The sequence below is a fragment of the Antedon mediterranea genome, chromosome 2, assembly GCF_964355755.1.
Source record: "Antedon mediterranea chromosome 2, ecAntMedi1.1, whole genome shotgun sequence".
Taxonomy (NCBI): Eukaryota; Metazoa; Echinodermata; class Crinoidea; order Comatulida; family Antedonidae; genus Antedon; species Antedon mediterranea.
The window spans coordinates 5573188-6534420 of record NC_092671.1 but is presented as its reverse complement, the minus strand read 5'-3'; the positions used below and the strand labels follow the sequence as shown (position 1 = coordinate 6534420).

General features: G+C 32.1%; 49 protein-coding genes, 1 long non-coding RNA gene, 131 other non-coding genes and 1 pseudogene across 216 annotated transcripts; 153 read left to right on the top strand and 29 right to left on the bottom strand.

The window, feature by feature from the left end:
- Positions 1–15370: 15370 nt before the first annotated feature.
- On the bottom strand, positions 15371–50932 carry LOC140040193 (acid-sensing ion channel 1A-like). Its single transcript, XM_072085942.1, has 9 exons — positions 50818–50932; positions 48910–49794; positions 29981–30168; positions 24684–24813; positions 21245–21435; positions 20713–20929; positions 19686–19851; positions 19356–19447; positions 15371–19076 (listed from the first exon to the last, which is right to left on the bottom strand). Exons 2-9 carry the CDS (start codon positions 49436–49438, stop codon positions 18934–18936), a joined length of 1656 nt encoding a protein of 551 aa, XP_071942043.1. The 5' UTR covers positions 49439–49794; positions 50818–50932; the 3' UTR covers positions 15371–18933.
- On the top strand, positions 21992–24547 carry LOC140040194 (uncharacterized). Its single transcript, XR_011842693.1, has 3 exons — positions 21992–22155; positions 22964–23617; positions 24426–24547. It is a non-coding gene; the product is annotated as an uncharacterized lncRNA (long non-coding RNA).
- Positions 50933–70512: 19580 nt separating the features above from the next.
- Positions 70513–90545, top strand: LOC140040192 (kelch-like protein 18). Of its 2 annotated transcripts, none has more exons than XM_072085941.1 (9): positions 70513–70669; positions 70994–71124; positions 71290–71430; positions 83588–83786; positions 84115–84275; positions 84537–84673; positions 86133–86460; positions 86657–86768; positions 87006–90545. In XM_072085941.1, the coding sequence occupies exons 1-9, from the start codon at positions 70529–70531 to the stop codon at positions 87387–87389; spliced, it is 1734 nt and encodes a 577-aa protein (XP_071942042.1). In that variant the 5' UTR covers positions 70513–70528; the 3' UTR covers positions 87390–90545. The 2 variants fall into 2 exon arrangements, with proteins under 2 accessions (XP_071942042.1, XP_071942041.1); XM_072085940.1 differs by having other exon boundaries at positions 86118–86460.
- Positions 90546–97440: 6895 nt separating this feature from the next.
- LOC140040190 (nascent polypeptide-associated complex subunit alpha-like) lies at positions 97441–108445 on the top strand. The gene is made up of 7 exons (XM_072085938.1): positions 97441–97559; positions 102002–102074; positions 102475–102560; positions 102934–103146; positions 103393–103527; positions 107456–107578; positions 107758–108445. The coding sequence occupies exons 2-7, from the start codon at positions 102023–102025 to the stop codon at positions 107770–107772; spliced, it is 624 nt and encodes a 207-aa protein (XP_071942039.1). The 5' UTR covers positions 97441–97559; positions 102002–102022; the 3' UTR covers positions 107773–108445.
- Positions 99670–100635, top strand: LOC140039220 (uncharacterized). Its single transcript, XM_072084818.1, has one exon. The coding sequence runs from the start codon at positions 99670–99672 to the stop codon at positions 100633–100635; it is 966 nt and encodes a 321-aa protein (XP_071940919.1).
- Positions 108446–108975: 530 nt separating the features above from the next.
- LOC140040191 (uncharacterized) lies at positions 108976–111525 on the bottom strand. The gene is made up of 6 exons (XM_072085939.1): positions 111457–111525; positions 111007–111094; positions 110750–110829; positions 110454–110576; positions 110085–110179; positions 108976–109933 (listed from the first exon to the last, which is right to left on the bottom strand). The coding sequence occupies exons 2-6, from the start codon at positions 111066–111068 to the stop codon at positions 109757–109759; spliced, it is 537 nt and encodes a 178-aa protein (XP_071942040.1). The 5' UTR covers positions 111069–111094; positions 111457–111525; the 3' UTR covers positions 108976–109756.
- An 843-nt stretch (positions 111526–112368) lies between these two features.
- Positions 112369–138605, top strand: LOC140040189 (protein lifeguard 2-like). 2 transcript variants are annotated; one of them, XM_072085936.1, is made up of 12 exons: positions 112369–112464; positions 128897–129072; positions 129938–129967; positions 133080–133207; positions 133871–133935; positions 134509–134565; positions 134710–134800; positions 135219–135256; positions 135823–135868; positions 136233–136364; positions 137342–137389; positions 137804–138605. In XM_072085936.1, the coding sequence occupies exons 2-12, from the start codon at positions 128904–128906 to the stop codon at positions 137948–137950; spliced, it is 951 nt and encodes a 316-aa protein (XP_071942037.1). In that variant the 5' UTR covers positions 112369–112464; positions 128897–128903; the 3' UTR covers positions 137951–138605. The 2 variants fall into 2 exon arrangements, with proteins under 2 accessions (XP_071942037.1, XP_071942038.1); XM_072085937.1 differs by lacking the exon at positions 129938–129967.
- LOC140039218 (uncharacterized) lies at positions 116250–122333 on the top strand. Its single transcript, XM_072084817.1, has 4 exons — positions 116250–116553; positions 119198–119397; positions 120031–122081; positions 122241–122333. The coding sequence occupies exons 1-4, from the start codon at positions 116306–116308 to the stop codon at positions 122331–122333; spliced, it is 2592 nt and encodes an 863-aa protein (XP_071940918.1). The 5' UTR covers positions 116250–116305.
- Positions 138606–139989: 1384 nt separating the features above from the next.
- LOC140040188 (uncharacterized) lies at positions 139990–160812 on the top strand. Of its 2 annotated transcripts, XM_072085933.1 has the most exons (28): positions 139990–140052; positions 140462–140983; positions 141617–141787; positions 142933–143006; positions 143253–143353; positions 143746–143861; positions 144276–144379; positions 144837–144962; positions 145104–145245; positions 145463–145591; positions 146085–146305; positions 146719–146797; positions 147072–147226; positions 147535–147988; positions 148359–148577; positions 148986–149232; positions 151274–151372; positions 151810–151857; positions 152776–152878; positions 153050–153220; positions 153402–153522; positions 154263–154419; positions 156238–156299; positions 156650–156738; positions 157071–157118; positions 157317–157421; positions 157755–157971; positions 158095–160812. In XM_072085933.1, the coding sequence occupies exons 2-28, from the start codon at positions 140471–140473 to the stop codon at positions 158323–158325; spliced, it is 4302 nt and encodes a 1433-aa protein (XP_071942034.1). In that variant the 5' UTR covers positions 139990–140052; positions 140462–140470; the 3' UTR covers positions 158326–160812. The 2 variants fall into 2 exon arrangements, with proteins under 2 accessions (XP_071942034.1, XP_071942036.1); XM_072085935.1 differs by lacking the exon at positions 151810–151857.
- Positions 160813–163685: 2873 nt separating this feature from the next.
- On the bottom strand, positions 163686–168516 carry LOC140039217 (uncharacterized). Its single transcript, XM_072084816.1, has 8 exons — positions 168488–168516; positions 168203–168248; positions 167637–167840; positions 165714–166893; positions 165474–165611; positions 164484–164582; positions 164019–164110; positions 163686–163811 (listed from the first exon to the last, which is right to left on the bottom strand). Exons 1-8 carry the CDS (start codon positions 168514–168516, stop codon positions 163686–163688), a joined length of 1914 nt encoding a protein of 637 aa, XP_071940917.1.
- A 559-nt stretch (positions 168517–169075) lies between these two features.
- Positions 169076–175789, bottom strand: LOC140039544 (uncharacterized). The gene is made up of 9 exons (XM_072085156.1): positions 175518–175789; positions 173489–173635; positions 172752–172843; positions 172380–172438; positions 171812–171969; positions 171079–171244; positions 170745–170809; positions 170425–170548; positions 169076–169802 (listed from the first exon to the last, which is right to left on the bottom strand). Exons 1-9 carry the CDS (start codon positions 175648–175650, stop codon positions 169577–169579), a joined length of 1170 nt encoding a protein of 389 aa, XP_071941257.1. The 5' UTR covers positions 175651–175789; the 3' UTR covers positions 169076–169576.
- Positions 175790–179754: 3965 nt separating this feature from the next.
- On the bottom strand, positions 179755–188703 carry LOC140039543 (uncharacterized). Its single transcript, XM_072085155.1, has 10 exons — positions 188068–188703; positions 187355–187586; positions 186268–187136; positions 185709–185818; positions 184925–184983; positions 183234–183391; positions 181977–182139; positions 181825–181862; positions 181374–181491; positions 179755–180775 (listed from the first exon to the last, which is right to left on the bottom strand). Exons 1-10 carry the CDS (start codon positions 188270–188272, stop codon positions 180289–180291), a joined length of 2439 nt encoding a protein of 812 aa, XP_071941256.1. The 5' UTR covers positions 188273–188703; the 3' UTR covers positions 179755–180288.
- Positions 188704–191600: 2897 nt separating this feature from the next.
- On the top strand, positions 191601–199372 carry LOC140039542 (uncharacterized). Its single transcript, XM_072085154.1, has 7 exons — positions 191601–191650; positions 192536–192611; positions 192766–193158; positions 193553–194023; positions 194876–194950; positions 196778–196861; positions 197486–199372. Exons 2-7 carry the CDS (start codon positions 192539–192541, stop codon positions 197641–197643), a joined length of 1254 nt encoding a protein of 417 aa, XP_071941255.1. The 5' UTR covers positions 191601–191650; positions 192536–192538; the 3' UTR covers positions 197644–199372.
- Positions 199373–214402: 15030 nt separating this feature from the next.
- LOC140040187 (uncharacterized) lies at positions 214403–222674 on the bottom strand. Its single transcript, XM_072085932.1, has 11 exons — positions 222597–222674; positions 220767–221079; positions 220427–220586; positions 219996–220166; positions 219424–219515; positions 218726–219197; positions 217972–218194; positions 217437–217526; positions 216558–216766; positions 215835–216038; positions 214403–215625 (listed from the first exon to the last, which is right to left on the bottom strand). Exons 2-11 carry the CDS (start codon positions 221066–221068, stop codon positions 215344–215346), a joined length of 2205 nt encoding a protein of 734 aa, XP_071942033.1. The 5' UTR covers positions 221069–221079; positions 222597–222674; the 3' UTR covers positions 214403–215343.
- A 3364-nt stretch (positions 222675–226038) lies between these two features.
- Positions 226039–229772, top strand: LOC140040184 (dickkopf-related protein 3-like). Its single transcript, XM_072085930.1, has 5 exons — positions 226039–226550; positions 227192–227382; positions 227973–228213; positions 228484–228628; positions 229043–229772. The coding sequence occupies exons 1-5, from the start codon at positions 226334–226336 to the stop codon at positions 229149–229151; spliced, it is 903 nt and encodes a 300-aa protein (XP_071942031.1). The 5' UTR covers positions 226039–226333; the 3' UTR covers positions 229152–229772.
- LOC140040186 (uncharacterized) lies at positions 229747–236449 on the bottom strand. Its single transcript, XM_072085931.1, has 3 exons — positions 236064–236449; positions 233239–233415; positions 229747–232496 (listed from the first exon to the last, which is right to left on the bottom strand). Exons 1-3 carry the CDS (start codon positions 236122–236124, stop codon positions 232228–232230), a joined length of 507 nt encoding a protein of 168 aa, XP_071942032.1. The 5' UTR covers positions 236125–236449; the 3' UTR covers positions 229747–232227.
- Positions 236450–236845: 396 nt separating this feature from the next.
- Positions 236846–255909, bottom strand: LOC140040183 (uncharacterized). 3 transcript variants are annotated; one of them, XM_072085927.1, is made up of 8 exons: positions 255833–255909; positions 252919–253131; positions 242015–243365; positions 241622–241783; positions 241274–241459; positions 240977–241023; positions 240344–240604; positions 236846–239062 (listed from the first exon to the last, which is right to left on the bottom strand). In XM_072085927.1, exons 3-8 carry the CDS (start codon positions 243318–243320, stop codon positions 239012–239014), a joined length of 2013 nt encoding a protein of 670 aa, XP_071942028.1. In that variant the 5' UTR covers positions 243321–243365; positions 252919–253131; positions 255833–255909; the 3' UTR covers positions 236846–239011. The 3 variants fall into 3 exon arrangements, with proteins under 3 accessions (XP_071942028.1, XP_071942029.1, XP_071942030.1); XM_072085928.1 differs by lacking the exon at positions 255833–255909 and adding an exon at positions 254032–254050; XM_072085929.1 differs by lacking the exons at positions 252919–253131; positions 255833–255909 and adding an exon at positions 248545–248687.
- Positions 255910–257253: 1344 nt separating this feature from the next.
- On the top strand, positions 257254–270064 carry LOC140040181 (serine/threonine-protein kinase 33-like). The gene is made up of 11 exons (XM_072085925.1): positions 257254–257371; positions 262006–262231; positions 264440–264544; positions 264854–264992; positions 265384–265466; positions 266128–266215; positions 266407–266482; positions 267024–267136; positions 267550–267803; positions 268217–268312; positions 268557–270064. The coding sequence occupies exons 2-11, from the start codon at positions 262040–262042 to the stop codon at positions 268773–268775; spliced, it is 1365 nt and encodes a 454-aa protein (XP_071942026.1). The 5' UTR covers positions 257254–257371; positions 262006–262039; the 3' UTR covers positions 268776–270064.
- A 612-nt stretch (positions 270065–270676) lies between these two features.
- LOC140040179 (CUGBP Elav-like family member 2) lies at positions 270677–381709 on the bottom strand. Of its 20 annotated transcripts, XM_072085909.1 has the most exons (21): positions 381579–381709; positions 359634–359935; positions 321617–321842; positions 317049–317131; positions 315102–315150; positions 311384–311515; positions 304302–304381; positions 300576–300719; positions 297439–297511; positions 295097–295270; positions 293218–293295; positions 292635–292700; positions 290701–290766; positions 285696–285719; positions 284552–284617; positions 282712–282776; positions 281084–281213; positions 279371–279436; positions 277496–277639; positions 276864–276990; positions 270677–274625 (listed from the first exon to the last, which is right to left on the bottom strand). In XM_072085909.1, the coding sequence occupies exons 3-20, from the start codon at positions 321834–321836 to the stop codon at positions 276869–276871; spliced, it is 1782 nt and encodes a 593-aa protein (XP_071942010.1). In that variant the 5' UTR covers positions 321837–321842; positions 359634–359935; positions 381579–381709; the 3' UTR covers positions 270677–274625; positions 276864–276868. The 20 variants fall into 20 exon arrangements, with proteins under 20 accessions (XP_071942010.1, XP_071942004.1, XP_071942005.1 ...); XM_072085903.1 differs by lacking the exons at positions 359634–359935; positions 381579–381709 and adding an exon at positions 340806–340944; XM_072085904.1 differs by lacking the exons at positions 359634–359935; positions 381579–381709 and adding an exon at positions 340806–340942 and having other exon boundaries at positions 281084–281209; positions 282711–282776.
- A 523-nt stretch (positions 381710–382232) lies between these two features.
- Positions 382233–384607, bottom strand: LOC140040182 (uncharacterized). The gene is made up of 5 exons (XM_072085926.1): positions 384569–384607; positions 384003–384095; positions 383811–383859; positions 383050–383391; positions 382233–382882 (listed from the first exon to the last, which is right to left on the bottom strand). Exons 1-5 carry the CDS (start codon positions 384578–384580, stop codon positions 382563–382565), a joined length of 816 nt encoding a protein of 271 aa, XP_071942027.1. The 5' UTR covers positions 384581–384607; the 3' UTR covers positions 382233–382562.
- Positions 384608–384982: 375 nt separating this feature from the next.
- On the top strand, positions 384983–401830 carry LOC140039216 (EF-hand calcium-binding domain-containing protein 6-like). The gene is made up of 22 exons (XM_072084815.1): positions 384983–385103; positions 385756–386009; positions 387068–387159; positions 388131–388303; positions 388655–388721; positions 388850–389028; positions 390155–390292; positions 390597–390744; positions 390919–391044; positions 391427–391572; positions 391738–391851; positions 392085–392195; positions 392456–392635; positions 392927–393098; positions 393450–393571; positions 393948–394072; positions 395479–395519; positions 395709–395795; positions 396132–396217; positions 396616–396718; positions 397025–397078; positions 398545–401830. Exons 2-22 carry the CDS (start codon positions 385760–385762, stop codon positions 398758–398760), a joined length of 2730 nt encoding a protein of 909 aa, XP_071940916.1. The 5' UTR covers positions 384983–385103; positions 385756–385759; the 3' UTR covers positions 398761–401830.
- Positions 401831–402964: 1134 nt separating this feature from the next.
- Positions 402965–452741, bottom strand: LOC140040178 (excitatory amino acid transporter 2-like). The gene is made up of 11 exons (XM_072085902.1): positions 452665–452741; positions 442869–443196; positions 418424–418699; positions 416732–416942; positions 416081–416123; positions 414172–414376; positions 410740–410866; positions 410114–410344; positions 409455–409649; positions 408878–409012; positions 402965–407051 (listed from the first exon to the last, which is right to left on the bottom strand). The coding sequence occupies exons 3-11, from the start codon at positions 418674–418676 to the stop codon at positions 406835–406837; spliced, it is 1617 nt and encodes a 538-aa protein (XP_071942003.1). The 5' UTR covers positions 418677–418699; positions 442869–443196; positions 452665–452741; the 3' UTR covers positions 402965–406834.
- Positions 452742–455589: 2848 nt separating this feature from the next.
- Positions 455590–467118, top strand: LOC140040176 (uncharacterized). The gene is made up of 11 exons (XM_072085901.1): positions 455590–455702; positions 457352–457720; positions 458441–458530; positions 460899–460945; positions 461197–461276; positions 462484–462556; positions 462905–462998; positions 463304–463826; positions 464021–464135; positions 464684–464969; positions 466214–467118. The coding sequence occupies exons 2-11, from the start codon at positions 457352–457354 to the stop codon at positions 466355–466357; spliced, it is 1821 nt and encodes a 606-aa protein (XP_071942002.1). The 5' UTR covers positions 455590–455702; the 3' UTR covers positions 466358–467118.
- A 1913-nt stretch (positions 467119–469031) lies between these two features.
- LOC140040175 (oxysterols receptor LXR-alpha-like) lies at positions 469032–553196 on the bottom strand. 4 transcript variants are annotated; one of them, XM_072085897.1, is made up of 10 exons: positions 553156–553196; positions 537619–537696; positions 533566–533660; positions 478361–478639; positions 477353–477493; positions 476595–476812; positions 475221–475271; positions 473784–473990; positions 473359–473584; positions 469032–471836 (listed from the first exon to the last, which is right to left on the bottom strand). In XM_072085897.1, the coding sequence occupies exons 3-10, from the start codon at positions 533618–533620 to the stop codon at positions 471595–471597; spliced, it is 1419 nt and encodes a 472-aa protein (XP_071941998.1). In that variant the 5' UTR covers positions 533621–533660; positions 537619–537696; positions 553156–553196; the 3' UTR covers positions 469032–471594. The 4 variants fall into 4 exon arrangements, with proteins under 4 accessions (XP_071941998.1, XP_071942001.1, XP_071941999.1 ...); XM_072085900.1 differs by lacking the exon at positions 475221–475271; XM_072085898.1 differs by lacking the exons at positions 533566–533660; positions 537619–537696; positions 553156–553196 and adding an exon at positions 517417–518443.
- Positions 553197–553563: 367 nt separating this feature from the next.
- Positions 553564–556482, top strand: LOC140039215 (uncharacterized). Its single transcript, XM_072084814.1, has 5 exons — positions 553564–553692; positions 554767–555016; positions 555787–555912; positions 556204–556233; positions 556403–556482. The coding sequence occupies exons 2-5, from the start codon at positions 554782–554784 to the stop codon at positions 556480–556482; spliced, it is 471 nt and encodes a 156-aa protein (XP_071940915.1). The 5' UTR covers positions 553564–553692; positions 554767–554781.
- Positions 556483–558486: 2004 nt separating this feature from the next.
- LOC140039540 (uncharacterized) lies at positions 558487–564886 on the top strand. The gene is made up of 4 exons (XM_072085153.1): positions 558487–559166; positions 561397–561608; positions 562231–562288; positions 562571–564886. The coding sequence occupies exons 1-4, from the start codon at positions 558506–558508 to the stop codon at positions 562708–562710; spliced, it is 1071 nt and encodes a 356-aa protein (XP_071941254.1). The 5' UTR covers positions 558487–558505; the 3' UTR covers positions 562711–564886.
- A 291-nt stretch (positions 564887–565177) lies between these two features.
- Positions 565178–602186, bottom strand: LOC140040173 (uncharacterized). Of its 3 annotated transcripts, none has more exons than XM_072085893.1 (12): positions 599954–600027; positions 590178–590266; positions 587337–587445; positions 583866–583918; positions 580445–580604; positions 579237–579506; positions 576568–576703; positions 574292–574350; positions 572850–572959; positions 571775–571855; positions 571324–571596; positions 565178–570477 (listed from the first exon to the last, which is right to left on the bottom strand). In XM_072085893.1, the coding sequence occupies exons 1-12, from the start codon at positions 599976–599978 to the stop codon at positions 569431–569433; spliced, it is 2412 nt and encodes an 803-aa protein (XP_071941994.1). In that variant the 5' UTR covers positions 599979–600027; the 3' UTR covers positions 565178–569430. The 3 variants fall into 3 exon arrangements, with proteins under 3 accessions (XP_071941994.1, XP_071941995.1, XP_071941996.1); XM_072085894.1 differs by lacking the exon at positions 599954–600027 and adding an exon at positions 602091–602186 and having other exon boundaries at positions 565179–570477; XM_072085895.1 differs by lacking the exon at positions 599954–600027 and adding an exon at positions 596008–596203 and having other exon boundaries at positions 565179–570477.
- A 2142-nt stretch (positions 602187–604328) lies between these two features.
- Positions 604329–612982, bottom strand: LOC140040171 (microspherule protein 1-like). Its single transcript, XM_072085890.1, has 13 exons — positions 612930–612982; positions 612121–612297; positions 611679–612004; positions 611449–611568; positions 611236–611345; positions 610730–610838; positions 609979–610117; positions 609544–609619; positions 606815–606843; positions 606414–606506; positions 606113–606195; positions 605612–605827; positions 604329–605174 (listed from the first exon to the last, which is right to left on the bottom strand). The coding sequence occupies exons 2-13, from the start codon at positions 612284–612286 to the stop codon at positions 605091–605093; spliced, it is 1551 nt and encodes a 516-aa protein (XP_071941991.1). The 5' UTR covers positions 612287–612297; positions 612930–612982; the 3' UTR covers positions 604329–605090.
- Positions 612983–613111: 129 nt separating this feature from the next.
- On the top strand, positions 613112–617566 carry LOC140039539 (uncharacterized protein C7orf57-like). 2 transcript variants are annotated; one of them, XM_072085151.1, is made up of 5 exons: positions 613112–613201; positions 613579–613761; positions 614473–614578; positions 615806–616090; positions 616512–617565. In XM_072085151.1, exons 1-5 carry the CDS (start codon positions 613177–613179, stop codon positions 616906–616908), a joined length of 996 nt encoding a protein of 331 aa, XP_071941252.1. In that variant the 5' UTR covers positions 613112–613176; the 3' UTR covers positions 616909–617565. The 2 variants fall into 2 exon arrangements, with proteins under 2 accessions (XP_071941252.1, XP_071941253.1); XM_072085152.1 differs by having other exon boundaries at positions 613165–613201; positions 613600–613761; positions 616512–617566.
- Positions 617567–617868: 302 nt separating this feature from the next.
- On the top strand, positions 617869–623819 carry LOC140040174 (shiftless antiviral inhibitor of ribosomal frameshifting protein homolog). The gene is made up of 6 exons (XM_072085896.1): positions 617869–617970; positions 619061–619126; positions 619440–619595; positions 619774–619937; positions 620208–620352; positions 620731–623819. Exons 1-6 carry the CDS (start codon positions 617956–617958, stop codon positions 620950–620952), a joined length of 768 nt encoding a protein of 255 aa, XP_071941997.1. The 5' UTR covers positions 617869–617955; the 3' UTR covers positions 620953–623819.
- LOC140042580 (5S ribosomal RNA) lies at positions 622263–622380 on the bottom strand (annotated as a pseudogene).
- Positions 623779–635759, bottom strand: LOC140040172 (sushi, von Willebrand factor type A, EGF and pentraxin domain-containing protein 1-like). The gene is made up of 19 exons (XM_072085891.1): positions 635676–635759; positions 635310–635468; positions 634764–634970; positions 633621–633839; positions 633281–633454; positions 631820–632005; positions 631092–631265; positions 630485–630673; positions 629684–629878; positions 629055–629222; positions 628312–628512; positions 627883–628059; positions 627340–627540; positions 626911–627099; positions 626252–626434; positions 625599–625823; positions 625015–625286; positions 624176–624320; positions 623779–624058 (listed from the first exon to the last, which is right to left on the bottom strand). Exons 1-19 carry the CDS (start codon positions 635725–635727, stop codon positions 624042–624044), a joined length of 3333 nt encoding a protein of 1110 aa, XP_071941992.1. The 5' UTR covers positions 635728–635759; the 3' UTR covers positions 623779–624041.
- A 2812-nt stretch (positions 635760–638571) lies between these two features.
- LOC140040169 (mitogen-activated protein kinase kinase kinase 2-like) lies at positions 638572–677577 on the bottom strand. Of its 2 annotated transcripts, none has more exons than XM_072085889.1 (16): positions 677255–677577; positions 665885–666092; positions 658363–658439; positions 655909–655949; positions 655638–655761; positions 654449–654574; positions 653511–653708; positions 648394–648482; positions 648140–648189; positions 647783–647881; positions 647030–647257; positions 646399–646547; positions 644866–644991; positions 643474–643603; positions 642848–643025; positions 638572–642351 (listed from the first exon to the last, which is right to left on the bottom strand). In XM_072085889.1, exons 2-16 carry the CDS (start codon positions 665898–665900, stop codon positions 642114–642116), a joined length of 1869 nt encoding a protein of 622 aa, XP_071941990.1. In that variant the 5' UTR covers positions 665901–666092; positions 677255–677577; the 3' UTR covers positions 638572–642113. The 2 variants fall into 2 exon arrangements, with proteins under 2 accessions (XP_071941990.1, XP_071941989.1); XM_072085888.1 differs by lacking the exons at positions 665885–666092; positions 677255–677577 and adding exons at positions 663449–663631; positions 664062–664126.
- A 3422-nt stretch (positions 677578–680999) lies between these two features.
- Positions 681000–702139, bottom strand: LOC140040168 (solute carrier family 35 member F5-like). Of its 2 annotated transcripts, none has more exons than XM_072085886.1 (14): positions 702050–702139; positions 698414–698572; positions 697181–697330; positions 696878–696934; positions 693471–693558; positions 692947–692994; positions 692288–692427; positions 691951–692032; positions 691609–691696; positions 690914–691083; positions 690200–690359; positions 684584–684674; positions 683866–684041; positions 681000–683194 (listed from the first exon to the last, which is right to left on the bottom strand). In XM_072085886.1, exons 2-14 carry the CDS (start codon positions 698516–698518, stop codon positions 683110–683112), a joined length of 1440 nt encoding a protein of 479 aa, XP_071941987.1. In that variant the 5' UTR covers positions 698519–698572; positions 702050–702139; the 3' UTR covers positions 681000–683109. The 2 variants fall into 2 exon arrangements, with proteins under 2 accessions (XP_071941987.1, XP_071941988.1); XM_072085887.1 differs by having other exon boundaries at positions 698414–698569; positions 702050–702116.
- Positions 702140–702452: 313 nt separating this feature from the next.
- LOC140040166 (SOSS complex subunit B1-like) lies at positions 702453–705614 on the bottom strand. Its single transcript, XM_072085884.1, has 6 exons — positions 705135–705614; positions 704580–704718; positions 704102–704173; positions 703756–703828; positions 703387–703525; positions 702453–702976 (listed from the first exon to the last, which is right to left on the bottom strand). Exons 1-6 carry the CDS (start codon positions 705226–705228, stop codon positions 702786–702788), a joined length of 708 nt encoding a protein of 235 aa, XP_071941985.1. The 5' UTR covers positions 705229–705614; the 3' UTR covers positions 702453–702785.
- A 303-nt stretch (positions 705615–705917) lies between these two features.
- Positions 705918–713690, bottom strand: LOC140040165 (uncharacterized). The gene is made up of 12 exons (XM_072085883.1): positions 713551–713690; positions 712461–712883; positions 711974–712121; positions 711573–711856; positions 711182–711253; positions 709600–710043; positions 709020–709258; positions 708692–708908; positions 708253–708453; positions 707801–708010; positions 707515–707682; positions 705918–706995 (listed from the first exon to the last, which is right to left on the bottom strand). Exons 1-12 carry the CDS (start codon positions 713615–713617, stop codon positions 706565–706567), a joined length of 2904 nt encoding a protein of 967 aa, XP_071941984.1. The 5' UTR covers positions 713618–713690; the 3' UTR covers positions 705918–706564.
- Positions 713691–715634: 1944 nt separating this feature from the next.
- Positions 715635–729399, bottom strand: LOC140040167 (uncharacterized). The gene is made up of 6 exons (XM_072085885.1): positions 729148–729399; positions 721118–721229; positions 719416–719492; positions 718113–718227; positions 717318–717441; positions 715635–716681 (listed from the first exon to the last, which is right to left on the bottom strand). Exons 1-6 carry the CDS (start codon positions 729262–729264, stop codon positions 716615–716617), a joined length of 612 nt encoding a protein of 203 aa, XP_071941986.1. The 5' UTR covers positions 729265–729399; the 3' UTR covers positions 715635–716614.
- A 6099-nt stretch (positions 729400–735498) lies between these two features.
- On the top strand, positions 735499–750284 carry LOC140039214 (uncharacterized). Its single transcript, XM_072084813.1, has 15 exons — positions 735499–735733; positions 739900–740058; positions 741705–741923; positions 742242–742436; positions 742630–742872; positions 743273–743405; positions 743606–743951; positions 744776–744985; positions 745147–745569; positions 746530–746688; positions 747101–747336; positions 747661–747836; positions 748210–748367; positions 748975–749292; positions 749623–750284. Exons 1-15 carry the CDS (start codon positions 735499–735501, stop codon positions 749884–749886), a joined length of 3474 nt encoding a protein of 1157 aa, XP_071940914.1. The 3' UTR covers positions 749887–750284.
- Positions 750285–750481: 197 nt separating this feature from the next.
- Positions 750482–750553, bottom strand: Trnat-ugu (transfer RNA threonine (anticodon UGU)). Its single transcript has one exon. It is a non-coding gene; the product is annotated as a tRNA-Thr (tRNA).
- A 136-nt stretch (positions 750554–750689) lies between these two features.
- On the top strand, positions 750690–750761 carry Trnat-ugu (transfer RNA threonine (anticodon UGU)). The gene has a single exon. It is a non-coding gene; the product is annotated as a tRNA-Thr (tRNA).
- A 295-nt stretch (positions 750762–751056) lies between these two features.
- Positions 751057–751128, top strand: Trnat-ugu (transfer RNA threonine (anticodon UGU)). The gene has a single exon. It is a non-coding gene; the product is annotated as a tRNA-Thr (tRNA).
- Positions 751129–751423: 295 nt separating this feature from the next.
- On the top strand, positions 751424–751495 carry Trnat-ugu (transfer RNA threonine (anticodon UGU)). The gene has a single exon. It is a non-coding gene; the product is annotated as a tRNA-Thr (tRNA).
- A 5252-nt stretch (positions 751496–756747) lies between these two features.
- On the bottom strand, positions 756748–765569 carry LOC140040164 (uncharacterized). Its single transcript, XM_072085882.1, has 6 exons — positions 765353–765569; positions 759404–759483; positions 758776–758968; positions 758285–758370; positions 757452–757706; positions 756748–757040 (listed from the first exon to the last, which is right to left on the bottom strand). Exons 1-6 carry the CDS (start codon positions 765420–765422, stop codon positions 756975–756977), a joined length of 750 nt encoding a protein of 249 aa, XP_071941983.1. The 5' UTR covers positions 765423–765569; the 3' UTR covers positions 756748–756974.
- A 5863-nt stretch (positions 765570–771432) lies between these two features.
- On the bottom strand, positions 771433–774725 carry LOC140039538 (succinate dehydrogenase assembly factor 3, mitochondrial-like). Its single transcript, XM_072085150.1, has 3 exons — positions 774667–774725; positions 773952–774163; positions 771433–773461 (listed from the first exon to the last, which is right to left on the bottom strand). Exons 2-3 carry the CDS (start codon positions 774126–774128, stop codon positions 773291–773293), a joined length of 348 nt encoding a protein of 115 aa, XP_071941251.1. The 5' UTR covers positions 774129–774163; positions 774667–774725; the 3' UTR covers positions 771433–773290.
- Positions 774726–774944: 219 nt separating this feature from the next.
- Positions 774945–793316, top strand: LOC140040163 (cytoplasmic dynein 1 intermediate chain 2-like). 3 transcript variants are annotated; one of them, XM_072085877.1, is made up of 16 exons: positions 774945–774978; positions 776808–776929; positions 778478–778583; positions 778903–778993; positions 779596–779717; positions 780017–780031; positions 785124–785207; positions 785769–785925; positions 786365–786464; positions 787047–787172; positions 788353–788499; positions 788928–789041; positions 789305–789583; positions 790016–790156; positions 790561–790686; positions 791018–793316. In XM_072085877.1, the coding sequence occupies exons 2-16, from the start codon at positions 776831–776833 to the stop codon at positions 791120–791122; spliced, it is 1812 nt and encodes a 603-aa protein (XP_071941978.1). In that variant the 5' UTR covers positions 774945–774978; positions 776808–776830; the 3' UTR covers positions 791123–793316. The 3 variants fall into 3 exon arrangements, with proteins under 3 accessions (XP_071941978.1, XP_071941980.1, XP_071941979.1); XM_072085878.1 differs by lacking the exon at positions 774945–774978 and adding an exon at positions 775264–775310 and having other exon boundaries at positions 776811–776929; XM_072085879.1 differs by lacking the exon at positions 780017–780031.
- Positions 793317–794701: 1385 nt separating this feature from the next.
- On the top strand, positions 794702–796502 carry LOC140039213 (perlucin-like protein). Its single transcript, XM_072084812.1, has 5 exons — positions 794702–794744; positions 794862–795010; positions 795186–795304; positions 795932–796065; positions 796234–796502. Exons 1-5 carry the CDS (start codon positions 794702–794704, stop codon positions 796500–796502), a joined length of 714 nt encoding a protein of 237 aa, XP_071940913.1.
- Positions 796503–796991: 489 nt separating this feature from the next.
- LOC140039212 (C-type mannose receptor 2-like) lies at positions 796992–800947 on the top strand. The gene is made up of 10 exons (XM_072084811.1): positions 796992–797010; positions 797157–797283; positions 797474–797556; positions 797805–797924; positions 798445–798549; positions 798938–799099; positions 799560–799642; positions 799892–800042; positions 800238–800300; positions 800797–800947. The coding sequence occupies exons 1-10, from the start codon at positions 796992–796994 to the stop codon at positions 800901–800903; spliced, it is 1020 nt and encodes a 339-aa protein (XP_071940912.1). The 3' UTR covers positions 800904–800947.
- A 689-nt stretch (positions 800948–801636) lies between these two features.
- Positions 801637–808273, top strand: LOC140039211 (C-type mannose receptor 2-like). The gene is made up of 8 exons (XM_072084809.1): positions 801637–801706; positions 803260–803408; positions 803771–803889; positions 804178–804311; positions 804805–805022; positions 805189–805277; positions 806048–806163; positions 808140–808273. The coding sequence occupies exons 1-8, from the start codon at positions 801637–801639 to the stop codon at positions 808271–808273; spliced, it is 1029 nt and encodes a 342-aa protein (XP_071940910.1).
- A 4213-nt stretch (positions 808274–812486) lies between these two features.
- LOC140039210 (macrophage mannose receptor 1-like) lies at positions 812487–828866 on the top strand. Its single transcript, XM_072084808.1, has 29 exons — positions 812487–812493; positions 812833–812921; positions 813241–813388; positions 813513–813554; positions 813933–814106; positions 814587–814703; positions 814814–814939; positions 815834–816079; positions 816496–816717; positions 816932–817092; positions 817433–817540; positions 817949–818064; positions 818167–818315; positions 818617–818831; positions 819214–819350; positions 819721–819785; positions 820011–820217; positions 820800–820978; positions 821287–821351; positions 821606–821706; positions 822302–822562; positions 823113–823273; positions 823798–823903; positions 824241–824485; positions 825063–825234; positions 825719–825976; positions 826196–826372; positions 827121–827204; positions 828360–828866. Exons 1-29 carry the CDS (start codon positions 812487–812489, stop codon positions 828560–828562), a joined length of 4341 nt encoding a protein of 1446 aa, XP_071940909.1. The 3' UTR covers positions 828563–828866.
- Positions 828867–829095: 229 nt separating this feature from the next.
- LOC140040162 (methionine--tRNA ligase, cytoplasmic-like) lies at positions 829096–836928 on the bottom strand. The gene is made up of 17 exons (XM_072085876.1): positions 836654–836928; positions 836197–836287; positions 835886–835967; positions 835569–835688; positions 835050–835316; positions 834673–834755; positions 834353–834469; positions 833992–834195; positions 833358–833559; positions 832550–832891; positions 832211–832328; positions 831728–831941; positions 831442–831573; positions 831181–831288; positions 830841–831024; positions 830209–830403; positions 829096–829823 (listed from the first exon to the last, which is right to left on the bottom strand). The coding sequence occupies exons 1-17, from the start codon at positions 836760–836762 to the stop codon at positions 829653–829655; spliced, it is 2739 nt and encodes a 912-aa protein (XP_071941977.1). The 5' UTR covers positions 836763–836928; the 3' UTR covers positions 829096–829652.
- A 9667-nt stretch (positions 836929–846595) lies between these two features.
- On the top strand, positions 846596–859406 carry LOC140040161 (protein adenylyltransferase SelO, mitochondrial-like). The gene is made up of 12 exons (XM_072085875.1): positions 846596–847056; positions 847393–847565; positions 847765–847876; positions 847999–848122; positions 848415–848530; positions 849085–849188; positions 849454–849658; positions 849760–849960; positions 851332–851452; positions 852453–852674; positions 853003–853105; positions 855430–859406. The coding sequence occupies exons 1-12, from the start codon at positions 846602–846604 to the stop codon at positions 855531–855533; spliced, it is 2040 nt and encodes a 679-aa protein (XP_071941976.1). The 5' UTR covers positions 846596–846601; the 3' UTR covers positions 855534–859406.
- Positions 859407–861235: 1829 nt separating this feature from the next.
- Positions 861236–869065, bottom strand: LOC140040160 (uncharacterized). The gene is made up of 2 exons (XM_072085874.1): positions 868289–869065; positions 861236–865502 (listed from the first exon to the last, which is right to left on the bottom strand). Exon 2 carries the CDS (start codon positions 865068–865070, stop codon positions 862713–862715), a length of 2358 nt encoding a protein of 785 aa, XP_071941975.1. The 5' UTR covers positions 865071–865502; positions 868289–869065; the 3' UTR covers positions 861236–862712.
- A 2586-nt stretch (positions 869066–871651) lies between these two features.
- Trnaq-cug (transfer RNA glutamine (anticodon CUG)) lies at positions 871652–871723 on the top strand. The gene has a single exon. It is a non-coding gene; the product is annotated as a tRNA-Gln (tRNA).
- Positions 871724–872748: 1025 nt separating this feature from the next.
- On the top strand, positions 872749–872819 carry Trnaq-cug (transfer RNA glutamine (anticodon CUG)). Its single transcript has one exon. It is a non-coding gene; the product is annotated as a tRNA-Gln (tRNA).
- Positions 872820–872936: 117 nt separating this feature from the next.
- Trnaq-cug (transfer RNA glutamine (anticodon CUG)) lies at positions 872937–873008 on the top strand. Its single transcript has one exon. It is a non-coding gene; the product is annotated as a tRNA-Gln (tRNA).
- Positions 873009–873302: 294 nt separating this feature from the next.
- On the top strand, positions 873303–873374 carry Trnaq-cug (transfer RNA glutamine (anticodon CUG)). Its single transcript has one exon. It is a non-coding gene; the product is annotated as a tRNA-Gln (tRNA).
- Positions 873375–873486: 112 nt separating this feature from the next.
- Positions 873487–873558, top strand: Trnaq-cug (transfer RNA glutamine (anticodon CUG)). Its single transcript has one exon. It is a non-coding gene; the product is annotated as a tRNA-Gln (tRNA).
- A 299-nt stretch (positions 873559–873857) lies between these two features.
- On the top strand, positions 873858–873929 carry Trnaq-uug (transfer RNA glutamine (anticodon UUG)). Its single transcript has one exon. It is a non-coding gene; the product is annotated as a tRNA-Gln (tRNA).
- Positions 873930–874186: 257 nt separating this feature from the next.
- On the top strand, positions 874187–874258 carry Trnaq-uug (transfer RNA glutamine (anticodon UUG)). Its single transcript has one exon. It is a non-coding gene; the product is annotated as a tRNA-Gln (tRNA).
- Positions 874259–874355: 97 nt separating this feature from the next.
- On the top strand, positions 874356–874427 carry Trnaq-uug (transfer RNA glutamine (anticodon UUG)). Its single transcript has one exon. It is a non-coding gene; the product is annotated as a tRNA-Gln (tRNA).
- Positions 874428–874521: 94 nt separating this feature from the next.
- Positions 874522–874593, top strand: Trnaq-cug (transfer RNA glutamine (anticodon CUG)). The gene has a single exon. It is a non-coding gene; the product is annotated as a tRNA-Gln (tRNA).
- A 110-nt stretch (positions 874594–874703) lies between these two features.
- Trnaq-uug (transfer RNA glutamine (anticodon UUG)) lies at positions 874704–874775 on the top strand. Its single transcript has one exon. It is a non-coding gene; the product is annotated as a tRNA-Gln (tRNA).
- Positions 874776–875048: 273 nt separating this feature from the next.
- Positions 875049–875120, top strand: Trnaq-uug (transfer RNA glutamine (anticodon UUG)). The gene has a single exon. It is a non-coding gene; the product is annotated as a tRNA-Gln (tRNA).
- A 259-nt stretch (positions 875121–875379) lies between these two features.
- Positions 875380–875451, top strand: Trnaq-cug (transfer RNA glutamine (anticodon CUG)). The gene has a single exon. It is a non-coding gene; the product is annotated as a tRNA-Gln (tRNA).
- Positions 875452–875543: 92 nt separating this feature from the next.
- On the top strand, positions 875544–875615 carry Trnaq-uug (transfer RNA glutamine (anticodon UUG)). The gene has a single exon. It is a non-coding gene; the product is annotated as a tRNA-Gln (tRNA).
- Positions 875616–875708: 93 nt separating this feature from the next.
- On the top strand, positions 875709–875780 carry Trnaq-uug (transfer RNA glutamine (anticodon UUG)). The gene has a single exon. It is a non-coding gene; the product is annotated as a tRNA-Gln (tRNA).
- A 73-nt stretch (positions 875781–875853) lies between these two features.
- Positions 875854–875925, top strand: Trnaq-uug (transfer RNA glutamine (anticodon UUG)). The gene has a single exon. It is a non-coding gene; the product is annotated as a tRNA-Gln (tRNA).
- A 115-nt stretch (positions 875926–876040) lies between these two features.
- Positions 876041–876112, top strand: Trnaq-cug (transfer RNA glutamine (anticodon CUG)). The gene has a single exon. It is a non-coding gene; the product is annotated as a tRNA-Gln (tRNA).
- Positions 876113–876405: 293 nt separating this feature from the next.
- Trnaq-cug (transfer RNA glutamine (anticodon CUG)) lies at positions 876406–876477 on the top strand. The gene has a single exon. It is a non-coding gene; the product is annotated as a tRNA-Gln (tRNA).
- A 112-nt stretch (positions 876478–876589) lies between these two features.
- Trnaq-cug (transfer RNA glutamine (anticodon CUG)) lies at positions 876590–876661 on the top strand. Its single transcript has one exon. It is a non-coding gene; the product is annotated as a tRNA-Gln (tRNA).
- A 441-nt stretch (positions 876662–877102) lies between these two features.
- Trnaq-uug (transfer RNA glutamine (anticodon UUG)) lies at positions 877103–877174 on the top strand. Its single transcript has one exon. It is a non-coding gene; the product is annotated as a tRNA-Gln (tRNA).
- A 93-nt stretch (positions 877175–877267) lies between these two features.
- On the top strand, positions 877268–877339 carry Trnaq-uug (transfer RNA glutamine (anticodon UUG)). The gene has a single exon. It is a non-coding gene; the product is annotated as a tRNA-Gln (tRNA).
- A 93-nt stretch (positions 877340–877432) lies between these two features.
- Positions 877433–877504, top strand: Trnaq-uug (transfer RNA glutamine (anticodon UUG)). The gene has a single exon. It is a non-coding gene; the product is annotated as a tRNA-Gln (tRNA).
- A 93-nt stretch (positions 877505–877597) lies between these two features.
- Trnaq-uug (transfer RNA glutamine (anticodon UUG)) lies at positions 877598–877669 on the top strand. The gene has a single exon. It is a non-coding gene; the product is annotated as a tRNA-Gln (tRNA).
- Positions 877670–877762: 93 nt separating this feature from the next.
- Trnaq-uug (transfer RNA glutamine (anticodon UUG)) lies at positions 877763–877834 on the top strand. Its single transcript has one exon. It is a non-coding gene; the product is annotated as a tRNA-Gln (tRNA).
- Positions 877835–878280: 446 nt separating this feature from the next.
- On the top strand, positions 878281–878352 carry Trnaq-uug (transfer RNA glutamine (anticodon UUG)). The gene has a single exon. It is a non-coding gene; the product is annotated as a tRNA-Gln (tRNA).
- A 93-nt stretch (positions 878353–878445) lies between these two features.
- Trnaq-cug (transfer RNA glutamine (anticodon CUG)) lies at positions 878446–878517 on the top strand. Its single transcript has one exon. It is a non-coding gene; the product is annotated as a tRNA-Gln (tRNA).
- Positions 878518–878611: 94 nt separating this feature from the next.
- Positions 878612–878683, top strand: Trnaq-cug (transfer RNA glutamine (anticodon CUG)). The gene has a single exon. It is a non-coding gene; the product is annotated as a tRNA-Gln (tRNA).
- A 441-nt stretch (positions 878684–879124) lies between these two features.
- On the top strand, positions 879125–879196 carry Trnaq-uug (transfer RNA glutamine (anticodon UUG)). Its single transcript has one exon. It is a non-coding gene; the product is annotated as a tRNA-Gln (tRNA).
- Positions 879197–879289: 93 nt separating this feature from the next.
- On the top strand, positions 879290–879361 carry Trnaq-uug (transfer RNA glutamine (anticodon UUG)). Its single transcript has one exon. It is a non-coding gene; the product is annotated as a tRNA-Gln (tRNA).
- A 93-nt stretch (positions 879362–879454) lies between these two features.
- Positions 879455–879526, top strand: Trnaq-uug (transfer RNA glutamine (anticodon UUG)). The gene has a single exon. It is a non-coding gene; the product is annotated as a tRNA-Gln (tRNA).
- Positions 879527–879619: 93 nt separating this feature from the next.
- Trnaq-uug (transfer RNA glutamine (anticodon UUG)) lies at positions 879620–879691 on the top strand. Its single transcript has one exon. It is a non-coding gene; the product is annotated as a tRNA-Gln (tRNA).
- A 93-nt stretch (positions 879692–879784) lies between these two features.
- Positions 879785–879856, top strand: Trnaq-uug (transfer RNA glutamine (anticodon UUG)). The gene has a single exon. It is a non-coding gene; the product is annotated as a tRNA-Gln (tRNA).
- A 446-nt stretch (positions 879857–880302) lies between these two features.
- Trnaq-uug (transfer RNA glutamine (anticodon UUG)) lies at positions 880303–880374 on the top strand. The gene has a single exon. It is a non-coding gene; the product is annotated as a tRNA-Gln (tRNA).
- A 93-nt stretch (positions 880375–880467) lies between these two features.
- Positions 880468–880539, top strand: Trnaq-cug (transfer RNA glutamine (anticodon CUG)). The gene has a single exon. It is a non-coding gene; the product is annotated as a tRNA-Gln (tRNA).
- Positions 880540–881002: 463 nt separating this feature from the next.
- Positions 881003–881074, top strand: Trnaq-uug (transfer RNA glutamine (anticodon UUG)). The gene has a single exon. It is a non-coding gene; the product is annotated as a tRNA-Gln (tRNA).
- A 273-nt stretch (positions 881075–881347) lies between these two features.
- Trnaq-uug (transfer RNA glutamine (anticodon UUG)) lies at positions 881348–881419 on the top strand. The gene has a single exon. It is a non-coding gene; the product is annotated as a tRNA-Gln (tRNA).
- Positions 881420–881512: 93 nt separating this feature from the next.
- Positions 881513–881584, top strand: Trnaq-uug (transfer RNA glutamine (anticodon UUG)). The gene has a single exon. It is a non-coding gene; the product is annotated as a tRNA-Gln (tRNA).
- Positions 881585–881677: 93 nt separating this feature from the next.
- On the top strand, positions 881678–881749 carry Trnaq-uug (transfer RNA glutamine (anticodon UUG)). The gene has a single exon. It is a non-coding gene; the product is annotated as a tRNA-Gln (tRNA).
- A 96-nt stretch (positions 881750–881845) lies between these two features.
- On the top strand, positions 881846–881917 carry Trnaq-uug (transfer RNA glutamine (anticodon UUG)). Its single transcript has one exon. It is a non-coding gene; the product is annotated as a tRNA-Gln (tRNA).
- A 260-nt stretch (positions 881918–882177) lies between these two features.
- Positions 882178–882249, top strand: Trnaq-uug (transfer RNA glutamine (anticodon UUG)). The gene has a single exon. It is a non-coding gene; the product is annotated as a tRNA-Gln (tRNA).
- A 92-nt stretch (positions 882250–882341) lies between these two features.
- On the top strand, positions 882342–882413 carry Trnaq-uug (transfer RNA glutamine (anticodon UUG)). Its single transcript has one exon. It is a non-coding gene; the product is annotated as a tRNA-Gln (tRNA).
- Positions 882414–882672: 259 nt separating this feature from the next.
- Trnaq-uug (transfer RNA glutamine (anticodon UUG)) lies at positions 882673–882744 on the top strand. Its single transcript has one exon. It is a non-coding gene; the product is annotated as a tRNA-Gln (tRNA).
- Positions 882745–882837: 93 nt separating this feature from the next.
- Positions 882838–882909, top strand: Trnaq-cug (transfer RNA glutamine (anticodon CUG)). The gene has a single exon. It is a non-coding gene; the product is annotated as a tRNA-Gln (tRNA).
- Positions 882910–883372: 463 nt separating this feature from the next.
- On the top strand, positions 883373–883444 carry Trnaq-uug (transfer RNA glutamine (anticodon UUG)). The gene has a single exon. It is a non-coding gene; the product is annotated as a tRNA-Gln (tRNA).
- Positions 883445–883720: 276 nt separating this feature from the next.
- Trnaq-uug (transfer RNA glutamine (anticodon UUG)) lies at positions 883721–883792 on the top strand. Its single transcript has one exon. It is a non-coding gene; the product is annotated as a tRNA-Gln (tRNA).
- A 260-nt stretch (positions 883793–884052) lies between these two features.
- On the top strand, positions 884053–884124 carry Trnaq-uug (transfer RNA glutamine (anticodon UUG)). Its single transcript has one exon. It is a non-coding gene; the product is annotated as a tRNA-Gln (tRNA).
- A 92-nt stretch (positions 884125–884216) lies between these two features.
- On the top strand, positions 884217–884288 carry Trnaq-uug (transfer RNA glutamine (anticodon UUG)). The gene has a single exon. It is a non-coding gene; the product is annotated as a tRNA-Gln (tRNA).
- A 259-nt stretch (positions 884289–884547) lies between these two features.
- Trnaq-uug (transfer RNA glutamine (anticodon UUG)) lies at positions 884548–884619 on the top strand. Its single transcript has one exon. It is a non-coding gene; the product is annotated as a tRNA-Gln (tRNA).
- Positions 884620–884712: 93 nt separating this feature from the next.
- Positions 884713–884784, top strand: Trnaq-cug (transfer RNA glutamine (anticodon CUG)). The gene has a single exon. It is a non-coding gene; the product is annotated as a tRNA-Gln (tRNA).
- Positions 884785–885247: 463 nt separating this feature from the next.
- Trnaq-uug (transfer RNA glutamine (anticodon UUG)) lies at positions 885248–885319 on the top strand. Its single transcript has one exon. It is a non-coding gene; the product is annotated as a tRNA-Gln (tRNA).
- Positions 885320–885592: 273 nt separating this feature from the next.
- On the top strand, positions 885593–885664 carry Trnaq-uug (transfer RNA glutamine (anticodon UUG)). Its single transcript has one exon. It is a non-coding gene; the product is annotated as a tRNA-Gln (tRNA).
- Positions 885665–885757: 93 nt separating this feature from the next.
- Positions 885758–885829, top strand: Trnaq-uug (transfer RNA glutamine (anticodon UUG)). Its single transcript has one exon. It is a non-coding gene; the product is annotated as a tRNA-Gln (tRNA).
- A 93-nt stretch (positions 885830–885922) lies between these two features.
- On the top strand, positions 885923–885994 carry Trnaq-cug (transfer RNA glutamine (anticodon CUG)). The gene has a single exon. It is a non-coding gene; the product is annotated as a tRNA-Gln (tRNA).
- Positions 885995–886090: 96 nt separating this feature from the next.
- On the top strand, positions 886091–886162 carry Trnaq-uug (transfer RNA glutamine (anticodon UUG)). Its single transcript has one exon. It is a non-coding gene; the product is annotated as a tRNA-Gln (tRNA).
- A 424-nt stretch (positions 886163–886586) lies between these two features.
- Trnaq-uug (transfer RNA glutamine (anticodon UUG)) lies at positions 886587–886658 on the top strand. Its single transcript has one exon. It is a non-coding gene; the product is annotated as a tRNA-Gln (tRNA).
- Positions 886659–886917: 259 nt separating this feature from the next.
- Trnaq-uug (transfer RNA glutamine (anticodon UUG)) lies at positions 886918–886989 on the top strand. Its single transcript has one exon. It is a non-coding gene; the product is annotated as a tRNA-Gln (tRNA).
- A 461-nt stretch (positions 886990–887450) lies between these two features.
- Trnaq-uug (transfer RNA glutamine (anticodon UUG)) lies at positions 887451–887522 on the top strand. Its single transcript has one exon. It is a non-coding gene; the product is annotated as a tRNA-Gln (tRNA).
- A 604-nt stretch (positions 887523–888126) lies between these two features.
- On the top strand, positions 888127–888198 carry Trnaq-cug (transfer RNA glutamine (anticodon CUG)). Its single transcript has one exon. It is a non-coding gene; the product is annotated as a tRNA-Gln (tRNA).
- A 93-nt stretch (positions 888199–888291) lies between these two features.
- Positions 888292–888363, top strand: Trnaq-cug (transfer RNA glutamine (anticodon CUG)). Its single transcript has one exon. It is a non-coding gene; the product is annotated as a tRNA-Gln (tRNA).
- A 281-nt stretch (positions 888364–888644) lies between these two features.
- On the top strand, positions 888645–888716 carry Trnaq-cug (transfer RNA glutamine (anticodon CUG)). The gene has a single exon. It is a non-coding gene; the product is annotated as a tRNA-Gln (tRNA).
- Positions 888717–888826: 110 nt separating this feature from the next.
- Trnaq-uug (transfer RNA glutamine (anticodon UUG)) lies at positions 888827–888898 on the top strand. The gene has a single exon. It is a non-coding gene; the product is annotated as a tRNA-Gln (tRNA).
- Positions 888899–889171: 273 nt separating this feature from the next.
- On the top strand, positions 889172–889243 carry Trnaq-uug (transfer RNA glutamine (anticodon UUG)). Its single transcript has one exon. It is a non-coding gene; the product is annotated as a tRNA-Gln (tRNA).
- A 93-nt stretch (positions 889244–889336) lies between these two features.
- Trnaq-uug (transfer RNA glutamine (anticodon UUG)) lies at positions 889337–889408 on the top strand. Its single transcript has one exon. It is a non-coding gene; the product is annotated as a tRNA-Gln (tRNA).
- Positions 889409–889501: 93 nt separating this feature from the next.
- On the top strand, positions 889502–889573 carry Trnaq-uug (transfer RNA glutamine (anticodon UUG)). Its single transcript has one exon. It is a non-coding gene; the product is annotated as a tRNA-Gln (tRNA).
- A 93-nt stretch (positions 889574–889666) lies between these two features.
- Trnaq-cug (transfer RNA glutamine (anticodon CUG)) lies at positions 889667–889738 on the top strand. Its single transcript has one exon. It is a non-coding gene; the product is annotated as a tRNA-Gln (tRNA).
- A 96-nt stretch (positions 889739–889834) lies between these two features.
- On the top strand, positions 889835–889906 carry Trnaq-uug (transfer RNA glutamine (anticodon UUG)). Its single transcript has one exon. It is a non-coding gene; the product is annotated as a tRNA-Gln (tRNA).
- Positions 889907–890000: 94 nt separating this feature from the next.
- On the top strand, positions 890001–890072 carry Trnaq-uug (transfer RNA glutamine (anticodon UUG)). Its single transcript has one exon. It is a non-coding gene; the product is annotated as a tRNA-Gln (tRNA).
- A 94-nt stretch (positions 890073–890166) lies between these two features.
- Positions 890167–890237, top strand: Trnaq-uug (transfer RNA glutamine (anticodon UUG)). The gene has a single exon. It is a non-coding gene; the product is annotated as a tRNA-Gln (tRNA).
- Positions 890238–890330: 93 nt separating this feature from the next.
- Trnaq-uug (transfer RNA glutamine (anticodon UUG)) lies at positions 890331–890402 on the top strand. Its single transcript has one exon. It is a non-coding gene; the product is annotated as a tRNA-Gln (tRNA).
- A 115-nt stretch (positions 890403–890517) lies between these two features.
- Trnaq-cug (transfer RNA glutamine (anticodon CUG)) lies at positions 890518–890589 on the top strand. Its single transcript has one exon. It is a non-coding gene; the product is annotated as a tRNA-Gln (tRNA).
- Positions 890590–890698: 109 nt separating this feature from the next.
- Positions 890699–890770, top strand: Trnaq-uug (transfer RNA glutamine (anticodon UUG)). The gene has a single exon. It is a non-coding gene; the product is annotated as a tRNA-Gln (tRNA).
- A 604-nt stretch (positions 890771–891374) lies between these two features.
- Positions 891375–891446, top strand: Trnaq-cug (transfer RNA glutamine (anticodon CUG)). The gene has a single exon. It is a non-coding gene; the product is annotated as a tRNA-Gln (tRNA).
- Positions 891447–891539: 93 nt separating this feature from the next.
- Trnaq-cug (transfer RNA glutamine (anticodon CUG)) lies at positions 891540–891611 on the top strand. The gene has a single exon. It is a non-coding gene; the product is annotated as a tRNA-Gln (tRNA).
- A 281-nt stretch (positions 891612–891892) lies between these two features.
- Positions 891893–891964, top strand: Trnaq-cug (transfer RNA glutamine (anticodon CUG)). The gene has a single exon. It is a non-coding gene; the product is annotated as a tRNA-Gln (tRNA).
- A 110-nt stretch (positions 891965–892074) lies between these two features.
- On the top strand, positions 892075–892146 carry Trnaq-uug (transfer RNA glutamine (anticodon UUG)). Its single transcript has one exon. It is a non-coding gene; the product is annotated as a tRNA-Gln (tRNA).
- Positions 892147–892419: 273 nt separating this feature from the next.
- Positions 892420–892491, top strand: Trnaq-uug (transfer RNA glutamine (anticodon UUG)). Its single transcript has one exon. It is a non-coding gene; the product is annotated as a tRNA-Gln (tRNA).
- A 93-nt stretch (positions 892492–892584) lies between these two features.
- On the top strand, positions 892585–892656 carry Trnaq-uug (transfer RNA glutamine (anticodon UUG)). Its single transcript has one exon. It is a non-coding gene; the product is annotated as a tRNA-Gln (tRNA).
- A 93-nt stretch (positions 892657–892749) lies between these two features.
- On the top strand, positions 892750–892821 carry Trnaq-uug (transfer RNA glutamine (anticodon UUG)). Its single transcript has one exon. It is a non-coding gene; the product is annotated as a tRNA-Gln (tRNA).
- A 93-nt stretch (positions 892822–892914) lies between these two features.
- On the top strand, positions 892915–892986 carry Trnaq-cug (transfer RNA glutamine (anticodon CUG)). The gene has a single exon. It is a non-coding gene; the product is annotated as a tRNA-Gln (tRNA).
- A 96-nt stretch (positions 892987–893082) lies between these two features.
- Positions 893083–893154, top strand: Trnaq-uug (transfer RNA glutamine (anticodon UUG)). The gene has a single exon. It is a non-coding gene; the product is annotated as a tRNA-Gln (tRNA).
- Positions 893155–893248: 94 nt separating this feature from the next.
- On the top strand, positions 893249–893320 carry Trnaq-uug (transfer RNA glutamine (anticodon UUG)). Its single transcript has one exon. It is a non-coding gene; the product is annotated as a tRNA-Gln (tRNA).
- A 94-nt stretch (positions 893321–893414) lies between these two features.
- Positions 893415–893485, top strand: Trnaq-uug (transfer RNA glutamine (anticodon UUG)). Its single transcript has one exon. It is a non-coding gene; the product is annotated as a tRNA-Gln (tRNA).
- A 280-nt stretch (positions 893486–893765) lies between these two features.
- On the top strand, positions 893766–893837 carry Trnaq-cug (transfer RNA glutamine (anticodon CUG)). The gene has a single exon. It is a non-coding gene; the product is annotated as a tRNA-Gln (tRNA).
- A 109-nt stretch (positions 893838–893946) lies between these two features.
- Positions 893947–894018, top strand: Trnaq-uug (transfer RNA glutamine (anticodon UUG)). Its single transcript has one exon. It is a non-coding gene; the product is annotated as a tRNA-Gln (tRNA).
- Positions 894019–894825: 807 nt separating this feature from the next.
- Positions 894826–894897, top strand: Trnaq-uug (transfer RNA glutamine (anticodon UUG)). The gene has a single exon. It is a non-coding gene; the product is annotated as a tRNA-Gln (tRNA).
- Positions 894898–895501: 604 nt separating this feature from the next.
- On the top strand, positions 895502–895573 carry Trnaq-uug (transfer RNA glutamine (anticodon UUG)). The gene has a single exon. It is a non-coding gene; the product is annotated as a tRNA-Gln (tRNA).
- Positions 895574–895685: 112 nt separating this feature from the next.
- Trnaq-cug (transfer RNA glutamine (anticodon CUG)) lies at positions 895686–895763 on the top strand. Its single transcript has one exon. It is a non-coding gene; the product is annotated as a tRNA-Gln (tRNA).
- A 94-nt stretch (positions 895764–895857) lies between these two features.
- Trnaq-uug (transfer RNA glutamine (anticodon UUG)) lies at positions 895858–895929 on the top strand. The gene has a single exon. It is a non-coding gene; the product is annotated as a tRNA-Gln (tRNA).
- A 93-nt stretch (positions 895930–896022) lies between these two features.
- On the top strand, positions 896023–896094 carry Trnaq-uug (transfer RNA glutamine (anticodon UUG)). The gene has a single exon. It is a non-coding gene; the product is annotated as a tRNA-Gln (tRNA).
- Positions 896095–896188: 94 nt separating this feature from the next.
- On the top strand, positions 896189–896260 carry Trnaq-cug (transfer RNA glutamine (anticodon CUG)). The gene has a single exon. It is a non-coding gene; the product is annotated as a tRNA-Gln (tRNA).
- Positions 896261–896541: 281 nt separating this feature from the next.
- Trnaq-cug (transfer RNA glutamine (anticodon CUG)) lies at positions 896542–896613 on the top strand. Its single transcript has one exon. It is a non-coding gene; the product is annotated as a tRNA-Gln (tRNA).
- A 110-nt stretch (positions 896614–896723) lies between these two features.
- On the top strand, positions 896724–896795 carry Trnaq-uug (transfer RNA glutamine (anticodon UUG)). Its single transcript has one exon. It is a non-coding gene; the product is annotated as a tRNA-Gln (tRNA).
- A 626-nt stretch (positions 896796–897421) lies between these two features.
- Positions 897422–897493, top strand: Trnaq-cug (transfer RNA glutamine (anticodon CUG)). The gene has a single exon. It is a non-coding gene; the product is annotated as a tRNA-Gln (tRNA).
- A 110-nt stretch (positions 897494–897603) lies between these two features.
- On the top strand, positions 897604–897675 carry Trnaq-uug (transfer RNA glutamine (anticodon UUG)). The gene has a single exon. It is a non-coding gene; the product is annotated as a tRNA-Gln (tRNA).
- Positions 897676–898113: 438 nt separating this feature from the next.
- Positions 898114–898185, top strand: Trnaq-uug (transfer RNA glutamine (anticodon UUG)). Its single transcript has one exon. It is a non-coding gene; the product is annotated as a tRNA-Gln (tRNA).
- A 93-nt stretch (positions 898186–898278) lies between these two features.
- Trnaq-cug (transfer RNA glutamine (anticodon CUG)) lies at positions 898279–898350 on the top strand. The gene has a single exon. It is a non-coding gene; the product is annotated as a tRNA-Gln (tRNA).
- A 282-nt stretch (positions 898351–898632) lies between these two features.
- Positions 898633–898704, top strand: Trnaq-cug (transfer RNA glutamine (anticodon CUG)). The gene has a single exon. It is a non-coding gene; the product is annotated as a tRNA-Gln (tRNA).
- Positions 898705–898814: 110 nt separating this feature from the next.
- On the top strand, positions 898815–898886 carry Trnaq-uug (transfer RNA glutamine (anticodon UUG)). The gene has a single exon. It is a non-coding gene; the product is annotated as a tRNA-Gln (tRNA).
- A 273-nt stretch (positions 898887–899159) lies between these two features.
- Trnaq-uug (transfer RNA glutamine (anticodon UUG)) lies at positions 899160–899231 on the top strand. The gene has a single exon. It is a non-coding gene; the product is annotated as a tRNA-Gln (tRNA).
- Positions 899232–899490: 259 nt separating this feature from the next.
- On the top strand, positions 899491–899562 carry Trnaq-cug (transfer RNA glutamine (anticodon CUG)). The gene has a single exon. It is a non-coding gene; the product is annotated as a tRNA-Gln (tRNA).
- Positions 899563–899655: 93 nt separating this feature from the next.
- On the top strand, positions 899656–899727 carry Trnaq-uug (transfer RNA glutamine (anticodon UUG)). The gene has a single exon. It is a non-coding gene; the product is annotated as a tRNA-Gln (tRNA).
- A 93-nt stretch (positions 899728–899820) lies between these two features.
- On the top strand, positions 899821–899892 carry Trnaq-uug (transfer RNA glutamine (anticodon UUG)). The gene has a single exon. It is a non-coding gene; the product is annotated as a tRNA-Gln (tRNA).
- Positions 899893–900172: 280 nt separating this feature from the next.
- On the top strand, positions 900173–900244 carry Trnaq-cug (transfer RNA glutamine (anticodon CUG)). Its single transcript has one exon. It is a non-coding gene; the product is annotated as a tRNA-Gln (tRNA).
- Positions 900245–900537: 293 nt separating this feature from the next.
- Trnaq-cug (transfer RNA glutamine (anticodon CUG)) lies at positions 900538–900609 on the top strand. Its single transcript has one exon. It is a non-coding gene; the product is annotated as a tRNA-Gln (tRNA).
- Positions 900610–900721: 112 nt separating this feature from the next.
- On the top strand, positions 900722–900793 carry Trnaq-cug (transfer RNA glutamine (anticodon CUG)). The gene has a single exon. It is a non-coding gene; the product is annotated as a tRNA-Gln (tRNA).
- A 273-nt stretch (positions 900794–901066) lies between these two features.
- Positions 901067–901138, top strand: Trnaq-cug (transfer RNA glutamine (anticodon CUG)). Its single transcript has one exon. It is a non-coding gene; the product is annotated as a tRNA-Gln (tRNA).
- A 2386-nt stretch (positions 901139–903524) lies between these two features.
- On the top strand, positions 903525–903596 carry Trnaq-cug (transfer RNA glutamine (anticodon CUG)). Its single transcript has one exon. It is a non-coding gene; the product is annotated as a tRNA-Gln (tRNA).
- A 94-nt stretch (positions 903597–903690) lies between these two features.
- On the top strand, positions 903691–903762 carry Trnaq-uug (transfer RNA glutamine (anticodon UUG)). The gene has a single exon. It is a non-coding gene; the product is annotated as a tRNA-Gln (tRNA).
- A 111-nt stretch (positions 903763–903873) lies between these two features.
- Positions 903874–903951, top strand: Trnaq-cug (transfer RNA glutamine (anticodon CUG)). The gene has a single exon. It is a non-coding gene; the product is annotated as a tRNA-Gln (tRNA).
- Positions 903952–904224: 273 nt separating this feature from the next.
- Trnaq-cug (transfer RNA glutamine (anticodon CUG)) lies at positions 904225–904296 on the top strand. Its single transcript has one exon. It is a non-coding gene; the product is annotated as a tRNA-Gln (tRNA).
- A 92-nt stretch (positions 904297–904388) lies between these two features.
- On the top strand, positions 904389–904460 carry Trnaq-uug (transfer RNA glutamine (anticodon UUG)). The gene has a single exon. It is a non-coding gene; the product is annotated as a tRNA-Gln (tRNA).
- Positions 904461–904554: 94 nt separating this feature from the next.
- Trnaq-cug (transfer RNA glutamine (anticodon CUG)) lies at positions 904555–904626 on the top strand. The gene has a single exon. It is a non-coding gene; the product is annotated as a tRNA-Gln (tRNA).
- Positions 904627–904720: 94 nt separating this feature from the next.
- Trnaq-uug (transfer RNA glutamine (anticodon UUG)) lies at positions 904721–904792 on the top strand. The gene has a single exon. It is a non-coding gene; the product is annotated as a tRNA-Gln (tRNA).
- Positions 904793–904886: 94 nt separating this feature from the next.
- On the top strand, positions 904887–904958 carry Trnaq-uug (transfer RNA glutamine (anticodon UUG)). Its single transcript has one exon. It is a non-coding gene; the product is annotated as a tRNA-Gln (tRNA).
- A 111-nt stretch (positions 904959–905069) lies between these two features.
- Positions 905070–905147, top strand: Trnaq-cug (transfer RNA glutamine (anticodon CUG)). The gene has a single exon. It is a non-coding gene; the product is annotated as a tRNA-Gln (tRNA).
- Positions 905148–905420: 273 nt separating this feature from the next.
- Positions 905421–905492, top strand: Trnaq-cug (transfer RNA glutamine (anticodon CUG)). Its single transcript has one exon. It is a non-coding gene; the product is annotated as a tRNA-Gln (tRNA).
- A 92-nt stretch (positions 905493–905584) lies between these two features.
- On the top strand, positions 905585–905656 carry Trnaq-uug (transfer RNA glutamine (anticodon UUG)). Its single transcript has one exon. It is a non-coding gene; the product is annotated as a tRNA-Gln (tRNA).
- Positions 905657–905750: 94 nt separating this feature from the next.
- Positions 905751–905822, top strand: Trnaq-cug (transfer RNA glutamine (anticodon CUG)). Its single transcript has one exon. It is a non-coding gene; the product is annotated as a tRNA-Gln (tRNA).
- A 94-nt stretch (positions 905823–905916) lies between these two features.
- On the top strand, positions 905917–905988 carry Trnaq-uug (transfer RNA glutamine (anticodon UUG)). The gene has a single exon. It is a non-coding gene; the product is annotated as a tRNA-Gln (tRNA).
- Positions 905989–906099: 111 nt separating this feature from the next.
- On the top strand, positions 906100–906177 carry Trnaq-cug (transfer RNA glutamine (anticodon CUG)). Its single transcript has one exon. It is a non-coding gene; the product is annotated as a tRNA-Gln (tRNA).
- A 273-nt stretch (positions 906178–906450) lies between these two features.
- On the top strand, positions 906451–906522 carry Trnaq-cug (transfer RNA glutamine (anticodon CUG)). Its single transcript has one exon. It is a non-coding gene; the product is annotated as a tRNA-Gln (tRNA).
- A 92-nt stretch (positions 906523–906614) lies between these two features.
- On the top strand, positions 906615–906686 carry Trnaq-uug (transfer RNA glutamine (anticodon UUG)). The gene has a single exon. It is a non-coding gene; the product is annotated as a tRNA-Gln (tRNA).
- A 93-nt stretch (positions 906687–906779) lies between these two features.
- On the top strand, positions 906780–906851 carry Trnaq-cug (transfer RNA glutamine (anticodon CUG)). Its single transcript has one exon. It is a non-coding gene; the product is annotated as a tRNA-Gln (tRNA).
- A 94-nt stretch (positions 906852–906945) lies between these two features.
- On the top strand, positions 906946–907017 carry Trnaq-uug (transfer RNA glutamine (anticodon UUG)). The gene has a single exon. It is a non-coding gene; the product is annotated as a tRNA-Gln (tRNA).
- Positions 907018–907216: 199 nt separating this feature from the next.
- Trnaq-uug (transfer RNA glutamine (anticodon UUG)) lies at positions 907217–907288 on the top strand. Its single transcript has one exon. It is a non-coding gene; the product is annotated as a tRNA-Gln (tRNA).
- Positions 907289–907545: 257 nt separating this feature from the next.
- Positions 907546–907617, top strand: Trnaq-uug (transfer RNA glutamine (anticodon UUG)). Its single transcript has one exon. It is a non-coding gene; the product is annotated as a tRNA-Gln (tRNA).
- Positions 907618–921337: 13720 nt separating this feature from the next.
- On the bottom strand, positions 921338–921409 carry Trnaq-uug (transfer RNA glutamine (anticodon UUG)). Its single transcript has one exon. It is a non-coding gene; the product is annotated as a tRNA-Gln (tRNA).
- Positions 921410–922483: 1074 nt separating this feature from the next.
- Positions 922484–922555, bottom strand: Trnaq-uug (transfer RNA glutamine (anticodon UUG)). Its single transcript has one exon. It is a non-coding gene; the product is annotated as a tRNA-Gln (tRNA).
- A 428-nt stretch (positions 922556–922983) lies between these two features.
- LOC140039209 (uncharacterized) lies at positions 922984–933323 on the bottom strand. Its single transcript, XM_072084807.1, has 18 exons — positions 933289–933323; positions 931860–933045; positions 931523–931716; positions 931168–931293; positions 930918–931054; positions 930683–930824; positions 930426–930551; positions 930171–930285; positions 929837–930031; positions 929509–929751; positions 929100–929317; positions 928793–929018; positions 928344–928580; positions 927703–927782; positions 927366–927491; positions 926850–926945; positions 925686–925774; positions 922984–923967 (listed from the first exon to the last, which is right to left on the bottom strand). The coding sequence occupies exons 1-18, from the start codon at positions 933313–933315 to the stop codon at positions 923823–923825; spliced, it is 3708 nt and encodes a 1235-aa protein (XP_071940908.1). The 5' UTR covers positions 933316–933323; the 3' UTR covers positions 922984–923822.
- Positions 933324–933721: 398 nt separating this feature from the next.
- On the top strand, positions 933722–945140 carry LOC140040159 (kinesin-like protein KIF23). 2 transcript variants are annotated; one of them, XM_072085872.1, is made up of 21 exons: positions 933722–933824; positions 934205–934268; positions 935357–935482; positions 935585–935690; positions 935820–935956; positions 936072–936199; positions 936403–936570; positions 936832–936861; positions 937404–937516; positions 937627–937931; positions 938126–938245; positions 938814–938910; positions 939224–939327; positions 939638–939737; positions 940220–940428; positions 940679–940789; positions 941166–941433; positions 942602–942744; positions 943163–943327; positions 943695–943762; positions 944099–945140. In XM_072085872.1, exons 1-21 carry the CDS (start codon positions 933814–933816, stop codon positions 944112–944114), a joined length of 2589 nt encoding a protein of 862 aa, XP_071941973.1. In that variant the 5' UTR covers positions 933722–933813; the 3' UTR covers positions 944115–945140. The 2 variants fall into 2 exon arrangements, with proteins under 2 accessions (XP_071941973.1, XP_071941974.1); XM_072085873.1 differs by lacking the exon at positions 936832–936861.
- Positions 945141–952207: 7067 nt separating this feature from the next.
- Positions 952208–959083, top strand: LOC140040158 (uncharacterized). Its single transcript, XM_072085870.1, has 3 exons — positions 952208–952338; positions 954872–955485; positions 955634–959083. Exons 2-3 carry the CDS (start codon positions 954996–954998, stop codon positions 956500–956502), a joined length of 1359 nt encoding a protein of 452 aa, XP_071941971.1. The 5' UTR covers positions 952208–952338; positions 954872–954995; the 3' UTR covers positions 956503–959083.
- The last annotated feature ends 2150 nt before the right edge of the window (positions 959084–961233 follow it).

Sequence of the window (961233 nt, the reverse complement as noted above, 5' to 3'; positions counted from 1 at the left end):
AATACCATACCAAAGCTGCAACTTGCCAACAACTAATTTAAGGCGGGAAGCAACATTTTAAAATAAATGGTGTAAAAGGTAAAGGAAGGCAACAAATAACGAGGAAAACTGTTTCTTAATTTTAAAAGTGTGAAGAGAAATTTCTGTGTAATAATAATGCGAAATCTTAAAACTATCAACAAGTTTTCCTTTGATTGATGATATAGTACCATACATCTGTACAGTATTAAAACAAATTAAACAGGTAAAAATAATTATTATTTGTATAAGACAATTTCAGAATTAACCTAGTATATTATATGGAGTTATTAAAACTTAACGCCACTGGTTTTATAATTTATTATACTGTACTGTAAATATTCTTTTAGAGTATTATTTAAATTTAAATCAGAAATACTAAATATTTTAATGTAGTACGTCAAATACTGAAATAAATACGTAGAATTCAAGATTAAGAAATTTGACAATTATAGTGGAAGATAGAGGGCTCCGGTGATTATTAAACTCATAAAGTGGATCTGGTCATGGAGGTATATATCTGATAGGCCTACACACGGTGATCAACGCATGAACCCCTATGGATAACAAGTTACTGGGACCACGTGTCAATAGGCTACTTAAAATATTGTTATAACTATAATATTGTTATTCCACGATGGTTATTCATTTACTGCTTGATTAGGATAATAGGATTAGTCAAAGGATCCGATGAGATAATGAGCCGCCAAAGACATTACACTTCCCGTTTCAGCCGATGAAACACAAAAGGGGTCTATTGTGCACAGGGAAACCCCACCGTGATTTTTATGAGTCTTTGTAAGCAATTGCTATTTTCTCCATGGAAAAATCATGGATGTAAGCATGGAGGTATATAAGGAACATAAGCATAAAAGATAAGAGGAAATGTTACAATTGTTTTTTGTTTCATTATCAGTATACCTAGGCCTACAGGTATGCCTAGACCATGGAGGTAAACATGCTTAGACCGGACTGTGCCATTGTCATAAGCGCAGGTAATGTCTTTGAAAACAACATTTGAAATTAAATAAAAGTGGGTTTTAATTCGGCAACTGTATTCGGCAAACTATATTCGGCCCAACTGAATTCGGCAAATTGAATTCGTCAAAATTAATAAAAACTAAATTCGGCACCTATGAAACGAAACATCATCTGTATTGAATTCAATTAATTAAAGAAAATGTAAGTTTTGTTCATATATTATTATTAATTTTTCACTAAAATGGTGAATACGAGTTAATTAACGTACCATGGACCATGGACATACATTAATCTGATTCTACATTCAAATATCAATAATTAACTTTCAAAAAAGGTATAGAAGATGTTGAACTATACGTAATAGTCAAAGAAAACAGTGTTGATAACAAACATGTTTGCCTCAGACCAAGAAATTATAGGGTAACTAGTCGACATTCGTCTCTGATACAACGATACAAATTACCCTCAGGTTTTTTGGATAGTTCGAATTCTAAATAGATTACTAAACTCTTGAATGGTAATTAAACGAAACAAGAAAGTTATTCTTATGCCGCTGACAGCTATTTGAAAACGAATCAAACATTGCGTGTTCCGTTCAATTGGTATTTAACGCCGAAACGCGCGTTGCGTTTGAAGTCTGTGGACACATGTTAAGTTGTTGATGGCAGAAATGAGGAGACGTGGGAATGAGGTTGGTTGCCAATACAGGCACTTATGAGGATAATGTTCCTTCTTTCCTTCCTTAGGACACATTTCTCGTAACGAACGAGTGGCACTACACACGGCCAACCACTATTCAGGGGAACCTACTAAAACCTATAACGAATAATCAATAATACAATATATAAAAAGGTGAGTCATAACAAATATCAAGAATGATAGAGGCCTCATTAAATAAATCAATACATGTAGGCCTAAATAAAATGAACAAGTTTAAACGATCTAGATAATAGCATGGATGAAATAAATTCTCCGTGATAATAGACGACTGATTAAACGAAATAAAATGTTTAAATTTCTCATTAAATCAAAGAGAAGTGAGTTATCACTCATTAACAATAGATAATAGACAAAGGCTGAATATGACACAATAAAGTACTATAAGTGATATTGATAACACAACCCCCCCCCCCCCCAGCCATGTTCAAAATATTATTATGATTAAAAAAAGAATAAAACATATTAATTTTAAAAAAATTAACAAAAAAAATTAAAAAAAAATTAATTAATGAAGTTATAATTAATAAAAATGATTAAGACTAGACAATTAAGAATAACGTAAGTTTTAACTTGAATATTTTAGCCAATATATATTTAAATCATAGTGGAGTGTTAATTCTACTAATTAAATTGTATTGGTTTCATCAGGGAAGAGACCTGGTTCCATTAAATCTAAAAATCATATAGATAATAAAAAAGGTTATTATTTTCGTTATTATTTCGTTTTCATTGAGTATGATTATTTTGTTTGGATTAAATTTAATTAAAAGTGTTGGTCGGTAAATCTTTAATCAAATTGTTATATTGCTTAATCGAGGAAATGCTCCAGATCAAAGGGTTAAACCTCTTATACAAACAATCGGTCTTAATCAAAGAAACTTGTTTATCTAATTTAGTAGAGGAGCTAATTATTTAATACGTTGTTAATTTGTATTTATTTGTGTGATTATCATTTTAGATTATATTTCGTAACTGCTGCTGCCTATATTTTTATTTGTTTATTTTTTTATTTTATTCAATCGAAAAAGTCTGTAGGCCTAAGTTAAATACTTTCTTTTTTTGTATTTTATTGTAATTGATCTTGAAAATCGTTCTATGATTGACCAAAACGTGGATCTATTTTTTTAGATTTAATCAATTAAATTTTATATTTTCATATATTAAATATTATTATTTTATATATATAATTTTGTTTAAAACCTACAAAAGTAAGATTATAATAACGCAATACAACATACAACGAGAACAAATGAACATATGCCTACTGTACAGTTAATGAATGCTCTTGGGACATTTTTTAAATTTGAACCATTAACTCAATAGTATACTTATAATTTTGTTATACTAAGATAAATATATCTGCTCTATTTTTAAACAATAATTATAAAATCAATTTAAAAAATAAAAAAAAGTTGAAAAAAATGTCCACTACTTAATATGAATTTATTCCATAATGTTTTAGGCCTATTGTTGATACAATATCTGTCATTTGATGTATCATGCAACATGGTTGTATCTATTTATAGACGTTCTGTATGCGCGCTACTGTTTTTGCGACAGAATTAACAAATTATTAATGTCTGCTGAATAATTAAAATCAACGTAGTTTTTTTAAACTAGAATTTAGAAACATCAAGAGTCTGTTTCAGGATAAAACGAAGTTTCTTTTGCTTCGGCTTCGGTTTCCATGACTATTTAATGAGACTGCTGGGATCTGGCAAACACATTAAGTTAACCGTAATCATGTAAAAAGCAAATGGGTTCTATTGCATTTTATCATCACCTATCGATTAAACTTAGATATCGTGAAAATTGTTAGATGCGTAAATTACGAGAAATACAGTAAATCAAACAAACATAATATACAAGTTATGGTATTGAAATATTATTCAACAAGCAAAGCGTCACAAAGTAGGCCTAGTAATAAAAATATTGCAGCTTCAGTACAAACCATAAAGCAAATGAAAGTGATGTACTGTATTATAATTAAATAAGTAAATGTTGACTGTAACTTAATGGGTTATCCAGGTATTCTCTTTTATACATTGTATATTTTAACTTTTATGTATAAATATCGAATAAATCAATCAATCAATCAATCAAATATATGTCATGCAGTTAACTGTATTAAACTTTGTATTTCATGTTGTTAAGACTCAAAAAGTGACAAAAAAATGAAACAAAAGTAGAAATTGGGCCGTAATACGGGGCATTCGTAATACCTTACTATACTACATGGTAACATCAAAACACATTACAGTACAGCTATTTTGAGGCAGAAACAAGAAATGTGTTTTATTTTTATACAATGATCCTGCCTATGCAGCACCTATTCATTTCCTGATATATATAAGAAACAAGTACACGCTTTAATAAGATTCCAATCACACTGTATTAAAATGACAATATTATACAATATAATATTTAAGAACTGTTATATATTTTTGGTTAAATAAATTTTACGAAACTACTTTGTAAAGGAGAAAAAAAATCTAACACACGTTGATATAGAGTACCAGAATATACAGTGTAGTTTATCACAATCAGGGAAGCTGATCAAAACGGTGTATTTATATTGTAAGTATATTGCTATTTAAATATATAGTTTTGGTATCTTAACATTAGGCCTACATCTTTACTGTATAGATTCCCTTTAACTGTTTACATAGACGATGGAAATGGGGTAATGATTTTCTAAAGAAAACAACTATATTCGAATTCAATATGCTATTTCTAGAGGGCAGATTCTCGGAATTTTAGCGATGTCTGAAGTATCAACATTGCCCAGGCCTAGAAAGATAGCACAACACAGTAGAATGAATACACCTTTCGGCCTATAATATTACAAGTGAGTAGACAGTAAAAGCAGAATACAAATGTGTTTACGAAACATGAATTATTATTAATTTCATTATAATACAAGTAATAAAACATCAATAAAATAGACATGGGGGCTTTCATTTTAATTTGAATTATATATGCAGTATATCTCAAAAAGAATCCGATAGTTTTTTAGGCAATTTTACCTATATTATCATTACATTTCAAAACACGCCAATATAATATACTTTATATTGATATTACACCATTTACACACAAAAAATAATTTGTAATAGCTGATTTTTAAAGTTCATTAAAGAAAAAAAACTTTGTTAAAATATAGGTCTATGGTCTCAACAATGATGACCATAGGACTATAGTACTTTTTCGCGCCTTCCGACCTCAACATCTGTGTTAAGGTAAAAGATGCATTTCTTAACACATTTCAATGGCAGACACATTTATTAAAAGACTGAAGGGGGAGACACTTTGTTAAAAGAACGCTCTAGGACCTAAACCAGCTAATAATCACGAATTAAGGGTATTTAGGATCAGTTCAGGACCTTGTTCGAAATCCGACGAATTAAATAATCTGGTAGTTTTTACCACCAGGGGAGAGTATACTTTGATAAGGAATCTGTTTATTTTAGAAACGGTGGTATTATAGTATGTTCTTTCTTTATTTCTGTCATTTTTCTATCGAGGAGTTTTTTATGTATGATATCAAACGGTGTGTTTTTTAATAAACAAAAATTAATAATAATAATAAAAAATATCCTTTAATAAGAAAACTCCGCTGACCAAAATATACTCATAACAGTAAAATATTCTGTGGCCGTATTCACCAATCACACTTAAGTAGGCCTACAGTGAGATATTTCTCTTAAATATAAGTATTTCTTCTCTAACTTTAATATTTTCCTTAATTTGTATTCACTTGATAGAAGATTTTCTGGGTACGTTTTTCCCGCCTAAGCGTGAATGGTGAATACGGCCACTGGCCCTCAATAATACCGTATGCAGCAGTAAACGCATATTGAATCTTTTTCTCAATATTAACCAATTAGGCCTAGAGGTAAATATAACTACAACTGCTTTGAAAATATTGTTAAAACTGAACCGTTGACCTGCTGTATGAAATTTCTGTTATATCTTTAAAAGACATTGGCATATATTCTTGTAATGTGTATAGGCCTGTCATTTAAACATTTATTCGTGTACATTTTAATAGTTAGGCCTACCTATATTAGGGCATATGCATGAAAACATCGGAGTCTGGGGAAAACAAACATGATTAAGCAATGTTCGCATGATAGTATCACCTTAAATAGCTTTCTTGAAAAAAATCGACAATTCAAGTTAACATTCTTAATATGTTGTGGGAGAATACATAAAAGTATAACAGAGCTAGCCCCATATTGGTAATCCATCAAGGATTTAGTAAAGACCGCGTGAAGCTGGGTAGTTACCGCAGGCATTTGCTGGTCATGACAAACTGTGATGGATAAGTACTATTAGCCTAGGAGGTTAGGCAGGTCAACAGAATATCAAGATTTCTGATCACAACAAATGATTTGAATTGGCAGTAGGATTTCTTAAGCTATTCTCACGAACGTGCTTCCACGAAAACGAATCATTATTGACACGTGTACGGATAGACTCCATCCAATGAATGTTTTAAAGATGCACATCAAATAATCTACTATACAGACAACTTTCTACCAACGGTATAATGTTAATAAGAAAACCCATTTTACCACAATTGACATTACTCATGTAAAGAACTAAAAGACCAATGAGATCCATCGCATGGAGAACAAAAGCGACCATTGTGGTGGAAAAAACAATGGTCAAACGGGGAGAAATGCATCGGTGCTTCATCTAACCATAGATATATTAATCTCTCTATGATCTAACCTGGAAGAGAGTGTGCTCTAACCACATAATCAAAGATAGATCATTTGCTGCTTGACTCATCATGGACATCATAGAATAATTATGTTTAAATCAAGTTAAATTCTAATTAACATAGGCCCTACTGCATTAGTGATTGTTTATAATCAATTATAGTGTCATTAAAAAAAAACATTTTTTAAACACACACACACTACGTATAGAAGGAATCTAGAAAGAGCCATTGCATTTTATCACTGTCAAAATGCTCTTGAATACATAATTTTAAAATAAATTCCTTTAAATTGATTGCTACTTTACGACTAAGATTGATAAATGACCTCACATAAAACGCTAAGCTTCTCAGCCGACGATAATATTAAAGGGCCTGTCGATTTACAGGTAACGAGAGGCACCTGTACAGAACTCATTGGCCAAGGTCAGTTGATGAATCCATGCTTACGAGAGGAGAAGGCAGTTTAGAGAAAAATGCGTTAGAAAAAAAATGTATCGTTCAAATAAAATAAAAACATTTTGAATCTGAACTAGACAATATTGGAAAATTGTGGAATATGACCTTTGACCCTTCCCCTAGATGATGGAACATGGATAATTATGCTCCAGTTGATGCATCTGTAGGTGATAAATATAAAGATATAGTTTTTTTGTAGGTTGTGAAATTGACCCTTAACCTGTCCCCAAACTTCAAACTCCGTCGAGATTTTTGGTCAGATCAGTATGGTCAAGTTTGGCGAGATTCGGATAACAACTTCTGTTCACAAACAAATAAGCCAACAAATCAACATGCAAGTCGACAGACAGGGGTGGAAACATAGGCGGATGTAAGCAGTCCCTTTTGAAGATACTCCAGGTAATATAAACAATAACTCTTATATAATAATAATAATAATAATAATAATAATATCGAGTTATTATCGAATTATGATATGTCAATCTTTAAATAAAGTTGATTTATTAAATCCAAAAAAGTTCAATTTCTGTTTGTTTATAATCAAATATTAATTGCGTACAATAAATTTCAGCCCAATTTTTTTCTTGCGATTTCAGACTTGTTGTGCTTCTATTAAAATAAAGTATGGTAGAGTAGGCCTACATCACGAATGAAAAACAACATTTTGTATACGTGCTATAATTCATATCTATAATCTACTGTATTAAAAAACCGCACACTGACGTTTTAAATTATTTATTATTAAATGACAAATCTACTTCATATTGGGTGTAATTTTTATTTACCAAATACGTGTTGCCATCATTATAATATTAACTTTAGAGACCCTCAGTACGGGTTCTAAGTTTATGAGAAAACAAGATGTTGCTGGCAGTGACGTCTCAGCACGGGGTTCCGAGCATGCAACACGCGCACAACCTAATTTTATAAACCTTTTGAACATATCTTTTTCTCATTAGACTTGTAATAGGAACGGATCGAATTGCAATATTAAAGCGTAGCTGTAAGTAGTCGTAAATGAGTAAAACATCAGCGTATAGTTTGGTTGATAAAACGTTAGATGAATTATTTATTCGGATATCATATAAATTTAATATTACCATTAGGCCTAAAATGAAAGCAACATTTTCTCCTTGCTCAATATTTTTGTCCAATTAATTCGTCTCTTATTCTTATCGTTCCTTTCATGCACTTTTTCTTCTTTACAGGAGTTTCACAAGTGACAAATATATAATTCAAAGGTATTTTAGGCTTAATTTTGACAAAATATCACGAATGCCCTTTCTTGTAAATGTCAAACCATAACTTTTGTTATACTCAATATTTTATCCATTTCTTGTTTTACTTATTTTATTTGTTTGTATTGCTTTTCATGTGTAATATACATATTTGTATTTGTACCTACATGAGACAAACTTTTGCAGGCCCAGTTATTATTGTTAATGTTATACTAAATAAATGTGTTTATGAATGAATATAATTGAATGAGTGAGTGAGTGGCCGAGCGGTTAAGACAGTGAGGCGAGTGAGTGGCCGAGCGGTTAAGACAGTGGAACCGTAATTACGTAGCCATAACATCGGCAAGGGTTCGAGGCTCACTCGCTCCATGGTTCTGGTGGTAGAACGAGTCTTCTCGGATAAGGACTATAAACCGTAGGTCCAGTGTACACATAGCTCATGCGCACTTTAAAAAACCTAGTACATCTTTCGAGACGAGTAGGGGGTTACCCCGGTGTACTAGTCCACACAAACACAGCCACTGTCACACACAGCCACTGTGCAAATTTGTTTATCGTCCCTTCCATCTCTATATATTTTATATAATTGTTTCATATATATAGCTACCTGTACTCTATTGTGTTACATTTCCTACTTATGATGTAATAATAATATGTTTGTATGTTCTACTTATTTCAAAGAACGTCACACCTTTACAAGAATAATGAAAAGCGAAAACAGAATGTTAATTTGTATATATAAATATTTGTTGATTGATTCAAACATGTACTACAAATGGAGAGAGGCATTATATACCAATAGATAAAAGTTTTGGTCCTCTCTCCTTCATCTCTTTTTGTGTAATGTATTATACCATACGGACAATTGTCTGAAATAAAAGTTGAATTGAATTGAATTTACACAATATGTAACTTAAATAAAGCGGAAACAAAGGGTACGGTAACGAATGAATTTAAAACAATGCAAGATGAAAAAATGGAACAAACCAATCAGAAAAACAAATTGACACGACATGAAACCATATTATAAAAACCCACAGTCAAGTGTTATTTCCTTTTTACTTTTGATTAATTTACGAGTTTAATTTTAACTTGGACAGACAGCTCTTAATCTGCACTTAAGCTGTGGGGGTTGGCGCTCTCCCCTTGGTTTCAGAAGCGTATCAATTAATTTATTCGAAAACAAATTTTAACGTGCATCTTTGTTGAAAAGGATGCCTCTCCCTGTGTTGGCTTAAAGCGATTTTGTACATTAACCATTGGATTCTGGGCTTGCTTTATCTGGACACAGACTGAACAACGGTAGAAAATATTAAAACATTATAGCTAAACAAAATGTATGCAAAATTGTTGATTGTTACATTAGCCAAGGATTTACTTGCTTTTAACTTAATTAAATTTGTTGTCTAATACTGTACACTGTGAATGAAATAAGAACAAAATAGACGACCAGCTGAAAATAATAACAATGAACCAAGCCAAAATTGTACACAGTCCTAATTTAAAAAATCGCTTGTTTAAGTTATCTTATCACATATCACGGAATTATCAATTACAAAATGATTACAGTATAACGAGTTATTAAATAGAAAAGAAACAATATTAATAAAAGGACTTCATACATTCTTGTAACAATGGGGGTATTGTCATAAAAAATGTCTTAATATAGAATGTAAAATCATGGGGTTTGGAATGCATCCCAATTTAATTTAAACTGTCAAAATGCTCAGAGGCACGGAAGCAAGTGTCACATTTCTCAATAAATCTTCTTTCACCTGTCAAGGGCCTATGATTTTGTCATTTCACCCTGGATCATGGCCCATAAAATACAAATAAATACATTTAGGCACGAACAAAAACATTATTAACGAAGTTTATAGTGATCATGTTAACAAATGAACACTCGATTGATGAACATTTATATTATTAGGTTTTGATATACAGGAGTACATTACATTCAGGATAACCCGATAGGTATCTGACAAATGTGGGCCACACTCAATTTTAATTTTTTTTTTAATACAAATTAAGAAATAACTGTACCATTAAAAATTTATGTAAGAACATATTATAAAGAAATCCAAAACGTTAATTAATGTTTGAAAATCCCCGTCATAGAAAGCCGTTACAGATACAGACCGGATAAACCAACCGGACACCACCACCCAGTTTACCATTGTCAGACCCAGAGCGGTTTGTGGGATAGTGTTGGATGGATTTGTTTCTATAATTCTACAATAGAATTAGTGTTACTTTATACACCTTCGATTTACACTATAATATTTTAATTCAAATTACTATACACTTTCACTTTCTCTTACTAATACTACAGTAATTTCAATAACTTAAAGTACAAATAAATCTACAAATTAGGCATTTAACCATGATTTCTTTTAATATCTACACTCAATTTAAAATGCATTAAATCCGGGAAAAGTTGAAATTGAATTGAAGGCGTAAACAGTAATATAAACTAACAAGGTAAACTATTTATTTCTGTCGAGCTATAAACAAGTACTGTGTATCAAACAATGATGATGGCGTCCATTACATTACAAGTACTGTGTATCAAACACTGATGGCGTCCATTACATTACAAGTACTGTGTATCAAACACTGATGGCGTCCATTACATTACAAGTACTGTACTGTGTATCAAACACTGATGGCGTCCATTACATTACAAGTACTGTGTATCAAACAATGATGGCGTCCATTACATTACAAGTACTGTGTATCAAACAATGATGGCGTCCATTACATTACAAGTACTGTGTATCAAACAATGATGGCGTCCATTACATTACAAGTACTGTACTGTGTATCAAACACTGATGGCGTCCATTACATTACAAGTACTGTGTATCAAACACTGATGGCGTCCATTACATTACAAGTACTGTACTGTGTATCAAACACTGATGGCGTCCATTACATTACAAGTACTGTGTATCAAACACTGATGGCGTCCATTACATTACAAGTACTGTACTGTGTATCAAACACTGATGGCGTCCATTACATTACAAGTACTGTGTATCAAACACTGATGGCGTCCATTACATTACAAGTACTGTGTATCAAACACTGATGGCGTCCATTACATTACCGGGTGAGTATTATTGTCCGGGTGAGTATTATTGTCCGGGTGAGTATTATTGTCCGGGTGAGTATTATTGTCCGGGTGAGTATTATTGTCCGGGTGAGTATTATTGTCCGGGTGAGTATTATTGTCCGGGTGGTTATTGTACCAGGTGGTTAATGTCAAATATTTAGTTATGTCAAAAAGTTACTACAGTTCTTTAAAATGTTGGAAGAATTTCATCTGGTTGTAGAATAGGTATTAAATAAAATTTCTTTTAACAACGCTAGACGATGAAACGCCAGTTGAGAATGAAACCTGATAGGTTTCGAAACGTTCTGTAAGTTCGCTTACATTAATTTTTGGTTGTTCAAAAAGAAATTTTATTTAATATTTAGTTCTTTAAAAGTTAAACATTATACAGTACAAGACCACATGCTGTATCATGTGACAAAAATCACGTTCTGAAACCACTTTCATCCTAAAGCAACTTGCAACAGTTGTACAATGTCAACAATAATACAATAAATATTAAAATGTATTATTTATTTTTATCTATGCATTATATTATTAGTAGGCTATGAGTGTACCAATAAATTCTTTCATATACAAAATATTTTTTGAATCATATAGATGAAAATTCATCGAAAACAGACATGCAGTATTTAATCTGATTCTCATGAGATATAACGCTTTAATATCCATATTGTTTCCATGTGTAAATTAACCAAACGAGATGAAACCATCAAAAACTAATGAAGTGTTTAGCGCCATGTTCTGTTAATAATAAAGCGGTGTTCATATTAATGCTAGTGATCGGGCAGCCTAGCGTGCAATATACAACATGTTTTTGGTATCTCATGCTTGGTTGACGCGTTGAATTCGCGAACCACGACCGCTTAACCAATGCTCAACTGAGAGTTAATTTGATGCGAAATACACCGTATAAAAAGATCATCAACTTTGTGTAAAGTTTTTTCAACAATCAATAAATTAGGGGGTAATTTTGCTTTAACGTGTTTGTCGACAATAATACTTATTTGTGACTATATTACCAAACAAATAATTATAAACAACTAGGTAAAAAAGTGACAGTTAAAAATATATCACCAGTTATACTCGATGAAAATCAACTACCGGGTGATTAAACAAGAATAATACCTCCAACTCAAATAAAAAAACTAGCAACAAACCAACGTCAACTAAGCAATAGGTCTAATACGAGCCTTACTTGCGAGGGAAATTTACTCTATTACTAACTATCAACACAATTACATCACACACAAAAAACCACAATTGAATAATTATTTATCTATGATTAAGTTAAATTACAGTGATGTAATTTTCTTATTCAGTTATTTACGAAACCGTAACAATATAAAAACGATAAATTATGCTATTGATTTTGTTTGAAAAGTTTGTTCAAGAGTTGTAGTTCATCATACTATAGAGGGGGTATGTATTTTATAGATTCGCTTTGCCGATCAAAATCCGAAATCCGATTTAAAGACGAACTACTATAGAGTAGGCCTAGCCTAGCGACGACACTCTCCATCTCACCTAAACGACCATATTGCTTTTGGTACCACTCGATAATTTATTGATTAATTATAAATTCTGAAACAATTCTTATTTCATTGTGATTGTAAGAAAAAAAAATAACGAAGAAAAAAAAAATAACGAAGAAAAAAAATAAATAACGAAAAAATAAAAATGAATAACAAAGAAATCTATCTACATTTGATATAACGGGGCCACACACTCTCTACATTATTTTTATATTCAATAAGGGTATCAATTGTAAACTAATTTAAAATCACAGTCTTGTAATAAAGCCGTATATATCTAGGTACAACGTTTCTAAAAATAAAACATATAAGTTAAACAACTATAGTTGTATTGATGGCCAATAGATGTACTGATTATGTTTAAATAACATAGTATAAAACTGACTCCAAATAACGAGAGGCAAGTCATGATTCAATAGATGATAGAATGGTGGAAATTATGAATAAGCACCGTATACAGTATCGTAAGAATTACAGCCAATGAAATTGTAGCAAAACATCAAAATATATTTCTTTATCGTATATCGGCTGACACACGTAACCTTTTCAGAATACAAGATTAAATTTTACTTGTAATAAAGTATTATGAAAAGTGTGTTTATATTCTTAATAATAATTTTTATTATCGGTTACAGAGTCTACCTGTGTAAATAATTTGTTTGCAAACTTACCCATTTTCATCGAAAATAAGTCACTTGTACCCATTAGTAGTGTTGCTGATGCCTGTATAATCCTATAGAAAAACATTGATATTGATATTTCAAAATGGTTAAATTCCAAAAAGCTGAATAAAAATGTATACTGATTTTTCAAAGTTAATGTAGCCTTTGGTAAAGCTACAAGGCGAATGATTGTTACAATGTATGGGATGATGATTACACAGAGAGTAAGGATATCAAAAACAGTCATCATCATCAAACAGGGTAATCAAGAAAACGATTGAATTGAATAAACAGCTCTACTCGTTCATCGAAAGTGTGTTTAAATCACTAGCAACATCAGCAGCACTGGCTCATCATCAGGCCTAAACTATTTCGGTCAATTTTTAATATCTTACACCGGGATCCCGAGGCCAAGTCTATCTATTAATCCGTTATCACTGTTTAAGCAATTCACCAAATTAGTTATTGTGTTCTTAATATACTAGGACACAAAAAAGGAAAACATTAATTATAGTAGGGAAGAGTTATTAACTTTTCAATACCAAAGACTGAATGGTAGCGGCACAATAAGTCTATAATGCTCCACTTATCCTCGTTACAAATAGAAAAAAAACGTAACATATTATTTAGTGGTGAACGTTTGGAGATATCTGGGAAGGATCTTGTTATTGTCGTAGCAAAAGGACCACTTTATATTGGACTTTTTTTGGAAGTTACCCTAATGACTAGATCGCCAAACGTCACTAACGTTTGGTCGGTAGGCTTAGGCCTACTATATTAATATTTCAACCAAAAAATATAGGTCAAATTATTAATTACTACCAATACAGTAGAAAACAATTGGATATCATACATACATTTCTAGTCTACTCCTTTTAAATGGTTGTCCGTAAAGTGGCCTTTAAAAACCATTTATGATTGTGAAAGCTAATCTTTAACAGGATTTGATATTCATCGTACAAGTAATTACTATATTTTCATCATGGTAAACATATTTGCTAGAATGACTAATGAAGAGAAAAACACAAGTTTTCTATTACATGTCATAAGCTAGTTGTACGGTAAGTCAGTTTGATCAGGCATGCATGACTTTAATATCAAATATTGTAATTATGTAAAAGAAGAAATTAGGCTATTACACCACATCAACTCGCAATGTATTTGTAGGCCTAAGCCAATCAACCCTCAAATGTTTCAACCTCCACATTTTGATTTAGAAATGTTACCCTCAAAGTTTTAACAATGTCGATAGTGATTCAGAACTGGTTGATTTTTTATATAACGAAATTATTCTATTTATTTGTGACGAACTTTATTATGCCTTGCAGGCCTAGCTTAAATGTCAAGCGTGGAACAGGACATGCTTCCCCGGAAGACCTGTGCCGGTATACACAATCTGGTATTGGTTAAGCCAGGTAGAATAATTTCTCTTCCCTGTCTAGTTAAGTACGCAACAAACCCACTGTTTATCTTTATAGATGATGAAAGCAAAATCCCTGTTCAACGAATTCATATAACCCTTTATTATAGATTGTAATATTGTAAGATTTTATGTCTGTTGGTACTTACATGTGCCTCAACTTGAATACCTCCATTCAATATGTTTTCACATGTATGCTAATTTACTCCATTCATTGCATACCAATCAAACAACAATACCGTTTTGTGTAGGTGTATGGCTAAATATTTGGTATAAAAGTGTTTTTAAACGTAATTTTTTTAAATGTCATTTTATATCAATGTGAATATTATTTTTGTAACCAGTCAATAGTTTTTTCTTATGTTATGCTGGTTGAAGTCGACGGACCGGCGGACGGACAGTCCTAACCGAATCCATCTGTCTTTCTTGTGCTGATGACTGAGCGTTTACGGAGTATGCAAAACAAACACATTAATACGTAAATAAAACAAAATCGTTCATTGTATTTTCAACAATTTTTATTTAACAACAATAATAAATGAAGAGAAAATTCAAAGAATATTGTCTTTTTTTAATCTAAAATACTTTTGATTTTCCTGAAGACAAAATGCTCTTTCCTTTAAAACGCAAAAAAAAAATGTTTGCCTTTATATAACCAATTTTAACAAACATCTCATTGTTATAAAAAATTACGCAACGCAATGACGTATACCGCATCGTAACTTGATCAATCACGACGCGATGAACCATCCGAACTTTGCGTCCAATGGGATAATTCTTAATATTCTTTATCTACAATGATTATGGCATTATATGTCCAGTGGAAGGTTATACACACAATACTTACCATATAAACTACAGTACTTTTAAAAATAATTTGCAGTTATTTTACATACATCTACTATTGCGTATGTTGCATGCACCATACTATTATTTTAAATTGCCATAAAATAATACGATTAATATCACAATCAGTTCTTCTGCAGTCAAAAATTATAATAATGTTACAGTTTATATATTTTAAATTGCTTCTTAATTAGTTCAAATCCTAGTCGATTGAACACTCGTGTTAATTCATTGACAGTTTATGAGCAATTACGCTGTTATTAAAGCTCCAAGAAGGGTTCGTTAGAACACCGTGTGAACACAAACTAACACATAAACCTTAACCTATAAATTAATTAATAATTGACGTTTTCAAGTTTTCTGTTGAAAACACATTAAAAAAAAAAAATTCTTTCAGTTAGTATTCAATTAATGTATTCTATGATAAATAAAGCCATAGTTTTATATAGTTCATTGGGCTTGCAACAAGTTTTTTTTACACAAAATATTCTCTTTCATTAAAACTATTTATTGCGTTGTAAAAATGTTATTACCAGTAACCAATAGATATATTGAAAATACTAATTATATCAACAAAAATATTATTATTAATAAATACATATTCAATGTTAGTACATTGTAATGACAACAAAGCATGGAAAAATACAAAAAAAAAATCAGTCTATGGAGATTACGATTGTTTTACCTTAATGAATAACCAATTAATTAACAAGACGCTAAAAAGTCCAGAGGTTATATTTTTATTTACGCCTCTGTTTTTTACATGCGGCGCGGCGAGATTATCTGAAACTAATCCAATTATCTTTATTATGTATAAATTACAATCAAATGAGTGATCTTTCACTATACGTCCCTCAAGGATTACAATATTGAAAAAGGCGTAGGTTGTATTTTTAGCAAGTTTGCTTTGTTTTAACGAATTGCCAGTTCTTTCCCGTTTTAAAAACTCGATTGGTCTACGATCTGGGCGGTGGTTCGACTCCATCAATTACCCTAATGACAATATCAGCAGTGTGAAGATGAGTTAAACGGCTGCTGTACTGATCAATAATGATAACTTAATTATTGAAGTAGGTACAGTATATATACTTTAATCACAGCATTTTAGAGCTTTTGCTGTTTCGATCGACTTTAATACTGTACCAGCAATTCACATCTTGCTATACATATCATTGTAAATCCACAGCTCACTATTAATATGATTATGTTGAAAATTGCTGTTTTAAAGCAACTGTATTATACTCTAGGCCTATTGTTAAATCCATGTGCCACCACTGCAATGCTGTAGCCGAGAACAATGCTGGTCTAAAGGTATAATATTATTCCACCACATAATGCTGACCATGTATTGGGGTATACATACAGATTCGCTCGATTATCAAATGTCCTCAGTAATTTGTGTAGGCAGGAATATCCCTTTGTACAATGATTAACATTAACAATTAGTTATAAATGTACATATTTCTTGGCAACCTATTACATATCAATTCTAGTTACAACTCTTTAAAACAATTCATTAATTTACTAATGGTTTTACTGTTTGTTTACAGGGAAGTATATATTGCTTAATGTATTCAGAAACTAACGTCTTTTTGTAGTATATTGATAATTAAAACTCATGTTTATCTAATTTATTTAGCAAATTTTTAATTATTATTAAAGTACTGTGTAAATGTGCGTTGCCTGGTCTACGCTAGCGTAAATTAGTAGGCCTATATTTTGGACAGGAATATACATCCCAAAAGGAGTTATCGGCCCAGCCGATTTTTTTGTACATAGGCCTACAGGAAGAACGGGATATTTATTTCAACTGGTTATATAATCTAAATATTATAGAATTTGTAAAAGCTACAATCTGTGCTAGTTATCGAATTAAACTTAAACCTGTTACCTTTTGTTGGTTTTACATCGTACCTTAATCATGATTCGAAACACAAAACTGATAAATTTTTAAATAATTAAAACTCTATATACTCGCATTCATATACATGTTATAGCATCGCTGTACAATAAATATTAAATCATTTTATACCGTAATTTAACTGCAGTACAGCAGTAATTATTTAGCAAGATTGTTTGGTAACACATTGTTTTTACTGCAGTGACTGCCTCATAAACTACCACATTGAAACATACGTTGTAGTTGTACACACTGCAGTACGGTAACTGCAGAAAAATAAGTTTATTTTTGGGTCTATCATCAATGAATATAAAACGTTGCTGATTATTTAAATTATTAAATATTAAAATAACTTTAGAATAAAAGAAAAAGTACTATCACAGGACGTTAAAATTATATATCATAATCTTAAGTAGAAACATGGAAATATGTTGCTAAATTTAATATTCATACAGGTTTATTTGAAAGGTACCTCAATTATGCCCGGAGAAAAATTATAATTGGTACTAAAGATAACTAACTAATCACTAATAATAATAAAAAAGATATATAAACAAACAAATAGAAAAAGAACTAAAGGATTAAAGTTTTAGAGAACTGAGAATGGCCAATAAAAATGGCAGGTTACCGTACTAAGGACATATGTATATTATACATTCAAGTCTTTGTAGGTACATTATTATATAGATACATAATTGTGCATAAGATATTGTTACTATCTATTACGTATGTACATCTTAATACATGTTTAATACTATTCTGATAGATGTTCTGGGGTTTATCCCATGATGCCAGTCAATAGACGGTATAGTTTATTTTACACTATTGCCCCCGACATGGACACTGACGCCATAGGCCTAGTACTCCAACTGTAACGAAAACATAATACATATGTATAATACAAAATTATTACATTGCTAATCAATATATTATTTTAAACTAATATTTTTTTTATGAAAACATCGAGCAATGAAATGGAGATAAAGTGATGGGTGCGTTCTTTCACCAGCAGCCGTTGATGGCAGTATTACTCAATCGCGTAACGAGTAGCAACTTATATGATGTCTTCTGAGCACCTTCTGCTAACTGCTAATTCAATTTAAACAAAATAAAACTTTGACAGTTGTATTTTGTTTTCAAACTATTGCAAAATATAACACAGAGCCACAAGAAACATTCAACTACAGACTTGCGATGAGACACACCACGATGCAACACGATGACAGTTAAGGGCGCTTTAAATAATTTGCCCTGAATGTATGCTCCATTTAAAGTCACTTTCTTAAATACAGCTCGATGTTTTCCATCTGATGTCATAAGTCCTCCATGTTTTGTCGTTTCCTTATGAGTCGACCTCTGACCTTCTCCTTAATGACGTCAAAACAGAAATCGATCAATTGTACCATTGACAGTAAACTTGCCCCAACACATAATCCCATACTACCACCAATTTGAGCTGTGTAAATAAAATAGTTATAATTTAAACATCAAGCTAAAACGTTTTCGTTTACATCTGTTTATTATGATTTAAAAACAAATATATCAACGAAGAAGACAATCTTTGTTTTTAATCAAACGTAGCAAATTTTGAAGCTCTGAAATTATTTTTTTGCAGATAGTATAGCCCGTTGGATTTTTTATTTTGGATCAATCAATGAAAACATTACATAAACAATTTGTTTGTAATGAAGAAAATAAAAAGATATAATAATTATAAATTATAACAAATACTTACATAAGAGAGTGAAAAAGTCAAGAGAAGGAACTTGCAGAACTCGTTGATAGCTGAGTTGGTTGTAATAAACACTGACCTTCATAATGTTAGCTCTGGCAAAAAAAAAAACTTGTTATGGTGAGGTATGTGCTGTTAGGCTTGGGTGCGAAAACTTTTTCTTTTCTGAAAATCAGTTAGAGGGCGCCCAGAGCCATATTATCATATCTTATTATGAATATAGGGGGCGCAATACAGGTGGAGCTTACGTTCTGAAACGGTTTTCTGCAAGATCGGATTTGTATTCATATTTATAATTTAAATACTACAGCGCCATCTATATAGTTTACTTACTTGACATACGATTCGTTGTACTTTTCATCTTGGAAACGTTGCTTTAGATCATAACTCATAAAGCTAGGATTAAGTCTGGACGAGGACAACGTGAGTGGATAGACTACCGAAGAACATGGTAGTCGGCAACTGCATTCAAAATCTGAATGTCCATAAGTGTAGTTATCTATTGAATAAATCAAAGATGGTTAAAACAGTGAGACAGGCTCTAAAAACATCCCTGATAAAAACAAATAATTATTATAATCACATATGATAATGTAAACATGAGTTAATTCGATCAGTATAACCCCTGATTTGACATTTGACCCTGCAGATTGGAAATACCACACATTACAACTACAAAATTACAAAATTACAAAATCAGAAAAAAAAGATGTATTCCTGTTATGTTCAGATCAACAGAGGGCGCAATTTCATTTTATTCAGAACAGATTAAACATACTGAGCCCACGTATAATTTGAATCGATCCTAAGCATAATAGCTAATTTTTATTCTTAAAGGCGGTTCTACAACTTTCAGTATTAAACAATATCTTCCACAAGAATGAAAAACGTTATACTGTATTTTCTAGCGAAATTTGTTTTATACAGTAGTATTATTAGACCAGCGGTGATCTATTTTTGTCCAAATCGATTTATAGAGGGCGCTGTGATTACACCTTATACCGAGCCAATGGCTATGACCCTATAGACGCACAAGTTAGTGAATTTACAGTAGTCTCTTTTAGGACTTTGAGAAAATATATCCCTCGAGGATATATCTTAGCAGACCATCTATGTATAGGTTTATGAATAAAAATGTATCAAAGGCTGAATTAGCTTGAACTAGGCCGACTATAATAGTTGAACTACAAATATTTGATTGAAGTTGATATATTGAAAGACATTACATTTCGCAATAAAACCAGAGCCGAATTGTGGCCATCTATTATTTGCGTTATGCAGTTTACTGAAGCTGTAAAATTTAAGCAAGGGTATCAAATTCACAGTTTGTCTATACCTTTATCCACCTATGAGAACTCACCAAGTTCTTGAACAGCACATTCATATTTCTCTATAGCACACACTGCTGGAATTGAATTTTTACTTGGTTGTTCTACCAGCCTACAACCACACTTTTGACGAACAGCTTCTGTTTCGCATTCAATACGACACCCGGAATAACTAAAATGTTCGAAGTAGCCGTATTCAGTTACTCCTAATGTGTGGCATGTTCCATATGGTTCTGGTAAAGCAATGACCTGTTTTGGTTTTTTAAAGAAAAAAATGATAATATGAGAATAAGATAGGCCTACATTAATTAAAATTGCTAAGAACAAGACACTAGATGCCTACGTATGAATAACCATTCATCTGGACATGCTTTGAAAGTTGACTTTCTTCTCAATGGAATAGTTGGAATAGAACAACGATATTTTGTTCAGTCGGCGGATCAAAAACCACGTGACTGTCTTCGTTACGTTGACAGGGATTCAAATTCGATATAATTAAAATAATATATAATAATTAATATAATTAATATTAATTTACTATACATTCTTTGGAAATATGTTTACCTCTTCTCTTGTGAAACCTATCTGTGTGTGCGTCCCCGGCTCTATAGTATCGCCTTGTTCATAAACATAAGGTGGTTCCGTTGCATTATGAAGTTGTACTTTCACTCCAACATCCGATGGCACTTGTTTACCCTCGCTTATTGGAGTGTACTTATCTGTATGGACGTCTAAAGCAACGGTCAAACCGTCAGCTAGATGAAAAACAATATAGACAAAGTATCGTAAGTAATTGGTAACTATTTTGTTCAATTGTGTTTAACTATATATACTGTAATATTGACTTTAACACTTCGGCAGTGGAAACGGCCAATATAATTTAAGGGAGGCGTTTAATTTATCTAGTGCCCGCTTTCAGATTGCCTACACCTTTATGCATTTTAAATCCTTGCACTTAAAAAATGTTCTTAGGACTGATAGATCAAATGCTTATTTCTATCAAAATTGCAGACTTACACAGTATACTTGATTACATTTTGAAATAGGTAACAAAACTTGTTCGTTTCTACACTATAATCTTTATGTAATGTACAAACTAGGCAAATTGTATGTTTATGGAACAAAATTAGCTAACAGTTTGGATTGGCTTTTGTCGTTTAGCGTATATAGCCTATGTATAATAATGTTGCACGAGTAATGAGTATTACTGACGAATACTCTTTTAACAAATAAAATGCATGGCTAAAGCTCTGTCTACACTATAAAAGTTTATGTGACAAAAAATGTGATGGACCCATATATAGATGTGGGGATTAATCTAATCATGTGATAATTAAATACTGCCCCCTATAGGTGTTACTGCCCCCTATAATTGTAACAGTCTTTTTCAAATGATTTTCTTTCTTTTGTATTCATGAACCGGTCAAGGAAGCAGATAGTTTTGTCTCTTACTTAATTAAAGATCTGATTAAAAGGTAATTACTCTACTTTATACATATATTACTTTGTTATACATTTATAAGATTCTGTTATGTTTAAGAAACATTAATGTTGTATTTTAAGATGATTGCATTCATAGGCCTAGACATTTGTTTTGGGTTAACCTTGACTCATGGAATGTGCAGTTAGGAAGCCTATTGAATAGTATTGTGTTACAATCTTTGAACTAGGATTTTATGCCATATAATGTTATAATATATACTTTTGTGATAAACCTTCTTTGTATTAACAAAATATGTTTAGATAGATTTAGTAATGTTTAGTTTATAGAAGATAGTTTCTAGTTAACAGTTTGTATAAAATAGTTCATCCTACAGTTCACACTTGATTAATTTGTATACACGAGGCTACCATGCTCGTGATAGATCGTCATGTAGTGCGCCCTCTATTTGTCATACAAAATGGCTGCGCCCATGGATTTGTTATTGTGTATATATTTTACACAAACCTAAGATTATAACTCCTTGATTCAATGAATAGACTAAGTTTAGTATTCAAATAGTGTGAGTAAATTCCAACATGCATTTATTCTAGTAATATAATAGTAATATTCAGGCACTTATGATGCAATTGTGTAGGTAATTAATTAGGTATTTGTATACTCTAACAAAGTATACAGAGGCTGTTTAGGTAGACGTGCCGTTTGACGTAATAGTCGCAGTCCTCAGAGAGAATCCTTTTTATTAGAGTCGCCTGTTAGTTGAGGTCGTTACTAAGAATTGGCTTGTATTTTAGAATATTATTTACTTTTGTTTCTCATTGTATTTATTATGTGGTTTTCAGGACCATACTGATCTCTATTGTTATGCTAAAAACAAATTAAAACCAAATACACCACCGGACCGTGGTAAAAGTGAGAAAAGGCGTGTTTTTCCTTTTGTGTTGTCGTCCACATCCTTACAATTTGGTGTCAGAAGTGGGATCGTGGATCGTATTTGGCTTTAACATTAGAGATCAGTGATGGCAAGCAAGGCATCGTTGCGAGATGTGCAGAGGACGGTTGATGAGCTAAGAGCCGAACTAGAAGCAACTAGGCGTGCTGCCCATGGTAATGGAAACACAGTATATGTTCTCCCAGAGAAGAAGATGAGACACTTTGTGGGAGCCGAAGGGGAATGTGTAGAGTCCTTTGTTGAAGACGATGGTACTGGGGACGTTTACCCTGACTGGCCTGATGATGCTGGCATTGACTCTGAAAATGCTGAAAAGATTCTTCTTGTTGTGAATAATATTAAGTTTGAGGACAAACTCAGCTTAAACAGGGGAGTGTGGGGATTAATCTAATCATGTGATAATTAAATACTGCCCCCTATAGGTGTTACTGCCCCCTATAATTGTAACAGTCTTTTTCAAATGATTTTCTTTCTTTTGTATTCATGAACCGGTCAAGGAAGCAGATAGTTTTGTCTCTTACTTAATTAAAGATCTGATTAAAAGGTAATTACTCTACTTTATACATATATTACTTTGTTATACATTTATAAGATTCTGTTATGTTTAAGAAACATTAATGTTGTATTTTAAGATGATTGCATTCATAGGCCTAGACATTTGTTTTGGGTTAACCTTGACTCATGGAATGTGCAGTTAGGAAGCCTATTGAATAGTATTGTGTTACAATCTTTGAACTAGGATTTTATGCCATATAATGTTATAATATATACTTTTGTGATAAACCTTCTTTGTATTAACAAAATATGTTTAGATAGATTTAGTAATGTTTAGTTTATAGAAGATAGTTTCTAGTTAACAGTTTGTATAAAATAGTTCATCCTACAGTTCACACTTGATTAATTTGTATACACGAGGCTACCATGCTCGTGATAGATCGTCATGTAGTGCGCCCTCTATTTGTCATACAAAATGGCTGCGCCCATGGATTTGTTATTGTGTATATATTTTACACAAACCTAAGATTATAACTCCTTGATTCAATGAATAGACTAAGTTTAGTATTCAAATAGTGTGAGTAAATTCCAACATGCATTTATTCTAGTAATATAATAGTAATATTCAGGCACTTATGATGCAATTGTGTAGGTAATTAATTAGGTATTTGTATACTCTAACAAAGTATACAGAGGCTGTTTAGGTAGACGTGCCGTTTGACGTAATAGTCGCAGTCCTCAGAGAGAATCCTTTTTATTAGAGTCGCCTGTTAGTTGAGGTCGTTACTAAGAATTGGCTTGTATTTTAGAATATTATTTACTTTTGTTTCTCATTGTATTTATTATGTGGTTTTCAGGACCATACTGATCTCTATTGTTATGCTAAAAACAAATTAAAACCAAATACACCACCGGACCGTGGTAAAAGTGAGAAAAGGCGTGTTTTTCCTTTTGTGTTGTCGTCCACATCCTTACATAGACATGATGATGTCATATCACTACCATATTTGGGTATACCACTACCATATTTAGGCACATCACACCTTTTTGTCAAACTAGTTTGAAAATGTAGACAGAGCTTTATAATATTCTAGGAATTAACAGAAATTGCTTACCCGCGCCTGCTCTCTTGGAATACTTTAATGCCGAATCGTTTCTGTATTTATTAAAAGTATAGCAATTCCCCAGATGGGTGAACACATGATCAAAATCTTCTCTTCCACATTTTTCTCCGTGAAATTCACACTAAAATAGAGAATAAGAAAGTAATTGATCATTGCATAACACTTAACGACTCAATCATGTACTTAATTGCTTGTTAATCATATATTAAAATGAAGAAAATAATCATGTATCAAAAAGGGAGAATGTTTTCCACATTAAAAGACATTTTAAGAATTTAGAAGAAATTGTTTATGTGACAAACGTATAATTTTGAATATTCTGCTTGACATTTAGATATTCTTATTATTATATCGACTTCTGAAACATTGATTTATTCATATCCACAAACGTGAGATATGATTTTAGTCACGTGGACGCGACTCTATAGTTCACTATGTCGGTCGGTCGGTCTGTCGGTCTGTCTGTCGGTCCGGTATCACTATGCGTTTTATCGATTTTTTGTACTTTTTGAACTGTTTTGATGTACAGAAAAGTTTTAAAGTACATTACTTTTTGAAAGTTCATTTTTTTCTGAGAGCACGCGACTTATGGCTGTTGGCCTTGTTTCAACACCGCTGAACTTGCAATGATCTAATAACTGCAGGAGTATTATCTTTAAGTATTTCCTATAATTCCAAATTACACACTTCTTTTTAATAAACAGATGAGTTCTCGATCGTCTTAGGGAGTGCATACAGGCAGTCCACAAAACAAGTAAGTTGAGTAGAACTAGCCTATGTGTGAAAGCAAAAACAACTCACAGTCAAATTAATTTAAACTATCTAGCTTGAAATCAACCGTGAAACATTCTTAAACAAAGCCAAATAATTTCAATTTAGTGACAAAAAGAGAGATCGACCATCATAGAACATTATTAAAAACATTTGTTGATTTGTTTAAAATGACCTTATACTGAAACATTGTCATTTATTTAAAAAGTCATGCTGATTACACACTTTGGAACTTATTTGCGGCTTAATAAGTTTCTGGTCGTGTGTGTCATAATTACTTTATCCGCGTATTGCAATTTTACATAACTACGACGCAAACAGTAATATGTGCCTGAGGTTGATTGAGAGTGCAATCAGATTTTCCAAAATAATTCTAAATTCTGATTCCATTTTAAAATATAATTACACCTAGAGATGTTAGGATTGTAACGGTTCTTAACTTGCCCAGAGCGGTACACAAAAGAAAATCAGTCTTTAACAGTTTTTGACAAGTTATAACTGGGTGAGAGATGAGCGGAGGCTTCTAATATGGCACACAGCAAATGCTATTGACTTTGCATGCACTCAATTATTCAATGCTTTTAGATTATCTGACGTTATTCATTTAAAACATATACTCGGGCAAAAGAAATTCAAATAATACATGATTTGATTGATGATACTATCTGATTTACACATCAACAGCCCACAAATGTTACCAAACTCGAAGGGAAAATTGCAAAACTGAGATTGATAAGTAATGCAGATATCTCACGTGGAGGCATTTTAATTCTTATGTTCAGCCAACACGTCTGTCTAGTTCAAGGAATCACACAACCTTACGTAACGTGTTTCTTCTCCATGCACAACTTTCAACTGTCACTTTCTTAAAACTGTCAATATCCAGAAAATTTTAATCTAGTCTAGTGAACAAGAAAACAAGGCCATGTACATTGCTACAGTCGCGTGCTCAAGTTAGTGTTTACCGGCCAACCGACCGACCAACCGACCGACGTAGTGAGCTGTCGACTAAAAACAGGTTGAAAACAGGCTGCGCTTGTGTTCATGATTGATCTTTATGGTGCACACAAACATTTACTTATTAAGCATACGTTAAAATATAAAACAAAATAAACAATTGTAAATAAAATATATAAATAAATATATCTAATCAATTTAACGAAAACTGCTACATTAAGAAGATAAGAAATGATTGCAACGAGCCAAAGACAGTAACTTGAGATGAACTAAAGTATCATTAGAAGTGAGAATTGATTGCATCTTCATAATATTTTGGATTGAAAACTGTGAAAAACATCACCAAGTACTGTTTGATAACAATCAGGTAGCGGTTCATTGCAGATGAATTCAGAATTCTAGTTTCGGATCATTAGAAAGAAGCAATCACACGTGACGAGGAGTCTCCATTACTAATTTGCATATTCAGTTGAAGTATGAATATCGTTTTGATATTGAAATCATACAATGTCAGTTTAACATCGACCAGTTTCAAAGATTGTTATTTCTCAGTGTCACCACCACCATTATACTAAACACATTTCTGTGAAATATGTAATACAGAATGATATTATCCTAATAATAGCAATCGAATTTCAACTTTCTATTTCTACCATTATAAGTGTCACTGCATATTTTCGTTTTTTATCCCTACTTCATTTCATATGCATCCGAATAACTCGCCAAACAAGATGGATAAACTATAGTTTATAAAATTAATCGTTTGTTTGTTAATTGTTTGTTTCTTTCTTTATTTCCATTCACAACAAAAAAGCATAAACATACATAAATAATCATTACAAAGACAAAAGAATGGAAAGGGGGAATCTCTGAAGCACAGCTTATAAGTAGAAACTCCCTGTTATAAAAGTCTCATTTTAGGCTAAAGGAGTGGAGTAGAAAGTGCCATAAGTTATTGGCAGAATCGAACACCGGACCTTGGAATTGGAAGGCAAGCTACAGCTCAACTACAGCAGGATATACTTTGTATATATTAATCTTCCCACCCAAAAACTGACATGTACCATACATTCCCAACATTTCACATTTCAAATTACAGTATACAAAATACGAAACGTGCATTAATCTAAAAGTGCATACGAATGATATTAATAATAATAGGCATTTTAATGAGTTAACACGTTAAGCAATCATACATGTTTATTATATATTACTACATAAATTGATGTTTAGAAATTGAAATGTATATTAATTTAACACTCTTCAGATAATCATAGGATGAGTAACGAAGGTAAAGATGGCTAAAAAACAGTAGATTTAATTAATAAATACATAGCCTATAGATCCAACTCTATTGCATTAGCATAGAACATTAATTCTAAACCGCCCGGTGATATACTGAAATATAATTAATTAATTTAAAACGATAAGATGAGGAAACCTGTGAGAATGAGAAAAAGTCTCCAACCGAGATTCGAACCCGGACCTTCTGCTTGATAGTCAGATGTCCTAACTATTAGACCACTAGGGCTTTCATGGTATTACCAATTTGATAGCGACTCTTTTTAACATTCTCGGCGTAGTACAACGGAAAAGAACTATAGTCCCTCACGCACACCAGAAATCAAATTGATACGCCCTCATCTATCATCATTTTTATTCATATTATATTGAATACAAAACATATTACTACGAGTTAAGATCCTAAATATATAACTATAAATGGTCAATATAATTTTTAAAAACAAAACACAAAACTATGTGCGTAACAAATACACATTTTAATTTGAACAAAAATTGAATTGATCATGTTAAAATGTATTAAATGTGACATTCGATACAATTGTGCGTAATTTCACGTCATCAGCAAACCATTATTCAAATGATGCTTTCCTTATAGTTTCAATCGTTTTTATTTCTCTCAGAAATACATTTATTGCGAAGAAAGCAATAAGCTAAACTGACCATTAAATTGTGTGAAAGCTAAAGCGCTCATTTTCTGTTATTTTTATTGATCGTTTGGTATTATCATCATTGATAATATTAAAGTTGAAATATGATAATGACCAGGTTGTAAAATGGAAAGAAATCATGAGTTTTGGAACGTTGTCGCATGTATTAGGGGGCGGTACTATTTTCCAAGGCTGTGGAATTCTCCAGCAATGATGATATTCAATCTAGTAAAATGATCGATTTACAATCAATCAGGAGGATTTAAACGACCAAGAGGAATTGAATAAGTAAATCAATGGTGGTGATGACAATGAATGTTATTATGATGGTGAATCGTGACGTAACTAAATGATTCCTGATGTTTCAATGTTTTTGCTACTGCTGTTGAATAAAATACAGAAAAAAATACAATTATCCCAAATCAAAATCTAACTCTGTGGAGATTTTGGAAAATAGATCATTGTGGTCAAGTTTGGCGATATTCGGATAGAGAATTTAATGAAACCTACGGTAACATTCTAGTACTTTACTCTTTAGTTCCAAACTTAAATATTTAAGAATAAATCAGAAAAAGTTTCTTATTTCAAATGATTTGAATACGGTAATTGTATCTTTCAGAATCTTGAAACGCGTTTCTACTACAATATGTAGGCAGCGAATCTTGAATCGCGTTTCTAATACAATGTGTAGGCAGCGAATCTTGAAAGGCGTTTCTAATACAATGTGTAGGCAGCGAATCTTGAAACTCGTTTTTATTCGTTTGCAACGAGTTTTGAAACGGGTTTGTAATAGTACAATACGTTTAAACAAGGCCAACAGCCATTAAGTCGCGTGCTACAATGCATAGTGATACCGGAGCGACAGGCATACCGACAGACCGACAGACAGACCGACAGACCGACAGACAGACAGAGAGACCGACCGACCGACATAGTGAACTATACTGACCGAAATTACTGAACATGTTTAAAAATGTTGAAATGTTTAAAAACATTTATTTTTTTTTAATTTACACGTGCGTAGCCTGTCACTTTCGACGTGCTCGTATAACGTAATTTCGAGTTGAAAAGTAAGTCATTTTGTAAACGCTTAAAATTGCCTGAAATGTACTCTTATTTCATCGAAAATAAATTTTGAAAATGTTAAGCGCGCGTACGCATGCGTTACATGCGCTACGCACGTAATTGTATTGCCATATGATGATTTATGCCCTGAAATTTATGAGTACCAAATTTTATTTAATTGTGATTCATGGTTGTGAAGATATGATTACAAACGTGATTTCGTTAAATCGTGCGTAGACCGCGTATTTTTTTATTGCGCACCGTGAAAACATAACCACATTGATTCCTGGCCATAAGGAATATACTGTGAAAAATTGACCTAGCTAGATTAAACTGATATCAAGATAAGGTCAGAAAGCGATAAAACGCATAGTGATACCGGACCGACAGACAGACAGACAGACCGACAGACAGACAGACCGACCGACCGACCGACATAGTGAACTATAGAGTCGCTTCCACGCGACTAAAAATGAACATGTAACAATAACATAAAATAGTAGAGACAAATAATGTGTAGGTTGAAGATACCGAAACACTTACATAGAGTAATAAATCATCAATCTGGAAGCTTGTATTTCGAATGAACTCTGTCATATTGAACCATTCTTCCTTATCACCATCCTCATTTCTACGAAGGTTTTCCCAGTCTGTAATATTAGCCACCTTCTCTTGAAACCACGCAGGATACAGCTCAGCTTGTTTGAGAGTAAAATTTGAATCAAGTATACCTGCAAAATATAAGATAATTATCAATGTTGTTTACATTCCTCATTTATCAAATTAATAACAAGACTGTTATATAGTATGCTGTACCTTATTAAGAATTGTACACACTATTCACCTTTTTGTATAGTTAAGAATGTCTATGGTGTTTCAATGTTTAACAAACCCCTATAAACAGTACACACATTAAAGTGAAACAAATTCTACATCTTCTGTTCATTATCATATGTCATTACATCATCTTTGAGCTTAACTATTGGTTCTAATTGATCCTGGTACCTTTTTGGGAGCGTTGATTAACGATGTCTCAAGGTAATACAATGATGAATAATGGTTGTCAAATCTGTACTTTAAATGTGAAAAATCTCCAATGGTTTCACGATGTCTAAGGTCAGATAAGCTGTTTTCTTTATAGTCATGAAAAACATCTGGTCAATCTCTTCACTGGACGTTTAGTTTCTGGGACAAATTGGTGAACTCCATTGAATTGTGATCTTGAATATACAACTTAACATGTTTCCACTTTGTTAAATGAAACTTTTATTAATATTAATTATTAATTACTAGAACTTGATTGATAGACGTATTAATAGCCCATATACTATATGTTATTAATAGCCTTCTTATACATTTTGTTATACTTTGTATGTGATGAACTCACATTAAAATAGATTATTAAATTAGGACAACCATGAGATTTTAAGAACAATGACCAAATCTTGTAGACAATTGTGCCTTTTTTTTGTGCATATTTTAACCCATTTGGCGCTTAATCTTAACGCTAATCAAATGTTCCTAATTTTAAAGAATTTTTTTTCAAAATGTCAAAAAAAGCAGATTAAAAAAAATATGGTAACTGAAGAAACTAAATTTTAAACGAAGTGTCATCCTTTATAATTAAAATAAAATAAAATAATAATTAATTCATAATGCATGTGAGTATATTATGAAGAAAATACAGTGAATTGTAGTATAACACGGTGAACATTAATGTATAACTGCATATGGACTGTGTGCTTACCACACTAGTTACTATTTACCAACCTTGAACTTTTGGCTATTAATTACTAGGCTCTGCTTATACATTAGAACTATCCTGTTGCTATGCCAAGAAGCAGATAGGAATTTCAGTATAGTTAAAAGAATGATATACTAATCGTAAGTACTATGTAGTATAACATTAATTGTAGTGATTAGATTGTTAATGTATAAAGTTGTTTGGTCAATAAAGAGTCAGATCTTGAATATGCAACATAACATGTTCCACAGAGTTTGATTTTTTACCTGTAACATTAATATAATAACAAGAAATATTTCTTACAAAAAAACGCCGCTCGACTTTTTAATAATTGTTTTTTCTTCAGATATAATGATTTGTTACTATATCAATTCTTTTTGTTTAACAATCAGTAGTAACAGTTTTGTGTTCATATAGTCTGGCCTACTGTATAGGCCTACAGAGCAAAAATATAATCATATCAGTGTGGCCAGCGAGCGAAATGAAATTATGCTAGGTGGCAGCACAAAATTATGCCAGATTATGCCAGACACAATTAAGGCTAAAAGTGCACCAAAACAGTGAATAAGAGGGCGGTTTATGTGTATGTTTTATGTACCACAAAGGTGGGAAGCCAAAAAAAAAAAAAAAAAAAAAAAAAAAAAAAAAAAAAAGCTCTTCGGGTTTTCAGCCAAATTATGCTAGATTGTGTACAAATTATGCCAGATTTTTTCGCAATTATGCCAGATAATATGCTAAATCGTGGTGAATATGTTGTATGTTTGCGTTTTTCAAATTATGCCAGATTATGCCAGATTTCCTAAAATTATGCCTAGCATAAATGCCAGATGCCAGATGGGTCAAAATTATGCCAGACGGCATAATTATGCCAGATTTGGCCACTATGAATCATATGCTAAGCTACAGTATTATGTACATATTCCAGGGCATTAAATAAAACAAGAGTTTTTATTTAACCTCAAAGAATGTCAATACATTATTCCCAGACTTATTTTGGGTCGAGCAGCATTGACCTATTAATTAGTCGGGTTTACACAATTCCAAAACTGTCAGCCGTAGATAGCTTTCGCGTTGAAAAAAAATCTTGAATTGTTACTCTGGTTACTTCTAGTATCGGTACCACACTGTATTCTCATTAAGGCACTTTGTTTAGGTTTGGACATTCCAATGCATTGGCTTGCTTTGTACGTTGTATACTCTATACAGTACTGTACAGGGATTAGTACTACAGTAGCATTCACTGAGAAAGGTCAACAAGTTGTTATACTCGTTTTGATTGCAAGTTTCAATTCTTTTTGAGAATCACAGTGTGTGAGTACATGCTAATTTATTATAATTTTACCTGTTAATTAGGACATCTATACTATTTAATCGGGTTACTATTATTTTTTGTAGTACTAGCTGTACATCAGTATAGTCTACAGTTGAGAATGATGTTTTGTTAATTCATTTCCAGTCTTAATGCATATAGAGAGGCATAATTGATGCATATACCTTTGTTGACATTTTATAACAATTAACAAGTACAGTATATCGCTATTAAAGATATTGAATAATTTAGAATAGTGTATAGCAGTTATATCATTTAGAATAGCATATGTTTACCTTTTCGCATACGGATGAAATGAATCTTTTTTAGGGCACTGTTGGGAAAGTGACTTGAATGAAATACAAAGCAATCATGAAAATAAACAACATGATGAGTTTATTACACAAAATTGAATTACAGTACAACAATAAGGAATTCTCACTGCCAAAACAAGAGAGTTGACATTTAGGCGTATGCGTTTCCGACAGTCAGCAGTATATTCACTGTTTTTATTTGAAGTTTCGAATTACAGGAGTTTACTGTGCTTCCATATTTAAAATATAAAGCAATTAACCACTAGGAATGTTTCCAAACCGGAAGTACCCTCATAGCTTGCCTCGCTGCCTCGCACTTTGTCAGCAAGGACTGTATATGACTAACCCACATTCACATGATTGTAGGTACAGCCGAACATGCATATTACCATGACAACTTGACCTCTTTAGACAAATGACCCCTTACTTTAGATGATTAGCATAGGAATATTAGCCAGAAACAGCACTTCACAATGATAAAGAATCCACACCTATTATACGGAATAATTATACTTTAAAGATATTTTGAAAACGTTGAATTTCATTTATACCTTCAAATTCATGGCACAGTGATTGACACACAAATGGCGCCATCTTTTGCAAATTTATTTATGGGACACTTTGAGGCCAATTTTCTGTCCCGCAAAGCTACTTTTGGTTTATATACATTGGCGATATCTTCATGATTTGTACCCACGGTGAAGATAATCTGTACTCTTCTAAATATTAATTTAGCGCACCCAACTATCAAATTTACAGGTACTAAATCCACTAGTAGCGTTGACTTTTTGGACACTATAGTGATCATAGAAAATGGTACAGTCAAACCGAACTATTCCGTAAACCTACGGTTACAAATATGTACCTGCTCCCTAGCAGTTTTCATCCCCGACACTGTACTAAAAACATACGGTACAGTCAAGAATTACGTATCCGACGTATCTGTTCTTCAGATTTAGATTTTCAGAATCGTACACACGAACTAACACCAGACATCTCCGGAATATAGAAATTACAAGAAGGAATACACCGAAACTGTTATAAAGAAAGGAAAAGATATTCTTCGATTTCAGATACTGACGTACAAACCACGTCAGCCAAATTCGACCAGAGTGCCATTTGTCACAACCTATCACTCTAGGTTGCCTCCATTACGGGCTATTCCCATTCGACAGTCCACCAGAACGTCTCAGGACTGGTTTTCCGGAACCATCCATTATTGCATTTCGTAGACCTTCCAACCTTCGTGATATATCAGTCAGATCCAAATTTAAGAGTGAAATTTTCTCATGACAGCCAAAATTTGGGCAGTCACCTTTGCGGTAAATCTGGCAATTTTGGAATACACACAAGGGAGAAACAACATACATTTGAATAATTGTGAAGCAATTTAAGCAAAGTAGCCACTTGAGAAGAAGTTTGAGAATATACATTGGAGAGAAATCATTATGAATGTAAATGTTTTGAGAACAAATGTGTTGAAAATAGTGATCACAAAGAATACACACACAGGAGAAAGCATAATAAATGTGAACATTTTGGGAATAAATTTAATTAATAAAGATATCTTTACATAAATAACAATATATAATTATTCTATGCAAAATAAAGCTATCCAAAATGGATAATAATTAAACAAACCAAACTATAGTTTAGAACATAGAGGAAACTAGAGATACAGTACTATGTTTAATAGAACATAAACCCAGTCAAAGGTTATTTAAGTGTGGCGACCAAATTCAAGAGGTTGAAATTACGCCCTCTCTAGTTTCAAAATAGAATTGTCAGTTCGACTGACACAATTCTTATTTTTTCATAAGGGTTGATAAACGATAAATTGACGTTACTCTTTATTTTAACACGATGTGTACTATTAAATATTGTAACATAATGCTGCTTTTATTTATAAGGCACGTGTATTTCCTTAATTTTCTTTAGCAGTAGGCCTACAGATCTTTTATTTCCTTCTGAAAATTATGTTCAACAATAGGTCTTCTGTTAATTAAACTTTGACCCCTGATTTACGTTATATAATTAGTTGCATTTTAGAATTTGTTCATTGGACTTGATAATGACCCCATGATGGAGTCAAAACGTCTTTCACGGTTCATTTTTAAGCTTTATTTTCCTATTATTATGTATTTAGCTAGAGTCTACAACAGACAGACAATACTATATAATATGTCTGAAATATATTAGAATCTCTTTTTAGTGTCTAGAAAACTAGATCTATAAAACTAAGATTTAAAATATCTTAAGTCTTAGTGTTCTAGATCCGATGATGAGTGTCTAGAAAACTAAAATCTAGAAAACTAAGAACTAAGATATCTTAGTTTTTTAGATCTAGAAAAATAAGATACCTTAGGTCTCAGTTTTCTAGATCCGATGATGGGTGTCTAGAAAACTAAGATCTAGAAAACTAAGACCTAAGATATCTTAGTTTTCTAGATCTAGAAAACAAAGATTTTTTTTATGGTGGGTTGTACCATTATATAAAGGGTAATGGAGTTTATTTCTATGATGTTATGAGATTTTGAATATATATACACACAAGTACAACACTTAAAATATGTTTCTAACAAAGGTAAATACGGTAAATACACTGGAGATGCTTTCTAAAAAGTTTACTTCCAAACGTCTGATAAAAAGGTCTTTAAGCTTTAGACTCGGTTGTGCAAGATTAACGACTCTTTAAGGTAAATTGTTAGAAACTTTAATGGTTCAGATAAATGGTAATAATCTCATGTTTAATAGTGCATAGACCTTACAATAATGGTCTATAACTTGGAGTGTGAAGACATTCTACAACAATATAAACTCATTGCTTGGAGCAATTCGTCTAAAAACAAATCTTGAATAATTGCTTACATACTGGTACACAGATATTTCTTAACTTATAGAAGTTTCAATTGCGTCACATGATTTGAGTTTTGCATATTGTTTTCAGACGAGAAAGATGATTAATAATATAGAATAATATATAGACCATGTATAGTTTGTGGCAATGCATATTTTGCCATTTACCACTATCAAAACGATGATTGATTTTATTAACTTGTTAGTCCTGCATGACTTATAATATTTCTTCACTTGTCTTGAATTTAAATAAACTTAAATTAGTCTTTATTTTCTTCAGCTTTATTGTGTATAAAACGGTTTCTTAAATGTCTGTATTTTCCTAAAATGATTTTGAATACCTTGAACAAACACTACTCACACTCACATGCCAGTCTATAAGGATAATATTTATACTATTTGCAAGAAAATGTGTATCATTGAATTGGATTCATTACACATGACAATGACACCGGCACGTAAAACTTGAAGTTGAATAAAGGACACATCTATTTTTTCACAACATTATCAATTCTCTGAGTGTATAATGCTCTGTCTAACCCTTTGAATTACGTACGCGTCCGAAAATGTAAGTTGGTGTGGGTGGATTACTTATGCTTTTTTAATTGACAGTTCGCAGGTTCGAGTCTCGCCAGTGGCATGTTTGTCATTATAATAACTGATTGAAATGAACCTTCATTAATTATCATTATTCTGTGTCATCAACACTAACTGTTACTAAGTTAAGATAGTTTCTACATTTACATCGTTTTTTCCCTGTTCAATAATATTGTATAACATAAAAAACAATTGATACTCGATTGCAAAAGGAACATCTACTTTAAGTATAGTTGCTATATTAAGAAATACACTTACACATTCTCCTACTAACTTGGTTCAGTAGCCTAACCATGGGCTATTGCTATTGTCAACATGTTCCCATACTGTTATTTAATAATATGACAGTGTATTTTATTTAGAAATGTAAATATTACACTAAAGAAAAGGGTTTTGTTCAAATCGTATCTTTATCGAAAGCTAAAATTTCCGTTTGTAACGCATTTATCAAACTCATTCGGTTGTATCAAGGGTATATTTACGTTTATACTGTATAAATACAGAACACATGACCATCCAGGTACTTTAAAAGCTTGAATAAATGGATCATTATTGTTATCAGCTTGATAGGCCGAGTATAACGAGATGAAACATGTTACTCGTGTATCACATGGCATAAATGTTTCCCGGTAGACACATTTCGAAATTAAAATGTGTTGAGGGGTCGTCCAGTGGGACAGAAGAAAGGAATCTAAAAATACTTACTATGAGAAATGTACAGAATTGAAAGAAATTAATGGAGGTTAATACCGGAGATCACTTATCTGTTTTAAGCTGAAACTAATGTCCGGGATGTATTTCTTAAATAAAAAAATTAATATATCGTATCAACCGTACAAATGTGGCTCATCCGAAAAATGCTGAGAGACGTAGACAATGGCTGTTATATGGAACTAGTGTTTGCATAAATTGTTCAGGTGTGGGAAAATATAATATACCAATCATGCAATTCCTGCAAGTTCTTCAGCTGACGATTGATTTAACAAAAGATATAAAATCCTTTATTGAAATTTGATCAGAAAGAAAAACTGGAATAATTAATCATTATTTAATAGGGAAAGTTGAGGGAAGAATGAGATATCTCAAACTGAATGTAATGGGTTCAGTGTTGCTGAGCATCATATAATAAAACTATAACCGCAAGGCAACATGGCATATGAAGAAAAACAAAATGTTGACTATAGGACACAGTTACATTATTTTGTGATTCGATACTTTGTGGTATTATTATGAGTTTGTGTTATTAGAGTTACGATATCTTACAAAAAACACCAATAACCCTTCTGAAAACTTAGAATACACATCACCTTAATATTGGTAATATTTACTTTAAAGATTATTATTAAGTCAATATCTAATGTCAGAATCAAATGCTCTGCATAATTTCCCAGTTAATAAATTAAATAGAATATATAATATTTTGACAATATAATCTTTGGATTAGAAAAAACAAGATTTTATATTCATAAATACTTAGCTTATCATAATAATTTAAAATATGTATAGGTGACATATAATTTGTATATGTCCGATGATCTTGGTAGAAATGATAAATTACAGTCAATGTGCGTTTGCGCTTCATTTGGCTTGAGGCCCATTGTACAAAACAAGAATACGAAAAACGAATCTTACGTTGTTGTAATGCATTATTGCGGAAAGCCTTTGGGAACAGATGCTTGAATATTGAAACTTATCTTACTGTATTTCTGTCAAACAGAGCGAGTATTTTATCGACAGTTCTGATGTACTGTACTAGATGTAATGTTCAATAAAGTCAGGCCCAACGCAGGTAAAATGTTATGATCAACTATTTAAAAACAGAAGTAGGCCTACTGTATGTGCGTACGTATTTTGTTTACATTTATGTAGTTAAGAACTGAACCACTTTGGAAATCAGTACATTGTATTGAAAGTGTATTTCAGAATAAAGAAAGATTAAATAAATAAATAATAAATAGATAATACAGTATGTGAGTAAGCATATGATCTAATCGCCACGGTGCAAGGAAAATCTTTTTGGGGGGGGGGGGGCCTAGACTATACAATTATCATTTTGCATCATTTTAGCTGGCCAAAAACTAAACATTCATCCATATTTAAATTCAGAGTCTTAATCTCAATCTGAATTATATGACAACCATATAATCCTGTTCATAATAGTATTGTGATATCTTCTACCTGACATTATGTATTCTTATTATTATCATTGTCATATTAAGCTTATAAAAAACACGCTATTGTCATAATGTCTACTATCGAGAGAAGTAATGTTGGTAAGATGCCGAAAAACACAATACAAAAACCTTTTTCACAACTGCTTAGAATGTTTCTGGTACTCAATATACAGTATCCGTTTAAACAACCTGACATGCTAAGACCATGACAGGGGTTTTACCAGGGAAGACTCTTTCCAGGTAGTAATGTTAAATATGAAGTAAAGCATAATGCTTCATGCTTCTCCTCAAGAAGCATAACGTGAAAATGTAATGATAGTTTAAGTGTATTCGCAAGTGGCACTTCTATGACAGCGACAGGCGGGTCCAGGTTTTCTGAAACGGCCAGCCCAATATTAGGCTAGACACGAAGTAAAGGGCGTTCTAACATTTTGTGTAAATATTATAGCAAATGATTTAGTGATTACACTATAACACATTTCAACGGACTGTATACCTTTCCATAAAAAGGCATCTACTTGTACAGGTATAATCAACTAATTCGCCAGTTGCAAAAGTTATTTAATAGGTTTCTTCAGTCTTATCGTATTCTATTTACGTGATATGGGCCCGTTGTGGCTATACAAGTTACACTTGTTTCATTATCTTTTCTTCACTGTAGTTTCTTTGAAATACATTTCCTTTAATAAATTGTAACACGAGATATACGATGTTGTATACATTTTATTCATGGTGATTGCATTAGCCTACTCGATAGATGAACGTCTGCAATTCGAGAATATTTTATTTTAAGAATAACGTTTGCGCAAGAAAAACATGAGAAATAACCTACAGCCTACACATTTCGTGAATGTTAATATATTAAATAACATATATGCGCATTAATTTACAACATTTAAAACGTTTTAAGAAAACTATCCTCTACGCCGTCAAAAGATTGTCGAGTTTTTTTCCAAAATAGACGTCTAAGTATTCGCGTCACGCACAGTTTTCTCGCTCAATGTTTGATCGCTACGTGGATATTAATGGGCATATAGATCGAATCTGACGTCTTTAAACCAAGATGAGTTTAGTTACGGTACGTTCTTAAAATTTAAAACTACCTGTCTAAAACGTATATTAAAATAATACATTTAGCAGCAGTGAGAATGTTACTGGAGAGGTAAGAAGAGGTATTAAAGGTCACCTATAAAGGATTTCAGATGTATTTGATATAGAAAAATTGAAAATGAACATAAATACCACTTGATACTTTTTGAATAAATTCATATTTCCGGTGACAAAACACAATTTATGGGTATATGGGGTATTTTTTAATATACTACTTATACAAAACTTGACTAAAAATAGCAAAAACGAATAATTTGATTTAAATTACCGTATACTACGGTCATATGATTTTTGTCGCAATGTTTTTTTTTTTTTTTTGTTTTTTTTTTTTTATTGCCTCTCTATTTACAACATACACAAGTTGGTACTGCTAACTCCTTAATAAAAAAAAGCATAAAAATACTGGAAGATGAAATATACATGAAACTATAGATAGATAATTATTGGAATATAACTAGAACTGCATCTGTCCGTTAAGATTGATACTTTAGGAAGAATGGTGAAGGAAACATGATAAATATGTATTATTAAAATGACTAAACTAAAATAAATAAAATAAAAACTTTAATATAAACATATATACTTTAGAACGTTTTTAGTCTGACTTATGAACCCTAAGCAGGTTTTTTTTTTTTAATTAAGGGGAGTGGTAAAATGGAAAGAGTAATGCAATGGTGTAATTTTAGTCTTCTCTGAAAAATATGTCAGGACCCAAAGAAGGTATTTCTTTAATTAAAGAGGAGTGGTAAAATGGAAAGAGTAAATTGGTTTAATTTAACTCTTCTCTAAAAAAAATGTATTACGTCAATTGGATATCGATGTTATAAACCTGTATCTATGATAAACATTAAATATTTAACTGAAAAAAAAGGATGTTAGAACACGACTTTGAATACGAAAGTCAATCGATATATAAAAAAAAAGCAAATTCTGTTTGATCATGTACTGCGTAATGTTGTGCACAAAAATCAATGCATAGTCCGTAGATATAGTAAGATGACTCGGGAAAAAGATACTTAAAATATAGAGCTGATTAAACGTTGAAACTAGCGAGATTCTTGGCAAAATTCATGCAGAGTACGATATAGGGCGTGTTATTTAATATTTCGGCCCACATTAAAGATATGAATAACTCGAGATTCTAATTTACGTTTGTAAGTTTCAAAATAATCAGGCCCATAACTTGAAAGTTGTATTTTGTTTCTATCCATTTACATTGGGTATACTAACTTCAAAAAGCACTATTAATATTTTCTCTGTGATTACAAACAACCAAAGCTGGGTATAGATTTAAAAGCGACACAGCAATGTCTTGTTGCATTTGTTAACATTTTCATTTATAAAAAAAGATGTATATAGAGGTGATGCTACGTTGGCTTTGCACTGAAATATTTAATTAAATAAATATAATACAGTTGAGTATTATTAATGCACCAGTTAATAAAACAAAATGATTTGAAATATTCATACTGTTACTTATGAAGAATTAATAAATACAAATCGCTGATCACATCAATCTATAGCAACAGTACTCCTGAATTAGATTGAAGCAGAGTGTAAAATTGTACATAGTGCATATGTATTACTTAAAGGCGTTGTCAAACATTTTTCAGAAACAATAACATGTTTAATGTTCACATTTCTAACACTAAGCGGTTGAAGTTCTCTAAACTTTCTAAAATAGGCCTACACAGATTAATGAACTGAACAATGGGTTTTCTTCAGAAATGTGTGTACGGTGAACTTTGCACAAATACAATGCATTAATATTAAAAGCCAAGATTGCGAGTATAGTTTTAAATGTACGTTAACATTTTTTTTGAAACACAACAATAGTCATAGCAAAGTCTACTACATGGAATGAATCGTACTAAATCATGGTAGTATTTAAGTCAATGTTGTGATTAAAGCCATGGAAATCCTAGATAAAAATAGGCGAGACGTAATTGGTGAGTGGGAGAATTGAAATGATGATGTCACCACTCACTTTTCATTTTCATAGACAATAACGCAAAAACTATTTTCTATAAGAAATTAAATCTCGAAGAAGTTTAAATGATTGCAGATATTTATCACTGGATAGCTAGTTAAAAAGATGTGGCATTAATTAGTCCGAATTTATCAACTAATCGATGAGTAGGTTAACTGTGGCCAGTGTGCTAGATTTATAATATGCGATGAACTGAAATTAAAATAATGTTGCAATATCTCGGGGGCATACAATTCTAAACGAGAACAAATTTACATAGTAAAAATTAATATAAATCTTAAATATATAGCGCTAAAGAAACCATGCCAGGAGAAATAATGGAAAAGGTATGAAAGAATTTTGAAATTATAATAAAGTAAGTACAATATAGTAAACCGTATCTACACGAGTCATTGGCAAAATGCAATTTATGAATAATCAGATTAACATTGGGTGTGAAATATTTCAAAATATGATAAAAAAAAAAATGATTTTACGGTACGCATGATAATATTGTATTTAAATTGGAAAGTTGTCTTATATTGTTTATGTTCACCTTTAAAACCACTTGATATCTATCTATCCTTTCTGTTGTATGTTCTTTGAAATTTTCGATTTTAGATATTAGATAACTAAGATAAATAATCCTTATTTTTAATACGATTCATATGTAAAATAACAATTATGAATAACCTTAAACAAATCAGACGAACTATGTTTTAATATGAAAGAAGAAAAAAAATGAGTGCGAACGATTTCCAAATAAATACAGGCAAATTGAATGTATTCAACCATGGTGAGATACTTATCTTTCATTTTATTTCTGTTATTTGTCTGCTCTGAAGTGATAATTACTCTATGGTGTGAATGACCAGGGACATTTTACATCTTCCTGGAATGACCAGTATATATTTTATCAGCTCTAAGTCTATTTAACAAACTTTAGAGTAAACTTTATCTAAATTAGAAAAAAAATTGTGAGATTATGATATTCTAGACAGGAAGCCTTAATTTACAAACACAACGTTATTTTGATTGATGGTTATTGACATAAATACTGTCTGGAATAATTACCTATTTTGAAAGTTCCATCCATCAATCAAGTGAAATAATTATATATATCCACTAACCTATCTGCGCCTAGTATTCTATGGTTGACAACAATTCAGTAAAAATCCTTACTTCGAATTATGTTACGACAGTAAACACGATATTGATGTAAAGTATTGAAAGCAATCTGTCTGGATCAAGGTGTGAAAGAATCGTTCAAATCAAATCCGTGAGTTCCTTACGTGACAAACGACGTTTGTACGGCCACCGGACCGAGTGTGGGTTTGATGTGGTGTAAGCCTAAATAAATTGAACTTTCTCCAAAATAAATTTACGCCACTTCAAACTACACTCTTAAACAATTATACGTTTGTTTATTACCTACTAGAATATTTATTAAGCTTTGACTGAAAGTTACATGGAAATAAAATAAAGCCCAATGACTTCGTCTTCTTCTTACGTGACTAATTAGGCTAGGCAAACTAATTTCAAAGACTCTCTCAATAAAATCAACAATTCAATATGTTTCTTTCTCAAATGTTTAAATACTGGTGATTAATTAAATATCATAATAGAAAATTATTATTATGAAAAATAGCGAGAAATAAAGGCCCATTCACACTAGGACGATAACGATCGACGATTATAGATAATAATTTGCATTTTTCATACGTAAAATAAAAGAAATATAAAACCTTTTCATTCTAGAACTATAGAATAACCATCTATGCTTCCTTTGATGAAAATTATATTTTCACACGTCCAATCAAATGACGTCATGATTAGTAAGAGCAATAATATCGTGACAATACAACGATTTTATTGTTTTTATGTATCATGACGTCATTTGATTGGAATTTTAAAAATATTATTTTTATCAAAGACAGCATAAATGATTATCCTATAGTCCTAGAACGGAACCCTTTCTAATTTCTTTTTGTTTTATGTTAAAAAAATGCATGCTTATATATTTATCGACGATCGTTATCGTCCTAGTGTGAATGGGCCTTAACAGACTTGGGTATAGAATATAGTAAACCGTTGGGGGAACTACTTTTCTTGTTTACACACCACCTTGCTTTCTATGAATAGTGTAGCCTTGAGAAAAAAAAATCAAAACCAAAACAGTCATCGTACATTTTATTAGATTGTTGAGTGTAATAAGGGCCTATAACACAATTTATTGTTTCTAAAAATAAAGTAAACAATTATTTGATGTCTATACAGATAATAGACATGTCTATATGCAAATATATCTCTATTTTGCAGATGATATAAAGTAACTGCAAGAAAACATATACTTTACATCAATGGCCATCTGTATTTCGAAAACTGGTACATATGACATTCAGTGGTTGTAGATTTCCATAATACCCTTACTTTCAGTGTTCAAAATGTACGTACAGTACGGTAATGTTTTAGAGTATTTTAATTTACTGTAAAATAAATGAACAAAATATGATTGTATGTAATTGTTGTCGAAGTTATTAATGTATGTTTATATTACACTGATACATCAAAGGATGTTTTACATAATTTAGTGACAAAATAGGCCTCTAATATCAACTGTTGTTGAGACACTGATACTGCGAGCCTGTCGCAAATTGTTCGGGGAAACGTACCAGATAGACTAGCCTAATTATAATAACAAATATTCTAATTAAATTCGTGGCAGTCCACTTTTATTTATTAATGCTTCATTTCCATATGTAAATATTATCAGAACATCATAGTTTCGTACTCAATTTTTGTTGAGGACATTTCGTACCACGTATCACACGTAGTTTTTACGAGTCAAGTATATTCTATAAAATGTGTTCAGATTGCTTCAATCTGCTATGAGATTGAACCACACAAAATTATTTTATTACACAACCTATGTAAATTACGAGGATGCGATTAGTCGAAATGACATCACGTGACTCAACAAGGATTCAAAAACGTAATACAGTATTGCCCTAGGGAAATATTGTTATTATATTTACCTATGCGATTTTTATTCAAGCGGCTTTGTTAAAAAAAAAATAAGTCTGCACCAACAAACCATTCGGAAGAATCCGTAATATGGAAATGAAGTTAGGTTAAGTTAGGTTGAAGTAAAAAACAATCTCTCCCCGAACGATGTCAAATTTATCTACATATTTTAAGATTAAACTTATTTTTCAACAATTTATTCAATTACTTCAACTTATGTTGAAAGTGTTTGTAGTTGGTCACATTATTGTAGATGTTTTAATTGTAGTTAGTACTTTGTTGGGTACGAATGTGATTACATACAAACAAATACATCATGTAAAAGTGAAATTTGTTTGTAATCTATATTATTTTGGTCAGTTGATGTGCTGAATCCTTTCTCATATTTATAAACATTTCATTTAATTCTATGGGTCTGTTTCTGCTGAAAAAATGAAAATAATCGATTTTTTCCAGTCACCGCAAACCACAAAAATAATCGCGTTGCAATTGAAAATTGCTACGACTGTAATCGGTTATTCAGGTAATCGGTTTTTAAAATTACGTCATCATTCTCCCACAGCGCAGTTCAAGTTATGAAAGGCCGATGAGAGTTGGTTTGTTTATACCCTATCGCTGCCTAAAACTCTCATATGTAGGATTAAAAATTACTCTTACGTAAAGCTATATTATTTTTAAAATAAACATCTAGGCCTACTACCGTACCACATACAACAGAATAATGATGTTATATTAATAAGGACACGTCGGCGAAAAAAGTTCGTTTCGCCGTTCGTTGGTTCTACCTTCGGTTGGTTCTACCGAAACAAGTCAACAAACAGGCCTAAAAAATGACATGTAAAACATCCTTAGCCTGGACTGGTGGTATGTAACGGGTGTATTGTAACACAGAATCCTGGAGTCTCTCGGTATAATTCTTCCCCACAAAATAATAAAAATCAAATGTTTAACATTTGATTGTTATTCGGTCTACATCGCGATCGTGGTTTTGCTGATCGTCGTCGTCGATATCGCGCAAATAAACAGCATGCTTTGTGACGTGAATAAGTTTGTCATACTCTAGAGGTCAAAGTGAGGTCAATAATCGCTATTTGTGTTGCAGCTCAAAACTGCTCCGCAATAATCGGTTAAAACAAGAAATAATCGATTAAAACACGCAATGGATTGAGTGTTTTTAATCGGTTATTTTATTTTGCGCCGTTTCTGCTGCCCAAAAATAATCGATTAAAAAAATAAACGGTTAATAATCGATTATTTCTGCTCAGCAGAAACAGGCCCTATAAAACATGTCAAATATACATCAATGCGTGTTAAAATCAATGCATTTATTCAAAACCTTTAAGAATTTATAAACAGTATTCAAAATATGTATACAAGAAAGAATAATACCATAAATCAACATTTGACGTATGGAATTATTCGTATCGATGCATACTGCGATATTATACAAATTTACGAGACTTTTTATGCAATATATCATTTATTTTGATGCATAAAGCTCACAATATTATATCAAACCTGTAAATACGTTACATATATAAATAGTATCAGTTAAGTTGATAATAGACAATAAAGTTAACTAGGCCTATTATAAGTGATGCAGTTTCAAGAATTACGACAACTGTAATAACAATGAAGATGAAGTTAACAAGTGATGTTTATGATGGTTTGAAGAGAAATATTAAGGACCATGGCATGGTAAATTATTGTAATAAATCATTGAAATAACGTTAAAGAGGTAAACCCATATTTTGCATCGGGATTTTTACTTACTTACTTAATTTGATACTTTGTGTGAGGTTTCTTAAAATGTGGCTTTGTATGGTAGAATTATAATCTTGATGACGTGATGGGAAAGTGGTCGTGATCATCGCATGTGTAGTTGTAAAATACCTTTTGTTCTGTACGTTTAAAATTATCTAGACAATTTTTTTTTAAATAAAAATCAAAAAAATATAATAAATGAGTGTTTTGTTAAAGTTGCGGAGTTTCTAGTGAAAGTTGGCACCGTTTCAAATTGTAAAAAAGGCAGTTGGAAAAAAGAGAGGAATTGATAGAATATCTTTTTAGGAATTGATAGCAAGTCTTTTGTAGGTTCATCACACTTTTATTTCATCAGTTATGTGTCTATATTCAAGCAAATTACAACATTCTGGTTTATCTATTTTTTTATTATAGTCTTATAATGAAATACTAAATACTAAAGATAACAAGAGTATTTCTTACAAAAAACGCTGCTTGCTTATTGTTATTGCTAAGGTCAAGTCTGGGGGGTCACTTCATCAAGCCTAGATACTTCAAGTATCCTATTACAAACAAAAACTTCAATGGACTGTTTTGATAATAATTCAATGATTATCTGACCGTGAATTATAGTAATATCATGGGACTCATAAATACCAGAAATGCTTTGGGATTTGTCATTAGACTCTTTTCCCAGCCGTTTTTTGGATTCAACAGGTGGTACCTATAAATTATAGTCGAGTTTCCATTTTAACAAAAATGTCAATGTAGTACTATATACTGCTGCTTGATTTCATCTAATGAATGAGTCATCTCGTGTGACGTAGCGGGCTAGAGCAACAGCGTGAAAAGCATGACGTTGAAAAATGGAAGATAGGATTGAAAACATGCGCTTTTCTAAAGCTCTGTCTACACTATCAAACTTAGTTTGATAAAAATGTGTGATGAGCCCAAATACTGTAGTGATATCCCAAATATGGGCACATCACATTTTTTGTCACATACAGTTTGATAGGGTAGACAGAGCTTAAGGATACGGTTAAACTATCCTTCTCACTATGATAAAATACAGACTTCTATTTAGTTTGTTTCACAAGTAATGAAGAATCAGTAAAATGAGCCAAATGAGGTTAATTACTCCCAGTAAAGCCTCGTTTTCTACATCTTCAAGGAAGGCTATTAATAAGTTATTTTAGAATCACCGATAAACCTATATTGAACGGTATCAATGCATTATATTTCTCTTGGTAACATTCTGTCTCTTGTTTTACATTACAGTTATTATATAAACTCTCCTAATCACTACGTCATTTGAACGCACACAAATGTCTATCGTTTCATCATGGATGATACTAGACTACTCCCCACATATAAATCTGTGTTCTATATTAGCTATTATTTATTAGAGATGCTTCTTATGCAATATGATTCAAACGGTTCATCTCTAAATACAGTATATATTTTACTAATACACATGGGTTACTACAAATCCAGAGAATATATACCTAAGCTTATATACTTACTGCACTCATAATAATGACAACATAAATCTTACTTTTCCCCGTGTCTTCAGACATTTAAGTGTTCTTTATATTAATTATGCCTGCTACTGGTTGTAGATATATTTCAAGCTTTTATAAAAAATCATGATTTATATATGAGAATCAGATTTATTCGCTCAAATGCATCGTTAATTTAAAAATATTTGTCAAAAATATTTATGTAAGTGTAGAGTTATGTTTTTACATAAAACCAATTTCAATTATTACCGGAACATTGCTTAGGATCAGTTGTAATAATTCGGTTTGAAGGTACAACATTGTGACGTCACGGTGAGATCGTTTAGTTAAAATTATGAAATATCATTCCATTCAGCGATAGAGTAGCACAGTACGGTAATACACGAGATGGAATATTTTAGTATTTATATGAAATTTGAGAACGTATGTACTGCTCTTGAGTAATATATCGGGCATTATCCGTCGCATCCAAAAGGTTGTATTATAGATAAATTTAAAGATAAAAGCACGATGTCTTTTAAGCGTAGGAAGACGATTCTAAAACAGTTTATAACCTTAATTACAGGCTTAAAAGTTATTTTAGAAAGCAAGTATAAGATGACATAAGTAATTCGTTTCACCTTGTTCTCGTTTACAAAATTCAGGTCAGTAAAATATCGTTACAAAAATCTCTCTTTTCTATGAAGACGAACATGGTTTTATAACTATTAGTGCAAGTATAACATTTAAAAACGATACCATGCGTTATTAACCCACTTTGCCACTATGGAAATCTAATACATAAGTAGTCAATATTTAACAAAATATAATGTTGCATTTAATTGATACGTTATTAAACTATATACCATATATGCGATATAACTATTATATAGAAATTATACTCATATAATAACTGGAAATATCGACACCGATTATATTTTAATGAGATGATGTCTCCAATTCGTATACTAGTATAGTTATACGTTGCTTTCTAATGACAGTGCCTGTTTTTCCTTGCATCGTGTCTGGCGACAATACACATTATTTCTGAATTGTATCCAATAGGCATTTAAGCATTACAAAATGTTACATTAGGCCTACATCTTTGTTAACAAATAGATACAGTAACTTACCTAGTGGCTGTCCAACGAAAGCAATGTCCCTCAATGTTATTGCACTAAGATTGTACATATTCAGGTTGCAAATGGTTACGGCGGGGAAGAGAAGCCTCTCCTCATATTCAACATCGAACTTGGTGATATGTTCGTGTTCTATGTAAGCATCCATTGATAGATAACATTGATAGAATAGAAGACACAGCATAGCAATCAAGAAAAGAAACCAGATTCCGCGGCGAATGATGGATGATTCTTGCTTAAAAACATGTTTCAAGCCATGACAATCACTAACATCCTGGGCCCATCTAGTAAACGACACTGTATCCTTCTCATCAATCTCGGTGTCTTTTATATATTCATTACTATTCCTCAGTTTCAAACTATATATCGAATTGTTTGAATTGGTTTTTTTGCTGTTTGGGAAACTGTTTACTCCCTGTCCTGAATGCATAAACCTTGGTGGACTATAGCCAAGACCGGCATAGGTCTCTGCCTGGTCCATTTCAATAAAGCGTGGTGCACGATAGCCTCTGCTGGAACTCATCTGAATCAAGTCTTTAAATTCACTTCTCGTCGTTCAAATGATTCAATAACGTCCATTAACTGATTGGCGGAGACGACCGCGTGTAAGACTACTAACCAGCAAACAGGCGCCAAAATAAATTTGCAAATTTTTCTTCAACTGAATTGAAATGCCTTAATAAATTAGCATGTAACGTTTGCAAAGATCAACTAAAACGTATCGATTGTCAGATTGCAAGAAATCGTTACACAGGATGAGCAAAAATAGTGTTACTATTGACCGACAGTTAGCATTCAATACTCGATGACCGATCTGCTCAATAACATTCCCATTTTCTACTGTTTCTAGAATCTCCATACATCACTACAAAGATGTGTCTGTGAAGATACAAAAATAGCATAATAATGTAGTCATAACGATAAACAGTTCAATTTTTGAATGCTTGACAGACCACTGATTACAATTACCAACGGCACTCGTGTGATTACAACACCTCTACAAACACAACACACAAATAAAGCCAATATTTGTATATAAAAAAGATTTACTATAATGTTGATTTTATGTTGAGATTTCTAAAAACATCACAATCACAAGCAAGCTCAATACAATTACTTTCATAATTACAATATCAAACGACTTTTCGATGGTAATGGACGGTGTTACACGTGAGTGCTGACGTCATACATACTGGCAATGTTACGCTTACTTCGACAAGGGAAGAGTTAGTAATTTTACTCTTCCTTGCTTCGACTTTTTACTCATGACTGAATATAAATGATTGAAGAGTTAACATTTGGTACACTTTTATATGTAGAAAAGGACCAGTGTGGGTCATGCTCTATAGTCTACATTATACATGAAGTAATCAAATATTTATGTTTAATATCAAATTGCTTCGATTTGTTATCAGTAATTTGTTGATAAGACCTATACTCTGTGTACATTATGCAATATACAAAATATTCAAATCAAATAAGCAAAAAAAATTATTTTCAATTAGACGCTCTATAAAATATGACTCAAGTATGGGACCTCTCCATGTCAGATAACTATCGTTAGATTTACACCATACAGTGTAGATCTGTTAAAGGTATTTCACCGACTGTAAGCCAAAGAAATACAACTTGTACAACAACAATTCAACTTGTATTGTTTACAACGTGAAATTGATAAAATCATTAAAATGTTAAAGATAAATCTATATATTAGTAAAATGGTTCATCTGGATCTCTGTATAGTATTCAATTGGTATACAGTATTTACATGGCGCCACAATCGATGAAGATCTTCCTGGAAATATTATCAAGTATAAAACAACCTCTATGCTACTAAAGATAAGCTGCAATTGAAACATAGATCGGGTGATTAAATACCATACAAGCTCTTATTAAACTTACCATAACTTATACAAAACATATCTTTTCTGTTATAAAACCGTTAACTTTCTTCTTCTGAGTAAAGTAAAACATTAATAACATCATAACTAAGTCAATTTCATCTTGTGTTCCTTGCTGTTGCTTGAAGTTGAAGAATAATACACATTCTATACCGTTATATGAAGAAAGGCCTAATTATGTAAAACCTCATTAACTTCTTTACTTACAATGGTAATGAGAATTCAATGCTTTTCGAGCATTGGATCCCGTAATTATCAACATGGTTATTGGCAGTGGTTTCGGTTCGATAACTTTATATATTGATTACAAGTTAATAGTCACTGATTCAGAGTGCATCTGCCGTATTTTATTACGACAGATGGAATTGTGCCTAGATTAAGAACAATATTAAAACACACAAACCTGGGCTGGCACATATCAATATTTCATCTTATTTCAAGACAGACTCGAGGTGCATTAGTGAGTGAAAAAAAATAGAAGAGGTGCATTAGTGAAAAAAAAGTTTATCTGATCAAATCTGACCAATGGTTTTAAAGATTCTATGAATCTATAAGCCTAGATGAAAGTATCCACCTCCCTGAACAATCTCCTCTAATTTTCATTTTTAATGAAAAATTGCAGAAATTTGCAACCCTAACTTGTATGAGCTACTACAGGCTTAATAACTATCCATTGTACGTGTCGCTGAAAAATTGTCTGTGAAGTAGAATATATAAATTTATTTTAACATGATTTACATAGTGCTATCATAATATCACGTTATTAATTTGTTTAAATCCATTCCACATAACATCATTCCAATATAATATAACATAGGTAAAGTTTGAATTAACCGGGCCTATTTCAAATTTAAAACATGTCATATAAGATTTTGCTTTTTTATTTTCGTATGTTGCATGTAAAACATTCATACATCTTTTTTTTGTATTATAAAAACATTATTTCATCAATCTATCTGTTGGTTTGCATGAGGAACGAACATCTATCATAATTAGCCTACCACTAATATACAATTTCAATCACGGTAATACATGTTTTTAATCAGTATAAACGCCATACATTTCCAATGTGTACTAGAATTGTATTTGCATATTCAATGTTAGTCATGAAAAAAGCATGACTACAACTAATAATTTGTTAAGTATATTTTGTTATTTGTTCATACTTTGTCTTTGTTTATACATTTCACTCATCCAATTTCTAATAAAATTATTCTTGTAAAATGATCCTCTTTAAATTTAAACTTTGTATTTAAAAGAGTATTTCTTTCTCTGTAAATAGTGAAGGCTGTAGATGGGTATAATCTACTAGAGTATCTCCTGCTCAATAAAAAAAAATCCTCCAGAATTTCCTTCTACTAAAAACAATGACTTTATACGCATGCGCATTTGTAGTCAATGGTGTCGCGTAGAGAGCAAAAGTCGTTTCATCACGATAGAAACGAATGATATCGGTATTTTATTGCAATATTATAAAATTAAAGACATAGACGGTAATGACATTAAACTGACTGCTGCATCATATTGTGGATGAACACAATATAGTGCAGCTAATGCATAACCTCTATTTTTATTGTTTCATAAATATTAAAATCCAATTATGTATTTTATTTATATAGCTTATATTATCATACCATTACCGTATTCCAACTGCTGTTGTATTCTTTAACTTGTATAACAACGAAGATAAAATAATACATTAAGCCTTTACTTTAAATAATTGTCGTTTCATTATTAAAGTATCATCTTCATCATAACCATAAGGCCTTTTCACATTGTTGTAATTATGCTGAGGCCAACTAATCTCTGTAACGATGATAACGAACCTGCAGATCTTCATTTTCATGGATATAACCAACTCTCCATCATGTTATCACCAACTTGCCACTATGGTATCGCCAACTCTCCACAATGGTATCGTCATCCTGTTATTACCTAATCCCATCATTGCATCACCAAATCATCACACTTTTATGACCAAATCATCATTATTTCATCAAAAAATATCCATAATATCATGTACATGTAGAAATATAATTATATCTTTCTGATTTTATCACCAAATCACCATCATTTTTTATCACCAATCACGTTTCACACTCCCACACTTATCATTATAGTCGCGAACAAATGAGATTTCCCGGACTCACAAGCAATACAATGCTGAACCTAACTCTACTCATGCCAGATTATTCTTCATGAGTTCTCTATTCTATTTATAATTAGTCTTACTATTGAACATAACACATTAATGTTAATCCATTTTAATAGAACTTTCCTTGTTTTTATTCATTATTATTGTCAATGGAAATGTCGAACTAATCCCGCCCAATTATGATAGACATTAACGTAATGTAGTTATGTTGTCCCGTTCGTACAATACGTTTCTATAACATAATGTATATCATTTTATGTTTGAACCGAGTAATAATAAACCTTTTATTTATTTTTTTGTTTTTGTTTATTCAAATGTCTGCTAAGTACGGAAGAAACAAAGATATAAAATGTAAGGTGATGCCAAACTGTTGGTAAATATGTTATAGTTAGTCAACCCAAAACAGACAAATAAAAACTATGCTATGCTTTGTATATAAAGCAGTGTGAAGGCAATGCTTAAATTGCAGATTAATAAATTGTATTTTTACCGACAGAAAATAACTGCTTATATCCCTTGGTACTCGTGTTCTATGTTTCATTATTAACAGTGGCTGCGCATGGGTGCTCGCACTAACTCCTCGTGAAGAAATTACCCTTTTCCGAATACAATATTTTAGCGCTATGATTTAGCTTAATTTGAAAGATTCACATTCAAGAGATCTATAAATTATTAAAGTTCAATATTCATCATATGCAGTGATTATAAGGTCGTCTATATTCTTTCAGCACGGTTCATGATTTACTTACGTGTTTTTCCATGTTTCTTTGTTCACAGGTCAATGTTTATGTTGTTTAAAGATGTAGTTATTTTAATTTATTTGATTTGTTTATTTTTAATCTTAAATTAGGCCAAATTTCTTATTTTAAAAGCAATAATATTAAAACAATTCACATGTGTTTTTTTTTGTTGTTGAATGGAATAAACTGTAATATTGTTACTGTTACAATAAAATGCAGGCTTTTTCTATTTGTTTTAAATATAATCTCCTTCCTAAATATTTTCAATTTTTAAACTGCTGTTTTTATTTCAAAAACATCGGTATATATGACATAGTTTAAAGGATTTAGAGTTAACATTTATTTATACAGTTTTTCTATCTTTCTGTGAACATATGTGTTGTGACGTTATATTATTGATAATTATTCTATTCCTTCCTTGATCTATTATACCATGATAACTCGATAATTGTACAAATATCAATGTATTAATAGTATGCTTTTTTAAACAATCGTAATATAAAACACTGTTTTGTTCATTCTCCTATACTAAACAACGTAGGCGTATACGACCGAAGCCTTCAAACAGTTGTGTATACCATGGAGGAAAAAAAAATTATTTTTTCCTCCATGTGTATACTAAAACTGTAGCGTATATTTAGAATATTTAAAAAAGAATTTACATAAATTTTAAAATATTAAAAAGCATTTTTTTGTTATCATTGAACATGTATTCAGAAGTATTTTCTTCAAAATGTAGAAAAGCATTTTCAGACGATCCAATTTTATATGATTGAGAAGCTGTTAAAATCTGAATAGAAATGTATTGAGTAATACGATACTGTATTCATATTACAAAATATAGACAGTTCCTCTAGCTTGATTCAGTGTTTTTTGTTTTAGTATTTGTGTAAGATTATATAATAATCACAAGATAGTAAGCAAGTAAGATAGAAGAAGATCTGACTATTATGTAATACAAAACAAATGTATTACTCGTATCACAAAACCTTCATTTCTTTATTTTACCACAACCAGCAATAATTTTAATTCAAATCATAATAACAATGCTATTGTTGGTTTGTTTATTCAATATTCAATAAATAAATATTCAATAAATATTCTCTATACATATATTAAAAATACATAAAATAATAATTATATAAACAATTGTGATAATAACCAATAAAAAACATAGCATTTGTGGAAGGAAACCTATATAAGTTTAAAAACGTTACGCCTAGGCTCCAAGAAAGGTTAATTATTATATATTATGGTTATTTTTAACTTTAACTTTAATTATAATTGTGAATATTATTTACTGTGTTCATATTTTAAAATGTATTACTTCTATTTTATTAATCAATACTTAATTCAATTTTCAGAAAAAAAAATTATCAATAAAATAAAACCTTTTTTTTTTGTAATTTAAAAAAATTTATATCGAATAGGTCTACTTTATATTTCCATCAGTTTCGAAACAGCACGTTATTGACACGCATGCGGATTGTAAATGTTATATTTTATTTATGTATTGTGATTGAATGAAACATCATTAGGTCTATACGAAATGTTCAGCAATTCTGTAATATCATCCTTGTATAATTTACACTGAAATTAATAGAGAAATAACTTTGGTAGCACACAGAAGCCCTGGGACGTTAACGGCTAATTATCAAACTTTAATCTAACATCATCCAATCTATCACAGCCAGTGTTTATACATTTAATCATTCTGTTGTCAAAATAGGAACTAATTACATTACTGTTACGACCCATTAAAACGATTGTCTACTAATGGTAATGGGAGCCATTTCTATTGGTTTAATTGTTCTACTTAACATAATAATGTGAATAGCTATAGGCAATGTTATTAGTATCTGTACCGTTCATAGAGAACCCGTACAAATGTCATAGTCCTTGCGATTATTAACAATACATGTTCATTATAATTTACTGTAATTGTTGAATAAATTAAGAATGTTGTTATGTAAGTATTGATGACTTTATTAGTCGAGGCTATCAATTATAAAAAACGAAATCCTTCAAACAAATAGCTGTTTACAATGATACTAGGTAATTACTATTGTCTTATACGACACAAATACCAGATATATCAAATATAGCTATAGCGTTCACATTGAGTCGGAGAGAAATCGTGAGAATGTTAGTGTTTATAAGAATAAAACCGGCCGTTCACACTATATGTACTGGTCGAAAAACGTCTAAAGAAAATGAAGGTTTATTTATTTATTAAAAGCATGACATTTAATAGATGTATAATAATACATACATCATATATCATGGAAAAGTCTGTATTTTGTTGTAAAATGTAAAATAAATGTAAATTGTTTTGTATTTTTAATTACATTTACATGAATAATGTAGTTTTACAGTTGTACATGATTATGGCGCTCCATACACGTGATCTATGTGAACTTTTTATTGGCAACTTGCACCATTTGATGTGAACTCGAGGTATCCGTGTAATAATTACTCAAACACATGAGCGCACACAACTCGTAAGCGCACACAACTCGTGAGCGCACACAACTCGTAAGCGCATACAACTCGTGAACGCACACAACTCGTGAGCGCACACAACTCGTAAGCGCACACAACTCGTAAGCGCAATTCCGTGTAATTTGTATTTTTTGTTCGATCACGCTGTAATTAAATTAGTGCTTTACTATTAAATGTTTATAACAGATTCGTGATAGGATTTAAAACAATTCTTTCAAATGTTAAATTTGTATATCATTTATTTGCAAGGAATAAATTAAATTCAACTTTTATTACTGGGAAAAACGTCTGTTTTGGAAATACAACACACTCCAACAACAACCGTATTGCTGTGTACGTTTGTTGACATGGTATGATTTATTCTACTGCTCATTAAAAACACAGGCATGACAAATTAATACTATTACCACTATCGTTATTCATTTGCATTTATTAAAATACACACGGTCATTCCGATAGCCAATCATCCAAACTCCCATGCCACACGGTTTAATGACCGTTACGAAATTGAAATAATGGTCAAGAAAAAAAATATTACCGGACGGACATTGATTATTGCCAATAAATATTGCATTATAATTTTTACAATCCTATTGTGTAACAATACCTTTGTATAACTAAAGCGAAAATCAAGTAATTTAATTTGAATTATTATATTAATTAATATTTATTTTTCATGATTTTAGAACAATACATCTTTAACTTAGGTGTCTCCTGACAGGGTATCCCCAGGAGTTGGTTTTAGATTTAAAGCCCTCGTGTTTCGTTTCAGATAATGCTCTCTCGGACTAAAGAAAGACAATTGAGGATTGTCAAAAGACGAAACATGAAAGGATGAATGAGTTAATACTTGCTGTAATATTTTGAAATGAGATTAAAAATTCTTCCTACGTCTGAAAAGTTAATCATGACATTGCTTAAATTATCATGTAGGAGATAAAATATCTTAATATTAGATTGTGTTTTTTAATAATGATTTGTGACGCGCACTTCTCCTACAAAGTGCTCAGAACACTCTTTGAACGCCTGTAATTCTCCAATTTTAGTATTTTTTTTTTTTTTTATTCGGTATATAAAAATATATTACAAAACGACAGTCAAGGACTGAAATGAATAGTATTACAAATAAATAAAAATGAGTTAAAATTGCTATACAAATAGAAACATCTTATTAAAATTAGATATCGTACCATACAATTAAAAAACATACATGAATAAAAAACCTTAAAACATACACTTATTACATATCTAAAAAAGAGCTAGTGGTGCCTATTAATTATATCCACCGTGGTGGGAACTGGAGACGACCTAAGTCTGTTGGTTTTACAATGAGGTACTTCTAGAAAGCGGTTGAATCTGAGAGACCGAGCTGGCTTATGAAGAGGGGGAAGTATTTCTCTAAACAGCTTGGATTTTAATAAGCCTTCCCCGAAAGACAACACCAGTTTGTTTCTTCTCTCAAGAGTAGGTAAACCAGTAACAGACAATAAATTAAATTTAAACATTTAAAATGTAGTACTGTTATGATACATTGTCACTACCATGATGTTTCCTAATTAGTACAGTATTGACTATCTTTTTCTAAGATATAAAACTACAGTATCGTCATTATTTACCTACGATGATTCATTTAAGCCAGGTATTGATGCCACGAGGGAATAGTAAAAGATTATAATAATCGTAACCTAACTCGTCTCACCTGTAATCTTCTGGCAGATCCAGATCAATTAAATATATACAGTAATCGACGTATCTGAACGACCAAATAGTAATACTCTTCCGTATATGCATGCACAACCTTGTGTCTATATATCTCTAGTTCTATTTCACCTACCTGTGAGAAATTCAACTTTTGCAATCATTATGGAATGGATAATATGTCGTTTTTACGATGGCCATGTAATCAATGTCTAGATTTGTCAGTCTGGATAGAACTTGTTATTCATGAGATAGCTTTTATTGTCATCAATATGGCAAGAAATTTTGTTTCTCCTCGCATAATATTTGCATTAATAAACCAGCTGTGTTTTGGCGCTTCAATCCGTGATCATTACGAATAGTAGGTTAATTAGTATAATTTACAAGCTGTCATTGATATACTGGTATAATTATATCGGTGTATGATATAACGTATATTCTTGCATAATTTATACAATTTCAATAATATTACAGGTATTAATATTTGACATATAACGGTAATTTTATATAAATGCTTTCGTATGACGTGTGCATACGTAATGCAGGAGAAAGGTGTTTGAATATAAGTTGTTCGACAGAGACATGTTTACCTAACCGGAAAAAATATCTTAGCATTTTATGTAGGCCTACAATTCTTCGAGTTATGAAAGTTTGGTTATTGCTGAATGAAAAGAAGTTTTGAATTGGCTATAAATTGGGTTTTTTTTTAACTGGTAACATGAATATCTTGCCAATTACGTAGCATGAGGTGTCTGAATAAAGTAGAAAAAAGAAGCAGCAACGTAAAGAAATGGTTTAGAAGAAAGATGAACGGAGGAGTAAGAAAGTGGGCAAATGAACAGAGTGAACGAACAAGAATCACTATAACAACAATCTAGCATTCAACGACCCAACCAGTCATTCAACCAGTTAATAAATCAACTTCAAATTGTGAGCTACCGTAACCAACTAAGATTAAATTAAAACGTAAATTTAGAAATATTATTACATAATTTATCTACATTTTACTCCTACATAAAGATTATTTTCACAGTGTAACGAAGAGAAAACATCATCATCGCAATACGTGATAGTTTCATCACCATAATCATTATCTTCTTCACTTTATTAGCAATAAATTCTCGATAAAATTTCAACAAATGTCAAGTCAACAGAATACATTCTGTGTGTCGTTCTTCAACTTGTGTTCAATAAGATAGACATAAGACCTGGTTGTATTTTAAACTTAATGTTAATATTTAGAAAATCTACCTTCGTAAAATATTTTTTTCAACACCGATATCTATTAGTATACTGTACTGTTCAAGAAAACATAATCGCTAATATTCGATACATATTTTTTGCTTATGTGAATATTTTCCGTTTGGAAAATCAATAAAAACAAATTTATCGTCTAAATCGAGGTGCATTTTGCCTATTTTCGACAACATTTCTGTACACTACGTCTTTTATAAATGAAATCAGATTATTGATATTAAGATACCTGTATGGTAATACCTGTTCTTAGAAATGAATTGTACTCTTGAAACAGATGATAAGAGGATGACAAACAAGGAGCACCGTATGAAATAAAAGTACTGCCTTGTAACACATTGTTGTTAAAACTTCACTTTCTTGGACCAAAAGACAAGGAGCTAACGTACCGTAGTCGATCATGGTGGAATTCAGTTTTACTGTACTGTTAGAAATATGATTTCGCAGTACCAAATAAACAATAGGCAGGCATGACTTCTGTCTTAGCTTAGTTAAATGCACCTGACTATGCCAATATACAAATGAGCTTACTCAAGTGAAGATAGGTGGCGTTATAAACGAAGTATAAGCTATAAAGCAAAGTGACGTAGGTTGGCTCCTTCATGTAGGCCTACTGTATTGATACCCCATGTTAGGCCTATATGGTGCAAAGAATAAAATAGAAATCTTGGACAAACAAACTGTTTTCAGTGTTGCTTATTTTTAGGTCGCCGACATCATTATTGGCTCCTTTGTATGGAAAGATTGTGTTTATCAACATAAATGATTAAATGGTTGTAATCAGGATTTCATTTACAATAGTTTAGGCTTATAGTTGAAAGTCCGACGGCCTACTGCATCAACATTACGATGAAACATTATAGGTCTACATTATTTGAAACGTTATAAAGTGAAAGTACCGTACTAGCCTACATTGGCATATTGAAATGATTCGATACTTCATCAATAATTGAAGATGACATATTTTATATCTAACTATTGAATTCTATTCCGATGGCGATGTTTCAGTACGAGGTAACATGAAAACATGCAAGATACATTAGGAGGCAAATGCTTACCATTATATATATTTACAAAAACATCAAACTTTCAGATGTTATCTTCACATCTATTTAATATCCACACATCCAATAATATCGAATGAGTGGGATGTGATTCCTCTGAAATACAATACTTTTCATATGGGGTTAGTTGCAGAAATTACAACGAAATTTAGGCCTATATTTATATTAATTGTTAAAACTTAATTTCAAAAAACAAGAAAATGCATCAAAACTGTAACAAACAATTTCACTCGAAATAACTTTATTATTTAGGTCAAGTTCTGCAGTAAGGAAATGGACATAACGGCGGTATAAACGAAATAATTTATCATAGTAAGGGTAAGTAACAGATGAACTATAACCAAACATAGTAAGACTGAGTACACAGGACCAACTGCCGCACGTATGTGTAGGCCTACCATGATATACTGTGTGTCGACAGGATGGAGATACGACAGTACTATTTAAATATAATAACTGAAAATGTCAAATTGATGGTCGTAGTTTAAATTCAACGAATGTCATTGTTCAGTTCAGTAAACACATTCATCGTTATTTGTGATCGATATCATACAAAAATGTTTCTGTAGATAGACTCTTGGCCTAGGACCAAATCAATTGTTGTTTTTTTAAATACATAGAGGTACAAATTATATTTTTGAACCTAACCCTTCCCTCTAAACAGAATATAGACTTAGGCCTATACATATTAACCTATCTTGCAGTAATGCAGACATTTAAGTTAAGTAAATAAATAACTTACATGAAGAACAGTGCGTTATTGATACTTTAGAAAACACAATTTGATTGTTAATTACCGGTATCCATGCGTAATTATTAATTGAATGGCAATAATGATCGATCTTACGAATGAAGATATGCATTCGTTAAATTAATCTCAATGTTTATAATAGAGCGTTTCAGCATTCTTAACAATGAAATCATTTGAAATATTCATCCCGTAAAGGCCTAGTTATTTAGATTAGTTTCCCACCTAAAGTTTTGCCATGAAACCAACTCATCCGAGTGAATAGATATGATGACGGACGTTTGAAAAAAAAAATGTATTTGTCGTCATTAAGACGTAAACATAAACCCACGCCAGCACGTGTCTTGACATAATTATAAGTGGCATACTTTTGTGATTATGCTTACATTGTGGTTATTGTACAGTTTCTTTTGCTCACAATATAAGGGCCTGTTCAGGCCTACGGAGTTATGCTTTCGTATTGTACGCAACTAATCCATAGGTCTGAACCAGACAGAGTATATCTATTAGGTTGGTAGAGTTGTGTACAAATGGTGGACTTACTCACGTATTAATTATTAAAGGAAAACATAAACGATCCAATTTAATAGGAACGATTTAGGAATGATTATGTGTCCAAATGTCAATATTGTGAGTTCTTCTTTCATTGAAATGTTCTTATACAATATTTTGCTCAATTGATATTTCTTTCTATATATTTATTATTTCTTTCTATTTCTAGCCTAACCACTTAATCTAGGAATGTCTAGGGAAAGGATATTGGCTTCGTATAGCTCTAACAACCAACATTACCATACACCACTGGAAGAGAGTATGTGTCAACGAGTAAACGTAAAGCTTAAGTTCTTTTCACCTCTTCCACGTGTAGATAGAGGTATACTTTTGTTTGCTCCTCGATTCAACACACGTTGAGTAAACTAAACGAATTGATTGTTAACCGTCGGCCTTGGACTTCACTACCTGAAAGCCAAATTCCTATAAAATACATTTAAAAACAACCAATGCATAATGCAAAATCGACTATCGACACATTTCTCATTCAATTAAGGTAATGAATTTAATCGGGTGTCAGTAACGAAAGAAAGGAACCGAAGAGCGAACTCATCGATCGTGCATTCGGTCGTAGACACGCGTGTGTGCACGGTACGCCTTATGGCAAAACGTATTGACGTGTACGGTTCATACCACTGTTGGGCACGTTTGGATTTACCGAGTGTCAAAGATTTCCCCATGGGACAAATGCAGAGTTCATTACGGTAATCATTGTCTGATAAGTAACCTATCTTCTACACCTCCGCATGCTGGTGTCAACGAACATTTCTAAAGCTCTGTCTACACTATCAAACTGGTTTGAAAAGAAGGTGTGATGTGGCCAAACATGGTAGTGATATGCCCAAATATGGTAGTGATATGACGTCATCATGTCCATATATGAGCACATCATATTTGTTGGCACATAAAGTTCGATAGTGTAGAACAGAGCTTAAGTAAGTCGTTTTTTGGTATTGGTTATCTTAAAAACTATAGTGTCTCAATACATCTTTTTGTCTGAAAGAAATGATGTACCTTATGGTGTCATCTGTTAACCAGCAACTATAACTGTCTATTAGCCTGACAGACTCTTAGGCCTACACGTTGTGTAAAATCTTCTGTCTAATATATCAATATTGATCATATTTACAGTTTTTAAAAACAACATCGTTTCGGAACAGTAGGTGACTTAATTTCTACATTTACTTAACTTCTACATTTTAAGAACACATAATATTGTTCTTTTTGTGTACCGTACGAAAAATAAATTTATTTACGTTAAAAATGTCCTATTTTGAGCATAATGCAAGCAGCAATGTAATTTCTCTTTGAAGGATAAATAAATGTTTCGAATCGTTGAATCTTGGATCTACACGATTATAATAATATTTAAATTAAAACGTATAAGTCATAAATCAAAAAGTTGGCTTTGAATAAAAGTAGAGCAAAAAACATACTGTTACATAACTCTGATATTAGACTAGATGCAGTACTAACTCTGTCGCCATTGGATTAAATGTCTAGTCTGCTCAGAATTGATGCTATTGAGGCCAATAGTGTTGCCATTCTCATACATACGATAATTGCTTTATTCATAATTCAGCTAAATGAATACAATTACTATATTGAAATATTAATTTCTTACTATAAACCAAGGACAATCATAGATAGATTGATCACTTTGACACGTACATTCATACAGTTTATTAATGTTATTTTTAAATATTCTGTTACTTTAGCGTTATATAGGCTAATAATATACACACTATTATAATAATAGGACTATTTTAGGCCCATACCGGTAAATATTATCATTATATAATGTATCAATCAATTATATTTATTTGATAATACATTTTGCATCCACTATTATCTTAATTGTTAGCAACCACCCACATAGAGGGCGTTCAATCTCGAGAGATTAAATATGCTCTGCAACATTACCCACAGTTTCGTCAAGAAATTTATTTTAAATCAGGGTGGTTATATAATGTATCATTAATTTTTATTTGATAATATGTGTTGCATTCCTCTAGATTTATTTTCAGTTACAGTATTTTAATATCAATAACAAAATTTAAAGGGAGTTTTAAGTCAAAGAATATTCCCCAGTCTCTGGACATGAAACCTTCGTCAGGGTGGGTGTTGGGTTGATCGATTATAACATAATAGGAGAGTTTTTAATCTTAACTTTTAACAATTAATTTGATTGACTCACATTCCAATATAATTATTAGAATAATTAACATGTGAATAAGATCCTTGCAAATAAATTACTTATTAAAAGCCTAATAAGTAAATGAAACTCTAATCCAATTTACACTAATTGTAATTCAGCAAACTTTATAAATGCAATGTAAGAATACGGGGCGCCATTTGGGACATTTGTAATTATTTCAACAAATACAATTCCAAGAAGGAACTTTTTTCTGGGGCCGTGTACATAAAACACAAATTTAAAAAAAAAACCATTTTAACAATATGAAATTGCAATGTCCCAAACGGCATCCCGTAGAAGAAAGCTCACGGTTTCTAAGCACTGTCTGATTTGTCTAAAATTCCTATGATTCACGAAATTTCCTCCACCAACTAAATTCAGAACCTATCAGTTTAGTAATCAATTCAAAGTATATAAATTTGGCAGTTCATCATGGTCTAATTCATCGATTTAGATGTTTCGTTCATGACACACAGAGAAGAATATTTATTTATTATTTCATCTATAATGTTGACTGTCACAGGAAGAGACAAAATGTTGTTGAATGTATAGAAACATTTTGGTTTTCCCGTGACATTTCTAAAATAAATGAAATAACTCCGATACCTAAATCACTTCAGTTGTATGTTGATATAATATGAAATATATTGTAAATCAATATTTTTTGAAAAAAAAAACAGTATTTTGTATCTTAAATGGATGTTATGTCTTCTGATGATGTATTGAATGTATCTAACAAATTGGTTACAATGACCTGCCTCCTGGTACACTTCTGTATCATAAAACAACCACTTGTTCTATATCTAAGTGCGTTGCAATCCATGTTCTCGACAGGTGACTCCCACGTGTATTCAGTAATGTACAAACTAGGCAGAATTTATGTTTATGGAGCAAAATGAGCTAACAGTTTGGATTGGCTTTTGTCGTTTAGCGTATAGCCTATGTATCATTATAATGTTGCACGAGTAGTAATACTATGAGTGTTACTGACGAATACTCATTTAACATGGCTAAAGCTCTGTCTACACTAGCAAACTTTATGTGACAACAAAATGTGATGTGCCCATATATGGACTTGACAGTGTTTTATTATTACCATACATGGGCATATCACTTTTTTTTGTCATAGTTTGTTAGTGTAGAAAGAGCCTAATTTACGTAGGCATTACGGAAACAATGAAGACCTATGGTTACAAAATATACCGTACAATTTGTTTGTTTTGTTTGTTTTTTGTTTTTGTTTTTTTTGTGTTTGTTTTTTCATAACGAAAGACAAAGAAAGATATTATTATCTGTTATTTACTGATTATTATTAAGTCTTTAATCTTTAATTCCTTCCAGTATTTATATATACTGTGTAGATAGGTAGCTTTTTGTAAATGTGTGTGTAATAATGTAAATTACTTTGTTAGTTGTTTTTGAATTATTTTTATTATGTTGTTAATGTTCTCCACTGAACCACTTTGGAAATCAATGCTTTAGCACTGTATAAAGACATAATAAATTAATAAATAGATAGACAAATATTAAAGATAATAATAATATAGCCTAAAATGTGTATTAAAATATACAGCCAGATATATCATTTAGCTTTCACTGATCATAATTAATAACGTTTAGTCATCTGTCATATATTGATTTTTGTCTATTTCATTACGTACATATATGTCATCGCAAATACCACTATCTCCTTCCATGATACAACGTTGTCAATAACAATCAATATTTCTTCGTCGTCTATACTTAAATAAGACAAGTAGAAATACGTCATACAAAATTTGTATTTGGTATTTAAAAGGTGTGTGGTTTGCTCATTATTAGTTTCTAATTTTGTCGTTAAAAAATAAGAATAATTAGACTTGATTATCGCGAAAACTGTCAAGCATTTTATAGTCATAGTCATATATACTTTATTGTCCATTTAAAAAAACAGAAATGTGATTTTAAAACTGGCAAAATACAAAAATATAAAATACAATTTACAAAAACACACACAAAAAGTTAAGAGGCTAAAAATTGTTAAAATTAGACAAAAACTATGGTTATTCCTTGCCTTCTCAGATTGTGTATTTTTTGTATTGTTGTGGCTTATAATAAATAAATGAAATTAAATGAAATTATTCGCAGTGATGTAGTCTGTATCTTTTCGGATGAAAGGTACTCCAACGTACAAATACAAAAAGAAATTCAATACTCAAAAGGGAAATTTTTTAAATCAAAACACTTTTTAGTTGATGTTTAAAAATAATAAAACATCACGTCAACAATACAATCAATTACGTCACCATGGAATGCATTCCATCCCATTATTGATGATGAGCTATTCAAAATGTTTCAATTTCGCGTTGAAATGTATACTATAATATAAATGTTAAATATTAATGCACGTTTGACTTCATCATCAAAGTAATGTATTTTAGTATTGTATTAACTTTCTCTAATTTATTTTACATTTAAGTATTATATAATTGCAATATCATTCACCGGTGACGAACAAAAATTATTCCAATGCGCTTATCTATCTCTCTAACTCTATATCGATTAATTATTATTCTAAAGCTCTGTCTGCACTATCAAAAATGTGATGTGCACATATGGACATGCACCATATTTGGGCATATCCCTACCATATTTGGACATATCACTACCATATTTGGTCATATCACTACCATATTTTGGCATATAACTACCATATTTGGGCACATCACATATTTTTGTCAAACTAGTTTGATAGTGTAGACAGAGCTATAGCAATGTTTGCTTTTAGTTCAACCGATATAGCTGATAAACTGGTTTAGGAATGTTTAACATTTTTATATGATTATTAACTAATATGTTATGTTATATTAAAGTTTATCTTTTCTAATGTGATGACTTATAAACGTACAATAACGATGTAAAAGCATCAAATGATTATTAACTAATGTGATATGTTAAAATTATATTCTTTTGTCTTTCATCTGCTGATTTCTAAACGTGATGCAGTAATCAACCACAACGTGAATAACAAACATTAAAAGTTATATCAGAAACATTATCCTCGGCAGTGTCACATTATAGCTTTTGATTTGCCATGTCCTGGACCTACTATTTGTGTTCTCTCAGTTTTGGTTAATTCGGGCGATGACCAAATGACCACAATGTATACATCTTCAAGGTGGGCTGATTAGAGGCTATTTTTTGGTTGAGGTGGCAATGGAAGCACTATACCAGCTTAATTTTTTTGTTAAAAATTTTTGAAATTTTAGAGTTGTGAACTTCCCAAGACCTATAATAAAATATCAAAATTAGCTGGTATTACTACCATTGCCACCTCAACTTTTTCTAGATGACCTTTTGACCATAATCTGTCCAGCTATTCGTTCCTAGGTAACAAGACATATCATATTGTATCACGTAATGTATCTTGATGTATGATACTTACTTCATTTTTACTTATTTGAGATACTGAAACAATTTAATTATAAACGAAACATTAGGAAAGTACAAGCGTAATATGCCGTATTCATTTCACTAATATGCATTACATTAATGACCAGTAAAGTAACAGTTAACACTTCTAGAAATGCTGTTAAACAGAACATAATGTCAGAAGTTGAAAAACGAGTACTTTATATGATATCTTTAGTATTCATTGCATGTAATTCTGATGTAAAACATGAATATTTTCAGAATTTAGTTTGATTATGTGTTGATGGCATACATAAACTTAGCAACCTATATTTGACAGAACTACTAGCTTCTGTATAAAATTAAGTGTGATATTAAAAAGTCAGAAACAGCTGTGTTCGTGTAACTGATATTAATATTAGAGCTGCTGAAAAAGCAACGAAATGACGCTTGAAATATGTTTTAAAGGAGCTTATGATATATTTCTTAACCTATAAAACGGCAATTATATAAACTGTGTTTTCACTCTGTGTCACATGTATCACATGTGACGTCACTTGACAGTTCTGTTAAAGTATTTTTGCCCAAAAAACTAAAAGAATATATGGTAACCAAGGTGTGTCATTCTTCCCTGATGGTAACATTACAACAATGCTTGCAAAACGTATATTAATAATATTGTAGCGTAACTGATAATATTGCCTATCACTGATCAGCTCTAAACTCTCCGTGAAGTATCTCGTAATTTTAAGCATTGATATTTTGTCTACGTCATTGCATAATGATGAAACTAAATTAGTTCGTTGACATTTATACAGTACTGTTCTCATTTATACTCATGTGGTTAAAGAAAGTGATGGTAATCCCAGACCCCGAGAAAATGTCAATTAGCACTAGAAGCAAAATGCTTTTTACTTGGAAAAATACTTGATATGTTTGTATGTAAAGTATTTATTTGCGCGCGATAACGTTCATATTTTCAAGTTATGATGATGATGAGTTAAGTCCTGATTATTTGTTTGAAAATAGTTATATAAAAACAAGCAACGCATATTCATTTTCAGGGTAATCGATATAATGGGAATAAATCTTAATCACAAAATCTCGAGTTATCTGTATTTCAATGGACTGATTTATTAAATAGCACGCCCTCTTTTGGTTTGTTTCTTTTACTGTGCATTCAGATCGTCTTAATTATATAATTATCATAATAACAGTATTACAATATTTCTTGTTTCTTTAACATTATCTAATATTAATCTTTCTTGATATTGAAAGAATAACTAATATTAATTGAATTTGTGTGTGTGCTTGACAATGCATTTTGTAATTACGTAATAAGCAGATACTGTATATGTCTTTCAGCAAACAACGTATAATATCTTTTATTTTTCATTGGAACAGTATGTGAAAGCATATTTCGATGAAAACATTTTGTAAACTTACATTTACTGTCATTAGAATTAAATTCAAAATGGGATAGTGCCCGATTGAACCTATAAAGCAGAAATATCAGAAGACGCATAGCGAATATTTATGTAATTAAACTTCAAAGAAAAACTCTGGGGCTATGTCCATATTATTAAGAAGAGCGCCTGAAGACTTTTTACAATAATCGTCAACATCAAAGGTTTATCGCAAGCATGTATTGAATTTGCGTATTAGGATACTAAGTTACGTCAAAGTAGCAACCAATCAAATAGCTACATCTAATCTTATACGAATAGGTCATTTGTAATTCATATATCGTTAAAATTGAATCTCAAAACGATAGCAGCATGAATTGCCGTTGGCATTGTACTTTACTGTATTTTATCATTAGTGTTACTGTTTTATGAACATAATCGCTTATTATTATGATTTGCTTCATTCTTTTTTCCTACATGTCTATCAAACAGTGGTAAACATCTCTTTTCTCAACGTTTAATTATTTATGTCTATTTTTTTAGGCCTACACCAATGATTCATGTATGTTTAAATTGCCACTTTCTCTGGCTAAGTTATCCATCCATCTTCTGCGATTGTTCACATCTTACGACAGTCCTTTTGCATTTAATTTAATTTAGGAGCATGTTCTCTTGAAGGAATGCGCATAAATATAAATATTATAATATAACTATATAGTCGATACCAACCGCCTTCGACTTTTCCAGTGGCGTAACGGTTATGAGAGCTCACTATGGGGGCCCCTAAGCAGTTCCCAGACGAAAAAAAAAATGTCGTAACGTTTCCTAAACCAGGGGCCTCTGGTCTAGATACGTTACGCCACTGGAGTTTTCATCTCTTGTTCAGTTTTTTTAATATTTAATAATCGATTGAAAAATTGACTTACGATTTACTTATAACAGGCCTTAGATTTATGACCTAATTATTTTCCACCCATTTATAGAGAGAACAGTGATCCCACACTTTTCCAGGAATTTGATTTGCTTGCACACGATGCGGACGTCAACACTCATTTCCATATCCAGAGATAGATCTCATGAATTAAGAACGATGAGTGTTAGAAATGGTGTGAAGCACTAACGAACATTTGATGATTCATGACTTAAACTGTATAAATTAATATTAACGAGTTAAACAAAAATACTTTCTGTATGTAGACTTTAATTATCGATGTTTCACGTGTTATTTCTTGGAATTGTCACTTAGTCACGTGTGTTTTTAAAGCATGAAAATAAAAAATTTAAAATGGCGTCAATTACGTAATAAAGCTTATTTACGATTTTGAGAGTTACATGGAATTAAAGTTTGTCACTCATTGATATGAACAAGTGACGCATTCGGGTAAAGGAAAATTGTGTCAATTATTATCTTTTTTTGGTGAGACGTCACTGGCAAATGATATAGTGTCATTGATAACTATATACAACTATTGAAACCGATACTTGTACTTTATAAATTGAACTATTCGAAAATCATTCTATCTCTGACTCAACCTAAGAAAAATATATTATCAATTGTGTTAATTAGATTGGAAAACATCTCACTTAGTTAGAGAGCTATCTCACTGAGTGGTATCATATGACCAAAAGATCAATACAGAAATACACCGGAAGATTCACAACATAATACATATCTTGAAAGACAAAATAATACCATTAACAATTCTTAAGATCAGATAATCCAATGCGTGTGAGGTGTAGGTCTACTTCACAAGGCATAGCCATAGGAACCTGCGAAACTGTTATTTTCAATGAATCAAAGACATTGAATTGTGTTGAAAAAAGAGTTTTGAAATCATACAACTGGGTTTTTTGTATTGTAACTTTTGACCAATAAAGTACCCCCAAAAAATTCGTCACAAAATCAAAAAAGAGAAATGTTCGCGTTTTGAAGCACGCCCTCTATAATTAATAATAACAACAGAGCGAAAATCATCATCAACGTCGTCAAAAAAATTGATGGAAAGATGGCGAATTATGATTGTTTTGGTAGTGAAGATGGCCTCGAAAATACAAAATTATTCCTTAATACAAATCTTCCACTCTTTGGTTATCCGATTATGGAAGAAATCAGGCGTCAAGGAAAACTGTGTGATGTAACATTAAAGGTAGATTTTTCGTAGGCTAGGCTAGTCCTCTCTATCTAGGCGCGGGCCTACGTACGTGTGGGCGTTTTTCTAATATTTGTTGTAGGCTAGGCCTGGTCATGAAGGCTAGGCCTAGGGTAAAAAGAGCATTTAGAGAGACTAGGCCTAGGCCTAGGTATGAGAACAATTTAGTGGAAAATGTCACTAGCTAAATGAGCTTCTTGTTGAGAAAAAAAACTTTGTATGGATTGTTACTTTGAAAAGCATTTTTTAACATATTTTTTAGAAGTTTAAAAAAAAAAATAAAATTGTATGTTTTGGAAATTTACCTGACTTTTTCTTCAGGTTGGAAATGAACAGTTCACAGCTCATCGAATTGTGTTAGCAGCTGCCGTGCCATACTTCCATGCCATGTTTACAACAGACATGGTTGAAAGCAAACAAGATGAGATTATGATCCAAGGAATTGAACCAAGGTACTGTAAAAGAAATGAATGGGGATACATTAAAAAAAATTAATATGAGTGAAAAGAATGTTTCTGTTTTATGAGGTGGTGCTGAGTTATATGGAACTGAAATCATTTTAGCTTTTTGTTTATTTTGTAGAATTTTAAATGTATTTTTTTTTTTTTGGTGATTAGTGCACTTGAAGACTTAGTGAATTATGCTTATAATGGTCGGGTAGAGCTTAGTCGTTCAAATGTACAAGCTATCCTCGTTGGAGCAAACTTTCTTCAATTACAAGCAGTCAAAGAGGCTTGCTGTGACTTCCTAAAGGAAAGGTGAGTTTTACAGAATGCATAACAAAGAAATGAATTCGCATCATATGTGGCAACTGACGTGTCTCGCTGCACCATCCCAGATTAAGCATGATATATATTTAAAACAAATAGTTGCCTTTCATTTGTTATTATATGAGCTTGGGGACTTAAACTCTGTCTACACTATCAAAATTTATGTGATGTGCCCATAGACATGATGATGTCATATTACTACCATATTTAAGCATACCACTACTAGTAGAGCAGTTAACGCCATAAAAATGGCCAAGTTGTGCACTTTATTACCAAAGCATGAAACTTTCCACAAAGTTTCTTTGATGTATATAGATTCGAAATATCGGGGGGTGCCAAGTGTCCAACGTCCGGTATGGCGGCCATCTTGATTTCAAAATGGCCACCATAAAAACAAAAAGTGTTCATATCTTGGCAACTATAAACAGTAGAGACTTGATTTTGGTGTTAAATTGTTCACAAACCACATATTTCTATTTGCTCTAATGAAAAGTTTCGTCCAAAAATGACCGGAAATGACGTTTCTTCCAGTTTGACCTTTAACCTCAATATCTGTATATCTCAGTAACTACTGATCATTTTCAATCGATTTTGGTGTCATTTTGTTCAGAATAGAGACATTTATATTTGTAGTAATGAAACATTTTCACATAAAATTACTGGAAATACAATTTATAACCTTTGACATATATAATTATGTGAACATACTGTATGTGGTTTAATTGGTATAAATGCACCTAATTTTTTTACCGAAATAAATGACACGGAATTATTATTCTGAATTTTTAACTTTTGATGTGATAGGATAGGCATAAAGTATGACAGATCACTGAGCTCATCTATGCCGACATATTTGCTAAACTGTGATGTGTCAATCGTTTTTTCGTTGCATCTAAAAAAATGTACTCCATTTTTATGGTAATGGGCCTTTGCTGTAAACCTTTCATCTGAATATCCTTTTCCTCGATTTTCTCTAGTCATTGATATTTTTAGCAAAATCCGAACTAAATCAATTCTTAAAAGGCATCTCAATATAATTATTCAAGTAATCCTCAAATTAGTGACATGGACCTACAATATACTGTTCTGTACAAGACCTGTTTAGGCATCCACCTGTGGAATTTCACTTTAAAGGTCTTGGTTTCCTAATCATACAAGAAACAATGTCTAATTTAATCAATCAAAGTAGTGGGTCCAGACAAAGAAGGGGGTGTAAGACCATCCACAGACAAAGAAGGGGCTGTAAGACCATCCACATACAAAGAAGAGGGTTTAAGACCACCCACAGACAAAAAAGGGGGTGTAAGACCATCCACAGACAAAGAAGGGGGTGTAAGACCATCCACACACAAAGAAGGAGGTATAAGACCATCCACAGACAAAGAAAGGGGTGTAAGGCCATCTACAGACAAAGAAGGGGATGTAGGACCGTCCACAGACAAAGAAGGGGGTATAAGACCATCCACTGACAAAAAAAGGGGTATAGGACCGTCCACAGACAAAGAAGGGGGCGCAAGACCATCCACTGACAAAGAAAGGAGTAGGACCACTTACAGACAAAGAAGAGGGTATAAGACCATCCACAGACAAATAAGGGGTGTAAGACCATCCACAGACAAAGAAGGGGGTGTAGGACCACCCACAGACAAAGAAGGGGAGAAGACCACCCACAGACAAAGAAGGGGATATAAAACCATCCACAGACAAAGAAGGGGGTATAAGACCATCCACAGACAAAGAAGGGGGTGTAAGACCATCCACACACAAAGAAAGGGGTTTAATACCATCAACAGACAAAGAAAGGGGTGTAATACCATCAACAGACACAGAAGGGGGTATAAGACCATCCACAGACAAAGAAAGGGGTATAGACCGTCCACAGACAAAGAAAGGGGTGTAAGACCATCCATAGACAAATAAGGGGGCATAAGACTATCCACAGACAAAGAAGGGGGTGTAGGACCATCCACAGAAAAAGAAGGGGGTGTAGGACCATCCACAGACAAAGAAGGGAGTGTAGGACCATACACAGACAAAGGGGTGTAAGACCATCTACAGACAAAGAAATGGGTGTAAGACCATCCACACATAAAGAAAGGGGTGTAATAATACCATCAACAGACACAGAAGCGGGTATAAGACCATCCACAGACAAAGAATGGGGTATACCATCTACAGACAAAGAAGGAGGGTTAGGACCATATTAACCGAGGAAGCATACAAAAATAAGATGCAATCAAAATAGGCCTACCACTTGGAAAACAATAAATTGTAGAATAACTGTGGCTTAATTGTTGAAATAGAAAGGGTTCTTTGTAAGGTCATTAATAATATATTGATATAAACACGATCATCATACTATTCATTTGACAATCAAATACAGTCTGTCTCGAAAAGAAGCTCATATATCACCTTTTCGAGGTTTTACGGTATTCAATAACATGTATGTTATTTCCTCTGTCAAACTATTAAAACTTTTAGCGAATCAGAAGGTGCCAACATCATTGAACTAATGGTACCACCAAGCACAATGTTTACCAATTTTATGTACTATATACAATTTAAGTCCATTAATCATTTAATATAATTACGCCTATCAGGTTAAAGTTCAAAATTAGGTGCACTTTAGACCAACAAAAACCACCTACAGTATATTCACATAATTAAAAATCAATAAATTGATGTCAAAGGTCATAAATTGTATTTCCGGTCATTTTATGTGAAAATGTTTCATTACTACAAATATAAATGTATTTATTCTCAACAAAATGACACCACAATCGATTGAAAATGACCAGTAGTTTACAGAGATATACAAATACGAGGTCAAAGGTCAAACTGTAAGAAATGTCATTTCCGGTCATTTTTGGACGAAACTTTTCATTAGAGCAAATAGAAATATATAGTTTGTGAACAATTTGAGACCAGAATTAAGTCTCTAATGTGTATAGTTGCCAAGATATGAACATTTTTTGTTTTTATGGTGGCCATTTTGAAATCAAGATGGCCGCCATACCGGACGTTGGACACTTGGCACCCCCTGATATTTTGAATCTATATACATCAAAGAAACTTTGTGCCAAGTTTCATGCTTTGGTAATAAAATGCACAGCTCATGTCATTAACTGCTCTACTATACCATATTTGGGTACATCACATTTTTTTTGCCAAGTTAAATAGTGTACAGTGGGACAGAGCTTTAGATGAGATCAATTTTATTCAAATTCAGTTGATCAGCATTGGATACATATGTCAGACTTGTTTTTGTTGGAAATCTTTTGTTGTTAAAAAATCCAAATAAGCATCTCAAAAAGTAATCATTAGGAGGAACTTAAAACTGTTTATAAAGATTGGGTTCCACTTCAACGCTTACGGTACACCTACGTCCGTCGTTGCATTATGTCCATGTCGGTCAAGCTTAAAGTGACTGTTGGGTGATTCATCGCGTCATGATTGGTCAAATTACTTGCGGTGCAATTACGTCCTTGCGTTGCGTCCAAGTGAAAACCAAGCTAAATTCATATAAATGTCAATTAAATAAATGAAAGTATTCTACATAGTATCAAATTAAACTCTTTTTATTAAATTTATTTTATAACTTTATAAACGTATTACTGTAGTTGTGTATAAATATTATTGTGTTCAACATTAAACAAGTTATTAAAATTGAAAGTGATATGTACTGTATGAACTGAGTTTCCTGTTTATTACAGTCACCTGTAGGAATATGATAAAAACATTGACGCCTCTGCTTGCTCCAGATCATGTTGTGCATAATGATCATAAGTTTGACCTAATTTATAACTTCTAAATCATACACTGCACAAGAACTTGGTACTATTCAAAAAGGTTAGGGGATATGTTTCTCATCAGGGTAGGCCCTGCCCTGATGGCTACTGTGGGTCCTTTGAGGGACTAACCAGACGAAGACGATTAAATACATTTTTTTATAAAAACCAATAGATGCACTGATTATATTTAAATAACAGTATAAAACTGGCTCCAAATAACATTTTTTTATGTACTGTGGTTTTTTATCTTAAAAGACCAATGCAACTCGTTGCATAACCCATTTTGTATCAAATACCATGTTTTCCGTTCATTATGATTTAGATTAAACTTATAGAAATATTCTTGTAAAAGAAATACTGTATATTCTGGTGATACAAAATAAATGGTACGTCTAGTATCGCCAATAAAAAAAAAAGAGGGAGAGGATTGTAGGTTGTTATTCCCATATTATTCCGCTCACATGGTTAATACTGATTTTCATTATCCATGTGGAATAAATAATTGTTGATGGAGCATGATGATTAGTGTATCCAGATATGACATTGAAACATTCACATACAAAAATATCCTTTTCGTTTATAGTGTGTGTATCGTTAATCCATTCCATCCGGTAGCAGGTAGTGACTCGCTGCTCTCTCAATATCACACAGAATTGTACAATTTTTATAATTTCATAAAACAAAATCTCTCACTAGATTTGACACTTATTTATTTTCAATAGCATGCAATACCCATTTGTACATTTAAATTTTAAAGAAATAATATTTACAATTAAAATAATCAAAACAATAAAATTGATTGCAAACGTTAAGTTTGTACAATTATGCGCTTAAGTGGAATGTTTTAAATAACATCCCCTGTATAAAAGTCATTTTCTCGAAACAACTGCGTTTAAAAGCAACATCTGTTGCCAGTCAAGTCGTTCTGTTTACATTTTATCTGAACATACCTCAAAGTGTAGGTAGTTGTTGCAATTAATACAAGTCGTATAGTAAGCTAGTATCAATGTATTGTCTAGAGGCTATACTGACACGCTTTAATATAGATAGCAAAATATTGATAGCTTTTCTGCTTTGACTTTACAACATTTTATGGTCCCTCTGTTTGTCTGACATACATTTGGATGTGCTGTATGTTGTGTAGCCAAACTTTTAGAAAACAGGGCACAAAATATGTTTTATACAATAATTTTGTCTTGTTTTTCTGACACACATTTGGATGTGCTGTATGTTGTGTAGCCAAATTTTTAGAAAACAGGGCACAAAATATGTTTATACAATAATTTTGTATAATTTTTATGCAAATCATTTTAGTAATAACAACGGTCACAGCGGTTGGTGCTGATTAAGAATTCGGGAAATTATTTATGAAATCATGAACAATTGGCAAAATAGAATTATAATAATTCATTCAGTCTTTTATTTCGTAATACTGTATCTGGTCCATAAAAAGTAAAATTACATATAAATTAATTAAAAATAAATAATACTGTACTAATTACTACTACTCATCTCAGGATGGCATTCCACCTGGAGAGCATCTTTCTCTTATAAGATGTTGCCTATAATCGTAAAACATAATATATTATGTAATTATTATATTAAAACAAACCGTTTTGTTTTTTTACATTTGAATCTAACAAACCAGATCAGTATTTTCACTCAAGGCAGACATATCAACACTACTAAACACCTGAAAAAAAAACAATATAAAGCAAGATTATAGGCCTTGTAATGTTATGTTGATAATTATCGTACAGTAGTTTTTGATTCCTCATCATTTCCTCTTGCCATTTCAACATTTATGTGGTAGTAATCAGATATTAAGAAGTCATTACTGTAACATTATCCACAGTAGTTAAAATTGATATTTTAGCTAGCATATCATGTTTTTATTCGACAACATCTCTCTCATTTCAAAGTTCTTTAACAACAGAAAAAAAACATTTTTATTTTTCTACAGTAGATATTCAAATATCAACAGTATCTTGTTACCAAAAGTTGGGATATATGGTATTTTTTAAGTTCACCTTAACCTTGATCAGATTAATTTGAAAACTTTTTCAAATTCAAATTCAAATTATTTCATCAAATGCCATACAAATAATACAAAGCATAAAATGGGGACCAACCTAGAAGTAAAACTTGTCTCAGTTGGCCATTAAACATTTTAGTTTAAACCGATTGTTCTTATTTAGAAGTACATTTCCTGTAGTCATCAAAGACAGGGCACTGCAACTATAGTCATAATATCATTGAAGGCGCTCCTCTGTTGGTAAGAAAACTTATCTCGGATAAGAACTTTAAAATGTCCAGGGGTGCCTTGTGTGCACTTTAAAAGAACCTATGCATCTTTTGAAAGAGTATTTAAGAGAGCCAGTCACTAAAAATCAAACATTAGGTGGCAAGGGTCAAAATTTCGAATTGGCTCATATTTTGCACATTGGTAGACCTTGATGTAAGTAAACCTGATGTGTAGATTGTTTGGTAAAATATCGCTTAGTTTTCGAGAAAATCGAAAAATAACGATTTTCGGCCAATTTTGTTACTTTTTGGTGTATAATTTACATTGAGTTTAACAGCCTCTGGAAGCCAAACGTAGCAACCTAGCGTTTTAATATTTTACACTTACGTTAACTAGCATCTTGACAATAATTTAGTAAAGTTTCAAAAAATTTGATGAAATTTTAAGATTTTGACTAATTAATTACTAATTAGCATATATAAAACTCTTAAAAAGTAGGGTAAAAACAAACGGTTTTTTTTTCATGTGCGACGAATTTTTGTAAAATAAAAAAGTCATCAATCTAAAGTTTAGATAATAATATTTATGAATCAAGTAAAACAAATTTGGGGAAACTATTTTGCGCTCCGCGCCAGAGCCACAAAGTTGTAAGAAATTCAAAGATTTTATCTGTCGGCAAGATCAATCAGATGATCTGAGTGTGTTCATTGTAAAGGATTTAACCACCCTATTTCTTTATCAAATTATTGAATCTACTGTAGTGACATTATTATTAATTAATCTTAAAAACAGGTTACTCCATCTCCATCTTAAATATTCAATTTCTTCGTTTTCACATTTATTGGAAAAACAAATTTACAATGTAAACGATGTAAGTAAGTTGTCACCAGTTGTAGCTTTTATGACTATGAATTCCTGAGTTTCATTGCAAAGTTTTCAATATAGGTTACGAGGTAAAGTGGATAACCGGTAATGAACGAGACAACCGGAGCTCCGAGCCGGACATGCTATTCAGTATTTATAGCGTTAGTCAACCTTCTGTTGCTGAGACCTTCTTTTAACAAAAATACTGTATCTATTTAAAAAGTTTTAAAATAAAATTAGTCTGTGTTGAGAATTGAGAGACAAAAATGTTGTTGTTGCTTATTACAGTATAAGTTTGTATTTATTAATTTACTAAATTTGAATATTTTTTATTTTAAAAATGTTTAGTATTTAATAGGTACAGTTTTGTTGAGATGTACTGTACTTTTCCATGAAATATTATTTGAGATATAGATGATTTGATAATTGTCAGTCACCAACATGGACTGTAAAATGCTGTCATGTTTTTATTATTGATTTTTCCAAATGAAACGCAAGGTTACGCCATCAAAGGTACATACATACAATACAACATCACAACAAAATAAAGTAGAGAACAAGGTACATGCCAATAAATTAATGTACAGATTACAGCCGGAAGATTGAGCAATTTAACTAAAATTAATAGTGTTTTTGTACATTGGCACATCAAAGAAAGGTTAATGATGGCAAATCTTAATATGTATGTCACTACGTAGACGTTGATTGCAAACGTGCCTGTTTGAACAAACTACATTCACCAAGTTTAAATTGTTACGCTTACAGAAACTGCTTTTTGTACAATATTAATTGAAACGTGTGTATTTAAAACCAAGTATAGAAGTTGCACAGCGTTGACAATGTTGCTCTTTTGCAAAGACAATGCATAGGTTTTCATACATTCATTGTTTATTCATGTCAAATACATGGTTTTAAAGTTTGATTAAGTTAAAATACCAAAATCAAAGTTTATTGAGTGATTTCTTTGAGTGAATGCTTTGTTGGAATAAGGAGGTAAAAGTTTTTTATACTAATTCTGCATTCTGAAAAAGTTCCACCTTGTTTTGCCACTAATTAAAGACATTTACTGCTATATCCTTCCAATTAGTGACCACTAGTGTGTGTGTAGAGAAAACAAATTTTTCAGCAAAGCATTTTTTATAGTGTTTCCCAGGTTTCCATTTTGTCTCTTGATTAGACTATTTTTTCATTTACATCTAAAAGGTCAATAGACAATTTGCTTCATTCCTATTTATCTTGGTTGAACATACAGACATCTATATAAAAAAATTTTGTCCATGATATTTGTTTCATTTCAATCTATCTCGGTTAACAAACATCAATAAAATATTTCTGGTTCATGCCTTTTGTGATTAGATCACTTCAAATCAGAATTTATTACAGTTTTGTTATCCTCATCCCATTTGTTTTTACTCTAATTTATTTGTTAACAGCCCTCTGAGGTATCATTACATTTAACAATTGTTTATGTTTTCTCTCTGTAAATTCAATTGAATTTGTAATAGTTAGAACTTGTACGTGTAACAACTGTCACTGCCAAAATGCCATTATTTATATTGGTTGTTTTATATCCACTGCTACAGTAATAATGCTCCAATGTTTTGTAGTTAAATTGTTGTGTAAAATTCAATTATTTCCTCTGATCAAAAGTTTCACCAGAACATGGTCTAATGTATGAGCATGGTAATTGTGACTGAAAAAACAGAAACAACACACTCTCAATTTAAAAGTTTTAAACTGAACAAGTAATTCAATAATACTGTAGATACCTAATTTTATTGGAGCCCTGTTATCAAAATACTGTACACTTTTTTGTAGGTTTTTTTTTATCTAAAAAGATGTGAAATTCCACTTTGGTCTTTTCCACCATAATTAGAAAGAAGAACGATTTTGTGTTTTTTTTATTATATATTTTTGTTTGTTTACTGTACTTGTTCAATAGTGACTGTTCATAGGAAATAATCAAGTAACTTTGGTTTATAAAGGTGTCATTTTCAGTATCAAAACATACAGTAATATCAGAGTATAATCTTTTCCAGACATGCTTCAAACCTGTAAAATGAAAGGTCATCAAGAAAAAAATGTAATTCCCCATGCTCTGAATACATTTTTCCTTCCCTTTAAAAACAAATTTTTGCTTTTTTTTTTTTTTGACATTTCCAAAATGATGAATTTCTTTGTTGTTACATAAAAAACATTTTAACAGGTTTTTTAAATCTTCAGCCAACACAATGTTATGTTTGCAAACCCTATCCTAATATATAGAAATAAAAACACCTATCTTCTTTTCTGGGTGCTTGTTACACCAACACAGCAGTAGCATTTTGTTTTAAATAGGTATCGATATAGTACTTTGATATTTTCCACCTGAAATTATCAGTGAGCGATATTATAATGGGCAGTTTATAGTCTAGATACAAACACAACTAAGAATTTGTCTTTGGTATTTCACTGTATTTTGCTCATAGCAATCTTTTTATTACTGATAATCTATCCCACTTTTTTTGCTGAAATGTTTTTCCCTTATTATTTCAATATAATTATATTGAAATAATGTATTAATTTTAAAATATTTGAAAAGTTGAAAACATACGCGGCGAATCCCAAACCTTACTTTAGCAATCAAACTGTTTCTATGAATATTTTTTATTTAAAGAAATAATTATTATTTTCTATTTGTGGATGATTGATAATAAGATAGTATAATACAATCCCCTGTGTTGTTGTTTAATTATACTTCTTTTTTTAAAAGACTATTTGAGAATTAAAGATGAGTTCAAATCAAAACATTCTAAATTAGAAGTCACATTGCAGACTCCCAATGGAGGATACGAAATGATGAATTTAAATATGTAACTGATTGAAGTGCAAACTAAATGATCTTTATTAATGTATTCTATAATAAAAGGTATGAAGTTGATGCTTTTCGGTCCTTGGTGCGTTGTTGAATTGCTACGGTGACCTGGATTTGGTTTAAAGTTTTTTTATTAGTATGAAAATAAAACGAGGTCAGGTTTATCTCCTCATACTAGTTCTGTCTGCTGATTTATAGTTAGACTGTTGCAGATTTTAGATTTTAAATATATCCCTCGAATGGTGGTCAATCAACCAGGATGTGTTCAACGCTGTTTAAACGCTTTTTTTAACTTTAATGCAGCTGTACTGTACGTTGCTTCTTGCTAATGCTTGCAATATCTTCCACTTTTTCCACTTTTCTTCCATTTACCTTTAAACCGTTCCACTAAGTTTTATATTCTATACTGTATATAGCTTCTAATTTCAAGTTGCAAAGGGAGTTTTTAATCAAAACTATATTTGTAATTTGGTGTTCACAAATACTCAAGAGGTATTATTGCATTGCTGGCAGATGTCATTACAATTTATACGTTAATAGTTAATTATATTATAATTAAAAATGACTCATTTTAGAATATCCTTTAGAGACGTTTTAATATATACCTAGGTATTAAATTTAAATCTGAAAGCTATGATGGAGGATGAAAGGTTTAAAGTATTGAAATAATCATGTTATTTTATTTATATTACTGTATGTTGTTTGTAGCATTTGTCCATGAACTATTTATGACGGACTAGTGAAGCTTACTGTAGGCCTATATCAGTTGAAAGATCTATAGTTCACTTTCTGTTTTTCAGAACATGAAAGAGTTTTGGAATTTTTTATTTTAAAGCTGGATTGAATCAAAACAGTTATTTCTAATTCTGGCTTTATTTCTTCCTCTTTGCAACATGAACAATTAATTATGAAGAGATTAGAAATATAAATATAAATTTGCATTGTTCATCATTCTTTCCAATTTTAACCTCAAGTTATTTTGTCCATACAAAACTATACTGTCCACCTTACTAGATAATTTTAACAAATTTATATACAATACGTTGTCATATTGTTTCTGAAGTTACAGTTCAAGTGTAGAAAGACACATGTCTATATATAACATCTTAATTAACCTAAATTTTGAAATTAAATGGCTACCATTTACATTATTACTTACCTCTGAGAAAAGGAATTTCAATCGTAGTTGACCTACAGGCTAGGACTTGACATGGAAGTCCTCATATATTAAGAAATGTAACAACTACAAATGGCAACTCATTGATGTCGCAATTAGAGAAAGTTACACATAATAACTTGATTGAATCCAGTTCTTCAAAAATAGTTATTTGGCATATCTAGATCAATCTTGCAAGGAGTAAGTAATGTAGATAATCCTTGGTCTAGAAACAATGTCCACAATGTTGGTTTCAGAGAAGAATGATTAGTTTTGGTTTTTCTTATGTTCTGGTGTCTCAGGGAGGTTTTCATGCCACAAAAGAATAAGAAATGGAAAAGAGGTTTTCTTGTTAATGTTACAAATGAATAAGAAATGGCAAAGAGGTTTTCTTGTTAATGTTACAAAAGAATAGAAATAACAGAAAGGTTTTTTTGTTAATATGTAACAAAAAATAAGAAATGGCAGAGAGTTTTTCTTGTTAATGTTATAAAAGAATAAGAAATGGCAAAGAGGTTTTCTTGTTAATGTTACAAAAGAATAGAAATAGCAGAGAGATTTTTTTGTTAATATGTTACAAAAAATAAGAAATGGCAGAGAGTTTTTCTTGTTAATGTTATAAAGGAATAAGAAATGGCAAAGAGGTTTTCTTGTTAATGTTATAAAGGAATAAGAAATGGCAAAGTAGTTTTCTTGTTAATTTTACAAAAAAATAAGAAATGGGAAAAAATGTTCTTGTTAATGTTGCAAAAGTACAGTATGAGAAATGGCATAGAGTTTTTCTTGTTAATGTTACAAAGAATAAGAAATGGCAAAGAGTTTTTCTTGTTAATGTTACAAAAGAATAAGAAATTGCAAAGAGGTTTTCTTGTTAATGTTACAAATGAATAAGAAATGGCAAAGAGGTTTTCTTGTTAATGTTACAAAAGAATAAGAAATGGCAAAGTAGTTTTTTTGTTAATTTTACAAAAAAATAAGAAATGGAAAAAAATGTTCATTTGTTAATGTTGCAAAAGTATGAGAAATGGTAAAGAGGTTTTCTTGTTAATGTTGAAAAGGTATGAGAAATGGCAAAAAGGTTTTCTTGTTAATGTTACAAAAGAATAAGAAATGACAAAGAGGTTTTCTTGTTGTCACCAAAGAAAAATCAATTTAGAATCATTTGAAATGTTCTCTTCCACATACTTTTTATTACATTCATTTTACAGATCATGTTTTTGTTTATTCTTATACAGGTTGCATCCAAATAATTGTTTAGGTATCAAGCGATTTGCAGATACAATGGTTTGTAGTAATTTGTTCAACGCTGCCAGTAGTTACATCCAAAAGCGTTTTACAGACGTGTACAGGTCAGAAGAGTTTTTGAGTTTAACACAGGAAGAAGTACAAGAGATCTTAACCAGTGATGAATTAAATGTTACTGGAGAAGAACAGGTCAGTTATTAAGTTGAGAATTTACTTAATTATATATTCCAGATTTTTTTATTGTCAATAGGATACATATAGCTTGAAGAGCTATGTGCTGCATAGCACAGATCTTGAAATATTCATCTTCCATGTACATATATAGGTGGAAATAAGAAACTTTTAAGTTTATTTCTATACTACGTATTACATATACAATGTTAAAACTTTGATTATGAGAAATGTTTTTAAAACTATTGGTAGTTTTTATAAAATTTGTCTTTGTTGATCCAGATAGGAATGTGTTTAGAGTTTAACCATGTGCCTAATTGAAAAGAATTAACTTGGTCTTTTGCAGGTTTTTGATGCCTTAATACACTGGGTTCGTTATAGTTTAGAAGAAAGAAGACTTCTAATGCCACATTTACTAGCTACCGTTCGTCTACCTCTCATACGACCTCAAGTGCTAACTGATAAAATTTCAACAGAAGACCTAGTGAAATCTTGCCATCGTTGTAGGTAAGCAATGTAAACATAAAAACATATAAAAAATGTTACAGTCCATGTTGAAATGTAGAGTTACAGACTTCTTTCTTAATGTTCTTGTAGCTGTCTTCTTCTGATGACATATGGCCGTCATTGACTTCACTGCTGGTGTACTAAGTTTATACTGTACCATGTTATTATAATTTTAACTTTTGATTTATATAACATTGAGAATAGGAGAGCTATTATTAATTTAAATAGTTATTGTACTGGTACTCATTTTTGTTCACATAGAGATTTAGTTGATGAAGCCAAAGACTACCACCTAATGCCTGAACGTCGTACCTTGCTACAAGGTCCACGAACCAAGCCTCGATGTTGCAATGACATTGCTGGTGTCATCTATGCTGTTGGAGGCTTGACAAAAGCAGGTAATGTTTACTAATTTGCAGCACTATTATTCAAAACATTTTTTTATTTATAGTGTCTTTAAACAATTTCATTTATTTTTTTTTTTTTTTTTATTTATTTCTTTGTAAGATGTAATTATATAAAAAATATAGATTCAGAATGATTAAAACAAGATTTGATGATAAACATATTCTGTTTGCTAAAACTGTTAATATTTAAAAAAATGTGCTCAAATAAAATTGATATTACAAAATGATTAACAATAAACAGTAGACATACAATGAAAACAGCAATAAACAACAAGAATTTTAAATATGTACAAATTGATTATTAAATATTAATAATGAAAAAATTGTAAAATTTAAAAAGAGCATTTCAAATTTCTAACGTTTTATGCCATGCATGTGGTGGTGGAATGACAGGGAGATAAAACATGTATAAAATGAACCTTAATATGTCTTCACGTATTACGTGTGATGGTTGGCAGACCTGTACATGACATCAATGCAAATGTATGTATGCTTTATATATGATTAGACGGTAAGTAATTACAGTATGTCAATCATTTTGTAATTTTCAAATTGGTAGAACTGGTTTTCATTAATGTTCAATATTAGTTGAACTCAACACTGTTTTTCAGATTAATCATCTTCCTACGTGTTAGTACATTCTGAATGTTTGCCCTACTGCAGTACATGCATTGAAAGCCTAAAGCATTGACTTAACATTAATACGAAAACGTTTTACTTTATAACTTTAACAAAATACCCATAATGAGTTAACTAGTAATGACTTTGATTTCACGATTCGGTACTTGCATTAATCAAATTTGATGTGTTTCTAGACATAGTTTGGTACAACAAAACACGACCTGATCTATGTAAGGGTCATGCAGCACAGACTAAAGATGTTAATCAACAATAAGAAAGAGACCTAACAGCCTAGTCCGTCCTTGCCTTTAGAGAATAGGCATCAACCATGATTGGTTTTGACACTAACATAAAAGGGAATTGGGTAGTAATGCCGATCCTAAAACAAAAACGGAGGCATCCAAGAATCGAACCCCAGCTCCCGAATCACTTCATTATGGCAACCAGCCAGTCAATCGACTCGGTGTGTTAAACTTTGCATATGCATACTGCAAAATTGTACATTCATACGCTTATTTACCCGAAAAATCAGGGCTTGGTTGATGCCTGTTCTCTTCTTGTAAATCACTAGTGTCACTATTCTTAACTAGAATGACCTGATTATATACAGTACCTTCCATACTACTGTACTATTTCTATTTCTGTTTGCTGTCTGTAGTTGTTTATAGGTGTTTAGCTATAATATTACTGTACTGTGTTTTTGTACTTGTTTATGGCTGTGTCTTGTTGCATGAAATCTTCACTGTTTTCTTCGTTGAGGTAAGCAATTCTCTTGTATTTCTTAAAGTTGACGCAAAATGTGTTTTTTTATCAGACCCCTTCCTTACAGGCGAGTCACTACGTACTGTTGAATTCTTTGAACCGATTTCAAACACATGGCATTTAGGCAAGTCTATGTCAACGCCAAGAAGTCGTGTTGGTGTCACAGTGTTATCCGGTCAGATGTACGCAGTTGGTGGTTACGATGGCAGTGTTCGTTTAGATACGGTGGAGGTGTTTGATTCGCTGAGTGGTGAATGGTGGGATGTATCGAAAATGAATAGTAGGCGTAGTGCTCTTGGAGTTGCGTCTTTAGATGGTCGTGTCTACGCTTGCGGTGGCTATGATGGTATATCGTCTCTCAGTTCTGTAGAATGTTATGACCCAAAACTAAACAGGTTGGTATTTGTTATTTAATTATTAATTCCAAAAAGGTAATACTGTTATATTTATCTCAACAATAAAAAAGATAAAAAATTTAATTAAAAGAAGCTCTTCTATTTCATGAATAATATTGAAGGTAAACTTGTTGTCATAAACCATAATTAAAATTGCGCATATGTTTTACTATAATCACAATTTCATTTGTATTAGATGGCAAATAGTTTCAGACATGTCCAAATCTCGTAGTGCAGCTGGAGTAACAGTTTTAAATGGAGAGCTGTATGCTGTTGGTGGACATGATGGTCTTTCAATATTTAGTTCAGTAAGTTGAAAAATAATTTTCTCTTTCGTGGGGGCAACCCACTTTATTTCATGTTGTACTATCTGTCGTAATTTTCTACTTCATTTTAAAATTTTCCAAACAATTAAAACCTTTTGGAGAAAACAGTTGGTTGTTCCTAGTTTAACTGGAAATTAAGTAAATTGTTATTAGGTCAGTCCATAGACTTGTCTTTACACTAAAGCTGATATTTTATTTATTTTGTTTTCATTTTTCAAGGTTGAATGCTATAATCATTTCACGGGACGTTGGACATTAGTTGCACCAATGCAGACAAAACGTTGCCGCCTAGGTGTTGTAGCCTTTAAGGGTAAACTGTATGTTTGTGGTGGATACGATGGCTCACGATTCTTGGACTCGGTTGAAGTGTACGACCCGGTATCAAACACATGGGAATATGTTGCATCGATGCAAAGCCGTCGGAGTCGTGTAGCTCTTGTGTCGAATGGAGGACGGTTATATGCGGTCGGGGGTTACGATGGACTTTCAAATCTTAGTACAATGGAGACGTATGATCCGGTTACAAATGTTTGGGAGTACGTAGCTCCGATGACTGTACATGAAGGAGGAGTTGGCGTTGCTGTTATTCCATTAACGCAATAATAAATAGATTCTTTTTTGGAGGGAGTTGGGCTTAAAAATAAACAGGTTACAAGCGACTGTCTTAAAGCCTGTTTATACTTCCTTATTTCATACAGTATTCCTATGATTATACAATACAATCCTTTTGTTTATGTTTATAGTAAAATAACTGTTCCTTTATAGTATTTTATCTCATTCCTAAATTGTTGACTTTCATATTTTCCAATTCTGTATTTTCATACATTTCATGTTCTTTCATAACGTAACTTTTGTATAGAATTAACCATAATGATAAACCTTGATATTAGTAATACAAGACTTGTGAGTTTAGTAAATCAGTTCCACATCGACCTGAGCGTTTTCAGTTCTCTTCAGTGTTCATTTGCTCGAATGTAACTAATATAGTTGTTTAGATTGAAATAGGAGTTGATTTCTGTGTTAACCAGAGCTACACCTCTAGAGTGTAAGGACTGGTCACTTCCCTATTGACCATTAGTTTTCACATGAAAAAGTGATGTTGACTTAATTGTATTGGCACCACTAGCTCAAGGTTGGTTCTGCATAACAACTTTTTAGTTCCAAATACTATTATCTGTCTGAGAGGTCCTTTTGGTAACCAATTTGAAAATGGTTACTTTTCTAATTCAACCTTTACTTACTACTAGTTTTAATACTAGAGGGCGATATTATGGCTGATAAAATAATCAAGAAACTGCTTTTATTTGCCCATAGCAGCTTTGAATATTAACATTCCTTAATACTGCAAAATTTCCAATCTTTTATTCAAAATTATGTCGAGGAAAAAAGGTTTCAAGATATCTTAATTAAAAATGTGATTTCTCCCTTGCATTAAATGTTGTGCTTCAGTGCCTATCGGTATTATTTCGAATATATAAGCCTTTTTTGGAAGAATGTTAGATGTGTTTGTAGTCAGAAAACAAACTGAAAGCGTATTTAATGCGACACTTTAGTTAGCATACAGTACTTTGTGGGTTGTATTCACTAGACCTATGCTGGACTATTGTCAACAGGTATTAGCTTGCATCACGATAGTTTTGTTTCCGCTATGCCGGCACAGGTTGTTGTTATAAGGTGCTTGATAACATTGTATACAAATAAGGAGATTGATCGTATATTAAGATATGGTAATTACAAGGGAATAGTGAAATTACACTTAATTTTACTCTTCCCTGGTATAAAACTAATTCATGTAAAAAACATACTGTAGATGGCGATGTGTATAAAATGTATAAATAGTATATGTGTACAAAATATGATTTGTAAAGAAAATAATGTATTTTCATAATATTCTATTTTATATGATTACTAGGGAAACTTATATTGCAATTTGTTTTTCTTTTTACTTAATTTGTTTTTGTTACTTAATTTAATAGTCTATTCGTCATTAAGTGCTATATTAATGCACTGCTTTTTTGTCAAACTAGTTTGATAGTGTAGACAGAGCTTAACAGAAAAGAAGCTGTACACTGCAACGATGGTGATAATATTATTTAGACGATATATAACAATTCGCTACTTTTCATCACAGACAATAAAATATTTATAAATTGTTCGTTTGTTGATCCTGACGGGTTCTCCAAATTATATTTCAAGCTTTAGAATGGCAGATCATGTTATCTAGGGTTCGCTTTGTTTTCAGTAAGGGAGGGTGACACTCCTGAATGTTTAGTATTGGCAGGGGTACTATTATCAGAATATCTTATTTACTTTACTTAAAGATGCATTGTCCCCATGACAAAATAATTCTTACAAATTTGTTGGCTGAATATGTCAATCAGAAGTGATTAACTTTATTGAAATTACAAAAAGGGCTATTCAAACTTCGATTTTGCTAAACTTCATTTTTCATGTTTTTTGAAAGAATGATGGTCGAGTCACCTCAAACTATCGGGTCATTAGCAACATTCATGTTTCTTTATTAAGTAAGAATGTTTTTTCAGAATATGTTTCCGAATCGTAGTTTGTGTAAAAAAAATATAAAAGATACAAATATTTCCTCAATTGTATAATTATGTTTAAAAATTGTCATTTCCTAATTTTGATTGTTATTGTGCGGTAACCGAATCAATGCGCATAGAAAAGTGAACTGTTGTATACGTTACATTATGAAGGGAGGTTGTGAAAGGACCAGAATAAAGTGTGCAATATATTGTGAAATGTTAATCTCCGTTTTTTTAAATGTATATAATCAGTCGTCTTGTTTTGTTAAATTAGAAACTTTACGAAACAGGACGGTTAGGGGAGGACGACAGACATCCTGTGTTTGCTGAATAATATACAATCGACATAGCCGTTTTATTAGTTATACACCCCAGTGCGAAGACGACGACGACGACAGTCCCACTGTATATTGTGTGTTATTTCTAGTCGTTCTCCGTAAACGGGAAAATGCCAACTTTATCGTCCTCAAAAAGTTAAGACGATAGAATTTCACGCTAAGCTCCGCCCACTTTGTTAAAGTTCATGCATAATTATTCATGAGACCGTCCTGTGGCTTGCCGTCCTGTTTCGTAAAGTCCCTACTGTTATAATGACACTTTGCGAAGAAGTGTCTAATTTTATGCGTATTTTTAACCTTTTAATGTATTTGTTTCAATTCATAATTCAACATAAATTCCATATGCCTAATAGAGACAATCATTTAATTAACATAGTTACAGTTAATCATTCATATTCATTATAAGACAAAGTGATAATTACATAAGTTGGTTACTATAACTATAACAACAGGCCTAAAGTTAAACAAAGTTTTAAAAAAGATAACAAAACTATTATTTGAGATGATTGACAAATACAACTGTTCCTAATATATTTTAGCAAAAACAGAACTTATCAGCGTGTACTAACAAGTCTATCCTAACAACTTCACTATCGATTTACATAATTATTTTACACTCAAGTGCTATAGGCCTACACTGATGATGATGAACAAGAATGAACATAAAACTTTTTTTCTTCTTCACTGTCGAATTGGTGATAATTTGTTCGATTCACTTTCCTGGTAATGATCTGTTTGCTTAACTTAAGAAGGTAGTTAGAAGTACTTAAGTGAAACTTAGGAATCGATTTCGTTATCTTATAATACTTTATTTTAAAGAATGACTTAAGCAGAATCAATAATAAAGTCTGAAACAAGGTTATTTCTTTGCTTTTGATAACTCTGACTCCTGCTGAACCAAAATATTTCATTTTAGGCTACAAATCAACTGTGCAAAAACTTTCATAAAACATTTACAACATAAACTAATTAAGCCTAATCCACACATAATTCTCCTCAATAATTGTTGAAGCAATAATTAATTAGGGATGTTTTCGATTAGGCGGCATAAAACTTCAAAAATATACATACAGTGTAGTTCAACAGACAACACTGTTTGTTGTTGGTTTCGCATTCACCTGTTACGGTATGCTAATTGTGATTGTGCTACTAGTCATTACTTGAGTAAAAGCTATTTGCATTCGTTAGCCAGGTAACGTTGACTGACTGGTCGTGCAACCTTTGGTAAGCTTACATTTTTATTCTGCAATCTTTATCATTAGGCCTTTTTTAAACTTTTTTTTAAACTAAATCATTTTATCAATCTTAAAGTACTTGTATTGACAATTGTTGTTCTTACAATATGTATATACGAAAGGAAATATTCTACCTAGTTAAACATTGTTTTATTTAATGTGGTATTTATTGATACGCACGGAGGGGCTTTACTGAAATTGTCGTTATCTGACCATACATAATCCTCTCTATAGTGTCTAGATGCCTAGGCCTACTTATCCTAGTTCTTGCCGAACAACCTGAGCAGGATGAGGAACAGGTAGATGATGTCAATGTACAGTATGAGAGAAGCAAACACGTATTCTTCTTCGCTTAGCTGGTATTTCTTCCCTCCCATTATCAGTTGAGTGTCAAACATCAGGTACTGTTCAAACAGAATGATTGATTGAATTAATTATGGATTAATGAAGCTGTCATTACATTATTTACATATAAAACAGAGGTGAACTGCATACGATATTTTTACAATGTTGTATGTTTAGCATATTTTGCAATTCAAACTACAAAACAAAATGTAATATTAAGGCCTACCATTCCAAAGAGAAGAGCAATAAGCCAGCCGTAGACAGCATACATGACCTATACAAAAGGTAGAAGGTAAACAGTAGAATTATTGGTCATTGATGCACCATGTTGCTATTGTTAAAACAGTATGGAAATATTTTACCTTTTATTCTAATATTTTAGCTTAGATTTTAATTGTACAAACAATATTGTTTATAATTTAATAATCGTAATAAATGATCTACAGATTGAATTACTTTTATTTTCTGAATCTTACCAGAACAATAGTATTTACTATTCTAAAAATCAGCTTAGCTTTTAATAGCACAAACAACATTATTCCGTATCGATATTTAATAATGGTCATGTAGAAATAAATAATAAATTAAACATTTCGTACATCACTGTAGTAGAAGATGCAAAAGAAGCCGAACATGAACAAAGACATAGCGAATATACAAATGAACATCGCCATTTTTTCCAAATCGATCTTGGTCTGTATTGTGAACAGTGTTATTGCAATTGTTATACCCTGAGGAAAAAAAAAGATTTTTTTGATATTAAATTCTTTTCTTTTTTAGCTAAATTAAAGGATATGTTTTAACACTATGAAAATAATAATTAACCACCAATTTCGAAAATTAGGCCTATTGACATTTTGTAGAAATCTTCGTAATTAACAAAATAAGACCGGTATAACAACACCAGTTATTATTGTTATTATTATGCATTCACAATTGATTAAATAAAGTTCACAAGAAGCAAATAACAGTATTACCAATGTAGTTCCCATGGCGATGAAGACGGTTTTCGTTTCATAAAAGCTAAGAATAAATAATATCACTATTATAAGTACAGTTGTTAGTTTGATCATTCAAAGAAAATGGTTGCTGTGCAGCAAAAGCTATTTAGACTACTTGAAAAAAACATTGTAGCAAGATAAACACGATGAGGGACTCTGGAACGAAGTAACTTACCTGGCAATGGTAGCAGTCATGTACGTCAAACTTAACGTCTAAATAAAAAGAAAATGTATTATCAATTGCACGAGTTGCCATGCTTTCTGATGTTAATGATAGAATGCGAATTTGGGTCTAGGTTTCCTTGTTGTTTTCCAGTTTTTCCCATCTTGTACTTACCAAAACCGTGAGAGCGATGTAGTTGATTGGGGACTTTCTTGCAAGCTCTCGTCCACATGCCAGCGCAATGAAGGCAAACAAGAAGACAAAACTATCATAAATAAACAAACAAAATAAACATATATTATAAGCTTACAATACCTCTTAAGTTTGTTTATGTAATTGATTTCTACATTATGTGACTATACTAATCACGATCTTTTAATCTGGTGCCATCGTCCTTCCATTATTTGCCTGAATAAACAGGAAAATATTCCAATATCTTCAACATTATTGTCTTATCATCATGGCAAAAAGAAAATAGGACCTCCTCCCCTTCCCCAACACCATCACCACCTCAAAATATCGTTATACCCCAACCTGTATAAATTTCGACGTTCGAAAGCCTAATAATATGCTTTATGGGTTTTCTATTACAATTACTGGTCTTCCAACATACCGACCGTTTTACAACATTACTGTTTTTGGAAGAATGATGATCCTATGTAAATGTAGGCTCTAAATGGCGCCCCGTAGTAAAATGATACTTCAAAATTAACTTGATACTGTACTTACTATGAAGTATAATATGCTGCTGGGTTAGCTTGAACCCAATCGGCAATGTCTTGCCTAAACAAGATAAAGCAAACTAGTATTATACATATAAAAAGATAAATATTAGGCTATTAGTTAGTATATTATTTAGCATGGACATGATATCTAATGTTATGGTCCATAGTATTAGTACCAGTACTACGGTAAAAGGTATCTTTAAGTTAGCTTTAGATTTGGGCACATCACGTTTTGTTGTCAAATAAAGTTTGATCGTGTAGAGAGAGCTTTAGCAAATACAATACATATACACGTATAGTAAGCAAATCGAAAGTTCTGTGTAGGCATATTTATTTCAAAATTTTGTAAGAAATTAACAAAGAAATAACAAAAGTATTAACAAGTAAAGATAGAAATAAAAGAAAACAGAAACACCAACTACCCATATCACAAAATTTATAATTACAAATACTTACACGTAGGTAAACAGTGCCACAATACCGAAGGTAAAAAGAAGTTGGACAGACAGAGTAATGTATACCTTATAAAAAAGAAAAGAAAAGAAAAAATGATCAAATGTCAAATTTTCAATTCAATGTTCAGTTCCATTTTCACATCCCTTCACCAAAACAAGTTTACATATATGTTTTAATGATACTTTTGTACCGAATTGGTGAAATGTAAAGAAAATTTCGAACGTCAAAATTTATACAGGTTAGGGTGTGTGGTGTCTTGGACGTTGGACTACTGATCGTGAGATCGCGGTTCGAATCCAACTCTGCCGCATTGTTTGTATCCTGAAGCAAGATACTTTACTTACGTTTGCCTCTCTCCACCCAGGTCTGGGTACCTGGTTAGATCAAGACACAACTTTGCGCTGATTACTAGCTGCATTATGGGAGTATGTTTTCATACATGTTTGATGCAAAAATTACCAGGGTAATAATGTTCAGCGCTTTGAAGTTTCACAACATTAGGCGTTATATAAATACAGGATATTATTATTATTATTATTAAATGCCTTTGAACTGTTTGCATATTTAGAATGCATTTTAAAATACAAGATAAAATATTACTGGGCCTAATAGTTTAAACTAACCTTTCTTATGAACATTCGTCTGGTGTTACTGTCATTAAAATTAGTAGAAAATCCACCCTCCTCTTCATCATCGTGCGCTGACGGTGAACTAGTAGTACCTAAATTATAATAACCGTGTCTATTTTTACATAAGTGAAACTGGGAGTGAAACCTTAATCTCATTTATTTATTAAGACATGCAAATATTTCATATTCAATATATCGAACAACCCCTAATGAACAATTCAAGGGTAGACAGTGTCCTCATGTACAATGAATTGGAAGCCCGTGACTTCTTAATTGGAGCTCTCCCTTGTTGAGTTGTGGCCTGGTGGTTATGATGATTGGCTACCACTCCAAGGCTCCTGGGTTCAAGTCCCGTCATGTCAGGATTTTTTTGAAGGAAAAAATTACAACTCCACTCCCAAAGACTTGTAATAAGACTTTGTTTATGTCGAGCATCTTGTGTATATGTTTGTCTTGTGAACCTCTGGGGGTCCCTAATGATCAGCAATTGCTGGATGGATCCCCCTCATTTAATATGGTAAAAAAAAATATTGGCATTCCATTAAAATACTACATTGCTTAAACCTTTATTCTCAATATTAAACCTAAACCATTTACCTCCTGATACGGACACCACGGTTTGGTTTGGTGCTCCATATTGGTGGACATATTGTTGCTGTGGTTGACCGTATTGTTGTTGTGGTTGACCGTATTGTTGAAGAGGTTGACCGTATTGTTGGGGTGGTGGCTGATTGTAGGCTGGTTGAGGAGCATACCCCTCTGAATAAGGTGGAGGTTGCTGACCGTAAGCTGGTTGGGGAGGATATCCAGTGTTTGGATCAGCCATCTAAACAAATATAAAATTAACTAAAGTTACATTATATATAATATTATTGTATTTTAATGATCATTTTATTAATATTGGTAGCCCATACCGGTACCGTAACAAATGTTTATAATAACGTGTTGTCATTGATATAACCATTTTGGGGCCCGAGGCTCAGTTATTTACTTGGATAAAAGGCGGATACAGTTATCGCTAACTTCGGGGGTGTAGCAACCAACTTACAAATCTTAGCGTGCACATGGTTATTTTAATGATAAATATGATCATTAACGACTGACTGTATGATTTATTTTAGACAAAATAACTTAATATTGATAAAGACAAATTTCTTAATAATGATATCAGCCTTGCCGATACATTTAGGCACATTGAAGTTCCGTAACCTTTATACAGTTTAGACTGAAGAATCGGTTTGCTTCATCAATTTTGTTGAAATGGACGTTGTACTTTTTAAGCAAATGAATATCTTATCCATTCATAATGCAAAGGGACTTCGCATGTGTAAAGTGTGTAATTAGTGGGCAGACATTTTTAGTACAGTATCTCCAGTCGGACCATAACAAAAAACATGGTCAACACACAATTACGAAATTATTATTATTTCAATATTGAATATTTCTTCAATTATTTTACAATATTCTTACCTTTTTTAGATGTATATTCTTCTGCTAATCCCTAAGTAAATTTGGTTGTTGAAGGACTGAACTTTGAAACCGCCTGTCATGTGACTTATTTAGTCCGGTTGAAACCTGGTTAAAATTTAACTAATTGTGTACCTAAGACTCAAAACCCCTATATTATATGATAATTATCATGCTTATTTATAGCAAACATAATCATATGTAGCACAATGTTTCCTTGGATATTCTGACGTAAGCCAAAGATGCGAGGAATAATATTTCTTCGGAAAAGTATCATAAGCGACGGTTTTGTCAGAATGGCTCTCATTGTAGAATAATGTGAAAATGATATTAAATAAAAGATGTATTGTCCCATAAAATCATAAAAAAATTAAGATTAATAAAATCAGAATTTGAATAGTCCATTTTCAGCTTTAATATCGTTAATCACTTCTCCGTAGAAAAAAAAACAAACAAATGTTTTCACAAATTAAATTAAACGGTTAAATTTAACCAAAAAACAATTGGCAACCAATTTGACTATGTTTTGCTTTAAATTTTTGTTTTTGTAAGGTATATATATTTTTTTTCGATTCAATTTTTGAATTAAATAACTATTATGTAACATTAAAATGTCATATTCAACAAAAAAAAATAAAAATTTTTTTCAGGTGGACAATACATGTTTAAGATAATAAAAATTGTTACATTTTAATACCAATTATTTTATTAATATGGATGCGCGTTACAGGCCTAAGATACAATAATTGATAATAATTGATGCAAGTGAGAAAAGTTTCAGCTAAATGCACACTCGAGTTTTGTTAGTTCACTATTTCAGCTGCAACAACGTTACATCCTTTCCTATGAACAGAATGTATTTTGTAAATCACGGTTTGAGCCAGTGAGTAAAATGCATTTTAGCTTACATATATTTTAAAGTGAAGGGATAGTCTATAACCAAATCAATGACCATAAAATAGTTCCGAATTTTATTCTTGATACAATTTTTTTTTTATTTGTCAAAGTAGGCCTACTTTTATTAGAGTGCGCTTTTATTACACATGCAAAGTATGTAACTGCTAGTTATTTATAGATAATAGAAAATGAATGCATCAATTAGGCCTATAAGTTTCTTAAGTCATTTTGATAGGAACTGGTAGGGCCTATACGTTTATTGTAGAACTTTTTATTATTAGTATTGCTTTGTTTACCCAAGGTAAGCCCAAGCAGTTTACATAATAGCATTTTGCTGAATATAGTTCCTATGAAGTTCTGATTTAAATAACCATAGGGATGTTATGGTTCTTAACTCCTCTTCGACGCTATTCAGGGTTGCACCAACAACACTAAAACTTGTGGAAAAACATTCTTTTCTCGCAAAAGGACCTGCCTCGTTACATGTGACTGGGATAAGGGTGTAATTATATCAGTCATATATTAGAGAGTCATTTTATTTATACATTTAAATACAAGGACAGTTCTTTTAAATGAAACTCTGTCCGAAAATGAAAGCCAGTCAAGGTCCAGTGAACTTGGACCAGTGAACTGAATATTAATTTAATTATAGGCCTACTTGGCGCCTCCAATTCGGATGAATGATTATTTATTATGACTAGAATAATTTAATTATTTGTCAATAGTATTATTATAAATATTGTTGTAGGCCCACAGTATTATTTTATATTACTTTATTTTAAACGGCAATATACAGAGTACCACAGTATAACTAATGGTAGACGATTGGAACAGCCGTCACCACTTTAAACAGTTCGTTTAGCTGGCTGGATTGTAAAGACTATTGTTGCTGAGATAACCTTTAAACTTTAACGAAAACAAGGTTGTGGTTCGTTTTAAATTGTTGATTAAAATCTACTTTATATCACGTATTCGTAAGTATAATCTACGTATAAAACTTTAAAGAAATACACATTGAAATAATAGTTATTTGTTTGTAACTTAATGTATTTATAATTTCTTGTTAAAATAAAAATATAATCCCATCACCGTTCTTGCATAATGGTTAGCATGGCCGCTGCTGATGATGGACTTGGTCGTGGTGTAAAAACCTGAGTGCGGTAGCCGAGGCCTAGCCTACTAGTACTAGACAGACTACTTTTACTACACCCTTACTCCTACGCCGACACTGTAGTGGACCTAGGCCTAGGCCTACGTTTTTTTTAATTGTGGTTGTATGGCCTACACACATCATAATATTAATAATACATTCTCTAGTATAATAATCTCTTTTTAATTTTTATATTATAATAAAAAAGACTTGGCAGTCCAGTCATCTGATTAGTCAGGACAGTCACTTCAATGGGAGTGGGTGTGTGTGAAAGAAGAAATGGCGCTAATGCAGTTTCGTACCCACCCCTTAAATTTACTTTAAATTGTTTTAATAGTCCATCCAACATACTCACGAGCCGCATATATCACTCTGGAAGCAGAAAATCCACAAAAAACGATGTTGTTTTTATTCTTAATATTTTAATTAATTAATCTTTGAGCACCCACACAACTTCATCGCTAGGCTAGTTTTGTGAGAATCATCGCTAGGCTCGGAGTAGACGATCAGATTACAAAGTACGGAAGCCTAAACATGTCAGGCCATAGCTGTACAGCGCCCTCAATAACTATAAGTACTCTGTTATGTTATGTATTGTGATGTATTCCCGAGTCTGTGACTGCACATGAATTTCCTTTTTAATAAAGATTAATATTGAAGAGTTGTATTCATCATTTCCGTAATTCATGTTATACGGTTATTTCTTTTATTGTTCATTCGAGTGTGTGCTTAGAACTAATAATTGTAATATTTATTATAGTAATTAGTAGGCGAGGCTTCTTCAATGTCAAGAAATGTCTTCCATTGAAACCAAAATTGTCATTTATTTAAACTTAGAAACGGTAACACAAAAACCGTAAATCAGTTTAAAAATGAACAATGAAGAGTAGTCATCATGCATGCATCCTTGCCATTTCGTGTTAAATTTTAATCTTTAATTTTATTGAGGCCTATGTACAGCTTGGTTCTCACTACCGACGCAACGCAATCTACGCAACGTAAGCAAATGCCCTTCTGTGTTTTCCCCCGCCTGCGTGGTATTCAAACCTGCTATGTTTGCAGAACTATTGCGTCGTCGGTTCCCACTTGTGATTACGCAATAACTTTTCATTGCGTTCTAGTGAGAACCACGCTTAACATTAAAGCGTAGTTTCCACTAGAACGCAACGCAGCGACCTATCGACTCAAAGTGCTGTATTGATTTCAGGCAGGCGGGGACAAACACAATTATTAGAAGGGCATTTTCCTACGTTCTGTAGGTTGCGTTACGTTGCGTCGCAAGTGGGAACCATGCTTTGAAAAGCATACGTACCATATTTGACAGTAGTAGAATATATTGGCAATTATCACTTTGAATAAATAAAATACAGTATAATGAAGAGTCCTGTGTGCATCATTTACCATGGGTCGTGTTAGTTAACAACAGGAGGAATAAATACAAAAAGGAAGAAAAGTAGGCCTATATAGAGGTTAATTACGAGTATTCACCTTCTCCCGCCGTTCCCTCTATCAAAAATGTCCTTCCTCTTGGAAGTAAAACATATTCATGTATTTTTAAACAAATGCTTTGATGTTTTGCCGTAATAAGGGTTGTTTTACCAAAATGTTTGACAGAGTTATCATTGTCGGTGGGATACACGGCATACATATCGCAAGGAATGTTTTGTTTGCGGTGCATGTTGATAACGCAGATTTCCGGTCGGTACGCGGCGCATACATCACATGGGATTTTCTTTAGCAGTCCTGTTGTGAAAAGCGCGTAAGGCTCCTATTGGTCCCCTGTTCTCTCTTGTTTGAGTTTCCGTCAAAATAATTCTACGACGTCAGTTTTCATGCAAACAAATGTTATGGAAAATTACATTTCAATTCAGAAATACAAAACAGTGATATTTGGCAACTTGTCTTCATCACACGCTTTTTAAAATTGTTCTGAAATGGCTGCTATTCCAATACCGCAGATTCCTATTCTACCAGAATTAGATGAGTTCAATTCAATAAGTTTAATTGAAATAGGCCACAGGTTCAAATACGACGTAGATGCCACAATAGCGTGGTGCCGCCGGTATGGGTTGCTAGCATTTAGCATGAGCTGTCCACGTTGTAATGCTATTTGCCAACAACAGCCGAGAGATAGTTCCATAGACAGAGTTTGCTGGCGATGTCCGGAAAGAAACTGCAGAAAAGTGATCAATATAAGACATGGATCATTCTTTTCTGGCTCTCATTTGCAGCTATGGCAGATCATAGGTCTGACCTATATATGGTCCACTGGTGCAGGAAAAGCGAGGAGCTTATCACAAAATTTAATCATGAAAGAGTTGTGCATGTCGGAGCATACAGTTGTAGACTGGAAGCAGTTTTGCAGAGACATTTGTGTACAATATTTTATCAACCATCCGGAACTGATTGGAGGACCTGGAGTAATTGTCGAATTGGACGAATCGTTATTTTCTAGGAGAAAAAACAACGTGGGAAGAGTGAGACCCGAAAGATGGGTTTTTGGTGGATATGAACAAGGACGTAAAAAAGGGTTTCTGGTAGAAGTTGAGCGGCGTGATGCTGCAACATTATTGCCAATCATTCATCAGTGGGTTGCTCCAGGAACAACAATTTGGACGGACAGATGGGCTGCATATAATCAAATCCAAAATCGAGGATTCGATCATGGAACAGTGAATCACCAAAGACATTTTGTTGATCCAGCGACAGGCGTCTGCACAAATCGAGTAGAGTCGATGTGGTCTAGAGCCAAGGCTCAAATGAAAGCGCAACAAGGGCCAACTAATCCAGAATTGATCCCCGAGTATCTTGCAGAATATATGTGGTCGGAGAGATTTGGCGTCTCGCCGTTTTACAATCTGTGGCACCAGATAGCCAATGACATTTATGTTGTTAATTAAGTATTATGTTAACCGACAAGGCAGTCTTACATTTCCGCTTTCTATCTTTGCTAACATTTTATTTTTATGTAATTCAATTCAACACCTTTAACTCACCAATTGTTGAGAAACCAATTGAGATATTTGAATAATGAGTATTTTCCATATTATCTTTTTCCCCTATTGAAACCGATTTTGAGTTATTTTACACGTTATTATCAGGGGTTTTTTGTAAATAACAGATATAATAATTATATAATGCTTGATCAGGGAAGAGGGAATTTAAGTCTTCCCTGGCTTGATGACATACTTGTTATTACTTGTGTTATTTTTAATACAGTAGTATAATACTATATGGCTCGTAATTGATTAAATAAAATTATTCATTGATTCTTAATTATTGGTTTTATTTGCTTAATTAAAGTGCAATGTACTTAATTTTAATTACGGTGGCGATGGACGGTTCATTTCAACTTTAGGAAATAATATTACAGCCATTCTCTGCATGATTATTTTATTACACAATGTAGTCAGCAGACTTAGTGCTGCTTGTTTTCAGTACGGACACGGGATTCAGCAAAGTATCCTGTATAATTTCATTTCTTCTTCCTGTTTTTCTTCTTTCCTGATGTGAAGTTCTACTATTAACATAAAACAAGTAATTAAAATATAGGCCTAACAATAACATGAAATAGAGATGAATACAATTCTTAAAAATATGTTCTCGGACTTCTCGGGGAATACATTAAAATCATTACTAGTAAAGTGCATGCTTAAAATCAGAGCCATTATATTACTGTAGTTATTAAACATAGTAACCGCGCCCTCTATATACAAAAGTTGTTCACTATGTCCTGTGAGGCTTCCGTACTTTTATCGGCAGGCCACTAGCGATGATTCTCACAAAACTAGTCTAGCGATGAAGTTGTGTGGGTGCTCAAAGATTAATTAATTAAAATATTAAGAATAAAAACAACATCGTTTTTTGTGCATTTTCTGCTTCTAGAGTGATATATGCGGCTCGTGAGTATGTTGGATGGACTATTAAAGCAATTTAAAGTAAATTTAAGGGGTGGGTACGAAACTGCATTAGCGCCGTAGACCTAATAGTACCGCACAGTTTTATTATTTTACAAGGCCTATCTGTATTGAAATTTGTACTGATGTAGGCCTAGCTAGACCTACTAAAGTATGTTGGTAGGCTATATCATCATATTCATATAATTGTTAATAAAACCTTTCACTTTCTAGGCCTACTTCAATTTTAAACATATCAATGTAAAACATGTCTTGTAGAGAATGTGACCTGTGACACATTTTCTTAAAAACCGTACTACTTAAATTTGTAATTTATGTTATTATATGGTGACCATCTTATTTTCTTCAGATAAAACAATAAACATAAACAATGCCTGCAGAAACGGAAGCAACCACTCAACAAGAGCCAACAAAAGAACCAGGTACCATTTTTTTTAAATTTGTGTTACTAATTATAAGATAAGTTGAAACATTACTATTATTACTGTTAAATTTTAATACCAATCCTCTGACAAGTACCATGCTGCTCGTGACTATAAGAATTAACACTTGTGACAAATGAATCTGATTTGAAAAGGTACATGGATGTAATTGTCTTTGGAGGGAAAACTTGATCCTTTACCCTTCCATCAAGCCTAACTTCAACACAGCACTATTTTTCTTGTAAACAATACTTTCCAGGCATAGAATAGATCTGAAAGCCCACCAGGACAAGCTGTGGTTGCTTATTTGCTTTATTAGTACAACCACCATTGATTTCCAGTGTTTCCTCCACCATCCAAATAATCTATTTTCAATAACCAATGGATTTTTTTTTCATAGTTGCAGATTCTGGAACTGAAACCGATAGTGATGAATCTACAGGAGGATTAGATACAGCAGGAAATGTCTCTCAACTTTCTTCACAAGTAAATTGTTGAAATTGTTTCATTTGGCCCAACAGTGCCACTAAAGCTCTATCTACACTATCAAACTTTATGTGACAAAAAAATGTGATGTGCCCATATATGGACATGATAATGTCATATCATTACTACTATATTTCAGCACATCACATTTTATTGTCATAAAGTTTGATAGTGTAAACAGACCTTTACTGTAGTCTTTTGTTGTATCCTAAATAGGGCTTCTTCTACACTGTAATAAAGTAGCTTGTTTATGACAGCAGTGAGAGGAGTATATTTGTACTTAATTTTATTAGTGGACCGCTCAGATTTTGAAATTCTATTCTACTGCATATTTTGTCATTTGCTGAATTTTTTTTTTTTTAATTCTTTTCAGATGGGAATCAACGAAGAACCTGTAAGTAAAGCAAAACAAAGTAGAAGTGAGAAGAAAGCAAGGAAATTCATGAGTAAACTATCATTAAAAGCCATTTCTGGAGTAAAGAGGGTTACCATACAGAAGTCAAAAAACATTCTTTTTGTCATTCAAGACCCAGATGTATATAAAAGTCCTGCATCAGATACATACGTGGTCTTTGGAGAAGCTAAGGTTTGTATTGCACTTTGACAGCTAAAATGACATTATGAACTACTTTTTGATATCTGTTTCTGTTAATATTGTTATGTTAGCACTCCCCTGTTTAAAGAATCCTTGATCTGCCCCGGCCCAGAGAAAACCTGAAATAAAGTGATGAAAGGACAAAATGAATACTTGATATTAAAAAAAGAAATCTTAAGGAAAATATAATATGAAATAAATAAATTAATAACATACGTTTTATTAAATTTTATTTAGATTGAAGACATGAGTCAGCAAGCACAAATCAATGCCGCAGAAAAGTTCAAGGCACCAGACGCAGCCCAAGCGCTATCTAGCGATGCTGCAGCTGCTCTTACGCCAACAATACAGGAGGAGAGTGATGAAGAAGATGTATGTATTTTACTAGTTATTGAGCATTTTTAAAATTATCTTTCATCAGCTCTATTAAACTTTATGTGATAAAAAAAAATGTGATGTGCCCATATATGGACATGTCGTATCACTAACATATTACTACCATATTTGGGCATATCACTGCCATATTTGGGCACATCACACTTTTTTTCAAATTGCCCCGCTCTGACTTGTAATAAGACTTTGTTTATGTAGAGCAGGATAGTGAATGAATTCGCTTATGGTTATCCTTGGCAATTTGCCTAAAAAAACAAAAGATGTAGTAAATAACAACAATTAATAATAAATGAAAACTTATATAGCGCCGGTATCCTCCACCCATGTGGCGCTCATGGCGCTTTGTGCATTAACAACGTGCGAGAACATAAGCGAATAGCGACGTCTTTAGGTTGGTCTTGGAACTGTTTAGACTAGTTGAGCATTTAACTGTTGCTGGTAAGCTGTTCCATACACTTGCGGCCGCAACGTAAAAAGATCTCTGACCCCACTGATTTTTCGCTCTACGCTCTTGAAGAAGGTTTTGTGACAATGATCGTAGGCCTCTGCGGGATGATTCGTAACGATCCACAAGGTCAGATAAATAAGCAGGAGCACTGTCATTTAGGATCTTGAATACAAACAACGCAAGTTTGTACTTAATACGTTGTTGAACAGGCAACCAATGCAAATCCATCAGGACAGGAGTTATGTGAGCGTTTGATTTTGTATAAGTTACAATTCTAGCTGCCATATTTTGCAAACGTTGTATTTGAGATTTTGGTATGCCAAACAACAAGGCATTACCAATGTCAATTTTAGAAGTGACAAATGAGTGTACAATCAATTCAGCTGTTTTCTTGTTAAGATTACCGCGAATACGACCAAGGTTCCTAATCGATATGCATGCTGCTTTGGATACAGTTGTTATTTGTGCTTCCATAGTGAGATTACTATCCAGCATGATTCCCAGATTCCGGACCACCGATGAGGGAGCGATGTTAGAGTTTCCGATTCTGATATGTGTGATGTTGATTTTGGAGATGTTACATTTAGACCCGACGATAATAAACTCTGTCTTTCCATCATTCAACTTTAGGTAATTTGTTGTCATCCAATTGCGAACATCTTCTATACAGGCTTCAATCTTACTGATTGCTGCAGCAACATCCCTTTGCACTGGATTTACTGACACATAAATCTGTGTATCATCTGCATAGAAATGGAAATGTAGACTGTGTTTGCGAATAATGTCACTAAGGGGAAGCGTATAAATGGAAAACTGGCCAGGCCCAATTACTGACCCCTGTGGTACACCATATTCCAGGCAAGCTTCATCTGAGAATGCATCATTGATACAGACTAGCTGACGTCTTCCTGTAAGATATGACTGGAACCAGTTAAGAGCAACACCATTTATGCCAATGCGATTTCTCAGACGGGTTATCAGTCTTTGGTGATCAACTGTATCAAACGCTGCTGACAAATCCAACAACACCAATAGCGTTATTTTCCCATCATTCATTCCTTGTAACAAATCATTCTGTACCTTTAAAAGGGAACTCTCCGTGCTATGACATGCACGATATGCCGACTGGTAATTCTCATTTAAATTATGCTTTTGAAGATATGGAGTAATGCGTGATGTCACTACACGCTCCAGAGTCTTTCCAAGAAAAGAAAGATTCGACACCGGGCGGTAATTTTTCAGCGTGTTATGATCCAAGTTTTGCTTTTTTATTAAAGGACGAACGTGAGCAATTTTCAGTTCATCTGGCACTATGCCGGTATTAAGAGAATGGTTAATGATTTCCGTTATTATTGGAACGACTGCGTCTATACACTTCTTCAGTATAGAAGTAGGAACTGGATCTAACCTGCATGATTTTGTTGGTGATTTCATCAGAATGTTGCGGATCTCATCTTGAGATGCTGGTGTAAATGTTGTGAGATGCTGATGAACAGCTGTCACAGGCTCATTAAATGACATGTCATCAATCTTGAAGTCGTCTCTGATGATCTTGATCTTGTCTGTGAAAAACTGACAGAACCTGTTCGCAAGATCTAAGTCAGAAAGACTATCTGGGAGAGGTGATACCTGGCGATGATGAAGGAGTTGGTTAACAATTTTAAAAAGTCCTTTCAGATCTGCTGCATGTTCTTCACACAAGCCAATGTAGTAGTTGGCCTTTGCCTTTCTTACCATGGAATTTACATTCCTCTTCTGTGCAATGTAAGCTTGACGATCTATTTCCAGATGAGAGATTCTCCATTTCTTTTCAAGCTTACGCTTTGTTCTTTTCTCAGCATAGATGTCACTGTTATACCAACTAGTGTTTGGTCGGACCTTTACTGTTCTCTTTTTCGGTGGTGCGTGTTTGTCAAGAAGTTCACTCAAAGTGGTGACATATAGTCGTACTTTACTTGATAAATCAAGATTTGAGAGCGAAGTTCCGAGATCAGACTGTGTGATATCTTTACATAATGTCTCAAAATTTATAGCATTCCAATGACGAGTTTCGATGGATTTAGTGATTACGGGTGGCTTCTTGATAAGGAGATTACCTGTGATTGCATAGTGATCTGATATACCATCAATGACATTAAGGTTTGAGAAAACAGGAGGATCAGATGAACGAGTGATCAGCAAGTCTAATGTATGACCATGTCGGTGTGTAGGTGTAGACACATGCTGTTGAAGACTGCTTGCTACAAGTAGATTCCGAAAATGAATTGCATCTGCATCATTTGGCATATCCACATGGATGTTAAAGTCTCCAACGAATAGTATGGGAGCCGGCTTCAATACATAGTGATCAACCAAAGTTGAGAATTCTTCAGTGAAAACATTTAGATTGCAACCCGTTGATTTGCTTTGAGGACGATATACTGCTACGAGGAAAACTGAGGATGCATTGCTGACTATTTCCACATTTAGCAGTTCAAATGATTTTGGTAATAATCCCGTGTCATAACATTTAACCGCTATGCTTTCCTTGTAAAGAAGTGCAACTCCACCACCTCTTTTAGTACCAGCACGGGGAGCATGTTTGAGAGAGTATCCGTTGGGTGTAATATTTCCTATAACTGATGTGTCTTCTGGTTTAAGCCACGTTTCCGAAAGGGCAACAACATCCAGATTATGTTCGATAACGAAATCCACAAATTCTGTTGTTTTGTTCCGAACGGATCTTGTATTAATACTGCAAAATTTAATATTGTTTTTAGATAAGAGAGAGTTTGATGATAAGTCCAGAAATGATAGATTGTTTTTAGTGTGTTTGTCACGCCCAGCTCTTGTACCACGCCTGGTTTTTCTTTTTGGCCTCCTTGGTAATAGGTGGATACTACAGCTACTGGAGTTCAACTTAAAAGATTGTATAATTAAGCAAGATTCTTCAAGAAGTTCACAACTGTTATTGTTGTTGGTTACCAGCCCTGTAAACCATGAAGAAACTCAGAGCTATAGCTAATTAGCATGACAACAGCAGATCTTCAAGCATGAGGTGTACAAGGTCATTTACATAACAATATGCACAGTCAGATTGAAAGTACAGGGCTAGCTTCCCACTGATGCTAGTAGACCATTGTTCTTGGGCAGTGATGAGTTTGAATTAAAACAATAAAGGCACAAGCAGGGCCTAGCTGAACTTCAGGAAACAACAAGAAAAACAACTGCGATTTACTCCAAGATACGATTATTTCCACATAAGAAATTTGTGAATATATGGTGCTCAATTTGCTATTCCAGCATCCAGTAAAACTTATTTGATGAAAAAAACCATCTGCAAACAGATACGAAGTTGTTATGCACAGAGCAATATAGAGCCGCCACATGGGCGCTGCAACATAACTCATAAGATGAGCTTTCAAGCAGTCACTAGTAGTATTGCTTATATTAAACTATTCTGCACTTTTTATCTTTTAGATTGATGATTCAGGAGTTGAACAAAAAGATGTTGAGCTTGTTGTTTCTCAAGCAAATGTTAGTAAAGGGAAGGCAGTAAAGGCTCTGAAAAACAATCAAAATGACATAGTTAATGCTATTATGGTAAGGAGTTTTATTTCAAGTTCAAGTTTATTGTGTTTTCACAAACCGGTATAGAAACAAAATCGGTTGCTGGTTATAGAACAGAATATCAATAAAAACATATGCTGATTATTCATGGATATGCAACTTTTGATCTTAATTATGGCTTATTAAACATCATCATTGTGTTTATTTTACAGGAGTTAACGATGTAGTAACGAGTAGTTAACGAAGAATGGTAAAACGAATTAAAAAAACTCAAAACAAGACAACTGTAGAAGCTTGGCTAGCATGCAGACATAATAATGTATAACAATTGTAAAGGGCAAAAAAACACCCATTTCTTTCCTCATTTTTATATGCCGATGTTTATTAATTTTATACAGTACAACTTAGCACACAATATATATAGTCTAAGCATACAGTGTTTGTAGACTTTGAACAGTCTTGGGGGATACAGTATTTATTAATGACATTTATCAATCCATATATGAGAAAACATGGAGTTTGTTATACACTAAAAGGAAACATGACCATTATTTGTTAATGAACTTCACAAAATTAATACTGTAGCTTACTTTTGGCCTGTTTAGATTTGCAGTAAGGTGTGCAGTATGTTAGACAGATATCAATGTAGAATAAAACATAAAATTTACTGCCAATATACACTTTTGTAGAATTATTATCTTTTTACTTTGTCGCAGCCAAACAAATAATAGAATAAACAAGCTTACAACTTGATTGTAAAATGGACAATTTATTATTGTACAGTAGTAAATCTGTGTGGAAGTGACCTTGTTGCTACAAACCAATATGCCCACTGATATACTAGCCATTCCAAATCTTATTCCATGTCTTTGATAACAATCAAATAAATTATGAAGTGAATATATTTTGTTTTTTAATTTTAGCACGTACACAATCATTGACATTTTCCCAAAATATACTCATTAATAATGTGACCGGCCTGTTGCAGAATCTGCAGTACTGATTTCTTTCATTTTTGTGGTTTTAGCAGATCACATAATTTGTCCTCATGAGTAGTTTGAACTTTAATGCTGCTAAATTAAATGACATAATAGAGAGAAATGGCGAACCGACGTCTAAAATCCGAGTGGGTATAAAATCATAACAAACCATTGAGGGCGACACATTTCCTATGTTTATACACGTGAATCATGGCGTCGTCTAACCAATGTTGTTGCTGTAACGCTCATAATTCTTGTTGTATTTGTGTATTTACACAATAAAACAATGAAATATGTATAAAAGTCATCCATCATTCACAATCATATTCCTAAAAATATCTCATATCTGTAGGTCTACATTAGACTAGGCCTATAGTATTATAGTAGAATGGTGTTAATTATCAAGTATTCATTACTGGCGGTAGCCCCCCCCCCCCCCCCCCCCTTGCAGGAAGCATCACTAGCCACATAACAAAATGGCAGTTGTCAAGCTGAAACTAATGCTAGGCCTAAATCTACTAGAGATGCTCTATTTAGTCTTACTACCTAGCTAGGAGAGGCCTAGCAGCACCCTAGCTAAAGTAGTAGTAGTAGTAGTACAGTATGCAATAACTTATTATTATTACTATTATAATAACCGATAATCCGTGCTAGGCTCGAGGTACTACAGCATACAGGCCAACTATCTAGGGCCTAGAGCTGGGTACAGTATATAACAAAAACTGGTCTTAATTCAATCCAAATTAAAATAAAATATGTTAAGATTTTGCCCATATAACATTAAAATTGTTAAGGGTGTTGCAAAAAAAAGATACTGCTATTATATGTGTGTTTCAAACGTTCTTTTCTACCTTCCTTTTTAACTCAACCCATCGGAATTTCCCATACAAAAACATGTGGCAAAATGGTTTGTTTACAATCTACCCACTCGGTGAAATTTGAGTGACGTCGTCGCGGTTCGCTATTTCTCTCTATTCGAATCGCTTTTAGGTTCAAGCAACCAGAAACTGTTACCATTTTGGTTGACTGACAAACTTTCAGATATACAGTAACAGTATCTAGAATGACAAAGCTGCTCATTTTTTAAAATTTGACATCACCATTAATTCTTAAATAAATCTGTTTTCATTTATTTCACTTCAGTAGTTAATCAATTCTGTATGAATTGTAACTATACAGACTATAGTTTATCAAATAAATGCTACCACTGTCATCTTTTCTGAATCTTTGCTCAATTCGGACCACCACCTTGATTGCCATGTGTTCTTTTTCTCCTAAATCTATCCATTGATTTATTTTTCCACTTTAGCCTTTCCTTTCTCATTTGACTTGTTCCCTTTCCAGGCATTGTCATTTCCACATTTATCTTCCTTCCTTTTAATACTGTGTGGTGTAAACTGAGAGCATTCTGTTGAAAGAAACAACATTTGCTGGGTAGGTACAAAGTTATACTGTATTTGTAAATAACTAGTACGAACAGAACCTTTATTTGTTTATTTCCCCCCATAACACTCCTGTTTTTTTGATCAAATCCATCAACACTAAGACTGATCACTTACCATAAATTCAGATGATGTCTTGAACTCTATGTAACCAAATCCTCTAGGCTTCTCCGTTGCCTTCTCTGTAGCTAGCCTTACAGCTATGACGGTTCCTAAGATTTTGAAATATATATATTCAATCGGTTACTTTTTAAATGTTATTCCCCTACATTGATTCAGAACAAACATTTCCTATTAACCAATCTTTTTTGGAACAAAATTCACAATATACTGTACCAATCGGGGGGGGGGGGGGGCCCTACAAATTAATTTCAGGACTTCATTTCACTACTTTTAGGCCCTTTCAAAATCCTGGTTTAAATACCGTAATGGAAACATGTCATACATTTTGTAGTATAAACTAAATATTGTTATTAAGAATCTTACCAGCTGTTTCAAAATGATTTTCTATTTCTTCTTTCGTTACACCATATGGTAAATTACCAATAAAGAGGCAATAATGTTTATGACTTTTCTTCACCATACCTTCATGTTTCACTTTCTTGTTATCTAAAAGCAAAAATGAAATAAATATTAATTTTGTACTGGAATTTGTTGTTAATCGGATATCACACACTGCATTTTTACTTATGTTAATCGCACTAAATTCATTTAAAGTCTTTCCATTTAAATTCATATCAGAATCAGTCTAGTATGACAGAATATGCAGAATATTTAATTACTTTCAACTTTTGATTCAATCTCCGTATGTGTTGTTGATTCCTCTCCATCTGCATTCTCTTTTTTCTTTGCAGACCACCATCTAATAATAGCAAAAAAAAAATAAATAGGAAATGATATTTAGAAATTCAATTCTACTTTTAACAAATGTCATTAGCAAATGGATTAATGTACATCACTGGTGACACGTCAACTTAATCATTAATAAATAGGCAAGAACATTTGATAATTGCTCAGTCTTCAGTCATCCAGAACTCACTGTTGTCGGCGTTCTGCTCGACTTGGCATGGGAGCTGAATTCTTCTCAGTTTGTTCAGTCATTATATTCTGAAAATGGTCACACACACCTATAAAAAAAATATAAGGACATTGATCAAGTTGTTTAGTGTAGTTTGTGTAGTAGGCCCTAGCTAGTTACTGGGCATATTCTTGTTCTACTAGGCTATAGTAGAAGTAAGTAGGCTAGGTCTAGATAGATATTATTAGTTAGGCCCTAGACTAGGCCTAGTAGGCCTAGACCCCACGTCCGGTCCTGGCTTGCCGCCCCGATCGTCTGTCTATCAATAATCCTAATAAACCTAGGCCTACTACTAGTAGGTGCTACCCTTGCTATCTAGGATTTAACTAGGCCTATATATACATGTCCAAATTGATTTTTTTTAAACATAATTTATTTACACTACCAAAATAACCAGTTAAAATGGTTTACCAATTATTGTATACACGTGCACGTTCACGTCACTCGCCCTGTTTACAAATTGAAATTTCAAGAAGGAAGCAATTGCATGTTGCTCCGCCCTCTCCAGTTAGCTCTTCTTTTTGTCGTACAGCTAGTATGGGACGCTTCTATTGCCTGTTTGTCATTTCGTCCTCAATTGTATTATACTGTAGTAATGCAGAATTATTTATTTATACATCGTCATATCAAAGTGGTAACAAAGAGCTGTTTGATACATTGTATACATCTTATGAAAATGAAAAATATATTTTGTGATGCTCAGATCTTTTATTGATAAAGAGTGGGAATTGTTAAATAGTTTTTGTACTTAAAAAACGAGCATGGAAATTTGTGTGAACAATTTTTGTGTAAATTATATATTTGTAAAAAGTACTAAAATGAATGGGGTTGGATCAGGCAGGGTTGAGTGGGTTAGTTGTTTTAATTATAATGTGTAATAATATGTTTATGTGTTTTTTTTATTGTATTCTTTATCTTGCTTTTTGCCATTACTTCTGTTAATTTTTTTAAATGTTGTATTGTTTATTTTGAAGGATACACCTTTGTACTATAGTCTGCCCTGTCAAACCGATATAAAGGTGTAGATCCAAATAAATAATTATTAGTAAATCATGCTCTATGCTCTGTATCTACCTGGTCTGCACTATCAAACTAGTTTGACAAAAAAGTGTGATGTGCCCAAATATGGTAGTGATATGCCCAAGTATGGTAGTGATATGACATCATCATGTCCATATATGGGCACATCACATTTTTTTGTCACATAAAGTTTGATAGTGTAGACAGAGCTTTACAGACGACACTTTCGGCGCGCCATAATGATATACCAATTTACCTTTTTGACGTGTGAGGGCGCGGCCTCGGCCAAACCAAATATTCACAGCCGCCGACCCGTGTATTTTTTTCCTTCCAGAAAACGTTTCGCAGTCCAATCGTAAAAAACACCTTATTTTAGTTGAAAACGGATCTGAAAACAAAGTAGGAAAATTTATTTAATTATTCTGTTTATAATGTATGTTATATTCTATCATATTTATGCCAGAAACACTACTAACGTAGGCCAACAAACAATAAAGGCTAGGCCGGTGTAAGATTTAAATCTGTCCGGTGTTTGAAAGTGTCCACTGGACAATTTTCAGCATTGAATATTGTAATACTAGCTGTTGAAAATGGCCGCAACCACCCGGGCAGCTTTCATCGATAAAAAAGTAGGACCATCGAGACATCGACATCATATTAACCCCGTAAAAACTAGGGCACTGGACGTTCACCAACTCCCGTTAGGGTAATTATAATTCCTTAGAATACCAACTTGAATCGCAAAATATCAAGTGGATTGAAATAAATATTACTATTATTATATCTGGAGACATATAGTCTAATCAAATTAAATTGTTTGTTTTTGATTGAGTATATACAACCTGTTGTCAATTTGAAGTAAATCGACAACTTGAAAAATATATAGCCTACTGTATTATTATTTCGAGGGAATGAATATCACTAAATCATATAGGCATAGGGCCTACCTATTTCGTTATCTCGAAATATTATTTCATTCGAAATTCGAATTACTACTTCGCGAGAGAACGAAATAATTTCCCTCGAAATTATTTCGTTCTCTCGATCATCATCATCATCATCATCATCATTCCTTGTCTCGAAGTAGTAATTCGTTTTTTATATTATTCAGTTCTTGAAATCTTATTTTGTTCTCCCTAAATATATTCGTTCCCTCAAAATATTTTTCAGTTCTCAAAATATTATTTTGTAATATCCATAATACTGCTACTAATTTAATAATATCAACTGATAACAAAAGTTCTTTAAACAAGTAAGTTCGTCATTGTTAAAGTCAGTTCTTTTTCATTATATTTTTTTCACAGATGCCTGATTTTTGTTTTTATTTAATAAAACATTGAATTGGTTAGTCACAATATTTGCTTTGTTTCTAGAGACTTTACATTATTTATTTATTTATCTAAAATACATTTGAAAAATATTGTTGATGCATATTACCAAAAAATATTTGTTTTTTATATTTTATATGGCAAAATAAACACCTTAATTGCGCATCATAATTATTCGTTCACTCAAGGGTATTTCGGTTTTTTGTTTTTTTCGAATATTAGGGTATTTCGTTCCCAATACAAACAGTCCAATACCGTTATACATCAAATTCATAGAATAATGGCTTATATTGAAATGAAGCGTTTAAAACGTCTTTGCCACAATGTCTGTACATGCAGCTGAGTTTAAAAAATCGCGGTTGTATTTTTGTTTTATATGGACATATAAACATAGAAACCACCAGCTAATACCAGAAATACCAACAGCTTATGTATCAATTTTTAAAATCAACACCAGCTAATTTAGAACGGTCAGCAGATAATGTAGTAACGAAAATTGCCTCACAGCTAATGTTGAAAATATTGTATAATTTAAAAACCTGTCTACATCATGTGAAAATGCATTTCTTTACTTACCGGTAGCTATCCATCTATCCACGTCTCGTAAGTGACCAACCAACAACCACTTCTAGTAAGTAACCACCTCTATTGAACGACCACCGTCTCTGATAATCGCCCACCATCTCTTAACGACCACACCACTCGTCAAGGACGAGCTATTTTAAAGGACCACCACCTCGGCTTCTCATAATCAACCTCATGACGGACTACCTCTCTTAACGACCACGCCTAAAGTGTCGACCTCTCTATAAAAAAAAAACGTCCACCTCTCCACTGGGACCACTTCTCATAATCGACTACCATCCGTAACGACCACCTTTCGCAAATTACCACCTCTATTGAGGTGGTCACTTACGGGAGGTGTAGTCGGTAAAAGAAGTGGTCGTCTACGAGCGGTGGTAGTTTATGAAAAGCAGTCCCTTATGAGAGGAGGTTACCCCTTCAGGAAGTTGTCCATTGTGAGAAGCGGTCCTTTAACAGAGGTAGTCCCTTTTAAATATTAAAGGTGGTCGCTAACAAGGGTAGTTGCTTACGATCAGAGTGCTACGTTTTGAAAGCCGATCACTTACGAGAGGTGGATAGACTGACAGCTAAACTAAGTAGAGAAATACATTTGCACATGATTTAGACATTTAGGTTTGTAAAATATATAATTATTATTTTATTAGCTGGCGATATTAACTACATCAGCTGTGAGGCAATTTTCGTTACTTCATTACCTGTTAAGTTGTATATTAGCTAATGTTGATTTTTATTTAATAAATAACTGTTGGTGTTTCTACATTAGCTAGTTCTAGGTTTTACTACATGGGTGGATTTGACAGTTTCGACGACATTTGCTGCCGTTTTCTACACTAGCGGTTTTGAACAGGGACTAGTGTAAAGGAAATGCCACAAGTTGTGTTTTTTTATTTTTTTTTATTTATTGTTTTGTGTACTAAAGTGGCAGCATAATCAGTATTTATTTTTACCAGATGTCCAGCAAGGGTAATGTCCCATAACTCAGGCCACAATTGTCAGGTCAACCTCAAAACAGCGGCTCTCGGGAGATATTAATTACCGGTAGTCGTGTTAACTGTCATCTGTTATTTGTCAGGAGAAGGGGTGCGAACTTGCCATATCTCAAATTAAGATTACGCTTACCATGAATATGATTTCATTACAAGAATTATATACCACAGTATGTTACGTAATTTAATTCTCTTATTTTAAAAAATAACTAAATAAATTAGTATATGATTCTAGTATAAGTATTATAAAAAATGTTTCTATTTAATATACAGGGAGCGGGGGTTGCCTCATAGCCTGAACGGTTTTAATACGAACTTATGTACTATAATATTATTTTACGTAGATTACTATTTAATATTATTTTATTTATTTAACAACATATTTATACAGGATTATACACAATCAAGTAGAAATATACTTGTTTTGCATTGTGGTCCTGTCGACAAAAACGGATACAAATTTAAATACAATTTCAATTAATATTATAATATAATTTGAGATGAACGTATAATATGTAATAAAGAATAACTATATGATTATATTTTATACTCCTATCTGAATGTGCTATTTATTGTGTAATAGAACGACTGAAGCGTTTACCAATAAGAGTATCTTCGAAATTTAATTTAATAAATGGCATTTCCCTCCAATAGTTTTTTTCTCTCATTTTTTGTGTACTTGCCACTGTAATAAATTACCATTCCCTAACCATGAACATTCTAGAATAAGATGTTTACATTTAAGACATCATGTATAATTAATATAATAACAATCAGGAACATTCCAGTATGCTATTAATAGAAACTGTAATCAAATAGAATAAGAAGTATAAAGAATGATATAGAAGGATAGGAACATCTTGTATATAAAGGGATGTAAAACTATTGTCATGTTGTTGGATATTAGAGGTTGGATATTAGATTGTAAAAGTTATTGTGAAGCTGTTGTTTAAAATGCTTACTGGGTTGTTGAAAGTTGAAGTTGATTGAAATTAAAGATTTGTTTTTGAGTTATTTTACAACTTTGTGAATTTGGTGTGTATACTTTTATGTCACAAGGGAGTTTCTAAAGTATTTTCAACCGCTCGGAAACATACGTAAAAGGAGTTCGTGACATCCACTTAAGGCACAAAGTTTAAATTATAGGCCTACACCTGACAAAACTGTTTGCTCTTTCTTCTAATCGGCAATTGGTTAAAACAAATGTAGCAAGAAGCTGATTGGCTCAATGTTTGTTCAAAACCTCCTACATTTAAAAAATCATTCACTTTGCTTGCAAAGTTCCAATCACGGTGTTGTTCGTTACAATCTGCCTTCTTTCTATTTTTACTTATTATCATTATGGCCGATCATGAGTTTGATGCCTTGAGAAACTATCTACAAAACAACGTTTATCCTGTAAATTATTCTGAAATATTAAAACGAAGTTTGCGACGGAAAGCCAAGAACTTTACAATTCTTCGTGATATCTTGTATTACAAACAACATTCTGGTAGATTGTTGCGTGTATTGTTACCGAAAGAAAAAAACGAAGTGTTAAACAGTATCCATAAGCAGGCACATGGTGGTCACTTGGGTGTCAACAAAACGTAAGTTTAAAGTTTGTCAATTAAATAATATTTAAGCTTCGATAAGTTTCTGGGTGACTTTAAAACTGTTTATATGTTTGGCCAGGTGGAATGCCATCCTGAGATGAGTATTAGTAATTAGTACAGCATTGTTTTTAAATGATTTTATACGTAATTTTACTTTCTGTGGACCACAGAATTCGAAACAAATGATTAAATGAATGAATTAAATGAATAATAACTAATACTTATCAATTGAAAAATGTATAATGACCGTGTACATTATGAAGTTAGTATTTTATATATAGATTCAAACATATTTTTATACCTCCATGAATGAAAAATATGTTAAGTCGATAATAATTTCTACTCAATATATTATCGCAATTAATTGTATAAATATATTGAAGTTGAACATAAAATATCACATGTAAAAAATACAAAACATATATTGGCATTCAATAATTAATCAAAAATGTTCCGAATATGAGCACTGTTTCAATAATTTGACAGATTATTATTATATAATTTACACAGTGCTACACAACGCATATATCTTTAGTTCAAAATTAAGATATCTCTTTTAATAAAGATAGATTATTTCAATTGAAAACTAAGATGTCTTACTTTTTAAAAGAAATATCTATGTTAATAGATATTTTTTTGTAGGCTTATTACACCTCGAAAAACCAAGAAGAATACAGTACAACTAGCTCTATCTATAATAGTAATGTTTTAGTTTTATAACAGTTCATATACGGTACTCTACACGTGCCCACTGCATAACTAACACAGAAAAAAATCCACTTGTGATATTCCGAATGGGACAAGAATCTTCCATTCTAAATATCTTGGTAAGTAAGTAATATAGAGATATCCCTCATGAGAGATATCTTAGTTTTAAATAGTGATACAAATACTTCCCGAATGAAAACTTATTCAGGTCTTGGTATAATAAATATGTTCAATATTAGTTGCTCATTCATAATGCAAAAAGCCATATCAGTATTAACTTTCGTTCATTTAAAATGTATACTTATGAAAGAAAACACAATTTGACAAAAAAAAAGGTAAGGAAGAAGACTTTTATTATGTAACTTTAAAGTGGATTATTACATTTTTTTTAGGGAATACTTCTTTAAAAAAAACGCATTTTCAATAACAAAACTAGTTTCCAATCCCCCGGTAATGGAGTAAAACCACCTGCAGCTTATGTAATGAAAAAAATTAACACCATGTAGAACGATCAACAACGAATGTAGGAACGAAAATTGCATCCCAGCTAATGTAGGACTATCGCCAGCTAATGTAGAAAATATATATTTTACAAACCTAAATGTCTAAATCATGTGCAAATGCATCTGTTTACTTAGCTATCCATCTATCCACGTCTCGTAACCGACCAACTTTCTAAAACGACCACACATCGTAAGCAACCAACTCTTTTAAGGGACCGTTTCTCATAATCGACTTCCTCTCTCGTAACGACAACTTTTTTGGGTGACCACCTCTATTAAACGGCCATCGTCTCTGTTAAGGGATCGCTTCCCATAATCGACCAACTATTGTAAGTGATCACATCCTCTCATTATGGACCGCTTCTCATAATCGACCACCTCTCGTAGTAAGCGACCACCTCTCTTAACAACCACAACTCTCGTAAGCGACCGCTTTTTATTTTCGACCGCCTCTCGTAAGTGATGATCTCTTTTAGAAGACCACCATATCTCTAAATGGACCGCTTCTCATAATATACCAACTCTTGTATAAATCACCTCTCTTAAGTGACCACTTCTAATAAACGACCTCTCTGTTAGGAGACCGCTTCTCATAATCGATCACATATCGTAAGCGACCACCTCCCTTATCGACCACATCTTTCGTAAGTGACCACCTATTTTAAAGGACCACTACCTCTCGCAATCTACCATTGTGGCTCACTAAAAAGTACCCGGTTTCCTTAATAGGGTGTCCTCTACATTTTAAAAATAAATAAATTTAACCAGTATGTAGTGTTAAAACGTATATATTTCCCCTTGTTTATTTTTTTAAAAAAGTGGCGATTTTTATATCTACTCTGTCGCACATTCACCAAGCGTACACAATAATTCTAGTAGGACAATTAATTATTTATACTTTTCAAGTTAGTTTTTTATTGCCTGAGTGAATTATTACCAGATTGAGGGCGTAGTTATTTTGTATGGGAGGCTGCACTCAATTTGAAGTTTATATGGGGGTATTTAGAATGTAAACACGGTACAATCAGGGAGATGTAAATCTCCCTGGTACAATGTGACACGGAATCATCACGGACTGATGGACATTTTTCATAGAAGGTATCTTTTCCCTTTTCAATATTCATTTATCATTGTCAAATAAAAAAACTAGAAACATAGATAAATATTAAAAGTTAATTAATCAGTTGTGCCCAGTGCTTGCCTTAAACGAAAAGTTAAAATATATGGAACGCCAAACTGTAATGTTATTATAATGCATTGATGAGAATGGTGATGTGAACTGCGGTAATAAATAATAAATAATATTAAAAAACAAAATAAAATTAAAATATTTAAAGAATCCATAATACAGTTTTAAGGTCAATAGTAAACCTACAAAGAGATTGAATATCATCAATACAATAAACACTTTTTTTTTTTTTTAACAGTTGGAAAAAGATACGCGAAAGGTATTATTGGAAGGGGTCATTTGATGGTGTTCGTAATTTTATAGCCGCCTGTGATCAGTGCCAACGGAAAGAAGTTTTAAAAAAAGCAAAAGTGCCACTTCAACCTATACCCGTAACAGATACTGCTTTCAGACAGATCGGTATGGATATTGTTGGGCCTTTGGTAAAGACAGAAAATGGTAAGGTATCTCATGACAAATTACTGAAAAACAAAAATGCTGTGACTGGATAAAAAAGCTAAATCAAAACGTAAAAGTAAAAAGCAAGAAGACATGAATGAAATACGTTCAGAAAACTTTGTAATTCATTCTTCAGGGCCTAAAATTACAGTTAATAATTAGTTCTGTTCGGCCTTTATTGTAATAGGGCTGAACTTAAATTTATTATTGTAAAGGCACAAGCGCAATTTCTGTGAGGTTTCTTGAAATTGTTAACTAAACTAAAATTATGACAGTTCTCTTTTTTACACTGTCAACAAAAACTAGATTTACCAAGAATCAGATGCTCTTATTATTGTCACCGGATTTACATCGATTATGGCTATACTGTAATAATCTTTATTTCTGCCTGTTTTAATTTGATCCAAACCATGACTGGGGTAATACTGTTCAGCGCATAGAGGTTTTACAACATTAGGCGCTATGTAAATCCACGATATTATTATTGTTCTTGTTCTTATTATATTTATTGATATTAATATTGTTATTATTATTGTTATTTCATTCGTACAGTTCGGGTGTTGTACATCTCATCATGACATTTTGACACTACTATTATTACGGCTTATTATATTACTATTTGCTGTGTTTCAGGTAATCGGTACTTACTTGTATTTACGGAGTATCTTACCAAATGGGTGGAAGCTGATGCAATTCCAGATAAATCTGCTAAAACAGTGCTGAGATCTTTTATTGATTTTGTCTGCAGACATGGAACACCTTCTATATTGATTACAGACCAGGGTAGAGAGTTTTGTAATGAGCTGAATGACAGCTTCTGTAAGCTGATTGGGGTAGACCACAGAGTTGCCTCACCATACCATCCTCAAACAGGCGGGCAAACGGAGCGCTTTAACAGAACACTTTGCACAATGCTTATGACGTTGACCAACGCAGACCAAAATGACTGGGATATACAACTCCCATACGTGTTGTTTGCCTACAGAACATCCGAGCACAAGTCTACGAAATGTGACCCATTCTCATTAGTTTACGGTAGAAAGGCTGTGTTGCCTGTAGAATTACGTATTCCCATCGTTTCGTCTAATAAAGATGACATATCCGGAACTGTTCCTTTAAAAATAAGAGTGGACGCTTTTTTGAAACTCAAAGATTCAAGGAGAAAGGCATCAGAAAATATCAAAAAAGCACAGAAAAAGCAAAAACATTATCATGATGCTGGTGTTAAAAGCAACACGTACTATGCAGGAGATCAAGTGCTCTTGCAGAATTCCAGAAATTTGTCAAGAAAGGGAGGCAAACTTAATGCTCGATGGACTGGTCCATATATTATAGAAAAAGTCCTCACTCACAATACATATCGACTAAAAGGAAGAAGGGCTATTGTTAACGGAAACAAGATCAGACATTACAAGTCCGATAAAACAACCTCTTTGAACTGTCCATCATCAAGCACTAAACAGAAATGTAATACCAATGATAAGCATCTCCCTCCAAAGAAACGAAAGCGAACGCCAGACATCCCACCTGAAGTAACGCACCATGATAACATACCTACATCCAAGAATGGTGATATCACACCGGATGATCACATTATTAACATACCTACATCCAAGAATGTTGATGATAACGATAACAGACCTACATCCAAAAATTATGATATCACACCGGATGATCACATTAACATACCTACATCCAAGAACGATGATATCACACTGGATAATCACGATAACATACCTACATTAGACAATGATAATGTCGCACCGGATGATGACCATGACAACAGTAGGCCTGTATCTGATAGTGATGTGGTATACCTCAACACGAAAACTTCAAGAAAGTTATTCTTTCCTGTCGATGCCAATTGGCAGCTTGAAAAGGCAGCACCATTTGGTATCAATGTCAAAAATTTTCACAAAACTCACTTAAAATGTGAAATGGACAAGGCAGCCAGGCCTACTAAAGTTGTTAATATGAGAGGGGACGGCAACTGTCTTTTTAGGGCTTTGAGTTATATTCTCTTTGGTGTCCAGAACTACCATGTAGTTGTACGGGATTACATACTAAACTATATGTCCATGAACAAAAACCTATTTGAAAAAATTGAATCCAGATCATTTGAACGATACGTGGAAGACACGAGAATGGGGGAATATGGGACATGGGGTTCGGACATCGAAATCATGGCATTTGCGACCATGTCAAATACGAATGTTTATGTTTACAGTAAATATGGAAGAAGGAAAGGGCTTCCACATTATGAATGGTTGAAATATGCACCAATAAGTAATCAGTTTGGTGATTTAGTATCTGAAAGAAACATCTACCTATCAAACGTATGTGCACACTTTGAGCCTGTCCTGGATGTAGACAAGAAAGCTTATGATGCTGAATTAAAATACACTCGTACACCATACGCACCAATCAAAAACCACCTTGCACGGAAATACTGGGATATTGTATCCGATGTGACCCTCAATGCTGCTCTGGTAGATAATTACGAAGATGAAGCGGTAATGCGTTCCGAAGGCATTATGGACGTTATATACGTATCTGAATTCACGGACACACATTATGACATTGAAGCAGTCAACCATCTAAAAGATGATATCGATCCAAATATATTCAATTTGCTTTGTGACATGGAACATTTCCCGGAAAGGATTCATCAGAGCAACAATGAAGTACCTGGACAATTATATGTTGATTCATACAACGTCACTCTTTAACTGTAGGCCTACCTATGACCGGTAATCTCAACATACACAGAAGCATTAAATGGTGAAAAGGGTATTTGTTTACCTTATAGAGGTAAGTTTCGTTAATGCTTTGATTTTTTACAGGTGCTTCCGTCAAGAGGAGATTGTCGGCTTTGTCTGAAACTCATCGACGAAGAAATACCAATTGCATTTGTCGGACCAGAAAGAAGAACATAGATTCACCACAGCGGCTAATTAAAGCGTCACCATCTTTCATTGAATCAACAGAAGACGAATATCTGAGCATAAGTACGTCAAAGGCTCAAGGGGTCTAATGGCAGATAACAACAGATCAAATACAGTGTGTCCAGTGTAAACATGCAATGATGTGTCATGCGCCCTGCTTTGATCGCTACAAGGATTAAAAAATTAATTAAAAAGCAGATTGTATAAAAGAATAACGCGACTAAAGGTCCGGTAAGGTAAAAGTACGTGAATTAGATTGTAAATAGTGTTTATTTTTATTGTATTTTTATGTTTAAAAAACTTTTTCATATTTACAACTCATATGATTCTGTTTCATAATGTTATGCAATTTTCTTCTATAATATGTTTTCTTTGGTCAAAGGGGCACATACAAACGTGCAACCTACCCTCGCTATGATCATCAACCTTGACGTGGTAGCGAGGCTTGCGTGCTTCCAATGTATTGGTAGCCAGACCAATGATGATCAATAACAAAGTAAAATAAATACAAACACACTTACTGAAACAAGTTTTAATAGCAATAAATAAATAAATAAATAAATATTTTTCTGTAACTATTGTTCATTATCATTACACTATTATTATTTTATCCTGTTAATATAAGTAATGATCAATGATATATAATTTATGTTTACAAAACTCGTTCATATTTACAACTCATTCTGACAAGACAACAACATTTAATATTTTTGTAATTCACAATTCATACATTTATTTGTAATGTATTCATGAATTTGCTTTTCCTTCATCCAATCTACATAGTAGATGGATGAAGCTATTGTTCTAACCACGTGACTATGTAGCATAGAACATTAATTCTAAACCGCCCGGTAATATACTGAAATTTAATTAATTAATTTGAAACGATAAAGATGAGGAAATCTGTGAGAATGAGTTAAAGTCGCCCCAACCGAGACTCGAACTCGGACCGCCTGCTTGATATGCAGATGTCCTAACCGTTAGACCACTGGGGCTTTCACGGTATTGTTCGAACTCGATTGGATAGCGACTCTTTAACATTCTCGGCGTGGTACGGCGGAACAGCACTAGTCCTCAGTTGTAAACACAACAGGCATAGAAATAAATTCCAAACCGCCCGGTGATACACTGAAAATGATTTAATTAATTTTTGAAACGATAAAGATGAGGAAATCTGAGAGAATGAGAAAAAGTCGCCCCAACCGAGGCTCGAACTCGGACCGTCGGCTTGATATGCAGTTGCCCTAACCATTAGACCACTAGGGCTTTCATGGTATTGTTCTTTAACTCGACCGGATAACGACCCTTTAACATTCTCGGCGTGGTACGGTTGGAACACAATATATATATATATATATATATATATATATATATATATATATATATATATATATATATATATATATATATATATATATGTGTATTTGTTATATTTACAATATATATATATATATATATATATATATATATATATATATATATATATATATATATATATATATATATATATGTATATGTATTTGTTATATTTACAATAATGTACACTTGTTACTGAACTATGGAGAATTTTTTTTTTCCGAAATAAAAGAAGAATGAATGAATGAATTTATTTTCAATCTTTCTACATAACAACAAATATATAGTATAACAGGGGAGTAGCGGAAAAGCAAAAGTAAAGTAAATTTGAACCAGCCAAACATGTATGAAACATTATCCAGTAAGCACATTTTATAAGAAGCTTTTGTTTATTAAAATGGGTTTCTCTGAAATTCCAGAAGTTTATTAAACATTGAAAATAACACAATCGCCTTTAAACAAAATGCTGTTCAAAAAAAGAATCGGTTGAAGCAAGCGTTCTTATAACATCCGATAAAATGAAGGTTCAATAAAGTAGCCCTATTAACAAATGTATGAGGTCTCAGGCCTATCCCATATTAATTATTTTTATAGATACATTAATTTTAAGATTCCAGATACCGAATTGTTGTTTTTTTACATAACAAGTCATTTTTTCTTTGAATATAAATTCTGATTTAAGGACAAAATACTAAAATAAATACTTACACCAAAGGTGCATAAAAACGTGTTGATGTGGCGCTATATCGATGTCATTATCTTTGCATTCACCCTAGACGCACATAGTGTGACACCCCTACCATATTCTCGATGCGACGATCAATGTACCAATTAACATAATACTTCAGTAAAACTGATTATGTTTTTTCAAGAGATCAGCTATATCGTGTTGATTATAAAAAGGTGCAACTTTTAATTGATTGGGGATTAAACAAGTAAACTATTTATTCTTCTTGTCTTTACTCGTACAAAATAATAAAACGGTCGCTAATTGGAAGTGTTTAAACTAAAGTGATCTATAATTGGAAGAGGACCCGTACAATTACTTGTTTTTTATCACATGATTATAAACTATTTATTCTTCTTGTCTTAACTAGTATTTATTCTTCTTGTCTTTATTCATACAAAATAATATAACGGTCGCTAAATGGAAGTGTCTTAAAGTAAAGTGACCTTTAATTGGAAGAGGACCAGTACAATTACTTATTTTTTATCACATGATTAAAATCTATTTATTCTTCTTGTCTGTACTCATACAAAATAATATAACGGTCGCTAATTGGAAGTGTCTTAAAGTAAAGTGATCTTTAATAGGAAGAGGACCAGTACAATTACTTGTTTTTTATCACATGATTAAAATCTATTTATTCTTCTTGTCTGTACTCATACAAAATAATATAACGGTCGCTAAATGGAAGTGTCTTAAAGTAAAGTGATCTTTCATTGGAAGAGGACCAGTACAATTACTTGTTTTTTATCACATGATTAAAATCTATTTATTCTTCTAATTGTCTGTACTCATACAAAATAATATAACGGTCGCTAATTGGAAGTGTCTTAAAGTAAAGTGATCTTTAATTGGAAGAAGACCAGTACAATTACTTATTTTATATCACATGATTATAAACTATTTATGCTTCATGTTTTTATTCATAAAAAATAATATAACGGTCGCTAATTGGAAGTGTCTTAAAGTAAAGTGATCTTTCATTGGAAGAGGACCAGTACAATTACTTGTTTTTTATCACATGATTAAAATCTATTTATTCTTCTTGTCTGTACTCATACAAAATAATATAACGGTCGCTAATTGGAAGTGTCTTACAGTAAAGTGACCTTTAATTGGAAGAGGACCAGTACAATTACTTGTTTTTTATCACATGATTAAAATCTATTTATTCTTCTTGTCTGTACTCATACAAAACAATATAACGGTCGCTAATTGGAAGTGTCTTAAAGTAAAGTGATCTTTAATTGAAAGAGGACCAGTACAATTACTTGTTTTTTGTCATATGATTAAAATCTATTTATTATTCTTGCCTTTATTCATACAAAATAATATAACGGTCGCTAATTGGAAGTGTTTAAATTAAAGTGATCTTTAATTGGAAGAGGACCAGTACAATTACTTGTTTTTTATCACATGATTAAAATCTATTTATTCTTCTTGTCTGTACTCATACAAAATAATATAACGGTCGCTAATTGGAAGTGTCTTAAAGTAAAGTAATCTTTAATTGGAAGAGGACCAGTACAATTACTTGTTTTTTATCACATGATTAAAATCTATTTATTCTTCTTGTCTGTACTCATACAAAATAATATAACGGTCGCTAAATGGAAGTGTCTTAAAGTAAAGTGATCTTTCATTGGAAGAGGACCAGTACAATTACTTGTTTTTTATCACATGATTAAAATCTATTTATTCTTCTAATTGTCTGTACTCATACAAAATAATATAACGGTCGCTAATTGGAAGTGTCTTAAAGTAAAGTGATCTTTAATTGGAAGAAGACCAGTACAATTACTTATTTTATATCACATGATTATAAACTATTTATGCTTCATGTTTTTATTCATAAAAAATAATATAACGGTCGCTAATTGGAAGTGTCTTAAAGTAAAGTGATCTTTCATTGGAAGAGGACCAGTACAATTACTTGTTTTTTATCACATGATTAAAATCTATTTATTCTTCTTGTCTGTACTCATACAAAATAATATAACGGTCGCTAATTGGAAGTGTCTTACAGTAAAGTGACCTTTAATTGGAAGAGGACCAGTACAATTACTTGTTTTTTATCACATGATTAAAATCTATTTATTCTTCTTGTCTGTACTCATACAAAACAATATAACGGTCGCTAATTGGAAGTGTCTTAAAGTAAAGTGATCTTTAATTGAAAAAGGACCAGTACAATTACTTGTTTTTTATCACATGATTAAAATCTATTTATTCTTCTTGTCTGTACTCATACAAAATAATATAACGGTCGCTAAATGGAAGTGTCTTAAAGTAAAGTGATCTTTCATTGGAAGAGGACCAGTACAATTACTTGTTTTTTATCACATGATTAAAATCTATTTATTCTTCTAATTGTCTGTACTCATACAAAATAATATAACGGTCGCTAATTGGAAGTGTCTTAAAGTAAAGTGATCTTTAATTGGAAGAAGACCAGTACAATTACTTATTTTATATCACATGATTATAAACTATTTATGCTTCATGTTTTTATTCATAAAAAATAATATAACGGTCGCTAATTGGAAGTGTCTTAAAGTAAAGTGATCTTTCATTGGAAGAGGACCAGTACAATTACTTGTTTTTTATCACATGATTAAAATCTATTTATTCTTCTTGTCTGTACTCATACAAAATAATATAACGGTCGCTAATTGGAAGTGTCTTACAGTAAAGTGACCTTTAATTGGAAGAGGACCAGTACAATTACTTGTTTTTTATCACATGATTAAAATCTATTTATTCTTCTTGTCTGTACTCATACAAAACAATATAACGGTCGCTAATTGGAAGTGTCTTAAAGTAAAGTGATCTTTAATTGAAAGAGGACCAGTACAATTACTTGTTTTTTTGTCATATGATTAAAATCTATTTATTATTCTTGCCTTTATTCATACAAAATAATATAACGGTCGCTAATTGGAAGTGTTTAAATTAAAGTGATCTTTAATTGGAAGAGGACCAGTACAATTACTTGTTTTTTATCACATGATTAAAATCTATTTATTCTTCTTGTTTCTATTCATACAAAACAATAATAACGGTCGCTAATTGGAAGTGTTTAAATTTAAGTGATCTTTAATTGGAAGAGGACCAGTACAATTACTTGTTTTTTATCACATGATTATAAACTATTTATTATTCTTGTCTTTACTCATACAAAATAATAAAACGGTCGCTAATTGGAAGTGTTTAATTTTAAGTGATCTTTAATTGGAAGAGGACCAGTACAATTACTTGTTTTTTGTCACATGATTAAAAACTATTATTACTCTTGTCTTTACTCATACAAAACAATAAAAATGGTCGCTAATTGGAAGTGTCTAAACTAAAGTGTTCTTTAATTGGAAGAGGACCAGTATAATTACTTGTTTTTATTACATGATTATTATTATATTGTTATTTATTCTTCTTGTCTTTATTCATACCAAATAATATAATGGTCGCTAATTGGAGGTGTTTTAAGCCAAGTAATCTTTGAAAAATAAAAACTAGTTTGGCATTATTAACAAATAGTGGTCGTTAAAAAAAGACAAGTGCATGCGCAATCACGATCAAAACCTGAATCTCAAATCTCAACCACGGACGGTATTCAATCCAAGGGTCAGACATTATTAAACGCGCCGGACAGCATTAAATTGTTGGAAAACGCCCGCGAACCCGTTGAAACATGCAATTGGACACTATCCAATGCTGAAAAGTGTCCACCCGGACACTTTTGAATGATGGACACATTTCAATCTTACACCGGCTTATCAATTATTACGTATACAGAGGGCTATCTGGACGTAGACCTAGGTCTGGATGGATAAGCTAGCCTGATCAGACGTAGGGCCTTGAGAATGATGAAGTAGTAGGTAGATTAGGCCTCGGATCAGGGGATTTATTAATTGAGTGTGTTAATGTGTTACAATACTGCTGCTTTTCTTGTTCTTGTTTAGTGCATTGTGTTTCAGCAACAAAAAGGGAAAACAACTACGCCGTGCATGCTGTAGAATTAATTTTAGTTTTCAAGTTAATGCAGTATATTATGGCTCTTTATTTCTATATAATTTTTACAGATTTATAGATACAGAAAGTATATAAAGAAAGTTTTTATTCCAGTTACAAATAAAAAATATAATTTACCTAACGATAACACAGTAGTACATTTAATAAAGATGACACTAGTACATTTAATAAGATCTATCACATACTGATTATTAGGTCAGGCCTCAAATTCACAATATATATTCTCACAGATTTCATCTGTAACAAAACAGTATTTTAAATTGGCTCCATTTCGTTTCCGAATTGCACAATTTAATTCAATTTAATCATGACTGGTCAAATTACTTGCATTGTCGCTTCACTTAGGCCTACATGCATTCTAATTTGAATCAAGCTTATTATTTAAAGGTTTACTTTTAAAATATAATTACATTTTTAATTACCGTATGTTTTTCTTTCAAAGGTCAGCCATGACTGAACCAAAGCCTCCGAGTTATGAGCAGTCACAGGAAGGTTACGGCCCAACCTACCCAAGTGCGCCATATCCTCCGGCCGGGTATTCTGATCCTGCATATCCACCAAATGCCGCATATCCACCCACTGCCTACTCTGACACACCTTATACTCCACAAGGATATGGTAGGTTTGAAAGATTTTACTGTTTAAATTTTGTGTTCTTGACATTTCTATTTTTCTAATACATTTCTAACATTATTTTCCTTTCATTAATTTATAAATGTTCTGGTGGTATACGTAAGGCAACTTGTTTTTCTCTTTTTAATCCTGATTTGACTTCAATTTTGATTAGTACTTGCATAGGTCTAGCTACAGTACATTAAATTGTACAGAAATGAAATTGTATTATTAGTCATCATACAAATATTTATACTGAAGGGCATATGTGCATATTATAACCCAAAAGAGAATAAGATGTATAATTTGAACCATAAACAGTTAATATTTGTTTTGTAAACATACAGTACAAATTATATTACTATAGAAAGTTATTTGTTTCTTCACAATATGGAGCTTTTGATTTACTATTACCTAAAACAGTAAATAATGCATTACTGTAAGTCGTCATCCAGCTCTGTACACATTTTTTTTATGCACAAACACCAAAAAAGAGATTCAATTGCACATCATATGCAGAAAAGAAAAACCAAATTAGTACAGTACCTGACGTCATAAGCTCCATTATACAGTAGTATAGTAACTGTCTGTACATCAATTTTAAATTTGATGACGCAACACCAACTATTGTGAATAGTTAAACATTTTGGAAAAGACCCAAAATCATTGTATACTCATTTGAGTTTACAGGCAGCCTAAAAAATATGCAAACCATATATTTTGATTTCGATCATGGAAAAATAAAAAGATTAGCTACAGTACTGTAGCTTTGGCAACATCTTGTTTATGCCTTATTAACCATATGGAATAAAATAATATTTGTGTGTTACATACTGTATTTCTTATCTCCTTTCCTACTGTAACCCACAAGGTGATCCTGCCTACCCCCCTGTAGCTCAAGGTAAGAACTACTACGACCTTAACATAAATAAATTAGTGCTTGCACTTTTTAGTTACTCTATTATTGTCTGTCCTTTTATTAGCATCTGATTTTATGATTGGCAATTAACTACATTAATCAACAAGGTAGGGTATTGGTAATAGGGAGGTTTCGCAACCTTACGATAACGAAAACGGATACGTCATACATTTGTGAAACTTTTGAGCTGATCCCCATTTCATATTCGTAAAGCGTATTCGTGTTGACGAATATCACCAGTCATATTCATAACTACAAAACGAGTATAGTTTTTGATCTATTTGCACATTTTGCATTTGAATCAGGAATGATTCATGATTAAAATATAAAAAGATTTATTGAAAGTAATTTACTAAAGTAATTTACTAAAATGCCAAGTCAATTTTGATAAATAGCAGTCCTCACTCGCTTTGATGTTACGCTAGGCCTAGGCAGCCAAGCACCAAGCAACACGTACCTGCGCTTCGCTAAAATTTACCGCAGTCATATTTTGGATGCGCCTCAATATTTCGTTGCCATGCGAAACAGATTTTTTTATGGCTTACGAAAACGAATACGTGTGCGTGACGTATCCGTTTTCGTTATCGTATTCGTAAGATTGCGAAACCTCCCTAATATTAACTTGTTTTGTACAATTTTTCACTAAACACACTCATAAACCATTAGACTACAGGTAACCACAGTTTAAATAGACATTTTATAATTTACGGATTTTAAGATTTCAATTCAACCTATAAAGTATTCATAAATTTCATGAATGTAAAAATAGTATAACCTATAAATAAACAGAACTTCATATGGAAAACACATGACTACGTTTCAATGTTCAACAGCTCTCTCTGCAAGGAATATTGCAAGAGTTACACCAATTACTGTAGCCCCACAGCATTGCTACTGTACCACAGGGGCTAACAGCTGTTTTGGGGTTATTTTTCATGCTGTACCTGTACTACTGGCTAAAATAATTATCTATTCCTTTTTATCATCTAAATGATAATATTGCTGCTACCATTGTTAGATGTTCACATACTAACAAGAAAAGATTCAAGTACATGGTACCTCTAATTAAGGGACACTTTCAGGACCCAACAATGTGTCCTTTTATAGGATGTCCCCTGAATGGGATTTGGCCATATTGTTTCATGGGAAAGTTTCCCCTTAATTAGGTATTCCCAAAATACGGGTTCTACTGTATTTATCATTAATCATTTTAGTGTAAAACAAAGTTGATGCTATTTTGCACAGAGCTGTAGACTGGCAAAGTTTGTCAGTGGTTTAGTCGGTTACACTCCTTTTTTAACTATTGAATTTTCATGAATATTTTTCAGACATTTACACAAGCTTTACATGCTAAGTTAAATTCATGTACGTTTTGTACCGATAGTAAAGTATCAAAAACTTTATTTAAATCAATCAAAATAACATTTTTTTCCTTCATTTATAAACATTAAAAATATGATTTCTTACAATATACAATAAAAATAAATGCGAAATAGATGAAACAAAAAATATTATAAAGTTTCACTTTTTAATTGATGTTTCAATTTCCATTATTTCAGACAAATTATAATGACTTGATTTATATTTAATCCACATTTGTATTTGACTCATGAATTATTCATGAGTCATCCGCTTAGTGTTGCTTAATTCGTTAATTTTTTAGTGTATGAAACAGATTTATAAATTGAGAGACAACCATGTTTTACTCATATTTTGCATTACATTAATTTTCATTACCCGTGTTGTACTCTAAGTTGTAATGAGATACAATTGAAAAATAAACATGCTTTTGTTAGGAAAAATCCATCACGATATTAAGTCGAAGGCTAGAGGGCGCACTCCAGACTGAAAAGTGATTCCAACAGGAGGGGAACCAACAAGATGGCGGCCGTAAATGTGTTCAAAAACATTATTTAATATAAAAAATGATAATCTAATATAATACATTAAGACCACATAAATTACAACACATATTCTTGTCAAAGCACAGTGAAGGTTTTATAAACTTAAATATAATTATTGTTAATCGCAATAAAATGAATAATTTCTTGGTAATCTAGCATTTTTTGTATACGATGATCATATAGAATGCGTTCGCGCTTATACGCTTAACGCGCTGCGTTGCGTTTCGTTCTTACGCAGATAGGCTCAACACAGGCGTACTGCGTAGGGCATATCTGATTGGTCGATTGCAGCCGCCATCTTGTTGGTTCCCTTTCCATGGAGAATCGCTTTTGAACTGCGATAACATTAAAAGATTGCCATCCAGCCTTCGGCTATTAATCACTGGAAAAATCAGATATTGCGCATTCTGTTAGGAAGGTACAACCAGTAAAATGAGGCCATTTGCAATCTAGTATGAAAGGCCAACACCGTCAAATATAATTGCATACTACAGTAATATATAAATAAAGCACACAATGTACAAAGACATACACATATCAGCAAACAAATAATTGATGCAGTTCCAGTTGTTACCGCATACAGTAGTTCCATGGTTTTCGTTTTTTGACAAAATGATGGATTAAAACAACATTTTTGTTTGTAATGTGACATACTGTACTTTCCGAAAAATGTTGTAGTTGTACTGTAGATATTCATGCACGCTATCCACTTTCTCATCGCTCCATGAATGATTTGCCGTCAATCACAAACAAAATTGTTTTCAATATTTTGTTCTGTGAAATGTTTTTAAACCACTTTTTGTTAATTGTTACTTAATGTTTTTACTCTATCATTTGTAATTTATCAATTGAAATAATTAAATGATTATTATTGTTATTATACTTTAATGTTGAGTGTACATTAGATGCATTGAATTAGTTTTTATAACTAACTGTCTGTCTACACTATCAAACTTTATGTGACAAAAAAATGTGATGTACATTTACTGTACCCATATATGGACATGATGATGTCATATCACTACCATATTTGTGAATATCACTACCATGTTTGGACACATCACACTTTTTTGTCTAACTAGTTTGATAGTGTAGACAGAGCTTTAAACATGACTAACTAACAACAACCTTACTCATTACACCCACCCATTACAAAAAGATAATAACGAAATTTACTTTTTTCTGAATAGGAGCAACAAAGGCCCCTCCACCTACCCACATCCATCCCATCCCAGTGTCCTCTTCTGATGCAGAAACTGGTGGTTTTACCAGTCGCAACTTCGACAACAAGGCCGTTAGGCGGTTGTTCATTCGGAAGGTAATTCTTCATAATGTCTATCGCAAATAGCATTAGTATTGCATTATGGGAAGGGTTTGGGGAGCAGTACTGCCACCACCAGTATATAAAGTTTTTATTATACGGTGGCACTATTGCTCCCAAACCCTTCCCGTCATTCATTGTACAATGACGTTTCTCGCGAAATCAAGCTATTTGCGATAAACCTTATTAAAATAAAGACACTTTTCTTTTGTCCTGCAACTAATCCTTTTTCTATGATTCCTTCTTAATGGTAGGATTTAGTACTTATTACTGTACTGAACTACAGTACTAGTAAAAAGAGGTAAAGGTGAGTCCCGTATTCATTCTGAACGTAAGGGAATACTAAGCCTCGGCATTATGTGGTAGGGTGGCCAGTTCCTTTCCACGCCGCCTTTTTTCTCCCTAGTATTTTCAACCAGGTACTCATTTACAGCTGTGTGGACTGGGAGTTGTCGGGAGTCGGGAATTGAACCCGGGTCTATCTGTATGACAGTCAAGTGTCCTAACCACTCGATTATCCAACTCCTCGACAGTACTAGTACTACACTAATAATAATACTGTACAAATAATTAATATTTTAATGCATTCTGTAAACATCTTTGCCTTTCCTCACGAATATTACTTATTATTGTAGTATTATACTATACTATTTCTTTTAGGTGTATATAACACTTAGCATTCAGTTGCTAGTGACATTTGGAATAACTGCCTTGGTCTACTTTACGTAAGTTTTTTATGGCTTGTTTATTATTGGAATATTAACATACCTTCTGGGGTTTTTTTTGCTATATTCAACATAATTCTCTTTAAACAAAACTAGACTTGCTTATATACTGTACAGGGACTGGAACCAACGAAAGGTCAACTCAGACAGCATTGTACAGCGAGGCCCGATGAAACGTCTTGACTTGTTGGTGCTGTCTAAGTTGTATCCAGACGAGACGAGTTGTCTTGAGATACTGTAGCGCTGGGCACAGTTTTTAGGTTGTCGTGAGAACATTAAACATGTTTTATTTTCTCCTGATGAGATGATTCGTCGTACGGCGGTGTCTGAGTTGGCCTTAACTTAAGCTTACTGTTTGTCTTTATTGATGTATGCACATTGTGTAACAATTGTGTACAATAGGTGCAATCTAAGGCTATATTACTACATCAAATAATAAAGTCAAGTGTATATTTAAAATTATTATTCTGACCTGAAACAAACAAAAAATGATTTATTATATTTATATTAAAAACCCCCTCAGTTCTTTTATTTCTTACTTACATATGGTAATATTTTTTTTTATTCTTGTAGTGCTGGTGTCAAAAATTGGGTACAAAACGATGGAATATGGATGTACTATGTGTCATAGTAAGTTGTTAATTATTACATAAAAATGAAAAAATCTATTTTATTATTTATTCGATCTTTTTAAAATTCAGAGCCAGGCACCTAAATATTTATGTACGATTTCCAAATAAAATGATAAAAAATTGTTCAATGTTTTCATTTTAGCGTGGTATTTCTTTCAACCTATATAGCACTTGTCTGCTGTAGCAGTGTCCGTCGCAAAAGCCCGCATAATATCATCGCCCTCTCTATTTTTGTAAGTTATTATTTTATATATAATTGATGCTGTTTTCTGTATATTTTATCTTGTTTTTTTGGGTTTCTTTCCAGTTTAATATTAAATAAAGAGATGAAAACATACAGTAGCTCTTCTTTTTTCTAAAAAGATTTTGATCAAATTTGAAACATATTGTGAAATTTAGCTTAGTTTAAAGCTCTGTCTACACTATCAAGCTTTATGTGACAAAAATATGTGATGTGCCAGCCCAAATATGGAAATACTATGCACAAATATGGTAGTGCTATGACATCATCATGTCCATACATAGGCACATCGAAGCCTTTGCTTCGAAAATCCCATTACTTATTGTTGGCCAACTCCTCCCTTTATCATGGAGGTATGAACTTGATGTAACTTTCTATTAATTGTTAATTAATTTACACCATTTTTTCAGACACTTGCGCTTTCCTACATGGTGGCAATGATTACTACGTATGTATAATTTTTAATTTTATAATAATTGAAAAAGATTTTATGGAATTGATTGCATTAAAAGCCTCTATTCATAAAAATGGTATTGCTCCTTCTCTCTCCATATCAACCTAATTGGTTAAAGGGTTTTGAGTTTAAAAAACGCAAAAAGGCAAAAAGGTTTGAAGCACTATGAAAAACAAGTGAAAGTTGTTCAAGGAAAAGGGAGAAAGCGGGTGTCAATGCGAGCACCCAAACTGAAGTAATTAGGTATCTGACCTCGTCACTAATCAGGGCTCAGACTAATAAACTGCGGTCGAGACTCGACTTACTTACTTATGTACAGTACTTCCAACTTACTCCCTAAAATGTGGCTAATTTTAAATCAGAATTCGAGAAAAGGCAATTTTCTGTGATAGTACATGTTATTGTAAATGTAGTGATAAAGCTGCAATCCCGTTTGCAATTCTGGTGATCAATTCTGGGGGTATTTTTTAACGGTAATTTTTACCTGTACAACATAAAACAACATCCAAACATGTGTTACATGTACTTATTGTGCCTGAACATTTGAATATTTCTTGTAGATTTTATGACATAAGCTCTGTCCTGATTGCCTTTGGAATCACATGTGTAAGTAATGTATATCATTTTCAATTTGAATATGCGATTTTTGTTTCTACTTTTACAGATTATATTTATCAATGCAGTTTTAGTACAGTCAACTCTCCCAATACCAGACTCTCTGAAAACCGGAAACTCTCCCAAAACCAGACTTTTTGTGAGGTCCAAAAGGTCCTAAATTCATTTTTACCATTAGAAACATATCCCGAATACTAGACTTTCCAGAAAGCCAGACATTTAGGTCAGCCCAATAGTGTCTGGTAAAGGGAGAGTTGACTGTATACCTTTTAAATTACAGTATTTCAATCAGTTAATTTACAATTTGAAAAATAAATAAGTTATAGTATTGTTTTATTCTCTTGATATTTTGTAGGGAATCACTGTTGGCGTAACCATCTTCTCAATGCAAACCAAATTTGACTTCACCCTTTGTGGTGGCTTTCTATTCATGTTCAGTCTCTCTCTTTTCATCTTCGGATTCATTGCCATTTTTACGTACAGTGAGGTAAGATCATAGGTTTAATGTATGTGAAGTTTTGTGTTTTACATGTAGGCCAACTCCAGGGTTCATACAGTTCACTGCAACCCTGGAAAAATCTATTTTACTAAAATATTTCCAGGGCATAAAAGCAGGCACTGATCTTGACAGGGGCTAAACAGGCTTTAGCACCCCCTAAAATTTAACAGCAATGTCTTTTTTTAAATAAAATAATGACTATATTTATTTTTCTGCAACCGAACTGAATCGGTTTTATTTTAATCTATAATTCTGGATCCACCCCTGGAAAGTCATGACATAATGTTCAATAAGTCATTACAAATTTGTAGAAAGAAATATAGATAAGATGAAGACAATTTTGTATTGGACACTATTTAAAATAATTTTACTCTGACATTTAACCTGTCATAAAAACCTTTACAAAATCATGAGTTTCTGTCTAGGAAATGAGCTTACATTTCCACATTTAATAAACCAGATTTAAATACTTTACTGTACCAAGTATTGCAGTGACAGATTTTATATGGAAAATTCTCATTCTTATTGTTGAATTCAGCTTTTCCAATTTAACAAGCAGGTTTTACAGTACATATGGCAATTTTCAATCAATCACACCCATTGCACATCCGTTTTGAACTTTCAAAACAGATGAGATAAATTATTATATGCTATATATGTATCAGTAATTCCATATCAGGAATACTAATAAATTATAATGCTATATGTGATGAAGATTTGTTGAATATATTTTTCATCGTATGTTTATGTACTGTACATATGACAATGAGTGATTCCAATTATGATCAATAAATATGAAAAAAAATGGGCAGCACAACATTACACAGTCTACATATAATAAATACTGTTTTGTTAAAATGGAGCTACATATATTGACTTCGCAATATGCTAAAGTTTGATTAAGCAAATCTTTCTAGGAATGTTAGATTTAATATTTACTATGTATAATATTATTTGGTCATTAGATTTTGTACACAGTATATGCCTGGCTTGGAGCTGTTCTTTTCAGCTTGGTAAGTTTTTAGTATTTGTAATTTTGTCAATTCTGGTAAAACACTAGCCAACGAGGCACTACAATTAAATCAATCTCCTTGCCACAATGAACATGTCATAGAGTGTTCAGACTGCGCATATGACTTATACCTCAGTGACGGTATTCACCATTCACACTTAGGCTAAGGGAAACACCCTTGAAATCTCCCTATCTAAGTGAATACAATGTAAGGGAAATACTGAATATGTAAGAAAAATTTTAATGCAAGTATGATTGGTGAATACGGCCACTAGTTAGTTTCGTTGGTGATATTTATTTACAACATTACCAGCTGATTCTAGCAGACTGGATTATATATTCTGATTAAAGTCATTTTGTTTTGCAAAATAAAATAAATATATGCATTTGCTAATTATTATATTTTTTGTTTCAGTTTTTAGCATACGACACTCAGTTGATTATGGGTGGAAAACGTCATGAGCTTGACCCCGAAGAACATATCTATGGCGCCCTCACTCTGTACATCGATATTGTGTACATCTTCCTCTTCATCCTCGCCATTTTTGGAGGCAAAAACTAAACTAGCTGAATTCAAAGTACAATTTTACGAGGTTGCTTTGGAGTTTATACCATATATGGTTTTGGTGGAATATATTGAGTCGTTGATTTCAATTATGTCTATTTGATGTTAAAAATATATATTTAATATTGAACATTATTCAGATTGTTTTACCCTTAGTTAGTTTTAATTATCAACCATTGCATTATAATTAGGCTACATTAATTTACCATCATTGATTGTGTGGCAGCTCCACTGTTGCCAGTGCAGGTGTAATGGTGTGATCCTTTTTTTTTTTTGTAAAATGTGAGATGGCTAGAGATATTTTTTTGGTTTGTTATTTTGGGTGGTTCTTTTTTAAATTTTCCTATTGTGTGACATGGCATTTTGGATAACTAATAGTATAATTGTTCAATGGCATAGTATCCCCTCCCACTTATCTCTACTTATAAATCAGACAATTTTCTTCATTTCTGAATATGAGATGTTCTTAATAATACATATTTTTATGTTTTTGTTCTGTTAACATTTATAAATATATTTATGTTTTTATACCTACCCACTACCTCTCTTTCCTTCTCCATATGTAAAAGAATCTGCCACTGAGGGTGTAACATATAAATTTTGCCTTTTTAAAATATTGTTGTTCAAATTAAAATGTATATACTGTATTACACATATTGCATATTCAAGTACTGGTCCATTCACAAATAATGTCTGTATTCCAAGCAACCTTTATCGGAATTAAAAAGTAGGCCAACAATGTAATACAGAATATGAGATGATCTAAAAGATGGGAAAAATCATGACTGTGATCCATTATGTCAGAACGTGAATCGTTGACTGACTGACTTATGGATTACACACCTTGTGTGTAAGGTAAGAAACCATGACTCTGTGGGTCTGGATGTAGCATTGGAGAATATTTTTCAAATTTTTCATTAGGATTAGGATACTTACTCAACTATTCAAACAGTACATCTAAATGCACCATAATAATATTTATTAATATACTCAGTATACTGTATGGCTTTATATTGGTTTAAATTACTTATTGTAAAATACAGAAACTAGGGCATTAATAATTATATCTATAAACCTAGTAAAGGAAATTGAATCTCACATATATATATATATATATATATATATATATATATATATATATATATTAAATCTAGGATTAATGAATCAATGTGAATTATAGTTATTATTATTCCTTTGCGAAGAAATCTTTTATAGAATTCTGAAGGATTATTATAGTTGTGTATTATTGACTTAAATGCTATATTTGTAAAAGAGTATGGCCTAGTAGTAGGACTATTCTTGTATTGTGTAATAACCTTCATATTATGTTTGTAGTAAAACAAAAGAAAAAGAAAAAATGTTAATGTTTTGTTCTTATTTCTGCTATTTTATCAGTACTCCATGAAACTCCCACTTAAAAAAGATCTCTGAGAACAATATGTATGTACTATATAGATGTATCTCATCTGCTTTACAGACAATTGCTCAACAACAAATGCTCCTGCCTCCTCAATTTTTAATGGTTTTATGAATATTGCTTTTTTATTTTTTAAAAGTGTGCCAGATAACAATACCCATCAATTAAATAATATAATAAATACACAATAATACAGCTCTCGATCATGATCAGGGAGAGAGAGAGAGATGAAGTTATATTCTTTAAAGAGGGCGCTATTGTATTTACTCGTTTTCAGCAGCAGTACGAAAATGTTATTAAAATTTGTTTGTTATTTTTTTCCTAATTATTTTTCATCCTAATAAACCGATTCATGATATTTTGACAACATAGAAGATGAACTAGAAGGTATATTTTTCAAAACGTACTAAAATGGCTTCATTACGGTAAAAAGTGCGTTCAGAGAACAAATTTAAAACACGAACATTTATTTTTTGTTTTTGTAGGCCAGACTGTCAGGTTGTTTATTGGTTGTCATGGATTTTTCTCCCACATGAATGCACACGATGTCAGACTTGAGAATATCGGTGTCCTTGCTTTTAGGGCCTACCTAGCTAACAGGGGCCAAGCTTAAGCCTAATATGCTAGTAATAGGCGGCTTAATTCAAAAAGTGACACATGAAATGAAGTAAATATAAAGCAAGTAAGTACTTTCTATTCTAATAATATTAGGAATTTGAATCGGATAAAATAGCTTTTTCAAGAATAATACTAATAGAGGCCTACTAGACTAGTACTAGCAGCTAGTATAGTAGTAAGTAGCCCTAGCCTAGTAAGTAAACCTTTATTTTAAATGTTAAATTAATAATTATTATAATAGGTCTAGCCTCTTACCTAGAGTTAGCCTAGGCCTTTTATGGGAGGCCTTAGTAGAGAAATATTCACTTACAGCAAGCAACTGCCCAGTGTGAGTGAGAGTTAGAGATACGACCACTATGTTATGGCTCCGGCCCTCAATCAAAGTAAAAACCTTTTATTAAGAGTCTAGGTTCTGTAAATGGTAAGTGAATGGAAAGCCGAAACAAAATTGTTTTTATTTATTTATCTTAAAGGCTCAAGTCATGTCTACCAAGAGTTTAAGTGATACGGAAACTGTCCAGAAGCTGTCAAAATGTTCGAGCAGAGGCAGCTTAGGATCAAAGAACACCTTGTATGACCCTGGAGGAGCTTCAGGGAAATCAGGTGCACCATCGATGGGAAGTACTGGAAAAATTACCGAGTCAAAATCACTCAGCCGCTCTGATGAAAATCTAACTACGGACCAAGATACAAACTCGAGTACAATTGGTCTAAGCCCGGATGATAAAGTAAATGATGCCTGGCCTTCCCAAGAACATGATCAACCTTTAAGGTTATTGATTCTCTCGAGTAAGATTAAAAACTACTCATCCATAGCAAATGCAATACTTCCAAATGTTAAATTAGTGCAATATCGTTACGAGGGAACATCTTTGGATGCAATTATACATCAAGTGAGCCAGACGTTAGGGACCAAACGGGTGCACAGTGTAGCTTGTGCAGTTCATACAAAGCCAGGTGCTATTGTCATGTGCAGTAGTGGCGACCAAAAAGAGGTTTGTTTTGTACTCAGTGTTTTTCAGTTCATTTCTTCCAGAAATATATGGGGAATATGCCATGTACTAGTATGGTTTTCTTAAAGAACAGCCCACATGCTTGCATCAGCCAGCTCAAGACCTAAATAATATTATATAACACCTATATAAATTCCTTTCATTTGATTGGACGAATGTGGGTCACATGGCGTGCAATAGTACGCACTATTCAACGATCGTTAAATAGTACTTTTTGAAACATTTTTGTGTACGAAAAAAAAACGCCTAGATGTTATATAAAACAAATAATGAATGTTTTGTATTCGTGTAATGGTACAAATAATGGCACTTGGTGAATGATGAAAGGTTATATCAACTCGGCTTTGCCTCGTTGATATAACCTTTCATCATTCACCTCGTGCCATTATTTGTACCATTGCACTCATAAACATTCATTATTTGTATATTAATGGATATTCCCTGCGATGACTGGCAAACTGCGATATGGAAGCCTCTGTTACTATACATCTTTGTCTTCTGTGACTACTGCTTGTGCAGTCAAGTGTATCAATGTCTTTGGCATTAGTTTGTCTACAATATTATTCCTGTAGGTCTAGGCTTCACTCTTTATCTTTTGTTTTAATTATTTTTCAGGCTCTTTCAGTAACAAATCCATCGGAAAGTACAAAGCAATTTTTTACAAATCTTTCTACAAACTACATCGATGCTTCAATCAATAATAAACGAATAGACTTTGTAGCATGCCATGCTTTACAGACGCCAGATATTGCGCAACTTGCAGCTGAAATTGAGAAAATTGTATTGGTAAGTACAGTAAAGTAAACTGGAAACTAAGGAATTTCGAATTAGGGCTTTTATAGACCCACGGTAGCCAGCAGTGCGCCAGGCTGGGTACAAAATATACTTTGTAAGATGCATGATCAGTATTATGTATATTGCAGCTGAAAATAAAGAAAATACCCCTTTTTAATGTGTTTTATATCGTAACATCAAATTTCCAGCCATGTTTGTCAAAATGAATTGTATTGTTATACACTTTAAGGTTCAGGTCACCCTTGGCCAAACTTCTACTTCTATAGGGCACTATTTTTTAATTTTATTATTTTTTGTTTTATTACAAAACTCCAGTGTTTATTATAATAAGAGCTCTCAGAGGTTTCTACTCAATGTAAATGATACATACTAACACTTTAGACACTTTTGTGTGTCTATTTATTCACAGACAGTGTGAAAGTTTGGGGTATTACATAAAGCAATGTGTATTAACGTCGGTCTTAAAGGCCAGGTGCGGGCAAAACATTTATATTGATCATACATTCCAATAATTATCGATCTATGGGATTTTATTTGTGTTACACAAGCTTGTTGAAAATAAGCACTTTCATATCAGTGGGGGGATAGTTCAAATTACACAGTAAAATCTCTATTCTTTTGTACACAAATTTTGTAAATAGAGAGGCATTTTAAAAAGCTATGAAAAATAAACGGTGTGGTAAAAAATGTTATCAGATGACTAAATATAGGTAATATAACTTGAATATTACATTTCTGATATTTTTATTCAACTTCAGATTTTTATTTTCATGCTATAGCAAAAATTATCCACCGTATATCCACCATCTTTTTTCACCGTCTAGGGAGTCACCAGACATGTTATTGCATTAGGTTAACTACCTAATTACTGGTTTTTATGGAAGAATTTTGCCAAATTTTGTATTTGACCATATTAAGGGAAATTCATGTTTTTTCGTCTCGATTTCTGTTACAAATATTTGATTTATGTACAATTAACCAAATATTATATTTAAAATTCATGCCTGTACCTGAGCTTTACATCAGTTTTTGCATTTATTATTTTTTTACAATTTAATGAATAAAATGTTACATACTGTAAATGTATTTATTCAGCCCAGAGCCAATTAATCTAACAGTTTTCTCTATTTTCCTAGATGCCAGTTGGTATATCTCGTGAAATCCATGGCAATGACATTCATGTAAAGGCAGGCAATGAAACTGTTAAAAGGTAAGAAAATCTTGAATTAAATTGATTAAAAACATATCACAGTATGATGCAAAATCAACTTGTAATATCATATTTTATTTTAACACCTTAAGGCTGTTTATCTTCCTTATATTTCACTTTCAAGTTCATATACAATAGCACCTTTGTTCAATTTTTAATTGGGAGTATAGTAAACATAATCTATGTGAGAATGAAGTTGAAATATTGACTCCTTAGTCAATTTATAATGGTGTTATTTTTTTAAAGAAATGTTGGTGAGTTTTATTTTAAGACAGATAAACTGAAAAATTGGAGTTCTCAACCACAGACGCTAGCTGGATTTGAGAAAATTAGAACTGTAGGAAAAGGTAATTTAATATATACAGATTATTTATACCTTGTTGTGTGTCCTTTTGTGTTCCATCAGAAAGTGTAAAGAGTTGCACTTTTTAGCAATGTCCTATGGTCTGCATATCAATTGGATTAAGTCACAAGTTATAATCTTGATTCAAAACTTTTTCTTGATCGACATTGTTGCTAGTTTAAACTTATTTCTCATAGTTTAAATTTAGAATACAGACTACAAACAGTAACACAAATACTGTAAGTAATAGGTAATTCTCATCTCCATGCTAGATAAACAGCAGCTAGGTTTTAATAGTTTAAAAGTCCCTTTCAGAATTTATATTTCTTTAGGATAAATGATTTGATATATACATATTATTTCTCAGTTATAAGAGATTTGTTCTTTTTTTTACAGGAGCTTATGGAGCTGCAGTCCTATACCGCAAAAAAGATGATGACTCCTTAGTTATCTTAAAAGAAATAAACATGCATGATTTAACAGCAGTAGAGAGACAAATGGCCCTGAATGAGGTAAGAATCAGAATGCATCATGGTTTTTAAATGGCACTGAATCAGGTGAGAAACAGAATACATTATGGTTCTTAATGGCACTGAATGAGGTAAGAAACAGAGTGCTTCATGGTTCTTAAATGGCACTGAATGAGGTAAAAAACAGAAAGCATCATGGTTCTTAAATGGCACTGAATGAGGTAAGAAACAGAGTGCATCATGGTTCTTAAATGGCCCAGAATGAGGTAAGAAACAGAATGCATCATGGTTCTTAAATGGCCCAGAATGAGGTAAGAATCAGAATGCATCGTGGGTCATAAATGCTATGATAAGCGGAATGAGGTTATAGCAGATATCGCTGTTTGGAAGTACTGAAGTGGCTCTGACATGCAGTATAGCAAGTGATTTAATCCTCTATTTCAATTTGTTTTGCAGGTTAGAGTATTGAGTATGCTTGATCACCCTAATATCATCAGTTACTATGATTCATTTGAAGAAGATGGTACACTGATGATAGAGATGGAATATGCTGATGGTGGGTAAGTACAAACACAATACTGGATTAGTTATATCTATAAATAATTAGTTGATATCATGTGGCAAGACCTTAGACCTTGGCCATTGTTACAACATTATACTGTTAACTTCATGTACACTTTAAACTATTATAGGGGCTCCAGGCCAACAATACAGAAGTACACAATTTTTATCCTACTCTACATTACTGTATCCTTTGTGTAAGCAATTACGGGAATCAGGCTGGCAATAATTGCATGTCTCAGCCCTGTGCATGACATAATGTAGTGTAAATACACATACATTAAATGTGCGAAAATTTTGAACATTATGACTGAAAACGGCAGTTTACATTGGAGGTCAATATGACAACTCTATGACTGAAAATAAAAATTATGAAATACGAAACTCCTTTTGAATACCATAATTAAAATGTTCATAAAAAAATGTAGTAATTTAGATTATAAATGTATTTTCTAGAACATTATCTCAGTTTCTGAACAACCAGCAGAGAAAACGAGAACTTGAAGAAAGGGAGATTTTACTTATGTATCAACAAATGGTGACAGCCATCCGATACATTCATGATCACAATGTCTTGCACAGGTATGCTGCACAAAAAAATAACTTGAACCAGGGAATTACAGAATACTTGGGGTGGATGCAAAAATATTTCTACTTATGAAGAATAATTATTGAAATAAGATTGATCAAAATTTTATTTATTTTTACATTTTACGAACACAGGGATTTAAAAACCGCCAATATATTTCTAACCAAAGAAGGAATCATCAAGATGGGTGACTTTGGGATTGCAAAAGTGATGTCTTCCAATAACCGAGGAGCAAATACAGTTCTTGGAACACCTTACTACATCTCACCTGAAATTGTAAGGAAACCTTTAAAATAGTAATAACGATTTCTAAACCACACTTCGCCACCAAAGGTGCTCAATGCGCTTATAATGATTAATTATTATGATTAATGAAAAACTCAATTTGTTATTAATATGTTAGGTTTGTGGATACATAGTTCTGATATTGTATTGATATCAAATATATTTATATCTTCAATATATATTTGAAAATGTTCGTTACTTTTGATAGTGTGAAGGCAAACCATACAATGAAAAATCTGATATATGGGCTTTAGGTTGTATACTATATGAAATGGCATGTCTACAAAAGACATTTGAAGGAACCAACTTACCAGCACTTGTCAACAAAATAATGAAGGTAAAATATGGCACCCTTAAAAAAAAACAATGATTGAATGACTATTTTCTGTTAAATTTTTTTCATTTTGACCTTCAATTGATTATTAAAACTTTTTCTTGATTTTTCTTTAAATAAACTGGATTGCAGTGGATTCTGTATAGACCTACAATGCCATTATTTTCACAATGAACTATAATTCTTGTTTTACAATATATTTGAATTTTTTAGGTGTAATAGTAGAAATGTATACTACTGGTACGAGTAGCTTCCCAATTTCAGGATGGATAAACTCAAACTATTTAATAATTTATCATGCTTATAAACTAAGTCTCATTTGAGGCTTAGGGAGTGGAGTTGGAAAGAGTCGTGAATTACCACCCTGGCACTAGGTCAGGATTGAACCCTGGACCTTTGGATTGGAATGCAAGGACATTAACTACCAAGCTACAGCTCCACTCCACTTTAGATTATGCTGAAATTGTTACTGTACATCCATTCATTTAACATTCAGGGTCAGTTCACTCCAGTGAAGGGGAATTATAGCCAAGAATTCAAGACCTTAATACAAGACATGTTACAAAGGGAACCAGAATACAGACCGTCTGCTAATGAACTCATGTTGGCACGTCTACCAATCCTGCTAAGCCAGTTTGAAGACCCTTTGTCAGAGTTTGAGGATGATATGATGGCCACCACCGATAGCAATAACACCGGGCATAGGCCTAAAACACGGTAATTTGAATAGCGAATGCTTTTGTATTATTTAATATAGCTCTACAAGTAGTAATACCTCTGCACATATTATGTATACGTACAGTTTAATAGTTGAGTATAACGCTGTATAAAGTAACAAAAACATGTCTCTGAATATATACAAAATATATGTTTGCGCCTAAAAGCAACATCCAAAGGCAGGCAGAAAAATCTAACCTCAGTTCACGACGCTCCACGTGGCTATACACCAATCGATATGCATGTAGCCGCGTGTAAACAAAACAATGACTTTCGATTTTATTTTTGCCGACCCTGCTGCACCAGGTGTAAAAGCCCCTTTAATCTACTGTACTTGTGTGTTTTTATTATGAACTACAGTAGGTATTGCTATGATTATATTTTCATTTGTTTGTTTTTTTATTCTTTTCCAGGTCTGTTTTATATCATTTTGATATACTCACCCTGAGTATGTTTCCAGTGGATCTTCCATCTAGAATTAAAATTAAGCAGGTATAATCTATCACCTATTTTCAAGATTGGGGCATCACAACTTTTGGAATCTAAATCATTAATACTCCCAAAGCCTAAACATCTGTATTTCCAGAAATCGCAATATTCAATTTCCAAATTCTAGTTTTGGGGCTTACTGTATTTGTTATTGTAAAACATAACATATGCACAATTGAAATGTTATTTTAGTTTCTTCAATCTGGTCTTGATTTGGAATACTGTATAATTATTTATTTTATTATCATTATTTCTATTATTATTTTTTTGTTCACAGGTGGCGATTTGTTCCACTCATATGATTGTTGTGACGTGTGAAAGGTCAGTGTTTACTTGGGGTGAAAACAACAAAGGGCAACTGGGTCACGGAGACTTGAAATCTAGACAGTCACCCGAGGTTGTTGAATCTCTGAAAGGAAAATCTATCACAAAGTAAGTATTACTTACTAACGATACAGTACTGTATGTTAGTAAAACACTAAGAAAACGCCTTCAAGCCCAAAAAATGTATACCATATACCATACTATACGTTTCCCTTGTTCTCTCCTTGGGAGTGTACCAAAGGTTGGGTTCTACTTTATCAAATTCTGAACTTAATCTCTGAATTACAGTTAAAAAGTACTCCCATCAAATATGTTTATATATTTATTGGAAAATAAATCAACTTTTCCTTTACGCTTGTGAAATTCACATTATTCTTGATGTTTTTGTAAATGTTTTCTATTATTTTTATCTACAGGGCATGCTGTGGGGATGGATTTAGTGTGTTTGCCAGTGACAATGGCATCGTGATGACGTGTGGAGATGGCAGCAAAGGATGCCTTGCCCATGGTGACTGGAGTAATGCCTCCAGACCAAGACTCATTGAGGTTCTTCTAAGCATCGATGTCACCTCCATAGACTGTGGACCACATCATGTCGTGGCTGTCGGAGCTGATGGCGAGGTGTTCTCCTGGGGTGTTGGCAAGGATGGAAGGCTAGGCCTAGGAGATGAAGAAAACCACTGTGAACCGCAAGCTGTTGACCTGTCTGGAGAGTCGGTTTACATCCGTATGGTTAAATGTGGTAGGGATGGTACGATGTTCTTGTCAGACATGGGATCTCTCCTGGCCTGTGGAAACAATGAGTTTAACAAGTTGGGACTGAATAACAGGCAAGGCTTCCTCATGGCAATGAAAAATATTTTTACTAAAGTAAGTTCATAACTCTTCATATTTTTGGTTTTACATAACTCTGTCTACACTATCAAACTTTATGTGACAAAAAACAATGTGATGAGCCCATATATAGACATGTCGATATCATATCACTACCATATTTGCACATATCACACTTTTTTTGTAAAACTAGTTTGATAGTGTATACAGAGCTTAAGTGTATGTGATTCTTTTAGATTAACTTTTGTTATTGTTTTCCTTTTGATAACTTAAGAGGGATTCAAACCAGAGCAAGCAAAATTAAGCTTGTGCATGGTTATTATGATTTTATTTAGATTTTATTTTATAAAGAGTTTAAATACGAACAGTAGTCTAAAAAGTGATTATGATTTGATGTTTTATTCAGACGGAAGTTGACGGCCGTAAGGTACCAACTATTATCAAACCCTTGTCGACGTTCCGCGTCTTGGACATGATGCTAGGTCAACACCATAGTGCAGTTATCATTGAATCTGGCATTGTCTACACATTTGGAAAAAACAGTGATGGTCAACTTGGTACAGGGGATGTGAAATCACGGACAGCTCCAGCGCAAGTCAGGCAAATGGCTGATAAATCTGTTAAAGTAAAGAATTTATTTCAATTTAGAGAGGTTAAAAATCCTAGAACTAGATTTTTTCATTTGTTGGATGGTGTTTATGGTCTTTGCTGGTAAGCCATACAGGAGGGAATTACAACTGTCCAGCCGAGATGAAACAAATGCGTGGACAAGGATTTCAGTAATTAGGGAGATTATGACTCCTTTAAATTCCTAGTAGAATCTGAGAAAGAATAAAATAATTTAATCTAGTCCAGCCCCTTCAGCTGGCCTAAAATGTTTCCAAAATGTTAACATTCTTAAGCTGTCTACATTATCAAACTTTATGTGACAAAAAAATATGATGTGGCATATCACTACTATATTTGGGCACATCACACTTTTAAAAACTAGTTTGATAGTTTTACAAATCACAATCATAATGCTCTATTTTAGATGATAACCTGTAGTGAACACTTCACTGTGGCTGGCACAGATGACAATCATCTGTACATGTGGGGTAGAGGTTTCAAGATCTCGCCCCCTACCAGTGATGAGGGCACTAAAAGCAGTAACGATATGTCGATGACCACGCCTATAGGGGAAAAGCCACCAGTGCGTAGTCCTAGTGTTGAGTCTCTTTCGTCTATGTGTAGCAACCTTGATTTGAATGATGCAAATCATTCGTATTCGGACGGAAAAGGTTTGTCATTTTTCTTTTTTTTTTTATTAAGTCAAACCAAAATGATATACAGCAGTTATCCATGTTGATTTAGATTTTATATAACTTAATATTTGATTATAAGCTTTTATAAAAATTATAAATTTTAGGGTAAGGATAATAAAACAGTTTGAACCTCCATGTGTTTTTTCTTCCCTTTTTCTTTATTCAAAATGTTCGTTTTTACAAACTCTTGATTTTACAGTATTTATTAAAAAACCGATATCGGCAAGTAAAATAAAGGAAACAATCGAACAGAAGAACAAATAGTTAAAATATGTAAATGTAATATATGAATATTATAATATAATAATATCCAGAAATTTGAATATTGGTATATGTCAGTATTATGATATTTATTATAATATACAGTTTATAAAGCTTGTTCAATATATATATATTTTTATTTACTCTATTTATGCTCTATTGCGCATATTTCCATTCGATAATTAGAAGAGATTGATGATATGATGGCATTTTATGTATCAAATGGTATGTTATTTGAAAACTGATTTTCAAAGCTAAAGGCACATACAAATTACTGTTATTACTTATTAGCTGTGTAAAGATATCTTCTTTAATTTGTGATACTTGTGATAATGGTCATTAATGATAGAATCTTTAGGGCACTGGACGTTTAATTCTGACCTTGGGAAATGCAGTAGAACCCAGGGACACCTTCAAGACCAGTGTCCTCTGAATATTGGTTGGGCATAAATATTACCTCAATCATTTGTTCACAGAAAGTGTCCCCTAAATAAAGTCCATTATATATATTGTGTTAATATTTTTGCTTTTTAAAATAGCATCTACATTACCCCGACAAAGCTTTTCCCGGCAGTTTTACTTTACTGTTTTGATTTAGCTTTCTGCTTTAATATTTTATTTGTATCTCCATTAAGATCCAACCACTGATACCCACAGCATTGTCACTTTTTTAAGTAATTTCTCTTTGGATTTAAATAATACTGGACACACTTACACATAAATTGATTTCTAGACTCACACATTTGTATTTTTAAAATGTTATATATATTATTATATTGCTTTTTTAACAATTAAAATTAGCTTTATAATTTTTATTTAATAGATATCTAATTTTTGCTTTTAAAAGATATGTTTTATTGTACGCATTGTAATGAACAAATTTGATAATTTACACTCTTGACAAATGGGGAAAAAACAATTGCATAATAATATCAAGGATTGGCCAATGAACTATCAACTGATTTTTACTGTAGTTATTATTTACAAATGTGATAGAAAATTGCTGTTTATGAATCCTTTATAATTGATTGCCAAGGGAACTTGTTCAATGAAATTATGAACAGTATTTAAATTGTTGTTTTAGTATTAGCTTTTGTCAGTTGCTATTATTATTAAATGTGTTGTTTCCAGTATATAACATAAGTATCTGTTTTGAAGAAGAAAACAATGTCCTGTCTAGACAAAAATGTGTTTCGAGCCTTCCATATGAGAGTGGAAGTTGGTGGCCAGCCAGCCAGTTAGATAGATATATTTCTTGAAAAACTTTACAATTTAAGAGACAAATTAAACTTATCAAATAAAAACCATAGTTTAAAAGTAACTTTTTTTTTAATATTTCTATAGTGAAATGGTATTCTTTCTAAATTTGTATGAAGGCAAAATTAGTAGTTTTATCTATCTAGTAGTATGATATGAGGTATGATTAAATTATTCAATAGTGTACAGTAATGTGATGTTCAACTATGATAAATGCTAGAATTACCTTTAAAGCTCTGTGTACACTATCAAACTTTATGTGATGTGCCCATGTATATGGACATAATATCATATCACTACCATATTTAAGCATATCACTACCATATTTGGGCACATCACACTGTTTTTGCCGAACTAGTTTGATAGTGTAGACAGAGCTTAAGAAAAAAACGCAATGCAATTTGTGGTGGAATTAAACTAGATTTATGGATCACTAAACACTCAATTAACATGGAGTGAATTGATATTCTTATTGCAAATATAATTTTCTTTTTTATAGGTACAAAAAGTACGCCTGTAAGTCGTCAACGTCTTGTCAGTGGAGACAACCTGTTTGTTGATAAGGAGTCTTTACCAGTGACCGACAGAAGACCTTCGGGTACGTATATTTTTTTTTTATATGAATGATTTTATGTTTAGTTAAATGATTGATAATGCATATATGCAAATACACTACAATCATTTCTTAAGCTTTGTGTACACTATCAAACTTTATGTGACAAAAACATCACACTTTTTTGTCAAACTAGTTTGATAGTGTAGACAGAGCTTTAAGGGGATCCTCAAGTCTCAGTCCTAGGCTGTATAAATGTTGTAGGATGTTTGCATGTTATTCTCATAAATGTCTTCATTTCAAAATTAATTATTTTCCAGTTTAAAGTTTCTAAATATAACTATAGATTGTAGGCGTGAAAATCTTTTAAATTATTAAAACATCAAATTATCAATAGTACCTAAAACTACACAAAATCAATTTTTAAATAATAATAATAATACTCTGTTTAATTATTTATTATTATTAATTATTACTACAAGCATCCGTTGTTTGGTCAATGGATTCACCACGGAATAAGTTACGAAAGGGTAAGATTCACGATGCACAGTTTGTTTGGTATTGATGTTTAGTCGGTATCTGTTCTGGTTTATAATTTTGATGTGAGGCATTTTGTTTTAGGGAACTATGTTGAACTATGAACTATGTTGCACTAGAACAATAAAGTAATGAACATTTTCTCACAAACATTTAAATTTACTTTAATACTGTACCTCCTATTCAGATGTCCATCTCATTGTGAAAGTCATTGCACGCCTTTAATTCATCTACATTATGTGTGTTAAAGCGGTTATAATGTAATCTATTAAATTGTTAACTGTAAAAATGGTAGTGGAAATTTTAATATGCTAAATCACCACAAAAAATGCATTTTACAGGCACTGAGTATTTTCGGCACATGGTTTGACAGACAATTAGAAAGTCCATCACAACTTTTATAAACTTTCAATACAATGCGATAAATGTTCTATTGCAAAAGCTGTTATATTCTGGAGCTTTTCCAAAGCTAATATTTACTTTTTAATTTTTTTTTAATTCATTAAGTACAATGACCTGTTTCTGGAATGTTATTGAAATTATATGTTAGAAATCACTTTCAGCACATTTTGTCATGGATTAATTTGTTTGTTTAATATTGTCTATGCCTATCAACGGCAGTTGAGAATCCCACCTCTTGTTTTCTGTCTGTGATATTCTTTGGATTATAATGTTACTAATAGATCTTTCAAAGATTTATGTACTTTGTGAACTACTGTACAAGTATTGTATTCATGGAAGGTCAATAATTACATTTTAATGTATTTCATAAAAAAATAATTGTAAAATGTAGTTGATATTATCATTGTCAAATGACATTATAATTCATGATAATGTGCCAAATATTCCTCAAACCTTTATTAGCTCTTGATAATAAAATCAAATTTGTTCTTTATTATTGATTTCTGTAGGAAGCTCAGTTAGCAGAAAGACGGTAACCAGTGTTGGCAGCACCACTAGTGATGATAAACAAAATGATTCAAAGGTTATTTTACAACCAACACCAATCCTTATGTAAGTCTGTAGTCAATTTAATTTAGAATATTATACTGCCAGATACATTATTAATTGAAGGTAAATCAAATGGTTTTATAAGATTAGGTCCTATACAATCTGATAAATTACAAAAACATCTATGTAGTGGCCCACACTACTGTATGTTCATCTCATAATTCTGTACTCTAGGTTTGATTCCACTGGGTCACAAAGTGCTGAGACAGGCGAAAGTTTTCAAGTTGTGCTCAATAATGTATTAGGTCACGGCGATTGTCTACTGCTTCAAGTTGAGACAACAGCACCACCCCCACCACCCAGACGACGATCCCGCAAAAAGAAAAAAGGCATGACCAGGCGAACGTAAGTACATTTTATTTTCATCTCTACCAACTTGCTTATTTCCCCACTGGTTAGTTTTGGCTTGAATCTCAAAAACTTTCTATTCAAATTTTATTGTGCAGGTTTGCTGCTTTTTGATATACTTTCCTTTTATATTAAGCAATTTATTTTACCTGTTAATGTTTTTCGTTTTGCTGTGCAGTAGTGGACAGACTCTTATAGAACCAGGTGTAGAGAACTCTCAGTCTGAGAATGGAAGAAAATCATACACAGCAGATGACTACACAAGCTCTGAAACCTCTGAAGCGGATACATTGGGAACGGTTTGTCTTCTTTATTTCATTAATAGTTTTGTCCCACTGTACATAATAATTCTTTATTGCCAAGGAAAACATTCAACACAAGAAAGTTTATGGAGTAATTAAGTTGGCAGAAAAAAGAAATCAAATTCAAAGAACCAAAAATAAAGACGTGTAGCATGGTATATACTTGGATCTTGAGCAAACACCATACAATATATTTGTCAATGACTGCCAAGTGTCTTCAGAAGAAGATGGCTACAAAAACAATAACAGTGTTCCTCAAAAATAATAGGAACAACCGAGTCTAATTTTTTTTTTTTATGTATTTACATTGCTTATACACTTGCTCCAACAAGGAGGAGAGAGTGACCAAGCGGTTAAGACAGTGGAACCGTAATTACGTAGCCATAACATCGGCAGAGGTTCAAGGCTAACTCACTCCATGGTTCTGGTGGTAGAACGAGTCTTCTCGGATAAGGACTGTAAACCGTAGGTCCAGTGTACACATCTAGCTCGTGTACACATCTAGCTCGTGTGCACTTTAAAGAACCTAGTACATCTTTCGAGACGAGTAGGGGATTACCCTGCTGTACTATTACATCACAGCCACTGATCATAACTGGGCCCTCTGGGAGACCAGTCTTTGACTGAAGAGGTCGCCCAGTATAAATAAAATATTTCAATTCAATTCAAACCATTGCAATACTTGTCTGAATACTGTGTTTTCTTTCTTTTTTTTCCATTTGTGGAATTTTGTTTAGATTCCTACATGGCTAAAAAAAGAGATGAAAGAGACTATAGAGGTTGCTGATGATAACGATGCCGATGATAGTGATGATGAAAGCAATGCAATGGCATTATTACCCGATGCTAGTATGGCTAATATTAAAATAAACAAAGACATTGCAGCGCTCAAAGGTATGTACTAATAAATTTAAGTTAAAATTCTGTAAATGTAACTGGGGATATAACCTGCGTGTTTGCACTTTCTATATCAAAATATCATTTTTAATATTGTGTGTTCAAATTATAATAACTGAAATTTCCGCAATATATGAATCATTATATTATCAGAGAAGATTCTTCCCTGATTATATTCCTTTAAAATTGCAAAAATTATAAATATATTACATTGCCTATACGCACATTCTAATCTCATTCCCCTCTGTTCTGTGATGATAGTATCCTGGTTGTTTCCAATATTCTTCACGTTTTTCCAAGTCCTGGTTTTTTTTCAACCTTCCCCACTTTTTTTTCTAATTCTATTGTAGACGAAGTGTTCGCTAAAAGCTTGGGACTTTTTCCTGGCATTTATGTTTTTTTAATTTATCTTTTTCCTTTTCTCCATTGAGATCCTGTCACTCACACCCACGGCATTGTCATTTCTTCAGTAATTTGCCTTTGGATTTATATACTGTAATATAACATTGTAATCCATAATTGATGAGATCATAAATACTTAATCATGAACTATTGTTTAACTTATCTTTAATATATTAATACATTTTATTACAATTCATTTTTTCTATGTGTGTACTGTAATCAATTATTATAATTTCTTTCTATATTTAATCTTTTATTATGCATGCAGACCTTTGTGAACTACCCGATTTGAACCATCTTGATTCTAGTAATGGTAACTCCATTGTGTATATTGCATGTTGCTTCATTTACATGTTAATTAATAGGAAATAAAATCTGTATGTTATATTGTATGTTAGTTTTTGTATGGTAGAAGCGTAAAATGCTATCCACTGCATCCCATTATTTACATTATCATTATCATACAGGTGTTTGATACTTTTATTTCTAAAAATAGTAATCACGCAAATAAATTTGCATACCTGTAGTAGCGTTACATTTACATTTTCCTAATTTAGTAAACCACACAATATATTTGATATGTTATTTATGATTGCCTTATAGAAATCTATAAATAGTATATTAATTAAAAATTTAAAATACTAGAATAGTCAGCCTAATAACACAATAATATAACACACAATATCTTATTTAATATATTGTATGTGATATTATATGCAGGAGGCATTATATATTCAATATCTTCAATAAAAAATCATGCAATATACCATTTAAATAGAAAGCCTGTATTCATGGTTGATCCGAGATTCGTTCAGTCGATCAGTTTGAAATGTGGAAGGGAAATAGTTTGTTTTATTATTATTTTTTATAAATTATCTATTGCCACCAACTGCTGGATCTGCATTCATTGTCAAAATTCTCAATTTTCACTTTAATGTACTTTGCATTTGTAGAAGATTATTGTTTTCACATCACACAATTAGTTTGCTTCAAATCAGTTATATTATAAATGAAAAAAGAATAATAATTGAATGATTAGGTAAATGAAGAGGAACATAATATATGTTGAAAAATCAAGTTAGATGCAAAATGGCATGTGTTTGCTATCGTCAATAGTGTGTCAGTTTAGTAACAAATCCGCCAATCTTTTCACAGCAGCAAGATAAGACATCTGCACCAAAATTATTAAAGTTTTAATTTTCTCACAGCACTGACTCTGCATTAAAGAATCAATTACTTATAATTATTATACAAAACATAACATGGCATTGTCATTTTGTAAACTACCTGTAGAGGATAACGAATGATACCAAATTGTTCATTGCTTACATGTGAAGGTATAGCAACTATTTACTTGGTTGTTTTTTTATTGTTCATCCACTTGTAAATGTTTTTGTGCTTGTTTGTTTTAAGGTGTAAAGAAACCTAGAGGTTTGAAAGCTCTAGATGAAGACAATGATATCAACACTGGCGAGGTAAGAATCAATCAAAATATCTACAGCATATCAAGTTTGTGTCATTATGGCTTTTTCAAAATGCATATTCAAATTGTCACCTTCCAAATCCCTTACTGTGACAATTCTAGTCTCTTTACTATCTATTTGTTGCTTTCTATTACTTTGAAAAAGAAAAGAAAGCACAACAATTTGTTTAATTTAATTAACTCATCTGCCATGTATTTAATGATAGTATCTTGCATAGATTACAAAATTTGTATTTTGTAGTTAAGTATAGTGTATTTTCTTTAAAAAATGGCAAATGTGTAGTATAACATTGATTAAAAAGCGTTTTTATAAAGAATTCAATAATTTGATTTGTTTACTAGAAATCAGATGACTCAACTAATGCATCTAAGAAAAGCAACCAAGAGAGACCCAACAATACTGATGTCTCCCAACAATCTGACAATAATAGGTAATGTACTGCACATCAATGTACAACTTTATGAGTAGCCCCAACTCAAACAACAAGCAACAACATGGCTACAAACTGCTGTAACATCACAAAATATGCCCATGTCTTTTTCGAGTGATTGTGCCATGTGTACACTAGACCTCTATTTTTAAAATTGTTATCTGAGACACTATAGATCTGGTGTCAGGACAAGTTATCCAAGCCTTGAACCTTCTCCGATAGAATAGCTTAATAACTTACCTATATACTTGTACTAACTGTGTTTCCTTACTTAGCCATGGCCATCTCCTCATATATGGTATTGATTTTACCAATTTTTTTGATCATTTCAGTCAGCTGCCTGGACATAACCGTTTAACATTTGGACCCCAGAAATCAATGTGAGTGACCCATAAGATGATCTATTTTGTTTTGTCAGTTTTGGCGCAAAGTTCTTAGCTTCTGATTTGTTTTTCGTCTGTCTATTTGAAAAAACCCTCCTATTATGTTGCTATTTGTTGTGGTTTTAAAAGATAAAGAAATAGAATGAATGATTTGTTGTTCGTGTTTTTATGAAAATAAATTTTTTTCATTCTTAGACATCCTCCAAATAGAGGAACTCCTTACAAGCAGTCAAAGGTCCAAGTCCCTGGAGCACATCGACCAATGAGAATGAGGGCTGGTAGAGGCAGAGGACGAACAAGGTAAAGTATTTCTAAGTTGCCTAAATAGATAGGTATGGTTACCCGTGATGATGATTACATTTTCGAGTTAAATTATAAAAAGCAAATTGCTATGCTTTCACAATATTATCCTTTAACCTATTCCAATAATCTTTAAAAATTTGGATAGAAACCGGTATTATTTTACTTGTTACTTGTTGTCCCCACCTACAAAATGGAGAAAGAAATTAATTTTGGAAATTAGAACAATCTCTTAAGAAAATAACCATACCAAATTTGGGCACATCACACTATTTTTTGTCAATCTAGTTTGATAGTGTAGACAGAGCTTTTTGCACTTTTTTTATATTATAGCTCTTGGAGTATTGATGGCAAGATTCAGCCTATGAAAGAAAAAGAGTCTAATATGATAGAGGTGAAAAAAAACCAAGAAGAAGAAGCTAAGTTGAGGCTTGAGGTGCATAAGTTACAAGAAGAGAAAAAATATGCAGAAATAAAGCTTCAAGAATTTGAACAAGAATATGAAGCGCAGCGGAAAACATTGATAGAGGGCGCCAGTAATGCTGCTTTGGTAAGTTTATTTCCTTTTTGAATTGTTGTTGCAAACCCTTTTACATAAGACAAAACAAACAGATATATACAAACAAAAAGAGAATCAAAACAGGATCAACTAATACAATTTTGATTTAAATAGGCTCGTGAAAATGCTTTAAAAAATGAAATCGAACTGTTACGAGAAGAACTAAACAATCAGGTGAAGCAAATGAAGGATAATAATGCAATGGTCGTACACTTACAACAGGAACTCATTAAAATGCAATCGGAACAGATACGCATGAACGCACGTGATAAACGGGCAGAGAGTGTCATGAACATGCATACGAAATCTACATCCAACCAAAGTAAGGTTTGTGTGGTAAGTTAGCACCTGGCAAGTTGTAAGTGATTTACATATTCAGGTGCAACCTCCAATACCTATATTGAGAATCATATTCAGGAATTCACACTTGCTGTTCGGCTTGATTGATAAAGTTTTTGACTCTTATTAAACATCTACAATCATGTTTGTATCTAGTTATAGATATAAATGTTCTATAGCTATAGTTGAAACAACGTCGAGACATTCTCAACTATACTTTAATTCTTTTGGAAAACTGCAAACCTGACTTTTTTGCAGTCACCAGAAAAGGTTTTTTTAATTATTTCGTACTATGATAAAGATGCATAGTCAAGTTTATGGCAACTCTATATATTATATTTTATATATTTAAGTCCGTCCAATTTATAGTATGTAAATGTTTTGCATTATATTTTATAATTATTTTAATATTATATTCCGTCCGAAATTTTGCATTCCTATTATTAAAATAATCAAATTATGATATTTAATATTTATATTAAGAACTTTAGGCATAATGAAATCCGTCCAATTTATCTTAAATAAGATGTTTATAATTATTTTTATTACTAATTTTAATAATCATAAAGAACACAATGGTGCAAAATTATTCATTCATATTATTACAATAATCATCAAATTATGATATTTAATATTTATATTAAGAACTTTAGGCATAATTAAATCCGTCCAATTTATCTTACATGTAAAAGATGTTTCATATTTATTTGTATTACTAATTTTATAATAATAATAATAATCATAAAGCACACAACGTTGCATTTCTTTTTGATTTAAAAAGTAAATGTAGTATTATTAATTTTCTGCAAACTAAGCGCCCTCTACTGAGTAGTAATAATTGTAGTACTGTAATGATTATGTATTCCTTGAATCTCCGCCCAGGTCTATAAATGAGTTACCGGTTACATTAAGATACAACGTTGCGCTGATTACTAGCTGCATTATGGGAGTATGTTTCCATACGTGTTTGATAAAAAAAAATTACCGGGGTAATAATGTTCAGCGCTTAGAGGTTTCACAACATTAGACGCTATATAAATCCAGGATATTATTATTATTATAAATATTTTTGTATTTTATTGTTTATATCAGGATGAATATAATTATTTGATACTTTCACGCTTGACATATCAAAGGTTATTATTAGCATCTGAACACCTTACTTACTTAAGATAAGAAACCATATCCTAAACGGCAATGCAAATAGTTTAAATAAAATATGAACATGCAATAGTAGTATATATATATAGTAATATTAAAAGTTCAGTATCAAGTTAATATAGATTTTTTTGCGATTTATATAGATCGGTAAGAAAATTAATTTTATTATGCACTCGCATTAAATTTAATGTCCCAAATATAAACGAAATTTGGTCATTTTTCGAAAAATTCCCTGTACTATAGTAGCCTACAGGAATTTGTTCAAAAAATGGGCAAAATATCGTCCGAACCCCAAAAAACAGTTGCTACGGGCCTGTATACACACACCTGCAGGCAAAATGTACTATAATTACTACTAACTACTAATTACTAATTCCAATACCAAAATTAAAATTCATTTATTATGCATTAATATTGCCATATATGTGCATATGTTGCGTTATCATCATCTTATAGAGTCATAGAAACCAGTTTTGTGAACAAAAACAATTTTCCTGTACTATACTGCCCTGTCATGAAAGAACGACTCAACTGACACATTTTTCAAAAATCACTTTTTTAGCTTTTTGGGCTATTTTATTTTTTTTATTTTTATTTTTTTTTTTTATTCAATTTCCAGGTAACATACAAAAATCATAAACAAGGGAATGATACACCTTGTGGTATATTCAGATATTCAAAATTTTAACTAGAAATATGAAATTTAAAAATCAAAATACCACTCAATTACAAGTGTGTGTTACTATTGTCACCAAAGACTAACTCAACTACAAATGCCATGAAAGACTCACTCAATTGACATATTAACACCTATTATGTCATAGGAAACCCATTCAAGTGCACAACAATGGTGTTAATTGCTCAGCAAGCTGTGTAATGTTGTTGTTTTAAACATAAAATAATTTGGTACTGCCCTACGAATAATTGTCAATAATTATTTTATTCAATACTCACTTAAACTTGTTTAGTTATTATTTGAGTATTCATTTTATTTCTGGAATATTTAGAATTAAATACCCCGGAGAGACTATGTGAACACCGTAATGATATTATTACAGTATTATTGAATACTCTCCCTCTTAAATTAATACTTAAAACTAAAGTAAAAATACAAGAAACATGAAAAACAATATTTTAAACTTATTTTTAGTTACAAATCTATGTACACACTAAATATATACAGAAATGTGGGAAATGTGATTGCTAGCAATGTATATAGTCGTCTGTAGGCCTACAAAAACAATTCCAAAAATGAATTAATTATAATATAATTATCATGTCTTAAAAGGTGTCTTTATTCTGTATAACACATATTTATATATTTATGTCAAAAGTGGTTACCATAGCACAATTGACATGCGCAGAACCCATTATTCGTCTCTGCGCATGTTTATTATGCAATAGTAACCATTTATGTCAAAAGTGGTTACTATAGCACAATTGACATGCGCAGAACCCATTATTAACCTCTGCGCATGTTTATTACGCAATAGTAACCATTTATGTCAAAAAATAAAAGGGTCGAAAATCGGCCATTTTCCGCAAATTTCCATGTACTATAGTACAGGGATTTTTCAAGTACAGGGATTTTTCAAAAATTGGCAAATTTTCGACCTTTTTATTTTTCGATAAAACTGGTCACAATTGACATGCGCAGAACCCATTATATTAGTCGACTCTGCGCATGTTTATTATACTATAGTAACCATTTATGTCAAAACTGGTTACCATAGCACAATTGACATGCGCAGAACCCATTATTCGTCTTTGCGCATGTTTATTATGCAATAGTAACCATTTATGTCAAAACTGGGGTGGATTGCTATAAAACAGTCTTAACTGATGGTCTTAACTCCCCGATTAAAGCCGGCTTTATCAGATAGACGGTCTTGATAGACCATTGCTATAAAACAGTCTTAAATAAGACCACGTAAAGTAACAAATTGAGGGCGTACTTTGCGCGTAGAATACCAAATAAGGTAATGTTCGTCACGCTTGTTCAATTCACAAATCATAACAGTACGTACATTTATACACGAGAAAATCTATTCTAGGCCTATAAGAATAAAATCACCGTTATTATTTGATTTAACACTTAAAACTCGTTCAATTGGTTATCTTTGACGATAAATAATACGTAAAAGCAACAAAAAGAGAGGTTTAAGACTGTTTTAAGACTCCTTCGAGTAGGCTTTAATTTTAAAGACCGTTTACAGGTTAGACCGCGGTATAGCAATGGTCTATAATATAAGACTACTTGCTACGTCACGAATTATAGCCGGCTAAGCGCTAAGACCTTATAGACCGCTTATAGCAATCCGCCCCTGGTTACCATAGCACAATTGACATGCGCAGAACCCATTATTCGTCTCTGCGCATGTTTATTATGCAATAGTAACCATTTATGTCAAAAAATAAAAGGGTTGAAAATCGGCCATTTTCCGCAAATTTCCCTGTACAGGGATTTTTTCCAAAAAATGGCAAATTTTCGAACTTTTTATTTTTCGATAAAACTGGTTACTATAGCACAATTGACATGCGCAGAACCCATTATTCGCCTCTGCGCATGTTTATTATGCAATAGTAACCATTTATGTCAAAAGTGGTTACTATAGCACAATTGACATGCGCAGAACCCATTATTCGTCTCTGCGCATGTTTATTATGCAATAGTAACCATTTATGTCAAAAAATAAAAGGGTCGGAAATCGGCCATTTTTTGCAAATTTCCCTGCACTATAGTACAGGGATTTTTTTTAAAAATGGCCAATGTATCGACTTTTTAAAATTTAATTATTATGCATTAATATTGCCATATATGCGCATATGTTGCGTTATCATTATCTTATAGAGTCATAGCAACCAGTTTTGTGAACAAATAAAAAGGTCTAAATTTTGTCATTTTTCGAAAATTTTCCTGTACAGGGATTTTTTTCAAAAATGGCCAATATATCTATATTTTTTAATATATTGAGGTAATATGCGCAGTGTACATTATGTTCGTCTGCGCAAGTCAAATTCTGATATAGTAACAAGTTATATCAAAAAAATAAAAGAGTCATCAATTGTCGATAAAAAAAATCTGTAGGCCTACTATTTTAGTACAGGAATTTTCTGAAATTGGGAAAAATATAAACTTTTATTTAACATTTAATTATTACCAAATAGTGTTAACATGTATTGGGTTATCATTATTTTATAGTGGAAACAATTAAAAGGTGTTTATTTGTTGTTTTACGTAACGTGTGGTCTATAAAATGCACATCAAATTACAAAAAATACCAAATAATTTACAATGGCATCAATTATCATCTTCAAAAACCTATAGTACAATATTTCATATTTCATCAGTCATGCCTTTCAATCTAAATATAAATAATACTGTATCGACAGACACTTTGCCTATTGTTTATTAAAATAACTTATCGAATTAAAAATTAATAATCAAAGAAACACTAAAGATCACTGACATTAAGACACCACGATATACACTCGAAAGAATTATTATACCAATCATGTAAGTACCTACCACACACTGGTATTATGGGTTTGGAATGCTGGATAGTCAGTACATAGTTGCCTTAAGGTATGCATTAACTTCATACTATTAATAGGTTCGAATCCAACTCTCGCCGCATTGCTTGTATCCGTAGGCAAGATACTTTACTTACGTTGCCTCTCTCCACCCAGGTGTATAAATGGGTACCCAGTTAGATCTAGACACAACTTTGCGCTGGTTACCGGCTGCATTATGGGAGTATGTTTCCATACGTATTTGATCCCAAAAAATACTGGGGTAATAATGCTTGTAAAGCGCCTTTGAGCATGATTACTCATGAAAAGGGCGCTATATAAATGTGGTATTATATATATAATAGGCATACTTCATCAACATATATATTCTATTTATTTAATGTTTTCTGGCAATATTTGGGAACCACTGTCTTTGGTAAATGATGACACAGGCATCTGATGATCAGTGGCAGTTCCAGTGAATCACAACGCTTACCTTTGAAGACTAAAATAGTCTACAAAACCAGGTGTGTTTTAATGTAGGTAAATTAAACAATAACACAGAGGAAAAACTTTATAAAACATATTTCTTGCAGTTAGTTTGATTTAAAAGTCTATTTCCAGTGGACAAAATAAATTGCAGACACGTTGATGATGATGCTTAATTTCTGGAAAGTGGTTTAGAAACTTGCCTAGACATTGTTATCATCTACACACTGTCCTGGTAGATTTAACTCGCCTTGTGAAGACTTTCCACCTTGACTCTCTTCATCTTGTTGCTTCCCATGCAGCCAATAAGTCTTAACAAGACCACATCCCTAAAATAGATTAACAATACAAATCAAGTTACTCTTTGTAATAAAATGTTTTCGTTGTTAATGAAAGAAATTAAAATCCAACAAAAAACTTTCAACAGAACGAAATAAAAGTTTCCAACTTATAAAGTAAATTCAACGTAAATCTGGACTACCTCGGAAAAGGTTTCAGTTAATTATTATGGTAGCCTAAATGATGTTTACTTTTACCTTTATCAAAATACCTCCTCTCTTTGTCATTGAAAACCCACCGACATTTGAAAGTATTTTGTGCGTCGCTTCGCTGACTTGAATACGATTTGCTACAAATAAAGTACAATCATTATTCAGTTGATTAATAATTCATCAATATTCTAACCATTACGTCCTTACCAACCAGATAATCGAATAAAGTTTTTATTGATTTAGCATATAACAGTAAAAACAAAATACCATTTGCAACTAGATGATTTTATTCAATATTATATCATAAATATCAGTTTATCTTCTATTTCAAAGAAACCATTACAGCTTACCTCGATGTTAATTAAATCCAAGCCAATCACTGTTTATTGTATTTTGTAGTTGCGTAGTATTCCTATCTTTTAATTAACAAATCTCAATACTAACAGTACTTGATCATTGTGTGTTAATTAAGCGTTTTTTACATAGGCTTAATGAAGTTATTGTACTTACGAAGTCCATTGGATTCCATCCGGGAAGCCATGTTTACAGTATCACCAAACAAACAATATCTGGGCATCTTAGAACCAACAATACCAGCAACGACCGGACCTTAAAAAATACAGCAGAGTATAGTATTGTCATTCTTGATATTAAATATTGTACCGTACACACATGAAATCAACATTATTTTTATATTATCTATATTATCTATAAATATTATTCTAACACAACTGAGTGTATACTTGATTGGTTAATTTTGGATCACGTGCCGTTCAGTATTAGTTATATTGGACGGTAAAGATTATAGTCATAGTCATCATATAGTCATAGTCATATATACTTTATTGTCCATTTAAAAAACAGAAATGTGATTTAAAAACTGGCAAAATACAAAAATATAAAATACAATTTACAAAAAAACACACAAAAAGTTAAGAGGCTAAAAATTGTTAAAATTAGATAAAAATTATCGGTTACATTTTACCTTTGTACTCTGGAGTTATATAAGTGTATAGCATTAGGTACAAACCAGGGAAGAGTTAAATTACTAACTCTTCCCTGGTACAAACGAGCACCTAAACCGTTTTGTTTTGGTATTAAGTGCACGTAGTCTTATGCCAGAATTAATGAGAGCAAATTGTTTGTGAAGAGGATGTGTTTCATCATCAATGATACTTTTTACTTTTTTTAACACATTTTCTTTATACAAGGATTCAACATCAGGTAAGTGCTCTCCTACTAGTCTAATTGCTCTATTTCCTATTCGATTAAGTTTAATTTTATCTTTTTGCATTGTATTACCATAAAAACAAACATTACAAAAAAGTATTACACTGAGAATTACAGAGTTATAAAACAATTATATTCAGTGATTCTATTAAATAGGAAGCACATTTCATTCAGACTGTCTTACAAGCCAAGTTAAAATAGGACAGCCATTTTTTCAACTCCTGAAAATATTCTCCCCATTCTTGTGTATAATAATTCAAACATCTATACCTGAATGTATACCGATTCGAACAGTCATAGCGACACCGCGTTTATGTGGTATCACAACGCTTTTTACACTTTGTAGCAGATCTAACGCAATCAGTGCAATCTCACGTCCATGTTTATTTCCATTTCGCTTTGGTACTCCTGAAAATATAATGCAAAAAAGTAATATATGAGAAAAGAGGTGACATCCAATTAGAGGTGCAAAGATGGATGCTAATAATTTACTACGGATAAGATATTTACCCGATACAATCATGTAGGCATCACCGATGGTCTCAACTTTGTAAACATCATACTTTCCAATAAATCTATCAAATACTGTGTAGACAGTATTCAACATGTCCACGACTTGAATGGGAGTGCTTCCGGAACAAATCCGAGTGAATTCCACGATGTCTGAAAACAAAATGGTCGCCATACTAAAAGCTTCAGGCATGGCATTTTGATTACATTTCAGACTTTTCACAACAGATTTAGGCAGCAATTGGTTCAGCAGCGTATCTGTACGTTTGCGTTCCTGGTTTAGAGAATGCGTTTGTTCGGCAAGTTTAAGCGTATAACCTTGACATGAGGCTGTTAGAATTTCGACTGATTTCACTATAACGATACCAATACTAATTACAACGACCAAAATTCCGATGCTCATTGCAAGATCTGCTCGATCGGTTTCCACTGCCGCATCAAGTCTTGAAAGAATAATCACCGCCATTGCGCTTTGGATCTCATTCAACGTGTCGATGTACATAGTCATGTTTTCAAACCACCAAGTCCCCTCCTGCCAAGATGGAAGTCTGTTGATGTTATTTTGTGCAACTTCTTTTCTCATCTTCGATATTGCTGTCTGAAAATCATAGACGACCCAAGACAGTTTTTCATCTAAGATAGAAGTTACAAGGGGCGAGTATATTTTAGACGTTCCTATACAACTTTCTCCGACTTGTCGTTTTTTCATATACCAAAGATAGTCTCTTTGGTCAAAGCCACCTTTTGTAAAGAAGACGGCACCTAATGTTCTTTCAATGCCGATTTGCTCCATACCAACAATCACAAACTGAAAGGCAACCAGCGTTTCCCAAATACCTTGTCCTCCAGATCTTCGAACACTTTGAGAAAGCCAATTAATGAAAATCTGAATCGTGTCTGTGTAGAAGTGGATTACGTCGTAAATTGTAATGTTGTGGTTTTCCAGGGTGAGGCGATATTTAAAAAGGTAATTTATGAAAGCATCTTTATTATGAAACTTCTGGTGTGCCGTTGTTCCTTCCACTGGCCAGTCATCAATACTCTGCAGAACTTCGTCTGTTGTTGGATAGGTGTTGATCAGAAAAGTCTTTCGTTCCGGTCCGTTTTCACCCAATAGTGAACTGATGTAGAGGGCAGTCATGTCACGCTCTCGTTGCAAACTATGCACAAGGGAACCAATCTACACAAGAAACAGTAGCGTTAAGCTCTGTCTACACTATCAAACTTTATGTGACCAATAAAATGTGATGTGCCCATATATGGACATGATGATGTGATATCACTACCATATGTGGGCATATCAATACCACATTTGGGCACTTTTTGTCAAACTAGTTTGATAGTGTAGACAGAGCTTTAGATGACTTCATATAACAAACTGGTAGATTATCAGTATAGGCTTAACTCTTACATCAAGAAAGTCAGTACCACATTACATTTTGTGACATGCTTCTTATAAAAATAGACCTAATGTTTTTCCATAAAACATATAAACATATTATTTTTTCCATAACATTTTAATTAATTAACGTATACATGACTGAATTAAATGATTTCTTTATTGGGCGTTAATTTTTCTTTTTAGTGGATTTTTAGCGACTCTACAGCTCACTATGTCGGTCGGTCGGTTGGTCGGTCGGTTGGTAAGCACTAACTTGAGCACGCGACTGCAGCCATGCATATGGCCTTGTTCAACATTCATTACGGTATTATTCATACATCATTAGTGTAGTGTTTTACCATTATTATAAAACATTCTCTTTTTTCCGTCAGCACATACTGTAATACAAAATCTAAATTTCACTTACCTTTAATATTAAAACTGTTCTTTAGGCTATTTATTTATTTTTTAGTGCACAATATAGTTTTAGATATTTCAAAAATAGTTAAATGCATTTTAAATAATAAAAGAATTGTATTTACCTGTTGACTTAAACGAACGTTTCTGTATGTTTCTGTAGCGTCCATACTGTGTCGAACAGTTGTAATGAAATCTGCGATAGCTAACGTTGTCAGTACAATGATTGGTAGCAGAATAAGAGTAAGCATTTTAACCATGTGTTTCTTTTTACCACTCGGTGTTAGAGGCGCTGCTCCGTCACATCTTCCCTCAATCGTACCAACAACCTACAATTAATACATTATTTAAAATTGTTTAAATAATCTAATCAAGATTTGTTTTAAACATAAAATTAGAAAGAGAGAGAAACATAAAAGGAGGGGGAGAGAGAAACATGAAATGAGAAAGAGAGAGAAACTCAACAGTTTTTTAGAACTACGTGGTGTACCGCAAACTTTATATCAAAATTTGATTTCGTCATGCATTTAAACAACATAAAATGAGAGAGAATCAATATTAAATACACTAAATACTTTCGAAAAATAATAATATATCATCACCTAATTATTTATATTGTTTCTTAATTTGTTCATTATCTTAGAAAAGGTTTAAAATAAAAATCGTTACAATGTTACAACTAAATAATTACCTCAGGTATTGACTCAAAACTTGTGGTTCGGGATGGGATGGTATGCCTGAAATGCCAAAACCTTATTATTATATAATATTACTAGTTTAAAAAGTATAATAAGTTACATAATATTAAAAAGTAAATCAGCTTTTTAAGTAAAATATTGATCAACACAAAATTATCTATAGGTTACTGATGGAATTCATTTACGTCAATTATTAGTAGGGAGGCCTACTTTCAAAATGTTATAGAATTAAAAATATTATGTTTTATGATATGTAAAAATAATCTACTGTAACTTACGATATCGATTCCAAGTCTGCGACTGCCATGCTGATAATGAAATAAAAAGTAATCAGTTTCTCTATTTTATACTGTGATAACGACGAAGCCGTATATTATTAGAGAAGATGCTAAATACGTCACCATTTAATTATCGTCTATTCATTTAGCGAATTGAAAGTGTGGCTTCTTTTACTCACTTCGTATTATATGTACAATGGCTGTAACTTAACATCAGTATAGATTGTAGTAGATGTTGATAAAATAAATAAATATATAATGATATGAGCTTAACACGAGGCCAACGGCCAATACCATGTACAGTAGTAAAACAAAAAGGTACCACTATACGATATAGAATTACAACTTACACACATCCTTACTCCTATTATATTATTATATAAATTTATATTACGTCTATTTCATTAGTGTAATGTTCGATTATGTTGTTATAAATTCATATTCGTTTAAAACTGCAAAATGAAATGCTAAACACAATTGTATTGCTTTTTTCAAAAGTTATGAACCCAACCCAAACACATTTGGAAACGCCTATCTATAATTCGATGGAACTTATAAACATACAAAAATAAAAAGGTAATTGCATTCGATTTGTAATGATTCTTTATTACTATATAGTACACGTTCATAATAAAATAAATATAATTTATAAAACACCCTACTTTTCTTTTATTCCGTCAGTCTATAAACTAAATTATATCAAGCTGAGGAAAAAGTATATATCCCTCAATTGTCACATCTCTTTTAATTCACTATTTAATCGTTTATACATATACATAAAATCTATGACTTATTATTTAGTATTAAATTTGACGAAAGTCATCAATTCTCTAAAGCATGAAAGTTACTAATGTAACTAAATTTCTTTTCAAACCTTAAATTAGATAACCAATCTTAAATATTGCTAACTTAAAAATCGACCTAGAAACAAAACAATGTGTTCAGGAATAGAGTGGGGAACAACGTTCAAACTTCCACGCATGCGCAATATGAATTAATATAACATAATTCTCAGGTCATCGTTCGTCGCAAAGCTACCCCCAAGGAGGATATTCAATAGTGGAATATTCACGTCATGTGACCACAACGTCAAAAATGTTCATGATTGTCCACAAGTAGAAAAGCGTTATTGATTTCTCCATTTTCGCATGTTAAAGAGTTTCTGCTGGTAGGAAGCAACGTTGCAACGTCTGACTCCATTGGAAGAAGGTACTGAAACTCTCCGTGATTGCAGGATATATCAACGCCTACCGTCTCACTAGCAGCAGTCGTTGCTATACAATTGTTTTGGAAGTCAATGACTCGTTCGTGATTTCTGAAAGTTGAAAAATGAGCACAAAAATGTAGATCAAATGATCTTTATTTTACGTTAAAATATATTCAATTCAATTCAATTCACATTTATTTACTCATCGTTTATAAATACAGTTTCATAGCATAAATGATGGCAAGGATCCTGCATAGAGAAGTTTACACTTCTGTTTTCGCAGGACCCTTTTACATAAAAAACATAAAACAATAAACACAACATAATAGATACAAAATAAAAAAAAACATTCCTATATACATTTTAGAGTTGTGTTGAATATATCACTATATTCAGCACAATATTCATGTTTTTTTTTAAATTAAGAAATTCAAAGCGATTTGTAATTATTTTTTACACAACATTTAGGACTTTTTCCGTCACAATGGAACAAAATTACCAATCAAGATGCAAGGAAAATTAAACCGGATATATGCTGCCCTCTATAGAAATTAAATTTTTTTTTTTTTTTTTATAACAGGGAACGCCAATGCTAATGTTTTAATGCATTTTAATTGTTCTTGTTGTACGCCTACTTGTTTCGAAAGTATTGATATTACTCTGGCCTCTAGTAGCCTACAGATGTCAAGGTTAGAGGGTTACTAGCATTTCAAATGTTAATTTTACTCACCCACTACACATCCCTGTCTGTTTTTTGTAGTAGATTTGTAGCACTCTTACCGTAATACACACGACTAAAACACACAGTAATACACTCCCTGTAACACTGAATATTATTTTTGTCCATGGAGATTCTGAGAGAATAATTTAAATACAATTGCAAACAGCATTCACATAAAACAATGTAGGCCATTTTTTTAATGGGTTGACTTAGCGCATAGCTTGTTTAGTAAATAGGCCTACTCGTACATAATTTACCTGATCTTTTTCTCAAGATATTTCATTTACGATAATGATACTTATACATTCAATTTGTAAATGTTAACGTACCGACAGATGTTGGTATAGGTTGAGTCGTATTCTCACATCTACTATGTTTCGTATCGTGGTCACATCTAAAACAAAAATAAATGTATTATTATATATTTAACAATCTACATTATCACCATGGTCGTTGATGATATCGTAGTGTCATGGATTGGACACCAAACATATAGTAGTCTACCTCTATGATGACATAAAGGTAAAGAGTCCCATGTTCATTCTGAACGTAGGGGCTCATTGTACTAAGCCTCAACCATTTACATGACATTTGAGTGGACTGTAAAGTGTCCTAACCACTCGGCTACTCGGCAACACATAATGACATAATGAAACAAAATACCTGCATATAAAGCCATTCGTCTGTTTATCAATACACTGTGAATTCTCAGGACAGTATCCGATGTTTAACGAACAATTCCAAGTACACTGATTTTCTGTAGGGACACACGTAATTCCACTCTGACATCCTTCAAAGTCACAGACGTCATCAATACGTATATAAAATCCTGTAATATAAAGATATTCAATGATAACTTAGATCAGAAAAACTGGTACGTATCACAATGCGTTTGTATGCGCGCGCACGCGTGATCATTATTTTGTAATGGCTGAATTGCTTTACCATTCATTATGTTTTTACCGACTTCTTGATCAAACCAGCTATTATGTGAACGTGATCGTATCAAATATCAGCTTAATCACCCCACATGATCTCGTGAGAGAACGGTGAAGAAAAGTAATTAGGCCTATTCTAGTTAAACCAAATCTTGTACATAATAACATTATTATTAGATTAAATTAAGGAGATTGAATCCTAAATGAACAATTTCTCCTTATCGTGCTAAACGTATCACGATGATGTTTTATACCAAAGAACCTCCAATTTAAATGATAAACTATATAACATCTATTATCTATTATACTAAATTAAACACTTTAAATTTAAACACTATAATTTAAAAAAAACAATAAAAACAAAAAAACACCGTACATTTAAAAAAGTACAATAACAAATGTTTTCTAAACTTAAATTTAAAGGAATAAATATTAGAAGTACTACACAGTAGGCTTACCTCGGGTGTTCTGTACGTACAGGTGGAAGACGTTGAGTTGACCAAGATAGCCGTCTAACTCTACTGCATTATACATTGTTTTGATAACCCTTTTCTGGTGTTCATAGTCTAATGTAATAGAGTACCTCAGCTGTAAATACATTACAAGATCTTCTTGTCTAAAACAGAACAAATGTCGTACGCCATAAGTTCACTTTCTTCCACTGTTCAAGTAGGTAACGTTTAAAAAATGTTAAATATAATTATAAAGTATAATTATGATAAAATCGATAATAAGTAATTTTCCCCTTAAAGATATATATTGTCCCCCTAAAACATTTTTTTTTCCAATTCACTTTACCAAAAATCGAAACAAAAATGATTTACCTAAATTTAAAGTAAAACATATTTAAATTTTCTGTTATGCAATGGTTTTTTGGTTAAAATTAACCATTTGCTTTTATAAGTGAAATATTTTTAAACTGCAAAATGGTCTATTTAAAGGCTGATTTTAGGCTATTAATCTTCATTTTCATGTTCACATACATCTTTAAGGATTGCCTTTAAAAGTTGTATAGTTATTACTTACGTACACGCAATCAAGGCAACTGACTTGAATGACTGGTCACTACCAAGTAACTCACTAATCTAATAATGATTTTAAAAATACCAGTGACGTCACTGTAAATACATACACAAAAACAAATTATGAATCTATAAATTGATCACTAATAAATCGTCTCATTCACTCATTTAAATTTTTGTTTATGCGTACACCAAAAGTGTTAAGCATAATATTTGCCTGTGGTAACATAGTAGAAAGTTAATGTAAGCCTAGTTTAAATCAATTGAGTTTGTTTCAAGCTGCACATTGACGGTCATCTGCAGGCCAACGTGACTTGAAAATTATGAAATGTCAAAAATACAATATTAAGTACAACGAAGCTCATATATACATTACCTGCTTAAGAACTTCATCCTGAATATGTTGAAGATCAAGGCCTGAGTCGGGTCCAACTGAGAAGTGAAGATTCATATAATCCTGATCGACCTCTACCAACACAAAAACAATATTTGCAAATTTACTTAAAGGCCTATAATATGTTATATTTTGAATGAAAAATAACCTAGTTCACATTGGAAACAGCAGTAAAAGTACGAGGCCTAACAGTAAATTGAGATCCTTTATAATTATAACGTAAATTCGATATTTTATTCTAAAGCTCTGTCTACACTATTAAACTAGTTTGACAAAAAAATGTGATGTGCCCAAATATGGTACTGATATGCCCAAATACGGTAGTGTAGTGATATGAATCATGTTTTTTTTTAATTTTTTAATGTCCATATGTGGGCACATCACAAGTTTCACATAAAGTTTGACAGTGTAGACAGAGCTTTAGAATAGAATATCGAATTTACGTTATAGGCCCCTAATAATTAAAAAGGAACTTAATTTAGTTTTAGAGTTTAGTCAAACACCCTAGTTATCATTTTGTAAACAGCAGTTTGAGGTATGTGATTTAAATCCAAATTCCTAAACATTTGGCACAGACATGATTACATTTTGTGGAAAACTCTTTGCTTGTTGCTGAATAGTTTCCACTATTTACTGTTTCTCATGGTTTAAAGTGTGTCGGGATTGTATAGGCCTAGGCCTATTGGTTAAGAGTTATCAGTATATACTGCCGTACTAACCTTCGTATAGTGAACCGTTTTCTGCTGCATAATCACTGAGCACAGACGACCAGGACATGCTACCTATTTCTTCAATTAAAGACAGAGGAACATTTTCTATTGAAAAAAGTTCCAAATTACTTTGACTATCTTCGTGGGCTGATGTTTCTGTAAATATGAAATAAGTACTTAAATCATTACATGTTTAAAGCATATCGCATCGATAATAAAAATGAAAATTAATAGTAAATCAATGAAGTAGCAATTGCAATAGCATATTATATCAGCATCATAATCACTGATTAAACAAACATGACAAAATAATTTAAACTTCGTTTATTTATTTTTAGTTTTTTTTTTTTTTACTTTAACTTGAGCTCTGTCTACACTTTTAAACTTTATGTGACAAAAAAGTGTGATGTGCCCAAATATGGTAGTGATATGCCCCAAATATGGTAGTGATGTGACATCATGTCCATATATAGGCACATCACATTTGTTTGTAACACAAACTTTGATAGTGTAGACAAAGCTTAATATGGATATTAACAATACGGGTATTTTCAGTTTGAAAAGTTTCAGCGCCCCAAGCACGTGTCAAATGAGGGTTACACTCATCATACTCTAATTGTCCGTAACTCCTACTGTGTAATAACGTCTTTTTTTTTAACTGAGGGTCGTTCACCCACAGATAATTTTTTTTTGTCACATGACTGCTCAGATGCGCATTTGTACAGCACTATGAGGAAACAAAACTTGACACTATTACAAGAAAGTTCATCACAGCGCGTACCTGTTATTTATGAAAATAGCCGTTGGAGTTGGCAGAAATAATAGCTTTATCGCCACTGGCTTCATCTCACTAATACATAACTGCCAAAATATTGGCCAATCAAGTCAATGATATTGCCTTATCGTTGGCGTAGGTCTGCGCAGTCGGGGGTCGGTTGATGGTGATTTTTCGCCAAGATTTGCAAAAAGGTAGCATTATTACATATTATTCTGTCAAAACAATATCACAACTTGCCTCACAGTCATTCTACTTTCCGCAAGCGATATACGCAACCACGGGATTGGTCACGTATGAGTACATCATTGTTCTCGCGCGTTTTGTTTTGTTGGGCAGATGGTAATCTTGTAGTAGAGACATATTATATTCATAACTCTCATCACTGCATGTCATTACATCCATTTCAGTCAATTAGCCGCCGTAAACATTTAGCGTATGTTACCAAAACAAAATTAACAGTTTTTTTTCCTTTTCTTGAAAACGACCTCCATGACGCCAGTACTTAGCTGGTTTTACCACGAGCGCACATCGTTAATTGACGTTCCGATCCAATCAATTTATAGAAACAGTTACATACATCATATATTTTTTTATTACTGAATATTTTTAATATTAAGTTACTGTATAAATAAAAATAGGCCGACAAATAAAGAGAATAAATAAAACAATTTTTATAAAATCTTTCTAAAAAAAATCTCAATACATCGACCTTTGACCTACCTATCGTTTTACTTTACATTTGACCCTATAAGCCTATTCAATACTAGTCTGGGTTTCAGACGCATTTTTGTCTTAATATTAGTAAAAAGATAAATATTTTGGCACATATGGCGTTTCAGACAAAAATCGAAATAAAAACAAATAAATAAAAAAAAACAATGAATGCGTACTTGGGGCAAGTCTAATTCAATACCAGGGGCTTTGCAACTCTTATGATTGGTCTAATACCAAAGTAACTTCAATAAAATAATACAGTAACGTATTTACTAATAATTACTGAAAGAGATAGGCCTATAGAAAATAGTACGCAGTGTTAGTCATTTAAACTAAAAAATAATTTCTGAATATAAAACCATCTATGTTCTAACTATATTCCACAAAAAAAATGACATATAGATGTAGTTCCATATAAAAAAAATTATAACGGAAAATAGGTTCTAAAAAAATATGATAATCTCTATGTGATTAGAACCAACTTAAGTGTTGGGAAAAAGTATTAGGCTTACTTGGGATTTGTTACTAGTAAATCCATGAACTTACCTCCAGCTGCCATGCTCCGCAGGATAATATCTAAGAATAAAACAACGGCAATATAGTAGGGTTTGACAATGTTCTGCCTACTTCCAAATTTGCATCGTCTGACGGGTAGAACAACCCTGCGTTCATTAACCATTTTTCACAGTTAAATCCACTTTCACTTAAATCAAGTGTCTATTTCTCACAAGCTGACAACAACCGCACGATAACAATTTGTAATTTACACGAAATACTTCAATACCGAAAACATTCATACTGACAGTAATAATGATCAAATCTGATATATTTGTAGTCTGCTAAAACACTCTAGTGATTGCGCACCCTGTTCTGCTCATGCGCAGCGTTGCTTTTAACGAGAATTCAATCAGACCACAGGGAAATACATCTGACAGATCTGTTGCTCGTAAATCATGCAGTAGTTATGTCACTAACATTTTTACTTACAGATCGATCCAAGCAAGCTTGAGGTTATTGATTTAGTTTAGGCCTGAATGAAACTACAGTAGGCCTAGTAGTACATTTTACTAATGCTCTATTAGTCACAATCAGTCTTAAAAACGATTTCTACACAACAAATTTATTCTATAATGGACATGATGATGTCATATCACTACCATATTTGGGTACGTCACACTTCTTAGACAGAGCTTTATACAGTAACAATTACCAGGGTTTAACAATATCATCGTCACATTCTTTGTACTTTATCAAAATAGGCATTAATTCAGAATGTCCATATATTTATAATTAGTTAAAATGATACGTTGTATACAAACATGATTACTGGTGGTCAGGCTGATGATGATAATGACGAAATCGACGATGTATGATTAGGCCTATATTAGAATTATTATTATTTATTACTTATTTATTATTATTTATTAAAATTATAATTAACAAAAAGGCCTGAATGTTAGTAAATCCACAAGAGTGGACAAATCGTTTAGGCCTATTCGTCTTCGATATGATTATCCGGATAATGAGTGCAACTAGATGATTACAAAAAAGATTTATAACTGCTAAATGTGTTTTATTACCAGAATTTGTTTACAATTACGTTGCATTGGAAGGAAGATAATTTCATTTGTCAAAACGTTATTGTTTATTAGAACCAAACAATACAAGATGTCAGCAGTTATTGTCTTATAAAATACAAATAATCTATTTCCTCTTAGTCATCCATCATTCACATTGCGGTCTGTTTCCCACGATGGTCCCACCCTAAGTCTCCCGAGTTTTTAACAAGGCAATTCAGGTAATAGATAGAAAAAATTAATAGCACATATGCTAACCCATATTTCGTTGAACTTAATAGCCTGGCTTAAACCCTTTTCATATCATAGCTTTCCGGACAATTCCCAATACGTAATCTACGTTTGATATCTGCTTCAACCAAGATGACGATTGACAAATATACTGAAAAGTGTTTCTGGAAACCTTTAAGATGCTTGATCTAGGTCATTGTATCTTCAATGATGGGCGTATGTTAGATGTTGATGTCCCTTTGGCTTTAATGAAAATTCATTAGAAATTCAACAGCAATCGTCCAAACAAGATTTTTATTATTCCTATAAGAATTCTAAATTTAAAGCAAAAAGTTTCAATGGCAAAAAGGACTAATGATAAATAAATAATTACGTAAATTGTAATTTTTCTCGCTTTATTCGTTTGCTCAATTTTAACTTTTCCCATGAATCATAAAGATACACTTTTTCCTGTTGTTACTTATTTCTGTATTCTTGATTTCAATCATTTCTCAATATTATCTGAGATGTGTGCCACGGGTGACATACATATTGGAGTAGGCCTACCAACTAGTGTGCGTCATATGTAACCGAGTGAATACAGGACGCCTTGTGGTAATATGAATCATACTTAAATTAAGTTTAATTTGGTACCGTTTATCTTCTAAAGTCCTATATATGACTTGTTGTGATAAATAAAGTAGAATCCATTTGTTATTAGGGTAATACATGGGAGTATCCACAAATTGTCCTCTTATGGATTGACCCATGATTGACCTTTGAGGGGGTGACCGTATTGTTAATCTCTAGTTCGTTTTATATGAAAGGAGTGTCCCCTGAAAATGGATGTGTCAAAGGGGTTGTTCTATTTCAATCAGTTGAAATCCAAGGTATTTCTTTATAAGCAATCGGGATTGTTACTATAATTGGGAACGTAGGAGAGCTGTGTTCTTTTATGCAAATTTGTTTTCCGACTTTCTGATGCCTAATATGTTTTGTTATTCCAAGCTTTGATCTGAATTTTTCTTTTTTGTTAAATCAGATGGACCACTAACTTCTTTTTAGAATGCACAAAAATAAAATGTATAGGCTTACACAATTCTTGTACAACAATCATTAGGAGTTTAATACTTTTTTAGTACGTATAGGCCTACATCATGTATAATTCCTGTAAAATAATAGACCTGTCATTATATCAACTCACATAACCCAGCCCTACTCTTCACCTAATTTAAATAAAGCAATTATTGCTTACAATCGACATCCAAAAAAATTAAAGCCACAGCCGAAAATCATCAGACATGACGTGTATCTTGAAAATCGTTAGTACTAACTAATTTCCAGTCGGCGATTACTCTTGGGTTTTAAGAAAGCGCCGACGATCGCAGTCATTATTCTGCTAATATAAAATAGAAAACTCTCGTATTCTCCTTTGTTCCTAATAATCTAAAAAGGAAAACCCTATCACGGATATGATCCGGGATGAACAGTATCCGCGTGGTTGGCTTCAGTCTGCTATCGATTTCATATCACTTTTGTGATAGAATCACACAGTTGCAATTTGTTAACTCTGGGAAAGTCTGGTGATGCAATGTCATTCTTATAGAAAGCGGTAAGTTTCAAACTTAAGCCCAAGGGATAATATAAAGAAATTGAATATTTTCCGCTTAGGTGCATTGCTTACACTTTTTGTATTTTATAAATGTCCGTTTGAGAGCGTTTTGCTTACTTAATTTTATTATTTAAATTCTCTACTTAATTTTTGTTATCAAGGTTACGTCTGGACAAAACCAAATACGCGTAGTGCCTCTCAGTTAAAAAGGAACGCTCAATGACCAGTTTTATGAACAATTTCGCGTTTGTCACTGAAATCATTGTCGACTATTCAATGTCGAGGTGCGCTCAAATAAAAAAGGGTGCCATACCCGAACCTTTCCCTCTGGTATGTACCTTTTGCAATAGGAACGAAATTGAAGACGAATTTAATTATCATTATTATTCAGATTTACGTTATGATTTGTATATCGATGTTAGAGAGGAAGGTAGGTCTATTTATTTTGATTATTTAAATGACAATGACAAATTCAAATTGTTCTTTCTTTCTTTATTTTTTCAACTCCGCCTTTTTTAGGATCTGGTGTTGTTTGGGGGTTTTTTTTTTTTGCTTACCTTGTTGATTTTGTTTTGATAAATTAATCAAGAATTTAATTGTTTACGGTTTGTTTGTAACACTTATTCGGTATAGACTATAAGAAAGGAATCATGACCCACCCACAGAAAGCCTTATTATTCCAGTATTTCTGCATGGTTATTATTTATATAAAATAAATAAGTAAATTGCAATCGATATTACAAAAGTAGGACAAACTGTATAGTCTCGGGACTCGTAGTAACTCATATTATTGTTTTACTTTCTCTTCTGGTAATTCCCAGAAACGACTTTGACAAGCATCCCATACTTGGCAGGAAGTGTATACATGCATTATAAAACATTACTTATACAATAAAAATGGAACTGACGGAGAGGGTCTGCACACTGTAACAGAAAAGAGTTATTTTTAAAACCCATAAATAGTGCAAACAAATTAATTTTCTAATAATATTATTCTGCAACGTACCAGATCATGTCTATTTTATATATTATTCTATACGTTTGGGGGTTACGCCCTTCTTCAAGACACAAAACATTCCGCTGTGGTTCCTTAATCATTCACTTGACGTTTCCTGTAAGTGTATGACCATTACTAATTCTAAATGCATTATCAAATGGGTGATAGTAGGCCTACTTTCTTTATCGATCAAACAGTAAAATAATATTCATATGAGTTAAAACAAATGATTAATGACAATTACCATAAAGCGTTGTTGATACTAAAGTTGCTTCCATGCGGGCTTACGTATCTCTTTTTCGGTATTCTTGCATCTGGTTCAGCTGCTGTCACTAGATAGATCTTAACTGAGCATTAAAAGTAATAATTGTAGGTATGTCTGTTGTCCATTTCTCGTTAGCGATGTTCCTCATAGGTAAGTATTGATGAAAATATGAGGCAAACATTGAATATTATTTATAAGGCGGAAAAAACATAAACAGTAGGCTAATTTTAAAAAATTCTAATAAATATTTAATACATATTGCTGCAAGTCCAACTACTGATGAAATCATTCTTTTTAGGCCTATAAACTATATTATGCGTTTTTGTAAGCAACATTTTTTTTACTTGCGGATTTATATTCTGAAAAAAAATTACTTTTAAATTATCTCAATCAGATGACATCAGTAACAACGTCAACAATAACATTTGATCTTATAACATTTCATAAATCCGTCACAAAAACACGAAATGTTCTGCTACATCCGAACCTATCTTTTTTCAAATAGTCATTTTGATTTCATTGCTGAATATAAAACACAAGATATTTTCACACACACAATTCCGAGTTCAAAATATATGACATACAAACATTGATAATCAAGGTGTTTCACGGTGCTAATTCGGCGGGTTTTGTTATGTTTTATTGTTTCTTTTTATTTATAGAGCTATGTCCATATCCTGCACGGCAGGATCATCGACCTTGAAATCCCACCGCACTCTATAACTACCTGCGTCGTCTTCCCGATCGACGTACTTCGGTACACCGAAACTGAAATTTTCAATTCCGAATTCTTCAGCCGATTGTTCATCACCAAGAATTTGAGGAGTATCCAAAAACTTTACACTTCTGTTCCTATTTATGACGTCATAATCATAGTCAGGTTCATCTATATCACTGTGAGCAGCACTGGAGAATGCTCGGTCAAACACCGAATGTTGACTTGTGGAGCCTATTGACCCTCGGCCACTCATTAAGTTTGATTCTGCTGGATGACTACTAAAAAATGGCGCTTCATTTAGTTCACTGTTGACAAAAAAACGGCCACGTGTTGCTGATACATCAGTGACTGGGATACCGCCATTCAGACGCGTGTGTTTGTTGGCCTCAAAACCGAACAACTGAATGTCTTGATTCTGTCTCCTCCTAAGAATTAGAAATATTTTAATACATTACTTATTTCACACTGTTTAAGTTATAACAAAAAAATATAAACAATACACAGGAAATATTTTTAGTAATTCTTTACTTTTGTTCTCTAGTTAGGTCTACTTCATTTAGTGTCATAACATTTGAGAGAATGATTTAACACAGATGACCGGAAGCGATTTTTCTTTTCATACATAAGTTGGGGACCACTTATGTGAAAAATAGCCGAACTACTTCCTAAATATAACTAAACCTAACCCTATAAATAATCTCTCTGACTATAAAGTAAAAATAAGTTGGTTATGGGAATCGAACCAGATACATCGATATGTAAATTTCATAGTTTAATCTATTCGACTACACAGACGGCTCGACAGAAAGCGTTTGCATTAGTGAATTGTAGTAACATCAATTCTTTCGTCACACCTTATGATATGACTAATGAATATTCATGTTTATTTTGTGACGTTTCATGAGGGGTCCCCAATTTATGTACGAAAAGAAATATCGCTGCGCGCCCGGAAAGATTAAAAACAACATCTTGTTTTTTAATTATGTTAATATATTCAAATAAACAAAGTATGTAACAACTTACCGCCACCGTCGACGTCGTTTCCTCCACAATTTACAAATAAACACAATTAATATTATCGAAAGTACAATCAGGAAAAAACTTGCTCCAATTAGCACCATTGCAATTACCGTCTCATTGGCTGTAACATTTAATTCAATATAATATTAACGTTTGTGTAAACCGACGTTTACATCCTACATATAAAGTTAACAATTTTATTAATTAATATAAAAGATTGGTACTTTATTCTGATATACAGAAATTTCGATTTAAAAAGATAAGTACATCTTTGTAACATTTATCATTTTATACAGTAAGTTTAACATGAAAAGATAAAAAGAACATTTCAAATAGTTTTTAAAAAGAAACTAACAATCCAATTTACTATCACAAGCGACTATAAATTAAAATCTTCGCTTAGTATTTAGGCACAATAAACTAAATATCGTTAGAGAAATTATATTTTACTTACATCCTGTTTTTACTGGTTCAACATCGACTGTGGTGTTCCTGCAAGATTGAATTTACAAATAATATAAATTTTTAACCGAATAAAAAAGAAGTTAATATAATGGAAGGGTATAAACGGTTTCAATGTACTTATTATATGAACGTATAACGTACTTGCAAGTTAAGTTTTTGCCATCTTCGTCAACTTCACATTCTCCATTTTGACAAAAATCTGTATTTTCTTGACAAGATAAGACACATTTTGAATCTTCTACGTGGCAATTTAAGTTTACTGGACAAGGAAGAAGTGAACAGTGATCTACCTCTTCATACGTACCTGTAAAATAAATAAATGTAAAATAAAATACAGTTAGTCTACACTTGCTTGCGAATCTAGTGTGTTGGTCAGTTGAAAAACTGCAGAAAAAAAGTTTGCAAACTCGAGCAACTCCTAGTTTGTAAAACTCGAGCAACTCCTAGTTTGCAAAACTCGAGCAACTCCTAAACTCCTAGTTTTTAAAACTCGAGCAACTCCTAGTTTGGAAAACTCGAGCAACTCCTAGTTTGTAAAACTCGAGCAACTCCTAGTTTGTAAAACTCGAGCAACTCCTAGTTTGTAAAACTCGAGCAACTCCTAGTTTTTAAAACTCGAGCAACTCCTAGTTTGTAAAACTCGAGCAACTCCTAGTTTGTAAACTCGAGCAACTCCTAGTTTGTAAACTAGAGCAACTCCTAGTTTGTAAACTAGAGCAACTCCTAGTTTGTAAACTAGAGCAACTAATAGTTTGTACAACTATAAGAGCAACTCCTAGTTTGTAAAACTAGGAGCAATTGCATTGACTACCTGTTGAAAGTAGAATCACTTTTAAAGTGTTACTTCATGTCTACAATTGTATAAATAATAATGCGCCCTGTTATCTGAGTAATCTCTTACGGGTGTATAGATGTGCTAAGAGAGGCCTGAGGTCCAAGATAGATCACACTAGATTGGATCACTGTCTCGAAAAGCAGACCTCTGGAAATAATACTTTCTCAAAATTTGGACCGGTGATGTGGAACGAACTCCCGTCTGTGATTCGGGAACAAACCACGGTTTTAAAATTTAAAAAAGTCCTCAAAACACATCTATTTCCTAAGAAGTAACTCATTGTTGGGTCTGCTGATGTAAAGCGCTTTGATCATTTTACACTAATTTGGAAAAGCGCTATATAAATAAAATAATAATAATAATAATAACTCCTAGTTTGTAAAACTAGAGCAACTCCTAGTTTGTAAAACTATGTTAGTACAAAACTCAAGTTCTTCATAGATATCTAGTACTTTTAGTGAACTGGCCAAATAATTTTTCATTCGTATCACCTCAAGTGTACTGCCCCATGAACCACCATTTTTTTTCAAATCATACCAAGGAAGAGTGATTATAAATTATACCTTCACTGCTCAGTGTCTGTATACTTGAGACTGTGAAGTTTCCTATACCACCATTTTCTTCCACCAGTGTGTATATTTCGCCAACAGTAGCAGACTTTTCTTCATCACTGAGTGCGTTTTCGAATACAAGCTCTGTTTCAGATATTACACTCCCCTTTCTGGTTTGAAAATAAAAAGAATTTATTTGTATAAACATATTGTTATTACATTTTTAAACAAAATGGCACTCCAAAATTCAGACAACAAACTGATTCACAGAGGAATTCATTATTTGGTCTTGATCGCTGGTTCATCAATACAAACTAAAGAGGGCGGTTTTTATGTTAAGGTTTAATGGATTCATGCTGCATGTTAATACGCCGCTCGAGTTAATTTCCTTTAATAAGTTCTACTAGAGAAGGAAATCTTTGTCAACAAAAAGGATTGTTGATCTCCATCAGAAGGCGGATGGAGGGACACATTATTATTGCTCATTTGGATAGGGTGCTATGACATTGATGTTTTTAGGAATATTTTTTGAAAGAAGGTGCAATAGGGTGAATACAAAAAAGGAAGAAAACTATTGATTATTCTGTACTTGTGAATAATAGGCTTTTAGTTTATTTGCAGGGAGAATGTACAATATTTGGCCAAATTATTAACCTATTTTAAGAACAAAATTTATGACGTTGTTTCATTTTGTGCATGGTACCCTCCACTACGAGCTCTCATCGTAAGTTATTTACCAGTATAAATTATATATTCATTAAATCTATAGGATTATTGTAATTACTGAATACATTGAATATACAGACGATTACACCATCAATCAAGGTATGACGGTAGGTAAACTATGACAACTAAGACTGTTGAATAACAATAGAATCATTAAAATGTCAATCAGTGGGACAGATATTACTACTGTACCAACATTGCCAATTCCGGAATAAGATATCGATCGTCAATATAGCATGTTTGTTATACTAATAATCTATTGATAAATTCACTTTTACAACAGTAACACACTTTGATGATAAAGGTACGTCCAAATAATAACTTAAATGAAACAAAATAAATGCAAAAAAAAGAACATGTGAGAAATACAGCATAGAAAAATAAAAAAAAGGATTAACTTTTTGTTCTTTTGTTTTGTAATGATTATTTATGTATGTTTATGTTTTTGTGAATGGAAATATAGAAAAAAACAAACAAACTTGTTGAATGGATCAAAATAAATGTGAAAATAAATAAACTTCCCGGGGATTAATGAAACAAATACTATTGCATAAATAACGGTAAAGATTTGCAAGAGTTGAAAAGTCACTCAAACGGAGTTCCATGTTCGAACGTAAAATGTGTAACACATTAAATCAGTTTTCTTCTTTTTGTTGACAATGTTTTGTTATGAAAGTTTTTATTTGTTTCATGTTATGCAATAGCTGGTAGGTGTATCGCAAGACACTATAGCAAAATTTAATGCGATTCTCCTTATCTTATTGAAATGGCCTATTAATGTTTGTTTTTTTTTCTTTGGTTTTTTTTCTTTATTTTTTTTTTTGGCTTTGAAAATTTGATCGAATCAATCAACTAGAAAAACAACTAAATTGTATTGTTATTGTCGATGTTTTAAAAACAAATAATAAATGTTTTTTTATTCGTTGAATAAAGGAAAATATATAGGGATGAAAAGAGTTCAGTTCAGTTCAACTTACGAGAAACCAATAATTTTACATTCTTGAAATCCTTCCCACGTAGAATAGACGTCTTCCATCTAAAATAAAATTAGTTTTAATAATTCAATTTGATAAAAGCAAAAGCTGTTGCAATAAATCATGATAATGCACGTTCTTATCAATTTCACTAAATAAAATGAATAACAGTAATTTAATATGCATTAAAACGTGTACGTTATGTCATAACGTTATGTAATAACAGGTAATGGGTTTTCTAACAAAGCTACGTAGATGAGTATAATCCAATATCTAAAATGCAGGTGTTTGGCATTTTCAATACATGATCTTTATTTACAATAATATTATTTTCCTGGCAGGTTACATTTTTTTCAATATATTTCTGTTTGTCTACCATGACTAAATGATTTTCCACCAAAAAAAATCATATATTTTTAAGAATTTAAATGCACAATGTTCAATATACTTGAAATTGAAATACTCATATGGGAAATATCTCGCATAAGAATGATTTGTGAATAATACGGTCATAAGATCAGACAAATATGCATTACGTTACGACTGTAATAATGAGGGGCCTGTAACGTTTAGCCGGAAGATATGATGATCCCCTACGTCAAGATCTTAAGATTTGTCTACACTATCAAACTTTATGTGTCAAAAAATGCGATGTGTCCAAATATTTGACCATATCACTACCATATATAGGCAAATCACATTTTTGTGTTACTTAAAGTTTGATAGTGTAAACAGAGCTTTACACACTTATTGTGATTCAAACTTGTAATTATAAAATAATATTCACCGTTGTTTGTAAATTATCAGCTAACTCCGTGAATTCATTTGATGTTGGGTCATTCAACGAATCTGTGAATTCTAGACTTGTAATAGTCATTTTAAAAACTACGGAAGTATCTGAAAAATGAAAAAAAAAGAAACTTATTAATTTTCAATATCCTATACGTATTATTATACTTGATTACAGGAAATATAACGATGATTGCAAACAATTATCCTAACAAGAAACCAGCAGATAACTTCGATCAATGATTGTAACTGAAAATGTTTAGCATGATAATAATTGACGTAACAACAAGATACAGATCGCAAATTCCAATATTACAGACAATCGAATTAAATTAAAAGGATATTATCATTTTAAAATGGCCGACAAAATACGTATTGTTGGATTTCAACCGTTGAGATGTATTTGAAAAGCGAGGGTGGGGTATTAAGCAAGCTCTGATCTTACAAAGGTTAAAACAAATTAGGCAAATTTGTTTATTATAATTACCATTTTTACAATTCAAATGCGCAATAAAAATTCTAAATATCAAGCTTATCTTTCGACAGGTGCAACTCACCTACAAGATTGGTTACCATGGTATTGGCATTTCCGGAGTGAATCTCAATGTCGGCGGTGATCGTTGCCGTTGCTATAGGAGGAGTTGTTGTCTGGGAATAATATTTACCATCATAAAGCGTTGAGTCTGATACAACCTCAGTTATTGAATCTTCTAATTCTACTGTAGTTGTTGTTTCTAAAGATTGCATCACTTCTGTGGTTATTTCTGTTGTAGGCCTATTACCTTCAAAAGTTATTTTTTCTTGCACACTAGTAGTAGGGGGAAGACTTGTCTCAGAGAGATTATAGTTTGTCTGTTCGGTAGACTGAGTTGAAAATGTAACAGTTCTATTGAACGTAGACCTAGTCACTGAAAGATTTGTAGGAATGACTTCAGAGTCGTTTTTGGTCGATGTAAAGGGTATTTCTTTAGCAGTAGTTACCTGCGTTTGGGTTTCTTGATGTACCGGTACATATGTAAAGAGATCCTCGAAGTAATCAGACGTAGTATCTGGCTTCTCGGTTATAATCGTTGTTGAAATCGTGACATTTGGTAATGTTGTATTTTCAGTAATGTTTGAAGATTCTATAGAATACGTAGTAGTTGTCGTATTCATAGATTCTGACGGCGGTAACGTTCTATTTGTAATGTTTAATAAATAGTCTGTATATCCTAGAGTCGAATTATTCAAATCAACTGGTGTAACTGTTTCTTCTTCTATTAAATCATCTTCGGTTGTGATATGAACAGTAGGACTAACCGGTTCAAATGTTTCAGTTAATATTGACGTTACGTATGGTTCGTCTGTCGATTCAACAACCTGTTCCTTCAGGGCGTCCGATTTCTGTCCTACCCAATATATTGATATATTTTTTACAATTGTTGCACTTAAAAGTAAAGCAATACAAATAATATTATTTTTCAATATTGAACAACTAAAAATATTGTATGAAATGATGATGATGATGGTGGTATCAATCATGATGATGATGATGAGTGACTATTATTCAGAGAATGCCAAGATGCCGATGTTTATGAGAATGTTGACAATGTTAACAAGAACGTTTATGATGATGTTTCCACCAAAAAAAACACTTAAACTTACTAGAATTTAATTTTTCCAATAAATTCTTGAGGAGCAACCCAATCTACTTCAATGCGTTGCTTATCGCTAGCATTTGTGTGAGTAACTGTAGAATTGGATATATTATTGCACGTAAGGTATTGAAGCGTCTCCGGCAATCGACTGAAACTTCCTTGTAAAATGGAGTTTTCTGTACCGGTTGATCTGGCCTGTAGCATTACACCTTTAAAATAATCGGTCCCACTTATTGTAACTGCAATAAATATGAATAATAATGTTAGTATTGTGCTACCTTTGTGTGGGTGTACAATCCTAAATCAAAACCTGTTCTGATTCATCAAAGAATATTCTATTTTTCTATTGTACTATAAAGGCATTGTAAGATTATTGTGTGCTACGTTTTATTACAACTTAGGCCTACAGATAATGATAGCAAGTTGAATATTAGATATATACTTACTTACTTGTTTGCATAGCTATCTCCATTATTGGGGACATTTCGCCGTCATTGACATTATGTTGACATAGCACAACAATGAGGTACATTAATTTTGATGAAAAGTACGTAATAATGCTATTTAATAGGCCTAATTACTAACAAGCCCTACTCTAAAACATGATACTAGGCTTAACCAATTAATTGAACTGATATGTTATTGAATATTACAAACAAAATACTGTGTAATGAAAATAACCATATACCTTTACAAAACATACTAAATACAATGTTTTACCTGTAATTATTTGACCAGGTGAATAATACGCGGAAGACATCGAGATTGTATAAGGACTTGCTGATGTCTGTTTTGAATTGTTATGACCCTTATTAGGAGACATTTTACTACAGGCATCTTCGGGTGCCCCAGAAGGGTATGTTGCTGCAGTAACAAACATAGCCACTTGAATAAGCCCTGTAACATAAAAATTGCCTGTCCTCATTTCTAGATGAAAGAAAGAATCCGTATTGCATTTCTCAGGTTCTGGCCTACGTTTTCATCATAATAATGCGGTTTTCGCACAGCGAAGATACATAGCCCTATTAATATCGTACATGATTCATGAAACAACATTTATGCTATAGAATCAAAATGTTAGCACATAACTCAACTGTTTACACATATTGCTAACGCGTTATGACTTTGTCCACATTCACCTGTCGCTTGCGAAATATATCACCAATAATACCGTAAATATTCGATTAGTTACCGTGGTTATCCGTTACACAACCTACATATTAACGTAGATACTAGTAGTAGTAGTTACAGTACTCAAAATTAAGCAGCACATGAATAACATAGTAGAATTCATTCACACCTTCTTCAATGTCTGCTGTTGTGAAGATATAATATAGTCACAGTCCATAGAAGTTTTTGTGTTGATTCTTTAGCGTTGTATTTTTGTGTACGTTTTATTATTGTTAACCCACAGTTTAATATTGAACGCTTTTGTGGTTTTCATTCATTATGGGCGGAGGTGCAGTATGATCACCGGAGCATAAAATGTTTTGTTCTCACGCCTATTGTGTGCAGTGGATAGAGGGCGCTCAAATATTTTTTTCCAAAAGCAAAACTGAAAGCGGTCGATGATGATCGTGACATGGGTATTGGTGGCGCTGCTTTCTGCGCTACGTGTTTAACAACCCCGATGTATGTTATATCATGGAGTTATTTCTCCATGGTTATATAAAGATAGATAATCAGACTGAGACTCTTCAATACGTTTAGAGAAAGTCATGCATGCAATAGACCTGTGGTGGTGGTGGTGGTGGTGGTTGCAAAACAGAATACGAAAAAATAATTATGGTTATAAAAAAGTGACTGATAAAAAAAATAGGAAGTAGGCCTAGTAAAAAGAAAATGAAATTGTAAATACTGCTTATTGAGAAAACACAAAACAGTTATATATCAACTCTCCTAATAAATAAATACTTACTGTAGTTTGTCAAGAAATCCGGGAGGTCAGCTTATTCGAAATGGAAAACGATAGGATGTAAACTCAAATTTGTTGGTTTTGATTAGTTTCTGGAGTTTTTACATATTTGTTGTAACCGTTTTAAATAACTTTGAATTCATTGTATTTTAATTGTATTTATATATTAATTAACCTACAACGTGTGTAGGCATATAGAAACAGAGCAATACGGCACCTAACGGGTTGTTATATGTGCTTAGTAAATTAATATTCCCTGCAACCGGGGCTGTCGCGTTACAAACGTTTAATGTTGATAATGTAATATAAAATATTAACAATAATTCATAACCTACATTATGCCTAATATATAATCAATGATAATAAAATAGATTAGATAATGTCAAATAGTATCACCAGTGCGATTTGTAGGCCTATGTAGGCCCACACTATTGTCATGGAAACCAAATCGATTGTGAAACAATATTAAGATTCTACAAAATGCATTCAATTTATATGATAATGTAACTTAATTGTTACACCATAGGCTACATATTCATTATGTCTAAATTGACAATAAAAAAGATTATAAAATATCAAAATGCATCGCTCACAGTACCAATATGATCATTATTAATATTCTTTTATTCGAATATAAAATTACACTGTATTGTCACGGTAACAGGATAAGTTAATAAAAAAATAATTAGTTTTAGGCCTACAATAATCCATTAAATTCAGTTTGATAATCTAAAATAAAATATTATTTATAATTATAATATATATAATAATTATAATTCAAATCCATTTTATTTGTGCGTAGGCCTCTGGCCATAAATAACTAGGCCTATTGGCAATAAAATAAATATAGAAAGTTGACAATACTATAGCATATTATTATTTTATTTATACATGTATACAACTATTATTTCAAAGTAAACAGTGGATTTAACTTGGGGTTGGTTTTCCTTCCTTTTTGTATTTTATCTGTATTATTTATTTTTTATTTAAAACTCAATTTACAATTTAAAATCATCATGTGATGTGTGTTTGACTTCAATAATAAGATATGAAACCATTAATAACGGAATTCTTTAAGATATTTTCACGTGTGACAATATAATCATTGTAATATTCCATCTAATACACCGTCATATAGACATCATTAATAAATACTTAAACATGTCGCATTTAAACAGGCTCTCTATTGAAGTAACAGGAAATTGCAAAATTGTTTGATTTAATGAAAATGCTTTTTTGAAAAGAAAAATATGCTGTTGAGTATTAAAGACATCAAACCATTAATAACAGAATTCTTTAATATATTTTCAAGTGTGACCCTGTAATATTCTATCTAATACCATTGACATAATTATTAATAGGCCCTACTTAAATGTCGCATATAAACAGGCTCTCTATTGAAGTAACATGAAATTGTAAAATTGTTAGATTTAATGAAAACGCTTTTTTGAAAACTTAAAAATATTCTGTTGGGTCTTATTAAAAGAGTCGCATTGAAATTGGTGGGTAGTTCCAAAATGCTGAAGCTGCCACAGCAAAACAAACTCTCCGATTACATGAAGGCCTACAGTATAAGATATATCCTGTCTTTGGGATCGCAAGCTGACAGTGACGAAAGATACATCCGGGTATGCCGGTAAATCTGCACAGTACGGTACTAATCATTTCAACATTCTATTCATTTCATTTCTCTTTTTTCAGACTTCATATCCATAGAATAAACAGTAAGTAATTAACGAAAGTTGCTTAACAATATAGATAACAGTTTACATTGACTTACTAAAAAACAAAAGCTCATTTCATTCATTTTTTGTATGAAAACAGATTTTCTTGAAATGACAGAAATAAAAATGCACACTCCTAATATTTATTATTACCTTTTTTATATTTTAATCAGTGTTCTCGGTCACGAAGCATATTAATAATATCGCGGATCTTTCAGGTTGAAATCAGAAACCCGTCTATTCCAATTTTGGATAATTAGAAATTTCTTTGCTAAAAGTACTGCTATTGAAATCCAAACAATTCACCATAACTTTTCTTAAGACTATAAATAGATCAACAATCAACAATTGAGTAATAAAGTGAGTCTCTATGCAACCAATTAATTTATAAGTCCTCATATAACCTTACTGATTACAAAATAACACATGGTATTGGTCATGTTTATTAAATGCTTATTCTTTAAATTGATAATCGATATTGAGATTATTGTTACGTTGCAGCTAACTTCCGCACGGTAACAATCAAGTATATGGAGCAATTATAAATAACTACTTTTTTACAGTCGCTCTTGATAGCATATAACACAATCATCACCATCGACTATAACACATCACACTGATCTTTAATGGAGTATGTACCTATTATGTGTCCACCTAACAAAATGTAAGTATTATTTTTAAGGATACATAATAATATAGGTTCTGTTATTGTATCAATAACATTTTTCGTGAATTACTGTAAAGATTTGTAATTGGAAAGAAGCAAACTCTCTATAATATACGGAACACACCGAAAGAGTAAATAATTAGTAAAGATTTCAAATCAAAACTCGATGTCTTCATACTTTGACCCGACATTTTTGTGCGTGATTTGGTTTATATTAAATTTATTTATTTATTTATTTTATTTATTTAAACATATTTAGGCAGGATAACATAATTCAGAAAAGAAAAGATCACAAAATGTTTATTTTTCAATATGGTTCTGCAATGAAATATACACAAGAAAAAAAGAAAACATATTAAAGATGTATTGTCCGACTCAGTTTTTGCATAGGCCTAGGGCAATTTAATGTCTCATAATAATTTAAGAAGTACTGTTCATAAGTTTCAGTTAACTATTCCTTTTGTAAGATTAACTAGTTCTTCCCAGATTATTTATGTTTCTAACCCTCTAATTTGGAATCAATTAGATACTAGTATTGTTAACTCTTTCTCTCTCACAACTTTTCGTAAAAAAACTTAAAAGTCATTTATTATCATTTTACTCAAACTAGACCTTCAAACTGTTTTTGTCATGACTTTTTTATTTTATTTAATAATTATATACAAATGTATTTTTTTCTTTTGTTTATGGGTCTTGCGTGACAAGTAATCTCTTCTTGCAAGATCCTCTATTAATGGTTTTTTTTTGTATTGTCTCATTATAAATTATCATTCTTTTTTATTGTATTGTTATACCATTGATAGAAACTAATAAATGTTGAATTATTAGTATGTAAATTTAACATAATTATTTTTAATATCGAATCAACTTTGCATTACACAGATAATGGTGACGAAAGCGATTTGGTGGGTTGTTTTTCTTAACCTAATTAATGGCCTTTTCAATACTGAAGCAAAAGGTAAAAATTGTTTATATTTGAATTACTATATTAACAAAATAACAACTGAATAACCTAATATCTTACTTAAATCTTAAAGTCAACCTGTGTTTCCTCCTTAACTTTCTATTACCGAATTTATTGTAATTGTAAACTGTTTGTATTATTTTAACAGATATACCTGTAGAATGTGGAATTGACAACCGTAACTACAGCGTAATTCATTTGCCGTCGAATACATACTTTAGGATTGACGTGGATTTGGCTACAATTGACACAAGTTATCTGTTGCACTTATTCTTTACGTTAGATTTTACAAAAGAGACTGTATTTGACATTCAAATAAGAAGACTTGATTCAATGGTGTATGAATTTAAATGTTCAGATAATGGGCAGTTTAACACAACAACAAATGTTACAGCTGAAAACGTTACAATTTCATATATGGATAATGAAGTTATTAAAGTTCAAAATATGAATGGGAGCATAATAAGGGAATTTCAATTAACAAACACTTTGAAGTACTTTTGGTATGACGTGGGGATACCAATTTCAGGATGCAAAATAGGTAAGAAAATCAATAAAACTAGAAAATGTTATTTAGAAATGTATCCATTATGTTAAAGCGAGAATTAATGCTATTATGATTCTGAAATGTTATGAAAACTATTAGAAAAAAAAACCAATTGTGCGCTATTGGAATTGATGTTGAACGAATTAATCTTAACTATGAAATAAACTATAACATGCTAAACTGAATTTATTTCGGTTATGGCTGGCGTATGGATAGAAAGAGGAAAATCTATGGAACGCCAGCCGCGCTAAAAAAACTGATTGGTGGATCCTATCGGTTGATATTTCAATTGCAAAATTATTGTGCGCAGTATCAATTTATTTTGGCTTTATAGAGATTTTTTACAACACTTATTATTGTAATTGATTGTATACATTTGTTTGTTAAGAATTTGGAAGTGAATGCACGGTGGAGGTTGGTAATGAAACTCAGAATCTTGAGGCAAATTGTGTACTAAATCGTTGCATTTGGCAGTGGGAACGAGACCAAAGAATATTTGAGAATTGTACAGACTGTGCACACATACTTGCTGACTGTGGTCATTATAGATCACTCTATATGGGACTAATGCAAAATCTAAATTACCATACCCCACCAACAAATGATATGATTGAAAATCCAATTACCGTACCAATTACATCTGATGTGTTTTCATCTCCTCAACATAATCCGGCTGGAGAATCTGGTAACCCCACTCCAACGGATTTGATTGAATTTGAAACAACGGCTATACTTGATGAAAGTTTTACTGAAAAGAGAAGCACAACAGAGATTAGAAGATTGGATCAAACTACTTCATCCGATTCTTATACCACTGAAACCAACGGCGAACACTTGACAGCGCTATCGAGGGATGAAGGTAAAATTAAATTACACCACAAACTGTAAAAATAATGTATAAAGAGAAAGAAAAACAAAACATGACCTTTCTGTGTAAGCTGACGTAATCATTATCTCAATGACACTAGGGTATAAATTGAGTTTTTATATATATTGAAAGCGTGTGCCTATTGAGTAAAATCCGAGTAATATTCAACAAAATTAACCCAAGTGTAGGCCTGTATTTCTTTTAAAGATGTATTGTTCCCAAAAAACATGAAAAATAAAGATTAATGAAATCAGACTTTAAATACTGTAGACCATTTTCAGTTTTAATAAAGTTATTCTCTTCTGTAAAAAAAACAAAAAATAACCATTTCACTTAATTATAAACAGTATTTTTTGCTTTAAATTACATTTTTTCACGGTAAATAATTTGAAAAATAGTGAATAACTATTAAGTGACTTTAAAATGGCATATTCAATATTCAACAAAAAATGTGGGGACAATATATCTTTAATCGCAAAAACGTCGTTAATCTTCATTTGAATGTCTTTATGGTGGCCATAAACATTCAAACGTTTCTAGTCTGCAGTACTGGGTTATGTTATACTATTTCTACTCTACTAATATGTTTCAGGATAAATTCGACAGCAAATGATTTTAAGTGACGATCAACTAGCATAAATGTGTCAATAGGTCACATTTACGAAGAAAACTACAACAGATTAATTATATATAATATTCTAATTATAAATATGATTTATGACCTTCCAGACGCGTATATTAGATTAACCAATTAATTATTTTTAATTCAACTATATTAATTGGCAAAAAATATGCAATTGGTGACGAATTAAATATAATTTTGATATTCTTATTATTTACAAGTTATAACAACCGACACAGTTTATCGTGAAACGGCAAACCCGGTTATTCAATACACAGTCGAGGAAAATACACAAGGTAAGTATCGTATCGTAAAGCTCTGTCTACACTATCAAACTAGTTTGACAACTAGTTTGACAAAAATAGTGTGATGTGCCCAAATATGGTAGTGATAGGACATCATCGTGTCCATATATGGAAACATCACATTTTGTTGTCACATAAAGTTGGATAGTGTGGACAGAGATTAAAATAAATCATTCAAATACTAATTGCTGTGATAAGTTAGCAATGATTTTCCAAAGATGTTCAACAATAAACATTATACGCAGTTCCAAAACTGTAAAAAACGTAATGAAATGTGGATTCATCTGTATCTGAATCGAGAGCTTTGTCTTAAAAAAGCCAGCTCAGACAGCATTATACAACGAGGCCCGACGAGACGAGTTTTAATAAATATGCTAAATAATTTTCTTCCATTTCTTTAAAGAAGACCAACTTCGATTTAATTCAATTCAATTCAATTCAATAAACTTTATTGTCAAACTCATGAATGGCTTGAAACTTTTGCTGAAAGTACACACATTAAAATTGTCTAAAAACATTGTCGCACAAACAGTAAAAAAGAATAAAATCACATAAAAGATGTCATATAAAAAGTTAAAAGAGGGCACAAAAAATACAAATTGAGTTAAAAATACAGCTAAGATACTTATTGCGTTTATCTTTTCCACATTACATTAAAATGCCTCATAGCAGATGGGAGAAAGGATCTACGTAGGCGTTCAGTGTTCCAGCGAGGATATGTAATGCGCCCAGACCGGCTTAACGTAATCCTACTGGTTAAGGGGTAGCTAACATCTGACATAATAACTTTAAGTTTATTTGTAAGTGCGTTAACAACTTCATCTGATTCCTTAATCATTGATTAACTCCTATTTCTAGTATATTATTGCTTGTAATCTTGTTCTCATACATTTTTATTCGGGGGACCCCGGTTCTAGGCTCATCTTCTCCTCTTACTCTTCTTCCATCTGGACACTATTGAGCCAACTTTCAAGTCCTACTAGTTCTTTACGCGTCGTCTGACGGCTCTGAAACATGGCATGCCTATACTAGGGTAATAGTTGAACAAAGCTATAGAGAGAAAATGTTCGTACTTACCGGATGCAGAATTATGAAGTCATAAACATGGTACCAATCGATTTATAAAGTACTATTCCTCCCTTACTCGTTGTAGTATTGAGCTTGGTATTTGGTATGGGTATACTACAGGGACATGTCCTCGAAGCTATAGAGTCGGATTTGTTTATTTTAAACCCGATGCAGCCATATATGACGTCTCGAAGATGGTACCTTGGTGCCAAACGATTTTCGTCGCAATATAGCCGTGTTTGGTGTCATTTGAAAGGTCTTGACTTAGAGAATAAGAATATATACAGTAAAACCTATTTATTTGACGTCACTTCTGCTCCCGGAAATAGCAAAAAATCACAATTTCATAATTTACCGTAATTATGCCATTTCCGGTTATGTGACGTAACTTTTCGGAATATAGCCGTATTTGGTAGCGAGGTTATTGATGTGTATGTAACGTTACATCCTGTCTTGTGACGTCATTATGACGTCATTACATCTTCTTTTGCTGTACCCCGAGTATCGCACATTCGTGCTTGTTCTTGTATATTGTTATTGTTTTTAAATGAATGAATGAATTATAAGACTTCTCGAAAGACGTTAATCATATCTGTAATTTAAAAAATCAAGTTTGTTGCTCATTGGAGACTAAAATGATAGAATTAAGATTTGTGAAGTTCATGTACACTATCGTGATTACTAAAGAGCAATAAGGTAAGTAAATCAAAATAAAGAGAATATCTAAACGGTTGCCTAATTTGTTTGTAGGAATGATGACCGAGACTAATATTAGTAGCAGTGGCATCACAGACACACTGGCTATCGCAACCACGACGGAAGAATTCAAGCCTAGTAAGTTTCGATGATTGCCAACACCAACAATAATCCTTGTTACAACCGCTAATGTATAGAAAACGCCAGATAATATAGAAACACCAACCGCTTATGTAGTGAATACAAAATCAACACCAACTAATGTAGAACGGTCAACAGCTACTTAGCTGTGAGGTAATTTCCGTTGACTAAATAAGATGTTGGTGTTTTTACCTTAGCGGTGGATTGTTCTACATTAGCGGTTGTAGTAACAATCTTCACTATATTAAAATATGCCATTCTTTGATACAAATGAGCAGTCTGCATCATAACTTTGCAACGTATTGGCAGTTTTTTTCTCTCGATACAAACAAAACTTATACCAGAAACAGCCTATTCTATTCACGAACTATCCGCCGTCAGTAGAGTCTGAACACTGCTGGTAAGTGAAGAATGAAATTCACCGTCAGCTGTGAGAATGGTACTACAAAAATTTTGATAGTACATATATATATATTTTTTTTATTAATATATCTACAACCCAGTGTGTGAGCCTGGTTATAAATGATAACAAACGACACAACTCATCTATAGTATAGGCCCATGGTTTTAGTACTCTATTTGTTCCACAAAAACATAATAATGCGAAACGTTTATTTTCAGGTCATTCTTGGACAACAGGTCTCTTAATCATGACAACGTTGACCGCAGCTGTAGTTGTAGCTTTTCTGGTTGGATGTATTTGCGCGATACACGGTCTGCTGTTGAAACCAAGAAAAAGACGTAAAGTAACGCCGGAAAAGCAGCTCGCACAGAAATAATTCAAGAAAATATTCAATAAAAGGTTGTTTCTGTTCTGCTGTTAATTGTTTTGTATTCTACAACAAACGAAAAGGCGTTTTCGATGGAACGTGACACGCATGTGTTTTTTCTTCATCATTTTTTAGCGAATAGCGCCCGGATGTCAATGCTCAGATTCGTAGTCTGTGTTCCAGACGAAGTTTTGACTTAATATTAGTAAAAAGATATTTTGCCACATATGGCATTTCATACGTATATACTGCTTGTATTTTCAGACAAAAATATTTTAAAAAATCAAAAAGACAATAAATACAGTCTAATTGGTTCGTTTTAGGCAATTTAAAGCATTTTATTTCAACATCTTATACCAACAATTCTTCAAATAATGTAAGCCTACAGTAGTTGTAATAATGTAAGCCTACAGTAGTTGTAATAATGTAAGCCTACAGTAGTTGTAATAATGTAGGCCTACAGTAGTTGTAATAATGTAGGCCTACAGTAGTTGTAATAATGTAGGCCTACAGTAGTTGTAATAATGTAGGCCTACAGTAGTTGTAATAATGTAGGCCTACAGTAGTTGTAATAATGTAGGCCTACAGTAGTTGTAATAATGTAGGCCTACAGTAGTTGTAATAATGTAGGCCTACAGTAGTTGTAATAATGTCGAATAGTTCTGTTTTTCAATTGCCTTTCGAATAGTTAGTCAACTTGCGTTTTCAAAAAGTTCTGCTGTTTAGTAGTTTTGATAACTTCTTGTATTCTGCACCAAACGGAAAAGACACATATAGCATGGCGAATGGTCAGATCACTTTTTAAATAAATACTGTAACGCCGACAACCGTCACATCAAAGTGAAGAGGTTATTTTTTGGCATTTGGTTACACAACTACGATTTTTTTCTATATTTACTTTAAAGGCCAGGTGCGGGAAAAAAAATTTCTATTGATCATACATTCCAATAATTATCGATCTATAGTTTCCCCTATGTTTCATAATTTTTGGGATTTTATTTGTGTTACACGAGCTTGTTGAAAATAAGCACTTTCTAATCAGTGGGGGGAATAGTTCAAATTGCACAGTAAAATCTCTATTCTTTTATACACAAATTTTGTAAATAGAGAGGCGTTTTAAAAAGCTATGAAAAATAAACGGTGTGGTAAAAATGTTATCAGATGACTAAATATAGGTACTATAACTTAAATATTACATTTCTGATATTTTTATTCAACTTCAGATTTTTATTTTCATGCTATAGAAAAAATTATCCACTGTATATCCACCATCTTTTTTCACCATCTAGGGAGTCACCAGACATGTTATTACATTAGGTTAACTACCTAACTACTGAAAAAAAAATTATACTGGTTTTTATGTAAGAATTTTGCCAAATTTTGTATTTGTCCATATTACGGGAAATTGATGTTTTTTCGTCTTGATTTCTGTTACAAATATTTGATTTATGTACAATTAACCAAATATTATATTTAAAATTCATGCCTGTACCTGAGCTTCAAGACAATCATGTTTGGCACGATGATCACCTACAATCGATTGTACGGTGGTAATACAAACGTATAATATAGAAAGGCAAAAACACAAACAACATAATTTAATTCAATTCAAATAAACATTTATTTCTTTCATTGAAAATTTAAATTAATACATTACAAATTCTGAGATTTTTTTTTGAGAATTATAATACATCATAATGTATGAAGTGAAGATTATTTTATGAGAGTATTTTAATTATTTAAGAAGAATAAAAAAAACTATTTAAAGACATTTTGTTCATTTTATTTATTTGTGTCTTAGTATTGCTTGCAAATTGTCTTTCTGATTATTTTTTCCAAATATAAACAGCCATGCAAAACTATAAATTGGTGACGTCACAAAAGCTTATTAACATTCAGGTATCTTTATAAGATCTTAGAAGCCGAAGGCTTAATATTATCTCCGAAATATCAAATAGCGCGCCCTCTGCCAATCTGCACTTTTAAAGAGCGCTTAATTTATTTGTCATCAGTGGCGGATCTAGGATTTTGAAATGATGGGAGGGGTGCCTAAAATGGTCAAATGAGGGGCTAAGCTTAATTGGATGTCCCTGGTCATTCCAGCAACGTATTGGCTTAAAAGAGTATGGTTACACGCAAACAATGGAAATGATTTCTATTTCAATCTAGGCCTAAATTGTCTAGGCCTAAATTGTCAATTTCAAGAGTGAACATTAACACATCTTTCCTGTTTGGTATAAAATAAACATGCGTTGCAGAATTATCGAATATCACATCACCAACCATGTTAGTTTAAAGTCTGCTGTGTCTTTGGTTTCTGGTAAAATGGATTCGGTTAATAATAATGGTAGTCTTATATAGCGCCTAATACAATGTTTTTAAGTGCTTTACCCACAACATACCCATATACATGGCTGCAGTCGCGTGCTCAAGTTAGTGTTTACCGACCAACCGGGCCGACCGACCGACCTACCAACTGACCGACCAACTGACTGACCGACCGACCGACCGACCACCCGACCGACATAGTGAGCAGCTGTAGTGTCGCGTTGCACGCGACTAGAAATCAATAAAACATGCTAAAGACTCGAGTGTCATCTGTCTACCAAATTAAGAAAAAAAGATGTTGATTAAAGTGTCCTGTTGATACCTGCCGCCAATTCCAAATTGTTACTTTCTTAATTGGTACTTTTTCGACGATAATTACTAATAGGTTATTCGATCCTATAGAAACTGGTTGACCCTTAACGTTGAGATGAGTGCATAAAGCACAATAGCTAGCGCAGCTTACTGCTTATTGGTACCATAATTACCTGTCCAACAATGCATCTAAACAGTGTGTTTCAATAAAGATGATTTTTAAAAGATAATCTCGAATTACACGGTTTAGAGATCTGATTTACTCATCTATAATACCATGGAGGAAATTTAATTTCGGTAACGGTTGCAGAGACGAACACAAAGTTTGCAATATATGTACGCAGTTAATCGTGTTTACATTTGAATTTGTTATATTATAACTGCAGGGTAAGAAATTAATATTATTTTAATAGTGGACTTTGAAGTTTTGAATAAAAATGGTATAGCTTGTAAAGTATATTAGGAGGTTTATGTATGTACATTTCAACAAAATAAATTCTACTTGGTTGGTTAGAAAGAGCTTCTGTTGTACATCTGTAGGATTCATCAAACTGACTATTGCAAGGCAGTTAGATACTTCTAGTCTAGGTGTGTTAAACACTTTTAATACATTTTATCTCCGTCAGCAGGTTCTATTTGTAAGGTGCAAGGACAGAATTTCTTTCACAATATTTTTTTTTTTTTTTTTAGAAAAACAACAACGATGATAAGAATTCCGATCGTTGTTCTTTTCTTAAGTTGTGCAACTCTGACTGAAGCGAATGAAGGTAAAAGCCATAGCTTAGGTTTGATTCAAACAACCACTAAACGTCTTGATAGTGAAGCAACGTATACAGTGGCTAAACCCAGAGATTTTTTTGGCCCAGAGGATGAGAAGCCTCAATGCAACTACCCAGTTTTGGAGGGCCACTTAGGAGTGCTAAACTAGAGGCCTTTGCCGCCTGCGTTACGCCACTGAACGTATACTTTACGTTTCATGTTTTGTTATAGCATACAATAATTGTGCGGTGTTTTTTCTGGATAATGATGCAAGTTGTAGCCCTTGGTATTCGGAGGCTGTGACAATCGTATGGGGTGCTTCGGTTAAAATCAAAGTTCTCTTTTTTTAGTTGTGTGCAAACGCGACTCTACAACTCACTATGTCGGTCGGTTGGTCGGTCGGTCGATCGGTCGGTCGGTCGGTAAAACACTAACTCAAATTTGAGCACGCGACTGCAGCCATGTATATGGCCTTGTTAATGCTAAAGATGAAAGCAATAGATTAATTTTCTAAAAAGTTTACTTTAACAATAGGTATGTTATAACAATTAACAATAAATATGTAAGGAGAGATTAATTAATGTTAAAATGTTCAGATATAGATCTATTTTTCATTTCGTTTAAAGACAATCATTTTGATATCCAGATTGGCTACATTATGTTCAACTATGCCTTAATTAATGATAAAGAAATATTACTAGTGGTTTTTTGTCGCTTAATAACTTTCGCTCACTATTTTTCTTTTTGTATAGGTTGTGGTACGGACAACCATATATACAAGTTTATTTATCTTCCCGAGAATCTAGAACGGTTTAGTATTAACGGTGACGTATATGTCAATGTCTATTCCAATCACGTGTACATGTTTACGTCAGAGTTTACAGGAGGTGCCTTTATATATGAAATAAATGTAAAGAGACTATTCCCTGGATTTTACGAATTCAAAAGTACATGTGAATACAATCAAGATCTGGAGTTTTACGCTTTTGATCTTCTTCTGACGGACATTATTACAATAACGTATCAGAATGGCATTTTTTATGTTAACAACACAGACGGATCTGGGGTAATCGTTCAATCACCAGTTGCAACATTTCTGCCTAGATATTTTTGGTACGACGTGAATGTACATGCGTCAGATTGCAAATTAGGTATGGGCATTTAAATACAAACAAATTTCATTCATTTAATTTTTTATTCTAATTTGTTTGTGCTTTATTTTAATTAAATTTATTTTAATTACATTTGTATTGTTAGGCCTACATGTCTCGTCATGTTGTATTTTTGTGAGGGTCCCTAATGATCAGCTTCGGGTGGATGGTCCACCGTCGTAAAATATTGTTAAAAATAAAATAATAATGTATTTAGTTAAACATCAACATCTAAAATCTCTGTTATGTAGATTTGGGATCTCAATGTCAAGTTAGTGGTCATTCTCTGGGAGAGATGACGTGTATCTTAGCACCAGACAATTGTACTTGGGATAGAGACTACGTTAATTGTGGATGTTCATCGTACACAGTTGCAGACTGTGCATATTATGTTGCAGTACACGCTGGTTCTAACACAGCCCCCCTGACTACTAATACCCAGACGACTAATCCTTTGAATACATCTACCGCGCCGCCTACAACAACTATCATTGCAACCTCAAAGCAACATACTACTCTACCGCATTTGTCCACTGCACCGCAATTGTCCACTGCGCCGCAATTGTCCACTGCGCCGCAACTGTCCACTGCACATGTTGCCATATCAAAGCAGAATACTTATCTGATGAACACTATTACTGCAACAGAATTCCATATTACGGCAGGGAATGTAGCAGGTACGTCGAATAATGTCTTCAAAATAAGTTTAATACAATAAAAAGTAATAAGTTAAGACTGCCATACAATACATATGTTAACAAAATTACTATTAATTGCTTATCATAATTAATTATTAAAGAAATCGCAGCCACAACTGTACAGGGAAACGTGTATACCACCGGTACTACTACTCAATTCATAGAGGGAAATGCGTCTACCACCAGTACTACTCAACTCACGGTAACTAGTAAAAAGTATCGAAGTAAGTGTCATCATTTGTTTTTATTGTGACAATGATAACTGCACCATCAGACCATAAGGCAACATACTTATACTACACAAATAATACTAGCACATAATATATAGTACTAAGTAACTTTAATTATAGATACATAACATACATAACATAACACTCATATACCACACACACATACTGTACTTTACTACAAATACTAACTACACGAACCCTGTGTGATTCACATGGCATTTTATTTACATAATTATGATAGGCCTACTGGACACATAACATAATATCATTAGTGGAGGTACAGAAACGACGGAATCAAGTTAGAAAGCCCTCACCTTCAACATGAGAATAATTTACCTTTATTTGTGTTTATTTTTTAAAGAAATAAAAGAAAACATTGTCATCAAATTACGTAACAATTATCCGTTGAGGCAGACAATCTCAACACTAGCAATCTTTGTTTTTGTAGATCTTGTTTGGAACTTCGATTTTATTCTAAAGTTGTGTACAACATCGATTGCAGTTTTCAGTCTTTTTCTTGGCTTTATTTGCGTTTTACAAAGCTTGGTGAAAATTCCTAAGCGATTTCGTCGAGTTTCATATACATCAGAAGTTGAGGCACCAAAGAAATGTGAAACAAGAATGTGACCGAGTGTATAGTAATAATGTAGTAGTACTGTCAACATACTAGAATGATAATGCACAGAAAATCGATGTATATTTAAGAGAAAAAGTATAAAACTGTGGAAGTAAATAAAAATATGTTGTTTGTGTAATTGGTGTAAGAAGAGTAAGGGAAATAATTAACAGACAAAATGTGTAGCTGTAACCCTAATAATAGTAATCAACAAAATGGTTAGTAAAGCTCTGTCTACATTATCAAACTATCAAAAAAATGATGTGCCCATATGGACATGATGATTTCATATCACTATCAGAGTATATCACTACCACATGTTGGCACATCACACTTTTTTGTCAAACTAATTGGGTAGTGTAGACAGAGCTTTAAGAGTCATAATCAGTATAACGGCAGGAATTTAGTTATAACTTTTATCGACGTGTACCGTAACTCATATAAAGCTTGGTTTACACCAGCGATTTGACCAAGACAAGCTGGATTCCCACTATAGAGACGCAACGCACTTAAAGATGTATTGTCCCCAAAAACATGAAAACAATGAAGATTAATTAAATCAGACTTTGAATAGGTTATTTTGTAGTTTTAATAAAGTTAACCACTTCCGTAGAAAAAAAAATGTTTTCCCTTATAAAATGACAAAATAAATGGTTGAATTCAATCAAAAAATCCATTGGCTGGCAGCCAAATTTTTTTTCGATCTAATTTTTGCTCAAAGTGGATAACTATTATATGACATTAAAATGGGATATTCAACAAATAAAATTTAAATAATTATTTTTTTCAGGGGGACAATACATCTTTAATATTAAAAATCGATCTCCTTTTTATTTTCCTTTTTGTTTGAAATATCCCTTCCCTATTGGTAAAAAGATGCATAGTATTTCAAGGCAACATGAATACTTATACGTGTAATTTTCATATAATATCGAATACATAAAGATGTAATTTCTCGCTTATATAAACAACAGCACGTTTTCTGTTGTTTCTTTCAATGGGACTACGTGAGGATAGTCAAAATTTAGAATTTAGATACGTTCATAAAAAAATTATTGATCTGAAAAGGATAAGGTTTTGGTATTATCATTAGCAAGCTATGTGGACGGAACTGTTTTGATATAACACTCAAGCAAGTAGGTAATAATAATGATGATGAAGATGATGATAGAGATAATATTAGTTACTGCTAATTGCAATAATTGAATTATTGCATATTACTATTGGATAACATCTAATAACAATCTTAAGGTAGGAATAGGTTAGGGTTATGCAGCAGATTGTTAAGTTACTAAAAGTTGTTGAATTTTTAACATTCCGTGACAGTTTTTTCACGGAACAGAAAACGGCGCTCTCCAATTCTTTATTAAATTATTTAAGAATTACTATTCTATTCTAACAATACTTAGTAATAAATTAAAAAGAAAAGTTTAAAGTTGACATTTAAATAGAGGTGCCGAATTCGCTCCTCTCAAATCGACAGGTAGCGCGTTCCAGATCCGCGGAGGGGCGACAGAAAAAGCATTGTCACCAGCTTTCCGATTAGATCATGGAACGAAAAGTCGGGTGGGATAATTAGAGGAGCGAAGTCGAAACCTGTAATTAAATGAAAGCTGGTCACGGTTAAACTTAATTAAATCAAAAATGTAAAAAGGAACAACAGAGTAAATACATTTATAAACAAAAACAATAACTTTGTACAAAATCCTTTTTTTTATATGAAGCCAATGGAGATCTTTCAATAAATAAGTATCTGTTTTACTTCCTATTTGAAAGTAATTATTGGAGCGGGATGGGTTCACCTAGGATGATAACTCGGGTAACATTTCCGATAGAGATAGATATAGGCCCTAATGTCCGAAAAGATACGCAGACATTTTAGCTTTTAGCAAAGTTCAACATAAAATTAATTAAATTGATTCTGGTTTCTCATAAACGAAAGTTCTAATGGCTTTTTTTGTTGTAAAAGTTGTAAACTTGTTGCTTAAAATAGGGAGTTGCCGTTTAAAAGGTATGAAATAGAGAAAGAAAATTCACCAAGCAGCGATAACAAGATAAGATCGCCATGTTATTGTAATTGTCGTATGCTGTAGTTTTATGATTGCCTTAAATATTTATAAAGATAACATTCGATTGAAAAAGGACATAAATACAGCATAACTTTAATCTTAAACACTTAAAGGTTTTGTTTTTAATACATTTTTGTTGGATATGCCATTTTAATGTTAAATAATAATTATCCACTTTGTCCAAAAATTGGATCGAAAAAATGCATATACTTGAAAAAAATGAAATTTAAAGAAAAAATTGAAAAGTTGTGTTTTTTTTTTTATTTATTTTGTCATTTTAAAAGTGGAAACATCATTTTTTTTTCTATGGCCGGATATGATTAACTTTATTAAAACTACAAAATAATTTATTCAAAGTCTGATTTAAATAATATTCATTTTTCATGTTTTTGGGGGACAATAGATCTTACAAGTTTATATCTTACCTATTTCTTCTGTTTTTTAAGAACATAATGAATTCCTTCTTATTGTTGATGCTTTTTACCAACATTGATACAGCAGGTAAGTTATATTAGTAGTTATAGTTAATACTATCGTGTCAGCAAGACTTAAATAATTGCTCTACGTGAACTAGATAAGGTATTGATTGATTTATTGATTTTAAAATGCAATATTTAAACTTGTATAGTAGATTTGGTCCAAAAAACAATTACTCAGCGGCTGCAGTTTAATCCCAGATGTACTACTATTTTTGGAATTACAAACATTGTCTTTTCCCTGTATGTTTATGCATCTACTGTACTCTTTTTGATCTTTATATTTTTTGCATTTCAAAATTATTTTTTGAAATTACAGCAATTTCCTAATTCGACATCCTTCGACTAACTTGTTAGTGATATTAAGATGTTGATTCCGTACACATTTTGTTAAATAGGCTCATTTGCTGGAAAACTAAAAGCATGAAGCCATAACTGTATTTGTTTTATTATGACATTAATGTTTTCGATGTTTATTAATGTTGATAACTTGGTATAATTATATATTTATTAATATACAGTGGCTCCTGAAACGGTTAATATAACAGATACTGTAACTATAGAAGCAGAAGTAACAGAAAAAATTGAAGGTGATATTTGTTTATTATTAATATTTTAATACAAATATGTGTATAATAAATAATGGTAAAATACTGCTTATCTTTGCGTTGCTGTTTCGGTTTGAACCTCCACTTTTGAAACATTTATGGCGGATGGAAATTTGTTTATACCTTTAAAAACGGCGTGAATGACGTGGAAATGGTTCTTTGAAAATGGGTTCTAGCATCTTTAAAAATGTTTTTAGAAACTGATATTAGAGTATAAAACAATATAGCTATATATAATTATTTTGTAATTATTGTGTAGATCTTGTTTGGAATGATGGGTTTATTCTAGTATTGTCATTAGCTTCGATTCTTTCAACTACACTTTTTATCGGCTGTATTTGCATTATACAAAGACTTGTGACGCTGCCGTGTATGCCTACGTTTCGTCGAGTCTTGCCTACGCGACCAAAAGCTGAAGCAACAAAATAGTAGGCCTGTTAAGTGACCCAATCCTTCAAATTGTGATAACATTCTGAAACTTTGCACAGTTATTCATTAGGGTGTCAAAAATATGAAATGGAAGGGTTGCACAAAATTTGGTCAGGGGAAAGCCGCCATTTTGGATTTCAAAATGGCTGACCTCAAATTTTCACTTGTCAGGTATATCTCTGCTAAATAGGCACCTAGAGTTCTGAATTTAGGTGCAAATTATATGGTAATGGGGTCACCAAAGATATTGGTATAACTAACATTTTAATTGCATGGCGGCCATTTTAGATTTCAAAATGGCGGACTTCAAATTTTCACTTTTTAGGTATATCTCTGCTAAAGAGGCACCTAGAGTTCTGATTTTAGGTGCAAATTATATGGTAGTGGGGTCACCAAACATACTGGTATAACTAACATTTTGATTCCATGGCGGCCATGTTGGATTTCAAAATGGCGGATTTCAAATTTTCATTTTTCAGGCATATCTCTGCTAAAAAGGCACCTAGAGTTCTGATTTTAGGTGCAAATTATATGTTAATGGGGTCACCAAACATATTGGTATAACTAACATTTTGATTGCATGACGGCCATTTTGGATTTCAAAATGGCGGACTTCAAATTTTCACTTTTCAGGTATCTCTGCTAAAAAGGTACACAGAGTCCTGATTTTAGGTGCCAATTATATGGTAATGGGTAACCAAACATATTGGTATTTAACTGACATTTTTATTGCATGGCGGCCATTTTGAATTTCAAAATGGCGAACTCAAAATGTTTCAGTACGGTACCTACAGTTATAATTTTAGGTACAAAGTATAATATAGTATTGAGGTCAACCAGGGAAGAGTTAAATTACAATTTAATTAATTTAATTTAACTCTTCCCTGGGTCAACAAACATATTGGTATAACGTCTTTGATTGCATGGCGGCCATTTTGAATGTAGCTCAACCCGTACTGGCTTTACACTATTTGTTTATGTTCATAATTACATGCATTTAACACGGACACTTATTGTAGGTCACATTTTTCCTGGCAACCACACAGCTCTGTGCATCGTAAATCACTCTTTCTGCATTTACAGCATTCAAGATCACAGTCGGTGTGTCCACAGCGAATTAAAACCTTTGTGACATCTGAAAGTTCCGGCAATGAACTCCAAGCTGGACTAAATTTGTTGCCGTCCTTCCTCTATCCCCAGTTCGCTGGGTCCTGTTAGTTCAACCCTGAATGCATCTAGACAGTCGTACCACTTCTTGGCTTCCGTTTCACATGTTCTCTTAATGCCGCAGATGTTGGGGGATATTTTCAATAGTCTTTCTCTTGTTGTAAAAAGATATCGTCTTGCATCATTAAATGTTCTGCAGTAGACATAGTTACAACAAACTGTTCTAGATAATCTGTGTCTGTTTCACTAACATGCCCTACAGACAATGACATCCTCTCAAAAACTGGAGTCATACATGGCATCTTTTTCAAAGTCTCGTTAAATGTAGCTTTACCTTTTCCTTAAACAGATGAAGTTCTATCACAACCGCTAATGGTATGAAAGAACAAGTAAGCGGCTGATGCTTGTGATCCAAGAGAAGAAGCAATCTTGTGTATTGGGATGTATTTCAAGTGCTTCCCCACTCCAAACTCGATCCGAAGCTCGTGGATGCCAGGTATTCTGTGGAAAGCTGACAACAACATCATTGTGTACAGTCGATCAGTGACGTGACCAGATTTGGTTTTCGATAGATACTTTAACGACGGTTTAAAGTCTAGTACGCGTTCAAACCGCGGCTCTGGTGTAATGAGGGGCGTCAAAGCCAGTGGGAGCATGCCCAACAATTGGACCACATATTCGAGATATGATGACAACAAATCAGAGTTGTTTCATTAATTGTAACTGAAGTAGTAGAGAACATTGACACAAATCACGGAATGTTTGTAGGGTCTCTGAGAGACAGAGCTGTAACAAACCAGTCTGTAAATATAAAACCGCTGATGCCAAGTAACATAGAAGAGGCAGATGAACGTATGTTTGTTCATGTTAAACATGCCGCTAAAATTTGTCCGCGCATTCTTGTCAAGACTGTAGACAGTGATGTTGTTGTTATTTCATTGTCAACTTTCCACAGAATACCTGGCATCCACGAGCTTTGGATCGAGTTTGGAGTGGGGAAGCACTTGAAGTATATCTCAATACACAAGATTACTTCTCTTGGATCACAAGCATCAGCCGCTTACTTGTTCTTTCATTCCTTTAGCAGTTGTGATACAACTTCATCTGTTCAAGGAAAGGAATTTGAGACGATGTCATTGTCTGTAGGGGATGTTAGTGACACAGATTATCTAGAACAGTTTGTTGTAACTATGTAGAAAGAAGGTAAATGATGCAAGACGATATTTTTTTACTACAGACTATTGAAAATATCCCCCCAACATCTGCGGCATTAAGAGAACATGTGAAACGGTCTTTTCTACAAGCCAGAAAGTGGTACAACTGTCTAGATGCATTCAGGGTTGAACAGGACCCAGCAAACTGGGGATGGAGGAAGGACGGCAACAAATTTAGTCCAGTTTGGAGTTCATTGCCGGAACTTTCAGATGTCACAAATCGCTGTGACACACCGACTGTGATCTTGGACGCTGTAAATGCAGAAAGAGTGATTTATGATTTTGAAATCCAACATGGCCGCCATGAAATTAAAATGTTAGTTATACCAATATGTTTGGTGACCCCATTACCATAATTATAATTTGCACCTAAAATCACAATTCTAGGTGCCTTTTTAGCAGAGATATACCTGAAAAGTGAAAATTTGAAGTCCGCCATTTTGAAATCCAACATGGCCGCCATGCAATCAAATGTTAATTATACCAATATGTTTGGTGACCCCACTACCATATATTTTGCAGGTAAAATCAGAACTCTAGGTGCCTCTTTAGCAGAGATATACCTGACAAGTGAAAATTTGAGGTCAGCCATTTTGAAATCCAAAATGGCGGCTTTCCCCTGACCAAATTTTGTGCAACCCTTCCATTTCATATTTTTGACACCCTAATGAATAACTGTGCAAAGTTTCAAAATGTTATCACAATTTGAAGGATTTGCCTAAAATATGCTCCTTAACATGCCTACTAAAACAAAGCGGAACAATTGTTGTATACAATAACACTTCAGTTTAAAAAGAAGACTAAGAGTAAAGCTAAGAGTACAGCAGAGAGTAAAGCAGAGAGTAAAGCAGAGAGTAAAGCAGAGAGTAAAGCAGAGAGTAAAGCAGAGTGTAAAGCAGAGTGTAAAGCAGAGTGTAAAGCAGAGTGTAAAGCAGAGAGTAAAGCAGAGAGTAAAGCAGAGAGTAAAGCAGAGAGTAAAGCAGAGAGTAAAGCAGAGAGTATAAGCAGAGAGTAAAGCAGAGTGTAAAGCAGAGTGTAAAGCAGAGTGTAAAACAGAGCATGGTGGATGCTGTGTATTTGGAAACAGTGGCAAGATCAACAGCGACCTATATAGCTACTCTGCATACTTTCATACTCAATTTCATTTTATCAATTTAAGGTTTATATTATAACCGGTTTATCTTCTGAAATGTCTTGGTCATGATGTTTATAACGACGATATCCCATATGCATGTGCGAATTCTAAAATATCCTCTGGTAATCGGGAATTAATTAATTACCACTAATACCAGTACTTTTATTTGCACTTGTGCGCGGTAACATTTAGCAGACAGACAATAATATATTACAAAATATAATCTTTTTTTTTAATTCATATATTTTTTTAAAATTTACTATATTGTATTTTTAGTAGCGTAGTACTACTTTTCAAAATGATCAATTACAAGGTTTTAAATTAGTAAATGGTTCAAACATACAGAAATTTGTCATAATTTAATAAATATATACAGAAAGATAGAATCAAATGTATTTAATTATTAAATGTTTAACCTGGTTTAGTTTCTAACCCTTCCAGTATGTATGTTTATATTTACCTTGGTTTCTGATTACCTTTTTTGGGTAAATAAAAAGAAATCCAGAATGTGTTTAAGAATGATCTTTGATCTGTCTACACTATATCAAATAGTATAATATGACAAAACGTGATGTGCCCATTTATGGACATGATTATGTCATATAACTACTATATATTTGGGCATCACTAACCTAAACACTTGTTGTCAAACTAGTTTGATAGTATAGACAGAACTTTAGTTTAGATAATTATTTTCATGATGCGATGTGAATTTACGTTATTTAAATGAAGTAATGATGAATGAATGAAGCTATGGCGATTCCAAATTGTTTATTATACCACAGTTCTTGTCGCTATGGTTTCTTGTTTATAACTAAAGCCTTTGTATTTCTTGTAGCAACGGCTTTTATGAGGTTTGCTCTGATGTTAATTGTGACATAATAATCTAGAATTATGTGTTAACGATCAATACTATTATTATAATGTTACAAATAACTATAACATTCTTCAGCATCTTATATATTTTAATATTTAAAATAACATTTTCCTTTGAAACGGTGTCATGTATGACAATTATTTTTAGTATTAGCATGGAGGAATTAGTTCCTAACTAATTTCTCTATGGTATGAGGTAGAGTGTTCAATTTGGTTCAATTAAAAAAACAGTTCCTTTCGTCAACACACAGTAAAACAAGGTCATATACATGGCTGCATGCACTCGCGTGCTCATATTTGAGTTAGTGTTTACCGACCAACCGACCGACATAGTGAGCTGTAAAAAAAGTAAATCGATAGAATAAGACATTGAAAAGGAAATACACGAAAGCAGAGTCCGAAAAAGATAAAAATACAAGTTTATCTTACAAAATTTTTAGTTAAGGACCATCAATAATTGACATTTGTTATCATATTTGCCATTGTCTTATGTTATGCAATTTGGTGGTTTCGTACTTTTCTACTGTTTTTTGTAGTTAAATAAATAATAATGATATTCATTGACAAATTTCAGGATCTTTTAGGAAAGATACTTTACTTATAATAGTGTTCTCTCGACCGTACCCAGGTGTACATATGGGTACCTGGTATTAGGTCAAAACACAAGTGCGCTGACTGGCTGCAACATTAGGGAATGCGTTTCCAGACGTATCAGATCCAAAACATACCGGGGTAATGTGAAGCGCTTAAAGTATAAGATTGACGCATTATTAAATATACTATGCCTACTGAAATAGTCTATTTTTATTCCATATTTTAAACAATTAGGACGCCCTCACTTCTACTCTGTTATGAGGAGAATGATGTGCGTTTTTATCATGATCCGATTCGAGAATATTTGTCGTTTTTTTTTAATTCTTATTTTATGTTTCACTTTATATTTGGGTTTTGAAAGATAGTGACGATATTAGATGGACATTTATTAGCGCCCTCTAAATGTGGATGTATTTTTGTAAAATGAAGCGCGCATTCACACTGAGGAAACAAACGGTTCAAAACATTAATAATAATAAACGTTGTTTCCAGCGAATAATTGTTAGTTTTGTCATTTCCTATTTCTCTCTTAACGTTAATGAAAATGTTCTATTTTAACATAACTAGCAGCTGTGGTGCTATAAATACATTATTTGAGCATTTCGAGCTTAAATGTGAAAAAGGAATATTCGTGGTGACACTTTACAGGTGGCGACAGGTGGTTGGACGCTTGTATTATTTAGTGTTGATTGAACTTGAAAACATGTGTAGAAATACCAAAAATAATTCTTTGTACTCAGCAATTGAATGACAAATAATAAAATGTTACTTACCATTCTATAAAGTAATATTCCCGCCGATAACATCCACTTCATGTTATTCCATATCTGAGACTACAATGTAGTTGTCTCAGCTCCATATTAATCCAATACACAAAACAAAAACAGAGTATGAGTTGTTAAACGTACACAGTAAAGCACAGATACCAAAATAGCCTACTACTTTCAGCAATCATAGATTTTCCTGAGTTTAGGGCTATCCGGTTTATCTATTTATTATGTAATCACCACTGACAATTATAAAGAGTATACATTCCCGGACGAGGTGTTCAGCGATGATTCCATGACAGATATAAAATCAGCGAAGTCTTATTGTTGACAATTGTTTAATGTCCAAGAATGCACAATAAGGACTACTGTTCCTCATTTGCATAATCTAAATAACGCGGCTGGTAAAAATACTTGGCAATAAATTAAGTACAGTACGTTGTGGCGCCCTCTTTAGTTGGGTAAATGATGAAACTTTTACGAACGATTTTTACAGCAGCAATTTTGTGGGGAGATTAAGTTCCATTGCATGTAGTTAAATAATGGTCTACAGTTTATAGTAAACAAACTTACTAATCAACATAGCATCTTTCAATAATTTTGGGGTGGAGTAATATCTACGGTTTTATTTTTGGGGAACTTATATCGGAAACGTTTAACCATATAGGGCCTATCTACCGACAGATCTGTGACAGAGATGTAGGCATATGATCTGATATAAATTAATATCACTTTCAATAATAAGTATGCATTTATTACTTTCAATATGGTTCACATGCATATTATATCGTAAATTTCTTTTTCTTCCAAATTCTGTGTACCAATGTCGAACATGCATTGAAAGTAAAATTCAAACTATCTTTCTAGTTAACGCCATCTATCTTATCTTTTCTTATGTTAAAACTTTTAAAACACGAAAAATGAAGAATAATAAAATCCGACTTTTAATATGCCATTTTCCAGTTTTATTAAAGTTATTCACTTCTATAGAAAAAAAACGAAAAAAAAATAACTATTTCACTTATAAAGACAAAATAAACAGTCGATTTTAAACAAAAACTCATATCATTGTCTGACAGACAATTTGAGTATTTCTTGCTTTAAATTACATTTTTTTTTCAGAGAAATAATTTTTTTTGGATCCAGTTTTTGGTCAAAGTGAATAACTATTATGCGACATTAAAATGGCATATTAAACAAAATGTAAACAAATATTTTTTCAGGGAGACAATATATCTTTAATCTTACTCTATTTTAGTAAATGAAAAATACACATTATGTTTTGCACAACTCTCTTTTAATAAAAAACAATTTAAATAATTGAATTATTTATACTGCAGCATTTAAAATGTAAATAGTATATAAAAAATAAATTGTCTATATACTTTAATATAATATAAAAATATATTGTAAAAATAGATTTGAATCAAATGTTTTAACATAATATGGATGGCTATAGTAAAAACTGTACATGATTTCATTTCATTATTTTTTTGGTCTATTTCAGTATATACATAAAAAAAAAACTGAAATTAGGAAGACCAGTGTGTCAACCTAAGTGAACTTAATCACTGTAGCTGCACCGGTTGACCCAAAGAACTTGTAGCGTTCATATCTGTCATGAATAATAATAGTATTAACTACCATTCAAACAACAGCCTATTTAGGCTAAGTGTATTCTTACAGACAGGGGTTTACTGAAATTTAATAGTTACATAGATATGAAAACTACAAATTGTATAAAAATACATATAAAAATAAACATATAAAAATATAAAAATCTAACCTTCAATAATCCATCACCATTCATACTATTAATTTACGGTCTAAATTAAGTTTACAGAGGCTCTATATAAATATATTACTTTATGAACATGCTTCCCAGATTTAAATAATAGTAATGCACGGAGAAAAAATGTCCTGAAATTCAAAACCAACCATGTCTATTAAAATGAAAAGCATAGTATACTGTATTAGAATTTTCACTGAACTACTTAATGGTCATTTGACCACACCTGTCAGTACAGTATATAATAAGTTGAACTTACCTTTTGGGATACCTCTATTAAGGGACACTTTCTCATGACATGAATAAGGAGAAATATATGTTTAAACACTACAGCCAACCTTTATTCAGGGATACCTCTATTAAGAGGACACTTTACCATGGAATGAATAAGGAGAAATATATGTTTAAACACTACAGCCAACCTTTATTCAGGGATACCTCTATAGAGGACACTTTTGTGGGTGTTGACTTAACAGGGTTTCTACTGAATTTCAACCTTGAAAAGCACAATCAGAAAGTTTTGTTACTGTACCAACAATTTCAAAGCTTACAGAATTTGTCCACGACTGTGGCTGTTGGCCACCCGCTTGAAATAAAAAAACACCTGGTTCGATAACGAGACTGTCCGTGTAGACAGCCATGACACGTGGAGGAACCGTAAACATCACTTTCACAGAGCGGTTTATTTGGATTTCAGTACGATTGAAACCAACCAGTTGGTGTCTTGGTACAGGTACAGTGGCATTCTTCCAACGCATGTATAACTGTATCACCTTAAAATGAAAAAAAACAAGAAAACTGTGTTAAAAATAAAAAATTAAACATTTTAATCAACAATTATTCTTACACCACTCCAATTTCCACTATAATGGAGGACAATACCTTGTTTGCCCCTACATTCCCAATATCTTAGATCTGCCTTTGGATACACCCCATTGACTGTATCAATATTCTCAAAATAAAAGACACAAATAATACTAACCTCATCACCAGAATAGTTACCGATGTTAGCAACCGTTACCATGACAGTGGCATTGTCACATGGTTTACCCTTGCTCGATAAGATAGTCAGTGATGTGTATTGGAAAGTTGTATAGGAGAGTCCATAACCAAATTCAAATAGTGGCTTTCCATTAAAGTATCGATAGGTTCTGCCTTTCATACTATAGTTTGTCATTGGTGGCACCTAGTATATAGATTTTGGAGAAATTAAAAAATATTTTCTAACAAGTTCTGCATTTATGGTACACCTGTACAAGGTCATGATGAAGGAAATTTGTTTTAAAGTTGTTGGAAGTTGGAATATATTGGAAGGCTGGTTTTATGCTTACATTTTACTGGCGTTTTTGCAATCTGCATTTTTAATATTTTTTTTTACAATATTTTTAACAGTATTTTAACATATAAATAGTATTTTAACATTGCCTTTTGCAATTTGATGTATTTTGTCTTTGTGTTTTAATGTCTTAATTATGCCAAGCAAAATGAATTACCATTTTAAAGTGGATCAATAAAATGTCTTGAATCTTGATTGTGTTGTGTGCAATGGGTTTAGGGAGACAGTCCCTGTTTGTCAGTTGGCGGAAATATTTCGAGTTAGGATTGAGTGTGGATGGTTGAAAAACAGTGATGTGTATTGGACAGCCTGGGCTGGAATAAAGAGATCACCTCAAATATTACTTTAAAAAGAATAAAAGTATTAAACCTGTTCCATAGAAGCTGGCCACGTTGAGGGCAGTCTTCCGGCAGGATTCGAGTGTGGATAGTTGACAAACAACCTCCTCAACGCTTCACCAGTGGCCTGTGCTGGGAAGAAGCACTCAACAATCACACGCACACTAGGGCTTGACACAGCCCAGCTGACATCTAATGGTCCAGCATTAAACAGCAAAAGAATAACTGGTTTTCCATTAGCTGATAAAACCAAGAAAAAATCATTAAATTTTTGTTTAAAATAGTATCATATTTCAGTATAATCCCATGGGACTAAGTGTGAACTTTGGCAAAAATTGTGTGAATAAGATTATACTCATACAACATTAAAAAATGGAAGCCTGAATTCATCATGAATTAGATATACCAAGAGCATGAGAGTATACTCGTGAAACTAAAGTACATTTTTTTTAGTAGTGAAATGTATGGCATTGCGAAATATCCAAAATCTTACAAAAACTCATTAAAGCAATTATACTGCATACTAATTTTAAGTAGTAGTAATCATATATTCCATTATATGCATCATTTCATAACATAAAAGTAATAAGCTAATTATATATTATCAATAAATAAAAAATATAGATTGTATAGCATAGCAACCATCTGCAATGCTAAGAAAAGGCAATCAAGTAGATCACATTGAAAATTGCTAGTGTATAGTACGATTAATGTCACAGACTTTTTGAATAACTTTTCATCTTTACATATTTACCCTTCGGGCGTATTCAGGCTCAGTTGTTTACCTAGGTAAGTTGTTGATTTAATTGGCCAATGACGCTAACTTACCCTGGTAAATAACTAGGTCTGAACACGTTTTTGAAGATGGGCTTCTTCAGCTCTTAGCTTAGTTTCAGGGCAACAGACTTACCAGCAGCTACAGCATCTTGAAGAAGATTTAATTGATGGCCTGGAAGTTGCAGATCGTATCGATCATTACTCTCTTTCTCTACAGATGTACCTAAAAAACAAGTAACCACCAAAATATCATTTACCTCACAATATTTTAGTTACAGCCCTTTTTTAAATCACATTTACTCACAGAACTTCAATAACACTGATATTAAGAAAACAATTATACATTAAGTTTAGGAAAGTCACATCACATTCTCAATTTTATTTTATGTATTATGTATTTAGGCACATGTGACCAAGGATTACCAATAGTTAATTAATCACTGTCATATCAGATAGGTGGTAATACCCCAGACACAGGGGCTATTTTGTGAACCAGTTCGCCGAGGTCTTTAATGACGAACTGGGTTCTTTAAAGTGCACACGGACAAGCTGTGTACACTGGACCACTGGTTTATAGTAATTATTCGAGAAGACTTAAATTAAGATATGTTTACTACTAAACAATAAAAAAAGATTGTCTTTAAATGAAAGACAACTGAGATACTCACTTGTTCCAAGACACACCACAATGACATCAGCACCCTCAATGGCTGATTTAATTGCATTTGCATCATACTTGCTGCACTTGGCATTGTTACAGCCTGCTGCATATTTAGTTGACACAGCAATGTGACTGAGGCCACCTCTTGGAGTAGTGGTGTACTTAGGGTCAATCGTTGGGGTATAGTCACCAAATAAAATACTTTCAGTGTCTGCAAATGGTCCAACAATCTGGGAAATAAAACAAAAAACAATGTTGAATTTATAAACTTTAGATAAGAATGGAGATGGACGATGAAGATTTTGCTTACGTTATTGAAGTTTAACCCTAATCTTATTTTTGTATGTTCAGCGCTTAGATGTTTTTTTAACTATAAGAGCTCTAAAACTCAGAATTATTATTATTTAATAACGTAACTGTTAATAAAAATATTATGTGTAATAATTTTGTATGTATTTTTTTTGGTGTTAATGATTGATAAGTTATTCTATTTGGGCTCATACTTGGCAAATCATATACTTTTTAAACTTGCCAAATAAATAATATTATTATTAACCTCTATGCTAAAGCTCTGTCTACTCTATCAAACTTTATGTGACTAAAAAATGTAATGTGCTCATATATGGATATGATGATTATTATATTATTACGTATTTGGGCATATCACTACCATATTTGGGCACATCACAATTTTTTGTCAAACTAATTTGATAGTGTAGACAGAGCTTTATACACTGTATTTAGATGCTTCACCAACTTACAGCGAGGTTACCTAGCTTTTTCACAGGTAGTACAGCCTGGTCATTTTTTAGCAAAACAAAACTTTTTCCCGCAGCTACAACGGCCAGTTCTTGATGTTCGCTACTCTGAACATTTGTGAGATCAAGTTTAGTGTATGGATTCATAGAAACTGGATCGAATTCACCTAGTCTAAAACGAGTGTAAAACAAGGGTTTGATTCTGTCTATCAGCTCAGACTGCGTTATATTCTTGTTCTCGACGGCCTTATTAAGTTGCGTGAAGACATTGTCTACGAAGTTGCTGAGTTCGAGGTTGCAGCCAGCCTTCACAGCTAGAATAGAAGTTTCAAGGTAGTTGCTAGTGTATTTGTGAGCTAATGATATGTCCTCTAATGCGTTTTGATCGCTTACGACGTATCCATTGAAACCCCATGTATCTCGTAGGATAGTCGTCAAAAGGTGTTTGTTGCTACATGCTGGGATTCCATTCACACTGAGAACAAAAAATATTTAAAACATCAATAGATGAAATTTGGAAATTGAATTTACAATTTGTTTTCAGCAAATAATTATTATGTTTGTCATTTCCTATTTTCTCTCCTAATTTAAGGTAATAACTGTTTCAGCAGATGTTATAAATACATTATTTGATCTTACACAGGCAAAAATTAATGTTTGATTTAGCTCTTTCAGCTCTACTAATGACATTTTTTACATACCTATTGTAACTGCACATTACACTATACGTTCCTGCTTTTATACATTCATGAAAAGCGGGTAAAAAGGTCATATAGAGGTCACGATCAGACACCTGTAAAAAATACAAATTTAATCAAATTTACATCAGCCTCAATGTTTACATTTTTGAAATGTTCAAAAGGAGAAGAGGAAAAATTATTATACAAATGAAGTAAACCTGAATCATCTATTTATACTGTATATATAATCCACTAAATTGTTTTCTTTTTTAACTTCCTCCAACAGGCAGCAACTCGCCGAATACAGGATGGATAAACTATTTGATAATTTATGGTGCTTATGAACTAAGTCGCATTTGAGGCTTAGGGAGTAGGGTTGAAAGAGTGGTGAGTTACAACCCTGCCACTAGGTAAGGTAAGCATGTTAACCACCAGATGGTTTTAACTTTGATACTTATAATTTGATAATCTTTTGGACCTCATTGGAAACTTTTATGGGTTATCCTGGCAAAGATATCTGGGTTTTATTTTTGCTCATGTCTTGCTGTTTAAAAATTGATTCTCGTTTTATGGCAAATAAAAAAAGAAAGTACCTTTGCATCAAAAGAGAACCTTGAAGTAGGTACATTCTCTGGTCCATCATAAGCAGCGAAATGTTTACAGCCTGCGTTTGCTAACACATAGCGAGGGTCATCACCTTGAAGTCCCTTTACAAACACCTTCACAAGTTCACCGGTCAAGTATGGGTCTTCTCCATACGTTTCCTGAAAAAGAAGAGGACAGAATATTTTGTTTTAATCATACAGTATCTTCTTCCTCTACATATTTTCTTTAAGTATATTTATAATTAATCATGTATAATACCACCAAAGTGAGAATCAAAATCGTAAGGCATTTAATGAAAATGCAGACTTAAAATTATGTGACATGTTTAGAGAAATTTATTCTCATCATCAGAACTGTAATCAACGACTGTGTTATGAATTGTTAAATGACAATTGATGGTTAGCCTTGGGCCTTTTACCTGATTCCTCCCCCATAGTGGATGTCTCATTATATTGATGACTGGGCTGAAACAGCTTAGCCCCTTGTGGTCTCCATAGATCTTGTGCTGGGTATAGTTATTATACTTTGCATGTACCTCAATTCCTGTTGCTCTCGCTACGTCAAACACAATATCAGTGCTAAACAGAAAAGTTTAATTATACAATACAAACTTTTTAATCAAGTAAAAACAAGTTTGGATTGGGCTTATCTGTGTCAACATTTATCTATTCATATTTATTAATTATATTCTATCTATTCTATTTATATTTTTGTCTACTGCAATAAACACAAAGTTGACTAATGGAAAAACAATTTACCTGAAGGTAGCTGCTAAGCCTATAGCTTCTGGAAATGCTGTGGCTTCACCAGCTTGAGCATCTCCACGTAAGCACTCTGTATTCCAACTGTAGGGATCTATATTTAAACGACCAATTGCTGGTGCAGGACCATTGTTATAAGCGCCCCCTTTTGTCATCTGCAGTATTATCTCGTTTAATGTCAATCGGCTTACAAGATCATCAACTCGGTCCTTCCATGGAAGAGATGTGTTGCGGAACGGATAGTCCTCCTCACCGTTCACACAAAATATAATTGATAACAGCAAAAGCATGTATGCCATTTTTTGAGAACCTAAAAAATAAGGCCAGTAAATAAATACTTATGGTAGGGTTTTATGATTATACAATGTTAGTACATCCTAACATTATATTTAATGGTCAATTATTCTTAATATTTAGGCCCTGTTTCTGCTGCCAACTAAATACCGTATATTATACAGTATTTTTTTAATACCGTATATATACGGTATATTTTTGGCAGCAGAAACTGCGCTCATAAAAAATATACCGTATTTTGTATACCGTATTTTGTGGATAATTACAAAATTTGTGGATAAAATACGGTATTTACAAATTTATACCGTATTTTTTGTACCCGTTTCTGCTGCCAATAAAAAATACCGTATTTTTTTTTTACATGACAAAAGGTCACCATTCGTGTTTTTATTTTCTGTCGCTGTCAGCTGCTTTACACACATGTATAGATATATTCGGCGAAAATGTGGAGCGAAGACGTCACAGTTTTACTAAATAAATGTGTGTGGGGAAGCTAAAATGTCTGGCCAACTAAAAGGTAATAAAAGGGACAACCACATTTATAAAGACATTTCTAAAAAAATAAAGCAGGAGTATGGAATAGACTTGTCTCCAAAGCAAGTAAACTCAAAGCTGAAGAGCCTGCGAAAGCAGTACAACATTGCAAAATACAATAACTCGGGGAGGGAACGAATTAATTGTCCCCATTACGATGTTTTCTGTGCTCTCACAACATCTCTATCACTAGGGCTAGGCTGTTGAAAGTGAGACGTAAAACTTCCTTTATTGCGACTTTTAATTATCGATCAAATAAATGAATGGCAATTTGGGTAAAAAAGATGAAATTTAACACGACCACCCAAGAAGTATTGTTAGCAGAAACGGGGTACTAAAAAATACGGTATAAAAAATACTGTATTTTATACCGTATTTTTATACCGTATTTTGAGCAGTTGCAGCAGAAACAGGCCCTTAGTTGTATATGTTATACATTTTTAAATTAAAATTAGTTAATGTAAGTAAAAATACTGATTAGGTTTATTCCAAAACTAAAGACCGCCCTCTGTGATGTGATATTTTTTATTTAAAAAAATTAACTAAATATAATTTGGAAATAAAAATATATATATATAAGTTTTATAGGGGTAGATATACTTTTATACTAGTCTGGAGATTGTATCTACGAGTACGACTAGGGAGGTGTAGATGCAGCCAGTATGAATATTTTATTCTAGCCATTCCCATTACCGTACTGCCTATCTATTATAGTTTTAGGCTGCTAAGCAGTAGTAGACTAGCTGGGGCCTGTACTAACTCAAGCTCAGGTCTGTCTGATACTACTGCTCTTGCTAGGCCTAGCTAGCTAGGCTAGGCCACCTACTACTCGAATCCTCTCTAAGTTAAGCCTATATTGCCTAGCCCTAGTCTCTAGACTAGGGCATATGGGCCGTTTGCCTAGGCCTAGGCCCTAGGCCTAGTTAGGCCTAGCAAAAATTGGAATTGAATAAGCTACACTGTCTGGGTTCGTCACTGTACCTTTTTATTTAAACTTACGATAAAAAGTCACAGTTAGGCCTATTCTTAATCAGAAACTTTGCTTCCCCCAGTTTTTGAGTTTGGTTCTTGTTCTTGTTTTCATGGTCCATGGAACGCCAGCGGCCAACATGAAAAGGAAGCAACAGTATACATCATAGTGGATATTTCAATAAAGTGTTTAACTACACTGATAAGCCTTAATCACTACAATTATAGTATTTATATATGGTTTTTTTTTTATTTATACGTATTCATTTTATTGAATATATATATATATATATATATATAACATTTGATTCATATAATGATTTCAGATTATAACGCACTTAGCCCGTCACGATGTATACAAGAAGATAGAGCTTCCGGATGTTTCTGATTGGTCAAATATTTAAGCCTATTATTATTAACGTCATCAAATGTAGTTTCCTTAGCTCAGGGAGTTGTTATTAGATGGAGTAACAACAAATTTATCAACTGATCTACAGCCAATAAGCGACGAGCGGTATACAGGAACCTCAAAGGATTATGCAGTCAACTGGCACTAATTTCCTGCCTTTTGTTTGGAGTCTACTTTGCCGACGATGCCAGGCCCTCTATCGCCGGGATTCGTCCATTTTGAGTAAAGACTTTCGATGCATTCCTGACAAACAAACATTGTAGGCATGCGCAGATGATTCCTTCTTCGTCTATAGCTTTACAATTTGTTTACGTCATTAGAGAATTCTGCAATATATATTTTACAAAAAACCGCTTTAAATTCCGACCTTTCGTTAAAAAGTTACGATAATTCAAAGTGTACGTTCATCTGTTTGTTTGTAGACCTTCTTTCGTGATTTTCAGAGACTTTTGGTAAGTTTTAAAGTTAATATTTGATATTTTCCGCACGTTTCTCCATTTTAACACCAGCGCTAATATTTAAAAGAGTATGTCTTCTATCATTCTCTTGATATCTTATTTTCTTACAGTTTCTTACATAATCGTAATTTTGGTTAAAATACAACATGTTTTTATAGGTGTGGGCATGTTGTCAGTAGTGATAAACGCCAGCGTGTAATCTGGGTAATTAACACCCTCCGATCGTATGTTTGTTGGCGGCTGGAATCGCCGATTCTGGTGATGCACTAGGTACACCACCAGGGCCTAGGCCTAGCCAGGGAGATGGTCTAATAACAAATCCCTGGCCTAGCCCTCTCCCATAAATAGGCCTAGGCCCCTGCACGTATGCTAGGCGGGGAATTACCTATATAACTAAGCATAGCCTATAGAATAGGCCTATATAATTATAGGATGTCCACTATAAATAATAATTAATATTAATACAATTCTATGACTATGTATGAATGTACTGACTGTAATTTGTTTTGTTGTCTTCCTTTTATTCATTATAGGAATTTGTACTGTAATAATGGAAATACAGGCTATTTGTCGTTTATGTGGGCGAGAGACTGCTGCATCTGACTCAAGACGTCTAATTTTGAAATCTGATTATTCAGATTTAATCCAGCGTGCACTACAACTTAAGTAGATGTGAACACGGATATTCTCCCACCATACAGTTGTAACAACTGTAGAGTAAAACTTGACACATGGAAGAAGAATATGCGCTCTAAAAAGAAGGATGTAAAAATTGGAATAAACCTTGCTGATTTTGATTCCAGTGAAAAACAGACAGAAGAATCTTTTTTCTGTGAGGCAGCAGTAGTTGCATTGCATCTCAAATGGGATACATTCTTTGGAAAGGAGAAGACAAACACATGTTTACAAACATTGTTATTTGTACATGATTGTACATGTATTTATTTTTAAATATGTATTTAATACAATACAAAGAATTAAAAAATGACTCAGTATATCGATTATTTTTATTTACAGTATATCATTCATTAAAAGCCTTGGTTACATTTAGATATACAGTACTGTTCAGTACTTGATTTTTCTTCTGCACTGTAGCCCCTTTCTTCTTTGTCTGTGCAGGGAGTTCCCTGGTCTGTGCAGGAACATCTTTGTCTAGAATTGAAAAAAAAAACAATTAACATAACTCCCTGGTCATACATTTAATCAGGCGTTGTCAATTTAACTCCCGGCATTTGTTAACAAATGAAAAATACATAAATCTTCCCAATTGTCAGTAGTGACAGCCCAGGTCATAATTAATAAATGGAAATAATACTGCATCATCAGAAAGTTGTTTTTATTGGGGTAGGCCTAGCCCCTACTTGACCGTCCCTCCCTTCCTTCCTGATGAAATATTAAAGTTCAATGAATAAATACCTGTAAAAAAAAGGCAACGTAAAAGGCCTCCTTTCTTTCCTAGAGATTCTAGCTAGGAACGGTAGGCTGCAGTAGTATCAAATATTGAATAGGCTACACCAGTTACTAACCTGTTTCTTGAGTAGTAGTACTACTACTAGGTCGCTTAACACTAGGCCTACTTGAGCCAGGCCTATGCCCAATATTATTAACGTCGTGTTGTTGACAGCATTGCTCACAAACCCATTTGCCAGCTGGAACTTCAGAAGATGTGAGCAGTGAGCTTCACACATTCAAAATGGAACCATTCATTAGGACATGCTTTTCCTTCACAAGCGATCATTTGATCGTCAGAACTTTCCCCACATGGGCAATACATTGGCACATTTTCATTTAGATCAACATCTTCTAAATCGCTATCATCGAAATCTAAATCGGAAAAGTCTACGTACATCGGTATAGAAGTCGTCAGTTGTCATTGTGTGTCGCGATTGTATCATCTGGCTTTCTGAAACACCATGACGATGTGTGACGTAGGCCAGAGTTATTCAAGCGAAGCGAAGCAACTTTGACTTTTCTGCGCATGCGCGTGTCATTGATTACGTCAGGGAAAATTGTTTATTTGATGAGGAACTGTTTATCGGGGATTAAGTCTTATCTATTTTACTTCCTGTCGGAAAAGTAGACTGATCAAAAGAACATACTATGATGTTACTCCATCTAATAACAACTCCCTGCTTAGCTTGACTAATTCTAATGGATTTTAGTTCCTATTCATTACAGATATTGATCATTTAAAGCTTAGAACTTAATCACATACAAATTATCTGATATATATTTAACGACCCAAAAGTACACATGTATAAATGATAACAGGTCAAGCATTATTTTAATCGTCATCATCTGTCGCCTACACACTTATGATTACACACGAGCAAAATATAATATAACGCCTAATAAGAATTAATTCTAATAACGTTTATTAATTTGATCTGTCTACCTAAATAAATAGGCCTAGCCGCCTAACAAATTGTAAGAATTTATCAGCAAAATTAAAGTTCTTTATCATTTTTATATTTTTTTTTTAATTCAGGCCTAGCCTACACAACCTTATGAATAAAACGGTCAGCTGTAGCTGGACGGGTTTCTAGGGGAGATATTTTAGACCAGTTTTACTCATTCATTTATTACATTTAGCCTAATTAAATATTTGAAAGGAAACACATCATAAAAATGGGACTTTCTACGTAATTCCGAATCATTGAACCAACTGGCTGCATTTGAATAGGTATAATTATAACAACACGACAATTTATAACAAAACACAATATTCAATCGAAAATAATTATTGATTAATAATTTGTAACATCTGTTGATCGTCATCAGATTGCTGATGTTTGTCACCAGAACAAATAAATAACACAGACTACTTTATTTAGTGAACAACACACATCTAGAAACTTCGAAGTATTATAGGTCTATAGCCTTTTCTCTCCGTTTATACAATGATGACTTTAGTGAGATCTTTCGGCGGTGTTCTTGTACTTTGTGCACTTGTCATTAACCTAGCTAGTGCTGGGCCAAATCTTCTACGTGGACGGCGGGGGAAATTTGATTCGGACATTGTTAATGGTGGGTTAGGATCAAGTTTGTTTGATATAATATCGAAGAGGTTGGACAAGCTTCTAAGTAAATTGAATGAAGTACCGGACGATATCGAAGGTAAATGATTGTATTACTTTTATAAATTTATTTCAAAATGTTGCATTCATCATTTTGAAGGAAAGAAGCAATCTGTGAGGAAGGTTTGTTGCTTCAATTTAAGATGTAGAAAAATAAACTTTCTCGTTCGCCACGAAAATATATAAAGTATATTATAGATAAACAGGTTTTTGAATGTAAATATAATTATATATAGTGTCCTGAAAAGTGGTTGTTGTTGAATTTGCCATTTTAATATTTTATAAAGGGAAGAAGCAATCTGTGAGGAAGGATGGTTGCTTCAATTTAAGATGTAGAAACTGAACTTTCTCGATCGCCACGAAAATACATGTAGTATATTATAGACAGGTTTTTTAATGTAAATAATATATAATATAGTGTCCTGAAAAGTGGTTGTTGTTGAATATGCCATTTTAATATTTATTTATATTATAATATATTATAACGAAACAACAAACTGGTTATAATTCTTTTTATAAGTAAAATCGTGTGTTGTTTGTGTTTTTTTTTTCGAAAGTGAATAACTTATTTAAACTAAATTATTGATCGATAGGCCAAAAATATAATAATTAATCACATCAGAAGCTGACGTATCGTGTGTCGGTATTTTTACCTTACGTTTACTTTTCTTATTTTTATAGATGATGAATGGATAGAATTTTATGATGACGATTTTCCCGTAGGAAACTATACGATAAATGGAACATCAGTAACCAAAGATATGGGAAATTACACAATTCAAACAAATACATCTGTAATTATTATGCAACTACCAAATGGAAGTAAATCATTGATTATGTCCGAAGAGGTTCACAATGTAGACGCAGATTACGTACGTTTTAATTTTTCTTTTGTCTGAAATAAAATTCCGCATTTAGACGGACCTTTGACTGAAATGTTATAGAGAAAAAAAAACACCACCGTACCATTACTATAAGCTTTAATACATATTTTAAAGCGACTTTTAATTGCATTGCACCAACAATAGTCGAATAGATGCGTAAAACCATAGAGATATTAATATCTCTATGGTAAAACTAAATCTTGATTTTCACCGAAAGCCGTGACATTGCAATGACTAGATAAGGACTGGATAAGGACAGACCGCGTGTCGTGATGATGATGACGATGATGTATATGCCGATGATAACGACGACGACGACGATGTTGATGCCGATGACGATGATGATAATGCAATGATAATGATGATGATGATGATGATGATGATGATGATGATGACGACGACGACGATGAAATAAAACCAATGAGAGGATGGGGATGACAACGATAAACAGCAAAGAAACAAAACCGACGTGATGAAAGAGACCTAAGATGATGGCGCTGGCCGACAATAAATAAAACAATGACAACAATGATAACTAATAACGATAATGATGTTGATGATGACGATTTATTTTTCAGAAATGCTCCGAGGATTCAGACTGCACGGACGATCACTTCTGCATGGACGGCGGTTTCTATGGATCAGAGTGTCGGCGTTGTCTCATCGAGGACGGCATGTGTAATCGTCATGAGCAATGCTGCGCCGATTCTATTTGCTATTTTGGTCAGTGCAACTCCAACAAAGTAGCGGGCGATATCGGAGCCACCTGTATGGAGAATGAGGATTGTGACGACAACATGTGCTGTGCCGCTATGTCAGGTTCGTATACGTAATATTATTTTAATTTGCCTATTTAGCCAAATTAGCCTATTTAATTACCGGTATAGGTTAGCGTTGTTTCGTTTATGGACGTTATCGTCTCGAAGGGCTGTTAACGACGGAAACGAACAGTAACAGTTTACCAAGATATACCTAAAGCTACGCAGGAATCTGCGTGTTTTACGGTGAAGATAACATCGATGTAATACGCCTACTGTACATTAACCAATATTCCTGGTTTTCATAATTTCTCTTATTTGTTTTCCAAAGATTCATTAATAAAAGTTTGCAAGCCGCTTGCCCGGACGGGTGAACTTTGTGACTCCGGTTTTCAGAGTTGGTTGAATTCTATTTTGCCCAATTCACCACCGACTGACTGTCCCTGTGAAGACTCGCTAGTGTGCGAAGATGTCGGGTAGGTACCGTATATTATAAAGATATAAATCATACCGGTACTTTATTTGCAACTGAGAGACTTTAAATATTAATGATGGCTTATTTCACCGATGGCAGAAAAATGCATTTTCTATTATTATTACTAGGCCGGTTTTCCGCACATCAAAATTGCGTCACGTAAATTGACGAATGAAATTAACGACGAATTTAAATTTAAACCGAACGCTTTGATCGGTTGAATCTTTGATACACTATAATTTTTGTTAACGACAATTTCTAGGCCTTATTTCAATAGTTTTTTCATTGTTCCGAAGAAAAACGTGAGATGTGCGACATTGTTGCGTTACATCCTTGTGTTGTGCCTCTCCAGTGTCAACCAAGCTTAAATAACAATTATGTATTGAATTTGATTATTATTGGTAATTTCTTTCAGCTTTTTTTCATCTTACAATGTCTGCGTCAAAGGAGACCGTGGAGTTAAGCGAAATTCCGAGAGCAACATTGACATGGATACCATCGACAAGTTACGATTCAGCCCATAATATAAACAACGGACTTTCATATTAAATCATGTTTGGTGCGTTCACATAGCACTGTATAAATTGTATGACGCATAGCTAGTTTTTGCTATAAAAAATGTTTCTTGCGTAATTAAACTACGTTCATATACTATGGAAGTGAAGTTTTCATTTTAAGTGAATTAAATTCCTGTATCTTGATAATAGGACTACAACTATAAACTATAAACATGCTTGCAATGTATACGTGGTGTCATAGATTGTAGTGTTTTCTACAGGGTTCATCGCTACACAATATAAACCCAGTTCACACGGTTTAGTATTAAATATTTGCTTTTATTTTGTTTGCTTCGTTGAAACACCCACTTTTCCTGTACATTCCAATATCAGTATTCAACAGAGGGTTAGATTAAGATAGTCCTAGTATTCTTAGTTTAAACTTCAAATTATGATTTTAAATTGCAATAAAAATGATTCGTATCCGTATTAATAAAAAAAAGTTAGTTGGATTGAAATCTAAACCCGTTAGGCATAAGCATCAGCTCAATTTAATATATGGTATAAAAGTAAAAGCATCTAACAGTAGGACCAATGATTGTGAACGCGGTATTTAATTTTGTTCAAAAATAAATAACTTTTTTCTGACGTGTTCACATTTTGTAGTATTTTTGTTGTTTATTGTCATAGAGAAAAGGGAAAACCCCAACAAGTGTCCCCTAATGGATGTTTCCGTAATAGACAGGTTGACTGTAGCATGGACCTATTTCCATGACTGTAGTGTAACCACATTGTAATATTACTCTTTCCTGGTCATATGCCTTTCCACATCTTACGTTAAAAAGGAAAGGTGTATCTAACGATCCTTTAACAGTATTACGGTATATTAAAAACAAACACAACTAAGTATAAAGGCAAATTTACACAGACGAGCGGTAACAGTTATGAGCGGAAAACTTGTCCCACTACTACTCACTAATCTGTATCTATCCTCAGAGGAAACCACCCGTCCGCTAAATGAAAGGTCATAAGGAATAACAGATTTATATATTTGTATTCCGTTAACACTCGTCTGTGTAAATTGGCCTTAGTGAATACCTTCGGGATCCAACAAAATGTGCCTTGAATAGAGGTTGTCCGTAGTATTTTATATTTCCTCTATTTCGTATCTCGGAAAGTGTTCGGTTATAAGAGGGACTGGGGGGGGGGGGTGTCCTCTAAATTGGGGGGGGGGGGGAGGGGAATGGTTCTACTGTACACTATGTATTACAAGACAAACAGAAGCCTAACTAATCTAAAAACGGAAAAGTACATATATTGGATTAGCAATCCTTTACCACTACAGACATAATGGTACATACCGCACGGTATAAAACAAACGAAACTACATAATTTATAACTAATATAAATTAAAATCGTAATGAAAAAACTATTTCATTCTTCTGTATGTAAGTTTTATATAGGGCCACATTTGTTAGATACTTTAACAACATTTCTGACATCAGACATACAATTTACATCGGATCACATTGAATCACTGGTAAAAGATGCACTTCTTAAGATAAGTGGATTTCCCAAATTTTCTAGTGAAATCCCAAAATGACTTAATGGCATACCATAATTATTTACTCAGCCTTTTCAATCTTCAATACAGTACATTAACTTTAATAGTATTTATCTACAGTATTAAAACTCCATGTGATTAGGTAATGAGATTGTATGCAGCATTGATTCAGTAAACATATAGATTAGTTTATCAAAAAAAGTTCAGTAATTCATCAAATAATATATAAAATGTATGCATTCAAAATACATGATTTAAATTTAAATTACGGTTGATTTTACACATTGAAAACCTACTAAATTGCATATGATACAAAGGTGCTAACATGACTGGAAATCATTGAGCATGTTTGCAGATATAACTTAACTTATTTAACAATTATTAATTAATTTAATTAACAAAAATCTAGTCATTAGTCTAAAAATAATTGCATAATGAATTAAAATATACAGGAATGCCATTCTGCACTATACAGGGACTTTTGCCCAGTATAACAGTTTGAAGAATATTAGTCTTAAAGCAATTTTTGTACTATTATTAAATTACACTTTTACATTACTACAACTTCATAAATTTACAGTCAATTAAACAGTCTCATGATTGTTTATATAAATAGTATGAAATAAATAAATATGGCAAACAATGTTAGAGAAAACAATCCCAGATTTCTTCTAGTTGTACAATACATTTCAAATTGTACTTCGCCTAAAAGTTTTAAAGCTTTCATAATAGATGGCAAAAGCACCTAAAACATGATGGGTTTTTTTATGAATAAAATACCTATATATATATATATATATAAATCAAAGAGCTCCATAGGCAGGATATAGAAAAAAATCAAGATCAAATAAGTTAAAACTGCCTCAATATATATATATATATATATATATAAACACATTAGGCAATGAACATTAATTCGAAACCGCCCGGTGATATACTGAAATTTAATTAATTAATTTGAAACGATAAATATATAAAGTCTTGCCTTTCTTACCATAATACCATCAAAAAATTGGAATCTTGAAAAGTAAAGAGCTTATTTGTTTTGTTTATATATTTAGGCAAATTGCCAAGAAGGATAACCATAAGCAAATTCATTCACTATCCTAAAAGTGGCAATCCCGTTCATATATATGTTCACATACACAAGATACATAAACAAAGTCTTATTACAAGTCTTTGAGAGTGGAGTTGTAAATTGTCATTAGAAAAAATCCTGACATGACAGGACTTGGACCCAGGACATTTGGATTGGCGGCCAATCATCATAAACATCAAGCCACAACTCTGATGCACACGCAACATATTGTTAACTTGGTACCTTCAATGTCAAATTTTAAAACAAGTCTGTAATCTTTAAATATTCCATCAATCTAAAACGCAGATAACTGGGTGTATCTTTCTAATTTTTTTACACAGAAATTTCTTTACATTCACAGTGTGAAAGCATACTGTTATCCCAGGAGATTCTGTAGTCATGTTTTTGTGTTAGAAGGTGTGAATCGGATACGGCAAATTGATGCAATCCTTTCTTGCCATTTATGTTTCATACTGTCGGACCCATCCTGCAAAATGCCCTGCGATAAAACTCCGGGTTTTACTAAGAATGTTTTCTGGATTAGCAGCGGTCTTCAAAACGTCCTTGGTGAAGCGTAGAACAAGAGCGACTTGTTGAACCTCCGAGTCACCCACTCGCTCCGCCAATAAACTAACAACCTGGCTGTCGAAGCTCGTCTTTGGGTTGAATTTTGGTAGTTTATATTTTTCGTTCACGTTATCTCCAATCTTCGCCAGCATCTTTGCTATATCTGAAATTATTAATAGCTACTATGTGAATACTAAATTTCCTTTTTAAACATAGACTATAAAATTCTAATCGAATGCTTATCAGCGAGCCTAAAAATAGTTATTATCCATTATTAGTTAATAATGATCAAAACGGTAGAAAAGGAAGAAATATACACTACAATATAAGGCTAATTGAAGATATACCCCAACAAAAAACACTTTCATGTTTGAATGGAAAAGTTAAGGAATAATGGTCAAAACTGTGTGGACTTTAGGTGGGGCAAAGAAGTTAGATAACAAATCATTTGGAAGGGTGCCATATAATGATTTCATTAAGCTAGCTGGGAAAAGTACAAAGAAAACTAGATTTTAACTCGTCACTACGGAGGAGTTAGGTTATCCGCCGCGCGTAACTTTCTGTAAAACATTCTATTTCTTTCCACAGAAAGTTAGCGCATGATATAAATTACACTTTGTTAAGTTTCAATTTAAATTGTTATATGGTTTTCGATCTATGTTAAATACGTGAAATTTATAAAATCGCGCGTAACTTACTCTGCGCGACTCTAAAGTCATATAACGAAGTTTCTTGCACATCTAGAGATAGAGGTCAATCTTCTGACAAAGTTATCTCATCTTATGTTAACAAGAATTAGACATACGCTGCCAACAAAATTCGTTGAAAGAAAGAAGAATAAATAAGGAAAAAAAAAATAACAAGGGTTATCTGCAAAGTGCGGATAACCCCAAAAATTACTGTACCTTCAAAATTTGTCATGGCATCATCGTGCGATTCTTCCACATTATTGTCTCCATCCACCATGTCATAGCCTCCGTCACCTCCACCCACCTGTAGCCATGATGTGGCCGAGTTATTCATGTTTATACTGTTTTTGTTCGTTGTTTGATAACTGACCATTCCATCTGGAAAATCTTTACCTGTTTGTTGAAACAGTTAAACCTAGTTATAGTTTTGGTGAATATGATCAGGTGAATATGCTGAAAACAGTTTTTAGAAATAGTGATTCTAGTTTGTAATGACATTTAGTTACAATCAACCACAATAAAAATTCTTAGGGTAAATAACACTATAAGTTTTAAGCTTTCATTCTCATAATAAAATTCCTTGCCTTTATCATTATATTTAGAATTTCTATAGAAAGTTTAACAAAAGAATACCTGGAAAAGGAAACAATATAAAGCATTTGATCGGCATTGAGAGAAATTACTTACTATTTTAAGAATTAAGTTATTTTAAATGAACTGTAAAGATAAGATAAGATTACAATTTCATTTCCAAGTAATTTTGAATAAAAATATTTACTTTGTAGCAAGCTGCAGGTAGATTATTACAACACATTATTCTATGTGTTGGTATATGTACTATGTCTATGGCGAGGTCTGAAAGCCCTTGGGGCACAAGAGAGCCATGCATTGTATTCATGATAGAAAACCTATTAAGGTAAAAAGACAATTCTAGACTTGCCCAAGTATCTAGTCTTTCTTTATGTTGTTCAATGTTATTATTCGTACTGTATGTGCTAAGTCGGTGATTTTTGTCAGTATTCTAGTTTGAATATTATAAATCTGAAATCTACTAATAGTAAAGACAATTCCTATATTTTAAAATTGAATTTTTTTTTTCACTTTTCTAAACAATCTAATATATTATTTACAATACTTTGCACCACCAATGTTAGCAATGTGTAGTAGTAAATGATCCAGTAAAACCGTATTAAGAGGACACATTTACTGTATGATTTGGGATCCCACAAAGTGTCTCCTTAAATAGGTGTGTCCTCTAAATAACTGAACATAAACATATACTTTCCCATGTAATGTTTTACTGGAAATCTTCCCTTAATAATGTAGGGGTATCTCAAAGGATTCATATTTTTAAAACTAGAAATTTAAAATTTAGATTCCTGAATTAGTACCTAAAATCAAACATTTAAAATTTACATAATAACCTTCCTAGCTGTTAAAATCAATAACAATTATTATGAAGGGCAAGTTATTACATAATAAACACACTGTGTATCTATGGTAACTAGTACTGAACTATGCACTCGTTCATTTGCTGTTATCAATATCAGCTTATCAGTGAATTTTTCATATAAAGTCGATATTATAAATTAGGTGTGAAGTAGTGTACTGTACCTGCCAACTTTTTCAGTGGCCAATGCACGAGACATTACATCAAAATTATATATAGCACCCTCTATGTTATAATAACTCAAAATAATCGAGAAATAATTTTTCGCAGAATTCAGTTCTGTTTTCCTGTACTACCATAACCATGCAATACTTGTAGGTCAAGGCTAATTATGCTCAAATTAATTAATAACGTGTAGTCCTAGGTTATTTTATCAAAATACGCAAGTTAATTTCAAAACAATGTTTTTCTGAATATTTTTTATGGATGCGCAAAAAATAGCCACATATACAATACATGAGGCATAAAAAAAATCGGCCCTCATGCGTGAGAGGTGGCAGGTATACAGGTGTAAACATTATGTTTTAGAGAATGTTAATTTGTTTTCTTTACATATTTCATTTATATCCAGTGTACAAAGGAGGAAGAGTGAAATCTCTAGTCTTAGTGAACCAATTGAAAATATTCAATATACCTGGATGAATTAGATATACTCATTAACATTGAGATAATATTACAGTACTTCCCAGGTAAGCTGTAAAGCCTTGCCTAGGTCAGTCAGTAGCATTATTCTAATTCAATGCTGCATAGTAGTAGCTTGTTAAGAAATTACTCTAAAATAAGACAATGTGTTCACAAGGAACAAAGAATATTTTAAAGATATCATTATTTATTTTAATTTATGTATGAAACTAAAATGCACTGAAAGTTATCACAAATTATTTGAAAAAGAAAATATTTATGTGCCATAAAAACATTGTTGTCTGAAATGAACACAACTAGGCAGATGGCCAAACCAAGGCCACATAATTAATCACAATAGTTTATAAAATATTATAATTTTTGAACTTGCATCATAATAAATACAAATATTTAACATTGTAAATATTTTAGAGTGGAATGATGCACCGCAATTGAATTAATTTTTTTAGATTTAATCACTACTATACAGCTACCCATATTATGGGCCATATTATTACACTTTTTCCAGCATATGATGGATAGGATAGTGGGCATTTAATTTTATACCATGTGTACTGTAGCATCACATTTTTAGATATAATTATTATTTATTTGTTTGATGTAATTTTGAAGTAAAAAACTGTCAAGATTAAATTTGTGCGAGAGAGTACAATATTTAATACTGTCCAACATAGGCCTATTCTAGCTCTTTAGGCCAAGAGTAGGCCTAGGTACAGTTAAATAAATGTTTTCCTAGGGGCTTTGTCTACAGTAGTAAAAAATAAATAGGGTAGGACTAACCTATAAATATATAACATCTATACTGAAAAATACAGTAGTAAGTAATCTCCTGAGTCCTACTATTAAACCATGGAGTGTAATGATTAAACCATGGAGAAATGATTAAACATAGCTACTGTATGTTTAAATATATTATTATTAAATAATAAATACATATTGTATATCTTACCGGATTCTTTCAATACATCAGCAAAATAAAACCCAAGAATGTGGGCTAACGGATCTGACATGCTTGATGATAGGTGTTGCAGTTAGGCCTACTACGTACTTGTACTTTAGGCCTAGGCTACTCCGGCCTCACGACAAAGCGATTTAGTAGTACTAACTGACTGAGCTAGATGGACGTCGTTTATTGTGTAGGCCGCCTACAGACAAGTGAGTTTTGCTAGCTAAAGGCTAGGCCTAGCCGATTCTACTACTATACTACGGTTAAGTTGAGAAAAAAGGTATTGACTCGAAGTAGTTAGCGTTCGATTAAATACACCAACAACAAGAATGATTTCCAATAAAATTCAGTGAATTTCCGTGTTTGTTTCGTCGAATATGTGTTCAGTGTTTGCATCTCCCGCGATTGCGCTAGATTTTTGGCGTATTTATGTGCAGCAGCATGCGCAGTAGTTCCACCAACGACATGAATCATTTTCTATTTATAGACACAATCGACGCAATGCACAAAAAGAAATCTATTAATATATACATTATTAGTTTTCTTAAATAAAAATATCAATCAGTAAATGCCCAAAGTAGTAGCAGCATTTGTGTGTTTTGTAATTACAGTACTATATTTGTCATGATTTTTTTTCATGACACCATCCAAAAATCATGGATAGATGAATCATGGCGGTATCCATGGATGAATATACTGTTTCTATAACTTTACTTTATGAGCACTTTTCAGTGGATGTGTAATTGTTATTATTATCAACAACACTTGTATTAACAATGTTCACAATCGGTACAGAATATATTTTGTCAACTTTATTAAACTTCTTAATTTTTTTAAATATTAATACAGTAGTATACAAATTCTTACACCTACATTCTTATCAAATCAATTCAGTTACAAAAATATGTCACAAAATGATGTAGGCTATTTCATTCTCTTCTTGCATGCACTTAAAAAAAGTAAATGATGTAAAGTAATCTGTTGGTTATCTTTTTCTTTCTCTCGGCTAATTCATTACTATTGGGTTGGAATCATGTTGTAGGTATAGCATATAAGATATCAAATTATAAAATGAAACGAGTATGAAAAAATATGTATTTGTAGCAATACAGCTGTAGTTGCTATAATCAGGAATAAAACTGCTAAAATAAATTGAAATTAAAATAGAGGGCGCTATTCCCTTTCAAGTGGGGAACAGAATTATACTCTTTTTTTTTTGGTGGGTGGGGGTAAATGCATCCAATAATTAAAATAATACACTTTGATCATGGATACAATTTTCTAAATTTTTAACAGTTTTAGAAAGACATTCATCAAAATATTCACTTCAAAAAGTCTATGTCCAAATTTGATTTTAAAAATAACTCTTTTTCTTGTTACTTGTACTAAATAAAAAACCTGTTTTCATGGGTACAAATTTTATATTCGATTGTTTCTTAGTAATGTATGTCCAAATAACATGCTTATTCAGATTCTGAAATGAAATTGTTTGACATTGAAATCAAAATGAAAAATTTCTCCATTTTAAGTAAAATAAAGCCCATGCATGTTATAAATGCCACATGGCCTTTTCTGTTGGAAAAATTACAGTATAATTTGAATACTCAATTTTTCAGTAAAAATATATTTCTTAATACTATAATCCTTGAATTCTGTACAAATCGTCCTCAAATATAAATTCATAAAATCATACACGGAAGAATGAAACCAAAGACACGTTTCGTGGAATAATGTATTTCATTTAAAATTTTAAAACATCTTTTATACACTTCTTTGTTAAATTCAAAAACATTCAATTTCAAGTTTGTCATTTTAACATATTCACGCAATCAAGGTAGTACAACTCAATTTATAATTTTGATTAAGTGTGATTACAAATTTAGTAATCTAAAAAAATATCATCTAACAATATTTGTTACAATTCAAATTTAAAACTTCTTTAGGAATCATTGTAACATAAAATCAATATCTTCTATAAAATTATTGCAAAAGTAAAATATTATATAAAAGATATCAAACAAACATTAAATATATTTACATTTACAAATCACTAAATGTTCCAAAACTGGAACAGTCTTTGCACCAAATGAAGGACGAAGTTGGAAAGGTTAGAAAATATTACCAAATCCAACAAATGAAATTGTATTTCTTATTTTGTCTTCATAAATTATAAGTTGTCAACAATACCATAAAATAATTTTTGTTATACTTCATGCCACTAATATTGGAATGTTTCGTTAAAAGATCTTTTTAAAAACATTTTTGTCCTAACAAGCATCAAAGGGAATATGATCAAGGTAATCAAAAACTTTAAAAAAGAAATGTAATTAGGAAATTATTTCTAGGAAAACTTGGCACTGGCTTAAGTCACATGTAAATTTAAGTACATAAAACTTGGGTGGAGCTTATTAGGCTGTGGGGAGACTGCACCACCACACACCCCTTAAGGGTCTTTCCGGAACAGTTCTGGTCCAGCATCAGGAAATCAAAGTTAATGTTTTCAGGCAGCTATGCACATATCGATTGCTGCATAGCCGCATGAAGCTTCGTGAAAACAAAACATTGACGTTCGATACAACGGACTGGAACCATGCCGGAACAATTGTGAAAGACCCCTTAAGATGCTTTATTTATTTCAGATTAAGCAAGCCTATAATGAAGGGAAATTACTAATGGCTGTAAACCGCATTTTTTTACAAAACTTTGTAAGTTTCTACATTATTTATAAAAGAGATTTATCCAATATTTATAAAGTAAAAGACCACGTGAAAGCAGCATTTCATCAATCATTTATGGTATGGTATGGTTGTTTTTAAAAATTATCTTAAATTACTACTAAATTATGCACACGACCATCACATGACGATGTCTCATAAAAAATGCAGCCGCTCGTCTTTTATAGAGCACAGTCAGTAGTCTTTTGCACCATCCCAGCAGCACAGATTGTATCATCAGTCAATTTCAGATTCCTGCCCATCACTATCATCAATAATAATGGATTCCTGTAAGAAAATAAACATTAAATTTGTTTTTTTTTTTACATATTTAGGCATTAGGCAAATTGCCAAGGATATTAAACCATAACCAAATTCCCTCTTAAAGGTGGCAATTCCATTCACAAGACAAACATATACATAAGATGCTCTACATAAACCAAGTCTTAGTACAAGTCTTTAATAACTTTCCAATTTTAAATTATCATAACAGACACGCACATTATTGTTTTTAAAAAAACACAATGTGTCAATCAAATTTTTTAGGAAAAAAAAAATTATGAAAAGATAATGTTGTAATTATACTCCTACCTACTTAATAGGACCTTGAACCATACTAATTTGTCTGATACGGTTGTAAAATTTATGACATGGATTTAAAAATAAAACCTATTTTTTCACAAGCTGTCATATTGTGATTGTCTTAATACAGTAATTACAGCAGAACAAAAGCTTGTCAACTCTTCAAAATAATTCCTTTTGTTATCTGTCTATTGTTCTTTTTGCATAAAAACATTCTATTGTCTGGAATGTCATATTCTTTGTAGACAATATCAACAATAGATTTTGACACAGTATATTCCCCTAATTCTCAGTGCTGTATCTCCTTATACTACTGTATCTATTCCAAGGTATAGGAATTTTTGGTATTAATACAGTATCTCACACATATCACATGTGCTGCCTGTATCATGTCACAGTATATTCACCCAATTCTCAGTGCTGTATCTCCTTATACTACTGTATCTATTCCAAGGTATAGGAATATTTGGTATTAATACAGTATCTCACACATATCACATGTGGTGCCTGTATCATGTCACAGTATATTCACCCAATTCTCAGTGCTGTATCTCCACATACTATCTATTTCCGAGGTATCATAGTAATATTTGGTAATACAGCATCTCATTTATATCACATGTGGTACATGTATCATGTAAGTTTAGGTTAAGGGTTAGGTTACTACTACAATACATGTGAAACACATGTGATGTTGTATTACCAATATGCCAAAGATACTTTGGAAATAGATACAGTACCGAGAATCGGCTGGTATATTTTGGTCCTTGGGTACAGTTAATTCCATTGACAACAATGATCTACATCTTGGTGCTGGGGTACATTTTGTTTCTGGTAACAATCTTAAAGGGCATTTATGATGGAGGGGCAGATTCAGCATTGAGTTTAATGCTGGGGGTTAAAGTTTGTGTTATTTTTTCAAGTGAAATATAAGGAGTGAGGGAAGGGGGTGCATGAATAATATACCATATATAGTAAACTCCTTACCCATCCACCTTGGCTTCCAACCCATTCAGCAAAGTGATCTGAAATGTATTCTATACTATTGTTCTTGATCTGCGTAGCATGTACACCGATCGTCCTTGCTGCCTGCATAGCAACTTTTGTGAATCTTAGCACCAACGCCACCTGGTTCCAGCCTTGATCATCGCCAATAAGGGTCTCCACGGTGGTGGAGAAGGCATGGTAGGTGGTGTCAAGAACAACCCGTATTACTGTGTCTTCAGAAAACCTTGAATTATTTGTTGCCTTAAAAAATATAAACAGAATATGATGGTAACAAAACACATTTTTTTTTCTCCTCGATAAACTTAATAGCTATATGGCTCAGGTTAACATATAATATATTCTCTCCGACCACCCTCTAAATTGTAAATTGTTCCGAATTTTACTTTAGTCGAAATAGTTAATATACAGTACAGTACAACCCTATTATGGGGACACTCTCCTGTGAAAACATGTGGAAATACATGTTTTAACTCTATGGCAAACCCCATATTAGGAATGTACTTTGGAGAGATTAAAAAATGTATCCTATAGGGGCTGTACTGTATTGTGACATTAAAATTCTATTAAACCAAAATAAACACTTAAAAACTGCTGATTAAAATGCATATTTACATGGTTTGAGATATCTTGTAAAACAACTGGATCAACCAAAGCACCATCTAGAAAAAAACAAGTAGAAAAGAAATAATAATTTTTTCTGCTCGCCAGGGATTAACATCATTTATTAGTTCAGAAAAAAAATGACGCCAACTATGTTTTGCTTAGAAAAAGCTATATTTTTGTTGATGATTAAAAACAACATCTTTTTTATTTAATCATTAATCATAATTACATAAGTAATAATCAGTAAAATCATATTCAATTACAGTACATAATCTCTACATCATTTATACAATTACTATACAGTACCTGTACATGTTCCCGGCAGCGAGGAAGCACCACCACTGCGCCCTCCAACAGCACCGACGATACTGTCTCCAATCTCTGCTAGTCTTTCTGCTACTTCACGATATCTGGTATCGTCATCTTCTTCACCAGAGGCTGCACTAGCAGTTGAAATGTCTACAGAGCCACTGTCTGTGAATGCCTTGTTGTCTAAAATGGTGTGTAAGAAACAATAATTATAAGGCGGCCTTTAAACCAATGGTATTTTTATCTTATTAACAACCCCTTAGACAAATACTACAATCTAAATTGTCTAGTTTAATACTGTCATTAACAGAAAAAATACCGTAAAAATAGAATATATTGACAAACCTTTACTTTCATCATCACCACTAAGACCATCAACCTCTAAGTCGTCGTCATCAATGCTGGCCAGTGGGGCCTGTCGGGCAAGCTGTTGTCCACTGTCACGTTGTTGACCACTACCACGTAGTTCAATGCCAGGTCTCAGTGGACTGTTGATGTGAAGCACTTCTTCATAAAGAAAAAAAAGTAGTTGGTAAATGTTAGTTGGTAAATGTTAGTTGGTAAATGGTGGTTGGTAAATGGTATTTGGTAATTAGTGATTTTCTTGAGGAAAACAAAATAAATGTTACCGTTTCCTCAATAAAGCACAGTATCTGGAAATGTGCCAAATGCCAAAGAACATTCAAAAGCAAAACAGGAAAAATATATTAATAATAAACATAAACAATAAAAATTTACCATTAAAACCTCGGGTTGGGTCTGACAAAGACGACATGTTTAGACCAAGTGATGTTGGACGCGATATTGACCTCTGTGGTGCAACTTGCATGGACGTTGATGACTGAATATGATTTGGTTGCGAAGAAGATCGGACGACTTCCGAATGTTGAGAACAACGGTATTGAAAGTCGTTCGTGCTGAAAAACGTTGTCGCATTCCCAGTTGATGATGGCCAATGAGGGGTTCTCTCATCATTTTGTGGCGATTCCTTTCGTGGTTTCTTACGTAGAAAACTTGGAAATTTTATTTTTCTACGTTCATCACGGGACGGAGTGATTGGTGATGTAGTTCTGGGAATGTTGTCATAGCTATCTAAAGAGCTAGTAGAGTTAAACCCATTTGTAACCGGGGACTCAACAGATTCTACAGATCCATGTTTATGTTTTTTAATACCAAACATTTTTCGAAGTCTTTTCCCGAAACCAGTTTTTTTCATTTCATGATGAACTTTTGAGCGGTTTTCCTTCTCCTTAGTGTCCACTATTTCTTTGCGTTCCCTAAATGTCGGAGAACCAATAAAACTTCTAGCACGATTCAATAATGTTTTGCGTCGTTTTATTTTATGTTTTCCTTTACTTTCTTGTATTTGTGTATCGTCAGAAGGCTCTAACAATCCTTCATCTTTCATTCTTTGAATTTTCTCAAAGTCTTGTTCACACGGTTTTGCTTTGAACCGAAGGGTAGACGGAGCAGAGTTTGATTTTGCTCTGTTTAAATCCATCGGTTCATGTGCTGCATTCAAATTGTCAATGTCATAATCTTTTTTCTTTACCTCTCTACTAAAGCTATCGCTTTCCCGCGGTAAAAACACGTTTGAATCACTACTGATGTTTGACGTAACAGAAATGGTGTTGTTTCTTTTTTCTTTCCTTTTATTTCGTTTTCTAACCCTTCTGTAATCCTCTGAGAGATCGGCGCTTGATAAGCTCACACTCCGTCGCTTTAAAAAATAGTCTACGATTTTGGCCGTCTCTCGTTTCACGAGAGGAACACTTTTTCCTTTCTTCAGCGTGTAAGGTACATCTATCGGTGTCGGAGGGGATGTGTGAGGTGCCGGTGGTGTCATCGCTCTGACTCTTTTCTTAGTGAGTGTTAGGTCAGTTTCTTCGAGTTCTATGTCGGTACTAGTTTGTGGACTGATGGACGGTGAAGGTGTTAGATCAGGAACAGTTAAATCATTCCCTCCAGCAGAAATACAAGGATACTGCTCTCCAATTGGTGTAACAGCATCACCATCATTACCTACACCAGCCCAAGCTGCCATTATGCGTTATTGTCACTCCACCTTATAACTTTTAGATTTATATTTCTGAAAAATACAAAATATGATGAAAATGAATATTATATGTAAAAAACAAAAAGCATAAAGCCAGTATGCACTGAAAACTCTTTGTTCTTAGAGAGTTTACAATCTGTCCATCAAGCCATCTAAGTGACGATATTCTCACATCAGAAATGCTATTAGTAGACCAAAACTGCGAAACTAATTATCTTTTTGTATGAAATAATAAATTTATTTATAAAATTATTGTAAAACTAATATGTTATACAGTAAACATTATCATTGGGATTAGCAAATTCCATATAAATTACATGCATTTTATTGTTTGTTTATCCACAATTTAATTTTGTTTAAATATATAAATAAGTATAATAACAGACCATCACCTATTGATTTTCGGGGTAAAATCAATATATTGATATTAACACTCATAAAAGGTTAAGGTAAGTTATTTTTTACTTAATGAATACAGTATAAAGTAATACATTTTGTGAAAAATTATTCATGGCATATTTAATATCACAAGACCATAATGTAATTCAATATTGTAGAGTTACTTGATGAAAATAGTAAACATAATCTTCTTGTCTCCCCGAATTAAAAAAAAATACTCTAGCAATTCAGGTTTCTCAGATTACTCATCAGCGATAATGAGGCAGCTAAAAAAAATGCTCATTAACATACAATGCATGTCCTCGCCACCTGGCTGAATCCTAATCCCTGCGTCGCCATGACAACTTAAAAATCAATAATTGAACTAGAAGACGTGGCTCGTTCACTTTCAGACGATGCCATAAAAAAAATCCATGTCATATATTTATAAAGCTTGTTTACATTGGGATGGTCATTGTCCTATTGTTACAACCACTGATAAGTTAATGTAATGAGTTGCACGCAAGCAAGGTCTGTGTTGTTTTTGTTGAATTCCTATCCAATGAAACAGCACGTTGATGATGTCATCGCATCTTTGGTTTGGAGGTCATTGGATGGGAATCTGCAAGAAGGCTACTAATTAACAAAACCAAACATTGCTCAATCTTAAACTTGTTAATTATTTAATATATGAATTGCAAACTAGCGTATAGTCTATGAACCAACTAAGACTAAAATATAATATAATATTAGAAAAAAAAAGAAGGAATAATAATATACGTAATTTTAAATAAAATTAGTGCTGTTTGGCAAATAGTCTTTTTTTAAAGCTTTGTTCACAGTAGTAGATGAAAATTGCAAGTACTGTACATATGTCCTTAGATTAGGTCTGAATGAGAAACAAGTACTATATTAATATTTTAAATTATTTATTAGAACATAACAGCATACATACTCTGAATACAGTGTGTAAATTGTTGACACTAAAACGGTACAGTCGACAGTGTAAAACTACAGTATTATGGACATAAAAATTGTCAGCATTATACGCTGTGCGAACAGGGCCTTATCCTAATATGAGAGTCATTCACCATTTTCACTAGTACAGATTGTATACAGTAGGTACACAGCAGGCCTACCGGTAAGTTAGTCATACCACTCATGTCGACTATAACCTATTTACTGTAAGATGTGCATACCATAGTAAGAAATACCTTTGCTAGACAATAACAATTATGAATGAATCTAAAACATACCAGCATGTCCTAGCCCACTTAAATACCAGTATAGTGAAAAGCACTTCATGCATTACTTTTAATAGACTATAATAACATTATAAATAGTATTATTGAATAAGTCTGGTTAAATTGATTATTTATAATAATAATAATAATAATTTATTTTAATTTTACTCTAAAAAAATGAATACTATAGACACTATTGTATCTTTCACTACCAACAGAAAAAATTTACTGTATTTTATGTTAATTATTTTTTATTGTTAATTAATATTAAACTATTAAAAAAATTTTATTTATCCTTATTTCTCTGCACAAAGATAAGAAAGAAATTTTAAAAGAGAAAAAAAAAGTAATTAAATAATAATATAATTGAAACAAAACAATTATGAAAGTACAAACAAGTTTGAAGTTCAAAAACAACAAAAGCAGAAGTCTTAACAGTTGTTTAGAAAATAGCTAATTGACTCTTTAGCAAACGATGAGAAATACCCGGCAGATAAAAATAGTTCCGCCCACACACTATAGTAAGTAGTATCATATCAACTACTTGATAATAAACTGGTCACAGCTCCACATATTAACAATAAACTTTCTATGAACTCTTGTGATAATAATCACAATAAGATATCCCACACATTATAATACATTATCGATTTATATTAGTCATAATATGACAACATTAAAATAAAATTCAAAATTTTTTAATCACCGCCCTTGTAAAAGTTAATTGTAAACTTTATTTGAACTGTGAAGAAGACTATGATTATGAAATAGGGCTGGTATAAACATCGTTTTAATACATAATCTATTTTGTTAGTCATATGAATAAAAAAAAAATATATATATAATTAAGTATAACATACGTTTCATTTGATTGGGTTTTGATCAATTTCGAGAAGGTAGGTAAATAATAATGATGATATAGACATTGTTAATAATGTTTATTTATATTAGTCATCAAAAAGTGATGAAATAAAATGTATTGCTTACACAACCCATGCATTGTGTATTATTGTTGTTAAAAATAACAAAAACAGGTGTTGGTATTATTTTTTATTTGTTGAATAAATCTATTTTGACCAGAATGCAAATACCTGTACTATGGAATCCAGCTATTTACTCTTACCTAAAAATGTATCACACTATGTACACTTATTAAACTTGAGGTTCTGGGGAGTGTCTCTGGATAACTCGGTAATTAATCATTAATAATCCTGTAATGTTTTTAGTGTGGCCGTCTGGATTTTTTGGGGATAGGGCTTCGGGGGCCTGAGTAAAGCCAGCAAATTGCAGATCACACACCGTTGAGACTGTGCATTTACCAATGCAAATCATGCTACAGTACTTCACACACAAATGTAAATTGTTATCTGGCGCCATTCAGTATTTGGCCAACTAGATTTGAGATGTAGTACCAGGCTTTCTGGTGACAGCAGCGCATGTTCCATGTGCTAACAAATTTGGTAAACACAATCATTAAAACAATTGGGAACCTCTGTATCAATATCAAACAGACACATACTAATACCATACGGTTCCAAAATGATTTTAATTTAAAAGGGATACATACTGTATAATAAAGAAAATATAAATTTTCTAAAATAAGTACTGTACTAAAATGCAATACAGAAAATCAAGATGATGACAAGACAAACACATGGTGTTCCTTCACAATTGAAATACCTAAAACGCTAAAAACAACAAGAAAAAAGTCATTTTCAAATAACATACCTGTACATACTATAGTGGACACAAATTCAATTTTAAATTGTCAACAAAAAAAGCTTTATTTCTATTATTTAATAGCACAGCACTATAAATATCACAACAAACAACAACAAATTGAGTCAGACTTATAAAACAATAAGAACATAAAGGATGGTGGGCCTATAAAAAATTATAGGAAGTACCAAGTAGTAAACATGACATAACAATGGACCAGCACTCAATTACAACAATAGGGCAATGATGACATTGACAATGGGCTGATAATATCCAACAAAAATACCAGAGCAGTGATGAGTTATATAAATAATTATGTAAGTAAAACGGCCAGAAAAATTAGCAGAGCTTTCGGGCAACACTAACCCTTCATCAGTTCAAAACATTAATATATTTATTTGTATTGTATAATCCATTGATATAATTTGGCCATCCATGAAAAGACATCTCAATATGGAATAAGTGTTGTGCTGTTAAAAAAAACATGCTACAGGCTAGCCAATTTGTCTTCATTTAAACACAAATTAAATACTAAATTCTCGCCAACACCAGGCTCAATAAACAAAACAAGGTTTATGTCTACACAACCTGTGCTGATAAAATCTAAAGCTGACTAGACCACTTATCTACTGTCGTATAGAACCATAGAGATATTATAATATCTCTATGGTAGAACAAACAGTTTCTGAAAGATACTCCCTTATGTCTCGCAAAGAAATGGTTTGTGGGACGGTTCCCACCTGAGGGCATAGATCATGGACTACAGTATACCATTTGTAGAGAGATATGTTCAATGAAAATTTGTTTCGAGTTATATCTCGTTCTTTGAGGAGAAAGGGCTTTTGTCGGTTTATCCAGGTAAGCTAGGCACGAAAAAAGACACTGCTCTATATACAGACCCCAACATGATTTTAATATTTAATTTTGCAGTTAGCTACTAAAAATTCAAATGCATAAAATTAAAAAACTAATAGCTTTCTGTTTATGTTACAATATTACGCAATTCTGAAATTAATGTAGCGAGAGTCTGCTTTATGGGGTTGATACAAAATGTATCACTGAAAGTCCAATGGTGAATTATATAGTAGACCAAGGGTTATATCAACAATTGTGGCCACAATAAATGAAAAAAATTAATAAAATACTAAGCGCAACAGCATTGGTATATAGAGAATCCCCGCTTTAAACCGACATGGAAAAATTGTTCCCTAAAATTGTAATTTTTTTTATAGCAATCTGAATTTTATGTGTTTTACTATTTTTACCTTCTTATTTTAGTGTTTTGTATTGTTGTCGACAAGCTGTGACTTGGGATGTTTGTTACATTCTTACGTTCTTTTATTTGAAAAAAAGGATGATTTTATTACTAGGAAATTAAAACGCGAGATCACGAAGACTTAGATACCGGTATTATAAAAATAAGATGAAAGAAATGTCTTTTACAGATAATTATAATAGAAGTACTATTGAACTTGAACACAATATTATAAAACTTAATGTTTGTATTTTACAGTAGAGTATACTAATTAATAAAGTTCAAACGTAATTTACCATAATCAAGTTTAATCTGATCCTATGTAATTAATACCATTCAAATTGCGACATGAGATTGTCACTACTATAGGTCAAATAGTGATACTGTATCAATCATTAATATTCATACCAGTTTAACATGAAATTGATTTTTCTGCAACTGGTTGACAATTTTATTTTGTCACATTATAACACCTGGTTGATCAATTGCCATCTAACAAAAATAAACGCAGCAACATGCCGAAGTGAAAAAAAAAAACCATAGCTTTTGTTACCAACTATCAAAAAAATAAAAGTAATTTATTTCATTGTCTGGAAAAAAACAATAAATTACTTACCAACGATAAAGAAGCAAAAAGATAAATCACTATAAAGAATATGTATCGGTGTTTGAATTCACAATGTTAAAAAATAGGGCTTGTCAAGTCTTCGTACGATAGATAGCTAACACAAAGTAAACAGGACTGCGACAGAGTGCTGTATTTAACTAGACTGAGCAACGCATTGTTGTTCTAGTCTGATTAGTCATCCATACATTTTATTGTTAGAGGTCGTCAGACTATAGATAGAGAGTCTACAGTAGCTTACACCAGGATGTTTTCCTGCTATTTCTACCAAGGAGACATTTAAACCACACAAAGCCTTGGCAACACCTATGAATGAATTCTCGGAAACAATACCTTAATTATTTGACATTTTTTCTTTGTTTCTCTTCCTGTAAATAACAAATTGTGAAATCCCAGCCAATCAATATTTAATTAATACTTAATATTAATAATATTGTTTTCTTTTTATTTTATTTACATATCATAATGACAAATACTAATAAGAAAAACGACAGATAAAAAATATACAATTATTTTAATAATATTGTTCTCTTTTTTGGTACATCATACTGTCAAATACTAATTAACGACAGATAAAAAAGACAATTATTTTACCAGTAACCAACTCGCATTAAACTACTTAATCTGTAAATTATGCAGAAAAACCTCTCAGACAAATATTGACTAACACTGTGACATCAAGGTTACTAGTAGGATTATCAGAGGCCACACAACCTACACAAATATCAACAAAGAAATAAATCCCCTAATAATATGTAATAATGATTACCTATTTATTATGATTTTTTATTATTCTTAATAGTTATTTTGTTGCACAGTAGATTTTTAATTGTACATACAGTAGTATCTGAATAATTATTTTTAGATAAATTTACTGGTCGTCATTAACTATTTCTAAGAAATAATGTTTTTTTAATCAATAGTTAAATTTAGATTTCCTGTGACATGTGATAGTAATGTGACTTGGAATTCTTCAGTACAATTAAAAAGGTAAACAATTAATATATTGCATGATAATGCATATAAATTAATTAGTAAGTAAGAGTTCAAACTAATCGCAATAAGTATGCAGATTTCATACTAAAATTCTGCAACATCATTTTACACAATTGAAGATGAATTAATTTTCATCATGTGACATATGTTAATAAGATTGCACCATCATCACGTGATCTAAACAGACATTGTTACCAAGGTAACCATACATATATTGTACATAGTTACAGTTTTTATAGATTTTTGTGTTCTAAAAATTATGTAAGTCAGCTGTCTCAGAAACAGAATTTCTTTTATACTGTAAGTACAGTATGTAACTTGGTTGTGCAATTTGACAATTGTGGATCGTATGAGTTCCTATAATTCCCTATAATTCAAACCATACAGCTATAAAATTAGCATTAATTATCTAATTTTATACAGGTGGCTACAAATCAAATCTTCCGATAAGTAAGACAAATATAATACAATTGAAGTAGTACTCAATGGCGTAACGCTGGTTTAGGAACCCTACTGTAAGTGGTCCTTCAAAGCTGGAGGCTTCAGGTGTTTTTAACATTTCTCGAAATATTTTAATGCCTAATGTTTTTTGCTCTTAGGTCTGTTCAGGCCCCACTGTAAGCCATGGGTCCCTGGGTTAAGCCATGGGTCCCTGGGTTAAGCCATGGGTCCCTGGGTTAAGCCATGGGTCCCTGGGTTAAGCCATGGGTCCCTGGGTTAAGCCAGTGAGCACTCAAAGACGTTACAACACTGGCAGTACTGTGAAAGAAAAGCAATGACAAGAATGGATTCATCTGGTTATTCTTGTAAATTTTACTCTTTAAGGAAGAATCTACTTGGAAAATGCCACTGAAATTTAGACTATGCCGTTACGTCACTGGCAGTATTGTATAAACAGATGTACAATAGGAATGGATACATCTGGTTATTCTTGTAATTTTATCTCATAAGGAAAAATCTACTTGGAAAATGCCACTGAAATTTTGAATATGTATATATGATTCTAATAATATACGTGACTGCTGTTTACCCAAGCAATGGAACAATATTGTAAATTACGTAGGTTGTTCCTTACAAAAATGGTGACAACTTCCTGCTGCTTTCATCATTCACTACTATTGTTACTTTAATTACTTTGACAAATGATCCAATAAGTTCTAAAAATAATTAAAGGTAAATGCCTTACTTCAAAAGGCATAGTTTTACAAAAACTTAATGTTATTGTTACTGTTCATTCAGGTACTAATAATTTAACAGTTAAGTATTATTAAATAAACTAAATATCGTCATGTAGGATCTACGTTGTATATCTTTTCTTGCTTGATTGAACGTACTGATGAATTTTAAATATTTAAAAATACTTTATAGTATAATTATACAGAAACCTAAAGCTTGGTTCCTACTAGCGACGCAACATAACGCAACGTAAGAAAATGCCCTTCAAATGATTGTGTTTGCCTCCACCAGCGTAAAATCAAACCTGCGATGTTTGCATGATCAGTATTGCATTTTCGGTTCCCACTTGTGATTATGCAATAGAGAACTTTGCGTCAATATGTGCCTATGATATGTTGCGTCAATACGTCCCTGTGATACGTTGCGTCAAACGTCCCTGTGTTACATTGCCTCATAGTTAAGAAGTAAAACGTGTAATAAAACATATAGTCCCTGGTATGTACTTTGTTTCTGCGTATTTGATGACATAACAACATACAAACGTGACATACAGTATACAGACTAAGAGGACCATGCAAATATGTGAACAATGCAACTGGAAAGATCCTGCTAATATGCTCTTGATCCTGAATGTCAGATATAGTTGCGACTTCATTGTATGTATGTCCTGTTTCCGGTCATTCGACCTTGAAACTAATATCACTTTAATATTTTCCAATAAAAAAACCCACAGTGCATAACATTTATAACCATTCAAACAAATTTACAGTAATAGCAGGAAGTAGAAAATGTAATTACCAAATAATCAAACAATGTAAAAATTAACAAACAAAATCCAAAGAGACAGAATAGTGTCAATTGTTATCAGTTACGCCTCTCATCTTCAGATATGACGCTTTTTCTGGACGGATTTTTTTGTACTTAGCCGGTTAAAAAATAATTTTAATGTGCCGTAAAGAACAGGAAATTAATTTTTGTTAATCCATTTTTCAATTTTAAAACATGAATAATTGATTTTATTACAATATTCATGTTTCATTGTCATGCAATGTTTCAATTATTGGTATGGCAACCGATAACAGAAAGTAAGTAATCAAAATAAACAGCATTTAGTATGGTAGAAGTTCAAATCACAAAATTGTTATAACGATAGGATAGTCAGAAAGTAAACATTGAACAATGAAATCGTGTGATAAGCCGACTATTGTCTGTGACGCAATTTAAAATCAATCTTCTAATAAGTAATACTTAAGCATGCCTTTAATATTAGCAATTTGTGTATATACAGTACACAACAGGTAATGTAACAAGGGAGTTTCCCCAATTTTGTGTCAACAATTACAGTTTAGGCTAAGTCCTGTCTCATTATACTATAGACACTCTATACCTAAAAGAAAAAAATAATCTGATTCACTAGTAATTCTACAGTACCTTCACCTACAGTAAAGTACATTAAAAAAAAAAGGATTTTTGAAGAACACTGTATAAAATGATCAATTCATAAACTTGAGTATTAAATAATTGCTTTCCTGTTCCTGTGTCGGGAATACTAAATTTATTGAATTGGACATTCCTTATTATTTTGCATAAAAATAAAACTATTTCCTATTAGTAATAGTGAAAATGTCATTTCAAAATAAATTATTTTGTAATTTCTTAAATATAAACTTTTATTATAAACATTCCTATAGAAAAAATCTCTAGAAAAAAACTAGAAATATTCCTTTAATTTGCATAAAAATAAAACTATTTCCTGTTATAGTAAAATAATGGTAATAGTGACAATGTTTTTAATATAAACTTTTTCCTGTGGTAAAATCCCAAGGAAAAAACAAGAAAAAAGTTAAATTTTAAAGGATGTGATCAACAGAAACAGGATATAAGATTGTACGTCAACTACTGTACACATTGTTGTGGAAATCTTGAAAACGTGATTCTATCACTCCAGCAATTACAAAATACACAATTTTCACAATTAAATTGATATGGTAATCATATTAAACTACTATTAATCAATAGGTTATAGGTAGTGTGATCACAAGTTCATAACACTTTCCATAATAAACTTTACCTAAGTACAGATTTAGCAATTAATGCACAAACATAATGAACTTTTGTTGTCATTAATATGACATTATGGCTAGTAAATTCCAAGAATTAATTAATGTTAATTAGTGGGGTTTCAGTACTTACAGTCCTTGAGAGATGTAAACGTGAAAAACCAGTCAGATGAAGTTCAAGTCATTGTCCTATCAAACATTGATTCTGTCGCTATGGAAACTGTACACACACACACAGAAGTACAATGAACTGTGACTGGAGTTCAGATGAGATGATGTTGGTTACACAAGATTTGTTGCCATTAGGTGTTCACACTGGTGGAGGACGTCGGCGTCTTTATTGCAACTGTTAGATCATGATACAAGACAATATTAATTAAGCGCGACTTAATGTTTGAACATTCAATAGTAATTTGACAATCATTTAACTCGTCAATAACAGCATAGACTTGTGTCTCCTAAATGGAACGTTATCCACACTGTTACTCTTTTGTTATTGGTAATGATATTTACAATTTAGAATAATTCATATTAAATGTCTACCTTGACAATTAAATGATATTATATCAGTTTCAAGTTACATACTAAATGTACTATGTATTATTTGCCAAATGTTATTTGACGTTTTGATTTTTACTTGTATCAAAGATCCTGCATAAATTACTTTCTTTTGTTTACACAATAGGTAACTCTTATCCTTGTCATTATTTGTCATCTAATATACTGCACAGTAGTAATTATGCACAAATGGCTTAATAACTAAGAAGAAAAAAGTCCCATTTCTAGAAAAGAATGTGGTGCTTTTTTTAATATAAAAAATAAGTAAAGTAAAGTGAAAATTATCAGTTTATCAAAACAGATAGATAATAATAATATCTATATATGGATACTGTTGGATTTGAACAAAATGTTATTAAATTTATTCTAATTTGTATTAATTTGTTAGTGACTTTTAGTATAATTATACTGTACAGTACAGTAGATTTCAATCAAAGCCAATGTTTGACCATTGCATCATTTTAAAACCTACACACAATTAGAATAAAACTACTGTATTATAATCTTAAGCTCTGTCTACACTATCAAACTAGTTTTACAAAAAAAGTGTGATGTGCCTAAATATGGTAGCAATATGCCTTAATATGGTAGTGATATGACATCATCATGTCCATATATGGGCACAACACATTTTTTTGTCATATAAAATTTGATATATGTAGACAGAGCTTTACAATATTAAACTTACAAACAAAGCTAATGTCGTGCTGCTATACTTTAATTACAACACATCTTGACTCACTGAACAACACAGAGCTTATTTCACAATTGACGCATACAATAAAGTAAAAAAAAAAAAAAACTTAAATAATTGATTCTTGGTTGTTTTACAATCAGGTGCGTCGACAAACAGACATCAAAAGACCAACGATAGGTCACGCAAGGGCACTGTGGGTAAAGGTGACCACAACAACGGTTTTTTTCACCATAGGATGTACAAATGAGTATACTAATAATAGTCTAGTGTTCCTGCACATGGTTAGTTAGGCCTACTAATTAAAAGTTACATAGCAAATCAATTCTTTTAACCATTTTAAAGGAATATTTTAGTTTTGATTGCAAAATTACACAAATTGAAACAATCCAATGCTACACATACAATACATTAATACAGTAGTTTTCCAGTTGTATGACTTTCAGATAATAAAAGATTAACTTGATATTCATAAGGGACTTTTATTAATAATACAATACAGGTGAAACGTGACAAGGATAGTACCAAAGTCTAATTGATTATTGAATAATGATGTAAACAATGGGGAATCCCCTATTTTAGATAATTGTTTATAAGAATGAGTCATCCAACTGTGATGTCACAACTGTGATGTCACAAGTGTCATCCAGTATGTATCTCTTTATTTTAGGTTTTTTTAAATATAATTTAAAGATGTATTGTCTCCCAAAAACATTATTAATAAAATCAGACTTTAAATAGTTTTTCGCTTCTGTAAAAAAAAAACAAAAAGAAATTTATTTCACTCATAAAAAGACAAACAAAACGGTTTAACCAAAAACCACTGTGACAGACAATATAAGTATTTTTTGCTTTAAATTACATTTTTTCAGGTAAATCATTTTCTTTTTTGTAAAAGTGAATAACTACAGTATTACGCGACATTAAAATGGCATAAGCCTATTCAACAAAACATTAAAAAAATATATATTTTTAGGGGGACAATAATAAATATATCTTTAATAAAATCAGTTGGAAGATGACATTATTAATATTATTAATTTCAAATTGAAAAAAAAAAGTTTATCTAAAACGTTTTAACTTTGCCAAGCATTATGAAAAAAATCACCCGACTCAGCTGAGTGCGCTCTCCACTTAACGCAATGAATCTATATTTCATTATACTTATAGGGGGCGATATACAAAAAGATTTAAAAACATTGGCCTAATTTCTAAGAAAATAGGCCACATACTTTTTAAAATAATTATATTGGTTTTTCCGAAGAATCCTGTAAAATCTCAGAGACTTATGTTTACAAACGAAAGAAAAAGTAGCCAATCACCTCCTGTGTGTCTTATGTCTTAATTACAATAATTAATATCATTTAAGCCCTAGCTAGGAGCTAGTAGTATAAATAATTGTGTCAAAACATTGAGTAGGTAAGTTAAAAACATTGGACAAGTCTGGGCAGGTCACAATATTACAAATTCATCCTATCATAGCTAGACCTGCATGTTGAGGGCCAACCTAGTTAGGCCTACTATTTATTACAGTTCTCCGGAGATATGATGGGAAAAAAATAGGCGTAACCACTACAAACAATACCACGCATACCAGTCACCAGGGCATTGGTCCGAGCTAGGCTGCTGGCTGGCCTGGTTCTTTCTTTCCGTCCGGCCATCCGATCCATCATCAAGCTACCGGCGGCAGAGAGAATCTTTCTACAGCTGTAATATTACACATGTTTCCTGATCCTGATTCTAGACATTTTTCGGATATAACAAAGCTTATAAAATATTGCATTATCTAACTTACAAGTAAAGTAATTCTTAAAATCTTGATTTAAATACACTGGTTTGGCTCTGCTTTCGTTTACACTCATCACATTACTACGCAATCATCAAAAATAAATCATCAGTCAGGCAGCGAATAAATATAGATAGCGCCCTCTCTAAATTTAATATCAAAAAAGTTCGAATAGCAACCCTCCTACCCCTCCCTCACTTCTTGAATATTAACGTATGGCGTATCATGTGAAAGAGTTCGATCAATTTAAAGTTTTCTTACAAAACTTGATCCTTGCCTCAAGTTTGTCCGAGAAAATTGTGTCAAGCATGGAGTTCTTTAGTCTTAAAGATTACTTAAAGATGTACTGTCCCTCAAAAACATGAAAAATGAAGATTAATTAAATCAGACTTTGAATATGTTATTTTGTAGTTTTAATAAAGTTAATCACTTCCATAAAAAAAAAATTAAAAATAATGTTTTCACTTATAAATTGACAAAACAAATGGTTAAATTCAACCACAAACTCACTGGCGGCCAATTAGACCATTTTTTTGCTTTAAATTACAGTTTTTCAGGTAAACATTTTTTTTCGATCCAATTTTTGGTCAAAGTGGATAACTATTGTGACATTAAAATGGCATTTTCAATAAAGATTTTGTTAAGAATTATATTTTCAGGGGGACAATACATCTTTAACTATAAGTATAGAATGATGATCGATGACAAACTAAACTTGGAAGAGGATGTATTAAAATATTTTAATCTCAACGATTATAAGCAATGTCTTAGTTAAGTCGAAGATGCTCTCCAGATGGAATGCCATCCTGAGATGAGTAGTAGTAATTTTGTTGATTTTATTTATTTCATTTATATGTAATTTACTTTCTACGGACCAGAGTTTCCGAAATAAAAGATTGAATGAATGAATGAATGAATTATAAAATAAATTGGAATTATGAATTTATTCTATCACCTGTGATAGTAAGTGCAGTTTTATTCTATATAGTACAATCATCCGATTTATGTAAACTCCAAAGTCTAATTTATACTATAAGGCATGTCCTATCATGGACGAAGACATCGATTGATAACAGACAATTTTAGAAAAAGTTATATCATTGTTCTTAAACATGATCACCCTCATCTTAGTGAATTTAATTGGTTAAGAAGTAATGAAGAAAGCCCGTTTATCTCTAATGTCTTTCATCCCGTACTCCCAGTAAATGAATAACTGTTGATAGTTACTTTGCAGCTTTTCATTTGGTTCATCCTGTACAGTAGATTTGTTAATTTACTTTTGTTTTGCTATATAAAGTCTGAATAAACTGAATCTGAATTTTAATTAAGGCAGAAGGCAGTAACGGCGTTCCATATTCAATTGTCTTTTCCTTTAAAATACAATCGAATACCGTACAATCATTCGTTAACACGTCTGTGCGCAAATGAATTTGCGCATTGTAAGTCGCTGCCTAGCAAGCGTAAACGATGGATTGATCGAAGTTAGTAAACACACACAAGAACTGATTGTCAACAATACTGAAATCCGTTTAAATTCCAAACATATCTGTAAGTAACCATCTTTGTTTTTCCATTCAAGAATTCTATTCATAATTTTTCTATTTAAATGAACATATTCAAGTCAGTTTTCAAGTAGCAAACCACCTGTATGAAGAAGAGTTGTAGCAGGCAAGGCTAGGCTTAGGCTAGCCGGATGTGTGTGTTCTCGTCATTGATCGATCTGCTACCTGGTGGTGAGTTCACGGGAAAACATGCAACCGACTTTTTAGATTTAGTTGGGTCGGTAGGCCTACAGTACAGTAGTGTGGCAGTAATGTGATGTTAATAGAACTTAGTAATACTGTACTGTACCCCGATATTATCAGATAATTTCAGCCGGTTATGAATGAATGCCTAAAATAAAATCTAAATTCATAAATTTTTTGTTATTACACTCTACAAGAAGTTTTTTTGTTTTTTGACTCAAAAATAACATTCCGTTTTAGACTAGGCTAGAGTGATGCTTTTTTTGTTGTGGTAAAGTATGGTCATAAAAATGAATGGTTATTGAGCGTCATCATATTCATCATAATATTTTTTTTCTACTTATGTTGTGCGTTAAATTCTATTTCGTGCCTAGCTTACCTTTGGTTTGGGGGGTTTCCAAGAGGCTTAATGTACTGTACAGTAGATTATAAATTTAAGTGATGATTGAAATTTAGGCTGGACAAAATTACACCCCACACAACCACAGTACTTCCCTCTGCAGATCAAGAAAGATTGAATGCCTATACATAGCTTGAGGAGGTAACATTTGTCAACCGTAGTGTCATTTCTATTTACTTTGAATAAAAAAAATATGCTTTCAAATTCTCACTGTTGTAAATGTCAACATTAAAACTTTGTTTTCATGTTACCTTGGTGATACCGACTTACACCAGCAATGTTTATAAGTAATGTTAGAATTTAATGTCCATGAAATAATCATTACGGAAGTCATATTCAAACTCGCGACAGGTTGATTTGATCCCGTTTCTAATTTTTTTTATGTGAAAGATTAAATACATCCAAGGGATTAAAAAATCCAGCAACAGCTGATATGAAGCTATTAAATGAACAATTGAGAAAGATTAAATACTGCAGTAACTGCAGAAAAATAAACATTAGTATTTTTCATTATTACGACAAGCATACTGCAGGATAATTTGTTTCATTTTATTGTATTTCTTGATCACTTTAGTTAGCCTTCCTCAAACTAACAACTAAAGACACAGCATTTCAAGTAACCTTTGGCCTTTAGACTTCTTAAATAAAGAATAGATGAGGCTTTTTTAATCAATAAATGGTCTTTTGTGTTTGGGGGTCACATTTTTCTGCTCAGAAAAGGCTGATATATTTAGTTGTTTTCAAACAGCTATTGGCAATGCCATCAAATACTAATTATATGGGATATGGAATTCAAATGTCTATATTTGTAATGTAACACTATTTTACCCCACAAGGTAAGAAAAGACAAAATACACAGCAAAATTATTGGAAACACAGACTTCCCATAAAAAAAAATCCTTAACTAAATCCAGGATTTAAGACCTCTGAAATACCACCAAAATAGTTAGACCACAACATTATGACATTATCTGTAACATTAAATTTGATTAAACGTGATTGTTAATCCAAATAAAATTAATTCATGTTTTAGTATATTTAGGAAATGCAAAAACAAATTTGACTGTCTTATCTATGAAATGTTGTATCAGACAATTAAAACCTAGTCTGAATAAACAAAGTGACTCTGTAAAAGCTAAGCTTTTCATTTGACAGGATGTTAGACAATAGGTCTTTTGTTATTTAAACTTTGACCCTTGGCTTGTGCTACTTAATTAGTTGTTTTATATTTTATTCATTGGACCCCATGATGGAGTCAAAACGTCGTTCTCTTTTAAGCGTTATTTTTATATGTATTTACAATAAACGTACTCTCATTCGTAATTAAATTTGGTGCGTTTTATTTTCCAATTGATGTACAGGTAGTGTACCAGAATCTAACATTACAGCAATACTATGTGAATCACATACTAACCATTTTGGCGCCAACCCTGTGGCCAGTATTAAACTTCTGACTATCAATGTGATTAGGAGCACATAGAGATATTATATAATATCTCTATGTTAGGAGACATTACAGTACATCGCTGTTGTAACATCCAGGTGCCCAACAGTCCAGTGTATTGTTTTTGTATCAAATGTACATTTGTCTACAATAACTTCTGTCATAAAACACGGACATAGCAAAGATCCATTCCCAGTTGGTCAAAACTGAAGGTTTAATTTTACTTTAATTAGCTATTAACCATTCTATTAGTATTTAATCAAATATTTAGACTTGCAAACAAGGAGGACTTCAAACCAGGGAGAACTTTGTAACAACTCCCTGTTTAAACTGCTTCATCAAAATATGTCTCTGTAGAGTACTATACAGCATACTGTAGATTACTACTGTACCTACCAGTATTTTTGCATCATAGTTTTGAGATAGAACAGGTGTATTTAACCATCAAGTTCTTTTTTTACGATCCATAAACTCACTGTTAAGAGCGAGGAGTTCTTCGTTAGAGGATAGTAGCACGCATATGGTTTAGGCTGTTATTTGATACCTGACCTATCTCACCAACAACAAGTGGCTAGATTTTAATTTGATTTACTCTTTAGCAAGTTTAAACCGAATATGAACGTTTCCGCATATCAAAAGACTACCCATGGTGCTGTTATTATTTTATGATTTATAAGTGAAAATCTAACCACAGGGTGCCAATTATTGGGTGTAAATTTATTTGTGTAATAATCCTACACGGTGTTATTTAGTTCTTATTTAATACATTTGTGTTAAAAACTCATGTGGTACATTTATTGAATGTCAATTGTTGGAGAACAAGAAAATATTCAAATGGCCTGACATGAATATGAACACAATACAAATCTTTCTTGGAATAGCTCTTCAATACAAGGACTGCTCTCCCAAGAGGTCAAACTAGTTTAATAGTGTAGATAGAGCCACAAGAATATTAAACAAAACAAACAGCAATAAATAGAAGTATTGTCTAATGTTGAATAATGGCTTAAAAGTAGACCAATCTATTACTAAGTTGTCTAAATTACACATGATTTGTAACTTAAGCTTTGTATTCATTAATACAGAGTACTGTATTAATGTGGCACTAACCGTTGTTCACAGTAGAGTTGAAGCAATGGCATTTAAAACAGTCTGTAGCTTTTGTATAGAATTCTTCAAAAAGCTGCTGACTTGGAAATTACAGTTAAAGCAGTGGCGAGTTGTAATGTCCATGGTTTTGTTAATAGGGAAAGGGAAACTAAAGCTCTGTCTACACAATCAAAAAAAGTGTGATGTTCCCAAATATGGTAGTGATATGACATCATCATGTCCATATATGGGCAGTGCACATCATATTTTTGTCACATAAAGTTTGACCGTGTAGACAGAGCTTAAATGTATTCAACAATACACTGGTGCTGTATGATTCTACAGCTTTATGATTCTGAATTGAAAGTAGTCATCGACTGCACAGTGGCGTCAGTAATTTTAGAGCAACGTGGTATCCAATGACGCTATGCACAGAATTGAAGTTTACTTTAGAAATCGATCTCGTCTTTCTTACAGTATATCTTCATTCTACAGTAAATGGGTCGGTTCATAAGACACTGTAATTGACCCTGTCCTTTTATTTATTTTATTCTGTTTCACGTTATTTAAATATCCTCCTACTGTACATAAACCGAATGTCTGGTTACCATGCTGTAACTATGTATACAGTATTTCAACCCCATCCTTTTTATGGTGTGTAGTAGTAAGTACAATGTAATAAAATGACAAAAGGGAAGGGAAACATGCATGCATAAATTATCAAATTTTTTATCATATCTATCTCAAGTTATTTTAATTTTTATTGTAATGTGACTATATATAATCATGGAGAAATTAGTTATTCTCTATGATAGAACATAGAAATAGAAAAAAAAGTGTACTGGTACAGATTAAAATATGTGATTATACCCTGGTAATCATAGTCATATACAGTAACAACTTCATGAACAAACTTATGACAGAATTCTGGTTGCCACATTGTATCTAAAACTTTGAGGTTTGGAACTGTTATTATATTTATAATGTGGGTTAATACAAAGTTTTTATTCTCTAAATGTGTGTTTTTCCATACCACACTGTACCTACTGTACTATGTAAGTACAATAGTACAGTAGTCTTGTACAAATACCAGTAAAGATTATCACTATTAATATCTATTCTCACAATTAAGGATTGCAAGGCTGAACAGTTTCCAGCTACTGTACAATAAACTTAACAGAGAGGTTTTCACACACAAATAGAACTGTAACTACTGTGTGGAGTACCTACTGCTTGGGAGATCAATGCCCTGCTATTGATTCACGTTGTCAATATTGTGTCAGACTTGTTCAAAGGTTCTTTAATTGACAAATATAATAATGATAAAAACCTCATTTAAATACTTCAAGTGATGAGCACAAGTGTCTGCTTATTTAGTAACATTATAAAACAGAACAAAAATTAGGCCAATAAAAGATAATGCGTGTAAATATTCTCGATACTCATTCTATACTAATCTAGCTGTGAAATAAATTCAATGATCATTATTCGTTTTGTTTTTCAGGTGGTAAACACAATGACGACAAAACACACAAAATATGGCCAATAAAACTCGTAAAGGAAGTGCAGAGAAGCAGATTGCGCATACACGCATCGAAGATGAATCTGTCATTGAGAAGACGTATGCGTTCGGCAATAAGGTTGGAGCTGGAAGCTTTGGTGTCGTTATTGAAGCAATGCAGATCAACAGAGATAAAAAAGTTGCCATTAAAATTATAAATAAAGAAAAGGTAGGAAAGATTTAATTCGGCTTCGGCAAAGATTTAATTCAGCTTCGGCAAAGATTTAATTCAGCTTCGGCAAAGATTAAATCAGCTTCGGCAAAGATTTAATTCAGCTTCGGCAAAGATTTAATTCAGCTTCGGCAAAGATTTAATTCAGCTTCGGCAAAGATTTAATTCAGCTTCGGCAAAGATTTAAACAGTATAAATGGTTAAAAATTGGATTGGGACACATACCCGACACACTCTACAATAGGTACAGTACAGTATAAAGGGAAAGTCCCTTAATGATTTAAAATGGAATTTTGATTGATTTTAATTTAGGACTATGGTGTTGTATACCCACAAAGTTTTATTTAACCCTTTCAATTGAATTTGAACAAAATTAAATTCCCTTTTTTTAAACAATTCTGATCATGGTTTGTGATTTCTTTTCATAAGGCAACAATGCTTGGTTGCTATAACAACTAACAACGAATATTACAAACTGTAGAGTAATACCTTTATGGTTTATTATACAAGGCATGTGGTCTTGTTTGAAAATAGGATATACAGTACAGTATGCATAAATAAACATAAGTTATATGGATCAAGAATTTGGTAAAGCTATCAATGCTATAAGCCTTTCACAGTAGTTTGCATGTGGTATTCTAAAAAAAGACTCAGCTATTTATAGATTAAGAACCTGGAAAACTTAAAAACAACCAGACTTACACAGGTTTATAAATTCAGCACATTTTAAAAATAAGCACTATGGAAAAATAATTGATAACAAAAAGTTATTTAAAGATCAAGAAACTAATAACATCCTCAGCAATCAATAGATTAAATAAATAGATATTAAATAAAAATAGCATAGATTTGGTTTATAGAATAGCTGTACAAGGCATGGGCATTTCTTATTAATAATTATAATAAACAGTAATAATATTACATTATCATTTATTAGATAGAAAAATACAGAAGAATCTACACATGTTACAGCTAGTTGTCTTTTAGATATTCCTTGACATCCCAATGATGAAGGCAACAATTTAAAAAAGAAATGTGTGATGAACTGTCAGTCATTGACTTTTGAACTTCATTCATGTAAATGACACTTTCATAGACTTGTAATTGACAAATCATGCAGACATGTTTAATGATCTATCCATGAGTTGGTAAAGACAATTTCATTCTCACATAGTAAAGGACTAGCCAATAGGTTCTATGCCCAACTTATAAAGTAACTGACGTGTTAATGTGTGCATCAATAATTCTCTCGGAGCGTACAGTGTTTTGTTACTTATTGGAGAACAATGCTTTTGTTTCAAACGCTAATGTGATACTGAAAATAATTACGCTATTAGAGTGGAAGTACAGGAATTGTGTAATTTTATTTTAACAGCTAAGGCTCAACTTACATGGCAAATCAAGATTCTTTGCATGACTATAATAATCGTTAGAAAATTGATTTAAAATTGACATGAATGCAAACACTGTACAGTGTTGGTAACTTTCCTTTAATAGAATTAGCACTTTTTTCGTCATTAATTTATACTTTACTACTCCAAGGTTGATTTCATATACTCAAATTCAAGGTTCGTCACTTTAAATAAATTATTATTTCGAGTCTTAATTGAACCATTAAATAATTACTGAATATTGATTTGTCCAGTGCTGTGTTCTATATCAAGTGTACGGACCTTGGCAAAAGAGTGATCTGAAGCACTTTAGTGGATATGTGCGCTGTATAAATCTTATTATTATTATTAAGTATAGATACACGAGAGATAAATTAGTTGAAAATTGCAAATTTTAGTACACTCGCTTCAAGCAGTGTTAAATGAACACAATAAAAAAAAAAAAAACTTTTTCTGAAATTGATCCCTGTAAGTGCAACCTTTTTACACTTGGGTACAGTACTCTCTCCTGTATTGCCCTATGTTTTTTTACAGGTACAAAAAATGTACCAAATAAAAGTAGATGAAGTTGTGTGTTACTGTTAAACATGAAAATGACAACTTAAGCTCTATCTACACTATCAAACTTTATGTGACAAAAAAGTGTGATATGCCCATATATGGACATGATGATGACATATCACTACCATATTCGGGCACATCACACTTTTTTGTCAAACTAGTTTGATAGTGTAGACAGAGCTTTACAAAGTTTACACTCTGTACAATTGGTAGGATTAGGATATGTAGTAATAATGTTTTCATTATTCAACAGGCTGGTAGTTCAGCAGTAAAGTTATTAGAAAGAGAAGTTGGAATTATGAAGATAGTTAAACATCAGTATATTGTACATCTAAAAGAGGTCTATGAAACGTCTAAGGTAAGCTGTTATAAATAACTAGCAAAGTTGATTAATAACTAATGTACTATAGCCATGTGTTAGTTGTAGGCCGAGGAATGTGTTCAGGGAATTTTGCTGAAATATGTTTCTTCAATTTTCTATCAGAGCAAATCAAGGATGCACCTCAGCCTAAGTTGGCAACAACAAGTTGAAGCTGAGTGGAACGATCAGTATTACAGCCTAGGTTAAGAGGCCTAGGCCCTGTTGAAAATAAAGATGGATGGAATAACCACCTGTCTAGTAGGCCTACAACTGTTTAAATTCATATTTATATTCATTTTTCTGTAGAAAATGTATCTGGTTATGGAATTCTGTGGAGAAGGAGATCTTCAACGAATGTTGGACAATTCTAAAACATTTAGTGAAACGGACACACAGACTATAGTGAAAAGATTGTCTAGTGCTGTGGCGTATCTACATAAAAATGGTTAGCCAATTATTATATCCGGTTACTTTCACTGAAATTAATTATACAGGCTTTAAATACCGCAAAACTGTAGTAACAGAATTGTTTTTGGTATTTTATCTGACTTGAAAGAAAATTTTAACCATTTTTGCAGAATGAACACAGACTAACCTTATTGCAGACAATTGTTTGTTGTGCTGAATCAATATTTGTAATTGTCAGACCATATTGTACATACAATGGGTGATGGCCATGTGTACAGTTACATTTCTATGCTGTTAACCAAAAAGGCTTTAATGATAAGATAACCAATTTTAACACAACAAAAATCCATATTGAACACAAAAAATAGAGCTATGCTGTATCTACAACAGTTACACAATGACTTATCAAATAAATATTAATATTTCAGATATTGTTCATAGAGACATAAAACTTGAAAATATATTGCTAAGTAAGGATCATGATAATCCTGAAGATAAATTGAACATTAAGGTAAGTATTTGTATAGTATAATCCCATGCTTGAGTATAATCCTATGTTCAAATATAATCCAATGTTTAAGTATAATCCAGTGTTTGAGTGTAATCCTATATTCCAGTATAATCCCATGTTCAAGTATACTTCCATTTCAAGTATAATCCCATGTTCGAGTACTGTATAATCCCATGCTTGAGTATAATCCTATGTTCGAGTATAATCCAATGTTCAAGTATAATCCCATGTTTGAGTATAATCCCACCTCCTAATTTTGACTTATATTATATGACTTATATTAATATAAATATGTAATCCTATATTCCAGTATAATCCCATGTTCAAGTATACTTCCATTTCAAGTATAATCCCATGTTCAAGTACTGTATAATCCCATGCTTGAGTATAATCCCATGTTTGAATATAATCCCACCTCCGAATTTTTACTTATATTATATTATATTATAAAAAATCCATTGTTAATTCAATCCTATTATAATCTGACCCCCTAATTTTCACACCCAGACCCCTGGGACTATACTTATAATATATAATTTATGATAATGCCCTATATTGCTGTTAAAATATTATAAGCCGAAATAAACAAGATGAAGAAGTTTGTAATATTCCTAAACCATTTCCTACTGTTACTTTAAATATGTAAACACAATTTTCTTAGCTGTCAGACTTTGGATTATCAATAGTAAAAGGTGGAGTTGGTAGTGATGCTATGATGCAGACAATGTGTGGAACACCAATATATATGGGTAAGTTTTATGCATTATGCAGGAATACCAACTCATTGCTAGTGCAGCCAAACAATAAAGCAATACAGTACTATGCTTTCTACTCTGAATTTTGATGATCAACAGGTATGGCTAAACACATTTTTAAAGAAAATATTTGGTCTACCAAGATGACTTAATGTTAAACACTTTATTAAATCATTAAATTTCAGCACCTGAAGTCATCAATAATCAAGGATATAGCCAACAATGTGATGTATGGAGTATAGGAGTTATAGCATATCTATTGTAAGTTATTTAAAATAACTATCTTAGGCCTACAGTACAGTTGATCTAGGTCTTACACAGACTTACCAAGACAACCTCCCTATGCCCCTCACAACCTACATGATTGTGCCACTGTAGGCCTAGGTTCAAGCTATTAAAGTAACTACTGCTATCTTACCTTGTAACTTTGTTATTTGGAGAACACATCACATCTTGTAAGATTCCAAGTAAAATAACAGAGTAAATATAAATCCAAGATAGTGTATTAGTATAAATCCACAGAAATATCAAAAGCAAGTCTTCTGTAGCAGCTAACAACCATCTTGTGGTATACTATTATAGTACAGTACTGTAGGGTATGTGTTAGTGTTTAATGAAGTGTGAATGCATGGTTTTAGAAAAGTGAATTTGCATAAACAAGCATACAGGTGGTTATGTAATCTTTTAGATGGTAGTGTACAAGTATTATGATTCTTATAAGCCCAGATGGTTTTCATTTTGTAGGTATATGAAAGGTAGGGCTATGACGAAAATCAAACAAACCCATTAATTTTTCTTGTAGAATATCTGGAGCTCCACCATTTAATGGTAGGGATGAAGAGTCATTGTACACAGCTATTAGAAAAGGAGAGGTGGAGTTCAGTGGGCCAATCTGGCAGGATGTTAGTGAAGAAGGTAATGGTTAATCAGATAGTTTAATGTTGGCACAAAGTAATGGTAGAGTCAATTGAAGATAATGAAGAATGAAAAATCCGCAATGTTTCCTGAAACTTCAATGGATTCCTATGGAGTATTACCACCATATACCATATCTATATTATAATAGATCTGAAGCCAGCCTTTTTACACTTCTTCTGAACCATGGGACCGAACATGCTAGAACACCAACTTCCCCCGCACGTCTGTAGGCTAGGGTAGAACTGTGATTTTAGACAAATGCTTGGTCAGTGATTCTCGATCATCTTTACCTATTAAGGTCACACAGAGGTCCAGCATACCTGTTTGTATGATTCACCATAACAATTTTCCAATGCAAAAATCGCCAATTAATTTAACTACATATTATTTATTATATTATTATATTTCAGCAAAAAACGCAATCCAGGGTCTAACCAAACTTGATCCAGCTCACCGCCTAACGGCCAATGAATTGCTGAATCATCCGTGGATGTTGGGAGAGAAACTAAAAGGAAACGAGCGAACAAACGTACTGGAGATGATGAAACAGATGATGCTGGAGGAGAAAGGTGAACTAATGAATGGGACAAAAGAAATGAATGATAATAATAATGTAGATGACAATATTAAGGACCAAAATAAACAAGATGACAAAAAACTCCAGGTAATTGTGAAATGAATATAATTAATTTTGTATCAATTTTAATCAATTAATTGAACCAATTATAACAATAGAGAGCTTTAAGCTCTGTCTGCACTATCAAACTAGTTTGACAAAAAAAGTTTGATGTGCGCAAATATGGAAGTGATATGAACAAATATTGTAGTGATATGACATCATTATGTCCATATATGTAGACAAGGCTTTAGTTAGTTAGATCATGTTAATCCATGCATGCAGAGAAATTATGCGTTGCTGGTTTGATGTTTTTAGATCAAGACAACGACCTACAACATCAATGTGTAGGTCATAGGTCATTGCAAATCGTAAACTTCCTAATTTTATACTTGTACATCTTGCAAGGCTTTGCTTGATGTTTCTTCAGTTTTTTTCCTCAACCTATTATGTATTTTTAGATTGAAAAGACAAATCCTCGGAGAAGCTCAACAGGAAATATTGGAAGTCCACCAAAAAAGTCGGGACCACGTGCAGTGCCAGTAACAAAGCCATATGTAAGTTTCTGATTTTCAATATAATAATAATAAGGAAATGTTATATTGCACCGGTTTCCATCACAAATTAGATGCTCATGGCACATTGACAACAATGCAATGAATGAAATCATGTGGTAAAGTTAAAGTCCCAGCTGATGATAAAGGTCTTAAGCTTTGAGTTCAATTAATTTGCAGATGCAATCTTACCATAGTTCATTTTGCATTTTAAAATGAACTAAGTGAATTTTATTTGATTATCCAGGTTTCGGATGCATCGCCAAGAAGGTCGTCAGGGTCAGCTTTGAACACACCGAAGGCAGGAACCAACAGACAGCGACCACTTCCCACTATAGTTGCAGGTTCACAGAGGACAAAGTTAAGCACTCCATCAAAACCATCATCAAGTCTTAAGTCGACCTCTCCCAAACCAACTTCTAATAGTAGTAATAAAACAAAGAAGAAGTCTGGTGGAACTAGTTGATGAATACGGGAGACACGACAGTACTGGTGTTGTTCCAACATTCCGAGAGGTTTATCGAATTGGAGAGTCGTTTTGTACCAGTTGCAATTATATATTTTATTTGTAATGGATAGAATAGCATTATTGACCGAGAAAAGATCCACATCCAAGAATTTGTTAGCATTTTTGATGAGGTTCTGAACATTCTTCCATTACTGCCCGTTGTGTGCATATGATGAACATGTACTTAATACTGGGCCTGTGTTCTGAACAGACAGGCGCTTATATGACTGGGGTGAAAATATCGATCTGTACACAAAATATGCACTGCATTCCTAATATAGCTTTTTTCTGTATAAATACTTAATACCAAAAATGTAGACAGTTCCTAGATCGTGTGCTGAATGCTAAGAATAAACATTTATACTGGATGCAAACCCAATATTCCGTCCTTTTCTATCTGTGTTTTTCATTCCAACGTTAATGTATTCCATCCAACCAGAAATAGGGATCTTGTGCATGTGAATCTGGATGATAATATATAATTTGTGTAGGTAAGCAAAACATGAATTCCATTGAGTAATCTGTGTAGTCGAATGCACATAGGTTGAATCTCATGAGAAACTTCACTTTATAGTGAGAGATTATTTAGAAGGTTGGGTTAAGTTATATTTAGTACATCGGCTATTTTGTAATTCTTTCATATAGAAAATGAATAATTTGTGATTTCTGTATCGTTTACCTATGAGAAAAAAATTATCTGGAAATCCACAAAACTTGTTTGTACTGTATTATCTGGATCGCAATAAAATCTATTTTTGTTTACTCGAAGATGTGAATGGCATTATTTTGGTTTTAAATAATTAATTCCGTCCGTAATTAAGAAAAAGGTTGTTGATACTAGTACTACAAGTATTTGTTTTTGTGTACTTGTCCAAAAGCAGTCTTTACTTTGAAGAAAATATGTAATTATTTTTGATGTGCAAATTAGTGATATATAGATTAAGTTATCCACAAGGGTGTAAATATTTGTCTATTTTTAAAGTGGAATATTAATTAATTTAGTATAATATATGATGTTATGAAGTTCTTTTATTGATGACAAATTGTAAATGATTTGTTGTCTTTGAATTCTTTTGTTGACAAACATCAAAGGAAGATTTTTTTTATTATATGAAGGTTGATTAAATATGTGACTGAATATTTTCTTTGTCCTTTTTTTTCTTTGCAAACCACAAAATGATAATGCAATCATCCTTTCTAGCGGCTGTTAACGTGTCTCCCACAATGCACATGCTAATTTCACTAACATTGAACCATTTGTTGATCTCAATGCAGAGATCCTATTGGATGCTATATCAACTATACTTATGAGCAAGGGCCGAGCGGTTAAGACAGTGGGACCATAATTACGTAGCCATAACATCATCAAGGGTTCAAGGCTTGCATGCTTCATGGTTCTTGTGGTAGAATAGAACGAGTCTTTTCGAATAAGAACTATAAACCGTAGGTCCAGTGTACACATCTAGCTCATGTGTACTTTAAAGAACCTAGTACATCTTTCGAGACGAGTAGGGGATTACCCTGCTGTACTATTACATCACATCCACTGATCATAACTGGTTCCTCTGGGAGACCAGTCTTTGAAGTGGTCGCCCAGTATAAATAAAATATTTCAATTCAATAGGTCCATTTCAAATCCAATGTAGAATTAGTACTGTAGTAACTTTGTTCGAAGGATTTTGCTTTTTGTTTTTAGAAGATAAAAAAATATCTTATTCAAAACATTACCTAAATGAATCCATTTTTTATTACGACAACTTATTAATGGGTACATTTCTGGACAAGAGACATAAAACATTTGACAAACAAAGCAACGTGGACACTTAGCAGCGACAAACATAGAAACTCAGACACACATAAACGGTGCAGACAAGGCAACTTTAATCGTCAGAGTATAATACACTCACAAATTGTGTTGGCCACAGAATAGAACACAAAAGATTTCTGAATGAAAAAAACAATAGTTACATTAAACAAAAAAATGTTGTGGTTTTATTTTACCACTAAATCTCAAAACCTGTTTAGATTTAGTTTAATTAAAGAAAACAATCGGACAGACTGACCTCTGACCTCTTATAAAATCAACTGTTTCAACAACAAATTCAAGTGTTTGATTTTCCTTCTTTAAAAGCAATAAAATGAATATTCATTAAATAAATGGTTTTATTTCTTTGTACAAATAGGAATTACTTTATCATAACAGCTTAAAATCATTTTTTTTTTTATAAATGCAAATATCTTTAAATAGCCACATTGTGTTATATTATTAATAACATGAATGAGTACATATGGTGTAATGTTAAAAGTTTCTTACAATTGCCGAGTGATTCGTTGATGGACCTCAAGGTGATGTTAATTTAAGATGTGAATAGTTTTGAAACAACGATATTAATTGTATACGGTTCGTATCAAGAATAAAATGACCTAAGTATTTTTACTATGCGTGAGTGAGCAATACACAGAAGAAACGGAGGCTGTGGCCAACAGCATACTATACACTTAAACACTACATTAAAGACATAATATCAACAATCAATTTGTAATTTAACAAATAACAATCCCATAAAACTCACAACCAAGTAACTACATAATAACCCCAAAACAGGGCAAACAGACAAAACAATTTATTAAACATTTACTACAATATTTGTTTTAACAGTATTGTTATTTAAAACTGGAAACTAACTCTTCATCCACTGGTATTGTAATAATCATAAAGTTGGAAAATTGATTTTAACTCATAAAAATAATATATTATTTAATTTCCTTAAATAAGAAAAATATCCCCATGTCCAAATTAAATATCAAATTCTTTTTTGTTTTGGTACCCCAAATATTTAAAGGTTGGAAAGGTGAAGGCGGGGTCGTTCTAGAGAGATCAAATGTAGTGTATTCACCCAGTGATATAATCGCAATAGACATAGTAGTGTTTTATACATAATACATAACATGTAATGACCAATGACATGCACATATATTTATATATATAGAGGTACTTGTTATACTAATTAAAATTACTAATTTTATTAAAGGTGCAAATTGAATTTAGGAAGTGTGCTATCTAACAAAGCTGGCTAAACTAACTGCCTTTATAATAAAGCTAAAATTATCTTAACTCGCTAAAATTGCAATAAAAAAACATAAATGGAAACCCATATTTACGATACCATGTCTAAAAATCAACAAACATAGATACATACATACATTGAATAATAACATGGTTATATTTTAAAAATTAAAACACAAATGTGATGTTATTTGTTAATAAATGAAATGCGCATCCTTAAGAAACTGGTACTTTTAAAATAATTGGCTCTATCTTTTGCACCCAAAGCCGTAGAAAAGCGTGCTTGAGAGCTATGTGTCTATGCATTAAATTTCAACAAACAAAAACAGTGCATTTAACGGAAAAAAAACATTTACATTGATAAAAAAAACACTGTAAAACACCATTACAATTACATGAGGAATTCACGATACTGTACTAAATTTATAATATTGTCTATCATATAGTTTATGTATAATATATATTTTAGGAAGGGGGTACTTTTTTTGCATAATCTTCCTATATAATATTTGATTATTATATGATGCTATTCTGATGCTAGGCTGATTAATGAATCATACATGCAGTATATTATTTTAAAATAAGTGAAATATTTGTTTATATTTAATATATCAATATTGTTGAATACAATAGGGATTATGAAAACATCTCTGGCCGATGACCATTCTAAAGATTTTAACACGAGACGTAACTATACTCATAACAAAGACAAAAACTTGTTTCAAGGAATCACAAATTGTACATAACAAAGAGACAAGGTGCGGTAATATACTTAACAAGTGCAACAAAACCGCCATTTAGCAATTCAAAAAGTCAATGATTTTTATTGTTTTTTAAATATTTTATTATTTTCTAAAGTAAGAAAAATAGCAGATGTAAAATATACAGTAAGTATTGTCAATTACCTGTCCTTTGTGAAAACTGATATGGTATTCATCATCGCCAAGGCGACGACAAACAATGCAGGTCATCATACAACAGAATTTAATTGCTTTAAAACATTACCCTGATTGCCATTAAATAACACAACAATGTAAATCAATTATATATGATTCTACCCTGCTGTCTAACCTCTTGTCATCCAATGACTTTTTTTCAAACACAATAAAATTATCAAGGAATATACTGATTATCACAGTCGTAAACACATTTTTTTTTACATAAATTGAAATTGCCTGTCGTTTTTTTCTCACAAGAATTAAGTATTTTCTATAACAGAATTGCAAACAAACACAATTAAACACAGCAATATTAGGTATACCATATTCAACACGACTTTTTTTTTTAATACCCGTAGTTTTAAGTCATCAGGAATCCCACACTTGTTATACTTTTGGGACAATATTAATTAAAACTGTTATATTACAAAATCACAATAGTATTACCTGCTACAGATATCCTAACGTACGCACGCACACACATACACGCAGGCGCACCAACACGCACGCACACCCACACACACGCTGATGTGTTTTAGTTATGTATTAATTTACATATATTATAATATCAATCATAACAGAACTAAAACTCCAAGAGTGTATACTTGGTTTAACATTAAGGTAATATTCAAACACATACTGTATTTTAACTAATATCAAGTAGATTTTTAATCATTACAATTAAACATATTATCATCCTTTGGCTATTTTATACTGTAACAAAGTCAACCGACCAAAACATTCACTGTCTTTTCGTAAAACAAACTACGATAAAGGGCAGCATTTATAATTTAACACAAAACAATTATTTTTCTTGCACGCTTCCAAATTTCTTAGCCAAACAAAGATTATTTCTTTTTTAAAATGCCTAAAAAACTGACGAAACAAAACCCAAAACACAACAATTAATATCTTTTGGCTTGACGACATATACCACTGCATATTAAGAATCAAAATAAATTAAATGAAATAAAGAGAGAAATAACCAATGTGCTATTGTTATCTATAAAGTATCAACAATGCACACTACAACAGTTAGCACACCAGTACAATTCAACCAATTCTCTTTACATTAACATATAAAAACCAAAATTATTACTAATAATTTACAAGCCCTGTCACTACATATATATTCCAGATTCATTTTTTCACTAACACAATCAGGCGAACAAAAAAATTCATTGGTTTTAAAATTACCTACTCTATGTTTAACATCTATACTACATTCATAATAATAATAATAATAATAATAATCATAGAAAAAATTTTTTTTCTATTCTGACAACTGTTAAACAGGGGAAAAACAGAAACTAATTAAAGCTCATTTTATTATTAAACATTTTCGCCATGATAAGAGCTTAGTAACTTTCAATTCAAAGGGGAAAAAACAAACATTTTAAATTTTTTTTAAAAACAGTACAGCACTAGATTTTTAAAACTACTTTTTAAAGTGTTTCAACCAAATACCACAAAAAAAAAACTTCAATCTCTTTTTAAAATGCAACAATTTAACTTGATTGTTTTGAACATCAACAGAGCTGATTGGTTTAATGCAACAAAGGTGTATGTATACAACACAGGACTTGAAGTTGCATCAAATTAATTTATTATCCGTGATTTTTGTTTATACTATTTTTTATGGATGATGAAGACAAAAGACGCGACACGCACGTGACGAGGCAATAAACAGAAGTGCGAGACAGGAAAGAAGAACGACACGTGACTGATGCCAGATTCAACTGTATAAAGACGTAGACATCACGCAAAACGGGCATGGTACGAGTTTTTTTCACAGATGCCCATCTATTATAAAGAACAAGAAAACAAAAAAACAAAAAACATAGGAATGGATTGACAGATAAATTGTGGAGTTAGTAAATTATGAAAAGAGTGTAAAGAAGAAACTTCCACAATGGAAGTAGCAACTAAAATGAAAAGATGTAAAATTAAATAACAAAATGTAAAAACACAGTAAAGTACTTATATCATTAACAAACATTACATTGATAGGAAGATATAACATATCATTGAATTTTTTGTTCCTCATTTTCCAAAAAACAATTTTTTAAGACAATTATAGGGAGCACACAATAATTTAACAGCATGCATGAATTAAAAAAAGCAAGCTAAATTAAAAAGATAAAGTAAAACATGAAATAATAGTGAAACTAAAAAACTACATTGAAAACGCATACAAAGAAAGATGATACAAGTTACAAATTATTAATTTTGTTAAATGTTAAAGCTCTTGTATTGCATTTAATTTGGGAATATAAGGAATTTTAATTTAATTTTTACCAAATTTAATGGGTCAAGTTTGTTTACAATTAACTTTTACAAATTATTTCAAATTTAAATTTCCTTTTTTTAACAATCGTTTTACCAAAAACAGGTTAGCAGTAGCTAAAAACAATGGTTACAAAAACTACAAATACACCAGGCAGTGATGACAAAACATTAAGCACAAAAATATTACAAAACACACACACATAAAATGGAATGATAAAATATCAAGCGCCAATCATCTGTGTTGAAAATCATTCCAACCGTATCAATTATACTGCCAAAAGTTGTACTGAATCTTTTTGTAACAATTGTTTTTATAAAAAAAAATTAATAAAAAATTTGGAATTCTTTATTTATTAAATACCTATTTTTACTTTCCTATTTCACTTTAATAACTGGTAATACATTTTTGTTTCTTTTGTTAAAAAACACATTTTTGGTAAAATATTCGTTATTTAAGGCCGGTTAGTCGCACCATCAATAATTTTTATCACTTATTAACTAATTAATCCTCATGATTATCACTGGTACAAATTGAGATACTATTTGTACACTTCTGTTAACCAAACCTATCAAAATGAGGTAACAAAAAACAATTATACATTTTTGTATTATTGTATATAAAAAATAACTCTAAATGCGTAACTTTTCTCCTTCCAACAATGTCCACTTTTCAAAGTTTACAACAAAACATTTTTCCTTTATTTCTTAAATTTTTTCGACATGATATTTCATAAAAATTAGAATTACATTTGTTACCTCATTTAATAAGTTATGATTCTAAAATTAAATTCCATCTTGCATGCATTTTCAAAACCAAATTAAAAACAGTACAAAATAAACTTATTAATTAGACACCCATACAAACAAAGTGACAATTCCTAATCTTATTTTAGTGTTCAGGTGTAGCTATATCTCCCATTTACTTATGTCCAACTTTACCAGTTAGAAACATTTCAAAGATAAAGTGTTTAAATGTACCAGTAATAGTTTGTCTTTTATATTAGTATAGTGTTCGGGACCCAAGAGGTTAACAGCATATATAAGTAGGCTGATAATAAAAACAACAAGGACATTTTATTTGTATGGGTTCTACATTTTTTTTAATCCAATTCTGCGGCATATTTTAAGGGGATTATAACAATTTGCATATAACAAGATTGATGTAATTCATGAAATTGTAATAACATTTTCACAGAATTCTGAATAAAATATTTGACGTACATTGACAGATTGATTCACCTAAAACTTAATAGTAAATTAATGTATTCAGGACTTGGACTTCAAATTGACATTCAAATAAATCTAAATTCACAGACTTTTCATTTTAAAAATGCATAAAAATATGCCACAGAGAAGGATAAATCATCATATTCACCAAAAATAAAAGTTAAAATATAAAAGATTGGCAATTAATAATATTCAGAAATACCCAAAACACCAAAAACAGATTGTAAAAATAATAATTATTAAAAAACAAAATCACCAAACAAAATAGGAAGAGATAATGATAAAATACTGTAATCATTATTATTGCATAGTTAAATTATATTATAATTATATTGCACATGAAAAATGCAGCTGTTGATATGCAAAATGGCGGTTACACTCATTAAAAAAATATAATCATCTTTGGTTGGTAACACAAATGATGTTGGTTCCACATCTCAGTTGAAGCACCCCCTCTACAGTTTCACTGATTGGGTATATTCTGGCATAGTCAGTAGTACATTGTTTTTCTCGTCGTAGACTTACCTGGTTTAATATGGTTTTTCCTTGTTGCGTTTCAATTGCACTTTAAGCCTCTTTGAGCCCACTGAGAAACCGTTCATTGTTGTGATTGCTGACTGTGCTGAGGTTGGATTATCAAAACTCACAAAACCTGTGAAAAGTACAAATTATATCTTTATACAACTAAACATTGAGAAATGGCCATTGGGCACAGTAGAGTTACAAGTTAATTATATCCAGAACTGTAATTCAAACTGCAAGCCTATAGCCAGGATGATTTGTTAGGAGTTCTTTTCCCTAAAGGGGAAGGCTAGCAAACCACTATGGACTGGGAGATCAAAGAGGCTACTGAACAAAAGGATTGTTTTCAGTCTAACGCAGCAGATTAAATTTTCCAGATTACTAACACATTGACTGCTGTTTCCTAGTTTGAAAATGGCATGTCATGATAAAGGGAGGTTTGTTTGTACCCTACAAACTTTCCAGACTACTCAGGCTGGGTCTCAGAGCAGTAAACCCATCACATTATAATAGGTAAAACAATAGATGCTTCTAAACACACACAGACCTTTGTAACTATTGTTTCATATTCATTTCAGCTGCATCTACTACAGTATTATCAGTATTTTAAAAAATTAAATGATAAAACTTCTTACCAAAACATTTACTGAGGTTTGTCTTTTTGTCTATAAATACTTTTGCGCTGACAACATTTCCAAAGGGTGCAAACATCTGAACTAGGTCAGCGTCTTGAAGCTCTGGTGGCAAGTGATAGATGAACAGATTGGCACCATCAGGCCCTGAAGGTAGATGGAAAAAAAAACACCATACAGTTAACTGGATATAACAAACATAAAATATAGAAAGATTCTAAATAAATATGTTTATTCCCCTAGAAATATTAGATTTTATCAAACTAAATATAATTTATAAGCAGTCTATAATTTTCACAAAATCAATTAGGTTGAAAATTATACTGGTCAGGAAAAGTAGACTGTTGGTCAGAGAGCAGTGGAACGCTGTTGAATATGCACCATCTGGGAACTTGAGTGACGTAAATTGGCAGTGTTATAGCTCCTTAATGTGACAATAGCATCAATTGTAAATAAATTCCAGACTGCCTATATAATAGTTTGATAAATATGGTACATTAAAAAGAACAACGAAGGATGACTGAATAGCTATGATTTTAACAAATCACCTTGATTATAGTTACACAATGGTAATTAGGAACAAGTAAATATAGTATTCTGAAATTCTGTAATACAATACAATATTAAATAGATATCTATATAAATTAATATAAAGTTGTGTCTACACTATCAAACTTTATGTGACAAAAGAATTTGATATTCCCAGATATGGTAGTGATATGACATCATCGTGTCCATTATGGGCACATCACATTTTTTTTTTTGCCACAAAGTTTGATATAGTGTAGACCGAGCTTAACTATTATGTGCGGGGAAGTGACAAGCTTTGGTTCTGTGCTATAGTAATTGTAGGTGTACTGCTTATGAACCATTTCATGTTGTAAGCTCTCTATACCAAATAGCACTATATTTAGTTAAATACTATTAAAGGTAATATACTTTTTCAGGGATAAATATAGATATTTCACAACTTTTTCAAATTTTTTTCTTAAATTATATTTGTGAAACCTGCACATAAGCAAGAGAAAAGCATGTCATGTATAATATGCAATCACTTATGAGAATTATACAGAGTTTTGTAAATTTTGATTGATGACTAATTCTATATATTTATTACCTTTATTATTAGAACTAATCATGGTAAATAATGTGTACTTAAAATTGTATACATTGTAATAATTTATTTTCCCTCGTGATTCTCTAACATGTATTTGATAATCTTAATAATTGGCCATTTTGCAACTAAGTGTGTTATGTGCGTCACATAGCGTATGTGCATGGAATTGTTGAATTGTTATCTGGGTTTATGAACTCTAGTTAAAAAAAACTAGGCCAAAAAATGTGAATATAAATTTGCATGCAAGGTGGCAACGAATGTATAAATAGTATTATATATTTGTGACCTACTATAATCTCTTAGGGCTTGCAACAAAATGTTGTATGAAGTGTTTAGAGATGGGAATAGATACTAGAAAATTATCAGTGAATTCTTTAAGGCTATTTGCTTGTCGTTTTAATTTTTTTTTTGTCAATTTCAATAATTATCGGCCAGGTCGGGAACAGAGTGAAAATTGGGGTATAAACTTTACTGGATGGTATCCAAAATGAATTCTTGCTTCTTCCTTCTCCAATAGCGACTACATCTACAAGAGCAGCTCTTAAGCTCTGTCTACACTATCAAACTAGTTTTAGAAAAAAAGTGTGACATGCCCAAATATGGTAGTGATATGCTTAAATATGGTATGATATATGTCCATATATGGGCACATTACATTTTTTTTGTCACAAAGTTTGATTTGCTTTAAACTTGGAAGTGACATGTGTTATTACAAAACTATCCATCAAATATAAAATGGATTTTACTTTGATCGCACTAACCTTCTCGTTGTTTTGTTGGCACAGGTTGTTGTGTGAACGTTGTTCCAAAGCCATTTGGAAATTGTGCTAATGTACCAAAAATAATGACAAAAAGAAAGCATTTATTAAATAGCAATATGGCAGCAGTATAGTTGGAAGTACATTTGTTGCCATGGAGACCATCACAACTACAATTTGTCATTACGGTATATTTTATGGCCTTTCATCACTTAGTTTATTATTACAATATATCAATGAATATTATTTGTAAAACCCTCAAGTCATTTATAAAGATTATTATGATGAACCCAGCACAGAATTTTCAATAATAATAATTATAAAGTAACTTGGTACCTATTTCTGATTATGAGTGCAAAGTACAACATATCCTGGCTTCCAATTAAAGACCAGAATTAATTTTTAATTTCAATTTTAAAGATGACCTTTCTGCCAAAGTAAGATAATGCAATTCAAGGTACCTTTTAACAATTTTAATGCATAATTGTTTAATTGGTTTTATTTAATGTTGATCCAGAATGGATTGATTCAAAGTTGTCCTTAATTAAATGTATCCTTAATTGAATAACATAATATCTAATTACCATATACTTCTTGAATTTATTTTTAAACCAGAACAAATATAGTACAGTTCAGAGAAATTTGGATAACAGAAAAAGTATATAAGAAAACCAGTTTTGAATTAGGAGGAATATGATAGGTTGATAATAAGCAATAGTATGTTATAAAGACTATATATAACCAATTGTAATAAACTATTAACATATATAAGTATAAATAATAATAATAAATCATTATCACATATAATAAAAAATATATATGAAGGTGTTAAATAGGATTCAGTGTTAATATTTGTTGTTTTGGGCCAAGTTAAAAAGATTATAAAGAATGGCGCCATCCACAATGGGTAAACGATCACACGCACACACGAATAGTCTAGCTCCGTACAACAATTGCTCAGTTTTCTCCAGAAGAAAACATCGCAAGGTGTGTTCGGAGTAGAAGAGCAGAATAATGTTTGAGAATGTCAAAACAAAAAAACCGCAAATGTGATTGGCTACCAAGCAATCGATTAATAATTCAAGGCAAACTAAAACATAAACTTGTCCGCGTTAACAGTGCGTCAACATTGTTAGAAAACCAACGACAACACGTCCATGCATTAACCAGAGTGTAAAAGGAGCAGAGCGAAAAAATAAGCTCAAACGGAAAAAGGAAATGTACACAAAAAACTAACATGCAAGAAACGTAAAATAATAATAGCGAGGTGAAACGGGTAACCAGGAAAATAAATAATAAATACATAATCGGTCAAAATTATCCCTTTAAAAAAAATATATTTACAATTGTAATTTTAATTTATTTTAGGATTTTATCCTAGATTAAAATTTTGGCCTTGTACAGGAATGAAACTACTGGGTGTTTTTGGATGAAAAATTAAAAATACAAAAGACAAACGAAGACCAAATTGAGAAATTTGTATAAATTATAAAATAAAACAAACATTCATTGAATTTGATTTTGTACACTTGATTATTTTGTTGAGACGTAAAATGATTGCTTTAGTAACATTTTCAGGATTTATGAGCCTTTGTACGACATGTCTGTTAGCTATGAGTGTGCTTTGTTGCGTTCACCCGTTGAAGGCATACTGGCGTCTTGTGTCCTCGTTGTCGCCACCCAAATTTTTTTAACTGGCCGAGTGAAATAACGCACCTGTGTATTGTTGGATTCCAGAATAGGCCTGTGATAGTGTGGAAAGATCTACACTAGGTCCGGTTGCGCCATTAGTGGAAGGCGTCCCAAATCCATTCACCCCGGTCAAACTCGTCATTCCTGTACCTTCCAAAGTTGAAAGGTCATGAGTGGAAAGTTCATAGGTCAACACAACAACATGCATCAATAATAACAAGAATAATAATAGTAATAACAATAAACAACAATAATGGCAATAATTAATACAAAAAAATTATCATTTTCAAAAAAGACGTTGTTTAAAAACCAGGGCAAACATCTCCCTAAAGCTGGCAACACATAATAGCTGAAGCACAAAACTGTATTAATAATATACTACATTAAAATGTGTTGCCAAAATATTCTCAAATTGTTATCGAATATTTTCTTTTCATTTTTATTTAAGGGGGACGTCGTTCACCTCACGGTGCTGTTATCAGAATGTTAAAAGGGTTGCACAAAATAAACCAAAAAAACACAGTTTGTTATCATACTATGAACATAAAAAAAAAAGAAAGAGGCTAATTAGCAAATATATATATATATACACATATATGTTATTTGTATGTGTATACATAAAGAATCTATCAGTTTATTAGTAATGACTTGATTAAACACAGCAATCGGTGTATCAGGTTTAAGCAGGGTATGATGAATCTGTTTTAAATTCTTTATGAAATAAAATGTCTAATTACAAAAACCCACTATCTCTTTTAGTAATAATTATATAAATTTCAATCAATTTCAAATAATAATAAAAATCAAATTGTTTTGATTGATTTTTTTTTTTTTACAAATCTAAAATATATATGATTATTATATTAATTATCATAAATCTCAAAAAAATCTATTATGTTATGGTTGATATTAACATGAATGTGGCAAAATGTACATTCTTGAGAATATGACCAGCTGTCAAACAATCGCATAGGATACACATTGTTATGTGTTGCTAAGCAATATCTTTCTAAATATACCTTTTGTTTTGTTAAGCACTTACTCAGCCAAATTTTTAAATTAATATTGTTTAAAAACAAATGTTTCTTTTTTGTTAATAATATTTTGTATTGTTTTATGAGTAGTGGCGATTTTTTTATTATTTAAAAAAAATATTGTTTAAATACAATTTTTTTTTTTTTTTGGTTATTATTATAATGTTCTGGTAGTCAAGATTTTGAATATTAATTTATAGTGGGTCTTCATGATAACAAAAAAAAAATGAAAAAGGAATTTGGGATAGAATCCATAGCTGATGAAACGGTGTCAGTATAATTGTGCAAACAGTTGGATGTGAATAGAATCCATGTTGCATTCAGTGCAAAGAAAAAATAATTATATATATATTGTAACACAACCTCAGATTTTAATAGGATGAAATAAAAACAATATATCACCAGATATGAAATTAGAATTAAAATTGCTGTGAGTAAAAGTTATTTTATTTTGGAAAATTATTTTTTTGGTATTGTTTACTTGTTGCTTCTAAAAAATTTAAAAAATCTAAATATGGAACAAACCAATTTCAGTTTTTGTAAATATTGTTGCAAAACATAGCAAACCTCAAGTCTGATACCGTAGCTGGACAGGCGTTATGTCAAAGGTCACTTACCTGCTAATCCTTGTAATCCCGTCAAACCCGAAAGCGCATTTGGTGTATTTGTTGGGCCTATTGAACCTACACATAAAAAAAAATGCTTATAATTACTGGATTAAGAAAGCGATTCCTGCAAAAATTGAATTGAAAATAATGAAGGCTATAATAATACATCATTGTCTGGCCAGCAATATTGCTGAAACAAATAATCCCACAATGTGTACATTACTTTTAAATTCATAAGATAAGATAGCTTGAGTTGGACTTCAATATTTATTTATTTTTATTTATTTTTATTTATATATATATTTTGTTTTGCTTTTAAATTTAACGATAGCAAAGATAGCTTAGAGGTGGACTTTTTAAAAACATTTAAAAACATTTTTTATTTCAATTTGCAATCAACAGCGGAGAGCCCACCATTTATTTCAATATGACCATGGTTTTTTTTGGCTTTTAAATTTAGCAATAGCAAAGATATCTCCGAGTCGGACTTCAATATGACCATGTTTTTTTTGGCTTTTAAATTTAGCAATAGCAAAGATATCTCCGAGTCGGACTTCAATATGATCATGATCATCAATGCAATTTTAAAACTTTGTTTGTTGCTTTTACTATGTTCTTATAAAATCTTTAATTAAAAATAATTTCAGTCTCACTTTTGTTGATATATTTGACTGATATTATCAGCTTGAGAGTGATCATAAAAAATTATATGTAATACTCTCAAACTAAAGGATTTATATTAGTTTGATGAGAGTAGTTTCAAGGACGACAACACTTTACAATTTCAGTGACAGATTAATGTATATTAAAATCATTGTTATAAGCATGTTTGTCTGTCAAAGTCGTTATTCTAATAATAACAAAACTATTAATATCAATATTTATGTACAAAATGAATGATAAACATGCGAGTTGAGAGATAAGAGAGGGAAATCAATAATTAAAATATGTGTCAAATGCATGCATAAAACAATGTGAATCACGCAAACCATAAAAATATGTAAATGTCAAAGAATACATAATATACTGACCCATATTATCAGACCACCACCTAAATTTAGTCATAATTATATATAGATATATTAAGCTCTGTCAACACTATCAAACTTTATGTAACAAAAAAATGTGATGTGCCCATATATGGACAATGTCATATCACTACCATATTTGGGAATATCACTACCATATTTGGGCACATCACACTTTTTTTGTCAAACTAGTTTGATAGTATAGACAGAGCTTTATAATTGCATTGCCTAAACCAGAAAAACAATGGTATAAGAATATTACCTATGTTACGGCTTTAAACATGTGTCAATATACTATTCATTGCGAAAATTCTGAATTTATCAATTAAAAATTATCAATTGGCCTGCAACCACATAAATGCTAATCTACTTTAAATGTGATTTTTTTGTAATAGTGAAGTGGAACAAACTAGTAATCAATTGACTATACAAGATGCAAAAGAAAGTAAATAGAGGAAAAAACTAGCAACCAAATTGGAATCCAGAAAAAAAACCATGCAACGTGGAAGATAATACAACTTATAAAAGAGGCATGCTAACAAAAAAATTAAGAAATTTCCCCAAAAGAAAAATTGTATTGGCCAAGTGTATTTAAATTTCAAATTCATGCCTTCTAATTAAAGAGCACTTGTATGTTTTGTTCATTAAAACGAAATAGAAATGGTCTTTAATTGGAAGGAGATAAGTAACAAAATATCTTTAAAATTTATAATAATAATAATAATCAGTTTATGATTGGACACCTGGCCAGGTTAAAGTGCAACACAATTTCAAAAAGTGAGAAGTAACACTAAAGTTGTAAATTAAACGTGCTATGCGCACCTTTTAGGGCTTGTAGCCCTGCTAACCCTGACAGTGCACTATTCGTTGATATATTGGGTGCTGTACCTAAATTACCAGATATGGGGAAAAAAAGAGATAAAGCATTATAAATCATTGAAATAACCTACTACATATACTATTCTCTATTCCTATTGTAATTTCTACTGATATTCATAATATCTTCTGGTTCCTCTCACAAGAAATGTTCAATTGTATAGTATGAGCATGTAGAAGATAGGTTCAGACACCCAAACACAGATATCTTCTACAATTATAAAAGCGTGGTCATGATAACCATTATTCAAATAGAATTGAGGATTCAATTCATATCTAACCATAATAATACTTAATTCATATATTAATGCAAATTAATATCAAAGAACAAGTATACATATAACAAACGGACTAAAGGGAATTAGCTATTTCTCTAAATAAAGTATTCCATAAATACAATACACCTTATTGCAATCGGACAATATACAAAGTTTACTAAAGCAACCAAAATAGTACATCAAATCACCAAAAACATTCATTCATTAATAAATTCTTTACAAATTATGAAGAATTAAATGCAATCACAGAAACTAATTAGTAAAAACAAAAATACAATAACAATTTAGACATAGCTATTAAATACATAATAGATAGGAATGTTGAAAATCAACTGTTATATTCTTATGGTTGTATTAATTCAAATACTGAACACCAAATTAACACACACACATTAAATAGATATACTACTACTCTAGCTAAAATTATGTTATCCCACATTTCATAATAAACACAAGGAAAATTACATTCAATATTAATCTATAAAACATAAAGAATAAAGCTCTGTCTACCCTATCAAACAAATTTGACACAAAAAAGTGCCTAAATATGGTAGTGATGTGCCTAAATATGACAGTGATATCTCCAAATATGGTAGTGATACATTATCATGTCCATATATGGGCACTTCACACTTTCTTGTCACATAAAGTTTGATAGTTTAGACAGAGCTTTAGTTGGAATTTGGAAATTCAGGCAGAAAGACTCTACTACAATAAAACAATTCCACAAACTAAACAAAAATATTAGTAGAAACGGTGAAGATAAACATGGAATATAACAGGCAGAATAAATAATAAGGGGTATAGCATACCTGGTCTCTGTCCCTGTAAGTGGGCTGTAAGAATAGGGAAAAAGAAATGAAAGAATGAAACAAAAATAAATAAATCAAAAGAATTTATAAAAAGTACAAAAGGGTGATGAGTGAGCAGATTAACATTTTATTAATATAAAACATTGAATAGCTTTTCTTAACTTTACAACAAGTGAATTTTTTAGAAAATGTTCTAAATTGTAGACATTTATTTTTTATTATGTTTAAACTCTAATAAAATTAATGATTATTACGGGTCATCCACTAATTAAATTAAATGACATTAAAACACTACAACATGCTCACAAAATATTCAACATTGAAATATGTGAAATAATGTATTGATCTTTTGAAGTTAATATGAATAAAATTAGTGGTGAAGCCACAAAAGAGAGAAAAAAATTAAACATTGATAAATTGTCCAAGTCACAGGTTATGAATTATGGCAGTTCTGTCAACTGAAGTCCAAAATTGTGAATTACATTTTTTCTATTTCAAACCTTAACAATTCTTTAATTTATATTCAAATATCTTCAACATAAAAAGGTAAAAGTTTTTTGAGCTTCTTCTTAAGGCGTAAATTAGTGGATACACTAAACTATATAAGCAAAGAACTTTGACTGAACTAAAAAAAAACCAAGCTGAATTTGCAAGCCAATACCTTCAACATCTAAAAATATTTTTAATAACATCGCATATTAAAAAATAGACCTTGGAATTTAAAGCATAGTTTCCTTTTAAACTTTAATTTAAAAATCGATAAATCAGTTTCAATCACCAAACAAAATTAGAAACTATAAAATTTGTTGCAAACATATTAGATAACCGAAGAGAAAAATATTAAGAAAAAATACATTATAAATGAGGGTAGTCATTATTCTAACGACACAATTTTCACACATCCGCTCAAAAACTACAAATCTGATTTAAACCTCAGTAATAACAAAATTATATTAGAATTTACATCAAAATGCAATATTACTTTTTTATTCTACATAAATTGTGTTGACGATTGACTTGCTATGAATAATTTGAATAGCAATGATGAGGTATGGATTTGCTTCCAGAAAATTAAACTAAGTGATGCATCCAGGATTTTGAAATGGTTTATTTCATTCATTCATTTTGTTACATTTTAATGTTGCCCCACACATTTATCCCTCAAGTGTACAGCTACTACTGGCGGTTTGTACATTTAATTCTTTGACATTGACAATTGTTAGAAATCTTTATAGTGCAATATGAAATTTTTAAAATATGAATAAATGTAAAATAAAAGGTACAGTATAACACATGAATATTAACAAACGACTCGTTTTAAATTTAGAATTTTAAACATACCAGTACTGACAGAAACTCAAGTTAACGTAATTAATTGCGTTCTTTACGACAATATTTGTCACTAGAATGCAATTCCAAGACAATTACGGCCTTCAATACAAGATACAAGTATCACTTTCACTTGATATCTATTTCAAACGGCTTAAAAAAAAAGGACATAATTCTACTTCAACCCGACATAAATTCCGCTTCAACGATATAAATACAAAACTGATAGAATATCAAGCAAGTTTCTAATAGAAATAATTTGTCTAGTATTTGGTGATCGTTGGGAATTGTCATGCCATTTAAAAACTCAGATAAACATTAAGAAATCAAAAATATTGATTCAATTTTAAGTTTTTAAATTTTACAGTGAGTACACTTTACTAATCACCTTGAAACGTTTTGCTCTAAAGAATTATGGACGAAGCTGCTTTCAATCAAAACAAAATAAAATCCTACTCTTACGGGAAAACGTACCCAGATTATGCAATTGGTTGTATAACGTGCTAGAATCAAAATAAACATTCTCATTATATTGATTGTTAAACTGATATAGGAAAACTATTAAAAACCAGACAACTGCAGGGATTTATGGACGGTTGTTATTCAGTGTAGACAATGTTTTCAAAGATAAGCATAAAAAAATTAGGAGATTATAAAAAGTACTAGATTTTAAAATGTGTTTTGTGTAAAATGGTTTTGCGAGAGGCGATATGTTGTAAAGTCGGACTGCTTGTGATACCAAAACATTGCGACAATTTGATAAATTACTTTGCTCTATTTTTAAGCAAAAAAAGAAAGAAGACATCATACATTACAAAGTTCTAATTTTCTATACCAGTATGTGTAATTGTTTACCTCCGCCAAGGAGGTATATGTAATCGATCGCGTGTGTTTGTTTGTCTGTCGGTTTGTTTGTTACTTGGCAAAAAGAATTTTGCCAAGTATAGTATTTACTTTGTTTGTTTGTATGTTTGTTAGCACGATAGCGCCTACAGTTTTCAAGTTATCGTTCTGAATTTTTGGGTGTAGATAGGTATATACTTTCAGACCATGCCTATTGAAAATCAACAAAATTAGTTTATTAATAACTTCACAAATAACAAAAATGATATTATTTTCAGAGCGGATAGTGTTAAAAGATAGGAGACAATTTTCAAAAGCCGGTGAGCAGTTTTAAAGTAACACGTAAACTGAAATTACATTTTCTCGTCCAAAAAACCTCATTTTTGGACAAGAGGCAAGGGATATAATTTGTGATTTGTAATTTTAAAACAAAAGTTGATTCAATGTACTGGCTTTTTCATACGAGTAGTTTTAAAAAACCTATTTCTTTTCAAATTCACCTGTTTGTTTTTGGCGTTGCTGTTCTATTGTTATTCAAATTAAACTATTGTTACTTGATAATTAGTTTTGTTAGTACCAGTGTTTTTCCTTCCTTATTTCATTCTGTACATAGGTATATACTTACAGAACATGCCTATTGATTTTCAGGTAAATTGATATATTGTTTGTCACAAAAGCTTATCTTCCGTACGATATATAAAATAGCACACATTCTGTCTTCTTTTAACATAGACATATTATTTGATATGGACCAAAACATTAGTCGACTGGTCAAGCGGTTAAGCTTACTACATGGGTTAAGGCAGAGGAGCCGCTAATCGGCACAGCTTCAAGACACTCCTCGATCATTATTCTGGTCAATCTTGATTTTAGAAAGGTCATTGTTGCAATGCCAGAGTTGTTTGTATCCAACAATTATTTAAACAAAATTATTAACCCCAGCAGGATTTTAACAATGTAAAGCTAATACCTAAAGCAAAAAAATGTATCTTGCAACATGCTCCGAGTCCGTGGATATATTTTGCCAAGTACTTCACTCAGTTTCTGAGTGCTTTCATTTGTTTGTTAGCAGGATTACTCAAAAATTAATTACAAGGTCTTTACCAAAATGAATGTACAGATAGATATGTGGTCAAGGACCATTCCATTAAATTTTGGGACCATTTCGGATCACGGTCCCAATTTTGGACTACTTTTTAGTATACTTTTCAGACCTGCTAGTGTTAAAAGATAGGACAAAATTTTTCAAAAGCCGGCGAGCAGTCTTAAAGTAACAAGTAAACTGTAATTGCATTTTCTCGAAAACTACTTGTCCAAAAAACTTCATTTTTGTACAAGAGGCAAGAGTTATAATTTCTGATTTGTAATTTTAAAACATAATTTTATTTAATGTGCACGTTTTTTGATGCGAGTAGTTTAAAAAAACCTATTTCTTTTCAAATTCACTCGTTTGATTTTCGCGTTGCTGTTCTATTGTTAGTCAACTGAAGCTATTGTTAATTGTTGAAAGGCTTGTTACATAACCATTACACCAAACTCGCATACACATGCTTGTATTTAAATTAGCCTAAATCAGAAACAGCATTAAAACACACACAAATATATATATATATTTTTTTTAACGGAGAAATCTTATGTAGGAGAATTTTACAGTAGGCGGAGGTATGCACTCTCGGAGTGGCTTTCTAGTTTATTTTGAATCCTTCCTTAGTTTAATATATTCAGATCATCTAATTTCATTATATAACATTATTTAGATGTAATTCAATCCATAATTTGGATGTAATATGAATAATACAATATTGTAATTGTTCAGTCAATATTAGATGGGTTTGCAGTGTGTACTATTCAATTTTACCAAGAAGAGTGTCGCATACAAGTTAACCATTGGCGGCTCATCAATATTTGATGGGCATTATTAACATTTGCCAACATGTATTAAACCTCATTAAGGAGTATTGCAACGATAATTACAAGTGGATCATAAAGATACCCTAGTAAATAACAGAAGCAGCAAATCGGACTGTAAATTAATTTTTTTGGGTAATTTATACAAATATTTGATTTTATACTTTTTAAGTACAAATGACAATACAAGTATATAAAAAATACACATGTGTATTTTTAATATACTTGTCATTTGTAACAGAGTATAGTCTCAGAATACATGGTTACAACAATTTGCAAGATTTATGGCAGGGAAGAGCGAAATTACAATTAATAATTATTTCACTATTCCCTGATTATGCTCTAATTGTATTAACAATGACTCCATCTAATGGTGGTAGAATGTTATTTACGGGATTACTAATCTAATCTAATAATCCAATGGGATACTGCCATGTTTCAGCCCTAAAACATAGCACATTTCCTGTGCTGTTTGTGGGAATGCGTTCAGAACATGTTGAAAATTCCTCCTAAATTTGGGGGTTGGCTTGTATATTAAGTTTTGCTACACTATTAAACTTTATGTGACAAACAAATGTGATGTGCCCATATATGGACATATCATATCGCTACCATAGTTGGGCATATCACTACCATATGTCTGCGCTCCATCTATATGAAACACTCATCCGATTAACATCAGGAAAAAGGCATCTGAAATCATATTTATTTCAACAAATTTACGAGTGCTAGCGGTTCTGGCGTTGTGCCATAGAACTTATCTTTCTGGAAAGAATTCGGCGCATTATAAATTTGAATTGATTGATTGATATTTGGGAACATTACACTTTTTTGTCAAACTAGTTTGATAGTGTAGTCACACACTTTAGACCACGGCACAATGAAAATCATTTAAATTAATATTTAATAAATATAAATTCCACACCTGTTAATGATTGCAGTCCAAGTCCAGGTAAGGAATTAGTGCTGTTAGTCTGAGTTGCAGATACCACTGTTAAAAGCAAAGAAAAAAAACATGCAAAGGTTAGCACGACAAAGCAAGATAGCATCTACATACAAAGCCACACGCAGACAGTTGATGTGCCAATGTCAACTATCACACAATATTACTTAATATAGAGATTTATCTAAAATTAAACACATTAATTCAGATGTAAATCTACTATAGTAGCGTCATTAACATATGAAACATCGGCAACAGACATGCTGAACAAATTTGATGGATGTTAGAATTAGTTGTACAAGAAATTATGGAGATGTACTTGTGATCTAGCAATATAAACATTGATATTTTCAAGTATAAACAGATACCAAATCATTCAGATATTTATCCCAATAAAATGACTCAAATACACAGATCATAATGTATTACGATATCTCATGCGATTACAAAAATGTGGGTTCGCAAAGAAACCATGAAATTGCTGATTAGTCGGAATGGTTTCTGAACATAATGTCGGTTACGATCTATTGATTTTTTTTACTCCATATTGTGAAATGAACACTAATTTTCCTTCGAAGATCAGTAAAAGTAATATTTATGTACAGAATTATAATAAAATTCTAATTTATCCTTGAGTCACTATTGCCTAGCTTCATAAGCACACTATAAAAACATTTTTTTTACATTATTTATGCTGGTTATCTTGGGGTTACAACGACTAGAAAACCCATTTGTTATTGTCAATACATATATAAAAGTATGGTGAATGAAAACAAAATCATTATGAAATAATGAGATGAAAGAAAATGATAAACTATGATCAATTATTGATAAATAAATTGTCCTGAATGTTGTGGCGTAAGTGAAATTTCACACTATATATGAAATTATGTAAAAGAATATAGGTCTGTATGCGTATAAAACAATCTATATGTAACACTGATTAGTACAAATAATATATTAATCTGATCCTGATGATGAATTTATCAATCTGGATTGGTAAAGAATTTGATCTATTGAGGTTAAATATCTTGGTCTATAGCTCTGTCTACACTATCAAACTGTATATGACATGTCATGTCATATACTTACTTACATATCACACTTTTTTTTTTATATCAAACTAGTTTGATAGTGTACTGTAGATAGAGCTTAACAGGTAAATTTACTTTTTCTATAGAATATTAAGATTTGATATATATATAACTTGTAATCTTGTATTGATTTTTGTATTGTGTGGGTGTGTGCAGAGCTAACCAGCGATAGAAAATTATTGCCTCATTTTGTAACTTCATGGCGCAAAAAGTTTGTTTTGCCAAAATCAATCAAATAAATAACAATGTTAATAACAATAATTACTCAATTAGAAAATTGAAACTTAAATTCTTAAATTTATGAAACCGGGATATTCGACATAATTATAATTTTATAAAATGATGGTAGTTGTAAAAATAAAGTATTAAATGATAATGAAATATTTAAGTTGATGTTTTAACATATAAAATTATAAGAAAACCTACAAAAATAAAACAAATTTATAGATGAAATGATGTATAATCAGTCGTAGGTGACAAATTAACACAAACGAACATGGACATTTTACTTCAAACAATCTGAAACACATTATTAGATGAACGTTTATTTTTAAGCAGAAATTTAGTGTACGAAACCACATAAATACTGGCATGTGCAGTAACGTAATAAGTAAATAAGATTGCGAGAAATGTGTGAGAATCGAGAACAGTCAATTATTCAAAAAAGATCTGTTCATTCTTGACGAGGTGCAAGATAGTTAATAATTCAGGGTGCTTGAAAATGTAAAAATCTATGTCGCTAGTTTGAGGAAAAAAAACTTGTTAATGTTAGCAAGGAATAAATTACTGTATAGAAAAAATGTAAATCAAACTTTTCCGTACAGGATGCTATATCGTTGAAAGTTGGGTGATACATTTCAGTTTTTATTTCTCGTTTTATCTGGTAGCCTTTAAGGTGACAAAATAACATTTATCTGTCGTTAATTGTTAAAAACAAGTTATTTTAAAATTGTGTGGTTTTTTCAAAGTTTTCTTCGCTGCAAAAAGTCTTTGCTGCTAAAACAATTTGAAACAAAAAGAAATTTCAATACAATAAGAGTTTAGAATTTAACTTGGTTTGTTCAACCTAAATGTAGGAAATCTATCCTAGAAAAATGTTTACACTACATTTGTTACAAGGTTTGTGAAAACACCATTAAAGGTAATTATCTTTTTGAATATTTTCATTACAGATGTGTAAAGATTAAGCGCCTTTAAAGTATTATTATTTATTATTATATTTATATAGCGCTCAGTAAATTCACTGGTGCTGTACAAGAAAGAAATGAAAAAAATACAGAATTTATGTTGTAAATTAAATGGATTTATCTCGGTATTGCATCTTCATAATCAAATTTACTGAAACTTAATAGAAAAATGCATCAAGGTATTTTTTGTTAAAGCGGGGCGAAACTAAAATTCAGACCTTGTGAAGCGTATCCCTGAAGGTTGAGTGCGTTAGTAGCGTTTGCACTGTTGCTCAAAGTGGTCGTCGGCGACGATCCTGGAATGACAAACAATAAAGCACATGTGATAGCAAACACAAAACAGTGATAGCATACAAAAACAACAAGTTCAATATTCGTGTTCTCTTTATGTATCGAGTTATTCGGTGGAGAGAGAAATACCTAGTGATTAGAGCAAAGCAGTTAACAATGCACATGACAGCCAAGACTTTGTTAAAGTAAGAATATTAAAAACAAACAATTTATGAACATGATTAAATAGCAATGTATGCATATTACTATTCTACAAGAAGAATCGGATATACATGGTAAAAGTGGATGGGTCAACTCTGCCTAAACTTAGGCCTATATTATTCAACTTTTGACAGTATTTAAAGATTGGTTTGTTTATCTATATCTATCTCATAATTATCATTGTGAAACATGTATGCTAACAAACAAACATAATTCTATTGTCAAAAGTGTTTTCAACAGTCGTCGTTTAAATGTTATTTTACATTGTTACAAGTTCATCAAATTCAATCATACACACATACATAGAAGGAAGCCTTATTTACAGTAAGTTGTACCTTGTGAAGTAACTAGGGCTTTGAAATACATGCTATGCATGCAAACACATAGAAGTAGGCCAACTTTTCTTTATAATCTACTGTTTGATGTTAACTGTGATCGACATCTTATTTACAGAAATCAAGGGTCAAAATGTCCGAAGGACGATAAACAAGCCATGAGAAGTTAAAACAAAATATTCACTACAATAAAGCAACACTACAGTATATACTATATTGTGATACTATATTTGTATATTATTGCAAAAAAAAAAAAGCAACTAGCACCATTTGAGATATTCAAAATTATTATTTTGTGACAGCTTGAATATATTTATAAGAATAATACACTATTAATAAGTAATAATTCATTACTTCAGAACAATCATCATCAATATCACCATTGCAAAACACATTTTTTTAAATAACCCTCATATTCATATTGGATAATTACAGATATAGTAGTTATCAAATGACTTCCATAGTGATAGAATATCTATTTACCCTATGCAAAGCAAGTCTGAAATGTCAACCATTTTTGGGGAGCTTTTTTTTTGTCAATTTGTGAAAACTAATCAAGAAAACACTATTTTTTTATCACAATCATTTTGAGAAAAAGTCCCACAAAATTCACTGATATATTAACAGTTTCTGTGGAGTAAAACTCTTTTTTATTAGATCGCATGCATTTTCTTTAAATTAAATTCTACCCTATGGCAAACAGTCACATGCTTATCATAACGCTGTAGTCGACAACAAGATTGATGAAAACCTCGACAGCGTTAATCTAGTTGTGGATGGTTTAACAAGAGAGAAAAAAGAGAACAACGAATCATGAAGACATCGTGCAAGATTCTTACTGCTTAATCACGAAACAACTATATTAACTGTCTTTAGAATCTTGAAAATTTGACTGTGTGCAAGCCGATTTTTCTCATGGTTTAAAATAATTACCAAGCTAACTTTATTTGTTTAAGGTATACTGGTAATCATTCTGTAAATAGGATGTTTCATAGTGCTGCTAAAATAAATAAAATCATAAAACTATCCATTTAAATGACTAAGAAATTAATTTATCTAGAAAAAATTCATCTTACGATCTTTCAAAGCCCAATACAATCCAAATTTCACGTCGCTTTAAAAATACCTTACCTCTGGATAATCTAAACTTTTGTCCGCTCAGTTTACTATACCTGTACATGTCCTAACAGCAGGGAATTCTTTTAAAGCTTTTTCAACTTACTTAATATCAAACAGCAAGAAAGGAGTATAACATACAATGATGCCTTACCCGTTGATAATCCTGGGAAACTGTTGTGTGCTTGGGCTGCCTGTAGTTGTTGTGAAGCTTGAAGCTGCTGTGCTGCCGCTGCTGCAGCTGCGGCCGCAGCCGCTGCTCCTGTGGGCGTTATAGGGCCCTGACCACCACTGGTTAGTGCTGAAATCTGTTGCATTGCCTGAAATGCTACAAAAGACAAATACAAGTATAGATCTCACAAAAAAAAATAAATTTCAAGCGCTTGACAAGAATACTTTTCAAATCATGGGGTCAGATTTATTACACCTACACACACAAACACCTTATACAACACAATGACGGCTTATGTATAGACGACATCCATAAAAATAAATCGCAAAAACCTTGCATACATCAACAACACATTTGGCCGAAATTTGTGCACATCTACAAAGCACGCAGAATCTTGAGCATTATTCATTGGGACTTGACTCTCGTTTTTCAAGCGGATCAATTACTTTCTCTTACTATTGCTATCGCATTTCCTATATCAATATTTTAGATACTCCGGGGAAGAATATCGGCTTGAATTGCTTTGTACAACTCTACATCAACCACTTCACTTATAGGAATATAGAATCAATTCTCTTAAATGATTGATGTTCATGTTTCGTTCGTATGTCACCACTCATCAACAAAACACTCGATTTAGAACACAGCGAGCTAGCTGTAGGTCAGAGGTCAATGTATGCCACTCTATGAGAGACGTCAATTAACACGGAAAGGTTACATTTATTTTGATAAGTTCAATTGGGGGAAATTGCTTCTTTATTTAACTAAATCAAAGTACTTTTGGTAATTGCATTTTTACATCTACATATTTGAAAAAAAAATGAGTTGTATAATAATAAATATAATTAAGTAAAATAGTGCTCATCATATTATAACAAAGTACAAATCTTTAAGTTTAAACTTGCATTATTTTAGCTCATTAATTTTTAGTTTAATACTTTTATTTATTTAAAAAAAATTTTTTTTAATTATTAATTTTGTAATTTTACTTTCTATGAACCAGAGATTGTGAAATGAAAGATTGAATGAATACCAATTTTTTTAGAGACTAAATATTAATCTACCCCTACAATTATAATTAATTCCATGATGCAAAAAGTGTTGATTAATGGTCTTCAGGCACCTTGAACCAACTTTGTTGAAGCCACGTCATAGAATTGTTCTCTTTAAGACTAAAATGAAAAAAACCTAATCCTAATTTTTTCAGTCTTTTTGTTATTTTCTTTTAAAATTATCAAGTGCTAGAATTTAAAGTAGTAATCTATCATGTCCTTGGCTCATAACTCAGCTATACTTTGATGTGGCGCCATAAAATGAATACAGAAAAACATGATGATTACGCATTTATAGATGCGATTAATAACATAGCTTAAAGGAACAGTTTTTTTTACCACAAAAAGAGAAACATTAATTTTAAGATCACGGGCGTAGTTTAAATTTAGGCAAAAACAAAATAATTTAGAATTAATATAGGGACTGAAAAATAAATTAACAAATATATAGATGCAAAATCAAATGGTAATGTGGTCCAAAGTATAATTTTGGTTATTTTATATTGTTGTTACCTGAAATTGCACAATTTTAAAAATGCAACTTCCATCTTGAAAGGCAACATTATATTTTACTAAGAAGATAGGTAGATCAGTTTGAAATGGCAAGGAAAACTACAATACATTAGAGAACGTTGATGGTCAAGACGACTTTATGGTCTCAAGGTGGTCAAAGTGGCTTAAAACACTAAAAGGCCACAACCAAATTGGTTCTGCAATGGTTGATTTGGTACATACAGTACATGCAAAATATATATTGTACAACCACTACAATACAAGTCTAATCAATTTTTCCAGACAAAGATAAAGCAAAGTCAAAATAAAGATTTAGTTTTATTATAGCACCATGCTTAATATCTATGATGGTCCTAATGTGAAGGAGAAAGCGTGGAAAGGTCCAGAATCCCAAATTCTACATCGTGTATAGATAAACAACAACCCATCACTTTCAATCGTATTATCAATATACCGACATCTAATCTACATGCAAATTCTCACTTGATTTGTATCTTTCATATAAAATATCGTTCAAGATAAATCTTCATCATCATCAAAGTACTATATTGAATTGCAGTTAATTATATTGCCGAATATGCATACATAATCACCTGCTAAATATTCAAGTCAGAGGATGATGAGTGAAGAGTCTGCTGTTTGACAGCAAACACAATTGCAAATACAATTTTTTTTTAGTCCGAATTTGTTTGTGAACAGAGACTAAATTTTGAATTTTGAATTTTTAAAGGTGTGTTCAAACTGTAATATAACTCTTACTGGCTAATTGCTGTTGAATTGGGTTAGTGTTTGTTGCTCCTGTTGCTGCAGCTGCCGCTGCTGGTTGCATACCCTGTGGAGAAAGTAAAATGAACAATATTCATTATTTGTAATACAAACATTAATTTTTGTATTATTTATTTTAAACTTTATAAAAGTGGATTAGATTAAACCACTCATTATGCTACCAACATCATTAATAGATTAGCTTAAACCACCAACTATGCTACAAACATCATGAAGGGTAGCATACTGATCTGGACTACATTCTGTCTGAACATGAAAGTAGATTAGCTTAAACCACCAACTATGCTACAAACATCATAAAGGGTAGCATACTGATCTGGAATACGTACTGTCTGAACATGGAAGTAGATTAGCTTAAACCATCCACTATGCTACAAACATCATAAATGGTAGCATGTACTAATCTGGAATACATTCTGTCTGAACATGGAAGTAGATTAGCTTAAACCATCCACTATGCTACAAACATCATAAATGGTAGAATGTACTAATCTGGAATACATTCTGTCTGAACATGGAAGTAGATTAGCTTAAACCATCCACTAAGCTACCAACAACAGAAAGGGTAGAATACTGATCTGGAATACCTGTACATACTGTTTGAACATGGAAGTAGATTAGCTTAAACCACCAACTATGCTACAAACTTCACAAAAGGTATCATACTGATCTACTGAAGAATACATACGGTCTGAACATGGAAGTAGATCTGATTAGCTTAAACCATACATAAAACAGGTGTGTACACTACTACTACTCATGAATAACAAGTTAGAAACAACTTGTTGAGGCTGGGCGCGGCCGAGCCTAGGTAAGAAAAAACCTAAATAAAGGACGCTGTTGTAGATATAACAAAATATATTATTACAATAATATTGATTACAATTTTAAAAAAACATTGTTTTGATGAAATATAAGGTGCGTCTTATACATCGACGATATAAAAAATACCGATATTTTACTCTCAGTTAGGGGGTGCGTCTTATACACAGGTGCGACTTATACACCGAAATATACGGTATATGCTACTGTACTAAACCAATTCAGACAATCCTAATGCAATACATTTGTTCAGTATTGCTTAGAGCTGGCTTAGAGGATACCATCCTTTGACATACGGACGCCAGTATATTTGCATAAACTAACAATCTATGATATGTCTTTGTTACCTACAAAACCCATCATCCAAGTTCTCAAATCATCACATCTGCCCATCACAACCACAAGTCTTTATTAAAATGAAAATGCCTTCAAGCTGACATTCGTGTCTGAATGCACGCTTTACGATTTCTCTTCATTTGTTGAGTTGACCAAATGAGACAAAGAATGATTATTCATTTATTTTGATGTTCAATGTAATAAAGATTTGATATTTCAACTGGTCAATTCTATAAATGAAAACGAATCGTAAAGCTTGTTTCGGTTTATGATGCAGATTAATGAATGGTAATCAAGCACGTCCGAGGATGTACAACTTCTTCAAACCAAAGCGACTTTCAAGATATGCGATTATTAATTTGTTTCCTACAACGATTAACCGTAGATAAATGGAATAACGAACAGAAGTTATGTTATTTTGTTTCTTGCCTCCAGTATAAGAGAAGACAAGAAGTCATTAAGACCCCATACATTTTTACACCTAATTAGTAGATAGTAAAATATTAGTCAATTTTAAGGTAGGGTATGAATGCTTCGCCAAGACGACTAAAAAACAACCTTGCCCATATTTATATCATTATGACTATTTGCATCATCCAAGTAGAAAATTATGAGATGTACTTTGTACGAAAGCATGTTCGAGAGGCGTGAAGGCGCTTACGTGTACAGTAAAGGCATACACGCTTGTATACTCAAAATCAACTATTAATGAGAATTACATGTTGGCCGCACGTAAATCTAATTTTATTATTTGAAGACATCATTTGGGAGTGATAACAACAAGTTAAATGGCAGGTGTTATTAAGGAGACATTTTCGTAATTTTCATTTTTCATTAAAAACGAGCTATCCTTTAGTGATTTATGTATGCAAACATCCTGTGTGTTATTAAGTATTTAATTGGCTACGGGGAAAAAATGCTTCTTTATGTACTGTTAAACATTTAGTATGCGAGAAATGTCTCACTCACATAGATATAAAAAATACATGTTTCTAATTAGTCTAAAACAATTCCTAATGTTAAACCACCTACAGGCACAATTAATAATCCCCGCTAATCCACTTTTTATCCAAGCCTTGTTGGTCTGACAAATCAATATAACCCATCGCAAAATTTTTAGAAAGGCAATAATAAACCACAGAGTGTCTATTATTAACCACAATTGCTTATCTAATTGCATTATGTCCAACCAAGGCATAATTGTAAATCCTTGCTAAGATTATCCTAATCCAACTGATCAAATGTACCAACTTAAATCCTAGATAATCTAATTAAATCATTTAGGCTAGTGAAACCTTTTTGCATAATTCAAATCAAGATATATTTTAGGACCTGTTCATATCTGTTCAATATCAAATTGAAATGCCTTGAATTTTAAATACCTTTTAACCGTAAAACCATCGACAAAATTAATCTAACCAATCTTAAGGATATTTCATTTCTAATCCTACCGTAAGGCAAATGTAAAGCTCTGTCTACACTATCAAACTTCAGGTGACAAAAAAATGTGATGTGCCCATATATGGACATGATGTCAAGACCATATTTAAGAAGCATATCATTACCATATTTGGGCACATCACACTTTTTTCATCAAACTAGTTTGATAATGTTGACAGAGCTTTAGCAACAATTGTAATTAATACAGCACATACATTTAGGTCAGCCAGTGAAGTCAATGATTTTTTCCAAAAAGTATTTTACTTTGAATGCTAGGAAATGGAATGTTATAGTCAACAAATTACAGATGTGTAGTTCCATAAAGTAGACAATTTGATCTTTTATAATTTACTATTTTTGTAAACTTGTAATTGTTTTTTTTTCTTCACAGAAAATAAACATTAATCTTGAATTTGTATATTTTAATAGGAAGTCATGATCAGTAAATCTTTAGTAGTGCAAGTTTAGAACTGTTCGTTCTTATGTTTGCAACCGTACTGCAATATACCTACATAGTTTTGATTGGATAGTGTGGCCATCATGGCCGTTGCAAATGCCTGTGAACTCATTAGATTCTGTGCCATCTTCTGCCATCGTTTCTGTTCTTTTTCTTTGGTTGTATCTGCAAACTTTACAACTAACGGTGCTGAACAGCCCTATCAAGATAAAACACACATTTCAATTAATCCAATGTATTCTGAATACATACACCAGATACTTTAAATAAATGTTGGTAGATACAAATGAATATTCTCCATGGTACAAACAGTTGTGTCGGTATATAATGCGAGTATTTATGCAAATCATAATGTTCAAAATGAAATTAAATTAGCGTTTCTAATATAAAGTTCAATGCAAAAACTAGAGCAATCGTCACACGTTATTTGAAATAACAACACTCGCATTAAACAACGTTTCGTGTGAGCATGTATGATGACAGTTACGGTTCTAACTTAACTTTGGCGCTTATTCGATTCACAGAGTGTAAAAAATTGAAGCTACAGGAAGAGCACGATGACTCGAAAGAGAGAAACAAAATTTGGTTTGACATTTTGATCTAGGTTAATGTTCATTATGGAATTACTGTTAGTTAATTATTGGCACTTTACTTGGCAACTAGTCTTGTATTTAGCTCCTTATAATCATTTTGGATTAGATAGTCTTAACAATGTATAATCCTTCATTTTGTGTATTTTATTTCTGGCATTTATGCTCACAATTCTGTGTTTCACGCTAACATATTTGTCAAATATTACACTATGATAACGCTTTTATTACCAATATAGTTTTACATGATATTCACATTTCGAATCATTTTAATATCGCCATGAATCAGTTTTAGTATCTGTCATTTACTTAGTGGTGGACATTAATTTATTTCTCTTTGGAATTTCTCTTTAGAGCCGTGTAAATGGCAGAAGCAGCAGAGCAACCATGTAAAACCAATATGTCATTTTCATATACAACTCTAAAAGATATGTTTACTCATTCATTTTTTACATTTTGGATACCGTGTTCAAACATATCATTTTGGATACCGTGTTCAAACATATCATTTTGGATACCGTGTTCAAACATATCATTTTGGATACCGTGTTCAAACATATCATTTTGGATACCGTGTTCAAACATATCATTTTGGATACCGTGTTCAAACATATCATTTTGGATACCGTGTTCAAACATATCATTTTGGATACCGTGTTCAAACATATCATTTTGGATACCGTGTTCAAACATATCATTTTGGATACAGTGTTCAAACATATCATTTTGGATACAGTGTTCAAACATATCATTTTGGATACCGTGTTCAAACATATCATTTTGGATACTGTGTTCAAACATATCATTTTGGATACCGTGTTCAAACATATCATTTTGGATACAGTGTTCAAACATATCATTTTGGATACAGTGTTCAAACATATCATTTTGGATACCGTGTTCAAACATATCATTTTGGATACAGTGTTCAAACCTATCATTTTGGATACAGTGTTCAAACATATCATTTTGGATACAGTGTTCAAACATATCATTTTGGATACAGTGTTCAAACATATCATTTTGGATACAGTGTTCAAACATATCATTTTGGATACCGTGTTCAAACATATCATTTTGGATACAGTGTTCAAACATATCATTTTGGATACAGTGTTCAAACATATCATTTTGGATACAGTGTTCAAACATATCATTTTGGATACAGTGTTCAAACATATCATTTTGGATACCGTGTTCAAACATATCATTTTGGATACAGTGTTCAAACATATCATTTTGGATACAGTGTTCAAACATATCATTTTGGATACAGTGTTCAAACATATCATTTTGGATACCGTGTTCAAACATATCATTTTGGATACAGTGTTCAAACATATCATTTTGGATACCGTGTTCAAACATATCATTTTGGATACCGTGTTCAAACATATCATTTTGGATACCGTGTTCAAACATATCATTTTGGATACCGTGTTCAAACATATCATTTTGGATACCGTGTTCAAACATATCATTTTGGATACCGTGTTCAAACATATCATTTTGGATACCGTGTTCAAACATATCATTTTGGATACCGTGTTCAAACATATCATTTTGGATACCGTGTTCAAACATATCATTTTGGATACCGTGTTCAAACATATCATTTTGGATACAGTGTTCAAACATATCATTTTGGATACAGTGTTCAAACATATCATTTTGGATACCGTGTTCAAACATATCATTTTGGATACTGTGTTCAAACATATCATTTTGGATACCGTGTTCAAACATATCATTTTGGATACAGTGTTCAAACATATCATTTTGGATACAGTGTTCAAACATATCATTTTGGATACCGTGTTCAAACATATCATTTTGGATACAGTGTTCAAACCTATCATTTTGGATACAGTGTTCAAACATATCATTTTGGATACAGTGTTCAAACATATCATTTTGGATACAGTGTTCAAACATATCATTTTGGATACAGTGTTCAAACATATCATTTTGGATACCGTGTTCAAACATATCATTTTGGATACAGTGTTCAAACATATCATTTTGGATACAGTGTTCAAACATATCATTTTGGATACAGTGTTCAAACATATCATTTTGGATACAGTGTTCAAACATATCATTTTGGATACCGTGTTCAAACATATCATTTTGGATACAGTGTTCAAACATATCATTTTGGATACAGTGTTCAAACATATCATTTTGGATACAGTGTTCAAACATATCATTTTGGATACCGTGTTCAAACATATCATTTTGGATACAGTGTTCAAACATATCATTTTGGATACCGTGTTCAAACATATCATTTTGGATACCGTGTTCAAACATATCATTTTGGATACCGTGTTCAAACATATCATTCTGTATAGTGTTCACATATTTCATTTTATACAGTGTTCACACATCATATTGGATAGTGCTCGCACATGTTATTTTGGATACCGTGTTTACACATATAATTCTGTACAGTGTTTACACATTTCATTTTATACAGTGTTCACACATCATATTGGATAGTGCTCGCACATGTTATTTTGGATACCGTGTTTACACATATAATTCTGTACAGTGTTTACACATTTCATTTTATACAGTGTTCACACATCATTTTGTACAGTGTTCACAATTTCATTCTGTACAGTGTTCAAGCATTCCATTTTGGACACAGTGTACACACATCATTCTGTAGTGTTCACACATATCATTCTGTACAGTGTTCACACTTTATTTTGTACAGTGTTTCACATATCATTTTGGATACCGTGTTCAAACATATCATTTTGGATATTGTTCATACATGTCATTTTGGATACTGTTCACACATCATTTTTTATACAGTCTTCATGCATATCATTTTGGATACCGTGTTCATGCATATCATTCTGTACAATGTTTACACATTTCATTTTGCACAGTGTTTACACATTCCATTTTGTAGTGTTCACTAGTCATTTTGGATCAGCCTTCATTTATTTCAGATACACAGAAGCAAACCATTGCCATAATTAAATTAGTACAAAACCACACAGAATTATCTAAATTGATAAAAGCTTTTATTTGAATTTCTTTCAATTTATATCCATTTGGATTGTTCTCCGTGGATTATAAGAAAAAAAATGCAAGCTGTACATTTTTGTCACATATCCTATTCTTGTTTTTTTTTAAAATTATATTTGTTTAGTGTATATTTTAGATATTATAGTTACCTCCATTGTTGAAGAGTGATGCATACTGTTGATTGCATTTAAGGCACTTTGCCGTGTACTGAAAGTTACAAAAGCACAACCTGAAAGAACAAATAAATATAACATTTGTGCATAATTTATGACAGAATTTTCATAGTACGCAATCAAACCAACATTAAAACAAAACCATTTAATGGTGCCTCACCACAAAACTGTAAAATTAACACCATTGAAACGGGCGAGATTTTAAAAACATGTATGTACAGTAGAAATATACATAATGTTGGGCTGGTATTATGTTCAGTCATACCGTAACTATCAACTAAAAAGGCAGATACACCATGTATAAAATGAATAAAATGAGATGCTTTGTAAGTATATATTGTACGGTCTTTGAAGAGAGGGAAAAAAAAGACCTGACTATATAATACTAATTGTGACAAAAAACACACAATGGTTTGATGAACTATTCTATATGCATTAAGTTTTAAGAATACATGCAAATTAAATCCATACAAATTAATTTTAGAATGTTCTTATAATTGTTTAAAAACAGTTATGGCAGTTCCCATATTCTTTTGGAGTGTTGACTAAAATGATTAAAATTCATAAGATATCAACTCAAACCTCAGATTTTGTTTTTAATCAATTCAAGACAGCAGTTCTTTAAATTGGTTATGAATAAAAAATATCTTGCTCATGGGTGCAAGATCAGAAAATAGTAACACACGAATATAAATAATAAAAAACTAGTCAGGTAGTTTTATTGTACGTCTATAATTTTTTATAAACGACATTAAAAGATAAATCTGTCGCCCTGTTAATCTACTGGAACATAAACTTTTACCCAATGTCATCATTAATTTAAACATCGGCAATAAAACTAGAGCGCCCTCTATTGAAATCTCATAAATGTTTTCTAAAATTCAAATCCTTTTACATTTGTGCAGAGAATTTTAAATTTGTGCATCGGCAATAAATTTGATTAATGGGTAACATTAAACTTGACCTCCGACCGTCTTCGAAGATAAATAATTCTTACAAAAAAATATTAAAAAGTCAATGGTGAATTAACAGGAATTACCTGATCTGAATATGCCAAATTGCATTACATTTTATATAAACATTGTATAATTTAATGTATAGTGGATGAAATGTTGCACCATTTAACTTTACATAAAAAAGGATTAAGTTTACAGTCTTTATATATCTTCCGTATCATATTTCATAAAATATATTTTCTTCAATAAATTGAATGCCCTTAAATATATGATCAAGGTTAAACTTGAAAAATAATACGTTCAGGAAATATCATTTGCTATACATTTTGTAATAGCAAAAAAACTGATATATGATGATGAAATATAGTGTGTATGTTTGTGAAAACACCTTATTGGGTATTTTTGTGGGTGGCATTGGCAACACTAAAAACTTCCAACCACATTACATCTGAGGATGTGTTTTAACTTGATGGTACTATGGTTTCAACTAGGTTTAAACCACAAGTACTACCAAAACTTTGTGAGATGATCTGAAAGGTGATGAACAAGGCGATTCAACACACGCTAACCAATACAGTACCCATGTTTTGGAATACAGCAGGCATGCTATTTAGCAGTAATCCTAGGTGAATAAAAACATGTACAGTGTTACGTGCTACTGGTATCTTGGTACAGCCAATTCATAATCCCAGGAGAGGGAAAAAACATGGATAAGGGTAACAACTATTGATGAATTGAAGTATTGATTGCAACGCTCAATGACAAATTGAGCGAGAAATCAAATAACCTAGTCGATTAAGAAACGAGGTGATGGATAATTTTGAAGACAGGGGAAAAGGAAAATAACGATCTAATGACGAGTAGACGGATGAGGAGGATTTCAGCGCGACATATTCTTTATGTTGATGCAACGTATGCACCGTTTGACATGATCACGTTAAGAAACGATCTGTGTAGAGATAACCGGCAACTGTTTTAATATTATGATAAATACAAAATATGTGGTGTTTTAGGCAAAGTGTTTGGAGGGAGGAAAAGGGTGTATACATTCACACTGAAAATATTAATCAACAATAACGACTTTAATATTTGTAATTTTAATTTGTTTTTTTATAATTTTTTAACTAATTCCTTAAATTTGCTATACCTATAATATTTTCTAAAACCGTGTAACAAAATATTTTATTGAGATTTTTAAATCAAATAATATAAGTTCAATCAAAATAACATTAATTTCCAAAAAAAGCTTGTTCATTTCATTGGCCGTGATTTAAGTAGCTCCTTATCGCAGACTAGAATCCTTGGATTAATTATTATCTCCAACCTTGAGATGACAAAATACATCAATGATAATCCAATAATATACTATATATTTGTTTTAAACGACAGAATTCAATTTCTTCTTATTCAAAAAAAAAATGAAAATTAAATAAACACGAATTGAAAGGATAGTGCCGTATGTTTATAAAATCTAAATGACTGGCCGGAAAGGGTAACCGCAAGAGATCCAAAACGCGAGACACTAATTGAATTTATATCGACTAAATAGAATAAATACTGTTAGAAAGAAGTGGTAGTTGTGACATGTATAATATTAGTGTTATCGACAATTTTACGGTGCAATTCATGTAGCGTGTTGATATGCACTTATGTCATCACAACATTCGTTCCAATGAATCTCCAGATAAACATGATGTTTTAAGGAAGGTTACCGCAAATGGTTTTGATAAAGTAATGTATAAAAACGTTTTGTAAAAATAATGCATATTATATATATTACTTTAAAAACATTAAACCAGGTCATTGCTGGTCTTAAATGTACGTTTTATCGTAAATTATGATAAAAAGAGAGAAACAATGCACTACCTAAGTACTGTAGCTCACGGTGAATGTTGACGGTCTTTAGGCCTAGCCTAACTGTACATTTTTAACCATTTACAGACGAAAAAAGTTATCTCAATAGGACCATATAGTATTTATATTTACATTAAATGTAGTAATGTGACCTTAAATTAGATCTACAAAGCGTAGGAAATAGGACTTTTAAAAACATTCTCATGTGATCTCTCATTTAAAGGGTAAATATCATATAATTAGCCCATGGAGTAAAGTACATCTGTAGTTCAGAATGGTCTAGCTTGCTTGGAATATACTGGATTACTGTATGTCTGGCCTAGAGTATCAAACTTAAATAACTATCCATGTCCAATTGCAACGACGTGAAACAAAAGAAATTGCCAGCTCCAACTGGTGTTATCGATGCGTTACACATTATAAAAGGTTGATCATTTCTGGCATTTAAATCTACTTATCAAAAGAATATAAATTGCTTAAAAATGCCTTTAAATGTCAATATCATAATTACCAAATTGCATTATTTAAGAATTTGAATTTTAACCATATTATGCTATAACAATGCAATTAATGTATATAGGTCTACTGTATGAATAATACTAGTTCAGTGCTAGCCAGCTTTCTTCTTATTTTGAGTGAGATAAATTTATCGAAAACAAGAATTGCACACTAGCCCCTGTGTGTTTCGCAATTCGGAATAGAAAAAGTGCAGAATGAACTAACTGAATGTTAACTAACTAAAATTTCTTAATTACAGTTTAGTTTCGCATGCTTCAGAGTGTTTTCATCTAAGATGTTGTTAACCCAGACAATTTATTTTTCTATTAGCACTTGGAATATTCAGGTACCCATACATAATGTACAGTAAGCTATGAGTTGAATGTCCAGCATGCATCTAAAGATAAGATCTCAGATTAAAGATGTATTGTCTCCCAAAAACATGAATATTAAAAAAAAAGAATTTTAGGTAATTTTGCAGTTCTAAATCAATCACTTTAATACAAAAAAACCTGTTGACTTGCTTCCCATCAAGTTGTCTACAGTATCTTTGCTTTAAATGTAAGTTTTTTTCGGATATATTTTTTTTCCGATTCAATTTTTGGTCAAAGTGAATAACTATTACGTGACATTAAAATGGAAAATTCAGCACAAAACATTTTTAAAAGGGGGACAATGTATATCTTGTAAGCTTTGTGCCCTTCTGGTTTCTATAGTATTCAACAGACACTGCATCAATCAATAGATCAAGTATTGTAGTAGTAACACCAAAACAGGATAAATGTAGTAATTTGTCTAGGGTGCAGGTACTATGTTAAAACCAGCCTTCCAAAATTACAGTTAATGTACTAAACACGGCTTTTATTGAAATCCGTAATTGATGATTTCTCTCTTTTCTTGCGTATGACCTTTTACAAAATGTATGTCACACAAAACAATTATCCAAAATTTTATATTGGTTTATTCTAGTTAATAAAACTTGAGTCGAACGTAATAAACTAAAAAAAATCAATTAAGGGAAAACTATTTTTTCCCAACAAAATAATCAAGCAATCTGTATTATAATATTATTATACTTAATGCTTATTTTCGATCAATTTATCAAAAATAAAATGTTCTTTGACAAGGTAAAGTATAAGTATGAAATAAATTGTACAATTAATCTACAAAAAAAAGTATGAAATTAAACATGATACAATTTTCAAACCGTAATTTAATATTTTTTTTCTTCTTCCTATGAGATCATTTAGCCTAGTTTTTAAAAACAGCCAAAAGGCATGCACACTAATCAGGTTCCCAGAACGATACTAAACTTGAACCAAGGTACTAAATTAAAATTATGATTATTTTAAATTCTGACATTTAAATGTCATTAGATGGAATATTAACGTATTTGATTACGAATCAATTTAAAAATAGCATACTTAAAAAAAAACATTTATACAATTATTTATCATTTTTGTACTTTTTTTTGGTTGTTTTTTTTCCCTTTTCTTTTAAAAAGCTGATTTAAAAATGCTAATATACTGAAATAATAAGCAAACATAGCGATAACAAGAAGCAAAGTGATAAATATATCAATTTTTAGTCATGTTTTAAAACTCAATCAATCTTAATATCTACACAAGGTCACTGGACCAATTACAGCAATAAGCACAACCTTTATTCAGCGCCTACAACATTTGATAATTTAATATATACATAAGGTTAATAATCAAATCATCAACGTCCATGCTTTCCTACTAATCAACCAATTGCACATATGATTTAGTTAACGAGAAATCTCAATATTTAAAATAATACAATACCGTATGTTAAGAAAAACACTTTTCAATGATTTTTAATCAATCATAATTAGCAACTTTACAAGTATAAATAAAAAGAAAGCTTAATGACAATATGATAATGATGGTTAAATTGATGTAAATAATTACTGACCCTGGTTTTGTGTAATTTTAGATCTTTTCCTCCTCGCTTGAATTGTTTCCATATTTCTGTTTTCGGCAGGATGGTTTGTTTTCTTTAAAAATCTTTTTTTATTAATTACTAAACAAGTTCGGCAAAATAACAAATTTACTTTAGGAAGTTTTTTTGGTCATACAGTAGACACACATGGATAATTGTACTAAATATCTATAACCTATTTACAATCTCCATCTGTAAGCATTTATTCTTAAAGTCAATTTTAACATCCTGTTCGAAATAACACTTTAGTAATAATACATTAAACAAAACTGTATGACAAAATATACCCTGAAACAATGTGACAATAACACACAAGAATAAATAATCAAGTTTACCCCCAGAAGCAAGAAGCACCCAATGCAATTATAAACGACCTCTCATGGTTAATACAACATTTATTTTAGCAGCAACACTTTGAACAACACTTTGTTTAGCCAACACTTTAAAATAGACCCAGAATTGACAAATTCTACTTCACTGTGTGTACTAATGCAACTGTTAGTTAACCCAACCCTTTTAGCAACATTTCAAATAAATGTTGTTTCAGAGTGCACATATTTTCCAAAGTACTGTACTGTTTATACAGTACAGATCAAATCTTGATCAAGTTCTTCCAAGTTAAAATGGAACGTACACAGCAGAAAGCCTGGGCTCGAGTCTGGTTTAGGACAATTCATTTTCATTGCATGACAAATTCTTTTTCATTGCATGACAAGTTCTTATTTTCATTATAAATATTTTCAAATCTTTGCCGTCTTGAATTTTGAATTACTTATAATTTACAATAAAAAGCTTAATTTTTCCTTCACTGCACAATAATTGTCTCGGTTGGATAAAAAGCCCCTCTATCCAAATGTTGTAGATACAGTACCATTACTGATTAATTTGTACCGGGCATCAACTACTTCATAAGTTCGTTTTTAAATATCACATTTTCTTTTCCGTTTAAAATGCATTGAGCAATATAAGCAATTAATAATATGCTTAATCAAACGTAGTCAGCCAAGTTTATATCTATCGATTATATTAGCCGATAAAACATTTTTATTTAGAACATTCACAAAGGATTTTCTAAATATAGGATAACATTTAGTCAACTGTAAATAATCTAACGATAATTTAATAATTAATATTGAAACAACAGATTCAGAACAAATAAAAATATGATTCAATTTCACTTCTATTAAAACCAAATGATTTAGCATGCATGTACAGTACTTGGGCGGAGATGGGCATAATATAATTTGTAAAAAATTTAATTTAATTTTTGTTATCATTTTATGTGATGAGAGGTAGCCAACACTACTGGGTGGCAACATATGGATAATTACTAAAGACAACATGCATTGGTTCAAACCGTCTATGAGAGGAAACATTCTCCCAAGTGCACGAAAAATGTTTCTTTCACTCTCGTAAACATTTTAAAGAAATGTTTGTCCATGTAATGTAGAACATGACCTTGACTGACATACATTCCTAATCAGCATTCTCAATTTAAACGAACTAATTATATTTTAAATAGAACGCTGATTTAATTTCAGAATACGTACACAAATTAAAATGCTCATCTTGTGGGATACAGTAGGTTACAAACACGCTATCTGAATTCCCAATTTATACACTTTAAAAATAATTTAATGAATTTGTGCGGATCTTTTCATGGAATTAAGAATCCATTAACCATGTTTTGCCAGTGATATTGTTCACTTAATGAGTATTATGCAAATTAATTACATTATTTTTCCATTCAAAAAACATTTTTAGAATATTATTGATTGATAATACCTTTACTAGTTCCTCCGTTTTCTCTTAACACCGTACAGTCTTCTATCGTTCCAAATGGCGCAAACATTAACCGTATATCATTCTCATCATTTTTCTTTGCAATCATACCAATGAAAATTTTTCGCTCTTCAGCTGGAAAATAAAAAAAAAATCATATGGAAGTATGTTTAAATTACGAAAGTAGTGAAATGTGAATGATACATTTCTGATGTACATTTATCACGTATGAACAATAACATAACAAAAATATTAACGCATGGTAATTATATTCCAAATTGTTTTCATTATCTTACAACATCTAGTGTTTATATGCAGAAAACAAAAACAATGGGCTTTGCCTATATATAAAACAATGTGAAATACCACGTATTTTAAAGATTTTCTTTCAGATAATGTGTTTGGCGAGGTCCATATCGTTATCGCGTATTACGAGCTGAGCGGGATCAAGTTTTACATGCGAATTCAATATCCAAATAATCGTTTTGACATTAAATCGGCGGAGAGAGAATTGTAAAGATCAGTTAACAGCAAACCACTAATCCGACATTGGATCGTATAAATATGGCATTTCTAAATATAAACTATGGAAGATTTTCATCTAATATTTGGTACTACAGTATTATTATGCCTACGTGGTGACATAGTGACCACAGAAATCATCAACTACACAATTATATATAGTATTATAGTATTACAGGCCTATATTCAAAAGTAAGTTTTTACATAATGATGCTAAAAAAAATATTTAAATTATTCTTTGAATCGGCTACAATTAAACGTTATTTGAATCTTTTCACATGATTTTCTTAATGCTTACAGAAAAATATTTTCAGAGAAAACTAATGAAAGTCGGACAAGCAGAAAAAAAAGAGATTCATTTCTCTTGAATAGATGGCAACTTACAAGCAACTAAACTAGAAATCAACGGAACATGTTTTTCAAATTAAATTGTAGCAAACTCATGATTTTTTTGTTGCATATTTTATAGCATAGACTATGACAGCATTCATTCATAGCAAATGAATACTAGAATCTGATGACATTAATGTTTATTTCAAACATTAACACAAGAAATCTTTTCATTTCACACATTCATGAAACATTAAACTTGCGTGACTATCCCACCTACACACTAATTTTGTAACGCACATGTTTTTTGTCAACAACATACAACTGTACTGTATAACTCTATAGTTGGCTACTTCAAAAGTAAGGTAAGTAAGGTTTGCATAGTGTGAATACAACTTTGTGGAGAAAGAAAGGGGATCCCTGTAAAAAATACACTTATGAGGTGCTGGTTTTTGCTCCGAGATGTCGCGAGTTCTTTGTGTATTGCCTTAGTATTAAACTGACCAATCATAGTAATCAAATATGCCCAGAACTATGCTTTCTCCAGAGACTTTTTAAGGTTCATGTATGCGTGTGTGAAAACATGTAATAAGGCTGGAAATCAAGCGGTGTTACAACTTGTAATATGTGATGTGAAAAGGGCTATAGTTGAAGTTGCCTTTTAGTCATTGGGCTTCTCTCAAAATGAAAAATAGAAAGTTTATGACGTGAAAAGAGAAATATATATACCAAGTCCTCAATTCAATCCTTCTTAACTTGAATATTTAAAATTACATTATTCAAATTTAATATTAGTAATGAACTGTTCCCATTACATTGTGCCAAAACCTGATGTGAATTTAAATGATTTTTTAAAATTCTAAATCTGAACATTATGTTTTCATGCTGGTCTTGACATGACATGAAACAAGGCTTACTTTGTCAATTACATTGATAATCTCATGGATATCCAAAATTTATTCTAAATAATCAAAATAAAATATTTCTTTCAGACTTATAAATAGTCTTTGCTTCTAAACAGTTCAAAATTAAAAATACGGCGACATTCTTAATAATCAGTATCTCCCTTCGTATTTTTTAGTTATGAATTAAATTCACATGATATATTTTCTCTCTTAGGGGGTGAAATAAATCTTGCAGACTAGCGATGGTTTGATAAAATATGACAATTATACAAGAAAGTCATTTATTATTGTTGGCAAACTAAATATAGAAAGATAAAACATGATAAGTGGGTGGACGGGGTATTTCATATTTCATGTATGTCATTATTAAATTATTTTCATTTTTAATTAACGCTAATATAAAAATAATTTTAATAAAATATTATTTTAAGGATTTCAGGACATATCTAAGTCGTTTCAGTTTCACAATACATATAGGAAGATTTACAGACTCGTATAAATTTATCTAGAGAGAATGTTCGTGCGACAACACAAACACAAGGATACGCCAATCTTGAACGTGCACGAATGAAATTGAAGTCATCTTTTTAAATATTGAGTTCATTCAAGATTTTTAAGAAAAAGTAATTTATTGAAATTGCTCATTGGCCTTGTTGAAGGAAACCTTTAATATATAATCTTCCAAGCTTTTATACTTAGCCATTAAATGAATACTCATCCTTTTTTTAATCTTGATAAATGGTCAGAATTTTTTTTTCATTACATTAACATCTTTGCTCAAGGAATAACGGAATAATAGTACATTAACTTTGTATCTGTAGGAAAGCTTTAAGCCATTTCAACCATACAAACAAACCGTAATTCATCAACATCTAGCCATAAACCAGCGGTCATCCTTAAGAAAACTTACATACTTGACCGAATTTAATTAATATTTTAACACAAACCTTGTTTTAAAGACGTTATTATTATAGTATGTTATAAACATTTTCTGTGAAAAATGTACTGGCCAAAACGGCCTGTAATTGGGAGATTTTACAGGCCATTCCCAAGTACTAAAACAAACATCGACATTTGTTACAATTATCTACTAATAAAACTAGCCCAGGCTATTCATTTCCATTTCTAGGATGTTCTACTATTCATTGCCATTTTCAGTCATTTCAGAAGAATCAAACACAACGTGACAGTAACAAACCGACAAGTCACAATATTAGATTGTAACCAATTCAAAATTCACAACAAAAACACACTCTCAAACCAATTTTCTTTCACAAAAGTGAATGCTAAAGGCAAATTCGAAACATGAGTGATTGAAATTTTTGACAACCAAAAAAAAAAATACCAGAGAGTAAATTAAGTTACATGATATACACATGATACACTTTATAAAGTGCAAATTTAAAGTAACCATCTGCAATTATAAATATTAATTTATAATTTGTATAATTACAATAATTCATAAGATAACTGCTAAATTTAGATACCGTGAGCTACTTAAGTTTAGGTTTTCAACATAAAACTATTTGTCCAGTATGCTATTGCTAATTTCATAATACAGTATCTCAGGTGTATTACATGTGATGTCGGTATTATGGAAGCTTACTAGCTTGAGTCGGGTTCTATGATACAGGTATCACATGTTAAACACATGATATGCTGTATCATGAAATTTGCCTAAGATACTAGACAAATTTAGATACAGTAACTAAGAATTTAGTAGGAGGCAGAAAAAGATCACTTTGTAGACAAATTTCTCTGCAGTATAAGGTGTGTACGGTATGCTTAGGATGTATGTACTAAACCCACATCTGTACTGCAACTTTGTATAATATTTATTAGATGATGTATATTCATGAGAGGGAAAATGTTAAGATTAGAGAGGTTTACAGTGTATTAACCACTAAATTATTGACGTAAAAAAATAAAAACATTATTTATCGGTCATCAATTACGGTACTTACCACTTCTCGTTTCACTATCCGCTGGTTTCATTTGTACCGGATGTTTCATCTGAAAAGATACAAAAAAAAATGTTTCATACAAAATTTATGTTTTTATATATTGTGCTAGTTTGCTTAATTTTCAATGGGTAATTTAGGTACATCAAGTATTCCTTTTAACCAATTTAGTAGGTCAAGTTTTGAATTTCACTAAAATGTAATGAGTCAGCCAGCCAAAAGTATCTGCATGTTTTATCTTTTGTTTGTTTAATTTCTCTCTTTTAAGAGCATTTAGTATGCACGTAGAAAAGAACAACGCGATTACTTCACACGTGATAAATCATAAAATAAAACTACCGGAATGTGAATAAAACATATGTAATCAAGCATGAATAAGTATACATTTTATAGAGTACCAAATGTGAAAATTTGAAACAAAATTCTGTAAATATCGCTCGAAACAAGCATACTATTGATGTCTAGTAATACTAACAATCTTTATAATCCAAAACGTCAGAGTTGTCCTTTTTCTTTGAACTTATTTTATGTTGTTATTACTAGAATATCAAATTTCAATGAGGGAAAGCGATCTCTAAAGGTCGCAGTTGTGCCGTCGTTAATTTGAACCTAATCAACAGAAAATTTGAGGAGTGTAGATGATTAATGGACGCTAATATATGCCAATTAAAATGTTGGCAAATATGAGATTGAGGGTGGAAATAGAGAGTTAGTAACCATGGTAAAATATTGATTTTTGACTAAGCAATAAGCTACATCAAGTTGCATAGATATTAGTCAAAAGCATGAAATATAGTTTCTAGACAAAAAAAAAATTACAGGAAATTGTGAATTTGCAAGTTTTAATAATTGCATATTTTTTTCAGCCGTTTTAATTGTATCATCTATTTTATAGGAAGTTTTTCCCATGATGATCATGATTTCTTATTTGAGTATCAACTAACAGAATTTATGTTCAGAGATGTGCATATCAATTTCCCTCTGACGGATGATCCAGTGCTTGTAATGACTTATGTGTCGATAAAGATAAAAATCACTCACTTCAGATGTAAAATCAAACGAACGATCTATCTTGTGACTGCTGATTGTAAGATACTGAAACTAAATACTGGCCCAGGGATGTAATTTTGCTGATGTGAGGTGGGAGAGGTTGCACAGCCTACAGATTAGTCGAAGACTTTCACCCAGTTCTACGATGGCAGCTCATAAAAAAACCTACAATATTCTCTTTTTACTTACTGTATAAGCTGCCATTGTTTCATTAATTAATGAATACTTTGTTTAACTTCTTTTACTTACAGTTGAACTATTTCACAAACAAGCCGACATTGTTTCATCTCAAACAATACATGTAATTTATTATAAAACAGGCTAGATTTTACTCCCAAAAAAACTCAATAATTTTTACTTAACTAGTAACTCGGCACAACAAAGAATGCCAGGCCCAAAACAAATTTTAATAATACTAATGGACAATGATATAATTTGAGTAATAAAAAGTATAACAATTTTAAATATATTTAAAAAGAAAACTAATCTTGTTCGTAGGGAAAAAAACTAGTTGTATTAGGATAAACTATAAATAGTAACAAACTACTTTCAGTTGACAGTCTGATTGCTGTTGGATCTTCTTTTTATATCTAGATAATATAGCGCCCTCTATATTAGGATCAACATAAGCCTAAAGAAAAGATTTCTTTGCTTTCATAATTCACATGTATTTGTTATATTACCGTATATGACTGAGTATAGTTCCAGGCGGCCTAAACTGTGAAATTGGAAGGAATTGTCCAAAGTCTTGTGTACAAATTTAGCCTGATTTAGGGGGCGCGATTATTCTCAACAAGCATAGAATTATACACGTTATAAGGATTGTCCTTGGAGGGTTGACTGGTTTTAAAACATATTTTTTTCAGCCGTTTTAATTGTATCATCTATTTTAAAACTTACCCCTGGTAGTGTTTTCTTATTGTGTAAATTTTCTTTTGCTACTAAGGCATCTTTCCTAAGATAATATGTGACAAAACAACAACCTGAAAAATACACCAAAAAAAATCACAGTACATTAGACATTTACAGTTGAAAAAAAAAAAAAAAAAACAAATTTTTAAATCCTAAATAAATAATGATTAATTATTTGGAATTTCTGAAACATGTGATCTCACGTACAGTAGAGTTACCCCAGTTAATATTGTACAACAGATAGTTTGAGATGAATAAATAAATTTCTGAGCAATGGGATAGCACCCCATAGATGAAATATACAGGTATGGAAAGCTACAGTAGTCATATACAGGTATGGAAAGCTACAGTAGTCATATACAGGTATGGAAAGCTACAGTAGTTGTCGTCATATCAAAGAAATGTAATGTGTAAATAATGGAAGTACAGTGTACTGTATACTATATTCCCATCATTGGTTTAAACAAATTATAATACAAGATGTTTGAAGGGTCATTTCAACGGTCAAACATGTCAACCAATCACATGTTTGCATTTAGCCAAGACAGTTCATGTCACAAGTCTGATAATTAATTGTTTTTATTATCTTGTACAAGAAATTACATAACAAATTGCACTCCTACTTTCGTACTTATATCTTGCTTATATAGATCATTTTGCAATCCGATTAATATAAATGGACATTGGTTACCATGACGAAATTGTCGTTACTATGGTATTCCCATTTGTGTCAGATATATTAAAATAAAATTGCTATTCTACTGAACAATAATTTCATATTGATATTTGGAGCCCTGTAGTGGTGATTTCTTAAAATTACAATTATATCATTTTTCAATAATAATATACACATTAATTAACAATGTTAAGTTCCTCAAATAATCTTAATACTTCTATTTGTAATTTTGTATACAAACAAGAGCCTGTTTAGACAAAAAGATCTAAAATAATACACCTAGCAATTAAATAAAATAATTAATTCACATTTAAATTAATTTTAGTATTAACGTTTTCCATAAACATACTTGTTTACACCCTCACAACACAAGGATTATGTCGCCCTCTTTATTAACCTAATATCTTTAGTTTAATGAAACAGCAGGTCAAATGTCAAATATAGGAAACAAAAACATTCAAACGAGTTGATTACATAATTCAAATCAATTGAATGGATGAAATTGATTTCCAATATAAAAATGTTATGATTGAAGTTTGACAAATTATAACATTGTTTAACTAGTACAGTACAGTGTCTATATTGATATAGGAAGACAATAATAAATGTATCAGTTTAATTGTTCTTAAAATCCTAGCACAATAGCAACTTTTTTTTAAATAAAAAAAATGTTTTCCACCAGGTTCAATTATAAAAATACAACTTGTTTTTTACAGCACATGTTTCCAATTCATTTGGAAATATACTACCTCAGTCTGGATCACTTTGTCAGATGATTTGATATGTGCAAGAACACACAAAGAAATTCTCCCTGGAATATTAAAGGTTCCAAATTAATAATTTAGATATCTACCGGATGTTAAATGCCTATTAGTATTTCATTGTGCAAGATTAAAACATTGCAAGATTATACATTGTATAATATGTAATAATTGTATAAAAGAATATGTACAGTCATGCCAGGTTGTATAGTATACAAATAATGAATGTTTATGAGTGCAATGGTACAAATAATGGCACGAGGTGAATGATGAAAGGTTATATCAACGAGGCAAAGCCGAGTTGATATAACCTTTCATCATTCACCAAGTGCCATTATTTGTACCATTACACGAATACAAAACATTCATTATTTGTTTTATATAACATCTAGACGTTTTTTTTTTCGTACACAAAAATGTTTCAAAAAGTACTATTTAACGATCGTTGAATAGTGCGTACTATTGCACGCCATGTGACCCACATTCGTCCAATCAAATGACAGGAATTTATATAGGTGTTATATAAAAAAAAATATATAGTTACTGTACTACGATTCATCTGTATCCAGAGTGAAAAAAGTTATAAATTGAATGCACTCCAGAATAATTTATCACTAATCCTCTATAAAATGAACATGAGATTAATCTAAAAATTCATTTCTTGAATTTCTTGATTTTCACAAAGAACATACTGTAGTAAATTGCTTCCTAGCCCACAATACACAAAGAAAGGTCTTGCTATTAAATTCACAAAAGTTGATATAACTGTAAATTTGCATAATTAATCAAGCAGATAATTGTTGTTAATTGCATAGGTTCAGGTATAACAGGTTGTTTGTCATGTCTGTGTTTTGTAGACATTAGAACATTTGTTAAAGTTGAATTCACAATGGCACTGCGACTGGAGGAGATTGCTATTCTTAGGCCCTGTTCACACCCATGGCATTTTAGCGTTTTAGTGCAAGACTCATTTTTTATTTGAACACTCATTTTGAGAGCTGAGAGTACAGAGTAAAGAATAAATAAAACGTGGGTGTGAGATCATGAATATGCAAAAATAAATGTGCTTCTGTTGTAACGATAAGCATTTCTCTGTGTCTGAACATCTTGTAGGTCTCTGCAGAGTACAATTTGACCTAAATGTTAACGCTGTACGCTAGATACGCTATATAACTCCAGTGCGAACATAGAATTAAATAACTCTAATCTTTCATTCTGTTACCAATTCTGCATGTATTTTCACAACATTGTATTATTTAATTATGGATTTTACTAGCATAAATGCAAGAACTCCAATACAGCACTGATGAAAAATAACACAATAACCTGGTTTTCAAAGAAATGCTAGTCCACTGAGGAATCCTGTTCAACTTTATGGCTACAGATTTCTCAAAGTAGAGTGTGAAATCTTGAAGAAAACTTGCATGAGGTATTAGCAATATCACACAATATTACACTGTTACTGTTAGATTCACCAAGCGATTAATTCACAGCCATAATCAAATCTGCAGAGGTTCAAGGCTCTCTTCACTCATACTGTAGTTCTGGTGGTACTGTAGATTACAGTAGGTCTTCTTCGATAAGGACACAAGTTTTACACATACAAAACAAATAAGCAGCGTTGGTGGCAGCCCGACACGAAGGTACCCTTATCAATCAATCAATTTGACTTATAATAGTGCCGGTATCCATAAAAATAATGTAATAATGCTTGACAAAGTTAGTCGTACTTTGAAGGCGATTACGTTTTCTGATGTCCATTGGTACAGTATTCCTTAGTTAAAGTTGTTGTATGACATTTATTTCATTTATGTTACTGTATAAATTAAATCGATCTAATCTAACGCCTATGGTGGACAAAACAACCGGTTCAAAGAAATTGCCATTCTCAAATTCACTAAAATCCTTGCGGCATACTTGAAGAGCACCTAGAACATGTTTTTAAAACTACAGTATTGGTCAAGAAGTTATAAGCATCCCAGCAACCTATTCAATCAATGTCGTAGCCTGTCTGTAGCGTCCCATAACGCACAAACTACTTCATGCGATTCATAGACCAAACTGTGCCACTGTCAAAACAGTTACTAACTGGACTCTAGATCTTGAATATTGTTTTCTATAATATCTTACAACTTTACAAACTAATATTGCACTATTTAAATAGAGAGAATGTACTGATGAATGAATGAATACAGACATGATATTGTGTACTATGAGAATACTTCTGAATAATGTATAATGAATCCAAGGTCGATACAAAGAATACAATGAAGCGCGTTTGTCTATAAATAGACCATCATATTTTAATGTTGGTCAATGTATTCACAGGAGAAATTTTCAGGTGAATCCAATAAAAAAATGTAGGTTTTGTATTGTAGTTTACAGATTTACTTTAATTACTAATTCAAACGGCAACAATTTAATACTAAATTTTTTGCAAAATGTCCTTAAATGTTGGCAAATAAATCTATGGTCTATGGTAAAACAGATGAGAAATTCCACAAAATATGCATTCAAGCCATGAAACATTTAATAAAGAAATTAAAAAACAAATCACTATCTATTTACTGTACACACTCTACATCACACTATAGATGTATATTACAATACTGTAAAGCTTGGTTCCCACTAGAACGTAACGCAAGGACGTAAACGCAACGCAAGCGTTTTAACCAATGACAAGCGAAGTTATAGATAGTTGGCAATCACAAGCGAATAAGCCATCGCTTGTGATTGGTCAATTCACTTGCGTTGCGTTACGTCCTTGTGTTGCGTCGCTAGTACTGTATTGCTTTCCAATTGTTAATAAATAAATGAATGCTATCTATCAATCGATGTTGTAGTCTAGCCTGGGAAACTGAATCAAATCAACTAAATACACGCCTTTATGATACTGTAGGTTTTTATTTCTTAATTTTAATTTATCTGTAAAGTCTTGATGACTCTCCTCGCAGAACACCAGCACTGCATTCTATTGTATCCAACAACAGGGTGTTACAAAAGTAAACAAAGAGGCACACGTAGTTGTTGCTTATTTATATAATATACAAATATTTACATTTTTTAAAAATATTTAGCACTCACTCACTCACTCAAAGCTGCCCAATCAGCCAGCTTACCTTTACTCTCATTTGTATCTTTATCCTTGAGAACTTTCAACTGGTATACGGGCCCACCATACGTTTCTAACATTTCTCGCAATTCCGTTTCGGGCATATCCTTTGGGATCTGGCCCACAAACATTTTGACAGAGTCTGGCTCGGGCTGCGGTGACTGTGGATGCCCATGCATTGGGTCTCCTAGAACCCCTTGGTCCATCATGGTATGATTGTTATACATATATACCTGAAAATTAAAAGAAATGTACAAAATAATACAAAACTAATAAATAAAACAATGACAAGAAATATTACATAAAAACCATGACAGACACAACACTAGAACAAAGAAACATCAAAACAGTGTTAAAATAATAAACATAAATGTATGTGTGGAAAACTGTGTGCAAAATAAATGTACAGTACTCTACTGTACCTCACAAACTAGCATAAATGTGCGCATTGCACTATTAGTTATATACAACAGAAAATCAAACGTCGTTGCTTTGATTTAGACAACCAATGAAAGTACTTTCACACATATTAAACCCATCCTTTTTTTTCATAAACTACACCAAAGTATAATTCCTTAATATATTATAAGCAAAAACCTAAAAATGAAAGTGACCAATATTGATACACTGTATACATTTAAACAAATATAATCTTATAGCTATATCTCGTATCAGATATCGGCGGAGAAATTACACACTAGGTTATACTATATAGAAAAAAATATCGAAAGCAATAACGTCATCATCAAGGCTTAGTTGCCAGTCTACTTGAACCTCAGAATTAATTAAGTACATCTTGTTGCATGTTCTTTTTCCACATCCAGACCATGTCTCCTGTACGATAATGTGGTTTTAAGCACTCAACTTAGACCTACGCCGCCAGTGCACATTGTCTAGCCAAAATTGTGTCCTTTGCATAGAAGGCTTTAGACTTGCCCCAGGTCTTTTGTATGTTGTTACCACCATTCAGCGTTTTGATTCATGTCTGTATCCCAACTCAAATATTAAACATATGAAACGCCATGTGTGTCAAAATATCTTTAAAGTGAATTGATGACTAGACTGTAGGGAACAGAACATAGAGAGAGAGGAAGACTCTAAAACAATTGTTTGTTTTCCACAGATTTTTCCCCTTGTTTTTAGATTAGTGAAATTGATCAACAAATTAATAAATAGATCAACAATATCTGGAATATTTATTAAACTCATTTAGTTTTCACTCAACAAAACCATGTTTTTAAAGGAAAAAGAAGTTCTACATAATACCACCTAAGCCTTTTATCCCTTGATTTTGACATTTTTATTTATTTTTGCAATATAGTTTGTTTAACAGATGCAAATGTACAGGTATAAATTACATTCGTTAATTACTTAATGTCAAAACACAATAAGCAGATTATAAACTAGTCAGGAGGACAATACAAACAAATAGTATACCAAAAAGTGTTATAACACAGTCTATAAAATATTAAAACCAGAAAAATTAATTCATCAATATCTAAGATTCGTATCTAATCATTCACAATGTTCCCATGATGTATTGTACAACACATCCATCTGCCAATGCTATTCTATATTAACTACCCTTAGATAATTAAATGATCAGCCCACTAAACACACTGATACTGATACTGATAGGTTACTTTCTTGTGTAGAGTGAGACCAAGTGCAGAATTTGTTTGGGGTTTTGTCATTGTTATTAGAAAGATATGATATTCATTTGCAGGTTCGTTATCTGTAACTTGTACCAAGAGGTGGATAGGCCGCCACAGCATTGAAACTAGAAAGAAAAACAAGTTCTACTACTTTACAGTACAGTAGCTATCAGTATCAACAATTTGGGAAAACTTTGTTCTTAGAAATTAAATAACACTCCTGTATTTTGAAATTCATATTGTCAACATTACAACAAACATCTACAGTACAGTACATTAACCAAATGTTATTGGTTTAGGTTAGGTATACAATAATTGTGATAGGATCAGTGTTATCTTTTTTTTTGGTTTAGTGATTGGCTTCAACAGTTACAAATTAAGAAAGTTGAATTTACAGTTCAGAAATATTATTTGCAAATCATCTGGCCAAACCCATCATTGTTGTTGATAGCAAGGCTATTGTGATCAGGAACAATATTTGAAAAGAAACATTTGTTGTTACACATTACATCACAGATCTTTTAACAATGATCATTAGGCTAAACAATTAAAACAAAGATTATTTTGATGACTAAAACAGCACTAGACAAGCCTAGAACAAACACTGTTCAAATTGGGTATAAAGCCCAGTGAGAAATACCAACATGGAGATCAATAATTTGTCAGAGACACTGTTCCGTAAGTACTATTTAGTGCCACAGTGACGCAAGGCTTATTAGGCACAATATTCTCAAACCCGATAAAAGTATTCAAAAGCTCTATTCAACTGTGATGTGCTTGTTACGTTTCACAATGCAAGCACTGCCTGTGAAATGGGGTGTATGCTATGCACACACAACCCTGCCAAAAATTTGAAATTAATCGAGAATGGAACAAATGAAACTGTATAATCAAGCATAAACCGCGTAAATTAAAACCGTTTATATTTTTCATTCCTTACTGAAAAAAGACAATAAGTTAAGGTTGATATTTTAACTTTTTATAGACATATACTGATCTAAACAAACTAAAGCTCTGTCTACACTATCAAACTTTATGAGAAGAAAAATGTGATGTGCCCATATGGACATGATGATGTTATCATCGCCATATTGAAGTATATCACTATCATATTTGGGCACAAACTAGTTTGATAACGCAGTCAAAACTTAAGAATCATGAGGCTAGAATTAGGATCCATGACACAGGAGGCCAGGAACATTGAATAAGAACAACAATATTTTACATCATATCAATGCAAGCATACTAACTGATTTTATTCGCATTACTACAATAGAAGGAAATAAACGTCTCATTAAAAAATTACTAGAGATCTCTGTAGGCACTCTAGGGTGATGCGCTCGATAAAATAAATGACAATGTGCCATTAAAATATTTACATGCAACATTGATACCATACAAGTTTGCTTACGTAAACAACATTTGGTTCATAATACAATATTGAATAGAATATTTTGGTCATATTTTTCTACGAGTATGTATTGTTAAACTACAGATAATTAATCTTATTAAATGCGATGAATTCAACCAAACTTTGATGCAAACGATTATAATCATAAGTGAATATGTCCTCTAAAAAAAACGTAGTGAATTAATTAAGTTTCTGACAATGATCCAACAATGACAGGCAGTTTGCATAATTATTAATTGCTCCATGATCAAGTAATATAATTTGTTAAATAAACTTATTTACACAAATTGGAAAATGAGTTACTTACATAAGTAAATCAATGCCCTATAAATATTCATGATGTTTGAATGTACAGTATGTAAAGACTTTTGGAACATACAAGGCTATCACTACGTCAAGTGTGTAGGAACAGACTATCATGGTACTTATGTTTGCAACATTATCCTGTTTATAGATTTGAAATTGTATTTTCTGGGAATATATCAAAACAACCTGAACAGAATTGAAAACTTTTAATAAGAAAATAACCCTATTGTGAAATCAGTGCATGTATAGCATTAGCATACATTTTGTAATTGTTGCGGTTGCTATGCTAGGTAAACAAACTACAATTTGTGAAAAATATTTAGTATCATTCACGCAGTAAAATATGTAAATAAAATTGTTTCATAATTTATGGTATGTAAATTGTAATAACAATAAATATATTTTGATTTGTGCTCTGGTAATTAATTTTATATTGTGATTCAAATTATTGGTTATCAGTTTGTAGTTGGATAGTAATTATCAGTTAAAAGTACATGTTCCCTGAATGAAACTTGTCAGATAATGTAATTATCAAAATAATGAAAATTCATATTTATAAGTTTTCTATGTAATTCAGTGAAAATACCAAGAAATCTGCAAACAATGGTTATTGTTAAATTCATGAAAAAAATGACAATTGTTTATATGTTACAGTAACTATTATTTATTGCTATCAATGGTACATCAGTTCCTATAACTTTCAACACAAAAATTATCATGCGATAGATAACCATTCACACAATAACATTTTAGAGTATTAACTTTAAAAACTAGTCGACAGACAGAATTACGAGTAAACTTTATACTCCTATGGTTGGAAATCATAGCGATCATGAACATCCAACTGCATTCTGGGAACCGAGAATATTCGATAGAAATATACGACCTGGGTAATAAATAAAAACGTAATAATCTGGCATCCAATATATGACCCACAAAAGGACACATGAGACCACTTATGCTAATAATAGAAAATATTATATTAACCGTGGGGATGTAATGTAATTTATACAAGCTCGGAAAGTATAAATAGGTCTGTGCATTGTATTATTCATTTACTTTATTATTAGTACGCTATTAGTTGTAGGATATGAGCTTCCAGGGAGCTTACCATGAAATGGAAAAGGATCTTTAACAACTAGTGAAAGATCATCGATGTTAGAAAATAGAATGTTAGGCTACAAATTTACATTTTCGTTTTCAGTTCGATTATGCGGATTAATTAACTGCATCGTGAACAGAATTTATCATGAACGCGCTTGACATTTTTAAATAATACATTTTCAAGCAACTTTACAAAACTATAGTTTCAATTAGAACAATTTCTAGAGTATTAACTAGTCGACAGCGCAGTGACACATCAGAAAAACGACTTTTAAAATGGGTCCATCATCCATTATAATCGTTACTTATAGCATACAAAAAATAATGCAATATTACTCACATAAATCAACACATTTTTTTTTTTAATATAGTAATATTTAATAACAATAAATGCAAAAATTTATATAGCACCGGTATAGTCTATCCGAGTTTCATTTGCATTAACAACTTGTAAAAAAATAAATCAGCATGTTTTCAGATTGATTTTAATATTATTTTAATTATATTGTTAATAAATGATGAAATGAATAATTTCTTGCATCTACGGTCTTTTGTTTGTAGTAGTATTTAAAACATTTTATTACAGTATGAATGATTATGAGCATATAGTCAAACATAAATGTGACCAACTCATGTGCACAACTACTCTCAAACAAGGTTCTGAAAGATGCTACGGTATTTATTGGGCAATCCGGATCCGGCAATCCATGATATCGCACTCACTTGCCTGTCTAGACAGCAAATTCTTCCACAATCCTATCTAACTAGGCCTAATCCTTTTCTTCACATAGAAAATATAGAGCTACTGTAGGCCTAGTAGTAGTATGCCTAGGCTGCTCTATTTTACTAATCCAGTCTATAGGCCTAGCTAGGGCCAGGCTGAAGAGATAAATAAGTTTATTTTCTTGTGTGGGCAGTGTCAAATAATGACAACATTTGCAAGACCTACAGTAGGAATTTTAATAAATTCAAGTCACTATTATTACCAAATGGTGACAAGTCTTGCACTTTCTAATATAGAATAATTTGAGTCTAGGAAACAAGGAGTAAATTGGTTTGTCCACATGGTTCTGGCACCAACACAGCATGGCCTAGCCATACTGTTTTGTCATGCAAAGCTGCCTTGCTGACTGCAGGCCATACACACGGTGAATAATGAAGATAAGCCTGCACTTTAATAAACAAGCATTCTCCGGTTTCACAACAAATATCGTCAGTAAATTGTTTGTTTAGAAACAATCCTGTACCACAGCTACATTACAGAAATATGTAATATGATAGAATATTAACAGAACTCACCAAAAATAAAGATTTATATACGTTTCCAATGCTTTCAAGAAGAATGCAGGCCCACACTCTCAGAGCTCACTACAGCAATTTACCATGTGCTATTACAATCTCTCTATACACACACAATTGCTGTGCAATGAATAGCTGAGCCTTAATTACTGGACCGTACCATTATGTTGACAGGGTACTTATTGTGTTTAGATAATTGCAGAGCTCTCTCAAATCAATACTAACTCGCACCGCATAGATTTGCATACTAATAAAAACTAGAATTGTAAATGTAGACAACAAAAATCAATGATAATCAAATCTACCTAATAGGTGTTATTACATTCGTTCATATAGCGTTTCACACTATTCAATGAAGTTCAGCATTCACTCTGCATATCATTACATAATTGTAACTATTTTTACCACATGACATTAAAAAGGAAAGAATTTAAAATTAATTTTTAAACTGACAGCAGGCTAAATATAAATTATTAGTATATAGGAATATATTTTGATTCATGATGCTATGAAATCAATAGTAGAAATAATAAAAAGAAAAACTTATTAAATTTTAAAATGTGAGGTGTACTGTATTTACAACAAACTACTCTGATATTTAGATATATTTTTAATAGTTTGTTTTTTAGATTTTATAAAGAGAATCCATAAACATTTACTTTTATTTTAATATTTATATACAGTATTTACTTTTTATTATTACTTTCACGCCCCATCCTCTTATATTTTTTTAATTAAATTGTGCAATTAAGATTTGTTTTGTTTTATTGAAGATTTGAATTACTGAACTTGGTCTACTGATTTTATATAGTAAAAAATTCTGGTTTCCTTAAAACTGTGTCTTATTTCCTAGTGTCCAGGATTTTCCTAGAGCCTTCAGGTTCATTGAAAACCAATAATTTATTCTGACAATTAAATCAACTCAAGTAATTCCATCAGGGTATTATAATCAATAATAATATGATAATGATAATAATTCTATTAATAAACATATTATATTTAATCAACAGTGGCAAAATTATAATCTATTATTAAAATGTTTGTAACCTATAGGGTATTACAATATACTTATCTATATTAACCATTTGAAAACTGCAAACATTGCTGTACGTTATCTAAATGCATGAAATACAAGAGTCACTGAGTGGTTGGCAACATCTCCAATTAGCATCGTATACCAACAATTTTACAAAATTGGAAGAGGATGGGGTAGGTTAGGGGTGAGTCCTACAAAGCTACAGCACAAAGCATTTTTTTTTATTACAGTACATATTTTTCCTGTAAACCAATGTTTTCAGCCGGCTAAAGGCTGCTTGTTTTGTTTTCTATACAGTAACATATATAAATATTGGGGTGGAGATATGTCCCTACATTTTTGTGAGGGGATAGGGTCTCTTCCCTTTTTGAGAGAACATCCCAAATGCTCTGCCTGCACTATCAAACTTTATGTCACAAAAAAATGTGATATTCCCCTGTGGACATGATGATGTAATATCACTACCATATTTGGGCACACACTTTTCTTTTTAGTGTAGACATAGCTTAAGATTTGACTCAAGCCCAGATACCATGTTGACGTGCTTCTCACAAAGCCCCTGTGACTCCCACCCTACTACACGGATTTGTGTCCTTTGGGAGGAAGAAACACCCTTGAGATAAATGCTTATAGAAGCTATTATAATTATATCAAAATAGCATTATTGGAATATCCACTAGGCATTGGAATAAAATGTCAAGCCCAAGGGGTACTTAAATAAATGAGATACATATTCACATGAGGCAATAATGATGAATACATCTGAGCATGCTCTGCTCTGACGTATAACATGTTTTATCCGGGTGAAGTACATCAAAAGAACAAATATCCCTATACAATAATAGTATATTTTAAGCTCTGTCTACACTATCAAAAACATTTGATGTGCCCATATATGGACAAAATGATGTCATGCCACTACCATATTTGGGTATATCAATAGTTCTTTTTGTCAAACTAGTTTGATAGTGTGGACAGACCTTTAGATTAGTAGGTATATCTATTTCAAGGATATTACAATGTACTCATTTACTAATGTCATGTACATTAAAAGTAAGATGATAAATGACCAACCATGGAAATAATATTTTATACTCACTTAAATTATATAACTTTTTAATTTTTTACATTGTACATTGTACATTCAATAATCTTATTACAAATTATGCAAATTTTACAACTCATTTGTCACAATACTGGTTACAATCATGATGATAATGTTGGTGACAGGATATCGATGGTGACAATAACGATGACGATCCAACTGACTTTCTCAACATCGACAAACTCATTTGTCATAATATGATGACCCAATCAGGACGAGTCAAATATGGAAAGCAGATTATTAAGACTAAATAGTACATGCACTTGCCAGTGGTCAGTTCATCACGTTCTACAACACCTAATCAAAATACAATAATAACTATATGTAACCAAAGCTTTGAAAAAGAGCGCATAATACCGATTACAGTGTGATATCTATACTTAATTGCACAATGCCCGGAATATCATTACCTACCGGCATCAAAGTAAGTGAAATATAAGATTGATCAAAGATGTACTTACTTGAACGTTAGATTACTAAGAATTTTTTACATGCTGATTTACCATCTGCATGTGCAATACATTTAATAAAATGTTTACTTACGACCAAATTAGACGTTTTTTTGTTATAAAAAAGTGATTAATACTATAGCCACGCTCATACACAATTATAGAAGATCTTTCCACCAACTTTTCAATGACACATTGCCATAAATGGCAGGAAATCTTAAAATATAAATATGTAAATTTAATATCAAAATTGTTATTAACTTTGTCCAGATTTTATCACTAACATGTTAAATTTGAATATAGTAACATTCATAGGTCAGGTCAAAGGTCGTTGAAAACCCTTCATAGCAGGGGTGTGATTAGGCTTATGAGAATTAGGTCAATCTACTACCAACTGTGAGTGCATGTTATATCGCACCTACACAAATACATACACACATTTGATAAAGAAATATAATTATAACTAAAAACATGGAAGGGCAAATAAATTAAACTTACTGACATACTGTAATAATATTAAACGGAATGACATCCTAATTATGCAAACTGGCTTTATACTAACTAATAAAATATGCAAATAATATGCATTAACTTATGCATTATGCAAATTAGTTATTATACTTTAACTAATAAATAATTGAAATTGCTTTTTCTGTAAACTTCTGAGTTTCAATCATAATACTTGATAATAATACTGTATTTCCTCATCACAATAAATTAGAATTGATATTTTTTGTAAATGATACCTTTCAAACTATTTAATATCAAATATATTTAAAGCATGTAAAATAATTTACAGTAGTCTAATTGACAAGGAATTTGCTACAAATTCAGACATAATTTAAACACTAATTCATTCATGTTTAAACAATTTACTTATTTGTATACATACAACCATAGTTAGTATGCTTTATCAAACAATACTCTACATAATTAATTGATTATAAACTATTATTGTAAATTTAAGCAAATATTTACATTGTGGTTAACAGTTATCCATAAATAGAAAAGGCAATTTAATACATAATTGCATTTCATTTGTTTCATTTATTTATTTATTCCACCTGCATAATATTAATTACATATAATAATACATTGCCATAAAAAGATGCTGGCCAGAGACAGCTTGTATGGTACAATTGCTATAACTCAAATACACCAGCTAAATCTTATATTTTACCGACAGAAAAATATTTCAGTCAAAATATAGAGAATATTTTAATATTTTGAAATTAACACACTGACTATATAAATACAACAGTGAGAAAAAAACATAAAATTGATCAATTATTTGCATTGAATGCTATAGAAAATAGCATGGGTATCGATTAATAAACGGTGCATAAAAGCTTACAAGGTCAGTGAGAAATACATTTCCATTGCATTTGTTCCCTGCCTGGGTTCACGGCGATTCAGAAATGAATTTTTTCTGCCTGTGGCAATTAATACCAAATGGACTATTTTAAATCGGAAGCTCTTGCCAAACTAGGCATGTAGAAACACAAATAATAATTAGTATGCGGTGGTAGGTCACAAAAAAAAATCTAAAAGGACCTTCCCGCCCATTGCAGAGAGAATAAAGGGAACGAATAAATTCTAATTTTGCCTTTTAAATGTTTTGTGCATCTTTCTGAATCATGAAAACAACTGATTTTGTTTATTATAAACATATCTTATTGTAGTTACCCTTTCACATCGCTTAAAGTTCTGTCCACACTATCAAATTGTATGTGACAAGAAAATGTGACATGACATGATGATCACTACCATATTTAAGCATATCACTACCATATTTAAGCACATCACTACCATATTTGACCACATTACACTTTTTTGTCAAACTAGTTTGATAGTGTAGACAGAGCTCGACAAGAGTTTTTTGTACACATACCGGGACGCACACACCATACAAAACGCAGTTTGTGTAAATTCAAGAACTTGATTGGCGATGTGAAAGTGTGCACATACTTACTTGGTGTCTTTTCATGTTGTCAATAAAGTTTTGTAAAGCATTTACAACAAATGCAATACATTTATTTCAATTTACTTTTCCAATTACAATGATAGTATTGAAGAATAAGAGTACTATTAGCTAGACAACAACAGCTGACAAGCACGACTACAGCAAAAGTGATCTTTAATTTGAAGAAGACATTATAACCAAAATGCAAATACCTTGGGACTAACAATGCAATTGAAAATCTGGTGGTATAACCACAGTAAAATGACTAAAGGTCACTAGGACTGTTAAACTATTGCTATAATTGTGGTTTTATACAAAGATTTTTGAAGAAAGAGTTCATTTCACGGTCAAATGACTTATTTAACAAAATTACAACAAATTACAATTACAAAGAACCATTATTCCAGAATGTTTACTTTTTGTATTCTTGTATAAACTAAGCTAAAATTAGTTATTGTTAGTTATATTTCACATAGGGCCTATGTCATTACATTTATGAATCGAATATAAGCACTAAATATATTGTTGGTTCTGGTTTTTTAAGCTCCGTCTATACCATCAAACTAGTTTGACAGAAAAGTGTGATGTGCCTAAATATAGTAGTGATATGCTCAAATATGGTAGTTATATGAATGTCCATATATGGGCACATCACATTATTTTGTCACATAAAGTTTGTTGTGTAGACAGACTTTAGTACAAGCCCAACCCCTAAACTAAACTTGATTCAATGTTCTGTTTAAGGGGGAAGTTTGCACCAGGGAGGTGAAGCTACTAATACTGTGTAAGAATTTTTCTGTAAAAGATTTTATAGTAAATATAACAATCCAATTATAACAAGAATTACAATACAAAGTATAAAGTTTAAATAGCTAAAGTTTAAGTAGCTAAAGGCAATTTAGACTTTAGCAGCTGCACAAATTGCCCCTAGAAATTCACAATACATCATCCTAATACCTACCATACAACCAAAACATGAAGTTACTTTGTATTATTGATTTGGATGTCGTTTTTCCTATTTACTATTTATTTATTTAAAAATAAGACTTCAATCTTCGCTTTATCTTTCAATCTCCACTGATTCTTTCTATCTCCACTGATTCTTCCAATCTCCACTGATTCTTCCAATCTCCACTGATTCTTTCAATCTCCACGGTTTCTTTTCTTTTCAATCTTCACGGTTTCTTTCACTCTTACTGTTTCTTTTCAATCTTCACTGTTTCTTTTCAATCTTCACTGTTTCTTTTCAATCTTGGCTTTATCTTTCAATCTTCACTGATTCTTTCAATCTAATTGTCGCTGTTTCTATTTAATCTTCACTGTTTCTATTCAATCTTCACTGTTTCTATTCAATCTTCACTGTTTCTATTCAATCTTCACTGTTTCTATTCAATCTTCACTGTTTCTATTCAATCTTCATTGTTTCTATTCAATCTTCACTGTTTCTATTTAATCTTCACTGTTTCTATTTAATCTTCACTGTTTCTATTCAATCTTCACTGTTTCTATTCAATCTTCACTGTTTCTATTTAATCTTCACTGTTTCTATTCAATCTTCACTGTTTCTATTTAATCTTCACTGTTTCTTTACAAGCTTCACTTTTTCTATTCAATCTTCACTGTTTCTTTACAAGCTTCCCTCTTTCTTTTCAATCTTAACGGTGATATTTTTCTTTCTGAGAATTTCCATGAATTTGAAATCAAATTTCTCAGAAACTATTCTATCGCCTTAATAATTTATTCCTTCTTAAATTTATAGATATAATTAATTTTATTTCTGTTAAAGGTGATTTTTTTTATAGTGCTTAGTTCGCTTTATTGCCATTTCTATACTGTTGTTAATAACTTCATTTTTTGTGTATTGCCATGTATGTCAGGTTCAATTTCAATTTTAAACATACATTTTCAAGTTTTATTCATTCATTAAATTAAGTCTGTATCTACTTTTAGTTTTTTTTTATCTATTGTATCATTTTACTGGTTATAATTCATTGGCGACAAAATATATCATAAATTATTAACTGTAATACAGAAAATACATATAGTACAGAGATTAATCATAAAATATAAATATACTGTATTTAATAATAAACAAATAAATTAATTCTAATTATCAATGTAATGAAATAATACTACATATTATATTACTTTACATAATTTATTTATTACATAATTTATTTGTTTTCTTTAATAATATGCCATATCCTATTCCCAAATAATCTCAAACATTTTGTTTTCATCAGTTTAGTTGGAATTATACAAATTATCCGGCTCTACTGATCTAATTATGACTTGTGTAATTAATAGAATTAATGCCATAAAGGACTCAAAGGGAAACGTAAACGAGAGACAATCAAAGTGTTATCGTTGCCAAGTTCTTTCACTTTGCAACGATTACTAGAGTGTCATCCATTGATCTGGTACCTTCTGCATAGCCTACGGATTAATCAACAAAGTCTCTGTCAAAGTGATAAACCCATAGTGTGGATAGGTATATTGTACAAATGTCTGTCGTCGTGAAAAAAATCATATAATACAAGTATCTAAAGTATAAAGCTCTGTCCACGCTATCAAACTTTATGTGACAACAAAATACGATGTGCCCATATAAGGACATGATGATGTCATATTACTACCATATTTGAGCATATCACACTTTTTTTGTAGTGTAGTAGTGTAGACAGAGCTTTAGAGAACAGTTTAAAATTGTTTGGGAATTTCCATTGTTTATTTCCATTTCTTTTAAAGTAGTAGTAGTATTGTATTGACTGGTTAAAAACATACTTCAGTACAAATATATACTAGGCACTACTGTAGCACCCTCTATTTTCTATTGTCTGAGATTTTGGCCAGTGTATTTTTTTAGCAAGCCTACATACGGTAGTTTATAAACACAAAATCAGCTTAAAAAAACAATAAAAATCTGACTAACCGAAAGTGTTTTTCAATTAAAATGATTTGGAAACAATTTTTTAGTCCTTAATAATATATCATTTAATTATTAATTAATAAAACTAAACACAACATGAAATGAAAGAAAGTCCATGTTTTTCCATTCTATATATTTTCACATAATTCATTATAATTATCTAAATAAATCTTATTTTCTGTATAAGACATAACTGCACAAACAAGATACAACTATGATAATTCAAAAAAATAATAATTTAACAACATCAAAACTCTTACATGTAATCTTGTAGACAGACATTTGTCTACAAGATACCATTCCTTTAATATCCCTTGGGCGATAATCCTGTATGAAGGAAAAATTATATAATCAATTGTTATGATGACTTAGGAATGATGAAAACACTGACCTGGTTCTAGTATTGACATTTATATTAAAGTTTTCAATTTTGAGACTGACAAACATATTCCTTTATATCTAATCTTTGAACAAGAAAACTTTAATAACTACTGTCACATACAAGCTTAAGGGTAAAATGTGAGGTAACTATTAATTGTATATTGTGACAGGGGTGTGAATCAAGACCGTATTGGTAATCTTTGCGATGACTTAGAACTTAAAATGAGGGTCTAGCCGGTGATTCAATTCGTCTAATTTACAGGTTGTATTCCAGTATATTTAGAGGATGTAGGCCTACCAATCAGTGCCATAAAATAGGCTATTTTTTTTTCACTTCTCTATATTTATTTATTTTTTATTTATTTTATTCAATCAAAACCAACAGCGATAAATACCGCCACTAACAGGTTTGAAACATAAAACAATACAACATCAAAAACGGTTAACAATACAATACAGATAAAATATATAAATATATATATATAAAACATAGATTGGCATGCCATAAACAATTTCAATTAAAACAGGTTATGCAGGCTGTTCAAGAAGTGAACACATCATCGTCCTCTTAAAGTCTATAGTCTATTACTCTTTAAAGTCCTCTAAGATAATGACTTCAAATTGGAGGTCCGGTATACACTTGTGGCACATGAGTACTTCTCTATTCCCAGTGCATATTTTCGAAGAGTATTATGTTACCCCGGTATACTAGTCCATCTCGAATCAGCGTCGTTTAATGAAAGCTGTAAGACATGATTGCTGTATACATTGTCCACACCTTCAGCCAAGGTACGGTAAGCTGCGAAACACAGGTTATTCCCACATATTTACATTTTATAAAATTAAAAGAAAGAAAACTGCATTTAATTTTCATCATCACAAAAATACTGTTACATAGCAGGAAGCCCACTAACTCGCTCTTGATTATTGATTTCTCGGGGATGTTAAGTGGATTTCTCGTTAATGAAAACATAATTACAGCTAATTACCTATTCATTTCAAGTGTAGTTATTAGCTTAGTAATTTGGTGATGGTTGTACTGCATACCAATATATTACAAATACTAATCTGCACCTTCATATTGCTGAGTTATATTCTCTCCTTTTTCAATAACAATTTATTTGATGGTGTTTCAGCGGCATCAATATTAATTAAATATATTATATACTGTATATAATTAAGTCTAAAGGCTAATCACATTTATGTGATGTTTCTTTTTGTACAAAACAAGGAGTATAAAAGGCATTTTTCTACTTTAAAGGCCAGGTGCGGGCAAAAAATGTCTATTGATCATACATTCCAATAATTATCGATCTATAGTTTCCCCTATGTTTCATAATGTTTTGGGATTTTATTTGTGTTACACGAGCTTATTGAAAATAAGCACTTTCTTATCAGATAGTTAAAATTACACAGTAAAATCTCTATTCTTTTGTACACAGATTTTGTAAATAGAGAGGCATTTTAAAAAGCTATGAAAAATAAACGGTGTGGTAAAAAATGTTATCAGATGACTAAATATAGGTAATATAACTTGAATTTTACATTTCTGGTATTTTTATTCAACTTCAGATTTTTATTTTCATGCTATAGCAAAAATTATCCACCGTGTATCCACCATCTTTTTTCACCTTCTAGGGAGTCACCAGACATGTTATTACATTAGGTTAAACTACCTAACTACTAAAAAAAAGTCTTCCTGGTTTTTATGGCAGAATTATGCCAAATTTTGTATTTGACCATATTAAGGGAAATTCATGTTTTTATCTTGATTTCTGTTACAAATATTTTATTTATGTACAATTAACCAGATATTATATTTAGAATTCATGCCTGTACCTGAGCTTTAAGTTAAGAATCCGGTTCCAAACAATGCCCATAGCAGCGTTGTATTGAGGGAGGGCATCACAAATTATTTTGCCAAACTGCTAGCTTCAGAACCAAACTTTATACTGCCGTTATATTAAATCAGAAATTTATCACAACAAAATTTCTTATTTCTTTACAATTTATTAAAAACTATGTTTATTTAAATTTTCAAAAGTTTTGTAATATTATCCATGACATTGCTTAAAACGACATCTTACTTAAACAAGTCCATAGTTGATTCTAATTATTTGAAAAATTGCAAAACGTTCAATTTCTACAATTGGCGGATAGAGTTTCTCTCTTCCTGTAGTAAATTTATATACTTTGTTCAATTGATCAATCTTGGCTGAAATTCTACGATCAAAACACAAAAATCTTTAAAAAAAAAAACTTTCTCACTCTAACATAGATCACTACGTACGTGATAATTACAGTATTTCTTCGATTAAAGTTTCAAGCTAACATGTGTTTGAAATAGGATTAAAACGCATTGGATTTTACAGTATGTCGTCGAACAAAAAAATCAAATCAAATTACTTTTGCCACATGCTAAGTTTACACATGTCTTATATGTGTTCACTTAATTTACAAGTTCCGAGTTAGTTAAGATCAATTTCAAGTTGTGGATAATTTGTCGACAGAGATGGCGTGCACACGATCAGTAAACTTATTTTTCATCTACTGTAGTTTCTGTCTCATCGTCATGTGTTGCAATTTAGCTTTACTTGCTTATTACAAGACAGAGTAGTATTAATCTTGAATAGAAAGTTTAGTTTGAAAGTATAAAATTATCTCTTAGATTGCATTTTGCTTGTAACAATACACATAGGCCTTTAACATTTTATTATTGGTAAGTAAAGAAATGATAAGTCGTTACAAAATAAACTTGTCCGCACATTTCTTAAACAATTTTACTTCTATTTAAATGTATTAATATTTGTTGTCAGTTCATCAAATTTGGAATAGGCCCTCTACAGACCCAGAACAATTGCATTGCAGTGCCTACTATGATCTGCATACTGGGAAAGTTCTTTGGGAAAGTCCGGCCAATCAGTACTTGTGCTGAGCGTGCCCATGAAAAATAAATACCTTAATATTGGGGTATTCAAGTTTAATAATAATAATAATAATTCTATTGAAGATATTTGGCAATGATGTTTGTTTGTTTGTATATTTATTGCTATGTCGTAGAACAAAACATTATAACACAAGACAAACTCAATATATCTTAGAATTACAATAAACAAAATGTGACATAGCAGGGGGGTAACCCTTGAAACTGGAATGCTTGTTTCAGAAGAGGTCTCCTGTGCTACTACTAGCAATCAAAGTAAAGTTTAATTTTATGCTTTTGTAGCACATATAAATGAAAATAATAGATGATTCTTCTATACAATTATGCTTTAAGTTTACTTTAAAGTAAGAATGATGTATTTTTATGAGACTATAGTTTACCAGCAGGGATAAGCAGAGTACATTTACAAAGTACTTTAATGTAAAAACAGGCATTTTGACTGATTTAATGGAATAAATTTCAAGTTATTTACCATAGTCTTAGCCAGAGGAAATGTTACATTTTCACAATTTCAAATTAAGTGTACATGCTGCATTGGCAAAGTATTATGACAACAATACATTTGAATAAAACATTGTAAACTCCTCTCAATACAGATGTGTGGTGCTGAAGGGTATACAATATCAAACAGTATCATCTGATGATGAACGACTGATGTCTGCTATTAAATCGTAGTCTATGGCACGCTACTGTAATGGAAACTAAAGTAGTATAATAAGCACACTCAAATGGGATTTGAACTAGGAACATCGTGGTTTAAAGGCCAATGCATCTGCATCATGTCTAAAGCTCTGTCTACACTATCAAACTAGTTTGACAAAAAAGTGTGATGTGGCAAAATATGGTAGTGATATACCCAAATATGGTGGTGATATGCCCAATATATGGTGGTGATCTGACATCATCATGCCCATATACTGTATGGGCACATCAAATGTTTTTGTCACATAAAGTTTGAAAGTGTAGACAGAGCTTAATAAAAGAAAAAGAAGCCCAGTTTTGCTTCTTCACTTTATGAACTGGGACAATTCTGAACATAAAGTATGGCCTACTTTTAAACTTTCAATTTCTTATGCTTTCAAAATTATAACAGGTATTATTTTTCTCATAACCATCAAGAAAATAAATAGTATTTGCTAAATTACCTATGTACATAATTGTCCCTTTATGTATGACCGACTAAAGTAGAACTCAACCCATACTACTTTACTAATGTATATTTATTATATTGATAGTCACATACTATTAGACATTCAATAATTTAAAAAAAGTAAAAGCCCTTTTTATTAACGATCAATAAAATCTTTTTGTCATGCAATTAATTGGATGTGTTTTTGTAAGAAACTTGTTTTAAAATGTACCTAGTAATAAAATAAAATTTATTAAATTTGTGCATCAATATATTAATGAATGTATAGTAGTTCTACAGAAAGACTACATTTATAAGTGGTTCCTTATCAACAGTCTCAAATTATGTTTTAATTTAAGAAACCAATACAATTAACTGGTTATAGTTTTCAAAGATTTTTTTTATTCATAATTATTTTATACTCATTTATTACCTAGAAAAATTATTGCAGAAATGTTAATTTATTTGAAATTTTATATTTAGAATTCATAAACATATTTAATTAATTTAACCTTTAAATATCTCTCAAAGTAAATAATACTGCTCATTACTGGACTGATCAGAAGTGGTAATTGCCAGGCTTCAATAGAGAGAAGGTGTCCATAGAATCATTAAAGTGATGAGCATCAAAGATACTAACACGTAATTATGCTGGGAGGAAGTGGGTAACGATACGAAAAGGTGTATTTTAAGCTTTGTCACTAGTTTGACAAAAAAAGTGTGATGTGCCGAAATATGGTAGTGATACGCCCAAATATGGTAGTAATATGATATTATCCTGCCCCTACAGTATATGGGCACATCAAATTTTTATAGTGTAGATATAGCTTTAAGGTCTTTTGTGTTGCCTAATATCACCACAGCATCAACATAAGAATACTTTGGGTATCTGAAAATACCCCTTTGATACCCACACCCTCTAGACTTTTCTAGCTACTTTATTTAGATACCCGGACAGAATAGCCAACAATATAATAGTAAACAAGATAATGTTCATTCAAACCTATTTGATTTCCTACCAATTATGAGTAACTAAGAATAGATCACTAAATTTGTTTGTGTATTCATGCAAAAGTTGTTTATGTTTAATATAATTTATAATAATATGAAGTATAATTAATAATTTAACAAATATTGACAAAAGTCTTCAAATTACATTATTAATGTATATAATCTTAAGCTCCATCTACACTATCAAACTTTATGTGACAAAGAAAAATGTGATGTGGCCATATATCAACATGATGTCATATCACTACTATATTTAAGCATATCACTACCATATTTGGGCTCATAATTTTTTGTCTAAATTAGTTTGACAGTGGAGACAGAATCGTGTATACTGAATTATACTGTTAATCAGAATATATAGTATATAAAAGTAATGGTATCACATCTTATCAAAAAAGAATTAGGCTAATTAATAAATGTAAGAAGTACGTTTAACAACAAAAGAAAGTACAAATTTTCTATCTGTCAACTTACAGATGATGTGGGCCTTGCGGGCGACAAGGAAGGCTCGATCCAGCGTTCATTCATTCCGACCATTCCATTACATGCCATGCTCAAAGAACGAGTATCAAAGTACAGATAACTACTATACCACATGCATACCAAAGCAATGAAAAAACGCACGCAAGTACAAATGAGATGGAATTGGTCACCTATAGGGGGTCTGTGGGGTCAGACCGTCGTATAGTTAACCTATGAACTGAGCAGATGACCAATAAGTATACAGTATCTAAATTACTATCATTTACAATCTTAATTAACTTTGAAGTATGTAATTAATTAAGTTAAAAACTTTCATTCATTGATCCTACTGTGTAACTGTAAATACAAGTGAATTTATTTGTTGCAACTTGCAAATTTATCTAAAGACCAATTAAATGTAGTAAAACATATACTACAGAGCATAATGTAATGTAACATTACATTTTAATCAAGGAAGAAGAACAACTGAAAAAGTTATGTTAACGAGCAATTTATAATCACAGTTAGCATACCATAAAGATAAATTCTCATCTCTAGAGGGCGCACTGACTATAATAGAATAATTAGTAGTATAGTATAATTTAAAATTTCTAGGATAATTAATACTATATTAATTATTATTGTTATTAATAACGACAATTTAGAATTATTTTAGTAGAATAAATTTGTTTGAATTTGTTTTAAGCTATTTGAACGGATACAAATTATTTGTTCTGTGGTTAAACTATACAAATATAAACTTTATAAGTTAGATATTAGATATTATTATTATTACAGTAGGCCTACTTATAGAGGACTGAAAATGCTAAATCGCTCAAAAAAGTTTTGATCTTACTTAAAAGATACATCTAATTTTATACAGTATTACAATGTAAACAGGATTTTGAATTTGAATAGAAAATAAATTTAATTAATTACAACACTTGCTTTCAGTATGGACATTCTACGTATAAATGATGACATACAGATGTACCATAAGGTGAGAAGTTCATTGCATGTTGTATACAATCAAAATTTAATAAGATTTTAAAAAATCTTCCTTCATTTTGTAATCTCCTTCATTTTTTAATCTTTGTAAAATCAATTTTGGAATAATTTTACAGTTTGTAATCTTTTGTATAATCAATTTTGGATAAATTTTACAGACAATTTTGCCTTCTGTTTTTAATGTTGTTTATCACTGTTGTGCAGTTTAACTATCTTTAACTATTTTATTTTTTTATAACCATCCTTTATTATCACAATTTTTCATCCTCCTTTACAATCACAGTCAACAACAATTAGGCCCCATTATATTATTTGTGTCTCCTGACCTTTGACCATGCCCTATTTACAGTAATGTATGTACTGTATGTACACACATATTAGTAAGGGTCATCTTTCTTGACCCCTTGCACATGTGTGTTCTTATTAAGTAACACGTGCAAACGCAAATCAACCTAATTAATTGGATGCTGAGATTAAATTAAGTCTAACCCAACCTTGACATCAACCTAAAAACACACCACAGGTGATAATAAATTAAAGGTGTTAGATCATAGGTATTATAAAGTTTCACAGCCCTAAATTGTTGCGATAATTAAATAATGTTCTTTAACTCTTGAGAAAAACATGAAGATTTGTTTAAATGTCTAAAGCTCTGTCTACACTATCAATAAAGCGTGGTGTGCCCAAATATGGTAGTGATATGACATCATCATGTCCATATACGGTCACGTCAAGTTTGATAGAGTAGACTAGCTTAAGACGATCGACCTTTTCCATGCCTCCAACATTTTGTATAAAATATTTTTCATACAATTGATTATTTAAAATTAGGTGAGTTTCTTTAAAAAAAAATAAATATCAAAGAAATTTCTTTTTAAATATTACACAGGAGAGATGATCAATGATTGTGAGAAATTTGAACATAGTTCATTGAATAGAAACTTAACAAAATGCGGCAAGGCAAATTGACTAAAGTATCTACAATAGATATTAATCTTTAAATGTCAACGTATATCCCAACGACACTAGCAAACTATACCAGTTGTCATAGAACACCTAATGCTACTTAAAATATTGGATTATTCCATTTTCATTTCAACACCTGTTCATGCCAATTATTATTATTAAACATGCATTGTGACGTAATGGTAAAGTGCCTGAACATGATAATACTGCAAGTAAGTATGTTCGATCTTATCAGTATCACACCTGTCCATTTAAACCTGCGACTTGATGGCAAATGGCCTGACTTTAAATTTTAAGTTCTTCGGTTCAACACAATTATTCTACACTAGTGAAACATCTGTCGACAGTCAGATAAACGAAAGGTGTGCCGTCCAATTTCCAAGAAGTAGATTTAATGTGACATAAAATATCATTTGGTGCACCTGTTCATGTCAATACAGGTAAAGTAGCGCCGGGATATTGGTATTGTGCCTTTCTTAAAATTGAAAGAAATACATACAATTCGCCTTTTTGGCGAAATCGTAAAGTGCCAGTTCACTTATATTATGTTCAATCTCAATCAAACCGCCTATCATTTAAGTACAATAATGTTTAAACTTCATAAAAGGTCTTAACACGTTAGCTCGTCTCTATATTGCTAGTGATTTTCATCTTGAGTAATTATCATACTATCACATAGTTGTCAATTAACAGACATAGATATGAAGTAAAGAATAAAGTGCTCAAACTAGGCTTATAAAGACATTCTTTAAATATGACAGTTTGCATGATGATATTATTGAACTAATACTATATATTAAATAATAATTTTAAACAACAAGATATACTTTATACAATATATAGAGAAAACAAATACGAAGATGTATAAAGAGAGTCATTGGGTTGCAACAATGTTATTACTTTAAATTAAATTTAAGACAATTTCCATTTTTTGGGTAAATATAGACAATTTAAATTTAAAAAGAGAATATCCTACTTCTTGGTTTCTGTCATTTTTTTTTTGGATATTTTTTTCTGCTACACTGAAATATATTGCCATAATAATAGCGCCCCACATCAATACTTAATTTAGAAAACGTAGGTTTATTTAAAGCATCTTATAATTGGCAATGGTTGAAGAATATAAAAGAGGACTATTTATCTGTATATAGTATATTATATAGTTTATACATTTTCTATGAATACTATAACAGCTACATTAATAATTAAATAAAAGAGACACATTATGTTTGGTTGAAGGTTACAAAAAAACTGCTAAAAATCAATAGCAGCGTACTACACATATCATCAGTGCAATTAAAAGATCACATGCTTTTTTTAAATCATGCTTTTATAGTCAAAATATTTATGGGTTTCCATTACAAAAAATATAAAATTGCTTACTTTAGTAATTGCTCTTTGGCAGGGTTAATCAATTAAGATTAGAGACATTCAATAAGGTGAAATGCCAAGCCACAAATTATAATCATTTACGATAATCTTACTTTACAGTTGATATACAAACATTAATCAATCTCATGACATTGTACAGTTAATATTACATTGATTATTAATAATCAAACAGTTGATATACAACCAATAAATCAATCTTATGACATTGTACAGTTAATATTACATTGATTATTGATTATTAATAATCGAACAGTTGATATACAACCGATAAATCAATCTCATGACATTGTACAGTTAATATTACATTGATTATTGATTATTAATAATCAAAAAGTTGATATACAACCGATAAATTAATCTCATGACATTGTACAGTTAATATTACATTGATTATTGATTATTAATAATCAAAAAGTTTATATACAACCGATGAATTAATCTTATGACATTGTACAGTTAATATTACATTGATTTATTGGCTGTATATCAACTGTTTGATTATTAATAATCAATAATCAAACAGTTGATATACAGCCAATAAATCAATCTCATGACTGTTGTACAGTTAATATTACATTGATTATTGATTATTAATAATCAAACAGTTGATATACAATCAATAAATCAAACTCATGACATTGTACAGTTAATATTACATTGATTATTGATTATTGACTATTAATAATTGAACAGTTGATATACAATCAATAAATCAAACTCATGACATTGTACAGTTAATATTACATTGATTATTGATTATTAATAATCAAACAGTTGATATACAATCAATAAATCAAACTCATGACATTGTACAGTTAATATTACATTGATTATTGATTATTGATTATTAATAATTGAACAGTTGATATACAATCAATAAATCAAACTCATGACATTGTACAGTGAATATTACATTGATTATTGATTATTAATAATCAAACAGTTGATATACAATCAATAAATCAAACTCATGACATTGTACAGTTAATATTACATTGATTATTGATTATTAATAATTGAACAGTTGAATGATACAACCAATTAATAAAACTCAGGGGTTTGTACAGTAACAAGATATATTTTCACTGAAAATGTCTAACTCTAACTACAGAGACCATTATTTGGATATGGTACGGCCAGTGTGACTGTTATCTTCATCTGATAATAGATTCTGCCAGTATACTGGTACCTATTTACACCTGAGTGATATGGTTTTGGACACATGCTAATAATACTAGTAACAATGTTGGATACTACAAACTAACAACCATTGTATTTATGTCGTTGTTGTTTATCTAAAATACAAACAAATCTATTGTAAATGTAACAGAAGCTGTCAAAATGAGTAATTTTAATATTAAACACAATATCAATTATCATATTCAATGTTAACACAGTGAAAAAGAATACAATATAAAAGCTCTTTACAAATTCTAATACAAAGAAAGCGCAGGCATCACTATATCACTACTGTACATACCTTCTGCAGAAAAGTTCAATTCATGGGTTAATCATTCTTAACTGGTGGATGTATTCTAATACTACAATTCATTGGTATGCCAAAGAATATTGACCTTGGCAAATAAAGCTTTTGTGGTTTTGAAAAAAAAACACCTTGTAAAAGTATAAATAAATCACTCAAAAATACTATTGCTGTATTGTGCTTTAACTATACAATACATTCCAGCCAACATCCTGTACTGTAGCTATAAGAAAATATTGTAATGGTTTCTACACAATGTTATCAATGTGGTACTGTAGTAAATATGGAAAACACAAATTGGAAAGTTAAAGCAGGGATGGTTAAAGCCAGGTTAGAGCATCCCTTTAATAGGGATATCCCCTGAATGGGGGTGTCCCACAGGAGGGGCTCTGCTGTTCAATCCATGGATTGTGCAATTCATCATCATTAAATATCAACATTTATATTTTATATCATTATAATATTCTAAAGTACCATACTGTATTTCTACCAAATGATGAATTGTTAAAATTGTAAATTTGTTTTAACCATTCGGAAAATGGAAATAAAAATAAAAAATAGTAAAAACCTACCTAATTGATTGATTGATTGAAATATATATTTATACTGGGTAACCTCTTCAGTCAAAGACTGGTCTCCCAGAGGGCCCAGTTGGTGATCAGTGGCTGTGATGTACTAATACACCGGGGTCGGGGTAACCCCCTACTCGTCTCGAAAGATGTACTAGGTTCTTTAAATTGCACACGAGCTAGATGTGTACACTGGACCTACGGTTTATAGTCCTTATCCGAGAATAATTCATAATGGTTTTGTCATTAACATTCTAGTTGAATCTAGTGCTACTACTGTATCTACAGTACAACACAGCTAATATAATATCCAGATTTATAAAGAAATGGAAATATTGATATTATACATGATATTCTTTCAAAAGATTATTACACAGTGGCGTAACACAGTGGGCAAAGGCCCTTGTTTTAGCACTACTAAGGGGCCCTCCAATGCTGGGTAGTTGCATTGGGCTGCTTATTGCCCCTTGGTTTTAGCCAGTGAGCACTTTGTACTGTAATATGCATTCTCTAAAAATGATACTAATTTTGTACAATATTTCATTGCCATTTTGAGCTGTTTACATAGAATCTAAATTTACATTTAATTCATAAATTCACCGTTGTATAATTATCTAAATATCAAATATCTGGTTTTTATAATTGATAATAAATTACGTAGAAATCTGACGTTAATTCTTCAGATATCAAAAACAAATTTGAAATTTGATTAGAGTTTGTTCAGAATTGAATAATTGTAGTACCGTATTGAGATAAACTAAAGTTCAATGACCTTACACCGCTACTAAATTTGGCCAAAGAAACAAATTTATTTGTAAAAAATAAATTGATATTAGCAGACAACAAAATAATAATAAATAACAATGTCTGTATTTGGTGAAATTTAGAAGACCATTCAACAGTTCTACCAGTCTATTTTCATTAACCCTTTCCTTTCTCGGGGAGAAAATAGAAATATGTTTTAACACTACACTTTTGGGTCACAAAAGTGTCTCTTCATTAGGGGTTCAAAAGTACATTTTTTTTGCCCGATTACTCAACAGTGGCTTAACATCAAATTTGGTATGGCAATTTTTAACCATTTACCAAAGAATTTACAGTATTTAATATTTTAAGAAACTTCTTCTTTTCCCCCTCAGTAGCACATTCATTCGTACACTAATTATACACTTCATTAAATCTTTGAAATGTAATGTAAGCAATGCACGTCTGCCTAGTTAAGCCTGCAAAGGTTAAGTTTATAGTTGACCTAGCATGTGACATGGATATAATCTATAATTATTCAATAGGAAAATAATATAAAAAGGGTTTTAACAGTTTTTAAACGGTTGCTAATACATATTTTGTTCCATAATTGAACAAAAAATTGCATAACAGAGGAAAATAATATGAAAAAATGCTAATATAGCTTTTAATAGACTATGATATATTTCAGTCACGATATATTCTCATAAAATTTAATATAATAATGCAAAGTAATTTTCATGATTAAAGAAATAACAAGACGTGCTTTGAATGTTTATATTAAGAAGATTACTTGCAATAATTCATAAGTTAATGGTATATAATGTATTTTATCGACTACAGTATTTCATAACAATTTTCGCGACTTTTTATCATTAAGACATTTATTTTTAATAGTCCAAAAAATTGTTTGCGTTTTGCAATATAGAAACATTAAAGGCATTATATTTTTTAGATAATAACCCCACTCAATGTATATATTGTAATCATTTTAATTACTGTGAAGGTGTTATGTGTAATGAAGGATACTAACCCAAATATAGAGGGCAGTATACTGACAATCCTGCTAGTTTCAAGTATCAATACATTTTTCTATTTTTTCTAAACCGTACCTTTTATTTCATCAATTTCACATTAAGTGTGTTACCATAAGATTATTATATTATTAGGACAGTATTTGTAAATATAAATATACATTCAACAAATGTGTGATCAACATGAACAATACACACTATGCATGAAAGAATCAGTCTATTGAAAATATTACTCACAAATACTTAACACATAACTTAATAATATTCAATAAATCTAAAGGCCACAACCAGGTACAATCTAATAATGAATTTTATTCATGAATACATTTTTTCAAGTAAAAATGCAAACGTTACATTCGTGAATAAATCATTTTCAGATAATCTGTATTAAGGTACGTTCACACCTGTTCCATTTCCGAGAGTGGAATATGCGATCTTTGATCGTCTGCGACATCGTCTTCTGTAATGCGACAGGTATGAAATTATCATTCACAAAAAATACTTTTAAGAAACACTTGATTTGTGCAAAATGACAAAGTAAAATGAAGATTAAAAATAGTATACAAATAATGTATGTTTACTGTACAATTTGAATTTAATAAGAGAATATTTTATGAGTTGAAAGATTGACTGTACTATGCAACGAGGTGGCAGCAAACAAGTCTATGAAGTAATTTCTAACTAAAATCCACCATCTACAATTGGATCTGAAGACAAAAAAGTGGTGCTCAGATTTTTCACACAGGGCAGAGTAAAACCCTGAAACCTTGAAATACCGGAATGGTGTCCGGTGGCGTTTAATTTTTTACCAACCCCGAAACCTTGAAATAACGGAATGGTGTGCGGCAGGGTTTAGTTTTTTACCAACCCAGAAACCAGTTCTATAAATACCGAAACCATTCAAATTAATTTCAATGAAAATGTTTTTTATATCATGTTTACAAATGAAAATAAATTTACTTGATTGACTGTAATTTAAACAGCGCACTCTTTGGGTTAGTTCTCTGTAAACATATCTTTTTTTCTGCGTATTGCCCAAAATTCTTCAACAGAACTTTCCCTATTGGATGTAACGAAATAACCATGATTCAAAGGGTATGCTTAGGTATGTTATGTATGTAACCCTATCCCAACCGTTTATCCTTTCAAATGCTGAAGAGAAAATCTAGAAATATAATAGTAAAATAAGGCTAGTAAATTCTGTGTGATCTAATGGACATTAGCAAAGATTTAGGATAAGAAACTAGATTGAGGTATGCCATGGGAAATAATTATCTACTTGAACTAAATCTAAAGCTCTGTCTACACTATCAAACTTAATGTGACAACAAAATGTGATGTGCCCATATATGGACATACCACTACCATATTTTGGTATATCACTACCATATTTGGGCACACTTTAAAAAAAAAATAGTTTGATAGTGTCGACAGAGCTTAATGGACATCAGCAAAGATTTAACTAGAACTTCCAGGATGAGAAACTAGACCGAGCTATGCGATGGGAAATAAATGTCTACTTGAACTGAATCTAACCCTTTTTAAGCCTCACACAACACATGTAATAATGTCTACATTCACTCACTGATACATTGGAGAATGACATACTTTAAAAATCAGAATTCACAGCTGTTGGAACTTTTTTTTTCTAAATCAATAGTTTAAGTTATCTGCACAGCTTTATAGAACATTTCAAGAAATAGAAAATAATTTCATAAAACATCTTTTATGAATAAGAAGTTTGATTGTTTAAACATTTATAACACACAACAAAAGTTTTGAATTCTCTTTGTCTATGTAATAATTGTATTATTCATGGGAGGTAATTACCGCAAGACCCATGACAGCCACAGCATGCACACCAGGATATAAATAGTGTATACAGTACTTCTAGTCTACTTTTCTTGCACATGTGCTTTTTGTTAAGACCAAGGGCTTAACATCCTATCCAATGGGCAAGATATAGAGAGACAGATCAAAATGTTTTTCTTATGACTGCAAACAAAATCCTCAAACCTAATTTACAGATTTTCAATTAATTAGAAGCTAAATGTGACAAAGCAAGTTCATTTTGTTTAATTCGCAATGCTATTGTACTGTAGTTTATCATAGATAAAACAAGGCCATTATTTTGGTGTAAAACTTAGGACTCTGAAAAGCTAATGCTGTACTATTGCCTCTTATGTCTGTAATATATCTTAATTTCTTCAGACACAATTAACAAAATGCTGAATGAAAAGTGCACATCAGAATATATAGTTACTAATATAACCATTGTTAATGTTATAACCATAGATTACCGCTCCCTTAATATTTCATGCCAGAATATCCTAATCAACCCTAAAACTAACGCAAATGCAGTCTCAGCAAGATCTCAGCATGGTGTTGTAGGCAACCGAGATGCGTTGTCCCTAAGACATCGGTATTTAAAGTATGGCGTACTAGCAGCTAGGATTTCTGCAATGAAAAACTAAAGTTCATGACCTAACATGGCTTAATGTGTCATTCTATCTATGATGTTGTAATTTGATTGGGTAATAAATTACATTTTGCTTAATTACCTCTCATAAACATACACAACATACAAGGATAATAACTGTTTAATATCGTCTGCATTCATATATGATGTTATCATAATAATAATCATATCGTTAATGTAGCTCTCATAAGTTGAAAATAGTGATTGTATAATTTTATATCAGTCATAAAGGCCAATATTAAATGCCAGTAAAAATGCTGTCTGGTCTCAAATGCTTATCATAACTCTAAATGCTTTCTGCAATTGTATTACATTCTAATTTGCGTTACAACACTGTCCTATTTCTTGTAATATTAATGTTCATTAGAAAAATGTGATGTGATGTATTTGTCTTTTAATAAATAAACGTAATAGCACTGTAGTTTAGCAAGTTCTTATCTAAATCCAATCTTATTCATGTGAGAACATGGCTTTAAAAATTACAGGGATACTGTACATTCATGAAAGATGAGAGTGGATGCCAGATAGCATTTTAGGTGTAAATTAAGCTTCCAAGACCAATCTTAAAATGGTTTGCAAGTTTGAAACCTGAACTTATCTGAAATATGCAATGACCAACCAATAGCAGGGTGCAATTTTTTATATTTTTTATTTTGTATGCAAAATTGTTGGACACCTTATAAATGTGAAAGGTAGCTGGACTACTTCCTAAATAAAACCTTCTAAATAATCTCTCCTTCTATTAAAAGTAAAACGAGTTGATCATAGGATTCGAACCCCATATATCAACATGCAAAGTCCATAGTCTAATTCATTCGACTACACAAACGGCATGAATTGTAGATCAATTCGTACGTCACACCATATGGATATGACTATTAATGAATATTCATGTTCATTTTGCGACATTTCATAAGGGGTCCTTATGTACGAAAAGAAATATTGCTAGCAAGCCTACAGTCAGAACAAGATTATTCATGTGTTCTGTCTATATTAATAAAAGTTACATAATTGGTTATTTACGAAAACAATACCCTGATATGAAATAATTTACTGCTATAATAATACTTAGATATAATTATTGTTTTTAACTTATGGCAGTAACAAATTACTACTATACTACATTCTTGAATATAAATATTGAATGAGAGACTATATTACCCATAGCTGGGCATAATTATTACGATACATATAATGCATTTGGGATTTGTATTAATCTATATTACGAAAACATTATCACATTGCTGCCATGTCAAAACTGTGTAGTACATTTTGTTGAATGACATTTGAACAGGTCATGCATAGAGTGTTTCTTTACTTTATGTTATAAAGTATCGTTCGTATATATAATATTTCTAATAAAATCCGACTGCTGGTTAAAAATACCAAATAAAATGATAGTTTCTGTTGCAGTGCCTAATAACTTGGATGGTTTATGTATTTGGAAAAATTCAAATAATTTGTAATGATAGAACCTCCATTAAAGAAGGCACCTTCAGGACCCCCAAAGTGTCTGCTAATAGTGATGTCAATAACGTTTGCTTCACCGAGAAATTAGTGTGCCCTCGGTATTCCAATGGATGTATTCTCTTTAACAGCGACTACATAATGGTCTCGTAAATGTTTATAAGAACTTGAATTAATGTAAAAAAGGGCTTTTTTTTAAGTTTGGTAAAATCCTTACTTTATTTGATAATACTAATAATATATATAAATATCATTATCATCATAAGTGCTTACAACCTAATAACTTTTACAGACACTACTGAACAATCCAAGACATTTCAAGACTGTAAATCATTAACCCATATTGCTTAAGATTTCTCTCGTCTGTTTTATGTTTAAACTTTCACCATTATAAACATTAATATCTCATAAAATCATATACAACATGTTGTACTCTTCATGTTAAATACAGTAATATAACCTAAAGTTTACTTTACTAGATAATATAATAATAATAATTTTTAGTGCTATTTTAAAATGTAAAATTAGTAAGTTCTTCTTATATTTTTCATTCCATTACAAATTAGTTATATTGTAATTATTCACACTATTTCTATGTTCTTTCTAATTAAACTTTGACAAAATTGTTCAGCGCAGTAATTATTATGTGTCAAAACATCTGTTTTTAACTGATAAACCTGAGAAGATATTAGAAGAGAATTGACTACACATTCCAAACACCTGTGTAAAGTTCTCTATGTCCTGCTCTTCAAAAAATGTCATGTTGGAAAATAATGAACACATTTTAATAAATGAGAAGTCAATACAGTTCAATTGAAAATGTTATCAAAAAAGTTGCACCATGGGTTTTCAAAAGGAAAAAAGTAGTTGAGATTGTCTCAATGTTCCAATTGTTACAAACTGTCTTTATGGAGAATGAGGCAAGTAAAGATGAGGATCCAAAATAACGTAATCAAGAAAGTTACTGTTGTTATAATAAAACTCAATCTGATGATTAATTTAGTTTTAAGTTTATAAAGTCAATAATCTTTTTTATCGAATACAGCACTTCAGATTGGATTTATTATTCCATTATTTAAGAGAGAAAAAAAACATTATGTCTTTCACTTCCCTAGTATTTTTTACTGTCAGCAAATTGATGATAAACAATGAAAATGTCAATACATGTGCAAAAGTTGTATTAGTATCATCAGTCAACAGACCTAAGCTTTCTAAAATAATTATATTTTTCTAAGTAATAAAATGCAACCTGTGCATTTCTTATGTCTACTCTTCTTTTCGTTTTAAGCATTAAGAATACCAATAAATATATCTTGTTCTTAACAGTGACAGTTCTAAACTTTGAAAATGGAAATGTTGACAAATTGTAAAATAACAATAAAGAAGAATTTTAGCAACAATTCCATTTTAGCAGGTTTTTCAAGATCCATTTGCAAAAGCAATGTTTGTTCTTTTTTTGGCAATTTTAAAACAAAACTTTAAAAATCACATAAATCTAAACATTTTCAGATTTTACATATAATTTAACTGTCACTATTAAGTCGCTTAGTTACAAAATGTCGAAAACTAGATCCATTTGCAAATTGAAATGTAATGCTATCACTAAACATTCGTATTATTTATTGTTGAGAGCTAAATGTTAATATTAGGAAGTTTTGATTTTGGACCAAACGACTAGGACCTACTGTATGTACTGTTGTCACTGGTCGTCACCTGGACCTAGAAACTACTGCAACAAAACTGTGTCGAAAAATACTAGTGGGAAAGCATGTGCCAACATTCATGCATGTGTACATTGAATCAGCATGACCTAACTTGTTCTGCAAAACTACTAGTTTGGATTAGTCTTTATAGGGTTGTTGGAGTCTTTCCTTCCCTCTCTTTTGTTAAAGCCCCATTCCCTACGTTTTTTAGATCTAATTTAAGATCACAAACTATATTTAATGTAAAAATAATACTATATGGTCCTATTGCGATAACTTTTTTTGTCTTTAAACGGTTAAAAATGTGAAAAATAAGCCGATTCTAATAATTATAGCGGCCCGCTATAAATCCCAAAATGCATTGCGCGCGGATTGATATTTTTGTTTTTCACCTGTAATTCGCCCACTTTTCGATCGATCGTGAGGCCAAAACAAATGGAAGACTCCTAACTTTTCAGCGAAAATACCGGGTTTTCCCCAATTTGTATCAACGGAGTCTGGCAAAAATAGAAAGACAATTAATGCAGCAACTATACAACGTCAGGCTAGGTATATAGCTCGCGTACGATGTTCGTACGTTACCGATGTTTACCAGCCTACAAAACTAAGCCTAGCTAGGCTAGGCCTAAGACCGTCCACGAGAGGTCGATCGCCGCGAGCTACTTAGGTAGTGCATTGTTTCTCACTTTTTATCATAATTTAACATAAAACGTACATTTAAGACAAGGAATGACATGGTTTAATGTTTTTAAAGTGATATCTATGTATTATTTTCCAAAAAACGTCCAAATTGCAGGGAAGGGGTCTTTAAGATTATACTACCCTTCTTACAATACCTCCTACAACCAGCAGAACATCAATTGATAAGTGTTTGTACGTTTATAAATCCACCTAAGCATCAACACCAATGTTTTTTTTATTATCAAGAGAGAGTTGACTGTATATATAATAAACATTTTTTACTTACCGGCTGACAATGATAATACATAAAGAAACTTTGATACAGCACAATAACTTAACAAAAAGGTCGAAAAATAATTGTTGGGAGAAAAAAAAAAGCAGTTTCCCACAGGTTTGTTACTTGTTATATCGCTTTAGAAAGTCGTCAAAACTAAAATGTCATCAAAATCTGTAACCTTTGAGACAAGATTAAATACTCATTATTTAATACTATGGAGCCAGTTGAAGGATTACTAGAAAGACTCGATGTGATAAAAAAAACCATCTTAAGTTGCATCTAATGTACTTTCACATGCATTAAAAAAAACTAGACTGGATACTTTCAACAATTTATTGTCAATTTCATTTTAAAATTTTGATTAGCAATATTGCTAATCAAACTGAAATTAAGTGTAGTTACATAGTTTTCTAATTTATATTTTTGCTGCAGAGTTTATTGTGTAGCAGAAGGTAGTTTTGTATAACTTTTTGCTACACTGGCAAAATTACTTTCTAATCTACTAAAATTCATTAGGAAAACATACATTTTAAAAATAAAGTTTTAAAACAAGATTAATGGAGAAGTCTGTTTAGCAGAAGTAGCAAAAATACATACATTGCAGTTATTTTTTTACATATACCGTCTTAATTTGTTGAAAGTTTTAACTGAATTTCATTACGTTTTTTCTACAGTATATCACAAATTTCAACAAAAGAAGAAGAAGGGAATACTTTAATGGAAAATAAAAAACAGTCTATGTGCATTTACGTCATTTGAGATGATTTGATGATGACTAATTGGTTATTAATGTTATTGTCTTTCTTTATAAACATAAATCTTTCATTCTCATTTGGTCTTTGTGAACAAAGACTAAGACACTACTTGTCTTATCCCCATGGTGGCCATTGTCTAATATGCAAATAATAACAAATTGAATATAATACCAAATTATTTTGTCATGCTATAATATTATTACAGTATTATTACTGTAAAATATAACTTTTCATACTACAATAATGACAGAGAAATTAATAAGAAATATAAAATATTACCAAAAAATCTTTAGGTTATTTTTTCATAATTATTTTAAAATATTTTTTAAATGAACAACTTATAGTATCTTTTTATCTTGAGATTCATCATCTAAACTCTTAATTTTTTTAAATTTAATGAAGATAAATCTACAACTAGTTTCTTTAATTCCATCTTTGGCAAAATGTAGTAAGTGATGCAAAATGCTTTTAACAATGCTTGGAAACATGATAGATGATGAACCACTAACCTAGAAGTAGAAGTATGCAAACTTAGAAGACTACCATCAGACAACGCAATATTGGATGAGCTTTAAACTGGTTTGTTAGCTTAGCAAATATGTGAAAAAAAATTGTATAAGATGATCCCCATAAAATGTTTGCAGCCCCAGGCTAGATAAATGTCTTCAGTTTACAAATATGCACTCATTAAACTTGTCGTACGGTAAATTTAAGCTCAGGCAGTAGCAGACTTAACAGCAGGGTATGTTGGGGTATAAAAGAAGGGAGAGACGAAACAGCTGACCAAGCTATTCCTGCAACATTCTCTTGGTTCTCGTATCTAAAGTGTTGTCATTGTTGCTTCACTTTACAGTATGTAACAATTTGAAATTATAAATTGTTTTGCTTAATAGAAAAAAAATATTATTACTATTAATTTGCATCATTTTTAATGGATATCGATTTTTTTTCTCACTAAACCTAAAATATTCAATACAAGGATTTTACTGTATGTTAAAAATGAAAATATTCAATAAAGTATTTCTTTTCATAAATAGAATAAATTACATATAAATTATTATCAAATAATATTTAGAATACAAAAAGATAAATTTATATTTACATGTATATCAAGTCTTAATTTTGGATACCAAACAATATAGATATAAAGTTACTTATTATAAATAAAACATATTTAGTGAAACAGAATTTTTCAACAATTCTGATGAAAAATAGATAAAATAACATAAACATAAAACATTCATCATATTGAAATGAAATTGTAATGACGAAAAAAACAAGAACAAAAACGCCGATTTTTCGAACATATTTCCCAAATGAAAGGTTTCCATTACAAGAAAAAAGAATAAAATATAAACTTCATGACACTTGAAACTGGCTATTATTATTTTCAAAATAATACAGTAATACATTGAGATCATTGTAGCATCTAATGACTTTATAATGAAAGAAAAAAAAGCTAATAACTAATAAAAAATGGTTCGAAAAAGAATAAATTCTAGAATAACAAATGGCGAAACTAATCAAAATGGTAATAAGAAAGTTTTGTAAAGAAAAAAACTCTATTTCATCTCGATTGAACTTGAAGCCGGTTGAGCTTGTTGTAGAAATAACACATTACTTTGAAGCGAGTTGCAATGCTGCATGGTAATCCAATATAAAAACACTTGAAAAACATGAATTTTGAAAAAATTGTCATTCTCAATATCTTGTACTTTTATAATTTGTTGCAAGGGCAAGTATACAGTGACCTTATCTGAAATCTTGCTTATGGAAATATTGAAATAAAATATCACATTTTATTAAACACTTGACATTTGTATAAACCATTAGCACTTCGGTATAGATTATACTATGAATAGAGATGAGTTCATTTCTTCAGGTTTGACTTTCAACTTGCTCATTTTTCAGAAAATAAACATACAGATTCTGTTCTGACTGATATTCATTCTATAAAATAATTTTTTAATAATAATTTTCTTTCGATAAACCTCTAAATACAAGCCTGAACAGCCTTCTTATATGTCAGAGATTCCTTCCTATGCCATCCAAGCCACCATGGTAGGCATAGACTAAGAGCGTAAGCTACTATAAACAGTAATGAGAGTTATTTTGTATGTGGACAGAACAGCTAACATAAAAGGATGAGTCAATCAAACCATTTAGCCTCAAAATGGCACAATTCTTTATCTCAGGCTCAACATGAATACAATTTCTTCCCAACAGACCATTTCATCAACTCAACTACATTCTCTTTTTCATAGTTACTTTACTGTACTAGCCATCACTATTTGGATACAGCATACTCAACAACACACACAAGGATTTACAATATTGAAGAAAAAAAACAACCTTTTTTAAAGGTGAACACATTTCCTTCTAGTATCTGTCTAGCTGAAGATGTTACGAATTAAAGGCGACATTTTGTTTGAACTCAGTAACGTAATATTCAACAGTGACAAATGTACTTAAATCCAGGTAAAATATTTATACCTAGTGTGATTGATGGAGTGGATGTTGGCCCGAATACTAGGCGCCAGAAAAAACAGTACTCAATATTGTCGCCATTGATTAGATTCAACAAGATTTTCTTCACCAAGAATTTTAGATGTTTTACACTATTCAGAAACAAGCGCTTAAAAATGCTATTTTTTGGACTTTTAAATTAATGATTATGATACTTTTGTTGTTTGCCAAGTAATTTTAGGAGGTTTTTCTAAAAATCGTGCCTAAATATACAAGCTCTTAAAATGAATAGGTATGGAAACCATACAAATTTATGTGTATCTACGATTGCAAAAAAAGAAATTAGAAATCGTGTCAGTTTTTATGTAAATTTTCATCCACACAAGTGGTTCCCTACTCATGACGTAAATTAGTAGTATAGTAATAGAGCTGTAGCTTGAGTTGTGAAGTGGTAGCTTGGTGGTTACTTCCATTCCCAGTCAATCCTGATTTACAGTAATACCATGGTTTTAACTCATGACTATACTACCTGAAGCTTTAAAAGCACGAAATAGTAAATATAAACCAAATAGTATAGTACATGATGCTGCTGTTTATTTGCTAAAGGATGTCTCAGCAAAATTATAACTGACGTATCTTTACTTTTTAGTATCCTTTTACAAGATTCAGAAATAGTATCGCACAAATTATAATATTACTATCATTGTTAACAGAAAGTAGTAAACAGTATCAAAATGTTTAACATAATGCTTTCGGCTATAGAGCACCTCCTGTGTTAAAGTTACCTGTTCTGTATGGTCTATTTACATATTTATACACGTACTGTACTCTTTTGTAGAGTTATTGTAGTCGTGGTTGGGTGTTACCAAGTACTCAAATTGGGATATTATGATTTTGGTAAGGTCAGGATCGAATCAGGATTTGTTTATCAATATATTTAAAATTGATTTGATCTACCTCTATGACATGATTCGCTAATTCTAATGTTCTAGACTTAAGAACAACAAAGAAATTCTATAGAACTTATTGTAAAGGCTGGGTAATTTGTTTAGCAGTACCTTTAATGAATTCACTTGTATCCTGCTTCTAGTAAAAGATGGTATAGTACTAAGTACATTAGAAGAAAATCTGTTAAATTACTCTATTATTCATCAACATACACATCTATCCCAATTGTCGATAAGATCCTTGTAGGATATGCTGTTTTTTGGAAATAATACAGTATTTGTTTGGAATAAAACAAATGTAAGACATAACATATTTCGTACTAGAAGTACAGTGTGTTACTGTTACTGAATACTCCTCCTTCTTCCAAGTTGTGATAGTGAGTGTACAGTACATGTCCATACACTAAGCGAAAATGTGATTGCCAGGAATCTGTCCACATTCAAAATGTATATTTTAATATGACTCAGTCACTGATTAACTGTCATACAGGCATAATACAGTTCATTATACTGTAGTAGTGGCGTAATATAATTGATGCGTTTTCAATTTATCAACATTCGATCAATCAGTCAAAAGAGAGTGCTCAAATTACACCCCTTCTTTATTCAACAATGATCTAGATAACCAATTTAAAGAACCATTTTAATAAATTTAATTACAATTTGGAAAAGAATACGGATGTATCGAATTACAACATCTATTACCGGTACAATGCAGTACATCCCAGGGGTTAGTATCATAGGTACTAAATGCATTTCATAAACTGGTGTTTGAATTTAATCAGACACAAATTGGATAAGCTAATCAATTATAATGGTAATTAATTTGATCTTTGTAGGCTAATCAAGTATAATATAAAAAATCCTACCTTTGGATGAGTACACAGTTCAGAAAAAAACCATTAAGCAGTATTCTCCCGCTTTATAGAGACAAACACAACACAGAAAATGTCCACCTCAGCTTGATTCCGCTGAATATCTGATAAGATCTTTAAACATAGGCCTCTTTATTTCAACTAGTCTCTTAATATCAGTACGCGGACTTCCTTTAATTCTGCTTGGTTATTGCTACTGAATATAAATACTTCAGCTACTGTAGCCTGGCCTGACTTTTCCGGTTGATATTTTATTCATTCACGGCGTTACACACGGCAAAACAGTGCTGACATTCCTAAAATACAGAATAAATAGATTGTAAATGAACTTGCAGTCTCTACACGGTCATTCAAGCACAAAACGTGGTATGTAAGAATCTCTGCAGTATAGTAAGCATCAGTGATTTCACTTGTGTAGGTAAATATAGTGGAATTAACCATTCAGTAGTTTAGGTAGACTTGACCAGGTTTGTCATATAGCAGCATTACAATTGGGAGTTGAAGGATAATTTATACTGTTGGAATAGAAGGCGTTTTCATCAACAACACAGCTGATGTGTGAAATGAACTATAATACATATTAGACATAGCACACATCTGTACATCCATGACCCACTTTTTAATGTACTTGTCAAGTGCTATAAATTATATAATTAAGGATATTATATGGCTTAATTATATTTACTTATAATGGACTTGATGAAAACGTATTCACTTTGGTCATATCTTATGGTATTTATTATTTTAATTTTGTTAAAGATGTATTGTCTTCCAAAAACATGAAAAACGAAGATTAACTAAATCAAACTTTGAATAGCTTATTTTGTAGTTTTAATATTGTTAATCATTTCTGTAGAAAAAAAAATGAAAAAAATGTTTTCACTTATAAAATTACAAAATAAAGGATTAGATTCAACCAAGAACCCATTGGCTGACAGCCAATTTGACAAGTTTGTGTTTTCAAATGTGTCAGAAAACATTAATTGTTTTATGAATGAGGGAGCTCCTCAGGATGAGAAAGAAAGATAGTTGAAATGTACAAGATTGTCTACACAATACAGTTGTGTATAAAATAACTGTCAATCAACACTACATCCTTTGTTATTGTACATAATCCTACTATTCTCACAAAATTGTTATCTTCCAAAAAACATGATATTGATATTTTTCAGAAATCTTGTAGAATTTCACATTATGAAGATAAAGATTGAACAACACAAAAACTGTGTTGGTTTGCTGTTGCTATATAGCTGTCTTTCTATTTTGTTTTTCACTTTAAAATTGCTGAGTTTTTCCTTTCTCATTCATGTTTTTAGATATAAAATCTATGATAATAAAAAAAATCACATATCCGATTCACAACAAAATCCTTTTTTTTTACTACTAGCCAAACTTGACACTATTGCCAAAGTAGGTAACAAAATATACTGTATGTCACCCGTACAAGACAATCACCCAGCTCCTCGATCGTAAAATTGTAATCTTGAGCCATCTCTTAGTCTTAATATATGTTAACTTTACATAGGATTTAGGCTGTCACATACAATTAGTACAATTTATCTTTTTGGAAAGAGAAATATTTTCTAAAGAACGCCAAGTTACCATTATGTTTCACAATTGTTGGAAATTTGTTGTAACATTTTGTTGAAACAATTGGCATTATAGTGAAAATCTTGTAAATTTGTCAATGTTGTAAATGGAGAGGTATTGAAAAAAATTATGAAAATAAAGTGGGAAAACAAATTTATCAAATGCATGACTAACTAACTTGAAGTTACAGATATCTTGTTAATTTTTTATTTTTTAGCCATATCATATCATCCACCATGATATACCCACAAGCATTTTGATCTTTTTTTTTCAGGGAAATATGGTAGCATCAAGTTGAACTGCCTAACTACAATGATTAAATGAAAAATTGCAGATTTTTTTTTTATTTGACCATTTTAAAAAAGAAATGAATTTAAAGACGGCATTTAATGTATAAATATTCTACCCTTTTTCTCATGAATCTCATCTTTTCTTCTTACTATCGATCAAACACATTTGAATTTAAAATTCTAAACATATAAGTTGTTGAAACATTATTTGAGTTTATAGGATTTATGATGTCACATGTAATTAAAACAAGATTTATTAGACAACATTGCATGCATAATTCTAATGACTTTAAAGTAATTGCTCAACTTTACAAACTTTTCCAAGCCTAGGATACTATCATTATGTGATAAATAAGTTGTTTTGCGTGCTAAGGTTCTCTACAGTTTTATATTTTATAAGAGTTCGAGAAAACTTGCTATTTCCAGCCAGGTAAGGTACAGGTATTTGAATGTAGAGAGACGGAGACCCCGAGAACTGAGACATAATACGAAAAGGAAGGGACTCGCCTACAGTACAATACGAAAAATAAGACCCTACTCTACGAAAATGGAGATCCTACTATACACCCGGTATTAGTTACAGTAATTCTTAAATTCTATTCCCCGATCTGTATGTATTCTTCTTTTACAAAGACACATTATTCGTCAATTTTTTTTATCTATGGAACACATCTGAATTTAGCAGTACCTCAGATGTAATGTAAAGATTAGTTGAGAAATGATTTATCTTGTCATATACAATTTCTAAACATAATTTATCAAACATTGAACATATCTAATGAAATAATCTTACATTATCCAACATAATGTATTACATCACTGACATTCATTAACAGCATATCGAGTATTACACACTATATTGCCTCATGAACAGTATAGTTATGTTGCAGTCAACCCTCACCTAATACCGAACTCACCCTCACCTAATACCGAACTCACCCTCACCTAATACCGAACTCACCCTCACCTAATACCGAACTCACCCTCACCTAATACCGAACTCACCCTCACCTAATACCGAACTCACCCTCACCAAATACCGAACTCTCTGAAAAGCAGGAACTCTCTGAAAAGCAGGAACTCTCTGAAAAGCAGAAACTCTCTGAAAAGCAGAAACTCTCTGAAAAGCAGAAACTCTCTGAAAAGCAGAAACTCTCTGAAAAGCAGAAACTCTCTGAAAAGCAGAAACTCTCTGAAAAGCAGAAACTCTCTGAAAAGCAGAAACTCTCTGAAAAGCAGAAACTCTCTGAAAAGCAGAAACTCTCTGAAAAGCAGAAACTCTATGAAAAGCAGAAACTCTCTGAAAAGCAGAAACTCTCGCAAAACCAGAAACTCTCGTAACACCAGAAACTCTCTGAAATACAGAAACTCTTGCAAAACCAGAAACTCTCGTAACACCAGAAACTCTCTGAAAACCAGAAACTTTCTCAAATCCATACTTTCTCTTGGTCCAAAGGTTTCAAATTATTTTTTTACTTATAAAAACACATTCAGAATACCACCAGACTTTTCAGAAAATCAGACATATTAGCTCAGCTGAGGAGTGTCAGTATTACTATACAATTCTTGGTCCGAAAGAGGAGGGAACAATTGTCAATCAATTGGGTGGAGGGATATTTTTATATTTTCATTTTAGGAATTGTTTTCTGTACTACTACCGTTTACAAAAAAACAAAACAGAAGTTTATTTGACATCATTAAATTGTGAAGCAGTTTTTGGAAAGGTCTAGGGTGAGTGATTTCAAAATTAAGCGTACACTTGTTTTTATACGATTTTTAGCGTGAAAATACCATCTTTTAAGTAAAGGTGCTATACATATAATTCTGTCCAACCTGCTTTAAAGGCTTTGAGATGTCATTATTATTTTTAATAGTGCTATAACTTTAAAACATAGCACATTTGTAGTTTATTCATGGTTACTTATTTAATTACAATAATAAAAAAAATACTAATAAAAGAAAAATAGTTTCATTAAAAACAGTTAAATGTAAAAATATATCATTTGAACTTGAATTTTTAAAATAAAAGAAAAACAAACAAGTCTGGAAAATGTTTTAATGTGACGTTTGCAACTAGAAAAAAATTATTAGGAAAACCTATTTATAAAATTTTAATATTTACAAATTAAATTTCACAGAGTTTCTGTTTCATGTAAACAGATCTTAAGTGGCTTCATTTCTAATTATTATAATTTAATATTGTAAACCACTTCTTTACAGCAGACTTACTTATAAATATACTTTCCTGTCTTCAGTTCAATTTAAAAATAGAAACAAATATCGCTAATAGAAAAATTGTCTTATAGGAAAACTATGAAACGTGTAATTTTCAATAGATAATCTTTTCAGCTGGTTACTGCATTTTCAATATTCATAATAATACTACGAACATCCCTAGATATGGACCTGGCTACACCTACATACAGTAGTATATGATAACCTATAATTGATAAAACCATTGAATCAACATTTTCTCTATCCAAAATTGTTTATCGCAAAAAGAGTGCTCAACGCATGGTGGCAAGGGTTTGGGAACATTATGACGCATACCTACGTGATTTGTTGTTTGTGCGTACGCATCGTGACGTTTGCTCCCAAACTCTTCCCATCATGCATTGTGCAATGATGTTCCTCACGAAATCAAGCAAATTTCGATAAACCTATTAATAAATACTTTTTAAATAAGACTAGTTCTTCAAAATGTTTTAACTAGGACTTACAGTAACTAGTGGTGGTCTATAATAAGAAGGCATGTATTCAAGGAATGGAGACATATGCAGCTTTCTGCCTATGAATCTGATATTTGTGTTTGCTATACTTTTATTCAGTTATTTTACAGTATATATAAAAATACAACTTTAAAAATGTTCAAAATACTAATTTATAAAGTTAATACAAGCCATGCATGAAATTAACCGAGCATCCATAAAAAAACAGAAATTACGATAGATATTCAACTTAATGCATAAAAATAACATTCAGGTCACAATTTGTTGAACTTATTGACTTGCGTTATAAACCCTAGGGCTTTCATTATAGTCTGGTCTGTAGGTGGATTAAAGAAACTAACGACAGCCTCGTAAAACTTTGGACGGACAGGAAACAATTAAACTAACAAGATTTCGTTCTGGGTAGAGAAGATTTAAACATTGAACACATGCAAAAGGATACTGTTTTTAAAATATTATTCTTATAAATTGTAGCTATAAACATCTGGATTCTTTTTAAATGATGCATTTGTAGCTCTGTTTGTGATTCACGTTTCGTAAGCGGTTGTTTTTGTGTTTCAATTTAAAGTAAGGGCGTGTGGCGCAGTGTGTTGGACGTTCGACTACTGATCGTGAGATCGAGGTTGGAATCCAACTCTCGCCGCATTGCTTGTATCCTTAGGCAAGATACTTTACTTACGTTTGCCTCTCTCCACCCAGGTGTATAAATGGGAATCGGGTTAGATCAAGACACAACTTTGCGCTGATTACTAGCTGCATTATGGGAGTATGTTTCCATATGTGTTTGATCCGAAAAAATGACTGGGGTAATAATGTTCAGCACATAAAGGTTTCACAACATTAGGCACTATATAATTCCAGGATATTATTACTGTATTATTATTAATCATTAAAGTGAAGCATGCATAGTCATGTATAGCAATCATGGAATGAAAGTTTTATTATTATTATTTTGTATCATCTATATTCTGATATTTCAAAGAACAAGTAGCATTAATGTATTTTTAAAGAGGAGAAGGCACAGGTGGTGAGGTCATAACCACTTAGTCTTGTAGACCTACAAATATTTTAACATAATATTTCAAGCCCAAAGCTTGCCTTTTCGTGATAGAATACCGATAATAATAGCAAAAACATAATAGCTAAAGGCTAGATCATGTCACAGCAAAGTGATATTCTACAAAATGGCCACCATTTCTGGTTTTTTTTTCAATATATTACTATTAGTAAAACCTTTTATGAAGAATCACAAAAAAACAATAATAATTTCAATATAGTATCAATAACATTTTTAGATTAACTTTATTGGGAATAAAGTGAATATTTGAAATGTTTGCATATTAGAGGATAGTTTTGAATAACCTCAAACTTGCGGGATAAAGTAAAACACCACCGCTGCAGTTACATTTTAAACAATCTATTTCGTGTGTGATGTGACACTAATTGTAATGAAGCCCACGCGTTCTTAAGTCTTAGAAATTGCTATGTCAACTGTGCAAGTTAAAATGCAGCACAACTTAACTGTAATAACTGTAAACAAAAAGGGAAAAAAGAATATTGGCTTTAATAAGACCAGACTTCTTATCCTGTTATCTCATTCAATGAACTGCTTTGGAAGTGATGTATTGACTACAATATAACCCATGGTTTGAGTCCAATACATAACCATTTGTAGAATACTGAATATTAATACAAATATTATAAAAAAAAAATAACAATTTAAAAAATCAAGAGCACTTATCAAAATTACTTTTAGTTTTTTTGTTCCTTTTTAATATTCAGTGCCATTGTCAAAATGAAAACAAGCATGTGTCATTTCATAATAATTACACTTTTTCATTCAAAGAATGCCCTATGGTATTGGGTGATTTTTCGAAGTAGACAAAATGATGTTATTGTGCCTATGGTACAATATAGTAGTGGAAGAGATTGATCCATTTCTGCTGATGAGCCGAAATCGCTTTAAAGTTCCTAACACAATGATAGAAGAAGCATTTCTCTGTGGATAAAAAATGTGAAATTCTAGCCAAAAGGCAATTTATTTTGCGACAGAATCTCTTGCATTATTCCATAAACGTAAGAAATTGTATATTTTTCTTATTAATTTGTAATCGTGACTTGTTATTGTAAAAACATATTTGGAATTTAGACAAATATCCCAACAAAGTTTCTTTATAGGCTCTGCTTTGATATATTTTATGTGATGTAACTTTTATTCAATATTTTAAGATTTAGAGAAATCTATATTGAAGTATAACATTGGCAAGAACAGAAAACACTTTGATTTTTTGATAGTTACATTTCATATTATTTTTAACAACTTTATTTTTACTCTGAATTTGATTTTGTTTTCAGATGATACAGACTCAGGAACAACATTCTTGTGAGAAAGTTTTTTTCCCAAATTATAAAAATTATTATTAACAAGAGAATTATTTTATTCTACTAAAGTCTCGTACTTGTATTACAATTTAAGAGCAAGAAATGAATAAAAATCTTGTTTTTATTGTTTATTTTATTTCATCAGTACTCAAGGCACCAATTAGAAAGTTGAACAATAAAACAAATTATAATTATAAGTTGAAAAAACAAAACAAAAATACATCAAGTACTATTATATCAACATATTGTATTAATATTATTTTAATACAAAATGAGGTAATACTGGAAGTAGTAAATGTTAAGACTTCCATTACAAGAATGGTACAGGAAGTTGTTGGGCATTATAACATCTTCATAGCTTGGTTGTGGGTTTTAAAGTTCTAAACAAACGGAAGTAATTGGCAAGTAAAATAGGTCGTTAAAACAATGTTGGTTTCGCTAAAGCCTATCATTTGTGGTTTCTACTGTGTAAGTAAAGAAAACAATGAAAAAGTAATTATTATAAATTAATGTATTTTCAAGTTTAATTATCATATATTAATCAATCACAAACTTATACTTACATTATATTACAGCAGTTTTTTTAGAACAGTGTTTAAAACAATCTTATGGTTTGGAGTATAGTAGATATAAAACGAAAGCTCTGTCTACACTATCAAACTTTATGTGACAAAAAAATGTGATGTGCCCATATATGGACATGATACTTTCACTACCATATTTTGACATATCACTATCATATTTAGTCACATCACACTTTTTTTTAGTTTGATAGTGTAGATAGAGCAGAGATGAGAGTAGACAAATCACTGATACAGACAAATTAATCAATTTGGAAAAGCTGTTTTAGCAATTTGGTTGCCCATTTTTTGACAAAAGGATTTTGTATGTGCGATGTTTTAACTTTTAACAATTTCCTATATTTTTTTCCAGCATTTGTTGATACTATATTCTATTTGGTTATTCACACTTGTTTTAATTTGAAATGTTAATAGTTTTATGTAATTGATTTTTTAATTGTTTCTTTTTAATACCAAATTCCAATCCATTATAATGTCGACATTTATTTTTGTAAATTTTGTAAAATACTTTTTGAAATTTGAGTACAATAATTGACGAATATAATCTCTCCCCCTAATTTTTCTAAAGCTCACCCCCTCCCCCTCCACTGGAAATATACTCAGTCAAATATAAAGTATAGAAAGCCATAAATTCATTGAATCAAACACATGCATCTTAGGACAAAAGTGCATACATTAGAAACAAAATCTTAATTCAAACACAAATTATTTTAAGGTAAATTAATGACATTTATTATAACAATGTAAACCAATATAAATATCTTTGTAGTATAGATTTTACAATCAACAATATAAAATAAGATGAGTTGAGTAATGAAATAAGTAATTTGCAAATAAGCTAAAAATGTCAAGGGTTGTCATACCCATGTAACTCTTTGATACAGATTCATACTTATTTGTGTATGAATGAATCAGCTATTAAATGTTTGTTTACAATTCGGGAAATAATGAATAACAATAATTATTTATTTTTTTTAAATTTTTTAAAATCCATGTAAAAGTGATCTTATTATAGAACGACTACAAAGAGATGTTTAAGCTTCCACTTTATATGGATTAAATGTAATTATTTATTCTTTATACTGAGTAGCCTTTCTTTCCTTTTTTCTTTCATTTATTTGGCATCTCAATACATAACATTAAAAATACGTCAATAATATATATAATCACCTTAAATATTAAAATACATCAAAAAAGCAAATAAAAATGGCGGGATTAATGAGGTCTGACGATGCACGGGAAAACACATAAAGTCGTTTAAAGTAAAACAACTTAATTCCAATGTGGTCCCTAAAAGCCTCTTCAGTCATATAGTATAATACAGTACTGTATGTATTGTACTATGATGAGTTTGTAACAGTGGCTGTGTGTGAACTAGTACACTAAGGTAAACCCCTACTCGTCTCGAAAGATGTACTAGGTTCTTTAAAGTTGTGTACACTGGATCTACGGTTTAAAGTCCTTATCCGAGAAGACTCTAATAGAGAAAACATTGTGAATGTAATAGGATAAACAAAGATGTGATTTATAATAATTTGATAATTGTAAACATAGTAGACTGTAACTAGACACATAATTATTAAAATGTCAGTGAAATGTTACCATTTGTATAGCGTCGTCACACTACATAAAGTTGAGGCTCATTAAACACCCTTTTATTGTTTCCTTCACAAATCTTAATGATGAACATGGAAAAAATCTTTCTATTTGAATAGTTGCAGTTGACACCTTAAGTTGTACAAAGTGTATTTTCTTCTTCTTTTCTATTTTCCTACAGTATGTCTTCTGGTGTCTCAACGAATTGAAGGTTGGTTACCAAAGATCTCCACTTTTTCTACAGTGCTCCTCCTATGCTCATACAGTATTATTTTGGCTATAGTAACTATAATAACCGGTGACACACCACAGCCCTGATTTAGTTGTTCTCAGAAAACCACAGATATCCACCTATCTCTGACCACAGATCTTCATTTTCCCTGAGCTGGTTGTTCTTTGACCACAGACATCAACTTTCCCTGAGTTAATTGTTCTCTGACAACCAGAGATCTCTACTTATGCTCAGCCCATAGAAGACATCTCCACTTTCCAGATGTTTTCTGCTCGTAGATGTGGCTTTAACTAAACTTTCTTTCTCTGTTCAGTAAGAGCAGGTTGGAAACCAGACTTTTCCTCCATCTTAACCTACTGTACTGATGTGCTTGATTCATAGTACTGTAGCTGAACCACTACCACAGGTTCCCACCTTCCTGTTTTCTCTTCTTTTCCTTTGTCTTTAACATACTGTACTGATGTGCTTGATTCATAGTACTGTAGCTGAACCACTACCACAGGTTCCCACCTTCCTGTTTTCTCTTCTTTTCCTTTGTCTTTAACCTACTGTACTGATGTGCTTGATTCATAGTACTGTAGCTGAACCACTACCACAGGTTCCCACCTTCCTGTTTTCTCTTCTTTTCCTTTGTCTTTAACCTACTGTACTGATGTGCTTGATTCATAGTACTGTAGCTGAACCACTACCACAGGTTCCCACCTTCCTGTTTTCTCTTCTTTTCCTCCATCTTAACCTACTGTACTGATGTGCTTGATTCATAGTACTGTAGCTGAACCACTACCACAGGTTCCCACCTTCCTGTTTTCTCTTCTTTTCCTTTGTCTTTAACATACTGTACTGATGTGCTTGATTCATAGTACTGTAGCTGAACCACTACCACAGGTTCCCACCTTCCTGTTTTCTCTTCTTTTCCTTTGTCTTTAACCTACTGTACTGATGTGCTTGATTCATAGTACTGTAGCTGAACCACTACCACAGGTTCCCACCTTCCTGTTTTCTCTTCTTTTCCTTTGTCTTTAACCTACTGTACTGATGTGCTTGATTCATAGTACTGTAGCTGAACCACTACCACAGGTTCCCACCTTCCTGTTTTCTCTTCTTTTCCTCCATCTTAACCTACTGTACTGATGTGCTTGATTCATAGTACTTTAGCTGAACCACTACCACAGGTTCCCACCTTCCTGTTTTCTCTTCTTTTCCTCCATCTTAACCTACTGTACTGATGTGCTTGATTCATAGTACTTTAGCTGAACCACTACCACAGGTTCCCACCTTCCTGTTTTCTCTTCTTTTCCTCAGGCTGCTCTACTGTACTGATGTGCTTGATTCATAGTACTTTAGCTGAACCACTACCACAGGTTCCCACCTTCCTGTTTTCTCTTCTTTTCCTCAGGCTGCTCTACTGTACTGATGTGCTTGATTCATAGTACTTTAGCTGAACCACTACCACAGGTTCCCACCTTCCTGTTTTCTCTTCTTTTCCTCAGGCTGCTCTACTGTACTGATGTGCTTGATTCATAGTACTTTAGCTGAACCACTACCACAGATTCCCACCTTCCTGTTTTCTCTTCTTTTCCTCAGGCTGCTCTACTGTACTGATGTGCTTGATTCATAGTACTTTAGCTGAACCACTACCACAGGTTCCCACCTTCCTGTTTTCTCTTCTTTTCCTCAGGCTGCTCTACTGTACTGATGTGCTTGATTCATAGTACTTTAGCTGAACCACTACCACAGGTTCCCACCTTCCTGATCCCCTTTTCTCTTCTTTTCCTCAGGCTGCTCTACTGTATTTGTAGAAAGGTTGGTTGGTTACTCAACAATTTCTCTGACAAATGCTACATTTTACCATGGATGGCAATGTGTAATTGTAAACCTTGATTTCATTTTGTTAATTTTTACAAAATTGTTTGTTTGATGTACTATACTTAATCATAATTATACAGATGTAAAAATATATTTCTAGCAGAATATATCTCTTGAATACTGGGATACAGAAAATATTCATTCTAAACCAACATTTCATTTACAAAGGTGATTATTCTAAATCGACCTGCAGACGAGGAGGATTATCTTCATGCCTTTGCATTTGATGTTTTAAAACCACTGCATCATGACAACTTGATCTGCGATCTATAGGGCTTAGAAATTTAATTAGTTTAATAATACAATATCTGATCAATTTAATTCTCCCTTTCTAGTGAAAGTGCTTACATATTTGCACATACCTTGTTTTGTCATAATTTCTTTAAATAAAAAAAATGATCATTCAAAGAATAAATATATGCCATTATAAATTGTCCTTTTACATTTAAATATTATAATAATTACATAATGGTGTTCCTCTTTCAATTTCAAGGACCATTGTTAAATGAACAATTATTTATTTTCCACTAATAATCATTAGAACTTTACACGATTTCACAAATAATTCATACAACATAGTTATTGTATAATTACAGCTCTATCCAAATAAGTTTCATGTACAACTCTGTTAACTTATTACATTACCGTAAATGTATAAATCTAGGGGGCAGTATTTCAATTTCCTAAAGTATTTTAGTTGGCATTATGTATGGTCCACAATATAAAACTAGGATTCGGATCAAAATGACGCAGTACTCGCATTACAAACAGTTAGCAAAGCAATAGGTACTTTTTCGGTTTGGTACCTTTTTGAAATCCAAAAATATCTACTGTATAAGTGCTATACTAAAGTATACAGTACAACCACATGTAAATACATTATGGTAGTGATTTAGTCTATTGTATTTTTCTTGAATAGCAACCAGCTTGACACATCATATTGTTTCTAGTTGTCAAGGAAATATATACTATTGTCAATAATATAATGAATAAAATAAATGTCAAAATGTGATTTAGATGAAAAATGTGCATTTTGTTATTGTTATATTAGAGGATTTGTGTGTAAAGAGTTATATCAATCCATTTTGCTGTTTCAGTGCCTATGATAAATAATAAGCCTTTGAGAACATTGCATTAACTGTTTCAAGAATGGATTTTCTATACTACTGTATTACTACAGTAGTATAATAAAGAATGGACTTTTATTCACATGAACAGCATTAATGATGCGCTCGTCAACCACATGATTTTCACATTGACATACTCAAAGCAGGTGTGAACATCAAATGAAATTAATTTATAATCTACGAATAATAACATGTGTTGCTAAGCTACGTGTGACATCTAGTTGAATAAGGATTTTAAATGCCAAGCCTATACAAAATACCATTTATCAATTTCTCATTTTTGAAAAGAAAGACTTTTTAACTTGGAACAGTATACTATAGCTAAGAAAAGTAGATACATGTAGTTGTCTAACACATGTCTTCATCTTGAAGACATTTTGTGGGACTAGAGTAAAGCTAGAGTAAAGCTGGATGGACGATATCCCTCCTGGTATTGTGGTAGAGTCCAAAAGGTTACTCATTCTTCCATTTAATTTTCAACTACAGTAGAAAATCATGGATATAAAATGAATACCTATGGATTTAAACTAGTGGAAGTTTAAAAACCAAAAAGAATTGAACTACATTCTTACAAGTACAGAATTGTCTTGGATTATGTTTTTTCGGACAACCCCGACATACTCTCACAGTGGGCATGTTGACAAAGGGTTACTATAATACTATAGTTATACCATTATGTTGGTGGTAGGGTAGGTAGACACTGCCCTAGAAATTGTGGGAAACTTTAGTGTTAGTGTGAAAAAACCCAGTTTCTTATGTTTTCAGCCAATCAGGACAACTTTAAAACATTTAATATATTTTTATGTTTCTTCATTTTGTGGTTTTATTTGGGAAGAATAAAATTATTCTTCTCCGGCTTTATTCATTTTTGTATGTAAATAAAAGACAACTGGTAAAAAGATGGTGGTCTTTTACAAAATACCTTGTTAAGATTACCATTCATTGATATTAAATAGAATTTGACAGATATCACACAACTGTTTAACAAGCCTTAATTTTTCCTACCAGCCATGTAAAGTGACATTTCATTCTTTGACCATTCCCCTGCTTGGTTCATAATTAACAAGACATAATCAATCAAAATTAATTATGAAAAGTTGAATGGTAGGCTATAGCAGCAAAACAGCAGTGTGGCTATTCTACAGTGAGGGAGAGTGAATGTCCACAAACATGTTATTCCAGTGACATCTAACCAACAAGTCAATATAACACTTTTCATGGACCAATAGGCCAAATGTAATGTTTTGCCATTTTGACCAATCACTTTCTTTTATTTACATAGATACTGTACACATATGTAATTATATTGGATAATATAATCCCTCGAGAAAAATATTATATATAGTTAATTTTCCTTATGGATGATGTTGAGTGTTATATAACGCCTCTAAGCATGTGTGTATATTGAATATGGCTAGTTTTTATTTAAATAAAATCTATGATCAATCAAAATGCTTGACCTAATTAAGGAAATTTAGGCAATTGTTGCCTAGAACTTAAGTGGGTTTTTTATCATCAGTCAAGGTACAGAAGGGTGATACTGATAAACACTAGATGAGTGTCTTTACTCATATTGAAAGAGACAAAACACCTAAAGAAAGGAAGACTCTCAGTCTCATACTAGTGAGAGTACCTAGCTTTAAAAAGTTTCATACTCTATTAGTCTAGAATAGTTCATTCATACAAATACAACTAAAACATGGATGGTCTCAAACTACTCCAGAGGGAGACAGATAAACTTGTTTCATAAAAGTAGGATCCAAATTATTTTGATTAATTACAAAACAGAAAACCGCAGACAGACAGACAGAAATATAGCAAAACATAATACAACTTGAATGACCGCAAGACAAATATATGTTAACACAACAGACAATATAGAAAATATTTCTAAAGGATATATTCACTATCGGCAGGTGATATTTATAGATGTAATAAGTGCCTAGATATTACATTGGTAATGCAATCTAGGAGACAGCGTTCTGTTGATGGTATTTCTATGGCGCTATGAGGCTTTTATACAGCTTTTCTCATAATCTTTCTTCTCAGCTGCTAATTGCTTAGCTTGTCATCATCATATCTTGTCTTCATTTACTTTTCTAATTAAATTCCTTCTCTAAGATTCATGAATTATTTTTATTAATTTTTACCCGCAGTCAATGACTTTTTTAACTAGTTCAGAATAGATTGCAATGATAAGCATAGACGAATGAAAGAAAAAAAGGATATTAAAATTTTAAAATATTGGGAGCAAACAATTACTGTATGTAGTTAAAACAGATATAAAAAAAAATGAAAACCATCAAAGTCATATAGTTTCTATATTTTGATAAATTATATTTTTTCTTTCTGGTACAGTATGTGGTTCAACTTCTTCGACTGTGTGCAATAGTATTAATATGATAAGAGGTAGGAGAGCCTTAATTAATTTGAATCTTTTAAGTAATTAATGATCATAATATTGGTGTAAAGAGGAGCTATTGAAAAACATAACGTACCAGGTCAGTGTTTTTATTAGATAGAATCTAATCATTAAATGGACTTGCAACTGTGTGTTACTGTGTGTTTACACACAAAGATACCAATCAGGAGTCTTGACATCTGTTCACATCCCAGTTGGTGATTTATGAAACAAATATCAAATGAAAATACCACAAGATTTTAAAGTTGTGTCCTCTCTCAGTGCTCAATTAATTAAAGGTTGATTCTTATACTATATTATTAGTATTTTATTTATAATAAACATTGATTTTTAAATGGTAATCAAAACTTGTAGTCAAAAGGGTACAGCAGGCCTCCTATCAAACAAACAAAATACAAATCTGAAATTACTGGCCTCCTGAAGCTGGTTTGCTAAGCATAAAGCTCTGTCTACTATATCAAACTTTATGTGACTAAAAAATGTGATGTGCCCATATATGGACATGATGATGTCATAAGCCATTATAAAATAACAATAAGAATACTTGAATTGAAGGAATTATTTAACAACATTTTTTTACTATTATAAAATATATCCTCTTGGTGCAGCATTTCATAATATTGTTTGGAGGTGTGATAAAAATAAATAAATTGGAACCATGACTGCCATTATGGTCAGTTTTGGTCTGTAGTTAGAATCGGTTAGATTACTACTACAGTAGACACACGAAAAAAGTGGTCTTTGAACGGAGTAACTGTTCATCCTTTCACATCAAGCACGTAATTCTACAATTATTACATACTGTATATAATGTAAATTCCCTTTACCAGGCCTCTGTTTCAACATAAATAATAATTTCCTGATATATACTAACATTTTGCTATTCTGAACAAAAAATTAATGCTTGCCAGTGTAGGTTTCATCTATATTTCAAAACATACTGTACTTTAACATCAAAATCAATAGAATACTCCATTCACCTCAAGGAATTTTATATCTTAAATGTTTCTGAGTTTTTAGGGCTAATGGATTATTTAGCCATCTGCATGTTTAGAGCCTCATTTTCAATATAAAATGCTGTAGGCCTAAACATTAGTTATATTTATTCAGATAAGAGAATTTATAGTACAGTAATTTGGTACTACGATATAACAAATGTTATATGAAACTAAAGCCTGGTTTTTTAATTATTAAAAAAGGTTTATTGATCCAATTAAAATGTTCAGTTTCAGTAAGACTCAATCTATGTACATAATTCTGGTGGAAGTTCAAACTCATATCACAGTGTGAGACACCAAGTGCTACTTTCTCGCTCCTCAATTAAATCTCACATGACTATGAGAGACTTTTTTCTTGCCCTCAAATTACTATTACGGTAATTTCTTTCTTACATTGTATGATCCTTTTCAACATACATTTGATATGCCAGTGGTAGGGTCTAAAGCAATTATAGAGGGAGCACTTTCCAAATATTTTCACATACTGTATTTGACAATGCACAACAAATCATGGAAGGAAAAAAAGAGATAGTTTTAAAAAAAATACATAAAATATCCAGATATACGATTTCCATGCAAAATGTTTTGACTGCTTATTAATTACTCATATTTTGGTCCTTTATTTACACCCCTTTAACATAGTATTTTGGCAATATCACTCATAATATTTACAGTTGAATCATGCAGAAATATTATTATAAAGCTCGGTCTACACTATATGAAACTTTATGTGACCAAAAAATGTGATGTGCCCATATATGGACAGGATGATGTCATATCACTACTATATTTGGGCATATCACTACCATATTTGGGCACATCACACTTTTTTTTCAAACTAGTTTGATACTATAGACAGAGCTTTAGACCGTTCTTATTGAACTACATACGTGTTACCGCAATCATTGTTTAATATGTGTATCACTATCATACTATACTTTCATACTTTTTATAGTTTCAAAATATTATGTAGGACATTAATTTTCTTCATGGCACTACTAACGGTATATCTGCATAAATAATTGCTACAAGTGAGCATAATTTACATTATTTTTTTCATTAGCATCATCGTGGCATGTATGTTATTGATTTTATTGTCAGCTCGTTGAAGAATGCCACAAATGACATCTAATGTACAGTACTATACAGAATGCTTAACAGTTAGTAGTATAATAAATGAATATTTGTATTAATTTATTTCATAATCTAAATAATGATTTCCAGTAGCTTTTAAATTCACATATATGTTAGTAATTGGAATTTTATACTGTATTACCAATATAGTAGCGAGGAGGATGTAAAAAAAACCTGGCACATATACTTACAAGGGGAGGGGACATAAAAATGTGCGTCTTGCCTAAAATGTCAAAATTTTGCTTTCAAATCTACTACAATACCTCTGTACCAGACATTGATTGACATAATAAACCAAGGACTATTTTTATGATAATAATTGCATGGTAATTAGTGATGGTATTAAAATTTGGTTTTTGCTTTTATTTGTCGTATGTGTTCTAATTTTGCCTTCCAATTTTATATTCCAAACTAATTTTGTTAATACTGTATAAGAAATATATTTGTCGATTATGATATAAACCGAAAAATATAAATTACATTTTGTAAACTTGCAATCATAATCATCCACAGAGGACACAATTTACTGATTGCTAATAATACTCAGAAACAAGTTTAGTTTAATTTTATACTAATGTCGGTCGCTCTATTTTTGTGGCATTGATTTATTGAAGTTCAAGAAATGTGGTATATATATGAATGTACTGTATTACAGAATCATGCTTGTTTAAATTATTGCTATGAATATATAAGAAGCATGCACATCTGAACAACGTTAACGACCTTTGACACAACATTCTTTGAATGCTACATAACATTATACCATGTGCTGCCAACCTTTATCAATATCAGGGGACTCCTTTAAAGTATTGCTTGCAAACCCTTCCATACAGTGCACTATCAAACTAGCTCAACAAAAAAAGTATGATGTGCCTATTATGGTAGTGATATGCCCAAATATGGTAGTGACATGACATCATCATGTCCATACTGTATATGGGCACATCACATTTTATTGTCACATAAAAGTTTGATAGTGTTGACAGAGCTTTAGTCCTTAAAGCCCCATTCCCTACGTTTTTTAGATCTAATTTAAGATCACAAACTATATTTAATGTAAAAATAATACTATATGGTCCTATTGCGATAACTTTTTTCGTCTTTAAACGGTTAAAAATGTGAAAAATAAATCGATTTTAATAATTATAGCGGCCCGCTATAAATCCCAAAATGCATTGCGCGCGGATTGATAGTTTTGTTTTTCACCTGTAATTCGCCCACTTTTCGATCGATCGTGAAGCCAAAACAAATGGAAGACTCCTAACTTTTCAGCGAAAATACCGGGTTTTCCCCAATTTGTATCAACGGAGTCTGGCAAAAATAGAAAGACAATTAATGCAGCAACTATACAACGTCAGGCTAGGTATATAGCTAGCGTACGATGTTCGTACGTTATCGATGTTTACCAGCTAGGCCTACAAAACTAAGCCTAGCTAGGCTAGGCCTAAGACCGTCCACGAGAGGTCGATCGCCGCGAGCTACTTAGGTAGTGCATTGTTTCTCACTTTTTATCATAATTTACCATAAAACGTACATTTAAGACAAGGAATGACATGGTTTAATGTTTTTAAAGTGATATATATGTATTATTTTCCAAAAAACGTCCAAAATTGCAGGGAAGGGGTCTTTAAGATTGTTTTTTTTAAATGATACATCTTCAATTCAATTGATTTATTTTCAGTCACATTCAAAAGTTGGGAAACCTGCCACTACCTGTGTAACACTACAGAGTGAAATTATTCCTATAGGAAAAAGGCAGCCTATAAGAAGCTTTCTTTTCTTATAAATAATTTTACAAATGGCTTGGTTATAATGTATAAAATTGTCTCAAGATATAGCATGGTTAAATTACGAGTTTAAAGAATATCACTATCAATCATTTTCTCTTCAAAACAGGGAGGGCATATTGGACCACATTGGGCTAACCTAGTGATCTTGAAAGATGCGCGTTTAAAAGCACAAAAATAATTTATAGTTTATAATCCCTAATAATAATTTATACGACTACCTCTAAAACCATGTGTATCGCACTCACAGCTGCATTGACCACCATTTACACACATGTATAATTTGCTAGGTTAACTTAAAATTGCTATGGAAAATGTGTCCAGGTAAAAATTACCCACATCTCTAATATGTACAATACAGTAGAGACTGTGGGCTAGTAAAACCTTGCACAGTGGTCTTGTATACAGTAGCAAAAACAGTTAACACTAGTACTGTATATTATTACCAAGGCCTATTTATCACAGGTTTAATAAAATCATAACCCTACAAGTGGAGTGAGTATAGATTGTTTTCAAGGTGATAACGATAATTAATAGGCAAAGCTACTATAAACATTCAAGTAGATAATTATGTACATTATTCCCAAGTTTATTCAATAATAATTCTTATTCAAATAGGCACTTTGATTTGTTTGCAATTAACAAGGACTTGAGGTCAACAATGACTAACATTACTATCACGCAACCTTCAGCATCTAATGGTCACTATACAGTTTTGATCCATCATCAAAATGAGATCAAACTTCTAATCAAAGTTTAGACTGCAATTATTTGTACATGGCATATTTGTGTGGTTTCTTGAGTATGAAGAAAAACAAAATACTGTGTGTATTATGTATACTGTAATTTGCAATTTCAAATTGCATAAATAATTTGCTTAAAGGGTCTTTCGCATAGCCGCGTGAAAACGAAACATTGATGTTCGATTCACCGGACCGGAACCGTGCCGGAACAGGTGGGAAAGACCCTTAAGAACATAATAAATACAGATCACAATTCTGGTCTACCATACGAACACTAGCAACAACAACGTAGATTGTTAAAATGTAGCTCCATGACAAAACCTATAAACACTCTAAATGACCCATTCACACAAGAGAAGACTGAATAATGTAGTGACCTGGCCAAATTATTTGGACGATCCGGTAAAATACTAGTAAAAATATAAACATTTATTATTAACAAAATTATTAGACTTCTTAAAAAATACATTAAATTTGTGTGGCCTATGCCAGGGAGGAAGTTGGACCATGTCGTGAGATGAGGGGGGGTGGGGGTGGGGGCAGTGGGAAAACATTATTATTATTATTATTACTTGTATAGCGCACATTTATACAACATTTAATTATAATCAGCGGCGCTTCACATCAATTTGTATCGTAACATTGTTTGAAATATAGTGCTTTTAAATGTTTTTTAAACTGATTATAGTCGTCTAAGTGTTTAATGTGACTTGGTAATCTGTCCCAAATTTTGGGTCCTGCTACGGCGAACGAACGGTCAGCAAATATCTTTCGTTTAGTTTGTGGGATTGTCAGGTTATAATTGCTGGTGCTTGAACGAGTACTGCGAGAAACATTCCGCACAGTAAGAATATCTCTCAGGTAACTTGGAGCGGAACCTTTAAGCGAACGCCATACAAGACACGCTATTTTGAATTGACATCTATGAGACATCGGAAGCCAGTGCAAGGATCGCATGGCGTTAGTTGCACTGTCATACCGACCTTTCCTGACAATTATTTTCGCAGCTTGGTGCAGTAACCTCTTCATTGGAGCAAGGGTATTAGCAGGTAGACCATAATACAATGCATTGGCGTAATCAATATGTGACAGCACGAGCGATTGAACTAGTTGTTGGCAAAGGTCCTTGGAGAGAAATTTGCGGATTTGACGAATATAGTATAAATTAACAGCTATCGTTCTGCATTTATCACGTATGTGGTTCTTGAAAGATAGCTGGTCGTCGATATTATCACCAAGGTTAGCTACTAGCAAAACCGCTAGAGGGCAGCAGACATCTTTAGGGAATAGACAAGTGTGACCCTTAACCTGTTAAAAAGGGGTCAACTTGCGCATGAATTTACGAACTCTGATTGGCTATTCAGAAAAAACGAATGACTGTACGATCTTTTCCGGAAAATTCCGATGAAAAATTTGAAATTCCTTTGCCCACATGTCTTCGCGATGACATTTTATTTTGGGCTCGAAATGTTAGTAAAATCAGAAAAAATCGAAAACATGCCTAATATTTTGGGATTTTGCTTATATATTTTAGATATATTTATATTTTAACAGTGTACGCCTTTGGTTTTACATAAATATCACCTATATTGGATCACAAAAGGTTTTTAATCACCTGATGCTAGGTGAGTAAGCAATTCTAGGCCGCGAAGTGCCTGATGACATCATCACACAGCCTGGCTGAGGTGGGGGTATTCCTCCGGGACATTCGCGCAGTCCGGGGAGAGGGTAAACATAAAATAAGTACTTTCTATCTTATTTTTGTGATTTTGACACAATTTCCAAACAAAATGTGGTATTATGCAAATATATATTTGTCACCATCAACTTTCTAATTAAAAATATGTTCATAAAATGTATTTATATGTGTTTTAGTAGTATTTTCACCCAGTGACTATTTGTGTACAAGGTCACAAACGCGGGGTGGGGATTCCTATGTAAACAAAGGATAGTGATGGTGCCAAATTTTTACACCTTATTTTATTCATAACTTTCGAAATACTCAATCAATTTTGTTGATTTAAAGTTTAAAATGCTTACGATTACATACTCTTTCAAACTGAACACTATTCAAATGCAGAAAGATAAATTGAAAAATATATGCCAGTCCCTACCAAGGTATTTTACAGATGAACCACGTTAAAACATTATTTAATTTAATTAACAATAAAACAGAGATTTGATTTAAATACATTTGTCTAAATTAATATTATTTAATAAGATTGATTAACATGTACCTAGGTAATCTAGGACTAGGCCTAGTAGGACTAGGCCTGATGTAACATCAGTGTGTAGGAAAACAACAGCCGGGAAGAATCGAAAAATGCCTTGAGTTCAACAGCAAATCGATCGTAGCAGATACTACAAAGCCTAGCCTAGCTTGTTCTGACCTAGGCTAGCATTAGAAACTTAAATAATTACAACTAAAATGCATTTTTATAAACAATTAAAATTGAATTTACCCTTTCAGATTTCGACGATGCAGCTTATGTGTGGGTTTATGTTTTTACAGTAATTTTTAATCTTATCAACAGCATGGATGCAGAATGACTTCGAAAACTGTCAGATACTGTAATTATGTAATCAGCAGATGTCCTCCGCCGCGAAATCCGAAATTGAAATAAGGGGCCGGGAGGCCAACCCACTAACTTACTACAATTCAATCGGAATAACTATAAATTTAACAAATTATGGATGGATCCCAAATTATTACCTCACAATCCACTTTTACCGCAGGTTAGTTAAAATCCCTATACAAATTCATTATTTATAACATTTTTTCGTTCAATTTGTTTGTGTACTTATTATATACGTACGTTTCTTATTTGTGGTTGAGGGCGCCCTGCATAAATTGCACAATATCATACAAATGTGTTTGCTTTGAAAAAAGGTAATTAATATAAGGCAAGTTCTAAAATATTTATTTCTAGTATGTCCTCATTAAATTAATTTCCTTTATTTTATCATGTTATATTTTATGTTATACCTTATTTCTGGGTTTGAATCATGTTTTCAGTCAAACGTTTTTGCTCAAAAAACTATCAAAGATTTGCTGAGACATAGAGACAACAAATTAAACACATGACATGAACAATTAATTCTTTACTAGCTTATTGAAAATGTATGGTTCTCAGTTAAATTAAAAGTTCATTAAAAAAACAATTGTAGCAGTTTTTTTAAAAATATTACAATCAATGTTGAATATGAAAAGTTCATTAACTAAGCAAATTCAAACCATGAGAAAACTGTATTCCCTGGTGACACTTTCCATATAAACATTCAATGTTAAGGGTGGTTCCCACTAGAGACGCTATGCAACACAAGCAATTTGACCAACGACAAGCAGCAGTTTGAATGATACATCGCTTGTGATTGGTCAATTCACTTCATCCTAGTGGGATAATATCTAACTTCAGTTGAGACCTTTCATCTACCCTAATTTGTTTTCATTTATCCGTTTTGTGTTTCGTTTTCTTCTTTGATGAGTGACTTGATAATTTCTCCGTCCCGCTATCACTGGACGACTTTCTATCCTTTTTCTTTTTTTTCTTTGATGAGTGACTTGATAATTTCTCCGTCTCACTATCACTGGACGACTTTCTATCCTTTTTCTTTTTCTTCTTTGATGAGTGACTTGATAATTTCTCCGTCTCGCTATCACTTGACGATTTTCTATCCTTTTTCTTCTTACTGCTGAGTTCTCTATCATCTTCTTGCAATGTATATAACCTTTCTCTTTTCTTCTCTGACCTCCTACTTTCTTCTTCTAGTAATTTCAGAATTAAAAATAATTTTAAAAAAATAAGCAGTAATCATATAAAGGGTTTTAAAAATAGTACGTGGGATGCGTTATGGTTTTATAATTTTAAACCCTGTGGATATGAAATGGATGTTAATTTTTGTTTAATTTTACCAAAAACTTATGTATTATACCTTCACTTGAATGTTGCCGTTTTTTGCGCTTTTCCAAATTTCTTCTCTTTTTCCCTTCACTTTCCGATTCTTCATCAGATTCACTTCTGTTCTTATATTCGTTAATTTGTTGTACTTTACCATCTTCTTTTTTATCATCATTGTCATCATCTTCATCATCTGAGTCAAAACGTGTGTGTTTTCCTTCAGGCTTCACAAGCTCTTTTTTCTTTTTTATGTCCTCCTCTTCTTCCTCTTGGAAACCAAACCCAACACGTCTTCTACTTCGTCCAGCTAATTTAGCGTCAAGACTGTTTTGAAACTGACTCTCTAATTCTGTCTGCATTTTCTTTTCTTCATCCTCTGAAGAGAGAAAAATAAATATTTTTTAATTTAGATAATAGTTACACTAATTGTATTCAATAAGACTTTACAATCACATGACTAAGTGGAGAGGTCACAGGGTACTAGGTGGAGAAGTCAAAGGTTGCTGGGTGGAGAGGTCACATGGTGGTGAGTGGAGAGGTCACAGGGTGGTGAGTGGAAAGGTCACAGGGTGCTGGGTGGAGCGGTCACATGGTGCTGGATGGAAAAGTCACATGGTGCTGGATGGAGAAGTCAAGGGATGCTAGGTGGAGAGGTCACAGGTTGCTGAGTGCAGAGGTCACAGCATGCTGGGTGGAGAGGTTACAGGGTGATATATAGAGAGGTCAAAGGGTGCTGGATGTAGGGAGAGGTCACAGGTGAATGTATATCATCCCTATTTCATTGATCACTAATACCTGTTCTTGTATGCTTAGCTGGTTCCGACTGTTGTGCAGTTCCAGTGCTCTATGGAAGGAAAGATACATTCATGAATTAATGATATCAAAATTTATTTTTCATTTTAGTTATAATAAATCATAATTCATTTGTTTCTCCATATAGCAGTTGTTTGATGTCTGTTTGTTGAATTAATCATGTTATTAATGTACCTTTTTTTTAGCCCCCATTAACCGGAGGAATTTATCACGTCTTGCATCATCTCCCAGATCAGCTGTCTCCCAACTGTTAGCAGATTTCACATTCTAAAATTTAAAATATTTGGAAACAAATACTAGGCCTAGTCTAGTATTATATTATTAATATTGGGATGATTTGGACAAATGTAAAGAATGAGGTAAATGAAAAAAGAATTTTGCAATTTCATAATATATTTATAAATAAGAGATTATCTAATAAAAATACTATATAATGATTATATCACCTATAATCAAAAATCCCTAGGCCTAAGAAAAGGACGGGTCCGGATAACCGATTGGCCGGCTGTGGGGAAGTGTAGAGGTTATCTCTCTACTACTAGTCTAATCTATAATAGGCCTGGCTAACTAAGTCTGAGTACTAGGCCTAGTCTAAGAAGGCCTGGCCCTACCTAGGTATATAGCTAGCTACGCCTAGGCTAGAATGAGAGTTTAACAAACAAAAAATTATTCAATTAAAACGTCAAATAATGTTTAAATGTACACGTTAGGAAATAAAACAGGTTTTTAAGTAGACTTACTTTTCCCCACATGCTAAAAATTTACAAAAACAACAAACAAAACTAGAAAGTGAAATAGCACCCTCTATGTTTTAAGTACACACTCACACACGTCACTCACCTTCCACCACAAAGGGAATCCCCACCGCGGCTAATGGTAACCTAGCAATATATGGACTCGTTGATTATTTTAATTAGGTGACTTTTTATTTAACGTTTTTAATCATTAATGAATATTTCTTTCATATTGTTGATTATTTTAATTATAAATTATGTATTGTTCGAAAAAATAATACTTATCTAACTGTAGTACATAAAACATTCTGATAAAGTGATAAGTGTAATTATTTAAATTTACCGGATAGTTTTGGTTACCCATAAAACTGTTGTGGTTGCTCCTATAAAACCAAACAAACGTCGTGTATGTGTTGATCGTGACCAAGTCAATTAGAAATTTCAATTAATTCTTTGTGATTTGTTGGTTTCAGTTTGCGGGAAGATGATATTTAAACTGTCTGCCGATTGTTTTATGATGTAATTAAATCAAAGTTTGTAGGTAAGTCACACATTTTAATAATAATGTTAACATAAACAGGAACATAATGTCTAAATTAGCCATGTCTAGGCGGGTGCATAGCCTAGGCCATCATCAGACTTAAGTTTACAGTTAGAGGACACTTATCCAATGTCTCCTTATGAGGTACTAAGTCTAAGTAGGCCTACTTATATGCAAAAAAATGTATGAGGATAATGAGGCTACATATTTGAATCAATCTGTTTCATATATACTTTAGTTGTGGTCTTTTTAAGATTATAATTTGTTATATAAACAGATGAGAAGATAGAATAAAATATAATTTTTCATATTTTGTTTAAATCTTATTTTTCATAACATATATTATATTGATACATTATTGTATCTACAATTTTCAAAAGCAACAAATTAGGCCTATAATAAATAATATTGTCTAGCTAACTGAACCTTTAAACACTTAAAATTGTTTAGTGATGCCAAAATTACATTTTTTCCAAACCTCTGTCTACACTATCAAACAAAAAGATGTGTCCATATATATGGACAATACATGATGATGTCATATCACTACCATATTTGGGCATACCACAATTATTTTGTCAAACTAGTTTGATAGTGTAGACAGAGCTTAAGAGGTAGCAAACAATTATATTATGTAATATTATATATACAGAAAGATGCCTTCATTATCGCCAAGACAATCTCCGGCATCACGGCCTGCAAATCTACCCGTCATTCAGCATCCCAAGAGCAGGTTAGGAGACTACAATACCTTGAATGTCATTGGGTTATCAACATCAGATGGCAACCCTAGGCCGATGTCTGTTAACTCTGGGTGGAGCCGGGTAGATCTGTTGCCAGCATTACGCCTACGCCCTGAAAGCTGTCCTCTTCATAAACATAATCGTATGTTAACATGGCCTCCAGGTAAGGTATCCAGCCACTATATTAGCTGCCACATATAGTAATATTATATGTTATTAAATGCATTAAGTAAAGAAAAAATGTTATTACATATCAATGTTATTTTTATTATCAAGAATTCTTTTATAACGTGTGTCAATAGCACAAATGTCTAAAATTTAGCTATGCCTAGGCCATCATATCAGACTTAAGTTTACAGTTAGAGGACACTTATTCAATGTCTCCTCATGAGGTACTAAGTAGGCCTACTTATATTATTATTTATTATTATTATTTTATTTATATAGTGCTTTTCCAAATTAGTGTAAAATGATCAAAGCGCTTTACATCAGCAGACCCAACAATGAGTTACTTCTTAGGAAATAGATGTGTTTTGAGGGCTTTTTTAAATTTTAAAACCGTGGTTTGTTCCCGGATCACTGACGGGAGTTCGTTCCACATCACCGGTCCAAATTTTGAGAAAGTATTATTTCCAGGGGTCAGCTTTATATGCAAAAAACTGTATGAGGATAATGAGGCTACATGTTTGAATCAATCTGTTTCATATATACTTTAGTTGTGGTCTTTTTAAGATTATAATTTGTAAACTTCATATAAACAGATGAGAAGATAGAATATAAAATATAATTTTTCATATTTTGTTTAAATCTTATTTTTCATAAAAATAAATAGCACAAATGTCTGTTGGAATTATGATAAAATTATATGGGTCAACTAAAAGTATTACATGTAAACCAATTGCAATACTATACTGATGTAAACCTACATAAATTTAGTATATCTTCTTTCTCCGAAGCACCACCACCCCCCCCCCCCCCCCACTCCTTCCCTTCTTTCCTAACATCCCATCATAATGGTCTATGGTAGGATATAATCTAACCTAACTACCAGTGCTGACCCTTAATGATCTATCTTTTGCATTGTAATGTTTTTACTTTAATCCTAGGCCTACTTTTTCATTACTGTACAATATTAACACGATTATAAAGAATAGTATTTTATATTAATAACACTAATAAACTATTTATTTTTTAATTTCATGTATTCAATTGTTCTTAAAGTTCATGAGGTCAAAGCGGGACAGCAAACAGCGAAAATACCAAAACAAACCATGATTAGCGGCATTCCACGATGCAAATACAGCTCAGAAGAGGTAACAGGTTTCTAAAGAGAACCAAATCATATTGAATGTTAAAATGACATTAAAGTTTAAACATTAAATACTAAAAGAGAAATTATTATTCCATGTTTTGATCTTAGTCAACATTACATTAAATTAAATTACAATAAAAAATATAATGAGCAATCATCATTATTTTTTTTATTTGAATTATAAAAGAATCAAACTCATGATCAGATAGAGAACATTTAAAAATCAATTATTACTATGGTAGCCATAGTCAGTTTGTTTAATCGTGTTCAAAGGTTTAGAATATAATGATCGAAAACACTTATCCCAGACACAACCATTTAAATGGCACAAAAAGCAAAGATAAACTTTGGAGTAGCAGACAGACTCTTAATAGGTCATAGGTTATCTATTGGGGACTGATTTGGGGATTGTCCCTGCCATGTTAAGAAAAAGTTTATTACTGAATTAAGCATACTACTATTAAACACAATATTGTATGTATGCTAAGAGGCCTACTATACAGGACTTTTGTTTGGTAAGATAGAAATAATATAGAAATAACTGCTACTTTTTAAAATCTTATTTAAAAATCAAAACAAGAATTTATGGTATAATTAACTGTTTATCAAATTAATTTATCAATATTATTAATCAAATTGAGTTTATAAACTTTGTTTGATCTGTAAGTACACCTAAACTTGGCTACAAAATATACCTACAGTACTTCAAACCCTAACACCATTGTACTTTTCTTAATAATTATACCATGGAAAACAATTGAACAAGTCAGACCTTCATATGTGATTTTAAGAATAGATTAGCGGTAATCCTTATTATCTGTTCTGTCCACTCAACAAATAATCAATTGACTCATCTCAATGGCAATCAACTGACCTATTACCAGTGTATAATCTACTTGAAAGTTTCCTCAACTGGAAACTGAAACAATTCTAATTCAAGCTTTTTAATTTAAAAATTGCCTTTATTTTCAGTTGTATGAACTAGTAAAAGAAAGTTTAACTACTGGTTTCCATGGAGTCAAACAACTCTTCAAAGCAAATGATCCTCAAGGGTCAGGGGTCATTTCAAGAGCAGGACTGTGCAGAATTTTATATCACTTAGTTGGTTATCTGACAACTAAACAAGTTCATAAACTTCTTGAGAGGTGAGATTAAATTATAATACTTTATGTTATCATATATTATCATATCAATGTTGGAGTGGCACGCCAAATCGGCGACAGAAGCTATCAAGCCATTTGTAGTCTGTTTATTATTGTATTTGTGATTTTCGAAAATAATAAAATGATAAAATAAATTATAACCATTGAAATGGTAGATTTCTGTTTGGAAATAATACTGAAGAATTACATCCACTGGGTTATTGCTCTCTTAAATGCTTATTAACATTTGTTATCGTTATATAACAACTATATATTTATTTTTTGTCTTTTAAATACTCAATTTCCTTCTTGTCTTGGCTTACTGCTTATGATTATGAATATTTGTTTTTCCAGGCTTGGTTTTGAATCTAAAAATCTAATTTCATTTGATGAATTTTTGTCAGTTTTCCAAAAATCTGAGGCGAGTATAATTTTAACTTGAGTACAGTTGCCAGTTGTATTCAAAAAAGAAACCCACTACAAAATGTGAGTCAAATACCTACCAAGCCAATTAGCTATTAATTTTACAATATATCATGTTTAATACAGACCGTGAGAAAAGAATGGATGAGTCCATGTAAACGTAAGGAAGTGTACGCCCAACAACGCAAGAGAGACCAGCCTGAAGAAAATCTTCGAGATCGCACACTTGGCAACCATTATGAAGATGGTGACTACGTATTAGCTACATATGCTAATGCTCTTCTGAAAGATAAATGCAAACGAAGGTATGAGCTATATCTAACAAAAATGGTTTATAATATCCTCCTTAGGGGCGAGTCTAGGGTTAAGCCTTGTCTACACTATCAAACTTTATGTGACAAAAAAATGTGATGTGTGATATATGGACATGATGATGTCATACCACTACCATATTTGGGCATATTACTACTATTTTTGGGCACATCACACTTTTTTGTCAAACTAGTTTGATAGTGTAGACAGAGCTTTAGAGGCATGAAGTACACAAAAAATAAAAGCCACTTAATTACTATTGAAATAAATTGGAGGTTTGAGCTTCCCCACACAACATGCTAATGATTTTATTTGATTATTTATTAATACCCTATGAACACCAATTGTTGATTTATAATTACTACAGATATATTAATTTATTCATTATATCAAATTATTAAGATTACATAATAGTTGTATCTTGTTGCAAATAACCTTCAATAAAAATCTTTTTGATTTAATATCATCTGCCTTATTAAAGCATTTGAAAGTTTTTATCTGTTACCATGACAATCACAATTAAATAATCTCACTAAATTATAGTGTATTATAGACACTTAATGAACAACCATGAAATTAACACAATTTTGTCATTTTAATAAATTAATTATCTCAGTATTACGAATTGTTCACAAGAATTTCCATTGAGAGCTTTAATTAAGAAATATGCAACAATTGGTTAGAAATTTGATAATAAAACAAACCTCTCATATTCCTAAAGACTATAAAGACTTCTATTAATTTATTATTAAAGATGTCTCTTAAATGACTATGTTATCATTATCAAGTGGCTGATTGAGTAAGGACTCACAGTAGCCATAGCAAGTGTGGGTTCAAGTCTGAAATGATAAGCACTATTTTCTTTTACTTGGTTTTGTATACTGTAGGAAGATCAACACTATTTAGCAACACATCTATTCAGGGACACTTTTCCTGTGGAATGAAGAGCAACATATGCTTTAACACTACAGCCAACCCTTGTTCAGGGTTATTATATTTAACATTATGGCCATTAACATTATGACTTCCTATTTAAGTGGACAATGTGTTATGATCTAGAAAAGGTGTCCCTTAATACTTTTCTACTATATGATGGTGTATTCACCTTTTTTATTTCAGTGATTTCAACTTGAAAGACCATTTAGCACCATCCTGTTTTGATAAATCTGCAGTCATCTTACCCCCTCAACTTCAAGAGTGCCTTGCAAGCATTGGTGTGTTGCTTGACGATTATGAAATGCAAAAACTATGGGAAAAGTATGTTAATACAATTTTTTGCAAAATAAACATCTTTTAAGCAAAGCAAAACATTTTTGTGCTTTAATATCTTTCAGTAGTCATTTAATTGTGTTTTGTTTCTGCATTGTATCAGTGTATGTTTTTACCTTTTTATGTTATTTACGTTTTTGTTTTATTCATTGAGAATTAAAATTCCTATAATGTTTTGTCTACTATTCTTCTCTATATAGGTCTACTTTAAACTCTCCTGAATATGCAACTAAGAAATTTGACCAAATATACTGAGTAACCATTTTTTGTAATTACTTTTCTACTTTTCTAGATATGATGTAGAAAACACTGGTATATTGACTTCAGTTTCATTTTTTAATAAGCTGGGTTTGGATGCCAAAGGAAAGATAAAGACTAAACAGAGTCTAGTATCAACTGTATCATCGTATGCAATAGACCATCAAAGCATACCACTCCAGGTAACCATTTAACAAAGCAGAAAATTCTTGGTTTGAGCAGCTTTTTCTCATTCTTCTTTAACTGCACTATTCATACATTTTTAACTTCACCATAAATTTAATTTTCAGTGTCCAGTTGGTTTAGATTTTCTCAATGCCTTTTGATGTGAAACATGAGACTTTTCTATTTTACAGAATAACATTGGAAAACACAATGGCAATCAGAATCATCACAAGTCTCCAAAAAATGGCCTGAGTAAAAGTGTCTTCAACAGCCAGTGGTACCCTTACAATGATATCATGTCGTTCATTTTCAGCAAGGTATTCTTCTAATATTCTATTTAATTTTATGTGACAAAAAAAACAATTATAAAGCAAAATGAGAAAATCATTAATATTGCTGCAGTAAAAGAGAATATTAGAGAAATATTCATGCAAAGAAAATAGTAAATGAAGATAATTTAAGAACTAATGAAGTAGACATGGATGTTGATGTACATGAAAGTCTGCTACTAAGGGTATGGAATATAAAAAGTAGCAGTTATTACTGCATTACTAGAGAGTCTAGAATGCAGTACAATATACAACTTTTAGGTTGAACAGGCCAATAGCAAAATCAAGTTACCTATTTGAATATTTTTAGTACTGTAAAAATTTACAATAGAACATATTAATAGGGACATTTTTTGTACAATGTCTGTAGGTTGAGGAGAACTTCCTAGCAATGATGACATCTTGTAAAAATCTTGCTGATGGCAATGGCAGCATCACTTTTGAGAATCTTCAGACTGTCCTCAGAAAGCACAACATTCCAGTAGCTCTTACGGAATTGGACAAACTTGTGGAAAAGTAAGTTTCTTTTGATCTTCAGTTATTTTCGAAGTAAATCAATTAATTCATGGAGTTGGAATTATAATTGTGCTCACATTCTGCTCAAAAGGGAAATGAATATTCATTAATTTATATTTTAATAAAGTAACAATATGTCTAATATTGTGTATTTGTATTTTCTAGATGCAGAGCTAAAAGAGGAACTGGAAATGCCAGCTACAAGGATTTTCTGTATATGTTCATGACAAGATCTGAACATGGCATTGCCCACAAGGTGATGTTGAATACTAATCACAGGTAAGAAACAGGAACTGCTGATGTACGGCACCAAACATATTTTGAGTTTATCAATAATTATTTACATTGCATTTGTTGTTTGATATCCATTCTCAATACAGCCATAAACTTTTTTACCTATACACAAAATTAATCTGTGCAGTTACATTGTTACATAGTTACATTGATACATTAATATCTTTAAACTAAAATTCCTTTCTAAATAACTATTATTACTATTATTTTGTTTGTAGATTTAATATAGTAACAGGACCTGCTAGAGGTAATTTATCTGCCGAGGATACTGAAGCCAAGCTAGTTGAGGTCTTGCATAGCTGTTTTCTAAGGCTGCTGGCTGCTTTCAGGTAATATCTTAAATTACAATAGGTTTCTATAAGTGGTACCATACCTCTGTTATAAGTTGCATACTAGTGTTGTAGAAGATCATCTATGATAACCAATATAAACTATAGGCCCTAGTTTGTCATGTCAAGTGAAGTTTTGTTTTTATGAAGGAGAGAAGGAGGTTTCTGGTCTAGGCCCTTCTACCTAAATTGGTGGTTAAGTGTGTAATATTAAGAACTAACCTCTTCCAAATCTTCAAATCCATGCCATTATTTTGCAGACAAGCTGATGTAGCAAATATCCAAGTTGTTAACAAGAGGTTGTTTCAGAGGACAATTGAACAGGTGTTCAATATATCACTGGCAGAAGATGATCTTAAAAGCATCCTATTACAGTTCAGTCTTGAAGAAGATGGTCTTGTACCTTATCCAGAATTTCTTGGTCTTTTTAATAAAAAGAGGTAAAAGAATTATTAGATAATTAAGTAACAATTTGAGAAACTGCATAGCTTATCATAGGGTCTGTACACTAATTAATTTGATATATGATCATTTTATTCATGAAGATAAATAAATAAGTTTGAAATATAGAATCATAATGGCTTGCCTCACTTTTTCGGAGTTTGTTTTATATTTTTAATAATAATAAATACTTTATTTTAACATGTAAAATCTTGAAGCACTACAAAGGTGTTCTTTATATAGCTTATAGTGTTAAACTGTTTTAACATTTTCTTTTTTTCATTTTATAGGCCTCAATCTATATCTACACACTCTACTGCGCAATCAGGACACAAAAGAAAGTCCAGTCCAAGACAATCACCAAAACAACAAGAAGATAGACATGTAAATAGCCCTGAAGTAAAGTTTGAAGCCAAATATCAGAGCAAAAAAATGGAAACTAGATACAGATCAGTCACTGAGGTTTGTTTGATAGTTGAATAATTCCAAAATAAGTAATTAAAGAATGCATAAGTAATGTCTTTGACAGCTCTTGTCTCTCCTCAGTGCTCCCTTTTTACGTTTCACTGAAAGGAATGAATAAATAATAGATCTATAACTGTGTCGAATTAAGAACCATTTACACATTGCCTAGCAAAACCCCGGTGTTGATGCCCAGTGTGTGAGTTTTTCTAAGTAATGTGAAAGAGGCTTAATAAGTTTGTCAGATTCAACAACTGTAATGTGGCAGTATTAATTTTCAATTTGTTTTAAGCTATATGTATCATAGTATATTTAATTTTATTGACCTTTTTGTAATCTTGATCTTTTTAGTTGAATTATCAAATTCAAGAGGCCATTCATAAAAGCTCAATTTGCCTAGAAGCTTTCCAACGATTAGATACAAAATCTACTGGAAAGATGTCACGGACACAGATGTATTGCTGGCTTCAGAAGTAAGTGTAATAAAAATATAGATAGATACTGTAGACTATAGTTTTAAGCTTTGTCTACACTATCAAACTTTATGTGACAAAAAATATATAAACATGATGATGTCATATTACTACCATATTTGGGCATATCACCACCATATTTGGGCACACCACACTTTTCTTGTCAAACTTTTGATAGTGTAGACAGAGCTGTACGAACGAAGTTAAGAGGTCAATTATTTCCGAATAATGCATTTGAATCATTTTGCTGTATTGATGAGTCCTATGGATGGATCTTTTAAATATACAATTTTGACAATATAACTGTATTAAAAATAACATTTTAATTATTTGACAATACTGTTATTTATTTACCAATTTGTCTTGCTGTTTTTAGGCTTGGTGTTCAGCTACATCCTACAGAACTACAGCATCTATGGACCTCAATGAACCTATCCAAGGATGGCGTGGTTGATTATGCAGAAGTCTATGCTTACTTTATGTCTGTCAAAAAAGAAACAGGTATGTTTTAAATGTCACCATTTATAAAATATACATATTAAGAAATAAAATGACCCAATTCTATTAATTAGTGTGTATTAGTACCTAATCCCCCCATATTTATGATTATTAGTATTTAATCATTGTTTTTTTTACACTATGTCATGAATTGTGTATAACTTAAGCTCTGTCTACACTATCAAACTTATGTGATGTGCCTATATATGGATATGATGATGTCATATCAGTATCATACTAGTTTGATAGTGTAGACAGAGCCTTAGAGGCTTGTTCACACCGTATTTATAATTTTCTAGTTTTGAACGACGCTTTACTTTGTTTCAATCCATTGTGCTTGAATGAACTTGAATCATCAAATTCTCCATCTTTTGATGACAGGAGCTTTTAATAGGAAGTTACTTTATTTTGTAGACGCATTGAAGAGCAGCCAATCTTTGGGTTTGAACTTTGTTGGGAACAAGATGGATGATGATTCTACAAACAAAAAACAGTTCGAATATCAATCAAGTATTATCAAAAAAATATCGCCAAAGGTAACCATTTTTGTCGCAGGGATTTTTCCAGAACATATTCATAAAAAATGTTCACAACATTTAGGATACCGTTTTTATACAATTATTCAAATGACTGCAGCTGTCTTTTTGTATCATATGTACAACTATTTTGTATACAATTTCTATATTCAACACTTTTTTGATCTCACTCTTCACGACTGCTTTACCCATGTTCTCAAGAGACACCTAAGTCTATTGTTCTTTCAAGAGGATTCTTGATATTATGGCAATTTGCCAATAAACTCATTTCCATGCCTGAGTCTGATGTCCCTTGTGATGCTTACAGGAAATATAAAGGATACACATGAAAATTTAAACTTTATTTTCATAACAAATGATGCATTAAAATATACCTTAAAAAAAAAAATTATATGAAAATAGTTTGGGACTTGCTATATCAGACACTAGCGACCTTTCGTTTTCTCAAATGTTCCTGATCATGCACAGAATAAAAGACTCTTAAGCCCTGTCTATACTATCAAACTTTATGTGACAAAAAAATGTGATGTGCCCATATATGGACATGATGATGTCATATCACTACCATATTTGAACATATCACTACCATATTTGGGCATATCACACTTTTTTTGTCAAACTAGTTTGATAGTGTAGACTTTACTGCTAATGGCTGTTCAGGTCAAAAATTATAAATGTCATTCTATCTGTCATTTTACACCTTCATAAACAGACTTCTTTCAAAACAGTCTGAATGTTGTTTAAAATAAATCAACGGAAATCTGCTATCTAATACCTACCACATGTATGCGTTGTAGGAATAAGACGGTTTCCGGGTAGAAAGCGTGTTAACTATAACGGGGCACCGGTGTTCATATTCTTTGTTCCTGTTAGAAGACAAACAACATTTTATTGGTCAAATTAAAATTCCTTGGGTAGATTTTAGCTTTATTATTTTGGTATTTCTAAAATAACTTACTGTATACTGTAGTTATAAATTTAAAATGGTGTAATTTATCATATTAATTTTAAATTTTTTTAACTGCAACTAAATCAAGCCTGTCTTGAAGAAGCACCATATTGTACTGTCATTTTCGAGCTTTTTAATCTACTATTTTTTTTAGATCGTTAAAAATTGGAGCTATATCAAGCAAACTTTAAGAGAATTGGACCCACAGGGTTCAACTTGTGTACCAATCTCAGATTTCCATGTAAGTTCACTTCTTAACGGAGTTCTCACTCAACCATAATCATAAAATGTATCATGTAAATTAAGAACTGAGCTAAAACCCATTGAATGAAATGATACCCAGAAAACAATACATTTTACTATTCATTTTTTAAACAATACATTTTACTATTCATTTTTTAAACAATACATTTTACTATTCATTTTGTAAACAATTTATATTACTATTTATTTTTAAACAATATATTTTACTATTTATTTTTCAAACCATACATTTTACTATTCATTTTTTTTTAAACAATTCACATAATCAAAAAAAGACATACTTTATGCGGCATATTTTTACTTATTTTTGCAGAGTCTGTCTCATGACCTAAAGCTAAATTTATCAAATGTTGAACTGGACGAACTGAGTGACAGATTTGATATTAATCACAATGGACTGTAAGTTGAACACCAAACATACATATTTCATTTTTCCATTTGGTATTTCATAGTTATATTGTAAACATTAATACCTTTCATATGGTGTTGGCATAATATAAAATAGTAAAATGTATTTTTAAATAATTTTAGAAGTATGCTGTTTCATTAGACTTGTTTAATTGCGGAGGCAACAAGTTTTAGTGTTTTTTGTATAAATATATTGTAAACACTTTTAACTATCGTTTTTCACTTGTCCTGCCTATAAGAAAAGGACATTTATAACAATATTTTTTCTGTATAATTGTAGCTGAAAATAGCACCATATCCTTTTCTCTTTTATCCTAATTGGACTTCTAAAGAATAAACTTAAAATATGTTCTATTTATTTGATTAATTTTGATTTATTTTCTTTTTAGGTTTCATTACTTAGATTTTCTTCAGCTGTTTGTAGGCCAGCCATCAGTACAAAAGCATTCTGTTACCAAGTATAATAAGTATACTTACACCATACCAAGAAAGGTAAGAGTGTAATTTAACTCCTCCCTGAAGAAAACCTCCATTAGTGTCTTCCATTGATTTCTCCAACCCCTGCATTTTATATAAAATAATAATGACATTTTAGTATAACAAAAATTAAAACTATAACCACTTGTTGGCATAGTACCATGGATAAAGTAGTTCTTGGAAGGGTATTATATATCCTGAGGGTCCAAATATCAAATCAAATTAATCGACTAACTTGACCTGTTTATGTCACCGACAACAAAAGAAATCATGATTTTGAAATGGTTATAACTTTTTTTATGCCCATTTTTTTTTTCTCAGGATAATGAAGCACACATAACAGTCGCATCTGCAATGCTGACTCTCAGGAAGAAGGTTAGTGTGTTTGCAATTTCAGAGTTTTTGAAAGTCATTGTTCAGGGTGTAATGTCTCACAGGGAAGCGTCTAAATTTTAATGTCACCAGAACCTTACCTGTTTGTCTTATGTTATTGTTGTTAAATAGCAATATATTACCTTAAGCTCTGTATACACTATCAAACTTTATGTGAAAAAAAAATGATTTGCCTATATATACATGATGATGTCATATTACTTACATATTTAGACATATCACTACCATATCTGTCTATCTATCACTATCAAATTAATGTAGACAGAGCTTTAGTCGTGAATATTCATCTACCTAATTGTATATACAGTATTACCTTGAATAGTCAATTACTTAAAGTTAAAGAGCATAGGATAACAATGATAATTTAATATGGGTATTCAATTGCAGACAACAATCAAACCTCATTAATAATAGTTTATAATTTCATTTCAATCCAAGACAAGGTTTCTGAGTATTCTCCAATATTTATTCAGTTTATTTCAGACTTACAGTTGAACAAATTTTGTTAACTGGCCAATCTCGCCCACATAGATATGGTATTGATATTGCAATGTCTTTAGAGAAATTACCTATGAACTTGGGGAATATGACTATTAGCTTAGAAATCTGTAAACTGTAAGAATTAGATTAAAGACAATACAATCGCACATGGTAAGAATCTCCTTTCAATATTGATGAATGAGTAACTGAGACTAATTGTGGTAACACATAGGAATACAAAATCCTCTGGAAATCTGCTGCGATCAAAGTGATTTATAAAAGTTATATACAGTATAAACTTACAGACTTAGTTTTGTAATCATGTTTTTTTGAGAATTGAAGTTCAGCTACTGTACTTCTAAGTAATCAACTGTTTAATGCAAATCTATGGAAGAACAGAAGTAGTTCATGGTATGGTAGCTTAGTAGTTAAGATTCTCACACAGGCCTTGTTCAAAGGCTTTGTAAGCATCCGAACATACTGCAGGCACCAAATAACCAGAACATCTTTCAATCTTGTCAGCCGTTTCTGAAAAACCAAATATCACAAGATAATTGAAATTTGCATAGAATCTCATAAAAGGGTCACTAAGCAGTTCAAAAGGACAGGTGCATACACTAAAAAATTTAATGAGTCAACAACAAAAATCTGTCATTTGGCCAAACCTGGCTCGCAGTAGGCCTACGTCTTTCGCCTTAAGCTCTGTCTACACTATCAAATTTTATGTGGGAAAAAATATGATATGCCCATATATGGTGGACATGATGATGTCACTACTATATTTGGGCATAACACGTGTTTTCTCAAACTAGTTTGATAGTGTAGACAGAGCTTAATAAAAACAGCATAATTATCTAATCAATAGATAGAAAGATTAAAAAATGCTTATACCTATTCTCTACTACAAGATTACTTTAAATGTATGCATTGAATGGTAAAATTTAAAGAATATTATTTTATATTTTAAGCTTCTACAAAACTGGAAAAGTCTACGCAGGGCTTTTCGTAAAGCTGACCTCAACAACGATGGCTTTCTAAGTATTGTGGAGTTTAAGAGCATTCTCACCGGCAGCATGCAGATCCACATAGATGATGAAGATTTGTATCATGTTCTCAGCGAGTTTGATGAAAACATGGATGGGAAGATATCATATGATGAATTTATATCTAGGATTATTGAATGAAGCACAGATGCCCCTCTAATTAGAGACTGCAGATGTCACGCCGAATTAGGATCCACTGCCAAATTAGGTACCAAACTTAATTTGGCATCTGAGGCAGCAAATTAGGTACTATTGCAACAGGTTAAGGGCCTATTATATTGGTTTAAGCAATCCTGCTTTCTAGCTATATCACAACAAGGGGAAAAATGTGTCCACCACCCTTTGAACAGTACCCTAGACAGGGAATATACTTTTTATTTATAAAAGTGATCTTTAATAGTAGACCTGCTATTGTATACCGTTACTTGATAAAATTTAGTTCTGTGCGACATCCAACTGCTCATGGAATTGTCCATCTTGTGGGCAGATGAAAATCCTTCTTGCTGGAAAGCTTGGATTATTAGGCATGCATGACACTAAAGCAAAGTTCAATTCAATCATCAAATTAGGTCTCATTATATATAAAAATGAAAAGTGTGTTGTAAATCATAAACTATAAAATGTAGTAATTCAATCAGTAATATAATATATTGTAGGATTAATAATATATTATATAACATTAACAGTACTTAATATTCCATATGAATTAATAATGTCTTCTAAAGTTAATGACAGCAGTTATTTATGTTAAAAGTTATTCAACATATGTTCACCATTATATTGCCTAATTAAATTACCTTCAATTATTAATTATTCCATGGCAATATACTGTCAATTTGAAAATAAATGTGTGTGCGAGAAAATAGACATCACAAAAGGAATGAAATAGCGCAATATACAAATAATTCATGTTTCAATGAATGAACATATTCCATCTGAACATGACTTGAAACTGTATTTTGTAAAGAACAATTATGTGAATTAAATATAGTCATTTTTATCGTATTTTTAGTCGCGTGGAAGCGACTCTATAGTTCACTATGTTGGTCGGTCGGTCTGTCTGTCGGTCTGTCGGTCTGTCTGTCTGTCTGTCGGTCCGGTATCACTATGCGTTTTATCGCTTTATGACCTTATCTTGATATCAGTTTAATCTAGCTAAGTCAATTTTTCACAGAATATTCCTTATGGCCAGGAATCGATGTGGTTATGTTTTCACGGTGCGCAATAAAAAATTACGCGGTCTACGCACGATTTAACGAAATCACGTTTGTAATCATATCTTAACAACCATGAATCACAATTAAATAAAATTTGGTACTCATAAATTTCAGGGCATAAATCATCATATGGCAATACAATTACGTGCGTAGCGCATGTAACGCATGCGTACGCGCGCTTAAAATTTTCAAAATTTATTTTCGATGAAATAAGAGTACGTTTCAGGCAATTTTAAGCGTTTACAAAATTGCCATGAGTGCGCAGATTTTTGCGCGCGCACTGCGCGTTAAATGTTATTGCGCACTCTTTTTGCCCGATTTCTGTTTTCTTTACTTACTTTTCAACTCGAAATTACGTTATACGAGCACGTCAAAAGTGACAGGCTACGCACGTGTAAATTAAAAAAATATAAATGTTTTTAAACATTTCAACATTTTTAAACATGTTCAGTAATTTCGGTCAGTATAGTTCAGTATGTCGGTCGGTCCGTCTTTCTGTCGGTCTGTCTGTCTGTCGGTCTGTTTGTCTGTCGGTCCGGTATCACTATGCATTGTAGCACGCGACTTAATGGCTGTTGGCCTTGTTTTAACACTATACTACTAATATGGAAGGACTGAACTGTATCTCATCTGCTACACCCCTACGATCCTCTAGTTCATGGGACAACTAGACTAGATATATACATCCCTAAACATAATTTATTTTCTACATTATTTTGAAACACGATATAAGACTTTTTGAAAAAAGAAGAAAAGTTACAATAAGCCAGAGGTTTTTTTTCTTCTAATCCCATAATTATCCCGTTGTCAGTTCAGAGAAATCTAATGATGTATCATACTTTAAAAACCCCTGTAGCGTTGATTTTATGTGTCGCGTGTTGACACTAAGAATACATCAATGTGCGCATATGTTCTTTCTGAGATATAAATGCTACAGATATCCATAGGGAAGGGAAATTATTTTGTGTGCCTACGATCCATCAAAGCTTTCATCGGCGCATGTCGCAATACCGCAGGGTATGGTTAACGCTCATCCATTACCTGTATAGTATGATCTTCAGTTTTTGTTTGCCTTTCAAGAGAAAACTTAAGACAAATTATTATATCAAATGTTAAAATAAAAATGCCTGTTTTAGTAACAGGTCTTAGCAAATATAGTTCTTTATTGTTTTTGTATAAAGCAATAAAATACATGACTTATGAAGTTGTTTTGAATTTTACCATAGGCTGTTGTTAATTACTGTGTACCTGTGTGTAAATTTCAAATATATTAATGTCTAGTTTAGAATCATGAAAACTAGTAGTATGTGTATTTTTATTTAATAGCATAATTATATTGTTACATATAATATATTATATAACATCTAAATAAATTCCTGTCATTTCATTGGATGATTGTGGGTCACATGGCATGCAATAGTACGTACTAGTATTTAGGCTTGTAGAACAAATATAACCTTTCATCATTCACCTCATGCCATTATTTGTACAATTCCACTCATAAAACATACAACACATTGGGTATTTGGTTGTTCAGGCTTTTACTCAAGAACAAAAATATAGTTGGTCAGCTCATTGCATCATTTTGGATGGAAATTACTCCAATTAAAGAAATGCCTACATCACTATGGTATGGTAGATCATAGGGATAATAACATCTCTACATACAGTAAAGACATATTATTTATGCATGAATAAACATGTTGATAATCCATTTAATGTCACTTCTCCCCATGGTTTTATACTTGCGTTCAACCTAATTTGCGAAAAAATCTTTTAAAATTCAAATTAGAATAGATATATCTTCAAACCTAATTACTACCTTTGAAACATTGAAATTTACATTGTTTCAGTTGAATAAATTTACATAATTTTGTCATGCATGAGCAACTTTATTCATCATTTATCATTCATTAAACTAGTTATGTTTCTATCAATAAATGTTTCACTGCAATTTCAAAAGTAGCAAAGTGTAAACGAAACACATTGATCCTTATTACTGTTTTTGTATAAGTTTTTTACAATCAATTTAAATGTATTATATGAATGTTCGGATTAGTAATTTGAAATGTAAATAATTGTTATTTTTTACTATAAAGTAAAATATTCATCTAAGTTTGATGTGCAATTTATAACTTGTATTCCATTTTGTAAATAAATAAAACAAATGCAAATATAAATGCATTATTTCAATCATATGTGTTGCTCATTTGATGTGTGTATGTTTTCTATGTACATTCTTTGGACTATTTAACTATTAAAATAATTTAATAATAATTATTAGAACATATGAATTATTTGTTAAATATTTATTTATGGTGAGTAGTCTTCCCTTAAATTAATTTACAAGGTAAAAATACTTCATACTAGCAAACTGTTCATCTCAAACTAGACGTTTGCAAACTAAAGCTCTGTCCACACTATCAAACTAGTTTGATAAAAGAGGTGCGATGTACCCAAATATGGTAGTGATATGCCTAAATATGGTATTGGTATGACATCATCATGTCCATATATGGGCACATCACATTTTTTTTTCACATAAAGTTTGATAGTGTATACAGAGCTTAAGGTAATATATTGCTATTTAACAACAATAACATAAGACAAAACAGGTAAGGTTCTGGTGACATTAAAAAATGATATGCCTAAATATGGTATTGGTATGACATCATCATGTCCATATATGGGCACATCACATTTTTTTGTCACATAATGTTTCATGTGCAGACAGAGATTTAAGATTGTTGCTGTAACCAATTTAAACTTCGATGTGTGCCTTTTTAAAAGATATTAGTACATATGTTAAAATGGTGTGATAGTAAAAAAAACAGGTTTGTAGTCATAAAAAAGTGTGATGTACCCAAATATGGCAGTGATATGATTAAATAAGGTAGTAATATGACATCATCATGTCCATATATGAGCAAATCACTTTTTTTTTTGGTCACATAAAGTGTGATAGTGTTATATGGCGCAAAAAAAGTAGTTGTAGTCAGCTCTCTTCTATACTGAAAACTAACCACAATTTCATATGCATACCAATTAAAATGATTGATATTAAGGTGCATTAATGTTAAAAAACCAATTGATTTATTAGTGATAAATGATGAAACCAACAACTGTAATTTCACAAATTGTCACTTTTAATACATATTAAGAATTGTATTGTTCACTGGATTATTGCTACCATTTACAACTTGTATACACATCCTTCAAAACAATATCTGTAACAATACACTAGTTCATATATAAAACAATTTAAATTAAAAAACAAAACAATCTAAGGTAGGGGCGCTCATGAGACAAGGTTTTGCTTCTAGTGAGTGCCCCAGTTATTATTGTTATAACTGAATAAATGTGTATGAAACTAAGGTACAAAGAGTAAACTTTATTTGCTGGAACAAACAGCTTTTAGTTGATTTTGGAAAAGGAAACTGTTGGCACCTGGTGAAGGGATGGATGTATGATGGATGTGGGATCAGACTCATTTTTTTATTATTCAAACAGAACAATTATTCCAGCGAGTAGCCTATTCGGTTATAGTTTATTATGTTTATAACTTTCCAAGGAAGTACTGTACTGCAAAATATTATTTATCACTAAGAATAGAATTATGAACTGCATGCAGTGTTCAGATTGTTCTGTTTGTGGATTAATATAAACTACTGCTACATGGATTAGCTAACTCCAGTTATGCATAAAGAATCTTGCATTCAGCATTGATATCGCAATACAAAATTGACTGTAAGGACAAAATCTTTGCCTAAAGCTAACTCTTGAAAATTCATGTCAGACCTAAAGCTAATGTTGTTCATCCTGTGTCGACATTGATAATGCTTGCATTAGCTAAGCTATCACAATACAAGGCTATTGTTTATAATAACCTCTTGCTCCTAAAATGTACCCTGAGCTTATCAACAAATTATGAATAAGTTATACTGGATTTAAAAATATTTATAAATTAATTGTGCTTCTTATGAAATAACAAAACTTAATTGTAACTCAAAAAAGTGAAAGTTAGTTGTGCAGTAATAAGTTTGCTCCAAATTTCTTACATAAGTTCCAATTACTGTTCTTGTCATTTTGCTTCTGTGACAATACCTGGTGACAAATTGAACAAAAAAAGATTGAAAAATGTATTTTGGTTTTAAACAAAACATTGTATTGTTCTAATTTAAGTCAACTACTACACTACAACTAAATGTTAACTAATGTGTTACATATTGAACTAGGTGTAATTGTTGTGATATCGTTAATTACACTGTAATAATTGGTAACAGAGCTAATAAGCTCTATGAATCTTAACAATAAACAGAAACACCAGAAGATATCAAATTCTCTCTATATTATAACCATATTTTTAAAACATTCAACTTATGTACAAGTATAACATTACGCACAGACCTATGTATAAACCCACACCCATACATACCATACATTTCCTAAAGTTTAAAGTTTAATGGTAATCAAGGACCCAAACTGTTCTTCAATTCGTTCATTTTTAATTCAAATTTTGGGTGTGGGCTTATACCCTTGGGGGCTCTAAGTCAATATATGTTGCGAGGTATTTGTACAATGTTTTCTGTATAAAATGATGATAATAATGTATAAAGATTTTTATACAGAGGTATAAAGTACTAATACAATGGAAACTCTAAAATAGAGTTGAATAGTATTTATTATAACAAGTTATCACAAGATATTAGCAGAACATCAATTATTATAGACCTAAATAATGTACAGTTGAAATAGGCAATCACTAACTCCTGAAAACTAATCCAATTAATTAACATATTAACATAAAATATGAATATATTAGTGTCGAAATGGCAAATTTAAATACATTTTTAGGAATAACTAGATTCTTATATCTGGTGGGTACATAATTAATATACATTATATTTGTGAAAACTAAAATAGTAATGTTCACATGAATATTCATATTAAAATTACAACCCATAGTAAATATTCATGATCACATAAAATTACACATAGCATTATACCATAGCACATGATATTCACAATGACTTAACCATTAATGAATATTCATGATATTCATAAACATAACTCATAAATATTCATTAGTGTAAAATCAATTCTCAATAAGTATATACAGTAAAAATAAGTGTTATTCAAATTAGTTCTTGACTATTAATTACTGATTTACATGCTATTTTCATGGAGTACATACTATATTTATTGACTTAAACTTTTTACAAAACTTTAAATTCAACACCTGATTTCTAAAAGCATTTTCATTAACCACAAAAAGATAACAACATGTATAATTAATCACTATCTAATGTTATACACCTATAATTAACTTAAGATACTTTACAAAAAATAAGAAATTCCTTAAAATAAAGAAATAACAAAATGTTATAAGCAAAATAATATCAATGAAGTAGCACATCATCGATAAATAAAACTACAGTACACGCTCAATTAAAGAACCCCTGTGCTAACTTTTTTTTTAAATACCTATATGTATCTCGGAGATAGGATACAAATACCAGACACAATGCAGTTTTACAATAAATCAACTGCTTATGACAAGTTTGTATTCTTGTATCATTCTGATGTACACAATAGACACACTGCAGTGAACACTCATCATATTTCACAAAGTAATAATTACACACCCATAAAACACCCATTAAACATTTTCTATTCTAGCCCAATATTTTTTATAATATTTTGGGCAAAAAAATACAGTGCGTGCGCATATATAAATTCACAGGCATTGATAACCAGACCCTTGCGGGGGCTGAAGTTCCTCTGCATTGCTAAGCTATTATAACCAAATAGTATATCAACATCTACACAAAGACAGTACTCAGCAAACACTTTTGTTTATTATATTATACCCTGTTAAAAACTTGTACCATATTCGGTTTGAACATTGGTACAGAATCTGCATATATAAAAGTTTCAATATAAAAGGTATGAAAGTTTATATGAATTACTAATTTATTTTTGTGAAAAAAAAAAATAAATAAAAAATTGACAAAATATATTAAAAGCTACTTGAATATAGTCAATGTAAGTTCTGTTTTAAAAATCCATATTTTGTATTTATGTGGTGTACTTAATGTACTTAACGTAATTGAATAAAAAAGTTGTTTTTTTTATTCACTTTCATGTACAAGATAAGACGACATGAAAATCCTGGATAGGATTGGGGCATTTTAAGATATTTGTTTACTCCATGATTTGTTTAAAGCCATGTTTAAACCAAGCCTGGTGAAAAATCATGTAAACTGCAGTATAGTGAAATCTATAAAACTGTAATTGAAAGGCAGTCTAGATTTTAGTCCGGCAACCAGATCTAGGTCGGTATAAATTTGAAATAATGTCAATCAAATAACATTTGGTATTTATCAGTTATATTTGTGAATTAGATATTTAATAGAATTAGACAGTTGTACTATTGTCTTTGAAACCGAATCCAACAAAGGATTGAAGATCAATTAACTAGATCCTTATCTATAACTTTTGTTCTTTTTGTTTGTTCATTTAAGTTGAACTCGGCCTGGATTTCATTTGGTTTTTTTTTTTCAATTTTATAAAATTACATTTTCCTTTGACGTTTTCATTATTGATATTTGAACCTACAAATACAATAATTTCATCAAAACATGCTTCTTATAAATTTATCATACAATGGTTTAAATCGATTGATATTCAACCATTAATTTTCTCTATACATTTCTTTTTTAACACACATTATCCATTTGTTACTTCTTCTAAACGATAGATTACATTAAACAATTGTTTAAACTTTAAAATAATAAAATACTGTACAGACATACATCACTATGTCAAGATCAACTCTGTGTGACCTTCTCCACATATTACCAAAGAAACTTCTGATCAAAATTATAGAAATACCACAACCGAATCTTTCTACAAGTTACACCAACAATATATTTTCTGTGTTCTGGCGAACCATTACATACTAGTATCAATTAGCCTTAACTGCGTGTATATAATCACTACAAGGTTGTATCTTTACTTCCGTTATCAGATCGGACTCCATCGACGCCATCCGCTTCGTTCGGCTTTGTTAGGCCATCCATTTCATTAGCATCCCCTTCCTCCAACTTCTGCATCCCTTCTTCAACTGCGTTCATTTCTGTCTTTGAAAGATGATCTACTATTGCAGCACCAAACGAGTCTCCAAGTACATTGATGGATGTTCGACAGCGATCACTGAAGGTCAAAGTTGAGTAGAGAGTTAAATGAATAATGAACGTACAGGTAATGTGTATTCATCAACATCAAACATTTAAATATAGACTTAAGCTCTGTCTACACTATCAAACTACTTTTATAAAAAAAAAGTGTGATATGCCCAAATATGGTAGTGATATGACCATTATATCATGTCCATATATGGGCACATCACATTTTTGTCACACAAAGTTTGATAGTGTAGACAGAGCTTAGAACAAATGTTCAACATTTTTTTTCATAACCAAAAATTTAAAAATAAAGAACAATTTTTTTTAAATCTTTTTTTTAATAAACAATAATAATAAAATGTTTAGATTATAAATTACATTTTGTTACTATACATTCCTAAAATAAATAAATTTCATCATTGATTATTATTTTTTTAAAATGTAACTACCTTCAAAAAATGTGTAATAGAATAGTGTAATAGTAATAATAGTGGTTTATATCACGTTATATTTAACTTCTAAGCAGTCAATATTTGTATATATCACCTTATGATATTCTGACATCATTTTAAAATAACAAGTTCATGGAAAAAGAACAATCTCCCAAATGATACATAATCTAATACCGGGTATACAATCATCTGATAATGAAACAAAAATCAGCCTCAATGGATAAAACTTTCTTCGTAAAAACAAGCTGTTCTACGATAGATTACATTTTTCTGTCAGGCTTGAAAAGAATCTGTTCAGTGTCAAGGTTCGCGTATCAATCAAGAATAAATAATTTCTGACAATTCGTGAAGTTATCCACGAAAAAGAGAATAAAAATGTCCTGTGAGATATGGTTGAAGGCTAAACTTGAACACTCGCACGTCCGCCCTGACATGCTTAGCTGTTCGCCGCACAACATAATGTTTTTTTTAATTGTCATGTCAAATATTTGTGGCGAGTCATCAATCGGAAAAAAATGTTTAATTCCAATAGGAATGCTCCTAACTTATGAAAAGAATGAATGCTTGCGTATACCTATCATTCATTCACAAGAATGCTACACAAGGTAATATACACTTACTATCAGTATTGTTCCTATCAGAATATCAGTAAAACTTTAATACTTAAAAAACATAAACAGCTCATATGTTATTAAGCACTATTGTATGAAAAAGATAACAGAATTCTTATAACAAATCTTTAAACATTTTCAACATACAATTTGAAAATAAAAAAACAATAAAGTATTGCTAGAGATATAATAGATTTTGAATATAAATCTGTCATTATTTTATTTTCGTATAATCTTCTTTAAAAGGTATTGCTAAACAAATTAATTCTATAATTTATTGCTTAATATGACATAGGATTTCTAAAAATAAAAAAGTATTAAGTAAAAGCTCATTTGATATTCAAATTCAGATTAATGATCTGAAAATATGAGAGTTTTTAAAATCATCACCATGAACTATTAAATATGTAATGCAAGAAGTATCGGTGAAGAAGAAAAAAAATGTAAATACCCAAAAAACAAATAAAATATAGTAGTAGTAATCTGGCTCAGAGAAATTCCAAGGCAGTCTATTTTTAAATACACTAAACGTTGATATAAAGTTTTCGGTACACCACGTATATTTCTCGACGTTTCGGTCAATATACTTTGATCGTCCTCAAGAGTGAGAATGAACTCAACAGTTCTTTTCAGAACTATATATACATTCTTTTACGAATTATATATACATTCTTTCAGGACTCTATATGCGTGATGTACCGCAAACTTTATATCAACATTTGATTTCGCCATGCAAACCTTCAAACTATATAATACATTTTTTACAAAATAGTATTGAAAATAATACGTACAGAAACCAGTCAACCAAAAAGATGAGGCTAACATCTTGTGCTGGTATGCCAACTGCAGAGAGGACAAGCAGTAACGTGATGAGACCAGCACTAGGTACACTGGCTGCTCCTATTGATGCCAGGGTAGCTGTCAAGCTGACAAAAAAACAATTTTATCTTTAATTATCTTATTATTTGTTTGCATTATCTTTATAATTCAAAATAATATAGTTTATAATAAAGTTAATTATAAATTAATGATGGTATAATGTATGGAGTTTATATCGAACATTCATTTTACAGTTTAAAAAAGTTATTTTGATCACAAATATGTAAACTTGGCAGGTCATGTCTCACAAATCTTTTTTGTAGTAGTAATTCACAAAATTTACAGCATTCATTTCGAAAAGAAGCCCATCTTGAAAAGAAGCCCACCCAAGAGTAATATAACAATTTTTTTTAAAGAAGCCCATGGGCTTTTTTGAAGGTTTTATGGTGTCTTTTTTATTGTATGATCGTTTTGATAAACAAACAAAAAACATATACACAGCTTCCTACCATTAAATAAATGTTAAATTAAAAATAAAAACATTTATACCTGACTGTTATCACTTTGCCTAGATTCATGGGGATTCCGTTCATTTGCGCTATGAAGATAGCGGCAACTGCTTCGTATAACGCAGTACCGTCCATGTTGACCGTTGCGCCTACGGGCAGTACAAACCGAGTGATACGGGAATCAACACCTAGGTTTTCTTCTAGACACTTCATTGTAATCGGTAGGGTTGCAGCACTGAGAAAAACAAAATATTTATCAATTAATTTAATTTTTTTAATAAACCTGCCTAAATTCAAATTTTTCAATCAAGACAATTTCATTACAATATTCAAATCTTTTCAATCCTATTTTAGTGTGATTTTCCGTTTTGTTTCAATTTTTGTTGTATTTATTCTAAAATGAAGTGATCAATTCAATTCAATTACATATGATTAAATTTTATTAGGAAAATAAATGTAAAAAATACATTTATAAAAGATTTTCCAGTATAGCCCAAAAAGCTTATAAGCCTAATTTCCATTGGAAATACATAATTGTTCTAAAATGATTTATAAATTTAAGAAGGTAAGAAATGATATCCAGGTGTGCTGATCTTGCCATAGGTCTGAAGAGGACATAATAGAATTTTCTTCAGTTTCCAGTTCAACACAAGAACAATTATAATACTACATGTACATAAAACTCATTAAAAATAGTACCTTGACGATGTTGCCAGAGCGGTGACCCAGGCTTGTAACATGCCTTGGAAGAAACGCAGTGGATTTTTTCTCGTAAACAAGAAATAGATTGTCATCAGAACACTGGTATGGATGAGAAGACCAATGATAACAGTGCACATGTAAAGACCAAGCTGTGAGAACACCAGAGCCAGGTCATCCATTGCCAATATCTTAGCACAGATGAGTGAAAGAATACCAATTGGCGAGTACCTATAAAAGAAAATGTTAAATATGTAAATAAATAATTTCTATTAATTACATTGCTATACAGTACTAAAAAACATATAAAATAATTCTTTAATCATGCTGTTTATTTAAACACTCTTTCTATGTTCAAATATGGGATATTTTGTAAGGTGTTGCGGTCATGTGGTATCTTAGAAAATCATTCTGTTTATTCAAACACTCTTTCTATGTGACATTGTGGGATATTTTGAACAATGTTCAGGACATTTCTTTTATTACATTGCTTTCTTCACCACACGATTACACATTCTGTGCATGCTCATATGTTTCTGACCGTGTGTAGAATGACTTTTCAACTCGATAGGTACATAGTCTAGTTACTGACTGTATTTTTTTCTATTTGAGAAAATATTACTTACCACATGACAAGTAAGACCATCTTCATGGTAATATCATTCAAAATACTGAAGAAATTAACCATTGTTTGCCCACTCTCTCCCATCTGGCCCAGCAAGATTCCAAACAGAATACAGTATGCAATTAACCCTTTCAAATAAAAATATTACATAATTGATATGAAATATCAAATATAAGAGTGCGCAAGAAATACATTTTCAATAGTTACAAACACAAATTAAGTTAAATGAACATATATGTTAGTTTACTACAGTACCATAATTTTAAAAATGTTCATAATGGGAACGTCGTGTTTACATTTGTCAAAAGTTCATATGTGTCTAACACAATCAATACAGTACATTTACCAAACTTGTATGTTTCTTCGAAATACAGTATATTAATACACATTTTGGCTGGAAACGGTTAAATTGTTAAATGAACCTATAAACTTTTGCATTTAGTATTTTTACTGACCTGGGTACAACTAACCATGGAGGTGTAATTTTATACCTCCATGAACTATAACCAAAGGCATAAAGAAGTTTAACTGTTTGGTCACTTATAATGCTCTTGGGTCATAAATTGACCATTGATTAAGTGTAAAAATGTATCAGTATCATAAATTGTTCTGCCTACTTGTGAGGCTTGAATAAGTGCCAAATTCTTGTTTCAATTTTCACATAATTATGATTTATGTTTTTTGTTAATGCAGTAGGATTTATTCACAATTACCTAAATTTCAATGAGGTATTTACATCACTTGTTTTAAATATATTACGCCATTATCAATCTTCTTCAAAACAAATTTCTTTAAACTGTCTAAAACATAATCTTTAAATGTTGAGGGCTTAAATGCAGACAAAACTATTATTAATGTATTAGACACTCTGATAGTTTGGCGTCTGAGTTAGAATACGAAAAAATATTAAGACGTAATAACTATCAATTTATAATTCAACATAAAGTAATAAACAATAAATCTTTCATATGATAGATAATCAATATCTAAATGCAAAAAAAAAAAAAATTTAAATTACCAAGAGACCAATTGTGATGCATTACAAGTTTACAAGGTCATTAATCAGACATAAATGAAGGGTAATCAATTATATTTTTTAATGTCATATATTCAACATAGTCAATAGAGATCATTAAGTTACTTTGATATACTTTTTTATTATCATAATATTTAGAATACAGTGGTTTAAAGAAAAGGATGAAAGTATGAATAAATGGTAGCTGACCAGGTGCGGATCCTGCATTATAGATTAGAGGGGGGGGGGGGGGCTAAAGCCTCTTTATTACCTGCCTAAATCCGCACCTGCTGACCAAATCAAAAACCAATGAAGAGTGTTGCAAGATGAAGGCCTTTAAAAGTTAATTTGATAGACATTTCTTCTTACAATTACAATTTTGGAATTCTCCCAAAACCATGTTTCCTAAACATTGTTGAAAGGTCTTTCAAAATCAAAATATTCTTGTTCAAAATGTTCCAAATTCTTTGCCAAAGTTGTCCAATTGTGACTAATACTAATTCTTCAATCCACTGTTGAAAATGTGATTCATCAGACAATTTTATACTAAATTTATAAAATACTCTAAACCCTTTCATTTTACAAGCATTAAACAGGGGAGTAACCTTTATGAAGGACAGGTTATTAAACAGACTGTATAAATATAAAGTCTGAAATAATGAGTTCTGGGAATTAAGTGTCACTTGGATAAATGCACTTTAGACCTCTGCTGTAAAAAGCAGAGAACAATGATGATGATGATTGGGCTTTGCCAACCAAGTTCCTACAAAAACTTCAAACAGCTTCTCAAAACTTCTTCTTCTTCTTCTTCTTCTTTTACATCAGATTTTAGATAACTATTTGATTTAACCGTGGACCTATATATTAGCTCCATGATTGAACTATTTTATTATACTAGTATCAACCGAACTAAATTTGCATGTGTGTGGTAGTAAAACAATTAATATTATAATCACCAGAAGAGACAATCATTACAACTTTCAAGAACAGAACCAAATGTTGAACATTTCATGGTTCTTTATTGAATGCTCTGGATTGGAAACATCAACGAGACGAACCTCAATTACCTGGGTCATTTGATTTCAATTGGTATAAAATATACACCCATGTAGACACTGGATTTAGGTCGGGTTGTTGTATTCCACAAAGGGACCAAACAACCACCTTTTTTTCCCAATGTATTTCAGTAAAGATACATATAATAATAGAATAAATTCTGAATCTACACAAATAAGCAAAATCATTTTCTTAAGCTCTGTCTACACTAGCAAACTAGTTTGACAAAAAAAGTATGATGTGCTTAAATATGGTAATGATATTCCCAAATATAGTGATATGACATCATGTCCATATATGAGCACATCAAATTTTTTTGTCACATAAAGTTTGATAGTGTAGACAGAGCTTTAGGGAGTATTTCTAGTGAAATTCTTCTTTTTCCCAAGATGACCGACATTAACCTTGCCAATTGTTGATGAGACCCAATGATCATATTCTGTTTTCATTCAATTACTATTTTAATAGGTTAGTATTTAATGAAGCAAGAACAGTTATTCAAGCATGGTTAGATATTATATTTAGTACTACTTGGTTGGGTTCTGTGAGAGAATAATTTAAATTGCTAGTTAAGATACGAAACTTAAAAATTTTTGTTTTGTTTTATGTATAAGGCAAATTGCCAAGGATAACCATAAGCGAATTCATTCATTATCCTTCTTAAAGTTAGCAAACCTGTTCACAAGACAAACATTACGTAAGATGCTCTACATACACAAAGTCTTATTACGTCTTTGGGAGTGGAGTTATAAATTAGAAAATCATTAGAAAATATCCTGATACTGACAGGTGAACCCAGTACCCTTGGATTGGTAGCCGAGGATCATAACCACGACATAATATTACTTTACAATATGGTTTGGCTGTAGGGCCTAGTGTTAAAAGAGATATTTCCTCTTGTTCGTTTGACAAAAGTTTCACCTGAATATGGGTGTCTCAATGTGTATATACATAGCACACATACAGGTATTGTCTCTTATTTGTCCAAAGAGATTTTTCCCATAATACGAATGTCCTCCGAATAGCGATGTTCAAATAGATATAAAAAATAGATATTCTACTGTATCACAGTGCTATTATATATTTTATTTTTTTTAAATTTTATTTCATACTCATCCAACAGCGAGTAACCCGCCAATTACAGGATGGATAAACTATTTAATAATTTCACAAGACAAACATATACACAATGCTCTACATAAACAAAGACTTATTATTAAGTCTTTGGGAGTGGAGTTGTAAATTGTCATGAGAAAAAAACCCTGACATATGACAGGACTTGAACCCAGGACCCTTAGATTGGTAGCCAAGCTCCACTTCATAATATAAATTCAAAAAAGGAATACTGTAGATAACACATACCCAGCACATTCATTCCTCCTTTGTATCCAACTTTACGTATAGAGATTGTTTGATTGAAGACATCTATGGTAGTCTCATTGTAAGAAGGTACAATATCGGTGACATTCACACCTGGGGTGACATTTGGGGCTAGAGTGATCGGAGCAGCGGTAACATTTACAGCCACAGTGTCATAGATATCTTGTGGCTCATAATATGTTTGCGTCTGAAAAAATAAGTTATTATACAATTTTTTTTATTACATCAAACCATTATAACTAGAATTTAGTTGATCATTTTTATAATTTTACTGACATTTAATTAAAAAAAACATGCACATACTTTAAAAGTCTTTCAATATTTCTTTCATTCAACAAGAAATCTTTGACTATAGACATACAAATTGTTATATAAAAATCATTTTGATTGAAAAATAATTTAAATTTTTAAATTACTAATATTTACTGTAGTTATCAATAATTTCTGAAATTTAGAAAATATACCGTTTCATTTCCAATCCAACATTGTTTCTATATTTTCGTCTGTTTTTTAAAAAGGTTAAAAAAACAGAACCTCTATCATATTCTAAATAAACTACAATATCACTATTAAAAGTGATATGGCAGAAAGTGCCGATGGTTAATAAATCTATGTAAATAAATTGTCATTAGGAGTTTGAAAGGATTGTGTTTATTCAGCCCCTCCCAGTCTGGTGTGTATGTTGTGATTAAACACGAGTTCACCTAGATCAGACACTAGACATTATCAAATAAACCGTCACGTTCCACTAAAAGAGGAAACAATGTTTACCATAATACATTGAAGAAGAATTAATGTAAAAAGCACTGATAATACCACTTAATTCTAATGCCATAAGCTGTTTCGGCTTTTGACAGATTCAATATTAATGTTTATTCATGTTCATTAGTCATAAAACTCAAAATTCTTATACAAAAATATATTATTTCTCATATACCGTAGTGTAAAGCTCTGTCTACACTATCAAACTAGTTTGACAAATAAAGTGTAATGTGCCCGAATATGGTAGTGATATGCCTAAATACGGTAGTGATACGATGTCATCATGTCCATATAGGGCACATCAAATTGTTGTGGCAAAAGATACCTCAGTTCACACACTAAACAAACACTTTTATTTATTATTTAATAGAGAATTAATTGTGGCCTAGAAAAAAATACAGAGGATGATTTTTTCTATTAATAATTAAACCTATTAAGCTAACAATAACAACTCTTCCTGTTGTTATATTTGTTGTTAACCATATGCCTGTATAGATTAAAAATTTAAATTTTCTATGCAGTTTTTGAAATTTATGTATGTTTTATCTTAATATTTATAAATGTATATACTTTTAGCATATTTATTTAATTATTATAATTTATGCAAATATATGCACATTTACATCTATGCCCTATAAACACTAATCGTCCCTCAAGGCCATCGCTTACTTTTTATCAATTATTAAATAATAATTAATTATTTATTTTTTATTTGGAACAAGAAAACAGGAAATTTAGCAACTAGCTCTTGTAAAATAATCAGCCGATCAAAATAATTGTACAATTTCCCACTCAATTTTCATGACTCAATGACCAATTAAAGGTAATGGATAACTTGTCTTTATCCCTGGATTTTAAGAAAAAAAAACACCATTTTTAAATTATTGCACTCAAGTTACAAATTATTACAACATTGTAAGAAAAATGTTTATATTACTATTTTATCTTTATCTGATCAAAACAGCATTTCTTTGTAATTTTCTACCTAAGGTGAAAATCATTAAAGCCCTGGATTCTTGGAAAATCCAGTCAAGTACATAACTGATTCAGAATTCTCAATATTGTGCATTTTGTTTAACTTAATATCTCCTGTTGTTTTGTGTTTTAAAATAGGAATTAAACCACTTACTTGCTCAAAACAGGCTTGCAATAAATTTGATGGGAACAAATTCCTAAAAAAAAGACAAAAATCATAGTACTGTAGAACAAATCTGCTACACATTTGTGTATATTGAATGATAAAATATTAATCTAGTAAAGATACCAGTCCCAGGTGGTTAAATGTTATTTGACATACAGACATAAGACACAAGAAAACTTTATTATCTCCAATCAGAAGAAATTACATTTGTACAATGAACAGTCATACAAACTCTCTCTTTCCTCTAAAGTATAGATACATCAGTCTGTTTCTTCAATATTTATTAATAGTATGTTGGTATCATCACCTAAAGCTCTGTCTACACTGTCAAACTGTGTATGTGGCAAAAATCAACCTGTCAAAATAGTTTGATAGTGTAGACAGAGCTTTAGGTATTGATTGATAATTGATAATTCACTTTATTTGGAAAATTTTTGATGTATGGCCCTAATAAAAAAAGTGATATTAAACAAATCATTAAAAGTTAAACTAAAGCTTTGTCTACACTATCAAACTTTGTGACAAAAAAATGTTATGTGATGTGAAGCATATCACTGCCATATTTGGGCACATCACACTTTTCAAACTATTTTGATAGTTTAGACAGAGCTGTTTTACTATCACTGATCATTCATTTACCTCAGTAAATCCAATATAGCATCCAAAGTAGTTATTTCTGATTTCACATCACCCGTATCTAGTTTCTCCTTCGCTTGTGTGGACTCACCGGGACGAATCGTCAGTACCAATATAATACCAATTAATACAGCAATCATTGTCGTACAGAAATAATAAAGTAATGTTCGCATACCAACTTTACCACTGGATTTGGCATCAAGACCTGTCAAACCTGTCAAGAAAAATATTTAATATTAATGCCCGCACTAACTTTACTTCTCCATTTTGGATAAAATAAAGTTCAGTTTTCAACAAAGTTTTAAATATTATATCAATACAGATGATAAAAACAATACAAAAGATTGTTTCCTCCCCCTCCCCCCCACAAAAAAAAAAAAATCATGAAAAATTAAGATCTATAAAATCAGACTTTTAATAAGCCAATTTTAATAAAGTAATTCACAAATAATGATTTCACTTATAAACAGAAAAAATAAAACGCTAAATTTAACTAAAAACCCAATGTAAAAAAATTGTAAACAAATTATTTTCTTAGGGAGACAATATCTTTAATTTAATAGTTTGTATATATTTTTATTTTAAGTAATAGAGTATGTATAGAGTATTATTATTTCATGCTGTTTTTTTCTAAGCAGTAAGTAGTTGGCACATGCTCAAATAGGTTGTAAACGATTGATCCAATCTGTATTTGATTTCCCTCCTTATTATTCTATTTCCCGAGTTTTGTATTTTTATACAACAATGACTTTTTATTATGACGTACCTTTCTAAAATTAAAATCACTATGGTATATTCATTTTCATGAAATAGATATGGACAAACATTAAGTAGAAAGAATATAAATATATGATGGGGAGGGGTGGGGTTGGGTGGAGGGAAGGAGTGGGATGGAGGGGAGGAGTGGGATGGAGGGGAGGAGTGGGATGGAGGGGAGGGGTATTGTGTGATGTGAGGTAAAGGAAAAACATTTATATTTAAAGAAAGAAAAATTATTTTGAGATTTGGTTGTTTATCTGGTATTTGAACTCATTTCTATAAATCACACAAAACCTCATCGATACACTAATCTTACAAACCTTATTTATTTTTCACTTCAATAAAAGTAAATTGCCACGTCTAAGCCGGCTAAGCCTACTTGAAATTGAATTATCAACAGAAAGTCCCTCTTGAAATCTTAACGCCACATACATCATGTTATGCTTGCTTAATTGAAGCATGTAACAACCCTTAGGATATTGACCAAAGTGTTTGAGATCAAAGTAACTCAGGAATACTCTGAATTAGGCTATTGTACATATGCAATTGATTGTTAACGCAGTACAGGTTTACACGTAAAAGGACCACTTTTTGTACTTTATATGTCTCAATTTTTAATACTAGTCCAGTTTACAATGTTTAATAAGAACATTTAGGGCAGATTGGTCTAACATTAGTTCCTCCACCAGGCTCATTTAACAGAACGTAATTAACAACATTAAGTACAGTAGATAGAATCTTTGGGACATCTCTTTTCAGGGGAGACTCTCCTGTGAAACAAATAAAGGCTAACATCTATTCAGGGAACTTCCCTATTCAGTCAGGAAACACCTCTATTAATGGGACACTTTGTTGTGTCCCTAAAGTTTCCCCTTCATAGGGGTTATACTATAAAAAATATAAAAAATAAGAGAGATAATAAAACAATTAAAATACCTGTTATCAAACTGGACACGATGAGTGGCAGAATCAACATTTTAAGCAATCTAAGAAATACATCTCCTGGAAATCCAATTAACAAAATAGCTTCTTCACTTGGATTTGCAATACGTAAAACTAAGCCAAAGAAAACACCAAGAATGACACCGGCAATTGTAAAGACCAGGAGCAAGTTTTGTCTGAACCATGCCAACACACGGCGTAATTTTGTATTTGATAAAGGTACTTGTGCTTCTACCTCGTCCTCCATCTTGAATTTTATTATTGATTAATCTGTGAAAAAGAAAAATATCAATGCATTAACAATAAATCAATTAATAATTAGATTAAAAGGTGCAAATCTGAAAAAACTGAGATCTTACTTATTTATTTATTTATTATTTATTCAACCATATTTCAAGAGGGTGACCCAGTCAGCGGAAGCTGATTTTAAGGGGCCCTCAACAATACGACATAAAACATGTATAATGAATACTGTAAATGTAAATGAAAAATCTGAAATGATGAAACTTGGCAATGGGGGATAACAGAATCATTGGGAAAAGGAACTGTAGTCATTGTGCAAGAGAGTGCCACAGTCATTTTATAAGGGGGAGTACCAGTGGTGGCGTAACATAGAGAACTGAGGCTTCTGCATCATTGGGACTTTTTTAGCATTTTTCAACATTATTTTAATGCCTGTTTTTTCCCTCTGGGTACTGCACAGGGGCCCCATAAGCTCAGGGGCCCCCTGGGTTTAGCCACTGGGGAACACAATCACAAAAGACGAGGTGGGGGGGGGGGGATGCTTTACACAATCACTGGAGAAAGGGGGTAGGCCTACTTCAATCACACTAGCTAGTCGACCACAAAGACTTTTAGCTCACATAGCATACTGTAAAGCCATTTAAAATAAGTTATTATTAACTTTTTTATTTTTATTTTCATTAATCTATCAACATGGGAAGCTGCATAGAAAGGAAATATGCTTGATTTGTCGCCCATTTACCGACATCATATTCAAAGTCAAAATATGTTGCCAAACTATTTACTGATATCTGAACCATATAATTATTTAATGACATATTTTAGTAACATTCAAAATAATAGTAAAGTACAGTCAAAGTTATGACAAAGAAGAAAGAACCTTTCAATATGCATTTTTCAAGTTTGCCTCAGGTAGAGGAAGGAGGGCCCAGCTGGCCTTTACAATTATAATGCAATAGTTAGGACCATGAGATTAAGATCAACACTTCATTACATCTTTGCCAGTCCCACTGGCTTGAGAAATAAAAGACATGGAAGCTAGAGAACATTTGTTAGACAAGCTTCTGGTAAAATAAAAAAATAAATTTAAAGATTTCAGTTTCCATAAATCAACACAAAGCTATAGTTTACAATTTTACACTACTAAACCATACAGTATTTAAAAGCAATATGCATATTGTAATCAACCTATTTAAAAGTACATAAAATACTACGTACAATTCAAAACAAATTGCTATTTCACGATATTATTTCTTTACCATCTGTCAAAAAATAAACTCAATACACAATATGAACAAACTGTAAAATAACCAGTCTTCTGAAGCTTATCGAAATATGAATGCATAATAACTTAACCAATCAAAAATGCACTCAAACTGTTCACCAATTAACAACGTTTCGACTTAATCAGTTTCGCAGCCAATACATTCTAACCTTATTGACTGATAACTTAGGGTTAATTCTTTGCCGTCGGTCTGAGACGAGAACCATTCCATTTAGAGCAGTTACCACTGCGACAACTCAAGCCTTAATCAGGAATATTTTAAGAGCATAAAACACTTTGCGATTCAACACTGTATCATCAAATTATATCGACTCTAAGCAAATTGGATCCTTTAATAGCATATTGATAACATCTCGTACTAGAAATAATATCTATTAAGATGGTATCACGGTGGATGTAGTATTAACGATACAATCTATCACATGTTTATTAAATTCCACGACAGTAGATTAGGAAACATAAAGACAACAGTATAGCTATTTTATATACTTTGCAATCTATTTTCAGAAAGGTTTTTCCAAAAGTAAATGTTTAGTGCAACTCTGTGCTATGAATGTCACAAATACAAAAAATAGTCATTTATTAAACCAACACTGTCGTAAACAAATTACCGTAACTGAGAATCAAAATAGAAACTGTTGCAAAACACAGCTTGTATAAATCTACTTTTCCAATCCAATAGACCTAAAAATATACTATATGACATAATTGATGTTTCATCAACATTTTACATTTTGCTTCAATTATAAATATACCTAATAATGTAATCTCTGTTATTCTCATTCAAATATAACATTTTATGGCTACTGTTCTAAAAAGAAATGACTGAAGTTAATAATGATTTGCAATAAGTACTCAAACAGAATGAAATATTTCTAATAATGATATAAAATATTTTGCATTTTCCTTTTAACGATAAGCCGATACAAATGGTGTTATATTATGTTTAATGGTCCTAAATGTGAGAAATATTTTATATAAGCTCTTAATTTTTGTAAATTAATGATTTTTTCTACTAAAGAGGATACTGTATCTATGTGACCCATGTGTCCACCTTGATAGAGTGTCCCCTGAATAGGGTTGGTTTAGAATTAAAGTAATATTTTCCCTAATTTTCTTTCATGGGAAAGTATGAAAATGGGTGTTTTCTGAAAAAGGGTGTCCTAAAAGGGGTGGTTTTCTGTAATTGATTTTGTTTTGTTTGTTGAGAATATTTACTTGTATGTTTGATACCTTCAACTATTTAAAGATTCTGAATCAATTTGTAATGGTCTGTTTCAATTCATAAAAAAACAATTTAGTAATCAGGTTTTCTTATGGAATTTAAATAATGCATTAAAGTTCTCACTTTGAATATTAAAATCAGGATATTATAAATTTAATACATTGATTTTTTAATGCTTAAAGAAATCTATATTGATTTTAGTAAAATGTTGATTTTAATTATTAATGTTTTTTTTCTCTGTACTGGTTTTCTGACTTTATCGCCAATAAGGTAATTAGATCTATTATTAAAGTGAAATATGTATTATATTCAGCTACTGTACTTATTGCGGGAAACTAGATAATTCATTTTTGTCCAAGTATTTGTTTAAAAAAAACCCTACCATCAACATTTTAACTAAAAACTGTGTTGTACATTAAAGTAACTAAAGACAACCATGATTTACATAAGTTGTCATCCGAAAACTGTGTTGGGTTTCGACCATGTTAATATCTAGACACGCCCTGGTCAATATCAATTGATTTAAAACAAACTTATAGTACTTTATATAAATTGTAATGAATTTATTCTTATCATCAAGCCTGGTAATATGGGAAAACTAAAAAAAATGTGTAAAAATAGTTTTTATTGACACGCATCAACAATATTGATTTACAGTCCATGTAATAACTGAACTTAACTTGTTTTAATAGCCAAAATATGTGAATTAACATGCCATCAGAAACAGTACACAAAATGTTAGCAAAATGGAAAATTTAAATGAACGTTGAATTTTAAAAGATTGAAAATTGGTTTAAATCAACAGTGAACATCGTTCTCTAGCATCCTACTGTGATACTACTTGTACTGTTGAAAAGAACAATATATATGACTATTCAAATAATTTTTCCTTTTGGATGATCCAAAGTTTTACGGTTTTATTCTGTTTGGATCATCCAAATACAAAAATTATTTGAATACCACACAAAGATCCAGATACTAATATATAAATGAGAGTATCATATATACCTACTGTATGTTTAAACAATTATATAATTACACTATTGACACTAATTATCCGTTTTACCTAAAGTACAGCTTTTTCCACCAAGCTCAGTAGTTCCCACAACAACACAACTAAAAGTCAACAAGGCTCCAGCATCAACAAAACTAACACTGACAATTGTAAAAACTATGTAACACTATCTGTTGATGATGACGCTCGATTAAAACGTCTGAATGGACCTTTGCTTGCCCTATAGTATTTATCTGATGGTTAATTGTCCTCTCATCTGTGCCTCTGCGTAATCCACAATAAACTAAACCTACTAAATCAAATTGATTTTTTTTCTGCCCTTTCTTTTGACTTTATACTTTAGTTGTTTCCTTTTTGTTTGTCCTTTCTATTTTGCATATTGCTACTTTGATAGTGAAAAGTATTAAGCTCTGTCTACACTATCAAACTTTATATGACCAAAAAAATGTGATGTGCCCATATATGGACATGATGATGTCATATCACTGCCATATTTGGGTACATCACATTTCACGTCAAACTAGTAGTAGTGTAGACAGAGCTTTAGGCATATACAAGTAGTTTCATTTACAAAAGGAGTAAAGAAATATTTTAATAATGTCTGCTTAATACCAAGTATTTCAGTAACTCCTATTATTAAAAACACATAATATCCACAAAATTTATGAACATAAACACTTTCAAAACTCACAAAAAAAATGTCTTTATATTAATCAGCTTATACCAAGAAATCTAGCCAGATCCTAACACAAATTAGAGTAAAAGAGACAAAAATAAACATAAGTTCCTACCCAATGAGAATGTCAAATCCAAATGAAAAGGGCAAGCTGAACTCCAGCTTTAAAGTATGCCTTAATGTGTCTTTGTTTATTAGGATTGGCTGTTGATATAGGCAGATCATTGCCATAATGACCTGAGTATTTACAGGCTATAGCAGGTAGGGACGAAAAGAGGAAATATAACACAAGCTTTGATTTGACCCCTATTATTAAGGTGGTGTTGGCATTAAAAAAAATACTGTAAAAAAAGTAATAAAAAAAGTAAAAAAACAATACAGTATGTATTAATAGAAAATATTGAATAAAGTCTATGAAAAGGAGGAACACAAAAAAAAAACCATATAAAGTACCACATTTTTAAACTGTATTCATAAAATATTTACACACAAAAATTTAACCATTTTAATAAATGACAATGTAATGAATTAGTTTTAATATTATAAGTTGCCTATTGACTAAAATGCACTCAAATAAATTAATTAGCATTGCATAAGTCAGGTTCAGAATTGGGACAGATTATCCGAGACTTTAATACATTTAGCCCGCATTGCACATGATATTCTCACAGTTCTACTAGCAACCAATAATAAATAATATATACATTTTCAATACAATTCATCATTATGATCTAATAACCTATTACAGTATATGGAAACAAATTAAAATGTTACGAAACAAAATTATGCACAGGTATACATAGCAACAAAGACTATGTCATAATAATAATAATTTATTTGGAAAATTACACTTGTACATCAGTGGCACACTGTATTTCATAACAATAAAAAATAACCATTTCATATAATGTATTTTATTTAAAAGCATTGAGAATATTAAATAGGAAAAAAAATCAATAATTTAGAAATAATGGTGTAATCAATAATGCCAACTTGATCTTAATTATCTAAAATGCAACTTGGTAGCTATGGCTTAACTACACACTTATAGTATGGCTCTGGGGAATTCATCATCCTTTTAAACTGAGCCCTTTGCTGTGGTTTCTATTGCTGTAGGGAGTGACCATCCTCCCAACTCAGGGCTACATTCAAGTGGGTTGCCAGTTTAGTTGCTAGGCAGTTACATTGTAATGGGACAGAGGGAATACATAATGTTTGATGTTTACTTTATTTACAAATAATATTTCATTAACCACCATGAAAAAAAAATTCTGGTAAACCACAGAAAGAAATAAAGAATAGGAGGAAGAATAAAATTCACTTCTAAAACTCTGTGTACACTAGCAAACTTGATGTGAATATTAAACAAAAATGATGTGCCCAAAATGTGGTAGTGATGACACCATCATGTCCATATGTGGGCACATTATTTTGTCACATAAAGTTTGATAGTGTAGACAGAGCTTTAGTCATTTTTGTTGATTTCTTTCAATGAACTTTGTTTCGTCCCCTTTAAAAAAAACAATTTCTATGCATGTCCCCTAAGGCCAAGCCCGACACCATACTGCAACATCCTTGTACAATACAGATACTTCAAGCAAATCTAATCACCACTGTGCCTTGTGGATTTAAAGGTGTTGCCAACTGATACATTCTTCAGTAATATCAAAAAACACATTTCACAGAAAACTAACAATGAGACTAGACATGTAACTCGTCACTTTGACGAGTTTGGTTATCCGCCGCGCAAGTGGTGCAACATTAACATATAAGGGGATAGGTTGAGGACAAAAGGAAGTGTTCACGTTGGCATTATGACCTGAACTGAAGAATATGATATGTTGTTATTGCTGAATTTTATTATTTAAATTCATATATAGTATATACAAAGTATAATCTGTATCCATATCACATACAGTGTAGAATAGGTGAAATTACGGGACCCGCTATTTATTGCAATTTTTTACATGTTGACGGTTTTAAAATGAAACGCAAAGGTAGCAATTCCGAAAGGAAATTATCTCAGCAACAACGTATTAGCGTGTAGAAGAAATTTGAATACGTGAAATATTGATGCGCGCTCTTTTAAATGTAATGAATTATGACGCAAAAGATGAAAATACGACCTTTTTTATTTAACTGGCCATATGATGACGTCACAACATCCGATTGGCAACATTTTTACATAATTTCGTATCTACAATCCAATAGCTTCCAGAAAAAATTTTAATCGTGATTATCACATTTTATTCTTACGAGCTATAACAGATTAAAATTTACTGTAAAGATGAAATTAATGCCACACGTGATTTAAATTTTTAGGCATGATGACGTCAAAAAAATTAAAATATTTTTAATTCATGCGAAAGATACTTGATTGACCTAGACAAAATCAAAATCGGGGTGAAAATGGAAAACGGATAAGTGGAGATGCGCTCTATTCAATGTGATGAGCTATGACGAAAGATACAAAAATCCTAAATTTTATATTCGCGTGGCCATACGATGACGTCACAATGTCCGGTTAGCCATATTAATACCTGATCCGATATCTACAACTCATCTACTTCCAGAATATGCCATCCACAAAAAGTTGACCGTCTAGTTTAGAAATTACGACTGTTTAAAAAAAGGCATATTTTAAACGAATTTTTTAACCTTTTCATAAAAAACGCGCGCAAATTGTCCAATTCGACGTGCTCGTATGACGTATCTTTAAGTCGAAATTGTTTAAAATTTGGTAAAATTACTAGAAAAGGCTGAAAAAATATAAATCACGCGAAAAAAGTACGTTTTCAATACTACGTGCGCACCGCACACGTAAAAATGTGCGCACGCGTGGGAATTTTTGACATGCTTAAAACGACATGAAACGCGTAGAAAGTTGATTATAAATTAATTTTGCGCATTTTGAAATTTTAAATGCGCGTGCGCGCATAACTTTGTGTAAAACACGCAATTTTTTTTCAACAGAAAGTTAGCGCATGATATAAATTAAACTTTTGCAAAGTTTCAAGTTGAAATGTTATTTGGTTGTCGAGCTATGTTAAATACGACAAAATCGTTAAGTCACGTTGCGCAATTGTAAACGTCATGAAAAGCTTCGCTTGACGACGTTACGTAAATGTCAATATGTTAAGATAGTTACCGAAATGTTATGTTTGCGAGTTTTAGAGAAAAGCGTTACACAAAAATCATACAGAATGATTTCGTACAATCACAAGAGGTTATCCTGCAACTTCGTTGCGGATAACCAAAAAGAAAATTAAAAGAAAGCGAAAAGAAAGAGGAAAGGAACTCAATACTAAATCACCTAATACTATAAACAAATAATTTGAAACATTTAACAAAAATGATATTATTACTAATATATTCTGTAGACAACAATTAAAAGTAGTATTTTTGTAATAACTCCATTTTTATTCTCTGAAATCTACAGTTTCTATAAAGACATGATGATGTCATATCATTGCCATATTTAGGCGTCTCACTACCATATTTTGGGCACATCAAACCATTTTGTCAAACTAGTTTGATAGTGTAAGGAGAGCTTAATTCATCTTTACAGTTATAATAATTTGGATCAATATTATAGTAGTAGTTTGCCTTGATTCCAATATAAACAATGGAATTACAGGCCTGTACTGTAGGTTGTTCTATACTCACTCAATTTCAAACTAGAAATAGTATAGTCACTCTACTGTATATAAAAAGTCTATAATACTACTTTAATATAAACAATCAATTTCCTTCATAATAAACATTATAGTTTTGTTTCCTTTAAGTTCCAAAATAGTGTAGTTATTAATCTATTTCGTATACACACAAAAACAATTGTATAGCAACTACAAGAATAAATGTAAAGAAAATGGGGAACAATATCAATATGTAAGCAACAACATCATATTAACTGTTTTAAATTATAATTAATTATTATATTTCCTAATACTGAATCAAGTTTATGATACTGTACTTCCTTCAACCCAGTGGAAACAAGAGCAGTGTCTTATACCTTAGAAAACAAAAATATAGTCGATCTGGTTATAAACCACATGGATTTAGCATTTAGCACTTCTCTGTCTCATTGAGGACAGAGACGCTGCTCCTGCGGACGACGTTTGGCTTGCTTGTTTTGTGGTTTGTCTGTGCTTTTTAAATAAAAGCAATTTATCACTGCTATTTGATTTCAATAAAACAACGAACCTAACAATATATTACATTAACATGTGTAATATCAAAATCAAGGACAACCATCTTTTGTCTATACACAAACAATATTTACACGACTAACAACTATTAATCTGCATATCAAATTAAGAAATAAACAATAAATGTTACATTTATGACCCCACTGGCAATCATTAATAATTCAATAACTATATTATTTCATGCACTGCATGTTTTAAGGTTGATATTAGCAAACTTTGGAGATTCCCAGATGCAAAATTATACCTTTCAAGCCGATAAATCATAGCGCAATTTGCGTCATCGTCACAGACACAGAAGGACAAACATTATTGAGAAATGATCTTTCATTATACATTTTATAATTATTTATTAAAATATTAATCTTAAACATACTGAATAACTTATTTACTAATAGATAAATTCAGTAACAATATCTCTTGTTACAAATATATTACAACAAAGATGATCTTTTTCTTCTAAATAAAAAAAAAATGGTTTGAATTAAGCAAAATTATAAAATAATTTATTGTACAGCGGGTTAAGGTGTTTTTAACTAGACAAGAGAACCAGTAAAATTCTAATTTTACTGGTCCACTCCAATTACTGGTCATAGAATATGGGCCTATAAGGAAGCGGCATTCAATTAACTTTTAAAAAGTCAAAATGAGGTACAATCTTGTTTACTTAGTCCAAGTGTGAAATATTGTGAAGAGATGAATTGAGTAAAATTATTGTTATTTCGAGAGATTTTATTGGCCAAGCATACTTTTTACTACTACTACTTATTTTTAGTACTACTATTTAACTGGTCCGTCACACATTTAACTGGCCATTGGCCGACAGACCAGTGTTATTAGGAATGATGATTGTAGGTTGATAAAAATGTTGCAATACACCACAATCAGGTTCTAATTAAAACTGTTGAGTTTACTCCTGAGTTATGAATAGGGAGCTCTCGATTTGCGACGACTGAGGACCTAGGTTAAGTCAATCAATGTGTCGTCTGCTGTCGGCTGGACCTAGAAACCATCAAACCTGTGTCGAGATGAGAAGCGAGGACACGCGTCCCAATATCTCCAAATGCACACAATGAACAAGCATGACATTGTTTGGTCGCCAGTCGTCGTCGAAAATGGAAAGCTCCCCATATCATAAAACAGCATATTGATTTTTTTGCCATGCAAACCATCAAACTGTATAATGTATTTAAGCATAGTGGAGCTGTAGCTTGGTGGTTAATGTACTTGCCTACGAATCCTAGGGTCCATGGTTCAATCCTGACCTAGTGCCAGATTTTTAACTAAACTCCCTCCACTCCCTAAAGCCTCAAGCATGGTAAACTATAATTGGTTTATCCATCCTGTAATTGGCGATTTGTTCGCTGTTGGATGCGTATGAAATAAAAACAATTTAAAAAAATAAAAACTTGCATTATAAAAAAAATATTACAAAAGACAAAACTCGATTTCTTCTAAGTTTATGGTAGAGAGGGAAGCATATTGATTGATTGATTGATTGAAATATATATTTATACCGGGTAACCTCTTCAGTAAAAGACTGGTCTCCCAGAGGGCCCAGTTGGTGATCAGTGGCTGTGATGTACTAATACACCGGGGTCACCCCCTACTCGTCTCGAAAGATGTACTAGTCTAGTGTGGTATAAAACGCTCATTGATGACAGAACAGTTACATAATATTTCATGACATGCATTAATAAATGTATAATTTATTATAAATGTATAATTGATGATATACTTGTCAAATCAAGTTTACAACCATCATTCATCCTTATCAGATGTTTATTAATATAATTCTAAATTCTAATGACGCAAGCAAAATAAATAAAAACTTGAACTTAAAGACATTTGCAATATATCAATATTACACATAGATGACAATTGCATGTATCACAGAAATTGTTGAAATATTGACCTGATGGGTTGTTCTCATCTAATCATGTTACAAAATGACAGTTGTGTGCAATGCCCTAGTGTATGTTAGCTGACATATTTTGGATAAGCAATTCACGGGACAGTCAATGGGCCTGTTTCTGCTGCAACTGCTCAAAATACGGTATAAAATACGGTATTTTTTAGTACCCCGTTTCTGCTAACAATACTTCTTGGGTGGTCGTGTTAAATTTCATCCTTTTTACCCAAATTGCCATTCATTTATTTGGTCGATAATTAAAAGTCACAATAAAGGAAGTTTTACGTCTCACTTTCAACAGCCTTGCCCTAGTTATAGAGATGTTGTGAGAGCACAGAAAACAATGTAATGGGGACAAGTAATTCGTTCCCTCCCCGAGTTATTGTCTTTTGCAATGTTGTACTGCTTTCGCAGGCTCTTCAGCTTTGAGTTTACTTGCTTTGGAGACAAGTCTATTCCGTACTCCTGCTTTATTTTGTTAGAAATGTCTTTATAAATGTGGTTGTCCCTTTTATTACCTTTTAGTTGGCCGGACATTTGAGCTTCCCCACCCCCTCCTTCCCCACACAGAATTATATAGTCAATACTGTGACGTTTTCGCTCCACATTTTCGCGGAATATATCTATACACGTGTGTAAAACAGCTGACAGCGACAGAAAATACGGTATTTTTTATTGGCAGCAGAAAAGGGTACAAAAATAGGGTATAAATTTGTAAATACCGTATTTTATCCACACATTTTGTAGGAAAAATATGAGCGCAGTTTCTGCTGCCAAAAAAATACGGTATATATACGGTATTAAAAAAATACGGTATATATACGGTATTAAAAAAATACCGTATAAAATACGGTATTTTCTTGGCAGCAGAAACAGGGCCAATATCAATAGTTGAAAATGACATTAACCTTATGGTATGTGTACAGTATTATAAACTTGTCGGATCCACAACTGTGATGACATTTGTACTTTTTGCAAATGTGGAACAATGCAGAACCAACACAGGCATATAAAGCTCAACAGGCCCGGACGAATACATATTACACACAGTAACATTTTAAGGAAAAACTGTTCGCTGTTCGTTTGTTATAAACTTATCAGGTCCACAACTGTGATGACATTGTACTTTTGTGCAATGCATAACCAACACAGGCTTATAAAGCTCAACAGGCATATCTTGACAAAATACATTTTAAGGAAAAACTGCTCACATCATTAAACTTCAAAAGAATTACCATTACCAGATCAGTCAGAATAGTTTTATAGATTCACTCACTACAAGACATTCAATATAAATGATGATGATATATTAATGTACTGTACTGTAGGTCTCAGCTTACCTGTGTATGACTTGTCTAATGCATTGTTCAAATTTAGGTCGTGTTCGTACGGTGGTTAAAATAAGCGCTTAATTTCACCCATGCCTCGGGTTATAAATTGAGCGTTGTTCGTACTTGAAATATTTAACCGCTTATTTGCTTAATCGACGAATCACAAACCGGAAATTACGTTTTAAGGTCAGTTGTCTTTACAACCTACGACCCCATTTTCGCACGCTAGTTTCGTGTTGTATATTTTTTACTCGCGATCTTTCTTTACAATAACAATTACTTGCTACCTTTTACACTGCTTATCCTTGCGACAAACCTTATGCCTCTTAACGCCGATAATCCTGCCGAAATATGCCTTCTCCTGACGACCATTATTTTACTCCTTGACAAAGAATTTGAGCCCAATGTTACACGAAACACCACCGACCAGCTAGGTCTACTAAGCGGTCTACACCCACAAGGACAGCACCAGCTGACGATCGCTCTCGAAGCGTGTATGGAAGAGCTTCGTAGGAGAAATGACGGGCCTAGGCAGCGAACGTTTGTCAAAATTTGACACATTGCCTCTATCGGAGATTTATTATCCTCGAAGGCCGAGTATAATTGGATTATCGCTGAAATAACCTGCAAATTTGGTGAACATTTTGCCTCGAATTTTTTGTAGCCTGAGGCAAAAGTTAATTGGATCACGCGAACGGAAATCGGGAATAAGCTGGTATTTTCAACCCCTACGAACAGGCCCTTAGATCAAACAGGTATATGGTTTTCCATTCAGATTTTTGACAAGTCACCTCAATTGCTGCATCAATACCCAATACAAACACTAAATTAACACCTTTCTATACACCACTCTAATCGATTCACATTTTCAACTTCTTGAGCAATCACTCCCTATGAAGCTAATCACTATAATAACTGCTTTTTTTTACATGCTCAGGACCTAGTGTAGGACCATTGCTAAAAAACAAAGCTAGTATAAACAAAAATTAACTATTTTGTGATGACTAAAGACCTACCTTAAGTTAATATACTTATTTTTATAAACAGGAAATCTACACACAGGTTGAATTCCCAAGACTGCTCACTATCTGTACGCAAACAGTAAAATGTCACACCACTGAATATCAGATGTACTGTATAGCCTAAATCTATGAATTTCACTAAATTAGGAGCTGCAGAAAATTAGTGCATTCAAAGTGATGAAAATGGCATATTTAACAAACAATAGTTTTTTCATTTAACAATTATTTTTTCAGGGAGACATATCTAACAATAAGCATACAAACAAAGCATCCAAAATTTCAATCCTTAATTTATTTGCCTCAATGAACATAATACCTTTAAATAGGAATAGTGACCCAATTCTATTGAAATTCATGCCCATGCTTCCCACTGTGTTTTTACATTCAGATCAATATTCTCTCCTACGAATTAGTATAAAATATAATTTAGTAATATATTATAATACGATGAGCAATTCAGGATTAAAAAAATCTCTTTAAATTTTATATTAGTAATAAAAGGACTACACTTTTTAATTTATATAGTACTATAATTTATCATATGTTTTAACCTATATCAAGACACTAATAAACTTATTTCACATTACAAAAGAATAGGGTATATAATATAATTGCAATATACTATATATTATAATATGATGAGTAATTCAGGATATAAAAAAACCTCTTTAAATTTTATATTAGTAAACAAAGGACTATTTTTTTAATTTATCCTATTATTTATTATGTTTTAACCTACTATATATCAAGACGCCAATAAACTGACTTACAAAAGAATGGGGTATATAAATTAATATAAATAAATTCAGAAATAACATTAATCGGCTCATAGAGTGTACAGTTTTTTATTTATGCTATAATTTATCATATTATGTTTTAACCTATATCATCAAGACGATAATATACTGGTTTTACAAAAGAATGCTGTACAGTATATACTGTAATAATTGCAGAAATAACATTACTTGGCTCATAGAATGTACATGTTTGAACATAAAACAAATAGTGATTCATTCTATTCACTGTCTGTAAATAAAAATAACATGTCTTTAATTCCACACGTATTCAGTCAGTAAATACTGCAAAGTAAATAAAATCATAACAAAAGTACTTCAACATAGAATCAATTTAACGTGACATAAATGACTTTTAAGATAATTTGATTCCTTCTTCACAGTCATTCAAACCTCATTGGACTAATATAACATTGAACATGTCTAATAGCATATATTATTATTTACTAATTATACCCATAATAATGCATTTAACGATAATATCGATATAATTATTTTCCGATTGCTATATTATCCAGTCAGGGTCACAGATAATAGGTGCAATATAGCGGCCACCAGCAAACGTCAACTAGAGTGCTTAACGAAGATTCATGCCAAAGCCAAACTCATTAGGGTTTATCTCACGAAATACAATAAAAATCATTGACGTTTAAATAAATTTGCACTTGAAATTTGTTTGCATTTGTAAACGTACAGTACAGGTTTAATTTCATTTAATATTATGATCAGGTAAAATTATTATAGCTTATTACAGTATATATCTGTAAAACAAGCCAAAGTATATGCTACTTAAAAATACAATTTATGAATAGCCCGTAGGTCTAATTACAACCTAAAACAAATTAATAATAATAATAATGCATATATTATAATGCATAAAGCATGACAATAAGTATAGTGTTTTTATACAGGGATCATTACATTTTGGTTGGTATCTTATTCTTATTTATTTATTTTTATATCTTGTTTTAAACATATTTGATTCAATTTAACCAAGGATGAAATTTGCTGAATTGGAATAAAGAAAGTGGTCTTTATAGTTATGTAAATACTTCTTTCTATAGGTAGGCTACTATATCTTCTTTTTTTCTTGGAATACCATGATCATATAATGTAATATCCATAGCAAATAAATAAGCCTAAACTAAGAAATCATTGTACAGATATACATACTGCAGTATAATGCTCTGCCTACAGTATCAAACTATTAAAAAAAATGTGATATACTGTATTATCCATATGTGGACATGATGATGTCATATCACTACCATATTTGAGCATATCACTATCATATTTAGGCACACTACACTTTTTTGATAGTGTAGACAGAGTTTAAGTATAAATAAAAGTAGATTTTGAGGAAGGTGCCAGTACAACACTGTCCCACAATTTCTACCTCTTCATTGTATACCTAATTCTTTAAATCATTTGGCATGGTAGTATAGCAGAAACAACGATGTGAATACTCTATTAGTATTGACAACTGGATTGCGAATAACTGTGGATAATGTCGTCTCCAACAAGGCACGCAATGAAGGAACACTTAACGGCTGCCGTGAAAAGGAATGGGAAGGACGTGGCTGTTTGATTATCACGTTTATTTTGGAATACCTCTGTTTGTTTGTCAATTAAAATGACAGGACAGCCTACAGAGATGACAATTAAGATTTCAAACACATACAGTATGTCTGCTATGACTTTTGGAAATAAGACATGGTAATGGATTAGTACGATACAGGGATACGACGATTAAAATTGTGCCTACTGTATCAACTAAGCAATGTTAAAATATGTACACTATTAAATATAGTGCCCTATAGTTACACAATGCATGGGTTACATTTATCCATACAGCTACTGTACCACTCCTTCATAAATTCATGTTATTGTTAATTATCAGTATTATTTTTTATTCAATTTAAAAAAAAGTATGCATGATTTATGTACCAATAGTTGTGCTGCTATACAATATTACACTAGTGTGTTATATCTGCATTATAATACAGTTTTTACTTTCCTTTTTTGGATGTACAGTTTAAGATTGCCTAAATGTTTACTGCTGAGACAAAAGTATTATCCAACAAATATTAATTATCATTAATCTCCCCAAAATAATTTTAGTTTAGTCAAATGTTTTTGTACGGTTTTGTAGTCATCAATCAAACCATAATTATCCTTATTAATTAAAGCTTAATTTATGATAAATAAAGAATCTACACTTTTAAAAAACCACCTAATAATCTTTCTTCTTTTAACAACAGTTGATGACATTCTAAATCGTTAACTAATTGATAAATATATCACATGTTCCTGCCAATCATCCTTGCACCTGGACTAACCGACATATTCATAATTTGGTCTTTAAATCGGTAAACCATCCAACTGGGTCACTTTCAGCCGCAGGCGTCAACCCTACCGATACCATGCTGGTGAAAACTAGTAACAATTACGTAAATTAAAATTCAATTCTAGCACAAATATTTGAAAAATTGATCAATTTATTAGACATATTTTAATGTGACCACATAGCATCTCCAATGTGTATGGTGGCATTATGAACTGTTGTAGTGACAGATTCTTCTAGGTTGTATGGCATACTGCCCAACAATAATCAGTACTTTCTTGGCAATTTTTTCAATTGATATTTAAAGTATTGGCACTCTGGCAATCCTACGGGGGCTAAATGGGTTGTAATATTCTCACAATCCCCTAATCAAGCCAGTATACTGCAAAAACCATCTCTTAAAAAGCAAGCATCTATAATAGATTGATATTGATAAAAAGTATGAGGCAGGCCATTTAGATTCAATATTTCAAACTTTATATGTTCATCTTCAAGATTCATTTTCATCTTCAATGAAATTTCCTTTCTAAAAAAAATTTTTTTTTTCTTTACTTTACTGAAAGAAACCAAGATCCTGGAACAAGTCCAAAGAAAATTAAACACTAATTTGAAAACGGAGGACATCATGGAGCTGTTTCCTAGTTCTTAACACAACATATTTCACATTTAATGGTGATATTTATAGACAAAAAGAGGGAATGGCAATGGGCAGTCCTGTCAGCCCCATAATGGCAAATATATTCATGGAAGACTTGGAACAACGTGCCACAGAAACAGCACCATCACATATCAAACCGATTTCGATGTCCTGGCAATTGTACCAATTGGATTTGAAGAAGAACTCCTTCAACATCTAAACACCATTGACCAGACAGTAAATTTCACAATAAAATTCACCATGGAGAACATGAAAAATAACGCCATCCCTTTCCTCGATACTCTAATCACTATCCAAGACAATGGTAACATAAAAACATCAGTGTACGACACACACAGACCAATACCTGCACTTTCAATCAAATCACCCACTCGAACATAAACTTAGCGTAGTCAACACCCTAGTGGACAGATGTGAATCCGGGTGTGAATCCATCGTATCAACAGAAGAAGGACAAAAACAAGAAATGAGTGATATAAAAGCAGCTTTATCAACATGCGGATATCCTCCAGACTGGAGTTTTAAAAGAGTTAAAGACAAAAGGGAACATAGAAAAGCAAACAAAGACAAAGAAATAACAACAGATAAAGAAAAATCCAAAGTCAACATTGGTTTACCATATGTCGAAGGAATGACTCAAAGGCTAAGAAGAACATTGAAACAGCACAATAGAAATACATATATCACTCCCAAAAACAAATTAAGAGAAAGTCTCGTTCATCCTAAAGACAAGATTGACAAAGATCAACAGTGTGGTATAGTCTACCAAGTAGGTTTCCACAACTGCAAGAAGGTATACATAGGGGAAACGGGCAGAGCATTAAAAACAAGAATAATAGAACACAAAACAGACGTGGAAAAAAATACGGTAGGGACACGAACCAGGAGCGCTCGCCATTCACAATCCAAAACTCTACACAAATCTGCTATCACAGATCACGCCACCATAGAAAATCACATACCGGATTTTGAAAACACAAAAATATTAGACAAAGAACAACACTACTTATCAAAAAAAATAAAAGAAGCCATTTGGATAAGAAAAACGAATATGAACATCAACAGAGACCAGGGAGGACATGAACTGGGCCACATCTACGATGACTTAATAAAAAGGGACACCCGAGCATCCAAAGGGGGACACCAGCAGAAAGCTGAACATCAGACAAGAGGTGGCGCAATTCACCGAACTATGACGAATGATAGAACATCATGTCAACGTCATTTGCGTGAACAAGGCTACTGAAAGTAGCTGAAACGTAGCAAGTAAGTACTTGTCAACTGGTTTAACTAAAAGTTAACCTTTATTTATTTAATGAAATTTCATGTAGCTGAACAACTAAAGTTTTAAATATTAAAGTTTGTGAAGTATGTAATTAACTTTTTATTTGTAGGTCTTACTGTAAAAGAACAATCTAAATAATATTCACCAAATGCTAAAATTCTCATGGGAAACAATTGCTTTTTTCGTGAAACGACAATTGCATTGCGAAACGGAAGAATTTACAGTACGGCATAATACTCTACAAGAAGTTGATTCATTTATTTGCCAGAAGCAATAAAAACCAAGACCATTATTATAATTAATTGCTTTCTTAATATTATCAAATTTCCCAATCGAAAATTAGTTTAAATTGAAGTTTAATTACGTACTATTACATAGCCGTGTCAATGTGTACGGTATTTACAGTATAACCAGAGAAAACGACTCATTTATTCAGTCAGTTTTCTTTTTAAAAATAGCTGAAAAAATTCTCTTTCTTGTATCAATATGCCTTAAAAATTCCATTGTTTCCTTATACTTTATTAGCAAAAAAAAATGGTTTTCCGTTACTTCAGTACACAGTGAAATAATTAATATTCGTCCGGCATACACGTCTTGGCTAAAACAAGACAGCTAGAGGAAGGTTATCTGTCTGTTTTTCAATTAAAACGGAAACGGAATCATAGCATAGCATTTGTGTCTGTATACTGATTTGGCTCCTCAGGTCCTATAACTAACGTGATCCAAATTGAGTTAAAACTTCAAAAAAATTAATGATAGCTTAAATCTACATGTGCCGTTTGAACTAAGTTGTAATGTTTAAGTTGTAAATTTATGCAAAATCCTAGAAGCTTAATGAACAGAAGTCAGATTTATAAAACATGCTTTAACTATGTTGGAAGTCAATGATTTTGCTTTAAACCAAATAACATTACATTTTGTTCTCTAGTCCATTCTATACCATAATATAACTGATTTTATAAATAAAGCTTCAGTTTTCACTTAAGCAATTTTTAATTTCTGACTTAAGCAAAAAGATGTGCAGTCGAGATCCATAACATAAACAACACTTTCTCAACATGAACTAAAAATAGTAAATATTTCCAATAAAAAGTTTGATTTACATAAACTATGAAAGAATGAATGAAAAGAAAGTTCTTTTAAAATAAAAGTAGAATTTTTGTCTAAAATAGGGTAAAATAAGCATTATTCTTTAGTAAAAGTAAAAGTAATGTCAAGTTATAGATCAGGCTTATTGACCAGAAGCACAAAAATACTTATTTTGATTTTAATCTTTATAATATTGTATAATTATCAATGATTTCTGTATAGTAATAATGTCAAATTACTATTCATTCAATCTCAAAGGAGGTATCAGTTCATCCCATTGGGAAATAATAGTCACAGAGCAAATATTGATCAATAAGAATTCCTAAGCACTTGGTTATTACCTCTGGTAATCACCATTATGAAACAAACTAAGCCAACAATATTATATTTAATAAGTCTGTTTCCGCATCAGCGCTTCATCCCCAGTTTTGGATTATGGATAAAAAGTCATAATAGAATTTTACATCTTTGGGTGTGGTTCGGGATACAATATTCCTATTGTAGGATTATCTGAGAATTCTAAAAAAAAAACTAAGCGTGATATATTCAATGACAATTCTTTTCTCTTGATAGGAAAGCGATGATGGAAGTTAATAACTACTGAATTCAGCTTTGAAATATTACCCCAGTGTAAATGGGAAAAGTAAATTGAGATCCTGTCGGAATTACACTGCTATTTGATGACAGTACCAATTTTAACGATGCGCCAAAAAAGTGTCAACACTCAATTTACTCTTTTTTTATTCATTATTTTTTATTTGAGAATCATGAAACGCTAACATGATAATAAGATGCACCTTCTAAAGTTACACCAAGGCTGTACAGTAGTACAAACAGAAATACTGTATTATAGCACATATTAGTATAGAATGTGTAGCATTGAAATAGCTGTAGTATTAGAAGAACCAGAAGCCAAAATAAACAAATTGGTTTCAGAGTTGGGCAAAACATCTTGGTATGCATTAAAACACTCTTTGTATTTTAATACATTTCTTGAACTCAAAAAAAAAAAAACAGTTTGTACTTTACCAGTTATGAATTTATTAAATGAATAAGTAATTAACAGGCAGTGGTGGATCCAAGATTTTGAATTAAGGATAGGGAAGTGGGGTTGGCCGAGGCCTTAAAAATGGGAAAATTGTTGGACCTAATATCCTATCTTTTGCATTTGCCGAAATTTAGGGGGGACCACCTTGGATCTACCTATAAGATCAGTATAAAATAGTAACTGGACTTAGCAAAGAACAGAAATAGACAACAGTAACTTATCATCTCACTAATTCCTATTTAAAAGAACATGGTATTATTAAGTAGTACTACCAGTAGCGTAGCTGAGTCAACATAAGCTTGTACAGTATGACAATCATTTAATTTCTAAAGTTGGAAAAGTAAATAGAAAAACAAAATCTAAAGCAAACATTCTGTCATCTTGTCTACAGTGGAACAGCAAACTTAATCTTTGTTAATACAGAAAGAAGAATGTAATAGGAACACCCACAACTAATTCAAAATATTTGGCAGCTATAGGGTGATAACAAGGACGATTTTAGAGAAAAAACTATATAAGTTTCTACTTCCTTTTCCTCCTCTGTAATTTATAAAGAGCTTTGCCTACACTATCAAACTTTATGTGACAAAAAAATGTGATGTGCTCATATATGATGATGTCATATCACTACCATATTTTGGCATCACTACCGTATTTAGGCACATCACTCTTGTTATGTCAAACTTGTATAGACAGAGCTAGAAACAAGGTTGATTTTATTTCTAATTATGGAAACAAATAAAGAAAACAACAAAATAAATCTTTTTCCAGACTCTGACTGCCATCATTACTGTTTAAACTTCTGAATAGAAGTTTAATATCAGTTTTACATTCACTTCTTTTCATTGTTTCTTTCATTTTTGGTACTGTATGACCGAAGAGCCATATAGTACTTCGTTGTTAATTCTTTGTTGCCATTTTATTCCCATAGCAGCACAAAGTTAGTTAGTGACTGCCATCAATTGCTTTCTCAAGTTTCTTTGTAATGGTCCAACTTTCTGATCCATATAGAAATACTGATTCAACAGTACTCTTGAAGAGCCGTAGGTTTTTACAAATATTTTACCTCCATTATTATTTGACTTAATTTATTAATTGCAAGTAATTGTAATTTATTTATTATTTAATCATTGCAGATGTTCTGATGTGACAGCCAAAACATAGGCTTGCAAAACAAGGAAGACCAGCACTCGCATACATTGATGTACCAGAGACAGATACTGGTATGCAGAGAAATGAACTGGCTGTCACAATGGCAGATAGTAAGTTCTGAAGGAATCTAATCATATAAGTTTGGGTATCCTACGGACTACGGACTAAGTAAGTAAGTAACAACCACTTGGAACTTTTCATGGGTCAGAAAAAGCATCCACATTTTAAAACAGTGGATATTGAGAGCAGAGATTAAGGCCAGATAGACTTGTTAAAAAAAGACATTTTAGCAGGGTAACCCTACTCACTACTAGTTTAATGGCACAAATGTCTATTCACTATACATCCTAAGTTGTTTTAAAAAGTAGTCCAAATGATGGATCAATAAATGGGAAATTTATATCCTTTTGAAGAAGATTGAAATTCATTAGTTGAATGACAAGATAAGATTGATGAGATGTATTAACGATATTCATCCAAGTCACCTTAGTAATCATTCATGTATCATACTAGTCTAATTGACTAGAAAACTAAGAGATCTTTAACATTCGCTTATTTTGCAGAATAAAATATGATAGACATTACAACAAAATCTGGTCTATTCTATACACTTGAGATTAAAGATATTGTCCCTCTGAAAAAATAAATTGTTTTTGTTTAATAAGTCATTTTAATGTCACTAGTTATAAAACAAAATTATTCATTTGAAAAACAAAAAGTAATAGTTAGTGGGTTTAAATTAGTAAAAATAAATTGTTAAATTTAAATTGTTTAATTGCGCGGAAAGTGTCCCTGCCCATTTCCATTCAGTACAATTACATATAGTAATCATACACATACAGTAAACAAAGTAGTAGTATTATAGAATTGTTTTACTGTACTTTTCCCAATTGCACTAAAGACTGTCAAAAACAATTAGTACCTAATTTAAGTTTAATGATGTTAATTTTGAAAGGCAATGTTTTGCCTCATCATGTAAACACACTCAAAAATCTTGTTTTTGGACTGATATCATTTTCTCGTGGTTTTCTAAATTAATTATTCTAAAAATATCAAAATTTTCATTAAAATTTCTATTTCTATGTAAAACGCGTGAATGATAAATAATTGTATGGACACAAAGCTTTGGAAATAAATTTCCATAAATGAATTAAAATGCGAGGATATTGATCAATATACAAAGTTTTATTACAGTAATTCCCCTATATTTTCAAAAAAATTAAAATAAAATGTAAATTCCCAAAAAATAATATGCAAATTTAAGATCTATAATATATAAACGAATTATTAATGAAGGGTTAGGGTTAGTTAACTGTACTTTACAACTAATATTGATAAATGCAAATTATGATTCGACCGAACAGCTGTATAATGTCACAAACATTAATTTAGTAAATGAGTATACTTTATTATGGATAATGCTTTACAGAAAACCATTATTTATTTATGAAATTTATTCTTTTGAAATCCTTTTTTTTTTTTTTTTTTTGTATGTATACTGTAAAATAATCAAGACCGCATGCATAAAATTATTAAAACTACAAACAAACAAAAACTGGGTTTTTTAAAGAGGATATTTTAGTCTTTGTGGTGTTTGACATCATTAATATTAGTACTGTATTAATATTTATGCACTAGGGAAACTTAGTATGTTTGTACCCCCTTTCCATCACCATTCATTAATCTTTCAATGGTGAGGTTAAATTGAGGCTACAATAGCAGTCCAAAATTTCTTCAAATTAACCTTTTTTAAAAACTGTTTTGTCGATAGAAGAAACCAGAATCAATTGAGACATTTAAGATGGTTATTTCTAAAGGTAACAAAGGCACTAAATGAACCGTATACAAATCATGATGAATATTATACAGTACCTTATCTAAGGGGTAATGTACTCTACACCTGTTCAAAGAATTATTGTGAACATTTTAAGAATAAGGATGAACTATGTGATTAGAAAAAGAACCTAACAGGAAAAGATTGTTTTGAAAGCAGAATGTACACATTTGTATGCTACTTTCAATCAATCAGCGGTGGTTTGAAAGCCTTTTGAGCATTAGTGTACATTGTATTGAATTGGTTGGTATGGTATCTGCTGTCAGTGACATAACATTGTAATTGAATAATTGTATAACATAATAATATGTTAACATTTAAGTACAGTCAACTGTCCCAATACTGGACACCTTTGGGCTCGCCTAATATGTCTGGTTTTCCAGGAAGTTTGGTATTGTGTTTTTAATGGTAAAAAAGAATTTGAAAACTTTGGACCTCTGGAAAAGTCCAATATTGGGAGAGTTGACTGTATAATGACACAAAAACATTTATAAATTCATAAGTTCACCATACTACAGTATAATAAAGCCAACAAAAAATATTCACCATCTTTATCAATTATGGATCAATCATATAGAAATTCCAAAAATCTTTAAAGAAAACAATAAATGTTCACCTTCATAGAAATTTTTAAAAAAACTTATCCCAAGAGAAATTAAAGACTTGTGACCTTGCTAAGGAAGATGTTAACATTGGTTTAGTGTTGTGGGTACAGTTTTGTTTATCTAAATTTACCTTGTTAAAGGCATGTTTTCACAGCCACTCACTCAACTAATTCAATTCTTGTAAAAAGTATAAGATTGTCTAAAATTGCACATTGAATATTAGATGGCAGGTTGGGAGCAGGAACGCTAGTAGACCAACTCAGTCTTTTATCATTAGTCAATAGAAATGCTCTCGCGCACATTTCTGGGTGTGTTTTTTACAGATAGTTCTCAAATTTAGAAATTAAATCAGGAGTCAGTAAAAGTATTTCATTCTACACATCCAAGAAATTGTTTTAAAAAGTCATGTTTTCCCCAAAAAAAACAGAGGAGTTTCTGTCTAATGGCATACCAGAAAGAGGTGGGTTGCAATCGGTTTATCTACAGTACAGTATGAATATGAAAATAAGAAAAAGCTTAATCTAGAATAGGCCCAAAACATACTGTAATGTACTGTACTTTCAAAATGACGACAAATTTAAAAACATTATGTATTTAGTTGGCTGTTGATGTAATGATGCAACTTCACACTAGTATATTTAATAGCTTTAATAGTCCACTTAAATAAAACAAATATTAAGCGCCAATAATAAAAGTAAAACAAAACAAAAACTTACTATTGAAGTCCTGAGAAATGAACTAATGTTTTGATGTACCTGTATCAATAATAAATAATTAAGCCTCACACAGATGAAAGAAGAAATGATGATTGATATATTAACAATCTTGAAGTGGCTAAAGTTTGAGCAAAATCCAAGTAAACACAGACAGTATAAAACAAGACAACAAAGCAATATCTGGCAGTATTGTTGATACTCTCCTTGGTTGAACAACTATCAGAAGTTCACTGAAGATGCTGCAACTCTCAAGGTATGTACAGAGCTTGGCTTGCAACTACACAGTGTCTCCCAGCTGGCTCCTAGCTGTCTGCAAGTAAATATGGCTCTGAAAGACAGCAACAAATTCAGAAGGTAATATTTGGACTGTTCCATAATGTTTGTAGGGTTTGTTAAGTAGAGATCATTTCCTAACAATTTGACTACTAGTACTATATAGTGCTAGTTTTATTGCTAATAATGTAATGTAATTGACTAAAAAGAACATAAAAATTGTTTTCTGAAACAATTGAAGTATAGAAATAAAGATGTCTTATGTAAATAGATAATGAAACATAGCTGAACTTGTCAAACTAAACAAAAATTATCTAAGTAATATTGTTTTAATATTTAAATTTCATGACAGATTCTGTTTATGTACATTCTTTCATGGTATTGTAACTATTAGTTTATACACATCATCATATACTGTATTAATATAAACCTAAGATTTATTCCCGATATAATTAGTTTGTAACATCAAGAAGAAACCTGAAACCAGCCGACTACCCAAACAGGAACCCAATGCTACACAAAATACTTTTCTTTCACCCTAAATTGTCAAATGGATTATAAAGACACTAACTCTACGATTGAATGAATTCCTAGGAATATTATGTTCGCTGTTGCATATGGCAGAGAGATAAATAAATTTGCACAGGAAATATTAACTTAGAACGGCACATCAAGACGTGTTTATAAGGAAATTTGATGAAGGTAAAGTCATGTGACAATGAAAATTAAGTATAAATGATATTAAATTGAAGCAAGGACAATATGATTTTACGTGATGTAAAATCAAGGTTGTTCACAATTAGTGACATGCTTTTACTGAATACATAAAAAGAGAATATTTTATTTTTTAGTTAAACATCCCTTGTAAAAAAATGGAACTGTCCTTTTCTCCCACCTTGTTACAACTTTATACATGTTTTTTATTACTAATTAATTTTTTATGAGATTTTTTTGTGAAAATAGTATTTTATCCAAGTTTATTTGACTCATATTTTTTTTCTTTGTTAAAAAAATCCCTACAACTTTAAAATTCAAATTGAAAATTCACAATTGAACATTATTAAAATAATTTTTATTGGTGCAGATAAAAAGATTAATCATTATTGATTATACTGACCTTCAATATCACAATTTAATTTGATTATAATTCTATGACCGTAACAAAAAAAATGCATTAATATATTATAATCACATTTTTAAATTATTAAACTATGGTTTAATGCAACTTGGACATTAAATATTGGTACTAATATATTGGTATACTACAAAAAAAAAATAACAAAGCATAACAAAAATAGAGTATGAGAAACACCTGCACACGCTCACAAGAAACGTAACTATACCAAATGCTAACATTGGTGTATACAGTAGACTATCAGAGCACTGACAAAATAATAAGTTTATTAGAATTTGTTATATGTTGTCTTGTTGCGTAGTATGGTACAACAGAACATACAGAATATAATTACTAAAAACAATGTTGTTTAAACAAACCAATATGCATCTAAAACCAGACATGTTTAAGAAGTGGTTTAAAGAGAAAAGTGTAAATCATTAGCAGTATTAATTTTTTTTAATTAAGAAGTTGATTGGGTATAGAAATAATACAGTAAATGCTTTGAATAAACGTATTGTAAAAGTTCTATTTGTTGGCACTAATAATACTAATCTTATGATTCTAGAGGGCTCTATCACCAAAATAGTGACAGTTTAGTTAATAAACTCTGTCTACACTATCAAACTATTTAGACAAAAAAAGTGTGATGTGTCCAAATATGGTAGTGATATGCTTAAATAGGGTAGTGATATGACATCATCATGTCCATATATGGGCGCATCACATTTTTTGTCACAAAGTTTGATAGCGTAGACAGAGCTTTAGGTTCATCAAGTGGTACAAAGATTAATAGTAAGGTGACAATTTTTGAATGAAAATTGTAAATTTATAAAATCTATAAGTTAACAACATTTCAACTGCATTTCTTTTGTTATTTTTGTTTAGAGTTATTTCTTTGTCAGATGTAATTCTCTTTTTAGTTCCTCGTGGAACTAAACTCTAGTTGTATTAATTATTGAATAAATGTTTTAATAATAATCTTAAATTATGAACTACAGGTATTTAGCTAAAAATAAGCCTGATAAAATTCAGACAATTTAACATACAGTACAGTATGTCTTTTTTAATTTAACACTCGAAGATGCTATTGAAATTTATGCCAAGTAGACTCTATTTCCATAGGCAAGGATTTTTTTAAAATCCACCATAACAAAGTGACTTATGATTGGTTGAATGGCAAGTGAATAGGATGAAAAAACTGACATTGATAGATACGAAGGAGAATTAAAAAAGATCGGACTAAACCCCAAAGATATTCCAACAAATCCTTGCAACATTAATATCTGCACATAATTGCTTAATAATTAACTTTTATTTGATCAGTTATTTTTTTGGATAGAAAAATTTCAATTGTTTTTTTAAACACTTCGTTTTGTTTATTTATTCGACCAGCATAAAAATAAATACAATATAAATATATATATTTTTAAAAAGAGATGAAAACATGCTGGGCAGGGGCAGCTTAAACAAAATACATCGCTGTAACTTAAATAAGTCAGCTACTCCTCATATTTATAATTGTTTAAATTTGATTGAGTCGCAAAACTACTGATTATTGCAGTGCCGATCTTAAAATATTTATATTCCTCCTCATCAACTTTTTATTAGTATATGGATTAAATTTATAAAAAGAAATCTTAACAAAAGTATTTGTATTTTTAGCATTGCTTTATCATTTTAATTGTATTATGAAATTAATTTAATAGAAAAGAATTGGCTTTTATTAAAATCTTAGTGGTGGTATTACCTCAACCAGTATACAATAGAATACGGCATTAATATCATTAAAAGTAATAAACAATTATTGATTTAAATATTGAGTTTATTTTAAATACAGGACTAGAATAATACAGAAATCTTTTGTTTGGTAACATAAAATCATGTTTTTTGTATTTTTATTATTAATATTGAGTTATTCATGTTTTATGGGATGACTAAAAATTTTATCTCTACCAGTAAAAACACACTCAATGTCATACTTAGTATCATAAAAATATAACAAGAATTTCTTTTCCTTGTAATTAATACAAAAACATGTCGTAGTAGAACCCCCACCCCGCTTTTGTGGGAGACCTCTATTTAGTGGACACCCTAGAGGACACTTTACCATGACATAATAATGGAACATATATTTTAACACTACATCCAACCCCTATTCAGGGGACACCTCTATTAATTATGTTTGTTTAAAATTATTTTAAAGATAATACAGTATCTGTATTACACTAACAGGACTTAATATTGGTTGAATATTAACTGGGATGGGGGGATGAGTTAACTGTAAATTTCCCATATTATGTTGCTAGCCCACGAGTCACTTTGCAAGTCAAGCTACAGTAGAGGTATCTTGGTCAGCCATAATAAATTGGTGAATGCAATATGAACCTATTTAAATACTGTATCATTAACTTATTATTGATTTTGCAAAGATTAACTAAAGTGAGAAATGAGATTAATATGAGAACATAATCTTGCAGCTAACGCAATTAAAGCAGCTTAATGAACTTCAACTATGCTAATAAGTCAACCAGCCACCAGCCAGTGATATCATACTGTATTTTTATTGTGGATGTTACAGAAAGTTAAATATACACTATTCCTGACCGACTCAACTCAATAAAACAAATTTTAATTTGATAATGTTATAAGCATAGACTTATTTATTTTTCTTTTTGTATCATTTTCTTAAATTTTTATCCATGTTTTATCCATGTGGTTTTGGGTCATCCTCGTTGGTCTCTTATTATCAAATAAAATGTTATACTTACAGTAGCTAGGATTGTTACATAGGGATTCCTTCCTCCCCCTCCCCACCCCTTTCCCAAAAGGGAAAGTACAACCATAAGTAAGCACTACAGTAGGCTGGGTTTTAAAATAGTGGGATTTTATACCTTTAATTAAGTCATATCCAAAAACAACAATCTATCAAAGATCTTTAAATAGGTCACAATGGTTTTCTAGGTTATCATTTTGAATGTCCTCTTCTACAGTGTGTCATTCATCATTCATTCCCATTTATATTTCCATAATTGTTTGCCTCACCTTGGTGCCTTCGGGAATAAAAATCCATGCCAGCAGAAATTACAGATCATAACGCCATTGATCTGAAAATAGCTGGTTATGATGAGATTACAGTAGGGCAAACATTATTAATATCCACAAGAAACATAACCTACATGTAGAAGCTAAGCTCAGTATGTTAATTTTTAATAGAGAGTTCTAATTTTTTTAATCATTCACTAGTATTTGTATTACTTAATGCTTGGTAGGTTGAAAGTAAATTGACATTTTCACTATCAACAAAATACTAATGTAATGTGGTACCCGAAAGTCTGGGTTGACTGAAACAAAGCTTTTAACATTAAAGTAGAAAACCTATGAAGAGGATACCTTAATAGGGAATCTGTTGAATAGGGGTTGGCCTCAGTGTTAAAATACACAAACCAATAGTGGTGTTGGTAGTCTATGAGTGATAGCTTACCTGGATGAAACGACATAGGCCTTTTCCCCTTCAAGGGGAGAACATAACCGAAAAGTAACACTTTATCCATGAACTCCCCTCCAAGACAGTGGTATCGCCCATGCGCCACGCCCTCAGGTGGGCGGCAACGCCCCTGCATACCTCACCATTCCACGAGACGCTTGTCAAGTGGGGAGGAGGGAGGGTTGTTCATTCAGGTAAGCTATCACTCATAGACTACCAACACCACTATTGGTTTGTGTAGTCTACCTGGATGAACCGACATAGGCCAGAATAGCACCGGACTAGGCATCTAGTTGGTGGTGGGCTGACAAGAAGAGGTAATTTGATCAACATACCTGTTTACTGTGGCTTCAGCACAGCGTATGCTACTGGTGCCTCGTCACGTAATAGACTATATATGACCCCTCATTTGTTTACAGGGAAGCGGATCCTCTTAAAAGAGGTACAGTATCCTCTGAAAAGGGATGTCCCTTTACTGAAAAGGGATGTCCCAAAGGGAGGGTTGTACTGTATACACAATATACTGTACACAATATTATACAACATTTATATACTCATGGAGAAATTCCTCTATGATATCACCCTTTATAAAGCTTGATAATATATTAAACAGATTTAAATATTTTGTTATGTTGTTACGATTGAAAATAAACTAAATCGTGATATCAATTGATGCGATTGTTTTTCTAATCTGAAACTCATTATATCATCTTTCTGGGATATACACAGGTGCTAAAAGGTATTAGTCTTACACCACAAGCCATTACATTTCCTTCTATAATTTGTTTTTCCGTTAGTAATCAAAACATTGAAATCATGAATATTCATATCTTTAAAAGCCAATAGAAAATCAATAGGATAATATGAATAAATTCATATGATGTTACATGATTAGTTGTAAACAAATTACGAAAAAAATAGGTAGAAAAATTGTTAACGTTTACAGTATGCATGTTTTTTGAAAATTTGTTCAATGGCATTTACAAGGCTCTGTGAAAAGTATTAAAAGTATTATTATTTATCATCAAACTTTATGTGACAAAAATGTGATGTACCTATATATGGATGTCATATCACTACCATATTTTGGCCCCACTACCATATTTAGGCACATCACACTTTTTTTGTCAAAATATTTATAGTTTGATGCAGTAGTGTAGAGCTTATAAAACATTTATTCAAGATAATAGGATACTATCATTTTGATCATACATAAACCAATACAAAGACTTGACTGACATTTTTTGTTTACACTACAGCTAGGCCTATATAAGAGATGGTTTATTATGGTTAATTATTTTGAACATTGTATACAAAATATGCCAGATACTGTAAAAAGGACAGATGATTTTAACATTTATCAGCTGGTACATTTTTAGAATACACAAATAAGATCAATACAAATAATATTGCATAGATGAATACTATTAACTGTGTCCCCATCATTGTTCATTAGTAACAACCTACTGAATTATGTCAGTATAATACAGTAGTAGTAGTATGTTAAAAATACAGGTTGTTCTCTACATTACTTCTGTCACATCAATGTATCTTAATATATTGTTTAATTCCTACTGTTACAATTGTTGTATAATATTGAAACAAGCAAAGTTACATACACATAAAAACAACTGAAGGAAAATTTTTATAACATAACAATAACATTATAAAAAAGATACTGTAGTAAATGGATTAAAATCCACTGACGCTATATGCATTTTGGCAAATATTCGCTCAGTTTCTAAAAACTTAATATATTATTTTTACAAATACAAACCACACAACATATTAGGCCTACTACATTTTAAAGCTCTGCACTATCCAACTAATTTTACAAAAAAAGTTTGATGTACCCAAATATGGTAGTGATATGCCTAAATATGGTAGTGATATGACATCATCATGTCCATATGGGCACATTACATTTTTTTGTCACATAAAGTTTGATGGTGTAGACTTTAGAAGTAACTCAAAAGAACAGTGTAACCTAATCCCCAGAGAGTCAACTTAACTACATTTTCTCTTGGCCAGTATAATGATTAGATAAGTTTAAGAGAAATAATTCTCAAATTAGATATTGATCAAACCTTAAGTGTTTTTCCGCATACTTAAGTCTTCTGAAATTGCTAGAGTACACATCATTAGATAATGGTATTTAATTAGGGGGTATCATCACTATTGAACTAATTATGATCCTATTATCCAGGGAAATATTTGAGTAAAGAAGTCATAAACTAGGCCTGACTAAAAGAGTTTTGATTTCAGGCACAGATGCTAGATGCGTTTCCTTGAATTGTAGATATGAGATACAAACACTTAATTTTAATGGGTCCTTGATAACAATACGGTAACAGTACACAATCAAGGTTCCTTGTATGGTAAATTAATAGCATAGAAACAAAGTTATTAGTGATAAAATGTACTTGACGGAAAAGTATGGACTACAAACAATTGGACACTCTCAACCATTGGGAGATGCACTAGTCCTTGTTATGCAGGGCCGTAGCCACCAGTACTGTTGGTAAAGTTTCAACCTGACCACTTTTTCACAGAGGCCTTTGACAACCCAGAGGCTTGAACAGAGATTTTTTCCTTTTTTTGTGAAAACCGGACCACTTTGTTTCTCGTGGCTACATCACTGACCAATGAACAAAGTAAAAGGACTAGAATCCCTACTTTGGGACACCCTATTCAGGAGAAACCCCTTTTATGGGAACACTTTCCTGTGAATAAAGAGCACTTTATGTTTTAGCTTTACAGGCAACCACTATTAAGGGGACACTTTGTTGGATCCTGAAAGTTTCCATTTAATTTGATTCTACTGTTGTCCGTATGGTGGTACATAGTGTGCAAATAACAGGCCTTATTAAAGCTCAGTCTACACTATCAAATTTTACAGTGTATGAGAACAAATTGTGATGTGCCCATATATGACCATGATGATGTCATATCACTACTATACTTGGCCATATCACTATCATACTTGGGCATATCACTACCATATTTGGGCACATCACACTAAGGGTCTGTTTCTGCTGAAAAAATCAAAATAATCAATTTTTTCCAGTCACCGCAAACCACAAAAATAATCGCGTTGCAATTTTCAATTGCTACGACTTTAATCGGTTATTCAGGTAAACGGTTTTTAAAATCACGTCATCATTCCCCCACAGCGCAGTTTAAGTTATGAAAGGCCGATGAGAGTTGATTTGTTTACATCCTATCGCTGCCTAAAACTCTCACATGTAGGATTAAAAATTACTCTTACGTAAAGCTATATTATTTGTAAAATAAACATCTAGGCCTACTACCGTACCACAACAGAATAATGATGTTATATAATAAGGACACGTCGGCGAAAAAAGTTTGTTTCGCCGTTCGTTGGTTCTACCTTCGGCCTGCTAGGCCTATAGAGGCTATATATTTCTACTGAAAGAAGTCAACAGACAACAGGCCTAAAAAATGACATGTAAAACATCGTTAGCCTGGACTGGTGGTATGTAACGGGTGTACTTGTAACACAGAATCCTGGAGTCTCTCGGTATAATTCTCCCCCACAAAATAATAAAAATCAAATGTTTGACATTTGATTGTTATTCGGTCTACATCGCGATCGTGGTTTTGCTGATCGTCGTCGATATCGGGCAAATAAACAGCATGCTTTGTGACGTGAATAAGTTTGTCATACTCTAGAGGTCAAAGTGAGGTCAATAATTGCTATTTGTGTTGCAGCTCAAAACTGCTCCGCAATAATCGGTTAAAACAAGAAATAATCGATTAAAACACGCAATGGATTGAGTGTTTTTAATCGGTTATTTTTAATCGGTTATTTTATTTTGCGCCGTTTCTGCTGCCCAAAAATAATCGATTAAAAAAATAAACGGTTAATAATCGATTATTTCTGCTCAGCAGAAACAGGCCCTAATTTATAGTGTAGACAGAGCTTTATAGTTTTTTCATAGCATCACTCTACCACCCTGTCAACCTAATTTATAAAGCCATTGAATTATCATGGAATTATTCGTCACAGTTACTTACAGTATATAAAGTATAGTATAAATAACAGAACGATATCGCAAGACAATCTGAAGATCTTGCATTCTGAATTTTAAAATCGTTTTCATGCATATATTCATAAAACGTCGGAATTGTAGAAACAGAAGAAATTACATTTAGTAAGTAGTCAATGAAATCTAATCAAATTGTACTAGATAGATCACTTGAACATATCAATGACATGTTGCTTTGGCGTCTTGCAAAAAAAATCTCAATGATTTATAATGCAAATTTAAATTGCATATTTCTTATTCCAACATGATGGAAAATCTCACAAAAAAGGCATTTTGACTAAATTTTGTTTAGTTTAAGTATAAACTAACAGTATATCGGGTAAATATTCTAACATTAAAAATAAATTATCAATATTCAATAATATTATTATAATAATAATAATATAAAAAACACTGTTTGGAATATAAATTATAACTTTATTAAATATAATGTCACAGCAATATTACACAAAACCAGGTGTGCTGCAATTTTATGTTTAAGCTTGGTTCCCACACGAGCGAGGACGCAAGACAATGATGAGGTGCAACACAACAAGTGGGGCAGTTTGGATGACCCATCTAATATTGTATGTTTCCCCAATGCCCTTGCTAGCCTAACCTAGCTAGGCCCAGTATCCTCCTCCTAGCCTAGGCCCTATAGCCAGGCCTAAGCCTATTTATATCCCCTCTACTAGGCCTACTCCTCTACTACTACTAGTATAGTACTAGGGCCAGGCCTGATAGAGAGGTAGGGTCACCCACTCTCTCTAGTCTTATTAACTATAAAATAGCACTGTCTTTAGGCCTAGGTAGGCCTAATTAACTGGCTACTACTAGCTAGAACATATAAATAAAATAATAAATATTACTCACATTTTTATTTCACTTATTAATACGCAAATTTCTGTTCATCTATGTATTATGACGTTTGAAAAGGTTGAACACGTGTGCCAACACAGGTGTTCAAAATAATCACAAGAAGTTGCAAAACTTACAGAGGGCAGCAGATACATTTTCAGAAAACAACAACAATTATGTCTACTGCCCTCTATAAATGCTAATACACAAACTTTAAAGAACTTGCAACAATAACATATAAATACAGCAAACTGATCTATGAATATGTAAGTAGGCCCTACTCTCTCTGAAAAAGAAGTAATAATTTTGTCTGCCCACCATAAGGCTTTACAAAATGCTATAAATAGAATGGGTATGAAAGAGGCCTACACCTTGAGCCTCTCTAAAAGGAAGTGCTTTGGTGTGCTCTCAGCATCACACACAAGGACTTAAAGACCCCTTCCCTGCAATTTTGGACGTTTTTTGGAAAATAATACATATATATCACTTTTAAAACATTAAACCATGTCATTCCTTGTCTTAATGTACGTTTTATGGTAAATTATGATAAAAAGTGAGAAACAATGCACTACCTAAGTAGCTCGCGGCGACCGACCTCTCGTGGACGTTAGGCCTAGCCTAGCTAGGCTTAGTTTTGTAGGCCTAGCTGGTAAACATCGGTAACGTACGAACATCATACGCTAGCTATATACCTAGCCTGACGTTGTATAGTTGCTGCATTAATTGTCTTTCTATTTTTGCCAGACTCCGTTAATACAAATTGGGGAAAAGCCGGTATTTTCGCAGAAAAGTTAGGAGTCTTCCATTTGTTTTGGCCTCACGATCGATCGAAAAGTGGGCGAATTACAGGTGAAAAACAAAAATATCAATCCGCGCGCAATGCATTTTGGGATTTATAGCGGGCCGCTATAATTATTAGAATCGACTTATTTTTCACATTTTTAACCGTTTAAAGACAAAACAAGTTATCGCAATAGGACCATATAGTATTATTTTTACATTAAATATAGTTTGTGCTCTTAAATTAGATCTAAAAAACGTAGGGAAGGGGGCTTTAAACAATGAAAAGAAATACATCTTCAAAAAACTGTTATGTTTGTTTATTAATATTTTGAGGTCGGAATGACTGAAAATGTTTAATAGGATAATAGTCAACACATTAAACATAAACCACATCTACAAAAAAAACCCACTCAAGAATTTGTAGAATTTTAAGGAAAGAATACATGTAATAATATATAAGTGATTACTCAAGTGATGGCCAGGAAATCACCAATTATTTTAGATAAAAATCATGATTAGTAATGATAAATTTTTCTGTACATATGCCACAAAGCTGTCATGAATTTTGTTAATAATTATCATTATACTGACAGTTACAAAATTACATTATTATTTTGCCCTTTTAAAACCTTGTATTAGATTGAATTATTGTTAAAGATAGAAAAAGCATTTCAGTCAAATAATTGCAGCACCCGTCATGTTTCTACTGTATGTTAATAGACAAATACAGCAGAACCTGAATTTTTTTAAATATTATTATTGAACATTTTAACATTATAAGTTGCCTAATGCTTGACCTCAAGGTGGAAAGTAAACCAATTAAGTAAGCTGTTTGTTGATTGAAGCAATGAATGAACAAGCATTCCCTAGTTCAGATTCATGTCATGAAGACTGGGTAGAGTACTGTACCAAAGTGACATGGACATAGAGTTACAGTAGAACATCTTCTATAGCCACCAACACCCCTTCTGCACTACCTACCTCTTTAAGAGCGTGTGGCGCAGTGTGTTGTACTGTACGTTTGACTACTGGTCGTGAGATCGAGGTTTGAAACCAACTCTCACCGCATGCTTGTATCCTTAGGCAAAATACTTTGCTTGCGTTTGCCTCTCCACCCAGGTGTATAAATGAGTGACTGGTGTAATAATGTTCAGTAATTAGATGATTCACAACACTATATAACTCTAGGATATTATTCTTATTATAAGGGTCACCCTACTCAGGTGCACCCTTATAAAGAGGACAGTTAACAGTGAAATGAACAAGCAAATATATATCAATCACTATGGTTGAGGGACACTTTGTAGGGTCTCGAAGGTGTCCCCTTAATAGGAATTCTTCTAATGTATTTATAGGCCTACTGTCCTATGAGTGTAATTGTTTATTTCTGTTATATACAGTCTATAACCTATAACTTATCTTAACAACTTATTGAAAGATGTGCTGCTGTCCATATAATTATAAACTGATGTTATCTTTTACAGTAATTCAATTTACCATACTTCTTTTAGAATGTGCCTGTACTTCTAGGTAAAGAAATAACCTAGTTTTATACTTTTTTTGTTATATGTATGAATTCTGAATTTAACAAAGGTCAAACAGGGAGGGATAAATAAAGAAATTTTGCATCCGGGCTCACTCTTATACATATATTAATTTTCAAATTTGTTTTCAATTTAATTATTAACAATAGCACACAAATAAATATGTATGCATAATGTAGTATAATCCCATTGAGGCTTTCCCCTAAATATGGAATTAGCCTCGGTTTTAAATTTCACAGAAGTAAAAGTGTCCCCTTGATAGGGGTACTTCCTGATTATTAGTGTCCCAGGGGAGGAGTTCTAGTGTATATCATGCATGAATTAAATTTATTTTGTTTCAGAAAAATATTGAATAAAATGGAGCACCAAAGACTAATAATTCATTACAAGGGTAGCCTTCATGTCAATGTCATTACAAGTTGACTGTGATTTGTTGTGTCATTATCCGTCGTCGTGTGAGTCGTCGCATCACTAACCGTTACAAGTTTACCGTATACAATGCAAAATGGATGACTCACTTTAGCGTCTAAAGTGTTGTGCTCAAGCCAAAACGCAAGTTCCTGTTGAATTCACAGCGCATGTGATTATTCTGTTCCACCGGACCATATCCGATTTGCGTCCCAGTCATACAGTCAGGCTAGATTTCATCTGCTGTACCGTCGTAGGCTTGTTGTTTTGGGTCATCCTGTATGTTTGAAATACATATATTGTATTTTGATTTGCAAGGTAAGTTTTGTTATAATTTTGATCTCGTTGGCTAAATTATTTGATTTTATACAGTTAAGTTTTAATCCTGATAATTTCAAAGCAGGTGTTTTTAATATTAAAAATTAATTGTTATTTTTAAATACTAATAATTTTTTGTTTGTTAATTTTTTGTTGTTTTTTTTGTTGTTTTTCTTGTTTCATTACTTTTTTTATATTTTACAAGTAAATGTTAATGACCTTGTAATTGCATAATGTAAGATTATATTTATATAATTATATATGATTTGCAATTTTATTTTATTGTTAGAAAATTAATAGTTTCTTTACTTTTTGTATCGGGTAGAAACTATTATTGTAAACTTTAATATAGAAATAATAACGAATAATAGACCAAGATCAAATTATAATTGTGTAAGAGGCAAGTACTGTACATGAAACTGGACATGTTTACTGTTCCTTTCCTAATTAAAGGAATTTATTCTTCACTATTATGTCCTATTGGGGGGTAAAAGTTAAAGAAGTGATACAAGGCCTAAAAAACATTTTGTTAATAAATATTACATTAAAATAATTATAAATAAGTCAGTTTAAAAAAGAACTTAACTCATGGATATTTAAAAACCAAACATTTTTAATCAAGTCAGTTTACTGTTGTTGTTTACAGTACACTGTTGCATAGCAATTAAATCTCATATCCCTAGCTAACTTCGTACCATCACCACATCTCCGGGGAAAATTATCCCACATGACTAAACATAAAGATTGCTATCTAAAAGAAAACACTCAGTCAGTCAAACACCTGGATACAGTAAGTGCATCTAAGCCAGCAACGACAGTGAAATGTAGGTTCACATCATTATTCCTGACTTTTATAATTGGTGAGATTTCCAGTATGTGTCATGTTTGTCCACACACATTTGAAGCACATGAAATTTGTACATTTTGAAATTGATGACGAATAAAATTGTGAATTTCAAAAACAGATGTTCTTTTTTTATAGATTTTTGTTAGTGACAAATTTTTTAATTTGGTATCATCAATTATTATTCCTTTTGTAACTTATATTATTAAATATTTATACTTGAAAATAGTATAAAACAACATTTTAAGGCCTTACTACGGGTTGGTAAGGTTTCAACCTGACCTATTTTTGACAGAGGCCTTTGACAACTCTGTGACCCGCACAGGGGATTATTCTCTTCTTCTTCTTTTTTTCGACCACCATGCCACCACTTTTGTAACAGCAGCCCTGCATATGTTTCCTCCTCTTTATCAATTACGCAGTTTCTTTACATGGTGTCCATACTTTACAGTTGCCAATTGTATTCACTTGTACCATTTCCAGCTTAACTTTACCCTGACCCTAAAGTACATTGGTACCTAAGTCCAAGTCTTTGGGGATGCAACGATCTTGACTTTCTTGGTATTTTTCCTAGTATAGTCATTTTATGTCTTTTTCATTTCCTTTCATTCCAATGTGAAATCATTATTAATTTTTATTTGTTGATTTTCTGCCAGAAATATCTGAATTTAATCAACAAAAAATTGCTTTAATAGTTGAAATATCTGATGAATAATATAGATTTATCATCATAGATAAATAGAATTGATTGTAATAATGTATTGTTAATTAAACAATAATTTCCCTTTCTTTTTTTCTTCATTAGATGTCAAATAGTAAGCTTTCAACGCTGTTCTTTAACAAGAAGAGATTAATTCTAAATCATAATGGAGCAACGAGAGAAATTCAATGTGGACGGAGTAACTTCTACACGCAAGCAAAAAGTGACGTTGAAACACAAACCGACCGAGCTTGTATGGATTGCCAGAAATGTCATAATCTACTCGGGATTGGGCAAAGACAGAAAGAGGAGATTGATAAGTTGTTGATGCAGGTCGATCAAGAACGTGGCGTGCGTATCAACGCAGAACAATTGGCAAATATTGCGGAAACAGAATCAGCTGATTTTAGACAGCAGTTATTTCTTGAGAAGACACATGTTATAAAGATTGAGGCTGACTTATCAAACTTGCAGGTAAAAAAGGCATGCCATTGCAGTGTTTTCAAAAGGAAGGCTCTGAGACCACACAATTGATTAAAATGACAATTTTCGAAGACATACAGATCCTCGTTTTTCAATTTGTTTGTATCTACCAACGAATGACTGCCATATTTGATACAGATCTTGTTAATAATAATTAATTTATTCAAACATCTCTTTATTTTAAAAACTTAAATATTTGTAAATGATTAAGCGATTATTTGATTCTAATACATAACATAATACAGATTAATACAGCTGTTTAACATAATTAGATAATAATTTAATTAGTCATATCAACTTCCCATCAAATAGCTGTTCTTACATTTTATGGGGGTTTCCACTTAAAAACTTTTTTTGCAAGGATATCGGAAAATGAAGAGGTACCAATCACCACATCATAGGCATGTATCATCAAAAGTACTAAAGGATATTTGTTAACATCCGTCTTCCATTGGAAAGACTGTAGGGAATTGTTTGTTTAATTAGAATATTTATATATCAAAATCATCATGTCAAGAATTATTCTTACAGAAAAAATATTTTAAGCAATGTAAACATTTTTTTTAATTATTAAAACTCAAAAAGATAACTTTTTTAGTGGAAATGACCTTATCAAAACTTTTTCCAATTTTAGTTCCTATACATACAAGATACATTAGTAAAAAAAGTATTCAATTTTATCAATTAAAAAAATTTCATTTTCCTTTTCAGGGTGAATTAAAAAGGGTTATGAGCACGTCAAACTGCGTCAAGGCAAAGAACGAGTTGCTCTGTGAGGGAACAGAGGCATCAAGATTAAGAGTAAGATAACAAATACTTTAGACGAATCCACAATTTCCAAACGTTTTAATTGCTTATGGATTATTAAACATGGAATTTCTGGATAATGATAATGAACGAACCCAATTTGAATAACGATAGAACCCTTATTAGGGACACCTTTGGCACCCAACAAAGTGTTAGGTGTTCTTTAAATAGGGGTTGTCTATGTTAAAACACATACTGAGAAATTTTAATTTAACTTTTTAGACTAGCAGTTTCAAAACAGTAATACAGCGTAAATTAATTGATTCTAAATTGAATGTATCCTTTATAAATGACCTTTCCAATGTAGAAAGATTGATAGATATCATGAATATTCATATCATACTCGACCTTATTTACGCTGACCTGAAACTTGTAGGTAAAAGAAACAACATTGGTGGACTGCTATCCATGATAGGAAACCATACCATCCTCTTCTCATTAAAATTGAACATAATTACACCAGTGTCAAGGTGCTGATAACTTCTTCAAATAATTGCCAGGCTTATATTGAAGATTATACCCAATTCCTGTAGCAAGTTGGATTTCTATTATTAGAACAAAGCGATATGCATTTGAAAACACATAAGTCACGTTGAAGTGGTAATGTCTAGGGTTTTTGTAGTTTTCGTCTTATCTATTTAGGCGGATATACACATGCCATTGATTATTTCACAGTAGGAAGGGGAAAATCTATAAATTAAGCAAAATATTTTATGATTTTTACAATTATAAAGCATAATGTACATCTGTGTAAATACTTGAATTGTCACTCTCATAACATAATAACATATAAAAAACTTCATTAACAAATATGACAAAAAAGACCAAAATAAATCAGCTATCCTATACGAAAAATGTTGACACAAGACTAATCCAATTATCATTTAATCCAAATAATTTGTTACTCCATCCTCTCCTAAACCTTGTGTCCAAAGCTTGCACCGTTTTAGATGGGGTACTATTAATTTCCATTTTTTGCAGCTACTGTAGGTTAGGATGCCAATGTTTTGTGAAAAATGTATCTTGGAAAAATGAAATATTGAAAAAAAAGACAGTTATAGTATATTTACATTTGGGAAAAAGTATTAATTTATTTGGATAATTAAATAATACTACTGTTAGATCAAGATTAAAGGAAAATTATTTTAAGAAAACAATTTTGTAATTAAGGTCAGTTTTTTTGTCAAAACTAAGTACAGACCAGTACGTGATGTGACCTTGCGTTGTGTTGGTGGGATATACTGGTCTGGTCCGCAAGATTTGATGCGATAGTCAAACGCGTGTGTATTCTAAGGTTTTACTTCCTAAAAAGATTTACTTTTGAAACCATTTGAGAATTAATAATTGATAAAATAGTTGTTGTTATTTTCTTCAAGCTCCCATACAGAGATTACTAAATATATATTTATTATTAAATTATGGTACTGATATGCAATAACTAATATATGGTTGAGTTTAGTCCCAAGGTACAAAATTTGACAACATTTTGGGGGTAGGATTATGCTCAGATCACATTACCAATGGAATTATTGTCTTGTGTCTAAATTGTTCCTAAATTAGGTAGTGGGTTTAAGCATCTGATTGTACTCTACAAATTTGTATTAGTGGTTCAGTACAACAAAATAACTACAAAATGAAAAAGAAATAAAAACCCAAATCATTGAGAAGTCACAAGTTGCAGTTAATGAGAATAAGTGCCAGTTTGTACGTAATAGACTTACTGTTTGTGTAACAGTTACCCACAATTAATAAGAATTAAACTTTATCAACCTTTCATCATGGTTTCAATTTGTACCGATCAACATTAAAATGAAAGTGTGGTTACTTGTTTTACGTCACCAACATGGAATCAACCAAAAACACTTTGAAAATACAGGTCGTGGCATTTACCATTTCTTAACAGCAATTAAGTTTGGAGTGAAGATAAGATGATTGTTTAATCCTCATAATAAATCAGACAAAAGTGTGAAAAATGTAATAGTATTTTATCATAGTAAATAAAAGTAAATACAATAGTTTAGAGAGAAATCCTAAAAAGTCTAGTGCTGAAATAAATAATTTTTAAATGTAACATATTAAAGTAAAAATAAAGAGAAGGGAAAAAATACCTGTTACTCAATTGGTTCAAAGTTTAAGAATTGTTTGGGACAATATTTCACTATTGCAGATTTAGTTATATGTACTGTTTGGCTAATTTATAAATGTTTTTTTTATAAAGTACTATAGCTAAGTACTATCATTGATGAAATATTTAAAAATCATCATATACCTGAATAACCAATCAAATGACAGTATTTGTTTGCATAAACTAGTATGTTGACATTGATTTTTCTGAATGATTTTTGTCATTTATTTTCCACAGATTGCAGAGTTAGAGGAAAGAGTCCAACAGCTCAATGGTGGTGTTATGTAATTATATATTTCATTCATTTTCATAATAGCAAAAATATATTTATATATTATAATAATAATAATGTAAAGCCGAAAATGAAGAAGTTTGTCAATTAATTGTTTCATTTTTTGTCACAGACCTAAATTATTAGGTTTTTATTGGGCTATATGTTGTTATTTTGATCAGTACATAAAGGTCTTTTTAAAAAGATTTTAAATGCTCAATGTTTATCAATATCAATCTCATTTGTTTATTATTTATCCTATAGTGAACCTAGACAACAAAACAACAAAGCAGAACTCACAAGTGCTCATGCTAAGTTGAGCAAATCAAAAGCTAAAGTAAAAGGTAAGATTTAGATCCGTCAGGGATAGATGTAGCAGATATAAGGTATCTGGTGTAATGTTCATAATTGTCCTATGAGCAAAAAAGAACAGGTTCAAATCCAGTCAGAAGCCATCTCTATTCATACAGTCATGTTCCAAGTTGATCATTTTCTTTGACGTCTGGTTTGTGCAAGACCATTATGAAGCTATGTTATGAACAACTGCTCACATTCTGCAACTAATGCATTTTTGTTCATTGTCATTAATGTTAAAATGAAATTGAAATTGAAAGCTTTTGTTAAAAATGTAATGGTTAAATGGATTACCCTTATAATACTTATGTTTAATAATATAAACGTTGGCATCCTTTCAACGTCAAACAACAAGTGGATGATGCTTTTAATCATCTGGTAAAAGTTAATACTATTTAAATTTTTTCTTGCATAAAACATTAAGTGAATTTGACTCTGTAATATATAAAATGAAAAAATTACATATCTGACATACTTAGCAGAGTTGTAACTTCACATACCATGGTACCACCTGTGAAAAAATTAAATATTATTATTAAATTATAATAGTAGGAAATTCATTACTAACAAAATATCTGAAATAACGCCAATAATAACATTAAAAACCTCAATTTCCCGTTCTTTTTTTCTCCCAACCCATTTCAGCAATGTATAGTAATTTCTTGTGCGTTTTTAGCCTGTTTATGTGCAGCGTATTAATGCTTTAGACATAATGTGCTAAATCAAATGCGAAGTGTTATCATTGTTATTTGTGGGCAATATTATAATCTAAACCTAGCTTTTCACTGACCTGAAGTTACAGATGAGATGAGGAGAAACATAATTATTATTTGCATCTCCAGTAAAACATGTTTGCTTCCCTCTCTAGTACAACATCAATGCATAAATAATACCATCCTATGATTCAATCTTCATAACCTTGTTTCACACCAATGAAAAGGCAATTTTAATATTCTTTCAAGAACCTCATTTGAAAAGCATTAAGAAAACTAATGTTGAAAAAAAACAACGGAACTTGACTTAAACAATAATCAAACAATTCCAATACTAAAATATTTGTGTTTGTTTTTATCTTAGGCCAAATAATAAAATATACATGTTTCTCGTCCGAAATTTAAAAAAAAGGAGGCGGCACTTGTTATTTATTATTTACCATTTTTTAAATTTTTATTAATTTTTGTTTTTGTTGATTTTTAGAACTTCAAAGTAAATTAGCACTAGCTGAAGAAGAAATTAAGAAATTGAAAAATGCAAACAGAATATTAAAAGCGTAAGTCATTAAAAATTATTTAAAAAATATAAATCAATAACACATCTTCTTATAGAATATTAACAATACAAAATGAATAGTAATTTCATTTTTCAAGCTCTACAAAGGGCAGAACATTATTAATTTGCAATTTTTGAAACAATTTCATTCTAGTATAATTTTACATTGCTCATTTTCTATTCATACAATTTTGTTTAAAATTAGAAATATGTAAAATTCTTATTTTAAGTGTTTAAAACTATCTATAAATTATACTATTTTAATATATTATTAAATTATACTTTATAATTATAAATCAATCAAACATAACACACAATTAAATATATTATCAATTTATATTTGTTATAGGCCAGATTTTCTATCTCAGAGTGAAGATCATAGAACGGACAAAGCCACAGCAAGAAAGTCTAGCACAGATCCCGACAGAAAAAGCATGGACTTGGTAAATTAACTAGTCCTCTTCAATATAAGTGTGAAACCAAGCTATATAGAAAGTTCTATGATGTTTTACTGTAGTATTAAAAATTTAGAGATAGATATCAAGTGTGAACATAATAATCATGATTAATTAACTAAATTTCCATATGCCTATTACTAGCTAATTTGAGACTAACAATATTAGGCTTTAATACCACTATATTACTGGTTCAAAAGTGGTCTTTTGTTAAGAATGGTATTTGTAATACGTTTTGAGTTGATTCCAACCTATTCTCAACTTTAACTCAAGAATGTAACTTTTTATTTCAGCAACGTCGGCGAGTACCATCAGTTCCACCTCCAAGCTTCAAGACTGTCATGAAGGCGCAGACAAAATCCAACCTTATTAAATCAAAATCACACGTAGCCACGCTAACAAAACCCACTCTGGTTCCAAGAAAAACAAAATCAAAGTCGTTTCTCGCTAACAGAGATTCGTCATGTCAAATGTCCCAGAAGAAGAAGAATGTTAAAGCTAAAGGAAAACTGGAAAGATCGCAGAAAATACAAGAAAAACTTGACCGGTTCGAAAATAGTACGCAAGACCAACCGAAGGGGAAACAAGAAAAGAAACCCAAGAAGAAAGAAAAACATGTAAAATCTAAAAACAGTTCACAAATACCAGTTAAATCCAAAGGGTTCCTTGATAAACTTTTGTCAAAGTCACAAGAACATGAAGACAAGGGTAAAGCAAAGTATTTGAAGAATTCAAGTTTGGATCTACCGGATATTGAGTTTCTTTTTACAGACTCTGGAAAGAAACCAATCCCTTTGCACACCACTCCATCTATAGGTAAGAACTACAAAGCATATATTATTATATTCATTCATACACAGTTATAACAATAATAACTGGGGCCCGCACTACAAGCGAAAGCCAGTATCATAAGGGCCCCATGTATACATGAAATGAAAGTATATTATTTGACCATAACAAGCATTCATATAAAAAAAAACTAAATCACACTTTTTCCAAAACCATAATAGTGATCAGTAGTTTTGAAAGTGGTAGTGATTGGTCATCTAGTGAAGAAGAGCAATGGATAGATCTGACTAAATCTGGAGAATTTACATCATCTCAGAAGATGCATGACGATGACAGGTATGATGTCATTGGTTTTAGATTCACATTCACTGCAAGAATTGGAGATAATATGTTGTTCTTGAATGTTTTCAGTAAACATAATAAACTTTCCTGGGCAATAAATGCCACAAATAGACCACTTTGTGGTTTACAGTTCAAACATAACATAACACTTTAATTAGGCCTATTTACCACAAACCACAAACTGTCACTTTTTGTGCTTCAACAAAGTACATACTGTATAACCATGGAGGTATCTACACAAAGAGCCTAAAACTTTTAGAAGCTGCAACTATTTTTATATAAAATTTGTTGAGAATGATTATTTGTTTTCTTAACTTGTTATAGTATAACAAAAAAACACATTGCCGGATATACCAAAGAACAATTCAATAAGCAACTAAGGAAGTCATAGGTTCCAACTATCCATTCACACAATTGATACAGTTATATTGTTTTCTTATAATCATACAAAATTGTTGTCATATCCTCTTTTTGACCTTCTTCATCAATGCTAATATTAAAGAGTATTAGAGTTTTCAATATCAAAGATCAAATTCTTTCAGACATAGGCATCAAGCTCCACCGCCTATTGCTCCTAAACCTGGCCGCAAACCTTTATCGTACGTTGAAGGTGGTTCACCGGTGCCGCCACCATCAAGAGGACGTTCTCCAACTCCTAGTAAGCCACTGCCTCAACTTCCTATTTCGCAACGAAGGACGCCATCGCCGCGACCATCTTCACCACATTGTCGTGCTTCATCCCCTTTCATGCAGCAGTCACAGTGGAAACTGGACCCACACAGTCGGACCAGTACTCATCACCATGGGGACATTCCATACTTTGATGAGGTAAGACTTTTTTTTCCATATTTTTATATCATGTAACTTTTTTTATGCAGCATTCGTGAAACTTGAATTTGTTAAAAAGTTAAATAAGTATATTCAGTTAAAAATTAAGGTTGCATGGTCATAATTACCAGCCAGCAGTCAATGATTCCTATATACAATACAATTCCTATTGTCCCTGTCCCTAGCATGAAGAAAGAAATAACAAGTTAAATAAAAAATTGATCAAAATAACAATATTTATATATCTGATTAGAAATTTTGTTTAAATTAATTTTAAAGAATTTTGTATACATTAACTTGGAGGGAGACTTTTTTTGTTAGAATTTACAATGTACAGTATCATAGATAAATGTTATGTTTCTTGCAAGCAATGAAGTAGGTTCTCCTACTATACTCCAGTGAGGATGACCAAATAGTAGGCCTCTACCCAGAACAGACAAGTAAATGACCTACATATTTACCCCCTACTGTATTCCAACACATTATGAAGTATCTAAATGGTGATCCTCTACTGCAGAACAGATAACAAATGACCTAAATTGTTACCCCCTACACAGCACAGACCTTATTTTGAAATACCTATGAACCCAATATAGAGAGTTTAATTTATAAAAATCAATCATACAACAAGAACAGCAAAAACAATGAAAAAAGAAACCAATTATGATGAAAGGCTATAGAAACACCCGCCAGTCAAAATGAAAATAATTGTTTATTTGTTCCTGATATCATTTGATGTCATATCATAAGAAATTAATTACAAAATCAGTGTCGTAATAAATAAAAAATAAAGATGCCACAAATAAATTGCTTGATAATTTAAAAAAGGTATATATATTAAAAGCATTTTTGTTAAAGTTCACCATGAAATTTTCTATAGTTACAGTGCATTGACTAAGTTACAGTTATTGCAGCCTACAAAAGAAAATCTTATCATTTTTGCTTAAGAAATAAAATAAAACGTTGACACATAATATTTTATGATTGCCCTATATTTGGTAGGCGCCGATCACTTTCTTCGTCAAGTCAAAAGTTATGGCTTTCGAAAAAAATACTAAAGATCATGATAGTATTTCTGTTTATTTTCTGATTTTATAAAATTTGCCCTACATAAAATGATAAACATTTGCAAAAAAAAAAGCCATATTAACTTTGTTTTTGCAAATGTTATCGAATCTTACAATTGGTAAAATATAGTGTCGCTATTACTTAATTTCTTTTTTCTTATTTTTATCGTTTTCTAGAATAACAAGGAGTACAAGCCACAACTTACTGGGTATCAAAGGGCTAAAGGTCCAGCCGGGAGAAGGCGGCCCCACAGTAAAGGAAAGAAAGCTGATGACCAAGAAATGAGTCCTGGACATCGACACATGAACGGAATAGTATGAGCTATGAGACGATAAAGTAAAAAAAAGCCAAACTCATTTGCAGAGCTATGAATAATATATTATTGTTGTTTCTAATAGTCTAAAACTCTGTCTATACTGTCTCAAACTTGATGTGATAAAAATGTGATGCGCCCATATATGGACATGATGATGTCATATCACTACCATATTTGGGCACATCAAACTTTTTATGTCAGACTAGTTTTTTTGTGTAGATAGACTATCAGCTCTGTACATTAGCTACTTTAGAAAACCTGTACATATTGGAAATAAAAAAACTTTCATTGCATTAATGACAACAGAATAGAAGTAGATCCGAGTGATGTCATCAGACTGTATATAACAAGACTGTATATAACAAGGCTGTATGCGGCGCAAACAAAAAATTGGAATTTGATGTAAATAATTGTAAAGAGAAATAGGTTTATACAGTGAAATTTATATTGGATGTCACTGATGGGTTTAAAATGTGTGCAACGGTAGTGTATATATTTTAAATATATATATTGTTTTAGGCTGAATAGCTTATGGCATTGATAGTGTGACTGCAGGCAGACACCTAGCTTTAGGCCTATAACAAGACTAAAGCAGGGAGTTGTATTTTACAACTCCTTGACTAAAGCATGTAAACTCTGCCACTGGACAACATATCTAAATAATTATGATATTTGTATGTAATTTATAACCCGCAGAAATATATTTTTGAAGATATTTATGCTATACAGAAACTGTAATATTATTTTCAGATAAATAAATCCTTTGATAATATATGTTTTTATAGTTTTTTTTGCATCAATAAATACTGAACCTTGTTCAAACAGGGAGCATTTAAACAATATATGAGACCAATCTGACCATGGGGGTATACCTATATGATCAGGTCATAGAGGTACCTCTATGATCTGACCATGGAGGTATTATAACTCTATGATCTAACCATGGAGGTATACCTCTATGATCTGACCATGGAGGTATATCTCTATGATCTAACTATGGCGGTATACATCTATGATCTAACCATGGAGGTATAGCGCTATGATCTGACTATGGTGGTAAACCTCTATGATCAGATCATAGAGGGTTAGTTACTAGAAGACTGAAGGATAAAGAAAAGTAAATTTAAATACAAAATTTACAATGCTAAAATTAAATAAAGTCACTTCTTAAATTTGTTGAGATATGTGTCAGAATTTCAGACCTACTTCTACAATTTTATGATTCTAAGTTTTACTACAGAACTCTAGGATCAAGCTATTTATTTATAATGGCGGCTACAAATCGATAATGATCATTAAAAGTTTTCTCAGAAGTAAAATTCTGTGTTTTATTGAACAGATGAGCATAGTTTTAAGAGCAAAAAAACAGGACAGCATTGACTCTGAGGTCGTAAAGGTCAAATGGATTTGATCACCTGACCTGTTTTTTTTAATGACCTAGCAGCCGACATAGTTAAATCTAGTCACTTTAGGTAGTATGAAAAATATAGGTTTTTTTTAGAAAAATAAGATTTTTTAAATCAAAATCGTCTGTGCAAAAGTTGAATATTAAAGTATGAAAAGCATATATTGAGGGACCACAAATGTCAATAGTTTTACTACAAAGAGAAAAAATGTGGCCTTTCATTTTGTACCAAACTTCCCAACCATTTTCCCAGTGTGTAGATCTATTTTGTACAACATGTTTTACATGAATATTTCAGCAATCTGAACAATTTAAAATGGGCAAAAAGAATATCAGAAATGCTAAGCTTTATATATTAATTTCAAGGTGAACTTATAAGTTGGTTAGTCCTGACAGATGGAGCAGCACATCTTGATCAGGGAGTTGTAAAATACAACTCCCTGTCTTGATACACTGTTTGATTCTACCAAGAAATCCAAATCAAACAATGTGTGTGAATGTCATGGCAGGAATGTTGATATACACCAATTTTTGTTTAAATGTCGGCCAACTGCAGCAATGACTTTGTAGTAATAGATTTATACATACAGAGCCATGCCTTGCGGCCTTTAAAGTAGAACAAAAAGTATGATGATGATGATGTGTACATTTTGGATAGTGCCATTCATCATTGCTCTTGGCACTGTGGACTACTACCATTGTTTTTGGTACTACTGTACATGCTTCTCCGCTAAGGGTCTGTCTCTCTAGTGTCTGTCCACAACAGAATGACTATGTGTGAACTATTAGAAATTGGTATGACATTTAAATGCCGGATAGGGCACATCAGATTAAGGTGCTATCCCAAATTGCTACTTCACAACAATGGTTGTCATTTACCCATTACTGTGTATTCTACCAGTCAGTAACGTAACACAGAGGTCTGAGGCCCTGGTTTAGGAAGCCTAAGTGGCCCTCCAACGCTGGAAGCCTCGGACGTTTATAACCTTTTTCGACTTATTTTAATGTCTTTTTTCATCCCAGAACTGCTCAGGGCCACCATAACCTCCAGGCCAGAGAGTGTTCATAGCCGTTACACCACTGACCACTTGTAGGCCTTAATAAGTGCCAGTAACTTCTGTATCAGGTTTTCAATTATTTGAAATCTTAAAATCGTTATATAAATTATCAGTTCACAGAAACAAGTACAAGCTGAATAACGCTCTTCGTGGAACCATCTATTGATTCTTATGTTAAAATAAACAATTAAAAAAATAAAACTAAAGTCAACAAATAAATGTACACCATCACTCATTTATTTTGACACCCTCGTGGCGTCCAAATCATCAAATAATAACACTTGTGGGTGATGATATAGGTAACGAAGATAACACACTAAGAAATGAATAAACATTCGATTAAAAAACTATGATATATTTTGACAAATTAAAAAAACCTTTGCTCCAAACTGTACGATATGATATGGTCTCAAATTAAATTTGACAAACTTTGGACTTTATCAAGCAAAACCATAATTAATACTCTCTATAAAAAATCAAGCTGTTTTATTGATACAGTGGGTGCCACTTAGCACAAATCCAGTTTAGAATCAATCAACAAGTCAGATGGTTGAGATTGTTCAAAGGTTATTCTATTATAAAATCCTCCTAAATGTCAACTACAAACCATTTTATTTATTGTAATTGAGATTACTGGTGTAAATCAGTTGACATTTGTTTTGAGGGGTGGCTTGGGTATGCGTAAGATTGTTTGGGGTGTGGGACAGTGGGGCTAAAAGGCCCCTGACAACCCTCCTCTGAGCGCTCATTAGTCATTCGTGTGGGATGTGGAAATACTTTGAATCACATGGGGCTCTCCATTAACTTAATTATGTGCAATTTTAAAAATCCCCAGTTTTTTTCCCTGCCTTTGTATAATAGAGATATTATATCTCAATTATGGAACAACTGTAAGAGTTTTTAAATATAATATGCTCATATTGCCCATACTTTCTTTAAAGAAAAGAAGAAACATTGGAGATATTACATTAATAGAATTTGGCAGCTGACAGTGTTGCAAACGGTCTTTTAGGAATTTAAAAACTAAACGCCATTTTTTATGCCTTTGATGGCGTTATTTGCACCTTGTTAAAGCCATTTTTCTTTAATTAAAAATCAATTTGATACTTAAGAAAATATTTCATAATCACAATCTACATTGTTATTGAAGTAAATTAGCTGCTCTTTAAAAATTCTAAAAATGATATAGAAAATAAACAGTACCTATAAACTCAAAATCAAGACAATGAAGACTTAAACTCGGCCTGAACAATTTGAAACTATATTGAAACAGGAATTCTAGAAAATCATTCCAAATAATTCCCGGCTCACATTCATCATTCTTTTATAGCTAAACTTTTGTTTTATTTAAAAACTGAATTCTATTCTTACAAACAATTTGTTCAATATTTACAATTAACAATTACAGAATTCTCTGTACTTTTATAATAACATTAGTTCTGCAATAAATTTCACACACTCTCATACATGAATTCTGTAATAATTTTTTTTTTTTAAAGAAAATTGTTGCAGCAAAAAATGGGAGAATTAGGCAGATAAAAATAATGGACAGAAAACATTACACTTGAAGATAAAATAAAAATGAAATATAGATATCTATCAAACAATACATAATATACACATACTTAATAATTTGCTTTCTCAGATATTTGGTATACTATAAAGAAATACAGAGAATCTAAATGATATAGAAGTAGATATTTCGTGGCACTAAATTAGCATTTGAAAATTAAATATGTTTTGGCAAACATAGAAATTGTGTGTGTGTTATTTGTTTTATTATTTGATACCATAACTATTAACATGTGTATATTTTGTATGCAAATCTTTGGATTTTCGCACATTTTCTTCCTGGCTACAGTCACTCAACAATTACACATGCAAAAAGATATGGATTGGCCACACCAAGTCCTCCATTAACTTTGCTAATAATTATCAAAAAACTAATTTAGGATAATTAAACAATTAAACATTGTTTTGTTATTCAGTGGATTTTTACCTATTATAAAAGCTAAGGATATCATCTCCTCTCAAAATTCTATTATTCATATATATCTTACTGTTTTTTGTTTTCAACTAAGAATTTGTTTAGAACTATGCTTAATAGTCAATTACATTTGTCTAAGCATAATAATTACAAAAAATTAAATATCTTTATTAAAAAAATAATATTAAATGCTTTTAGTACATTGTGATAAATTTGTCACATTGATGGCAGAAAAAATTTGGAGTGAACCGGAACTTTGAATATGCAAAGCTCATAGTATAGTGTGCCGATAGATGTAACCATTTACTCACTTCTACAGTAATAATTAGATTACATACACCTACAAATACTTTGTAAGAAAGTTTGTTTTATAAAGTTTCAATCCAAATTGAAGAGAAAGAAAATAGTTTGAAAAGAAAGAAAATAGTTTGATGAAAAGAATGTTTAAAATATGATTAAAATAGAATATTGAGAAATTACCAGTATGAGTAACAGTTAGAAGGTTCTTTATGTCAAATAGGTCATTATTTAAAAAAAATCTACTGAGGGCTAAATCTCATCTGTACATCTTAAAACTTTATACACCTTTGTTAAACCCTCATGAGCAGAGAGAGACTTGTTCATGCTCTTCAACAACAAGACCGAAAACTCTGCTGTCAATAAATCTGATGTTTACTACTTCTTCTTGGAGAGAGACAAGTCTTCCCATCATTCAATATTCATTTTGAAAGCCAATGCTACAAAACACAATATGCATGTACCGTCATCATGTTCAAAGAGGGCGCTGGACATTAAGCGTTTACATCCCATATCTCAGACAGCAGCGGAGGAATCTTTTGATCAGCTAATTTTAACTGAAACAATAGCTCTGAGTGACTGTTGTTTAGTGTCCTTAATTCTGTAAGTTTCATCAAAACCTTTGGTAATAATAATGTCTCTTTTGGTCGTCGTATACGTAAATATGATCTTAAAATCTCAAGATAACCCTCTTGGACTTCGTCAACTTTTTCTTTGTCTTGTACAGACGGTCGATCTGAAGAAAAGAAGCAAACATTCATAAATGAATAATGAAAATAAATTAAATGTACATATATGGATGCCAAGTTTAGCACATTGTGTGTACCTCAAGTTACAAAATTGTTACTCAATTAAGACAAGCTTTGCAGGTTGAAATTTGGAATGTAGTACACAAAAAAAAACCCATGGTATTTATCACTGTTTTGCTATTAATAAGATATCATAATGGAGAACTTATTCTGTATAAACTACCTACTAGAAGAGAGTATAGCAACTGCCATTAACAGAAAATATTCTGTATAAACTACCTACCCGAAGAGAGTATAGCAACTGTCATTAACAGAACATATTCAGTATAAAGTAACAGAACATATTTAGTATAAACTACCAGAAGAGAGTACTGTAGCAACTGCCATTAACAGAACATATTCTGTATAAACTACCTAGCAGAAGAGAGTATAGCAACTGCCATTAACAGAACATTTTCTGTATAAACTACCAGAAGAGAGTACTATAGCAACTGCCATAACAGAACATATTCTGTATAAACTACCAGAAGAGAGTACTGTAGCAACTGCCATTAACAGAACATATTCAGTATAAACTACCAGAAGAGAGTACTATAGCAACTGCCATAACAGAACATATTCAGTATAAACTACCAGAAGAGAGTATAGCAACTGCCATTAACAGAACATATTCAGTATAAACTACCAGAAGAGAGTACTGTAGCAACTGCCATTAACAGAACATATTCAGTATAAACTACCAGAAGAGAGTACTGTAGCAACTGCCATTAACAGAACATATTCAGTATAAACTACCAGAAGAGAGTACTATAGCAACTGCCATAACAGAACATATTCTGTATAAACTACCAGAAGAGAGTACTGTAGCAACTGCCATTAACAGAACATATTCAGTATAAACTACCAGAAGAGAGTACTATAGCAACTGCCATAACAGAACATATTCTGTATAAACTACCAGAAGAGAGTACTGTAGCAACTGCCATTAACAGAACATATTCAGTATAAACTACCAGAAGAGAGTACTGTAGCAACTGCCATTAACAGAACATATTCAGTATAAACTACCAGAAGAGAGTACTGTAGCAACTGCCATTAACAGAACATATTCAGTATAAACTACCAGAAGAGAGTACTGTAGCAACTGCCATTAACAGAACATATTCAGTATAAACTACCAGAAGAGAGTACTGTAGCAACTGCCATTAACAGAACATATTCAGTATAAACTACCAGAAGAGAGTACTGTAGCAACTGCCATTAACAGAACATATTCAGTATAAACTACCAGAAGAGAGTACTATAGCAACTGCCATAACAGAACATATTCAGTATAAACTACCAGAAGAGAGTACTGTAGCAACTGCCATAACAGAACATATTCAGTATAAACTACCAGAAGAGAGTACTATAGCAACTGCCATAACAGAACATATTCAGTATAAACTACCTAGCACAAGAGAGTATAGCAACTGTCATTAACAGAACATATTCTGTAAAACTACCTACCAGAAGAGAGTATAGCAACTGCCATTAACAGGACATATTCAGTATAATCCAAATCCAACTCGGACATCCCTTTTGCAAAATCAAACATAGGATCAACAAGATCTCCAATTCCGCCATCGTGAAGCTGCTTTCGTGTGTAAGGCTGTTCATTACCAAACATAATAGCGTCATTCTCCACATCGTACCTTAAAGCAGTACGCAACAGCATAATTTCAATAGCAGAACCCTATTGTAAAAAGAAAAAAAGAACCATTGAGATAAAATCAGTCATAGGTTACCTTTAATTACTACTAGGGTCAGGACAGGTTTGAATAAATTGTTATATGTGGCAGAGGCTCCTCGAGACTAAGGCTTTGCCTTGTGCGGAGCCTCTGGGTGAAATAGTGAATTAAAAAAAAAAAAAATTAACAAATATAAAAACAAACCTTTAAAAGGACTATCTGGTCTTCACGACTGAGTTCCAAAAATCCTGGTATCTTTTTACTAAACTCTACAATCAGCTGAATTGTGAGTATAGTAAGCTCTGTAATATGTGCAAAACGGCATTGAAGCGCTTCTCCATCCACTTTTTGTAAATTGGGAAGAGTTGACGGGAGAGGAGTATTATTTTGTTGTTGACTTTCAAGCCAAGGCTGAGAAAAAAAGAAAATGAATTATTTAATAATACTACAAGTACAAAAGCTGTACATAAAGCCTCTTCATGTACGTTGTACATAACATTTATTTCTATGTAAAATATGGTAAAATTTAATTTTTCTTTACAAAAAAATTGTGTGTCCTTAGAATTCTATGAATTTTTTGGTTGTGATTTTCTGGGAATTGTCTAACCTTTCAGAGATTATGTATTTACATTGGATTGGAAGATCCTTTAATCTAACTGTAGAATGGTATTGTTACCATTCAAACTCAAACCTGTAAAAAGACATTAATTTAACAATGTAGCATTGCTTGTAGCAAAGAAATCTCAAAAGATGCTTGAATTCATGGTAACATGAAATTGATGCACACACATGCAGAGGATGATGTCAAAGGTCATAGGTTAAATATGAAAGCATTCTTCCTATTGAATCATAGTGGATACATTTATAATTTGTTGTAAGTATGTTGATAGCAAATATTTTATAATGAATAAACAAAGCTTTTTTGTTGCTATTAATATGATTAAACAATATCACACACATATTGGTGTCCTTCAAACCTCAGTGTCAAGCTCATTTTTGGAGGATTTAGTATAAAATGGTTAATTTGCATTTCACTTTGTACAACATTCATGTTTGAAAACCACTTTACATCTCTTTCATAATACAGGTATTCTAATATGTATTATGGTCTAATCTAAATAAATGTATGTGATATTCATCTCTCTTGTAATATTTAAGTGGATATGCACCCACTCGACCACTTCTCTTTGATAGAATCAGAAAAGCATTCACACATACACAGTAAATTCAACTTGTAACCTCTGAGCATTAATGATTCAGGTTGTTACATAATAACACATGATGGCATGAAATGAAATTTGTTATAAATGGCAAACATTCCTATTAATATTATTATGTTAATTTATGTGTTCTGTACTATATAGTTATTTTAGTGTTAGACAATACACACATAATTATGCATAAATCATGATATAGTTTCATTCCATTGTTGTGCATGAATTGAATTACAAAGGAAAAATATAATATGTAAATGAGCAAAATTCTACTGTATAAATGTTAACAGGCGAAACGGGTCATGCATGAAAAAAAAAAGATTTACTCACCATGATATACCACCAACAGAGGGCGGTTAAAAAAAATCAACATGCAATAAAAAAGCACATGCATGCAAATTATGATATTAATATTCATGAACCTCACCTCGGTTGTACCTTGTAATTTCCCTTTCCAGTTATTGGTCTCTAACCACGGCTGATTGACAAAACAAAGAGTAAGTTGAAGCAAAAGTGCCACAGACACAAACGAAGGAAAAAAAGACACACAAAAAACAAAGGAAACAGAAAGTGTGACATAAATATTTCTTGTAAAACTAAGTGATTTTTGTATTTACAAAAGAAACTACACTTTGTAAAGAAACATATAAAGTTATATTGCAAGAAAGTAAACCTGTGTAGGTAGAGTGTAAAGCTGTGATTTAATCATTAAAAAATAAGAAAAACAAAAGTAATAAGCAATCCATAGATATAATGGTAAAAAGGCTATTTGTATTTTCATTCAGTAATTTAGTCAAATAGTCATAAAATACTATTTATTAATTTAGTTGGCAATTCTCATTTATGTAATAGTTATCTTTATAAATTGTGTTAACATTTTAGAAATAAATTCTAATAAATTTAATATTTTTTCTGAATAAAAAAAATAACAAGATATTTTGATAAAGTTCTTTTTAAGTAACGGTAGATTTTTATAAAAAGTAATTCTTAGTATAATGCACAAAAACATCTACCATCAACTAACTGTATTTATTAATATATTTTATAATATATAAAATATTATTTATATTTACACTAAACAAACTAGTTTGGCGTCAACTTTATGTAAATGAACACGCATTATTTAATAATTAGTTATAGTAGGTGTTTATATTGTGTACAAGGAATAATATAAAGCCAAGCATAGCATCAATATTGATAAGAATAGTTAGACACCACCACCACTACTGTCCACCAATACATATAAAGCGTAAACTACTAGACAATTACTGAAATTACTAGACTAAAAAATTACAAATAGCATTAGAATAAACATTTTACAATTTTAATTGATATAATATAACCACAATCAATAAAGTTATTATTATAATTTCATTCAAAATGGCATAAATTAAGTTTTATTAAGATTTAAACAAATTGCAATAGAATGAATTTTGTATTACCAACATTTTAAATGGATTTATTTATTTTAAAAAATTTTTTAATTTTAAATTTATTGGGATTTAAATAAATTGCAATAGAATAAATATTGTAACCAATATTTGAAAATCTCAAAATTTTAAATGGATTTATTTTTAGAAAAAGTTTTTAAAAATGTTATATTTTTTAACTTAGAATTTTAAAATATCAGACAATAAGAACAATAAAGTAAAAACAAATAAAGAATAAATTTGTTAGAACAATTTAATACATGAGATTACCATTAAAGCATACCTTGTGCAACTGATCATATACCACCAATACAAATACGTTTATCAGGGGGCGGGAGATAGGTTTAAGGAAGAGCTACAAATTTACTTACTGTAACTTTATGCAAGTCCTCCGGTCCCGGAATTTCTAACTCTTTGTGTGAATTCACCAACGTTTCTATAATCAGTTGTTGATCGTCAGATAGTTGAAAGACGGTGGCGCTAATGTCTTCGCCACTCTGCTGCGGAGATGGTAGGTCAAAGGATTGTTGCTGTTTTTTAAGCATTTTTCGTTGTCGTTTTGATTTACATTGTTCTTCCGTTAATAAACCTGAAATATAAACATTTATATAGTATTCAATAGCTAATAAAAGTGGAAAGAAATCCTCTGGATATTACTATATCATAGAAAATTACAAAAAAATGTCATCAGGTATATATAACGCTAACCCTATAATATTTTTATATAATTTTATTTTATTTATTCGGTATGCTGGCTCAAAATCGGGAAACCCACTGTCGCCTGAATGACGTGTGTCTCGCTAATGAGTGACCTCTTTAGTCAAAGACTGTTCTCCCAGAGAGCCCAGCTATGTGACAGTGGCATGTGCTTACTAGTACACCAGGGTAACCCCCTACTCATCTAAAATAAATGTACTATGTTCTTGAAAGTGCACATGAGCCAAATGTATAAATATTATATGATTGAAATGACCATAGAGCAAGTGCATCTGTGAGCATTAAAAACATCTTCTTCATATCTGTGTTTATAAATCTAAATGCTATTTTCAAAACACTATCACTTAATTATGTAAAGAACCGTTGTAGCATTTCCTGTCACTAACCAATGCCGAGGGCATGCTATACTCACATTCTGCTAACATCCCTACGTCGCGACACTTTCGTAAACGACATTCTTGACATTTCCGTCTCATGTACATATCCATCTCGCAATTGCCTCCTCTTGTGCATTTATATACTGCATTTTTTGTGATACTTCGTCGGAAAAAACCTAGATTAAAAACACACCTTTTGATTAAATATACAAAAAACTTGTTTTCAAATCGAACATAAATTTAAGAAGAATAATATTATATTTCAAATACAATCCATGTACGTACCAAATGAATTAAATAAATCATAAATCATATTGCAAAATATAATAAAATTAAAAATTTATTTTATTTTACTGTAACACTTTATTAATTAAAATCATTGTTTGCCATTTTTGTTAAAATGTAAAAGACAACTTGCATATAAGATAAATTTATGCATCTCTAAGGTATTATAACATACGGTACTCAGACTCACTCTTAACCTTTATGTCTATAATTTTCAGAAACATTCACATGAATGTAACATCACAACATATGTGTGATAACATTTCTAAAATTTAGTGTAAACAATTTCTTTGCTTCGTTCGCCAATAAACAATGAACCCTAAATGAGGACAACTTTATATCTAGACACCTAGTAGTTGCTCAAGAACATGATTTCATCATTTTCTTGAATCATTGTACATGTACTATTATTTTATTTGTGATTTAATGAATAAATGTAATTGTATTTTATTGTATTGTTAAAACATCCATTAAAGCCTAAATGTTGTGAAAAAGCTAAGAATATATTTTGGGGGTAAATAATTGTAGACCAGTAAAGAAAACCTAAGATTATGAAATGGGTGTAGAATGGATTGAAAAAGTGGGAAAGATGGAATAAAAAGTAATTTGTGAGGAAAGAGGGAGTAGAAATGAGAGGAGATGCAGAGAGGTGGTGAAGTATAGTAAATGTCACATACTAAAATAGTTTTAAATTCTCAAATGTTGTCACAATCACACTTGTACAGAAACATACAAAAAACATTAATGATATATAGTACCTTTACATCCCTCACAGCTTAGAGCATTATAATGGAACCCAGATGCGCGATCACCACAGACTAAACATAACTCTAGGTCCATACGTGGTGCCGGCCCCTTCCGCCTTTTAGCTATCGTTTGTCCATCCATCATCGGGGATGTTTGTGAGGTAGAAGAAGGGGAAACTTGAGATGCAGGGATTATTCCCCCTGACCTCATATCCCCGTGGTGGGGATACGAGGAAAACGTTTCGTAACCTCCATCTGGAGGCTCTTTTTTTACCTGCTGCGTCAAAGGATCTGTAAAATATAAATTTATAAAGGTGTTTATAATATCATTTTGCAAAAATGTATCATGCTTTAATTCATATTGTAATCATACTTCTATATATATTGTTTTGTAGGGGGTTTCTACTTGTATAAGACATGCTTCCAAGATTCCTCCTTTCCATTTTTTGTTTGTTTTTGTACTATGCTTACTTACTTACTTACTGTATGTTTATGATTGTGTAGGATAAATAGAAATAAAGAAAGAAGGACATTTATATACACTGGAAAGATTTATTATTGTAATATAAAAAAATAATTTTACTTTCAGTTTAACATTTCATTATTATTATTATTATTATTATTATATTTATATTATTGCAATGCTGATGGGTAATATTATATCCAAATAGGAACATTTGCATGAAGATTTGGGCTAAAAATTAAAAATTAGAAGTTATAGTTAACAGTTTAAATATTTCTGTAAACTTCATATAAAGAAACTATACTGTATAAAATAACAATATTTATGAAGTGCAAATTATTAAGAAATTTTATACAAAATGGTATTATACAGTTGCTATAAGAAATTCAATTCAATTCAATTCATTTATTTTCCAGAAGACATATAATAATACAATCAAAAATACAAACACAAGAAAACACCAGTCTGGCGGATTGTAGAAAAGTGACGAAGTCACTATGTAAGTACTCTCCTTCTGGTGCATAAAGAAATAAACCATTTTTTGGAAATGAAATACTAAAAATTTAAAAAAATATAAACAGTACGAGACGTGTAAGAAATTACGCAAACATGTTTGCAAATAAGCCTCACATGGTAATTTGTATTTGCTTTATAATATAATATGTTGTATATAAAGCTATATATATTTTTTAATAAACATCATAAAAGTAATGATTTATGTCTATTTATAATCCATCTTACATTTTCAATGCCATTTACTTCAGAAATATTAACCAAAAAATTCATTATAAAAATATTACCCACAATTCCAACATATAGAACATACAGTTTGTGATGATCCATAACACTGTAAATGTTACATGACCTCTTGAGTTGACATCAGGGGAAGAATAAATACTTAATCACTGTTTCTGTTGCGTGGGAATAGGTAAACATAAGACAGTATTGTAGGGCAGTATTATATATTGCCATGTTATAACACATTCATATTGAACTAAAATATAATACTATGATCTTTGAACTCCTGATGGAAACTGACAAAAGTTGATAAAAACATCATTCATTTTCATGTTTTAGAAATAATATTGAACAAAACAGATAGACATCATGTCTGTTCATGTTGCAATAACAAATCTACTTTATTTTTCTTCTAAAAGTTCTTAATTTTTTAACATTAAGTTATTTTAAGTGGATAAAAAACAAGATGTAGGGCTGTGACTATTTAGGTATTTTACTGATTTTATCCATAAATTAAAAGCCCAGAGATGCCTAAACCAAGAATTTCCCCAAAATATATGATGGTGAGTGAGTATTTTACTGATTTTATACTGAAATTAAAACCCCAGAGATGCCTCAGTATTAAATAAATGCAATAGTGTGCTGAGTACTACAGTGATGAAACTTTAAATCCATAAATTAACTCCATATATGAGGTCTGGCTCTTTGGCAATCTTTATAAATCAATAAATTAATCCCATATATATGAGGCCTGGCTCTTAAATTCCAAAAACTTCAGATAAATCACTTATGAAGTTATGCCTCTGACAGGAAGCTGGAATATTCAGCTTGTATATCTGGTTGCAATTGACATGAGCATTAAGGTACCCTAGATAGGATATGTGCAGTAACACCACTTTCTTTACCTCAATGAGTTCAAGGTTGAAGACATGAGAGCCAGTTTTAACAAAATAATAAATATTTATACCAGACTATTCTATAGGGTATCAACTTTACATTCTAAAAACTATACAATTTTTAGAAAAATGTATATTCTATACTTCTTCAGATGGGACATAAAGTTGTTGGTCCCATCACTGAGATACATCGGTACAACCTGGTCCCATGATAACATTATTCACTGTGTACTATTCATAAAAATAAGGGATTGGCTGCTCCCACTTCACTGATAACTGATACACTGTGGGTGTCATGGATTACCATTTATATTTTCAAACATAATTTTGCCAGAACAGTGTAGTAGTATTAGTAGTACACTTTTTACTATATAATCAGATCACACAAGATCTGCAACCTGCTAACCAAATAATTTTGCAACAAATATCAAAATGAACTTTGATAAATCATATCAAGTATATTATTACATTCATATTATACAAATAAAAATGTTGAATGTTGGGTAATTACAGCTAACGAGATTATACGGTGTTGCATTATTTCTTGTAAGTTTTTATTTGTTATTATGGTGTTTCCATAACTTTAATATTCAAATGACATAAAACAGGATACAAGATGAGGTAAACAGTATTAATTATGTTTAAAGTGTCTACCAAAGATCCATCTACTAATCACTAAGCACGTCATGCTCAAATATCAACAACAGTATCCTTTTTAATGTTCTAATTATTCTTAAATGCAGATAGAAAATGATTTATATTCAATGTTTAGTCTTACACTCTACTGTATATGCACACAATACATTTCAGTTAAACTATAAATAACACCACGCAAATTTATGCAAACACATTTCCAATGTCTAGGGTATTTCTAAGTCTCTGAAGTATGCCTAATGGAATAGGTATAAAAAGAAAAATGGTTACCACCAACTGCAGACAACATTCTACACCAACAAAATTCTTAAACACCGGTCCACTCACATTTAGATGCCCAACTCTGAAAACTCGGTAACATACTGGCTTTCAACATAGTTCCTCAAAAAAATCTATTACCCCTGTCTGTTTGGTACCAATGATCACAAGCCTCGATGGGTTTATATACCCCTTGTTGGTTTATAAAAAAAGTATGCCAACTGTCTAGAATACCCTAAGGACCTTGTAACTGATTCTTCATAAACAACATCAGGAAAATCTATCTATTATGCAAATGATGTGATCACTAACTTGGCTAAAAGATTGGATCTGATTGGTTCAGAGGGACAGAACAGGTTCTTCAATACTGTAACATTCATTATTCCTATGGTGATAAGATATTCTTATCATTTCTAGTGTAGTAACATAAAAGGCTCACATACCTACATCTACTAATACTAGGCTACTAATTTTGATCAAGTAGATATATCAGAGATTGGTTATTGTAACTTTAAAAGAAGAACATGAATTGATTGAAAGATTTAGACAATGACTATGTCTTATACTTTACTTGAACTTTAATGTTTAAAGTAACATGTATTAGCTACAAAATAATGTTTATTGTTCAATACAATAAAGAACACTTTCTAATGTATTTATATTTAATCAACAAAATTAATTTTTATAAAATCTTAATTAAAAGGAATTAAGTTGCAAACAAACTGCATCAAATGTATTCATATTTGGGCATATTCCATCATCAGGGCCTGATATCAAGGATAAAAATAAATAAATTAATATCTCCCTGTATACTGTGTATCTTCATTTATACACACTGTATTATTTATTTAAATAATTTTTATCTATATACAATTAAAATATATTTTGTTTAATTTCTTTCCATTCAGTTTGCACATTAGGTTGAAATGGATCAACTGTAATTCTAGTAAATATTGATCGATTATACATTCCGCCATCAATTGTATAAATTCCATTGAAACGAAACTTAAATACTGGACATCAACTATTATTATAAAACATGCTGTATGATTCACATAGAGTATTAAACTATTATCCAACATGCTGTCTGATCTATGGTAAATTCAATCCATCTCGATAAATCAATTAGTACATAACAGTGTCATCTCACCACCTGATCAGGATGCTTCACTGTGAGGGTAGCGATAGCTCACTACCCGATTAATTCACTCCGTGGAGAGGACAGCGGACAACGAAATGGGATGTCCCATGCCTACTATAGGATCAACACTTATTTGTGCAGTAACAACATGTGTTTGGAGATTTCATTAATTTGTTGTGTTGTGAATCAGCAGGTTTTGAACGCTGTCACTGTGTTGTCAGCTGTCTCGGTTATCTTGATTAATCATTCCCATCATGCTCTAGGAGCCAGACAGCAATCTTTAACAAACTTATTTTTAATCATCTTATTTTCGGATTGTTTTCTCTACTAGAGTCATTAGTTATTACAGTATTAATGTCGAACAATCTTAGAACGAGATGAAGAAAGTTTTTTTTTCTCTTTTTTTGCCCTCAACATTAAAAAAAAAATATGTTGACAATATTTTTGTTGAAACTGAAATATGGTACTACTTTTAAAATAATTTATGCTTAAACTTTTGTATTCTAACGATTACATTCACTAGGATATGCACAATCTCTTTCAGGTAACACATTTTTTCAGATGGACCAAATGCTTTTTAAGTCGTTTGCTTAGTATATTAATTATTTACTACATAGACAATTATACAATGATTATGAAAAGCCATTACTAGTTTTTAATAATTATTAAATTAAACCAGTTTAATTACACGCAGAAACTCTGATTACTGGAATAAGAACAGATTAATCAATACATTTATCATCTAATGTTTTTGTCTCAACATGGGCAGAGGTGGTGCTGTTATCTTAGCCTTCTTGCGGTCTACTTTTTTGACCCGGTTCACAGCACTTTCGATTAATATATTGCTGCGTCGATAACACACAGGCCTCAATTTCATTACGATTTTCTACCTGGATGATTTCTTTAGACGATTCAGATTGATAACGCAGAGAGAATCTAATAAGTACTATTGGTGAGTATTTTAATTCCTCTGGTGGCTACAGTGTGGTGATAAGTTCACTGGGAAGGCAGCTGGTTTGAAACATTTGTTTAAAATCACATCATTCCACTGCAGCCTAGCATTGTCAAATCAAACCTATGCTAACCCCATTGGGAATATTGTTAGTATATCGATTTATTCTCTTATAAATAGACACATGAAGAGCCTTTAATAAGAAGCAAAAACGTAAAGTATGTTCTGGTTTCAATATAAAAATATAAAAATGTTGGAATACTACTATAAACAATACTATATATAATATTTTGCCTACCATTGAAAATTCGAATAATTCAGAACATTTGAAAAATTAGCAAATACAATTCTTTTACCACACGTTTACATATTTGGATTTTTTAATATTTTGTTCATATTAACTGTGATTCTGCATTAAGCTAGAAAACTCTAACTACAGCCAATATAGATGAGATTGAGAGTAAACTTAACCACTAAATACCCTTGGCCTAGGTGGCATGATAATTACGGTAAACAAAAGTGCTTGTCTAGACTAGAGTTCATCTTAATATGTGTGGGAGGGGGAACATTAAAGGGGCAAGGGTACATTCAAGGAATAGAGGCACATATAAGAAACTGTAACAATATGGGTATACTTGTACATAAAGCCTGAATAAAAAAGTATAGATGCCAACATTGAATAATCTCTCAAGAAAAACATTTGCCCCAATACAAAACACAGTACAGATAAATCTCAAATACTATCAAAATAGTACAAAAAAGTCCAGGAATTATTTTAATCAAATTCCTTGATAACGCTCGTACAGGATTAATAGACAGTCTGGTAATCGGATCGAATCACGTATAACCAGATTAAGTACCGTCCGCTTTTTTAATTACGACATACCCGCAGATTCATGATATTACAGGAAGAGGTACACCTTACATTGATACATCGTAATCAAATTAGTACAATCGCAATGAAAAATGTTACATCAATTAATAGAATGTCATAAATGCGCAGACACGAGGTCATGAAATATATGTCCTTGTACTTTACTCAGGAAAAATAAGTTTAGGAAAAAATAAGACAAATGTTATAAAAATGCTATAAAAAAAAAAATTGAAAATATGATAGCGAGTGGCGAGATGAATAAAATGAAATATTGAAAGATGAAATTAATGAATAAACAAATGAATAGACGAATGAATGTATGGAGTACGTGATTTAGAATTTTTGAACAAATGCATACAGTACGAAATTTTGATTATTCTATTTTGATAATTGATTTCAACACAATGTATTTAAATGAAAACCAACTTTACTTTAAATTTTACCATATTATTTTAAAAAGAATAGAAAACAATACTAATTGTAACCAGCAGATCATTATGCACCATAATAACTTGCAAATTTTTTCTGAATGGTTCACGCATCAGGCGTGAGAAATCACACTAAAGTCGCAAGGTAAAATGTGGGGCTGTTTCACTGCATTATTGTGTCTGGGTAATTGAGTATGCGCTACTTGGTAGACCCTGCCTAGCTTTTCTATACCAGTATTATCAATGCATGAATGGGACCTCAAACAGACGTTCATTGAACGTGATTGTTATGTATTGGAACATTGTACAGTATTATTATAATATAGCAAGGTGAAGAAAAGATATCAACAAACGTGGGGTGCCTATAAAAGGAGTGAATGTGTGCGAGTTTTTTTCACTACCTCCTAAAGTAAATATAAATACTGTATGTAATTGTAATGTCAATAAAAGGCATAGATGATTTGAACATGAAAAAAAAAGGACTTACCCTGGCATCAGCCCATTAATAATAATACAGTCGCCTCTAATGGGACCGGTATAAAAATTCGAGTTACGCGAACTTCGACTTACAGATTTGCCAAAAAAATGCTAGGCCTAGGCCTAGGTTCACTTACTAGCTGCGCTATGGCTAGGCCTAGTGGACCCTGCCCTGTTGCGATCGCGGCCCACGCGATGAGCCTTCTTGAATTGAGTTTGATTAGCTAGCTAGCTAGGCCTAATAACTGCTCGGCCTAATAACTGCTCAGCCTCTTTATCGGCAATGATAAACTGTATTTTTCCGAAACAATACAAAAACGTATAATAAATACATTTCGGTTGTTATTCGAAATCGGTATCCATTATTGTTTATTGCCATCTGTCTAGCACAAAATAGGTACCCACAAAACGCCGCTCAAGTTCTCAACTCTGAAACAACTCATACACTATACACTAGCGTGAGTTGTAGGACGCCGCCTACACTATACAACCTGCTTGAGAGAACCGATATGGTCCCACATTATCCCCTCTGTTGTTTGTTTATCGAATTACGTACGTTTCATCGGCTTTTTTAACGCGTTGTTGCCGCGTAATTTGTGACTTCGACTTATACGATATAAATCACTAAAGAATGTGGGTATTCGGACCGCAAAAAGACGTCGACTTAGACGAATTTCGACTTAGAAAAATTCGACTTAGAAATAAAAATTACACAGTAATGTATAGGAAAGAATTGGGACTTTCCTAAAAATTCGACTTTCGCGATTTTTCGACTTACGCGAATTCGACTTGGGCGGAGTCGACTGTATTAGTAATGTATAATATAAGGAATAATCTATGTGGATAATTTATTATTATTATATAAACAAACATCCTTCCATGTGAAACAACTCTAAGCTATATGTCTACACTATCAAATTTTATGTGAACAAAAAATGATGATGTCATATCACTACCATATTTGGGTATATCACTATCATATTTGAGCACATCATACTTTTTTTGTTTAACTAGTTTGATAGGGTAGACTTATTAAAATGTCTTTTTCAATTTATTATAAAACATGTTGAACAATAAAGTAGAATCATAATGCTTAAAACAAATAATTACATTATAGAATACGGTATATAAAAAAAATGTTATGTCCATTTACTTAAAAACCAAAATAGCTCTGAACAGACGATTAAGGTAAATCTGTTAATTAAGAATTAATCAATCAATACGCAAATGATGGACGCAGAATGACGCTGTTAAGTAGATTTCTAAGAGGAGACTTGATCATGGTTGATTTAAGATGGATATTATTAGCATTAAAACAGCATCTAAAAAGACAAATAGATTTCAGCTGGATTAGGCCTAGCCTGTTCCAGTAAGGTTGTGGTTTGTTTGACGCAATTATCTTATAAATGTTAAAATGTGTTGTTAAAACATGTGAATTGTTGCATAGATCATGTATTTGAAAACAAATTTAACAAACCTACTGGAAAATAGGTTATAAGAGGCCGATAATGAAGCGAGGAGAAAAGATGAGAAAGATTGAAGAAAGTACAGTATGTGCCATATTTGTATGAAAAAGAGTATGGCATTTTGCTAGAATAAACTTTTTTATGAAAAAGCGTATGGCATTTTGCTACCTGATAAACTTTTTTATGAAAAAGCGTATGGCATTTTGCTAGGAAAACCTTTTTATGAAAATGTGTATAGCATTTTGCTAGGCTAAACTAAACATGAACCTACATTATTGTCTAAACCTTGTGTAGTAAAGTTATCTTTGTAGGCAGGTATAGGGTAAGCCCAACATCCAAACTAGATTTAGGAATCTAAATTAGTATGGTGGTATCTGAATTTCTTTGTATAAATTGACTTTTCACATTAAAATATTGTTGTTTGGTTGTATGTATCTTATTTAAATAATGAATAACCAAATGAATATCCTCTGGTAGGTAAAATCACACCCACCTAGATCACAAAATTTGGCCGACTTTGGGGGTGGGACTATTTACCCAGGGAAATCCTGGTTCAGGAAAAAAAATGATTTGTAAGCATTTCTGATAAAAACTCATATGAACTGGCAAGAGAGAGGCCTACATCCAGACCAAAAGTCAATACTTGGACTATACTCAGGGATATGCCTGTTGTGAAATAGGGGGTAGGAATATACAGGGATATACGGTATAAATACATTTGTTAATATTTCTTAATTGAATGGCCAAAATAGACTCATTTGTGAAATTCAACATCTGTAAATGTAATGTTATCCTATTTTGTAGTTTACCAGATAAAGTGTTTCTATATAAAATAAGAAAGTTACTAATCCAAAAACAGAAATAAAACTTCAAGAATAACTGGCTTTTTATCAGTATTAATGTTAATCTTAAAGGATTAGTTTATGTAGATTATCCCATCAAAAGAACATCTAAAAATAAAACATTAATGATAATAAATTGGTCATCTTAAAGTACTGTAGATATTCAATCAACTTATTTGTGTTTCCGTAGAAAACAACAATTTAAACACCTCGATAAACATGTCGTAATAGAGCTTGTGATATGATGGTCAGGCCTAAAACAAAAAAAAATATTAAAGGTGATTTGGTGCAAAGGTCTTGAAAGATATGACAACATTTTAAACATAGGATTAATAAGTCAAACCCCTTCATTGCAGGTTAGCATTAAACGGTTAATAGCTAGTTATAAACAGATCAGGTCAAACTTAGGTTGGGTCACCCTGTTCAACCCACTTAATACTGTAGTATACATTCATAGTAAGATGAATATTTTTCCAAGTTATATTGCATATTATAATTTTATCTACAATCTTTAAACTGTAATTTTTTAACCAATCAGGTGAAATGAGGCATATATACCAGGTCAACTACGTTCTTCCTCCACTTCCTAACAACTTCCTATAGGAATTTTGTTTGTAAAACACAATTTAAATTTAGAAAATGGCCCTTTGGTAATAATCTAAATAAAACTGCTATTGGCAAGTTAATGTTTTCGCAGCTTTATACATTTTATTCAATACCTTTTGATATAATTCCCAATTTGTATTCTAACTATGGTACAGTATTTCAACAATTATGAAACAACATACACAGAGAGCATGGGGATGAGGGCAGTGTAAAGCTTGCGCTATTCCTAATGTGCGTATTGGTTAATCATTCCATAAAAAAGTTTAAATGAAATGACTGTCCATCTAGTGTGGTTTCAGAAGCCAGACCTGGAAATGTATATCATATATGCCAATCATTTGGGACTTTGTACACCCCTTTCAGATATACGAAAGAATGTTATGTGAATTCTATGTGAAATGCCAATCTGGTGGTGCTTTTTATCTTACTAAATTTGAGGATCTTCCAGTCTTGGGTAATATTTTTACGCATCATTCATCTACGTAGACCCTTATTTTCACTCCAATTTCTGTAATTTTGTATTCATTCATTCATTCATTCAATCTTTTATTTCCGAATCTCTGGTCGATAGAAAGTAAAAATTACATATAAATGAAATAAAATAAACAAGACAAAATACTACTACTCATCTCAGGATGGCATTCCACCTGGAGAGCATCTTCAACTTAACTAAGACGTTGCTTATAATCGTTGAGACTAAAACATTTTCGCTTACATTTAGTCTACCCATTATTATATATAGCATAAATAGAATATTATTATTATTGCAAATGTTTTTGATATTACAATATTATAAACTCAGTATAAAATTAATGATATAATTAGCATGACAAAACAACATAAACTGGTTTGGAGTTTGGACTTGATGACTATATTGACACTGTACTACTAGATGTTATCAGTAACTGTAGAATTATAATTTGTATAAACATTTCATCCAAAAAAAAAATCACCAAAAAAAATGTGATTCATTGGAAAATAATTCTTCTGCCATTAAAAAGGGAAACAGTGTGGTCAACAATACAAGGTGCTTGCAATTATGATAGGAAACGGTTGCTAAGGGAACAGGGTCGATGCAAGGGTTAAGCCCAAAAGTCCCTTGTAGCAGTTGATGTAGAAACATTGCATTCAAATGAAAAGACGCCAGTTCACAGGAAAATCATAGCAGCTGCTGTAATTTATTCGTGTTTGTTAGAATTGAACTTATAGACCTTTCTGCACTGTACAATACATGCTGGAATGTGTAAGAGCAGTGTAATAAACTGTGTATTTATCATTGAAAAACAAGGAAGATATTGATATTCTAATGAACAATCCAACAGCCTTACAGATTAAGATTTATTAATGTAATGCTGGACATACATGCCATCATGTTCTTCCAAAGTTATCATCTCATCACAAGACTTTTATTACCACCATTTAGTTTTCAATGATTACATAATATATGCTGTGATATCAAATTCCAACAATGAAGATGTTTATTTCACAATTAATTTCAATTATTCTTTAATTTGAAAAGTAATTGTAGAAATACTACAAATCAAAAAACAACATGACATATTTTATTTCTTGAAGTGATGGCTTCATGTCATTAAAACCATGACATGATGTTGTGTACTGCACAGTGTTGTGATGAATTCATGACATTAAACAACATACTGTTGGTAGAATATATTGAATATACTAAACTATTATATAATTATATTATACAAGACTTCCCATTCCTAAAATCACAGGGTCTAATGTACTGTAAAACAAGATCATATAGCATTCTATACTGATGACTCAGAATCGTGTGAATGTTCAAAATCAATAAATATTGTATGAAGTGTATGTTCACCGATAATAATGAATATGAATTTTTACAGAAAGCGACATTAAAAATACGAAATCAATAACAAATATTAATCAGAATAAATATGTTTTGTTATTAGTTTATTAAATTTAATGAAACATGATTGATGAATATTTTATTCGAATGAGAACTTTATTAAATAATTGCTACATTAGCCAATATGGCAAGAAAATGTACTAATAAATCTATTATTTAAATCAAAATGTAAAATTAATAAAATATAGTATAATTTAATACTGACACTGTCAGAATAAAAAGAATAAATAAAATAGACTTCCTGTATTAGAAAACATTAAACATTCAAAATAGTAGAGCCTTCAAATGGAAATTGTTTATGGCTGCTATGTTAAAATAACTGAATGTTTTCGTTGAATACAAAATCGAAAGATTCACCTATTAACTACTGCCTCTAGTATCATAAGTAATTATAACATACTATAGTTAGATATAAAAATGATAAATGTATTGCCAGAATTAGCAATAACATTCATTATAATTGGGCTGGACTGTTGTACAGTAGGATAGTCAATCCTACCTGTTGAAGTGTATAGAGAATAAACACCATAACTAACCTCAACCTGTACTTTGTCAACAAACACAACAGCAGGCCTAGCCTAGGCCTAAAGAAACGTTTAGCAATACAATCATACTTATGTTTATATGATTAACCAACAAGAAACAGTTAAAATCAAACAAAAATGCTTAACTTACTCGTAGTAGTTGTATTCAATGTCTGTCCCATGATAAGTTAATAAAGACAATAGTTGTTGTTTCAAGATGTGCTCGATGTGTGTAGCGTTCAGCCATAGAACTAATACTGCAAAAGGTCACATAAGGGCATTGACACTAACTTGACACTGCCTGATCAGCTAGATACAACTGAGCATAGGCCTCCAAAAGAGGAAGCTAACCAACTAAAAATCTATCGAACATCATGAACGTGGCCAATCACATTTCCCCTAAGAGGCCAGTTTGGCTGGGAAAGTTTACAAGTTCACCAACTAATAACGTTTTAGGGGTAAAATTAAGGTGACATCCTCCGAGATAGTAAAGATAATACTTAGTTGGTTTTTAGGCACCCCTTTTTTGAGAATAGTACAAACCTGTTTTATATAGATTAAAAATTTAAATATAAAGTATATAATTTTTATAGAGAATATGTAAGTTTCAAATAAATCCTATTTTTATAAAATCTTCAATTAACATAGCATTAAACTGTTTTATGACATAATAATGTCAATAAAAAATTATCATTATAGGGGAAAAACATGATTTTTTTATAAATTGAATATTGAAAAGTAACTAAACTTGCACGCAATTTCAAAACCCTAAATACTGCTTAACATATGGGCCTAAAGAAATGATTTTTACATTAGGTGAGTAGTAATTTTGTGTAGGTGGTAGCTAATGCTCGGCTTGTTTGTATTTAATCCTATAACAATTACTAACGTATGTGCATGGCAATTACAACTATCAATCGTCTTATTATAAAATGATTACTGCATGTAAAACTACCTAGCATACAGTGTATTTATCACAGACTTACTGTAACCGGCAACTTACTTTTGTTCATCAGAATCAAGAACTTTTGTATACCCAGTTGCAGATGCAAGATTTTGGAATATTGGGGAACGCAAAATGCTTACAAATTAGTCAAATGTTCTATCTGTATTGTATTAGATTCAGTAATAAAATCAAAATTAAAAACAGTCGCAACTGCCATATATGCCACAGTGGTGTAATTGCTATGAGCGTTCACTGGTTAAACCCAAGGGTCACAGAGCTGAAGCGTTGGAGGGCTAAATCAGGGGCCTTTGCCCTATGCGTTACGCCACTGATATGCCATGAGATATCTTAACATTAATGATTATTTGTGGAAATGGATTGTATCTATTAAAGTTGAATTATTTGTTTACTAATTTTAACCATAAAATATTAACGGTTTAACACGCCACCCACCCTAATAAGCTTTGGTACCCACACTATCTGTCACTTCAGAGATGAACACATTTTAAAATATCCTGAATCAAATACGGTAGTATTGTTTATATGTGCTATGACTGTCATAAAATTAGCAAGACGCATCCATGCACAATATTTGTTAATTAGCACAAAGCAATGTAAGTGTAGTGTGATACATAGGTTGTATATCGATGGGTTTCCAGACTGATTTTGCATCTCTCGTTTTTGTCAACTCTCATAAGCGTCATGTCGAAAATAAACAAACAAAATAATCCAGGTCAACACTCAATCTGATAATAAAGATTATGAACCATTATTATACCAGACCATTATTATATAATATATGATTGAATAAATTAAATGGTGTCCGGGTTATGATCAGCTGTATAATAACCTATTTCAACATTGCATTGGCCATCAGAAGATAGCAACAGAAAATGGATTTCTTTATTGAGACTGAGAGACCAATAATGTTAACTGGACATCAAATAAATTATCAATAAAAAACTTGAAGTTGTCAAAGTGTAATGACTGTTGAACTCAAAGGTCATACTAACTGTTACAAATGTGCACTACCTTTTTATCAGGAAAAGAAGAGGTTACCTGGTTATATGCTGATGAAATGAAAAATGGCTAAACTACTGAGCTCTGTCTACACCATCAAACTTTATGCACAAAAAAAATGTGATGTACCCATTATAGACATGATGATGTCATATCACTATCATATTTGGGCACATCACACTTTTTGTCGAACTAGTTTTATAGTGTAGACAGAGCTTAAGAATAGACAAATATATAAATTTGTATAAATGATAATCTGTACTTTTGGAAGGTAGAGCCTATGTATTCAGAGTGCTATTACTTGATAATCAGAAACAAAAGATTTCATATCTAATCATTGTCTGCACTATACTATTGTTATTACACCGATTTTCAATACTATATCTAGATTCCACCAGTATCATAGAAAAATTCTGTAATACAGCATCACATGTGTTTCACATGTATCATCTAGTATCATACCCAACCTAACCTTACATGATACAGACACCTTGCTATATATTCCTATGAATATGATGGGCAAATAGTGTGATATACTGGTATGTGATGATACAACACTGAAAATTGAATTGAGTTCTCTAAAGAAATCTTGTCAGTGTATATAAATTGTCATTACTTACACACAATGCACAGTATTATTATTTTTAGCAAGGTAAAACACAGCTTTAATAATAGGATATTATTTGCCATTCAACACCTATTTCTACAGCACGAAAAATAACAGATTACCGGTAACCAATTATTGATAGTTATCATTATATGGTAGTAGAAAAAGATCATTAAAATAAGGAAGAGATATAATTACATGCTTACAGATTGAACAGTGACTGTTTGAAATTATTTAAAACGTTCAGCTAATAAAAACAGTGACACACCAGTCTGCAATGTAGCATTCATTCAAGGAAATACACAGGGGGAATAGAAGATTAACTGGAAGTTGTTGAATTTCAATGAAAAGCTATTTCAATATATTAAGCTCTGTTTACACTATCAAATTAGTTTGACAACAAAGTGTGATGTGCCCAAATATGGTAGTGGTATGCTCAAATATGGCACTGATACAACATCATCATTTATATATGGGCACGCACATTTGTTTGTCACATAAAGTTTGATAGTGTAGACAGAGCTTTATCATCTTTTATCATCATCTCTTTATTATTATTTCCTTTACTGAATTGTACTTCTTTCTTTTAAATCAAATTTAAAAGAAATAAAAGATGCATTCTTCGTTTTCATTCTGGTTCTTCCTATTCTACTTTCATTTTATTTTCTGTACTGAAGAAGACAGACTCTATTTGCTATACCTTTCACATTATTGATTGTTGGATCAGTTTATACTTTGTACATACTGTCCCACACGTATGTGGGTTGTTTATATGTTCATGAATATTAATGAGATCACTATCCATATTCAGTATGACATATCTAAAGTCAATATTATTGTGTCAGTTTTTACGATTTTATATGACCAGGATGTATAGTCATGTGATCAGAACAGGTACATTATAAATCTGTACTACTTTTAATAGTATAGAAATTCACCCCACATGTGGTGAAGTTCAATGACCGAGCGGGCATTCACCTCAAACTAATATCAGGCATTCTTACACAGTGTATAGTTATGCCCCAGTTGTAAATACGATTAAAGTTTTTGAAGTTTAAAAAAGAATTTGAAAGTTTTTAGGATGCATAAAACTGTTATAATTAGTAACATATGTATTGAGTTAAAAGAATACACCGGGATACAATTAGTGTTATTTGAGTAATTGAATGAAATTGTTGCATAAAATTGGAAACAAATGGAATGATGCTTTAGAGAAGAATCGTTTGTTTCTAAAATGTTTGTAGAAATAGCACAAAATTCAAAGTCATTAATAATTATATTAACGTAATATATTAAAAATCAAAACATTGATGATGAAGTACAATATTTATTTAAGTATCAATAGAACAATTATCAAAATAACCTCACAGCAAAATTTACATAGTAAGTATCACAAACTATTAAAATATATAGGTCTTCTTGATTAAGGTCAGAATTTTTTAGGAGCCGATAATTCAATTGTTATTTTTAATTGGCTGTTTTGTTATTAATATTAAAAATAATTGTGAAATAAATACTAAATGCTTATAAAAGTTGAAGAAAAATGTTTTGAAAGCGTTTTATTGGTTTTAATAAACAGTTTCGGTTGTATGAGAGGGAGACATGTAAAACATTTATGGTATTTATAAGCGTTATAATCAAAATATTTGCACATAATTTCAGCCAGTATTATAAACCCCTATTATAAAAGTGGAATAGACCAACCTTGTCCTTAGCAGTTCATATTCCTAACTAGCCCTTTACATTAAACATTTCTGACTGGGTAAGCACCATTGTATAAATGGGAAAAGCAAACACCACACTAAAAAGGATTTATTTAAATATTAAAATGAGCAATATGCAGATGTAAAATACAAAAAAGACAATACACATTGCTGCCAAATTTCATGAAAATTGACATGAAATAAAATAAAAATATATAAAGGAATTGAAGGATGGATGTTCCAATGTGGTGTAAACAGAGTTATTTCTGAAATGGCTAAATAATGGCATTAATATACTGTAGATTATTAATATACGATTGATAACATATGGAAGATGGTAATAATTCTATGTAAAATCAAAAATTAATTCACAGATAATTCAATTCACAGAACTGTTAAGACCAATAATCTAGTTCCTTTCGTGCGCTGAAAACCACTTCCGATTTAAAAAGGAAGCAGAGAGATTGGTATACAATAGTCAAATAAAACTATAACAGTCAACTCAAGGCGACTGAATAAAAACAAGCAGAAGAAAACAAAACAGCAAGGCAAATTCTTTGAGGCATAAATGATTCATTCAAACACTATAAATAAATCTTATTCACTTTTAGTATAGAATAGTAATAACAAGCTTAAAAATAAGATGTATAAAAGGCTATTATGTTTTTCTTTTCTTGGGTTCCGTTTTCATTTATTCATTCGTTTTTTTATATTATCATTAAACATAGAAATTTCAACAAACTGTACCTACTCTTTAATATGCTTTTTAAAAAACACACAAAACAAAACTCAATGTTCATTTAATCAATGGCATCAATCAACAAAAATAGTTCTTTTAAAAACTCTGTGGTAAATTAATTGACCGTAATGTTTGAGTTCTTGAGGTTTAATTACCACATTTTATGTTGTATGAAAACATAACAAATGTACCAATCATAGTATTAGTAAACACCATAAAACAGCTCTATTGATAATGATAACCTTGACCATGTCTTGACATACCCAATTAAAATGCAGTAGACTGCAATACAGGATTTTCAATAAATTTAAATCAATAAATTTAAATCTTCAATACATCATTTGCCATAGTAAGAGTACACAGCGTTAAAAACAAAATATTCATTAACTATAAACTATACTATAATTATATGAATAAATTAATATTATCTAAAAATATATAAAATTGTATATGTTTGTCTCCCTCTATAGTATTTATAAGAAATTTCAAATATTATATGAAAATTATGAGAAATTACAGTTTTCTAAATATAATTAAATAAACCTAAACTTAAAAGTACTAAAAAATAAGAGATATATCAATAATAACAAGAAGTTTATTAAAGCAGAACAAACATTTTATCATGCAATTGAACATCAATGACATTATCATGACCTTGAAAATATGCACTGTGTAAACACACATTTTGGAATATAATTGTCTACTGAGAAATAAAACAGAAAATCTAATATTCAGTGACTATATAAACTTGAGGTTATTCACCCATTGACCCAATTTGTATGGATAGAGGTATTCCTATCTTAGGAAGGGGGTGAATGACCAGATTATCAATGACAATGACGCTAATCCCTTAGGGGTAGCTGGGTAGATGGCGCCCCAATTTAGTATATGTTTAAAAAGAAAAATATTGACTTAGTTGATAGCGTTTCAATTGACATTGGTTCAAAAACAATTTAACAACTATTATTTCAAATAAAATTAAGTTAAGGGTTAAACTTATTTTCTCTAAGGATCGGAGTACGGCAATCTAGGAATTGTTATACAATGACTATACTCATAAAATTGAAGCAATATACAATTAAAATAGATGAGAGATTGCAAGTTCGCCGTCAGTTACGACATTGGCAGGAGACTGGTAATCCTTATTAGCGCGTTATAGCGCTGCTGCGCAAAGTAAACGACTATGAAAGGCAATCAAAATGTAGATTGCAGGAATGTTCAAGTTTTAGACAGGTCATTTAAAATCATTTGGGAAAAGTTGTTGAGAAAAACAAATTAACTGAATGATTATGACATTTAGTGATACAGAGTTTTTTTTTTTTTTTACTACAACGTATTCATTGTGATCGTGGACACTGCACTAAAGTAAATATTTCTGTACTTTATTTTTTTAAATCTTTTATGGGTCTCTCCCATCTTTATTCATTCCATAATGTATACAAAAATTCATTATTTATATAATATAATAAAATAATATTATATTATTATTATATTTCTGTACTTTATTTACACTTGCACTCACAAAAAAATCGGTGTAGTACAGAAACAAAACAGGAAATTTTAAAATGAAAACATAGTTTACTAAATTAAACTATTTACAAGCAACAAAACTATAATCAATCATTGGGAGTACTGCAGATATTTTTTATAAAATGTATTTTGTTAGAAAGGGGAATATAATCTTCTCCTCTAAGTTAAACTTAATTTGTTATCATTACAGAGTGTCAAAACCAGTTGTATATGTTTTTAAATGTATATCATATATTGATAAATAATTCTATGTATTTAAGTTCTTCTGGGTCCTAGACATATCATGATATGGTGGCTTACTTCAGGACATTTTTGTTGTCGAATAAATAATTTAAAATAATTTAGTTTTCTTAATTTTTCTCTGTGTGTGTTGGTAGAAAAATGTTTATTGCAAGAAAAAGTATACTGCCCTCTTGTGACATGCACACTATTGTGAAGTTTTTTTGACAGATATTAAAAAAATTCAGCAGTTAATCTTTTAGAAAAAATACAATTCCAAGTTCAAAAACTAAAAAAAACCTCCCTTACATAAATAAGTCGCAAACATGTATAAAATGATTCATTAGAAAATGTTATGACAAACGTCAAATTTATTTGGTGGCAATTACAATTGTCATCTGTCAATATATATTGTTTTAATTCATGTAAAGATTTTAAAACAAAATTATATTAAATAAAAACACGATGACAGTATGCAATTAAAACATGGACCTTTTGTACCAGGTCAAAACGCCACAGGAGAATAAATTTGTCAACAACAATTTTATTTAAAAAATCAAGTATGACTAAGGTACTGACATGGCTTCCCTTTATATACATGCCAAAGTTGGCATCTATCTGGTATTTTGTTCATAAATAATTCACTTTTTATGTTGAATTTTAAAATAATCGTACTAAATTTGAAATATCACTAACAATTCTAATAAAAACAATCTAAGCATGTGTAGTCATAAGACAACAACTACAATATATGGCGAGTAGTTAGTTTGCCAATTATATCACTGGTTTCGATACATTTCATACAGGATACAGGATCACTACTTTCCTAACAGAATTTAAACAGAAAAATACTAAATTGACCGATGATTAATGAATTACATTTTTTTGTATAAAATCTGAATTGAACTTGAAGTGATACATTTTATAAGATTTGGTACGACCCTTTTGATGTACTATTGGGTGACCTCATTGTTTTACTTTCTCTTGACAACTTCTGACAGGTGATGAATCCAAACCTCTTAAATAACAAGGAAATTATTTAATATTACAAAGTTCAATTTGAGACAGAAAGGTTTTTTATCTGCGCTATCAAACATATTTTCTTCTTCCAAAAACATAATTTGTAACAAAAATATGAATATCAAATTCAACAACTAATAATAATTTAAAAGACTTTAATCTAATAATGGTTAATTTAATATTACAAAAAAGTTCACTTTAAGGGGTTTTATCTGTCCTATCAAACATATTTTTTCTTCCAAAAATATATTTTTTAACAAACAATATGAATATCAAATTTAACAATTAATAATGATAATTTAAAAGACTTTAATTTAACAAATTTACATTCATAGGAAATTCCAATTTATATTTATTTCTGATGTACAATGTTAAAAGTACCGAGCATAACAATAACACAAAAATAGATAGAATAATCCAATGAGAGACTAGAAGCAGACTTCCATTACATAAAATACATTAATCTAGTAATCTATTTGCCTACATCAGAATTACTTAACAGCTTTCACCTTGACATTCAGAAATGCTTGGCGTGCGCTTTGCGATTCATCATTGCAAAACTGCTCTCGTATTTTCTAATAAAAAGGGATAAACTTATATTTTCTGCAAAACACATTACAGAATCTCACCTCGGAGACGGCCAACGTGAGCGAGAGCTTACGGGAATGGTTCATGCGTAACGCTGATGTATAAACGCATAAACCGTTATGTTTGACATAAACACCATAATGTGTTTATTAATGTATCAGAAACGTGCACAATCAGAGGTAGTATGTTTGACTGGAAACTTTTTAGCAATCAATCCTAGATTTCATCTTCATAACAGACATTGTCCTTGAATGTACACAACACCTCAATCACTATGTGATATTCCTACTTACATTCATTAATAATAGTGATGTATAGACATTATTATGAAGTAGATCTATGGATGTTTTTATTTAAGTTTTACTTTAAGTGCTCTTAATAAGAGCAAAACAAGCGATTATTTCTTAACATTTTTGGTTTGGTGCAAAATCCTCTATGACGCATCCAAGGTCTGAACCAAACCCCTAGCATGTTGATCACCCATCATACCAGAGTGGCACTAATGATTCATATGAGCAAGATTGATGAGTTCAACAGATTCAATTTCTACAATTACATAGAAATTGATCTTCCCTCTACCAAGCAAAAAAACAAAAACAAAAAGGCAAGACGAAGGAGCGTATTTTGAGATTTCATGCAAAAACTTTTTAAAAGAAAACTTTAAAAATAGAAAGCATCGTATAAAGTACTTAAAAAATAAAAAAAATAAAAAATTAGTTAAAAAACAAGAAAGTACACATAGTGATTTAAGTTCTTTGAAATGAAGTTTGTTAAAGCATTCTAATTGATAAACGAGACAAGCCACTTAGACAAAATAACATTGAAAAAAAAACCCTATGAATTTTTATGAAGTGTGAATGGCAATTAAACATAATAAACATATCAAGGTGTGTTCAAAATATCTTGTATTACGCAACAGTGTAGATTGACTAATTAAAACCAAATTAAAAAACATTTTATCAAAAACACTATTTATATGTTATGAAAATACTTTAACGGTGTCGACAGATTGACGTAAAGATTTTAAAGTTTATTTGACAAATTCATCAAAATCTAAAGTTATAATTTGCTTATCAGACAATGATACATTTAATTTTGAAACAAATAAATATATACAATTGTATAGTGGTTGATGACATTTTATCTATTTTTAAAATTTTCATTTCACATATTTATACAGAACCGATCAAGGGGTTGCGCTAGAAAATGATAGTTAAATATTTGAAGGGATTGCGGAAACTGTCATAAAGAAAGACCCGGGTTGAAGATAAGAACAATTCCCAATGTACACTAAGCTGTGAAGTCTGGGAAGTACTACTAAATACTAAGAAGAATAAGGCAGCATGGAAAGGAAGTATTCTATACATTTATCTTACCATAAATTTTGTCTAATAATAATTATAACACAGGATCAATTATATAACTAATTTGGCTAACCTTGCCAGGTATAAATGAACTCTTCAAAGGAAATTGCAACATCTTGCTTGAATCTTGCGTCAAAAGAAAAAAGTCATTCGCTTCATTATCTCAGTATAATGGTCAGAATAATGAAGGCTACTGGTTAGAAATTTGATCCAAATGTCCAATAAATCAAGTGGACAAATAGAGGAATGAATGGACAAAGGTTAAGCCATTATGCCATCTGCGGTTCACACCAACTTCGACCTGTTTGTTTAAAGACTAGACCATTGAATTGGTAGTTAAATAGTGTATAATCGATACAAAAAATGTTAATAAATAAATTTAATAAAATTAAAATGTTCAAGTTATAACATGAGTTTGTTAATCAGCAAGTCTCCTCGTCGAAGACGGGAACTATCGCTAGAAGTACTGTATATACATTTAATTGTAATCAGGCTTAATTATTGACTTCCCTAATACTACTGTAGCTAAAAAAACACCAAAAAAAAGAGAGTTTGGAGAATTTAATTACATTTTAAATGTATTGCTACTAATGCTACGATAGATTTGAGTAAGCTAATCAATAATTTGGTTTTATTTTTAGACGCAACAACAGACAACCAAACAAAATGATGGAAATCGCCAGGAGTACCTATTAGATTAGTTACAACGTAAACATCATACTTTGAGAAGGACGTCAAACTTTGAATGTTCTGTTGACTCTAAAAATGTCTACGATTACGAGTTTAACTCTAAAAGGATAAACGACAACGTACGAAAAAAGTCCTTTATATGCAGGATGTTTTTTCAAAATTAATTTAGCGTACTTAAATGATTATCAATCGTACTAACCCTAGATTTATCGTGGAACAGACTGATCATGTTGAATGTCATGTACAACTGTATTTGAATTTGACTCGATGGACATTATCATTACGCTTTGTATGAAGCATCTCAACCGATAATGATAAATCTATCAATTTATGGTTCACAAATAGATCTTTTAGCAGATATGCAAATTTTTACTATACGATGGAGCCGTTTCTTTCCTTTATGTGTTTACGGTGAAACAAAGAAAAACAAAAGGAGAATTAAACATTAATAGATCCCTCGTTTCTTTATTATGTGCTGATGCACTAAAGTTGAACCATTCATAAAAAAGCGTGTTTGCATTTGAATGGAAATTTATATAAAATATACAATTGGGAATTAAGAAAATACGATTTCAAATGAGATGACTCAAAAGTTCAAAGATACAATGGGTATCATTCATTTTATATTTCACTTTTGTTCAATAAAAAAAAAATCAAACAAATATCATAATTATGTAACATGATGAGTTTAATTTCTGATAACCATCACAACCGAGGGGTGATAGCTTCTATATATTTTTGACGTATTTTGACAGTTAAAATCATATTTCAGATGCGCAATGCTATTTCGTAGACAGATACAAATAAGATATTTAAAATGTATGTATACCAGTACCTAAATACATATTTATAATCAATTAATGAATACAACTAATAAACAATGGCATGAATCAAATAGTAGATTAACAGGAACAATCTTTGGATATGTAATGTATTTTTAGATGAAAATAAGAAGAAATTGTTAAAAAGTTTTGTTTTCTCTAAAGAATAATCTAGAAAAATAATTTAAAATGGAAATGTATGCTATAATATATAAATGTATTGTCTCACCATACATTGTTAGCGTGTCAAAAGTTTATTTTTAGCGATACTACGAAGGTTGACTTATACTACAGTGCAACCGAAATAAGCTTTCCTTTTTGAATAACAATTTGGATCTGACCACGATAAGGTCAAACAAAACTAGATTTCTGTTCTTCCTGTTTGCATAGCCAGAGCCAAGTTGTGCAAGCATTTCATTTTTTTCCCAATTGCTTACAACTTTCAGTAAATCCTTAAACAAACATGAGTGTACTATAATGCAGCACGCAATGTTTAAACTTTACAGCGTAAGTAGGTGAGCTGTGTATTTTGAATGGAAAGTGGGATGACATTCAATCACAATTGCTGTACTGACTTCAATATAAACCCTATCCTGAATGCTGGAAACACTGTAGAATACCTTGTGTCTTTTCAATAGGGAGGTTTCGCAACCTTACGAATACGATAACGAAAAGGGATACGTCATACATTTGTGAAACTTTTGAGCTGATCCCCATTTCATATTCGTAAAGCGTATTCGTGTTGACAAATATCACCAGTCATATTCATAACTATGAAACGAGTATAGTTTTTTTATCTATTTTGCACATTTTGCATTTGAATCAGGAATGGTTCATGATTATAATATAATTATAGATTTATTCAAGTCAATTTTGATAAATAGAAGTCCTCACTCGCTTTGATGTTACGCTAGGCCTAGGCAGCCAAGCACCAAGCAACACCTACCTGCGCTTCGCTCAAATTTACCGCAGTCATATTTTGGACGCGCCTCAATATTTCGTTGCCATGCGAAACAGATTTTTTTATGGCTTACGAAAACGAATATGTGTGCGTGACGTATCCGTTTTCGTTATCGTATTCGTAAGATTGCGAAACCTCTCTATTAACAGTTTATACTTATAGTGCATATTTCTATAATAAGCTTTCTATGTTACATCTTATAATTTCTACACACACTGTCATAACATTGGTTGAAATAAAATGTCTTTAACTGTTCAGGGGGTGCTTCTAAGGTTGGGTTAAAACCATACATCACTCTCGATCATTTCATGGTAAAGTATCCACTTAAATAGGGATGTCCCCTGAATATGGATGTCCCAAAGGAGGAGTTCTACTGTAAAGGGGGGAGTGGTTTTATCCCGCTGCAATATATTTGCAATAACAATAATAATACACTTATGACTTATGAAAGTCCAAATCCTAGTAAATAACAGTGGTAATTAAATAAATGATAAATTTGGGTAAAAACTTGTCATAAACATAATTTTTTAAGGAAATAAATTTTCATTTCATATAAAATTTATAATCAGTAAAAATTGCAACAGGTTACAATTATAGGTAAAGGCATTTGACAAGTACAAGCCAAATGTCAAATTTAAGACCACTTCCTCACAAGTGCCATTATACCAATGAGCCACTAATCTCCTCTCGTGTTTGACCTCTAATTTGGTGTACTGGAAAGTTTAAGTATACTTTTTATGTGAGAGGATCTGTGACTGATGATTTGTTAATCCTCACATATCTCTTACATGACCTCTGATATAGGGTGTACCAAAAAACATTGTGGCTAAACACTGATTGCGTTAATCACTGCACTCCCTCTCACTTAGTTGAAAAGTTTAAAAGTTTATCAGTCGAATAAATATATCATACTTTCCACTACAATTTACCGATTCACATTTACTTACATATTTTTATTTTTTACTCAACACAAAATGTATTACATACAAGCAATTAAATGCTGTCATATTAGAGTACTTTCCCCTACAATTTGTAACTATTTGCACCTTTTACCGATTCATATTTACTCTACATATTTTAATTTTTACTCTACACAAAATGTATTTCATACAAGCATGAAATTGAAAATGCTCTGTTGTCATAATAGAGTATTTTCATCTGGATTTTTAACTATTTGGAACTTTTTTACTGATTTACATTTACTCAATACATTTTTTATTATTAGATGAACACAAAATGTATTTCATAAAAGCATTAAAATGCTCTCTTGTCATAATAAAGTATTTTCATCTGGATTTGTTTAGCTATTTGGACCTTTTACAGATTAACATTTGCTCTATATTTGTATTGTTAAATGAACACAACATGTATCTCATGATTACAAACATTAAAATGGTCTGTTGTTACAAATACCATTGGTTTTAGGAAGTTTTGTGAATATCATGCCATAAAAAATGATCCTTGATGCTATGTTTACTTGTTTGTGACTCATCAGAAACAAAGTAGAACATGATATTGATAGTATCATTAGTAACAACCCGAAGTATGAACTGTTGGGTCACACATGTATGTAAATGAGATTTGTTACTATATATTGTACACTACAATACACACTAATGTCGATTTAAAAAATAGGAAGCCTTATTAAACTGAGCACACAATCCGACTTGTGGAATATTTACTATACAAAGTCTAAAATAGATTTAATACAAATGATTTTGTTCACGTCATCAGTTAAATCCTAAATTCCCTAATGATCTGCGTAAGCCCCAATTTATTGATCGTTTGACCCCCCTGATGTGGTTTGACGACAGTTGTCAGCCATCTGTCAACGGAGGGCGTTTTCGTTTTAATTACTGCGTTGATTGTCAGTTCCTAACCTCTCTGATTCAACTACCTTAAGCAGGATGTTCTATTGAATATTTTAAACTGTCATAATGTTGAATAAACTGTCGTGTTCAATTACAAAGTATTGAACACAAAAGATTACAGCTGGGATAGTCTTTAAAATCATGTAATTCATCGTGTAGCTTTTCAGTTGCAATTAACAGGTAAATTAACGCCACGACTGGCTTCTTCCGGCAGTGGCTAGTTGGTTCGACCATCATTGCTGATTACGCTCGACACACCAAGGACTTGTACCTACAACTGTCCAAGACTATGTTGATAAAAGAATATTTAATATGGTCCAGTCATAGCAGTTTTAAACAACAGCGATCTACCTTTAGAGAGGGACCACTAGTGGGTGCTTCCGTAATCGGTCAATCGGATATGCCAGTTGAAATCGTGGCCCCTATTCAGTCACACACCGCATTACCCACATGTTGAGCGTATCAATGCTATTCTATAAATAATCCATGTAGTTGACTCTCTAGTTTTAGTACATAATACTTCACCAAAAAGTTGAATTTGTCATTCCATGTTTCATAGAAAATTCTTATAAACAATTTTTTTTTTAGAATATCTCACTACAGACTGTAGATAGAAAAACATGATTAAATTACCATACCAGTGAATCTAAAGTCAAGTATTATTGCTTGTTATCGGGAAAATATTGACAGAAATTGTCTGGGTGTTTTTTACTGTATGACCTGAATGGCGCTGAACTTTATGGATACATATGTGTATTGTGTACAATATTTGAAAAAAAAATTGAAAAAAATGTTTTTAATTTTTTATTTCTTTATCTTTACACATGTTGTTTACATAATTTTCTAGCTAAACACGTGACCCACAAAGCATTTTATTTTTGGCTTTACAGAATTTTGTAATAATTTCTGGTATGGCCCTAGCTGATTTCAACTTTAACTTTGGAAATAGTACAAAATGGGTGGAATCATTGGGATCTTGGTCATCGCCCAAAATACTGCATAAATCGTAAAGTAAAGGCATTTTGTTATTCTACTAAATACATTTAAAATAAATATTTATTCAGTATTCTGATTTTAAACAAATGGATTATCTATTATTTTCCTTTCCATTGTAACATTTTCATTATCAAAAAGCTTTTTTCATGAACAAGAGTACAGTATAAACATTCTTACAAATGATATAGGCCGACTCTAAATGTTAGTGACTTTATCCTCATTCCATGAAAAAGGGGAGGGGGGAAAGAAGAATGAGAGGAAAAAGGGCAGGGGGGGGGGGTAAAGGAGAAGGCACTGCTTCATACAGACGAACAGTATGTTATATTTTTGTACTGAAATCAATTCCTTTTATTAAAATCTTTCGAATACAAGCCGATGAAAACATAATTACGATTTACAATTTCAAAAATATTTTGATCTTGTACCGATGTGTAATGCTTAGAATTAGAATTTTTCTAGACAGGTTTTAAATTTACAATACATCATCTAAGATTACAGACTGCGTATAAATCCTTTCAAAACGTAGAAGGATATTGCACAATTAGTGCGCACACTTTCCTGTATCAATTGACGGTGAAACCTGATGGACACAAAGCTTGTTCAATCGACGTGAACGCCTTTCATCACAACAATTGTTCAATATATTACTGATATGCCGTGCCAATAAAAACATATTCTATACTTGTTATAAATACTATTCAGAAAAAGCGCTGACTAGGGTCAAGTACAACTTGTGGTAAAATAGGCAACAGAAATGCAATCTTTGTTATAGAAATTGATTTATTATTTTGTGAACTTATTTATGTAACTACTATGTGAAGGTTATGTCTAAACCTTAAATAACAGTTATTGTATACTTTAATAATGCACTATATTTTATGAATGAAGTCAATTTTTATGTAAATTATAAATAATAAATATCAATTCTAAACTTAACAGTAAAATTATTGACAGCACATGCATATCAATTTTTTTAAATATTTTTTTTAATGGATTTGTTTTCTTTCCAAAACGCTATATTTTAAGAGAAATTATACTCTCTTTCACCACTCATTTAAAATTAATTTTAAAACCCATTTATTTAGCAAATTTCAGACTACAATACCTTTTTGATCATCAATGGAATTGTCGCAATTATAAATGTTAGATGTATTTTCGCAAGCATTAATTGTTTAACATTTTACCAACAAATCATAATAATTCTAACTTTGCATCTAGAAAAAAAATACATTTAGTGACAAAATAAAGTTTTTAAAATAATAAAAATAAACATTCCATGTATGTATGTGTAATGTTTGCATAAGTGATGTTTAGTTTTAATGTTTTATGTCCAAAACACACATTACTACTAGTACACATCAACACAAATCACATGTTTCAATTCTAACCAGCCACTGTTTTCTTTGTTCACCTTTACCAATTGTTTTGTTAACCATATATTATAATACCTTAATCATGGTAGGTATGCAATCATGATCAATAGTTGCCCAAGTCTTAGAACCAATTCCGACAATCACAATGTGCAAACTCACGCAATATTCTCCATCAGTGTTTTCATTGCGCTTCCAAACCTAATAAAGCCCGCCATAGCGTGCACTCATTCGAAAGTAAAGCCTGATTAAGATCATTGAAACGTAACAATTGGATTTCCACGCTCCAGCAGTGTATTGTTATAATGATTACTTTCATATTTTTCTAATTTCTAATTTCTTTGTAGATGTTTTGTAAAACCAGATTGCTTTTTTCTTTACAAACTTAATGGTGTTATTTCTAGTTTAATGTTGAAGAAAAAGAGGAAAACTTTTTAAGGTTTAACATATATTTTTGGATAGACACACAGCCTATGAACACACACATCACACACCCTTCTTTTTTATCATCTTTAAATAAGTTTTTATTTCATCACTCAGTTTAAATTTTGCACACAAACTGTGAGGGACAGACAAGGTTTTTTAATTGGATATGAGAATTTTTAATAAACCAATTATATTACATTTATAATATCCACTAAAGAATCATTTATGTTATAAGTAGTAATAACAATTTATGAGTAGGCCTATAGAAAAATTGTCTATTGTTTATTTCTATTTGAATGATTGAATGACACAATATAATGTTGAAAAATTGAATGAATGGGTAAATGAATGAAGAATAGATGGATAGTTTAATTGATGATTGATCAATCAATCAATCGATTATAGATCAAATGATTACCTTACTTTACCTGATAAGATTGAATGAATTACTAATAATTGAATGATTGAGTGATATCGATTAATATCAAGGTGAGATTTTCTTATGCAATATAGAAGATAATTTTTTTTAAATTTGATTAATTTGTATGCTAATTATTATAAATTCTATTAGGATATTGAATAATTTAATCTTAATTATTCATTTTTTAATCGAATCTTAAATTTAACATTTCTCTTCATAATCTGAGTATGAATACATGAAAAATAACATTTACGTCAATTTAAGACAGGAAAAGAAATGGCTTTATAGTGGAGTAGATTAAAAACATATAATGTTTAGTATGAAAATATCGTATTAAGTCTTGTTAAGTTAATCCTCATACATAAGATAACATACATTCTATATTCAGTGGCTAATGGAGTTGACGATGAAAATATTTTCAGAAAAAATTATTTAAAGTGACTAATGGAGTTGTTGTAAGATGTTCATATCATTAAATCCAGGAATAAATTAAAGGTATTGATGGAAAAATTATTGATAATGAAAATGTTTTCTGAAAAAAATTTGTTTAAATACAGATACAGAGATACATAAGAAATTAAATTTATGAAAATGGTAAGAGATAAAATAATTGAAATTTTGATAAACACTAAAAGATTTAAAGGAATATCAATGACACAGGTTTAGATCCATAACAGAAAAAATATTTTTTGAAATTTACTTTTAAAAATCTGAATCTGTTGAGAAACGATACCAAATTTACATAACTAAAAAACTAAGCCTACTTTACAGTATATTTCTGAAAATTATTTAGCTTTATTTATGAATATTATTATTATTTAGTATAGTAAATGATAGATATCTTTCAAATGTTGTAGTCCATTAAATTCTACAATAAAGTTTTAATATTGTAGGTCAAAAATTATTTGACATAACAGAAGAAACAAATAGGCCAAATTTATATAAAATAATTTAATAGGTTATACTGGCCATTAGTGTACAGTTTGGCATTATTAAACCCAGCCTAGATAGGAAGACACATTACTTATTATTATGGGAATGTCAACATTTCCTCAGACACACTTGTTGTGGTCACCAGTTAGCCAATTAAAAGCCACAAAGTAGCAGGCTCAAGGAAATGGTTAAACTGATTGTACATAAACATGGTAATCAAATTGATACTGTGTCTTGTGTGTGTGTGTAAACAGTACATAGTATGTTTGCATTTATTGATAGGTGTTGCGTTAATTTGCATAAACATGATACAAGGAAACGTTCAGTAAAACTATGGTTACCCTGTAGTGGTATTCAATACTACCCTGTAGTTATGCAGTACGGGTTGTTTCTGAATATTCATAATAATGTAAATGTAGATGTGTTGTTGATTTTGAATTACTTGTAATACCCTCAGGTCCAGGAACTAGCGATGAAAACTTACTATAAATAGGACGAAAAATAATATATTGCTGTGTGGCATTTTTTTAATCATTAACAAGAGATACCATACAACCTTGTAGGTGGTCACTTCCAAATGATGTGCAAAAACAAAATGTCATATTTTATTCATCCCAGCTTAATTTCTACCTATAGTACTACGTTCTAAGATTAATAATTCCCTTTATACGGTATATTAAAATTACAAATATACCCATCCTGGTGTCATCCTTAAAGTTCCATAATATCACTCTCATCTTGGTTTCATCCATAGGGTATTATGCAACCAGGGAATTATGATTAGGTTACAATTTGTGGTTGTGGTTACAGAAAATGTCAACAAATAAATAAGTATCACCTTGTATACCATAAATCACAATGTAGAACCAAGGTTGACATGATATGGGTGAATGCAAATAATGTGACTGGAAAATTGTCAAGTTCAAGGAAGTCTTGAGATCAATGAGCTGTTTACACCAGAGTAGGATAGGTACTGTAGTACTTTTATGTAAGTTGAATTAAGGAGCTGTTTACACCAGAGTAGGATAGGTACTGTAGTACTTTTATGTAAGTTGAATTAAGGACCTGTTTACACCAGAGTAGGATAGGTACTGTAGTACTTTTATGTAAGTTGAATTAAGGACCTGTTTACACCAGAGTAGGATAGGTACTGTAGTACTTATGTAAGTTGAATTAAGGAGCTGTTTACACCAGAGTAGGATAGGTACTGTAGTACTTATGTAAGTTGAATTAAGGAGCTGTTTACACCAGAGTAGGATAGGTACTGTAGTACTTATGTAAGTTGAATTAAGGAGCTGTTTACACCAGAGTAGGATAGGTACTGTAGTACTTATGTAAGTTGAATTAAGGAGCTGTTTACACCAGAGTAGGATAGGTACTGTAGTACTTATGTAAGTTGAATTAAGGAGCTGTTTACACCAGAGTAGGATAGGTGGTACTCATGTATAGGTGAATCAATATCAATGAAGGACTTGGTAATATGAACTTAAATAAAGGGGCTGGAAAGAAAGTTCTAAATAGATGATTTTAAAACAGTGTAGAATATGAGGTGCTACTCGTAAATGGGTGAGTACTTTATTGAAAAAACTTATTGAAAACTCAAATCTTTACCACAATGGATAATTCTTTTCCACAATGGATTATTCTTTTCCATATTCTAATATTATTTTATAGATACCGGTACCAATTTTTATCTGGGTCGAATATAATAATAATCATATCTGTGAATGCTAAATTAAATTATTGTAAATACCTGTACAGTGAATGTATATAATAATATATTAATTTCAAAGGCAAATTACTGAAAAAATGACAATGCTTAATATAATTTATTATAGCATATTTTATTTTCTTGGATGTACTGACAAAATAGGTTTCCTAGTAATTTGAACGTGCAAGTAATTTGTGTTAAATAATTAACCAAGTTGGATAATTAAATAAACAAAAGTACATAGTACAATCACCAGGATAGAATGGTATATAGTGGTCATCACATCAATCAATAAACCACTCACTACATGGGGTCAATTTAATAGTTCTTTTGAATGCTAACGATTAAATATGAAGATTACATCACATTAACTTTTACCATGGAGTAAATATTTCAAAACACAAAACTGAAACTTAAATAAGAATGAACCTTTTGTATTTATTTTTAAAGATGATTGATAAATATAACTAGATCATTATTTTAACAATTCGAAATACATTTTCTTTATGTGCACCCAATTGTCATTGAATTATTTGTACTATTGAACTATGGAATAATCAGGGAAAAGAATAGCATTATTGTCAATGGTATTGTTATCCCAATTTATTGTTTTATAAATAAAAATTCTACTTTAAATTAACACAGTTTGAAATCTTTTTTCACTAAGTATTGTAAGCATACTCGTTGACATCATTAACGAAGGTCAAAAATATTATAAATAAAAAGTTATTTTAGAAATAACATTAGCCTTAAAATGATTTTTATTCATAACAGTTTTCTTTATTCTCATGTAGATAACTCGCTGCGATAGCGGTATGCGGAAAACCAAGGGTGACATCAAGGTTAGGAGAAGTATTGCCGTCTCCAGCTAGGCTAGTCTGCAATAAGACTCTAGTCAAGCCAACCATATTATACATCGACGATGTCCCACTAAATTCACATACCCACTCACGCCAGGAGTTGATCTTTCTTTATTACTCTACAAGGCATCATTTCACTAAGCCGGAATCCAAGTTCAACTTTTCGAATTTGAAAAATAAAGGTCGAACTTTAAAAACAACTGATCTGGAAAACTGATAAATATCACGCAGAAGCATGAAGATTAATGGGCGTCGAAAATAGATATTATCAAAGTTTTAAAAATAAAATAAAGAACAATCTTCTTTCAAGAGTCAATAGATGACTATCTTTTTGATATGATCAAATTATATAGAACGGCAAATAGATTAGGATATGACATGACCCTACTTCAGTGCTATAATAGTTCCATATTAAGCCTGAAAAAGTTGTTTGTTCGACCCAATTTTTTGGAAAAAATAATTTAATCATCAATCAACACTTCTAAATGTTGTTTTAAAGTCTTTTCAATTAAAATATTTCTTCCACAAGCTTAAGTATAAAAAAAAGGTGATTTAAAAAAAATATGTTAATGTTTAAAAGTCAAATATGTAATTAAAATCAGTAGTTATTTAACACACATGATAGGTTTGTCAATACACAGGCATTAGGTCTATAAAATTCTTTAAAAAAAATCTTCAATCATTTATCTGTCTTTTTTCTCATATTATTCAATCGATCACCTTCAGATCTCCACAAAGCTGATATTAAAACGGTTTAGAAGGTGAGCTAGCTATTTGACACGACGACTTCAACCAAGATTAAACGTGACACAGAAGACTGAATCACGAAACATTGTAAGATAGTCTCGAAGGTAGCATCTCTCTCATGCACATACATGCTCTTATCAAAAGCTGTCGTCAAGAGATTGGAGATCCCTAAAGAGCTATTTGGTACAATGATTAATGACACGAAGCAGAAACTTAAAACAAAATGTGTCATCTTAACCGGAAAAATTTAAAGACCCCTTCCCTGCAATTTTGGACGTTTTTTGGAAAATAATACATATATATCATTTTAAAAACATTAAACCATGTCATTCCTTGTCTTAAATGTACGTTTTATGGTAAATTATGATAAAAAGTGAGAAACAATGCACTACCTAAGTAGCTCGCGGCGATCGACCTCTCGTGGACGGTCTCAGGCCTAGCCTAGCTAGGCTTAGTTTTGTAGGCCTAGCTGGTAAACATCGGTAACGTACGAACATCGTACGCTAGCTATATACCTAGCCTGACGTTGTATAGTTGCTACATTAATTGTCTTTCTATTTTTGCCAGACTGCGTTGATACAAATTGGGGAAAACCCGGTATTTTCGCTGAAAAGTTAGGAGTCTTCCATTTGTTTTGGCTTCACGATCGATCGAAAAGTGGGCGAATTACAGGTGAAAAACAACAATATCAATCCGCGCGCAATGCATTTTGGGATTTATAGCGGGCCGCTATAATTATTAAAATCGATTTATTTTTCACATTTTTAACCGTTTAAAGACGAAAAAAGTTATCGCAATAGGACCATATAGTATTATTTTTACATTAAATATAGTTTGTGATCTTAAATTAGATCTAAAAAACGTAGGGAATGGGGCTTTAATCTTCATGTTTATAATTTAACATTAATGTTATGGGTATGACTTTGATATCACTGTATTTAGAATTGAACATTGTCAATGTTGTTTGAAATTAAAATATCTGATATTGCCTTTATAATTACACTACTGGAAATATTACTTTCATTAAAACGTGCCTGTCATTGATTAACTTTTGACCTTAAAAGGGTTGATATGATTCACATTTTTGACATTGTTTATGGCAGATCATTAAAGAAAAAATCAATGTTTTTATAAATTATATCTAAACTTTTGATATTCTCAACAATATTATATACTATTTGTTTTCTATTGAGAGACATGCCTATTCAAATGAGTTTATTTGATCATTTACGGTATAATGCTACTTACATGCTTCATACATCTAGAAACAACAGCATGTGTGTTAAACACAGATTTTCAAAGAAATTAAATTACCGTGTTGTTTATACCATGCTGATGTTCAACATTTCTTTATTATATAATTGCGGTAGAAATTAGCATACAAATACCAATACTCAGAATATTACCTCACACACACAAAGACCTTGACAAAAATGTTAAAGATATATTTTTATTCTGGAATATAATTGTTTTTAAAAGAATAAACTACACCAATTCAGTGGTTTAGTAATGTAAATTAAGTGCTTTAGAGTAGAACCCCTCCATTGCGGAATCTATCTTTTGAGACATCCCTATGAAATGAACAGTGACAAATATAATGTCAATAGCCAAAGCAGAAGACACTTTGTTGAGTTCTGAAGTTTTCCCCTTAATTTGGGTTCTAAGTATTATATAGTAAACTATATATAATATAGGACCAATGGAAAAATGAGAAAGAAATGTATAATACATACAAGACGTAGATGGATGGATACAACATGAAACTACTGTATGTATACAATTTCATACTTTAAGGAAAAAAACTATAAATGGACAGACAGATGGGAAGGTGATAGTATAACAGACCAGTTAACTATTCCTATTTCAAAAGGACTTATAAATTTCTACTATTCACATGGATTTATTACCAATTAATATATGTCGTCCATGCAATCCAATTCCTTTCAAAACGAGAGATATTCTGACCAAATATATTGTGGACACATAACCAAAATGAGCCTATGGCTGTGTAGAATATCAGATGCCAAATGTGTATAATAATCACATATCTAATCTTACATTTTGTACATATATTAATGAGTGATATGGTCAAACACAGTTCATACAGAATACAAACTGAAAAACAAACCATGAATGCTACATAAAAAAACTAAATGACCACAATGCGCACATAAATCATTTATGCTCAGTCTAGACATCAATTGTCCTAATTCTTACATTATCCTAAACTCAATTCTTTGAAACAGAGTTTTCTATTTATATATACATATTTAACTGCATATTTTTAACATTTTAAATGCTGTTTAAAAAAATTAATGTAAGCTGCATGTTCGGAGTATTTTTAAATTAAATGTATTGAAAAGAAAGAAAAGAAATGTATTGGCTTGTGTGGAATATAGAGGACATGGAATATGGAGGACATGGAATATGGAATATGGAATATGGGGGACATGGAATATGGAATATGGAGGAAATGAAATATGGAATATGGAGGACATGGAATATGGAATATGGAGGACATGGAATATGGAATATGGGGGACATGGAATATGGAATATGGAGGACATGGAATATGGAGGACATGGAATATGGAGGACATGGAATATGGAATATGGAGGACATGATAGGTTTAATAGAAAACCAATACTGTTTTTGTCTTGTTTTCAATTTGCAAAAAATGTAATTTAAATTATTTCAGAATGTTCGGAATGCTGTATGAGGTTATATTGGTATGAAGATGGTATATATTAATAGTATATTTTAAAAAGGTATTACACCATATTTAATTTAATGAGGAATATGATGTAGAACAGATAAAACAGAACAGATGTTGGACATAAAGATGATGGCCAGTAATTGAATTCTAAATAGGATTTAAATTCTTAAAACGGTCAAGCGATTTCAAACCAATAATTCCGATTCTAAAACTGTTCATAGTCAGGTTATAGATAATTTTTACCAAGCCAATTAATCTTTTTTTCTTTTTGAATAACATTATGTTATGTTTTCCTTCCTTTTTGTGAACCTTGAAGTGAACAAAGCCAATGAAAGGATCATGTTATTAAGCCCTAACAAAACAAAAAAAGTTTAAACATAATTCCATAGCATACACAGTATCCTTTGCATACCAATAATGTTCTAAAGGCACCTGTTTTGAAAATCCATTCATTTGTATGTAAAATCAAATGAAAACAATATTTTAAGAATACGTAGCTTAGCGTATCTGCTAAATATGAAAACATATTTGGATTTACATAACGCGGGTGAAACAGAGATCAAACGATATGTATTACACGCAAAATCTCTAGAATATTAGTTTTGAATATGGCATGACTTGGAATTAGTTGGCGAATATTATGTTAGATATAAAAATAATAGCAAACACTTGTATATGAGATTAGGATTTTGTATGTGAGTGGACTGTATGTCTGTGTTAGGGTTTAAGAAAATTATTTTGTTTAATAAAAGCAGCAGTCAACCAAAACAAATTTCAATCTTTGTTGTTCAAGATTTTTTTGTTCAGAGAATTAGAAGCGTATTGAATTTGGAAATTGTAAAGTGCAGAAGCAGTGAACAATAATGGAATCTACAATCAACTGACCGCTATAGCTTGTATGCTGTTCTAAACAGATTGGAAATTCTTCCTTACAAGTGGTTTTAATAAACAATTTCTTTTCATTTTAAAGAATTCTAGTTTTATTTAGAAATAATTTAAATGCTTTTTATAAATACGTCATGATGACAATGTATAAGATTTTATGAATATTGTTAGGATTGTTTGAAAATTATATAGGTTAACAATATTCATAATTTTCAAACAATCCTATGTAGAAATTAACTATTTCTTTAAAGAAATTATGTATTTCCATTATAAACTTAATTAATATTTAATAAATTGTCTACTAAATATTACATATTTTTGTCATTCATAATATCTAATAAATTGCCTACTAGATATTACATCATTTTTGTTCATTCATAATATTTAATAAATTGCCTAGTTAACAATTGTAATAAAAATGTAAATTAGAATTTATAATAAATTTCGCTCATTAATTCATCACCGAAAAAGATTTCATTCTCTGGAGTTACTGTTTATACAACTGTCAAAATTAACTAATTAAAATAAGTTATATATAAATTTAAACCAAAGTTAAAATAAGCAATGCCATTTCAAAGGTCAATCAAACATACTAAAAAAAACTTGTCAATCATTGTACATTTTCATATTGTGTACATTTCTGTGATATAAAAAGTAAACATTACGGTTGTTGATATAAAATCCACCTTTAAACTTTTTAAAATGTTTTGATCGATGGGGAAAAAAAACTACATTACATTAACAGATTTAAGCAGAAAACTTAAGTATGTTAATTTGGTTATAAACCTTTCTATTACCATATCTTCTACTCTCCAGAGGCAAAAATATAAAATTATTCGTAGACATCCTATGTTCGAGAGATCCTTATGATTCAATCTAACAATCTTTTAAAATGTCCATCATCTCGATAAATCTCCAACACCACTTATGTACGACTCTTAACATCGTGTTTGGAACCTCTAAGACTAAACATCTACTTTTGAAAAACAGAATTGCACAAAATACATCATAATTTGAATTTTAACGAGTATTTTTTGATAAACAGATTTGTTATTTGTTTTGTTTATTTGATTGTTATATTTTCATTTTTTAAAATAGTTGGAAATTTATAATATGCTAGAAAAGATGACATAACATGACATATAGATATAATTAAATGAAATATTTAAATATGTCTGTTTTGTTTTTGTACATTTATACTGTATAAAAGATATCACAATCCAATAATACTGTTTCTAAATATAGATTTGATTTAATAAGTTTTGGCATGTTTCCTGTTTGTTTTTAATGTAATATGTTTTTAATTTTTACTTTCATAGGTTGGTATTATTATACTCTTTTGTATGCATAATTTTTTAACAAAATATTTTTTTCAATAACCATAGAATTACTACTATTATTCTACTCGTAATTAAAATAATGACTGTATGTCGAATCAAACTCAAAAACATCTTTTTATCTTATATTTCAATAATTTTATCAATGTAATCTTTGATATTTATCATTTTATCCACATTAAATGTACAGCTGTCAAATAACAGTAAAATGTTATTTATTCTGACAGTTTTTGATGCGAAAAGAATCTCCTAATACGGCATTACCAAGGGTCGCAAAGAACTGGAACACACTGATATGCTAGTATTAAGTTGTCACAATTTAGACGTACAACATACACCGCAGAATCTAAGACATGAAAAAAAAAATCTAAACGTACCTGATGTATAAACTTGCGTGAAGCCATGAGAGTAGTCCATGAGTTCCTTATGTACAGCACACGCGAAAATAAAAGTACACCTTATGCCAAGTTCAAGCACAACGTTACAAGCCCCTGAAGGCGAACTCCAATATTCTGCACCGGGTACTATATCAGCAGGCAACGTACTTTCCAGACAGTTTACAAGGACGCACGGATTGGCGGAAATGACTTACACTACACAGGCCTTGTGCCCTCCAGAGTGGTGGCTATACTTATTAATGCTGCAGAGATATTTAGCATTGGGCTTCACACCGAAATAGCTAACTCCACACTGATTCCTTACATGAGTACTAGCTGGCCTTGAATGGCCACAAGGTCAAATAAAGGTCAACTGAATCTCATTAGCCTTGTATCACCAATCACTTCACCACCCTTGTTTCTCATTATCTATGCGCACCGGTCTATGTGAGTCACGCTCCATTGCACAGAAGGTGGTGTGCAACTATATACATGCATAGGAATTAAATCAGTTGAACTGCACTTTTCAAATCAAAACTGTCAAATCCACCAACAAATATAAATGCAGAGTACAAATACTCACACATAACTGTACTCACACCACATTTGTTGTTCATCTCATAGACAAACACGACCAAGTTTTAAAAAATATCACACCTCTCATCGTAGACAACACTCTTTCCTCTTCGCATATAAATTAAGTGGTTAATCCAACGCAGGACATGCTTTAATATTTACTACTTAGTTTCTACTAACCGTACATTCTGCTAATTAATTAATATATGTATCTTTATAACTCTTTAATCGCAAATATTATCCAAGCGGTAGATTGCTTTTATCTCCTCAGTAATTGAAGAAAATAATTGATAATTTCTTAAACATTAATTGCCAGTTTTATTAATATACGATTACAAATTAAATTCAAATTAATTGTATATCGAAAATAAGAGTTCAGTCAATAATTTAGTGCACTAAGAAGTAGAAACTAATATAAAAACAGTTACTGTCACGAAATCTACATCAATTTACTCTTGTATTTACACAACTGGTCTCGATGTGTGTATGCTCGCAGAACACAGAACCGTACATGCGTAAAATAACTCCATTTATCGTGAACCAATCATTATATATAAAAAAATCTGTGTATGGCATGTAGGCATGTGGCAAGGCCATGTTCACTCATGCTGTTAAAAACACCAGCGTGGAGATTGTCGCATACTGTGATGTTTTATAGCCAGCCAACCACATTGTAAAACGAGCCTTGCTAATTAGAGACCAATCGCTTTTTTCTTTTATCTAGAATGTCAAGTTTAATTTCTGCCGACGAATTACTGATCGAGATACACAGATAATTGAAACAAATTGGATAGGAAATATAAGAAAATATGATTGCTATTCTGAAACATAATAATAATCATAAAGAATCTTTGTTATTAAAGCTATTATTGGAAAGTGACTGGCTTGTATTGTATGATATTTGAAAAAATAAATCATTATCAATAATAATAATGTAATTTAGGATATTGAGAATTTATCAAACTATTATTGTAGGGTCAGATCTTTTTTTTTTCAGTGATAAAATATGAAACAAATTCAAAACAACTTATATAAATGGGTTGTTAAAATGGACCTGAAATGGAATTTCGATTTTCAAGAAATTCACACATGTTATTTAAATGTATCAAATTAACACAAACCCATACAAATAAAAACAAAATGTGTAGTATTTTGAGTAAAAACGAAATTTTAAGATACCATGGTAAATTAGCGAAAATTACTCACGCCATTGCAATATTCTATTTCAACGGCCGTCGGAAGCCTCTATATTCACGACGTCACATATACACACGATGATATCGAGAGCGTGTATGCCGCCCGATAGTCAGTGAATGATCGACGGCCTGGCTGGAAAGATACGCGAAGCGTTGACACTAATACTAATTTATTCAATATCTATTGTTGTTGAAATATAGGTCCCTAAAATGTACTTCGTTTGTTCTAAAACCCGAATTTAGAAGGCCTACCTCCCAAACCTTTACTAGGCCTAGGCCCCCAATCCAGTGCGCGGAGTCGATCCACCACACCCACATCATGCGGCGAGGCTCCGTTTATATCAACAACTTGCTGCGCTCATTGTCAAGCCAAAGTAAAATATGAATAAAATTCGTTTTCGAACTGCCTGATTCGTGACAAATAAATTATCATCTCATATTACTAATTTAATTCTGCTAAACTAAAAACTAAAGAAACTAACACATTTTAGCAGTATAAATTACGAACGATACAAAATACACGAACGGAAAATATGGATACGCATCATTGCGCACGGAGCTGTATCCCGGACAACGTTGCCAGGCCAACTTCGGTATTGCCAGAAAAAAACCGTTGATTTTAAGATTTTAAATTGTCATTTACTCGATGAATAACCGTTTATACGGTAATAATTTTATCTAAAAAAATTCTAAATACGTTTCTGCGAATGCACAAGCATTTTTTAGAAAATACTCCATAGATTTCAAGAGTTATAGCCAAAAAACTGCAAATTGTCCATTGGAGGGATAGGAATATATTCGCAAAGTGACGTCACCCGCGAATTTTTTTTTATTTTCAAATGGGGCTTTCCCCAAAAGGGCCAATTTATATTTTGTAACAATATATATTCTAGCAACACCTAATAGCCCCCAAAACATTATTCTAAAATGAAAAAAATCGAAAATCCATTTCAGGTCCATTTTAAGAAATTATAATGGCCACCAGATGAAATACAAAGAATACCAATTAGTATTCATGTTTTACATACTGTAGTTCATAGACTCCATTCCAGATGTAGTCTATGTCTACATTTTAAACATTAATTCAGACATTTTTAGATATAAAACACTATCAACTATTGCATAAAGCAATTAAAAATGTGATAAACTCACAATGCATCACATGATGATTTATTAGGTTTATTTTTTTATAGTTTTGTACATAAATTATGAATTATATTATATTATTACATATCCCAAAATGTGGTCTATTCTTCTAGTTTCTAAAGCTCTGTTTACACTATCAAACTAGTTTGACAAAAACAATTTGATGTGCCCAAATATGGCAATGATATGACATCATCATGTCCATATATGGGCACATCATATGTCACATAAAGTTTGATAGTGTAGTAGACAGAGCTTAAGAGGGAATAGTTACTGAAGAAAGAGAGTAAGGAGGGAAAAGTAGTACAATTTGGAAAAGGGGATTATTATTAAAAGGGATTATTAATGGGGACAAAAACCAGTGAGAAGAGAAAAGGATTAAGAATGAGAAGCGAAATGTATTATTAATAGGGAGTGAAAGTGATTAGACAGAAGTTGAAAAATAAAGTTGAACTGATCGTACCATTCTAAAAAAATGAATTTTTTTTTTTCATTATAGGAAATCATTTAAATTCAATTAGGAGATGATATACTTACCAGAATGATTTATTTTAAACCATAAAGGTGGTTAAGTATGTAACAATATAAAACCTTGAGTATGTTTTAATAAATCAAAATATATTAAATGAACTGAATATATTAGAATTATATTTTTTTCAAACGGAGTAAACTTGAAAGTCTGCCAATAAAATAAACATGCGGATATCAAAATTAATGAGTTTAAAATTCATGTTTAAAAGAATATACTTGCTCAGAATAAGTGTAACAAGTATGGTTATCAGATCATGTTATGTATTATATAATTAAATGGGTATGTACTTTTACAGTTCAAGATATATTTTGTATGCTTACTGGTACCGTACTATGTTTTATTTATTTTTTATTCACTTTTGTTGAATTACTATTTTTGTCCATTAAAATGATATATTATTATAATAATCATCTAATATTATTCATTAGATATTAATTAAATTACTAAACTACTACTACTACTACTACGACCAGGTATAGTCCCAGGGGGTGGGGGTGGGGGTCTGAATACAAAAATTTGGCAACACGTTTCATGGGAGGGAGAAGTTGTCTTGTGCCCATATCTAGCATAAATTAGGAAATAGGTGATACTCAAGCATATCAGTCATACTGTATGCATAGCGAGTATAATAAACAATCCACACCAAGGTAAATTTCCTTCACAAATGTGTAGTAATTTCTTGCAAAATTAGTAACATGGATCTGTCATAATAAGTGGACGAAAGTATAAAATTAGATAGTAGTATGGTATGGTACTGCAGTAGCATGGAGGCAAACCATGGACACTGCTGACTTACCCAATACATGCCCCTTCCATTTTCCATAGCCACAACCAGTACAGTATAGCAACAATATCATAATGCTAATATTATGTAGTTTTTAATATTAAATGTTTTTTTTAAAATTTTATCAAGGTCAACATTTGCTTGAATGTTTATTCATGTATGAAAGGTTAATCAATGAAATGTATATTGTGCATTCAGCATACTATATACACATAATCAACACAAGTTTGAATGATCAGATGTAATCAAATTATAACCAGCTCTGCAACCAGTTTTATCAACTAATGAACATATGAAAGGAATCGCTTAATAAGATAGCTTTGGTATTAATTAAAGTGGGCGGGAGGAAACAGTGTGTAGAGTACCGCGGAATCGCTAAAACTGAGTCAAGGCCATCCAGCCTGCAAGTGCTGCCCGTACACATCTGACGACGATACAAAGGTCATGTTATATAGGTCAAGTTGTGAAATTGGGTAGAGCATGTAGGATTGAAACAGAATCCCTGTCTATGCCTCAAGGAGCTCAAATTAATCGCATGTACATGCTTTTTTAAAACAGTTTAATCGAAATAATAATTTTAGAAAGATTGATCTGTTCTAATGTAATTTAAATGATTATTCACAGTTAATATAAATGAAGGAATTAATTATTGTATTCATTTATTCCTCAATAATATATACAAGTGTAGTTTTAAAAATTCAAAAATAAAATATTTTTTTATTTCAATCAAACATAATTTAAAATTCAATTGAAAATATTTGAGCATAAATAAAAAATTCAAATCAATCAATTCTTAATAAAATGAACTTGTAATTAGTACAGTACACTTAAACTCTTATTTTAGGACCACCCTATTAAAAAAAAACCACTTTCCTATTAAATGAATGAGAAACAATATATTTTAATACACTACTGGCAATCTCTATTCAGGGGAAACCTCTATTCATGGGAAACCTCTATTCAGGGGAAACCTCTATTTAGGGGAAACCTCTATTTAGGGGAAACCTCTATTCAGGGGGAACCTCTATTCAGGGGAAACCTCTATTCAGGGAAAACCTCTATTCAGGGAAAACCTCTATTCAGGGGAAACCTCTATTCAGGGGAAACCTCTATTCAGGGGAAACCTCTATTTAGGGGAAACCTCTATTAAAATGGACCTGAAATGGATTTTCGATTTTTTTTCATTTTAGAATGATGTTTTTGGGGCTATTAGATGTTGCTAGAATGTATACTGTTACAAAATATAAATTGGCCCTTTTGGGGAAGCCCCATTTGAAAATCAAAAAAATTCGCGGGTGACGTCACTTTGTGAATATATTCCTATCCCTCCAATGAACAATTTGCAGTTTTTTGGCTATAACTCTTGAAATCTATGGAGTATTTTCTAAAAAATGCTTGTGCATTTGCAGAAACGTATTAAGAATTTTTTTAGATAAAAATATTACCGTATAAACGGTTATTCATCGAGTAAATGACGATTTAAAATCTTCAAATCAACGTTTTTTTTCTGGCAATACCGAAGTTAGCCTGGCAACGTTGTCCGGGATACAGCGCCGTGTGCAATGATGCGTAACCATACTTTCCGTTCATGTATTTTGTATATCGTTCGTAATTTATACTGCTAAAATTTCTTTAGTTTTTAGTTTAACAGAATTAAATTAGTATAGTAATATGAGATGATAATTTATTTGTCACGAATCAGGCAGTTCGAAAACGAATTTTATTCATATTTTACTTTAACTTGACAATGAGCGCAGCAAGTTGTTGATATCGCTTTGGTCCTTGGATGCACATGAAACGAAGCCTCGCCGTATGGTGTGGGTGGTGGGTGGTGGATCGACTCCGCGCGCTGGATTGGGGGCCTAGGCCTAGTAAAGGTTTGGAAAGGTAGGCCTTCCAAATTTGGGTTTTAGAACAAAGTAAATTTTAGGGACCTATATTTCAACAACATTAGATATTGAATAAATTAGTATTAGTGTCAACGCTTCGCGTATCTTTCCAGGCCGTCGATCATTCACAGACTATATGGCGGCATACACGCTCTCGATATCGTCGTGTGTATATGTGACGTCGTGAATATAGAGGCTTCCGACGGCCGTTGAAATAGAATATTGCAATGCCATGAGTAATTTTCGCTAATTTATTAAGGTATCTTAAAATTTCGTTTTTTCTCAAAATACTATGCATTTTGTTTTTATTTGTATGGGTTTGTGTTAATTTGATACATTTAAATAACATGTGTGAATTTCTTGAAAATCGAAAGTCCATTTCAGGTCCATTTTAAGGCGAAACCTCTATTCAGAGTAAACGTCTGTTCAAGGGAAACCTCTATTCAGGGGAAACCTCTATTCAGGGGACATCCTTGTGGGAATATTGTTATTTCCCAAATGTGTCCCTTTGATAGGATTCTACTAATCTAGATACTACAAATTAATGAAAAAGTAGTAAATTTTGAATAACTGTAGTTTAAAGGAAACAAAAATCGAAGTTATCAATGAAAATCAATTTTTATCATAAGTGTCATCAATTATAAGGTTTTTTCAATTCCTACAATGAAAAACCAGCTGCAGTGCAGCCATTGTTTTTCTCTGAAATGAAGGTGACCTTGACATTTCAAAAATAGATATTGTTGTAAAGGATTACACCTACAATAACTAAATAGCACACTATCAATTAATCAAATCAGTCAATCATTAAATCAATCAACCAATTAATCACTCAATCAATCAGTTTTCGTAATGACCAAGTTAATCCTCTTTGGGGACCAGTGGCCCATAAGGATAATATTGTATTGCTTTAAGATACGCATAGTGGGGACTCATTATAATATTTATTTAAATAATTATATACAATAAGCTAGTGGAAACACCACATACAGATAGTACTGCAGAGAAAATACCCCACTCCCCCTAATGTGCAATTAAGGAATATACAATGAGAAAAAAAAGAATGGAAGGGAGAATCTTGGAAGCATAGCTAATGCAAGTAGAAAACCCTGTTACGAAAAAACACTCCTATATAATAATTAAGGTGTTCCTTTACAAGAACAGGGGACACTTTTTTTGGTCTCGAAGGTGTCTACTTAAATATGAGTTGTATCAAAAGACGATGTCAAAATATTATCTGAAATTGAGCGAGAATAACATTGTTCCTGAATCAGTGAAGTCTTTTATCAGCTTTGCATCTTTTTCTTGCTCATTAATTTGAAAACTTTATGAGCAGTTATAAAACTTTATTTTCCTAATACATAAATCAAGCAAGTTATTTTTGTCAGAATGGTTGAGATAAAAAAACAAAAAAAAATCATCATCTAAAAAGAATAAAAATATACTTTCAGTACCCAAAAGCTTTATTACATCATCAAAACTATTTGTAAAATGTTTTCAATCTTATATGCGGCTTTGTGGTTTTCGTGTAATCTAACAATTGCTATCCCTGCTATATTATAATCATATTTGTACCCCTAGGGCGTTTAGCATGCAAGGAAGTGCAATTTGCATGTGTACTATTTGCTGCCTTGTATCATTGAGGTTCCTTCGTGCTTACTATCTCTTGGGTGGCAGAATAACAATGCAAACAATGTTGGACAACATACACTCTAAAGACTAATTTACATTGACAAGCAATAACGGTAATAAAAATATAGAATCTATGTTATTCTTTATGACCATTTACACGCAACGCGCAGCGGACGTTTTTACGCTCAGGAAAGGTACAGATTCTATGTGGGACAAGCTACGTGGTTTTCCGCTTTAATACAGTTACCGCTCGTCTGTGTAAAAATAGGCATTTAGAAGTGTCATCTACCATTTCGATGTCCATCTAGATAGAAAAAAAACCTGATCAAAAGATTTCAGACTAATTAGAGCAAGTTTTCTGATTGTATAACTTGAATTTAAACATTTGCAGCCAAAAAATGGGTTCATTTTTTCGCAAATGATTAATTATCTTCAATATCGTAGATTGAAATATATCGATGTTACATTTTATGTGTACATCTGCCAAGACCTTTCGATGATAACGAATAGATCATATTATATTGCTAGAGGTGGTAGGTTCGAAATTGGCCAGAGGACAAAATATTAAATTCAACTTCCTGTTGAAGGTCTATGATTCAAATGGAAAAAAGAGTATGTTCAGACTTGTGGAGTTATGATTCAAATAGTATTAAGGGTATGTTTAGACCTGTGAAGTTATGATTCAAATAGAATTAAGGGTATGTTCGGACATGTGGAGTTATGATTCAAATAGTATTTACAGTGAAGTCACTCGCATTAATTTGCAAAAAGCGGCAAAGCTTTCGCTTACGAACGCTTTTTTGAACGGAAGTGTCTACAATAATAGAGCAATCATCAATTGCACGAATCATTGATTGGCTAGTAATTAGACTTAGGTCAAAATTGATGCGTAACCCTTGTATCCTACAGTACTCATTTTTCTCACGACCAGTATAATTGTAGTTTCTGTACAGGTTTTTTTTTTTTATAGTAGATCAGACCCTATAGAATTGTTTTTGTACATCTACAACATGATTCTAAATGTGTATAACTTTAGAGATAAAGATAATCCATATTCTAAGGAAAGCTTCAAAACGAAATTATAATATACACCTCCATTATCCTATATTCACTCCTTCTTAAAAAAACGATTTTATATCAGTCATAAAATAATATTCAAAAGGAAACACCACAGGATATTAAGTTTAAGGTCTAGTGTGTCTTGTCCCTGAGCATCATAGACCTTGACTTTCTTAACATTATTCAGACATACAGTACTGTTACCATAACAAAATACCTGATATAAAAACGCTATTAATAAACCGTATATGAATTGCACCTTCACTTGGCTGAAAACCAGGTGTTTACCCATATGATCATGTTCACTTTCTTTTGTCCGCTGCTTTGCTGATTTTTTTTTTCCATGACCTTCGTAAATGTTTTATATTTATTATGAAGTCAGTATAAAGTTGTTTCTTGGATTTAATGCTTGTTATTTCCTTTTAAATGACCGGTATTTTGTTGACCTTAACATAATGTACCGGCATTTAAAACCATGTTATCAGAACATACAGGTAGAAAAAACAACTGATGAATGAAATGTTTAAATGCTACTGTAGGCATTCGACTTGTTCAAATCGGAATGATTTTTGTTCAATTCTGTGGAATTTTTGTTCAATTCTGAGCGATTTTTATTCAATCCAATTACTTACAATATTCCAGAATTCCAAAATCACACCAGAAAGAAATAATAAGACAACTTTTCTCACTAGTGTAGGAAACGTGATATTTAGGACAGTATGTTGCTAGAGTCCAGTAAATGATGGTGGTCATGAGATGAGGACCTAATGACGATGAATGATAAAAATCTAGATGTGAAGAACAGCATGAAATTAGAAAAATTTACATCGGATCTGGATTGCTTCCAAATAAAAAACACCACTAATACTTGAGACTACAGTAGCAGGATAGTACAAGGAGGAAAAGTACTTCAATCGGATGCAGTCTGAAATGGGAGGGATCTTTGAATATATAGAATCAATTCCCAATCAAAATTAATATGAAAGGTCCATTGGTCTAATGGAAAGGGCCTCTGCATGTCAAACAATAAACAGTTCAAAATATGATTGTAGTAACTTTTGCTTCTTCAGCAGGAATACGTGACGTTATACCATCTCACTGTAAAGCTCTGTCTACACTATCAAACTAGTTTGACAAAGTGTGATGTGCCCAAATATGGTAGTGATATGACCATATATTGGCACATCACATTTTTTGTGAATATGGTGAACTGGGACAAAATTGCCACTACCGCAATTTTAAATTATTGTCAACAAACATATGTTGAAATTAATAAACCTAAATAATATTTCCAAAGTATTGCGTTTTTATTATTATAAAAATAGACAACATGCTACTAAAACTGAACATTATACACAAAGTTCAAAAGTTTAAAAACATACAGTACCATCACAATTCTGGGCTAAGAAGTAAGTTTTTTATGTACGGTATACTTAATTGCAAAAAACATAATGCAAAAATAATAAAACGTTATCTAACACAAACTTAAAAGTAAAGTACTAAAATGTAAGCAGGAAAAAACATTGTGCTAAAGTACAAAATATTGTACCCATTTACAATAGAAAGATAACGATCAACGATAAATAAACAAATATGCAGTTTTTATACATAAAGCAAAAGAAATATAACAACTTTTCATTCTAGAACTATAGAATAACCATCTATGCATCCTTTGATAAAAAATATATTTTCACACGTCCAATCAAATGACGTCATGATTAGTAAGAGTAATAATATCGTGACAATACAACGATTTTATTGTTTTTATTTATCATGACGTCATTTGATGGAATTTTAAACATATTGTTTTTCTCAAAGACAGCATAAATGATTATCATATAGTTCTAGAATGAAACTTCATTTTCTTGGAAGCAGAAAGAGGACAATTTTGTGGTAACCGGTTAAAAGGCAGCGCAAAATAACTGGTTAAAAACACCCATTCAATTCGGTGTTAGATCGGCATTTAACCGATTATCGCTGAGCAATTTTTATAATAACGGTTATTTGATTGACAGCTGCTGACTTTGAGTGAACTACACTGCAGTAACGTTTGAATTAACCGGCAGGACCAATTGCACAACGACCACCCACTGATTTAAACGGTTATTTTTTAACAAAAACTGAGCAGAAATGCAGTCAATATAAAAATTACATTTTTGAAATAATCTGTTTATTCTCTGCAGCAGAAACAGACCCAATATGCACATTCTATTGGCCTTGAAAATATTTTAAACATTGTGGTAAAGATTATTCTCCACTGGGTACTCACACTAACGAATGAAATGGTAGAGCGATTACTCTTTTTTTTAATTTTTATCCTCTTTTGTATAATTCTATACAGATAAGCCTGACTACTGTATGTGAAGTAACTTTTTATAGATGAAACCGTTAATATATGTAGATTTCGGTTATATAACTAGACGGAGTAAATCCTCTTTTTTTGTCGGTGAATATGACTGAAGGACACATAGCTAAACAAAATATATTATTGTTATCTATTGAAAAGCTTTCATTAAAATAGAATTGTAAATATTTAACAATAAAATACTATTATAAAATAAAATGAATACCGCAAATATTGATTTTAAAGAAGATAATATTGAATTTAGCAAGGATAAATTTCATAAAATAAGTCCAGATAAGATTAATTTTTGAATTTATTTTAAACTTAACATTTATTATTATTAACATTATTTTTATGATCAGTAAAACACAATTTTACCACAGATACCAATCTATAATGCTTTAGAAAAGCAAGTAAATTGCTAAAAATATTAACATAGAAAAGGCTTACAAACGGAAATAGGTGTAGGCAATCATCCAAACATAACTCAATCAAATATTCTTAGGTTCAGCTCTGGGGCAAAAAACGGGGTCAGAAAGTAAAATATTCTATATCAATATCTCTTATCAGTTGAATACTTCCTTTATATTGTGACCCTAAGGTCATCCGGTCATGCTAGCGTGGCCACAGGAGGCTCGGAACACCCAAAAAATTAGGTCACTGTATTTTTCTGAAGATGTTACAAGAACGAAAGGAAATTTGTATAGACTATCATGTCCCTTTCGAAGGGCTAAATGCAAATTTAAAGTCATTCTGTCCTATTAGTTTACCAAAAACATCCTGATCATTTTAACTTCATTTTTCGACCATGAGAATCTATCTAGAAGCAGTGTTCCTTATTATTATTGCCCCACCCAACCGCAAGTGTTTTATGGAGGTTAATTATTATCTAATAATTGTTGAGGGACCTAAATCTACTCTAAATATGGACCCATCCAGGTCATAGTCTACTTCACTGATTGCACATTGCTTTATATAAACCAGCCTTGAAAAGGACTGAGCTGGCATTATGCGTGAAAGAATTCAAAAGAGAAAGGTTCTATTGAAAATCTCAGTTCATTTCAAACTAAACCTTTTAAATTGATGAAGTTCTTAGCATTCCCAAAAATATAATTCATATTCAAAGCAGAAAAATTCAAGGTATATATAAAAAGATCAAATTAAATTAATTGTACAGTTATTGAATATTCCTTGTAATCGCATCAAAAATCTTGTTGCAACTCGGTATGAATTTTGCACTCTGTGTGAACACACAATTAAAGGGAATATACCAAACAGTGGTATTAATATAACTATACCGGTAGTACTAAAGCTCTGTCTACACTATCAAACTTTATGTGACAACAAAATGTGATGTGCCCATATATGGACATGATGATGTCATATCACTACAATATTTGGGCACAGCACACATTTTTTTTTATAGTGTAGACAGAGCTTTAGTCAATAATATGTAGGTTTATACATGAAAAAATATGAAAGAATGTTCAACGCAGAGGAAAGTGGAATAATTTTACATTTAAACAGTATTTTCATTCAGTAAATAAAATATATTTGAAGTTGAAAAAACTAATTTTTTTCTAAAATCTCTAGCATTTTATTATTAATAAACACGAATAAGAAAATGTAGCGAATTTAACTCTAGATAAAATCCTAATCCATGTGTGATTGAAAAAAATATATAGCTAATTTAAGAAGAATATTCTGGGCATATTATAAATTACAATTATAGTTAAATAGGTAATTTCGTTTCGCGTTATTACACAAGATATCAAAAGCTTGTACGTATGAGCTAATTCCGTGCGAGGATTTCTCAATGAATGACCCACTCCGCAATTTTGCCCATAAATCCAAGACCTTAATCCCGGCCTAGACCTGCATTTCGCTGCCAACATTCCTAGGTGGATTAGGCAATATAGTCCTGAGAGAGTGTGTGTTTTCCAGCTCAAGGCCAATCGACAAGAAATATTTGTTTCTTATCCCACTTAATACTTTTCCCTAATTTTTTTTTTTAGGACACTATTATTAGGAATATGTAATTTACAAATAATTTTTTTTAACATTTAATTTTCACTCCAGGTATAAAGCAACTAAGTGATTATTGAAAACATTTTAATATCACAAAAGTATAAAATTATAAAAAACAAAACAATAAATTTAGGGTTAACTTTTTATTTGGTATTGAACACAATCACAAATATGATTATGAATGTACAAGGCGGGAGAGGTTACAGTAGGGTATCATTTTAAAATTGAACATAATTTGTAAGCCGATTAGGCTGAGGAAAACAGCCTCAAGGTCAATAAATGAAAAAAGAAGGAATAAAATTGACAGGAAATTGTCGGCTGTTGTCTAAACATGACACACCTGTACTTATAAAGCATTGATAAAAAATGTTCAGAGATAAAAATAATGTATGTTTTGAATTTAAACGCTTACAATATATTATTAAAATATGGCATGTACAATAACTTTGCACCTTTATGAAAATACAAAATATGTAATATAGTTAATCATGTCATGTTAATATCTCTACAGCGTGCCATATTAAATCAACTTTTAACATCATAAAACATCAAATAAATGTTCGTTTTCTGCTGAAAATAAACTATATAAATAATTGTCCGTTTAAAGTGATAAACTAGTAGTTTTTCCCACTTGGCCTAGTAACGGGATGTTTTGAACTGGCTAAACTATCAACTGATCTAATGTATGGTCCAGAGAAAGTCCCAATAATCAAGTAAATCTATATAATGGAAACCAAAAACACAACAGCAGCTGGACTGGCCTTCACACACTTGCCGTCCGTAATCTCGGGATTAACCGCTGAACGAACTTGGGCTGGACAGCGATAATAAAATGAAGGCAATATGCTCGTAACTGTCGTTCCTCAGAATAAACGTCCATAGAATATATATCATCGTACAATGAAAAGGCAAACAACGTGCCATGACTAAAAGGATTTACGAGAGAAAATGTGACTAGCGAAAAAAAGTTGTATGTTGTATAATAAGCTATTATTATAAAGGATATTAATTTTAAAATATGATTCAATTGTTAAACATCATGTCTAATAACACAGAAAAGGTTATCTTTGTTCCTAATCTTAGCAAAATGCATTCTTCGTACAAAGTTAAATCAAACTGGGTCAAAATGACAATTGAAACCACTTTGTATTAGAAATATATTATAATGTAAAATTAAAATAGAATTTCTTTGTGTGGTTTTATTGTTATTGCATAAATGAATAAACATTTTTGATTTATTAATTGTTTTATTTGAGTCCCATTCTTATAAAGAACTAACTACCAGTCATCTGATGTATAACTGAATATAATTTTGTTATGTTGAAAGAAACTATGTCTATCTTCTTAAATTATTAAATTGAATGTGATAAATTGTTTAATTTGTTGATGTATAATTTAAGTACCATTATTATGTAAAGGACTACCAGTAATTTGATGTATAATTAATTAATACAGTAATTTATGATTCTGAAATATCAAAAATAGTTTTCAAATTATGCTATTACAGAATTAGATAATATGTAAATTTATTAAAATTAAATCTATGAAGATAAATTTAGCATACTAGCACGTAAGCTTAGGATTACTATAGAACGACAAGCCTTATTATTTATTCAACCTTAGACACAAACGAGGTGTAACATTAAAGAAATGTGCGGATTAGGGACTGCGCCATCATGCAGACATACTCTGTATGATTAATGTGAACGGATCGGTGATAATGAATTCAGCTGTAACATTGCAGTAGTGTTGCGTACTAGCCATCACACTGGTCTGGCATTGGCTGCAATGCCAGCCTTGACCTAAGCTTCAACTCTGTGAATATAACATATTTATTAATAAACACTCTATGTGACCACTGTGTATTATGGTAAAATAAGTTGAATGTGGATTTCAATCAAATGAATGCTGCCACCAACTTCTTTCATCGTTTTACTAGGGAAACAGAGGGCAGCATTACTTTTTCAGGAAGTTTGATTATTTACATATTACTCTGCAACTAAAATTGTATTTGTCTGTTTTATTTCTAGTTCTTGGTTTCCATTTATTAATCGGGAACAACTACTTATAACCAGATGAAATATTCACCATATTTATAAACAAATATATGAAAAAATATTAACAAACTTAATCTTTTGATTTTAAATGACATATAAAATTAATGTAATCAGGCTCATAGAAGAGACCATAACAGAAAATCATGTTGATTATCTAAGAAAAAGTAGTGTCCAGGATCCAATCAATTATGACACCAACGTTCCACTGGTTCTTTCTTCAATATTTAAAATTTAGTTTGTCATGTTTCAATATCATGTAGTAGCATAATTAATAATATCCACGTAAATTCATGACATTTAAATAATTAACCGTTTGCTCAACCAAACGCTTTTAATTTTTCATAAGATAATAACTTTCCAATTCAGATAAAAGATGCTGATGCAATTAAAATCTGATGCTGAAAGTTCAAAGTTCACCAAAATCCAGTACACAGAATTGAGGTGCTGATGAGCACCATATAACGCATGTTCACTTGCCTCATCTTGTAATATAATATTAATATTGTTACAAGAGTTGCAGGGCATCTTTAGATGATACTTTACTTACGTTTGCCTCTCTCCACCCATGTGTATAATGGGTACCTGGTATAGATCAAAACACAACGTTGAGCTGATTACTCGCTGTAGTATGGTAGTATATATACCATACAGGTTTGATCCAAAAAAATGGCCGGGACAATAGTGTGAAGCACTTAGGAGCATTATGCAATAAGCGTTATATAAAAATGAATATTTTTTTTTTTTTTACTTCAACTTTATTTATAGAGCGTTACCCTTCCAGCTGGACAAATTAATATTCATATTGATATTCAGGAGCCCTGAATAATAATTTTATTATTATAGATTCACTGTTGCCAATACAATGACTGCACGGTTATAAAATAAAAAAACAACTTGACAAACGCCTACCTGGATATGGCGATTGTACTGGAGACGTCATTCCGTTGGTACTGGAATCACACATGGGGAATAATAAACAAGTCTTCAAACAAAAGCTACTCAACCTAAAAAGATACAAAAACACCTTCATAATTATTCTCTGGTTTGTACACACATGTGGTCAAATGGTCAAGATCTTACCGTAGTTGACATTATTATTATTATTATTATTTTTCAGCTTAAAAAGGTGAACAGTGTCCAAACCTAATCAGTTTTACCCAAACAAATTTGGAAATTCATAGAACAGTCCCTGTAGTGTGGTTGCATTGTCAACTGTTATGGTTACTCAGTTATCAAATTCAAAGTTGACTGTAAAGCCTACTATTATAGATTGACATATATGACAGTTGCTGTCATATCAATCAATCACTATGACAGTTATAACCACCACCAGCATATTAGTCAAGATAGAGACTTTACGACATATTCAGGGAAAAATTTAATTTTAAATTTTTGTTTAGCAATATAGTTTTTGCTACGTTTATTTAAAAAAGAAATATTTTATATTATATACTAAAACCTATCCTATAATAGAGACCCACCAATAACAATGTCCCTTTGCTACTTGGATGATAGTGGGGACATACGGTAGATCTTAGTCAATAGAGACCCTGCAATTACACTGTCCCTTTGATATTTGGATGACAGTGGGGACATAGATCATTAGTCAATAGAGACCATGCAATTATACTGTTCCTTTGATATTTGGATGACAGTGGGGACATAGATCATTAGTCAATAGAGACCCTGCAATTATACTGTTCCTTTGATATTTGGATGACAGTGGGGACATAGATCATTAGTTAATAGAGACCTTGCAATTACACTGTCCCTTTGATATTTGGATGACAGTGGGGACATATATCTTAGTCAATAGAGACCCTGCAATTATACTGTTCCTTTGATATGTAAAATGTTCTTTAAAGATTAGCCTATATAACTGTGTGATTAAACAAAATTATAATTTTTTTTTTTCACTTCTTAAGTCCATCGAAAAAACACCACAGTTTATAAGCATAGGCGCCGCATGGTGTCCTGAACTCCCCTGAAAACGCTATGTTATTTCTGTTGGTTACGCTTCGTTGCACGGCATTGTTTGTCATAGATCGAAGATGTCTTCGTTTCGTGAAAAAGGCGTATACATCTTCACCAATTTAATTTCAATGAAGAATTTCCGATTCATCAGCAATAAGTTTCGTAAACTTAAAGCTATAGTTGACCCAGAACGTTCATTTTATGACCGCGAGTGTTTACACTATACGAAGTGCCGGCCCGAAGCCCGCAATTGCCGGCCCGAAGCCTACTCTAGACTAGGCTCAAAATTGAGCCGGCTCGAGGCCGGCTCGGTTGTTCCCAGAGTGTTTACACTTGTGCACTTTTGGCTCGGAGCCGGCCTCGGGCTCGCTAAAAGCTGAAGTGTAAATGGGGTCTTAGTCAATAGTGACCTTGCAATTATACTGTTCCTTTACAGATCTTTAGATAATAGGACTTGACCCTGTGATTCAAAGTCAGTACAGGTCTTTGTGTATTAGAAGCAACTCACTCAATCGTAAATTTATGAAATGCTCTACCAATGTTAAATGTTGTCTCTTTAGATCTTACTGTATTAATACGTATTGTGCAGCCCTTTGGTGTAACTATCGTATGAAGAATATTAGATCTCTTAATGCTCTGCGCCGTATACTTAATGTCTCTAGAAGTAGTAGTGCCAGTGCAATGTTTATTGAACATGGTGTCCCTTCCTTTAATGAGTACATGCGAAAATCTACCTATGGTTTCATGGAACTTATGTTGAATAGTGGTAACATCCTTGTTGCTTGTGTTTGCAAACATATGCTCCATAACTCCAAAATGTATTGTAGATGGAGAAGCATTCTTTATACTTAAGTTTAGATTTGTCTTTTTCTGTTAATAAGTTTATTAATATGGATGTATTTCCGAAATAAAAAGAAATTGAATTGAATTGAATTACATTACACTAAGTTTCTATGCTGCTGCAGTACAATTATAGGCTAACAAACATCAAGAAAAGGTTTGGTCATTACAAATGCTGTGTCACTAGCAGTAGGCACATTTTAGTCAATAGAGATCTTAGTCAACAAACACACTCATGTTATTAACAGACAAATAATCAGTATTGTGTAAGGAAATTATCCTATTAATTTAAGCTTTAATTTTTGCTGTATTACTTCAGTAGACACAGGGCCTGCCTCTAATTAAATTCTATAGGGCCTACAATACACAAGGGATTTAGCAAGCTTATGTTTACGTAGTGATTCTCAGATCCTATGGAGTAAAGCTCTGTCTACACTACCAAACTAGTTTGACAAAAAAAGTGTGATAGTGTAGACAGAGCTTTGTTACTACCGGTATAGTTATATTAATACCACTTTAGGTCACTATTCACAGACATTCACAAGCATTTTGCATTTTGTGGATAAAATGTTTGTATCTGTTGCGTCTCCTTTGATACTCATATATTCATAAAATTCTAATTACAAAAGTAATAATGCTGTGAAGGAAGAGTCCGCCACAAATTCATAATCTTGAGAAAGCAAACTGTTTTTTTTTAGTTTCTTTATCAAGGTCAATTTAAAAAACGGAATGTTTACAAAACGTTGTACCATTTTTACATATTTCTTTTCAATCAATTGGATTAACAAAAAATAAAAATTCTCTCCACTAATTTATATATAATGCATTTGCTTTACATGAAAATATAAATATTATTTACTCTATAAAACAATAATTTCCAAAGGCTGATGATATACATTGCATATTACACACACAGAATAGAAGAATGATTGATAAGTTCATAAGGTGAAATGTTAAAGCTTGACTTTATATCATAGTAGGCTATAGAGACAAGAAGATTATGTCATTGATATTATTTCAAGTGTATTCTTTCAAGAGCTTACAGATACAGCTCAGGATTCTTTAAATACTGCACTATCTGCATTTTTAAAAGCTATTATTTTTATTTATTTAAATTTAAATCTAACTAAAAAATGTATTTTAAATTTTTTAATAAAAAAAATAAAATGTTTTTCTATCTTTATATATAATTTACCAACATTGAGCAAATGGAAAATCAAACTAATTGTGGGTAAAATTATTTTAATTTAAAAACAAACATACAAATTAACAAACCATTAATACTGTTAGGTACAGTAAGTAATATAGTCATAAAAAATTAAAAATGTTTATGAAGAAATCGGCAAAATACATACAAAAATATATTTTTTAATTAAAGTTTAAAAGTTTTGAAAAAATGTAGATGGCCTTTGTTCACATTTAACAAATATATTTTGGGTCTAAAATAGGAAATATGTAAATTATTCCAATACTGTATTTCAAAAATGATCCAAAATGAAATCATCAACAAATAGGGAATACTGTATATTAAATCTCACTTTCGAATGCAATCAAGTCAAGACTTTCTAAGCAACAAAAATGAAAACAGCTCCCTCTATAGTTTATAACACAAGCTGGAATAACACAAGCTAGGGTATATTAATCATGTTTTTACAAACACTCTGCTTTGAATACTAAAAGGTTTTAAAACACAATGATAATACCAGCAACAAACAAGATGAAAATATACATGAATGTTGAAATTCTCTGAATCTTATTGCAGAGTTGACTTAATATAATGTCTTAATAAAAACTGTATAGTTGATTCTTTTGAAGTCATTCTGCATAAATGCGTACAGTAGGAACGTGCGCAGAATGATTCTTGAAAGAAAGAGGATATTACCCTTTGTTTTGACACAAGTGCGAAAACAGTCTTTTCGTGCTTGAAAATCCTGCATATTGACATTGCTTAATTTAACTCAGATCGTAATACAAGGTGAGGGTAGACAGAGCAAGGTATACTAAAACCCTCCTTTCCACCCTATCTAAATTGTGTTCTTTGATCCCTATCACAGGTGCAACTTCCAAGTATTCCAGATGTGATTGTAGTGTGTTTCCCAACTTTATACATGTATAGACCCACGGTAAAGGGTGTAACACTGTACCTACCCAATTAGATTCTCATCCAAATATTTTAGTAGGAAACTTGAGAAGACTTCTAATTATTTAAGTAAAGATGAACCAAATCTGTTGAAAAATAAAGAAAAGTAAATGATGAAATTTGGAAGGAAAGCTTCAGTGATTTTACAAAATGTGTGAATGTGGTGAAAAAAAAACCAGTTAATATTTATATCTAACATTTTCCATTTTATAGTACCGTAATTCATTTATTTTTAGCATTTTAAATCTTTTAAGCTTTCACAATGAACTACATTTTCTCACAAATTCAAGGTCGAAAATCCTACTGATTGCTTTTATGTATATGTTAAAAATAGAAACCCATTGGCTGGTCTTAATCTTTGACCAAGGAAGTTCATTCATAATGCACATTGCAAAATGATTATTATGGCCTAAAGGCGTTCAAAGTTCAACTAGCAAAGACTTACAAAACATACCAACAAATTTAATCTGTATGTAGACCAATCTTGAATTGAATCACCTGGCCAAAATAAGGGGTAGGGTAGCTGATTCGGTAATGTTATAATTGGTCCAGTGCTACATTTTGTCGTGTCATACATGGTCATAACCCTAACTTGCTAAAGGTGCCACATGTGATAAATATTTATTTATTTATTATTTATTTATTCTTTATACTACTAGGTAGCCTCTTCAGTCAAAGACTGTTCTCCCAGAGGGCCCAGTGTATAGTAATATGATGAGTTTGTGACAGTGGCTGTGTTTGAACTAGTACACCTGGATAACCCCCTACTTGTCTCGAAAGATGTACTAGGTTCTTTAAAGTGCTAATGAACCAAATGTGTACACTGGACCTACCGTTTATAGTCCTTATCCGAGAAGACTCGTTCTACAGTACCACCAGAACCATGGAGCGAGTGAGCTCGAACCCTTGCCGATGTTATGGCTACGTATTACGGTTCCACTGTCTTAATATGTGACACTATATTATAGAATTTTCCTATGATAATGGACATACGGTATACAATGCATTGAGTGACCAAGTAGGATAAAATAATATTTTCATGGGAAAGTGGTGAAATGATACGCCTCCTACTGTACTGTGTTATTTGTGAGTTGAAACATGTGAATAGTCAAAACAGATGTACTGTAACTACAGACTTAATATAAATTGTTCTGCAGTCAATCGAACAAGGTGTTTTTGTATTATAAATACCAAATGAATTTAAATAATTTAGGAATAAGTAGCATCCAACCTGTGTTTCTAGTAAAAATTACTGCTAAAAACTACAATATGAAATGTATAACAATTTTATTTGTGATTATCTAGGCCAATTTACATAACCTGAAGTAGAAATCTAGTTCAACCATCAAATTCCACGAGACTACTGTAAATTTACAAAGCATAACAAAGTGACGAAGTAAAAAAAATGTTTACATTAAAGTATGTTGTATAGTGGCTTTGGCTATTGAGAAATAGCTTGAAATAAACAGAAGCCAGTGAGCACACTGTAGTGAAAATGATAGATTAATACTGTAGATAATATGAATACAATAGAAGCCTCCTTTGTGACATCCCTAGTCAGAGAACATCTCTAGTCAGGGGACATCTTTATTCAGGGGACATCTCTATTCAGGAGACATCTCTATTCAGTGGACATCTCTATTCTCAGATATTCCAAAACCTTGTGCAAAAAGACTATGTGAACTGGACATTATAGTATAAATTGCATGATATTCATTATATCACTAGCTAGTGTTGCCCGAAAGCTCTGCTAATTTTTCTGGCTGTTTTACTTTATCATTTTGATTTAGCTTTCTGCTTTAATATTTTATTTTGTATCTCCATTGAGATCTAACCACTGATACCAAACCATTGTCATTTTTTCAGTCATTTGCCTTTGTATTGCTATTTGTTATTATATTTGTAGCATTGGGATACATAATAATTGGATTGCCTTTACAAATGCATTCAGACAACTTTAGTAAATTTTGACCTAGTTTCAATTTTGTTTATAAAATCCAACGATCACTCTAAAAATCACAAAGGAAACGATTGTTACATTGGGAATAGAAGTTTGAATAACTATGTCTGTCAAACATACTGCACGTTGGTCAATACTGAAGGGGCGTCACTGCGAATTATATAATTTCCGATTGGATGTTCCGATCCTTTCCGTCTTATTTATGGATTTAAAAGCGCACTAAAGATATTAACTGAAGTTTGAAATTCTGTACATTTTCAAGGGATTATATTCTTGAAAGAAATTTAATTTTTGAGCAATATTGCCATTTTGAATAAATATCCCCCTTAGGCTAAGGAGGGAGCAAGATAATAGAAAATGTATCTCCTTAATCAGCATAATAATGAATAAAAAAGCACGATGCTATACCTTGCATAATTCATACGGATGGATGTACAATAGAGAATGTGTAGGGGTGGAGAAGGTGAGGATGAGAATGTTTACGGGTGAGAAGGTGAGGATGAGAATGTGTAGGGGGTGGAGAAGGTGTGAGGATGGAGAATGTGTACGGGTGAGAAGGTGAGGATGAGAATGTGTCCGGGTGGATAAGGTGAGGATGAGAATGTTTACGGGTGAGAAGGTGAGGATGAGAATGTGTAGGGATGAGAAGGTGAGGATGAGAATGTGTAGGGGTGGAGAAGGTGTGAGGATGGAGAATGTGTACGGGTGAGAAGGTGAGGATGAGAATGTGTACGGGTGGATAAGGTGTGAGAAATGTATAAGGGTGTAAAAGGTGTAAGGATGGAGAATGTCTAGGGGTGAAGGAGGAGTGAGGATGAGAATGTGTACAGGTGGATAAGGTGTGAGAAATGTATAAGGGTGTAAAAGGTGTGAGGATGGAGAATGTCTAGGGGTGAAGGAGGAGTGAGGATGAGAATGTGTAGGGGTGGATAAGGTGTGAGAAATGTATAAGGGTGTAAAAGGTGTGAGGATGGAGAATGTCTAGGGGTGAAGGAGGAGTGAGGATGAGAATGTGTAGGGGTGGAGAAGGTGTGAGGATGGGGAATGTGTAGGGGTCAGGAATGCCGTGTGGATATGGGAAATGTGTAGGGGTAGGGAATCTGTAGGGGTGAGGAAATGTGTAGGGGATGGGGAATGGCATGTGGGGATGGGAAATGTGGAGGAGTGAGGAATGTGTAGAGGTTCGAAATGTGCAGCGGTAAGGAATAATGTGTGGGATACGGAATGATGCGTGGGGATGGTAAATGATTGGGGATGGGGAATGATTGGGGATGGGGAATGATTGGGGATGGGGAATGATTGGGGATGGGGAATGATTGGGGATGGGAAATGTGTGGGGATGGGGAATGTGTGGGAATGGGGAATGTGTACAGTAGCCTGGGAATAAGGAATGTGTGGGGATGGGGAATGTGTGGGGATGGAGAATGTGTGGGGATGGTAAATGATTGGGGATGGGGAATGATTGGGGATGGGGAATGATTGGGGATGGGGAATGATTGGGGATGGGAAATGTGTGGGGATGGGGAATGTGTGGGAATGGGGAATGTGTACAGTAGCCTGGGAATAAGGAATGTGTGGGGATGGGGAATGTGTGGGGATGGAGAATATGTGGGGATGGTAAATGATTGGGGATGGGGAATGTGTGGGGATGGGGAATGTGTGAGAATGGGAAATGTGTACAGTAGCCTGGGAATAAGGAATGTGTGGGGATGGGGAATGTGGAGAGAAGCTGAGAGATTTAATAAAAATCCATGTACTGTAGTATTATGAATTACTATAAAGTACTTAAATATCATTTGGAAAATATGTTTTATACAAATAACATAAAAGACAAGACAAATAATGATTCAGTTGTCAAGTCAATTGAAAATAAGTAATTGATGCAAACAAAGAGAAGTACACTAAGAATCGTAAATAATAAATAAGCAATGTAGACAGCCTAACAATACACTGTAACAGTGAAAATAATTTACATAAAAAAACAACAATGGATAACAATAGATGAATAACTTGAGAATATCTTTATTTTGTGTTATATTAACTATATTCCTTTTCCAATCTATTTGGCTGGTGGTATAGTAAAAAGTATGATATAAATTTTTCGGCAAAGAAAAATTTCTGGGCTTTGAATATCTACCTGAATATCGAACAAAATATTGTAAACACAGTGAGTAATTTTGTGTATGAATAATAACATTGTGAATGTTTGCGAAGAATATCATGAACATCCTGGTGTACTGGACAACTTTCTTCCATATTGACATAAAAATAACACTACTAAACATATTACTTACAAAACCACAAACCACACTTGTCAATGTCAATATAAAAACAATCCCAAATATTGAAATGGATGCTGTGTACAGTGGGTGGACAAGGCTGGTAGAATTGATTGATTGAAATATATATTTATACTGGGTAACCTCTTCAGTCAAAGACTGGTCTCCTAGAGGGCCCAGTTATGATCAGTGGCTGTGATGTTCTAATACACCGGGGTTAAGCCCCTACTCGTCTCAAAAAATGTACTAGGTTCTTTAAAGTGCACACGAGCTAGATGTGTACACTGGACCTACGGTTTATAGTCCTTATCCGAGAAGACTCGTTCTATCACCAAAACCATGGAGTGAGTGAGCCTCGAACCCATGCCGATGTTATGGCTACGTAATTAGAGATGTTCAGACCAGCAACTTTGAACATTTAACAACCTGAAGGAAAATATGTTTCACCATTGAAGGTTAACGTGGATGTGCAGATACTGTAGGTTTGGTTTTTTTTTCTTGTTGTACCTTATTATTAGTATTACTAAAACGTATTTGATCTTGTGACCAACAGGGGCTAATCCAACATTATAGATTAGGGGGAGGGGATAAATATTTCATATATGATAAAAACGATCCATCGGGCTGCAGAAAAAGTAAAAATATAATTATTTTATTTCAAAAAGACATGGCTGCTAAATTTTAGGTGGGGATAGGGGGGGGGGCTAAACCCTGTTTATCCCCCCCCCCCCCCCCGCCTAAATCTTTCCCTGACCAAAATACCATAGGAAACAGTACTTTACCCTGACAAAATGACCATTTATCACCTTCCTTTAAATGTTCTTCGTAATGGTACAGTATATAGACTTACTGTACTTTACACCTTACTGTACGTACAGTATACTGTATACCTCCATGGTGGTATATTAAAGTAGAGTAAAGTTACCATGACATAAATTTACAGCAAATATAAAGTCCACTATTCACACATAAAAACAAATGAAATGCAAACAACTTCTTTGAATAAAATTTTTTTTCAGTTTCTAAAAAGAAAATTTCATAATTAAGCAGCGTGCATTATTATAATGGGGAGAGCAGCTTACATCATTAATGGGAGACGGTCTGGTGGATTAGGTCTCAAGGACAGTCAGTCCACTAGACAAAGACATCCAGGAGATAATGATAGTTTGAACCATTACATTAAAAAAATGCCTTATTGTCTAAGCCATAAATGGACGTGAAATCATTAGTAAATATAATCATACAGTGGAATGTTTTTTTTTTCTTATTTTTAATCTATAATAAATTACAAAGCACAATTACAGTATATGCGGATTTAGAGGGGGAAAAGGACATAATTTGAAAAGGAGGGGGTGGGGTGGGGTAGGGATGAAGAACCCATCATCATTTCTATGTTTGTCTTAGTTTGTGTGGAGAATTTTCCAGCTTGTACTTACCAAGATTACACAATCCACAAGTGGAATGTACTGTAGCATTATCTGAGTTTAATAAAAATATTATATAATCGAGTAGTAGGCCAATGTCAGCTTATCCAGGTAATCTAGGCACAAACATTAAACTTAAGCGTTATTTGTGTTATTTTATAAACATTTTTGACTCTCCTGAATATAAGAACCCAATATCTTTACACAATTTATTTTGTCGAAATTACATTTACGACAGCATAAGGTAAGACAAAAATCACATTCCATCGCTTAATTAAAAAATACAATAGCTAATTTTCAATTATTATTTTAAAAAACAAATTTGAACATTATAAATCTACAGGATGGATACACTTCTTGTTATAAAATATTTACGTTTTTACAAGTTTACAATTTCTCGGGAGAATTACTAGAGATAGGAAGACATATTCAGAATTCATAAATTTTATTAGTGTCGAATGTAAAGAATGACTCACCATTCTTTTGTAAAGAATTATAAAAACAGAAAATATGAACTTTAATGACATTACAATAGTGTTTATATAGCACGAGTCTTTGTCTCTATCCTCATCCCACTCCTCTCTCACAAAATACAGTAAGACATTTGGAAGTGATCTCCCCCGTTCCTCCCTCAGTATAGTATTGAATGTTTTCTCCCCAGGTATGGAATTCAACGTTTACCACCCCCTCCCTTTTAAGCTTTGTCTACACTATCAAACTAGTTTGACAAAAAAAGTGTGATGTTCTCAAATATGGTAGTGATATGCTTAAATATGGTAGTGATATGAAATCATCATGTCCATGGGCACATCACATTGTTTTGTCACATAAAGTGTGATAGTGGAAGAGATTTAAACAAATTAAAATTAATTTTAATGCATAAATAATTGTTTATTTCCATCATTTCATATTGTTACCATTGAATTTTCTGTCTGCATACAGTACAGTCCATTTATTGTTATAATATACCAAGTACAGTAAGTTCTCCCTCCAATCATCTCCACTTTTTTTTTAACCCAACCCAAATTATGTTCTGGGCTGGGGGTGAAAGGAGGAGAGGGTTTGGTACTAAGTATCAGGCAGGCTGAGACAACAATTCTAATCTGAGTCTAGACAGTCTATAATCAATATTTATTTGGAAACTATTTTAAACTTTCCTACCATTAATATTCATCAAATTTGCGTGTATGTATAGTAAATAGTCTATTTAAAATGAATAATGACGACAGATGATAGGAAGGGGAAGAATAAATTTGACTCTAGATGAGGCATGCGGCACTAAACATTATATTAGTTAATTTTCTCAATTAATTTTTTAATACAATAAGGAATAGAGATATCAAAATTACAGGGAAGTTGTAAATTTTCATTTTCATTGTTAGAAGATCAGAAATAAATATAAAAAAAACTGATTATGCTGTTGTGCTTTTTTAATTGATAAAAAAATTATTATAATTCATGTTTCCTACTGTAGCTGTCCAGTTTTGGACTACCATAGCAAATATTATGCCAAATTTCTTTGACTTACTAAAATAGCCCTAAAACACTAGAAAATTCAATGCTTTAGGTATATTTTCACATCTTGTGTGAAAAAATGCCTATGAATAAATTAAAATGTCTAGGCATCAATTGCTAACAGATTTGAAAGGCGTTTTATACATGTTGTGCATGGTTAGCTGTTAAATGTTCAATTTCAGACACATACAGCTGTATGCAAGCATAATGTATAATAATTACGTAGAAATCAGAAAACAGTTTTTAACCATTTCAACATTTGCAATGAGCTGGCATTTAAAAAGATAAATTGTACAATATCGTAGACTTCAGAACCTAAAAAAGTGTCTCCTCAGACAATCGGTAACGGTAAAAGTTTCTCCTAATAAACTAAAGGCCAATTTACAATTGAATAGACGAGCGGGAACGGTAACGGTAAGTGGTAAACTGAAAACAAAAATATAGAATCTACGTTATTTCTTATGACCACATATACAAAACGCAGACAGGCAGGAAAAGCGGAAACCCAATCAGGATACCGTAAATCTTCTAATAGTAACCCACAATCTAATAGTAACCCATCTTTATAAATAAGTCAATCTGCAGTATAATAATAACCCACTACTCAAACCCATGGGGGTTACTATTACTGTAGAGTCACAAAAACTTATGATGTAGCCATATTTTGAAAATAAGGAGATAATGCATGTTGATCTCGAGAGTGGGGGAGGATTGAGTGTTTTTGAGTTTATAAAAAAAAGTTAGAGTTCAAACAAATTTGTTTATTCGTACTGTTTTATTATTTTGCTATGAGTTGGTGACCAGAAAAGTTGGGGATTGGTTTACTATTTTCAGGTGCCTATTTAAGATTACTACTAGTAACCCACTACTCTAATAGTACATGTACTGTAACCCCCCTTCTAATAGTAACCCACCCTAAAAAACAATCAAAGAATAATAACCCAGGGTTACAATTAAAAGATTTATGGTACAGATTCTTTGTGGAAAAGCATGCTTACCGTTACCGCTTGTCTGTGTAAATTGCCCTTTACAGGGATGTCTCTAGAGGGGTTGGCTGAACATTCCCTTTCCTTTTTAATAGTGGGTTTCCTAAAGGAGGGATTACAGTACCTATACAGTAGTTGATGAAGTCCAATATAATTATTTCAAGTTAGGAGAAATAGGATCTATGGCAACAATTAATGTAGAATTTTTGTTTCATTAACGTATGATACATTTACTGTCTGGTCCTTGTGAAAATCATCAAATCTGCCATAAAATATTTTACAGATTGAGGAAAAATAAAACAAGTATAAATAACCCAACAATTCTATTTCTGGATTTGAATCTCAATTGAGACAGCTTATCTAATTCTCATAGATTTCCTCATCTTTATCGTTTATTATTTACATAATTAATTTCCGGTATATAAATAGCTGGGCAGTTTATGGTCTTTCCGTGGCTGCCAATTTAAAACACTCAACCATCATGTATGACTATTTTATGTTAAACATACCTCAGTACTAAATTTTCTATGATGCAGTATATTAGTTATATGTTAGCTCTAAAAGTTTTAATACAATCTATTTTATAAAACAAAAATAGAATGTATTTATCTACAAAAACATACAATCTGACTAAAGACGACCAAATAAACACAGTGCTAACGGATTGAACCTTGAGAAAGTAGAATTGCCATTTTACAATTATCTTTCACATATAAGACGGGAAAAATGTTGAAAATACCACTTTACGAGAAATGCCCATAAGCGTGGATACCTCTCGTTGTTATGCTTTCATTGGTTGTATGTAGCCAGAGGCGTTGTAGAGTAAAGTACAGGTAAACCCTGCTGCTAAGACGATATGATGGAAATCGGAGACTCAATGCTGTGATATGAAACTACAGTTAATATTAAAATGGAAAAATTATTACATTTAGTAAAACAGTATAAGTCTATTTTTCAATTTAATTTGTTTATTGAAATTCAATATAAAATAACATTTTTCTTATTGGTATCAAAATAGATTCAATAAAAAATTGTTTATGTTAATCATCGTTGTAATTTTTGTTGATGATGAATATTTAAACCAGACCCCTGCGGGAACCGAGTTTCTTATTTGTGTTAGGTTTAAATTATAAACACGTTTGTGTTTTAGTGTGAATATATTTTTCTTTGTAATTGTATTCGTGGTATGAGTATGTTTTGACAAATTTTACATTTTTAAATGGTTTGAAATTAAAAGATGGATCTACTGTACAGTATACAATATAAATAAATATTCTATACACATATTTGTTTTCTTCCACAGTAGTCATTATGTATGACTATACTCAAATAAGGTTCTGCACAGTACAGGAAGATGATGATTATGAGTAAAAAAAAATAATTTGTCTATTATTAGTACCGTGGTACGACATTCTGTGTTACTGTACAATGAAATACAGTTACAGTTAATGAAATTGAATGCAATGTATTTTAATGAGGAAATCTGATATTAGCTATTACACAATTTACCATCTCAATATTCTGGGAGCATACTGTAGCAATTAACATTAGAAAGATCTATTAAAATTGAACTTTGTTCGTTGCATAAGACAAAATAGTATGAACAAATTTGAACCACCAACTACAAAATTGGATAAGGATGACCGAAAACATGGTATTGGTATCGCTAAATCTTGGTCCCCAGTACAGTAGGACACGTTGCAGCAATGCAATGCAGTGAGTTGACCAATTGACAGGCGACAGTTTAAATCTCTTGTGTACTTACATTGTGCTTACATCCTAGTGGGAACCAAGCTTAAACGTTTTATTTACAGTAGATGTTGAAATTAGGGAAGGGCTGGAATGGTTGGAAAAAATTACCACCCTTGCAATACTGGATACACAGTGATTTAAATTTTACACACGGTACATAAAAAACGAACAATATTTTATTTTTGGTTTTATTCTTGTACAATACAAGGGGACAAATATATAAACCAATTAATATTCTTTTAAAGATTTATTGACCCTTTAAAGAAATAATTGTTTAAAAATTTGTTTGTTGAATATGTCATTTTAATGTCACATATATTGTACACTATATAGTTATTCACTTTGACCAAAAATTGGATCTGAAAAAAAAATGATTTACTTGAAAAAACTGTGTCAAATTGGCTAGCAACCAATGGGTTTTTGGTTGAATTTATTTAACCACTTATTTTTTTGTCATTTTAGTATTAAATTAGTGAAAACATTAATTTTTTTCCATTTTTTTTCTACAGAAGTGATTAACTTTGTTAAAACTACAAAATGGCCTATTCAAAGTATGATTTAATTAATCTTTATTTTTCATGTTTTTGGGGGACAATACATCTTTTATAATTGTAACAAAAAAATAGAGATCATACCATACAGTAGTAAAGAGATCAATGATAAGGAATTAATGAAGTATAACATTGCACAATAAACAATAAACTGACTCTAATGAAAATTATTGATTTTAACAACCTAGAACACTTATTGATCTTAACAAAGTTCAGAGAAAATGCCACAAATTGTATCCATGGAAATTGTAAAGATGGGAAAAACTTTATAAATTCACCTTTAACTGGTATTAAAGAAAACATTTTACAAAAATCTAAAACATTATAAATCTGAATGGTTATTTATAGGACCTTATAAACAAACACCATTCTGGTCGGCATGGACTTCGATCTACCCAAGACCATACCCGTCTTGCCATCCCCAAGAGGTCGTTTGGCGATAAGTGTTTTTCTGTCATCGGTCCTAGATTGTGGAATAACTTACCATCTTATATTCGTGAAGCCCCAAATGTGCAATATTTCAAGAAAATGTTAAAAACCTATCTCTTTCCTAAATAATGTTAATGAAATTACGGTAACTTTTTGTATAGGCCCTCATAGTTTTTATATATATATATTTTTGTATTTTCATTCCATTTTCTTTTTTTTGTTTTTTGTAAGTTTTGTTGAGTATATAGTATTTTCTATTATACAGCGCTTTGGTCACTTGGAAAAGCGCTATATAAATCCTAAATTAAATTTAAAAAATTAAATAAATAATGTTTAAAGAATTTCTAAATCAATATTGTATTCACAGAAATTAAAATAGGTTTTAATCTGTTTATAATATTTTATCATATTTTTAAAATGTTTTATATTGTTTTCTTTGACAATTAAGGCAAATTTCAAGACCAAAATAAAATTTCATTTATTGATGTTACTTGTATAGTAGTACACTATAGAGAATATTGTAGAATATTTTACTTTGAACAATTAGAGGGAATTATACAATGACCTATAAAACATGTATTGATTTTCTCAAGTTCAAACAATATATCACATATTGTTTTGTATCCATAGAGAATGAAAGAAATATGTTTGTTGTATAGTATTAGTAGGTCAAACTGTAAAATCACCTTTAAGAAATTTGAAGAATATAGTAAGAAATGCAACCGTATGAAAATTTGCGAATTTAGGTTTGATAAAAAATATCGGCTATCATTTCTTTTTTTTATTATTATTATTATTACCGCCCTGACGTTTATAAAAAGTTACTAAAATTATACAGTTTGATAATTTGTTTAGACCATTTTAATTTCATACTGCACTATAAATAAATAACTTATAATACAGTAAATATTGATAACTAACGAATATCTTCTAAAATACATAAAATATAAATAAACACAGACAAATTAAACTGCAGCTAGTACTGTACTGGTAGGCAATCCATATCTTTTTTTTATATATATTTTATAGTGTAAATATGTTTATATAGATTATCAATCACTTTGCTGTCAGTACATGTTCAATATTACGCTCAACCATTCAATATCATTTTATTAACCATCATAATTATAATTCCATAACCTTCAACTAGATCCTAAAATAAAATACATTTTTTCTTTGTTACTTTATCATGACCTAGATTTTGACCCATATATGACCTTGGACAAAACCTTACAGCAAGTCAGATCCTATTTCTATGTTAGCTTCGCTGTTATTGGTCGATCTAATCATGTGATATCAGAATTTTTAAACATCTGCTCTTGTTGATTAACTTATTCCTTCGAAATTTTGATGAGTTCAATGATGCACTTGCAAACGTAAAAAATGTTTTTAATAAAACTGCTAACGCACGTTTGTTCGAGACTGATTTCTAAATCAATTTTGACATTTTTAATTTAAATGTTGCCAATTTAATTAATCAAACCCAACAAACATTTCAAAATACAGTAAAACTGTTTGTAACTATACACACTACTGTACATTCTACTGTATAGTTGGAACAATTTTACACAACAAATACTGTAGTGTAAATAACTAATAAAATAGCAAAAAACTGTTCATTTTTTTCATAACGTAACCTCTTGTAGTACAAATAGTAGTTATTGAGTAGGAACTAGAACCTAGCAAGTACCGTATTGAGTAAAAAAAAAGTTCTCCAGGTCTCAAAGAAGGTTATCTAAATTCATGCCATTTGATTGGTTAATAGTTTTACAACATGTCTCATTAATTTTGTAAAGTTTCTTTTGCACAAAATGATTACACGGTGATAGAAAAGTTAGGATTGCCTTTTAAATAGCTTTATTATACAATTTAAAAGGATAACATGACAAGCACCTTGTCAGCATACGACATGACACTAAACAATCTGCTCACTAAATAAAAATGGATGATGAGAATATCAAATCTGGATACATATCTGATCTCTTGATAGCATTCCACAAATCACCTCCTCAACCATACCCCTCAATTTAAAGCACTAATTGTATAGTAGTGTATTCCTAATGTACCCATTCACATACAGTACCATGTGCTACACTATCACATACAGTACCAAGTGCTACACTATCACATACAGTACCATGTGCTACACTATCACATACAGTACCATGTGCTACACTATCACATACAGTACCATGTGCTACACTATCACATACAGTACCATGTGCTACACTATCACATACTACCATGTGCTACACTATCACATACAGTACCATGTGCTACACTATCACATACAGTACCATGTGCTACACTATCACATACAGTACCATGTGCTACACTATCACATACAGTACCATGTGCTACACTATCACATACAGTACCATGTGCTACACTATCACATACAGTACCATGTGCTACACTATCACATACAGTACCATGTGCTACAGTACACTATCACATACAGTACCATGTGCTACACTATCACATACAGTACCATGTGCTACACTATCACATACAGTACCATGTGCTACACTATCACATACAGTACCATGTGCTACACTATCACATACAATATACACTCAAAGCGCTGTGATCAAAATAGGGCCATATATATGTCGCATTATTATTAATGGGTTGTACTATGAATATCAAACTGACCAATCAGGCCAGTAGATCAGTTTTCTTACTCGTTCAAATTCAATTTTACTGGCCAAAAACAGAAATTTTCTGTATTAAACATATTTACTCTCTAAAATAAAACGGACCAGTCTTGTAGGTTTTAAATGTTTTACAGGCCTGTCCAGCATACCTGATCAAAAGCTATACTCTCAACACTTATTGATAAAAAGGTATGATCAATATGCATAATAAAATCTTATACACAGGGATTATGGTTTTTACAGTAGAATCCATTAAAAGCATCAATAACAATTGATGGAACTGGTAATTAAACAAACTATATTATTTTAACAGAATACAATGCCAAAGTATTAGAGTCAGCCGATTGTTGTATTTTTAAGATGTATGTTTTTGTGCTGGGTGGACATAGGCACGCACAGTCCAAACCACCTTCAAAATCTTCCACACAACACATCCAAGATACTGTGCCTCTATTTACAGTACCTGAAAGTATAATTTTTTCCCCACCTTTCATGTAACTACTGTCAGTGGTATAACGACCATGAGCTCTCACTGTCTAACTCCAGGGGCCCTTGAGCTCATGGGGCCCTGAGCAGGGTCCAGAGGAAAAAACAGGCATTAAAATATTTTGAAGGAGGCGCGATTCCTCCAGCATTGAAGGGCCGGCCACATAGCGTTCTTAAACCAGGGGCCTCAGGCCTCTGCGTTACATCATTCATTTTTATAGATTAACAGTAAATATTGTATATTAATTTAATTTTTTAAAAGTGTGTCAAATGTCATAATATTAACTGAATAATTGTGAAATTGGATGGTGAAACAAACATTGTTGTATACTGTAATCTACTTCAGTATAGGTTTAAAACATTATTTTCTTAAACCAAAGACACATTTTATATCATTCAATCATAATTACAATATTAATCTAATTATAAAGTTTCATTGAACAAATTGCATTAGTCATTTATATTAAATTATTAAGCCTCAGGAAATAAAGAGCTACTTTGTTGAAAACATTTTATTCTGAAGGTTACTTTTGATACATTTTTAATGTGGAAATTCATTAGTAAAGTACAATCGTTTTTAACTTTCAATACTAAAAATAAGTAATAAAAATTATTCTCTTTTTTGGCAATTACAAAACATATAGGCTAGTGCTGCGTTAATAATATTTGTATGGTTTTGAGTCAAACACCAGTGGCCGTATTTCAACAATCACACTTAGGCACTAAGCCTAAGTTTGATTGGTAATACATGGCCACTGGTTGGCTGTCCAGAGAAGAGACCGTGCAATCCGTCACAACATATTCCTACAAGAAACGGCCTGAATGCCAGGAGAACACTTGGATTCCTCGTAGAGCGTTCCAGGCAGTTTTTAGTTGGACCCTACACCTACACTTACGAACATGTTAAAAACCTAAATTTAGAAATATATCACAGACAATCTTGTAATAATAAGTGTTTTAGTAAGTGCACACAAAACTGTCAATAACTTTACATTACATGCAGTGTGTTGTCTACTGTAAATAAATGTCAGCATATACAATACATTTAAATTATTAATTAATAATAATCTATCTCGCCTAGCCTCTAATAAGCATAGTAAATATGTTTCTCATGAACAGTTCTGGATAAATAAATCAATCCCATTTAATAATAGCAGAATAAAGTCAATCTTTTCAAGGTTCAAAAGACCATAATAATAAACCGGTATAAGCATTCTAGGCCGCAGCACATTCTAAGCTATCCGGCGACGTTATTGAACCAGGGACAACTTCGGTCCAGGGGTCGCCGTAACTCATTTCATCGATAACTTCCCAAACTTAGGCTAGATTATTCAGACTACACATCGTCTCCGGCTAACAGAACACTACCTAGTATTATATCTATTATTCACATACTAATCATAATAAACGAATAAACTGTTTCATTTGAATAACGCAAAATGTTGCATGAATGAACGACTGGACAGTGAACTTTCAAGTGTAGTATTTTTCGTGTCAAAAACCTACCGTTCAATGTACTGCATTCATTCGGCCTCCTTTCCGCCATGGATGAATATCCAACACACACACAAAAAACGGGGATTTTTCGGCGGAGACGATTTGGCGTGAATGTGATCTTTTACTGAGGGCGCTATATCGATTTTTTGTTACATCAGGAAAGTTTCGAAGCAAAAAAAAATCCAAACGTTTATACGTTTATTTTGTGACTGTCAGTATAAAAAATCGACCAAAGCAAAGATGATATAAGGTATCAAAATTGCAGCCTTCGTTGAAATTCTTAAAATCGCGCAAATTATGTCAGAAACACGTAACGTAACGAAACCGGAAGCAAAGATAAATATTATAAGCCTAGCCTAGGTGGCGCTAGAGACAATTCATACGTTGCATGCGCACACAAAAAAGTAGGTAAACATTAGATAAGCCACCAGTCAGAAGAAAGAGAGTTAAAGCAATCCTCTAATGTAAAATCAGAGGCAAATGCCATGAATTTATTTCAAATAAGTTTTAGAAATTAGGTAAATTTTTCATATAAATAAACGAAAAGTAAGTACTTTCATTATAAATTACAAATGAGTGCAATACAGTTTACAGTATACCTTATCAAATAGGCTAGGCCTCTACCTACTGTACCTAGCTAGTCTAACTACCACTCATCAGGGTTACATCATCATCTCCCTCTCTAGACTATGTTGTGTTGGTATAGCCTAGCCCTCCCCTAAATCTTTATATGGTGGTAGCTTAGCTAGGTTTAGTAGTAGAGGCTATATGGCCTCTAGCCTAGTAGTAGTAATAATATAGTAAGGAGGGGATAATTATAATATTTCGGAGCACTTTCCGTTAGCGCAAAGATGTTAACTGCACTGTGATTGGTCCTCACACAAAGCGTAAAAACCTGTCATGCCTTTGACCTTCGAAATTTTATTTAAAGAAAAACGGTAGTGAGACGATTCGGCACAGGACGACTGCCCTGAGACGATTCAGCCCTGAAAGTTTAAAATAATTATCATGCAGAGTCTGAGAATTGAAGTCGGGTCCATAAAACCTCATCAGTACACCATCCAACTGTCAATCAAAACAGCATTTTAACTTTGAATATGAATTGACCAAAATGTATAATAATACGCAAGTATTTTAACCGACCAATCATAACTTGATTGATGTCTTTTCTATACTTGCAATTATGGTAAACTTGGTCTCTTGAATAAACTGTCTGGTTTGCTCATTTGCATGTAAATCAGCCGGTTGAAATGCATGGCTGACCTACATAACCAGAATAGGCTACTGTAGTTAGCTCACTTGTTTGGACCCTGTGTAGGAAACACTACTATAAGTAATATAACCCTAAAGTGGTACAAGACATCTCTAGTTATTTTAGTACTGCGCTGTAGGACTGAATAAAGGTAAGTCTATTTGCTCTCCATTGCCTGTGAATAGAATGCTGGTAAAACTGTAAATTACTATCAGATATTCAAAATTTAAATTTGGATCATAGGTTAATATTTAAATAATAATAATAAATATGAGTTTTACACAAAATAACATTGTTTGCTAATCAAAATAATACACACTTGAAAATATTACTATTATCATTTTATGAAACTCATTTTTATTTTCTAGGTACAGTACTTCGTGATGATGTTAAAAAGAAACGTTTTGTTGTTTTTGGCATTTTTTATTTGTGTTAATGTTGGCAATTCACGACGGTCTTCCAAAAAACGGCAACATGTAGATCAAACTTGTACGTATGAACAGCGCATAGATGTTGCAATTGAATTTGAAGAATCAACCAAGAGAGGCGCTAAACTCTTAGACGCAGTTACCAAAGATAATTTAGACAGCTGCCAAGAAAATTGTTGTCAACTTGATGGTTTGCATCCACATACCTTTTTTATGCACATACCTTTTTTATTCATACCTTTTTTATCCATACCTTTTTTATCCATACCTTTTTTATCCATACCTTTTTTATCCATACCTTTTTTATCCATACCTTTCCCTCAAGTCAAACATCCACAATATTCAAAAACATTCACAATATTCAAAAACATTCCAAATGAAAATACCCACTTTCTTGCATATTGTCGATGCTTCTTGTAGAAGACAGGCAAGTTTTATAATGAAACAAAAGAAAGTGCTTCAATTACAAAATGTATCTGCTGATAGATTTAGTCACAGTATTTCAAGTTGTTGGATGTATGGATCTAGTTGAGCTGGCTTAGGGTGTTAGTCTAAATGTATTATGCTACACTATTGTATATGTTTACACACATTATTATTATTCTTTCTTTATTTACCAATAGCAAATTGGAGCAAACAAAATAGCTTTTGCTAATCGTAGGTTTGCCCCATACTAATAATAACTGACATGACAAACCAACAAAAATCATTCTTTTCTCTTGGGAGGTAAATAGCTCTAGGAATCAATTTAACAACCGTATTTATATGTTTCATCCGAATTTAAATGTGTGTGATATAATGTTACAACAATCTGAGAGTTAACAAGGAGGTACTAGAGTTAACTTGTCACACAAGCACCGATATGATTATTATCAGCTTAAATCCAATTTATATGCACGTGTGTGTGTGTGTGTGTGATATCCCAAACTGTATTAACTTCCTAATTTACGTATCTTTTAGGTTGTACATTGGCACTCTTCCATTTGACAAACGCGTCAGAGAATTGTTATCTGATACGATGCCATCCTATTGAAGTCTGTTCCTATACAGATCTTGAGTCGTTCTCCGTGTCCGTGGTTTCTACAGGTATTTATATTTCATAATTTATTTATGTACAAAACCTTTAGTCAGAATAGAACCTGGACCAAGGTTTGTTGTTTTTACGGCACATTATTTTAAGCATATCAAATTCCTCCTCTCCTCCCCGGCCCTTTTGTCCAATATATAATAATTTAAAAATAACAAATATTGATTAAAAAAATCATGCTTTTTCATAATTTTGTTATATGGCATAAACTATTTTTTTCTTTGAGGCATAATTCAACAGTTCTGTACAATTCTGCATCTTAAATATTTTATTATCTATGTCATTTACAGATGATGGGCAAATAGATACAGATATTGATGGTAAGTGTTTCATATATTTTTTCTCAAAAATACCAAATAAACATTGGTAAAAAAAGTCCAGTCCCTCCTTTTGTATAGAATTCAATGTAATACTGTTGATTGTTGACAGTGATTACTGTAAGCCAAATAGGTCAAATTTAACCATTTATGAAATATATAATTTACATAGTCAGTAGTAGTACCGTGAGAAGCCCAAATTATGACCTTGAATTGATAATGAAAGATGAAGGCCTAGTGGGCCAATTCTAAACCCATCTAGACAGTACGGTACATGGTTAGTTACACATCACATCCTGCCAGTAAGCTATACGAGAAAGGGGCATTTAAAGTTCACTTAAACTCAATTATGCCTGTTTTAAACAAAATTAGTTTTTCCTAATTTATCTGATTTTAACATCTTTTTCCTAAATATCAATCGGTAACATTCCAAGGCCAGTCTGTCTGTCTGTCCAGGTTCGCAGCGTTTAACAATCGATACATTGGGTGGAAGAAGACATTATGTAATCAGAACATTTTGCACATAATATCATCTGCTCGTCAAAGCAGTGTTTAAATAGAATCCGCTATACTTTGTCCTAATTTAATGTTATTGTTTAATGACATACATCATGTTACATTTATGCTTTGGGCAAGGAGAGTTGGCACAGAAACATTACATGATTGATAGAATTGTATTTGATACAAATATTTAAAAAGAACATCAGGGTAACCTATTAAGTCTGCATAACAATTAAAGTGGCCGACTTATTTCCAAAAAAAAAATTAGAAATTGTGAGTACAGTTAAATCTTAAAAAGGTAAATGATTAAAAACCCTGATTCTAGACATAAACTATAGACTCACCACATCCAGGATTGGTTGATTATTGATTGAACTGCACCATGTGTGTCCACCACTCGGGTCCAATAGACCACTATGTGTTATCACTCCTGAGGACGATCACTAACTAATATATGTGGTGTACCGCAAACTTTATATCAACATTTAATTTTTCCATGCAAACCTTCAAACAATACTAAATATTTTGAGTTACCTTTCCCTTTTCTTTTAAAATTAAATTAAATTTATTTCTAAAAAAATTATTTATGCTTTAATATCATGTTTCTTGAAGTCCTAATGTGAAAGGTTAAACCAAGGTTTCGATATTAAACTATGCTGTAGTGTATGAATAAAAGTACTAATTACATTATAAATTGGGAACAGAGGAATGGCAACAGAACATGTCTAGCACATGAATAAAATGATATCTTTTCAAGGATTTTTCTCTTGCAATTTCGTCCATTCTGTCCTATCATGTTAGTTGATATTTATCTCAACAGCTGTAAACTAGTAGTTGACTCTAACAGCTGAGCAAAATATAAGCTGGATCAATACGAAATGGATTCTAGTTTGTCATGTTATAATTACTTCAGTTTTGGCCCTTTTTTCATTATGTTCTTTTTGCTTATATGTTTGAGTACTGTGTGTACTAACAGATGTGGAATGTATAGTCTACACTATCAAACTTTATGTGACAAAAAATGTGATGTGCCCATATATGGATATGATGATGTCATATCAGTACCATATTTGGGCATATCACTATCATATTTGAGCACATCACATTTTTTTGTCAAATTAGGTTGATAGTGTGTTTCTTTACATGCTTGATATATGTGATAAAACAGGGTAAAAATCTTCCGTTTTATAATGTGAGTTGAGATAAATTATAAAAATTAATGATTGTCTTACATATTCAAACACTATAATAAAAGTAATATGAAATCTTTATTTTTATATTTCTTTGAATTTTCATTTCATTCATAAGCAGCTGCCAGAAGTTAAAATGATTTTCTTTTGTTGTGTTTTTACATTATAAACAATGTAGTTAAAATATGTTTATCTGTATATCTACGAAGTGCATGCCCATAATTTTGGTTGTTACAATTGATCCAACTAATGAGATGCCAGAATCAGCTGGCCAAGATGCATACTAACTAAACAAATCTCTATGTAAATCTCTATTGAAACTGTTACCATTTAATAACAAGATTTGATTAATTTATCCTTTATTAAAGGGGATTTCAATTAGAAGCTACTAATATGGGCTTTTATTATAGATAAGTTATGATTCAATATTCAAATATTTATTTTTATCTTATTGTTTACATCTACATTTTAACAGTGTTTCATAGTTGGTTTAATACACAGTATATCTTTAACCTATAGATAGGATAAACTTTTTTTTTCTTATAAATTTCCTTTAAAACTTACCAGAAGAGGACTATGTTGCAATGCCTTGGCCAGAATTGTTTATTGCAATGGAAAGTGACACTGATGCAGCAACAACTCCAAATAGTAAACCTTTGACCTCTAATCAACCTCTTACTTCAACCCCTTCTTACCTTGAAACCTCTTCAGAAACCTCTCCAGAAAAATTACTATCTTTGAAAACAACACTTTCACCAGAAACCACACTAGAAACCACAACAGATATAATTACAGACAGCAAAATAATGACAACATTACCACCAGAATCATCTGACATACAAAAACAAACATCAACACCAATAGAGCTCTCCACATTGTCTCTTTCAGAAACCTCTTCAAATCCTTCTGTTCAACCTTTGTCAACCACAACCCTTCTTCCTTTTGCTATCAAACCTACGGTTGGACTATCTTCCACATCTGTGGTGCCTCATACATCTGTTGAATCTTCTACAACCCCAACCACCATTTCCAGTTCTTCCACATCTGTGGTGCCTAAGGAATCTGGTGAAACTTCTACAACCATCGTTGGGCAATCTTCCACATCTGTGGTACCTAATATATCTGGTAAATCTTCTACAACCCCAACCACCGATAGGAGTTCTTCCACATCTGTGGTGCCTAATACATCTGGTGAAATTTCTTCTACATCAGTATCTGGTGAAAGTTCTTCTCTTACTGTAACAGGTATATGTTGTTTTTAGTTGGTTTTTGCATGTTTTCCATTGAACAAGTTGTCATGTTTATGCTTTACCATCTCAATTTAATATAAAATCATGCATGAAGAAAGTTTCTTAGATTCTCCCATCACAGCACAAAGTGATTCTAGCTGTGGATCTACCATCTAGATCACCTTGTCACTGGTAAAAAAACTGGTAAAAATACTTTTATTGCAACTTTTGGGTTGAATTATACAAAAATATATACTTAGACTTAAATGAAAAAAATATATCAAATCCATCAACGATATAAATCAAAAAACACAAAAACATCGAACAACAGACAAAATGAAGTCAAGTCAGGGAACGAAGCGACTGTGCAGGGATAAATAAATATGCTTACCACTTGTGAAAGAGACCAAAGTTTACAATAAAATTTTTTGATCGTTCCGTTTTTATTTTTGGAATGCAAAATTCTTTAACTTGTCTTAAATTGTATCTAGATTTAGGCGCTTTTGGAAGAAGGTGATGAAGTCTATGGGAAGGGTTTTTAAGTTTCTGATAGTAATCCTTGCACAGTCTAGTTCGACGTTCACATAGCACAGGCACATTACATTGAGCCATTGCTTTGTTGTAACTGAGCTCTGGGAACGTGATTCTAAGCGCCCTTCGTTGGATACTTTCCAGTTGGTCAGACTGCAATTTAGTTAAGCACGTTCCCCAAACGGGGACGGCGTATTCTAGTACAGGTCTGATAACACAACAATAGAAATAGCATAAGGCTTGGGCGTCTAGACCGGACCGGCGCAATTGTTTAAGGAAATATAACCGTGAGTTTGATTTAGCTATCAAAGAATCAATATGGGGTTGCCATGATAAATTGTCACATATAATAATTCCAAGGAGCTTAGTACGGCAAACCTGGTTAACACTACATTTATTAATAATTAGAGGATTAAATATCGACTTGTTTTTCTTACAACTCACAATTAATTCACATGTTTTTTTAGCATTGAGGGTCATATGGTTAAGCCGAGTCCATGCAAGGGCCGAGTTAGCTATATTTTGCAAGTTACTATTGGACAGTTTAGACACCCTTTCGAAAACAGTAGTAGTCCTTACTGTACCATGCGGTATACCGCATATCCTTTGGTATAATCCCACCCCCTACAACACAAAATTGGGCCAACTTTGGGGTGGTATGACTATACATGGGAAAAACCCTTATTCAGGAGAGAAAAAAAATGATTTGTTAGCATTTCTTGTAAAACCTCATCAGGACTGGCTACATCCAAACCACTATACCTAGGGATATGCCTGTTTGTGAAATCAGACATAAAGTAGGGAGTGGGATTAGACCAAAAGTGGGATTTATACCCGATGATACACGGTGTTAGTATAGTCTTTGCATGTACAGTATTATTCATTGCATCTGTTTGCAATTTATTATTTCTTGCATGCCTTCATTCTATTCTTTTTGAGCATGTTTGAGCAATTATGTCAATATTATTTAGACACCCTCATTTTTCCGAAAAAATTATTAAGAATACATTGTTTTAATCTGTTACACAATATTCACTATCCTTATGCATGTGTTTTATTCTTATACAACATATAGTTATCGTTTATCTGTATTTTGATCACATATAAGGTCTAACACGACAAGAAAAAATGTTTTTCTTCTGTTTTTTACCTTATTTACAGTTTTATTTGCAACTCACATTATTATTTTGTATTTATCTTGACCGTATATTAAATAAACTGTGCTGTCGCACAACGAATCATGTTATGATAGAGTTCATTAGTTTGAGATAATTAGGAGGAGGTTTGACTGTACACCATTTTTAGGGGTTATGAGAGAGGGTGTGTTTTGTTTGTTGAGTATGGAGACAAAAAAGCAAGTATCCAAATCAGCCATTCATCATTGAGCTTGAGCTTCATTACATGAATTATATTTTGTTATTCATGATCACTTGCTCACTTTTTTTTATATTTGTTACTACATCACCTACTTCCTTCCATGCTATTTTATTCAGTTTTGATCTAAATAAGAATTAAAATAATAATAAAAGTATAATTTCAAAATCAGAAATGAAATTACTTGTACAAATTGACAAATAAGAAAAATAATGCCACTTTTGTAATCACGGTTGATGTTGTAGGCGTATGTACATGTTATACTATCATTAATTTCATTATAAAATTACAATATTCAGAACAGCAAACATATCAACTTTTCCACATATTTATTGCTTTAGATGCATCTTTAACGCCACTGAAACCATCGACAACTGTTGCACCACGTATTACCACTCCGGCACCAACAACCACGCTGCTACCGTCGCAACCAACAACAACTGATCAACAAACTACAACAGTTGCGACAGAAATCACGAAAAGTACAACAACAGAAACGCGCTATGTTGAAGTTACCGAATTGTTTACAGATGCTACAACTATATCAAATAAGGTACGATAAGTGTACTAAAGTTAGTTTAAAGTTTTTGTATATTAATTTGAATTAAAAAAAGAATTTTTTTATGAGAGTCTCCTGAAGAGGTCAGATAGCCGTCTAGGCTAGTGGTTAATAAAGCGACCTCCACCTTAAATAATCAAAGACAACCTATACATAATATGCTCTACATAAACAAGGTCTTGTTACCAGTCTTTTCGAGTGGAGTTTTGTCACAATAGCAAAAAATAATAATAATAAATAATATAATATTTTCAACCCAAGATCCTGGAAAAACATGGACAAAGTTTGTTCTGTATAGGTTAACCTAAATATCTTCTTCCCAGTTAGCAGTTTAAGATTTAAGATTTAAAGCTCTGTCTACACTATCAAACTAGTTTGACAAAAAATTGTGATGTGCCTAAATATGGTAGTGATAATGTGATGTGCCCATATATAGACATGATGATGAAGTTTGAAAATGTAGACAGAGCTTAAGACTCCAACCACCAACCCCTACTCTTGTGAAAAGTGTCTTTTTTTTCCAAGAGGAAGCCTTTCATGTCTTTCATGCCTCAATATAATTTTTTAATTTGTTATCATCCCTTTTAACATTTATTTATTCTTTTAAAATTCTCAGAACGTATCAAACGTGGTCCTTAATAGTGAGGTGGCATACAATAAGTTATCATCAAATGGTAAGTGTATATATAGGGGATAAATACAATGCCCAGCAATACAATATATTTAGCTCTCAGAAATTTACACCTGGCAAAATATAGAGAGCGTCAGGGGCATGCTATTATGATAAGATAACTCCAGATTTTGTCATCACCAATATATTGATTGTCAAAATCAATAGGCAAATTTAGGACAATTAATGATGATACATAAATGTCAGGCCATTTTAACTTGAAAAGATGATTTTTTGTTTCTTTTCTATTATCATTTAAAACTATTACTATGTTTTATGTTTACAGGAGCTCTCATAGCGTCCTTATGTTTTGGTGTTTTATTTGCGTGTGCCATTTGTGTTTTACTCGGTAAGAGATGGTACGAAGGTTACCAGAGACGTCATTACTCCAAAGTTGACTACCTTATCAATGGAATGTACAACTGAAAAACACTATCAAACTGTATGTGACAATAAAAATGTGATGTGGCCATATATGGATGCGATGATGTCATATCACTACCATGTTTGGGCATATCACTACCATATTTGGGTACACTTTGTTTTGTCAAACTAGTTTGATAGTTAACTTAAGACATTTTATTCAATATAATACCATAAGTTTTGATTATAGTTTTACATACCTTTTAAAGAATTAAAATTACATTTTGAATTTATTTTATTAGTCATGTCATTTCTAGTCATGGCAATTTGTCAAATTAATAATTTTAATATTTAAGAATTATTTGTAGATTCTTAACATTCCTTTTGGCATTTAACCAGATTATTTAAAAAAATAGAAAATAGAAAAAAAAAAGGTAATTATTAACAAATTAATAAAGAGGGTGCAATAATTCTATCCCATAACTTTGAGCTCAAATCATGTTGTATACGCATAACATATAAATTGTATAACAGACAAACAAACAAATCATTTACTGTACAGCATTACAATTATTCATTCATAGAATTCGTAATCGTAATTTTACTTACGATTGCTTTTATATAGAAATTAATTTTGTATAGAGCATATTTTGTGCATTGGGATTCTTATATAGATATAATATATTATGTAAATAAGGTTTTAAAAATTAACTCTATTTCTAAGTTAAATAAGTTTTGAGACATAAAATATATTCTAAAACTTTTGAAGCTTTAATTGAAATATATTGAAATAAGTATCAACCCTTTTGTATACCTTCATCCGTTACTACGATGGTAAATAGTTATTGGATGTAAATAATTACATATCTATCATGTATGACTTATGTATATTGATATACCTTCAAAAAGATCAAGTTTAATTTGTATGAACAGAATCAAATTTGCCAAATCAAGGTCTTCGGAACAAATTAAATTATGGTTGATGTAGTCGGTTGATAAGGACACGTATAACAGTAATTTAAACCAAATGTATTTAGGATAATAGTGTAATTGATAATGTCTTTCATATTTTTATTCTTGTAGTTAGATAAATTTTATTAAATAATGTGTCGTCATGTTTCTTTATTTGTACACTCCGTTAAAAATTGAATTATAAGTTAATGGACATAGGCGGATCCGATTTGGGTGGGCACCCAGTCTGCCACACTAATCAGGCAGTGAAGTGACAATTTAACATATGGCTATTTCAAATTTAAATTTAAACCAGCATTATTTCAAGAATTTATTATTAAATTATTTATTGTGTTGTGTACTAATTTAATTTGTGTGCTATTTAATTGGTTAGTTTTCTTGTTTGTTTTTTTTATTCATTTTTTTATCATTTTTACCACCAATGGTCTTGTATTATACTTAATTCTTTCTTTAAACTATTGCAACAAATTAAGTTACTTATTAATTAGCAACTTTTTAAAATGATAATTTTCAGTGATCTATTTTTAATGTATATCACCTACTTTTTATAATTTGTTTTTTCTATTCTTATCTATTCAAATATGGATAAATTTAAATAGAAATGTACAGTGTGTTTAAATAGTAAATAAATTATCAAATCAAATTATCAAATACAAATGAATGATAAATGTATTCATTTATAAATTAAATCATATTTCACATTCAGTAAAGGAAATGTTCTACCACCTACTACTTTTTCCATGTTCAACTGTACTTAAGTTTTAAACTTTAATCATCTTATTTTTTATTAAGGAAATAGTATCATATTCTGTTTACTATTATCAACTTAAATTGCTTGGTTTTTAAACTAAAAAAAAACCCCAAAAAACTGTACTTATATTTTTTAATGGACATTCAATTAAATTGTTCAATACAGTGATCCTTTTTATGTAACGGTATTATTCTTATTTAGATATATACAATTATTTTTAAGATTAAACATTTAAATGTGTTCATTTTACAGAGGGAGAGAGAGAGCTGATCACTTGCTAATTATATAAATAATTTAAAAAAAATAATGATATACTGTATTATAAATTACAAGAATTTTAAAACAAATAATTATGTTTTATTTTAAATCACAGTTTTGCTGCTCTATGGTGTTATCATTATTACCGGTATTAATTAAATGTTAATTAATTTTGATTCAAGTTAATATTTTAAGATTTAACATATCGTTTCAATTTTTTTTTTAATTTGTAGACAAATTACGTACATTTTACAGGTTGTAGCAATAAATTCTTTTTTAAATTTAGTATTGTTGTGAACTAGTTATTTTCTTTTTTCACCGAGAGATATAGTTCTGCTTTGATTTTTACAATATATATATATATTCGACATTGAAATAACAGATTAAACATTTGCTCAGCTTTAACAGTTGGTTTTAACATTTGACAGATGCAACATTTGCCATTTTTCGTGACAAGAAAATATGGTACATTTAATTTTATTTAATATGGGTTTGATCTTTAACATTTGTTGTATTAACTTTGAGAAGAACAGTAGCAAGGATTCATTATTAGTCAGAATTATTTGCTTTTATACTAATTTTCAAATGAAAACCGTTTATACTGTAGAAAATCTCAGTAATAGCCAAATGATGCTCTAATTTCCCTCTATACAACCTCTAAAGAAACCAATATAGTATCCACGGTCAGTTCAGAGAGGTATAGAAATATTTATACCTCCCTGATGAGTTAATAATGACCACCTGGAATTCCGAACGTATTATGCATATTCACTTGCTACACATTGCTTGCTGGTGGTACGGGAACAAACATTTGGCTTGCAATGTTGAAGAATGGTGATCAATTCTCTGGCCAAACTGAAGGTGAATATTACTAGTTATACATTATTGTAGGCCTATAATATTATAAACGTACCAGGCCTAAGCTGTTTTTCTCTTACAGATCTAAATTTATTGCAGCAACGCTTTCGCACACTGCATAAACTTCGGTAATATTGTGTGACATCCTAACGCAGCACAAAGTTGACGCAATCTTCATCAACATTTTAAAGCGCATATGCCCCCTATAGTAGACAAGATATAGAAACACGTCAAGGGACACACAAGCTACGGCTTTGTAAGTCTCAACATCAAGTAAATGAAGTAAATATATAACCGCATCACCGAGAAACGTACCTCACTGAAACGGTATAATTGAAACAAGCACTATAAATGGACAATTGGAAATAAAAACAATGAAAACAGCAAATACCTTATTTCTTGTAAGAATATACAGGTTTTTTTTTATTGAAACTAATCCAATTTAGGAGAGTACTGAATCGAAGCGTACAATCCAAATATATAATCATATTAACTCTTCTTCTTAACCTATCATCAGTTTGTAAGAACAATTTATAAGAAATATGTACGATATCTAAAGTCTGTAAGAAAGATGTATTAAAGTTCATACGAATAAAAGAACAATTGTACAGGTTTGCAGTTATCTAATGAGTACTGCAGCATCAAGATAATATGTATTTGAAAAAGAAGTTCACAATTAAACAAAAGTGAATTGCTATAGTTATAACCTTTAGATTATAGGTAGGTTTGGTTAATAAAATGTTTCATTATACCAAGACAATCTAACAATTGCCTTGATTATACTGACAAGTTATAACCAAACCTGATAAAGTACTGATATTGAATAACAAATCTAACATTTATTAGTCTAACATGGACTTCCATCAAGGATTGTATTTGAAAATATCTCCTAATTTAATACATATTGTACTTCGGAGGTAAGTTATATACAGTGCTTTAATTAATCTTTTCGTTACAAACCATGCATTATTGCACAGAGTCAACTACCTACGACAGTGCATGCATGATGTGTTACAACAATATACAGTAGTATCTAGTAAACCATGGAAAACTTATTTCTCCATAAGTAAACTGAACATTTGAAAAAATTCAGAGAACATCGGATTACAATCATTAAACCCTGGGGGACATTAATCCAAGAATATAACTGTAGCTGTACTATCATACCAACATTTTTGTATATTCCTTGTGTCATTGAATAATTGGGAACAAGCCAGGGACGGTTCAATTCCTCGATTCCGGGAGGGATTATATTTGGTCAGAAACTATGTTAACCTTAAAGATTTGCAATTGTATTATACTCTCTAAAAAACAAACATGTAAAATATTTCAATTTACCTTTCCACTTAAAGATAAATAACAATTTGAAAATAATCTTTAAAAAAAATTATCTATAAAATAAAACCTTTATGGCATATGACTAAAATAAGTGATGATATTTTCAAAGGTAAAAGTAAGAAGTATGTGTACAAGGTAGTAATCTATTACAAATATAACAGTGGATATTTATTGCTGCATACGATAAGTGTAATAATATTATCAATAGAACAACTAAAGCAAAGTTATTTAAAGCACCAAAATCAAGTACCTAGATTGTGACATATCATACAATGAATTTATTATAATAATACCAATTATAGATTTTATGGATACTATTACAACTGCATATTAACTATTATATAATTTATATAACTATGTACACTAACATTTAGCAGAAACTTTCAGTAACTCAACAATTATTAAATGAAAAATATGAGTTGAAGATTTACAAAACCATAATTACCATCACAATTTAAATGTTGTTTTCTGAACATTAAGTCAACACATTTATTAAACTATTTGAATACACAAACTTACTTAACAAATATACTTAAATTATAAGAGAATAAAAGAGCAGAATAAACGAGAAAAATAAACGACAGACTGGAATGATTGTTATTTAAGAAACGTTACAATTAGCATAATGCCATACAGAACATGCAGTATATGGTAATTACATCACAATCAGTATGTTATACTGTACGTTAATTACATACATAGTACATACAGTATAAGCAGTGATGTTGTAACTTGGTGGTTAGATACTTAGCTGCTAATACTGGGTGAAGATGGATTTCTCATATTATACAGTACACATTTCTCATATGGATTTCTCATATAGAGTTCTCACATATGTTGTTCTCACATATGGATTTCTCATATGGAGTTCTCACATATACACATTTCTCATATGGATTTCTCACATATACACATTTCTCAAATAGATTTCTCACATATACACATTTCTCGCATATAGCCCTACAGATTCCTGATACAGTATATGGATTCCTGATACAGTATATGGATTCCTGATACAGTATATGGATTCCTGATACATGGATTTCTTATACAGTATGATTTCTGATACAGTATGATTTCTGATAGAGTATACATGGATTTCTGATAGAGTATACATGGATTTCTGATACAGTATATGGATTTTTGATACAGTATATGGATTTCTGATACATGGATTTCTTATATACAGATTTCTTATACAGTATATGGATTTTTGATACAGTATATGGATTTCTGATACATGGATTTCTTATATACAGATTTCTTATACAGTATATGGATTTTTGATACAGTATATGGATTTCTGATACATGGATTTCTTATATACAGATTTCTTATACAGTATATGGATTTCTCATTATAAAGATTTCTTATATTTCTCACATAAACAGATTTCTCACATAGGCCTACAGATTTCTTATATATGAATTTCTTATGAGAATTTCTCATGTGTGAATATTTTACATACACTTAACTCTTAAGCATAAAAATTATCTTTCTATAATACATGAAGATGAAACAGTTATTTTATCGGATGATTATCACAATATTGTCACCAGTCAAGTATTCATTTACATATCAACAAAACCCAATTTTTCCAACTATAAAAAAACTAGAAGAAAAATTAAGGGGAAAAGGTTTTTAAAGCAATTTCAATAATGCCCTTTTCTATTTACAGTACATTAAAAAAATACAATTAATGGAAGACTTTGTATAAGACAGAAATAAACATTTATGGTTTTCTCAACAATATATTTTTTTTCTTTATAAAATATTTAAATTCTGAAAATATGTAATTTCTTGAAAAAGAAAAAAAAAGAAGATTCCCAATTGTAGTGTTTGTTAAAAATTGAATTATACATTAACATATACGTAAGGCACACCATATTTGGTATTTTATTTTTAGATTTATATCTATACATTTTTGTTTGTTTGTACTTTTTTTTTTCTTGCATTAAAATGAAGAATTTAATGGGTTCTAACATAATTTATCCTCTACAATACACAATGGGTGAACAATACTAATAACAAAAAAATGAAAATATTATAATTTCTGTATAATATTTAAGAAAAAAAATATACTCTTTTATAATAGTACAATAACATTACACTTTATTATGCAGCTTAATATGTTATTTATCTTTAAACAAACAATTACATTTTATAATGAGTTGTGATCATCAGTTTTTGATCAAATGTATAAATAAAACTTAAATTAAGATGTTTAAATTATCGAGTAACACTTTGTATAGGCACATTACTAGTTTCAATATATCTATACAGTACTTCTTATAACTGTGTTCACTAGGTATACCTGACACAAATGACAAATTTAACGGACTTATTAGTCACTACAAATATATACAGTTCATTCATTCTCCTGTATATAATAACATATTAAGTTTCATAGTACTATATTTATTTATCAATGGATGAAGCTTAATCAAAAATCAAACTCACTTTGGTCCCATTAGTTTTAGACTCGGTTATAAGCCCACCCCTTGACAGATTGGACCAAGTTTGGGTGATAAACTATAACTCTTTGGGTGTGGTCTTCTATTTCCAGGTTAATACCAGGGATTGTTATGATAATGATTTAAATATATTCACTCATCCACCTCGACAGAACCATTGACATGCCCGTTTTGAAGTGGCTGTTCAATCGTTTTTACATTTGAATCGTTACTTTTAATACAGGCATTATCTTTATTATTGTTGGTCATGTCTTCTTTCTCGTGTTCAGCGTGACCGTTGAGAATAACGCCGTTTGGTACAGAGGCTGGGCGTGGTTTTCGACGCGGTGATCGTTGTACACGCTTCTCTTTAGATACCGGTGTCGTGCCATTTGCCAGTGGTTTGCTTTCCACGTTGTTTTTGCGTTGTTTTTCAGCCTCGTTCTGTGAACCTTCTGTCGCTTTATCTTCGTTATTCTTTAAAACATTTTCTACCTTATCTTTCTTCGATGCTATATTATTTTCAACAGTGTCTTTCTTTTCAGGTGTAACATCTTTCTTACTTTGTCCGCCTTGTTTTTTCTCCGGTGAATCGTTCCTTGTATGAGGACTTCTGTTTGGCTTTGTAGATTTTGTTTCATATTCTTTACTCCGTACCGAATCCTTCTCAGCTGCATCATTTGAAGTAACTCGTTCATCATCCATCTCTGCGTATTCTCGTTCTCGTTTACGGCGTCTGTATTGCTCACGTCTTCGTACAGTTTTTATTGTTTGAGATTCTGTTTGTCGTTGATCTTGTTTGTCATGTTGCCTGCCTGGTTTATCGTTTATCCTATCTTTCTGATTCTCGTGCCTATCTTTCTGATTCTCGTGCCTATCTTTCTGATTCTCATGCCTATCTTTCTGATTCTCGTGCCTATCTTTCTGATTCTCGTGCCAATCTTTCTGATTTTCGTGCCTATCTTTCTGATTCTCACGCCTATCTTTCTGATTCTGGTGCCTATCTTGTAACTTATCATTTTGTTGTTTATCTTTTGGCTTGTTCCTATCATTTGTTTGGTCATGCTGCCTACTTTGTGCTCTATCTTGACCGTAGTTAGGTTTTCTGTTTTTGTTCTCTGGAAACTTATTAACCTGGTTAGGACCCTTAGCATTGCGTCCTTTATTTCTATGTGGCGGTGACTTAGGTACTGGTAGTCCCTGTAGAATATATTAAATTGGTTTTATTTAAAAATAATTCTCTTTTCAGAACATCAATCATTATCTATGGAACATTTTTTCTTATGAAATATAAATAAAATATCAAATTTACAGTTTACCCAATGCAATTTATTTGACCCATGATCAGAATGATTAAAAATAACGGTATTACAACCATTAGTTAGAATGTATCCTACTTTAATTCAATTTTGTTAATACTGTACTGCAAATACACTGTATTGTGTCCAAATTTGTTGTTCAAAAGCATTTGCATTTTAAATACTTTAATATTAGCAATGAGAAGTTTATCTCCGGGATTTAACTGAACCAAAACACAGGACGTGAACAATTTGATTAACGATGAGAAGAAACAAGCAGACGAGACCCTTCCTGGGCTTCACGCTTCATTAGGCATAAAATATGCATGTTTCACTTTACTAACATCGTAGTAAGATTGTAAGCGTGATGATAAGATATGGTGTACACTGGGTCAATTTAACAAATTGCAAACTTTTTTTATCCAAACTGGTTTTTTTGGGGTTTTTTCCTCATAAAAATGACATTAAGTTAAATAAAAAATTATAGATCATTGTTAAATTGTAATAATCCAATTTCTATACATAACTGCATTCGTTAAGTTAAATGCTATTTTTGTTTATTATCATAATGTTTTTTACATGTTTCTTACCTTACTTAAATATGTTGCCTGGACCACACATTTTAAAGCTTAAGCTTCCAGTGGGGTACTCCTTTTCTCATTTATTATGTATTATTTTAGAAAATGTTATCTGTACTTTTGTTTTTATTTGAGAAATAAAATTTATTATTGATATTATATTAACATACCTGAGCTTTGAGCGATTCAACCAATTTACTTTGCAGTTCACCCATCTCAGCAGCCGTCATTTGTACACCAGGTACAGCAGTTGGAATAGATTTACCAGCTGACGATGGTCCATTCGCAACATCCACAAAAACGTTAGTCCTACCGTGAGGGCTAAGAAGGTCTTCGTTGACAGAGGTAGATCGACTTACGGTACTACTGAGTGAAGTCAAAGAAGGTCTACGCGATGAGTATTTACTTGTTATTTGGGTTACTTCACCGAAAAAATTGATTTGCTACAGTAGAAAAAAAAGAAATATGTGTGAATTGAAAATGTTTTACCTGTAGAAATTAATGTAAACTTTGACCTGATAAGTTTACATGCTATCTTGTTTATTGTTTATATTTGTTATAAATATTTAGTAAATAACATATTTTGCATATATATACAACCATTACAAATAAAATGTTCACCTCTTCTAACTTAGATGCATCTGCTTGGAATCTAGATGTCCTTCCTAATGCCTCATCAACTTTTCTGTCGGACACAAAATGCTGTAAAAAAATGTCATCTCTTATTTGAAAAAAAAAACCTTCACATTTTTAGTATTCTCTGTCTACACTATCAAACTTTATATGACAAAATAAATGTGATGTGCCCATATATGAACATGATAATAGAGAGGTTTCGCAATCTTACGAATACGATAACAAAAATGGATATGTCACGCACACGTATTCGTTTTCGTAAGCCAGTAAAAATCTGTTTCGCATGGCAACGAAATATGACTGCGGTAAATTTGAGCGAAGCTCAGGTGGTACATGTTGGTGCTTGGCTGCCTAGGCCTAGCGTAACATCAAAGCGAGAAAAAACTGCTATTTATCAAAATTTTAGTAAATTACTTTCAATAAATCTATAATTATATTATAATCACAAATCATTCCTGATTCAAATGCAAAATATGCAAAATAGATCAAAAACTATACTCGTTTTGTAGTTACGAATATGACTGGTGATATTCATCAACATGAATACGCTTTACAAATATGAAATAGGGATAAGCTCAAAAGTTTCACAAATGTGTGACGTATCCGTTTTCGTTATCGTATTCGTAAGGTTGCGAAACCTTCCTATTGTCATATCACTACCATATTTAAACATATCACTAGCATATTTGGGCGCATCACAACTAGTTTGATAGTGTATACAGAGCTTTTATCTTCTTGAATATTAATTATTACATATTATATACAATTCTCTAACAACATGTTTAACATAATGGCAAAAATATTACTGGCCATATCAGGCTTTGGCCTACATTTATCCATGAAGTGAAATATACGTGGACCTTTGATATTTATGCTAATATAATTTGCATATTTACTTTCACATGTGACCCATACTAATTGCTAATGGTTTGGGCAGCAAACAGACATGGACAGGAGTTTCAGAACTGTGTGACATTTTTATTTTTTTGGGTTGGGTGGGGGGGGGGGATAAGATAGTATAGAAGTAAAGGTATAGTTGTTAAAATAAATCAGCTATTACCTTTATATCAGCTCTTAACTCCAACAATTCCATATCATTGAGAAATTTTACTTGATCTGCACGTCGCTTTAATTCAACAGCTTTAGCTTGTCGTTCATCAAACATCGAGGCTAAACAGAAAATAAAAAGTTAAAATAATGTAAACAATAGTTAAATGAATGGCTAGTAATCACATTACTAATTCTGGGGTGGGTGGATCCTGCAATGTGTATAAGGAGGTGAGGGTACATTTTGTGTCAACAGTGGTTTGAAAGTGATGCTTGTTGAGTTTCTCAAAACGTTGAGAAACTCAACAGTTCTTTTTAGAACTAATATATGTGGTGTGCCATGCAAACCTTCAAACAATATATAAGTGTTAACATTTGAATGATAATGATAACATAGGGTATAACCAGGGAGTTGTAAATCCCTGGTATAACCTATTCAAATTAGATGCCATTGAAATAAGAAAATCTATCAATCAAAATAGATTTTACTCTTACTCTATAATTATCATTATGAAATAGGTTTTAAAAACATAAAATAAAAAAGAATAAAATAAATAATTACAAAGTATTAATAAACTGTATAAAATTATAACATACTATAAAGAAATATGATGAAATTAAACACAGCAAGCAAGAAACGAAAGAATTGATTATTAAAAATTACGATCATAAAGAGATTATGAAATGTTATGCAATACAAATAAATGCCAACATAAACATTGATTTGAATGTTGGCAATAAAAGAATGGTCTATAACAATAGGAGATATGATATGTTGCTTAATGTAAACACAAGGGTTAATCACATGTCACTTTTATACATAAAAACTAGAAGGTCACATTTAGGATATTATCTCTTGAATGGCCATTTGAACAATGAAACAACTTCTGTAGTTATATACAGTATATACTGTAAAAGACAGTATGTCTGTTATTTCTCCTAATTAATAATAATAATAATATCCTTTGGCTTCCTAAAGTGCTTAATGTTGTGAAACCTCAAAGCGCTATACATATTACTACTCCGGTAATTTTTGGATCAAACACGTATGGAAACATACTCCCATAATGCAACATAATTAAACACTTGACTTATAAAATATGTCTTGAACATGGTTGTAGATAATTGAACGTGCATTGCAACAACATTTTCATATGATTCAATATGACTTTTTTTTACAGTCGCACTCCTTCAAATAGTGCCCCTGTAACCCGCATGCTTATAAACCTTGTGTGTATTGTGAAGTAGGATATATACAGTAGTTCACGCAGATAAATTTGTTGTATCACTAACAATGTGACGCTATTTGAGTGGTATTCTCAAATTTGATGTGCCGGAGGAGCGATAAGGGTCCGAGTAGTTTTTAATTTACACATTTTGATTGAAGACATAAGGATTGGTTTGTGATTTTACATTTTAATAATTATTAATATTATAATATAAAAAATATCTTACTAGCTTGTTTCTTGACTGACGTCAGGTCTCGCATCAACTGAACTTCACGAGTATCAAGTCTAAAAGAAGAAATTAATTATAATAAATATATAGTATTTATCAAATTTTCTTTTTCCCCATAATTTGTTATTTAAATTGTTCTTTATTTTCATCTGAAATAAATTGCATATACTGTAGTTTTGCAATAACCTCCTCCTGAGCCTCCTGTATCTGTATACAGCCTCTGTTTCCCTGCGTCCCTTGTCAAATTCCCACCTTGTATATTAATCCTAGTTACACATATCTCATCCAACATGTGTGTGTAGTGTCTGTGTGTGTACTGCTTATTTGATATATTTGAAGATTTACTATTTACTATTACTATTCAGCTGTCAAAGTACAGTAGTTGTAACATTACTATAAGTATATAAACACTGGTCAGATATAATGCATAGATGACGCGCGCATTAGTATTATGTCATCTTGGAAAAACCCAAAATGTGTGGAGGAAGTTAATGGTATTATTTTGTACATTATAAGTCAATATTAATTTTAGAGATTATATATTCATCCAACAGACTTTATAGAAATTGTATGCAATAATTGGTTTAATTTATTCATCGCAAAAATTACATTATTAAGCGCTAATACATAGTCCAATTTGTAAAAGCTTTATTCCCTAATGATGGTAAAGTGGTCAAAATGTGTACAAAGCAAAATAAATACATTCGCACTACAAACAAAAAATGTCACCATATGTTTTCACCATCATGTTGTGATCAAGCTTGTATACATGATACAAAATAGGGCCGTTTAGGCTTATAGATATTTAAACTGGTAAGTTGGTAATCAACCACCAAAATTAGCAATATTTAGCCTATAAAAAGACCTCACACAGGTAAATAATTAAACTTGCCCATAGTTATAGCAAATATTCCATATACACACCACACATGAATATGCACTGTAATGCTGATATATGATTTATTTTGATGGCTTGGGTTATAAAGTGATAAATAATCAGGTTTACCAAGTTGACCATTGCTTGTTGACCATCACAATAAATACCAGGCACTATAGATATCCCAGGGATCCAATTATGAATATAATGACAGATGGAATTAATACTAGTGGTCAATGCTATGAATATTGCACTAGAGGTCAGTTTGAAATTCTTTTTTTAGGTCATTTTTATAAAATTATTTTGTCTCTTACCATTATTCAATATTTTGTGTTACACTCTATAATGTTTAATGAGACATTTTATAGACAAGAATTTGTTGTTAATAAATAAATGTTATTTCTCAAAAATGTTTTTCTGTTTTTTATGGACAGACAAGAAATGGAAACCTCAATATTTAGACATTGTTTAGATGTTCAATAACTCAATATTTTTTTTTTATTAGCTACTTAAATGTTTTTTCTTAGAAATAGACTTATCTTTCTTCCCTTTTAATGCTGACAGACAGGAATTTAATTTTATTAGGACAGCAGGGAGACGGAAACCTGTAAAACTTGTCTGACTGGACATGAACACATTTATAGTTGTAATGCTGTAGTTAAGAATATCTTGGGAGTTATTTGAGACTGTCTGATTTTATATTACTGTTCACTCAAATCATACTTCCTTTACTAAGTACTGTATAATAACTAGACTGTCTTTTGTAAAATGCATAGGTAATTTTAGGTGGGGATAGGGGTTTTTCTGATATTACTTAGGTATTACACCATATGCAATGGCGTAATGGCTCACTGGTTAAACCCAGGGTCCTCAGAGCCAGGCATTAAAATATGTCAAAAAAGGCTAAAAACGCCTGAGGCCTCCATCGTTGAAGGGTCTACTTGGGGTTCCAAATCCAGGGGCCTCAGGCCTCTGCGTTAAGCCACTGTTATGTTCAGCAGGGACAGGGGTTGTGATATTACAAATCTTATTTCTATCAAGTATCAAGTATTCATACCAATAACAGCAATAAATGTTTCTGCATTGAGTGGGGAAATTGCGATGACAACATGCAGTGGCAGGTATGCCTAAGCCTTGTCTACACTATGAAACTTTATGTGACAAAAAAAAATGTAATGTGCCCATATATGGACATGATGTCATATCACTACCATATCAGGGCATATCACTACCATATTTGGGCACATTACACTTTTTTTTTGTCAAACTAGTTTCATAGTGTAGACAAAGCTTTACACAGTCCAAGTAAGGTACATCGAAAACAAAAGAATACAAAAAAATGTCAAAGGATATATTTTATCACAATTATTATACAATTCTGAACATTATTACTTACAGTTTATGAACCTCAATGAATGCGTCTTTGATTTTCTTGAAGGCGTTGTCCATTTCTTCTGAATGTTTATTACGATGATGTCCTAGAGACACAGACGTCCTTTGTAAATCCTTAGCTGATTTGTCTAGTGCACTACCTGATTCAAAAATTAGATTTTGTATTTTAGCATTTGTCAAACATACAATACAATGCAATAGAACTAATATTAAAGAGACGCCCTTGGGACCCAAATAAACACGATCAACGTAGATTGAAAGATTGTGAGTCATATTATATTAAATAACTACTCTATTAAAGCCTTACATCACAATAACAACAAAGTGTCCTCTTAATAAGGGTGTCCTCACACTTATTAAGAGAATAAAACAGGTATAAACACTACATCAAAGTAGATTGAAGGATTGTGTGTCACATGATATTAAATAACTACTCTATTGAACTCTTACACCATGCAATTTCGATATGTGCGAGTGTAATATTATTAAATGTGGCTGTTGAATTTCATTATATTCTTTATTTTTCTTATTTTATGTGAATCTAAATAATTAATTCAGTAGCTATTTTAAACCTGAGCTTAAATAAGATTTGAGGTGAATGGTCCCTGTGGTCTCAGACTTACTCAATGTAAATCTACCTTCCTGACAAAGGATATTACAAAGTTAATAAAACACATTTAACTTGTAGGTATGTTTTTACATACAACATTTGTTATCATATAAGACATTTTAAGGTCAATAAAGTTAACAAATAAGCCCACGCTAAAATTATAGACAAACTGGAAAAAAGGTTAGCTTTAAGGTCTGTCTACACTATCAAACTCGTTTGACAAAAAAAAGTGTGATGTGTCCAATTATGATAGTGATATACCCAAATACTGTAATAATATGACATCATCATGTCCATGGGCACATCACATTTTTTTGTCACAAAAAGTTTGATAGTTGGATAGTGTAGACAAGGCTTTACACAGAGACATTGTCACTTTTCTAGGCAAATGATACATAACATTAATGTTTATTATATTATAACATTAAATTTTACAATTAGCATTAAAAAAATGACAGTATGGTTGCACAGTAGCATAACATCTAAAACATCAAGACATTCTCAACTTTACATGATTACTTTTTTTAAACACACAGTTTACCTCAAAGCTTAATATATTTGTTTTCTTTTATAATTCAATTTGAAAAGTTTATAAATAAATTGTTTATTTAACTGGCTTAATTCATGTGTAGGAATGTGTTTCAATATAATAAATTAGCACCAGGTTTTATGTAGTTTTTTACACTACAAGAGAAGAACACACAACACATAATGTCTTAAAAAATACTCTCTAGAATTCATCTTTAAATATTATTTGTTAACGGGCAACTGCAATACTTGTTTTCAAATAAAAATATATAATAAATATATATAATTTAAAACGAAAAAAAATTAGGAAACTGTGAGAATGAGAAAAAGCCGCCCCAACCGAGATTCGAACCTATACAGTATGTTATATAAACACATCAAGCACCTGTGAACATTAATTCTAAACCACCCGGTGATATACTGAAATCTAATTAATTAATTTGAAACGATAAGATGAGGAAATCTTGAGAATGAGAAAAAGTCGCCCCAACCGAGATTCGAACACGTAACCTTCTGCTTGATATTCAGATGTCCTAACCATTAGACCACTGGGGCTTTCATGGCATTGTTAAACGTTCTGCTTTATATGCAGATGTCCTAACCATTAGACCACTGGGGCTTTCATGGTATTGTTCAACCTTCTGCTTCATATGCAGATGTCCTAACCATTAGACCACTGGGGCTTTCATGGTATTGTTCAAACCCGATCGGATAGCAACCCTTTAACACTCTCGGCGTGGTACAGCGGAACAGTACTAGTCCCTTAATTGTATATATATAAATATTTTACCAACATAAAATTATTTTATAATCCAAACACCTGCAAAAGTTAAACAGAATGTCAAAACGAGTCTATATCACAACATTTAGTAGAGTATTAATGAAGTATCTAGTGCTTGAATGATATATTTAACGACCATATATAATTAACGTTTCCTTGATGAATTTGATTATACTAATGTTCTATCATGATTTCAAAGTTTGCTAGTGCCGCTGGCCACAGAAAGAACTTGTCCTGTCTTAGTTAACCGCGGTAATTGGTTCGTCCTTATTATAATTTCTATTAAATATACCACAATTCAATACTTGAGTATATGTAATGAAAACAGCACAGTGAGTTTGCAGTTTCTATACTTCTTTCAAGCGTAGCTTTAAGAAGTGGAGGAAAGCGATAGACGTATGGATATAAGCAGATGTCTGATAACACAATTCAAGCGCATCTAAGTTCAAGTCTGAGTTTAAAGATAAAATTTGCTTTTAACTATTTATAGGAAAATATACTAATTGAGTATCGCTATGGTCTGGTAGTAGGATGTCCTGTGTTCTCATACTTTTTAATATAATAAAATGATTTAGGTTTTATAAACCATGGCCCAACTATGGGAAAAATGTTTAGTTATTATAGTACCGAAACTAAAGCTCTGTCCACACTATCAAACTTTTAAGTGACAAAAAATTTGCCCGTATATGGACGTCCTATCACTACCATATTTGGGCACATAGTTTGATATTGCCTTGTTGAAGTAACAACTTACCAGATTTTTTCTCAGACTTTTCATCGCCTTTGATACTAGATGTACTTTTCTCACTGATTTTTCTTTCGCGTTTTGCGTGTCTACCACCTTCGTGATGATGATGTTTCCGATGATCTTTAGTCGACGTAGCATGTTCAACTGGTAACGCTTCTGGTCGTTGAGCTCCATCACCAGATCCTGTGGATAAACTTTTGCTTTCTGTGGACTTTACTACAGGTGCTGGCTTCTTCTCACCAACAGATTGTTGCGAATCCCCATTTGTAATATTTTCTATGTTTCAAAAATAATAAAATAAAACTATGATTTTGTATATGATCAATTTATCCATTAAGTTTAAATCTACACACAAGACACACTTTAAAACTAGTTTGAAAAAAAAAATGTGATTTGCCCAAATTTGGTGGTAGTGATATGCCCAATATGGTATTGATATGACATAATCATGTCCATATATGGGCACATTTTTTTGTCACATGAAGTTTAGTAGTGCAGACAGGGCTTAAGGTGTGCCATGAAATCCATGTGTATAGCCAAATAGGGGAAAGATCATGATACATACCCAACACCAGCTTGTATTGTGTTCTTCCTATAATGTTATTATCTAACACTGAACAGCAATCGAATATAAACAGATGTTTATACAGCCAATTAACTCAATATGCTGACATTCAGCAGTAAATCAGTCTTTTACATTAATTTAGCAGTAATCGTTAGGAACAATGTATTTATTGCGCATTCATATATAAAGTGAACAGCATTTTAAAATAATTATTACTAAAACACAGCAACTTTTAATATATAATTCCAAAAATGATTACCAATCAGAATCTGATATCGGATGGTAAAAATGTGTGTACAGTACAGATACTGTACACACAGTAAAGCATTGTTAACCCTAACACTATCAAATTTTATATGACAAAAAAATGTGATGTGCCCATATATGGACATGATGATGTCATATAACTACCATTTTTGGGCATTTCACTACCATATTTGGGCACATCACACTTTTTTTGTCAAACTAGTTAATAGTGTAGACAGAGCTTTAGAAGTAGATTCAAATAATAATCAAAAAGGGAATGTTCTTCTTTAAAATGTCATATGTGAGAAGGGCAACCTAAATCTTTTAAATTATGTGAGCTCTGGGTGCTTATATATTTTTTAACGTACAATACAAAACTTACCTTAAAATTTGAACAACTTACGTTTGATTGAATTTTCAACAACAGGTTTCGTAGAAGCGGACTGTTTTGCCGAAACTGAAGCACCTGAACCGGCTGTAGGTACTGCATCATTTGTTTTCGTATCAGTTTCTTTTTCTTGAGGTTGTTTGGACTTTTTCTTCTTATTTTTTTTGTTATTAGTCTGTAATGTATACAATAATAAATTAATATTAATAAAATCAATAATATTTAGAATACCAACAGGTTAGAGTTATAAAGTGGAGTTGTGGCTTGGTGGTTATGATGCTTGGCTACCTCTCCAAGGGTCCTGAGTTCAAGTCCAGTCACATGTCAGGACAAATTTACAACTCCACTCTCAAAGACTTGTAAAGACTTTGTTTAGAGCATCTTGTGTATATGTTTGTCTTGTGAACCTCTGAGGGTCCCTAATGATCAGCAATTGCTGGATGGATCACCCTCATTAAATATGGTCCAAATATATAAATAAATAAAACAAAATAAAAAGATGTAGTAATAATAATTTTCATATTCCATAAATTTCAATATGACACATAATGAGCAAAATGGTGGTACCATAACAATAGTGATAACACTTAATACAACTCGATTGATGTATGGCATGCCAAGTTGCAAGATAGATATAAGTTTTTAAATATCTCCATCAAAATGTAAGCTACCTAGATTAAAAACTAAGATATCTATATAAAAACTAAGCTATCTTAATTAAAATTTAAGCTGTCTCAATTAAAAGTTAAGCCACTAAAATAATATTAAATATGTATCTCTATTTAAAAGAAATAAATGACATTCTGAAGAATCATATTCATTTTAAATATACTATTACAACTAAATAATTTAATTTCATTTAATACAGCATCATAAATCAGATATGGAAATAGGATATAATGTTTCAACCCATCAATATGTGAGATTTCAACAAATCCTATTATACCAACAGGCGGTGCAACAGCTTTACAAATATGTTAAAATCAATTAATTTGATTTAAAAAAAAGGATAACTTTGATAACGAACAAAACATTATTAATGAATATGTGATAGAAGTAGACTGAAATTATTAAAGTTCATGACAAAAAGTGACAAGGCCAATTTGATTCACCAGTTAAATTTAATTTCCAGGGTAAAAGGTTGGATGAATTGTTGAAATATTTGCAAATTTTAATCACAGGCTAATTTTCAGCATACTGTATAATGTTGTATTATTTTATTGATGTTTCGAAACAGATGTAGAGAATCAAGTTTGGATGAGATTTGAACACTGCTATGGCTGTTTGTCTGGCTTTTAATAGAATATTGTATTTTCTAAAGAAGTAGATATGAAAATGTGAAAATTCAATATCTTAATGTGAATACATATTTCCCAGGATTAATATTTTAAACAAATAAAGTAGAAATTGTGAATTTAGTATGTCATGTAGATCGTTTCATGACTTAAATACAAAATAGAACTAAGGTTAACAATTGATCCAATCGGAAGTAGTTAAAGGGGATATTCCATGGGGAAATTCCATGTGGGGTTTGAGAACCTTGACATTTATAAATAATTACCTTTGACCTACTAATGTTTATAAATACATATTTCATACTTAATAAGAACAATTATATATTCCACCAAATTCTGAACAGATCTTATCATTGAAAATGGATTTGGTATCATACTCTACAAAAATTTCAATGAAAGATTAAAAATAAATTAAAACTGTTATTTACGTAAAAAAGTCAAATGGCGTTTTTTGTAAGAAATATTTCTTGTTTTAATAAGGCTATATTGTAGCTACTGGGAACATAAATAATCAGTCACAGGATTCGCTATATAGGCCTACTGTTTCTCCACATACTGTGTCCAGTAATAATATAGTGAAAAATTATATTATAGATTGGTTGTGGTAGATTGTCACATGTGATACATATGTGCAATTTAATACATATACTTTACCAAACTACTGTATGAAAATGAATAATAGACAAAGTATACATAAAGTACAAGACCAAGAATCGGTTTAATCATCACAGCCCCTTATATATTATATTATTATTTATATTTATAAACCTAAAAAAATCCCGTAAATGAATATTTGTAATAAATATGCAGAATAAACAGACTGACAAAGTATTCTATCTTGTTTTTGTTGTGGATTTAAATAATCAATACATTCTACAATAGGTAAATTACAGAGTATAGCAAAGTTGAATATTGGTAGATCAATATTGTAGTTAATTCCTATAATATTATTACTGTACTGTACATCAAATACTGTGGATGGCAAACAGAAACAAGTGGCTATTGAGAGGGTATGGAAATTAGACCACTGATGTCAAAGTTCTTAATAAAATAACTTATAAAAACATGGTGGTCCGAGACATTACAGAACCCTACTTTCCGGGACACCTCCATTAAGGTATATTTAATAGGAGAAAACCTTATTAAAAGGACACGTTTTCCAATGAATGGAATAAGGAACAATATTAGTTTAACACTACAGCCAGCTCCTATTCAGGAACCCTTATCAAAGGGACACTTTGTTTGGTGTCCCCTTAATAGGTGTTATACAGTATTTTTATTGTTTTACACTTGTATACAAATTTCTTATTATGTGTCAGAATAAAATTTAGATGCATTGCAATATACAATATGATTGTTACAACTTTTGTTGATCTTGAAACAAAAATCACTACATTTTAATACTCTTGAAAAGGACATCACGAAAAGGGGACTAAATTTCATGTTCATTTATGTCACTATGATAATATGATTGAAATCAGATTATATATATTAATTTTATTACTTGACAGAATATGATTACCATCAGTGTTTACACCATTAGTGTATAAAAGGTTAAATATAGTACACACAGAAGGATAAGCACTTTATGTTTATAAATATAATGGCTTGTTGTGTATGCTTAATTACAAAATGGTATAATGACTATTAAAGGGCCTTGTTTTCAGAAATTCTGATTTTTGGAAACCATTTATGCCATTTCTACTTCTAATATGTGAATTCTATTGTTAAAAACGTAATATATGATGACCAAGGTTGGCCAAAGTTGGAAAAACTAATAATAAAATATCATACTGCAAATATATAATTAAAGGCTATGGAGTATATTAACCACTGTGCCTACGATGGTGACGATGTACAGTATATCATTAAAATGATTTTAATTCGACTTGCTTGCAACTTGAGTATCAGTCTTCTATATTTTAAAAAGGCTTTTTATAGTTTCAATCTAAAGCTCTGTTTCACTATCAAATTAGTTTGACAAAAAAGTGTGATATGCCTAAATATGGTAGTAATATCATGACATCATCATGTGCATATATGGCACATCACATTTTTTTGTCACATAAAGTCTGATAATGTAGACAGAACTTAAATGTTGTTGACAAACAATTTGTTGACATAAGTAAAATTTCACAAACCTTTCCCTTCTTGCGTTGGTAACTCCATTCATTTAATACCTCTGCAGCACCATCTGTAATGAAACAAAAACTTCCTATAGCAATAAAGGTCTCACAATTCTCTGTTTCCTATTAATCCAATCCATCTCTAATTATATACAGTATGTTTACCATTTGGAGTTATACTGGTAAATTTTATTTTAGATATACTGTATTTGAATTTTTCATTTTCTTGCAAAACGATCTAAAATTATAATGTACAGTACGTGAATCTATTCAATTTTAATCATCACGTACTGTAAGCCAACATTAGCCCGCCCCCGATCATCGGTACTCTTAACAGGATTTCCTGTTTGGTGACGACGCTCCACACCTTAGGGGAGAAAAAAATTGTTGTATGAGTTGTCCCCACCTGTGCGCAATTTAGCTCAGCTATCCCCCCAGCTATCCCCCCACATTGTTGAATTTAAATATTGTGAATAGGGCGATTTATTTCAAAGATTGATGTTAATTAACACAAAGCTGTTGTGCAGCATTGTTTTCAATTACTTGTGTATTCAACAGTATTCTTTCACTTTCTAAAGCATAAAAGTCCATTGTTTCATTGTTGTATAATTATTTAGAATTTTGCAGATACAAGGCTGATGACCTTCCAACTCTACTAAATGCCAATCCTTAAAACCATAGGACTATTCCAAAAACAACAAGACTCTCCCCAAAAAACTATAGGGACTTTTCTCAAAATCATACTAGGACTCTCCTAAAAACCATTGACTCTGTAAAAACCATAGAACTCTTCTCCAGACCATATGACTCACTCAAAACCATATGACTCCCTAAAAACCATTAGGACTCTCTAAAAACCATAGAACTCTTCTCCAGACCATATGACTCTCTAAATCCATATGACTCCCTAAAAACCATTAGGACTCTCTAAAAACCATAGAACTCTTCTCCAGACCATATGACTCACTCAAAACCATATGACTCTATAAAAACCATTAGGACTCTCTAAAAACCATAGAACTCTTCTCCAGACCATATGACTCACTCAAAACCATATGACTCTCTAAAAACCATTAGGACTCTCTAAAAACCATAGAACTCTTCTCCAGACCATATGACTCACTCAAAACCATATGACTCACTAAAAACCATTAGGACTCTCTAAAAACCATAGAACTCTTCTCCAGACCATATGACTCACTCAAAACCATATGACTCACTAAAAACCATTAGGACTCTCTAAAAACCATAGAACTCTTCTCCAGACCATATGACTCACTCAAAACCATATGACTCACTAAAAACCATTAGGACTCTCTAAAAACCATATGACTCCCTAAAAACCATAGGACTCTCTAAAACCCGTAGGACTCTCTAAAATTATGGAACTCTAAAAAAAACATAGGACTCTTACAAAAACCACCAACAGTCATGACAATTGTCAATTTACACAGAATTTTTTTTCTACAGTACATTTCTGTACAAAAGTTTGAATTAACTACTGTATATACAATGTATGTAGCATACATTGTGGTATTATAATAGAAGCACCAGATTATTTATGCATAGAGGAATTCCATGGTTCATGTGAATTGGTATTAAATCTACAGCAATGTTATCTTTTGATATCAAAGGAAATGTGATTCACTTTAAAAAAAAATCATTAAAATTATGACTATAGGCCTACTCAATATTTAAATAGTATTCATAAACATTGGGAGCTTGACTATGTTCTCTATGGCCCTTCTTGTAAGCCTAAGGGTATGTTCACACGTACGACATCAGCTTTACGCCGAACAAACCGTGTGAACATACAGTACAATAAGATGAGCTTTGAATCTGGGCCTTCTCACACAGTGATTCATCACTGAGCTTATTGTAAGTTGTTTCAGTATAGAAAAGAATAAATGGTGGTAAATGATACTGTGCTAACAGTCATATTTTTGCAGTAAAATGAGCCTTTTTACCCTTGAAAAATCCACTCACTTAAAGCACATAAAAATCTATATTCATGGAAATCACATTAACTATTGAATTATCACCATACAAAAAACAATTTACTGCATCTGTCAATAAATTGAAACAGAAACTATGTTTTCACATGTATCTGTAAAAAAAAAGAAGCTGGGATCTGTCATGAAAACTAACTTAAGGAAAAAAATTAAAGGAGTTACGAGAGGGCAGACAGGGTGTGGATGGAAGCAATACATGGCATCCCACTGATTGGGGTAAAACCTCAATTATTCAATTTACAATACTGTAGATTCTCAAAATTATATGAACTACAAACCACTGAAACATACTATTTCCTTTTCATTAGGCCTATTTTCATTCAATGGTTAACATTAGAGTATTACTGTATACTGCATAAAACAGTGTCATTTCTCAAAGTTCATAAGTATTTTATCATTATAAATAAGGTTATACCAACATTATACACAGCTTGGTGTCATAAAATTCCAATATATTTCATTAAATTATAATTTTTCTTTAAAAAAAATTCATTCACAAATCTGTGAATGTGACATAGTTTATCATGTATTATGTTTGGGTTACCACCTTTCCTGTAAACTTATTCCTAATAAAAATCATTGGCTATGTGCCTAGAAGCAAGTCAATGTCTGCTGATTTTCAAAGTATGTCACTACATACAACCCTGTATTAAGTCAATTATGACATCTTTAGTTTGGCTACAATCACAGAGGGATATGAAATCCATTGACACTAGCTCAATATGAACAGCAGAATTTGCTTGCTTGCTTTATGGAAAGGAATTTTTAATTTAGAAATTAGAATATTGGTGAATTTAGAGGGGAGCGTACAGTATCCTCTGCATGCCACCTCTACTTGGTATCATTTCAAATAATTGTTATCCTTCTATAATCACATTTGTTAGATCAGTAGGCTAAAGGACATTAATAGGATAAGAGGACACAAGGATAGGACCTTCCTTTTCTACACATTAAGATATTTATTCGAACACCCCGCTTTGAATAAACACACCCCTCACCCTACACCCCCCCCCCCCCCCATAGAAAATCATTTTGAATAATAATAAAGGTCCCCCAAGGCCTTCATTTATTTACTCGAATAAACCCCCCAGTCACATGCATTATCTACACAATATTGCCATCCAACACATTTCTAATTGTAGTACAATTCAATGTTTGACATTACTGTACTTTTTTTATACTGTTTATTCAAATAAATACGAATGAGTGCCTTGCCGTTGGTAACTTAAAGACACGAAGGTAGCCAAAGGGAAGATGGAAGTTGTGTTGTCCATACCTTTGTGCAATTTAGCCCAGTAAAGCTGCGTGTCACAGATTATCAAAAGGGTAGAAAGTGGAAGTTTACATTATTACAGTAGTATCATGTTTATAATCTATAAATCTTCCAAAATATGGAATTCAGAAAGATAAAAATAATAGACACAATTCAAATCGTCAAATTATATCTATTTGAATGTACTATAAGTTAATTTACCCTCAGTGAATGATTGGATAGCTTTTTCAGGATCATCATCAAAATGCTGCAAAACAAGGACTATCTCATCATTGCTCTTATTTGGTACTACTTCACGAACAGTAGCAATCTGCAAGAAAAACAGCAATTTAAAGATGTATTGTCCCTCAAAAACAGGAAAAATAAAGATTAATAAAATCAGACTTTGAATAGATTATTTTTGTAGTTTAATCAAGTTAAACACTTCCGTAGAAAAAAAAGGAACAAAATTAATGTTTTCATTTATAAAATGACAAAATAAATGGTTAAATTCAACCAAAAACCCATTGGCTGGCAGTCAATTTGACTACTTTTTACTTTAAATTACAGTTTTTTAGGTAAATACATTTTTTTTCCCCGATTCAATTTTTGGTCAAAGACAACTATTAAGTGACATTAAAGAGGTATATTCAACCAAAAATTGTTTAAGAATTATTTTTTCAGGGGGACAATACATCTTTAACATAACCCAATTATTATAAATTTCTATTCATAATACTTTACAATGGAATAGACTATTATTAAAATTTCTTAGAAATTTTCATTGTACTAACGTAATAATCTCTATAATTTTAATAAAAAAAATCAATATTTTAATAATTCGGTTGTTGCAGCAACAATGTAGTTTGAATTTTAGTGGTTGTAAAAGAAGTGTTATTTACATGTAACCAGATTAATATTAATATACAGAATGATACAATGCACAATACTCAAACTACATGTACTGTTGTCTACTAACAATTAGCACCATAAGTAGTACAGTCTATAATAACTTTAACAATAATCAAACCATTATCTAGTAAGTGTTTATTTTGGGATTCATATTTATTATATATTCTGTACTCTTTTGGTACATAATTATTTATTAACTGTACAGTACAGTAAAACCTGACTTTGGGACATCTCTATAAAAACGACCGTTTCTTGTGAAATCAACAAGGAAATTTATGCTTTAAACACTCAATTCAGGGGACATTTTGTTTGGGCTTACTGTAGTACAGTACTGTACTGTTCTATTATAAGCCTGTCAAAGTGCATCCAAATAAACAAATAGTATTACATATAAATAATTGTAAGTTATTGTATATTAATACCAGGGAAGATTACAACCTCTTCACTGAATAATACCAAGGTTTCCTTTTCATATTTGTTCCAGCTGTAATTTGACGTTTACTACCATACAGTAGGCTACATTGGATTTAACACCAGACTGTGATCGTAATTTTTCTGATATAAATCAAAGCAAGTGTATTGTCTAAACCTATTTGTCTGGTTTCCTGTAGAGTACAGTATTTAGGGGTCAGTAAGAAGTGACTGCGTTGTTGTGTTGTCGTAATGTCGTAAGATACACAATAATGATATAATGTAGCATATGGCATTGTGACAGTTCAAGCTTATCCCATTTAAATTTCAATTTAATATCAATCTACGAGAGATTACCAGGAAATTGGTGGAAAGGCATTTCTAAACTACTAGTTTGTCCCATACAAATTGCACAAGGCTTAACCTTTAAAGGTAAATCAACAAAAATATCCCTTCTTGGAGTTGAACAATTATAGACACTACAGTACACACATTTTGGTTGCTCACACACAACAAGCATATGTACTCTGACGTAGGAGTTCAATAGTACAGTACATGCAACTATTTATTTATTTATTTATTTATTACCATATTTACTGAGGGTAGCCTATCCAGTTCCTAATAGAACTGATCATTCAGGGCCCTCGATAAAACAAACATACAGTACAACACATAAAATATTAAATATTCAAATGACATAAAATATATTAAAGGCTTAAAAATTTACAATGATTATATAAAATTCATATAAAAGTTAAAATCGTTGACAGAAAAAAAATATATATATATATATATATACATAGTACGAACAATATTAACTGGAAATAAATTGTTTAAGTTCACGTTTAAAGGAAATAACATTTTCAGATTGTCGAATGATTTTAGGAATCATATTAAAATACATAGGCGCTTTATAACTGAAACATTGTTTAAAAATCTCTAAAGAAGGTCGAGGAATAAAATAATTATTGAACATCATGTGACGGAAAATCCTCCAATCAAATCTATTTGTGTGTATATAATAAACCATACACTGTAAGGATGATACCCTTTTTTCCCGCATGACCTTTTCAGATAGGTAACCATACTGGTACGTTTAGAAGGATATCAGAACCTCCCTTTGAGAATGGCTTTAGAAATGGCAAACACAATCACATTTTTTTTAATGCAGAAGATATGAAAAAAAAAATTAAGAAATTACGAAATTTGTGGTAAGAATTCTCAAATAGACAAACCAATCAGGAAGTAGTAGGAGGAGATTAGTTCAAAGTAGAAAAGCTATGGTAAGAGGGAAAGAAGGTAAACAGGAAAAGGAAGATAAGGAAAAAAATGTGAATAACACAAGTAGGGATTAAGTGAAGACAAAAATAGAAAGGGATCAGTCAGTTGCATGTAGTAGGAGTAGAAGGAAAGTCAGAAAGAAAAATGGAAATTGTTTTACTGTCATCTTAATTTTAAATAGAAGAATAATTGACAATATAATTAGGGAGCTTTCAATTTGTGACAACTTACTATAAGACCTACAGTCTGATATATGTTAATGCGAGTTTGGTTTGGCAGTCATCATTGTCGGACCAAATCTCATCGATTCTCGGTCCAGGTGCTGACAACCCTGTGACTTTTTAGTATTTTATTGCTAGCAAAATCTGTTTTTTTAGCTAGCAATTGTTTTTAGCCCAACAACTGTTATTCTTGTTAGATAAATATTTTCAATAGTTAGTTAAATTAAAACCAATTTACCTTTTCCTTGAGTTGTTCATTTGAGTGCTTGCTAACGTGTGTCATTACGGCTTTTGTTCTTGTATCAAAAAACACATCTGTTGGTGAGCCTAAAAATATGGAGAAATAACCGGTTTTATACTATTATTTAATAATTATTAATAGGTAACATGTTAAAAAGCAATGAATAATAATAATGAGGGGGCTTATACCAAAGACTAAGGGCCTGTTCAGACACTACGGAGTTATGCTTCCACATCGTACGTGGCGTACAACTCCATAGGTCTGAACCTGAAAAGATTAATGAAAGCCACCTCTTATGACACTGATCTTTCGTTCGTTACGACAGCTCAATGTACAAGATTAGTGAACAACGCTTACGATACGACAGTCATGCGTCAACGATTTTGACCTCTAACCAATCAAATTTACTCCTGCATACCAGATGTTCTGCAAAATCAGTAACACTTTAGTTTCTAATGAAAGCGTTAGTTACTGTAAGCAAATCGGTTTCTTTGCTGTTACGATGCTAATTACAATATGACATTGCTTGCGATACGAAAGCATAACTCCATGGATCTGAACTTACCCTAAGTCAACTATAAAGCTAGAACCATGTAAGCACAATAATAATATATGTTTACTCGGCAATGATCTTGGCAATGACATAACCTATTGTATACAATTTGCTACTGTAATAATCTATTTTACAGTGTACACAATACACATTTTTTTTAATACAATAACGCTTTTATGTACTCTACAATCTATACACTGTACAGATGACTTTATCTTCAGTGTAGGCCTAGACAACGTTACAATTAATTAATAAATAAAAGGTAGTACAGTAGCTAAGGTAAAAATAGGGTGAGTGAAAGTGTACAGTATGTGGTGCATAGTAGTACTATTAAAATTGTTTTTACATTTCAGTTGATCTATTCATACTATAATGCCCTGTTGTCAAAAACAAACCTCCCATATTCAGAGTGTAAATTTAATTTGGTCATTCTGATGAGTAATATGCAGAATACGAATGTTTCCTCATGGTGTAAAAAAAAAATGGTGAAAAAATTACCAATATTAGATTATATTAATATGACTAGAAGACTCTCATGGGAAGAGATGGCTACTCGAAATACAAGGACACTGGATATGATCAGACCATGACTGACCGTAAGTCAGAAATATCATATAATATTATTATCTCCAACAATTAAGGTTTTGTTTCTTATGATTTGTTCATACTGATTAAAAACAATTTACATAAAAAAATCTAATAATTTACAGGTAACTGTAGATACTGTACAGTACATTGGAAACCCTCGCCCAAAACATACAATGTGGCCTAGTACATTTCACAAAGACTAGCCTAGAGAAAATAAAAACTATTTAAATGTATCTAAAGACATTTTATACAAAACAATCTTTTCCCGCACCCTCAGCACACACACACACAATACTCCCACACATATTGTACCATATTGAACATTGCCAAATCGTTTTCATATCACACATTAGACACTTTTCCTAATGTAATTATTTATATTCCCTAAGTGTTCATGTTTTTCTCATAAACTACAGTTGCTGTACAGTACTACTAAAATGAAGTCAGAAGTCAGAAATAGATTTGATTTTCAAAAGCATTTTAAAACGTCTCTGAGAAAGGTAAAACTACATAAAAATAATATAATTAATGAAATAGAATAATTAGAATTTGATTGTAGACAACAAAAAAATACTTAAAAATTCAAATGACGTTTCTGGGTATGTTTTCCAAAATTCTTTAGTCACACACACGTTCCAACCAATACATTTAAAAAAAATTACACACAGTACTAAAGAATATTTAGTATTTTTATGTAGGACTTTAAATCTGCTTTAAAATTCTTTAAAGATGGTGTACACTGTAATATTACTAATAGAGAGGTTTTGCAATCTTACGAATACGATAACGAAAATGGATACGTCACCCACACGTATTCGTTTTTCGTAAGACAGTAAAAATCTGTTTCGCATGGTAACGAAATATTGAGGGCGCCGTCCAAAATATGACTGCGGTAAATTTGAGCGAAGCACAGGTACGTGTTGCCTGGTGCTTGGCTGCGTAGGCTGCCTAGGCCTAGCGTAACATCAAAGCGAGTGAGGACTTTAAAAACTGCTATTTATCAAAATTGACCTGGCATTTTAGTAAATTACTTTAGTAAATTACTTTCAATAAATCTATAATTATATTATATAATCATGAATCATTCCTGATTCAAATGCAAAATGTGCAAAATAGATCAAAAACTATACTCGTTTTACGAATATGACTGGTGATATTCGTCTACATGAATACGCTTTACGAATATGAAATGGGGATCAGCTCAAAAGTTTCACAATGTGTGACGTATCCGTTTTCGTTATCGTATTCGTAAGGTTGCGAAACCTTATTATTACAACAGATAATCATAAATTTATGTTTCGGACATTGATCATTTCCAGTGAAAGGTAAAATGTTGTTGCAAAGTTTGTTCAATTGATAACACATGACCCATGTTGAGCCATTAAAGTCATCAATGATTTAACATTTACATTTAAATGTAGTCATTTTATTAACCATTAATTTGGATTGCACGCAACCATATTAAATTTATTTTAGATTAGTCATATTATCAATTACAATTAAATTCTTGCCTTGATTTTAATAAGGAACAAAAAAAAGAGAAACATTAAAGCCCCCTTCCCTACGTTTTTTAGATCTAATTTAAGATCACAAACTATATTTAATGTAAAAATAATACTATATGGTCATATTGCGATAACTTTTTTCGTCTTTAAACGGTTAAAAATGTGAAAAATAAGTCGATTCTAATAATTATAGCGGCCCGCTATAAATCCCAAAATGCATTGCGCGTGGATTGATATTTTTGTTTTTCACATGTAATTCGCCCACTTTTCGATCGATCGTGAGGGTAAAAAAAATGAAAGACTCCTAACTTTTCAGCGAAAATACCGGGTTTTCCCTAATTTGTATTAACGGAGTCTGGCAAAAATAGAAAGACAATTAATGCAGCAACTATACAACTTCAGGCTAGGTATATAGCTAGCGTACGATGTTCGTACGTTACCGATGTTTACCAGCTAGGCCTACAAAACTAAAAGACCGTCCACGAGAGGTTGACCGCCGCGAGCTACTTAGGTAGTGCATTGTTTCTCACTTTTTATCATAATTTACAGTACCATAAAACGTACATTTAAGACAAGGAATGACATGGTTTAAAGTAATATGTATTATTTTTACAAAACGTCACAAATTGTAGGTAAGGTGTCTTTAATGATATAGAAATATATCCGTTCTTTGCTGAACTGTATATGAAATTTACACTATGTGATGTACTGTATGTAAATGGTAATTTCAATGGTCATGGAATATCAGTGTCAAATGAAAGCTGTTAATGAAATGAAAGTCAAACCTCTAACCATTCGCAATCTGGATACAGTAGCCTATCCTGATTATGCAAGCTGGATCGAGCTATCGGATCGTGCGTTCTCACGCACGATACTATCAGTTTAAGCTGATTGTTAGTGTTAGCTAAGTGTAAGCTTAGTGTTATTAAAGTTCGCTAGTGTGACCCAGGCCTTGCAGTTAATGATTACCAATTCTTGGGTTAGGAGTGTCAAGTAGGATATATAGTTAAATGTGTGGTACATTAAATCTACTGCAGTGACTTACAGTAGTTAGTAGCATACAAACTTATGTGTGCATTACACTATACTGTACAACAATACTAATACACTTTATACAATTAGTCTACTTATTAATTGAAAGTATACAGCCTATATTTGCAACTCATACAAACAATAAGATTATTATACAGGGCAGCAGAAATAATTACAGAAATAACAAAGTGATTATTTATAGATAAATTGTGGCTTAATTCTACTCTTCCTGTCTAGTTATCGAAGTACTGTAAAGCAGTTCAATAGTAATCAACATGTACTGTACAACTACTATACTAAATAGTGTATGAATAGACAAAGATGCTATGGTCAATCTCTAAAATAATTTGTTTAAATAGTTCCAGTTGATAGTATTAATTAATTGTGGTTCCATTTGCTATCAATGAATTACTCCATACAAAAGAATGAATAGGATATACAGGAGTGTTTATAACAAAAGAAGAGGTATTTCGGAAAATCCCAAAATGAAAACGCCCATTTAGTGTATTCATGCGGTTTATCATGCATGAAGTGTCATTGTTAAAAAACCTGGGTTCGGGAGGTCATTAACATACAAGATAGTATTAGTAAAATGGGAAGTGGACATACAATATTGTGTTGAGTATAACAAATTATGTTGTTTGACAAAAAAAGTGTCATGCCCCCAAATATGGTAGTGATATGCCTAAATACTGTAATGTAGTGATATGACATCATCATTTTCATATACCGTACTGTACCTACTTCTTCTGTACTATAAAACATAATTATTTCAGTTCATATTTATTGAAGGTGACCCACTGAGTTACTTCTTAAGCTCTGTCTAATGTACACTAATAAACTACTGTAGTTTGACAGAAAAGTTTGATGTCCCCAAATACGGTAGTGATATGCCCAAATATAGTAGTGATACAGGTATGACATCATCATGTCCATATGGGCACATAAATCATCACATAAAGTTTGATAGTGTAGACAGAGCTTAATCAAAATGAACACTGATCATCAATGTCTACAGTCAGTATGGTGGGCATAGTAAAATCCTACAATAAATCCCCAAAAATACAATCTAGACTATAATTTTGTCACTTTCTGTTTTTAAACTGGATAATATTATCGTTAGGTTCAGTGAACGGTTACCGACTGGAAATATGTCCATAGGAAAGCCTAGAAAACTTGGCATAGAATAAATTGTCTAATGTACTGTATACTTAAAACGGAACGTGTCTGGGGGAAGGTGAATTAAAAATAATATCTAGAGGAAGACTGGTATTTTACGTCATGTAAAAAATAAAAGCATATTAAAAGGTTACTGTACATATTTGAGATAACTTAATTGCTATAAATTAAGCCTACAGTACAGTATTATATTATACTGTCAAATGATAAATGTTCTACATATTTAAAGTAAACTTGATAGAAACTGAAAACAAACTTGGGTGTAATTCATGCTAACTTCATACTGAACAATTTAGATTTCTTTATGATGAAAATTATCTTGCTGTTACTACTAGTGCAGTAACTATTCAAATCTAGATGTATGTTGTATTAATTATATATTATTGTACTTTGGCCAGTGGCCTACATACTATTGAATAAATGATTAATAATTGTTAATAATTGTTAATTATTGCATTAAACAAATGTTTATAGTACAGTACATCTGGGATTTTATGAACAATCTCCTGGTAAAGTCCTGAGAAGGCCACAATGAATCACAGGTCTAACAAGTTGTGATCCAATATGGCTATAAAATAGAGAAATAAATTACCCTCAAAACTTACATTTTGCCATTTGAAAATGACGAAAACAATCCCCAGTCCTGATTGGCAGAAACTTTTATGTAAAACATAATAACGCCACGAATCAGTTGAGAACAATAAAACATGTTCGCAGACTGGACTGTGTTATCAGAGGTAAAAAAGGTTTACTATCTCTACAGTAGAAAAAATGTTGTATACTAATTATAAACTTATTGTGATTAGGTACACATTTGAAATAAACACTTACTTGAAAGAGTTTGAGATGGATAATGTAAAGTAGTTTAAAAACTATAGGTACTAACAGTATATCTCTAAGTTAAAATGTTCACTGCCCTGTTGTACAGCTTTATATTTGACAAACAAAAACAATTACTTTATAACATTACCTCAAATTCACACAAAATATGTCCAATCTTTAATTAATAAAGTATGGGATTTAATCCAATAGCCGATTGCACCCAAGCAGTAGTCCTGACTTACACACGCACAAGTTAAGTGTGTAATGGTCTGAGAGAGTAACAACAGTGGTTAGACAACCTTCCTCCTGTCTTGACGTAATTGAAAACATTTCCTCCCAACCGCAAAGATTAATACTCATCACACTATGCAGCTTTTTAAAAGAGAATTTTACTACGACTTAAAAATGAAAACAAAACAAAGCTTACTGTAGTGTAATAAGCTTTAGAATACCTAGTGTTAGAATGAGCTAGCTTTTACTTAACTTTGCTAAAGTACGACTATGTATTATTTACAAAACTACCTAGTACTGTATGTACTTTACTTAGTAAAATCTGACAGTCAAGGAAGGTGACTGAGGAAGCCAAAATGTTGTACCATTTTCCAGATAGCTACATCAAACAGAAGTAAGACTTGCAATGTGCATACTAACATTTATATGAAGTTTTCAACTGTAGAACCAAATGTTACTATTTTTCTTCTTCATACTGGGTGAATTGAATCCAATTGTTGTTGAGGAGAATCATGGAGAATGCACATAGTATCTCTAATGTACTATAGGCCTACTGTATTCACTGAAATCTTAGGAAAAATATGAAACTAGAAATACATGCATTTAATGTGGGAAAAAAATTGTTCTGATATTACTATTAGATAGGAAGCTACTGTACCATTCAGTGGTCAGGCTATAGGCATCCATTGGAGGACAAAGTAATAATCTAATCAAGCAAGCCGCAAGGCCAACATCCTATTGAATTTGATATTACTGTAGCTAAATCAGTCTGAACACAAGCTAACAATCTGGACATTGCAAAAACAGAAATAGAGATATTAATATTTCTATGTTTAGAAAAAAAAAAGATGAAAAATAAACGTATACCTAAATTTAAATGGTTGATACTGAATGTCCAATACCGTCTAGTCTTCTGAACAAGAACTGGCAGTTTTAAACTACTGTAACACAACAACCTTTTTAAAAGCAAGCTTTAAAAAGATGATCTTTTACAATAAAAAAAAATCACTTCATCTCCAGATCCATTACAGGAAGCAGTTTGAGACTAGCCTTGCGATGACCTGCTTGGCGGCCTTGGAAAATAATAATCTCTCACAAGTTATGAATGAAATTCCAGGGGTCACACAACACCCAATCTATACATCAGTTTTCAATTAATCTCTGAACTTTCAGTCAATTCATACCTAGAACCATAAGTTGCCACAAGCGTTCTTATTCTACAGTATATCATATTGTGCAAACTAGAAAAAGTTAGTAATTTAATTTTGGTTTGAGTTTTGCAATGACAGCTATGGAATGCAAAAGAATTTTTAGAAATTTAATGATAGAAAGTTATTATTTAAATACCTTTTTGATTTATACAGAGTCAATAATATAATTTTTAGTTATTAAAAAGCTATAAAGTTTAAGTTTAATTTTAAAGCCTTTATAAAAAATGTAAATAAAGATACAGGTAGACCTACAGTACAGTACCATGATTTCTGAGAATTGTAATGCAATATCTATAGTCACAAAATAAAAATGTCCATATTTAACAAACAAGTACTGTAAGGAGACTCCTATTCAATGAACACTTGAATTAAAAGGAGACACTTCCCCATGAAATAGGCAATGTTTGCACAACAGCCAACCTCTATTCAGTGGGTGTTCATTTAGGGTACACACCTTGAGGGTGTCCCAATACCTCTTCTAAAAACCAGAAACTCTCCCAAAACCAGACTTTTCTCGAGGTCCAGAAAGGTTTCAAATTAATTTTTACCAATTAAAACACATTCCGAATACAAGATTTTACAGAAAACCAGACATATTTGGCCAGCCCAATGGTGTCCGTTGTTGGGAGAATTGCCTATACTGTATTCTGTAATTAATAAGGTTTTTACTATAATAAAAAAGTCTACTGTACAAGATAAAGTAATAATAATGGGGAAAATATACCAAATTCTGCACAATGTACAGTACTATATTTTCTATTGACTATGATAATTATCATTAATTTTAAGATCAAGGTTTTGCCAAAGTTGACGAATAAATGGCTTAAATCTGTGCTAGTTCAATATTAAAGTTTGTGGGACAAACATTTTCCATAGTTTTGTATAAATTTTATATCATTTAATATGATGTGGTGTGTGTAGACAGTGTACACTATGTCCTACATGCAAGTTTTATGATATTTTGTGTTCATTTTAGCAAAGGTTTTAAAATCTTTGAGCTAATAATGTATTGATGCTAACATAACTAAAAAGGGTTAAGTAGTCTACTGAGACTTTATTGACATTTCCAGCTGTTGCAGTTTGCAATCATTTGAAACTAAGTTTGGTTCCATTGACAAAATGTGAAAAACAGAATCTACAATTGTTAATAACAAAATTTTACATTGTATATTATCACCAGGGAAGGAGGGGTACAATTACAAGTAACTGTAATTATGATAACAATAACTAGTTTTGAACTGCACATATGTTTATATAATTATCTGAAGTCTGGTATTTTAAATGTTTTTACATGACAGTGCATGACTTTTCATTCAAATCTCTTTTTTGTTGCCAGTTTGAGGTGACAAACATCTTTTGGATAATGATTATATCACCAAGTTCTGACTGTCATAATTATTCTTTTTAAACTATACAACTTTATTTTACCAGTCTGTGACAGGTATAATCTATTGTACCGCTATTGGGTGGAGTTATTAGAGAACATAATAGTTATTATACCGCTGTTGTATAGAAATAAATATCATGCTTACTCAACTGAACCATAACAAAAGACCATTGATATATTAATGCTTGGGACTATTTATCAAAAATAATACCAAGCAAAACTACAAGGCCTAGGCCTAGGACATTGTGTCCTGATACATGATTTAATTAATCAATTTTTTTTGCTGTTTTTCGAATTTTGAGTTGCAAATAATTTATTTTTGTTAAATGCAAAAATAGTATTTATTAGGTCCCTAGACCTAGTATGAACATACTGTACACGGTTAAGTCTCACTCTTTTTTACCATACCTCAAGCTCTCACACAATTTTTTTTGTTAAAATGTTGTTGTTTATCATGGAATCACAACAACAATGCAAAAATCAACATTTTGGCCCTTAATTGGGGAGTCTGTTATAAATTAATTAGGGACGTTTCTACTCAGACACGACCCAAATTTCCAGTACATTTTGTCCCAATTTAGGTTAAAAAAGTAGGGTTAGGCGGGGGAAGGGGTATTCTTTATGGACAGACACTAACTATGCCTACAATGTATTGTCAGTATTAATAATATTTATAATACTGTATTACTACTAGCTACGACACTTAGGCCTAGACCTGAAAACTATTTTGTTAATACATATTACATTATTCGTTTTTATTTTCATTTCATTATTTATTCGGTCTATTTTAGTATAGGCCTAGGCCTACTATATATATATACTATAGGCCCTAGGCCTATAACCAAAAAAAAAATGAAATTATTGGGGAGACCAGGCCCTGCCAGGCAGGGTCAACCTCCTAAATGAACTTAATCACTGTAGCTGAGCCGGTTGGTTGACCCAACCCCAAAGTCAGTTACACATAAAAGAAAGAGAAAAAATACGATTTAAAATTATTATCCATTTATCTTAACTAATTAAAAAAATTAAGTCAGGCCTATGTAGGGGCAACATAGCACCTTTTTGCCCGCTTGACACAGCCTGGATGATGAGTTTTTTTGCTCTTGATCGATGCTACGCCACCTCCTGACCGGGAGCGTACCGCCATTCTCAAAGAACTCATCAATTTAATACACAATTAAAGTATGACAGTTGCCCATGGCAGTCGTAATACATACAAAATATTAATATCTACCAGACTACACTATAAACGTTTACTCACGAACCTGTTGTTGTAGATTTCCTAGCCATTTCCGACAGTGTTTATTTCTCGTTTAGGCCTATCACACACACACACCGCTCTACGACTTGTCTAAAAATGTTTTTCTAAACTCGAGGGGAGAGAGAGAGCCTCGCTTTCGGCGCCATGATCAATTATCGATTTTGTATCGATTAGGTACTTTCATTCCAATTTGAATTTGTTTTTCAATAATAATGGCTAGGCTACGCCCACAATTATCGTATAATATCGAGAGTTTGAAAATAGGCTTTATTATTTCATTTTTAGAGATTTGGAAAGATTATCAAGCAAGTTTTATTTAAGCTACCGATGGACCATGGAGTTAGTTATAATAAACTATTTTTATACCTCCATGGATGGACCGTGTAAATGGCCTAAACATTATTATTAATCAAATTATAGAAATTCTGTAGATCCACTTGTTTATCAAATTGTGTTGGTAAAAATGCATTCAATTTCTATTTGGTATCCGATTGAGGGCGAATATCCTCTCGTTTTCGGTTAGTTGTGATGAAAATGATTAGGTCTCTAAACAGTAAAAACGGTCCCCATATTCAAGCAGGCAAAACAACCTACATTATAATTTCGATATATCTCCGTAATCAAAATGTCTGATTTACTCGTTTTAGTCCTACTTTAAATTGAATAGATATAATGATTTTTATATAGGCTATCTTAATAAAAAAAAAACGGTAAATTATATACCAATAAAAAAGATATCTACAGTATCCACAAATGCCCTTCAATTTGATTTTATACATTAATGTGATTATAGGTCTACTCAAAACTGTTAACACCAGCTGCCTATCTATTGAAGCCTAAAGTGACGGAGCGGCTTGTTAATTGATATTGTAATATTCCGTTTATGTCAGCAATTCTGATGCCAAATCGATTTCAGAATTTTATTTTTGTAGATTGATTATACCCATCTGTTTAAATGGCCATTAACCATGCACATGCAATCTATTTTTAACATACCGACAAGGATAATACATAGGTATAAGCCAAAGGTCACTAGTGCCCCATCTTCTTAGAAAGGGTCCTGTACATCATTTTCTGATATAGAAATACACATATAGGCCTAGGCCTGTCCATTAAACAAATTACAACAAATTGATTTTCACGCTGCTGCTCTAGCCCGCTACGTCCCATTAGGACTACTCAATCAGAAGCTAAAGCAAGCAGCAGTTATAGTTCTAAGGACAGACAGTTTTGTTAAAATGGAAACTCCACTATGATTTATTGATTCCAGCTGCTACAGTAGACCCAAAAAACGTCTGGGAAAGAGTCTATTAGGACATGTCATGCTAAAATTACAAATCCCTAAGCATTTCAGGTATATTCACTGTCAGATATTCATTGAATTATTATCGAAACAGTCCATTAAAGTTTGTGTTTGTAATAGGATACTTCACAATTGAAATATCTAGGGTGATGAAGTGACCCCCAGATTTGACCTTAGCAATAAAATTAACTAAAGTGACAGAAATTGAGTATTCACTTCTGTAACAAAAACATAATATTTATTCACATATAAAAAAAGAAAAGAAACCCAAAAACCATTGTCTGACAGACAATTTAAGTATTTGTTGCTTTAAATTACATTTTTTCAGGTAAAATAACTATTATGTGACAATAAAATGACACATTCAAAAACATTTGAAATAAAAAATATTTTTCAAAAAGCGAGCAGCGTTTTTTGTAAAAAATATTTCTTGTTTAATTTAGGTTTAATATTACCGACCGTACATTCTCTCTCCGTCATTTGCATAATAAATTGTGAATTTATTAAACACCATTTAGGCCTACACTGATTTTATTTTACATGCAGAATTACTTAGAATAAGTTAATCAAATACAGTAAATAACTTTTATTCGCAATAATGCAGAGTTCTACCTGTACCGGTAACTCTGTACGTATTATTATCCCCGAAAAGTCCACTATTAAATTGGCCAGAAGAACCTAACGAGTAGCCCTATAGGCCACTTTGCTTTTTAATTATATAAGACCAATTTTCAAAGAAACCTGGATATATTTGTGCATAAATAAATCAATCACCATTAAAAAAAAAATATCTGAAATATGAATAAATACAGTAAATGAATAATAAAAGCCAACATACCTTTACAAAGTCAACGCGCTCTTCAATTCTTCACAGTAATTATAAACAATATATTATTTTCTACTATCTTTTTACGTCCTGCTACCGACAAGTAGCAGTTACACTTTGAATTGTTTTTTTTCTATCTACACCGCAAATCAGTGTCATTCACAATGCAAATACATTTTTCATCTAAACAATAGCGAACAATCTAAGGTTATCGAAATCATGCCCCATGGCCTCGACTGGAAACAATTCTAAAACCCTTTGAGAGTTTTGACAGTATTGCAACAGTACTTCAACATGCGGTTTTATCTGTGCCGCTGGGGCCTAGGCCAACATGGACTATCTGATACTATCTATAGAAATGTTAATTTTTGTTATTGATGTATCGATCGACAGTACAGGATGGTAGGCCTATCTTGTTATTGTCCTAGTATTATCGCGATGACCCCGAATTATTTGCTCAGAACGCCGGGGTTTTTCCAGCATAAGCTATATTATATATAAATTAAAGTTAATAGCTACAGTTTTACTAAATTACGATGCCACACCTTTTTTTTTATTAGGTCCAATAATACATTTAATGGCACGAAGTGTATGCTTTTAAAATAATAGATTAATATAGTACGCCTTCATCCATATTAAAGTAACGATATTTAATGATAATGAATATTACCAATTATTATACTTATACTTATATAACAATTTTACATCGCCGTGAGGTGGTTTTTCCCGAATGATCGTAAAATCAACGGTACTCAGTATGACCAACTAGCGTTCATGTCACCAACTAGCCTGCATCCATCCATTAATAGAAGTGCAGGATTGAACCCCGGACCCTGGGATTGGAAGGCAAGCAGTAACCAACAATCTACAGCTCCACTACTACTACTTATCTATTATGTTAGAGAAATAAGTTATACTCTATGCCGTGTATTCAATTAATACCACTTATGTCATCATAATCATAAAGTCTGTTGAAATAGTAGATTTACGAATAGGTTCATCAGGTGTGAGAATATCGATCCATTTAGTAAATTTAACTTGTTTGCATCGATAACTAGAACGTTACCGATGTATATAAATGTTTCAATGCTGGTATATCCATACGATGTGTTTAAACAAACTGTAAATTATTGGAAATTATCTTACATACATCGATAAAGAACGTGATGGGCATCATTCAAATTGTTCTTTAATAATGGAAAATAGTTTACCATACATCGCTGACTAAAGTTTTTGTTAAAGATGTATTGTTCCCAAAAACATGGAAACTGACGATCAATTAAATAAGACTTTGAATAGGTTATTTTTTGCTTTAAATTACAGTTTTATCAGGTAAATACAGGGAACATTTTCGCCAGAGTGTAGCGTAGCAAAAAGCTATACAAAACAACCTTATTGCTACACATTTTGAAAATTGTGTAGCAAAAAATACAATACAAAACTATGTTTCTCGACTTAAAAATCAGTTTGATTAGCAATATTGCTAAACAAAATTTTTAAATGAAAATTTTCCCTGAAATACATTTTTTTCGACCTAATTTTTGGTCAAAGTGGATAACTATTATGTGACATTAAAAATGGTTTGATAGTGTAGACATAGCTTTCGAATTAATTCATATTAAAAATCACCAAAACTGTACAATAAAAAACGTATGTCTATAATTGTAATAACGTCAAGAATATAAAATCTCGAAAATATACCAATAAATTAATAATATAATATAACATGCTGAAGATACTAGTGATGCAATGCAATAGGCATACTGTAACTGATTGCAAGCGAGTCCATCATTGACGTCATCAGTACGCATGCTAGTCCTACTATTGTTATTATCTATTTATTCAACAAATATGTGATATAGGTGGAGTTATTATAAGAAACAAACGTCGAATCGATATCTATGTATTTCGTCACCAGATGGTAATAGAATGATTGGCCAGCGAGTTAATTATCACGCATTGGGGATGGGACATTGAGAGTGGGTTTAAATCGAGTTTGGAAATTCTGATAGGAATTTTTAAATACATTTGTGGTAAAACTGTTTAATAAATATATATTCCTCTAGTTGTCTGTATGATGTGTTTAAATTATATACAATAATGCTAGTCTGGGTTCCAGACGGAGTTTGACTTAATATTAGTAAAAAGATAAATATTTTGGCACATATGGCGTTTCATACGTATACTACTTGAGCTTGTATTTTCAAACAATCGACTTGGGGCAAGTCTAACAAAATGCAGGCATACAACATTATTTAAAAAATGTATTTTACATTTGTACAAAATTTATTCCATACAGCACAAATAAAACAGATTTCTGAACTGAACCTGTACAAAAAAAAGACTTGTCCAAGCTTTTTTGTTCAAGCCCAGTTCCTGCAAGCAAGGCAATCTAACAACAGGATTTTTAGCTCTGGAGATCAAAGGATTTATCTGTGGCTGCAACATGATAAGTTCCATGCCCCTTTAACAGACATTGCGCACTGCGGAGAATATGTACATAGTACAGTACTGTTGGTATTTGTCACAGCCAGACATAAGATCAAAGGACTGTTATGATGCCTATTTTATTAAAGCAAGCTCAGAATCCTGTTGTTAAATTGCCTTGTAGCAAGCAGTGGCGTAATGCAGAGGCCCCTGCTTAGGAACCCAAAGCGGCTTTCCAACGTTGGAGGCCTCGGGTGTTTTTAGCCCATTTCTACATATATTAATGCATGTTTTTTCCTCTGGAAACTGCCCTTGGGCCCACATAAGATCCGGGGCCCCTGGGTTTAGGCAGTGAGTGTTGTTACGCCACTGATAGCAAGCAAGTGGGTTGGATTCATCACAAATGGTGGCGCTTGTCTCGGCAAATGCTCTTTCTGTGATGAAACTGTTGTGATTGGTGCAGAACAGTGGAAACCATACTGAAGTGTGCCGTTACATTGGCTGGTGTAGTCAGTATACTGACATTATCAGTATGCTGTACGACCACAATTTATGGTTCATTTTTAGTAAATAAATTAAAATCTGTTAAAAACCGATCTTGGCTGCTTCTGATCTGATGGCATTTATCAGGTCTTGATTTATTAGGAAGATGAATCTTAATCCAGTTATCTAAAAAAAAAGAAAAAATAACAATTTCATTTAGCTAGATGATAAACAAATTATAGTTATATATATTATATAGTTATTTTATAGGCAATAAAAAAACACAAATACTTTAATAATGACTAGCTGTTTTTCTTTCTTAATATGTAATGTAGGTAGTAGGTAGTACTGTATTCATTTCTTAACGTAAGGGAATGAGCTGTTCATTTTACTAAGCCTTGGCATTATGTGGTAGGGAAGGTGGTTAGTACCTTTCCATGCCGCCTTATCCTCCCTAGTATTTTCAACAAGGTCTCATTTACAGCTGAGTAGAATAGGAGTTGTCGGGAATTGAACCCGGGTCTACCTGTATGACAAGTCCTAACCACTCGGCTACCCAACTCCAACTATAATATAATGTACTACTATGTAATAACAATCAAATACATATTGTGTATACTTACTTCAACAACCGAGTTGTTATCAAGTTTATGTTTCTGTCCCTTCAAAATAGGTTTACCATCAATATATATTGGTCTGGTTCCTTCATTAGCAATGTAGAAGTCACCACTGTTTCGGAGTTTTATAATACCCTGCCGCCTAGATATCTTCCAGGCCGGCCCTTCAAGCGACAAATCTACATCTATGTTGTTATCTTTCGTCGACCTGCCTAGTGTAATCTGTTGAAATAAAAATGTAAACAAAACAAAAGTTTGATTGTATGTTAAAAATCTTGTAACATTTCGCAATACCGTGCCTGCCACATCAATTCCAAAAGTGTGATACTACTTAAAAATGGTAACACAAAGAATACACTTTTACAGAATAGAAGCATTTTGACAGAGAAATAAACGAACTTATTGTTTGAACATGACACAAAACCAAATTTGAAAACTATACTTCTCCAGAAAAACGTAAATTGTGGATATGTTTTTTTTAGAGTTGACATGATATACAGTACTTACCTCTTTGGATCTCATAAGGTAACGAACCAATCGTCCTCTGAGCACTGCTAAAGTCTGATTGTCAAAATCTACTGAGTTTAGGCCTTAAACAAAACAACAAACTTATTTGCATTAGTACACTATAGAAAGTCATAATAATATTAATAACAACAACACAACTTTTATACAGCAACGTTCTCACAGCACACATTATATGGATGATGTGCCTAATAAAATTAAGGATAAACCAAGCGACATAATTTTTACAAAAAAACTGAAATACTGAAAAGGATAAGAAGTAACCAGGCTATTAATAGCTTACCTGTCACATGATCTACAAGCACTTGCCATTTAGCTATCTCATTTTCCAAATGTCTTATCTCTCGTTTTTGCCGTCGATCTGCTATTGTTAATTCTATAATTTTTAATACAAAATTAGTAATGAATGAATGAATGAGAATGAAGAGTACTTATACTATACTTGTGAACAGAGAAAGCTAACTGAAGAGACAACTTTGGGTTCATAGGACACATTATCAGCCTTTACCCGACTCGACTCTAAGGCCGTGATAACGAAGCCAAAAATTAACCGATACTGCCTGTGGAAACAGGGTTTAACCGATTCCACTCAAGAAAAATTAACCAATAATTATCTCATCCAAATCGGATAATTATCGAATAACCAAATTACGTTCCCAAATAAAATAAGGATGACAAACTTACCTTGTTCGACTACCTCATCTGATGGATTTCTAAAGTTCAGAAAGAAAAAGAAAGCTTAAAATATATTGTCCCCCTAAAAAAATATTTTTTTTAAATTTTTTTGTTGAATATGTTATTTTAATGTCAAATAATCGTTATTTACTCTCACAAAAAATTGGGTCTGAAAAAAATTTATTTACCTGAGAAAAATGGTCAAATTGTCTGGAAGACAATGAGTTTTTGGGTAATTTAACTGTTTATTTTGTCTTTTTATAGGTGAAATAATTTTTTCCCCCATTTTTTCTTATGGACGTGAACAACTTCATTAAAACTGCAAAATGGCCTATTCAAAGTCCGATTTTAAAAATCTTTATTTTTCATGATTTTGGGGGACAATACATCTTTAATAAGAAAAACAATAACATAGAATCCTAAACAACAATAAAAATGTTTGGGGTATGGGAGAAAACAAGCTCTCATAATACTGTCAATATCATGGGCGAAAACAAGCTCTCATAATACTGTCAATATCATGGGAGAAAACAAGCTCTCATAATACTGTCAATATCATGGGAGAAAAGTTAATTGGTTATAATTAATTACAATGTACTTCTCCATCTACAATGGTATTATAATATACTGTGCTGTGTTCTTTACTATCACTGTGTCTGTTAATGCATAATAATCATACTTAAAGGCCAGGTGCGGGCAAAAAATTTATATTGATCATACATTCCAATAATTATCAATCTATAGTTTCCCCTATGTTTCATAATTTTTGGGATTTTATTTGTGTTACACAGGCTTGTTGAAAATAAGCACTTTCTTATCAGTGGGGGGATAGTTCAAATTACACAGTAAAATCTCTATTCTTTTGTACACAAATTTTGTAAATAGAGAGGCATTTTAAAAAGCTATGAAAAATAAACGGTGTGGTAAAAAATGTTATCAGATGACTAAATATAGGACCCCATTTACACTTCAGCTTTTAGCGAGCCCGAGGCCGGCTCCGAGCCAAAAGTGCACAAGTGTAAACACTCTGGGAACAACCGAGCCGGCCTCGAGCCGGCTCAATTTTGAGCCTAGTCTAGAGTAGGCTTCGGGCCGGCAATTGCGGGCTTCGGGCCGGCACTTCGTATAGTGTAAACACTCGCGGTCATAAAATGAACGTTCTGGGTCAACTATAGCTTTAAGTTTACGAAACTTATTGCTGATGAATCGGAAATTCTTCATTGAAATTAAATTGGTGAAGATGTATACGCCTTTTTCACGATCTATGACAAACAATGCCGTGCAACGAAGCGTAACTAACAGAAATAACATAGCGTTTTCAGGGGATTTCAGGACACCATGCGGCGCCTATGCTTATAAACTGTGGTGTTTTTTTCGATGGACTTAAGAAGTGAAAAAAAAAATTATAATTTTTTTTAATCACACAGTTCTAAAGGCTAATCTTTAAAGAACATTTTACAGTAAAAATTGTGTCCATACGACTGTCCGTTGAGGAGTTACGAATTTTTAAGTAACTTGTCCTACGAAAATAGGCTGAAAACGCTATGTTATTTCTGTTGGTTACGCTTCGTTGAACGGCATTGTTTGTGTTGTCATCGATCGAAGATGAAAAAGGCGTATGATCTACTACTATTCTTTAGAAAACGAGACGCAAACATTAGTAGTAAAGCAATAATACAATTGTTTTGATCCATATTAAATACCGTTATTTGATTCTTTTTTGATAAAGTTGATAAGCCTAGGCCTAGTGAACTTTTTAAGACGCACATGAGCGGATATGACGTGAATGTAGCGAAATCGTATCATCGAGCACTCTTCCGGGAGAGCAAGTGTAAACGCAATAGTAAGGGCCCGAGGCCGGCTTTTTGGGTAAGTGTAAACACATTGCGGGCTAAAAAGAAAGCCGCCGTAGAAATCGTCGATGAAGTGTAAATGGGGTCTAGGTAATATAACTTGAATATTACATTTCTGATATTTTTATTCAACTTCAGATTTTTATTTTCATGCTATAGCAAACATTATCCACCGTATATCCACCATCTTTTTTCACCGTCTAGGGAGTCACCAGACATGTTATTACATTAGGTTAACTACCTAACTACTGAAAAAAGTCTTCCTGGTTTTTATGGAAGAATTTTGCCAAATTTTGTATTTGACCATATTAAGGGAAATTCATGTTTTTTCGTCTCGATTTCTGTTACAAATATTTGATTTATGTACAATTAACCAAATATTATATTTAAAATTCATGCCTGTACCTGAGCTTTAATATCTGAACAATGTTTGTATCAACTGCATCCCGTATATGATAGATAGTATATAAGGAATGGAGTTGTGGCTTGGTGCTTATGATGCTTGGCTAACACTAAAAGGGTCCTGGGTTTAAGTCCCGTCACATGTCAGGATTTTTTCTAAGGACCAAATTACCCCACTCCCAAAGACTTGTAATAAGACTTTGTTTATGTAGAGCATCTTGTGTATATGTTTGTCTTGATAACCTCTGAGGGTCCCTAATGATCAGCAATAGCTGGATGGATCACCCTCATTAAATATGGTTTAAAAAAAATAAATAAATAATGGATGAAAGATGAAATAAAAAAAAATGATTTCCTGATCAACTGGATAGGAGACACAGGAACAGGAACACCAATACAAAGCCTTTGGGCACAATTTCTTTGCAAACTGGGACATTTTAGTACAATTAACAGAGTGTATATAAAAAAATGTATCATATTTACTTTAAATTTGCATCCGTCAGCATATCCTCAGCATCAGAGAAATTTAAGACATGGTCTCCTTTAGGCATTGGTTGAACTGAAAAAAAATACATAGAAATAAATAAAATAGGGTGTCACCAAATATTTCAAGGTGCCAGAGTTACCTATTTGCATAAATTAACAATAGAGTTAATTTGGAGGTAGTACATTCATCGCCCTATTATAATACATATACAATATTAAAATTAATGAATTATTCAATAGTTTTTAATTTAGATTAATCTATTATAATACATATACAATATTAAAATTAATGAATTATTCAATAGTTGTTAATAGATTATTCCAGTCTTAATGGAAACAACTAATTTTTAATAAACAGCATCTTTGATTTACTTTATTATATAATTTTTAATAAAATAATAAAGTAAAAGAAAAAAATATCTATGCCAGTACCTGATTGGTCAGGAAGAAGGTGATATTGTTTCATCAGTAGCCAATGAGTTTGAAGTATTTTAGCTGTTCTTGTTGGATGGAATACAGTTGGATTATCATTCAATAAGTTCTGGAATATATCAACTGTAGGCTGGCTCATCTAAAAATAAGACAGTGAAATATACCGTGTACAAACATGTGTCAATAGTGAGATTTCAATTTGTGATGACCGATTACCTAGAAACAAGTTAGGTCAAGTTAATTAATCATGCGCCAATAAAAAGTATAGTAAAGTAAAAAATACAGGCTCATCACCTCAACATAAGTTAGCGATGGAAATAATAGTTTACGTCAATTACAGGTGGTGTTCTAAAATACATTACAAACAATCTGTACTATTTGAAACCAGAAGTGTATTTGACTTCTTCATTTGTCGGTTTATGTCTACTTCTGGCAATACTTTGCCTAATCTTCAGAGTTCAGAGAGATGTTGTACTCTTTTGTTCAACGCGATCTCGGCTACGTACCGGAAATACTCACAGACCATAATCGATACTCCTACTAAAGAATTTGCTAAAAAAAGTTAATCAACTTCAAAAGTATTCCTTCATTGATGTTTGTATGTAGACCAATCTATACATCATCAATATGTAGGTCAAAGCAAATTGAAAGTTCTCTATTTGATTATTGCAGAAATGAAGGGAGAATGAAGGAAACAAAATGAATGTAATAGTAGATGACAATTATGGATGTTGAAAACTCAGAAACTTACAGATGTAATGGTTCCAAGAAGCTTCTCCTCCGCAACACTGTAGAGTGCTTTACTCAGAACAGCAACTTTTATATCTGGATGCAAGGCGGCCATTGCTTGTTGTGCAACTCTGAAGAAATTATCAACAAATACATTTAAATGTAAAATAATATAATAATATATAATAAAAAATCACAATGTTTGCAATTAATCTTTGGATTAACTATATTTTGAAGTCATCCATACTCTGTTTTTTAAATAATATTATTTCATACACATTCAACAGAAAGTAACTCACTCACTCACTTAATACATTGTATTGTGCCTAAAAACAAAGTCTCATTTGAGGCTTAATGAGTAGGAGGTTGGGATTGGAAGCATGTTGAATTCTGTGGCCTAGCCTTTGGCAAGAATGTTGTATTCAATTAGGTAATAAATAATAATAATTTTAGAAGAAGGCCTATGCATAATCAATATAAAATAATAACCAAACGAGTGTTTAAGAAAAAATGAGGTGATAAACATACTTAGATACGGCAGGATCATATAACAAGGCATACCATCTTTCTTCAACTTCTTTTGGTGTAAAATGACAGGAGAATTTGACACCTGTATACACTGCTTTCAGATCATTTGTCTGTAAAATAATTAATTCATTTAAAGTACAAATATATACATCTGAAATATTGTTGAGTAAAGTAAATAATATTATTTTATGTACATTATCTTTTATAAAATACCTGCTGAACCCCTGTTATCAAGGCTAGATCATCTTGAGGTTTCCAGCGACCAACATCCTTCAACGTTGGTATCACTGCCTTGGGTTTCTTTGTTCTTTTTACAGTGGTTGCTCTCGAAATCTGAAACAGCAAAGAATAGAAATGTAAATAAAAAAACCAAAGATTTCAATGAACTATTTGACTACTAAGTCAATCTTTTGCGGTATTGTAAGAAATAATAAACAAGCTACCTTCTTTTTTTCGACTGGAGCAGGTTCTGTGGTGGTACTACTACTACTAGGCACTACCTCAGGCTGTTGTAATGTTGGTAACTTTGCTTTTGTACTCTTCACTAAGCTACTTTCCACAAGCTCATCATCAAACTTCTTTCGTTTGATTGGCCTAGATGAGCTTCTTCGCTTTACCTGTAAAGGGTCAACTGTATTGGGAGGTGTGAGCAGCGAGGAGGCTGAAACTGGAAAATTCTTTGGACTGTTGAATATACTGGCGGTTGACGAGGCTGGCGATGGTGTCGCAGTAGTTATAACTCTTGGAGATGCTATTACTGGTGATGATACTATAATATAAAACAATAGAGTTTCAGATAACAATCATGCCTTAAAGAAGTAATATTTATAATATAATAATTTATGTTTTATTCTATTTCATGCGACAAACTGTAATCATTCTTACTAGATGCTGGGGCTGTTGATTCTTGGTTAGGTTTGATTGGTTCAGATTTATTAGTTGCTGACGGTGGTGGTACTTCAATTTCTGTTTTTGGTTCTTTTTTGGCTTGATCTTGCTGTACTGCACTATTATCACTATCTGGCACCTTAGTATCGCTAATGGATAACATACTGGTGCAGACTATAGATATAAAAAGAAAGGATTTTGGCTGCATCAACTGTAGTGCTCAATCTAGTAGTACTATTAGGCAAACTTAGAAGTGTGAACTCCTGGAGTATAATTAATTAAAAAAGAATTTACCCAAACATTATTGAATCAAATGTGCGTCACTATTGCAAAACCGACCTCCCAAATCAAAATAATAATGGAATGGGTCGAAACGCCTGACCCTGGTACGGTACCAACCTTCTTAGACTTTAGAGGCCTACTATACTACTACTACTAACTAGTCTAACACAACGCTGCATATGAATTGAAAACTCTACTTAGGCTTACTTCTAGCCTAGGCCTAAAAGGAGACGGGCCTAGCTAAGCAGCTTGACTCTAAGTCTAGAGCTGCAGTCTAGTGAGTGGTAGTCTAGTCAGGCCTAGGATAGCTAGGCCTAGCCTAGTTATTAATTTAGGCCTAGGCCTAGGCCTACTACTACTAGGCCTCTCTCTAGCCTAACTAGGCTAAGCCTAGCTAGGCCTAGTAGGACCATATTTATTAGTCAGGATGGTAGTGCTAGTTTTAATAATAACCTAGATTAGTACAGTAATCATAATTACCATTTATATTATAATTAAAGGTACTTAAATACTATATTACCTACCTCAAATATTACGAAAAACGAAGTGCGCAAAAAACACGCTCGAGTTTTTTTGTTGTTGTCACTGACCGAGAGAGGGCGTAACAATAACAGCGCCACCCCCGGCCATATAGTCGATTGGTGGTGGCGTGGTTGGTTGTTATGACGATTGATAATCATAATAAATACACATGTCATGTCACACACAGACTTTTGAACTCAGTTTTATTTGTTGCATGTTCAAAGAAAGAGCTAAATAAAATACTTAAATATGTCAGCTGGAGGAGGAACTCAAGGTAAACATAAATCATTTTTATAAATGCTAATCTAAACTATAATAATACTTAATAGGTTAGGCCTATCTTCTAGGCCTACCTAGTTATAACTAGCAATTAATACAGTCTATACTATTTATTTAGATTAGGCTAGCTAGGCCTACTACTACTACTAGGCCTAGGCCCTAGGTAGTAGTAGCTAGGCCTACTACTAGCCTAGTATCTAGGCCTAGTGATAGGAGGCCAGCTACTAAAAAAAATAGGCTAGGCAAGGGTTAGGCCTAGCCAATACAATAGGCATAGGCCCTATTAATAGTAGAGCTAGTCTAGCTAGCTAGTGTAGGCTATAGTTATGTATATGTTTTTCTTATTTTTGTAATCTTTTAAAACATATTTAGACTGGTTTTATCATGCACCAGACAGAAGAAATTCTGAGCCCGTCGACTACCCTGCAGTCTCGCAAATACCTGGGTTAAGCAGCTTGGCACAAGATATTGATGATGAGACCGGGGCAAAAGTGGGATGGATTAAAGAAACAGACACAAAATATATTAGGCTGGCAAAAATGGGAGGAAGAAAAGGTAAACAGAAAAAAATAAAAATATCCAACACACCAAAAATTGTTGTTTTCTTTCAGTAATATTTTAACTAAATAGATAATAAATAATTATTGTGAAATATAATTATATATAGGGCCTATATTTGTAGGTATTTATTCATAAAAACACATAAATAGTACAAACACAAACCAACGGCTGAAAAATTCTGCAAACAACAAACAAAGTAAAAATTAAAAAGAATCTAACAACAATATAATATATAAAAGTACACAGTAAATCAGATCATTAAAAATAGTTATAAAAGTCGTTAAAATGCCAAAAGACACATATTCAGTCATAAACCAAGGTATTCATTAATTCGTTCATTATTAATGTTGTTGTAATCTAGAAAGTTTCAGTTTTAGAACCTTCATTTATTCTATCAATAATGTTAGGGATGGTAGAGCGTTTCCAAAGATTATTTTTACACAAGGGGGCAAATTGCGGCCGCGGTTCATCATCAGGTTATCTCTTCTGGCTTCAAGGGAACATAGTCCAGGCAGTTTCATAATAGAGTGTTGTGTTGTGCAATTTTCTGTGTATTTTTACTGTTTTATTTATATTTTTATATGATGATATGCCAGTTTTTCAAAGCAAATTTCTGTTATTTTCAGTTTTAATGGACAAATAAAGATACTATGACTAAATGACCACATTATTAAGACTTAATGAACAATTTTATTTCATTATCAGATTTACTCCGCCATAGAGAAAACAAAGTACCTAACTCAGAAGCCAAAGCATATCCCCGGTGCGAGTGGTTTGATTATGTTGAATATGATGGTGCTGAAGATTTAGGGTAATTATTATTATCTAATGTAATATTATTACTCCATAGTATGTATCCCAGTTAAATTAAAGTTATCACACTTTAAACAATAAAATGTAAATTAAGATACCTTTGAGACCACAAACTCTTTTTATTTCCAGTCAGAAACAAGTTCTTTTTTGAACAATGACACTGTTTTACTGTAGTATTCACTGCTGCTTGTGGTACGTAGTGAGTTCAATCCCTGAATTACTCTTGGCAAGAAAAAATACTAACTCATGTTCTTTCTTAGTAATGTTCAATTTCCAAGAATGTTATACAAATAATGAATGTTTATGAGTGTAATGGTACAAATAATGGCACGAGGTGAATGATGAAAGGTTATATCAACGAGGCAAAGCCGAGTTGATATAACCTTTCATCATTCACCAAGTGCCATTATTTGTACCATTACACGAATACAAAACATTCATTATTTGTTTTATATAACATCTAAATAAATTCTAGTTATTTGAATCAAATAAAAGGTAGCCCTAGCCAAAGCTTACTACGTTTCATTCACACACATTGATTAAAAACAGTAACATTTGGTTTTTAATAATGTTATATTAAATGTTATATTTATATGGATTTCGTAAACACACCTACTTTTGTGTTAATTATGTCAACAAACGACCAAACAATCCTAGGCCTAGCAAGGCTAAAACGCCTAGCTAGGCTAGGCCTAGCCTAATACTAGCATGGCCTAAGGCTAGACCTAGTAGCCTAGTACTAGGTTGGCTGAAAGGCAAAACTTCGACAGACAATTGGAACTTATCTAAGCTAATTATGGTTTTTCCAACAATTCCACGTCTTGTAGGGATGTCCCCATTAATTAATCAAAATCCTAAAAACGATCTAAAGCTAATTTAAATGCCTTTTTGAATGAAATTAGTACATAATGTCCAAATCGTACACAAATATCTGCTGCTGTTGCATATCTCGCGGTGGTGTTTACAAATGAAACTGAGACCAGACGACAGGTGGCGCTGTTGTATTTCACAGTACATAGCCATATCATAGGATAATTTGTGTACTAGATTTTTTTTCATCCGCGAGACGTTTTTTTTTTCGTACACAAAAATGTTTCAAAAAGTACTATTTAACGATCGTTGAATAGTGCGTACTATTGCACGCCATGTGACCCACAATCGTCCAATCAAATGACAGGAATTTATTTAGGTGTTATATAATATTTAATATTTTCTTTCTCCGTAGGCCTCATCAATCATATCTTCCTGACTACATGGTTTATAAAGAATTTAAAACACATGAGCAACCAGAATATTCACAGAAGCCTAAAAGACCTCCATACTCATTGAACGACAATTTATCTGCTTTCCAACGAGATGGAAATACCGTAACAGATAAAACGATTAAGTTGCCCGAAGTTGATAGGCAGTACAAAAAGGGTGTTGTGTTTAAAGTTCGTAAGGATAAACATGCTGGATTTGTGAGACCAACAGAAAAGGGGCAGAGAAAGAACGACAAAAACAAAACTGGGTATGTTGTTTGACTAACTATATATTAGGTTACTAAATTGCTGGATACTTTTTAAATAATAACAAATATAAATTTGGCCTTAAAATAAATGTCATTGCCCTTAAATCCACCAATGTTTCTACAGCAGTTAGCATTAATGTTAGCATGATTATTAAGGAAATGAATTGAAACCTAAAGCTCACCCATTTTCTCTAACGAAAAATTCAGAAAAAAATCATGGTGCATAATAACATTTTTTAATTTAACAATTGTCTTAGTTTGTGGTTTTAATATGGAAGTACTAGAGAAATAGACCGATGTACTAACAATGAATGACCAATGTCTGTCTTAAGTATTAGTTTTAGTACTAACAATGTTTTTAATAATATAACCATAAGATTAGTGAGGCTTTAGACTTACTTTGTTGTTACTTTGTTATCAGGTCGAGCCCACCAAAGGAACAAAATGTTACCTTCTCAAAACTTATGAGTATGAGTTACCAAGACGAGTGGTTGAAACAGCGACAGGAAGAAGCACTGCATCAACAAAGAATGCAAGAACAACAAAAAAACAAAGACTCTTCACAGAATAAAAATAAGATCACAACGGAATACAGAGAAATAATTTGCAAAGACCAACAAAACCAAAAGACAACGTCGCATTCTGCTCCAAAAATAAGACACACAAAGGCGTCAGAAGCAAGGAAAAGAAGAGATAGCAACGATGAAAAAGAACTTTTTAAATTGAATAGGTTTACAAAGGTCGGAGCCAAAGTTGATAGTCATTGGCAAAACACTGATGACTCGTATAGCAGACAACTTGCTGCGGTTCACATTTAGCAAACATTTTTTTTTACTTTTAATAGTTTATCTGGTACTAATAATATCAATGCTATAAAAGGTAGCTAAAGTTATTCATGTAATTAAATATTGTTGTACATTTACTTTTATTTTATATGTTATACTGTATACATTTTGGAACTTTTGACTCTGATCCTATAGTGTTTTATGGCGTATGTCATCCGTATGGTAATAAGACAGTGATAGAATATTACCACATGATAAAACCAACAGCTTATCCTCCTATCCAAAGAATCTGATTAATAACTTTATCACATTTTCAAATTGTTCTGCCGATTTAAACCAAAATGTATTTAAATGTTGTCATCAATAATTTTCTTAATGATTGAATTGAATCAAAGATGTTTTTAATGTCAATTATTACAGCATGGAATTGAGTGTTTTAAATGTTGTAGATTATTATGACCAGACAATTGTCTGTGTTTGGACACAGCAGCTTCCATGACAAGGCGGTATTACAGGAATACTACCTTACCAAGATATATCTCTTCCAAATTTAAAAGGTTGCTTTAGGAATAATCTCACCAAGATATATCTCTTCCAATTTAAATAAATGCTTTTGAAAGCCTATTTGTTAAGAAGGTTTAATTAACTACTTTAATTGTAATTAATTGATAACCATAACTTGTTTTGCAAATCTTTGTAGTTAAATATTTTTTGTAAAAAAATGAAATAAAAAGAAATGTTTAAAGTAATTTAATTTGAATGCTGTCCTTAAATAAATATTCAAAACGTATTGTCACAAACTATATATTGTATCCAAAATCATAAATAGAACCTTTATTAGATTGCAACAAAATAACCATACTATACAGTACTGAATTTGGCTATAATAGACATTTAAATCATTAAAAACCAGTTCTTGTTTTGGTTTGTAGCGCCCTCATCATTATTGCATGGTTTGTTTTGGTAGTTTTCTTCATTTCACTTGCATTTTTGAGAAGCTTCCGGTAGGCCTAGGCTAGCCTCGATTATTTTCACATAAAGATTACAGTATTTTTTCACTCAAAAACTAAAAAAAATCTCATGGCGGGAAATAAGGTTTGTTTAATCTCTCTCAGATCAACTACTACAACTGTCTAGCATATTCTAATATTACCTAGGCCTAGATTAGTTAGTTAGGCCTAGGCCTAGCCTAGCTAGGCTTACTGACACCACTGACATTATGAAACCCACTCTCCCTCTCCTACTAAACACCACTCGCAACCACATCCTACCACTCGCTACAACGCGCAACCACTCGCAACCCAAATTCATATTAATTAAAGTACATTTGGCTTATTTATTGTCTTATTATCAATAAAAACCTTATTTTTTTTACACATAAACGTCAAATTAGTCAAAAAACGACGGAAAAACAATCGTCATTCAACGCGTCAACATCGTCCACGACACGATGATGTGTCAGTGACGTAATAGCCTTAGGCTTAATATCTCGATGACATGTGTACACAGTACTCACGCAAGAAATAACAACTCGGAATATAGAAGGCTTGTGTCAAGTGCCAGCCATTAATTATTCTAATGTTTTTCATTAAACGTTTATATGTCATTTAACCATTATTTTATTTCTTTAGATGTAATACAGTTACTGACAGAACAAAAATACAAGGATTTTTTTTCTCTCGAATCTGAATAGATTAAATTATATATTATTATTAAAATACGGTAGTATAATCTGCAAAGAAAAAATATCAATAACATTCATTCAAAATATTTACATTGGTCTATTCTATAGTTGACACGCAATAGTCCCATTGTTGACGCATTCAACAATTCAAGTACAACGACGCAGTTTCTATAGATTTATATAGTAGTACGACGGTTTAACAAGGTGTTTTGTGTATAAAAGCACCATTTTGTGTATAAAAATAGGTTTTTATTAATAATAAGACAATAAATAAGCCAAATGTACTTTAATTAATATGAATTTCGGTTGCGCGTTGTAGCGAGTGGTAGGACGTGGTTGCGAGTGGTGTTTAGTAGGACCCCTCTCTGTAGGCGGCCAACAAAGGCAAAGGCGACTCTATACTAGAATCTAGGCCCCTATTATGTAATGCAGAGTAAGCTACCTATGCTCATCTTCAATACAAAATTGAAAAAACCTGTTTACATTGTTCTATTTTTTCAGACCTTTTATATAAGCAATGAAGATTTTAAATATTCAGAACTGAGCCAAGAAAAAAAAAGAGGCCAGGTAAATAAATATTTAAAAAATGAATTTCTAAAAATGTAAAGATGTATGCACACACTATTCATTACTACATGCAGCAAAATGTCATTTAATTGAACACCACAAGGTATAGTCTGCTGGGAGTGATAAACTCTATGCATAAAAAAATATATTGTGTTAACAGCAAACATTTTAAAAGACGTATACTGGTAGTCCTTTTCAGATTTGTTATCCACCAGGTTAATGCCGACATAATTCAAAGAGCCAGTTTATGAAGTATGCCACAAATGGGTGTAGGTTGGATAACAAGTTATTAAAATCATAATTTTTTTTGTAGATTCACACAATCTGCAGGGCTATTAAAGAAAATATTGGAAATGATTTAAATATAGAATTTAGCATTGAGCGTAATGGTACGCTTCGTTTTTCTGTGTATGGTCCACTTACTCTTATTGAGAAAGGCATTGCTTTGATTCAAAGGCGTCTGAGAAGGGTAATTATTGCATATTTTTCAATGAATTTTAATTAGTATAATATTGAATTATTCATATCTGAACATTATTCTACATATTTACCAGCGACAAAATAACAATAACAACTCCAGATAAAAAGAGACAGAATACATTTGAAAATTTAAATTATTCACTAATCCAAATCGTTTATTATATCAGGATGGCTTGCAAAAAAAAAGAGACCTCCCTGAAGGCATACAAGCTTTGACCATGGAAAATCTTAAACGTCACAACAAGACACTAGAGTGCCGACGCCAGTTTACTTGCGGCCCATGTAAAGAGGTGTGGTGGCGATGGGTACCTTCACATAAAACAGTTTCAAGGTAGGATATAGATTGAGTGCCTCATTGGTAATGAATATATACATTTCATTTTTATCAAATCAATGGTAAAATACGAAATTAGATGGTAAATACCTTCTTGATGACAGTTAAAAAAAAAACTTCTATATTCATAGATTACAAACTAGATGAACATTTATTGTCATCTGATACTTGAACAAATCTCTGGCATTACCTCAGTAATCAAGTTTAAAAATTTATTATTATTAATATTCTAATTTTGTGTCTGTTTATGAATATGTTGATTGACAGATGCCATAAATGTCAAGTTAGATATGAAGCACTGCCACGTGAAAATGAATATGGTACCGGGACATACCGGTGTGTATGTGGCAATGTCTTTACTGGGAAGGCTAGACACAATGTTGGCGCTAGATGCAGTCAATGCGGTCAAATGGTAAGCATTGCTGGTAATGCAGTTTTTGGAAACCAATTTATACATTTTACACCTATATTTTGATTTGTTTTTGTCGTACGCAGGATGGAAAACTATTTCATAATTTATCATGCTTATATACAGTACCAAGTCTCATATGAGGCTTAGGGAGTGGAGTTAAAAGAGTTGCAACTTACAATCCTGTCACTAAGTAAGGATTGAACCCTGGACCTAGGGATTGGAAGGCAAGCACGTTAAACACCAAGCTACAGCTCCACAACAATTTACTATTTTATTTAGTTATAATTCCTGTATAAATTCACATGGTACTTATTAATATTGATCAGCATATACCAGAAGATCACAAAAGTTATGCACCGACATTTCTATTTCTCTTAGGCGTATCCGTCAGAAATTGGTCCGTTCAGAGAAGGTCAGCGTCGTACCCGACATGGTCATTCATGTGAAGCGTGCAACCACGGTCAGATATTTCCATGCCCGGTTTTTGTCAATCCTAATAATGTTCAGATTCCAAGTGTACCGCATGTAAGCACCGGTTCTACATGCTCGACATTCTTGACACAGCAAACCGTGTCAGAATATTATCAGCCAATAGACTAAAGCCTTGTCTACAATATCAAACTTCATGTGACAAAAAAATGTGATGTGCCCATATATGGATATGATGATGTCATATCACTACTATATATAGGCATATCATTACCATAGTTGGGCACATCACACTTTTTTGTCAAACTAGTTTGATAGTGTAGACAGAGCTGCAAGCTATATTGTTATTGGTGACAAGTTATACCAAAGATAATGTAATAATTCATACTCCTATGAATACAATGAATCCTTTCACCAATAAATGTATTTGAATGCGGCTGCTACTTGATACCGTCAAACCTAGAAAAGAATCTCACTGAAGCCAACCTCAAAAAGAAGCCCATGGGCTTTTTACGGTATACAAGTGTAGTCTTCCTCTTTCCCTGCCAGGAGGCTACACTATATTGTGTTTATATTATCTTTGGTTATGCTAAAATAATTTTACCTAATATTGACAAATTTATATGTAAGCCAGAATACGGTTTCTGTAGATGCCACACATAGACTATAATCAGCAAAAGGCTATTTTATAGTGTTGTATAATATTATATACAGTACATCTAAATTACATAATGTGTAATTTTTAATTAGGAAAGTATAATTAATTATAGTTAACCATGTGGCTGTTTCGTGTAGGCTTATAATGGGGGTGGTGTTGGGCGATGGACAGCGCATGTTAAACAAATATTGACTGGGGTGAGGGTGACTGGTTCAAATTAACCCACGATCTAGAGTATATACTATATGGGATATGTCCCAAGATGGGCTGTATTTTAAACCCCCAGTTAATATTTGTGTATATATCATGGTTATTATCCAATCAGATGCTGTGAATTGAAAAGTATGCTAATGATGATGAATATATTAGGTTTGTTAACTTGCAAAGACTTTTTATTGATAAAAAATAATCCATTAATTTTTGTTCATTATTTTCTCAAACATTTTAACATCAATTAAAAAAATTTACATGGAATATACCCAGAGACCTATTCTGAGTTTGTATTCATTTTATGTAGATTTAACAATAGTTTTCATGTCTGTAGGCATGTTGTTTAATATTTTTATTCCAATTTTAGTTATTAAGATATTGAGATTATTTTATTTTATTCAATCGAAACCAACAGCGATAATTACCGCCACTAACAGGTTTGATACAAACAAAGCCAGGACTGTTTAAAGCACCTTGATTGGTCCTGACATTGATCAAGGGCTTCTCTCGTCCAGTGCCCAACTTGACCAGAGGTCTGAGGCAGATACTAGATGCAGGGGCTGCCATAAGAGTCAGCAGTACTGATTTCAAATGCCTAACGGGACCCCAGCTCCGTATACAGCACCCGCTATTCCCAGATGGTCTCTCATCCAAGCTCTAACCAGGCCCAACGTTGCTTAACTTCGGTGATCTGACGAGAACCGGTGTTTCAACGTGGTAAAGCCGTATACTAAACATTGTTTGGGGATGCGCATCAGTAATTTATGATTTATATGCCTCTGAACCATCTTTGATTTGGTCTACCATCCCAAAACTATTGCTTACTATTAATGATAATGACAATTTATCTATAGTCTCATAATACAATCTGCAGTGCAGAGTATGTACGTTACTGAATGGACTAATAAAAGATTTATTTAGGCAATTAAAACAACATTATTATGAGGTTTAGTAAATAGTGGTAGATTATGATATTTTAGGGAGTATAATTGTGGTACTTGGACCCGGTGTTGTCATGAACAGCTTAGGGTGGTAATGCCAAGAATTTGGTTGAGGTTTTCTGTTGTAGGGTTCAATTTGGTTGATTCTGTCTCCATTGTCTTACTACATATGTGATACTTTTAGGAATATTACCTATACACATTAATTAGCTTAATTTTTCCATGTCAATATTAATACTCCTTATTGCTTTAAATTCAAATTATTTAAATGAACATTACTTTGTATATACTGTAATTCAATATAGTTGTGTGCCAAACCACTGGAAAAGCTATAACCAGCTTAGAAATGCCTTTTAAACATTTTGCTAAAAATGAATTTTGAATAAATTACTGTAGAAAATGATTATATTGAAAAAAAATTACCAATAAAATAAAGTCATATACATATATATACTAACTTTATTTTTATGAAACAATATATATCTATATTATAAAAACAAATTATATTTTAGTAGTTGAGAAACTCTAAATCCTAAATAAATGCATTTTTCATTTTTTTTAAAGTGCCTAAATATTTCAAATTCTATTACTGCAGCTGAGTACAGTATTTTATTAATGAATTACGAGCATAGACACACCAAAACATACTAAACATTGATTGTATGTAAATTTTAATTAGTCAATTGTTTAATGCTAAAGTCCACTATGTGTGTTACGTTGTATCAGCAGATATATTAGTTTAGTATACTGTAGAAATGACATCTTTTGCATTACTTATTTACTCGTAATTATTGTATAAACAGGCCCGTTTCATAAATTAGCTTATTTGCACTTTTAGTAGATGATAAATTTCTTTGAAACTATGTACTGTAGAATGTTTTGGGATATTTGGAATCCAAGAAATCAAAATAAAAATGCCATTGTGTTAAAAAGGTAGAATGGTTATGCTAAATAAAACAAAATTGTTTTATTATCATGGACACTGTAAATTAGATATTAGATTTTAGTAAATACAATTTACTTTGTTGTTGTCGATGTTAACAAAATGCAAAATAAACAACCTAGAAAAAATAACCAATAAAATTGTGTTTATATTAACAATATTTGATATTGGATTTTAGTAAATACAATTTATTTTGTGGTTGTTGTCGATGTTAACAAAACGCAAAATAAACAATCTAGAAGAAGTAAATACAACTGTCTTTATTTCTATGTCAATTGTAAAAAAAAAAAGACCTACAGAAATTGCCATTAATGCATACAAAGCTACAATAGAGAACGTTAAAAGGGTGTTTAAGCACACACCGAGACTAATGTTGATTCACAATTGTACACCTCCCTTATAATAACCAGGATGCAGAAACATGCTTGCAAAGTTTCTATCCAATTGTTTACATACAAATAACACAAAATGCGGACTTGGTTGGTTCACATTCTTTACTAGTTCTTTACTAGTTCTTTATAACATCTATAAGAATAAAAATAATTTATTTTCATTGGCATGGGGGATGCGGAAAATGTATTAATAATACACAAAAATAAAAAAATAAATAATAAAAATATGTTAAATATGTTTAGTATTTACATGTGGCTTGGCATATAAGTATTTCGATCTTCATGGCAATTTCATCGTAGCTTTTCAGTGGATAGATTCTCAAAGCATCAGTAGTAATGTCTTGAGGAAATGTTTGTGCCACAGCCATGTTTTTGTTAATATTCCCCAAGAATTTCTAAAAAGAGAATTTATCCAGAAAAGATTTTGTTTGTTTAGATAACAGTTAATTGGTAAAACAAGTACACAGCCATACTTAATACAACTTTTCTACCCATATTTTGGCACCAAATGCCCTTCATAGATGGAAAGAGTTTCCTGGATGGAGATAAGATTTATAAAAGGGTCGTCTATTAAAGTTATAGTTTTAATTGAATTTGAGTAAAAGTAATGATTGTGTGGTTTGTTTAATTGAATGGCATTGATGCATATATGTAATTAAAAATAAATACTCTTGTTCAACAAACTGTATTGTTTATTTTAAGTTACTAATAGGGAGGTTTTGTAACATTACGAATACGATAACGAAAATGGATAAGTCACACATTTGTGAAACTTTTGAGCTGATCCCTATTTCATATTCGTAAAGCCTATTCGTGTCGACGAATATCACCAGTCATATTTGTAACTACAAAACGAGTATAGTTTTTGATATATTTTTGCACATTTTGCATTTGAATCAGGAATGATTCATGATTATAATATAATTATAGATTTATTGAAAGTAAAAGTAATTTACTAAAATGCCAGACAGATTTTTACTGGCTTACGAAACGAATATGTGTGCGTGACGTATCTGTTTTCGTCATCGTATTCATAGTGTTGCGAAACCTCTCTATTAAGCAAGCTAAATCGAAATGCATTTGCCATACCACATCATCACCAACATTGTTCTTGATAACTTTCCATGTTCCATCCTCACTCTTGTATTCGACACGGTACAGAGTGACCCAGGCCCGTTTACTTGACTTGAGCACAACACCAGACACTGCTTTGATGTTGTTAAACTGAATTTGAAGCAAGGGTTCACTGCCTGTGCTATCTGGCTGAAACTCAACTGAATGACGGGTATTTATCCAGCTGTTAAGACTGTTACCTGCAGAAGATGACAAAGTTGCTCTGTCTTCTTCTAAGTCACGGCAGTCTAAAACAATGAGGATAAAAACATGATAGGAAAACTAGTGTCTGGATCCAAAGGCACACAAAGTTTATAGATATAGTGAAAGATAGCATGGCAGACAGATGATAGATGGACAAAAGCTGTCACTGATTGGATACCAAGAAAGTGTAAGACACCAAAGGAAGGCCTGAAGTGAGATGGCAAGAGGAAATTTCCCAAGAAAATGTATAATGTGGCAGTGAGAACAGCATAAAATAGAGAGTTATGGATTGAACTTGGAGAGGCCTTCACTCTGCAGTGGGTTGAGAATGGCTAGCAATGACGATGTTTACTTACTTGATTCCCTGCATACAGGCTCTTCTGTAATTAGTGGGTACCAGTCAAAACGACCAGTATCATCTTGTCTACATTCCCTCTGGAAAGCAGGGATGCTCGATATGTACTGATGAGTACAACCAAACCGTACAACACTGCCCTCATTCAAACTGTCTGAATAGTCATACCATCCAAATTCTTTGTTCCGAAGTATTGGACAGTATTTACCGCTAGTATAGTTACTTTCTGTACAAACAAAGAAACATAAAAAACATAATTAATTGTATCTATAATTATAGAGGCTATTTTTTGTTTTGATTTTCTTTCTTTTGATTTAACTATACAATCTGTCTTTTAGGTAATATGTATCCAATCAAATGACGTCATGATCAATAAGAACAATAAAATCTTTGTATTGTCACGATAATATTACTCTTTCAAATCAACATGGACAGCGTAAATGGTTGTCCTATAGTTCTAGGATGAAAACCTTTTTGATTTATTACAATTTCTGTAGGAAAAACGCTTATTTATCAACTTATCGTCAATCGTGAGTAGTATAAATGCGCCTTTATGGCAGTTTAGCTTTAATTATTTTTATTGTTATAACCATGGAGCATTGTAACTAATGATAATTTGTATCTCAGTGAGTGTATAGTTTATATGGTGCTCACCATGTACACATTGTGGTTGATGTAAAACTGCATTATCCAACATGCAACTTGTTTTATTTTCTCCTACTAAGAAGTAATTAGCAAAACATTCGTGAATAATAGTTCTATCATCCAGTATTTTATAACCTTCCAGAATTTCTGATACCAAACGACCATTTTGTGGAGGACCAAGTACAATGCACCCTGTAGAAAAAGGATGAGACATAAGAAATACGTAGTATAACCACAGTTGTTTATATTTGTATCTATCTATAACAATTCAATTTATCTTTTATTGGTCTAATTCATTCAAAAATTAAAAACCGGAAAAATTGTTAATACGCTGCAGTTTAAAATACACGGAAATTTTTTTTTTTAAATAGAAAATAAATATAAAAAATATTTCATATATACAATAAAAACTGATTTTAAATAAATGAAATTGTTCACGATCACAACAATATTTTAACATTACTTGAGGCTATCAAGGCTTTTTGTTATTGGGTGAGTTAAATTATATTGTAATATCTCAACCAAAAATGATTTGTTTTAATGTTTAATGCTTTTTTTTAAAGAAAAGTACACAGTCTGTGATATGAACAATTACAAAAAACCTTTCCTATTTTATAAGTATTAAATGCAACCCTTGATCATCATAGTGGTTAATTAACCATTTTTACCTAGAACACATGATGGTGTTTCCGATGACCATTCTCCATTGTCTAAGCAAGTACTTTCTTTCAATGTTGAGTCTTGCATCCTATAAGGATTCTGGCATCTAACCTTTCGTTTTGATTTTGAAAATATTTCACGAGAATGTGGGTGGTACGTCACATCAGCATGCGGTATTTCAAAACGTGGGCAGGTTGCTGTAGTAAAAATAGATTGTTTATATTCTCTGAGATTAACATTAGATCATCCGGATTGTATACCACTTTGATATTTGACTCTGAATTCATATTGAATAACTTAGCTAAATGAAAATCAAAATATGGAAACCTGTAGTGTAGTGTACAGGTATGAATGGTAGCTATGTTTGTTTTAATTGTGTTTGTTTTAATTTAAATGTGTTAAAAAAGTAACTAAATGTTTAAATTGATATTACTTACTTATACAAGTCTTTGTTTTCTCAAAAGAGCCTAGACTACAGACAGCAGTATAGGAACACACTTTCAATACAGATATACCATCATCCACAACTTCTGATTCTGTAGTCTTCCAATTTGCTATTGTATTGGGTGGGAAGGTTCCATTATTATCACCCTGGTTGTATACCACTTTGACATTTTCTGTAATCTCGGGACAAGGCTCTGCACATAGAAAAAATTGATACATATATCATAGAGAATCAAACCCGGACCTTCTGCTTGATATGCAGATGTCCTAACCATATATACATGTGTTTAAAATTGACATTCATTAGAAAAAAAACATAATGTCGTTAACATATCAAGGCAGGATTGTTAAACAGCTCACCCAAAAAAGAGCAGAGTTCATTTAGCATAAGCTAACAGTAAAGCTGAGTTGATATCTCCATTGTTTTGTGTTGACCTACTGTAGTACCAATGGACAGAATTGGCCAAAGCTAGCACCTGAAAACTCTTACAGACTGTGAGGGGGTTTGTTCAAACGCTACATGTGCAACTACTTACTCTCTGTGCAACTTGGTAAATAGGGTACAAACGTTTCATTCCAGCATGTTATATAATCCAACTCATCTTCTGACTCGTATCCCATGTTGCAACTCCATTCAACTGTCATTCCGTGGTATACGGTAGCCGTGCCATTGGCCACTTTTCCATTACTGATAGATTGAGTATCACATGTTGCTAAACAATAACAAAAGAATTCAGTTACAGTGAAAATTTAATCTAAAAAACTAACTATCTACATATTATATAAATGACCATACTTGGATGAAGAACATCTATTTGCTAATGCCATCCAATCACAGTAGGTGACAGAGTCTTAAAAACTTACAGTTATTACTATAGAAATAGTAGAAATAATGAATGTTTCCTAATATTTTCAACTTGTAAACATTAGTATTAAGTATATAATCAATTTAATTCAAAACATACTTAACAAACATTCTGGGGAATTTTCTGGTAAAAATTCTCCTTTAGCACATACTCTTTCCTTAGATGTATCTGGACTTATCTTGTAGCCTTCGTCACACTGGTATGTAACGGTAGTTTGAGGTGGAAACATTCCACTGGCATCTTGCGTTGAACTGTATATGATTTCACCATCGCTAATCGGTGAAACGCTGGAACATGGATCTGTAATTATTATATTATCATTATTAATTATCAAACTTTCACTAAGGAGTCGTTTGAACTCATGTGAAATATCAATTTTCTTTCAAATACCTGTACATACTACAGTTAACTCTCCCAATACTGGACACCTTTGGGCTGGCCAAATATGGTTTTCTGAAAAGTCTGGTATTGGGAATGTGTTATTAATGGTAAAAACGAATTTGGGACTGTTTGGACAAGAAAAGTCTAGTATTGGGTTTTCAGAGAGTCCGTTATTGGGACAGTTGAGTGTATAAACATTTAGCATAGCATGCTCATATTCAGTGTGTGCGTTCATAATCAGTGTTCTGTGATTTATAACCATTTCGAAACGTAAGCTGCACTGCACACAAAATCTAATAAGATCATCAAAATAGTAATATCAAAAACACATTTTCTTGAGGGAAATGAGGATTTAATGGTTAATAATTCATGTTTATGACAAGATCTATGTCAAAATTTTTAACCAGTTGTATGAATAGGAACTATGTATATGTTATGTACCATGAGTTTTAAATAATTACCTTCAATACATATTGGAGGTGTTAATACTTTATCAAAACAATATGCTACAGATGAGGGACTGACGGTATATCCAGAGTCACAATTGTAAATGACGTAATCGTCATGGTTAACTGTGACAGGATTGTCAACTGGATAACCGTTATCAATTTGAGGTACATCACATGTTGCTGTAAAATAAAAGAATAACATAATGCATTGCATATACGGTAGTCAAACATATTTTCAATCATTTTCTATATTGTTTAGTTTTTTGCCAGACCTTCTTTCTAAAAAACAAACAAAAGGTTATGTAAAGAGTATTAAACGACTATGTTTTTATGTCTACTACAGTAGTTATCAATTGATCTCTAGATGTGAGACAAATTTCACTCATTTCATCAATCCGTGCAGTTGTCAGTAATAAGCGATTTTACCATGTGCTGTATGTAAACCAGATGGAAAGCTCTGTCTGCACTATCAAACTTTATGTGAGAACAAAATATGATGTGCCCATATATGGACATGATGATGTCATACCATATTTGAGCACAACACACGTTTTTTGTCAAGTTTGATAGTGTAGGCTGAGACAGAGCTTAAGCAGCAGTCATACAATCTCTTACTAACATACTAAAATGATCCTTCTTACTTATTGTACAAGTTACTTCTTCTCTTATGAAATTGCCTAGTTGACAAGTTCTTATTGTATCTCCATCAGTTACTTCATATCCTACAATACAAGAGTAAGTTGCAACTGTCCCAGGCAAAAATAAACCTTCATCATTTTGTGTGTTGGAGTATTCTATTGCACCATTTTCAATTACTTCTAATGCGTCACAGGGATCTGAAAAAAAAAACAGGTTATGTATGAAGACAGAACTCTGTACTGTTGAATGACAATGTGGAACAGTAAGAAAGAAGCAGCTTTAAATGGAAACAGGGTATGTATGAAGAGAGAACTCTGTACTGTTGAATGACAATGTGGAACAGTAAGAAAGAAGCAGCTTGAAATGGAAACAGGTTATGTATGAAGACAGAACTCTGTACTGTTGAATGACAATGTGGAACAGTAAGAAAGAAGCAGCTTGAAATGGAAACAGGGTATGTATGAAGAGAGAACTCTGTACTGTTGAATGACAATGTGGAACAGTAAGAAAGAAGCAGCTTGAAATGGAAACAGGTTATGTATGAAGACAGAACTCTGTAGTGTTGAATGACAATGTGGAACAGTAAGAAAGAAGCAGCTTGAAATGGAAACAGGTTATGTATAAAGAGAGAACTCTGTACTGTTGAATGATATGTGAACAGTAAGAAAGAATCAGCTTGATTTTTGCGGCTCTGTTAGACCACTGGGCTTGCATGGTATGTTCCAATTTGATGGTACATATGCTTTCCACATCTATTGAAAATAAATGAGTGGCTACTGTAAAGTAAACATCAATTTACATACCTTCAGTACAAACAGGATTAAATGACATTAGTCCTGTAGCAAGACACGTCCACAAGTTTGTGTCAGAGTTCAACGTGTACCCATCTTTACAACTTATACTGTACTGTGTTCCTTCATCTACTCGTTCTCCAACAATGTATTTCGAAATGAGGTTGAGGTTTTCTGGAATTTCAGGTAAAATGCATTGCCCTGTATGAAATAAAAAGAGGAATAAATTAGTAATAATGCATGATAAATTTGTTATGTTTAATAATCAACTGTGTAAAGCTCAGTCTACACTATCAAACTTTATGTGACAAAAAAATGTGATGTGCCATATATGGTCATATTACTACCATATTTGGGCACATCACACTTTTTTTGTCAAACTAGTTTGATAGTGTAGACAGATATTAAGGAATGAGTTCCATTTTGTGCGGTGTGGATGTTAACTTTGGTGTTATTCATTGAATGCAGTGAGAAATTGTGAGAATTGTCCATACTGTACTTATTACTGTATAAATGTGCATTGTACTTTTACTATTAGCTTTGACCCATCAAAGTGTTCCCTTATATGGTTGTTCTTTGAATAGGGGTGTTGCAAAGGAGGGGGACCTACTGTACTTACCTATGCATTTTGGAAGAGGCTCTGACCACTGGTTATCTGCTTCGCAATATATAGATGCTATTCCTTCAATTCTAAAACCATCATCACAACTAAACACTATATAGCCTTCATAACCAAAGTCATCTCCATTCCGTGTACCGTTCAAAGGTGTTCCTGGGTTTCCACAGTTCACAGCTTAAATCAGTTAAATGTATTTTATGAAAAAAGAAGATTACACACATTTTCCTTAGATTCATATTTTACTTGCTGGAAGCAGGGAGTGTTGAAATTAAAATTGATAAAAGTTGGGATATATATCTGGACAGATTGTTATTGTGTTCAGTATCACTGGTCATCATAAGTACTGTATCATCAGAAGTATATTGCTGTTATACAGTATATAATATTAAGGTACAACATTGAAATGTACAATGCTAACAATACCAAAGTCAAAAAATCATACTGTACCCGACAGTGCTAACTTTTTTATCTTATTTCATACACATCCAACTGCGAGTAACTCGCCAATTACAGGAACTATTTTTTGGTGCTATTACGGTGCTTATAAACTAAGACTCATTTGAGGCTTAGGAAGTGGAGTTGAAAGAGTCGTGAGTTACAACCCTGGCACAACAGGATTGAAGTTGAACCCTGGGATTGGAAGGCAAGCATGTTAACCACCAAGCTACAGCTCCACTAAACTTAGTCTGAACTTAAATTAATAAATCATTCATATAAAGGTACTGTACCTTCGCATGTCTGTGGGCTGTGATTCCATGTTGCGTCCGCTTGACAGGTAGCTTTAACCAATTGCAAATTAGTTCCAGTCACTACAAACCCGCTATTACAATTAATCCTGATTGTTTTGCCATATGTATATTCTGTTCCAAACAAATAACCATCTTCGGGTTCTGGTATAAATGGACATCTAATTGCTAATGAAAAAAAGTATTGTTTATTTAAATTGGCATGATCATGTTGTTAGAACCATGGAGTAAAGATTACTCCATGTTAGAACCCACCCACAAACCCACTCCACTCTTCATCTGCCTGGCATAATATAAAATGCACTGTAGGTATAAATACTTACGATTACATACAGGAACGGACCCACTCCACTCTTCATCTGCCTGGCATAATATAAAATGCACTGTAGGTATAAATACTTACGATTACATACAGGAACGGACCCACTCCACTCTTCATCTGCCTGGCATAATATAAAATGCACTGTAGGTATAAATACTTACGATTACATACAGGAACGGACCCACTCCACTCTTCATCTGCCTGGCATAATATAAAATGCACTGTAGGTATAAATACTTACGATTACATACAGGAACGGACCCACTCCACTCTTCATCTGCCTGGCATAATATAAAATGCACTGTAGGTATAAATACTTACAATTACATACAGGAACGGACCCACTCCACTCTGCATCTGCCTGGCATAATATAAAATGCACTGTAGGTATAAATACTTACGATTACATACAGGAACGGACCCACTCCACTCTTCATCTGCCTGGCATAATATAAAATGCACTGTAGGTATAAATACTTACGATTACATACAGGAACGGACCCACTCCACTCTTCATCTGCCTGACATAATATAAAATGCACTGTAGGTATAAATACTTACGATTACATACAGGAACGGACCCACTCCACTCTTCATCTGCCTGACATAATATAAAATGCACTGTAGGTATAAATACTTACGATTACATACAGGAACGGACCCACTTCACTCTTCATCTGCCTGGCATAATATAAAATGCACTGTAGGTATAAATACTTACGATTACATACAGGAACGGACCCACTCCACTCTTCATCTGCCTGACATAATATAAAATGCACTGTAGGTATAAATACTTACGATTACATACAGGAACGGACCCACTCCACTCTTCATCTGCCTGGCATAATATAAAATGCACTGTAGGTATAAATACTTACGATTACATACAGGAACGGACCCACTCCACTCTTCATCTGCCTGACATAATATAAAATGCACTGTAGGTATAAATACTTACGATTACATACAGGAACGGACCCACTCCACTCTTCATCTGCCTGGCATAATATAAAATGCACTGTAGGTATAAATACTTACGATTACATACAGGAACGGACCCACTCCACTCTTCATCTGCCTGGCATAATATAAAATGCACTGTAGGTATAAATACTTACGATTACATACAGGAACGGACCCACTCCACTCTGCATCTGCCTGACATACTCTGTAACTTCTTCCAGATAGCACATAACCTGTGTAACACTCAAATGTGACTGAACTTCCAAAGTTAAAAACATTTCCATTTCTTCTTCCATTTGATACAGACCCAGGAAAGCCACAGCTAACAGCTAAATTGAATGTAAATAAAACATAAATTTAACTTTAACTTTATTTTACTTGTGTTTTTTCCTATATGAAACTTTAAAAAACATTATCATAATTATGACCATCTATTAATGTTCATTTATAATCTTTTTTATCAATTTCATTTACAAGTCTCTTTCAAAAACTTACGAGTACATGGCACAGACGGGTCAACTTCAGTCCAGTTAGCGATTGATGAGTTGAATACATCTCGTTCACAAGTAATATAAGGAATTCTTTTGCGACTAGCATAACCATAATCACAAGTGTATTGAAGACGTTCCCCAATGCCATATATTTCACGATTTTTACCATTTACAGTACCATTGTGTACTGTATACTCCACAAAAGGAGGTTCACCACAACCCACTAAAATTGAAGTAAATAACATAATTACAATGATAGGGATAATGCATCCCTTTGGTGTAACTATCGTATGAAGACTATTAGATCTCTTACTGTATGCTACAATAATGCTATGCGCCGTATACTTAATGTCTCTAGAAGTAGTAGTGCCAGTGCAATGTTTATTGAATGAAAATCTACCTATGGTTTCATGCAACGTATGTTGAATAGTGGTAACATCCTTGTTGTTTGTGTTTGCAAACATCCATAACTCCAAAATGTATTGTAGATGGAGAAGCATTCTATATACTTAAGTTTAGAGTTTACGATTTTTTTTTCTGTTTATAAGTTTATTAATATGGATGATATTTCCGAAATAAAAAGAAATCAAATTGAATTGAATAATACAACAAGTGCAATATAGTGCATATATAGTGCCATATATAATCTACATAATAGATAGCGCAAACGTAAACTGATTATTGTCATTTGTATCAAGAAAATGGTCTATTGATTGACATTCTTTTTCAGTACTTTTATTGCAAAGCAGATGAAAAAGCCCTGTTTGGTGATGTAACGAGGAAGTTGTATGTACAACACCTACAGTAGTCCACTGTGCTTTAATTGCAACTGTATAACGGACAAAATACGAATTCATCATCCTACAATTACTTACTTTTATATGAATGACAATTCACCAACCAAATCCCTTTGACTGTAGTAATTTATGTATTATGTTTTAAGTGTGGTTCCCACTAGAACGCAACGTATCGACGCAAAGTGCTGTATTGCGTAAACACAAGTGGGTTAGATTAGGTTTGATTTCACGCAGGCGGGGGAAAACACAATGATTGGAAGGGCATTTTCTTGCGTTGTGTAGATTGCATTACATTGCTAGTGAGAACCAAGCATTATAACATCTAGCAATAATAATAAAATCATACTAACCATCTGTGATACAAGTCGGTGTCTCACCGCTCCAACGTTCATCCCCACGACACATTCTAACGCTTAATGATTCATCAGATAGTTTGTAGCCAGGGCTGCAGCTAAAAGTGGCGTTAGTTGCAAAACGTATCCGTTCATCTGAATACGACACGCTTAATCCAACAGTAGGCTCTCCAAGGTCAGCAACATCACAGTAGTTGTCTCGAACTGTAAATGACATATAACAAAGATGAATTAATTTACAGTATACTATGTCATCAGAAAGTGTGTTTAGAGAGACAAATGATATTGGACCAAATCCAGATTTGAACTAGGTCCTTCACATTGAAATATAGCATTCAGTGCCGTTACAACCAATGTGCTAACAATTCCTATAGTTTCAAATTGTTTAAAAAATGATAACTGAAACAAAATAGGCGTAGATATAGCATGTAGATTGCATTTACGCCTGGACATAGATGTATCAACTTCAAAAATAAAATAGTGGGTGTAAAAAAAATCCCCCCCCCCTTTTTTTTAGGGGTTAAAATGATAAAAAATACTTACAAACTGGGATACAAACTGTACCACATATATCATCACACCTACATCGTCTCTTGCCCTTGCATTTCTTTGTATCTGAACATTCCGCACTTTCGCGATTACATCTACGGCCGGTTCGGTCTACTTCGGTTTCATTGTACGCACAATCTTGTGCACTTATCACTAAAAAAAGAACAAAGTTACAGAAAATGAATTTTACAAAAAATGTATCTTTATCACTAAATAATATGATACAATAATAAATATTATAATAACTGAAATGCAATGTTGTATGAATATAACAAGATTTTTAAGGAATAACAGCAAAATATACAGTACAGTACATGTGCAAACAATTTGAAACACAATTCAATTACAATATAAACTTACCAGTTACAAAGAGTAGCAACACAAACACATAAAATACAGGAGGGATTGACATCTTTACCAAGAATAAATTCTTGATTGTATGATTCCTCTTGCGGTCAAGTGTAATACTGTGTACTGAATCTTTTTCCTTTCCTTGTATTCAGCAAGGCTTGGCAACAAGGCTTGGTATGAAGGAAACTAACAGGAAATCCTTAACATATCCAAATAAAGGAAATGCCTTGACTGTGATTAATGACAGATAAAACTTCTCCCTATAATTAATATATTTCTTTAAAAAAAAAAATTATAACAGACTATTATCAATTTGGCTTTTAATCAACTCAATAGACAATGGAAATTATCATTATCAAGAATAGAAACTACGGTTCAGGTTGTTGACAAGCAAAACAGAAACTACAACATTAGTTGTGACAGCAGGCACCATACATATGCCACATTGCACAACTCAATATACAACATCAACAAGAAAAAACACAAACTACATATTGTGACAATAGGCACCATGGGATACATATAAGCAACATTAAACAACTAAAAAAACAACATCAACAAGCAAATTCACAAACTACATATTGTGACAATAGGCACCATAGGATACATGTAAGCAACATTAAACAACTAAAAAAACAACAAGCAAATTTACAAACTACATATTGTGACAATAGGCACCATGGGATACATATAAGCAACATTAAACAACTCAAAAAACAACAACAAGCAAAAACACAAACTACATATTGTGACAATAGGCACCATGGGATACATATAAGCAACATTAAACAACTCAAAAAACATCAACAAGCAAAAACACAAACTACATATTGTGACAATAGGCACCATGGGATACATAGAAGCAACATTAAACAACTCAAAAAACATCAACAAGCAAATTCACAAACTACATATTGTGACAATAGGCACCATGGGATACATAGAAGCAACATTAAACAACTAAAAAAACAACAAGCAAATTCACAAACTACATATTGTGACAATAGGCACCATGGGATACATATAAGCAACATTAAACAACTCAAAAAACAACAAGCAAATTCACAAACTACATATTGTGACAATAGGCACCATAATACATATAAGCAACATTAAACAACTCAAACAACATCAACAAGCAAAAACACAAACTACATATTGTGACAACAGACACCATAGGATACATTATATTAAAGGAACATTAAACAACTCAAAAAACAACAAGCAAATTCACAAACTACATATTGTGACAATAGGCACCATGGGATACATGTAAGCAACATTAAACAACTCAAAAAACAACAAGCAAATTCACAAACTACATATTGTGACAATAGGCACCATAGGATACATAGAAGCAACATTAAACAACTCAAAAAACAACAAGCAAATTCACAAACTACATATTGTGACAATAGGCACCATGGGACACATATAAGCAACATTAAACAACTCAAAAAACATCAACAAGCAAAAACACAAACTACATATTGTGACAATAGGCACCATGGGACACATATAAGCAACATTAAACAACTCAAAAAACAACATCAACAAGCAAATTCACAAACTACATATTGTGACAATAGGCACCATAGGATACATAGAAGCAACATTAAACAACTCCAAAAACAACCACAAGCAAAAACACAAACTACATATTGTGACAATAGGCACCATGGGACACATATAAGCAACATTAAACAACTCAAAAAACAACATCAACAAGCAAATTCACAAACTACATATTGTGACAATAGGCACCATAGGATACATAGAAGCAACATTAAACAACTCAAAAAAAAAAACAAGCAAAAACACAAACTACATGGGCACCATACGATATTGTACATCAATAGACTCAACAAAATGAATCCATAAAACACAAAAATAAAAAACAAGACAATTGATTTGTGTATAAGTCTTTATTTTACACTTTTGTATAAAATAGAATAAACAATACATAATCGCAGATGTTTGCCAATATTATATTGTAGGCCAAGCTTAATATATCATTACCAGCGAAATATAAAGACATTATATATTCTTTCAAATTATCAATACCTATAACTTGATACTTTTCACTATTAAATTAAGTGAATTTAAGACATCTACAAAATACAATTAGTAAAAAGACAAAATTATAAATTACAGATTTCACGCTTGGTAATGTCTGTTTTTTCTGTCTACAATATACCACTTAAAATTTGGTTTTAAACATATTTACAAAATTATGGACAATTTTATACCGATTCATACTATAAAATTTTCAAATTCTTGATCTACAAGTAAAAAAGTCTGTTGGTTTTAGTGTTATTAAGGTCTTGTTCACACAAAAACATGTTTGATTCTTAGATAATAGTCTAAACTTTGTAATTAGCTCAAATCATAGACCTAATTTATAGGTCCATCAAGCTTGATTCAGATCCCTATGCTAAGAGAGAATAGAATAGTTTGGAGTGGTTCAAATGCCTTTTTGCAAAAAAAGAAGTTAAATTGGCAACAGAAAATACATCCATGATAATAAACAACATGTAAATGTATATTTTAATGTACTTGTTTAAACCAAAACAATAAAAACCTGAGTAAAACATTAGCGATATCAAGATTTCTGTTTGAATTTGATCACATGTGGTCATCTATCTGATAATCATTTGCAAAACATTCAGAATTAAAATATTCGAGAATTTCGCAATGATAAAAATCAATAATTACTTTTTATGGAAAAATAATTTGGAATTCAGAAACAATTTTTATTTACGGTTAATTACTTTTTTTTACAATGGTCTTTTAATAGTTTAATAGTATACAAGATTTAAGACAATATTGTCAATCAAATACATCCTATCAAAAGCAGTAAGAACAAAGCAATCTATATAAAAAATGCATCTATATGAATGGGTAGAATTTTTAACCTAAAAATATACAGGTATACTGTTTGGTTTTATTCGATTTCATATCAGACAAATGTAACAGATGACCAACGAAAAGTGAGGGAGACAATCTTCCCCTACAAATATGTTCCCACCCCCACCCTCCAGAGTGCTGCGCCGGAATAGATGGCAAAATCTTGCGTTTTACGGTGTAGGAAACAGTTTCTTAACCTCTCCACGGTTTACGAAGGAGTGGTATAAACTATCAACAAATGACCTTATGAGGTTCATTCAACTGTAAAATGTATAAAAACAATCAAGATTGTTATCAGCGATGTGATGAAATCCTGAATAACCATCCGCCACTTTCACTTTGCACAATTAGATAAACTTATTCAAATGATGACAAACACTATTCAAGAAATAAAGGGATAAGAATTTACACCTCTGTATATCCTTAATATCTAAAAAATTGTATTCTTATTTTCTAGTCCAAAGGAATATATAATTATATATTAATTATAAATGTTAAAAAAATAATTAATTGAAAAGAAAGACATAAAATGGTGAATTTAAGGTGGGCTAAGTTATGAAATTACCAAAACTATCACTAATAGGGGAAACTACATAAATTACTTTTAAATCATAATTTTGTTTCATTTTTAACTAATTTACACACTATTGTTGTTAAATTACAGGTGAATTTTTATTTTGTTGTTACATTGTTGGTTAATTTGCATACATATTGATACGTGATCTATTAACCATTTATTATACCAATCAGAACGCAGATTTCTACCACATGGTATTTCTTTGTTCTAAAGAATCATATTGAATAAACCAATCAAATAAAAGTAAAAATACTTATTTCACTGCAGATGCATTGTTTAAATATAAATTATATATTATCAATAATTATTATATATAATGTAATAATCAAAGTAATATACGACTGAAAAGTTTAGACATAATTTAAATAAAAAATAATAGTATCTATTGTAATCATGAATAAAATAGATGATATATAGCACTTTATATAAGCTAAAATAATAAAATATTTATAATAATGCTTTGTAACAAATAATTAATATATAATTTAATTGTGATATACACACATGTAATAATCTATAATTCATAAATACTTCTTTTACCACATCCAAAGGTCGATATTATTTGTCATGTTTAGTCAAGAAAATGACTAACAATCATGTATTTTATCAATATCTATTTTGATATATTATATACAAATACCATATTCATAAAGCACCACATGAATAAGAAGCAATTTCATGACACCATGTTCCCTATACTATATCTCTATATTATATAATATGTACAGTATAATAGTCAGATTCTATAATACACCGTCACATATATATCACATGTGATGCCTGAATTACCACATGCGATACATATGTAAGACCGTTTAAAAGTATTTGCCTATGATACTCTACAAATTATAGATACAGTACCAAGAATCACCAAAAATAATTCATTTAAGTATATTTTGTTATGGTTAATTTAAAAAGGCATTTTAGCAGAAAGTGAAAAAAAAAAGTGACGTAAATGTTGATGCCACACAAGTGTATACAATCTAGTACTGTGTTACAATGACAAGTTTCTTGAGATATTGAATATCCAGTTTATAAAGGAGAAAGAATGATTTGACTGAAAAGGCACAGTGGGGCTGAAATGTCGCAAATGATATTGATTGATAACTAATATATGTACTACAGTGGAACCCCTATTAAGGGGGGACACATTTGGGGGCTAGCAAAGTATCCCTTTGATACACCATGCAGGGAAGCATAACAGAAGTAGCATAGTGCGGAAGATAATTTATTTATTTTTTCATAAATCATTAATGGACAAACAACAAAAATTATGTCAATGAATTATGCTGTGAGGCATAGCATTGCTCGTCATACCGTAAGCCATAGATAGCTGTTTGCTAATCAAGAAAGTGTCACCCCTGAATGGGGGTGTGCCAAATGAAGGGTTCTCCTGCATTTTTAAAATAATAGTATTTGTAGTAAATAGTAAATTTACTATTTAAAACATAGATCAGACTACCTACTATACGACAGTCTGATAATTTTGTAATTTTGGATGAAAATGGAATAAATATGAAATCAAATTCGAACCTACATTATTATTTTTACAACAAATTAATATGACAGGAAAGAAAATGGAATATTTTATTCATCTTAATATCACATTTCAAAATTAAAATACTAAATAAATTACATAATTTAAACAATATGTAATTGGTAATTGTCAAACACAATCGTATACAATACTTTTTTTTGGCAAATTGATACAAAAACCTCCAGCAGCAAAAATATGCCATAGAACTAATGACTCCCTAAGTTGCTTGAATAGTACGTTTTCAATGGAATAAATTTGCATAAAATTCCAAGGTGTTTTTCTTATTATTTTCATTTAAAAATCTTATCTGATAACAAGAAAGGCACTTTCAATCAAACTTGCTTGGATTTACCCCATAAAAAAAGCTACAAAATTTGTGATAAGGAATCACGTATTGCAATGAATTTTTGGTATTCATTTAAACATCACCCAATCATTGTAGCATAACATTATTAAGTGTTTATTTACTCATTTCATTATGTTTTTTTTAATTGACTAATTAATATAATAATCACAGGTGTTGTTCAGATGTGAGTTGTAATGGTGTCTTAGCTAACATACTTGGGTAGTGGACAACATCATTTATCGACAAAAGGGAAAAAAGCAAATTGAGATTTTTAAATATTTCAAAGCTATCAAGTCTATCGTTATTCCCAATGCATTGAAAATTATGTAAATATCATTAGCTACAACACTATTACTATTTGCACATCTGAACGTCACCCAAAACTCTTATAGACCATGTCTTCCTCTCCAATTTATAAATGATTGTATAGAAACCTTCATATTATGTAACTTTCTCTTGATCAGGTTTTCAAAAACATCTTGAAATCGAATCAGACATATTCAACTTTTACAAAATGACTTATTATAAAAGCAAGTTTATTTTCGCAGTGTATTTTTACTCAAATATAAAGAAAAACATGAGAAAGTGCAAAAACAGCTACATGTAAGTGAGTAAACAAAATATGTTTTAAATTTCAAACTGTTGATGAAATACATATGTACTTTATTTGAGAATTGTTGTCAATAATATCACCTCCAGTATGTTGTTTGTGTTTCCAGTTTGTTTTCCATTTACTTCATATTCAAACATGCTTTTCATTTAGTCCTTTCATGAAATATATTGTCTGCACGTTTTGTTGTGAAGTACTCAAGAAATTAAATTTCTATGAGTGATATAAAGCACATATCAGCGTCTTTTATAAGAGAAGGAAACAACACACTGTAACTGCATTCCAGGTGTATTCTCTATTTCATATAAGCAGGCTGAAATTACCTGCTGAGCAGCCTAAAAAACGATTTCCACTGCTTGCATTTATAGGTAACTTTTATGCATATATTCTTCATGCTTCAAGATTCAACATATTTCACTGTTTGGATCCATAATATATTTTACTGAAGAATACAGCATTGACACAATTCCTTATTCCATATTAAACTGACTAACAAAGCGGTGACCTAAAAGTTGTACAGCCAGTGGCCTGTCTTTTGGTGCTTGTTGAAATGTACATCGTATGAAGTCCTTAGCGTCGTTTGACACGTTTCCAGGAAGTGATGGGTTTGTAGGTTGGGTAGCAATCTTAAAAATGGCGGCCATCGCTTCAAACTCGGCCCATGGGGGCTTGGTTGTTAACATTTCTACTACTGTGCAACCAATACTCCTAAAAACAAAAATACATAACTTTAATATAACTTTTTAAAATCATTCAGTTGGTCTTGACTTGACTGGTATCATAATGAATATTTAGAAATTATCTGTACAAACATTGTTATTTCTTTTTTATCATAAACAATTAGTTTGAAGAATCTTTGGCAATATTAGATTGATCAACATGTGCACATTTCTCAAAAACTATCCAAATGCAAAAACATTCCCCATTTGATTTTCTCCATGAAAAGAATAGCTATTGAAATAGGTGAATTTTCAGGAGAGATTTGAATTGAAAAGGGGATGGAGTGTAACAGATGGAACAAGGAAGTTGGTTCCAGATCTCTGGTGCCTGAGTTAAAGAAGCCCTCAATATGTCTATAACTAATTATTATTATAATGTTTTGAACAGGGGCAGTAGGAATATATTTTCAAAGTGAACAAAAACAAATTGATTCGCAATTTAACTTGGTACAGGGATACTATGATAAAAAGAGAGAGTAACATACCATACATCAGCTTTTCTACCATAACCTTCACCATTAATAATTTCTGGACTCATCCAGTACGGTGTACCAGTCACAGTTTTCATACCAGTAACAGCTGTACAAATCGTCTGTAACCGCTTTGATGCACCAAAATCAGCTAGCTTGATGTTACCCATGGAATCACGAAGAATGTTAGCACCTGCAAGATAAATGTAAAAAGAAAATGCCAATTTATATATTTGTGCCCATTATTACATAATAGTTTTAATTTGTTTATATTTACAAAGATGCCCAAGTTTTATTAAATCATTCAAGATAATAACGTAATTAGTTTTTCCTTAAGCTCTGTCTACACTATCAAACTAGTTTGACAACAAAATGTGATGTGCCAAATATGGTTGTGATATGCCCAAATATGATAGTGATATGACATCATGCCCATATATGGTCTCATAACATTTTTTGATAATGTAGGCAGAGCTTGTTAAATATGAGATGTAGATATACAGCAGGATATTTGTTTGTTTAATTTTCACTGTGTAACATTGATGTATTTTGTAAATGGAGGACCACAGTGGAAAGATCTATTTCCTTATTGAAAGAAACCTTATACATAACAAAATATACCAAAGTTTAGGGAGCATTACCTTTAATATCCCTGTGAACAATATGACTAGCATGAAGGAACGAGACACCCTCTAGTATCTGTCTGGTGTACTTCCTCGTTACGGATTCCGTCAATGCACCATAGGCTTTAATGATGTCTTTAAGAGAGCCCTGCACAATGGAAGTAATCAAAATTACATTAGTTATTGATAATAAAATTACAATTTACACATAAAACATTAAATGTCTTTAAAACATGTTTTTATTTTATTGAACCATGTTTTATGAGGGTAGCCCATCGAGCACAGCTGATCATTGGGGCCCTCAACAACACAATGCAAACAGTACAAAAATACAAATCATAAAAATCCAATTATAAAAAAACTACAATAAATAAAAAAATAAGGATAATGATAGATAATGTACTAATTAATTATCATCTTTAACAACACAGAAGCATTCATACTAATTTAATGAAAGGGTAACAAAACATCTATAAATTGGAAATAGGCAGAATAGACTCTGTTTATAGGTTTGTACAGATTGCCAGTACTAAAAAGTAAATTTTAATCTTACTTTTTAATCACTGCATATTAAAACAAATAGAAAATAAAACAGAGAAAAATAAGCATATGTCATAAACATTTAAAGCAGTCTGCTGCCCCCATTTGGAAATTTTAATATTATAAATATTTATTTACTGTAATTTGATGTTTAATGTTTGATGTTTATCTTGAAATGTATTAAGTTTATTTCATTCCTTCAGTTAATGTCATTTTTCTCTCAATTAAAATTGTAGATTTGAAAAAGGAAGAAGATATTAAAAATTCTAATTTCTTTTTCTTAATCTATTTGTAGATGATATATAAGAGAAAAAAGATGTTTAAACATCTTTATATTTTTAATTTATAATTCAAATCATTAAAACAAATCTTCCTGATATTAAAACAACTAGGACAATTGATTAAAAAATATATACATAAACTAATTATAATAAATTACATACGTCGATGATTTATTTTTAGAAACTATTTGAACTTTCAATTTTGCGCTGTAACAAAAATCACGCAGCAATCACAGAAAGCATAAGTTAATTGTTTGTCCCCCTGAGGAAATGTTATCAATCGCAAGATGAATTGATAACGGCGAAAGGAAAGTGCTGAGAAAACGTGATTTTGATCGCTTTGGTTTCCGCAGTTACTGATTACCTCGGACAAGTTTAATTAATCAGATATAGTTAGGAAAGTGTATGGTTTTTTGGAGTATTTTCTTTTGATTTCTGTTTGGTCCTGTCGCAACTGATCAGTTACCAAAAAGACGAATTAAGTGTTTTGTTTGCTGTAAATATATGTTAAAAATGTATGATATGACTTTAAACTGTTAGGGTAAGGCCGCAGAAAATAGTGGGAAGTTAGTAAATTTTAGCTACTTACGCCAGGCATAAATTCCATAAAGATTGATAACGTATTTGAATCCTCATGGCATCCAAAGTATTGAACAATTCTCTCATGGTTTATATTCCGTAATAATTCAATCTCATACTTTAATGCTCCAACTTCCTATAAATGAAAGAAAAATAACATGAATGAGCAATATTGTATAAAAAAACAAACTGGTTTGGGTAGGCTCATACACAAGGACTAACAGGTAATTGGCCTATTGTGAGTCTATATCACTCTTCGCCTTTTGCCTGGAAATCAGATAGTGAAATTGTACCAATTACTGTATAAAGTAAGGACAATCCACGGTATTAATTCTTAAAATAAAAAAGAAAGTTATCACTATTTTACAAAATTTTTATTTGAGTTTCAACTTGATCATGTGACAATAACAAATCAGCCTGACCAGTAGCTGTCAACGAGATATCGTATCCTTGCCCAAAGGCTTGCCCGGTTCAACTAATTTCACCGGTTATCACTCAGTCAAACAAATTATTCATGAATTATCTTACAACGGTTTTGACAACTAAATTGTAGTAGAAGAAATGTCAAGTACCGCAGTGTGCACGGAAGCTGTTATAATTTTCACATAATTCCTTTTCCATTGAGAATGGAACTGATGCATTTTTTGTTTTCCCTGTGGAGTTTGCAGCAAGATCATACTTTTGAGACTATATTAGTATAAGCAACAGGACAGTAAATTGGGTTCAATGTGTCTGTTTATACTTTACACCTCTCATATTAGACTTTTTACTAATTAAGTTAACTGATATTAATAAAACCCTCGTGTAATGTTTCACTGTTAAAAATATTTAATATTTAAGAACATTCCGGAATGTGAATATATCCACTATCCTCTTCTCATCCATACTATACATCTAACATACAGTCAAAAACATGTTAAACACTTTTTGTTCACATACCCACAAATCTTCTATGTACTTCCCATCTAAAGCTCTGTCTACACTGTCCAACTAGTTTGACAAAAAAAAGTGCCCAAATATGGTAGCGATATGACGTCATGATATCCCTATATGGGCACATCACATTTTTTTGTCACATAAAGTTTGGTAGTGTAGATAGAGCTTAACACACATGCACACTATCTGGAATGCGCAAACCCCCCTATCAATACATGCACACATACCTTCAAACTCTCAAACATACCCACACATTCTCATGCTTTGTTCTGGGTAGTTTCCTTTATAATTAGACAACCACACAACGCCAGTCTGTCTCACAGGTGGTTCACTTAATTTAATTAAAGTAAAGCGTGAAGGATAATTCCCAACAATTAAAACGCATTAACACTGTTGAAAACAGTACTGCAACAAACTTGTCAGTTTCATTTTGAAAGCCATCAAACAGATTTCCTTATAAAAACCACTCTGATTATCGCATTTCTAAGATATTTTGGGGTCTATTTTTTCTTTTAAATCCTGAAAATTAACTCTTTGTTCTGAAGGTGTATGTCTAATAGGGGTTTTACAATATTTTTATTACTGAAAATGCAAATGAATTGTTTACCTTTCTAGCATCGTCATGGTTTCCATTTAGATTTACTTGCTTCACTGCCAATTCTCGTCCCGTGTCCTGATCATAACACAGATAGACCACACCAAAAGCCCCTTGGCCTAGTAACTTTCCTTTAGTCCAATTTTCAGGTGCCCGAGGTGCTAAGAAATAAATACATGTGAATTGTTGTTATCTTAACTGTACAATCCAATATTTGTGGCGTTGATCTTTGTGACCAATTTAAACAACTGCGTCTCTTAATCTCTGTCTACACTATCAAACTAATGCTCAAATATGGTGGTGATATGCCCAAATAATGGTAGTGATATGACATCATCATGTCCATATATGGGTACATCACATTTTTTGTCACATCAAGTTTAATAGTGTAGACAGAGATTTACAAAAATATATCAAAAGCTTATTTGACTTGGGTTGAATGTGCCTTTTCCTGGTCAGCTGCTGTTCTTTGGAATGCCCTTCTAAACTCAATCAGAAAAGCTGAATCAAATAACTCCTCAAACTCCTTAATTTGCGCTTAGTGGCGGCCAGAATTTTGCGTTATATTAAATAAACTGTTGAAACTAAAAATAAAATACTTGTTGTGTACAACACAAATGAAAAAACAAATCTTAAAAATTACATTTTGCATTGTCTCCAATCTTAATTTCTTCTATTCTGCTAATAATTTCCATCTCGTCTCGCCTCGTTCTACCGACGTCATTTGCCAAGTCACCACCAATGCCACTACTTTCGCTACTCCCAGTCTTGAACGATATTTCACTACCGTGCGGACTCGTCTCGTGTCCGATTATTGACGCACTTAACTTTGGTCTACTACTTGGTACTCTAGTTGGAAAAGTTCTTCGACCTAAACAAAATTGCAATATATAGTTATGGTTATAAGCACAATGAATTAATTAAATGCTACTACTTGGTACTCTAGTTGGAAAAGTTCTTCGACCTAAACAAAATTGCAATATATAGTTATGGTTATAAGCAGAATGAATTAAATGTTGGCTTAATAATCATGTTTATATACAGTATAGGTTTAGGACGACGTTCGAGACGGCCATCTTAAAAAAAGATGTTATAAAGGTGAAAATCATACAAGTTGGACAATCAAATATACCAATAATGAATGTTTATGAGTTGAATGGTGAGAATATTTCACAAGTTGAAAAATAGAGCAGTCAATATTCTATTCTTTTGACAAATACAAAATTATTTGTTTTATTAAACACCTACTTTTATTCAATTTATTCACCGTATGTTAGGTAGGAAAAATGCCGAATGACACATGATGCGTAATTAACCAATCAAATTGCAAGAATACAGTCAGGTGTGTTATAAACTGTTATAAAATGATCGGACATATTGATAATTGAACACTAACCATCTGTATAATCTACTGGACCATATTTAGTGCTATTCCCACGACTTGGAAATGTACTACCCTTATTACCATCTCTATTATAATGTCCATAACAGGAATCTGTGAAAGAATTAATAACCAAATTAGTATCTATAAGAATAAACTTCAACAGAAGAATGATATCCCAAGTTTGCAGTTCTATGGTACAAATATAACACTCTGTGTTTGATTATAATGGATTCATTTTAACCATATAGGAATATTTGAATATTTATACAAATATTAAAAAACAGAGTTATTACAGTTAAGAATCTGATGAATATTTTAATGGAAATAGAAAATTTTGTTTAAAAGAGTTCAAACAGAACAAAAACGAACCTGTGAAATCCTCATGACTAATGGAACTTTTTAATCTTGCACCTGATGCACTGTGGGTAATGAAAAAATAGTTAAAATATAGATGTAATTGAAAATGATAAAACAAATAATTTATAACATAAAGCATAGTTTACGCTAGGAATTTGTAATTATAAACTATATAATTAATACTAAAAACACACCCCAAAACACATGACTTTTTAAAAATTAAAAATCATTCCAATTATTTTAGATTTTTTTTTTATCATTCTTACCTTCCTAATGATACACTTCCTCGATATGAACTAACTTTGTCTAATGATGTTGAACTTCCCTGTGGACTGTTCATAATATAATCATGATCCTAGAAAAAAAACCATATATTAACCATTTATTTCTAATCTATAACAATAAACTGATTACTGCTTTATCACATAATGTTTTTAGTCTAGTGTATGCTATGGTAGATTGAGCACCAGTCAGTTGAACCATGGAGGTATAAAATATTAAATACCTCTATGGTTTGAACTTGTGCTTGTTGATCAATTATTATGACAAATATACCACAAATTCAAACAAAAAAATTATATCAAAATATGGTTATTTTCGGCAAGATGAAGATGAGGTCATAGCGTGTCAAGGTATACATCAATTCTAATTAAATGCGAGTCTATCAACAAGTTCCTGAAGATTAAGTTGTACACATTTACACAAGAAAATGGATAAAGACAAGGTTAACGAATGTAGTCATAAATGAGTTCATTCAATCACATTTTTCAACAATAGCCATTAGGCCTAAATCACTATGCTATAACTATATTGACAATCAATAGCATTTTATTTATGTTCAAATTATGTCAGTATACCGTACAACAGTGGTTTTCACACTTTGTAATTGTTTTTGTTAGTTTTTTTATTTATCTGTTTTTGTATATGTCAATGCAAACATAATTTTTATTCAAATGACAATAAATGGAAGTAATTTATACAAAAGTTATCAAACCGTGATTAAGGAGACAACTTTGGGACGTAAGAAAATGTTTCATTAACCAAGTAACATATGATTTCACCCTTGTTTTTCATTGGAAAATGTTCCCTTAATAGGGTATTCCAAATTTCAACACTTGGTCAATAGGTCTACATCTTAACATTTTAAGAAAACGATATTCTGTTCAAATTCATAGTATTTTTATTAAAGATTATCAAGAAATGCATATATCAAATTGGTTAAATTCAATACATATAAAGATTCCATTAAAATTATCACAAATCAAATTCAATAACACTTTTAAATAAATGTCATTAATGATTTTAATTTAACGATTGTAAATTGACACATTTCTAATTAGATCTAGTTTTTAATTAAGAACACCAATATGTCACAGTTGCATCTGCTTCAGATAGAATAATTATCATGACAAAACAGTCATTGTTAACAATAATCCAGCAATCTGTGCCGAGATCTCCTGCATTGAACATGACTCATGTCTGTAATTGAGTGGAAAGCTTCAATTTATACAATTAATCAAATTCACATCATCACTTTGATAACTCAATGATATTCAAACAACTGTTGCTATACTGAATACATGTTATCTTTAAATTAATATTGTATGAAATTATCAAATACATTGAAACATAAAATGTTGAAAATTAACAAATAGATTGAAACATATTGAATTATTATTACGCTTTTATTTTTAGTAAACAAGTGTTCTTCCAATCTAGAAATCAAAATTGGACAATAAAAGGAAGTGGCTGAATTATAGATGTATCTTAAATTTGTAATAATCGAAAGGCAAATTACTGAAAAAATGACAATGCTGTGGGTATCGTAGCTCATGGATCTCAATGGAGATACAAAATAAAATGAGCAAAAAGCTTAATCAAAACAATAAAGTAAAACAACCAGAAATTTTCAGGGGGTATATGAATACCGTATATTTCGGTGTATAAGTTGCACCTGTGTATAAGACGCACCCCTAACTAAGAGTAAAATATCGGTATTTTTTTACATCGTCGATGTATAAGACGCACCAAGTTCTTTCTAAGGCGTGGTTCCCACTAGAACGTAACGCAAGGACGTAAACGCAACGCAAGCGTTTTAACCAATGACAAACAAAGTTATAGACAGTTAGCAATCACAAGCGAATAAGCTATCGCTTGTGATTGGTCAATTCACTTGCGTTGCGTTACGTCCTTGCGTTGCGTCGCTAGTGGGAACCACGCTTAACTTGTTATTCATGAGTTTCGCACCCGCAACAACATCGAGTGCATGACCGTGTGTGTAACACGATGTACGTGTGTGGGCTAGCCTCGCTCGATCATTTCGAGAGGGCGCACGTTTTCACGGACAATCGTATTCGATTAGTATCTATGTATCCGAGAAGTGTGTACGCTAGGTCCATGCTATAATCACCTGGATAATATACTAGTCGAATACCGTACACCATGTGGCCGCCCAAGAAGGGCTTGCACTAGGGGTACGGCGGTCGGCGATTGTGCGTATTATAACTATAAATAAATACTATTCCAATCGTACGTAAACGTTTACAAATGAAATTTATCGGAGCGCCTAAAACCGCTCCATAATGAACAAATCTTTTCATCATATTTAGTATAACATCATGCTAAAATGCCTTGAAAACTAGGCAGAAGCAGGTTGCCGTTACGTTAGTATACTGTAGCTAGGCCTAGCCTACTCAGGCCTAGCAAACGAGGTGACGATAGGCCAATATGTACAATCTGTGTGGTGAGGCATTTATGTTCGGTGTATAAGACGCACCCTTAATTTAGAGGTCAAATTTGCGCGTCAAAAGTGCGACTTATACTGTACACCAAAATATACGGTATATACATAAATATTTGCTAACCTATAAACTAATAAAGATTACTAAAATTTCTGTCTAAAATGATAGATTTATTTGTGGTTTTGAATATATTGTATAAAAAATTAATTAAGAAATAATTCATGATCAGGTTTATATCTTTTTATCAGTATTAAATACAAAATTCTAAGTTGCTTAAAAGCATTTATTTTTAAAAAATGAGATAAAGAGGTTAACAATGTTAAATAATATGTTTTGAAATTCAAATTTTACAACAAATAAATGCACTGAATATCATGAATAACTTCATTAAATTAATGCTTAGAAAATGTACTGTTAGTCAGATGATGTTAAAGTGCTACAATAAACCAACTAATAAAATATACATTTATTTTCAAATTAAAACCATTCACAGACAGAACTGAATTGAATATTATCCCAACAGGTTTAAATAAAATCCTTCCCAGAGGACACGCTATTAAGAAAACTAGTTAACAGCCATCAAATCAAGATATAATATATACACAAATAGATGATTGATGTATAAATATATGTGACACTATTAATTGCTTAAATCAAGCAGTTTGTCAGTAAACTTGTCTTATAAATGTCTACACGTTTCTTGACTACAAGTAGTATTTATTTATTTCCTAATCGTAGAGGATACGTTATTAATAAAAATCTGATCTATTTGTTGTCAAAGCAGCTAAAGTGTTGATTGAATCAAACACTTTATTACTTGGCAAAATGTTATTTTGTACTTGCTGACATTTTTTTTATTTGTTTCTTAAGCTCTGTCTACACAATCAAACAAAATTGTCATGTGGCCAAATATGGTAATGATATGCTCAAATATGGTAGTGATATGACATCATTACATTTTTTTTTCACATAAAGTTTGATAGTGCAGACAGTGCTTTAGTTTGCCAGTATTGTCTACTAACTTAAATAAGTTATCGTCCTAAATTTTTGGCCGTTAATAGGTATATATTGTTTTTTTTTCATCTTTCAAAGTAGATTATATATTAAATATACCGTAATGGATATTTAGTATCCACAGGTACAATGTTTAATATATTAATTTTATTATAATAATTTATTGTTTCCAACTGTTAACATTTCATTGAGCGAAATTCGCAATTTAAAACTTTATGTACAGTACCTCTACAGTATAGTTGATTGAAAATTACAATTCAGTACATACAGAGAAAACATAAGATTTTGGCTAAACAAATTTACAAATGGCATAGTCCAATCATAAGTTCAAAATCTTTTTCATTTCTATAATTACAGTTAGTAATATTCTTCATTTAAATAATCTTTCTCAAATTGTTAGAAATCACTTAAAGGCATCAATGAATTATGTGTTAAAAGCTATTGTCGATTGTAAATTGCCGTCTCCTAACAAGATTAGATCAGAGATACTGAAATAGAACTACAGTAAATCATTTCCATTAAACACGCATTAAATGTAACTTTGTGTCATTATTTTATAAGCATCCTAGGTTTATAAGATATATCAGAAAGTGTTATACCCTTCGTTTCCAGATTGCTATATTTTATAACCAAGATATCAATCGTCACTCACTTATAACAGAGAGTATGTCATTTCATTTCTGAGTCAGATCAACAATAGTGGCAAGGTTTTCAAATTGGTTATAATAACACCAGTTGAATCATGTGATTCTAATAATTCTAATAATTAGGACTTGAAGTATTTTTTAAGAAGTACAGGTATATGAGTCATCCAACAGAGAAACGTTCAAAATCATCAAAAACAGTTAATAATTAATTATTAATGCAAATTGATTTCCCATTTAATACATAACATCTAAATGTTTTGTGTGTATAGAACCTAGTTTACATTAGGCATATTAACTCATAACTGACTTTAATATGCATATAGTTAATTATTAAGAGAATATTTTCATGAGTTGAATGGGGAGAATATTCTCATGAGTTGAATGGGGAGAATATTCTCATGAGTTGAATGGGGAGAATATTTTCATGAGTTGAATGGGGAGAATATTTTCATGAGTTGAATGGGGAGAATATTTTCATGAGTTGAATGGGGAGAATATTTTCATGAGTTGAATGGGGAGAATATTTTCATGAGTTGAATGGGGAGAATATTTTCATGAGTTGAATGGGGAGAATATTTTCATGAGTTGAATGGGGAGAATATTTTCATGAGTTGAATGGGGAGAATATTTTCATGAGTTGAATGGGGAGAATATTTTCATGAGTTGAATGGGGAGAATATTTTCATGAGTTGAATGGGGAGAATATTTTCATGAGTTGAATGGGGAGAATATTTTCATGAGTTGAATGGGGAGAATATTTTCATGAGTTGAATGGGGAGAATATTTTCATGAGTTGAATGGGGAGAATATTTTCATGAGTTGAATGGGGAGAATATTTTCATGAGTTGAATGGGGAGAATATTTTCATGAGTTGAATGGGGAGAATATTTTCCCAAGTTGAATTTTGAGAATAGTTTCATGAGTTGAATAGGGAGAACATTCATGAGTTGTTTTTTTTTAAATTTTATAATAATAACTTACCTCATGAGTTTCTGGAATAAATAGATCTCGATCACTTGTTTGATGTAATTGATAATCTGGGGGAACATAACCTGGTGGGGGTGATTCTCTTGACCCTAATGCGGGCGTTGAATGCCTTTTACTTTCATTACTAGACACTGTTGCCACAACATGGGATGCTGATAGTGACCTGTTTGCTACAGGGTATTTATTACGTATCTGAAAAAGTACAATTATTCATTCACACAAATTTATAATAATAAACACATACAGTGTTACATGTGTGGATAAATAGGGTCCAAAAAAACCAAATTCACTCCACTGTCCAATTAAGGTGGGTAAAAAGGTGCTAATAATCAGGAGATTACTCACTATTGGAATTTACTGGTCATATATTTAAAATCTGAAGATATGATCAATCAAATTTGAGGTAGGTTAATAGTATAAATTCACTTTACTTTGTGGTACATGTACTTTTTTATTGTTTAATAGGTAGAAAATTGGCCCTTTAATTTTTATTCCAATGATTATAATTATTCATAAAAAAGATGTATGCATTTGCACTTAATTTAAATTTGTTCACGATGACTTTGAACGAGAGTGAATCTAAACCTTTTAAAAAATTACAAATAGGAACTTGGCCCTATTAAAGTTATTCACCATGAATTTTGAGGGGGTGGTATAATTAAAATATTTTTACACTCCATTGCGTGAACTTTTTAATTAACTTAAGTACCAGTGAACCTTTCCAAAAAGACCAAATGCACGATTACCTTCATCAATGCATCTCAAAATTTGTAATGGGGTACTTATTATAATTTCCGGTCGAAATTACAATGTTTTTAAACAAAGGGATATACGAAATGTTTTGTTTGATTGTACAGTAAGGCATGTTATATAATAGTGGGTTACTATGACTACCAATTAAATGTTGGGCAGACTCCATGCATATTACTTACTGCTGTGTCGTATAACTCTGTTTTCAACGCTTCTAAACATATTCGAAGACTTTTGGAATTTGGATTTCGATCTACAAGTTCTACTGCTTGATCCAGATCTGTCTGACCATTAATTGGAATGATTATCTAAAAAAAAAAGAGAAAGAAATTATTCTTATTATTAGCAATTATTTTATTATTAATGCTTTTACATCCAATTGTGCTTGGTATAGGTGGTCATGTCACCCTTCCTTGCTAACGTCTTGTCTACACTATCAAACTTAATTTGACAACAAAATGTGATGTGCCCGGAAATGATGTCATATCACTACCATATTTAGGCATATCACTACCATATTTAATAGTGTAGACAGAGCTTTGAACTCTTCTACAATCCAAGATGTTTGTACCACTGCATATCCTTGTCTTTGTTTAAAAGTATACTTAATTTTAATCAATATGCCTAATTGTAATAATGATGATATAAAACCGATATAATAATGAACCACATCAAATTGGCCATTTCTTTTTAATAACCTTTATACATCATTGTACTTCCTAAAATAAATATGGTTTTCTGGTTATGCATAATTGTATTAATTATTCAATATATCCAATGCAAGCTTTTTTTGGATACACAAAGCAATCTCATAAATTTATAATCAATTTTTATCAAAAAGAAAACAATGTGGCAAGACAAAAGCTTTTGAAAACAAACTGTTATAGCCATGGCAACCGATATAATCAATAGTTCACCAAATTTTATATACTTCATGACATCTACATCATTTTTATTCATGAATTAACTCATAAAAACAACCTTGAGGTTTTGGCAGTTCTATTATTGTAGAGTAACCTTTATAAAAATAGAGAATATTTAAAGATGTACAAATTTGACAAAAATTGGATCGGAAAAAAAATATTTATTTAAAAAACTGTAAATTGAAGCAAAAATTGTCTAAACTGTCTGTAGACAATGGGTTTTGGATAAATCTAACTGTTTAATTTGTCTTTTTCCAAGTGAAATCATAATTTTTGTCCCTTTTTTTCAATGGAATTGAATAACTCAATTAAAACTGCTAAATGGCCTATTCAAAGTCCGATTTGATAAATTGTTATTTTTATGATTTTAGGAGACAACACAAACATTTTTAGCTGTGTGCTATCGTTTTGTACTTTTTATATACCATATTAAAATAAAAATACTTACAGATGAATTAACTTCATGTGTTGTAAACCTCATATGGACTTGCATCGTTGCAGGTAAACCATATGCTGTTTTTGCTTTATTTAAAAGATCCTGGAATTTTAGAGGTCTATGAACTTCTAAACATCTGTAAAAGATATGCAAATATGTTTTCTCAAATATTTTGTACACTATTTTGATACTTCTCTAAAAATTTCACAAATTATAGAAAACATTATTTATTTTGTTATTTTTATTATATTAATATTATATTATTTATTAAAAAAAACAATACCTTTTTTCTTTGTCATATTCAAATTTTACTCGAACAATATTCTGTAGGAGACAAAATGATATTTCGTTATGTATATTTTTTTCAACAGGGTAAGGATATATCTCGAAAAATCTAAAGGAGTGTATTAAAAATTAAAGGGTAGCTGAGGAAAAATACAGAGGTTTATTGGGGTGGGTGGGTGCTCTTGAAATTAGGCTAAGCTTAGAGGGGAGAGGGGGTATTAAAGTAGGTGGAAGATCTTAAGGAAGATCCCACCCACCTTTGCCCAGCACAATTACAGTGTACATCCACTCTGGGTATCTACAAGTTTAAAGAGACGGGTCTCACTCTAGCCTAAATAATTAATTTGCAAATATGGATATACTGTAGTATTTGACTTTTTCTGTTTACACACATTTTTATTGGACTATATATTTGTGTAGTTTCAGTTTCTATATTTCTTAACGGAAATCCTGTGAACATTGGTACAGTATCTTTCTTCATGTTCAAATAAGGAAATACAGTATTCACCACAGTGTAGCTATCGTTATAAAATATCTGTGAAAAGCCATCCATTGTTTTAATAAATTAACGATTTTATAATTTCTATGTATTCCTAATCTCTTTCTAATATTGTAATTATGAAATTTTAATTTAAAATAGATACTATATTAAAAATATGGATTATTTTCTCGAGTAATTCCGAGGTTGAAACACTTAGGTTGATTAAGTATATCCAAAGTTGCATTGCAAGTCTTTGTTCTGGCTCCATGTTACTAGTATTTTTCTAATATAATACATACAACCTTGATATGAATAGGAATAATTAATCTTGATTCTCCTGGTTTGCAAGGTAATGTCATAAAATGAAATGTCATAAAATGTCCTACTTTTTAAAGATTGTAAGAATATGAAATTGATATCATTTGTTTTGACAACCTGTTGATCCACATAGTAACTATGTATATGTACTATTCAGATAAAAATAATATCACTATAAAAGAATCACAAATATTTTACATGGGCTCTTTGCATCCCAGGGACCTATGACATCATACAAATTTAACAATAACTGAAATATGCAAACAATGCATGAGCCTGTAAAAAAACATCAATGACAATGCAATGAAATGGAAATAAATAAAAGCTCTATAGATTGTCACCATAAGTCTATCAAAATGCTGGCAGCAATATAGACAGTACAAGCTGTTGTGTGTTTACCAAACCAAAGCCTAAAAAACGCAATCAACTTGATGCTTTTATTGTTCGCTTTAAATGCTTTAAATCATGTCTACTTTCCTGTATTATTGAGTTTTGTTAGAATTGAAACTGTCTCATATTAAGATTTTTAAAATGTCTGGAAAACACTATACTGCTTGTTTTAGAGGAAATATCAAATGAAGTATAATGCAAAATTCTTCCTATAGATGATGCCAAGATGACTAGCTAGGTAGCTTAATGTGAATATTAGAACATTGTTGACACAGACACACAATACATTATTAATCATAAATAATATATAATAATATTTCATCAACAAGGAATATAAAAACTAGTTCAACATTAATACTCTATGTTCATAATTAAACAGTTCCACAAGAAGGAAACAATGAGTTTATAATTTTCGGCCCGCTTCTTTAGCCAGTTATATCCATGCGGTAGCTTATAGTTTTTTACAGCTGAAAAAAATGGGTATTTGGAAACTCGGACTGGGCATGCGCACATCCCAAAGTACGTCTGGGTAAAAAAAAGAGTCTATGAAAACATTTGCTGATAAATATTGAGATGCATGTAGATGGTAGTTATCGCCAGAAGAGCGGCGTTTTTTGTAAGACGTATTTCTTTAAAAAGTAGATTCTATCTTAAACTACTGTACACGAGACAAGAATCTCAATAATATACAGTGCACTCCATATTCTTTATTTTTGTACATAAATAAACCTTATCTTCAATGAATTTTTCTCTTTCCATTCTGTTTTAAACATTACTTTCATTTAGAGAAAATCTATAAAAGTAATTAATTTGAGTGTTAATCTGACATTGTTTCACTTTTTGAAATTGATAACACTCTTTAGAATAGAAATGTTTATTTTATATTTTAAAAATAACATTTCTTTCAGATTTCCAACATTGCAGGTACCGTATACAGATTTTATTCTATTATCAAAATATTATACATCAGAAGTATAATTTCATAATTGGTCCTAAACAAGTTATAATGGCATCTTCTAGAAGATCTACAGTACATTTGGCAATAAATATATTAATTCACTAACCAGTTATGATACAATAATTATATAGCTTTCTAAATATAGTGTAGTCATCTGTATTGACTAGATTGATTAATTTATGAAAACTGAGAGAAAATTGGAGTTGCTATATCTGGAAATGAAAGATCACTACCATATATGGTCATAGCATCAGATAGTAGTAGGAACTTCCTTTAAAGGATAAATCAGAAAAGATAAAACTTACCGATTGTTTTGTTTTCTGTTTTAACAGAACAAGTTCTTGTTCTATGTCTTGCAACACATTTGGATTTTCTTTCTTATCTATAAATGTATAAAAAGAAATAAGTTTTTAAAAGTTGAAAGCAAAATAAATCATTATATTATAATTCTATAATTCACCGTATGTAGTACATTACTGTATATTATAATTAAAAACATAAAGTTTGTTTTATTATTAGGTAAGCTAATTGAATGTGGACAGGACTATAATGAACAGTCAATTTGCATAAGTCATCATGCCTATGTCTGAAAGGGCCCTTCGGTCATAGCAACCATTTCAACATAACACAAATATACAAAGATATTTATTTACACATAAAACATATATCAGGTGGTATTCACATCTGCCTATAGTGTTCTGACAGAAAAAAAACCAATTTGTATTCATACTTATAGTCTGTCTGTACAATGTTAACAGTGTTACGTATATACAAACAATTAAGCGAATTATATAAACATTTTTTCTCTCCAGAGTCTGACTAGGAAGATTATAGGACTACTATTTAATCGAGTGATTATGTGCCTATAAGTTAGTGACTTGTTGCTATATCATTTCCCTTCATATATTTGTACTATCGCATTTTTCAGTAATCATGGCCACATATCTATCAAATGACCCAGTTAACCCTTTATATGACAATATCAATGACAGGGTTAATTACACGATAAAGGACAGTCTCTCGGGGAAATATTCCAACGTGTCTAATCTTTTAAAACTTGTTTCGACTTCTGTAGAGTGTTGATTTTTTTTTTAAGTTAAAAAAAGAATTATTAAACGGAATCAGCAAACCACTTTTCAATTAGAACTTGGAAATAATCTATTATAGACAGTACTACAACTAGAAGACTATTATAGGGAATACATATTTTTGAATAATTTATTGTCCTTAAAAATATGAAAAATAGAGATAAAATCAAAATTGAAATAGGCCATTTTGAAGTTTTAATAACGTTATTGACTTCTGCAGAAAAACAAACAAAAATAAATTTACTTACAAAAAGAATATAAAAAGTGAAAAAAATTAGATATTGATATTATTATAGTTTAAAATTTAAAATTTTTATCAATAAATCTAAATAAAATATTTTAAACTTTTTATTTAAAAAAATCATTACAAAATAATTTAGGATATTCCATCACAAAAATTGTAAATTTGGTTTTGTTTGTGTCAACAACCACAATATAGTTCTTTTTAGTTCCGAAAATAGTTGTAACTGAACAAAGAGTTCAAAATATAATCTAGCCGAGCATGAATTCGTTTGTACTTATAAAACAGGGGCATATTGGCAGATAAGAAATTAAGACTCTGAAATAACGAATATGTTTTCCCTAGCTAATTTAGCAACCCTCTTGTTATTCTCACAGTTCCAAAGAAGGAAGAGATATAGACGGTTCGCATGCACCCTTCCAAATTTTGAGTCGCCACACGTCTCACCCCGGGTCATGGCTCTTTCCCCGTATTGCTACCCCTTGCCTAATCCACTGTCATCCTCAACTTGACAAGCTTGATGTTATTACACAGATAAATATTAAGACCACTGGAAATATCTAATGGACATTTTAGCAAAAGAAACTATGCCTAATACACGATTTAAAAAATCAATTTAAAGACTGCAGTAGAAAGTGTATAAAAAGGAACACTATTTTGGGACATCTTTATAAGAAATCTTTCTACTAAGGGACATCTCAATTATAGTCAGGTCAACCTAATTAGTGGCACACTCTTTTGCTTACAGATATCAAAATACAGTATAAAAAGGTTATAAAGGGTAAATAAATAAGTGACACACAAAAATATATGTAGTTGAAATCATTTAAGAAATAAAGTAGAACCTAATATTAAAGGATACTTTTGGGTTCTCCTTTGACTGGTGGTTGGCAATAGTGGTTTTCATTTCACAGTAAAGCATCTCTGTCAAATCTGTACTTTTAAAAATCATTAAATTTCTGTTTTTTCTCTCAGCGCTTTGGGACAATCTTTTGATTGTAAAGCGATATATAAATCGAACAACATAACATAACCCATGTAGTACTGGACCATAAAAATAGGACAGGACATTTAAATTATTAAAGGCCATATGCAGAGTAAACTCTATGTAATATTTGACAAAGATGTTACATTCAACAGTCATGTCATGTTAAATATGCTGCTCTCTCAATTATCCATTACATCTCAGGGGTACAATAAAACTATAACTACAAGAAATTAATATGCACGGCTGACACTAGAATATCATTTAAACTATTAATATACAAGCTTGCATAAAATACCAAGGTTACAACTATTAACATAAAGTACTAATGTTTGACATTTTGATTAAAAAATAGATTTACCCAGAATGTCAAAAATGTGGAGTTTTGGAATTTTCTGAAAAGAGCTAACTAATAAAACTTATATACTGTAGTAAACAGTATATAATAAGTTCCATTAGTTAGTCACCTGCCTGGATTTAAACACAATACCCCTATTGATGCATGTTACTCAAAGAGATTAACATTTACTTTGAGCATTCTTTTCATAATCTCTTTTTTTTTAGGATAGGGCTAATTGTTACTTTTCCAGGTACTATTACAATGGGCATAAAATAGACTACTAACATTGTAATAACAACCTGATCCCTATTTCTAATATAATACAATGTTAAATATTCAATGGAACAAAACTTTAAAATGTACAAAGATTCATTTCTCATCTTCCTCTTTGTGTTAAAAAATGTTAAATGTTAAATGTATTATTCTTGGTCCTCAAGTTTGACTGAAAACTAAGAAAAATTGGATTAGGCCAGTGCAGTTACTACCAGATCAGCACACCAGGAGGCAATCCCCTACTCTTTTTTCGAATAGTGTGCCAAGTTCTTTAACGTGCACTATTATGTATACAGGACCAACGGCTTTACATCCCATCCGAAGGACGAAGCAATGATAGTAAAGCATCTTTCATAAAAATACAATTAGTATGATACAGATAGGCTCGAACCCATACCTATCACATGCTATGACGGTCTCCCATTCAGAATGCAACTAGGCCGAATGTTGCTTAACTTCGGTGATCTGACAAGAACCGGTGTTTCAACGCAGTATGGCCGTTGAGCAGTGGATCACATGACCACTTGGAGATGTGTCCATTAATACTTATGTGCATCCTGCCATTCATTTTTTTACCAATTTATTTTTTATTAAAATTAGTAGAAAGCACAATTATTAAATTAGTGACTAACCACTGTTTATTGTTTATAATAGAATTACATATGCCACATGAGTGACCTCTTGGCAACCCCATATTCTTAACTCATAACTTTAAGTTCAGGGAACATTTTTATGCAGATGAAGAGAAATAAAATAAATATTTAAGACAATCAGTTACTTTAATCTATTTTATCAATAAAATATCTATCGTAATTTAATAAACTCTTCTGGAATCATCAATCTTATTAACGAAATGTTGTCGACGAAACACTACAACATAATGATGTTGGTAGCATACATTATAGATGGTAAATGCTGCCAACTTCACCACCAGGAAAAAACACATCATTAAATTATTTTGATTTATATTATTTATACATTGACTTTATTTATTTTATAATAATATCTACTATAACTATCTCTGCTATTAACCTAACAATAGGTAAGTTAAGCTTTTATATGTACTGTGTCATTCTACTGTATTGCTCTTAACCACATAATGTTGGGTGGTACTGATGGGTGGAGTTTTCCATTCTTTTAACACCTACAGAAAACACCTAAATATTAAACCACATCCTGCAATACCGGTAATAAGTCAGCAGCATTAATAGTATATTATGATTACTAGATCATCATCATAACATATATGATGATAATAATAATAATAATAATTGAATTGAACTTAAAATAAACATATGAATTGACAAATATGTTAATTATTTGCATGAAGTCAGCAATGACAATGCTCTGTACTTTGATGTACCTTGAATGAATGTCATAAATAATGTATGAACACCGGTCACATGATTAAGCCAGTAAGACTAATGTCAGGATTTGAGTATTAAAAGTCAGGGTTTCTAAATTGAGGCAGCATACTTGGTTGTTTGTGACATTGATTTTGCTCATGTAACAACCGAAGTACATGGAAATAAAAGTTGTGGTTCTGTATCCTCAGAAATGTATGACAATTTTAGGTATCTATGGGGCTTAAAATGAAAAAACTACACTATATATAAATACATTATTATATACCGACTTAGTTACAGGCCAACTTCTAAATTTAGTGGAAATTTTATCCTATACAGTATTATGTAGATTTAGGCCCTTTGGTATTAGGTCACTGCCTAAACAGGGGTAGAAAATAGTTTGATAAAAAAGATAATAAAAAAAATTAAAAAGATAAACTTACAATAGGATATAAAATAGTTACTTTGTCTAAAAGCTGGCTAACAATTGACTGCAATATGAACATTTGTCAAAACAATATTAATTTCCTTTTGAAATATCAAAGACAATAAAATACAGAGCATATCCACTGAGATAGAACGCGGGATAAATAAGCAAAGTTTGTGCAAAACAAACCACAGACGCCAACAAGAGGGGCACGATATAATTAGATGGTAATTGGTAAGACCCTTTCCAGCACCTATCGCAAAGCCACAGGCCCATCCTGTGACACTGTTCCTACTGTGTACATGATCGCGTTTAGTGCTTTTAATTCAAAACGGAGTAGGTAAACATGTTTCCTATTTTTAAAGTCATGTTACTTCTATAATTTGCTACGAGAACAACAGAGAACTGAGTAACTGTAGTACAAAATATAACATGATATGTAGATGCATTTTAACATTTTTCTGAATGAAAAAAAACCGAAAACAAGACTATACTGTATTTAGTAACTGATATTATTTAACCTGTACAGTAATACACAAAGCAAAGTATTATAATCAAAGATACTTAATCTTCCTTATGTAACAAAGAATAAATATAAAGAAAAACTGTTAATTGCATAGAAAATAAAGGTACAGTATCCCTTTTGCTTACTGTATAATAATCCAAAAGGTCCAAGGTACAATAAACTTACCAAATGAAAATTGACTAGATTGCAACATGAGCTGTGTTGCCGTACTAAATGACAACTGTTGCGTCATGTCCCCTTGTTTCATCGTATCAAGAATGTACGTGGTCGGTTTCGTACTTTCATAAATCCACATAAGACGTGCCGCCGTGACCGTATCCATACTACTACTGACACATTGTACCGCTTCTAACTCGAACAAATGTAATTACAAGTAACGTCGCTGAACTCTTAAGCTACAAGAACACATGACTTGCTTCAGCCAATTGAGAGAAGAAAACAGGAAGACAGCATTTCCTATAACTCTATTAATACGTTATTGGTGGAGCTACTGTACTCTTATACCAGTTTAAAACAAAAAACGTGCGTACATACTCAATATTTGGAACTGGGCCAATTTAAATTAAAGATATTTTTAAAGTTAATTGCATCTAGGACTACTTACTGTAATTTAATACAATTCAGAAGCTATATAATTTGAGAATAATTATTAAGGAAAACCAATAGAAACCATAGTACTATAATACCATGTGTTGTCCATGCAAATAGAAATATACATATTATGTTATACAGTATCTGTCAATATCATTGATCATTCTTTAATTTAAAAAAACCCTACCTTGATAAAGCAGATTTCTGGAGACCACCAAGTTAAGAAAATATTTTCTGGACTAAAAGACATTCAACTAGTTTCAATTGCAGTGTGATAATGTCACATCAGACTAGAACATGACAAAAAAACTAACCATAACAAAGTAAAAATCATATGACCAATTGACATTTTCACTAAATCTAAATATACATGTTGTGTAACTCTTGTGGTATTTGGGGAATCATCAACCATAACGTTCAATTGTATTTAAGTATTGTTCACAAACTATAAAGTTGTTAATAAACTTTTGTGTTGATAAACTGATTGTGCCCTGTAGGTCTAACCTATGAAAAATAATTTGAAAGATTAGCCCCACCAATGAGGTAATGCTTTATTGTGCTAGCTGTATACAGTGACCATTTCTAGCCCCTACCGTAACAACAAAACTGTAAATATGTATAAAGTGTTGTCATTGATATCCTTTGCTATACAGTACATTATGGTACTTAATAATTACCAGTGTTATTTTAATTATCACCTTTAATGTTCAGTTCAATTGCATTATTTAAATGTTGTTAGCAACTAAATGTTATTTTGATAAACTAATGTAAAGACTTTAAATATTAGCTCCACCAATTTAAGTAAATAATACATGTATATGTTGTGGCAACAAATCAGGAAATATTCAAAAATATTGACACATTACTACTGACAACATAACAACAAATACACAACCCAACTGAAATATTTACAATTTCCATAGTGATTGGACATAACATAACATAACAGTGAAATTGGGTTTAACCAATTAGTTACTATAGAACACATAAGTTCCATAGTAGAGCCTTAGATGGAGTTAAATAGGGTGTAATACTATAAAGAAAGCATTATTACATTGCGACCCAATTTTCATGTGATGCACATCTAAGCTAGAGTTTTTAAATTCGACATACAGTACTGTAATACTTGGTCTGTTTTAAAAATACAGTACCTCCTGATATGAATAAAGTTTAATAACTATAGCATGTATGTATACATACAATATGGTATTCTAAACTGGAAGCACAAAACTAAGCATTGAATTAAAACAATCCTTTATTCACATTACAGTGGTATTATCTTATTTAATATAATAATTACATACATTATGTAACAAAAAGAAAATTCCCAAGATCAAATAAACAGTAGCTATACCAGGGGTCAGTTATTTTCCAGGTTTTCAATTGAAGTCAATGGCATAAAAGAAAGCAGCTTATTGACGTCAAGGAAGTTCTTTTATCAATCCCCTCTAGAAAACTCTGCAGATTTAAAATAAAATTTCTTAAAACGTCTAAACAAATACAGAAGCAAAAGATGCTCATGCAATTTTGCCGATAGGCAAATGGTACAGTAAGCCGGCGTACCGAAATCGGTATTTCAAAAGTCAAACATTTTGTAATAATGAAAAGGAGTCTCATTTTCTTAAAACATTTCTGTGATTACTTGTCTAATTGTAATTACTTATACGCTAGTATATAGCAGCAGGCCAATATTAATTACACCAAGCAGCTAGTTCTTTCCAGAGTGTTTTAGTACATTTTTAGTAGACATGAAAGAAAGTGAGAGATAACAGGATAATTTCAAAATAATTATTGTAGATTTTTTTATTTGAAAATAGAAATTGTATTTACAGTAAAGTACAAAAATGGTTTGAAAGTCTACACATCTTCACAAATCATGCACACATAATACTGTGATGTCAATTTATTATAACTTTTTAATATTTACCTTTTAATGAAATTTTTTTTTCTCTTAAAATGTTTTTCTTTTTGTAAGTCAATGAAAATATAAATGTAAGAAAATATACTTACTATAACTCATGGTCATTTTCGTCGATATCCTCTACAGTACTAAGAAAAAGAGTCAAGTATACATATAAATTCCTGGTTTCCTTTCCAAGGTTTTTTAATATAATTCCATCGTATTTGTATTGTTGATGAATATAATAATGTGTTTGCAGTCAGTATAAAATGTTCCAACTTATCACTAAAATATTCCACGCAAACTTTGAAGCATTTTCTGTAAGAACAATAAATTTAAAAGATTAAAAAGTTTGAAAACAGAAATATTATATTTACATTACTAAAATAAACACAACAAATAATACGTTAGAGCATATTGAATGTTTGCATACTACTGTGGCAATGCAAATTCAATTGTACCATATGACTGCAAAAAAACATCTGTCTTTGAAGAAATACTATTTCTGTAATATTCAGAAACAAGGTCAATCTATCTAATTAGAAATATTCAGTTTATGAGAAAATGGAATTAGTTTGTACACCCAATCTGTTAGGTTAAATGTATTTGTTTTTATTTAATGCTGAAATCATCACTAATTTCTATTTCTATTGGTTCACAAACTAACAGTATTCACTGAATAAATTCTTTTTAAACTTTTATAAAAAAAGTACAATTCATTTTATTGAACTCGCACACAGTGGCTTAACGGCTATGAGCGCTCACTGGCTAAACCCAGAGGCCCTACAGTAGAGCTCGAGGGGCCCCAGAGCATGAGCATTCCAATGCAACTACTGTACTCCAGCATTGGAGGGCATTTACCCTGTGACATACAGTAGCATAAAAAATGATCTACTAGATTTTTTTTTGGTCATAAACCAACAGCCATGTGAACTAACTGTCACAACTGCCCTTAAGTCACAAGCCCTATTACTCCACCCAACACAGTAATATTAAATGCTATAGGCAATGATGTAATGTCTACTGTACTGACGACATAGCATGCCTGGAATCTCCATCTATATATTTGATTGCATTACAATGAATCATATTCATTCCCAATGGGTAAACTCAACAGGTGTTTCTAACAGGCACAGATCTTTCCAATTTTTTAACACAAATACAAATTACATGGTTTGTAAAAAATAAATTTATAACGTATGTTTTTATTTAATTAACACTTCCAGATTGTCAATCAAGCATTCAATTTCAACCAATCGGAGCCTTCGTATTGTAGCCAATAAGAAAGACAGACTACTTGTTGAAAATTTATAATTAGAAATGAACCCCAAAGATGATCAGACAGGGGCTTTTTAATACTTCATAGACCTACACCCTTTCATGTGAATACCTTACATCATTGTATTGTAGTATTTATGGGGATCTTTTAATTTTGAAAAGAGAGATAAAAAGGAATGGTAAAAATGTAAAATAATAATTACCAACACAGATAAGATCTTCTAACCCAGTTTCCGTGTTAAAAATGGACCTATATTTAAAGCCACTAGACCTACGTTTATTTCGACCTAATTTAAAGTCACACACTATGATATATCAAATTTCTAGGTCCAGGATTCAAAGGTTAAAATGGCTCCAGCTATTTATACTACCATTATGCAGGAGATAATCTTTCATTCATTTAAAATTCAAATTAAACTTTCCAATCAAATAACTTGGTGACCTTTATAAGGTCAAACATTACATAACCAGTTGCTGCAACTTCATGCATTATTCATATTTATAGTTTAATATTCATATCAATATCTCATTATAGATATGATTCTAAAATTATCAAAATAAAAATTATGATTTTTTTTTATTTCATTTTATTAATTTCGGCAAAGTTATATAGACATGACAATACAAAAAAAATAGCTAAATTGCACCAAGGAGTGGCATGCAAAAGAGGCCAATAGCTTCTGTTGCCAATTAGGCGTGCCACTCCCACAAAAAAGCTAAAACGTACAGTAATCAATATAAATATATAATATTTAAATTATATGATTCTACAATGATTTTATTTAATTATACTATACTATTTCTCTGGATGATGCATTTTGATTTTTAATGGTTTGTTTTGAATTTGAATTATTTTTTTAACCTTTACTATTAACACTATTATTTGTTTGTGTATAAAATTGTATTTGTTTTTTATATAAATGCACCACCCTTTTTTGGAGTGGGCCATGGCAATAAACGTATAACATCCAAATAAACGCCTACTTATTTACTAACTGTCTGAAATGAGAGTCAATATTATGATATTAAAATGTTTACTTTTTCTTATAAACCAAAATATAACAGGAAATATCCACCACACCTTGTCATTGTTAGAAATCATCAGGTTCAAAGAATTACAGTTGATTGCTATCAACAAACCACAAATACAACGTCTAGCTAGAATAATATAAATTGTATAGAGTTAGAAAGAATTTGGAACCATTGAGACGAACAAGAATTAAGCTTTGGGACCGTGGATTACAAACTATTGTATAAAAGGAACATTCTAGATTTGGCCTATTGTTAATTTAGTTGTAGTTATTGAATAGTTGCATAATTGACGTCATCAAAGGAGTAACAAGAATCAATAAATTATGCTTCATTTGTAGTATTGAAAAAACCTAAATATAAATATGTGGAGAGTATTGGTAATTTCCCTCAAGTATCAAATTAAATAATAGTCATGTTCTTACAGTATGCCGCCTCAGTTGTGAGTTTATCTTGGCCGAAGGGTTGTAAGAATTTTTTTAAATTAATTAATTTTAAATAATACTTTTTTATATAATGTATACCTGAAGTTTAAGTTTTTCATGAACATTATTATACAAACGAACAATAGTCAGGCCTTGTCTTTTGAAAATTATAGGTGTGCTACAAATTGCACTCCTCAATACATTCAGGGGTGCTGTAGGTGTGCTGTTTGTATTGTGTAGAAGTTTACCAAATTTAAGCGTTTTGTAAATCGCACTCCTCCAGGGCAGTTTAGGAGTGTGTTAGGTGAGTGATCGCACTCGCTCGCTTTAAAAGACAAGGCCTGAATAGTCGATTAATAGCAGCAGAGCATCCATAATATATAATGGTGCCATCCGCGAATCACGCCCTCTAGTGGGAAACTATTTTCTATGAAAAAAAAATGTTTGTTTTGGTTTTATTTAGTTCGATTTTACGGTCCAAGTTTTAAAACTATTTCTAAAGACATAATTGTACTAGATTAAAATAGTTTCCGGATCACACCGTGAATAAACAGGGTAAAACTTAATCTATTTTGGTCAACAATAAACCTTGATTGTAAAAAAAAAATAAAAATTTTAAACAAAATTAAAAAGACAACAAAAACTGTTGACATAGTTTATAGTATTTTTTTAAATTGTATTTCAATTTATAATTCATATTCATAAAAGCCAAGGACTGGCAAAAATAACTTTACCTTATCTTAGCATTGTGTCAACAAAAAGCTATGAGGGATTGCCATTGGAATCATGAATATTGTTTGATTTTTGTGGTTTCTAATGTAAAGTTAATAGAGCATGTAAAATGGTTTTCTGACAAAGGAAATGACAACTTATCAACTGTCAACAGATAGTTGGTTTTCAAAAAATTGTCAGAAATTTATTTAAAAGTAACTCTTTGATTTACATAATGAGTGGCAATTTGGTTAATTACTAGAAGTTGATTGACGGGCACCATCTTGTTGGCGAATTTTCAATGGTGAATAACTGGAATAGTAATGTATTGGTTATGTTCGTTCGGGAAGGGATAAAACAAATTTGTTGATTATTATATATATACAAAATATTTATTTGGAAAGCACTTTGGAAGCTGTACTGTCGTCTATACATCTTGAACGGGGCCAAGAGTGACAAAGTAAAAAAAAAAGATGGTATCAACTAATTATCACGTCATGATTACCACGCAGACATCTGAAATATGCAAATTCGAAACTAATGATGCACATAACAAGCTGCAAGGCTAAATAGTACCGATTCAAAAATTAAATTTCCTGAGCAGTGAAGGCTAGCTCCTGCATCGTGTAACAAGAAAATCCTTTTCGGGGCCTAATTACCCCCATGTCACTTTCAGTTACCGGAGAGGGTAAAACAGGGCTTTGAAAGGGGTACAAGAAAAGCGAAAATGTGATCCTGGTGTAGATTTTGGAGAAAGTGCAAGCAAATAATTGCAGTGTTTTAAAGAGATAATTAAGTGGTTACTTCCAGGCACCTGGACTTGCTACTATCAGTACACTGATGAGATGCTGTCGTATTAATAACTTGACTGATATATCCCTTCCAATTTCCTATTTAAATTTAAAGTAAGAGATTTTGATTTATCGTTTCCATTGGACAAATTTTGAAATGAAATGAAAAATATTAATTTTAATGTTTCATTTAATTTAACATTTGAGCCTTCTATCTAAAAATATAACACAAACAAGGTTTTAATATAGCAGTACATTCATCTAAAATAACAAATTATTAAAATGTTATTAAAAAAATTCAAATAGAAATAGTTTCAATAGTTTATATATAAAATATTAAATATAATGTTATTATCTAAAGCTCTATCTACACTATCAAACTAGTTTATCGCAAAAAAAGTGTGATGTGTCCAAATATGGTAGTGATACCCCCCAAATATGGTAGTGATATGACATCATCATGTCCATATATGGGCACATTACATTTTTTTGTCACATAAAGTGTAGACAGAGCTTTATACAGTAGTACTTTACTTGTATGTCGTCACTGAAACAGCAAAGGAAGCTATCAATTTAGCCTGTGGGACTTTTGTGTATCAATTATTTTGAATAAATTATTGAATATTATGTCAAGAACAATCATGAAAGTTGAAAGCTAAGTGCTATCACCGTAAAACTTGCTCTTATGTCTCAAAATGAAAATAACATATTTTAAATTAATTATAATGAATACTCCAGAGGAAAGCAATTAGTGCAAGGTTAATTATAATCAAATGTGCTTTCTTTACATTATAATTTGTTATTATTTTATAATTTATGCAACATTATTCATGTGAACATTTAAAATGTATTGTACTGCAACAAAAAAAAAACAAGTACATACAGTACAAAATAATATAGATATTGTTTGAAACGCAAGAAATAACTTCTATTAAACACCTCTATATTTTGAATTTATCAACTTAAATTCTTAATATTTTTTAAATAATTTATACTTATTTGTAATGTCTGAAGCAAAATAGAAAGCCATTGATTAATTAAATATTAAATTAAAAAAATATTTTGCCAAGTATAGTACTGTACTTGCTTTCCCACATGGGAAAAGATAATCTTTCTCTTAGCAATGACTAAATTACACAAACCAATCATTGGAATAGACAGACAAATGTACTCAAACACGACTGTCTTGGCTTCAATCAAAGAACTTTCAAAATAACTCATCATGCATGACAACACTTAAGATGGCAGGTTGATTGCCTAGCAACAAGCACTAGGAACGATTGTAACAAAAGGAATGAATGATGTGGCATAATAAAATTGGAAATTATAAGATGGAAGGAATGGGATTAACGCATACTTAATGAGCTACAGAGTAAAAAATTACTTCTTGTATTGATTACAACCTCTTGAAATTCAAGTGCAAAAAAGGAGGAACGATTTCTATATTAGAAGTGAAACATTTATCTTATTATTTTCTTCTTACTATTTAATACTGTTTGTTATACTGTACAGTGATATGTCTTTAGATAATGAATAAAATGTTTAAAATACTAGAATTAACAGTACTGTACTATTATTTATTTATTATGTAAGTAATGTGCTTCTAGAAATTATACTTCATTTACAACAGTACAGTGTATATGCACATTCGCTTTAATTATGTGAAACTATAGAGGCCTACTACAATATCCTATAACAATTAATAATGTATTACTATACTGTATCTAAAAGTAAATTTTGCTAAATGTCTGCATTAAAATAGATACAATATAATACAAGTTACATCACAAGGAGATATATAAAAATATCCATGTAATATAAAAATTATAATTCAACCTATTAATTATTTTTACTTTAAAGCTCTACATATATTTATGTAAAATAATAAATCAATACATTTTTATTAGCATTTCCTTCCATGTACATGATCATTTATATCATTCACTGTATACTATTATTGTATTAATATTATTCTGCCTGAGAGACAGACTGTACTTTACTGAACATGAGAAGTAAAGCATAATACTGTAATTAGACAATTGGTATTATATTGTGTCCTTTAGTCCTTGGTTATGGAATGGTAGTTATTTGTGCAAAGTTGATAGTCATTGTATTTCAGCTATACAGTTTAATTGCATGCCTGGGAAACTGTCAAGAATTTAACAAAAGAAGAAACAACAAATAACCTGTACTCTTTTATTATAGTCTATTCACCATATTTTTTTTAAGTCATTTTTGTAATCATGATGGCGCAATGCCTACTGTAGGTAGAGAAGAATTATATAAAGCCTAAAGACACATATCACTATTGACCTGCGTCTTGCCAGAATTCTCAATCAATGTACTTGAAGTGCCGGTGAGAGGAAATTTGGCGTTGTCCCTTTTCCTAGAACCAAAACTTCCAGCAAGTTTTATCTACTGAGCACCAACCTATCTGAATATGCTACCCTGCAAATTAAGATATGCGGTGTCAATAGATAATTTATAAGTACAGTATTTGATGCAGAAAGAAAAATCACTTTGTTTTGTATAGTGTATACTTGTATATTTTTGTATAGTTGCATGTATAGTATATAACTTTTTATTTAGACCTATTATTTTTTTCATATATGTTTGTTTTACATGTTTAATACGAGGGCCTCTTGATTGTCAGCATATGCTGTTTAGGGTTATCCTCTTTAGGTTTAATAAATAAAATAACTATAAATAAATCATTTATCGTTTGTGTATATCCCTGTTGTTTTACATACCATGTTGATCAAGGTTTACTTTCATATACGACACGAAAGCATAACTACGTAGGTCTGAACCGGCCCTAAGTAAATTTCATCAGTGTATATCTAGTAAATGAAATCATAGTAAACAAAGGTTGACCTGTACATAGATCTGTATCCATATTGTACCGCATACAGATGTTTAGATTCCCATCAAAACTCCAAACACTACCTGGTACAATTGACTGGCAGCCACAATACAGTGTTATTTACAAAGCCTGTTCCATGCTAGACTTCATACATAATTCATTTAATCTGTCGTTCGATAGTACAGATTTAATATTCTACATTTTCGTTGACATCGAAAGTAATTTCTCAAAAGCACACTTTGCAATAAATGATTATTTTTGTACATGACCCTACCCAACGTACGCGATAACCAGAGATGGTGTTTGTACGTTACGAATACAGATACTGATACTGTAGTTTCTGCAGCTTAAAAAAAATGATATATGATGTTGTTAATTGATAAAGGAATGTGTGCCACAAAATGATTTGAGAAAATAACATTAAACACGAAATCAAGAAATTTGTATAGTCTACAGTAGGATTTCTATGTGCAAACAGCCCAAACTAATGTTTTAGTGTTTTTTTAGAAAGGTTCTTATTTGAATATGAAGCTACTGAATGTTTTTTGTGTATGTGGCGCTATTAAATAGGTTTTTAGCTGAATGTGGCGCTATTCAATCACAATGCGTCGCTAAATTTGGCACCATTCATAGATGGGGTTGTTCTTCAATGTAAACTGTTCAATTACATTACAATGTCAAAGTTCAAGGTACTGTATTTTCCAATTATTTCAGACAAGGAAATTTGAAGTAGAAAATGAAATGGTGAGATTTCATTTTTGTTAAAGAATGATTTAAAACAAATTAAAAAACATCATGTAAATTACACAAAACGTGTGTGTAAAGTAATATTCTATATTCCCAAAAGATTTAGTTATATGATGGATTCATACTGTGTATAGTCCTCCGACAAACAACTAAAATAATTTATTAGACTCCTTAATTTTGTTTCTCAATTATTAAATTAAACCTCGTTTGAAGTAAACAACAATGCATTTAAAACACTACAGGTGTACAATAAATCTTGGAATGAATTCTCGTTTGAAATGCCATGCGTTTTATAGCCATAGGAAATTTTGGCAGGTGCCAGTATAATTCATACTGTACAGGTAGTACTTGACAGTGTTGGAAATTACTATTTAAATATACAATCATTGGAATAGCAAATTATTAGAAATACAGTATACAGTATTTAAATTATATATATTATACAGTATTACTTTAGGTTTGTTGTGTACAGTATACAAAACAAACTAAATTGTGATCTAATGTTTTAATTTGATTGGCTGTTTGTCTGTTTGTCTAATCGCATTAAAATCTGACATATTTTGGGTTTGGTTATTAAAAATATATTTTTTAAGAGTACATTAGTATAGCTAGATTTTCTGCTTTGGGATGAGTTGACTGTAAAGTAATAGACCTACACACATAGTTGAATTCATCAATTCATCTTTTATTGGTCTATATTAATATCGGTATGCCGATATAGCAACATTTACTTTTACTAAACAAAATTTAAGTTTACAATCACTTACTACTGTAATTGGACTATGAATATACAGTATACAGTAGTACTGTACTGTAGTTGAATATTTTAAAGACAATTTGTTAAAATAAATAGTAGATTTTAACAGTCACAATACCAGTGCCACACACCAGCGATTAGCATCCTGCATGAGAAGTGAGGTTCTTCATATAGGGCTACATTACTCAGTGTAGCTCTACGATTTTTTTTATTTCCTACGGTACTTGGTACATTTACTATAATATTTTGGTGAGACTGCTCAAGTACAGTATGTAATCTGTATACTGTAGTACAACCTGACTATAGTTGTACAGGGCAGTCTACAGTACAATTGTCCATGTAACCTTTTAAATTTGATAACTGTTAAATTGTAAATCCATCTTTGTTGGCAAAATGCACATTATTCACACATTAAATCCAATGAATATCTGTCTATTACTCTAAATCTTGTTAAACACAAATACAATTTATTACCATTCAAAATTCACGACTTAACCTTAAAGGCAAAACTGTTTGTCGTTTATTGAATTTTATCGCTTAAGCCTAAAGGTAGAATAAAGAATAAGGCTGATGAATTTTAATAGCAACAAAATCACACACATCAAAACTGAAACTGATTTGTGGCAGGATTATACGATTATAACCGAGATTCAAGTAAACGATAAGAACGTGATGAGATAATTCCTTATTGTAATCAGGCTACACGTACCAACTGTATGTACTAACTGACTGTTGCTACATTGTAACTATGAATTTGAAATATGATATTCCATACAATTTCTAATCCGGATCATAAATTTGAAAAACATGACACGATAAATACCACAGAAAAATTAAAACAACACCTCTATCTAGATGGAATATAACACATTTTTTTTTTATGGAGTGTAAATACAGAAGTGTACATACAGTAAAATATTATGAGTAGGAGGATACCAAAAATTCCTGAACAATCAATAAAATGTTAGAAATGCATCTACTGTACTCTGATTATGTGAATTTTATCTGAAATTTGCCATTTTTTATTATATTTTAAAAATTCTAAAAAATGTACTATTTTTCTGCGAATCTGCACATTATTTTCAATTTAATTCCTACAGTACAGTAAGCAATTGGTGATTTTTAATAATGCATCCATTTCTACTTGATTTATTAATTATAAACCAATCTCTAATATAAATGTTATGCGCGATTTGAACGATTTGCGCAATTTGAAATTGCGCAAAAAAAATCCTTGCGCAATTTGAATTGAAACATGTGTTTCAAATTGCGCAAGCAACGTATTAAATTGCGCAAGTAATCTGCAAATTGCGCAAGGTTTTTCGACAGATTGTGAAATCATGCACACCCATATTTTTATAGTAATTTCTAAGAATGATTCAAAATTAAAGATAAATATCGCATTTCCTTATTTTAGTAGTGCAAATATTGTTATAAGTTAGCATACCGTCGAAGAACCGACGAAGGAAAACGAAGCGGTGGTGTTCCACCAGGCGGGCGCGGCGCGGGCGGCCGGCTATACTACTCTAGCCTAGCTAGGGTCTGGACTACTGATACTGACTAGGTTACATGGCCTAGCTTAAACTAATATTAAAAACTTAAAAAGTGAGTATTAAACATTATCTTCATTGAAATGGTCTTATTTATATAATAAAATACTAAATTTTAAACTCCTCTGCCTAGGCCTAGCCTAGCCATGTATGGGAAAATTTACAGTTCGTTTTCAAATTGCGCAAAGGTGTCATATTGCGCAAGAACTATCTTGCGCAATTTACAAATTGTGCAGCGCAATTTAAAATTGCGCAAAGATTTTCTTGCGCAATTTGAAATTGCGCAAGTTGATTGCGCAATTTGAAATTGCGCAAAAAAATCCTTGCGCAATTTTAAATTGCGCAAGAATTCTTTGCGCAATTTCAAATTGCGCAAGGATTTTTTTGCGCAATTTCAAATTGCGCAAATCGTTCAAATCGCGCATAACATAAACATACTTTGAATAATAAACTTAATTGTTTACAGAGTGTGTGGATTGAACTCTTAAACCAGACAATCCTGTGTTATGGTATATTATCATATTATCATACATATTATCTTTCAGTCAGTTATATACCATAGAGCATTGAAACACACTATAATAATAATACTAAAATCTTTATTTTAAAATGAAGGCTCGTTCACAACAAAATGTATTCTTCCACAAGGCCGTATGAAAAAAATAAAACTACAGTATCACAATTATCAAACTGATGAACAAACAAGAAAATTATACATTGAAAGGAGAAAAAAATATATAAATGTATATTAATGGATTAATAGATTATCATTAGATAGAATTAGTAGATAAAATTAAAACAGAAATGGTAACAATACAATAATATAAAACATCTTTTAAGGTTACTATTTTAAAGATCACCAATCGGTTGAAATTATAGGTCTACCCTAAACTAGAATGAATAGAAAAAAATATTTGAATGACATAAATTTTCCTTCTATTCTGATAATTATTTGCTAAAATTGTTTTTAAAAAATGTCTCTTTTAAATGTTAAGTTTTAAACATTGCTGTCTCATTACACCACAGCTCTCTTGCTTGTGAAGTCTTACATTCCATTAAGTCTACACTTGCCTACCACTTAAATATCAGATGACATGCCCCTATGTGTATTCCAATACAGCAACAAGTCTGGTAGGCCTATGTGGATCCGCCTATGTTACCTATCAATCTTTACTCGGTCGTTTCGACCTGAATGACTGTCACATTTTTTACACTCTTGAATGAACTTAAATGACGACATTGGAGCTATTCTTATATATGGTATTACTTAACACTTACTTAAATACTCATTCAAAAAAGCTAGGCCTATAATATCAGTGGTGTGCTTACCATTTTAACATGATATCCTGTATCTTTAGATTCCGAACATTCAACACAGCAACAAGTTGTCAACCATTCATACCTGCCTGAGTGACAGGATTCACCTTGGGCCTTGCTGCGAAATGGTGGTGGAGGAGTCTGACTAAACCCGCCACTGGCTCAACGATGCGGAACTCAAAATGTTTTTGAACCTATAATGATAATTGCAATACTATATTCCTCAAAATTAAGTACCAGTTAACATATTATGTTTATATCCTATACAAGCAAATCATCTGTCCCAAAATTGGAACATTTCCAAAGTCGTACTCAGCATTGAAGTCCGCACTTGCCTACCACTTGAATATCAGATGACATGCCCCAATGTGCAATTTGTGCATTACGTTTCCAGAGCTGCGAATCTCTCCCAACCCGAAAGCAAATTATGATGACGACATCATGGAGTAAGCGAATAATGATGATGTCATCATCGTGAACTCGGCGGTCACGACTACCAACAACTTAATACGAGACCCGGAATATAACAATTAAAAATACAAACTTTTGCATACGTGACTTTAAAACATTCAATAAAAAAGACCATTGAATTAAACATTATCGTCATTAAAACAATTTTGAGGTCGGTAGGTGCACAATAGGCCTGCTTTATATTTTCATAGGGCTTCCTGTATTGTTCATGTATATTTTGTATAGGCCTACAGTCTATTATATTAGGCCTATATGTGTAAGGCGTTATATTAAAACCGCCTGAAATAAAATAAATACAACAATATTTAACATATATAAATAGGTTCCTATATATACTTTTTAAAATTTATTAAAATAGTATAAATTGAAACTTCATGTTCGTAAAGGTTTAATATTTAGTATTAAATTTAAAAATTTCATTCAGAAACGGCGAAAATAAAATTAGGTCCGGAATTTGAATTTACAGTTAGGTAGTGGGATGGGAATGATAGCCCATGTCAATGTACACACTTGACGACCCGGATGCAAATTTTTTTTTGATGGAAAATTGATTGATTCTTTAAATAATTTTTACCGATTTTAACAGATAAACATTTCGGAAGGCTGGCAACGATCTGTAAAACTCGATTTTAAATCAATCAATAATCGATGAAGCCAATCAGTCTAATGATCAATCGATATACAGATCCGAAAGTAAAACCTTTATTATTTACCTGAAAAAACTGTAATTTAAAGCAAAAAAACCCAACAAAAAATAAGCAGGAGCTTGTTTACACGGGTTTATATTTGGATATGTGTTGTCATGTGATGTTTTAAAAATAAGAAACGAAATGTTGAATCGAAATTCACATATATTCTCCTGATATCACAACAGATATCCTTATCGAGTAAAACAGTGGCATATTATGTAAACGTGGGTGCTTATCAAATTAAAACGAAATAATTTTAAAAACTTACAATACTGTACCAACAAAAAAAAAAAATCCATTTGTTAGTTTTTGTAGTTTAATTAACTAAATGAAAAGAAGGTGACAACAAATTGTAAATTACGATCCATTTTTATTTAGGCCGACAGTATGTCATAGGAATGATGAGCTCTGATTGGTTAGTTGGGAAGGAATAACATAGGATTTTCAAGTAAGAAGCCCAGGGCCATATAGGCCTACCTAAAAAATCCCGATATTAATCAATATTACGAAATCGTGGTCACACTAAATGTATTCTCATCTAGGCCAACATTATGCCATCGGAGTATTGAGCGCTTGTTGGTTGGTTGTCGGAGTAAAATAAATATTTAATCGGGATTTCAAGTAAGCACAGGGGGCCATATAATAGGCCTACCTGAACAATCTTGATATTAATCAATATTACGAAATCAAGGTTACTAAATGTATTCTCATCTTTAGGCCGACAGTATGTCATGGGAGTGATGAGCTCTGATTGGTTAGTTGTCGAAGGATTAAATATTTAAAAAAAAAACATAAAACAAAAATATAGGCCTTACAATGAAAAAAAAAAAAAAAAATGAAATGTTGATTTTCAAACACAACGAAAAGTCACATAATTTACATTAAAAATTAATTTTGGTGGAGAGTAAGCATGAATAAATGTTGTTCAAATAATTTGCAGAAAAATATAATTTATAATTTCATGTGGAAGCGTTAAGCTCTGTCTACACTATCAAACTTTATGTGACAAAAACGTGTGATGTGCCCATATATGGACATGATGATGTCGTATCACTACCATATTTGTGCATATCACTATCATTATTTTGGCACATCACACATTTTTTGTCAAACTAGTTTGATCAGGGAGTTGTTGTTTGATAGTGTAGACAGAGCTTTATGGAAATTCAGGCATACAGTACTTCACTAAATAAGTAATAATGTATGCGACTGGCTTATTAGTGATTTCCGAAAAAATGTCGGAAAACCTAGAAAACTTTTCGCGTGAACAATATAATTTTTTTATGAAGTAGGCCTAGCTTGTTTGGAGAAAAGAAACCAATAGAAGTGAAATATTTAAAAATAAAACAGATCGCATAGGCCTACTTATCTATGCATGTGTTGAATGATAAAAGCAAGTATTAGAAAGCTTATGTCGCCTGAAGCACTGTCTACACTATCAAACATGTGTGATGTGCCCAACTATGGTAGTGATATTCCGAAATATGGTAGTGATATGCTTAAATATGGTAGTGATATGATGTCATCATGTCCATATATGGGCACATCACATTTTTGTTGTCACATAATGTTTGATAGTGTAGACAGAGCTTTAGTTTATCATTCAACGTGATGCTTATTTAGAAAACGGAAGAAGCAATAATTGGTTTGTCATCGGGTATTTCTCTGACATGAGTATGCAGCTACCAGTTACCCGTATTACAGTACAGGTGGTGTTTATAACATTCCAAGCATAATGTATTCTAATTAGATCGACTGGTGACCTGTCGTTGACCTCAGCGATGAGAGACACGGTCAGAAAGTTTTTTAAATGACTAAACTCAACATATTGCATAAAAGTGATTATTTAACAACGCGACAAATTTCTTTTGGAGGACATACATACTGCATAACGATTTTTTTTATTCAGGGAGATTCATGTATTTGCATTTTTGTTATTGTATTTTAGAATACAGAAGACTTGTATATGATTATTTCTTTTAAGGCTTTTTAAATTAATGTAATTAATTCTGAGAAGTTTAGTTTATTTTAAATATAGTTTGTACTGCTTTTTATATTGTAATTGTTCATTGTACTTTAGTTTGGTTTTGGGACAAATCAAGTTGAAAGGACTTTGATAAATTGTCACACACACAACAAAAATATTTCATAATAATAGGCCTAATAATATACTAACAATTATGACAGTTTTGTTCTTATAATTAACTATAATTACTCTAACGTTTTATTTGTATTGTATAGAGTATTAAGTGCAGAATCTATTTGGGCTTTAGCAATTCTGGTTATTTTTCAATTGTGATCAAATAAATATTATTATTATTAAATGAACTAAAAAACACATAAAAATAAACAAACTTACACCCTATTTAAGGACTTTACTTGACTTTATTTCATCCTTCTCACCCGATGCCATTTTGTTACATTTTATATACAAAGTGAAGATAATTAGTTTAATAAATATATTATTTACAAAATACCATTAATACCTTTTATTTTTTATATTTACAATTGCAATTATACGGAAGAATGCAAATGTTCTCATGAATATTCATGAATTGATTGAACGAACAATAAAATGAATATTAATATCTTGGTAATACATGGTAAGAAAATAGTTGTAAATAAATTATCAAAATTGATGCGAAATATTATGAACGTATTTTAAATTTTGTGGAAAAAAAACTGTAAACAAATTTAAATAAAGAACCTTTGAATAAAGCCGATTGAAAATGCTATATCTATTGAACTAATACATTTTATTTTCACATAGATAAAATGATATAAAATAATAAATTGACATCGGTAATAATATTATTGATTACATTATTTGATTTGTATATAGATGCAGCAAAAAATGATTTTAGAAAATTACATGTTTGTAGAAAACGAAATATACATTCCAAAGTAAACACATTTTTCATTCATTCATGCAACTATATTGTAAAGCTCACAATTATAGTGTGCAAACCAAGGGAAGAGTAAAATTATTAATTGTAATTGTAATTTCACTCTTACTTGGTAAACCAAATGGACGTGAAAAAAAAAAAAAAGACCATAAATGATTAACCTATGGAATTCTTTCCATTGAAAGGTAGTTATGTGTTTTACAAATTATTAATGTTAATTTTACACAATTATTTAATATTTTGCATTTATTTCTGTACATTTCAGCCTTTTAAATATCATGTTCCTGCACCACCGAACAAAAAGTTTTGAAACAGCGGGATAAAAAGTGTGCTTGTAATTGTGCTGACATCATGTACCTGTACCTCTACACAATAAGTAGTCTTTTTGAAAACAGCGGGTTAAAATGCGTGCCCAATAAACCAACTATTGTACAGTGCTGGCAACAATGTTAAAATACCATTAAAGCAACCTTTAATTTTAAAACTAAATGTCCTTAAACTTTATTAATGTTGTCGATTTAGCAGAATTTAAATATAACATATTTCTAAAAATGAGTCATAATATTAAAATGCATTATTGGTATTAATAACGTAAACAATGACTCATTTTGCTATACTGTCAATTAAACGTTAATTTATTTTTTGTATAAATTTGAGGTGGATATGTCTTTTTAAATGGCAACAACACATGAACGAGTGTTACACATTATAAAGCCCTGTCTACACTATCAAAATGTGATGTGCCCATGTATGGAAATGATGATGTACTGTACGGTGTACCATATTTGGGCATATCACTACCATATTTTGGCACATCACTCTTTTTGTTAAACTAGTTTGATAGTGTAGACAAAAGCTTAAGGATGTTTGTCTTAAAATAAATTTATTTCACATTGAAATTGATTATCCTTATCAATTAATATGCCGAATGCACATTTTAACGATAAGTTGTCGTCGTAAATGTTATCATATTTAGTTTAGATATATTTAGGTCAACATTAACATGTAAATTGTCCCACTTAAAGTTACGTTTGGAATGTCATGAATTAGTTGCAATGAACTATGACCTAAACCTTTGTGTACGTAAGTATGTATACATCGCTTGGACAAGTTTTTTCATCAGGTAGTTGTTGGCTTAAAATATCTACCTTATTTGAAGAAACAATGTTGACAACAAAAATTTAAAAAAAAACAACGTTTTTTAAACAAGAGGCTCCACTTTGATCCTCATGGTATTAAAGTGGACACAATCTTTTTGACATTTGTCATATCCCCTAAACTTGGTTACTTGTAGCTAAACATTTTCACAAAGTTATTCCACCTATCGTAAGAGAGGAGCCTTCCTGCCTTACTTATGATAGGCCAATTACTTGCATTGGCGCAAACCAATCACAACCTACATTCAAGCACTGTACTGTACATAATATAAAATTTTAAAGTGAAAATTAAGTTGTCGTTTTCTGTTATTAAAACATTCACCAAGGCCACATGATGAGAGACGTTAATAGCTTAAGATCAAATTGATTTTTTTAAAGACGAATACACCAAACATTAAGACATTACTGATTAATTACAAACATATTGCTGTTCTTGGTAAGTCAATGACTATCTTGACAGCAACAGCTTTTATTTTCATGTTTATTCTAAAGAATATCTGCTAATGATCATCTTTTGACCTTTGACAGCAAAGATTATCTTTCGACTCCATCAAAGATCCTCCGTCGAACATCCTGCCCCCAAGATGTGTTTCTTCTTCACTTGACACGTTTTATTGAACGGAATTCTGGATTTGTATACTGACCTATGACCCTTGCTTGGATTCACCATCATTTTCAACGTTGTGGATGGATATTAAACTCTCCTTTTGCTCCCTGTCTTCAGGTGTCCTAAAGCGTAAACAAATATATAATAAAAAAATAAACAATCCAACTTCCTGCCCATACATGTTATGTAATCCTGTAGAGATGTGTCCGTTATGGTTGTACTTTTGACCTGACGAGTGTTAGCCCTGCTAGCATACAACAACAATTTGTAGTGAATACCATGAAGTAACCAAGTTTTATTTTAACTTGTGATACATATACAGAAAAAAAGTAATTGTACATTTTTACTGTGAGCAAAGATGGTTTTATGGACACCCAAAAACATGGAAAGACAGGCCATAAAAAGTAAAACAAATTAGCTATGGGAGAATTTCAATCTAAACATCAGGACCCATCCACTAGACAATGGTGAGTGTGTAAAGGTAAAAGGATGGAGATATGTTTAACCTAAATCTAGATATCGTTTTATATTGTGCTTCACAAACTATTATAATTTTTAGTGTAATCATACACAATATAATCTTTATAGTTATGTATAGTTTGTTAATACTTGTAGTGTTAATTACTATGGCTTTCATTTCATTTCATTTCATTTTACAAATAGACAAACATTTAAAAAAAAAGAAAAGGTACAAGAAAACAATATTGAATGAACTGAGGATACCCCAAGAAAGTTTCAGAAAAAACTTATTTTCATTGGGATCTCCTTTAGCAAGACAATAAAATCCACTCACCTTATCTCAGATCGCTTTTTAAATATTGCACTACCTAGGGTTTTTATACCAGAAAACAATTTACAGATGCCAACCATTATTGGATCCCAGTCATTGTAATGATTTAAAATGCTAACAGCTATGAATGAGAGGAAGACAGGGCCAGCACCAGCAAAGAACATCCAACTAAACTCAACCTACAGATAGAAAAAGAATTCAAAATGTTTATATTTTATTTATTCATGGTCAAACACAGTAAAATACAGTACAATTATTTTTGTTTGTTCAAAGTTAAAAAGCTACATAAAAATACAAGAATGAGGTTAAAATTGGTTAAAATACAGATAAAATACGTTGTTTAAAATACAAAATACAAGCAAGATTGGGGTGTGTATCGGTATAGCATAAAATGATCAACGTTTCCATGTTCAATTTAATGTTACTAGGTTTTAAGCAATATGCTTCAAAACAACTGAATAATTCATTTTAATAATGACAAAAATTATAAAGGTGAAATGATTTTAGTACAATTAATTGTTAATACTTGACTAATACCAATATAACTAAAATATAATTTAAATAATAAAAACACATTTGATTAATCAACTGCAGATTAAATAACCTTATTTCAAATAACTATAAATTAAAGTAACATAATTATTATGAAACCAAATAGAAAACTGTCTCACTTTCATAATAAAGCAAAATTTCTGTCAATAAAACTGAAAATAGATCTTACATCATTGAGAATAATATCAGCAATTACAGATAACGGAATTGTTAAACTCAACGAGAGCGTAGCGATGAGAGAAGACGTCAGGAAGCAGCCCCTGATTACGAGACAAAAATAGCAACAAGATTAGATTATTACGGCATGATAGTAATTAATGAAGTTTGCTAATTAACTGATGATGATTTTAACGATATCTGATGATATTATGAGCAGAAAATATAAAAACTGGTAGAAAAGTATTTTTATGGTAAAATTGTAATAAAATGATTTTCACATGTTATGTTTCCATTAGTACAACTTTTCATATAAAGTTGAGGTACATGTATCCAACATAATGCTTGGTTCCCACTATAGACCATACACAAGGACGTAACACAACGTAAGTGAGTTGACCAATCCCAAGTGATGATGGATTATTCGAACTGTCGTTGGTCAACCCGCTTGTGTCGCGTCTTTGTCCTAGCTTTAGTGAAGATATTTCAATCAATGTAACACAGTGCTCAAAATTTAGGCGAGCAATCAATTTTTATCAAACACTTGTGTTGCAATCTCAGATGTAAGGGCTTTCCCCTTAATTATATGTATTTTATAAACATTTTACATAAAGGTCAAATGATATATGTTATATCAATATTATGATAAAGATATGATTTAAGGCTGGTAAAATCCAGGGATTGTCGGTTTGAGTGCAACAGAAAACAACTTGTGATTCTGTTCAGAGTCACATAATTCTTGAGTTTTGCACATTTTAATCTTAAAAACAAGCGATTCTAATGAAATATAAGTATGAAGTCAGAAATCCCTTTGGAGATGTCTATGGCTCTTTGATTCCCGTTGACTCCCGTTGACGTCCCTTGATGTCAGGTGCAGCCCACAGCAAATATGGACTACTGGGACTACTTTAACCCTACTTGAAAAACTTGGAAATGCACTCGATAGATCTTAAGTATATTGAGTACTGGTAGCATTTTTTAAAGAAAATGTTTTCAAAATGACTTTGACTTTGAAAACACTCATTATTTCCAACAAAAACATAGTAAATTGTGTGTACGTGAAAAATACAAAAGACAAATTCACAATATACACATGATACACAGCATTCAGCAGACATGGGCATTATATAATGTATAATTTCTTTTTAGTTAACAATAGTTAACAACCTTGTCAGATTCAGTCTGAAAAATAATACACTCACAAGGAAATAAATGATATAAAGACTAAAACACGTTCTTCTCAGCTGACAGTATCATTATAACGCCTACACACAACACTGTGGTAATACATTGTTCACGTAAAGCTTTGTGTGATGTGACGTAAAAGTATCAAAATAAAGACATAATCAAAGATCAAAATCTAAAGCACTTTCAATTTTAAAATCATTTACAATACAGTACAGCCTTTTGATTTTAATAGTGCACTCAGGCAAAACATATCCTTTTTCGAAAACAAATAAGATTGTTAGTTGGTTAGAAATTGCTTGTATGAAACCTAAAAATGTTTTTAAACAAATGTAAATAATTTCTAAATCTTTTTTTTTTTCATTGTTTGCGTTGGTTCTTTATGCTTCCAACAACAGGATGATGAAAGTCTGTTTGATGATGATGTGATAGCCTATATGATGGTGTTAATACAGTACCAGATCCAGATCAGATGTAATACCAGATCCAGATGTATCTAATATTGTGATACGTTTCATGACTAAACTCCCTCGTTGTGGAGCTGTACCTTGGTGGTTAACATGCTCGCCTTCCAATCCCAAGGTCCAGGGTTCAATCTTGACCTAATGCCAGGATTGTAACACACAACTTTTTTGGCTACATCCCTAGTTTATATGCAAGATAAATTATAAAATAGTTTATCCATTCTGTAATTGGTGAGTTACTCGCTGTTGGATGCATATGACAAAAAAAAATATATATATATATAAAAAACCAATACTGAATACTGAACACCAAATAAATGTTACTGAACTGAATGGAGATAGAGAAACTAGTCAACACTAAAAGAAGTCAACAACTACATAATACGATAAGCCCATGAGAAAATTACACAAAGCAAACAGTATGAAAAGATAAGAAAATATTGTAAAGTAAACCAACAAAAGCAAGGAGGCACAGCTCACTGATGAAACAGAATACAAGTGAGCATGTTAAGTATATGGCACACATTCAATTGATTGGTTATATTGTGACCATGGAGCTGATAATATGTAATCGGTGTATTCTTACACTTTATACAATTATTGATATTTACTTAAGGACTACGATAGGTTAAATGTGGGTCATTTCTTTAATAGATGTTTACTACAGTAACTGCTTGCATAAACAGAAAGTGGTTTATGAAATGACACAGGTCTTTCTCCAATTATGGACCACTCCAATTAAGACTATGTTTAAAAACATAGACCACTTCTATATGCTCTAGGTAAATAAGTACAGTAGAAGCCCTTCTTTTGGACACCCATTATTCAAGGGAAACTCTTATTAAAAACTTTACTGTGAAAGGAAGAGTGGCAATATATGGACACTACTACAGCAACTCTTATTCAGGGGACACTCTTATTAAGGGGACAATTTGTTGGGTGCATAAGGTTTCCTCTAATACTATAAGGATTCTAGTTACAGTATTAGAGAACACAACTGCTGATAATGTTTCAATTCCTGGACCAGCTGTCAACATATGATAGTGTTTCTATCACATGTTCTTGATCAATACAACTAAGATCACACAATAGACAAATTACATTTTTATTCAAATGTGGATAAAAATAAGATTTTTATGAAGATGAAACAAGTATTAAAGGTTACCTATTAACTGTGGACCAAAGATATAAAACCACTTTCATTTCCATGAGAAAAGGTCATCTTATCTTTATTACATCATTTATTGTACATGGCCATACTCGATGAGGATATATCTCCTCACTGTATTGTAGTAATGGCGTAGAAAGGATCTTCGATTTTCATTTACTTATGGCTGTAATTTGTGCTTAACACATTTTTAGTGACCTTGATGATAGATCATAAGATAATCCTCAGAGATTTGATTGATGACATTTTAATTTACGGTGTGCATGCATTTGAGTTTGTTTCTGTAATTCTCGTCAAGTTAAAATTTTGCATTTTGTACCACAAACATGTGTATTTAAACCTTATTTGGGTGTATGGTTGTTATATCATGGCGGTATATACCTCCATGGTTATATCAAAATCTTAATTTCTTAATCTCAACAATGATGTATAAATTGCATAAGTTAGACGTCCTAAGTTGTTGCAAATCTGAATCTCTCTAATATAACTTAGGGCTCAGAACAAATTAATTGTTGCTTGAAACATTTGCCCCAGATATTCCCCATGGGACTGCTTGTCCATACAGACTCCTATTGGATAAAATGACCAGAGACAATGTCATCCTGCTGGAAGCGTTACAGTACCCCATCTGAAAATAATTTGGTATGATGAAATGCGAAATGGCATGATGAGTTGTGATATGTTGACATTTAAAAGCTACTAAAGCGTGACAATGTGGTCACGGCTGTATTTAGGTTAAAGACCTTAAAGCATGGTATCTGTAATCTTAATATTTCTTTCAAGTCACCATCATAAAACTTAAGAGGCCACATGCTGTTTTTTTTACCAATTGTATTCTGGAAAATAATAGTTTTATACGGAAACAGTATTATACTATTACCATATATGGTTGAGTTACAGTCCCAGGGGCTCTGGTTATGACATTTTGAGAAATTTAAGGGGTGGTATTTATATATAATTCTTTGTGTTTAAATTAAGCCTGAAATAGGGGGTGGGATTATACTCGAACATAGGACTACACATTGGGTATAATATTGAAACTATTCAATTCATGCAAAAACTGCTTAAAAAATCTGTGTACAGTAAAGCTCTGCACACTGTACCCATCAAACTATTTAGACAAAAAAGTGTGCCCAAATATGGTAGTGGTATGCCCAAATATGGTAGTGATATGACATCATCATGTCCATATATGGGCACATCACATTTTTTGTCACATAAAGTTTGATAGTGTAGACAGAGCTTTATGCAAATTTAAAGAATGTTCAAATTTAATATTGCTTGACAATTTAATATTGCTTGCTTGACAATATTAAATTGAATTTTTTGAATGTATATTTGTGACTGTATGTAATATATCTGTCATGAAAGCATATTTTATTCCTTTTAATATAGTATGTACAGTGGTAATAAACTATTTTAATATTAACCTGCCAACAGTCTTTAGCCAAGTAGTTTGATGAGAGTAATCTGGAGACAGAGATAAGGGGGCTAATGAGTGCTTCCTTCACCCCCTCACAGCTGGTGCAAGATACCCTAGACTAGCTTAGCACACATAGGCAGGATGTATGCGTGTCTAACTGGACAATATCACAATTCTTTTTATTTGCCATCTTCTTAATCTAAACTTATCAAGATTGTTTCTTCATCATGTTGATTAATGAAGAATAAATTTACTGTGGCATGTTAAATAGGGCTTAATTGAACCGTTAAAATTCTTCACTAATCGTCAACACATTTTAATATCACTGAAATACACAGTGCTATGAAAAAACAGATAAAAACACCAAACTGCATTTTCTCAAGATTAATTGGTTATCCGCACTTGGCGGATAACCCCTTGTTATTAATTCTTGAAATTGAAAAACCAACTTTCAAATAAATATTTCAAATAAATATTATAAATAAGAGAGTTTGTACATCTGTTCATTATATAAACATTTCCTATTGCACACATCAATACACATGGGGTATCAAAATGAACGGAATGTACAGAAAAGGAGGTGATAAAGCTAAAGTTTATTTATGTTTGTTTATGAATTTCCGGAGACAATCGTTACATTTTCCGGAGACAATAATGGCCGTGCAACAAGATCATCTGTTGATGACCTCAATCTTACTGTCAGAAATTGTTATACTGAATCACATAAATTGATGTATTTCCAACGCATTGTTCCCATGTGGAATCAGCTAGATCAAGATACTAGAGAAGCACCTACGTCTTGCAGGTTTAAGCTAGGGGCTAAGAAATATTTTAACGACTTATTTACCAATACGTATGAAACAGGCAATATGTGCACATGGGTGTCCTGTTGTCGCTGCTGTAAATGTCGGCCAACTTAAGTTTAATCTAAAATTTTATAAATTACTATTATATTTAAATATTTATTATTATGTTATAAATCTTTTCATTACTCATTGTGCAATTTGTGATTGGACCGTTCTAGAGGTGTTTACCACCTGTTTGTCCCATCCTTCAATGAATGTACACTGTTCTTTATATGTTTTGTCTTTTTCTTTTTTGTATGTACATTTTAGTGAGAATTTGAATGAATAAAGAAAAAAAAAAATGAAATAAATGTTATTTTGATTGATTGAAATATTTATTGATAAATTATATTGAAGATTTTGTTTTTTTCAAAGCCTTTTAAATGTAATTCTTTATTTTCTATTAGCCTGGTCTTTGCATCTTTTTGCTTACTTATATTTCTCTACAGGTATTGACAATAATAATAGCAATGTTTGGCTTTGTATAATTGTATGTTTATCTGTTATATTAAGAAAAAAAAAACGAATAAAAATTACCACTTACCACAACCACAGGAATTCTGACAAGACGGTACCAATTAAACCGTTGACAAGTATATAACACCACACTTTTCTAGAAGGTAGCTCAAACAACTCAAGGTGAAGATTACTCATTAGAAAAAATCCAGGCCAAATTATCAGAAAATTAAAAAGACCAACAAATCCTTAATAGGAAAAAAAAGATGTTAAACATTAGCGGTGTTATCATTATTTAAGTGCCAGTTGTTTGCTGGATATACAATAGACCTACTGCAGCATGATTACCAAATTATTCCTAAAGGGAATAGTGTAGATTGCCGTACATAATACGATAGTAGTGGAGTTGTGGCTTGGTAGTTATGATGCTTGGCTACCAATCAAAGGGTATTGGGTTCGAGTCCTGTCATGTTAGGATTTTTTCTAATAACAAATGACAAATTATAACTCCACTCTCAAAGACTTGTAGTAAGACTTTGTTTATGTAGAGCATCTTGTGTATATGTTTGTCTTGTGAATAGGATTGCCACCTTTAAGAAGGATAGTGAATGAATTCGCTTATATTATCCTTGGGAATTTGCCTAAATATTTTTAGATTGTAATCAAGGACTAAAGATTTTCAGAAAAACTGCTTCCTTTTGATGAAATGAACTTCCATATTTAATAAAATCATGTAAGTATCATAAAAAAATTGGCTTTTAAATAATAAATGGTTTATATATAGCAGGTTTATATAACTCACCAAAAAACATAGGGATATCGATTCTATCTTCATTATCAACTTTTTTCTTTAGCATTACCATGTAGATAGCATACAAGACTGCACCACACAGTGCCCATAGTGAGCCTAGTTTGAAGTGTTCATGAGTTGCCCCATTCCCTGACAGGCTGATTAAAGTAATCCCACCAAGGCTAAAACAAAACAAAAGTATAAATTACACAAACCAACAGTGGTGTTGGTAGTCTACGAGTGCTAGCTTTACCTGGATAAACCAATAATAGCCCTTTCTTCTCCAAGAGCGAGATATAACTCGAAAAGTAGACATTTTCATTGAATACCCCTTTCCACAAATGGTATAGTTTATGAACTATGCCCTCAGGTGGGAACTTTACCACAAACCACCATCATCATTTCTTTTTGAGACATGATTGGCATCCAGAGAATGTTGTAGTTTAAACTACTGTAAAGTAGGTTCCTACACACTAACTTGATAAAACCAATGACATCGGCTATGAATTGTCAGGAAGATCAGCATTGATGTGGATAAACACAAAAAGTATTATTTTAAATTAACAAATTTCCGACCTTACTGTAGTCATGGATCTTACGGCTTGAGAAATATCACGTTCTAGACTCTATGTTCAGGAATTTGACTTTACCCAAATTCTACATTCTTTATAAAACTTTATTTAGATGGGAATTATAAAAGTACTTACCTTAATAAAACTGCAAATAATTTTGATATTGTAAACCTATCACCACTTGAACTGGGGAAAATAGCAGCTAAAATCAAAGTGAATAAACCTAAGGAAGTATAAATACAATGAGGTTATCATATACACTGTAAAGTTTTGAAATCTAATAAAAAAAGGAGTGAAGGTCCTGTGTTCATTCTGAACATAGGGGAATGAGCAGAGCTGTTAGGAGCTCATTGTACTAAGCCTTAGCATTATGTGGTAGGGTGGACAGTTCCTTTCCATGCCGTCTGATCCTCCCTAGTATTTTCAACCAACTCTTGTTGAAGTTACATTCGAGAGATTTTATTAATTTGTTCTCACCTGAGGTTGATGAAAACACCTGTACAACAGCCACCTGCGTATCATCAATGGCCTCTTGGTACGATAAATTACCCAGAAACCACTAAAATAAAAAGAAGACATTCCATAATAAGGCAATTTCCAGAATGATTGTAAAATCAGCTGGTTTTTGTTACGGTTTAATACCACCAACATTTAATAACAATACAGTCTTAAATTTAAGCAACTTGCTTCAAGAATCAGTTTTCATCAACAGAACAATAATCAATAACCTATCAACTTTTTTTATTTATTCATTTGGTCAAAATCAAATGTCAACATTGAAAAAACAAGACAACAAGAAAAAACAAAAACTTACCACTAAACAAAACATAAGACTGACTTTGGCAACTTGTGGTACAGTTAATTTACTATTAAGTCTGGCTTCTTCTTCTTGCTGAGCACGTAAGCTAGCGGTGTATGACAACCGTGCCAACACTGCTTCATGTGCCTCTTTTTCTAAAAGTAGTAATAAAATATCATTAAGAAATGTTATAAAATTTAAATGTGTACATATATAAGCGCATATTCAGCACACCTTGAATAGACTGTTTACATGGGCAAGTGTACATATAAGAACAATTAAAAAATTCGGACCTTACTTAATGGTCTTTAAAATGTTTTAATTATATTGTATGTATTTTTATTTTTTCATTGTTGAAATTAATAAATGTTCTTGAAATTAAATTGAAAAAAAGAAAAAACAATTAGCAATCTTCCGTTTTAATAATGTTCCATGTGACTATGCAGCGTCTAATAGTCATCTTCTGTTCTGAGCGTGTGCAGAATAAATTTACAACTTGCATAATCACATGCTGTGTTGTGCAAAAAAGGTCACTACAGAGTGTATGTCCAATCGAGGGCAAGGTGACACCCACAACACGAAAAATACAGCATTACAGTAACACAGTCACATTATTACACACAACTCTAATTTCACTTATTCATCATACTTACAAAAAAATGTACTATTCTCACCTGATAACTGTCGAACCTCCATTATATTACTAAATCTCACATGTTTTGCTGTAGAAAGAAAAAAACAAATTTGTAAAACTTAAAACAGGGTGCTGTGTGGTTTTTAAAATCAACTCCTTTAATTTTACTATATACTAGAGGGGAGCAAACATATTATTGTGAAAATCCCATGGAAATTGGAGTCAATAGGCTTATTCGTCTAGTCTGTTTTGAGATCTAGCCTCTGACAATTTGTGAGCATTGCAAGTATTTAAGCAAGTAAGTTGAGAAACTTGTAAGCAACCATTAAAGGTGAGTCCTGTATTCATTTCTTACTGTAGAGGAATGAGCTGTTACTAATCCTCAGCATTATGTGGTAGGGTGGCCAGTACCACGTCGCATAATCATCCCTAGTATTTTCAACAGCTAATTAGACTGGGAGTTTAAGCACAGGTCTCTCTGTGTCCTAACCACTTGTCTACCCAACCACCCACTTGCTCCATATATCAATCTAATAGATAAATTGTCACCAATTTCAAACTTACAAGGGTCAGCAGAGTCACTAAAACTGTCACTTCTGCTACTAACTTTGTCACTATCATCAAATTTTACAGGCACATAAAGAGGATCACTCTAAAAATAAAAAAAAAGTATAAATTCCAATATGCAAATGACCTTATTTGTATTACAGTGAATAGGTGATTATAAAATATTTAATATTGAGTATAATGGAGGATACACTTTGTATTTCATTAATATGGGAATTTAAATAATATGGGGAATTTAAATAATATGGGGAATTTAAATAATATGGGGAATTTAAATAATATATGGGGAATTTAAATAATATATGGGGAATTTAAATAATATGGGGAAGTTAAATAATATGGGGAATTTAAATAATGTGGGGAATTTAAATAATGTGGGGAATTTAAATAATGTGGGGAATTTTAATAATATAGGGAATTTAAATAATATGGGGAATTTAAATAATATGGGGAATTGAAATAATATGGGGAATTGAAATAATATGGGGAATTTAAATAATATGGGGAATTTAAATAATATGGGGAATTGAAATAATATGGGGAATTGAAATAATATGGGGAATTTAAATAATATGGGGAATTTAAATAATATGGGGAATTTAAATAATATGGGGAATTTAAATAATATGGGGAATTTAAATAATGTGGGGAATTTAAATAATGTGGGGAATTTAAATAATGTGGGGAATTTAAATAATATGGGGAATTGAAATAATATATGGGGAAATGAAATAATATGGGGAATTGAAATAATATGGGGAATTGAAATAATATGGGGAATTTAAATAATATATGGGGAATTGAAATAATATGGGGAATTTAAATAATATATGGGGAATTTAAATAATATGGGGAATTTAAATAATATAGGGAATTGAAATAATGTGGGGAATTTAAATAATATAGGGAATTTAAATAATGTGGGGAATTTAAATAATATAGGGAATTTAAATAATATGGGGAATTTAAATAATATATGGGGAATTTAAATAATGTGGGGAATTTAAATAATATATGGGGAATTGAAATAATATATGGGGAATTGAAATAATATATGGGGAATTGAAATAATATGGGGAATTGAAATAATATGGGGAATTTAAATAATATGGGGAATTTAAATAATATATGGGGAATTTAAATAATATATGGGGAATTTAAATAATATATGGGGAATTTAAATAATATATGGGGAATTTAAATAATATATGGGGAATTTAAATAATATGGGGAATTGAAATAATATGGGGAATTGAAATAATATGGGGAATTGAAATAATATGGGGAATTGAAATAATATGGGGAATTGAAATAATATGGGGAATTTAAATAATATATGGGGAATTTAAATAATATATGGGGAATTTAAATAATATATGGAGAATTTAAATAATATATGGAGAATTTAAATAATATATGGGGAATTTAAATAATATATGGGGAATTTAAATAATGTGGGGAATTTAAATAATATATGGAGAATTGAAATAATGTGGGGAATTTAAATAATGTGGGGAATTTAAATAATATAGGGAATTTAACTAATATGGGGAATTTAAATAATATGGGGAATTGAAATAATATGGGGAATTTAAATAATATATGGGGAATTTAAATAATATGGGAAATTGAAATAATATGGGGAATTTAAATAATATATGGGGAATTTAAATAATATAGGGAATTTAAATAATATAGGGAATTTAAATAATATGGGGAATTTAAATAATATAGGAAATTTAAATAATATAGGGAATTTAAATAATATGGGAAATTTAAATGATATGTTGAATTGAAATAATATGGAAATTTAAATAACATGTTGAATTTAAATAATATGGGAAATTTAAATAATGTGGAAATTAAAATATGTTGAATTTAAATAATGTGTTGAATTTAAATAATATAGGGAATTGAAATAATATGGGAAATTTAAATAATATGTTTAATTTAAATAACTAGAGGGTGAGCTCGCTTCGCTCGCTCCCCCTCTAGGAAGTGTAGACAATGGTTCTCGGAATGATAATGTTCTCCTTATACATTTTCTGTCGTTACCATTATTGAAAATGCTTGACATTCGTAAAACTAAACTACTTTGTTTCACAGTGTTTTAGATGATTAATAACATTTTAAAGTATAGTTTTTATTGTTTCGTAGGGCCCTTTGGGGAGGCGGAGGTCATTTGAGGGAGGTGCTTATTCGAGGGATATATGTTAAATTTTTTAGTTCTAATAATATGGTAACATTTATAATCAAATGAAATCCTCTCATAGATATGAAAAGTGGTAAAAAAGAATAACAAATGCTTGGTAAATTGCAGATAACAGTGCGGTGAATTCTACTACAAATAGTATAATTGTGTTATTATAAATATGTGGATGGACGTTTATTAGATAGTTGGGTTGTGGGGGGGGGGGGGGTTATTATTCAAAGTGATGTTTTATTGGAGAGGCGTTTATTCAAATGAATACCATCCTAATAATTATTAATACATTATTTAATTTAATCATCTTTTGAAACTAACTGCCGTGACAGAGTGGGCCCAAGAAAGAAGACATTACGGCTTGCAACATGGGCAGACATCTTGGTCCTAACGGGACACAGGAAGATAGCCTACAGTTATTCCTGCAAGCATACTCAATAAAACTCAGCTATCGGGATTTCACTCGAAAAATGTCTTATCAAATCTCCCTATGTAATTTTATAATACTATTCCCCACAATATATTCTGATTCTTTATGGCGTATATTTAATTTGATCTTTATTAATTTGCAGTATAATTCCTATTATTTAACTACTGTACCTTCACACACGTGTGGTATGTTTTAAAATAAACAAAAAACTGAAATGGCTATGATTAATGGCCAATTTTTTTTTCCGTCTTCCAAAGAGACACTGTATTGATTGATGGAAAGTGCCTGTTTCCAGTGACCTTTAGGGTCAAATCTATTATTTTAACTGCTCCCTTGTGTATAAAAGAGAGAAAATATTTGAAACTAAGGTGAACTTATCTTAAACCCGGAAATTACTTTGACCGGGAAGAATTGAAATTGAGAGGAAAATCCAATGTTGAAATCATAAATGTTGTTAAAAAACTCTTTATAATATCTTCCTAAGATATAAATATGGAACAATAGCGTCGGCGTGCACACTAATGTTATCAAATCTACGTTTCGCGGTACATCTCGGATAGATAAGGTAGGTATCCAAGGCGGAGATTTGTACCGAAGTTTTTGCATTGTGCTCGCCTATGTCAGAATTAACCATAATTTATATATAGATATGGGGACATTAAATAAAATATGAGGAATGTAATCATATGCCATGATATGGTAGATTGGTCATATATATATTTCTAATTACTTTAATAAGTTTTAAAAATGTTTAAAAAGACTGATTTATACCAATGTATGATCTTCAGGTAAATCTTCTTCACTTGATGAATGATCACCACTTACAATCTGGAAAAATGATACTTAATGTGGACAACAATAATAATAAATAAAATATTAGCTTATGTAGCAAATATAACTGATTACTTTTGCATATTATTATATAAATGAGAAAACAAATGTAGTAAGTGTATTTATATTTATCTTGCTTAAAGCTCTGTCTACACTATCAAACTAGTTTGACAAAACAAGTGTGATGTGTCCAAATATGGTAGTGATATGCTTAAATAGAGCTTTAGTGCAGTAAACACATACCAAATGATGAGGTTTGTTTGCTCTTTGTATGCACTCCATACATTGTCTCTGCCAAGGTTTCCAGAATAAAAAACCCAACATATACAGCATAAACATTGAGGTCTTGACATACGTGGTGAAAAATGGCTTGTTGAATTCTTTAAAGGTATACTATAAAATGCAAACACAGATAAAAAAAATACTTTAGTAAATTTGGGTATCAGTAGATGGTGGAGATTCACAATCTACAATACAATTGGCCTACATAAAGACATTATAAAATGTGTTCCTTAATAATATAATGCAAGATAAAATACTTTTTTTTAAATTCATCTTTTTATTTTGGAGTACCATGATTACATAATATAAAAAATAAGTTTAATCTAAGAAATTATAGTATAGTACAGATTACAAACAAAAAAAGAGTTGAGATCGTACAAGATATCAGACAATATATATAAATATATATAAAGTCAATGCAACAAGGCATTCCATTGTATATGCATTCTTGAAACAAAGAACGTGGCGATTAATGGCCATGATCAGAGAATTAACACGTTCACATTTTCTAATGAACTCATCAAATGATGTACCGTCATTTAAAACAAACAACATTAATAAAAATGGATGTGAAATTCAATATATAATAATATAGCCCCAGTGGTCTAATGGTTAGGACATCTGCATATCAAGCAGGCGGTCCGAGTTTGAATCTCGGTTGGGGCGACTTTTTCTCAATCTCACAGATTTCCTCATCTTTATCGTATCAAATTAATTAATTAAATTTCAGTATATCACCGGGCGGTTTAGAATTAATGTTCTTTGCCTGTTGTGTTTATATATATATAAAAGTATCTCTTCGGAGATCCCGCCTCGTGAATAAAAATACTGAAAGATGAGGGCGTATCAATTTGATCTCTGTTGCGTGTGCATACAACTGAGGACTAGTGCTGTTCCGCCGTACAACGCAGAGAATGTTAAAGAGTCGCTATCCAATCGAGTTCGAACAATACCATGAAAGCCCCAGTGGTCTAATGGTTAGGACATCTGCATATCGAGCAGGCGGTCCGAGTTCGAGTCTCGGTTGGGGCGACTTTTTCTCATTCTCACAGATTTCCTCATCTTTATCGTTTCAAATTAATTAATTAAATTTCAGTATATCACCGGGCGGTTTAGAATTAATGTTCTTTGCCTGTTGTGTTTATATATATACTGTATATAATAATGGTCCCAAATGTAATGGGTAATACTTACGCCTGTGAGTTCTGCTGATAACACCCAAATAACATCCACCAGCAGAAGGACAAACACCCCTAGTGTCAACCGCCTGGAACGTGTCAGTCCGCTGGTTAAACTCATTTCAGAAATTTTTCAGGTTCAATTTTAACTATTAAAATTACTTTACTAAAACTACTGTAAAAACAAAATAAAGAAATAGAATTGCTATGGTTTGTACTGTCTGTATATCTGGAATAAAATACTTTACAGTAAAACAGATTTTGTGTTTAATATCCTTGCTTGATACTTGCTTGCTGATGTTGGGTCTTTGAAAAGCTTTTACCTTACATGTGACCCATCACATGTCATTTGCAACTCTTTTTTTTCCTGATCGACATTTGGGGGATTTGATAGAAAATTGTGAATGTAATGTTATTTAAATGGGGTTTTCTTATCTATGCATGGTACCATCCAGCAGGCTATAGCCTCTAGGCTTAGTTAGAGGCTAGGTTGCTTGCCCTTTAAGCCTTATATAGTTAGGCAGCTAGTAGTAGGCAGGGTCCGGGACTCCGTAGGCAGTGGGGGTTAGGATTTATTACTTATGCCTAGGGAGACGTAACCTACTGACTGACGGTTAGGCCTAGTACTAGCCTAGTAGCCTTCTAGCCTAGGCTAGCCAATAGGGGTGCTGGTCAACCCGTACCCAAACCAACCCGTACCCATGCCAACTCGTACCCAACTTGGCTAACCCGTACCCAAATAATTGGTCAACTCGTACCCACTTTGGCTAACCCGTACCCAAACCAACTCGTACCCATGCCAACTCATACCTAAATATTTGGCTTACTCGTACCCAAGTATTTGGCTTACTCGTACCCATTATTTGGCTTACTCGTACCCATTATTTGGCTTACTCGTACCCATTATTTGGACTACTCGTACCCAATTTGAATAATTAGGCCTACTTGTAATGATTTGATCGGCGCAAAACTAGTGGTATGCTTTTGACGTATGAATATTTTTATATTTAAATTGTTTTTTTTTATTTTACAGGTCTCGGTGAAATGTGTGCTAATAAAAATGACCATTGATTTGATTGTAAACTTCGTTTAATTAGGCATATATTTGTTAACATTTATTTAAATGTAGTATTATAGTTTTATAAACGTATGTTTGATGTGTCTTTTTATTTATTTACGTAAGAACATTAATTAATAAAAAAATATTTTAACTGTTGTATAGTATTACAATTCAATTAAGCCCAGGTAAATAACCAATAACGTATCATTTTTATACTTTTTTATTCTTATCACCTAATTATCTTCCCTGATTACATTCGGGCTATGGGGTCGAATTACTCGTAGATTTCGTGTTACGTGTTTTTGCTGACCGGGATTAACCTTTTATTATAAAAAAAAAAATGACGTATGATCGTTTTCCATATTTTATTTATTAATAATTCAGTGAAATGATCATGTACACGTACTGTAAAGTCTGCAGGGCTATGGGCGTAGATTTCGTGTTACGTGTTTTTGCTGACCGGGATTAACCTTTTATTATAAAAAAAACACGCATTTATAGGGCGTCAAAGAGATGACTCATTAATGACGTATATGATCGTTTTCCATATAATTTTATTTATTAATAATTCAGTGAAATGATCATATACACGTACTGTAAGGCCTGCAGGGCTATGGGGCGTAGATTTCGTGTTACGTGTTTTTGCTGACCGGGATTAACCTTTTATTACAAAAAAACACGCATTTATAGGGTGTCAAAGAAACGACTTAGTAATGGCGTATGATCGTTTTCCATATATTTTATTTATTAATAATTCAGTGAAATGATCATATACACGTACTGTAAGGCCTGCAGGGCTATGGGGCGTAGATTTCGTGTTACGTGTTTTTGCTGACCGGGATTAACCTTTTATTACAAAAAAACACGCATTTATATGGTGTCAAAGAGACGACTTAGTAATGGCGTATGATCGTTTTCCATATATTTTATTTATTAATAATTCAGTGAAATGATCATATACACGTACTGTAAGGCCTGCGGGGCTATGGGGCGTAGATTTCGTGTTACGTGTTTTTGCTGACCGGGATTAACCTTTTATTACAAAAAAACACGCATTTATAGGGCGTCAAAGAGACGACTCAGTAATGACGTATGATCGTTTTCCATATATTTTATTTATCAATAATTCAGTGAAATGATCATATACACGTACTTTAAGGCAATTAAACATTTTTGGCAGATTTTCTTCTATAACAGCTACAGTGTGTAAAAAAAAATAGACAACGCAATGTGGCGTACGATCGTTTTCTATTTTATTTTTTTCTTAAATAATTCAGTAAAATTATCTGTTTGTTTACAGCAATTAAACATTTTTGGTAGATGTTTCCTCAATAACAGCTACGTGTTTTTGCTGACAAGGGATTCCCTTTTAAAAAAAAATACGCATTCTATAATATTCTACAAATAAATGACCCACACTCGTTTTTCCATGGCAACGGATGTCGTCTTATTTACTAAAATAATATAAACGTTCTGAAGGCCTATACCTACACGTGTCTGTACATACGTATCTGTCAGCGATAAGATGATTTTTTTTTTAGTTTTAGTAGTATTTTATTTCGGTTTTTAGTCATAATAATACAGTAATAATCATTATAAAATGAAAACGTAATAACAGCAAATGTCGTCGTTAGTAATTAAATGTTAAATTATTGGAGGTTACCTTTTATTATTATTCTCACATCCATCATGTCCTAGGGAATTTGTTTTAAAAACGGCAATAATCTACTTAGATTCATTATTCTAAAATGGTCCTTAGCAGCAAAAATGAGGCTGGTATCCACTTAAATAGTTTCGTGATTTTAAAAATACGAGTGACTACTTAAAAATGTTTTCGAAATGTTAAAACAAAACTTGCAAAACAAAACAACAAAAACCATTTTTAAAACGATTTTCAAAAAGCACATTACTTCATTATCTGTAAAATAAAATGAAAAGTGTGTACAGGCTATTCGTAGTAAATAATAGATCAATAACTATTCAAAAATGAAAAAATAAATAGAATGCAGCACAGCCGACCACTGACATCTTCCATGTAAAACAACGCCCTCAAGTATTAATTTAACTACGACCCAAATACGATGAAAGCTGTGCTTTTTTCGTACGAGTCTGTACATAAATTATACTTAGGTAAATAGTTTTTGCCATTATAATATCGAACATATGATCTAAAAATGTAATAAAACTGGGTTTAACTGTAATAGGCCTATATAAATATACTTTAAATAGCATTAAACTTGGGTACGGGCCAGCCAATGATGGGTACGGGTTAGCCAATGATGGGTACGGGTGAGCCAAAATTTTGGGTACGAGTAAGCCAAAATTTGGGTACGAGTTGGTGGGTACGAGTTGGCATGGGTACGGGTTGACCTGTATTCAGCCAATAGTAGCCTTGTAGGCCTACTACTACTAGGCTAGTAGTAGTAGGCCTAACTAGCCTAGGCACTAGGCCTAGTAGTAGTAGTAGGCATAGAGTAGACATTTTGACGGATTTATTTCATTCCAATTTGGAAACTATCAGTAGTTACAGCTATTCCAAATACACCATTTTCATTCAAACATTTGAACTACGTTAAAATTTGGAAATTTTACCTTTTATTTGGCCGTGAAATAGCTACTTTAGAAAGGGTCCATCGTAACTTCTCTACTTACGATCCTACTACACGACGACCGACAGGAGGCGCGGCGAACATAATAAATAAACCTGACACACACATGACCCAGATTAGAATGTAGCCTTTTTGTACAGACGCATAATTTACCACTGTGTGAAATATGTAATACGAATACACATTCTAATTTTTCTTTTTCTGATTGACATAAAAATCAATTTGAATAAAACAGTACACAAAAAAAACACTACATACTTTATAAATCAATTATGGACAAAATATTTCTCAAAATTAAATAAGTTTACAGTTCAAAAAACAAGAACACAAACAGTTTTCAGTCAGACACATGATAAATGCACTTTATTTACCAAAATAATACTTTATTAAAATAAAATAGACAATACATATTTAATATGCATTAATAAACAAAAGATACACAATTCTCCCATAAAGTAATACTGTATACAGTATTTCCTATTAATTCATTATCATATTTTGGTTTCAACTAAAATATCTTCTGAATATCATAGACTTAAACCGCAGACCATCAATCCTTCCCTTAAATGGTATTATTAACAAAATCATAGAACAAGACTATTTTGTTTATTGACATATAGTAGTAAATTTCAAAAAATGTTATTGAAATTAAATTCTTGTATGAGCATTTTCAAAAGATATATCTTTATTTTAAAAAAAACCAAAATGCAATATCTTAATTATCTCTTACGACCTCTTCCCCTATCCATATTCATCCCCCGCATTCCATTTCCGCGACCTCTGCCGCCGGCCATTCCTCTTGTTGGACGGAAGCCTCTAGGTCCCATCCCCATCCCTTGTACTGGGTCATGACCTTGTTGCCCTCCTCCATTACTTGTTTGCCGGTTTATTAAATTTGGTGGGAGATTTCCTGTAAAAAAAAAAGTTTGTAACTCGTCTTATAAAAAAAAACAAATCTTAAACTTTATACCACTTCTAACAATAAAGACAATTTTAAATCCAGATTTCAACTTCGTAAATAATTTATAATGTTTTTGTCAAGTTAAATCGATACGGCTACCAATGGCACATTATAATTAATAACCTTTTAATATTTAATCTTATTATTTTAAGCCATGTGTCTCGCTCAAAATAGACCTGCTTGGAAGAAAAAGATAAGATCCAGTTAACAGATGGTAGGCAGTCAGCAGTATTGACAGCAGCCAAAATTGAATTATAATCTTATTCCCAGAAACTCTTGTTCTTGAACTGTGCATTTACAACAATACCGGAGTTCTGAAATCATGCAGAACCAATTGACGGCCCGCTGATCAGACTTACCCCTTGGGCCTTGGTGATGAGAATGCGTTGCAGTCTGCGTATGAGGTGGTACATTCTGGGCACTTGTTACTGGATGATTGGCTAATGTGTTCGGTGGTTGAGTACTTGTTGGAGAATTACTTCGTTGATCTTGAAGATTCTAGCAACAATTTTAAAACGTAATGGTAAAAGTACAGCAATATGCAAATGACAAAAACAGTAAGTTTTAAACATTTTTATAGACACCCTACCCCCAAAATATTATAGCTTACAGTTCCACTGTATCTAAAATATAGTGTTTTAGCATACAACACACCATTTTTTGCATAACATTACTTAACATTTGATGGTGTGTTATGTTATGTTTTACAGAAATCAAAAATAACTTACAACTTTTTGTTGGGCTATAAATTCAGAATTAGGTTCACTCATGTTAGGAACCTCAGAAAATGTCATACAAAATCTGAAAAAAAGAAGAAAATTATAATATCATGGAACTTGAATGCATTTGCACAGATCTTTGCTTTCTAGAGATCTTGGTACTGTAAAAACAGTAAACATGATTGTTTCACAGTAAACACCACAGGGTGTGGTTTTACCAGACAAACTATCAAGATGTCACCTTCTGCAAATAAAGTGACATTTTTTTTACATACATTTGAGGGTTTCCACCGATATTGTGACCAAATTGATCGCTGTATTTATGTCAGTTAGTACTTAATTCATACATACTCACTCTCCTAATTTTTGTATTTTCCCGCTTGTTCCAGTATAAACTGTTAGACTGCCCCTAAATAACGATGCATATCTAAAAAAAGACAATACATGTTAAAACTGTAATAAAAACAGGGGAGGATTTAGGTCAGGGATAAATAGCCCCCACCCCTTAAAATTTAACAGCCATGTCTTTTTAAAATAAAATAATGACTATTTTTATTTTTCTGCAATCCAACGGATCTTTTTTTTAATCATTTATGAAATATTTAGCCCCCACCCCTCTAATCTATAATGCTGGATCCGCCCCTGAAAATGACTAATCAACCATTGACAGAGTTTGTCAGGAAGACTATAGAGGTATTATACAACTAGAGGGCTCTCTAGTTTTAATACCTCTATCTACATCTCACCAAATTTGTCAATATAGGCAACCAAAAGGCTATATTTTTTTGGTTAATACATTTACATTTTGATTTTTGCCATTATTCATATTTTACCCTTTTGTTAGACGAATGATATCTCCACTCTGAATAGCTTCACCAAGTTCATCCCATACACTTAAGTTTATAGCGCCAGTTCTGTCTGCAACTTTTATTGACCTAACATCATGTCCATCTTTAGTTTTTGTTGGATTTCCTAAAATTAAAAAATTTGTATCATATACAGTGAAATATGAATGAATGCATGTATGTATATGTAAATAAGGTATCACTCAAAATTAATTTAAAACTGGAGAATGTTCAATTGTGAGTAAAAAAAAATATATTTGAACTTGCTGAAGGGTAAAAGTTACTGTAGAATAATTTTGGTATACAGTAGTCACAGTGCACAAGCCGAAAAGTTGACCAAAGACAAACGACTTTTCCAATAATCCATCGCTTGTGATTGGTCAAATCACTTGTGTTACGTCCTTGAGGTACGTCTCTAGTGGGAACCAAGCTTAAAGGTGTAGGAAATGTGCATTCAATATTAATTGTTATTAAAAAAGGTGTAAGAATTCATTAAATATATTATTATTAATTATTATTTATAAATTTAGAAAGGTTACCTACCAATATCCAATACAATGAAAATCATATTTATATTTTTTAAACCAGGTCTCAAATCCTTCACATTGTTATACGTTATTTTAGGGTCATTCGCCATGACGGAATCAATCAATCAATCAAAACACTTTGATTTAAAACGTTACTTCTGTGTTGACAAAAGATTGTGTAGGCCTAGGTAGACCAGAAGTTGGTGGCGCATTCACAAACGACGTTTAGAATAGGAATTTAGCATACGCTAGGCCTAAACATATCGGGGATCTATTTAAGACTTTCTGATTGTAAAAAACCTATTTCAAGTACAAAGCAAAAGCGGAAAAAGTGCATGAGGTTTATTTGCAGTGTTTAAAGACAGTAAATATTTACAATTTACAAAAAAAAACATAAACACTATCATCTACAAGAAGACAACACACATGCAGCAGCAACACTACTCCTCCGCCGAAATCCATCATCCTCTTCCGAAATAAATAATACACTTGTCGCCGAATGAGGGCGCAATGCATGTTTTTCCGTTCTCAGAATCTCGATTAAAAATGGATAGATAATTATTGAATGGTTCCTGAAGATGAATAAAGTTTGAAATAATAAATCCGGCGGCTCCTCATTTTTTTAAATTGGAACTTTCAGGTGAACGAGTTTTTTTCCGTTGCAAAAATATTCTTTTATTATTAATATAGAAGTCTACATATTATTAAGCCAAAACATAGACGATAGCATACTGTAAATAGGTTTTATAATAATAATATAATTATTATATTCAGTTGAAATTTATCTTAAACTGATTAATATTACATAATTACACATTAAACGCATTACAATTACCATTATATCATATTATTTGTTTATTTAATAAGTGATAAAAATATAGGTAGACCTAAACATCTAAAAATGCATTATAACATACATAAGTAGGCCTAGTTACATCATCAGAAGTCATTGAATCTGCCTCGAAAAAGATAAGAACATACTGCTGTATTCTAATTGCATACTAAACATAATGTATTTGACGTGGTGAACTTTGGTGACTTGGACGTAACGCAACGACGTAGCAGGTAGGTTGTAACGCAAGTGAGTTGACCAATCACAAGCGACATTTTCAATCAAAATTACTCGATCTGTCGCTTGTTATTGGTCAACTCACTTGCATTGCGTCAACGTAGGCCTACGTACTAGTGAAAACCAAGCTTAATGCTTGGTTCCCACTAGAGACGCAACACAAGGACGTAACGCAACGTCAATGAGCGATGGATTATTCGCACTGTTGCTTGTCATTGGTCAACACGCTTGCGTTGCGTCCTAATGGGAACAACCAAGCTTAACAACGAATAAGCGTAGGCCAATACAAAATCAGAGCCAATTATAAGCATAATAAAATTATGAAAACAAGTTCAATATTGTTTAGATAAGCTAAGTTAGAATGGAATTTTCGAAAATTATCTGATACATGTCAGACGTTGGCATTTCACATTTGCCTTCGAATGGGTCTTGTTGAACTCAAACTCAAAAGGAGGGTTTTCTGATTTCTCAAACATCACACATACAAATTTCAGCTGTTTGCATGTTTTATCCGACATATCTAACACCACAATAACGTCCGTGAACACAAATGGTTGATCTAATATCAAGTCCTGTGACCGTTGTGCCATTCTCAGTGCATTTGTTGAGTAGCTTAATTTAGGCCCTCCTCCGTTGGCCTTCAAGCTTCCCCATACTTGCAGACTCCAGAGATCTGCCCCCAAAATGTTAGTACTTAATTCGTTGTTGAACTGTATTCTGATGTTTACTTTGATTATGTTTACATCTCTTGGGTATACAGGAGGTGGGTTTAGTACGTCAGTGGCCGTCACCTGAACTCTCAATGTGGCTAAAATAATATAAGAAAATTAATTTTTAGAAACAGTACTCAAATTTGAAAACGATATAGGCCTCTATTTACTTGTTGATTTGTTTTAGACCTAAGACATCGGCACAAAGGATGATTATCATTAGTACGCAACGCAACGACGTAGGCGCAACGCAAGTGAGTTGGCCAATCACAAGCATCAGTTAGGATGATCATCGCATCATTATTGGTCAAATTGCTCCCGGTGCTCTTACGTTCTTTGCGTTGCGTACACGTGGGATCAAATCATTTGCGTGAGAAACACTTACGTATATAGACTTGCCCCAAGTCTACATTGTCTTTTTAAATGTGCCATAATAATAAAAATATCTTTTTACTAATATTAAGTAAAAACTCCGTCTGGAATCCAGACTAACTTATCGTATTGTGAGAACACAAGAATAGCTGGAATAATCCTAGTGGTGAGAATTTGGTTGGGCGGGTGAAAGGGAAGAGTGGTTGCTTAAGTACATGTACTAAGATGCCAATATTATAACTTACGTGAAACTGTGGACAGCGTCACATTTTGGCCAACCACATCCGATGATTGAAAGCAGGTGTGAACGCATGTCATAGAGCCATCTTGACAAATACACTGTATGCAGTCACTCGTGTGAAACTCTTGGTTATGTAAAACTATTTGTCCGTTAAAAATGCACGGCAAGTTTTCTAAAGGAAGAACATTAAAACACAAAACATTTAGGCCTGTAAAATGTACCTGTAATTTGTAATCCTATACCGCCTGTGTTATAAAATAACTATACATTAAATATGTTAACAAGCTTACCTCTTGGTTGTGCAACCTCTCCCAAACAAGTTGCGCAGCACTTTTCGGCTATGAATACAGGTTCGTTGCATGTTAAGGGTCGAAGACACGAAAGTTCAACACAGACAACAACGCCACTACTACTACACTGGCAAGTCTGACAAGGACTTATTGCTATATTTGCTCTAACGGCAATCCTGACCCCTGACACGGTACATGCAGTTAAAACACCTAAAAGAGAACAAAACCGAAGTAAAGTTTAATATATTAGGCCTATTATTATATTAACTACCGTACTCACACTCAGTATGCATTTTATGATGATACATGTGGCATTTATGGTCGTTAATAATTACGTTCGGTGTATTGTCATCGTCAACCAGAAGACAGGACTCGACACATTTTGATTTATTTATGTATTTTCATTATCCCGTATCAGAAACAATAGCAATCATTTTTCCATCCGACTGTACCTCTTTCGTAAATAGGTGGTCCAACAGCTGGTTCACCGCCCCCTCCTAGTCTGTTAGACGAACCACTCCCCTGTCCACCATCTCCCCCATGTCCACGAACACCCCCATTTCCACCAGCTCCGTGCCCGCCCGCACCTCCATTATTACTATCATCTTCTTCTTCAGTCGCACTGTTGGACGTCGTCCTATCCTCCGGGTTTTCTGAAAACAAACATATTGTTATTATTCGGTATGTTGCCGACTTATATCAAAACCAGAAATAATTCTTAGGAAATATGTATCGATTACAATGTGAGCATAAACTGCGGACAGGATAATTTGTGGTAACGCCTTAAGAAGAACCAGAAGAGCATAAACGATTAAAGAGTGGCGTTTATTCATGCGTCTTAAAGTCATGAACACTCTCCAACATAAATGTTCTTGTTTCAATTCAACATACCACAAGGAATTTCTTGACAAGAAGAAAGTGTGTCCGAGTCTGGTCCGGCATAGAAGTTAAAGTCAGGATTCGGTTTACGATGTTTACCGAACTCGATACATAGAAACCGAATGTCTGTACAATACATTCCTCTCATGTCCTCTTGCCCTCGGATGCCAGTAAACTGAAGTGGTACTGTCTTTGAAAAAGATGCCGATTGGTGTATTACAGGTAAAATCTATAAATGGAAAAATCTCAATAAATTATCAGAGATAGTTTTGTTCAACATGTTATAACGTTTGCGAATAACCATATAAACTAACCATGTAAAATGACCATGTAAACTGACCTGATCTGAAATGTCCATTCTTCGTCCACTTCCATCTGGATTGCGACTTCCAAACATTGCAACACGCCAAAGAGATATTCCATCTATATCGTTACTTCTTTTGTCAGCCGTGATAAAAATGTCAAGTAAAAAGCTACTTAAGTGACTTTTACTAATGTGAGCCCGCATTTGCCAATCCATCGAAGACAAATAAAATGATGGTAGACCGCTCAAAGCTACGGGTATTCTTCTTGTTGGTACTGTATTTAAAATATATGAAACATCATTTCATATGAATCATTCGAGAACTAGAAAGAAAATGTTCTTATAAAACATAACATTGTCAATCAACGCCTTAGTAGAATACCGTACCTTTATACGTATTCATATATAATTGAATCATTTTGAATCCTCTAACCTAATATATAATAGAACCTTTATGTAGGGCCACTTTCTGGTTCCAGAAGAATAGAATTTGGCTGTACAGTAGTATGATACGGTATGATGATTGTACAGGCGTTTTCCCTGAATCTATAGGAGTGTCCCAAAATATTGTTTTACTGTATTCACCAACAGTCTCATAATAATTCTAATTGCCTACCTACTGGCAGCTTTGGTCTAATGCAACGAGCCTGCTGGCATGAGCTTAATACGTCACCCATATTCGATACTATTTCAAAATCAGGTGTCGCCAGATCATTCTTCGTAAATTCTAAGCAGATGTACTTAAAGCTTCCACATCCCACGTGACTAATGTCATACATGGTTCGAACCATCATAACTGTGTCCAGTCCCTGTGCAAAGAGTTGGTTCCGTTGACTACCTGGTAATACCTGACGCACGTAGTTTGAACGTAAAGAGGTACTGCCGTCTGCGGATTCACTGCCATAAAGACCAATGCGCCAGAGGTTATTTCCGGTAATGAAATCGCTATCGTCTGCGACGTATACGATGACGTTTATGATAAGGTCACTTGGCGTACCAACGGCTACATCTCGGGCGGTCATTTCCCATGTCAAGGCATCTACGCGAAATACTCTGCCATCTGTAAAGAAGAAATGGAGAGTTGCAAACTATAACCAGATTACAATCATCGTGGTTATATTAATTGTTGTAGCGTATGTTGTTAGCCAATTGTAAACAAGCACGAGCAACTATAGAATGTAGAGTGCGTGCAAGACAGGTATGAAGACCTCCAAACATTGGTCAGTATTAATATGTTAGAGCAACGAATTCGTTAATAGTGCGAGTAGTGCAAAAGAATATGAAAATAGGAATGAATGGTAGAATACTGACTGAGTCAGTATGTACATATTATTAATTATACACACCTTCTTGTGATGTTAGTTTGTTGTTAGATGAATCAGTATATTGACCAGTCACATCACCACCGCTACCACCTTGACCGTTACGTGCAATATAACTCTTATTGCTAATACTACCTCCGTCACCAACTCTACCCACATTACGTATACTTTCTTCGTTCTGACTACCACCCTGTCGTTTGACCCCTGCATTCTTAGTGCCGCCACTATTACTGCTAATAACACTACTATTACTTTGAATACCATCATCTATTTTATCACTAAAACTATTGCCGCCGCTCGTACCATCACTACCTTCCTTACCGTTACTACCGATACCCACCCTTCTACCATTGCCACCATTACCTCCCTTTCCCATATTACTACCACCTTTTCCTCTACGAACACCGCCTGCTCCACTGCTTCCTCTACTACCAAAACCACCTGCTCCTCCATTTCCACCTCCAAATCTATCATTACGACCACTATCACCACCACCACCACCACCACCACCACCACCGCCACCGCCACCACTACCGCCGCCACCACCACCACCACCACCACCACCACCACTACCACCATTACCACCGCCAACACCACCACCACTACCACCACCACCACCACCACCACTACCACCACCACCACCACCGCCACCACCACTACCAAAACCACCTGCTCCTCCATCTCCACCTCCAACTCTATCACCACGACCACCATCACCACCACCAGCAGCTCCACCCGAACCACCACCACCATAGCTACCACCATACCAATCACCACGGCCATTCCTCCTACTGCTTCTTTCATTCAAACCATCGCCTCTATATCTTGATTTATTGACATCTTCAACATGTTCAATTTTAACGAACAAGGTAGTACCTCGAGCTTCACCAGTATTTGCTGATGTTCCATCTGAAACGATTTCATCAGGAACCTTCACTCTGCGATCATCTATAATGGCATTAAAGATCATTTATAGTAACAATTTTCGTAAAACCTCAAGAAAGGGAGGCAGCCATAGTCAGAAAAAGGGGCATATCAAAATTAAATTCGCATCGATAGTAGTGGACCGGGACATTAAACAAACGTGATTCAAAGTTGTGAAATGCATTTGCTATTGTTTTTACAATCTCCACTTCGTATGCCTATTTACCTTTCCTTTTCACCATCTCAAATTAGAAAAAAAAAGATTCATCATAGGCCTATCTAACAAATAAAAAAATATTCTATATTCAAGAATTTACATGAGCATTAAACGCAAAAGATTTACCTGGACAAGACAATTCCCTGCATGAGATCATCGAAGGCTCACCGGAACCAAGAGTAAAACCAAACTCAGGTTTAGGATCACTTCCTTTACCAAATTCGATGCAAAGAAATCGGAATTCACCACATCCAACTCCTGTCAGGTCAATTGAGGCTGTTCCAGTAATATTTAACATTTGTCCTGGCTGAATATCTTTTGAAGATTCTGTCTTGTTTAGAATCTGATCTCTTCGTTGTGGAAGACTATCCCCTTTTCCATCATTCTGTGAGTTTATGAACAGCTTCATTCTGAAAAATGGTAAAAATACAATACTATCTAAAAATAAACTCATCAATAAACCTTCAAAAATTTTGAAGTAGAAGTGCCCTACGAAGTTGTTGCTTGATTAATATTGTAATATTTACCTCCAAAGATCTTCTCCCGATACACCGCCGTGGTTTGGTGATGTTTTAATAGTAGATGTAATGGTGACGTCTGATGGAAGGCCTTGTCGCACATAAGCGTCAACCGTCCACCACATGCCGATTAACATGACGTCGTTTGATCCTGTTCCTGCAAAATAAAAAAAATAACGTCGTTTCATCATTTTTGTTTGTTGATCTTTGAACAAACAACTCGTCACTATTTACGAACTTTGTCAACATTATGAGCTGAAGAATGTTAAACAAAATGTATATCTTATAGTGCGAAATAGAAGAATGCTGTTTTAAAGAATGTATAGGTAGTTGACATACCATAACATATGAATGTTATGTACAGTACTGACTGTGTTTTTATACAGTTTAGATTATTACAGCCAATATTATTAAACACATACACCTCAAGTAGCGCGATACACGCACTGATAAACTTGAGGGACTTGTTGATTAAAGGATTGTCATTCGTGTTTACCTTGTTCACAGTCAATGTTAGCACACACAATTATAGTGTCCTCGAAGTCCATAGATGCAAAGAAGAAGCTTGGATTGGGGTCATCACCTTGCTTGAATTCAACACAGAGAAACTTATATTCTGAACAGCCTAGAACTGATAGTTTAAATGGTGTTGATACCTCATCAAACACCATACCCTGTGCAGGTAGAGTTGGGATTGCTTGTTGCGATGGAGTAAGAAGGTTATCCCGCTCATCGAATCGTTTACCTCTGCCACTAGAATGGGCACTACCAAATACGGCCACGTCCCAGAGACCAGTGCCGCGAATAACTTGGCTTTCTTCCGACGCATTGACGACGATTTGGAATTTGATGTTTGTCAATGCATCTTGGCGAACTTTAGTTTCTTTTAAGTTCCATGACATCCCGATCAAAAGAGCATCTGAGAGTGCATCAAAATTAAACACAGGCTTATGAGTGTAACAAAAATCAAACAATAAAATAATATAGTCTTAATTATATTAAGATAAGGTATTAAGAATACCTTCTTTGTGGATGAACATACATTAATACCTTTCCTGTGTACGGCAACTTTACGACCATGAGTGTAAGCTTATAAAATAATACTTTACTTTCAAGGAAAAAATATGTATGATTGACTAAGAAAATGCAGGTTTATTTTGATATCAAAAGTTATTAATTAGAAAATAGAGATTTGATCCCGACCTGTGGTATTAAACATCTTAACCACCGAGTTACCATTTATAAAACATTACTAGTAGGCCCAGTCACAGTTTGTGATACCTTCTGTGAGCCTCTAATAAATGGAACCAAAACGTTTATGCTTTTAAACTTCAGGCTATAAAAACAAACAATGCTGCACTAAAAGTACATTGATACCAGTAAAATAACGGTATTGGACATATCCTTTGAATAACCCTATATGTATTGCCCTTTTACGACGATGTATTGCCAGGTCGTAACTTCCTAGTATTAATTCCGTTACATATAATTTCAAGGTGTTAAATTATCTCACTAGTTACTATCTACATAATAAGCCTTATAGGCCTGATTATGAACGATTAAACGCATAGTTTGACTAAACGTACCTAAAAACTGTGCTGTTGACTCGTTGATAAAGATAACCAGGATGCATAGTATAATTCTATTCTTCATGTTCCTCCTTTAAATCGACCAACACTCTATCGAATTTATGTATCACACTGTGTCCCGCACTGTGTAGGACCATGTACTCCTTTCGTTCTGAAGTTGTATTTACATTGATCGTTACTTAACGTTCGTGTAGTATATTCAGGACATGTGACGTCACACATCCATGTAACGGCTTTATACAATCAGGGAATTTTGATTTGGGTTTTAAAGAATGAAACTTTAGACCATACTATACCATAATGAGAAACAGCTCAGTAGTTTATATTCACAGTAGTTAATGCCAATCCTTGAAAAGCCAGATTGTACGAATAAAAAATAATATGAACATTTTGAGGATTAAATCAGTCAAAACATTATACTTTGTGGGAATGTAAATTATTCCTTGAAAATAAAATCTAACTCAACAAAATGTGTACCGTACTCAAGCCCTTAACGTGTGATATGTATTGCTTGTATCCTAGGGTGTACAAATGGGTACCGGTTAGATCAAGACACAACTTTGCACTGATTACTAGCTGCATTCTGGGAGTATGTTTCCATACGTGTTTGATCCATAAAATGACCGGGGTAATAATATGCAGCGCATTAAGAGCTTGCTTATATACGCTATATAAGAATGAACTTGTATCATTATGATATGTACTATCGTTACAAATAACCGTTTTTGGTACCATGTAGCATGAATAAAAATGTGCTTCAGAATGTCGTATCTTGTGTTTTAACATTAATGCGCCAGTGCTGCATATCATTTTAAATGGTAAAGTACCGTGAATTATCCGGCCGGAACAATAGATTTCCCCCGTGCTTTTATTTTTTTGGATTTGCGTTCTAAGTTCATTGATTTCTGATTTAAGAAAACTATTGGCTTATTGCAGGCACTATTTGGCAGACAGGCAGACCAACCGACAAGTACTGTGTCAATGTCCTCGTACCGTACACTGTATCAAACAGGATTTGGCAGGCCGACAGACAGACAACCGAAAGTAGAGAGATGCGTAGGTGCATCACACATCATTGATCTTATTCCGATTGGGCCATTGTCCCCGTACCGTACGTACACTGTATCGAACAGGATTTGGCAGGCCGACAGACAGACTGACTGATCAACCAACACAAATAAATATAGTTCCATTACGCAACTTCAATTCTAGAAGAGGAGGTTATTATGTGGTTAAAATGTATGTCAGTAGGCGTATCTAAGTGACTAAAGGAAGGTTGAAGATTTATATATGACTTAAGTGGGCTATTATAGACCCAAGACCCTATTGTGGCTTGCTGTGAACCACTTTACCCTTGTCGGGCGGACGTTACACCAACGCCTGTACACACAAAGTCAGAAACAGATAGAACGTGTGTACACACGCGCGAAATATAGGCCCTACTATGAAACTCTGTCTAAACTATCAAACTTTGTGTGACAAAAACATGTGATATGCCCATATGTGGACATGATTTTGTCATATCACTACGCCTGTATACGAAGTCAGAAACGACGCTGATTGATAGAACGTGTACGTACGCGCGAAATATAGGCCCTACTATGAAACTCTGTCTATACTATCAAACTTTGTGTTAAAAAACAAATTTAATTTAACACTTTTTTTTGGTCAAACTAGTTTGATAGTGTAGGCATAGCTCAATACTAATTAGTTTGTAAACAGTCTAAACACTAGGAAACTTTATCTGACCTTTGTTTGTTACGAGTTTGCAATGCAGACTAGGCTTAACCAGGCAAAATGTGCCGTTTAACAAGTCATTGCTGGGAAAACAGACACAATAAAATAAAATATTTTCCTCTTCAAACCAAAATAAAAATAAGCCTATTTTTTTTCTGTTTTTGGACCTTTTGGTGTTTTGTCAATTTTAAAGTTTAAATTCACCGTGCGACTTTAAAGCAGTTTAGGCCACAAATGTTTTGAGATTTAGAACGATGGCATTTCGTCCGTAGGTATATGATAATTATACGATATTACTATTGCAGTTCTATCAATAAATTTATTTCAAATTTGATCTAACAATGTTTACAAATAAATAACAAAGTCAACTTTAATAATTACAGTAATACACAAGCGTTAACAACGCGTTAACAATGCGTCAACAACGCGTTAACAATGCTCGACTATTATACAATATGTGCACATAATAAATAACAACCTCATATTACTCTCTCTTTCTTTCATATTTCCTGTACCAATAATAAATAATCAAAACAGAAATATGAGAATTAAATTATGATAAACAAATAACAAACATATGACTTAATTTGTGTGTGTGAACCCATATTCCATGCGGCGCATCCAGTCCAGCAAACACAATTTCTCGTTAAGCTCTGTCTACACTATCAAACTTCATGTGACAATAAAATGCGTTGTGCCATCATCATATTTGGGCACAGCGCACTTTTTTTCTGTAAAACTAGTTTGATAGTGTAGACTGTGTTTTAGTTCTTTACAACATAGGCCTAAATAAATAACGAATTTTTAAACACACTGCTACTTAATACATTACATATCCTATTGTCTTTCCGTTACAAGACAGCAAATTGAGATGATAATTTGTAGAGCGCCACCATATCTCATAATAATGCACTTAATAAACATACTTCCACAAAAAGCTAAAACTTTAAAGGGCAAATCCGGGTTTAAAATTGTTTTCATTTGCATGAACTGCATTCACAATAAACCCACTTATTTTTCGTTTCAGTGAAAATGGAGCGTTGTAAAATAAGCACAACAAGTGTTACAGATTTAAATTTTATAATAATAAACATTTTTTAAACCGGAAGATTTAACTATTTAAAGTCTCGAATGTAGTATGACATAAAAACTCTACAGATATGAATTTTAAATCCATAATCTGTATAGATAAACCAATCTAGTATACAGAATCTCAATTGAACAATTTATTCTACTGATCCATACTTCTACGTAGAGAGATTAGATACCACCAGTTATATCGTAATTTTGAAAGATAAAGATTTAAGATAAAAAATGTGTCGTATTAATAAGAAGAATAATCGCTTGGAGAAAGATGCATACAGCGAGGTCCCTCGAATCCAGTTTTGCAGCTATATAAAATACAATAGAATAGATTATTATTAAATAAATAAAAACATGCAAAAGAAAGTTAGGGGAATGCATTTATAATTGGAACATTGAGTTAAGCCTTATCTACACCGTAATATCAAACTTTGTGACTAAAATTGTGACGTGCTCATGACTGATGTTATATCACTACCATATTTGGGCATATCACTACCCTATTTAGGCACATTACACTTTTATTAGTGTATAAAGAGCTTTAGAGCCAAACATAGATAATTAAATTATATTTATAATCATATATTATTATTCGTATATCATCGTCATCATCGTCGTCATCATCATCTTGTAATTATAACAACCATTAAACAGCCGATTCTCGTCACTGTATCTAAGTATCGTGGGAATATTTGGTAATACAACATCACATGTATCTAGAGTAACCTAACCCTTACATGATACAGGCACCACATGTGATGCTGTATTACCAAATATTCCTATGATACTTAGAAAATAGATATTATGTGGAGATACAGCACTGGGAATTAAAACAAAATTATCAACACCATTATTAATCCCTTGTCATCACCATCTTGTCATCATCACTCCCATTAGGCTATCTGCGTCATCAACATTATTCAGTATTTCAAATACTAACTTACAGGCAGAAACGTTTTTTAGGGTTGTCAATGTAAAAACAGTTTCCTCCATTCCAACAATATTTGTTAAAATTAGGATGACAAGGTATCTCGTAACTCTTCTTTTTTTCAATTATTGATAGATCCCCTGTAAAATAAAAAAAAAAATACAAAAAAAACATCAATTCAAATTCGTCTTTGTATTTCATTTTTTAGCTTACTCTAGCGCCCTCCGCTTTATTGGCCACCTGGTTTGATGAAATCATAAACATAACTCATTTAAAGACCAGTAAAAATATCGTACTGTAGTTAGTAATATCAGGGAAGAAATTCACTCTTCCCTGGTAATAGCAGTTAGGATATTGATACTAGAAAAAAAAAGATACTATTAAAAAAAGAAATTAGAAAGACTTTTGTTCTAGAACTATAGGATAATCATTTATGCGGTCTTTGATAAAAATTATATTAAAAAAAATCTAATCAAATGACGTCATGATCAATAAAAAATAATAAAATCGATGATGATATGATTATGAATGATATTATTGGTCTTACTAATCATGACGTCATTTGATTGGGCGGGTGAAAATTGTATTATTTATATTTATTATTATAAGGCAGCATAGATGATTATCCTACAGTTCTAGAATGAAAACTGTTTTAATTTCTTTTGTTTCAGGTATGAAAAAATCCTTATTTATCTATTTATCGATATCGCCTTAGTGTAAATGGACCTTAATATCACAACAATATTATCAGAATGAAAACAAGTACACGCAGATTTGCACTTGTATCGAAACAAAAACTGTTGAGTCTTACTAGTTTTTGATGCTTGTTGCATTCTTTTCCTTCTAGCTAATGTAGACACGAACTTGTCTTTTTCGCAGTTATGTTCATCTATACCAGAGTCACAATGGCGCCTTCCATCACAAATCTTACAAGTAAAAATAAATAAAATGTATACTAACGGCAAATAAATATAGTAACTAAACCTCCCAATTTCTACAAATGTCATTGACATTTTGTAGGAAAATCAGTAGGCCTATACAGGATAGCAAATTAACGGACACATTTTGAATGCCAACGTTTGTGAATAAACTTAGGCGTAAGGTAAGCAAAGTAGTGGAAGGGGAATCTGCAGTGTTCTGTCTTCTCAGAACTCGATGTATTTTCAAGTCAATAGTGTTAAGCTGGCATGATGATGTGCAAAAATTAACAGTATGTTTACAATCATAGCTAATGCACTTTGTAATTAATAACCAATTAATCAACCTGATGGTCAAAAACCCATCACATAAGCAACGCATTAAACTAGGATTTTGTTCCCGTGGGGAATGTAGGCCTATAGACTTTAGATATTATCACAGTTGTTTAATTGGCATTTTATAATATAAGCCCAGGTAATCAGAATTGTAATAATTGTATACGTTTTAATGTAAACGGAAGCCCAATCATGGACACCGAGAGGCAGGAAGATGATGATGTCACCCAGTTGGAAAATGACACAGATCTCACAATGGAAGAGCTACGACAGACAGGGACACGTGGAGAGCTTTGAGCAAGGGTTCGGGCGCGCCCGATTGATTGATAGTAAATGGGATAATGGGTAATTAATAGTATTGCAAAGTACATTGATAGTGTGTTAAAATAGGATAGGAAACATTTAATATTTATCGTCAAAACACAACGGAGGAGATGTGTAGCAATATGTGACATATAGGCACCCTGACTAGTAATCCCAGAAAGCGATGTTATTTTTCGTACATAAGTTGGAGACCCCTTAAGTGAAAGATGGTCAAACTACTTCCTAAACAACTAAACCTAACCTTCTAAATAATCTCTCTCTCACTATAAAGTAAAAAGAAGTTGCTCATGGAATTCTACCCCCCATACATCGACATACTAAGTCCATAGTCGAATTCACTCGACTACAGACGGCTCGATAGGAAGAGAAGTGAATTGTAGTTAGCTTAATTCTTACGTGACTAATGGATATTCATGTTTATTTTGTGACGTTTCATGAGGGGTACGAAAAGAAATATCGCGTCCAGGGAGTTGTAAAACATTGTACAACTCCCTGCTAGGCATAACTACCATCTAATAAATTCCCCTAAGTTCTTACCTGTACGGCCTCAACACACGTCGGTTGTCCGTCTATTTCACAAGATAATGCACCATCTTTTGTTCCGACACTACAAGCTAATTATTAAAAAGACACACTTTAAAAAAAGAGTCCATGTAGGTATACGTATTATGTAAAAAAAATGATTTATTGACATTTCGTGTGTGTATTTAAAAAATTACAAAAATGCAGAAAATTTAAATAATTAAATTGTTGAATAAAGAATGAACATGACATATCATTACTTTTAATTTATTTGTTGACCATTTATTGACCTTTGTATTTGTTGACCATTTATTGAACTTTGAATCAGTGGCGGTAAGGTTCAGAAACAAAAGAATATGTTGGAAAACAAGTAAACATAGTAACTAACGAAACTAACAATATTTACAAGCAATATAATAAATCATTGGAAATACTTTAAAAAAGGACCATTTCTTAGGTATGCAGCGCCTAAATATTTCATTTTATTTCGTAAATATATCATTCTGCGGTAATTAAGTTTACATAATAATAGTCAATATAACAAATGGATTGAAGTGTTACGAGTGATTAAACGAACCTGCCTATATGTAGGTCTATGTATAATGAACCAATTACTAACTTTAAACGACGTATAGTCTACCGGGCGATACCCATTAAACATAATTATGTGCCTATATATCTAAAATATAAGAACATAACTGGAATATATCCCCAGATCAACTTAATATAAATGCAATCTATGTTTAGGCTCACATAATTTGAATAGTCGAATTTCATTATTTAATTTTCTTGACACGGTCAACTAATCAGAAAATCAAAGTCGCAGTCGAACAGTATTTTAATTATAATAAATAATAATATGACGTGATAGGCCTAGGCCTCATTTTCCTGGTCCCAGAGGTGAATCCATACGTTTTACTATGGTAAAATGTCTTGATTCATGATCATTCCAGATTGGCAAGTAAGCGTATTTAAATCACCTTTCAAACAAACTCTACGTTTTTTACTAACATATTGATCCACATGACTTAATGATGACATTACCGATGAATGACATATATTTAATATAAAAATTTAGCATGAAAGTGACAGTGTACACAGTATATAAACAAAGTTTGATAGCAAATAAATAATAAGGATGATACATGATTGCACTATTATTAGGCGATAAGAGGGTTCACATTTATGTAATTAATAGGCCTAACCAATTTCTGTATTTCAAATAATTGAAGCATGTTATACCTCTAGATATAGGCTCCTACTATTTCGCTTCCTCACAAAATGTTATTTTGAAAATATGAATGAATAAATGAATGAATGAAAAAAATGAAAGCGTTTCAATAAGCCTATATTGGGAAAATAAAGTTGAACACAAAAATACAATTTTAACGCATTTAACCACCAAGCAACAGTGATTAATAAACATGCATTTGAGCATGTTTATTTATGAAAAGGGCGCTATATAAATGTGGTATAATTGTTATTATTATTGTTATCAATTAGAGAAGGATTGTATTGACGTAGTAAAAAAAACGTATGATCTGATACCAGGCGGCTAATAGCAACTGTGTTTTATTAAGAACGTGGGTGGATGAAATTCTCATCTATTCGATTCATTTAATTGAAAATGCATTGTTTTTCACATTGCTACAGTGGTTAATAGCGTAAGAAGTGTTACATTGATTATTATCGTGTAAACAAACAAAACAAGTCGTACCTGAACACCATAATTCATCGTCTAAGCAATGCCTATAGCCATCACATACATTTTCAACATCGATTAGTTGACCATCTAGACAACGAAACGTCTGTAGCGGAAGTGGAAATCGCTGTAGAAATACAAATTTTAATAATTAAAAATAAATTAAGGCTACGTTCACACTGAGCCCGGATTCCGGTCCAGTGGCCGGATAAAAAATGGAACTGTATCTACATTTCTCCAGTATCGTAGGAAAAATCCCTCATTACAACATCACATCACATATTATGTATCGCCTAGTTTCATCAAGGCAATCTAACAACAGGATACTGAGCTCTGGAAATCAAAGGGGTTATCTGTGGCTGTGACACGATCAGTTCCACACCCCCTAACAGACACCGCGCGCCGCAGACAGTATTATGTAGGCCTACAGTCAAGTTGGTATTTGTCGCAGCCAGACATAAGATCAAAGAACTGTTACGAGTTCCTATCTTAGGAAGGCGAGCTCAGTGTGTTGTTAGATTGCCTTGGTTTCATATACAATAACCTAACTTAACCTTACAAAACGCGGGTAATCGAAAAGGTGAGAGAGTTTTATTCGATCACTGGGTCGAATTCGGGCTTAGTGGTCGCCCCCCCCCCTCCAATTAACCCACCCCAGTTGTACAGAAATTGTAAAAAAATATAGCATATTGGAAATGTCTTTCAATTATACGATCTTCAAATTTAAATGTATTGTGACAAAGTCGTAACACTATGGCCTTCTAAAGCGAGTGCGTACCTTATTATAAACACCGTCTTTTCGGGTTTTTGATGTTGTATAATCACATGATCGTTTGTTTAATATTTCTAGACTTTACTGCTGTTGATATTAGAATATTAGGCTAGAAACAGAAGTTCTTTGACAAGCCGCGTGCGTACGCAATAATGTTTGCAGAATTTCAAAAAGTAAAAATAAAAAGGCCTATATACACCTTGGTAGTTCGAAAAAACGAGATAAGGCTAGTACATATAAGGCTTTAGACTTGCGCTAACTCTGTATTGTCTTTTTTTAAATTAATTTTTTTTAAATTTCAAGCAGTACGTATGAAACGCCATATGTGCCAAAATAATTATCTTTTAGCAATATTAAGTCAAAACTCCATCTGGAACCCAGACTAATAAGGCTTAAACCCTTAAACCATAAATAAAATACCGAAATAAAATAGCGAAATACAATCAGGCATGTAAACACGGTCATGGTCCCGTTTATCAACTAATAAATTAAAACACAAACAATAGAACACATTACCAAAAGTGAGTTCACCATACATTAAAATGAATTTGTTTGTGAACAAAATGTGAACATTTTAAATGCAATAGTTATGAATCATATTAATATAGGCAGACACAATGCAAAAAGGTTGTGTACAATAACCGATCCACCCTAGTTTAAATCAGGTGAATTTTACTCTTTCCTGGTTTAAATAAATATTGTCTTCGTTTGTACCGTAGGACAATGCAATCAACATCTGAATAATGGTATAATTCATATTCTGAATTAATACATAATCCAAAATAATATGTAAACTAATTTATATTTTATTAGAATGTATGATATAGTCTAAATATAGTTGAAAGCTAATTCATCCATGCTTAAGTTAAAAATGAACAAGTAAACAAAAAAAATAAACGTGAGGATCCTTAAATAATTAGCAGATACACTCGCGTGCTAATATTTTTTGGATACCTGCCCACACAGTTTATTGGAAAGTACAGGCGAACCTGTCACATTATAGCCCAAAATAATGTAATAACACTGTGGTGATGTTTCATTGAATAATTACTATCGATTTAAATCAATTGTGTGTCACTGTCTGTGGTCTGTATTGCGTGAGTGGTTTCATGAAACAATCCCGGATTAACAAGGGGAACTCAACCCCTGTGGAAACTGACCGATAAACATGGTGGGATAGAGTTGGTAGGCCTATGGTTGTTCGTTATCTTTTTGCTACTGCACGCTTCCATTTTAAGATCAGAATTGTTAATGAGTACTAGGAATGGTCAAGACAGTCCTACATACTACTAAATTAGGACCTTGTCAAAAGTAGTCACACATTTCACAAAGGATCAATAGACAGTTGAGATTATAGCAACATGAACATTAAAATTTTGTGAATCAGGACATTGTCTCAGAAGTCGTCAGAAACTTCGCAAAAGATCAATAGCCAGTCCTCATTATACTAATAGGCAGGTGTATGAACATTCAAATTGTGTGAATTAGGACTTTGTCAGAAGTTGCCACGAACCTCACGAAGGATCAATAGGCAGTCGACATTATACTAATTAGTCCTACTAACATTCAAATTATGTGTGAATTAGGACCTAGAAGGCAAGTCGTCATAAACCTCACAAATGATCAATAGACAGTCAACATACTAATATGAACATTCAAATTGTGTGAATTGAAACCTTGTTAAATGTCAGTACAAACTTCACATAGGATCAATGACAGTCGACATTATTCTAATATGAACATTCCAATTTCCGCGAATTAGGACCCTGTCAAAGGTTTCCACAAACTTCAAAGGATCAATAGACAATACAAAGATACAGTACCGTTATACTATAACTGCAATATGAATATTCAACGTGTGAAAGTTGTTAAATGTCAGATCTAAATATACAGGTGATTGTGACGACGTTTGCTTGAAATTGGATGGATCTTTATTAACGTGTGATGTTAAATAAACAGCAAGTGAAGATTTACAACAAATGTCATCACCAAGGCATCACTTAAACCGATTATATTAATAAACTTGTACGTTACGTAAACATATCCGACTTCTATTCTATATCGTAATTGGCTTTTTATGGTACACGTTATCTTTACAAATTTAGTACAGTACAAAAATAAACGTAAAGTAAAGTTTTGTATAAGACTCATGTTTAATTAAAAACTCCCCGAGTTTAAATATATACATTATAAATTGTGTTTGATACTACGTTCACACTACACTTGGATTCCAGTCCGATATCTGGATACAACAATGTTGAAGAATGGATGTAGTGTTTAAGAATAGAACCGTGCATACTACGTGCTCAGAACGTAAGCCGGAGTTTTCTCCGGTCATCATCGGACAGAATTCGGGCTTAGCGCGGACGTAGCTTTAACGTCATTCTGAGTATAGATACCACTATCACATCAAGCTATAATAGGCAAAGCAGTTAGAAGAAAAATGGTAAAATCAGCACTGTGGTCATGTTACAAGAGTTGTCAAAACAATATAGATTATCTGATAAAAATCCAAGAAAGTAGGAAACCTTTTGCCATTTTCCCCCTGATTGAAAGGTAGTGGAAAACTCCATTAACCTGTAGATGAACCTAGCTTGAAATTAGTTTTCGTTAAAACAGAATCTTAAAAAACCAGGACCAAACACCAAAATTCAATACATTGGAAATACCAACAATCAAAGATTTTTCGCTTTATATGATAGTGTTTTGTTGACAAGTTGATGAGCTTAAAAACGTCTGAAGTCGGCGGACGATCCATTTGCACCATAGTCGCAGATCCTCACCTCAAAGCCAATAATAACCACTGTATATTATTATATCTTTCTTCATTGGCACTTTGATTCATTGGTTAGATGCAATATCGATAAACACTACCATTTTTACTGACCCGAGTTTCGGGATATGAGGATATTGAACTAAGAAATAAATGACTCTGTTTCAAGGGGGTTATACTCACAAACAATTGCAATAAACATACATTGACATGAACAATCAAAGAAACAATCAAACAGTCTCGACATGGGTCGAAGGTAAGAATAATACAGACTGGACACTAATATATTTGATGAATTTTCTGTACATTTAAATCTTACAATAAAGTTCAAAAAGCGGAGGTGGGGTCATATGAATGTAAACGACTACTGTATCAGCGCATTTATGTTCCAAATGGCCCCTTGATCATGAACATAATAACATTTTGCATAGTTACGTAAAACTATCAGAAAAGCTTAATTATGCATTGCATTTATTGCGATGAACTAATTACAATATTAGGTAAAAAGTGTATTTTTTTCAAACACCCATTCTAAAAATAATTAATTTCACAATTGGCTTGCTGCATCGTTAATGATGCAATGTGGAACATAACAGTTTAATATGTTGTATTTATGTGTACTGTGCTCAATATAGCATATTAATAATATATAATTTACGATCTTCCTTTAAAAATAGACTTTTTACGTCCGTGTACTTTCGATATTCAGGCCGCGATTTGGACTTAGGATTTCGACATAATTCAGCTCATATACAAGAACCCAGCATGCTTAAATCGTCTATTAATTAGAATCAGAAAAACATATCAAAGACAAAACCATCATAGACTGGGTAAGACATGGTGGGCAATCCCTCCAGCCTAGGTTGACACTGCTGCCCGGGTGGTTAAATGGTAGATAATGGCGGCGACGTGAATCGTTTTCATTACCAGACCAGCACGCAGCGCAGTCGCTTATATTTTTTAACAACCGCTACCCTGCCGCGCGGTTAAGTGCTCTCTATAATAATTTGCTATGTACTTGCTTCAACTTGATGAATCATTGTAGACGTTTTCATAACGATCATGGTATTTAAACAGTGCAGTCTGTGACTTCTAAAGATCAGACTGATGGAGATGTCCACATTTCCATTTTGTCTCGCCGTTGTTATGTGGCATGTAAAAAAATGCGTTTAAACTATACGTGGGAATAAATGTTATCCTAACCTAAAGAATACACCAACGTCCATGAACACGTACCATGCTTTATTTTTATATTTAAAAAGCAGAAATATTATTTGTGGTATAATAATAGTTTAAACGCCTGGAGCATAGGCCTACCCATATTTTACATTTTTATTCTTCAAATGAGGAGATCCTCTCCAATTAAACTTATACAAACGTTGGAATCGACATTCATTTTCTATCAATCCTTCTAACTTTTTATTTGACAAGGTAATAAAAAAAAGTTTGATAGTATATGTTTTGTATGTTAAAATGTTATATAATCCACGTAGTCTAATCTATAAAGCGTTCTTTTACTGTTGTTAGGCCTATATTGGTTGGAATGTTGAATACATGAAAGCATCTATGTTTTGTGTGTTAAATTGTGTGTGGAGACCACAAGGAAATATTGAAACGTTTTCTAATTTTGTTCTGTAACAACAACAACAACAACAACAATAAGATGATATATAGTATATTATAATATCCTATTAATCTGAAACGGTTTTCTACAATTTACAATTGCACTTTCTCAACAAAATTTGATCTGTTAATAAAAGGTACATTTTATTACCTTGATCATGCAAAACCTGCTTTCAAAGACACATAATTACTCATGGAAAAGATAATTGTTTTGAGAAAAGTATATATTTAAGATAAGATGAATCAAACGATAAATTAATGAGAAATAAGCGGGTGAGTTGTTTGAAATTGCGTGTTGCACGCAATATCAAAGTTTAGAAGTGTCTAAAATCGAATGAGGAGTACATTTAAATTGGTATGGTGTTAGTTATGGTACAGTTCTATGAAATTTGACATGGAACAAGCAATGTTCTCTTCTTTAATGAAGATCATAAAAGGTAACTGAGACGTTTTTCTATTTCTTACTGATTTTTGTATTGTTCGTATTTATATTTTTATATCTGTAGGCCCAATTTGTTATGTAGTTTTTGATTGCAAGCTCTTGTAATTTCTTCTAATTGGAGATAATAAAGTTATCTTATGTCTTATTTTTTTCCGAGAGCCAGTTAAAATAAGTTTTGCAACACTCTGAACTGATATAGGCTACAATCCTACTTTAACTCCTAAGTTACTCATGTCAAACCATTTTTGTAGGGATGACACTTTCCCCCAGGTTCTATTATTTATTATGAATATACACAACCTACGTCATTGGTAGTTCTTGTGTTTATTCTTGTCGATCGTTTGTATGCAAATTGAAAAAAAAAAGTAGGATACATCGTGATTGCTGTTCAAGAAATCGATATAACAACCTGAAATAAACCTGGTATTGGTCTGAACAAAATGCGGGGATTGTTACGGTACTGAACCACATCTTAGGGCTTGCACAACCTGCGAACGTTTCTATAGTATCACTGACGTCAAGTTTTCCACCTAAGTACACATCTTGTGTGTTGATACTGGCGAGATGTTCGCTATAAAAAAAAATTGAAAAAGCGACGGAAAAGTTCACATGCTGAATTTGGAGCCAGTATAAACAAACGACTGGAAGTACTGTTTATTATCTTTTTGATAAAGCAAAATTAAACAAGACCTTTTTATCAGACGGTCTCTATTCAGGACAATAAATGGGTACTAAATTTTGGATACGTGAAATGTCTTATCATTTAATTACAATGAATAGTTTTGCTTAAAGCTTTGACAAATATTGAAAGCTATATTTATTCTCTAAGCCCAATTAAACTGAAAAGGGGATTTTTTAAAATAATTAATCAATACAGAAGCTGGATGCTTAACTGAATACTGTTCCCTGACAATTGGTTGGAACCCGCGTAATGCCCGGGTAACCAACGAAATGGGGAGAAGCTCTCACAACAGGGTAAAGATTGTTTCCAAATAGAGGGGGTTGCGGCCTTCGCAATAGGGGGTGTACATTAGTTAAACACATGGCTACCTTGATGTTCAAATCTGCCCTACGTCTAGGTCATGACCCGGGGTATGTATGCCACAAAATAGGTCAAATGTTCAAATTTGGCAATTGCAAATAATACAAGCCACATTTTGACCAGTCAAGACACATGCTCTTTGCCTTTGGCAATTTTGTCTCTGTTTCCACAACTCGGAATTTGTCTTGGTTAATAATTACGCCAAAAGTAAAACAATACATAAAGTTCTCGGGGCATACGACAAAAGGGAAACGGTGGCGACATATTAATTTTAGATTTTATCTGAAAAGCAATAACTTATTATACAAATTGCTCAAATTTATAGGTATTTATGTAGTAAGATTGTGGGAAAGATAAGCATGCAAACAAAATACAGGCAACTGTTAGACTTATTACAAGATCACGTGTTATTTTTCAGGACCTATATTTACAAGCAAAAGGAATGTATTTAAAATTCCGTCTCTTTCTTAAACGTGTTGTACGTATGTTCTTAATGTTAATTGAAATATTTATGTTATTTTAAAAAGCTAGTAGTAGATTCTTTAACAAAAATAAATATTATAACATATCAATTTGTTGTTTTATAATGGTAGACAAGATGTTCTTAGAAAAGTCTACACAACATATTTACTTCAATAAATTAGTTTTTGTTGGTATTGTTGTTGCGTCATTGTATTTATACAGTGTTATGAGCTAATCATTGTCCGTTGGAAATAATGACATACAAATAATAATGTTTGTGTGTATTGCAAAATGAATTAATCAAAAACACTCAAATGTGTTTAAGATGATAAGGGGCGAATATAGTCAGACACGCACGTGCACCAAAGCGTGACCGTTGTATCCTCCTACACGTAGGCTCTTCGTCTCGTATCGTAATCGATTTTGATAGAAAGGGCAATCAATACGTAGTTGATTTGCCATACATCTATATATAGATTTTATCAATTTAGAAAAGTATACACGTTTTTTATAAATGCAATTAAATAATAATAACTATTTTTATTATCTTCCATGACAGATATATCACCAAGAAATACAAAATTATTATTTTCATCATATGCTTCACAATAGGTTATAGAAAATTCTTAAGAATCTATCTTTTTATTAGTATTAGAATACAGATTACATAGGATTAATATCAATATAAAAAACTACAAAAATAAATCCTGCCTTAATGATGGCATGTAAAGTTTATCGAGATGGCTAGGATGATCAATTGTGTATTGAACTAATGCATATTAAGTTTGTTTTCAATTCTGGCTGGCTGGAGGTAGATATATAAAAAATCTGTAAAGTGATTTTAATGTAAAAATTGTCTCATTAGAAAATTGCTGTAACAAAGTGTATCTAGAATTTAACACTATGCAGTACTATAATATGTAGTACTTACCTGTAGAATCAAATCCGAGCCTCCATTTCGCCATGGTATTCGCATGCACTCTGTAATATGACAAAATATTAACGATAGAAGGCATGGAACATAAAAATATGCATAACTGTAGTCCATTGCGATTGTTCTAACGCGTTACACCACTGGATGTGACGAAAGCTTACGACGCGCAAGCTTGAAGGTCTGCTCTAAGGGTCTCCTCACCGCTTAATATAGTATGACGAGTAATCACTGTTTACACACTTTTGAAAACCAGCCGTGGGCTCATACCAAGAATAAATCAAATGCAAATCATGAAAGATGAAGTAACAGAAAAATGAGAGAAAATTACACAATCTAAGTAGGCGTGGTTCTCAATAGTGGCGTACTTAATTATTATTCATAAGATATTTACCCAATCAGCGGACAGAGAATAACCGGAAATACAACACTTGTAGTAAATAACTTTTTAGTTAGCAGTCAAAATCGTCTGAAGGCGTAAGATCTATAATAAATCTTGCATAACTAGTCAATCATTTTATGATGTTGGAACTTGATTTAAACTATACCACCATTACACACTATTACGTAAATCAAACTTGGAAACATATTCAGCTTACAGTTAGCACGAGGGCAATGAAGAAGGTGAATTAACCGTGCTTTAATATACTGAATAGGCCTACTGTTTAATACTTAGAAAAGTAGGAAAACCATGAAGATTTAAAAGGGTCTCATCTCGTATCACAACATATAACCTATACACCAACAATTTGAATTTGTACACAAACAGTATACCAATGCATTACACCAATTCAGTTACTTGTTACCGGTAGGCTACCTTTGTGCGATGTTGAACCAAAATAACATATCTGTATTTACCTTAAGTGACGTTTCGTTTCGTCGACAACCTGTAGATTTCTTCAAATTATAATACATGAATTGGTTTATTGTCCTTTTGTGATTCTCTAGGCCTACAAAACAGTAAACATTTATTTTCTCATCAAGAGTGAAATAAAAAAATGTTTTTTTTTTTATAAAAAATATAACGTAATCACAGGCTGGAGTGAAAAAATATTGATTAATATGGTACATGGAAAGACCTTTAACTTCGATTTAACCCGTATTTTGAAAATTCTAAAAAAACAACCGTCATCGCAGATTCTAATTGAAAGTCAATGACCGAGTGGTGAGTAAATAGAACAAAAATTACTAACGAATACAGCGCCGCACCCTCATTGTCAAACAGTAACCGGCTATAAATAGAACAAATGATCTCTATTTTCACGAGTAATTCCATTGATAATTCGCTTTAAAGCAAGAACGTGTAGATTATAATCGATATTACGTATGTTTACTCAATTTATTTCATTCCATTACTTTAACGACGAATTATGTCATCATTCGAGCTTAGAGAAATCAATGTGATAAGGATGACGTCCAAGGGGAAACATTATACTGGCCTACACACACACACACACCACCCACACCCCCATAACATAAAATATAATATCGCATAATGTATGCATACTAAAATTAACTTGCATATATTAAGTTTATTATTCATTGACAAAACAGCTACATAATAAACAAGGCCATATACATGGCTGCAGTCGCGTGCTCAAATTTGCGTTGGTATTTACCGACCAACCGACCGACCGATCAACCGACCGACCGACATAGTGAGCTGTGGAGAATAAAAATACCGTAAAAAGGCTAAATAGCAGGAATATCATTCAATAAGATATAACGCCATCATTGTAACAAATGATTTTTAATATTATTTTTTATATTTTTAAAAAACTTTTAGCAATTCAAAATTAATGTATTAACTGTAGGAATTAATAAATCAATCAAATCAAATCATTTCCTTCATTCATAAACAAACATAAATATGATTTCTTACAATATAAATGAGGCACTTTCAGTAAAGCAAAGCCTGTGCTGAAAGTGCCAACAGAAAATTTAATACTTAAAAATACAATTTAAAAGCCCATTTTCACAAAATAAATTCAAATAACCGAAACTTTCTCCCTTAGTTCTTTGTTTCACTTAAATACTCTTTTGACATTGTACTTTGTGTTTTTAACATAAAACATCATTTGGAATAATATTTTGACTGAATTACGTTTAGAAAAAAAAATTACATGTGATCTTGCAAAAACCTTCGCCAAAAGGCAAGTATCTTTAAATAACCTGTTCGTTCTTAAAATAGCATAAACTAAACTAAACACAGTAACAGGTGATATGGGAGTACAATGCACAAATTTAAACACTAACATAATGTTCTGATATTTCAGCCAAATTTCTTAATCATCAACATATTAAATCAATATTTAGGTAGGCTGTGCACAAAAAATATCCATAACAGTCACAAGTCTATATTCGTTTGTTTTCATTAATTAGCCGCTAAACTCGACATTATAATTGGGTTTTGTTAACCTACCCAGGCGATATACTATTTGTATTTGAAGCAGCACTGATCCAGTTAAACCGAAATTGCTGGGTCTCAACTGGGCTCGTGCGAGGAGATCAATTTGCTTCGCTGTTTGAGTCTAGATGTTCTATTGTTTGGGCTCAATTAAGTTTGGTAAATAAGATTAATTGTAATAGTATAATTATTAAATAAACTTAAGAGTGAATGTAGCCTTCTTACACAGGAGTGGTTCAAGACGATGCACGCGCTAAGGAGCACTCTAACCGGCACGAATGACCAGTGTCATGGTTGACAACATCAATTTGAAGGCCTACTACACCCTACTTCTTTTGGATGTAAAACTTAATTAGGGAGATAAATAACATCTTGATTTATTTATCCGTCTAATTCTTTAGCACACGTCTGATACTGTAAATCACAAAATCAGATGAGCAAGTTATCTACGTATTAATGAAGGAAAGAATATATAGGCCTACTAATAATAGCTCCTTTCCTCTATTACGTGCTATATACTGAAACCTGGTCATTTGTTTGTTCACAAAACCGGATTATATAAAGTAAACCCCATCGACGCAAGACAAATAATGGTAAACAAATAAAACTAACTAGTACCACGGTTGATGAATTTATGAAAGTATTAAAATAAGGATTTTGAGCTTGTGGTGAGGTAAACAAAATTCTTCGCTTTCCACGGAACAGATTTTAATTTATCGAACACGGATAATATGGGACAATTTTTCGTAGTAACCACTACTTTCTGTTGGGCGACAAATTCGAATTTTTACCGATATCATTATCATTATTTACTTTCAACTTTATTCACATCATACAAACAGTACAATATGTGAAAAGGAGCTAAAAAATAGTTTTCGTTAATCGGGGTTTGACTCCTGTCACAAAAAATAAATTAATCAAAATGCATAAATTTTGATCTAACAACAATAATTCAATAAGAAAGAGAAAAAAACAATATAAAAGAAATAAAGTAAACATCTACACTATATAAAACAATGATAGAAATAATAATCAATGCTTATAATAATTAGGCCTATGATCAATATGCCTATTTCTCTATTTTTTATATATTTTTTTTTTCACAGACCAATGTTTGACAGAAAAGCCGGTAATCTAATGTTTATATTATCTCAATGAAATATCTATGATCTATCTAATTAGTTCTAAGAGAAATATCTCCTTGGGCGTTTGTCTTATGAAACCAAACGAATAATGAGTGTACATTGTTTGATGCATCGTTATTCATTATTACTTTGTAATGATGTAATCATTCATCATGCACTACAAAATGACACATTGTAAATGTTATAATCAACTTTATCTCATGTTATTAAGACAAGTCGATAACATCAGTGATGTATGTATGCCGGATGGAGTTTTTTTCTGGTAACTTTGTGTCTAGCCAATAGGTAACGTAAGGGTTTGAGTTGTTGTGTTGGTGAAACATAGAGAAATTAAATTGAACAGAGTTTAAGGACCTCGGTTATAGAGTAGAGCAACAAAAAGTGTATTTTGGTTTAGGTGGGCATTAATATCGCCATGGAATCAAGCCGCATGTTTAAGGTTCTTCGGTGGTCCGAACACATCTACATCGGAAAATTACCTAGGCCAAATACAAACCACGCTGGGCCAGGCGAAAATAAAAATATGATGTGTGTAAGATACATACTGTATATACAACCTCAACCTGGTTGGGGTTGATACTTGAAGTTTTAAAGAAATGTCACTCTATATGTGATAAGTTGATTACAGATAGGCTGAAGGTAGGCCTAAAACATTGGAAAGAAGCCACATTGTGTGACCAGATCACAAAGAAATGTCGTGGGTTCACCTTGGTTGGCCCAATAAAGGGTAAACAACACCGAAAAAATCCACTCTATGCTGGATAGTATAGTAGTCCTTGCCAGAAGTAGGAATTCTACAGAGAAATAAAATATTACAATCAGAAAAATAAAAATATGATATACAATTATGAAAGTTACGAAGCGTGTGAGGATGACAGACGTGAACTGTATTGTTATGGGCCTAATGAATACCTTAATGAAATATCAGGAACACAATCCGTAGTGGTTGTCACATTTAACTATTTAGACTGACGTCATACCAGTTAGGTTTTGGGAATGTTTTTGTGATGAATTTTCTATGTTGTCATTTTAAAAGCTTAAAATGATTCATGAAGTATTTTTATATGACCGGGATGTACAACTTCCGGTCTTTTTAATCTAAACATTGAACATAAATGTTATGACAACTTGTCGTATTTAACAAGATACTGTCACTGTTAATTTACCATATTTTGGCAGATCTCCTGTATACTCAGTGGCGATAATCAGTTCATCAATTAATCAGTATAGATACCACATAGGCGGATACACGAATTTCATAAAGATCGACCCAGACTGACTTATGACCACACTCAGGTCAATTTAAGGAAAACTTTAAGAAATGAATTTAGATTTGCAATGAAATCCTTACTGCCTGTCAAATATTTCAGTACAATCGATTTTGTTGAGGGCGCACCTAAACTTATTTTGTAATAGGCCTAGTTTCCCCATCGATGATCACAAGCAGGAATTCAACTTGCATATATTAAGTTTATTATTTATTCTTGACAAAAAGATACATAAATAAAGACCTTAAAAAGTGTCAACGAAGAATAAAATAGCAGGAATAGCATTCAAAAAGATATAACGCCATGGGAACATTCTAAATTAAATAACCGAACTTCAATTTCATTCTAAAGGAATTCTTAATTATAACATTTATTTAAATTCAATTCAAAATTTTCGTCCAACAGACAAACAGTAAGCAAAAAGCAAGATAGAATAATTAGAAATGCAAAAAAAAAAAAAAAAAATGGACGAAGGCAGAATCCAAAAAAATAAAATTCTTTGGCGCGATTGACAAAGATACGGAGATTCGGTTAATAAGTAATGAACAATGCATTTTTTTTTATTACATACATTATGAGAAGAACAGTTATGAACACTTATGATTTAACTAATAGAAAACTAATTATACTAATCTATATATTTTCATGACTAATGGTAAAAAAAGTGCAACATTTTTCTCATGATGAGTCCGAGTAGAACCGCGGAGAACCATAATAATCTTCCAATGTGGAATAAATCGTTACAGTGTGTAACATGCATGGAGGTGTATGCGCAAACATACGAAACAAATAAAAGCTCAATGCATAATTCATTCGATTAGATTCGCCTTGAAATAGAATACAAAAGACGTCGTGAAGTTGCACCAAGTTACTTTTCCACAAGGAAATTATTATCCATCATTTTCACGTGATGATGGGACGACTGTCTTTGAGGTGACTCTGACAATGGACTGTCAGATTTTCTTTATACCTAATCATTCACAATTCGCCTGTCAAATTATATTTACGTCGATATCTATAATTGTAATGATTAACATTTTAAATTATATGTGTATTTCTTTTAGTATAGCATGATGTATGAGGACCATTTGAACCATTACAGAAATACATGAATATTTAATTAATTCATAAAATTTGACTGTTCACCAAAATCTACTCACTGCACACAAATCATGTCAAAGCAGACTATTATCAACACTATGCGCGCTTATTTTTAAGCATTTAATGTTATGGAATTATGTAGGCTGCATTGAATTGGTGCATTTTAGAAAGCTTTCGACAACTGGTTTAAAGTCCATTAGACAGTACCGCGCAGTGTATGATATTTCCCAGATGACGTATTTTACCGTAGCCGACTAGTAATTCCATGCATAGCTCTGCAGAAAAAAGGTGTCTATTAAAAACCTATAGTTATTGAACAAGAGACAGACTATACAGTTAACATCAACAACGACTATACGGAAGTTTCTTTTAATCTTCAGAACTTTTACAAACGTTGAACGAAACTTGAAGAAAACAAACTTTTCTAGAAATGGCAAACAGTAAATGTGATCTTGTAGATGTGGAGTTAAAAGAACAATTAAACGAAAGTCTTTCAACCTCAGTAGTGCCATCTAAGAAAGAACCAACGCCTAAGACAACTACTTGCTGTGTGTTTGTCATCGCGACTGTCTTGTTGATTATTGGTGGTATCGTTGCTGCGTTGTACACCATTTTCTTAGATCATAAAATAAAAAACTTGGGAGAAGAATATATTAACAAGGAAGGTAAGTATTTGTGTAATGTTACATTAATAAAATAAGATATTCCTAAAGTAATTATGTCATCATAATAAACATTATTACGTTCTATGGTTATTGATAGCAACTATCTGTCTAATTTTAAAAGGCAATTAAGAAGTAAAACAGTATAAATTATGAATACAATAAGGTGGAGGTTCATGATACCTATTGAACAATTCTCATTTCTTAATTTAATGTATACCTACCGGTATATTAATATATATTCTAGATGAAAAATAATTAAATTTTATACTGTTTAATACAAACATAAATGATTATGAAATTAAATTTTGAAAATGTTATTTAAACTATGATTAAATAATGATATTATTGTCATATATTTATATTAGAAATCATAATATTTAATATAGCATAATGAAAGCAAATCCATCAAACGTCACTTTTTGCTTCTTAATTAATGAAAGTAATTCAAAGGTAAGCATTTAAGTAAGATTTAGATCAAACTAAAAGATAAATAAGAAAACATTTATATTTATGTAACAATTTATGAATCGAAAATACCCAGAAGAATAGAAACGAAGGCAATTGTGAATGAATGAGTTAAAAATTATTGACAGTGTTGACGGCCGTGTATCAAAGCGCATGCGCAGAACACACTAAAAGCTTTTATCGTCAAATAAGGTAATATGATTTATATACTGTCTGATTTAAATGGTATGAAATATTCACATGTTAGATGATGCATAATACAGAGTGATGAACTACAGTATAAGCCATTTGTAGGCATATATGTTAATGTCGGTAATGTATCTACTAATGTTGTATACTCATTAATAGTAAATGGTATAGAAGCTGTGTAACGATTGCTTGCTAGGCTAAACACACATAATTCAGAAGATTGGAAAAGAAGATTTGTTAAAAAATAAACAAAGATGAATTAAAAATAGTGTTTCATCGAAGCCAATATTTTATCCCACTGCAGGATCATAAATGTTTAAAGTACTCCATGCTATGAGATATTATAGTTTTCTATAAAAGCATAGTTCTTCTAAAAACTACCACATTTCCTCTCTTAAACGTTTTGGCAATAATAATATAGGTTAAAACTTCAGTGGTATAATTAAATTTACATAGGCCTACTGGTAGATTATGAAAGTTAGTAGAGTATTCCTATATTCATAAGGACATCAATTCCGATAATATCTTAAAGATGTATTGCTCCCAAAAAACCATGACAAATGAACATTAATAAAAATTCTTACTTTCAATAGGTCATTTTGTAGATTTTATAAAGTTAATCACTTCCATAGAAAAAAACCGACAAAAACTATAGTTACATTCAACCAAAATCCCATCATGACTGGCAGCCAATTTGACTATTTTTTTTGCTTTAAATTACAGTTTTTTTAGGTAAATCATTTTTTTTTCTGATCCCATTTTTGGTCAAATTATTATTATTATGTGACATTAAAATGACATATTCAACAAAAAAAATATTTCTTCAGGGGACAATACATCTTTAAGTGTTAAAAAAATTTACGGTACATTATTATCAAATAAAATGGACGAATTTTTCATTACCGGTATGCTTTGACTGTCATAATACTTGTTTTAACTTGTCCTCTGTTACCAAAGTCATATTTCCCAAAGGCATCACATGGTTATTATACTGCCGTACAATTCCCATATAGAGAATTAAAAGTTTAACCTATTATTTTTGTATATAATTTAAATCATAATGAATAATCACTAGGATATTAACCCTAATTGGTACCACACCGTTTATTTTTCTTAATTGTTTAAACATTTATGTAGAAGAGAATAGGATTTTAGGGATTTTACTGTGTAGATGATAAGAAAATGATTACTGTATTTTCAACAAAATCATTATGTCACAATAACAATCCCGAAAATTATGAACTCTTGTACACAAATCGATATAGATCGATAATAATTATTAGAATGTATGATCAATAGAATTGTGCCCGCACCATGGACTTCAAGTGTCGTAAAGTTAAAAAAAAAACATAACATGATTTTATATCTCAACTGGATCACTATAAATAATCATTCAATAATTATGACATGCATTTATAGAAGTGTACATACAGTCAGAGAACAATAAAGTAAGAAGTAACTTATTATTGTCTTTTAGTAGAACATTATCCAATAAAATCACGCGGTAACTGAAACGAATGATGTACTTTAATTTTTATATACCCGTTATTCTATTCTAAGTTATGCTATTATTAGGCTGTACATTAAACAACATAAAATATTCAGTTTCATCATAATTGTAGATGATATAATAATATAACATAAAGGTAGGTGGTCCATAATATCCTATAATTAAATTGCATTTAGTAAAACTTTATAAGATTACTTAAAATTTACTATAGCTGTCGTATAGGTAGAATATGACATGCTCCTTTAAAACAGCGCGGTGTTACTGATATTAATGGTCACGTGTGTTTAAAGATTGCTACAAAAGTTTTAGTGACCCATATCAAATTAGCATCAGGATTTAATGTTATTTAGGTCTATAATAAAGATATCTCTTCTTTTTATCTTACCTGATTAAACACATTACATCGTTATTATCATTTTTATTGCCAGACACAAGTCACAAGTCGATTTATTTGATCCAGAAAATATCATAACATTAATAGTATAATTTTATTATGAAAGTGAGTTTGAAGACAGTCTCATTATTATAAGTGTAGAAATACCTATTATGGTGCAAAAAAAGATCAAAATAGTTCATAAAATAATGATTTTATGTATCATTCTTCGCATACTTGCTTCTCATCGTTACATAATAATAGGACTAACGAGATAATTATACGTATAATTAACAAAATAAAAAGATACAATACCACATGAAACAATTCTATGCCTTTAAAACTAGACTATACATTTCAGTTCTTTATATATTGTTATAAGACGGCAACAAACGAGCAATTATGACACCAGTAAATCAGAGTGATGACAATGTTTGTCGTTTTGTGTGATCTAAAAAGTTAAAGATAAAACTTGATGTTGATGCAACTTTGTTCACGAGAAAGAAAAAATCATTTTTCAATTTAAGAACATTTATTTGTTTCAATAATGGCAAATTAACAATAATATACATAATATAATTAAGACTTTACTGAGGATCCTGTAAAAGAAGAAAAAACAATGAAAAATATCTTGAGAAATGATTAGGACTAATAAAGAGTTATTATGTAAAAAGCTGTAATTGCTTTTGGGAAATGGAAGCCATCATGGTGCACATTCTGCTGCATTAAACATGTTAATATGTCAATACATAATATATACAATGTTAATATTAAACACAGTTAATTATTTAGATATGTGAATATATTAATAAAGAGTTTATTACCGTGTCATGTTGTCAACATGAATCAACAAACCTATCTTTATCGATGGCTAATTTATTGATAAGGGTCGAGTCAAATTTGTAATCTGTATATCAATCTTAATCACTGTTCAGACAGGTAAATTGATTTAAAATGAGAAATTATTAAACTAATCGATGAAGCATTAATGTTCCATTATATAGTTATAACGTCATGGCATGTTTAATATATAGGCCTTAAGCTCTGTCTATATTATCAAACTAGTTTGACAAGAAAAGTGTGATGTGCCAAATATGGAAGTGATATGCAAAAATATCGTAGTGATATGACACCATCATGACCATGGGCAGAGCTTTAGTCTGCGTGTCTATTCCAATTGCGAAAAGGACGATAATTGGTATTCTGGGCTGGCTAACCTTAACCTAATTTCCTTAACATTTTTAAGTGTATATGGATTCATAGTAATATTTAATGAAACATATACTACTCCTGGTTTATGTCAGCTGTCTAAACTGTACAAAAAGAGATGTTTTTATATGGGCTTACGAGTACTTACATAGAATTATCTATCCAAGTTGTTCCGTAATTCCTAAAGCCTAAATGGCGTCGATGTACTCAAATTAACAGGTTCCTAAGCAGATCCAAATAGTTTTAAAACTAGAGCGTTTCTAAAATTTATAATTGAACAGATTTATACAGGACAAGTTTTGATAGACGTCGCTAACCAATGTGTGGATGATCTTTGTCTTTATAATAAATGGATAAAATAATAATAAATTAATGGAAAAATAGAATATAATTTTCATAAAAACTATTTTTATTTTGTAGAAGACCTGTGTTTATTACCTATTAAAGTTGGAGATTGCCACAAAACACATCAACGATGGAGTTTCGACGGAAACACATGCAGAAAGTTTACTTACAAAGGTTGTAAAGGAAATAGAAACAACTTTATAACTAAAGAAAAATGTTTACGGGCATGCGCAGGTAACTTTCATTAGGCCTACAGAAGATTAAACTGGAAAATTAGGTGCTATTAATATGAGATATATTTATTATTGTTAATATTATATATAATTGTAATGTATATGTACCCAATGTAGGAATTTGTATATTATTTGCTGACCTCGTTGGCCTGAATCATTCAATCCAGAAAATAATGTCATATCTGTCACTTGTAGTGATGTAACCTATAATAAACGCTGCAAGCAAATTTGGAAAATGTGGGATTCGACAGTAAGCTTCGCTAGAGGCTTATAACTATTGCATATCAATTATACTATTTATCTCTTCTTCTCTTTCAGTATATAGCTCTGCAATTAAGGTGTGCTAACAAACCCGTATAGTCTTATTGCTAATATATTTAACATTATGTATGGATTTAGATTAGATGTTACAGATTCATAGTTTGATTTAAAAAAATAACTTGACAACTATTGATCATAAACTTTGACATGAGCTAAATTTACTCTAAATATTTAAATTTATAAAGAGAAAAGTGGAAGCGTTTATTAATGTTTGTCCTCCAAAAATAATTCTTATTCTCTTATTTTTATTATCGCTTTAAATAAATGGATTTTTACCAAACTTGCTAAAATTAATTATTACAACTGTAGTCATAAAAATTAATTGGAAAAACTGATCACTATAAATCTACCCACGCTATCCGAGTGCATTACTTTTGGTTATTTTTTAGGATTAAGATGATAGAACTAACGGGTTTATCTTCATCAAGACAGGTTATATTTTGTAGCAAGCAAGCTACTGCATACCAAATAACCTGCCTTTAAATTATTTGTTCACACATTAAATTCTCGGTTTACCTGCGAATAATATATAAACTTTACTAGGCACGAGACTGATGCACAGTACAACTTGTTCAATTGATTGTTTTTATACAAGTTCGTGATATTAACAAATAACCAAACACCGTATAAATACGAAAAAAGAAAGAAAAACAATTTGAAAAAAAAATTGCACCAGAATCCCTTCAATCTGACACCTCTATTTAGGGGACACCATGCCGGTACTTCCCGTGTAAACGGGAACCCCTGTCCAAGTGTCTCTTGTATAGGAATTCTACTGTAGTACTTAATTCATTCAATATGTATAGGCCCTAAATGGAAGCGTCTCCAACAAGATTTATCGAACCGATCAGGCAAATTATTTAATTTGTGGCGTTTTTAAATATTTATAGTAGTTTCATTTATAATTCCTGATGGACACAAATGATTAAATTCTTTGTGTGACAATTCCTGTTAATTTAAAATGCAAGTGGCATAATAAACGAATATGCAACTATAATCCGGCCGGTTCTATCATTTAAATACATTAAAGCTTTAATTAATGAATACACTTTTGTGTGTATATTATGTTGTAAATAATTGAGCCAATTATTGCAAGAACTGACGTTATAGATATTGGTAACATTACACGCCCACTTTTTTATCAGGGTTTTTGATTAGCTGTAAGTAACGTATGACGCAATATGCAGGAAACTAATTATTTTTAATTCCAATGAACCGGTGTTACTTCCAGATATTGAAATGGAAAGACAGACTAACTACTAAGATCTGAATGAAATTTATTTTATATTTTTTTTCTTTAATGATTTTGGATATATCTTTTTCTAGGATCAGGTGGCTTACCTCTAGCATGTAATACTCTTCACGATAAGCCATTATCTACAGAAGATGTATCTGAGATATTTGGAACAAGTTCGATACTGGAAAGGATCGCTCCTCCATTACACACTGGTACATTAAGGTCTGAGGGAGCCCTACCAACTGGACATTTTGCTAGCAATGCAATTCATAATAACCCAGCTCCTATACGCTTAATACCCTATTCAGGTAATTCTGTAATAATTAGCTATGCTTTGTTAGTACATATCATGCATAGAGATTGAATGATAATTATGTACGAGTATGATGGTCGGCAATGATAGGTAGAATGATAAAATATGTAATGGAAATATCTAAAGTAATAGAGACTACTTAAATCTCTCTATTTGTGCCTGATAGAGATGATAGTACCAGCATCCAGTAATACATTACTGTGACTTTATGCTTAAATAATTTGACATTTACATTCATCAATTTCCGTTCATAAAAATGTAATCAATTTACATGGGCATAATTTATTTGGGGATTACTTTTTGACATATATAGCTATTATGAATGAGGACGGTATAACATACGATGCATACACGTTAGAAAGATGGAATGCGAGTACGCGGAGTGATACATTCCATCAACTTACACCGGGAAAGAAAGATAACCCCTGGATAAAGTTAGACTCCCTTGGTACAGGAATGAAACAGATGGTCTCCGGTCCAGATAGCAATCCTTTTAGCAAATTTACAGGTACAAAAAAGCTATTTATTTTTTAAAAATAAAAAACAATTGATTACATTATAATTAATTGTATTATAATTATCCACGATTAAAACATCTATTTATTAGTTTAGTCCATAACAGTTCGCTAGCTTTTAAATGCACAATCAATGTAAAATGTTAAGGGAAAATTAGGACGAACTTTGTTTATCAATTACTGTAGGCTTGTCTGGTGTTCAAGTTGGAATTGCCAACACAAATCATCCGGAAATGACATCATTTGAAGAAATGTATGCTAATTTTCTGTACACTTCTTCTGACGGTGGAACACTAGAGCTTCCTTTGGTTAGAGGAGCAGCAATGTTGACGCACATATTCACACAAGCTAATCCCATTCTAACACCACATTGTCTGGTTGCCGTTAATGGTCAAGATGTATCACTTGGTTGCCCAGAAGAAGAGTCAAGTAAGAGTCTTGCAAATTATAAGTTTTGTGAATATTAGTGTTAGTAACGTTCCTGCCTAATAATCGATGTGTCTCGACCCAAGACAATCTAACAGGATGCCGAGCTCCGAAGATTAAAGGGTTTATCTGTGGCTGCGACACGATCTGTTTCACGCCCTTAACATACACCGCGCAGAGTATGTACATAGTACAGTAGCTTACTGTTGGTATTTGTCGCAGCCATATACATAAGACTGTCTCGAGTTCCTATCTTGGCAAGGCGAGCTCAGTATCCTGTAACCTAGGGAAACTATGACGTCATTACACATTTGGTACACAGTTTTGTGGATTAGGATATATACTTTCCGCAAAATTCAAATGCTTTTTATATTTTCTTTATTCACCAATTGGACATTTTTAGGTGAGGATACGGGATCTGGATTTGTAGAAGCCTATTGTAGCAGTGCTGAAGAAACTCTCTACTTGACACTTCACATGACAAAACCGATTGAAGAAGTTACCGATGTACAATGGGGAGCGTCGCGAATTGATATGTAAGTACGGTACTGCAGTACAATAATATATTGAACGTACCGCAGTAGTGGAAATGGCTGAGTGAGATATTGTTCTCCACTTTTTATGAAGTTGTTTTCTTTGAATTAAGTCTAATACAAGAGGAAATGTACTGAAGAATTACAATTATGTGAACTTCCTTTTAAGTATGTTACAAGTGTATTTTTAAACTTAAATACAGGTGGTACACAGACGCTGAAATGATAACCTGCAACAATGCTATATGCAAATTGTCAGATGACAAGATGATGGTGGAGATGGCCATTCCGAACTATAATGGTGGAAACATGGTATATTCCATTAATGTTCTTGATCGCTATATGATTCCTAGCAACGATTATTATGGCTACTGGATTACGAACCCAATGCACGTGACATGTGACAATAAAACTGAAAGACAATTGAATATTGGAACTCGGATGCCGAATAATTGGTTCTACGGAAGTGCATCAGTATCTGCGAGTTGTGGTAGAACCACACTTGAGATAAACGTCACATCAAAAAACGTTTTTGGTGGATTGGAAGAGGTGTGTTTTTTCCATAAGTAAAATAGACTTTAGGACTCAGGCTGATAAATTATTTAAACTGAGTTCATTGCATTGCTAGTCATCAGAGTGTGGGGTTATGATACTATACATCTGTCAAATGTAATGAAAGTGTCATATATACTGCCTACTTATAAACAAGGAGATCTTCTATATAAAGCCTTGTCTACACTATCAAACTTTATGTGACAACAAAATGTGATGTGCCATGATGTCATATCACTGCCATATTTGAGCATATCGCTACCATTATTATTTGGGCACATGCCTTTTTTGTTGTCACATAGACAGAGCTTAATATCATACATAATTATCCCTTATAACAACATCTTTCGGTACCACTTATCATTGATAACATTTATTAGTAATAAGTCGTTATGTCTGAATATTGATATATCATAAGATTACTGTTTAATCCCTTGTGAATTAAAACTTTGACTTAAATGGTGATTGATAAAAGGTTTAATAATACAAATTTCAAATGTTTAGTTCACACCTTTTTAAAAATTAAAAAATGTGACACTTCAATAGGATTGAATGACTAAGTTTTTCTATTTTAAAATATAATTTAATGCAAATTTCAAAGAACTTACAAATATATTTAATTCTTGTTATGTTAAAAGAAGCACATGTATTCAAGTGTTTATTTATTATAAAAAATTGACACAATGTGGAAATGAGTCATATACACAGTGAAGATTTATTTAGTTACTGGAGAATATGGCTTTATTTTTAAATCGACATCTACCGAATAATAGTATGTATGTTTTCAATGCGTTATATTAAAATATATAATTATTTTACAGATCCAGTTCCTCCATGGAAATAAAAGTGAATGGCATAACAAAAGAATATGGGAAAAGTGTACCAAAAATACATGTCAGTTATCATACGATAGAAGGAGAGTTACATACACGGCCACCGTGTCTACTAATACACATGTCTATGCTGTTAATGTTATAGGTCAATATGTTGTCCAGCCTATTCCTTTTAATTGGAAGAGATCTCCATTTGAGGTACGGTATTTGACTCAACTCAATTTTATGGAAAAAACTATATTGACTCTCTGAATGTCCATCTTCAACAGTGACCTTTGTGATAACATGGACCTATGAAATATAATTGAGAATAAAACTTAAGGCTCAAGAATTGACTATTACTTCGTTTTTATTTACAGGTTGTTTGTGAAAGTAGCAGAAATTCTTCTCAAGAGCCGCCATTGGAAATAAGCAGCAATTCGTTTATATTAGAATTAGCTGAACCATTAGGCGACCCTAAACTAAACACTAGAAAGTTTGCAGCCTTTTTTTCAGAAAAAATGACGATGACTATAAAAGGCGGGAAAGCGTTTTTCAATTCTAAATCTGAAAACTTTACAGGCATCATGCAATTAGCTTTTGCCGGTACAGGCAAGAAAGGTGACTTCGAAGCAGTTAAACAGCTTGAACATCACGTTGGAATATATTCTTACAAGCCTAGGACTCGAACCTGTGTTCTCGGTGATACAGGATACATAAGTTGGGATTGGAATACGCATGTTTTCCAGTATTTACAAAACAGACAGGAACCGCAGCTGCTGATCGTTACACTACCGCATCATGTAGGTTTATAGTCAGGGGAAAAAGGCACAATGCTTCCTACTTTCTAGGAGTTTTATCAGATAATCTATATTGTTTTGACCACAGTGCTGATTTTTCCATTTTTTCCTTAACTGTTTATAAGTTTATACATTGTTTTCAAGTTGATAAACAAGATACCAGGGAACAGTGAAATTACAGAAAGTTATTTAATTTCACTCTTCACTGAAGATACGAATCACATATTTTTTTAAATTTCATCATAATAATACATTACAAAGGACAAACATAATCAAATAAAAAATTAAATATAAAAGCAAACAAAAACAACAAAGATATCCATCTAATAAATTAAATAAAGGTTCATAAAAATTATTCTAATCTCTAACAATTTCATATTTGATTTATAAATGCTTCTAATATCCATTTTGTATTAACTGTCCTCAAAATTCTGATGAATCACAAATGTTCCAAATGTGTGGTGGAATAGATTTAATGCAGTGTTGAATAATGTTTGTTGGTAGTGTTGGGTAATATGGTGGTGAAAGCTTGAGGGATAAGTCGAATAATGTTTGTTGGTAGTGTTGTGTAATATGGTGGTGAAAGCTTGAGGGATAAGTCGAATAATGTTTATTGGTAGTGTTGGGTAATATGGTGGTGAAAGCTTGAGGAATAAGTCGAATAATGTTTGTTGGTAGTGTTGGGTAATATGGTGGTGAAAGCTTGAGGGATAAGTCGAATAATGTTTGTTGGTAGTGTTGGGTAATTATGGTGGTGAAAGCTTGAGGAATAAGTTGAATAATGTTGTTGTAACTTGTAGTAAAGTGGTGATGGATAAATGGGATGGAAAAAATACTATTTCCATAGACAGACATTAAGGTAACAATTGTAAATCAGTCAACATTTCTATGAATACTATAAATTTTGTGGTCTAAAACTTTTATAAAATGTCCAAATTCTATTCTAACAATGTTATTTCAAAGGAAGTCTTACTCGAAAAAGACGCATTGATACCAACAATATTTGGGTTCAAAGGTTATACATCAGACCTATGGGTAATGGAAGAGCCACTGGTTCGTGCTGAAATGGACCCAGATCCACAAGAGGTCAAGAAAATAAAAGAAAATTCAACAATGCTACAGGTAAGAAATTATGTGTGGGTTACAAAATATATTACTTTATCTTCTTTGTCTTTACAATATATTTATTTTCTCCGAGGAATTAATTTCATTTTTAATTGAAAATTATTCCGTTTTTATGCTTAATGTAAAGATTTAGATGAATTCCCAATAAAAACAACTGTCCGCAAAATGTGTGCAATCGAATATCTTTCTAAGTACAGTAAATGATAAGAAAAAACGGTCTAATTATTATGTCTGGTTGTATCGTCCCACAAAAATAATGATGTTTAACTCAAAGCACAAGAGCCAAGTAAAAACCACATAAGTAAACCTAAGCGAGCGTATCGTGCTTTATAATAAACTAGCTGTGTTCTATTCTAAATAATGTATTTACAAAGCTTTATTCCAATTTAAATTGTTTTTAATCGATTAGGATATCATAGATGGAATTGCAAGGGACGCCGCCAATCACACACTTGATAAAGACTGCAAGCGCGAGGGCGCTCAAAGTTACTGGGCTGGTAAATCCATTGGAATGGTATCAAGATTAGCCAGCATATCCAGGGCATTTGGGACAAATCATTATACTAAGCTAGATGAATCATTACGTCGGTGCTTAGATCTCTGGCTTGGTATAGTTGAAGGAATAACTGAAGCAAACGTATTTAGGTACGACATTCTGCCAATTAGGTCCTAAACGCAGTCCTACAGACATACGAGTCATTCCAAAACACTTTTCACTTTTATGACATATTACATATAGGCATAATATGGTATATATTTTAAATTTATGCTTATAAAACATTTACAGTAGAACACCTTCTTTGAGAAACAGGGACATCCCTCTATTAACGGGACTTCCCAGACATGAATGAGGCAAATATAGGGCATGTTTTAACACACTACAACCAACCAAGACACTTTTGGGTCCCGAAGGTGTCCCGTTAATATTACTGTATGGTATGGTTGATATATGATATGCTTTTTAATCAGGTACGATTCTATTTGGGGAGGTATGTTCCTGTATAGCAATAGAAAATATGAACCAATTTATTACTGGACCAATTTTGGATTTGTCTCTTATTCAAACCATCATATTCATCTTGGGTATTGGATCTATGGTATAGCTTACTATGCAAAGCACCACATGGAATGGGCAGCACGAAATGGTTAGTTCGGTGGATTTCTATATATATTATACAGTATATAAATGTGATTTATTTTCCGTAAGAAGAATCTGTGTAGCCATATTTGAAATGTTGAGTGGTGATTTAGCGGGAACTTTCTAATGTCCGTTCAACCTAATAAGTGGATTATGTACGTAAAACCATGTGATTTTTTCCTCCATGTTTATAGACTAAACTGCAGCTCTTAAAAACGAGGATCAACTTTAGGATTCTTTCTATACTGCCCTCATGTAGCAATACATTACAACTCACTGATAGGCGGCGCTATGTATTTTTTAAACAATACATACAATGCAAGAATAATATACTGTATCAATTTTGTAAATATTTAAAAAGTTATCTTTTATTATTTTAGATACGTATGAACGAATTACAGCAATTGTTCGTGATGTTGCAAATCCCAGTAAAAATGACACATTCTTCCCAACCGTACGCCATAAAGATTGGTACATGGGTCATTCTTGGGCAACGGGGATTGGAGGGGGTACACGGCTTACAGAATCAACCAGTGAAGTAAGATCCTCATCATTTTTATTTATTCTTTAGATTATTTAGAAATTTTGATCATGCACGGCGACACTTACAAATGATGATAAATCCATCCCGTAAAGTAAAATGGAAACTTTCGATTTGCGACGACGGGGATGCAGCTGCCAGCGCACAATTAGTTAGTTTTTTTACTTAATATTAGTAAAAATACGTTTCATACGTATACGCTTGACTTGAAACAAAACTAAACATGCCGGCTAACATAAAAAAGACAACATTACAGACTTAGGGCAAGTCTAGCGCACAATGTATTGTTGTTTGTTTTTGCCTGGACTTAGTAGTAGGAGTGCTAACCATTACACCATAGAACCGATGCTTGTCTAAATTAGAAGTCAAAAGAATTCGACAAAGTGCCATTCTTTTAAAAAAGATTAAAATCGCGTAAAATGAATTACTCCATAGAACCATTTCGAGGAATCGAGCGATAAAGCAGACCCCTATGTCCCCAAATGCATGAACATGATGCAACCATGGTTCTAGTAGTCGTCCCAAATCGAAAGGTCTCTAATATTGGTTGTCAAAAACACCGCTAAAACGCATGGTGTTTGACCGTCATTGATTTATTCTTTAGGCAATTAACTGTTACCACGCAGTGGCGGCGCTCGGGCACGCTCTTGGTGACGTAACAATGCAAAATATAGGCCGTCTGATGTTAGCTACCGAAATCAGATCAACGAGGGAATATTGGCACGTTAGAGCGCACAACAAACATATTTTCCCGCCAATTATTCAAAACTTTGGAGTACTAGGGCAGATGCAAGAGGATGGAATTTTCTATTATACACTAAGCTGGCCTTGTAACCCAGACCAATTTCCAGAACGACATGCATGTATAGTTGGACTTCAAATTTTGCCAATCACATCCGTGTCAAAACATTATATGGATCAGGTAAATTAACTGTTAAAAAAGGGTTGAAGCGACTCTTTAAGCTTCGTTCCAACTTAGACGCAACACAATGGCGTAAGCGAAACGCAAATAAGTTTACCAATCACAAGCGACAGTTCAGGCTGATAATCCACCATCGCTTGTGGCGCATACGTTGCGTGAAGTGGGAAGCAACCAAGCTTTAGTCGTATATTATACGGTACTTAAGTTGCACGCATAAAACACCAACATTTTAATGTTACTGATTTTTACCATTATTTTCTACCATTTTCGCGACATATTAAAATATGTATCGAAAATGGTAGATGCACACAATGTGTTTTATTTTATTAGGAATGGGCGCGGAATATAGAAGACGTTTGCAGTTGGGCTATAAATCCGACGACGGCACCAGGCGCTAATCTCATAGACTTATCACTATATACACTAGAACCAGTTTCAACACAATGGGCAGTATTTTGCTACGCAATAACCTCACAAATTGACAATATATCCAAGTTGGAAGCAATAAACTATATGAAATCTATATATAGCGCCCGACTAGAAGCCGGAACAGGTTTTGCTAGCACTCTTCTGTTTATCTATGGATCTACGTAAAGTTTATTATGCGCTTTCTCTCCTTTGGGAAGCAAGCTTTAAGAACTTTATTATGGTGTGACGAATGCCAATTCAATTATACAACCTCAGAGACCATCAATTCGTCAACAATATTAACTAAATCCATGCGTTTAAAATACTAGGAAAATGACGAAATTGAGAAAGTTCACAATATCTGGAACAAGCCACATAATGAAAAAGTCAACAAAAGAATCAAATTTAGGCGGATTTCTCTCTTTTCTTTAACAATGACATATACACATCTATCATTCATTAGTATAATAATAAAATGTAACAATAGATGTTTTTTTTATAATGAAACAATAAACACTACAGGCAGGTGAATCTCATAACTTACGTCATTTAGGACTTCATTTTAACAATGCATTGTTGTTTTAGTCATTTTCATATCATTTTGAAACAATGCAAATATAACGTCTACGTAAACTGTATATATATATATATATATATATATATATATATAAATCATACTGTAAATTATAGAAACAGTGCTCATATTCGGAACATGATCTCATAATCGCGTCGAGCATAGCTCATTGGCGAAAGTTCCATATTTTTTAGTTGTATGAAAAAATGTCTCTGGCGGGATTCGAACCTGCAACCTCTCGCTTACAGGGCGAGTATCATACCACTAGACCACAGAGCCATGTATGGTATTATCACAGATTTTCACCCACCAGATACATTCTCTCATACAACAAACGCCCTCACAATATTGTGAGGGCGTTTGTTGTATGAGAGAATGTATCTGGTGGGTGAAAATCTGTGATAATACCATACATGGCTCTGTGGTCTAGTGGTATGATACTCGCCCTGTAAGCGAGAGGTTGCAGGTTCGAATCCCGCCAGAGACATTTTTTCATACAACTAAAAAATATGGAACTTTCGCCAATGAGCTATGCTCGACGCGATTATGAGATCATGTTCCGAATATGAGCACTGTTTCTATAATTTACAGTATGATTTATATATAATTTACACAGTGCTACGCAACATCATTGATTTACATATACAAAATATTATTTAAAAAACCGTTGCGAATTAAAGTTGGAATTTATTCTGACTTGTTAAGCCTCCACTGATTGTGAGGGCGTTTGTTGTATGAGAGAATGTATCTGGTGGGTGAAAATCTGTGATAATACCATACATGGCTCTGTGGTCTAGTGGTATGATACTCGCCCTGTAAGCGAGAGGTTGCAGGTTCGAATCCCGCCAGAGACATTTTTTCATACAACTAAAAAATATGGAACTTTCGCCAATGAGCTATGCTCGACGCGATTATGAGATCATGTTCCGAATATGAGCACTGTTTCTATAATTTACAGTATGATTTATATATAATTTACACAGTGCTACGCAACATCATTGATTTACATATACAAAATATTATTTAAAAAACCGTTGCGAATTAAAGTTGGAATTTATTCTGACTTGTTAAGCCTCCACTGATTGTGAGGGCGTTTGTTGTATGAGAGAATGTATCTGGTGGGTGAAAATCTGTGATAATACCATACATGGCTCTGTGGTCTAGTGGTATGATACTCGCCCTGTAAGCGAGAGGTTGCAGGTTCGAATCCCGCCAGAGACATTTTTTCATACAACTAAAAAATATGGAACTTTCGCCAATGAGCTATGCTCGACGCGATTATGAGATCATGTTCCGAATATGAGCACTGTTTCTATAATTTACAGTATGATTTATATATAATTTACACAGTGCTACGCAACATCATTGATATATATATATATATATATATATATATATATATATATATATATATATATATATATATCCAATCTGCAGACAGTACTGTTTCGATCTTATTAGATCTCGTCGGTGCAGCTCTGGTTTAAATATATATATATATATATATATATATATAGATATCTTCTTGATGAGTTTTTTTGTAGTGTAGTATCATGATTATATCTGAATAAACTATATATATCCTGTAATTGTAAATAGAAAAGGTCATTTAGAATTACATGGCAGCTTATCGAGTTTAAACCAATACAAATATTAAATGTGGCAGTAATTCCAGCGTATTAATTGTAAGATAACAGTGTACCTAAACACAATGTTCGCAATTACGTGTTGTATATACAAGAGTAGACGAAATAGTACTTTTGTACAGCTTTTTTTTAACTTATATAATATTTAGTGCCTACTTTTTTATGCCAATAGAAAATAGTTTTAAAAAGCAGCCACACTGTTAAACGCGTATATTGCCAAAGGAAACTTGTTTTCCGCATTTACTCATGTTATAGGCTTAAGTTCTTTCTACATTATCAAACTTTATGCGACAAAAATTGTGATGTGCACATATCATATATTGCCATTATGATGTCATAGCACTACCATATTTGGGCATTTTACTACTGTATATTTAGACAGATCATACTCTTTTTTTTTTTCAAACTAGTTTGATAATGCAGATAGCCCTTTTGTAGTTAAGCAGCAAATGATGAATTATGCTGTATCTATGTGTATTTTAAGTAATGGTGTATATATCCTTTATAACCCCAAGGCAAATTATCGGAGTTGATTTTACACTTTTTATGTCGAATAAAATACTAAAATGTTATTTGTACCTGCTGTAGTCTTTATTTTATTAATCATACCGTTTCATACGTAATGGTTCATACAAACAAATTCATACGTGCCTTCTTAAACCGAGTGCCTAACATGATAAAGTACCTGAATATAATAATATAGGATTAAAAGAGAAGATTAAAAATATATTGTTTTTAATATCATTCGGTCACTCGCATCGCATATTTCAACTTAATATTGGTTAAAAAAATAAATATTTTGTCACACATGGCGTTTTAAACGTATAAACGTCGACTGATGGACAGCAGAGGCAACGTACAATATATATCACGAAGGCCTACACGGGGGCCTACAATAATAAGCAACTGAAGGATTGTGTAGGCTAATACAAATGCAGTAGGCCTACAACAATAAATTAATAACTACTGTAGGGTGTGGATTATAAGAGGCCTACACCAGATTTCCTCTATGACTTTGTTCTATATGTGTCTGTTACTTACAAAGAGGGTTTCTATCTCAATCTTTAAAATTCGCGCACTGGTTGTTGTCGTCGTCGTTACTTCCGCATTCGCTGATATTTTATTTATTTATTTTATTTTTATTTGGAATTACACCTTTAGATCGGTGGCACACTTAGCACAAAGGTGCATCCTTTACAATAACAATATAAAATATAGGCCTAACAATTAACAGAAAAGTAAAAAGGCAAAAGCAACTATCAACCTCTATCCTATCTATAGATGTGGAGACTTGATTTATTTTGTAATTCAATTCTCCATTCATCTATCATTATAGAGTTAAGTTTTCTTAAGATTTCAGAAATTGGAAATTGGAAAGTAGACTTCTTTATAATTTGAGAGAGTGGTGAAGATATTTTTGGAATCACAATTACACTTCAAGAGAATATCGTTTATACAAGATAGAAACTTATACCTTAAGTCTTTAAATTCACAATTAAGTTGTAGCATTCCAATAAACATTATTTTTGGCCATCGATAGTTTTCCATCTTTATAATTCTATGGAAGTATTTCATACGAAGAGCGTTATGGATCTCGTTAATTGGAGACCAACCAAGCTCTCAATATAAGGCGACACAAGGTGTATTTCGAGGTGCTTTTAAGATATAACGCGCCATTTGGAGCTGGAGATATCTATATCTATTCTACTTAAAGAGCACCATACTGAACTACCATAGTTGATAGATGGGAGAACTATCGATCTCCACAGAGTATCCCCATGATATACTTCAGCATTGGCGCCCTCTCTTACGGCAACTAATTGTAGGACTATGGTTGGCCTAAGGGCGTGTTTAGATTATCGTGATGTTTAGGTAAACGCCAATCTACCCGTGTTTAGTTAAAACAAGTGTTTATATTTTAGGGTGTTTTTACATAGTTAACAATTGCAACTCAATAGCTCTTCTTCGAATCAGATGTCATTATTCAAATCGAATTTAGGCCTCTCCATATAACGACAGCCACTGACCGCAACATTATCATTTTTATAAATAAGTCAACGAAACATAAAGGCGGCTATAGGAAAGGGTTGTTCGAGACGCAAAGTTGCGATGAACTGTTTCAATTACTACATATTATAATAGTACAAATCATGTTGAACATTTAGGAAATAATAACCCTTTTCAACAACATAGCATACAAGCGTTTACAAAACTGTTTCCTCAGAAGCAGATTAACACCATATGGCCAAGAAAGGCCATGCTCATAATTCTGCATCCTAAACCTCTTAAGTTTGTTTTCACCTGTGTAACCACCTCGCACTTGACATTCTATAAATCAAAACCTTGGTACAACACGTTTGGAGCAACACATTTATGAAGCATTATTACGTCACATGTTATCCTTCAATCATCAACTTTAATTTCTGATAGCAGATGGTATACATTTAATAGCTGTCATTTGTAATCAATACCAATCAGATTTACGTCAGGTTCACTGTAAAATGTGAACCGGTAAATGTTTTCTCCATGGAATCTGTATTTTCCCACTTTTCTGTTTTTCCCAGACTCAGATAATTTCGCATACAGGAAGGTTTTGGCTTGGCATGTTTTCATTTTGTTTTTATGCCAAACATTAACACGCCTACCGTATGTATCTGAAAGTATTTCTTCTCAATGTTTGTTGTTTTCTGTTATGTGTTAATATCTAGCCTACTCTGGTAGGTGCAGACAAAACGTAAAACACAAGCTGCGTGTCCATTGAGAAATGTTGGGTAATGCTAGTGTAGATATAGGTACTGTTATGCCTATTCTTAATATGCTTACTTTGTTTTCCGCTAATTATATCACCATTTCGTTCCCGTGGCAGTGCGTTAGTTGAGGTCTTTTATTTTACAATTAATTGATAACAATTTCGACAAAATCTACAGTTATTGCGTTTAAAAGTTGACGATTATTCGCGGGATTTCTACACGTTTTACTTACTTAGTCCGGGACATAGCCGAACTTATATGACTATACTATATATGACTAGATTCCTCCATAACTTCCTATCTGCTATTGTGACAGCCAGTTCTTCTCTCTGTACCAGTATTCATCTCTAGTACATCAATGTATGTGAGTGTTGGTTTAGGTCTCGGTTACTGTACTTTAACCACATGGGTGTCACGAAACCTAAGACCACGAAAGCTAAGACCCCCTAAGACCTAAGATCACGAAAGCTAAGACCCAAGACCTAAGATTACAAATTCTAAGATATACTACAGCTTAAAAACAATACTTGTTTATCCATACATAATTTTAAACACAGTAGGTTTCATTTATTACCATAAATATAATTTAATACCACCGCAAAACATAGATAAACTCACATTATTTTCGCCCGTTGAGTAAATGTATATTTTTTCTTTACAACAAACAAACTTGACGGGGTGTTTGTTTGTATATATTTACTCCATTGTGTTGGTTCAGAGGATGTTTTTCTTACGCACCTGCCTTTCTTGTATTTTGACTCCAAATTTGTTGACTAACTTTATCCTGAACACCACACTTTAAAATTAGGACTTATAAGTACTTTCAGAAGGAGAAACACATAATAACAAATAAATAAATCCTTTAAATTTATGATTTTACAGATGTGTTTCTTTGAGACTTTGTATCCTGTAATGTAACTCCTCGAGCTCCCCATGCTCAATGTTTTTGTTTCTATGGAGCGCCAAAAGAGCAACAATAATAGTACAAGTATAAAAACAGAAAGAAAACGAAACAAAAAAAAACTTATCATGATTTTTTAATTAAAATTTATTTGCCAGTATTTATTTCCTCGTACTTGCATGATTATACTATTATCATTACAATTTTAATTTTACATTGTTCCATCCACACTGTAGATGGACTCCACAGAGTTTTCAGCCCTCTATATAATGTTTGCTCTTTTGACGTTCCATAGAAACAAAAACATTGAACATGGGGTAGGCCTACTGTACTGTAGGCTAGTCATTTTGTGTGCGAGAAAAATGTCTGTAAAATCATCAATTTAAAAATGTATTTGTTACTTTTTATGTGATTCTTTTTCATGAAAGTACCAATTCTAAGGTGTGGTATTCAGAATAAATGTTGGGAGTTAAAATACAAGGTAGGTGCGAAAGATAAATATTTGTAATCTTAGGTCTTGGGTCTTAGCTTTCGTGATCTTAGGTCTTAGGGGGTCTTAGCTTTCGTGGTCTTAGGTTTCGTGACACCCTTAACCACATTATATCATTGAGACTATTACATTGATTACAAACTTCTAAAGGTATAAACTATTATTTTTTCTATTGACGCCTGTGCTGTAATGTGTTTAGCTGAAAACAAATATAAAAAAATCTAGATATACTGTATATATACTGTCCCAATACCGTTTGGGATGTTCCTAATATGTCATGTTTTTTCGGAAAGTCTCGTATTCGGAGTACATTTGTAATCGTAAATATTAATTTGTGTGGTTTTGAGAGAGTTCTTGGTTTTCAAAGAGTCCGGCATTGGGAGAGTTGACTGTACTTGTTTATGGATAAAAAATAGGAAGAAAAAGGTGTGTTAAACCCACGAAAACAGGGAATATGCGAGGAAAAACTATAGGCCTACTTTTTATAAAATAATTTAATTTTAGGTTTAATAAACAATTACTTAGTTTGTTAAGTTACGTGAGATATTGAAAGCATGCTGATATCGGTTATTATGTCGACTGAACGAGTCCGAACCAACACCTTTCATGAAGGAAATAAATTGTTTGTGATATTCTGGAAGTAATATTAACAATAAAATTGCAGAAAACATACACATAAACCGGAATGAACAAGTTTGTGTTTTAATTATTTTAATTATCAACACTGAAATATACAAGACAGACACATTATTCCTATATACACGTTAGCTCCACAAAATCACTGTACAATTATTAAATGTAAAACAAAGTTTGCTAAAACTGAATGAACAGTTCCTTTCGAAAGTCACTGGTCATCATTGGTCAAAGGTTAAAGGTAAATGACTTCATTTGAGGTTAGGAACGTCATTTATGCTTATACATTTGGTGTGCAATGTTTTTCATCTGAGTTGTTGAAACAATCTTGTCGACCATCGCATAACTATGGAGAGACAGAAAATTACAATTATTACAATAAATAATATGAAACAATAAAGATGAGAAAATCCGTGATAGTTGGGGTCATTAGTTTTCACTATTTAAATTTGTGCAGATGTGATTTATTTTGTGACATGTCAAATTATTTGCGTTACCCCTAGTCCTTGCGATGGAAACTATCTTTTGGTTGCTACGTAACGCAAGTAATTGGCCAATCACAAGCAATATATTATCCGAACTCACTTTGTCATTGATCAACACGTTTTTGTTGCGCTTACGACCTTGCGTCCTAAAGCTTGGTTCCCACTAGTTCGCAACGCAAGAACGTAAGCGCAACTCAGGCAAGTTGACCAATCACAAGCGAAATTCAGATAATCCATCGCTTGTAAGTCACGCTTGTTAAGGGATAACTTACTTTATCTAGTTTGTAACAAACACCATCGCCACAGTCAATTTTGCCTTTACCACACGATTTTTTGTTGGAGCACTTGTATTCATCAGCGTTATTTCTACAATCTTTATTCCCGTCGCATCTGTCTGTTAACGGTACGCACTGCTTAGAATCACCACATTGAAATTCTGTTTTAGTACAAAGATTTGCAAACTTGTCAGGGCAGGTCGAAGATGATTCGTCCATCCGGTTAAAACAATCCTGAACATCGTTACACAGCTAAAATGATAGGAGAAGAGAAAGTAAGCTAAAGAAACCAATATACCTTTGCGCAGCACTTTCTTGTTGCAGTTTCAACAGGTCGTTGTTACGACGTCAACATTCGGATATTCATTCGGATATTCATTCGGATATTCATTCGGATATTCATTCGGATATTCATTCGGATATATTCGCATTTAAACTATGCAACAGTTCTACTGTGAGTACTACTACTACTACTAATATTTTTTTTAGTTAATCTCTCATTTAAAAAGATGGTGGTCTTGAGTATATAAACAAATGTAAATCATAAACAAAAACATCGTTACACAGCAAAAATGATAGGAGAAGAGAATGTAAGAAGAAACTAATATACGTTATGCTCGTTGTTACGTCTACATTCGGATATTCACTCGGATCTTCATTCGGATTTATTCGTATATTGTACGTATTTCAACTATACTACTGTGCTGTGCTACTGTGAGTATACTGTTTTTTTAGTTAGTCCCTCATTTAAAAAGATGGTGTTCTTTGTATAAAACAAATCATAAATATCATAAACAAACGTATTTATAGGCTTATGTTGCTTATCTAACCTGGTTTGTTAATATACATTGACCGTCACCGCAATCGATTCCATTGACAGGTTTACCATTGGTCTCGTCACAATTTGGTCGGATTACTGAAATGGTAAAATAATATTAAACAATAACAACGTTAAGCTTGGCTGTATACATCGTTTGGACCCGTATTCATTAAAGATGATTAAATGTCGGCCTACAGTTTTATCAAGAAATGTGTACCAATACCACTATACACAGAGATGTTTGTTTTTTTATACTTAACGGATCTGAATTTAGAGCAATGAGACTAAATAGTATTTATTCTTTAAACACAGCTGTACTGAATACGGTATGTGTTTACATTGTATGTCATGCGACACCGTACTAATGACGATCTTGTTTTCAAAGCTATAATAATAAAGTTAATAAATCATTCGGATTAAATTATTGGATAATTAACCTACAAATTGTTGGACCGAATTAACAATATTCAATCGATAGATAACATTAAATAGTCGACTTACAATACATATCGTCACAATTTTTCTCATCATCCCCATTTTTACATTCTCTTTTATTGTTACATCTTTTGGAGGCACTGATGCAAGAGCCGTCTCCGCAATCAAACTCGTCTTCTTTACAAACGTACGTATCAACACCGCATAACGTGTCTTCTTCATCAAATCGATTAAAACAGTCTTGTTGTCCATCGCATTGCTGAAAAAACACAGTATTACACTTGTTTAGGAAAACAACAGTTGCGTTGCTGTATCATAACAAAGCCAATAAAAACTAAATTTAAGCTTAAACTGTATTGAAATAGTCATCTATTACAACAGTCTTGTTCTCCATCGCGTGGTTGCTGAAAAAACACAGTTTTAAACGTGTTTAGGAAAACAACAGTTGCGTTGCTGTACAGTATCATAACAAAACCAATAAAAACTAAATTTAAGCTTAAACTGTATTGAAATAGACACCTATCTTTATAAAAAAGACTGAAACTGAAAACTAATCAATACTGACTCTACAGAGTTACTTAACGTAAGTAGATGACTTTACAGCGTGTAGTAAATTCATCTACTGTACTATTAAGTTTTCTTCGATCCTTATCGATATATCTTATACTAGCAGTAGTTATAAGTAGATTATTACCAAGCTTTTCCATATGCATTGTCCATCACCACAGCTGAATCCATCTACCTTTTTCCCATTTGACGAATCGCAATTCGGTCCTGTAAAAAACAGATTATCAAAATTAACTTGGCAATCTAAAGAAAGGGCGACATCCCTATATCAGTAAAACGAGAAGAAATATACAGATCACTAAGCCAACCTATATTCCGGTACATCTCTACTGTATTAAAGGGGAACATCGTTGGATCGAAAAGGTATTCCTTAAAATAGGGTTTCACGTAACTTTAACTAAAACGCAAACTGATTTTACGCGCGCACGTTTCTTTAACTGGCATTTTTTGTAGAAATTGACGAAAGATCGTATTTTATCTTATATAGTTTGTTGGAATTATTTTTATTCCAACACACTTCAGTATATTATTATTATTATTCATTATATTATATTACGGCGAGGTACCGAGGCAACGGGAACATGCCTTATTTGGTTCGCGGATTAGGATCAACGGGAAATAACACTTTGACAAATGTTTTACACCTAACATCAGGATAATCACCGTTGAGACTTCATCGGAATCTTAAGATAGTAATGTCATGTAATCTCGTAATCTTAATATTATAGGCAAAGAGATCCATAGACAAATTCCAACATCGTAAGTTTAACGTTCGATGTGGATAAAAGGAGCATCATCCGATTGCAATTCAATATATCACTCCTGTCATAAATTCATAACTTTATCTGAAATGAAATTGTAAACCTTCGGTAAAATTTATAGATAGCATGATCAAGGTATGAAGATTTCAGGTTCAATCATCGGCAGATTTTGTTGACATGCAACAGTTACTAGTGTTAGCCTACACAGACAACAGCGGGATGACATTGTGCGGTGGCGTGACGTTTCGCGCCACTCCTTTAGGAAGTTATTTTAAAGAGAATGGAAACATTATAAAGCAGTTACCATGCGGTAACTTATAATCTGAAAACCCGGACTGGACATGCGCACACCCCAAAGCACGTCTGGGAAAAAAGAGGCTATGAATATTGAGATGCCTGTAGACAGTACGGTAGTTATTGTGAGATGAGCGGTGTTTTTTGTTATTTATGGATCTATCAGGCAACCAGACCATAAACCCATTGAGTGTACAACTTGATTGAGCTTGTTTTGGGGTTTGCTCATCAAAAATGAATTAATTTAATCAAGAGATATTAATTTAAACCCAGAAATGAAATTGGTCATGCCTAGATGAAATGTAGCGTTTGCCTTCTCTTCACAACTAATTTACACACAATACACACGTTGGTAGCTTCTTTTGTGTGTACGTGTACTTTACACTACATTTTTTTTAATTAACTTATTTTTTAATCAAGTTATTTATCTTAAAGACACGCACAATTAATTGATTGGACCTTCGTGTTTGATAACATTGTGTCCATGGTTAAAAATAACCTTGATTTCTTCACAGTATTTATTGAAATTGTAAATTCATCAAGACATTGATTGATTGCCACAGTAGTAGGCCTACTCTATAATTTCGAATTGAATTATATATATATATATATATATATATATATATATATATATATATATATATATATATATATAGGGTTGTATGTAAAAGTATAATAGTTGATAACTACAGTATTGTCATCAATATAACACCTACGCCGAACTATCAAAACTACTTTGACTTATCTGTCTTATCTATTAAAGATTTATATTAATATAAATTAGTTATAATAATAAGGCATTTAACTATATTTGGCATATTGCGTGACAAAAGCGTGAATTTTAGGTTCAAGTTGGCAATGGGACGGAAAATAAAGACAACTGTGGCGATTATGCTCTAAGGCAACGGAACTCCGGATTAAAATACAATGACAAACAATATACAAGAATAGAACAGATGATTATAATAGTCCACTATATTATTGTCAACTGTGGGTTTCTTGGAGATAAATTTAGTAGTCTTTCTTTCTTTTCTGTATGCATCACATCGAATATCTAAAACATTTATGATTTTTTTAGGAAAGCTATTGTAAATCTATTCTCCTTTTATTTATTGTTTCTAAATAAATGTTGAATGAATGAAATACACATGATTACATATGTGTACAGCCAAATCAAAACCAGGCATTTGTCGTAAATGTGACATTTTGAGTTTTAAAGATATTTGTACAGAGCACATAATTTGCTTTAAAATACTGAAAAAATTATTCAATTTGGTCAAGTATTTTTAGAGTTATGATACAATAAGTAAAGAAATACAAGTAAGAATTAATTTTTATTTAGCAGTGAAAAATGCATTCAAAGATAAACAATAGTTCAAACAGGAAGTTTAAATGTGCTGGCAGACAGCGACTCATGTTCACCTTGACAACGCTAACTTGTAGTATACCTATGACTTTGAAATTTAGCACAAATGTAACTAATACATTTTTCTATAATCATTAAAAATTTCAAAGAAATCCAGTAACATTAACATTGTCAAATGAGACTTCAAATAACAACATACGTTAGTAAACTTTTTTTTACTAAACTTATGTTATGTGTGAGGCTTGTAATAACTATAATAAGTACTATTAATAAACACATAGAAACGAACCAAAATTAAAGATACACAGACAGTTGATTGTGTTTGATGTGTTTAAATTTATTTACAATTGGTACACTTTAAATTATAACATTTTGGTCATTTCAGGCTGCGTGTTACAACAACAGTATTTTCATCTTTTGTGCCGGGTCTTTTAAATACATACATATTTTTCTATACAGTTATTTCACGGTTTTATTCAGGGTTACGTTGCATAATAGAATACATGTTTCATGTATCAGAATCAAAGTCATTTTTGTAAAGTTATATTAAGCATCGTATCACCATTATTGGAGTTGTTTGAGAAAGTAGCAACAGCATCACCACCACTGTCAAAACTATTGGTATTACATTACAGTATTACCAATCAAGATCTGAAAACAGAATGAAAAATTAAATTAAACTTTTTTAAACACATTAAAAAATCATTTTTTTGGCCTAGGCCTAGACCAAGGTATGCTAGGTGGTTTTACTAGGCTAACTTGAAGTACTAAGCTGGCATACAGTTCATCTCTTATCTTATGCCTAGGCTAGGCCTAATATTTTGATCAAAAGTGTTTCTGTGTTCACCAAACTGAGTGTGTCGCGCTAGAAAGTCATTTCGTACTTTCTAACCTCTTGTTGTTTATGATTCGCTAGCGAAGCCAATATTTCTACTTTTCATATTATATAAATCATTAAACTATTCTATGTTGTTTTATTATTATCTAGGATGCATAAATAGCAAGTATAAATTAATATTGAATGTTTTTTACAGTAAGAATGTTTTGTTAAAACCTTACCGCTTCCTCAGTGTACTTTGAATAGCTGTTAAAGGCAAATTTAACGCTTCAATGACTTGAGCCACTCTGTTAGCCAATCAAATTGCCTGTTTCAGGATTCCGTAGCAACAAGACTGGTTTGCTTATACCAAAAGGTTATTAAAGAATGTGTTTGATTGGCTATACTATTATTTTACATGACCTACAACCTTCATCTTTGGAAAGATTTTTTCACGAGCTTTCTAAAAATACCACACATTAAGGGGTCTTCTCATAATCAAAGTGGTAAAAGTTGGTTAGAAATAGACACAAATTACAGAATAGAACTTGATTTTTTCACCAAAGACGAAAAAGGGGGTCTCATTAAAATGTTATTTTCATTGATTTATACTTATAATTTCTTTAAAATACATAGATTTTTGGAATCTACGGTAAATTTTCTGTAAGAATATTTAAAAAACTAAAAATGGTCAAGATATAGGTTTTACACATTCAGAAGCATTTTACAGAAATCCCTTGCTGCCGACAAACGCCTGGTTTTGGTTTGGCGGTACACATATATAGATTAGTTTGTTCTTTTCTTCAAGTAATCACGTAGGTCAATGGGGCTGCGGCAGGTTTTTTTAAGTCTCACAAATCCTCTCATCGTCACCGTTAAAAAATGAAGTAATTCCCATACAGTACGTACATTATACAGTATCACTTCCTGCTAGCCTTTGATATATAGCCTATCTTTAAAAAAAACATTCGATTCTACCATGGATGCTAATTATTGGATACCGGACATGGCTTCATCCAACTATATAAGTTAATCAATTAAACAAACAAAAAAACAATTAAATACATGTACCATTATCTTTCAAATGCTTACTCGTATGGTGCTGATTCTCCATTGAATGTATCTGTATTGCAGACAAGTTGTTATAAATTTCAAAATTACAATTTTTATATAACATTTTAGGGAAAAAAAGGAAAATCTGAAGCAAAAAAAAAATCATCTTTTATCTTGATAAATATTTACCAGAAAATAACCAGTTCTAGAAAATAGTCAAGTCATGATGCATCATATTCATTTACATGGTTCAATTGATATATCTTTTAGTTAATTTAATTAATAAACATTATTACATCTCGCGTAATTTACTACTACTGTACATCATCAGTTCTGGTATATTTTAATGCACTTAGCGAATGACAGACTAATGCGCTGATATTTCTAATGTTAAATGAAATCTTCTTATAATAAAGTGCTAGGCTCAGTGATGACATTTACTGTACCATACATCTATACGATGGAGAGTCTTGTCTCCCTTCAGCAATGTTCCAGTATTATACCAGGTTCAGGAGTTAGACTAAAAAAATCATTAATATTCATTCCCTGCTGTTTTATTATTAGACAGTTTACTATTTTTTTCATCATCAGGATTTAAATCACTTAAGCCAACCCATCAGATTTATAGTCGAAAGTTCAATGTGTCCAAAGTTGGGTACTGATGTTGAAAATGTTCAATCTTAAAGCCACTGCACTAGTGTTTTATTACAATTACATTTCACTTTACCAGGGAAGAATTTCACTCTTTCCATGACTTTACAAAATTACAAAAGGTATGAAATATTGCTGTGTTGTCGCCCTCTTTAAATTAACCAATACAGTAATTCTAAAATTAATTTTAAAATAACACAATACCCGTACAACAAAGTTACTTTATTTGTTTAATCATGGACCTATACATTCTAATTTATAGGTCCATAGTTTAATAGGGCTGTATTACAAAGTTTAATTGACCTATCACATTCAGTAACCACCAAGAAAAGTACAGCGAACAAATGTATTAATCATTGGTACAGTAGAACCACCTGTCTCATCATGTTGTCAACAAAACTCCATAATTTTTTTTTATTTCGTCTGCCTTTTCATTAACAAATGTTATACTCTGTGTTGTAACCTTTTTTAAACGAAATCGATAAACATGTGCTTGTTTAAGGAAATATGTATTGTAAAACATTGCAAATTGAGGCAAGATCTTCAATATAAATAAAATTCTTTATAATTGTTTATCTTACACAAGATATTGGTTGGAGAAGCGGGTAGGCCTAACTATGATTACGTAATAACGTCGTATCTTTTTCCGGTTTCTTTATGCGTACATAATTTAGAATCTTAACCATTGCATATCACTGCCGTTTTTGTTTTAAACACAAAATATAGTACAGGTAGTATAACTGGACATTATTAGATAATAGCTCCATACGACAGAACGGATTTACCATAGCTTATAAACAAAAATAGCATGAAGTTAGGAATTCGGTATCAGATTACTAGGTCAAGGGACTGCATCTTCTCATATATCTGTACTGTACCGGTTTTAAGCAAGGAGGATTTGTATACATACTGGCTGGTATGTCCCACGGATAAAGTTAGAGAAAAAATCAAGAGTAATAGTCACAACAAAATTACAATATATAGGCCTATTAGAATTATCAATATACTGTAGTATGCTATTATTCTTTTTTTTAAACAAAGGAAACGGTATACAGTCTGTGACCTAAATTTAAAAAAAATGTTTAAAGGAAATCTTTATTCTATCTTATACTTTACTTGGATTCTGTTACTTACGTTTAATTCTTCTTCCTGAACAGTACACCACAACAGCTAATAAACACGCTAATGTTATTTGGATTTTCATCTTCAAAGTTAGTGGAACACACAAATAATAATTCTAGAAATTGTTCTCAGATTCAATAGAGTTCCAAGCAGCGTGCGATTTATCCTACAACTGACACCAGAAGAAGCCAAGTGTTGTTTATATTCTATGCCAAGGCACGCGTACTAATATGGCCTATTTCCTAATATGGATCAAGTTCCGGTGGCAGACAATCTTTATTTCATTTAACGCAAACCCGATTTCTGAGGTCATCACGATTATATGTTACTCCTCATTCAAACTTTCGATTATACTCGAATACCAGTGATTATGCTTGTGAGGATTTAATCAAATAATGTAGGATTATGTGACTCAAATGGATGAATTAATCCGCCATTATGACGGTTACCCGGCTGTGACGTACTTGTAACAATACTATGAGTCGGAATTTCACTCCTGGTAGTGTGATATCCATCGTTCTACGAGGAATAGGCCTAAGTTTTTTTTCATGATCAAGCAATCTCATTCTTATTAAAAGTCCCAATACATTGGAGAAAAAACAACCAGCAATTTATTTTTTTTTTAGCAACTTAACCCATTTTTAATTAGGTAGAGTATAGCTAATAAAGAGGATAACTATAAGAGCACGGAACGTTTCCAAATTTTCCTATATCCCATATGTTATCTGTCATGTCATATTATAGATTCCAAACGTGTGTGTTTATTATTTTAAATATGATAATTAGGCCTACCATAGAGATATTATATCTCTATGGGCCTACTGTCAAAGTTTTGTATTCTCTATAGATTTGTATTAGTAACATCGGCAAACGGATATTAGCGGCATTGTATCGGTCGACGATTTCACTGTAAGCTTAAACCAAACGCAAAAAAACGCTTCAATCCCAACAATGTCCCGAAGAAATTGTCAAAAGTAAAAGATTTCAATTTTACATGAAATTTCACTCCAATTTTTTTGTGCACGAGCTTCATTTCAATATTTTAAGGTTTTTTTCGATTTGTAATGAGAATGTTGATTTTAAAACTGTAATTTTAAAAAAGTATGTTATATTATTTATTATTTTGCACAAAATCAAGGCCCTGATTCGAAAGCATGCAACAAGAGAGAGGAGATGACGTTCACTCAAGCATGGAGCAATAAAATGTAGTCATGCTTCAACAGTGATTGATATTAAAACAATACATTGATATACAGAGTTCGAAGTAATGAACAATATTTCTTTTCTAATTATAATTTAAATTTACGTTCTTTACAAAATTGATAACTTCTGATTGATTAGTCACGCAAGCATTATTATGAGTCATTTTGGTGTTAAAATCAGTGATGTGTGGGCGACACAAAAACCAAACACCAAATCAACAATGTTCTCATAATGCAAAGAAATTACAAAGAAACAAAAGTTAAGTTGAATTGTATAATAATAGATTCGAAAGCCAAATACATTTGTGTTGTTTGGTCAGTTTATTAATTAGAATTACATAACAATCACTTTTGATTTTTAAGAAGTTCGAAATTATTATATAACTATTATTTCCACAAAGAAAGTGTTAGTGTATTAATAAATATAAACATGTAATAATAACATAGGTTTGGTGGAAACCTTGCAAAAGTAGAATTTTGGAACAAAAGAAATATGGGTGTTATTATATTATATACCTTTAAAACGTGATGTAACAATAAAAAAAACAAATAATCTAACCATTTTTAGAAACAACGTAATAAAAACATGTTTTATGTATTATTATTTTTAACTGCAGTGACGAAAGTGAAACGCTACTGTACTGATAAGACATCGAAAACAACAAAACTACTATATTTTATGACGCACATTTTAATTGTATGAAAACAGCTGTGATAATTTCATAAAAGTATTTAACAATTTCGCGTTTGAAATTTGAATCTTAATGATATCAAGATTTCATAATATTATCAATATCACATTCCATGTCCTAATGTTAGGATAGGAAAATCACTAAAATTGACTCTAAAAATTATGCAAATTTAAAGTATTTTCTTATGGAAAAACATATCAATCGAAAGACCAATGAATGTACATTAAAAAATCCTATTTATTACCAATGTTACCCGGTTAACGATTGTCATTCATTGAAAATCAGTAAGCCTAAAATTCCTATCTTCTTCAACATTACTAAAAAGTCCTGAATAGAATAAACAAACTTTAAAAAAATGGGGTTATTTCACGATTCTTATTCTGTTCACCGTTGTTAGAAAATAAGTGGGTTCATTATCAAAGTTATTGTAAGGTTTATTTTAAGCCTTGTCTACACTATGAAATGTTTATGTGACACAACAATGTGATGTGCCCATATATGAACATGATGATGTCATATGACTAACATATTTGGGAACATCACTACTATATATTTGGGCACATCACACTTTTTTGTCAAACTATGGTTTAATAGTGAGCTTGAAACAATAGACAATTTAAACACAGAGCTAGCTACCTGTTCATGGGTGTGGTTTTTTTTATCCCGTCGCTGATCCACTACTGTGACAGTGTTACAACATCATCCGTTTTGAAAAAAAAATTGTAATTTTCTAATAACTTATTTAATAAAATTTGTTTGAAGGTCGTTACGTTATAGTATACAATCGTTCAATCGGACGGCAATACGCTGGATTTAAAACGGATATATAACCCAAAAATATTGTATCATACTCATGAAACAATAGTGTATATAGAGTCAATGCCTACGTATAAGTAAATACACTGGTCCTTGTAATTTTAAATACACATATCACGGATAAATATAGGCCTAATATGAAATCGCATAAGTTGCTTTTCGGGAACGACCTTGACTTCGTTCCCACGCACAAAGTAGGCCTCTGCAAGTGTAATCTAGGCCTACACCTATAGAATAATTTATTCGATAAAGATATCGACGACAGATGTCGTTTGTGTTGTAACGAGCTCTCCTTACAACATAAAAACATTTTAGTTGTTTTTAGAATATGGTTTGTTTTGATAATTTGCTAGGCCTATATATGATAATAATGATAAGATAACGATTGATTTTTATCTCCTTCATTTACTGTACTTACTGTTATTGCCGTGTAGACCTAATAGTAGGCCTACGTTGCGGATTGCAGTCCGTGTTTTGGTTTAAATGAATTTCCACACAATTACTTAGGCCTATAGCTTATTTTTTTGTACAAAGTCAATGGTATGATCACACTAATTGAATACCATCTAAATGGATCCGTGATATTATTTTGTAAACATCTTCTATATGCAAAACAAAAAAAGATTACTATGAATTCATAAATATCTACCGTAATAATTTATATTATGTAAGAAGTGTGGGAAATTATAACCAGATGATTATGACTGTCATTATATAGCAATACTGTCCTTGGAAACAAAACTGTACTTTGCTTATTGTGGTCTAATACTTATATAATCATTTCCTTCCCTTACTACTGTAGGCCTACTTTGATAATGCATTCCATAACCACCGTTTTCAAACCTGCATTATTTACTGCAGCTTATTGATAGCCCCTGTAGCTGCCGCAATTTCAGTTCAATTTACGATATACACGTCCACAGCCGTGGCCGCACGGCGAAGTTTTCCAGAGCAGTCTTTTATTATTACAGCGAAAAATTGCAAATTCAAAATATAATATGATTCTTCATTTGAAAAACTCATAGGTGTGGTGGCGTAAAATTAGGTCCGGGATGCGTCGCGACAAATTTGTGATAACATATTTCAGATAATGTTATGAGGCTTACATATAACAGTCAGGGGAAAAATGGCAAAACAACTTTCTAGGAATGTTATCAGATAATCTATATTGTTTTGACCACAGTGCTGATTTTGCCATTTTCCCTCTAACTGATCTCTCTATAAATTCTTACTATCATTCGGCTTAATTTGAATAATAAGTACTGTGATAAATTGTTACAATCCACAATGTAGAAAAGAATCAATTATTATATTGCTTACTTATTATAATTATTGAAATGCACTTAGAAATAGTATAACTACAGAGAAAATTAATTTATATAGCATCAACTATAGCTCAACACTCATTAAAGCACCAATAATTTGTCTCTAAGAAAATTTGATATTGATTATTATAGGTTTACGTACGTGACATTTGTAACAACGATAGGATTTTGCCATGAAAAGCCAATGTGATTAAATCAAAGGCAATGACTACGGTACGTGATAATTGAGCATGAAATTTCATCACTCAGTGGTTTAAAGAAGTGACAAGACGTTGGCGTTGAAATTAGTTTCCATGGAATTCTGTATTTCCTGCCATGTTTTACATTCAAATTAGTTAGAATTTTTTCAATCTAATATTTTGACAAGGTACAAACGTTTCATGACAAGGTATGAGATGAGCTGTAGTTTAAACGTCCAAACATGTTAAAAAACAATATACAACTTTATGTAGAAAAGAATCAATTGTTATATTGCTTATTACAATTATTGAAATGGACTTAGACATAGTATACACTATATATGTATAACTATGGGGAAAACTATGAATTTAAATAGCATCAAAGTTCAAACGTCCAAACATGTTAAAAAACAATTTCACATACTCGTTTCAATTATGTCTGTACTTGACGTGAATATAGAAGAAGCATGTACGTGTCAATTATTGAAAATATTGTGTTGTTGATCTTAGAAGGTCAATATGAATAGAAGCTACTCAGACAATACGCAGCTCGGCCGCTCAATTTAATATCAAGATTGTTAGGCCCTATTATGACATTAAATATCATCTATAGTCTGCGTATCTTTTTAATTTGTGTATCTCGGGTTCTTTATTTTTGTGCACTAGATAGATAAACTTCCCTATCAAATCCTTTGCTACTAGCAAGGTAGCTTCTACCAGATGTCCTCTGAACAATGGGCAACGGGTTGTAAATTAAATTCCTTCACAATAATTTAATCTAAACTCGATGTTAGGCCTAATGTGTGTATCTCGGGTTCTTCATTCTACTTTGTGCACTAGATATAGATAAACTTCCCTATCAAATCCTTTGATACTAGCAAGGTAGCTTCTACCAGATGTCCTCTCTGAACAATGGGCAACGGGTTGTAAATTAAATTCCTTCACAATAATTTAATCTAAACTCGATGTTAGGCCTAATACTTAATGTAAATATTTTATTCACACAACATTATAACGTTCTTGTATATTTGTTGGATATTTCAGGTGGCATGTTTGCTGATCTGTTTTTAAGGTCAGTCAAGACAAATATTAAGAGAGGCCTAATAATTACGATTTTAAACTTTTTACCTTAACAGCGTCAATAATACGACTTAACCTAAAGTTACAACATTAATAATTAGTGGGAATGGAACTCAGAAAATGTCTAAGAACGTGAGCGACCTGAACTATCTCTGCGGGTAGGTCATGCCTAATGTTTCATAATTCTCATATTATATATTAGCTTTTTTTCTTGTCTACACTATCAAACGAGTTTGACAAAACAAAGTGTGATGTTCCCAAATATGGTAGTGATAGGCTCAAATATGGTAATGATATGACATCATCATGTCCATATGGGCACATCACATTTTTGTTGTCACCTAAAGTTGATAGCGAGAGTCAATCAATCAATCAATCAGTCAGTCAATGACCTGTAGATTACATCAATTGATCTTTATTGGTATGTAGTGTCGTTCTTGACCAGTACTTTACAAAATTTATTTTGTCCACTCGCCAACCCCATGTGGTATTTTTGTGACCTCCAGAAATAAGTGATAAGTGACCACTTAGGCCTATCAAACCATGGATAATTTGACCGGTGAAAATAGTTCCGGTGGAAGAATTTAGTATTACATGTGCCAGTTATTTAATTTTTGTAAATTATTACAGAAAGTCAGTATTCAACACTTCACTTCAACACGGAAATGGGATTTGGGATTAAGTGCGGCCTACACTACTAACTTGAACGAATTATCAATTTCCGTAAACATAATAGCCGTAATATCGAGAGTCTTGTCTTGTCATGTAGCCCTGGAGCATAGGCCTACATGACAAGACTCCCGTTTTAGTCGGCCATAATGATAAAATAAGCACATTACCAAAGAATACAAAATGTTGCATTATATCTATTAGTTCTTTATTCGCAGCTTCTATGACACCAATTTATCATTTCCGGCGCTTCAACACTTGTTGACGTCACATTTCAAGTTGTGGTTACACAATATTATTACAGAATGAACTGATTTGATTGGATATTTAAGTTTAAACATTTAGGTTTATTACTATTGTTTCGTCATTAAACTATCGCTTGAGAATTTAGTGCGATTTTTTCACTCTCGCAGATTCTTCTATCGTTAGGCCTACTGTTATGTGAAGGAGTAATATGGATTTTAGGCCCAGTATCACAGTTTTCGAGTTCATTTTCTCCGTTAAAATGTTTACCTACTGACAACAGGTAGCCTATACAATGTATACCTTTATATATGCTGTTCCTCATCTTCCGTTTCATCAACCCTCATCAACACATTTGACCCCCACACCCGCGCCTCACATTGACGTACACTGAAGATAACATAGTGACGCAGGTCAACACATCCGTGGCATGATCTAGTATTTTGGGCCAAACCCATTATATTTCCGTCCCTTTTCTTAGTACAAGCCCTTAATTGTTTTTAGATAACCAAACTTATATATATATATATATATAAACATCACAGGTACAGAATAAATACTAAACCGTCCGGTGCTATACTGAAATGTAGGCCTAATCATAATTTGAAATGATAAAGATGAGGAAATCTGTGAGAATGAGAAAAAGTCGCCCCAACCAAGATACAAACACGGAACCTTCTGCTTGATATGCAGATTTCCCAACCATTTGACCAGATTGTTTTCACGGTTTCCCAATCGCGTTTCTAAATATTATACAGGATCCACATGCCAATCCCATAACCTAATTAATATATCAATCAGGAAAAATAGATTTACAATACTTAATTATCGTATATAGTTTTACTAGAATTATTAATCCTTTAAGTATTATTAATACTTCTCAAGATAACACTAAAGTTTATTTAGCAGTTTCTAGTTCAATATAATGACGTCATGCGTCATACGCAGCTATATTAATAAAGCTTGGTTCCCACTAGGACGAAACGTAAGGACGTAGACGCATCACAAGCAAGGTGACCCGTGGCAAGCGACGGTTCAATGATCCATCGCGTTGTGATTGGACAACTCGCTTGTGTTGCGCTTATGTTCTTGCGTTTTGTCCTAGTGGGAACCAAGCTGAATTACCTATATTAGCCGGCTTTAACTGAGAAAACATTCAAAACAATTCAAATTAGAAATACATTTACAAACGTTTGGCCTATAACAAATAAGCTTAAAGCATGAAGGTATAAAATTAGTCTAATCTAATTTAATAGTTCCATTCTTAACGCTAAATTCGTGCCTGCTCTGTTTCACGGAACGGAACACGGCACCATTCAACTCTGTATATATTTTCCCATTGTTTAACAAAACGGCACTGTCTTCCGTTCCGTTAAACGGAACAAGTGCAGCTTTAATGGTAGGCCTACCATGGAGAAATAAAGCTATGTCTTCATGATGGTACAAAGTGGCGCATAGTACTGGTTTTGGCTCGAATCTATCATCACAATGTATTTTTATGTGTTATATGCATAGGCTACACAACAATGAGTTCCAAAGATAGGTCATAAGGTCTTTTTGTATTTTATATTGCTTGATCAGTTGTTAGTTCCATGTTCACGAATGTACATATTGTGTGTATTGTTTTATTTGTGTTTTTCTGCCAAGAAAACAATTATCATTGTACTATGTATGAATGACTTAATAAATCGAATCTGAATCTGAATGTTTGCGTTTAGACGCCGAATATTATTTCTCCATTTTATCATGATATATTTTCTGGTGGTATAAATTGTGATGGTTTTTTAGTTTCCACGTGAAGTTCGTACAATTGTCCGATTTGTTCAGGCCTGAAGCTGTCTAACCGGCTGACATCTATCGAACTGCCCAATGATGACTTTCTAGATAACTGTTCCTCGAGTTGTTTTGCGTAATTCTATAAGAAAATAGAATGTATGTAAATGTATGGAAAATGCTTGATCTCGTAATTAACTGTCGGCGCGAAGTCGTATATTTCATATGCTAATTTGGTTCTTGATTACTCACATAGTCTTTTACTAATCTTAGTAATACATGTATTTCAATAGATTTTAAAGCAACAATTCAATTGTCAATCAAGTGATACCACCTGTCATCTTTTTAATATTGGTGCTGTATAGAAATCTATCTATTTACCATTAAAAACTTGCGGGAGAAGTTATTAACTGTCAATAGAACAGATTATTGTTTTTAAATATTCCTAAATATGGTAGTGATATGACATCATCATGTCAAAGTCAATACATGTATGGGCACATCACATTTTTTTCACACAAAGTTTGATAGTGTAGAAAAGCCTTTCTTAGTTAAGTATACTCAGACTATTTTATATAATGGACATTATTTATTAATAGTAGGCCTATAATTTTATGGTGTTAGTGCCGTACCATCCATTCTGCTATAAATATCTTTACTTCTTCTTCCTTTGCTGTTTTGTGATTCTTGAACTCTGATTTGACATATTGGTCACCAATTGCTTTCATTTCAATAGGAAGTCCATGGTGCAGTTTGAGAATCCTTTTATACAAGCTTCTTACCATCAATACATGAGATGATGACATCATTTATCATCATCTAAATCACTAGTATAGTGTGAGTGCTGTGTAGTAGATAGATAATAATGATTGCGGTAACAGGGTGATCGATTATCAATAACCTTTTCGATACTTTCGTTTGACAAAACTACATTAATAGGCCTACTCTATGATAACCAGCCTAAATTTCTGGCGCCCGGTATATATATAGGGCCTATAAATAAAATAACCTGTCCTAGCGAGGAGAGACTGAGAATATTGTACATAGACGTCGGCTCCTTATAAAAACCTCTCTCTCATCTTCTCGCCCACAATGCATAATGTGTTTTGGTAATACGGTCTAGGCCTAGGCCCCGTTAGGCTATGGATGTGTCACCTCACAACCACGACCGCGCCGTGTATTTCACTCACACGGTCACGGTGACTGGTATGATGGCCTAGGCTAGCTAGCACTTCCAGCGTCATTAATGCTGGCTATTTCAAGCTCATATTTAAGCTATATCTTCTCTTGAGGTATCATAAGCATTTGTCTACCCTAGATAAAGACACACAACAAATGTTAACTTACTAGTTGGATTTTCAATACATAAATCGTGTTGTAAGTTTTGGTTAGCAGTCGACAAAACTGCTAAACATTTTTTATATAACAGTATATTGATGCTAAGTAGAATATTGTTGTTTTAATTTCATATATCAATAAAAACAAACTTATAATTATTTGGTTTTATAAATTTAAACTAAAAATAAATATAATATTTTAAATATATTATTAACTGGTTAAAATATACTACTAAAAATACAAATTAATACTCACGTTCACCTTTCAGCGCGAGCGCGACTGGAGAGTGGAGCCTAGGCTACATAAGGATTTCAGAATTGGGTGTGTATTATTTAGATTTAAACAATGATTTATAGATCTTTTAAACTATTGTTTATCTTTATTGATACCGAATAAATAAAGTAAATTAAACGTGCCCTATCATATGTATAAGTTATTGTAGGGAGTATTTCGGTCAGCTAAACTCGCTTTACAATTTACCAATATGCTTTCCCCCTGAACACGGCTAGCCGGTAGAAAGGCTGAGAGAGTGACGTTCAGTCACCGTGGTGCCTGTGCTGTCTCTGGCGACATCGGGCCTAGCATTGCGTATTGTTAATTAGCCTATACTGGATTATCGAAGATATGCGATTCGTAAAAATACTACCTCACAAGTAACTTAAAAACGATATAGTCATGCCCTAATTATGTAATAATAAAGCATTCAACATTGAATAGATAGGCCTAGACTAGCTTATTTATGCTAGAGAGTAGACTACGGCGGCCCTATCTTATCTAGCCTAGAGTACTAGTAGGCTAATTGTTTTAGTTATTTATTTTATTTAAAAAAATGTTTAATTCATTATCATAATTATATGCCTAGGCCTATATTGTAATAAAAAGTAGGCATTTACAGCATTTAACACAACTCACTCAGATTCTGATAAGTGATATGTATATTTCACACACATTGTACATTTGATACTATTAATTACTAACCATGTACTTTTAACTCCAGAATTACTACTACTGACTAATACAGTGCCATAAACATAGTCTTACTATTTCTGGGGTACTCTACTACTAGGCCTACTAAAGTCACTGTATTATACTATATGTTATAACCTATAAATCACAAATCATCCAAATATTTATGCTGTACTACTGTAAAATAATAAACATACACATCAATGATGCGATGCAATGCAATTAGCATGATGGTTTTAAAAGGTTTCGATCCAAGTCGGCCCTAAACCGTCTCGGCCAAAGTCAAGTCGGCCCCAAGTCAAGTCGGCCTCAAGTCAACTCGGCCTCAAGTCAACTCGGCCTCAAGTCAACTCGGCCTCACGTCAACTCGGCCAAAAAATAATCGGTCAACTCGGCCCCGTTAAAGTATGGAACGCAAAAAGTGCAAATGAAGGGGATTGATAAAATAATATTTCTTCACAATTTTTTAACTATGAATAATTCTGACTTTTAATGAATATTATTATTTAGACAATAATATATTTAGCAAAAAAAATAGGAATGATTTCACCAACTTTCCTTTATTTACGTTTAATAAAATTTCGTAGCTGAGCCTCCCTGCGCGTTTGCCAGCTTTTTCGATATCTACAACTGCTATGTGTTTTCGCTGACCGGGGGATTCCCCTTTTTTAAAAACGCAAATCATGCACAAAAACGATGTACGATCATTTTTTCTATGGCCAAATGGTGGAACGTAGGCCTCCGTCTTCGATTTCCTAAAATACGGTACCTGCACGTGTTTTTTGTAACACGCGGGTACTTCTATTCATATCGGCAATGAGTTCATTTTTTTATATATTATATTTTTTATTTCTTCATTTTTTTTAAAACGTGGATAGTAAGAATCGTAATAATATTAAGCACTTTTTGCGTTCCATACTTTATTGTGGCCGAGTTGACCGATTAGTTTTCGGCCGACTTGACGTGAGGCCGAGTTGACTTGAGGCCGAGTTGACTTGGGGCCGACTTGACGTGGGGCCGACTTGACTTTGGCCGAGACGGTTTGGGGCTGACTTGACCTGCACCCAGCATGATATATGATAATACAAATTTACAGTACTGTATCCTATTCAAATAATACTGTACTATACTTTGTTTATGCAAACATTCAATTCGCCAATAATTACATAATTTATTTTTTACAGAAGTTTTTCCAAGATAAGATATCATGTCTGACCGAAAAGCTGAATTAGAAGCAAAGAAAAAAAGGCTTCAGGAAATTAGGGATTTGAAAAAGAAAAAGGATGAGGACAAACGAAAGAAAGAGGTAAGTTAACAAAAATTTATACATTTTAATATTTATGTTTCTATATAATATAATAATATAATAATCATTCATGAACCGTCAGCATTTGAGTAACTTGTAGTTTCTAGGTCAACTTTGATTGGAGGATCTAAACAGTACAGAAAAACCCTTATGTACTCTACAATGGAAAACCTTGTATACAATATACTATACATGGGAAATTCCTATGGGAAATCCCTATACATGGGAAATCCCCAGGAGATATTCTATGTTCTATAAAAGTAATTTTATATATAAAGTTAAGTAAAATTCCTCCTACTCAATATATGTGTGATAACTCTTTCACTATAAAAAAATACTAAAATGTGGTTTTATATGTAAGATGATCTTGTTGCCACTCCCACATTCCTTATGAATTATTAATTCTTTAAGTTCAAGTTTCACAGTTGTCAAAATATGGTTAAAACTCTCTACAAATTTACCACATAAATGAAAACTGCCATGATTTTCTGATACTCTAGAATATGGAAAGCATTCAGGGATTTTAGCCTTTTCATGCACACATGATAACATGTTTAACATCAATGTCAATACATTAGTAAACACATTTATTTATTTCAATTCTTATCTTACTACAGTAGGTTTAATCGTCTGATTCCCACTCTGCAGTTTATGTCCAATTAAACAATTTTGTGTTTCCTTGAAGAAAATATTTAGAACTTAAACCTGTTTTGACCTCTTTTCAACAAGGAAATAAAAGTACATCTGTCTGTATAGAAATAGTTTGTTTATTACTGTGCTATAAATTTTAGCAATCTTTTTTCTTTGCCAAGTTGGTATCACTTTATGGTTCTCAAATTCTATCAGGTGATGACGTCTGTCAGGTGATATGACGTGATGTGACGTGGGCTTTTAACAAGTTGAAGTTGAATTTCTACATATCCAATTTTTTGTCATATGCCCAATTAAAGAAAGGCAGACACTTAATTTAAATCAAAAAAGCTATCTAAAATCATCCAATACTGAAATGAAAACTGTATTTGTTAATGTAAATGTTGGTACTATGCAAATTATCCAAATATGATTTATAATTGTTATTGCAATTAGATTAGAAGTAATAAATTCACATCTTATTTACTTATGCAAATTATCAGAATTAATATGAGAATGCTAATGCTAATTACACTAAATCAATCTCAATGTATTACAAATGAATACAACTGTACATGTATTGATTAAATTCTTGTTTTGTGGCCTAGATGTACTGTTAGTGTAATAGTGCCCAAGTTTAAGGTTGCTGCTGGCTTCAGATTTACATTTACACCCAAGCCCTCCTGGCCGACAGGGTGAAAACGTAATCAGTTAAGTCAAGGCAGTGGAGTAATGGCTATGAGTGAGATTGGGTCAAAAGTGCATATGACCTGGTGACCAATCTCCTAAAATTAATTAAACAATCTCCTAAAATTATGTATCCAAAGTTACACAATTAATAAGTTCAGTTTATAAATCAGCATACTTTAGAATTCAAATGAGTTTCTTTTTAATTACAATTTGAATTAATATTTCTAGGAATCTATTAAGGCTACTACGGCGGCAGTAACACTTTCAGAATCTGAACTTGAAAGAAAACGAAGAGAAGCAGATGAACTTCTACGTGGCATTCTACCAGAAGTTTGTAAGTGTGCCATGTATGTTATTATAATTATTAATGAAGACTAAATATTTGGACACACCCCATATCAACATCCAGTACATTTTGAATAAAATAAGAAATGCACTTTGAACAATTCTGGACGTGGCATTGGTCTTCATTGGCATTGGTCTTCAGTGGCATTGGTCTTCAGTGGCTGATTCAGGATTAGTGGGCAGGGGCCTACTATAGGGCCTAAAAATGGTGACAATACTGATCTTTTCATAGCTTCATATAATTGGAATTTTCAAAAATTTAGGATAATGCTTTTTTAATTAAAATTTAAATTTGTATTATTTTTTAGCTTCTGCCGATTCTACATCTGTAAACGCTGCTAGTCCAAACAAAATTCAAATCAAGAAAACAAACGATGAAACTGCTGCTCAACAGTTTTCGTGAGTTATGAACAGTAGAACCCTTCATTTGGGGCATCTATATTCAGTGGAACTCCTATTCAGGGGAAACTCCTATTCAGGGGAAACTCCTATTCAGGGGAAACTCCTATTCAGTGGAAACTCCTATTCAGGGGAAACTCCTATTCAGGGGAAACTCCTATTCAGGGGAAACTCCTATTCACGGGAAACTCCTATTCAGGGGAAACTCCTATTCAGGGGAAACTCCTATTCAGGGGAAACTCCTATTCATGGGAAACTCCTATTCAGGGGAAACTCCTATTCAGGGGACACCCTATAAGTAGACACTTCCAGTGACACGAATAAGGAGCATTAGGTTTCAACAGTACAGTTAATTTAGGGAATACTTTGTCAGGTCCTGAAAGTGTCCCCTTGGTAACGCTCCCCTACAGTAACACTCTGAACCGAACCAAGAAATAGACAATTTGAAATTGATGACTTGATTTTCACTCCAGAGGAATATCTGAAAGTGCATGTAGTAGATGAATCCTCAATTTGAGTATTAAGATGTACATTTGTTACCATAATTCAGACTTAAAAAGTAAATTATATCCCTTCAATTCATGTTTCTTTTCTTTATGCAGTAGCCCAAAAAGAAAGTTAAAGCTTGGCATGTCTTCAGTAAATCTGGCTGGATTTCCACCTAAAGAGCTAGTCACTTACGCTAAAGAAACTCAAACACCAGTGGAGGACAAAGAACAAGATGGTAAGTAATGACTATTATCTTCTTTTTATTTGTTCTCTTTTTTTTTTAACTTCTAGATAGCATTATCACTAAATATTATTATTATTATACTGTAGATTAGATGCTACTACCTGTACAGTAATAACATATTTAACATAGTTGTCTCTTTTACACCATTACAAATTAGTTTGTTCTTTATATATTATAATATTAATTATATAATTATAATATCATTGTTGTAGAAGCATACTTTTCAATATTATAATCTCTTTTCATTTTTTTTCCAATATTTCTTTAATTTATGTTGTTTTCTCTTGTAGTCATGACCTCTGAAGGTATTATAGAGTATTTATTATTATTTTCTTTTTCTCTTTTGCTTTGGGAAATTCTGTTCTTTTCGGTAGATACTATGATTTAGAAAATGCAACAAATCTTGTTTAAAGCGATATGTTTGGTTAGTTTTTTCCAACTCAACACATCATTCATTTCTAAGAAAAAGGGTTTTCACCTTATATAATAGCGATTTATATCAAAATCAATGATCAACGATTCTACAAAGTTGCAAATTGGTACATCACAAATATCAAGGAATATTTGCCAACCATAGAAATGTTACCTTGGAAGTTATAATAAGTTAAATCTACCTTCAACGCTCAAAATTTGTAATTTGAGGTGCAATATTAGTGCTTATTTAATATCCTGTACGTGCAGATATTATATTTTCTTGTATTTGTCATCAACTATGCAACATACAAAGGTAAAGAAGTTTTGAACAGGAACATGTTGCTTATAAATTTATAACAATTTATAGTTCTCCAAACATGTTGATTTAAACTTGAAAATTGTTTTAAAGTAGGGTTTGTTTTAAGATCTGTCTGCACTATCAAACTTTAAATGTGATGTGCCCATATATGGACATAATGATGTTATAAATACCGTATTTCAGCATTTTGTCAAACTAGTTTGATAGTGTAGACAGAGCTTACTCAAATAATTTGACGGTTTAAAAAATGTTTTTACATTTATTCTCGTTTATATCCTGTTGGGTAAATGTTTTGATTGTTTTAATAAATTTTTAACCGTAACTTTATCTTTACTATTTGAATATTTACCTTTACTAAGTTTTAAATTAGTAGCAGCAAATTAGTAGGTAGTGTCAATAGCTTCTAAGGGATAATAACAGTCTAATAAATTGTTATTAGTAGCTTAATTTTCTTATTGTAAGCATTTCTTTCGGTTTTTGTTTTATGTTTTTTTTGTGTATTTTATATTTATTTAACCTTGTTTTCTAACAAATTTATGGTTTTGTGAAAAACATAAGTAAACATCATTTAACCAACATAAATAATGTTAATGTGCGGTTATGATATCTTATATCTTTTTATAAAAATGAAATGTATGACAAAAGATAGCACATTAAATATATATTTAAAACTGTCCATTCCAAATTTTCCTCAGTTTCCAGTTAAGCTTAAGGACCTATAATAAATACATTTAACATTTGTTGTAGTACTGAAGTACCCTGTTGACTTAAATCTGCCATCATCATAATTTATTAAACATAATTTACTGTATCACTGCAATAACAAATTTGGAGACAAACAATTTCTTGTCTTGCACAATAATTTGTTGTGTTACATATACTTTCACTATTGTAAATTTATGAAAGTCTGCAGTGATTCAAATTACAAAATCTAGATGTGATTGGGTTAAATGCCAAGCTTTGTAAAACTAAGCATTGGTCTCTTTATTCCTATGAGAACTTAAAGGAGTTGTTTTTACACCATAAGGCCTCTTAAAACTACCATCTCTTCACTCCTAATGTAACAAAAGTACATTAGAGAATATGTGTACAGTATGAGTACATACATGTGTCAGTTTCAATGTCCTTGCTACTATACAGTACAAAATTGATTGGCAGGTAGGATTAAGGATTCAGATCCTTCAGGATCCAGAAAAGTGTCTCATTATTAATATTAATAAGTGTGTCCCCTGAAAAGGGTGTCCCAAGATAGTAGTTCTAAAGTTCAGGTGAATTTGAGTATTTTGTTAAAGCAATAATACAAATTTGGTGTTTTTGCACCATGCACTACTCCTTTAATCTCGATTTCCTCACTGTTAAAACAAGAACTGACCACCTTCAGCTTTACAAGAAAATATGTGATGAAAGTGATGAATTCTCATAGGATTCATGCCTTTATAATGAAGAATTTTTTAATTAAAATTTCAAAGATAATTCCGTTGTTTTTTGTGCAGCATAAATCTTGCATGCTCTGTTAATAATACCTGCCATATATATGCATTTTATTTGATCATGCCATCTTTAGTACCCAGGCCTATCATCACCATTGCGTATCTCTGTCATTGTGTTGTACATGTTTTTGTCATTCATCATTGTTATTATCATTTTTTGCTTTATAGATGAGGGAAAACTTTGGGATTGGCTTGGTAAATGGCATCATTGCATGTTGAAATGTCCATTGCAATCATGCCTGATTTTGCCTGAAATTTGCTCTTTTAATTGTTTCATTAAATTTCATAACAAGCATCTGATTAACAACTTTTTCATTCTAATATTATTACTTTACTTTATTTCTATACATTCAGTTGCATCCTCAGATATGAGAAACAGAAAAACCCTTATATTTCTTTCTTTCTTCTTCTTTATTGTATCAAACAAAAACAATTTCAATACAAAAGGTAGCCAAGGTATAGCCGAAGCTAATCAAGCTTGGTACCTTTTATCTTAACTAACTTAAGCTACGAAATTAACAAATAAATAACAGAACTTAAAAGAAAATAAAAATTTGATAACGTCAAAAACAAAACAAAAAATGTTGAATAATAAATAAATAACATAACATAACATAAAGTGCTGTATGTACTATACTGTAATAAACAAAACCATATCAGTTCAATAGATAATATCTGATGAATTAACAATATATAAAACATTGTAAATTATAGATTATTCTTTTATATACTTAAATAAAAGTAATTCTTTAAGTTGTTTAGAGAAAGCAAATCTAGATGTAATTGTTCGTAATTCTAAAGGTAAATCATTCCAAATAACAGCACCAGAAAAAGAAATTCTAAATCGTCCACAGTAATTAGATTAGATTTAAAAAAAATGGTTTTATTAATCCAACAATGCATCTACTATAGTATATATTGAACAAAGCTATATCTCTTAATAAAAAATCTGACAATTTATATTTATTAAACTCAACTGAATCATCATTTTTAGAAAATAAAAACCTACATATTTGAAACCTAAATTATTATTATTAATATTTAATTTTCTTAAGTGGTAATTGGAATATATATTCCAGTGTACTTTTGTATCTAGGGATAGCAGTATGTTTGTTCATTAATATTCAAGGTTTTGGTATTGTAATGAAGTTAATTAAGGTTTGTTATTGAGAATAACCTTAATTATATATCAATCCTTGGGGTTGTAATATAATATACTAATAAACAACAATGATTTTGAATATTCAAAAATTTAAAAGTAAGACAGTGAAATCACCAGGGATGCTAAATTTACTTTGTTTAAATTAGCTTTTAGAAGCACAATAGAAATGGTGAACTTTAACCTTCTTTTCCAACATGCATCTTGTCCTTTTGAAAACAACAGATGTGATGTCTAATACACTTTTCACATCTACAAAATATAACAACTTGTAACAAGAGATTCACAGGACTCCTGTGAAATTTCGGGAGAAAAACACACTGATGAGAGGCCTGTTTTTGTTCAGAGATGTTCTGAATTTTTACTGCACACGAGTGTATTGCCCTGGTAATAAATTGACCAATCAAAGTAATCAAATAGTTCGCAACTATGTTTTGCGTATGCTTGTGTGAAAACGTGTAATAAGTCGGGATATCAAACCTGGTTACAACTTGTTACAATTTATGCAGATGTGAAAAGGGTATTAATTTCTTTGGCCAAATTTTTAGATGAGGGATATTAATTAAAAGAAAAAGGAGACAGAAAACCCCTATTATGAAGACACCTGAACAAAGTGACCCCTTAATAGGGGTGTTCCAAAGAGGGGTTTTGCTGTATCCTAGAAAAATGTTGCCTTTGGACCTATACTAATAAAAATTTGTCAGTTTGGAATATACAGTTTTTAAGTCATATTCTTTAAAAACTACAATACAGTAAGTCTAATTTAAAATAACTCATTAACGTTGACCTTAACAGATGATTAGTTTCTAGATTAATTACTAATTTAGTCATTATATTTATATTAAAGTCTTTGCCAAAATATCTTCTTAATATTAAAGATGCACTGTTGCCGTGAACTTGAATTTGATATGATAATATTTAAATATTCCTAACCTAAAAGATTAAATTGGAGTAGCCGAAAAAAATATATTATGTGATGCTATTTTTAGAACCAATACAAAATTGGAGTTGTGGCTCGGTGGTTATGATGTTTGGCTAGCAATCCAAAGGTACTGGGTTCAAGTCCTGTCAGGATTTTTTTCTAATTACAATTTATAACTCCACTCCCAAAAACTTGAGAGCTTGTTTATGTATGTCTTGTGAAGGATAATGAATTAATTCACTTACAGTATGGGCAACAAAAACAAAAGAAATATTAAGAATAAAATTAGATTTTGAAAACATAGTCTAATTTATTAGTTTTGTTTCAAACCAGTATTGCATATTTATGATTTCATATTATTCAGTAAAGTGATTCACCAAAGGTCAGCACAGGTCAAACAGGTGTCTGTGTTTGCTCGCTTTCCTCACTATGTTTTAGTATAGGATTATGGGATGTAATCATCGAATTGTTAGCTGATGAAAGTGCATGATAGATTGTTACAATTAGTGTCTTAATTGGTAAACAGAAAATTGACAGTCTACGAAATGAGTTTAAACATAATGTTTTTATCAATCTCATTCATGCCTCGGAAATGTACTGTATGTACTCATAATTAGTAGATTGCATTGTAGATTATGAATCTAGGTAACAAGTCGGCAATTAACATTTCCAACAATCAATGGGTTTTACCCAACCAAAGCCTTAATGTATTTGTGTAAAATAAAAAAAAAGCTATTGCGGTTCAATGGACAATATTGTTTAAAGAATATTATGATATATTGTATTGTTTAGAAAAATGAGTTTACACAAATACAAATGTATGTGCATGATAGGAGTTTTTGTAAATAAAAATGCATTTATCAATGCCCGTTTCAATAGCTTGTACATTGCACACATACTTTGTCTATGATTTGAAACTAACTCGAGTCATATGCTATGTGAAACAACCTTATTAATTGATTTTGTCTAGGACAGAGCTTGTGAAGTGCATGCCAGGGTATATCTCTATGATATGTCAACCATTATTTTTGTGAGTTTAAGTAAAATTTTGTTAAAATAAATTATAATATAACTGTACATGATTTGTTCTTAGACGAAGATGATATAGCAGAACCTGTTGTGCAGCAGCCAGAACCAGAAGAACCGCAACCAGAAGAGAAAGAAGAGGAACCTGAAGGTACTTTCATTTTTTACTTCGACTTGGCAGGTTCTAGACGATGATTTGGCTTATGACATGTCATAATTGAGCTTGAATGCAGCTGGTTGTGCTATGCAAAAAGAAACTTAAAATTCAAAAGTCAAATTTACATGCAACATTTTGGTCACAAATTTTACTTTCTCCAAGATGTCCTTTGAGCTTGATTCCCACTAGGATGCAATGCAAAGTGATAGAAGAGTATATTCTTACGTTTCATCTACGTTGTAGCAGAATTTTTCTTTAGAGGGAACCAAGCTTTATGGTCTTATTAATATAGTAATTAATCAGTTTAAAAAACATTTAAAAGCACTATATTTCAAAGAATGTTACGATACTAATTGATGTGAAGCGCCGCTGATTATAATTAAATGTTGTATAAATGTGCGCTATACAAGTAATAATAATAATAATAATATTCTGTTGACAAACCTAACCATGATTGTCCTGAGAAAATATAATTTAATAAAACATTTTTCTAACGTACAATTGTAATACTTCCTATAATTCCATCCTGTATTTTCTATTGTATTGTTTTTTTAGTGGTAAAAGAGTTGACCAGCGATGAAAAACAACAGATCGTTAATTCAAGTGACTTCCTTTCATTTTTCGACCGTGCTTCCCGAGTCATGGAGAGGGCGCTCTTTGAAGAATCTGACATTTTCATGGACTACACAGGAGAAGAACGAGACAGAGAAGGGTGAATTTTTTAAAACTATTATTTGTGTATCTTTATATTCATTATTTCATGTTTTTTGTGATCAGCGATTTATTAAAACATGATGTATATATATTAGTTATCCACCAAATCCTTGTGGTAGAGATTTAAACCCCTGATAGTGGTGGATCCAGTGGGGTAGCCTTTGGGGTAGGTAGTCTTGTCCCGTTTGACAGAATATTATTATTATGATGTTAGTGCTCCCTGGTCATCCCTTGCCTATAGGGTTGTAATCCTTCATTTTATTTTACATGACTAAAGCTCTGTCCACGCTATCAAACTTTATGTGACAAAAAAATGTGATGTGCCCATATATGGACATGATGATGTAATAGCACTACCATATATGAGCACATCACTTTTTTTGTCAAACAAGTTTAATAGTAAGATTAGTTTATTTGATTTAATTTTTTTCCCCCAGAGATAAGGATGCTAGTGCTAAACTTTCACTTAATAGACAGTTTTTTGATGACAGATGGTCAAAGCATCGAGTAGTGTCCAGTTTAGATTGGTCAAATCAGGTATGACTAATTTTTAACATGTATTTTTTATTGGCAGCTGTAAAATCTATCCTAAGTATTTAAAATATATGATATTTGAAAGTTAAATTTTAAGTAAGCAAAATAATCTTCATGAAATTATTTGAAGATATTATAATATAATAGTTTTAAGGTATTGTATAATTATGTAACATAGTGGGCAAAGCTATGTATAAACTTGAATTGGTGATCAAAATTCTTTAAAATTCTTGCAATTGAAATCAAGTAAAATATGTAAACATAGTCTCCTAATGAACAACGTAAGCCGGTTCGGCCATTATAGATTAAGGTATATTTCGTGCCTAGCTTACCTGGATAAACCGACAATAGACCTTTCTCCTCGAAGAGCGAGATATAACTCAAAAAGTATAAATTTTCATTGAACACCCCTCTCCACAAATGGTATAGTCCATAAACTATGCCCTTACTTTATTTAACTGCTTATCGACTGAATGGGTATAAACTCTATTTTGGTTATTTCTACCAAACTGCTTATTGAGTGAATGAGTATATTTTATTATTGAAATATTTATGACTGTATTTTGGTTATCTGTTGTTGTTTAGTATCCTGAACTATTGGTAGCATCTTATAATAACAATGAGGAATCACCACATGAACCTGATGGCGTTGCTCTTATATGGAACATGAAGTTCAAGAAAACCACACCAGAATACATCTTCCACTGTCAGGTGAGACAATAGAAAATAAACGAATGTGCAATACTCGGGGTACAGCGAAAGAAGCTGTATACAGACGTATACAGTTAGAAAGTTAAAGAAAAATAGGTTTCGCCAGGGCTCGAACCGGGACCTTCTGCGTGTTAAGCAGACTTGACAACCACTACACTACGAAACCTCTTACATTGAAATTGTGGGTTACAGAAAGTTTTTTAATCCATTTAAATTACAAATAAATGGTAATAAGCACAAAGCAAAATAAACATGTGTAAAAGTGATAATTACCGATTACACAAAATAAGTATTTTAAAAAATAATAATAAGATATACTGTGTATAATTATCATATTGCGTATACAGTACTTTTCACCATAAAGTTAAAAAAAAAAGGTTTAGCCCGGGCTCGAACCAGGTACCTTCTGCGTATTGAGCAAACGTGATAACCACTACGCCAAGAAGCCGCATATAACCATATAACTACATAACGCTGTGGTGTGTGTCACACATTGTGGATTCTTAATTAAACAAATTAATTAACAAAAGATTAAAAATCCGGCTCTATAGCTTTGAGGACATGTCCCTGTAGTATGTTCATGCCAAATCCCAGCTCAATACTACAACTAATAAGGGAGGAGTAGTACTTTAAAAATCGCACTTTTTACTCAATAGTGTCCAGATGGTGGAGGAGAAAATGAGTAAGTACTAGACTCGGGTACCCCGAGTAAAAATCTAAAGCTCCGTCTACACTATCAAATTTTATGTGACAAAAAAATTTATTGTGCCCATATGGACATCATGATGTCATGTCACTACCATATTTGAGCATTACTGTCATATTTGGGCACATCACACTTTTTTTGTAAAACTAGTTTTTTTGTCAAAAGCTGCGTTAAAGCAACTTAAAGTTCCTAAGTTATTAATGGCTGTCCATACAGATTTTGCAGCGCTTTAGAGCTTTGAGTTGAACCAGCACATTTATAGAATATACACCAGCCCTTTGGATCTGTATAGTGACCTTTCAGATATAAACACAAGATTTTATGCTACTTTCATACAAATTTAAACTCCTCTTTTAATTAGATACTATGATTTGATCGTTTTTCCAATTTAATAGGACATTTACACTTTATCATTACATATATTTAATATATAAAAGTGTAAAAACCTATTCATATTTTTAAATTACTTTGTAGTCACCTGTAATGTCAGCGTCATTTGCACGCTTCCATCCTAATTTGGTAGTTGGCGGTACATATTCCGGTCAGATTGTATTATGGGACAACAGAAGTTATAAGAGAACACCAGTACAGAGGACACCCTTGTCAGCTGCCGCTCACACGGTAAGTTAAATTTATTCTGCTGAAAGCATTGTTAATAACAGCAGGTGTTTTCTTTTGATAGTCAGGTGTTCATGTTCCTCTGTCTAGAGCCAGCTCCTGTTCCAATGTGCCATAAAAACAGGCCTAAACTATTTGTCTTGTTGCCAATCCATGTCTGTCTAGTGTAGGTCCATTATTATTATGTCCTCAATCATGTTTAAAAGATTTTTTGTATAAAAATGTTTGAATATCTAAAATACTAAAACTAGATTATATCATATTTGATTCTTTTGAATTTAGGCTTCATGTCTTTCTACTTGCCTTGTACTCTCTACCACATTTGGCCTAATGGTAGTGTCCAAAGTAAAACCATGATGAAATCATGTTATGTAATGTGTTTATAATAGTGTTTTGTTATAATCATTAAATGTGACCAATTTATTCAACAGCATCCAGTATACTGTGTAAGTGTTCTTGGAACCCAGAATGCCCACAACTTGATCAGCGTGTCGACGGATGGTAAAATGTGTTCATGGAATCTAGACATGCTCTCTCAACCGCAGGTAACTTGTTGGCTTTCACTTCTCTCGTTGGATTCTTAAATTAAAAACATTTAGGACATCATAGATAGTCCAGGGATGGATCTGAGATCTAACCCTGTTTATGTGTATACTTTTCAATATATATTTTTTCGTTTTTTTTCTATGAATAACATGATTAAAATTACAAAATGGCCTATTCAAAATCTGATTTTATTACTCTTCATTTTTGCTTTAAAATACATCTTTAAAATCAACATTCTCAACAATTTATCTTCATTTTGTAGGACAGCATGGAACTCCAACATAAACAATCAAAACCTGTCGCAGTTACCTGCATGGATTTCCCAACAAACGATGTGAACAATTTTGTAGTTGGCAGCGAAGAGGGCGCTGTTTATAATGCCAGTAGGCATGGTAGCAAGGCAGGCATTAATGAGGTGTTCGAAGGCCATCAAGGACCTGTCACTGGTATTGATTGTAACCATGTACAAGGGCAGATTGACTTTTCTCACCTGTTTTTGACGTCATCATTCGATTGGACCATTAAACTGTGGAGCACAAAGGTACTTTTGAGATCTGTTTATGGACGTTATAGAGCCCAATATAAATTGTAGTTTCCATGATTGCACCAAATTCCATCATCTCTCGAACAAACAGGTTTCGTAACAGCTTTTTTTCAGCTTCCATTCGGGCACTTTGTAATTGTTTTGTTAGTTTTTTATTTATCTGTTTTTGTATATCTCAGTGCAAACATAATTTCTATGTATATTTTATATTAAAATTTTCCACTGATGAATGAATGAATATTAAAGTGGTAATTTTTAACTATTATTAATTTAAAAATGTTAAAAAAAGGAAAGTTTTACTCTTTATTGCACTAGTAATTTTATAAATTAAACAACCTCTTGTTTTCTTTGATATATACACATTTTATTTGCTATGATTATTTGTCCCCATCTAATATTGAAATATTTATTGATTTAATTTTTCAAAAGCAACAAAAACTAGTATATTCGTTTGAAGACAACAGTGATTATATATATGACGTAATGTGGTCACCTATTCACCCTGCACTCTTTGCGTCCGTTGATAGTATGGGCAGACTTGATGTCTGGAATCTTAATAACGACACTGAGGTAAGTAGTTTTATTGTTCAGTAACATCTCAATTAAAATTATAAACCATTGATTATTTGTTATTTTTAGGCATAAATTGTCTAAAGCCAATTTACACAGACGAGCGGTAACGGTAAGTGGAAAACTGTTGTCCCACACAGAATCTGTATCTATCCTCAGCAGAAACCGCCTATCCGTTGTGTATATATGATCATAAGGAATAACATAGATTTTTATGTTACCGCTCGTCTGTGTAAATTACTCTTAACACAGGTCCTATTATACATTATTATATATTATATTATTGACATAAATATGTAATACAATGCTTACTGTTAAATGTTGGTAATTTTAATGATTTAGATTTTGAATGATGTAGGGTTTTGTTACTGTGGTGGGTTTTTACATTATATTATTTTCTGTAGGTGCCAAGTGCTAGAGTAACTTTAGATGCTCAACCAGCAATAAACAGAGTACGGTGGGCACATTCTGGCTATCAAATAGCAGCAGGCGACGCAGATGGCCGTATATGGATATATGATGTAGGAGAAGTAAGTAAAACCATTCTAATTTTGTCATTGTATATAAGCATGAATGCATACAGACAATTATAAAAATTATAAATTATACTTTCTTTATATTTATATAGATTTCTTCAATTTCTTTTAGTGTATTTAAGAAGTGACTTTTTATTTGGTAGTAATGAATAAGCCTATTATCAAACTATAATGCTCCGTTCTAAAAATGTTATGCTCCAAAGGCTTTCAATCTGCATGATTGATTGAAAAGACAGTCTACACTTTGCTGTTTGGTTTCTTTTCAAAATTAATATTTGAAATTAATTTAAATAACAAATTTCCTTTTATTTAAACTCAAATACAGAGTTTTGCAACACCTAGAATGGATGAATGGTCAAGATTTGTACGTACATTAACAGATATCAAGGCTAATGCTGCTGATATGGAAGCTGATAGTTTAATGAGATGAAATTCCACACCGTACCCCTGACATTATGAACTGATGACCAATGTTCCATGTGCATTTTACAGTAAATTCTGCGGTTTGTCCTTTTTCGTTTATATTACTCATGCAGTGTGAGTGAATGTCCGATTACGTTGGTGCTGTGGATATATTGTGCTACCCTCTTTGATGAGTAATACGGAGGCGATGGTATTGAAAGGCAGTAGTAATGACATATATAAACATTCGATTGGCATGTTGCTGTATCATTAATGACAAAATTGAATTTATTATGTAATTCAACAATAACCAAGATATTGGAAAAATGTAGCTCTCTTGCCCGATGATGCGTTTAACCATAAGGTAATATAAACTCCAAGATGGTTTGATTTGCCTTCATGGGTTTCCATTAACTTAATGTTTAATAAAAATATAAGTAAAGCATAATTTATGTTGAAAAACTAAAAATTTAGTTATAAATTATAATGTGTTACATTATGTATATCAGATATAGACAGTAAATGTGTAATATTATTTTGTTGGTTTAGCCAACATTAATGTCATATACCGTGTATTGTCATCATTTACAGCCAGATAAACAGGACTGTAGAGTGATGTAAAATGTTAGAGCATGTTAAACAGTAAGATGAACCAAATTATGAATACAACTACTTGATATCTAGAAAAGATCTATCAAGCAGGCTTAATATTTTATAGTATGTGCTTAAATATATTCAATAAGTTTGTTTTAATTTATGTTTATAGTTTAGAAGTGCTTGTCCTGCTAAACTTTTTGGGTAGAACCTAGCAAATTGAGTATAGCACTTGAATATAATCCCCCCCCCCCCCATTTTTTTTGTTTTGGATAATACCATTTTTGTTATGTTTGTATTCTAGTTTTTTTATTTATACCCGGTCCAAAATAACCTATTTCATTCAAGTAAACAGTCTTTAGTAAAATAACAAAGGATTTTAGCAAGCATGTACAACTCATAAAATAATGTTAAATGAGATATGAATTATGGACATTAAGTCTATTGATTTAAATTATTATTATTTAAAAATAAATGATATTGCCATGTTATTATCATAGTATAAATCCCACCCTGTAAATGTTGCCAAATTTTTTATCAAGATCTTATGAGATTATACTAATTTGATATGATTTGTTGAAGTTATATTATTCGAATATGGCATCCACAATTATTGTGGAATAATTCTTTTTGTTTTTTAAAACAAACACATTTTTAAAGCACCTTTTATTTGTATTCTAATTATTATAATTTTGTAATTTTATTTTATGCTCTTCACTATCAAACTTTATGTGACAAAAAATGTGATGTGACTATATATGGACATGAGGATGTTATATCACTACCATATTTGATCATATCACTACCATATTTGGGCACATCACACTTTTTTTGGTCAAACTAGTTTGATAGTGTAGACAGAGCTTTAGATTTGAAACAATGTGTGCACATATGTATTATATTAAATACCTCAGTCAAATGTTTCTCCCTACTCTGACATAAACTGACTGTTGAGTACATTGATAACACTTTACGAACAAATTTGCAATTCGTTCTCGGCTGGGATTTGAACCCACAAATTCCTTTATACATTAAAGAAGCCAAGAACAAGTAATCAATTACCACTTTATATATACTAATGCACAGTATATACATTTTACATATTCAACCACAATTAATTAGCAGCATCTCAAATATTCCTTTTGTTTTTTGTTTAAATTTCAGACAAAACAGCTTAGATAAAATAAACTACAGTAATAGAATCCTTAGAATTAAATACATTTTTAGAATAAATTGTGGTGATAGCCATACAAACATTTTGTAACTCACACACTTGCATTTAGTTTACTTCCCCCTTATTTTATTTGTTTGGGACGGGTCAAGTTAATAATTAACTTGTTGTGTTTAGACGGTACTTAGAATTGTGTAAATTATATAGTGATATTTAATTCTTTAAAAAAAATATATTTGTTTTAATTTAAAAAATTGAAACAAGGTTGGATTTTATCATGTAGTGATAAATTACTCTTTTGAACAATTTTATTGAGATAAAATTATTTGTTCAAGTATTTTTAGTCGAGGCTAAATTGTGAGCAAATAATATATCTTATGTTGCCTTGTGGATTGTGTGTACAGTAAACTTGCTTTGGTTTACCTTTAAAAAAAATATGAGAAATTAAAATATCTATGTCAATAACAATTAATCTTTTATGTTTGATTCATTTAATTTTGTATGCTTCTACTTTATACTGTAGATGGTCGAATGTGCACAGTGGCGTAATAACGACTATGAGCGCTCACGGGCTAAACCCTGGGGCCTCAGAGCTTAAGGGGCCCCAGAGCATGAGAAGTCCAATGCAACTCTCCAGCACCTTTGCCTACTGTGTTACGCCACTGAGTGTGCACTTCATCAATGACTTTGCTATATAACGCCACTGAATATACTGTTTCTAATCAAATAATTATAAAATATTAAGATATAACTCCCATAATGTAAAGTGTATATTCATTGTTTTCAAGGTTTTATTTTTTTGGATCTCAATGGAGATACAAAAAAAAAGCGAAAAGATAAATCAAACCAATAAAGTAAAACAGCCAGAAAAATTAGGCAGAGCTTTCGGGCAACACTAGCCCTTTATTAATCATTTTTTTCAGTAATTTGCCTTTGGATTTATATATATATAGAATGTGTATACAAGTTATACATACTGCATTCAGAATTCTACTTATCTGATTACATAACTAATTAGAGAACATTGGAGATGCTGGTGACATTCTATCACTCACCAAGCAAATAAGAACAGGGTGGATTTGGATCAAAATTGATATAAGTCGATATGAAAGGTTATCAAATACAACCTGTAGGTGGCTAAATACTTTGTGATTATTTTGTGGACACTACGATATGCTTTTGTGTAAATAGTCGATGATTTATGCATGTTTGATAAACCCAGGGGCCACAGAGCTTAAGTGGCCCCAGAGTGGGCCCTATGTTTGATAATACCTATTGTATACTAAGGTATTGAATAATATTTAAATATAAGATTTATAATATTTGTGAAATCTATAAATCAATACACCTGAATCAAATTGAGTAAAAGTTCTATAGATAAAATTAACTTGTTTCCACTTCTAAGCCACTGAAATAAAACAAACTGTGACTATTGGCTAAAAACTACGTATTTATTTTCAACCATTTAAACACTCCAGAAAAACACTGTTTTTCGATGAATGTTTTTATTTTCATTTAAAGTATATAGTAAATAATAAACCATGTTTAAAAAACTTGCATATAAATATGAAATAGTATTTTGATTACTTGTGTAGGATGATAGGTTTTTATTCTAATTAAAGATTGCAAATAAAAATATTAATAATATACCAGGTACCGTATCCACCTTATCACAAGGACCTGACCCGTTCATTAAATACCTTATCAGGTCTTTAAGCCCAGTATCATAATACTGAACTCTGGATTCTGAACCTCGCTGCACTGGGCCTCTGGTAGTACAAACTTAATATATAATTTTAATGACTATTGTGCTGTATAATTGTTTCTGACATTTAGAGAAATATGTTCTCAAGAATTGTAATATTTTCAGTCTTTCTTGGATATGGTAAGTTACGTTTACTTATATTATTTGGTATAGAGCAATAGATATGTTTGTTTGTTTGTTTACTTTACATCCCTAAAAAAACATGTATCAGGAATTAACTAAGAATGTTATTTTTAGCTTATAGTCAAGGATGTGGAGAGGGATGGCAACAGTTTGGCAACACATGCTTCTATGCTTCACAGCAGTTTAAATCTTGGAATCAGGCTAGGGATATATGCAAGTCAATGGATGCTGACTTAGCCATCATCAGAAACAAAGAACAAAATGTTAGTAAACAATATTTCTAAAATAAAAGTTTGTTACTTTTTACTAGAACAACCAACTTTTCTAAATCTCTAAATTTACCTCCAATTTTATATCAGATATTTATTCATAATCACTAATATATTTTTGAAAGCATCTCTTCTTATAATAATTACATATGTTTTTTTTTTTTGCTAGGAATTTTTGCAAGATCTGCTTGGTTTTACTCATTCCTTGTACTGGATAGGTCTTCAGGATACCAGAGGTGAAGGAAATTTTATATGGGTGGACAACACACCGCTTGATCCTGCAAAAGCGTATGTAGATTCAGTTTTCATGGAATCAAAATGTTTATTATTACTACTATACTATCTACTACTAATCTCAGGTACTACTTTTTCTAATTCCCTAAATTCCCATTTCTACTACCTAAGTCCCATGGTTACTCGTGATTTAACATGTTCGATATGGGCTGAAGTAATAAAACAGAAAAAGAGGATGGATGTATAATAGCTATTTTTATTTATAGTATTGTTGACTTTCCCTTTCCTTTAGATCCGTTTATACTCATCGATATGACAAGTGTCAACTACGTCAAGTAAACAACCACAGTAACTGCTTGATCCTTCCATAAAATTCACAACTAAGTCAAGAACCACAGTAACTGCTTGATCCTTCCATAAAATTCACAACTAAGTCAAGAACCACAGTAACTGCTTCCTTCCATAACATTCACAACTAAGTCAAGAACCACAGTAACTGCTTCCTTCCATAACATTCACAACTAAGTCAAGAACCACAGTAACTGCTTGATCCTTCCATAAAATTCACAACTAAGTCTTGAACCACAGTAACTGCTTCCTTCCATAACATTCACAACTAAGTCAAGAACCACAGTAACTGCTTCCTTCCATAACATTTTATATGTGACTTTTCTTTTCTAGTAATTGGCAGCCTGGACAACCAGATGATTATCGAGCTGGTGAGGACTGTGTTGAGATTAACACCGACAGAGGTGGGCAGTGGAATGATGAAGGTTGTTCTACAACACTACAGTCTTACATCTGTTCCAAAGATTGTAAGTTTTATGATATTTTGTTTATGTGGCCTAAAATCATTTTAATAAAGGTGCTTGATACGCCTTTCACATTGCCTTGCTAATCTCCAGAGTTTACACACAGTGTACCAAAATGATGGTGTTTCATTAAGTATTTTACTAATTATCTCTTTCAATTTTTACCATTAGATGTGGATGTTGAATGTGATGAGCGTAATGGCTGGATTAATTATGACAATAAATGCTACTTGTGGAGGAATGTTGAGCTTCAGACTTGGACAGAGGCAGAGACATTCTGCACTCTACTCAATGGACACCTCATCAGCATCAATTCAGACGATGAACAGAATTTTGTTAATGACATGTTGCAACAATTTAAGGGGATGGGAATGTGGATTGGTTTAACAGACAAGGTATGTCATGCTTGTTTTTGTTATGTAGGCCTATTGATTCCTTAATAATTTTTTTTCCAATTTCTCAAGCCGCCGTTCAGATTTAGACCTACAGTTTGCCGAAGATCGTCCTACATGGTAAAGATTCTAAAATATAGATTAGTAAATTGTGAATTTTCTCTTTTTGTTTATTAATTCTTAATTAATTAATTATTATTCTGAACAGGAGTCAAATAATGCAGGCTCATTCTATTGGACTGATCGCAGTCCTGCAGATTACATGAAATGGGACAACAACCAGCCAGACACCAGGTAGAGTAGATAAAAAGATGCCATCACCACCATCAATATAATATCTAAGAACTTGTCTTAAAATTGATAGAGAAGCAAAATTGTACACTAGAATTAGTATTAGAATAGTAATAGAATATCTTCCTTACTGTTTGTTTTATTAGGTACTATAGCAATGGTGGAAATTGTGCACAGATGCAGAATTATGACATATCAAGTGACGGTTTATGGGTGACAGCACCTTGCTACCTAGCAAAGAACTACATGTGTGAAGCCAGAGAAGGTAAGGCCACTAAAGTGGTTCATAATTCTTAGGCTAGCTAGCTCTATATACCATGTTGTCAATGCAAATATACAATCAGTGTCTCAGAGTAACTGACATTTGTTCCATGCTTCTTAGATTTCTTTCTAATGTTTTACTGTTTTAAGGTACTTGTTCGTCGGGATGGAAATACTACAATGGCCAGTGCTATCAATCAAATATGAATAAAAGAACTTGGATAGATGCAAAAAGTTTCTGTGAGGCCCAGGGAGGTTATTTAATTACAATCACCAGGTATTACTATTATTACTTCTTACATAAATAACTGAAGCAGAAGTTTATACAGGCTTGGTCAGAGGTTTATGTCAGCTTAGATAACAATATAACACATAACAAATGAAAAAGCTTATTATTTCTATTGTGTGCACTTGCTATTCTGTAGAAAGTACAATTTTGTTTTAATTAATTAAATCATTCTTTATAGCGATGGTGAAAATCTTTTTATTGCAACTTTATTCCCGGAATTCTGGAGAAATGTGAGACAGAATATTTGGTTTGGGCTTTCAGGTAAAACGTGTGTTTTCAATATTTCTTACAAAGAATATTGTCTTCCATTGCCAATTACCACATAGTACCGACCTAGTTACCATATTTAGCTTTTGTAATGCCAATAATTTCTGATCATAAACTGCTCATGAACCTTTCACTAAGATTATCTTGAATTACAGTAGTTTACCCCTCATACAGTACCTTTTGAGATCTACTTCTTCTGCCTTCTACAACATTTTAAATATGATATCTCCATTTTCTTTTAGACATTAAACGAGATGGAAATTTCCAATGGGTGCAGGACATTGATCTTGACTATACCAGCTGGAATATAGACAATCCACAGAACGAACCAAATAAGGCAGACTGTGGCAGTATGAATACAGGTAAAATCCAACAACATGCTTGCCTTCCAATCCCAAGGTCCAGCTTTCAATCATGACTTAGTGCCAGGGTTGTAACTCACTACTCTTTCAACTCCACTCTCTAAGCCTCAAATGAGGCATGATAAATTATAAAATAGTTTATCCATCCTGTAACTGGCGAGTTACTTGCTGTTGGATGCGTATGAAATAAACAAATATATGACAAGGAGACCAGGAACAGCAACAGCTAATCACAAGCTGCTAAGATTATAATTACAATATCTTGCAGTATCAAAAAGACTGAAGTAGCTTTGTGGTTACGATGCTGGGCTACCAATCCAAGAGTCCTGGGTTCAATTCCTGTCATGTCATAATTCTACATCTGTGCACAAGAAGGATAGTGAATAAATTCACTTATGGTTATCCTTGGTACTTAATATATAGAGTATAAAAACAAACAAATAACAATGAGTAAGTCTTTCCACACTGTCACACTTGAATTATTTTATATGGTTTAGTTATTATGTTTATTTTGATTCAGGAAACAATGCGGCGCTTTGGGATACTATAGATTGCAACTATGAGCAGGCTTTTATTTGCCAGATAACAGCAGGAAGAGCTGTCACAAATCTTGTAGCAGATCAAGGTAAGGGCTTTATTTCATTCATTTGTTTTTGAATCTCTGGAAATTAAAATTACATATAAATGAAAAATAAACAAGACTGTACTAATTACTACTACTCATCTCAAGATGGCATTCCACCTGGAGAGCATCTTTGAATTATCTAAGAATTTGCCTATAATTGTTGAGACTAAAACATTTTCACTTGAATTAAGTCTATATCCATAGCCATATATCGATTTTCTTAAAAATTCATAAAAATAAGATTTAAAGATCAATGTACTCTGTAAATCCATACAGTACCGTAACCATTAAATAAAAAATAAAAATGAATTTAGGATTCTAAGAATGTTAGAAATCAAACCATATAATAATACTGATATTCATGAATTTAAATTACATTTGTATACAGGTGTCCATTCATGTGAAGGTGATTGGCAAGCGCATGGTAATTCTTGTTACTTGTTTAGAGCCACTGATTTCCAACCATACTGGGATGCTGAGGCTATTTGTGCCAATGAAGGTGGCTCACTGGTAACCATTACTAACCAAGAGGAGCAGGATTTTCTTTCAGGTATGTACAAAACATAATTAACTCAAAATGAATTTTGAAAATTATTCACAACTTAACTCTCAACTTTTAAAGATGTATTGTCTCCCAAAAACATGAAAAATGAAGATTAATTATATCAGACATTGAATCGGTTATTTTGTAGTTTTAATAAAGTTAATCCCTTCGGTAAAAAAAAAAAATGTTTTCTCATATAAAATGACAAAATAAATGGTAAAATTCATTTAAAAAAAACCATTGACTGGCAGCCAATTTGACAATTTTTTCCAATAAATTACAGTTTCTTCAGGTAAATACATTTCTTTTATATCCAATTTTTGGTCAAAGTGGATAAATATTGAGTTACATTAAAATGGCATATTCAACAACAAAAAAATGTTACAAATTATTTTTCAGTTGGAAATAGTTCCATATTATGTATATTATTTTCTATTATACTATTATCTTTACAATTTACATTTAGTTCGAGCTGATGTTTTGAGAGCTGAGATGTGGATTGGTTTACATGATACAAAAGGCACATTTGAGTGGATTGATGGATCAGCTGTAAGTATCTATAAATAACTTTAATAATGTTACAGAATGTAATTTATTAAACAGTCTTTCTTTCTTTATATCCATATAATCATACATGAATAATCATAGTACAAAGAAGAAAAAAAATATTGTAAATCTGAAAAACACCATTTTCACCAAGAATAATAATAACAGTAGGCATACTGAATATCCATGTATGTACTAATATTTGTTATTTTTGCTTCAGTAAATTGTCACATGTAAATTGTTTTATTTCAGTTATCATTTACCAATTGGGCCCCAGGGGAACCGAATGAGGCTGGATCAGGTGAAGATTGTGTTAGCTTCGTTAGTAAATACTCCAGACTTGGCATGTGGAATGATTTGGATTGTACACGACATCAACCTTACATATGTAAACGACCATACAGTTAGTACAGCATGTATTTTTGTCTAATACTTTTAAAATTATAATCTTTTTTTTCTGATACTTTGGCTGATTATTGAGTGGGGTGTTAGGCATTGATCATTGGGTGAAGACACATAGAGAAAATATTATAAGTGAATAAACTGAAGTCGCAGTTCCATCAGAATGTTAATTATGTAATAATATGTTGCTTTTCAGATAGTGGTGGAGGACCTGTAAACCCAGTAACTCCACCCTCTTCTGGTAAAACCGATGGACCATGTAAGTATTTAAATAAAAATTGTACAAAGAATTACCTGAATATTCAAATTACATAAGAGTTTGTTGTTTAATTAATCTTAGAACTGTCTCCAATAATGATGATAATAACATATCATTGCCACTTGGGTAGATAGAGAAGAAAATGATCACTTTGGAGTTTGAAGGCATTGCCACTCATCAACAGAATGTGTCATTTTAATGTATTGTATGGTTTCAAAGCCTAAACAGAGTTTAGAATAGTAAAATGTAAAGCTTTGTCTACACTATCAAACTTTGTTTGACAACAAAATGTGATGTACCCATATATGGACATGATGATTTCATATCACTACCATATTTAAGCATATCACTACCATATTTGGGCACATCACACTTTTTTTGTCAAAGTAGTTAGTGTAGACAGAGCTTAACACAAACTACGAAGTCAACGGTTGTCAAATTTGGTATTCCATGTCAAAAGGTCGTGAGGTGATTGAATATACTTTCCTCTCCTCAGCTGGAACTCTATCTGGAGGTGCTATCGCAGGCATCACTATTGGATTCATATGTGTACTTGTCCTGGCTTCTGTGTTGACTGTTCTGGTTGTGAAAAAGCGACAATAAACAATACAAATCAGTACTAACATTGCTTGTACATAAGAAATCGTTCTACCCTAGTATCACAGAAATTTATTGGTACAATATGAATATTAACAAATTGAAAGGAATACAATAAATTAAACAGTCTGAGTGATTATTTGTATAGTTAAAACATGAAATGACTTTAGTGTAATTTGTATATATATGAGAACCAATAAAATTTACATTTGCTTACGTTTGTAGTTTTTGCATTTTGATATATATCACGAAGATATAAAACGTTTTATTTGTTAACTGGTTTACTTTATGACATCTTTTTACGTGGTGTTGCTTTACGTAACTTCGGAAAAGTTTGAATCAAAGTTTTTTTTCAATAGTTGATGTTTTACCAACACATATTCCATCGCCAATGACGTTTACATACACTTTACAACAATAATAATATTACCATATAAGGAAGAATGACAACTAGTCTTGGTTCTGTGTCGACTTGATATTAGTAAAGGATAAATATGTTGGCGCATATGGCGTTTCATACGTATAATATTTGAGCTAAAAGAAATTGAAACATAAAAAAGACAAATAGACTTGTTGCATGTCTATATCACAACACGCACATTATAAATTGCTGTCTGCTTATTAATTAGACCCAGTGTCATATATTAATATTGCATTAAATGCGTTAATTACCACCACAATGTCACAGAATTTGAACTTAAATATCAATGATTAACTAGATGGACCGCTGATGATAATTATGATCAAAAGTCCAGGCCATCCTAGGTTTACCTGGCTTTATCCTTATCTTAATGTAACTTTGTTATCAGGTAAAGGCAGAGATCAGCCCCAAAATCCGCACTAGGTGATCAAATCTCCCAATGGTTTAAAATATTGGGCACGGACGGTGAAAAGCACATCAAAATGATACTAAGGATACTGATTCTCTCTACACTTTTGTATGGAGGTAAGGCTTTAAATGTTATCTTTTTTGACTTGTGGAACATTGTTAGGCTGTGTATAAAAAATGGAAAAACTAAATAAGGGTTATACGAAGAACAGAAAGCATAACCCACGCATTGGTATTTAGGCCGAAAAAATCAGCAGGAACTATTTAATTATAAATGGTTTGAAAAATAAGTATTGCGAATTTTACGGAATTAACGCGTCTTAGTTGTGTAATACTTGTATTGTATGACAATTTAGGCCTACTTATTCAACAAATATTTCCTTTCCAAATTTCTTTCAGAATTTTACCAGTGTATATGTTTCATATTTTGGTGCTATGTTTATAAGTTTTACGAAAAAGGAACTTATCTTGGTTCCTTAATTGCTTCTTAGACCCCTTTTCACACTTAAACACCATGATTACAAACTCCGGAGAAACATCGAAGAAGGTTGCTAGGCGATTTGAAAGTGGAATTAGACTTAGATACTTTAGATCTTTGCTTCATAATAAAATAGACGCGGACAAAATAAACTAAAACTTTTTGTTATGATACCAATACTTATTTGGCCTATAGGCCCTACGCATTTTGTAATTATAATCAACTTTGAATAAAGTAATAAGGATATTAAAATAAAATTATTACATAAAAACATTAGACTTGTAAACAAACTCAAAAGCCCATTTTGTCGTTCTAACTTCCTCTCTCTCTAATCGGATAAGATATCTCTCGTACCAGTTGTAGGGAAGCATCGAGCATGCGCAGTTTAGAGCAAGTGATAATAACAATCACAAATAGTCAAAATATAGATAACGATAATGTATTGAAGGTAAACCAATAAAGGCTCTTAACAAAAACGTTTTGATATCATGACCCACTGTAGTAGATTCTACTTTATATAAGACTGCTTAAAGATGTAAACATAACAAATTAAGATTATTAAAATCAGACTTTGAATAGATTATTTTGTAGTTTTAATAATGTCAATGACTTCCGTAGAAAAAAAACCGGAAAAAATAGTGTTTTTACTTATAAAATGATAAAATGAATGGTTAAATTCAACCAAAAACCCATTGGCTGTCAGCCAATTTTACTATTTTCGCTTTAAATTGCACTTTTTTAGGTAAATACATTTTCCCGATTTTTTGTCAAAGTGGATAACTATTAGGTGACATTAAAATGGCATATTGAAGAAAAAAAATGTTAGGAATTAGTTTTTCAGAGGGACAATACATCTTTAATTAAATCAATATGTAACAAATTAGTGAAATAGGTTACTTCAATATAAGATGATAGATGATGTAATCAATAAGATATCTTAAGGAGTGTTGTGTATACATAATATAGACTGGATTATTAATGTGATATCAATCAATATCAATGTATAATAAATAAAATGCATTGTCATCCCTCATGATTTGTTACCCTTTTTGCAGTGTTGAGTCAGCAGTGTGGACAAGGTTGGAAACAGTACGGTGATACATGTTACCTGATCAAGTCCGATTTAAAATGGTGGGATGAAGCTAGGAAAAACTGTCAGAATCTACAAGCAGATCTTGCCATTATACCGTCACAGGACGTTAATGTAAGCTTCGTTTGTCTGTTAATTTATAGTCTGGCCTAAGGTTTTATTATTATAACTTCCAATTACAACTACATTTTACACAAAAAGTGAACGATGAAGGGGAGGAATTAGTCTAGGTTCTAGACCGAAATTTATAAAAGATAAATATATGGTGTTTCATACGTATAATACATGAGCTCATATTTTCGTAGAATTCAGACAAAAATCGAAACGTCGACTGATGGACTAACATAAAAAAAAAAGAATAACTACAAGGCAAGTCTGAGTGAGAAGAGAGAGGAGATGGGTGGGGTATTTGAACATTTATCACACATCTGCTTTAACGTATTTTAATTCTTCTTGGTTTTTTTTTTATTAATTAGACTTTTTTAAGTGGTTTAATAAAAGATTCGAACCGAGATTTCTGGATAGGATTACATGATACATCGAATGAGGGCAATTTCAAATGGGTTGATGGAACAGATTTGGATCAATCTCAGGCGTAAGTCGACAACAAAATAATGTTTTTGTACTTACTTACGTTTGGGGGCAGTGAATGAAATGATTCTGCACTGGTCTATGTCGTTGATACTCTAACCCTTTTCACATCTGCAACATTATCAAACAATAAATGTTTAAATAATTTGTCAAGATAATGTCATGACATTCTAGAAAAAGATTAGAATTATAATATACATTGCTTCTTATTATTACTGTTTGTTCTATTTATCTATTTATCAAGTGAGAGTTCTCATTTGTTTTTTCTTTTAATTTTTTTAAATCAATAAAGGAGTTGGAAGCCAGGCGAACCAAATGATTATAATCTGTTAGGAGAAGACTGTGTGCAAATAAGGGCGGATACTGGCCTTTGGAATGATGAGAATTGTGTTACACCGTTACCGTATATATGCTCAAGAAAACAAAGTAAGTATGTAAAGCGTGGTTCCCACTAGCGACGCAACGCAAGGACGTAAACGCAACGCAAGCGTTTTAACCAATGACAAGCGAAGTTATAGACAGTTAGCAATCACAAGCGAATAAGCCATCGCTTGTGATTGGTCAATTCACTTGCGTTGCGTTACGTCCTTGCGTTGCGTTGCTAGTGGGAACCACGCTTTATGATGATGATGATGATGATGATGGTGATATTAGTTGTGGTGATAACAATATTTTGACGTTTATAAGTTCAGGAATTTTAGGACAGCGGCGGCGACGATGATGACGATAATGAATGATGATATCATTAACATAGAAATACATTATCCTACGGTATATAACTACCGTAATACTGTATATGGTGATGGCCGGCCACAGTTAGTTGTGGGTGACTCAAGTTTATATTATATAGATAAATAATGTTTTTTATATAGCTAAATATAATAGATGTGTAAAAAACTGGTACTTATAAATTATTCAGATGTTGAAATAAAATGTGATGAATCAAATGGATGGTCAAACTCCAACGGCAAATGTTACTTATTTGTTGATGAACAACGCTCATGGGACAGAGCAGCAAGCGAATGTGAATTAGTTGGCGGACAGTTAGTCAAAGTTGAGAACCAAAACACACAGGATTACCTAAACGTGCTGACGTCACGTTACCGACGGACCTATTGGATCGGATTGTCGGATTCTGTAAGCCAATTTTTAGTTTTCATTTATTCTTAATCTGTATAAACAGTCCTACATGTTTAATTAGTAAAACAAATAAACACAATCGATCTTTTGTTTTTATAACCTGCTTATAATAAATTAAGAACCTTTGTAATAAGTATCGTTTTCCATTTTTTTAAAAATATAGAATAGTGACACGGAGGGTGACTACAAATGGAGTGATGATACATCTCTTGGATCATACACTAATTGGGCAATTACAGAACCAAACAACAAGTAAGGAATCTCTAAGATTCGCTTTATTTATATTTTAAATTTACGTAGTAGTTTTGTTCTATTTCCAAACACCGTCGCCGGGAACCAACCGTAATTGAAGTTCAGAGTTTTTAAAGATGTATTGTCCCTTGAAACACAAAAAATGAAAAAAAAATATTCTAAATTTAAATTGGCCATATCAAAGTAATATTAAAGTTATTCACTTTAAGTCGAAAATTCGAGCCAAAAACAACAGTTTACGTAATTAACAGGTAAATTAATTAGATTACATTTCGTCTGAGAATCGTCGCAAGCGAAAGTAAACAAAGATTTCAAACCATGAGTATGCATTATGCATGATGCTAATTAGGATTGTTTACAACTCATCACGGTTGAGAAGGTGTTTTCACACAGATTGCAAGGAAGTTTTATGATTATGCATACAGATTAGCCAAACAAGCGCATTGCATTATGGGATATGTTTTGATTGAAAACTTTGACTGGAAGTCAAAGTTATTCTTTGAACAAAAAAACATCTGTATTTCGGTTAAATTATTTTTTTTTTTACTAATTTTTGGTGAAAGTTAATAACTATTATGATACTTCAAAATGACCCACTTTTTTTCGAAATTAAAAACAAAATTTGTTTTGGGAATTAGTCAAAGGGACAATACATCTTTAAACTACAGAGGGCGTACTGATTGGCAGCATGTCACGTGTGTAACCACACACGCACGAAATTTAAAAGGAAGAAATAAGGTAAATAAATAGTTGTCTGCTTTTATTCTTAGATATTTTGCATCAGGTGGTAATTGTGCTGAAGTTCTTGACACAGTTAACAGTGTTGGTAAATGGAGTACTGCACCATGTTCGCAGACATTAAGTTTTATTTGCCAAAGACCCGAAGGTACTGTGTGTTTTTTCCATGATTTGTTTAGGCTAGGTAGGCCCTAGCTAGTTAGGTAGGCCGGCTACTAGCTAGGCCTGGATCCTCCTCCAGAGCAGCAAGGACAGGTGGTGCCTAGCTAGGCCTAGCTAGTCAGTGGTATTACCTAGTAGGCATAGCAGAGGCTAGCCTTAACCTAACCCTTCTAGTACTTTAGGCTATTACTAAAGGCTATAGTTATAGAATAGTAGGAGTAGCAGTAAATAAGTAAAAACAAATGATGTCAAACTTTTGGTAGCTTTGCAGCAGTACACTAGGCGGAGTATGGTCGAAGCGGCCGCCAACCAAAGCGGCCGCCAGTTTAATATCGTCATTTGTATGGAACGCCATGTGCGCTTTAATCTTTGATTGTCGTTGTCAACGCCATGGCCTATGGCGAGTTGAGTTACAGCTAAATAAATATAAGCCAACTCATGTACTATCAAATCTTTATATTTCTATAATAATTAAGTTTGCCTGCCGATAAATAAATGTATATTTTATTTGTATTTACTATTAACTAATACATATATCGAAATATATTTTGCCGAACCTTTATATCTCGTTTACATACTATTGAATCCTTATACAGTATTGCAATTTACGTATACGGTATTGCCGAATCTTTATATCTCGTTTATATACTATTGAATCCTTATACAGTATTGCAATAATAATAATTTACGTACGGTATTGCCGAATCTTTATATCTCATTTACATACTATCGAATTTTATACAGTATTGCAATAATAATTTACGTACGGTATTGCCGAATATTTATATCTCATTCACATTTAACTATCGAATTTTATACAGTATTGCAATAATAATTTACGTACGGTATTGCCGAATATTTATATCTCATTTACATTTAACTATCGAATTTTATACAGTATTGCATTAATAATTTACGTACGGTATTGCCGAATCTTGATATCTCATTTACAGACTTAATCGAATCTTTATACAGTATTGCATTAAATAATAATTTACGTACGGTATTGCCAAATATTTATATCTTGTTTACATACTATCGAATCTTTATACAGTATTGCAATAATAATTTACGTACGGTATTGCCGAATATTTATATCTCATTTACATACTGTACTATCGAATCTTGGTTTTTATTATTAGTAATAGGGTGTGTTATACATTTAAGTGTTATTCCATTGTAATACATTGTTTGTGTTTTCAATAAAGCAACATGGGACGCGCACCTAATGTGCAGCAGCACTATTGCTGGCCGTCAGTCGAGTTATTAGCAGAAATTCGCGTAATTAATTACCGTATCAAAGACACTTTCATCTTATTTAAGTATTTAAAACTCATTTTCAATTGATCAATATTTAAATATCTGAAGTAATAAAATAGTGTAGGATATTAAATAAATTGCTGTCATCATGTTATTGTAATTAAATTATGATTGCGAACACTACAATAGTTACTTTATTAATTAATTAATATACAATAACAAATATTTTTAATTATTAATATATTTATATATTTTGATATACTTTATTGATTGGTTTATTTATATATAATTCTTAATAATTGGCTTATTATTATATTATATTAATATACAATATAAACACCACAATGTATTTTATAGACTTTATTAAACATATGTATATCATTTAGAACAGTTAAAATAAGTAATCATCGATTCGCCATTTCGTTTAAAAGAACGTACGCGTATCACATTCAATCTGTAAAAAAAAAGAGAATAAATTACATAATAATGTAGATTGTTATTTACGTCCGAGGTAAAGAAAACCTGTCGAAACAATGACGATCAAAGATTACAAAACAACGACAATCAAAGCGCACACGGCGTTCCATACAGATTACCGTTATTGAACTAGCGGCCGCTTTAGTTGGCGGCCGCTTCGACCGTAATCCCACTAGGCCTAGTAGTACTGTATATTTATGTGTGTTTTTTTCTAATACATTCTAGGTATTTGTGCCACTGGCTGGAGACTATTTGATGGGAACTGTTACCAAATCAATGCAAATAGTCCAAAGACCTGGACTGACTCAAAACATTACTGTGAAGCTCAAGGTGGATACCTTACATCAATACTGTCGTAAGTAGCCTGCTGTTAATGCACACCAACCAAATGTCCTTTTAATTATCAGAAGAGAAATGCTATGTTACTTTATATTTTATAACTTCCGCATAATGATCCAAATACTGTCAAATCAGTACTGCATTACATCCCAGACAATTCTATTTATACCTCATGATATTAATAAATAATTTAACGTTATGACTAAAGATACGGTACCGTATCCATACTTTTAAAAACTAAAGGTACGGTAATTATAGAGGGCGCTATGTAATGTGGATGTTAATCAAATAGGTTATTGCATTGGTTTTCTGCAAGCCAGCTGTGTAGCCTAGTGGGCATGTGGTGAGGCTTTGGCTTAAGGGGTTGTAGGTTCGATACTCTTCTTGACGTCTTTTTTTTATTTTTTTTTTTTAGTTTTAAATTTAAGAGAGATTATTTAGAGGGTTAGGTTTTTAATATTTAGGAAGGAGTTTTATATTTAGGAACGAGTTTTATATTTAGGTACGAGTTTTAGGAATGCAATTTTACCGTACTTTTAGCAAACGGAAGCGCCCTCTATAATTACCGTATCTTTAGTTTTTAAAAGCATGGATACGGTACCGTATCTTTAGCAACGGCGATAATTTAAACCCTTAATTTCCAGTCCTGAATTGCTTTACTGTACTTTATAGGTCTTTTTTTTAGGGATCGTGAGAATGAGTTTATTACCAGTCAACTACCCGAACTGAAAAAAGCTGGAAGGACCGATGTTTGGTTTGGCATGTCAGGTATGCACAGTACTGTATTCATATTTTCTTTGACAGAGAAAGCAGTTGATCCTAGACAAAAAATATTTGTACAGTATTAAAGAGTACAAGATCATCAGATAATAAATAAATGAAGACACTTTCTGTAACTGTCAGTAGATGTCTAGTGACCTATGCATTAATGTGTTGTTCGTCATCATCTGGACCCAGAAACCACCAAAATTGTGTCGTTAAATAGTGCGAAACATGTCTCAACTTCTTCACATGCGCATGGTTAATTAACACGACCTAACAATTGCTTCTTACTGACTGCCTAATTATATGCTTAATAGGTGTTTCACCTTAATAGGTGTTTCACCTTAATAGGTGTTTCACCTTAATAGGTGTTTCACCTTAATGGGGTGGCTGTAGTAGTTTCTACTGTATTAGTAATTTTATGTATTTATTTGTTTTATACTTTTGTAGTGTTTAACACATTCTCCACATTGTAATGATTTCTTTCTTTTTTTAAATAGATGTTGCAAGTGATGGCAATTTTGTATGGTCTGAAGGTGCACCGATAACAGTTAATTTTTGGAACCCAGGGCAGCCTGGCAATGTCAAAGGTCAAACTGACTGTGGAAGTATTTATACAGGTAAATATTTTGTTGTGAAGATTAGTAAGTAACTTGCTAAGTAGTAGGTTCATTTGTTTGCTACTGCTGAATAAAATATGATACATGCAATTAAACTGAATGCCAAGCAGTGCAGACCAAAATCCATACAAATGCAAACAAGGTTTTAAGCTCGGTCTACACTATCAAACTTTATGTGACAAAAAATGGGATGTGCTTAATCATATCACTACCATATTTGGGTATATCTCACTATCATATTTGGGCACATTACACTTTTTTTTTCAAACTAGTTTATAGTGTAGACAGGACTTTAGACCATCATAAAACATGGAGAAGATGAGAAATTGAGATATTGTCTACCAATCCATACAATGTATTGGGTATCTATATATAAATTATGGTTAATTCTGACATAGGCGAGCACAATGCAAAAACTTTGGTACAAATCTCCGCCTTGGATACCTACCTTATCTATCCGAGATGTACCGCGAAACGTAGATTTGATAACATTAGTGTGCACGCCGACGCTATTGTTCCATATTTATATCTTAGGAAGATATTATAAAGAGTTTTTTAACAACATTTATGATTTCAACATTAGATTTTCCTCTCAATTTCAATTCTTCCCGGTCAAAGTAATTTCCGGGTTTAAGATAAGTTCACCTTGCAACGACCTGGTTTCCAATATTTTCTCTCTTTTAAACACAAGGGAGCAGTTAAAATAATAGATTTGACCCTAAAGGTGACTGGAAACAGGCACTTTCCATCAATCAATACAGTGTCCCTTTGGAAGACGAAAAAAAAATCAGATAGTAGGAGTCATAGCCATTTCAGTTTTTTGTTTATTTTAAAACATACCACGCGTGTGTGAAGGTACAGTAGTTAAATTATACTGCAAATTAATAAAGATCAAATTAAATATACGTCATAAAGAATCAGAATATATTGTGGGGAATAGTATTATAAAATTACATAGGGAGATTTGATGATAAGACATTTTTCGAGTGAAATCCCGATAGCTGAGTTTTATTGAGTAAGCTTGCAGGAATAACTGTAGGCTATCTTCCTGTGTCCCGTTAGGACCGAGATGTCTGCCCATGTTGCAAGCCGTAATGTCTTCTTTCTTGGGCCCACTCTGTTACGGCAGTTTCAAAAGATGATTAAATTAAATAGTGTATTAATAATTATTAGGATGGTATTCATTTGAATAAACGCCTCTCCAATAAAACATCACTTTGAATAATAAACCCCTCCCCCCCCCCCACCCAACTATCCAATAAACGTCCATCCACATATTTATAATAACACAATTATACTATTTGTAGTAGAATTCACCGCACTGTTATCTACAAAATTTACCAAGCATTTGTTATTCTTTTTTACCACTTTTTCTACTGTATTAGAGGATTTCATTTGATTATAAATGTTACCATATTATTAAACTAAAAAATTTAACATATATCCCTCGAATAAGCACCTCCCTCAAATGACCTCCGCCTCCCCAAAGGGCCCTACCAAACAATAAAAACTATACTTTAAAATGTTATTAATCATCTAAAACACTGTGAAACAAAGTAGTTTAGTTTTACGAATGTCAAGCATTTTCAATAATGGTAACCGACAGAAAATGTATAAGGAGAACATTATCATTCCGAGAACCATCGTCTACACTTCCTAGAGGGGGAGCGAGCGAAGCGAGCTCACCCTCTAGTGGTTGTAATAAGCCTTAATACAGTAATATTATCATACGTACGGTAACTAGAACTTTTGCTTTGGTTGTTTTTTTAGACTCTACTACTGCAACATGGGATACAAAGAATTGTTACGTTCTTCAAGCATTTATTTGCAAGATTAAAGCAGGTTGGTCTAAATTTAATTATATTTTAAATTTCATTCAATGCTACAACATTGACAAATGGGAACTGTTCTTTCTTGCTATGACATGATGAAATAATAATTATGAATTACCAATATCTAATATATTTCATTATTTTGACAGGAGCTGCAGTGCAAACAATACCTCCATACAAAGGTAAATGATTATTTTTACTTTTTAGGTTTGGTTCACACTGTGAAAATACTGAACTCCCGGCCATGTATGGTGTCAACCAAACTTTTAAAAAATGTGCTTAAAACAATAAAGTTTTAATTATTAAACTTTCATTTTTAAAAAAATGCAGAGGTCCCAGGTTCCCAGAAATTTGCAGGTTTTTCCAATTTTTTTATTCAGATCCCGGCTACCCGAAAATGTGTTATTTTTTTTTAATTTTTCATCTAAAATAACTGAAACAAACATTAACACTCCTGGCACAGTATTTAAACAAAAGCTTTTATTAGGGCTTTCTTTCATGAATGAAACAGCCATCCATCAACTGCCAAGCCAATCACACATGTGACATTCTTTTTTATTGTGTTAGAAATTGGAAGTTGTCCTTCTAACTGGGCTTTGTATGGAGACAATTGCTATTACTTTGGAACCAACCCTAAATCATGGAGTGCAGCTAAGACTACATGTGAATCAATGCAGGCATCATTGACAAGTATTTTAGATGCTGATGAACAGTCATTTTTGTCTGGTAAATATGCAAATATTTAAAGGGTCTTTTCAAATTTGTATACAGCAAAAAAATCAAAGCATGCAGAGAGCTATTTACTATTTCAGCGAATATCAAATAATATGTAGATAACTAAAGATTTTGTTAACCCTTTATGATGTTAACATATACAGTCAACTCTCCCAATACCGGACTCTCTGACAACCAGAAACTCTGACTTTTCTTGAAAACCAAAAGGTCCCAATTTCCTTTTTACCATTAAAAACACATTCCGAATATCAGACTTATATCAGACCATTTTAGATGGTCCAAAGATGTCCGGTATTGGGAGAGTTTACTGTATATCGATTATCCTGAAGCTTGGTCTAAAAACAAAATTCAGTGAATGATAACTTGAAAATTGGGGACGTCATAATGCAAACAAACTTATATCCAAGCAGGAAAAACCAACACACAAACAAAGTAATATACTTGGAGACAAAATATGAGCCAAACAATATATGCCTATACAAGTGACAGTCAGTGGGTAATCTTTCCTTCTAAGAAATCTACCATGCAAATATTTGATAGATCAACATTTTCAATGAAAATTTTATTTTGTTATATCTGACATAAAAATTAAATTAATACATATAAAATAATATATTATTTTTTGTTTAGTACGTGCTGATATTGCCAAGGACAATATGTGGATTGGTTTCCATGACGCTAATGGCGAGGGAAACTTTGAATGGACAGATTCATCTACAGTACATATTTCATTTTTATCATTTTTGGAAATTCAAATTATAGATAAGTAATATATAAACTGTGCAAATAAGAAACGTGTTGAAAAATACCATATAAACAGTATTGAACAAACAAAAAACTACCAGCATATACATAGCTTAGATATTAATAATACAGACAATATGACATTTAGTACTTATTATATAATATATATAGTTGATATAAAGACTTTTTGATAGAATAAAGGCACTACATTTCCTACAATATCATATTCAAAATATTTAAGAAAAAAAAAAGGTTTTTAAATATGATTAATTAGTCATGTTGATACTATTGTAGATCACTTTCACCAACTGGGCACCTGGTGAGCCTAACAATGCTGGAAATGAGGACTGTGTTCATCTGGAGATTAACTACTACAAAGTAGGCATGTGGAATGACCTGACATGTAGCAGAGAAGAAAGCTGGGTCTGCAAAAAGCCTAAAAGTAAATATTCCAGGAAATTCTAAATCACTTCTCTCAGAAAAGAGTCTTGCTATTCATCTTCTAATTTTGTTTACTCTTGGTGGCTATTACAGTTGTATTAATATTATTATTGTTATTATTTCAGCTGATGACAATACTGTACACACAGCAACACCTCTGCCAACTGGTATGTTTCACAAAAAAAAACTACTAATTACTAATAGGCTTATGTTGTGAACCATTGTATACTGTATTTTTGTACTATGAATAGATATTTAGACAGTCATTGAGATTGCTATTAACAAATATGCCTTAAGCCCTGTCAAAAAATGTGATGGTCCCATATATGGACATGATGATGTCATTTCACTACCGTATTTGGGCATATCACTACCATAAAATATGATGTGCCCATATATGGACATGATGATATCAAATCACTACCGTATTTGGGCATATCACTACCATATTTGTTTAGACAGAGCTTCGAGAAATATTATTAGGTGTATATTCTTATAAAAACTGATGAAAAATAAGTGAATGATTATTTTGAAACTTTTATCAGGTGCTTTTGACACCCGTTGTGGCATTGATTGGGTGTATGATAGCGCCTCTGGCAAGTGTTACCTTTTAAGACCATCTGACTATAAGGACTGGGCTGGCGCAAGAGACCAGTGTCTGATTGAAGGCGGTGACCTTGTTAGTATTACATCGTATGAAGAAGAAAACTTCCTTATTTGTAAGTAACTGGAAATTAACCAATCAACATGTTACATTTGTCACTAAAAATGCTCTGATTGGTTAGATTATCTAAACCGCTCCCATAAATAAACCAAAGGAAGAATTTGATTGGAGAATAAACTACAGTAGCTAATTTAATAAAAGAGAATTAGTTAAAGATGTATTGTCCCCAAAAAACATAAAAAATAAAGATTATTTTTTTCTTTAAATTACATTTTTGTCAGGAAATTAATTTTTTTTCAATCCGGTTTTTGGTCAAAGCGAATAACTATTATGTGACATTAAAACGGCATATTCATCAAAAAATTGTAAACTCTTATTTTTTTAGGAGGACAATACATCTTTAAATATTTTTATTTTAATTTTTTCTTTGAAAATTCTTTTTAATTCTTATTTTAATACATAATAATAATTATCTTTTTCATGATTTTGATCACAGAGTACTGTATTTATTTATTTTATGTACTTTTTCAAATAGCTCTTTTGAGAGGTGTCACTGAGCCTACAATGTGGATAGGAGCCAATGATCTGACGACTGAGGGTGGCTGGGAATGGACCGATAAGGAACCATTTGTATACTTTAACTGGAAGAGTGGTATGTGTATGCAACTTTCTATAAAATAATAATATAAATAAAAAACAGTATTATGATAGCATTCTTTTTGACCAAGGCTTTAAAGTAATTTACATATAATTTGTTTACAGGTGAACCAAACAACGATGGGCCATTTTCAGGCGGTGAAAATTGTGGAGAATTAATTGTAAATCAGGGAGTCTGGAATGATCATAAATGTGAAAAGAATTTTATTGGATATATCTGCAAAAAAGATAGTAAGGAAAATGTCATAGGTCACGTTGAGTTTGTGTACTCTTGTGTTTATAATCAGTTTACCATGTTCCACATACTGTACTACCTGACTCATGCTATATATTGAGCCAATTATGTTTTTCATTTTTATGTTAAAATCTGAGCTGCACTGACGAGATCTAATAAGAGCGAAACAGTATTGCTGCAGATTGAATACATTAAACTTACGTTTTTCTTGTTACCAATACTGGTCATATAAGCTCCAAACTCATTTTTTTTTTCAATTGAATATTACAATTGTCTACATGCATTTTAAATTATTTATATTCATCATATATATCATCAATGAACTATGATTTTAAACTCTCCACTCTTCTACCCACCAGTTGGGCCTCCACTTCTGCCCACCAGTTGGGCCTCCACTTCTGCCCACCAGTTGGGTCTCCACTTCTGCCCACCAGTTGGGCCTCCACTTCTGCCCACCAGTTGGGCCTCCACTTCTGCCTACCAGTTGGGCCTCCACTTCTGCCCACCAGTTGGGCCTCCACTTCTGCCCACCAGTTGGGCCTCCACTTCTGCGTTGTTCTTTCATTTTCCTTTTTATGATAAAAAACCATTTGGGCCTCCACTTGTTGAATTGAAATATTTTGATTTATACTGTGATGTACTAGTACACTGGGTTAAGACCCCCCTACTCATCTCGAAAGATGTATTAGATTCCCTAAAGTGCACATAAGCTAAATGTGTACATTGGACCTACGGTTTATAGTCCTTATCCAAGAAGACTTGTTCTTCTACCACCAAAACCATGGAGACAGTGAGCCTCGAACCCTTGCCGATGTTATGGCTATTTAATTACAGTCCCACTGTTTTAACCACTCAGCCACTCACTCAAATTCTTTTTTCTTTAATTACAGAATACATCAACAAATACTTTGACTCGTATCATTATGCTTTCATCAGTGGGAAGGATGACATTGTGCTGACGGATGTCTATCCAAGTGACTGTGCCAAAAGGTGTATTGAGGGAACTGGCTTCACATGTTTAAGTTTTGATTACAATCGTAATCAGAAAACATGTCAATTAAGCTCTTTCAACAAGGATAGTGCTGGCGGGCTTACTCCAACTTACACTGGCGATATTTACGACCATTACGAAAGAGGTATTTAAATAATGTATTCATGAGGTTATGAATTTGGAAATTTCTTTTGAACAAGCCAATTGAAATAAAAACGTAGATGGTAAAAGTCAATCTTCTGAAGAAGCTTTTTTGTGAAACTTTTTACCATCTAAATTTTTAGTTGATAAAAAAAAATTGTTAAATTCATTTGCTACTACAAATCAGACAGACATTTACAAACATAACAGTGAGAAATAATTTATGTTTGTCTAGTGTCGTACATAAAATATATTTCTTTTGAAAATATTTTCTTTCATTTTTTCTGTTAGTTTCCTTATTGTTTTCTTCTATTATCTGTTATTATGGTACTGTAGTTGAAAGAGAACAACTCATTGTAGAGTCGTAAATTCACAAACGAATTTATTAAAGATGTATTATTATACTGGATTTTTTACTAGATATGAATGTGCCAACTGATGCCCCGCCTACTACACTACCCGCATACTACGGATGCCCCAGTGGTTGGAAAACTTATGATAATTATTGCTACTATGCTGATAACACAGTGGCCAATTTTGATGCTTCCAGTATGAAATGCCAAAACCGCTATGCAGGTGCTGAATTGGCATCGGTCCACAATGTAGGAGAGAATAGTTTTCTGTTGAATCTTGTTCAACAAGGTAGAGTATTTATGTTTTCAAAACACTGATTTATATTGATTCTTGTAGAATAGAAATAGAATCATGACTTGCCTCTTGTAATATTTTGAGTCAGTTTTATACTATGTTATTTAAATATAATCAGTGCATCTATTGGTTTTTGTGTGGATGATGATATTGGGTTTTCCCCTACGCAATAAAAGTTTCTTTAGTAGTATAAAATAAATGTCTTCAGATCTTTTTGGCCACTCTACTTGGATTGGAATGAGTGATAACAACAATGAAGGAACCTTTGCTTGGCTTGATGGTTCAAAGGTCGACTTCACCTACTGGGGACAAAACCAACCTGATAATTGGTACGATGGAGAAGACTGCATTGAGCTTCGCTACTGGGATGTAAGCTTTTTTATTATGACTTTTGTTACTGGTTTGAGCTCTGCCTACACTATCAAACTTTATGTGACAACAAAATGTGATGTGCCCATTTATTGACATGATGATGTCGTATCACGTCACTCATATTTGGGCATATCACTACCATAATTTGGTACATCACACTTTTTTTTGTCAAAACCAGTTTGATAGTGTAGACAGAGCTTTAGTCATGGCATCAAACAGTATTTGACTCTTCAGTTTCTTGAAATCTGATGAAACAAATTTGATTTGATGTTTTATAGTAAAATAAGACAATTTCTGGTGGATTATTAATCATCCTCGTAAATGTTATTTTTTACAGGGAACTTGGAATGATAATGTTTGTAGTGGAGCATTTACATCTATCTGCAAAATGAAGAAGATCGATGTGGGAAATACTGCAATACCTACAGATAAAGGATGCGGTGCTGTAAGTACAAATATCTGTATACAAACCATGAGTTTCAAAAGTGATCACTTATCACTTGATTTTTATTTAAAGATGTAATTGTCCCCTAAAAACATGAAAAATTAAGATTAATTAAATCAGATTTTAAATAGGCGATTTTGTAGTTTTAATAAAGTTATTCACTCACTAAAAACAAACAAAAATAATGAGTTCCCCTTTAAAAAGCCAACAATTGACTGACGGACAATTTAAGTATTTTTTGCTTTAAATTACATTTTTTCAGGTAAATCTTTTTTTCCCCGATCCAGTTTTTGGTCAAAGTGAATAACTATTATGTGACATTAAAATGGCATATTCCAAAAAAAAAAAAATTGTTTTAGAGGGAAGATATATCTTTAAAATTAAAAATTATTTTTGTTTTCAATAAAGGGCTGGATTGGTCATGAGTACAGATGTGTGAAGATAGTGAACAGCCCAAAAACTTGGCAAGATGCAGAAAAAGACTGCAATACAAATAATGGAAATCTTATGTCTATCCACGATCAGTAAGTATGGGCGCTGGTTACTCATTACATTTCGCAATAGTGATTCTAGCTATCTGTAATGTTTTAACCTCTTAAAAGAATAATCTAAATATGTTTTCTTAGGTTTGGTCAAGCATTGTTGGAAAGTGAGTTGAGTCTAGAAAATGGAAACAATTACTGGATTGGCTTGAGTGACACTGTTACTCCAGGCACATATGTGTGGTCAGATGGTGCTTCGGTTTCTTACACAAACTGGGCTCAAGGACAGCCAGGTTAGTTCATAATATTCTGCATTAATGAGCTTGTTCTTGATATTTTTTCAGTTTTTTCATTGGAGTGAATTTATATTATCTTATGTTAACTATGGATTGAACCTAAAATGTGAAAAAAAATTCATTTTAGAGCATCCTTTTATACATACCTAATGTAGGGATGTGAAAGCATATGAACAGCCTTGTTTTGTATGGACGTGAATATTGTGCCTACTTGTGTAGTGCTTAGACCTAGAAAATGTTATACATTAACAATCATTATTCCTACCATATTGAATTCATGAACATAATCTTATTTCAGATAACAGTGGTGGAGATTGCGTATCTATAACATCGGGTCAGAGTTCACCAGGTTTCTGGATAGACACAAACTGTGCTCTTGGACTTCCATATGTGTGTGAGAAGAGCCGAGTTGGTTACACACACCCACCTCACACAAATCCCCCTCGTACAACACCCCCAAGTGACCAGAACTGTGCACCAGGATGGATTGGCTATGGAAGCTCTTGTTACTTGGTTAGATTTTGTTTTTCTTTTTTAACACACTTACAGTAGGTATTCAATATTGACCTAATTAAAAAAAAAGGCTATGTACTAATAGTAAGCTTGCCATTCTAAAGACTGTAATGTTTAGTACCTATGTACATTAAATTATGGTGTTAATAAAAGTGATTTTTTAATGACTTGGTTAGATTTTGTGTTTCTTTTTCAATGCACTTAGGTATTTAATATTTACCTAATTTAAACAAAAAAAGGTTATGTACTATCAGTAAGCTTACCATGCTAAAGACTATAATGTTTAGTACCTAAATGTACATTAAATATGGTGTGATTTTTAAATTAACAATAGATATTTGAGCAGATATGTTTAAATCAATTTTGTTAAATTTTTTTTCAGCCAAACGAAGAATCCAGTCAAAATAACAGGTTGTCATGGTTAGAAGCCCAGCAGTCTTGTTTAAAAATGGGTGGTGATCTTGCTAGCTTCCATAGTGCTGCAGAGGAGGCTTATATACTTGGTAGATTTACACCTATGTAAGTTTTTTTAAATTTTATTTTTAAAACCAGAACCAACAGCAGAAACAAATCCGCCACTTACGGCTTGGTTTAACAGATACAGAGACAATTATATAACAATTATAACAACTCAGAAACACTTAAATTACGACGAAAAAGATTGATTTAAAAATGTTTATATGGGGATGATAAAGATAAACTTAATCTACTGATGTAACCATTTTTAAGAACATTGACTCTACTAGTACTAAAGGGTTTTTTAATTTAATTTTCTTATATCTACGTAATGAAGAAGTATTGTATGAGTATCTCCTGTACTTGCTGATCTTTTATTGGTTACCCATTTAACCAACAAATTATTTAAAATTTTTTTGTTATGTTGCTTTAGTGATCAGGAAAACGCTTACTGGTTAGGGTATTGGATTGGTCTCAACGACCGTACCATTGAGGGTGGTAAGTTTCCTTTATTTAAGCTTGGTTCCCACTAGGATGCAATGAATTTGAATTGACCAATGACAAGTGACAGTTTGAATAATCCATCGCTTCTGATTGGTCAAATTACTTGTGTTGTGTCCTAGTGGGAATTAAAAAAATGAATGTCTGTGTTTGTTTTGATATGCGCATGTGTATGCCTGTAAAATTCTGAAATTTACTGTATTTTATTTGTCTTTTCTAAAGGCTATGAATGGAGTGATGGTACAGCTGTTGGTTACACCAACTGGGGAGATGGTGAACCTAATGATAGTGGATCTGAGGAATGCGTGGAGATGTTCTTTGACGGTCAGAGAGGCTGGAATGATATGGATTGCTCAACGGTCAGAAACTGGATCTGTAAAATCGCCAAAGGAGTTACTCCCATAACACCATCTCCTGATCCAGATGCACGTAAGACGATGTTTTGAATTAATTAATTAAAACAAATTAACTTTTAATGAGCTGTCAGAATATGAATTATACTATGCATATTTTTCCAGGGGATGTGGGTGTTTCAGACTAATTTTTTGCCTCATCTGCCTTAAAGATATATCCCCCTAAAAAATAATTTTTACCATTTTTGTTGATGAATATGCCATTCTAATGTCACAAAATAGTTATTCACTTTGACAAAAAACTGGAGCGAAAAAAAAATGGTTTTCCATGAAAAAAATGTAATTTAAAGCAAAATTGACATAAATTGTCTGTCAGACAATGACTTTTGGTTAAAATTAACCGTTTCTTTTGTCTTTTATAAGTGAAATAACTATTTTTTCTACAGAAGTGAATAACTTTATTAGAACTGCAAAATTGCCTATTCAAAATTTATTAATCTTTTTTTTTCATGTTTTTGGGGGACAATACATCTTTAAGCTGACAATACATCTTTAAGCTGGCTAATTTTTGTATTTTAGGTATGTTTTAAATTGGAAAATGGGTATTTATGTAAGCCTATCATATTGAATAAAAATTTTTTTAATTTTTTTATTGAAGCTATACCGTGTCCGTCAGACAGCAGCTGGGTCTATCGATCACCCTATTGTTACTACGTGAGTCCAGCCTATGGTACCGGACGTAAAGGATGGCAAGATGCTGAGGATTATTGTAAAAGTAGAGGCGGCCACTTAGCATCAATTCATGATGTATTTGAGCAGAACTATGTCTTTAGACTTGTAAGAAATCTTTATGTTTTTATTAAAAGCAAATTATTACACACACTTTGGAGATTGGAACTTTATAGATTTTTATATTTTGGTGAAATATTAATTTATGGCAAACCAATAATAAAATGCACGCATAAATGTGACCAACCCAAGGTTCTGCATAATATAGGAAGATAATGAGATGAGTAAATCATAATATTAGTAATAATTTATAATAAGTTGTTGACAGAATTCGTTATGGTTTTTTTTTTCCTTTTGCTTATCTCATTTATTTTATGTTATTGGCTTTCTTTTTGTATTATAATCTAATAATCTAGGTAAGCAAAGTCATTGGGTCTTACTGGATTGGTCTACGAGAACAAGCAGCTGGAGGAGATTATAAGTATGCACATTTTTTTTTTCTGTTTTCTTTTAAGTTAATTCTTTGTTTATGAAACATTCTGAAGTTCAAAAAAGGAATGCGTTACTACAGCTTCTATAGTCGCCACAGATTGACTTTTTCATCAGTACTTCTATGAATAGATGATTAGTTGGGAACATGAACGGTAGTTGATCGTACCGTTTTGATCATGCGATCATTTTAGAAAACACCTCACAACTCTTTTATTTAAAAAAGTGTATACAATTTCTTAACAGGTGGAGTGATGGTACGTCATTTGATTACATAAACTGGGCCAAGAACGAACCCAATGATTTCAATGGAGCAGAGCAATGTGTTGAACTGGAAGTACAAAAATGTAAGTGTTGTGTTTTGTCATGACAACCATTTAGCATTATATGAGACTTCTGCAAATTGTCGCATTAAGGTGTTCTTTCATTGTAAGGGTAGATTTTGTAAAGAGAGCTAATCAAGTGATTTAAACAACATTAATTAAACTAATTTTTTTTTTTTTCAATCTTTCATTTCAATAATACATTACAATACAATTAGAGACTAATACAAAAATTAACAATCAATTCTTCTATAGAAAAATACAGATCATAAAGAGTAATGCAGGTATTTAAATACAGTATCTATATGATGAAAATGTTTGGTTACAGTATCTATACAAGAAAATAACAGATAACAAACAGATAATAAGATAAATATAATATAGATAATAAGGATTGAAACGTTTCTTGAAAGTGTTTACATTGTTTATATGAGAAAATAATACAACGTACGGATTATAAAGAGTGATAGGCCTACGTTACAGGCATTTGATTGCAAAATCTATGTAAACTAGAGTTTATTTAAGATTTTACAAAACAGAGAACACAATTGTCTGTTAATGCAGTATGAACCATTAAATGCATTTAACGAAATGTTTATATGTGATATTTAAATTAAAGTGGCTGCATGGAATGATCAAGCTTGTGGTATTCCTGGTCCGTTCGTTTGCAAAAAGGCGGAGGATAATATCAAGCCAATCACAAACGCTCCTACTCCACCACCTACTGGAAACTGCCTGAATGGCTGGGTTAAACACAGCAACCGTTGCTATAGAGTGTATGGAACGGAAATTGCTGACAGACTCAAATGGAGTGATGCTCGCAGCATGTGTCTCGCAAAGAATGCTGATCTGGTCACCATTCATAACAAAGAACTACAAGGTACAGTACTTCATATGATCCTGCTTCGTGAATAATACTGATAGATAAGCGCATATCAATTTGATCTCTGGTGCGCGTGTGTAGAATTGAGGGACTAGTGCTGTTCCGCCGTACTACGCCAAGAGTGTTAAAGAGTCGCTATCCAATCGAGTTTGAACCATGAAAGCCCCAGTGGTCTAATGGCTAGGACATCTGCATATCAAGCAGAAGGTTCCGGGTTCGAATCTCGGTTGGGGGACTTTTTCTCATTCTCACAGATTTCCTCATCTTTATCGTTTCAAATTAATTAATTAAATTTCAGTATATCACTGGGCGGGTTAGAATTTATTCTGTGCCTGTGATGTTTATATATATCAATTTTATTATATTCCCTGCTTTATTTATGTTTCGTCCCCTTTTGACTTTCTTTATTGTATCAAACAAAAACAATTTCAATACAAAAGGTAGCCAAGATATACTGTAGCCGAAGCTAATCAAGCTTGGTACCTTTTATCTTAACTCATGTATGTATGTGTATGTGAATTTATGATTAAAAATGTTGTAATTTCAGCTTATTTGTCAACATATATAAAAACAGCAAACACTGATATTTGGACTGGTCTAAACGACCGACATACTGATGGTAAATTTGCCTGGGTTGATGGTACAAGCCTAGACTTTGAGGCTTGGGCTATGTATGAACCAAAGAGTGGAGTTGTGTTACCAGATGGGGTAAGACACAGAAAATACTGCAATATACCTTATTAAGCGAATAACTATATAAAACGTGGTCACCAAAGGTCAATTTACACAGACGAGCGGTAACGGTAATAAAAATATAGAATCTGTTATGTTATTCCCTATGACCATTTACACAAAGCTCAGAGCGGACGACTGGTTTCCGCTGAGGATAGATACAGATTCTACATGGGACAAGCTACACAGTTTTTGGCTTACTGTTACCTCTTGTCTGTGTAAATTGGCCTTAATGGAGACAATAGGGTGTAGACAGGAACCAGAGGAGGAGAGTATGGTCAGATCCTGGCATTAATAAAACCAAGTTTAGAGTTGTGTACATAAATATTTTTTTACTGGATGAAGATGGGTCACTCACATAAGTATGTCGCCAGTGTAGAGTCATGCTGAAAATAATAGTAAATGGCATGATATTGGCCGAAGAGGGATGCTTTGCACCCCCATTTATATGCCATTATGACCATTATTAACTTAAATCCTCTACTTTTCTGACCAAACAGAGCTCAAGTGATTGTGTAAAGATGATGAACAGTGCTGAACAGACTGGTAAATGGGATGATGTTGACTGTAGCAGTCTAAATGCATATGTCTGTCAACAACCTCTGAGTAAGTCAAACAATACAGACAGTTCTTATTCTGTTAAGCTCTGTCTACAAAAAAATATGATTTGCCCATATATGGACATGATGTCATATTACTACCATATTTGGGTATATCACTACCATATTTGAGCACATCATACTTTTATTGTCAAACTAGTTATAGTGTAGAGAAGGCTTTAGAGATTTCTTTAGTTTGAAATGAAGTATATAAGCATGATATATATACCTATATTATACGTTAGTAGAAGCTAGGCAGGTTAGTTCAGAAACTGAAATGAGAAATGGCGAGAAATAAAGAACAAAAGATTCTTAAATTACACCTAATAATTTATATATTTCAGACCCTACGCTTCCCGTTAATCCTGACAATATTGAATACTGTGGTCAACCAAATTTCCGAAAGTATGGCGACTCTTGCTACATGATGGACACCACAAAGCGTGACTTTGCTTCAGCCAGGCAGCTGTGTGAGAACCAGAATTCAGAGTTGGCGAGCATTCCTGATGGATATGAACAAGTCTTTGTAGAATCACTTGTTTATGGAAATAACAATGAGCCAGTTTGGATAGGAATGATTGATATGAAAGTATGTTTATTTTTTTGTTAAATACGTAGTGGGTTTAAAATTGGTGTTAATTTAAGATATGATTTATAGTTTCCCTTTCTTTAACATGAAATTTAACATGCATAAAAAAAATTACATAATGTAAAATTGAAATGTTTGACTTTATTGTGTAGAGCTATGCCAGTTATGTTTGTATTTTTCACTTCATGAGTGTGTTAGCCCTGTTAGCATACAAAACAAATTTGTTCTGTAATAAAGTACTATGAAGTAATCAAGTTTTATTTTTGATATATATTTAACTCTACCTATGGAATCGAGCACTGTAACCAGACGATCTAGTTATCCCTTACTCTTATACATATAAAATGTTATCTAAGTATATTTGTATGCATAAGCTGTTATTTCTATAGACATTTATTGTAGAGTTGAAAAGGCTTTGCTGTTTCTGTTTTCATGCATATGGATATAGTACTTCGGCAAAACAAAAGAAATTGAATTGAAGTCCAAGGTTAATCATTAGTTTTGATTGCCCACTGATGTTGTCCTTTATAGCTTTTATTTAACTATTATAATTATTATTCATGTTTCCATTCTGTAGGTGGAAGGAGAATATATGTGGTTAGATGGATGGCCAATTTGGTACACTAACTGGGCAGAGAATGAACCTAGCAAGGGACCTGGCGAGGGATGTGTCAGAGTGAATGATGATGGTACCTGGGAGGATGCTACTTGCACAAGCCTTCACTACCCTCTCTGCAAGACTACTACTGGTAAGTTTATAAATCTGGTGTCGCAGAATTTCAGCAGTTGATGATCTCTAAGTCCACCGCATTTTGTACAATTGCAAAGTTGGCAGGCAGTTGGTCAATACATGACAAAGGACTAAAGGATCTTTCACACCTGCAAATCCATCTATCGATTGGCACATAGCCGTTTGGAGCGCCGGACAGAAACTGTGCCGCAACAGGTGTGAAAGGCCCTTTATGCCTGCTGACAGAATGTTCAATGTCAACTGTTTCTTTGTATATGTACTGAAATAACCACATACATTATAATATTTTTTAAAAACCCATTTTTTTATGTATTGAATGTACATTTTATTTCCCACCCTTTCATTAATGAATCTTGCGTGACAAGTAATTTCTTCTTGCAAGATCCTCTATTAATGGGATTGTTGTTATTGTTTAATTATTATTATTGTATTGTACCATTGATAGAAATTAATAAATGTTGAATATCTTTGCCTTGTTTCAGCTGAGAAGCCAGTTACACCTGCACCACGCCCAGGCACCTGCCCTACTAGCGAATGGATTCCTTATGGAAGCCACTGCTACTTCTTTGGCGTCTCTTTCACTTCTATCTCATGGGCAGAGGCAGAATTTGCCTGCTCTTTGAACCATGCAGGTCATCTTGCCAGCATTCACAGCCGAGCTCAAAATGAATTCATTCGTGCTAATGTGCAGAGCTTTTTAGGCAAAAGCGTTTGGGTTGGACTGTTTAGATCAGACAGTGGTAAGTTAGACATCTGTCTCTTAGGAATATTATACTTATATATATTAACTACTGTACAGTATCTTATTTCACAAAAATAGAGGTTGGTCAATATCTCTTTACGTTATTGGATTGTGACAAAACCTGAAAATGCTAAGTCGACATGGAAAATTATGTTTAAAAAAAATTAATTTATTCACTAGCAAGAAAGAATTAATATTCTGATGGACTTGGTTTCAGGTGGATTTATGTGGTCTGATGGTACTGGAGTAGATTACACATTCTGGGAGGATGGAGAGCCAACCATGACCCACAACGGAAAGCATGAAAACTGTGTTGAATTGTACCCACAGTTTGGTTATTGGAATGATGAAAACTGTAATGATGGCCAAGCTTATGTTTGTGAAATTCTTAAAGGTATGACATTTTAAAGTTATCTGTCATCATCTTGGTCTATCAGGCCTATGAATCCTCTTCTTGCAGTCATTGATGGTCGTTGGTTTGTGCCTGACAAAGCTTTCTGGGTGTACCAACTCAGTGAAAGTGCCAAACCATGGGACTGCTATATCTCCAAACTATAGAGGAAATATATAGCCAACCTATTGGACTGGTATACCTCCAAACCATGGAGGAAATATATAGCCAACCTATTGGACTAGTATACCTCCAATTCATGGAGGAAATATATAGCCAACCCATGGGACTGGTATACCTCCAAATCATGGAGGAAATATATAGCCAACCCATGGGACTGGTATACCTTTAAACCGTGGATAAAATATATAGCCAAACCATGGGACTGTATACCTCCAAACCATGGAGGAAATATATAGCTAAACCATGGAACTGGTACCTCCAAACCATGGAGGAAATATATAGCCAAACCATGGGACTGGTACCTCCATGCCCAATCTTTTATAGTAGTTTTATTGTCAGTGTTAAAATTAAGAATCTGATTTCTGTATCAATTGTATGAATAAATTGAGAATCATGTTTAACATTAAGCCCTGTCTACACTATCAAACTTTATGTGATAAAAGAATGCGAAACATATATGGAAATGATGATGTCATATAACTACCATATTTGGGCATATCACACTTTTTTTGCGAAACTAGTTTTATAATGTAGACAGAGCTTTAGAATAGTTTGTTGTTGTTTTCAGGAGCACCAGTGAGTTCGACAGACGATGGACCAAATCGACCTATAACACCAACTAACAAGGATGGAAATAAGGAACCAACTACAGGTAAAATATATCTATAGACTAGAGTATATATTTAAGATATCACTGATGCTTCATTATAAATTCTTGTATTGTGTGTTCATTATCTCCTCTCACTCCATATCCATAAGCTAGATTTAATGCTCTACATAAATAAGCTCTTTAACAGAGTTTTTTGTTTTGTCGTGAGAAGAAAAATCTCGGTATCATATAGAGTTCAAACTCTGGAATTTGTAGTAAAGCTTTGTCGCCACCAAAGCTACTCCATATTATGTGCTATATACAATTTTTATTAAATCATCTTTAAGAATCAATAAATGCATACGTAGTACAATAATGGTGTAAACTTAGTTTCATTCATTTCAATTTCATTGGTTCAAAGAAAAAAGTCACTAGAAATAAATGCTTTTTTGTTGGAAAATTGTTTTGACGTGAAAAAAATCCTGACATCAGAACAGAGGACTATGAAGTTGGTAGGTAAGCATCATTACATCCAACCTACTTCATTGCTATTAGAGTACACAGCTTCTAAGAGGGAACTATTTTTCTAGTAGTGTTATAGGCAAGTATCATGATCACCAAGCTACTCCATACACCTCCATCATAATTGTTACTGTAACACACTAATAATAGGGAGTTTGCGATGACCTAGGCCCTATGCATATATTGTATCTTTGACTAATCTGCCTAACCTGGTCAAGGAATAGAATGAGTAAGCACATCCCAATGTCCCCACATGCACACAATGAATTATTATTAAATTGAAACTCCCTAATAATTCAAATCAATCATATTATAAGTATATTAAACAATCTTTTCAGTATATATAACTTCAAAGGCAAAATACTGAAAAAATGATGTGGGTATCAGTGGCTGGATCTCAATGGAGATACAAAAAAAAAAAGCTAAATCGAAACGATAAAGTAAAACAGCCAGAAAAGTTAGCAGAGCTTTCGGGCAACACTAGCCCTTCATCAGAATATATATATATACAGTATAACTCCAAAGAAAAAAATACTGAAAAAATGCTGTGGGTATCAGTGGCAATGGAGATACAAAAAAAAAGTTAACTATATATATATATATTAAAATAAAAGCGAAATGTGAAGAGAATATGTGAAAAACGCAATAAAAAGAAACCATTTTTGTATTGTTTTAAAATAATTTGATTATTCCTAGGTTTGAACACTGGAGGAATTGTTGGCATTACGTTGGCGTCATGTGTGCTTCTGCTTGCCCTCGTCATGATCATTTGGTTCGTCGTACAGCGCAAGAAGTTTTCATTTGATGACAGTAAAGCTACGAGTGGTATAGATAATCAATTATATGAAAGTGGAACTTCTTCAGTACAGATAGATAAGAAAGCTCAAGCTGAGGCTTAATAACACATCATTTTTTATTTTGACATTTAATATTTTTCCTGTTGTATATTTCAATATTGATTAATAATTGCTCAATACCGTGCAATGCATGTTTTTCCACTATGTGTGTACATGGCCATAAATTGATATATAGCTTAAATTTTTTAAACTTTAAGTCAACTTATTTTTTTCCTTTTAAGTGATTTTCTAGCATTTTCACAGCACCATTAAATAAGGAAATTTGCATAAATGCACAAGTAAATTATTACAGTATTATTAAAACGGAAACAATAAATGTATTCATTTATATACAGCATGAATAAATGATATATAGATTATAAAGCAAAAAAAAAAAAAAATAAGTATGAATTTTGTACAATATGAATATATAAATCAAGGTTTAGAATGTTCTATGCCTGTTGTGTTTATAAATCAATTGATATATATTATTATATTATTTTATTGTATGATTAAAGTTATCTTTAAATACCTTTTTTGTTCATGTTAAACAATAAAAATGATTTCTATACAGTAACAATGTCTCAATGTCTCTTTATTGGTTATTAAGACCATTAACCATGTATGATCGTAGTTTTTTGAACGGCAAAAATGAATCAAACCGCAACACATTTACACTACACTGAACCAGATATTAGAAAGGGCATCTGTAATTGTAAGACTCTTTTATATACAAACAAAACATAATAGGACAGAAAATACATTATTTTTTTGACATCACAGTATATTTATTAGAAAGTTTTTCCAAAATATTAGCAGCATGTCACATAGAAATTACATTTTACAATAGTAAAACACTATCATACGAAATTGTTATATTAATATGTGTGTAATAGTTGAGGGGCTATATAACTATTACTGTACTGGTTGCTTTTTAGAGGACAGATGTTTAAAGAAATTACATGTGGTCTTTATATGGAGGCAAAATTAATACAACATGCCTTTATTCAGTATTTATATAAAATGGTTCAATGTTTGGTAAGGTTTGTGATATTTATCCAGCATTCAATCATATTGCATTCAAATGACCCTAAGGTATTCATAAATGACCCTAAGGTATTCATAAATGACCCTAAGGTATTCATATTTCCGATCACTTTCCTTTCTTCTTTTTATTTTTCTTTGATTTACTGGATGAACTACTTGGTGGTGATTCACCAGAGAGTTTAGCCAGGGTCTTCTTCAGTTCCAAAAGCTTCTTTACTTCAGATTCAATCTTATCTTTGTCTGCTTTTGCAGTCTTTAAAGATCTTACAATTTCTCCCTAAGATGAAAAATATACAGTTTTATTTCTGCTGGTAAAGGTTGAATGTAGATTAGTATTTATAAAATCTTCTAGTTTTACATAATGTATCTCAACTCATGTAAAGTTTATTTCCTTTTAATCCTATGATTAATTTATTTATGATTTAATTTATTGTTTTTATGGATTTTCCTTTTGATTGTAATTATTTTTAAACATTTTTATATTAATTTTTTTCATTGCTGTATGTTAATATCTTGTCAAATTGTATCTTTGTGAGGGTCCCTAATAATCAGCTTCGGCTGGATGGACCACCCTCATAAAAATAAATAAATGATTTTATGGACCTAATAACATAGAAATAGTAATTAAAACAAGTTTTAAAAAAATCTCCAAAAAGAAATACCTGAGCTGTCACTTGAGCTTTAAGCTCCTCAATATTTGATGGGCTACTTAATGTTGGCTGCTGAGGAGTTGCGGGTGGTTGTTGAGCAGCAGCAGGTGTTGCCTGACCAGTTCCTACTGGATTCTGCTTACCAGCAAACTTTGTTTTTAATTCTTCAGCCTGGGATGCTTCTATTTTACTGAATAGGGGTGATGGCTGAATATGGAAAAATAATGAATTACTGTATACCAATGGATTACAAAATAATTTGAGAGTACCACATCCTCTGGTATAATCCCACCCTCCGAGAACACGAAATTGGGCTGACTTTGGGAGATGGGACTATACACAGGAAAATCCTGATTTAGGAAAAAAAATGATTGGTAAGCATTTCTTGTAAAAACTCATACTGGCTAGAGAGAGGCCTACATCCACACCAAAAGTCAATACTAGGACTGTTTGTGAAATAAGACAAAGTATGTGGTGAATTAGGCGTGAAGTGGGATTATACCCGAGGATATACAGTAGTTATTGGTTGTGGAAGGAAGGCGATTTTGCTCAGATAATATTTTGAGTAGGCCCATTTGTCTCTTTTTTCAATTTCAATTAATGATGCCCACTTGTAACAGTCTGGTCCACTATCACGTACTCACCTTTCCTATTTTATGTCCTGCTTGAAGATGACATACAAACTTCTCACAGATATAGTTTGAGATGTTGGTTGCAGCGAGTTGTTCCTGTATTGTCTGGCTCACACTTGGCATGTACGGGTGCAGCATCACTGATATCAGATAGCTGATGTTGGCTGCAAGACCTATAATAGTTCCTGCTTTCACTCTGAAATAGTAAATAACAATGCTCATACATTTCTAATTAAAAGAGTTCTTTTGATAATCATGTGTAGTGTACTAAATGTACTTTATATATTTCGAATTTCATTTTAAAAAAAAAGTAATTTTATGTGAGATTTAGCAGATTTTAGTTGGCATTTACCTATCTTCTTCTTTCTTAGTTTTCATGAGATCCCATGGCTTGTTAGCTTGGAGGTGCTGGTTACCAATGCGAGAGATGGATAAGATCTGACGAAGGGCATCTCGAATCCTACGGGAGAAGCAAACATTAAATATTGATGCTGCTACTACTATCAGGTGAACATTCTTTTCGAAATTTTGACTGAAAATTTATATTTGCATTTTAAACAAATGAAGTAATAGAATAACTTAAATTGATTTAGTTGAGCTAACATGTACTTACTTAACTTTCTCTAGAAGTTCAATATATATCTTGAGCTCCTGAGTGACTGAGACTATTACGTTCTTATCATCCTCACTCAGCACCATTTCTGGGACGATACTGTTAAAATTCTTCTCCAGGAATGTCAGACCTCTGTAACAGATAAGAATATTAAAACAGTTCTTCTCTAGATGGTTAATCTCATCATACGCCAGTGGCACTGTCAGAAGATCAGTACCGAGTCAGAGTACAGACCCGTGTCACAATATATGCAGAGCTAGAATGATAAACCGCTATTTGACCATACCTGTTCACAAAGTTCCCAAGATTATTTAACAGTTCAGAATTATTCTTAAGAACAAAATCCGACCAGCTGAATGCGCTGTCCTGGGATTCTGGACGGATGTAGAGTAGGTAGAAACGCCAGATGGCTGCAGGAATGCCAGTTTTGCAGACGTCTGTGCCAAAAACACCTATGCCCCTACTCTTGGAAAATTTGCCATCTTCATAATTGAGATATTCTGAAAATATAAAGCAGAAATTGGATTTTACTGAAATAAATATGCGAGGAAAAACAGCTATAATACCAATCTTAGTTTCAAGAATACAGGTCTAGATTAAGGATTTTCTCATTGGCCCTTTTGTGAATACATAGTGACCACATAAGTGATGTTAGATGCCATTTCGCTGAATCTTGGATGAAAATAGACTAGTGATTGATGTATGCATTCGATGTATTCCAAATTATTTAATTATGTAGATGACTCTGAATTTACAGAGCAGACTTTACCTGTGGCAACCAAATTATTGACAAGTGTCCAGTCTTCACCAGTGCCTAGCAGCGAGCATGGAAATATGACACTGTGGAATGGCACGTTGTCTTTTGCCATGAAATTGTACAGTTCAACCTGATGGAACAAAATCATTCTTTTTAAAATCATTTTTGTTTTGTAATCTTGCAAAGAATCAATGAGATCAATAATGTAACTAAAGCTCTGTCTACACTATCAAACTTTATGTGACAAAAAAATGTAATGTGCCCATATATGAATATGATGATGTCATTATATCACTACCATATTTGGGCACATTTTGTCAAACTAGTTTAATAGTATAGACAGAGCTTTACCTCTTTTGGATTCTTCCACCATTTCTGCCAATCATCAGTATAATTAGCTGTGATCGATGGATATCCTATAGGAGCATCAAACCAGACGTAGAACACTTTATCCTTGAACCCTTCAAGGGGTACAGGTGTACCCCATTTAAGATCTCTGGTGATACACCGAGGCTTCAAGCCATCACGAACCCAAGAGTTGGTGATGAGCTTAGCATTGTGGGTCCAATCGCCTTCATTCGTAGACTTGTTTAGGAATTTCTCGAGCGTTGGTTGAAGTTTTGGTAAGTCAAGAAACAAGTGTTTAGAGGAACGAATTACAGGTGAACTATTGCACACTTTACATCTTGGGTTCTGGAAAAAAAAAATCGAATCTACATGTGGAATGAAAAGTTTCTTATAACTTGCAGTAGTTATAAAGGAACAGAAAGATCAAAATCAGTGAAAACCCCACCGAGTGACTGGAGTGAGAAGGCAAGCAACAGAATTACTTACTTTAAAATGTTTTAAACATTGTTAGCAGTATAACTTTGTTAGAGTAATTATTTTTACGAAACATCTTGAACTAGAAGGGCACTCAGAGAGCGCAAACCTCCGCCTAGGCAAGTGAATCATATTTCCCAGCTGTGAAACCATCCTTTAAAATATTATGAAAATTGGGCAATAACTTTTTGAGTAATCCTGTTAATTAGCAAATAAAAAAACACAGCTGATTGACCTCATAACCTATCAGGATACTGGCGGAGGTAACAATTGCCTCCAATAGCCAGTCACTATATTTACCTTATACATATGCTTATTTACAGTACTATTCCATTACCTTTAATTCGGTGGCATTGATTAGTTTTCCACATTTGTCACATTGGTCTCCACGTGCATCTTCGTAGTTGCACAACGGACATGTGCCCTCTACGAACCTGTCTGCTAGGTATCGGTTACACGTTTCACACAGAAGCTGTTCAACCGTATCCTCCAGCAGAAAGTCGCGCTTTTGAAGACGCCAAAATATATCTTGAGCAATTCTAGAAATGAATCAAGTTAAAATGTATATTAGTTGGGAGTAATCAAACCTACAGACCAACTTTAATAGTGTTTAAATTCATTTAGCTTCATATTTATGGTTATTAGTATAAAGCTCTGTCTACATTATCAAACTAGTTTAACAAAAAAAGTGTGATGTGCCCAAATATGGTAATGATATCACATCATCATGTACATATATGGGCACATCACATTTTTTTTTCAAATAAAGTTTGATAGTGTAGACAGAACTTTAATCTTAAAATGTCTTAATATTCTTAACATTTCATATAGAGACTAATCCACATAGTCATACTAATCCACATAGTCATACTAATCCACATATTCATACTAATCCACATAGTCATACTAATCCACATAGTCATACTAATCCACATAGTCATACTAATCCACATTTCACAGTCTATACATACTCTGTCTGTTTGTCTGTTGTAGTTCTCCCAAAGTAGTCAAATCCAATATTGAACCATTCATATATTTCTTGGTGTAACTTGAAATACTTGTCGCATATCTGTTTCGGTGTAAGTTTTTCTTCTAATGCTTTTGTTTCTGTTGCCGTGCCATACTCATCAGTACCACAGATGTACAATGTGTTGTAGCCACGCAATTTGCAGAATCTAGTATTCCAAAAATGAAGAGGATTTGAATTTATCTAAAAGAATCTTTCATTTATTTATTCACTTTATTTACACAAAGCAAAATTTAAAAATGTTTATGTTTATTTTATGCTGGAGAATGGTCATGATAATACTTATATTAATGAGTTAATATTACCTTGAATAAACATCGGCACTCAATACACAGCCTATGATGTTACCAAGATGAGGAACATTGTTAACATATGGGAGGGCACTGGTTATTAGCACATTACGCTGACCTTTCACAGGCAAGCTACAAAAGAAAATGCATATGACTTATTTATTTCGGATATCATAATATATCATAAGATTCAAGACATTTTATTGGTCCACTTAAAAATGAAAATTTGCTTGGCATAATTAAGACAACAGTTGTGTCTTGGTCATACAGTATATGTCTCGGTCATAATATTAGCTTAATATTAGCTTATAGTATTTTGGTATTATTATACTTACATAGGCTTTTCTCTCATAGGATTCTTTGGTAGTTTAGCTTTACCATGAAGCCAGTCATCAATAATTGAATCTTTCTCATCATTCTAAAACAAAAAATAATACATTAACAACATAAAAACAAGTTCAAGGAAGAAGAAAGCATTCTTCACTGTGATTACTTATTAGTATACAGTAGTACTATTTTCAAAGTTTGAATAAAGCTCTGTCTATCAAACTTTATGTGACAAAAAAATGTGATGTGCCCATATATGGACATGATGATGTCATATTACTACTATATTTAGGTATATTACTGCCATATTTGGGCACATTACACTTTTTTTGTCAAACTAGTTTGATAGTGTATACAGACCCTAAAACACAACAAAAACAAATACCGTTAGAGAATCATTCTCTTCAGTTACGACAGCCTTCTTTTTGGTAACCACTGGACGAACCAATGGCTGTGCTTGTATAGATGTTGCACATGCCGATACGCCTTTGTTTTCGGTTACCATAGCAACAGCAGACTGGAACGCAGTATTCTGGGATAGCTTACCAAACCAGGAAGCCATGTTGGGATAAATGGATTTAAGAGAGGAATTTTCCGCAATAGCAGGATACAGTGCTGACCAGAGAGCAATATCTGCTGCTGTTAGATCAGACTAAAAAATTAAAAAAAAGTTACTGTAGATTTGAATCACAGCTAATTATAAAGTTGTTTTTGTTTTAATAGCTAGAACCCAGACAATAAGTGCAGATATATTTCCTTCATTTTATCCATTTCAAAAATCTATCTTCAATAATTGATGTTAAATATGATGTAAAACAGAAGCATTTTAATGTTAGTTAATCAATAATTAATATTTATCAGCTTCAGTGTTGAACAGAATGTTTACAGAAAGAAACCAACTTACACCAACAAGAAAAGCTTTCTCTTTTAACGTCTGGTCGATGTTGGCAAAATGACCTTTTAATGGGTCTGGATTGGCCTTTCCTCCAGAGGCAGACACAGCAAGGTAAGGACCTAGAACAGGCTATTAGAATAGATAAATATAGTTAATGAATAACTCATCAATAATAAACAGAAAACTTTGATGGTAAATAAAAAGCAGTTTCAGTAATAATAATCATGTTGCAAAACAAATATTCTATGCATAATTATACAGTAGTACTGTACTAACTATTATCCGTTACAAATTACAAATAATTGATTGAGTGATTGAATAGAGACCTGTAATTGACTAGACTCCCAATCCAGCCACTCCGCAACTTGAAGATCATCTGTATCCTTGCCCAGTTTGCCAAGAAGATACCTAGAAAACAATATTGATTAAAAAAAGAAATGTTATTTTTTATTAAATATTGAAATATAATAAATACCATTCATTTTTAAATAAGACTTTTAATAATTATTTTTAAATATTATATAAATATTATATTATATTCTTATTCTGTACTTTATTTTAAATTAATGAATTACAGTAAAAAGGTAATTAAAATAGCCTAAAAGGGACGGGTTCCTAAATAAATTTTTTTTTTAACCTGCAAATTTCATTTGATGAGAATATAAAATCGCCATTTGACAATTGTAAGACTGGGAGCTTGTTTTTCTTTAGAAACGGAACAACTCGATCTGTAAAGAGGCAAAAAAAAAAAATGCAATTTAATTTAGAAATAAGTTAATTAATTGCTTCATTTGCATAGATAGGAGGCCTATCAGTATCACTATTTATTATTACTCAGTAAAAACCACATCTTCCAGACGTTTTCATTAGTTTTATTCACCCTTTGAAAAAAATACATGGTGCACAAATATCACAATGTTAGTCATCATATTCTGTGATGTGATACGTAGGCTAGGCCCACTACTCTCTAGTTTAAAGCACAGTGAATGATGCAAGAGTGGGCGTGGACTGGTGGTTTTCATTACGTTGCATACGCCAGATTTGCGATGTGGTGAGGCCTAGCCTAGCCCTACCTAACCCGTTAGTCAACTTACCAGAGGACTTGACAGTTTTCCAATTTACAGGCAATTTTGATTCACCTAAATAAAAGGCAATCGCAGCTTTTAATGTTAAATGATTTCCTTTGTCATAATACAAATCCATTCTTTTTCCTTATAAAAAGTTACGGATGGCTAGCAAAACGTGTGTGGGAAAAATAATGGTTTCGTCCAAGTGGCGATTCTATTTACACGTACAAGTGTCAGTTGTAAAGTATAGTACCGCAAAAACTACAGTCAATTCGTAAACGGCAGCCGTATGAATAATCATGTATTTTTAATATGAGAGAGCTATATATCCAATACCAAATTGGCGAGTAAATCATGTTTTACTTTAAATTAAATTTATACGCTCTTCCACAAGGTCAATTGTTAGTTATACATACAGACTATATTAAAACAATGATTTTGAACACGTAGGGCATTTCTTTGAATTCTTTCCTATTGTCGTTTTGTGGTAATTTACAGCTTTTTATATGTTTAACAAACGTACATAATCAATTGCGTCTGCATCATGCTAGACTACAACTTCCGGTAGTGACGTAATCAGCATATTTTTGGTAATAAAACTTTTTCACTAAGCTAGGGAATCTTCTGATATCAATATTCATTAGACCGTACTTTAGTTAGCCAATCAAAATAAACGTATAAACAATTTTGCGGCGATGTTGTTGAGGTAAAATATACTGTGTTTTACAATAACCAATTTGGTTAGAGTAAAACACAATGATAAAGAATAGGAAACATTTAATAATATGATAAATGTCATTACATAGCAATTTATCACTGTGTTTTACTATAACCAATTTGGTTAGAGTAAAACACAATGATATAGAATAGGCAACATTTAATAATATGATAAATGACATTTACATAGCAATTTAGCACTGTGTTTTACTATAAACAATTTGGTTAAAGTAAAGCAGAATGATAAAGAATAGGAATTTAATAATATGATATATGACATTTACATAGCAATTTAGCACTGTGTTTTACTATAACCAATTTGGTTAGAGTAAAACACAATGATAAAGAATAGGAAACATTTAATAATATGATATATGACATTCACATAGCAATTTAGCACTGTGTTTTACTATAACCAATTTGGTTAGAGTAAAACACAATGATATAGAATAGGAAACATTTAATAATTTGATAAATGACATTTACATAGCAATTTAGCACTGTGTTTTACTATAACCAATTTGGTTAAAGTAAAACACAATGATAAAGAATAGGAAACATTTAATAACATGATAAATGACATTTACATAGCAATTTAGCACTGTGTTTTACTAAAACCAATTTGGTTAAAGTAAAACACAATGATAAAGAATAGGAAACATTTAATAACATGATAAATGACATTTACATAGCAATTTAGCACTGTGTTTTACTATAACCAATTTGGTTAGAGTAAAACACAATGATAAAGAATAGGAAATATTTAATAATAATGATTATTTACATAGCAATTTAGCACTGTGTTTTACTATAACCAATTTGGTTATAGTAAAACACAATGATATAGAATAGGAAACATTTAATAATATGATAAATGACATTTACATAGCAATTTATCACTGTGTTTTACTATAACCAATTTGGTTAGAGTAAAACACAATGATAAAGAATAGGAAACATTTAATAATAATGATTATTTACATAGCAATTTAGCACTGTGTTTTACAATAACCAATTTGGTTATAGTAAAACACAATGATAAAGAATAGGAAACATTTAATAATATGATATATGACATTCACATAGCAATTTGGCACTGTGTTTTACTATAACCAATTTGGTTAGAGTAAAACACAATGATATAGAATAGGAAACATTTAATAATTTGATAAATGACATTTACATAGCAATTTAGCACTGTGTTTTACTATAACCAATTTGGTTAAAGTAAAACACAATGATAAAGAATAGGAAACACTTAATAATATGATAAATGACATTTACATAGCAATTTAGCACTGTGTTTTACTATAACCAATTTGGTTAAAGTAAAGCAGAATGATAAAGAATAGGAATTTAATAATATGATATATGACATTTACATAGCAATTTAGCACTGTGTTTTACTATAACCAATTTGGTTAAAGTAAAGCAGAATGATAAAGAATAGGAATTTAATAATATGATATATGACATTTACATAGCAATTTAGCACTGTGTTTTACTATAACCAATTTGGTTAGAGTAAAACACAATGATAAAGAATAGGAAATATTTAATAATAATGATTATTTACATAGCAATTTAGCACTGTGTTTTACTATAACCAATTTGGTTATAGTAAAACACAATGATATAGAATAGGAAACATTTAATAATATGATAAATGACATTTACATAGCAATTTATCACTGTGTTTTACTATAACCAATTTGGTTATGGTAAAGCACAATGATATAGAATAGGAAACATTTAATAATATGATAAATGACATTTACATAGCAATTTAGCACTGTGTTTTACTATAACCAATTTGGTTAAAGTAAAACATAATGATAAAGAATAGGAAACATTTAATAATATGATAAATGACATTTACATAGCAATTTATCACTGTGTTTTACTATAACCAATTTGGTTATGGTAAAGCACAATGATATAGAATAGGAAACATTTAATAATAATGATTATTTACATAGCAATTTAGCACCATGTTTTACTATAACCAATTTGGTTATGGTAAAGCACAATGATATAGAATAGGAAACATTTAATAATATGATAAATGTCATTACATAGCAATTTAGCACTGTGTTTTACTATAACCAATTTGGTTAGAGTAAAACACAATGACAAAGAATAGGAAACATTTAATAATAATGATTATTTACATAGCTAGCAATTTAGCACAATGTTTTACTATAACCAATTTGGTTATGGTAAAGCACAATGATATAGAAGAGGAAACATTTAATAATATGATAAATGTCATTACATAGCAATTTAGCACTGTGTTTTACTATAACCAATTTGGTTAGAGTAAAACACAATGATAAAGAATAGGAAACATTTAATAACATGATAAATGACATTCACATAGAAATTTAGCACTGTGTTTTACTATAACCAATTTGATTAGAGTAAAGCACAATGATAAAGAATATGAAACATTTAATAATATGATAAATGACATTTACATAGTAATTTATCACTGTGTTTTACTATAACCAATTTGGTTAGAGTAAAACATTTTAACTATGATAAATGATATTTAGCACTGTGCTGGATACAGTAAAACACAAATTAAGAATAGGAAACATATAATAATATGATACATTTACATACAAATTTAGTATTGTGTTTTACTATAGCCAATTTGGTTACAGTAAAACACAATGATAATGAAACATTTATTATATGATATTATTTACATAGCAAAATATTATATTAAACATATCTTATTATCTAAACGTTATGAAAAGAATAGGATACATATAATGTAATAATATAATAAATACAAGTTACATAGTTTATCATCTTGTTTTACAGAACCAATTTGGTGACACAGTTAAACACAGTGATAAAGAATAGATACTGTTTTAGGTTATATAACCCTAACCCTAGTTTGAAGCGACATAATAAATTCATCGCGAAAAAGTACGTATCGTATTTAGAAACTTTTGAAATTTGTTAGATATGTTTAATAGGTTCTTACGTCTATAAAACAAACCAAAAATATAAATTTCACAAAAAATTCGTGATTTTAATAATTTGCATTTCTAAAAATGTACACTTATGAAATACCATACATTTTCCAACACATTTTGACTTCATTGATGATTCCCAGAAATCAAAATAAAACAAATTATGATATTTCTTTTACATTATAGATGTAAGAACCTATATTGAACATGTACCAAATTTCAAACGTTTTTTAAGACGATACGTATTTTTATCGATGAATTAAGTATGTGATCGCTTCAAACTAGGGTTAGGGTTAAATAACCTAACAGTTCATTCTTTAACACTGTGTTTAACTTTTAACCAAATTGGTTTTAGTACAACACAATGATAAACTATGTACATTTTATTTTTCATATTACATTATAGGATACATATAATGTAATAATAATAAATACAAGTTACATAGTTTATCATCTTGTTTTACAGAACCAATTTGGTTACACAGTTAAACACAATAATAAAGAATAGACACTGTTTTAGGTTATATAACTCTAACCCTAGTTTGAAGCGATCACATACTTAATTCATCGCGAAAAAATACGTATCGTATACAGAAACATTTGAAATTTGGTAAATATGTTCAATAGGTTCTTACGTCTATAAAACAAACAAAAAATAAAAGTTTCAAGACAAATTCGTGATTTTAATAATTTGCATTTCTAAACATTTACACTTATGAAAGACAATACATTTCCAACACATTTTTACTTCATTGATGATTCTCAGAAATCAAAATAAAACTATTAGGATATTTCTTTTGCATTATAGATGTAAGAACCTATATTGAACATATCTACCAAATATCAAACGTTTTTCAAGACGATACGTATTTTTAGCGATGAATATTAAATATGTGATCGCTTCAAACTAGGGTTAGGGTTAAATAAACTAAAACAGTTCTATTCTTTATCACTCACTGTGTAACCAAAATGGTTATAGTAAAACACAATGATAAACTTATATGTCAATTTTATTTTTCATAACATAAAATGTTTGATATTCTTTATAATATTTAATATTATATTTTAGGCCTACTATTAATGACGTATAAATGCACACTACATCTGAAATAACTTTCTACTTCATTGGCGATTCTTACCAAAAAAAAGAACTAATTTTGTTATGTATATAGAGCAACCTATTATAACATGTCTTGTATGATTTTTATCTCGTTTCAATGACATTTTATACTACAATTCAAATGAAAAAGCATCACAAAAAAATACTTCTGGTATTCAAAAAGTTTCTAAACTCGGTACACAGAAAAAAGGAAATGTTGAAAATGTATGGTCTTTCATAAGTGTGAATTTTTTGAAATGCAAATAATGGAAGTCATCGATTTGTCTTGAAATTTATAATTTGTTTTGTCTTATTGAACATATCTATACAAAATGTCAAACGTTTCTGAATACGATACGTTTTTTTTCTCGATGAATTTATAATGTCGCTTCAAACTAGAGGGTAGGGTAGTAACCTAACAAGTATCTATTCTTTATCACTATGTTTAACTGTGTAACCATATTGGTTCTAATAAAAAACAATGATAAACTATGTAAATTGTATGTTTCATATATTACATTTTTGCCAAAAAAAATTATTGGGAATGTCAAATTTCTTTTTCATGACATATATCTACAAATTTCAGAAGCTTTTGAGTACGAGTATTTTACGCGATGTTTTTTTATCCTCATTTTAATATTTTGGTAATGTAATTCACATAAAGTTTTGTATCCAAAAATTGTTTATTCTTGGGTAGAAATGAGGAAATAAATAGTATTCCTGTATAATATAATAATCAATAATAAAGTATAAAAAAAAGTGTTGTGTAAACGAACGTTTTTTACGCTTCGAATTTTCTGTTACATTATGTTTGAATTGAAGCTACAGATATTGAATCATGGACCTATAAATTAGTAATTTATAGGTCCATGATTGAACATATCGTCACTCACCACACATTTTTTGTTTTGTATTTCGAAAGTATTTACTCTAAAGAACAATTGATGCAAACATCAACTGCGTATCTTATTTCATTAATTAATTATATTAATTATAATTTGGCGATTATTCGTCACACGAAGAGTCGAATATCGATTCGTCTCGTCATGGGAAGAAAACGTGCATTGCGCACACTGTTTACGCGCCTCAACAATAAACGGCGAATATGCGATTCGTCACTTATGGAACGCCGTTTTACACAAGTTTTTGGCGATGATAAAAATTGCGTCGATGATGAAATTGCGTCGATGAAAATTGCATCGACGCAATGTAGATTGCGTCGATGCAATGTAGATTGCGTCGACGCAATTTACATTGCGTCGATGAAAATTGCATCGATGAAAATTGCGTCGATGAAAATTGCGTCGATGAAAACTGCATCGATGAAAATTGCGTCGATGAAAACTGCATCGATGAAAATTGATGTGATGAATTTAATTGATTATGAAAATTCCAAATGGTTTTAATTCAATCAATGATGAAAATGACTACTAGTAAAGTAAATGATGATGTTAATAATGATGTTAATAATGTTATTATGTTGCTAAAAATTGACGGTTTCTGAATATTTTGATATGATAAACATGTTTACCGCTTGCGCTAGCGCGCGTTATAGACAAGCGCACAGTGATCGCGCACTAAAACAATGTTGAAATATATGCACTGATTAACATTTTAGTGATTTATTGTCAACACATTTTAGCAATGGATCCATTATTGTCCTTTCGGACACATTATATCTTCTAGCTAATTGCTTCCGTTAATCCACCAGTTCAGTACATAAAATCCAGATGTCCAGCATCCATGACATCATATTCAAATCATACCGGCAGGGAGATCGCAATTTTCATCGATGAAAACTGCATCGATGAAAATTATTTTTTTTTTCATCGATGCAGTTTTCATCGATGTAGTTTTCATCGACGCAATTTTCATCGACGCAATTTTCATCACATTAACGCAATTTTCATTACATCGACGCAATTTTCATCGACGCAATGTTCATCACATCATTACATCAATACTATATTCATCGACGCAATTTTCATCACATCGACGCAATTTTCATTGCATCATCGACGCGATTTTATCATCGCCTAAACTGGCATTCCATACTAATTGCGTGTGATCTGATTGGTGTATTATAAATAAATTCATCGCGATGAATTTTTCAGTAGATGTAATGAGACAGTTCAGTAGATGTAATGACAGTTAATTTAATTGTTCTGCTCTTTTTGTACAAATCTATACTACTTTATATTATGGATTTTGTAGTACTGTTAAAATTATTAAATCTCTGGAAGTGTGTTTTACGAGTATGTCCGCAAATTTATGCGTTTACGGTTTTAAAATGTGAGTTTTAAATAGCGAACATGATCTTGTTAGGTGCACTACGCACGCAGTACTCCAAAATGTCTTACTAATTGGGAGAAAATCATATTGTATCATATCATATTATATCCATTCTTTAAATTCATATTCTTTATCCAAAACTAAATTGGTATAGTAAAACACAGTGCTAGCAATTTATCATATTATTAAATGTTTCATATTCTTTATCATTGTGTTTTACTCTAATCAAATTGGTATAGTAAAACACAGTGCTAAATTGCTATGTGAATGTCATTTATCATATTTTTAAATGTTTCCTATTCTTTATCATTGTGCTTTACCATAACCAAATTGGTTATAGTAAAACACAGTGCTAAATTGCTATGTAAATGTTATATATCATATTATTAAATTCCTATTCTTTATCATTGTGTTTTACTCTAACCAAATTGGTTATAGTAAAACACAGTGATAAATTGCTATGTAAATGTAATTTATCATATTATTAAATGTTTCCTATTCTTTATCATTGTGTTTTACTCTAACCAAATTGGTTATAGTAAAACACAGTGATAAATTGCTATGTAAATGTAATTTATCATGTTATTAAATGTTTCCTATTCTTTATCGTTGAGTTTTACTCTAATCAAATTGGTTATAGTAAAACACAGTGCTAAATTGCTATGTAAATGTTATATATCATATTATTAAATGTTTCCTATTCTTTATCATTGTGTTTTACTCTAATCTGATTGGTTATAGTAAAACACAGTGCTAAATTGCTATGTGAATGTCATTTATCATGTTATTAAATGTTTCCTATTCTTTATCATTGTGCTTTACTTTAACCAAATTGGTTATAGTAAAACACAGTGCTAAATTGCTATGTAAATGTCATTTATCATGTTATTAAATGTTTCTTATTCTTTATCATTGTGTTTTACTCTAACCAAATTGGTTATAGTAAAACACAGTGATAAATTGCTATGTAAATGTTATATATCATATTATTAAATGTTTCCTATTCTTTATCGTTGTGTTTTACTCTAATCAAATTGGTTATAGTAAAACACAGTGCTAAATTGCTATGTAAATGTTATATATCATATTATTAAATGTTTCCTATTCTTTATCATTGTGTTTTACTCTAATCTGATTGGTTATAGTAAAACACAGTGCTAAATTGCTATGTGAATGTCATTTATCATGTTATTAAATGTTTCCTATTCTTTATCATTGTGCTTTACTCTAACCAAATTGGTTATAGTAAAACACAGTGCTAAATTGCTAAATGTCATTTATCATGTTATTAAATGTTTCTTATTCTTTATCATTGTGTTTTACTCTAACCAAATTGGTTATAGTAAAACACAGTGCTAAATTGCTATGTAAATGTCATTTATCATGTTATTAAATGTTTCTTATTCTTTATCATTGTGTTTTACTCTAACCAAATTGGTTATAGTAAAACACAGTGATAAATTGCTATGTAAATGTAATTTATCATATTATTAAATGTTTCCTATTCTTTATCATTGTGTTTTACTCTAACCAAATTGGTTATAGTAAAACACAGTGATAAATTGCTATGTAAATGTTATATATCATATTATTAAATTAATGTTTCCTATTCTTTATCGTTGTGTTTTACTCTAATCAAATTGGTTATAGTAAAACACAGTGCTAAATTGCTATGTAAATGTTATATATCATATTATTAAATGTTTCCTATTCTTTATCATTGTGTTTTACTCTAATCTGATTGGTTATAGTAAAACACAGTGCTAAATTGCTATGTGAATGTCATTTATCATGTTATTAAATGTTTCCTATTCTTTATCATTGTGCTTTACTCTAACCAAATTGGTTATAGTAAAACACAGTGCTAAATTGCTAAATGTCATTTATCATGTTATTAAATGTTTCTTATTCTTTATCATTGTGTTTTACTCTAACCAAATTGGTTATAGTAAAACACAGTGATAAATTGCTTTGTAAATGTAATTTATCATATTATTAAATGTTTCCTATTCTTTATCATTGTGTTTTACTCTAACCAAATTGGTTATAGTAAAACACAGTGATAAATTGCTATGTAAATGTTATATATCATATTATGAAATGTTTCCTATTCTTTATCGTTGTGTTTTACTCTAATCAAATTGGTTATAGTAAAACACAGTGCTAAATTGCTATGTAAATGTTATATATCATATTATTAAATGTTTCCTATTCTTTATCATTGTGTTTTACTCTAATCTGATTGGTTATAGTAAAACACAGTGCTAAATTGCTATGTGAATGTCATTTATCATGTTATTAAATGTTTCCTATTCTTTATCATTGTGCTTTACTCTAACCAAATTGGTTATAGTAAAACACAGTGCTAAATTGCTAAATGTCATTTATCATGTTATTAAATGTTTCTTATTCTTTATCATTGTGTTTTACTCTAACCAAATTTGTTATAGTAAAACACAGTGCTAAATTGCTATGTAAATGTAATTTATCATATTATTAAATGTTTCCTATTCTTTATCATTGTGTTTTACTCTAACCAAATTGGTTATAATTTATTTAATTTCATTTCAAAAGACATTTACCTAAATTGCTATTTAATTATAGTAAAACACTGTGCTAAATTGCTATTGTATTAAGGACGAGTTCCGAGAAGATGTATTCAAAGCTACAACCAATCAGAACAGTGTTAATCAATATAGTCCATGGCTACAGCCAATCAGAAACGTCCAAATCGCAATAACCCCTAGGCTAATAGAAATTATTGGTCCGAGTAGCCTTTTCAACCAGACGTTGCGAGGTTTAAAAAGTAAAACATGATTTACTCGCCAGTTTGGTATAGTTTATATACCTGTATGAGAATAAAAATTGTGTAGAGAGGTGGGGATGTTGTCAAATTTGAGTAAAAATAAACATACTTTTTCTCGTTTTTTGAGCAACATTGTTAACGCAATTCGAAGTAGTAATCTAAATAAACCTTCGTTTTGTAATTCTAGTCATAGTAATATGACAGCAACACTAGAAACTTTAAACTTTGATAATTTAGCACTGCGTTCTTTACCCATCGATGAGGAAAAACGAAACTTCACTCGGCAGGTTCGGGGCGCCTGCTTCTCTAAGGTTTCCCCGACTGCCGTTGCAGACGACCCAGAGCTGGTAGCCTACTCTGAAGATGTTTTAACAGGTTTGCTTGATCTCCCTGAAAGTGAACTGAGACGTGATGACTTTGCAGAATATTTTTCAGGCAATAAACTTCTACCAGGTTGTGACCCTGCTGCCCATTGTTATTGTGGACATCAGTTTGGAAGTTTTGCTGGTCAGCTCGGAGATGGTGCAACAATGTAATGAATAATTATACAAACTAGTTTAGCCGGATGGAAGTGACTATCGGCACTTTTAACAATGCATATAGGCCTATAACTTTGTATTTTCTATTGGCACAGTTGTCAATGTGTTTAAGTAAATGTTAATTTTTCTATCGGCAAAGACATCCGACTGTGCCGTGCGCATAATTTTAAATTATAATAATAAGTACCTCTCTACATAGTTCCATATAAATTGTGTTAGCCACATAAGTCACTTTGTTATGACCTATGCCCCAGTCAGCTATACGGTATTGATGATTTTAATAAAATGTTAAATTGTTTAAAGATTAGTGATTATACATTACACTGCAGGTATTTGGGAGAAATTTTAAACAAACGAAATGAGCGTTGGGAGATCCAATTCAAGGGAGCTGGTCTTACCCCCTTTTCAAGGTCGGCAGATGGCAGGAAAGTGTTGAGGTCAACAATAAGAGAGTTCCTATGTAGTGAGGCTATGCATCACCTTGGTATCCCTACTACCAGAGGTAGGAATTTTAGCAACCATAAATTACCTCTGACTGTATTTATCTTTTTAAAAGGAAAACTATACATTCTGCATTATTAGTACAGCATTTAAGGCTAAAATGTATGATATTATATCAAGATCTTTTCTTGCATGTATACATTCAATTGAAACAAAAATCAATTTTGAGCATATATTGAATGTCATATCTTTTTTTGTAGCTGGAACTTGTGTGACTTCAGATACAATGGTTATAAGAGATATTCACTATAATGGTAATGCCATCAGAGAAAGAGCTTCTATTGTTTTGAGAGTGGCACAAACATTCTTAAGGTGAGCCAATGTCAATGCTAGTATTCTAGATTATTAATACCTTCCTTAAATGGTATGAGCAACTTCAATTGTTGAAACCGATTAAATTTCATCACTTTTGAGCCTATTCTTTCTTATTTTAGATTTGGATCTTTTGAAATATTTAAGCCAACAGACAGTCATACTGGACGTCAAGGTCCAAGTGTTGGTCGCAAAGATGTTTTAGAGACACTTCTTAATTACACTGTTCAAACATTTTTCTCTGAGGTAATTTAAAATTAATCATAAATTACAAATTATTCCTTCATCTGCTGTTAGAATAACATACTGTTTATTATTATTTTGTTTTGTTTTTTCGGCAGATGACCAACTAGTGTGATGTGCCCAAATATGGTAGTGATATGCTTAATGGTAGTGATATGACGTCATAATTTCCATATATGGGCACATCACCTTTTCTTGTCACATAAAGTTTGATAGTTTAGACAGATTTTTACTCATATTCTGCAGAATTTATGTTTATGGATTTTAAAACTATTTATAACAATTCTACTTTCAGATTTATGAGAAAAAGAAAGAAAATAAAGAAGAGATGTATTTAGAGTTCTATAAAGAAGTTGTACGACTGACCATTCAGCTTGTTGTTGGTTGGCAGTGTGTTGGGTTTTGTCATGGGTGAGTTAATTTTTTAGGCATAGTGCCACGGAAAGCCATAAGCGAATACCTTCAGTATCTGTTTTAAAGGTGGCAATCCCGTTCACAAGGCACACATACACAAGATGATCTACATAAACAAAGTCTTATTACAAGTCGTTAGGAGTGGAGTTGTAATTTGTCATTAGAAAAATTCCTGACATATGACAAGACTTGAACCCAGAACTCCACTAATGTTTTCACTTATAAAATGACAAAATAAATGGTTAAATTTAACCAAAAACCCATTGGCCGGTAGCCAATTTGACCATTTTTTGCTTTAAATTACAGTTTTTTCAGTTAAAATACATTTTTTTTAAATCCAATTTTTGGTCAAAGTGGATAACTATTATGTTACATTAAAATGGCATATTCAACAAAAAATTGTTTAAGAATTTTTTTTCAGGGGGACAATACATCTTTAATAGGAATTTTACATAAATATAGGGGTGTCCCAAAGGAGAGGCTCCACTGTATAATTTATCCTATAACAGACAATACACAGTTGCTTTACTTATACTTATTTTTTCCCCTAGTGTATTAAATACAGACAACATGAGTATAGTTGGCCTTACTATAGATTATGGACCATTTGGCTTCATGGACCGATTTGACCCAGACTTCATCTGTAATGCATCAGGTAATATTTACAATACTGTTAAAGAGGTAAACTCTGTCTACACTATCAAACTTGATGTGACAAAAAAATGTGATGTGGCTATATATAGACACGATGATGTCATACCGCTACCATATTGGGGCATATCACTACCATATTTGGGCAGATCAAACTTTCTTTGTCAAACTTATTTGATATTGTAGACAGATCTTAACATTCATTACATTGTATTCATTTCTATGCTTACTATCATGGTAAATTCTCCTTTATTCATATCTAAACATAGATGACGGTGGGCGGTACACGTATGCCAAGCAACCACCAATCTGTAAATGGAACCTGGTCAAGTTGGCAGAAGCGATCTCCATGGCCCTCCCTCTTGAGAAGTCTAAAGAAGCATTGGAGGAAATATACGATCAAGAGTATGAGAAGTGTTACCTGGAAAAGATGAGGAAAAAAATAGGGCTACTAAAGGCACTTCCTGAAGACAAGTAGGTATTACTTGTTGGCAAGAAATGCTCCTGTTATAAAGTTATATACTGTTATTCTTTAACAAGAACTGACATTTATTTAAAAAATATTTATATTTTAGATCATTGATAGAATCTTTCCTGGAAACTATGCAACTAACTGGAGCAGACTTTACAAACTGCTTCAGAGGTCTGACAAAGGTGCCTCTACCAGGCTCACCAGATGCAGAAAGTGCCATTGCTGGTGTTCTTGAATACTACCTAACACAGTGCTGCACAGCAGAAACATTAAAGAAGTCTAATCAACCTAGAATGCATCCAAGGTATTTTAAATATCTAGTGTTGTCATCATAAGAAATTCTAAAGCTTCACTCTGTCTACAGTATCAAAACTAGTTTGACAAGAAAGTGTGATACCCAAATATGGTAGTGGTATGACATCATCATGCCCATATATGGCACATCACTTGTCACATCAAGTTTGATAGTGTAGACAGAGCTTTAGGTTCCAAATTTTGAATTGAATCAGTAATTCTCTGTACCTCTTAGGGCCCGTTTCTGCTGCCAACCCAAAATATACCGTATAAATATACCGTATATATATACCGTATATATACCGTATATGAAATTCGTGCACCATTTCCGCTGCACATACTTCGTGGGTGGGTTGTAAAAAAGTTGGCTGTCATTACCCAAAATGCATTTCGTGAGATGGAAGTATGGATTGACCTCGTGTAGTGAGGTTTTTACCTACCGGTACATGCTGACAAAAACAAAACAATGATGGTTTCTCAAAACGTCGTAGCATTGCTTTCTATTTTAAATCTAATGAGCAGAAGTGGCAACGAATTTACACCGCACATACAAGCACAATCTAGAAATGTCACTATAAATAAACTCTGTTATTCAAATTGAGTTTATATTATGCTATATTATCCTATATTGCCGTTTTAATTTCCATTTTCTATTATACAGTATTTTACCATGATTTTACATCACGTTGTCGTGTAAGAACATTCGATTTATTGTAATTAAAATCTCGGTATCTCTTCTGTTGCCATGCAGTCTCCCCCCAACTTTCGCTTCCCCCCACAATTGAATTGCAAAAATAGTGATTTGTTCGGTCCACAGTGACATTTTGATCTGTTGCTTGCTTTTACACGTGTTTTTCAACTTTCAATGCAGCAGAAAAACCAAAACAAACGCGTCGCGCTCTGTTAGTTTTTGACCTCGTGTCATGAGTCGGGTCACATTTACGGTATATTTTGAGTGCAGCAGAAACGGGAAACGAAATATACGGTATATTTTGGAATATACCGTATAATATCCACAAACGATGGGGATATTTATGCAGTATATATACCGCAAATATATACGGTATATTTTTTATGAGACCCATTTCTGCTGCCAAAAAATATACCGTATATAAAATATACCGTATATATACGGTATATTTTTGGCAGCAGAAACGGGGCCTTACTGTCTGCCAGTTGTAAAAATAGATGCAGTATATAATTTTTAATTTATAAATGGTGAAGATAATGAAATCTGTAAGAATGAGAAAAAGCCACCCAATCAAGGTTATATGTTATAGATTGTAGACATGATGTTAACAGCAATTTTTGTGGGTAGTAAAAATAGGTAGAAATTGCTAATGCGCTTGTTGGTTCTTTAACTTGTTTGATTGGGTTTCAGGCAGCTGGAGATGTACATGATGCTGGCCCAGATGAACCCTGACTTGTTAGCACAGTTAGGCCAGGGACATCAGATGCTTCTGCAGGAAATTGAAAGAATGAAAAAGTCTAAGGAAATGGAGGTAAGTGGATCTTAATAAGAAAGCCTTGTAAATTGACTCTAAAGATTGAACCATCATTTACGGCCAAAAATACCTAGCATCATGCATGGTATCTTGTGGTCGACAACTGCAGCAGGTACAATTTTTTGCTATCATTTGGACTGGCTAAATTAAATGATTAAATGACAATGGTCCATCTCCTCCATTGGTTCTTAAAATTTTCTTTCAAAAGATGAATGGAAGAATGTTAAACTATAATATCTTTATTTGATTAAGTTTACAAAGTTTATATTTTTTAACAGTTCTCTAGCATTCTTATCAAGATTTCATTTGTTTCATTATCAATTGTGCATTTTATGTCTTCTTAAAATATAAAGTGTCATATTGTCTATAAAAAATCATTATTGGTTGAATAGAACTGGTAATATTTCAAACGTACAGAATGATAGTGCCAAATCATTATTGGTTGAATAGAACTGGTAATATTTCAAACGTACAGAATGATAGCGCCGATTCTGCATAATATACATATGTATGGTCTGAAATAGAGCAAGATTAAACTTGGAATTACTATATTTCATCATATTTCACCTCATGAAATTATTTGTATCATTGCACGAATACAAAATATTCATTATTTGTTTTTCTAACACACCTACCCACTGAAACATGTTCCTAGAACTAGCTAGATATATAGGTGTTATTTTATATAATATGACCGGGCCCATACGGATTTAAAAAATAACCATTGCTATATTTGAGCATGTATTGTCTCAATCATGCTCAAAAGAAATCGGAATTTTAATATATTATTTAAAATGAAAAAAATGCTTAATAATAATATCAATTCCGTAAGTCTATTGCTGAAACTTTGATTGGACCGTTTTTTAAAGTCTTAAATTCAAGATTTCAAAGAGGTAAGTACATTACTGTATTTATAAATTATCATTTTATATTGCATATAATTTACGAATTTATTATTATTAAATCATATTAAGGTAATACTTCTATTTATTTTCAGTCTCTGACTGATAAGGAAAAAAGAAAAACAGATTCAGAAATGTGGAGTAAATGGTTGAAGTTGTATTCTTCAAGATTAGAGGCAGAAATTGAGACATCTCAAACTGAAGAATTTATAAAAAATCGAATTGAGAGTATGAATCGCAATAACCCAAAGTATATTCTACGTAATTATATTGCTCAGAATGCCATAGATGAGGCGGAGAAAGGAAACTTTAGTGAAGTGAGCCCTCTATTTATTATCAATTTTTAACTTGTAAAATTCTTAAATAGTACTTTAAGGCTATAGTTTAATACAACCTTTTACTGATATGGACAATAAACATATTACCGGTATATGTTTTTATGCATTGTTTACTCCATGCAAGGTTGTTAAATTGCCTTGCCTCATGACAATATTGAATTATAATTAACGCTGATAGTAACTACTGTTGTTAGTATGCATTAGTTAATATATTATATTAAGTATGTATGCAGATCAGTAATTACATTAGTTGAAATAACAATTAATATTGTAATTATGAAAAATGAACAATTACCTTTGTTCACAGGTCCGTCGTGTTCTGAAATTGTTGCAAGATCCTTACAGTGATAAGGTCAATGTTGATGCCAAAGATGATGTAAACACAGGGAAAGAAGAAGCCCCACAAGGAGGTAAGTTTAAGGACAAACTTGGGAAAATTGTTCATTGTCAACATATACAAAATATAAATCATTATACACTAGTTTTAGAATATATACAGCTTTAACACTACATTTTATACTGAAAGTAATGGATTTGATTAATTAACATTTATATTGGTTGCAACACATTTGAGAAAATATATCAAATTTTATTTTTTTTAAATAGATTGATACATGTTAATAGTTTTAAAAAACATACGCATATTGCAAATACCTTAATATTGAAGTTTGTGCCAATGACATGAAACAACTGTCAACATTTCATTACTAATTGGCTAATTAACTTGACAAATGTGTTCAGGTATTTTCAGGTCTAGCCAGCTAACAAAATGTTTACTTGCTTCATTTTCAATTGCGTTGAGCATTTCCTATTGCTTACAAACCTATGCTAAATTTAAAAATTGGGGTAGTAGCTGGAGTTATCACAACAATGATTCATATATAAACATGCACACATTTTACAAAATTATAGAATATATTACTTTACGCTTTTTACCTGTAATGTAATTTCATAATCTAAAGCTATGTTTACACTATCAAACTTTATGCAACAAAAAATGTGTCCATATATAGACACGACGACGTCATATCACTGCCATATTAAACATTTTTTTGTTTTTTTGATAGTGTAGACAGAGCTTTACATAATTTTTACAAAATACAACAATTACAGATATATATATATATATATATATATACGTTAAGTCTGGAAAATAAGTAAAAACTACAGTTTGGTCTCTACAGGCTTGTTTCGTGAGTCGTGCAACTCACTCATCAGGAGACTATAATGAGAAGAATCAATTACAACGCTGCTTATAAGCATATTTACTTGTAGAATTAGCATTTACAGGTGATATGTTTTGGAATGTCAGCTGTTATGTAACAATGCTTTCTTTCTGTGCCGGCAGGCGGACACAAGTTCGTTACGTTTGTTTAATGTCGATAATTCAGGGTGGCGGATGATAAATAATTTCTCTTTGAGGCAGAGATTGCATTTTTTGTTTGCGCTACTATATGCTTTAGTAGATGTCAAGATGCGCCATGAGATTGTATAGTCTGTGTTATTGTCCTTGAGTGTCCAAATATGTTTACTGAGTTCAGTTGAGTTTCTAGAACGTGAATTACGGAATGATGAGGTGTGATTTCTGTATCGTGTTTTAAAATCATTTTCAGTTAGTCCGATATAAGTTTCCGAGGTGGATTTGTCTTTGCGTGTTACTGTGGCTTGGTATATTACAGATGATTGTAAGCAATTTCCGCTTAGCGGGCATGTGTTTTTCTGTCGGCAGTTGCATGTTTTGTTTTCTTGCGTGTTTTCCATGGATGTTGTTTCGGGCTGGTTGAGTATTCTCTTGTTGTGACTGTCTATTATCTGTTTCATATTGTTCATACAACTGTAGCTAATCTTGATAGTGTTTCGGTTGAAGATTTTTCTTAGTTTGTTATCTTTTGGAAAATGTTTGTCTACTAGGGATAGGAATTTCTGTCCAATGTTTGTGCTGACGTTTTTGCTGAACGGTGTGTTGTACCACAGAATGTCTTTTCGTTGTCTGTTTTTTAGCGCAAACAAAAAATGCAATCTCTGCCTCAAAGAGAAATTATTTATCATCCGCCACCCTGAATTATCGACATTAAACAAACGTAACAAACTTGTGTCCGCCTGCCGGCACAGAAAGAAAGCATTGTTACATAACAGCTGACATTCCAAAACATATCACCTGTAAATGCTAATTCTACAAGTAAATGTGCTTATAAGCAGCGTTGTAATTGATTCTTCTCATTATAGTCTCCTGATGAGTGAGTTGCACAACTCACGAAACAAGCCTGTAGAGACCAAACTGTAGTTTTTACTTATTTTCCAGACTTAACGTATATTTTAGCTCTACTTTACCGTATTGAGCACTTTCTAGACGGTTACATTGAACCGAACATTTATATATATATATATATATATTTGTGATTGTTGTATTTTGTAAAAATTATGTAAAGCTCTGTCTACAACTATCAAAAAAACAAAAAAATGTTTATATAAAATTTATATATATATATAAACAAATCAGGCACAGAACATTAATTCTAAACCGCCCGGTGATATACTGAATTTTAATTAATTAATTTGAAATGATAAAGATGAGGAAATCTGTGTGAATGAGAAAAAGTCGCCCCAACCGAGACTCGAATATATATATATATATATATATATATATATATATATATATATATATATATATATCTTCCAATTCCTCATTCAAAAAAATGTGTTATTTTATAATCATTTTTTTTCTTTCTTTCAGCTTCTTCTTCTTCTGCAGGAAGTAGTGAAACACCATCAAGTTGCAGAGGTACACGGTATGATGATCTACCACCTGATTGGGCGTTAAGTTTAAAGGTCACATGATCATCATAAACACCTCAAAATAATTACATTCATATTGTCTTGAAATTTGGAATGTTTTCAAATTGAGATCACATGAAATTTCAATATTTTTTTATTTTAATGTCGTAACTGTCAGATTACATAATATTATTTATGAGGTCAAACTTTATCAAAGCAAAGTATATCAGGCAATGGCCCAATTTTCCAAGGTTTATCATGTTATGATAGACATACAGAAAATTTAACATGTATCATTTTTTCTTTGAATTGTCATAACTGATAATGCCCATATTTGTGCAAATCGAACATTGTTATTTCATATAAGTTTGCAGTGTGTCTGTTGCAAAGATCATTATTCATATTTTATCATCGCAAAATGACAAAATACTAATTTTATGTAAACAAATACAATTGCAATCTGACAATATGAATTGTAGAGTTTTGAGGTGTTTATTTTTAGAAGGTATTAAATGACAACGACCATACAATCCAGAAAACAATATAGTCATTTTAAAAACTGTACTTTTCATTAGTAATGATTTATTTGGGAAATGAATTTACAATTTTTTTAAATGCAATATATATTTATACATAGAGTGTAAATATTAAAATTTATATTTTGCTGTTTGGTAATTGTAATTGGAGAAATTGTTTCTGAATATGCTATTAAAAATTGTTTAATCGTCCAAATTATTATTAATTAATGCAATACTAACCACTTTGATGTGGTTTTCCCCTGTTATCAGTTAATACTGTAGGCCTACATCATATAATTCATACTATTTTGGTATTTCCACATCACTTATTTTGCCAATGTAGTAATATTCTGAATCCTACTTATGATCCTCCTTATCTATGTACATACATACTGTCAACATTTGTATTGTGTATTACTTATTTTATAGCTATAGCTCCGCAGATATGTTTAGTTACAGTCCATTACTCAATTTTATTTAACCCTTTGACCACCCATCCTGGTTATAACAGCATCCGGGAGCTCATCTCTAGATCTATTATAATACTTGTTATGTATGGTACATTAGGCAGTCGCTACCTTGACCATGTTGTTATACTCCCAAGAGACCACTTCCTTGTCGTTTATCTCATCCCATCATGTGATTTATTGTTAATTGGATGGGTGGGGTTACGTCATTCTTAAAGTGCCTGATGACATGTGCCGGATACATACTTTAAATATATAATACACAGTACAGTAGTATTATTCCGTACCCCAGTAGTACTGTATCTAAGCTATCGTAACGGCTATGAGGGCTCACTGGCTAAACCCAGGGGCCCCGGAGCTTATGGGGGCTCCTGAGCAGTGCTAAGAGGAAAAAACAGGCATTAAGATATGTCGAAAAAGCTAAGAACGCCCGAGGCCTTACAGCGTTTGAGGACCACTTAGGGTTCCTAAACCAGGGGCCTCAGTCATCTTGTTACGCCACTGACTGTATCTCTTTTTGTTATGCGTACAATTCGCATTTCTTCAAATATGAAAATATGAATTCTTTTTGGTGTTGAGATACCCTACTTTTGCATTTTATTTCCATTCATGAATTGATGAAGATTTTGATAAAGGATTTGTTTTAGAATTGCTACTTGGTTTTAATTATGGTAATATCAATTCCTATATTTTACAAACATGGTATAAAATACTCATCATCATCATCATCTTCCTATACTGTGCAGAGCCTCATTTAAGTGTAGTTTGCACATAACTTGTGTATAGTTTCATTGGCAATCAATTGTATTGCTTGATGCTTCTTTCCATTTCAATGCTCTATTACTTTAACCATTCTTGTCCATCTATATATGTAAGCACGTGTGACGCAGTGTTTTGTACGATGGACTATTGATCGTGAGATTGTGAGTTCGAATCCAAAGCTCATCACATTGCTTTTATCTTTGGGCGAGACACTTTACTTACATTTGCCTCTCTTCACCCAGGTGTACAAATAAGTACCTGATATTATAGGTCAAAACACAACTGTGTTTATAACTGCGCTGATTATTGGCTGCAACATTATGGGAGTATGTTTCCATACGTGTTTGATCCAGGGGTAATAATGTGAAGAGCTAACTAAGCGTCTTTGTGCATTCAGCACAATATAAGATGATCAACGTATTATCTATTTTAGCTTACATGGTTTCAATGTGTGACAAGCTTAATCTGTAGAGATCACCCCCTGTAAATAAGAATAATTGAATTTACTATTCCTAAGAAATCATTGAAGTCTTCTCCCAAAGGACATGGTGACATTTTGGCAACATTTACACACCAATCACCGTCTATTGGCCGGGTAAAGTTCCTCTTCCTTACGATGACTCAGCCGGTAGCACTGCATGAGCCTAAGGTTATGTCAAGTAGAACACTACTTGTGCTAGGGAGGATGATACTAGGTCCCAGAAGACCTCTCAATCCTTTCCCGTCATTTAACACATCTCCAAGTTCATTGGTGTTGCTCAAGTTGGCAGGAAATTTCTACTTGATTTAATTTCTTTTGTCTGAAGGTTTTTTAGTAAATGCTTGACCGCTAGTATTCAAGAGTGACCTTTAGGATGCACCATTGTATCTATTGTTATCTATAGATTTACTCGAAATCTGTTAAAATAATTAATTTTATTTTTTTGCGAACAATCAGGTTTTTTTATTTGGATGACTCAATATGACGGTTAACTGTCCACGAGTGCAGTATTATCTCCTTGATCCAGATTCCTCACTTATATAATCCAACTCAATTCCTTAGGAACTTCAGGTGCAATATTCTACTGGGTGAAGGTGGGTGGGCTTTCCTTCTCCGTGAACTCAGTCGAACATTTGCTTTCATATCTGTACGTTCATAAAATCTTGCGCACAATTTAAAATAATACTGTATTGGGTATTAATATGCACAAATTGATAATATAATTGTGTAATTAGGTGTATTATATGACAATGTATTATTTATATAGCATTGATTGTACTAGTATAAGTATAATAGATAATGTTAAAATGTATACTAAATTGTTTTCTGGATTTTGGTCTTAATGATGATGGTAATGGAAAACCTGCTATGGAACATTACCGTTTGATGTGTTTTCATTCATGCCTTTGTCAAATTAAATTTAACATATAAAATTATAAAATTATTGTCACTTTTTTTTAATTGTTTTTTCCGCAAAGCGATTTTTTTGACAACCGCTCGACGAAAATACCCTCGGACATCGAGCGTTTATTCATCAACCAATTGCGCTTTCCTATAATCATCATTTTCGCATTAAGTCGATAGTAGGGCGTGACCTCAATGACTCAATCGTTTACAGTGTGAACGCGATTTAATATCATTTATTTTAACCATTGTGTAAACATAACGGAAAAGATAATGTATCCAAGGTATAAATACATAATCATCATCAACAACCTCGTTCTATATATCAACACAACTGCATTAATTAAACGTATGGTTAATAGGAGGATTATTATTAAATTATAACAATAACTGGTAGTTTTTAAACTGACAACTATGAATCACAAAATACAGTTTTGTTGTCAAACACAATATTGTAGTTTCCCCCTTTTCTATACACTAGTTTAAAATGGTATTTCCGTGAAATGAATTTTCGATTGCCTAAATGAAAATATCCAAGTTCGGTTTAATATCCATACCTTGTTTTTATGATGACAATAATAAATATGCCGTGTGTTTCATCCTAACTTCATGTCATGTTTTATTGTTTAATTTTGACAGATCAATATATTTTATTTGGCGTCGTGTTACCTCATAACATCATGGCTTTAAAACTTACTTCAAAATGTCATGAGTCGCATTGAAATAATAAACCTTTTTTTAGAGATGTTATAATTTTAGGAAATCGTTCAATAATTCATATAGATCCTTGATAGTTAATTTACATTATCTTCTCAACTCCTCATCATTGACCTGGTACATCGTATTATCAATGTTATCTGCTACAACATGTACAATATGTAATCACCGTGTAGGTTATTATCAATAGCACTAGACAGAAAATAAACACAAGTTAATAACAAGTGTCTTATGTTTAAAGTAGTGTGCTGATGTACTCTGTTCCTAAACAGGTAAAACGTCACTGTGTGTATGTATTGTTATTGTATACATACATTAATAATGTATTTGATTGATATAATAATAATAGTAGTGTGTAACTTTTACTGAAGCAATGTTTTGGAAGATGAACTAAAATTTAGACCAAGATACAGTAATATTTTTGTGACTATTGGAAGAACATTTCCTAATGTCCTGCTAAAAAAAGACACTGAATTTGGTCAATTTTTCCAAATTGGAGCGAATTTATTTCAAATGCTTTTTGTGGTTATTGGAAGAACATTTCCTAATGTCCTGCTAAAAAAAAACACTGAATTTGGTCAATGTTTCCAAATGAGAGCGAATTTATTTCAATTGCTTTTTGTGGTTATTGGAAGAACATTCCCTAATGTCCTCTTAAAAAAAGAAACTGAATTTGGTCAATTTTTCCAAAATGAGAGCGAATTTATTTCAATTGATGGGAGTTTGTGATAAACCAGGGGCCTCCATAAAAAGACGCGACCCTATTGTTTTGTTGATATTTCCTTTTTATCTAAAAATGGAGATGGAATAATTTATTTTTACATCAAGCGAACGAGAGGTCATCCTGATGTAGTTGCATCGCCCTTGAGAAAAATGAGTATTATCCTATACTTTCAAACAAATACCGACTTCCGGAGCTCTAAAACCCATTCCACTTTAAAACACGTTTCGCGCTAATAATTCCTTAGAGAATTATATCAGAAATATAAAAGGCAATTTGCATTTTCGAGCTATTGTATAGAATTGAGTATTTAACAGTATCTGCTGGGAGCGTGTATTCTTGTACTGTCGTATAACCGAAAAGCGTAAAATTAGTCTTTCCCTATTTTTTAACAATAACCCGGAGCATTTTTCATACAGACCACATCATATTGATGGTGCACGTTTTTTATGCGGTTGATATTCTTCAAATATGGTAGTGATATGCCCAAATATGGTAGTGATATGACATCATTATGTCTATATATGGACACATCACATTTTTTTTGTCACAAAGTTTGGTAGTGTAGACAGAGCTTTAGAAAATGTATATTACATTAGCCTATATTGCTCCATTTGAGTGGCTGTTGGATGGTGTTGTAGTATGAACACGACCAATAATATTATATGTTTTTCTAATGATTTTCTTTTCGTTCTTTTAAACAATTAGCAGTTTGTATTGTTTCCAACAAAATGATTTATTTTCAGTAAACCAAGTATCTGTGATTAACGAGTTGTGTGTCAAAATCGAAATCTCTTTTGTCTCGAATATTAAATTACAACTTTTCTATTGTTCTCGGGAAATGATTTTTTCGCCAAGAAAGTATGTGTTTTTGCTATCGGTTGAACGTCATGTGGTTCTGTTCATGAACGACCAGAAGTCATATCCATGGGGTGATCTACATTCAGGAAGTCTTTCTAAAGGTCTTTTTATCCATCTGGCTTGTTGTACAAGTCCCAGGCGACAATTGGAACAAGACAAACACGCGTTAGGGAGAGTCAGGCGAGGAAAAGTTTATCCCCAAGAGACGCAGGTTAAGCCTCGTCTTATCTCTCCAATTTAATAATTGTACTGTATTGTGCACGTACATTGATTTATTTACTTGTTCGTATAAGTACATGGGGTGGTTTGAATTTATACAAGAATAACAATTTGGCAACGTTCAACACTCAAAACAGAATTTCGTTCATATAACTCAATTTGCATTTACTGCGCGCTTAATCCTTTAATAAGTTCATGTCGTTTTTTCTTGCCCAAAGTCTATTTATATTGTCCTTTTTTTATGTTAGTCCATCAGTCAATGTTTCGATTTTTGTCTGGAGTATTATACGTATGAAACTCCATATGTGCTAGAATATTGTCGTTTTACTAATATTCGAAACAGTTTGGTCAACTCTCCACTTTTCTCTCTTTCCTTACTCTCACTGTTTTAAATCGTCACCGTTTGGTGGTATTTTTGTCTGAAGTATACGTATGAAACGTGTTAAAATATTGTCGTTTTATTAATATTCGAAACATTTTTGACAGTTTTTCTTTACATGGTCCATTAATAAGATCGGCCTCTTGTAAGAACTGTCTTTGATTAGTTAGTCAACTCCCCACTTTTTCCTATTGTCACTCTAAATTGTCTCCGTTTGGTGGTATTTTGGTTTTTCAGTAAAATGATGTTAACTCAACTTAACCTGTAGTGAATGCAAAGAGCAGCGTCAACGAGGAATATGTCAAACATAACAGCAAATAAAGACTGAAAATATGAATTATAATATCAGTACAATTTATTAAACAATAGTATATTTTTAAACACTCTTTCAGTGTCCTTAAAATATTAAAATCGCTAAGTATAACAGGAATATAACTTGGTTACACAAATTAAAATGATTACTCCTTTAAAAAATATGATTCGATTTTACCCACGGCACTCGTATAACTGGTTGAAATTATGACATTGTTGCTACAGTGAGTTCATTTGGCCTATTATTGGCAGTGGTCTATTGTTGTTCTTAAAAATATAATATGTAACTTATACCCCTTAACATCTCTGACTTATGCTTTTATTTCAATGAGCAGTTCATTTTGTCAATCCATCATATTTTTAATTAAAGTGGCTTTTAACATTGACTAATAATATAATCATAATAATACAGTAGGCCTATAATAATAATCTCAATCTTGGGATGATTGTTCTGTTAACGTGTAGTTACAATGTAGTATATCTTATATAAAATATAAAGACTGTCCTTTTGGTTGATGTAACTCATATGTGAGTGACTTTGTGAATCTTTCTATCATCAATATTATAATTCTAATCGATTGCAGCAGCATAACTTGCAGCCTTATTGTATGAAATACCCTATCAAAAACAATTCACAATACTCTGTATTTTGGAGGCCTACCTAATATAAAATACTGGTAAAATTTGAAATTCTGAATATTATGTGATCATACCGCAGTACATTCCGGCGAATTATCATTCTTGGTTATAATGATAGATAGATACATAGAACATGACAACTTTCGCAGTGCACACATATAATGTTCAAATATTTACAGTACATGGCATGCTAGAGAATATTGTTCTTAAGAACCTAAATCTACAGTCTCTTTTAAAGAATTTAGGCTACCAATACGACAACATTATGATATAAATGACGCCGGTTTTCGCGGAACGTATGATGGTTTCTCAGGGCTGAACATCGGTGAAAATGAGAGGTATGAGGCTTCCTGAGGTGCCTTCGGACGCTTTCGCTGTATTTGAGAGTATTCGTTTGAGGATTTATTTCGATTTACCGGTTTCTTAGCTACTTTCGGTGGTTCCTTAGGAAGAGTTTTAGGTCTCGTTATTTTACTTGGTTCATTCTTAGGCACGGCTGGCTGTTGGTCTGTTTTTTTAGGTTGAGTGTTTTTACTTTCTACTACCACCGCCGCCTTAGAAGGGCTACTGGTGTGATTTGCCTTTGTAAATTGCACATCAATGGGTTTGTTCGAATCAAGAAGCGTGTCAAGAGATGTGTATATAGGTTCTGATGGCGGCGCTGCGAATGATTTTGATCGCTCAATTTTGGACTTTACTGGTTTGTCTGAGGGTGGTATGTTAGCCTGGCTTCCAGCAATTGAAGGCGCTAAGTAGCCGTCTGCATCTTCAGAGAAAAGCAGGCTACTAAGTGACTGCGATGAAAACAAACGTCGTTGGGTATTGTCAAAGTTTTTAAACAATTCTTCAAACGACGAACACTCTTTGGTTGATAGTTTGTTTTTATACATCTGTTTCATACACGTCGCGTAGGTAACGCCGCCATTTTGAATGGCAGTAGGGTCATGACACATCTCGTCGTCGTTCGGTGTTTCACTACCCTCGGGATCTTTCCGTTTAGTCATGGGAGTAGCGTATATTGGTGAGTCAGGTTCGTCAATAGTGTTGTTATTCTCGCACTCTCGGCTCACAAACAGACCAGCTTCATTACTGCTTGGACGCAGAGGACTATACAATCCTGAATCGTCGACGTCGTCTGGTACTTCTGGTACAGCGTAGTCATCACGATCTGTATGTACGTCATGGTGTACCCTTGGTTTAACAATGACAATTTGGTCTAAAGTTAGTTTGCTTCTGGGCTTAGTATATTTAAACTTACGATACGTTATCCAGATGATTAAGCAAACAAGAATAAACAAGAATAGCAAACAAAGAACAACAATAACAATAATACGTTGCGTTATGCTGACGTCATCCTCCGGAATGACGCTTCCAACGTCGGTTGCGTTCACTGGTGGCTCTGTGGTCATCTGAGGTAAACGTGGTGGAAGCATTGTGCGTAGTTTTGGGACTTGTCCCGTTCCGTCTTTAGGTGTTTGTGTTATAGCAATAGCAGGGCCAATGTCTGCGGTATCAACTAAACTTGATATACGCTGCATTGCAGTTGTAGTCTGTTTCCGTGTCGTTTTCTGTGTCGTTGTCAATACTGTCGTTGTGGGAGGCATTGTCGTAGTCGGTAGATCTAACCAGATCTTTCCACGAGATTCGGCCGTTAGTCCGTTTTCTGTTGCAACTGTACAATAAAACCGAACCTTATGATCCTGTCTTTTAAGATTTCTTACCGTCACAGAGGTTCTATCATTAGATATTTGTAAACGTTTGCCCATTTTTCTCATTGCGTTTAGCGGTGTCGTTTTCCAGGTGTAACTAACGATTGACGGAATTCCTTCAGCATTACAGGTGAAAGTTACCGTTTCTCCGAGAAGACCATTAAATCGTGTTGGCGCAACATCTGCTGTCGGAGGAATTAAGAGCGCCTGAGCAGTACAAACACGCTGCGATTTTAAAGCAGGTGTATCCATTACGCAAGAGAAAGCCAATCCGTTGTCCTCTTCATAAACATTTTTTCGATAGTAAAATTGCACGGTGTCGTCGAAAGTCTGGTCAATGGCGGCAAGTTCAACATCTCCATGAAAGAGTTTGACTTTTGGCAGAGGATTTCCACCATATGTCATACAAACGAAGTCTACCAAATCACCAGGCATAGTTTCATTCCTGTCCTTTGGTAGAAATACATTGATAACACAATGAGGAGATTCGATATTTGGTTCTCTTATCTCTTCCTCTTCCACGGCTGCAAGTTTTCTTGTACCGACTCCACCGTTAATTTTATAGTCGTTTCTACTATCACATACATACTGAATGTCTTTAGGTTTATTGTAATGATATTTTATGACATCAAAATCCTCTGTATGCGTTAGCTGCAGATTATTGTTGCTGCGGGCATGCCTTGATCTCAGATCCTCCCTCTCTATATCAATATCTGTACATACAAGATCGGTTTCACTTTCTCTTGTGCAATGCACCTCCTCAAACGGCACAGCACCAGCAAGTTCGCATCGCGATTTAGATTTATTTGGTTCCTTCAGATTTCGAAAACAATCAACACTCAATAACTCTTGATAAAAAGTCGTTAGTATCACAATAAAATAGATACTCGTTCCCCCTCCTAAAACATTCATGATTGAGGGTGAAGTGGTGAAGGCAAGCCTAAGCAGTGCAGTTTTATGCGTATAACTGTCAAAATGTGACCTTATCAATCGACCTCCTGCGTCGTAGAAAAATCAAGGAGTTTGTTTACTTCGCGCAAAACTAAACTCCATTTTATATATTCGCAACTTGGCAACCTGTCGTCGACATTGATGCTTTCGATTGCCTTTGTTATATGAACCACTTTTGTTTGAAATGTTCCTTTTCTTATTGCCTTTTCACACACCGGCAACTGAACTTGACTTTCGGATATTGACGTCACATTCACAAAAAACAGACAATCGAAATTTCAAACAACGCATTTACAAGTTTGCAGAATTCACGCTTTGGTTGCATCGTATTCATAACAATGCTTGATTCGGTGCAATATCTATTTTCAGTACAATTTGGTAGATCCTTTTTACCTAAATAGATAAATGTAAAAAAAACCATGTTAAATCTCAGATAAATGCAAGATAGGCGTATAAATGAAGTTAGCATGGCTTTCAAGGCCAAAATAACACTTTAGTGAATTTGGAAAATATAGATCGTTGCGACAATTATGCAAATGTCGTTATGCAAAATAATTAAGTTATTTCAACCATCTTTTTCTAAATAAATCAACATAACATTAAAGAAACCACCTTAACAATATAGATGTAGATAGACCTTAGAATGAATGTAGCACGCCATTAACGCCTTTAGTGGCTTAAAAGCAACATAGCTTAGACGCATCAATCGATTATTACATTAGAGATCGTACATTATGCGTGTATATGTCGTAATTAATCCACGAATCGCACTATTCGTTGTACTGTATTATTCGGTGTCGATGACCTGGAAGTACAACCTTTTATTGATATCCTTCATCAATCAGAAAATAAAGACGTCGATCGTCAGGGTTAATTAATTATATGATGTGTTATAAAAGGCAACATGATGCGACTACCATTACCTTCAATCAGTAAACCAAGATTTAATTTTATTCAACCTAACTCTATACATTCATGTAATATTCATCCTATAATCTAACCTCTAACCGTAAACATCCCTTCGCAGAATTTGCAAACATGTTATTATCACACTGTACTATTCATACAAATACAAAATGACTGATATACCGTAACTGTTATAAATCTGTCGCCATTGGTCAGAAGTTAAATGAACCTTGACCTCGTGCGGCTTTCAACAGACGGCTATTTCACTATCACACCAATTACGATATATTGACCGAATTACCGCAAACTGTCACATAAATTCAAGTTCATTGAACTCAGGGAAAATAGTCCCCATTATTACTTCTGTTTGATGTATAAATAGAAAGAGGAACTGTGGTCTTTACAACCATTTTAATAGAAGAAATATTTACAGTAGGCCTATTCAAGAAATTAAATATATGCTCGTGACCTTGTCAATACTATCACAAGTTTTTAACATTCGATCCTGTGATTATACTCGGCACATTTCACTTTAATATTTCAAATCAACAGCAACCATTAAAGATGCATGTTACACAATCTTTGAGGATTTATATTACTGGTAAAATTTAGTAGTAGGCCTACAATATTCAAGCAGTAGGCCTACAATGTTGTACCATGTGATTTTTTTTAACGCTAGTATTGTCTTTTCCGTTATTCAGTACAAAATGACATTAAAAGAAGCAAATCTATTCTGTGTTAGAACATAATTGGAGCCCTCATGGGAGCCTGTGACGAGGGATTGTCTGTATGCATTCACCCTTCGAACACCGCTACAACCCTATGTCCTCACAGATCGTTTAAAGAGCGGGTAAACGTATCGTAAATCACTAAACATATATATTTATTTTAAATCCTATAGTTCATTGAACGCATTCAATAGGAACGTTTATTCTGTGGTTATTTGTACAGATTTGTTTGTCTGCATAATACAGCTAACTAACACAATCCAACATTATTAAATCATGGGTCCATGATTGAATAAGGAATCACAGCAATATACGATACGTTACACACTAATTAGATAGACAACGTGCAATGCGTTTTTTGTGTTCTTTTGGCTGTCCTGGATAACTTGCATGTATGTATGGAACGTCATGTCTGCATTATGTTAAAATACACATTCAGAACGGCGTTTCATACAAATCTACCACACGCCGCGAGCGCACAATGTTGCGAGCGTAGATTGACGTGAGATCTTCATAACGTCCGCCGTGTGAACCAGCAGAATTTGTATGGGCCGCCATGTGTGACAGGTTATTCATCAGCATCACGGTCTATTAATGAAATTCAAATTTATGGGGGTTTTTTTTGTTTGCTTTAAAAATTATGGATACAATCGACGTTGATGAGTATGCCTAACCTTGAATATGAAGTCGTAATTGTTAACGATATATTATTTTATATGGTGGTCTGATGTAACTTTGGCGACGAGCCCCGGAGTTCATAAAGCGGCCGACAATGTACTGTGTACATGAACACACGTTAAGTGGGGACCTAAAGGTTACCGGTTTTATAGACAAGAGTTGGTTTTTATTTATAATAAGGATTATTTTATGTTATGTTATGGTTGTTTGCTCGATTTAAGCGTAGCCATTCGGATCAGATCATGGGTAGGTTATTTCGGGTGGGTTCGCTCATATTGAGATCACCCGAACTACCGTAACCCCTTATCCTCTGGGCTACTTGTAACATTAAATGTTGGAGAGGGGGAAGGGAGGGAGTGTGCTGCTACCCTTGCCAACTTTTGGAAAAACGTTAATATGAGGATATAATGTATTTGAAGAACAGCAAGCGCATGCTAGCACCATTCTTGTACATAATGTGCTTTCTCAAAAGCATACAGAAGGGCATGCAAAATAACTGTATAAGTTAAGTGCTTCTCCAGAGTTATCGTGACCTTTCATGATAACAGTGCTTGCAGTATTTAGAAACGACACTATCGGCTGTTTGCATACATTACGCTAAAGAATGCTTTTATTTACACAGGCCTAAACTTAACATTATTCAGGCCTACACAAAATGGCGGAAGGAAACAATTATACCGCTAATTATATAAGTGCATCAAATAACAGAGTAAAATGTACACATATTGTTATTTTGTATTTTGCACTATATTGTTAATAATAGGTAGTGGCCTACAGTCAAGTCAGTAGTTTGCATAAAACATTTTTTTATCGCCATTCGAAGTAATAATATTATGCAAATCGGTATTATATAGTGTAAACACTAACCTTTTTACTTGATATAAAAATGCCCAGTAAAATCTCAAAATATTCTACTTAAACATATTCCAACAAATGGATCAATTCATCGATGTAGGCATGCGCCTGTTCCCACATAAGATCCAGGACAGTCAATCTAATCAATGAGTGCGCCGGAAGGTATAATCAATAAATCCAACTTCCGATCGATCTTCTGTTCAATTATGACCGTGAATATTTATATTTATAGATACATATAGATTTAAAGGCGTCAGTTTTGTATCATCGTCCCGGCCCAGACTACTCTAGGCACAGACTACCTCGCTCTATGAAGCAAACTGGAATAATGAATAAAACCTAGCGGTACTAGCAAACATACCGCTATCAATTAGCTCAAATAACAAATCAAGTCAGGCACGACTTGATTGCATAAAGGAGCGTTTGTACCGATCTATTCCTGCGGTCGGCATGAGCGATCGGGATAAGTCCCTATGGGCCGAAGGCTCTTAATTTCGCCCGATGATAAGTTCGAACTAGTTTGCTATGTCAAACAACTACAGTATTGTACAGTATTTACCTTGGATATTATAAACAAACTAGACAAAAAGGCTTCTTTTACCACTTAGGATGGCCCGCGGCGGCACCCTGTTAATTGGAGGTGGGCTCATCGTTGTTGGTTGAAAGTAATTATTTTGATTAGGTAATTTGCCTAAAGCTGACCTTTTCCAGATGGACATTGCTCATGTTGTCACATCTTAAGAGGCACTTTTAATTCGATATTACTTTTACTAGTACAGCGTTCATTTGTTTATACCTCAGTGCATCAACGTTTCTAGACCACTGAGAGAAATATCCATGCAAACAAAATAAGCACTACTGTATTTGGTTACTGTATTTTATATAAAATATTTATAAAACGTAGGCATATTGCAGGGAATTGTGGAAGGCACAGGTACCAAGTAGAGTTGTAAAACCAAACTAAAGGGGTAATGGGGTAATGGGGGGGGGGGCCATAAAAGTGTCCGATTGGTTTATTTTGAATCGTAACTATTGTCGCAGCCTTAATCGTTGTTAACATTACGGTATACGGTACTACTACAACTTGATATCCATCACATACGACAACGATCGCTAGAACGATGACGATCCATTTGCCAGACAGTAATGTATCATCAGACATTTCAATATCGAGTGATACAATAGAAAGGTTCAATAGCATATAAAATACGCTCCATATGTTTTAAATAGGCGGGATTTGGCGATCAGTGTAGTGTGGAAGTCTGACTAATATCTCCCGCCTACATCATAATCCTCTATCGTTTATTATAGTCATTTCATTCATAAAAGATAGCCCATTAATAATTCACTTAACAGGGTGTCATCGGTCACACAACAGTTCCTACATATAATAATTGTTATAAAATGAAAACAAATTCAAACCATTACCTATGTGAGTGATAACTGTTTTTCATTGTATAATTACGGTAGCTTATCATCATGACATGGTAATACCTTCTGAATAAAAGGATTTTATTTAATTTATTTCCACAAACCATGTCAAACATTGTGTGCAATATTATATAAGTAGTCTAAACACATTAAAATTGGGCATGAGATAATAATTCTCGTATAGATGGAGTCTTAAAATTCCCTTGAATCATTGACTTTGTGTTTGATATTTGAGAGAAGTTGAAAGGAATTTAAATCACAGGCTGTATCTGCAATTAACGTTAAGCGTTTTGCTGAATTTCTTCCCATTTGTCTTGTGGAATTGTTAATTAACAAAAAAAGACCGTTCTTTTGTGGTTTTCACTTCGAAGTTCGGTATAACACGGGCGCCTTTGACATATACATTCTAGTAATCACCGAACCACTCATGTCATAAATTACCTCATTTATCGTAATAATTTTACAGACTAAATTATGGAGCCATGTCACACAGTATATCCCTTGTTACACAACAGGAGAAACCTCAACGTGGCTTGTGCTTTCATAGAACATTACTGTTCTCTTTGTTTTATTGAGTTATCCTCTTAAACTCTAATAAATTATTAAAACAAAGTCGATGTGGCTAGAATTGGTACTGCCTAGAATGCTGTAAATTAGTTGAACAAATATCTCGTTCACACCATGCAACTAACAAAACTCAAGAGAATGGTCACCGACCCCGGAGGTTGTCGTCGTTGTGAATGGTCACTGACTAAACTCTGTGAAAGGAGTTTAATTTATATGTTGCTGACCATGGACGTACAGTGACCCATACATGATAATCGTTGGTCAATTATTATCGTTTATTAATAGTACTGTATTAAACGGGACTAGGAGTTGGGTAGTCGAGTGGTAGGACACTTGACTGTCACACACAGAGAGGCCTGGTTTAATTTCCCGACAACGCCCAGCCTACTCAGCTGTAAATGAGTGCCTTGTTGTCAAAATACTAGGGAGGACAAGTCGGTGTGGAAAGGAACTGGCCATTCCTAACACATAATGCCGAGGCTTTACAAATGAGCTCCTAACAGCTCATTACCCTATGTTCAGAATTGAATACGGGACATTGATACCTTTTTAAAACCGACTATAATTTATAATATCAGTCGTTTGTTTGTATTATTTATGTTACCACTTAAATTATTACAGAATTATTTTGTTTGTAACTGACAGATTGTCTGCTCCAGCAATCACGTGGTGTTAAATTATCAATCTGTATATATTTTATATTATCACCAGTCGGATGTATAAGTGTGTAAAAATAATGGAACTTGAACGTGATGAACTAAAAACACTCGTTTGTTACGCTTGATTAATTATTGTTTTCCCTGTTGTCAATTTGACTTTCTAGCATCACGTACAGAAATTCGCTAATGGTTTCCCGGTGTACCATGTGACTTGCAGACGATAATGATCAATCTCATTAGTCGGTATGGTTAACTATCTTGTCTGCTCTAATAACTGATACTGATACATGAGTCTTTAACATGAACTTTTACGAACTGTGCAACTATCGAGTGATTATGACATAGTTTTTTTTTAATTTGGTTATATAATCGTGGCTATGTTTGAACATGGACTTATAATAATGTCCATTTAGAACAACATTAAAAACCCACAAGTGGACGAAGGTCTAAACACATTAAACATGGAGACCATTATGTAGACCGACTACCGGTACTATATGCACCTACAAACAGAACCTTTTTCTTTTAACTTCTATTTTGTTCAAACATCCGAGTTCAAGCGCGGTAGAACCTGATATTTTGTGGGTATGTCTTTTAAAACACGTGAAAAACGTGATTTAATTCTTTTTCCAAAAAATTGCGTTTCGTCGAATCTTTTGACTTCTTATTTAGTCAAACTCATTATTTATTCTTTTAACTTCTCATTAACTGAAGCATCGGTTCTATGGTGTAATGGTTAGCACTCTGGACTCTGAATCCAGTGATCCGAGTTCAAGTCTCGGTAGAACCTGATATTTTGTAGGTAATTTCTTTTTGAACAAAATAAATAAACGTGATTTAATTTTTTTCCAAAGAATTGCGTTTCGTCGAATTCATTTAACTTCTAAACTTGTCAAGCATTGGTTCTAAAGGTGTAGTGGGTAGCACTCTGGGCTCTGATTCCAGTGATCCGAGTTCAAGTCTCGTTAGAACCTGATATTTTGTTTGTCATGTCTTTTAGACATAATAATTTAACGTGAATTTATTATTTTATTGAATTTTTTTGACTTCTAGGCCTATGTTGTCAAATATCGGTTCTATGGGGTAATGGTTAGCACTCTGGACTCTGAATCCAGTGATGCGAGTTCAAGTCTCGGTAGAACCTGATATTTTGTTGGTCATGTCTCTCATGAATTTTAAATATAATATTGGTTACGAGACGAAAAAAAATGGATTTCCCTTAATATGGTCGAATACAAAATTTTGCAAAATTGTCCATAAAAACCAGGAAGACTTTTTTTTCAGTAGTTAGGTAGTTAACCTAATGTAATAACATGTCTGGTGACTCCCTAGACGGTGAAAAAAGATGGTGGATATACGGTGGATAATTTTTGCCATAGCATGAAAATAAAAATCTGAAGTTGAATAAAAATATCAGAAATGTAATATTCAAGTTATATTACCTATATTTAGTCATCTCATAACATTTTTTACCACACTGTTTATTTTTCATAGCTTTTTAAAATGCCTCTCTATTTACAAAATTTGTGTACAAAAGAATAGAGATTTTACTGTGTAATTTGAACTATCCCCCCCCCCCCCCAATGATAAGAAAGTGCTTATTTTCAACAAGATCGTGTAACACAAATAAAATCCCAAAAATTATGAAACATATGGGAAACTATAGATCGATAATTATTGGAATGTATGATCAATATAAATTTTTTTCCCGCACCTGGCCTTTCAAACAAAAAAAATTAAACGTGATTTAATCCTTTTCAAAAAAAGAATTGCATTTCGTCAAATTCCGTTGACTTCTTCTTTGCTCAAGCACCAGTTCTATGGTGTAATGGTTAGCACTCTGGACTCTGAATCCAGTGATCCGAGTTCAAGTCTCGGTAGAAACTGATATTTTGTTGTTCATGTCTCTTAAAACAAAAAAATTAAACGTCATTTAATCCTTTTTCAAAAAAAGAATTGCATTTCGTAAAATTCCGTTGACTTCTTCTTTGCTCACAAGCACCGGTTCTATGGTGTAATGGTTAGCACTCTGGACTCTGAATCCAGTGATCCGAGTTCAAGTCTCGGTAGAACCTGATATTTTGTTGGTCATGTCTTTTTTAACAAAATAATTTAACGTGATTTAATTATTTTTCAAAAGAATTTCGTTTCGTCGAGTTCTTTTAACTTCTACGTAGCAAAGCGGTGGTTCTATGGGGTAATGGTTAGCACTCTGGATTTTGAATCCAGTGATCCGAGTTCAAGTCTCGTTAGAATCTGATAGTTTGTTGACCATGCGTTTTAAAACAAAATAGTTTAACTTGATTTAATTCTGTTTCAAAAGAATTTCGTTTCGTCGAATTCCTTTAACTTCTACGTTGCCAAGCAGTGGTTCTATGGTGTAATGGTTAGCACTCTGGACTCTGAATCCAGTGATCCGAGTTCAAGTCTCGGTAGAACCTGATAGGTTGTTGATCCTGCCTTTTAAAACAAAATAGTTTAACGTGATTTGATTCTTTTTCAAAAGAATTGATTGTTGTCGAATTCTTTTAACTTCTAATTTTGTCAAGCATCGGTTCTATGGTGTAATGGTTAGCACTCTGGACTCTGAATCCAGTGATCCGAGTTCAAATCTCCGTAGAACCTGAAATTTTGTTGGTCATGTCTTTTTTAACAAAACAATTAAACGTGATTTAATTCTTTTTCAAAAGAATTGCGTTTCGTCGAATTCGTTTAACTTATAATATTGTCAAGCATCGGTTCTATGGTGTAATGCTTAGCACTCTGGACTCTGAATCCAGTCATCCGAGTTCAAGTCTCGGTAGATCCTGAAATTTTGTTGGTCATGTCTTTTAAAACAAAATAATTAAACGTGAATTAATCCTTTTTCAAAAAAAAAATTGCGTTTCGTCAAATTCTGTTGACTTCTTCTTTGCTCAAGCACCGGTTCTATGGTGTAATGGTTAGCACTCTGGACTTTGAATCCAGTGATCCGCGTTCAAGTCTCGGTAGAACCTGATATTTTGTTTGTCATGTCTTTTAGACAAAATAATTTAACGTGAATTTATTATTTTATTGAAAATGTTTGACTTCTACGTTGTCAAACATCGGTTCTTTGTGTAAATAGTTTGCACTCGGGACTTTGAATCCAGTGATCCGAGTGCAAGTCTCAGTAGAACCTGATATTTTGTTGGTCATGTCTTTTTAGACAAAATAATTAAACGTGAATTTATTGTTTTATTGAATTTTTTTGACTTCTACGTTGTCAAGCATCGGTTCTATGGTGTAATGGTTAGCACTCTGGACTTTGAATCCAGTGATCCGAGTTCAAGTCTCGGTAGAACCTGATATTTTGTTAGTCATGTCTTTTTACTTAGACAAAATAATTAAACGTAAATTTATTATTTTATTGAATTTTTTTGACTTCTACGTTGTCAAGCATCGGTTCTATGGTGTAATGGTTAGCACTCTGGACTTTGAATCCAGTGATCCGAGTTCAAGTCTCGGTAGAACCTGATATTGTGTTGGTCATGTCTTTTTAGAAAAAAATAATTAAACGTGAATTTATTATTTTATTGAATTTTTTTTACTTCTACGTTGTCAAGCATTGGTTCTATGGTGTAATGGTTAGCACTCTGGACTCTGAATCCAGTGATCCGAGTGCAAGTCTCGGTAGAACCTGATATTTTGTTGGTCATGTCTTTTTTAACAAAATAATTTAACGTGATTTAATTATTTTTCAAAAGAATTTGTTTCGTCGAGTTCTTTTAACTTCTACGTTGGCAAGCAGTGGTTCTATGGTGTAATGGTTAGCACTCTGGACTTTGAATCCAGTGATCCGAGTTCAAGTCTCGGTAGAATCTGATAGTTTGTTGATCATGCGTTTTAAAACAAAATAGTTTAACGTGATTTAATTCTTTTTCAAAAGAATTGATATTTGTCGAATTCTTTTAACTTCTAATTTCGTCAAGCATTGGATGGTGTAATGGTTAGCACTCTGGACTTTGAATCCAGTGATCCGAGTTGAAGTGTCGGTAGAACCTGATATTTTGTTGGTCATGTGTTTTAAGACGAAATAATTAAACGTGAATTTATGATTTTATTTATTTTTTTTGACTTCTACGTTGTCAAGTATCGGTTCCATGGTGTAATGGTTAGCACTCTGGACTTTGAATCCAGTGATCCGAGTTCAAGTCTCGGTAGAACCTAATATTTTGTTGGTCATGTCTTTCTAGACAAAATAATTAAACGTGAATTTATTATTTTATTGATTTTTTTTTACTTCTACGTTGTCAAGCATCGGTTCTATGGGGTAATGGTTAGCACTCTCGACTTTGAATGCAGTGATCCGAGTTCAAGTCTCGATAGAACCTGATATTTTGTTGGTCATATCTTTTTAGACAAAATAATTAAACGTGAATTTATTATTTTATTGAATTTTTTTTGACTTCTACGTTGTCAAGCATCGGTTCTATGGTGTAATGGTTAGCACTCTGGACTCTGAATCCAGTGATTCGAGTTCAAGTCTCGGTAGATCCTGAAATTTTGTTAATGATGTCTTTTAGAGGAAATAATTTAACGTGAATTTATTATTTTATTGATTTGTTTTTACTTCTACGTTGTCAAGCATCGGTTCTATGGTGTAATGGTTAGCACTCTGGACTTTGAATCCAGTGATCCGAGTTCAAGTCTCGGTAGAACCTGATAATTTGTTGGTCATGTCTTTTTAGACAAAATAATTAAACGTGAATTTATTATTTTATTGAATTGTTTTGACTTCTACGCGATCAAGCATCGGTTCTATGGTGTAATGGTTAGCACTCCGGACTTTGAATCCAGTGATCTGAGTTCAAGTCTCGGTAGAACTTGATATAGACAAAATAATTAAACGTGAATTTATTATTTTATTGAATTTTTTTTACTTCTACGTTGTCAAGCATCGGTTCTATGGTGTAATGGTTAGCACTCTGGACTTTGAATCCAGTGATCCGAGTTCAAGTCTCGGTAGACCCTGACATTTTGTTGGTCATGTCTCTTAAAACAACAAAATTAAACGTGATTTAATCCTTTTTCAAAAAAAGAATTGCATTTCGTCAAATTCCGTTGACTTCTTCTTTGCTCAAGCACCGGTTCTATGGTGTAATGGTTAGCACTCTGGACTCTGAATCCAGTGATCCGAGTTCAAGTCTCGGGAGAACCTGATATTTTGTTGGTCATGTCTTTTTTAACAAAATAATTTAACGTGAATTAATTGTTTTCAAAAGAATTTCGTTTCGTCGAGTTCTTTTAACTTCTACGCAGCAAAGCGGTGGTTCTATGAGGTAATGGTTAGCACTCTGGATTTTGAATCCAGTGATCCGAGTTCAAGTCTCGTTAGAATCTGATAGTTTGTTGACCATGCGTTTTAAAACAAAACAGTTTAACGTGATTTAATTCTGTTTTAAAAGAATTTCGTTTTGTCGAATTCCTTTAACTTCTACGTTGCCAAGCAGTGGTTCTATTGTGTAATGGTTAGCACTCTGGACTCTGAATCCAGTGATCCGAGTTCAAGTCTCGTTAGAACCTGATAGGTTGTTGATCCTGCCTTTTAAAACAAAATAGTTTAACGTGATTTGATTCTTTTTCAAAAGAATTGATTGTTGTCGAATTCTTTTAACTTCTAATTTCGTCAAGCATCGGTTCTATGGTGTAATGGTTAGCACTCTGGGCTCTGAATCCAGTGATCCGAGTTCAAATCTCGGTAGAACCTGACATTTTATTGGTCATGTCTTTTTTAACAAAATAATTAAACGTGATTTAATTCTTTTTCAAAAGAATTGCGTTTCGTCGAATTCGTTTAACTTATAATATTGTCAAGCATCGGTTCTATGAAGTAATGGTTAGCACTCTAGACTCTGAATCCAGTCATCCGAGTTCAAGTCTCGGTAGAACCTGATATTTTGTTTGTCATGTCTTTTAGACAAAATAATTTAACGTGAATTTATTATTTTATTGAAAATGTTTGACTTCTACGTTGTCAAACATCGGTTCTTGGTTTAAATAGTTCGCACTCGGGACTTTGAATCCAGTGATCCGAGTGCAAGTCTCAGTAGAACCTGATATTTTGTTGGTCATGTCTTTTTAGACAAAATAATTAAACGTGAATTTATTATTTTATTGAATTTTTTTTACTTCTACGTTGTCAAGCATCGGTTCTATGGTTTAATGGTTAGCACTCTGGACTTTGAATCCAGTGATCCGAGTTCAAGTTTCGGTAGAACCTGATATTTTGTTGGTCATGTCTTTTTAGACAAAATAATTAAACGTAAATTTATTATTTTATTGAATTTGTTTGACTTCTACGTTGTCAAGCATCGGTTCTATGGTGTAATGGTTAGCACTCTGGACTTTGAATCCAGTGATCCGAGTTCAAGTCTCGGTAGAACCTGATATTTTATTGGTCATGTCTTTTTAGACAAAATAATTAAACGTGAATTTATTATTTTATTGAATTTGTTTGACTTCTACGTTGTCAAGCATTGGTTCTATGGTGTAATGGTTAGCACTCTGGACTTTGAATCCAGTGATCCGAGTTCAAGTCTCGGTAGAACCTGATATTTTGTTGGTCATGTCTTTTTAGACAAAATAATTAAACGTAAATTTATTATTTTATTGATTTTTTTTTACTTCTACGTTGTCAAGCATCGGTTCTATGGTGTAATGGTTAGCACTCTGGACTTTGAATCCATTGATCCGAGTTCAAGTCTCGGTAGAACCTGATATTTTGTTGGTCATGTCTTTTTAGAAAAAATAATTAAACGTGAATTTATTATTTTATTGAATTTTTTTGACTTCTTCGTTTTCAAGCATTGGTTCTATGGTGTAATGGTTAGCACTCTGGACTTTGAATCCAGTGATCCGAGTTCAAGTCTCGGTAGAGCCTGATATTTCGTTGGTCATGTCTTTTTAGACAAAATAATTAAACGTGAATTTATTATTTTATTGAAATTTTTTTTACTTCTACGTTGTCAAGCATCGTTTCTATGGTGTAATGGTTAGCACTCTGGACTTTGAATCCAGTGATCCGAGTTCAAGTCTCGGTAGACCCTGATATTTTGTTGGTCATGTCTCTTAAAACAACAAAATTAAACGTGATTTAATTCTTTTTCAAAAAAAGAATTGCATTTCGTCAAATTCCGTTTACTTCTTCTTTGCTCAAGCACCTGTTTTATGGTGTAATGGTTAGCACTCTGGACTTTGAATCCATTGATCCGAGTTCAAGTCTCGGTAGAACCTGATATTTTGTTGGTCATGTCTTTTTAGAAAAAATAATTAAACGTGAATTTATTATTTTATTGAATTTTTTTTACTTCTACGTTTTCAAGCATTGGTTCTATGGGGTAATGGTTAGCACTCTGGACTTTGAATCCAGTGATCCGAGTTCAAGTCTCGGTAGAACCTGATATTTTGTTGGTCATGTGTTTTTAGACAAAATAATTAAACGTGAATTTATTGTTTTATTGATTTTTTTTTACTTCTACGTTGTCAAGCATCGGTTCTATGGTGTAATGGTTAGCACTCTGGACTCTGAATCCAGTGATCCGAGTTCAAGTCTCGGTAGAGCCTGATATTTCGTTGGTCATGTCTTTTTAGACAAAATAATTAAACGTGAATTTATTATTTTATTGAAATTTTTTTTACTTCTTCGTTGTCAAGCATCGTTTCTATGGTGTAATGGTTAGCACTCTGGACTCTGAATCCAGTGATCCGAGTTCAAATCTCGGTAGAACCTGACATTTTATTGGTCATGTCTTTTTTAACAAAATAATTAAACGTGATTTAATTCTTTTTCAAAAGAATTGCGTTTCGTCGAATTCGTTTAACTTATAATATTGTCAAGCATCGGTTCTATGAAGTAATGGTTAGCACTCTAGACTCTGAATCCAGTCATCCGAGTTCAAGTCTCGGTAGAACCTGATATTTTGTTTGTCATGTCTTTTAGACAAAATAATTTAACGTGAATTTATTATTTTATTGAAAATGTTTGACTTCTACGTTGTCAAACATCGGTTCTTGGTTTAAATAGTTCGCACTCGGGACTTTGAATCCAGTGATCCGAGTGCAAGTCTCAGTAGAACCTGATATTTTGTTGGTCATGTCTTTTTAGACAAAATAATTAAACGTGAATTTATTATTTTATTGAATTTTTTTTACTTCTACGTTGTCAAGCATCGGTTCTATGGTTTAATGGTTAGCACTCTGGACTTTGAATCCAGTGATCCGAGTTCAAGTTTCGGTAGAACCTGATATTTTGTTGGTCATGTCTTTTTAGACAAAATAATTAAACGTAAATTTATTATTTTATTGAATTTGTTTGACTTCTACGTTGTCAAGCATCGGTTCTATGGTGTAATGGTTAGCACTCTGGACTTTGAATCCAGTGATCCGAGTTCAAGTCTCGGTAGAACCTGATATTTTATTGGTCATGTCTTTTTAGACAAAATAATTAAACGTGAATTTATTATTTTATTGAATTTGTTTGACTTCTACGTTGTCAAGCATTGGTTCTATGGTGTAATGGTTAGCACTCTGGACTTTGAATCCAGTGATCCGAGTTCAAGTCTCGGTAGAACCTGATATTTTGTTGGTCATGTCTTTTTAGACAAAATAATTAAACGTAAATTTATTATTTTATTGATTTTTTTTTACTTCTACGTTGTCAAGCATCGGTTCTATGGTGTAATGGTTAGCACTCTGGACTTTGAATCCATTGATCCGAGTTCAAGTCTCGGTAGAACCTGATATTTTGTTGGTCATGTCTTTTTAGAAAAAATAATTAAACGTGAATTTATTATTTTATTGAATTTTTTTGACTTCTTCGTTTTCAAGCATTGGTTCTATGGTGTAATGGTTAGCACTCTGGACTTTGAATCCAGTGATCCGAGTTCAAGTCTCGGTAGAGCCTGATATTTCGTTGGTCATGTCTTTTTAGACAAAATAATTAAACGTGAATTTATTATTTTATTGAAATTTTTTTTACTTCTACGTTGTCAAGCATCGTTTCTATGGTGTAATGGTTAGCACTCTGGACTTTGAATCCAGTGATCCGAGTTCAAGTCTCGGTAGACCCTGATATTTTGTTGGTCATGTCTCTTAAAACAACAAAATTAAACGTGATTTAATTCTTTTTCAAAAAAAGAATTGCATTTCGTCAAATTCCGTTTACTTCTTCTTTGCTCAAGCACCTGTTTTATGGTGTAATGGTTAGCACTCTGGACTTTGAATCCATTGATCCGAGTTCAAGTCTCGGTAGAACCTGATATTTTGTTGGTCATGTCTTTTTAGAAAAAATAATTAAACGTGAATTTATTATTTTATTGAATTTTTTTTACTTCTACGTTTTCAAGCATTGGTTCTATGGGGTAATGGTTAGCACTCTGGACTTTGAATCCAGTGATCCGAGTTCAAGTCTCGGTAGAACCTGATATTTTGTTGGTCATGTGTTTTTAGACAAAATAATTAAACGTGAATTTATTGTTTTATTGATTTTTTTTTACTTCTACGTTGTCAAGCATCGGTTCTATGGTGTAATGGTTAGCACTCTGGACTCTGAATCCAGTGATCCGAGTTCAAGTCTCGGTAGAGCCTGATATTTCGTTGGTCATGTCTTTTTAGACAAAATAATTAAACGTGAATTTATTATTTTATTGAAATTTTTTTTACTTCTTCGTTGTCAAGCATCGTTTCTATGGTGTAATGGTTAGCACTCTGGACTTTGAATCCAGTGATCCGAGTTCAAGGCTCGGTAGACCCTGATATTTTGTTGGTCATGTCTCTTAAAACAACAAAATTAAACGTGATTTAATTCTTTTTCAAAAAAAGAATTGCATTTCGTCAAATTCCGTTTACTTCTTCTTTGCTCAAGCACCTGTTTTATGGTGTAATGGTTAGCACTCTGGACGCTGAATCCAGTGATCCGAGTTCAAGTCTCGGTAGAACCTGATAATTTGTTGGTCATGTCTTTTTTAACAAAATAATTTAACGTGATTTAATTATTTTTCAAAAGAATTTGTTTCGTCGAGTTCTTTTAACTTCTACGTTGGCAAGCAGTGGTTCTATGGTGTAATGGTTAGCACTCTGGACTTTGAATCCAGTGATCCGAGTTCAAGTCTCGGTAGAATCTGATAGTTTGTTAATCATGCGTTTTAAAACAAAATAGTTTAACGTGATTTAATTCTTTTTCAAAAGAATTGATATTTGTCGAATTTTTTTAACTTCTAATTTCGTCAAGCATCGGATGGTATAATGGTTAGCACTCTGGACTTTGAATCCAGTGATCCGAGTTTAAGTCTCGGTAGAACCTGATATTTTGTTAGTCATGTGTTTTAAGACGAAATAATTAAACGTGAATTTATAATTTTATTGAATTTTTTTGACTTCTACGTTGTCAAGCATCGGTTCTATGGTGTAATGGTTAGCACTCTAGACTTTGAATCCAGTGATCCGAGTTCAAGTTTCGGTAGAACCTGATATTTTGTTGGTCATGTCTTTTTAGACAAAATAATTAAACGTAAATTTATTATTTTATTGAATTTGTTTGACTTCTACGTTGTCAAGCATAGGTTCTATGGTTTAATGGTTAGCACTCTGGACTTTGAATCCAGTGATCCGAGTTCAAGTCTCGGTAGAACCTGATATTTTGTTGGTCATGTCTTTTTAGACAAAATAATTAAACGTGAATTTATTATTTTATTGAACTTTTTTGACTTCTACGTTGTCAAGCATTGGTTCTATGGTGTAATGGTTAGCACTCTGGACTTTGAATCCAGTGATCCGAGTTCAAGTCTTGGTAGAACCTAATATTTTGTTGGTCATGTGTTTTTAGACAAAATAATTAAACGTGAATTTATTATTTTATTGAATTTTTTTGACTTCTACGTTGTCGTCAGGCATTGGTTCTATGGTGTAATGGTTAGCACTCTGGACTTTGAATCCAGTGATCCGAGTTCAAGTCTCGGTAGAACCTGATATTTTGTTGGTTATGTGTTTTTAGACAAAATAATTAAACGTGAATTTATTGTTTTATTGATTTTTTTTTACTTCTACGTTGTCAAGCATCGGTTCTATGGTGTAATGGTTAGCACTCTGGACTTTGAATCCAGTGATCTAAGTTCAAGTCTCGATAGAACCTGATATTTTGTTGGTCATGTCTTTTTAGACAAAATAATTAAACGTGAATTTATTATTTTATTGAATTTTTTTTTGACTTCTATGTTGTCAAGCATCGGTTCTATGGTGTAATGGTTAGCACTCTGGACTTTGAATCCAGTGATCCGAGTTCAAGTCTCGGTAGAACCTGATATTTTGTTGGTCATGTCTTTTTAGACAAAATAATTAAACGTAAATTTATTATTTTATTGATTTTTTTTACTTCTACGTTGTCAAGCATCGGTTCTATGGTGTAATGGTTAGCACTCTGGACTTTGAATCCAGGGATCCGAGTTCAAGTCTCGGAAGAACCTGATATTTTGTTGGTCATGTCTTTTTAGACAAAATAATTAAACGTGAATTTATTGTTTTATTGATTTTTTTTTACTTCTACGTTGTCAAGCATCGGTTCTATGGGGTAATGGTTAGCACTCTCGACTTTGAATCCAGTGATCCGAGTTCAAGTCTCGATAGAACCTGATATTTTGTTGGTCATGTCTTTTTAGACAAAATAATTAAACGTGAATTTATTATTTTATTGAATTTTTTTTTACTTCTACGTTGTCAAGCATCGGTTCTATGGTGTAATGGTTAGCACTCTGGACTTTGAATCCAGTGATCCGAGTTCAAGTCTCGGTAGAACCTGATATTTTGTTGGTCATGTCTTTTTAGACAAAATAATTAAACGTGAATTTATTATTTTATTGAATTTTTTTTACTTCTACGTTGTCAAGCATCGTTTCTATGGTGTAATGGTTAGCACTCTGGACTCTGAATCCAGTGATCCGAGTTCAAGTCTCGGTAGAGCCTGATATTTCGTTGGTCATGTCTTTTTAGACAAAATAATTAAACGTGAATTTATTATTTTATTGAAATTTTTTTTACTTCTTCGTTGTCAAGCATCGTTTCTATGGTGTAATGGTTAGCACTCTGGACTTTGAATCCAGTGATCCGAGTTCAAGTCTCGGTAGACCCTGATATTTTGTTGGTCATGTCTCTTAAAACAACAAAATTAAACGTGATTTAATTCTTTTTCAAAAAAAGAATTGCATTTCGTCAAATTCCGTTTACTTCTTCTTTGCTCAAGCACCTGTTTTATGGTGTAATGGTTAGCACTCTGGACGCTGAATCCAGTGATCCGAGTTCAAGTCTCGGTAGAACCTGATAATTTGTTGGTCATGTCTTTTTTAACAAAATAATTTAACGTGATTTAATTATTTTTCAAAAGAATTTGTTTCGTCGAGTTCTTTTAACTTCTACGTTGGCAAGCAGTGGTTCTATGGTGTAATGGTTAGCACTCTGGACTTTGAATCCAGTGATCCGAGTTCAAGTCTCGGTAGAATCTGATAGTTTGTTAATCATGCGTTTTAAAACAAAATAGTTTAACGTGATTTAATTCTTTTTCAAAAGAATTGATATTTGTCGAATTTTTTTAACTTCTAATTTCGTCAAGCATCGGATGGTATAATGGTTAGCACTCTGGACTCTGAATCCAGTGATCCGAGTTCAAGTCTTGGTAGAACCTAATATTTTGTTGGTCATGTGTTTTTAGACAAAATAATTAAACGTGAATTTATTATTTTATTGAATTTTTTTGACTTCTACGTTGTCGTCAGGCATTGGTTCTATGGTGTAATGGTTAGCACTCTGGACTTTGAATCCAGTGATCCGAGTTCAAGTCTCGGTAGAACCTGATATTTTGTTGGTTATGTGTTTTTAGACAAAATAATTAAACGTGAATTTATTGTTTTATTGATTTTTTTTTACTTCTACGTTGTCAAGCATCGGTTCTATGGTGTAATGGTTAGCACTCTGGACTTTGAATCCAGTGATCTAAGTTCAAGTCTCGATAGAACCTGATATTTTGTTGGTCATGTCTTTTTAGACAAAATAATTAAACGTGAATTTATTATTTTATTGAATTTTTTTTTGACTTCTATGTTGTCAAGCATCGGTTCTATGGTGTAATGGTTAGCACTCTGGACTTTGAATCCAGTGATCCGAGTTCAAGTCTCGGTAGAACCTGATATTTTGTTGGTCATGTCTTTTTAGACAAAATAATTAAACGTAAATTTATTATTTTATTGATTTTTTTTACTTCTACGTTGTCAAGCATCGGTTCTATGGTGTAATGGTTAGCACTCTGGACTTTGAATCCAGGGATCCGAGTTCAAGTCTCGGAAGAACCTGATATTTTGTTGGTCATGTCTTTTTAGACAAAATAATTAAACGTGAATTTATTGTTTTATTGATTTTTTTTTAGTTCTACGTTGTCAAGCATCGGTTCTATGGGGTAATGGTTAGCACTCTCGACTTTGAATCCAGTGATCCGAGTTCAAGTCTCGATAGAACCTGATATTTTGTTGGTCATGTCTTTTTAGACAAAATAATTAAACGTGAATTTATTATTTTATTGAATTTTTTTTTACTTCTACGTTGTCAAGCATCGGTTCTATGGTGTAATGGTTAGCACTCTGGACTTTGAATCCAGTGATCCGAGTTCAAGTCTCGGTAGAACCTGATATTTTGTTGGTCATGTCTTTTTAGACAAAATAATTAAACGTGAATTTATTATTTTATTGAATTTTTTTTACTTCTACGTTGTCAAGCATCGTTTCTATGGTGTAATGGTTAGCACTCTGGACTCTGAATCCAGTGATCCGAGTTCAAGTCTCGGTAGAGCCTGATATTTCGTTGGTCATGTCTTTTTAGACAAAATAATTAAACGTGAATTTATTGTTTTATTGAAATTTTTTTTACTTCTTCGTTGTCAAGCATCGTTTCTATGGTGTAATGGTTAGCACTCTGGACTTTGAATCCAGTGATCCGAGTTCAAGTCTCGGTAGACCCTGATATTTTGTTGGTCATGTCTCTTAAAACAACAAAATTAAACGTGATTTAATTCTTTTTCAAAAAAAGAATTGCATTTCGTCAAATTCCGTTTACTTCTTCTTTGCTCAAGCACCTGTTTTATGGTGTAATGGTTAGCACTCTGGACGCTGAATCCAGTGATCCGAGTTCAAGTCTCGGTAGAACCTGATAATTTGTTGGTCATGTCTTTTTTAACAAAATAATTTAACGTGATTTTATTATTTTTCAAAAGAATTTGTTTCGTCGAGTTCTTTTAACTTCTACGTTGGCAAGCAGTGGTTCTATGGTGTAATGGTTAGCACTCTGGACTTTGAATCCAGTGATCCGAGTTCAAGTCTCGGTAGAATCTGATAGTTTGTTAATCATGCGTTTTAAAACAAAATAGTTTAACGTGATTTAATTCTTTTTCAAAAGAATTGATATTTGTCGAATTTTTTTAACTTCTAATTTCGTCAAGCATCGGATGGTATAATGGTTAGCACTCTGGACTTTGAATCCAGTGATCCGAGTTTAAGTCTCGGTAGAACCTGATATTTTGTTAGTCATGTGTTTTAAGACGAAATAATTAAACGTGAATTTATAATTTTATTGAATTTTTTTGACTTCTACGTTGTCAAGCATCGGTTCTATGGTGTAATGGTTAGCACTCTAGACTTTGAATCCAGTGATCCGAGTTCAAGTTTCGGTAGAACCTGATATTTTGTTGGTCATGTCTTTTTAGACAAAATAATTAAACGTAAATTTATTATTTTATTGAATTTGTTTGATTTCTACGTTGTCAAGCATAGGTTCTATGGTTTAATGGTTAGCACTCTGGACTTTGAATCCAGTGATCCGAGTTCAAGTCTCGGTAGAACCTGATATTTTGTTGGTCATGTCTTTTTAGACAAAATAATTAAACGTGAATTTATTATTTTATTGAATTTTTTGGACTTCTACGTTGTCAAGCATTGGTTCTATGGTGTAATGGTTAGCACTCTGGACTCTGAATCCAGTGATCCGAGTTCAAGTCTTGGTAGAACCTAATATTTTGTTGGTCATGTGTTTTTAGACAAAATAATTAAACGTGAATTTATTATTTTATTGAATTTTTTTGACTTCTACGTTGTCGTCAGGCATTGGTTCTATGGTGTAATGGTTAGCACTCTGGACTTTGAATCCAGTGATCCGAGTTCAAGTCTCGGTAGAACCTGATATTTTGTTGGTTATGTGTTTTTAGACAAAATAATTAAACGTGAATTTATTGTTTTATTGATTTTTTTTTACTTCTACGTTGTCAAGCATCATTTCTATGGTGTAATGGTTAGCACTCTGGACTTTGAATCCAGTGATCTAAGTTCAAGTCTCGATAGAACCTGATATTTTGTTGGTCATGTCTTTTTAGACAAAATAATTAAACGTGAATTTATTATTTTATTGAATTTTTTTTTGACTTCTATGTTGTCAAGCATCGGTTCTATGGTGTAATGGTTGGCAATCTGGACTTTGAATCCAGTGATCCGAGTTCAAGTCTCGGTAGAACCTGATATTTTGTTGGTCATGTCTTTTTAGACAAAATAATTAAACGTAAATTTATTATTTTATTGATTTTTTTTACTTCTACGTTGTCAAGCATCGGTTCTATGGTGTAATGGTTAGCACTCTGGACTTTGAATCCAGGGATCCGAGTTCAAGTCTCGGAAGAACCTGATATTTTGTTGGTCATGTCTTTTTAGACAAAATAATTAAACGTAAATTTATTGTTTTATTGATTTTTTTTTACTTCTACGTTATCAAGCATCGGTTCTATGGGGTAATGGTTAGCACTCTCGACTTTGAATCCAGTGATCCGAGTTCAAGTCTCGATAGAACCTGATATTTTGTTGGTCATGTCTTTTTAGACAAAATAATTAAACGTGAATTTATTATTTTATTGAATTTTTTTTTACTTCTACGTTGTCAAGCATCGGTTCTATGGTGTAATGGTTAGCACTCTGGACTTTGAATCCAGTGATCCGAGTTCAAGTCTCGGTAGAACCTGATATTTTGTTGGTCATGTCTTTTTAGAAAAAATAATTAAACGTGAATTTATTATTTTATTGAATTTTTTTTACTTCTACGTTGTCAAGCATCGTTTCTATGGTGTAATGGTTAGCACTCTGGACTTTGAATCCAGTGATCCGAGTTTAAGTCTCGGTAGACCCTGATATTTTGTTGGTCATGTCTCTTAAAACAACAAAATTAAACGTGATTTAATTCTTTTTCAAAAAAAGAATTGCATTTTGTCAAATTCCGTTTACTTCTACTTTGCTCAACCACCTGTTTTATGGTGTAAAGGTTAGCACTCTGGACTCTGAATCCAGTGATCCGAGTTCAAGTCTCGGTAGAACCTGATATTTTGTTGGTCATGTCTTTTTTAACAAAATAATTTAACGTGATTTAATTATTTTTCAAAAGAATTGTTTCGTCGAGTTCTTTTAACTTTTACGTTGGCAAGCAGTGGTTCTATGGTGTAATGGTTAGCACTCTGGACTTTGAATCCAGTGATCCGAGTTCAAGTCTCGGTAGAATCTGATAGTTTGTTAATCATGCGTTTTAAAACAAAATAGTTTAACGTGATTTAATTTTTTTTCAAAAGAATTGATATTTGTCGAATTCTTTTAACTTCTAATTTCGTCAAGCATCGGATGGTGTTATGGTTAACACTCTGGACTTTGAATCCAGTGATCCGAGTTCAAGTCTCGGTAGAACCTGATAATTTGTTGGTCATGTGTTTTAAGACGAAATAATTCAACGTGAATTTATGATTTTATTAAATTTTTTTGACTTCTATATTGTCAAGCATCGGTTTTATGGTGTAATTGTTAGCACTCTGGACTTTGAATCCAGTGATCCGTGTTCAAGTCTCGGTAGAACCTAATATTTTGTTGGTCATGTCTTTTTAGACAAAATAATTAAACGTGAATTTATTATTTTATTGATTTTTTTTTACTTCTACGTTGTCAAGCATCGGTTCTATGGGGTAATGGTTAGCACTCTCGACTTTGAATCCAGTGATCCGAGTTCAAGTCTCGATAGAACCTGATATTTTGCTGGTCATGTCTTTTTAGACAAAATAATTAAACGTAAATTTATTATTTTATTGAATTTTTTTTTACTTCTACATTGTCAAGCATCGGTTCTATGGTGTAATGGTTAGCACTCTGGACTCTGAATCCAGTGATCCGAGTTCAAGTCTCGGTAGATCCTGAAATTTTGTTGGTAATGTGTTTTAAGACGAAATAATTAAACGTGAATTTATGATTTTATTGAATTTTTTTGACTTCTACGTTGTCAAGCATCGGTTCTATGGTGTAATGGTTAGCACTCTGGACTCTGAATCCAGTGATCCGAGTTCAAGTCTCGGTAGAGCCTGATATTTTGTTGGTCATGTCTTTTTAGACAAAATAATTAAACGTGAATTTATTATTTTATTGAAATTTTTTTTACTTCTACGTTGTCAAGCATCGTTTCTATGGTGTAATGGTTAGCACTCTGGACTTTGAATCCAGTGATCCGAGTTCAAGTCTCGGTAGACCCTGATATTTTGTTGGTCATGTCTCTTAAAATAACAAAATTAAACGTGATTTAATTCTTTTTCAAAAAAAGAATTGCATTTCGTCAATTTCCGTTTACTTCTTCTTTGCTCAACCACCTGTTCTATGGTGTAATGGTTAGCACTCTGGACTCTGAATCCAGTGATCCGAGTTCAAGTCTCGGTAGAACCTGATATTTTGTTGGTCATGTCTTTTTTAACAAAATAATTTAACGTGATTTAATTATTTTTCAAAAGAATTTGTTTCGTCGAGTTCTTTTAACTTCTACGTTGGCAAGCAGTGGTTCTATGGTGTAATGGTTAGCACTCTGGACTTTGAATCCAGTGATCCGAGTTCAAGTCTCGGTAGAATCTGATAGTTTGTTAATCATGCGTTTTAAAACAAAATAGTTTAACGTGATTTAATTCTTTTTCAAAAGAATTGATATTTGTCGAATTTTTTTAACTTCTAATTTCGTCAAGCATCGGAGGGTGTAATGGTTAGCACTCTGGACTTTGAATCCAGTGATCCGAGTTTAAGTCTCGGTAGAACCTGATATTTTGTTAGTCATGTGTTTTAAGACGAAATAATTAAACGTGAATTTATGATTTTATTGAATTTTTTTGACTTCTACGTTGTCAAGCATCGGTTCTATGGTGTAATGGTTAGCACTCTGGACTTTGAATCCAGTGATCCGAGTTCAAGTTTCGGTAGAACCTGATATTTTGTTGGTCATGTCTTTTTAGACAAAATAATTAAACGTAAATTTATTATTTTATTGAATTTGTTTGACTTCTACATTGTCAAGCATCGGTTCTATGGTGTAATGGTTAGCACTCTGGACTTTGAATCCAGTGATCCGAGTTCAAGTTTCGGTAGAACCTGATATTTTGTTGGTCATGTCTTTTTAGACAAAATAATTAAACGTAAATTTATTATTTTATTGAATTTGTTTGACTTCTACGTTGTCAAGCATCGGTTCTATGGTTTAATGGTTAGCACTCTGGACTTTGAATCCAGTGATCCGAGTTCAAGTCTCGGTAGAACCTGATATTTTGTTGGTCATGTCTTTTTAGACAAAATAATTAAACGTGAATTTATTATTTTATTGAATTTTTTTGACATCTTCGTTGTCAAGCCTTGGTTCTATGGTGTAATGGTTAGCACTCTGGACTCTGAATCCAGTGATCCGAGTTCAAGTCTCGGTAGAACCTAATATTTTGTTGGTCATGTGTTTATAGACAAAATAATTAAACGTGAATTTATTATTTTATTGAATTTTTTTGACTTCTACGTTGTCGTCAGGCATTGGTTCTATGGTGTAATGGTTAGCACTCTGGACTTTGAATCCAGTGATCCGAGTTCAAGTCTCGGTAGAACCTGATATTTTGTTGGTCATGTGTTTTTAGACAAAATAATTAAACGTGAATTTATTGTTTTATTGATTTTTTTTTACTTCTGACGTTGTCAAGCATCGGTTCTATGGTGTAATGGTTAGCACTCTGGACTTTGAATCCAGTGATCCGAGTTCAAGTCTCGATAGAACCTCATATTTTGTTGGTCATGTCTTTTTAGACAAAATAATTAAACGTGAATTTATTATTTTATTGAATTTTTTTTGGCTTCTACGTTGTCAAGCATCGGTTCTATGGTGTAATGGTTAGCACTCTGGACTTTGAATCCAGTGATCCGAGTCAAGTCTCGGTAGAACCTGATATTTTGTTGGTCATGTCTTTTTAGACAAAATAATTAAACGTAAATTTATTATTTTATTGATTTTTTTTTACTTCTACGTTGTCAAGCATCGGTTCTATGGTGTAATGGTTAGCACTCTGGACTTTGAATCCAGGGATCCGAGTTCAAGTCTCGGAAGAACCTGATATTTTGTTGGTCATGTCTCTTAAAATAACAAAATTAAACGTGATTTAATTCTTTTTCAAAAAAAGAATTGCATTTCGTCAATTTCCGTTTACTTCTTCTTTGCTCAACCACCTGTTCTATGGTGTAATGGTTAGCACTCTGGACTCTGAATCCAGTGATCCGAGTTCAAGTCTCGGTAGAACCTGATATTTTGTTGGTCATGTCTTTTTTAACAAAATAATTTAACGTGATTTAATTATTTTTCAAAAGAATTGTTTCGTCGAGTTCTTTTAACTTTTACGTTGGCAAGCAGTGGTTCTATGGTGTAATGGTTAGCACTCTGGACTTTGAATCCAGTGATCCGAGTTCAAGTCTCGGTAGAATCTGATAGTTTGTTAATCATGCGTTTTAAAACAAAATAGTTTAACGTGATTTAATTTTTTTTCAAAAGAATTGATATTTGTCGAATTCTTTTAACTTCTAATTTCGTCAAGCATCGGATGGTGTTATGGTTAACACTCTGGACTTTGAATCCAGTGATCCGAGTTCAAGTCTCGGTAGAACCTGATAATTTGTTGGTCATGTGTTTTAAGACGAAATAATTCAACGTGAATTTATGATTTTATTAAATTTTTTTGACTTCTATATTGTCAAGCATCGGTTTTATGGTGTAATTGTTAGCACTCTGGACTTTGAATCCAGTGATCCGTGTTCAAGTCTCGGTAGAACCTAATATTTTGTTGGTCATGTCTTTTTAGACAAAATAATTAAACGTGAATTTATTATTTTATTGATTTTTTTTTACTTCTACGTTGTCAAGCATCGGTTCTATGGGGTAATGGTTAGCACTCTCGACTTTGAATCCAGTGATCCGAGTTCAAGTCTCGATAGAACCTGATATTTTGCTGGTCATGTCTTTTTAGACAAAATAATTAAACGTAAATTTATTATTTTATTGAATTTTTTTTTACTTCTACATTGTCAAGCATCGGTTCTATGGTGTAATGGTTAGCACTCTGGACTCTGAATCCAGTGATCCGAGTTCAAGTCTCGGTAGATCCTGAAATTTTGTTGGTAATGTGTTTTAAGACGAAATAATTAAACGTGAATTTATGATTTTATTGAATTTTTTTGACTTCTACGTTGTCAAGCATCGGTTCTATGGTGTAATGGTTAGCACTCTGGACTCTGAATCCAGTGATCCGAGTTCAAGTCTCGGTAGAGCCTGATATTTTGTTGGTCATGTCTTTTTAGACAAAATAATTAAACGTGAATTTATTATTTTATTGAAATTTTTTTTACTTCTACGTTGTCAAGCATCGTTTCTATGGTGTAATGGTTAGCACTCTGGACTTTGAATCCAGTGATCCGAGTTCAAGTCTCGGTAGACCCTGATATTTTGTTGGTCATGTCTCTTAAAATAACAAAATTAAACGTGATTTAATTCTTTTTCAAAAAAAGAATTGCATTTCGTCAATTTCCGTTTACTTCTTCTTTGCTCAACCACCTGTTCTATGGTGTAATGGTTAGCACTCTGGACTCTGAATCCAGTGATCCGAGTTCAAGTCTCGGTAGAACCTGATATTTTGTTGGTCATGTCTTTTTTAACAAAATAATTTAACGTGATTTAATTATTTTTCAAAAGAATTTGTTTCGTCGAGTTCTTTTAACTTCTACGTTGGCAAGCAGTGGTTCTATGGTGTAATGGTTAGCACTCTGGACTTTGAATCCAGTGATCCGAGTTCAAGTCTCGGTAGAATCTGATAGTTTGTTAATCATGCGTTTTAAAACAAAATAGTTTAACGTGATTTAATTCTTTTTCAAAAGAATTGATATTTGTCGAATTTTTTTAACTTCTAATTTCGTCAAGCATCGGAGGGTGTAATGGTTAGCACTCTGGACTTTGAATCCAGTGATCCGAGTTTAAGTCTCGGTAGAACCTGATATTTTGTTAGTCATGTGTTTTAAGACGAAATAATTAAACGTGAATTTATGATTTTATTGAATTTTTTTGACTTCTACGTTGTCAAGCATCGGTTCTATGGTGTAATGGTTAGCACTCTGGACTTTGAATCCAGTGATCCGAGTTCAAGTTTCGGTAGAACCTGATATTTTGTTGGTCATGTCTTTTTAGACAAAATAATTAAACGTAAATTTATTATTTTATTGAATTTGTTTGACTTCTACATTGTCAAGCATCGGTTCTATGGTGTAATGGTTAGCACTCTGGACTTTGAATCCAGTGATCCGAGTTCAAGTTTCGGTAGAACCTGATATTTTGTTGGTCATGTCTTTTTAGACAAAATAATTAAACGTAAATTTATTATTTTATTGAATTTGTTTGACTTCTACGTTGTCAAGCATCGGTTCTATGGTTTAATGGTTAGCACTCTGGACTTTGAATCCAGTGATCCGAGTTCAAGTCTCGGTAGAACCTGATATTTTGTTGGTCATGTCTTTTTAGACAAAATAATTAAACGTGAATTTATTATTTTATTGAATTTTTTTGACATCTTCGTTGTCAAGCCTTGGTTCTATGGTGTAATGGTTAGCACTCTGGACTCTGAATCCAGTGATCCGAGTTCAAGTCTCGGTAGAACCTAATATTTTGTTGGTCATGTGTTTATAGACAAAATAATTAAACGTGAATTTATTATTTTATTGAATTTTTTTGACTTCTACGTTGTCGTCAGGCATTGGTTCTATGGTGTAATGGTTAGCACTCTGGACTTTGAATCCAGTGATCCGAGTTCAAGTCTCGGTAGAACCTGATATTTTGTTGGTCATGTGTTTTTAGACAAAATAATTAAACGTGAATTTATTGTTTTATTGATTTTTTTTTACTTCTGACGTTGTCAAGCATCGGTTCTATGGTGTAATGGTTAGCACTCTGGACTTTGAATCCAGTGATCCGAGTTCAAGTCTCGATAGAACCTCATATTTTGTTGGTCATGTCTTTTTAGACAAAATAATTAAACGTGAATTTATTATTTTATTGAATTTTTTTTGGCTTCTACGTTGTCAAGCATCGGTTCTATGGTGTAATGGTTAGCACTCTGGACTTTGAATCCAGTGATCCGAGTCAAGTCTCGGTAGAACCTGATATTTTGTTGGTCATGTCTTTTTAGACAAAATAATTAAACGTAAATTTATTATTTTATTGATTTTTTTTTACTTCTACGTTGTCAAGCATCGGTTCTATGGTGTAATGGTTAGCACTCTGGACTTTGAATCCAGGGATCCGAGTTCAAGTCTCTGAAGAACCTGATATTTTGTTGGTCATGTCTCTTAAAATAACAAAATTAAACGTGATTTAATTCTTTTTCAAAAAAAGAATTGCATTTCGTCAATTTCCGTTTACTTCTTCTTTGCTCAACCACCTGTTCTATGGTGTAATGGTTAGCACTCTGGACTCTGAATCCAGTGATCCGAGTTCAAGTCTCGGTAGAACCTGATATTTTGTTGGTCATGTCTTTTTTAACAAAATAATTTAACGTGATTTAATTATTTTTCAAAAGAATTGTTTCGTCGAGTTCTTTTAACTTTTACGTTGGCAAGCAGTGGTTCTATGGTGTAATGGTTAGCACTCTGGACTTTGAATCCAGTGATCCGAGTTCAAGTCTCGGTAGAATCTGATAGTTTGTTAATCATGCGTTTTAAAACAAAATAGTTTAACGTGATTTAATTTTTTTTCAAAAGAATTGATATTTGTCGAATTCTTTTAACTTCTAATTTCGTCAAGCATCGGATGGTGTTATGGTTAACACTCTGGACTTTGAATCCAGTGATCCGAGTTCAAGTCTCGGTAGAACCTGATAATTTGTTGGTCATGTCTTTTTAGACAAAATAATTAAACGTAAATTTATTATTTTATTGATTTTTTTTTACTTCTACGTTGTCAAGCATCGGTTCTATGGTGTAATGCTTAGCACTCTGGACTTTAAATCCAGTGATCCGAGTTCAAGTCTCGGTAGAACCTGATATTTTGTTGGTCATGTCTTTTTAGAAAAAATAATTAAACGTGAATTTATTATTTTATTGAATTTTTTTGACTTCTACGTTGTCAAGCATCGTTTCTCTGGTGTAATGGTTAGCACTTTGGACTTTGAATCCAGTGATCCGAGTTCAAGTCTCGGTAGAACCTGATATTTTGTTGGTCATGTCTCTTAAAACAACAAAATTAAACGTGATTTAATTCTTTTTCAAAAAAAGAATTGCATTTCGTCAAATTCCGTTTACTTCTTCTTTGCTCAACCACCTGTTCTATGGTGTAATGGTTAGCACTCTGGACTCTGAACCCAGTGATCCGAGTTCAAGTCTCGGTAGAACCTGATATTTTGTTGGTCATGTCTTTTTTAACAAAATAATTTAACGTGATTTAATTATTTTTCAAAAGAATTTGTTTCGTCGAGTTCTTTTAACTTCTACGTTGGCAAGCAGTGGTTCTATGGTGTAATGGTTAGCACTCTGGACTTTGAATCCAGTGATCCGAGTTCAAGACTCGGTAGAATCTGATAGTTTGTTAATCATGCGTTTTAAAACAAAATAGTTTAACGTGATTTAATTCTTTTTCAAAAGAATTGATATTTGTCGAATTCTTTTAACTTCTAATTCCGTCAAGCATCGGATGGTGTTATGGTTAGCACTCTGGACTTTGAATCCAGTGATCCGAGTTCAAGTCTCGGTAGAACCTGATATTTTGTTGGTCATGTCTTTTTAGACAAAATATTTAAACGTGAATTTATTATTTTATTGATTTTTTTTTACTTCTACGTTGTCAAGCATCGGTTCTATGAGGTAATGGTTAGCACTCTCGATTTTGAATCCAGTGATCCGAGTTCAAGTCTCGGAAGAACCTGATATTTTGTTGGTCATGTCTTTTTAGACAAAATAATTAAACGTGAATTTATTGTTTTATTGATTTTTTTTTACTTCTACGTTGTCAAGCATCGGTTCTATGGGGTAATGGTTAGCACTCTCGACTTTGAATCCAGTGATCCGAGTTCAAGTCTCGATAGAACCTGATATTTTGTTGGTCATGTCTTTTTAGACAAAATAATTAAACGTGAATTTATTATTTTATTGAATTTTTTTTTACTTCTACGTTGTCAAGCATCGTTTCTATGGTGTAATGGTTAGCACTCTGGACTTTGAATCCAGTGATCCGAGTTCAAGTCTCGGTAGAATCTGATAGTTTGTTGATCATGCGTTTTAAAACAAAATAGTTTAACGTGATTTAATTCTTTTTCAAAAAAATTGATATTTGTCGAATTCTTTTAACTTCTAATTTCGTCAAGCATCGGTTCTATGGTGTAGGCCTAATGGTTAGCACTCTGGACTCTGAATCCAGTGATCCGAGTTCAAGTCTCGGTAGAACCTGATATTTTGTTGGTCATGTCTTTTTAGACAAAATAATTAAACGTGAATTTATTATTTTATTGAATTTTTTTTTACTTCTACGTTGTCAAGCATCGGTTCTATGGTGTAATGGTTAGCACTCTGGACTTTGAATCCAGTGATCCGAGTTCAAGTCTCGGTAGAACCTGATATTTTATTGGTCATGTCTTTTTAGAAAAAATAATTAAACGTGAATTTATTATTTTATTGAATTTTTTTGACTTCTACGTTGTCAAGCATTGGTTCTAGGGTGTAATGGTTAGCACTCTGGACTTTGAATCCAGTGATCCGAGTTCAAGTCTCGGTAGAACCTGATATTTTGTTGGTCATGTGTTTTTAGACAAAATAATTAAACGTGAATTTATTGTTTTATTGATTTTTTTTTTACTTCTACGTTGTCAAGCATCGGTTCTATGGTGTAATGGTTAGCACTCTGGACTCTGAATCCAGTGATCCGAGTTCAAGTCTCGGTAGAGCCTGATATTTTGTGGGTCATGTCTTTTTAGACAAAATAATTAAACGTGAATTTATTATTTTATTGAATTTTTTTTTACTTCTACGTTGTCAAGCATCGTTTCTATGGTGTAATGGTTAGCACTTTGGACTTTGAATCCAGTGATCCGAGTTCAAGTCTCGGTAGACCCTGATATTTTGTTGGTCATGTCTCTTAAAACAACAAAATTAAACGTGATTTAATTCTTTTTCAAAAAAAGAATTGCATTTCGTCAAATTCCGTTTACTTCTTTCTTGCTCAACCACCTGTTCTATGGTGTAATGGTTAGCATTCTGGACTCTGAATCCAGTGATCCGAGTTCAAGTCTCGGTAGAACCTGATATTTTGTTGGTCATGTCTTTTTTAACAAAATAATTTAACGTGATTTAATTATTTTTCAAAAGAATTTGTTTCGTCGAGTTCTTTTCACTTCTACGTTGGCAAGCAGTGGTTCTATGGTGTAATGGTTAGCACTCTGGACTTTGAATCCAGTGATCCGAGTTCAAGTCTCGGTAGAATCTGATAGTTTGTTAATCATGCGTTTTAAAAAAAAATAGTTTAATGTGATTTAATTCTTTTTCAAAAGAATTGATATTTGTCGAATTCTTTTAACTTCTAATTTCGTCAAGCATCGGATGGTGTTATGTTTAGCACTCTGGACTTTGAATCCAGTGATCCGAGTTCAAGTCTCGGTAGAACCTGATATTTTGTTGGTCATGTCTTTTTAGACAAAATAATTAAACGTGAATTTATTATTTTATTGATTTTTTTTTACTTCTACGTTGTCAAGCATCGGTTCTATGGGGTAATGGTTAGCACTCTCGACTTTGAATCCAGTGATCCGAGTTCAAGTCTCGATAAAACCTGATATTTTGTTGGTCATGTCTTTTTAGACAAAATAATTAAACGTGAATTTATTATTTTATTGAAATTTTTTTTACTTTTACGTTGTCAAGCATCGTTTCTATGGTGTAATGGTTAGCACTCTGGACTTTGAATCCAGTGATCCGAGTTCAAGTCTCGGTAGACCCTGATATTTTGTTGGTCATGTCTCTTAAAATAACAAAATTAAACGTGATTTAATTCTTTTTCAAAAAGAGAATTGCATTTCGTCAAATTCCGTTTACTTCTTCTTTGCTCAACCACCTGTTCTATGGTGTAATGGTTAGCACTCTGGACTCTGAATCCAGTGATCCGAGTTCAAGTCTCGGTAGAACCTGATATTTTGTTGGTCATGTCTTTTTTAACAAAATAATTTAACGTGATTTAATTATTTTTCAAAAGAATTTGTTTCGTCGAGTTCTTTTAACTTCTACGTTGGCAAGCAGTGGTTCTATGGTGTAATGGTTAGCACTCTGGACTTTGAATCCAGTGATCCGAGTTGAAGTCTCGGTAGAATCTGATAGTTTGTTAATCATGCGTTTTAAAACAAAATAGTTTAACGTGATTTAATTCTTTTTCAAAAGAATTGATATTTGTCGAATTCTTTTAACTTCTAATTTCGTCAAGCATCGGATGGTGTTATGGTTAGCACTCTGGACTTTGAATCCAGTGATCCGAGTTCAAGTCTCGGTAGAACCTGATATTTTGTTGGTCATGTCTTTTTAGACAAAATAATTAAACGTGAATTTATTATTTTATTGATTTTTTTTTACTTCTACGTTGTCAAGCATCGGTTCTATGGGGTAATGGTTAGCACTCTCGACTTTGAATCCAGTGATCCGAGTTCAAGTCTCGATAGAACCTGATATTTTGTTGGTCATGTCTTTTTAGACAAAATAATTAAACGTGAATTTATTATTTTATTGAATTTTGTTGACTTCTACGTTGTCAAGCATTGGTTCTATGGTGTAATGGTTAGCACTCTGGACTTTGAATCCAGTGATCCGAGTTCAAGTCTCGGTAGAACCTGATATTTTGTTGGTCATGTGTTTTTAGACAAAATAATTAAACGTGAATTTATTGTTTTATTGATTTTTTTTTACTTCTACGTTGTCAAGCATCGGTTCTATGGTGTAATTGTTAGCACTCTGGACTCTGAATCCAGTGATCCGAGTTCAAGTCTCGGTAGAGCCTGATATTTTGTTGGTCATGTCTTTTTAGACAAAATAATTAAACGTGAATTTATTATTTTATTGAATTTTTTTTTTACTTCTACGTTGTCAAGCATCGTTTCTATGGTGTAATGGTTAGCACTCTGGACTTTGAATCCAGTGATCCGAGTTCAAGTCTCGGTAGACCCTGATATTTTGTTGGTCATGTCTCTTAAAACAACAAAATTAAACGTGATTTAATTCTTTTTCAAAAAAAGAATTGCATTTCGTCAAATTCCGTTTACTTCTTCTTTGCTCAACCACCTGTTTTATGGTGTAATGGTTAGCACTCTGGACTCTGAATCCAGTGATCCGAGTTCAAGTCTCGGTAGAACCTGATATTTTGTTGGTCATGTCTTTTTTAACAAAATAATTTAACGTGATTTAATTATTTTTCAAAAGAATTTGTTTCGTCGAGTTCTTTTAACTTCTACGATGGCAAGCAGTGGTTCTATGGTGTAATGGTTAGCACTCTGGACTTTGAATCCAGTGATACGAGTTCGAGTCTCGGTAGAATCTGATAGTTTGTTAATCATGCGTTTTAAAACAAAATAGTTTAACGTGACTTAATTTTTTTTCAAAAGAATTGATATTTGTCGAATTCTTTTAACTTCTAATTTTGTCAAGCATCGGATGGTGTTATGGTTAGCACTCTGAACTTTGAATCCAGTGATCCGAGTTCAAGTCTCGGTAGAACCTGATATTTTGTTGGTCATGTGTTTTAAGACGAAATAATTAAACGTGAATTTATGATTTTATTGAATTTTTTTTACGTCTATGTTGTCAAGCATCGGTTCTATGGTGTAATGGTTAGCACTCTGGACTTTGAATCCAGTGATCCGTGTTCAAGTCTCGGTAGAACCTAATATTTTGTTGGTCATGTCTTTTTAGACAAAATAATTAAACGTGAATTTATTATTTTATTGATTTTTTTTTACTTCTACGTTGTCAAGCATCGGTTCTATGGGGTAATGGTTAGCACTCTCGACTTTGAATCCAGTGATCCGAGTTCAAGTCTCGATAGAACCTGATATTTTGTTGGTCATGTCTTTTTAGACAAAATAATTAAACGTGAATTTATTATTTTATTGAATTTTTTTTTACTTCTACGTTGTCAAGCATCGGTTCTATGGTGTAATGGTTAGCACTCTGGACTCTGAATCCAGTGATCCGAGTTCAAGTCTCGGTAGATCCTGAAATGTTGTTGGTGATGTCTTTTAGAGGAAATAATTTAACGTGAATTTATTTTTTTATTGATTTTATTTTTACTTCTACGTTGTCAAGCATCGGTTCTATGGTGTAATGGTTTGCACTCTGGACTTTGAATACAGGGATCCGAGTTCAAGTCTCGGTAGAACCTGATATTTTGTTGGTCATGTCTTTTTAGACAAAATAATTAAACGTGAATTTATTGTTTTATTGAATTTTTTTTACTTCTACGCTATCAAGCATCGGTTCTATGGTGTAATGGTTAGCACTCTGGACTTTGAATCCAGTGATCTGAGTTCAAGTCTCGGTAGAACTTGATATTTTGTTGGTCATGTCTTTTTATACAAATTAATTAAACCTGAATTTATTATTTTATTGAATTTTTTTGACTTCTACGTTGTCAAGCATCGTTTCTATGGTGTAATGGTTAGCATTCTGGACTTTGAATCCAGTGATCCGAGTTCAAGTCTCGGTAGACCCTGACATTTTGTTGGTCATGTCTCTTAAAACAACAAAATTAAACGTAATTTAATCCTTTTTCAAAAAAAGAATTGCATTTCGTCAAATTCCGTTGACTTCTTCTTTTCTCAAGCACCGGTTCTATGGTGTAATGGTTAGCACTCTGGACTCTGAATCCAGTGATCCGAGTTCAAGTCTCGGTAGAACCTGATATTTTGTTGGTCATGTCTTTTTTAACAAAATAATTTAACGTGATTTAATTATTTTTCAAAAGAATTTCGTTTCGTCGAGTTCTTTTAACTTCTACGTCTCCAAACAGTGGTTCTATGGTGTAATGGTTAGCACTCTGGACTTTGAATCTAGTGATCCGAGTTCAAGCTCGGTAGAATCTGATAGTTTGTTGATCATGCGTTTTAAAACAAAATAGTTTAACGTGATTTAATTCTTTTTCAAAAGAATTTCGTTTCGTCGAATTCTTTTTACTTCTACGTTGTCAAGCATCGGTTCTATGGTGTAATGGTTAGCACTCTGGACTCTGAATCCAGTGATCCGAGTTCAAGTCTCGGTAGAACCTGATAGGTTGTTGATCATGCCTTTTAAAACAAAATAGTTTAACGTGATTTAATTCTTTTTCAAAAGAATTGATATTTGACGAATTCTTTTAACCTCTAATTTTGTCAAGCTTCGGTTCTATGGTGTAATGGTTAGCACTCTGGACTCTGAATCCAGTGATCCGAGTTCAAGTCTCGGTAGAACCTGAAATTTTGTTGGTCATGTCTTTTTTAACAAAATAATTAAACGTGATTTAATTCTTTTTCAAAAGAATTGCGTTTCGTCGAATTCGTTTAACTTATAATATTGTCAAGAGGTTCTATGGTATAATGGTTAGCACTCTGGACCCTCAATCCAGTGATCCGAGTTTAAGTGTCGGTAAAACCTGATACTTTGATGATCATGCCTTAAAAAAAAAATAATTTAACGTGAATTTATTATTTTATTGAATTTTGTTGACTTCTATGTTGTCAAGCGTCGGTTCTATGGTGTAATGGTTAGCACTCTGGACTCTGAATCCAGTGATCCGAGTTCAAGTCTCGGTAGAACCTGATATTTTGTTGGTCATGTCTTTTTAGACAAAATAATTAAACGTGAATTTATTATTTTATTGATTTTTTTTTACTTCTACGTTTTAAGCATCGGTTCTATGGTGTAATTCAATTCAATTCAATAATACATTTATTTAAGATGGTCACAATATATAACAAACAATATTACAATAAACAATCATAAACAATTAATATAAGACCATCTTAGGGATCAAAATTAGAAGTAGAACTTGTCTCACATTGACCCCTAAAATAATAATAATAATTCAAACAAAAATAAGAACGGTACCGTATAAATATACAAATACAACGCATACAATTTAATAAATTATACAGTGCGCAACATATTTAGTAGGTTTGGTAACAAGATAAATAAAGGATTTTTATATGCTTTCTAAATGAATTTACAGTATATAAATGATTGATGGCAGTTGAATCTAGATTATTCCAATACGTTGGTCCTAAATAAGTAATAAAAAACTGGCTTTTTCTAAGTTTAACAAATGGAACATACAATTTATGTGGATTTCTTATGTTATAGGTATGATCTAATAAACGATTTGAAAATAACATTGAAACAGACTTTGGTAGTAAACCAGTAACATATTCAAACATAAAAGAAGTAACTTGAAGTTTATGAAGGTCATATATTTTTAAAATTTTAAGTTTTTTAAACAAAGGTTCTGATGCAGATGTAGATTGTTCAAAGTTTAATAATCGAACAACACGTTTTTGTAAAATGAAAATTCTTTGTAAATTTGATGGATAATCAGCTGCCCATATAATATTGCAATAAAGTAAATGTGGTAATATAAGCGAATTATACAAAGAAAGTAAAATGTGTTGAGGAAAAAAATATTTTATCTGGTTTATAACACCAATGCATTTAGACATTTTGATTGAAATATTTTTCTGATGACCGGTCCAATTTAAGTTTTCATTAATTAAAATTCCAAGAAATAAAGTTTCGCTTTTTCGGTCCAGATTTTTACCATTTAGAACAACCTGAATGTTTTTGTTACTTAATTTATGCCTGTTTCGATGGGAGTGAAATATAATGAAATTTGTTTTTGAAGTATTAATCAATAATTTATTAGAAGAGAACCAATTTTCAATCTTATTTAATTCTAAATTAAAGGTATTTACTAATAAATCAATATTTTTGTTTGAATAAAATAAAGTTGTATCATCGGCAAAGGAAACAATATTCAGTGTATCACTAACAAAGGTTATGTCATTTACGTAAATAAGAAATAATAAGGGTCCAAGGACCGACCCCTGTGGTACACCACATGGAACGTTCTTTGCCGATGATTTACAGTTACCAATCTGTACATATTGTTTACGATTACTAAGATAACTAATAAACCATTTTAACGAAACACCTCTAATGCCATAACGTAACAGTTTTGAAAGTAAAATATCATGATTAACAACATCAAAAGCTTTGGATAGATCAAGAAAAGTGCTTAACAAAAATTCTTTATTTTCAAATGCATTATTAATTGAATGTATAAGTTCAAGCATAGCGTGACAGGTAGAGTGTTTTTTACGAAAACCATATTGATGATTATTTAGGATGTTATGTTTAGTTAAATATGTATAAAGACGAGTATGCATTAATTTTTCTATTATTTTTGAGAGAATGGGGAGAACGGAAATCGGTCTATAATTTTTAAGTAAGTTTGCATTTCCCTTTTTAAAAACTGGGACCACTTTAGCTAATTTTATATGATCAGGTACGATTCCTGTAGTAAAAGATAAATTGATAACATAAGTAAGAGGAATTAAAATAAAAGGAGTAACTTTTTTAAGAACAGAAGGTGTAAGGGAGTCGTGTCCTGATCCTTTATTAGAGTCTAGACTGTTGATCATGTTCAACACTTCATTTTCAGTGACTGGGTTAATAAAAAATGAATTAATGGGTGGGGGTGGTAAATTCGACATTGGATCAATATTATTATCTGGGATGGAGTTGAGCGTTTTTAAACCGATTTCTGAAAAATATTTGTTAAAGTGATCACATATAGAGTTAGTATCATAAATAAATTCATCCCCAATTTTCAAGACTGAGGGATTTTTATTAATTTTTCTAGCTGGATTTAAAACAGAATTGATCACACCCCAAACTTTCTTAATATTTGTTTTGACTTGATTGAATTTTCTTTCATAATATTGTTTTTTAGCAGTACGACAAAGAGCAATAAACAAATTATTATAACTTGTGTAATGTAATGGTTAGCACTTTGGACTTTGAATCCAGTGATCCGAGTTAAAGTCTCGGTAGAACCTGATATTTTGTTGCTCATGTCTTTTTAGACAAAATAATTAAACGTGAATTTATTGTTTTATTGATTTTTTTTTTACTTCTACGTTGTCAAGCATCGGTTCTATGGTGTAATGGTTAGCACTCTGGACTCTGAATCCAGTGATCCGAGTTCAAGTCTCGGTAGAACCTGATATTTTGTTGGTCATGTCTTTTTAGACAAAATAATTAAACGTGAATTTATTATTTTATTGAATTTTTTTTTACTTCTACGTTGTCAAGCATCGTTTCTATGGTGTAATGGTTAGCACTCTGGACTTTGAATCCAGTGATCCGAGTTCAAGTCTCGGTAGAATCTGATAGTTTGTTGATCATGCGTTTTAAAACAAAATAGTTAACGTGATTTAATTCTTTTTCAAAAAAATTGATATTTGTCGAATTCTTTTAACTTCTAATTTCGTCAAGCATCGGTTCTATGGTGTAGGCCTAATGGTTAGCACTCTGGACTCTGAATCCAGTGATCCGAGTTCAAGTCTCGGTAGAACCTGAAATTTTGTTGGTCATGTCTTTTTTAACAAAATAATTAAACGTGATTTAATTCTTTTTCAAAAGAATTGCGTTTCGTCGAATTCGTTTAACTTATAATATTGTCAAGAGGTTCTATGGTATAATGGTTAGCACTCTGGACCCTGAATCCAGTGATCCGAGTTTAAGTGTCGGTAAAACCTGATACTTTGATGATCATGCCTTTAAAAAAAAATAATTTAACGTGAATTTATTATTTTATTGAATTTTGTTGACTTCTATGTTGTCAAGCGTCGGTTCTATGGTGTAATGGTTAGCACTCTGGACTCTGAATCCAGTGATCCGAGTTCAAGTCTCGGTAGAACCTGATATTTTGTTGGTCATGTCTTTTTAGACAAAATAATTAAACGTGAATTTATTATTTTATTGATTTTTTTTTACTTCTACGTTTTAAGCATCGGTTCTATGGTGTAATGGTTAGCACTCTGGACTTTGAATCCAGTGATCCGAGTTAAAGTCTCGGTAGAACCTGATATTTTGTTGCTCATGTCTTTTTAGACAAAATAATTAAACGTGAATTTATTGTTTTATTGATTTTTTTTTTACTTCTACGTTGTCAAGCATCGGTTCTATGGTGTAATGGTTAGCACTCTGGACTCTGAATCCAGTGATCCGAGTTCAAGTCTCGGTAGAACCTGATATTTTGTTGGTCATGTCTTTTTAGACAAAATAATTAAACGTGAATTTATTATTTTATTGAATTTTTTTTTACTTCTACGTTGTCAAGCATCGTTTCTATGGTGTAATGGTTAGCACTCTGGACTTTGAATCCAGTGATCCGAGTTCAAGTCTCGGTAGAACCTGACATTTTGTTGGTCATGTCTTTTTAGACAAAATAATTAAACGTGAATTTATTATTTTATTGATTTTTTTTTTACTTCTACGTTGTCAAGCATCGTTTCTATGGTGTAATGGTTAGCACTCTGGACTTTGAATCCAGTGATCCGAGTTCAAGTCTCGGTAGAATCTGATAGTTTGTTGATCATGCGTTTTAAAACAAAATAGTTAACGTGATTTAATTCTTTTTCAAAAAAATTGATATTTGTCGAATTCTTTTAACTTCTAATTTCGTCAAGCATCGGTTCTATGGTGTAGGCCTAATGGTTAGCACTCTGGACTCTGAATCCAGTGATCCGAGTTCAAGTCTCGGTAGAACCTGAAATTTTGTTGGTCATGTCTTTTTTAACAAAATAATTAAACGTGATTTAATTCTTTTTCAAAAGAATTGCGTTTCGTCGAATTCGTTTAACTTATAATATTGTCAAGAGGTTCTATGGTATAATGGTTAGCACTCTGGACCCTGAATCCAGTGATCCGAGTTTAAGTGTCGGTAAAACCTGATACTTTGATGATCATGCCTTTAAAAAAAAATAATTTAACGTGAATTTATTATTTTATTGAATTTTGTTGACTTCTATGTTGTCAAGCGTCGGTTCTATGGTGTAATGGTTAGCACTCTGGACTCTGAATCCAGTGATCCGAGTTCAAGTCTCGGTAGAACCTGATATTTTGTTGGTCATGTCTTTTTAGACAAAATAATTAAACGTGAATTTATTATTTTATTGATTTTTTTTTACTTCTACGTTTTAAGCATCGGTTCTATGGTGTAATGGTTAGCACTCTGGACTTTGAATCCAGTGATCCGAGTTAAAGTCTCGGTAGAACCTGATATTTTGTTGCTCATGTCTTTTTAGACAAAATAATTAAACGTGAATTTATTGTTTTATTGATTTTTTTTTTACTTCTACGTTGTCAAGCATCGGTTCTATGGTGTAATGGTTAGCACTCTGGACTCTGAATCCAGTGATCCGAGTTCAAGTCTCGGTAGAACCTGATATTTTGTTGGTCATGTCTTTTTAGACAAAATAATTAAACGTGAATTTATTATTTTATTGAATTTTTTTTTACTTCTACGTTGTCAAGCATCGTTTCTATGGTGTAATGGTTAGCACTCTGGACTTTGAATCCAGTGATCCGAGTTCAAGTCTCGGTAGAATCTGATAGTTTGTTGATCATGCGTTTTAAAACAAAATAGTTAACGTGATTTAATTCTTTTTCAAAAAAATTGATATTTGTCGAATTCTTTTAACTTCTAATTTCGTCAAGCATCGGTTCTATGGTGTAGGCCTAATGGTTAGCACTCTGGACTCTGAATCCAGTGATCCGAGTTCAAGTCTCGGTAGAACCTGAAATTTTGTTGGTCATGTCTTTTTTAACAAAATAATTAAACGTGATTTAATTCTTTTTCAAAAGAATTGCGTTTCGTCGAATTCGTTTAACTTATAATATTGTCAAGAGGTTCTATGGTATAATGGTTAGCACTCTGGACCCTGAATCCAGTGATCCGAGTTTAAGTGTCGGTAAAACCTGATACTTTGATGATCATGCCTTTAAAAAAAAATAATTTAACGTGAATTTATTATTTTATTGAATTTTGTTGACTTCTATGTTGTCAAGCGTCGGTTCTATGGTGTAATGGTTAGCACTCTGGACTCTGAATCCAGTAATCCGAGTTCAAGTCTCGGTAGAACCTGATATTTTGTTGGTCATGTCTTTTTAGACAAAATAATTAAACGTGAATTTATTATTTTATTGATTTTTTTTTACTTCTACGTTTTAAGCATCGGTTCTATGGTGTAATGGTTAGCACTCTGGACTTTGAATCCAGTGATCCGAGTTAAAGTCTCGGTAGAACCTGATATTTTGTTGCTCATGTCTTTTTAGACAAAATAATTAAACGTGAATTTATTGTTTTATTGATTTTTTTTTACTTCTACGTTGTCAAGCATCGGTTCTATGGTGTAATGGTTAGCACTCTGGACTCTGAATCCAGTGATCCGAGTTCAAGTCTCGGTAGAACCTGATATTTTGTTGGTCATGTCTTTTTAGACAAAATAATTAAACGTGAATTTATTATTTTATTGAATTTTTTTTTACTTCTACGTTGTCAAGCATCGTTTCTATGGTGTAATGGTTAGCACTCTGGACTTTGAATCCAGTGATCCGAGTTCAAGTCTCGGTAGAATCTGATAGTTTGTTGATCATGCGTTTTAAAACAAAATAATTAAACGTGATTTAATCCTTTTTCAAAAAAAGAATTGCGTTTCGTCAAATTCTGTTGACTTCTTCTTTGCTGATATTTTGTTTGTCATGTCTTTTAGACAAAATAATTTAACGTGAATTTATTATTTTATTGAAATTTTTTTACTTCTACGATGCCAAGCATCGGTTCTGTGGTGTAATGGTTAGCACTCTGGACTTTGAATCCAGTGATCCGAGTTCAAGTCTCGGTAGAACCTGATATTTTGTTGGTCATGTCTTTTTAGACAAAATAATTAAACGTGAATTTATTATTTTATTGAATTTTTTGGACTTCTACGTTGTCAAGCATCGGTTCTATGGTGTAATGGTTAGCACTCTGGACTTTGAATCCAGTGATCCAAGGTCAAGTCTCGGTAGAACCTGACATTTTGTTGGTCATGTCTTTTTAAACAAAATAATTAAACGTGAATTTATTATTTTATTGATTTTTTTTTACTTCTACGTTTTAAGCATCGGTTCTATGGTGTAATGGTTAGCACTCTGGACTTTGAATCCAGTGATCCGAGTTCAAGTCTCGGTAGAACCTGATATTTTGTTGGTCATGTCTGTTTAGACAAAATAATTAAACGTAAATTTATTATTTTATTGAATTTTTTTTTACTTCTACGTTGTCAAGCATCGGTTCTATGGTGTAATGGTTAGCACTCTGGACTCAGTGATCCGAGTTCAAGTCTCGGTAGAACCTGATATTTTGTTGGTCATGTCTTTTTTAACAAAATAATTTAACGTGAATTTATTATTTTATTGAAATTGTTTTGACTTCTCTGTTGTCACGCATCGGTTCTATGGTGTAAGGGTTAGCACTCTGTCTCGCTAGAACATGATATTTTGTTGGTCTTGTCTTTTAAAACAAAATTATTAAAAGTGATATAATTCTTTTCCAAAAGAATTGCGTTTCGTCGAATTCTTTTAACTCCTAATTTGGTCAAACACCGGTTCTATGGGGTAATGGTTATCACTCTGGGCTTTGAATCCAGTGATCCGAGTTCAAGTCTCGGTAGACCCTGATATTTTGTTGTTTGTTTTAAACAAAATAATTAAGTAAGATATTCTTTTTAAAAAGATTTACAACCAAATTCAATTTACGTCTTGTTACAGTCTGATATTACACCATAGGCGTGTCAATTTTTATTGTCACTTTGTATTTTAAATTAAGTTATTGAATAAATAGGGGAGTGACAATGAGTGTTAATTATGCTATTATTGGACGGGCGTGGTATATAATGACCTGTTCTAACATTGTACTGTTCTTAGTTTTTATTTTAAAATAACAATTACAAGCATTGGAGGTATATACCTCCATGGTCCAAATGGTATTTATGAATGCTTGTATTAATAGTAGGTCTACCGTACTGTTTCCAAGTGTTAACAGAACTAATCTCATATTTAATAAGGAGAAGCATGCTGCTGTTTAGTAATTCGTTACGTTCCGGTCATCTGTCATCAACTCGCAAGTGATGCCTTTAAATTAAAGAGTACGAACTGTTGTTTGAGTAACCCGGATTTAATAAATAACCATACTTTAGGAGTAAAATTTAACATGCCTATAAAGGAATGGTTGTTGTTGCCGTTAGACTATGATAAAGAAATATTGTGATGACTAATAATATATGCCTGCAGTAGTACAAAGGTATTGCCTCTGACTAAATATAAACAAAGAATCAACTGTTTTATCTTATAATAAAGAAAGTGTAAATGAACCGATCTCGAATCGTCGTCGTTCAAGAACTGATTTATGAGCGGTTTACGGTGAAAGGGTTGATAAATAAACACCATTATGAATCGGAAGTGGTAGACAGTACATCCATGTAGTTGAGAAGTTCATTTTTGTGATGATCAAAGCATTTCGAGGTTCACAAAAATAATACCCAGTAAATTTTACATGATAGTAAATCATAAATGAAACAATGCTATATCAATCAATATTATGCTACCACTAAAAAATGTGTCATGTAAAAAATTGTCTTTTTAACGGTTTATTATTCGATATAGGCATACATTGTTAAAATTAAAAACAGAGAATATAAGGGATGGTTTTTCAATAAATACTTTGAACTTGCATATTATCCTGGAAAACAGCTGGAATGTAACTGACGTTTTCATATGGAACAACAGTCATGGAAAGAATATAGAAGATAATGAATACAGTACTGTAGATAAATCATGATAATGCCTCGAATAGGACAGACAGAGAGCAGAATCAGCGTTTAATTGGAGTTTGAAGGTAAGTTTAAATCGGTTAATACTAAACAACTACAGTCTAATCCCCTTCTACCGTTTTCTGCTTAATATCTTTTGCCTGAATGTAAACTACCTATAAATATTGTACCTACAGCTGTAGTGTTTCAAACCCTAAGCTGTTTTTAACAGTTACACGATATTGACTTGTGACAAATTGGTACAGCTGAGTGGAGTGTATTTAAGCCCCTGTAGGGGTATCAATCTGCTGAACAAGGAACAGCTGGTAGGCTACTTTAGAAAGCGAAGACATTTATTTACATTCGTAAATAATTAATCATTGATTTATTTGTAAGTTCTGCATAAATAGCCAGGATTTGGGTTACATTGTTACATCGTATTAAAAAAAAATCTATAATAGTATTGCCGTAAACACCTTGATGTTTGTTATGGCAATCTGGATTTGATTTGATCAGATTTGATAATGGAGGATCATAATTTCTCCATGATTTGAAAATCTGGGGATCCTAATCCCAATCCTCTCGAAGCTGGGTGTATATTTGTATTAATCATGTCAGACTAGATATAAATATGCCATTTTTATGATGAAATGGTAAAGATTTGTCTAAATCAGTTTAGGATAAATTATCATAAAATAATAAAAGAAAATTAACATTTCCTATAAAATTATGAATAATATAATCGGTAGTAGGCCTATACTGCTTGTTTTGTTTGAGATTTTGTTTAATTTTAATAATAATGATCAATTTTAATCATATGTTTTTCTTTATATAATAATATTATAGTTTAAGCGTAGTATCCCTTGTAATTAATAAATCCATCGTAATAATAATTATTATATTTCGTTGGCTCTCATAATATTTATTAATGCTTCTAAGACAGCTGTATGGAAACTGCATTGATAAAACCAGGCTAATTATTCATCCGGTTCCCTTTGCTGAAATACAATTGAGAATTAAATAGTCTTTATACGAGGTTGTTAGTTTGATTACCTTAATAGGTAAGAATTAATTATCATATTATTAGAGCATGGTACACCAGACCTAATATATCTATAGGAATAAGAGCTACACTGCTCAGGATAACATTATTCAACTGACATTATTCAACTGTTGTTTTAGGGTATAGGGCCTACATCACCTATTGAGACTGCAATTGGAATAGAACAAATTATCGTACAGTACCGTATAGTTTTATTTCACCAGGGAGTTTAATAACAACTCCCTGATTTCACCATGGCATAAATGGCAAAATCTAAACATAAACTGCGATACCCGCAGGGTTCTGGTTGAAATCGTTTAAAGCCCTGTCTACACTATCAAACCTTATGTGACAAAAACAATGTGATGTGCCCATGGACATGATGATGTCATATCACTACCACATTTGGGCACGTCACACTTTTTTTGTCAAACTAGTTCGATAGTGTGGACAGAGCTAAGTCAATCAAGAAATGGTTCCATCCAACTGAATGTTACTAACAGCTTTTTAGAAGCATTTTTGGCTTACTGACCGTAATAATCACCAATATAAATAACCCAGAGGTTTTAAAATACAATTCAGATACTAGATATAATAATTTATATATATATATCAATTAACTGAATGCTTCCATATGGTTTTTATCAATTTAATTAGGTATGGTCATTGATTTTTCTTCTTGAGCTCACTGTGTCCGATTACAGATTGTTGTGCTCTTTGGGGATGAAATCATAAATTATTATAAAGTTGTTTTGTATTCTCTGGCTGTTGATTTTACCAACAAAAATGTTGTTTTCCTGGGAATTTATTTCTTATTTCGTAATTTATAACTTCGAGTTTTTCAGTAGCTTTCCATACATTCTAAATAGGCCTATAGCCCTACATGCGTCTACATGCATCTGCATGGTAGCGACCATACAGCAGCATTAGTAGGCCTACTGAAAAAATCCTTGTCAGTTCTCAATCTGCGCCATATCTCTAAAATGTGGTGACTTTGCAATCCACTAAAGTTTCCACCTTTTAAGCTTATATAGATTGGGAATTTATTTTTAACCTTAAAAATAAAATAGGGCAACCGATAATATTAATGCGCACCCATATATATTGGGATGATACATCAATATCCACCATTTTCCATGTAGATTTGCTATTCTAATATTAATATTAATAATTGGATAGACATTGTGGCGGAGAAGACACGCGCGACTTATGTTACTGTCTTGAGATGAGCCTACGGAGATTATTACCCGATGGAAAAAATAGTACGTCCATAATTATCTCAAAAGTTAATGAGAATACTATACCAGAAATGCTTAATGAATTTCGAAATTCTCTGACAGACTTAATATTTTATATGATAGGCCAAATAAATTCAGGTGGGATGGGATATGAAGATACACATGATCAAGGAACACATTTTGTGAGTATCCTCCTATATACTGTATGTCAAACATTGGCAGCCATGTTTAACATTCATTTACACGGTAGCATAGTACGTCAACATGTGCCGATTTTTTTGTTCATTATTAATATCCTTTGTTATGTGTTCACACTCTCGGTTCTCATGTTCTTCGTGTTTGGTACATTATTCTTGCCAATTAACAAGTTTCTGTGATTATGTAGTACTAGTATGCTAACATTATATAATACTACACTCTTTAACCAACAAAAAGCATGTATTTACGGCCACAGCACAACATGCACAACAAATTTAAATGGAAACTTTTGCATGTTTGGCAATTCAACGAACTCGTCACAAATCCATCTCTCGCGACTCTTTTGAATTTCATATTTAGCGTTTCATACAACAATACATTTATTACATTGTTCGTGCCAATGCCATTAGGGTATCACAACTGCTATAGACATTATGACCCGAGATCCATAATTACTATACCGGTGTAGAAGGTCGTTTATTTGTTTGTTCATTATTTTTTTCCCCGTTTTTGACCTTGAAATGATAATAATATTTTGTGGATTTGGTATACACAAGTAAGGTATACAATAGAACGCACTTCTTAATTATGCACTATATAATGCAACGTATATAAAATAATAATAAATATTAATATTTAATTGATTGCAATTTGTTGAATTAAATGAATACTGAGAGTCGTTTTGATTACTTTTTATTTATTTTTTTTAGGTTAAGTTTGAGTTCCATCAGATTGTTATTATAACCTGCAGTATATATACGCCCTGTACAATTATAATGTATTCCATTAACCTATATATTATTCTGCATGACAATAAAATGCTCAATATAGCTGGCTAATTGTATTTCCGATAAAATGAGATACTGTAGTTAGTCTAGTTAGTTAAAAAGTGTGAATGAAGATGGGTAGGCTTATTCATGCTTAGTATTGTTGAAAACGTAGAATAAGGGTCTAACTTCTATATTTTAGGCGTAGGCCTAATTCCTCTCTCTCTCTTCCCTACATGCAATTAACTCGATATAATTGTAGTTCCGATAAAATGAGGACTGTATCTATAGTCAAGTTAATACAGTATAAACATTTTGAAAGAAGATGGGTAGGCTTATTCAAGCATGAATTGTTGAAAATGTAGAATAAGGTTCTACAATTCTCGTCGGATATCATAGGCCATTTTCGTTGTATGGTTACAGCTAGTCTACCTTGGAGGAAGGCAGTCATATATCTTTTTAAATCATTATCTATATAAACCCTCTACCAAAAAGTCGTAAATCGTCGATACATTTTCTTCAACAGATGTTGAAAGGAGTCGTATTTCACAGTATAGTTTATCACCTTCAATTCAATAAAGAAGGTTCATGCGAATGTGATATTTATAAATATAAGCTAGTCATTTTAACACAATAGACATACGATTTGATCGCGATCCTTTAATATGCTACCTTAATACCAGTATTATCAAAAATCCATAATTAATTAAATTACTGCAGTAATAAGATGGAGCTCTTATATGGAGTAAAGATAACTAAACACTTAGTCCTACCTTTGTCTGTGATCATACATATCTCCAGAAAAGATCAACTCATTCGAATGCAACTAAATCCTTATAAGAATTTCTCGATTGAGGTTTCAAATAAATGTTTCCATGGATAAGAAAAATATTAAAAGAATTTGTTTCTTGTGACTGATTCTATGCATTTCTGACGAACCAATAATAAGATGACTTTACGAGTTTTCCCACATTGCATTGCAAGCAATCCTGTTACGCATCGGTGAACACCAGCAGTCAGTCCGACCCAGCCAACCACCAACCACATTCACCTATAATCTCCTATTTTATATACTCTTCTGTCAATATTTCTGAACATTGATAATTGTAGAAATATTCGAAAATATTGTAGTATATTATGTTTTTAATCTAAATGACGGTTTACATTGCCTCGCATATTGCCTCGCATGAAAAATTAGTTACCAGTTGAGACGTTTTCCGCAGTATAGGCCTATTACCAGCTACTGTTGAGACGTTTTTTCCTTAAAAATAATCGTTTAATTACATATTTTAAAATTAGTTTTACTTAGAGAACAGAGCAACCCGGATGGGGTAATCAGTGTTATACATAAGCATTTTAGTTTCTTTTCAGGGATTAACCGTAGGCCTGTTGTGTGATCATTTTAGTCGGCTGAAAGTCAATGTATTATATACCAATAAAAGAATGCTCAAATACTGTAATAGTTTTACCAATGTGAAGTTATGAATGCCTTGGTTTTATCATGGACCTATAAATTATAGGTCCATGGTTTTATCAATTATATGGAAGGAAGCTGAAGGAGTCCGGCACCTTGAAAATGCGGTGATTTTAATATTATCTCGTAATAATAAAATTACATTTTTACAAATAATAAATACCATATAATTAAATGATAGCAATTTCTTTGTATTTTTTCTGCAAAATGACGTCATCGAGTAGCCTAAGAAATGGACTAGATCACGTTTTGCTGATCCAGGTGGATCTGTTGAATGATAATCTAAATCTGATAATCCGTGTTTATTTCGGAATAGAGGTAATTAGCTTAGGCCTAATAGTTGACCTTACTAGGTAATTAATACACAATAAATTACTAAATACTGGGAAATAATAATAGGCCCTACAGATGGCACCATCCAATAGTTGTAAAAGAGGCACATTAACGTGATGTAGTCTAAAATCAGGGTGCCTACCCGTTTGATGTTAGCCAGGGCGTCAAGAGTCATTAATTATGGCTCAGACACACCCTTAATAACCGTACTGGTTTTTAACTAAAGCCCGCGGGAGACTCTAAATGGCGTCTAGCTAACATTACTGAACTACAAACAGATAAAAACATTTTGTAATGATATTTTTAATGATATTTTAATACGTCGTCAATCAGTGATGTGAGACTGTTTATGTTACAATTCAAGTATTTCACTATAACAATAATTATACAATAATTAGGCCGGTGATTCCCAGATATATATTTTTTTTATGAATGAACAAGACCTGTCGAGCTATTCTAGGGTCAATCATGAATATTTTTAATAGCATTACTTATTTCTACATCAACGCCTATTATGTTTGAAAATTATGCGATGACTCACTGTATTCATTCAAGAGTTTGTAGGCTATATAAAATAGAAATACAATGCAATATGGAAACAATAGCAGGACCACAGTTTATATTGACTGAGATCAAATCGATAATGCTTTTCGTTTGAACTGATTTTAACAAAAAACTCGAGGCGAATACCTGGCCACAAGAACTTCGTCATTAATCTCAATAAAGATTGTATATATCATATTTATCATTTACAATAAAATATATAGTGTATATTGACAGAGCCTATTAAATATATTGATGTAAAATATTTGTCTATTTGAACGCATCGGATATGTAAAATATTTTATATATCCGATGCGTTCAGATAGACAAATACTTAAAATTACATATCGTCTGGATCTCGTCGCAATTTTAAGGACCTCTTTCCTCTTCTATTTTTCTATCTTGACTACTCACGCATGGTTTTTTTTTTCATGCTAATTTTACTTTTATTTTATGTGGCGGATACAGAAATTAAAATTAGAGAAGGAGGAGTTGGGCCAAAAATTATCTTTAACAGTAGTGTTTATATGTGTTTTGTAACGTTCGAAATTTAGGATAGAAAGGCCTACTTGATCCGCCTATGTTCAACCAGGGAGTTTTCTAATAACAACTCCCTGGTTCAACCTTAATAACTTAGCTATCGAAGGGAAAGTGTAGGCCTTTGAATTATAAAGATTTTGGTCGTCCAAAATGGCAATAAAGACCGCTAATCAAACGGTGCCATACCAATTACACTTGTATAATACCCTTTGTTACCATTAGACCAAAACATCCGATTACAATCCCACAAATCTAAATATTTGACTTCAAACTTAATGAATCGTCAAATTTGCTTTTAAAGTCGTAACCAAACTTGTATAATTCCATTATATGTATAAATTATTAGAAATGTGATATTTCTTGAAATTCAAAAGCTTGTTTATCAAATATAAATTAAAGTAAAAACATTTATTGTAATCGTAGAATGGGTTTTATTTGTCAAGGAGCCATTTGGGTGCGCTTAACAAAATCACAACATAAACTGTGTTTAAGTCATTTTAATCCTCTCTGAAATACAATAGTGTTTGTTGATATAATTATTGTTTTTTTTTTTCGATAATTCACGACAACATATTTCTCAATTTTGTAAAAATCAAGAACAATATCTTAAAATTAAGTGTAGATTAAATTGTAGTTTGTTTAATAGTCCTCTAGACCATGACCTATACTAGACAAACGGTCAGAAATCTAACGATACGCCCTCGCAGTTCAGTCTTGAAGGAGGCCATTGAATTAAACTAGTATGAAACAAAAAACTATAAATCCAGATAATTTTAATTAAATCCATATTTAATATCGTCGGAAAAAGACAATATACATGCATTGTTATTTAAGTGCACTTGTTGCTTTTTGCACAATGATACAGTGGCGTTTAATATCACTGACCTTTTGCTAACGTCACTACATAAGTGGTTGAGTAGGTCTACTCAACAGTGAAAAGTCGTTAGACCTATTACCACCGCAGCATTGACCTCTACACTGTATAGCATTGTAGCAAATTTGAGTCCTTCGCCTCAAAACGTTAAGACAGGCGTAATTTAAACTTCTGACCAATCAGCGTTGGTTATGGTAATGTCCTTAATGTCGCGTAACATTCCTGTAGTAATCCAACGTTTGGATGATTCATGAGATAAAGAACTGTTAACCTAACTGATATCTATAACAATTATTAAATCTAGAATCTGAATTTTGTATTTTAAAACCTCTGGGTTATTTATAGTGGTGATTATTACGGTCAGTAAGCCAAAAATGCTTCTAAAAAGCTGTTAGTAACATTCAGTTGGATGGAACCATTTCTTGACTGACCTAAGCTCTGTCTACACTATCAAACTAATTGACAAAGAGTGATGTGCCCAATGGTAGTGATATGACATCATCGTGTCCATATATGGGCACATCACATTTTTCTGTCACATAAAGTTTGATAGGGACAAGGCTTCGCAGAAAGCCGTAACTAAACATTCAATATACGTCTACCCGATAAAACTATTAGCAGTCTCGATGTACTTGTAAACTTGGCAGGATCCTTAAAATATTTAATTGAGCGGAACATTTTATACAAACATTATTTGTCTATTATTTTAACATTATTATGAGTAATCTATCGCGTAGGGAAATCAAATAGAGTAGCCCTATAGCATGATACAATCATGTCTTTGCGAACTTTTCCCGATCATATCAATAACAAGCTAAGACTTCTTTCAGACTAAAAATAATTTCATTTAATAGGCCTACATAAAATGTTTTATTATATTATCTGCATATTGTCACGTAGTTTGATTTGATTTGAATTTGTTAGGAAAATCATCATAAAAAATATATACAAGTGATAACATAAATTACTGAAATTGCAATATTTTTCAGGATAGCTCAAAAAGCTTATTAGCTTATTTCCATTGGGATCCTTTTAAGTGACTAATAATAAAAAAATACAAATAAAAAGAATGTCTCAAATATGAAAATTATTGACGAAATGACGTCATTATCTTAGACATTCATTCATTCTTAGACATTCATTCATTCTTATACGCGGTCAATCAAGTTTGAAAATACCCCATCCAAATAATTCCACTGTTATTTATGAATTATAGTTAGGCTTTACTCTGTAAAAGATAACACATTGAAGATCCGGTGACGTCACAATCACTATGTTCGTGATTCTACAGTAAGCTTACATGGTTCATCAAAACGTGCAAGGACCTCATTTTAAAACATACAGATAATGTCATTTAATTTATTTATACATTATCTATAAATTGCCTGCCATGATATGAGTAATAAAGTTATAAATGTATAAAGTCATTTCTAAGTTTTTGTGACGTTAAAGTATGTATCATTTCCACGATTTTAAAGGATTCCTATTAATTTTATAGAATGGAAAACTGTCTCAGCAATGATTAGCCAAAATTATTTTAGATACATCTTTCGAGACGAGTAAGGGGTTACCCCGGTATACGACGAGTAGGGGGTTTACCCCGGTGTACTAATACATCACAGCCACTGATCATAACTGGGCCCTCTGGGAGGTCATTCTTTGACCGAAGAGGTCACCCAGTGTACATGAATAATACAATACATATAAATACCGCACTGCAGTAATTATTCAATCAATATTGGATTCGACAAGACATCCAATGTTTACCTATGTATATGTAGGTTATGTCTTCATCCATTATGAATTAAATTAGGACCTGTGTAAATTCTGCATAATATTATCAACAATGCTATAGGTTTTGTTTAGTTTCTTAATCAAATCAATATAGCTATGTTTATTAATTGGTTAGGATTAGATTTGGGTGAGAACCCGTTGGTTAAAACAATTCAGAAATATATTTGATAAGATTCAAGACAGCCACGTCATATACCAACATTTCATTTTGTTTTCAATTTAAAGGTGCACTGGCCTTGAATAATAAAATGAAGATAAATATAAACACCACAATTTTAATTGGCTATTATACAGTAGCATGAAATAAAACCATTAAGTTAACATATTTTATATTGTATCTTGATAAACCAATTTTGAAGCTGTGAATACATTAGCCCTGGTTTATTTTTAGATCAGGCAGTTTCGCGAACAGATTTGCACGTTCTGGCCAAGTTATGACGTATGCACATAGCAGACGACATCAATATACCCATAAAGAGCAGAAGCTCTAACAACTGCTCAAGAGTGGACTTATAATTAGGAAATTGACCTAAAATATTGTCTGCTATTTGAAGTGTCAAATCCTGTTATGACAAAAATATTAGACCTCTGATATCACGCATTCTGTATGCGTTTTTAGGCCTAATGTCTGAACTGGATTTAAATTTTTTGCATAGCTTCAATGCGTCCGGCGTATTATAGTTCTAAACATAAGATTATAGACCCAATACATGTTTATTGTGGTATTCTTGAATTCTAATTCATGATAGAATTGCCAGTGATCGTAATGCAATCTATCGATTTTCTAATTTCTGATCCAACAACAATGTTAAGAGTCTTAGGTCAGTAACCTTATTAAATACTTATTATATAATTAAGACCTAGGGAGATGGTGGTTATTTAAAAACATAATATGCTAATTATTTCCGAATTAGCATTCGGTACAAAATATATAGAGAATAATCATAATAATTGCTTTGTACTTCGTCTAAGGTCAGCACTTTTGTGTATTCGTCATCATGAGCCCGAGGAATACATTTTGTTGGTGTTAAGGAACTATATTTGTTACGTTCGGCATAGAGTTTACTATAATATCTCTATGTGCGTTAGGTTATCGTAATGCGATTGAATAGAATATAAGATTGTACAGAAGATGTGAGTAGAACTCTCCTGATTTGCCGTCTATTTTTTAGATCAACGAGCCTGGGATTAATACAACGATTAGGTGACAAGTTATAAATGCACACTTTCCACGAGTCGTTTAACTATATTAGTTATATTTATAGCTAAATACTGTTGTTTGTATTATTATGGTAACAGATGTCATAATAAGGCCCCATTTGATAGTGTAATGTCCTATTTAGTATTTTATGATGCAAATTCTATAATAACATCATTAGATTCTTCATCAACATTGTATATACTTTACACGAAAGAAGTTAAATATGAGCTGAAAACTGCTAAATTTTTTGTAAAAAAAACGATATGATATAAATGCATAGAAATATCTATCCATTTTTAGAACTACCTTATTATATAAATGAACGTTGGTTGGTTTATGTGTTTTAGACATAAAGAAGAGTTTTATTACTTTCGTTTAAGCCTACACTCTTGTTTTTTTTTTTATCATATTAATACATTTTGACTGACGAATGGGTGATTTTAACCGGTTATTTTACGCTGCCTTTTAACCGTTACCAACAATTTTACCGTTTCTGCTCCCAAGAAAATGGAGTTAATTTATTCACACCGATTTTAACCGGTTATTTTTTTATATGCAGCAGAAACAGGCCATGTTTTTACAAATTACAATATACAAAAGTAAGTCGTCAGCAAGTCGTTTGGAAAAATTCCTGATCATTTAATTAAAATTAACAGGTTACTGCTAAAGTGTGTCACACTAAGGACATACTCCAATTGAAAAATACCGTCAATTTAAACAAATTATTTTTATATCAATTTCATCTCAATTTCATATTAATGACCTATTTTCTTTTACGTATGTGCGAGTACTTGGAGGTTGTTGTTAATTTGTTAAATGTATTGGTAATCCTAAGATATCGTATCGATTTCATTTATAATTCGACTGGGAATCGATCTCGATTGTGAATTTACTCAATTACGCACTCTGTCATTTAATTACCGATTAAAACAATACAATTTAAACGAGTTAAATAACTATACATAAAGTCATGAATATGCTTTAAATAAAATGCAAATTAAACGTTGTTTTGCGTCACAGAGAATAAACAGGTTTTAGTTACACATCATTTCATATAATCATTAGTTTTTTTTTAAAATTCTCTTATCAAGTTCAACGTGAACATTTATTTTCTTTCTTTCATAAACTATTATACAATAATATAAATTAATAAGGTACGTAGGCCCTAAATAAGGTAGGTAAGTATTGAATTTCAAATAATTTATTTTGATCATACTCTTTAAAAAAAAAATTCATAACATTATTAATATTTTCTCTTTTTTCTTACCCTTTCTCCTTTTAGTTTCTGTTGTTTTTATACATTTTAAAACAAACATTAATCGTGTATTTAAGTAATTTTGTATAAATATATTTATTTTTTTCTTGGATTGATCATATTTTATGCTAACGATTATCCCGTTCTGTCTTTTTGGATGGTTAATGTTAATTTCTATTAATACATTTTATTTTCAATTTCTCCCCTTCGTGGTGCCAGACTCTAGTTATCTATTTATGTATCTATTTATCTTTATGGAACTTCGGGCAAGAACGAATCATTTAACCTTATTTAGTCAAAATGATTGAATGACGTTCATCAATGGAGTTGATATCATTCAACTGACACTTTCGGTAAAGAAATCTATAGGTTTAAAAATAAACTAAAATAAATAGAATTTATTACTGCATCGATAATTTATCGTTCGTGTTTAAATACGCATCGTCATTTCTTGTGTGAACTAACTAAACTACTAAAATGAAACTACAAACTGATACTAACGTGAAATTGTAATAAAGATATTAGGCCTTAAGAATCATTTTGTAAGAAAAGAAATTAATTAAAAACAATAAATAACGGTTTTATATCATCATTCATATATTTATATTATTAAATATAGGCTTACTAAAATGATAAAAATAAAAACCTTGTGGTGATCATGATTTTGTTTTATATAAAAAAATTATTAAATAATTTTTTTTTATTACATTTTTTTTTTCAGAGACTTTATTCAATAATATTTTCTTTTGATAGGCCTACATATTTAAATTAAAACTTACATTACACAACATCCATTAGTAATAATTAAAATTTCACAATCGGCCGAGGTTGTATTCATGCAAAAAAGTGAGGTTCTACCGAGACTTGAACTCGGATCGCTGGATTCAAAGTCCAGAGTGCTAACCATTACACCATAGAACCGGCTGTTACGTGTCTAGTCTGTCAAGGAGATCTTTAACACACCAATTTGACACATGTCAAATTGACAAATCCGCTGCGTCCGTAATGTTGTCAATCCTTTGTGTATTCTTTATAGCTTGATTCTGCTTATTGTGTGCCTTTTTGTTTGCAAAAAATGGGCGGATTAATGTTTTTTGTTGTTTAGGGCTTAAGAATTAATAGTCATAATCCCAGTTAACATTTTGATGATATCCATTCCTACACTTTTATGATGGTATTTTAATCGTTTAGTTCGCGCAAAATTTATTGTATAGTAGAGGCGGATTTCTTGAAACCACCATTAGGGCCACTTTGCCTGTGGACGGAGGCAGGATTCTTCTACCCGAGATTTTAAAGTCTTAGAAGAGAAGGACCTATCTATCGTTTGTGTTGTCATTTACAGGGCACATAAACCATGGTTGTATTATTCACAAAACTACTAAATTTAAACGGATAAGATGATAAGTTTGATGAGCCTATAACAAGATAAAAAAAAAGATAAGAAATGTAGGAACCAACAAACTTGAAATCTTTCCAAAATATGACTTAAACTCAACACTGGCCTGGAATACACTAATTCGTTTTCCCAACAGAATTACATTTGCAATCTGATGAATATTGGATTAAATTTGAACCAATTTGACAGACAAGTTTTGGGAACATTTTGTCATTTTGTATTTTTGTTGTTTTGAAGATGATGGAACAGGAGACGGAGGGTGTCAGTATGTCAGACGCGATGTGTTCTTTGAAATTGTGTCTGTTGGATATCAATAAGAATGATCAATACTATTAAATGAATTGTAATCTGCTTCCATTGAGTATAGAGGCCTACTCGTCTTCAGAAATCAGTCACGTGACTCAATTATGGAATAGGTTGTAGTAGTATCAGTAGGCCTACTTATTTTGTCCATAGCTCATTTGAGTATCAGCTGTTTGTTTTTTTTGGCATTTATTTTGTTTCATTTTAAGTTGAACGCACCTTTGTCTTCAAAGAGTGTCCCTGTTGTAAAAGTGAAGTTTCCAAAAAATTATTATAATATTCGTACAAAATAAATGAGGTTCTACCGAGACTTGAACTCGGATCGCTGGATTCAAAGTCCAGAGTGCTAACCATTACACCATAGAACCACTCGTTATGCAATTAGTTGTCAATGAGATCTCAATATTACAAATGTCAATAATATTGTCACGTATCTATTTTGTACTTGCATAAAGGTGTTTAATCTGATTAATTAGTTGTTCTACAAGTAAATTTAGGAATAAGTTCATTTACTGCCTAGAAGTCAACAGTGTTATTAGCATAAGTGAAACTGTGTTGTGTCCAAATATGGTAGTGATATGACGTCATCGTGTCCATATATAGGCATATTTTTGTCACATAAGTTTGATAGTGTAGACAGAGCTATAGGCAAGGTAGCAATTTAAACTTTAAACTAGGTTCGTGACAGACGTAAAAGAACAAATAGGAAACGAGACAAATCACAATAAAATGATTGACCATATTTCATTTTCTTCGAAAATATATTAAACAAGTTACATACACAGCGTCAGTATTATTTACTAAATATGTATTGAGCCGAGAAACTTAATTACAATAGAGACACTACATTACATTAATATTTGTAAAAGCATCCTCTTTTAATTAATGCATTACAATATTTGCAATTAATTAGTCTATTTCCTCAATACATATTCACAACCAATATGCTGTTAGTATAGTTAGGGCATTCGGCCAATTTAAAACAATAGAGCTATGACAGACGGACAAAAAACAGTCGCATGATACAAAGCAAAATTAAATTACCCAGCATTAACTTATTTAATTTGTTCAGAGACAAAGACACAGCACCAGTATTTATTTGCACATCGAAGCACCAAATATCACAAAATGAAAGTAAAATATAATATATATCTTTCTGAGAAAAAATATTTACAAAGATAGTCTAATAATAAATAACTCTTTAGAAATATAGATAGCAATGTCTATAAACAAGGCGCTTAATTCACACATGTATGTTATTATATAAATCTGGCTTTTGAAATAGGGATTTAAAAATTACAATATAAATTCACACTGTTTTACAAAAACGTTTACAGATTCCATATGTTTTTGTATATCAGTATATTACCTGAGTGTATCACATGCATTTCAGTATATGTTCTACTTAACAATTAAAATGGATATTTAATGGTACTATTACACGTTCAGCTTTTTGTATACTTTTCAATACTTCGTGTATTCTTCGGAAAACCAAACTCAGTTGTGTGCGCTGTAAATATTGTACTCCACGGCCATAAATCGGAACATAGTTTTTTGAATAATTTCCCACTTTTGACATTGATAAAGATGGAAGCAGCGGATTAATTAATTCCTATGTTGTAGTGATTTCATCCACTACCATACCCTGCCATCAGCGTAGGCTGGGTTAGCAGCAGCATATTCATGTCTTGCTTTTGATGCCACAAAACTTGTCTCAAGAAGAGCACGATGCTCCTCATTCTCAGCAACTCGTTGTTTCGCTCGTCGCTCCATCTCTTCCCTATAAAAAAATAATAATTAATATTCACAGAGCAATAGAACGCAAGGTATCAATAATTTTTTAATAAATAAAATGAAAATTTTTATAAATTCAATTTCTGCCATATACATAACAAAGAAGACAAAACAATTATAAAAGGAGTGATATACAAGTATGTATCCAATAATATAGATTACAATAGAACCCATTAAGGCAACACCTTCTGCACACTTGAGGACAAATATAATACCTTTACCTTTATTAAGAGTGTCTACCCTGGGACATTTTGCTATAGGGTTTTACTGCAATAGTAATTAATGTAATGCAGTATTATACAGTAGGTATGCAAACATTTTCATCCCACAAGGTATGTGGACTTGACTCGTAATGCGAATGCCAAAAATAGTTTGCTCTTAGTCTTAATGGCTGGTGTCGCAAAATAGCAAGAAAGTAGCAAGAAGCTAACAGCAATAAATCACACATTACAAAATTATTGATTATGCAGTCATCATAAATTGGTAAGGAAATTCCATTGGCTTGTTTTGCTTTATAATACTTGGAATTACATTACATAGTGCAATACAACTTGCACGTAAAAGTAAACATTAATCATTAATATTTGTAGCTATACTAAAAAATAACGCATTATTATAAAAGTAACATGGAATTTGGATTGGGAACTGGGGAACACCTTACACCAATGAGGTGATATCAATTGGGGTCACAGCATTCATAATTGTTTTGACTAAATACAGTATAACATTTAGGTAGGCCATTGGTATCATAAATCAAACGAAGCATCCAAACTTTATTTTGTTGTTGTAAACTATGGGTCTGTTCTGGCTTAGTTATAATTAAATTACTATAGCACCATCAGGTTACAAAAAAAAAAAATTAATATGATGTTTAAGAGATTATGTGGTTGCCATTTTTTTTTCTTAGGTTAATGAGAGGTTAATAATCATTTTATCACTCTAAACCAGTCACCATTATGTTGTAATCTTATCAATAACAACCAATATCACATAACATTGGTTGTACTTTAGTACTCTACTTTTCAAAACCGATGCATCCGCCCACAGACCTCTAGGTTGAGAATTATACATTTAATGTAAAGTATAGACTTTCTGATATCTTACAGGTCTCTGTCGGGAATTATGCATAGGGTTATGCGTAGTATAATGACTAAATTCACCAGCCTACTTATCATTCTGGAGCCCTAAATATAATTCAGGAAGCTAATTGATAAATGACCTTCAATTTGTACTAAATATTTCAAATTAAACATCTGTAAAATTTAAATAAGTATTTTAAAAGCATCGAGAGACTTACTAACATTGTTTATACACCTGTAGAAATATATTTTGCTTTTTGCGTTAATATTTTTTATTTTATTTTAGTTACAGGTCTATTTTTAGTGTTTTAGTTTTTTTGTTGTCGTTGCCTAACTGTCTTAGATTTGGTCATACAGATATTATAGTGAACATAGAGATATTATAGATATCTCTATGATTTGGTTAATACATTTTTGTTGAATATTTTAATTATCGGCTTATTTTTGTGAATAATGTTATATTGAGATGGGTGTGTTGAATTTCATTTGAGCACCACCCTGCATTGTTTAGCTTGGTTGCATGCCATTGTTTGGGGAAGGGTGTAGATAAGTAGATAGGTGAGGGTATAAGCAAGGTAAGCACCTTGGTGGGTACCAGGACAAGGAATTTTAGTCATCTACTCACTGTGCTTTATTTTCTACCCCTTCTAACACCACATCAGTAATGATAACATCCAGTCTAGATATTATATAGGCCTGGTTAAATAAACGAGCCTAGAAGAAAAAATAATTATAATTGTTAATACTTCTAATTTTAAGTTGCCAGAGTTTACTACTACATTTACTATTACCACAAACAGAAAAAAAATTAAATATTAAAGAACTCAAAAATAATAAATATTTAGGGATTAGTAACAAAACAAAAAGGTTTCAGTCAACTTGTGGTGGAAAATCCATTTACCGGTATGTTGTAGTAGCCTGGACATGACCCTTAAGTGGCCATAACTACTATACTTAAACGTTTTCTACCATATTTAGGAATTGCTTATTTATACCTCCATGATCCAAGCTAACTACAACAATAAAACCGTCAGTAATAAAACAGTTCATTAATTTGTCAGTTATCCCATGCACCCCTGTGTTCACCTGAGCTCAAGATTGGAAGATTCTAAAAAGTTAAGATTACACGCTTGTTATAGAGGGCAGTAGTCTCACTGCACCCCACCTGACAGGATATAAAGACACTTTTGTTCAAGTTCACTGAAACCAATAACATTTGTTAAAATTAGATTACGGACGGACGTAATATGATATTTTAAAAGACAAGGTCTAGCATCTTGATCCAATAAATTAAACTAAAGTTAAATTTTAAATTCCCATGAAAGCCTCTACAAACATACTGTATAACAATGATACACCAATTTTCTGCGTCCCCACAGAATACTAATCCAAGACTTCACAGTGCCTTATTCCGTATTTGAGAGGTGTATCAAAAAACTCCCAAGAGAGCCATGATACTACTTGTTTAAAATGTGAATGAAAGTTTCTTGGCATTAGAATTGAAACAATACAAAATTGTCCTTCTGTCGGCTCAGTGTGTGATGAAACAGATCATATAAAAATCAGATAATTTTGTATGTGCAATTCCCTCGACGAAAGATCTCTTTAATAATTCAAAAAAATGATGGATTTGTAGAAGACGAACAAGACTGACATTATTACTTCAGCTGATGCACACAAGTCAAACAGGCTTATGTGTTGTTATCATCGCCGATGGATGTATTTAACAAGGTTAATAAAGACAAGATGTAACAAAGGTTTCTTTATAACAGTGTGATTATCTTATTACCTGGCCTGATTCATATAGTCTGACTGCTTTCTCAACTGAGTCTGTGTCTGACATTAATATCCAGCATAAGCCATTTGGTTTTTGTAAAATAGGATCCTGAGAAAAAAAAAAACAACAATTTTTTTATTAAAAACAGTAGAAGAAATCTATTTATAATGAAAGCGTGTTTCAAATTAGGCAGAGGTCAGTGATTACCATATTTAGTTACTATAAAATCAAGGGTATACACCTTTACATCCAGCCACTTACTAGTCAAAAACGTACTTATTCTTAAAATCTGATAGTAGAAAACAAAATTGTTATCTAAAATTTATGTAACCCTATGGTATCTCTATATTCATTTTTTCCCTCAATTATTTAGAATTATTTCAGAACAATAAACAGATTATATAAAGTACACAACTTGAAGTTGATTTAAATAGATGGTGAGTATGCTGTTTAAACAAAATATTTCATTCGGTATTGATGAAGCATGTTTGGCCACTGGAAAAAAAATATACAACATGAATTATTTACCTTCATGATACAGACTTCACTGATAACACAATCGGCTTCACTGTCTAGGTCTCCTTCAAGCCTATTGGCTGATACACTTGCCGGAAGACCCGCCAAGTACACAGCTCTATCTCTATGGGTATCAACCTAAAAAATATGTTAAATTAGTGTCATCAGTAATCTTGCCATTTTTACCTGTCTAAAAAGTTGTTACTATTTAGAAGTATTAAAATAAAGTTTAAAGTTCATTGTGTCAGGAAAGAACAAATATAATCAAACATACAAAAAAAAAGTTTGAACAAATCAATATCATTATTTGGACAGTTGTTTTATTGTACAGCATTACATAAAATAATACCTGTAGCCATGAGGGTACACAAGGGTCTTTTCCTTCACCAATAATCAGATTCCATTCTTCTTTTGTTAGGTGAACCCTTCCTACAAATCAAGAAACATTTACATTTTCAAAGTCCAATAATCTTTTACATGTTTAAATGCTCAATTGATATCAATGTTATTTACAGTCAGACTTTCTATTGATATACTAAATTTGAAATGGAAAGCTTTTCTTATAACTGATTCTGATATGAAACAATACTTTATTTATTTTGATGTAGAAAATAAACATTTTATTTGGTGAACAAGCAAAGCAAACAATAAAAATTGAAAACTCTTTATCCTTGAATTCCATATAATATGTGCTGCAGCAACCAGGTATGTGCTGCAGCAACCAGGATTCGTTTCCAAATTGACTACAAAATTCAAAATACAGTATCAGTGGTGGTAATGCAAAGGCCCGAGGCCCCTGGTTTAGGAACCCTAAGTGGCCCTCCAACGCTGGAGGCCTCAGGCGTTCTTAGCCTTTTTCAACACATTTTAATACCCGTTTTGCCTCTGGGCACTGCTCAGGGGGCCCCCATAAGCTCCGGGGCCCTGGCTTTAGCCAGTGAGTGCTTATAGCCGTTACGCCACTGTACAGTATAAAAAATAGTATATTACCTGTTGGTGAATGGCCCTTCAAGACTGTACTTAATGTCAGTACTTCTTGCAGACCTAAGTATGGCCAATGATCTTTACTGTAGTCAGTCTTTATAATGCATCCATCAACCGCCTGACCCACATTACCAGTCATGCTGCCCAGGTTAGTAAGCAAAACAGTAAGATCTTTACTGATGCTAACTAAGCCGTTTGATGACATAGAAACCTGTCCGTATTCATTTCTCTCAACCGTATAACCTAATAAAATAGTAAAAAAGTTGGTTAATTTGTTCTTTTGCACTCAGTATAAATACCTAGTAAATTCTCTGCACTGTATCTATAATACTTCCAGTATCATAGGAAATTTCTGTATACAGTGTCACATATGACGCCTGTATCATAGGCCATAATGAGATACAGTACAGAGAATGAGGTGAAATCACCATCTCAAATAAGCTGTTGATTGATACCTAAGGCATGTGCCAGTACTGTCAGGATTTCTTCCATGTCCTCTTCATCTATTGGATGCGCTTGGCCATTCAAATCCAGTAGTCTTAATCGTGAATCAGACCTTACAGCTTCAATAACAGTCTTCAGGCCATTAGCACCAATGTGGTTACGTGACAGAATAAGTGTGTGTAATGCCGAGCAACTAAGAAGAAGTTTGGATATTTGAATTGCTCCTTCACAAGAAATCTGTTGGAAAATGAAGTTACTTGTTAGTGGCAGACATCACAACAGCTTATACATCACAGAATTCTCCACACTACTACATACCTTGTTGTTTGCTAAATGTATGCATTCTAAGGCATAGTCCTCTTGTAATATAAATGCTTGCACCATTTCTTCAATGCTGTTATCTGTAATCCTATTGGCTGATAGTTTAAGTGACTTCAAACCAAGACCTGACTTAAGAGCAGATGTGATTGGTTCCATGTCATCATCATTCAAAGCACAGCCAATCAGTGACAGGGATTCTAAACTGTTATCAGAGCCTATAAACAGATACGAACTGAGTTTATTTTATATTTATATGGTTTATCTATAACTATAATTATACCATTTAGCAATTACTCCTTGATTACCATGTTGCATCAAAACATTTTAAAACAGTTTTCTTTCTTAAAGTTAACAATTTTGTAAGACATGACTTTATAAGTGGATTTTGCATTTCTTGTGAACTAACCATTTGATAACATAACCTGAAGCACATCAGTACCAGAAAGCTTTTGTCCATCCAGACACAAGGAAGAGATGCCGTCTGGCTTATTCATGAAGAATGCAACTTGCACAAGGTTAGAGGTGGCAATCTGACATTTCCGAAGATCCAAACTGGATAAGTTCTGATACATGGACAGAGAGAATGGAAGATTTTCAGCTTCATTCACGCCATAAATTAGTTCTTGCAGATTGCTTTTACCACTACCATCTGCAAAAAATAAAGCAAAAACATAACTAAATGTCTGACTTTGGAAGAACACAGAAAACTGCATTTAAATAAAAGTCGACTTTACCAGAAGTTAATTGAGCAAAGTCTTTAACACGATCTGATGTTAATCCATTGTTGTTGGTAACATTTAAAATGTGTAAATTACTTAAGCCACTTGGCATCAAACCAACCAAAGTCTGGAACATTGAGTCTACTAAACAACAGTTTGATAAATTCAGCTGTATTAGATTGGATTCCGTATCTTGGTTTGCTGTTATGTCTGTAAAAATTTTTAAAAAATGGAGTCAGTGTAAAAGGGCCAAATTAACCTGACTGAATTTGAGTTTATGAATAAGGTATAGTTTATTAATTTAATTGTTGTCAAAATTAATTGAAGGAATATTGTTTATTGTACATACCATCAAATACCAAATGTATTTCTTTAAAAGTAGTATCTTGCAAACTGAGGTTTTTTAAGCCAACATGATTAAAACAAGTGATCAAGAATTGAAGCATAGCATTACAGTGCAGCATCTAAACAAAGACATTAAAAATGACTATTAAATGAGTGAATATGACTTAGAAAAAGAAGAGTACTATTGGTGAGATTGTACAATTGCCTATAGGATTCCTTTAAACTGGGACTTGCTATATTATTAAAAAAAATGTGATACCTGATTACCACCAATATGAAGATTTGTAAGGACAGTGTTTGCTTCTAATGATTTTTGCACTTTCTGCATTCCCTCGCCACTTATGTTGGTAGCTTTGACTTTCAGAACACTTAGGCTTGAAGATTTCTAAGAACATAAATAAGAAGACGGAAAAAGTATATGTGAAAGAGATTGAAGGTTTCATCTTGCAATGAACTGGCATGATATTTGATGATGGTGACTAAAGAAATTTAACAAAATGAAAACAGTTTACATACAGCTAGTAATACTGCTAGCTTCTCTCCCAATTCTGTTCCGTTGACAATGTGATTATGGCTAAAATCTAACTCAGAAATTGTGCTGTTTCCGGACAAGCTATCGAGTAGTATGGATAGATCTGCAAAACCACAACTAGCACATCTGTAGAAAAATGGATTGACATATTTCAGTCTGTAATGAATCAAGCAGTATACTGGTGGACATTTCATTGCTCAGGTTTATATAATTAATCACCTTAATACTCTTAAAGTTGAATTTGTATTCATAGCTAGACCGACGCTTCTGGAGAAGAAATCTCTACCAAGCTGGTTACTAGATACATCTAATTCTTCTAAGGTATCATTCTTTGCCAACATAATTCCAAGACTCTCCTATAAATAAAGAAAACAAATAATATGTCTAGGTCTACTGTATACTTTACAATGTTATTTGTGACCATTGAGACTTAGTTTTAAAATGTAAAGACATCATTTTGTATGCCTACCGAACACTGTGTGTCTGTCTTATTATTTGAGACATTTAAGGATCTTAATGTTTTATTGGTTTTCAACGCCAAGACTACAGCATGGAATGCCTGGGGTCCTATATGGTTGCCTGACAGATCCAGCACCTGAAAGAAGAGAAATCTGGAATAATTTATTAATTCATTTGTGTATGTTTTCAATTACAGATATTTGAATGTAGCAATGATTCCTTCAAAAGCATTTTGGCAGCAAGGGAATAAAGAAGAATAATGTACTAGAGTGTATACAGTAGTAGTTACATTTATGGAGGCATACATAAGAATTAATGAGTTACAAAATCACAAGGAAGACTTTCCCAATATTTAAATTACTCACTGTCAATTGGCCAATGTTAGCAAGAATATGTGTGAATACATCTCCAATTCCTGGAAGGGCTCTCTCAAGATAAAGTTCTGTAACTGCATGTGTTGCTACTGTTTTCATGGCATCAGGATTCACAAGCCTACAATAGCTTCTAAGTGATTGGTTGAATTTTAGTTGGTCATCTTTCGTGTCTTCTTTAGTCTTTTCTAAAAAATACCCAACAATTTTTGTCAATTAAAAGAAAGGAAACTGTACCTATATTTGTGTCACACACAGCGGCTTTCAAATCTGTTAAATAATTTAAATGACAACGTTTCAAAGATATTTACTTAATACTAAATCACTTTACCAATATCAGTTTTCACTTGCTTTACAAGTCCACCATTGTTATTGAAGTCTTCAGTTCTGCAATCACCAACTTTTCCAGTACTGCCATCATCAACTTCTTCAGTAGTGCCATCACCAACTTCACCAGTGACATTACCAACTTCTTCAGTACTGCCATTACCAACTTCACCAGTGACATCACCGACTTCCTCAGGACTGCCATTATTAACTTCACCAGTGACATTACCAATTTCATCAGTACTACCATCTCCAACTTCACCAGTACTGCCATTATTATCATTGATAGTAGATATCACATTGTTCTTTTCAACAATAACATTATCTGCAGATGACACAATATCAATGCTTGATTCACTTTCTTGGCATTCCTCTCTAGATGTATGACCAGGAATGTCATTCTCATTTGATACAGCAGACAATCTGTCTTCCTTAATACAGTCATTATTTCCATGCACCCCATGGTTACTTTCAGATTCAACAGTTCTGGTTTGATTCTTCTGTTCACTGGTTCCATCTGTGAAGCTAGAATTATCTTTTATTTTCTCTTCCATGGTTTTATTTTTTTCTATCTTTTCAATCTCTTCTTCCAGTACAACTACTTCTTCAACATTTTTTATTGAATCTTCCTTGCCATTAATACCTGTAGCACATTCTAAATGTACGTTGTTTATAATGTCTTTAATAACAATGCCTTCACTCTCCTTTGTTACTGCTTCATTTGATTCTTCTGTTACATTAGGCTTACTGCTAAGTTTATTTTCATTTTTAATATCTGTTTTCTGCAAAGATGTTGCTTTTCTTGAATCATCATCATCCGCTGATGATGTAAACGGTTGCACGGTTGTCTGTTCTTCGCACACATTCCTATTATCCTCCTCTGTAACATCCTCATATTGGGTGTCACATGTAGGCAATTGATTTGTAGTATCTTCATATCCTTCATCATCAACATCTTTATGCCTAGTTATTTCGTTCTCTTCTTCTTCAGGAGCTGATGATGTAAAAGGTTGCACGATTGTCTGTTCTTCGCACACATTCCTATTATCCTCCTCATCTTCCGTTCTTGTGCCTACTTTCTGCTTATTACTAGCACTTAGTGATACATCATCTTGAGATTTTTTATTGTTTAAACTTAGTGGAGGTATAGCGTTTGTCTGCTGTTTGGATCCGCCACATCCCATTGCAATCTAAAAAATCAGTTGAAAGTAAAAGATTTTTTTTTATTTAATAAACAGATTTGAGATGAGCCTAATTTATATCGTTTTATCAGGGAGTTTACAACTCCCTGGTTATATCTAAAAGCACCCTCCTTCCTAACTATACTTAAAATAATTAAGGAGATTTTAAATAGCGTCTCGACCTAGGCCCTAGGACGTCACACACTCAAATATAGCATGAATATAGCCTGAAATTTTATCAAAGATGCGTACCGTCCAGAGAGGGGAGAAGTGATGCATGACTGGTCCCACACACAGAAGAAAGGGCCGCCGGTGGTGGGACGTCCGGCGAGAAAAAATCGGCCGGTCACGACTCCCTCCTAGTCTATTTGCACCTAGGTTTATAGCTAATTTTCACTTGAGAACACGGAATACGTAAATCTGTAGCTTTTCAATAATTTAATTAGTTTAAACTTATAAAAGTGTACTTACGTTCTCAATCAAGCGTCCGGTTGCCAAACAACAAAATAAATATTTAACATGCTGCCCTCATTTTGTACAATAAATACAACAATTGATAGTCTCTCTCTACCGTCGTTAACTGGTTTTAGACTCTCGTATCCTGCTACCGGAAGTAATGTTCAAATTTGATTGGCTGAAATCAAGCGGGTTAGTTTGAAAAAGCACACGCAAGTCAACAGATTGAGTTTTACATTTTACCGAGTCGTAGTTAGTGGTACTAAAGTGTTCCTAAATCATTTTTTATATAGTAAGATTTATACAGCTTCCATCTTAAATATGAAGCCAACGTAAGTGCACTTTATAGTAAATAATTGTTAATAATTTAATGGTAATTTTTGATACTAAAAAAACTTGCTAGCTGGCGACGCTGGCCTTTTTTCGCGTCGCGCCTGGCTGGTTTACCTACTTACTAGCCAGGCCAGGCCAGGCCATACTTACCATGCAGGCTACGTTTGCTATTTTTGATTCAGCTACTAATAGGCCTAGCTAACGGTGGCTACATGGTATTCAATAATAGCATAGCTACGCTTATGAATATTATTATTTATACAAAATAAGCCCTAGGCCTAGGGCCTAATAATAATCCCTTTCTTTTCTAGGCCTATTAAGTATTAGGCCTAGGCTAGGCCTATTTATTAATTCAATTGTTTTTCCCTTTTTGTTGCAGACGTGGTAAGACACCAAAAAAGCCACCAAGACGACTTGTTAACAAAGACAAAGATCCGGTTGAGGTTTGTAGAATCTTTAAAATAACACTACTACTATAGGCCTAGGCCTAATTAGTTTTAGGAATAATAAAAAAAGAGAGCAATCAATGATTGGTATTAAAAAGAATAAATATTTTGAAGAAAGAGATGTGATTTCAAAATTAAGTAGTAAATTATGATTTACTGTGTCGTACTGTAAAGATCATATTTTTTTATATAAAAAAAACTTTAATTTAATTTATTGAAGGATGAATCTTTTTTTAATTATTATTTTAGTTGCATAGGCCTAGTTTAAAAAAGCTTTTTGAAACAAATTAAAAAAACTCAAGATTCAATCGACCATTTTATTGATTTATTTTTAACTGGTCAATTTTTGTCTTCAAATTCTATTTACATGCTCCACTTAATCTGTAAACAAAATTGATGCTTTTTAAAAAGTATTTATAAAGGATAAAATAACAAACCTACTTTTAACTGGGTCATTTCTTTTTTCCATTCAAGTCATGTCACATGCTTCATTTGATATATAAATATAATGAATTCATTTACATAATAGTAACTGTCTTTAATAGACTGAATTTATAAAAAATGATTCAATCAAGTTTAAATAAAAAAATTCAAATAAGTAAACACTGTTATATCAACATGCTAGCAATTAAATTTACAGTTGAAAAAAACTCCCAAATTACACAATACTTGACTGAATATAAAAATATGGGAAAATTAAAATTATTGAATGTATGGGTGAAGATAAAATACAATTAATTGTTTAATAAAATTGCTTAATATATTCATTGTACCGTAGATATATTTCAATACAAGCGGAAAGCTACACACTGATTTCTGTATGAGTGAATTAAAATTGTTATAAAATAAACACACTCACAGTAATGTATACTTTGTTTTTGTTACCTAATCACGCAAAGGTTACTGTGTAGTATAATATACACATTATTTTGTTTCACATCTAAGATGCCAATTATGAGATTCGTTGATGAATAAAAATTTGAAATAGTGCCTTTAAGAACTTGTATGTTATTTTTGAATTGTTACATATTTTTTTGTTTAGAATTCATCTTAATTTTTTTTGTGTATGTTTATTCACTTTACAGGTTTACTGCAGACTTAGGCCCCCAGATGGTGATGCGGAAATTTGCATTGATGTAGTGAATAGTACTACTATTCAATTGAGGCCTCCAGAGACCTCTCACGCCTACCGAAATGGTCACCTAAAGGAGGTACAGTAATTATCATTCACTATAGTGTCCCATACAAAATATATCTTGTTAATTTACTTAATAAAAATGTGTTTTATATTGTATTGTATATTTTACTTTTAGAACCAATATACATTTAAGTTTGTATTCCCGACAAACACTTCACAGAAGGCGCTGTTTGACCGGGTTTCATTGCCGTTGATAGATGACTTAATACACGGGAGAAATGGTAAGTTTCTAAGAGATTTTGTCTCCAAGTCGTTTCATAACACTTTTATTATCCCCGTAATTTTCTTTATTCATTTGAAATCCTTATCAAATAATTAACTACTGTATTAACTTCCTGTTATTTAATTAGGATTGTTGTTCATGTATGGAATCACTGGATCAGGGAAGACCCATACAATGCAAGGCACCCCTGGGGACGGAGGTATTCTGCCTAGAGCTCTGGATGTCCTCTTCAACAGCATTGGAGAACTTCAAGCCAAAAAATATGTAAATATTACATCATTTTTTTGACACATTTTGAAAATTTAAATTTGTACATTATTTAAACTTGTTTAAACAGAATCTTACAATTTATTCTGCTTTGGTGTTTTTTTGTTGTCAGGTATTCCGCCCCGACTTGTGCAATGGTATGGATGTTCAAACAGAAGCAGATGCAATGATGGAGAGACAAAAACGTGACCTTTTGACACCATTGAGAAATCCTGCTGCACCTGCAACACCCAAGAGCAGGTAACAAATTGATCAAAATTCAGAATCTTTACATATAACTGTTAATGAACTGAAACTTCCAAAACATTTCTTTTTGCAGCTCTATTAATTCACTTGAATAAGACAATTTTAACTTTATGCAGTTCATTCATTGATAAAAATTAAAATTTTAATGAAATAACAAACAAATATTAAATTACGTTTTCTTTTTTGTATTAATATAGTAGGAAAAATGATTTGGCAAATGTTGTCAGAATTCCTGACACAACCAGTATAAGCAACGTTGATGACGATAACAACTACACTGTGTTTGTATCATACATTGAAATCTACAACAATTACATCTACGATTTGCTTGAGGAACTTCCGGTTGACCCCATCATGACCCCAAAGTAAAAGCAGCATATTTTTTTACCTATTTAGTAATCTGCACTAAATAGTTACGAGTGATGATAATGTTAAGACTGTTTGGTAGCTCAAATGAAGATTTTGTTTAAGTTACAGTAGTTAGTTATTTACATAAACGTTACATTTCAAGTGTCAACATCTTAATAATTATAAGCTTTTAGTATGGTAAGCTGTCACCATTACATAGCGTATATTCTATAGTTTCAGTAGATTGTTTTAATACTGTATGTTTGTTCTTTATTCAGATTTTTGTATGGACTTCCATCAAATGTCATGTATGTACCGTTATGCATGCGGTGCCTTAGTTATTCCTTAAGCTTTTTTTTTATATTTTAAATTAAATTTAAACAATTATATTAGAAAATATTTAACATCCATTTAATACAATTTTATCATTCATTGCATGATAATACAATTTGCTTTTATTCATTTTAATAAGTTGATTGAAATATTTGAAGAAATATAGCATATTGTTACACACATTTATATTTACTTTAGTTAGTTATCCTCCAGTCAAAGTACCTTGACATATTTCGTTTTATACTAATATAATTGGTGTTACCACAAGCATCTGTTTAACTATCCTTTCATTATTCTTCTGGTTTTATTGTTTGTTTAAAAATTGTTACTAATTTTTGTTATTTTAGCTTATTTTAATAATATGGAAATATAAACAAAGTTACATATTTCTTGTTGATTCATTTGCAAGTTACAAATAATAAATATTTTGTTAAAACGTTTATATTATTTTATTATACAATATTAGTCGTTTAGGCTTCTAGTGTCAATATTGGTATATAATAATTCTCTCTTTTAGGTCTATGCCATCTAAAACCCTCCGTGAGGATGCTAATCACAATATGTATGTAGCTGGCTGTACTGAAGTTGAAGTTAAAACCACAGATGAAGCATATGCTGTTTTTGTAAAAGGTACTGCTGTCTCCTCGTTTTGGTCTGCTATAAGTTTTGTAGTTGTTCTTTTCCTCTTATCTGCACTTTAGTTTTCCATCTAAAACAGTTTTTCATTTGTTGTTTTATAGGACAAAGAAGACGTAGAGTAGCCCACACACAGCTCAACACCGAATCCAGTCGTTCGCACAGTGTGTTCAACATCCGGTTGGTACAGGCACCGTTGGACCCGATCGGTGAAGAGGTTTACCAAGACAAGAATCAGATTTGCATCAGCCAATTGTCTTTAGTTGATCTTGCTGGGAGCGAACGAACACACCGCACAAAGAATTCTGGAGATAGGCTGCGAGAGGCAGGTAACATCAACGCGTCCCTGATGACGTTGCGTACGTGTATAGATATGCTACGCGAGAATCAGAAGAACGGATCAAGCAAGGTATTATTTATATTTCTCGCCTTTTTTTGTTGGTATCCAATGAACATTTTTTATCAGTTTTTACACTCTATTTTAGCTTATGAGTTTCCAGACATGCAGCCCTGATAACAAATTTTATTATTATATATTTTTTCCCAAAAAAAAATTATATATATATTTTTTTTTTAATTTGGTGAAAATGTGTTGTTTTACAGATTGTTCCTTATAGAGATTCCAAAGTGACACATTTATTTAAGAACTACTTTGATGGTGAGGGTAAAGTTAGAATGATTGTATGCGTTAACCCACAAGCTCCTGACTATGATGAGACCATCGTAAGTATAGCAAATTTATCGTGTCACTGTATTATATAAAAAAAACTACATACATATGTAGTATAGAGAATTAAATTTAATAAAATGTAAAATCAAAAGGCAAATTACTGAAAAATGACAATGCTGTGCGTATCAGTGGCTGGATCTCAATAGAGATACAAATAAAATAAGCACCGAACACAATGACAATGCTGTGGGTATCAGTGGCTGGATCTCAATGCTATACAAATAAAATAAGCACCGAACACAATGACAATGCTGTGCGTATCAGTGGCTGGATATCAATGGAGATACAAATAAAATAAGCACCGAACACAATGACAATGCTGTGGGTATCAGTGGCTGGATCTCAGTGGAGATACAAAATAAAATAAGCAAAAAGCTAAATCAAAACGAAAAAAAGTAAAACAGCCAGAAAAATGTAAAAAATTGTAACACAGATATCGCTTGACAAAGACATTCAGTAGTGGGGTCTTAATAACAATCGAGAACGCTGCTTAGTAAATTATTATTCAAAGAAAAAAAAAGGTAGAATGTTTGTTTTCAATTTGTTTAAATTATTTTTCAGCATGTCATGAGATTCTCGGAAGCAACGCAAGAGGTACAAGTTGCCAGAGCAACGGACATCAAATTTGATATTGGATTGACTCCTGGCAGAAGAAGAGGTAATTAATAATGATGAGAATAAACAATGCGTTAAAAATTAACACCACAGCAAAGTTCTATATCTAAGTACACCTGTAAAATAGTAATACAGTCAACACATGTGGGCTGGCCAAATATGTCGGATTTTCCGGAAAGTCTGGTATTGGGAATGTGTTTTTAATGGTAACAATGAATTTGGGACTGTTTGGACTTCAAGAAAAGTCTGGTATTGGCAGAATGTCCAGTTTTCAGATAGTCTGGTATTAAGAGAGTTTGACTGTATTAAAAACTTCCCACTTACTTACTGAAAATAACAATCAATTTATCATGTAGCTCACCAGATCTATAGACGGATGATTGAAGAAGGTTCAGAAGAAGATGATGTAGCTGTTCCACCTCTATTGATATCTCTTGGACCTCCTTATCCATTCTTTGAAGTAAGTTAATTGTTGATTATTTTACAATAAGCCTATATTACTCTACTACTTACTATATTACTGCTTTTGATTTAGTGGACCTGTACCTTGGTGGTTAACATGCTTGCCTTCCAATCCCAAGGTCAAGGGTTCAATCGTAACCTAGTGCCAAGGTTGTAACTCACGACTCATTCAATTGCACTCCCTAAGCCTCGCTGTTGGATGCATATGAAATAAATAGAATAAGTAGATTTAGCATTGGACTATATTTGTTATAATTTAGTAAGAGATTCTATTTTTAATATTATTTCTTTTCCAATTGTTTCTATAGATCAATGATCCAAATGATAATTCCATTCAGAGGTTAATTGAGTTCCTCATGGAGAGAGAAAAACGAAGAAACACATTAAACAAGGAATTATCAAGATTAAGTAAGTCAAGTTCTATTACATTCTTCTGTTATTGAAAATCAAAATTGGGGTAGCTTAAGTGAGTATTAAGTTCTGTCTACACTATCAAAGTAGTTTGACAAAAAAGGTGTGATGTAGCCATATATGGTAGTGATATGACATCATCATGTCCATATATCGGCACATCACATGTTTTTGTCACATCAAGTTTGATAGTGTAGACAGAGCTTAAGCAAAGACCAAGAACACTATACCCTATTTTTAATATTCAATTCAATAAAACTTTATTATCCCACCCTCCGGGGAAATTTATTATGGTTGTGGTTATATACACAAAAAAAGCAAGCACAACAATCATAATAAAAATCTAATTTGCATATTGATTGATTATATTTAGTTTTATTAATTACATCATTTTGTGTGGATGAAGTGACCACAAATTTCTTCTATTTTTCCTACATATTTTTGTTGCCCCTACTAATGATTTGTTTTTACAATTTCAGTGGGCAACTTCCGAACACAGCTGTTGGATTTGGAAAGCGAGTGTCAAACACTACGAGACAAAAATTCACAGCTTCAAAGTCAAAACGAGTCACAGAACAAAGAGTTAGTCAAATTTCAAAATAGATTGAAAGAGAAAAATGCACAAAATGGAATGTTACACCGTACACATCAGCTTTACGAGGAAGACAGGAGGGGTCTCCAATCTGAAGTATGTTTATATGGAATTTTTAAAAGAAGTTTTATGTATTTGCCTTACCAAACCTTTCTAATCTTTAAAATTAGGTCTCAACAATGAATATTTATGTTAATTAGGATTAGAAATATGTGCAGCAATTTGTTGCAACATCAATGTTATTCCTTATTTCAAACACAACTCCTAATTTTCAACAAATGCAATATAACTGTTTTTTGAAGCTCAACAAGAAAAATAGAAAAACAATTATGTTTATATTTTGTAGCTTGATGAGAAACTGAAATTAATAAACCGTGAGAAGCAAGAAAAAGACAAGTTACGCCAAGCACTGAAAGGAGTTGCGACCAGTGAGAAAGAAAAGTGGGCCAGAGAATGTGTAAGTACTTAGGAAGTAGAAGATACAATAGATTGTCTTAAGCTCTGTCTACAAAAGTGTGATGTGCCCAAATATGGTAGTGATATGACCAAATATGGTAGTGATATGACATCATCATGTTCTTATATTGGCACATCACATTTTTTTGTCACATAAAGTTTGATAGTGTAGACAGCTTTATAAGCAAGGTCAATGTGTTACCATATACATTTATTGTTCTTGTTGGATGCCTGTTGTTGTTGCTGCTATAAATGTCCACAGACCTGGCTATGAATGGCCTAATTATTGTGTGTTTATATTTTATGCTATTGGGTGGCTAGTATGCAATTTATCAAAATCCTTATTATGTTACATTCATAATTTCTTTGAACCACAGGAAAAACGAGTAAAAGCAAAGCAATTGGAAATGCAAAACAAAATATGGGTTAAAGACGAGAAACTAAGACAACTAAAGGAGATTGTATGCGCTAGAGAGGCAGCGTCAAACCGAGTAAAGGAGAGGAGGGCAGCAGTCATACATAACAGATCAAAGTCGCCACCTCCTAAACGCAATCCACCCCCAGTTAAACTAAGACACAGACGGTCACGTTCAGCATCTGGTAGTGTGTGGATTGATCATAAGCCTGCCACCACTATTGGCACAGGTTGGTAAATTATTAATATAATAATATAATACTAGTTAAGTTTTAAAATCCTGCAGATAAAACAAACAAATTTTAATCATTGAAAACTTTCTTTATTGGTTGTATATTTATTTTGTTACTCTGTATTTTGCTCTGTAGTTAAAGATGTATTGTCCCCTTGAAAAAATAATTTGTTTTAAACCAAAAATTGGATCGGAAAAAAAAAATTTTTATCTAAAAAACTGTAATTTACCCATTTACTTTATCATTTTATAAGTGAAACAATTTATTTTTCTGTGATTAACTTTTTAAAAACTACAAAAGTCTGATTTTTATTAATACAGTCGACTCCGCCTAAGTCGAATCTAATGGGACCGGTATAAAAATTCGAGTTACGTGAACTTCGACTTACAGATTTGCCAAAAAAATGCTAGGCCTAGGCTCACTCGCTAGCCGCGCTATGGCTAGGCCTAGTGGATCCTGCCCTGTCGCGATCGCGGCCCACCACGCGATGAGCCTTCTTGAATTGAGTTTGCTTAGCTAGCTAGCTGGGCCTAATAAATGCTAAGCCTCTTTATCGGCAGCAATGATAAATACATTTCGGTTTTTATTCGAAATCGGTATCCATTGTTTAGCACAAAATAGGTACCCACAAAACGCCGCTCAAGTTCTCAACTCGATCTGAAACAACTCATACACACATACACTAGCGTGAGTTGTAGGACGCCGCCTATACTATACAACCTGCTTGAGAGAACCGATATGGTCCCACATTATCCCCTCTGTTGTTTGTTTATCGAATTACGTACGTTTCATCGGCTTTTTTAGCGCGTTGTTGCCGCGTAATTTGTGACTTCGACTTATACGATATAAATCACTAAAGAATGTGTGTATTCGGACCGCAAAAAGACGTCGACTTAGACGAATTTCGACTTAGAAAAATTCGACTTACAAATAAAAATTACACAGTAATGTATAGGAAAGAATTGGGACTTTCCTAAAAATTCGACTTTCGCAATTTTTCGACTTACGCGAATTCGACTTAGGCGGAGTTGACTGTATTTATTTTTCATGTTTTTGGGGAACAATACATCTATAATAATTATTAATTATAGATAAACAAGAATGTTCTAATTTCATATGTTTGGTTTTGTTTATTTCTAATATAAAAATAATGTTCATGTTTTAGAGACAGTAATGCAGCCATCAGGCATCAAGAAGAAGAAAACTATAAAGAATGCAAAAGAAATGAAAGATGTGAAGGCATCCAACTATATGTTGACACATCAAGAAGAAAACTCACAAGGCGAGATTGAAACCAAACTATTCAAGGTAAAATTCAATAATAACAAATGTCATTGGAAGATACAAATCCCAAATCATATTTTGTTTAAAATAATTTTATAGCGTAGTGGTTTTGTTGGTGGTTAACATGCCTGCCTTCCAATCCTAAGGTCCAGGGTTCAGGGCTGAGCTAGTGCCAGCGTTGTAACTCACGACTCTTTCAACTCCACTCTCTAAGCCTCAAATGAGACTTAGTTTATAAGCACGATAAATTATTAAATAGTTTATTCATCCTGTAATTGGCAAGTTATTCGCTGTTGGATGTGTTTGAAATAAAAAAAATAAGAGTAGTACGTGTAGTAGTGTAGGACAAAGTAAGTAATATATTATTTAGGCCTAGCATCGAATATCTACTTTATAAAACAGTCTGTAGTGCAAAATCAAATTGTTTGTTATATTTTAATAGGGTGAGGTTTTTGATACAAGAGGTGGAGGGAAATCAGTGCAATTCACAGATGTCGAGAAGCTTCGACAGGAGACGCCATTAAGTGCAGAACGCAAGAGTGTTGAACGCAAACGACGTGCTTCAGACGAAGAGAACAGTGGTGAATGGACAGACGTTGAAACTAGAGTAAGATGAAATTCTGCATAAAAAGCATTTATTTTCACTTACATTTTGGAAACTATAAGTACCAAATGAATTTGTGTTCATAAGCGAAGTTAATTAGAGAAATGTCTAACCTACTGAAGTTATGCTACTAATTGAATTATAATCCTGTTGGTGCTTCAGCGCTAGCCATCAGCGCAAGCTTGGTTGTTTATAGATATGGTGACCTGAAGGTTGTGGGTTTGAGTCCCACCTGAGAATTTCTTTTATTTTCGAAACTATTTATTCTCATTATTTACTTAAGCATAAAGTACAATTGCGTCAGAGTACGACAAACATCTGACCAAGTCAACATTTATTGTTATAAATAATGTTTGTAATGTTTTTTTAGTGTGCTGTTGGCATTCAGGGTATTGCAGGCGAAGGAAGCCCAGCACTTACACACATTGTACCACAAAAGTAAGTAAACCACATACGTGCACAAAGAAACAATGCGTATAGTTTTAAAACAAAACTTTGACATTTAAGCCATGGTTAATTGCAGCACCCAAAAATGTATTCTAGATTTTTGTCTAAAACTTTATGTGACCAAAAAAATGTGATGTACCCATATATGGACAATATGATGTCATCACTACCATATTTGGGAATATCACTACCATATTTGGGCACATCACTTTTTTTGTCAAACTAGTTTGATAGTGTAGACAGAGCTTAAGAATAGCATAAACTGTTCTACTCTGGCTTTATCATTAGCTTTATACTAATTTATTCAACCCGTTTGTTTCTTTACAGAAAATTTAAAATTTAGCTGTGTTGCATACTAGAGAAGGTCCAGTTTGTATACAAGGTACACAAGTTACAATTCAGGTTGGAGAAGATTATTGTCCGTTGCGTTCTTGTTTTGTTTTGTTTTCAGTTTTTTTTTATGATTATTGCATGTATTTTAAATTAAAAAGAATTTAGTTAACTAAAATTGTTATCAGGCAAAACATGTATAGAAATGATAAAACACTATCAACAATAATATAATAATATAATTTTGATTTAGATAAATATAATATTGATTTAGCCGTTAATTAGTTCAAGTTATATGAATCCACTGAAGTTCAATTTCTTAGCAATTGTAATTAGCAATTAGAATCATGATATAAATTACAGTACATATAAATGGGAAATACAGTAATAATAAATAAATACATCATAAGATTATTAATATTCACCATAATTAAGATTCATTTATGCCAACAATATTTCGTGTTCTCAACATATATGGACCGTTTATTAAAACATTTTGAAACTAAGCTGTATATAAAATTGTCCATTTTGCTAATGTAATCTAGTACAGTGTAACGTAGTGTGTATATAGATCCTTTGTGTGTCCAATATTATTACTGTAATTATTAAAAAGAAAAACTTGTTCAGGTTATTTTTGTGATTGTCAGGATTTTTTTTTCTTTCTGCCATTTTTGTCCGCAGCGTTTCTCTAAAAGTTGTAAAAAGAATATTTTATTTGAAGTTGTGTGTGAAATAATTTTATGATTTTTAATGATTGGTCATAAATTTTTAATGAAACGAGTTCAAATCTAATTTCGACCCTTTATTTTATGACATAACAGGTTATTATATCATAATTTGGCATGCACAGATGCACACAATGTGTTCTGCGCAAGATACCTCAACTGGTTACTATGACTATAAAATTATGTTAACGCAATATATGCGTATATATGGCAATATTATTGAATTTCGACCTGTTCATTTTTTGACAAAACATATTTACTTTTGACATAAATGGTTACTATAGCATAATAAACATGCGCAGAGTCGACTAATGGGTTCTGCGCATGTTAATTGTGCTATAGTAACCAGTTTTATCGAAAAATAAAAAGGTTGAAAATTGGCCATTTTAAAAAAAAAATCCCTGTACTATAGTACAGCGAAAAAAAATGGCTGATTTCCGACCCTTTTATTTTTTGACGTAAATGGTTACTATTGCATAATAAACCTGCGCATGTTTAATATGCTATAGTAACCATTTATGTCAAAAGTGGTTACTTTTGACATAAATGGTTACTATTGCATAATAAACATGCGCAGAGGCGACTAATGGATTCTGCGCATGTTAATTGTGCTATAGTAACCAGTTTTATCGAAAAATAAAAAGGTCGAAAATTTGCCATTTTTAAAAAAAAATTCCTGTACTACCGTATAGTACTGGGAAATTTTCGAAAATTGGTTTTCATGTTTCTTGTATTTTAACTTTAGTTTTAAGTATTAATTTAAGAGGGAGAATATTCAATAATAATATCATTACGGTGTTCACATAGTCTCTCTCCGGGGTATTTAATTCTAAATATTCCAGAAATAAAATTAATACTCTAACAATAACTAAACAAGTTTAAGTGAGTATTGAATAAAATAATTATTGACAATTATTCGTAGGGCAGTACCAAATTATTTTATGTTTAAAACAACAACATTACACAGCTTGCTGTGCAATTAACACCATTGTTGTGCACTTGAATGGGTTTCCTATGATAATAGGTGTTAATATGTCATTTGAGTGAGTCTTTCATGGCATTTGTAGTTGAGTTGTAGTCTTTGGTGACAATAGTAACACACACGTAATTGAATGGTATTTTGATTTTTAAATTTCATATTTCTAGTTAAAATTTTGAATATCTGAATATACCACAAGGTGTATAATTTCCTAAATAGCCCAAAAAGCTAAAAAAGTGATTTAAAAAAAATGTGTCAGTTGAGTCGTTCTTTTTACAGGGCAGTGTAGTACCAGGGAGTTGTAAAATTTACAACTCCCTGGTAGTACCGTACAGGGAAGTTTTCGAAAAATTACAAAATTTCGACCTTTTTAACTGGTTACTATGACTCTATAAGATGATGATAACACAATATATGCGCATATATGGCAATAATATTGCATAATAATTGAATTTTAAAAAGTCGGTATTTTGACCAAATTTCGACCTTGTTTATTTTTGTACATATGGCACAGTGACTATAAGATGATGTTGGTGCAATATATATATGGGGATAAAAAGGTAATAGTTTTTAACGTATACACATTTCACTTTGCTTGGTATAGTTGCACATAGGCCTATATTGATATTTTCGAATTCAGACAATTATTTGTTTTTATTGTTTACGTCAGTTAAAATACAACTAATTAGAACTTGTTTCGACTTATATTATATTCAAAACGTCAATTAAATAGTGTAACTACGTCACTATCTACGTACTTCTTGTCAAAATAGATTCGCGAATGTATATAAATACTATATACTACAGTCAAAGTCAAATGTCATCGACATAATATCAATCAACATTGTTGCTATGGTCATTTATACTTGATGACAAACCGGCTTACGTGTAATCTCAGTTAATACTACCGGTACACTATTTAAAGATATCTTTATGTTTTTTCTTTGAATATATTAGTAGCTTTATTTCAGTATAAATATTTCACTTTTTACACGACACGTTTACACCGGTAATTACTAACCACAAAAATGAGAAAGAACAGTTTATGCAGCGCAACAACAAAATATACTCACAAACAAAATATAAAATGTAAAATGTAATAAATATAATGTAATGTCACTAAGTCAGCAAATGGAGTCCAATAAAACAGTTTAGACATCAATAACATAAGAAGCATAGCATCATAGCTGAAATAATGAGGGATAGGCCTACGCCAAGGAGCAACATTAAGATGATCCTTTCCCAGTTGCTTACTAGCCTACTGTATGGTGTTGGTAATGACACCGGTTCCATAATGGACGTCTGATGCCACAAACTTTTTCATTTTCGTCTATATTTGTGTTGTCTTTGTTGTTGTTGATGATCTTCTTTCCTCTTTTCATTCAACTTTCCTTCACATGGTCATTTTGTAAGTTGGTTCGCTCTTAATCTTCTTTTCTTTTTAGTGTCTTATTTTCAGTAACTTTCATTTGTAGGCCTATATCTAGTACAGTAATGTTTATGATGTCACGAACAGAATACTTCTATTTTAAACATCTACATATGCTTCTCTTGACATACGCGCGTCTTTGTTAATGTTCATGTAATTTCAGTTTAAAATTTGCTGGTAACATTCTTATCTGTGTAGGGCTATACATTATTATTTGCATCTCGCATCTGCCATTCTGTTTTATTTCTCCAGTATAGAGATGGCCTTGTTATTGTAAAAGTATGCCCGAACGTGCGTTGCGAATCGAATAAAGTTGAATCTACCGAAGCTTGCGTATGAAATAGATGACGTCATTTGAATTAACAGTGTGAGAGGTCGATAAAGTGTTTAATTAAGCTTAAGTTAACGTGTTTACAAACTACAAACAAACAAACAACCTACATCGCGGAGGAATGTTGTTAGTCGCTGCAAACAGACTACGAAATCTTTATTCTAATTTGCTATAGGCCCAAAGTTTCGTTTAAAGGGACCTACGATGTTTACATATACTACCTTTTAGCTCGAACCACCTCATACTATAACATTATCTTTATTGAAGGTACGTTTTATATTAGCGCACATTCTAATCATATTCTCTTGGAACATTAAAGATATGACATTAGGTTATGTTCAGCATTTTACAATTTGTAGGCCCTCATCTTTTTCAAAATATTTATCCTCCGCGGAAATCAGTCATTAATATGCTTCAAATACATTAGGCCTAAACTAAAAGTTAATAATACTGGCCTAATAATATGCGTGGAGTTCCATATTCATAGAATAAAAATATTCATTCCAAACATAACTAACATGCCATACTTTTGTCCTATTATAACTTAAAGGTAGGCTACGAGTCGCTCATCTTATGAATTATAAGTAAAATGGAAGGCAGCATATAGGCCCACATACCAAGGGGATTCGATATCGGTCTTGTACAATTATCAAACCTCTTAAACAAATAATCACATTGTGGTCGTTTACCTTTGTGTGCAATTGTTTTCTTTCGTTTCTAACTCTGCTCGTTCTTCTCCCACGAGCTTTCGCCATCGAATAAACATACTAAATTTCAACAGCACCATGTTTGGTGATTATCAATTATTGGATAATCTGCTGGGGTAATGAACCCCAAGGTCAAGTACATCAAGTAACAGAAACATTTAATTTGGGGAAATGGCATGATCATTATCGAATGTTTGCTACTGCGGATCCTTACGAAGCCTATGTAAATATTTGACAAGACAAAACCATGGCACTTTATGTACCAATGGTTGGTATGATAGTGTATCTTTAGTAAACAAAGATCTCAAACAACGGAAGCATCACTTTCAAAATGAAGTTGTTGATCAGAAAGACACTGCTCTGTTTCTAGTGCAAACGTGTAATAGAACCATACTATTACATATAACAATTAAATAAACATCTAAACGTGCAATAGAACTAATACTGAACGGCATGCAAACAGGAGGATTTAATACCATATAGAATTTGTAAGAAACAACATGCCGCAACTTCACTTTGCTGACCGAGAATTTCAACATATTTACATGTTATGCTATAAATCAATCTAAAGAGAAAGTATTATATAAAAACCACAGACCTAAATGTTTGTTTGACATCAAAACAAGCTCTTTGATAATTGATTTTAAGCTTACCGATATTATTTTTACGCTTATGACGTAAAACTTGATCGACAATATTATAACTGGTAGTTAGAATGTTCGATTTGTTTACCAGGATCGTACAATAATTTAATCTAGCCCCGTTGACAAAAACTTAAAACTGACGCACAGAAATGGATTACACAAACACTTTCAATTATTCAAAATAAAGTATTTATTTATTTATTTATTCAACTTTGTTTTACAAGGGTATCGTAGCTCTAACAGCACGTACTACAGCAGTAAAGCCGACTTGTAGAGACCCTTTTAAAAACAATACACAATTATACAAAAATACATTCAAGAAGTAAATCAAATTGTATATCAAAAAGTATAATCTAAAATAACATTATTAATATTAATAATAATAACATTTATTTCCACAAATAACAGAGTAACATAATAAATATACAACCGATAATGAACATAATTAATATAATGCAAGAAAAGAAATATAGGCCTACAAGTGCAAAAGGGACGAAACAGTAAGCAGTACTTTAAATTAAATATTATAGAGAGGAAGGGAATTCCTACAAATATAGTCTTAAGTTATATAAATGTGTACATGCGTCGTACAAATAGACATATCACAGGAGCAACTTGCTATATTTTTTCCCTTTTAACATGGTTAGTTGCACGTAGTTCGTGACCTTGTCAAACTGTACTTGACGTTCTGCAAACATGAACAATCCTCACTATTTTATTCAGATTTACATCGTGTTTGATACTGATTAATTTCTTAGTTAGAAAGTGAATAAAAAGTCAAACGACCGGTTAGAGATTATCTTATATCAAAACAGAAGATTAATGAGTAATTCCAACAATTCGATTTTCATGCAAATGGCGAAAAAGCAGTGGTTCAATGCATTTGTTTCATTAAGAGGAGTGGTGTTTTAGGGCATTGTCGTGGTTATTTAAGCCGGATAATATGAACATTTACCCGTGAGCGAATAACTGTTTGCGTAGGTTCCAGACGCAGTTTTGTCTTATTATTAGCAAAAAGATAAATATTTTGGCACATATGGTGTTTCATACGTATACTACTTGATTTTGGATATTTTCAGAAAAAAAATCGAAATAAAAACAAATTTAAAAAAAGACAATGATACAGACTTGGGGCAAGTCTACATATCGTACAGCCTATGTCTTGGTACAACAATTTGTGGGTATACGAGTAGAGAACATGTTAGGGTATGCCATAGGAAATGGATTTTATGGGCATTAATGAGATTACAAAGGCTAATTGATAGGGATATAAAGAGAACAATATTATGCTATAAATTAGTATTACATTTATTGATGACGACCATAAAAGCAAACATGTCTCCAGTGAACTGTGTTCTAAGTGCTTGTTTATGGGCAAAGGTACGGTTGACTTGGCTAAACGCCAATGTTTTGTGTGTTTTTCATCACTTCATTTATCAAATCGATTACCGTAAAGGGCATTGGTCGTTCAACCTCGTGGTGACGTAATTATTACGGTTACGAAACTTGAGGTTGACACCCGCGTACAAAAATCGACAAATATTATCAGTAATTGAACGCGCACGTACGAGTGTGTCTCTGCGTATATAAAGAATCTAGGGCGATCTAATGATCCTGAATGCTGCAGGATTAGAACGCATTAAAAAAAAAACTAGGCCACATGATGGAAGCAGAATTGATTTTCTGAATTTTTATGTAAATTTTTTTTTTGAGGACTTTCAAAGTAATTATTTTCAAATTCAGTATTACGTAATCTCTCTCTCACTCGTTATATATTCATATCTAAAAGATTTGAAATACGTCATTCAGTCAGCAAAATCGCAAATTGCATCCTAGGAACCTGTAACAATAAAATGTTAGTGTGCGGATGTGTCATATCATAATGCTTGGTTCAAAAACATTTGTGCTCTAAATGTTTACCGATGGAATGAAATGACAAACAAGTTAGTTAGTGACGTATGACGATGTTTTTTTACGAATAGTAGAATGATGTTAATAGTGATTGGGCAATGTTTTTAATGATGTTGGTGATTAAGATGACGACAGTGATGACCGGTAATAAATCACGATGATTTATGAAGGCCTACAACTTTAATTAAGAAGTGAAATTGAAGATTGAAAACGTTGATGCGTTTATATACCGTACCATGCATATCAATTATTGTAGAATTTGATTTAATTAATATTAAAGTGATATTTATTGATACCGGTAATTATTTAATATATGTAAAGAATGTACCGTATATAGATATATAAATCCAAAGGCAAATTACTGAAAAAAATACAATGCTGCGGGTATCAGTGGCTGGATCTCATTGGAGATACAAAATAAAATAAGCACTGAAAAAATTACAATGCTGTGGGTATCAGTGGCTGGATCTCATTGGAGATACAAAATAAAATAAGCACTGAAAAAATGACAATCTGTGGGTATCAGTGGTTGGATCTCAATAGAGATACAAATAACTAAGTAAAAAACTAAATCAAAAGGATAATGAAAACAGCCAGAAAAATAGCAGAGCTTTCGGCAACACTAATCCTTCATCGAGAGAGTACGAAACAGACAAGCGCTGCCTGAGTATAAAAGAAATAAAAACAAAGGAGGCTCAGGCTGCTAGAGGGTGGAGAGAGTAAGAGTAGAAATCAATGAAGAAAGCTTGGTAGATATCAATCAATAGGCTATGGAACTAAAAAAAAAAAGCTAGGTTAGGTTGTCGATGGAATAATTGTGTATATAAATAAATGTGATCCAGCCACTGATACCCACAGCATTGTCATTTTTTCAGTAATTTGCCTTTGGATTTATAAATAAATGTACACAAATATATATAGGCCTATAAACACATCAGGCAAAGAACATTAATTCAAAACCGGACGGTGATATACTGAAAATTAATTAATGAGATGAGAAAATCTGTGAGAATGAGAAAAAGTCGCCCCAACAATAAAACTAACATCGTAATAGGCCTAATAATAATAACTAAGATTATATAGACCTTAATAGTAATTAATACTGAATAAACAATTTTTATTGAATTTTAAAAAAAAGTAAAACCTACAACTCGTGATTTTTAATGTATTCTTAAATTAAGAAACCTGTAAAAACCAGGTTACGGGGTTTCCCATTAAGGTCGTAAAGAGCGTGATCACAAGACCTAAGAACAACATTTATGGCGTCATCTTGTGTGGACTCTTGCCAAACAGCATGTTATTGATCGACATTACGTATCAATTACTAGTGAACAAAAGACGTGCCTCGATGCTATAGTAAAACCGTAGTGAACGAATCGGCTGTGTCAGATAAGATAAAATAGCGAAAGCGAGCAGACGACACAAAGCATACATCGCGTTTTCTTTATATATAGTAAACGACAGTAAACGCGTTGATACGAATTTTAAATGGAAACCAATGCTTCACAAATGTAAGTATTCGGATCTTTTATTGCTTTTTAAACATCGTCAATTTCTAAAAACTATTTTGTTGTGAGAGTAATTATTTTGGCGGTTGTAATTTGGTTTGTTGACACAGTGTTTTTAGTATTCAGGTGAAATCGAAGGTTAAGTGTGCGCTGATAAACATACCTTACTACCGTTAGTGTTAGGCACACCTTTTTTCGAAGTAGCCTACAGTATTTTTAAAACTATTATACTTTTGGATGTTTATAACTTTTTGCTAAAGAGTGTACTATTACACTGATACTATTGTTATACCATGGGCATAGTGTTCGTCATTAAAAATATACATCTAAAACCTAGTATTATATATTAAAAGTATGCCTATTATAAAAAATGATCACTATGAGTATTAGCAATGGTAGGCTATGTTTAGAAACGTGTTATAATATTTTCGTGTTTTAATTATTTCATACTTCAAAATACAATCGTGGGTCAGGGCCAAATATAAGTTTTAACACATGGTTGATGGTGAAAATGGTAGATTAGAAAATGAGGAAGGCCTCAAGCTAAATGTAGGTCCAACAATGATTGAGTACTCGCGATATTTATATATTGTGTAGTGAAACATTTGAAAACTTACAAGCAACAATTACATGTAAAAATTAGGGAAAATACAAGTTCTAATATATGTGATGTAGCTATTATTATGTTATTAATTAGTCCGACGGTGTACGTCCAACATTACAATGTTTTCTACAGTTTTTCGACAAAATTGCAAGGTTATGCCATGTCTGCCAGACTATATGAAACTTTATAATAGATCCTAACTTTCTAAATCTAAACAAAAATTCCCACTCGGGAGCAAAATAATTTAATTTTTTACCTCCAATAAATATTTTCCCTTAGCGTATTTAGTGATTTTCCCAATAGATATCCAAGACTGTGTTCTAAATGTGGAATCCACTACTAACTTAATGTAATGCTATTATATGTATAAATGCTTGCCCTATTTTTGGATTAGGTTACAATATAATGTATTACCAATAGACCCATAATGTTAACATTAGCGTTTGTTTTTAGAACTTTCGGTCAAAGGTGAGGATTGAATTATTGCCCCTCCGTAAATACTACAGGATGAATATTCATTTTCACTATTATGTCGATTATTATTTAGAGCAAAAGATGGATCACATAATTTATAGCCTATTATTGAACCTAAGCCGAAGGATCACCACGTTTCAATCTGAACTGTATACAAAACGTAGGCCTACATTCGTGTGTATTTTTAGCTATATACCACCCGGAGAACTTTTATATTCCCTATATATTTACTATCAGTTTCCATTAATGTTTGACATCTAAGATTTTAAAACTTTGATGTATCGGATAGGTGTATCTTTTCAAGATACAACGTATATAATATTAATAATGACGTTTCGTATTAGATTAAGGCTTCACTTAAATTGCAAAACGATATCAGATTCAGCTCCTGACAGCCGATTCTCGGTACTGTATCTATTTCCGAAATATCATAGGAATACTTTGGTAATACAGCATCTTTATGTGTTTTACATGTATCTGTATTACATGTATTGTATTTTACAAGTATAGTATCCTATAACCATTAACCTAACTTTACATGGTACAGGCAGCATATGTGAAATAATCTTGTTATGGATATACAGTAGTTATGTCGGGTCGACCATGCTTTTCCATCGTCAATTTAATTTTTTCCTATACTCAGATATTTTTCCACACGTCGATCATCAATGAATCAAATACCTTTAAATCTAAAGGCCAATTTACACAGACGAGTGGTACGATAATAGAAATATAGAATTATGTTTATTCCTTATGTCCTTTACACACAAAGCGAAGCGGACGGGCAGTTTCCGCTCAGGATAGATACAAATTCTCCGCGCAGTTTTCCGCTTACCGTTATCGCTCGTCTGTGCAAATTGACTTTAATCCGGTAAAATAAGAGATGAGATAGGGTCTAAAAGGTTCATCTAATTTAATCTATAGATAACTATTCTATAGCTTTTGTCTTTCTAAGTGTTTGTAAATTTACTATAGTTACGTGCCTCTCAGTTAATCTGTTTATACACGTTACTTTCTTTTGTTAAATATTTACAATGAATTCGAGAGTCCCGTTTGTTTCGGTTATATTTTAGTACGGTAGTAAAGAGACGCCAATAGAAATGGTGAGAACGACAATGATATGAATGACAGCATTGTTTAGAAAAAAATGGTTCGACAGTTTGGTTTAAGGATAACTGGGTCAAAAGAAAGGTTTTTTCTTATTGTTATATATACCCGACCAAACATGAACCACCACCTCCTCATCCCAGCTCATTACACTCACAAACACCCAGACAAATAATTTAGTTTATTTTTAAAAGAACGTAAGCTCAAAAACTCTCTGGTGGACAGACAGTAGATTAGGCCTATCAGTTGATGCAAAATCTGATCTGTTAAAAAAAACGGTAAGGGAGGCAAGATTATATACCACATTAAGGCGTTTTAATATAACCAATTAATATTTGTCTTTGATTCCAGATACAAGAATTGTAAGCATATCTGATTCGATAGCATGTAAGGAATAACATCTGACGATACATAATTCCTTCAACTTTGGAATCTAGTTGGTGACGAGGTATCATAAATCGAACATACTGTGAGAATGAAAGACTCCACAATGCAACTGAAAAGGAAGACCTCTTCAGGGAATTCAACCCATGCTTTGATGGAAGCTCTGAGAACAAATAGTTACACTCGCATCAAAACATCAATGAATCTGCCGTGTTTAGACGTTAACAAAAAAGACACAGAACATGGTGGCAACACTGTCCTGATGAAGATATGCGAGTTGGATCTACTGCCAAAAAGTCGGAGAGATCTTGCAAAAATCTGGCTACAGAAGCCAGATATTGATCCCGATTTACGGAACACTGAAGGCAGAACGGCTTTGGCTCTTGCCTGTCTACGTGGTGATGAAGGTATGGTGAAGGTACTGGCGGATCAATCAGATGCTAACCCAAACATTGTTGATAATTCAATTGATACGCCTTTGATACATGCTTGCCGAATTAAACAAGGAATCAACGTAGTCAAGGCAATGATCACGTGCTTTGGGCGTTTAAATCTTGATATTGATAAAATGAATTGTAAAGGTAAGAGTCACATTATGCCTTATCTACTGTATATGGTCCATAAATAGAAAATGACATGAAATGTTCACTTCACGTTTGGAGAAATTGAAATAGAATAGTTGTCAACTTAATACAAACTGAATTTGAATATTTGTTCTTAAATTTTTAGGTTACACACCTTTGTTAGAAGCTGCACGACTTGGTCATTCAGAAATATGTCGTCTGCTTGTATTATCTGGTGCAGATGTCAGTATTCGAGATCCAACGAACAACAACACTGCGCAGAATTTAGCGATTCAGAGTAGGTGCGATACACCGGATCTGTTGTTGCTGTCACCAATCGCTGTCCGGAAGACAAAAGCGCGCCAAGAACGAGAGGCGCAAGGCAGACGCTGTTTGACAGATCTGATAGCAATGTCTGGACTAGAACCTGCTAATCGCTGGATGGAGTCTTCAGAAGTCCAAAAACTCAAACGACAGGTGCCTTCAATACCGTTAAATGAAGAACACTTTAAGCAGGCAAACAGCTTAGTCTTTAATATGTCACGACGATTAGATCGTCTGCAGGAATTTCCAGCCGAGGAAGAGGAAGAAGACATACAAAAATATCTGCTTTCTAGAAGGCGCCATTCCAGCTCGTTACCCGACCTTCGTGAGGAACAGGTTTTATCAAACATTGACAAGCACAGTAATGCTACTAAGCCAATAGGCCATTACAGGCGTCGATCGAACACTATAGGTAGTGCATCTCCTACAAGTCACCCGGTAAGGCTCCCGGCAGTTTCTCGAACGCGAAGGTCCTCAGCAAATAAAACTGTAAAAGTGCCCATAAGGACGCCAAGTCCACCTCAGAGCCCAAGAGGAAGTCCGCCTGTTGGTTCAAGACCATTAAAACCCGTTCGAAAAATTACTCCACCTATGAAATCTTCGAGTCCTGTTGTTGTAAAGGCTGGTCAATCTTCACATGTTCAAGAAAATACAATTAAAACTTGGGCAGGGAAACCATTTTCGGCTATACCGTCGTATATGTTTCGATAATTCAACAAAAATCAGATGTTTTAAAAAAGCGGAGATCTCTTCGAATCTTGTTCCTATATAGGCTGGTGCAATATTGAGTACGTTAGTTTGATAAATGAATTAAATATAATTATTTATATACTGAATTTTATTAATATCAGGATAAAACCCTTTAGGCCTACACTGTAGGCTTTAAAAAAGGTTTTAAGACTTCAACTGCCATTAAAATGTCAGTTTCTGTAAGTATTGCAATCCAATTTGAACATTTCATAAAAGCAATTTTTAAATAGCGAAAATCTATAACTGCATTAGTACAATCATATTTGAAATTATATTTCCATTACTGAAAGTCGTGTGACGTAAGCATAAACGGGTAATTAGTTATAACCTTCGTTATCTATCAACTCAAATACTCTAATTAGGGTAAATAACAAGGTCATTACTAAATAGAAACGGCTATTCATCCGACACTGCTATTCATCCGACACCTGCCATTCACAACTTACAAAATTAATGTTTTTCTATGTTTTTGATCGAGCTAATGAATAATTATTTATTGTTTAAATGTTTTATCAAATTGTCAGTTTTATTTATGTTCCAAAGTGTTGGTAGTCGTTTTGTCGCCGCCAATATACAATTACATACAAGGTGAAACTACATTTTTGGTTAAGTGGTGAAGTTAAAAAATGAATACAGACATGAGTTCTGTATAAAATCACTATACTGGGAACCATGACCATAATTATTACATGGCAAAAAAAAAAAATTGCCATGTATCGTAGGCCTAATTTCCTTGTTTTTGTATTTTTACTAGACCTAAATATAATGTGGGTGTATTTTTGCATTTGATCTATAAAGCTTGGTTCCCACTAGAACGTAACGCAAGGACGTAAACGCAAACGCAAGCGTTTTAACCAATGACAAGCGAAGTTATAGACAGTTAGCAATCACAAGCGAATAAGCCACCGGTTGTGATTGGTCAATTCACTTGCGTTGCGTTACGTCTTTGCGTTGCGTCGCTAGTGGGAACCACGCTTTAAGCTTGGTTCCCACTAGCGACGCAAGGACGCAGCGTAAGTGATTTGACCAATCACAAACGATGGATTATTCGAACAGTGGCTTGTCATTGGTAAACGCGCTTACCCTACGAGTACGTCATTGCGTTGCGTCTCTAGTGGGAACCACGCTTTATACAGAGGTTATTAATCGATAAAGAGGTCACGACGCACAGTCAAGGCTATTTAGGCCTAAAAGTATGTAAATCTGTTTAGTAGATTATTTATTATAAAGACAACCAGTGAAGAGTGAACTAATATCACTTTTCCCTCAGACAACAAGTGTGTTTGTTGTACTTTTACCACATTCGGTCCCGTTTGGGGCCGGGTGTGTGCGTTTTTACCCCAACGATGTTATATAACGCAAGTTGTGTTTACCGCTATGATCATCCTTGACATTTAAGTCCATCATTGTTTTTATGCTGAATTCAACAATCGATTTAATACTTATGAGAGAATCTTTCTTTAATCAACAATCGCTAAAGAAAGAACTCAATTCTATTTTAAGACAGTTTAAACAAGCTTAAGTGATGTTTATTGTTAGTAAAAGTAAGGATTATGGTAACTAAGTTACGTAATTTCGTTTATTTAACCGTAATTCAAATGTTGGCGAATGAATAAAAAAAAAGTTTCTAACTGATTGCAAACACATTTGTAGTACAGTATATCAAAATCATAAATACAATTACCCGATTCCCAGTCCTGTATCTCCACATACTATCTATTTCCGAAGTATAGGAATATTTGGTAATACAGCATCACATGTGGTACCTGTATCATGTAAGGTTAGGTTAAGGATTAGCTTCCATAGATACATGTGAAACACATGTGATGTTGTAGATACATGTGAAAAACACATGTGATGTTGTATTACCAAATATTCCTATGATACTTCGGAAATAGATACAGTACCGAGAATCGGCTGAATTACTAGGCTAGTGTGGTTCAAACCTTGTTAATTACGCTAAGGTTAATATGAGAGCAATTCTTAACATAAGCTTGTAAAGTTTGCGATACACCGTGCAATTTCCTATATGCATAATTCCTTCAGATAATAATATAACAGTAGTAAAACCTACAGAATACAGTATAGACAATTTGAACATAAATAATTAACTTTAATCTAATGGTATTTTACTCTTCCCTGGTATAATTATTGCTTAATGCGTGGTTCCCATTTGAGACGCAACACACCCACGTAACGCAACGTAAGGGATTTGACAAATTACAAGCGATGAATTATTGGAACTGTTGCTTGTCATTGGTCAATTGCGTCTATGTCCTTGCGTTGCGTCCTAGTGAGAACCAAGCTTAAGTGTTAAGAAATAATCTAACAGTGTTAGTAACACGCGAACATACAAAAATGTACGTTAATTCTATACAAAGCGTAACTATTATTCTATTGTTAAGATCGTAATAAATGTTTATGAGGCAATTGAAGGCTTTTTACGTTTTAAAAAGTATATACAACTACAAAGAGATGTATAAATAAAGACACATTCTACAATAGAAATAAATTTGCTTTTATAGTTATTTTTGTCCTCTTGCCCCATGCTTAGCCAGGTTTTTTTTTTGCCCATTTCATAAGATTCGTATTGTTATCTTGTACTTATTCCTATAAATAAAACCATTAGTATAAACAAATTAAGACCTATAAATACGTAATACAGAACGTGTATCAACAGTAAAGTTTTCTACATTTATGTACAGCTCAGTTACAGATATGGTTTCATATAAAATATTTGGTTAAAAATACATTGTCCCCAAAAAACCACAGTAGGCTACAGTATATTCAACAACAAAAATACAAAACCTGTTTTTTTCAGAGGACAAAACATCTTTAATGTACAAAAATCAAGACGAAAAAAAACGTGAATTTCTAGAAATTGTTCATAAAGCGCGAAAGTTGACAAATGCTAGGGGAAATTATAGACTGTTAATTCTTGGAATCACATACACCTGTTAAGATAATGAAAACCTTCGTATTCGATAGTGCCGAAAATCAGCATCGAACATTGACATCTTAGCTGTAGAAAAACGGAAATCGGATCTTCTTTTCATTCAATTTTATTTTCTTATTAATTTTGATTTACTATGTTGACACTAATTCGTCTTTTTCGTCTAAATAAAACATGTGTTCGTGTGTCTCTTGCCTTCAAGCTGTTTTCCCAACCTCGTAATGAAATTGTCAACATGCTTACATATGCCGCTATGACGTCATCATTTACCGTGACGTCTTAGCGGTATACATACATAGCTCCAACAACTTGCGTTGACAGAAACTGTACCCTGGGGGTAAAGAAGGGAAGGGCGATGGGCTTACGACACGAAGAAACAACACAGAATGACGCGAATTAACGTCATATTATAAAGTAATCAATATATACATGGTGTGTTACTTGATGTTGTTCATGTTGTTATTGTCGGATGTTGCTCAGGCTGCCGATAATTATATTTTTATCTCCTGTTATTGTTGTCAAAGAGAGAAAAACAATTCCGTATTGCAAATTGGGTTATTCGGAAATCGAGTTGACGATGTTACCGTAAAAGAGATACTAACTTGAATGGTCAAATCTTATGAAATATATTGAGTTTTCGAGAGTGCCTATACCACTACGGTATTTTCGACACCGGCACGTTTTATTATTTGGATAGCGTTTACGTAGTCTTACGGTAATTCCCAGTCTATTATAATTTGTGCAAATGTCTAACATTCTACGGGCTCATATGAAAGAAAAGAAAACATGCTGCCGCGCTTGACCAATGACAATCGACAGTCCGAATAATCCATCATTAGTGATTGGTCAAATAATTTGAAGTGATGTGCTTATGTTTCATATGCGTCCTCTTACGCTTGATTCCCAACTGAAAACGAAATGCACGTATGTAAGCGCAATCGTAGGTGATTTGACCAATCACAAGCGACTGTTACGGTATCTATCGTTTCTGATTGGTCAAATCACGTTGCGTTGCGTTACGTCCTAGAAACCAAGCTTTAGAGCAAGGACGAAAACCGCAACGAAAGCGAATTGACTAATCAAAATCAACACTTCGAATAATCCATCGCTTTTGATTGGTCAATTCGCTTGCTTGCTCCTTAGTGTGAAATAACCTTTATTTTACTAAAGCGATTATCGATCATTTCCGGTATGTTTCGGAATAAAATAGACACAACGAACTAGATGAATGAACTAATTACTGGAGAAAGCTACAAGCTGCTTCCACCTACATCGACCCTGGAATACACAACATAATTTCTTTATAATAAATCACAAGTGATTCATTTTATCTGCACTAATATGGCAACATATTGATGGGCCATTGCTTCCGTGCACAATAAGCCAATAAACGGAAAATTGAACTAAAAACTATTTCGAAAACATGTCAACAAACCAGAAAAAAACACAATAATATCAAATAAACTGAACACTACGCAATCCAAGCGCAACTCAACAATTTGTTAATAAATGCATACGTACCAATCTTTAAAATAGCCCCCATAAGTTCCACGTACATCAACTGTTGTACATGCCTTTATATTGTATCAAGTAGCCGAAGCTGCAATAAAAATAAAATTCCAATATTTGAATAATTAATAAATTAGTGTATAAATAACAATAAAGTTATAAGTATGTAAGGGTGTGTGTGGCCGGTTAAATCAAGACAAAACTTTGCGCTGATTACTAGCTGCATTATG

Bases quoted from the DNA above. Each gene is read 5' to 3' on its own strand.
- LOC140040166 (XM_072085884.1), bottom strand. From the start codon at position 705,228: ATGGCGAATGACCCTAAAATAACGTATAACAATGTGAAGGATTTGAGA. The intron at 704,174-704,579 runs GTAAAATATGAA...GTCTTTTTTTAG, and splicing joins ATCATTCGTCTAACAAAAGG to ATATGCATCGTTATTTAGGG. The intron at 703,526-703,755 runs GTAAGTTATTTT...AATTGTTGCTAG, and splicing joins TTATAGCCCAACAAAAAGTT to AATCTTCAAGATCAACGAAG.
- LOC140040164 (XM_072085882.1), bottom strand. From the start codon at position 765,422: ATGAAAATCCAAATAACATTAGCGTGTTTATTAGCTGTTGTGGTGTAC. The intron at 758,969-759,403 runs GTAATAATCTAC...GTGTTTTTTCAG, and splicing joins AATGCATATGGAAAAGCTTG to CAATGCGATGGACAACAAGA. The intron at 757,707-758,284 runs GTTAGATAAGCA...CTATCATTTTAG, and splicing joins AATGTATATTAACAAACCAG to CTGTGTAACGATGTTCAGGA.
- LOC140040171 (XM_072085890.1), bottom strand. From the start codon at position 612,286: ATGTTATCCATTAGCGATACTAAGGTGCCAGATAGTGATAATAGTGCA. The intron at 610,839-611,235 runs GTATGTTTATCA...TAATTTCTTCAG, and splicing joins TATGATCCTGCCGTATCTAA to AGTTGCACAACAAGCAATGG. The intron at 605,828-606,112 runs GTAAGTACTGTA...TTATTTCAACAG, and splicing joins ACCTTATGAGATCCAAAGAG to ATTACACTAGGCAGGTCGAC.
- LOC140040172 (XM_072085891.1), bottom strand. From the start codon at position 635,727: ATGTCAATCCCTCCTGTATTTTATGTGTTTGTGTTGCTACTCTTTGTA. The intron at 627,541-627,882 runs GTAAGTAGTTGC...TTCTATGTGCAG, and splicing joins TTTACCAAGTTGCACAGAGA to AGCCTTGTCCCGAGATTACA. The intron at 624,321-625,014 runs GTATGGCAAATG...TTCTCTTTTTAG, and splicing joins ACAATGTTGGTGATGATGTG to AAATTCTTGGGGAATATTAA.
- LOC140039216 (XM_072084815.1), top strand. From the start codon at position 385,760: ATGCCTTCATTATCGCCAAGACAATCTCCGGCATCACGGCCTGCAAAT. The intron at 388,304-388,654 runs GTGAGATTAAAT...TTGTTTTTCCAG, and splicing joins GTTCATAAACTTCTTGAGAG to GCTTGGTTTTGAATCTAAAA. The intron at 395,796-396,131 runs GTAAGTTCACTT...TTATTTTTGCAG, and splicing joins TACCAATCTCAGATTTCCAT to AGTCTGTCTCATGACCTAAA.
- LOC140039540 (XM_072085153.1), top strand. From the start codon at position 558,506: ATGCCTTGGCCAGAATTGTTTATTGCAATGGAAAGTGACACTGATGCA. The intron at 561,609-562,230 runs GTACGATAAGTG...TAAAATTCTCAG, and splicing joins CTACAACTATATCAAATAAG to AACGTATCAAACGTGGTCCT. The intron at 562,289-562,570 runs GTAAGTGTATAT...TTATGTTTACAG, and splicing joins CAATAAGTTATCATCAAATG to GAGCTCTCATAGCGTCCTTA.
- LOC140040165 (XM_072085883.1), bottom strand. From the start codon at position 713,617: ATGAAGAATAGAATTATACTATGCATCCTGGTTATCTTTATCAACGAG. The intron at 708,909-709,019 runs GTCAGTTTACAT...TTCCATTTATAG, and splicing joins GAATGGACATTTCAGATCAG to ATTTTACCTGTAATACACCA. The intron at 706,996-707,514 runs GTAAGTTATAAT...ATATTATTTTAG, and splicing joins GACGCTGTCCACAGTTTCAC to CCACATTGAGAGTTCAGGTG.
- LOC140040169 (XM_072085888.1), bottom strand. From the start codon at position 663,605: ATGGATACGGTCACGGCGGCACGTCTTATGTGGATTTATGAAAGTACG. The intron at 644,992-646,398 runs GTAAACAATTCA...TTTCATTTATAG, and splicing joins ACCATGACGATGCTAGAAAG to GAAGTTGGAGCATTAAAGTA. The intron at 642,352-642,847 runs GTATGTTACTCT...TTTTGTTTTTAG, and splicing joins GGTAGAAAAGCTGATGTATG to GAGTATTGGTTGCACAGTAG.
- LOC140039212 (XM_072084811.1), top strand. The intron at 797,925-798,444 runs GTAAAATCCAAC...ATTTTGATTCAG, and splicing joins CTGTGGCAGTATGAATACAG to GAAACAATGCGGCGCTTTGG. The intron at 800,301-800,796 runs GTAAGTATTTAA...TCCTCTCCTCAG, and splicing joins TGGTAAAACCGATGGACCAT to CTGGAACTCTATCTGGAGGT.
- LOC140040159 (XM_072085872.1), top strand. The intron at 937,517-937,626 runs GTACTGCTGTCT...GTTGTTTTATAG, and splicing joins ATATGCTGTTTTTGTAAAAG to GACAAAGAAGACGTAGAGTA. The intron at 940,429-940,678 runs GTATGTTTATAT...TATATTTTGTAG, and splicing joins GGAGGGGTCTCCAATCTGAA to CTTGATGAGAAACTGAAATT.
- LOC140040161 (XM_072085875.1), top strand. From the start codon at position 846,602: ATGTTGTCAAATTTGAGTAAAAATAAACATACTTTTTCTCGTTTTTTG. The intron at 849,961-851,331 runs GTATTTTAAATA...ATTGGGTTTCAG, and splicing joins CAACCTAGAATGCATCCAAG to GCAGCTGGAGATGTACATGA. The intron at 853,106-855,429 runs GTAAGTTTAAGG...TCTTTCTTTCAG, and splicing joins AGAAGAAGCCCCACAAGGAG to CTTCTTCTTCTTCTGCAGGA.
- LOC140040183 (XM_072085927.1), bottom strand. From the start codon at position 243,320: ATGGCAGCTTGGGCTGGTGTAGGTAATGATGGTGATGCTGTTACACCA. The intron at 241,460-241,621 runs GTTTGTCAATAT...ACACCATTTTAG, and splicing joins TGGTGATGATGAAAGTAAAG to ACAACAAGGCATTCACAGAC. The intron at 240,605-240,976 runs GTAAATATGCAT...ATATTTTTTAAG, and splicing joins TACAAGATATCTCAAACCAT to GCAACAAATAATTCAAGGTT.
- LOC140039543 (XM_072085155.1), bottom strand. From the start codon at position 188,272: ATGAGGACAGGCAATTTTTATGTTACAGGGCTTATTCAAGTGGCTATG. The intron at 187,137-187,354 runs GTAAGTTTAAGT...TTTACTTTTAAG, and splicing joins ATTGGAAAAATTAAATTCTA to TGCAACAATTGTAAAAAATA. The intron at 185,819-186,267 runs GTGAGTTGCACC...TTCATTTTTCAG, and splicing joins CATGGTAACCAATCTTGTAG to ATACTTCCGTAGTTTTTAAA.
- LOC140040175 (XM_072085897.1), bottom strand. From the start codon at position 533,620: ATGTGTGATTCCAGTACCAACGGAATGACGTCTCCAGTACAATCGCCA. The intron at 476,813-477,352 runs GTGAGTATAGCA...TTTATATTTCAG, and splicing joins CGTAGGGATGTTAGCAGAAT to GTTTATTAACGGAAGAACAA. The intron at 471,837-473,358 runs GTAGGTAGTTTT...TCTTTTCTTCAG, and splicing joins AGTTGCTATACTCTCTTCTG to ATCGACCGTCTGTACAAGAC.
- LOC140039220 (XM_072084818.1), top strand. From the start codon at position 99,670: ATGGCTGCTATTCCAATACCGCAGATTCCTATTCTACCAGAATTAGAT.
- LOC140039209 (XM_072084807.1), bottom strand. From the start codon at position 933,315: ATGCATCACTTCTCCCCTCTCTGGACG. The intron at 933,046-933,288 runs GTACGCATCTTT...CTGATTTTTTAG, and splicing joins ACTTCTCCCCTCTCTGGACG to ATTGCAATGGGATGTGGCGG. The intron at 927,492-927,702 runs GTATTATTTTAT...CATATTTTTTAG, and splicing joins GTGTACCCTCATGGCTACAG to GTTGATACCCATAGAGATAG.
- LOC140040187 (XM_072085932.1), bottom strand. From the start codon at position 221,068: ATGGCATACATGCTTTTGCTGTTATCAATTATATTTTGTGTGAACGGT. The intron at 220,587-220,766 runs GTAAATTGTTTT...TTTTCTGTTTAG, and splicing joins GGCTTAGCAGCTACCTTCAG to CACTGATATTGTGTTTGACG. The intron at 219,198-219,423 runs GTATGTAAAAAA...TTTTGTTCTCAG, and splicing joins GTAATGTGCAGTTACAATAG to TGTGAATGGAATCCCAGCAT.
- LOC140040182 (XM_072085926.1), bottom strand. The intron at 383,860-384,002 runs GTACATTAATAA...TTCCTTCCATAG, and splicing joins TAATGGGGGCTAAAAAAAAG to AGCACTGGAACTGCACAACA. The intron at 382,883-383,049 runs GTATAATACATA...TGAAATTACTAG, and splicing joins ACGGCAACATTCAAGTGAAG to AAGAAGAAAGTAGGAGGTCA.
- LOC140040186 (XM_072085931.1), bottom strand. From the start codon at position 236,124: ATGTCAGATCCGTTAGCCCACATTCTTGGGTTTTATTTTGCTGATGTA. The intron at 233,416-236,063 runs GTAAGATATACA...TTCAACAAACAG, and splicing joins TGATGTATTGAAAGAATCCG to GTAAAGATTTTCCAGATGGA. The intron at 232,497-233,238 runs GTACAGTAATTT...TAATAATTTCAG, and splicing joins TGCCATGACAAATTTTGAAG to ATATAGCAAAGATGCTGGCG.
- LOC140039210 (XM_072084808.1), top strand. The intron at 821,707-822,301 runs GTAAGTGTTGTG...TTTAAATTAAAG, and splicing joins TGAACTGGAAGTACAAAAAT to TGGCTGCATGGAATGATCAA. The intron at 826,373-827,120 runs GTATGACATTTT...TGTTGTTTTCAG, and splicing joins TGTTTGTGAAATTCTTAAAG to GAGCACCAGTGAGTTCGACA.
- LOC140040178 (XM_072085902.1), bottom strand. From the start codon at position 418,676: ATGGAGGACGAGGTAGAAGCACAAGTACCTTTATCAAATACAAAATTA. The intron at 410,867-414,171 runs GTATGTGTTATC...TTTATTTGAAAG, and splicing joins AGGAGGAATGAATGTGCTGG to GGTTAATTGCATACTGTATT. The intron at 409,650-410,113 runs GTACTATTTTTA...TGTTTTTCTCAG, and splicing joins GCTCTGGCAACATCGTCAAG to TGCTGCAACCCTACCGATTA.
- LOC140039213 (XM_072084812.1), top strand. From the start codon at position 794,702: ATGTTCTCAAGAATTGTAATATTTTCAGTCTTTCTTGGATATG. The intron at 795,011-795,185 runs GTTAGTAAACAA...TTTTTTTGCTAG, and splicing joins TCAGAAACAAAGAACAAAAT to GAATTTTTGCAAGATCTGCT. The intron at 796,066-796,233 runs GTAAGTTTTATG...TTTTACCATTAG, and splicing joins TTACATCTGTTCCAAAGATT to ATGTGGATGTTGAATGTGAT.
- LOC140040168 (XM_072085886.1), bottom strand. From the start codon at position 698,518: ATGAGTTTAACCAGCGGACTGACACGTTCCAGGCGGTTGACACTAGGG. The intron at 696,935-697,180 runs GTATGTGTTTAC...TCATTTTTCCAG, and splicing joins CAAACAAACCTCATCATTTG to ATTGTAAGTGGTGATCATTC. The intron at 691,084-691,608 runs GTAAGTACTTTT...GTTTTGTTTTAG, and splicing joins TTATTTGCAGTTTTATTAAG to CCTTGGTGGGATTACTTTAA.
- LOC140040176 (XM_072085901.1), top strand. From the start codon at position 457,352: ATGTCAAATAGTAAGCTTTCAACGCTGTTCTTTAACAAGAAGAGATTA. The intron at 461,277-462,483 runs GTAAGATTTAGA...GTTGATTTTTAG, and splicing joins ATCAAAAGCTAAAGTAAAAG to AACTTCAAAGTAAATTAGCA. The intron at 462,999-463,303 runs GTAAATTAACTA...TTTTTATTTCAG, and splicing joins ACAGAAAAAGCATGGACTTG to CAACGTCGGCGAGTACCATC.
- LOC140039544 (XM_072085156.1), bottom strand. From the start codon at position 175,650: ATGGTTAATGAACGCAGGGTTGTTCTACCCGTCAGACGATGCAAATTT. The intron at 172,439-172,751 runs GTAATGTATATA...AATCATTATTAG, and splicing joins AGGATGAAGTTCTTAAGCAG to ATTAGTGAGTTACTTGGTAG. The intron at 170,549-170,744 runs GTACGTTAACAT...TTATTCTCTCAG, and splicing joins ACCTATACCAACATCTGTCG to AATCTCCATGGACAAAAATA.
- LOC140040181 (XM_072085925.1), top strand. From the start codon at position 262,040: ATGGCCAATAAAACTCGTAAAGGAAGTGCAGAGAAGCAGATTGCGCAT. The intron at 262,232-264,439 runs GTAGGAAAGATT...ATTATTCAACAG, and splicing joins AAATTATAAATAAAGAAAAG to GCTGGTAGTTCAGCAGTAAA. The intron at 265,467-266,127 runs GTAAGTATTTGT...CAATTTTCTTAG, and splicing joins AAGATAAATTGAACATTAAG to CTGTCAGACTTTGGATTATC.
- LOC140040162 (XM_072085876.1), bottom strand. From the start codon at position 836,762: ATGGATTTGTATTATGACAAAGGAAATCATTTAACATTAAAAGCTGCG. The intron at 836,288-836,653 runs GTAAGTTGACTA...GCCTCTTTACAG, and splicing joins GAAAACTGTCAAGTCCTCTG to ATCGAGTTGTTCCGTTTCTA. The intron at 833,560-833,991 runs GTATGTATAGAC...ATTCATTTCTAG, and splicing joins ACAACAGACAAACAGACAGA to AATTGCTCAAGATATATTTT.
- LOC140040158 (XM_072085870.1), top strand. From the start codon at position 954,996: ATGAAAGACTCCACAATGCAACTGAAAAGGAAGACCTCTTCAGGGAAT. The intron at 955,486-955,633 runs GTAAGAGTCACA...TTAAATTTTTAG, and splicing joins TGATAAAATGAATTGTAAAG to GTTACACACCTTTGTTAGAA.
- LOC140040190 (XM_072085938.1), top strand. From the start codon at position 102,023: ATGCCTGCAGAAACGGAAGCAACCACTCAACAAGAGCCAACAAAAGAA. The intron at 102,561-102,933 runs GTAAATTGTTGA...AATTCTTTTCAG, and splicing joins TCTCTCAACTTTCTTCACAA to ATGGGAATCAACGAAGAACC. The intron at 103,147-103,392 runs GTTTGTATTGCA...AATTTTATTTAG, and splicing joins TGGTCTTTGGAGAAGCTAAG to ATTGAAGACATGAGTCAGCA.
- LOC140040184 (XM_072085930.1), top strand. From the start codon at position 226,334: ATGATGACTTTAGTGAGATCTTTCGGCGGTGTTCTTGTACTTTGTGCA. The intron at 227,383-227,972 runs GTACGTTTTAAT...TTTATTTTTCAG, and splicing joins ACAATGTAGACGCAGATTAC to AAATGCTCCGAGGATTCAGA. The intron at 228,629-229,042 runs GTAGGTACCGTA...AATTTCTTTCAG, and splicing joins CTAGTGTGCGAAGATGTCGG to CTTTTTTTCATCTTACAATG.
- LOC140040167 (XM_072085885.1), bottom strand. From the start codon at position 729,264: ATGGACTACAGTTATGCATATTTTTATGTTCCATGCCTTCTATCGTTA. The intron at 719,493-721,117 runs GTACGACTTGTT...TTTAATAATTAG, and splicing joins CGATGAATTATGGTGTTCAG to CTTGTAGTGTCGGAACAAAA. The intron at 717,442-718,112 runs GTAAGACTCAAC...TTTATTTTACAG, and splicing joins GCAACAAGCATCAAAAACTA to GGGATCTATCAATAATTGAA.
- LOC140040191 (XM_072085939.1), bottom strand. From the start codon at position 111,068: ATGACTGAACAAACTGAGAAGAATTCAGCTCCCATGCCAAGTCGAGCA. The intron at 110,830-111,006 runs GTGAGTTCTGGA...TGCTATTATTAG, and splicing joins CGAGCAGAACGCCGACAACA to ATGGTGGTCTGCAAAGAAAA. The intron at 109,934-110,084 runs GTAAGTGATCAG...TTCTTTCAACAG, and splicing joins AGACATCATCTGAATTTATG to AATGCTCTCAGTTTACACCA.
- LOC140039215 (XM_072084814.1), top strand. From the start codon at position 554,782: ATGATGTTAAAAAGAAACGTTTTGTTGTTTTTGGCATTTTTTATTTGT. The intron at 555,017-555,786 runs GTTTGCATCCAC...CGTATCTTTTAG, and splicing joins AAATTGTTGTCAACTTGATG to GTTGTACATTGGCACTCTTC. The intron at 555,913-556,203 runs GTATTTATATTT...TGTCATTTACAG, and splicing joins CGTGTCCGTGGTTTCTACAG to ATGATGGGCAAATAGATACA.
- LOC140040188 (XM_072085933.1), top strand. From the start codon at position 140,471: ATGTCTACCAAGAGTTTAAGTGATACGGAAACTGTCCAGAAGCTGTCA. The intron at 148,578-148,985 runs GTAAAGAATTTA...GCTCTATTTTAG, and splicing joins TGGCTGATAAATCTGTTAAA to ATGATAACCTGTAGTGAACA. The intron at 157,119-157,316 runs GTGAGTGACCCA...TTTCATTCTTAG, and splicing joins TTTGGACCCCAGAAATCAAT to ACATCCTCCAAATAGAGGAA.
- LOC140039542 (XM_072085154.1), top strand. From the start codon at position 192,539: ATGGTGACGAAAGCGATTTGGTGGGTTGTTTTTCTTAACCTAATTAAT. The intron at 192,612-192,765 runs GTAAAAATTGTT...TTATTTTAACAG, and splicing joins TTTCAATACTGAAGCAAAAG to ATATACCTGTAGAATGTGGA. The intron at 194,951-196,777 runs GTAAGTATCGTA...ATTTGTTTGTAG, and splicing joins AGTCGAGGAAAATACACAAG to GAATGATGACCGAGACTAAT.
- LOC140039218 (XM_072084817.1), top strand. From the start codon at position 116,306: ATGGCCGATCATGAGTTTGATGCCTTGAGAAACTATCTACAAAACAAC. The intron at 119,398-120,030 runs GTAAGGTATCTC...GCTGTGTTTCAG, and splicing joins TTTGGTAAAGACAGAAAATG to GTAATCGGTACTTACTTGTA. The intron at 122,082-122,240 runs GTACCTGGACAA...GATTTTTTACAG, and splicing joins TTCATCAGAGCAACAATGAA to GTGCTTCCGTCAAGAGGAGA.
- LOC140040163 (XM_072085877.1), top strand. From the start codon at position 776,831: ATGTCTGACCGAAAAGCTGAATTAGAAGCAAAGAAAAAAAGGCTTCAG. The intron at 776,930-778,477 runs GTAAGTTAACAA...TAATATTTCTAG, and splicing joins AGGACAAACGAAAGAAAGAG to GAATCTATTAAGGCTACTAC. The intron at 778,994-779,595 runs GTGAGTTATGAA...TTCTTTATGCAG, and splicing joins ACTGCTGCTCAACAGTTTTC to TAGCCCAAAAAGAAAGTTAA.
- LOC140040189 (XM_072085936.1), top strand. From the start codon at position 128,904: ATGACTGAACCAAAGCCTCCGAGTTATGAGCAGTCACAGGAAGGTTAC. The intron at 129,968-133,079 runs GTAAGAACTACT...TTTTCTGAATAG, and splicing joins CTACCCCCCTGTAGCTCAAG to GAGCAACAAAGGCCCCTCCA. The intron at 133,936-134,508 runs GTAAGTTTTTTA...TTATTCTTGTAG, and splicing joins ACTGCCTTGGTCTACTTTAC to TGCTGGTGTCAAAAATTGGG.
- LOC140040193 (XM_072085942.1), bottom strand. From the start codon at position 49,438: ATGAGTTCCAGCAGAGGCTATCGTGCACCACGCTTTATTGAAATGGAC. The intron at 24,814-29,980 runs GTAAGTGTTTCG...TCTCTATTTTAG, and splicing joins TTGATGATTTATTACTCTAT to TGTGAATTTCACGGAGAAAA. The intron at 21,436-24,683 runs GTAAGCAATTTC...TTTTTCATCTAG, and splicing joins TTCCAAGAGAGCAGGCGCGG to CTGACGGTTTGACCGTTGCT.
- LOC140039539 (XM_072085151.1), top strand. From the start codon at position 613,177: ATGTCAGCTGGAGGAGGAACTCAAG. The intron at 613,762-614,472 runs GTAAACAGAAAA...TTTCATTATCAG, and splicing joins AAAAATGGGAGGAAGAAAAG to ATTTACTCCGCCATAGAGAA. The intron at 614,579-615,805 runs GTAATTATTATT...CTTTCTCCGTAG, and splicing joins GATGGTGCTGAAGATTTAGG to GCCTCATCAATCATATCTTC.
- LOC140040173 (XM_072085893.1), bottom strand. From the start codon at position 599,978: ATGGCTAGGAAATCTACAACAACAG. The intron at 583,919-587,336 runs GTAAATTAACTT...GTTTCATTACAG, and splicing joins TATCCAATCATTCACTGAGG to ATGGTGCTGCAGAGGTATTA. The intron at 576,704-579,236 runs GTAAGTTGTTAC...TTTTTGAATCAG, and splicing joins AAAGTCTGAGAAAAAATCTG to GTAGTGCACTAGACAAATCA.
- LOC140040192 (XM_072085940.1), top strand. From the start codon at position 70,529: ATGGCGAATTATGATTGTTTTGGTAGTGAAGATGGCCTCGAAAATACA. The intron at 71,125-71,289 runs GTACTGTAAAAG...TTTGGTGATTAG, and splicing joins ATCCAAGGAATTGAACCAAG to TGCACTTGAAGACTTAGTGA. The intron at 83,787-84,114 runs GTCAGTTATTAA...GGTCTTTTGCAG, and splicing joins ATGTTACTGGAGAAGAACAG to GTTTTTGATGCCTTAATACA.
- LOC140039214 (XM_072084813.1), top strand. From the start codon at position 735,499: ATGGCAAACAGTAAATGTGATCTTGTAGATGTGGAGTTAAAAGAACAA. The intron at 743,406-743,605 runs GTAAGTACGGTA...ACTTAAATACAG, and splicing joins GGAGCGTCGCGAATTGATAT to GTGGTACACAGACGCTGAAA. The intron at 744,986-745,146 runs GTACGGTATTTG...TTTTATTTACAG, and splicing joins GGAAGAGATCTCCATTTGAG to GTTGTTTGTGAAAGTAGCAG.
- LOC140040174 (XM_072085896.1), top strand. The intron at 619,127-619,439 runs GTAAATAAATAT...TTTTTTTTGTAG, and splicing joins AAGAAAAAAAAAGAGGCCAG to ATTCACACAATCTGCAGGGC. The intron at 619,596-619,773 runs GTAATTATTGCA...TTATTATATCAG, and splicing joins TTCAAAGGCGTCTGAGAAGG to GATGGCTTGCAAAAAAAAAG.
- LOC140039217 (XM_072084816.1), bottom strand. From the start codon at position 168,516: ATGGCAGTCGCAGACTTGGAATCGATATC. The intron at 165,612-165,713 runs GTAAATATCTTA...TTATATTTTCAG, and splicing joins TGCCTACATGATTGTATCGG to GAGTACCAAAGCGAAATGGA. The intron at 164,111-164,483 runs GTAAGTACAATA...CTTTATTTGTAG, and splicing joins GATGGAATCCAATGGACTTC to CAAATCGTATTCAAGTCAGC.
- LOC140039211 (XM_072084809.1), top strand. From the start codon at position 801,637: ATGATCAAAAGTCCAGGCCATCCTAGGTTTACCTGGCTTTATCCTTAT. The intron at 801,707-803,259 runs GTAAAGGCAGAG...CCCTTTTTGCAG, and splicing joins TAATGTAACTTTGTTATCAG to TGTTGAGTCAGCAGTGTGGA. The intron at 803,890-804,177 runs GTAAGTCGACAA...AAATCAATAAAG, and splicing joins GATTTGGATCAATCTCAGGC to GAGTTGGAAGCCAGGCGAAC.
- LOC140040160 (XM_072085874.1), bottom strand. From the start codon at position 865,070: ATGAATGTTTTAGGAGGGGGAACGAGTATCTATTTTATTGTGATACTA.
- LOC140040179 (XM_072085903.1), bottom strand. From the start codon at position 340,928: ATGTGGTATAGTAGTTATCTGTACTTTGATACTCGTTCTTTGAGCATG. The intron at 321,843-340,805 runs GTAAGTTGACAG...TTTAATTTTCAG, and splicing joins CCGCAAGGCCCACATCATCT to GTATATATGTATAACAATCA. The intron at 282,777-284,551 runs GTGCGCATAGCA...TTTTATGTGTAG, and splicing joins AGGGCTACAAGCCCTAAAAG to GTTCAATAGGCCCAACAAAT.
- LOC140039538 (XM_072085150.1), bottom strand. From the start codon at position 774,128: ATGATGTCATCATCTCATGTATTGATGGTAAGAAGCTTGTATAAAAGG. The intron at 773,462-773,951 runs GTACGGCACTAA...ATTTTCTTATAG, and splicing joins TATTTATAGCAGAATGGATG to AATTACGCAAAACAACTCGA.